Source organism: Chionomys nivalis, chromosome 15, assembly GCF_950005125.1.
Source record: "Chionomys nivalis chromosome 15, mChiNiv1.1, whole genome shotgun sequence".
Lineage (NCBI taxonomy): Eukaryota > Metazoa > Chordata > Mammalia > Rodentia > Cricetidae > Chionomys > Chionomys nivalis.
Genome location: NC_080100.1, coordinates 14,178,877 through 15,332,309, shown reverse-complemented (window position 1 = coordinate 15,332,309; position 1,153,433 = coordinate 14,178,877). Strand labels below are relative to the sequence as shown.

General features: G+C 35.0%; 1 protein-coding gene and 1 pseudogene across 1 annotated transcript; one reads left to right on the top strand and one right to left on the bottom strand.

The window, feature by feature from the left end:
* Positions 1–154,306: 154,306 nt before the first annotated feature.
* Positions 154,307–154,947, bottom strand: LOC130887675 (TIMELESS-interacting protein-like; annotated as a pseudogene).
* Positions 154,948–252,612: 97,665 nt separating this feature from the next.
* On the top strand, positions 252,613–1,023,976 carry Cdh12 (cadherin 12). The gene is made up of 14 exons (XM_057789913.1): positions 252,613–252,845; positions 489,572–489,666; positions 679,287–679,432; positions 782,395–782,807; positions 852,895–853,189; positions 943,030–943,149; positions 953,091–953,258; positions 971,054–971,241; positions 990,170–990,423; positions 1,006,237–1,006,373; positions 1,010,072–1,010,193; positions 1,011,996–1,012,113; positions 1,015,563–1,015,814; positions 1,019,204–1,023,976. Exons 4-14 carry the CDS (start codon positions 782,577–782,579, stop codon positions 1,019,701–1,019,703), a joined length of 2,385 nt encoding a protein of 794 aa, XP_057645896.1. The 5' UTR covers positions 252,613–252,845; positions 489,572–489,666; positions 679,287–679,432; positions 782,395–782,576; the 3' UTR covers positions 1,019,704–1,023,976.
* Positions 1,023,977–1,153,433: the final 129,457 nt, after the last annotated feature.

Genomic DNA, 1,153,433 nt, shown 5'->3' with positions numbered 1-1,153,433 from the left:
AGGAGTAGGTGACACAAATAACTTTTTCATCTGTTTATAACTGTCTTTTATTTGTTTTTTTCATAGTTGAAACTCCAGCAAGATAGCCTCTAATCAGACTCATTTAGTTCCAAAGTAGATATCTTGATCTGAGAATAACTGAAGAAACGGATCTATCTGTTGAGAAATATTTACTAAGGACCTCATACAGTACACTCTTTCTCTTTCCTCTTATTGGAAAGAAAACTTTTGTTGTTTTACAGTAGAGTGGTATTCATGCATTCATTATGGGTTTGAATATATATTTTAGAACTCATAATCATCCTAACCAGAGAAATTTATTCTATGTATATCTAAACTTACTTTTACATATGATAAGATATGGCTGAATAGTACTCAAGTACAGTAATATATTTGAATATATAAGGTACTATATTACATTTTATAGATCTTGGCCTGTAGAAAATGCATAAAATTTATTATAGTGACTTAAGAGTTAATAGTTAATTACTTTATAGTTAATTCTATATACTGAATATTTAAATGACTAAAATATATAAACATATTATATTGAGTTTTACTTAAATGTGTATATGCTATAAATATATTAGTCAATAACTACGTAAATACTGTGCACATTATAGAACTCTAAAGACAAAGATTTTTTCCTAAAGTGATATTGTCTGGCTGCAATCCCAAAACCACAAATTGGCACATAAATGATAAATGAGACACTATATAATATCTGACTTATATTTATTGATAAAATACTGTATTGGCTTGGAGAGCAATGTCTGTGTACCACCTAAGCAGGAAGTGCTCAAGTGTGAAGAAATTTTGGGCTCTGTAGTATGATCCTATCTCAGAAAACCACAGGGAAGGGAAATAGGATAAAACAGCACAGAAATATAAATTAGAAATAAATGATATAATGCTTTATGCAAAAGTATCCTATATATTTCACCAGAAAACTTACATAGCTAATAAACCAAAAAGCAAATGTCCAGGATACAAAATTAACATTCAAAAAGCAGCAGCCTTTCTGTATACTAATGATAAACTTACAAGGAAATGCATGAGGTAGATAATCCCATTTGAAATGAGAGCATATTGTTAAGTACTCTGTTGCTTTCCTAAAAATATGGTCTGATTGATAACCATTTGCAAATGAAAAGTTAATTTTCTTCAAGGAAGTTTCCCTGGGGAAACAAACCACACTCAGCAATAGGCCATGCAGTAATTTGGCAACACAGAAAAAACTCAAGGGCATCTTAGGAGTTTCTTTGTCTAATAATGTTGTTTCAGAGTTTCTATTTTTTTTCCTTCAGCATAAATTTTCTTTGTGTGCACACACAAACACATACACACAATGGCTACAAACTTTGATTTTATGGAATTCCCCTGTTTGTACAGGGGTTCTCAGCTTTTCCTTTGGCATCTGTCTTTCTGCTTGTAGTCTTTTTTTTATTCTGTCTTGTTTGTTTTTACTTTATTTTATTTCATCATTCTTCTTGGACGACTGTTTTCTAAGGAGATACAGAAAAGATGTGGATATGGACGGTAGGGTATGTTTAAAAGAACAGAAAGCATTTGGGTTGGAGAATACTATAGTCAAACTATATCATATGAATAAAATAATAAATTAATTCAAATGGAGAATATTATTTTATAAATATATATGTATATACATATAAAGTTATTCAAGAACTAATAATGAAATAGACAGCATGAATTTGAAAAACAACAAGGGTGGTGTATAGGAGGGTTTGGAGGAAGGAAAGGAAAAGAAGAAATTGGAGAATTGTATTACAATCACAAAAGAAAAAGAAAAAAACGAAGACAAGCATATATATACAAAACATATATATTACATATGCACATAATTTATGTTTTATTTTACTTTTTAAATTTCTTGAAACCCTGTTCCAAGACTAGCAATATTAATACCACCACCACCCTCCTTTTACCATTCATTACTCACAAATATAAATAAATGAGGCTAAGGCTTGATGGGCATGAAAATGGTAATAATTAACCTATTAATCAAAAATCAATTAGGCATGCATTTATTTTTACTTTAAATGTACTATATAACTAATAACACATAAATCACAATAAATAAAACACATAAAACTGTATAACTGCCCTAACTGTCCTGGACCTGTCTCTGTCAACCCGGCTGACCTCTAACTCACAGAGACCTTATCTGCCTGCCTCTGCAACTGAGTGCTAGGATTCAATCCTCGAGCCACCATCATGCAGCTTAATTTAAAGCTTCTACTGTGAAATATTCTTATGTTAATGTTGCCATTTTTGCTGTTTAGTCAGAATCCCTGAGAAGTGCTTTGACAGGTACCATTCACTTACTGTGATTAAATTTCTACAACACAGCTGATATGCATTGGGACAGAAGCCATCAGCAGAGTTTTATCAAATAGAAAACTTTGCTTATAATAAGCGTGCATAAAACTTCCACATACTTTGCATTCCTAATTTTTAATTGCATAATGCTGTTGCTTTTTATATCTGTCATTATTTCATATTTTCTCCTTGTGGGTATTTTTATGAATTAGTTCTCTGAACCAGTTAGAAGCAGTAAGATTATGGAGCACAAAGGAAAAAAAAATAGCTCTGTCAAAGTAATTACTCGTACAGCGGGAAATGCTCAGGAAAAAAAATGGCCTTAGTTTGCAATAAAGGACTGAAATGTGAGACCACATGAAGGACCTAAGTGCCAGTAACTTAACTCAGTCTGCCGAACCATTTGCTATCTGATGACTTTAAGTTGGTGTGACAGCACGGGAAACTGAAATGTTAAGGTTTCTGTTAGTTACACTTCGCAATGGTGCTAAAAAACATAATCACCAAACGATGCTTCAAATGACATATCACAGCTCTAATCCAACCACATGAAAGTGGAAGAAATGAGTCTCCTGTTGGTGCTTATGTTTTATTAATCTCTATGCTTCCCATCCTTTTATGCTTGTACACATATATAGAATTATAAAAAAGTACAGTGGTCTGCGCTGTTTTGGAGGAATTCTTTAGAAACAAGTCCAGAGAAGCAAATTCATTTTATAATATAAATGATGAAGAAAATTCAAGCTTTAGGAAACCTTTGCCTTCTTTTCTAGAAGGTGTAGTTTAAGATTGAGCTTTCACTGCAGAAGGATAAATAAATTTGTATATAAGTACTTTTTAAGAGAATTTTTAATAGATTTATGTAATGGCCAAGTAGTGTGTGTGTATGTGCATGCATGCATGTGTGCCTGTGTCTGTGTGTGTGCATGTTTCTGGACATAACAGGAAGCTCATAAGGAGGTCAGAGGACAACATTCAGGCATCTGTTCTTACTTCCCAACGTGTGGATTCTTGGTTCAAACTCAGGTCATCAAGTTTTATATCATGTACTTTTACCTTCTGAACCCTCTCACTATTCTTAACTGTACTGATCTTTAAATAAATGTTTAAGAATGTATAGAGAAATACATATATACATATACATATTTTCTTGATCATGCTTTAAATATAACCAGATCATAAATATAAGATTGTAAGATAAAATAGTGAATTATCTACATGAATTGTATGTTGCAAGCTATTTATTTATTATTATAGATGAGTAGTATTTTTGTCTCATTTCTATGCAGCTTTCCCCCTTTCCCAACTTTTCCTGTTTCCTCCTCAGCCTCTCTCGTGTCCGTGACTTCTACAATTATTTTTTTTATACTCACAGATATGCAACCTCCTTAATCCATTTGTCATTACATGTTGTCTGTCTCTTAACAGCCATGATTGCTTAGAGCTCCTTGTCTAAGGGAAGGGTCCTTTGAGAATTTCTTCGTCTATGTAGGATGTCAGCTGGTGTTGTTACTGAACAGGTCTCATTTAGGCACTCATAATGTCCAGATTTCATGGATGAACCTCCCTCTCATATATATATGACACCATCATTATGTGACATTCTGATTGTTTGGGCTTTGTATTCATTTTGTCCCTTCATCCGGCATGTCCCCTCAGTCTTAGGTACAGTGTAGACACATGAGCTGGTAAATCCCAGTACATAATTAAATTTCTCTGTAATTTGAACAGTTGTTTATTTCTATAATGTTTTCTGTCTGCTCCAAATAGATTCTTTGGTAGTCAGATTAGATATGTATTTTCCAAGATCAATTAACAAAAGACTTCTGTAGAGATAATTTTGTGATTAGAAAGAATTTTGAAATCAGACAGTTTATAGACTTGAATGGCAATATTAATACCACCACCCTCCTTTTATCCATTCACTATTCTTAATATAAATGAATAAGGCTAAGCTTGATGGGTGTGAAAATGGCAATAAATAACCTATTAATCAAAAATCAATTAGGCATGCACTTCCTCCCCTCCTCCCCCATTCCCACTCCCTCCACTCACCCTCCTCCATCCCTCTCTAATCTTAAAAGAGGACAAGACACCCTGCCCTATGGAAAATCCAGGGCCTTCCCCATTACATCTAGGTTGAGCAAGGTATATATATCCAAAGAGAATAGGTTCCCAAAAAGCCAGTACATGCAGTAGGGACAAATTCCAGTGCTGTTGTTATTTGCCACACAGTCTGCAGCAACTGTCAACCACATTCAGAGGGACTAGTTTGATTCCATGATCATTTATTCCCAGTCCAGTTGGAGTTGGTGAGCTCCCATTAGCTCAGGCAAACTGTCTCAGTGGGTGAACCCCTCATGGTCTTGACCTCCTTGCTCATAATCTCACACCTTCTACTCTTTGACGATCTTGGGAGCTCAGTCCAGTGCTACAATGTGGGTCTCTGCCTCTGTTTCCATCTATTGTTGGACAAAGAATTAAGTTTATAAGTTGGAATTTTGATTTCCATTTAGTCTTAGTAACATTTGTCAGTGATAAAACTGTTAAAATGTAAACTTGATTAAAATACTTTTTTCATAATAGATATTTAATTTCCAGGATGCAGATTTGGGTCTGTAATCCATTAGCTCTCTCTGCAACTTGCCACTGAATTTTCAAAGACAATGTTCTCAAGTCCAGCACTAACTTTGTTACAAATGTGCTATGCTGAGGTAGGAGATTTATGTGAATGCTTTCAATTTTATTACACTAATGTAAATTTTGGCCTGCACATGCAGAAGTTATCATTATGCCTCTAGTCATATATTTTAGATTCCTCTGCCAGTGGTGATGATTGTGACACAGCATCCACTTGACTTGATCATCTCTCAGCATATTGTAAGTAGTATGCTATTTGGCAAACCAATTTATCTTGAAACTTTTTAATGCTATCCTTCATAGAGAGGATGGTATTGGCAAAGTTTCTGCCTGTGTGATATTGTCATAATTATTCTTATACTATGGTAAATGTGTCTATGTAATATTTACGATGGATACTGTTTTAAAAATTAGAAGTTCAAAAAATTAATTCAAAAAATTGTTTACATAGCTAAATTTCCATGCTAATATTTATAATTCATTTTTTCATTTCTGGCTAAAATTAATGAATGATAGATATTGTGGAATAATAGGAGAACAGACAGCATTTGTAAGGAATTACGAAGTAAGATTAATCAATATGATTAAAATAGAAAGGTATAATTAAACCATTAGTGGTTACAGAAGATAACTGTCAGCAAAAGGTTTTATTTTGTTTTACAGTCTATTTCTGAGTGAAAATATTCAGGAAAGGTGTGAGTAGTTGCTAAGCATATGCATTTATGCATATTAATGTAGTATTGGGAACACATGGTATGCCTACTCACATACCACAATTAAATGAATGATGTTACATTAAAATTCAATTACATTTGATGTAGTCAATATATTAAAATGCTATAAATATCTCCTTTAACTACTTTCAAGGTCAATGAAGAATTGTATTGGGATTTTGATGGGGAATGCATTGAATCTATAGATTGCTTTTGATAGGATTGTTCTTGTATATGTAGATGTTCAGAATTGAGATTTCACCTTGATGGATATTTCCTGTGATGAGTATGAAGTGTCCTTCTCCATCTCTTCTGATTGATTTTAGTTTGAAGTCAGTTTTGGTAAGTGTTAGGATAGCTACAACACTTGTTTCTTAGGTCCACTTAATTGGAAAATCTTTTACCAACCATTTACTCGGAGGTAATATCTGTCCTTGAGTTTGAGGTGTTCTTCAGAGTTCCTCTGAAATGATGAAGGTGGGGTTTGGGTAGGGATGAGATAGGAGGGTTTGGAGGCATGGTAGCATGAAATTTGTAGCTTACAGGGTCCAATCAATATGATGGGGGATTCAAACAGCCTACCAGCAGGAAACTTATCTGCTGGCTTGCTAGAGAAGCTGAGGCAGGTGGGGGAGGGTCCCAGGGTTTTTCCCTGGTACAAAGGACTAGAGAGTGTGGTGTTCAGCGGGTAGGTGATCACTCACTTCTTGATCCTCTCTGCAGTGGCAGCCTATGCTTCAGAGTTACTCTGAAGTCACAGGGGGATTAAGCACAGTACTTTAAATATATGGTCTTAGAAAGTTTACTGCATCATGACAGAAGAATGGGAAGTCAGTGAAGTTCACAATTCAGTAGGTGAGGAAGCAAGGAGAATTTCCATCCTTTGCATTTTCTTTATAAGTTTCTATTATTGCATCTACATTTCTAACTGTGAGTTTCTGATTGTCATGGGCATACATTACTTAGAAGAAAGCGTTTGATAGCCCTTCATATGATCTGCCCTGTCTGGCACAATGTTCCCAGAACATTAACTGGATGGTATAAATGTCATAACTCATGACTGAACACTTGTCTTTCACTTGCTTCCATAATCTTGTGCTGTTCTACATCTCTACATACACCTCTATCTTCTGCAAAGAGTATTTTTCTGACTATGGTTAAGAGTAGCTTTTGTTTTTTGGTATAAAAAGAGATATTTAGAAGTAATGTTATACTGTATCAATTTAGCAAAGCCATGATAATATGATCCTTGAATTCTCTCTACCTTGTATCCAAAATATGTGACATCTTTAGTATCGCTATCTTAATTCTGGTAGACAACCAAAGGAAATGATAATCTTGTTTATATAGTTTTCTTTCTAGATCATTGCATCTTCTAAAAGTGTAAAAAATGCAATTTTCATTATGAGATACATCAAGCGTTTTGCTGAGCAAGGTCATTCATAATTTTATGCTTGAAACTAATATGCATTTGAGTGTCACATAGACAAGAGATTGTTAATCTTTATTTTCCACTTGAGGAGATTTAGAATCAGTTAGATGATTGATGATTCGTATTTTGGATTGAGTCAGTGAAGATATTTTTATGGAAGATTGACTGAGGGTAGAAACACAAATATGAATACTTGCAGCACCCAAATTCTAGACATCTGGATGCAACAATGAAAGAGAATAAAACCTTATATAAAAAAATTTCCTGCATCCATGTCTAGAACATAGTAAGATATTTATTTTGTCATAATGTATTTTAGGGTCAGTGAGGAGAATCAAGGAGTAGTTTTTGAAGAGGACAAGCATGATGACCATATTATGTATATTTTTTCATTAAGTATAATATGTAGTAAGCTAAAAATATGAATATTTAATCAGTTTTATTTTATAATGCTCTGCATGTCACTTATTTTACTTCAGTTTTGAAATATAATATTTGTTACCTGAATACCATTTAATGTCTATTCCTCTTGTGAATGAAATGAATTACATTTTGTTAGCAGAGTCCCCTTTTAATTTTCTAATGGCCAACTGCAGCAAATAAACCCTTGTAGGAGTAAAATCTCTACTCTCTTTTCATGAGAAATTAGGTTGACCATAAACTTCATAGACTGTCTGATGAGAAAGTAAGGAAACTGTATTAGAAAAGCTGTATGTAGATTTCCCATCTACAGTGCTCTGTTTTCTAGGTTGTGTAATGAGACTTGTCACTAAGATCAGAAGTTGAGTCTACTGCTCAAGTTATGTGTTTAGATCATTGGGCATCTATTGCCAGGGAAATAGAAAAGCTTTTAAAGTTCTGATTGTAAACATTTTTATTAACAACAAAGGGAAGTGTTCATCTAAATTTTCCTTTTAAAAAAGTAAAGGTAATCATTTCATTAGCCCTGGTCTTTTTGGTCATCAGTCCATTTTAATTTCTTTTAAGTATGAATTGATTCTTTAGTAGTTACTTTCTCTTTTCTTTTATTGAAAATTGATTTTTTCTTCCATAATATACCCTGATTAGAGTTTCACCTCTATTTACTCTTTCTAGTTCCTCACAACTGTCTCTCCCATCTAAATTATCTCCCTTTATTTCTCTCATTGGAAAGCAAACAGGCTTCTAATGATTAACCATATAAGAAAAGTTAACAAGATAAAAACAAAAACTATCACATAAGAATTGGACAAGGCATACAAATATAAGGATAAACAGGAAAAAGTACAAGAAACAGAGACCCACTTTTTAACCTACTCAGACTCCCATAAAAACACTAACCTGGACACTCTAATTCGTTCTCAGAGTTTCAGACTCAGGCAAGTCCTGATCCTTCTACTGCTGTCTCTGCGAGTTCATATGAGATTTGACATGTTGATTTAGATGGATTTGTATTCTTGGTGCTTTCTATCCCATTTGCTTCTTATATTCTTCTGCAGCCCCCTTTTTTTCCCATGAGATTTTCTTAGCCCTGAGTGGAAGGATTTGATAGAGAGAACCCATATAGGACCGAGTTTTTTAAGTTATTTCAATCTCTGCATTATGTTTGTTTGTGGATCTCTGTATTTTTCCTGCCTACTACAGTAGAAATATTCTCAGAAAGTGGCTAAACAACAGCAACCGAAAAAAAAATTTAAAAGAAACAAATCTATGAGCTTAGCAAAATGACATTAGTGTTGGGACCAATTTGAGTCCTGGCCTTCAGCTGCTCTTCCCTGCTAGAGCCTTCTAATTGGAGTTACTAAAAGCTGTGCCTTACTTAGAGGATCAGAGGATGGGATTTTCACCTGTTGGCTGTTGACTTTGCTGGGTATTAAGCCTCTCTATTCTCTTTTCAGTGCTAATCCCAATACTGATGTATATCCTATGCATGGCAGTTATTCTTGTAGTTATGCCCATCTCCTTTCTTTGTTCCAAAATCACAGGACAAGCTGCATTACTTTGTGTTCTCTATTCATTGACATTGCAACCACAGGACCAAAGGCTATGGACCTAATGGAAAATCTGGGTCCAACTTCTCTGATGCTCCTGGTAATAACTTTTTTCATATAGCCTCAGGAATTGTGGTTGATTCATGGATGTATTTCATTTGCAAAGCTGGTTTTCTTTATTTCCTACCATTCTATTCTTCCTATCTCTTATACATTGTCAAACTATTCTTTTCATGGAAATCATGATAAAAGATAGTAATGTATGTGTTTCTAAGTAAGCTGACAGGAATTCCAACAGTTTCAATAAAATTCCAAGAGTCTTGTGTTAATATCTGAGTCCTTAGAAGGAGGACTAGATTTTGAGTCTCATAGAAATATGTACAAACTCTAGGAAGAGAAGTAATTATAATCAAGTATTTGTGGATAATGAAAATAGGATGGATATGCAAAATGAACAAGAATATATATGCTTAAAACTAAATTTGGCAAGTGTAAGAAACGGTTTGCTGGTAGTTCATTATGAGAGTTAATTGCTCTATATTGAAAGGGAAAAGTAAATAAAGAACAGAATGCAGATGAGGGAAAACATGTGATTAATAAGTAATGCTTTAACTGAAGTAATGTGAGTTTTAAAAGTTGAAATTTAGTGGGAAAGAAGGCTTGCTGTTTAAGTGGTGTATGAGGTCCTTCTGTTTATGATTTGCTTTCATTGGTTAATTAATAAAGAAACTGCTTGGCCTGATAGGGCAGAGAAGACAGAACTGAATTCTGGGATAAAGAGAGAGAGAGCCGTCATGGAGACGCCAGGTCAGACATGTTGAATCTTTCCCGGTAAGCCACCACCTCATGGTGACAAACAGATTATTAGAAATGTGTTAAATCAAGATGTCATAGTTAGCCAATAAGAGGCTAGAGATAATGGGCCAGGCAGTGATTTAATTAATACAATTTCTGTGTGATTATTTCGGTAGTTTAGCTAGCCTGGTGGCTGAGAAGAACAAGCAGCCCACTTCTCCTATTGCATTTAAGAACATTTGCTCTTATATAGAGGAGCAGGATTTGATTTCCAGGACGCACACATTGACTCACAAACATCTGTTACCCCAGTTCTTAGAATTTTTGTCCCTTCTCTTGTCTCTGTGAACACCAGTTATGCATCTGGGTCACATAGAAACACTTATATACATCAAATAAAAAGTGATAAATTCTAAAGGGTTGTATCTACCAGTAAGACTATTTTGTTATTGTGTATAAAAGTTTTTCTTTCTGAATTTTATTGAGTCATGACAATTGTTACTTTGACAAGTTATATCTATGAGAGAATATTTAAGTCTGATGTAAAATATATTGGAGATTTAATGTCTATTGGAATAGAAAATTTAAGTGTCAGGGTATTGTTATGGCTTTATCTTGATATTGAAATTACAGTACTACTCACAGAACTGAGATAGTGTGTTGAAGAGTAATTCCGGGAAGACAAGATGTGGGAATTGTGAAAAGGAAGATATTTGAATTTTTATTGTGCTAGGTTAGCAGCAATGGCAGGACACTTAAAAAGAAGTCATCATATAGGCAGGTGAGAAATATGCTCATCTATTGTAGGAAATAAAAGACATGGATGAAGAATGCTGAGTGGGAACCACATAATTCTCCTGTGGTATGGAGTTTATTTGGAGAAGAACCATTTCTAGATACACTCTAGAGTAAAAATATTTTTCTGAAGCTGAGAAACTTTTAGAAATCTAAAGCATCATTTTTCTTTGTTTCCAAATTTTGGAGGGAGTCCAACATATTTTAGTTTATTTAGATCTACATTTTCAGAGTTCATTCATCTTAAGTATGTTTAGTATAATATTTTTGTCCCTTTCTTTCTCTTTTTAAACTCTTTCATTATCCTGACAGTTTATATGATATTGTGGTTGCCCGAGATTAATAAAAGTAGTCACTCTGTGGACTTTTTCATTGATGTGGTACTTACATGGAGAGAAGAATGTTGTCTGATTCTTTATCTTTCATTTTCCAGATCATAGTTGCATAGGGTAATCCATCATTCCCACTGAGCACACATTCCCTTGCTTTCTTTGTGTCAGGTGGTTCCCATGTTAAAATGGGGGAAAGTAGAACAAGGAGACAAAGTTTTTTTTTTTTTTTTGAGGAATAAAGGATTTATTTAATCTTAAAATGTTCAAGTCAATCTACATTACATATGGAAATCAGGGAAGGAACTTACTTAAAACTGGAGCCTGGAGGCAAGAACAGAATCAGAGGCTATGGAGTGACATTGCATACTGTCCCTCCACCTCGACACTTGCTCAGTCTATGTTATAATATAGTTCAGGACCACTATCAAGGGGTAGCATCATCTCAGGGTACCAGGCCATCACACATCAATCATTAATTAAGAAAGTGCCCTACAGACATGCCTTCAGAAATGTTAGTACATTCTCAATGGAGGATCTCCAACCAAGATAACTGTAAGAGACAATGTTTTTATGATGACAAGAACTCTTGAGGAAGAGGCGTCTGCTCTCATGGATTGCATTTTCAGACTTTTTTTTTTTTTTGTAACTTGGGCTATTTCATTAATCTTTAGACAGATCGTGGGTTTCCTTTTGATTATCTTCAGTTTTTCATTTCCACTTCATGACTTGTAAGCCATGACACCTTCATTTTTCCCACATGTCCATTTTATCCAATTAATGTTGATCTTGGATATACTGGTATAAAATAAACATGGTATATTTTTGAACAATAAGTTGTTTTCAAAATGTGTTTTGAAAGGACCCCTAGTAAACATATTTAATAATAATGTTTATAGTTTCTTTCTAACAAATACTATATAGTTTATGTTTAAATGAAGAAATATATCTTGTATGATTATTTGGTTCTGATGGTTATAGATTGTTTTCAACATGGTTTACAATTTATCAGTATTTTTGATATTGTAAATATGAAGCTGATAATGCTGTTTAATATAAATGCATTTGTAAGTTTAGAAGCATATTTATGATCATTTCAGAAAAGGTCAGAAATTCTGTTTTAATCTCAAGCTAAGCAAGTTTTTATTAAATTTAAACCTGAGACAGAGGCAATGAGTTTGAATTTTTATAGTAATTAGCAAGCAAATAACTGAGTTGTCTTATAACTGTTTTATACATTCTTTGCTTTTGTTAATCCTACCTCCAGACTTATATACACCATCTCACTCTCCAGTCTTCCCATTTGTATTTCATGTCAATTTAATGTTTTATCTACTTAGTCTATTCAATTCAATTTTAGAAAAACAAACATTCTGTCAATATGATGGAAAATATATTGATTTGTTATGCTGAAGAACGAAGGGAGTTGAAAATACTAGAATATTTTTTTTAATAATTAAGCCACTCTGACTGTCTGTGACTACAAGAGCAGGAATCTTTGTATGTACAATTAAAACACTGTAATTCTTGATATACAGATCTTGAAAATAAGTTAAAATGATTTATACAGCATCAATCCATCTTGCATAGTGTGTCATTATGCATAGTGGAGCACATCGTTTACACAGGAAAACTCTACTAAAAATGATGTGTGTTTAGTTATGAAGTTTCCTATAGACTATAATTACATAGCTATAGAGTATAAAGTTAGCTATGCTTTACAGCAACCAACGTCCTTCTTTCTTGCCTGCAAACAAATATTTGAGCACCACTATTTGTCACTTCGGTCCCACAGTGCATGGAATATTCACTGAGTTCTCTCTAGATCTCTCTCACTACTTTCTTTTTTCCTCCCCTGGTTGGCTAAGGAAAGTCTGTGAGTTTATGACACAGCAAGCCTGACTCAGAGACAAAGTGGAAGAATCTTCTTCACAGAACTAGAGCTACCCCATGTACAATTTTTTCTAGATTTTTTTCCCCTGAGTTATGTTTTATCACACAGGATTTGTATTCAAGTTCACTGTGAGAGGAAAAGGGTCCACTCTAAGAAGAATTTTCTCTTTTCACAACAAGGACAGGAAACATCTGCACATCTGGTGTCCATGTAGCTACTTTGTCCTTCCATCTTTCAGTTTTTACAGGAATGTGTGGTTAAAAGTGACAATTTAAATTTGGACATTCAAATCCATAGCATTTGAACACAGCTTGGAGAAAAGAGACATGTTTATAAAGATAATGACTCAACACTCCACTCTTTTTATTCCCAGCCGGATGGCTTTCAGCTGAAGATGGACACATTAATTACTTTTCTGTTCCTGTGATAAAATTTTGAATGTCCAAAGTTAACTTCAGAAAGAGAATATATTTTGGCCTATGTGTCTAGAGAGATCAGAGTCCATCATAAGAGAGTGTGATGTGATTGCAATCAGCAGACAGGTAACAGCAAACTGAGAGACAATGTCTTCATTTACAAATACAAAGCAGACAAAGAATACTGAAAAGGCAACAGGACTATAAAACACCTAAAGTTTTTACCTAGTGATTACTTCCTCTTGTAAGTCCACAGATCCTCTCCAAATAGGGTCAACAACCAGTAAACAAGTATTCAAAAACCTCTGCCTACGGTGGGCAATCTCATTCCCACAAAAACATTACAGTACCTAGACTCTATTGACTCAAAATTACATCAAAATACAAAAGACACTAAGTTCAACTTTAAAAGTTCCCATAATTCTCAGTGTCTCGATGTTAGAATTCCAAAGTTCAACATTTCCTCTAATACTACAATCTTCCAATTGTAGGTGCCAGCAAATGTAAAGGTATATGTGGAGCCCCAAAAATATGAGCATATTTCCACATCGACCAAAGATTAGAGAGTTGGAACTTAACTCTAGTTCCTTCAAGGTTATCATGTTTTCTCTTCAAACAGAGGTCCCACCTAGATTTATATCAGAGAGTTCTGCTCTCTCAAGGTTATTGTCAACAGGTGTGGCTAATAGCTAGACACTGTACTTCAATGTGTTCTTAGATTCGGTTTGCCAGTATTTTATTGAGAATTTTTGCGTCGATGTTCATGAGTGAGATAGGCCGACATTGTACTTCAGGAATAAAGAAGTAGATTTGTTCCTACCTCAAACAAAAGTCTAAAGATACAACTAAGTGTCCAGTTCCCTTAAGGAGATAACTTTGGATTCCACCCAGATAGTGGTTTGCCCACAGAATGTTTTGGTCTAGGGTGTGAACGTTGACTTATATTGTTCTAGTAACAGAATGTTTAACTATGGATGTAGCCCACAACCTTCAATTGGTATGTTCATTTCCTTGTATAATGTTAATGTAGATTTTGTCTTAATCCTACCTTTTGGGGTCAAGGTATTTTAAGCAGTTGGAAATTAAACACAGACAAATTTCAGTCTTTTATTCCCATAGAAATTTAGTTTGCTGATGAATTTCTAAATCAACTTGATGAAAGCTAGAGGCTTTTGCTAGCACAGATGATCAGCTGGGGGAAAACATGCTTCCTTCAGACTGTCAATCTTATGTCCTGTAGAGGCCTTTCTCAATTAGTGACTGATGTGGGAGGGCCCAGCCCACTGTGAGTGGTGTCACCCTTAGGTTGATCGACTGGATTCTCTAAGAATGCAAACTGGGTAAGCGATGAGGAACAAGTCACTAAACTACACTCTTCCATGACCTCTGCCTTAGCCCCTGCCTCCAAGTTCCTACCAAGTTTGAACTCATGCCCTGTATTCAATGACCAACTGTTATGCGGAAACATGAGCCAAATGAGCCCTTCCCTGGGAAAGCTGGTTTTTAACCTGGTGTTTCATCATAGCATTCGAACCCCTAAGGAAGAAACCTAAGAATGAGTTTAAGGTCGTCTGTCTGTCAGAAGATATTCTTAGATCGTGAAGCTTATAAAATTTCATTTAGCTTCTAAAAACCCTTTCATGAATTTGAAAGACACATAAAGAAGAACCCAAACTTGTGAGCTTTCTGAAGTAAGTGTAGCAGAGATACAGTGATGTCTTCTTCATTGTGTTCAATAGGAAGAACTATTTTCTTTTTTAATTTAAACTTGCTTTTGCCCTGAACATCTATCTCTAGATGTGTCTAGGCATAGTCTCTGCTCTCTCTGCTCTCTCTCTCTCTCTCTCTCTCTCTCTCTCTCTCTCTCTCTCTCTCTCTCTCTGTGTGTGTGTGTGTGTGTGTGTATTTCTGTGCTGTGTGCCAGGATTTAATATGATAACCTCAGGATGAAGAAAGTTCAATATATGTGGTCGGACATTTTTTTTAACTACTTTTGAGGACCCCCAATCTTTTTTATGTCTGCTTAGCTTCTCTCTCCAAAACAGAAAACAGTCTGAATGTGCAATTGGGAAATAGACTTGATGAAGGAATCTGTATTCATTGCCTTCACTTAGGAGAAGCAAGGAAGATACTAAGCAGTCACTGATAATGAGGGCCATGGAAAGACAGTTTAGTTTTGGGAAATAAATGAGAAAACTTCAGTACAGTGTATTAATTTGGGGCCCTACGAGCAGTAGCACAAACTATTTCATACGAAGTAACAATAGCAATTATTCTCCTATCTGTCTTCAGAGTACTAGATCCCATGGAAAAGCTCTTGTTCTGTTTATTTGACAAGATGTGATAAGCAAATGCTTTCTGAGATAGAAGTGACTTCTAGAACAAAAGCTACTTGAAATTCTTTCTTTCTCTCTGTCTTTCTTCCTTTTCTGACAGACACAATTTATTGGTGAGAAAATTGCCTAGAAAGGACAAATTTGATCTTCATAGCATGTAGACAACTGGCCTGTTTCTCTGCTTGGTTACTTTAAAGATAATCCCAGTGTAAGTGTCCCTGATCCCAGAAATTGAGTTCTAGGATTTGCCTTTAAATTAATCGCCTTAGCCTTCATTCTTGAGGAATCAGGCCACATTCTTCTTGCTGAAATTTTGTTGAATGGTGTCTGTTTTTCAAGGGATGTATTTAAAACTCAAAGTATTGGAATGTTACAAAGAAAAATATGCTTCTTTAAAATTAGAAATCTAAGTAGCAAATATGTTACCTTAAAATTGAAAGCAAAGGCTGAAATAATGACTTTTAAGTAATTCCTTTCTATTTTTAAAATAGTGATGTGCTAGCATCGTATTTTTTAAAATATTAATAACAAAATGTTTGTCATAAAATATTTCCATGTATATTTGCTTGTTACATTGAAATTTTGTTTGGATTAAACCGTTTCCTATATTTTATAATACATATAGTAATATATTTCACATTATGAATTTATATATTTAATTGAGCTTTATTTGTCACAGTATCTCAATGACTTTGAAAATGTTCGTGGGGAAATATTATTTATATATACTAATTAAATCAGTATTTATTCTGTATTTATACAATGCCATTTCATCATATAACTATAATGAAATACAAATATTATTTATAAAGATCATTAATGCATTCTCATTAGAGATCATTTGAAGACTGAAATTTAGTGAATTTAGGGATTTTCTTACATTCTCTAAAGTAATAAAGTGAACTGTAGTGAAACAGAGTGATTTTAATATAATCAGTTATTGAGGGCAAAGATAATATTGAGCTGAAATTTCTTAATTCAAAACCTGTGCTCACTCTTTCACTTGTGATAGAAAACAAAGGGCTGGAGGTAGCATATGAGCAAGCGTGCAACGAAACTTTAATTAAGACTGGATTATTGTCTCAATACTTAGGTTAAATTTAGTGCCATAAAAGTTTGAGGAATGGAGTCTGGACCCTAAAAAATACTGTGAATGCTGTTTGGAGCTTTTACATATAACTCCAGTGTTGGGTGGGAGGGCAGGGCAGGGGATCCTGGCAGAAAATTGGGTTGCCGTACTATCTGAGTTGTCAATCTCTGGCTTTGCCTCAGAGATCTTAGCTCAACAAACAATTGCAGTATGATCTCCAGTATCAGTCTGTGCCTGTGTAGGAACTTAGACACATATATGTCAACACCTCACTCATGTGTTCTAATATGTACAAAAGCAGTCATATATATATACCACCTGTGCACATACATGTGAAAAAATGGAGAAAGAGAAAAGGAAACAAAAGAGAACTGAAATGTCAACAAGAAAAATGTTTGACCTTTGCTCTCTGCATTTAATTTTTTTTTATGTGAAAACAGATTCTTCTCTCATGTAGTGCATCCTGACCACAATTTCTCCTTTCTCCACTTTTTCTAGCACTTCTCCCACCTCTTCTGTCCCCTAGATTTATTCTCCCTCCCCCCATTCCCTTTCAGAAAAGTAAAATAAAATAAAATAAAAAACAGGCTTCCAACCAAACAGGACAAACAAGATACAGTAAGACAAGGCAAAAAGCCCTCAAATCCAGGCGGGACAAGGCAACTTGAAATGAGGAAAATAATCTTAAAAGCAGGCAAAAGCAACAAGTCTGCTTCCATTGTTAGTTGTTCCACTGAACAAAACAAAACAAAACAAACAACGACAAAAAAATAAACAAATAAAACCACCATGCTAACAGCTATAACATATATGCAGAAGACCTGGTGCAGACCCATGTAAGTCTCTTGGTTGCCACTTCAGTCTCTGTCAGCCCTTATGAGATGCCCTCAGTTGATTCAGGGGACATGTTCTCCTAGTGTCCTCCAACTATTCTGCCTCTGGGTTTCCCCTGAAATCCCAGGGGAGGGACCTGAGGGAGACCTCCAAATTAAACATTCTTCTAAATGTCGGGCAGTGGGTCTCTGCACCGGCTTCCATCAGCTGCCTGAGAAAACCTCTTTCTTGACAACAGGAAAAAGCACAAGTCAATGAGTATATACAACATCATTTAGAATGATTTCGATGATTTGTTGTTGTTTTGTTTTTTGGGCTGAGTTTTGTTCTAACCTAGGTCTCTGGGTTATTCCATCTCGGGCTCCTAGACATCAAGGAGTGTAAGGCATGGGCTCCCTCAAGTGGCTGGAGCCAACATTGACCCAATAGACCTTGCAGGGAGAGCAGTTGTTGGTTTACGGTTCTGTGTTTGTGCACAGTAGCTATTTCAGCCAGTTACACATTAACCTATTAGTAACTCTAAGTACGATAAAAAAAAATCTTTCAAATGCAGATTGTGAGTTATTTTCTAAATTTATCTTTTCATTGCTTGATTGTTGGGTAGTTTGTTCACAACCAGCATGTCTTTTGTATACTAGCTACTCACACAGGCAGGAGACAAAGTCTACCTCCCACCAAATTTGTGAACTGAGATTTTTTTAGATACAGTCAGAAAGACATGCACAAAATCCAGAGACAATTATTAATTTTTCTCCAGAGATTGAGGAAATTGCATAGGTGGTTTGAGTAGTAGTCATATATTCCCTTTTCCATATACAAAGGTGGTATATGGAAAGACAGAGTTTGACTATCCAACTCAGGGACATGCATTTTGATTAAAGTTGCCCCTTAACTACGCCCTTCTAATTCTTCTATTTTTGATCCCCCCCCCTTTTTGTTTCCTCCAGCACTGTGGTTTTGTTTGTAAATTCATTATGTCTGCTTGGTGCTCTCTTTGGGGATATGACTATAGATCCATCTTTTGGAGCATGGCTGGCCTCAAACTCACAGAGATCTGCCTGTCTGTGCCTCCCAAGTGCTGGAATTAAAGGCATGTGCCACCATTGTCAGGCTGGTACCCGTATTTCTGTTTCTACTTACAAGAACAATAATATTTGGTTCTTCCCTATGACGGAGGCAGCTGTGGGTTTGGCCCAATTAACAGTACAAACTGTAGCTTACATCTTGTGGAGCATGCTTTAAATGAAAACAGAAGCAGTTGGTTACTTCCAGAACATTTTTACCATTATTGCACCGGTAGGCTTATCTTGTCTCACTCATTTATTATATGACTTATAAATATTTGAAATGAAAACTGAAAAATAAGTTTCCACTAACAGCAACACATTGACTTTCTGATAGCTCAGATTTCATATTATTACTTCAACTAGCAAGAATAAAGTTATGACTTGTGTTATTGCCATACTGATGAACTAGAAACTCATTAATCAACTAGAAGATAAAGCTAGACGCAGTGATTTAATTTACTGGTGGATCAAAAGGTTCAGGGCTACGGTGTAATCATAAGCAGCTGCATACTTCATCCTTTCAACCATAGTTGTCTGATGATAACCTACAAAGGTGCCGGTGGACTGAAAACACAGTGTGTTCTTCTCTTGACAGTATTTTAGCCATAGCACCAACCCCTTTCTGTAATAAAAGCACAGCATATAAAACTCCAAAACATCGTCCTACCTGCTCTGCCTCTTGTTTTCTACCATTATACAGCCCAGTTCATCCCACCTGCACATGTGGGACAAAAGCAAGACAAAATCTGGAAGCCTGTTAGAGAAGAAAAGATCACAATTAAGATTAAGTATGAAATGCAAATATGAAAGTGTTCCAAATATTTTTCCAAGATTTTTGTAAGAAAATATGCATATATTTATATACATAATTATATTAATGTATCTGGGCTTTTAAGAAGTTGTATAAACCATTCTTTAAGCATATTTGCCATAACTTACAAGAATGAATTTTGTGTTTCTGCATAGGGTTAGTATTAGGAGCTGTATAGTTGCTGGAAGACAGAGGATGCTGAGAAAAGTAAACTAACTTTGGTGATTTGTCAAATAAATGGGAAATGGAAGGCTGAAACAAAAAAAAATTAAAAAGAGCTAAATAAGACTGCAATAAAAATATCTGTATCTTTATCATATTTATGTGTGCACTTAAAATTATGCAAATTCATGGAAATATAGCTATATAAAAAGCCTAAAAATGTGCTGGAGTGATGATGAGGTCTGGAAACTAAAGGAGCAGCTTTGCCTACTTCACAGTTTGCACTGGGCCATGTTCAGCATGTGCTTGCTTTGGAAGGCTCCAGGAAGCTTGCAAGAACCAGAAATAATTTTCCACTTAACATTTTCTTCATAACCAACTGTCTTCATAGTGTATTATAAATGATTCAAAGAATCTGTGATCATGTTCTTATGTAAGTAAGAAAAAAAATGTCACAGCCTTTAGTCCTAATTAGAATTATTAAGTTACACAAGGAAACTGTCACACACAAAGCAATCATATATAATTATAAACCTCTGTTTCTATTTAGCCCTTATAGTTGACCAGGCACTTTAATGTGCGTTCACTCCTTTAATCCTCTCAGGGATCATATGTGGCATTAGTGTTTATATGAGATTTTTATTGTGGAAGAAAGCTACACTGGTTTTCTTCATACTACAGCAAACCACCATGATGTCAGCAGATTAATTTAGACTATAAAATTAGTACCTAACAGATTAAAGTGTCCTAGATTCTAGGCATGTCTTGACTTGTTCACACCTACGACTAATAAGGCTAATATTTGAGTATAGCAATGTGGTATTTCTCATCTTAAACTCAAGGCCCTCATTCAAATATGAGCAGACTATAGTTATTAATATTTGGAGAGCGATGGCTCTTCCAGCCTGAAGGATTTCCCTCTACAGTGGCAGTTTTCAACATGGCTGCTTGTTTTTTCATGCCAACAAATAAGGAAAATCTTCATTGATTTTCTGAAAAGTCTTAAGAGATTTCTCAAGCCGGGCGGTGGTGGCGCACGCCTTTAAGCCAACCCTGTCTCGAAAAACCAAAAAAAAAAAAAAAAAAAAAGCCCAGCACTCGGGAGCAGAGGCAGGCGGAACTCTGTGAGTTCGAGGACAGCCTGGTCTACAAGAGCTAGTTCCAGGACAGGAATCAAAAGCTACGGAGAAACCCTGTCTCGAAAAAAAAAAAAAAAAAAAAAAAGAAAAAGAAAAAAAAGAGAGAGATTTCTCTTCCTGAACTCGAGATGATATTTTATAAGCCATTGTGTTCATGGCAAAGGAACCATTTCTAACACAATCTATTGGTGATTTAATTATGTGAACAGTAGGTGTAATTTCACGTCTCCTAGTAATCTGTTGTACAGGATGTTTCACACAAGTTAGTTTTTGTCATTGCTGTTTTGTGTGTCTTTTAATTTTTTTTCATACACTATTGAAAACATTCTTGTTTTGTGATTTCTTGGAATTCTAATGTATCGCATGACAAAGATACGCAAATTTCTGGACCTTATTTGTTTCTTTTGGTTTATGTGTCTTTATGCCAGTAGTATGCTATGCACTTTCTTTTGATATTTCTCTGCTCTAGATAGATTAAACATAGCAAACAGCAAAAATTTTCTTTCATAGAGAGATGGGTAGATTTTTTAAAATAAACTTTTCCAAAAGAGACTTAAAAATATATTTGTTATACCAATCTAAAAATATGGACAATAGACGATATAATTACTAAAATTTTAGAAACCACCTGTAATGTTGGAAAAAAATTTTCCAAAATACATATCTAATGAGAAACTAGTATATGAGATAATTAAGGGACTAAAAACCATTGGGGAAAAATTTTATTAGTACAAAAATATTGGAGTAGATATTTCAAAAGGAATATAAATAAATGCAAACCTATATACAAAAAGTTCACCATAACGTTCAAGAAATGGAAATGAAATTAAAAGCGAATGAGATACTTTCTCTCAGGCGATGTCTATTCGCCCCTAAGGATTGTCTTTTTATTCCTAGAAAGAAAAAGGTGTGGTAGAGATGTGAATAAAACAATAGCCCCTGCTCCTTGGTGTGTAAGCTACAGCCTGATCTTAGAAAGTATTACTGAACTTAAGAACTGTGAAGAGAACTCTCACCTGGTGTGACAGTCTTTTATAGTTTTCTTTCTTTCTTGTTCTTTCTTTTTTCCTTTTTTTTTTTTTTCTGGAGCTTTATTCAAAGAAGATGATGAAGAGGCATTTACACAAGGATCAGAAACCAAAGTCTCCATCAAGTGATAAGTGGGTAGAAAAAATATGGACACTTCATGAACTTGCATAGGATTTATCTACAAAAAAGTCTGTGGCTTATGACAATATTTATATAAGTGGAGAAAGATAATTGTTTTATTGAAACAAGTCAGGTATGGAAAGAAAAGTACCTTGTGATTTGAATCATGAATGATCTTTTAAAATGGTCTTTCTAAAAAATGAAGAACAGTAGGGAAATAGAACAAGAAAATGGAAAGATTGACTAATGCATTCTAAATTGAATTAAAAAAAAAAAAAAAACAAGAGTCTCTGGTGTGCCGGCACAAAGTAGAAAGGTGATATTTAGCAACTATGAAGTACTTCCTCAAAAGAGCTAGAAGAAAGTCTTTTGATCACTTTACCAGAAAAATATCAAATATTTTCTATACACTGTAGACTTGGATTGACACATTGTTATATAGTAGCCTATTAACCTTTACAACTTTACATTTTCATGTGTATAAAAATATTTAAAACATACTTCCTGAGTAAAAAGAATTCTCACTTTATGTGTAACAGTTTCTATTATGTGATAAGTGTAGAACCATACCAAAACAAACAGCTTAGCATGTCAGATAAATTGTCTTAGAATGAAAAATCCACAGGTAATATGTGCAATGGAAGTAAGCGAGAAATTTCAGGCTCACACACACATTGGTCATATTGAAAGGGTATCGTGCCACTTTTTGCATAGGAGATAATTTTCTAATGGGAAAACAATAATCTGCGTGGTTAACAATTTCCCACAATTACAAATAACAATTCTACTTTTTCACGCTAGAGGGGAGGAAGTATGTAGTGGTCCATAATGCTGTTTGAGGAGTTGTAGACACATGCAAAAACACAACAAACAGACGTTGCTAATAGAAAATTTAATAGAATTCAGAAAATTTCTAGTTTTTAATTATTATTTTCAGAGTTTGGGCATATAACCTGAATTTTGTCATATCCTAAAATCAGAACTCTTTGTATTGTAAATTATAGAAAAAAATGACGAATGATTAAATAAAAATTGATTTTTCAGTAAGCCAAATAGGATATTGTTTTTAGATGATCTGGAGCAATAAATGTTTAATAAATCATAGATAATATTAACAACTTCATGAAATATTTTGAGGGTGAGAACTAAAAAAGTCAACAAATATGAATGGAATTTATCCATGCAAAATGTTTATGGTTGAGGTATCCACAATGACAAAATGAGTAAATTGTTTGAACTCATTGATTCTTTATTTTTCTAGAACATTAGATGTGTGACAGGTAAAATTCTGTATATTTTAAAGACGAAGTTCAAGGTGGCTGAGGGGAAGTGCACTCTGGCCACTGAAAGAACAATGCAAAGCCTGAGGGAGTGATGTTTGCTCTTACAATATAAGTGCAAATCAGAAGTCACAAGAACGAAGTGCAAGGAGATTTTTTTTCTCACCAAGGGTGGTAGCACAATTGAAAACCCCAAGACAACAAAGAAAATAGCAATGTGGTTTAATTCTGTGATTCCCATTTTTGACCAGAGGACTTCTTTAATAGTACCATATAAATATTTCAACCCCCCTAAGAATTTAAGAACTTTTGTCATTCTAAGAAGTACATTATAAAGTATAAAAACATTCAGGTCCACAGGTTGAAATCTTGGTCAATACAATGAAAACAAATGATAGAATTCTTTTTCTAAGTCAAAAGCAATGTATGTGATAGAGCATCTGTGGGTCAGTGATGAACTTTGCTGTCCCAGAATCAGTTCATTGTTATACAGTAGCCTATTACCCTTTACAAAATTTAAAATATAGAGCCGAGAACACTGCTACCCTGAGGGTGCTTTTCATTTTACTTTTGAGGTGCCTCTATCGAACAGACCATGTGACCATGCTCCAGTAAATATATGGACAACCTAAAATTAAAGTTTTCCTTATGGTGGGTAAGGTGTAAATGGAAAGACTGGGAGGAGAGCATGATCGGGGTACATGATGTGAGGTCCCCAAATAATGAATAAGGAAAACTGTAAAGGCTTTTCTTTCTCATATCTGAAGAGCTTCCAATACTAGACAATCTATGCTTTTCTGCTTCGCTATCCTCCAGTTTTCTCCCTTCAATTCAATCAGTGCCACTCATTACTGAGGTGGTCAGGTAGGCTTCTTAAGTGTCATGTAAGTCTATGCTTCCCTTCATAATCAAGAGGAAAATCATTACCAATTCTTCCAGAATCTTATGGGTTTTTTTCCCGACTTAACATATATTACCCTAATTCAAACAGTCACCTTATCTCACCTATCCTATTTTTAATATTTCAAAATGAACAATGACTTTAATTCCATCCTTTGCTTTCAATTACACACAACAGTCTCAATAACTTTGTTAAAATCTCTCTAAAATATTACTTAGACTGTTCTGAAAAATTGGATAAGATCTGAGGTCACAGAGGATTATGATAAGGGAAGTGAAAATTGTAGGATATTCCACCATTTAGAACAGACGAAATGGCTGAGGAGTTAGAAAACTTAAAAAAAAATGATAGAAATATAACTCAAAAATGAAGATATTATAAAGCCCTTGAAGTACTGACAAATGTTTGAAAGACTTAGAGAATGATTCAAACATAGAGATATCTGCATGGTTTAGGAGAAATTCATTCATTCATTCACTGTAGTATTCTGTAATATATGTATGTGTACATGTATATGTATATGTACATGTACACATCCATATTTATATTTTGGACTACAACACACACATATATATGTATGCATATGTAATATATTTTCTCAAATTCCACAATTTATATTTTCTATTGCTTCATTTTTTGTGTTCAGAATATTGTTGATTCACATCCGCTCAGTTTGTTTGCATTTAGACTTGTTACCTTTACTTTTGATTTCATATTCCATAATTTGCAACAATTAATAAGGAGTTTTCATGCCAGAAATACCTTTCATAGATTTCAAGAAGCACTCCTTTCTGAAACAGGAATTACACAGCAGGAGATATGGTAATGGGTGGTGCTGATGACATATTTTACATGCACACACACATATTCTGAAACAGCAATTACACAGCAGGAGATATGGTAATGGGTGTTATTGGTGATATGTTTTACACACACACAGACATATATATGTATGACAGTACAGTTTTCAAATATCCATAAAGCAGGGCATCTTTTTTTATTATGAATGTTCCTGCATATACATCCCAAGTGCTGATATCATAATTATATACAATGTTCACAAAGTTGCTAGTGATATTTTTGAGAAATGGTTACTAAATCGAATAAATGATGTTGTTTGATGGTAATGTCATGCAAATTTTGCAATGATGTACAGATAAAATTAAAAGGTATCAAGGAAGATGTACTTGTGAAAGGAAAGGAAAATAAATTTTTACTGTAAAACTCAGAAAATAATTTAAGGCAAATGTTTCCACGATAATGTGTCATTGCATGATTTTTATTTTATTATTGAAATATTTATTAAAGGTGTTTTATAAAAGTTAAATAGAGGTTGCAGAGTGACATGAGTCCTTAGCCACTCACTTGTGTGCCTCACTTGCAGGTATGTCTATCCCAGCTATATATAATCATATAGTCTCAGGAGTTGCTATATTTGTATATAGAGTATGTAAGGTTATCTGAAGGGAAGACTATATATATATATATATATATATACACACACACACACACACATATATATATATATATGAAAAAAGTCATTATCCGTGATTGGCGATAGTTTCAATGGTGTGGCTTATTGGAGCATACTGTTCTAAGTAAACCATTATGTGCAGTATTTCATCAAACATGTATTCACATCACCAGAAGGAAACTCCATTCAACAGTGGCTTTAGGATAAAATACACACAGGTGATTCAAATGTGGGATAGTGAAAGAGGCCAATGGTTAATGAAAGAAGTGGTATAGCCCTATATCTCTGTGTAGCATGTATTAAATATTAGAATTGTTTTTAAATTGAGAGTTTGCTAAGATTGACAGCTTTAATAATTGGGTACAATAATATTGGTGTCTGCATACACGTGAAAATACATGTGTGAGGGAATTTTCTACAGATGTGGTTATTTAATGTAGGAGGTGACTGAGGAACATGAGCTAATTAAAAATTTGAAGAAAGACTTTTGAAAGATGCCAAAATACTGATATGAATGACTTTATTTCATTACAATACTCCAATATGAAGTACTCAGGTCTGATGATTTGATATCCAGGTGGCTTTTGCACTCTATAGGGCATAGAAATTTCATGTTATTTCCAGAAGGAAGTTTCCAGAAATTTTCTCACTGGATAGTTTAGACAGACTCACACAATCTAGAGTCATCTTTGTCACTATGAGAAACAGTTTGAGACAAAACTTAGCTACTTCTACATTGTCAAAACCTGGTGATTCAAAAGCCAATTAGTGAAGTTCTGAAACTCGAAGGGAATGCACATTTCAGGAATCTGCTGAGAGATCCATCTTTGAAGTTCAAGGTTTCCTGAGCAATTGTCCTAGCAGACATACTGACAAAGTAAAACAGTGCCAGCCAATGGTAGATCTTTGCTCAATTATAATGGGCCAGAAATGTGTGAGACCATGTGCCCCAATACTCAGATCCACAGAGGAAAAGAAAAGAAGAGAAAGAGGGAAAGAAGTTTGTTAAGAAGAAAATAATTGAGCCCTATTACCCAGAAAAAGAATGAATAAGTCATACACTCTTAGAAATGATTTTCAGGTCCTATTAAAATTCACTTTTAAGATGGTCAGTGTAAAGTAAACTCTTTGTGTGGAAAAGGCAAGGGGTACAGTGGTGTCCAGCTGTAACACTAGAGGACAAGGGGTGTCGCGTCCGCCTCTGCCATCAAGGAAGACGCAACACCGGAGCTCTTCCTGTTGCAGTTTATTCAGGACCTTTTGACAAAGCGTTCTCTCTCTCTCTCTCTCTCTCTCTCTCTCTCTCTCTCTCTCTCTCTCTCTCTCTCTCTCTCTCTCTCTCTCTCCTCTCTCCTCTCTCCTCTCTCTCGGCAAACCTCTCCCAGCCCTTAAGTAGGCACAGGCCGCCAACCCCGGATTGCCACCTGGGCACTGTCCATAGGTTCACGCATATGCAAGGAGCTGACGATCATTGCGTGATAATAGCATAAGTCAGGCCTTAGCCATAAGGAGTTGATTCTTACAGAGAGCACTCGCTTTCGGGATCGCGGAGGGCCGAAGCCAGCACCATCAGGTGCGGCTCCACGCGGCTCTCTACACATTGCCATCAGGTGCGACTCCACGCGGCTCTCTACAAAGGGGTACAGCGGTGTCCATCTGTAACACTAGAGGACAAGGGGTGCAGTGGTGTCCAGCTGTAACAGTGGAGTACAAGGGGTACAGTGGTGTCCAACTCTAACACTAGAAGACAAGGGATACAGTAGTGTTCAGTTGTAACTCTAGAAGACAGGGTTACAGTGGTGTCCAGCTGTAACACTAGAAGACAAGGATAAAGTGGTGTCCAACTGTAACACTAGAAGACAAGGGGTACAGTAGTGTACAATTGTAACAGTGGAGGACAAGGGGGTGCAGTGGTGTCCAGCTGTAACAGTGGAGGACAAGGGGTGCAGTGATGACCAGCTGTAACAGTGGACGACAAGAGATACGACAGTGCACAGCTCTAACTTTAAACATTATGAGGTTGGGTTTGAGATAGCCCTGTACTACAAAATGACACTTCATTTTCAAAAACAACAAATAAGGTTATCAACATTTAGTTAATAATTTTGAGAAGATTAAGAAGTGAAAAACCTGTAGACAAAAAAATGCTTCCCTCTTTTACGCGATGTAACGTAATAATAACGTAGGTAATTCATCCATTCTCTTGTAAACCTTTTGAAAAATACAGTGAGGAACAGTACTTTTCAAAAAAAAAAGAAAAAAGCAAGTAGCTGATTTTATTCTTAAAATGTTCGCGGCGCAGCTGCCAGCTCGGTAGAGACAGCTGCCAGAGCGGTGCAGATTCCCAGCGGCAAGCGGCAGACATTGCTCTCGTGTTGGGTCCTGGTGAGCTACTGGCGGGCGGGCAGGAGACAGAGACATGGAAAGAAAGAGGGGAGAAGCGGGAACGCGCGTGCTCCAGCAAGAGAGACCAAGAGGGCTATGGAAGGTCAGAGGTAGCAGGAGTGGGCATGGCTTGTCTCTTAAAGAGACAGGAAGCCATAACATTTGATAAGAAATAAACAAGAATAATGTGCTCACTGAATTTCAAATTGAAAATGTAGTTTGTGTCCATAGTTTGATAAAACAAAAATCAGAAATAGTCAAGTTTATTACAAAAATATCAGTTTTCATTATAAGACTAGCCCAGTAAATACATTGATATTCCAGGTTCTTCTCTACCAATAAACAATGCCCTACATATGTATTTTTGTTTGTTTGTTTGTTTGTTTTCTGGGAGTGTTTATAGGGTCCAAAATTACTTCGAAAATTCAAGTGATAACACTTGCTTTTATAAAAGTTTCAACTGAGGTTCAAATAATTATGCAAGAACAAATCAATTAGAATTTTTAAGATGATTTTTTGTGTGACTGAAGGCAGGAACCAGGAACAATAAATGAATAAAGCCAACCCAACATATAATTGGGCAAGTGTATTCTAGGAAGCTTGACATTTATGGGAAGAAAAGGATTATTTTTGTTAAGTAGGACATATTTTTGCTTTGGGCTCCAGTAGTTCCAAGCTACTGTTCAAAGCAAGTTCTTAGGCAGTAGAAAACTTCCCTGCATAACTCACCAAGATCCAGAAGTACTGCCTGTCATCTGTATTTCTTAATCAGTAGATATTCAGTATTTAAACTGCCATACATAATACAGCATGCAAAATAGTTAACGTACCACTACCTAAATTGTCTATTCTGAGCTTAATCATGCTATTTAATTGCCATCTTAATTTGAAAATAATTGTTCACAGCAATTAAGTGAATGCCCCAATTTCATTAACAGACTTTCTAATTAGAACCTACAGCATAAAAGTGCTAATGTTGCTTCATTAGCTTTGATTTACTTTTTCCAATCCTAACTTTAATATGATTCTTTTCTTCAAATCTGATGCTGTGTTTTGGGTTAAATATGCTCTGTTCTTGCATATATCCAGGGATGATTATTTCTGGATTAAAGTGTAGACATACTTTATACTAAAATTTCATTTTAACTTCTCATATTAAACACATTTAAGACTTATAATAAAGGCTTCGTATTGTAGAATCCTTTAAAGCAATTAGTGTGAATTCCATTTGGCTTCAATTATAAGCAAACATGTTTCTCAAAATTGAATGTTTTCCTTCACATATGGTTCAAATTGTTAAACAGAGTATTAAAAAGGAGTTTAATTGCAACTTAAGTCCAGTATAGAAATATTTTAACTGGCTGTTGAATAGAATGGAAGATGACTTATATTAGATTAGATGGTAATCTAAGGCATCACTTTTAAAAGTCTTAATATAGAAACTATTGCTGCTAATGAAAAGCTTAAGCACAGGTTAATATCTTAGTATAATGTATAATTCATGTCCCGAATAAATGAAAAGATACTTTGGGCATGCGGGAAGTTTGCAAACTTGATTAAAATAAAGGCTCTTTGCTTTTATATACGGGACTCTTGGTTTCCTTGTCAGCTTGTCTGGGATTGAGGATTTGGGTGTACCACTACTAGCAGAAGAGGATATCTATTTCCCAGTATCCCTACTGACATCTGCTTATGTCAGTAGCTGTTTCTACTTTGGTCATTCTAACAGGTGTGCACGGTGGAAACTCAATGTGACTTGAACTGGAGATTCCATGCCATATGCCGTTTAAAGTATTTTCATATGCTTTTATTTACATAGGCAATAACTCAGGTATTTGACTTTGTTATAATTTTCTTTTTAGAATTTAGAGTTATTTTATTATTATAGATCTAACTATATTATATATTATAGATAGTAACTTTTATAACATAGATACTTTTGATATTGCTTAACTAAAACCTTAAAATCCTCCTTTTATGTCTCAGGTCTTCGATGTTTTATGTATAAAATAATTTACTCAAGGAGCTATATGCTATATTATAAATGTCTTCATTTGTGTCTTATACTTTATGTTATCTATATATTCTGTGGGTGATAAATTCTTATTGAGATTATTGTTTTAATTGTCTGCCTACTGTTCTAACTCTAAATTTTTAACCAAAAAGTCTATGTTCTATTTAATTGAATTTTTGCTTCAAATATTTTTAACAAATCAATAATGTTGGTATTTTTCTTCTTCTTGTTCTCTTCCATCCATCTGTCTATTCTCTTGTTAAAACCAGTTTCTTGGATTCTGTAGTTGTATTTTATAAAAATCTTATTAATTTTTTTTGTTTAGTTCAGAATAGAAATCTTGTTCTCATTGGGAAACACTAAGAAAAATCTGTCATATCCGTATCATTAGTACAGTCATTCTGATCTTCTAATCTTCTAATGGAATTGTTATCTGAACTTCCAATACAGCATCCTTTTCCATGTTTCCCAAACAAGCCACTTCTAGTATTCTAAATAGTGTGTGACCAGGCTAGTTCACAGCAATAATGTCAGAGGCAGTAGAAATATGTAGCATACGGCAACTGATAATTCAGGTGTTGATCCACCAGACTCTGATGGTGATAATTCCGTCTATCAAGGCTTACAGGACCACTGACTCTGAAAACCAGTTACCTATGTCTGTAATTTCCCTCATTAGTCACTTCATCTCTTCCCTAACAACTTCATTTCTTCCCTAGGAATAGTTTTGGGAATTTTCTCACTGCTTGTGCATTTATCTCATGAAACTACTCCATCTGCTGGGCACACATTCCTGTGGGTGGTCAAGAGGATGACTTTTCATTTAGCTACAGAATTTAGTATACAGAATATATATTAAGACATGTTTCTTAACTAGATCTATTTGCCCCACAAGAGCTGTCAATATTTAGCAGCATGCCTTGTTCTTTTGCTCAGACGAACTGCACACTATTTGCCAATTTTCACCTCAGAACAATTTCAAACTAGAATAAAGGCTTTTGAAAATAGGTCATAACTTTGAAATCCTAAAGCTCTTTACAAATTGCAGGTGCCCAACTAAAGTTACTATGAAAAGCTTGCCAATACTTCACTTGCCACTCTACTAACAATGGGTTTCTATCTCAGATTTGTCATTGCACTTTGTGTCCCTCCCCAACCTGGTCTGGTTATGGTTTGCTCCTACGATCTTGGGGCCTTGTGTTTTCATAACAATGGCTCAGCTCTTTAATCACTTACCCCAAGGAACCTGATTTTGACCAATGAAAAGGTGACCCTTGTAATTTGATTATTGCTTCAAGGCTCAGGAAGGAGAAGAGTTTTTAGATTAGAGAAAGCCAGAAGGAAAAGTTAGGAGGAGCAGAAGTAAGACAGGATTATTAGGGTAGAAACAAAGGATTAAAGAAATTGATGTGGAAAAGTACATAGTGGAGAGTTCATTTTGTTCTCGGATCATTAGTTCCCTCTCCAGACGTAGATTTTTGCTGGAACCTGAGAGGCTGTTTATTGTATCAAGGTCCATGGCTAGTGTGTCAGTCTTTTATGTTATATTTTCTCCATTTTTTTGTGATGAATTGCCTGAAAGAAACAGTTCAAGAAAGGAGATGCTTGTTATCACCACCACTCAAGGACTCATCTATCCTAGAGGAAATGTATGTTAGAGCATAGCATTCTGCCTGTGGTACCCAGGAAGGAAAATAGATAAACTCCTACAATAGCATATACCTTCTTGTTTTACCAAAAGCCCAGATAGATGTCTAGCTGGATGGGACTTCTGCACTTAGTTCATTCTCCCTAGAATATCTTTACAGATATATCCCAAAACATGCTGGAATGTTCTCAAGAAAATTATGCTATAAAGCAATTTAACATGAAAAATCTGTAGTCTCAAAGGATATTTTGGTAAATAAGAGCAGTACATTTATTGTCCTCCATAAGGAAGTAAATGTACCCAGAATCAGATATTATTATGTGGTAGGTCAGATTATTACAAAATCCAAAAAGGTTCAGATTGTAGGCCAAAGTTTTTTGGCTAGATTACTATTTTATTTCCTTTTCAGTAATCTGCAGAGCACCCTCTACACCAGAAACACTAGAACACAGGGGTAACATCTTCATGTAGGCACATGCTGAAATTCTCAGTGTTCAATGGGCTCTGTGGGTGTTATCTACAACAGTGGAGCCCTGTTGTCAGTTTGTAAAAAGCCAACTGTCTTATCAACAAAAGCCTTGGTTGTTTGGGGATTTTAATGTGATACCTCTGGCTAACCATTCAAATGAATGGAACCTAGTCCTGGTACTAGAACCCTCATTTAATAACAATAGATGACCAGCCCAGACTCTGTATCTCCATTATTAGGAGTCCTCATGACCACATTAGGAATAACTTCATTATTTTATGAAGTCACCACCGGAGTAGTTTTCCTGATTTATACTTCCTAACATGCTATATTAGTACAGAAGTAGGTTAAGGGATAAAATCTAGGCTAGGAAATTTGAGGCATAAGTGGAATAAACAGAGGAGGGAAACAAGTCTGAGTTACAGTGTTAATTTTATGATGCTAGTTAAACAAATGTAAAATTAAACTAGCTCTTATGCATTCAATGTAGGCAAGGGAACTATATTCAGCTGCTTCCCACACTAAATAAAATGTTTGTTTTATATTGAGTTATCAAACATTTTAAATATAACTTGTGAGGACTCCAGTTGCCCAATAATAACAATAATTTGCATTTATGTAACTCATTCGGCATTAACATTCGTTTTTTTGCATTTTACGTCCTTTGATTCTTTTAAAAACAAAGGATTTGTTTTACTCATTAAGAATTAATTTTGCATACCAACCACAGTTCCACCTCCTTCCCATCTTCTTGAAAAGCCTAACCCATTCTTTCATGTGTTTTCCCACAGATAATTTTTTTTTTTTTTTTTTTTCAGGGAGCGAGGCTATCAGGAGGAAAGAGCCCAGGGCTCACATAGGCTCTCAGAGACTGCAGTGGCAACCATGGGGCCTGCATGATGCTTTGCCAGGTTCTCTGTATTTATGACATGGTTCTTAACTTGGTGTGTTTGTGGGACTCCTAAAAGTGAGAGTATGGAGTGCTCCTGACTCTGCCTGCTCCTGCTTATGGAACCACGTTGGCTTAATTAAAGTGATGCAAGACATAAATCGACAAATACAATGCATCATGCTAATGTACTAATGATGTAAGTAAAATGATTATCCGAATAGATGTGGAAATGTCCTTGAGAAATTCCAGTATCCCTTCATAATGAAATAATAGAGCAATGAATAACATAAGCAACATACTGCACCATAATAAGGTCTATCCATGACAAACAAATACCATTCTTATTCTAAATTAGGGGAAATAAGATCATTTCCTCTAAAATCTGGAATCTGATATAGGTGAAAACTTTCAATGGTCTAATTTTAAAATAATTCCCAAAATCTAAAGTAGAGCAGTAAGACCAGTAGAATAAACAAACGAGATAAAAATAAAACAGGAATATCAAGTCATCTTTATTTGTATATGAGAGAATCTTTTATTTTTAATTTTTATTGAAAACAGATTTTCTTCATGCAATATATTCTGATTAGAGATGTTTCTCTCCCAATTTCTCCCGTTTTCTTTTAGCAAGTCCCCTAAAGTCTCCCATTCTGATTCATAAGAAATGATAAGATAAAAAAAAAGATCAGAATAAAACAAAACATCAAAAAAAAGCAGCAGAAACACAGACACATACAGAGACACTCAAGTTCCTTCATACCGAGAAATCTTATAAAACCACAAAGCCAGAAGTCATAACATGTGCATAAATATCTATAAGGCAATAAAAAGGCCCTCTCCAAATGTCATTGAGTTAATTTTGACTGAGTTAATTTTGTGTTGATCATCTATTGCTATGCATCAGTCCCACCCTTAAGAGTGATTTGTTTCTCTGGTGAGAATTATTTCACATTTGCAAGTGATTATCAATTAGATACCTTTGGGTTAGGTATGGAGAATGCTTCCACTTATCTCTTCTCTAGGATTCTATTTGGTGCTTAGCTCTACAGGAGTTGTTCATGCTGTCTCAGCCTCTGGGAGGTAATTAGTATGTGCCTTAGGCCTGCTGGGCTTGGAAGGCCTTGTCTCCTTGATGTCCTTCATCCACTAATTCTTTCCTCTATACTTAGTCTCTGCTTACAGTCTCTGATTATAGACTCTTTTCCGAAAAATTAACAGCTAACACCCGTTTATCACTGAATACCTATTTATCATTTTGGGTTGGGGTTAAATCACTCAGTATAATTCTTCATTTTTCTTTTTAGTCCCATCCATTCACCTGCAAATTTTATGAATTTATTGTATCTTTTAAACCTGAATAATATTTTGTTGTATGAATCTACCAAAATTTCTTTTCCATTCATTTGATGACAGATATCTAGGCTATTTCCAATTTCTACCTTCGTGAATAGTGCATCATCGATTATTTATTTTCTTAACATTGGAAGACATGTGGTTCCAATGTAAAATATGAAGAACATAATTTATATTACCTTATTTAAAATTACATATAAAATATGTAATTAGGTAATCTGCATTAATTCATACATTTTCTTGGTTTTAATGTTTTCAGGGTTGTTTTGAGTCAGAGTGCCATGCCACACTCTTAGTGTCATAACTGTATAAGGCAGGCATCTCATGGAAGTTATGGAAACAAGTAAAAGACAGAGGCTTTTCCATGGCCCTTGCTAAGAAGCAACAGATCTGTTTGAATCTGCTTGATGAACTGTACCAGAAGATTTGCAAAAGATTCAGTCTGAAACAGTCCAAGCAGCAGGAGGATGCTTCCACAGACACATGTCCTGTACTTTCAGCATGAACTCCAAATCTCTTGTAAGTACCTTAGTGATTGTGTAGTAGGTTACAAAACAAAACTAGGCTTTGCATTTGGTCCTTTACTCTTTCATATGCTTTTAAATATTTCACATCTTTTTCATACCTTTTCTTAATGAGGCCAGGAATGAATGGCATGGTACACAAAGAAAAACAAGAAAATTAGGTAACCCAGGCACATTCTTATACACATACATTCTTTGCTCTTTTTTTCTCATATCACTGTTTATGATGAGCCCAGGGAAAGGAATGAATATAAGTGATACAAAACAATTTAGGGAAAATATTTAGATTATAAAGAGAACAGCAAAGAAGTTACAAACAATGTGTTCATCTAAGAAATATATTTAAGGGAAAAATTCTGAGAATATGACAGAAGATACAACTGAGATACTGGAGATAAGAAGCATATATAAGAACAGGATATCGCTCGGAGCACTAGAAGAATGGGACTCGAATGCAAAGAAATAAGGCCAGGAAGCTAGAGGCTGAAGGATGCCTTCTGAAGAAATATTCTCCATCAATTTCATCACTGTAGAATCTTTTCCCACATCTACCAAGTGAGAGAAATATTTCAAGGGCACAATGGTGGGTGACTAAATGCTGGTTTTATAAATAATCAGTTCTCTGACTTTCATAGGTATCCTAAAATCTCACGAAATCTCAACTCTTTCATATTAATAAATGATTGCAAATAAAACTTGAGGAGGAGTTTCGCCCCTGTTAAATGATGTAGAGGTGTTCCTGTTACGCAGATGAAGCTTATGGATGTTAAATGAAGGAGAAGAGCTCCTGTCACATAAGTACTCAATAAACATTCGCTATCCCCAATATATGACTTATTTTTTCTGTTATAAATTCTTACTCTTCATATGAGTGATCTATCTAAATCACACCCAAGTCTCTCCCTTTTCTGCTTCATCTACACTCTTAAATAACAAGAATGATTAACAGCCCAAGTCCACTGGCATGATGAATAACCTGTTCAGGTTTTGTCTGCCTAGTCACTTTCCACTAGAAAGTTCCCTGCAGTTCTCAATCCTCACTTATAGAACAGACTACTTAAAACCTCTACAATTTGAAGTCCATTCTAACAGCACTATCAAGGTCACCAACCTGCACCTACACAGGTCATAGGCCTTCATAAATAAACTACACTATTAGTCTTCCAAATGAATAGAGCATTAAACCAACTCCTAACTGTACCCATAGATTAATGAGTATTTCTTCCAACCCTTTCCAGAAAAACTTCTTTTCAGCCTGGTGGTGGTGGCGGACACCTTTTTATCCCAGTACTCAGAAGGCAAAAGCAGACATATCTCTGTGAGTTCGAGGCCAGCCTGCTCTATAAGAGCAAGTTCCAGGACAGGCTCCAAAGCTACAGAGAAACCGTGTCTTGAAAAACCAAAAGAAAAAAAAAAGAAAAGAAAAAGAAAAACTTCTTTTCAGTACAAGGAGATTAGTGCAATGACCCACAAGTGGTCAAAGTTCATAGGATAAGAGACTATGAAAGGCTAAAGCCTAAATGGTCATCTATATTCCAAGCCCTCCTTCCAAGGTTTAGGAGCAATAATTGCAAGAGTGGGGCTATAATAATTGTGACAGTGAGGACCATAAATAACTTCTGGGAAACAATGTTTTCTAAACACAGTAGGGCAGGTGTATGTATGAATTCACAGCAATTGCAATAGCATGCACAGGATCTGTTTAGGTCTTGAAAAAATTAAGCATGAAGAGAAGAGGTACTAAGGAGCCATTGACAGTGTGTTATTCATGATTGAGTGTGGAGATGCAATATAATGAAAATATCTCTTATCTTCTAAGAGACTGCAGCTTTTGATGGACATCACAGCCATATTTAGAAACACCGTTTAACGTCACTAAGTCCTCTCATGAGTGTTATCTCACTCTGTACTCAGCCCATTTAATAAGTTTTTAAGAGTATAAGGTAAGAATAAACCATAATTGAGTTGGATTTCTCATGTCATTAACTTTATAATCTAAGGAATTAATGGCGATGATGTTATGTACATAATTTTGCACATTATACAATGACTGCTGTATTATTTGGTGAAAGCAGCAAATTATAAAGGTTGAAATCAGCCCTCTAGACTTTAGCATGAAGGTCCAATTTACCATTGACTGATATTGTTTGACAAATAATGATGCTTATAATATTGTTTATTGTCTGAATCACTTGAAGTAACTTAGTGCTGATGACTTAATCTCTTGGAAAATGATGTTAAATATTTCTGTGAAGTGTGCCATTCCTTCCCCATGTGATGCTTTCTCTCCTATTCATTGAAAAATTAAAACAAAACCCTTTGTTTGGAACAGATACATGAAGACATTTATAGATTTCTACAGATATACACAGACTTACACTCGTACAACTTACACACACAACTACAAAACAAATTCACAACAGATTCGGGCACAGAAAGAAACACAAAGATGTCAGAATATATGGAGAACAAGAAGTAGAGAATTCCAAACTGAACTTGCTGTTGTCTTACTCCAGGGGAAAATGCTGTTATTGATTTCCTAAACGTGACACTGGTGCATCATAATTGGTTCAGTTTTAGTCACTTAGGTGTATAATCCACACAGATGAAAGAGTGCAAATTTTATCTAAGTGTGTGGACCACTCTCTGGGGAAAGCCACACATTCAAGTACAAACTGTACTTGATAGATGAAAAATAAAGAAGATGAAAAATTAATTGGTTAAGGAAGGGAAATATGTCTAACAGAAGTATGGAAAATAATTAAGTATTATCAAAATATCTTTTACAAAATTTTCAAAAAAAATCGAATGAAATTATCAAAAGAAAAAAATGTATTTTAAAAAATACCTCTGTAACTCCTTCCCATGTCTTAACTCTCCTGAGCAGAGAATTCTGTTTTTATGAGACATTTACTGCCTTCAGGGATTTCTACTATTCACTTAACACATCCACATGTACAGATATTATATGAAAACTTCCATGCAAATTAGATTCTGAATTGCAAGAGACACGATAATATTTAACAGCTTAAAAGAATAACTACATGTTTTTAACTCTCTGCGAGTCCTTTGTGAGTGAGGCTTCTATTTCTGTTCCACTCTCAAGATTAATTAAATGTCATCCTGGGTTTCCTTCATTACAATACTCAACTGAAAAAGATGTGTTTCCAAATTCAGAAAGGCACTAGTCAAATTGAATTTCTTTTATTCACTGAGTAGAAGGTTCTGTTTTCTAGATGACACTTGTTCAAAGGCCTCATTTAGTTTCCTTCTATACAGAAAAACCAGCTACTATTTCCTTTTAAAATGTTGTTTTCTTCACTAGAATTCTAATAGGAAAAGACAGATTAACAAGAAAAGAGAAAGAGGAGCATGATTACTTTGACATTTCTGTAAACATTTATCTGCTTAGAGAATTAGCACAGGCAAAGAAACGACTTAAAACTGAATTATATACAGCTTTTGATAAAGAAAAACACACAGAATTGCTGGAGCTCTGCCTCATCTTCGACTGTGGTTCTCAACATCTATTTCTATCAGTTGCTGTGTCTACCCTCCCTGATGACAATTATATATGATTATAGAAGAATGCTATTAGAAATCATCTCTTTACCTTTTGTTTTTGCCTGTCATGTTTGGTTCTATCCTAGGTCTCTGAGCCATCCAGCCTCTGGGTCCTGGCCCAGGCAGTGTCAAGGCTCCGCTCTCTTTCATGATATGGGTCTCAAGGTGGACGAGCCGTTGGTTGGCCACTCCCATAATTTCAGTACCACATTTACCCCAGAATATCTTGAAGGAGTATTGTAGCTCAAGGTTATATGGTTGGGTTGAGGTCCAGTCCTCCTCTCGAAGGCTCATCCGGTTACAGAGACGGCCAGTTCAGGTTTCGTATCTGCCATTGCTGGGAGTCTTTGCTTCGATCATCCCACACTTTTCTGGTTTTTTCATTACTCTAGGTTTCCAGCTTATCCCAGAGATGCACTTGATTGCAATTGTCTTCCCCAGTACTGTCTTCCTCCATCTTCCCACAGCCTGATTCCTCCTGTTCCCATGCTCCTTTATCCAGACCCCTTCTCTGGTTGACCAGTGTGATATCTATTCTATTTCCCCTTCATAGTGAGATTCATGTGCCCCCTCTTGCTTCTTCTCTGTTGTGTAGTTTCTTTGAGTCTGTAGACTGTAGTGTAGTGACTCTTTACTTTTCAGTTAATATCAACTTATAAATGAGTACATATCCTGTTTGTCTTTTCAGGTCTGAGAGACCGCACCCAGAATGATCTTTTCTAGTTCAATCAATTTGCTGGTACTTTTCATGATGCCGTTGTTTTTAACAGATAGTTGAATGGATGTCCTGTGGTGTGGTAGAGTGTTCTTTAGGTAGCTCAGGGGTGAGATAGTTGGGGTTTGAGATAGAACATTTCCAATTTTATGAAAAACTACCGAAGAGCAGTCAGGCTTCCCTGCCCTGTGGGCAGTCCTATATCTCTATTTTATCAGGTGTTCCAGATTTTTTTGCTAGTTATCTTCTATTGTTTTATATCGAAATTCAAACAATATGTAGTAAATACTGATGAAATTATTTCTTTAATAAAGAGTAAATAAATTTAAAAAACTACCATATTAGTTTTCTTCCTTCCTTCCTTCCTTCCTTCCTTCCTTCCTTCCTTCCTTCCTTCCTTCCTTCCTCCCTCCCTCCCTCCCTCCCTCCCTCCCTCCCCCCTCCCTCCCTCCCTCCCTCCCTCCCGCCTCCCTCCCTCCCTCCCTCCCTCCCTCCCTTTCTCCCTCCCTTCCATCCTTTTTTTCTTCTTCTCCTCTTTTTTTGTTGGTTTTTCAAGACAGGTTTTTTTCTGTGTAACAGCTCTGACTGTCCTAAAACTCACTTTGTGGAAGAAAAAGGCCTCAGATTCATTGAACTCCTGCCTCTTCTTCCCAAGTGCTGGGAGTAAAGACGTATGCCACCACAGCCCAGCCTACCGTATTCATTCTCAAAATTGCTATAAAAGTCTGCACTCCCACCGGAGTGGAGTGTTCTCCTTGCTCCACATCCTTGCCAGCTTGAGCTGTCACTTATTCATTTGACCTTAACCATTCTAAGAGGTGTAAAAAGGAAGCTCAGGGAACTTTTGAATGCATTTCCCTATTTACTAAGGATGTTGAACATTTCCTTATGTGCTTCTTGGCCACTTTACATTCCTCTTTTGAGAATCCTTTGTTGACATTAGTACTATATTTTTTAATTGGATTATATAGTTTTTGATGCCTAATTTCTTGAGTTCTTTTAATATGTTGTAAGACAGCACACTGTTGGATGTGGAGTCAAGGAAGATTTTTTTCTCATGTAGGCTGCTGTTCTGTCCTTCTGCTGGTATTCTTTGCCTTTCAGCATCTTTTAATTTTCATAAGGTCCCAGAAATTAATAACTTATCATACTGCCTGTGTGGTTCTGTTTAGAAAGTTGTCTCATGCGTTCAAGGCTATTTCCTAATTTCTCTTCTATCAGGTTCACTGTATCTCAATTTATTTTGAAGTCTTTGATCCTCCTGGATTTGAGTTATATGGAGGATGACAGATATAAATCTATTTGCAGTCTTCTTTATGCTGATATCCAGTTTTACAAACACCATTTGTTGAAGATACTTTATCTGTTCCATTTGATCTTTCTTTCTTCTTTATCAAAAACCAGGTGTCCAAAGATATGTGGGTTTATATCCAGGTGGTCTTTGATCTGGTTCTATTGATCTACCTGTCTGATTTCATTACTTATAGATTTGTAGTACAGCTTGAAATAATGGATGGTGATACCACCAGAATTTCTTTCATTGTACAGGAGTGTTTGTTATCCTGGCTTTATTGTTTTTCCATGTGAAGATGAGAACTGTGTTGGATTTCGATGGGGATTGTTTTAAATCTGTGAATTCTTTTGATAAAATAGCCATTTTTATTATGTCAATACTATCAATCCAGGAACATGGGAGATCTTTACATCTTCTGATTTCTTTAAAAATTTCTTTCTTCAAAAAAAAAAAAAAAAAAAAAAAAAAAACCTTCAAGTTTTTGCCATACAGTGTTGGGAGCAGTGAGATCCCAGATCCTGAATTTCTTGTAATCCCCTGATCTGAGTGCCTACAGCTCCTCTGAGCACGAGACCTTCAGGAGTTCCTGATGGCAGGAGAGTGGTTTCTGGTGGGTTTGGCTGGGACGTGGCCATCTCTATATAATCTGCCTATGAACACAATAAAGGGGGCATTCTTGGGGAATTCAAGGATGACCCGTGTCGCTGTCTCTCTGTCTGTGTGTGTCTGTGTATTTTAACCTCCAGCCCCCTTGCCCAAAGCTTGGGAACTGGTTGCCAGCGCACAGAGTGCAGACCCGGGGGCGCAGAGCGTGGCAGTACAAGTTCTTCATTCTTCACTTGTTTGGTTAGAGTTACTCCATGATATTTTATTTTATATTATTTATGGCTATTGTGAAGTGTGTTAATTACCTGATCTCTTTTTCCACTAATTTATCCTTTGTATATAGGAGGGACGAACGTTGTTGCTGTTGTTGTTTGTTTTGTTTCTTTTTTGGTTGATTTTGTATCCAGCCATTTCACTGAAGGTGTTGATCAGTGGTAAGATTTTCCCATTTGGATTGCTTATATATACGATCATATCATCTACAAACATGATTCTTTGAATTATTCCTTTCCAATTTGTATCCCCTCGATCTTCTTTTATTGTCTTATTGTTCCAGCTAAAAACTTGAGTACTATCTTGAATAGATATGGGGGGAACTGTCACCCTTGTCTTGTCTCATATATTAATGGAATTTCTTTAAGTTTCTCCCCATTTAATTTAATACTGTCTATTGGCTTGGTGAATACTGATTGACTTTATTATGTTTAGGTATGCCCCTTGTATCCCTGAAATCTCCAAGACTTTTTTTCATGAAGGTGTGTTGGATTTTCTTTCCTAGTTTTCTATTTTCACATTTATTTATATAAAATTTTCTCTCATTACCTCTTTTCACTTCTCTTCCTGTCTCCTACTATCTGTCTTTCACAACCCTCCCCACAGTATTTAATCAAAGATGTTTTCTTTGTAACATTAACATTATTTTAAAATTTTCTTTTAGTGATTGTTTTAACAGATTATATATGTAATAAATTTTATGTATTGTAAACCAACACACCTTTAAAAGGGTTTCTTAATTCTTTCCTGTTTTTAAAAATAACTTATTTTCTTATTCTGTTGCACTTCTATTCTATAATATTAAATCAATCAATAAGAATTTTTTTCTCTTCAGAATATTGTAAAAAGTTTTGCTTTTATTTGCAATTTAAGAATTTTGAAAAACAAAAACAGTAAAAAATAAATTTACAAGACATGTGATTAACCATGTGCTTTTTTATTATCTAGCATTCTTTTTATCATCTGCTTAATTTTGATGATCTCCTTTAAAATAAGCACCATTCTTAGAAAATATTACTTGAAAGTTAGAAATATAATGAGTTAAGAATTTATTAAAAGATTGTTGATCTGGTAGTATTTGCATTGATTTTAAATTTGCTAGTATGAAAAATAGCTTGTGATTAACATTTTCATGATGTGTTTCTTTGGAGCTGCCTAGTTGCAGTTTTAACCTGAAATATGATACCGTTCCACACATCATTTAAAAGAGATTAACTATCCTGGTGTTTGATGAAGTGAACTCAGTTTTAAATTATGCACATTATAATAATGAAAACAAAATAAAATGAGAGCTCTATTTGTCTGAGGCCTGCTATCTGATATGCAAATCAATCATAGCTCATGTCTTTTTTTCCTCCTGCTCAGTTTTTTCATATTCACTTGAGAACATCACATTTAGCTTTTTCATAACCTCTGTTTAAATGCTTAGGGAAATGGCATCAATTCAGAACTCAATTAAGTACAACTGTCACATTTTAGATTTTATTCTTCTGAATGTTTGGTACATCTCATTTAAATTCAAAGAGCAAACCAAGCAGACAAATTTCCCTATGGCTTTAAGGGGTAGAAATAGCCACAACTTCTAAGTCTGATTTCTATTTTATTTTCAACTTTTTTCAACCTTGTGGTGATTTTAGTAAAAGAAACTCCTGTTGACTTATATATTTAAATTTTAGTTATTCAGAAGTAGCACTACTTAGAAGGACTAGAGGCTTGTTTGGGTAGGTGTGCCGTTGTCCTTTCTTGGAAAAAGTATGTCAATGATAGTATGTTTTAAGACTCCAGAAGGCTAAGACAGGTCCAGTGGCTCATTCTTAATGTTGAATATAGAACTCTCAACTTCTTCAGTACCATATCTGTCTACATGCTGCCATGCTTCTTGCCATCGTAATAATGGACTGAACCTCTGAACTTTAAGCAAGCCCCAGTTAAAGTCTTTCTAAGAGTTTCTGTGGTCATGGTGTTCCTCACGGCAATAAAACATTGATTAAGACAGGCCCTAATCTTCTAATATAGCATCTGTGAATCTCTTTCCACAAATCCAGCATTCTTTTGTGCATGTAAGTTTGGGCATCTTTAAGAACCCATATGAAGTGTTTTCTAAGCCAATATAAAGATCTGATCATTGCCTAAATTAAAACAATACCTTATTTTACACTAATAATTTAACAAAGATTAAAAAAGGGTTTATAATATAATTATTTACTTTTTAGGTGTGTTACTTAGAAGATATAAGCATAGGGCTATCATCAGTCTCAAAAGATCAAAATATCTTATATTCATGCATGGAAACATCTTAATAAAACTCTTTCTTCTGTTTGTGTAGTTAATATACACTACTAAACTATAACAGTGTCCAGGCAGAGTACTTCTAAGCAAAGCTTCACCTTTGTATAATTAGAAAATGATTACAACGTCCCAAATTTTGTTATAGTTTATTTAGTTCTTAAGAACTTTGTGATGCAAACAGAAAAGGGATTATTGTTATGTTTATGGAAGTTGCTATTTTATGCCTACATTAACTGGAGTGAGTCATTTTCCTTACCAAATCTTTTCTTCTTTTATGATTGGTTTCTTCCACTATAAAATATTGTGGTAGCTGTACTTCCTGTGTCTCACTGGGCAGCTTGCTGCTACAGCATATTTTATTTCATAGAATTCATTAGGGTTAAACAAATAACACATTTGCAAACATTTTCTAGTCTCAAGAAGCAGGTGAAACAAAATAAAACTAAGAATATGATTTTTTCAGTCTAGAAATAAATTTATAAGATATGCCTAATAAGGTAATATGTTATTACTTAAGATTGGTGAAAACATGTACATCAACATTCATATTAGCATTTTTGAAGAAAATTGGATTGCTGATTTTCTGGAAAGAAATTTGTTAGCTTTGGGTAACAGACTGGCATTTAAGAAAATATATTTCTCACAGCACTCTGGTTTTTAGGTTTATGAAAATATGATTTAATGCAGTCTTCCATTTTCCAAATAGTGTTTCTTTGACTCTTATATGCAGCAGAAAAAAATAGATCTTCTTTTAGTATCTGTTCTGTTAGTCTGTATCATTTTAGAGGTGAATTGATACCATTGATATCAAGAGATCTTAAGGACCAGTGACTGCTAATTTATATTATTTTTAGTTTGGGAAGTATGGTGTTATTGAGTTGTGTTTCTTTCTTTTGGGGTTTGCAGGTGTGTGATTATCTATTGATTGTGTTTTTGTAGGGGTAGCTAACTTTTTTAGGTTGGGGCTTTCCTTCTAGTACTTTCTGTAATGCTAGATTTGTAGGTAGGTATTGTTTAAATATGGGTTTGTCACTGAATATTTTGTTTTGTCTATGGTGATTGAATGTTTTGCAGATATAGTAATCTGGGCTGACATCCATAGTCTCTCAGTATCTGCAGAATGTCTTTACAGGACCCGTCTTTCAGAGTTTTCAATGAGAAGTCAGGTGTATTTCTGATAGGTCTCCCTTTATATGTTACTCGGCTTTTTCTTTCAACATTCTTAATATTCTTTATTTTGTATGTTTTTTTTTTGTTTTGATTATTACATGTTGTGAGGGATTTTTTTTTGGTCCAGTCTATTTGGTGTTGTATAAGCTTCTTGTACTTTCATGGGTTGCCCTTCTTTAGGTTGCAAAATTTTTTTCTATAATATTGTTGAATATATCTTCTGTGCCTTTGAGCTGGACTTCTCTTTCTTCTATCCCTATTAGTCTTAGGTTGGTTTTTTCATGCCGTTTGTCCTAGATTTCTTGGATATTTTGGTTTAAGAATTTGTTGGATTTAACAGCTTCTTTGACTGCTTAATCTATTTCCTGTATCCTTTCTTCCACACCTGAGATTTTCTCTTCCATCTCTTGTTTTCTGTTGGTTATGCTTGCATCTACAGTTTCTAATAATTTACCCAGAGTTTTCATTTCCAGAATTTCCTTGGTTTGTGTTTTCTTTATTACCTCTATTTTTGTTTTCAAGTCCTGAACTATTTTCCTTAAGCTGTTTGATTGTTTTTTTCTTAGCTTTCTTGAAAGGATTTGTTCATTTCTTCCAATTTTTTTTGTTTGTCTTTTTCTTCATTTTGAAGGGATTTTTTCATTTCCTCTTTTGCTGCCTCTATCATCTTTATGAAGTTATTTTTATTATCACTTTCTTCTGCTTCATCTGCTTGGTATGTTCATATATTGCTGATATAGAACTACTAGTTCCTGGTAAATGCCATAATGTTCTTTATGTTGTTGAGTATATTCTTTTTTTAAAATATTTATTTATTTATTATATATACAATATTCTGTCTGTGTGTATGCCTGCAGGCCAGAAGAGGGCACCAGACCCCATTACAGATGGTTGTGAGCCACCATGTGGTTGCTGGGAATTGAACTCAGGACCTTTGGAAGAGCAGACAATGTTCTTAACCTCTGAGCCATCTCTCCAGCTCCTGATTATATTCTTTTTTTTTCTTTATTTTTATTCTTTTTTAAATTAAAATTTCCACCTGCTCCCCGTTTCCCATTTCCCTCCTCTCCTCGCAAATATTGCCCCCTCCCCCCACTCCCCTCCCCCTATCCCCACTCCTCTTCTCCTCCCCCCACTCCATTCCCGCTCCCTCTTGATACTGAAGAGCAGTCCAAATTCTCTGCCCTGCGGGAAGACGAAGGTCTTCTATCTACGTCCAGGAAGGTGAGCGTCTAAACAGGCTAAGCTCCCACAAAGCCAGTTCATGTATTAGGATCGAAACCTAGTGCCATTGTCCTTGGCTTCTCATCAGCCTTCATTGTCCGCCATGCTCAACGAGTCCAGTTTCAACCCATGCTTATTCAGTCCCAGACCAGCTGGCCTTGGTGGGCTCACAATAAATCAGTTCCACTGTCACAGTGGGTGGGTGCATCCCTCGTGGTCCTGATTTCCTTGCTCATGTTCTCCCTCCTTCTGCTCCTCATTTGGACCTTAAGAGCTCAGACCGTTGCTCCAAATTGAGACTCTGTCTCTACCTCGATCCATCGCCAGATGAAGGTTCTAAGGTGATATGCAAGATATTCATCAGTATAGGATAGGGTCATTTCAGGTTCCCTCTCCTTAGTTGCCCAAGGTACCAGCTGGGGACATCTCCCTGGAGACCTGCGAACCCCTCTAGAGTCAAGTTTCTTGCCATCCCTAAGATGGCTCCCTTAGTTAGGATATATACTTCGCTGCTCCCGTATCCTCCCTTCCTATACCCCAACCATCGCAATCCCCCGAGCTCCTCCCATCCTCCCCTTCTCATGTTTCTCATCCCATTTCCCCTTTGCCCCATGCCACCTCACCCGCAAGTTCCCAGTTTTTGCCCTGCAATCTTGTCTACTTCCCCTCTCCAGGCGGATGACTATATGATTTTCTTTGGGTTCACTTTCTTATTTAGCTTCTCTAGGATCACAAATTATATGCTCAATGTCCTTTATTTATGGCTAGAAGCCGATTATGAGTGAGTACATCCCATGTTCCTCTTTTTGGGTCTGGGATACCTCACTCAGGATAGTGTTTTCTATTTCCATCCATTTGCACGCAAAATTCGAGAAGTCATTGCTTTTTACCGCTGAGTAGTACTCTAATATGTATATATTCCACACTTTCTTCATCCATTCCTCCATTGAAGGGCATCTAGGTTGTTTCCAGGTTTTGGCTATTACAAACAATGCTGCTATGAACATAATTGAACAGATACTTTTGTCATTTGATGGGGAATCTCTTGGGTATATTCCCAATAGTGGTATTACTGGATCTTGGGGTAGGTTGATCCCAAATTTCCTGAGAAATCGCCACACTGATTTCCAAAGTGGCTGCACAAGTTTGCATTCCCACCAGCTTATACTGTCGTCTCCTCATGTCTTACTCTAGTGGGTATAGGTGGAGCCTGTGCTTCAGCAGGTCCCTCTTCCTTCAAGTGTTGCAGGTGGGCTGTGTCTCTGTTGGTCTCTGATGCAGTTCTGGTGTTTCCTCTTTAGGCACTGCCAAGAACAAGGCTTTGTTCATCACAGATGCGGTTAAAAAATGTTACAAGTATGGATAGGTTTCTCCAAGAATTCCAGAGCTTAGTGGTTAGGGGTGGGGCACTGGATGTTCGTCCAGAGATTATGGCCTAAATTCACTTTTTTCTTAATTAAGTATATAAACATAACTTTTCCGATGAGCACAATGAAATGGAATAAAATCTTCACATTTTTACTATGGCGTGGTTTTTAAGGTTTTCTTGAATTTGTTGAGGTAAGACATCTTCTGTAGCTTCCCAGTAAGAATCTATAGTCTTTTGTGACATAAAATCAAGTGACCAAATAGCATCATGAGCTATTAAATGATGTACTCCTAACATTTATTTCAAATTTGAATAAAAGTCTCAGAATATTTATCATCCCATTAAAGATTGCTCTGTAGGACAGAGAATTTAATGATTTTTAACTGTATTTCAAGTTCTACAAATGTGAGATTTTGAAGAAACATGACCTCTGTTCTGTTTGCAGTTTGACATTGAACTACTTGGATGATTTACTATAAATTATAACTGCTAATGGTTCTTCTTAAAGAAGTAAATTAAAATTATTTTATAAATAAAGTATAAACCTGTCAACAGCATTTTTAATTTTTTTGGTTGATAAACTTCAATCATCTCTTGAGCTCATTATAGATGTTTTCTTGATTAAACACATGTAGTAAAATGACCTGGTTAGCATAAAGAATAAATTGTGTGCAAATATTGGAATTGACTTATCTGGGAATAATCAAATTACTAAAAAAAATGCAGTTAGCTATTCAACTGAAATAAAGAAATGGGCAATGCCTTTGAAAGGAATCTTTTCCAAATTATGATAAAAAGTAACAAGTGTTGTTTATTTTAATTGACATTGATTATTAAGAAATTTTATTAGTTGTGTGAGTTACTTATTTCTTTATGACAAGAAAATGCTTGGTAAAAGTAACTTAAGAGGTTTAGTGTTAGTTAAGTCATTACCATGCTTGCTATACCAGCAAGACCTCTGTCGGTTCCTCACCATCACATAAAAGTTACAACAGAGAAGCAAACATCTGAGATGCCAATTCATGTGAATATGTGAGCTTCAGCCTCAGTCTGAGATCCATATCTTATTATAACCCCATCATTAACTTGAATCTTCCTTTTGCATTTACTATATAATTTGGTTTTTTGAAATTTGATATATAATTTCTCTTTTTACTATATTTATTTATTCAAAATATCTAATGTGTCATTCTTCCCCAGACAGATTTTCAGATTCCAGAATTCACATTTTAACAAAACTTTCTACTCTATTGTAAAATAAATTGCGCTATGTCCCTAGCGTGTTGTGTTTCTTCTGCTGTCAAGTGAATTGGACAATTTTATATAACATTTCTTTTCTTTTTTTTATAGCAGTGAGAAACTTTTACCTTTTACCCTTATGAAAATGAAACGTGGTTGAGTTACATTTGTCTGACGACCTTTAGCCTTCTCTGCCCATATCCTTCTCTAGGTTTCAGAATTGTCTGTTTCCTTGAATAATCTGCTTACATCTTTGCATTCTTTAGTCATGAGTTACAGTGTCCTAATCATTTATTGTTTAAGTCCTGTCCTCAGATACTGGAAATCTTATATCTTCATTTTTATTCTTTTTCCTCTTTGCTCTCTTTTCCATGAGATTTTTAAGTATTATGTCTTAAAGTTCTAAAATTTTTGGATTTTAGTTTCTTTCATATTTAAAATTCCAGTTTTTTAAAAAAATTTACCTCAGGTTATTCTGATTGAGTTTGATTCCCATCCCTTTATAATCTATTTCAATTTAACTGAATATTTTCCTCACTGTCTCCTGAATCTATTTAATTTTCTTAATGTAGATTTTACATTCTTATTTTAGGGATTTTCTATATTTATCTTTTTTCCCCAGTTCATTTAAGTTAGTTAATATCATGGTTTTCTCAAAGCTCTAAATGCTTGACATTTGAAATTCTCTAAGATTTGAACAATTAATTCCAGCCTCCCTAACTTAAACTTGTTTTATTCATTGTTCTCAAGAAATCTTAAGCAAGAGACTTATTTTCCCTGAAACCGGAGTCATCTCTATCATTCCAACATAGCTGTATATGTACAGGTCTTGGATTTCTGGGTGTGAATATCTGATGTGCTGTTACTCTTTCAACACCAGAGGGTGATCCAAGTCCGGGTTTCTATCAAATTCTATGAACTACGTTGTTCTGAATAAACTGGAGAAGCCCTTCAAGAGCTAAGTCTTTTAATAGAATTTTCTTCTTGGGACAGGAATAGGCCTAGGTGGTATATTTACAATTACCAATCTATGGTAAAAATTGTGGGTTTCTGATCAGTTTGTGATAGGATGTGCCTCAGAATCATGTGTCATACATGTTCCCACAAAGGCTACCTAATTAGGTTTCTTCCTGACTCCATACCCAATCGAGCCTTGACCAGTTCTGGTGTCATGTTGCAATGGGCTGCATATTGTTGAGATGGAGTAAGACAAACGACAGCGCTATTCAGCCGTAAGCAATGCTTATAGGAGTTGAACTAAAATAAACTCAGCTGACACCAGTGCTATCAAGAGATTTCATATGTAGGTAGTCATTGGGATGGAAGCCATGTGATCTCTTCAATGTTAGGTTTCATAACCCCAGAAACAAAATTCCTGTGCAAAATTCTGTGCTTACACTATTTTCTACCTGCAGCCAGTGATTTTCACTCACTCTGTGTTTTCTAATTGTGATTGTGTATCAGTGAAGCCCATCCATTGGCACCTATGCTTGCTTTAAACTTGGTTAATTCTGTCTCCTATACAGAAGGACCTTCAGAGTTTCAAGTGTATACCAAGACCAACACCACTGTTTTTGGTGAGGTTGGAAAAGTTGGACAAGCCCCACACCTTATATTTGAAATGTTTAAGAGTACCATCTTTAAGCACTGACCTAGAAATAAAGATCTGCTCAGCTAAAAGTCGGGTGATATATGATGTGTAGAATTCTACCTCATGGTAGGACAAGTATAGAATCTCCATTGGTGAGCTCTGGAGTACATAGAGGACCTTTGCTTTCTGCCTGGCATAAGGTCTTACAACATAGCAGACCTGTTAATGAGATCTAATATACAGGTGTATGCTATTGTTGGGGATTTCTTCCTGTCAATTTGAGACTAGCTGGAATCTTCACAAAAGAAATTCAGGACAGATGGTGCAAGCCGAGTGTTTACTACCTAGCTTAAACATTTGACAGAAACTCTCACCCCTGACTTTTTCCAGCAGTAAGTCATGAGACCCTGTGTAACAGTGACTTTCATCATTGCGAGATTGGTGTTATTTCAAATCTATGGACTGGATTTATTTCCTCTTCAATCCCAAACAGGAGGCATCTGCCAGTGCTAAGCTGCATGGAGCTCGGAGAAGGAAGTGTGAGTATAAATATAGGTATTATGGACTCTCCCCTCTTTCCTTTAGTTCTTGCAAAGGTAGTTTGATATATCTACTTGTGCTTTATTAGGTTTGCAAATAATGAGACATTCCAGAGCACCTTATTCAATCATTCCTTCTTCCCTACCTACAATAACATGAATTTATTTGAATAACTACTTGCTTTTGTTTGTTTGCTTGCTTCTCTTAACTAAATGAAAGTCAATTTTGGAGATATCTTTAAAATAATTTTTCTTCTTTAAAGAGTATCATTTTTAATTGAGAAAAATATACAAAAAATCTCGTAATATTTTAACAGTTGAATACTGTATTTACATTATTTCCGACTCTTCCTTTTCCTCCTCTATCTTGTCCTCTGTCTCCTCACCCATCTTGGATTCATTACCCCTTCTATACAACTATTGATATTACAATTACACTACTACTACAATTACTACTACACATACATGCAAACTACTGAGTCCAATTAGTGGTACTTTTTTTCTGTGCATTTAGGGCTGAACATTTAGAATTGATGACCTATCAAGGGTAAATATACTCTAATATATATATATATTAGAATAATATTAGATAATAATATTAATAATAGTATTATTAATAGTAGTAATAATAATAGTAATAGTAGTATAATAATAGTAATAATATTAGAGTATATATATATATCACCATCATGAGAAAATTTGTGTAAAACTTTACATAACCACTGAGTGTGCGCTAATGTGATGATTGTGGTGGTGATGTTGACAAACCAGATGCAGCGAAAACCATAGATAACTTCAGACATAAAGTGAATATTGTGATGGTTGGTGTTTAGAATCTCTGTCTCTGTTTCTGTATCTCTCTCTTTTGCATTTGTTTTGTATGTGATATGTATGTGAATACTTTAGGTGTAATACGTACACATGAGTATGTGGATACAGGCAATGATTGTGCACTCAGAGTCCAGAGGATATCTTCTTTTGTCTTTCTCTGTTGTTCTCTGCCATATTACCTGAAGACAAGGTATCTCACTGAACCACAGCTTGCCATTGTTTCAATGGTATCTGGATGAGAGCAAACTGGACATTTCCATCTATAACTACCAATGTTTGTTTTTATATATGAGCTTATCTTTGAACAATTTAACTCAGGTCCTTGTGATTGCACAGCAAGAACTTTCTTCACTGTACTCTTTCCCTAAACAATAGCTAGGTTTTCTGGTAAGAATAATGGATTTAAAGACCAAGCTTTCATTCCAATGACTTAATAAAAAAAAAACATATTAGAAACTATTGAATAATTTATTTATATGATGAAGACTTTCATTTTATTGAGTTCTTAAATAAATCATTAAAATTGATCTTTTCTTCATTTCAGCCATGTGAAAAAATAGACTCAGTTTGATATTCAATCAGTTTCAATTCAAAAATGCTGGGAAAGAAAAAGACTAGGACTGAATTGTCCGATTCTTACTCACTAGGAAAGAAAATTCCTTTCCATACTTTAAACTCATAGATTTTTTTTCACTAAAATGTATCTGTGCTTATTTCAACAGGTAAGTAGATACAAAACAGTCACCCAGACACATATTTGAAAGTCTGATTATGCATGCATTCAACATGCTGTAAGTCTGGGAGTCTGGCCATCACTTCAAGAGGAGATTTGACATGGCCTACTAGCTGAGGGAATAAGGAGCTTTAACACTATGGAATAAACTCCCACCCTTTGCAGGTGCCTGCGGGAGATGCATCTATAATTGATTACTCAAGTTCCAGCTGCTCTTAGAACTGTGTCGGTGGAGTTAGGAATTATTTGCTGAAACTAATAAGTGGGTAACAGTTAAATCAGCACAGTGAGTGGATTTATTTATCTCTTGCATAACATGTTTTACAAGTATTCTGTGTCAAACTGAAGATATATGTTTATCATAGTTCTCTACTGTTACCAGAAAAAGATAGTACAAAGAAAATATGTGTAAACTCTCTTAGAGTGTAATTGATTTTGAAATGGATGTCAAAGCTTCCTCACAGAATCTTAGATACTGCCTGCAAACATAAATAAGACGACTTTGCTAACTTATTTGTTTGCTTTTTTAGGAATAATTATTGCCATGTGTCCTCTTGAATTTCCTATGTAGGATCCTTCCTATTAGAACTTATATTTGTTCGATTTCTCTGATAATAATTCCCCTAAGAATATGTTATAGCCATATTTTATTAAATCTACTGTTTCAATATTGATATTTTAATAAGTTCCTTGGAATATTTTAAAAATTCTGTATATCTTTACTTACTATGATATTGTCCTTTGTTTCTCCACATGGTTTCGACCTGTACCAATGCTGCCAGTGTCACCATTTTAGTAGTAAAGATGTGAGTTTGTACTGTCCACTAAAATAAACGCTATTTGCAAATGACTTCAGAGCACTTTTACTGTGCCTAGTCAGAATAGGGGTGTATTCTAGACTTATCATTTCTAGTAGAAGAAATGTGTTGATGTCTCCATTGGTAAAGTGCTTTAAATGAAAATGCATCTAAAGCTGGATACCAAAGTGTTTACCTGTGATAATGCTAGAGTAATAGAGAGAAAAGAGATACCTGAGTCTTTCCGGCCAGTCATCAATGTAAATCTGAATGCAGAATCAATTTAGGAAGAAACCTAAGGTTGAACATAAGACTCAACATGCATGTGCACATGTATGCATGCAAAAACACACACATACGACTCACATACGTTTATAAACACACAATAAATTAATTAATCAAAAAATAGTGGATTTTATAAGTTAGCTATGTAAGCAAAATGGTTAAATGTATATAATGACTGCATAGAAAATAAGATCACTTAGGTATTTTGAATTAAGTAAAATATATTACCAAAATTAGCATCACCAGCCTCAGTAATGACTGCCTAAATAGGAATTTTGTATTAAATATATTGACTTGAATTGTATTTTTATGAAACTGTGGTGATTTTATAGAAGGTGATCATTCGAATGTGACTCAGTCGGTATGACTTAATGTTTGCCCAGTCCCGTAATTTAGAACCTATGCAAATTTGTTTTATTAACATCACTTTTTTATACAGATTTATTTGTTTCTTGTGTAGAGAGAACATTAAGCCTTGAATTTTCAACAATTCTAAGATGACTATCAACTTTGAGGTTTATGGGAAAAAATTTTTCATATCTTTTTTTCTTAGACAATAATTTCATCATTTCTCCCTTTGCCATAATTCCTCAAATTCTGTCATGAATTTATTTTTGTTCTCCTTTAAATCCATGTTTCCTTTCATTAATAGTTAAATGCATATATGCATACACATGTATATTTTTAAATATAACTGGTTTAGTCTATACTTATACTTTTAGGGCTGACCATTGGATAACGGAGAACAAATGAGTGTGCTTTTCTCTGGAGAAAACTATTTCTTCTGTTTACAGCATTCCTTACTTACATGTAGTTCTGTGATAGACTGAGGTCCTGTGACTGTCAAATCAGAGCTTTCCAATTTGACATGTCTATTACTGCTGTCCTTATTCAGCACATGTTTGAATAAATATGTTGATGAGAAATTGTGTTTGTAAAATCTGTCATTGTAAGGAGATAGAATTTTAGAGAAAACTCTGTGTTTTATATTTTTACACTCTTCCTGATGCTACTTCTGCAATGTCCTCTGAACCTTAGGTATAGGAGTTATTTTGAAGATGTAGCTCTTGAGACTGAAGTCCAAATCTCTGCATCTTGATTGACCTTTGGTTCCTGAGTGGTTTCCACCAACTGCAGAGAGAACATTCCTCTCTTTCTTTTCCAAGTTGGATTAGAAGAACTGAAGTCAACTTCATGTCTTGTTTGGATAGTATTAGAATGTATCGTTCTGAAATAAAAAGATATATATGGAATGATCTTGGGCATAGTGCCAAACCTTATCTGGAAAAGTAAGAAAATATCATTTGGGATATCATAATTTAATATTACCAACAAAGTATTCTTCCAACACTCAACAATACTCTTTTGTCCTGGTGATATTATAGAGGTTGCACGAAGCCATGTTATAACTTCTCTTCAAATGTGTGATTATCTTGCCTCAGCCCTAAAGATGCTGCTAATGGGAGTTGGTATATTTAATCTTGACATTTATAAAAATGTAAAAATGTCTTTTTTTTTTTTTTTTTTTTGGTTTTTCGAGACAGGGTTTCTCTGTGGCTTTGGAGCCTGTCCTGGAACTTGCTCTGTAGACCAGGCTGGTCTCAAACTCACAGAGATCCGCCTCTGCCTTCTGAGTGCTGGGATTAAAGGCGTGCACCACCACTGTCACTTGTGAAAACCTGCCCAGACATAGAAGATACTTTTTTCATTATCCTCATATTCTTCAAACATACTGAAACATTTAAAATTATCTAACTTGTAAGGGTAATATGTCATTATGAGAATACATAAGGCATACAAGTTATATGATCAAACATTTAAAGCATATATTTCTGTTAAATTATACACAATCCTCCCTTTTGTGACATAAACTATACTCAAATATTATAAACAGTGATCAGCAACATATCTGGATTTTTCTAATACATAAGACATTAGAATATGGATGTCTATAATAATTTCACAAAGAAAATACATTTTAATATTTATTTTTGGCTATATTTATCAATATCCTCACTCTTAAGAAGATAATTGCATTTATTTACCTCTCAAAATAAATGTGTTGTCTTTATATTATATGAAAAAAGTTAGCATAAAGTAAATGTTTGATACATGTTACGCATGCTACATTCTTCAGATTTCCAAATAATATTCTAAACTATGAATTGATATGAAACATTTAATAATCAAAATTAAAATCTACATAGTAAGCATTTTAGTAAACGTGTCTTCTTTATTTTATTGTTTCTAGTGAATATAAAATAACTAATATAGTATATTCTTTTTAAATATATTCTATTATATTTAAACAGTGACATCATCATATTTTATAAGTTCTTTTGAGGTATTTCTGTTTTCAATATGAAATAATTTTAATTATTCTCAGTCTAAGACAAGGCATAGAATACCATTTTGTGCGACAAATTTAAAATATGTTATTCTGCAGGTGAAATATTTTTATTAAATGATAAAAGTACATCAAAGTCAGTTTTACTGAGGGTAAGTTTTACTTCTTTATCATTTGAGACTCAAGATTCTTCAATATATAAGATTTCTAGTATAATCTTATTAATGTTCATTATGCATTATTCATGTGTGATATGTTACCATTTTGATATTCACTGCAAAACATGCTTGGTTTGTACTCATATTTTAGAGCTCTAGAGTGCAATGCCTTCTGTTATATTTTTATTTGAATTTGATAAAAATTCCTTTGGGAAGAATGGAGACATGATGAGTAAATATAATACTGTAAAATGTAGTGTTTTTCTAAAAGAGGAAAAGATTGTCAGTTGAAACTTAACGCATCCCTTGAAACATATGGGACCTAATTAATAACACTGAGTCAATATGGCTTCATTAATTGTGATAATTGTGCTTTAGTAACATGGAACACATTAGCAGCAGAAAAAAATCAAGGAATGATGTACGTAAAAACGTTTATAAAATAATCATAACTTTTCTGTCATACTAAGTAATATAAAGCTTATAAACTGCCAAGATATATTTTTTGAGATTTGTGAACTTTCTAATACTAAAACTAACTTCTTTCTCCACTCTTACCCTAAGATTTTTGGTCTTCATTTGTGAATTATTCCTAAGAAAGCAAAAATATTCAGAGACCCACTAATTCGAGTCCATAAAAATACCAAGCCTAAAGCTATATTTATGAAGAGTATCTGGTGCAGGCCAATTTATGCCTTGTGCTTTCTGCTTAAATCTTTGTGTGTATGTGCACCTTGGTTAGTTCATTCATGAGTGCCTTGTTCTCCTGCTGTTTTCCATCCGTTCTCACTCTTACATTCTTCCAGCATCATTTTCTGTGGGATTCCCTGATCTGTAAGAGAAAATATTTGATAAAGACATCTCCTTTAGAGTTGTATGTTCCAATGACTCCATCACTATTTAATATCTGGATGTGGTTCTCTGCATCTGTCCCATCTGCTGCTTTTGGAAGCTTCTCTCCCTTAGACAACAATGAGAAAACTAAGAGAGACTTACATAGATCTTATTTACATGGGAAGTAGAAAGCAGAAAGAGACAAGATCTCCTGAGTAAATTGGGAGCATGGAGACCTTGGGGGAGGGATGAAGGGAGGAGGGCAGGGAAAAGAAGGGGAGCAGAAAAAAAATGTAGAGCTCAATAAAATCAATAAAAATGCTTCCATAGATTAAGCTGTATTACATAAATCAAACCCATTTTAAGGGTCAAGGCCAAGAAAAAAATTTCAACTTCATGAAAACAAAAGATTGGCCATAGTGGAAATGTCACAAAGTTTCATTGTGTTGGCCCAGGGGGGGAAAATAGAAAGCTTCTCTCATGATGACTAGATAAAGTACTGATCATGAGTATAGCAGAATATTATTAGGAGATATTTTATTGATACTTTTTAATTTTAAGGTCAGACTGTTTGGTTTTACCCTAGGTCTCTGTGCTAACTAGCTTTGGTTCTAACTATGAGACAATAGTGTTTTCTTTAAATAAACTTTTACTATAATACATTTCCATATGAACCCTCAAGTGCCCCTCATATTAGTTTTCCCAGTATTATGTTCTTTACCCTTATCAGTGAGTTCTCTCACCTTGCCACCTTCCCTGTTTAATTTTCCTATTCCCAACCCCACTGTTTCTCCATAAATATAATATCTACATATATATTTCATATATATGTTTATGAAATATATATTCATATATATATATACACATGTATTTTGCCCTCTTTTGGAAGTCTTCCTCATGTTACCCCCACCCCCTGTAATCCCATTAATATATATTAATATATAAATATATATATAAATATATATATATATAAAACCTCTAGTTATACAGATTGTTGTATGTCTATTGAAGGCTTAAAAGATAAAAACTACATAAAGGAATATAATATATACCATATTTATTTGGAGGGATTGGTTTATGTCATGTTATGTGTTATGTCCTAGTTCTATCCATTTACCTGTGAGTTATGATTTTAAAAGAGCCAAATATTATTACATTTTTAAATGTACTATATTTTCATTATCCACTCATCCATTGATAGGTATCTAGGGTTTTTACAAATTATGGCTGTGATGGATGCAGCAGCAAAAAACATGAATGAGTAAGTGCTCTGTAGTACACATAGAGTGCTTTGGATATAGGCTCAAGAGTAGTATTGCTGGATCTCTAAATAGATAGATCTATTCCCAGCTTCCTGAGGAACGATCACGCTGGCTTCCATATTGGCTGAAGAACTTTGTACTTGCACTAGACACAGATGAGTGTTCTTCTATACATTCTTGCTAGCATGAATTATCACGTGTTTTATTGATCCCCGTTTCTGCCTGGTGTAAAATGGAAAGTCAAAGAAGTTTTGATTTGTATTTCTGTCATGTATAAAGGCTCTGAAAATTTCTTTAAATGATTCTCAGTATTTTTTGCTTTATTTTTCAAAACTTTCTATTCATTTTTTTACCCTACTTTTAATTCGGTTGTTTTGGTGATATTATTTATATGGTTTAGCAATTAACCCTCTCTTGGTTATTAAATTTATGTTGATCTTTTCCCATTCAATAGGTTGCTACTTTGTTTAATGATGACATGCTTTTTCATAAAAAAAATCTTTTTAGTTTCATAAGGTCACATTTGTTGATTTTTGTGTCTGTACTATCAGTGCACTGTTTAAAAAGCCTTTTCCATGGCAAGTGAATTAAATACTATTTTTATATCTATAAGATCAGAATATCTTGTCTTAATTTTATGGTCCTTGATCAATTTGAGCTGAGTTTTGTGCAAGGTAATAAATATGGACCTATTTGCGTTCTTCTGCAAGCAGCCATCGAGCCATTGAGCAATGAATCTATTTTTAGGCAAATATTATGTTATTTCTATGACCTAGCTCTGCAGTCTATCGAAACTGTGGATAGTGACAACTTTAGTAGTTCTTTTATTATTTGGAATTGTTTTAGCTATCCTATTGGGGTTTTTGTTTGTTTGTTTACATATGAAATCCAAAATTGTCCACTCGGTATCTGTAAAGTCCTGTGCATATATTTTAGCAATAGAGTATAGCTAGACATGCTAGGAGTTAGTAAGACATAGTTACCATTAATTGTCTTGAATTTTATTAAATCTGAAATGAAAGACCCTCTTCCAAAAATATCATTTCTTATGTTTAAATACTAAATGTTGCCCCATCTTCAGTCACTGCAATAAACTAGACTAATATAAACCTTTTTTTATTTTCACTTCCTCATTGAGAAAGAAAAGCAATATAAATTGAGACATATCAAGAAATTTGAGAATATAAATGTGTTTAACAACAATATGAGTTTCCTATAACTAACTATTGGAAAGCTTACTTCTAGCAAATTAGTGCCTTGTATAATTTATTTTGATCTCCTGACCATGTTTAGTATATATTATCAGTATTTAACTAAAAGAGTTGAATACATGAAATTATGAGACAGATTCTTCTTGTAGATCTTCAAGATTTTGGTAACGTTGTTATCACACCTGACTGATCTATTGATTAAACAATAATTCAGTTTACTTATTGCTGTATCACTATGTATCATTTTGAAAAGTTCTCTAAGAAGGGAGCTAACAATGAATTGAATGTATTCTTATGGTTGGATTTCAGAGGTTTTACATCTGCATTTCATGGGCGGATTTTGCTAGAATTAAACAATGTAAGGAATAATATTTTATGGTTAGGACACAGTAAAGGTAAAGAATAATGTTATGTTTTCTGGGCATTTAGCTTCATGATAAGCAAGCACTTTTCCCAGAGAACATGCTTAGTACAGAATTCTTCAGAAGGGAAGAAAAGTGATTTATTTGCTAATAGTCCTATCTTTCAGTACAAGAATTTTCTGGAACAAACACTTAAGTTATATTGTCATAGGAGGTAAAAGTTCTCAGGAGTGAGGCGCAATTCAAAGAATAAAAAGCTATTTCACAGCAGAAAGTGCTCTGAGATTCAACTCACATTAAATCATCCTCAGATACATGTGCGCCATTTATTATTTGGTCCACACAGAGTAAAGTGCTGTCTTCGATGTGCACATTAAGCAGGAAGTTCATATGGTCACTGTTCTTACACTCTGGTATAACATACTGTCAGGTGACAAAGCATTTACAGTGTCATGTCATTTTTAGTGTTAGATAGCACAGGACCAGAAGAAGGAACGTGATAGTGGCTCAGGGGAAATACACAAAACCAGGTAAGTAGGATACTCAGATGCAACTGAGGGGTAAAAATATAATGAATTGGAGTTTTAGTGCATGCAAAGTGACAATTAAAGAATAATTATATAGACAGTCTGTGTACAGAGTTTTAAATAAAGATAGATTGCAGGACAGCATTGTAGCTAGTTCAGTAGTTCTTTACAAAGTAAAAGGGAAAGATCCCCCTACCAAGAACATTAAATAAATATACTTCTAGGCACCAATGATGTATGTTCCTCTAAATACAAGTGTTTAGGTCCTAGCCTACAATGTGATGATTCAGGAGGATGATGTTCAGGAAGTGATTAGGTGGTGAAGCATTGCTCAAATTTTATAGTGCCTTTATAGAAGCAGCCAGAGAACTGCATGTGGAGTAATCAATAGGTGAACCCTCACCAGAGTCTTGCTCTCTCAAATTCGTGACTTATTTAACTATTATTGTTATACATAAATGTGTGTGTGTCCCTGTGTATATGCACATATGTATGCACATGAGACCATCTAATGTTGTTCACATATGTGCATGCAGAAGTGAGGAACTAGTATTGTGTAAGTTATCTGTGGGCTTGCCCTTGAAGAATAGTTCTTTCTTTCTCAACAGCCATTAGTTAGTTGCTCATTGCTCTTCATCTAGGGTTAAGGTGTCGTTAAGTTTTCTCAACTAACACTGTCATGTCAAATGGTACTAGTTTTCTTCTGGTCTTCTTTGGCAGCCATGTTCTTGAAATTTCGTGATGGTAATTTCCCTGTCATTGTATGGAGTACTGTATTTTGTAGCCAATTTTTAGTTCTCCTAACTTACAATCTTTCTGCACATTTGATCTCTGATTCTTATAAAGAACCCACCACTTTTGGGATTTTCTCTGTAGTTAAAAGCTTATACTATCTTAAGTTCTCATTCCCTTATTTTTTAACTAATTTCTCAATTGCTCCATTCTAAGAGTTGAGATCCAATTGCTTTCTCTCTCTCATTGGCACTGGTACTCCTTGCATCTACATTCAGCTACTGTGGCAAGGATAATGGTTTTTTGTAAACATCTTGCGTTCACCACAGCCATTCTAGTTTGCATGAATTTTGAAACAGCTTTGCCGTCTCAAGAACCTCTTGCTTTCTGGCCAGTTAAAATCCCCAGCACAGGAAGAAAAGTTCGTAAACATTTCAGTTTCTTCCGTAAGAAGACAGTAGAGACACATTTCTCATTTTTGAGAGCCCTTTTATAAAACCTCGCCATTGGTTGCCAGATGCCTGCTGTCTCATCTCTTGTGAAGTATCTTTTTTATTTGGCCCTCCACATGGCCAGAGGCCAGCATTCATCTTACTGTTGGAAAACTTTTTAAAAGGAATTTTACTTCTTTTCTTCAAAAACCTTAATGGTTTAGCACCTTGCCCGCAACTCCACTCATTACCCACCTTCCCCACATCACTTCCTATCAAACTTTGAAAATACTTCATTTTTGTTTGCCTGTTTGTTCTTCATCGAATCCAATTTGTGTTTCCCAGTGATTCTTGTGGGTGGAACTTGCCCTGGTTTGTGGTCGATTTGCCATGTCTCAAATTGTTGTTCAAGTAAACCGCTTCCCTTTCTCCACAGCTAACAAATGCCAGCAGCGCCTCACTTCTCCTGGGGGTTTGTGTTTGCCTTCCAACTTCTGTGCTGACATTTAGTTGCCTTGAGCTTACGTAGGTATTGCGAGCTTACGTCACAATCGCTGTGAGTTTATATATGCATCTGTGAGTTGTGCTTGGAAACGGTTGCCTTCATGTGATACACCACCACTCGCTCTTAGACTTTCTGGCCCCCTCTTCCTCAAAGAGTCTGAGGCCCCTAGAGTGTGGATGGATTATGAACACCACATTTAGTGGTGAGTGAGGGTCCACCCGTTTTACTCTCTGCCCTTCAGTCAGCTGTGAGTTCTGAGCGCCGACGACTTTTTACTCTCTACCTCAGCCAGTTGTGAGCTCTCTGGGTTAATTGCCAGCTGCCGCAGAGAGTAGCTTTGCTGATGTATGGGTATGGCAAGGTTTCCTTGTGAGTCTTTTAATCTATTTCCACATAAAATGATAAGAATTGGTGCTCCCTTAAGACCTATGACCTATCTAAACAGATTCTTAGGCACTTTGTAGTAATAGGTACGGTGGGGTCTGTTTCATGGAGTGGTTCATATATATAAGCAGAGGGTAGCTGTTTACCACTATAATATACAGCCCAGGATTTCACCAATGGGCTACTTGAATATTGGCAGACCTGATCCTACTATAATTTGTCAGAGTTAGGATTACATCTCTCCTACAGCAGATTTTATAGTGCCTTTTCAGTACCATGAGTGATAGACTGTAGAGATGAAGATTCCATATTTTGTGACTAGAATATGTCATTTCATCAACAATACAGTCTGGTTCAGAATTTAAGGACACTGAACAAAAGACTTTGAAATGCGTTTTTAAAATAATTCCACTGCAGCACAGACTTGCCACAGTGCCCCTGAACAATGGATATCACCGTCTAAAGGGTGACACATTTGACAAACATACGCAAAAGGACCTTGCATTAAAGCGACAGAGTGTACTGTGAGGTTTCTGGTTTTAAATTGTATCCTTCTCTGCTTCTGTCTTTTTGTAAGACAGAACTTCCTTCTGATCCTTTTCTATAAATCATGCCTAAATCTTATCCCCCTCATAATTTGACATGTTCTTTTCCAGCATAAAACTACTTTTCTGCCATTTATATAAGGCTTTGCAAAATCTAGTACTAAAGATCATCTTCTATGGAAGTATCTCTATACCCGGTGCCTGCCTTGCTTCTTCTGGAAACAGCAACGCTAACTAAACTCCATGCTCTGCCAGAGAGTTAGACTCAGGCTCTCTGTCTTTGTTTCATGCATTCTTCTGTACCAAATTCCTACATTTCTTTCTCTCCACTCACTTTTCCTCCTAGCAGCCTAACACTGGAACAACCATTCTTTGTCATGCAGAGGACTTGTCTAGAACTGATTCTCTGTCTGGGAGACCCACTGGAAGTGTCTGAGCCAAAATTGGCTATTGACACCACAAGTGGAGTCATCACAGTTGCAACAGGTATAATCAAATGAAAGGACCCCAGGCTGCTCCTACCTGTGAGTATATGCAGTTTGTATACATCTGTTATGTCTGTTCTTGTTTCATTTGCTTTGTAAGGTCTGTAAAAATCAATCTAAGAACAGGCCGAGCACCAACATCCATTCCTGAAAGCTGTAAAAATGGATCCTTAAATGTTTTCACTAAATGTGTAAATTCTATTTTTTTTGTAGTTATACTACTAATTTCTGAACCTTGTATCCTGAATTGGCCTCTTAATTTTATCTTTTGTCATTTGTAGTTGATCCATGCTCAGAGGGTATTGCAACAATCAAACTACATGTACCTAAATCCCTTTGATTACCCAGCAATGCCAGAAATTCTCTGAAGTCAAGAACCTTAGTCCTCCTAGCTACTTAATGTCACCAGGAAATTGCCAGATTTACTCAACATCCATTCCTTCATTGATTTTATTTTCAACTCTTGGGGGAGGGGTGGTAGGTAGTTAAGGAAATTATAGCAGGCTTTTTAAAAACCATTGAAAAAGATTCTTTCTCCCTCACATTACGTTATTCTTCAATTTTAAAATATAACAAAATCTATGACTGGCTGCCCCTGAATCTAGCTAGCATCTTCCAGCAGGAAAGAGCTACATGGACAGCTTCTTTCCTTCTCCAACTGTCATTGGAAACAAACTTCTAGAACATTGTCTGTAGCCATGACTTTTGGACATAATCATCTATTTTAGTTAGAATTTCCTAAAATTCAAATAATAGGCAATCCACATCTAATTGTAGTAATTAGTATTTACATTGGAACACACACACACAAACACACACACACCCTGTAGACACTGGAAAATGGCTGCCCATAAAAGATATAAATATTCATTTGCCATTCTTCTACTCAGTCCTCATGATTCTTTAGTCTTACCTGACAAGACCATTCTCAGAACAGAAAAGGACACTTCTCATCTTCTTCCCCAATGCTGTACCACTCTTCTGCTCTGTGGTTACTCTACCTTGTAAGTGGATGCCAGGCTCTGATCCTTACAGGGACCTCCTTAGCATGCCTCTTCTACACAATAAAAACTTCACATTGTTTCGAGTGTGTGTGTGTAGGTATACATGAATTGTGGTATAAGCGTGAATGGCAGACATCAATCTGCAGAAGTCAGTTCTGTTCTTTCACCATTTGGGATCTGGGGACTGAAGTCAGATTTGATAACCAGTTCCTTCACTGTTAGGCCATCTTGTCAAACTTCATGTTACTTCTGTTTTGGTAATTTTTATTATTTTTGTAATCATATTACCTAAAATGTTATTTGGTTTTTTTTTGTGTGTGTTGCTATTCAAATTTGTAGAATTACAAAATCCTTATTCTTAACCCAGGGAAGTGGGATGCTATCACAATATTATGAATAATCAAACTTACTAATATTTACTAATTCTTTACATTAGTAAATTAATATTTACTAATGCTTTAAATGTTTACTAATATTTACATATTTACTAATGCTTTTCTTTTTATTACTTGTTATAGGTAGCTACTTGCAAACTTATTTTTCAACAAATAAGATGAATACATTCTTGGACTTCTGTCAAAAAATTCATAACCATGATTTATCTATTGATTCAATTGAATTTGATATTAATTTTTCCTCTCTGTGAAAAAACAACTCAAGGGCTAAAGAGTGAATCACTGTAGCTAAAGTTCAACAGTATACTGGAAGAATATAGTCATTTAAAGTTATATTTATTCTGGGTACAATATGAGTTCTAATTTGTCATAAAGGCTATTTGGATGTTTTATGCATCTATTAAGATTTTTATAAGAAAAGATGAGATGTTTTTGATGATCATTAATGATGTCTTCAGATGTGTAACAAAGGAGGTAATTTGGGAAAGCCTAACATCAAGTCTGTTTGTTCTGTGAAGAGAATAACCAGATTTTCTTGTATTTTCTTTTAATCTAGTTCTTTCCTTGTTGGCAGAGGGAAATGCTATCTTACCAAGAGCCATCTCTTGTGTTTTAAGTGTTTCAAAGGTCCTCAAGAATTGAGTCACTTCTTTGATACTGTCATTGTACGCCATAGCTCTTAGAAAAACAGCAACAACAACAACAAAAACTAAAACACTGATTATGCTGAGAAACAGCTAAACTTGAGTTCCAATGCATGATTTTGGGAGATGGTGGACAGTCCAATGACTTATTATTAAGAAACTGCTTCAAAATATTAGTAGAAACATTATTCTCTCTAGAGTGGTCCTTGTCTTTCTGTTTGTGACTGACTGTATTTAAAAACTTCCAGTTCTATCGATCCTCTCAAGCGAGATTCATTTCTGTAGTGAGATGTACATATGTGTTGTAATTTCTTCCCTCACTATCCAGATGATGTACATTTATCTTTTATACCTTGCTGTGATTATGTAATTTTTGTAATGATTGTTCTTAGACAATATCTAGTGATAAAATGATTTGTGATTTGATCTATCCTTTTAATTATCCTGCTCCCCATTAATTTTAATACCTAAAATATTCCTCAATAATGCATATACTATTGAATTTTTGTGTAGGAAAGCAGTCATAAGTATTCAAACATTTTTCAAAAGAAAATAAAGCATATCTTTCTTATGTGTATGCACCTTTCTAAATTAAAACCACTATTTTGTTGAGGTTTTAATTTCCCTTTCCTGCTCTTAGTAATCAGTGCCCACTTTTGCTCAAAATAACCAATGAGGACTTTGATCACAAAGAACTGCCAGTGTAATTCAGGATATTACCATAAGATGGTGGTGTTTTAAAGGGCAGAGCGATTAACCCCTCACACTAGTACAGCTTGAAGGGACCACCATTTGTTCTAAAAGTAGCAAACAGTGGTTAAGTTGGTATTTATTAGAATTAGACACCATTTTGGAAAATTTTTAACATATCAGTCCAAAGCCAGTGTCAGCTGTCCCTCTGATCATTGTCTCTGTCTCTTCTGGGTAGCCATCATGAATTGATTTAATTTGGATTTGAAATCTGAACTGAGACCTCCCCAGTCACTCTAACAACCCTTGTCTACCTTCCAAGAGTTCCCTGCCAAATCAAAGTTTGAGTAAACCCAGCCAAATGTCAGTCTTTCCACTAATCCAATCCCTGTTGAAAGAGAGGCTTTCCAATAATGAACAGACTCCCTGTTGAGGTGACAGGAGGCATGTGTCCTTTCTAGAACTTTGATTCACATCAGGGATAATGGAAGGGCTTTGAAAGGATGTACTTCACCGAAAACAGAAACATTCTCTGTGCAGAATGATCTCATGCTTTAAACTCAATTCACTTCCCATCCTTAGAAAACATGCATATTAATGATCCATGTGTAAGTTTATCATATTGAAATTAAATCTATTTAAATGTTACAATAAAATACTAACAATTTTAGACATGTTATAAACATATATAATGTTTTAGGTATTAGGTAAATGTATTGTCTAATGGAATGCATTATCTAAATACCTATGAATTTTGAAATTTCTCTTTCATGTTGTATAGGAGTAAATATTTATAATATGTCTGAAATTATGACTAATTTATTCAACAATTTAAATAAATTTATATAGTCATGTAATTTATACTTTCTCTGGATAATGTAGGTTTTATTTCTAAGCTCCACAGAAAAGACAATATAATAAAGTCAAATAGATTGGGTAGACTAACAGAATCTACTAGAGTATGAAAAATAATTAGTGTATCTCCAAGTCTATGATATCATCTATCGTGTTACTTTAAGAAAACATAAACATACACATTATTAATTTCTCTTAATGTGAATGAATTTTAAGTATAACTTCAGTGCTGAATGTTTCGGTATTATCATCACCCTCATGACTTTTGCCTTGTTTTACAAGTGGAACCAACTTCTTTCTAATCTTTTCATTCTAAAACATCAAATATTTGCAAATAAATTTTAAATAAAATTAGTTTTCCATCACTCCATAAACAGCACAGAAATGCCTTTGAGGAATTACTTTGGCATAATTTCAATGTCTTAAGTTTCAGATATCAGATTAAGAAATTGCAAATCCATCGGCCTGATTTTGCAGTTAAAAATGTCAGAATTTGTTATAATCATACCCACTGTTGAAATATACTGATTTTTTAGGAGGGTACAGAGTTGTCAAAGTTCATTTTGGATTCACTTTATTTCCAAGTTTTACTTATTACCTAAAATATTTCAGAAAATATATCTAAAATTGTTTAAATAACTGTACACTTTTTTCCATAGTGACACACACACACTTATATGTCTAACAATTCATTTTCTCTACCTTTTTTTTTTATCACCTGCCTGAAGATGCAAGTGATTAATTCCAGCACTTAGGAGACAGAGTCAGATGGCCACCTTGGTCTACAAAAGGAGTTTCAGGACAGTCAGAACTATTACCACAGAGAAACTCTCTCTTGAACAGCAAATTATACAAACAAAGAAAGAGTAGCAATTTTTGAAGTGTAGATACACTCTCTGTTAGTAAGTGGATTCTACTATTTTTCTTTTACATTTCTATGTACATGTGGTATGTTTTAATGCATGTTCCCATACATATGGATACACACGTGTGTGCAGGTTCATGTAAATACATGACATGAATGTAGAGGTCTGACCTTGGTATCAGAAATCTTCCTTGATCACTCTCCCTTTTATTCATTGGCATAGTCTTTCAATTTAATCAATTCTGGTGCATAATCAAGATAGCCAACTTGCTCCAGGAGTTGCCTGTTTCTTCCTCCTTTGTCTGCTGGGCTACCATGACCATGTGGTGATTACACAGATTCCGTGGATGTGACTGCTTTTCTGCTTGCATAGTAGCTACTAGCCACTGAACCATCTCTCCACTTCAGCTGGATTCCACTTCAAGCATCTAACTAGTGTTTAAACTTCTACTCACAAAGGACAGTTCAAATTTTAATCTCTCTATACCTCACGAAAATACTCAAAAATATTTGGTTCTTAAGACCTCTTCAACATTTTGTGTCATTAATTTAACTGCCAATTCCGTCTATGAGAACAGTGTAATTATTTTCTAAAGAAAACATATTTTATCACTGTATTATTTTTAATTGATATTACATGCTACAGGCCTATTATTGATTTAAAATAACTCATATTGTTTTATTTTTTGCATATCAGAAATACATAATTGGCTAAAATGAAGTGTCTGAATACCCATGGGCCCTATGGTTTCTCTAGGCAGATATATGCTTCCGGGTCTTTTCGACTTCTACGGACTGATTTGTAGTCAGACCTTGGCCTATGCTCTTTTTACTCTACCTTCAAATTTTTTTTTCATACACTGCTTTCTTTCTCATTCTCTTTCTTGTATATTTCTGGCTCTCTTTAATATCACAGTCTTTCTGAAAATTAATAAATTGGCATGAGATTGGTATGTAATTCAGCCTAGAGAATAATGACATCTTCATGTGTTATCATTTGCCATCTCTATGACTTCAGTATATTGTTAGTACTTTTTAAAAATGAAATATTCTTGTATGTGCAATACAAGCATAAATAAGAATGTTTTTAACAGTTTCTAGAGAAAGACTGTCATTTTGTACTAAAATCAGCATTAAAGTTCATGGAGAGTCAGCTATTATATGGTTGACATTTCTAAACCATGAAAATAAGGACTCTGGCATCCAGAAAAAGTAATACAAGAACAGGTGTGTGTGTGTGTGTGTCTATGTGCAAAAAAATCAAATAAACAGAAAATACAGAAATAAGCAGGAAAAAATTATGGCAGAAGAGAGAATCAAAATCAGTTTGAGGAAATCAGAGATATCATGCCAGATATTTGTGTTATCATTAAGATCTGTATAAAATAGCAATATTTCCAATATTAGTATATAAAACACATTTATAACACAGCTTGTCACACTATGTCACTTTTTGAAAATGAAGCTAAAAGGTACTTTCCCATATTTTTTATGTTACTAATTATTTGGAGATGGAATATTTTGCACTTAAACATCTTTTAAAATTAGGAAAGAAACGGCACAGTAGAAAATGTGAGTCATATGAGCACTCATTTGAAGTGAAATCATAGCTCATGCACTGTGGAGGTAGGACACTGCTGTTTTAGAGGCCTTAGGCAAGAGTGTGTTTCTATTTCAGACCTCATAGATGGCCACAGTGAGGTCACAGTGCAGAAACATTCTAGGACAACTGTGTGATACCTGTAATTTCTAGAATGGTTATTGTAGAATGGGTGGCCTGAGGCTATAGCCGTGGATTTAATCAAACAAGCACGTTCAATTAATTTTGATGTGCTAAAAGACATTTGTCTCCTGAAAACTCATGAATTTTATAATGAGACCTAAAGTAGAACAATTGTAACTATTGCTTGGGAATATTTATTCTGAAAATATTTTTCTTAGCTAACAGAATAATTTTCTTATGATTTGGCATTTGTGTAAAAATCACAAAATTGAAGAAGATCCCTTCATATTAAGGATCTCTCATATAAATAACAATCCTCATAATAACTGAAACACTGATGAGAGATTAATATAGCGCTTGGTAACAATAACTTACACGAAGATTGTTGTAAATTTCCACATCATTACTCAAGACTACAACAGCTATGGATAAAAGTCTCTCTGGTGTTTCTACTCAGATGAGGGTAGTTTTGTTTCCCAAACTTGCCTTTTCTAATTTTAGATGCATTGCAGTATGGGACCTCCAAAATAAAACTTTGAGGACTTTGATTGATGCGATGTTCCAGGTATTTGACTTAATACTGTACTTGATTAAGAAACATTTATATTGGAGTTTTAGAGAAAGAGAAAGAAAGAGACAAGTGTTATGTTCTATCACAAAATTTGAAAGTAAAAATTGAAACAAATAAGAAAATATATGTTTATTCTAAAAGACTGTAAATACTCATACACCATACACATTTTTGTCCTTGGGATTTTTTTTCTCTTCAACTATTTTGTTTTGAAGCCAAATATTTTACGTACCAACATCATTTCCGATTAATACAACTTTAATTATTCTCACTTAATTAAAATTTTTCTATAAAATGAATAGTGTTTGTGATATGTCACTGTCTGCTCTTAAACATGAATTTTACTTAAGACAGTTTCAATGTCTGAACAGCACTCACAATTTTATATACTTTCACTTGCTACATTTACTATCTAAGCTCTAAAGAGAAATGTTTTCTGTATTTTTTTGGTGCATCTACCTAAGTTTGTTACCGTGGAAGGTGGGTAAATACAATCTGAATTTTATTTTCATATTGTTTCAAATACATAGTTCGAGATAGCAGTCCTGACAGATTTCTAAATACATAGTATTTAAATTCACTCAGATTGCAGCTATGGAGTATGTGAGACAGACTGCCAAAATTTTCCTGCACAATCTGCTCTTACTTTTCTTTCCAGATGTCTAACTGCTTCCCACACCGATCCCATATTCCAACAGCACTCGTTCCGGTGACAGTCTTCAAGCTGCTCAGTCTTGCCTGTCTTCTTTCTTTGAGATATCTTTCACTTCTAGAAAAAACTTTTATTATAGGTTGCTTGATTGTATGTCTTACATATTAACATGGTAATTCTCTGGATATAGAAAATATAGATATATACATAACAGTCTAAAATTGTAGATAGCTATTATTGATTACCATGTTGTGTGTATTAGAAAAATCCTAAAATCTGTTCTCTAACATTAGCCTTCAAGACAATTTAACATCATTAGCTAAAAGTAGTTTTGAAAGAATATTCTCACTGTGATAATTATTTTATAGTCTATACATATAAGTGAGAAAGACTGTTACAAATTTGGAGAAGCAGATTTACAGGTGAGATCAGACATAAAAAATTTGAGGACACATGCATAGTGAAGTCACCATTCCCCCAAGTCTCTAAATGGGCCACATCTTCTCACTACAAGTTTCTTCTACTTACCTATAGACTTGATTTTTTTTTCCAGTGTTCTTTCCAGAAACAAATATTTACATTTGACAAAGTTCATATAATGCCATCTTTTCTGAGGAAGAAATTCTAGGTCATTTTTCTTAACAGGTTTAAACCTCACTCTTTCTGTACCTTATTAAACCTCTGTTTTTACAGCCTTTACCTAATAACAACTATCAGTCTTTCCCATGTATAGTTTAGAACCCTTTGCAGAGGCCTGAATAGAAAGCCCAGCAGTTAGGAGTAATAAAAGCTCTTCCAGAAGACTTGGGCTCACCTCTCAGTACCTGCATAGAAGCTCACAACCATCTGTAATCTTTTTATCTAGGGATCTGTGTTTCTTCCTGGCCTAGGTGGGAACTTCATACATGTAATCTACATACATGTATATAAGCAGATACTCATACACATAAAAATTTATCTTAAGATAAATATTTACCAAAATAATAATTTGTTTATTGGAGGCAGAACAAGCAGGTCAAATTGTACTGTTTCCAAATTCTACCAGAATATAGAGATATAAGGAAAGAGTTTAAAGTTTTTGTTTATTTGATTGTTTGTTTCAATGTGCTCTGATACCTGTTTTCCAAACATACAAAATAAACCATTGCCATGATTAGTGAAATATTGTTCTCAAAGTTTGTTGCAAGATGTGACCATCCACTTTAGTCTTGTCGGCATTATTTTGATGAGTAGATTCCATAGAATGAAAGAAATATGAGAAAGCAATAAAAATAATCAAACTATCTCTTCCTGTGTCCAAATTGTCACCCCACAGAAGAATAAGGAAATATTTGAATATGAAGTTAATGGTTGTGAAACACATGTGGAATTTGGCAAAGTTACAGACCACTGCAAAGCATTACCAAGTCAAAAATTGTTTCGAAGGTCAAAGAGAAGAATGACAATTACAGAAGGGAAGAGCACTTGTAGATGCTGGGGAGAGAATATTATCCTTGAAGTCTATAGCAGGTCAACTTTCCCCTTCAACCAGTACATGCAGTGCATATAACAACTATGGATTATCTGGAAATCAGTGTAAAACAAACAAGCACATACGTACAAACAAAAGTATCCTACTTGAGTAGCTCACTGTCAATACACTATACATTTATTTTGTGGAGCGATAATCCCAGCACATTCTCTGAAATAACCTATGCTCATACCAACTTTTCCCAGGGATAATTTTCATTTGAAGAATGGGCAATGCATCAACACGTGGATCTCTTGCATTAGAGGCCAACCTGGTCTACAAAGAGAATTCCAGGACAACCAGAGATGTTATACAGTGAAACCCTGCTTTAAAAAAAAAGGGAAAAAAAAAGAAGAAAAATCAAATGATGAAGTAGACATGTGGCACTAATTAGAGACAAAATTTTGTTCTTTGCATGAATTATAACACAAAAAATGATTGTAAATGGAGATTAAATTAAATTTTGTATCTCTAGGTAATACATGCATAAATATATGTGGCTCATCCTATAGGATGTGTGACTGAAATCCATATTATTCTCTGGTTCAATGGAAAGATTAAATAATAGACTACCTAATGAAAATTAATAAAATTTCATGATTTGTCCAGATTTTACTTTCTGTACATATATGTCTATTTAATTTGTTTAAAAAATTATCAAAGTATATGTAAGTCAATATACCTAATATATTAATGAATCATCCATTAACTTATATATTTCATAGCTAAACTAAGTATAAATATTAAAAACTGCTATTGAAAAATTGTAAAATGCTATATTTTAGGATACTAAATGTCTATGTATTTAGAACTCAAGCTAAGCACATCTATAATTTAAGGCAAAATCACAAAAAGATACTTTTATGTTTATTCAGAAAAGAATTAACTTTCCAGAAACATTAAATATACACCTACATGTGTCTGCATACATATATAATATTAATAATAAATCAATTGTATAAATAATAAGAAAACAATTATTTTAATAATGAGACAGAACCAAGCTTAGAATGGTTGTTTGCCTAAGAAGTAAATAGAAATATTAATATAAATAATTAATGACAAAAACATCCCTTGTATCCTTTCAGAGACTAAATATTGAAATTCAGTAAAATACATACATTTTGTGATTATCAGTTGATAGTAGCAAATATTCAATTATTTTGAGAAGAAAAACATCAATATGTCTTATGTTTTTCAGTCATTTAAAGTGCTCTGTCATAACCAGAAGCATCAAATGTTTATAACTGAAGATAGCGTTACTCAACTTAGTGATCATAAGAGAGAAATCAATTTATGTGTGAGATACTCAGAGGTCATAATAAGATAAAGACATAACATGGTGTACTAATGCATTACCCAAATATAAATCACCATTTTCTGTAAGAGCATGACAGAGATGACCTCTCACACTTGAGAACTTCAAAGGAACTGAGTTGAGCACTTTTAAAAACCACAGAAAGTACCTGTGAGCTTGCTTTTCCTTTAAGAACTTCACAGGAGAAACTAGGATATTGATATATCAGTTGAGGCTGGGATCTCCAATATTTATTCTTTTCTGTATTTTCATAGTTGTGGTTTTCTGTAATGGTATCCATATTCATGTGCTTTAAAGAGAGCATTCTTTTTTGAAGTGGTAACTACATTTATCTATGGGTAAAACCAATGTGACTTAGAATGTATTCTGATTCATGCTGTTCTAAAAGTGATGGTCGTACTTTCTTTTCTTTTCTTTCTTTTTTTTTTTTTTTCGTTTTTGGATTTTTGAGACAGGGTTTCTCCACAGCTTTTTTTGGTTCCTGTTCTTTATTTTCTAATGTCCATCTAGTCATAGAAAGCCGGTTAGGTTTTCAGAACACGACGATTTCTTCCTGTTGAATGAGTCTTGAATCCATTAGACAGATATAGTTTACGACCAACTAGTGAACGTCACATATTAAATGTTTATGTATACCTTGCCTTGCTGTCCGTTGCCATGGCTCTTGGGAGTTGTAGTTAGGTAAGACTGTTTTTCAAAGAGCCTGAGTTCAATTCCGAGCATGGAATTCCCACACACGTGTTGGCTCACAACCATCTGTAATGAGATCCAGTGCTCTCTTGAGGAAGAGACCTAGTCAGTCGTCCTCAGCAGCTTAGACCATGAAACCCAATATGGACAAGTTCAGCAGAAATACCATATACAGACTGCCATCACATGCTTCAGGATTGCCTAAGCATGTATTTCAATTTTTTTCAAGATTGCCTAATGACTTTCTTCCCTTAGCCACTTGCTTAAATAGCCTGCAAAGTCCATGCATGTATGACTGGGGAAACACTGCAGGAGAGAAGTGGGACTGTTGTAAGAGCCAGAATGGAGGATGTCTACACTGAAGGTCTTTCCTGAAATCACTGCATAAATAAAACCAGAACAATGCCAATATCCAAAGATAAGTTAACTTGGGATAGGGGGAAATGTCTTGTGTCCCGTTCGTGCACAAAGAATTACAGGAAACCAATAACTCCTGAAAGAGAGAATTAGCCTCTCAAGAATTTAGCACACTTATTAGTTGTCCAAAACAGAGAAGACAGTCCTGAAAACATATACACACAAACAGCAAAAGCATACATGATAGATTGTGTTTATATATTTGTGCCTGAGTAAATAGGCATATACACATATATGCATGAATGCATACATACATACTAATCAAAAAATAGGCTATTAATCTGAGAAGACAGCATGGAAAGAGTGGAAGCTAGGAATGAGAGGGTAAAAGTCATATAATTTATTTCTTTTTTAAACATTTTATTTATTTATTTATTAAAGATTTCTGCCTCCTCCCCGCCACTGCCTCCCATTTCCCTCCCCCTCCCCCAATCTACTTCCCCTCCCTCAGCAGCCCGAAGAGCAGTCAGGGTTCCCTGCCCTGTGGGAAGTCCAAGGATCTCCCACCTCCTTCCAGGTATAGTAAGGTGAGCATCCAAACAGCCTAGGCTCCCACAAAGCCAGTACGTGCAGTAGGATCAAAACCCAGTGCCATTGTTCTTGACTTCTCAGCAGCCCTCATTGTCCGCTATGTTCAGTGAGTCTGGTTTTGTCCCATGCTTTTTCAGACCCAGTCCAGCTGGCCTTGGTGAGTTCCCGATAGAACATCCCCATGTCTCGGTGTGTGGGTGCACCCCTCGCGGTCCTGAGTTCCTTGCTCGTGCTCTCTCTCCTTCTGCTCCTCATTTGGACCTTGGGATTGCAGCCCGGTGCTCCAATGTGGGTCTCTGTCTCTGTCTCCTTTAATCGCCTGATGAAGGTTAATATCCAGGAGGATAACTATATGTTTTTCTTTGGGTTCACCTTCTTATTTAGCTTCTCTAGGATCACGAATTATAGGCTCAATGTCCTTTATTTATGGCTAGAAACCAATTATGAGTGAGTACATCCCATGTTCCTCTTTTTCGGTCTGGCTACCTCACTCAGGATAGTGTTTTCTATTTCCGTCCATTTGCATGCAAAATTCAAGAAGTCATTGTTTTTTTACTGCTGAGTAGTGCTCTTAATATGCATATATTCCATACTTTCTTCATCCATTCTTCCACTGAAGGGCATCTAGGTTGTTTCCAGGTTCTGGCTATTATAAACAATGCTGCTATGAATATAGTTGAGCATATACTTTTGTTGTATGATAGGGCATCTCTTGGGTATATTCCCAAGAGTGGTATTGCTGGGTCCAGGGGTAGGTTGATCCCGAATTTCAATTAAATATAATAAAGGCAGCTCACAACAAAATCAGCATCCATCTAACACATTTTATCTTCTGCATGTGGTCTTTGAAATGATAGTGATGTTCACAAAAAGTTAATGCATTTAGAATGCTTCATACAGTATGTTGGTATGTTAGAACAGAAACATTCAATTCATGTCTGTGGTCCATTACCCAGTGTATGATGAACTGTAACATTTGTGACCGAATGGACTTAATCACTCCAATCCCTGACTATGATGAGATTAAAAAGCCAGTAAAAACCTAAAACTTCAAGAAATTACTTCCTATCATGTTAGGGGTGAAGATGCATAATCAGTTCATTCAGAAAACACTCCTTCTTCTAGCAGATCTATGGTAACCATGGATAGCTCTGACAGACCACTGAGGAATCTAAAAATGATTTTCTGCTTCTTGTTATAAAAGTACAAGTAACCTAATACTTATGGAAATCTAAGTATGAGTAATTAGTTTGGGGCTTTTATGGTTTGAGTGTAGATATAAGCTGGGTTATTTCAGCATTTCTTTAAGAATGGCATCTCCATGGTAATAAAAATGATGTTAATTCAGCAAACCTAGTAGTGCACCTGTATGAAGAAGTAGAGCAATGAAGCATGTCAACTAACTGGTATTCATTCTCAATAACATCATCCTCTAGAACTCACCCGCAATGTGATGTATTCATATGTTGAAACAAGACAATGCTTCACAAAGTTGTTTCTGCCTACCATCTTCTGATGCATCACCCCAACTTCTGGAGAAGACAAGTTTAGGAACTTTCACTATTGATATTCAGAAGTACTCTTTTTTATTTTCAGTAAATTGAAGAACTGGGCTGCCTATTCCGTGGTGTGTGTGTGTGTGTGTGTGTGTGTGTGTGTGTGTGTGTATGTTTGAGCTCCTTCTATTAGTAGGAAGAAAGAATACTGAGCAATAATTATGTATAAAGATTATAGCAACTGTAGTTACTCACGGATATCATTTTGATAAATAAAATGATTATTTTATTGTGCTTCCTTAAACTCTTTTTTAAAATTATTAATACTTGATCAATAGGTCAGGCCTATTATTTGCTAACTCTTAGATTAAATTAGTCCGTACTTCTACTATGTTTTGCCACATGGTTTGTTACCTCATTTTCTACAAGTCCTCCTTGTTCAGCAGTTGGCTAGCATCTCTCCTGGCTCTGCCCCTCCTCTTCAGAGTTCTCAGTTTGTTTGTTCCACCCAACCTTATCCTGTTTAACACAAATGATGAGTTATGGTTAGAAGTATTTATTAAATACTACTTTTAAGGTCAGATATTTAATTTGTACAATATTTCTTACATTTTACTGTTTACATTTCACTATTTACAAACAAGAGCCTAATAAACCTTTACATAAATATATACAACCTCTCTCTCTCTCAATCTCTCTCTCTCATATATACATGGACAATTCATTTAAAATTCATACCCTGAGAGATAGATTTTCGTGTTCTATTCTTTGCGCCATCTGTACCCAGAACATAGACTATTCCATAAACATTTGTTGAAATTATATCATTCAAGGTACAAGCTTTAAATTCTGAAATAAAAAAATGATAAAATTCACCAAATCTATAGCCCAAAACTCATAATTTATTAAATAAATTTTTTCATGTAATGAGTAGTGATATATTAGATATTAAGTACTATTTTTTCTCAGATAACAGTTTATACATTTTAGGAACTTTTTACATTATGGATATAGCATAAATTATTTTTTGAGTGCCAAGTTACTATTTGACTATTATCTCTACAGTAGAAGGTAAACCACTAAGGTAGCAAGTACCAATAAATAGACTGATTTCTCAGGACTCACTATTCGTGCCTGATACAGAGTGAAGATGGTTGATTTGATTCAGTGAGTTGAATTGATTCAGTGAGTAGATAAATGAAATGCTGAAAAACAGTAGAAAACAGAAAACATGAGTGTGGCCCAGAGGCCCAGGAACATTGACACAGAAATCCATGTTAATTTTCATAGTTCATACTCATGATCAAAATTATATGTGTCAGAAAGCACCTAAACTGAATAGTACATAAAGTTTGAGATTTTCAAACGTTAAATATTTATGTTGACTTTTCATGAAAAGTATGCACCAATCCCCATAAATGAAAAGATTTACAGAAAAAATGTAGAATAAGGGGAATTTGGTAGAGTACTACACATTTGTTTATGACTTTCACAAAAGTATCTTTGATGAAAGTTCAACAGACTTTTAGAATTATTTATTAAGACATACATGATCTTTCCTTCTAGAATTTTTAATTTGTAGAAATATGTACTTCATAGGAAATTAAAAAATCAGAATAAATTTTAACAGTCAATATTAGTGATTATTAGAGCAACTTAGTAATTATCATGTATAATTAATCACAGAAACTCACTACACAGACTATGCTGAACTAGGATTCATCAGGAAGGAAATAATCCTACTTCCTCTCCCTCAAAGAACTAGCATTATTGGGGAGAGCTACGATGGATAGCTAGAAATATTTAACTAAATTTAGTTTATCTTGAGACTATACCTTGAGTGGTAGTATGTTCTTTTTTTTTTGTAATCCGTACATATTTTCTTTTATATGGCTTAGAGGTTACATAGCATGGCCTGCTTACATGGTTTAGAATAAGAGTGAGTATTTTCTTTTTTATGGTCAAAAATCAGTACTATTTTGTTATCAGTAATGGAGAAACTTCAGCCTATCCTTTTTTATCTTCTTTCAGCTTGAAGACTCGGATAAATTGAATACAAGTACAAAGGAATGTACTATGCGCTACCATACAGTTCGCGTGCTTCGGGCAAGTGGCTGGAGGTTGAAACATACAGAGACACACAGACAGAGAGACAGAGACATGAACCTCTAGTTACTGGTAAGAAGCCCTTTCTTCAATAGCATCATGGAGGCTTATATACCCAACAGTCGGGTGGGCCAACAGGTGAAAACCTTTTCCTCTGGTCCTCAAGGCCAAGACAACATGTACTCGTGAAGCAGAGCTGGCAAACAACCTTTAGTAACTCAAATCAAAAGGAAAGTAAAGATCTCTAGCAGGGAGGAGCAGCTGCAGGCCAGGACTCCAAATGGTCCTAACAGGAATGAGTGATATAATGTAGGAATAATCCTCTGAGAGGAATCAAAGCTGACATCTTCAATTACAATTTAACCTGTCTTTTTGTGTATTAATTTGATTTAAAAGAAATTTGATATTCAATAAACCAGACTTTTTTCATGATTTATAGTGGGTAGCCTTAGGTTACCCACATACATTTTATAACATAAAGCTATATATACTTTATTATTCTTTATTGTATCTTTAACTTATATGTAGATGGGTGTTTCTGTGTGGGATTATGTGCAGGAGTGTGCTGATGCTTCTGGAAGACTAGAAAGCAAAAGACTTAGATGCTATGAACTGGAGTTGCAGGCAATTGTGAGAGTCTTTGGCATGGGTGGTAAAATTGAACTCAGGTCCTCTCCAAGAACTGTAAGCAATGGTAGTCACTGAGCCATCCATCCCTACAGCAGATCTTTGTTTCTTGCCCCCACTACTTTAGATTCTGGTTTGGAGGTCCTATATATTACATAGAGGTCAGTGGCAAGGAAACCACCAGACTATACAAAGGTGTTGTCACTGTAGTAAGTTGAGTGCTCTTGCAATTTTCAGGAATCTTACGTCTCTAAACTAAAGGAAAACCTAAGGAATTTTAGAATGAGTTATGATGTTACTTCTTTTCCAGTGAAGTAAAACGATGCTAATTTTCTATAATGTTGCACTTCTGATAAAAAGCAAGCCTATTTACTGCATTTCATTGTTTTGTACTCCGTGAATTTTTTTCTTTCTTTCTTTTTTTTTTTTTTTTAACATTGGTGGAATCTTTACTTTGGTCTGTTACAGGTTTTGTTGTGTTAGTGTGTATTGTGTCTCTCCGAGCAAAGTCTGTCACACAACCTGAATATGTTAAGAAGTTCTAGGAGAGTTTTTCTATAATGGCAGGTTGCGGCTTGTAATGAGGTAAATCAAAACAGGCAAAGCTAGAGATTTTTGGCTCAATGGACAAATCACTTACCGTGTAAACATGAGGACCTGAATTGGGTCCCCAGAATCCACATAAAGTAAGACACGCTTTAGTTCACATCTGTGACCCCAGATCTCTGACAGGATAATCCCTTGAAGCTCATGGGCCAGCTAGCCCGGTGTACACAGCAACTTATTTGAGACAGGGTCTTTTGTTGTTCGTTGAATTTTTTTCTTAATCTTAAAATACAAACCAGTAGCTCATATTATTGGCACCTTTTCTAGTAGATAATTGATGAACTATTATTTTAATTGTATCCTAAGGATGTTGCCTCAACAATTTGATTGAGAATCAGACTAACATAGATTAAAATTGAGACACACCATGAGCATGGGAAACAGAAAGAACTGGTCACATTACATTACATGGAATAAGCCAAACTCGTGCTGTCATGAGCTCAAATGACAAAAAAAAGGAAAAGAAGTAATTTTACTCATTTTTCAAACTTCTCAAGGAAGGACATTCTTGTTCTTCCTTGCTTGAGGTCTCCGATTAGAAATGTATGACAATGTTTCCCAGATTTCAACAGTATGTGTACTGTAGATCTTGGGATCTTCATATTCAAACTACATGTTTCTATCTTTTATAATATAGATCCTTAAGTCTTAATAGCGACATTATGTTTGTTTCTTTTCTCTGAACAACTGTGAACAATATATGTGTACAGGGTTAATTTTATCAATTGATTATTCTCAAGTAAGTGGTTTCTAGTAAAATTAAATACATACAGTGTCTTATGCTCAAATGTTAAAAGAAAAAGTGATAAAAATTTAAGTTTCACATTCAAGGAATAAAAAATCGATTCTGTTAAAGGACTTTAAATATTTAGAGAAAAATAAGTAGTATTTTGACATGGAGAGACATGAAGAATTATATTCTGAGAATTGAAGAGATGAGACAAGGGTAGGGGATCATGTTGCTTTTCATAAGACCTAGGTTGATCTCAGAACCCATACGATCACTCAACCATCTGCAACTCCAGATCCAGGGGATACAGTGCCCTCCCTTTGCCCCTATAGGTACCGGACAAGCAAGTAGTGCATAGAAAAATGTGAAGGGAAAATCCCCCACACCCCTCTTACTTTGTTGCTTTTACATTTATAGAGCAGTCTTAACTCTGTATCCAAATAAGAAAACTATAGCTACAGTATTGATTGAGACAAAGTATTACCGCCTTTACTTGGCATAGTTTTATCTATTATTAGACTAAATAACATGACAAGGACAAGCCTTTTCTCCTGTTGCTTAATGACAGAATAAGCAGGCAATAAGGAGCAAGGAAAAACACAACAGTAATGTGGGCATATCATAAAAGGAAAGTAAATTAACATAGTGAACTTATACAATCACCTCACTGAATAACGAAGACTACTAGAAGCTACAGAATCCAATAAACATAGAAGCAATCTAATACACACTTTTAGGCAGACATTAGTGTCTCTCTAACTCCCACTTCAAACCAATGCAAAAGCTACATGAAAAGAAATGTGAGGGAAAAGTAACCTTCCCTGCCCGTTCTCCCCATTTGCTTCTATTGGAGTTATCCCAATCACTTCTAGCTCAGTGGCATCATTCTTTATTCCATTAACTTTAGTAGGCATTGTACCAATGTTAAGTAATGTAATCATTTTACACTGACTGAGTTGATGAGAAATACCTTCACTCAATTAGTTTCTCAATACTGGAATATTTTGGAACAGAGAAGAGATAGGCAATCTGAAAATCTTAAACTTAAAATTAGATCAAAGTTTCTCTGATTTTATACTTCACAAAGTTTAAAAACTTTGACATGTTATCCTTGAAAAAATGGGGAAAATGTTTTCATTGATTTGCTGAAGGGCAAAAGGATATATGTAGCACATCTTATAAGTGTAATATCTAATAAAATGTGGGTATAATTTTAGAATAATATTTTGACTTGAACCCCACTGCTCCTAAAGAGGTGAGTCATCCAGACCCATAAATACAAACACGGTATGTACTCACTTGTAAGTGAATATTAGACATAAAGCAAAGAATAACCATCCTAAAGTCCACAACGCCAGACAGGCCAGGAAACAAGGAGCACCCTCAGAGAGACATACATGGATCTTCATGGCAAGGGAAAATAGACAAGTTGTCCTGAGTAAATTGGTACTGCTGTGGGTGAGGGAGGGGTGGTGGATGGGGGAGAAGAAAAGGTGAGGGGGTAGGAGAATATGAGGGATAGGTAAGGTTCAGTTGGGGAAAGGACAGAGGTAGAGCAAGGAAAAACAAGACAACTTGTTAGCCCTTATGAGGTTAGCGAGGAACTTTACAAAAGAGAAATTTTCAGGAATCTACAAGGATGAACTCAGCTAAGAATCTAAGCAATACTGTTGATGGTCCCTTAAATGTCCTTCCCGTGTCATCATAGAACCTTCATCCTGTAACTGATGGAAGCAGATGCAGAGATTCATAGCTTAAGCACTGGACCAAGTTCCGGTTGTCCAGAAGTAGGGGGGAGGAGTGAAGATATGAGCAAAGGGTCAAGACTATGATGGGTAAACACACAGAAACAGCTTACCCAAGCTACTGGGAGCTCACTGACTTTTGACTGACAACAGAGAAACCTGCATAGGACTAAACCAGGCCCTCTGAATGTGGATGACAGTTGGTTGGCTTTGACAGTTTGTGGGGCCACTAGCTGAGAAATCAGTATTTATCCCTAGTTCATAAACTGGATTTTTGGATTATATTCCCTATGGATGGATACATTGCTCAGCCCAGATAAAGAAGGCAGGGCTTTTGTCCTGCTTCAAGTGATGTGACAGACTTTGTTGACTCTCCAGGGAAGGTCTCATCCTCTCTGAGGAGCATCTGGGGAGTAGAGTGGATGGAAGTGGTGGGAACAGTGGGAGAAAGATAGCGGAAACTGGAATTGGTTTGTAAAATAAGAAATATTTTTAAACAGTGAAATAAAATAAAATAATATTTAGTTAAGACATATTAATTGTGCAAAATAATGGATTTTATTATAACGTGCACACAAACACTCCATGAATCATACTTATCTAGCCATTGTTTTCACTTATAATTTCTTCCTCTTTAAGAAAATCATTATCTTTTATTTTTTTCATAGTTTTTTTTTAAAAAAAAGTTGGTATTTTATATTTCTTCCTTTTTATAAATTACAATCAATTAACAAAAATGAGTTTGTCCTGTTGCTAACTATGTAGTCCAAAGTCTCCTTTGCATCATCATCCTTCTGCATCCATTTACGGAGTGATAGGACAATAATCTTACATAAAATTGAGAGGGGATTAATAGAGTGCATTATTTTATAATATTTGAGTCTAGTATTTCAATATTTAAAGCATTCAAACAATTATTACATTGGAAGTAATTAAAAGAGATGAAACATTTTTATCCAAATTAGTAAAGCTATGTTTATATTTAGTTTCTCGAATAATAGCAGGATTGTACAATATCAAAAATTAAGTTGAACCCAATGTATTTCACCACAACAAAGAAGCTTAGTAATGTATATTTCCTTTTGCATCAGTATATAACTAAAAACACTTTTAACTATCTTTTCATACTGTGTAGTCTAGAAATGAGTTCATAACTACCATCGCAAACATGCATTATTACATTGTGATGCACATATAGGCTTTAACATAATTCATATGTCTTGCCAAGTTTCTCAGAATAAATCTTTCTCTAAAAAAGTGAACGTATTACTCAAGAAAATCTGTCTACAGTGTTTTGTGATTCCTTATTCATTTAAGTTGACTCTCCTGTGTAGAATAATTAGAATTCAATAACATGTGTAGATATTATGCTAGTAAAAGAATAATTTTACAGCCATTTTCAAAGTTTTGTGTGAATTAGGTAATAATTTGCATTATAGTTGAATGGATTAATGTTTTATATTGACTTCTCAGAAACCATGAATATTTTTATCCTTATAGATGAATTCACAGTTTAGAGTGAAAATTGTGTCAAATATAAAAGCAGCCCAAGAGATATAGGATGTCTCCATATCAAAAAGCCTAACATAATAAAATGAGTGAACAAAAGAGAAAAAATAATAAATGTCAGAAAAATAAAAAACAACGTAAAAAAATAAAACAAAAATTCCATTGTTAATGAAGAAGGGGCAGGTTAATCACTCATGCTAAGTTAGAGACATGTATTCATGAAGTTCCTCACTTTGCCATTTAACTTGAAGGATTAAACCATCAAGTCACAAGAATCTTGCAATTTTTACTTCCGGAAGCCCTAAAAATCTGGTCGGTTATTTGTAAGATATGTGCCTGCATTAAGTAAAAGAGAGTTATTGGGAAAACCCTTATCTCTTTATGAAATAGTTAATGGTAAATATGTACAAAAATTTTGCATTTATGCACGTTCCTGATCATATCTCTTTAAAAAAAATAATGATGATTTGTGTTTAGTAATCATTGGTGCTCAGAAGTCAACCACTTATTGAAAACATTGATACACAAAATCTGTTTTAAAATGAAAAAAATCAATTCACTTCCTAAGAAAATGCTGTAGAGCTTTTCATGTTATAATTGATTTTGATATTATTTCTTTTTTATTAATTTTTATTGAGCTCTACATTTTTCTCTGCTCCCCTCCCTGCCTCTCCCCTCCTTTCAACCCTCCCCTAAGGTCCCCATAATCCCAATTTACTAAGGAGATCTTGTCTTTTTCTACTTCCCTTGTAGATTAGATCTATGTAAGTTTCTCGTGGTGTCCTCCTGGGTACAAAGTGGGGAACCATCAACCAACATTAGCATTAGTGTTGAATTGAGAAAACAATTTAGCTGGAGGAAAATCCCTAATTAGTATGATAATATAGGTATTTGAAAGACACAGACAGCACAACAAAAAATGAGATATATTGGTAATTATTAAGTTGTGGTTCCACAATTTTTAGAGACTATATAAAGGACAGTTTCTTCCTATTAATACCTTTTGCTACCACATGAGTCATGGGTGTCCTTAAGAAAATCAACTTCCCCCATGATATCTGTCTCCATTTCCATCCCTGTGCTCTTGGTAATTGAATACAATTATTTAAATTGTTAACTCAGTATAGAATAGATATTTTCTTTTTAAGGAAAATTATACATGCAATGCATTGTAATATTATAATGGAAAGGTTCTACAAAATGGATCAAGTAGACTAAAATATACAACTGATAAAGAATAAATCCATTGAGTTTCAGATACATGATTAATTAATTTTACGAAAAAGAGATTTTGACTCATTTTGAACTCAAATGGACCAACCAATGGGAATGACTTAACTTTTACTCTTTGGCAATGTGCCAAGCTGTGGTAGTTTTGAAACATTGTATCAGTTTAGTGCTCTGGAGGAAGTGAGGATTAAGCACATACCTTACCTCTGGCATAAGGGTGTAAGGGATTGCTATGCAAATCCATTCACATAGACAGGATGCAGGATGCGAATAAGGTACCATAAAGACTACAAAAAAACAAAAACAAACAAACAAAAAAAAACACCAAGGTTTGCACAATACTCTCTAGGTGGCAATATTATCTTATTTGCAAAACTCAATGAAAGGTTTTCATGTGGAACCCTCTCAAATTTCACCCTACTCATCTCTTTTATTGGCTTTTGTATATATCTTTTATAAACCCGAATTTTATATATCCGTTATAAACCTGACTGTGAGTCTAATAGCTCTCTTGTTGTCAGTTGAGTAATTATAATATATCATTGAAAGTGAACGAGCTTATGGGAACAAGAAAATTTGTACCAAAGCAGTCTGCTTTCAAGGATTTCATGGAAACGCCCTCCAAATTACAGCTAAAGTGAGAAGAGTTTTCTGGGTAATATCTCATTCTCTGCAGTTTGTCTAGTTCATTTGAAAGGGGATAATTTTAGGTTGTAGAACTTAATATCTTACCAAAGATGCTGGGGATTTGTGCACACTCACTGCCATATTGGCTGAGGTATGAAGAAAATCGGAAGTAGATTGGCTGAAGTAGAAGGCTGAAAAAAATCCTAGAGTGAGTAAATTGCATAGCTTTGACTGTAACAACAGATGGTAGAGATTGAAAAATATCAATGGTTGTAGTCATGCTAGAGTGTGTATATTTTGGAAGGCCCCAACACTCATTGAGTATTTTATAGACTTTATGGGAAGTCCAGATAGTTTTCAATTTATCAGTGCCATTGTGAGAATACTTTTAAGTGTTTCATTGTAATTACTAAGTCCTCGGTAGCATTACCACTGAAAGAAAAGTCAGGTTATTGTACTCCACATCCCAACAGAAAGATTTATATGTAATCACTAAGGAGAATGCAAGACTCCATAGATAATGAACTCCATCCTTCAAAATTTTTTGCTAAGCCAAGTATGGTAGTACAAGTCTGTCATCACAGCATTTGTGAGTTTAGGCCTGCATAATGGTAAGTTAGGGTCATCATGGTCTTTATCTCCAAACAAAAAACTAATGAATGTATACAATAACTAATATGGAAACTAGCTTTATTTGGATGAGAACTAAAATAAGACAAAACTGTAGTATTTTCAGTTTATTATGCATATATCAATCCGGTGGTATCTAAGGTTGTTGTGTTAGTTGCCATTCTATTACTGTGTTAAAATATCACTTTTCTTTAAGAATTGGCCATGTCTTAATTTTACTATGATTTCAGAGGGTCAAAGTCCATGAAAACCATGTGAAGGCATGGCTGCAAAAAGAGCTGAGTGCTTTGCTCATGCCTTATCCCAAAAGAAGAAGACGGAGAGAGAACTTACCAGGAATGATACAAGCTTTTTGACACCTCAAAGTTCTCCCTCGGGTATACTCCTCCACTAAAGTCACACATCCTAATCCTTCAAAGACAATTCCACCAACTGCAGATCAAGTATTCAAGCCTATGAGCTTATGTGGAACTTTCTCATCTAAGCAACAGCTTCGTAAGACACACTTTGCACCATGCAATTACTGTACAAGCATCAAAATGTCTGTTCATTAGCAGGCAGGTTTTTTTTTTTTTAAGTGTCTTTAGAAACATACAAGATGTTAGTGTCTTTTTCGAATCTGAATGCTTACAAGGAGCTAGAACTAAACTCTTGTGTAGGGCTCCACACAGGAGAAGCAGATGCCTATTTAGTTGAGACTTTTCAAATAACAAATTTCTTCAAAGAAAATTAGTGAATTTTCAACTGAGCACAAGGAGAACAAAATATATAAATAAAGACTTACAAGTGTGTCTCAAGGGCACTAGATCATATGAAATAATCTTCATGGCAATCCTTAATCAGGTCACTTTGATGTCTAATGCCATGTGATTTTACTGGGGAGACCTGATCGGATGTTTACTTACCTTAAAAAGCATAGTTTGTAATCTGGAGTATCTTGATAACACAAGGATTGGGGAAGATGCTTACAGAGGAGGGTTCTCTCACAGCAGGAAGAAGGGCTCAAAAGCAGCTTTACCAATACAAAAACCAGCTGATGCAGGAAGACAACCGACATAGCTGGAATTCTTGATGCTCCCTACCAAAGTTGCTTCATTGCACTCCTCTTGCCCAACTAGTGTTTATGTCTCATATAACGTCGATCCGGGCCTTGCATATCCATTTATTTCCTGAGTATCCTGCTTCTTGTAAATCTGATGACCTTTCCTGAGATTGGCAAGATTTATTACCTATTGAGTTTTATGAGTCTCCAATCTCTCTCTAGAAGTGAATGATTAAATTTAGAAAAATATATAATTATAAATTAACTCTGTAAGAGATCCTCTAAGACTTGCTGAAATGGCAATAAAATGATTCCTAATGACATAGTTATTTACCTACAGAGAAGAGCACAACTGCACCCACAGCAGAGAAGCTTTTACCTCTAGTAGATGATAATTTACAAAGAGATTTACATGAGGATAATGTGCGAAGAGGGAGACACTTCCGAGTACTCAGCCCTAAATATGGTATCTTTATCAAATTCTTCACCACAAAGGCTTGGAAAATGATGTAGAAGAGAAGTCAGACACATTTTTTTAAACTGAAAATAGATTATTCTCTCGTACAGTACAACTGCTTCTACTCCCTCTACTGCTCCTTTCCCACCTCTGCTGCCCCCAGGATTCACTCTGTGTCCATCAGAAAAGAGCAGCTTTCCAAGGGAAAACAACTAAATATATATTAAAAAAAAATAAAACAAAATAAAATGAAACAAAAGCCCTCAAACTGATCTGGACAAGGCAACCCAAAGGAGGAAAAGAATCCCAAGAGAAATCAAGAGAATTTTTTCCTGTTTCCACAGTTAGGAGGCAGACTTATTTTAAGTGTTACAAGTGATGGACGACTTCAAGGAAACAGTATTTCTCAGACAGGACAGAATTGGTACATATTGATGTGGGATACCCCTCTATATGCTGTGAATATCATTGGTGAATAAAGAAACTGCTTTGAGCCTATAGCAGAGCAGGGCAGAATAGAGGTGGGTGAGAACTAAGCTGAATGCTTGGAGGAAGAAGGTGGAGTGAAGAGAGGCTGTTGTATCACTCCAGAGACAGCTACAGGAGCTTTAGCCAGTAAGTCACAGCCAAGTGGCAATACACAGATGGATAAAAAATGGGTCAAATTAAGATGTAAGATTTAGCCAATAAGAAGCTAGAACTAATGGGCCAAGCAGTAATTTAATTAATACAGTTTCTGTGTAGTTATTTCAGGGCTGAGCAGCCTGGAACAAACAAGCTGCCTCTTCCTACAACAACATATTGCTGGGAACCTTGATCCAGAGGATTCAATGACCTGGGACAAATACATGAAGTTGGCACAACTAAGAAACTGTGGCTACCTGTTGTTCAACAAGGGGTCCTGGATAGCCTTAGCTCTTTTTAATTATTCAATTCAATGGTTTGCTTGAATAATTTTATAATAAGAATTGTTCTTTTAGATTTCTAAAAAGAGTTAAAACAATTACCAGTTTTTTCCCTTGTCTCATTCCCTTTCCATCCCCCCAACTTTCCCAATTGGTAACATTTACAAATTTGAACTAAGGCTCTGATATTAGAATCATAAGTATTGTTCCAAGCCACAAAAGAAGTTTCCAGACTAGGAACACCTACAGGTAGAACAGTATGCCCAGTTGGCAGCATTTGAAGTTACAGGGTGAAAGACAGTTTTGTCTCTAGTGGTTAATATTTACATCCCATAAGATCTTTCTCACAATCAACTGATCAGTTAAAGCTGGATCAATTCATTCTACTTTTTGTGCTACTTCATCTCCTCTGGGAATGCACCAAGTTTTTCCATTTATTCTATAGGCAACATAACTTGGAAACTTACTATCAATACTTGGTAGTACTTATCCCTTCTTCTCATATCCTGCTCCCCTCAACTTCTTACAATATTAGCATAGCTAATAGAAATGAAGGAAGTGTGGATTTTTATAATTTTGCTTTCCTCCTTATTCCTAGACTGTTCTCACTAACTCCTGATATCATCTATTTAATAAGATTTCTCCAAGACTCTTACGATTAAAGTCATTCTTCCAGAACATTTATGCAAATATGTAATATTAAACTTGATGAGTTACTCTGACTCTTAAGGCTAGTTACATGATGTGTTGGAGAGGCAACATCCTCTTCTTAAGAAGGCTGTTTTCACTGCCATACTTGAAACATCAAAGCTTTAGGAACTAAATCAGGTCCACTGCATATTTTTTAACAACATTCCCTCTGACTCAATCAGAGGAGAGTCATCACTGGGAAGTTTTCCTTTTGTAAAAGCTGGCAGAAAGGAGGCAGAGTCAGAGGGAAGCCATGGAGCCACCACAGGAGACAGATGTGCTGAAACTTTGCTGGTAGGCCATGATCTCATGTTGATATACAGATTAATAGAAATGGGTTAAATTAATATGTAAGAATTAGCCAAAAAAGAAGATAGAGCTAATGGGCCAAGCAATGATTTAATTAATACAATTTTTGTGTGCTTATCTAGAGGTGAAGTGACTAGGAACAAACTAGTGGTCTCCATGCATTCATACATTTTGGGAAGTTTTCACTGCACAGGTTTATATATCATTCCTCAATTACACCTCATTTACCTTTGCTTTTCTCCACACTCCCTTCCTCACCCCTATTTTTTCTCCCCTTTCCCACCTCATACTCTCATTTGTGTCTTCTACCAACCCAAGTTCACCTATAAAACCTAACTTATTATACCCTCCCAAGGATATCTATGTCTTCCCCTATTTCCTTCCTCCATACATAGTCCTCCCTGGGTCTATGAATTATAGGTCCATTATCATTCATTTAATGCCTGATATCCACCCATAAACACACAATGCATTTAGTTTTACAGTATGGATTACCTTTCTCAAACTGATTGTTTTCTAGCTCTACTTATTTGCCTACAAATTTAATGATGTCTTTTTTTTAACAGCTAAGTAATAATCCATTGGGTAAATGTACCACATTTTCTTAAACCATTTTTCTGTTGATGGATATCTTGATTGTTTCCAGTTTTTGGCTATGACGAATAAAGCAACAAGCAAAACAGAACTTTAACCATAAACCATCTGACAAAATCCTGAACACCTGGCATCTTAAATCCCCTTTTGTTTTGCTAATATGTTTTCCTTAATTTAAGTAAGTTTTATGTATGATTCTGTTGAAGATCCGGTCTACGTCTTTGGTCACAATAGTGTTTGCAAAGCACTTAATTTGACATAGTGCCATATGAAACCTGGATGCATTAATATGACCATTAACTAGAGTTAGAAGCAAAAACTGAATGAATTCATTTAAAATGTAAAAAGGAATTGATCAAAGTGATAATAAGGACTAGTGAAAACTAAGCTTGCTTAAGGTTTAAAAGAAAGGCATGTTCATTATTCAGTGGTAAATTATGCTATGCTTACTACTTCAAAATAACTTGAAATCCTTAATTTTATAAATCCACAAACTTTTGGTTTTACATATGAGATGTAGGTAATTAAATTTTTTTGTATAACACATTAACTCTTCTAGGGTAATAGGATGATTTATTATTTATTTTGCTTTTAATTTAAATTCCTGGTTTGTTTTACTATATATAAATTGATATGACTGTATCATTTATCACACAAATTGGATGTTAATAATGCATTACAATGCTACTTCAAGAGTTTAAATAATATATTAGAAAATTAATTTTGAATATTAAAAACTAGGAATAAAAATTAGAACTTTGTAGGATAATATTTATTTTCAAACATTCTGCATATTGTTCACAATTTTTAATTGGACTTTTTGGCAGAGCAATTTCTTATTAACAGACTGAATACAATATGCAGTGAAATCATTAGATGCAAATATTCAGAAAGAAAAATGCTTTTAAAACTGTCATAAATTTATCTGGAATATTGTCAATTTACACATTGCAATTTTATTTAAATTGTCATTTTAAATTATTTTTTCTTTCTTAGCAGCAGAAAAAGCCCAGAAACCATTGTCAGCATTACATCCACATTCCAACCCTTGGGAGAAACATGTAAATTATAAAATGTATAGTATCATCTCTGGCATCCTCTCATCAAATTCCAACAGCAAAAACCATATCTGTAGTAATAAAATATTTTCAGATACAGTGATATAGCCATTATCATATATTTACTAAGGGAGAAGAGGTTCCCATGTCTAAGATACACTTTATTAAATGTAAGTTGTAAATACAGGAGCTCTTTTACAAGTCAGAAATATAAACTTTCTGAATTTATAAAGTTTGTTCAGTATTTATAAAGAAATGCAAATTTGCATTCACAACCTAATAAATATTATAATGAGAATAATAATTGGAAAAAGTGGGATGGGATTTCAGAAGAGGTGAGTAGAAGAAACTATAAAACTACATTTTATTAAAAATTAATATTTCCTTCAATAGAGTAGAATAGAATATCATTTAATGATAGCATAACAAAAGTATTTCATCATAGAAATTTTGTATAATTTATTTTTAGGGGTCAGTTGAAAACATTTCAAACGATTGCAATAAAGAAAGATTGTTCATTTATACAAGCAATGTAAGGAAATCAATACCAAAAAGTAGGTATCATGGTACAACACTGTTTTAAAGTAGATCGGTTTCCCATATTCTTGTGGATGACATCACAACCATGCTCATTTCGTAACTGGATATAAATAAACTAATGAGTGCTTAAAGTTGGAAGGGAGACATGTTGGAGGAAGAAGAAACAGGGCAGATATGATCATAGTCATACACATCTATAATATATTCAGGAATTCATAAAATATTAAAAATAATAAAATTAAAATTATTTATTTTAATGTTAAAGATAAAATTATTTCTTCTAAAGTTAAAATTATTTCTTCTAAATTATTAGATTTCCTTATAAAGTTGAATGAGGGATCTGCATTTAAAACAGTCTACTATTTTGCAGATGACCCATGCTTATTCTTAGCACACACATTGTTTTAATGAAAACTGAGTATAACTCCAGCTACAGGGACCATGTACCCTATACAGGAACATAACCACACAGAGACAAGCATGTTTAAACATAATTAAACACTTGGAAACTTATTAAATGTAAGAATCATCAATATAATTCATAATTATGTCAACATTTATATGCATAACTGATTTTCAAAGTAGTTGCACAAGTTTTCATTCCCACCAGAAATGGATGAGTGTTCCTCATACTCCACATCCTCTCTAGCATAAGCTATCATTAGTGTTTTTGATTTCAGTCATTCTGACAGGTAGAAGATGGTATCCCAAAGTTGTTTTGATTTGCATTTCCCTGATAGCTAAGGAAGTTGGACATGTCCTTAAGTATCTTTTGACCATTTGAAATTTTTCTGTTGAGAAATCTCTGTTTAGTTCAATACACCATTTTTAATTGAATTATTAAGAATTTTAACGTCTAGTTTCTTAAATTCTTTATATATTTTAGAGATCAGTCCTTTATCTGATGCGGGGTTGGTGGAGATCTTCTCCCATTCAGTAGGTTGCCTTTTTGTCTTATTGACTGTGTCCTTTGCTTTACAGAAACTTCTCAGTTTCAGGAGGTCCCAGTTATTCATTATTGCTTTTACTCTCTGTTTCATCTGGCAGATATTACAAAGGTTTCCAAACACCAGTTTTCCATGCTTGCTAAACATGTGATTCTTTAGATTTGTCTTTATCGATTCTGAGCGTCTCCTTCCTTGCAGTGATATTCAGAGCTGTTCCCAACTAAACACTGCACAGAAAAAAACACAAGCTCAGGGTCTTTTCCATTCAATGTAGAACTGAAGAAGCAGATCTGGCAATCACGATCAGAGAAGAAATAAAGAGTAAATGATGACCTCTACTGACTTACAAATGTTCACGTGATACCATTTCATTAACTTTAAAACCCCCAGAGAGTCTCAAGAAGATTAAGGGTATAAATCTGAGAATCAAAATTACCTAAGAATTATCATTTTCAGAATAAGTGATGTGGGAAGTTAAGCCTTTTGTGTCTAAAATAAGTAACATGGCATCTAATATGTAACATAAGATCAATATTTATAATGAACAATAACAATAGTTATGGCCTTAGTATATGTTTGAGAGTAACTAAGAAATATTGCTTGCTTGCTTAGAAATGATAACAGAATGTGAAATGGACCTCAGTGTACTGGATGTAAGAAAAAGGAGCACATACGTGTACACCCATGAATACATACATGTCTACACTCAATTTCCTCATTCCCCACAACAAACACAGTCTATGTTGTCTTCCAGTGGCTTCATTATTTTAGCCCTTCTGGTTATAAATAATTGTCTCTGTTTTGTGTGAATCAGTAATAATTGTGTGTGAATAAGGAGGATTTGTTCATACTACAAGGCTGGGACATTGAACTAATTGGATATGTTTAGACCTCGGATGAAAGGGCAATGAAATAAGTGTCAAATTTTCATCTTTTTATAATGTTTTAGCCTTCCATTGTATACAAGCTAAGCCTGTGGCACAATACTCTAATCACAAGCTAGTTATCTTGTTATTCAGTTTCATATTACAAAATCTAGTTTTATTTGGCAAAAAAAAATTCTTATTGCATGAACAATATTTGAAGCATTTCTTAATATCAGCTATTGTATACTGATACTGGTGTCATGGAACCCTCTGTACACTATTTTGATGTAATACAAAGCAATGTCAAAAATAACCCTTGTGAGGGCTTCTCTCATAAATCTGTGGATCTTGCAAAATAAACGTAATTCTAATGCTTACATATTATACCACATTTTAAGGATGATCGATGGTCTGAACTCATATAACTAAGTATATGGGGAATAGAATTTAGTTTCTAGTCAAATGTCATGTGAGTCATTCAAGTAAAAGATAAAACAATGTAGTTTCAATATTCAGAAATACGTTTTTTATCTTAACTTGTACAAGGATTAATCGTTTTATTTTCTGTAGAGGATTCTGAATGACTTTATCAACTTCAAATATGTTTTTTGTTTATTTGCTTTGAATTCATTCCTATATAGAAAACTCAGTATATAGATTTTCTAGAATCTGAAAATCTTAATGTAGATGATTCTAATAGGAGATACTCAGATTTGAAAGTTGGAAAACAATTCACCTGTCATCATTCACCACGTGAGGCTTTGAAAAGCCTCATGGGTGTTTCAGCAGCTGACTAGGCATACAGAAGCCACCTGCTGTCCTTAGACGTATTGTCCATAAGAAATAGTAGGCAGCTGGACTCCACAAGGCTTGATGTGTTTTCCTGTTTAATCAACATGAACAGAGCCATCTTTGCCTCTGGCATCAATCTGGGTCTTTCAATAAGACAGCAAGGTATTTTCAGTCTGTGTCCATCCATCTTGTTTGAAGGATCTAGTATGTTTAGCTTTTCCCATATGAAACCTAGCAGCGTAGAAAGTGCTAAGTGAAAGTTAGCTCATGCATGAGGAGCAGGGTTATATTTGAGAAAAAATCCAAAATTCATACTTATAATTAAGATTCTATATCAATTATTGGAAGGCATTTTAGGCAAAAACTGAAGCTTCTGCTGGATGGGTTATTGCTGTGATCACCAGGGGTTAGTGAAAGGCTTTCCTATCTCCTCTCTCTATGCTAAGGACATGTGATGCCTACTTATTTATTTATCTGTTATCTATTTCAGTATATATGGAAAAACATGAAAGTTTCCAATTTTAATAGGGTACCCCCGATATACATCATGTGCATAAAATTATAACATTTAAATTAAGATCATCACATAACTGCATTACCATTTATTTACATTTGAACATACTGACAATCTTATAGTTTCTCAAATGTAAAAATTCTATTTTTGTTCTTGGTGTTTACATATTGCACGATAAGACATTGACGCTTTCTGATCTTAATTATAATTTAATATACATTAATAGCCATTCCTCCTTAATCCAGCCTTTCCTCTAAAATCTCATATTTTCTTTACTCACATTTTCCAATGGAACTTAAGTTATGATTTGTATATAAGTTTAATGTTAAAAAGACAGAATTAGTTTTTATCAGCCTCATTAATGAATAGAGTTGTCGTAGTCAAATATTTATTTAAAATATGTTAAGCCTATCAAAGCTTACTAAATGAATTTCAAGTACAGTTTATGTTATTTTAAAAGTTATACTAAAAACATAGATATATCACAGAGAAAGACTAAGAAATGGTAATTTAGGTCTTTCATTTTCAAAGTCTGAATTTGACATTGGTCACCAAGTTATTGTACATTAAGTACATATTTGCACACATTTATACCAACTTATGCCTGTGCCATTTGACAGCTCATACCTTATTCCATTAAAAGCAATAAAAAATTTAGAAAATTAAGAATAACATATGCTGATTTTTATTTTTATCATATGTTTTGGCAGCAGCATTCTCTAAAGTAGTAGCTATCTGTGCAATGAGTCATTTTATACATTTTGCTTTAGTTTTGAAAAAAAATTCTTTCCTATCACTAACTTCTATACATGAAACATGAATTTTAAGCAGCTGCATGACTTTGGGTTCAATTACAATAACCAATATCTTCGGTTTGATAAACAATCTTTTAAGTAAAGAGGCACTTATATTCAAGTATTCTGTCATCAGAATCAAGCTGTAAACTTTGGCTGATAAAGCTCTAAAAATAAGGGGAATCTAAACAGAAGCAGTTTTTGTTAAAACATTGCTGGCTATCTTATTTCCCTGATGTTAGATATCACCGCAAGTGCAAATAGGTCACAGAAATTTACATGTTTTCTATTGAAACTATCTCCTCAAGTTCGGGAGACAGGAAACAATGATGACTATATGGACCTTAATGAAGACAGAATCATACAATTAAGATGATTGAGGTGATAAGCATCAATATATTCATATTTTATTACAATAAACAGTATAATAGCATTCTACTATTAATGGATCAATAATTTTCAGAATCTTCTCTGTTTTCTATTTGCAACGACGTAATTTAGTTGTTTATCAGTCACGAACATTGAAAAGAAGAAAAATAAATATGCTGACTTTGGTTGTGGAAACTTTAAAATCATATACACTAAAGAGTAAAATATGTGACATTTCATAAAGTTAGCTGATTCACAACAGTTCACTATATATTAACATATGATAATAAAGCTGATGACATTCAATGTGAATGTTAAGAATAATACATTGATTTGAGTAATATAAAGTAAAAAAATGGAATTAGCAAAGAAATTGTCTATAATGAGCTAAATACTCACCATAGAAGAAGAAAATAATATTGCAGTTGCCATTGTGATGATATTTTATTGTGTTAAACTGCTAGAGATAACCTTGTCCTGCCATACAGCAGTGGGGGTTTAGTATCATTTATGGTACAGCGCACCCTAATTTTCAAATTATATACCTACCAAACAGTCCATAGACAGAAATTTAAAAAAAGAAATCTAAAAGAAGTAAATACACACAGATTTATGGAAATACTATATCAGTAACCAGGAATCCACTTACCCATTACCACAATGAGTAAATATTTGAAGAGTTCCAAGAACATATAAAGAAAACGTATGTTACATCTTCAAATGGAAATTTGGAAGAAAGTGAGTTGGAACATTTTTTTCCTTCTCTGTTTGGAAACATTTAAATAACACTAAAAATATTTATATTTTGAGGGTTTGATAGAATCACTTGTGAACATTTTCAGACTTGTTTTACTTTGGAAAGGAGCTGTTTGACAGCTTTCTGAAATCTTACCATGATAATTGGTTTGTTTACATTTATGCTCTCCTGGCAATTTATATTTTCTGAGAATCTGAAGTCAATTTTTAAGTTTGTTTAAACAGATTTAAGCAAAATATTGTCCTATAATTAGGTTTCTCGTATGGTTCTTTGCCTCTTTATTTGATCAGATTAACTACTGGGTGAGCTACTTAATTGGATCCTTTTAAAGCCTCTGGTGCCGGGTTTGTTCATTTGTTTGGATTTAAGTATCCCATTATTAACACACATTTCTATTTAGAATGAATTTTCCATTTGATTCCCCCAAAATTAATTTGCTCCATTAAAAAAAATTAGCCTGTGGGCATTATTTATCCATGTGTTCTTTGTTTGTGATTCACATGAATGCTGCATAATAGAAATTTTAAATTTTCATATTATACATGAAGTTAAAATAAGAAAGCTACCTCAATTTAAAAATGATATAAGTAATATACACGCAATTTTGCTCTCCCAACAAGAATATCTTGAACATTTTGTTGGAGTGGTGTGTTCATCTCTCTTCCCAACGTCGTCTTAGGACCTTGGAGCACTTGCTCCCTTTTCTCCTTCCTCACACCATTCTACCACTTCATTCATTAACAAATATGCAGAGCTCTCATCCCAAAGGAAATAAGAGATGTTTAAGCCTGTAGCAACGTAAATGCCAATATCTCAGAAATAATTCATTCAGGTTAGCTTTTGTAATGGTGGTATGTTAGTGGTATGTTAGGTTTATATATTCTAAAAGTCATGTAATAATCAGAAGAACATTTAGTCAGATAAGAACTGGACAGTGAAGTGCTACTTATGGGGAAAAATATTGCCCAAGTCATTTTGACTTGAGATTTGCAACATTCTAAACCTGTACCATTGCCAACCACAAATTTCTAATCGGTGATACATTTTGTAGACTCATGACATAGATATACAAGCTCACTAGTTTCTCTCTCTATCTCTGTCTCTCTCCCTCCCTGTCTCTCTCTCTTTCTCTCTTGCCCTTCCACTTCCCCCCCACCATCCTGTGTGTATGTGTGTGTACACGCGCACTCTTCCCTCTCTTTCTCTCTGTCACTATATTGAGCATTGAACCATAGTATCTGAACAGGATGAGCAAATTCTGTCTCCAGCTGCTCAGACTGGTCTTGAGAACACTAATGTCCAGGTGGCCCCAAACATTTAATATTCCAACTTCAAGTTTGTGTCATGAATTCTAATTGTTTTGATGATAAAAAACATAAAGTCAAATATTAGGTGGTGAATATTGAAAGATCAGAGAAGCAGAGTAGCTAGCCACTAGTTTTTAGCTCTACAAAATTAGCAGATTTAATGGGGTAGTCTGTCTCTCCAAGTCTTCAAACTGAATGTAGTCTCAAGTAGCTTCAGCTGTCTTCTCTTGTCTTATATTCCTTCTTCTACCTAGCCATATTACTTCCTATCTTTACCTACATAGTGTTGGGACTAGAAATGAGAGCTACAACCACTTGATTCTGCTTCTCCTTTAGACTGATACAATCTTGTTTAGCTCATGGTGGCCTTGAACTCACAGTGACCCATCTGCCACCATCTCACGAATGCTGAAGTGCTCCTCTTAAAGATGTGTGCCACTAATTCCTGGCCTCTATGGCTAACTGGTGTGGTTAGCTCAGCACTCTGATATTCATGCAAGTATTATTTGTCAAAGCACAAACAAAATATCACCCACAGGCTCCTGAAAAGGTGAGATTCATGGTTTGCTTTGTTCTTTGTGAAGTTCTGAATTAGAAAGTTACAGCCTTTGTATCAGTAGCATTGCTCATTTGACCTTATAATTTTGGTGTTTTTTTCTTCATTACCACATATATCCACATGTTTCTTTTAATGACAAATATTATTTTATTTATATTATCCATTTATTGCAATTAGATATTAGGGTAGTTTTCAATTCAGGTGGTTACTGCAAAACTGTTATGCGTGTTCTTGCACATGTTTTGTAGATATATTTTGTCATCTGTTTTGTGTGCATTCCTAGCTGTAGAGTGCTTGAGTGCTGTGAGTTTTGTGCCAACTATTTTCAAAGGGATTTTGTCATTTTCCTTCCCAAAAGCAATTTGTGATATGTCAATGAAAGAAAAATATTCTCATGAAACTTGGCATTATAATAGTTTTATTGACTTTATTTAAAAATACTATCTACTTTTACAGGTTCAAAGTTAAATGTTAGACATAGCTGTTTTAACTTCATTTTGCTGAAAAAAATAAAATTTCATTTCATGTAATTATTACCCATCTAAAGAAACTTATTTTTAAAGTCCAGTATCTTTATATGGGGTGATATGTTATTGAATTTTTGAAATAGAGGTTAAGTTAAAGCCACCTAAAGAGGAAAAATGTGCAGAGAGTCTGGATACTGTATGTTATTATGTTTTGTTTGAATTGTTTGAATGCTGAGGAAGGAGCAATAGCTGCTAAAAGATATTTGTTTATAAATGCTGCTGAATTAATTCGACGTAATATTTTGAAAATATCTTGACTTCAAAATTGAAGTCAAAAGGTATGTTACTTTAGAGAAGAAAATTTGCTTTTGTTTCCACAGTAAATGAGAGGCCATGGATTCATTCTGAGTTAATAAAAATCAGGTTTGTTTAAGGAAGACCACCTGATAAATCTCCAGTAGGATACTCCAGTCAGTACTTGATCATAATTCTAAATTTTATTTAGGTCCCCAGAAGATTATCAGTGCCCCCAACAAGCAGCAAGTAGCCTGGAAAACTACACCCACATTCCCCCCCAAAAATGGACTATGGATATTTTCCTTTGTTCAGAATGTTGGTTAGAAGTTTTTATGGCTAATGTTCAGGAGAAAAGCTAAGCAAATGATATTAGATTCAGTGTTCTTTTTTTTAAAGAGGGGGATGTGGTGTGGAACAATGGTCTGTATTCTGTCAATTATATTTTAAATAAATGCTGATTGGCCAGTAGCCAGGCAGAAAGTATAGGTAGAACAACCAGACAGGAAATAGAGGCAAGCCAATGAGAATGGAGAATTGTGGGAAGAAGGAAGTCATAGCCTGCAGGCCTGACCCAGCCATAGAAAAAGCAAGATGTGACTGCCTCACTGAATGAGGTACTGAGCCATGTGACTAGCATAGACAAGAGTAATGGGCTAATATACATTATAAGAGTTAATAAGAAGCCTGAATTAATATGCCAATCAGTTTATAACTAATGTAGACCTCTGTGATTTCTTTTGGACTTAACAATTGCAGGGAACAGGCAGGACAGAAAACCTTGGACAACAGACTAATCAAGTTCTTTAGATACTTAGAGATTGTATTCTGCATAGAGATGTAATCTTCAGCCACTTCAAAGAGATTCAGAATATGGCATTTGAATAATTTAGGGTTCTGTTGAAGTGAGGCACAATTGCTCCTGGCAGCACCAATCTATTCCTGAGAGAATGTCGAGCATTGAAGACACTCCACTTGGAGCTTTTTTTTTTTTCTTGAAAAAAAACTGGCCTTTGGGCAAGAAACTGCCCATGCCTCAACCACTGACAAGGTACATGGTATCAGAAAAAGATAAGCAGAACTGTCAAATCATGCCAAGACAGGGTAAGATGGTTTTGAAAAATTTTGTGCCTCTTAAAATGGTCTGTCAGTTACTCTAGGCCTTAGCCAAAGTTGATCGCTTTAAAGTTGCAAATGAGACTTTGGGTGATTGCCCAGGTAGCCAGTTGTCTCTGTCATTTTTTGCACATTTTGGAAGTTGCTTGATTGCACTTCCTGCTTACTCAAGTAATATTATTTCCTTTCCACAATCTTTGAGGCTGTTGAAGACTAGATAGTTGTAGTTACTTTCCTCTTATGACTTGGCCAAGTTATTTATTATACAAGACTTAAACTCATTAGGATAGACTAATTATTAAATATATTTGTTCTTATTGTATATAATTTTTATTAGGCTTAGAACTCTCTTATTTAAACCAAAGGGGGAGGTGCTGTAGGAAATCATACAGCCAATAGCCTTTAAGTTAAGCACTCACTGGAGTGTGGCCTCTTATAGTATTTATGCCGATGTAAAGCAAGTGTCTGGTCTTTTTTTTCTGGCTGCGGGATTCGGTTTCTGTTCTCCCTTCCAGCAGAGGATTCTGATTTGTAAGTCTACCCCTAAATAAATAACCATCTATTATTCTCAATTCTGAGCTAGTGTGGGATTTCCTTTAAGCATCCTTCTTGAGTTTCATTATACTATCCCTCACATGGCTCTTAAATTTAGCTGTCTCTCCCAGTATTTCCTTCCTCTACCGTTCTACCTCTCTTTCCTCCCTATTCCCTGATTGATCTTCTCATTTCAGTCTCATCTCTTTCTTACCCCAAAACTATGTATTTTATTTCCCTGTATTTGGGGGATGTTTGTTGATTCTAGTTTTTTACTCCACGCTTATTTTTTTTTTTGTGGTTCTACAGATTGTACCTGTCTTATCCAATATGTAACAGCTGCAATCACAGATAAGTGAGTACATATCGTATTTTTATTTATGAATATGAATTAGCTCACGTGAATAATTTATCTTTTCTAAATCCTTTTATTTACCTGAAAAATTCATTATTTAAAACTGTTAATGTCTTAGTAACATTTGATTGTGTTTATCCATTCATCTCCTGAGGGAGATATATATATATATATATACTATTTTCAATTTCTATCTATTGCGTATAAAGCAATAATGAACATAGTGGAACAGTGTCTATGTGGCAGGAAAGAGTGTCCTTTTGTTTATGCTGAAGAGTGGTATAGCTGAATCATGAGGTCAGTAAATTGCCAACTTTCTGTGGCATCACCACACCAGCATTCGTAGTGTTTCCTCAAGTGTGCAGTCCTACCAGCAATGCAAGCCTGCTCCACTCACAACACATTCTCACAAGCATGAGCTGACACTTGTTTTCTTGGTCCTTAAAATTCTGGTGGGTGTAAGATAAAATATCAAAGTAGGTTTGATTTCCATTTCCCTAATGGCTAAGGATATTGAATATTTCTTTAAATTTCTTAATTCTCTCTCTGTCATTATTTACAAATTTATAGACAGTAATAATTAAGTCTTATTTCATATTAAAATAAAAACAGATTTTTACTCACTACCTGCTCTAAGTGGTATCTTTAGAGTGTATATATACATATATAATATATACATATATAAAAATGTATATAAATATAGAACGTTATATAGAATAATTATACATATATTATAGAATACATATAATTTCTACCATCCTTTTAAATTTTATGTTTTATTGTTTTCTACACTGATTAATTTCTGATGAGAAATTTCTGATTTTATAAATTATTATTCAATTTTCCTTTGTATTTCTTTTAAAACATAAAATTCATATTCTGCTTTTTATTACTTATTGATTGTGAAGTAGATGTGCAGGAATTTATACATTATTAAATATTAAAAGTCCTTTCATGCATCATTTTGACTATATACCCGAGAATATTTGCTGGATATGTTATTATTTCTGAATAAGCAATGTGACTCTCTTGAACTCCATATGCATGCAGCTTTACTAACCTCACTCCTCAACTTTTTTAAAACAAGTTGGACTCATCTTAGCCCAGATATTACTTAAGCAGGTTTTCTTGTTGTAAAGTTCTTTTGGACATTGACCTCCATGGCCCAGGAGAAGCACTGCCTTAATTATCTATGATCAAACAGATAGAATGTATCTTAAAAGAGTAGCTCACATTTTCCAGAAAAGTAACAGTATAGACCATGTTTTCAAAAAGAACATTTTAGTCCTTTTATTCTTTCAAACTCTAAGGATTATTAAATTTTGTAATTAAGTTTTTTCCAAAGAGATGCATAATTCACCTCAAGTTTATGGATCACCAAATTAGACAAAGAGGATTCTAGTTAACTTGATTGCAATCATTATATCCATCTTATCTTGATTTGTAGTATGAAGTTGGGTTATTACAGGATTTATGCAAGTAGAGTGTTTTACACAATCACAGAAACATAGATCATTGTTGTAACACTCTCCTGCCATGTGTCAATACTTCAACTTGGTTTCCAGTAGTGGAGAAATGCAGGAACAAGTGAGTGAATAAAGGAGAGAAATATTTGAATAATAGTTTTTGTTCCAATAGTTTATCCATATGTTTTATCTGGAAATGGTAAGATAAAGTATTATAATTCTCCCTGAACTCCACTGTCTGGAAGGCAGTTTGTACTAATTGAGATCAAAGAGTCTCTATGACAGTACCAAAAAGCAAAAAACACAAAATCAATGATGTCAGGGGACAAAAAAGAACCTTTACATGCACATGGTACAATGATGATGGCCTATTAGAAAGTTGAATAGTGAGTAAAGTATGACTTTTGATTTTCCGTATTTATCTGGTGAATTGTAAACCTATATTAGTTTGAGATGTGATGTTGTATCAAGAAGTAATACAATTGATATTCAAATTGAAACACTCACAAAAATTTATGTAGTATTTGTTCCATAAAAACATATTTAAATAAAATGAAAAACAACTACAGCTTTAGTGATTTCCATGCTATTGCACTATTTATTTATAGGAGAAAGATCATATTTAACAAATATATGTATAGATGGTGATACTCGTAACATGATTGCATCCCTAATTCACTTTGATTGCATGATATCTTTCTCCCCTGGAAAGAAGATGTGTGCCAGTGGTACTGTTGTATTGTAATGTAAAGTCTTGGAGAAATATCCTGACCCATCTTAGGAATAATTGTCATAAACATCAGTTTGGCACCTTGAGGATTATGTTTTAATTATAATCAGTATTTTTGTTGTTGATGTTTTATTTTAAATATTTTATTCATTTTACATACCCGCCGCAGTTTTCCCTCCCTTACTTCCTTCAGCTCTGGTCTCCTAACACATCCCCATCTACTTCTGAGAAAGCGGAAGGCTTCCCTCCCTTGGGGAGTCAACAAAGCCTGGCCCATTGATCTTCTTTCAAAAGGTATTTTCATTCCATGTGGCATTTCTCCTCTCATTTATAACTATTTTGAAGTACTCTGTATTTGAGCTTTGAAGCTGTTACATGATTTTTATGCATAGGAGAGCTATACTGTTGCTATGCATTTATGATGACTTGGTGGTATCTATGCTATTTAAAGTAAACGAACTTCCAAGTTGAAGTAAATAAAGGAAATCTGGAAAGTATTATAATGGTTAAAAAAGAATCTGGGAAAACAATCTTAGAATGAAACTGTATCTAGAAATATTTGGTTATTTGAACTGTTCTACCAAGTGGAATTAGGCTGACTTAGCCAGTGTTAATGAAAACCTCACAATAGCAGGGAAGAAAAAAAAAGTATGGCATAAAATAGAAATAAAATAATTAATAGTAGAAGGGTTTAAGGCAAATCTTCCTGTATTTATGGGAAAAGCATAATTGGGAGGTAAATATTTGGAAATAAAAGACAGTCATTCTCATTTTCTTAGCTCTTCATCAAGTAGTAAAATCTAGACACAGAGAGAAGTTTATAATAGGTGGATCTCTGGGTTGAATAATGTCTGACTTCCTGGTGTTGGTAGGCTTTCTTAGAATAACTTCCTGATTGTTCTCCTGAGACACCCTGAGGTTTAAAATCATACAACAGCAGAATCTTTCTTGGGAAGCCGTCAAACGTTATTTCTGCTTGCTTCTTTCGCAGAATGCCCAACGGATGTTGCTTATGTTTTGTTACAGTACCAAAACCTGTTTCCTCTGGATTCTCCATGTGCTGCTTTGCTTGTGATAGAGAGATGGGTGAGCCTTCTGCTGTTGTCCTTAGGGAAACATCATGCCAAGCTCCCTGTAATGCCATTGCTGCAAGTTGTGAAAGACAACCGTATTAATAACACATCTGAATAGAGTGACAAAATGCCCTCTCGCCTCAAAAAATATTACCTCAGGGAAGGCAATTTATTTTTACTGAACACTTTGAAGAAAGTCTGTCATTGTGCATTGGCATTGAAGCAACAGTAAGCCCAAGTAAGAAGTAGGGACAGAGGTAACAATCTATGCCCCCTTTAGACACTCTTGGGCCACAGTTTATTGTATGCTGTGCCCATGAGTAGGGTAGTAGGACTTCAAACCTGAACTAAGCCAATCTACAAACATTCCCATAGAAAATTTCAGAGACTTGTTTTCATCTTGTTTCTAAAACTCATCAAGTTGATAATCAAAATCATCATATGGGTAATGTTTGCTGATATTATATGTTTATATACTAGAATAAATGGCAAAGTTTATAAGGAAGGAAGTATACAAACTGGTGAATGGTGAATATAATCAGTTTAGTGAGTACTCTAGTTGAAGTCATAGAGCCTACATCCAGTCAATGATGGAAGCAGATACAAAGATCCACAGCAGAGCATTGGGCTGCGCTCCCAAAGTCCAGTCAAAGAGAGGGAGGAGTGATAATATGAGCAAAAAGGTCAAGATCTGTTGGGAGCAGTGAGACCCCAGATCCTGAATTTCTTGTAATCCCCTGATCTGAGTGCCTACAGCTGCTATGAGCACAAGACCTTCAGGAGTTCCTGATGGCAGGAGAGTGGTTTCTGGTGGGTTTGGCTGGTGCATGTCTATCTCTATAAAATCTGCCCCTGAACACAATAAAGGGGCATTCTTGGGGAATTCAAGGATGACCCGTGTCACTGTCTGTGTGTGTGTGTTTGTGTATTTTAACTTCCAGCTCCCTTGCCTGAAGCTCGCAATTTGGGTGCCAGCACACAGAGCGCAGACAGGGGGCGTGGTGTGAGGCAAAGATCATGATGGAGACACTCACTGAAATAGCTGACCTGAGCTAATGGGAGCTCACTGTCTCTGGACTGACAGGGGGAAACCAGCACAGAACCAAACTAGGCTCTCTGAATGTGGGTGACATGAGTATGGATGGTGCAGTCTGTGGGGTCACTGGCAATGAGGCCATGATTTATCACTACTGCTTGAACTGGCTTTTTGGAGCCCATTCTCGTTGGAGGAATACCCTGGTCAGCCTAGATATAGTGGGGAGGGCCTTGGTCCTGCCTCAAGGCGATGTGCTAGACTTTGTTGACCTCACATGTAAAGCCTTACACTCTCTGAAAAATGGATATGGTTAAGGTGGGGGAAAGGTGGAGGGAGTGGGAACTGGAATTTGAATGTAAAATTTCAATTAAATAATAAAAACAAAAATAAATAAATAGATTTAAAAGATTAATCAAATATTGTCTATGTTTCATTCTGTGTATTTACAGTTGACGAAGCTAAATTTAGAAGTTAAAACTTTGCCAGAAATCATATGTGTAATATGGATCAGTATGGGTTACAAATAAGTCAAACTTAACATAGTAAGTTTATTTTTTAATTGAGTCACATTTTCTATAAATTTGGGGATTATTCCATGAAACCTCTTTTCTATTTAACAGCATTCCATCTTAACATTTTGCCTCTTGAGGTTCTTAGCTCTAGTGAGAGACAGCCTGAATGGACTGCATCATAATCCTGAGATGTAGAATTTGGGGTCCACTTTCTAGTGCCTGGCCTGAAATGCACTGCATAGATTAGGCTGACCTCAAAATCTCAGCTATTCCCCTGCCACTGCCTCAGTTTCTTCGGTGCTACAATTAAAAGCATGTATAAGGCCTGGGTCTAAAACTTTTATTTGTCTGATATTTATTTAATGTACTTTAAATTGCAATTTTGACCAAATTGAAAAATAGAAACTTAAAAATGAGTGTCCACTCTGACAAAGACTCACTTCTTTCTAATTCTCAACATTCAGCTTTTATTAATTCTGACACCATGATGAACTATAATCCATGAGCCCTTTTGTTTTCTTTTGTGACTCAAATCCCTCATATTCTCAGTTTTATCTATCCTAGGCTAATTCTGTAGTTTGTGAACCTTCATAGTTCATTTCAAGAAATCATCAAAATTTCTCACATGTTTTCAACGACCCTTTGCTCTTCAGTCCCCTTAACTATCTTTCAGGTTTATTTTATGTTACCACATCTCCCTCACTGTCTTTACTCTCAGGTTTGATTTTATTCTGTATCTGGGAGAATAAACATGAAAAGACAAGCAGATATGTACATCCATAACACTTCTTCACAATATTGACCTTGTCAATAAAGCTTTGACTTATGTGTCTATTATACTTTCAATTTTTAACACCGTATAAGAACATTTTGTTTATAAATGAGGATAAAATAGAAACTTTAAATAAGTACTAAAGCATTAAATTGTTTACCGAATCTTTTCTTTAGTATGGCTAAGGTAAATTCATATATCAATGTACACTTGAAGCAATTTTTAGCATATCTCAATTGTTTCACTGATCCCTTTTCTCCTCTTTAGAACTTCTATTAATGAAAGAACTAAGTTCCTCAGTCTTTCCAATTAATATTACCACACTGACCGAACTCGTCACAGTTAAGTTTTCATGTCTTCCTATCATGAGAATTCTTCCATCAATGTCATAGAAGGCTCACATATTCAAGCTATAAAATTGCAACGCTTTGTTCTACTTTATCAAGCGCCAGACTATAATTAAATGGGTGACTCAATCCTTTGAAGTTTTAGTTAATTGCTACAGACACTATGCTCACCTGTTTTCCTTGGCTTCTGTCTCATTTTGTGATAGTTTCTGATCATCTCCATGACCATTGTTGAATCCGACAGTGATAGTCTTGGGCATTTCTATTTTAAATCTGGCTAATTCATTAGATTCATTAGATGCTTGCATTCTGGCTAATGGTTCTAAATAAATATTCAAACTATCAGTTGCACATTTTAGCTTATTTTCAAGGTACTTTAAAATTCTTTTAAAGTTTTAATCTGGTGTACAAGAGTGTTATTTCTAGAACGTGTTATTTCAATGGACAATAGCAGGCATCATTTTCCCTTGTCTCTGTGTTTATTAAATCTATTTTAAGCACATGTGCCAACATGATATTCATAAACTATTCCACATCACGTTTACACTCAGACACTCTCAAAGATTTTCCATCCCTAAGTAAAAGCCAAGTCTGATAATGACCTCTCAGGTATTAACTTTTCCCCATTGCCTCTTCTATTTATTACTGTCCAGCCACAGTCTAGCCATGTTAGCCTTACTGCTACCTGCACCCATACACATCAAGAAAGCTTTTGTCTTAGACTTTCTTTCATGCCAAGAATGAGTACGTTTTTTTGTTTAAGCCCCTTAAACCTACTACAAAATTTGCCTTCCTGGTTTTATTTTATTTTTATTTATTTTTTTAAAGGATAACTTTAATCAAGCTTATCCACTCTCAGGAATATGGAGTATATAATTTTTCAGTATTTTATCTTTTTTTTTTCTTTTTTTTTCTTAAAAATTTCCCTAACCCCCACTCCCCTCCTCCTCCCTCTCCAGTCCAAAGAGCAGTCAGGGTTCCCTGCCCTGTGGGAAGTCCAAGGTCCTCCCTCCTCCATCCAGGTCTAGGAAGGTGAGCATCCAAACAGGCTAGGTTCCCACAAAGCCAGTCAGTACATGCAGGAGGATCAAAACCCAGTGCCATTGTCCTTGGCTTCTCAGTCAGCCCTCATTGTCCGCCATGTTCAGCGAGTCTGGTTTTATCCCATGCTTTTTCAGTCCCAGTCCAGCTGGCCTTGGTGAGCTCCCATTAGATCAGCCCCATCGTCTCAGTGGGTGGGTGCACCCCTCGTGATCCTGACTTCCTTGCTCATGTTCTCCCTCCTTCTGCTTCTCATTTGGACCTTGGGAACTCAGTCCAGTGCTCCTATCATACTACAAAAGTATTTGTTCAAATGATCTTCCTTTACCTAGCAAGAAAAAGTCCTTAGATTAAAACTCTATAACTGCACAAAGGAGGACTGGGTGACATTTTATACTTTTGTCATTGCTTTGCATTTGGAGTTCATATTCTTAGACAATAAAACATAACCCATTGTGGAAAATTTGTCAGAGTCTGGTTATGGTTGAAAATAGTCATTCAGCTAATCCCACATGGGAAGGGTTCAAATGTTTATGCTTAGCAATGCAAGAAGATTATGAACCTCTAGTATAAATGATAAAATAAGTCAAAGCTGATAGACGTTTTCATCAGTTTCAGGGATTCATAGATTCCATACCCATATTTAATATCACTGTGGTTTGTAATCTTTAGTAAATAATAATACCTGCATAAATAATTGTCATAGTAATTTCACATATATTTGAGGTCCATTGACTTTATCTGACTTACACTTCACAAAAAATATCCCAGTAGCTAAATTCAACTCACTTTCTTTTTGTGTAAAACAGCTTTATTAGAAAATCTCATTATTTATATTTATGTATTTGTTATAATTGTATACATATTACAGCTGCAGATGATAATTTTGGCAGATAAAATGTTCCATAATTCTTGTTATATTACTTGCATAATTTTTCACAGGATACATTTATTAAGCTCTGTTGGAAATAATAATTTAGATCTTATTCAGCAATCACATTCCCTAAATCCTATGTGATAAATACACTTGGTTTAAAAAATAAATCTTATTTGTATTTCATAAGGATTCATTGATTCATTTTTTTTACATTGCACTAACCATGGAGATTTAGACTTTCTGCAAATACTTTAGGCTACTCTTTAAAATATAGTAATTATGTACCTGAATGCACATAGTACTTTTCAATTGTTTCTGATAACAGAGAGATTAATTAAGTAACCCAATAAATCCAAAGTAATCATAGATTTTTATTCATAACAGGTACATGACAATGAGAGTTTTACAGAGAAGAAAGTATGTTTCTAAGGAAAATATCAATATGATTTAATTTAGTTGCACAAGATAATTTTACTCATATTCCTTTATTTGAACCTAGAAGATTAGATTTTTCAGATATTAAACCAGATTCAAAATCAGAACTTGTCCATGACAGTTCTATACATTAACCAAATATGGAGCACAATTTGATCCAATATGGTAATAAATTTTAACAACCTGCAAAAATAAGGTTGTTTCTATAAATTACTTTCTATGTAAGAATAAAATCTGTATCAAAATAAATTTATAATAAGAATTGTGATCATTGAAAATAAGATGCTTAGATCAAAAAATTAAAAAGACTAGAGATAATCTTATACAGTTCACTGTCACTGAAGGTGCTTCTGTCTTTAGGTCATGTGGCTGACATTATCTGACTTTCTAAGGTCTCCCAGGTACCTTTTCTTTCCACCTAATCTATCAGTTCTGGGTGCGTGGATCAGATTCATTGCATGATTGTTCTACAATAATTGCATTAATGTATGAACACCAATCACACTTCCAATTCTCCTGGACTGATGATAGGTTACTATAGAAATGGTAGACGATGCTCATTTCACAGCTTAGTGGTATGTTTAAATTTGCCAATGTGAAGCTCAGTGCCATGTGCTTCCAGCAAGAAAGATGTGATAATAACATGAAATCAAAGTCTGCCTCCAGGACTGCAGACACACATGCTGGCAGGCAGAAAACTGTGTACATAATAAATAAATAAACCTTAAAAAAGTCTGCCTCCAATAAACAGTGAGGACAAGGGCAGCACGAACTGTTTAAGATATGCCTCAAAACACAAAAGTAAGGCAGGGTTAAATGTTTGTTGTGCAAGCATAGGGACCTAAACTCTTCCACAGCATTGACACACCTCAGCATTGACACACCTCAGCATTGACAGACATCAGCCCAACAATGATTCTGCAACAGCAGCTCCTTGGTTGCAGAAACAGAAGTCTCCCTGGGGATTCTGGGTCAGCTTATCTAGTCTAGATGTATTCTTTCAGGTTCTCTGAGTGCTTCACCCTCGAAAAAAAAAAAAAAAAAAAAAAAAAAGAAAAGAAAAGAAAAAAAAACAATTAAAAAAAGGAGAAGAGTGAAGAATGCTAAAGGAAGACCGGCGTCGTTAACATCAAGTCTCCATACTCAAATGGGCAACACATATACCATCACTCACATGACAACTAACTAGTAAAGTATGCCAGTACTTGATTCAATCCCCTACATTCCTCTTCGCAAAGATGATTATAATCCACACTTAATGTTTATTTCATTGCGCTTTAAAATGGAAAGAAATGCAAAACTTCCTTAAAAGTAGTCCTCTGTTTAAAATATTCCAGATAATCCTTGTTGTTCTTACCTGGTAGTATAACCCTCAAAATAATTAGTTCATTAGATGAAGAACTTCTCCTTTTTGTGCTTTTTTCATTTTTACAGGGCATGTTTCAAGATTAGTTATAAAATTTTGGGAAGTTTCATAAAATTTAAAAACAGTCAAGAAATCATTATTGGACAAAATTGAATTACATTCCTGGAAGTAAAACTATAGTGTTGTTTCACACGGTGGGTGGTTATTCAGAATAAAGGAGTTATATTTCATTTTTGATTTGGAAGGTTGTGCTGGTTTTTCACTTTTGAAATAAGAACATTCCTTTCCCAGAGGTGTATGAAACATCATTCTCACTTGTATTCTTAACGATTAACTTTCCAACTCTGCTGTGGACCGTAAATATGTTTACAGTTATGTCATATGCTTGGCAAATGTTTCCTCACTCTGCAGAGTTTTGTATTTGGAAAAATAATTCTGTACTTATTTTAATAATGTATCCCTTTCCTTTATGATCCCCTGAAATGTACATAATTGTTTCTGCAGAGTTTTGTCATTTCTTATACAGACTAGAATTTATTTAGTTCATTTCTCTACTAATTATCTTGTCATGGACAGTATGCATCAATATTTTCCATAATAAACTGACATCCTTTGATGTATTATTTGTTATATATTTTATTTGACTTCTTTAATTTCCAAGTTAGCAGAATTTTGCATGGTGGGCAATGAGTTACATTAGGAGCATGGGCATAGTTTGGGCACAGAATACTTAGTTATCATCCATAGTCCTGTGAATTCAATGCTTATCTCAAGTATAACTGAGAATTCAAAACAGTAAAAATCAGAAGGTCATGTATACTTTGAGAACCCACACTTATTCTAACAACTTTATACATAACTGTGATTGTACCTTAACAATCACAGATGATTCAAATGAATGAAATTTTAATATGTAATGTACATCACAAGCAATATAAAATATTAGTGATGAGTTCAATTATAGAAGTATTAGTCAAATGCTAAGAGTCTTCATAGTTAGAAAAGTGTAGCATGATGAAAATTTATTTTCTACAATGAAATCCATCAAAAATGTCAAGGATTTGCTTTTTATGTATTTTTATTTTGTGTATTCCAGATTTTAAGTCATAAATTTGAATATATCAGGACAAAATATAACCTTGCAAGATTCTTTACCATAATAAAATTTGAAGAAACATGTTCCTCCTATAATTTTCAAATTAAAAAGAGACAAATCCAATTTGTCTGGTTTTCCTGAAAATCAACCATAACTTACCTAAAACCATTTTCTAAACTGCAATGGTACCCGATGTGTAAATTATTCATAAGTGCTACGTACATAGTGTGAATGTGCTAGAGTTTACTAAAATTTTCCATTAATAAAAACCAAAGACATATCCATCTCTAACCTTGCTTTTATTCATTCATTCATGACCTAAGGTATTACAGGATGGCTATTAGCATTTTCTGACAAAAAAATATCCTTGAATTCCTAATACTCTTTCTTCCTCTTCCTCCCAAGTGCTAGAATTAAGTTTGTATACCATCATAACTAGTTTGTTCAGTCCTGGGCACTAAACTCAAGGCTAAATGCACACTAGGCAAATATGGCAATTTTTAAAAATTTTAAATCTTGTCGAAGTGGGAAAAGGCACTTTCATCCACGTCTGAAGACTTGAGTTTAATTATTGGTAACCAGATGGTGGAAGGAGAATAGCAACTAATTAAGTTGTCCTCTGTCAACACACACTGTGCCATATACATGAAACATGAAAGAACACACACATGCACACACAAAATAGATAGATGATAGATGATTGACAGATATACAGATATAGATATTGATCTATAGATGATAGAGTTGAATACAGATAGATGATAGATACAGATATAGATAGATAGATAGATAGATAGATAGATAGATAGATAGATAGATAGATAGATGATAGAAAGTTCATAGTTTTAATAAAATGTGACCTACATTCCAGTGACTTGTAGGCTCATATTTCTGTATGGTGTGGCAGCCAAGCACAAAAGCCATAAGCCCGATCTGAGATGGTCAAGTAGCTCTGCAGACAAGCTGTCTTTGTGTAACAATAGCAAGGATGTACTGCTCCTTTCTTTCTTTTGTTAGAAATGTAGATCACCTGAGGAGTGGTGTTGGCTTTGTAATTTGGAGGATGTCTTATAGAGATGCTAATTGAGGCCTATGTGACAGCTAGCATACAGATGCGGACTTGACAGAAGGCAATTCACCTGGTTACCTAATAGCCTAATGTATTTTCCCTCTGAATTGATGTGTTGGTATATAAACTGCTTGAACAATAAACGTGGCAAATCTTCAGGAGATCATAAGGAGAGAGAGACCCTGAGATGCCCTTCCATCATGACCGTCTAAGCTGTGTCTGATTATTCCTCGCGACTCCGTACCAGTCCCAGTTAGGGAAGATAACTATCTATGTTGGAGCTACACAGGCTTCAACAGTGACTAATATTTGTACAGAACTTCCTGAATACCCCTTGATCACAATGTTTTCTCTTATTTCATCTCTAACATATATATATATATACAGATTAAATGCTTTTATTTTATGTGTATTAATTTTTGAACATATGAATGTTTGCTCTATGCATGCAGTGATCATGAAGGCCCCCAAAATGAACCAGATATCCTGGAACCAGAGTTACAGATTGCTGTGAAGGGACATGTGGTTTCTAGGAACAGAATGTGGGTCCCCTGCAAGAGATCTAGAAATGTAGAACTTGTTTAATCATCTTAAGATAAAGTTAAACAACTACATAATATTCTTTTAAAAACTAAAATTAAATGTATTCAAAGGTAGGGAAATATTAATCTCAGCATAATTCATTTTTAATCATTCTGATTTATTCATATTTTTCTATAAGATAAAATAATTATTTTGGACAAGATGTTTTTGCTCTGGCAGAAGCTTTAGTTCTATAATCTCATATTTTTTATATCTCTACATCTTTCTCATCAGATGTGAACCCTTGTTACTCTTCCTTATCCTTGATGTATTATGTATATTCATACACCTCCAAACATTCAAGCATTGTAGCCATCATTGTCTCAAACATAGTGATGCTATATTGACAATAGTGTCAGTATAGATGTGATATCTTAAAATGAGTTGATTCCAGTGTGGCACATACCAAATACATCTCCAAAATGATTGATTCCAGTATAATTAGAGTATATTTTGAATATGATACATCAAAAATTAATTAGCTAATTGATTAAGATAAAAATATAAAACTTAAGCAAAAGCAGAGTATGTAAAAATATATGAAGAGCACTCTAGCTTAGATTGGTTTTCCTTATCACACATTAGGAAAATAATAAGGTTACTGGCCTTGAAAAACTAATTCACATTCATCCAAGTTGCAACTTGAAACAGAATGCTAGAAGAATTTAAATATATAAGAGTTGATTATTATACCTTCTTGGCTACTATTTTAAATAAAATATCTCTTGGTGATTGTAACATTTTCCATGTACATTTCTCTTCAGATAAAGAAAACAAAATGTTTACAAGAAAGGCTAATGTAATCATTTCATTAGAAAATATGCATTTCTGTATTTACTCTCATTATACAGGAAAATGTTTATAAAAAATACCAGATCTAACTGAAGGATGGTGGGAGTAGAGTCTTTCATTGATTCAAGACACTCTTTCCCATTGTTTCCTTTGACATATATGCATGATTTGTGATGTCAGTAGAATATATATATATATAATTTACATATGTTATATATTACATGTATATATGTATTTGCTCTCTTTTTCTATAAATACACACAGGCACATTTGTAATCATAATAATCAGAATTAAAAAGACTGTACACTTGGGAGTGGGTTTGGGATGGGGAGGCAGAAAGAATGTATTTGGGAGACACATGAAGGAAGAAAAGAATGAAAAGAGATGCACTTCTATATCATTTAAAACCTTAAAAATAAATTTAAAAATGACTGAAGTCTTGAAAGAGAAAAAAAATTTCACATAGACAGATGTATAGATGAGGTAGAGACAAAAAGGAAACTCCATAACACAGGCTTCTGCTGTTTACCGCAGTACTGTTGCTGTAGTACAGAAGCCTCCCTATGTGTGGTGTGCATACAGCAGGAAGTGATGACGCTCACTTGTGTGCATTCCATTCTTACCCCTTTACTCCTACAGAATAGAAAACCATCTGTGTTCATCTACATGACTCGTTTCTTGCCAGATTTGGGAGAGAAATTATTCTTCATTCATTTTTTTGCCATAATTCTCCGATCTTCTGTGAAAAAGGGGGTAACTATTGTCCTTGTGTTTCTCAATATAATATAATCTTTATGGTGCAATTTACAGATATTTGAGCTGTTCAAATTCAAACGCTCACCTCTTCCTACACATGATCTTCCATTTTTAGTCACCTTGTTGGAATTTTCTCGACTTTTACATTATCCACAAGTCAGGTGTTCCCACAGGTTCCCATCACAGCTGATCATAATTTTTCTTCGGAAAGTATCATACTTGGTTAAACCATACCTATAAATGAGTAAAAGCAGTGGTTAGAAGGGAAAGCAGAACTTAACCTGGTGGACAAAAACAAGAGTTAACATCAATATGCTACAAAACCAAGTCACACGTAAGATGTGTGCAGCTGATATGTCATCCTATTTGTTCTAAAGATGCTTTACTTAGGTGTATTGAAATACTCTAAATAGTTTGCCTCTATATTTCCTTTCAGAATTAACAACAAACACGAAAGTAATTACCTCAGCATTTTACATATGTGTGTGAACATCATGTAATGTGTGCAGTAAACAGTCAGTTTCTTAATTTAGTGTTTACTAAATGTATCTATTCTCTCAGTGAATAGAAAGGCTGGATTCAAGAGAATAACTGAGTACCATGTACAAAGATCACTTTCAAATCTTATTCATCTAATTTTTATCTAAGGATGTCTGATTTCTCCAGAATCTTTTGTATATTATAGGTGTTTGTGTCTTTGCATGTGTATCATTGGTATGGATACAGCTATGCATCTTTCAAATACATCGCATTGAAAACATCCATCAGTGTTTTTTAACATCAGAAATAATCTTTTTAATATCTTTCAGAAAGCATATCCATTGAACAATACTTACAGAAAAAAAACTTTATTTTATTTGTTATGCTATATGACATTCTCTCTATATATATACAGATATATTTGAAATTCATAAGTTGATATGAATTTTCATATGTGATACACAAATTTCTATGTGCAAAAATTAGCACAGAATCCGCCTTGTATTTGAGCAGCCAGGACACAATGTACCTCATGCTGATCCATTTAGTCATTTTGCTTTTCATGTGGCACCTGCATCTTCATCTGTTTTATTCCATTTTTATTTTAGGGAACAAACTCTAACCATAGGCACATTTGCAGTACTAGCTGCCACAATGCTGGAGAATTTGAAAGCTGGAAGGAACCTCAGAGATTAGCTCATTTAACACATTAGGAATTTCTCACTGAGCTTTTGGCAGGCACAAAGTAAAGTAGCTACAAAAGAAAAAAAATATGTAACATGCAAAGATTTGATTCATTCCCAGAAGTATGTTAGAACAGAACTTTTTCTCCTAAAATGTATACTCTGGGCAAGAACATTCAGAAAGCCCCAAGGCACCTCTTTTGTTCCTGAGATTCAAGCTATGGCTCCTAATAGAGTCACATCCATTGCCATTACAGCTATTCCTGAGTCCTCTCACAGTCCTTATGCAAACAATCCACTGAAACTTACTGCTGGGTACTTTCCAATGGGAGCATAAATTTCAAGCTAACTCTGCCTTGCCCCAGAGGTGCTTTCTTCAATAGCAATGGTAGCTACAGCTGTGTTTAAAAGGAAATAGTGAAGCTGGCAACTCAGGTATTCAATTTAGGTAGACATTTACAGAAAAAAAGTAATTGGGGATAATACATTTTAAATGGCTTGATCTCTAGAAAGGATATCAGTCAAGCCATTACAACTATGCCACCATGGTGCTAAGTAGACACTAACACTGAATCATTAGCTCTCAAAAAAGCCAATGGGGTAGATCAGATAAAGCGTTTGCAAGGAAACTGAAAAAGACCAGAGCCATTTTCCCTGTTTCTTAATTCTACACAAGGCCGTTGAAGGAGGTTTATTTATTTGCACAGTGTAAAATGAAATATAGAGCTAACTTCTTTCCAATGGATATGTTTTTTCTCTAATTCAGAATTTTTTCTGAATGATGCTTTCATGTTTTACCTTCAATGCTCTGCTATTTTTCAATATAGTATGATACAGTATTGAGTACTGATGAAGAAGTAAAATAAATAACTATTTCTTTCTTGAAAATCAAGACTAAGACTTTTGACGTAGTAATGGCAGTCATTCCTGTAGCCTTACATCTGTGTCTATTGTTTATTAATTACTTAAACTATGCAGCCCAAGATTTCTAAATTGAGAAAGTCACAGGGTAAGTACTCTCTGTATATGGTGTGCTGATGCAGTAATAGCCATTAGTTCTCAATATTTTCCAACAAATTGACTGGAAATTTTATCAGTTATTCTCTACATTTTTCTATCGATGAATATTAAGATGATTTTATTTATTTTGATGGTGACACAAAGTAATTATACAGATAACGCTTCAGTTTTCACAAGAACCTATTACCAAAATCTCAGTGGACAAAAATAAAGTTCTCATGATTGTGGGAACTCAAACTCTGGGGTCTGAATGCCTGTATGGTCATAGCATGGTCAGGATCTTCTTCCTGTCTGAGAATGAAGCCATTTTAATTTCCTCACCACAAAGAAGAAAGCAAGAAACATTTCTGGGGATTTAAAGTTCTCAGTCAAACTTGCTCCATAAATAACTATGATTATGGAATCATACACACTTCACACAAGCACACACACACACATAAACACAGGAAAAACAAGACACAATTCAGTACTCAACACCTAGAATAAAAAAGTCTTTGCTTATGTGTTTGCCTTTCTATGAATTCACTCTTAATATTTTTTTATTATTATTATGTGTACTTGTTTGTCTTTATGTGTATGTGTGAGTGCACATCCAGGAGTATCGTATAAAAGTAATAGAACAGTTTACATGAATCAATTCTCTCCTCCTCATTTGTGTGTTCTAAGTGTCAAACTCTGACTCTTAGCCTTGGCAGCAAGTGTCTTCTCCCATAAAGTCATCTTGTTGACCCTATTTGAATTAATTATAGAGTCCTTGATCACTTTCTAAAAAAAGTAAATCAAACAAATCTGTTAGCATATACGATATCTTAGTTAGTTGGTATAACTAATCCCAATTTTAATTTCTTCTCTAAGTAGTAAGTTCTAAAACATGTTACATGTATGTTATTTAATTTTGACATATAATTAGAAAAAACATTAAGTAGATGTATTAATGAAAATTATTGTCTCACTTCAGTTTGTTACATTGCTTTTTCTGGTCCTCACAGGTAATGCTTTGTGTTGCTTACAGACCATGTTAACTTACATTCTGATGATCTGTTAGAGGAAGTTTTTGGTCCTGAAGTACAGTGCTTAAATTTATTCAAAGTAATATTTTTAATACTTTACTTTGTGGGTTACAATATGATTCCATCATTTTCCCTCCTGTGTCTTTTTCTCCTTCCAAGTTCTCCCATATAAACTTCTTTTGACTTTTTCAAATTAATTAACCGTTTTTCCAGATAATTAATTCTTGTCACAGGCATATGTTTATACATGTATTTAGATAGATCGATCACAGATAGATGATAGGCAGGTAGGTATGTAGTAGATAGATAGATAGACAGATATTCCTACATACATAAGTACATCTTGTTCAACTTCTGCTTGTATGTATGTTTTCAGAGTTGATTATTTGATATGGGGTAATTAGCTGATGACAGTTTCTCTGGGAGAAACTTCTGCTACTACCTTTAGATCTTTGTGTAGTTCTTTCGACCTCATGGGCTTGCCTTTGTCCACTGGAGCATCTAGTATTTTTGTCTTTGCTCAGCTAATGATTAGACAGTCATGTTGGTAAGGCTTTATGAGTATAATCTCTGAAACTCCTAGGAGACCCAGTTTCACAATATATTTTCTGTTTTCTGTATCCTACAATCTTTCCGTGTTTCCCAGTGTTTTATGAACCCTATAGACTTAGTATTGTGGCCATGCGTTTTGATTTTTTTGTTATTGTCTGTGCTATAAAGAAAATCGCTATTGCCATAAGTCATCATCTGATTGATTGTAAATTGTGTTGATTAATCCTTAGAAATTTCCTACTTTTGTTATTAAGATTTTTTCTTTTTCTTCTCAACATAGCTTTTATAATATTATGCTGTTTAATGTGCTATGCATAGCCACATGTGTGGATAATTTGTTTTACATTGTTATAATTAAATGTCATGATCAGAATTGTTCTTTATCATGGTAAAAAGATTTGAAGTGTTCAGGATGTGGCTGTCATCTTGGACACATGAAGTGGTTTCATTAGTTCTGGAAAATGTTTGTTGGTGAAGTCCTCTAGAGGGTATGGTTGATGAAACACATTGAGATTTTAATTATTGGCGTGGGAAAATGGTCAGTATTCTGTCAATTATATTTTTAAAAAATGCTGATTGGCTAGTAACCAGGCAGGAAGTATAGGCAGGACAACCAGATAGGAAGTAGAGGAGGGTCAATGAGAACAGGAGAATTCTGGAAAGAAGGAAGTACTAGTCTGTAGTCCTGACCCAGCAACAAAAGAAGCAAGACATGATTGCCTCACTGAATAAGATACCTTGCCACATGGTTAGCACAAACAAGAATAATGGTCTAATATAAGATATAAGAGTTAATAAGAAGCCTGAGCTAATGTGCCAATCAGGTTAAAACTAATGTAGACCTCTGTGTGACTTTTGGGGGACTTAATGATTGTGGGAACCTGGCAGGACAGAAATCTCAGACAACAAATTATTGCTTTTAAAATTTTTTCTTAGAGAACATTGTTCCCAATTGAGTACAAAGTAGAGCACTGTCAGAATAGCCATACTCAACGGAACCCTTCCTTATTATCACTTCTATCAATTCATGTGGTAGGACTACAAAAGAAAGCAACATTAGACTTTAAGTAATAAAGTTTGTGAGAAATATGAGATACTATATATTATTTTAGCAAAGAAAAGAATATAAATTTTAGTACATATTTCATTTGTTAATACACAATTAAAGAAAAATAAGGACACCTTATCTGAATATAGATTGTATTGTGTTTGTCCACCCTTTTTGAATTTTGTATCATATCTTCTTACACATTCATATTACTCTTTAACTAAAATAAGCAATAGATAAAGTAAATAATGTTACTAATGTTGGTTTCTGATCAACTTTATTTCATTTCAATTTTACCTCTATATTTAAAAGTAATGAAAGTATATTTGATAGTATTTACATTTTGTAAAGTATATTTGAAAGTATTTACATTTTATAAAGATGTTTACTGAAATACTACAATAAGCCAATAATGTCTAAAATATAAAAATAGTAAAAAGAAATATTCATTATCACTAAAGAAACACTCTAGGAAATAGGAATTCAGTGTAACACCCTGAAAAATACAGAACACAGTAACATGAATAATAACAGAACTAGTTAAGAATAGGTATTTAAAATAGTGCTCAATTAGAAGGGGCTTAGAGGAAATAATAATAGAAACCAAACTGATGTAGCCAAAAGTAGGCCAGGTGTTGATGCTAAAGGCTTTTCAAAGCAGATTAGTGAGAATTCAAATTTTCATTAGGAGATTACTCTACAATTTCAAAAATTTACTGGAGGAAGAAGAGAATAAGGTACACTCCTATTTACTCTGAGAGCATCAGCCTAGTTTGGTGTTGGTTGGTGTGTCTATATGGTAGAATGATCTAGAGGATTTCCACAGTATCCTTGCAGTTTCTTAAAGAGGTAGTCTTTAAGATAGGTCTTAGGAGAAATACGTAGAATAAGAAAAATGAAGCAATCCGTTTTCCCTTGGAAACATGATAGGTAGCCTTGCAGGTATGTGAGATTAAAGTACAAAATCTAAAGACAAGAGAAACAACTGCAGTTTCTTCCCTTTCTTAAAATCAGCGAATTAGGCATAGATGAAATCAATAAATGATTTAATAACAGGCTGCAATTTGTGTATATAGCCAAATCACATGATCTGTATGTGTTGAAAATTACATGAGTGTTGAAGGTTTATTTAGACTGTTATTATATACATGGAAGAAACAGCACACTAAAATGTACTTTTCCAGCAGAATGAACAGCATGTAGATTCTGATAGGGATGGACAACCTTTAAAGACAATATTAAATGATGTTAGTAAAGATATGGAATGGGAGGGTTTATTAGAATAAGACTTGAAACAGTCTTGTTAGAAAGTGTAATTCTTGTGAGTTCAAGGCAATGACACAAGGAAACCAAATACTAGAGGAAAGAATGGATGCATTGAGAAACTCATAATGGAAAGCAGATTTTTTTTTCTAGATAAAGAAATTAACCATTATTGGGGCTCTACTAATTTCTTAGACCATAATAATGATCCAGAGACTTCTACTTGAAAAGTTAGGCGTCAGACCAATCAAGCGTTAGAAGGCTGCAACAAGAGAGGAGCTAAGCATCTTTAACTGACACAGTATCTAGAAATCAGGATTTTTTAAGGACAAAGAAGGCATAGCACTCAGAAATAAATAGATATGGTTATCTTAAATATAAAGTGATTATGAGTGTAAATCTGTATTATATTTAAAATTGTATAAAATATGGTTTTTAGCAGACTGAAACTTTGTTTTCAATATTTTCCTTTTATACTCTTTTTTGCGTTTTGTTTTAACTGCTTTCTTCTTTTAGTCCTTGGTCTATCGAGAGTGTGAAATAGTCTGGGACTGCTATGCCCTCTGCAATTGCATACTTAATAGCTTGACTTTGGTCTCGGGCTACATTGTGAGCTGCCTGTGTTGTCTCTCTGCTGCTCTACTACCCCTACACAAGTTAAAGACACATTTGATAGGTCTCGATATGTATGTCTTTTGTAAAGCTTCATGGTGTGAAAGTCCATTGCTCTTAATAGGTTCACTTCCCAGGGAACATTCTACTTTTTTCTACGTCAAATACATTGACCCCCTAATCTTTTGTGCATGGAGTGCAAAAGATAATATGCCAGCTATAAATATATTCAGACAAACCAGGCTACTTATTTTCAGGAAAAACCTGCTGTTCTCTTTCTACCACCTCTGTTAGGAAGACAAAAATGTGATTTAGGTCACTCTTCATTCACAACTAAATCAGAAAGATTAAAAAGTGTTTCAAAGAAACCTTAGGGGTTTATTTTAAAATCCAATTTAAAAATGCCAAATGGATTTTAGATCTTTTAAAGCATTTGAGCCTATTTACTAAAACCAAAGCAACTGATACAAATTGTTTGAACTTAAATTCACTGAGATTTTTTTTTAATTTTATTAAGTTACATCATAATAGCTATGGCTCAAATCACAAGGATCAGAGATATAACTTTTATTGAATTACAGTGAGTATTCTTATCTATTTTATGCAATAAAATGCTTGGTTTTTTAGGAAAATTTGAAGAGAAAGTAGTTATTGAACATTTTTGGAAAAGTTCAAAATCTCAAATCCTATTGGATTTTTTCATGTTAACAGTCTCTGTCTGGGATATTCAGTATGGTCAATTTTATGCTAACATTAAACAACTGCTTATTTTGTGTTTTGCTACATGGGTATTGCACTGTTACTTTGCAGGCATGAGAAATGGAAACACTCCCTGGACACTCATTCACTATAACATTTATGCTTAAGGCATACTTTCTGCTGGCTGTTTATCTAAGCACAGTACAAGGATCTCCTCCTTACACATATGGGACTCCTCTAATAGGGATCCTAGCTCATTGATCACCCTATCCTAATCTTCATCACAATCATAAATGGCTTATTCTCTCTATTATTTCCAGGAGTTAGTCCTGCATCCTGGCCCAGTGGTCTTCCTAATTAACCTTTTCCTCTCTGTCCTTTCTTGCAATGAACCACCTGAACTTCTTTTTATATCTTGATGTCTGCTTCAAGGGATAACAGAACTTAAATATGAGGTGCTAAAAACAGCCAAATATGAAAAATAATAAACACTATTTAATTCTGGATCACATTTCACACAGAAAATGAGACTATCATTAACTATGCTTGGTGTTGCTTGTACACATATTAATACCTGGTAAAATGTAGTGGACACACTGTTGAAAAGGTTGACTTGTATAATGAAATGAATGTCCACATAGAAATGATACATGTAAATACACCAGATATTTGAAACACAGAGAGGGAAACACCTCTATGTATACAAGGAAGCTGCTTCCTACTAAGTTATTTTGGTGTTGTACTGCTAGAGAATGAGAGCATAAGTCATGAAATTTCTAATTGCTAAGTCTTCAGCCAAAAGGATATATCAGAATCATACAGAGATGCTTCAATTCCCACTGTAAAAGTGTAGCCACGTCTGGAATTTTAGTCGATTAAGCTAAAAATTCATCCTTAAGTACACAGAGACGAGAAGTGAACATTCAGGCCAGTTAAGAATATTATCTTTATAGGCAACCTCTAGACACTGAAATGTGATATGTATCTATCTTGAAGAGCTCGTTGTTTACATTGGATACTCTGAAACCTATGAGCTTTAAGAATGTGCCCAGTTGATACGTGCTTTCTCATTAGGGGTCTATACCTATAGTTGGAAGAAAGAAGCTCCTGAATCATTTTACCCAAAGGGCAAGATCAGCCAATTAGGAGCTTCTCTCACATCATCTTCCTGTTCAACCATTAGGTTGAAATCACAGCATACAGACCCTACTGACATTTGGACATTTGAATATTTGGAAAGTGACTGCAACCTGAAAGACTCATTAGAAATAACTTGCAAGGATAGATTAAAACAGCAACACAGAATTGCCTGTAGTTCTAGACTTTGAGGACAATTTACCAAGAGAACTACTGAAATGTAGGACTGATCTGAGTTTTCTCATCAGGACATGGTGATAAACATGGTTTGGAAGGACCCCGGGAGATGGAACTAATGCACTTGTAGGTTGCTCTTTAGAGGCATGGAAGATGTAATTGCTGATGTTAAATAAAGCAGGTACACCACACTTTGCTCTGAAAACTAATTTTAAAAAATGGGTAAAGTGCCTCAGAGGAGGGAGACAGGATTAACAGGATATTTTATATGGAAACAAAATACTAGAGGGCCTACTCTGTAAGATGTACTATAGACACCTCATGGGGAATGTACTGAGAGGCACAACTGATTGATGCAAGAATTCAATTGTTTCTTTTCCCTTGAGCAGAGCTAAGAGTAGCAGAAGCAATCACAGATTCCTAGACTAGCATACATTAATATCCCAGCAAACAGTGTGCTCCATAGTGCTAGAGGCCAGATGGCAAAGTGTAGCTAGAAGAAGCCCCTGTACTCTAATTAGCAGAGTGTCTGGTGAGGTTGGAGGAGTAATTGAGGATTACTTTCTCTCACAATGGTGAGGGGTAGTAAGAAGACTATGAAGGCTCTATGTACAATGTATGCAACATATGTAAAGGCTACTTAGCACATATAGTATAAAAGGAAGAAGATGGAAATGTATGGGAGAGAAGATCTGTTATTCCTATGAGGATTTATATTATCTGGCTCATTTCCCAGACTGGAGTTAATATTTTATTCTACAAACTCCTCCCTAAAGAGTCCTCTGTGAAATATATCCCTAAAACATCGAGGCAAATACATGCTACTGTCATTGTTCCGGACCTAACTCAATATCTTTTAGCATACAGTTTTCTCATATGTACATGATTTTTAAGTCAAATTTGGTATCTGGAGATCAAAATCATCTTTATGGCATGCTTTTCCTACAAGGTTCTTTCTTCACCTGGCCTTAGCAGAGTTCAGGGTAAATTCATGATCATGCATAGAATATTTAGTCAGAGGAAAACTCTAATAAAGAATAATCAAATTTTTTTTGTCTTTTACAGAAAACAATTGCCATTGTGTAATGTCATTTGTGCTACATTTTAGTATTGTCTAGTAACAAACTTCTGTAACTGTTTCATTTACCTAAATGGATACACAAAGCATTTGCATGTGTACTCACACAGACACACATGCACACACACACACACCTTAAATAAAATTAGAACATCATAGACTTGTTAATAAAAACATTTTGGTACAAAACAAATCCTTTTAATCAGCTGATCAAGGTAGTATGAATGACTCTTAAAACAATATGTTTGTAGATATATTTGTGTAGTGTGATCTGCGGGCCTACTTTTCGTCCTGCCTGGCTCCCACATGGTTAGCTTTATACCCGAAATAACAACACACAGATTGTATTCATTTAAACACTGCTTGGCCCATTTCTATTCATGTGCGCTTACCGGGAAGATTCTAGCCTACATCCATCCTGGGTTGGAGTTTCAATGTGTCTGCTCTGGAGAGGAGAGCATGGCGTCTGTCTCTGAGAGGAGCTGCCTTGCATCTGAGCTCACTTCCTCTTCCTCCCAGCATTCTATTCTGTTTACTCCACCCACCTATGTTTTAACCTATGAGGGCCAAGCAGTTTCTTTATTACTTAACCAATGAAATCAACAGATTGATATGACACTCCCACATCATATTTGCCTTTCAGGGTTTGTGGGTGGGACCCTGCTGTCAAAGATGACTACTTTGTCTTATATGTCCAGTGGAAAACCACTCTGTGCCCAGTTAATAGCCAAACATTTCCCACTATGTAAGACTTTCAGTAAGCACTAGAAGAAATTTTGATTATTGCCTATGTTAGTTAGTTCTCATGGTGCACTTTCATTTATACTAATATGCCTTCAGATTTACCAAGTTTATTATTGATTTGTCAAATAATTTAACTAAATTCAATTGTGACATGTGGCATTACTTCTTAAGTACATTATTAAATATCCAGATACACAATATCTGCCAATTCATTTGATGAAAGGTATCAATTTTAATTCAGCAAAGAAGATTAGATGAAAAACGAATCATAATCTGATGTGTGATTCCCCTCTGTATGCTGTGAATACCATTGGTTAATAAAAAAACTTCTTTTGACCAATGGTTTAACAGAATATAACCAGGTTGGAAAAGATATAAAGAAAGGATAGGTAAAGTAAGTGAGAAGCCACGCAGCTGCCCGCAGGAGACAGAATGGTGGAACTTTAATGGCAAGCCACAGTCACGTGGCGATACACAGATTAATGGAGATGGGTTAATTTAGGATATAAGAACTATGTAGAAATGTGCTTAAGCTATTGGCCAAACATTATTGCAAGTAATATAGTTCACATATGATTATTTCGTGTTTTATCATAGAGCTATATATGTCTGCCATTTGTCATAATAGGCTCCAAAGGCAGGGGAAGTACCTGCTAGTCTTCCAGAAGAAGATTCATTCCTATTACATAAGAGTCATCATGGTATTGTACAACGTAAGTTCCTAGCATACCTGAAAGCATGACATGACAATGGGCTTCAGGAAATAGCAGAAAAGTTTCAGGGGATTCTCTTTGCAGTGAAATGTGTACTGTTTAATTAGATCATGCTTGCTGGAATGTGTACAACACATTCTTCCTTAAGCTTCAAATGGTTTTGCACTTTCAACTTTTAAAGTAATTGGAATGCCTTCCAATCAATTTTGCATGCAAAATGAAAAAGTAGTGTCATTCAGAAAAATAAAAAAGAACTGCAGGTTTTTCTACACTACCCAGGATGATGAATGTATTAGCTTCATGTGAGACGAAGGTCAGCACTCTCAAAGATTATCATCAAAATTCTTCACTATTCAGAAATTAATTTTGTTGAAAATACGTATAAGTTGTTTTATGACACCTGGTTTGTTATACGTTCTCTATTGAATATAGCTGTTTTTGTGCTGTGAGTAATTGTGTCCTTCATGTCTTTTGTGTCCTTTGCTAGCACTCTGGCATCATGACAAGTGCATTATGTAGAATAAAAATAGAGAAAAAATACCTGAGAACTTGGAGATGTTTTTCAGGTTGATCGAGAAGAAGGAGATCCTATTAGAATCACAGTTCTGAAGGAAAAATAATGAGAACTTTGGGTATCAAAATGTGAAATGAAATGTATTTAAGATGATTCCATTAAGTTATGGAATCTGTTTCATGTTGACAAAGTACTCCTGACCACGGGAACGGTCCTGTAGTGTTTTTTTTTTTCTTTTTAAATGACCAATACCATTCTTTTGAAGAAAAATGATCTTCCATATCTGCCCTAGTCAATGTTCTATTGTTGTGAAGAGACACCATGACCACAGAAACTTTTATGAAGAATGGCATTTTATTGGCACCTGTTTACAGAGTTTCCATTCATTGTCAACATGGTAGGAAGCACACTGGCACTCAGGCAGACATGTTGCTAGGAAAGTTGCTGTTGAACAGTCTTTTATACTGTGGAAATACATTTCTCTCATTGGCTAATAAAAAACTTCCTGGCCTGTAGCTGGACAGAAGGATATTAGGAGGGAAAACCAGAGAAGAAGATGCTGGCATTAGGAGGGCGGAATCTGGAGTCACCAGATGGAGAAGGAATGAGTCACACAAAAATGGGTAAAAAACCATGAGGCTTGAGGTAGCACATAGATTGATAGAAATGGGTTAAGTTGTAAGCTAGGTACTAACAAGCCTAAACTATTGACCAGGCATTTATAATTCATACCAAGTCTCCAAACAGTTGTTTGAGAAGCAGCTGCTGGTTATTTAGGAGCAGGCATTTGGAAAACTCTCCCTACAGGAAATAGCTAAGAGTTCTACATCTTGATCTAGAGGCAGCAGAAGCAAGGCAGCCCCTCTTGATTTGGCTTTTGAAACTCAAAGGCCTCCTACTCCCACGGTGACTCACTTCTAGCAACAAGGTCACAGTTACAACAAGGCCATACCTCCTAATTCCTCTCAACTACTGCCACTGTGGCAGTACATGATTCTATGGGGAGCATTTTAATTCATGCACTATATTAACCACACTATTAGAGCGATATCCGTTCCAAATAACATCTTGGTAAGAGTTGGTACTTTGTGTCCGTTTCCCCTTTTCAGTGCCAGGATTTTTTTTTAGCTTTGAGGCAGTGTAGGTATTTTGTGCATGCTGTTTCAGAATATCTGGTAGCAAATGTTCTCACCCAAGTAAATGTGGCAGAATGGGGCCCAACATTTTATAATTCATGAAAGTTTGAGGTTTGAAGAGCTAAAATTATGTTTTGAAACATAATATTCTCTTAATTATTTGGCTGTTGCTCGCACACTTCTGCATAGGAAGAAGAAATATTTCCTCAAATGAAATGGGAATACATTCTGTGGCTTGGTGAAAGTAAATGTGTACCCTTTACACATCATGTCCACACCACTTCCTGTACTACCTGAAGCACATGTGAAGGTACTACATATTCTATGCAAATACAGACTGCCGCTCACTTAGAAACCTTCTGTAGCAAAACAGCTGTCATTCATATAGAACTAAAATCAGGGGTATAGAGATATTACCTTTTTCCAAGTTTAATGACTCTTAGCATAGACAAAACTTCCCACAAGATGTAAGTTAGTCTTGAGTCATTGATGTCTCTGGAAGGCTTATAAGGGACCCAAGTACACAGTCCCTTCCATGGATGTATAAGCTTCTTGCAGATGTTGATTAATGTCTATGTCCTCAATACTGTGTGCAATCATCTAAATCTGTGTCTACTAGATATCAATCTTCTATACACATTATTAAAAAATATGTGCCATTAAATCAAATTACTTTTAAATTCCTTAGAGATAGCTTATTAATTAGAAATTAATGGGGTAGCAATTTTATGTAATTGTATGGAAATAATTTAGCTCATAGATATTATTTGAATGAATAATAATGAAAAATAATACAGTTCTTGAATGCTTATCTTCTACAAGTCTATCATATTCTCTATACAATTACAAAGGTTGTGCTCAATCACAAACTTTTACTGAGGAAAGATTTTGTGAAATATCTGAGGTGAATAGCAGAGAACAGACAGACAATTATGGCTGTAGAACCTAAATGAGAATAGAGTATCAGTGGCTAAATTGGTGAAAGAAACCATTTACAAAGAAGTACACTGGAACTCAATAGGGCATAAAAGATAGAAAAAGCAAGTGTCAGCAAGATATGTCACACTGAAATGAATAATTTCCTTAAATTTGAAGCTTATTAGATATGTTGTCACCTCAAAATGATCCATAATAAAGCTAATGTTTTGAGAGCTCATGGTTTATAAAAATATTAGAAAAACTAGTAAACATGCCCTCATACATTTTCTTTTCTTTCTTTTTTTTTTTTTTGGTTTTTCGAGACAGGGTTTCTCTGTGGTTTTGGAACCTGTCCTGGGACTAGCTCTGTAGACCAGGCTGGTCTCGAACTCACAGAGATCCTCCTGCCTCTGCCTCCCAAGTGCTGGGATTAAAGGCGTGCGCCACCACCACCCAGATTTTTTTTTTGGGGGGGGGACCCTCATATATTTTCACTTGAAAATGTAGGTAGTATTTATATTGTGCCTCTCAGAAACCCTTTCATTTTTGTGGTGAGCTATCTAATGTGTACTTCTTTAACCTATATCAAGGAGATGTCTTATAAGGAAATTCTGCTTAAACTGGAAGACAACCTTATGGCACTGGTCTCACCAGGCTGGATGTCAGAGCATGAGACATCTTTGATGTCATGAAGAATACCAACTGTGAGGTAGGCCTTCAGATGAAGCCATGAATTCAAGTACATTACTAGAAAACAGGTTCAAGTTTTTTTTTTTTTCTAAATATTCTGAACAAAGTGCAGGTGAAATGATTCAGAATGCAGAAGTAACTATCGTCCAACCTTATGATCTGAATTTGACACCCTGAAACCAACAAAGAGGCAAAAGACAACTGCTTCTGACCCTCTCTCTCTCTCTCTCTCTCTCTCTCTCTCTCACACACACACACACACACACACACACAATTGCAATGTAATAATTAAATAATTAACATGGAAGACTTAACAAACTGCTCTAGAAAAGCAAAAAAGAAAACTTGGAAATGTGGGAGATAGCATTTTTCTAAAAGGTATGTGATAACATTATTTTGAGGAAAATATTTGATTAGACCATTTTAAAATAAACTATGGAAAAGCTGAAAGCTGAAGAAATTTTATCTCTTGACACTGTCTTGTGCTATTGGAATGTAATGTAGCCCTGGAAACTGTGTTCAGTGTGACAAAACTTTGCTTCTAGCATAAAAGAAACATTTGAAATTAAAGCAGAGGCCAAAAACAATAATAAATTATAAAATTTCATTATAGATGGTACAAATTTATGGATGTTATATGATATAATTACTTTTATAAATGTAGATTTATTAACTATTGGTACAAAACAAATATATTTTAAGCTTATCTCTAGTTTTTATTACTTTCATTTCATCAGTTTGGGAGAAGACACAGTGATTTGTTTTCTATATTAACATAATGTATAAAGTGTCTTCTGTATTCAAGGTCTGTGTCATCCTACAACTTTAATTATAAGTTAGTTTTACCTAATTAAATCACTTGAAATCTTTTAAAATCATATTTTATGTTACCTATAATTCAGTTACTGATCACAAACACAGCTCTTTTCAATAGTCTGACAAATAAAACTTAACAGAATTCACATAAGGAGGAAATAAGTGTTTGATATAAAAGCCAAACATTAGTCAGACTTTATAAATCCAGTCAAAAATGGGGTGGAAAGAAAATAGAAGGCAGAGTGATTGCGAACACCAGGAGAACAAAGACATAAAATATACTAAGCAAGGCTCATAGGGATTCACAAAAACCGAGAGGACTATCAGGGATCCAGGTACTTGCTGAGCTAGGTCCTCTGCATATGAATGATTGTGTATCTTGGCGTCTTTGTGGTACTCCTAACAGTTGGAGTGTGAATGCCTCTCACTCTTTTGCCTGCTCTTTGGACCCTTTTTCTCCTACTGAGTTGCCTTGTTGTTTTATTTAATTATGATCTGTAGATGCCTGTTTTCTAATGAGAAAGAATGGATTTGAGTGAGAAAGAGTGGATTTGAGAAAGGGTGTGAATATCAGTGGGAGAGGTAATAGAAAGAATTTAACAGGAGTAAGTGGGGGGAAAGCTGTAATCAGAATTCATTGCATGAAAAACAATCTATTTTGAAAAAAATAAAACCTTTGTCTTTCAATAACCACTGATTAGCTCTTCCTTTAGAGATGAGGCCATGTCAAATTTGCCCAATCTACTTTGGCACACCAGCTGGCATCCATTGTAGAAACATGAACTTCTTGTTATTCCTTTTCCTCTGTAAAGATTTATTTTGTTAGATAGGCACATGCTGTGCAGGTGTATGTACTTTTGTTGATGAGGCCAACGGTGTTAAATCCTAGATTGCTGCCTCAGGCTTTGCAGAACAACTAGCTATTACATGGGTGCTGAGATCAGAACAGAAGTCCTCATGATCACTCAACACATGTTCTTAACTGTTGCCTCATCTACTCAGCCCCACATCTATGTATCATAAGTATTTTTAATATGTAGATCACAGGACTCATAGATGTAAAAGTAATAGACATAGAGGGATGGCTATAGTATTATTTTAGGAATTATTTAAATGGAACACATATGAATAAGATTAATAACTACATATTTAGAAAGATGAGATTAAAATTCAGTTTTTGGCTTTTTCATTAATTGTGTAATGATCTTACAAGTCACCTCCAAACGTGCGTTTTCACCGCAACAAATCTAGCATGCTTTTCAAAGTCTGAAACTGCACATAAAAAGTGCTTCATAGCCTAAGATGCCCTTGCCATATGGTAAGTGCAAATGTTTCCAAAGGAGCAAATGTTCTGTCAGGGAGTCTCACTGATGTTTTGATTGGATTGCTCTATTATCTGAACATGTCTGCCAAAGGAAAGCACCTGCACAACAGTGTTCAAACGCTGCCAGGCTGCCACGGCGAAGGGAAGCAGTTGCTTGCCGACAAGGTGCCTGTCATCCTCAGATCTGCCGAGCAGACCTGAATAATCATTGCCTCAAAGTAGATCTGATGCACGTGGACAAACTTATGTCCCTAAGAATCCAAATGAACTCACTCCAGATGCGGAGCAACAAACTGTCAAGGTTTCTGCTGTAAGGCATGTAACCAAAGTGCATATTCTTTCACAGATCCACTTATGACGTCCTAGATTTTCAAACTAAGAAAACATTACTATAATCTGTTCTTAGGAAATTCATTACTTTATATTTTAATAAGCACAAAGCATTTTAGTGAAATTTTAGTATTGTGTATATTTGGTGGTTGTTCTTTAAAACTCCACAATTATATTCTGTCAGAATCATAGAAAATTTTAGATTATGATAAATCTAAAGTAAAAGAGTATCTCCTTAAGTTATTTTAGCCAGATTATTGTACTTTTTAAGCTATCATGAATGAAAAGTAAAAGATGAATGACATGTGTCTGTACAAATTCATGAGATTTTATTGATAAAATTTATACTTGAATTTAATTTTTGATCTGTATTATTGTTTATAGATTGCTTAAAGATTCTGGAAGAAAGAAGATTACATACATTTTATAACTGTTTTGCTATTTAACATATAAATGCTATTACAAAATTCTATTCTAGATTACTGCCTAAAATCTTATTTAGTAACTGACAGGCTGATGGGCTTTGATATGAACTCTGCTTTACTGCTTCCAAACTACACTATTAGATAACATCTTAAACATTTTATTCCTGGTGCTCTATCTATCCTTCATATTAGAAAAATTGTTATACAATACGTTTTAGTTTTTTTCAAACTATAACAACCAAATAACCAGAGAAAAAATTTCTTCTCTCTCTCTCTAATTCAATTATATCATAAAAACTCATTGTGTACTTCAAAAATAAATTAACTCAAGATGTTACCCAAAACCCCATCTGCTATATTGCCTTAAATGCATTCCATGGAACCTGGATAACTTCGAATGATTTTCTATCAGAAGCCAAGGGCTGTTTTTTTAATGTTCGACTTTGTTTTTGAAACAGCGTCATAAACTCTTTGATGGTTTTCTTTTCTTTTTCTCCTCTCTATTCCTTCCTGTATGAATGGGAAATATGCTACAAAATGCTCTTACCTGCTGTCTTTTATGGAAATTACCTTTGGTAGCAGTTTGGAGCTTTTAGAGGAGGGAAGTTTGCATCACATCTTCATTATGCAGATAGCTGTGCAAGAACAAGTGAAATGACCTCAAATTTATTCCCCCATTACAATCTTTCAATTGTATCATTGAAGAAGAATAAACAGATAGATTGTTTGAAATATTTTTAAGTACCTTTTCCAAAATTGTATCAGCAAGTAAAAAGGGAAATATTATTGGAATCATACGTAGAGTTGCTTCAATTGACATAACCCTATGTCTCACAGAACTTTTGTTTCTGGTTTTGAGTACAGCCTAGTTTAAATAACTGCTCAAGGTATTCTATTTGAATTCATACTTGAATACCTCATTGGACAGTAAGCAACATGTTCTTTGTGCTGAGCCAGAATTGCAGTGCATGGCAAGAGATATAGACACAGCACATTAGCATACAGAACAAAGAGGCTGAGTAACAAGAAGGGAACCAAAGAAAGGACAGAAAGGAACTGATAAATTAATTCTGTCTCTCTGTGACTCTGTCTCTGTCTCTTGATCTCTCCCTCTCACTCCCATATTTCTCTTTCTCCATGCTTCATTAATAAACACACAGAATTAAACACACAGATTCTTATAATTTAAATAAAAGCTTTCATAAATTCATTGAGTTTTTCAGAAGTAAATTTCATGGATTTTTCAGTATCTACTACAAATTAAAATAGTGATTGATATACATTGTTTTAATATGCTAAATGAGACCTTAGAAGTTCACTTAGATAAAATTTGAGAGGAAAGAGATTTAAAAAAATCAGATATTTACATTGTATTTTCAAAAATCAAATGAGATAAGATCCAGAATGAAATCTGATAGTTTTCTTGTTCCTTAATGTGAATATTTTCTTAGTAAATTCAGTTAGTTAAAGGGTTATAACATAGCAGACAAGAACAATTTTTCTTGAAAACATTTTTCATTTTGAAACATGTAACATTGAATAATCCAAAGAGACGTTTAGAGAAACAATGAATTATCTTTCATTCTGTGAATTTCTTTACATAAAATAATATTAATGATTATTTGTCTATTTTATAACAAACATAATCACAAATTAAGTGAACTATTGTTAGGACAAAGTAGTTAGTTTGCAGGTTAAGAACACTGACTGTTCTTTTAAAGAACTCAATTTTGATTCCTAGCACCCACATGGTGACCCACAATTGTCTATAATCCCAGTCCCAATGTATCCAATGCCTTCTTCTAGCCTCTGTGTGGGCTGTACTCACATAGTGAACATATATAGTTGCAAGCAATTGTTTTCACAAGTATACTTAAAATGTAGGTTAAAAAAGATATCAGAACCTCTTCAATTTATTTTCCTTCTTTGTTACTCCTTCCATATTTAGGTTGAACTCATCTGTTATCTTTTACAACACTTCATTCACTGCACTTATAATGATAGCATTTTATTATTTGTGAATGTCATATATGAAAATAGAGTGCTTTGGTAAAATCTAAACTCATTTCTGCTCTAAACCCTCCTCCTATCCTCAATACCTCCAAACTTCATTTACTTCTCTTTGTAAAATGCAATGGATCAAGAGAAGCTATGCTCATATAAACTCAACAATATGACCATCCAAACATGAACTAAATAAGGATAATACCAACAATTGTGACAAACTGAATTAGGAAGAGCCCAGGAGCCCTCAATCCTACATAAAGAGCTACAGGGAATGAAGTAAACCTGGGAGTGAGAGTGTGGTTCTCCTCAAGGAACTGAACATCTATTGGCTGTACAGTACCAAGTGGTTGGCTGTGAAAAAGTATCATTGTAGTGACTCAACAAGGAATATATATGTACAAACAAATGCATGTACACACAAAACAATAGTAAATGAGAAATGAATCCGTGAATTTAAGAGCAGGGAAAAGTATATAAGAGAATTTGGAGGAAGGAATGAGAAAGGAGAAATACATTTAAATTATAATCTCAAAAATAAATAAACAAAAGAAATGAACCACATTTAGTGCTGCCTGTATGTCCATGGACATGGGGCCATATACTGAAGTGTAGATAAGGATCTCCATTCCTGAAGAAAATTTACTTTCCTTTTACCAGAATCCATCACTTACCTAAATCTCCATAAATAGGTGGAAATTTTCATGGTACCCTTCCCCATTCATGATGATATTCCATCTGCCTTCATCTTATCCAGGTATTGTGCGTGTTGTCTCAATCATTCTGTATTCATACATGCAGAGATTCACTAATATGTGATGTAAGTTAAGAACATAAGGGCCAGTTAATACGGTGACCATTTGGCATAATAATAGTGTTAGTTTCTCCCCTAGGGCTAACGACCTAGCCGACAGTTAACAATACCGAGTACATGCTCAGTCTTGTAGACTTGGCTTTAATTCCAAATAGGAAGGGATTGGTGACGACAATAACATTCATGATCTGACTGAAACTGAGCAAACCTGTCCAGTCCATCTATGAATTCCCAGCTGAGAAAGACTTTCTGTGGTTTTACTTCTTTAGTAATATGCATAAAACTCTCAAGTTCCATGAATACTTCTAATTAGCAATGAAGCTTCCAGTCTAGGTTGACTTCTCATTCTCTCTGATTCATTTATGTGATGTCTTCAGCAAGGATTAGTCACTGATAATCATTATGACTCTATTCACAAATAGAAAGAGTATATGTGACCATTTACTTAGAAATGTATAATGGCAATGTGCTACATTTAAGTAATAAAATATTATACACCCGTAAAAATGATAAAAAGAAAAGGAATGGAGTGCTTAATAATCTGAGTAAGATAACACAGACCGAAAGACAAACATCAAATGTTCTCTTACATATGAGAATATACTTTAAATTCTTTGTGTGTGTGTGTGTGTGTGTGTGTGTGTGTTAAAATTGAAATTCCAATAAAAGTCAGGGAACTAATGGGGGACTATGGGAAAAGAGAAGAATTACAGGAGAAAAAAATCAGAAAAAAAAATGTTTTCTGAAGAGAGAAAGGGAAGAAATGATAAAATTGTGTGGGTTGTAGTTTGTGAGGGCAGGGTAGGAAATCCCTGACAATGAAGAACTTTTTAAAACAACATGAGAAAACTTGCTCCCTAAAACGTGTGTATCCACACACTAGCAGAGTTCCATTGTTCTGCAGATTTACAGATGTTCTAAATATGAAAAATATTTGTTTATTGCTTGTTAAACAATTCTGTCCATTTTCCTCAGGGAGCATGGGTGTTAGTTACTGTTGCCAGCTGAAGTTCCAGGATTTAGGCAAGCTAATCAAAGGCTTAAAGAAGCATACACACAGAGCCAACAAGGAAGATATTTGAGTGAGAAAAAAAAACAAAAACAAAAACAACAACAAAAAAAAAACAAAAAAAAAAAAAACAGAAGCAGTTGCAGACAGATGCAGTGCTAGAGAATGGGAGGCTCAGGCAGGAAGAATACCAAGTCAGAGGCCTTCCCACTTTCTTTCTTTAAAGTCTGGAAGGAAGAAGCAGCTATACCCTTGGAAGGAACTGAAAATATCATCTTCTTTTTTTTCTGTTTTTATTTTATTTTTATTAAAAATTTCCGCCTCCTCCCCTCCTCCCTTTTCCCTCCCCCTCCCCCCACTCCCGACGCTCCCTCCCCTCACCCTCCCTCTCCAGTCAAAAGAGCAGTCAGGGTTCCCTGCCCTGTGGGCAGTCCAAGGTCCTCCCCCCCTCAATGCTTCTTAATGGATATGTTACCTTTAATGTAGTCTTGAAGAATCTGTCATTCTCTGAACTCTGCTTGTCATATATTTGAACATTAGAATACCATCATGCATATGCACAAGTTAGTAAAAGAACTAGGAAGATTCTCTGATAGGTCACTTCAAGGCCAGACTGGAAAAGTTGAACTTGGTTATTTCTCTTTCTCTCATAAAATACATGACCCCGAACTACTATTAGGTGGAAACATAGCAGTCTGAATTTGTACATACTCATAAGAGATGTAAAAATGCTCAGACACATTATTAAAAATTAAAACCAATGCTTTAACGGATTTTTGAAAAAAATTAGTGAAATCAGTAAGATTAAGCCAAGACTTAGAAAAGACCGATAATAAACCAGTCATATTTTACTGGGACTAGACCCCAATCCCAGAGGGTTGTCCCTAAATACATGAAAATAAAGACAACCCTAACTAAGATCCAATAGAGTGCACACGCGTGTACACACACACACACTCACCCAGACACAAAACTTGCACACAAAATATGGAAGAATGTAAATGTAGAAGAAGTCAAATCATGAGGTGGTCTGAGGACACGCAGAAAAAGATAAAGTAGAATAATAGAAGCTACATAAAAAGAGAGAACTCATGTATGAAATCCTAGTTTTGTAAAATAAATGCATAAAGTATTATATAAAAATTGCACAAAATTCTAAAGTAGAGACAGTGATTTTTTTTAACAAAAAAATGTAATGAGTTAGATACAATTGTGGCCATATTTAAAATCTGAAATTAGATTGAAAGAAAAAGTCTGAATACCATGTTCCCTTCTAAATAAATTTTGTTTTCAAAATCTTTATACTGAAAGGTATTTATATTCAGAAGTTTTTTTCTGAAAAGAGTATAATTCATAAAAGAAGTAAATTTTATTTTTATTTACACCAGTGTCTGATCCTGACGAATATCCAATGAGTGAACTGGATAAAGAGTGAATCTAGTACATTCATGAATAAGGAGAAATTAACATATGAGAAATTACATTTCGGTTCAATCTTCCTTGCCTAGCTCTATTCTACCTTATCACAGGCCAAAGAAACTTCTTTATTCATTAACCAATAAAAGCAACCCATAGACAGAAGGACTTTGCACACCAAGTTTGGTGTTTTTTTGTTGTTTTATTTTTGTTCTGGGATGATATTGTATTTAGTTTTCGAAATTTTGAGCATTTTGATGTTGTATTGCAATTTTCGTTTGTTTATTGAGAAAAAAAGCTTAAAGATATATGGGAAGACAGGAAAAGAGGAACTGGATATACCTGATGATTAAAATATATTTAAATATAAAAAACTGTAAGTAATAAAAACTAATAAAAGAAATTAAAGAAAGTAAATTCAGCTTGGCATGTGATGGCTTATGCCTTTAATCCTAACACTCAGGAGGCAGAGACAGGTGGATCTCCATGAGTTTGAGATGACCCTGATCTAATGTCTCATGAAGACAGAATAAATAAATAAATAAATAAATAAATAAATAAATAAATAAACTATTAATTAGTACAGATTATGTTTGGAAGAACTGTATTTTACTTTGCTTGTTTTCTTGCTGTATACTAAAGTTATACACAAATTTTGACTTTTTAAATTTCTTTATATTTTGTTATGTAAGTTTGCAAGTCAAGTATTCCCCTATGCTTATAAATTATTCATCTCTTTTACTAGAACATTAACTGAGACATAAAAATTATGAAAATTATGTCACAAATGTTTGGAGAAGTAACTAACACTGTAAAGTTGAAAATATAATTCCAATTCTTGAGTTCTGTGGAAAAATTGTAAAATGAATTCTCCTAAGATTATATTTTACGCCTCAGTTTCCCAATTCATAAAGCTACATTGTGTGCATTAAACCAACCTTTTCTATACACATACATTTGCTGAGATTGAAATTTATGAAATACAACTCCCCAAATTTCTCCTTTCTATAATATTCCTAAAGTTGCACTCGTAATGATACTTTGAAATTGAAATCATAGATAAATACACAGTTGACTGACCCCAATTTTCTTTTCCTCCATCAGTCACTCAAATCTTTCACTTTGCTTTTAGAGAGTCAATGTGGAAATTAAATTTCTGCAGGTTTCTTTGTTTTAAAGCAGTTATACTCAAAGTACAGATATGCATCTTACAAGTTCATACAGACTAAGGAACCATTAGGCAGTGTCAAATATAAAGCTGATTTCTTTTCAGGACAGAATAAATGAGACTTTCTAAATCTGGATTTTATTTTATTTTATTGGTGTCTTTTGACTATGATCATTGATTAAATTGGGACTTAGAGACTTTCTTCTCTTCCTGGTCAAGCATCACTGGATTACTTTATATTAAGAGTGAAGACATGTGTATTCTTCCTTTATTTCTAGTTCTCTTAGGATGGGATTTAGAATTTTTTCAGTATATGTTTTCTTAACTTGATTAAACTTCTATGTCAGATTTAAAAAGACAATTGAGTCCAATTCAATGCAAACGGAAATAATATGGGTTTTATGTAAAAAAAAAAAAAGTGCTGGAGACGGTAGAAATATAAGGGTGCCTAAACTGGTCTTTCCCTTTAATCAGACTGGTGAATACCCTGTCATCATAAAACTTTCATCTAGTATCTGATGGAAGCAGATGCAGAGATCCACAGCCAATCACCAGACTTAACTCTGAAAGTCCAGTGGAAGAGGTGGGGGATTCTATGGACAAGGGAGGTCAAGGTCATAAAGAGGAAATTCACAGAGACAGCTGACCCTAGCTCATGAGAGTTCATAGACTCTAGACCAACAGCTATGGAGCATGCAAGGAACTGAACTAGGCCCTGAGTATGTGGATGACAGTTGTGTAGATTGGTCTGTCTGATGGGCCCCTGGCAGTGAGACCAGGATCTATCCCTGGTGTAGGAAGTGCCTTTTTGGAGCCCATTCTCTATTATGGGATGCCTTGTTCAGCCTTGATGCAGTAGGGATGGGCTTGGTCCTGCCTCAACTTGATGTGCCAGGCTATCTTGACTCCCCATGGGAGGCCTTATTCTTTCTGAGGAGTGAATGGGGGTGTGTCGTGGGAAGAATGGAGGTCGGAATGGGAAGAGGCAAGGGAGGGGAACTGTAGTTGGTATGCAAAATGAATGAAATATTTTAAAATATATCTATACTGTAAATAGGATTTTATCCAACAGCTGGATAACACCATACTTACAATTGACTCTGAGAACAACAAAAAATTCAGAATTAATGTTTCAACAATACTTTCCTTATCTCTCTTTTTGGACTACATAGCTTCTATATAAAATTTGTGCATTGCCATTTGTATATGAGTCTATCTATTATGAGTATCTGCTCTTGTTAATTGTATGAATAAGAAGCGTGTACATAAATATCAGGGTTTTGCCACTTATTGTTTTGGGCCTTTATTTACTCTGCTTCCTTAATCTGATTCTTTCTAATTAAATAACTTCCCTGTTAATTAGGTTTTTTTTCTTTTTAAAGTTCCAAACATATACCTGAAGTACAATATTTATTATTTGATATCATAACTTTAATATAAAATAAAATTAGCATTGATATCATCATGAAACAGCACAGCCCTTGTCTTAGTTACTGTTCTATTGCAGTGATAACATACCATAATCAAGACAATTCCTAAAAGGAAACATTTGATTGAGACATGCTTAGAGCTTCAGTGGGTTAGTAGATTACCGTCATGGTTGGGAGTTGGTCTGTTGGCAGGCAGGCTGCCATGGTGCTGGAGCAGTACCTGAGAACTTTGCTTCCTGATCCTCCAGCAGCAGGGAAGAGAACGAGGGTGACTGGGCCAGGCACAGGCTTTGGAAGCTTAAATACCATCCTGAGCTAAAGACCACTCTGACAAGGCCATACTTCTTCATCCTTTCCAAACAGTTCCAGTAACTGGGCAATGAACATTTAAGTAAATGACCCTATGGGTGCCAGTCTCATTCAAACCACCAAACTCCTCAAATTTTTTATTCAACTCATGCTTTAAACACCAGTATGTTACATACTAAACCGTTTCAGAAGCTACTGAGGTACCCTTGGAAGCTGTTGCCCAAAGATTGATCAATGAATATTGAGCTCGAATCAGACAGAAGTAAGAATGACTGCAATAATAGTATATATTGAAGTGATTATACTCTATAAAAATATTTGCTATATTACAAAACAGTAACATGATCTGATTTGAAACTTTCACCCTAAAGAAAAGATAAATGTAACCTAATTCAACCAGTAAGCATGAATACACACATCAAAATATTACATGGTGGCCTTAAACACTTTTATGATGTCTTATATTAACACACAATTTCCGAAGACAAGAGCCAATGGGTGAATAAGAAAAAGAGTTTTATTTTCCCTTAAGAATTATAGTTTAAAATGTGATAAATGGTATTTATCATCATTCTAACTGAAACAAAGTGTCAAGTTAAAAGCAATAATTTTCACAAATTTTTATACTGAATATAGGCTAAGTGGAATGACATTTAAGGCACATTTTTCTTTATATGTGCTTGCTTACGTTTATATAATCTTTTCTTGAAATGTGCATTAGTTCTTTTTGATAGGGGAGGGCAAGCCAATACAAAGAAAAACATACTCTTCAGCATACACTTATTGCCATCCATGTGTCTGGCTTTCCTGTGCATCTAAGACAGAGCAACAGGCAATACTGACATTTTGGGCTTTTAATGGAGAGATATAAATGAAAATTGAATGACAATCAATGAATATTTTTTACAATATTCATTGGTTTAATAGCATATATTATCACAATGTATCTATAAATTCAGAAAAAAATAGTATGAATCTAAGAATTTTGTCTAATGTAAAATTATATTCTGATTTATAATTAAATAAACGTGATCAAAGATCTCACCATTAGAAAAATTTCAGTAAAAAATCAAATACAACTTTGGCACTTTAGAAATATTAAAAGTATGGCTTTTTATGAACAGGATATAAAGGAAGATTCTTCTAATGGAGTAGACTGCAGAATAAATTATCTTCTATATAATGACACAGTACCAGTCAGAACACAGAACACAAAAATATAGACAGTAATGTGGGAGACATCATTGGCTAACACATTTCCTTGACCCAATGAAAGGAAAACAATCGCTATTTATCATCAGAAAAGATCATTTCTTTTTCTAAGATAATATTTTTCTACTAGAAACCACGTAAAGCCCTAGTTTCAAAACCCCACACCAGATATATCTGTATGTATACTTTAATCTTTTCTGTCCTGCTGCAAAGACAAAGATTTAATATCAAATTTAATCAGAGCTGGCAGATCGATTAATTTGAAATAATTTTTTTTCCTTTGGTAAAAAAATCTATCTTTTACTACATAAAAAATCTATAAATAATATTTAAATTTAGTGTCAATTTTTTGACATTCAGAAATCTAGATTTATTCCCAATTTTCTGTGGAAATGACATATTGATTCCTACAGTTGCTGCACAAATTTGTACTCTCACCAGGAATGGAGAAGTGCTCCTTTTGTTCCATATCCTTGCCAGCATGAACTGTCACTTGTGTTATTGATCCTAGCCCTTCTGACAGGTGTTAAGATTGAATCTCAAAAAAGTTTGATTTTAATTTCCCTGGCTACGGATAGTGAATAGTGCTGATTACCTTGTTTCTCAGTATTTGCAATTTCTCTATTGATAATTCTCTATTTGAATCACATTTCAATTTGATTATATGTTTTTGATATCTAATTTTTTGAGTTCTTTATATATTTTGGATATTAACCCTTTATCAGAGGTATATTTGTTAAAAAAAAAAATCTTTACCCAAGGCTTATGCAGTTCCTAAGTCCTATTGACATTGTAGTCTGCCTTACAGGATTTTTTCTGTTTAATGAGATCTAATGTATTAATGATTAATCTTAGCACCCTCTTTACCCGTATTCTGTTCAGAAAGTTGTCTCCTGTGCCAATGTTTTCAAGGAGTTTTTTCCATTTCTCCTTTATCAGGTTCAGTGTATCTGGTTTAATGTTGTTGATTTTTAAAGTGTGATGTATTTGTTTTGCCTATTTTCCTTTCCTATTCAGCTGGTATTGTCACAAGGAATGTCTGCTGGTGTTGGAAGATCAGTAACTAGGATAAGATGTGGGAACAAAATTGAAAGAGAAGCTATTTGTGGTTAATTGGGGATGAGGCCAAAGAGTAAATCGAGACCACAGCAGATTTCCAGGAGCAGATCTGAGAATGAGATTGAATATTGTATCTCAGGAGCAGTAGGAGAGGCGTGGATCTGTCTTCAGCTTACATGTGGCCCTGGGAAAAGCTACCCTTGAGCAAACAAGGTGTGTCTTCTAGAGTTTGGGTGTTCGATAATGGGACAATTTGAGGGATGAAAGTTAGGACAGGATAGCTTTTGGGATTCACAGAAAATGTAGACAAGGGAAGGGAAGGCTGCAGCTGGTGCTCTGCTGTAGCACTAGAGACCAGATTGTGTGTCTAGGGCAAGAGAAAGAAAGAGATGTGAAGAGTTTGGACAACCTAGTTGATTTCCTGGCAGGTTTGGTCTGTGGCAGAATAGGTAATTCAATTCTGATATTTTTGAATAAATATATTCAATAAAATATGGTACAGAGAATGAATAGCCATGGACTGAAAGCATATATTCATAACTCAGATTAGAACCAATTTCAAATGCTTGATTGGTGTGGGAAGTCCATCTGTATGTGTTGCTTTTATTGGTAAATGAATAAAGCTGTTTTGGTCAATGGCTTAGCATAATAGAGCTAGGTGGAAAATTAAACTTACTGCTTGGAGAAAGAAGGCAGAATCAGTGGGACACCATGTAGCCACCAGAGGAAAAAAGATGTGAGCCGACAGCTGGAACCTATGGCCGAGCCTTGTGGTAAAATATAAGATAATAATGGGTTAATTTAAGATATAAGTTAGCCAGAAAAATGCTTACGCTACTGAGCAAACAGTATTGCAATTAAAATACTCTCTGTGTGATTATTTCAAGTCAGAGTGGCTGGGAAACGAACAAACGGCCTCTTCCAACACTTGATCATTTTGAAGATTTGGATGTATTCTTTTATACTCATTTCTCTCTCTCTCTCTCTCTCTCTCTCTCTCTCTCTCTCTCTCTCTCTCTCTCTCTCTCTCTCTCACACACACACACACACACACACACAAACAAACAAGCAACTTCAATTCCTTGGAAATAGGTTAACCTTCTTAGTTATTTGGTACAATGCATAGATATAGTCTTCCATATGAATATAGAAGACATTGAAGATATTCAACTTTACCAAAACCTTAGTAGGGTGGCAGATATTACTAGAAGAACCAAGTCATGAAGTCGCCTGTGTGTATGTGTCAAAAGAGCACAGTAAAGTTGTGAACACTTCCCAAATCTCGACTGCTTATGAATTATAATGAATAAGATTTTTTGTGTTGAAAATGTATATATTTACCAGTATTCATATTTTTGAAGTCATTTCCTAATCGAGAAAAAATGGCATGAATGAAAGTTAATAAGAATCCTAAAGCTCTTAATTTTATAGGCACAAAGCTACGTCTAAGTTAATAGAATGTTTATAAACAGAATAATTGCCAGAGTAAGGAAACAAACTCCTTAATACATCAGAAAGAAGACAGGCAATGATGTGGCATTCCCCTCTGTATGCTGTTGATTAATAAAGAAACTGTCTTAGGCCTGTCAGAACAGTTCCAGCTCACAGGTCTCTAAGCTGCTTATAAAGTTTATACTTTCTTCATCAATAAGAATTTATCTTCCAACTCTGGGGGAAAACCAAGGCCAATATCATGTAATGTTTGGGGAATCTCTCGGACAATCTTGATCATCTCAAAAGAGGGCTGCTTATGCATGTTTTACAAAAATGGCCTAGGATTATAGGAAGCATTATAAGTCTAAATGAAAAAAACTTATTTGAATTATATGTACATTTATATGAAGTTTTTTTGTGTTTTATAAGTATTTTAGGTAGATACTTAATAATCTGGATCCTTATGATTTTTTCAGACACACAATTATTTTATCCTAATTCCTTCTTCCCAATAACATATTGCTACCTCATTAATTTGAGCTCCTCCAAAATTTCCATGTCCAGAAGATTACTGCTACTCTCCTTATTTCTCCCCTACCCACTCAACCTCAGGAACTGTAGAAAACCACAACCTTTAAACTCAGAGTTATAGAGATCAGTTCTAATCGACACACCTGGAAATCTGCTCCAAACATTTAAATAATAATACAGGAAGAAAAACTGTATTTTCTATCTTCAGAAAGATGATTATCATCAATGGCCTTTTTGTGTTCATATTGTTCACCTCATGAAAATAACTGAATATTTGCTGGTGGTAGAAACAAATGACCAATAAAATGCCCACAAAATTTTGGGGAAGTTGATAAATACAAAGGCAGGCCATTAAGTGAAGAAGAAAGAAGAAGTACTATTTTCTTATTAAAAATTACAAAGAATATGACAAAGTCTAGGCAGTATCTACTACAATGATCAAAAAATAATAATTTAGCAGTGGTCAAGTAAATATTTGTTTTGTAATTTGTTGTTTTGATAGCTATTCATTAAATTACACAATAGTAATTTGTCGCACAGTCAATTTTAATTAAAACATCTGTTCACACTCCAAGGTATGCTGTGAATGATTAGCTTGCTCTCATGGCTTTTGTGTGAGGATATTTTTAAATTGAAGAAGCTCATTAGGCATAACAGCATCCTAATTTGTTCACATTAATTAATACCTATCAAAAATTCAAAATGAGCTGAACATGAGCAGTAATACCAAGAGATCAAGTGACTAGGTGTGGACACCTCCTATCACCAGCCCTTTTATCCTTGTATAATTTTCTTAAGAGATTCTGGTGTCTTAAGTTTTTCCAAAAATAAATTGAAACAAGTAATATTTTAATATCCCCAAATGATGTTTAGAGCTCTCACATAGAGACAAGAAATGCACAAAGGTATTTTTATGTCAGATGTTATAATTTCAAATGTTAAAGTTTTCATAGATAAACACTTACTAACGAGAAGAGTAACCATCACTACTCTGAAAATAAAATGATTTTTTCTGTTCTTAAAATTGTAGAGAAGATGTGGAGCCTGGAATGGGGGGTTGGGTTGATACTTTCCATTGTGTGAAGTAAGCCAGAGGATTGTTCTGCACTCAGAATTTTATGACAAAGGTCTATGAGGTTTCCTTATTTGTTGGGCATCTCCTATTCATAGGTAGAAGGTGTGAGTTAAGAAACTTGTTTGTTTGAATCTCTCTTGTTTACTTACCTTTTCAGTTTGAATCCTTGGCACTGCCTTCACTGCGAACATCTTGCTCTGTCCCTTTGTTACGTAGTTTAGGAGCTGAGTCTAAAGCAAAGGTCTTTTGTAATTTTTAACAGTGTCATTAGCTCCAGGACTTAAAATAGCTCTGAAATTATTAAAGCAATGACTATGTTGTAACTCATAACAAAAATGCATATACCTCCTTTATACATTTACCTCATTTATATATTTAACTTATTTATATATTTACCTCATTTAATGAAAGTGCAAAGCTTTATATTATTTTATTTATTTAAGATACTTTCGGTAAGTTTTTACCATTCTCATTTAATAACTGGCTACCTGCTTAAAGATGATCCTGAAATTATACCAAGATTATTTAGGTAGAAAATATACCCACAATTAGGAGATATAAATATTTAAATTTCTAAACTCTTTACACTATTGAAGGAGTAATTTTGATCTGATGAAGTTTTAGTTCTGTCATTAAAACATTAACTTATGTGCAATGTGTAAATTTATAGTTAAAGTTTTAGAAATAAATAAATTTTAACCTAATTTTTATTTAAGGATGCTATCTCCTATCGTTAGGCATATGTGGTTTTATTTTTGAATACACAACTCTACCATAATTATTTATATTCAGAACTGTGAACAATACCTGAAAATTAATCTGGAATTAATATATACATAGCTAGATGATGACTGTATCTTATATAACATCATCAAAAATGAAAATAAACACCTTGGCTTTTTTTAGAACTTGCTTTATGCAGGTGCAATTTCAATGGGAATGGTATATAATGTGTACATCAATCTGGGGTAGAGTCCATCACGCTTGGTCAGATCAGGCCTTATGTGAGTTAGATTTTAGATGTGTGTCAACAATGTTGACTGCTACAACCTATCAGGTTTGGGGAATGAGTGGACTTGGATGATTGGGAAGACAAGAAAAAGCACAGAAAAGATGGAATTTAGTGGTCCATGTCCATGTCAAAGTCACAACAGCAATAGCCCAGAAACTTGATGCATTCATTATATATAGCATGAATAAAGAGGAGGGTTGAATAATCTCAGCAGAAGGTCCAGGAAGTGGAACAATCTCTAGCTTCAGCAATCTGGGGAGACAAAACCCCACACTGTATTTGTAATGGTTTTAGATAAAGGTTGAGTTTTTACCAACATCTATAAATGAACCAAGGAAATATTCTGAAATTTTCCTGAGCCTGACACAAGAGAAACCCTTGGTGTTTTCATGGATCTAAGGTACTGACACTGTTATCATGAGAGTGTTCATGGTATCTACATACAGCAGCAATGTTCAATTCAATCACCTTGTTTTATTTTTAACATTTATTTCATTGTGCTTTGACTATTACAGAAATTCACAAGTGGTCAATGAACAGAAAATCAGGGATTTGGCATCTCTCTAATTGATTCATCTGTAAGAAAACCCATACATACCTACAACTGAAGGTACATCCTAAAAGAGGAGTGGAAAGATTTTAATAGACAGGGCATCAGGATGTCTGACAATACATAATTTATATACAATGGGGTAACATTCATGAAATCTTATTAACACATTCAGCTAAACAAGACACATGCAAATGAAATACCTATTAGCACCCATATATTGTGAATAATCTTACACGTTTCCACTCCTAGATGAAGAGCTACAAGCAACTAATAGACATTGAGAGAGGGAAAATAAATCTTCTGCAGTGGCAAGACCCTTCTTAAGTTATCCAAGCCCATGTGGCCATCACAAAAAAACATATAAAATTAAGAAGGCTGAATAAACTCATCCAACCAAGTTCCAGCATGTCTATCTGTGGTGGCAGGTCCATGGCATCTCTCACTCTGCCCTTCTTTCTCCCAACATACAGTTCTGTCTTCCCTGTCTACCTAAATTCTGCCCTATCAACGGACTCAAAGCAGTTTCTTTATCAACCAAGGAAAGCAACACGAAGACAGAAGGACCTCCTACATAATTCTTAGAATATAAGTGTATCATAAGACAATCCACAATATTATTTTTATATTTAAGGATTTTTAATCTAAAATTAGTTGTAGCTTTAAATTTCTATCAATTCCTGAGTAGTCCTCCACAATTTTTCCCAACTCCTTTGTTTTTTTAAAGCAAGCAACATATTTATGTTTCTTCCTACTTTTAGAATACAGAATGGTTCCATTATCATCAATAAAGTTGTGGTATCCTTAAGAGCTATTTTTTTAAATGAATCAGTATAAAAAAGAAAATAAATGTCATTTCTAATGGCATATACTTTCAATTACAGCACTTAGGATATAGAGGCAAAAGGGGCAGGAGGATGTCAAGGTTACCCATGGCTATATTATGAGTTTGCAGTCAACTGGTGCTACATTAGAACCTGCTAATATATTTATTCTCATCCAAACACATATGCATACAGGTTATTTACATCATTTGAGAGAAATATTCAAAAAGCATAATATATAATTGCATAATATAAAACTATATATTATATACTATATATGTATATTGCACTAAGGAAACTAAGCAAAACCAACATAATTTTTAAGCCTAGTATTTATATTAAATAGAATTCGAAGTAAAATGTAATGTTGAAGTCTACATATCCAACAAATTTAATAATTTTATTAATCAAATTTATTGACTGTATGGTTTTGAAAAATAAAAGGTAAGTCCAATACAGAGTGTACAGATTTTCTACTATAAAGTATTTGGGATACATTGTTATACTTCATCTTTAAAAAGCTGTTGACCCAACTCCAAAAGAACTGTATCAGACTTTAGCTCAATAAGTGAATCTAATGTAAAGAGTTTCTGTGAGTTTGTTCATCTCAGCAGAAATCTATACTAGGCAGCAATGCAGAGCTGGGAAAGCACAGCACATCACTTAATACAATTTAATCTCTTAGACTTGCCTTAAATGGAAGATGAATTACCTTTCTAGAGTAAATTCCTCTTAGGGTTTCAGGTCAATAAAATCCAAAATTCACGTAATGATTTATGTATCTAAACTTCTGAAGTTTTAATAAAAAGATATCAAATATATTAATTCTGAAAACTGAAAATCTCTAAGTATAGACTGCTAGGCACACAGGCATTTAACTTGACTGAATACTTTTTTAACATAATGAATATCAGAAATAAGGTCAATGGCTTCAAAGGAGAGGATTTCAGAGATGCTCTGGGTGTGCAGAGGGCTGCCCTAAATTGTTGACTCACCTGTGATCTTTAAAATATAGAAGCATCCAGTGCACTATGCTTTCTAGCTCTGCTTTATGAAAATCATCAGAACATCTACAGTCAAAATACTTCTATGATTCCAAAACTGTATGCAGTCCCTACAGAACCTGAGATGAAAGAACACCATCTTTTCTTCTAAATTCCTTCTTTTGGGTGACAGTATCTTCCTGAAATAAAGGAAACTTACTTTTAATTGTTGACCTTCAACTTTCTCGGAAGTATTGGCTGTCACAAAATATTAAAATATTAACATAATCAACCACAATGATTATGTGATTTAATGGCACAACCTAATGTTATTTATAAGACATTTACATTCTCTACTTATTAAAACTAATTTTAATTAGATATGCAATTTAAATTTGAACATTGGCACCTAATAGAATTTTATTGAATATTATAAATTATCCTGGACATTTTTTATTATCAATTTTCTTAATAAAATATTAACATACTTGTACTGTGCCTCTTACTATAAATATATACTAATTATCTAGGGTTTTTTTTTTTTGGATTTTTTGAGACAGGGTTTCTCCGTAGCTTTTGGTTCCTGTCCTGGAACTAGCTCTTGTAGACCAGGCTGGCCGCGAACTCACAGAGATCTGCCTGCCTCTGCCTCCCGAGTGCTGGGATTAAAGGCGTGTGCCACCACCATCCGGCTTATCTAGGTTTTTTTATATACCCCATGAGATAAAAATAAAAATATGTTAAACATATTAAGTAAATGATTAATATGGTCAATTTCATTTTAAATAATCTCAGATATCCAATTTTCCATGGTGAACAGTAAATAGCTGAAAAGTAGAACTTACCATGTTCTAGATCGATTTTCTACCTGTGTTCACTGAAATACTGTCTATGCTTGAAGATCAATGCAAAAGTAAAATGGTCTCTTACCCTCCTTGCCTCTATCTCTCTCTATGTCTTTCCTCTTATACTCCCTTCCTTCCTCCTTCTTTTTGCTCCACTCCTTATTTCTCTGCCTCCACTACAGGGAATAGAACTCAAAACCATGAATATTATAAGCAAGTACTATAATAATGACCTTCTTTCCTAGTATTTACATTAATATGGAATACATAAAGCTTAACAGATCAAACATAAGAATCATTGTTTAGAAATAAGTTTTCAGGATAGGCCATCAAAGTATACATTAACTTCAATAAGTTCTGAAATATTTGACTATGACTTCTCTTAAACATTTGCCTCATTTTCTATTGCTTGAATGTTTCAGGACATATCCTGAGATATTCAGATTTAAAAGACCAACAACATCACAGTCTTCTATTCTTCACAATGAACAAATGTATTTGTCATTTGAAATATGGAAACTAAATTATTATTTTCATATAACAAATACACAATAGAGCAAGGGTCTTATATCAGGTGGATACATTTATAATTTTAAAACTTGTAAATTTTATACAAAGATGCAGTTTCATTTTTTTGCATGCTAGATAGGAGATAACCAAAGCCTTCTTTGGAAAGTGGAGAAGTTAGAGAAATGTTAGGAAGATGTTGGATATTAAATATCACTACAAAGGATAGGTTACCGACAAAGGTACCCAAAGTGTTTGGTCTCCTGTCTCTGGAAGATCTTGAAGACTTGATACCAATAGGCTTTGAAGGTTGAGGCAGGAATGGTAAATCTCAAAGCAGAAGCATCAGCCTTTAAAGCAGGAGCAAATTCCCTGACTAGAAAAAAAGTACAGTGTCTTGGATCTGAAGCAGTTGGGAACTTGAGCAAGTTCCCTACTTTCTGCAAATCTCAGCTTTAGATCTGTCTTTGGCAACTCTGAGAAATATTTTCTTTTCCTTTCTTCCACAGTGACCACTGAGTGACAAACCCCAAGCCAGAACCAGGAGCCACCAGAGACCCAGACTTTCATAAACTCTGTGTTGGGCCCTGTTATGTTGAGCCCAGACCCTGAGTGTCTGGGTGTGTGCATGCAAATGATAAATCAAAATTGGATAAATGCCAACCAAACGTGAAGTTGTGATCCCAGTCAAGACTATTAAACTGATCTAGTTCCCTTCTTCCTTTTGGTTTTCGTGTATTTGGGGAGAGCAGGAAGAAAGAAGCAGAAAACTGGGTTTTTCTAATTGCTGCACAGCTCCAATTGAAATTGGGATAAAGCAGCCTGTTTTGCTACGGGCTCATTTTTGGCTTCCAAAGACATCACATGGAGCTACCAGGCTGAAAGTCCCCATCTCTGACCTACACAGTTGTTGCTGTGGGATGATCAATGCAGCCTGCTGCATTCAACAATTCTCATGTGCGTTCTATGCCAACTGGTATTTCTGTGCTTAATATCCTTGTTGCCAAGGAAGTCACAGGGAAATAAGCATCTGGCTGTCACAAAGGTAGCAGTTTAGTTTGTGGGTGGGGATGGTCATTCAGTCCTGGGAGCAGGCTGTTAAATGGCCTCAGGAGCCAAGCTTTTGGCAGTCAAGGCTGTGAAAGATTGTTTGACTTCCTAGCCAGGGCTCTCCAATCCTGACTGCTACTGACATGAGCAGTCTATTGTAGTCACCACCTAGGACTATCAACAGGAGTCTCTTTCACTCCTAATTGGCACAGAAATTGAGCACTTTTTGTCTAATTATAAATAGTTGACAATTTTATTTCTTGCACAAAAAGATTGATGGGAAACCACTGCTAATTCTGTCAAAGAAATCTAAACATTTTGAATAAAAAGCAAAGTACTTATTAAATACTATACTTATTAAGAATACCATATGCTAAACTAAAGCTTACACGCATCTGGCAAGCTTGCTTAACTGCAGTGCAATGTATTTAAGAACAAGTAAACCTATTTAAGAACAAGCAAACTTGTTACATGCATCACCTGGTAATAACTTTTCACAGTCATAAAGGTCTGTATTGTATGTTGGTGTCAGCCCGTTTGCCAATTCACTAGCTGTCTTTTGTGACAGCATATTAGAAGTATTAATAAGAGTATTTGGACTCAATTAATGATAGATTAAACAGACCATTCTGTACTTTTGATGTTGTAGTAATTGAAGTTTTTCCAGCATCAGACTAGAAAAGCTGACATCTGTAACATAATCTTTTGCTGTGATTGACATTGTAGTCTCTACGTTAGTTGAAACAGACAGTGTTCATGAAATTGCTGTGCCCATTGTGAGAGTACCTGTCTTCTAGCAATTGAACCAACACTTAACCCTAAAATCATCATTCTTCCTGTAGAAATAATTTCTTTATCATTTTTACTTTGTTTTTGGTTAAGTTCTAGCCTAGATTCTAAAATCTAGTATGAACTCTCTCAGGGGAGAAAAACTGAAAGTAAGATACGCACAAAGTCATCTGCATCAGCAGCGGCTTTCTTAGCATTGCCAACAATTGTAGTCAGATATGGGGACAGACTTCAACGTCTGATGTATAAATCTTGGTCCCTAATCTGTAGTCCCTATATCCTTCAGGATTTGAGACATCATCTGTTCAAGTTTCAGCATGCTCTATGGTGAAGAATTCACGTCAGACCTCATGAGAGAAGGTGTGCAAGCATCGCAAATTAAATCATCAGTGCTAATGTATTTCAGCACTGATCTTTTTTTATTATTGATTTTATTGAGCTATACCATCTTTCTCTGCTGCCCTCCCTTTCAACCCTCTCACATAGGCCCCATGCTCCCAATTCACTTAGGAGATATTTTCTACTTCCCATGTTGATTAGATCCATATATGTCTCTCTTAGGGTCCTCTTTCTTTGTCTATGTCCTCTGTAGGGCAGTTTTCTTTGTTTAGTGTTCAAACACCACTTATGAGTGAGAACATATGATAATTGTCTTCATGCATCTGGCTTACCTCGCTCAATATGATATTTTCTATCTCCAGCCATTTGTCTTCAAATTTCAAGATGTCATTATTTTTTTCTGCTGTGTAGTGCTCCATTGAGTAAATGTATCACATTTTCCTTATCCATTCTTTTGTTGAGGGGCACTTAAATTGTTTCCAGGCCCTGGTTATGACAAACAATGCTGCTATCAACATAGCTGAGCACATGTCCTTGTGGTATGCTTGAGCATCCTTTGGATATATACCTAAAAGAGGTATTGCTGGTTCTTGAGGCAGGTTGTTTCCTAATTTTCTGAGAAATTGCCATATTGATATTCTAAGGTGTGGTACCAGCTCGCACTCCCACTGACAATGCAGGAGTGATCCCTTCCTTTACCCCACAACCTCTCCAGCATAAGTTGTCATCACTGTTTTTGATCTCAGCCATTCTTACAGGTGTAAGATGGAATCTCAAAATTGTTTTGATTTGCATTTCTCTGATGACTAAGAATGTTGAGTATTTCCTTAGGTGTCTTTCAACCACTTTAGATTCCTCCGTTGAGAGTTCTCTGTTTAGGTCTGTACTCTATTTTTTTTAATAGTCATTATATTTTAAGCAGGAATCCATAGAAGTTTTATGACTTTGACTTATACAAAGTAGAAAAATTTACAAATAACCCCAAACTCTGTAGGATTCTGTTGTGGAAGTCTGGCTACTTGGAACATTTCTGGGTTAATCCAAGTTAGAATGGTTCCTCTGCATCGAACTGTTCCTTTTCTTTTGTATTGGTAGAAGGAACACGTGGAGCATCTGCAGTATCTGTGTTTAATCCACTTGAGTCTTATTGATCCTCACCAGTATTGCTCTCTTCAACTGTCTCTGCCCAGGGTGTACTCATTAACACACCATTCTCTAGGGACTGGCTTTTACTCAGTAGCTTTGCCTGCCTTCTTTCCAAGGCCAGTTGTTAATTCCTCTCAATCCTCTGCTGCTGCTCTCCTGTTAAACACCTACTTGATTCAGAAGCCAACTTCTTGCTGTCAGATGAGCTTGTCAAAAAGGGATCAAATCCAGCTGCAGTTGCATCAAGGTTATTAGTTTCTTCATCATTATTGTTAAAAAAAAATCTTCATGTACAATAGGGAGATCAAGTCGAATTCGTTTTAACAGGTCTGAACCTCCTTTTTATTTCCCAGGTTTTCAACTCTGTCAATAAAATCTTCAAATTGCAGTTTGGGGGATAGCCTATGTGCCCGGTGTTCCATGTGTCTGATTAGCGTTTTCAAGTCTTCAGCCTGAGAAAATGCCTCAATATGATCAGGCTTGTAGGGTATTTTCTTAATTAGTGATTGATGTGAGAGGCCCCAGCCCATTGTGTGGTTCTTTGAGGTTGAGGTGTGTTTCTTATACGCAGAAGACGGATGGATTTTGTTTTCATATCCAATCTGTTAGCCTGTCTCTTTTTATAGGTGAGTTAAGTTCATTTATATTAAGGGATATTATTGACCAGTGATTGCTATCTCCTTTTAATTTAGTTTTCAATGTTTGTGATGTTGATTTTTGTGTTGTTCCCTTCTTTGGATTTGCTGCTGTGAGGTCATCAATTTTCTGTGTACAAGTGAGCAGTCTTACCTCACTTTTCTTCCTAAAATGTGATTGTTTTTCAAAGTGCACTCAAGTTTTTCAGACTATTAGCCCTATCATATCCTTTAGGGTTGCACAGACATAGCTCCATCCTTTCCATACAGTGGCATTTCCTTTGGGTATATCCCTCAGACTAGCCTGACGGGCTTATTATAATTCTCCCTTGGAATCTATAACCTTGACCTGCGGAGGACTCTTTTGTCTGGATATGAGCAGGAGAGCATCCAGGGCTGAGGACACTTCAACCAAACTTTGACTGAATTCATTCAATGTCTCTTGAAGATAGATAGAATTCCTGATCAGCTCTGTAATGCCACTCACCAGCTTGGGGAATCCCATGTGGTTTCTGGTCAACTGGTATAAGCAGCATCTGAAATGCTCTGAATTAATATCCTGTTAAAGAAAATTATTTCTCATCACCCAACTGGCACACAGAGTTTTTCTTTTAGCCTACATAGCCGCTTCATAACTGGGAATAGAAGAAACAGGGCCTTTATACTCCGTAACTCCATTCCATTCTATTAAACTCAAAATAGATACTGGAAGTTGTTTGTGTTTTTGGAGACAACTTTGCAGCATCTACTCTCAATGCTTCAGGGCTTATCATGATCTTCATATACTCACATTTGGTGAGCCATTCGACGGCATCAGAAATAAACTGATTCTTCTATCCAATCATAGTCTTGATATTTTTGGATGAGGATCCCTTGTCTGGGAGTTGGTTCTTAATTTCAGTTAGCTCAGTGTCTTATACTTCAAGATATGGTTCTCCTTGCTGTTATCTGACCACAAGAGCTGTACCAATGTGTTATTTTGTCAAGACTGTGAAAGATGAAGGAGAGTCAAACAAATCAGATTGGGTGATTGAGTCTTTACTAGATAACTGACTCTGTTATTAGCTTACTGATCCTGAGAGACTCCTCTCAGTTTTATGCTGTGAGGTGCGTTTTCTCAAGTTTATCTGACTGAACTGTCCTCTCCTGGGAACTGAGCATGAGGTTAAATGTTAAACTGAAGTTTGTCTATAAATATGTCCTCAGTGATGTGCATCCAGCCAATTTGATTTACTAGGATGTGGGATTCTTCCTCACCTAAAGAAGCAGATAGAGACATCCTGTGTTTCATGGTTTCTTTGTTTAGAAACTGAACTGATCACTGGAAACGTTTTCTTAATGTTTGCCCTTGCTGAGTGGGAAATCTTCACAAGAAATCCCAAGACAAGTTCTCAAAAATGACACAGTTTCCAGGTCTTGTTCTGGTACATTTTTTGTAAAGTATAGAAATCAAGGGCAGGAAAAACCTCTAACACAACAGGTAGCAGTGGAGAAATCTCCAACACCACTGACAGAAGCACACAGAATCAACAATTGAAGAACTGTGTTTATTGAGGGTTAGAAAAACACACACACACATAAATCAGAAACACAGAGAAAGAGACCCTCTGCAAAATTGAGGAAGCAAAAAAGAAAAAAAAATCCCTGTAACTGAAGTCTTAAGTATCAGCTACAAGCATGTGTTTCTGTAAGCTATATGGAAGTATGGAGAAAGTAATGTTTATATTTGAATACATAATTGCTATTTTCAAGTGAAAATATGGCAATTTAGTATAAAGGGGGAAAGGAAAAATTAGTTTGGCTTCTTTGAATCATACTGTTTCTAAAACCGTAGTTTTCACATTTAATAAAATGGTTGATTGTCGACTCTAAGGAAATGTACTGACAGTAAAATGGGTTTTTGGATTATTGAGGAAGAATTCAAGTCAATTATTATTTATTCCACAATAGAAAATAAGTGACAGAGTCGAAATATAGAATTTATCCTGAATTGTATGGTTAGGTGACTAGAAAGACATCAACAATAATTATAATTCCACTGAGTGTTCCATAGTGTCTGAACTAAATTTTTATAAATTGGATGTTCTTCCCTCTTCAATCGTTCATTGAAGCCTTGAAAGCAGAACATAGAAGAAACATAATTAATATACAATGGGAAAAGTAGGAAGATGACTGAGTAGGTAACATGCTTGCTGCACAAACATGAGGACCTGAGAATATAGCCTCAAAAATTACATAAAAATCGCATATGTACAACCTGATCACTTAGAGGTATATACACAAAAATATCATATGACTTGCTAGCCAGTCACTAACTAACTGGTGAGCTTAAGTTTACGTGATAGGCTTGTTTCAAAATATGAATAGAAAGTGAGAGGTGTAAGCACATGATATCTTCCTCCGTCTTATGTAGGCATATACACAAAGTGCATAGATATATATGCGCACAAAATACTTATCAGTTCGTGAGCTATGACACCAGAATGCACATGATCTCTCATTCTGTCTCTCTGTCTGTCTCTTTCTCTCTCTGTCTCCTTCATACATAATGGGAAACAGAGAGACAATAATATTCAGACACAACCAAAGGAAGTTGCCTGGAAAAGAAAAAAAAAAGATGCTGGGAAATGAAATTGGTTTTGCTGCCTTGATCTTGTCTCATTGTGAACCTCTACCTTCCACAACCACTTGCACTGATCCTTCCCTAACCACTCAATATGTGGCATTTGATTATGACTGCCAACTCAAAATAACAGAGCATTCATTCATTTTATTCTATCACAGTTAAGACAGAAAAAAAGACAAAAAGTGAGATTTAAAATTCCTTACAGACAGGATGAAATATATGCGTAAAAAAAACAGTTAACAATGATAAAGACTGCAAACTCTTTCCACCTACATTCTAACTTATAGCATACTCAGTAGAAGCTCATACTGTGCAAATAATCAAACATTATTGGGTTATAAAAGTCTTTTAACAGTATTGTCATTTAGTTTCTAATCTTCATCCCATTTCTGAACCACTTCGTTTCATGAAATTGTATTCTTTCTTAGTAACCCATCTCTCCTTTCTACTAATCTTCATTTGTCCTCATCCTACATTTGTTTTAGAAATCAAGATTAATAAAAATGTACTTGGTGCCCACCATCCCAAAGATCTCCACATTACTCTCAGAAAACTGAGAGAGAGTCATCTTTAAGTGATAGTGTTTAAAAGAAATGCCAAGTTGAAAAAAAAAAAACAGTTTTCATTAGACACTGCTTTAAGCAGTATAGATAAGTTTTGACTTATCAACAAGAATGCAAGAAATCCCCCTTCTTCCAGTAAAGAAAAAGAATAAAAGCTTTTGCGGTAAACAGTTTTTCCTGTATGTCACAAAGATGCATTTTCATGTGTGGTGATTCAACTGAATAACTAAACTTTTAATTTTTCTGAAAGGAAGGAAGGAATAAATAAAGAAAACAATATGCTATGGTTTTAGAAAAGAATGGATGGCTAAATATAAGTTGTAAAGTTGTACTAACTGTCTGAATCAAATCATGAAGGACTTTCTAATGGCAGATTTTTAAAGGAGTTGAAAAGGTAATGAACATAATACATGCTAACTTACTGTGATTATTCAAGGGCTATTTCTCACTTTTAGTTGCTTACTACTGTAGGTTCAAACGTCCAGATAAAAAAAGAAGATAAAATGATCTTAGACAGCTTATATAGCTTTTCTGTAACAGGTAATCTGATCAGCAAGACAGAATCTTAAATTTTCTTAAGGTCGCCATTAAGATTAACAGCTCCCCAAATCAGAAGTAGTATCCTAGAAAACAACACTCACATTCCCAAAATAGATTATGGGTGCTTGGCTTTGTTTAGAGTGTTGATAACAAGTTGTTATGTGTAATGGTCCGGAAAACCGCTAAACAAAGGTAATTAGACTCAGAATTCTTGTTTTGAAAAAAAGGGGAGGGGGAAGTGCTATGGGACAATGGTCTTATAGCCTGTAAAGATTTGTCACTTGTATTGATTTAATAAAATGCTGACTGGCCAGTAGCCAGGCAGGAAGTATAAGTGGGGTAATCAGAACAAGAGAATTCTGGGAAGAGGAAAGGCTCAGTGTGCAGTCATCACTCAGACACAGAGGACACAAGATAAGAATGCCTCACTGATAAAAATTACCAAGTCACATGACTAACCGAGACAAGAATTATGGGCTAATGTATGATGTAAGAATAAGTTAAAAAGAAACCCAAGCTAATAGGTCAACCAATTTATAATTAATGTAGGTCTCTGTGTGTTTCTTTGGAGCTGAATGGATGTGGGACAGGTGGGTCAGAAACCTCTGTCAAGAAAGGATGAAGTTTGTGTACTGTATGTGTGTGCATTAATATTATACTGCTACAGTTTAAGTTCCACTGAAGGTATTATAATGAACTTAAAAATTTACAAACATTACAAATATATAGCAAGTGCACTAAGTATTTAAACAGGGTATAAAACGTGTATATTTTTAAAAAGTAAATAAATTAAACTGTTTAAATGTAGAATTTTAAATCAGTTATAAGACAGCTATAACCAGTCTTCTAAAGGTCTAAAATGAAAATTAGGTTCTTATGTAAAAGAAATAGCATATTTGTACATGCCAGAAAATTACATGCATTGCTCTTTATAGTTTGCTTCTTCATTGACTCTGAAAACTAAAATTTGTTTCATGGAGTATTGCTGCACCTTATTGTGTGTGTGTGTGTGTGTGTGTGTGTGTGTGTGTTTAAAGTTTTGGTGTATACAAGTTCTTTAGAGCAAATCATGCTTCTGAATTTAATAAATATATTATTATTTAAAATATCTATGTGTTTTGTAAGATGATATGCTCACTTACATAGATAGGGTATGCCATTTGAAAATATTTTTAAATTGACATATGAAACATTGATTTAACTTTCTAGAAATGATCTTGATATTTTCTGACTTATTCCTACTTTTTTTCTCAGCTGATTTAGCATTAAGTTATTCCATTACAAAATCAAATTGTGTCCTTGAATATTAATAATAGTTTCAGCAAATACTGTTGAATACACATTATTTAAGAAAATAGCATAAGAAAAGAAGTGCTTCTAATCTCCCAAAACTCATTCTTCTCACCCAAACCACTTCATAAACTTGGCAGATTCTCTGAACATCAATGAGTAAATTGAAAAATAATTCAATAGATTTCTTTCCTATACCAGGAAAAGAAGTGCCTTTTCTAAATTATTTATTATACGAAAATGTTACATTGTTCTTCTTTACTGCATGTTTTTTTGAGTTTTACCTTAAATGGGATTTTCTAAAAGACAAAGCAGTAATACTATCTAGACTAAATGACACAATAGACCATAGGATTAACATAAAAATTAGATGCATTTAAAATTAATTAATAGTATACGTTTATAGAATTTTATTCTATCAACTATCATGTTTTATATTATCTTACAGAATAACTAAGTATTAATAGTAACATTTTATTACTTTTTTGCGTCTACCATATCAAAATATGTATCGTCTTTCCCAGTAAATTCAGAAAACATGTCATTTACATTATTAGTCAAAATCCTAGCTGTGTTTAAATATGCCTAGAATAAAGCAATTTGAATCATTCCCAGGTTAGGAACAACAATACCTTTTGTCTTCTATGACGCATTTCTCTTCTGTTCATGAAGGCTGAAGGGCCAGATTATTTTTGTTAGTCTATAAACAGACAACACAATCACAAATAAAACACCAAAGACATATGTACAATCAATGAAAATATACATATATTTTTGGCTTTTTATTGCTTTATAAGTAATACCATTCAAAATTTCCACCTCCTCCCCTCCTCCCATTTCCCTCCCACTTCCCCACTCCTCCTCCCCCCTCCCCCTCCAGTCCTAAGAGAGGGCAGGGTACCCTGCCCTGTGGGAATTTCAAGGCCCTCCCCCATCCATTCAGGCCTAGGGAGGTATGCATCCAAACAGACAAAGATCACAAAAAGCCAATACACGCAGTAGAATCAAATCCCAGTGTTGTTATCATTGGCTTCATAGTCAGCCCCCATTGTCAGCCACATACAGACAAATTTAACAGACATTAAGAAAATGTGAATAAAAATTTATAACACCATCACATAATTACTTAAATTGTACAAGTTGAAATTTATGAGCAAGAAAATGGTAAATATTGTTGCAAACATTTCAAAGAACACTAAATTATAGAATAGAATTGAGAATAGTATTCACTGTTCCTCAGTAATGCCTGACATGTCTGAGATCTTTTATTTATTCCTACTAAATGAGGTAGATAGTTAGAATGCCTCATTATAAATGACCAGAATCCTCTTCCTTTAAATTGTTAACTGTATATTCATTTAAATTCTGTATCAAGTAAATTATTTATTGTAATCTCTTATAAATACAGTACACATTCAAACCTTTGGGTATTCAAGGCTAACATTGTCTTTTTATAACCAGAGCTTTATTTAAACTTCACACTAAGTACATAAAATAAATGTTATCAGACCAGAGCACAACATGAAAATGCAGTGATACAAATTCTACAGTACGTCCAAAGGACTAACATCCTTTTAAACCAACATAATCAGGCTGAGTCAGTTTATTTATGAACTAATTATAAAGTGCTACTCCAAAGATCTCAGGAAGTTTTTATAAAGTTATATACAATGTTATGGAGCAAGACTCAATTGCTAAATAAAGAAATTAATTACTGTTTGCCAAACATCAACGTTATTTACCTTCATACTAGGAGTAGAAAGAGCAATAATGAGTGATAATTAATGGGGTAAAAAGTTTATGCAATATTTGCATTCAGAGATACCCCCATCAATGTCAATTTCAAACAAAATGAAAAAGACAAAACTGCTTTTTCCTACGTCCTGAGTATGATCATGAAAGTCTAACTGCTTCAGTCACATTGAATGCAAAATCTTTCACTTATGTGTTTCTAAGAAATATATTTTCTTCTCAAAAATGACACGGAAAAAGAGTAGGAGAAGTCATTGTGCATTGCACAGAATTGAAGACATTTGAAACTATGCTTTTATTTGTTAAAATTAAAAAATCGTAATGTAATTTTCTGCAATCTAATTTTTCCTTCAAAATTATCCCATGCACTTCATTTATAGATATAAATATAGATAATAGATATAGATATACATTTACATATGTATATACATGTGTATATGTTTCTTAGTTTACATGTGTGTTAAAATATATAATTACAAATATATAAGTATAACTTCTATTTCAATATACTTTTAATTCTATGTATATGATTTTAGGAAAGGCCATTGGATACTGCATATCTGAGGGACACTCTGGGGATGTATATTTTCTCCCACTCAACAAACTTCAATTGCCTATAGTTCTCACTCCACCAGACAGAGAAGATTAAAGAAAAGAACTGGTAAAAATTCTGACAATTAAGAGAGTCTGTGATGCCCATTCCAACTGATAATACAAAGCATCTCTTGCACCTAAAGCCCAGGAAATATAACAGTAAATAGACCAGAAAGATTATAATAGCCAGAGGAATGAGACATTGTGCTCCTTTGCTCTGAGATTTCATTTCCTAGAAATGTAAGGAGAGCCATATTATGAAATCTCAACATGTTTGCATAAACAAGATGCGAACAAAATGACATTAATAAACATGCAAACATGGAAGGGGAAAATCTCAGAAGAATAAAGTTTTCTGTATTAACTTTTAATTTTAGGATATCCTCGAGGTTAAGTAAAATTTAGTGGTGATATAATTCTTCTTTACACATTTCAAATATCAATATTAAATTTTTAAAATAAATTTAATGTTAATTTCAATAAACAATATTTTATAATTATAATGTTTTAATAATTTTCATATTGTATTTTTGTATATTTTCACACACATATATAAAATGCTAGCTCATATCACCAGGGCTGAAATTCTTCTTTCTAAAATGATAAATTTAAAATATGTCATTTAATATGTGAGTACAAAGATAAAACTAATAATATGTTATAAAGAATACTGATTAAATAATTAATATGCACTCCTTGCAAAACTAATATATTCCTTAAAGTTTCTTTGATATTACAAGATACTTATAGAATGACCTAATATTTCTGCATAGGGTTAATGAAGAGTATTTCAAACGTGAAACCAATAGTCATTCAAATAAGACTTATAAAACCACAAATTTCAGCTATGAATTAAACATATAAAAATTAAAAAATGAACGATAAGCAAGAGTCAAGGTATGAGTACATTTACTAAATTCAAAAAATGTAACCTATGGCTAATAGAATAACCAAGGCAAAATGAAACAAGATTAATGGGTTTTCCACAATAAAACTGGACAAATCTCCTTGGTCTTAATGAGCTGAATTTTACCACTATCCACCAAAACATGGTGTGATTTCTACTGAAACAAGAATCCTACCATGCTTACCTTTCCCCTTCCACATAAGAAAGATGGTTGTATCAACCATGGAGCTACACACAGGTTCTAAGTGGATTAAAAGTACATGCTTAGTTTAGTATTGAGAAACTTGGGATCCACATAGAGCTAATGTATTAGTTTGACCATAGTGACCTGAAACAAGCCATAAATGAATGTGGGATGAGGTGAATGGAAACATTCTCCATTTAGGAAGGAAGAATTCTCTCATCTAAGTCCTCCTTCTTCCCTCACTTCCTTGAGTACTTTGTTTCATATTACTGACCAAGGAATCGTATCAGACAGAATAACTTTGAAAGTAAACATATGCTTTACTTAGACAACATATTAAACTGATTCTTTAAGTATAATTTATGTGTATGCATTTGTTTTTATGTGATTATAAGCCAAATGATTCTGGGTGTCTGAGAACCCAGAAGAGTGTCAAGTCTCATGGTGCTAGAGTTCCAAGCAGTCGTCAGCTACCTGAAATGGGTACTGAAAACTGAACGTTCTCTCCTTCTCAGGGTGAACAGCATGCACCCCTCACTGACATTATCTCTTAGCTCCTCAGACAATTTTTGACGTTATATTCATATTTCAAAAAAAAACACTCACTGATATACCCATAATATTGCCCAAATAACTTGAAGTTCTGCAATCCAGAGAAATCATGAATAAAATCGATCATCTCAGAAACTTTTGTTGGGCTTTACAGAAAGTTTGTATCCATGTTTCATTCACTGCAAATATGTGTTAATTTGCTTTTACAGATACAGCATTGTTATTCTGGACACATTTGTGTACTCTAGGCTTTCATATTTTAAAGCAATAAATACAGATAGGAGCCTGTATGTAAATAGGTATCCGAAGATGACTAAGATTAAATGAGGGCCAAAGAGTAAAACTCTAGTAGAATAATCCTGTTGTTAGAAGATGGGAAAGATTAAATTATGATTATGAAAATTCAGACAAAATACCCTGGCAATAATTACTTAAACTACACCCAACATTGCAACACATTGATCTTAGATCTTTCAACCTTCAGAATGTGAGAAATCGATTCTACTCTTTCTAACATTTAATCTATAGTTCTTTTACAGATACTCTGCACAACTGATACAAACGAGTAACCCGTGTGTACGCGCGCAAGTAGTGTATGTGACAATTAACTCAAATGCAAGCATTTCAGTAACGTTTCATTTGATTTATAATTTTGTGTGGGATCTATGCATATGAATTAATGAATAATATAAAGAAGCAATAGTAATTAATATGTAATTAATATGACTATATGACTATTAAATTCACTTGGCTTCATCACAGTGTCATTATTCTTTTCCTTTCTGCATTACTTGCTGATCTGACAAACAGCCTGATGGTTTGCAGGAATGTGTCTCATCTTTAGGATGCTTGACACCAACATTTTATTAAACAATCTTTCTGTTCATATCTTTCTCCTCTCACTTTACACAGTTCATTTAAAATGAATATTTAACTTCTCAAACTAATGCTTCACATCTTTTAATATCCCTTCATATCACACACCTTAATATTTCCCCATACGCATTTGAAAAAATTCCATGATACTTTTCTCCTATTCCATAGATTAAATATTTTACTTACTCGCTCATGCATTCAGTATCCATAAGCTATTTCATAGTTTCTCATCTCTCATTTATATGGCAGCTTATTTCATTTTCATATATTCAGTAACTTCTAACTCTCTCTAAGCAACTAATTAGAATTGCTTTAAATTCTTTTCTTCTTCTTGATTTAGCCCTACCTACACCATGTAAGTTATGCTGAATGTTCCATTTAGATATTTTTATCTTAATTTGTAAGTCAATTTTCTTTAAACCACTAGCTGTCCTTGCTTATCCATTCATATTTATGAGAAGATATTTAAATTAAAAAGACATGAGAACTTTGTGGAACTGTTCATCAAGTTGATGGATCCAACAAAGTTTTCCATGCTTAGACCAGAGGCCAATTTCTTGGACACTTCCAGCAATAGTCAATTGCTTCTTCAAATTCTGCAAACACATCAAATTCCTTTGTCTGATGAAACATATACGTGGTGAAATTTATGTGAACAACATTTACAGTTGTGTTTACTTAATTCCCACTTTGAATTTTTAACTTATCATCTTATGTTCTTGGAAATCTTCTTTATATGAACACACCAGTAAATATTAGTTAAATATTTGTAAAAAGAAATATTGAAGAAAAAGGTGTATGACCTTTTCCTGTTTGATTTGCTTTTTATAACTATGCAATTGGGATAACTCCACAAAATTGATACTTTTAATGTTTGGAAGACTAAATAAATTTTGTATTCAAAAAAGGGGAAAGGATTAGATGATATAAAAAAGAAACATCAGCCATGTTAAATGCTTTATTGCTAACTTTCTTTATCTTTTGTTATATAGATTCATAGCCTGATTTAGAATTAAAGAGTCCTTTTAGTCAACCTTAGTGTTCTCATATGATAAGCAAAAGTGGTGTGTGAGAATGGTCTGTATTCTGTCAATTATATTTTAAATAAATGCTAATTGGCTAGTAGCCAGGCAGGAAGTATAGGCAGGTCAAGGAGAACAAGAGAATTCTGGGAAGGAAGAAGCCCATTCCTCTGCAGTCTGGCCCAGCCACAGAAGAAGCAAGATGTGACTGCCTGGCTGAAAAAGGTACTGAGCCATAAGGCTAACATATACTAGAATAATGGGCTAATATAAGTTATAAGAGTTAATAAGAAGTCAAAGCTAATGGGCCAATCAGTTTATAGTTAATGTAGACCTCTGTGTGATTTCCTTGGGACTTAACGACTGCAAGAACTGGGCAGCACAGGAATTAGGTAGGACAGAAAACCCCTCGCCAACATGAAATAATAATATTGACCAAAACAGGGCATATGGTAATCAAATGTTGAAAATAAAATATTCTTTGTGGAGGCATTTATTAATTAATTTGTTTATTTATATTCCAAATTTTTGGTAGTCTCTTGAATATAATGTCATATTATGGTTGCAAATTGTTTGACATCATATATAGACCAAAATAAAATACTTATTGTGTCTATTAACTTATGTTACTAAATATAATATAGGGCTAAAAAAAGTCTAGACATTGAATATATACTTATTAAAAATAAAAAGGAAGAAGATAATTTGCATTTTTATTACTTAAAGACTAAAAATCAGGAGTAGATGAATAAAGAATTGTAATTCCATGTTAAATTGATGGTGATGTCGATATAGCATTTGTTCTGAACAATTAAACCCTCAAGCTATAATAGGGAACATAATCCATTTTTAACAATGTGAACAATTGTATTCCCACTCTGAACAACATTTGCATGGTTATTTCTCTTGTTCTGACATTATTTCAACAAAACAAATGATTTAAAGGAAACATATCACAAGAATAGTAAATAAAAATTTCAAAATCATGTCAAATTTTTGGAAAATAATTTTAATGTATAATAAAGCTGACAACTGAGGTATTATGGAGGGATTCAGAGTAAATAATTTAAAATTTAAAAGTATAAAACCATTGATCAAGCATAAGCCTAGGAATATTTTTAGAATAATGAGTAAGTATTAGAAGTAAGAAGTGAGAATCTAGATATTATAATTTATTAGATGTTTGCATGCAGTCATTATGCTAAATGTACCCCAGATACCTATGAATGGTTAAAATTGTAACTCTAAAACAATATGGTAGAGCATTATTTTAGTATGTGTGAGAGATGACCAATGACAGCATCTCTGTTATCCCAATTCATTCATATTTTTCCTTTAACTGCCACAAATTATTATTTCTTACTTGAAAATGTCAATACCTAATTACTGATGGTTTCCAATTATTTTTCCTTAAGACAGCAGGGTGAATATCTGCAGGTACATGAGTGTGGTGTGTTCATATGTGATGTGTGTGTGTATGCGTGTGCCTGTGTGCACATGCATACAAGTATGCCCTTGCACACACTAGTGCATAATCAAGTATCAACTTTTTCACCCAAGGGAAGTGCCTAATTTATATAGGAGTAAATTCATCAAATACCTAATTTAACATTAAATGGATAAGCAAGTGTGGGGTGATATTTGGCAAGACACATAGGACCTGACTGCCAAGAGGCCCTTACTGGCCTAAACCAGACTAAATTGGTTATATGAACATGCTTTATGGTAACATCCTCATCAGTTATTCTAGGTCTGCCAAGGGGCCTCCAAAGACAAGACGATCTAAACTAATCTCCAGATGCCACAAAAGTTGACTGGTGTCAGTGCTGCTGTTTCTCCTCTACCGGAGGGGAGAGAGTATATAAGGCTTTCTCTTTCTGAAATAAACCTAGTTTGCTGCACTCAGCCTGTCTCCCACAATCTATGTCTTTGACCCATGCTACTCTACAGCTCCCTGAAGGGTCAGCTCAGTGAGACAAATGAACAACTAAAGACAAAACAATGTAGTAAAGAAATTTAGTCTTAGAAAGTCACGATATACTTGAAGAAGTATTTTAACAAAAATAAACAATATAGGAAAATGTAGTATCCTAAGCCCAATGAGCTTATTGACGCTGGCAATTCGAGCACCTGAGAGGCACAGTCAGAAACATCGGTGTAAGTCTAACACCAGCTTAGTTTCCTTTCAGGCCTCGAAGTGCTGTTCAGTGAAATCCTGTTTTGAAAACCCCATAAACTAGGCAGCTCACTAACCAACCAAAGAAAGAACAACAAAAATGAATCCCTTTACAAAACTTAATAATGTCATGAAATTAAAGAATTTTCATTACAAATTGGATAGATGCAAAAATAAACATTTAGGAAATTTAATAGCAAAAATATATATCCACTTATTTAAAATACAAAGGTTATAATATAAAACACAAGGATGTTATAATATCAAGTGTTAGAAAAGTTGTGACAAAAAATGTCATCATTGTTTACAGATATCATTGTTGGAGGAAAGTATCAGATTTTTTTGAAAACTGTATTATTGGCTGTGTTGTTAAAGGTGTACAGATTAGCCTGGGTCTCATTGTTGAAAATGACACTCTTGCTTCAATTTGCCAAAGAGTAGAACCAAAGAATAGATAAGGAAAATGTGGTATGTTTACACAATGTACTATTACACAACAGAAAAAAATAACACCATCTTAAATTTTGCAGGAAAATGGATGGAGCTAGAAAACATTATGTTGAGTGAGGTAACCCAGACATAGAAAGACAATTATTACATGTACTCACTCATAGGTGGTTTTAATCATAAAGCAAAGAAAACCAGCCTGCAAACCACAATCCCACAGAACTTAGACAACGAGGACACTAAAGGAGACTTACATAGATCTACATGAACAGTAGAAAAAGACAAGTTCTCTTGAGTAAATTGGGAGTATAGAGACCTTGGGGGAGGTTTGAAATGGGGAGAGGAGAGGCAGGGAGGGGAGCAGGAAAAAAAATGTAGAACTCAATAAAAATCAATTTAAAAATGCCAAAAATGTAAAATATGGTTTAAAATATATTGAGCGATTATTGCTTGCACATAGATGAAAATGTTAACTGTCATGCTTTAGAGGTGGAGCAATAAACAGGGATTATAATATTATAATGTTTGTGTTGTATTTGAAGCATTGCAGTACTGGAAGATAAGCATAGGTGGGGGAATGTTTGTTTTGCAATCACCATAGTAGCCATGAAAATAAATCCAGAAGTATACATGGCACATTAAAATGGGGAGAAACATGGAGTTAAATAATTGCAAAAAGGAAATTTCTACAATTTTTTCAGTGCTATGATTTGAAAGTCTAAACCATTCTCCAAAGAGAATGCACCTATGTGTGAAATAAGTCTGTGAATGAGAAAGCTGCAAGAAGCTCAGCCAGTTCTCAAAGCTCCAAACATCTTTGAAAGCAGCTATGCTCACGAGTGTGTCACCATTGTCACAGAGAAGTACATCTGTAAAGATTTCAGAAAGATGAAAATTTCCAATCTGCTAAAATAAATATGTATTGAGTGTTTTATAGTAAGTAAATCAGTTAGCTGAATATATTAGTGTAAATACATAGCACTCCCAGGCACACATATAAACAAATAAAACCAATGTTGTAATATGTAATAGTTTTTGAGCATTTAAACATATATTCAAAGAACACTACTGGGTTTGTGTTTCAATTTTAGAAAATCTTTCCAAGAAGATTCTTAATGACTTTGAAAATACACAATAGTCTTGTATTAACAATATTTCAAATATATTTAATATTGGTAAACAACATCAAAAAACTATTTTTTAATTGAATCACTTATTTTTTGCTTATTTATATTTCTTACAGTTCTTTTTCAAGATGAAACAAAGGTTTATCAGCTAGAATTCAATAAGTTTTTTGCTGATGCTGATCTATAAACTATAAATCTCTATAACAATATGAGCAATGTATAATCCTTTCAAAGACATAAAGAATTGTCATTGTTTGATAAAATGCATTCATTACAATAGAGTTTGTATTTTATGTGCAATATGATTTGTTATAATTACTCCTCTTTTACACCTATATATTTCAAATCTACCTTTATTCCTCTGTCTCATTTTTAAGGAGTACTTATCACAATTCAATTCTCCAATTACACTGAGAAGCCAAAGGCAGTGGCACTGGGTTTTGATTCTACTGCATGTACTGGCTTTGTGGGAGCCTAGTCTGTTTGGATGCTCACCTTCCTAGACCTCGATGGAGGGGGTAGGACCTTGGACTTCCCACAGGGCAGGGAACCCTGGCTGCTCTTTGGACTGGAAAGCAAAGGGAAGGGGGAGTGGGGGGAGGGGGAGGGAAATGGGAGGAGGGGAGGAGGTAGAAATTTTTAATAAAAAATAAATAAACAAATATAACTACAATTAATAAAAAGTAAAAATAAAAACCAAAGCAAAATAAAATACTAAAATTTATCTTGACTAAAATATTTTATTGATTCAAATTTAGAATCTTTATTGAAAATACCTATATATTATGATTTGTTAACTCAAGCATATTCTATGTGAAAATAACATTATTAACTGGATTGAGACTTTTCCTCAAATGATCTTCATTTCCTCGTAGGCATTAGAAACCACAGTTCTAAATCTAAAAGTTGCAAGCTTTTTGTTTGCTTACTATCAGAAGATTCTAAAAGTATGAAAATAAAAGGGAAGTTCATTTTCTGTAATTACATTCAGGGCATGAGAACTTGATGCATAAAAATGTGGTTGTTACTACCTATTGTATCTTTAGTTACAAAGTTTTGTAATTAATAGTGTTTAATCAACTATTTTAACAAATTAACAGATAGCAAATAATTTTTTTAACTTATTGGAGATCAATTTAACCCCTACAATATTTTCATTGTTATTTTTAAATTCTGTTTTCTATAATATAAAGTTAATAAAAAAATGACTATCGTCTGCTCTTGGGACTCTTTTCCTGCTATTGGGTTGCCTTGTCCAGCCTCGATATGAGAGTTTTTGCCTTGTCTTACTGTATCTTGTTTTGTCCTATTTGGCTGTATTCTCTTGGAGGGCTGCTCTTTTCTGATGGAAAATGAGAGGGAGTGGATCTGTGAGAGAGGGGAAGATCTGGGAGGAGTGGAGGAAGGGAAAATTCTTGTTGGGATGAATTGTATGAGTGAAGAATCTATTTTCAATAAAAATTAAAATAAAAAAAATTTAAAAATAACATTTTTAACCCAGAAGACAAAAAACATAATCAAGGAATTTGCATACCAATATATCCAATGATTCAATAATTGTTGATGTTTATTGTCACTTTGACACTCACTTCATTTATTATGCTGTCCTTTGAGTCTAAACAGCAGTGTATGAACCTGCTGTTACTACCCAATGATATGTATTTTTCCTTACCTAATTTGTATGGCGATACAGATTTTATATTTAGCTTGAAAATTGCTCTTCAAAATAATCATTGTTTTGCATTTATGTAAGTATAGAAACATTTGAAATATCTGTTTAATATGGATACTCAGGTAAATGTTTCAATGGCATTATCAATCATTTCAGGTAGATGTAGATCACAATTCTTTACTTTTTCTTGATCACCTCAGCGACTAAATTTAGATATTCTCCCATGTAAAAATAAAATACAAATGTGACTTCTACACTCACATCAAAGCAACTTTAAGGTAAGAAATTGGGTGCTTTAATTTTTCATTTAAAATATCCTGACACACTGTGAGGAGAATTTGAATTTTCAAGGAACATTTTTATTTATAAACAATACTCACATGGAATGTGAACATGTTCCGTAAAGGATTATTTAGATTAGTCAATTATTATTATTCAGACACAGCTGTTTTGCTACCCCATATCCTCATGTAACCTGAACTAGAAATAACGCTAAGAGGCCCCTCTATATAAAATTATCAGTTTAAAGTAGCAAATATGAGTGGATTAAGAATAAAGGTCTGACTATAATCTTAACTGTGAATTACAAAACAACTAGCTAGTAATCAGGAAGTCAGAAATCTATGAGAGCACAATATGGTTGCTTAGTTTCACTTTTCTGTATGATAAATTCCACAGAAGTATCAATGCAAAAAAGACTCAAACTTGTACTGTTTCAATGAGATAAGAATCTCAACGTGGCTTTCTCCCTTCTCTGCTCAGCATCCCCCCAAATCAGGTGTCAGGTAGAATTGAATTCCTTTCTGAAGCTTCTTCCATTTTTCCAAGCTTATTTTGTTGTTGGTAGAATTCAGTATTGAAATCACGTGAAAGAAGTTCTCTGATGGAACACAGATGTAATATGTAAGTTGCTCTCCTTTTAAGCTTTTCAAGCCATATGATAGCACTTCTTCATGAGGGCCAGGAATAGATCTCTCTAAAGTATCCTATAGGTAAACAAATTAGGAATAGATCGAATCAAAAATATAGATTTTTGTTTTTGTTTTTTTTTTGCTATCATTCTCATTGCATTAAGAATTAAACTGAGTCATAAGAATCCATATTTAGTTATAAAGTCAATAAGCAGAAAAGATAATGTATAAATATATTCATCGAAAGCAAGTAATACATGTACTTAATTAGTGCCATTTTTAAATCCACAGTTGGCCATATGCCTACTGCTGATCCTCTAAGATTTCCAATTAAAAATTGTCTTTGATCTATAAAAGGTATCAACCACACATGATTCCTATATACAGGTATGACACAAATCTTCTAGGTCTCTAAAGACTGAGCAATTAATAGTCAGACTTTTACTGAATAGTTAATTTTTCATTAATATTTATTTTAGAACTTGAGGGTTAAAGAAATTTCTAGAGAATCTCCTGTATTAGGCAGAATTTGCACACTTTTGTTGAAATTAAAAGTCTGAATGTTTCTAAAAAGTAGTAAAAATCTTTTTAAAACTATTTCTTTGTTTGTTAAGAAAATAGAATCATAAGTAATGGTGCAAGTGTTAACTATTAGTTCCATATAAATCTTTTTTCATTCAATATTTTTGTCCTTAGAAGAGTTCTTCATTTATTGTAAAATAGCATCCGAGTCAACATTGTTAGACACAATGTCAGGCTTATGGGTAGCAGGAAGATGTTCACTGTCATCTTCCTACTTGCAAACCTTGACTCCAATACACAAGAATATGGACTGTAGTCCGGTTACCCTTTGCTTTACATCTAATACCCTCTTATGAGTGAGTGCATACTGTGTTTGTCTTTCTGAGTCTGGGTTACTTCACTCAGATGTTTTTGTTTTATAGTTCTATCCATTTGCCTGCAGATTTCATGATGTCATTGGTTTTTGTTGTTGTTGTTGTTGTTGTTTGTTTTGTTTTGTTTTGTTTTTTAAACTAAGCAATGTTCCATTGGGTAAATGTACCAGGTTCTGGCTGTTATGAATAATGTTGCTATCTGCTATGGATATTAACCAGACTACAATCCACAGCTCCAGAGAAGCTAAGAAAGAAGGAAGACCCTAAAAACTACACATAAATTGCTCTGGGAAGGGGAGTTAGATGAGATCTCCTCAGTAAATTGAGGGGTGGGGAGTGTTGAAGGGGAGGAGAAGGGAGATAAGAATTTGAGCAAATGGGATCGTTAAGGGGGCAGGGATGGAGTGGAGAGCAATGAAAGAGATATCTCTATAGACAGAGCCATTATGGGCCTCTGCATGTGGGAGAGAGTGGTGAAACTTTGTCTATCTGAGGGATCTCTGGGAGTAGGACCAGGATCTATAGATGATGAATGAGCTAGTTTGTTGGAGCTCATTCCCTATGGTGGGATGACATGCTCAGCTATAATATTTGGTCCGTTCCCAACTTGATATCCCAGACTTTGTTGATTCCCCATTGGAGTCCTTACCCTTTGGCAGGAGAGGAATCAACAGGAGGTGGACTTGGGGGAGATGGGGAACGAGGGAGGGAGAACTGTGGTTGGAATGTAAATTAAAGTTTGAAAAAAATTGATAAAATTTTAAAAAAGACTGCAGTGTGACAGGACAGTCTATGCTGATTAACCATTCAATAATTGTGTTAATCCCCAAATGATAATACTCTAAACCTCTAGTATTATCTAGTGCCTTCTGTTTCTTCAGTTCTGTAATAGTGGGTTTTATGACCTAAGTAGGATAACAAAGTAATTAAAATAAGAGATGAATCATATGGGATTCCAAATGCTCAAGTTCATCTACATTCTTTTATTACAGTAAGTTAAAAGGGTGATGTTTATGCAATGTCAGGATGATGAATGTATCTTCCTTTCCACAGGTAGTCAGTGCACAGAGAATAAGATACTGAGATATATGCTTGTATATTAATTCCTCAACACATTCAAGAATCATTATGGAAGAAAGGGTGGAATGATTGTAAAAATAGGAGACTGTGGACACCTACAGTAAATTGTCCTTTCTAAGCATGACAAAACAGCTGAATGCATGAACTCTCTGTGGCTGTGGCAAAATGCACATTCTACATAAAACTATATTAGCAAATATCTCAATATGCATAAGGATAGGAACATGAAGTTTTACTGCAGCTGATGAGCTATTGGTAACTTGCAGATGCTGATGAAAAAAAGAGTCAGATTTTGTCAGTGATTCTGCAACAGAGTCTACCCACGGCCAGCTAATGGTCCTACACTATTTCCTATACAGTCAACAATAAGTAGCCCCAGTGAGTTTTTAAAAAATAAGTCCAAAACATGAGCTTAGAACAAAAAAAGTAACAGAGTGTGTGGAGGTGGGTGGTCCTTGGACCTCCCACAGGGCAGAGAAACCTGCTTGCTCTTTGGGCTGAGGAGGGAGGAAGACTTGATTGGGGGAGGGGGAGGGAATGGGAGGTGGTGGCGGGGAAGAGGCAGAAATCTTTAATAATTAAATAAATTAATAAAAAAATGCAAAAAAAAGTAACAGAGGAGGTAGGAAAAGAATTGAGGGGAAGAGAAAAGTGAATGGATTTAATAAAAATGTATAAATCTCTTTGAAAGTCTCAAGTAATAAACATGCAAATATATACTTTAAATTAAAATTCAAAATGCCAGACAAAACACTCATCTAAAGAAAATAGGCTAAGGATAAAATTCTGTGGAAACCATTATTATCTAGCATTCACAAAACACAAAATATGATATCCAGCACCGTGTAAACTGAGTGTGGTGTTGTATGTCTGTAATGCAAGCTCTCTGTACATATAGGCGGGAGGGTCATCAGTTCAAGTCCTCATCTCCTCCTCTGAGAGGTCAAGGCCAATTAGAAACAAAGGAAATATCATCTAAAAAAACTGAAAACAACAAAGGAACAACACACGTTATTAATTATTTTTTTCATTTATTTTGCATACCAATCACAATTTACTTTCCCTCCTTTCCTCTCATTCCTACCTACTGCCTCCCATCTACTTTCCTCCCCATCCATGGGAGGCCTGCCCTGTCTACTTTTAGAAAGGGACTGACCTTCCATGGGCATTGACTAAGCATGGTACATCAATATGAGGCAGGATCAAGGTAATCCGCCTGCATCAAGGACTATGATAAGGGAACAAAACACCAATCCAACAAAATAGACTTAAAACTAAAATTAGTCAGGAACAAAACTCTTTAAGCTTCAATTATTTCCATTTCTAACATACTAAATAACTCATTTAATCATCTAATTAATTTTTGTTGAAGAACAGCAAATATTATATGTATTTTTTTAGATTCAATATTAGACTATTTTGTTGTTTCGATATTTTTCTTTCTCCTTTTGTTGGATATTTTCTTTTCTTTAATGTATTTTTCTTCTAAACACTTCTGCTTCACAGCAGGGTCATATTTCTGTTACACAAGTGTTTTACTATTTAGCTCAATCTGTAGCAGGATAGAATATTTTAACGGTTAGTCTTTAGAAATATGATGATTATTATCCATATTCTTCTAATTTTACATGTATTTCTTACAGGAAAACATACTTTTTCACATTATTCATAGTTTTAAGATATGTTTTCTGTGATAACAACTAAGGTAGCCATCGCTCTGATTGGAGGGAAGCCCAGTTCAGGTACCCTTTCCACTACTGCTTTTAGGGTCTTACCTGTGGTCATCCTTGTAGATTCCTGGGAATTTCCCTAGTACAAAGTTTCTTGCTAGACCCATATTAGCTTTCTCAATCAAGATACCTCTTTTTTTTGCTCCCCCTCTCTGTCCTTCTACCATTATAGAACTTTCATCCAATAACTGATAGAAGCAGATGCAAAGATCCCACAGCTAGGCATTGGGCCGAGCTCCAAGAGTTCAGTCAAAGAGAGGGAAGAGATATAATATGAACAAAAGGATCAAGACCATGATGGCGATGGCCACAGAAACACCTGACCTGAGCAAATGGGAGCTTACTAACTTCGAACTGACAGCAGGGGAGAGCCTGCATAGGACCAAACTATGCCCGGATGTTGGGACCAATTGAGTTGTGGCCTCCAGCTGCTCTTCTTCCCTGCTAGAGATCTTTACTTTCCTTTTGATTTGAGTTAATAAAGGCTGTGTCCAAGTTGTTTACATAATGTTCAACATAATAGGAGGCAGGCAGAATCAGAATCACAAGAAGCAATCAGCAACCGAAGGAATTTATGTTTCAAAAATTTTACAAAATGAACCTGTAGACAGAGAGGATGGCCTGGAGGTTCATGACAAAATCATTGAGGTCAATGGCAAGGATCTGTCAAAGGCCACCCATGAAGAGGCAGTGGAAGCTTTTCGAACCGACAAGGAAAACCATCGTGGTGCAGGTGTTAAGACGGACTCCCATCAGCTGACCGACATATGGCATGGTCCCGGAAGTCCAGCTCATGAATGCCAGCACACAGACGGACATCACGTTTAAGCTTCAACCCCTCACTCCTCCAGTGCCAGACACCTCTCTGTTTCTGCTTTCAGACAGCTGCCGCTCTCTCCACCCAATGGAGCATGGATTTTATGAAGACTCCTCCTTAGATGGGCATCTTCTACAGAAGAGGGCCCGCCTAAGACAGGGAAGAGGCCTCCCAAAGACGGGTAAGAGTTTACTCTTCTGAGATGACCTAAGACAGGAGGGTCTTCTGTTTTATAAAAAATTTGGGGTGGGGGCGATGTTGGGACCAATTGAGTCCTGGCCTTCAGCTGCTCTTCCCTGCTAGAGCCTTCTAATTGAAGTTACTAAAAGCTGTGCCTTACCTAGAGGATCAGAGGATGGGATTTTCACCTGTTGGTCATTGACTGCAGGGTATTTAAGCCTCCATGGTGCTATTAAAGAGGGGCTTTTGTACCAGCGATTAGAGGTCCGTGTGTTGGTATGTCTGTGCGTGTGTTTCCTCAACCTCCAGCCCCTTGCCGGAAGCTTGCGAACTGGATTCTAGTGCATTGAGCGCCGACGGGGGCTGCGGTGCGCGGCACCCCCTGAATGTAGTGACAGTTGTGTAGCTGGAGCAGTGTGTGGGGGCTGCTGGCAGTGGGACCAGGACTTATCCCTATTCCTGGAAATGGCTTTTTGAAGTCTACACTTTTTGGAGGAATACCTTTGTCAGCCTAGATGTAATGTAGATAGATGGCTTTGGTCCTGCTCAAAGTGATTTTCCAGACTTTGTTGACTCCCCATAAGAAGCCTTACTCTCTCTGAGGAGTGGATGGGGGGGTTGGGGTAGAGAAAAAGTGGAGGAAGCTGGAGAAGAAGAGGGAATGGGAACTGAGATTGGTATGGAAAATGAGAAAAAAAAACTGTTAAAAATTTTTAAAAATTGATTTTCTTCATTTCACTGCATTGCTATGGTATATATAATATATATACATGGTAATTAATAATTAATTATATAATTAATAAATAATATATAATAGTTAGATTTAAGCTTGAAGTATATAAAACTATTGTATAAGTAGTACCCTGAATGTGATTTTTAAAAATAAAGTTTCATACAAAATAGGTATTATTTCTGAGTATCAGACTCATTAAATATATTTCAAGAAATATTTAATTTTTCCTTCAAATCCATTTGGAAAGCTATAACCAATAGAGGCAGTCTTTAGACATATTTGGGCACCATCATACAATTTCACCCTTTTCTGAAATGACTCTTTAACCCCTAACTTCTGAAAGCTTTCGACTAATATTTCTGCACAGTTGGCACTGAGATGACAATTTACAACTATAATAGCTGAAACCTGACAAAGTCGAAGCAGCAATAGATGCCCTTTGCATGTCTGGCCCATCATCTCCATCACTGCAGGCAATTAATTTAGGGACATTGTTAATACATTCAATTTTTGATCTTTCTGTGGAGACTGCCAGACAATAATTTTAATTAATGCCAGTCAAGATGGTGATTTTTTTGTGGTGTGAACATTTGTTGAGCTAAAATTCACATGAACTTAAACTTCATGAGTTCCATAAATGTCATATGAATGACAACTTGATTTGACTATTAAATTGACCCTAGTTTCATGGTTGCTACTTAGAAAATTTCCATACTATCAGGTATTATAAAATTAATCTCTTCATCTTTTCAAGATTATTTTTCATATTTTGCCCTTATGCAGTTTAGTGACATTCCTTTGAAGGAATGCTAGCAAATTTGCCTGTTTTTATTTTTCTTTTATTTAAAATATATTTGTTTCTTATATAATATTTTCTTTCCATCATTTCCTCTTTATTTATCCCAGTTCCTTCCCATCAATCCTCCACATCAGACCCATTCTCTTTATGTCTCTCTTTAGCAAAACAAAAAAAAAAAAAACAAAAATAACAGGCTTTTAAGAGATAACAACAAAACATGACAAAATAAAATATAATTAGATGAGGCAGTAATTCCCCATCATAGTTGTGCAGTGTAACCCAAAAGGAAGCAAAGAATTCTAGGAGTAGGCAAATGAGCCGGAGTTAAACTAGTTCTCACAATTCTGAGTTCCATAGGAACACTAAGTTAATATTTATAATGCATACACAGAGGATCTGATACAGATTCGCTTTGGCACTCTTTGCTACTTTAATCTCTGTGAGTTCATATTCATATGTTCTTTAGTTGTTTTAGAGGAATGTGTTCATTTGGCATCCCCTATCCTCATTGGCTTTACTGACTCATTTTCTACTAGATTCTCTGAGCATTGATTGTAGGGAATTGATAGGGACCTCTGATTTACTTTTTATTTTAGTTTAATCAATTCATAACTCTTTAAGATTTTTATTCCTGCTTAAGAATCGTGTAGGATGAGTCTAAGGCCTTGAAATGGTTATGTTTCATTCAATAGACTCTTAAGTAAGACTATGTTTGAACTCATATGAGTTCATATTGCATAGAATTGTAGAAATTAATAATATAGCTGATAATCTCAAAGAGGAAGAAGATTCCATTGTTTGAAGCAATTTATGGTTTATTACTTAGACCACTTAGAAAAATGTAAAATCTGAATTTTTATATTTTTATTATTTGTTAGTTTTGTGCACATTTTATAAAATTATTATAGAATTATTATTATTAATATATTATTAATAATTATAGTATTATTAGTTAGAGAGGTTTTTTTCTAGTTTCAATTTTAACTGTAACAGTGTTTAACAATAATAATGGAAAAGACTGTGAATAAATTATGAAGTGATTGAAAGTTTGCATTTTTAAAACACAAAGAGTTCTTAACGACTTTTAAGCACCTTAGAAATGAAAGTAGGAGAGAAGGTCACTTACACTATAAGCAGATCCCTTAACTGATGAATATGTAAGCAGTATAACAATCTTCCCCTTCATGTCTGTATCTTGACCCTAAACATAAGTTCATTCAGCTCTTACTCGCTTTGAAGAGGGGAAATTCTAATTGTTATTCTGAAAATTTAAAGTTTTTGGAAGTTGTCATCCCTTTCTTCAAACATAATCGTGTCTGAAGAAAGAGAAAATCATGATTTTCTTATGTCTATTGTAAAGTTAAGAAAAAAAAATAAAACTACTGCCAAAAAGTGATGGATGCCCATATTCAGTTGAACAAAATGTGTTAGAATGCACACAGTGATGGAGCCAGGGTTCAAATGATCAACTACACTGAGAGTCATGGGTTGATGGAGGCCGGTTTCCATACTAATTTAATCAAAACCAAAATCTTCTAATGCATCCATCCATTCTACAATGAAGCATGTGAGAGAACCTAGCAAGGTTGTGTTCTCTCTCTGTCTCTCTCTGTCTCGCTTTGTCTCTCTGTCTCTGTCTCTGTCTCTGTCTGTCTCTGTCTCTCTCTCTCTGTGTAAGAACTATAGGAGTTTCAAATGTTGAAAATAAAGATAAATTAATAAAATAAAATATGTTTTAAGAAAAGTTCTTTGAGAATATAGTAAGGACAGGGGGAAAGTGTTTAAAAATACTTCCAACATGTACTGTTCTTTGTAACTTTTAAGTGTCCTCACACATACCAGTCAAGTAAAACCTAATACGAAATGTAGAAATAATGAAAACCTATTTTATCAAAGTTTAATAAATTTGGGATAGAAAAATGGCCACATCTAGCTCCTCTGGCATTCTTGTCTCTCACAAAAAGCAGGGACTTTACAAGGCTGCTAAGAACCTCTTCTTAAATTCAAAACATGCATAGAAACACACTAACGGAGACCTAATCTTGGATTATCTAAAGTTTCCCATTGGCCTACCCCTTATCAACACATGACCAGGCATTTTTGTTATACTGTATTACAACAAAGGGTACGAGAAGACCCAGGTCTTGTTTCAAAAGATAATAGAACAACTAAATGAGAACGAGAGATGAGAGAGTGATCTCTAACAATGGAATCTATAAGCTTTAGCACAAGTTAAACAGTTGACCTTCTGTTTCATGAATATAAATTTAATAGCTAATGCTTCTTTGCCATAGTGCCTTTCACATGACTTAACATTACTCTTGTTCTGTTTCTTTCCTTATTTCTAGCTTTTGTATGAAATAGTATAAGGATCTAGAAAGGCAGCACATGCCCACACACGTGAGAAGAAATAGACTGATAATTTAAAGCAATTCTCATTAATATGTGATAGGCTCCTGTGGAAGTTAAGGAAACACAAAAACCTTTGTGTAATGTAAGCATGAACAAGAATTCTGTAAAAATAATTTTTAATTAGTGTTAGAATAGGAAATACTGCAAAGAAATGCCCATAGCTGACTCAGTAATACAGTATGTATCATTTGGGGAAAAAAATAACCAATGTGATAAAAGCTCATCAGGAGACATATCACAAACTGAAAATTAAGAGGAAAGAATCAATACACTCTAAGAACCGCGACACTATTACAACAATGCATTGCATGTTCAAAGGGAATGTCATATCAAAAATGAAAATATTTTATGTAAATATGGCAAAGAATTCTCTAAGATTATTGCCACAAGCATTTCAAGCTTCTCAGAAAACAAACAAATAAAATCTCTGGAGCTGACTCTAAAGAATGGTTAGTAGTTGTCAAACTGGAAAAACCAAAGACAAAATGCTAAACACCAGTCAGAGGGCAGAAAAAGAACACACTCACGGAGGACTGCAACTGATTTATGCTGAGCTCCTTTTCATGCAGAAACGTTGGTAGTATGATTATAAAATTGTTCAAAGTAAATTCAGCACCACAATGCAAATTTCTCTGTTCACAAAAATTATACCTTATATTGACAGATATAAACACTATTATCTAATAGTTAAAAACTGACTTTCTTTGACAGTAGATGTATCATCATAATGTATTTACACAATTTCTTCTTTGAAAAATGAAATATTACAGGGCATAAGCTTGACTCTACACAAAGAGTTGTAGAGGAGAAATTAAGAAAATTGACATTTTATTAATCATTTAAATTTACTTAAAAGATAATTAGTTCCAGAAGTAATGGTAATAAACAATAATTTGAAAACTTCTATGATGTTTTCATTGTAGAGCACAATACCTACATATGCACATATTGACATATCATTTCAGGTTTTAGATAAATAATTTGAATAATATCAATGCTACAGGAAATGGTAAGTTTGAATTTGATATGCTCTGTTGTACAGCACAGGAGTTAACTTCAAAGCAATGACAACAAATTCTATTGCATTCTATAAGACACTAGAGCTCTCAAAACGAGGATTGTATAAGTGACTGCAGGTTCACAACCGAGAAAGAGGAACATAGAAGGCTTCTGTGACAATCCTCACACACACAAAAATAACAGCCTAACAGAAAGTCATCTTAACAATTATGATAAACACTCATGAGGCAGAGGCAGGTGGATCTCTGTGAGTTCAAGGCCAGCCTGGTACATAGAGAGAATTCCAGGACAGGCTCCAAGCTACACAGAAAAGATTAATAAGTAAATTCTGATAAAGATGTTGAAATGTAGCTCTCCACAATTTCTGGTTTGTGATGGGGAAGAATTCAATTGTTATTGAATGAACTGGACATCTGGAGTTTGACCATGTTCCAGCAACATATATTGGCAACATATATCAATTATAGATAATTTACATACTGAATATCTCATCTTTCATCCTTATTTCTTAACAATTTCTTCTGCTTAAAGCCATTTTTCTTATAGTTTTCTACATATAAGAAGTTGATTACATAATTAAACTGTGCAAATAAAATAATTCACCTCTATCCTAACAAATACTCTTTTACTCTATGTTCAATATTCTCAGTTTTCTCATTTCTCACCTGTTTCTAATTGCATGACAAATCAATAAATGTTTCCTAATTCTAGTAGTGAAATTACTTCTATGTCTATTTTCTAACCTATTCTTACTCATCAATAATTGTCCTCTGAATGCAGCCATCGTGTTGATCAACTGAACATAATGTCCGCTTGTGTCTCTGTTAAATGTTGATGACAACCTTACTGTACTGATTGAAATTCCTTTAGTGACTCTCCTCACACCACCACACCTTGATTCCTCTTATTGATTCTCCTCTTTGATTTCTTTGCCTCGTCAACAGCCTGAGAACATGAGGTATATGATACTGTTTCCAAGCATTTGCTTCCCCTCCTTGAGATGCTCTTTCTTTAATTTCTCATTGGCTCAATTATGCACCTCCCTCAATTCCTGTAAACTTTTCAAATCTTTTTATTCTAGGAGCATGCTCTTCCTCAAAACCTAAATGTATAAACCCTTCCAAAACCCAGGATTCTTTTGCCTTTCTTTTTCCCACAGGACTCATTCTATTATAATAAATTAGGTTTTGTTTTCCAGTGTATGTGAACTCTGTTGGAAGAAAAAAAAAATCTGTTTTGCAGTTATTTATTCATAACACCTAAGAAGGTGTTTGATATGAAACAGAGTATCTCCAGCCAGCATTAAATGATGTGTAACATTTTTTACTCAACCAAAAATAATTCAACACCTCTGGAGTTTCAGTCTCTTACTGATGTGCAGGTAACAGTGAATGAAACTATACACTAAACCAGCATCAGAACATTTGGGGTTTGGGGGTTGTTAACTATGGAGAACTAATTTGTTGTGCTTTTTAAAGACAACAAAACCTGAAATAGTATTTTCTGCTATAACTTTGCAGAAATCACTGATACTGCAATGATTAATTTTTCAAGTCCCATTAATTAAAAAGTTACAGAGTTGTGAACTGAATCCAAAGATCTTGTTTTTTTACTGTGCATTTGAAAAAATAATGCCGAGTGCCACGTAAATATATAGTAGAATAACATTATCTTCTCTTTCACTCACACTGCTGAGATATAATAATACAGTAATCACCAATTGATATTTTTAGTCCTTCTTTGTGAAATAAGGATATTCTGTCTGATGAGAAGAGAGAGATGCTGGAATATTTAACTGGTTTGTAAACTTTAAAATAAGTTATTCTCTTCTTTTTCTCCTTTCAGTTATTGGTAATTAAATAAATTGTGTATGAAGACATCCAAATATTGAGGTTGGAGATTAGTGCAAATCTTATCCCTCAACAGAGGAGCTCCATCTTATAACCAAGAACATTAACAGGAGGCCACAACCTGTTGACATGTAGGGACTCTGGAAAATGCTTAACCCTACATTGGCCACTTACATCTCATTGACTCTCAAGTTTCAAGGTTTTATAAAAAAATTAACTTAAATTTTATGTTTATGTTATGAGTCGTTTGTTTGTATATATGTCTGTCTGTACATTTTATGTGGTCCTGGTATCCTCTTTGAAGGCAAAATTAGGCACTGGCTCCCCCTAGATCTCAAAATAGAATTTATGATTGCTTTATGATTACTGGAAATTGAGCCATGGCTTTTGAAGAAAGATCTGTGCTCTTAATCAGTGAGTCATATTTCAAGGATAGGTTCATGTATCTTTATGGAAAATGCAGCAGAAAGCCCGTGAGTTACAGAGCAGTGAGTGACTGTGTAAGTTTCTGTTCTATTGCTAAGAAGAGCCACAATGTCTAAGGCAACCTATGAATAAATATAATTAATGGGGAGGTGACTTCCTTACACTTTCAGAGGGTTAGCCCATGTCCACTGTGTCAAGGAACATGATGGGAGGAGGAAGGCATGGCAATCGAGCAGTAGCAAAAGACTACTTCATAGTGGTATGCAAACAGGAGGCAGACTACAAGTCAGACTGTGCTTGTCATGGGCTTTTGAAAGCTCAAACCCAATCCTTCAGTAACACACTACCTGAAAAAAAGGCACACCTCCCTGTATCCTAAACTGTTCACTAACTGGAACCAAGTATTCAAATATGCTCATCCAAACAACCAAAATGATTATAGCAAGACAGATTTTCCTGGACAGAACAGGGGCAATTACATATATGAATGTGCATGTGTGTGACAGGATGTACAACATCTGTGCAAACTCAAGCCTGTAAACATGTAATGCTATCTATCTGTCTATCTATCTATCTATCTATCTATCTATCTATCTATCTATCTATCCATCCATCCATCCATCCATCCATCCATCCATCCATCCATCCATCTATCGATATGTTTGGTTTTTCGAGGAAAGGTTTTTCTGTTTAGCCCTATCTACCCGGCAACTTGCTTTGTAGAGCAGTGTAAATTTTCTTCTGTTGTGAATTACCATGTAAATAACTGCAATTTTTGATGGTCTTAGGCAACCCCCCTTGAAAGAAACATTTGACATCAAGGAAGTCGCGACCCATAGGTTGAAAAGCACTGGTGAAGCTACCTACTTCCTAGCAGATGACTCTGCGTTCTTCCACACTATGACAACACTAAGTGAACTTCATTAGTTGTGCAACAGCACATGTGAAATTTGGAGGAAATAGTGATGGAGGAGGTTGGGGCAATATTGAAGGACAGTGAACAAAACATATTATAAGCATGCATGAAAGTCTCAATAAAAAAAGGATTTAAAAGATTGGTGGAAAGAGTGGCAAGGAGAAAAACTAGTAATTGGTTTTTAAAATGCATTTACTATCTTCTAGTTTTTAATTGTTTTTTTTCAGTATTCTTCCGTGAAATTCTTTACTTTTTTTTCATTTTTTTTATTCTTTTTTAATTAAAATTTCCAACTGCTCCCCGTTTCCCATTTCCCTCCCCCTCCTCCCACATATTGCCCCCTCCCCCCACTCCCCTCCCCCTATACCCACTCCTCTTCTCCTCCCCCCAGTCCATTCCCCCTCCCTCTCGATACTGAAGAGCAGTCCAAATTCCCTGCCCTACAGGAAGACCAAGGTCCTCCCACTTCTATCTAGGTCCAGGAAGGTGAGCATCCAAACAGGCTAAGCTCCCACAAAGCCAGTTCATGTATTAGGATCGAAACCTAGTGCCATTGTCCTTGGCTTCTCATCAGCCTTCATTGTCCGCCATGTTCAGAGAGTCCAGTTTCAACCCATGCTTATTCAGTCCCAGTCCAGCTGGCCTTGGAGAGCTCCCAATAGATCAGTTCCACTGTCACAGTGGGTGGGTGCACGCCTCGTGGTCCTGATTTCCTTGCTCATGTTCTCCCTCCTTCTGCTCCTCATTTGGACCTTAAGAGCTCAGACCTTTGCTCCAAATTGGGTCTCTGTCTCTCTCTCGATCCATCGCCAGATGAAAGTTCCCGTGCCATTCTCCTTGGCCTCTCGTCAGCTCTCATTGTCCGCCACATTCAGAGAGTCCGGTTTTATCCCATGTTTTTTCAGTAGCAGTACCCACATTTATTTTTGCTGTTAACAAATAAATTAGAGAAATTCCTTGGCACTTTGTAGGGAAACATGGAGTTGGCCAGGAAGAGCTACCTTGAGAGACAAGCATAGCAGGTTTTTTAAAATTAGATCCATGGCTCCCAGGGCACAGTATTCCTTCCAGTTCTTCTTTTTTTTTTTTTTTAATTTATTTTTTTGTTAAAAGAATTTCCACCTCCTCCCTGCCTCCCATTTCCCTCCCTCTCCTCCCATTCCTCTCCCCCTCCCCCCACTCCTCTCCCCCTCTCCCCACTCCTCTCCCTCTCCTCCCACTCCATAATCTTGAGGGTGTGCTTCTGAGATCTCAAGTGTCAAAATTACTGAATGTTTTCAAAATCTAAGAATTGATTTCCTTTTAGAATATCAATGAAAGACAATTATAATAACATCAATTTATTGCCACAATTTCTCTCTCTCTCTCTCTCTCTCTCTCTCTCTCTCTCTCTCTCTCTCTCTCTCTCTCCTAATTCCCGAATTACTGAAAATACATCTTTTCAATTTTGTCGGAAAACATAAAGAGTGTAGAATCTCAGTCTACTATGAATTATTAAATCAGCAATGTCCTTGGAGTAGAACCGCTTCATTGTTCAGGTTGTTTTTCATATGCATTTCATATTACTGGTCTATCACACATGTTTCCAAAGTGAAGACATGGCTTGTATTTTAAATCTGTTACATTCCATAAAGCTGTGCCGTTTGAATGCAATTTCTGTTTCGTTGTAGATTATACTTTCTTTTCAATGGCTTTTCTATGATGAGGTTCACACACTGAAGTGGTTTTATTTGCTGAGCACTTGCATGAGAAAGCCCATGAAACATTGTTGTTAATTGGATAACTCTGGTGACTCTCCGGCTGAATATGCTCATAGGTGCCTTCCACACATCTTGTTGTCACAGTCATCACACTAATTTCTATTTTTACGATGGATGCCCAATAGGATACCCTTTATTCTTTTCAAAAAAAAGACCCAATAGTTTAAAATAGCTGATATTATATGAACAACCCAATGCAGGTATACAATAATGTTCATGCAATTTATATCTTTATATAATATTTTGAATTTTGAAAAATGATCCAGATTTCCTTCATGGACAAACATTATTCCTCATGTTTAATTGGCAAGTGAGAAGGTGCTATTCATCAGGTATTCTAAAGGTGCTGATTTTATGATTTGTTAGCTTCCTGACCCAGTTTACAGGCATCATTGAAATGTAGCCTCAGGCCACCGAGTCAAAACTTTTTCTTTTGATAACTATTTGTTAACATCTCACTCTACATAGCGGCTTCGATCACACTGTTATGAATGTGCCTTTAGGTCACACTTGCTGTACTTGAAGCTCTGTCAATTAGTCAGCTTGCACTGAAATTGCTTTTAGGAACTAACTGTAGCTGTTTTATTTCAATGCAGTGATAGAACACAATACTCAAAAGCAACTTGAAAAGGGAGAATTTGTTCCATCTATAACTTATGATCCATCCTGATTTATTTCAGACAGCAACCCAAACACAGGAATCAAAGCAAGACCTGAAACAGAACCTATGGAGAAGAATGGCTTATTGAATTTTCACATGTGGCTTGCTTAGTGTGCTTTTTAATATACAGTTAAGGCCCACCTGTTTTGATATGTTAGTATTCTATATGGGACTAACACACCCACATCATCAGTCAAGAAAATGTCCCACAAGACTTGCCAAAATGCAATTGCATGTTGGTGATTTCTCAGTTGAGATATTTTATACGCTAATTAACCCCTTAAAACAACTACATCACTATCAAACATAACTTTTCTATTTTTTATCAATCCCCAGGCCTCAGGTTAGTATCAAAATATAACACATACTATAGCTGTTTTGAGATAATACTGCAATTATATCATTTCCCCTTCCATTTCCTTGTTCCAAACACTCACATTTTTCACTGTTATTGGATTTATTTTCATAATTTTGAAAATTGCACATTCTTTAAAAATTTCAATAGCATTTGACTAATCTGTATTCTCTTTCAAAGCCTAAGTCTTTAAAATTCAATGTCTTTCAACTACGGGACCCTATATAATCAAAACAAGTTAAATACTTTCTTACTCCGTGATGGAAAAACCAAGGCAAAGTTCAAATGAATAGAAAGCAAACCAGTACCCATAAGGTAAATCAAATTATGCAGCTCTTATCCCAATTCTGGCAATTTCTCACAATTTTCTGGATTCTAAAAGGCTTTGGAAGTTCCACTTCTCCACCTCAGCTCCACAGCTCTTGTTCTGCTATTCACAGAGTCATAGATTGTCTCATAGACTCAGGAAGCAGTCATTACATGGCCATGGTATCTTTAATATTCTGGACTCCCATTCACCAATAGCCTTCACTGGGTTCTGTTTTATTTATTTATTTATTTATTTATTTATTTATTTATTTATTCATTTATTTATTTATGGTTTTTCGAGACAGGGTTTCTATGTAGCTTTGTAGCCTGTCCTGGAACTAGTTCTTGTAGACCAGGCTGGTCTCAAACTCACAGAGATCCGCCTGTCTCTGCCTCCCGGGTGCTGGGATTAAAGGCGTGCACCACCACTGCCCGGCTCTGTTCAAGCACATTGGCTATGCCACTTGGTACCAAGTTTTAACTTTTCCCAATGATCACTTTAATCCTGAGGTTTCTAGTCAAGCTAAGGCTCTACCCTTACCAGAGACCTCTCCAGACCTCTCACAGTGGCAATCCTTAAATTCTCTCCATTTGATTTCCATCATCCATTTGTGTTTAGACATTCTATTAAAACAGGTACCACAACATATTACAATGTTTGGCTGTCAGCTTGAGATACACTCCACACCCATTCTTCTGTGTGCTGAAAGGCAGAAAATATATCCTAGAAGATTTCACCTCAATGATCCTGGTCTCTTCTTAATCATCACTTATTCTTTAGCCCCTTCTCTAAAGGAATCATGGAATTAATTCAAAGAACCAGATGAGCGGACTGACAAATCCTCTGAGGTGTGCCCATCTTTCCTGAAATTTCACAAACGAGGTATCCATTGTCAGCACTGCTCTCAACATTATCTTCTAAGCTGCTGCAAGAGCATGCCAAGATCTGAAAACCTAACAGACTTCCCATACCAAAGTTCCAAAACTCTTCACAATCCTCTAATATCAATGTGATTGGGCCTGTTACAGCAATAGCTCAAAATCCTGGAATCAATTTTTCTACTGGTTTACTTTCTGTTGCTGTTATTAAAAACAACATGATAAAAAATGAGGAGGAAATGGTTTATTTCACTTTAAAGAATACTCTCTGTGATGAAGGGCTCAAGGCAGGGACTTCAGATGCAAGAACTAAAGCAGAAACAGAGACACACACTATTCACAGAGAATGTTCTTATGTCTTGCTCAGCCTGTTGTATTTAGGAACACATGACCACGGGGCAAGACCCTTTACAGTCACAATTCTCTGTACCCACCTATGTCAATCATCAGTTAAGAAATACACCCATAAACTTACCCACTGCCCTATTTGATGGAAACATGTGTGAAATGATGTTATGTCTTTTCAGAAGACTATAGCTTGGGCTAAGTAGACTAAACAACTATCTAGCACAGAGAAGCAGCTGTTGCTGACATAACTAGAGGGTTGGATTGTAGAAATTGTTCAGACTTCTTTACTCATTCTAGCAAATTTGTCTTCTAAAGTTGGTAGTTCAATACTCTCCTGGAAGGTGAGGCAACAACTTTATACATTTGCTCTTTCTTTCTATCTTCCTTCTTTTCTTCTCTCTTATTTTATTTTCTTGTTTGTTTTGCTGGTGTTTATTTTTTTGTTGTTGTTTTGTTTTTGAGACAGGGTTTCTCCATAGCTTTGGAGCCTATCCTGGAACTAATTCTTGTAAATCAGGCTGGCCTTGATTCACAGAGATCCACCTGCCTCCCAAGTGCTGGGATTAAAGGCATGCACCACTGTTGCCCAGCAGCTGGTGTTGATTTTTTTAAAAATATTTGTTTATTTACTATTTGATTTTGTTTCTTTTGATTTGGTACAGGGTCTTACTAAGCAAACCAGGCTGACCTCAAATTCACTCCACTCTTCCTATTTGTGCCTTCCAAATTAAGATTACAGGTGTGGGCCGGGCGGTGGTGGCGCATACCTTTAATCCCAGCACTCGGGAGGCAGAGGCAGGTGGATCTCTGTGAGTTTGAGGCCAGCCTGGTCTACAAGAGCTAGTTCTGGGGCAGGCACCAAAGCTACAGAGAAACCCTGTCTCGGGAAAAAAAAAATTACAGGTGTGGGCTCCCATGCCAGACTAAGCTCTGGATTTCTCAAACTGTATTATTTTAACTTCATTCTTCTTCCTGAAACATAAGACAAAAAAAGTGAAACAAGAAATAGGTAACAATTGCATAAACATTTTTTGTTCATAACATAATTGATAAGAATATGTTAAATATCTAACAGTCAAGTTTTGAAAATAGATCTTGTCTTAATAAATGAGAGAGGATTCAAGAAAGACACTTGATAGCAACCTCTGGCCTTCACCTGTATGTGTGCACGCTACAGAGTATCTGATGACACTATGATACCCCGAGACTGTGTTAATAAAGTTAACCTTGTATCGGGGGAGGAATCAGTGACCAACTGACTGGAATTTGTCATAGAGAAGCCAGGAATATGGCTAGAGAAAACACAGAGGAAGGAGTAGGGAGGGACTCTGAGATTTTGTAGTCTCAGACCTGGAAAGGATGGTGAAATGGATAGCTGGTGCCCCTCTGCTGCTCTGTCAGGTTTTTATCCCAATATCTCACTCCTGAATCTTTATGTGTAATAGAACAATTTAGAAAAAACACAGCATGTATGCAAGTCCCACACTAAAACACACACACACATACATACATACACAAAATGAAAGAAAGACAGACAGACAGAGATAGTTGCTCAGAATAAATATAATTTGTTATGTAACAATAGTCTGCTCAAAGGCATATAAGTGTGTGTGTGTGTGTGTATGTGTTACCAAAGAAGCAATGTATATTTCAAGTATTTTCTGTTATAATCATGTAAACCCTAATACACCTTAGTAAAATGAAGTGCACACTAATTACTTGGAGGATTATGATGAAGAGCTCAAGGCATGGTTATTTATAACACAAAACAAAGAGATGTTGGCTGAGAATGTAGCTCAGGGGTACATTGCTTAGCACTTATCAAACAGATAAAAGTACTAACACACTTGTTCAGTATTAAACACTGCAAACTGGAATGTTTATAGATGCAAATATATACATAGATGATTGATAGATGAGACCTAGATAATATATGTGAATTCAATTTTCAGCACTATAATATTATTGTGCAGCTTTTGAATTATGAAAATATGAACTTGTTTTATTTGAAGCTATAAATAAAGACACAACACACACGTAGCTTGAAAATAACTGGTTATTTTCAAATATAGAGGAAGTTGATTATTGTATGTTGCAAAACATTGGACTAAATGTAACACAACTTGTTATTTGGGTAAATCAGTCAAAAACTTTCATCCTTGGTGTTTAATATACTTTAAAATTATATAGATGCACTATTATACAAGTTTGCTAGGGATGGATTATTTGACAGCCTTCTAAACTGTTCTGGCTGAGAACAAGTCTGTATAACAGCAATTTTCCCCTACAAACTGAAATCAATTTCAGAATAGAAGATGAGCAGAGATAAAGAGAAAGCCCTACAACAGCAACCATATTTGGCCAGCCAAACATAATGGGAAATCACGTAAGTACAGCAATTAAGCTAAGTGAGGGGTTTCCGTGTTTAATGACTGGTTTTATTTTTACTGGAAGCTAAGAGGGACTTACTCCTGCAATATATGCTTACAACAACATGTGATAGAGTGATACCTCATTGTTTTAAAGGACAAACATCTACAGAGCATCTGAGATGTTTGTTGGTTACAAGAATGGCAGACAGCTTTGTTTATCATTTAAATTTTAAAAGTAGTAGTTATAAACACATGAGACATATTGGAAATATTTTATATTTAAAGAAACTTTTTTTCTTGGGTAAGAATCCAAAAGAGGTCAGTAGCATTAGTATTTCAGAAATCCTGTGAAAATTATTTCATCAAGGAAGTCATGAAACTACATGGTCTGTGCTGTAGTCAGGATCTGGAACATCACCCTAAAGACTGCTGAGCCAAACTCGATGTGACGGGGCAGTAGCACAATTGGAAAGATAGAGAAATAGTAGAATATGGGTCCTGATGTAGGACCTATACAATGCCTTTATTATATCGAGTCTATGATAGCTATATCAAATTCTAGACACTGTATCACCATAAAGAATATTTTCTACTCCTCATATCCCATCTGTAGTCAGCTTTATTTCATACTTGCTGCCTGCCACAATATTCTTCCTCACCTTGAGATCAGACAAGCCAACAAGTACTCATGGATTGAAATCTATAAAACCCAGAGACAAAATAAATATTTACTTTTGTAAGTTGATTTATAAGTTGATTTCCTTTAAGCAATTTGGTTCAATTGATGGAAAACTGAACACAATAGACTCTTGTTTATAATTTATTAAATTGTTTTCATTATAGAAGTTGTGAATTTCTAGTATCTAATGTTTATGCCTTACTGATATTGTTTAAGTTTTTGAGATTCAGAAATGCAAAGGAAGGAAAATTAGTGCAGTTTATTTGGTTTTTCCTCTAGTGTTATCCCTGGCTTCTTGTTGATACATTTTTCACAGAAATATACACACACCTACAAAGTTTTGACTTCTAATCTAATTTGAGAATCACAAAGGATAATAAGTGACTTAGTCACTACCTATACTTGTTCTATGTGATTACTTTTGAGGTACCTTAAATTTCAATGCATTATATTTTGCTCTAAGAGGTCCTAGATCTGTGTTTTTGATTACCTCTTACTGCCATTCTGAGACCAGACACGTCATTGCATGAGGTTAGGCTAATAGAAGCTACAATACAGAAAGACAGACAAACAGGCAATCTGACAATAGAATATCACAAGAAAACAAAAAATAATAATTCTTATCAAGTTGTTAATCTACAGAGTTTTGTTTGGTGATGGCAAAATCTAAATATAGTAAAACCAGATTAATAATAATAAGGTAGTGAAGATAAAAACCATTACTTGAGTGTTTCTTGAAAAATAACTAGTATAAGAAAATAAAATGGCTTGACATTTGATTGGAAATTGCAAGCATGAATGGAAGTGCTTAGTAACTACACATAGAGACAGACACATGGTATCTTAATACCTAGAAAGTAGTGGCAAGATTGTGGTGACTTGGCAGCCAGGACAGGCAACATGGAATGATCCTGTCTCAAAAGGAACAAGAGCTGGGCATGTCGCTGAGTAACAAAGAGAGGACCAAACAAGGCCCAGAAGGCCGTAAAATTCAATTATTGAAAAAAAATTTAAATAATAAAATATGGAGATATTTCTTTTAGAATATTAGAGCTTAAATAACACAACGGCTTAAGTGTTTTAAACAAGAGGAAAATCATTTAAATGAAACTATAGCACAATGTTCTGTTTTGCTAAATTGTGAGTAAGCAATGTGTGAAAAAAAGTGAAGTTAGATAAGGGACTCATTGGGCAGATGAAATGGCAGTCACTGAAATGAGTATAGTAGCAGTCTAGTCCTTGGGTAAAGAATATGATTAAAACCTGTTTGTATGTGAGGAAGTTATAAAAGTGTTAGGTAAAGAGCAAATATTAATCTTGAGAGCCAGCAAACCAGTTATGAGTACCAACTGATCATCTGAAGGACCAGGGTTCAAATATCAGAATCCCCAAGGAGACTCAAAATCCTCTGTATCTCCAGTCTGCAAGGATTGAAAACCTTCTTCTGGTAGTCATGGATGCTAAGCATTTATAAAATATAAATAAAATAATCTGTCTTAATAAACGAAATTAAAGATTGATTTCTTTTTTCTTTCTTTTATCTTATTTTATTTTTTAAAAAATCATTTTTTTTATTCCATCCTCAGCTCCCTCCTCCCATCACCACCCTCTCCCCATAGCCCATTCCCATCCACTCCTTCAAATGAATAAGGTCTTCTAGGGGAAGACAACAAAATTTGACACATTAAATTGAACCAGGACCACCCCTCCCCCACTGCTACATTAAGGTTTAGCATGGCATCTCACCAGGGGAATGAGCTCCATTTTTAGGTTGAGGTGCTATGAGTCAGAGAGAGAGAGAGAGAGAGAGAGAGAGAGAGAGAGAGAGAGAGAGAGAGAGAGAGAGAGAGTGTGTGTGTGTGTGTGTTGATAGTACTTTTTAAAATCTGAAATATCATAAATAAACCAGTTTCAGAATTGATGTTAAGAAAAACATTTGGGACTGTCATACAAAATTATGAAACATGAGCATTATTTGTCTTTCAGATAAAATCATACTATAGATATTTATGTGTAACTATTATGTGAGCATAGAAGGCATTATAGTTTTGATATTTGATATTGATATTGAAATTTTCTCCATATTTCATGCTGGCATGATCCAGTGCAACAGCATTAGGAGACATGACTTCATGCATGCAATTAAGTATGTTATAGAAGCCATATTTAAAACAAAGAGTTTGATTGTTGATGCTTCTACTTTTCCTCCTTTCAGATGAGTAAGCAGAGTTCTACGCTTCTTGAACACTCAATAACCCTCAGCACACAAGAGAGTCTCAGAGCACTTTGCTGTCAACCACATCAGTCTCTAGACTCCTGGGGACAATCTGAATCTATTATTTATAAATCATACAGTCTTAGAAATTTTACTACCATACCACAAAATAAATAAGTAAGAAGTTGCCAATGAAGCTAGGAGAGGTTATCTGATGTGGGATTACCCTCTGTATACTGTGAATATGTTTTATTACGATTGTTCAATCAATAAAGTTGTTTCAGTCAATGGCTCAGTAGAGCAAAGCCAGGTAGGAAATCAGGAGAGATATAGATATAGAGAGAGTAGGCAGAGTCAAGGAGATGCCACGTAGCTTCTGAAGAAAAAAGCTGGAACCTTAGGAACCTTACCGGTAGGGCACAACATCGTGGAGATACACAGATTGATAGAAATAGGTTAATTCAAGATATAAGAGCTATCTTGAAATACACTAGAGTCATTGGCCGAACAGTGCTGTAATTAATATAGTTGCTGTGTGATTATTCGGATCTGAGACTTTGGGAAACAAATGAGCAGTCTCCGCATACAGTTATCACCTTAGCAGAGAATTTGGAATACGAATGGATGAATATGAATTCCTCTTTTTGAGAAATCTTTGGATAAATACAACTGTAAAACATTAAATAAAGGAAGCAATGTCAACTTAAAATTTCCAAATATTCTCTTCATTAGATACAGTATAAGTTATAAATGTAAGCTATAAAATATGATGTGCATACAATATGACCCAACAATCCTTTCTCATTATATTACATTCTGCTAAATTCTACAGAGTTTCATTTGTCTATTCTCTTTACCCTAGAATAAATTCTGCCCTTGAATTTGTCTTGCAGGAAATGTTCTTGTCAACCAATCTCTATTTTACTAGTTACTATTCTGTTGCCGTGACAAATCAGCATATATGAGGCAACAAGCCAAAGAAAGATTTTTATCTGGGGTTAAGGTTCCAGTGGGATAAGAATCCATCATGGCAAGAAACCCTGTAGCAAGTTTCAGGCTGGTCAGCAAAAGCAGACGATGCATCTTTAAGAGCAGGAGCACAGCAGAAACAGACTACAAGGGGAATGGGGATTTTAATAAAAGGTCTTTCCCTAATGTGACATTTCCTCCAATAAGGTTACAGGACCTAATTGTCCTCTAGCAATGCACCAACTGGTAACCAGGGTTCTTATATTTCAGAACATAAAGAACATACCTAATTCAAAAGAGCACACCCACTAATTAAGAACCTCTTCCCTTCAATCTCCATTTACTTTTGGCTTTGGGGGCAGTTTTATCTTTGCAGTCTCAGTGATCACTTCAAGCAATGCTGGCATTGCCATAAAAGATTTTTTATTTTTTATTTTTTTTTTTTTGTTGAGACAGGGTTACTATTCTTTGCTTTGGCGTCTTTGCTGGAGCTTGTTCTGCAGACCAGGTTGGCCTCAGTCTCACAGAGATCTGCCAACCCCTGCTTCCCAAGTGCTGGGGTTAAAGGTGTGTGCCAGAACTGCCCAGCTAAAATGGAGATTTCTCATATCCTTATTTTTCTTTATTTCTTTTATTTTTGATATTATATCTACATTATTTCTTGCTTTTTCCCCTCCAAATTCTCTTATATACATACAGAAATGTAGCTAAATATGAATATATCCTGTCACTCTTTAAAATTCATAACTGCTATTTTCAATACTTTTACTTTTAATAACTACTGTAATAGGTATTAAATAGTATAATAAGTATGTGCAATTATGCCTTGACATTTCTTCTCTAAAAATTTCATGACCATTAAAAAGTGAATGTATTTACTTATCTTTGATCTATAATACTCTTATTAGTAGCTAGCACATCACAAGTATCTCATAGAAACCTTCACCCTTGTAGCAGTTCATGTTCTTTATGTTTATCTTACCATTTCATAACAGCATTTTATATTCTGAAAATCTATACTATGACATTCTTAAAGTTTTTATATGTGATGTGATTCTATTCATGATTGATTCTTAAACATTACATCTCACAGACAATATGACTAGATTCAAACTATTAAGCTTTAATGGCTTGTTTAATAGCTATAGAAAATCACTTGCTAAATGTTTTTTTCCTTTAAGCAGAATTAAATGTATGCATATTTTTGACTGATGAGATTTTGTCCAACAGAGATAAAGATGAAAGTCATTATAGTCTGAGCAGAAGATGTACACTAATCATGAAGAACGGTGATCTGCAGTAATGAACATTCTAAGGCATATAATAATTTGTACCTTATTGTTCTACTTTCCAGTCCATAAACAAAATTCAACACTATCTACCACTTATGGTCATTTCACAAGCAGATAAAGATATAAAATTAGTAGTTATAAGGTTATCAAACAATATTTTGCTATAAAACATAGGATCCTGAAGTATTATGGTGCTTTGATAATTACTTATTTCCACATTTTTAGAAATACTTCTGGTAAATTTAAACAAAGTATATAATATCCATTATTAAAAAAAGATGAAATTCATCTGCATAATTATATGTTCTATAAAACAGTTTTCATAGAAACAATTTGACACTCCTAAAGTTATAATAAAATTTAATTATAGTAAATTATAAAATATCAATAATCACTGTCATTATAAGTTTCATTTTATTTAAAATTAATAACAACATACACAATAAAAAAGGTTATGCATCTATTACACTGATCTTCCCCCCGTATTAAAAATACATACTTTTCTCAAACAATATATCCTGACTATGGTTTTTCCTCCCTCCACTTCTCCCAGTTCATTCCTATCTTACCTCCTACCTGGATCTACTATCTTTCTGTATCTTATTAGAAAAAAGGCAGACTTCTAAGAGGTAAAATCAAAACATAATAAAATATAATAAGCTAAAAAGAACCCACATCAAAGTTGGACTAGTTAAACCAACAGAAGGAAAAGAGGTCCAAAAGAATTCACTGGTTCACACACGCAGAGTGCCATACAAATACTAAATTGGGAACTATAATATATATATATATATATATATATATATATATATATATATATATATATATATACAGTGGACCTGGTGCAGACCTGGACAGGCTTGCTGCTTGCTTCTTCAGCATCTGTGAGTTCATAATATCTTTCTTCAGCTGATTTGAGTTACATTATTTTCCTTGCTTCCTCTATCTCCTCTGACTCTTAGACTCTCCTGTTTCCCTTCCCATGGGGTTTTCTCAATTCTACAAGTAGTGATTTGATGGAGACATCCCTTTAAGAGCTGTGTTCCATGGTCTTTCTGCATAATATCTGGCTGTGTGTCTCTGTATTTGTTCCCAAATGCTGCAGGAGTTTCCAATGGTAGCTAAATACAGTACTGATAAGTGTATAAAGGATACCATAAGGGGCATTTGGGGCATTGGGGCATTGTATTTTTACATTTTTTGTTTGTTTCAGCAGAGTAGTATTTTGTCTTACCATATCTCTGGGTTCATACTTTATCCAGTAACTAATGGTGACAGATTGCAGACCCATATCCAAACATTAGACCGCGTTTGGGGAATCCTATAGAAGAGGGGGGAGATTGTAGGAACAGGAGGGGTCAAGGACATCACAAGAAAACTCAGAAAATCAACTATTTTGGGTTCATAGGGACTCTCAGAACCTAAAGTGCCAATCACCGTGCCTGCATGGGCCTGACGTAGGTATTCTTCACGTTATGTTGTGTTATAGCTAGTACTTCACATTATGTTACAGTTAGTTGTAAATTCCTTACAGTGGCAACAGCGGCTGTTTCTGACTATTTTACTGGGCTTTTGGGACCCTACTTCTCATACTGGATCACCTTGCCCAGCCTTAATACGAGGGGAGCTGTTTAGCCTTACTGTAACTTGATATGCCAAGTTTTTTGACATTCATTAGAGACCTACCCTTTCCTAAACAGAAAGAGAGGAGGGGAAGAGGTGTGTATAGGGGGGGGGTGTAGGGAAGAGGAGAGACTGGGAGGAGAGAAAGAGGAAATGAAAAAAAAGTACTGACAGGCCGTGCCATGCATAAAAAAGAGAATGCTTCCCAGGGTGAGCAAGAAATATGTTCATACAGGGCAGGTGTGGGGATTTTATGAGGACAAACTTGCCTAAGAATGGCAAGTAAGAAGCAGGGAACAGCCTAGAACAGCAATCACTGGGCTGCGATGAAATATTGCAGCTCTGAATAGTCCTCTATGACGTTTTTCAGATGGATTAGGATTTTGCCTTTTATCCTGCGTTGCTTTTTTTACCTCTTACCAGATATTGATGGCTTTGTGTCATCTCTGTGTTCATTGCCCATCTCTCCCACAGAGATGTAAACACTATCCAAGCAGATACTGTCCAGTACGCTGTGTTCCAGAGCTAGACCTATGTAGATGCTCAAAAAGAAAACATCTAAAAAAGTAGCATTTGGTTTTACCACATATTTTTGGGCTTTTTAGTCCCCAGCTCTTGGTAATCCAAGCAATGACAAGTATGCATTTCATGAAGGTGACTGTCTATAAGCCCAGATTGTTGATTCTGTGAGCTAGCTGTATTCTCCTGGTATCCTCGGCCTCTCTGCTTTCTACAGTCACTCTCCTTCTGTGAAGTTTCCAAGTTTCAGGGGAGGCACCTGATGTGGATCTCCAATTTGAGCTCCATCTGCACCTAATGTCTGGCTGTAGGTCTCAGCCCTGTTGCTATTAACTGCCCGAGGAAGCTTCTCTGATGACAATTGGGTTAGGCACTAAACTCTGAGTATACCATAATACCATTAGGAATCATTTTCTTGCTTTTCTTCTCTGTCCTGGGTCTTTGCACAATCCAGCCTCAGGTTCATGGTCATCCAAGATTGCCAGACGCAGACTCCCTTTCCTGGCTTGGGACTTAAGTGATTTTCCAGATATTCTAACATGCATTACACCTAACAATTCTCCAGATTCAGGATTTCAAGTGCTTCACTTGCATCTTCAATCTCAAACTATTAAGAATCGCAAAAGCAATGTACCTCCGAAATTCATGAGGTAGACTCTTCAGAGTTCCCTTGCACTTATCAGCTGTCTGCTTCTACTCAGGTCACCTTGAGGGCAGTACACCTGAGCAAGCTTTTTTCTCAGAATTCACAGGGGCTAAGAAGACGGTAAGTCATCACGAGACAGGATACTAGGCTACTAGAAAGGGGAACAGTATCCATAAAATATCTGTCATAGAGATCAAATTGTGATTAATTGAAATCATACAGAATGGGAAAATGCCATCTGGTTAACAGCATCCAATTATGGATAAATTGAGAATGAAAATATTGCATAAGTTCCCACGAGTTTGCTTTGCTGAAGCCCCATGGGATCCCTTAGCCTTTGCAGGGAGTGAAAGGGAGATGGGCTATGGAGAGGAGAGGGGAGTTGGCCAGAGGAGGGATGGAAGAGAGAACAGTGGTTGGAATGGAAAGTGAAATTTAAAAAAAAAATCATATTAATAAAATAATGCATAAGGATGAAGATAAAAGCACAAATTATGGAAATTGAGTCTATATATGCCTTCTTAACTAATTTTAAGATACAGAGCAAGAAAAAGAGTAGAATAAGAATTTACAAAATTTTCCAATGCCCATCCTTCCTAGTTTCAAGGCTTTTAGTTTTCTTTGATTTGATTTGATTTTAATCTAAAGTCAAATGGAACTGAGTTCTATCAGAGTGCCACTAAACGCATCGAGACACTAACTTGTACAGACTTCATGACATTTCAATTTAGAAAAATGTATGGTATTTCTAAATAGTCATAACCTGTTCATTTGGGCGTTATTTTTTTGTTTTGTATTTTGAGGGAGTTCATTTTTAGCTTTTTTTCTTTTTTAGATAATGTGTTTCTGATTTCCTGAATCTTCTGTAAGACTAGGAGGACTGCCTGGCTCGTCATTATTTGATTGAAGAATACTACCAATTGTGGGGCAGCTGTTTGGCATCCTGAAGGAAACCTCAAGCCACAGTGAGTTAAATGGTCAGAAAGAGTCCATGTAGCACTATGTTTTCATTTCTCCTTTGTGAAGCAGAGCTCTGGTATGTGGACTACTGATCCGTTTAGAGGTTAAGTGTTCCATGTTTAAATCAATCTCACCTTTCAAATTAATCTAACTTAATACTTCCTCATTAAATTCTTAAATTCCAATTCCACCCTGCATTAGATGTTTTTGTACCACACAATAAGAAATTTGGATTAAATAAAAGTGATAGATTAAGTCATTAAATTTTTAAGTCACCTATAAAGTTATGCTTCAGCATTAGAAAGGAGGATATATTTTAAGAAGCCTTAGTACAACTAAGCTGATTACTAAGACACTAAGTTTAGGATTATTAAAGTACATGGAAGCCTAAATTCATATTTTTTAATCTTGAATTAGGAAATAGCAGAAATTTTTCAACAAAAGTGCACTTCTCTTTCTCTGTGGGCAACAAGAAAAATGTGAGTAAAGTTTAACCAGTTTCATTCTTAAGATTTATGGGAGTTGCCGGGTTGTGGTGGCGTACGCCTTTAGTCCCAGCACTCGGGAGGCAGAGGCAGGTGGATCTCTATGAGTTCGAGGCCAGCCTGGTCTACAAGAGCTAGCTTCAGGACAGGCTCCAAAGCAACAGAGAAACCCTGTCTCAAAAAACAAAAAAATAAATAAATAAATAAAACAAACAAATAAAAAAAATTATGGGAGGACACAGTGGGCCAAGTAGAAAAAGTAAAAAAAGTAAAACCAAACAGACACAAGAGATCACCATCCTCTTAGAGCACAGAGAGAAAAGTGGAAAGGGGGATGTCATACTCATCTCCAGCTTTTCCTTCACTCTTCGTGCTCTTTCTGACACTGTGTCTGGATTGAGAAATGCAGGAATGAATAATAGATGTTTCTTTCTTTTTCTGCATAGATTCAAATATTTCTCATTTGCAACTCATTATTTTATTCTTAATGGTTACAGTATCCATAATAAAATTTAATATACTTGTTTATAAAAGTTAATAATGAAATCCTTTACAAAATTAGAACAACACCATAATTTCTTAAGTGTTGCTATAGACGTATTAATGAAAAGTTGTAAAATTTGTGACTGAGACAAAACAAAATTTTACTAAAAGGACTTATTGCTCACCTTTGTTACATTTTTTTATTGACACAAAGTCTCACTATGTAATCCTAGTTGACAAGGAACTCGCAATGTAGACCAAGCTAGCCTTCATTTTTCAAAGGTCAAATTTCATCTGTCTTCTGAGTGTTGGTATTAAATATGTTTGCCAGCCAATCTAATCTTATAATATTTTTAGGGGACTTTAAGTACTTTGATCACAAAAGAGTAAAGATATACTGAAGATGCAAATATAAATACCAGACATATATAGACAAATATAAACAAATAAAACAGCAGAAACACACACACCATTCTTTGATCATTTATTTTTAAAGTAGACAAATATAGAGAGTGACTAGCAAAGTAGAGTAAAATACTTATTTGATCCAACTCATTAGCAATGACCTACATAGCTTCATCAAGTACAAAGTGGAAAATGTGGTAAAATTAGTAAGCTTCAGAAGTCAGAGTGAGAGAATCAAGATGACATTGCCTTTAATTTGAGTGACAGGAATGTTCTTCATCTGTGGGAAGCTCTAGGATATATCACAGTCCATGGTGCTATATATTTTCCTAAATTATATACTATGCATTTACTAATGCTTATTATCATTAATATTGCCATTATGATCCAGTCTATATTTCAAATATTTAATAGTTTGAAATATAACTAGATTGTCTTATATGAAATAGAACACAACTCTTCTTTTCTAATAATTAATTAAAACTATGCTACCTTTCTTTTGAATGATAAATGGGAAGTGTGTGGTAAAATATATCCTAAGATTTTTTTCCCAAAATATTTACTTTATTTGTCTTTAATTTTCTTTATTCCATTATTATAATTATATAATTGTTTCTTCATTTTTCATTTTTCCACTCACCACCCATTTCATACTTTTCTACAAATTGTTTTTTAGGCCATTTATTTATTGTTTATCTTGTATTTTCTATTTTACAGTTAAGAATTACTTACTATCATATAAATATGGTAGATGTATACTTTAAGAAGCTTTTGCAAAATGACCTTTTTTTTGTCATATTAGATTTTACAGTTTATGGGGTGTTCATCTAGGACAAGAAATCACTCTTTCTTTCTAGAGATCTAGTGTTAAGACTCCTTCTGTAAAAGTAAGTACACATTACTATTCGCACTTGCAGTATAATTTCATTTCAATTTTATTTGATGTTAACACAAGAATTTTCAAGTTTTAACTTAGCAGATTTCCCTATGTTGCCATTGGAAATAAAGATTGATAAAATCAGATATCTGCATGTACACGATTCTTTCTTTAACAAGATCTCTGTGACTCTACCCTGAAAAAGTATTTGAACTGTGAAGACAGGCATGTCTTGGCAAGAAGGGCAATACCACAACACTATTGGACTGCACAAGTGAAGGAGGTCTTTCTTAAACCGAAGAGGATACTAGACAGTTAGTTGCCAAGGCCAGCATCAAAAGCAAAGCATTCTCTAGGATACATAAAGTTCATGAAAGTTAATTAAATTAACATTTTGAAAGAGTTCCAGAGAGATTGTAGGAGGAAACAGTTTTGTAAATAGGAGGGGTGGTTTTTACTTATTATTTTAATGTGATGTCGAATACAACAAAATTGATTTTAAATTCAATGCAAACATTGCAGACAAGAATACAGGTAGATGAGAGTTGGTATCTTAAAGTTCAACACAAGAATAAGCACATGCCGTTTCTTTCTTCCCGTTCCAAACACATTGAATACAGGAAAATATATGAAGAAAGTTATGACTGGCAAAAGAAGACTGTGTAGCAGTAGACAAAGATTTATGTTGATTACTAAATGATGAACAATGGAGGTAATCATAAGGACAGATTAGCTGCTCAAAGCTTAACAGAAAAGGGATGTTACTCTAGATATGTGAACTGTTCATTTTTATTTCTGAAGCATTCCTTTTTCTATCCAGTAATCCAGTGAACACACAGAAGGAGCAAATCCGAGGGAAGAATGGTTAACTTGAGGATTAACACCTCAGACAAATAATAGATTGGCTAGCTGTAACAAAACTTCCCACCCCTTTAAAAGCAACAGGGTAAGTGAACTAAGACAGGAGCAGTATGTGCATAGAGCTTTTGCAGTTTTCTGGACACCAAAGTGTAAACTGTATCCTAACATTGGACCAATAATTTTAGCATGGAGTTCTTGCGCATTTAATTCTATCCTTATACTTTATGCAGGGTAGTTTCCTGTAATCCTGACACACACACTAGAGTCATCTGAGAGGGGGAAACTAAATTGAAAAAAGAATCTCCGTAATACAAGTCCATTGTAAGCATGCTTGCAATAACGACATTTTCTTAATTAGTGGTCAATACTGGAAGGCCCAGCATACAGTAGGTTGTAATATACCTGATCTGATCGTCCTGGGTCCTATAAAAAGCAGGCTGAGAAAGCCATGAGGAGCAATAAGTGCTCTTCCATGGACTCGGTCTCAAGGACCGCCTCCAGGTTCTCTCTTGTTTTCAATTCATGCCTTGTATTCTCTCAAATGTCTGTGATTCAGCATATGCAAACCAAATAAGCTCTTTCATTACCAAATTGCCTTTGGTCATGATGTTATCACAGCAATCGTATCCCGAGCTAAGGCAAAAATCCTAAAACATGCCTGACATACTCATGAAGTTGGAGAAAATTTGCCAAAGTTGCCTGTCTTGGCAGAGCTTCTATTATAGAGGTGTTGTCCTAAAATAATACAAAGTGAAATATCCAAAATACATACAAAAAACTAAGAATGAAGTTAAGAAATATATAATTCAGAAAATAAGAATACTAATGAACATGAATATACAAATCTCAAGAATATTATCTATTTCTTTCATAATAGAATATATACTTAGAAATTGGGAGATACGCAATATGAATGATTCTCAGCAAAGTTTATAAATTACAGAAAATATTCAAGAGCAGCAAAAATAATTTAAAATGAAGAACTATAATAAAAAAAACTAGATGGGAACTCTAACTTGATATGGAACAACAAAAACATACACATAAATAATTCTTATGGTTTCTTTCTTTCCTCTTTCTTTCTTTTTTTTTCTCTTCGAGACAGGGTTTCTACTTAGCCTTTGGTTCCTGCCCTGGAACCAGCTCTTGTAGACCAGGTTGGCCTCGAACTCACAGAGATCCACTTGCCTCTGCATCCCAAGTGCTGGGATTAAAGGTGTGTGCCACCACCGCCTATTCTTATGGTTTCTAAATAGTATAAAAAGCATAAATGTAGAAGAAATAAGAAATTAACAAAATATCATACCTTTTGGTATAAACATATATTTAAAATCATGATGTAGATAAAGCTTGAAGTTTAGACAATACAGAAACCATAAAATATATGCAAGATTTTTCTTTTCTTAGAGATCATGCATCAAATTAAAACCAGTCCCGGTCAGAATAAATTAAATCACTTATCAAAATAATGTAGGAGATATTCATGGAGAATTGGTTATCTCTTGGTCCTGGAGAAACAAGTAAGCTTGATACTTGTTGTCTTTTATGTCCAAATTTCATGTACAGATTAACTGCTATGATGACATTTCTCCATACAGAATCGACCAGGAAACACAAAGCCAATTAGGATACACACTCTGATTGGATGTCACTAATTTTTTCTCATTTTGTTTATAAACCCAAATGAGAAATGTGCCTAGGGGAATATACGCCATGTCTTAATGCAAAGAGTTGCATGATCACATAAAACAGAATATAAATACAGGTTAGGGATGGGAATTGGCAACAAATATTCTATGTGCTTTTATAACAACTCTACAAAAAATACATAAATATTCATTGATAGTTGTGATGAAATGATATAATATTTATAAATGCAAATGTGCATAAGATATATTATGTAAGAGACTGTATTTTATGAAAAGAGATAGGACTCGTGAAAGTATGCTAGATTCTCACCATCTGAAAATGTAAAGTCAATACATTTTGAAAAAAGCTGTCATGTTAAGAGAGAGCTATAAAAATATTACTTAGATGAATCAGATAAATATAGAAGCACTTTAGAAACAAATGGAGAAAATAAGATTTCTTCAAACCTGGCAGTTGGGGGTCAAGAGTAAAGGACCTGATGGTTTGTATCTGATATATTTATTGTTTGAATTTTTACACGTTGATTACATGTACAGAATGAGGTTGGCAAAAGAAAATATTTTTATTTTAAAGAACCAGGTTGAGGATGAATTTCTGACTTAAATGGCAGGGAAGGAATGTGACTGTGTCTTGGGGGAAAGTAGGGTCAAGTGAACACTTATTTTCAGTTGAGAATTACTTTCTAGCTCCCCAAATGGCATATTCATGAGATTGCATCTGCCATGGCTGATTCTACTCATTATGTTTTACTTAGACTGTACAATAAGACACTGGGCATTTTTAGAGATATTCATAAGGGATGAGTTGTGCAATTTTCCTTCTTATTGCTTCTGACATTCTAGTCCTCTCTTCCTCGTGTGGGACAAAAACGAAATGAATACCCTGCTCCCAACCTGCCTGATGCTTGGGCTATTAAAAAAAAAGGAATAAAGCAAAAGCTAGAATTGAATATGTTAGTTTTTATGATGCAAGTATGTTTTAATTATCTTCTATATGTCCAAGATTTTATCTTTTTGAACACAACCTTGTGATAGCATTACAGATTAGAATCTACGTAGAAACCCAGGATACTTGATTTGATGTTGCCTACAAATGTGACACTCTTACACTTTAGGAAAAATTTTAATTTATTACAGATTATTGTATTTTTGTATACTTGAGAAGATTGAGAATGTGAGTTTTGCTCACCTGTGTGGTGTCTTTGATCACACACTGAGCCCCAAGACTGTGTTACTTGTATAAAATCAACCATAGATCAAGAGGCAGAGAGAGTGGTCATTTCACTGAAAGTAATCATAGAAAGTGAGGAGCACTCAAGAAGTCAGAGAGACACACAGGAAGGAAAGGGAGGGACATCTGATTGGAGAAACTTTTGTGTCAGATTGCATAGGAGAAAAGTCTTTTAGGGGTATGAGAGAGGAGGGCAAAAGTAAAGCACTGACTGCTTTACCTGATTCACTAAACTAGCAAATTTTCACTGAAGTTTCTGGCTCCAAAATATTTACTGATAAAACAAAAAGATAAAGACTTAATCAAAACCAGCCTTTGCCTCCCTATGTGGAGACAGCTGAGGCAGTAGTAGATGCGTCAGCAGAGCACATGAAGACCCCTTCCCAGGATGCAGTCTCAGCATCAAGGAGCTGCTGAGGGTGTAGTCAGCAGCTGATGCAGTGGTAGGCTTCCAAGCAGTCACTGTGCCATAGATTAAAAATATCAAAACACAACAACAACAACCATTCACCTTCATTCTTATTGATTCCCCCATTGTACATTATTAGGTAATATCCAACATATTCCAATCTTTATTTAGTTATTAGACACTGTCTCATGTCCAAAATAGTACAACTTGATGTTCATATGAAAACCTAAAATCCCCATGAGTAATAAGAAGGTTCTAATAGTTTGACAACAGCATGACGCAATGTAGCTATGTTTAGAGATCAAGTTTACAGAACGCTATGCAAAAGCGGTGGCTTTAGCATGAGATCTAAGTCAACTAATATTTTGGCAAGGAAAATAAATTTCGTCATGGAAAATGCCAGAAGGTATGCTGACAAACTGTGAAAGTACCGAGAGATGAGTGATTGTGAAGCAAATCCTCAGGTGAAACAAGACCTTCTAATGCATTTCCTTAGATTTATAGCCTCCTATGAGGCAGAAAAACTAAGTCAGGGCAAATTAAACTTATATACCAACAACTGGTCTGTGATTATTTTTTCTTAACATTAGCCTACTTAAATTAAAATACTTACTAGTCAAAAACAATGTGGCCATTAGATTTACTAAGGGTCACATATGTATGCATAGGCCACTGAGATAGCTTATAGGTAGCTGATATGAGAAAGAGTCATTTAGTGTTAAAGTACCAGTAGACTCCTAGATTAAAAGATAAAGGAAGAGAGATGTTAAAATTAAAATTTGAAGTTAGAAAAAAAATAAATGCCAAAAAAATGTATAACAGAAGTTCATATTGAGCTTTGAGTGCTGAAGAAACACTCTTTAAGCTACATTTTATGAGAAATGAGCTTTTGTTTTTTTGATCTTGTAAATTAGAATGTTTATATAATATAGAGATTTTAAATACTAATTATCTTGGTCTCTAAATTGTAAAAACAAAAACAATGTTCACAAATCCCTTGAATGTCTTCTTTTGCTCAGACAATATCATACTTAGCTCTTGCCAAGTAAATTATCCAAAGACTCAAGAGGGATCTAAGCTGGAAATTCTATTTGTCGGTAAGGGAAGGCTCAAAGAAAGGAGCTGGAGGATGACAGGAAGGGTAAAAATGATGGAAAAAAATATTTATGTTTAAAATTTCAAATCATCATTCACATTTAAAAGAAACTTTATTGTACTAGATAAAAAAGAAATTCAGAATATGTTTTGCCTAAGAATCTCTAGCTAAACCATGCAGTGACGATGCCCCCTTTAAATCCCAGCACTTGGGAGGCAGAGGCTGGTGAATCTTAGTGAGACCAAGGCCAGTATGGTCTACCAAGTGAGTTCTAGGATAGCCAGGACAGTAAAACCTGGTCTCAAAAAAAAAAAAATCTCTAGCTAAAGGGGAAATATATAATATAGACATCATATCTGATGATTAAGAATCTGAAAAGTTTTAGAGAATGTGAACACTTATTTTTAATTTTGCTTGTGATATATTTATGCAGGAAGAAAAATCTATAAATTTCCTAATTACAATTGAGGCATATGGATTTTGAAATATCTAAAGATTAATCACTATTTCAAGTTTAATATACCTCAAATATTTCTTTATACTTAAGCAGTTAAATCTAACCTAAAATTAGCTATTTTCTGCTACTGTCTGCTGTTTTTATCTTTTCGCACATAGTGATCAATAAATGTTTAATGCGCTCCCTGTGGCCATTTTCATGTAACATGTTAGTGTGTTTGAGTCACTGTTAACACTCAGAGTAAAAGAAACTAAATCTTGAAGGTCATTAGCTTAAATCCCAGTGCACTGTCTGTTTCTTCAAATTATCCAAACAAATCACAGAGCAACCCAGGTTTAGATGAGTTTCTCACCATGAACTCTGCACTTTATGAAACAGGTGGTTGAAGTAATGGAAAACTAACAGTGGGAAGATCCTCCATCTCGAGGTTAAAATATACTTTTCTTTGCTGTTCTTGGTGCTGATGTTTTAATTGTTTTTCCTTCTAAGCATGGTAGTAGATGTTATTTCTTTGAAGCTAACATGTGCCCCTTTTACCTCCTGTGATTCATTTTATATATTTCATGTATTTAGTTTTGCTGTTTGTTTGTTTTCTTTTAAGATACAGAATCATAAAATATAGAACTCACTATGTAGAGAATGTTGACCAACTCATAGTTTTTTCTTTCTCCTTCTTAAGTGCTAACAAGTGTGCCCCACTATCCTTGGATTCCATGTATCATTCTTTCTGTTTTCTTTATCATAAACACCTGGCCTTGGCTTGGCTTGTTTCTAGCAAGCTTTTCTTCCCTTACATTATCCTCTCTAACTTTTGACCCTGGGCTTTTAATCTCCATTTCTGTATACCTTTCTTTATTCTTTCTCCATGACTGGTTGTGTAGCTGGGTGGCTCCTCCTTCTTCTCTCCTGTAACTGTTGCCTCTCTTTCAAGTTTCTCTTCTCTTTTTACTCTTTGCCTTCCAGTTCTGCCTACCCTTTCTCCTTCTGCCTTGCTATTGGCAGTTCAGATCTTTATTAGACCATCAGATGTTTTACACAGGCAAAGGATCACAGCTTCACAGAGTTAAACAAATGCAACATAAACAAAAACAGCACATATTTACATTGTTAAATGAACATTCCAGAGCATAAACAAATGTAACACAACTTAAAATAATGTTCTACAACACAAAACAAAGAGAAGGATAAGAGTCCAAGAGAAAGCACACACACAAAAAGAGAAGCCCACTTGTCCAAACACTCAGATTGAAATCCCAAAGTAATACAATGATATACATAAATCTCATATTGTATAAATATTGACCATTGATTTTATTAATTTTCAACCCACTCTGTGATAAGCTGGTAGGTTGGAACAATGGGCAGGGTTCTCAAGGTAGGCAGTATTGATATTAAACAGCATGAAATAATGTGATAAAATTATTTTTTCTATGTAGTCATTTGTGTATGAATTATGGTTTCCAGTTTAGTGTTTTTATGCCATTTCTGAGTGTATCATTCTTTAAAAAGGAATTTAGTCCAGCAGAGTATAGCTGTGTGTGACTACAAACCTAACACTTGGGACGATGACACAGGGGAACTTCATATTCCATGTTGACCTGGACCGCATAAAAAAATTTAGTGTAGAAAAGTGAATAATTAATTGATTAGTTAATACGTTGACTAATCATCTCAGTTCATATACTCTGACTCTTGTACAGCTGTGGCATGCCAAAAAAATAAAAAATAAAAAATGAAACCAAAATAAAAAACCTAGTCAGTGACAAAAGGCTGACTGGGAACATCCTATCAGCTGATATGGAATAAACTGTGCTCTCACGCATTAGTGCTTCACTAATATAAACTCCAATCACTAATTGGTTATATTTAGAAATATGGCATTCAAGCGGTATGGTTGAGTGACCTCTTTAGAGTGATTCCTAATCAGATAGCACTGATTTAAGAAGTAGATGAAGTCCCCTTAACTCCATGATCTCACCATTATTCAGAAAAATTGAACGAAAACACTGTGATTACAAAGCTGGCTGCAAAGCAAGAAAAAAGATCCCCCACCAAAACTGCCATGTGGAAAACTTGATCTTGAACTCTGTTACCGCAAAATTTGATGGAAATACTTCCTGTTGTTTGATCTACTTAATCTCTAGCTACTTGTTATGCGATGTTGAACACAATGGCTCACTTGTAAGAACATGCATAGCTCATATGAGGAATACACTACAGGAAATTACCTCTACCCATGGGAAGATGAAAGTTTATGGCAAATATTTCGTGTCCCTAAAGATAATCTTTCTTCCTGCATACAGAAAATAACACCTCAAATATAAACAAATATCAACATTTCCTTATTTCTACAAGGGTACCTTTCAGCACGATCAAATATGATGTAGGAATCTTTGTAACGCTCTGATATTACAGCACTTAGAACATTGAAAAGAGAATCACAGGATTTCAATGGAAGTAGAACTGTCAATACCTTAGAGGCAGGGACAATAGGGACAATTCAAAGTCCACACTTTGCAAAAAAGTCTTGATTTGGATTGCAGATATATTTAGGGCCAAGTCCTTTTTTATTCACCTTTCTTTTTTCTCCTCAGTATGTATAAGAAGAAAGACTGATATTTTCTGCCTACAAGCTCATACAGTCTTTTCTTTCTTATTCTGAAGCCTGATCCTCTATTATACTCAAAGCTTTAAGTTTGATTAACATTTTTACCAGAGATCTAAGATTCAATTTAGTTGATCTCTTTGAGTCTGGATATTTTAAATAATTTTCCCCATGAACCATAGTTCCGAGGTTATAAATGAGAATGTTCCCTGGCGTTCATCAGTTCCTTTTCCGGCTTTCCCTTTCTAAAAGTGGAGCCTAATCTTTACGCTATAACACTGGGAGACATATTATACTGTAATAGGCATTCATGTAGAATTAGAAAATTGTTCTTGTGTTCTCAGATAAAAATGAAATATTTTAGAATAATGCTCATTTCCTGAAAATGAAAGAAAAAAAGAAAGAAAGAAAAAAAATGAAACAAAGAAAAAAAGAAAATGAAAGTAAATCCATTACTAATCAATTGTTTAACTTTACATTGGTTTTCATGCTAGGATGTATAGATGAATAACTCACTATATGTGCCTTCAAAATAGAATGCACATTCCTTCTTATCCTTGTAATCTCCTGGACATATCCATCAGGGGTCTCACTTTATTATATAGACGTATTTCAGAGTCACACCAAAAGAAACTAGCAATCATTCTCCAAGATTTTCAGAGATTTCTTTAAGTAGAATAATTATGCATAGCACATCTTCTTCCCACTAGTTCATGATAATTTAGCCCACATTGGAATTCCTTGTTTATAGAAGGAAGATTAGATACTCTTAATGAAGCTTAAAGCAGTGGCACACAATGTCTCCTGGTATTACAAATGTTTAAACACCCAAGGTCAAGACTATATAATAATGATACCCAGTTCAGGAAAATACACCAATGTGTGATACCTGGGGGCTGAAGGAAAATAATGGTCTAACATCTGCCTTGCATATGAAAATATCTAAGACATGTTTCCTACATAAAGGTCAACATTTGTTTTTTCTGTGAGTCACTGATGTGCGACACTTTACTTGACTCTCTAACAGAATGAGTTCTTTGCTTTTTATATTTCCTTATTCAAAAACTTCCCACCTAGGGACGTAAAAGGAGCTGGATTCAATGTTCTCTTTTTACTAACAAGAATGGAGTCTAAGCAAATCTGCCTTGGGACTTCTAATGGCCTGCCACAATCTTACTGATCACAGTCCAGATTTGAGAGTTTTCATAACCAATCATTTTGTCAAATAACATGTTAGGAAAATAAGAAATTAATTTCCAGTGTATAAATGCCATATTACTCATATATAGTAACATTAGTGCCTTGTTTGTCCAAGATTCATAGTTTAAGTTTAAAAAAAAGTCATTTAAGTTTTCATCAAATCTAACCATAACTCTACCCTTTTCCCTCTTTGACAACATTAATTCAAGTTTTTTTTTAATGCAAGTTTTATACTTATTTGTACTCTTTGTTTAAAAAAATTATTTTTTCATTCAATTCATCGACTTATAACAATACGATTCACTTTTTTTTGGGGGGGGGGACACTTTGGCGTACTGCCAAAAAGATTCCACAGAAAAGAAGTCAGATTAAATTATTTAAACACAATGACACAAAAATTAGAAAAGTATAACAAAGCAACATTTTCTGATTTGACAAGCATACAAAAGCATGCATCCAAATCACAGTTTTCTAAATAACTAACACCAAAGGTCATATTAAAAGAAGTCAGAAAACATATTAGAACTCAATGACTTGTAAACAAACTATGAAATGTATGGGATTCAAATAAAATTAGTAAATGGAAATCAACATATGTAATCTTCAGGTTTTACATGAAAGAAATAATAAAACATATAAGTCATTCCCTGACTTTCTACTTAAGGAACTGAGAAATAAAAGATGAATTTTACTTAAAAACTGTCTGATACAAGTTTTTAACAGGCAAAATAATAAATTCCACTATAGTGAAATAATAAAGTCAGGTGTAAAAACAAGGACATGAACATTCAAAAAAAAGATGAGCATCAAAAGCTATGTTTGGTAAAAAGCATAAAAAATAAAATATTTAGAACAAATGAAATAAATAAGACTAAAAATGATGAAACTCAAATGAGAACCAGGGTCAGAAAATATATCAAATATAGGGAGAAGATACAGCTTTGGGATAAAGAACATTGGCCTATTATGTTAAATCTTGGGTTCAATGTACTCCACATACTCACCAAAAATACCTAATCAATGTGTCCTCTTAAATTCAATACATAATATACTGTAGCTGTGATAAAAATAATCCAGATATGAAAGCTTCATTCAAGGTTTGTACTTCAAGGAATTATTCCATGATCAGAAAGCTCTAAGACTTTAGGCCTCTGTTGAGGAGTAGGACCAAGGTGGATTTAGTTTTGGATAATGGAAATGGTTTTGCTTATGGTGCCTGGGAGGACTGGCATTAAGGGATCAAAGATAAAATATACTCTTCAAAGTCAGGATTGGTTGTTTTTTTATTTATAATAGCAGTTTATAATTCTTGTATTTCCTTATGCTACAAATACTGTTAGGAATTCCTCAGTGGTATATGCTGTATTTAAGTTCCACTAAATTTAATTATTGACCTTTTAACTTACAGTATAGCTATATATTTAAACAATTTATTTTTAGGGCACAACCATAAACTAAAATCTGATCTATGGTATATTATATTTATATGGAAAATTTTCACCAGGTAATGGTGGCACATGCCTCAAATCCAACACTCATATGGCAAAATCAGGCAGATCTTTATGAGTTCCATGCCAGCCTGGTCTACAGAGTTAATTACAGGACAGCTAGAGCTGTTGCACAGAGAAACTCTGTCCTGAAAAAAAAAAAAAAAGAAATTTCTCCAGAAAAAAAAATACTAAATTTTATTCACATTTAGCAAAAACTATGCATAGATAACATAGATAATGACAAATTCCTGAGTATATTTGCTTAGATTACATATAAGTTAAGATGCCGTAGCTGTTTTTGCTTTCCATTCCCTCAGAAAGAAAGAAGAAGTAGCATTTTTGTTTTCACCCTTCTCTTCTATGATAACAAGATATACAGCTGCTGCGCTGTTTCTACATTATATCTCTTGTATGGTCAAAGGAAAAGTGACTCAGCCTGACCCACTCATGGTTAGCAGGTGCACTTACACTAGCAGAAGGCATGGGGAACATTCATCCCGGAAACATTATCCATATTCTGCTGGTGATAATAAGATCAAAATATAGCATTGGTATTTTTGTCTTCTACAGTATCTCCTCTTTGTCACCAGGAAATGTTCTGTGGATAATCATAGACAACAGCTATATACGGCTTAGGGCCAAAATGTAAGTGTGGAGATGCCCGTCCAGAAGATAGCCATCTGTTTATCTCTTCCCTATTCTGTATTTTAGTGGGAAGTAAATTTGATGAAGTTAACATTTGATTTTTTTAAAACTCTTACATCTTATATTAATATTATTTTGTATTTTACCATGCGGCCCATGTTTTGTTACCTCTTGCTTCTTGGATGACTACATGACTTCTCTCTGTTTCTGTGTTTTTTTTTTTTTTTCTGCTCTATCTCTGCTTTGATTTTCCATCTTGCTATATTCTGTCCTACCATAGACCAAAGTAGATTCTTTATTAACCAAAGGTAATAAAGCATATTTACAGCATACAGAGGGGAATCCCACATTGTTTATATTGTATGTATGTAATCATTATTAGGTATACATTGCCATAGGTGGTCTTTTGGGGTTACTACTACCACAATCCTAGCCACAGTAAGTTCATATGTTATAGTGCAGGGGTGTGAGGATTAAAAATGTTAGGTAGGAGGAACAGATATAAGAAACACAGAGACACAGGATAGTATCAGTAGGGCAACTCAGTAGATTCTAAATGCTGAATTCTTCTTCTGACTTCTGAGTTCTGAGTTCCAAGTCCACCCGTGTTTATAATCTATACACTTTTATAGCCCAATACAAAAGGGGAAAGAAGGCAAAGACTGCTTTAACTTGATACAAAAGATAACTAGAACAGTTACTTGCTTCTATGTTTTGAGACATTAATTAATCCATTAATTCAGGGGGAAAAGATTCTGTTGTTTAGATAGTGAATCTACTGTAGAACAAATATCTTGAAGGCAGTCACTTCCTAGATCAAACCTCCTATATCAAAAGAAGGAACAGAAGTATGATTGAATTTTCTGACCTTTGGCCAGAGTAGAGGTGGATCTCCCTCTATGGGCCATTTTAATGTGCAAAGCACCAAGTAATCGCACCCTAGATCAGGGTGTGTAGCCACAGTTGTCAACAACTTTGAGCAAGCTAAAACTCTCTGACCTTCAGACAAGGTGTAATAGGTTCACATTTTTAAACCTCCACAATACACTAACTAATTCCACACTTATGTTAAAAGATAATTACTTTAATTTTCATATAGTTATAGTTATATACTCTTTTTTGGTTTAGTCTCTACCAAAGACCATAGTAATAAATAATTCTTATGACAGTATGTACACAGAAACTATATAAATTACTTAAGCATGCATGAGATTTTAGAGGTTTGTATGAGTTATCCTCTGTATTCAAAAGTATTTGATAAATGGTTCCCAAATAGTGTGGTGGAGGATCTGTGTCATTAAAGCAGGCCTCCACGTATCAAAAGTCCTCTATGTATCAAATGCCATGTGCCACTCCCAGTATGCTCTGTCCATTTCTTGTTGTTAATCTAGACCTTCAGATCAGAGTGTTATGAATATATGTGGATTAATTTCACTGAGATCCCAAGCCAAAATTAACTTTCTTCTTTAAGTTTATTTAGTGATGGTTTATTATCATTGTAAGATAAAAGTAACTAAGACCCAAATAGCAAGTAGGAAATGAGCTATTGCTCTGAGGAAACTGCCATTGGTATTTTGGGGGAAGCATGTGGAAGACTTTATAGATTTGAACTAACAAGTGGATCAACACTGTAAGTGGAGCTTAATGGGACATCACAGTAGAAGCTTGGGAGACGTTAGTGCTGAGAATGATGTAGACCCTGGAGGTTTCAGAGGAGAACAGGAGTGTTTATTGCGATACAAGAAGATGGCTGTTCACTATCCTCATCCTAAAATTTTGCCTGATGCTAAATTAAAATCTAGTGATGCAATTTGTTTGGGAGGGGAGATTTCAAGACAGTCTAATGTTACTCTGATATATGATTATTTTTAATACCTCTTATGAAATTAAAAAAAAAATGAGGCAAAAATAAATACAAAGTGTGTAGGTTGGAAGTAAAAGAGCATCAGAATCTGTAACGTTGTTGCCAAGGCTTGTGCTGAAAAAAAGAATGAAATGAAGAAGAACCAAAACCATTAGAGGAAAAGGGGAAGTGTTACTTCAGGGAAACACACTACCCAGTTAAGCGTCAAACTGGTGAAAGGGAAATCTCTAAGGAACTTTCCCAAATAGAAAGCACCAATAAACAAAAACTGTTGCAAGTGTGTTCAATGGTGTCCTTAAATAGTGTCCATGGTTCATTTGAAGTTGGTAATCAAATATGTCAGTGTCTTCCATATAAGTGGCATGAGGAACACAATAGAAAAGGATTCACAGAGTCTTCCTCCAAAGCTTCAGAGAGATGCTGAGGCCAGGCGTTTGGGAGGAAAGTCTCAAAATGAGAACCATAAGAGAACCTTGTGTAAGGCCGTGAAAGCGAAACAAGAATACCGTTGGAGACCACAAGAGATTTTAGGAGCCAGAACTGTAGCATATCTGTCAAAAGTACCTACTCACCGAGAACCAGCCACAAAGTGGAAATTGACAGGCAGCAATGAGCCCTCTGGAACATTTGGCATCAGACATAGAGCTACAGGTTTAGAATTTCCCTTGCTATGTTTTGGTCTATCTGGTATTTTTCTTCAGTTTTTTAGTATTACTGCACTATATCTCCTATTGCTCCTTCTTGAACAGTTACATATTTTCTTTGTTATCATATGCTAGAAGCATATAATATATATTATGTAATATATAATATATGTTATTACATATTACAACAAAGAGTTAACAATTAATAGTTTGTTTTAAGTCTCATTAGAACTAAACTTTGCAATTTAATAGTGTTGAAACTCTCAAAGTCTGTTGGAACTTTTGAAATATGATAAAATACATTTTTCATTATAAAAATGTCACAAGATGGGAGCCAGGGAGTAGAATTTACTGGTTTGCATTAGAATTCCCCCACATTCTCAGGCATTTGAATGTGTTTCATTTTTGGAAACTATGTGTCACTGGTGTTGGGCATTGGAGGTGTCAAAGCAATGTGTCATTAACTAGTTTTCTCTCTTGTCTTGCTTTTTATCATTACATATGTGAGAACTCAACTCAACATTCACCGCCAGTCATATTTTTCCCCTGACATAATAACAATAGACTTTCTCCTCTGCAACCATGAGCCAAAATCAGTTTTATCATCAATCAGTTGGTTTACTCATGATGTTTATCACAGCAACAGGGAGGTAACTAAGACAAGATTGTTCTTGTAATTTCAGAAGATCTGTAGACTTCACAACTGTTGTCAACAGTTTAGCTGCTGTCATTGGGCTGCAAATAATGTTTTATTACATCTCCTTTCTTATGTTTGTGATTAGATTCGGTTAGTACATTGTCAAATAATGGTCTTTGGGACTTTAGGAAACCTGTTTATCTTCAAAACAAAAAGAAATCTGTTGGAAATTCATTTATTTTACTGAGATTGAGTAATATATATATATATATATATATATATATATATATGTTACTCTTCGCATCAACCTAAAATTAGTTGGATAAAATAATGGAATATAACACAAGAATGAAAAGGAATAGGACTGATATTTTCAGTATAATTGAAATAAAACATCACTTTCTTTATAAATGATACATCATGCAAAATGCATAAGCCATACATGGCATCTCGGGAGCAAATGAAATCAGATAACAAATGTCAGGGAGCTTTCCATGTCAGGAATAGGCTTCTTAACATTATGAGCAAAATAATTTGTATCTTAAAGTTGGATGGCTAGATGTTTTACACCAAGAATCTCCATATTGGATTCTTTTTCTCCTAACAAATGTATTATTCTTATTCCTATTCCTTTCTTTGTGTGATGTCCTCTTCAAATATTTGGCAGCATTTATTGGGATAATTGACACTGAATACACACACAAATGCACACACACATATGTATTATATATATATATATATATATATATATATATATATATATGCGGCAACCCATAGAAACGTGAGTGAGAAGACTATATAGAACAAAAAGCCAGTCTCTTATTGAAATAAAAAAAGTCAACTTTTATGGGGTTCTTAAAAAAAGGTAAAATCTCTTTTATTCTGGAATATAGTGAGAATTTATGGTATTAGTGCTAATTAGAAATTGCTGATAGCCTTTAACAATACTATAAGTAATGTTACTTTACTTTTCTATATTGTAATTCTCATTTGACAATTCCTTACGTGGACTATAAAGCACATAATTTAATTAATCTAAAATCTTGTACATTTTAAGATTAATATTTTAATATTCACTTATTGCCATTCTTATGTGTATGGAGAGAGAAAGATTGTGTCTCTGATTTTTGGAATTGGATTTTAAAAGTTAGCCTTGGGGAAAGTTAAAATGACTATTGTGGGAATTTGGAAAATGTCTTTGGTTTCAGTTTTCAAACACAGCCAAAGCTCTGCTCAATCTTTAATAATAAGTTATATCCTGAAAATAATGTTAATATGTTATCTACAAGTTAAATGACTGATAAAAATCCAAATATTTAAATAGAAAAACATGAATTACTCTGGTGTCATTCTTAAAGAAATTTGGTGTAGATACTTAAGTTCCTTCATTCATTAAGTATAAGCAAACCATTACACTTCGAAATGCTCTTGACAGTATTTGTGGAATTGTTCTGTAGGTTAGCAAATAGTTTACATTATATTTGGTCGTTATATTGCCTAGTACTCTTATAAAATTTACCTGCTGCTTCTCCACAATTTATCACGATCTATGAAATGTGCCTGATGAGTAGAATAAGCAGTTTGAATGATGGGTGACATTCTTCATCATCCTGGAGGCACAGTCAACACCAGTGGTGAAAAATTTAAATGTATTTGTAGCTCCACATTAATCTAAGTTCATGATTCATACACATATTTCTATTTCTTGACTCCTCTGAAGCTGCTCATTTGTTTTGACATAGGAATTTGCTTGATTTAGAAGTTAGAAACATACATCTGCAGTCTTGACAAAAACCTATTCATAATATGTGGGGACTTTGCTGCATATCCCAGAAGAACATCACTGTGGCAGAGTGAAGTGTGTAATTATTTCTGCCTCCTGTTACTTTTGAGCTATATTTCTCTGTCTTCTTATGAACAGCCAGCACATTTGGAAGAATTATGTTTGAGCAATAAATCCCAATTTGTCCTGGACACGACTAATAGGTGTCTTTAAGGTAGTAAGATACCATCACTGCTTCATGTAGCAAGCATGTGGTAAATTCTCAATCTTGAAAGGGAAGGTCAGGTTAAATAACACAATAATTCTTGTATCATCAGGTAATATGTTTCTACAGTTTTCCCACTTAAGTTTGTTTGAATACAAACACACAAACATGTAGCTTTATTTTTTAATTGCTTTATAAATAATACCATTCAAAACCTCCATTTTCCCCTCCTTCCATTTCCCTTCTGATCCCCCCATTCACTCTCTCCCCTCCCCCTCCAGTCCCAAGAGAGGGCATGGTACCGTGCCCTGTGAGTAATTCAAGGCCCTCCCCTCCTCCATCCAGGCTTAGGAAGGTGTGCATTCAAATAGACTAGAATCCCAAAAAGCCAGTACATGCAGTAGAGACAAATCCCAGTGCCATTATCATTGACTTCTCAGTCGGCCCCAATTGTCAGCCAAATTCAGAGTCCAGTTTGATCTCATGCTTGTTCAGTTCCAGTCCAGCTGGCTTTGGTGAGCTCCAATTAGATCAGTCAGGCACACTGTCTCTGTGGGTGGACCAACCCCTCGTGGTCCCGACTTCCTTGTCATATTCTCCCTCCTTCGGCTCTTCAACTGGACCTTGAGCTCAGTCCAGTGCTCCGATTTGGGTCTTCATCTTTATCTCCATGTGTCGCCGGATGAAGGTTCTATGGTGATATTCATCTGTCTGACTATGGGACAAGCCCAGTTCAGGCACCCTCTCCTCTACTGCCCAAGGACCTAGCTGGTGACATCCCTGTGGACACCTGGGAACCCCTCTAGAGCCAAGCCTCTTGCCAACCCTAAAATGGCTCCCTTAATTAAGATATCTTCTTCCGCCGGGCGGTGGTGGCGCACGCCTTTAATCCCAGCACTCGGGAGGCAGAGGCAGGCGGATCTCTGTGAGTTCGAGACCAGCCTGGTCTACAAGAGCTAGTTCCAGGACAGGCTCCAAAACCACAGAGAAACCCTGTCTCGAAAAACCAAAAAAAAAAAAAAAAAAAAAAAAAAAAGATATCTTCTTCCCTGTTCTCATATCTGCCCTTCCTCCATCTCAACCATCCTACTCTCCCAAGCTCTCCCAAATCCTCTCCTTCTCCCTTCTTTCTCCCCCTCTCTGCTTCTTAAGGACATGTTCAACTTCCTTAGTGATCAGGGAAATGCAAATCAAAACAACTTTGAACTTCAGAACAACAGGTGTAAAATCAAAAACACCAATGATAGCCTATGCTAAAGAGGATGTGAAGTAAGGGTAACACTCCTCCATTGCTGGTGGGAATGCAAACATGTGCAACCACTTTGGAAATCAGTGTGGCGATTTCTCAGAATATTGGGAGTCAACCTACCTCAGGATCCAGCAATACCACTTTTTGGTATATACCCAAGAGATGCCCAATCATACTACAAAAGCATTTGTTCAACTATGTTCATAGCAGCATTATGTGTAATAGCAAGAACCTGGAAACAACCTAGATGCCCCTCAGTGGAAGAATGGATAAAGAAAGTGTGGAATATATACACATTAGAGTACTACTCAGCGGTCAAAAACAATGACATCTTGAATTTTGCAAATGGATGGACAGAAAACACTATCCTGAGTGAGATAACCCAGACCCAAAAATATGAATATGGTATGTACTCACTCATTAGTGGACTCTAGCCATTTACACAGGACATTGAGCCTATAGTTCGTGATCCTAGAGAAACTAAGTAATAAGGTAAACTCAAAGAAAAGCATATATAGATCCTCCTGGAAACTGGAAGCAGACAAGATTGCCAGGCAAAATATGGGAGCATGGGACTGGGAGTGGGGTTGGGAGAAGTAAAGCTTTCTTTTATTTTCTAATTTACTAAATAAAACTGATATAATTTATGTTAGAATAAAATAGTTCAAAAACAAATGCCAAGAGTAAACTTAACAGGAAAGTTAAAAAACGAAAGAAAACAAATTAAAGAACATTAAAAAAATGACTTACCAAGCAGACAAACAAACAATAAAATATAACTGAGCAATGTGTTGAAAGATAGAGAAATATAATTACTTAAAAAATCTTTATTGTAAGTAAGGGCAGGTTGTAAAATATTTTTTCTGAAGCTCCATCCATGACTGTGAAGCTTGTCTTGAGGATCCTCCTACTGAGATACAGGCAAAGCTCAGGTTTCTGGAATTTGAAGTTTAGCAAGTATCTTCATTTCATAAGGATTCAAATTCTTTAGTAAGAATTTATCTCCTTCCTGATTGTTTTTTATTGAGTTATTTCAGTAATCCAGCTACATCCTCAGACACTTCTCTGCCAATCATCTTTCATATTGTATGCAAATTCTATGCTTGATACATCATCAGAATTTTTTCTTTTCACTTGATGATGTGAAACATGAAGTCATTTACCTCTAAAATCTTCATTGGAACACAACATTAAAAATCCATTTATTCTTCATTACTTGAAGAATTTCTAGTCATGTCTTATGCTATCAGAATTCTGCCACATGCTTAATTTGAATTATTAATATGGACATAAGTTTTCTGCACCTTCACCATGGTAATAGCTACAAATGCTTTGTCTTTGCATCTATTCGAATGTAGGCAAATGAGGAATTAATGAGAAGATGTAGTTCTAAATTACATGAAATCGACTTTAAACTAAAAGATCTCTTTGGGTTTTCAATAGTTATCACTCTTTATCTTTTCATGACAGAGTTCATTTTTTGAAATTGGACAAATTTGTTTAAGCCCATTTTGTAGAATGAGATGTAATTTTGCAATGCTTGATAGTATTTTCTTCCCCAAGTGCTGCTTTGCCTTAAGAGAGGAAAGCAAATTTTCTTGCACGTTTCACAAATTGTTAAGAAATCTCAGTACATTCAGAGCCATGCCTATCAACCTACAAGACTAGATCCAACTTAGGTTATGAGTGTTAAAATATATCAATAGTTTACAAAGTCACTATTTTTATCATGTTATTTTATTGTGTTATCAGTCTTTCAAAGCAAAGAATGATTAATTTAATACTCCTTAATTCATTTTCTTGTGTCTATTTTCAAAATGGTTTTTGTTGTACTAGTCTGTCTTTAACTATTATATCAACTCTTAAATAACTTTGTTTTAGCCTACTGATATGTCAAAGTTATCTAAATTGGACACTATTATAAGGAGAAGACCAATGATGAGGACACCTACAATGGAACCTTTGCTCAGAATTCCCTCAGAAGGAAACTTTCTTACAGATATTCTAAAGAAAAGATGCTCTGGAAAGCTAGAGAGGTGAGATTCCAATAAGTGCTTGCAAGTTCTAAGGTCCATAGTCTCAGCAACTTTATGCCTCATACTGACTCTGTTCTCTAGAAACCGTATTCCAGCTGAGGTGTATACAACATGAATAACATTTGGTGGTAAACATGATTAACGTGCTGGAACATCCTCTCCCTTCGAGTTGAAAAGAAGCAGCAAATACCTCTGTTTAAATCCCCAACATAAATTAGAAAGACACAAATGAAATTTAGGAATAACTGAGTTTTGAAGGAAGTTTGTATAGAGAATAATTTAAATTCAATGCATTCAACATATGCTTGAACTACTACAATTAAAACTGACTCTCCATTGATAGGAACAAGCAAGGAACACCACATTCTAAGAAAATAGTTTACAGCTGATGAGGAACGTGTGTACATGATACAAAGGGTTTGCATTCATGAGCTTTAAGGTTTGTTGTTCATTATTAAAAAGATTGTGCATGTGTGTATATTCTTATATTGGGGTTTGTGTATGCACATAACAATCAGCGGTGCGTCTTTGGAGGACAGATGAGAGCATCAGATTCCTTGGAGCTTAAGTTATAGACTTAAACTGCATTATGTGGATGTTGACAACTGAAGTTCTTATCTTCTGTAAGATCAGTAAGCATCCTTAACTAGAGAGGTATCTCTGCAGTCCATTATGTGAACAAACAATATGATTGAACCGTGGTGTTACAGATGCAGGACAAAATAGATTTGATGTTTTGTGTAGTTAGAAAATTATGGAAGACCATATGTCCCAAAGCGAAGTTTTAGTTATATTTTAAGTATCAAAAGAAAACAATTTCTATATTTAGTAAAATCAGTATATGTTAATGGGGAGAACATGCAAACAGATAAAGAAGTGGCTATCTGTATACATTAGGATGTAGGCACCAGAGATCAGCAGAAAAGAGAAGAAATCTAAACGATTTTAGGGCAAGTATGACATATTTTAATGACATTGTATTTAATTAACAACAGAGTATTAAAGAGGGTAGAAAACATGGTAGACAAATTGTCCTAGTAGCAGAAAGAATGAATTCTTGTCTTATAACAAAATTGACTTTAATTTAGAAAAAAACTTTTCTTGCAACATATAAATTTGGGCATTCATATAATACATACAAACAGAGATATCAGCATCACAGTTGCAGGTACATGTCCTATGTTCCAAGAAAATGTATCTCGGGCATATGTTTGTTAAAGCATGCATATCCATGAGATAGTAAAGGAATCTCAAAAAGAAATCTGCTAAGAAACTGATGTTTTCTGAAGAAGTTGAGCCTATACTAGGTATACTCTACACCATTTGACCTCAACTGAGTAGAATTCCATGTCTGCAAAGAATATGAAATTCTGTATGTAAGAGTCAAAATTATATTGCTAGATCTTAGTCCCTTCAGTAACAATTTAATTTCCCCCTCTCCATATCATTTTGACTACTGACTGATAATAGAAGGTATGGCAAAGCTTAACAAACTTTTATCTTCCGCTAATACTAAAGCAAAGAATGCTAAGCAAGAATATAAACTGTGACTTGCTTCTTCAAAGAAATTTTCAGCCACCTTCCATTAGGCAGAAGGGGCCAAAGCGAGGGAACCAAAGCTAATGATAAGCCAGGCATCTTCTTTAGAGAAAGCTTTCAGGTTAGGTTAGTCCATTAGGCTGAGAGACAATCTGCAGAATAGAGCAGGTAGGGGCAGGGCAATTTATGAGGAAGAGAAGGGCTTTCCATGTTTCTGAGCTTAAAGCTTATAAAAAAGTTACTAAGCCATGAGAAACTGCAACCTTTTCCAGCCAACAAGGCCCTTCAATAGTAAACAAGCTATAGATCTCCCTGCATTGCCCACCGGCTTAATGCTCCTACTGATTTATCGTAAATGTACTTTTTATTATTCATTTTGTTTTGTGACTATAAACATTTATGTAACTTCTTCTGTTGGGGAGTACACTGCTTAGAGTAACTTCAATCTGGATTCTTCAAGCTTTGGTCATACATAGTTGGCTTATAAATAAACTTTTTATTTTCTTTTTAAGAGCAGCTGTGTTTTCCATCAACATAGGCTTTATTTAAGCCCTGAACATTTCACTTTGTAGAGTCTCATTGGGCAGGAAGATGCTAACAAACTAAATATGCCCAGTGTGTTAGTACATATCAGCAGACCAGATTAAGAACATGTAAGAAAAAACAACGTAGGAAGGCAATTTTTGAGCATATGGAGTCAGAGAATCCTTCACGAAGTGGTGACACACAATATGAGATCTGAGGGGCTCAGACTCTTTCTGAGGAAGGGGGATTGTTACAGTAGTCACAGGTACATAGGACTCCAATCAGCTCTAAAAGCTAATGGGTTACACATATACAAAACAGAAAGCCTATGATATCACCTCAACTCTCAGAGGAAATAAAAGTCCTGCCAAGGCTTTACTCAGAAAATAACAATGGGTAATGTATGTGAAGGCATGCATGTGTGCATGTGTATGTGGCAACTCACCTACATTCTTATCCAGCTTTCACCCTAAGAAAAGACTTTCAAAATCAGCTTTACTTCTGCCCGTGGTTTCCTTTTCACTTATTTTTGACTTTATTTTCCATTCACGTTCTAAACAGCTTCACTAATTTCCATCTTATACTTTTTTTCTCTGTATAATCCTGATATTCTTTGTGTATAATTCAAATCAAGTCATCACAGCACGAGAAGTTTCCCTTTTAATTTACATTGTTTAGTAAACACGCACTGCTCATCCAATTTACCATGCCTAACCATTTCATATAAAGTGAGAATTGTGTCATTCTAAGTGGCAAACGTTTGCTGATGCAAGCAAGCAACAGACTTAAAAATTATCTATAGTGATCCTGCATTACCAAATGGAACTCGCCATCATTGTGTAATGTGAACAGTAAGGCTGAATGTGTAAGATAAGGAAATTAGAAGTGCCTTGAGTGTTTTGGACAGTGTAATTTTTGGTAATCAACTCTGCTACAATTAAAGCCTTAACTAAAAGGAACTTTTTTACTGTACAAGTAATTATATCATTAATAAACTAGATATAGATTCTTGGATTCCATATAACTATTTTGAATTGCTGGTAATTATTACTTTTTATACTAGAAAAAAAAATCAATATTTTCTTTTTGTTCCCTACTGGATTCTGTTCCAAGTAAGGTTGCCCTCTGGTGTTCACCTCGAGTATGTCTTTTACATTGTATAATTGTGTATGGAAATCTCTACCAATTGACTAATTTCACTAATAAGGATTTAAAAACAATTCTCTACATGATACATAAATTTCCCTCATGTTTAAGTTCAAATTGAATCATTATTTCACAAAACATAACTTAGATATTGTAACTGATTCAGATGACAAAATATTATCATTAGTCAGGAATGTTCATTGACCATATTTGACAACCTCAGAGACCGTAATGGAGGTAAAATTTACAAATATTGATATAGTAATTGTAGAAAAAATGTCTTCAATAAATTTACAACTTTTAATTCTCTTTGACACTTGCTGAAACTTAAATACCTAGAATAATAGAGTCATAGGCAAAATTATCAGATTATGAATCATAAACGAATTATGATTTTTCACAAGTAGAATAGTGTAAAATTAAACACATATTTGCATTTAATTTTAACCTTTTTAGATATATTTTGTGGATTTCTTCTTTTTTCTCTCTGTGTATGATTTACCTTTCTATTCTTTTTAAAAATATCATCAAAACCAAAACAACTAATATATGGGAAGTTTTTGATGGGTTTACAGTTTCCGTGGGATAAGAGTGGATACTGTCGTATCAGAGGAATGGCAGCAAAGTTAAACTTTCAAGCTTATTAGCAAGAACAAAAGAGCAAGCTTTCTGACTTCAGGATGCATAACTGTGAGACACTGCCTCAGTTTACCAAGGTGCTTAAAGTCATGTGTCATGAAGCTACCTATTGAGTTCTTTAACAAATAAAATATTTTTTCTTGGGCAACTACTTTATCTTTATCTTTCAAATTCTCCTTGTTCAGTTTAATATTGTTGTCATGAAATATCATGAGAAAAAACAAATTAGGGTGGAAAGATTTTATTTGCCTTACACTTTTACATTGCTGTTCCGCAGTCAAGGAAATCAGAAAGGAACTCAAGCAGGGCAGGAACCTTGAGGCAGGAGTTGATGCAGAGACCATGGAAGGATGTGGTTTACTGGCTTGAACCCTACAGCTAGTTCAGTCTGCTTTCTTATAAAACCTAGGACCATCAGTGCAAGGATGAAATCACCCCCAATGTCTAAGTCCTGCCATATCAATTTTTAATATAGAAAGTGTCCTTCATATAGGCTTATCTACATTCCAACATTCCAAAGACATTTTCTCATTAGAACATCTCTTGGTGCTAGCTACTGTGTCCTGTGATAAAGTGTTTAAATACAATAAACTGACACAGGCAGGATACAAAGGGCACAGAATATTCAGGAATAAATTTATGGATCACTACTCCAGGAAAAGAAAGAAGACCTGCTGAGGTGCTTGCTGAGAGTAAAAGAAATACAGAGTGGGTAGTAAAAGGAGGTAATTATAAATATTAACTAGGTCCATATGACCATTGCAGAAATAAGGATTGTAATTAATATGAGTGTTTCTATCATATTTTGTTAGGAATGTGTTTGCATAGATATTTGTGTTTTCTTTCCTCTATTCCCTAATTATGTTATGTAACATCAATTAAGAGACCATCAGTTACTGTGATATTTAAGTTTTGAAGTGTTAAAATAATACACCTGTATGTGCATTTCCAGCTACTCTAAAATTTTTAATGTATTTGAAGTTGTATTTGGGATTGTTATATCATGCTAGTCATAATTATAACATGGATAAATATATGAGTTATTTGCAGTTCTATATGAGATATATATATTTTGCTATACATAATTTTGACAAATTTATTGTCTTCATTTGGAAATTAAACCTGAAATAATATATGTGACTGTGTATAGTTTTCAAAGATATGGACTAATGATAGTTATTCTAGGTTGCAAATTTGACTACCCCTGAAATATAAAAATCTCAAGCAGCTGTAAACACTGCTGAGAGTTTTTCTTTTACTTACATCCTTTCAAGTGGGAACATCCATTTTAATATGGCCTATATCTTCTAATGACAACCTATATAAAGGAATTTGAAGAAGGGCATTTTCTTAAATAATTTGCTTGCCCTCATTTTCACTGGCAAATTCCTTCCTTCACTAGTACTAGATCCTACTTTTTTGTGATTCTGTAGTATTCCAATGACCAGATACGATATCTAGAATTCTGGACTCACCTATTCCTGAATTCTTGAAATTTCTGTGTTACACAGCTATTGTATGTAGCTAGACTATTGTCTGTAAACCATTCTAATAAAACACAGATACACACACACACACACACATGCGCGTGCGCACACACACACACAGAGAGAGAGAGAGAGAGAGAGAGAGAGAGAGAGAGAGATGATGATGATGATGATGATGATGTTGATGATGATGATGATGTGGGATTTTCCTCTGTTTGCTGTGCATGTTTTATTACCATTGGTTAATAACAAAGCTACTTTGACCTTGCCAGGGCAGAACAGATATAGACTTGTAAACTAAACTGAATATAGGGAGAAAAAAGGCAGAGCCAGGGAGACACCTTGTAGCTGCTGAAGGAGAAAAATGCCAGAGACTTACTGGTATGTCACAGCTTACACACCCCTCCACACACCCATGCACACACTTCTATCAGTTCTGTTCCTATATAGAAACCTGATTAATTCAGTAGTTAGCAATTTGGAAAACATTTTTGTTTGGTTTAATCTGAGCAAAATCTTGAATGAAATTGTGTATATTTTCAAATACACATTTTAGATTCTATAAACTTAATTCTTATATAGAAAACTATATGTTTTCTTCAAAACAATTTTGGCAAGAATAGAAGTTACATTATAAGGATTTAATAAGTCCTCTTGACTAGTTCATGGGCATCAGTCAGGGACATAGAATTGTACTTTAGAAAATGAACTGTAAACTTACAATTTGTGTCATATAAAAGTTCTAGTCACTCTGGAGTTAAGCATGTTGAATACAGTTATTATTCTAAAATTCAGAAAAGATATCCCAGAGCACAAGAAATTCAAGGCCGGGTTAATCTTCACACTAAGTTACAGATGCCCTTTGGACTAGAATAACCCATATCTCAAAAAATGAAATAAAGAATAAGAAAATTTTGCTTTTGTGAATGAATTTTAAACTATTGCAAAGATATCTTTATTTCCAATAACAGACCAATTTTAGCACATTTTCTAACTACCCATAGAGTACAAAACATGTTTTTCATAAAATGGGGCAAACAAATTTAATTAATTGGAAGGCAGTAATTCTGATTTCAATGATAATATTCAAAAAACAAAGCAAAATTAAAAGACTGCTTCTTAATTTCACTAGTTCTGAGAGTCCTGACTTTTATATCTAGTGGCTGATATCACTCACTTAAGCCAACTTTGTTGTACCATTCCTTCTGCAGATTATAGTATATTCCATGCATTTATTTTAGGATACTTTTGATCATGAGATTTTTGCAGTAGCAAAAGGAGCATGTATCTCAAAATTCCCTCACACTCAGAGAACACATGGTCTGTGGGTGGAATGGAATGCTGCCTCTCATTCCAGTTTTTTTTCCCCCCTCAGGAGAAACAGCAAATTTCTACAAGAAATTTGGGTCCTGAAGCTTTTATTCCACCATGATTTCTTTGGCAATGTCCAAAACATCAAACCCAAAATCTACAAAATAATCTTCTAGTCCTGCAATGTCCTTAAAAGAACATACCACTATCATTGTACTGTGTGTGTGTATCTGTGCATTTATATGTATGTGTATGGGCATGACTATACTGCAGAACATTTTTGGATGTATTGATCTCAAAAACAATCTACTAGTAGTGGCATTTCTTTCCTTCTACTCTGTGGTTTCTGGTATCACATAATTTCATCAGTCTTGATAGTAAGCTCCTTTTCCAAATGAGGCATCTTGTCAGTGTCTGATCAAAACTACAGTTTCTTGATGTTTCTGTCATGTTGATGACCTTCTAAATTAAAGGAACATATTAGGTATATGCCCTTCCATTGAGAATCTTGATGACTAAGTAGAATATTACTTCTCTAAGAACTTTAAAATGTCAGGTCCTGTCCAACACTTCTGATCAAAATTTTGCATCTGTCTTAGTTATGGTTTCTATTTCTGTGAAGAGACACCAATACCTCAGCAACTCCTATAAAAGAAAATATTTAATTGAGGTGTCATCTTACAGTTCAGAGGTTAAGTCCATTATAATCATGATGGGAAGAAGTGGCATTTCATTTGTATTTTAATAAATAAAGATTGTCTGAAGATCAAGAAGTAAAACAGTCCCACAGTCCCACTTGTCATTCTTACAGACCAGACAGTGGTAACACACACCTTTAATCCCAGTAGCCAAACTAATTGCCATAGAAACCAGGTAGTGCATGCCTTTAATGCCATTGGTGCAAACTTTTAATCCCAGTCCTAGAGTGGAAAATAAGATGGGAGGAGACAGTTCACAGACTCAGTCTTGTTCTGAGATATCTGGAGGCAGGATCGTTACTTTGGATGTAGGTCGAGGTAATAACCAGTGGCTAATTGCCCTGCTTTTCATATCTTCAGGTTGGTCCCCAATATCTGTCCCTGGGTTTTCAATGGGAGCATGAGAGCATTCAAGCAGACATGGTGCTGGAGAGATAGTTAAGTTTCCAACATCTTGCAGAGAGTGGGAAATGGTCTGAGTCTCACACTGAGTGATACCTGAACAAAAGATACCTCAAAGCCCACCCCTACAGGGGTACACCTTCTCCATTAAGAATACACCTATTTCAACAAAGGCACACCTCCTAATAATGCCACTCTCTTTGGAAGATATTTTATTTCAAACCGTCACAAATACTAAACAAAATATCTATGTGGCCCATATTCAAATTAAAATTTCAGCATATACTATACAGACATTCTAATATTCATGTGTACTGCAGCATTGTTTGTATTAACAAAGCTATAAAGCAGGGTAGGCGTTCACTGACATAATAATGGATAAAGAAAATGTGTTCATTTTACAGAATGACATTTTGTTCAGCCATGTTAATAAATGAAATTATGTGGTTTGCTAGAAAACATATGGATTGGAATTAGACAAATTAAGCACAATACACCAGAATTAGGAAGTCAAATAACACAAGTTTTCTCTGATTTGTAAATATTTTCTGATCTTAGTCCAATCACCATTGTGTCTTGCTTACTGGCTGATTCTCAGGTTTAGCTATATCACCTAATACTATCTCCTGATATATTGGTATTTCCAGAGTGGTTTCTTGAGTTGGCTCTCTCTTTTGACCCTCAAAATTGTATTTACTTGGTCTCAGTTCAGGTTTGTTCCTCATCTTCTGGTTGGACATAACGTTGATATGTGCTTTATACTTCTGGAGCCTGCATCTAATAATTCTTTAGAGATTATAATTTATTTTATATTTTGCACTTCAGAATATAATACTATATAGTAAAAAGTAACTTCTGAAGAAACTGTCAACCTTTATTAATCTAATAGACAACAATTCACCTTCACCAAGCCTCTAAAGCAGACTGAATCACAGAGTTCATCAAAGTCAGTAGACCCAGGGTACCAAAGAAAAAGAAAAGTTAGCAAAAGTGTCCAAATATTAAATTAATGAATATTGTGTTACCTTTTAACAATCATACATAGGATATAGTACAAAAAGAGAGAAAAGTTTAATTAAATTGAACAGTCATTTGAGTGCTTCAGCATCAAACAAGATACAGAACATTAACATTTACAAACAAAAATAAGTTATTCATAACATTTCAACATGAAAATAATAAAAGATAAATCTTATCAGAATCTAAGCCAAGTTCTCCCATATATTTTGCATTGCATGATCAAAATATATCAAAATAAAAGAACAACAAAAACATTAATTTTCAAAATATATGTATAAGGGAAATTCAGCTACACATTTTTATCCTAAAATGCAAATCAAAGTATAATTTATTTGGGATGACAAAATAATAAGTTTAACTTGTCAAAATATAAAGTTGAAATGAGTCAAACAGGTCACTACAGAGAAAGCATACATCCAAATACTAGTTAAAATCAAGGATAGAAAGTTATGGATCAACTCTGTGTTAAAATAATTCTTGACAGAAACAAGGCCCTGGGTTCAATCTCCAGCACTGAAATATATTAATTTCGAACACAGCATTAAATTTTGATTTATGTAAAAATAGTCATAGCAAGGAGTGAAGTGTTAAGAACAGAAATCAATGCCACAACATTCAATCAAAGTTACATAAACATAGTTAAGATATATATATTTTGGTTTTTCGAGGCTGGGTTTCTCTATAGCTTTGGAGCCGGAGCCTGTCCTGGAACTCCCTTTGTAGACGAGGCTGGCCTCGATCTCACAGAAATCTGCCTGCCTCTGCCTCATGAGTGCTGGGATTAAAGGCGTGCGCCACCACCGCCTGGCCATAGTTAAGATATTTAAAATATAACAAACTTTGCTAAGGCTTCTGATTTTATTTATGAAATAATATTTATTAAAAAGAGTAAAAATAGAAAAATATTGTTTATAAATTTCAAAATAGATTTTGGATTGCACTTTTGAGCTTCCATATTCACATTAGTGAGAATTATTAAAGTATTATTTATGATTCATTATGATTGTCATTTTTATCAATCTGTTTGTTCTATGATTCATAGCTATTATTCAACTCTAGTGTTTCTTCTACATTTTTTGGTGATTACAACTTACTTCTCAATACCAAAGTATTTATAGTTGAACACAGACTGTCATAACACATATTATAGTAACAGAAATTAGTTACCCCACAGTTATGAATCCCAAAATCCTAAAATCATGTCAATAAGGGCAGGTGTTTAGTGAGATATTTTTCCAGGATGTATAGGGTCTTTTTCTTCCTTGATACAGGTAAACACAATGGACAAATTCAGTATCTCCATCCTAGGACCTCATTTAACCCAAATAATTTCTTATCAGTCTTATCTCCAAATACAATCTCTTTAAGACTTAAAGTTCTGACATATGAATCTAGGCAGGAGATAAATTTTTACATTAAAATATATTCATCTTGCCACTCCAAAGCCCCAATGTATAGATTTGTCCAAGTATTAATGCTGAACTCTAATGCATTAAGTCACATCTAATCGTGTATATCAGAGGAGACTCAAGTTACAGATTGTTCTTGAAGTGAAGTTAATCCACATTTCTGGAGCTGTGAAAAAGTAGTAATAAATTGTAAGAAAGCCTTGTGAGTTAGCATACATTTCCATCCCAAAGGAAAGAAAAGGAGGAAGGAAAAGAATGACAGTATGTCTCATGGCAACCAGTCTAACAATAGAAAGTTATATGTAAGGTATTAGTAATGACCTTTGAACATGTCTGTTTAATTGATTACATTACAGAAGTTCAAATATGTTCTGCTTAGTGGTCCAATCACAAAAGTTTCTAGGGTGCCACCTGGCAGCAAGAAAGGAATGGTGGTGTACTTGTCGGACTTGGAAATCTCTACTGCCTCTTTGGATTCATTAGTCCCTATCCTTGAACTGTGAAGAATTTTTGATGCCAAATGTTACTGTGAACCTGTACTTTTGTCCAGACTGGTAAACAATTCTACTGATATAATTCCATTTCTAGTCTTGGATTTTGCTACTACATTGTTATTAATTTCATACTTCACAAATCCCTAGTTTCCTTTTCAAATGTGTGTCCAAGAATATTTTGTGTCTTTTTTTCCTAAAAAGAAAAAAGAAAAGAAAAGGAAAAAAATATTTTTCTTCACAATATGAGTAGACTAAGAATTTTTCAGTCTTCTCCTTGATAATTAAGCTTTTTTTAAAAAATATTTATTTATTTATTATGTATACAATATTCTGTCTGTATGCCTGAAGGCCAGAAGAGGGCGCCAGACCTCTTTACAGATGGTTGTGAGCCACCATGTGGTTGCTGGGAATTGAACTCAGGACCTTTGGAAGAGCAGGCAATGCTCTTAACCACTGAGCCATCTCTCCAGCCCGATAATTAAGCTTTTAATTTGTTTATAAACCTTCACAATTGGCTTCACACAGCCAGAAAAACATCTCTAAAATTTTGTTTAAACTGTCTTTAATGAGATAATTGAATTCATGGTTAACATTTTTTTTCTCAAAACACAAAATGACAGTTCAGTTATGTGTTTCCTCAAATTTTTGGCTTTATTTATTTATTTATTTATTTATTTATTTGATTCATTTATTTATTTATGGCAACATGGCTACGGTTCTTGAGAGTGGTGATGAACCCTACTCTGCCAGACAATGCTGTAGGCACTGTGCTCGGGCAGCTCTGTGCTGGGGCAGTCCTGTGCGAAGGCAGCGCTGTGCTGGGCAGTACAGTGGGAGGACAGTACTGTCATGGAGTAGTACTCATATGCTTACCCCTGCATTGGTTTTAAGCTTTTTCTTGCTTCTGCTGACAAAAGTTAAATCTCTGCCTTCTGGTTCTAACAGTGTCCTTGTTGCCTCTGTGAAGAGGAGAATGAGAAAAGGTTTTCAGCCCTTCATGGTCCAGGGTCTCTATTATGCACCAAATTAAATGGTGTGCAAAGCTCTCTATAGCAGTGAGTATGGGTTTCAGGGGCACCTTGGATTTTCATCCTAACTCTGGCTTTAAAATCCTGATCCTCCTGCTTCCAACTCCTAATTGCTTTGTTATAGGCTTGAGCAATTACGCTTGGCTTCTTTGTTGTTCTTTACTCTTGAGACAGATCTTGCTATATATCCCTGGCTAATCTGAAGCTCATGGCTTCCTCTGCCTTGGCTTCTCAAGGGCTCAAATCACAGTTGCATATACCCCATTCCTGGACTGGGATTCTTTTTCTTTTTTTTAACTTTATTTATTTTTATTGAAAATTTCCACCTCCTCCCCTCCTCTGACTTCCCTCCCCTCCCCCTACTCCCCTACTCCCCTCCCTCTCCAGTCCAAGGAGCAGTCAGAGTTCCCTACCCTATGGGAAGTCCAAGGTCCTCCCCGCTCCCTCCCCCCAGGTCCAGGAAGGTGAGCATCCAAACAGATTAGGCTCCCACAAAGCCCGTCCATGTAGTAGAATCGAAACCAGCGCCATTTCCTTGACTTCTCAGTCAGCCTCTACCGTCAGCCACATTCAGAGAGTCCGGTTTGATCACATGCTCCATCAGTTCCAGTACAACTGGCCTTGGTGAACTCCCATTAGATCAGTCCCACCGTCTCAGTGGGTGGACGCACACCTCGCAGTCCTGGACTGGGATTCTTGTCATGTACTAAGTATCTTTTCAGCGTCTCCGAACAAGACTGGTTGTTCCATAAAGAAAGGATGGGAATCTCCTGGTATGTAAAAAAGCCTTCCAGTTAATCTCCCCCTCTTTTGCCTCTGGTCCCAGGGTCTTGTTTTGCTGTGAGTGGTGCTATTATGCTTCTGGCCAATAACCAAGGAGCCTGAAAGGGATTACCCAAAACACTCTGCATATACATGACAGTTGTGTGGCCTGCTTTTCCTGTAGGACTTCTAACAGTGGGAATAGCGGGCTGTCTAGACACTTTTGTTTGATTTGGACCCCGATTTCTCATACCTTTTTTTCTTTCATTAAATTTAGGTTTATACTTAAAAATAACAGAACAAAAATATGAGATATCAATATGGTGTAAAAGGTTAATCCGTATACATCATCCATTTAAACATGTCCAATGAATTAATAGATAATCTGTAAATATTATATTTACATATATTAGCCAGTATGAAATGTAGATGGAAAAGATAATTATAATACAATGGAAATATTAAAGATGTAAAAACTGTAAGAAACATTTGTAAATATATGTTACTGACAGATTTAAATTTTACACTGCAAAATCTAGTGTAATTGTTTGAAAATAATAAAAGATTAATGGATTAACCACTTTTATTCACTTTAATATTTCCAAGAAAATGCAAATCATTTTACTCAGAATGTTATTAAGCTCTTCTGTTTTTCATATATGATCAAGTACCATCATACACTTGCCCATATGATCTCAATTGCATACTTGTTTCAGAAGCTTGTGAATAAAATTAAGAAATGCTAAAGAAAGCTACAACTAATGTTAATAATATGGCTGGGGTGACTCATAGCCACAGTCACATCAACTGCATTTATTTAAGACATGAAATACTTTAAGAAAGCATTTCATTTTTTTGACATTCAGAAGTATTTGCCACAGCAGTATGAATGTGCTTTTATGTCAGAGCTCGAAAATTTGCGTATGAACATATGGATGAACAATGTGAACATATGTTGGATATTAAAAAATATATCAAGAAATCAGAGATATACTATTTTAAAGAGTATATGGAAAATATGAATGATAATACCATTGGTAGATTAACATTTCTGCATATAGAGTGAGTGCATTAGGTGTTAGAATCATCAGAATTGGTTATTAATTTCCAAAGCAATGGCTCTTGTTTCCACCATATATTTTAAAATTATTACAATTATCATACAAGAAATAAATAATAGGAATGCAATGCCCAAAGATTTTCAAGTAGAGGTAAAGTTTAGATTCAGTAATACAAATGTGCAATGTGGGGTAAGAATTAACTACTTTACAAAATATGAAACGCTGAAGCTTTTTTTTTTTGTGAAATTGAAGGTTTGGTCTAAAAGAAAGAAGGTAACTGCCAAGTGTCTGAATAAAGGGCTATTACATAAGCAAAAACAATAAAAACTTTTACCTGCATATCATCTTCTGTCTATATTAATATCAAATAGCTAGCCTATAGGAATTTATTTGATATGCAAAGCCTCATATATAGAATACATAAATAAGAGACTCAACATGGCGTTTGCAATGCACCAGTTTATTTCTTCCGGCTGGAGAGATGCTTCAGTAGGTAAAATGCTTGCTGCGCAGTAATGAAAACTTGAGCTCAGATATATGAAAACAGGGATGGCAGTGTGTAATCTTAACCCATACTGTGAACATGGCATAGAGATAGATCCCAGGAGATTTCATGCCGGCGAGTCCAGCTGAAATGGTAAGCACAAGGAGGTGAGACTCCTCAGACAATAAAGGAGGAAACTGACTGAGGAAGAAAGCTGGCCTCACCCTCTAAGTTCAGCACATGTTGCACTGCCTACTTATTCTACTTCTTTGTATACAACACAAACACACATGCGTGCATGCACACACACACATACACACACATGCGTGCACGCACACACACATACACACACATGTAGTGACAAATGGTTCATTTTTTAAAGATATTTATATTGTGGACCTCATACTGTGAACAGAGGGAAAAAAGTGTATCTTTAAGATAATATTGAATTTCATCCTAAAGTTCTGACATATGGAACAATACCCATTGAATGCTGTACCATACTTCAACAGAACTAAGGACTAATACTACATGCTTACCAATGTTTGAAATAGAATTACAGAATCATAACACAGAGTGAGAGCAGATAAAATAGGGTAAAGAAACTCAGTAAACAGAATGAATTTTATGTGTGCATAAACCTGCCCAAGTCCATATTCAGTAAAATTAAAGAAATTAAAAACAGAACAAAAATGTATATTTAGAGTAATTGTAAGCTTTACGTTAGCATGAAAAAGTTCGAATCATGGACAATAACCTTTATGTTCTTATTTCTTTGTGGTGAGTATTATCATTCGTTCCATAGTAAATATCTTAAGTAAATTCAATCGCAAAAATGTGGGTAAGTGATGATATTTTCAACTATTATATCACCAATGGCTTACAAATCACTTCAATACTGATACAAGGCACAGTAAACTACACACAACAGTAACCTGACATACCATACCAAAATATAATAAACTTATCATTTTAGAGAAATTAGACAGAGTGATATTCTCACAAGTTTTGAAAGTAATAATAGTTGCCCTTCCTTTTTGATTATGCCACTTTTCTTTCTTTTGGTATAAGAATGTAAGACTCAGGATTCTCTGTTGAATCCCCTTCATTAAGTACAAACGTCAATCCTGACATTGATGTGAAGCCCTGAAATTCCAGGCGTGACACCAGCACCAAATGAATGTAAAGGAAACTTCATGCCAGTCAAGGACAATTTTTCCTGTTATTTTATTTTTTTAAATTAATAATAATAAACGTTTGCTATTGTGTCTTGGCCTGATATTCTTTCCCACAAGAATTTTTCCTTTTTAAGGACAAAAACAACAGCAATATTCTGCTTAATCCAATGTAATTCATTTTACTTACCATCATATAGAACTGATGATTATCTCTTGCCATTTTGCAATCCTAGGACTAAGGATTATACAGCTTTCCAAAATAATTATCATTTCACCACCCATAAGTGTTCAAAATCAGTATTAGATTCATGGATTGACAGGGAAGAGAAGTCAGCACAGCATGTGTTTCAACATGTTATCTTTCCCTGTGGAATAGCTTAGGACCAAGTAAGCTTAAATAATTTATCAAGGATTGCTCAGATAATGGTTTATGGATTATATTTTGCTCAAAATAAAAAGTGGGATATCATAATTTGTTATTTTCATAGCTGAGTTTTTAAAATAAAATTACATAAATTGCACTTTCTAATTATTGTATAAGGTACTCCAAACAGAAGAAATAAAAACTCTTATCAAAGGCCACATTTATCGGCTTCTGAACATGATTTCTAAGAAGGAATGGGCATGGTGCACAGAAGCTCACGGGAGAAATGACAATATGAGCGAATTTGCATCTAAAAGAGTGATGCTTCCAAAATGATGGAGTAGGTTTCATGAATAACCGAGAATGGAAAACATCAACTCAGTTTTCATCAATGAATTGTGCTTCCTCCAATATACTTAGGACACCATAAGTGCTAAGACAAAGTAAGACAGAAAAATATTTATTTTCTAGAAGAATCATTCTCTAGACTAAAAAGATGCACACACATACACACACACATGGACACACACACACACACACACACATATATTTAAGTTGTTTAGAGTAGTTATCTATCTGTCTGCCTTTCTGTCTCCCTGTCTGTCTATTCATCTGTCTGTTTAATTTCTATTATATATCAATTTTTTAATTTGACATTGTGTTACCAAAATCTGAGGTAAGGGGCTATGATCAATATTATGTATGTATTAGTTTTAACATAGATCATCCAATTTTAATACACTCATTTAATAAATATAACTTTAGTACCAAATTTGTTTTCCTGCTCTTTGCTCTAGCTGTCTCAGACTTTGTTCAACCATAATCATTTTATTTTACTGACATATGTGTGAGTTATATTTTCTGAAAAAGTTTTTAATATTGTCTTTAGAATTACTGACATGAAATATAAAAAATTAAGAATATATAGATACCTCATTATTTGACTTTTATAAGTCAAAGCCCCAACCAGAGCATATTTTCTCCTAAACAATTTCCCTTCCTTTGTTCTTCTGCTGAGCCTCTAGTCTCTGTAGGACAGAAGAATCAGTATCTCTCTTACACCTGCATAAGCACTATTTTCAGACCTATCATTTGCTGAATGCCTGTCTGACAAAACTATGAGTTTTGGGATATATGCTCCATCATTCAATTTTTCAAATAGTCTGTATATTCATAATCTTTGTCCCATAAACACATACCTACTGTAGTAGAGTCATTAAAATATAACCTGACACCTGAACACAAAGTTACAAGGCCAAACCAGAACTTATTTTGCATGTCCAAATAGAATCTGTCATTTGGCAACATCGTAAAACACCTGGCAGTAGGCAAAGATAGGACATCACCTCTCAACTCAAAGAATGGCTTGGGAAGGCTTTTCCCTCCCTCCCTCCCTCCCTCCCTCCCTCCCTCCCTCCCTCCCTCCCTCCCTTCCTTCCTTCCTTCCTTCCTTCCCTCCTTTCCTTATGTTTATTTGACACCATTTCAGTATGTAGTTTGGGGTGGGTTCACGCCTTGATCCTTCTATCATCACCTTGAATCTAGGTACTTCAAGAGTGAGATATATCCACACTGATATACTGAAATAATTTACTTGCAAATGGGATGTAGTAGCACATCAGAACACCCTATGAAAACAAATATAAATGTCTTCACTGTAAAATACAAGAAAAGAAGCATTTTATTCTTAATCTTTGTTCTTCCAAAAATTTAAAGATCTAAAGTAGTTTGAAAGCATTATAAAAAAAAAAAAAAAAGCAAAATCTTGAGACTAAGATCAGAAGAAAGCTCATTTTGTGACTTCTAGATATTTCAAGCGGCTAAGGTAAAATACTGAATGGCCAAAAAAATAAAGATTACTTACAGGACAATACCATACTTGTTATCTGTATTTTATAAATATCCAAGATGTTAGATCAACTCATTTTTTACCCTCTCTATTAGATCAAGAAAGTAGAAGTTCTATGATTTTTAATTCATCAAATCCTACTGGAACAAAAAACCCAGTTTGCCTACTTGGCACAAAAGACTATCCGGTGAACAAATAAGAGAAAATGTAAACTACAGGAAGTCAAATAATTTTATAAATATATCAAAGAGTGATGCTGGCTGCCTTTTGGAAGAAAACACAGGATATCGAAATGTAGCCAGGAGGAAACACAGGATATCACAAGACATAGTTGGAGGAAAACATTTTCTGTACATAACATTATAAATAAATTTCTTCTACTTTATATTAGTAATTTTAATTGTTTCTGGGACACAGTACATTTAGCAGCTTAATAAAAGAAGGGCTATTTTGTCTAATAGTTGAAGGTCAGTCAAGAATGGTAAAGAAGCCATAAAGGAATCTAAGACATTGTAGAAGTAGAGAGATGAATATTAATACCCAGTTGACTTTCAATTTTTATGCAATGAAATACTCTATCCATATATAACATTCTGTGAATTTTCAGTTGAGGTTCTTAAATATATCCAGTCAAAGAATGTATATATGAGGAAAAAAAATAAAACTCTGTACCCCTTTGCTCACTTACATAGTTCATTTCTGATTGTATCATTTTTCTGTACAATGTATATATACATTGTAGCAGGGTTCTGAGATAAATTACTGTTATGTTACTTATTAAATAAAATACAATTAAATGGTACATATTCATTCTCTGTTTTTTAGTTTATATTTCTCTTTTATTCCATTTTATCAATTGATTGAATTCCATGATATTTTGGTATCTGTGATGATTGTTACAACTTAGTCTGAAATTGAATGGGTTTGAAATTATTTTCAAGGAGATATCACTGAGGGAATACAGAAAGTATGAGGAAATGAAGGAAACAAGTACTTTCTAAGGAATGTGATTTATTGCTGATTTGTAAATTTAAATTGAACGTGATCAGACTTGAGAAAAGTATAACTGCTATTTCACGATCCACGTAGAGATGATTTGTTTTGATATTATTCTACATGCCCAAAATAACTGGTTGACCCATTATGTTCATTTTTTTACTCCCTTTATTTGAAATAGAACTTTTGGTTTTTTAATTCATATATTTCTTCTATGAGACTGAAGAAAATAATGTTTTAGTTCATCTTTCCAAGATAAAAATAAATGTATAGTTTAACACAATTATAGTAACATCTTTGGGATTAATTTAATTAATATTTGAAATGTAGGCAGAGAAACAATGTGAAAAAGACCCATCATCATTGTTTTATTTAATGACTTATTTCAAGGTTGGCATTAAAAATCACATCAAAGCCAGTTTGCAAAGGCAAAATAATGTATAATGTATGAATGCTTAATTTTTTAGGTAAAATGTTGTTTTGAGCAAAAAAGTGAAAGGAAAATATCCAAAAGAAAGGGCTATATTTTGCTACTTGTGTATTGTCACTGTGCAAACATTATTGAAAGTTGGGAAAGTTAACACTCTAGATGAGGCAAAAAGGATAATACACAGGTCACTATACATTGCCTGAGAATTTCCTTTAATTTTTCTACTGTATTTTCTGAAAATTTGAAACTTGTCCTATTTGACATTTGTTGTTCACCAAATCATTCCAAGTTTCAGGCGCTAAAACTAGTAGTCTTTGTAGGTTTTTTTTGTCACTTAAGGTTAATTTTTTCGTGTGTTTTCTCTCTCTTTTAATCTCTCTCTCTCCCCCCCTCTGTGTGTGTGTGTGTTTGTGCATGTGTGTGTATGTGTGTCTATGTGACATGTATGTGTGTCTACCAGGGGGCCAGAAGAGGGAATTGAATCTTCTAGATCTGGAGATCCTGGTGATTGTAAGCTACCTGATGTGGGTGCTTCGAAGTAATCCTCGGTCTTCTGCAAGAAAATCAAGTGTTCTTAGCCTTTGAACTATCTCTCATCTAAATAAAACCTTGATGCTTCAAAATTTTATAAGTCAGACTCTGACTTGGAGTAATTTAAGGAGTTCACATTCAGTAAAATCCTGGGTTGTTGTTTTTTTTTTTTTTTTTTTTTTTTTGGTAGGATTACAGAAGATTATACTCCTAATGTGCCTCCACTTGAAGGAAAACAATTTTTACCTGAAGATATTTATTTATCCCCGATCTATCTGTCTGTCTATATCTACTTATAACTCTCTATATAACTATTAATCTTCTATCTATCTATCTATCTATCTATCTATCTATCTATCTATCTATCTATCTATCTATCTTATACCCATCACCTAACTATATACTTACCAACAGTCCCTTTATTTATCCAGCCACATATTTATGTCTGTATAGATATTCACATGGAGACATTTACTATGGAACCAAGATCAACAAGTCTGTAATGTCTGATGTTCATGGAATTGCTCTTATATGTTATCCAGACCATTGGATCCAATATTTTATGCATTCAAGAGAATCAGAGTAAGTGGCCACCAATGAAAGTACCAGCAGATGGGCGCAGAACTGAAATCACCTGTTACCTAAATCGTTGACATCGCTAAACATTGCACCCATTGTGCTTGTATTTATTGTTACTCTTCTTTACTTATCTCCTTGTGACTTCTACATTTTGTTTTGTTGTTCCAGCGTCATTAACCATTTTAATTTTTTTTTTTTCGGTTTTTTGCAAGACAGAGTTTCTCTGTAGGTTTGGAATCTGCCCTGGAACTGGCTCTTGTAGACCAGGCTGGCCTCAACCTCACAGAGATCCACCTGCCTCTGCCTCCAGAGGGCTGGGATTAAAGGCGTGTGCCACCAACCGCCCTTCTCCATTTTACCTATTTTTATTCTTACATTCTATTTCCCATATTAATTTTTATCTCCCCCGTGTTTCAGATACTAGGATTTCAAACAGGAAAAAAAAATTCTTCTCTCTCTAGTCTATTTTATGAGTGGCACTCAATTATTCTCTGTATCAGTGAAAGGCTTATTCTGAAGAAAATTTCTATATATGACATAGGTACAAGCCTGACTTTTCCCCAATCAGCATGTAAGACATAAATTCTCTAACTATCTCCCTCTGGGAACTATTAAGCTCTGTTAACATTACTCCAGAGTCAGCTTTCTTGCTTGTAATATTGAAGATCCCCTTCTGTTCCCTGAGGAATATTTCAGGCTGGGTGCTCTGTCTCACATGGTTCCATAAGTAGTAGATTTTTTTCAAAAATAATTTTAAAACCCTTCTGCAATGTAGCCTATCTACTTGTTACCGTGCAGACTACAGCTCTTATCCCAAACTGTGTCAATATATGATTTACATGAAGGAAATTAAATAAGTTACAGAAATAACGCCAATCTTAAAATAAAGATACACTGCATTTTACAATTCCTAAAATATGGAATAAGTAAATAATTCATAAAAGCAAAAGTTACTAGTTGGCTGTCTTTCTAAAAGTAAAACTGAGAAAAACTGCAAATAGATAAAAATAATTCATATGTATTCTAACCTCTAACCGTTCATAACAAATACCTAAGCAGTAAATTCTGAGTAGATGAACTTTTGAACAAACTTTATGATGTGGATTTCCCTCTGCTCTGTGAAGCCTCTTTGGCCTGTGGCAGGGCACCCTATAGGTAGGCAGGAAATCTAAACTGATTGTGGGGGAAAAAAAGGGTAGACTCAGGGAGACACCGCGTAGCTGCTGAAGGGGTCAGATGCCGTGGAGCCACATGAGTAACAAGAGGTAACACACCACGAGCCTTGTGGTAAAATATAAAACAGTAGAAGTGTGTTAATTTAAGATGTAAGAGCAGCTAGAAATACGCCTGAGATGTCAGTCAAACAGTATTGTAATTAACACAGTTTCTGTGTGATTGTTTGGGTCTTGACTGCCTGAGAACAAAAAGCGGTCTTTGTTTTCAAACTCAGGCTGCCAATCTGTGAGAGGAGCTGTGCACGTGAAAGGAAGACAGTGCTACTTCATTGATTTTCTTAATTTGTTTCCTCAAAGATATAGCTTGCTTACTGTAGAAATATGATCCAAAATATTAATAATATGTGAAATTTGCCGTTTTCTCTTTCAATTGATTTTCCGCTGAGGAACGAGAACATTTCATATGGAGAAAAGAGACCTTTTTCTTTTTTCCCCAATAATATGAGTTTAGGAAATTGGACATTCATATGCAAAAAGATTAACCTAGCACTATTCAAAAATACAAAGTAGGTTACATACATAAATATAATACTTAAAACAATAAAAACTTTTAGCAAAAATGATAGAAAAATCTTTGTGATCTCTGACTAGGTTAAAAAAAGATAGACAATAGTGGTATATGCCTCTAATCCCAGCACTTGGGAGGCAGAGACAGGCAGAACTCTATGAGTTTGAGGCTCGCCTGGTATGCAGAACAAGTTCCAGGACAGGCCCTAAAGCTAAAGAGAAACTATCTAGAAGCTCCTCCACCTAAAACAAAATTTAGACACAGTTCCAAATATATAAACTATAAAAAATATTAAATGTAACAACCAAAAATATTACAAACAAAAATATTTGTAGTTCAATTTTTTTCAGAAAAGTGAAAGTGTATATATGTGAGAACGAATATTGATTATCATATTGGCAGATCAAGAATCAGCAAAGAGACAAACATCTGAGCAGGTCTGTGAGGATATTTATTTAATTCATTGAGGTAACAGTACCCACCCTAAATATAAACATCAACACTCCACAGACAGAGTATTGCACTGCAAAAAACTGAAAGTCAACTGGGTATCAATATTCATCTCTCTACTTTTTGATTGTCTTAGATTCCTTCATGGCTTCCTTACCATTCTTGACTGTAACTTTCAACTATTAGACAACATAGCCCTTCTTTTTATGCTCAGAAGACACAATACAAAATTACTAATATAAAGTAAAAAAAATTTATAATTATAAGTTCATGATTAATAAAATATAAATGTAATATTAAAATAAGAGGAATAAACTAAAAGGAGCCAAAAATTCAACTAGATATTTTAGCAAAAATGTGATATAAATGGCTAATACATGAAATATATTTAGCAATGATGGGCTTGAAGATTCATGATAGATGCAGAAATGTGGCTGGCTATCATATCCTTTCAATTAATCAAAACATGGATGGAAAGCTGTTATTATCATAAAATGTTTTGGGCAGACAACTAAAGTACCTGGGGATCCATAGATATCATCATGAAGAATGGAGAAACACAATGTTTTTACAAAATGATCTAAACACATAATGTCTATCAACCTGTACCTCTAATTAAGATTATCCTTAAACCTCAAAGAACTAAGTACAGTTTAGATGATCTTAAATATGATGATTTCAGGATATATCTACAAAAATTGTAATTGAATTATATATTACATGTTAAACTAAAAACAAAAATCTGCAGCCTTACTTTAGGAATTTACCCTAGTGAATGCTACTATCTTGCTTGAGGTATGGAGTTTAGCATAACGTGAGATTTCAACATGCTCTTGTGACTTTTTTTTCTTGTTAGGTTGCCATGGCCAACTGCAATATGACAATTTTTGCTTCATCATACTATGTTTAAGTTTTCCTATTTGGTTGCAATCTTGTAGAAGTCTGTTCTTTTCTTATGAAGTACAAAAAGTAGTGAATCTGCAGAGGGGCTGGGAGCATTAGAAGGAACAGAAAGGAGTATAAGGAGAAGAATTATAAACATAATATTGTGTTGACAAAGGTTGCTCGTTCAATCCCTGGTGCTCAGACTCGAAATATCCACACAGAAATGATTTGCAATACTCTTTGACCAAAAGCTTAAGTCTATTTCTAGCTATCTCTTATATCCTAAAATATTAATTTAGCCCATTTCTATTAATTGGTGTATCATCATGTGGCAGTGGCTTACCAGGAAAAGATCTGGCATCTTTTTCTGGCAGGGCTACATGGCTTCTCCCCGATTCTGCCTCATTTCTCCCAGCATTCAGTTTAGTTTTCCCTGCCTATGTCACACTAGGTTTGTTGAATTGCAATAAGCAACAGTTAGAAATTTGGCAATTTGAAAGTTGTCATTGTGTAACATAGTTATTCCCAGTATGCTTTAAGAGTTTTCAATAATTATCTTTTTTATTTATTGCAAATGGAATGAAATTTTCTTGGCCACATATCAGAAACTGTGCTTATCTTTCCATGTTTTTAATAAGTATGCTAACTTTGAATGGTCTATTTATCATCTAGAGCAACAGGGATTCTGTATATCCTCATGTTGAAGTAAAAGTCAAGTATGTTAACTGTCAGACTGAATGGGAAGCGCTACAACAGATTTCCTTGACTCCTCTATATCTTTCTTTGGAGGCATTGTATGAGGAATAACACTTACCTATTGCTTCCTATTTCAAGATTTTATTATTTTCAAATGTAGCCTTGGGAGTTTAGTGTAGAACTTCTCACATAATGCTGACTGTATAGTAATCTCTAAAAATGGAGGTGACCTTTACTTGCCCACTGAATATATATATATATATATATATATATATATATATATATATATTCTTGCAGAAGGTTAGCTATGTGGGTGACTTTGAGACTGAGGCTATTTTAGTTATTTAAGTTTTCCCCTTTGTAGATGTACTTAATTACGGAGGCAAGGAATTACATACATGGTTAAAATAAAAAAATATGCAGTTTTCTTAGGTCCTCATCTCTGTAGAAAATGTATCTCTAACACACCAATATTCATGGAGAAAATAAACTGGAAAAAATATACGGTTTGGAAATCTATCTATCTATCTATCTATCTATCTATCTATCTATCTATCTATCTATCTACTGTCTGACTGCAGTATGCCATTCCTCTTCTTCTCCCAATTCTTCCCCTCCACCAAACCTACCCCTCTGTTTCCACTTTCCAATCCACATCTCCTCAGTTTCTGTTCAGGAATGGGCAGGCCTCCCATGGATATCAATGAAACATGGCATATCAAGTTTTCATTAGACTAAGCACCTTCCATGTATTAAGGCTGAACAAAGGGGATCCAGTATAAGAGTTGGTCCCCTAAAGTAGTAAAAGACTCAGAGACAGCCCGTGCTCACACTGTTAGGAGTCCCACAAGAGGACTGTGCTACACAACTGTAACATATATGCAGAGTGCCCAGGTCAGTCCCATGCAGGTTCCCTGCCCATCCATATCTGTGAACCCCAATGAGCCCAAGTTAGTTGATTCTGTGGATTATCTTGTGGTTTCCTTGACCCCTCTTACCCTCAAATGTCTAAGAATCACTTAGTAATGTTCAACTACCTCAGTCATCAGGGAAATGCAAGTAAAAAAGTGACTGATACAGTATGAATATATATAACATAATAATATATAACAAAAGGAGGGAGATTTTAATTATTAAATGTGAAGGCAATTTAATAGAAAATGAATTTAGAATATTAAATCTATGAATGCTAGTGCATCTATTTTTGGTATGTCTATAGGATACATCAAATAAATATAAAATTGCTAGGGAACATAAAATAAACAATTTATTTTTATGTTAATTTTTCAAGATATTTCTTGTTGCTAGCAAGCAAAATGGTGGTTCAGAGCTACACAGTAAATAATAAATTTTTAGCTGGGCAATGGTGGTGCACGCCTTTAATCCCAGCACTCTGGAGGCAGAGGCAGGCGGATCTCTGTGAGTTCGATACCAGCCTGGTCTACAGAGCTAGTTCCAGGACAGGCTCCAAAGCCACAGAGAAACCCTGTCTCAAAAAACCAATAAATAAATAAATAAGTAAAAGTAAAAATAAAAATAAATTTTTATTTAACAATGATACTACTAGATATCTGTAGCTAAATTCTTATTTGTGTATCAAAGATACATGCATGGGTTTGTACATATGGCTTAGTAGTTAATAGAACATGAGGTAGATGAAAAGTGTGATAGTTTAAATGTAGCTGACCACCATAAGATCATATTTGGGTGTGTCACTTTGTTTGTATAGGTGTGGCCTTTGGGGCGGAAGAATGTCACTGTGGAGGTAGGCTTTGAGGTGTGAAAACACACCTACTATATTAGAGACTACTTTCTGTTGCCTGTTGGTCAAGATGTTGGAATCTCAGCTCAATCTTCAGCACCATGTTTACCTGCACTCCACCATGTAGTACCGTGATAATGGACTGAACTTTCGAAAATATAGGTCACCCCAATTAAAGTTTTTTGTTTACAAGAGTGGCCTTGAACATGGTGTCTGTTCGCAGCAATTGAAACCCTAAGACAGAGAAGTTATGGTTCAGTTGCGAGTTAGAAAGGGTTATGGAACTGATATTACTATTTAAAAGAAAACTAAAACAATACATATGGTGTCTTCACCACTAATTCTAACACCAGGCTTTTCAGTAGTAATCAGTCACATCACTAATTCCTCAGTTATGAAAACCTGAAATGCAGAGCAAAATCAAACTCTCACGCTTTACCGTGTAAAGCTGACCTTTGAAATATGCAATGGTCACAGGCCAACAGCCTACACAGTCAACTATCAACAATACAATGTTAGTCCTCAAGCAAATTTATGAACAGTTGCCGTTATCCAGAATGTAACTAACAAATTAGCATATTTCATAGATTATGTATATGCTATATACAATACTTGCAAGCTGATTCTTATTCTCTGGTATGTAATTTACTAAGGAGAATTGCACAAATGGAGATGGAAAACACAGGGAGAAGATGTAACAGGTATAATACGTGCGCTCACAGCGTAGCAACAGGAGATTGCTCTGATGTAACTGCTGCAATTCATTATGAATTTTCTTCTTAGTTCAGTTAGTATTTTTATTACATCTTCACGTATATTTGTGTGTCTCTTAACTAAAAAGGCTGTTATATACAATGTATATATTTTGGGGTTTGTAGCTATAGCTTTTTAACAGATCTGTGGGTTTTATTGACTCTATGTGATGAAATATACTATTATGTATATGGGCCTTAATCATTGATCACTAACACATTCTTTCTTAGTGTTTCTTCATATCCACTATGAATAAATTTGGAATATTATATTTATTGATAATATTTTGGAAAAACATAGTATTTTACAATAAAATATACATACAATTGATTCAAAATATATATTTGCTTTATGCTACTGGGAAACAAAGCCTTTTTCTTTGGCCACAAGAGAATAGTATATATATGGTTTTACATATTAGCTATTTGCTTCTTTTATGAACCAGTGCATTCAGCATTTGTACAAAGTCAACAATTATTTCTTGAATAATAGCTTAGCTTATTAATAATAAAAGAATAGCTTAGTATGACAATTATGAGTTAATGAGGGAAACATTTGTTTTCTTTGATGATAGTGGGTATCGAACACTCAGTAACACAAATGCTAAGTGCCTGCTCTACTACTGTGGTAGTTTGAATACAACTGACCTCCAAAATCTCATAAAGAATGGCACTATTAGGTTGTGTGTCTTTGCTGGAGTGACTATGACCTTGTCAGAGGAAGTGAGGCTCTGTGGGAGAAGGTTTTGAGGTTCCCTATTCTCAGCATATTGCCCAGTATCCCAAATGACTTGCTGTTGCCTACAAGCTAAGATGCAGCCAACATCATCTCTTTCTAGACACCACCATGCTTCCCGTCGTAATGATAATGTACTAAACCTCTGTAATAGTAAGCGATCCCCCAATTAAATGCTTTCTTTATAAGAGTTTCTATGGTCCTGGTGTTTCTTCACATCAATATAAACCCTACGACAATCACTACCTTGCTCAGAATCCCCAAATATTCAAATCACAGTTTTTCTCATTTTTGTTATTTAGGTGAATATTATCCAGATATACATGTCCAGATATACATGGTGACAATTTACATAGATAATTTTTGTTTGTTTACAAGGAAGTTTTAAACTTTGATCATCACAGGTCCTAAATGAAAGACATACATCTGATTATTATTCACTATTTGGCTAATGGCAAACCCTGCTAATGAGCATGTTTCAATTTTACATCTTGCTGACAGGGTCCTCTTACATTTAAGAATATGGTGTGTTGATGCATTATCATACAAACACCACACACAATGTATAAGCAAGATTTATGAAAACCTAGATTCAAATTATGCATATCAATAATGGATAAATAACTGATAGATTGATAATTGTAATAATTCTGTTGAGTCAAACTAATAGAAGGCATGACTCCCTGAATGGGAATTGAAGGAACTAACAGTTTTCACAATCCTGTGATGAATTTCCTCATTCACTATTTTATCTCTTTCTTGAGAAAATACTAATCTTTATATATAATATGATTTTGATAATGACATTTATTTTATAAGCAGCCTTCTGGAGATTTGTATATCTAAAGGCTTATTCTCTATTGAGCTTTATTTGTCTGTTATATACATATGATAATTGTTCTCCTAAATACTTTGTAATTATTTAACTCTTTACAGGAGTGCACTTTTTACATCTGTTTTATTAATTTTAATTTGTTTTACTCAATAGAGAATAGGTTCTTGTGGTGTAACCAATGATCATCTAGTTTCCATGTGGGAAACTCCATATACCTCACCTTTCCTGTAGTATCCATCACATAAGACTATAGTGTTCTCCAGTCCACAGCTAGGCTGGAGAAGTCTTCATAAATGTGAATAAATTTGCTCCCCAATATTTTTCAGGCAGATGAATATGATCATTCCAATTCCAAATCCAAAGCAGTTGAGATATCAAGATTGTAATGAAGTTTTCTAAATACACACTTAGCAAGATAGCCATGTATATAATTTTATGTTCTACATGCGTGAGTTACAGTAACGTTAGGATTAACTTTTTTTATAGAGACACAGTCAATAGAGCTGTAAATATTAAGGTTTCTTCATGCCTCCTTCACATGATGGACAGGTAGCGAAATTGTTTTGTTTGTAATGCCTCCCCAAGCTATTTTAACTTGTCACAATATACAAAGCTTGGCTACACCAAATGCATTAACTTATTTGTATTACTTCAGTGGAACAAAAGATTTCAGAAAGACACATTAATTTTATTCTTATTCGACAATGACATTGAAAAGACATTAGTATTTTTGCAGTTGCTCATACTTCTTTTCTCACCCTATTCTTGTTTCTTAATGGCACCGGAACTGTGCACTTGACATTCCTACTGACTTTTATTATATTATCTCATAATTACTGAATTCTTGATATTTAAATGACAAAATTACCAATTCTTGTAGAGAACTCAATTGTTTAAGCAAGTCCTTGCCACTGTATGTTGCACTAAGATGTATAATAGTGTATTAAATAGTGAAAATCAGAGAAATATTATCAGGAATGACGTATACATTATGGTTTAGATGATTTTAAAGGTCAGGCTTATATATTCAACACTAGCTTTCCTTGTTACCTCTTATTGCCATTAAGATGTACTATATTTTCAGAAATAATTGTCATTTTTTTAGGAAAATAATGCATATTTAAAAATCATGAACAATTAACAGAACCCATAATGCATTCGGACAAGTTTCTACCTTATACTGTACGGACCGTGGTGAAACAAAACAAACTTTCTAACTATTACGTATCAACAGTGATTGCCTGATGGTCCTGAAACATGTAAAGAAAGCGACAACTTCGGGACTGTATTGCTTTGTTCCACAACATAAAGGAATCAAACTCCCTGGTAGAGTGAGGACAGGAACATAAACCGGTCTCAGATCTGCCACACAGCCTCAGTATCAGGTCCAAGTCAGGTGCTGTCATGTTCTTTTTCCCTGAAGGTCCCACTCTGTCCAGTTCTATTCAGGAGTCTACGGAGGGATATTCAGCCCTTTCTCACTCATTCAAACCATTCTACAGTGAACGCTAACAGGGGAAAAGAGCAAGCAAGATACATTTAAAATGTAGGATTGCATTACTTTTCACAACTCAGAGATGTGTCAGAGGCACGCTGGGTTTTGTTTTGAGGGCGGGGAGATGACAGGAAAGGAATCCTGAGCCCCTATTGGCTCGCGACTAGCCACTGCAGCTGAGTCTCCTCACCACCACCCCTCCCGCCCAGAGAGCATTATTGATCTGAAGGGTAAATGTGGAGGGAGCTACAGAGAGGGTCCAAGCGTTTCTGAGAAAAGAAGCTGCCTCTTCCAGGAACAAAGTGGTGTCTGCTGGCTGCCTGGCCTGAGAACCTTCTGTGAGTTAAAAGGAACAAACATGAGCGTTCGTGGTTTGCAACAGTGATTTAGAAGAGGGAAGAGAGAGAGAGAGACAGAGGGAGAAGTCGCACCTTGGAGCAAGGCTGCTGTTGCTCCCGCTGCTGCCCTTTAGGTGGCTGTTCCTGCAGCTGCATCTGCTCTCAGCCATCAGGTAAGGCTTCTTTTTTTTAAAACAGAGGTTTGATTTTGAGTGTGTGATCGCTTCGGGGAACACACACAGCGACGCGTGCTTGGTTAATAAAGTGATGCCGAGCTAGTCTAAGCTAGAGAGTGGTGTTCACCCACATAGCATTCGAATCCGGAGCTGGAGAGTGGTTTTCCTTTAGGAAAGTTCTGCAAGTTCTAAGCAAGTCTGTAGATGGGAGAAGCTGCTTTCAAGTGGAGGGAGAGGGACGCGTTCACCACCGCTGAACCTCAGCTTGGCTAGGTTTTCAAGTGAAAGTAAGGGGGTTAGCCACGGAGGTTCAACTGGTTATTTTGTAAATGCTTTTAGTGTGGCTTTAAAGCAAAATGCTTTCGTTTCAAAACGGCAATTTCCTTCACTACTTCATTGACAAAAATTTTGAAACATTCCTATTTAAATTACAAGAGTGAAAATATTTAATATTTCAGTAGTGGACCTCTCACTGGATAGGCACCTGCCTTTCCTACCACAAAACTCATATGGGACAATTTCTACGACAGTTAAGGGTTGTATATTATGATCTGGAATTTTTTCAAGGGCAATAATTATTTGATACTAGTAAAAGATACAAGAATTACAAGAATGGGAAGGAGAGCATAGAAACTAAGCATTCTTCCAAGACGATTATTGACATTTTTATAAATATTACTTTAACACCATTGGTTCTTTTTCCCTTCTTGTATTGGGATCGTGGTGGCTTCAGAAACCTCTGTATTGGTGTCTGTCTCTTCCATGTACATTTCTCTGTACTCTCTGCCGAGGCAACTGACATACTTTTGGCTGATTCTGTAACCATTTCATGATTTCCAGTTTCTCATCAGGTATTTTAAAGCTCATTCACACACTTCTCAGCAGGAAAATCACTTTGCATATTTTGGGGGATTTACATGAAGTATATTCAGGCTGTATGTGCACAGTTTAAAATACCCTAGAGATGACATAACAGTGGAAATTCCAAAGAAGCATATGTATGATCTGATGAGGAATTGATGAAATAGTATTTGGACACAAGCCATCCATGAGCACTGAACCTTGATATCACAACATCATTTACTGCTACATCAGGCTATACAATACCTTTTTAACTTTTTGTTGGAATTGTTTGCAGAAAGGAATAGATTTATGCTGTAAATACCCCCCTTACATTCTCATGTAACATGCCTTCAGAATTGAAAGGCAGTTGAGTATTCTTTCCTGAAGCAGTTGATTGACACATTGTTTTGGAGTGCTCCAGTGCAGAACCATACTTAACTATTCCATTTAACTAACTGGCACAACCTGCTTACTCAGCAACAAGACAAGAAGGTTTTCTCCACCTGCTAGGGAAACTCTTGGAGTAAAAAGAGATTCATAATTAACTTGAAATCCCACTTTAGAATATCTATTCCTTCATCCACAATACTTCCTTCAAAATTTAACTTCAACCATTAACATGAAACTAAAGTCCTTACTTGGAGAAACGGAAGCATTTTTTTTTATGGTCTCTGCTGTGTTTTCTTAGTCCCCAGTTGCTATACTCTTAACTTCTACTGCAGTGTGCTGTTTTCAAGCAGTCAGAGGGGTTTGAAGCCAAGTGTTTTCTGACTGGAGCTCACTCCTTACAGTGACCTGTTTAGTGGTGTGATCATTTCACATAATCCCCAGAAAACCAAAGAGCTCCATTAGGAGGTGTGATTGTCATTCCTTCCACATGTGCTATGTTCTTGTTATGGCAAAAATAGTACTTACCTTTTCAGGAAAAGCATCCTGACTATTGGTAGAGTTGACAGACTTACTCCTGAATTTTAGGACACCATGCTTATCTACTTACATTGAGATTGTTTTTTATATTTGGGATTGTGGCAGGAGGAAATTCATAGAACAGTTTTTCATACAAGCAGAAAACAATCAATCTTATGGATTCAGGTCTGTTAGACTATATGTCACTCTTACCCCTTAAAATGCATTGTGAGGAACACCTAATCATGCTTGCTAATAAATTAAACCTGAAGATCTTCTGTTTACACTCTGTTTATTTTAATTTGAAGTATCACGTTCTTTTCACACCTATACAATCTAGATTTCATGCCATTAAATCTAAGGATATATTAGAGAGGTGCAGGGCAATGCTTCTGTTCAGAAGTGGGACATGTTTTCTTGTAAAACTGCTAAATCTAAAATCTTTAGTAATAAAATGACCTGTTAGTGCATCTTGTTACAAGTATCTTTATACTTCCAAAGGGAAATGTGGCTTAATAGGTCTCATGTAAGGTAAGACAGTATCGTGTCTATCTTTGAACAAATCATTGCCTTTAAAATGTGATTATATCACATATTATAAGTATCAGATAAATAGACAGCATTCAGTTAATAATATAGTGTCAATGATAATCCTATTTATAGTAAAACCTAAGCAGAAATAGTTCATCCATTCTTCTTAAAATATTGCCTTTTTAAATAAATGAAATAAATGTTGAAAATAAATTATTCAGTTATACATGAGTTGAAGTTTTATGGATTTTACCTGGGACATTCTTTTTATTAACTGATGATAAGTGATAATCCAGCATTTTATAGGGACATAACTGTTAAAAGCACTTTTGAGCTTTGATTTCAAGGCAAATGTGTTTTTCCTAAATTGCTATGCAAGAGGACTGATATATCACGACCACACTGCTAAGCAGAAATGTGTGTGAATATGTGTAATGCATGCTGTGTTAAGTAACGCCATGATTTCTCAGAGTTAAAATACAATGTACTAATTTGATGAGTACTATGGAATAAGTAAAATTTTATATTAAACTAAGCAAAAGCTGTACTCGATAAAAAAATTAAGTAAAAAAATAAGCTGTATGTGGTACGAATCTCCTCTTGTCATATCCTTTAAACGTGTTCTAATATCTCAATTATTTATTTAATATCATTTTATTATGACATTTAATAATTACATCCTATCATATCAAAACCAGAGAATATGCACATTATTCTATACATTTAGCTTTTTTCAGGTTTATAAACACTAATAATGTATAGTCTTTACAATGTAAGGGATAAATTAAATTGTTATTTTGCAGCAGTTATTTTCTCTGTCATTGAATTTTTGCAACCTTTATCTGTAAATATCTGTATGACTGCTTTATAAATGAATTCATATTGCCTTGAATATATCAACACATTATTACACCTTGCAAAGTCATTCTTATAATATATACTTTTCATGCAAGAATGTGTTAGAACTATATATCGTAAGAGATGAAGCTGAAGCCTGTGCATAGATACTCCTTGGTAAATGAGAGGGTTCATACCCCAGTGTCTAACTGAGATGCTCAAATGACTAAAATATGTATAATTTATTTTTCATTTCCATGTAAGTATCCCATTTTAGAAGAGAGGTTTTGAATTTAGACTCATCAGCAAAGGAGGGTGTTAGTTTTAAGAATATCTTATAACAACTTTAATGTATTATGAAATTAATGTGTCTAATAGTTCATGTTTTTTAAATATTATGATATATGAAAACATGTACTGTGTATAAAAATTAAAATCCTTATTTCTTTACTGCCTGATGACGTCCTGGAGATTGAACTAAGGCTTAAAACAATGTCATAATAATTAGTCTCTGGGCATTTGGGAGCAAACTGTTTAACTTCTTGATTATAAGCTTTTTGTACTAGTTAATGTGGTGTACAATTACATCATTGGCAACACTCATTAATGGAAATGTCCTCTTTAAAATTCAACTGCAGAAGCCTAGGCTACAGCTAACAATAAGACCCACCATATTAAATCATAAAAAATGTGTCAGGATTTATTAAATGCTGGACATTATTATCTCAATAGAGAAGAACCTTCCCTTAGGCTACATATATGCATATATAAATCTGGGCCACTGAGATGGCTTGGTGCCTAAAGACACCTGTCCTCAAATCTGGTGTCCTGAATTCAATCCTCAGGGTCATGTCATGGAGGAAAAGAACAACTCTTAAAAATTGTCCTCTGATGCACAAAATTCCACGTGCACATGCACACACACATCCATATACTAAATACATAAATGCAAAAAATTCATTTTTGTAAGAACTCAATAAATTAACATACTTACTTGCATTATGAAAGAATCGCTAATTGTGAAGAAGGCTTAGGTTTAAAAATGGGAGACTAGTAGTATTGAGTAAGACTTAGGAGACTGTTGCCAATTAAGAGTGCTTACTGCTCTTTCAGAGGGCTGAAGCACAGGTCCCCCACATCCACACTGAGAAATTCACATCCAGCTTCAGTAGTTCAAATGCCCACTTCTAGCATTTATGGACAATTCATTCACTCATGCACAAATCCACCTACACACACACACACACACACAAAAGAAAAATGAAATATACAAAAAGAATCAGAAGATGTCGATAGAGTCCAGAGTGGTGGTGATATTTTTTAATGGATATTTGGAGAAATGAAGAGATGAGGTATCATCTAAGAAATGTCTGTGAATGAAGATTAAAAATAGCAATATACAGATATTAAAAAGTGTAGGCATGGCTGTAGTATTTAAAAATCAAATACTGGATATTATCTGATAGTATAAAATTTACTTAATAATACCTTTATTTTTTGATGGAAATAACTGCAATATTTGGTTAACTCGGTTTTCCACACAAGACATACGTTTTAACAAATTATATAAGAGTATTAAGTGTTAAAAACAAATGGAATGTGCCAATAATATCAAAATGAAAAAATATCTTTACTTAGTTGTAAGTTTTAATTACTTCTGAGATAACTTGTAGTAGTGATATAAGTAGCAATAAAAGTGTAGTCACAGGCACTGTTATTTGCATTATAGTTTATCAGAGATCTTGCCTTAAATGGTGGGCCCATAGATTATAATGCAGCCCAAAATGTTTTGATGCCTAGTGATATAGCTATTATAGGTTTGTAGTTATCATAGGGATGTACTAGTTTGTGTGATTGTTGATGTAAACAATATAAGTATATTTCAGGTAGTATAAAATAATATATTTTGTACATAATATTTGAAATGATTAATATTTGCTACTGGATTATACTTTTAATAAATATTTTGTACAATTGTTGTTTTGCTTTGGAAAATTTACTTTGAAGGCCATGTTGTGGTGTGCTGGCATCAATCTCCTGTAATTTATTTTCATTGCATCTTGATTTCATCGAAAGTGCCAGTCCAATGTTCACTTGACCTACACTATCTAATTTTTGTGATATATTTAACAGCATTTGTACAATGGTGACATTCTTTAAAGGTTCATTTCCCAGAATGCATCGATATCCTTAAACATGTCTATATATCTACAATGAAACATTCTTCTGCAACTTTATGAAACAGTATTTCCATAAAGCCTTGTCATTCCTGCAATGGTGTCATTCCTGCTGGTGGGTTTTAAACTAAGGTTTAACTCAGATCCCTCCCTTCCTTAATTACCGGCTATAGGATATGAAGTAGAGAGAGGAGTATAAGCTTTTGGTATGGCTCTAAGCTATATGTTAGTTAAGAAAAAAGGAGAAGGCTGGGATAAATATTTGAAATCAGCAATCACTTCCAAGGGAGAAATTTATTTTTCATAATCAGATTCCAGCATTTGTGCTAACTGAGAAGATATTCAGTATTAGGTAAATCCTGATAGAATGAATCCCTGTACTGTAGCTGTTATGTGTTCTAGTGTGCATATTAGGTATAGTTAAGCAGTAGAGTGAAATGTTAACAGGGGTGTTATTCGGATATTTCTTCTTTAATACATTCAGTATTCTAAACTGTCATTTAGCAAGTACTGTGCATTCTTATTGTGTGTAATAAAAAGAGGTAGTAAAATAGGGATAAGGCTCACTAACGGTATGTGACCTGTTTCAGCCTACGAGTTATCTACACCAAAGCAGGAACACTGTAGAGCAGGCAGGTGTAATTTTCTGGAACCACAAAGACCTGATACCACAAAACACAGGATGGAATCCTAGAAACACTGGCCTGTTTAAAGTATATAGATACATTTAAGTGCTAAATTATTGAGAATAAAATTCAGAAGCATCAAAATGAAACACCACACAGTTGTGACACTTGAATAATCGTAATCAAAAACACTTTCTTGTTCTCCCTCCTTCTGCTCCTCATTTGGACCTTAAGAGCTCAGTCCGTTGCTCCAATTTGGGTCTCTGTCTCTATCTCGATCCATCGCCAGATGAAGGTTCTAAGGTGATATGCAAGATATTCATCAGTATGGCTATAGGATAGGGTCATTTCAGGTTCCCTCTCCTCAGTTGCCCAAGGTACTAGCTGGGGACATCTCCCTGGACACCTGCGAGCCCCTCTAGAGTCAAGTCTCTTGCCAACCCTAAGATGGCTCCACATGAACTGGCTTTATGGGAGCCTAGCCTGTTTGGATGCTCACCATCCTGGACCTAGATAGAAGTGGGAGGACCTTGGACTTCCTGCAGGGCAGGGAATTTGGACTGCTCTTCAGTATCGAGAGGGAGGGGGAGAGGAGTGGGGGGAGGGGAAGAGGAGTGGGGAGAGGGGGAGGAGTGGGGAGGGGGGAGAGGAGTGGGGTAGGAGGCGATATATGGGAGGAGGGGGAGGGAAATGGGAAACGGGGAGGAGGCAGAATCTTAATTAAAAAAGAATAAAATAAAGAGAAAAAAATAAAATAAAACACTTTCTTATGGTTTTTTATTTTGTTACAATTTTTCCTCTGCAGTCTTCATTCTCTTTGGAAAAGTTTTTTTTTTTCTTCAGACTTCTAGTTACTATTTCCTAAGATATCATGGGACTGAGAGAATTTCTTAGACCATCTATATAGCGACTCAAGAGAGACACAAACCTTTGCAATATACTATTTCTGTGTTGTTTTCCAAACTGTCTTGATTTCCATTTTTATTTACAAATCAGACTAACATCATATAAGGCACAATCCATAGTTCCATTTGACTATTGATAGTCATTTCAAGAACTATTTGTTCAACACCAATTCCTGATTTCTACTTTGTCCTTGTCATAGCTTTATTAGACTACCCTTCTTTGTAATCATGTTCATCTTGGTGAATTACACAAAGTATTCATCAGAATTTCATAGCTCTCACAAAATGCTGGAAACAAACAACTTTAGGAAGTTATTTTGGCTCGTGGTTTTGAGATTGCAGTCTGTGGTCATCTACTCCTGGTGTTTTTGAGTTCCTGGAGGTTAATACATCATGGCATGCAATAAATGGAAGAGCAAACATATCACTCTACAATGCCCAGCAAGCAGAGAGGAAGAGAGCGCAGTGACAATATCACTTTCGAGCACATGTTCCAGTAACATGTCCTCTAATGGCCCTACAAACTGAAGGCTTTCTCCTCTCCCAGTAGTTTTATGGTGCGGAAACCAAGCCTTTGACATGCTGCCTTTGAAAAACATTTATAACTCAAAATATAATGCAGAGCTAGAGCTAGTCCCAATAGCTTGGGACTTTATGATCATGTCTGAGACTTTCCTGGTCTCCACTTATTCAACTATATATTAGCATTGATAGTTTCATAGTAGCCAAGTTTGGAATAGATATACCTTCAAGTCGATTAATTCTTGTGGCCCAAATCGACAGTCATCTTTGTCTTAGTCACATTTATTGTAGATCTAGATTGTACAATTACAAACAAATTGTTCCTTAAGTTAATACTTTTGTAATTCATCCTCCCTCTACCATAACTTGTAGTATAGTGTCCAGGTGTACAACCATCTAGATCATCTTGAAAGAATTACCCTTGCCTGAGAATCCAAGACTAGCCCAACCTCTCTTTTTTGTATTAGCCAAGCTCTTCTTTATAAAAAAGACCTCATTCTCATTGAGCCTAATACTTTATTTTAAGTAAAATTGGTTTGTCGTAATTTCTGTGTGTTATTTTTAAGCATTGCCTGTAAATTATACTGGCTTTCCAAGGAGAATCATTACCTTTATCCATCTCTAATGTATTTTAATTGGAATAGAAGAATATTAATTATTTAACTGGATTATGTCATTACATTATAGATAATCTAATTTAAAATATGTTAAACTAATAATTTTTGTAAATCTATATGTTCAATGCTATCCATAAGCAATGTTACCTTCCTATAATTCTAGACATGAACAGGAAGGCACAACTTCCATTCCTCCATGCCATCACAAGAGTAAATGACCAATGCTCTTCACTGTACTGTGTGACTGATGTATAATGACTAGCAAGTTAGCGATTTTATAAAAAAGATAAAAATAATGTAAAATAATGATAGGTTTGTTGAGATGCAATACCACTGTAGGATAGAAAACTTCTCTACTTTGTTAGGAAATAAAAAGCAAGTTCTGTGAGAGGAGTTCTTCACAATAGCATCTGGTACCGGAAAGACCTCAAAAAGTTTAGTGAATGAGTATTGAATGAATAAATATGAGCACATAAATTTACCTAAACAAATACATATATATATATATATATAAACTTGTGTGAAAAATTCAGATAGCATGCAAAAAACTTTAGAGAAAAGAATGAAGTATGCAATTTTGATAAAGATACTTTTATGAATATAATTTGTCCTACAAATACATTCATAATTTACAACATATGTGTGTATTTGTGTTGGTTACAGAAGCTATCTCCTCATATTAATATTTGAAATAAATACAAGTTGAGTGCTAGACAAAAAGCATTTGAAAATTCAAGACAGAATATGAAATGGTATATGGAGGCTTACAAAGGTTTTCCTAATTGAATGCAAGATTCAGTTTTGTTATCTGAAGAGCACAGAGGAGAATCTGCATTAACACCTGGACTTGAGTCTGCATACAGTCCAGAGCACCTAAAGAAGCAATTAAATGGTTTAATCTTAAAGTCTTCCCGAGTTCACTTCAGTAACTCTCTTTAGAGGGAATTGCTAATTCTTCCTGAATTACTACTGTTTCAAACTGTACTGCCTTAATTTGAGCAGTATTCAGAACTCCATTCTCTCTAATGGAGTTAATTGCATTATGAAAGTCAGCTTCGAGTGGAAACTTAATTCTTCCTGTGAAGTATCTCTTGACACAGTCCTCTCTCTTCAACTTGACACTTTTACCCATTTATGCAGATAATGTAGCAACGAGTCTCCCTGACTCACAACAGCTCCCAAGGAATATTATTCCACAAATCAAAGCATGGTAGCTATCTGCAGCTGCCTTCAATTTTGTACATGCTCAGGCAGTCTGCTCTAATAGACTCTTAAGTCCTTGGAACATTAGCAGATCTCTGAGCTTTTAAACAGGCAGTGACCTATTCATTTAGAGGGCCGCTTCAGTGAAGCTCGAGCTCACTTAGGTTAATGACGGATCATGGAGCTGTTTGATTTGCAGTGAGCTAAGTTGCCCATTATCCCTAACATTCATGTGGGTCATGTCGCCACTTCCAAATAATGTTGAGCTTCCTTTCTTGTTCTTTAGATTTGCAAGTTACTGTAGAAAACCTTACTGCAGAAGTTCTGGAGGCTTTAAACGCAGTCAGCGCAGATGAATGACTGAATTTGCCCACAGTAGGGAACTCAGCTACATCTATTTCTTGTGAGAACAGCAATTGGTTATTCAGATTTCATGCCAGCTTCATCATTATCGGGAAGATAGACGTTTTCTCTTTTTATCCATGCCTGTTGTATTTGGTTCCTTTCAAACTACTTTTTGTTTTCCTTCTTTTTATTGAGAAAAGAATAGGGAATATATGACTGGTTTCTTCAGTATTAAAACTTCGAGAAGAAGTCACAATTGCACACTTATACCACTATTGTTTTGCTATGAATGTATACTTAAACACAAATATACATAGACCCCCCATACAAGAATGGCTTCATAAAAAGTCTATCCATAGTGTGTTAAAATGTTATATTACTCATAAATATATCAGCAAACACCCAAATTGACTCTCTTGACAACATGGTAATTGCTTATTTTACAACTCTAATTTCCCTATAATTCTGTGCCATCTCTTTCGAGGCATACATCAATGTTAAGAAGTTTGAAAATTGAGAGGAATACACTGGAAAAAACACACTCTACATGATTTCCAAAGCCTTTTTTAACATCTTCGCCTTTCAGCATTATCTCGACTGTGTACATGTCTATGCACACATCTAAACAGGCACGTACACACAAAAGAAGATCATCCTCTTTGCTGTAATCTCTAAAGCTAGCTAAGTGTTTTTCATAGAAGAAAATAAATGCTGCTGGTATTAATCCTTCCTAAAAATGAAATACTTTCTCACTACACTGAAAGCTATGAAATATGAATGACAGTGGGAAAAAACTGCATTTATTCTCCCTCTGTGGTTTATAATAGAGATGGCAGCCATGGGGGAGGTGAGGAAGAGTGTGCTCATGTGTGCTTGATGCCAGCCTTAGTGTGGTGCAGAGGAAGAGAGTATTGTGCTGTATTCTGGTTCTGTTAGTGAATTAATTTAAAGATGGTCCATTAGTTCATGTCACTACAGAAAACTGGTAAGTTATAAGTATTTTTACAAATTTCAATTGGAGAGAAACATCTAAATGTTTTGGATTCACAGAAAACTACAATGAAAAATTATTGCATTTTGCTTTCTAATCACAGAGCTGTGATTAATAACCCTAACAAAGAGCCAAGATATTATCATTATTGGTTACTTAACCAATTCTTTTTAAAAAGTGGATACACTCTTTCACTCTCTCTTGCCAAGAAAATTTTCAACCTTTATAAACACAGGAAGATAATTTTAGAATAAAATGTTAGATCTAAAATTATCTTTAAAAAATAGGACCTTCCTCACAAAACGCACTGTCTTTTGCCTGATAAAAATTAGGTAGAAGCATTCAAAACTGAATTGTGGCTTTACCAGTGAATTTAGATTCGTTAATTAAAATATATTTAGAAAATTGTACTGTGTGAATTCAGCATAAGAGAAAGCAATTGGTTTTGGTGACTAATTACAAAAATGACAAACTCAGAGTCTGTAGCTTTGGTTATTGTACAACGTGCCGCATAGTACTGAGAGTTACCATGCATTATTCTTGACTAACAAGAAGTATAATGTCTGTATGTCTCACCTGCCCCAGATCGCCAGTCTTAACACCATCTGGACTTTGGCTATTGATTGTTCTAACTGTAGGATGAGTGGTATTGCAGGATGTTATCATGCGCCATATCTTTCCGTGGCAAACATTTGGAGGAACACAGAGCCCCCTTCATGGGCTGTAAAGTTCCTTTTGTATTCGTGGTCAGAATCATGGAACATTCATTTTCCTTGTGTTGCATGCATTTTGTTGTTATTGTTGTTGTTGTTTAATTGTGTATATGCAGGTATAGATTATCCCTGAATGATAATGACTTGCTTTACAATTTCTCCTCTTTAGGATGGTATGAAGCTATATGCCTTCAGCCAGCTCTTAGTATTTCAACCTCTCTTTTAGCAAGGGTATGTTGCATTTACTCTAGTAATGCTGGCTTCTCAATGGCAAATCATGGATTGCAGATGGAGGCTGTGTGGAGGAGACATACAACTCTACAGTGTCATGTGCTGGGTTCAATGCATTAGGTGTATTGTTTCCATTTATACTTATGGTATTAGCAACTATGAATGGGTTTTCCAGAGTAAATCCCTTGGAAAATACAGGAGCATCTGTGATAAATTTACCAATCTACATTTTAAAATACTTTTGAGATTACTTATTTAACATTATCCATTTCAAGTCACATGTTTACATTTTAGGCGAAGCCATCTGGAGGTGAAGTCTAATCCAAGAAGTGACTAATAAGAGCTTGATTTAGGCTTCCGTACAGTTCCAGTTCCTTAGATGATATTTTTAGGACTTTTCCCTCAAATATAACTTGTTCAGGCGTTTCAGTTCTTGTCATCTGATGTATTTTTGTTGGATATATAATTATTTATAATTTAAGCACATTTTCAGGCTTTATTGTATATGAAATGCAACTTCTTAATATAAAATCGAGTGAATTACATGTGAATGTGTCAAAATATTCATCTGTGTTCATATTCAGCTGCCCTCTCTCTCCCAGGGACAACTGTTCACACGAGCAGCCCATAACTGAACCACCATACAGTCTTTTCCATATTCTTCTCATATTATTGGAGCAGATCCTGTTTTCCTCTGTCTACACCCACGTCCATAGTGATCTCACCCAAGTTCGTAATTTTAGACACCATATGCCAAAAACTCAAAAATATACATACCCTAGCTCAGATTTACCGAAAATAAGTCTGTACCCGTGTGCTTTTCTTGGTATCTAAATCACATTTCTGATAAACATCTCAAATCCACATGTCCAGAATGAATTCATGGACTTCATGCACAAACATTTGCTGTGCTCAGATTTCACTATTCAACAAGACCATCTTTTCATCCGGTTAATCAAGCTGAAATATTCCAATGGAACTCACTTACACCAATATACCCAGAAATCCCCTAACCCCTGTATCCAAAGTATGTGTATACTTCCACTAAGCCCCAGTAGTTTTCTACTCTTGCCTCCAAAAACTATGGATAATTAGCAAAAAACTGAATTATCACTTCTATCCCTTAGTGATCAACTTAAGGAGCAACTTTAGCCACTTAAAATACGCCCCAATAAGGGATTGAGCTGTAGGTCAGTGGTAGAGTACATGCTCCAAGATTTAGGGTCAATATCTGGTACTGTCAAAAGATTACATTTCTTTGAGTAATTTTTGTTGTTGTTGTTTGAGGCAAATGAAGGCTTTCCATTCAGATCAGCAGGTATGTCAGAAGTCTCTAGGATATGTACTTCATTTTATTTCTTTTCTTTTTTATATTTTGTAATTAATATCATCACTTTCCCTCTCCCTTACCTGACTCCAGCCCTTCTCATGGACTTCCCACTTTTTCAAATCCATGTCCTCTATTTATTTAATTATTGTTCAAGATATGTATATGTGTGTGTACTCATGTATGTACATATTCCTAATTATATACAAATACAATAGTTCATAAAGTATACTTGTATGTATTTGGTACCAGGACTGAACACTTGGTACTGAATAACTATTTGGGGGGCTTTACCCAGGGGAAGTCTATTTCTCTTGCTCTCTTCATTCCATATTGACTGTAGCCCTTGATCTCAAGTTCTGTCCCCATAATATTTTCTCCTTCTCTAGTACCACTTCTATCTGTGGCATCACAGTTCAGGAATTTTTTTTTAAGGTAGCCATATTGCTTATATAGCTTCTTATTCAGGGTCATTTTATGTTTACTTAAAAAAGCATACACTTTATAATTATTTGTTCATATTAATATAAATAAAGATTGAGAAATAGCTTTGGAGTTAAGAATGCTTGCTCCTCTTTTAGAATACTGTAGATCAGTTCTGGCACCTACTGCAGGTGTCTTCCATCTGAGTATAATTCCTGCCCCATGAGATCTAGGCTCTTTTCTGGCTACCATGGGCACCCGTGAGCATATGTGCACCACGCACACTCACACACACTCACACACACACACACTCACACATGCACTCACAGACAGAAAAAAATCACAGAGTACTTGTTTAGAAAGTCTAGTAGAATTTTAGAACTTAAAGAGATGAACAATGGCAGTACTAAGTATTTATATATAGTGTGCTCCTTTCACAGCATGTTGGCTTCAATTGGACCTGAGTAATTACAATCTGAGTTATAACATATTTATGCATTTATTTGCCCAGTCATACTAGAAATTAAGCAGTATAATTAAGAGACTCCATTTATTAGAAAAAGACAAGACCCAACATCAACACCAAAATTTGACAGCTTCTTGAAATGCAATAACTAATGGTTTCTAGTTTTCACATACATGTGCACACATATCTGTATATACTTTATCACCCACACCATACATACACATGTGTGAACACCAAAAATCATTCATTAAAAAATAACACCAATGAAAAACATTCCTTTAAATTGTAACTATTTAAAACATGTAAACTATATGTTGAAAGGATAATGTATTGCATTTTTGTAAATGCTACCTTCACAGCTTTGTCAAAATGTATTGCTATTAGTGTTTCATTGTTAATATATTACGCAGTGAATCACCTTTTTAAGGAAACTTCAGTCATAGTATCCAGATTCACTTTACTTCTGTGAGTATAATTTTAGGTTGATATATGCAAATGACGTGAGCTGTGAGGTGGAGCTTGGCAAGTGAGAGGGTAGATGTTGAAGACAGAAGAGTGAAACAGAACTAGCTACTTAACTTGCTGTCTCAAGGGCCAGTGACAAGGAGCAAAGATGGTAAGGCTTTCTAGGAATGCAAGCATGTACAGTCATGTGTGGGAGCAAGGCCAGCTACTCATGCTGAATTTTTCAAGAAGCCATTACTCTACTGAGCAACAGTCTCTGTCTAGGTGTATATATATCATCAGAATATAAAGTGGAGCAGACACTGCACATGGAATATAAGCATGAAACATGTCCGTCTCTCCACTTCTACTATTGTCCATCAAACATCACTTGGCAATGATCTTGGAAAAGAATTTTGCTCCTACACTTTTGGATGAAAACACACATGCATTCATTCATGCAAACACACACAAATACACACAGACACACACACACATACACACTGTGGCTACTTCTCATGACCATTAATTTTCATAAAAGAAAAACAAAAAACAAAACAAACAAACAAAAATATATGTGCAACATGTTCTCAGCTTGATAATATTGACAATCCACAACCAAGAGGTCTGGTTCTTATAGTAGCACTCAAACACATCTTTTCAGTCTGCTTAACTTCTACATATACGATGTAGTCATATTGAGCTTACACCTACCATGATATTTCTATGATTTTACAAATATGTAGTTTCAGCCGGGCGGTGGTGGCGCACGCCTTTAATCCCAGCACTCGGGAGGCAGAGGCAGGCGGATCTCTGTGAGTTTGAGGCCAGCCTGGTCTACAAGAGCTAGTTCCAGGACAGGAACCAAAAAGCTACAGAGAAACCCTGTCTCGAAAATCAAAAAAAAAAAAAAATGTAGTTTCAACTTGCATCAAAGACTTTTTAACATCTAATAGGTTATTATATTTAATTCTGTTTGGTCATATAATCTGGTAAAACCCATCAATATAAAAATCCATCTCTAATAAATAGTAAGATGATTTATTCGGGTGTTTTTTTGAAATAGGTGCTTTTTCAATCCTATCATAATAGCAGAGTTTATGTATTTAAAATATCAAACACATATTGATATATGAGCAGTAGGAATACATTTATCTGGTATATGACAATAGTTTGAACTAGTATTATGCTTTAATTTGATTTTTATTATACAAAATCAGTCACTATTTATAAAATTTGAGGACTTGTGACTATATTTTGCATTTAGACCTTCTTTTAGCAATGTTATTTATGCTTTAACATACACCAAACACTGTTGTAGCACTATACTTGCAATTATGGAAAGAGTCAACATTGTGTCTGGACAGAGTTTTGTTATTATAATAAATTTTAATTATTAAGCCTTATATTACATTAAATTATAGTTGGACTAGAGCTAACAAATTCAAGTAATAACTTTAAGTAAACTGATAGGGCCAATAGCTCTGGATTAGCCTAGTTTTCAGGTTCTCATTGCCTTACTGGAGAGTTACACTGCTTGTGACTTGGGGTTACCTTTTTGGTTACCTCATTAGCTTCATACTTACCCTGAGTTTTCAGAACTCTCTACAATAGCTTTGTAGTGCTTTTATATGGAAGAAAACGGTTTACTATTTCTTTGAATAATGTGCCAAACACAGAATTTTATTATTGAAAGTATTTGCATATCAAAGTAGAATGTCCATTTATATCAAAACCATCCCCTATATATAAATGAATCTGGGGTTATAAGAAGCTTTGTTAATTTTCTCTGTGCCACTTTTATTCTCTTTTTAGAGTAGGTATCTATTTCTAAGCCAATTCTTTTAAAAGGCATTTTATCTTTCTAATACATGAGGATCATGACATGCATCTCTTATACATGCACTGGTGGTCCTGGATACTAACCCATCCACCCTTGCTCGGTAAAAGAGGAAATACAATGGGTAATGTTTTAAGTCAGTTGAACTTTATCACATTACTGAGACAAAAACACCATGACCAAGGAAACTATAAAAATTAAAAGGTCTTACAGTTTCAGAAGATTAGAGTCCACGGCCATTATTGCAGGGTATATCATGGAGACAGGGAGGTTTGCATACATTTTGCTGGAGTAGTACCTGAGAGCTCACATCTGATTCAAAGCACAAGGTAACCAAAGGAATGTTGAGAGAGCTGAAGATAGTGTGAGTCTCCCCAGTGACACCCACACCACCAACAAGGCCATAACTCCTAATTCTCCCAAAAGAGTTCAACCAGCTAGGGACTAAATATTCAAATATATTAGCCAATAAAATGGCCCTCCAGAAAGCCATACTCATTCAAACTTTATACACTGCAGCCTCTGGTTCAGTGTTCTAAGTTAAACTTGATTCGCAGCCAAACAACGTTCATGTAATTAAAGTTCATTTATGACTTCTGAATTTGAGTTTTCATTTCAGTAGTCATGTGGATCAGAAAAAGTGGGAGGAATAATAAGAATATCATTAACAGCAAGTTTCTGAAGCTTTGTCCAGATTCACAGTTGGTTTTGTGCAAGGGAGAATACTGGCTAGTGTTTCTGTCAGCTTAACACAGACTAGAGTCATAAGACCTAATGTAATGTATTTGCTTCATTAATGATCAATGGAGGAGGAACCAGACCTTTGTGGGCAGTGCCAGCCCTTGGCTAGTTGTCCTGGGTTGTATAAGACAGACTTAGTAGCTATTGGGAGAAGGGCAGCAAACAGGTTACACAGTTAAAATGATCCTCCATGCCATCAGAATCAGCTCCTACCTCCAGATTCCAGCTCTGTGAGGCCCTGGCTCAGTTTTTTCAGAGATGTAAAGTGAAACAATAAGACAAATAAACCCCTTTCTCCCAAACTTGCTTTTGGTATTAGTGTTCTATTGCAGCAATAGAAACTGTAACTGTGACAGTGGGAAATAATTATAGTGAAAGAATTTAGGTTAATGGTTTGTTAGTGGAGTAGCTGATACTAAACCAAAATACTTTCAACTCTGGGTTGGTAGAAACAAAACAATGCCATGGAAAACCATGCTGACCCCAGAGAGATATTAAAGTCACAGAAGAATCAGGAACCATCACATTTCCTTGATAACATATCTATTTCTCTTTGTCTAACATCAGTTGAGCAATATGCATGTATTTGTTTTCATGCCAACATGAGGAAGTGGATGATTAGCTATTAAAGAACAATGTACTTTATACTACTTTCTCATCTGTAATTTTTTCAAGTAGAACATAGAAGTTTATTGTAGTTTATAAGTCTATTACTCATTTGGTTTATTTTTCAGTTATTGTGACTGTTTTCCAAATTAAGAAGCCATAGAAACATAAGCATTCTGCACCCAAAGAAGACAAATCTCTATATAATGTGTGCAAAAAAAAATTTCATAAGAAAATAGAAATAATGGTACTGACATAATAGAATTCACATCAAGTATGCTGAAACTTTTCATGTTAATACAAGGCTAGTAAATTATTTCAAGAGAAATCTGCATAGTCTGTTCTCAATATCATATATTGTAAAATAGCAACACAAATTCTTAAGTGTGTTATAGGACCCTAAATGTGTTTTAATTTTTCTAAAATACAATTTAATTCTTTTCCTCTAACATGCCATTTAACCTTATACTTATCTCCTCAAATGCCCTTTGTCTTCTCCTCTTTTTTGTAATCCTGTCTTTTACTCATACACACACACATGCACACACATACATGTTCATACACACACTTGTGAGCACACACATACCTTTCTCCTTCCCTCTCACATCCCCTCACTCTTCCTTCTCCCCTCCACTCTCCTTTATATCCTTCATTTGTCTCTCCCTCCTCTCTACTTTCATCTTCCTTTTGTTCCCCCTTCTCTGTTCTTTGCTTTCTTGATATCAGCAGTTATGCTGTATGATGCCTCACTGAAATCACAGTGCAAAATGTTATTAATCATACTAGTAAATATTTTCTAGAAAATTCTGTCATTATATGTACTCAAATCTATTCTTTATTAGCAAGTTTTTAAGTACTGGCAAGAGATTAGTTAGGTGCTAATATATTTGATTACCTAAATTCCTAATTTGCACCAAATAAATGCAATCTGATTTATTTAAATCTGATTTATTCAAAGTCATGCTGAATTCTCTCCTCATCTGCTAATAAAACAATTAGGGATAGAAAGGGGATATTTTAAGATACACTTGTTTTAAAATCATAGTGAAATAGTATTATTTTTATGAAGTAAGTTTTTTGAATGAATATACCTAATTCCTTCATATCTTGGAAATATTTTTGTTGGTGTTGAGGTCAAATTAATTAAAATTGATTTTTTTAAATTACCCCATCATTCTTATTTGTTTTAATTGTACTTAATCATTACATTATGTTGTGAACTCTTGATGTTTAGTGACTTTGATTTGAAATATTAGCACTTAACAAAAGCTTAGTTCCTATCTCCCCTCTATTTCCCCATAGAAACATTATCAACACTAATCACTCACTTGATCTAAAACGCAAACAAATGCAGCTAACAGGTGAAGAACTTTGCCATTAGATAAAATAATAGTTCAGCCAGATTATATTGTGTTCAGTAGTTGAAGGTCAAAGATTATTAACTAGAACATCTGATAAACACGCTGTCCAGCATCCTCATGGGAAAACAGGAAGTGTAGAGTTAATGGAGGGTCATGTTTTTCAATTCAATGCAAGCTAATGAGGACAACTGTAATTTCCTATAATGGGTAGCTATGCTTTTGGATGTTTTCTGATGCTTTGTTTTACTTTCAGTTATGGCCATGTGTATTTTATCAATAAAGAGAAAAGTGAAGATAGAATTTTGGTACATAATGGGTCTTCATTTCATAAAATTATCATTAAAACGTCACACATTATAATTTCAACAACCTTGCAAAATAAGAATGTTAAATCATTGATAGAAAAATTAACATATACAGCATTTTAAATAATTTTTAACTTAAAAATTGAAGTAGTCTTTCAAAAGTAGCTATGAGGCATTGGAGGGAAGTAAGCGAGAAAAGAAAGTATTGTAAATCTATTTCAATTAAAAACATTTTTTTAAAAAGGAAAACAGCAATAACAACAATAACAACAAAAAAACCTCAGGGATGGGAAGTTGCTTCAGTGGTTAAAAGAAGCTGCTGTTCTTACAGAGGACCCAGATCCATTTTCCAGCATTCACGAGGCACCTTTGAACCATATTTATCTCCAGGTTCAGGGTATCTGACCCCATTTCTGGCTTCCCAAGGCAAAAGGCAAGCAAGCAGCACAGTTACACATGCAGCTATACATATATATATATATATATACATATATATATATATATATATTAAAACTTAATCTGTAAATGAAACACAGCTCTTTATTTAAAAATACCACTATTACAAATCTACTATATCATTTTGATTTTGCAAATCAGAAATAGTCAAATAAAATGTTAAGTTGGTTCCTTTGTAACTGTGTGCATGGTATTTATATAGACCGCATAAAACCTTTTATGTTGGTATAGTGCAACATGGGCTTTAAATCCACAATTAACTGTTTCTTACAATGAAGCCATTTTTAATAATTTAGCTCAATACCTTCCAGGTAAGGAAGGTCTCTGAAGGTCATAAATGTGACAGTGTCTTTCTGTGAAGTGATTGTGATGGGTGATATTTAGCATCACTTTCTTTGAGTTTTTTCTACTCAACACCCTTGCAGTACAGGGCTATTTCAGAAAAGCAGGCAGTGTTCTAAAAATCTTCATGAAGTTATGCCACAAAATATACTTTTTGTTTCATATTTTATCTAAAGCTAAAAACAAACTCTATAACTAGTTTGGATATATTTAAAAAGATGTTTTCTATGATGAGAAATATAAAATAAGCATGCACAAACACACAAACATAAAAAGAAACTTTACATTGATTTCTAGGCATATAGAGGCTACATCTTAGAAAGACTCTCAATAGAAAAATTTGAAAACATGTTTCATTTCTTATTTTGTTTTGCTGACTTGGACCTACTATTTATCTTCACAACTGAAGTGAATGTATTTAAATGCTGCTGAAATCTCTCATCTACCCATATTATCTTATATTTCTCCTAGTGACACATACATTTTGGGAAATGAAGGGGATTTCAAAATAAACAGTTCTGTCATTTTTAATATTCTATTTCTACATGACAAGCAAGTTTAGAATATTGTATTAGATAACAATTAATGCTAAGATTACTCATCTTTACATCCCAATTACTTGGTCATTTATTTTTTTTTTGTTTGTGTTTCCCTTTGGTGTAAGTGGAGACTGCACATCCATTTCCCAGTCACCTTGAACCAAATTAATATACAAAACTATATTAATTAAAACATTTTTTGGTCTATTAGCTCAGGGTTTCATTAACTAACTCTTACATCTTAAACTAACCCATTCCTATTTTGTATTTCACACAAGTCTCGTGGTTTACCAGTAAGGTTATCAGGCCTCTGTCTCCTTCAGCCGCTACATGGCATCTCTCTGTCTTCACCTTTTTTTCCTCCTCTATCTCTGCTTAGAATTCCTGTCTTGCTCTATTCTGTGCTGCCATAGCCCCAAAGGAGCTTCTTTATTAATCAATGGTAATAAAACATATTCACACATATCAAGGTAATCCTTACTTTTTCTTCTTTGCCATGTCTTTCCTTCATTTTTTTTCATATGTTAAACCGTCTCTCTACTAGAAATTGGCAAAACACATCCACTTGAAATTACTTCCTCTTCTCTATGGAGAACTCTGAAGATATTAACATCATTCCCAGGACATTGTATTGTCACTATTCCAAAGTCTTTGGTACATTTCTTATTCTCCCTTCTATTTCTGATCATCAAACATTCACCATCCCCATTAGGTTTTTACCCACTTAACTTACTGCTCACTATAATTTTCATAGCAAATTCTTTTATTTCGCCTTAGAAAAAGTATATATTCTTTTTTCTTTTGGAAGTTCATATTATTGCCCTCTTTTTCTAATAATATTCGGTTTGCTGCTAACATACTCTCAGTTGAGAGTATAACTATTTATAGAAGTTAGTAAAGATGATTCACCATTCAATACATATATCCTAGACTGTGGTATGTTGGGTTGCACCTGAATTGATACACAATATTCAGTAAGCTTCATAAAAATGATTAAAGAAATGGTAACTATATGCATAATTATTAAAGAAAGGCTCATAGAATTTACAATCTGTGTTATCTCTGTTAAATGTTAATTTATACATTTCCCCATATTGTTTGTGCCAGTGACATTTCTGTTTCTAGCTTCTGTGAGAGTTTGAATAGGATGAAGATAAAAAAAAAAAAGTTTATTTTGGCTCACTTTATTGAGAGATTCCATTCCACACTGGAGGAGAAGGTGCTGGAAAGAACAGCTCTGTGAGGCAAGAGCATACCTTGGAGCTCCTTGCATGGGGCCTGGCCAAGAAAGATGCATGGGTAACTTTCAAAGTTCTGCTCCCAGTAGCATTTCTTCTGAATAGAAACCATTTCAAAAAGGTTGCACAATCACCCAATGTGGCGCCACCAGTTGTGGGCCAATTGGTCACAATGTCACATGAGATACTGAGGCTTCTGGTGGCTAATTATGATTGTCAAATTAACTACACCCAGAATCGGTTAAAATCCAAGTTTCTGAGCACACCTATGAGGTTTGTTCTTAATCAGGTTATTTAAGCAGGAAGAACTTCCTTTAAATCTGGGCTACAACTTCTGGTTTCCGCATGCCTAAAAGGACATGGCAAACGGCAGCTTTACATTTTTTGCCTTCCCGATGTCATTCTCACAAGTTTGTCTGTCTTAGTGCTGCAGATGGTATCAAATTCAAATTTATTAAAATTACAACATAGACTGAAAACTAGCAGTTTTCTAAAAGATCTCCAGGTCTCTAGAGCCAGGCATGGACTGCTCAGGTAATGGTGCTGTGGACTGAAGAACGGATGGGTTCTTGGCCTTTCCACTGGGAGACAGATATTGCTGGACTACTCAGACTATATTCTGTAAGATAATCTAATATAACCTCCTTATTATCCATATTCATTCTATCAGTTCTGTTTCTTTAGAAAACACTGACTAAGACAAGGGTAAGTTCAAACTGAAACCTAACAGTGATTTAATAAAGTAGAGCTCACAGAAATTTAAAAAAGCACTATGTAATTATTAGTTTCCAAAACAGTCTCAATCTCTCTCTCAATCTTTCTCTCTTTCTCTCTTTCTCTCTCTCTCTCTCTCTTTCTCTTTCTCTCTCTCTCTCTCCTTTTCCCACTCTCTGTCCATATCATCTCTTTCTATGAGAACAACAAATGCAAATTTTGACCTTATATTTTAAAATCAAATTTAAATATGTTTAAAATAAATTCAGTAATAATACTAGTTTGATGAATCATTTAATCCTGTTCTCTAGGAATAAAAAATATTTAATGTTGGCCATCTACTGTGAGGAAAAAGGATATCCCCTTAAGAGTGTTTCCTTTTCCAAGTGATACACTCTTAGAGAAAAATAATTTTTATTTGTGGTTATCAAGTGAAGCAATTTATTTTATTTTATTATTATTCCTTAGATGCCTGTTTCATAATAAGAGTCAGAAAGGATGTGGAACTGGATGAGAGTGGATGTGGAAAGAAACATGGAGGAGTTGGGGAGGGGGAACCATAATCAGACTATATTATATGAAAAAACATCTATTTTCTGTAAAATAAAAATTATTTTAAAAGAAAACTTAAGACAAACATATTAATAAACAGAAAAAACTCTATGAGTGGGAATAGAATTAAATACAGGGCTTGTAAATGAATTAGAACTTCAAAACCAGAAACTGCCTCATTAAATCTTTGTAAATGAACATTATTTCCATTTACAATAATGAACAGGGGAAACAAGTATAATATGTCTTGAATAGCTAATTCAAGTCCAAATTCTCCAAGAGCAGAATATCTGTGTACTAGACCATAGCTAAGTTTTTACACACACACACACACACACACACACACACACACACACACACACACACATAGGCAAAAACAGTGGTTCCAGAATATTTTGAACAATATAGCTATTAATTATGTTACTTGACTTATAACCCAGGAAAAAACTTAAAATATGGTTTACCTAATCAGCAACTAGAGCTAGCATATTTAGAAGACATAGAATTGTGTTCAGGGATTCACATGATGATATTTATCATGCCTTCTACATGATGCAACATATATCAAATTATTCTTGATTCAATACTTTTGAATTCAGAAGAGGATTAATTTTATCTCAAGTCAGACTGTGACAAATTTTAATAATATTTAAGCTTAAGTATTGAAATATAAGATCATGACATTATTATATAACCTGATGTTGAAGCATGTAATAGCTACTATAAATATAAAACAAACAGATCGATAATCTTTAAGGTTTTTGCTTCATGAACATCAGCCTATAACATAAGTTGCTATATAACAATGGATCTAAAATAGTTATTCTAATATAGATCATATTGATATAGAGCAAGTTGATAAAGGCTGCCAATGTCTACCCAAGACTTAGTCAATTGGTATAAAAATATGATTAAGTTTTTTTAATTCCAGAGAGCCATAAATAACAATAACTTTAGCAGAATCTTAATATTATGAGAAAAGAAATAAAAAGGAAACAAGTAAAAGTCAATAAGGAAATATGAAACTTCAGCTCTTGTCAAATGTCTTTTTACACTTGCCACATCCCATAGGCCAAGCAAAATGCATGCCAAACCCCTGTAAAACTGGAAGGAAAAAAATTTCTATCTATAGACAAGAGTGTGGCTACATTTTCCTGTAAGTAAATAATTAGATAAGACCTATTATGCATTCTACCTAATGAGTTAAGTATCTGTGCAGGCAACTGATAATCTATTCCATACAGTTTTCAGTTATACGGTCACATGTGTTGGCTGTGCAATCACAGGTAACAATATCAATTGCATGAGATAGTATTCATGATATGTCAAGCAAATCAGAGTACACTCCATCTTAAAATGCAATGTTTATATTGCATGCCTTTTCCTAATTTAGAAATATCTTCCTCTAGTAATTTTCCTCATGGTAATATGATTTCTTTTTGTCCTAATATCTTTTTTCTAGAATAGCATTCTCAACAAAAGCAATTTTTTCTTTGATTATCAAAAGATAAGAATCTAGTGCTTCATGGGAATGTATTCTAAACTCTTGCAAATTTGGCTTTTTTTATCATTTTGCTTGCATATTCTCAGTTCCTAGGTTTTTATGGCAATATTTGAAAACAACATTCCTCATCAATATATCAAGGTATTGTTGAAGATGAATGAATTCATAACTGAAACATTTATACAAACCTGATTAGTAACTTCATTGCCAGCAATTTCTATGGTAATAGTCTTCCATCACACTTGTTTCACATTATTCTCACTAAAGAGAACAGCTTAGACACTATATGTTAAAATCTGGGATCTAGCATAATGTCATGGAAGCAGGGATTTCTGTACTCTTAATATTATGTAATGCAAATATTTTTTTCTAGTCAATTTAGTTTGATTGACAAGTGTAAATATTTGTTCTTTCAGTTTATACAAGACAAAAATTCATTTTCTAATATTTTTCTGCCAGTAACCGCTATATTTAGTCATTGAGATTAGTTTTTCAGTTTCTTCTTCTTTTTTTTTTTTCATTTCACATACCAGTCCCAGTCCACACTTCCTCCACTTCCTCCACCTCCCTGCCATACCATCCCTCACTGGCACCTCCACCTCCCTGCCATACCATCCCTCACTGGCACCTGCACCTCCCTGCCATCCTATCCCTCACTGGCACCTCCACCTCCCTGCCATACCATCCCTCACTGGCACCTCCACCTCCCTGCCATACCATCCCTCACTGGCACCTGCACCTCCCTGCCATACCATCCCTCACTGGCACCTCCACCTCCCTTCCATACCATCCCTCACTGGCACCTGCACCTCCCTGCCATACCATCCCTCACTGGCACCTGCACCTCCCTGCCATACCATCCCTCACTGGCACCTCCACCTCCCTGCAATACCATCCCTCACTGGCACCTCAGAAAAGGTACGGCCTCACTCAGGGAGTCTACAAAGTCTGGCATGCCAAGTTGAGGCAGGATCAAGACACTCCTTCCTGTATAAAGACTGAGTAAGGTATCCCAACGTATGGAAGAGGTTCCAGACCCAGTTCATATACCCAGCATAAGTCTTGGTCCTATTGCCCACCCCGAACCCCCTGCAACAGATCAAGCTATATAACTATTATAGCAGATGGGATAATGTGATTGGGCTAGAGTAGATGTTTATAAAAGCTCTAAGAATTGACCTGAAAGCAGGTTTTTTTCCAAAGTAAATTAAAAAAAAATACCCAATGTTTTGTGCTTAAAATGCACTGATTGTAATTTTGATTACAATTCTGTTTCCTTTAATTTCCTGTATATATATTTTACATAACAACCCCAGTTCCACCTCCCTCCCCTTCTCCTGCCCCCATCTTTCCCTATCCTGCCCACCATCCACTCCTCATAGTGTGTAAGGCCTCTCTTGGGAAGTCAACAAAGTCATACACAGTTTAGGCAGAACCAAGCTTCTTCTGTCCTGTATCAAGGCTGAGAAAGATATCCTACCATGAGGAAAGGGTTCCAAAAAACCAGTTCATGCACCCAGGATAAGTCCTGGTCCCACTGCTAGCCTCCCCTGCCACCAAAATAAAACAAACAAAAATAAAATGATAGAGCCACATAACTGTTAACAACATCAAAGGGCCTATTTTGGTCCTATGCAGGTTCCTCAGCCATTAGTCCAGAGTCCATGAGCTCCCACTAGCTCTGCTCACTGTCTCTGATTTTCATGATCTTGGCCATCCTTTGCTCATATGATTCCTTCTCCCTCTCTTAAGTTGAACTAGAGGAACTCACCACAGTGGTTGACTTGGGACCATTGCATCTGCTTCCATCAGTTATGAAATGTAGTTTCTATGAAGACAAATAGGGTAGTCACTAATCTGATTAAATGAAAAGGCCAGGTCAGGCAACCTCTCCACTATTGCAGAACACTAAACACGCTTTTCAGTTCTTAAGGCTAGTAACTACTCTTCCTATTTATGTCAATAAGTATGCATACAACTTCAAATGTGCATGCATAGATTAACATTTAAATAACATAGTGTCAAGAGAGTTCCAAGTGGCATTTCTAAAGAGACAATAATCAAGATTTTAAACAAAATTCAGCATAGTAATTATGACTTGACTTATTCAGTGACAAGTATCTAATCTTAAAGCATATTTCCCCACTAGCAACTTTATCCACTGAAATATGATGTATGTTTTAAAAGTGGTATTCACAGACATTCAGATAATAGATCAGTAATTTTGAAGAATACTAAAAATTTTATTTCTGTACTCTGACCCTTCTTATCTTTAAGAATACAGCTTCATCATATATATCTAAATGATATGTGTGTGTGTCTCTGTGTGTGTGTACATGAATAATCATATACCACTGAATGCATTTACTGTGTTTTGCCGCCCATGTACATTCATTTCGGGGTGAGACTTGTGATTTGGTAACCTATCAACGAACTAATTCCTGAAGAAAATGATGTTTTCTCTTGCAATAGTGGCTGATTCTCTGAAGTTCTTCACCTCGGAATGGGGTCTTGTGACAATTGCCCCATACACATTGTCATGTTTCCTGATGATGTCATTATGCATATTTGTTTTTGCAACTGCAAATTTGAAATTTCATGAGCACAACAAACATCTAATGTCTAAAAGGTACGATCTTACAACAGAAGTCCTGGAAACTTAAAATGTTTCTGCTCCCTTCTCTGCAATGTCCCCTGAACCTGACATATATGAGTTTAATTCTAAATGGGGCAACTGGAGTAAAGGACATCTCAGTCATTTGTTCTCTGAATGTTGACTTCTTGTGGTGCTATGTGGTGGTCTCAATCTATGGCAAAAAAAAAACAAAAAACAAACAAACAAACAAACAAAAAAACCCACCACCACCACCACCAACAACAAAAATGCTTCTTTGATAGGTCTGAGCCTGTGCCTAACTGTTGGTATGTGAACACAGTTAAGATAAGGTAAAAACTGCGTTTGGCTCAAAAGAAAAGGAGTAGCACATTATCTATCCTCTAGGGACAGTGGCCTCTCCAGCCAATGGTGTTTCCTAACTGTACAGTACAGACATAAATTTCTTCTTAATGAGATGGTCTGATGTACAATTTGACAGGTGTTCACTTCTCCCAAGTTCCAAGATTAAAAACACCACTTTAACCACTGGATATTTTACCAATCTGGTCATTTTAGTGGTTTGAAGCTATATGGTGAGATGGGACAATGATTGTGTCTTTACCTTGGCATTTGAGTATCACTTTCCAAAACAATGAGAAGGAGGTATTCAGTTGAAATTCAGCCTGATAGCTCAAAGTCTTTTGTCCAAAATGTATGGTAGTTTTAACAGTTGGTCATAACAGTGGAAGAACAATACCTATATAATTTTTGCAGTTTTATGGAACCCTTGACCAAAAATTTAAAGAAAAACTTTCTTCCTTTACACTTAAATTTCTGTTAGATCCTCTGTGATTACTAAAGAAAGCATTATCACGCTATAGGTCATAACTATATTTAAACTATGTATATACACATAACTCAGTATTTAAAAGTAATCTTATAAAATAATGTTTCTCAATGGCTCTTTCTAACATCCTCAGAGTTACTTATCTTTCCTGCTTTTTATACCTTTGTGTTATTCATGTTCATGAAAGATACTATTGGGAAGCAGTTTTCCTAAGATGATAATTGTTCCTTGGTGCATTGAAGATATTTGCATTTTCTCATTTCCCTCTACTGAGAATCATTAGGAATTTATTCAAATTTATCACAACTGTTTAACTTACCATCCTTTTCATTTGAAGTATGCATTTGAGGTATATATGTTTTCACGTTTTTGTTTATTTGTTTTGTTTTTTTAGACAGGGTTTCTCTGTGTAACAGTCCTGGCTCTCCTGGAACACACTTTGTAGACCAGGTTGGCTTGAACTCACGGAGACCTGCCTGCCTCTCTGCCTCCCTCCTTCATTGAAAGTGAATGCCACCACAACCCTTTAATTACCTTAACTCAGCACCAAATCTAACACACTCTTCACTGACAAACTTCAAGTGCAGGGCCAATTTCAAGTTTGCCTTTATGTGGGATTACTAACACACTTGTCATGTTAGGCAAAGCTACTTATTCACCTTAAATTTTGCCATGAAATAAGACACACTCATTTTTTCTTAGCTTCCTTGATGTTTTTCTTATAAGTTTTAAGCATCATTCATATAATGATAACTTACAATTTATTATATGTCTTGTTTACTCTAGCTAACATTAATGCATGTGTGATATTTATCTGTGAGTTCATATATCACAAATTGTAAATATAGGAAAATTCTGAAGATTGTGTTGGACAAACATTTATCCAGAGAGAATTTCTGATAGTTTACTGGGGTTTACAAGGAAATTTTAAATTCAAACATGTTAAGAAATTTAGTATTACTAGGCATTTTGTCCTATGCAATTTATTCCCTATGAGCATATGAGAAAAGTACTTTCAGTTACACATTTCTAAGGAACATTTTAAAACAATCTGTTCTCAGAAACACTTCTGCATCCCTGTTCGATGCATTCTTGTAGGAAACGCCACGGACGTTTTTCCATTGCTCCTTTCACTATATGACCCTGCAATGACAGCTTTCCATCCACCATCTTCAGTATTGATATATGTATGTCTGATTTCACTCTTTGCTTGTGCTCTACCTGCTTATTGACCCTCAGTAACTTTCTCCAATTTATGAATACATTTTAAAACATTTACTAAAACATTAAGAATCTTTAATTAATTGTCCCAGTTAAGTCAGGGTTCTTAGACTTCTGTTGAGCCAAAATTATCTCAGGGCTTGTACCTGGAGGCCTATAGAACAGAAATAGGCCTGGCTCGAGTACTTCAAGGCCTGTAGGACTGAGAAAAACCTGGCTCGAGTATGAGTAAGGATGAGAGCAAAAATTAGGTAGACACCCCTCCAGACAGAGGGAGGGTTTGGCTCCCTCTCATTGTATGAAGGTATCCCCACATCATGCCACTTAAGTTATATAATCTCTGCCCACAGTAATAAACTGAGTTCCTGCTTGACTCGACTCCCTATCACATCTGATTTTCCTGCATCATGGGGCTGAGGAATGGGCAGACAGCACACTCACCTTTTCCTGGGGAATAAGGAGGCCGAGTAACTGGAGGTTCAAAGAAGTCAGCAGACTTCCATAAAAGTAGAAAAAGATGATAAATAATCAGACCCAACCCCATCTCTTTGACCCCTAAGTGCACATGCTTTCGCATTATGTGACAAAGTACAATATCTGTCTTCAGAAAAGAAATTACTAGCAAAGTGTTAACTCTTTGAAGCAACCAAGGGGTTTTGTCTCTGACTAAAGGCATATAACTAACAATATGAAGGCAATTTTTAAGACCTCACTAATTTATTGCCTGTTCTATAATTGCTTATTTTATAATTGCTTATGGCAGAATGTAACTGTATCTAATTGGTCAAGTTATAGTGACACTTTCCCAAACATTATAATAACTAAATTAAAATTTAAGTTGAGATATAATGTATTTAATAATTATTTTTTCTATTTTTATTGTAAAGTATGTATTTTGTTACTGTTAATTCATAAAACCAAACCCTGTTGAGTTAGTCTCATCTGATATTGTAATAGTCATTGTATTCTAACTCTAGCATCCTTTTCCTTACAATACACATGTGCACGTGCACACACCACTGTGCACACACACACATACACACACACCACCACCACCACCACCAGCATCACCACCACTAGCACCACCACATAAAGACATATATCACATTCTGAGAGACAAGATCTCAAGACAACAACCAGGTTTCTAAGCAAAGATCCACAGCAAAGTGAAACTAAATTTAAGGGTTTTCTATCTGAGGGGTAAAAACTCACATACATGTTTTGAGTGGTATTTATTTTATTATTCTGCAATTTTAATTTCTTTTCTCTGACTTTAATTCTCCATTTCAATTGTTTCCTGCTTCTTTGTTCTCCTAGTTTAAATACACTTTTACAGGAAGATCGAGGCAATAAGAAAAAATAGTTACAATAATTACATCTAATTTCTGATAGCACATTCCTTAGGTAAACAATAAGGACAAAGCCAGTTACCATGGCAATAGAAGGTTTCAAGGTGGTCTGATGTAAGCCTGTGACCAGAGTCACAAGCTGTGAGACATGGGTCTTTCTCAGCCAGACTAGAAAAGTGAAGAGCTAGCATTTTTTTAGGTTGTTTATGTTAATAACCTAACTTATACTTCTGTAACTCTGACTTTTTGCAAATCTGTAAAAATTTTAACTTAAAATAAAATTACAGAAACATTTTCTAGTTTGAACTTACTCTGAGATAAAAATGAGCTAATTGTATGTGAGTAAAAAGAACAAAACACGGTTAAGCATCCTTTTTTAGTGAGGAGGAATTGAGTTAGTTACTAATTCCTTTTTAATTTTTTATTTCTTTTATCGATTTTATTGAGCTATACATTTTTTCTCCACTCCCCTCACTTCCTCTCCCATCTACTCCCAATTTATTCAGGAGATCTTGTCTTTTTCTACTTCCCATATAGATTAAATCTATGTATGTCTCTCTTACGGTTCTATTTGTTGTCTAGTTTCTCTGGGATTGTGATTTGTAGGCTAGTTTTCTTTGCTTTATGTTTAAAAACCACTTATGAGTGAGTACATGTGATAATTGTCTTTCTGTGTCTGGGTTACCTCACTCAAAATGATATTTTCTAGCTCCATCCATTTGCCTGCAAAATTCAAGATGTTATTTTTTTTTTCTGCTGTGTAGTACTCTATTGTGTAAATGTACCACATTTTCCTTATCCATTCTTTGGTTGAGGGGAATATAGGTTGTTTTCAGGTTTTGGCTATGACAAACAATGCTGCTATAAACATAGTTGAGTACATGTCCTTGTGGTATGATTGATCATCCTTTGGATATATACCCAAAAGTGGCATTGCTGGGTCTTGAACCAGGTTGTTTCCGAATTTTCTGAGAAATCACCACACTGCTATTCAAATGGGTTGTACCAGCTTGCACTCCCATCAGCAATGCAGGAGTGTTGCCTTTACCCCACATCTTCTCCATCGTAAGTTTTCATCATTTTTTTTTTATCCTGGCCATTCTTACAGGTGTAAGATGGAATCTCAGAGTTGTTTTGATTTGCATTTTTCTGATGACTAAAGATGTTGAACATTTCCTTAAGTGTCTTTCAGCCATTTTAGATTTCTCTGTTGAGATGTTGAGAGTTCTCTGTTTAGGTCTGTACTCAATTTTTCTTAAATTGGATTATTTGTTCTTTTGATGACCAATTTCTTGAGTTTTTTGTATGTTTTGGAGATTAGCTCTCTGTCTGATGTGGGGTTGGTAAAGATCTTTTTCTATTCTGTAGGCTGCCATTTTGTCTTGTTGACCATGTCCTCTGCTTTACAGAAGCTGTTCAGTTAAAGGAGTACCCAGTTATTAACTGTTTCTCTCAGTGTCTGTACTACTAGGGTTTTATTTAAGTAGCAGTCTCTTGTGACAATGTGTTCAAGTGTACTTCCTACTTTCTCTTCTTTGATGTTCAGTGTGGCTGGCTTTATGTTGAGGTCTTTGATCCATTTGGACTTGAGTTTTGCCCATGGTGGTAGATATGGATCTATTTTCATTTCTCAACATGTTGATATCCAGTTATGCCTGCACCATTTGTTAAATATTCTTTCCTTTTTCCAATAAATAGTTTTTGCTTCAAAAATCAAAAATCAGGTTTTGTAGGTGTGTGGATTAATTTCTGCACCTTCGATTCAGTTTTATTGGTCCTCTTGTTTGATTTTATGCCAATACTAGGCTGTTTTTAATATTGTAGCTCTGAAGTAGAGTTTGAAGTCAAGAATTGTGATGTCTCCAGAAGTTCTCTTATTGTACAAGATTTTTTTTTGTCTATGCTGGCTTTTTTACTTTTAATATGAAGTTGAGTATCATTCTTTGGAGGTCTGTGAAGAATTTTGCTGGGATTTGGATGGGCAATGCATTGGGACAATAGCATTCTAATTATGAAGCATATTCTAGTATATTTTCTATATATCAATGTTATACAGAAATGAGAAATCATCTTCCTGAACACTCGTAGATATCTGTGCATGTAAGATTGAAAGGTAAACATGAGACTATATAAACATCACATGAAATAGCACACAATGCAGGCATTGGGGAGACACAATAGCTGCTTTTGCACATCTGAAATTACAGTCAGGAGCAACAATTTCCAGAATTGGTAGTTCCACAGCCCTTTCCTAGATGGGATTCTTCTCCATCATGGAATCATTACTCTGGTGGGTTAAAATCTGAACACTTATCATACATGCTGCAACTCCTTCAGCCTCTGACATACATACATTGCATCATATGAACAGGATCAGACAATCAATCATGCTGTTTCAATAATGAATGATTCTTAGAAATGAGCAAACAACATGGAACCAATGGCAAAAGAAGTCTCTCATGTTCACAGCCATAAACTGTTTAAAAGAAATGAAGCCATTTGATGAGAAACCTAGAAAAGAAACTTGCAGTGAAATTGTCAAAGGATATATAATAATAAACATAATACATATTGTCTTACATATTGCAAATTGTAAAATTAAAAATTAGAGTATTATTCCCTAAATCAGGTTGTTTTTTGTTTTTTTCTATAAATATAAGTAATTAAACTTTGAGCAGTTATGTTTTGTTTTGACATTTATGTTAACAATTCAATTGAATGAAAAGTAATAACTCAATATATGTTCTTGTACTTTGACAATTTTCATATTTTAGTTTTCAAGGAATAAAGCTACAGATGAAAAATACCTTAGCTAATTATAAGTTAATTATAATTATATCAATTTATATAATTGAATATAAAAATATCTGAATATATTTATAATATAAATAATCTACCTTAGGAATTTTAAGCAGAATTATGAGAATAATACGATTGTTTTTGTGAACAGAATACGCTAGGACAAGACAGAGTAAATTAGATGTTAGATTTCAAGAAGAAATCTTTACTTCTGAGGACTGTTCATCACTGAAGTTGTTATTAAAGCATTCTCATTAGAGAAATAGCTTTAGGTTCCATATCTATGTATGTGATAAAATCACCAAGACATGATTGACTCTTCTGTTTTATTTACTAATCTAACATTAAAAAACACCTCTATCCAAATATAAGTAAATTGACTCATTTTGATTTAATACAAGTATACCTAACTCTAGTTAAAATGTGGGTAGTTTGAATAAAAATAATTCAAGATAATGATGATTTTGCTAGAAGCAGGTTTGCTAAGATTTTTTATTTGTTGTTTTAGATCATATTTAATCAATTTTTAAACATGGGTTGAAAGTGCATGCATTAATTCACCTGTTTTACAAGGTAGCAAGTAACTGTCTCTACTCAATAATAGCTGTATTGGCTTAATCATCCAAGGAAAGTAGACCTTTTCCACTGTGATTCATGTCAAGTCTGACAAATTGATCTCACTTGGACTGCTTGCTAAAATACTCCCATTTGCCTTTTCAGTCTCACTGATTCAGCAAGATCTGCACATCAATACATTTAGCTCTTCTGAGCACTGTAATAAAATAAATTCTCAAGATGAGGCAAAATGCAACTCTGAGTAGTATGGGAAATCTTAGTTTGAAGACTGTCAAGACTGCTTCCTTGGGGCAGTAGATTAACTTTCCTGTGACTCAAATTCATTGTCTGCTAATTGGGAATAATCTTTGTGAAAGAAAAAATAATTTTTCCTTCTAATTTCTTAGTTAGAAATAAATTTTCAAATGATAAGTGGCAAAATAGAGAAACTGAAGTTTATCTTTTGAAGCATGACTCTACAGATAAAGCTGATTTTATTCCACATGAATATCTTTAATTATGTTCTGCCTTAAATCCTGGCCTTCTTTTTCTTCTTTCTAAAAATTGTTTTCATTGAACTATTTATTTTCTCTGCTACCCTCCCTTCCTCACTCTTCCTCTTCTACCCTCTTGTCTTTTTCTATTTCCCATGTATATTAGAAAACCCTTGCCATTTTATGAGCAAAATTGGAATCGTCTTAACTGCTGTAACCACTGACTACATAGAATCTCTCCCCCAGTCTTCAGCATCCATTTATATTTTCTCCTGAAATTATAATCCAGTTCATTTCATTTTTAGCATTGTCTCTTTTCAGTTAGCAGCTCACTCATCTGTTCAGCTAGAGACTCCACCTCCAGAGAATATCACATTCTCTCTTTCCTCACAGAATTAACTTCCTACCCTAACTTCATTATTCTTAATTTGAATCACTTCCTGAAATTCTTATGTTCCTACTACAGTTACATAAAGAGTGGGACTTCATAATCATAACTCAATGCCATTGTTCTTTCTCCAGCTCATATTCTGAGGCTTCTCAGATGATGGAAACTCCAGTATGATAGAAAGGCAGTAGGGAAGGAAGGTTGTATTTCTCTGCACTAATTTTCCACTGCACAAAAGAATATTCTGGGCATAGCCCACTTCTTCTGAAATGAGTTATACTTTGACCCATCCTTACTAGACCAAGAGGTGTAGTTTATCATCACAAGATTTTGGAATATAGGGATCACGTTCCTGACATGGCTTTCTTTTTCTCATTCTTCCGTACAGTTGAGCCCTATTTTCTATGCCAGAAATACTGGAAATGCTCTTAATATTTTTGACAGTCTTGACACTTCTAATGTTTTATTTCTCCATTTTATTTTCTCTCTTCAAGTCATTTATCAGGAGATCATATCCAATTTGTAAATATTTTATATTATTTTTCTTAAGAAATAAAAGCTCTGCTTTGGTCAATACCACTCATGCTCTACGCCCTTGTTACTTGTTGTATATTTCAATTATCTATAATTCTTATCATAATTTTGTTATAAAATTAGACATATAAATTAAGACATTTCATCTCTATGTTTAGACCAAGTGAAGAAAAAATATAAGCCCACCAATGGTTATATTTTTTAAGCACAATAATGCACAGCAAACCAAATAATGGCTGAACATAATCCAGCTGCCAGATTAAAATGATGCCTCTATGATACAACCTCTAGATCAAAGGCTGAGTAACATTTCATAAAAAGGAGATTTGGAAATTTTATAAGAACAAAGAGATCAGAATGGCTACTTTTAGATATCTTCTAGTCATGGTAGGAAAGCTGTACACAAGATAGTATAATGGTTACCTAAATGATCCCTGCACAATAACACAAGTTGATATGCCAAAGGGTATGAGAGAAAATTCACAAGGCCCCATACCTAGAGGATGATTTGCAGACAATTAATTGTTGATGAAAGAAAGAACATAAGTTTTCTAAAGAGGCAGGCCCCTTGATAAGTTATCCTGTCCCAAATAATCAGACACAAACCATGCACATATTAACAACACTTATATGTATGTATATATAAAATTTAATTTGAATAGCAATAATAGAGATTATTAATTTAAAATGAAATTACCAGGAGACATGGGAAGAACATGTAGTACTTATAGAAATACAGTACAAATTTTTAAAGTATATCTAGATGGTTTTAAGCAAAGTGCTTCAATAAACCTTTATTAATGTTCTAAAATTTTTAGCATTTACACTGCATTTGCTTCCTGAAGAATTAAATCTGCTGTGAATCTGTTGTAACACTACTACTGTGACTGTATTTGAAATACAAGGTAATTCGCATTCCAAATATTTAAGAATCAAGAGTTTTAGTCAAATCTGAATTGAAAACCACTTAAAATCCTATACACATCTCTTTTAGTAGAGCATGAAACCTTTTTCTCTCAATATTAGTGTTCGGATGGAAACCACCTCTAAATTTAAAAGAAACTTGGCTCCTGAATCACTGCTTTCCAGCCTCTAACTAATCCAGTTCTCAGTCAGACAAGGTTACACAATCTTGATACACGTCACCTTGATGATAGCAATCATCTCTCAACCACCTGTTCATAACTTTTAATCTCCTCAGCTAAACTCTTGCTCTATTTCGTTCAACTACCTATACACATCTTGCTCCGAGGAGTCATCTTCACCACTGAACTCTCTTGGGAAAAATGTCACATAAACCATCACATCTGATTGTAATTTTTTATCAGCTCACATACTTTGTCCTTAAAGGATTCCTGTAATGCTCACCGAGTCCTCTAGTTGTTCCCATCCCCTTTCCTGAGCTACTTATGCCCCATTTCCAAGCACAATGTTGTATTTTGATGGCAGAACCTAACATGCAAAATTCATAAATTTTTGTGCCATGCTTAGTCACAATCAAATTGTAGTATGGCAGTTCATGTGTGTGCAGCTCGGTATTTACATAGCCACCACCCTCAAATTCAGTCACCTCCTTTAATCTCCTTTAGTATTGCATTGAGTCTTGATGGTCATATGTTTGGAACTGTGTTCTATTAGTTTATACATGTTTGAAGAATATATGCTTATAGTGGTCATGGGCACAACAAAGAGATTGTATCAGTGATGAAGTGTTATTTCCACCTTTCATCTTTCACACGTTCCTGTCTGCTTGCTATACAATTTTATATTAATTTATAATGTCCCCAAATTGAGCATGGATAGTTGTAGATCAGCTATCATAGATAAAAGTGGTCAGCTAGATAGTAGTGGGAATTCATGATAAGCTCCTGAGCAATAGAGTAACCAAGTATTTGTGTACTAGCTATTTCAAAAATCTAGAAGGAATGGTCTTGAGTGATTTCACATTTAAACACTTAAAAATTATAGCGTAGATGGATGAGGAGACAAGAGTTCCCCCACCCACCTGAGACATTGGAATTGAATGAGTGAAGAAAAAAGGGCAGTCACTTTTCTTCTATAGTAGAGTGCCAGCTGGTACACTGTCCATTCTGCACTGGGTGATCTCAGCTTCAATTGGGCATAGGGAGCATTAACTAGACTTGGTGGTTTAAAAACTAAAAATCTAAAAAGAGGACATGAAAAAGAAAGAGAGATGTACTGGAATCAACCCTCGGGGGAAATTAAGCAGGGAGTCAGTGATGAAAATGGTCAAGATACATTGTATCAATGAAAGAAATATTAAAAAATAAATGAAAGTATTATGAAATAGTTATAGGTATTTCAGAAACTAGACATGTCCAGATTGCTTATGCAGTCAATATACATACTTTGTCATAACATGGTGCTGCAATATTATGTACATTTTATGAACTTTCATTTTCAGTCAGTGACATAGTCTGTCCTTTTTTGGTCATAATTTAGGGTTCATTTGAATCCCACCATCAGGAAAAAGTGGGTTGGCATGAATATTTTGCATTGTCCCCTTAAAAATAATTCTTTATTTTGCTGTCATGCTGAATATTTCACTAAGCTATCTCCCTGGTTATTTTACTCTTTTCTTGGCTGTCTTCTTACTAAGTATGGCTATGGTTGCCCTGAAAATTGAAAGGGGAGTTTCCTCTCAGCAAGTTACCCTTCCTCAGTAGTCACTAAACCTTTTCAGGGGGGTGTTCTATAATTTCCTTTTTAAAGTTTATTAACATTTCTTTTCTTGTTGTGCCTTATAGTCTGTGAATTTATGAATGCATTAACACCAGCCTAGTGTGATTGTACAGTTCTCCATCTTGGCAAAACAGCTCTTTGAAAGGGTAAATTTCTCTCAATAATTCACTTTGATAAAACAGAATTACTTTCCTTTAAGTTACATCCAACACACATTATTGCTATGAAAGAAGAGTAATTGTCTCAGAACAAAACTCGCCAATGTTCTGAATGCACACGTGATGAGTATATATCATGAAAACAGTGAGAGCATGCCTTTTCCCCTATATTCAAGAAAGGATATTTTTACCGGTCTTTAAGGGTGGTATCTCATCTTGATAGGGACTCAATTTCCCATCTTCTGTCCCAGTAGCCATGAAGTGTGCATATAGACCACATCTTGATAATCATTCTAACAATTGACCAAGATTAGTGAACCTCCACCTAGCCATGAGAAAATACCATAGCTCGCCACTCAGCTCATAAACAGAGGACTTTTCTACAGTCCCGTGAACCATTGCAGTTTCCCAGTTTGGTGTACACTTTTGGGACTCCGACTAGACTTATCAACTTGCTCTTCATTGCTTTGCTGTTCCTTCTTCCCCTTTACGTATCATCAGGCAAATACTGCTGGGTAGAATTTACTCATGTCTTAATTAGGTTGAGTAGTATTTTGAGGATTTCTTTTGTGTGTGTTTATGTTTGTGTTCACTTAGGAAATATAATATGACTTTGAACAAAGGGATAGAAAATAAAATGATAGGAATATTCATTGAACAGTCGTTGATAATTGGTTTTACATCCTTGACAGATTTTTACATTTTATCTTCAGCTTTAGTCTTTGTACAAAGAGAAGTTTGAGTTTTCTTATTCTCTTGTGGATACTTAAGGATTAGTTCAGTGTATGGACCTGAGGCTTGCTCGATAAATCCTTGTCAAATAAAAGTTATTAAAAGATTGTTAGGGATTTATCATCACTAAAATCTGGAGCTTGTCTCAAAGGTAATAATTGCCCATTGGGCTTCAGCGTGTTCTTTGTCTACTTCAGACTTTAAACAAATATAAATTAATGAATCTGGAAATACAAACATGATTTTTCTCTTCCCAGTTATGTTAAATAAGACAAAATGGTATAGCAGTCTGCGGTTTAGAATATTCAAAATAACCAATTTAGCATCAATTCTCTCAATCTGTGTAAAAGGAGTTTTTAGTAGGTTATCAAAATAGTGGTATTAAGTTTAAAGTAAGAGTATATCTGTGTCCTGTGAAAAAGTAATTAAGATGATAAGAATACTGAGAATATATCCTTAAATTGCTATACTACTTTGGTAACATGATCTTAGTATATTTTAGACAATTTCAGTAAGAGATATTACATTGGTACTTTTATGGAAACATCTTCTGCAACGTATATGAAAAAACAAAATAATATTTTTGAAAGTATTTTTCTTGAAAATGAACAGATCTTATAATAAGTGCTAAGTTGAATCCACCTCAAAGAATAGTATCTACTTTCTGTGGTTTTTAAGTACATCTTTCCTCCTGATTTATCTTTTGAGCAAATTGGTGGAAGGAGGGGGAGGAGTGGGAACTTGAATTGGTATATTTTTTAAAAATCTAATAGATAAAAAATTAAAAAAAAATAATTTTAAAATTTTAATTGGTTAAATTGGCCAAACTCTTAATTTTGTTTTTAATACTAGTTATTTTATACTGATAAATGTGCATATACTAACTTGATTTCAGTTTTATATTGGTGCTAGAGTATATTGTGCATATTTTAAAATACACACACTCATGTATTTGAAAGCTTTTTATCAAAAAATGTTTCACCTAGAAAAGGTGATTTATCCATCCCCTTTACATGTTTACAATAAATTATGCTGTTTGAGTCAATAAAATATAGGTATAGAATAATTCTTTATTCAAAATCAAAAGCTACTTTTTTCTTGACATCACATACCTGACATGGGTTAGAATAAGATAAAATTATGTCAACTTTAAAACAACTACCAACTAAAACACTTTAATGAATAATGCATACCTAAAATTCCCTAAGTATATTAAAAACCTGTGCTTCAACTACAAGGAACTTCAGTCTCAAAAATCAAATGCTATACCTGTAGAGTCTCGGAACTCCTTTGATTACAGCATTTCTCAGCTTTCATGTGGCTCTGAATAATTCATATTGCATTATTCTTTAGGTATTTCTGGTATTCTAATTCTCAGCACAACAACTTTCTAGAACAGAATTAGTAAAAGGTATAGGTTGCCTATGTGCAATGAATTGTTTTTTCTGTGTTTATATCTTAATGAGTTTGTGAAATGTGCAACAGAACAGCTAAATGCAAAGTCTTCTCTTGATTCCGATTCTATGCAGTGTAATCAGAAAAGCTATACTGAAGCAATTCTCTTAGATTTACAGTAAGGACATTAAAATATCACTTGATTCCCTTTTACAATGTTGTTCAGCATTGTAAACCATTTTAAACCTTTACAAAGGACTTAAGTGATATTCCTCAGCATCCCTATTCTTCAAGCATAGTTTAGTCTTTGATACATAGGCAGTTTATACAGCAATGGTTTGGTGTCTGAGGTATTATTTAGGTCTGCTTTAGATGACATCATTGTGTTTACTAGAATGTTTACTATGGGATGGAATGGCATGTGGTCCATGAAGGATGAATGTGATTATTTCTAACAGTATTTATTTTTGCTGTAAACAGATATGAGGAATGTTATGTATTCATGGCACTTGAAGCTACTCTAGAAATCTAACTTCCCTGCCTCTGGAAGTTTTACCTTATATACACGTTGATAGGTACTTCAAGAGAAGTAACTTCACTTGTGGTACTTACATTGATATTTGTTTGACTGCATAGGATGGAACTATAAAAACATATAGACATTAATATGCAAAACTATACAATTAGAAGAGGGATTGGAATTTAGAGAATTATTTAAATTTCCTTGCTATTAGTTCTCCAAAATATCATTCTAATGTTATATGCTATTTTACTCTACATACAAGAATTTTGTATGTGGATGTGTAAGAACTGAAGTTATACTTCTATATAATATTCAGCTTCTATAACTTTAACCTATTTCAGTATTTTGTATACCATGAAAAAACTTAATAAAAACATTGTTATATTTGTAAGATATACCTAGCAAATATTCCAAAATTTCATAATCCAAAGTTAGCAATAATGTACTCAACATTCAATCAGTTAAATATAGAAAATTAATGAAGAAAATAAAAAAAAATTTTGGCTTTGGGGTTGCTATTTCTCAAATCCAATCAAATCAACTTGTTTCTATCATTGTTACTATTTTTGTTACTCAGTTTAGAGTTGTTATTGAGACAGTCTCAATATGTAACTCAGGCTAGTCTTAAACACAGTCCTCTTGCTTCTAATTCTGGAGTTGTAAAATTATAGCTGTACATTATTAGCTCAAAAATATCACTTAAAATAATTTATTGTGACAATTTATTGCTAATTAATATTGATTGTGTAATTTTGATCATGTCTTTCTATGAATAGAATCACTTTTCAAACAATATGGCTGTTTCAATGTCATTGATGCAAATCCACTTATTTTGCAGTACTTCATTATTCAAATTAAACCATTATTATGTTTATTTATATTATGTTTACTTTTCACATATAAGTATTACTATGTGAGATATGGTGCATATGAATGGGTTCTTTGGGTGTGAAAATTACTATTACAGGTTGAATATTGTAGAATGTGGAAAATAATGTCAAGTTGTCTCACAAGTCTTTTTATTGTACATTCTCAGTCAATGTATCACATCCTCTCAGCTTCATATTTTTCCCATGCCTGAAACATTCATCAGCTGATTATAGGTGACCTTTAGCTTTGAAAGTTTTATGTTTCATCTTGGCCTCATTACAGCCCTGATTATTTGATCAGTCATTAACCAGAGTATTCCTACCAATTTGCTTTGAAGCCCTAGTTAGCATCTACAATCATTTATTTGATTTAAGATTTGAAATTTCACAGGGCAGTAGTAACACATACCTTTAATCCCAGCACTTGAGAGGCAGAGGTAAGCAGATCTCTGTGAGTTTGAGCCCAACTTGTCTATGAAGTTAATTCCAGGAAAGACAGGACTATTACATAGAGAAACCTTGTCTCAAAAAATAAATAGATGATAGATAAACAAAAACAACAATAAAAAGGTTTTGAAATTTCTATGATCAATCAATTCAAAATTTAAGAGTAAATTTCCTGAAGAAAATTTACTTCAGTATGTATCATTAAATACTGCTCAAATCCCAGTCCTTTCTAAAAGTTAATAAATATTAATTAGATTCAGATATAATAAAATCCCCCTCCTTACTCCATGCCAGCCCTCAAATCCTCAAATTGATGTGAGCAAGTTTCATTTAGCACTCTTTCTGTAGGCCAGCTCTCTTCCCTTCCATCCCTACCTCCCTTTCTTTCCTCACAGTTTGACTTTTAATACAGTCAATAACAGAGAAACTTTACAAAAACAGCAAAAATATCTTAAATTAGTTAAGTCCAAACTATGGCAATATATACTCTAATTACCAGTTCTGATATGACTCTTCTTTTACTTAATATATACAGGCAATTAAACACATTTAAATTATTTTTATGCAATGATTTTTTTTTCCAGTTCAAAAAAAATGCTGCTCAGGATAAATTAAGCAATCTTTATAAAACATAAAATTATTTGTTATCAGCTGTTTAGTGCCAAATAGTATTGTGGTATTGTACAGGTAGAAACTCTAAGGATGTCCAACTTAGGTTATAGTATGGCATATCTGCACAGTCAGAGGGAGTGCATAGGTTTATTCTCTCATAGAAGGGGACTTTCTGGCAAAAGGAAGTGACTCCCAAATTTATGTAGCATAGTTAAAAAGATACCGCAAGCCAACTGGCCAACATTTCAGAATGTTGTTGAGAGAAAACTGGAGAGAGGTTTCTATTCATGTGAAGCGATGTGGTCAGAATGTAGCTTACCTCACATGGGCTTAGATTCTAGTATATTTTGAACAGAACCGTTTAGAACTGTTACTGAATGGAGAGCAGTGCTATATTTAGCTCACGAAAAGGAGGAATGAGAGCCATCATCAAGAGTGATGTATCAAACTGTTAGCAACAGGAACTTGTAGTAATATGAGCGGCGGGGCTGCGTCCCCAGCACCCGGCCGCCCGCATGGCTAGCTTATGCCCCGAAATAATTACACGGAAACTGTATTCTTTTAAACACTGCCTGGCCCATTAGTTCCGGCCTCTTATTGGCTAGCTCTTACATATTGATTTAACCCATTTCTAATATTCTGTGTAGCACCATGAGCTGGCTTACCAGGGAGGATCTTAACCTGCATCTGTCTGGAGTGGGAGAATCATGGCGACTCCTGACTCGGCTTCTTTCTCCCAGCATCCTGTCTGTTTACTCCACCCACCTAAGGGCTGGCCTATAAATGGGCCTAGGCAGTTTCTTTATTATTTAACCAATGACCTTCCTCCATCAGGAACTAGAGAAAAGTTTTCTCCTGTAGTTTTCCTTAATGTTTACTACATCTAGAAACCCTGTAGTTCAAAGGTAATTTCAATAGTTAAATAAATTTCTTGCTTTTCAAAATTAGATTTCTTTTTCTGAACTAGTACTACATTGTCTAAATCACAAACTTTCAGATTTTGTTCATGGCTTACAATAGTGATATTGTAGAAAACAATTTCCATATATTAAAGTTGATTACTTTATTTTTAGGTATGTGAAATAAAAAATAAATTGAAAAAAGCAACATCTGGAAACTTTGATGAACTGACTTTTATACCCAACACAGTATTTTATATGTAGAAAATAATCAGTAATAGCAATGTGAATCCTTTTTAGCAAAAGTAATTTATGTTTTTGATTGGTCAGTTTGAGGCTAAGACTACTGTAGGCAGGTGGGCTAGAGTAAGAAGCAATGGTGATCTTTGAAATTTAGATATTTCATATTTGGTAACACAGGAATCTATTTTATTTATATATAGGATTTTTGTTGCGATGTCATTTATTGCAGAGTGCCAAATTCTGTTCTGTGTGTGCATTTTTGAATGGAACAGAAAAAAAATGATATTTTTGTTAAAAATTTAAACTACATAAGTGTGTTTCTTCTGTTTTATATCTGTGATGGAATATGTTACTAATAAGCCTTTTTAAATTTAACTTAATATTAATCTTAGAAGCAAAACCAGACATTGATTAAGAAAATTTCATAGGTTTGTGGGTTAAAATCCAGGCCTTCTACTCGATTCCATTGATCTACTTCTCTGTTTTTATGCCAGTACCAAGCTGTTTTCAATACTGAAGCTCTGTAATAGAGTTTGAAGTCAGGGATGGTAATGCCTCCAGAAGTTCCTTTATTGTATAAGATTGTTTTGGCTATCCTGGGTTTTTTGTTTTTCCATGTAAAGTTGATTATTGTCCTCTCAAGGTTTATGAAGAATTTTGATGGGATTTTGATGGGGATTGCCTTGAAACTATAGATTGCTTTTGGGAGAATTGCCATTTTTACTATGTTGATCCTCCCAATCCAAGAGCAAGGGAGATCCTTCCATTTTCTGGTATTCTCTTCAATTTCTTTCTTCAAAGACTTAAAGTTCTTGTCAAATAGATCTTTCACTTCCTTGGTCAGAGTTACCCCAAGATATTTTATGCTATTTGTGGCTATCGTGAAAGGTGATGCTTCTCTGAATTCCCTCTCTGCATCTTTATCCTTAGTGTATACGAGGGCAACTGATTTTTTTGGAGTTGATCTTGTATCCTGCCACATCACTAAAGGAGTTTATCAGCTGTAGGAGTTCTTTGGTAGAGTTTTTGGGGTTGCTTATGTATACTATCACATTATCTGCAAATAACGATAGTTTAACTTCTTCCTTTCCAATTCAAATCCCCTTGATCCCCTTAGGTTGTCTTATTGCTATCGCTAGAACTTCAAGCACTATATTGAAGAGGTATGGAGAGAGTGGACAGCTTTGTCATATTCCTGATTTTAGTGGGATGGCTTTGAGTATCTCTCCATTTAATTTAATGTTAGTTGTCGGCTTGCTGTAAATAGCTTTTATTATATTTAGATATGACCCTTGTATCCCTACTCTCTCCAAGACCTTTATCATAAAGGGGTGTTGAATTTTGTCAAATGCTTTTTCAGCATCTAATGAAATGATCATATGGTTTTTTTCTTTCAGTTTATTTATATGATGGATTACATTGATAGATTTGCGTACGTTGAACCAGCCCTGCATCTTGGGATGAAGCCTACTTGATCATAATGGATAATTTTTCTAATGTGTTCTTGGATTCCGTTTGCCAGTATTTCATTGAGAATTTTTGCGTCGATGTTCATGAGTGAGATAGGCCTGTAATTCTCTTTCTTGGTTGGGTCTTTGTGTAGTTTGGGTATCAGGGTAACTGTAGCTTCATAAAAGGAATTTGGCAATGACTCTTCTGTTTCTATATTGTGAAATACATTAAGGAGTATAGGTATTAGCTCTTCTTGGAAGTTCTGGTAGAATTCTGCATTGAAACCATCTGGTCCTGGGCTTTTTTTGGAAGGGAGATTTTTGATAACAGTTTCTAATTCATCGCGACAAACAGGTCTATTTAGATTGTTCACCTGGTCTTGGTTTAGCTTTGGTATATGGTACTTATCTAAAAAGATGTCCATTTCTTTTGCATTTTCCAGTTTTGTGGCATACAGGCTTTTGTAGTAAGATCTAAAGATTCTCTGAATTTCCTCTGTGTCTGTAGTTATGTCCCCCTTTTCATTTCTGATCTTATTAATTTGTGTGTTCTCTCTCTGCCATTTGAATAGTTTGGATAGGGGTTTGTCGATCTTGTTGATTTTCTCCAAGAACCAACTTTTTGTTTCATTGATTTTTTGGATTGTTTTCTGTGTTTCTATTTTGTTGATTTCAGCCCTCAGTTTGATTATTTCCAGTTTTCTACTCCTCCTGGGTGACTCTGCTTCTTTTTTTTCTAGAGCTTTCAGGTGTGCTGTTAAGTCTCCATTGTGTGCTTTCTCCGTTTTCTTCAAGTGGGCACATAGTGCTATGAACTTTCCTCTTAGCACTGCTTTCATCGTGTCCCATAGGTTTGAGTATGTTGTCTCTTTATTTTCATTAAATTCAAGGAAGACTTTAATTTCTTTATTTCTTCCTTGACCCAGCTGTGGTTCAGCAGTTGACTGTTCAGTTTCCATGAGTTTGTCACCTTTCTGGGGGTAACCTCATTGTTGAATTCTAACTTTAATCTATGGTGATCCGATAAAACACATGTGGTCACTAATTTGTTTTTAATTTAGAAGAAAACACTATAGAAAATCCTAAATTATACAGCCTAGCATGATGTGATAACTGGGCAATATGAAGGACATTAGGATAGAATTTCAATGTCAATATTTAATTAACAGAAAATCTCCAGAAAATGAGGTGAAATTGGCAGAATGAATATGAACTTTAGAAGTTTATTTTGATACCTCTCATACAGGAAGAATTAATCAAATTGATATGTAAGAAAATTAGTTAAGCAATATGTAAAGTTTTGCAGCCCAATAAACCTCCCCACTGATATAATAATCCAAATCAGACCACATCAAACCAAATTAGAACACGCTCAGGTTTAATAGGCACCAATGCTCCTAGGTGATCTTCCAGGCCCCTAGAGAGAACACATGGAAGGAAGACTGGAAAACTATGTGTTATTTCTCTGGGGGCAGTCTAAATACCCCATGGCAGTGGTCTTGAGCATCTCTGGGAAGAGGTCCTTATTTGGCAGGCTTTCTCAGAGGTGGAGTCTGGACTAAGGCAACTCCCAGGAAAGAAGGCTTGGGATGGAACTTCTACCCAAACATTCCAGCCTCTTAGAATATATGGATGCCCCAGACTAGGTTGAAGCCTGAACCCAAACATTCCAGACTCTTTGGATATATGGATGCCAGGACTGAGGTGAGCTTCCACCCAAAGACAATGGAAGAAATAAAGCAGAAGACAGCAACAAAGAAACTATTGAGCTATTGAGCAATTCTACCAAACCCTCTGCAAAGAGCACCAGTGACAATCATAGAATTTCCCTCAATAGTAGCAGGTATGATACATGTCAAAATATTGTATCTCAAAATCAGTCAGAAACACAATTTTTTTCTGTTCTTGGCAGAAGAATTTTGAAAGTAGATTTTGGATTAGTATGCAATGTATGTTTGGGTTGACATACCACAAGCTACTTATATGTAAAATGAATGCATGTTAATGGATTATAAAGTAATAAAAAATATAAAGGCTGGTGAAACAAAAGGTTTTAAAGATAAATGTTGTTTGATATTACAATTTGCTGTAATTTATATATATATAAGAAATTATTATATATGCATATTATATATATATATTAAAAGAAATGTTTTTGATTTGCCAAAAAGCAAGCTAATAAAAAGTAAGAAGTTAAAACGCTTCGGTGAGAAGTCAATAAATATACTACATGTCTGAACAAGGGATGGGTGTTTGAAAGAATCCAATTTAAAATTAATGTAATGTAGTTGGGATTTTCTTTGGACTGCCAAACAGCACCCAAATAAGACACAGAGACTTAGTGTTAATTATGAATGTTCAGCCTTAGCTTAGGCTTGTCCCCCTAGCTCTTTTAACTTAATTTAATCTGTTTCTATTCATCTATATTTTGTTTGCTTGGGGCTTTTTACATTTCTTTCATTCACTGTATCCTTCCTTCCTGATTCCTCTGTGCCTGCCAGCTGGCCCCTGGAATCTGTCTGTCATCTTTTCTTTCTTCATAAGAACCTAAATTCCTTCCCCTGCTTAAGCTCCCTGTCCGGCAGTCCCACCTCTATGTCCTCACTTGCTATTGGCCATTCAGCATTTTATTAGACCAATAAGATGCCTTAGGCTCACAAGGTAAAACAGCATCACATTTTTACATAGTTAAGCAAATATTCTGCAACATAAAATATACAAAAAAATCTTTATATATTTAAACAAATATTTCACAACAATGTATGGTTAAAGTGTTGCTCAATGGTAAAGCAATTGCTTAGAATATGTGAGGTCTCAGTGTTTTACCACTGGTTATACAAAATAAAAGATTACTTAAGGTCGTGTTAATTGAAAGAAGCAAGACATAACAAACATAAGACAGTTAATCCTCAGTATAACTATAAAATTTATGCTGTACAAAGTAAGATATTATTTTTAAGATTAACAATAGATGTGCTGTAGCAACAATAATTCAATATTTCAGAGACCAACAAAAGCATCAGAGAATAATAATAGGAAAAGAGTCAGTGACTGACTTTTTAGGGAGTCTATTTTTGAAAGTTGGCCTAAATATCTCACAAAAAATATCTCTAACATCTTCTCAAATCTAGCAAGACTCAGTTGAGAAAACATTGAATGTTACTGAATATCCTTCACTGAAAATACTGCCCCTAAAATGCACCCTCTGATACTAATGTATTTGCGACAAAAGGCTTTGGAGTCACTATGCTCCTAATTGAATGAATATTATTCAGACCATGAACATTACGAACATTGACTAGAAAGCACAGCAAGAAACTCAATTTTTGTGAGTTATAATGAAGTATATTTTAAACTGCGTTGGAATATGTTTTAGTGTGTCTCAGAAAACGAAATATGCACTTAACATATTGAAAATCTCCTTAATATTTACCCAAAGAAGCTAAAAACTTTGTTAATAAAAGGGGGGCACAATTATTTATAGTAGCATTGGAGACAGTTGTCAAAACCAGGAAACAGCCAGAATACTGATTGTTGAGTGGGTAAAGGAAGTATGGTATATTTAGACAATGAAATATTATTCAGTGCTTAAATTAACTGAACTGGTGCTGGAAAAGTTATCAGTTGTTAAGAGTACTCCTTGCTCTTACATATCCCAGATCTCATATGATGATATAAAGTCACTTTTAATTCCAGTTTCAGGGGATCCCAAACCCTATCCTAACTCATACAGAGGACCAGCATACATGCAGTTCATATATATACAAACAGTCCAAACATTCACACATATATAATAAAATAAAACCAATGAACAAACCTTCCAGTGGAAAAAATAGGTGGCCTTTACAAGTATATTATTTAATAAAGGAAGCCAATGGCGCACGCCTTTAATCCCAGCACTCGGGAGGCAGAGGCAGGCGGATCTCTGTGAGTTCGAGACCAGACTGGTCTACAAGAACTAGTTCCAGGACAGGCTCCAAAACCACAGAGAAACCCTGTCTCGAAAAACCAAAAAAATAAAATAAAATAAAATAAAATAAATAAAGGAAGCCAAGTTATACAGGTACATACTTATGTGGCTTTTATAATATAATGTTCTGAAAGGCAAGACGATGAGGATCTTGTAAAAAAAAGTATAGTTATGGCAATAATAATGGACCACAAGAAAAAAATATGGAGGCTAGAGAAATGTGAAGGCAATGGAAATACATTGTAAGTTACTGTAACCATGCTTTCAAATAATTATCTATTTGCTAACATTCATAGAAAGCACAGCCTTACTACAGAAGGTGTGACAGTGACCTGCTGATGTCGTCCATTGTAATCACTCTACTACTTTAATGTGTGAGTCTTATTGACCTGAGTTGCTCTGCACACATGGAAGCAGAGGTATATAGAAAGTCTGTAGTGGTCATTTTCTAAAACTTGTAAGGCAAAAAGTAAAAGAGTCTCTGGACATAAAGATCAGGATAAATCAAGTGTGAACAGTTTCCAAATAATAATAAGTTGTAAAAAAGAAAATAACTTTCTAACCAAGAAGGAAACTGATTTGGACTACAGAATGTTTGCTATAAGTGTGCCTTTTCTTGTTGTGATATCAGGAACATAAAAATATATGTATGATATATAATCTTTTTCGTTATCCATTACTTGAGTATTCCAGTTGAATTAACTACCCCCTCCATAATAATTAATTGTAAAGCCAAGTTCTATCATTGCTCTTCTCTGTGGCTCTTTCAATAAAATATATTCAAAGATTTTATTATTGAAAACATATTATTGTATTTAAAGTTTTCCCATTTATTTATTATTATTGGTAAAATTATACTATATTTCAAGGAACTAAATTTTGATCTTAGAAACTACCATTTTCATTAGGTAATGTGTTTTGTATTCTGAAAATGGCTCTAGAAATGTAGTTCTTCAAAAATTGGTTTATGTATTTGTGTTTATGTGTATGCATCTCTGTGTATTTTTATGTGTGGGAATGTGTGTATTTGCGTTTTGTCAATATATATGTGTGTATGTGTGGGTGTTAAGTGTGCATCTATATGCTTGTGCATTTGTGTGTGTGCATATTTATATTTCCAGTATAAGTAAGTGCTAAACTTGTTTAAAGCATATACACTAATGAGCTGCCAGGAGTGTTTTATGATAAAAAGATGCAATTATCTGCTAGAGATTAGAATAAGATAGTAATTTGGGTTTGCAATGAGTCAGTTAAAGATGAGTGGTATTTTTAAGAAGCAATTCATGTAAAAGTTTCCTTGCAGTAATATCTCATCATCCAACTGCAAATAAAAGTATAACAACTATTCCTCTCTGACTATTTTATTGTATTATTTTCCAATCCATTAACCCTAACAAGTTAATACAAATGCACATATGCATTTTACCAAGTTATTGGAATATTATGTATTATGAAGTCGGAAATTGAAAATTATTTAGGAAGCACTTTCATTTGTCACCTCTGAGGTAGCCTTCATATTTTAGAAAAAAGTACCAGCCTGTGTAGTTTTTTAATTGTTCCTCTAATATTTATGTTTTTAAGAGACTTTCTAAATATTTACCAGTGGTTGACCACTGTTTACACTCATCATTCATGTGGGACAGAGAAGAAAAACATTCAAGTTATTATCTCAACAAGCTCAGCATATGTAAACAATATGTTTATTTTCATGAGCTATTTGTTAAATGATCTAAAACAAACTTAATACTATTATTTGATATTAATGTTTTTATTTTAATAGCCTTTTTATGTAAAATATATGAAACTATCAGGCTTGGCAATCACGTACAATTTACTTTTAAATATATTTTATATTGGACTAGACTGTGTTTTCTTTTGACGTTCTTTTTATAAGTTTGGGGTTTGAATCAAATTGTATGTTCTTGTTATGAAGAAACAGGTTCTATGACAAAAATGAAATTCAAGGAGCAAATATGTATAAAATGTGTATACATATGTGTGAATTATAAATAGTCCTCAATGAATTCATGTATTTAAATTATTGTGATGCTGTTAATGTGCAAGGCACATGTTACCAGTGGTATTTTTATCTAATTGGCTTGGAGAGCAGATGTTGTAGAGGAAATGAGAAGTTGGGGCAGCCAGATTGGGATCAAACATGAAGAGTGAGAATTTTGTATATAGAGAATTTATTTCAAGAAGACAAGACTGGATAAAGCATTATAATGTAGGCCTGGAGTTCACCTTTGGAGTATTTTGAGAGAGAGAATAAGAATAACACATGTGCTGAGTTAGAACAAGAATAGGGAAGAGTAGGAGGCTGAAAAAAAAGTATTTTCTTTTGTCATAGTTTTGCCTAAGGCTTCCTGTCTATAACAAAACTGCTGAGAAAAAGTTCAGTCTTCAACAGAAAATAACAATGTACAAAACAGAAGTGAAAAATGTGGTCTTTGTTCACCCTCAGAAACAACATTTCAGCCTCTTCTGTTGGAATTCTCATTTTAGGCAGAAAATAGAAAAGATGACTAATATCTAAAAATGAAATATTAAATTATTAAAAATCTTAACCAGACATGTGTTTTAACTTTTGCTAGGTTTAGAATTTGAGGCAAGGATCTTGAAAGCAACAAACAAGTATTCAGTGATTAAAAAATACATTACAGTTAGCAAGTGTGTGAGACAGCATTTCTCTCTCCCTGACCCTGTCCCTAAACCCCATCTGTGCTCATGTGTGTGTGCATAAAATATCTAACTGGATTTCAGAAATTTTGTTCCAGGAAACAATAGACTTGAAATTTAGGTGAAGTAAAGATACTAGAAATCCTTTTATATCTAAAACAGAGTGTCTTTACATGATTGCAAGTTATCTTTAAAACTTTTATTATTTTTTGATCATAATTTCTCAAAATCTGTGGTTACTTTTTGAAACCTACTTTTTTTCTCATCCTGGTTTCTGCTTCTACTTCTAGGAGTAAATTTCAAGTAAAGTATATATAATTTTATAACTTCTCTAATATAAATGTAAACTTTGTGCTGCTTGATCTGTTGGGGGTGCTGGCAATGTCAAGGTTAAGCCTTGAGGGAAAATATGATGATTGATTAAAACATGACAAAAACTGCTTAGGTGTTCAACTTAGAGTAATGAACTTCAGCGTATATGTTGGTAATAGGTTGAGTGATGACTTGACATTTAAGTGCACTTGTTACTCTTACAGAAGTCTACTCCCTGCAACTATATGGCAGTTTGCAACTCTATGTAACTCCAGTTCCAGAGGATTTGATGCTCTCAGTGGCCTTCATGGCCACTTTATGCACTTACGCATCTGCTTCACAGATATACAGGCAAGCTAAACACCCATACATATGTATTAGAAATAAATATTTGCATAAGTATATGATTTATTGTATAAACATACATATGCTTATATACATAAAATCTATAATGTGAATATATTAGATGTAAACAAAAGATATTTTCTATGAATTGAGCTCAAAGTTTATGCAGCTTGAGAACATATAAGTTACATTATGACATATGATACACATGTCACTTAATCCTTCAGTCTTTGACTTGGATTCTTTTCTCTTTCACTTCTTTCCCACCCCTGGCAAGGTTTTACTGTGCTTCTCTCAATGGAAGGTTCAACAGTATGTTCTTGATAGAGACTGTTAAGGTTTTTGTTGTTGTTGTTGGTGGTGGTGGTGGTGGCTTTTGTTGTTTTTGTTTTCTACAAATGTTGAAGTTAGGATTATATTTGGGTTTTAAGTAAATATGGATTTTTGTGGTGACATCATTTAAAACAGTCATTTCCACTATCTTTTCATATCTATCATAGTAAATAACCATATTTTTAAAGAAATTGGCCACAAAAATTATTTAAATGGTAGAAGTCATAAGTCTTTAAAACAGGATTTATTTCTTCTAGTACGTACAAAAAAGAATCGGTTTCCTTGTTCTGCTGGTTTCCAGAGATTGCATTCCTTAGCTTTCTTGGAAAGCATATGGAGTCAGATGGAGAAACAGAACGGAGGGTACTTTCCTCATTCTCAAGCATATCAGTCCAAATTCTGCTATCCTGAGAATAACTCCTCTCTTGCCTCCCTATTACATGACCTCTTTTTATTAGAGGATGCTACACTGAGTCACAAAACATGATAGCTTTTAAACTGAAATCTGTTTATTTTTATGGTTTCATGGATTTGAAAGATGGGGTTTCGTGGACTATTTTCAATTACAAATATATTTTTACTGTTTAACATAAAAATAAAAAATGAATGCATCATTTTAGATGCTGTCTTGTAAGAGCAGTACGATAGACTTGTCACAGCTGTTCCTGTGTGTCTTGCCATGCAATACCCTATATTACCTCTAGATTCTGCCTGGAAAGAAATGACCTTTCGTCCTTGTCCTGAACCATAAAACAAAATAAATCTCTTATTTAAATGTACCCATCGAACAAATAATTTAGTAAGAACATAACATGGCCATTCAGTTCTTTGTATATTTGAAACTAACTGAATAAATAAAATTAAGTAGAGAAGGAGTTCCAGACAGAGGAATATAATGGGAAAAAGGGTGGGGTTCAAGTACAGTGTGTTGTATTCTGGGAGATGTCAATTATTTTGTAGCATTGCTACTTCAAACTGTAGAAGGTTAATGCAAGGCAATTGTGATGTTTATACCTGTAGTAGGGAGGCCACTTGTTCATTTCCCAGCTGCCCAGACTCACAAAATAATCACACAGAAACTGTATTAATGAAATAACTGCTTAGCCCAGTAGCTCTAGCTTCTTATTGGCTAATGCTTACATATTAATTTAACCCCTCTCCATTAATCTGTGTATTGCCATGTAGCAGTAGCTTACTGGCAATGTTTCGGCATGTTTGTCTCTGGTGGCCTCGTGGCTTCTCCCTGAATCTGCCTCCTTTATTCCAGCATTCAGTTTAGATTTTCCTGCCTACCTCTGTTCTACTGTAAAAGGCCAAGCCAGTTTCTTTTTTAACCAATGGTATTCACAGCACACAGAAGGGACTCTCACATCAAATACTTCCTTTATAAATGTGTGACACTAACTATACAATGTAGTTATTAAGTCAATACCTTCAAAATAATGAGAAGTTGTTACTGTGTCTCCTTGTTTGTCAGTAAGACATTTCCTGGATATAGTGTCTGTTAAAGAGAAAGGAATTTATGTCCTCTTTTCAGTTTGTATAATGTTTACATACATGGAGTTTACAAATATAGAAAAAAACAATGACAATTTTGGACATATGATTTCCATGGTTTTTAAACTTCAGAGAGTTTTAAGAGTTTCCAAGTTTATTGCCCTGTTTTTGAAACCAAGATTACATAAGTAGGTCAAAGAAACAAGGAAGACTGTTTTTGATCAAAGCATTTTTCATTAATATCTCAATGACATAGCCATAGTAAAGCATGGGTCAATATACAATAGGATCTTTTCTCTCTCAACAGAGTTCTGAAGAGTCTCCTCAGATGTAAAATCATTATTATCAATTTCTTTATTCGTTTTCAGTTTAAACTGTAACTTGGAAATTATAGTTTTAACCAGTGGATACTGAAGAATACTGATAATTACCAACCAGTTCAAGGTATTCAGCAGAATAAAGCTGTATAAATATTTGGATAACAAAGTGTTAAGAAACACATCTAATAAAAAACAGCTTAAGGAGGTTATTCGTCTCATAAAATATGGGCAGTGTATTTTCCTGTATGTGCCTATACATATATATTGGCTTCTGGCTTTATGTTTTTAGAGGATTCCTAGATGTGTATCTCAAGCTATTTCTTTAGCTCTTTTTTTCTCTTTTTAGTCTTTGTTTTGATCTACTTGGTTTGTTTGTTTCGCTTTTACCTTATTGCTATTTCAACTTCTGTTTTCTAAAGAGAAACAAAAGGTGTAAGATTCTGATGACAGAAAAGGTCTGCAGAATCTTGCTGGAGTTGGGTGAAGGGAACCATTATAGAATATATATATGTGTGTGTGTGTGTGTGTGTGTGTGTGTGTGTGTGTGTATTCAATTAAAGAGAGTAAAATGGTATTATAAACTAAAAAAAAAGTAGTAGAAGAAGAAGATGAGGAGGAGGAGGAAGAAGAAGCAGAAGAGGAAGAAGATGTTTGTAGTAAGAGATGTAAGGTCTTATCACCAAACCGAAAAGTACAACCATACAAAGGGTAATGACTTTCTCCAATAGCACATGTAAAAGTGATTGAAAGTTTGCTTGACAGAAATCAATGGATATCAATTTATAATATAGTACCAGCAGAGCTAACAGGGATGTTACACTTCATGAATGGAAGCAGAATAAGCAGACCGAAGACATACTAACCACCTACTTCAACTGTCTTGGTACAAGAACGGCATGCCCTTAATCCAATTAAAATACCATTAAGAATAATATATCAAGAAGTGAAAATAATGTTGAAAGTCTAAAGATACCTGTAATAAGCAGAGTTTACTAAAAGAAAAGAAAAGAACCTATTGAAAATATGTATGTAAACCTCTGTGTACAATAAAATGAGTGTTTTAGACTGGTTTGTATAATAAGGGCTAGATAATGCAATAATGATTTAATTGCAAAAGAAGCAGTCAGCCAGGAAGCTGTTCAATCTACAGATCTGGAGGCCTTATTTTTCACAATAGAGTTCTGGGAGTTAGGAAAGACTTGGCAGTCTTGTTGGGATTTAGCTCGTGATGGAAGGCTAAAGAAGCTGTAATTGGGAACCCCAGAGGAGAGCAGAGGCAGAAATAGACATGGTTGCTCAGAAAGTTATTTATAGCTGGGCTGGCCATTGGCAGGAGTTGTCTACTCAGACACATCACAGACCACACCAATATGTTTTGGTGATTCTATACAACAGAGCCTTATCAAGCCCAACCATCAAAGTATTAACAATGGGCTTTAGTATATAAACATAGAATAAAGTTTGTATTATGATAATTGAACAACCCTGGGTGATATTAATTGTCCTCCATATGTTACCCAAGAGATCCCTCTGTCAAAATTCCCCAGATTATCCTTTGTCAAATTCATTTTTACATACCTGGCACATCACAAACTGTATTTGCTTAGCACAATAAAATGGTCAATTCTCTTAAAATGCAAACAACTTTATCATATCAGCTATTAATATTTAGCTTTAAATTATGTCTTTGAGAAAAAACAAATAAAATATAGAATAATAAATATTTCATTTAGAATTAAATAGAATTAAAATAGAATAATGCACTTTTCTTTCATTAGAACATAATTTTCCCAAGTGAACATAGTACATAGTAATCTAGATTTTAACCAGAAAATGATCCATTGTGTATTCACCATATTGGACTACCTTTGAGCTGGAGGATGACAAGGGATGTTCTGTAGTGCTAACCGCCAGACATAACATGGTTGTTATACACATAGATGCACAGTTATTGTGGTAACCTCCAAAAGACCTGCACAAAACCAAGCCAATTAAAATTTTCAGCTGGCAATAATTCCTCATCCCTAATCAAGGAACTAGTGACAGCTGATGGTTGCTGGGGAAGTCTCATTTTTGCTGAGGATGGTTGCTCTTATCTGGATAGATGACCCAAATGTTAAAAGCACATTAGATGAGTTAACTCGACAGGGGATATGTAGTTGGGCGGTGGAGTGTTGTGGGATAGGTCGAGATGTGCCCAGTATAGCTGGAGGGAGATAGTGAGGGGTGGATTTAATTGACATATATTTTATACATGTGTGAGTTTTTAAAGAATTAAAACCACACAAATCTCTGGTTAACATATACTCTTAGAGAACTGTTTAGAACTGTGTATATGGAGAACAAATTGTTTATATTTGAAATTAAAGAGATTTTCTCAATTATAGAAACACAAGTAGAAGTTGAGTCTTGATTATGAACGTGTTTTTATGAGAACTAAATAAAAGACCAAGTATGGGTGAAATACATTTCACCAAGTCCTTCTGTGTTCCAAAGCATTCAGTCAGTCCTCGCTGATTACTCAGAGAACACTGTGCTTAACTTCACAACTTTTTGGCAGTTTACATCTTGTGTTTATACTTCAAAGAGTACTTGTTATGATTACTCTCTTTTACAGTTGTGAAAACCAAGATGAGCATCAAGGGTGTATTCCTCCAGGACAAATTTATAATACATTTACATGTGATCCAATGTTCGTTTTCAATGCTATAAGATGAGGAAGAGTCATGTGAAATTGTTATTAGTATAAAACATTACTTTAGGACAATGGCATAGACACATGATTAACTTATATCTAGAAAACTTGTTATTCTTTTTCTTTTCTATAAGCCATTTGGCTATGTAGACACAATTCCACAACTAAAACTCTATCACTATAAGAGTGTCTCTTTCTTCCATAAGTGTATGATGGAGCCTGAAATCTTCTTCTGGTTTAGTTTCACCCAGGAGTTTATGTTTTGTTTATCACAGTTATTATAAATATATTATTATTACTAAAAAGATGTGTTCTTCATATTTTTCACAATATCTGTAAATAATTTCTTGATCAGTATGTCTAGTCTTTCACTCCTGACTGGGCAATATGATGCCTGAAATGCTAACACAAGCAATTAATATATTTATTTTTTATTTATTTTTGCTGAGCTCTACATTTTCCTCTGCTCCCGTGCAACCTCTCCTCTCCCCTTCAACCATCTCCCAAGGTCCCCATGCTCCCAGTTTACTCAGGAGATCTTGTCTTTTTCTACTTCCCATGTATATTAAATCTATGTATGTCTTTCTTAGCGTCCTCATTGCTGTATAAGATCTCTGGGATTGTGATTTGTAGGCTGATTTTCTTTGCTTTATGTTTAAAAACCACTTATGAGTGAGTACATGTGATAATTGTCTTTCTGAGTCTGGGTTACCTCAGAATAATGTTTTCTAGCTGCATCCATTTGCCTACAAAACTCAAGATGTTATTATTTTTTTCTGCTGTGTAGTACTCCATTGTGTAAATGTACCACATTTTCCTTATCCATTCTTTGGTCGAGGGACATTTAGGTTGTTTCCAGATTCTGGCTATGACAAACAATGCTGCTATGAACATAGTTGAGTACATATCCTTGTTCCATGATTGATCATCCCTTGGATATATACCCAAAAGCGATATTACTGGGTCTTGAGGAAGGTTATTTCCTAATATTCTGAGAAAGTGCCACACTTACATCCATTAGAGGATTACGGAATTAACATGTTTCTAAACTCTAAGAAAATAAATAATTAAATAAGTTTCTTTGTCTTTTGCAAACTTCTTACTACCAAAATCTGTCTAATATTGTTAGACATATTTGTGGGGTGAAAGAAGTCATAGACACAGTCCAGATCAATCTTGAATAAGCACACCCACCTTTTCAATATTTTCTCATAATATATTTTCAGATATTTGATATTTGAAAGAGGGATACAATGTTATCTCTGTTAGCTCCAGTATAAAACAAAACAGTGGATTTTAAGGCGAATAATAGCTTTTATCAAAGGACATTTATAAGTCTAAATTCCCAGTAAGGCATTTATTATCTATAGAGTCTTACATAATACTAGGAAACAGAAACTATAGCATTGAGAATGTCCAGGCAGGATGGAAGTCATTTCGTTCATGCTGATCAAGCTTGCTATATGTAGGGGCTGAATTTTTGTAAGTAGAAGTCTTTAGAATCATCTAATTATATGTGGGCAAATACAGTACATTAGGAGAACAAGCAAAGCCCTTAATAGTTATCAGCATTGTTTTAAGACATTAAGAACAGGTAATTAATCTTTAATCTAGTACTGACTATTATCTGTATGTTAACCAGTACCACCCAACCTCCTTGAGCAGATTTTATGGGTGGCTACTCATGTATCTTCTCTTTTAATAAAACATCTCTTAAACGACACCTCCCCAAAACATGTTGTATTTATTCTTTGTGAAGAAATAATCAATGGTTGTGTAACAATGATGTCATCAGATACATTTTAAAAGTATTCTTTTCTCTTTTATTTTAGAACAACAACTGACTTTAATATGCTTTTGTTTGTGTATTGTGGGTGTGTTAAAATTTAGGAACAGCTGTTTTCCCAACCAACATTTTAATTTTCTTTTTCAATAACAAGAAAGTGTAAGAACCTCAATAATTTTAAAATTATTTTTTGCTGTCTGAAGTGTTCCATTTCACAGAAGGGAGATACGCTCCACTCCCAACCTAAAAAGAGAAAGCTAATAGTTTATAGTTTTTGTTTGACTCTTCCAAGTAAGTATAGAACCATTATAGCTGCATTGTTCCTGGGAAAATGAACTCACTACAGGGTTCATTTTTTTTTATTATATTGAAACTGGAAAACTTTGCTATATTTGAAACAGAAATCTTTCAATATTAAAATCTCCTCAATTTGAGAGTTTATCATCCAAAAAAAAAAAAACTAGCCTATTGTAAATCTTAGATATAAAATCACAGTGCCCATGAAGAGTTGTGTCAAGCATGAAATGAATACTTCTGAGACACTTTTATGAGAAATATATTAAATTCAATAAGTTCTTTTGTTCCAGAACCCTGCAGAGTTTAGTGAAATAACTGTAAATTTGTCTCTTTTAACTAAAAAGAAAAAAATGTACTAGCATTTGTATGCTGATAACAAGTTTATTACACATAGCTCCTACATTGTACAGCCCTAGGTGTGACTAACTTGTGTTAAAGCATTGTGTGTTTCTGGGATATATTCGAATACAGCATGTGATATATTTGAAAGGTTTCATTATTACGACTGTAGTTCTAAAGTTGTGACATATTGTCATCCTGAACTTAACTGTGTATTAGTGTTATTCCACCAGTAGAAAACTCTGTACTGTTCTTTTAAATGTAATATCAAATAAGATAAAAATTCCATAACAATAGACAATTTTTCTTTTCTTTTACTGTAAGAGTAAAATCTAGGTTGCAAGGGTGGTTCTAGAATGCTGTAGATGCCAAGATCATGGCTTCTGAAAAACTAGCCATGACTTCTTTCACCAGTAGCCGAATGAAGCTTCTCTGTCTTCCTGTCTGACACAGTGAGGTGAGGGACGGTGCAAATAGGAGTCGATTTATATCTTATTGTGGCTCATGACTTGCTTATTAAGATGGAACTTTTAGACATATCTCACTGTCAAATGTTGTACAAGAGAAATCATGCAACTTTTATAACTTTGTGATATTAAAGTGCTTTAAATATGAGACATCAATGGTTACCTTAGATGCTTCGTTCTCTTCTGTTTGCTATTTCAGAGAATTCGGCTTATTTAAACATACTTCTAGTAATATTGCTATCAGCACTAACATATTGCACTTTACAGTTTAGAAATGGATATCATATGCCTGCACTCCCTCGCGTCATACACTGATAGTTCTTTAAATATAGAAACATTCTATTATAATCATGATTTGTAACTTACTTACCTGAGAAAACCTATTTCCTGTGAGTCATCTGAGTTTAACAAAGCTTTTCCTAACCCAATTTTCCCCTTGGGTTAATAAAGCTGGAGTGTGTCACGGAACTCAGCACAGACCTGAGGGCACTGAACTGAGCTCCTTCCATTAACCTGTGGTTCCTCGCAGCTGTGGCTAACCTTCAATGTAATTTCCTTGGGCTTGTGGCTCATGTATTTATAAGTAAATCAGAACTCTTCTCTGATAGGGTAAGAACAGTACTTCTGATATAACATTTAAAGTATGAATAAGTGACAGATATCCAAAATGTGGAGTTGATCATAGATAGATAGTATAATTAAAGCTAGTCATTATCACATGATGCTGCAATAATAAATAATGTTTAGGTTATATTACAACCATGGTAACTTTTAATTGTATATATAACATTGAAAATGCTATCTAGAGTGATAGCAACTCATCTTAACTTCATCCTCCTCAAAGTTATAATTGTTTGTAGTGTTAGTGAGTGTTGGTGGTAAGAATATGAGAGAAATTGGTAGCTTCTATTCAATTTGTGTTGGGAACACTCTGTAACTGCCCTGTCTCTTCATTGTAAAGACATAAAATGTGCTCATGGGCCTGTAATTGCTGTGTAGCATTCCTCAAATCTCATTAATTTTTCCACATTAATGATACTATCATTTGTAGATAATAGAAAAGCAGACAGCTCCTTTCATTTGAGGAAGGATATTATAAAATAGCTTTGAACATTTGGACCATAAGAGAATAGATATCCTCATAGATAAATAAGAGTATCAAGGACAAAGAAATCTATTTTTAAAAATATGACATTTCCAAAAATATTTTCTCCAAGTCCTTGACTGCTATTGAAGACTTTCTAGGAGCTTATCTCTGTCACCTCGTTGTTCTTTCCTTGAAGGTACATTTTGGTCAAAAAAGCCTGAGAAATTAATAGGGCCAATTATTGTGTACTACAGAGAGTACAGTTCATCACAGGTGATTTCAGTCACTTATTTCCAAAGGAAATCTGCTCATTGCTGCTGAGAATAGCAGCTAACAAAACTTTTCAGTTCTGGATTGGAGCTAAAATTGGAAGAAAATAGGTCAGAACAAGGAAAGAAATAAGAAATGAAGATCTCAGTGCTGGGAGAATATTTTGGGATGATTGGCTTAGTAGCTAAATGTTAGATGTAAGAAACAGAACAAAAAGTAGTAGATGATTCTATGATATAAGCTATACTTACATTGTATACAAAGTACTTCAAAGTTCCAGTTCGGTAATGCAAAAAGTTACATGGATTCTGAGGTATACAAAAGTAATCTTGCTGTGATAATAAAACCAGGTAAGAATAAGCTTCCATCCCTAGCTTTGTGTTTTGGTATGATTTGCAAATGAAATCAATATGCATTTTGTGCCATTTCTGGCTCTGTTTGTGAAGGAACTTGCACACCACACAATATCAGCAGACATAATTTATATGTACTGCTCATCCTGGCTATACATCCAAATATCACAAATCATGCATCAGAATCAGAGGTCTGGCTTGAATCATGAACATTTCACCCAAATATTCATTCTTTTCATCATGTGTCAAATAAAATGAAGTGAGAGGATTTAAAAGCACAAAATAGGGTGGGGAATGTCACTGCTACCCCAAATCAAGTTGTATCAGTTGCAATTATTTTTAAGAAGGGAGTGAATCATTCCTATTATTATTAAAATTGTGAATTATAAAGTATGGAAGCAAGTATTGCTACCCAAAATATTCTAAAAATGCTTTTTATGAAATTTATATGTACATGCTTACCCATAGATCACTTAACTTGAAACCCAAATGTCAGTGTTACCAATAAGCAGTTAAATTACTTAGATTTTTTAAAAGCCAAAAACAATAATTTTCTTTGAGTTATTTTTACTTTATTACAGACAAAATAGACTTTAATTGTGTAAATATAATAATTCATTTTACAGACTTTAACTGTATTATGTAGCAAGAAAGAGAATTAATGTGAAGCAAAGAAATTGTGTAAGCAAAAGATTGCTTTCTGTCTCCAATGACATGGTTAACTTTTGGTTTAAGATTTGATGATCGTCATTTGCCTCTGAAACAGCTTCTCTCTAACTCATAATCTCTGCAGAGAAACTCTTAAGCGTTTGAGTTTCAGGATGTAACATATTGTCCAATTTATGATTTTCTAAAATGAATTAGTGAAGTTTTCTGATTTTATTTAATTAAAAATGAACTTAATTGAGTTGAGATGACATACATAAGATACAGTTACATGTCAGTCATCAAACATAAGAAACTTTTGTGAAATGAATTTGCTAATAAGGAAGATTTTTTCCCATATATTTGAAACATATTTATGGACAAGTTAGAGACAACAATGTCTGGAAATTTTCTTAGTGTTTCCTAAAGTGTTTCCTACAGTATCTTTTGATAAACATAAAATTGGCTTCAAAATAGTAGTGCATTAGATCTCGAAGCAGATGGTAACTAAGTAGTGAAAGCCTCCTTTAATACTGCGGCATGTATTAACTCTAAAGGAAAAAATGGAATAAAACAAGACATAGTAGAGATTAATGGTTAATGAATTATATTTTTTGGAATTTCATTTTTTGTGAAGATAATGTAATCAAACTAGAACAGCTCAGCATAATATCTCAAAATACAAGTTTTCTAGGAAGGCGTAATATTCTTTTTGAAAATTGATTTTTATACCATATATCCTAATTTTGGTTCTTCCACTCTCAGATCCCTCAGGGCTTCCCCACCTCCATATCCAAATGAAGCCACATTCTTCCATGATCTCTGTCATTAGAAAACAAGCAGGTACCTTAAAGCAGCAATAACAACAATAGAATAATATAAATTAAAATGAAACTTGAATAATACAAAAGAAACAGAAAAACAAATGGCCAAAGAAAATGTTCAAAAAGCACATTACTCAGAAAAACACAAAATGGGATACCCAGAATTTCCCTAAAATCACAAATCAGGAACCATTATCTATAAACAAAGCACACAAAGAGTAATAAAAACAGAAAAAAAAAGAAAAGGAAAGGAAAACATTGCCCAGATAAAGCATAATGAGCCAACAACCTCCCTAAACGAAAACAAAAACAAAACAAAATGAACAAACAAGAAAAACACACCTATAAAGATACCACTGAGTTCATTTAGTGTTGGTCATTCACTGCCAATCATAGGCCCTGACCTTAACAGTGACTTGTATACCCAGTGAGAGAACTGAGGAAGCTAATTTTTCATTGGTGAGAAGTTATCTACTTCTCTGTAAGATAGTTTCTCTGTTAAGGGTGTGAGTTTGTGTCCACTTTTACTCTATATGCTTGAACCCTACCAGGCCCATACATGTGCAGGCCCAGTGCATGCTGCCACAGTCTCTTGTGTGTGTGTGTGTGTGTGTGTGTGTGTGTGTGTATCTTGGTCCTGTTGTCCTGGAAGCTCTTAAAATCTTTCCACCTACAATATGAGAGAATGACTTAAGGGTAGAGATTGATTCTTAAAATTGATTAAAATAACCTGTCTTCTTGAATATTAACATTCTGAACACCTTTAGAATATTATGAAGGGCATACCATGAGATATACAAAAGCATAGAATCTCATCTATATAAAACAAACTAAAGTATTGTACAGGATTGTTCATACGTTTCCCTCTGAATGCAGCCAACACATGCTTCATCAAATGTTTCGTAACATTTAAACAAGATTATGTGTGTTTCACATCCTTCTTATATTTTATTTCAATCAGTGTGTGACTGTGTTTAAAAAATTCATTATAATAAAAAGAGCTATTGTTTTGTTTTGTTTGAGACAGGGTTTCTTTGTGTAGCCTTGACTCTCCTAGAACTAACTCCATAGACCAGGCTGGCCTTGAACTCACAGAGATCCCCATACCTCTGTCTTTCAAGTGCAGGGATTAAAGTGTGTGCCACCAACACCTGGCAAAAATAAAAATAAAATAAAATAAAAAGCCTTTTTTTTGTAAAACTTACATTGTTTTATTAGGTAAGCTTTTCTGTTTAACAAATTTTAAGTGTTAATCACACCCTATTTACCAAGTTTAAACATTGCTCCTCTTCTTCACGTCTCTCTCTAACAACTCCCATATAATTCCTTCTCTCATTCCTAGAAACATCCTGTTCCTACATTAAATTTAGAATGCAGTCTCTAAAATTTCTTCCTTATCACATAACTTGGTAAAACATGTTTTTCATTTTTCCAAAAGTAAAAAAAAAAATCTCCTGTATCTCTCTATAAATTTAAAATATAATTAATTCTCCTGTGGACTCATTTTCACCAGAGTGTCATGAGAAAACTGCATTTTGTGCTGGAGCTCTGCTTACACACTTAGTATATTAAGTGATGTGTTCTGGTAGTCACCTTCTTAGTTCATACACTCCACACACAAACACACACACACACACACAATCATCACATATAGGAAGACCGAAGGTTCCTTTGGAGATAAATAGGGAGCCTTTATCTATTCCTGTATCATTAGTAAATATGAATGAAGTAGATGCTGACAGTGATTTGTCAAATTAATTGTTAAATTACTTAAAAGATTCAAATTTAATAATGTGAAAAAAGGAGTACCCAGACCTTATTTTTAATGTTAGTATCTTTATTTTGGTAACGACTATAATGATGGCATGATTATTTACTTTTACTTATTAAGGACACTTATTAATAATCCATATTGTCTCTGTACTTGTTTAGTGTCTATTAATAGAGTCGTCCTTTCTAAAGGAAATAAATTCTCAAGATAATTAAAGATACCTGCATAAGGTAATAAAGTATATACATATTTGGATCTATAAAATCTTCTACTTACTTATCTTAGTTCACCTTTTAACCCTTTGTAGAACATCAATGTAACGCTAACTATGGTACCTTACATAATGTATTAATATCACTAAAGAGAAAAAATTATTTTATCTATGTCAATTCCTATTGTCTATTGTTTTCTGTTTCACAGCCATATTGACTTTAACTTAAAATAACCATATGAGTTATTTAAAATTCTAAATCTCCAAATAATATCAAGATGAATTAATCTCTCAGAGATGTTAATGAAAAAAATTGATTCTATTAAGTGGATGGAATACTTGCCAGCACTAAATTTTTAAAACAAAATGTTCAAGCATTTCATTGTGAACCATTATGTTCCTAAGATAATGTTATGGGTAGTGATTTTGTGTCAGCAATATATTGATTTTAGAAATGACACACTTCTAGTAGGATTATGACATTCTTTAACCTCTAACTTCTATATAACAATGACAATTTTTAAGGCTACAGGGTGCCTCATGTTGTCAAGCCTGCTCATTCTGAGCAAAACCAGGTGTTTTCTTATCATGAGAAACCAAACATGCTCTTTTCAGTTTAATTTACTGTAATAAAATGTCTCTTTGTTTTCTATATGTATATATACATTCTATGCATATTTAATATATATGCTAATATATTCCTTAGCATTTCTATTTACCTACAAATTTTGACGCTAAATTTCCTCTGATTTTATACCATAATTGAAATCCTTGATGTTAGTTTTATCATATTACTCTCTCCCATGACTCTTAGTATTATCTATTATTGTATTTTGAGATAGAAATGTGTAATATATCCTGGCAAATAAAGTTTGCAAAAATATACTGTCTGTGCTTTCTATGTGTCAGTCAGTTAAGGTTTGTGTCACCATGCATGGCATTTTGTTCTCATGGCCTTTTATTTTATTTGGATTAAGTTCACATTATAAGGGAAATATGTGTACTTTGCTTTTTAAAAGTCAAAAGTTACGAAACTCAAGCAGAAATGAGCTTTTTTTCTCTCATTTATTGGGATTGTAACTATCTTAGTTAATTTTAAAATCATTTCAGACTCCCAGATAATTCCAACACCATGCTGACCTAAATTTAGGTTAGTTCTCTCTATCCAAGGAAAATAAAACCAACCAACCAACCAACCAAACAAACAAACAAACAAACACCAAGCTGTAACAGTAAAAGCACACAGAAAAACATCAAGTTTTATGTGTTGGTCCATTACACCCAGTATCATTCCAATGGTATAAACTTACTTGAATATTTCCTTAATGAGATAAGTACAGTATGTTAAGAGGGCTCTTGCCTTCATTTTATGAGTGAATAATAATTCTTATGGTATTCACCAGGCAAACACAACAGGAACTGGCTAAGCAAATCTGTATTTGTTACTCTTGTAAGAAAACAAGATTCCAAAGGATTCCAAAGGTTCTTAAATTGGAAAGTGATTGTAAGAGTACAAAATGTATATATCTAGAGATAAAAGCACACCATTTAAAATGTTTAACAGAATGACCTTTGGAAAGCAGTAGATAGGTTTTCATTAAATCAGTTTGAATTATTTTGAACTTATCAATTTCTGTGTTGAGTTTAGGCTAAGACACTCTTTGAATAATATTCATATTTGGGTTTATGTAGTATATAAGCAGAGAAACTTGCAAAAATCCCCCAAAAGAAATGAATGTTTATTTTGGGTTAGAGAATCCTAGATGTATATGATAAATTATGAATACAGTATTTGACCTTTATATATGAATATTAAAGACCAAATCGAGCATTGGCTATCTTCACAGTATTACTTTCTTTTCTCATTACTATCATAAAATGTCAAAAAAAAAAAAGAAAGCATACAAAGCAAGGATGTGCCTTTACTCGAGTTCAATGAGCATCCTCTATGATCTATATAGATAGATAGGGAGAGCAGGGAGGCAGATGAGCATCTCTCATCTGCAATCAGGAAACACAAAAGATAAACACTGATGCTCAACTCACCCTGAGTCAGAGGGAAGGTGTTACCAAAATTCATGATGAGGCTTTCTTCTTCAGTTAGGCCAATCTGGAATGTTTCCACATGGATACACACAAAGACATTTTTCCATTTGGTTTTTACTTGTAGTGAAGTTGACAGTGAAGATTAACTAAACCCCTCAAATTATCCAAAAAATATTAAATAAGATCTAAATTCATTGTAGTAAATTGAAGAATAATAATACAAAATTAAAGTGAAAATACATATTAAGACATGGTTTATAGTATACATTTTTCTCTCATTCATATAATTAGAAATTCCTTTTAAATGATACTCTGACACTAAAGAAACCAAACATATTTGTTTTATATATTTAATATAATATTCTGTCATTCACATTATCAGTGTTATATGCAATATGCATGTTTCATTGTTGTTATTGTTGGTAGTGTGTGTGTGTGTGCTTAGAAATTAAAAAAAATCCATTAAAGGCAGTTATAACCAATTGATACCTAACATGACTGAATTTGTTCTTAAATTAAAGGAAGCTTAAATATTTACTAAAATAAATCAAGGGTTTTGGTGCAAAAAAGTCCAAAAGAGACTTAATATAATAATGATTTTTGTTGGTATGCCAACCCTACTTTGTGTTTTTTTAACTTATTGTCTTATTTTAAAGGACCTCTACAGCACATATCAGAGTAGTGGGAGGACAGGTCTCATTTGGAACTACTTTTTGATCTATATAGGATTACAGGACTATTGAATGTTTGCAAGTCAGTGCTTGGAGGAATGTGGCTTCCACTTGGACACACTCTTTATTTTTCTCTTATAAATACAGAAAACAGTAGTCAGTGAAATCTACTGGTGCAGCATATTTAACATTATTCTTATTATTCTCAGCATGTCCACATTTCTGACTATATAAGTCAGTGGTTCTCAAGCCCGTGGATCACAAATCATTGTAAAACACCAATATTTTCATTAAAATTTATAATAATAGTAAAATTACAGTTATTAAGTACCAACAAAATTAATTATATGGTTGGGGGCTCACCACAACATGAAGAATTGTATTAATGGTTTTCAGAATCAGGAAGGTGAAAAGAATCTTTGTAATCAATGTAGGCGTAATTTTGTTCTTTGTTTTTTAAACACCACACAGTATTCCAATTAGAAGAACATACGTGAGATTGAAAGTCAGAGTTCTATTCCCAGCTTAGATTTTAGCACATTTTGAATTTACAAGTTGTTTGCATTCTTTGAGTCTGAATTTTCTGATCTTTCATGTGGCATCCTGCTCAGGGGTAACTTTAGTGATTGCTTGTGTTAATTCCTTGAAGGGTTTAAAAATATAATAGGAACACCTATTCTGCAGGCAGGTATTGTAGAACGATTCCCTTAGACATAAGTACTCATTTACATTTTTATAACTGAATAGTTATTTTTATGTACATGAGATCCTCCCAAGATGTATCTTCTGTATTTCTTTCCCCATTGAAATCTTAAATAATTTACCTGGCCTATGAGGTTCTACCTTCCTGAGGATATGAAAGCAGCAAACAGCAGTTTTGTGAAAAGGTGGACTTTTCTTTCATGATATACCTATTTATGACTTTTCCATATCTTGCAAATAACCTTTCATGGTGTGGATATTATTTATTCCAATTAAACGCAAGGAGTCACCAAGCCTGATTTGCATGAAATCCTTTATTTGGTCTGCTGCAGTCCTCTCCCCAGGAGTAATTAGAGACAGACTCCTAGGGAAAACTCATGCATAACCGAACCACGTGAACATGGGGAAATATTGAAAATACAGTAGTTTCTGAACTAACCATGATCAGTCAAGTTCCAAGCCAATCTGAAATAAGAAGGGAGAATGAGGCTAGTCAGAGCTACATGGTTTATAAACAATCCACTTCATTTTGGTAACTTTTACTGCCATATTAATAACAATGATTGAGATTCCCAATGACTTTGTTTGATCACCTACACAAAGCACTACAACAAGCATAAATATATCTTAGATATTTATGGGAAGAGCTCGTCAAAGACCAAGAGGGAATTTCATGAGGTTCTTTCGGGAATATGATTTAATCTCATGTGTAGAGACTATACCTGGGAGTCTTGTTTATTTCACTGGGCATTCTTATACCTAGCATTACATACACTGGTGTGTAAAGTCCTTGGCAAAAGTTTTCTTTCAACCTATGTAAAGAACCCTTTTGAGGGAACCCTGACTGCTCTTAGGGCTGATGAGAGAGGGGGAGTTGATTGGGGGAGGCGGTGGCGGGGAAGAGACAGAAATCTTTAATAAACAAATTAATTAATAAAAAAAAACCCTTTTGAGCATCTTTTTAATGATCCTTTCAAAAATGCATTGATGTATGAGAATTTTCTATTCTGTATTAAGCTCTTGACTTTAAGACTGATTGTCTCACATTGGATTCACTATGAAATGAATAACTTTCTTGTCATTGATAAGGAAATGTAACTGTGAAGCGTGTGCATAAAAGATGCATTGATATAATACAATTAATGTTTCTGTGCTCTGTGTGCTCCCAATTCTAGTGCTGGATGACTGGGATCTCTTGCCCCAGGTATCAGCTACTGTCAGTTTATAGCACTGACTCTGTACATTATCTTGCTATAAATTCAGAGGCAGATAGAAATCTTTCCTAAACAGCAGACAGACTAAAAGTGGCAGAATTAATTAAAATTGATTCACACATGGTGTCACGTAAAGGTCTTCTGGGAACTTTCTTTTCCGCATCCCTCTCCATTTCATGATGTTGTCCTACAAGGCACAGGTGGGAATCACTGTTTTAGAATACTAATTATGAACTTGAATGGGACTGTGCACAGTGTTTGGCACTATAATGCATGAAAGGATTTTAGAACTTACTTCACTTGAGGATTTCATAAGAGACTCGTTCTTTATTTCAACTTCATAAGTTATACTCAGAGGAAGATAAAGCTATTAAATAAAGGTTACCAAGGATTATCAGAAATATTGTAAATGAATTTCATATTTTAATTGTTCAGCTTTATAAGCTTTTAAAAGCATATGAGCATTAGCAATAAAGATAACAGGATCCTAAGTATGTTTCTATATTAATGTTCTAATTTTGCTTTTAATGAAGGTTTTAAATAATAGTATGTATCTGATGATGACAAATAGCTGAAAATAAATAATTCTATATCTTTATATTCCCCTTGTACTTATCCATTTACAAATCCTATCAAAAAGGAAAATCCTGTTGTTTTTAACTTTTACTTATTTATTTTTGTCAATCGCTTGATGGAACCATGAGCCTGTACTTGCAAGGCAAATAGTATACAACCATCAGTTTGGTGCTATTAGCATTAATGAACACAGCAAACATATGGATACTGCTATGCATTTTTTTTCACCAAAGATTTATATTAAATATGGTCCTTTTTAATCTACAGTAGCAAGGAACCATACACATTGAGTGAGTTAAATATTCTGTATTACAGACACAATCCAAACTCTTAAACATTCTTGTATCACAACCGTTACACTCAATAAAAGCATAAGGGCAGTTTTCAGAGCTATTCAAGCATTGTGCTATTAGTTTTTTTCAGTGATCAGCTTTTATGGGTAACTTCAGGGCAAGTCAAAGAGACAGGTATAAAAATCAAACCCAAGAAAAGAAGCCATGGTGCCTGATAGCGAAGAACCCTCAACTTAGAAAATTCACTTTCATATTTCCAGCTCTAATTCAGTGTTACTGTCCGTCAGTTCCTTACATAGACAAAGCAGGTGATTAAATTCACAGAGTTGTGAATGCCAATGAGGCTTAAACAACCGAAGGGACAGTTCAAATCATCACACTGAAAGATATAAATAATAAAAAATTAGAGCCGGGCAGTGGTGGCGCACGCCTTTAATCCCAACACTCAGGAGGCAGAGGCAGGTGGATCTCTGTGAGTTCGAGGCCAGCCTGGTCTACAAGAGCTAGTTCCAGGACAGGAACCAAAAAGCTACGGAGAAACCCTGTCTCGAAAAATCCAAAAAAAAAAAAAAATAGTTTATATTTGTGTGACTTGACATTTTTCATAGTTAGTGATCAACTTAGAAGCTAGAAATTTAATAATTAATATAAAGATTCATTTTATTTTAGTGTATAAGTGTTTTACCTTCACATATATATGTACGACATTGTACTAATTGCAGGAAGAGGATAGGAGAGGCTACTGGCTAACCTGGAATAGGAGTTAAGAATGGTTGTGATATTCCATGATTACTGGGAACTAAATCCTGATCCTTTGCAAAACCAGCAACTACTCTTAACCTCTGAACCATCTCTCGAGTTCCTTCTATTTTTACACATTTCATATTTATTGAGAAAACCTTTATATTCATATACAGATTAAGAATCAATAATATTAGGTTAGGAGCCATAGAAGTTATGTTCTCATTAATTTTATGCTGTCACATGGCCCAAAACATAACCTTCCCTGTAAGTAAATGAGAATTCCTAAAGAAAATAGATGAATTCTTGTAGTAAACACTGGTGGTATCCCTCTTGGCGTGATTTTGTTTTACTCCGATTTGCTACCTAATATGGTTATTTCCATAACGCTGTGAACCTTCTGATATATGTTATCATATCATCATGAACCTTAAGTGAAATGCCTCAGAATTACCTGCCATTTCCTCATATATGCAGTTCTTTATGTAAACACATGTCAATTTAAAATATTTGGAAAATCTTTCATTTATAAATAAAGTAGTTTTCAGAAGAATTATATAGCATCAATACCTTTAAGAAAGTCTTAGAAGAATTTTGCTGGGTAAAAAAAAATAAGAATAAAATAAATGGCCCAGTAAAATTCCTGATGGAATGCAACTGTGATTTTGTTATATTTTGAATTATTATTCAAGTTTATGCAACAATTTAAAAAGAATTAGAATATCTGAAGGATGGAAGGGAGAAATGAAGTGAATATAGTCTAGATATATGGAATTCAAAAATAATTTCCGACAGTAAAAGTAAAAAAATGATCAATTAATTGCAGACTATATAATAAACATAAATAAAGTGCTAAAATGTCTTACTTTATACTTTTGAGGTATACTTGTATATTTTAACAACAAAGTTTTAAAGATTTACTATACACGCATTTTGATGATCAAAGCTTATCATGTTGTCTTAACTTACACGGAAGTTAAGAATCTCCAAAATATTAATTCAGTGTTTCATTTTCTTCAGTGGTGTAGTCAGTGATAAGTTTTTCCTTCTCCAGTAAATAACAACCCCAACTTAGACATGCTCAGTCAACAGACTCTAAGTGCAGTGGCTCACATACAAATTCAAAGGCATGAACGCTGGAGGGTGACTTGCTGAGAAGGATTCCAGTAGATGAAGGTAAAAAATTCAGGATAACAAAAACTAATTCATTATTCATCTATTAAAATGTCAACAGTGAAGATGGTAAACATTCCTTTTCTAGTAGAGGTAATTTTATAACTCATGTACACAGGTTTCATTCATGTTCATACATTGCTCTCGCTTACGTGGTTTTCTTTTTAACCTAAACTTGCAATCTGTTATCTAATGTTTTTAAAGAGTTAAAAGATTAGAAAATGTCCTGCTATGAAACTTAACTACAACATAAATTAGCTTGAGAAGCAGCAATCCTCGAGCATCATCATCATAAAGTTGATGAGTTTGCAACTAACAAACTCTTTGTGATTTGTCGCTTAGAATTGCCATAAAGATGCAAAATCACTGGATGTAATTTAATAAACATGTGATTGTGTAATTAAATTAGAGAGTATAGCAGTGGGGTAAACATCTATAATGAATGTGACTAAGTGATTAAGAGTTAAAGACTAACAGATACTTAGATAATGTCAAAATTATACACTTCAGACATATGTCCCCTGGGTTCAGCTCACTCTCCATGTAATAGCTGATCCTAAGAATAAAACTAAACATGAATATGAGTTATTTAATTACTTAATTACTGAAAACTCCTAACACTTTTATTTGATTCAGACTTATCCCTTCATACTAAACATAACCTATTAGCAGAATTGCTTTATATTCTCATAGAAAGATTAAATGGGATGTTCTAGAATCTTATTATTGATAACAAAGTGATTTGTGACCAGGAGGTGTGTGTGTGTGTGTGTGTGTGTGTGTGTCCTTTTCAGATCACTGTATCTACTCTCAATTCTTCTAAACCTCTGACTCTAACATTAAATTTTGGTAACTCCTGATTTTCTGATATTTTCAATTTTACTAAAACTTTCTTTGTCTTCTCTTTTCCTTGATAATTTTATTTGTCATCTGGATTTTTCTGTTTTCCAAATAATATTCTCAGGATTCTTTGCCCTATGCTGTAATACCATCCAGGTTCATGTCTGACCACGTTCTTTCAGCAGATATCAAATGAAGCACTTCCAATGGCCTTCATCTCAGTTTTCAGAACAGATTAAAATAAATATTCCTCTGGCAAATTTGGTTGTACCCTTTTTCATGATCTGATACACAATGTAATGACATCATTTGTCCAATTTTCTAAAATATCCTAATTGTCTACTTGTGTATTTTTACTAACTTAATTGCCTTCACAATTTGGTCTTCATTTCTTTGGTTTGATGATGGATAACTGACAGGTTATTTTGGTCATAGAGATGAGTAAATTGTTTGCAGTACTTTTTACTTCAAATAGTCAATCTGGAAATTTTAATGTAAGCACTATGAATGTAAAGACTGCATAATAATAGATTTCAAGTTTATAAAATAAAAATAGAAGATGGTGAGCAGCTGTTCCCCTTTTCATTAAGAGGGATAAATGAAGAAAGGAGCATGATAATTTCAATACAAGCAATGCAAGTGAGTTAATAGCACTTTTGAACTCTTCAGTCTTCTGTGAACAATGGAAATTGTTGTGGAAGACTTATAACTAAGTATTAGTTTCTCCCAATTTTCAAATGTAGAACACCAAAAGAGAATTAATTTATGCAATTAAGCTTCTTAACATACAAATCAAAAATATTTATTTTTAAAACAAATGTGAAAAGCTCCTTATAGAAACTGTCCCAAAGCATCTATTTTCTATGTAGAAGGAAATTTAGATTTCTCTCCAACATCTTAAAGGCCCTATAATCTGCATGATTTTGTGCTCTTAGGATCTATGTAAATAATTATTCCCTTGTATACCTCTTGCTTTTGAAAATGTCAAGCTTTTTATACCATATGTTTTAATTCATTTTTGTTGAGGTCAAAGTGAGTCTTAGGCATACATTTATCTTCCTCCTTTTGATTTTTTTTTTTAATCTACAAATGAAAGTCTACAAAGGGTTGCCTTCTATTATTCCTAATTTTTTTTTTTCTACTAGGATCTTTGGCAGACAGGGCTGAGGCAGATCTGGTCGTACCAGTGTCCCCTTGGGGCTGAGTTGGATGGTGAATGTTGAGGACCTAAATCTACCTCCTGGCCACCAGAGAGAAACACACTGAGTTGGGAGTCTTGTCAATGCTGGATATCATTTAATTGTATTAGGAGAAACTTATAAAGTGTTATTATGGGGGTGAGAGTCTTGGGATAGGGTGAGGTGGAGTAAGGAATAAGGCCTAATAATATTCTACCACATTAGCGGTGGCTGGGCCGGGGTGGGTTTAAGTCGGGCTCTGCTGAGTTACTCATATACAGAAATTATGGCCAAAGACAAGTCGCCAAACTCAAGTTAGGCTAGGGAAGTTACACTGGGCCTAACGCCTGGGCCTCATGAGGCCCACCATCTCCCCCTTTTGTTTGTATTAGGATGATGGAAGACATGGCCCCTGTCTTAGGTTGTCTCGCACATGGAGCTCTTACCTGTTATTGAGTATATGTATGAAGAACCCACTGCATGACTTGTCTTAGGTGGTCCCAGCTTGTCTGAGATCTTACCAATCACTGGTCAAGTGAAGGAAGGAGGAGGGGCACTCATAATTAGATAAGCAGTAATAGGAGGGGCCAGACTCCTGAATGGCCAGCCTTTGATAGTGTACCTTGACCTGATATACTTTAATTGCCTCCAATCTTTAGTGAATAAATTGTGTGATCTTATTGAACACACAAGTCCCAATGGTAAGGAAAAGAATAAGGAGAAGAAAGGATCCGAGTAGTGAAAGGAAGTAGGGTAAGAATCCCTGAAGGTCCTTCCACAAGAGATTACTTTGAAGGTCTTGCTGTCTCCTCTCTAGGTCTTCGTGGAGTTTTTTGATCTTAACTTGGACAATCCCCAACTTACTGGCAGAAGAACGGTACTTTTCCTTTAAGAACATGCAGGCAGATCCCTCCTTTTTTTTTTTTTTTTTTTTTTTTTTTTTTTTTTTTTGTTAGTAGATCTAACCTTCTTCTGTTTGGGGGGATCACTTCCACTAGGGAGTTGTAAGTCAAGAATGGTGCTGGAGATGGCATTTACGTCATCAATTAGCTGGAGGGACAGCTTTCTGAAAAGACAGGCCTATCCACATAACCCCTGTGGTCATGCCTGCAGTTATCCCCAGTCTAGTGAGAAAGGATATCATTTGTATGATTTTTAGATCTCTCTCCTAAAGTCAAAGGAGGGCCCAGGGACTGCCTCATCCCCACGAATGATATCCTCATCAGGGTTTAACATGACAGGGGCACAAAGGCCGGTCCAATTACCAGGGAGGATATCATAGGCCATTACTCCCCTCAAACAAGGACATTGTGGATGGAGTGTTAGGTACGGTCATGTTTAGGTCACAGAAAGAGGAAGGGATATAACCCATATCTGTGCCAGAGTTATTAAAGGAGGGTGGAGCCCAGATACAAGAGTTAGAAGCAGGTATGGGGAGAAGCTGAACAGATATGGGAAATGAGACTGAGCAATTTTTAAGACAGCAAAGGTGGTATGAATGAGCAAAGCCAATGGCCAAGGGGGTCCTGATTGAAGGCAAAATCAACAGTTCTCCACAAGGGAGGAAGTTGTCTGATTAAGCGCAGATAAAACCTTATGGAGAAGGGATTCGTCTAAGAGTCAAGGAAAAGATCACCCCAACTCTCAGGTAGGGCAATAGGATGGTAACTAAGCTCTAGATATCGGACCAAGCCAAGCTGTTCTATCCTATATTGGACTGTTCTTCTCTAACCTTATTCTGAACCCAGCCCCCCAACCCTGCTGCCATTGGAGTAACCTACAGGGGGGTAAGTTCCCAATAGATTGTCTACTCTGGGCCTTCATGGCAGGGGGTGGAGAGATATCCCGGGTCACTCATTACATTCTTGCTCTGACCTGCAGAGAGTACCTGATTTCTGACTCCAGTCTGGTAAGTCCCTTTTGTGGAGTTACGGGTGCACACTTGTGCAGTCGTATAGCAGGTTGAGTGGATAGTCTGATAAAAGGTGGAGCAAGGGCATGGCCATGGCTTGCCATCCACTGAGGGTATAATCTTTGGTTTTGTTATACATACACATTTATTGGATGAGGAGACTAGGGATCCAGAGGTATCAATTAGAATCTGGTTATTGGCGAAACCGAATATGTCTTCTACCCCTGGCAATCACAGGGCTTTCCCATCTGATTGGCCTCTTGGTTTCCAAATCCCCCATCACCAGGTTGGGCAACTCTGATCAACTTTAGGACAAGTGGAAGCATCCACATCAATTGTTTCTGCGAGAGAAACAGAAAGACAATCCTCAGGAACCATAGTTACCATCATCCCCTTGTTGGGGTAAGTATTTAAGATCTGGGTTTCAGTGGGACCCTCCTCTAATTTTTTCCAATGGCTAAACCCAGTGCCCTAACCTAACCAGTGCCCTGGTCCTGATATGAGCGGGGGAGGGGATAGCTGCCTGCTGAAGGCCTGTGGCATACTGATCAGTCATACCCGCAAGCATCCCATAAGTGATGGGAATAGTGGGGTTAGCTGTCTGACTGCACTCAGCTTGGACCTGGTACTCTTCTCTAAAGAAGGCATCCCACTTGAGAAACAGAGATCTTGTAATCACAGCCCTGGCCAGGTCTTTCCAGTGCCTGGTGGTACAAGATTGATGGGCTAGCCCCTGGAAGAAGATCTCAGCCCAGGGTGAAATTGGCCCATCTTCAGTCGCAGCCTTTTTTAGATCCTTGACATCCTGAGCTTCCCAAGGGTAGTAGGCATTAGGCCAGATACCACCTAGATTAACATTAACAGGAAATAACCTTGCTTCTCCTCCCTCTGTGGCTCCTGAAGCATCTCCTTTCCTTCCTAAAGCTCCCTCCGTGCTCTGAAGCTGGGGAGCAGAGGCGACTTTCCTATCGGGCTTGTCCCTCCTCCTGCAGTAAAGCAGCAGGGAAGAGGGTGCTCAAAAGGGGTTTGTAGAGAGATCTGGAGGCGAGGGTCTCCATAAGGGTCAAGAACTGCTGCCAAAGAGGTATAGAGAATGAGACCACTCTAACTTCCCCAAACCTGAGTCCTCAAGTGGCAACTCTTCTTTCTGTGTCCTTCTCTGAAGGAACCTTTTGATCTGGTTTGTTCTGATTTGCTGATTTGGATCTGCCCCCCACCCCCACCCCGTACAGGTGAGCAGTATTTTCCCTTTTTAAATACATCGTTAAGGCTGAAACAATGCGAATAGCCCCTAGAGGAGGAATTTCTCCTTTTTCTATCTGGGCTCTATGAGTGTTTCTACCAGATCCCACGTGTTCCAGTCAAACAAACTACCATCCGGCAGCCAGGGGACAAGCTTTGGTCCAGGTCTGTAAAGCTTGTTCCTCAGATATGCTGAGGCCCGTGCTTTGAAGAATTCACAAGGACTCCAAAGCAGAAATTCTTTTTTTTTTTTTTTTTCGAGACAGGGTTTCTCTGTGGCTTTTGGAGCCTGTCCTGGAACTAGCTCTGTAGACCAGGCTGGTCTCGAACTCACAGAGATCCACCTGCCTCTGCCTCCCGAGTGCTGGGATTAAAGGCGTGCACCACCATCGCCCGGCTTCAGAAATTCTTTAGCAAAGGACTGCCGCATATTTTATGAGGGTCGACTCACCGGCAGACCAACTGGCCGGTCAGCATTCTTCCGTTCCAGTCTGCTGGGATCTCTGGCAGACAGGACTGAGGCGGAGCTGATACTGCCAGTGTCCTCTTGGGGCTTAGATGGATAATTAGTGTTGAGGACCTAAACCTCCCTCCTGGCCACCAGAGAGAAACATACTACACTGAGTTGGGAGTCTTTTCCAAGCTGGATCTCATTTAATTGTAATAGGCAGAAATTTATATAGGATTATGATAGGGAGTGGGAGTTTTGCGATAGGGTGAGGTGGAGTTAGGAATAAGGGCCAATAATATTCTTCAATCTTAGCAGTGGTTGGGCAGAGGCAGGATTAGACTGGGCTGTGCTGCAAGTCATAGCCAAAGACAGGCTCAAGTTAGGCTCAGGAAGTTACACTGGGCCTTACTCCCAGGCTTCATGAGGCTCAACATTTTTCTGTCAGCATTGTAGCTGCACATGAATTACTGATATTTTCATTACCATTTGATGCCTCATGCCCCCTGTCATCTCTCTGTCAGCCACTTAGGCTGTGACCTGGTGGGGCTTCTAGTCACTGCAGAGCAATCTGTAGTATTAAATTAGGTCTGTACAATTTTACTTATCAGTAAGACACAGAAGTCAAAGGCTGGGGTGAAAAGCTGTTCTCTCAGAGAGGTTGAGTAGCAGCTAGTTGACTTTGTCTTTTGCACAAAGACACTGCAATAGAGCGTCTTTTCCCTTGTCCCAGAACCAAGAGGAAGGCTAAACTCTGATCCCCGCCCTTTCCTTCCTGTTCTTCTTCTCCATCCAAATCATTGGCTTTTTTATGGCCAGTTCTGATCAGCCAGTAGCTGACTCCGCACACCTGGGTCTGTGTAATCTTTATTGATAGTCTGGAGTTTCACAGTGTGGTCAAAATATATAACATCCTCCCCTGTCTTCTCTCTGACAATAACCCTCCAGAAGTCACATTCATTCGGGTGTTCTGCTTATTGCTCTACTTGTCTGTCTTCTACAAATATCTGTGAGCTTTAAGACACAACACATCTTGCATGGTTTCCTCATCACTGCATTAACAGACCTAATGCAATAGCAGAGGATGTCTTATAAGCGTCAGTCTCATAGAGAACACTAACAGATTCAAAAGAAATAAAGCTAGTAGAAATTGGCCTCATAATTCATGAAAGTCACTGTTTACATGGCTTTCACACTTTCTGGTTTCTATGAGCATTTAATTACTGGAGTCATTCTACTTTTAATTAATAAAATACATGGTACATTAAGAGTTTTATTTTTCTTGTAGTTTTTTATATTAATGAATATTAAAAGAAAATGTGTGTTTGAGTGCAAGCATTCCCTCTAATGGGATTACCGATGGAGAAAATTTTATAAATCTATGCCTGCAACAATATTGATTGTACCTGCTGTGAAGCAAAAACAAAATAAATAGCATCTGTTATAGTAATATAATACATTTAATTTTTAATATCTGTATACAATCAGTAACCTTTTGCTGAATATTTCTGCCCTGAAATTATAATAATTACCTTAAACTGTCCACTGTGAGTTCACTTTGTTTTTCCTCATGATTTGATACACCTCAAGAAATTAAATGGAATTTGGCAACTGTTAAAAATATGATATATAAATATATATATTAACTTATACTTTATTGATCCACAAATAATGCTCAAACGTAGTACAATATTGTTATTGCTGTTCAGAATAAGATATGATTGAAATGCTTGAAAACATTTAATGAGTTATGCCAGCTCACTGGCAATATCTTCAAATTACCTCAAATATATGAGTAAATACAAACACTGATTTATTTATTTATTTATTTATTTATTTATTTATTTATTTACTTTTGGTTTTTCGAGACAGGGTTTCTCTGTGGCTTTGGAGCCTGTCCTGGAACTAGCTCTGTAGACCAGGCTGGTCTCGAACTCACAGATATCCGCCTGCCTCTGCCTCCCGAGTGCTGGGATTAAATGCGTGCGCCACCATCGCCCGGCTCAAACACTGATTTAAAAGCAGATATATATGAATGAATAAAACTTTCTGCACCTTCAAATATATACATGAAACAACGTTCAATATAATAATGATTGTCCAATCTCAGTCTAATGAGACCAACATTTAGGCAGTTACATCACTGGACAATAGGACAGAAATGCAACTGAGTCTAGTCTTTGATCTTGAGTTTTCACATGCAGGATAAGGTCAAAGATTCAGCAGAATGGGCTTTCTTCTTTTCCTCAATTGCCTGAATATTTGGGGGAAGATAAAGTTCAAGATGTATATAGTAGTTATTTAGTATTGCTTTTATTTTATTTACACAGTAACTACAATTTGATTTAACTTAAATTTACTTATTTCAGTAAAATGGAATTAGAGCAATTGACTGTTTTTTTAATATTCTAGCCTTGTTTTTTAGAAATTAGAAGTCAAAATCTATAAGTCTCATATTTAGTAAAGAGAACTTTCAAAACAACTAATATTTCAATTTTGTGATTTGATATTTAATAGGAACAACATTTTTTTTTTTAATCACGGCAAAGCATTCACTAATCGAGACACTAGGATATTGCCTAACATTGAGGTTGTAGGTAGCTTTTCAGATTCATTTTCTGCATGATCTTTAGACATGAGTCTCATTTCCTGAAAATGCCAGTGCTCATGTGCTGTGATTTGTAGACCCCATTGTTTCTGACCCGGTTTTCAATTTGTGCTGGTAAATTAAAACACACCTGGCAGTGCCTCAGTTGTCCGCTCTGATTTCATTCCCCAAACTCTTTGCCTTTGAGTAGAAGAGCTGTTTCTGGAACTTAAATGAACAAGACGTCCTGCTTTCACAAATCAACTTCACTTCTATCCTATCTCTTCATGTGTGTCAATGACAGGACTGTTGGCCCAAGTATGAAAAGATTAAACTGTAAAAAATTGTTAAAAACAAAATTTATGTCAAATATCCTCACCTTACATGAGCCTTCAGGTAAATTACTTTTGTTCATTTCCTCATTCATACTGTAGCATACAGTCAAGGAACAGAATTAGGAAGTGTCATTTGAGTGCATTCTATAACAAGAGAGGCTTCAGATCTTAACAGTATACCTTTCTTCCTTTGAATAATAGACCTATAGTCTTTCCTTGACCGTACTGATTCTTGCTCACGTGGTATTCTGTACTGAGCATGTCAAGGGTTCCAGATTTTCTCATAATCTTTGCTTTTATGTCTAGTTTGTTTTCTTTCCTTACATACCCTTAGGTCTTATAGATGCTTTACTTCTTTATGTGGGTCCTTATTTCGATTCCTTCCAGTGCTAACAATATTTGGCATGCACTTTGCTGCATCCAATCTCCCCACTTATGTATTGAGAAGCCATCATCATCCTTTACACACCATAATATCCACTACTGGAGACTGTGGGTACGACGTTCCGTGTTTCAGTGAAACCACCACAATACTGGAAGTAGCTTTCTGAGCGACACAGAAAACAATACTCAGCATCAGCATATCTGTCCCCTATTTCTATCTTGCTGCTTGCTTTTGTACATGTTTACTCAAAGATATATTCTTACAGGTCATTGTGTTTAAAACTCTCTATTTTTTACTTTTGAATATTTTAACAAGGACTTTTATGAACTCTGCATTTAATGATAACCTTACATTTATGTTGTTGTGAGAACAATACCAGTTTGCTCTTATTTTCTTAAAGGAAAAATGATGTTTCTTAAAGAACCAAAGCATAAGGAGTTGAAATGAATAGTCTTAGTCTGCTCCCATAGTTACCTATCTAGTTAAACTATATATATATATTAAATATATATTTATATATATATAAATATATATATTAAAGAGAAGGCCTAAATAAGTAACAAACATTTGTATTTACTCTTACATTTCAAGAAACTAGGGATTATACTTTATTATTCAACAGACTCATGTATTGGTTGTATTCTAATTGAAAACTTGAGCCAAAATATCCCAAAAATTAACATTATTAAAAAAATGTTTGTTAAGGGAGTGACCATTGAGCGAGTGAGCCAGTAGAAAAAAAAGGCAATCTTACAGAAAGCAATCTACAGATTCAATGCAATGCCCATCAAAATCCCAGCAAAATTCTTCAAAGACCTCGAAAAACAGTACTCAATTTCATTTGGAAAAGCAAAATCCCAGGATAGCCAAAACAATCCTGTGCAATAAAAGGAGGCATCACAATCCCTGACTTCAAACTCTACTACAGAGTACAGCACTGAAAACAGCCTGGTATTAGCATAAGAACAGACAGGAGGACCAATGGAACCAAATAGAAGACCCGGATATCAATCCACACATCTTTGAATGCCTGTTCTTTGATAACGAAGCAAAAAATATCAAATGAGAAAAAGAAAGCATATTTAACAAGTGGTGCTGGCATAACTGGATATAAACATGTAAAAAAATGAAAATAGACCCATATCTATCACCATGCACAAAACTCAAGTCAAAATGGATCAAAGACGTCAACTTAAAGCCAGCCACACTGAACCTTATAGAAGAGAAAGTGGGAAGTATTCTTGAACTCATTGGCACAGGGAACCACATCCTAAATATAACCCCAGCAGCACAGACACTGAGAGAAACAATTAATAAATGGAACTTCCTGAAACTGAAATCTTCTGTAAAGCAAAGGACATGGTCAACAAGACAAAATGGCTGCCTACAGGATGGGAAAAGATCTTCACTAACCCCACATCAGACAGAGGTCTGATCTCCAAAATATACAAAGAACTCAAGAAATTGGACTCCAAAAGATCACATAATCCAATAAAAAAAAATGTTGTACAGACCTAAACAGAGAACTCTTAACAGAGGAATATAAAATTGCTGAAAGACACTAACGGAAATGTTCAACATCCTTAGTCATCAGAGGAATGAAATCAAAACAACTCTGAGATTACATCTTACACCTGAAAGAATGGCCAAGATCAAAAACACTGATGACAACTTATGCTGGAGAGGTTGTGGGGAAAAGGTAACACTTCCTCTTTGCTGGTGAAAATGCAAGCTGGTACAACCCCTTTGGATGTCAGTGTGGCGATTTCTCAGAAAATTAGGAAACAACCTTCCTCAATACCCAGTAATACCACTTTGGGGTATATATCCAAAGGATGCTCAATCGTGCCACAAAGACATGTGCTCAACTATGTTCATAGCAGCTTTGTTTGTCATAGCCAGAACCTGGAAATGACCTAAATGCCCCTTGATCGAAGAATGAATAAGAAAAATGTGGTACATTTACACAATGGAGTACTACACAGCAGAAAAAAAATAGCGACAACTTGAATTTTGTAGGAAAATGGATAGAGCTAGAAAATATTATTTTAAGTGAGGTAACCCAGACACAGAAAGACAATTACCACATGTACTCACTCATAGGTGTTTTTTAAACATAAAGCAAAGAAAACCAGCCTACAAATCACAATCCCAGAGAATTTAGACAACAGTATAGACACTGAGAGAGACATTACATAGCTATAATCTACATGGGAAGTAGAAAGTAGAAAAAGACAAGATCTCCTGGGTAAATTGGAAGTGAGCATGGGGACCTTGGGGGAGGGTTGAAGGGGGAGGGGGGAAACAGGGAGGGGAGCAAAGAAAAATGTAGAGCTAAGTAAATATAAAAAAGAGAATTAAAATAAAAAAAACGGTTTTTAAAGGGAGAAAAATGCCAAATTTAGTAATGGGAACGAATTTGAATATTGGCTTTGAATATTTAATTGTCACCATAATTAGAAATGTTGTGAGTAATTATGAGTAGGACCTCTGTACAATTAAAAAAAAACTTCAATAAATAATGGGACATCCAATTTGTATAGCCTAAAAAGTAAGTTTTAAGTATGTTTAGTATAATTAATTTATTAAGGTACACATTGCCATAGATATATGGAAACACCGAGGATAGAAGAATAGAAATAGACACTGGGGATATTTTGAAATTTCAGTTGTCCTGTCCAATCTGCATCCAAGCTGTTCTCAGTATTTGGCATATCTGACAACTGCCAGCTTTGCTGTGGAAGGGGCTCCTCTCTGTATAGTACACAATGAGTGAATATTTTATCTTCCTTAAGTCATCACTGGTCTGAAAAGGTCATGTAAGTATCTGAAGCTAAAATTTGCTTACATTAAGAATGAGATCTTTCCAGTTGCGTTTTCCTGAAACTTAACAGAGTGCTGATTTGATATGTTACAGGACAAGAGGTAAGAATTTAGTCAACTAGCTGGGCGGTGGTGGTGTACGCCTTTAATCCCAGCACTCTTGAGGCAGAGGCAGGAGGATCTCTGTGAATTTGAGACCAGCCTGGTCTACAAGAGCTAGTTCCAGGACAGGAACAAAAAGCTACGGAGAAATCCTGTCTCGAAAATCCAAAAAAAAAAAAAAAAAAAAAAAAAAAAAAAAAAAAGAATTGCTGTATGTTCTTCAAATTAAATAATGATTGCTAGGTAGATACACATGATTCCCATTTTTGTTAAATTTTGCACTGATTTTCAATGTCTTAAAATACAATTCTTCCCAAAAATTGTTTAAAAGAAACAAAAACAATTACCTGTGATATTTAACTTATGTAAATTGTTTTTAATGCAGGGTTCGGAGGAGTGAATGTGGGATACCACCAGTCTCCAAAGACCAATTAGCCTGAGGAAGCCATGTAGCATGTTGGCATGGGTTTCAATTAAATATCTTTTTCAGGTGGCACTCAGCAAAGATATTAGCTGCATAGACACAGACTGTGTTCCTCTATATACACATGGCAGTGGTACTTTGGAAAAATTAATTGCTGAATGCTGTAATATTTAATTGACAGATGAACCAATTATTATATTTCACACATAGCCCAATTACTAAATTCCACACAGTGTAAATATTTTTGACCTTTTAAATGGCTGAGCCATTATGAGAACATTGCTTAATTGCTGGAATCACAGTTTAAACACTGCATTTTAAATTTAACTGATGTTTCTAGGTGAGAGATTTAAATTTAAAAACATGTCAGATATTCACAAATCGGTCCTTAACACCTGTTCCAGTTTTTAAAGTTCCACTGAGATTTTATTTATGAGTTTATTTGCTTCTCTATTCAACTGAGAACTTGTTATACTGACACATATATCCATCTATTCAAGAACAATAAGTAAATATTTAAGGGCAAATGGAATAAAGACCCTGTCCTAGTGATTTACTGAACATACTAAAAGGCAACATTAAAGTTTAGATACAGAAAGCTTAATAAAAACATTCATAATCCAGAAACTGTCTGATACTTAGAACTAATGTTTACAAGAACACAGACATCCTTTGCTTGCTAATATCCAATTATTCATTGATAACTAGACACCACATGATTATCAAATTTGTTACATACACAGATTAACTTATTCTGGTTCAAATTCTATCAGGTGTGCATTATTTTTATATCTCTTTGCAAGCATATAGAGAATAAAAATACCTTGTCTTCTCCAGAATCAGACAGGTAACGAGTGTGTTGGTACTGATATCACAGTAATGACAGAGCAATCACATGTCATAAAACATGACAGTATTAATACCTATTTTAATTGGTTGTGAGCTTGTATGAAAAAACCAAGGCAAAGATCTTGATTGCAGAGTGGTTATTCCTTAATTCAGGATATGAGTACACCTCAATAGATGTATAGTTGGCCTAGTTAAACGTTTATAGAGGTGTAAGGTGTTTATGGTGACACTATATTTATTCCTCTACATTAACTGCTCCTTGTAAACAAGGGAAATTTCTCAGTAAAAAAGAACCAAAAAGTATTAATCATAAAGTTAGAATTGCCTGTAAGAAATAATAATTAACATCATTCAAATTAATCCATATTTTTAATGATAAGGTAATTTTTCCAGTGTGAATAGAATCATTGATAAGTGTTTAAAGGCACAGTTTATTTTCTATAATAGTGATTGCAACAATAGATGTTCATATTTTTAAGGCAATTAGTGGTTTTATATCCAAAACAATAAAAAAAATGTTTATATTCTTTGACCCACAAACTACTTTATTTATTTCCTTTAAAGAAAACTTTCTTTTTCCATTTTTCATACCAATCTCAATTCCCACTCCGTCCCCTCCTTCCATTCACTCCAGAGAGGGTAAGGCACATTGCTTTGGGGAAGGTACAAGTCCCTCCATACTATATCTAGGCTGAGCAAGGTATCCATCCAAAGAGAATAGGATCCCAAAAAGTTAGTACATGTAGTAGAAATAAATCCTGGTGCCACTGCCAGTGGTCCCTCAGTCTGCCCCAGCCATACAACTTTCAACCTCATTCACAGGGATTAGTTTGGACCTATGCTATTTTCTTCCCTGTCTGTCTGGAGTTGGTGAGCTCTCATCAGCTCAGGTAGGTTGTTTCAGTGGGTGTACCCATCATGGTCTTGACCTCTTTGCTCGTATTCTCACTCCTCCAACTCTTCAGCTGGACTTTGGCAGCTCAGTCCAGTGCTCTGATGCAGGTCTCTGCCTCTGCCTGTTTCTATCAGTTGCTGAATGAGGGTTCTATGGTGATATTTAAGATATACATCATTCTGAATACTGGCAAGGCCAGTTCGGGCACCCTCTTCTCTATTGCTTAAGGTCATAGCTAGGGTTATCCTTGTGGATTCCTGGGGATTTCTCTAGTGCTAGGTTTCTTGTTGCCCAATGATGGTTCCCTTATTCAAAATATCTCTTTCCTGCTCTCATCTCTGTCCTTCCTCCATCTCAATTATTCCGTTCCCTCAAGTTATGTTAATACAATTGATAAATACCTTCAGTAATGTGACAGGAAACAAGATCAACTCAAAAAATTCAGTAGCCCTCCAGTAAACAAATGATAAAGAAGCTGAGAAAGAAATCAGAGAAATATCACCCTTCACAAGTATTTCTAAAGAAGGATTACAGACACATTTCAAATAACAAAGCAAAGCACCAGATGATGGAAACATGACTTCATAAGCTCTTGGATATAGTATACTACATTAAAAATTACTTAGTTGACTCAAGACTATTAAATAAATCCTTAATTAAAGTTATCACTAAATAAGATTTGTACCAAAGATTTTTGACTTTTAAAATATGATTTTTAGGTATTTTTTTCATGAAATAGAGAAAAAATTCACTAAGGCAGATAAAGTCTTTTGAAATGCCTCACTCTTTTCCATAAGTTAATATATATTTAATATATAAAATATGATAGAGTTAATATTTTAAAGTATGTAAATACAGGGAAGTATGCGTAAAATAAGTTAAAATTTCATGTTTAAGCGTCTTGAGGGATTTTTATTACCAAAATTATACTTGGCAAATAGTCTTACAAAGTGAAACATAAAACTGAATTGTCTCCTAACTAAAGTGAGCAGCATTTTTCTTTATGCTTATGAGAGATAATATCTATCATCACTTTCTTGTTACCACTTGTACTCAATTTATCTTACTCATGATGTTTTCCCCATCTGAGAACACGTTCTCATAAATGTTGTTACTTAGTAGTATATAGTAGTCAGTGTTCTCTTGAGAAATAACACCAGGAGTAATTTCAGAAACAGGTGGTTGACATAGTTCTAGCCTGAGTTAAAAAGGAATAAGCAACTGGAAGCTGATGATGGCAGAGATGTTGTATAGTGGCACTGTCTCAAGACCCAGGAAAAGTTGAAATGACAATGTTGCAGCAATCAGACTGTCGGATTGTTTACATCTGGCAGAGTATTGATGGGGGTGGTTCTTGTATTTTATCTGTTGCTTTCATTGGTTAACTAATAAAGAAAACTGCCTTAGCCCATTTGATAGGCCAAACCTTAGGTGGGTGGAGTAAACAGAAGAGAATGCTGGGAGAAAGAAGCCAAGTCAGGAGTCGCCATGATTCTCCCACTCCAGACAGACGCAGGTTAAGATCTTTCCTGGTAAGCCAGCTCATGGTGCTACACAGAATATTAGAAATGGGTTAGATCAATATGTAAGAGCTAGCCAATAAGAGGCTGGAACTAATGGGCCAGGCAGTGTTCAAAAGAATACAGTTTCCGTGTAATTATTTCGGGGCATAAGCTAGCCATGTGGGCGGCCAGGTGCCGGGGACGCAGCCCCGCCGCCGCCCTTATTACAACAGAGTATCAGTCTTTTTATTGCATTGAAGCCTATTTTGTTAAAAGAAATCCACAGTTCTTAGGGATGGTAATTGACCTACTCAGTCTATTGATTTACAGGTATTTGTCTCAAAGATACTTAGTATGGATTACTTAATCTTCACAGAATGTCTTTTTTCAACTGAACAAAGAATCCAAGATAAACCTGGTGATTGTGAGAATTATATGGGAATGCCCTGTATTTATTCTTTCATTACTTTACTTGTATATAAAAGATAGAGGATTAGAGCACTGGGGATCAAGAAAATTAGAGAGTTCAACTATTCTATAGAAAGACATAATAACCCAATTCTTATATATAATGTCAGAAAGATGTTTCCACAGGTTTCCTAAAGATTGGATGCTTCCTGGTCTTCACCTCCTTCCATTATTACAATGGTCTACTTGGAATCCTTTATTTTCTTTCTTAATGTGCTTTTAACATCATTTCCTTGTTTCTCAAGATGTGGAACTCAGCATGTTTAGATTCCCCATGTCCTCAAGACCTTCCTTTCTCTGGAGCTTTCTAGACCTACTGCCTCTTTCTCTGTTCTATATGTTAGTCTTCACAATAATAAATCTCTGCATAGAGGTCTTTAGAGTCAATACACCTATATCCTATCTTAAGGTATATATATATATATATATATATATATATATATATATATATATATATATATAAAACTACACACGGGCTAGATATCTGAGAATCACTGAATACCTGCTGAAAATAGGGCTAAATCACACAGAAAGAATAACATGGTCTTTTAAACGTGGTCTTTGAGACGGGGCACTTAGAACTTGTGTCCCTTTCTTAGAAACCTCACCCTATATGAAGGCTTTTCTTACTCACTGGAGCTATAAGACAATTAAGGCTGAAGGGTACTCTATAGAACATATTAACTACTGCAGTTTCTTTCAAACCTTCCAGATTTTGTATTCTGGTTTTTAAAAAGAGATATTGTTTAACCCAGTAAACAATATGGTAAAATATATTAACATGCTACTTTTTTTGTACGATTCTTGAGAGTAAACGATTCCATGCTTACAAAATTATTCAATCACTAAGTTCTATTAAAATATATCTATAAATATATCTGAATCATTCCAAAACCACCAGAAGGAACTACACTAAAAAATTGACGTTTTTAAGAATTGTTTGCATGCATACACTGTATTTCCATCAAATCTGCACCCTTTCTCTCCCCTCTAGTTTCTCCTCCAAGATAGGTGTCCTTTCATAAATTCGACTTATGGCACTACATTCATTAAATGCTCATATTCTCGATATACTAAGCTTCATCTGGACTTTGATCCTGGACACGATACAACAGTACAGTGCAACGGTACTGCTCTTGGTAATTTACTCAAGTTTGTTTTATTTTGCTGCATTTTATTTGTTAATTTCATTTTTTATATAAAAAAATCCATCGTGTCTTAACAATCCTCCTGATTCTTGAACTGCATACTATATATCCATGTGCAGGCTTGGAGGTTTCATGTAATAGTAATTTTGTAAGCTATTTAGTCTATAGGTAAAAAATAATACAGTATTTCTGAAATAAAAAAAGATGGCATTTCCAATTAGTATGATTGTGTAAACATTTTCTTTCTTATTGATATCTTTTTCTAGAAAAATTAGATGGCATACCTAAAATTGCTTTTACTAGACACTATCAGTTTCTTCATCTACATATAGTGGATACAAGGATAGGAAAAGATTAGAAAAGTCATGCCTGCATTCAGAAATGCACATTCAAGGGAACTGTTTTAAAAAGATACATAACACCTTCCACTTATTATAAAAATCGCTGAAAACTACTGGGAAATAAAAGCAAAAAGATTTACTAAAAATTTGGGAGGATTTTACATTACTGTGGTGTGCTTTTGTCTTTATCTCCTAGAATGATATGGAAAGTTTAGGCTAAACTGTACATTATTCCAAGGAGATTCTTTTAGTAAAAATAAATCTCCCTAAATGATGAAGTTTCTGCATTCAATTTCAAATATCCTGTTTCTTCCCAGAAGTACGGTCTATGCTAGCACTACCTTAAGACTTTTATATTAAAAGCACACAGACTACACTCCCTTATGAGTAGAAACAGTTTTGTAAATCTTTGAAAATACTTCTAGTAGGAAAAGAATAACACAAATATGGTTGAGTGATGTTGCTATGACAACTATGTCTTCTCTATTCCTCAGCATTCTTGCTATTGAACTTTCAGCCTCCTAGGTTCTACTGCCTTTCCCCCACAATCTGTGTGATACACATGTGAAAATGGTGATGAGGGTGTAATAAGGAAAATACTCATAAGCAGTTCTCAAGTATCCTCTCTCAATAAAAGCAAACTGTGGGGTAAAAAATGCTGACTGCAACATATAAACTTTGTTCCTACTCGTATAAAACTGTCCTGAGCATTTAAGGGATATTATTAAGATCCTGTTCACACTTGTTAGAATTTTTATATCTTAAAAAAGAAAACAGCTGCAGAATTAAATACACTAATCTCTCATGAACAGATATTTTGCAAATTATATTAAAATTTTTTCTTCTGTTTGACTCAAAGCACTTAGATATGACAAAACAGCTTTTACTAATTAGTTACAAAGACTTCTCTCTGAATGTATATATACACATATGTATATATATGTATATATACATCCATTTTAAAATCTACTTATCAGTTCAAAATATGTGAATGTAATTATAATGAGGAGAAATAGTGCTTTAAATTTATTATTTGTGCTACTGCCTGTGTGCCACAGCATGTATGTAGAGGTACCAGAATAAATTTTGCAGTCACAATTCTCCTTCCACTATGCATTCTAGAATCAGACTCCTGTTTTCAAGCTTCAAAAACAAGTCATTTTATCTGATAAGCCACCTCTCACTACAGTTCTTACACAGTGATGTTTGGCATGTATTTGCGTGTGTGTGTGTGTGTGTGTGTGTGTGTGTCTAAAGATGACATGAGACAAGCTGAATTGAACATGTGAAAATATGGTTTACTTAATTTTGTTATAGATATATTTTATTTCATGTGCAAGGTGTTTTGCTTGCTCGTATATATGTGGCCCATGTACATGCCTGGTGCATGCTTTAAGTCAGAAGAGAGCATGTATTTTTTTCCCTTGAAACTAGAGTTACAGTTGCTTATGAGTTAACAGATATGTGCTGGATTCGAACCATGGGTCTCTGCTAAAATAGCATGTTCTATGAACCACTGTTCTGTTTTTTTCAATCTATCCTTCTTCTTATACCTGTATAAATCATGAAATTGTTTGCAATGAACCTATCCTGTATTTTTGAAAGGAAGGCTATGTAAGATGGAAACCTCATAATCCTTTTACAGAAAAGAATAGGCAATTATAGTCTTTACTGCAACACTGTTTTCGAAGTTCCTCGGTGTTACTATAGAGATATATTGCATTATATTGCTACTCTATTGCAATGCGCTTTTCAGTACTTACCAGCTATATATTTAATGGGACACCTCCAGTAAAGCAAAGAGTCATTTAGTGTGATATTTTATAATAATTCTGTGTGGTAGCAATACAATGAGAAAAGAAACACCAGAATTTCATGCTTTTCTCATATACAACTCAAGGTATATAACCACATATGGGAAGAAGAACAAATTTAGCGTCCTATTTAGAGTTTTCCCATAGAGAGCAGTTATTTTCATCAGGACCCTCACTTTTGTGTCATACTTAATATGCAAGCATACACAGCTTCCTGTGTGAATATAGATATGCATCTGTTTGCAGGGACATGCACGTGAAATAGCTGAAGACTGCATCTATCTATACTCCTATCTGGCAAGACATCTGCATGGATATTTTTTTTAAACCTCACTTAACTTTTTAAAAATTACCCTGTTTTTTTGCTTGGAGCTGTATTTATATAAGTCATAGGCTTTTGATTATTCCCTGACATTGCATTTAGGATATTCTGTACTATTTATCATATCTATAATTGGAAATATAAAAAACAGTCATTGTGAACTGTAACTGTATATTTTAAGGCAAAATATCTTGTGTATCATTAAAGTCCCTCATCCACAGAGTGTCTTGAAAATAAAGAGAACCATCAGTCTTGCTTTGTGGTGTGACTCTGCCAGAGACTCTGGTGAAACTACCATGATAAAAATATTTCCACAAGCTCTAATTTCAAGCCTTAGGCTTTCTATTGTACAAGAACATGCTGACTACAGACCAGGCGTTATAGTGTTGCTGAAGATGCAAAGTGTGTACCAAATGTCAGTGTTCACCAGGTACTCACCCTGTGGTTGAGAGCAACCACACAGGTAAGTACCACCCACCCAATCAGATAGATTCATATTAAATGTTACAACAATATCACAAAAGTGAGACATCCAGGATGTAGCCAATGGACAAAGGTGACAGAAATGACAGAAAAATCATGTTAAAAATGTCATATTGTTTGCCTAGTGTGAAGTTTGCATGTCGGCAGAAAAGACACTTACATTTTACATGGCCCTTGACATTGTAAAGGAGTGCTGGAGGAAGCTTAGAGGCTCCAGGTTGGGGTCTACACTGGCAGCCACTGAGAGAAATAACATCAAGTTAATGCCACAAAGACAGGGTGTGGCACTCCATGGCCTATTGAACACTACAGGAAACCCACATGCGAACAGATAATTCAATAAAGAGCAAAATGTGTACATCAAAACTTTATCAGAGTATTGAGAAAAGCACAAGGTGGAGTAATCTTTGTCACAAAAGGAAATTCACAAGCATTACACTGCCAACATCATTGTAAATACGTGCTTTTAGTTTTTTAATTTGCAAAGTATATGAGAAATTATGTCACACAGGAAGGAATCTTCCATAATCTACCCCAATCCTGTTTTCCATGAGCTTCATCATTCTCTGAACTCTACACATGGCAAGAAATGACACTGACAAACATGCATGCCTGTTTATTGCATTGTCGTTGCTCCACTAGCCCAAAGTGACAGAAACAGAAATGCTGTCATGTTTCCTTGATGTGTCCTCAAGTAGAATTTTACACAGTCTTCTGAGCCTAACCCTAGTCAACACTATCTGTTTCTATTTTCATTTTTGAATGTGATGATTTAAATGTTACTCAAAGCTTCACATACCTCTGACCACCATACTGAACAATGTAGATGTGTGCTGACTCCTTCAACATACTATCATGTCTATAACATTTAGACAATTAATTTAGATTAGTGTGAAGGACAATCCAGTTAAAGTACCTATTGACCACAGAAATCAGCCTCAAATTAGGTCACCCCTGGTACAATTTCTCTTCAGACAATATGGCTACAAAAATGGGGTTTCAGCCTCATGTTGGCTAATTAGATAGAATAATGTACGATGTTCAGGAAAATACTTATATTTTTATAAAATATAAATTATTATGCAATATATAAAAAATAAAAACATTCTCATAAAAATTATTGAGCTCTGTATAACTTAATAAAAATCAATAAAAAAGAAAATATGAAAAATATATATAAATTAAAGTGTTATAATTTTAATGAAAAGGTACAAATTACAATTAGATAATGCAAAAGGTACAAGCTCGTATATATAGATGGTTTTGCTACAATGTTGCTAAATTTAAAACTTCACAAAACTTTTAGTGTCTAGAATATTATAGGAGCTTGCATATCTCATACTTATCAATCTTACAGTGCCTAAAACTCATGGAAATTAGAGAAGAAAACATCATTCTCTCCCTTTTCAATTCTTCTGGAATTTGGAACTCATATCAGCCAATGTTTTCTAAGATTCTGCCAAATATATTAACAAGTTCCTTCACAATGATAATGTTAAAAGCAAAACCATTTATAAATGTAGACAAGGCCTACCTATGACTGTCAGCAAAATTTAGACCTCAAAAAAGGTTAATTCCCTACTAAACAATGTTGCATAAATTCAAGAAAGAGGCAGGATTCTTCGTACATGTCCCTAGTGGATTTTCTTTAGTGTATTTTTGTTTTGTTTTGCTTTGCTTTTGCTTTTTTTGATCAAATTCCAGTCATATGCAATAATAAACAATAAAGATTTCTCAGCTCAGTGGTGGTTTCAAACACCTTTAATCTCAACACTCAGGAAAGAGGGACAGGAGGATCAAAGTAAGCTAGTGTAGAATGGTAAATTGAATACCACGTGAACCAGAAGTCTGAAATTGTAACCAACTCTTTACTGAAATAGGGTTCTCTACACATGGCCCATTCCTGCCTATGCACTAACCAGGGCTGGCATATCTTTTAAACAAAAGTTTGGAATTTCTTTGTATACTGAAAACAAAATCCAGATACACTCCAAAATTTTATTCCAAACAGAATGAAAAATAGCATTTCGCGTGTTTCTCTCTTCACTGGAAGGGGCTTTCTGAGATAAAAGGACCTCAATATGAGCCCTGAAAATCAGCTTATTTTAAGAATCACTGCTAAATTAGCTGGGCCTTTGGGATAAATTGACTGTTAAATGTCTCCGTGTGGTAATGAGTTCTTTACTGAGGCCAGTATTTAAATGTTTATTACTTACCGTTTTAAGCTTTAATCAACCTTTTTTCTATCTTTTTTCTTACATATTTCCATGTTTATACATAAATATAACTTTATTAAAATTGATCCCATAAATTAAAGAATTTTTATTTGTATAAATGTTTGATTTTTAAATATCTTTGTTCAAAATTATGGGCCAGTATTTTTGGAAAGTATAAAGATCAAAGAGCGTTTTTGCCCTGTGGAGCCAATAGCTTATTCATAGCACACTGTCTGCCATGGTAGCTAATGGGACATCATATGCAGATTAAAATGGTTATGATACTCTAACAAAACCTCTGAAAAGAGAATTTTATCTGTGGTTACAGGTCAGGTGATAAACTAGTTAGGTTCATATGTATGAATGTGTTTATACTGGAAAAGGAAAAAAATTGGGAGAGGAAAATAATAGAGAAGAAAACAAAATGCTGCCAGTACCAGGCAAGTGGTTGATAGAATAGATAGACAATGCCATGTTAAAAACAGACAAACATACCAGGAAATGCTAAATCATCTTCCAGTCAACAATAGCTCTGAGTCTCACAGAAGCACTCATTGTATAACATGAAAATGTTTTCATTCTTGAAATTTGAAAATAAAGTAAAAAATCAAAAACAAAATTGTAAATTTGAGTAGGCATTGCAATTTCACTAAGGGCCAGCAACAACGTAAGTTGTTCTCTACGCTAAATTAATACAGAGAAACACTTAAATAAAGCCTTAACTAGAATCAGGAATGTTGTAGGCCTATGGATACAAGGAGACATTGATAATAACATTGAAATATTATTAATAGCATAAGAACCCTTGAAATATGTTCAATGAAGTTTTAAAAGACAAAAAAATCTATGGGGAATTATGACTTAAATTAGTAATAGAAGGAGGATATGCTAAAGAATAAGCAATATAATGAAATAGCATGTTTTATTACATACTCAGGAACATACACATTCTGTCACCATCATCTATGTGACAGGAATAATATTCCACAATTTGTTGTGCTTATTCTTTGTGTACAATTGACTGAAGACATTTTTGGGTGTGTACATAACATGTTAAATTTTCCAGACACAACTTACTTAAATCTTACCATAACCTTTTGAGGTATGGATGGTAAGTATGTCAATGTTCATCATCTTTAGAAGAACAAAATGTAAAATGAGCTAGTGATTCCAGTCATTTAACACATATGCACCATACATGAAGGTAAGTCCAGTCTGCTCCAAGAGATTTAAAATTGATTTTTGTTTACTACAAATTGACCTAGACATTACTACGTTGCCCAGGCAGTCCTTAAATTTGCAGTGACTCCTCTGATTTAACCTCCTAAATCTGACATTACAGATAAGAGCAGCAGCAGCATGCTTCTGCACTGTGTGCCAACAGTGACAATTTTCCAGGTGTTGATATCTCACGATTATCAGAAAGTTGTAAAGGAGATTGTGTCTTCCTTTCCTGGCTGCCTAGACCCAAATAATCACACTGAAAATATATTAATTACAACACTTCTCGGATAATGGCTTAGGCATATTCTCACCTAGCTCATATATCTTAAATTAACCCATTTCTATTAATCTGTGTATCACCATGAGACTGACTTACTGGTAAGGTTCTTGTGTCTTTTTCCTTCAGGAGACACTGTGCATCTTCTGACTTGGCCTTCTTTCTTCCTACATTCAGTTTATTTTTCCCACCGAGTTCTTTTCTGTCCTGCCATAGACCAAAGAAGCTTCTTTATTAACCAGTGGTAATAAAACATATTCGCAGCATACATAGAGGAATCCCACTGTTCATTATCTAATTGAACCTAGTAGAAATTTTAAGAAAAAAAGTATTTAGAAGCAATTCATGAGAGATTGCAGGGTATCCTTCAAGACACGTGACTACACAACTGCTTGGGTAGTAGGCTAGGTTTCTGTCACCAAACATGGTATATGTCTTGTTGAGCAGGTCTTAAATCCAGTTAGAGATTTTTTGACCACCGTCAATGTATGAGTGCCACTACTACAACCTTGGAATTATGATACTATGCTGGTTAATTTTGTGGTCCCCATGAAGCATATCTGGGTGGGAGTCTTGGTAGGTTACCTTCTTTGGTAACTTGACAGGCACCTTATGAATGCTATTTCTCTGGGAGCAGGTTCTCAGCTCAGATCCAATTTGGAGACCTCTGGGACCTGTGTCTGAACTGCCTGGTGTCTTCATTTAAATCTCACCTCTGGAAGACAAACTAGAGCACCAGCAGTAGCTGATGGAGATGTAGATATAAGTGTTTATCCTGGAGTAACTGAAGAATTAGGAAAGTATAAAAGCTATCATTGTAGGGGAGGAAGCAGTAGAGATGGGAATAGCATGACATAAGAACTCTGAGACATGAAATAGAATTAGTTGGCTCTAATTATTTAGTGAGGTAGATAAATGCAGAAGGATGAGGAAAGAAGGTAAAATCAGCAAGTATTTATGGAAAAGTCATGAGGATTTATATTACTAAGTATGTATCTAAAATACATTTCATATATGTTTAGATAGATAGATAGATAGAAGATAGATAGATAGATAGATAGATAGATAGATAGATAGATAGATAGGAGCAAAAAAATACTTAAAGTCACATGTATCATCAAAACCCACTCCAGGATGGTTGACAGTTCAAGCAAGCTGGAAACATGGAGCACAGTGCACAATACAACCTACAGGGAGCTGTGCATTTTGATGTAGGTGTATGTCCTTTCTGGATTTTTCAATTGCTCTGAGCCCCTTGAAGGAAGTTTTGTCAGCTGTTGCTTCTTCTAAGCTGTTCAAAACATTTTTGCTTCTTCCAGGTTGCTTGGCTGGTCTGAGATTGTATTGGGAATCTCATCTCATCTGAGAATGACTCTGAACAATCTTTACTATATATAATTTTAGAGAGAGAGGAACCCACTGAAGTCAGTTCTTTCCAGGGCTTTTCTGAAGCTGTTTTTTGAGGTGTTTACTACTTGAAATTACAATTTTCTTGCATCATAAAAATTTTCACTTCCCTTTAGAACAAACATTTTACCGTTTCACCCCCTCTTAATAACCTACCTTAAAATAGCCTGTTTTTTTTTAAATCATATCAGCTTTATTCTCTTGTGTATAAATTGCCTTTCCACCAAGATGTCAGATTTTAATCTCAGAAGCAATTGGTACACAAAACCTAGTTTTCATCACTTGCTATTGCCATAAATACTTTATTTGATAGTATTTTGTTTACTCTATTCATCTGTAAGAGCATTAAAATTTATTTTGAAATATAACACTTGCTTTCAACAAATCTAAATATTCTTCATTCTTATTCTCTCTAGAATAGATTTAGAAAAGAAAACCTCAAATATAAATCACAGCTAATAATAAATCCTCTCATTGTATGAGTACTATGAATTATCACTGTTAGTTACTTCATAATTTTACACTGGTTTTGAGTCTCTAATTATTAAAAAGTAAATTTAGCTGTAGCATAAAGCAATGGAGCTAAAGAAATTATGACCATGGAAGGTTATTGCTTCACAAGTAACAGTCCAGGCTTAGACAATCTAAGAAAGCTAGTATGACACACACACACACACACACACACACACACACACACACACATACATTCTTTGACCAGGAAGCAAAACTGTTATATTTTGTCATCTTTTTTTTTTCACTATGGACTAAGCATAGGTTAGTTGTCCAAGCAACTAACCATTAAACGTTTAGTAACGCATAATCATACCTGAGTACAACAGAACTGAATAATATGGACTGTACTTTGTGTAGCCATTCAGCAAAGAAAAGAAAAATAATCAATGCCAAGGAAAGGAGAAAAACCCATAACTGCGGGAGCAGTTCCCTTAGTCTCTGCCATGGGCTCAATGACCCGAACACTCAGTTTTGTTCACAGAAATTTTTATTTTAGATTTCATAAGTGTTTTGCTACAACGGCAATCAATCACTGTGACTTGAGTTTCTGTTAGTCGATGGGGAACTCTTTCTCATCTTTAGTGTTTTGTACTTGATGACTATTTTCCATATGTTAATTCTCAGAACTTCATAGATTTTTATATTACTGTATGAGAATAAGTTTATAAATACCTGCCATATATGCATCTATATAAATATATATACCATATATACATATATAACCTATTGTTTATATATACTTATATTTCCTATTCTACATATATACACATGTCACATATCCTATTATATATATAGTATATTTTTGCTCTCGTATGCTATTGTATATATCTATATGCATATGTATTGTGAGTACATATTGTTTATATGTATGTATACATATATAAACACACAATAGGATATGGGAGCAAAAAATTCAAATACAAATCTGATGAGAGATAAGTTAGATGAACATTCTTAAGACTAGAGATAGATCAATTTTCCCCTGTAATTATGTTATCTGTTGTTCTACCTATGCACCTAACTTATCCGCATATTTGTGCCTTGTTTTTACTATGTGTTATTCGAAAGAAACGCCATACATTAAACCTTTTGTATTTTTCATTTTATTATTTTCTTTGGTGATATTATTTTTCCTCAGATCTCATAGATCTGTTACAACTTAGGGATTTTCAATGCTTGCTTCTGTTTTATCTTTTCCCATTGCTTCTTAGAGCAGAAGGAACACTGACTCCCAATTGCAAATGAGAGTATTCATCCACTCTCTTGTGTCTGTTCATGCATGACTTCAAGCATCTACTTCCTTATATCAAAATCTTGGCTTTTGAACAGTCTGGCCATAGAAGTGACAAACCTCTTTTTCTGATTCCTGATAAATAACCAGGCAGCTAACAACTAGACTTCAATTTTTTTTTTCAGTTTGCTGCATTAGATTAAAATCCTAAAATGACTTGAGAATTGAGTTACCAAGCATGTTCATCAGTAGTTCCTAAATGTTTTCTTTTTTCCACTGTGCATGACATTTATAGAATATCTAGCCCTTTTTTTTAAACCAGATTCCAACAAGCTTACTCAGATAATAATTTGGTAGTAACATATAGCTTTCTATAATTTGGGAAAATTTCCAATACTTGTTATATGTGTGTGTGTATAGTTTTTTTTTTAAGGTAACCCTATGTATCTCATTTTTGTATTTCTACTGCACCCTTTGATTTTCCTTTTACTTGTGCTCATGTTGTAAAAATATTTAATTTTTAAGACGACTTCATATTGTTCCTTATAAAATTCCTGCTTAAATTTCATTACTTATTAAAAGACTTGCTCTTTTAGATTTAATTATATCCAGGAGAATATGCGTTGCCCAAAGACTGTTGGTGTTTAGTCAACTAGAAAAGCATGAATCTTGAGAGTGATATCTAGCTTTATGTATCTAATGTATGCCATAGGACAATACAAAGGTAATGAAGGGATATTTGTTAGTTTGACAAATAAAATATTGTTTAAATTTGGACTTGTATAAGAAATAGGACATGTTTTTATATCCACCATCCCAATATTATGAAAATATACTCCAAAAATAACTTACATGCTAATTTTAACTTACAACATGGTAACTGTGTTAAATATTAAATATATAGTCTAGGTTTTCAAATCTAAATAAAGCATTTCTTTAAATATAAAAGGATGTATTCATGCAATTTTGCTTCTTTGATTATAAAAAGCATAAAGTACTCAGTATGTATTTTGATGAGAGAAATCAATATGTATATTTTTCAATATATGTGTATATATATAAATATTTTCAATATATATGTATACACAATGCACACACACACATACACACACATATAGCTGAAAATGGCCAAAAATTCTGATTTCTCTACTGAATTAATATTTGTTAATGTGGTGTTTTTGCTGTTGATGTTGTGTAATTCTTTAATAATGAATAACATTGATCATAGCCTAACCCTTAAGTGCACTGGTACTTTCCTGAATGATCTTACTGTCTCCAGTGTAGATGATACTGTGAGAAAAATGATAAATAGCACAGTAAATGTTCACATAAGAGCAAAGACATAGTTTAAAGCTAACAGGTTCTTTTTTGTTATTGTCAGCTATTACATTGTACAATTTTCATAAAGGTTTCAAAGAAGAACTTGATTTTCATAAATATTCTCATTAGCATGGTTAAGGGACACTGGTAATTAGCCTGTATGTTTTACATGTAAAATAATCCTGCAGAGTTTTAATTGAAGGGATTTATGCATATTAGTGTGCTTAATACAGAGTCTTCTTGACTCCGTCTCCTAAGTAATTTGGACAGAGTGTGATTAGGTTGAAATAAAGCCAGTTCTCAGTGGAGCAACCACAATGAATGTACAGATGTAGGATAAGCTGTGTTGTTCTGACTAAGAGCATGACCGAAGGACTGTGAAACCCAACACTTAGACACTTGGAAAAGAGACATAATTGTACATGACTCCTTTTATCATATTGTCTGTGTTTCCCTTCTTAGATACCAAAAAATGCAATACTAAGAATGAATTCTCTTCCCTTTTCAGAACAGTAGTGGAATAGAAAGGAAATTCTGAGACAAAGTACTACAAACTAATTTGCTTTTGTTCTGATTTGGGCAAGCTTTGCACAGCATTTGAAATGCCAAAAGTTCTTTACTCAGCAATATAAGTATGAAATTTTTGTGAAATGTGAAAAAATGACTCATCTGATGAATTTGTTAATATTTATATTAGAAACACATTTAAAACAAGTTTCATTGATGAAAAGCAAATTAATAATACATGAAAATAATTAACTACATACTCTCAAATGGGGATATGTATATAGCATTATGCCAATGCAAGTAAGTATTTGAGAAAAAATTAAGTACTTCATTGAAGTTTTAATATAGACAGTAGGACATATATATTATGACTCACGAGTGAAACATTTGTTTACCAAGCTATATTTTGACTATGGATTGTTTTATAATCCTGAAAAATTATCTGTTCAAAAATTATCTTATTACATCTGTCATTTGTTATGCCCTACTTGGTAAAATCTCAGTTATTGACACATAAGAATGTAGACTGTGTTGTACTGTATTAATAACCAAAGGAATAAGTCTAAAATGGAACTAATAGCATTTATGAGTATATTTTACTGTTCAGATACCTATAAATATATAGATGTTATTGAGATGGGTCACATCTGTGCCTCACATTGAGAACCTGCTAAGTCAAGAGATTCTTTGAGAATGAACTTGCCATTCTACAGGCAGTTATTCCAGAAACGGTGTCTTTGCACAAAGCTCACTTAATGGTCTGAAATACCTACTGTAAAGTACATTTAACAGTTACCTGAATCTTCCCCAAAAATAAATGGTATAAATAACATATGCCACCTGAAATTACGCTACAATTATTCAAAGAAAATGCAAATGATTTTAGTATAGTAAAAAGAGTTTTCCATTTCACCTTATTATAGCCTTTTGATTAACTATATCATTATAATAAGGGAAAAATTCTGAACAAATTTCCATGAATTTTAGTCTTATTAGTAAACACATTAAAGTAATGATTAAACACAAAACAATCTGGCAATGTGGGTTTTTCTGCTTTATTGTATTTCTTTATCCCTCCATGCATATTAAAAGGAAAAAAGTAATTATCTTCTCCCTTGGTGGCACACATAGCATTCATACGTTTATCTTTTGAATAATTTATTGAATTAGAGGAATGCTTCCTGGTTTTATACTCAAAATACTGTAATCTTACATTTTTTTTTCTGTTAGTATCAATTGGAAGCAGTTTATATCATCAGTTACATGTATATGAATGTAAAGATGTTTTGTTTTAATACCTGAATCCAGTTAGGATATCATGAAGGATACATGGTCACTAATGAATAGTATTCAGTGAATGTAGACCATTGGTCTCATAGTAACTAACTTGGGCCTTATGACCATCTATAACAGATATTACTATGAGCATTAATCCTTGTTATAGATATCCCCTGGACAGTGATAAGCCAATGATGAAAAACAGAACGGTAAAAGGACAGCTCTCTGCTTAGATCTTTTGTTAAAATTTCTACATTGAAAATGTAGTGAATACCTGCTTCACCAATTGTCAGTAATGGAATAAGGGCTAATAAAGAAGAGATTGTAGGAAATATGTGAACACAGAATTGTCCTACCATGTCCTAACAAAAATGTACCATTAACCTATCATCCTGTAACATTTACAGCATTTTTTAAGATCTATGTAGGCTCTCAGAACGTGCTAGGAAATATCCTAGAATATAAGGGAGGTATCAGGTAAGGACAAATCCTTTGAGGGCAATTTAAAGGCTGTGAGTGAAAAGGTTTGTAAAATGCGCTGTAAGTAAAATTGAATGTGTGCTCTTCATCCCAGGCTCTATCGAGGAAGAAAGAAAAGGCCTGTTATGAGGTGTGATAAACAACACATGTCTAGAGATATCCAGAATGTTTATTTTTTTTATCCCTCTTCCAAGGGAAGTTGAATGTAGTGTTGGTACAAAGTGGTCAAAACCAGCTTTGCAGTAATTCTCCATGATATTAAAATGAAAATTTTCTTTTCAAGACATTGAAAGTCAAAAAATCTTAATCGCTGAGAGGTGGAGGGAGAGCCCATCACATGAAGGCACTCAGTACCATTCTTGATGGCTGAGTTAATCCCCAGAACCCTCATGGTGGAAAGAGAAAAGCAGCTCCTGCAAGTTGTCCTTCGGCCTATGTTCATACCATGAAGTGATTCCACTCCCCCCAACACTAAACAGCTAACTAATAATAAAAAATTAAAAAATTTAAGATGCAAAATAGCAACTTTATTTAAAATTATATGAAAGTAGCGCATATATCTATGTTTCACATTTCGGGGTAAAATAAGACATATATATCTTTCATATTTGAGGGAGATACAAGAAAATTTCAAGAAATAAAAGATTCTAGTAACTGAGTTCTGTCATGATTAATTCAGAGTATTCCCCTATCCCTTTTACATAAACATTATTTATGGATTTGGAACATGAGTCAGTGGGTAAAGTGCTTACTGAACATGCATTAAAGCCTGAGTTCACATTCCAAAAACTCGTGTAAATACAGATATGGTGGGATCCATCTATTACCCCAGTGGTTTTATAATGAGGTAAAAATACAAGACAGAAGAAGCCCTGAGTGCAGTTGGATCTGCTAGCATAACTTTCCATATAGAGTGGTGAGCAAAAATTATATCCTCTTCAAGTAAGCTGTAATGAAATACAATGAGTCCTACTTGAGGTCATCTTCTGACTTATGCATGCACATTGAAGAGCACACGTGCACGCATGCGTGCACACACGCACACACACAGTGAATATATATATTCTACAATTAATACAATAGCTACTGCAGTTTACCTATGATAGTTTCAACAATATTCACAGAAAGGAAATCTTTGTCTTTGTGGCTTCTCCTTAGAAAATAAGCAATTTTATGAATAGTCTTCCAACAATATTGTAATAGGCATTTCATAGGGCCAGGTCAGTATCAAAAACATATTTGAATTGATCTGTAACTAGGGAATTATTAAAGGAACAACAATCCCAGTTCTGGCCGGGCGGTGGTGGAGCACGCTTTAATCCCAGCACTTGGGAGACAGAGGCGGGAACATCTCTGTGAATTTGAGGCCAGCCTGCTCTACAAGAGCTGGTTCCAGGACAGGTTCCAAAGCTACAAAGAAACCCTTTCTCTAAAGAACAAAAACAAAACAAAACAATCTCAGTTCTCTCTAGGCTGTGCTGCAGCTAGCCACTTCAGGTGCATTCTTTGCAGTAGAGTTAAGAAGTGTCAGAGTTCTATCAGCAAATAAGTATGTTGAAACAGAAACTCGGAGGGCAATCTTCAGCATCCAAAACACATGTTTCTTTTTTTTTTTTTTTCTAAATGTTTGAAATAGAACAGAAAACTAAATGTGTTAATTGGGGTAGCATGCAGAAGACACTTCTGTAAGCTCTTATTCAACTCATTATTAGTGCTCCCATGGGAAAAATAGTACTCCAGAAGGTATGCTGTCTAGTTCATATGGTTCTATGAGATCAGCATAATAAAATATTGGGCTAATATGAGTCATCCATCACCCTTCTCTAAACTCATTAAATAATACCTGATTTTCCTTTATTTTTTTTTTCATTTTGAGAACATTCTGCACCAATTGAAACGTTTTTGTCTTATAACGACGTCTGCCTCTCCTTGGCATCTCCACCTGTGAATTGGATTATCCTTTATTGAATCTCATTTATTTGATTCATTAATTGACCATGTTTTTTCACCTCAGCAACCCATGTTCTACTTACCTAATGATCAAAGCTGGACAGTCACTGAGGAAAGGAGTAATTGCATAAAGACCCACAGCTCAAATTTTGAAGGCACTCTTGTGACACTATCATTTTTCTTTCTCCAATTGTTTAACTCTAAAAACTAAAACTGAAAGGAAGATGCTATGTGGCCAGTGACTTGATCAATAAAATTAGGATAGCACCTGTGGGAAATCCTTTCACAAAAAGTACCCATGCTGAAGCCTTACCCTCTCTGGGAGTGGGGGTGGGGAGGAAATTGGGGCAAGTAGTGGGAGCAGGGTTAGGGGAGGGAGTGGGAATTGGGGTTATTGTGTAAAATGAGAAAACATTGTTTTAAAATAAATTTTAAAAAGGAAAAAAAAATCCATGGTATTGTAGTCTAGGAAAGTGTAAATGGCTTCAATACTGGATATTTTTATATTTTACCCTATGTGACCATATTTATTTTTTCTGTATAACAACTTCAAAAGATAAATATTGAGCCATTGAACATCAAGGTTTATGATAAGATCTAGCAAATTTGTTAAAGTCTATGATGTCAGCACTTCTGTGTTGAAGCAAAAAAAAACCACACTTGAAGGCAAGTCTGAATCTTTCTCTTATTGCTTTTAGGTTTATATGCACATGAACAGTGTATACGTGCTAAGAGCCTGCACTGCCCTCTTCCTTGCATCACGGTTTTGAAGGCAATTCAACAAATATTTCCCAAGTCAGATCATTCATGCATTGTAGCTGCACATTACACAGTTTGCTTTCCAACTCTTTGAAAAATATTGCTCACCGAACAGGTAGAACTACATGAATCATGACCCAAGGAACCTGGGAAGAGTTAGCCCTTATTCCTTTTCTCTCGTGGCTTTTTAACCATGCTTTGATTTGCTCAAAATGGAGAAGCTAGATTGGTTAAAAATGGCTAAGACTTCTTATTTCTTCACCACAAAGAGTGTATATGAGTTTTGATCCTCATACTTTGTTCTTTCCCTTCCTTTTTCTTTATTTTCTGTTTCTATCTTTTCCTCTCTCTTCCTATCTGTTTCATTCTCTTCCTCTCTCTCTTTCTTTCTATCTCTCTCTCTCTCACACACACACACATATTTATATATACATATATAAATTTTCTACACACACAGAAAATCCCATCTAGAAACTACATGCAGGACTTGTGACGCCTTTAACAGCATGCTTTATAAGAATCACATACATTAAATTTCTATGATTGACATAAATCGAAAAATCTAGCCAGCTAGCCATGCATGGAAAATGCTTGCTTTATTGATGTATATTAATTTTTGAAATATTTTCAATCTTCAATAATTTCTTTGACCATGTGTATATGGGATTTTATAAATAAATAAGACTGGGTTTTCAAACACATTCCAACAACAAATTATGTGAGTATATGTATTATTTAGTTATATTTGAATAATTGATGGAAATTGAATGTTAGATTTATAGGTTAGGTCATTTATGAACAATTATTGTATAATTATTTCAATTTACTTTTTCATATTGTTTTCAGAAAATCTTCATTTCTAAAGGAAATACACAGCAAATTTGCTAATATTTTTAATTTGAGCATGTACTTAAATTTCCACTATTACTTTCTCTTTATTTGAGTTTGCTATGCTCAGAGCTACTGACTTTATAATGTGTATGACCCACAACTAAGTACAATATTAGAATTTGGATATGAAAATAAATTAATACAATCTGACATTATTTTTCAATACAAATGCAATCATTGTAAGATATAGTACATATTTAAAGAAAACAGGCTATGGAGTAGTGATTTCCAGAGTCAGTTTCAATGGTTGTGCTGTAAATAAAGCAACTGGGTATTTCATAAAGTTATTAAGATTTGTAGGAGCTCATTCAGAGTCCATGGAACATGCAAAGAGCATTTAGATAGCTAGGCAATTGCTGCAACTTTTTCATTACTTTGCCTTTAATTTTATATACAGTAACCTTATTTTTGTTTATTTTTATGGATATTTCTACCCCCCAGAAAATATAGTATCGACCACCTCCAAGTTCCTTTCTCTCTGGGGAAGAACAATGATCATTGTGACATAAAATGGTTCAACTTCCCGGCCCTTTGGATCTACAAAGTGGGAAAGCTATGGAAAGCAATTAGCTGAGAGGCTATTAAATGGATGTTTAATTACTGTGTGTGAAAAAGAGAAGTAAGGAAAGGGCAGCTTTTCCTGACTCTCCTCTTCCCCAAGCCCCTCACCAGCACCCCAGCTGCAGTTAAGGTTAACATTTAATGACAAAGTCTAATGGGTGGTTAATTCTGCAATCTCTCAAGAAAAGGATGACAGTCAATGCCTGGGGCAGTTAAGGCCTACGCAGAAAGATGCCTTTAAGGAAAAAGTGAATCACAAAAGATTGCAAATGACTTCTGCTGGGGGCAGCCTAGAGACAGTTGGAGCTGTTTACTAACAGACAGAGGCCTGAAAGGCAGGGCTTCTCTAAAGAAGGATTTGTGTACCTCTTTTATGTTGAGTTGCAAGCAAATTATTTATTACAAGATAAGTATAAGATATGTTTAGTTAATTACAAAATAAATCTTTTAAATATGTATTCAAATGGTTTACAGCATATGAAATCACCACTACTGGGAAAATCCTTTCTGGAAAAATTGAGAAGATACAACCACCGCACTGTATCATTTTGGAAAGAATAGAGACAGCAAGCTACAGGGTGGGGTTGACAAGAAATAAAACTGATTGATGACTTAAAACACTGTCTTCTTGTTGAACCATTGTGAAATCCATGAATTGTTTGGTACTTCTTCTGAAATGTTCTATGCTTATAAACATATGTGGCGACTTTAAAATCTTTCATAACATGTTTGAGTTACCAACAAGCTGTACATAAACAACTTCGCTGAGGAAAAAATAAACAAAAATCTTATGACAACTGAAAGAGGCTTTCATAGCAGAAAGTGTTCAGCTAGGGGAAGAGGAACTCACTGTACTGATCAGGCCATCTGTAGCTTTGGGTTTTCTTCTGAGTTCCCCACTCTCACACTTGAGCCATGATACTAGGTCAAACTTGCACCTCAACCCAGGATAAGAGAAAGTATATTTTAGATCTTAGTGTCAGTGACCCTGTCTAGAAACACGGATTCAGGTATTTTCAATTTCTATGTCCCCACATGGTAACACATCAAATTAAGTTTTATAATGTTAATGTAACTCTTTACCCAGGAGTTGTGTGTCTGTGTGTTTATGTGCGGCATATGTGAGTGCCTGTATCGGTGCCTGTGCCTGTGTGTCTGTTTGGATATATACATTAAATTAAATTAAATATTTGGAAATAAGTTGGGATTTTGATTGAAACATATTTGCTTTGTCTGTCTTTATTAGTCCAGCTACTTCAAGCTTCTCTAATTAAGATGTTCTTATAATTTGTAGAAACAAAAAATACAATAAAATCGAATTGTTAATTATAGATAAATCTTTCAGTCTGTATTTCTACTTCATGTAGGAAAATCTATACCTCTTTAGGTACTTTGATTTTGGTGTAAAAAAATCCGTGTGACATTGACAAAGGTTACACAGATAGTTCAATATTCTGAAAGTATAGCACACATGTTTTCTTCTTTTTCAAATTGTTATTGCTTGTGTGTATGTGTAACAGTGTTTTTCTGTGTATCTCTAGATGTTCTGGAACTAAATTTTTAGATCATGCTGACGTCAAACTCCTGAATCCACCTCTGTCTGCCTCCTGAGTTGTCGGATTATGTTTTTTTTTCTTTACAGTTCTAAGAACTTTCAATTTGCTATTATTTCAATCATAACTTACATAGACCAAAGCCAGAGAATGCAGTCACACTGTTCCTTATTCAAATGAAGTCTTTCCTTTGACTCAGGATCTGTAAACAGAAATTCCTGAAGCTAGGACATTTTCAAAAGTGTCTTCTGCTCATGATAAATATTATGAAGTGGAGTGTATTGTATTCCTGACATTGTCTTGAATGCTATAACATCTCTATGGTGGTAATAAATTCATAGAATTTTTTAAAAAAACTAATTTTAAGCCCACCCCTCCTTTTCTTAACACTTCCGTTTTTAGTCAAGGCTGTGAATAATTCTCATAGCAATAATTACACAGCAGTTTGTATTATCTCACTTTGAAATTAATCATTTAACATCAGTTCAAAAGTAAATAAGCATTAACTGACAGTTTTGCTATTATTCACACACCCTCCCTCTAATTATTTCAAGAATGGATTTATCCACTCTCCTCTCTTTCTAGCCCAAGTGGAAGCAGCTTTAACAATGGGAGATTCTAATAGCATTCTTGGGTCTTATCCCTCTGGTGTGAAAGCTTACTCTGACGTTTTTGAGATTTATGTAAAGTTGTCTGACAGTCCATCATTTCTGGCACTCTCTTTTTCATCCAGGGAAAGAAGAAACTGTTTCTTATATTTGCTGTTCTAGGGAGCAGTGAGACAATTAACACTCTCCTCTGACTTGGAATGATGAAAAAAACACACTCAGGCTGCCAGATGGTGTTGGTGGTTCTGAGACTGTAGGATAATATAAATGTTCCTTCACTGCAGAAACCACTGTCTATCGATCAATGTTCTAAAAATTCTGCACTGCATGAACTCATGTTGCAGTGGGCTTTCAACCTAAAATCATATGCTATTATTTTTTTGAAAGTGGAAGGAGCAATAGAGCGTACATATATTTCTATGTATTTTTATTTCATTGTTATATTGACACACTTCATTAGGATGTTTTAAATATGTTAAAAGAACAATTCTTTTAAATTCTAAATAATTTTGGGTAAATATCGGTGTGCCTGAGTGTGTGCATATGCATGTGTGTGTTTGTATGAATTTTTGAGTGTTAGTGTGTGTAAAAATACATATTTCTATCTGTGCATGTGCCTTTGGAAGCCAGAGGATGGTCTCAAGTGTCATTTCTCAGATGCCACACACCTTGCTTTATGAGTCAGGATTGCTCACATTTAAGTGAGCAGACCAACCTGAATGACTAGTGAGCTCAGGGAATTCCCTTCCTCTGCCTCCTTAGTGCTGAATTGCACGTTCCACCATGCTTAGCTTCTGACATGGGTCCTGCAGATCAGACACAGGTCCTCATGATTTCAAGGCAAGTTTTACAGACTAAGTTTTCTCCCTATCCTCTAAACAAGTTTTTCCTTCGAACATCCTTTTCATGTAAATTGGGATTAGCTTCTACTTGCCCACGTTTCTCTCCAGTGCTCTAGATGCTAAACACATTTCCACTCATACGATTTTACTGTATTCTCACGTATCTTCTGCGAACTCCTTATTCTCATCTGCTTGTCTGGGCAAAAGTTGAAGAGAGAAGAATAGTCAACTAAAGTCTCATTTAGTTGGTCATTTGCAAAGAGCATGAATTTTAAGTATAAATCCCTCCTACATTCTATCTTTATGAACTTTCCCAGGTTGAAAAATTTGAATTTCAAGGCATGTTTCCTAAATGTATGAGGCTACCAGACACTGAAGCCAGAACGACCTTGTAATTGTAGTAACAGATGATTGTGAGCCATCTGGTGGGAATGCAAACTTGTGCAACCACTTTGGAAATCAGTATGGCCATTTCTCTGAAAATTGGGAATCAACCTACCTCTGGATCCAGCAATACCACTCTTGGGCATATACCCAAAAGATGCTCAGTCAAACTACGAAAGCATTTGTTCATAGCAGCATTATTTGTAATAGTCAGAACCTGGAAACAACCTAGATGCCGCTCAACTGAAGAATGGACAAAGAAAGTGTGGTACATCTACACATTAGAGTACTACTCAGCAGTAAAAACCAATGACATTTTGAATTTTGCACGAAAATGGATGGAATTAGAAAACACTATCCTGAGTGAGGTAACCCAGACGCCCCCACAAAATGAATATGGTATAATTCAGTAGGGAACTTATTATTATCCACATACTACCAATGAGAAAACAGAAATCTAGAAGGGGTGAAGACCTTCTTTATTCTTTCCTACACAATATTTGGACTCTCTATCATACAGTATTACAAAAACAGCATATCCACATAAAAGACGTAAGCTGGATTCTGTACCAATTATTAAAAACCAAAAAAACTGAAAAGAGATCTAATGGTTTAGTTCTAATGTATTAATATTAGAACTAAAACTACAAAAATTCTCAAAATATAACTTAAGTTTACATGTTGATGATTTTTGCTAGTTAAACGTACTGGGGAAATGATACAATATTTGTTTGAAACATTAAAAGAAAATTTAGGTAAAATAGACCTAAAAAAAAAAAGCAATATTTGTACATGAGAAAACACCATCAGTATAATAATAAAACAATAAACAAAAGCATAGAATTAGAAAATATTTGTTGAAATACATAATGGGGATGAATAGAGAGAGCATAGCTTTATTACAATTAAATTGCATTATGCTAAAAAGTCAAATGCCTAATAGAATAAATATGTTTCGCTTAATAGACGATTATTTCCAATACACATATGAAATGTGTGTATTCTCTCTGTAGTTGGTAAGAAAATTTAAATGATACCAGAGCATAATGCTATTTCCCATCCACCTGGATTACTATAATCAGAAAGAAAAGGAATAACAAATGTAAGGAATGACATAAAATGAATGGGAGCTTCATAGATTTCTTCAGGCAATGAAAAATGGCCCTTGTACTTTGGAAAAAAACAGGTTGGTTATTCTTCAAAATGTTAAACATTAGTTATTCTATAGTGCAACACTTCTGCTACTAGACATATACACAAGAGGGATGAAGATATATTCACAGAAAATACAGAATATAAATGCTCAAAAGAACATTATTCATGATAGAGAAAAATTGAAAACAACACTCACTGTCTTCCAAGTGATGAATTAATGGACATAGTGTGTTATATCCATGCAATGTAAACATTATTTACCGCTAAAATGAATGAACCATTAATGTATGTGTCAATACCAATATCTCTTAAAACCTTGACAAATGAAAGAACCGGTCACAAAAGACTATGTTTTTCTGATTCTGAATTCATGAAATGTCCAGAGTAGTTAAAGTTGTCAAAAAAAAAAAAGTAGATTAGTGATTGTCCAGTCCTGAGTACAGGATATATTTTGTTGCTTGGAAGTATAGATTTGAATTGAGGTCACATTTTATTCTAAATCTGGCTTAAGGAAGTGGTTTTATAAATTTAAGTATGCTAAAATTAATAATTATATGTGTTTTTAGATAGGTTTGCAATTGAATTGATTAAGTACTGTGACCAAAATCAACTTGTGGAGGAAATGGTTTATTTGGCTAACATGTTATGATTCACATTCCATTGGATCTCAAACCATGAGGAAATCTAGATTTAACTTCAAATTAGCCATAAGAAAATATGTTTAGAGTATTTTGAAGAAAAATTCCCCCTTGTACTTTACTTTTCAAGTCTATTGAAGAAAGATCACATACTGTCACTATGGAAACTTTGGTATTGATTCAACCGAGGGTTAAGATGTTCTTGCATATAGATTCTGGTTGAGGAATAGAATCTATTGTCGGGCAGCATGAATATTTGTGAGGGAGAGCTATCAAAGACAGACCATGAAGCCTTGAATAGAAATAAATCATGGATGTGGTATGTAAGAGCCCAATTCTTGTTTCTCTAACTCTTTTCTGAATAGCAGATTTAATATACTATATTACTTCAGTGAGTCTTTTGCAGTGATTCCTTTTAGTACAAATTCTGTTGGGTATTTGAGAACACAAGACAATGCTGCTGCCATCTTTTATGTTTTTCTGGTGACTATTTGAACAGTTCTCATTCATACTTCAAAAGTCATTCTAATGCCATTGCTCATAATCAATGTGTTTTTTTTTTCTCAGATTTTATCCGAGGTAGTTGCTTTGCTTTTCATTACTATTTGGGTGCTGCTCATGAATTAACTTTTGCAGTCAAAAGCTGGACTTTGACCCAGAGAATGTTTATCAGAATTCTAGAAATCAATGGAACAGTAGAAGGTAGGAGAATAAATGAAATGTGTGTTGAAAGACACACATTAAGGCCCATACGTTCATTCTTAACCACAGTTTTACTGCTGCATTTTTATTGACATCGACTTTACATTAACAAATAATTGAGTTAAATGACTTTGGAGCAATGGTTTTATACATTCCTCATGTAGATTTCCAGGCAAAGGGAATTCAAGGTTACCGCCTGTAATATTCTTGCTTTATGAGAGCTCGGGCAGACAATCTCTGGGGCTTAGACAAACTGAACAAGGCTGGGTGTCTCTGTATGCTTTTAGGATATGATTCTAAATGAAACCCCTTCCTTCCTGAGGTCTGATCTGGACAAGTTACATTCCGAGTTATTTGTCTGATTTGATCCTTAGCAAGGAAGGTGATACAAAGTGAAGAAAGGAGAGAAAGTGCTGATTTATTTCAGGCACTTAGCTCAATTTCTTTTTACTTGTTTAGGAAATTGCTTTTTCAATACAGGCAAAAATGTGTTGCACTGAAGCAATTCTGTGGGTTTGATGACACTGCAGTGTGTTTTTCCCTTGTATCTGCTGTAAGTGTAAATGAATTGTAAGGATGGGGGATCACCATTAGTTACTTGCTTTCATTGCTGCTCTTTCTTACCTACTAGAATACTTGTGTGTTAACTGGAGTTACCGTTTATACTTATTTAACAATATTGATTGAAATAACCCTGAATCTCCTCCACTGAGAACTGATTTAGCTACAAATCACTGTTCCAGCTCTGAAATCATTAATCAGCCTTAGGCAAGATCCATTATGTGGGATTTGAGCGTAGAAGAAATGTTAACAGCTCCCTGGTAGAAACCCTGCCATCACATTGGCTGTGGCTCCCTGCTGGAGCAGCAAATTACCCTCAAGTAATAATTATAATACATTAGTAGAAGTTTAATTTCCAATAAGTGCTCTCGGTTTAAGAAATGGCAATCTTGCCATGGCTCACAGAACAATAGATCATGTTATCCGCAAGAATAAACCTACATGAAATTAAACGAGAGATAATAAAAAATTCATTACAGTTTGGAAATGGTAGGGAAGAAAAAAGGGGATGTTAGTTCTTCAGTGGCAATTGTATAAAAAAACTTTATGTTTATTGATCATCACTGTGGAAGTTCTTGGGTTGGAAAGTGAACGTAGATTCTGCTTTAATAGTTGCAATACAGTTAAATATCAAGTTGATATCTAGAACTTCATTCTTCTGATTACTATGTGTAAAAACACTTCTAAAACTGAATTAATATTGCAGCATAATCTTAAAAGTATCAAAAATGGAATTTTACACAAGGTTGTTTCTTCTTACTGAAACTACTCTACCAGAGACAGACATGCAAATATATCTTCAGAGTTAAGCCTGAATATTGCTTAGAAAGATAATTGATACCTAGGGGGTTTCGATATTCCAAGTCCGGGAAGGTCAAAAATCTTTCCTTATCATTCAGAATAAACTCTTCATTGTGAACAAGGTTCATCCTTATGGTATTTATCGTGTTTGCTGCATTTAGTGAGATGTGGAAGGCTAGCATATCTATATAAATAAACTGTCTTAACTTTTAAGAGTAATAGTTTTGTTCAAATTGTTAAAAGTTTTATCAAATTTATGATTTCTTCTAAATTAGTAAGTATCAAGCTCAGTACACTTATCAGATACTGAGGATATCCTGAAATTTTGATATCAGATGATTCTCTATGATTAAGCAGTCAGCATTGTAAAGATGTTTTGTTTTAATAGCTGAATCCGGTTCTTATTTGAATATGCCCTGGTCCTCTGTATAAACCATTCTGCATGTACTTGGGCTCAAAACTTATACTTCAAGGTCAGAGAACTATTAATTTCAGGAACTCAAGGTGATTCTATAACTGGTAAAATATTGCAAAACTTTGTAGAATTTGTAGTTTTATTTATGTGGCCATGAATGTATATGCTTAGAAATAATTTCTCTATACTTAACTGCTTAAAAGATGGGGAATCTTGCCACCAGACATAGTAAGCAAAGGGAAACTATTATCTCTGAATTTTTCCACCATCCTATTTTAAAATATGAACAAAGGTTGAATATGCATTTTTTAAATCTTGATAGTTTTAGCTAATAATATTTCAAACTTAACTTAAGAAATTATAGAGTTTATACGGCACCTCAGTTGGTAGAACATTTGTCTACCATAAAGTTGGCTTTGGGTAAAATACTCATTATGAAAATCAGCATGGGAAAGAAATCTTCAACTACATAGCATGTGTGAGACCTGAGGATTCATGAGATCCTGTCTCCAAAAATGTATTTCTCAAAGTTAAAATAATGAAAATATTTCAAAGCTTGCAATATTTAATGATAGTTTGGGAATGAATATTTATAGGCCTGTCTTTAATAAAATTTGAGAATTGGAAATTGTGTATTCATTATGTGAGGCCAAGTATTGAAATCTGCTTTTGACTTAAAGCCTAAAAAACATACATTTTATAGCCATATATGCACTATCACTGAAAAATGATTACATAAATTCACTACAATGAAAGCAATATGAAACATCATGATTTTGTACCCATACTTCATCCAGAATGAAGCAAAAACAATATTAACCAGAGATACAACATATTTGATTTTCCTGCCTTGGCTTGAATGAGAGGAAATTCAATTTAAAAATGACCTTTACAGCTTCAGGCCAATTTTTGAAGTATGATCTCAGTAATAATATTTAACCAACAATTTAGTATTTTATAAGAATATGAATATATGTCTATATTTGTGTTGCATTAGTGGGTAAACAGACACATATTCATTTTGCTTAAGCCGTTATTGCTGATATATTCAAGATTAGTTTAAAATGTTTGTTGCAAGGTAACTTTCCTTTTACATTATAACTTTAAAGATTTTTCTATTTATAAATAATTCAGAGCATGTAATACTAAGAGAATAAATTAAAGTTAGTAGATTTGCAAATTCTTTACAGCCTGTAAGTTTGTGTTTGCATTGTTTCAAAAGTACAGATGTCAGAATTTATAATTTATAACATACTTTTAAGCTCTCAGTAATATAAAGTATCCCTGCTTTCTAAACATCAGGATATTATAATACTTGTATATCAGAGGAGTTGTGGTCACTTTATACTTGTTAAACACATAATGATGTAATTGAAGAAAAACTTTTCAGGACTTCAGATGCAAAGGATGAGTGAAAAGTCATTCCCAGAAATAAATGCAAAAAAGAGAGATCATACATAAAAATGTGGATGAGGAAAGAACAATGCATGCTATGCAACTCCAGAGAGCTTCCAGTGGTCCCCAAAGTGTGTTCTGTAGGAATTACTGAAGAAGCCAACATGGTCTGATTTTCAAGGAAGTTTGCTATATAACCTTGTTCATTTATGGCCACTGAAAGAAGAGAATAAAACAGAGCTAAACAGCTTGATTTCATACTAGAACCTATCATTTTTCAACTTGAGTTGGGAGACTTTTCCAATTGCCCAGAGTTCATTTCTCCTCTTATTTATATTAAGTATAATGCTTCTACTGGCTGATGCTGTTTGCTTTTATGAAAAAGAAGACACAGTGTAGTAATAATAACAATGAACAATAATAACAGAGATACTCTCATCAATAATTACAATAACAACTATAATAAAACAGCAAGGGTTCTTTTGTACTCCGAAGTCTTAGTGATGTTTGTGCATTTCACACAGTACTTTGCACAATAACTATATAAAATATTTGTTATAATGGCTTTGCCTTAGACTGTAGCGAGCTGAGAATGACTAAGTTATGTTTCTAATTCATACAGTGTGAGAATGAGTCAGGCCCTGCATCAGGTCTGTGCAATTCAGGTTCAAAGCTAGAAGTTCAGCAATCTATGTGCCAGCCTCAAACTCTTCTGTGAATGTTTTTTTATTTTTATATGTGTGCAGGGTAGACTTTATTTTTGAGAGTTTTTGTTGGAAAGTCAAGATGTCTCAGTGGGTTAAAGTGTTTGTTGTGCAAGACTGATGATCTGATTTCAATTCTTAGAACACATGTAGAAAGATGGATGTGGTGGTGATGGTGATATATTTAACCCAAGGATACCCATGACAGAGAGGAGGATGAGACAAGAGATTCAACCCGAAACTTGAAAGACAGTGTGCCAGGATTGCACGTGGCAATAGAAACAAACTAACTAAAACCTTGTCACAACAAAGTAGAAAGCATGAATACTTTGAGAAATTTGTCCTCTGACCCCATGCATATTCTACCCTAACACATACGTAAGCACACTCTGTCTCCACACTGTCTCTGTGGGGCCTCCAACTCTGTCTCTCTGGCCTGGTATGTGAGGATTTCCTTTAGATCACCTCCATATATGTGTGCATTTTGGTAAGCCTCTACTATATTAGGTTTCCATGTGACCCCCTCAAATGGTCCTAGTTTTAGGCATCTCTGCACTATCTCCTTTGCCCCCGCCCATTTTCCCTCCTGCATTTGGTCCTCCATCTACAGCTCCCCCATCAATTTTTACTTTTTAATGTGTTTATTATCATTATCTATTCCTTACAGTTCCTTTCAAATGTTTTATGGGTTCCAGATATGTGTTTTGTGGTATTCCTGAAGAGGAGGGCATGTGTCTTTGCATCTATGTGTTTTTATTATACTTACACACACACACACACACACACACACACACACATACTTGAACTCTACATCTTTCTCTGCTCCCCTTTCTTTCTCTCCCCTCCCTCCTTCAACTCTCCCCCAAGATCGTCATGCTCCCAATTTACTCAGGAAATCTTGTCTTTTTCTACTTCCCATATAGATTAGTTCTATGTAAGTCTCTCTTAGTGTCCTCATTGTTGTCTAAGTTCTCTGGGATTGTAGTTTGTAGGCTGATTTTCTTTCCTTTATGTTTAAAAAAACACCAATGAGTGAGTACATGTGATAATTGTTTTTATGTGTCTGGGTTACCTCACTCAAAATTATACTTTGACCCTTATGTCATTCTGATTCATTTGTTATTGGTTTGTGTTATTTATTTTATATTGTTTAGATGACTGTTTGTTTTCTAATGAGAGAAAGAAAGGAGGTAGATTTGGATAGGAGGGTCTTTGAGGAGTTTCCCAGAGGAGTTGAGGGAGAGAAAAACATAATCAGAATATTGTGAATGGAAAAAATTATTTTCAATAAAATAAAAATAGAAAAAATAAAATATACTTTGATAATTGTAGTAATATCTTCATAAGTGTGCTGGCTAATCTTAGGTCAAATTGACACACAAGCTACAGTTTTTGAAAGGAGGAAACTCAACTGAGAAACTAAATGTGGGTGATGCCATCCCTGGGCTAATGATTCTGGGTTCTATAAGAAAGCAAGGTGAGAAAGCCATAGAGAGCAAGCCATTATGCAGCATCTTTCTATGTCCTCTGCATCTGCTCCTGTCTCCAGTTTCCTGCACTGCTTGAGCTTTGGTGATGAGCAGAAATATGAAAGTGTAAGTGAAGTGAATCCTTTCCTCCAAAACTTGCTTGTTTCTTGTTTCCTTGAAGCAATATCTACCCTAACTAAGACAATAAAGAATGTTTTCCACTTGGTTGGGTCAAGATTTCAGAAGAAAATTTCTGCTCATATGTTTTTCTAGTCAGGACATTAAAGGCTAAGAATCTAAGACAAAAAACTTTATATGATAATTAGTGATTTGTAGAGATCATTTCCAAGCAAGGTATTCATATCATTATGTATCAATTATATATATTTATTAATAAGTTAAATAAAGTATATTTTCAATTACACATTTATTTTCAACACAGCTTTCCACATAATCATTGATGAAGTACAATCAATCCATCATTCTATGCCGGGCGGTGGTGGTGATATTAGGAGTTAATACCTTTGGGAAGAACTTGGTTTTAGATGTGGCCATAAGTGAAAAGGCATCATTAAGGTTGATTGCTCTTATGCAGTAAAGACAGAACTTTTGCTCACTATTTTCATATTATAGAATTTAAGTTCACAAACAGAATGGGGGAGCTGGCTCCAATGTCCCTTAACTGGGATCTCGCTCTTACAGTTTTTAGAAATATGAAGAGATTTTGTTAAATGGGCATTCTGTGTATGAAATTCTGGTATAGTTTCCCCAACTGACAGACAAATGGAAATGTCATAAAGGTGGTTTGTTATAATGAAGGGAGAGACTGCAACCAGCTACCTATGGAACTGCCTCAAATAGTAAAGCAATAGGTATTAGGGGGATCAAAGTCATTGACATTTGTAAAAATTTTGCATATGTCAACATGTGCCACTCAGTCTAATTTGTGTTTTTTGTTGGCATCATCTCTCATCTCAGAAGTCACTTTGTGTTTTTGTTTACATTTTTTGTCAATATCCTGAGCTTCTTCAAAGATGGAGAAGAATGGGAGTTTTGATTTCCATATATGCAATAGATTGTATAACTGTCTATACAATTACTGCAGGTTAGATTAACTTTCAATGAGAATATTATTATTAAGCATAGTCAAATATAGTTAAAATGTTCCTGACTAGCATAAACTTTAGTTGATTATTCTTGAAAGAATATGCAAATTTATTTTCCAGTTTTCTCTAAAGGCAGATATTATTTCATAAATACCTTCATATCATTCACTTACATTTAAAAATGCAGAGTGAATGCTTATTGAACTAACTTGTGATCTAAGATGTGGAAGAGACCCCAGTTTGAAGACCCCGTATTTCCTTCTTCCTGTTTTTGTTATGTGGAAGCTATCAGCAATGATATAGAATCCTAGGCTCCCCAAAGGTTTTATGTTAATAAAGGCCCACACTTTGCCAGAATTATCACAGAGTAATACGTCTATAAAAGAGAATCTGAAAAGATGCAGACATGGTGTGCAACATGAGGCAAGGCAGAAAAGTCCTTTCTCTACAGCAAGGGAAGCTTATAGAAAACCAACATATACTTCACGTTAGAAAAGAGGCAGAATTATTTTAAGGTCTTGAAAACGTTGCAAATTTTCATGGGGTTTTAACGCTAGATCTTTCTTTTTAAGATTTATTTTTTCATATTTTATACATTTTAGTGTTTTGCCCACATTCATTTCATTCCTATGGAGGTCAGCACATGGCATCAGAACCTGTGGAACAAAACCTTATGGATGTGACCTGTCTCATTGATGCTGTGAATAGAGCCTGGGTAATCTGTAAGGGGAGAAAGTGTTCTTAACCACTGAGTCATGTCTTTAGCCTCAGGACAGGATTCTTCTAATGATTCTCTGACAGTCGAAATGAATTGTTGACAGCTATTTAATCCTCTGTTAAGTTTTCCCTTGAGAATACTTATCAGCGTTTTCATACTGCATTACTTATTTGACATTATAATAATTACATACCTGAGGTTACAATAATAATGAGATCATCATATTAATGAATGACCCATTTTAAATTAAGTGAGTTTTGGCAGAACAAAAATTATTCTCAATGCTCATAAACATGTAAAAATAGAAATAAATGTATAAGTACAAGTATATGTATATATTTCTCTGTGAGAACTTAGCATATATAAATATGTATTTAAGGTTTTTCTTGAATTTTAGCATTGCATTTAATTTTGGAGATATTCTGAAATTAGACAAATTTCTTTTTAGTGATAAATGAGCAAAAGCTGTGTCATACATGTTATTTACTATAAAATCAATTTTATTAAAATACTTTAATATGAAATCTATGCTAAAATGCATTTATCTGCATTATTTACCACTGTACAGTGGAAATATGAAAAGAGTCAAAGTTAATATTAATCTAGTGATCATCAATATAGGTCGTATATCCCCAAGGGCAGGTCTCTGAAGACTACATCCATTCATAAACCAAGAAGAACAGGTTGGTGTCGATAATTTACATTCTTGAACATTCGAGAAAGATTTTTTGTTTTTGCTAAAAGTTGTTGCTCTACTTAAAATTATAATATGCATTTGGGAACAACATAATTTTGTTTGTTTAAAAATAATTTAGTTTCAGTGTAGACTGTGTGAATCTTTTTTCAAGCAATCTTTCAGCTGGCAGTCTAAATGAAATTGTGATATGCACTCCCTGTACACTTATGATTTTGAATGACTAGACGAAGCACAACATCTGAGTATTGATAATTGACTTCTGGTACAGGAAGTAGATTGAATATAACATATTCAAGAGGGTAAAACCAATGTCCAGAGTTAGAAAAAATAAATTATAACTATCAGAAAGAAAAGGGAGGTCAGACATACTTTTCCATAAGGATCATCAATTATATTTCATACATAAAGATGAATAAAATAATATGATTTTTATGTGTAGGCACATAAAGCCATGGATAGAAACCTCAAAAATTATGGGCGATAATGTAACTTTCTTACTTTTTAATCTTTTCACTTAGATGTTTGGTCATAGCAATGAGAAACTGGCATAAAAGGTATTAGAGAGACATCAATAAGGAGGGAAATTTATTATGATTTTGCTCATACTTAATACAAGTAAATTATGGTAAAATTATATCTTAATGGGGACATGGCAAAAGTTATAACTTTCACATATTTAAGATGGAGGTTGATTCAGTTCTTATCAGTACAATCCCTTTAATATAGAACCGAAGGGGATTTTTGCTTTTATTGCTAAGGATTATCATTGGCAATAATCACAGAAAGCCACTTTTTTATGTCAAACTAAAAAGAAACCAGAGATCAATTACTTATGTTAAATTGTTATTATAGGAAGGTACATCTGTACATGTGTTTATAAAAAATGCTTCAAAATAGCATTGTTTTTTGAGCTTGTGCTCTTACCACTTACAAGTCTGAATCAAAATTTCATTAAATTCAATGCTAGGCTGGGTTAGTAGTAGTCAGTTCTTTACTAGCCTGATCTGTTCTCGGGGAACCTTGCCCAACATTAATAATAAGATAATGATAATAATAAACACAGAAACTAAACCACAAAAACAGACAAAACCTAATGGAACCAGCAAGACCAGTGTGGCTGATATTACAGGAAAGTCACCATAGACAGGAGCTGTGAGGAGATATAGACAGAAGGACAACAAAATGGGAACCAGAAGAGAATATATTGTCCCCAAGGAAATGCCAACATATATGCCAAACATATGAAAATGCTGGGGGAAAATCGGCATTTTGTGTTAGCTACAGGGGCATCTGGTTACTGACCCAGCAGATTTGCTTTGTTCTGCTACTCACAATTACCATTGTCTCAACTTGTTTTTCATGGCTAAAAATATGCAGTTTAATTTTAGCCATTCACCTTAACAGAATAGAAATGTGGATGGCCAAGGTTAACCTGGAGTCTTCTATTTTACTAATTGTTATTGGGGAAAGCTTTTCTTTTGTAGGGAATCTTTATTTTTAAATGATATTGGGGACTAATTTACCTAAGATTTAGTGTGTAGAAATTTCGTGTTTGCATATGTTTATTTAGCGTTTGAATAAACTAATTATAAAGTTCTACTAAATAGCATACAGAATATTCTACTGCATATTTAAACATTTAATTTTAATTGTTCTTAGTAGCACACACACATGCACATATGTACATACACACACAAACACACACACACATATGATCACACTTCAAAGAGAAAAACACTAGAAAACCTGAGAGTAAAGTTGTATGTCTTCATTATTTCATGCACAGTTTCACTGTGATATGCACAAACCCAAATGTTTGAGCATGTATACAATCCATTCAAGTATATATTCATATATAAACTATTTATCAATAAACCATCAAATAAAAAATTAACGAAAATGAATTTACACTTCAAGTTGGCCATTGTATATTCACTATAATAATTAGTATAAAGTACAAATAAAAAATAGTTTAATTTATTAATATTCATATGCCTACTCTAATTTCTTTAGTGAATGAAAGCAACAGAAAAAAATTTAGAAAAGAAAAATTTAAACCTCTTACCATGCAAATAAACATTTACTATATTGTAATAATGTCAGTTTTCATTCTAATCACACTTAGAGAATTGAAATAAGAAGTGGTAGGAAAGAAACACCTGCATTAAGAAAGTACAGATAGAAATTCTAGGGAATTTTTCTAGGAAATGCATCAAAACTTAGAATGATACAAAGCCCACATGGAATTTATATCTATAAAATATTTATAAAAGGTATCATAGTGTTGGAAGGCATGGAAGGCATTGTGGCTGGTTGAGGTTGCAATCTCTTATGGATTGGAAGCATTTTCCAAAACCTCAGCAATATGGAAGCTCCCTCCCTCCCCAGCAAAATTTCCTGCCTCTACCTGCCCTTATCTGAATAGTGCCCCTTGGCCTGGAGGACTGACCTTATCTAAAATCTGTCTCAAAGACAGTTGTCCAATGTATGTTTACCTTGAACAAATTTTAGCTAGAAGCCTTATGCTAGGAGAGCTGCTCTAAGATCCTACTGCCAGAAAGTACACCTTGTGATAGGAGCCATCGATTTAATGCAAATTACATGATCAGCTAAAGGCCCCCTTTCCAAATATACTTAACAATTACACTTAAACTACAGTAATATGCATCACAATACACAATTATGACCATTAATAGTCTGAGGTTCAGAGGAAATCCATCCACTAAGTGGTAAAACATGATCAGACTCTCAGCTGTTTGTTCTTAATGATGTGGGGGTGCTTTGTAACCAAAGGTACTACTCACATAGCCTAAGCTCACTGACTTTGCTTAGAATATAATTTTACTACGTTTTCATTTCAAAATGTACTTGCACAAATTTTTTCTTACACAGAAATGCTAAAAGGCAGAAATGAAAACCGAAGATAAGAAAGAAGCTGGGGTACTTCATTTAGAACTCCCAGAGACAGTTAATTCGGAAAGTACATGTTCTTAATTCCTATGGCATGATCATTCCATCTTTGTTGATGGAATGAAGTGCACAAGTGTCTTGATATGATATGGGAGGAGGGTACAAAGACATATAATTGACTGTTTTACAAATTATGGGAAGGAAACAAAGATGGGTAGAACTAGAGGTACGAAGTCGTATACAAGATCAGTGCCACATTAAGTATGCAGTTTTTGGTTTCTAAAATAGTTGGAAGAGAAAAAATGAAATTTTCTCTCAACTCTAATTAACAGTTTACTTATTTTTCACATCTTCACTATTACAATAGGTACTATTTCTTTTCCACTGGAACAGTTTTGGTGGATCCCTTGACTTGTACTGAGCCTTTAAAACATGTTAATTGGAGATGTATGGCAAACAAGTTGAACAGGATTTAGAATCATTTCACCAAGGACAACTCAGGAGAGCCTTGTAGTAACCGGAATATGCAGCGATTGCAATATGCCAAGGTTGAGAGTAAAAATCTAGAAAGCTTTTAGAACAAAAAATTCCCAGACTGTACTGCTGTTTTTTTTTTTTTTTTTCAGTTTTGTTGTTGTTTTCCTGGGGTAATGGAATTAAAAATCTGTTCACTGATGAGATAGAACTGAAAGCCGACAGACCAAAGACATTTTTAAAGTCAAGTACAGCTGATAAATCAATGAATTATAGGAATCTGCATACAACAGCATGGATAAATGGTTATTTACAGTAACACAAATGACTCAAATAACTGTCATAACTAAATAGCCTACTCCAGTGATAACTCAGAAATGCTGCATCAGTGGAATTTCCTATGTCATATTCACACTGCTGCATGAGAGGAGTCTCCTTTCTCTCATAGAATGTCTACTGCTTAGAACCTTAGAGAGGAAATGCATATGTTTTAACTTTCTTTTTTAATGTTTTTTTCTTTAATTGAAAATGGATTATTTTCTAAAACAATATATTCTGATTATAGTTTCCGCTCACTCTTCTACCAGCTGATCTCTCCCTTCCCTCCTACCCAGAGTCACTCTTTTCTTTCTCTCATTAGAAAAGAACAGATCACTAGGAGATAACAACTAGACCTGAGAAAATAAAATATAGAACTTCAGAAAAAAGCATCGTATCAAATTTGGAATATGCAACACAACAGTGGAAAAGAACTCCCAAAATCAGGCCCAAGAATCAGAGAACCACTCATTGTCATACACGGGAGTCCTACAAAAATACTAAGCTAGAAACTATGAGGTAGATGCAGATGACCTGGCATAGACCTGTGTAGTAAGCCTTGTGCTCACTGCTTTAGTCTCTGAGAGTTCGTGTATGTCTTGATCACTTGATGAAGAAGACCTTGTTCTCCTGGTGTCCTCCATCCCCTCTGGTCCTCACACTCCTTCTGCTACCCTCTTCAGCAGAGTGCTCTGAGCTGTGAAAAGAGAGAGTTGGTGGAGACATCCCTTTAAACTTATCTCTTCATTTAATTGGCTGGCTGTAAGTCTCTGCATCTGTTCCCATCTGCCGCTAAAGGAAGCTGCTCTGAAGATGACTGAATAAGGCACTAATCTATGAGTATAGCAGGCTATTTTTGAGTCATTTTTATTGATAATTTTATTTATTTATTTTTAGAGCAGTAATGTTTAGTTTTACCATAGGTGTTTGGGCTGTCTAGTCTCTGGCTCTTGGTAATCATGCATGATTATGGGTATGGGTTCCATCCCATTGGAGTGGACCTTAAAAAAATCAGACATTGGTTGAATATTCCCACAAGTCCTATGTCACCATTGCAATCTTCCTCTTTTAGCCTCGCAAAAGCCACCAAACTAGGCTTTAAAAAATGTCTTTGTTTTGTTTATTTGTTTTGTTTTTCTGTTTTGTTGAGACAGGGTTTTTCTGTGTAGCCCTTTCTGTCCTAGAACTTGCTCTGTAGACCAGTTTGCCCATGGTCATTACAATGAAGGAAGGCATCATCATGGCAATGATCTCTCTTGAACTTCTTTCTCATTTTCAGTATTTTTATTCAGGAAGAGTAATCCATTTTAATAAAAGGGGGTCATTTCTAGTCTTAATAGTACCATATGCCATCATAAAAATGCTGAAATAATAATAAATGCTATTCAGCTTTATAGAGGAATTAGATGAGGTAATAATGTGTGGAATTTCAGGACGTGAGAACTTTCTTATCATCATTGGTTGGAAGACTTTCTTCAACTGCTGTGGGAATTCCTTGTATCAATGATTAAATGGAAAAACATAAATGGATCACTGTTCAGAGAATTTTTGAGATTTGGTGCTTGACACCTTATGCTTTCTATTACTGTACTTTTGAATAAACATCTATGTACATTTTCATGTTTTATTTCAATTTTACACCAGGTTATTTACTTCTATGTGTAAGCATACATGGAAGCACGCACACACAGTGAAACTTGGAGATCAGAGGACAGCTTCCAAGAGCTATTCCCTCCTTCCATATAAATTCCACAGATCAAGCTCAGCCTGTCCCACCTGGCAGCAGGTGCATGCACCCACTGAGTTATCTTAACAGCCCAGCGTTTTTTTTCTATGTTTAGAATCTCTTTGGCTATATGTGCAGAATAAAAACATGAACCCATGTTATAAATATATTTACGGTTGTTAATATAACAATAAAATCATGCCGTGGTTGGTAATTACAAAAACTTAGAATAACTTGATGATGGTTGTTTTCCCTGACCTTGCAAAGAGCTTAGGGCTGTGTGTATTCTCACTATTGGGAAAGAGAGGATGTAGTTATAAATATATAAACATTGGCAGCAATCGGGGTTGTTTTTCAGTCTCTGCCCAGCAAGCCACTTGCAACATATTAGCAAACACTTCCCAGTGAAAAGATCTGGAAGCCTCTGCCAGAAGCTCATCTTCAGGGACTGGAACAGCTGACAACAAATTTCATCAAAACTTCTGTAAGGCTTACTACTAATTGGCAGCATTCACACGCTCTATTTATATTCTGGCTTTGTGCCACCTTCATCCAAATGAAACATTGTGTAGATCAAGTGATTTCATTTACAGACCCGACCCCTGCAAGATTTCGTACTTGAATGAGAGCTTGGTCAGCATATCTCATTGCTCTTTAGGGTAGACAGGACTCATTGTTAAGGTGTTGATGGCTGCCTTCCCTTTTATTTTTTGTCTCCTTAGTTATATTCTCATTTTTAGAGAAATAATTCCCCAGTCCTATTTATTTGCCTGTTTCTTCATGATGACATTTTTTAGTAAGCTATACTTCTCTTGATTACTGTCTATCATCCCCACCTGTCCCTCATGCTATGGTTTTATTACATAGAAATGCCCATTTCTCTCTACGTGATTATGGCAAAGCATGAATTAGTCCTTTTCTTCTTTAAGTAATTTTTAGAACTAAGAATTTCATATATAGATGTAAGGACTTTAGATCCAATCTATCCACCCATCCCCCTCTTACAATTCTTTCCTATCCCTTGTATCACTTTTGTCTCTAGGTTTCATATGATGCCTAAGCTTTTACATTTTGTCAATCCACTGATTTTATACAATAATGAACATTTTCCAGTTGGGCAAACAAGCATAAAAGAAGAGCAGTTACAACTTTCATTATCATACCGTGAGGAGTCACAGTGTCTGAATCCAGCAATGTCATAAGTTCTATGAGATTTGAGATTGGCATCTCTGTAGATCTTGTAGTAGAACTTGCATTCCTGCTTGCAAGTACAGCCTGATATATTTAAGGTGCAATTAGAGAAATCAAAGAAACCTTGTTTGTACAGACAGCTAACAATGATGCATGATTATTCTTAAGCTACACTACAGAGTCTACCACTTACTAAAAGACCTAATAAAAAAAGCACCCTCAGTCACCAGACCATCTAGGAAATAATCATCTCAATACCAGTGTCTGCTCCTAGTTTAAAAACATCCATTTTCTTTCCCTTAAATTCTTTTAACTTTTGTTTTTCTATTAAAATCATTTCAGATAAATTTTCAGACATACCTACCATATATATATATATAATTATATATATATGATGTTAAAAAACATTTACATTTTATTGTCAAAACTTCAATTATAATTTTGACCTTAATATTTCTGAGATATATTTCATTTTTACATGTCAAATCACCAATTCAAGGTATTTTAATTTTTAGAAATCAGAAATATATTTTTTAGTTTTTTACTTTAAGTTTAAAATTACAGTGGAGAAAGGTCACTCTGTACTTAATGTAAGAAAATTGAACCGATATTGGATCTTAAGTCTTTTCAAGAAAACATAGTGTCAGGACTTTACAACTTTCCCTAAATATAATTCCATTTTTATTCACATCTTTCTAACCTTTATTTATTTATTTATTTATTTATTTATTTATTTATTTATTTGGTTGTTCGAGACAAGGTTTCTCTGTGGTTTTGGAGCCTGTCCTGGAACTAGCTCTTGTAGACCAGGCTGGTCTCGAACTCACAGAGATTCGCTTGCCTCTGCCTCCCGAGTGCTGGGATTAAAAGCGTGCGCCACCACCGCCTGGCTCTAACCTATTTTTAATAATAGAGGTAGAGGATAGGTTCATTTGAGGTTCCCTATCCTCAGGTGCCCAAGGAACTAACTGGGGACATTGCCCTGGGCATCTGGTAGCCACTCCAAGTTCAAGTCTCTTGCCAACCCTTAGGTGGCTCCCTTAACTAAGATATGAGATTCCCTGCTCCCCTATCCAACCTTCCTATATCCCCAATCATCCCCAAGTTCCCCTCATCCTCTCCTTCACACTTTTCTCTCTCCATCTCCCCTTACCCCCATCCCACCCCACCCCCAAGATTCCAATTTTTGCCCGGCAATCTTGTCTCTTTCCCATAGCCAGGAGGATATCTATATGTTTTTCCTTGGGTTTGCCCTCTTGTTTAGCTTCTTTAGGATCACAAATTATAGACTCAGTGGTCCCCTATCCATGGCTAGAAACCAATTATGAGTGAGTACATCCCATGATCTTCTTTTTGGGTCTGGGTTACCTCACTCAGGATAGTATTTTCTATTTCCATCCATTTGCATGCAAAATTCGAGAAGTCATTGTTTTTTTTTTACCGCAGAGTAGTACTCTAATGTGTATATATTCCACACTTTCTTCATCCATTCTTAGGACATCTGAATGTGTTTGAGAGATACTAAAATACCAACCTGAAGGGGAAATGAATGTAACAGTCATCACTGGAGAATCGGACGGAAAGGAACACAGAAGTTTAGTGTCTTATGACAGAAGGATAGAATCCATTGAGGAACAGCCAAATATTATGAATGAGAATATTACAGATTTTTTTTCCTACTAAACCTTCAAATAACTATTGGGATTTATGATTTGTGGTATGTTAAAATATCTAGCAGTAGCACAGAGTTCTTGAAGTGCACAACAATTTTTGAGATGGAAATGTTTATTACTCTGATTTGATTACTACACACTATAACATTACTATAGCATGGTTTGTACAAATCTTGTCTTAATATTTTTAGGATGCAATTACTCATAATGTAATATTTGTTTATATATATTTGTTTTTTGTGTTATTGACAACATTTTATTAATTATTTGAAAAATTTAAAACTTATATTTAGTGTGTTTTAATCAGCGAAACTATGTTTTGATGACTTTGGTTAAATTTAACATAGAGGTAAAATAAGGTTTATTGTAATGAATATACATAATATTAAGCAAATTCAATGTCAAAATCAAAATCAGTAAAAGCATCTTTTACTGATATTTTACTGGGCTTTTCCAGGGATAAAACCCCATTTGAGTACTAAAAGAGCTAGATAAATTGATAGCCTGGCCCAAGTGATGATTTCATTCATCAAGACAAATTTGAACTGTTGAACTCTGTGTGATAGATGTGAGATGATTCCCCTGTACCAGACTTTTCTTAAGAGGAAACTGCAGTGTGATGAAGGGCAATTTATTCCAGCGCAAGCACCTAATTTATGAGGAATGCAGTTCTCACTTTCACTATATCGCAAGATTGTTTTGTCTGTTTGCTTATCTCTGACTCTGACTCCCTCAGCAGATCTTGACAGAGCAGGGAAGGAGTTTTATTAAAGGCCTGGGCAATAAAGATTCAATAGAACTCTTGAGACACAAGGATTTCTTTTTCTGTATGGAAGGCTGTCTTCTTTCGTAGAGACTGTGAACAACTGGGACGATGTTATTTGCAACTTTGCATGTCCTCCAACAAGAGCATAAAACACTGTGAAAGTTTGGTGAGCAAAGCTTTATTTTATCCAGAAGAAGCCTCTTATATTACTTCAGTTTATGTCTTACCATGTTCCCATTTAGTCATATTGTACATCCTATTGAATTTAAATAGACATGTATAATATGTCAACATTCTGTGTGCATGCTTAAGAATACAATGTATCTTTACATAAAAATACCAGTCTAAACTATGAACCCATAAATGTCCTTTGTTTTGTCTCTAAGGTATGACATGTAATTCTGGGACATAAGCGTTAGGGTAATACACCAAAAGTCAAATATTTAATAGTGTCTCCCTTGCTCTAAATTGACCCATGGATAGAACATCAGGAAATAAAGAGCCTTCTTTCAGGATGAGGTGTCAAGTGTACTGAGGGTCTTTCTTGCTATCTCTAGATTGTTTATATATCTATGCATATTTCTTAATTGGAGTTTTTAGTCTATTCTAATAAAGTCAAGTAAAGTAAGTTGAATAATCAGAAGTTTAAATTCAGTATAAAACAACTGGTATGTATAGTTTTGTTCTTATATGAAGGAAAAAAGTGGATTTTTTGTAAGAGCCTTCTATAGGGTAGATTTTGCCGCTATCTCAAATGGTATACAGTTCCATACATGCAAGGCTGGCCTTGAACTAACTATGCAGTTGAGGGTGATCTTCAATTTTTTCCCTCTTGCCTCCATATCTTAAATGTTGGATCAGAAGAATAAAATATATTTAAAAAGTTCAGTTCCTCTTGATTCTTCTCTTGGCTTCTCTATTGGTCCTTGTTTCTTTTCTCTCTCCTTGTTCCCTCTGCCATCTCTCTTCTCTTCCTCCCTGATCTGCCAACCTTTCTGTTCTCTCATAGCCCAACCTATTGTGCTTTCTATGTTCAGTCTGGATTCTTCCAGATGCCTCATAACTACAAAGAACACTTCTCTTCAACCATAGAAAAGCTTAACTCCTAAGTATTACTAAACATTTCCTCTTCTAAATGTTCATATTACTAGCAAGAATTTATATCATAAATAGTATTATATTTATAAATATTAACATAGTGAAATTAAAAACAAATATTAATCCTTTACAAAAAACTGTTTCTACATAAAACTTATACCATTATAATGTTTTCATCAACATTTACAAGTATATAAAGCAAAATTGTATGTTTCCATTTTCAAATGAGGAAAATTAACACATTGAGAGATACTTTATTTTGATTCAGGATTTGTTTTGTATTCATTTATTTGATAATATACCATAAAGGTTACCAAAGATGGAAAACAGGAGAGATTGCCTCCCTTAAATGGGTGCGAATCACAGAATAGGATAGCATGGAAAACCTTTTAAAATCAGCATTCTGACAAGCCAAAGTTTCATCTGTTGAGGGAGCATTTGTGAGGGGTTTGTTTATGATGTCTTTTTAATTCCAGGACTTTTATTCTGTAATTATTGGCTTTACCATTAGGGATATGAGACAGTATCATGAACTAATATGTTACTTTTAGAAAAATGAGATTACTATTCCTCCTGTTTTTATGGCAGCTTGCATTCTTCAAATCTAGGTATTTATTATTTCTCCCCATCCCTGTGAAACAGTCTCTTAAAGTATAAAGCTTGACTAAAGGACATACACTCTTGTTCATTTTGGTGAGGTTAGTTCTTTTGGAAGATACCTTAATTTCTATGTACATGTCAAACTACAGGAGTGAATTGCCTAGGCATAAAGAAAAGCTTGAAATATACTATGACTACACAGCCTACTAAATGTCATCTAGACATACAATGTTGTCTACTCTTACATATCATTTCCTAATATCAAGTCCATATCATTTTCTAACATGGATACCCATTTTACACCACGATAAATACTTTTTCCTTTTTGGAGCCTCCAGTTTTTCATGGTTTCTTAGAATTCAGGACTGACTACTTTGAATCAAACAGAAAGGTTCATATATCTGTCCTGTTACCAACACCTGTATCCAAACACTGCTTTGTATCATTTTCGCAGGTTCAATTTCTTAGCTTGTATATGAGAAGTCGTCTTCCGTGGGGAAAAACCTAACACTCCTAGAATCAAGACAATTTACATTTTCCTCAACTCTTTATTTCCTAGATGGTTTCCTTGGCACATTTGCATTCCCCTATTCAATTATTTATAAAAATGATATCAACAAAATAAGCTAAGATAAAACTTTTTGTCACTTTTAGGTGTCACTGTATCTCCTCCAAGTTCCCATAAAAACTCATTTAAAGGAGATTATATTCATTGACGTACAATTTTCCTATTCTCCTCTTGTTTGTTTATTTTGTTATCATAGCAACTGATCTTCAAGAGAATCGTATTTTCTTATTAAATGTAATGACCAATTAGTTCTCAACATTCATATTTTCTGTCCAAGAAAGAAGTTGACCTTTGTGTTGTTTCAAGTTTTTCAATTGACTTTAGGATCACAACAGTGCCTGACCTCCACCATTGCTCACTCTATGGACTCTGTAATCTATTCTCTTGCATTTCCTTCCATGTACTCCACAGTCTGTTTATCAGTTACTTGTCTGTTGCTGTCATAAAATATTGTGGTCACATCAACTTATATAAGGAGTTCATTTTGCCCTCTGGCTACAGAGTCCATTATAATGACAGGGAAATATGGCAACAAACAGTAGGCATGGCAATTGGAACAGAAAGCTAAGGACTCTTATCTTTGACCTCAGACATATAGCAGAGAGAGCAAACAGGACTGGGATTGAACCATAAACTCAGTGACAAAGTTTCTCCAATAAGTTGTACTTCTAAAGCTCCCCAATGACACCAAACATGCACAGTGTTTCAATGTCTGATGTGATGCAGACTATAATCTGCTAATATGTGTGTCTCAGGTCTTTGTCCTTGTTTTTCTGGTCTCTGCATTTGCTTTCTCTATTTTTTCTTTTGTCTTCCTAGTTTTCAGATCTTAAACACCAATTATCTATGTGATTCTTGGTCTTGACTCCTGAGCCAAAATATGAGTCATAAACTTGTTTTACATAAGAGTGGTTGATTTACATGATGGCTTAGATGACAGAAATACTTTGATAATAATAACACACAGAGATGTTATCTAATATCTAAATATCATCTGTATTTATATATAATTTTTAAAGAAGTACTTTTACAGGTGTGAATTTTTTAAATTTTCACATGCTGATTACTCAGGCTGTTGAATCTGGTTAGGTATAGTCCTCCCTAAAAGTGGAACTTCCTTCACTGGAAAGTGTAGGTGCTGCTACCTAAGAATGCACAGAAAGATGTCTTCTCTTTGGAGTTGAGTAAGAAGAAACACAAAAATAGAATATTGATAGTCATGGGGGACAGTTTAGACAGCATGGTGCTGATGTGGGTATAGACATGGAACAACACTGAATAGGGAACTATGAGTCTGCACAAATGGCTGATCTCTGATAAGTAGAAAACCCAGAAGTAAATTGTGATGTATTTACTCTATTATACAAATATTTCTTATAGATTGCCACTGTTTATGTGAATCTACCTAAAAATAATCCTTGAGGTCTGAGGCAAACATATTCACCTTTCCCTTTAAAACTCTGTGTGTATTTATGCAGTACTGTTTCTTACATCTGAGCACTTTATGTTCCAGTTTGCATATGCGCCTATATAAAATCCTTGTGTATATAGGTGTCTGCCAGCATCTATCTATGTACTGGTCTATGTCGTGCCTCCAATTGGATTGCTTGAAGCATCTCTTGCTCGCCCATGGCTTTGTGCAATCTGTCCAGCATCTGTTACCCTCCTTATCTCATAGTTGCAAACTTGAGTCAATAAGCCAAAAGGTGAAGGCTATTTTTAGAGATTGGACAGAATTGACTCCTCAAGAATTTCTAAAAAGTAACGTAATTCTGCTAACATCTTAGTGCTAGTCTGGTATAATATACTCCCCTTCAGAACTTAAGACAGTAAATATTGATGACTTACATAGTGGAGTTTATGCTTCCTATTATATGGGTGTAAAAACCAGTATCATGCAAAACAAAATATTTTCCCCAAATTTCTGCTTAACTCAGTAGCAAATCAAATGGTATACCCATTTCAAAAATATGAGACAAGCTCAAATAGTGGATTTTACTGATCATTTTTTAGACTGGAAAATTTGAATTTAGTTAAAGAAACTAGCTATGATTTCAAATATTAACCCAAGTAACACCAACTTTCACAAATATTTCTTCTTTTTTTTATAAGCAGATAGTTCTTCTATGATTTAAGTTAGTACATGTTCTTCTTTTCATTTTTAATATAAAATTCAATATAATTGATGAAAAAGTTATGGCATAAGGTTTCTTACTTTATTTTACCAGTTATTATTCCTTTCCATGCTCCAATAATTCTTTCGTTTCTTCCACATTTTGAAACTTTATTTCAAATGAATTTGAGTGTATACATTATAAAATTCTGATTAAACACATTAGGAATACATTTAGAATTATAATTCATTTGTTGGTGATAAATGTCACCATAAAAATATTTCCCTATCAAATTAGTTTAAAAATGTGGACTAGCTAAATCATAATACTGTGAATAATGGAGCAATAAAAATTCATGTACCTGAGGTAATTAACTGGAAGACACAGAAGGCTTCAGTCGCAATGGGAAAATGTGTGTTACAAGAACAACCAATGAGGCCTGTGCTTTGAGGAAACTTCCATTTTTCTTTTCTTTTTCTATTTTTTTGTGTGTGTACAATACTTTTGAGGTTTCATTTATGTATGGCAACAAAAGGAGTAAATAAATCATAAGTGAAACATAGATGCTTGATACATGTGCAGAGATGCACATAGTTAGCTACAAGATGCATTAGCCTCTCTTAGGTATATCCCAGATGTTGTATTGTTGTATACACAGAATTGGAAGATGCTGCTGAATGCTTTAAAGAACCCTCTTCTGCCACTTTACAATACTAAAAACTAAGTAAGCAACTTCATTTTGTTCTGCTATTTTCTACAGTTTGATATTTAAGTTATTTATAAAAACCTTTATGCCCCTAGAGTGACAACCATTGTTTTCATTTTTAGATGAATCTTTGGTGAGCATATATTCAAATACTAGTGGGAATTGTCAGTTTCTTTCATGAACTATTACTTGTGTATTTTAGTATACATTTTTCACATGCATAGCCTATCTTTTACACTATTTTCAATGCTCAAGCTGAAGTTCCCTTTCTTCGCTCCAAATAACAAGAAGATAAATCACCAATCAACTGGCTTCGGGCTTTTATTCTACCTTTATGGAAATGATGAGCAGGCCAGAAGCTCTTAGTTCCTCTTGTGCCTCTTTTTATGTCATTGTTTTCCAGTCCTGATCTTCAGAAGCATGCAGGTGGATACAGCACAGTAGGACCCATCTACTCTTAGAGTTCTTCAGGACACCTTGAGTTTCTGAATGCTTTTCATTGTCATCAGTCAGTGCTAAGGCTCTCAGCCTAGAATACGAAACACCTAGCCTTAAAAAAATGATAATTGTCAGACAACAGAACTCTTCCACAATTTAGTGATCATTGTTAGGACAATTCAGAGTAGATTTTCATGTTCCTGGAGTGGAAGATAAGAGACTGTTCCATCCCTGCTTGGAAACTGGGCCCTGAGTGCAGGCTGGAACCACTGAAGAGTAAGCATCTGCTACTCAAAGGCTCCTGGAGGGTGAATTGGTTTCCCTCCTCGTGCACGGTCTGTCTTCTGATTATCCACGGTCAAGCAGTAATCTATGCTTTATATTCAGTAGCTATTGAGGGACATTTGTACACTCTATGAAGGTGTATTGCTGTGATTGGAGCAATAAAAAGCTAAAGGGTCAATAACTAGATAGAAGGTATAGACCGGATTTCAGGGAGAAAATAAGGCAGAGGCGGGTTCAAGACTCCAGGAAACACTGAGAGGGAACAGGTGGTGCAGAATGGAAGAGCAGTACTGCCATATAATAGAACATAAATTAAAATAAATAAGTTAATTTAAGATATAAAACCTAGTTGGAAACAAGACTAAGCCATAGGCTTGACTTTCATAATTAATGAATATCCTTATCGTTACTTATGAGCTGTCAGCCCAAAGAGAAGTCTGACTATAAGTAGCCTATCTTGTATACTCAGAGGTGGTAGGGAATCTTTAGAACTTAGTTTCAGGGTTTAGACGGTAGGAGGCATCCATTTCAGGTACTCTACTAGGTGGTAGCAAATTTACTGAAGACAGGATATTGTGCTTCTGTAGTGAATTAGCTGCTGAGTTCTTATTGAGCCATAGAGCCAGGTGTACCACTATTCTTTGCAGCCACGTTCTCTTCTACATCTTTTCCTTCCCATCTATAATCCATACTACAATAAAAAGGTGAGATATTACCCTTCCAGAGAAGCAGTTATTGAGTCTGATTTTACAACACTGGAATATAGGTAACACCAGAAAATCCTTCTCAACAAACTCACAGAACCAATGTGGTTAGCTTGAATACATAACCAAAGAAGAACTATGTAGATTATTGACAGCCATTTTTTTGTACCAATCATAGCCTTACCAGTTAGCACCCTATCACAGAAGTGTCATCCTTACAACTGAGATATAAATGATTTATCCAGGTTTATTACATACAAATCTGGTTCAAGCTGTTGTCAACAGCCCAGATTGAGCCTTTTTCTTCAGCATTCAGTATAGTGAACAGCAATCTCTCAGGATTCTTTCAGGACTTCTGTGAATGTTTAAGATGTCTGGTCCTTGAATACTGTGGCTCCGCTTGTCATTGGTCTCATAGTCTGTTTGCCGAAGGAAGATTGGATGCTTGTAAGACTGAATTCTATAGAGATTGAACCAATGGATTTAGTAACTGAAAATTAGGGATAAGAATTGCCATGCCATCTTTGCTTATTTACAGGAAAATTAATAAAAATTTGGATTATATACTAGCTCAAGGGAAGCTAAAAGTTGTTCCTACCATCTAAGTAACAGGTAATGTTGAATTATTCCTCAACCTGGTCAGAACTTGAAGACTAAAGAGAGTTGAGATGTTTTTCTAGGTTAAAATTCACAAGTATTAGTGGTGACTCTTGAGATAAAATCAAGTGACAGATGTAGTTCAATTAAAGGTATCCTGGTAAGTAAAAAGAATATTTGGAAAATAAGGGGAAGAAGTGAAAGAGGATGAGTTCAAAAATATAATACTCAAGAAGAGTTTCTCACTAGGAAGCCGAATATTATAATTGGGAGGCTGGGGGGCACTAGAGTGGAATAAGTGGTTCTACATATTAAAATGATGATATTTCAAGGCATGAGAATGGATATTGTTGGTTGGGCTGGACTTATGCATGTGTGTATGTATTTAGTACATAATAATAATAATAGAGTGAGAAAAAGGAAGACTGTTGAAGACAAAACCAAAGGTGAATGATGTGAAATATAAAGTGAGGAGAAGTGCTTCTTTACGATAGATTTCTCTATATCATGTAGCTACACCTTGACATGGCAGAGACTTTGGGTTTTAGTAAATGGGTATTGCAGAAATCTAACAAAGAACTGGAGGTAGAAGACTTCAGATAAGATCTAATTTGCATTTTAAATAATTATTCTGTCTTAGGTTGAATGGCAAGCTTGAGAGTAATGTGTTGCCCTACAGGTGAGCAGCTGTATAAAGAGTCTTGCATTATCTCAGACAAAGGAGGACAATGGATGCAAAGGGGTTAGCGCTGTGCATGATGTGAATTTCAAAGCACATTAAAGGAGTGTTAACTGGGCTTGCTGAGAGAAATGTTACAACATGTGTGAGAAAAACATAAATTAACCCTGAATTCTAAGCTTCTATATTCTTTGATCTGAGCTACTGCATAAATGACAGTTGAACTGTGACCCTTCAGAAAAGCAAATATGTTTAGAAGGGGATAAGGAAGTTAATTTTGAAATTCATGTTTTTCATCTAAGTGAACTGTTGAAAGGAGAGTTGATGAAAATAATGAAGAGCTCAAGGTTGAAGATACTAATTAAGACCGAGGTTCACAGTGAGTTCAATCCATGGTTTTGGTCAAGGTGACCCAGAATACTTGTGTGCAGAGATGAGCATAGCTGCGTGGGACTCTAATAATAGAATGGTGGCCATTATGACAAAGTGGTGTTATCTGGGAGACAGAAGAGACACCAGGCAATTATCACTACCTGTATAAAGAACACAAATGATGTTCTGTCAATATGACCTCCTGTAACAGTTTTTGATAAAGACCCATTTGCTAGTGTGTGTGTGTGTGTGTGTATGTGTGTGTGTGTTTGAAGCAACAACGTTATAATGTGTTGGTATTTCTTCATAAAATCTAGTAGGTTTGTTTATCGCCCTGTTTTATTCGAGTGCATAGCTACTTGGATCCTTCTCATTGTCTCTTCTAATAAGAATGATCTTTTTTGTCAGTATTCCAGGTAGTTTGGATTTATTTCTGGTTTATTTATTATCTGACTTCCTTGAAATATGTTTTCTTACTTACTACAGCTTATTTACGTATTCCATATAAGCACACATTTTTGGGGGATGCTTTAACATTTCAAGCAAGTGTTTTATTAAATAATTTTTTTCTCATTTGTGTTTGGGAAATCCTGTGCTTGTATTTGATATCAACTATAAAAACAGTATATAAAGTCTAAAAATTAAATCTAATTAAATATTACTTAATTGTGCAATTTAATGCATCTAAGTGCCAAGATTAAAAAGACTATAGGGATCATGTTTCAATGGGGGACTTCAGTTATGTTATCCTATCAGCTCTAAGCACAGGTATATATGGGCAGCACCAAATGAACATAATAGGTTGTACATGCACACGTGTACACACAGATGTTATACATATTTGTGTAATATGCACACACTCACATATATATGTAATAATGACAGTTGTAAGAGCGGTCATAAACTCACAAGAGTGCATGAAAGGATTTGAAGAAGGAAAAGGAGAAGCAAAAATAGTCCAAGTATATCACACATGTATAAAAGATTCAAAAATTTAAAAAAAATATGTATTAAAAATAAAATAGCATGGAAAGAACGAAAAGATAATGATTCAGATGCTGTTCTCATCCTGGTGGGGATGACTATTGTGCTCTGATATTGTATGATAATAATATAATAACGTTACTATCGCTCAGCCACAGTAAAGATCATTTGTGTTATGAAAAATAGCTTGGCTTACTCTCTCTTTACTCTCATTGTAATATCATTATCATTCTGAGTCTTAATTTCTGCTGTATATTACTTCTTGACAATAATTCACACATATATCATTTTTATCTACATGGCAACTATGAATATTAATTTCATCAATTCCATTCAGTATTTGTTCTGGGCTTAGATCTCAAATAACCAGCCTATGTTAATGTATTCCTAATTCCAGAATAGTCTGGTTTTTAGATTTCTACTGCTTCAATTTTAATAGGGTATTGCTTATATGATAGAATTTAGGATTTTGAAATTGCAAAGACTTCCTACTGTACTTCCTTTGCTTTGTAAACAGATTCATTAAATAAAAATAAATATAACTTACTATGCACCTATTTGATGTTGTGTTATGCAGTTGATTTTAAGACATTTACACAATTGTTTATCAACCATACTTTCATTAGCTTCAAAAGGATCTCTTTGCACTTTAAATGTTGTTTTTATTCTTATTTTGTTTTTGTTTTTATAACATAGTATCTCTCGTGTAGCATGAATGATCTTAAACTTCCTATAGAGCTGAAGATGACTTTGAAACCCTGTTCTTCTCACATGTTAGAATTACTGGTATACATTACCACACATACCACACCATCTGTTATTTTATACAGAATAAAAATAATACATGATAGTGATATAATAATATAGGTCTGTGAGGATAGAGAAGAAAGTTTGTAATAATTGATAACAAACTAGGGATAGAGGAGATAGTAATAGTGAAAATACTGGCCTTCTTATGGTTCCAAGAAAAGTAAATACCACAAGGTGTAAATATTTCCACTTCTGCCTAATATCCCTGTGCTATTTTGACATGTAAACTTAACATGCAGCTATGGATAGGTACCTGTCATGTCCTTTCTCAGTAACCACTGACATTGATGTTGTACACGTGTCACTGTGACAAGTAGCATACAGAGTAATGGCTCATTACCTTAGAGCACTTTGTGGCTAGGTTGCCCATGCTGGAAGGTTTTTAACATGCTGCTACTCCCCTGATAAGAGAGCACAGAGCATACTGAGGCGTGCGGCTCATCTTCCAGCTTCTAAATGTCCACAGCAATTAGTATCTCTTCCTAATTATTTACTTGGGAATATATTTATGTGAAGAAAGTGACCAAGTTGATAAGAAATGGGTAAACACTTGTCTCTGAAAAACACCTTATAAGTGTGGTGAATTGTAACACATAGTTTGTCTCTTTTTTTAAAATAACCCTTTGTTAACTGATTCCATGATATCATGAACAATACTTTAAAATAATAGACATATCTGGGTAGGTAGTTTCAAAGAACTGATGTTTATACACACCAAGCTTGAAATATGAGACAAGTCATACCTTGAAGGGTCCCTGTATGTGTCTTTGTAAATAATTTTCTAACTTATCTTTTTATGATAACCACCACATCTGATTGTTGGATTAAGTACTGTCTGTCATTTCTTTGTAATTTAATGTAGACACAGCACTAACAAATATATTACTTTTTAATGTTTTTCTTTATAAAGTTATCTGCATTTTCTATGTATTTTATGATTTAAGTATACACAAATCAAGTTTGACATTTTCCATTAAATAGATTTCTAAACACTTACCCTCACATGTATGATTTATCATAGCCTAAATAAATACACATATCTGTATTTTATAGTTTTTAAAAATGTATGGTCATGCAAGTGAAAATATTGCTACTATATTGTCTTACACATTTCTGCTGCAGAATTCAAGTTATCAAAGAGATTTTGTCTAAATGGTCATATCTGAATCTTCTTTGGTTTTCTCATTGTCAAACAGTGTCATATAAAGTGAATATAGCTCATTTATATCTCAAACATTTCATGAACCATATGGCAATTTTTACACATTGGTAGTATCATATTATTTTCAAATAATATGGTAATTTTTTGCATGTTTAAGAAAGCTGGTATCACATTATGCAGTCCGATATCATCTAAGATACTTGTTTTAGGGTGCATGATATCTTTGAATCTGGTAGTGTGTATAATGTTAAATTGACAAACACTTTGGACACAAGAATTCTCAACTACACAGTTCCATATCATTCATCTTTAATTCTTCAATTTTGTTCATCTAATGATATTATGTAAAGAAATATGAATCATATGGCTCTCAGTCTCACAAGTGTGGTAGCATAATGCATGGTAAAAAAAAAAAAACAGAAACTGGATAAAGAAAATATATACCTGTGTCAAAGTTTTGATAGCCTTAGGCAAGTCATTCAACCTTTCATTAACTCACCCAGCTCAGGAGAGGCAAAGAAAGGGAAAGGCAGAAAGTGACATCCCTATTAATAATAATGCTTCTACTGAGTTTGAGTTGCATGTTCTCAGGCATAGCAAAGCGCCTAGCATATTTCAAGAAACGAGTAAAATCTAGTTTTTGTTGCTATTGATTTAAACTTTGAGACTTCATATGTAAAAACTTAGTCATCATTTTATACATTCACACATAAACAAGCATTACAAATACCCTGTGCATATGTGTAATATCTGCATATATTGATTTCAGAGGCAGAATTTTTATTCTGTAAAAGCAAGCTCATTTCATGGTGGACCCTCAATCCTTAGACTCTGTGTGCTAGGAACACTGGCGCTGTGTTAGCACAACTGGTCTCCTACCACCTGTCTCTGTCTTCTTTATAGATGTTATTAATTTTTCTAATATAGGTTTAACATTGATAATTTTTAGTATGAGGATGTTTTATTTAAATTAACTTTGAAAATATCATATTCGTACAGAATATTTTGATGATATTCAAACCTACTTCTTTCTCATTAAGTCCTCCTTGATTTGTCCTGAATCCTCTACACACTGAGTCACCTCATTTTAATTTTTTAAATTAAATTAAATTTATTTATTCCAATACATAAAGGCAAAAATAATGCATACTTATGAGATACCATTTAATATTATCATTCACGTATACATTCTGTGATATTTTTATCAAGCTAAATATGTTTATTTCCATGAACACTCAGTTTCCCTATAACACTTTTATTATATATGTATTTACTTCATGTGCTTGATGTACCGCCTGCACTCACGGGTGTGGAACTATCCACTGGAGTATGCTGGATCTTCTAGTGTTTACATTATTTAGGAAAATTGATTCTCCCACCCTAGAAAGCATAAATAATCACTAGTTCCTCATATAGGGGTAGGCACTCATTAAACCCTCCCTCTCTAAGATGGAAACGTGAGAGATTAGTTCGTACGCAAGTGTCACACTTGGGAACACAGCTGCATGGCGTCCATGAGTCCAGACAGCCTATCACATGCAGTGATTTGCGCCTGTTGTTACAACTCCTCACTCCTAACTTTCTACTTCACCTTGGTCCCTGACTCTCGTCCAGCGCATGTGTAATGCAGATGTTCTCTTTGTGCCTGAGTACTCTAACAGTTATTCTATGCACTTTGACTAACTGTGCATTTCTGTGCTATACACCCATCATTGCAAAAATGAAAGTACTCTGATAAGATCTAATAGTTATACTACACTAGGAATATGGAGGTGTGAATTTATAGAATAATTTAACTCTATGCCCATTTAGCAGAATAGTATTAGCAGGTTCAAACCAATGATATATAATCTCCCTAAACATGCATTCTTGTCCAGAGTTATGGAACTGGACATACATGTCTTCCTGTGGAGCAAATCTTAAATCCAATATTAGGTGTGTAGTTATCCTACTAGTGTTTGAGCCACTGTTGCTCTAGACATATCTTGCCATGTTGATTGTGACTGTTGCTCACAGGATTTGTAGCTAGGTAAAACTAATAAAGAATTGGCTATTTAGGTTTTATTATATCTGTACTTATATGCTGCATTTGGTACTTTGACACTATGAAAACTAATCAACATGGAGAGATTTTTATATATATGTATATATATCAAGCATTTTGAATATCTTTATTTTTTTTCATGTGGGTGAAAAAATATTACTGCTAGATGTAGTCAACCTTGACACGTGAAATTCAGTAAGACACACTGGGGAGGAACTCTTGGTAAGGGACCAAGGGATCTCTGTTCTTTATTTCAATCTAATGAATAAAATCAGAAAAAATCAAATTCAGTCATGGGCACTGGGTTGAAGTGAACATAGTTTTCTAGACCATCCACCTGTCAGTAAATGGCTAATCAAGAAACACAGAAAGAGTTACTTAATTTAAAGCTGAGGTATCCATTGCTCGGTGGTCTGGAGGGGTCTCTCTAAAAGAGCAGGTGAGGGTAATGTGGTAGTTACAGCCTCAGGGAACCTGGGACTGGGAGAGGGAATGCATGTGAGATAAATATCGATGCCAATTTTATTTCTCCATGAACAGGAACACTCAAGGAGGAAGTGCTTTGATGATAACAAAAAAAAAATAACATGTCATCATTTTTCAAAATTAGTTCTCCTTCACATTAAAGATGAGAGGTAAAATAAGAATCTTAAAGAATTCAGAATCATAATAGAGTTAGTTACTAATAACTCAGAAAAAACAGAATATTCAGAAATTATAAGAAACTTCGAGGGGTGCACCCACACACTAAGGCAATGGGGATGTTCTATCAGGAACTCACCAAGGCCAGCTGGCCAGGGTCTGAATAAGCATGAGACAAAACCGGACTCGCTGAACATAGCGGACAATGAGGACTACTGAGAACTCATGAACAATGTCAATGGGCTTTTGATCCTATTGCACGTAATGGCTTTGTGGGAGCCTAGGTAGTTTGGATGCTCACCTTAATAGACCTGGATGGAGGTGGGTGGTCCTTGGACCTCCCACAGGGCAGGGAAACCTGATTGCTCTTTGGGCTGAGGAGGGAGGAAGACTTGATTGGGGGAGGGGGAGGGAAATGGGAGGTGGTGGCGGGGAAGAGGCAGAAATCTTTACTAATTAAATAAATAAATTAATTAATAAAAAAAGAAACTTTGAAAAATGTTGATATTCAGATAATGTGATTAAACCAAAATCTATTTAAAATACAATACAATGTCAGGAAGATTGCTTTCTTCTGAGGCAGATTATGCTAACAAGTGTTTCCTTAGACTTTCACCTTTCAAACAGCAGAAAATCGATTTCTGTAGTTTAAATAACATAATGACATTACCAGCTTTTTATACAGAGCTAAACTGCCATAGTTCATGCTGGAAAGATTTATAAGCTTTAAATATATATAACAATATGCATTAATATATTAATATTATTCAATTTTTATTCACATGAATTGGCAAAAGATAATACCATTGTTCTCCATATTTAATAGCCAGGTAACCAGAGATGAAGGCAAGATAAGTCACTACCTTAAATTCTGTTGCAAATCAGTAATGTTGGTAAACCCACAGTTCTATTGTCTGTAATTTGGTTCAGAAATTTATATTCGAATAACCCTCTTTATTTACATGAAGAAAAGTTTAATATTTTTCATGAAATGAAGCTATCTCCCACTGATATTTCATTTATTTAAAAACTATGAAGCTATTGATAAGTTTAATTTAATGAGAAAATATTCAAAGTGGTTTATGGGTCACATAAGTAAATAATGTTAATTATTTTTCTCAGATGTCCAACTATTTGTTATAGTAAGTGAAATGTGTGAATAGGTTTTAAAGTACACTCTCTTGAAGAGGAATATAATAAACAATCCTAGGCTGTGAATGTTTTGGTAATTGCCTGAGCATTCTTCTGAAAACAACTGAGAGGAAAATTCTTTTCTTAATCTTATTGTCACATAACGTCATCTAAGTAGAAATAAGAACACTTGGAATATCCTGCATTCTTCTCATTAACTTGTTTTGTGATCTAAGGCCCATGCTTGTGCCTCCTTGTTTTATTTTTTTCCTTTGTTGTATTTTTTTTTATATCTGTCATAACCACTATGTCATCAGTGAGAAGAGCAACTATCCTGTATCTTAAAAAAAAAAAAAATCATCCTCTTTTCCAGACAAAAGGAATTAAGGAAGAATGTAAGATTGGGTCACTCAGTCTCGTCATTGCTCATTTTCAGCACATGGTTATGACTCTGAACTTTTTTTGTTGTTGTTTTTTGTTTTTTTGTTTGTTTGTTTGTTTTTGTTTTTTCGAGACAGGGTTTCTCTGTGGTTTTTGGAGCCTGTCCTGGAACTAGCTCTTGTAGACCAGGCTGAACTCACAGAGATCCGCCTGCCTCTGCCTCCCAAGTGCTGGGATTAAAGGCGTGCGCCACGATGAACTTTCTATATTCCATACTTACCCAAGCCATGTCTAAATGTTAATCTATCACTTAGCTCTTAAGGTACTTACAGGAAGTAATGTCAGGATTTATTTTTTTTTTTTATTCTTTTTTAATTAAAATTTCCACCTGCTCCCCGTTTCCCATTTCCCTCCCCTCCTCCCAAATATTGCCCCCTCCTCCCACTCCCCTCCCCCTATCCCCACTCCTCTTCTCCTGCCCCCACACCATTCCCCCTCCCTCTCGATACTGAAGAGCAGTCCAAATTCCCTGCCCTGCGGGAAGATGAAGGTCTTCTATCTACGTCCAGGAAGGTGAGCGTCTAAACAGGCTAAGCTCCCACAAAGCCAGTTCATGTATTAGGATCGAAACCTAGTGCCATTGTCCTTGGCTTCTCATCAGCCTTCATTGTCCGCCATGCTCAGAGAGTCCAGTTTGGGTTGAAACTGTCAGGATTTATTTATTGCAAGTAGTTGTATTTCAATGTATCCCCTGCTCTGTGAGATGGAACAAGAATGTGCATTTGTTAATTTAGCTTCAGAAGTAAAGATTTTTCTTTGTTTAAAAGGTGCAGCATTTGTGGCGGGAGGAGGAGGAATGTTTTTTGATGGCTCTATTTCATTTTACAACTTTTTGGAAAGATCTTTGAATCTTGAAGCTTAAAACTTTTCATCTTTAAATTCTTCTGGCAAGAATGCAGCCTTATCTTGTTCATTTGCAACATCACTGATAATGTGTCTAGTAGCTGTAAACATGATATTACAAACACTATTGTGTTGATCAAAACCTCGAGTTCTTGAGAATGGATATTAGTGCTCAAGAAAGGTCTCCTGGGAAAGCCTAGATTGATTGAGTGTATTTCTGTTTTCTGCGTGTATGAATCATTTTACTAGTTCATTGAAAGAGAATGCTTTCAATGAAAGAAAATGCCATTTGAAATCAATGATAGTTAGATCACACAGATTTCTAGTGCTCTATTTGAAACTGTACAACATAAATCACCATAGTAAGTAGGCATTAATGTGAAACCATCTGACTTCCCTGTGTGAAGAATCAAAATTATTGCAGTAGAGACTGAGGACTGAGAAAGCAATTGAGGGCTGCCATTAAGAGCTAGATCAATTTCATGAAGTCTTAATATTATTAAATATTTTCATTCTCCTCCAGTATACCTTGCCTTTGTTTTTCTACTGCTTGGAGAGTCAGGTAGCTCTGTGACATTAATTCAGTTTAACCATTAACAGTAAAGTTTCACAGACACATTATAAATTGATTATTTTTTTCATTATTACCTCTGAGAATTGTTAGGCACCAATACCAGAGAGAAGTCATTCACTTGCACAGCAAGAACAAGAAAAGAGACAAAACTAGAAGACAGTATGAAATTGTATTGCATGTAGTCACTGAATTATCCTGTGAATTCAGTGACACTGTGAATTCAGTGACATTAATCAATCAATTAATCAATCAAGGAATTAATAAAGGAAGCTAGGTTTTAGGTATAGAAGCAAGTTAAGTGTGTATTTGATATGAATGATGTAAGAATAATGCAGAAAAATCCCCAGACTGTGTACATATAAGTTTGTTTATGCAGATGCATCTATGACAGAAAATTTGAACATACTTTGTAAAAAACACAAACACTGAAGATACTGTTTTATCATTTAAAGCAATAAATGATACAAAACCCCAGTGGATTTTCTGTAGTTGAAGGATTTTTTCTCTTTGGGACTGGGTGTGCTGTTACCGTTTCCTGTGTCCTTCATGGTATCACCTCTTTGCCTCTTTCTGCTAGACTAATGGACTGGTATTTAAATTATAATATAGGATTGTCACTGAAATATAGCTGTGAGGCTTCTGATTTACATTTAATAAATGAATTTCTTCTGATAAGAATGAAGAAAATTGGAAAAATGGTCTCAATTACAAAAACTGAGTAAATAGTTGCATTATGTCTTCTGATTTAATGAATAGACTGTGTAGTCTTCCCTTTCAAATATTAATGTGGTGACTTTTTACAAGAGGCTTTCATGACAGCATTTCTTTACCATCTGTGAAATCTTTATTTCTTTGTGTTTTTTTGCGGTTTATCCACAATATTCTGATTTTTCTCTCCTAGGAAAGATAAGTTTTCAAATATTTCAGAATCTGCTACTAAGACAAATCATGCTGATACCAGGGTCATACATAGAATGACATTGATTATTGAGGATAACATCAGAAAAAATAGTTTAACAAAGAAAATTAAATGATCCTCCAGGACTTGGTTCCATAAAATCTTGAAAGTAGAAATATTATCGCTATGATTATAAAAGAGCAGAAGCAGAAACCTTGGCAATGGATGAGATTGTGGATTTCTGCTGTGTGTAACTGGCTATAGATCAGTCTGAAAGCTCATCCTAGAAAAGAAAAATTAAATGTTTATTCAGAAATTCATTAAAATGTGTTTTATCATATCAATAATTATTAGCATTGTTGGTCTTTGTACTGAGTTACATAGCAGCTTACAGCACCAGTTCAAGAATAAGCCTTGCTGGCACTGCCTACACCCCCCTCTTTTTGTCTTTGATTGTGGGTTGCTCGTAGGGTCTACTATACGCGTATCACATATTTGTCTGCTTCTACTGTGGTTTCCACATCTAACCTTTCACCACCCTTACCTGAAAATCATCGTTCATGGCAGAACAGGTTAGAATATGACCTTGGATAATGTCTGCAGAACGATTGTAGCAAGAAGATTTTGTTTTCCTTTGTAAGTTCCCTTACTTGTTTCCTTTAACACATAGAAGCTAACCAATGATTTATTTTCATTGATATTATTACTGTTTTACTATCATGCTTGAATTAGTCTGAGCTTTATCCTTCATTTCTTCTTGGGTTCTTCATTTCCAAAGTATAAAATTTTCTACCAGAAACACTTTCCATGAAAAAAGTTACATCAATCACAGTAATGATAACAAAAAATTTGAAGTTGAAAAAATATCACAGACAGATGCTCAATTTCGCACTAAAGCAAACTGCTAACTCCTTTTATTTAATTGCTGAACTTGGTAATAACTGACCAGAGAGGAAAAGATATAGTTTCTTTGATGTGCTCAATGTATTTTGATGATTTAGATAGTTCACCCCTTGCAATTAGCATGATAAACAACTTTTATCTGAAGTGAAGAGAAAGATAAAATAACAGTTTGAGGGTTTCTTTCAAGAGGCGTTGATGAGTCCATGCTCCTTAGTCAATGAAAATCCATCAAGAGGAAGCATAATCAGTATAATTTTTCTTTCTGACCAGACAATTTGTTCACTTATTCCATGGTAGCGAACATGAATACTTCTGCCCAGGGCTGAGACAGCATTCTGTTGCATCTGGTGCTTGACATCATAGATGAGTTAGTTTCTGTTCTTCCTTTTCCTTTCTTAAAGAGATTCATCACGCCTGTGATGAAGGAATTTTAAGGATTACTTTGTAGGTCCTCAGATCCATCATCTATCTACATCTATCTATCAATCCATCATCTATCTATCAATCTTTCTATGTATCTATCATCTGTATATTTATCTTACAGGAAGTTATGGCAGAGTACCTTATGAAAACCACTAACCAACAAAATCCTTTACCCTGTACCAGGCATGAGAAATCCCTATTAGAGTAGTTATGAGATCACTCTTAGTTATTGTTCAAAACAATATATGTTATTGATGTAGCCATCAATTAACTCTTGGAAGCCAACAGTACCCCCCCCCCTATTGCTGGAAACACCACAGACAAGACTTGGATAATTTGATCTGAATCTAAGCTGAAAGCTCCCATACTGTGTTCTAGCTTCTATGGTATCCCAAAATAATACTGAAGCTGCCAAAGGAGGGAAACAATTAATTGTCCTGCCCAGATGTAACACCTATGAACTCCAACAATAACCAACATGGCAAGATATCTGTAAAGGAGCAATAAATTGACACTTACTTGTTAGTGAAAACATCCAATTGGACCTAAGGTCCACTCCACATGAGGAAACCATGCCTAGTAGCAGGAGCCTAGCCAACATCTTGGTACCAGTATAATCATGGCCTTAGAAAAACATTTGTTACCAACATTTTTTAGGCCAGTATAATGAACTGTTAAGTTATAAATCATAATCTTATATCCACAGCTAAGTTTACCAATAGTGTAAACCTCTTACAGTCAAAATGAAATACAATATGATGAGAAAAGTATTTCTGACCTTCTCAAGAATTCACTATTTTGTACTCATATGGGAAAATGTAGGCATAAATATTATACACTAATGGGTTTCCTAATGTGTTTATTCATAAATACAATTATTGTCTGTTGTTATTCCATGAAATCAATGTCTTTAGGGATTACCTCAGTCATCTACTATCTACACTTAATTAATCAAGTCTATAGCCATGACAGATAATTATTTCTTAACATTTCCAACTTAAATAAAACTGCTATCAAATTAGTGAATTGTTTACCCAAACTTTCCCCTGGTATTGTTAGATCACTCATGTAATGCGCCATAAAACATAAAGGTAGGTAATAAAGATAGAAAGCATTTGTTTATTTTGAAAAACCTTAATTGAAACACAATTTGAAGTCACAAATGTCTTTTTTGGAGTTCATATTCTTTGCTTTACTTTTAATTTACTTTTTATAATTTCATATTGCATTTCATCCACAGTCTCCCCACACACACACCCAATGGGTCAGGGTTTCCATTGAAAGTCAACAGCCCGCCACTTTAAGTTGGGGCAGGACCAAGCTCCTCCCCCACGCACCAAGGCTGAGCATGGCATCAATAAGGTAGCTCGTGCAACAAGTACAGGTCCTACTGCCAGGTGTCTCATAGGTAGCCCAAGCCTCAACACTGTTTCCTGATATTGGGGTGGGGCCTATTTCTATCCCTTGGAGGTTCCACAGCTGTTAGGCTAGAGCGCCTGAGTTTCCAGGAGCTTGGTTCAAATGCCTCTGTAGATTTCTTTATCATGATCTTGACCTCATTTGCAGTATATATATATTCCTTCTTCCCTGTCTTTGATTGGATTCCTGGAGCTGGTCTGGTACTTCGTGGCAGATCTCTGCATCTGGTTTCCTCAGTTGCTGGATGAAGATTCTATGACGGTAGCTGGTGTATTCACCAATCTGAAAACAAGGGAAGGTCAGGTAGGAATTCCTCTTCACTATTGTTAGGAGTCTAAGTTGGGATCATCCTTGTGAATTCTTGGAAATTTCCCTTGCACCAGGTTTCTTCCTAACCCCATAGTGGCTCTCTTTAACAGGATCTCTCTTCCATTGCTTTCTCCCTCCATCCCTTTTCCCCATTGATCATCCTGTTCCCTCTTTCTCATCTCGCTTTTTATGCTCTCTCCCATTTCCCATTTACCCAGGAGATCAATCTAATTTTGCTTCTCTGGGTGATCATTTTATTCCTCTTAGGGTTTTCCTTGCTACCTAGCTTCTCTGGAGCTATGGATTGTAGTCCGGTTATCCTTCGCTTTACATCTTATATCTACTTATTAGTGAGTGCATGCTGTATTTGTCTTTCAAGTCTGGGTTACCTCACACAAGATTTCTTTTTCTAGTTCCATCCATTTGCCTGCAAATTGCATGTTGCTGTTGTTTTTTACAGCTGAGTAATCCATTGTGTAAATGTGCCACATTTTCTTTATTCATTCTTCAGTTGAGAAGCATCTAGTTTATTTCCAGGTCCTGGCTATTATGAATAATGGTGCTATAAACATTTGATTTATTTTTATTGTCAGACAAATAAGATGGATAAAAAAGTATTATCTTATCCTCATTAAATAAAAGTTTAGAATGATTTAAATTGCAAACTACTGAAGTTCTAAAGGTTTCTGCTAATACATCTTCCAAAACTGTTCATCAGAAATGTCTAGTTGGGATTCAGATACACTATCACAGAACTTTAAGTAAAAAGCCAGGTACTTATGACATCTGCACTACAGTTTACCAAGAAGTCTGTACTGATGTTTAATATAAGACAGAAAGAGACTAGATTTGTTTGGATCAAAAAAGCACACCTTGTTGTGTGGAATTTTCAATTTTGTTAGACAAGAACTCACAAGGCTATGCTCACTCTGACATACTAATGCTATAATTATTGGCAATATTTAATATGTGATGTAGTCAATTTTCACCTGAAAAGCAGCCTAGTATTAAAAGATATGATGATGCCTCCCCAAAACAAGGTTATTCTGAACAGACAGTACAAATGTGGCTGCAAATAAAATTCAAGATGGCCTACATCCTGTCCTCAGCTTCCCTTCAGTCCATTCCTCCTAGCTACTCAACCTCCCTCGCTTCTCCCAATGGTATAAACCTCCTCTGTTTCCTTTTCAGAAATGAGCAAGCCAAACAGGCAAAAAACAAGATACAGGAAGTCAAGGCAAAATCACTTGTATTGGGACTGGACAAGCAACCCAAGAGGAGGAAAAGGAGTCTCAAAAGCAGGCAAAAGAGTCAGAGATACACTTGCTCCTGATGTTAGCAGTTCCACAAGACCATCAAACAAACAACCCTAACATGTACACAGAGGACCTTGCATAGATTCATACAGGCACTATGCTAGTCCCTTCAGTCTCTGAGCCCATGTGATTCCTGATTAGATGAGTCAGTGTGCTGTGTTTTGGGGTCTCCATTCCTCTGACTCCTCCTGCAGTATTTCTCCTCTTCTCTGCGGTTCCCCAGTGTCTGAAGCGAAGGATCTGATTGACACCACCAGTTTAGAGTCTTTCTCTATATAATATCCACCTGGGGCTCTGCATCTGGTCTCTCCTGCTGCTGGAGAAAGTCTCTCTGATGACAACTGAAAAGGTACCTATCCATGAATGTAACAGAATACCTTTAGGAAATCATTTCATTGTATGATTTCTTTGTTCGCCTGTCGTGTTTGCTTCTACCCTAGGTTCTGTGCAATCCAGTCTCATCCAGTCAGTGTAGGACTTGGGGTCCTTCTCTTGAAGGCGTGGCCTTGAAGGCATGGGCCACAAGTTACGAATTTCTTACAGCGTCTTTTTGTATAATCTATGAAAAGCAAGCCCTTCCCCTCAGTCACTGACCCCTGACTAGGATATTGAAGAATGTGAACATTCGTCAATAAATGTGGTGCTGATTAGACAGCAGCAAGCCTATAGCCAAAGTCTCCTGCCAGTTGGTGTCAGCACACATCGCAAAGATGCCCTTGACAGAGAAGATAGTTTTCTAGAATTCAGAGGGTGAGTACAGGATCATGTCTGCACTGGGTGCCATTGCTTAGCAATCGCAATACTGAGGAGGGGGTTCTTGTAATGTTGTCCTGAAAGGAGCCTGTCTTGGCACTTGTATGAAAGGAAAGAAGTTGACAAATGTCCACAGTAGTCCAAAGTTATAACTGTTCTAAAAGGGCACCAGCTGTGAGGAAAGGAAAATTGCTATATGCAATTGTGGAATAATCTTTCAACTGGAAATCACGTTGCAATCATAATTCTAGTAAAAAGTAATATAAAAATTTGATTGCTGAACAAAAATATTGCCATAAAATAAAATACAACTGATAGTTCCACTGTGGTTATTTTCAGAGGTAGAAAAAGCTGACATAAAAATCACCTTATATACTTCTTAGAGAATTGATCTTGGAATTCTGGAAGCTTTAGTTCCTCAGGTTTTACATCCATGAAATGAACCAAATTTATCTGCACCTAGCAATAACTATGATAATTGCTTATGGATATTATTCATTATTATCATTCCTACATTCTGTTTTTAGCAATTTATGGTGAATTTTAGAATTAACTTCAAGTGATTACAAAATTAAAACCTGCCTGCTATACGCTAATTAAGCATTGCATGATATGAGTCAGAACTAACTTTTACAAAGATGGAATAAGCAAAATATGTTGTTTTCTTGCACTAACAGTCCAGTTTCTATCATGAGACAAATGGATATAATTCAATAATCAAATATCGGGTGTCATGGAAATTCTATGTGTCAGTTAGCAATAAGTAATTAAGAGATTCCTAAAAGGAAACTTTCAACTAAGGATACACACCAGAATTATGTAATGAATTAACTCAGGCATTAAGCAAAAATGTTACGACCAGCATATTTAATTTGCTAATGTATTAAACAATTATGGATTAACACTTCACAGATAAGTCTACATAACAAAGCAATGTGAAAGTTTTCTTAAATATGTGATCTGTCATATTTGCGACTGTCTCCTGGCTTATCTTTTCACTTTCCTTTCTTCCTTTCCTTTTTTACCATAGTTGTAACAAACAATTTCATTACTGATAATCTTTGAACTATCTTTTTGTATATATGTGTATATAAGCATATATATGTATATATAAATGTATACACATAGACATGTATATCTAATTTTAAAATCATCAAAGGAGAAAATAGAGAACTGTAAATGGTCTTTCTCTCTCTCTCTCTCTCTCTCTCTATATATATATATATATATATATATATATACACATATATATGTATATATATATGTTGCAAAAAGATGATGACATAAGCATCATCAACATTTCCTACATCATTTCAAATTCAGTCATAGACATATGCTTATTATAGCTTCAGGACTTTGGCTTACACATTTAGACATGGGGATGGTTTCAGTATTAGTTAATTATACTACAACAGTCTACTAGCCATTTTTTCATCACTGTCACAAAATACCTGGAAGATATAATTTTAAAAGAAAAGGATTTATTTTTGCTTAGTTTCAGATTATATTACCTGATGGAGGGACAGCCATGGTGGAGTTAATGGCATCAGGAACAGAAAGAACACTTAGAACCGAACCAGAGGTGCAGATAACCTACCTACCCAGATGCTGCTATTTCATGCCACAAAGGTTACACATCCGTAGAAAACAACAGCACCAGCTAAGCACTAAGTGTCCCAGCATATGAGCTCATGTGGTCACTTTACTCTCAAAGCAAAAACTCAGTCCCTACCAAGTATTCAATGTAATACAGTTCATTTTCTATATTAATAAAATGTTTTTTTCTGATATATTTTTTATTCATTTTCAAACAGGGCACTCTGAAGAATTACATGCACATTTTCTAAAGTTCTTTCTCTCTCTACTTTTGTACCCATAACACAAAATTGTTGAAGAAAGCAGCCAAGCTGTAATGAAGATAGTTTAATTGGTAAAGTTCATAAAATGTGGCATTTTACTACACATATAACTGTGTATACTTCATTTTATTACAAATCATCAGGCATCTCAAGGTCTGGTATCTTTCAAAAATGTTGCCGAGATTATTAAATTCAAACTTCTATCAGTCAGATCAATCCAGTTTAGGGCACTATTCTGCTCAAAAAAATGATAGAGAATTAACTGATATTATATACACATTTAGTTTTCATATTTTTGAATAATATTATATGTTTTTATTTAATATGTAGCTTTAGTGACATTTCACATGCAGCCTTGTACTCTATTATGTCTCTCTGCTTCACTACCCTCTTCTGTTTTCTGTTTGACCTCCTTCGCCCAGAGTTTTCTTTCTGTGTGACATATGTGCATATGTGTACCTATCCTATACCAGTGTATGCATACACACACATACACATACAAACACAAATCTTCCTTCTCTCTTCAGTGTTTTTTTACTTTCTCATCTATGCTTCTTTGTTTACAAGTTTTCATATTTTATAGAATGCACATAGGAGATAATGCATGCGATATTATGTAATTTTTCATGATACATGCCAGATGCATCTATTCTCCTGAAATTGACATCATGTCATTCTTCATAGCTGACTAAAATTCCAGCATATGTACATCGTGTTTTCTCCATTGACTCATGTGCTCATGAACTTCTAGATTGCTTCCACAGCTTGACTATATGACTAGTTAAGCAATAAGCTGACATACACAACTATCCCTGAGATGTGCTCATAAAGAATAAGATTTTATCAAAAGATTTTTGTGGCAAGGCATATCCCACTCAGAAATGAATAAAATTAGTTTCCAAATGTAGTGTTTCCATATATTTATTATCAGGTAACCTTCTAGGGATATTATTTTTTTCTCATTAAGTAGGCAATTTGATTAACTAGCAGTATAGGAATTTAAAATATACTTAAGAACTTCTTGTTACTCATTCTGAATAACTAGAGACATTTATTCTAATTACTATAATGTCCCTTGTTTTTTACTATGTCATTTAAGTATACCATATAGAACTTTATTTGTTTTATTAGTTATATTTTTAACTATAGCTATCAGAAGGACAAATATTCAAGTTTTACAGTCTCTCAATGCTGGACATTACATCTATTATTCAAATAAACTTACATTAGTATCTAAAATTTCAAAAATGTAAAAAATGTTATTTTTCTAATTAATATTCTTAAATTTAAAAGTGACATAGTTGTTCTAGAGTTTTATTTCCATGTAATTATCTCTCAAATGTCGATACAGAAGCTATTTAGCATCTCCCAACACTACAGCCCAGAAATGGTCTAGCACAAGCAGATGAGGAAGTTCCAGTGGTTTTGGTGGTAACTGTGGTTTAAATCCACAATGATAAGTATGCTAAACTTCGCAGAGACACAGCCAAGATTTTAGTGCTAATGATATAGTGAGAGCAAAGACAGAGAAGAACTGAGAACTTTGTCACTGAATTTGATCAGAGTCCTGGTTTCATATTTCTCTAAATGACATTCTGTAATGGATGATTCATGGAGACAGAGATAGAAACTAAACTCACCCACACTCTTGGCTTATGTACATGATCAAGTCTTCCTTACATATCTTGAAACTCCAATCACAACACACTCCTTCAAATTAATTAATGTTTTCTCAATTAATAAACACAAACTTAATTATTTTTTCAAATTGAATGGCTTTGGAACTGTATCTCATGTCTAGCAGATCAGAAAACAATATATTTCCAACTGTTTTCTATATATACTAATTCTGTTCATCATGAGAGCTAAATTAGTCCCATTAGTGAGCACCTTTCTGATCATGTTGTAGTTCCGTCTCCTCAGCTTTATTAATAGCCAACACTTTGCCTGAAAGATCTTTGCCCAGAGGTGCAATTTAATCAGCATTATAATCAAGTGTCTCTGCTGTTTTGAGGGATCTGTTCTCAGAGTCAGAATGTATTCATCTCTCTATCTCATTGCTTTATGACAAGCTCAAAATATAGCCTGGTGTATCATGGGCATTTAACAAACATGTCTTATTTCATTAGCAAACATGAATTTTCATCTCTAATAGGTGCATCTATACCAAATTTTTCATATATTTTATGATTTACAAAATGTAAATGAGTGCATTTTTCTTTGAAAAATGAGATCTTTCTATTTAGCAAGAAGACAATAGAGAAACCAAACTCTTACATGTCTTTTATAGTCATATTGTTTTCTACACACAAATGTATATATTTTGTAATTAAAATATATAATAAACCTAACAAGGATGTCACATCAAAATTTCTTAACTATCCCTTATCCATTTTTGAAATTTTTCTTTAAAATTATGATACCCAGCATCTAAGAGAAGATTGCTATTGAAAATAACCCTCAAATGTTAGTAAAATTGTTATCTCTCCATAGTACTCAGTCAGCATTGCGTTCTTACTCATCTTTACCAATGTAATTTTATTTTGAAATGTATGTATTTTACTGATATCTAATCCCCCCTGTAACAAGTCAAGATATGCATAAATACACATAGACCATTTTGAAAGCAGAATATAAGGATATTTTCGAAATTGAAAATTTATACTAATCTGTTAAATTATATAGTAGAAAGCACAATTTATTTACTGTATGCTTCATGAATAGTGTCTTGGAGATGTCACCTTGTCAGAGCAAATGAGCCTACTCTTACTCTGGTTGTATGAAATAAGAATGGTACTAATATAAGCCTATATACATTAATAATCATTAGAATTGACAAGGAAGGGGTATAAATCAATATTTGCACGTAAGGACATTAAAATCATTATGGAAATTGCTTTATCTGATGGTGTCATTGGAGACTTAACTAAACATCCTTACAGTCAGACTGTCACATTCAGTTTTTCAGAATCAAGAACAGTAAATGTTACAGGCCTTACATTTCTGCGTCCTATTTGTAGAAGTTCATAACCAGATGGAAAATTAGTCCTAGGCATGGACGTTTTAGGTTCATCATTAGAAAAATGAGGTGTCCATCACCTATTGTTATCTCTGAAACTATCTAAATTCAACTCAGAAGCAAATAGTATGGACAAAAAAGACAAGATGCTCTAGTTTTTTTTTGTTGTTGTTGTTTTGTTTTGTTTTGTTTTTTTTTGAGTTTTCTTTTTACTTTATTTTTTAAAAACCTTTTTTAAAATTTTTCATACCAATCCCAGTTTCCTCCTCCTCCCCTCCTCCCTGTCCCCATACCTTCCTTCACCCACTCCCCATGTATTCCTCAGAGAACTAGAGGCCTCCAGTGGGGAGTCAACAAAGTCTGTCACATCACTTGGGACAGGACCAAGACCATCCCCTGCCTCTGTATCTAGGCTGAACAATGTTTCCCACCATAGGAAATGGGATCCAAAAAGCCAGTTTAAATACTAGAGATAAATACTGGTTCCATGGCAAGTGGCCCCAGAAACTACTCAAGTCACATAATTGTCACCCACACCCAGGAGACCTAATTTGGTACTATGTAAGTTCCCCAGCTGTCATTTCAGAGTCAGTGAGCTTTCTTCCCCTCCTCTTCTTCCTTTCCACTTTACTGCCCCATGCTATGCTTCTCTCTGTGTCTCACCTACCCTCTGCTCTGCTCTATTCCTTTTTCTCTCATGGCCCGATCTAACCATGTCCATGTTCATCTTTTACTTCCTCTTTCTTCTCTGGACACTTGCAGGTGCCTTTGACGGTTCTCTCTCTCATATCTATCATAAACCTTCCCCTCAACCATACCATGGAGGAGTCTAGATGACAGACTGTATACTATGCTGCAGCACTACAGGCAGATAGCCTGGCAAACTAATTCTGTCTGGTACATGCAAATGTGCAGAGACATCAAGCATCATTTCTTTCTTTTGACACAGAGACACAAGTCATCCCTGAAACAAGAATGCCCTCTTTATTGTCAGCTTCTATAGGGCTCTGGACATGCCCCAGCTCTTGGGATCTTTCAGCTGCAGTTCCACTAGAAACCACTGCCCTGTCATCAGGGTCTCATGCTCAGAGCAGTTGCAGGCCACCCACAGCAGAGGAAAACAAGTTGTTTACAGGATATTCAGGGTCTGGTGGTCTGCAGTCCCCAACAGTTTAGGTTTTCTTTCATGGATACTTATGAAGCAATAGTTGAGTCATGTGATAACTCTGCTCAATCTTCTGAGGTGTCAATATTTCTCAAGGCGACAGCAATGGATAAGAATCATGGCTTCTCCATAGCCTTGCCCATGCTGTTGTTCACCATGTCAAGTGAAAAACTTTCCATCTCCATGACAAAAAGTGTACATTGTGGAGGCTTTTGTTTGCACTTTCCTATTTACTAAGGTGGTAGTATGAGAATGTGCCTTTTATGTGCTTACTAGTGGTTTATGTATTTCTTTTCAGAAATATCTATGTAGATTCTTTCTCTAATACAGGAGAAACTGGGAATAGTAAACTGGTGTTTTAAAGCGTCTACCGGTCATCTTAGGAAATGTCAAGTTGCACAAAGTAGAATCTAGCTGAAGTGACACCCTGATTCTCTTATCAGGAAGAACATATTTCTGTCTAGCAGACAGGACAGCCCTGGTACTCTCTTGTCTTTATTTCATAGACTTTGAGTCTTCTGTATTTCAGTGTTCAACCAAAAAAAAAAGTCATTTTTCATTACCTCATCAGTATGATTATGTCTAAGGGCAGTCACAATATTCACTGTGAATAAAATTCATATCTCATGTATGCTCATACACTCGTTCTTTCTTTTTTCATCCTGCTCTCTCCTGTTTCCAAGACTGACCTCCCTGGTAATGGTTTAGGTTAACTACTATTAGAATGAAATCTCTCTAATGAAACTACTTTCGTTTTGTCCTACCAATGCAGCTGGGTCCATTTTATAGGAAAACACCCGAAAGTATTTTCTAAATCTACAATCAGGAATTGTTCTTATGCTGCTTCCCTTTGAACAATGGAAAAATAAGACTTTCACTTCTGACTTAGCAAGGTTCTTTTGTTGGTGTCCTGGTAGAAAAGCACAAAAGCACATAAGCCACTGTAAGTTCTCATTATTTGATCCCAAGCCACATTTGCGACTAAAGATTTTCCTCAATTAGAACATTTGATCTATTACCTCTGGGTTTTGCTCCAATTTCTGTGGACTTTTCATTTTCGTTCATTTTATATGTCATTATATATTATCTACAGTATCTCAAGTGTTCACTGGTCTAATGCCCTGAAACTTCATCGTTGGGCATCCTCTCTAGTCCTTTATGTGTGTACACACACAGGCATGTCTACGATGGACATATGCATACATATTTGCTGCCCTCTAATTCTGAGTGGAGATGAGTTTAATAAACTGCCAATTGACATGTTTATCTGAATATCCTTTTAGAATAGACTTACAATTTACAAGTCAGAATATGTTAAAGTTTCAAAGGACCTAGAACATTGATTATTCTAGAAAACTAACCTGTGTGTGACATGCATGTAACACTTGAAATGTCTTTTATTTTCTCTACTTTCCACTATAATTCAATCTGTTTTATGTAAAGTTTTTGCATTCTTGTATTTTCTGTGCCATGTATCTGCATGAATCTCTTATTTGAAGAGATTTTTAACTTCTTAAATGGACTAGATGATTTATAATCCTTTGATTCACAGACAGTCAGAATTTTCACTCTGTCAATAGAATCTGTGCTTGAGTGAAGAGAAAGTGATCAGCCCATTACATATATCCTTTGTTTTCTAAGTTGAGCATTTGTTTCTTCCGGAGGCAGCATTATATCAATGAAAGACACAGAGTCAATTACCTTCAAACAAGATCCTATTTCCAGTCAATAAAGAACATTTTCCCTTTTCGATTGGTAGGCATGAGTTAAATGTTGGCACAACATTCAAATACTCTTCACTCTGTTAATGAGGGTATTACGTTTTTGTAATCCCAAAGGTACTAACACCATGAAAATAGCATATATAATGCATTCAGTGTGTTACAAATGGCAGATGCATTTAGCTAGCAGTACCTGCAATGCATTGACATTTATGTACCACTTCTCATCTCATAAGAAAAATATATTTTGGGAGAAAATACTTTAGTCTAGTTGAGTCTCATTTGACTCATAATATTTCAACACTTATTCTTTTTTTTTCAAATTTTCTGCTTGATTTTGTTTCTTTATTTGGTCAGTTTGGTCTATGCATGCTTAGGTTATTGCATTAGTAAAATACTAAATAAATGGCTTGTTGACCTTGAATCTGAAGAAAGTCATGAAACAAGAGGCAATATTATTTTTAATAATTTTTATTTTCCCCTTTTATTCAGTAAATTTTTAGTCATTTTTAAGTTAGTGAGACTTTGCCTTAATTGCTGAATGATTCTAATATGCGAGACTTCATTTAAGGTATCTAACCTCAATGGAATATAAATTTAGCTTAACATAGAACCTGTCGTCTTGATTGGAATAAGATACATAAATTCTTTGTGAATGCAGCTGGCTGCTGCATAGTGAATCAACATAATCAAAGTAAGGATTCCTATCCTTTCATGAAATTATATAAGGTTTATGACTTCCTGACAGCTAATTATTTTGAAATATATCTGTGAACTATGAATGCTTTAATAATTTGAAATAATGAAAAGTTGTTTTGAATGAACTGTCTCATCTCATCTAATTGCTAATATTAAAGGAAAGTAAGTTCTGTGACTGTTGACTTAATGGACAATATGCATATTTACTTGATTTCCTTCATATAAAACTAAAGTTTTTTAAATATTGATTTTCCAATTTAACTATGGTTATCATGTACATATATATGTATATGTACACCCCTTAGAGAAGTAATGCTATATACAAGAAGGAATGTTCTTTTGGATAGTGTTTCCAATTATCTTCTCTCACAGCTGAAGACTTCATTGGAGTTACGTCAATGTGCTTGTCCCCATATAAATATATGTAAATTTGTACCTTTTTACCTTGTTTTCTGTCCCTCTGCTGTGAATGGTGTAAGAACATACCTTTTTGACACAGACTTTTTGTTTCATCTGATCCCACAAGCATTCAATCTCAAAGAAACACACTGAAGTCTACATTAATTGTAAATTGGTTGATCTAGTAGTTCAGACTTTCTTATTAATTAATTCTTACATCTTAAACTAGCCCACAATTCTTGTCTGTGTTAACCATGTGGCTTGGTACCTTTTATCAGTGAGGCATTCTCATCTTGCTTCTTCTTGGTTTGAGTGATGACTGCATACTGCCCCTTTCCTCTAACCATAATTTTCCTATTCTGATCACCCTGCCTATACTTCCTGCCTGGCTACTGACCAATCAACATATTAAATCAATACAAGTGAAAAATCTTTACAGGGTACAAGACCATTGTCCCAGAGCAATACTAAGTGTGCTGGCTATGTGTACATGGAATGTGATTTTGCATTTAAAGACTCTATGGTGCCTCTGCTTGCTTCCATCAAACAGAGCCCATGGTTGGGGGTATGAATGCAGCTACCAAGAAACTGCACTAAACTCTGTTGCATTGAGAATTCTCTTCTAAGCTGTCTCATGTTTTATGTGAATGTTGTTAGCCCAAATTGGCAGACCAGTAGGGTTTGTATTTAATTCTTTGGCCTGCTTTTGATATCCATTTCCTCCTCCTTGGTTGCTTCATCAAGATTTAATATAGGACATGTGTCTATTCTTAATGTGTCTTGTAATACCATATTCCATTGATATCCTTGGGAGTCCTACTCTCTTCTGAAAGTAAATGCTAAAGTGGATCTTAGAGACAATGGAGTGGCAGTAGAGGACTAGGAGGAGTGGAGGAGAGGGAAACTATGGTTAGCATATAATTTATAAGAAAAGAAAACACTGACATTCCATATCACCTGTATCAGAGACTATAATGAAGACAACAAAAAACTCCATCACATAATTGGAGTAATGGGAACACATAGACTCTGTTGAGGGGGTAACAAAAATTCAGATCCTATGGAAATCAGACAAACAAAGCCTCATAACTCTTATATGACCTTGAGTTGGTTGTATATTCATATCACCCATGACCTGGGCTCTCTGGCCCAATACAAGTGATGTTTGTCTGCTTACATGTCCTTCTTGGTCTTCACTGAGTGAATACTCACTACAATGACTTGGCTATACTGTTGCCAAGTAAGTATCTAAAGGACTTAAAGCAAGACACAAGAGAGATCCTAGCACATCCCTATTCAATGCAACACTATTTTCATTGCCAGATTAAGAATCAGCCTAGGCATCCATCAAATGTAAAACAAGTAAAGAAGATGTGTCATAAATACATAATGAGTTTTTATTCTGGCATAAGGAATGAAATTATGTCATTTCATAGAAGATAGATGCAACTGGAGGAATCATATTAAGTGCAATCAACCAGACTGAGACAGACAGAAATTGCATGTTTGCTTTCATTTGTGGACCATATATATATATATATATATATATATATATATATATATATATATAACTTGTGTGATAAAAGGAACTTAGAACACAAAGAGTATTCACAGGAGACTGAAAGGTAGAGATGATAGATATGGAACAACATGAGGAGGTAAATATATTTGTAAAAGTATGTAATATTCTGGAATGAAATTTTCTTAAACCAAGGTTTATACTCAATAAACATACCTCCATCATAAATAAAGAGATATGTAAATATACTATTTTTCTGCTGAATAAACTATAGAAAGTATAAATCATGAGTCAAACATTATTAAAAGGATCTATTAGAGTAAACTGAGATGGCTTGGAAGATAAAGTAATATGTACCAAGGATGGATGACCTAAGTAAGTTCCTCAGATCCTGCAAGGTGAAAGAATGGAACTGAATCCGTATGTATTCCTGGAACCACACATGCTTTTTATGGCACGCACTCTCTCCACTTCACATACATGTGAAATGAATAAATAAATGTAAATCAAGCATGTTTTTCAAAGCAAAATAAGGTATTAATTTTATGTACTTTAATACATTGTAGTAGTTTCATATTTTTCTGTGTATTACTAATCAAATTCTATGCAACACTTGTCTAGGTAATTCAGAAATTACCTAAAATTTTTGTTCAATTTTGAATATACATTTTCTCTGAACAAAAATATGGTACAGATAAACATTCTAGGGATAAGGTTCTGTAAAACCAAATTGACAACTTATTTCAGAATACCATTTTTAGTGTAAAATGACCTAGTTGGTTAGAAATCAAGCAGTTCATCAGAACTTTTCCCATTTCTGAGCAATCAATCTAATTAGCTCATTTATGATTCTCTGATGCTTCATTAAATAATTATACTCTGTGAAATTATTACGTGGAAAAGATAAACATTTTCCTATCCCTGAGTGGAAATTATCACTGTATTTAAAAGTCTATGCATTAAAATATTTCAGAAATATATGTTGAAATATTCACTAAAAATTAACAAAGGAATCATCCAGTTATCCATTCAATCATTGGTTTTTATTTGCTAACTGATTTAATAAAAATATCACCTTCTATCTACTCTAGAAAAGCACAACAATCTTACAAAAAATGGTAAGGCAAATATGAAATATACTTTGTTTAAAGATAAGTTGTTCTTTTCTTCTTTTTTTAATTGATTTTTATTGAATTCTACATTTTTTTCTTCTACCCTCCCTGCCTCTACCCTCCCATCTTCATCCCTTCCCCAAGGTCCAAATGTTCCAAATTTACTCAGGAGATCTTGTCTTTTTCTACTTCCCATGTAGATTAGATCTATGTATGTCTCTCTTAGAGTCCTCATTGTTGTGTAGGGCCTCTGGGATTGTGATTTAGTTTTCTTTGCTTTAGTTTAAAAACCACTTATGAGTGAGTATATGTGGAATCCCTGTTGTAGCTAGAATTGTTGTAGCTATCACTTGTACATAAACAGTACATTTTATGAAGTTTAATTTAATTAAATTTTATTTTTTGACATTTTTCATACTTTCTAACTTATTTTATTATAAAATAAAAAATACAATATAAGATGGAAGAAATGTAAACAGGAAATACAGTGGGCTAAGTGTAGAAAGAATAAATCAATGTTTGAAAATTTACTGTGCTCTGAATATTTAAGTATTGTGCCAAAATATTACTCAAAGTAAATCCAAGGTGGGCATAAAATCATTAATTTAAGGAAGGCTTAGTACATTCTGCACTATATTTCTGAACATTTAGAGAATAAAGAATAGTCAGTTCTTGTTTTATTTTAAGCAATGTGTTCCTAAAATTAATTTGAAAAGTTAAAAATATAGTAAACACACCATTTTTGTTTTATAAAGAGTAAGTTAATATAAATATATGATTACAATACATTACTGTAAAATTGAACCTAGTCTCACACAAAGACAAATACTCTTCTAATTTTCAGTAACATTGTCCAGATGATCTGTCCCTCTTTTCAAAAGATTGCAGTAAAATCTTTCCCATTTTTACCTAAACAACTGTCTTAAATTAACTAAAAGAATAATCTTAAAAGAATTAAAGTTAAGGAAACGAATACAGTTATTCAATGCAATGTCCTGAACTGGAAGACAAATTAAAAAACAGAATGTTTGAATATAAAATGTGGACCCTATAATTAAATCTGAAAAGCAAAGGACTAAATTGTTCCTTTCAGACAGAAAAGCTCTACAATGGACAGTAAAATAAAGAAGGCTTTGGTCTTCTGGCCTTTGTGTTATGGGTACCTGTTTCTAATCACTATAGATATTTTTAAGCATTAGAAATAAAAACTTTGAACTCAAAAAAATAAGATGAAGGATTATTCCACAACAAGAACATAAATTCTTTTTTTGGAGGGGGGGAGTAAATGTCTCTCAGATCAACTTAATTTATAATATAATATAGTTGTATATTATAAATTTAAATTTATTATAAGTAAGCTACTTCATTTCTGTTTAGTTTTGTGTTGGTGGCTTGTCTATTGGTGAGAATGGGGTATTGAGTCTCCCATTATGTGTGTGTGAAGGTTGATATTTGATTTAAACTGTAGCGTATTTCTTTTAGAAACTTGATTATACTTGTGTTTATTGCATAAATGTGAAGTATTGCAGTGTCACCTTGGTGAATGTTTTCTGTGATGAGCATTTCATGTCCTTCTTTATCTCTTTTGATTGATTTTGTTTCAAAATCATTTTGGTCAGATATTAAAATGGGTACACTAGATTGCTTCTTAGGTCCATTTGCTTGGAATATCCTTTTTCATCCTTTAACCCTGATACATCTATGCTTAGTGTTAGGTATGTTTCTTGGCTGAAGCAAAAGGATGAATCCTGTTTTCAAATCTCTTCTGTTAATCTGTGTCATTTTATTGCTGAATTGAGATCATTAATGTAGAGAGATATCAGTGTTCAGTGTTTGTTTAATCTTTTATTTTGTTGTTGGTGAAGGTGTTTGTGTTTATGGGTGTGTGCTTGTGTGTATGTGTGTGTGTGTGTGCTTGTGTCTCTGTGTGTTTCACCTCTTTTTACTTGTTGCACTTGGGTTATCTATTCCCTGTGTTTTCTTGTTCATAATTAATCTCTTTGAAATGACTGTTGACCTGTAAATGATTCCCTAGGTTTCAAAGTTTTATTAATTTCTGTCTTAACTTCCAAGAAAAAACAGCAAAAATTCCCCTTTACTCAATTTTTATGTCTGTTTATGTGTAATATATTTATTTAGAATCCATATGCTGAAGAATACTATTTCTATAGTCCTTTATTATATACATTTTGACTAATGTGTGAATTTCTACATCTGTTACATTTGCTGCCAAATGTTTTACAAATTAGGTGATTTCAATAATAATGGCCCCCATAGGCTCATATATTAGAAAGCTTAACTGCCTGGGATTGGGACTATGTGGAAAGATTGGAAGAATTATAATGTATTACCATTTTGGAAGAATTCTATCACTTTGATTGACACTTGCTCCCTGGCATGATGATAATATACTAAGACCCCGAAAATATAAGCAAGTCACCATATATATGCTTTCCTCTTTAAGAGTTACCTTGATTATGGTATCTATTTAGAGCAATAGAACAATGACTAAGACATATATAACTTTGGTGTCAGAAATGCATATAAGTTGTTCCATTGAGTACTCTATGCAAGTCCTTTGTAAATTAGGATTAGTTCAGTTTTTAACTTTTTCTCAGGTGGCTTTGCTATGATAATGTTTTATGTAACATCCCTATAGTATCTTCAAAAGTAATATATTACCCCCTTTCAAAAAATTAGTTGCTCTTTTATTAGTTTAGTTTGTAATTTAATAAATGGCTTACTTGTAAAACATTTATGAGAGACTGCACATAGGTAAGGAAGGATAAGAAGAATACAAAGGAATGCACTAGGGAAAGGCTGGAGTCACTTCTAAGGGAAGGCAATAGATCACATTCAAATGGGCAGCATTAATGAGAATTATGGGCACTCTGCTCAAAACGAATATACCCCCCAAAATTTATAGAACACCTCTCATAATTGGAAAAAGACAAATTTTTTTTTTATTTTTTTTTTTATTCTTTTTTACTTAAAATTTCCAACTGCTCCCCGTTTCCCATTTCCCTCCCCCTCCTCCCACATATTGCCCCCTCCCCCTGTTCCCCTCCCCCTATACCCACTCCACTTCTCCTCCCCCTAGTCCACTCCCCCTCCCTCTCGATACTGAAGAGCAGTCCAAATTCCCTGCTCTACATGAAGACCAAGGTCCTCCCACTTCTATCTAGGTCCAGGAAGGTGAGCATCCAAACAGGCTACGCTCCCACAAAGCCAGTTCATGTATTAGGATCGAAACCTAGTGCCATTGTCCTTGGCTTCTCATCAGCCTTCATTGTCCGCCTTGTTCAGAGAGTCCAGTTTCAACCCATGCTTATTCAGTCCCAGTCCAGCTGGCCTTGGAGAGCTCCCAATAGATCAGTTCCACTGTCACAGTGGGGAAAAAGACAAATTTTACAATTATCCCCGGGACAAGCCGCCAATAGAATAAAACACATAGCTTTATCGTCAAGGAAAATGTGTGAGCCAATAGGAAGACGTAGCAGAAATGCAGAGAGGAAAGCAGAGGGGCGCAGAGGAGAAAAGGTGGAAGCACACAGGCTGACAATGAGCAGACCTACATTATGAACCTCAGCGGACTGAAGTCTGCTGAAAATATACAGGCTCCACTCTAAAATGACAATAGCGCATGAACAACATCACACTGTGTCTAGAATAAAATAACTGTAATTTCACAAGCATACTTGCTAGGTAAGTGATCGTGATATAATATTTTTTCTACCTTATTACTATTTGGAGCACATGTAAGAGGTTAAAAATTAAAGAGAAAATTGTAAGGATTTATCTTTTCACAGAGAATTTGTTTAAAAGCACTAATGAGTGCTTTCTGGGAAAAAAATATCTCCAGAAAACAGTATTTTTGCAAATTGTGCTCTGTAATCAGTTTTATATTAAATATTTGCATATTTTGTGTTAAAAAATGATAATCTTTAAAATATTCAGAATCAGTGTGCTTTTAATCAGAGGATACATAAACCTATCATTTCAAACAGCATTGTGTAATTTGTGCTGAATTCAAAATAATGGATGTGTGATGATTTATGTGCTTTTCCTTCTCTTTTGAGGGCTTATCATTCCAAGTTCACTTTAAAAGAAGAAAAAAAAACCTTTATAATGAAATTTCCTATGATGCTACGTGAAAGCTGATGATTCTGTATATTCTTTCTTTTTTTTTCTCTTTTTTTTCTTTTTATTTATTTATTTATTTATTTATTTATTTATTTATTTTTTGGTTTTTGAGACAGGGTTTCTCTGTGGTTTTGGAGCCTGTCCTGGAACTAGCTCTTGTAGACCAGGCTGGTCTCGAACTCACAGAGATCCGCCTGCCTCTGCCTCCCAAGTGCTGGTGTTGTTCCTTTGGAGACAAGGCCACACATGCGCAGAAAATACAGTCTCCAAGTGGACTACAAACCCCAAAATGCCCAGAGCCCTTTAAAAATGGGCGTTCCAACCCGCCCTCTCTCTTTTTTCCTCGCGCTCCCCCCTCCTCCTTCCCTTTCGTCTCTTCACTCCCGTTCCTTGTATGTTACCCTCCCCCATTAAAGTTTACCCACGTGGGACCCCGCGTGTCTCGTCTCTCCTTCCCCAACCCCGCGCGTCTCGTGTCTCCCCCTCCCGAACAACACCCCCGCATTAAAAAATAGTAACAGCTGGGATTAAAGGCGTGCGCCACCACCGCCCGGCCTCTGTATATTCTTTCAGTATCAAACAATCATGTAAATGCTTTTTCAAAATTAAGGATGTTCTCGTTTTTTTCTGAAATAAGCTCATACCTTATTCTTTAAATCATGAAACACTCTAAAACCATCATGAAAAGTTTTGAGAAGATGCCTAGTCTTCAATGTACCTACTATGTAAGCATGAATATCTAAAATCAGATCTTTAGTATCTAAGTAAAAGCAGGGCATGTTGCTACATATCTGCAACCCCAGTGCTGGGTAGGCTGAGATAGGTACATCCAGGGAAAGCACTGGTAAACCAGACTAGCTGAACCTATTTATTCCAGGTTCGGTAAGAGATGTTCTCTCAAAAAATAAGGTGGAAAGTACTGTAGAAGGTACCTTGGTCAACCAGTGACATTAATAGTCACCTAAAAACACATGTGTATATGCTTATAAAAACAAATACGTAGAATATATTCTTAATTTTCAAGAGCACCTAAAGATACTGAAAAGAGATTTTATGATATGAACTTATTTTTCCTTTACTAATGTCTTTTATTATGATATTTATTTGTCTACTTGATGGATGACTTGGTAAATTTGAATTTCTAAAGCCTCTGAAGTGAAGTAGTCTCACAAGTTAGAACCTACAATAGAGTATTACATTTGTAAGGTGATTTTAGAAGTCATTACAAAAGGCAATAGATAATATCAAGATATGAAATAAAATCCAGTGTGATTCATATAAGGAAGTCAAATGTGAATAGATTTGGGAAGAAAAATTGACTGAGATTTAAATCTTAACATGCTCAACTACAAAGATGTCAGGATGCAGAGGAGGAAGAATATAAATCATCACACTAACTCAAGAAGATATTAACAATTCTTAAATGTCCTAGGAGCCAGTTGCAAAAGTATCCTACAAAAGGAGAGAACAACTCTCATGTGACTTGAAAGGGGCCAGGGATTGCCCATCAGATTTTTCAAATTTAGCTGATTGTATCAGCATTAGTAGTTAAAAGGATAATTGTAGATATAGAAGGGTGAAAGGGAATACAATGACAAGAAGATTGAAGGAAAAAAACAGCAGCTTTAAGAGAAACAGCTCAAAAATCTCATAAATCAACAAGAACATTTACCAAGAGTTAAATTATAACCATTTGTGTTCCAGTAGTCAAAACAGCCAAACACTCAAGTGCTAGGAGCTAGTCATGACCAAAATGAAGGCGATTAAAGATTGCAAAAGATTCATAAGACAAAATGAAATAAGATAAAACAAAAGCCCTGAAATCTAAACATACATCTTTAAATTGATTTTTATTGAGCTTTACATTTTTCTCTGCTCCCCTCCCTGCCTCTCCCCTCCACCCTTCAACCCTCCTTCAAGGTCCCCATTCTCTCAGTTTACTCAGGAGATTTTGTCTTTTTCTACTTCCCATGTAGATTAGATCTATGTAAATTTCTCTTAGTGTCCTTATTGTTGTCTAAGTTCTCTGTGATTGTGGTTTGTAGGCTGGCTTTCTTTGTTTTATGTGTAAAAACCACCTATGAGTGAGTACATGTGATAACTATCTTTCTGTGTCTGGGTTAGCTCACTCAAAATAATGTTTTCTAGCTCTAATCATTTTACTGCAAAAATTCTAGATATTGTTATTTCTTTCTGCTGTAATGCACAGAAATGAGGGGTGGTTTACAGAGGAAAATCTGGATGAGAACAGTGAAGGTGACAATTAGCATAACAGGACACAAAATAATTGCTGTTCTCTATTTCCCATTTTTAATTATTTCATTGCATACACCAGTCTATATCTCATCATGTGTTCTATCTATTCCATAGACGGCTAGATATTTTCAAGATTAGCATAGAGCGGAAGATGTGTTAATGAAACTCATCCTCTCCTTTTTGTGCAAAAGCAAAGTGTCAAGGCATACTGACATTTCATTCTCATTTAGGAAGGAAAAAGGCAATCAGTCTGATATTCTGGCCGTGTCCCCGGGCCTTAAGGTTTCTCAGAGGTAGTAGAATAATAATATAAATACTAGTGTTGCATGTATAAGTAATAAAAACTAATGTAAATATTTAACAAATGCTACAAACCTCAAATTTATGAATACAAGTGAGGAACCAGATTTCCTTGCTCGTGTCATTTTATACAATGAAAAAGCAGCATTTTCAGAGTAGACAGAAATAATAGCATTGAACACAAGTAAAATGGATTTCAGAGTAAATAAAAATAATAACCTTGGAAGTTAGTGAACCACTTTTAAGAAATTTCAATATGAGTAATAAAGAAAATATTTTTTGATTTCATGTATTCTAACTTTGCATAAATCTTTATTTTGGTCATGGTTTCCTTTTAGTCTTAACCTGGAAGTAGTGCCGCACTTGCATATCAACATGAAGGAAAGTTCTATGTGAATATCTACAAGTGCTTGACTTTGAATAAGATAGAAGTTCTAGGCTATGCCTCATATCTAGAGATTGAAGCCAGGCAGAGATGGGAGGAATCAGTCAACAGGCTTGTATACTGACGTAAAAATTATACAGTGTGAAGAATTTATAGAAGTCCTGGGTCTTTGTTACATCTCAAATTGTCTAAACCAGAGAGAAGGAGAATGCATGCTGAGATAAATATAATCACTGAGATCGCTGTTTCTTGGTTAAATTGTTTTATTTAAAAATTAGACACCACAGGGAATCAACACCATAATCTTACTAACTGAACCCTGAACCTAAACTATAGCAATGAAAAAAGTAGACATTTGTAAGCCAGGAAGGATCAATTCAAATCACAAAGGAGTTTAATGTTTCTTACAAAGAAATGTGCATTTCATAAATATTTCTTTCTTTTATTTGGGGGGCAGGGTTGGTTTTTCGAGACAAGGTTTCAGTGTAGTTTTAGAGCCTGGCCTGGAACTAGCTCTTGTAGACCAGGCTGGCCTTGAAATCACAGAAATCCATCTTTCTCAGCCTCCCGAGTGCTGGGATTAAAGGTGTATGCCACCACCACCTGGCTTCTTGGCTTCATAAATATTTCTTGCGACAAATAAATAAAAATGAAAAGGAGAAAAATGAAAGAAAACAAGAAATATCTGATGTGTTCTGGCCTGCTTCTGAATGTTCAAAACTATGAAACCTGCAGAGTGAGATTGTAGCTTCTAGCTTTCTAGAAGAACAATAAAATTCAGTATGTTATTTTATCTAATTCTATGATCAAGCATCTTGTAGAAGTTAAGAGCCTGTTTATAATCTGAAGCCAAAGCGTATAATAGGATGATACTCATTGTATTGCAATTACACACAAATTAAATTGTTATAATGTAAAGCATGATACTGGCAATTATTAACTTGTTCTAATTTGCTGAGAGCAAGCCCTCACTTTAGTTTCATTAAGAAAAAACATGAGTAGCTCATGACAACTTTAGAAAAGAAGGTAATATAAACTTAGAAGGTGCAATTACTGCATAATCACCAGATTGTAGGTAAATTTAAGGTGTGAAAAATAATCTTAAATAAAACATTAATAGTTATGGATATGGTTTTGAAGCCTAATTAAATTTTGTTTCTTAAATTACTATTCTTTGTTAGAAATGAATAAAAATATTTATAGATGGGACCACATTTAAGGGGAATAGATAAAATTGATGAATATTAAGAATGATTAGAAAATTTGAGAGATGTCAGTTATTGTAATATTAGAATGATGAATTGATTACCTGGTTTGCTCTAAACGCCAACACTGATAAATACGCCAACAGTCATATCCTCGGCTTATATGAGCACACTGCAGTGTTTGTACGTGTTTATTCACTACATTAGTGAAGCAGTTTGCTAGTTGAGTCTTAGGTTTGTTGTTCCTTTTAGAGAGTGATTGTTGTCAGGTTTTAGGTAATTGGATTTTCTTAGAGTGGAAACATAATGTTAGATTTTTCTCCCATAATGTTATGAAGATAGCAGTATTCTTTAATGAGTTGTATGGATTATTCCTAAAGCTGGAACGAATTCTTGGAATGCTTTCTGAACTTCAGTGTTACTAGGACGCAGTTGTTAACCATCCAATTTCACTAAATTATGTCAGAGCTTGCCCCTGAATTTGGAGGTATAATCGCGTTCTCCCTATTCCATTAACTGCTATAATCTTTGAATTTGTTTACACTTTATCTACTTTCCTTCAGTACTGTCTCCTCACCTCAGCCTACACACGCTGGAACTGCCTCAGGCTTATTATGATGATGTAGGGAGTTATTAAAATATGTTAATTTGCTTGGCTGCGATGACTTTAAATTAAGCCCTTATAACTTTCTGCCTTCCAGGCTGTCCACAGTTCTGTAATACCTGGAATAAGATATCACTCTGTGATCAAGTAGTTACTCAGAAAAAAATTTAAAATATACTGTTATGACTTTCTTTGGCTCATAACTGTGGTCATGTTTACTGTGTAAGCTTCATAATTTAAATGAAACTGGAGACATCTAGCATGCACTGCAGCTTTGTTCCTGATCAGGTGGGTTTCTGCACACTTAGCATACTTCCTTATTATCCTCGTTGGATAGAGCAGAGCTGAAATGGTGAGGTGCTTTTACAAGGGCACAGAGTAATCAGGGTCATGCCCCTGTGTGCTTCCAGGGCTGCCCTGGATTCAAAGTCAATGTCCGCAGTCGCTGTGATATGACTTTTCAAATGTGATAGTAAATATAAAGGGACAACCATCCCCTGCTTTAATATTATCTCTCCCTCTCTCCTCACATTTTGTTAAACAACTAAGTCATATTCTACTGGAATGCAGACAAAAATCTGGTTTGTTCTCATGTCATTATCAATTGTTTTGTACTGAGTGTCCTGTTTTTCCAGTATGAGATCAAAAACACAGTCTCACCTCAAATATAATTTAAGAGAGTATTTATTTTGGAGCCGAATAAGAGTTAACGTATCTGGAAACACTAATTTAGCTTAGCAAGCTTTCATGCTCCAATGTGAAAAGAAAAATATCAAGTTATTATTATTTTAAACTTTAATTGAGAATGTATGCAACATATTTTGATTATGGCTTATTCTCCACTATATCCTTTCAGCTTTTCCCACATCAGCACTCATATAACCCACACTTGAGATGTGAGGGGAGATGTTTGAGGAAGACATCTCACCAATGGTTTCTAGCTAAAGGTTCTTCCATTAACATTTCAGTTAATGTGGCTAGGATTTTCAATTTTCAGTTAACTCAAAAACTGAACTCAGCGGACAAGAGTTACCCTACAGGCTCCCAGGCAATCTGAGGTCTTTCTTGATAATAGACGACTACAGCAGCTGTGGGTATCAAGCTGCATTTTAGCACACATTCAAAAGTGATTGTTACAAATTTAAAGAATTCTGAATATCAAGGGGAAGATTTTAAATCAGTCTTGGGAAGAGATATTTTGTATTAAAGTCAAATGAATATTATAATTTTGTGCTATATATTCATTTCTTTGTTTAAAAAGTAGAACGCTTTCCCGTTCTAAAATCTGTATGTCTTTACTTGAGGGTGGAATAAACTGGATCCATGACGGCTGACAGATCTCTGGATATAAACCAGTTTTCTACATTCTGTGCTCGTGAGATAAATACTAGCAACACTGAGAACTGTTCCTGGATTTGTCTAGAAAGACTTTTATAATCAAAACAATGAAGTTTAATAATTGACCAACTTCTGTTCCTCCACAAAAGTAAAGTAAAATGTTTGTTAAGAATTAAGGTGAGAAGAATACTATGAAATTTAACCATCACAGTATTTAGCTGAAGAGATTGTTTCTCTTTTTTATTAATATGTGAATGGAATTTATGTTACCCTAAGCTTTATAAGATCTAAAATACTAACCATTCCATTTTACAGTTTTAAATGAGGTTTTTGTAAAGATTTGACATCCTTGTTACCAACTGAAAGAAAATTTAAACCTCAGGGGAAATGAATTAAAATGGAAGATAAAGTATGCATGCAAAATTATCTTCTATCTGCCACTTTAGGGAAAAATAAAATGACAATATTTTATATTGTACTTAAGTAATGAGGAGGCACCATTTACTTTGGCATTCTTTAGAAGAATGAACTTCTAAGGAAGTAGAACACTAATTTAGTAATTATTACTGACTATCAAATACTAAAAAGAATTCAAAGCAATAGTATTTCTCCTTACACACCAGTACTACTCAGAAACTTCAATTTGTTTACTTGCTTTAAATTTTCACTATGATGGCATTTATATGATTTTCACATAAAATCAAGTCATGCTAAGTAAATACCCATATTTTGTTCATTGACTATTTTTATTTTAGGGAGATCCAATATTAACTGTTATTCAATATTCCTTTTGAAAATTAATTATTTTTCTGCTTTTTAACACATTCTGTTACCAATTTTATTTATACTATTGAATTTGTGCATAGAAACAGTAAAACAAATTTTGATGTCATGTCAGTATAGGAATGGACAGTCATCACCTATTACCAATATTTGAAGCAGGTATTACTAATGTCCATAGATACAAACCTTTAGCAATAGATAGAGTTTTCTTTATGTTTTGACTATGTTTGTTCAAGGATTTGAAAGAAAGTGGAGTCTCATAAATTCATTAATAAAACAAGCCATACATTAAAGGAAGAACAATATGCAAAAAATTGTATTCTGTTTGCTTGTTTGTTTGTAGCAGGTTTTTCTTTGGACCAAACTCCAGCTCCCAAGTAATGGCACAGAAACTTCTTGTCAACTATTAAAGTTTGGCCTTAGCTTAGGTTTGTTCCTAACTAGCTCTTAAATTTTAAATTAACCCATTTATATCAATCAATATTTTGCCACATGGCTTAGTACATCTCCTCAGTATCATGTGTCCCACTTCTTCCGTGTATTGCCAGCAAATCAAAAACACCTGATTCTTCCCAGAGTTCTTATCTCTGCCTTGAAGTCCGGCCTATCCTCTCCTGCATAGATATTGGTCATCCATCTCTTTAATAACCAATCATAAAGGTGCTTGGCCAGGTGAGGAAGAAAAGAGACACATTTTCACTCAGTGTGGTCAATTATCACACATCATAGGTGTATGATTCTTTAATGTACGCTGTTACTCTGGCATTAACTCTGATAACTGTATATATTAGGGTTATATGTGTAATGCCCAGAGCGATTATAATCTGGATTATGACTCATTTATTTTTGCCTCAATGCCTTAGCAATAAGTCAAATATATTTCTATGTCACAATAAATTTTACTTGTGCCACTAAAATTAAATAGAAAAAAGTCTCTTGCTTATGGTATATATTGTAACTCTGTAGAAATATAAAAATGATAGTATCCATTAAGAATCATTAATTTTTTTTTTATTTATTTTATTTATTATGGAACCCATTACAGATGGTTGTGTGCCACCATGTGGTTGCTGGGAATTGAACTCAGGACCTTTGGAAGAGCAGGCAATGCTCTTAACCTCTGAGCCATCTCTCCAGCCCCAAGAATCATTAATTTTTTAATCATGCTAGATTGTCACAGGAAACTGGGTTTGAGCTGGGAAAGAACTAGTACAAATATGATGAAAGAAGTTAAATATGAAGTCCTGCTTTATATGTGTTTATCCTACTTTCATATAAATTTAGCTATGCAAAATCATTTGCCAATTAGCAATCATCTTCCTATAGCCAGATAAATAACAGACAAGTAGAATGCATTTGTTCAAAGTCTGCCTTTGAAGATGTACAGCCCTTTACTTGATCTCTACAACTGAATAAAAAAATTAATGAAGAAAAACTAAAGAAGAATTACTCTAAAGTATTATATGTAAAGCTACAATAAAGAGAAAGAGCTGATTAATGAAATATATTGTCTGCCCACTTATGTTGGGAAAGGAGCCCCGATGAGGGACAGATGCCAATATTTGGCAGATTTTTGTGAAGCATCGTTGATTTGAACATCTTCTGAGTTAGTATTCCCAGTGTTTAGATTTTCAACTGGTATTTCTGTGTTCCTTATGCATGTTCTTGATAGATGAACATTTAGACTCCTTTTTGTTTGCAAATGGGTCCATAATGGTAGGGTTAAATATAATTCAGGCATGTCACTTTTGAGAAGTTAGCTTGACACACTATAGGTTTGGGTCTAAATTATTTAGTACTTCTATTCAATTAATGTGGCCAGTACTATCCAACACGTTAAGTTGTGCCTAGATTTTCAGTGTCAATCTTAATTTTCTAGAGACCAAAGACAACTGACAATAATTAAAGTTAAGAAAGAGTCTAAAAAGTTTGTCTGTAAATCAGTGTCAAATTTCTGCCACAAAAGAACTGAATAAAAGCCACACAGTAAAATAAATAGCTTTAAGTAATTCATTTAATATGTATATTTAGTGCTGTTCCCCTGAGAGCTGTTACTGAGTTAACACTCTTCTTCATGAATTTTGGAACATTCTGTAGATATCATAAAATACACCCAAATTATAAACAGGATATATAGTTAGTGAAGTTAAAGTGACAGAATTTTAAAATCTACTGTAATGTCCCCAATCCACAATCACATCATTTCTCTGCATATTTTCCATTATAAAACTCAGTTATTTCCTATTATTACATTAATTTTGTTCTTTCCTGTCGGAGCCCATGTGGGTCCAAAACAGATTCCCTAACCCGGCCGGAACAGAGTCGCAAGGAATAAAACTGACACAGCTTACACGGTCATCATGGAAAAAACCAGATCACCCTTTATTCTCCAAACATCTTTTATACCCCCACCAATTGAGCTGGAACACACAAAGGCTGTTACCTGGGCAACCAGGTGCCTGGGCTCAAGTCACATCCACATCTAGCAGTCAGGTAGGCCATGAATTAACATCTCTATAAGGCATCCTCCAAATTACAAAAGAAGCACCGAACTCTAAACTCTTTTTGTTGTTGTTGTTGTTTTTTTTTTTTTTTTTTTTTTTTTTTTTTTTCGAGACAGGGTTTCTCTGTGGTTTTGGAGCCTGTCCTGGAACTAGCTCTTGTAGACCAGGCTGGTCTAGAACTCACAGAGATCCGCCTGCCTCTGCCTCCCGAGTGCTGGGATTAAAGGCCTTTGCCACCACCGCCCGGCGAACCTCTAAACTCTTAAATCATCAGCTTCGGTCAACACCTCTTCTCAGGTAATCTACATTCTAACAAAAGAAAGCTAGGAGCAGCACATTCTGGCTTTTGTTAAGGCAGAGACAGTTTGTTTGCAGAGCTATGTGACCAGCTCAGACCGGGCTAATCACTTTTGTGCCAAATCGAAATATGGGCCCACACTTTCCTGTGTGTTTCATTATGAAAACTGAGAGTTATAATTCATATAAAATAGCTTGTTTCAGTATTACTTTAGATATTGTAGTAGTATACTAAAAAAAACCTGAGAATTTAGGAGTCTATAGACCCACACAAACACTAGACAGTCCCCAGCTTGGTCTCAATCTCTACCTTGATTTCTGTTTTCATTTGTGACTCAGTGAAGTACCATGCATTTGTGTGCCAGCATGTAGGAAGATATCCATGAAGTTTCCAAACTCAACAAGCATGCTTTAAATTTGCATTTATGTTCCAAAGTCAATGAAGACTATAGCTGTGTCATGAGAATTAAATGTCCACACATCAGAAGAATAATATTTTAAACTATTTTGAAAATATATGAGTGGAACAACAAGGTAGCATGTTACATCTCTGGCATAGGACTCGGATATTTGATGACATCCTTACACTTGTTTCTATGTTGTAAAATAGATAAATTTGATTTTTTTCCATTCAAAATTTTACACTTCCTCCCCTCCTCCCATTCCCCTCCTGGTCTCCCACTCACCCTCCTCCCTCCTGCTCCCTCCTTAAGTGAGGGCAGGAAACTCTGCCCTGTGGTAAGTCCAAGGCCCTCCCACCTCCATCCACACCTAGGAAACTTTGCATCCAAACAGACTAGGGTCCCAAAAAGCCAATACATGCATTAGAAACAAGTCCCAATGCCTTTATCAATGGCTTCTCAGTCCGCCCCCATTGTCAGCCACATTCAGAGAGTCCAGTTTGATCACATGCTCATTCAGTCCCAATCCAGCTGGATTTGATGAGCTCCCATTAGAACAGTCACACTGTCTCAGTGGGTGGCCCAATCCCTAGCATTCCAGAATTCCTTGCTTATCTTCTCCCTCCTTCTGCTCTTCAACTGGACGGTAGGCACTCACTCATTAGTGGACTCTAGCCATAAACAAAGGACATTAAGCCTATAGTTCACAAGCCTAGAGAAGCCAAATAACAAGGTGACCCCCCCCCAAAATATATAGATCCTCCTGGAAAATGGAAGCAAATAAGGTTGCTGGGCAAAAGTTGGGAGCATGTGGGTGGGGGTAGGGGTGTGGTTAGGGTTGAGGGAACATGAAAGGGGGAGAGAGAAGGGAGAAAGGAAAGACTGGAGAGAGTTTGGGGGAGTGGGAAGGTGAAAATGGAGGAAGGGCGGATATAGGAACAGGGAAGAAGATATCTACATTAAGGGAGCCATTTTAGGGTTGGCAAGAGACTTGGCTCTAGAGGGGATCCCAGGTGTCCACGGGGATATCCCCAGATAGGCCCTTGGGCAGCAGAGCAGAGGGTGCCTGAACTGGCCTTGCCCCACTATCACACTGATGATTATCTCGAATATCACCATAGAATCTTTATCTGGTGACTGATGGAGATAGAGACAGAGACCCTCATCAGAGCAACGGACTGAGCTCCCAAGGTCCAGCTGAAGAGCAGAAGAATAAATTTGATTTTATCTTATTGCCATAATAAGGATTTTAGGTCAAACACAGATGTCGACACTGAATTGGCATTGATTAATGATAACATAAAAATATGGCTGGGGTCCTATAACACTTTGAATTTTTTAGTTTGTCAGCCAGGCTTTAATATCTTTAACAAAGTTATGACATGTTTATTCTAACTTCAGTTCATATATAATATTTTCAGTTTTGGAAGTAAGAATAGAATGATTTGAGTAATATTTCCTCCAAAGTTTTATGTGTTAAAATCTCAGATGAGAGCTGATAGGTTCTGGGGCAATGAGTAGTTCCTGGAAGCTATGGTTCAATCTGTGAGTTTGTTATTTCATGGTTAACAACTGTAGACCGCCTTGATGGGTTACTCTGTCTAGGGTCTGTAACTCGCCTGGCTGGTCAGTTATTCCAGGGTCACGGAGAGGCACCACCTGAAAGACATAGGCTGATTAAGAGGAATGAGGCTAAGCATATTTGTCGAAGCCTCTGTTTATTAGAGTCATGGTTGCAGCTTATATAGCCCCTGGATGAGGAGCTTGGGGGGCTGGGGCACGGGGTCTTGCCACGTGGTCCATGCCCATCATGTAGGCCAAGAGGTTACGATCGGTCAGGTCACGATTCCTTGGTCAGGAAGTCACAAGTTGACCCACCTAGTTCTCTAGATAGTTTGGAATGTGATGCAGGTTCCGCTAACAGATAGCTCTCTATTAACAGTTAATTTGGGTGTGGGATAGGCTTTGTCAATAAGACTATTCTCAATACAATTGGGAAATGAAGCCCTCTGCAAAAACTCCTCATGGCAGTGATTCCTATAATAATTTGGGGGGACATGGCTCCTGACAAACAACACTTTGGCTGTATTTGAAGGTGGGAGACACTAGGCACTGGTGATCAGGAAGAGAAAAATTTCACAGGGTGCAGTCCTCGGAAAGATATGAACAGTAACTAATTGTAGCCCTTTCTTGTTTTATGCAGTGAAGCTCTTGTTTGTGTATCTTAGTTTCATCTAGTTACTTGACTAACTACTTATGTTAAAAAAGGACTCAGAAATTACTCATCTCCTCTCAGCTGAGAAAGTAGAAATACTTTCATATTCAATTTCTGTATCTTATGAATTCTTTTTATCTAACCGTTATTTTTACCTAAAAAGCCAATTTTCCAATTTTTGGAGTGTTACAAAAAACTAGTTCCATTGCAATATTTTTTCTTTCTTTTCAAATACTTACATATTTCATTGGTCATTTTTACAGACAAGCATATATGCTGTCTTATTTTATAAAAAATTGAATAGACTTCATAATCATGAGATATATTTTATTTGACATCTTGTCAAATTTACCTGAATAGACGGACATTATCACACCTAATTGTTTTGTTTCTTATGCACAGTTGAGTTACACTGATAAAGAGTTAATGTACTATATATTCTGTCTTCTGAACTCGGCATTACCATTATTTTCTCCAGTAATAATTAATTATTTTTCATTTATTTACATATGGCTACATTTAATAAATGTTTGATATTAAGTATGGCTCCATGGTTTGCATCTGTGATCCCAGAACTTGGGAAGCAAAGGCAAGGAATCAGAAATTCAAGATCATTCACAGCAGGAAAACAAGTTTAAGTCTCATCTGGGCTGCAAGAAACCATGCTCCATAAAAGAAAAAATAAGGAAAAAAAATATTTGATTCTCATGTTTGCTTTCTGGAGTTAAAAGCTGACTAAGGCCCAACTCTTCCTCTGAAGACATCATCTAGATGCTGTCCTTAGGAAACACTTGAAACACTGCTAACTTGAAATTGTGCATTCTCTGTACAATTTAGACATTCAGACATTCAGATTGTATTATGGCCCTGTGGACTTCAGTTCCCTTTGGTAAAACCTTTCACCCTTGTCTATCTGGATGACTAACTTAGCTCCAAGTTGAAAGCAAAATTTTGATTGAATTAATCTGATAGCTTTTGTATTCTGGAAATGAATTTTAAAATGGGAAATTCTCATCTGATCAAAAACATAAAATAATGAAATAGCTCCATGTCTCTGAGGTGGGTAAAATATTCATGCTCCCATTCATTGTCATTAGTTTTTATGAAATATAGTTTTTTATATCAGAAATATTTGAATAGAAGCATATATTACTATGATTTAACTTAGACAAGTATATATATATATATACATAACATATGTAACATGCATTTATATTATGTCTCTTGAACAATGCATTACCATTATTATTTATGATATTAGAAATATCATCATCTTCCTAATGAAGGGAAAATGATATATTGAATTAACAGCAATATTGTCAGCCTACATATGGATAATCAAAGACTATTTTCTTCACTGAATGTCTTTTGTTATACAGCGTGGCTCAGTTATAAATATGTGAGCAGTTATTGAAATCACACTGAAGCTCTGAAGAAATGTTCAAAACATGAGAAAATTATATGACTCAAAGATTTCGTCTTTCAAGCAAAACTGCATAGGAATCAAAGATGAATAACATCAGTCTGGTGTTATCTTCATTGCTAACTGCAAAAGAAGTATGTCTTGCGATGTTCTGCAAGACAAAATATAGTGTTAGCCCCTTTTATGTCTCTGCAGCAGCTGAATATCAAGTGGCCTCACCTTCTGTGCTCCTTGTTGAAAACCATTAGTTATGCACAAAATAGCATTCCGCTCTGGCAAGCATGCTATTCACCTTGCTGGCGTAAGACTAAAGGAAGTAATTTTCTGACTCTTAGCAGTTCCAGGAATTTATATAAGGTGTTCCAATCAAAGACTTCACAAGATACTTATATAATATAAACATCCTCAGGTGATCTTGAACACTCGTCTCTTTCTTTTAACTTTGTCATCATTTCTACTAGATTCTTGGTGGAATCGATGGTTTTCATGAGGCCCTCAGAATATTTTAAATGTGCCATGTAATCTCTGATGATGTTTTGGTTTTTAAAACTTTTGTTAACCTTATAATAAATTGAGAGAATGATTTTATAATCAGATCATCAAAATCAGATCATCTCAGTGACTTTGCTAGTATCTTATTAGTATAAATGTAGTATTTTCTACTTAAATTATAAAATGGATGGAGCTCTTTAATGACAATGGCTATAGAGATCAAAAAATGCCTATTTATAGATGAGCAATTATCTGAGTCAAATATCACATGGTTCTTTTTAAGGCAAATGACTATAAAAATAACTCGAGAAAAGAAAATAAGATTTTCTTTTTTTAATTTCATCAGAACTTAAAGAACTTTGAGAACTGCATTGCACATAATGCCATATTCAAAACTATGCAAACTGCTTTGCTTCCAACCTGGAGTTGTGCAAAATAAGTCCTTTATCCTTAATTAGAAACACTTAACAGAAACATAAAATAAAATACTGGTGATGAGGTTCTCTTGTTCTTTGTTGAAATGCTTTTCTGTGGTTGCTGTCAACAGCTGTCTTAACGTTTATACTGTTAACATTTGGGCGAATGCTGAGAAGCCAAACACTGAAATTTATCTTTTTTGCCTATTATATAGAATTTCAAGCAAATTGGAAACAAGCATCAACAAATGCTTCTACTTTATGAGTATTGGTTCCTATGGCATTTACATTTTTACTTTTTGAATGATATAGCCATGATCATCTCTTTCATGCTTGATACTATTGGATATTTTTTGATAGTTTCATGGAGTTAAAATATAATAAAGTTATAGATTTGTACTTTATATTTCCTTTTCTTGTTTTATTTCCATTTTATTGCGAGCCCCATACAATTTAGCCAGTGGTTTTTCTGACCTTCATGTTGTTTTATATGGTAAATTTACTCATCTGCCAGTTTCACTACCAGAAGTAGAATAAGCTATTTGTTTTTATTTGAACAACAAATCAAGAGCTGGCTCCCCAGTATTTCTGACTCTAGGAATTTATAAGGTCCTGGAGGAGTGGTAAGGAATATGGGTGATGGAAAGACATGAGGAAATCCAAGTGAGTAAGCCTGGTGAGTTCCCTTTTCCGGTTGTTCATTAGTGAATCTAGCTTCTGTAACTACTCCATAAATTGTTTGATACTCTATCTAGTAACTTTTCATGATACAGAGGAGAGATTTATGTCATGCCCCTCTCTTCTCTCATTTATAAGGAATCCTGCTGTTCCCAAGCAGACCAGCTAAATCAACAGATCAACATATTCCTTTCCAGTTTTGACACCTTGATCATGTGTGTGTGTGTGTGTGTGTGTGTGTGTATATATATATATATACGTATATATATATATATATATATATATATATATGTGTGTGTGTGTGTGTTTTAAAAGCCCCTAAAGCATGCTGAAGAAACATAACTGTATCTTCATTCCACAGATATTCTTATCCCTATGAACAATAGGTTTTATTGTTTTATTATTCTTGCTCTTCGTGTTTTATATATTTTGTTATAAATCCTTTCTAGTACTGGCAATTTTGTTGTATTATTGTGTCTAATGCATGTGCTCTTTTTCATTTGACCAATAAAAATACATATTATATGTAGGGCTTGATGTTGTGCACAGTTTCAAGTCTTCATTTAAATCTTTGAAACTCTCAATTGTGGGTAAGAGAAGACTATAATAAATATTCTTGCTCGTTGTTTGAAAAATTCTCTTACATATACAATGAAAGATATTATCCAGACAATAATTAAGATTTCTAACTACCCCAATGATCTTTCTGAAACATATTTCTTTCCAAATTTTATATGGTCCACATTAAAAATAAAAAAAAACTCATTGCCCACTAAGTTCTATCAGTATCCATTAGCTGCCCATATACTTATGTGCATGGTACTACATACTAAATGTGGAAAATTATAAAAGACCAAACCTCCAAACAAAGAATGTCACTTCCTCCTCCTGTAGTCACTAGCTACAGATAGATTCTCAGGAGGGAGCCAGGTGCTCCTCTGGCCCCCAACCTGGAAGTTCGAGCTGCCTTGATTTTGTGGAAATAACCCCAAATACTGTGAGTTCATGTGTATATTGGCCCTGTCGTGTCAGAAAGACAGCATTTTACAGTTTCTTCCCTGTCTTCTGGTTCTCACCATCTTTGCAGCTTATTTTATTTTCTGTGTTCCCAAAGCTCTGGTGGGGAAGTTGATAATGAAGTCTTATTTATGACTAGAGAAATGGCTCCACAGGTACAAGCACTTGTTACTTTTAGACATGACCCTGATTCTGTTTCCGGAACGAACATGGCAGCTCACAAACATCTGTATATTATATTTTATGGGACCTCATACCTTCTTCTAACATCTGCAGTCACTAGTGATGCATGTGATACACATACATACATGCAAGAAAAACACTAATACAAGTTAAGTATACCAATAATATTTACGAATGACAAAATCATTCCCATTTAGTACTAAGCACTCACACTCATCAATTCTCAGCACTTTGACCAACGATTTTTTTTAACTTTTTACATGTTTACTTATGTCTGTTCTTTTTCTCTATGTAAATAGAAAGGAATATTTGTCCTTAAATATACTAATTAGAATTCAGCGTGTAAGGAGCTTATTGTCAAATACGTCCTATGGAAAGAATAAATAACAAAAATACTGTGTTCACATTAGGAACCTCAAGTACCTTTTTAAGAAGTTCAACCTTTCTTAAGCAACTATGATCCCACCATGTCAGCTCTTTGTAAAAAAAAAAAAAAAAAAAAAAAAAACTAAGCTTTTAGTATCAGAAGCCAAAACAGCCAGGCTGTTTTATGCTCATACATACAAAAGTTTTCCCATATGTGTGCCATGTCCTCTGTCATGGTAACTGTCCTGTTGCTGTGTAGAGTCATCATGAACAAGGCAACTCCTATAAAAGAAAACATTAACTTCCAGATTGAGAGGGTTAGACCATGACCATAAAAACAGGAAACATACAGAAATTATGTTGGAGCAACATCTGAGTGCTTTACATTCTAATTCACAAGCAGTGTGCAAGGGTGGGAGGGGGGACTTTTGAAAAATCAAAGTGACATACCTCATCCAAAAACGGATCTTCGTAATTCATCCCCAAAAGTTCCACTAACATGTGTCCAAACATTCCAACCTAGAAGTCTCTGGGGGCCATTCTCATTCAACCCACATCATTCCATCCCCTGCTCCCTATGCCTGAGGAAATACAGGTTAAATTGAGACTGAAAATAGGAAGGCTGACCCCAAATCTTGCAAATCCGTGCCTGATGTTAATGTGTGATAATTAGATGGTCCTTGCCTTTCAGGTTTGCTTACTCCCACACACTTCGGTCTGTTGTACTGGTTCCTAAGAAAGTCTGCAGTTCTCCTCGGCAGTTATCCTACAGATCTGGTGTCTCCCATGTCTTGTAGTCTGCAGTGCAATACAGGCTTCAAGTTCACAGCTGATACAATTACCTCTTGGGGTTTCCGTTAAGGAAAATATACAGGGCTTCATTGGCTTTCTTAAAAGGAAGATTCCAAAACCACTTCACTAAACATTTTTGACTATAAAGCCAGAATTAAGTGGCTAAGGCTATCAAATTCTTCAGTTTGCTAGGACTGAAACCTGATGCCTTTTTGAATTACAGATGTATAAACTTTCCTTGTTGTTCCAACCTGAGAATTCCTTCATGCCTTTTCCTTTTGCTGGTTTTAGGATTATCTGGGTCAATACAAGTCTTTCTTGAAATGTCTTCTGTCAATGACATAAACCCAAAAACTCTTCAGTTTAGCTACAGTCTGATTCTCAGAACAAGAGCAAAAAGCAGCACCTCCCCCCCATTTTATTTCAAAATGGCACAAGAACAAGCTCTAGGACATTTGCTGATTTTTTTCCTTCCTGAAACCTCTTGAGCTGGGCTTTCTTAGTTCAAGTTGCTCTCAGCACTACTGTCTTCCATGTTTCTACTAGGATTGTTCATTAAGTCCCACTTGAAGTGTTCAAACACTTTCTGGTTCAAAATAGAAGATTGTTTCATATTTATCCAACAAACAAAATGATCAGGCCTGTCATGGCAATACTCTAATCCTCAGCATCAACTTCTGTCTCAGAAAGCAAAGAGACATCATGGTCAAGGCAGCTCTTTTAAAAGAAAGCATTTAACTGGGGTCTTGGTAGTAGATTACGAGGCTTTGACCATGATCATCATGGCAGAAAGCCAACACACACATTGCTAGAGCAGCAGGTGAGAGTTTCACATTTTGATACAAGGGCAGCAAGCAAATAGAGACAGCAGGACTGCCTTGGGCTTTTGAAGTCTTACAGCCCACCCCTTGTGACTTGCTTCCTTCTAACTGGGCTATACCTCCTACACCTTCCCAAACAGTACACTTGGGACCAATTTTTCTAACATAGTGACTATGAAGATCATTGTTATTCAAACTACCAAACACACCTTTTCTTATTTTTAACAGCTGTCTTTAACTAAATTGTCCCTCAGTCTTGTTGATTTTAAATGGTACTTCATCATGTTTATCTCTATTCATGCTTTAGATTCTGCTTTTCTAACATCGGTTTCTCTCTTTCCTTAATTCAACTACTTAAGGCAGTTACTAATGTCCAATTAGTTTAACCTGCTAATCAATGGGCAAGCTTTTAACCAATTTTAGAGATTCTCCAAACAAATATAAACTTTATTTTTTCTTTCTTTCTTTATTTATTAAAGATTTCTGCCTTCTCCCCGCCACCGCCTCCCATTTCCCTCCCCCTCCCCTGATCAAGTCCCCCTCCCTCGTCATCCCTAAGAGCAATCAGGGTTCCCTGCCCTGTGGGAAGTCCAAGGACCACCCACCTCCATCCCGGTCTAGTAAGGTGAGCATCCAAAGTGCCTAGGCTCCCACAAAGCCAGTACGTGCAGTTCTTATTTTTAGACTTGCATATCTCTCTCTCTTTATTCTCATGATTCTCTCTCTCTCTCTCTCTCTCTCTCTCTCTCTCTCTCTCACACACACACACACACACACACACACTCACACACATTCATCTTCTTTTCTATTCCTACTCTATCATTTCTCTGTCTTTTCCCATCAAGAACAAAAGACAAGATAAATATAGGTATAAATTTAATATTATTAAGAAAGGTGGAACTCTGATTTAAATGGGGCAGATTGTGACTCTCTTATGTGATGTGATTTTTTTCAGCATAACCCTATGTGCTATATTATACAACACATTACCAATATGAGAATTATTTAAGATAAAAAATGAATAAAATATATCCTAGCATGGGAAAACACCTTTTTGCTTTAATTGAATAACAGGTCTCAATTGCATAATTAAGTATACTTAAGGAGTAATAGCTAGATCACAATAATTAGGTCTATATAAATAGATTTTTAAGAGTTCTTGTTTAATTTGCTTTAATTTCTTTGCTATGGTATATGGCTCATGTCACAGCAAAGGCACATAAAATAAACAAGGAAATATCTACATCAATTAAATGGAGCCTGCAGTGATAACTCACTCTAGGCTAGCCAACATCATCACACAGTTAAATATTCTGCAGTAGTAAGCCATGTTTTCTTACAGAAAAATGTGTTTAGATATGGTGTGCTGCATTTATTGAGATGTCTACTGTCTAGTAGCTTTAGACTTTGAAGCAACCTTTATTCACTTATTATCTTTATGTAAACTCAATTCATTGAGTGTATATTATTAAAGTTTTCTCATTACTGAGATAGGTTTTCCTTGTTGGAATGGCTTCAACTTTCTAAGAATAAGGAGCAGCTGTGCAGAGATTTGTCACATCTTTTCTAGTACACCGTAAATTCTGGCTATTCCCTCAAATTTTGGTTTTATCCATTGTCAGTACTTCTTACTGCAGTGGTATGGCTTTCTTGTTTGTTTTTTTGTTTGTTTGTTTGTTTGCTTTGTGCATGTTTGCTACCATGGCTTAACTATAAGGCCAATCCAGGTAAAAGAAGGACTCTAACACTGATTGTTATTTCTACAGCAAGTAGAATAATTGTAACAGTTCATGCACTATTATTGATATAGTCTCTCTTGAAGTCCATTAGTTACATTAGGGTTCACTCAAAGCATTAGACATTCTATGGCAATGGAAACCTGAATAAAAGATATCCAACATTACAGGATTATTCACATTCATACATTATTTTATGCATCTTCTAATTCATGTATTACACTGACCTTTGAAATATCTCAACAATTTTTCCAATCTCATGATACTCCATAGATAGAATCAGATTGCATATTCTCTTCAAATTGGCTTCTTTCTCCTTGCAATGTGCATTTAAGTTTGCTTTATGCCATTCACTGCTTCATAGTTCATGTCTGGTTTATATCTGAGAAATGTTCTTTTTTTCTAAATATAACACACTCTACTCCATTTACTTTCTCCCCTACTGTAGGACATATGGGTCTTTTACATAATTTGAAAACTACGTATAATACTGCTATAAATATCTATGCATCTCTCTGTTTGGTCATGAGGTTTTTTAATATTTTGGTAAAAATGAAGGCAATGATTTCTGAAAAACATGATAGGGAATTTTGAAATTCTTAGCAAAGTGATAAATTGTGTTCTATAGGAGATGTACCTTGTTCATTCCAACCAGTAGTGAATGATAAAGTCCCTGTTATTCCAATTTTTTTCTCAGTCTTAGTTTTGAAAATTAAAATATAATATGAGAGACATTTATACTTTTATTCACCATATATATTTTTGTGACAAATTCCTAATGCAATCTTTGATTTCACATACACTTGAGTTTTTCTTCTTATACTGCTGAGTTTTAAGTGTTCTTTATAGATTGTGAAATGAAGAAAAAACAATCCCCTGGTGAAACTTCAGTAACTTCTCACAGACTCACATTTATATAACATATTATTTAAAATAAAGCCCAGCTATTTGGTGTCATTTGTTAAGACCATCTTTATCAGAAGTCATAGCACATCTACTATGCTCTAGACACTCGTCTGTAACCCATCCTGGAATTACCACTGTCTTCCTCAAAGCCGCGCAAATCATTCTTTAGTTCATAGCACTGTGTAGATGAAAGAGCCACACCCTCAAAATACTGAGGCCACTTGCTCCAAACTACTTTACAGAGGACAACACAAGTAATATGCTATTAAATAATAGTTTATCAAAGCAAAACATCGCTTCTTAAACTGCATGAGTATTTCTCACACCTCAGAGGCACATTTGGATTTGCTAAGCATTCATACTCTGCTTGAAATGTTCGTGATTTTCTTCATGTGACACACTAGGTCAGTATGATTGGGTTTTCACTGTTATTAATGATTTGTAAGTACAGTATTATATTTATTTTATATATCATTAATGTCATTATATGTATTGATATTTCTAAATTCAATTTTCACAGCATCTATTTAAATCAATGGAGATCACTTCTAACTTGTAGTGTAAAATATTCAGCAACTGGTCTCATGAAACAAAAGAAAATAAGTTGAAGCCAGAGCTACCTCCAGATCTTCTTCCCTATCTGTATACCACCTACCTCAAAGGGAGCTGAGGGGCCTCATAGAAATCCATCATTAAATCAGGTATTACAGGAAATAATATGCCTGAGTTAAGTTCTGAGAGACTATAAAGAGCAATATTGGAAAGTCTAGTGAAATAGAAGTAACATTTTATTTCTTTCTTTAAAATTATGTACAATTGTTTCCATCATGTGTCTTAGTAAGAGCTAGGTGTTCTAATGTTTAAGACATAACCATGATTATGGCAACACTTATAAAGTAAAACATTTAATTGAATGGTTTACAGCTCAAATTTTCAGTTTCATTATCATCATAGTGTGAAATTATGGCGTGCAGGCAGGCATGGTGCTGGAGAAGGAGTTGAGAGTATACACCTTGATATGCAGGCAACATGGAGTGAACGGAGACACTGGATGTGACTTGATCATATCTGAGATTCAAAACCTGCCTCCACAGTGACACACTTCCTCCAACAAAGCCACACCTCCTTCCATCATTATTCAATGCATGCTTATGGGGCCAGTTACATTCAAATCAGCACATCATGGAATTGAGAACTAGTTATTGGTGAATATATTTGTGATTCTCAAAAGAAAATCTGATTTTGTAAATTGGGCATAAAATAGTGTTACAGAAAAAGAAATTCTAGAGGCAACATTTAGAAAATATGATCAAAATGAGTTTTGAAGGGACTGCAAAAGATGCCCTCAAGATAGAATAACAATTATTGGAATGTGTGTGTGTAAGTACATGATGTGAAATCAAAAAAAAAAAAAACAGTAAAAGTTAAAACACACACACACACATACACAGGTTAGCCAATAGAGAAACCAGAAGTCAGGTAAGTACTGACCCTGTTTTACTATTCTACCTCTCATTGTTATCCCTGCATAAAATATGTTCAGCTGTAATGCAGGAGCACACATAATTAGCATCATGTCTTGAGTAAGCTAAATTGAGGTAAAGACAGCAATTTGCAGCCTTAATATTTTCTTTCACCTAGGAAGGAAACTAAGTTATTTTTTTCTAATTTCTCATGTGTTTAATTTAAATACTACAGAGCTTATGCAGTTTAGTGTATTTCCAGATAGAAACAAATGTGATGGAGATCTAGATTATACAAACTGGACAGGAAATAGATAGTTGCTACAGTCATAGAGGGCATATCTGAAATCCATACTTTGCCCATGACTCACATGCAGTCACTGCTTTGCTCATGACATGAAGAGAAGTGTCAACAGACAGGTACAAGTAAGCTGCCTCATTTATGTTAGCTAACTTGCATGAATGCAATGCTTTATTAACTCTATTAACTGATATATCTTATATATACTTGAAGTGATTAAAGTTATTATTGCAAGATCAATGAAAACTTGTAAGCGGTGTCACTGGAGATTTTTTGATAACTTATAGTCAACATAGATAATGTGATTTTTCATGAGATAGGTTCAAAGGAAGTTCAAATTTAAGGTCAAATAAATTATGCAAATTTGTGGGCAGAATAATCAAACTAAACTATTTTTAAACCTCACATCTAGGTATTGTCCTGTTAATCCTAGGTTAACAAAGAGTTGAAGGAAAGGCTTGCAGAACAGAGTCTGTGGTGCTCAGAAGACTAGATTTCAATCACTATTTCATCCAGATTTGTCATTCTGTTCTTTCTGGGTATTGTTCATGGAAATTTTGCTTCTTTAAATTCTTTTAATGCTACAGACAAGCTGCCTGTTTAAAGAATAAACCAGATATGGTGCAAATTATACCATTATAAAGAATATAGAAGATAATTTGATGTATTGATAGATTATTACAGAATATCATTTACATATTTTATTCCAAAATGAGCAGAAATGTTTATCATGCTTTTATTTCACCTCAAATTAAGAAATCAATAAAATTAGAGAGGACACCTGCTATTTACTAACATTATCTGATTAGGAAATGGAAGGGTTTAGAAGCCATATATTAACTGATAAAATTCATAGAAGAATCATTTTGTAATACACATAAAACTGAATGACACATAACATGTGACTTTATACACTCATTATGCCAAGTCATCAGCCAGTCACTGAGGATCTACTTTTGTCATTTCTCAGAACAGTATGCTCATATATGCCATTATTCCCATGACGATGCATCTACATAACTGCATAGCAAGTCTATTGTTTTATATAAACAATATTCAGTACAGTGAAGTAGATATTCACCCACATGCTACCACATAACCATCATTTGTCTCACAGCCATGGGCACCAGACATATACTTGTTGCCCAGACACATATGCAGGCAAACACTCATACATCTAACATAAAATAAACCTTTTTAAAAAACCGTATATAGCTATCTAACAAAAAATATATAATTGATATTAATGATATTTTATAGAGTTTAGTACAAAGCTTCTTAAACTAAAAGAATAGTGTTTATTTCCATCTATATGATTGATATTGCACAGTTGCAGGTAAGTCACTTTTCATCATTTTCTAAATAAGATTTACTGCACAGATAGGAACTTATTGATATTTTTGTTCAATCAACATTTTTCTGCAATGAACTGCTTTGAGCATACCACAGAGTTTTCAGAAATATATAGTTTTTAAGTTGGTATTGGTTTTATAGCAGTAATTATGATTGTGTCTACATCATGTGTTTTAGAACAATTGACAAATCGATAGTAGGCAATGCAATAAATTTGTATTTTCCTCACATGATAATCCAGACAATATTTTAATGATATAGTGATTTGGCTCGAAAAATTACTTAAATATAATAATATTTTTTGCATCAATTTAAATGCACAAATTGAGAACTGTCAGAATCTGAGATTGTCATCCAAAGATTCTCATACACTTATTTAAGTCCATGTGCAGAATTTGTTGTGACCTCACTAATCTTGCTTCTCAAGTGTATCCTGAATTAATTAGCAATGGCCGTTTTATCTGTCTACTTTGCCCTACATGTCCATTGGTATATTAATTCTTGTCACACAATTTTAAACAATTTCATGCCTCAAAGTGACACAAGAAAGACTGGCTGCTGTTGAATCTAAAGATAGTTCTAGCTGATTTAAATGCAGCTGCTGTAGTGGCTTTTCTCCACGTTTTCAGGACAGCTCAAATGCATCCTTTACAGGTAAATTGTCCCCCAGCTTGATGGGTATTGAGCCAGCACGGGAGATTGCCTCTTTAAGTCCTTTGAACTACATTGCTGTAAGTGTTTCAGCATAATGACCTAATAAATTCAGGGTTAGGAATCTGTCCTCCCTAACTGTATACCGTCCACCTTAAAGGAAGCTGAAGGATCTCATAGAAACCCATCACTAAATCATGTAGGTAGGTGTGTGGCATGAGTATACTTTATGCAGTTGCATAAGTGTAGATTGATATTCTTTTAACAACATAGTGCCAGAATATATTTTATACTTAGGAAACTTCGGTTTAGAAATAAATAGTTGTCACCTGGAATCATTCTTCTCATAGGAAATATGCATTCCCTACAAAGGAAAGAAGAAGGCTACTTTATGATACACTGCATGGTGCTTATATGCACTTCTCGCACTAAGACAGATACTCTGAAACCTCCTTATGATGCACAGTATATTAATCTTTGAACTGATGTAGCAGTTCTGGACTAGTAGGGAAACAAGCTAATGGAGTTGTAATGGCAAGAGAGTTAAAGAACACACTCTGGAGTAAGTTGTTGCAATGTAACCATACATATACAAATAATTAGCATTGCTTCATTCTCTTCCCTTTTATCATTTATCAGTTGTAAACAACAGGAATCACTGTTTAAGAGCATCATCTAATTCTACATTGCTTAGCATCATTGTAAGATAGGTATCAGGACAAGTCAAAAGAGCCAGGGTAGTAGAACTCTCATGGAACCTCATCTGTAGAAAAGCAGCTTTAGGCTGCTAAGGTAGACTGAGAAAGTATTAAGTAGTCATTTACATGCATGAGCCCTATAATTAGTAATCCAATTACAATAGATCACCCTGAAGACATATACATACAAGATTCTATATGTGAACTCAGCAGGTTGTATTTAGTCATATATATGCATATGTACATAAACATACACACATGCATACAATATACATAATCATATATATACATAAATACACATGTGTTTATACCTGTGTGTATGTATTGTATATGTGTATATGATTATATGATATGTAAGATAGAAATTCATACAATATGTTTTATATAATATATGCAATGTCTGATATACTATGTATATTATATTATACATGTAATATACATGATGACATATATTAGCAAAAACTATATGCATGTACAGATCTATTTGTGGAAAAATGTGTATTACATATAAGATAAAAAGCCTCAAAGGAGTCAGAAGTTTTATCATGTACTTGTCCTTGGGAACTAATATTTCCTAGGAATTCTACGAGCTGCTTCTTAAGCAAAACGGAACTGATCAGATGAGATGAGAAAGAGACAGAATAGAACAAAAACAAAAAGATAATTTAAGTGTTTTATATGCATTTCTACTTCCAAACATGTTAAATGTGTGGACTGAAAAATGTTTATTAGTAGGATAAAAGGGCAGATTATTGAATCTACTTAGAAAAGAAAAAAGGAAAGATATAAATATGATATGATAAAAAGGTAGATGATTGAATCCACTTTTAAAAAGCAACTACCAATTTAAATTTTTTACATTTGATTGTATTTTTGTATATTGTATTCAAATTAAATATATTGATACAAACTAGAGATTAATTTTGTTAGAAAATATTGTACATATATTTCTATTATACAGTAAATTAACAATATAATGCAAATTTTTAGTCCTTGAAAGTTACCAACTGTTTAGGAAAATAAGGAAATGCAGGGTTGTAATTAGTCGCCTATTATAAAATAACTTTTAGTCACTTAGGTATATTTTACAGGTCAAAACAGATATATTTTAGATAGATAGGTCATCTTCAAAAACTCAGAGCTCTACAGAATATGACATTTAAGATGTTTTAATAACATAGCATCTTTTATGACCATTAGACATCTCTGCTCCTGGCAGAACTATTCTACTTAAGAAAAGATAATGGGCATTGAAGAAACTCCACATGGAATTACTTTCTTTTTGAATAATTATAATAATAAAAATATTTGACAGAGTCCGCAGTTTCAAATATCCTTTGGTGCTCTTAGAATATGGAATATGCCCTCAACGGACAAGTGGGGATGCCATCTGATCTACTTTGATCTGTTTTTCAACTCTGTGTTTTCTATGGTGTGAAATAAAAAGAAAAAAAAACATTTAAGGAACAACAGTTGTGGTTCCATTGTAATCTAGATAAGAACATGAAAATAAGCACATTTACCTTTCTCACTGCTCTTTTCCTTAGTTGAAAATTAATCAGTTTTCACTTACCTTTCAAGATAAATTTATAGCAAAGTCATATTTTTATTTGGAAGACAGGGAAAAAGGTCAAGTCCACACATCATATTTATTTATGTTTTCTTTTTTTTTGATGAAAGATAATTAAAATATTTCTTTAGGAGAAAGCAAGCGATTACAACACACACAGCTCAAGGACACACAACACACCTACCCATTGAGACAGCAGAGTAATCAGGACCAGTTATTGCTGGCTACAGCCTTTTTGGAAGGGAAAGGAAGTCAATACAGTTGACAATGAAAACAAAGGTGATGATATCCACACTACTAAGTTTGTCATTTGTAATTCTCTGAAATTTTTGATTGTGGTAATGGACTGGCAGTGGGAACCGATTAGCTCATTCCCTCCGACAGTCATTCCAGGCAAACCGGCCAGGGGCTCTGAACTCCGTACTATAAAGAGCAAGGCATTCTGTACAAAGTAGCCATGCTGTACAAACCAATGTGCCTTTCCCTCCATATTCATATAGTAGTACTTAGACCCAGAAAGCTATTGAAAACTTCAGAAAATGGTGTTTCGGTCTGGAATTTTATTATCTCTGAGAATGTGGTCATAAGAATCATTTTTCACTTATTACCTGATTTGTTTCCTCTTACAGTTCGTGGGCTTGTGTATTGAAAGTGCATACACTTCACTTGTTTATCCCTTCAGTAGATGTGGTTTGTAGGATGCCCAGTATTTCCATGTCAGAAGTCTAAGGAGTCATGGGCAAATTGAGAATGCCAAGTTGGTGGTCTCAACTGACAGTACTCTTAGTGTACTGGCATCCACATAGCTGACACTCATCCCAGAGTGCTGATTCCAGCCTGGGTGCAGCATATCTATGTCCAAGGGACTTAAGTGTCTTAAGGCCCTAGAGCTCACCTCTTTTCTAGAACACTTCACTTCTATCAAGGAAAATAACTTTAGGAGACATGGCATAAGCATTGGAGAGAATGGACAGGCATAGCATCCCTGCACTGCCTCCTACTGTAACCATCAGAAGGTTCCTAAAATGTCACCAAATGGGGTCAAGTGGAACACCAAGATTTGTGACTGGGACAAAGTTTATTTAAAATGTCATATGCTGTGGAGACACAAACAGATAAAAAACAATATGGTAGAGAATTTTAAAAGTGTTCATTGCCCACTGTTGGGACAGACAATATGGAAAGACACTGAAGAGAGAAAATATAGGCTCATGTGGCAGAAATGAGAGATTTGTGTCATACCTTTCTGATATTGGGGATGTTTTGATTTGTCCATGTCACAGGACCTTCGAACAAGACCACCACAAAGCCAGTATCCAATGCCAACACTTTCAGGTTTATTGATTACAAGATAGCTAACTGGGACAGCAATCCAACACACCAACACAGCAAATGGGGGGGAAAGGCCCCAAGTTCTCAGGATAGTGGGTTTTTAAAGGGAAAATCTGCAAGCAGGATAGTACAAGCCGTGGTGTTTTGGGAATGGGTAAAAAGTATACAACTTTTGAATTCATTGGTTTGGGTATAGGGAAATTTCAAAACAATCAAAACAGTGGTTTTAATCAGGTACCTACAAGGACTTTTGAAGCAAACCGATGTTTGAATACACTGTTGATCACTTTGACCAGGGAAAGCACAGTTTCTTGGGAATGTTGATGACTTTGCTGGGCTGCATTCACTCCTCTAGTTAAGTGTGTCTAAAATGGACTTCTTTCTCAAAATGGAGTGTGTTCTGTTCCTTTATTTTTTATGTTTTTGTACCTATGAGAGTCCAATTATGGGTATCGGTCTTGTTTTAAATTACCCAATTTTATCAAGGCTACTAGTTGATATTTGGTTACCATTAGCTGAATAATTTTAAAATTAGTAGGAGGGGACCCATTATGGTGAAGAATAAGGTAGTCAGCCAGGGGGAGCTGTTAAACCATCCCTAGCTTGCCTCTTGTTCTCTTTTGTACTTTGCTAGTCCTTTTCTCACTATGGCCATAGATTCGTTGATTAGCCCTGAATGGTCAACATAGAAACAACATTCTTTATCCAGTGCTGCACATAGCCTCCCCCCATACACACACCATGTAAGGAAGCTTTCTTTAGACATGGCCTGTCAACCAGGGATCACAGTACAGCATAATCTTTTCTGTAACTGCTTCCAGCTGACTTTGGGGCATTGCTGTCAGATGCCTAGAAGACTGAAGTCCTAGTCAAAAGAAAAGAGGGAATTTAGCCAATGGAGTGTCTATCAGAAACAGCTGGTTTGTAGACTCTGTTGAAGAGGCAGGGAACTTTTGCATCAGCAGGACTGGTTCACATCAGCTTTCAACTAGTCCAGGTTTTGCAGTCCTTCAGAGCAGGTTGTAGTCTGCATCTGATTCTTGAATGTATCTGCCAGTCAAGTGAAAATCTGTTAAGACAGATTCAAACTAAGAACAGAAGTTAAAATGTATGTACTTAAAGGAAAATAATAGATTTGCAACTTTTAGGCCAACATTGAAATCCAAATCACAGTAAAAGAAGATAGCAGGTATCTTTAAAACAGCAGGAGTAGACTTGCATCTTTGCGTCCTAGCAAAAACTATAGATTTGGGCTAGAAGCAAGTATATTCTTTTTCTGTTCAAAGAGCCAGGTATGGATTGGACAGAGATGTTTTTGGCCTGATGAGAAACATCCTTAAGTTTATATTTAGATGGTAAATAAAACTAAAATTATGAGCTTGTGACCAAACAGTCAGTAGTTATTTTTCTATGTAAAAACAGAACTATACCCATAGAAGGGGAAAGAAACCTGAATCATTTTTTATAGAACTTGGACTTTAAATCATCTTTTGAGACCCTCAGATCTTGAGATTATATCCTCAGACCTCTATATATAATGAGCTAACAAGCTGGCTATAGCCTTGTGGAAGGATCTGTCGTCCAATGTTGCCAAGCTGACAAAATCATAGGTAGCCTAGGCAGCAATCCTACCAGAGATCCCAGAAGGATAAATAAATTATACCTAAGTACAGACCAAGTAGCTTTGAAATCTATTAAAAATGAAAGAAACCAATCCATGGTTTTATTTATATATCTTTTATAACTTTAGGTCTAGCACTCTCTGTCTTTGTTGTTCTGGTTTAGCCAGGCATTTTAAAATAAACTTATCTTTTTCTTTCCTTCCCTTTATTGTTTCAGTCTACAGCATTTTCTTGCTTTTCAGACAACATAAAAACCTCTGTCAATTTTTTTGTCTTTTTTTTCTCATTTTTCAGAAATTTAAATTTCCATCTAAGTCTTTTTCTGTGATTTCTTCCAACAGAACATTGCATAGATATAACATATAAAACAAAAGCAGAAATATGTACCTTAATAATAAGTTGTACCAAATTTCCTAAAATGATGACAAGTATTTGTAACACATTGGATATAAATGACTAAAACCAATTTTCCCCCCTGTGGAAACAAAACATAATTTCCCCAAACATAATGCATCTCTGACTTTTACATTAAAATAAATGCTTCCCAAAGCATGCAGGTTGGTATAAATTAACATTTTTATTTCAAGCAGAACCGGGACATAGAACAGTTAAAATGGGGAAGTGCTGGGGCAGCAGAGGAAACCCTGAGTGTCACCACAGTGAAGAAGAACTTGGCTTAGGCAAGAAAAGAAGGCGAGCAGCGCTGGTGGGCACAGAGTGTGTCCTTGGCTTGCAATATTCCTGAAAAAAAAATTGTTAACGTCTCTGGCCACGACCTCAGAATCTATGTTTCACATTCCTTCAGTATATTTCAACTGCAAGCTTTCAATTCCCTGCTTTCCAAGTGCAGGTGTGCTGGTCCCTGCCTGCTTCAAACTTGGTGATCTGCAGGGGTGGTGGGTGGAGGCATTGGTTTCTGCAGCAGGCTCCAGCTTGAGTGGATAGCCTCTCTCAGCCACTCCACTCTCACTGCCTTCCTTCTGAAGAGCCATCCATCCCGTCTCTCCCTTTTCCACCCACATTCAAGCTCTACATAACCAGAAATGAAAGATTGTGAGGCACAGGTGCTCAAGCCCAGGAAGTAGATTAAGCTGAAATGGAAGAAATCACCTGTGCCATAGCATCAGTCAATGTGAAACACAAATACAGGTAAACATAAAAATCACAAACGACCAAAGGCACAGGAGGAGAGTTCGACCCAACAAGAACATAGAAAAAGTTTTGGCTAAATTACTTCAAAAACCATCCATCCAGACTCGAGGCTCTCTCCGTGTCCTTCATCAAACGGACCTTGGGAGATTCCTCCACGGGGAAGTGAGACTCAAAGCCGTGATCTCCCTCCACGGGCAGGTGGGACTGGAACTCACTTTCTCCCTCCGCATGATTTAGAATGTCTTTTGGGCCCTCGTGGTCCTGGCCCTCTCAGAGCGTCCATTGATGGTTTCAACAACACGAGTGGGAATCTAAACCACTTTGCCTCTGACCTCAGCTGTTACTGGACCACATCACACACTCTGTTCACTTCAGAAAACAAAAGGGCCAACAAAGATGAATAATGAGACTTATTAATGGGACAGAAACCCTCGGTCCAGAGTCTGAGGGTCTTGGGTATTCAGAATGAGGCCCCAAATGTTATGCCCACATCACTGCACACCCAAACAAGACCACCAACAAACCAGTATCCAATGCAAACAAATTTGGGTTTATTTATTACAAGTTGTCTAACTCGTACAGCAATCCAACACAAAAATGTAGCAAGTAGGGGAGAAAGGTCCCAAGTTCTCGGGGTAATGGCTTTTTAAAAGGGAAAAACTGCAAGTAGGTTACCACAAGTCTTGGTGTTTTGGACTTGGGTAAAGTATAAAATTTTTGAATTCGTTCGACGAGGTGTAGGGGAATTTTAAAAGTGTCGAAACAGTGGTTAATTGGGTACTGACAAGGATTTCTGAAACAAGCAGATGTTGCTTGGGCACCCTAGTGGGCAGGCACAGTTTTGTGGGAAGTTCATGACTTTGCTGGGCTGCATTTACCCTCCCCCACCCCCCTAATTAGGTCCTGTCTAAAATAGAGCATTTTCTCAAAATGGAGTTTGTTCAGTTCCTTCAGTTTTACAGCACAGAACTGTAGTCAGATTGAAGATGAGGAAGTGGTTGGTAAAAGAGATATGTGCTCACTTGTGCCTCAGTTCTCTAGATGAGAGAACCTGGCACCTGGGAATCTCTTAGCTAGAGACTCTGAGCCAAATCTCACTCAAGTCCCAGATAAAAATGGGAAGAGCTGCTGCGGACAGGCATTGTAGCCTGAGTGGCAACTAGATTCTGGCATTTCTTTGTTATTCTTTATGTCGGAAATGGAGACAGAAATATATGCCTTGACAAGAGTTCTAGGGTAGTGTGGACAGCAAAAGGAGAAAGGGTTAGCATAAGAGACATGAGATTTTTTTTAAAGACTGATGTGTCTTTTTCTTATTTATTATTAGTTATTTATTGTACATGATCTCACTCAAAATTGATATAGAAATAAAAAGAATCTAATATCTATATATCTCATGAACTTCTTCTATACAGTTAGGATAGACATTTGGAAGCTTTGAAGCTTCATATTGGATTTCTAACTTTCGTAACTGGATATATTTCTATTCGCTTAACCACCATCGAAAATGAAAAATCCATGATAGAATTTGAACTAAAAAATGACTCAGCCTTGTATCCTATTGATAACTCATGCCCGTTACTACACTTGGTCCTCCCTTTTCCTCTTTTACTCACTCTTTCTTTTCTGTTTCTTACATGCTATGTTGCACTCACACGTAAAATTGTATTTAGGTTTACTTGTGTATTATTGGATTCACATATGAGAGAGAACATGACTTTTTATTTTACTTTCTGACATTCTGTGACCTCACTTTGTATTGTACATTCAAAATACATACTAGAGACAGATGATATTTAATATATGTAATGCATATATTTATATGTATTATATATAATATGTTATGTATACTATATAAAATCATATACCATATAAGTTATATAATTATATATGTCGGTTGCATCATATATATTAAACATAAAGTATATGTTTTATGCATATTAATATATATACCAAAATTTAAATATACATTCCTCTGTTGATTGACATAACAGTTGATTTTATTCTCTACTGTACTGAATAAAGCAGCATTAAAGTGGGTGTAAATATTTCTATAGTTAATTGTGGAGTTCTCTATGTATGTGCCAGGATTGAAACAGCTAGCTTGGTCTTATGGAAGTACTATTTTTAATGTTTGAGATGACTTCAAACTGATTTTCACAGTGACTGCATTAAAATGCACCCCCTCTAAGAGCAAATAAGGAATCCTTTCTCTTGAGATCATCTCCAGCGTTTGTCATCAGACTTTTTGATGATAGCCATTCTGACTGACATGAGAGGGAAACACAAAGAAGTTTTGATTTGTCTCTCCATGATGAATATTGAACAATTCTTAAATTAGTTATTTGACATATGTGTTCCTGTTTTGAAAACAGCTTTTTCAGTTTATTTGCCCAGTTGTTGATTGACAGTTGTATTTTCTTGGTATTTAATTTTGTGTAATTTCTGACTATTAGTCAACGGTTTGTATGATAGCTGGCAATGATTTTCACCCATTTTATAGTCTCTATGTTTGCTCTGATTACTATTTCCAATGCCGAACCTGATTTTCATCTGTGGATACATGAGGACAATTTCTATGTTACTAGTGTTCTATTCAGAAAGATTTTTCCTACACCAATATATCAAAGGGTAGCCTCTGCTTTCTACAATGTTATATTTTTGCTTGTTTTAGTTTAATATCTTTGATTCATTTTGAATTAATTTTGTACAAGGAGGAAAATAGAAAGCAAATTTCATTCTCCCAGAGGAACAATATGGTTTGGCCAGAACCATTTGTTGAATGGGCTATAATTTTTTTCATTACATGCTTTTATCTCTTTTTTCAAAGATTAATTGAGTAGAGCTTTGTCATTTTATTTTGGGGCTTTCTAATATATGTTACTGGTCTCTGTTTACCACTATAGCTCTATAGCAGTGGTTCTCAACCTTTTTAAAGTTGTGATCTTTTAATATATTTCTCCACGTTGTGGTGACACCCCAGTCATAAAATTATTTTGTTGCTAATTCAAAATTGTAAATTTGCTACTGTTACTAATCATAATGTAAAGATCTGTGCTTTCTAGTGGTCTTGGCAATCATCTGTGGAAGAGTCATTCAATTCCTAAAGGGGTCACGATGGTTCTATAGCATAATTTGAGATCAACTATTACTTCTTTTACTTTATGTTTATTATTTTTTTCTTTTATTTTACATACTGGCCACAGTTTCCCATCCCTCTTCTCCTCGTACCCCCTTCCTTTTACTCCCATCTCCTCCTCCCCATCCACTTCTCCTCTATCTCCATTAAGAAAGGGGTAGGCTTCCCATGGTCATTAACAGAGCATGACATGGCACGTCAAGGTGAGGCAGCATCTAGCCCCTCTTCCTGCATCAAGGCAGGTCAACGTAATCCAGAATGGGGAATAGGTTCCCATAAGCCAACTAGGAGACGGGGACAGGTCTGGAATCAGTTACTGTAATACAAACATAAGAGTTTTTAATCCTTAAGTATTAGATAACATGTGGTCTCTTTTGGTTCTCTTTGTTGTCTTTTATTGAATTTTCTAAACTGAAAGTATGTCATGGAAATTTTGATAGGTATTACATCAAGTTTGTTAATTAATATGGGTAGAGAAGCCATTTTCATAATATTAATGCTGCCAATTCAGAAGTATGAAATGTCTTTCTTATTTTCTAGTATATCCTTGATGTTCTATTACAATATCTTGAAGGTTTTATTATAGATATCTTCTGATTCTCTGTTAAGATATATAAACAACAATGAGAACACTAATAGAGACTTACATAGATCTAATCTACATGGGAAGTAGAAAAAGACAAGATCTCCTGAGTAAATTGGGAGCATGGGTACCTTAGGGGAGGAGATGAGAGACAGGGAAGGGGAAAATGTAGAGCTCAATAAAAATCAATAAAAAGATATATATTTTAAAAATTAATTTTCAGCTTATTTTGAATGGAATATTTTCCTTTCTATGGGAGTATATTTTTTTCCACTACAATTTTGCCTATTGCTTAACGTCTTAGTTACAGAAATTAGATAAGAGAGCCGGGCGGTGGTGGCGCACGCCTTTAATCCCAGCACTCGGGAGGCAGAGGCAGGCGGATCTCTGTGAGTTCGAGACCAGCCTGGTCTACAGAGCTAGTTCCAGGACAGGCTCCAAAGCCACAGAGAAACCCTGTCTCGAAAAACCAAAAAAAAAAAAAGAAATTAGATAAGAGAGACATAAAATGGCTACAACTAGGAAAGGAAATAATCAAACACAGTTCTTTGATTATTAATTCTGAGGCACAGTTTTTATCAATGGAGGTTTTGTTGTATTTCAAGAGTTCTCTGCCAGTACCCCAAGCAATTGTGGTTCTTTAAATTGAACAAACATTCCTGGTGACTCTTGCATGAGTGGCAACTGCATACCACAGCAGTTTGTATGGCTGAAAATAATTCCAGTCTGCAAACCTTGCTTTAGAATGATGTTTATCTCGACTGCTATTTCTGAAAAACCGTATTACTGAAAGAAACAGAAAATCTTTGAGTTTATATTTCTGTGGTAAAGTAACTTGGAGAGGAAATATAAATTTAAGTGTTAATTTCATTTGTATTTCTACATCATAGCCCATCATTGAATGAAGAAGGGTCAGGAGCTCAAATAATTTTGGAACATGGTGGCAGGAACTAATGCAAAGGCCATAGAGAAGGGCTTTCTTTTTCTTTCTTCTTCTCCTTCTCCTCCTGCTTCTTCTTCCTCTTCTTCTGCTATTATCACTACTACTCCTTCCCTTTCTTCTTCTTCTGGTGAGTGTATTGACAGTTTACAATTCCAAGAGTAAGTCCATCAATATCACAGTGGGGAGCATAGAAGCACAAATGTAACATGGTGATGGAGCAGTATCTGAGAGTTTAAATGTTACACTCAAGTAGAAGACAGAGATAAAGAGTTAACTTTGAATGGTGTTTGCTTTTGAAACTTGAGAGAGCACACTAGTTACACAAAGACCATACTTTCTAATCCCTATCAGATAGTTCCATCTACTAAGAATCAATCATTTAAATATATTATTCTATTGAGGTCATTATTGTTGGGAACAATTGAGTCCTGGCCTTCAGCTGCTCTTCCCTGTCTAGAGCCTTCTAATTGAAGTTACTAGAAGCTATGCCTAGCCTAGAGGATCAGAGGATGGGATTTTCACCTGTTGGCCATTGACTGCAGGGTATTTAAGCCTCCATGGTGCAATTAAAGAAGGGCTTTTGTACCAGCGATTGGAGGTCCCTGTGTTGGTCTGTCTGTGCGTGTGTTTCCTCAACCTCCAGCCCCTTGCCCTAAGCTCGCGTATTGGGTTCTAGTGCATAGTCGGGGTGCACGGCACATTATCATTCAAAACACCATATCCCAGAAATCCTAACTGTGCTTTTTTATTTATCACCTAAGAATTCTCTCCTCAACAGAATGATATTCTATTGCATGATTATATTATATTTGCTCTCCTACCATTGGGTATTTGGGAATCTTTCCAGTAATGAACAATTAATAATTGTCTTGCTGTAAATTTCTACACCTTTATGTAGATATTTATGGGGGAATATATAAAGCATATTTTTGTGAGTATGTACTTAGACGTACAACTTTTAAGTCATGTGGCATACATGTACAACTTAAATTAATGTAGCCATAAATATTCTATATGTGCCCTATTTTGATGGTATAGCCAAATGGTTTTTGATGAAGTGCTTGTATTAACTGAAATACTTACCAGTCTTATCAATCAGCGGCTCCACATGATCATTAATATTTGATAGTGTCTTCTCAGTTTATCCTTCTCATAGAAACGCAGAGTTGGACTGCAATAATTTTAAGATGTAATTCTGTGCTGTTTTATAGCTCTAAGCTCATTTTCATGAGTTTGTTGCTTATTTATGCATCATCTTTCATAAAGAACATATCACTTCTCTTATTGATTTGTAGGAGTTTGTTATGCATTTCAGGAACTACTGTTTTTGGCTTGTTCCTCGTGGCATGCTAAGTCTAATTTAATATAGTACCCTGGACCACTTGTCAACTGGCAGCTGGGTCCACCGACATCAGTCACTCATCACGAAAATGCACCATAATCTTGTACACAGACAGATCTTATGGCGACATTTACTGAAATTGAGAGTTCTTCGCACATGACTCTAGCTAGTATCAAGGTGACACAAAACTAATCAGAGCAGTATGAACTAAGGAGATCTATACACTCATGCAAGGAGAGCTGCAGCAGCAACATGGACATCATTAAAATAAGCAGTTAAATATGGTGCCTGGTTTCAGTTGACAAATGCTATTTTTAGAATTTTTCTTCACGTGTTGCGTTGCTTCATTTCTTTTCTCCCTCATGTCAAAACGATTACAACTTATGGTAATTCATTTTAAGATTCCTCATCACAGCCCAGGGGGTGATAAACATGGGCTGTCATTATAATTAAGTCAGAGTATGCCTCTTAAGGAAGTTCCACTTAGAGACACCATTACTGAAGGTAACTACAAGCTGATCATTAATTTTAGGGCCACTTCTGGGAACTCTCCTAGTTAGCATAAATCACGAAAATTGGTTTACAGCTGCACTTATATTCTTTAAGGTAACTTAGAAAGCCTTACTGTACAGCTGATCAGCAAAATGAGTCGTTTTTACTTCTTAACATGCTTAATTTCTACTGATTACCATAGAGGAAGATGTCTATTGAGCTTCAGTATGAGAATATATAACTATTGGTATTTTTTTTTTAAAAAAATATATGCTTTTAAAAGTAAGTGGGATTCATGCAATAAAAAATTCCAGAGCTTATGAATGATTATGAAGGATTATTTTGTGAGTTGATAGACATGAATAAAAGTCTATCAACCAAAATAGGGAACAACCAACCAAAGTAAGGGCACACGTAAAGTCCAATTTTGTTAAATAATACAAAGAACTTTATTTGCATCACACACAAGAAAGTGGGGTATGGGTTACTTATAGAAGCAGAAATAACTCGGAGAGCTCTATCGCCAAATTCCACTAAAGCATGGGTAATAACTCACAAAATCTAGAAATCTAGAACATACTACATGACTTGCAGGTAGATCAACAGTTTGGAGAGTATCATTTCCAGGTATTTCAGTTGGTCTAAGCCACTATTCAATTTGTTTGAGAAGATCTCTAAGAGATTGGCAGTATTTATATCTGCATGGGGAACAAAGTTCTAATGATTCTGCCAAGTCTCAGGATCTTTCTGAAGATAATTTGTGTTGTTTACTTGCTGATATATATAACATTTTCTGCAGGATTGAATATTTTACATCTACTTCTGACATTCTTTTGTTTCACCTACCTGTTAACACACTGACTTTTAACAAGCTTTCCTTCAAGATCGAAGTTTTTGTCTTGGAAGAAATTACTACATACCAGGACAGTTTTTTTTTTTTTGCTTATCCACAAATGAGAAAATATTTCCAAGTTCTTAATATTGACTACATATTATAAATTAAATCTATGAATATATAATTTCAATTTCATGATTTATTATTAAAGGAACAGATTCCATGTGTTTCATATTGGTGAGCACACAGAAGTATTAAGATTGAAATGTTGGCAAGAAAAAGAGAATTCTGTCCATCCTACAGTGTTTGACTTATATAGCTTTTTATATACCTTTTCATCTCTCTCATTTATATAATACTTTACAGAGTGATGAACTAGTCAATGTAAAAAGGCTAAGTTTCATGGTCAGTTGTCTAATGCATACAATGATTTCAAAGCTCTGTATAGACATGGATCATTTCATGGAGAGCACCCTCTGAACTCACACAGGTTCTTCTGTAAGGGGCAAATTACTGAACTAAAGACTGTCAATTCTAGACACAAATCTCAGAGGGTGTAAGAGAGCTCATTTTGAGCCTAATATAAATGGCCATGACACAGGACACAGATTTGGATCATCACAAATACCATATTTCCATGGGGTAACAGCTTGTGTGTGTGTATGTGTGTGTGTGTGTGTGTGTTTTAGAACTATCTTTTTCCACTTTACACACCAATCCTTGTTCCTACTTCCTCTCCTCCTCCCATTCCCTCAATCCTCTTCCCCACCCCACCCCCAATCCACTCCTCAGAGGGTAAGGCACATTGCTATGAGGAAGATCTAAGGCCCTCCCTACTATATCTAGGCTGAGCTAGGTATCCATCCAAAGAGAATGGGTTCACAAAAAGTCAGTAGAGGCAGTAGGGATTAATCCTGGTACCACTGCCAGTGGCCCGGCAGACTGCCCCATCATTTAGAGGGTCTAGTTCAGTCCTATGCTTATTCCTTCCCTGTCAGACTTGAGTTGGTGAACTCTTATTAACTCAGGTAAATTGTTTTAGTGGGAGTGCCCATCATGGTTTTGACCTCTTTGCTCATATTCTCATTCTTCCTACTCTTCTACTGAACTTTGGAGCTCAGCCGAGTGCTCCATCGTGGTTCTCCCCTCTGCTTCCAGAGGATACTGGATGAAGGTTCTATGGTGAAATTTAAGAGATTCAGATTAAGGGCAAGGCCAGTTCAGGCATCCTCTCCTCTTTAAAGCAACAGAATGAAGAATGCCATAAATCAAGACACTTCAAATATATTGGTTGATATGTCTTAGAGGCAGGTTACAGCAAAGTGAGGAAGCTTCTGTTATTGGTCTTAGATGCTGTCCGGCAACATTTTTAGGTTTTGGGTTGTTGGGAGCTCGCTATGTGGTTTGCTAAGTTAACATGTTTTTCTACCATTGGCACCTTTGGTTTTGAGGATGTTAGGTCAGACACAAAGTTGGTAAACAAATGGCTAATAAGGTGGGCTAAAAATAGTTCATAATTCATTTTGATTGAGCTTTGTACCTGCAATATTCCAATGTCTTTATCACCACTGAACATATAGTCAGTTACTCAGGCTTACAGAAGTTTTAGATGAAGACATAACTCCTTTCAAGAATCTTACATTAATAGACACGTGGTCAACCAGAGCCGTAGACACAATTTATTATGAAAGGAACATTATTCCTGAGAATAGAAGTGGAGAAAAGAACAGAAAATGTCTAATGAACCCAAAGTCTCAGTACCCTTTATAAGTTCGCTTCTACAGCTTTAACTTTATTCTACATTTGGAAATTTACTGATTTGGTTGTCGAGGTTTTGTTACATAGACTCTGACATACTTTCCTCTGTCCTTTTTGTCCTACCTTAGACTTGACGCCTCTCTCTCCATTCCTTACTCTCCTACAGATATGTTATTTGGTAAAAACAACTTGAATCGAATAGGAATCATGTTTAGTAAATTTGTAGCCTGAGCAAAGCAAAGAAACGTTGCTATGTCATTATTTTCATTTCATAATATTAGTGAGTCACAGGGTGCTAACTTGGAATTCAAGTCATGATCAAAAGTCAGAAACATCTTAGACCTCCTAAATATGACAGGTGAATGTATAAAAAATCAGAAAATCAGGGTCCTAGCTCTCACTTTTATAGAAAAGGCCAGAATCACATATATTTCTGAATTACAGATACTAGATTCTTCTGAGTATTATAAATGAATAGGTCTCAACATTATATTTTTTAATATTTAGAATTGATAATATGACAAACCAAAGTATTGGTGTATGATGACATCATTTGGGTACTACAAGAAGACCATGAATAGCCTCACCAATGAGATAAAGCTGCTAATTCTGAAGTTATATGATCAGATTTTTCCACAAAGGAGGTTTGCACCAAATTTGAATGAGGAGTTTCACCACTGAGCTCATTTGGAACATTGGCATTCCAGGTACCAGTGTCTCATGCCACGTGAGTTGGAAATTGTGAAGCCTTGTCTGTTTTAGATTCAAGATCTCTGCATCATTTCCCTGAACATTGAGCACATCATCTCCCAATTCATGTTCAAGTTAAAAGGCAAAAGCATGAAATGAAGCAGTTCTGGCAAACTGCCAAGGCCCTGCAGCAGCTGCCTGTCCAGGTGGGATTTTATGGGGCTTAGACAGTGGAAATGTCACTCAAGTGCCTGACACCATTGTCTTCTCCTAGCCGGAGGTGGGATCATTGATGGCTCAGTGGACATGATAGCTGCAATTAATGTGATGGGCAGAAATGGCTCTTCCATAGGATTCATTAGTCACTTCTAAAAGTACAAACCTAAATACCAGCAAACAAATGGCTTCCTTTGGAGAGAGAAGTCAAACAGGACCATTCCTTTTTCAAGCTGATCATTCTAAGAACAGTGAGGTCCTATTTTATGCATGGGCTGGGAAATGTTGAAATGCATAGAGTATGAAATATGGTAACTATTCTTTTGATTGTAACTGCTGTGTATATTAATTAATATACACATGCCCTATTAATATTGATATGTAATAAGTCATACAGTAAATTGCATAACAGAATTAGCATGAATATTTTTCACTTTGGGATTTTTCTGTATATAAAAATCTTTTTGTCTTGGTGACTAATGTCATATGATATGTGCTCATGGTTTTCACAGCAACTATTTTATTTAAAGTTGAATATGGGTATAATTGTATTTAAATTTCATCAAAGTAACAGAGTACCAAAAATAAACCTTCATTAGTCAATTAGTTTTAATGTGTATAATAAAATACTGTAGACTTTAGATTTTATGAGGGTCTTTATTTCTTTATTATATTAAAATGAGTATTAAAATATTTCCCTAAGAATTTTGTTAAAGTATAGAACTAGCCAAAGTAAAGACAGCTGCATTCAAATGTTATAGATGTTTTCTTCATTTTTCCTATCCCCTATCTTCAAGAAGTTAAAGGTGCTTTTAGATAGCCAAAACACTTCCTGAGCCGGAAGAAATTGCTATTGTGTATATCGTGCCTCTTGTTCAAGCATTAGAAACTGTATTCATATCTCTAGAAAACCATGTAAAATGCAAGGAATGGGTGCAGATGGGAGGATACTGTGCCATGAAATGATATGAAGAGTGATGAAGCAAAGCATTTGGTATTTATACAGGTCATTCACATGCATTCACATGGGTGCACACACACACATATATATCTAACAGTAATATTAAGGATATCTGGGGATAACATATAATATTTAAGTGATTTAAAATAAAATTTCTCTGTGCTTAAAAAGAGAATGATTTTCTATGTCCACCAACACATGTTTGGTAGCTCATTTCGAATATTGGCTTGCAAACAAGAAATCACTGTAGAACATCTCATTGACATTCAATACGGACATAGTGTTGACAGAATGTTGTAAGTACTGAAGTGGATGTAGGCCAAGAGAGTACATTAAAAACAGTCTGATAGCTGTCCTAACATTTTAGAATAGAAGCAATATGATCAAGTTGTAGAGCTGACATCATAAAATCATTGGAAACCAAGATTAAAGTCTGTTTCAGAGATTCCCTTTTTATAACCTTGCTACTTTGATGAAAGGGTACAAGTTTATATAGAGAGTGCATATGTACTTGTCACCTCTTTGTTCACACGTGATTTTATATCCAGCTCAAGGACAAATGAACAACTTCCTCTGGAATTGAATTTCGGCAGCACATCATTTATTTGGCCACTTATCTGTATCTTGGTTTATAAACACCACATATTTACAACAAGCTTTGACACATGTTTTCATACATCATCTTGACAGCATGATGTCTGTGGATAAGCAGAAGAGTTAGCTTGCTGTGCTCACAGGCAGATTCGTCACCTCACTTTCCAGGAAAACCTTTCCCATCAGTCCTTCTTTCACTCACTCGGGGATTTGGAAAATGTCCATATGTTTTAAAATTTAATAACTTGTTAATGAGTTAAGCTCAAATTCATTATTAAACAATTATTATACACATATCTTCTTGGTGATATGTAGACAAGCCAAATCATCCAGGAAGTGTAGTTCTCATTATAAGTTAATTTATGAACCTTCAAGGAAGAATAATTCCAACTTTCCATGTCCCTCAAAAGCATACTCTTAGATACTATTTATAAAGATATTTGTTTGTATACCCAGAATTTCAGCATGCTTGTTTCATTGAAATTGCTCTTCTCAAAAAATTCTGTGACATTTAAATTGTAATGATTCTACTTATATCTGTGTTCTCTATGCATTGTAGAATGACATTATTAAACTAATTCAATATTATTTAATGTTATATTATTCTGTAGTTGGTTACAATTACTCTACACTGTTTTCAAGTGTCAAACATTTAAAGACCACTCATCAACAATTTAGTATCCAAAGACAATAGATATATGTACACATCAAGCACCAGTATTGTATGCATGATCTTACTAAAGGGTCAAACATTTAAAGACCACTCTTCAACCATTTAGTATCTGAAAGACAACAGATATATGTCCACATCAAGCACCAGCATTTTATGCATGATCTTACTAAAGTATAACTAGGAAAGATATAAAATAAACAATAAAGTAAAATAAAATTGAAACCACTTTTATCCAAGATAATTTGATAGTACAGCATTTTACCAATGATTTCACGTGCATGTGTTACAGGACTTATTTGCTGGGATATGTGAACAAGTATCTATTCATCCCAGTGAGGGCACCAACTACACACTAAAGATATGGATCTAATTTGGGCAAACAATGAGTTCTTATGGTTTTGATCCAAAAATGGGTGAGGAATACTTAGAAACATGACTCTAGCAACTTCATCAACAAAATACAAACAAACATGCAAACCCTATGAAAATCTACACAATCATAGGTACTTCTCATAAAAGCTGAACCTTTTTATGTTCCTTGCCAACTTGAAGACAACGCCAGAGTCTTAACCCTTGCTTAGCAATTGTTTACTTCCTATTGAAACTCAGAGAAAGGTCCAGTGAGTATTGTTTATTGGGAGCTTTGTAATCCTAATGAGACTTTCCACTTGTTCCAGAAAAGAATATTTTTATTCAGAGAAAATAGCTACATAGCAAGATGCCTTCCTTTTTCCCTAGGAGCATCTAATGTATCAGGAGACAATTTTCTTGACACCAAAAATGTTATATCATAACACACACACACACACACTCAAACACACATACAATCTACAATCTTAGTAAAGGGGACTGTGGCAATCCCACCTTAAAAAGATGTGAGGATCTTTGGGTTTGAAGGAAAAAGTACTCAATCATTTTTGTTAATGGATTCTGAAGAACTTACCAGAAAAAAAATTTAAGATGATCTATAAGTATTAGTTTGAACTAACCCCAGAAAGGTCACACAGACTGTCACACTAATTCAAGGGGAAAGAAATAATAGTTTTAGGCTAAAGTAGTGATGGTATGAAATAAAGGAGACAGAGAAAAGCACGAATTCTTTCCACATGGATAAGGATAAAAGATTAGTGCTATTTCTCCCAACATTCAGGTTTCTGGAGTTGTCTGGGGCATGTCACAGACAGTACTTTGAGAAAGTGCAGTGAGCAGGGCCATTGCATCCTCTGTTGTCTGACAGCGGTCTTCCCCACATCTTTCACGTCAAGATCAGCTCACTGAGAAGCACCCAACTCAGTAAGTCAGTGGTTCCTTGACAGGAGACTGATAGAAACATTTGCAACCTCCAAACTACAGTGCTTAATTCGGTCGTTTTCTCAAGACTGAAAAAGTATGATTATCTAATTATATACCATCCACATTTTATAAACAACCTTTCTCTTTATAATTAATTTATAGATTATATACAATTTTATATTTTCTCCTTATATAGCAATAAGAGTAAATTTTAAAAGTTTTTTTGTTCTTTTGTTTTTTTATTTCTGGAAACATCTTCCAACAGGTGGTTCAAGCTAAAAATTTAAGTGCATTGTTTTTACCCAGTTGGTAGCAATAAAGAACATTTCTTCACCAATCTTATTACATTTAAAGTGTTGCTTGATGTACATATATTGAAAGTTTGAACTGTTCTAATGCCCATTTTCTATTAACAGCACAGTAAGAGATTGTCTATGTCTCAAGGTCATAGTAAAAGGTGCTTATTTGGTCTTCAGGCTTTAAGAGGGAAAAGTCCTTAGTGTGTCAGTCTGTTCTGATGGGGTCAAAGCCCAAGAGTTAGGTCGTTAATCTTTCTAATAAATTTTGATTATTCTTTTTAAAACGCAGTGTTATTTCTCCAGGTCGGGCAAGGGGCCATTTACATAAGGAAAATCATAAAAAAGAAAGCTAAAAAGAGGTCTTTGTGCAGTCAAGTGGGTTTAGAGCTGAGCTAAGCATAGAGCATGTAGCTTAAAGTTCACACAATTAACCTGTAATATAAATAAGCAAAAAAGAGTCCAGAGTACCCAAACAAATTATAGTTTTAAGCACTACTTGGGAGGTTTTAGTTCTTCATTGTCAACCATGTATCTATTCATAGTAATTACAATGTAGAAATTGTAATTTAGAGATGGTGAATAAGTTGGTGTGATCGCAAGGATGAAGAACTTAGTGCAGAACTCAATGCCCAGTCATAAAGCAGGTGTGTATACATAAGAGCCTGTGACCAATGCACATGCGGAGTTGGTTAAGAGAAAAGATGTGAGGATATATGGATTATTCTGGCTGTTAGCTTAGCTCTGGTTTCAGTGAAATACCCTGTCTGTACCAGACTTTTTATTTTGGGCCACAAACCAGCTCCCAAATCATGACACAGGTCTTATTAATAGCTTTGAATGCTCTGCCTACCTTAGGCACATTTGGCAAGCTCTTTTAATTTAAATGAACCTGTTTCTCTTTACTTACCTTTCGCCTTGGGGCTTATTGTCTTTCTCACTGTATATTTTACTTTCCCTGCTTCTCTACATCTGTCTGGCTGGTATCTTCTTGCCTACTTGCCCCAGGTGTCTCCTTCCTTCTCTTCTCCTTTTTCTCTCATTCTTCCTTTTTCTCCTCAGTCTAGATTTCTCCTATTTATTCTCTCTGCCAGCCAGCTGATCTGTCTCTTCTCTTGCCTAGCTACTAGCTGTTCAGCTCTTGATTAGACCAATAAAGTTCCTCAGACACACATGGTGAAACAAATTCAACACACCTTTACATAACTAAACAAATAAAATGTAAACAAAAGTAACACATCTTTGCTTAGTTAAAATAATATTCTACAATACCTCTCTTAAAAATTAAAAGGGAGACTAAGAGAACAAGAAGCTTAACACCTTTCTTTCTTTTATTTATTTATTTATTTATTTATTAAAGATTTCTGCCTTCTCCCCGCCACCACCTCCCATTTCCCTCCCCCTCCCCCATCAAGTTCCCCTCCCTCATCATCCCTAAGAGTAATCCGGGTTCCCTGCCCTGTGGGAAGTCCAAGGACCACCCTCCTCCATCCAGGTCTAGTAAGGTGAGCATCCAAACTGCCTAGGCTCCCACAAAGCCAGTACGTGCAGTAGGATCAAAAACCCATTGCCATTGTTCTTGAGTTCTCAGTAGTCCTCATAACACCTTTCTTTACCCCATGTGATAGGAAACACCCTTCAGCCAATGGCCTTTAAGAGGTTGGACCAGTTTGGGCATAACTTGGATACCAAAAATGTGGGTAACGGCCAATTGCTCTCTCTCTCTCACCTGGATGTTGGGTTCTGTTCCTGTTCTCAATTTTTACAAAGGCTTGTGATCTGTAAGTTCTACCTAAATAATGAACACCTTTATTTTACTCAATTCTGAACTAGTGTGGAATTATTTTATTAGTGTTCACCTATGTTTGTGCGAGCCTGGACACACAGTGCACTTATACCACACATAGCTTCCACAAGTCTGTAATGGTATGAAAAGTTAGGAATCTAAAATGGCTGGAAGATAAGTAAAGAAATGCTCAACATCCTTAGTCTTCAGAGAAATGCGAATCAAAAAAAAAAAAAAAAAACCCTCTGAGATTCCATCTTACACCTATAAGAATGGCCAAAATCAAAAGTACTGATGACAACTTATGCTGGAGTGGTTGTGGGATAAAGGGAACAATCCTTCATTGCTGGTACAACCTCTTTGGATGTCCGTGTGGTGATTTCTCAGAAAACTAGGAAACAAACTTCCTCAAAACCCAGTAATACCACTTTTGGGTGTATACCCAAAGGATATTCAATCGTGCCACAAGGTCATGTGGTCAACTATGTTTATAGCAGCATTTTTTGTCATAGCCAGAACCTGGAAACAACCTAAATGCCCCTCTACTGAAGAATAGATAAGGAAAATGTGGTACATTTACACAATGGAGTACTACAGAGCAGAAAAAAAATAATGACATCTTGAATTTTGCAGGCAAATGAATGGAGCTAGAAAACATCATTTATTTATTTTTTTTTTTGAGACAGGATTTCTCCATAGCTTTTTGGTTCCTGCCCTGGAACTAGCTCTTGTAGACCAGGCTGGCCTCGAATTCACAGAGATCCGCCTGTCTCTGCCTCCCCAGTGCTGGGATTAAAGGCGTGCGCCACCACCGCCTGGCTAGAAAACATCATTTTGAGTAAGGTAACCCAGACCTAGAAAGACAATTATCACATATACTCACTCATAATTTTTTTTAAGTATAAAGCAAAGAAAACCATTCTACAAATCACAATCCCAAAGAACCTAGACAACAATGAAGACCCTAACAGAGACATAGATAGATCTAATCTACATGGGAAGTAGAAAAGGACAAGATCTACTGAGTAAATTGGGATTATGGGGGCCTTGGGAAAGGGTTGAAGGGGAGGAGAGAGGCAGGGATGGGCACAGAGAAAAATGTGGAATACAATAAAAATCAATAAAATAAAATAAAAAGAAAGCTAATGTGAAGAAAAAAGTTGTTTAGGAACACATACACAGACACACACACATATAAGCACATAACAATTATTGAAAAAGAACATGAATTTGTATAAGATCCAAAAGGAATATGTGAAAGAATGGAGGAGAGAGAAGGGAAATATAAAATTATAATCTCAAAATATAAAGAAAATTTATTTTAAAACATATTATTTAAGTATGCTATACAATATTTTAGAGAACAAAGAAGTATATAGGCAGAAAATTCAGTGTTATTTATAATTATTCATTTATGGTAATGAATGTATAATACATTAATACACATTTACTTCTCTGTATTTCAATAACTGTTAGACACTGGATTTTAATGCTTGGCACATGGGAAGATCTCAAGGAGACAATGCTAATATTACAAAGAAGACCAACCATAGCACATAGCAGCTACTGGCATGGATGGGCCTCATGCTGTGTTTACTCACTATTTCCCCCCTTTAGAGTTGCCATATTCACATGCTTATACAGTACTCACCATTCAGGCATTAGAGGAGAGGTCTTGGTAACGTTATGGTCTTTGTTGTTGCTGTTACTGTAATCCAAGAGAATACATCATCACAGAATGTTGAGATTACTCCTCCACAGTCAGTATATGGGTCATAAAGAGGTGAACATAGAGTGAGCAGAAACGAAACTCCTGCTTAGAAAACAAAGGCAGTGAATTTTCATACCAGCTCTTCAAAGGCAGTGTTTGTTATTGCACTGAAAAGTGGCTGATGATTTAGTAAGGGAGAGCCCTGCATTCAGAAACATCCAGAGAATAATCATATTATGTTTTATCTTACAAATGTCACAGAGCACTAGACTAAGGCTTACTTAAGTTTCCTAATTTATAATTTTGTAAGCATTTAATTTCCCCATTGCATACTAGAGATAACCTTTTCTATTTATAATGTTTCAAAGATTTTTATCTCAAGAAAAGGATATTTCAGGATTCAGTGCTTCAAATTAACGGTTAATATGTTGAAAGATAAATAAATGTTGCTTTGCTGAAGCATCAAGTGCTGTCGCACTAGTGGTAGAAGAGGAGACATAGGCATACAGTTACATGTTCTTATTTATAGTTACATGGTGCAGTGACACTAAGCATGCGTATTTAACCACAATAATATGGAAGAAGAAGTAAAGTGCCCTAGTTTTATATACTTATAAAATAAATATTCTTAAAGAAATTTAGGAATGTATTAAATAATCATAAATTTTAAAAAATCTTTAATATTTTATGATCACTTTACTGATAATTATCATTTTTATTATATAATACTTTCTTAAAATCCCAAGCTTAGCATTAAATGTAAGGGAAGATATTTTTATCTAAGGGGCAGGAATTAACTGGATTTCTGTTCATTTCCAAGATGTCCTGGAATCTTGTACTGGTCCCTGTGTTTTACTTTCTCTTCATCTTTTATCTCTCCATTTCTTTCTTTTTTTTTTTATTTCACTTTTCTCTGACTACCCCTTATGTCCCTGCAACCAATGTGGTATGTGTTTTCTTCATTAGATTAGGCTAGCCTATAAGTTCTCACATTAGATGACAACCCTTGAAGAGAGTGGGTGACTGTTTCCAGTCTCACTCAAAACTGGCTGTTACTGCAGTTTGTGGATCCAGGAGAGGGTGAAGACAGATTCTGTCTGATGAGAGATTGGGAGCATCAATCTACTTAATGTCGCATAAAACTATTTTAGACTGTACACTTCTTAATTGTTTGAACATATTTGAGCTCAAAGAAAAGACTAAAACATGTTTTCCCTTACATATTTTATGCATTAATTAGTTCTAATAAAACTAGAAGAAGCAAAGACTAAATGTGCTAAAATTAAAACCATAAAAATCTGAATGTATCATATGCTTTACAAATACACACAAGCATACATGCATAAATACATACATACATTACATAGATAGATATCAGATAAATAGATAGATAGATAGATAGATAGATAGATAGATAGATAGATCAAACCATGAATCACTAAATGATGGATATGAATTTGGTAGAAATACTTTCTAAACCAATTGTTTCATTTTTCATATACCTGAGAGGACACTTAAGCAAGCTCAGCTGGCATATTCTATTTCCCATGCAGACTATATCTAACTCTTTGACTAAAATCCTATGCAACCTATTAGCACAGTAGTAATTTAGGTGATTATGACATAAAAACATGTGTAACTAAACATTGTAAATATAGTTAAGCGCAAAAAGAAAGTGAAACACCTTAATATGTACCTTTATGCTGGCCTGGAAGTCACTTCATAAAGAAGCAGGAAATAAATATAATTCCTAGACATTGCTATAGATTACTATAGTTTATAAAAACACTGTACTTAGGTTATATTGAGATTATTATTTTTTGTTTTTATTAAGGAATTTTTGTAACATTTGCATAACAATTCAAATATGTTATATCATTAATATATAATTTATATAGTTAATAAAATTTTGCTATTTTGAAATTTTTGGTTTCATAGTTTGCTATTTTTACAACATTAATAAACATACAAACTTTTCCAGGATACATAGACTCAAGGTGGTCAATATTATTGTCTTCTACTCCAGGGTCCGCTCTGACAAAGTGCTTGTCTCTGCTGAAACAGACCAAATTGAAATATGGTTGAAGGGCTGGCAAAAGCCTTTACTTAAGTCAAATCTTTATTGTCAAACATTTGTCTTCGTGGTTTGCTGACCTGTTTATTTGCCTTATGAATATGTCACTTCTAAGCATATAGTGCAACTTGTACCTTCTTGTTATTAATGAAAAGTTTCTTCTATTAGGCTCTGTGCTTTGAAGCTTATGGTAATAATAGTAATCATTATTTTTGAACAGTTTCATATGTGTTTGTAACACATTCTGGTCACACTCACCACATCCTCCTCTCATCTCAGCAGCCTTTCATCCTCCCATCAAGCTCCCTCCCTCACTTGTGTTTCTGTTTTGTTATTGTTGTTTGTGATGCGCTGAATTTAACCAGGGTCAAACCTTTGACATGAATGACATGAATGTGGAGCTACCTGTTGAAACATGGGTAATTTTGCAGTGGTTACACAACTTACAACTGTATCTTTCCATCTGCCAGAAGCCTACAGCCATCAGTAACCCCTTGCTGACAAGGAGAAGGCCTGGTCCTTCATTTTCATGAGTGAACATCAACAAGCACAGTCTTATTCAGGTCTGTTTAGATAACCATAGATTCTGTTAGTGTTTGAGCACTGGAGCCACGAAAGAAGCACAAGACGATACTTCCTATCTCTTCTCATCTACAGATTTTTACATTTTTTCTGTTTCGAGAAGCTCTTGGAGCTTTTGAAGGGGGCATATTGATATACCATTGAGAGAAGCTTTTTAATAAACTTCTTGATGTTCGCAAATATTCTGTCCCACATGAAAGAATTTATATATAGTTTGTGTCTTCCTATGTACTTTCTTTGTCTCTGGACCGTTCTTCATCTGTTTGGTACTGACAAGTTCTACAAGAATCTCATAAGAAAACTTGTGTTTCTGTTGTTCATCATTGAAATGTCATCATATGACGCATGATATTATGCTAATCTAAGTGAGGAATCTTCTGATAGCTCCTCTAAACTTGAGTCTGAAATGTCTTATTAATTTTATTATCCTCTTCTAAGTGCCTTGATTATCTTTATTTCCCAAAGGTCTTAAACTATGCTTATTACCTTTAGGATTTCCTACTATGCCCAATTTGAATTCATCACCAAACCTGTACTTCAACATGGGCATAGTGATTATGCTTTGATCTATTTTATTTACTGAGTTGTCAATTGGAAATATCTTTAATGAATTATTTCCGTACCTAAAAAACATTAAAACTAATCACATACTTTTAACTTAGAGAAACAGAATTCTTGAGGAATTCAATAATTTATTGCAAATCAGGTAACAGTCCTTTAAGAAATATGTAGAGTACAATTCTGTGGGTGCTGCCCTTTCTTAGAACTATTGTGTTTCCGTGGTTAGGAGCGGTGATTTGTGTAAGTGTCACTAGGCAGAAGTGACAGAGGACAACTAATAAAAGATGAGGACAAACTAAACTGTTTCTTCTAAATTCATCCAGGTAACTAGTGCGGATTGAGGAGCTCTCACGGCACTATAGCTTGCCAAGAAGATACATCCATCAATGAAATGGGTGGAGTACCGAGTGCTTGCTTAGAGTTTCAAACAGCGTCTTGAATTTTCTACATTTCATTGTTTAACAGTTGTGTTAGTGATATTCTTATTCAATATTTGTTTCACCCTTTGTGTTTTCAGTACTGAGAGAAATAATGGAGTTGGATAATCCATAATCTATGCTTATTTTCTAATATTTAAACGTGCTGGTTCCTTGCTAGTGCAGATTACAATAAGTGTTCACACAGCACAAGAACTTTGTACGTGTAATAACTTTCACCTATTCTAACATTGGAGATTATTGGTTCTGGGTTTTAGCTTTCTCATGTTAATGCTGATTCATTCACACTGGAGACTGTAAACTCGAAATCATCAAGAAAGTTCAGAGTCAGCAGGAGTCAGCACACTATAGATCTAACTGTCAGTGTTAGATGGAGACTTATGTATATGCTCCCCAATAGTGAGATTAAATCAAGCCTTAATTCAGCAGAAATCTTGCAGAATTAGAAATTAGCAAGATTCGAGTTCAAATACGTATTTTTGATCTTTAGAAGGCAAGCTTTGAAAAATATGTGGAGTGTCCTAGAAATACCTTCCCTCTAGATACTGATTTCTAATTTGCTGTCATTTTTTTATTTGGAACTACTGTGTAACAATAATGTATATAATATCTATTCTCTATTTAGTAGTGCTATCCACACAAAAGCAAACTGTTGCTCTCAAACTGCACCCAGGACAGGTCTTATAAATAACACCCTCTCAATATATGAGCACAGAGATTCTGCCTTGAGGACATATGAAATGTTCAGTCATGACCACACGCACATATAATCAGCAGATAGACCCAGGACAGGGTCAATAATAGGGGCTGTCTATAATTCTACCAGAATAGAGACACAAGACATTCAGAGTGTATTTGAGTATAAAATAATGCTTTTCCATTATTTTCCTTCTGAATTTCACTATTTCTTTTACTAGGGCAACTTGATGTAGCTTGTCCATCAAATTTCCCAGGAAACTGACCACTGTCTGTGTTTTAACTGAAAGATAGCCTTATGAACATAGTCTCAGGGTACCTTCATAGCTTATAGAGTTCCTTGATTCATAGGCTCTCCTCTGCAGAGTCTCTAAGTGTAGACTTGAGCTTTCAGTGATGGAAAGAGTTGTGCAGGGGATCAGAGGGTGGGAGTCTCTCTGCTTGTCATGCTGGTTTTCATTTAATCTCTTCTGGTTGGCCATCTATGTGTTTACTTATACTAAGCACCTCTCCTTTTGCTTACCTTCAGGATTCTGTGGTATGAGTTGGATTTCATTTTGATATGTATCTATGCATCCTTACCAGATATTTCAGGGGAATCATGTTTTTCTGTCTCATTGCTCTATTTGATGTATATTGGGCAAATTCTGTTTTCTCTACTTGATGAATTATGAATTTCCTGTTTGGTTTTGTTTCATGGTTGTATTTCTTGATTTTGTAAAGAGGAGTACAGATATGCAGGCATATGAAGCAATATGTTTAATAGGAAATATTTCAGACTATCAAAAATACAAAATATTAAAAGAACATTGAATAAGTCTCTTTTATGTTTTCAACATTGATAGAAGCTTACACATATATGTCCACAAAGTACTAATTTATTTATAGATAGATAGATAGATAGATAGATAGATAGATAGATAGATAGATGGGTAGATATAAATAGATATAGGAACACTCATAAATGTTTGAACATTGCAATTTAAAATACTAGATGTTGACCTTATTATGCTCCACTAATTTATCTGGGCCATCGTGGTTATATGTTGTCCCTATAGTGTGAATGTAAGAGATTCAGGACAGACATAAGTATTTTAATAAAAATGTCACTATATAACTGAAGCATATTCTATGGGCTTACATATACAAAAATATGCATTTTAATATATGCATTAATTTTCAGTTGACATAAACATCTCCTTCTCACTAGAATTATATGTTTTGAAGATACATGTTTTATAGGTTCCATTAAAATACTTAATAATTGTTTTTATGGAAGTGGTAGCTATAATGGACATTTAGATCAAAGGAATGCAAAATTAACCTAACTGCTTGTTTCTCATTTATTTTTAGATATGATAGGCTCTTACTAACAAATTTACCGAATATAAAAAGTGAAAGGATAACACAGACAAAAATTGAAGATAAACGCTAAACAGCATCATAAAATATAGACTACCTCTCTTTGCCTTTCTCCATTTAAAAGTCTGACTTCTCCAAACCGTTTTCTTATAGTATATTATAATTGCATATGAAAATTACTTTTGCTACAACTATTTTTCTTCATTACATTATGATCAATAGTTTTTAGAGTATGTGAATTAGGCCATGTGAAACAGCAAGAAAAGACATGTTTTAAGATTTAGGAAAAAAATTTTTCTTCAAATAACACATATAAGGCTATATATGAAATAGATAGATAGATAATTCTGCTAATTAAGTGAATTATCTAATAAAGGATAACATTCCAAAGAAATAGTTTTTTTGCTTAAATTAATAATATCTTTTCCCTCTTTCCTTTCTTTATTTCCTATATTTTATTTTTATTTATTCATTTATTTTTCTTATTTCTTTGAGACAGGCTTTTTCTTGCAGTCTTGGCTGCCCTGAAATTTGCTCTGTGGAACAGGTTGACCTTGAACTCACAAAAATCAGCCTCCTCTGCCACCCAAGTACTTTGAATTTTGTAAAACTTTGAATTTTCTAAACCTTTAAATTTTCTATGAAAATATGTTTTTATTCTCATTTTAGGTGTTAAGTTTTAAGATGGTTTAAGAAATCCAACTAGCAATATCTGAAAAAGTTCAGTCCCAAACAAATATAGCTGTTGTCATCCCTTGAATTTAAATTTTATTTTAATGTCCAAATTTAGGGATCAGCACTTTAGTGAGGTAGGTATTTTCAGTGGACAGAATTCCTACCGAGAAATAGTACTCTCAGGTAAAATATTAGACATCTCTAAACTCTACCCTTCCAAAATACTGGAAGACAATACATTTAATGGATTTTAAGATAGTTTCTTATCTATTCCTTCCAATGAGTCCATACAAAATTATTTTAAGCTGATATCGATGATTGGAATAGGAAAAAGGAAAATTGGGACAAAATGAAAGCATATATGCTCATATAATTATGTTCTGAATGTTCCCTTTTATTTCAATTCCACTTCCTGGAAATAGATAAATTATTTTTAAAATGATACCTATATAATAATTTCATTCCTCTGAGACAGATCCTTCAATAGAAACTTATTGTTCCATGGCGTGAGTTTTACTTGAAACATAACAGTTTCAAGTAAATAAGTTCCATCTTCAACTTAATAATTTTGAGCAGTTTGAAATAGAAACGACAAAATTCTATAGCAAAATTGTCAGTTATTGCAATGGATGGCAAACTCAGAGTCTAACAGCTTCATTTCATTCTGCTCGTGTTCGCGTTCCTTTTTTCTCTTTGAGTTGTCCTGGTGTGCAGTTTCTAGTACTTCCCTCAGGAGACAGGTTTGACAGGAAATAGACTCCAAGTCTGCAGAGGTCCCTTTCATGCTGACCCCTTGTTACAGTTACATCCTAGAGAAGAATGATGCTTTTGCAATAGAGAGCACATTTCTCCAGTTACCGTTAATAAGTTGATACTAAGATAATGTTGCCCAATCTCTCCAATATCTTTCCTGTATTTCAGGAGACAGTGATCGTTAATGTCATTTGCTAACTTCACGAGGCCACTGAATATCTAAAAATTCAATGAAACATTATTTTTAGTGTCTGCTTAGTGTCATGATATATTTAAATAAGATTATTATTTGAATTAGTTGGTTGAAAGGAGACTTTTCTTCTACTGTGAACCTGACTCTTCATATCTTAGATGGACTTGAAAAGAACAGGAAGCTCATGCTTGCAAAAGACAGACTGTTTCTTATGTGACAGTCTTCAACTGGGGTATTGCTTTTCCTTTCCTAGCTGTGGACAGAAAGTGATGCATGAGGCCTTTCTCACAGTTTAGCTCACTGATGTTCAGACGGTGATTCCAGCATGAGAATGCCTGAAATTCAGTCAGAGACTAAGAGCACCACACACATTTGTGAAACATAAACCAAAATTTACCAATAGTGAGCAAATTATAAAAGACCAAGGGATCGTGCTTTATGTAAACGACTTAGGGTAATTGCATAGGGACTGTTCATGTATCTATCAGTTGTCTAATTGTATACATGGTAGCATTTTTATAATTACATACAATGGATGTTCATCACACAAAAGACAATACAAAGCCATATCTTGTCTACCCACCTATTATGATACCTTGATTATTCCCAAATTACATGTTCTCAACTTTCATGTCTTTCTTCATACTCTAGATTTCACATTTGCCATTAAATTTAGTTAGCTACACAGAGACTGTCTGCAGAGTGTAACCTCATAACTGCGAAACAAATTTATGGGGTGATCCCTGATATCCTTGAATAATTCTGTGAGTACTCTTTTCTACTTGAGAACTGTAGTCATTGAAATGTGAAACTTCAATGTAATGAATGACAAAATTAGAATCGAAAGTGTCAGGGACCATCTAGAGGCATTCAGCATCCAAAAGCACAGGGGTATGGTTAACATAATTGCTGCATGCAAGAAGCAGAAGTCAGAATATTAGATCGTTCACTGATGGACAACATTGACTGACTTATAATGTTTCTACAAAGAAAATACATATTCTTGCAAGTTCAGCATTAATTCCCTAAGTAGAGAGTAAGACAAGGGAATATAGCTTCTCTTGAGAGACTAAAGACAAAAGAGATCATAACGATAATCTAGGGCTTGAAAGATGCAGGCTTAAAGTTCCCAGCACACTCTCAATCAGCTTGCCTTTTTACTCTAAGACTCATAAAGGATTACCACCATATTAACCAAATGATTATTTCAAAGGCAGCTGCTTTGTCATATGTGTTTTCTACACATGAGCAAACGAATACTGTCCATAGGAATTGACATAAAGATATTGATGCGACAAACATGTTTTTCTTTATACTAATTCTAACAGACAACCAAAAAAAATTCCACTTAAAGCTCTCAATACCAAAAACACACTGTCAGTGCATCCTCTTAGGATCATATCTAATCTTTCTCTTTTGTTTTGTTTTTAAATATTTTATTTATTATGTACACAGTGTTCTGCTTCCATGTATGCCTGCAGGCCAGAAGAGGGCACCAGATCTCATTGTAGATGGTTGTGAGCTACCATGTGGTTGCTAGGAATTGAACTCAGGACCTCTGGAAGAACAGTCAGTGTTTTTTACCTCTGAGCCATCTCTCTAGCCCCCATATCTAATGTTTAAGGCACTATTTTACAATTTGATTTCCAAAGAAATTTCATCAACTTTTTATATACACTAAATAAAATTGGCCTATTTTCATGTTGGATTACTTCTTAATATTAATACTCTAGGTCAACACTGGATTTTTCAGATTTATATTATTCCTAAAGTGACTTTTTAAAGTGACTTATTTTTTTTGGGGGGGGTAGATGGTACTTGGAACAAGAGTATAAAACAGAGAGTACAAGGAAATACGGAAGAAATAGATGGTGGAAATGCTACAACTAAGTACCATTTTAGAGGCTATATAGAAATCTAATATACTAAAAGCTTCCTAAAATATATATACATATAAGAAAAGAAAGGATGCTAACAAAATCTGTAATGCAATAGAGATGCATGGGGCCTAAGCAGCAGCAGATTTAAGACAAAGTGTGGAAAGGAGACTGAACATTAGCCTTTCAGGTGAAGCACATGATGTCTGACATTTGGGAAATAAGCTGGACATGAAAAGAGCAAGAGGGAAAGAGAAAACTAAGCCATGGTTGGGGACAAGTTGCTTTCCTTAGTAGTGTGCAGGGAATGAGTTTATGATAGACTCTGTCACACTTTAATTGCCTCTGTAACATTCAGAAGATGACAGACAGAAAATATCAACTGGGAAGTAGAGAATGGGGAAATTATAAAGCCATGACAGTACCTATGGAAAGAATATTTAAAATTTTTACATATATACATTGACATTTCCATAAAAGAATTCAGAAGTTGTAATAGTATCACTTAGGTAGTCGTCAAAAGGAAGAAGAAAAATGAATGCAAGAAAGAGGTTTCAGGAAGGGAATTATGAATATAAGTTTTAAGGGCGGAAGGAGTTGTCTTCAGAATTGCAGAAAACCCTTGACGGATGAATCTAGCTGAGAAATAATGGGAGATCTTAAAGTGCACAGCAGCTGGTAAAGTTGATTAGCTATACTCACTACTTTTCCTAGAGTTTTGCAATAAAAAAGGGGTTGGATTAAAGTAAATTCTGCAACTGGGAAATTATTAGTACAATCATTTTGGAAAAATCCTGTACAGGTTTACAGGGTAACTAGGGGAGAGCAGTAATTATAGATTCTGTAGGTAGTGATTTAACAATCTGTATTTCCTTTAGTAAGTTGTTAGTCATGTTGCTAAGATAATTTTAAAGTGAGTACAGAAGGAATCTCATGGGCCATTTCACTAGAAGTTAAGAAGGGAGTAAAAGGTGGTTAGTTATCAATCTTGACAGCTGCTGGAAAGTGTGATATAGGTAAAAGGAATAAAGATATAGGAAGATATTTGTATCTTTTGAGATAAAGGTCAGAGTTAAGAGTTCAGCAATAGAAGTTGGCAAGAAACCCACAAAGTTATCAGGGAATTTCTTTGGAGAGAATGAGAATGTCCAGTAAGCATGCTTAGGGGTTGGATTAATTTGTAAAGTGGTATAAAGTGGAAACATATAAAGTTATCATTTCAGAAATGAAAAGAGGTTAGCAGTGGTTTGTAGGTAAGTGCATAGAGCAGAGTGCTTCTGGGGGATTAAAGTGTATTATCTCATTAAAGTATAAATGATTACTTCAACCATTTTAACATGGCTCTAAGTCTTTCAACTGTGCTTAGAACTGATCCTCTGGCAAGGAATTGGGCAGACACAGATGGAGTAATTCTTAAGAGATGGTACAATAACTTATGAAATATTGGACAACGTAAAATGTGAGTCTCTACTCAGGTCTTGAGGTAGAACTCTGATTTAATAATTTTAGCCAAGAGAAAGTAGATTTCCATTAATAGGACTCAACAAAGTCATGATGCCTCCACCTACCTGCCTTTCAGGTAACTGTAATGGGGCCCTTTAATTCTTGCTAGAATGGAAACATTAATTGTGGCCCAAAGGAGGTTATAAGAGAGGGATCCATCCACATTGGCTTCCAGATTGTTATTGCTTATCTAACTTAGCTACCCCAAAGTGCCAAAAATTGAACAAAAAATTTTGTCTGTGCTGTGGTAGTGAAATTGAGGACAAAATCTATGTAAAATAAGGCACAAATACAAGAAATGAAGCAATTCAACTCATTTGAGAGTAAGAACTTATGAAATGAAAATAGTCTGTGTGAGATGTGCTTACTTGGTACATTGAAGATAGCTCCGGCTTCAGAGCTTCTATTGACGGCATAGAGAAAAATCTGAATTTTGGAAAGAACACAGATGAAATGTAGAAAAATTTGACTTATGATGTGTGCTCAGTAGAAATTACAGTCTCTGAAGTAATAAATAGTTCTAAAAGATAAGCTTGAATACACCAGAGTAATAGTAGAAAGCCTGCACACCTGAGTTATATTAAAAAGAAAAACAGTTCAATTTTGCATGAATAATTGATGATCTGAATTAATTCACCATCAGTGAGAAGATGGACACTGTGTATTCAGGCTGAACTTTAGGTTATTAATATATAGCCTAAGTTTCACCACCACTTAGATAATGGGCTAAAGGATTTATACCTATAATCATTATGTAATAATTATATATAATGCTTATGTAATATTATAACACATACTATTTTTTTTTGTCATAGTCAATCAGCAGAGGACATGAGAGAGACCTAGAATTAAGGGTGATAATAGAAAAAGACACAAGACTCTGGGTTCATTTTAGGAATGAATAACTTTTTTTTTCTTTTGTACTGTTCCTCAAATACTGTTTTTCTAGCTTCTAGAGATAGCATTGCAAGCACAACTTAAACAAACAGTATCTGTTAGCACTCTATCGAGGTCTTACTTTCAGCACTTTCTGGCCTTTGCATCTTTTATTGTCCCGGGGAGCATTCCTTGAAGGCTTTCTCCTGTGCCTGAAGTTTTCTTTGGTCACAGGGTCATACCTGGGTCAGAGCTTGAACTTGAAGAAGCAAGTGATGGTCATTTGTATCCCAACAACTTTCACATGGTCCTCTCTCCCAGACAGCACACTTTTGAACTTTAGTGTATAAGATAATTGATATCAGGGATAATTTCAGGGCTCTTAATGTTCTCATCAATGTTTTAGTCTCCTTGCTGTAGCTGTAACACACTGTAATTAAAAGCAGTTTGGGGTAAAAAAAAAAAAAAAAAAACAGCTGTGTAGAAAACTGAGCAGGAACTCAAGCAAAGGTTTGGAGTGGGAACTGACAGGAACTGCTTCTTGCTTCCTTACAGGTTCATGTTTAGCAAAGTTTCTTATTTACCTAGGACCACCAGCCTAAAGAATAAAGCTTCACACAGTGAACTGGGGACTTCCTACATCAACTAACACTGAACACAGCCCCCATGCACACCCACTAGCCAACCAAATTTGGTCAGTATTCTAATCTAAACTGTCCTTCTTGTGTTACTTTGGATTCTTAAATTGGCAATTAAGCACACTATTACGTCTTGCCAACTTTATACACAAACCTATCAATTAAGCCAGAAGAACTCATCTGCTGTGTATGGTTGTGCCATAATATAAATCCTTGAAAATTCTACAGACTTTGAAAATACCAACACTGATAGACAGAAGAAAAGTTCTAGATTGGTAATGCAGATTAGGAATACTATCAGCAGCTAATATGTACCTCATATAAAGCAAAAGAAAGTTATTGGATTGAATTCTGATTTTTTTTGCCATAGAAAATGCTAAATGATAGAATGGGAGTGTTAGATTTAGTTTTAAGATTATGCCATGTCATAAGATCATACACATGTCAGCCAATTCATGATACTCTATTACTGAGTTTCAGCTTTTATATTTTAGTGTATCACTTAAAATTCTTTAAGATATTTAAATTATAATTTTATGCAGCTTTGTGATTGTATGATTTTGAGAATATAGATTATTATTACTTTATAAATATTCCTGAAACATGGTAAAATTACACTGAGAAATGTCTTTGGATTTTTATAGCCAAAAATGGAACCAACAAACAAAAGGGATTTGGGTTGCATTTCTAAGTAAATCCATCATTGAAGGAAATCAAAGTATAAACCAAAGCAAGAATTTAGAAAGGAAAACGTGGAGGAATGCTGCTTATTGGCTCATGCTTAATCTACCTTCTTATACAACCCAGGATCACCTGCTAAGGGATAGTACCAACCATTTTGGGCAGAGTCAAGACAATTTCCCGCAGAAATCCATCTTATCTGGGCAATCCCTCAAGTGAGATCTCCCACAGACACACTTTTTAAAAGTGTATTTAATTATTTTTCAGCCCAGTCATGGTCTCTCCTCCCTCCTTTTCCTTAGTCTCTCCCCTGCAACACTCTTTTCCATTCCCCAATCAAGTCATCATCTCTTTGCGTTCAGGAAAGTCTTCCATGGATATCAACAAAACATGGTATATAAAGTTTCACTAAGGCTAAAGTTCATAGGACAATAATGGACTTAAATAAATATCAGTGTATGTGTTCCTTATAAATAATAGACAATATTGGTCTTCCAACATTAACTACTTGATAACTACTTGTCAGTGTGTATAGTTATGTGGTGTACTTAGACATCATAGAAATAACTCTACTACTGGAAAAGAAACCCACTGTGGTTGTGTCAACCTCTCTCTTGCTTAGGGTTCAACAATACATGTACCCTTCAAATAAGCTGGATATACCATTTATTTATCCTTGATTATATGCTAAGATTATATAAATTCACTTGGTGTTGAGGATTGAACCATAATTCTTTGCATGCAAGGCAAGCATCTAAATTACCGACATACATCCTCAGACCTAAATGTATTTCTTTATATACCTAAAGTTTTCCTGGACTGTAGACACAACTAGTCATTTGCATATTAGCAAATGGAATCTTTCTCACAGTATAATGACAATGGAGTCATTATGACCGACTATATTGTTCATACAACTGAAGATATTTAGTATAATTCTTTTAAGTTTACTTAGGTAATCAACAGTGATATTGGAAGAGAGTCTACGTTTCAGAGATTATCATTCTAATAGTTAACATTTACTTTTACTCATGAAGATTTCTATCAGTTTACTGTTGTATAGAACATAAGCATCCTTAATTTTTCTGGTGGTTGATTGAAGGTAGACATTACAGATCTAGTCTATACATTTTGTTCAATCCTAACAAAAACTATAGCCTCAAAATATAGTTCTCTTATTTATATTTTAGTCATTGCATTAAAATTAAACTTTAATTTTTGTATACTGAACATTAGATTTACTATAAGATTAAATGGACATGTTTATATGATCTTAGATGAAAGGCTGAGAAATAATAAATGCCTGTGGTTAAAAATGCAAGTAATACATTTCTAAGATAAATATCATTCAATAACAATGTGATAAAATATTAATCTCCATAAGTAATATTTTTTCCTCATTTAATTGATCAATAGGTATCAAACATAGCTAAAATTCAAATCTCAAACAGAGAATATATACGAAAAATCCCATATGAATTTTTCTTCCTCTCAAGTGTAAATTACCATAAACATATTAGGGATAATAGCATAGCATTGCCTCATATGGGGGATGAAATATACCACCATATTTCTCACATCAGCCACCTGCCAATATAAAGTACTATCACTTACAAATAATTTTCTCTCGAAAAAATATAAGTGAAGAAGGAAAGCATGTGAGATTGATTGCTTATTACCAAAAGAATCTGATGAAGTCATCTAAGTAGTAGACAACAAAACAGTATATTGAATAACTACATATTATATAATAAATAATTCAAACCAAGTGATATATACCTCTTTACACCTGTAATAAAGCAAATCATGATTATTTTAACCTAACCTAATTATTTCTCCTTGCCAGATATCTCATTATATTAAATATATATATATATATATATATATATATATATATATATATGTATATTGTTTGGGAGGTGATATATACTGTGAACATGTTTATTGCCATTGGTTGATAAAGAAGCTGTTTTTGGCCAATGGCTTAACAGCCAGGCTCAAAGAGATATATTGAGAGAGTAAGCAGAATCAGGTAGAAGCCATATAGCTGGCTGCAGGAGACAGATGCCTTCGCTGGAATCCATCAAAACTTTGCCTGTAGGCCATGACCTCATGATGATGCACAGATTAATGGAGATGGTTTAGTTTTGGATATAAGAGCTATCTAGAAATACACGTAAGCTCTTGGCCAAACGGTATTTCAAATAATATAGTTTCTGTGTGTTTATTGATGGACAGGGCAGGACAGAAACCTCTGCCAACATGTATATATTAAACCACATTGTCTTTGTAAAATATTAATCTCAGCATTCATGATGCAGTGACCACTTTGTAATTGTGGTTTGCTTTTGTTTGCCATTTTTAACTGCATTCCAAATGTTTTTTTTTTTTTTTTTTTTTTTTTTTTTTTTTCTGATTCTCGAGACAGGGTTTCTTCGTAGCTTTTTGGTTCCTGTCCTGGAGCTAGCTCTTGTTGACCAGGCTGGCCTCGAATGCCCAGAGATCTGCCTGCCTCTGCCTCCCGAGTGCTGGGATTAAAGGCGTGCGCCACCACCGCCCGGCCTTATTCTGCCTTAATACAATTTGAAAGTGTGATAAGGTCTTTGCATTATTCACAGATTTTTTTCATGCACTGTGATATATGCTTTTACATTAAGATTATTTCACAATGCTTACAGTGCACACAGACCATCTTCCCTTCTGTCTTCTCCCAACTTATGAACCCTGTCCATTCTGCATGGTCTCCACATTTTTCTTTTCATTTTTATGTCTATTCTTTTTTCTTGTATGACCTACTGAGTTTAACCAGTGCCAACTGTGTGGCTATGAATTTGGAACTATTCACTGGAGTCTGATAGATTCTGTGATTGGTACATAATTAAATGTAACGTTTCCGACATCCTTGAATCTATCAATAACTGAAAATTCAGCTTTCATAGAGGGTCCTGTGAGTCCCAAACTCTGCAATGGCTAGTGAATGGGACTCATCTTCTGTGGGGCTGATATAGGTACAGTGGTTACTGTGAACTAGAGATTACAAGAGTTATATGGGTACTAGGGAATGGAATTTCACAGCCCTTTTACCTTATCTTTTGGTTCTTATAACCTTTCTGCTCACTGTCAATGTTTTCTGAGTCTCAGAGACAATGGCATAATCATTAGCAGAAATGACTTGTTTAGAACTGAGCCCACAGTGAACTGTTATTCTTTGAATTTTGGGCAGCCATGGGTGTCTGAATTCACCACTATTCTTCTCAGGATTCTTGGATTAATGATTGGAGCAGTTTTGTTTAGTTTTGTTTGCTTTTTGTTTCTTTGTTTTTGTGTGAGTAACAAACTGAGTGACAAGCTTCCATTAACATGTTTATACCTTCTAAGTCTCCCCAAACAGTGACATAAGCTGGGGACACATTTTCAAATAACCAAAGCTACAGAGGATGGTTCTCATTCAAACAACCACAGGCCTGAAACTCACCAGGTAGTCAATGATGTCAGGCCAGAGAACTCCAATTACTAAGCGATTTCTGACTCTCTAATACTGAAATCGCAGGCATGTACTGCCATGTCTGATTTTATACATGGATCTAGGAATTAAATCATATATTTTTGGTTACAAAGCAATTATTTTGCTTACTAAACTCTCCCCAGCTCTGCCCAGCCACATTTATACTGAAAACATTTGTTCTTAGTATTGAATTGAACACAAACCCTCTCTTATTTATTTATTGATGATCTTATATTTTTATTCTTTCATTATGTGACAGCTGGTAGAAAATGTTATTGATTAGTCATTAAGAAAAAAATGTGTTTTGTGAAGTTGATGAATAATATGGTGGCTATATTTTCTTCACTTTTATAACTTTAAAAGATAAAGACAGTTATTTGATTTTATTTGGGAAACTAACTTTAATAAATTAATATATAAAATTAAGATATATTATTAGTCATCATAACAATCACAATAAATAAATTTCATCACTTATCAACAAATTGAGTATGGATTATGGAGAAAAATGTTCATTGTGTTGGTAGTCAATAAAGAATAATTCAACTTCTAAAAACAGGGGAAATCATTTTATTATTATGGTAATTAATGATTTGCATATAAACTGAAAATTTACTATTAGAGCTAGAGGTGTGAATTCATAAAAAATTCACCATCAACAACATTACAGTATATTACATATTTTGATTAATATATGCTAAATATATATATAATTTCTTTTGTGTGTGACCAATGATTAACACAAAAGAAAGGCCCAAACCAAGAGGTGTGTGTTCTCCCACAATTCTTCAAGTCAAAAGTCTGGAAGGTAAACCTGGGGACGTAAATCTGTGTTACAGGGTTTGCCTTCACAATCCTCTGCACCATCAAAACAAACACACACAAAACAAAACCAATAAACAAATGCGCCTTTAATATCTGAAAAGCAGAGTGTGGAGGCTCATGGCTCTAATCTCAGAATGAAGTGAACTAGATTTGCAACCACCATCCTGTGCTTGCTACAACTATAGAGATTTCTTAAATTAATTGATTGAACAGCCTTTTGGAAATCTAAAATCAGTGTCATTCAGTAGAAATCATGGGTTTCCTTATTGTGCTACAATCCCTTCCAAAGAAGTAGGGAAGAATGCATTCCTTGATTCTTCTAGAGCTTGCTGCATGTATTATTCGTGACCACATCATGCGTTCACTAAAGCTAGCACCTTAATTTCTCTCTACTTAACCACTAACCTCTCCTTTATATTAAATAGCAACTGCTTTTCATTTTTAAGTATATGTGTTATTCTATTTTTGGGTTTACAAAGAACTATAACTAAACCAAAATTCTTACTTTAATCTCATCCGCAAAGATTTTTCTCATCAAGTAAGTAAAAATTTACATAACATAAGTATTAGACAAGATTGTCTTTGAGACACTGTTGGGAGCAGTGAGACCCCAGATCCTGAATTTCTTGTAATCCCTTGATCTGAGTGTCAACAGCTGCTTTGAGCACGAGACCTTCAGGAGTTCCTGATGGCAGGAGGGTGGTTTCTGGTGGGTTTGGCTGGGGCGTGGCTACCTCTATATAATCTGCTCCTGAACACAATAAAGGGGACATTTTTGGGGAATTCAAGGATGACCCGTGTCTCTGTCTCTCTGTCTGTGTGTGTCTGTGCATTTTAACCTCCAGTCCTCTTGACCGAAGCGCGTGAACTGGGTGCCAGCTCACAGAGCGCAGGCGCGGCAAGATACTTCTTCCTACTTCAGCTCTTTATAAAGGTCCATTCCTATCAACTATAAAGCACTATTACAATAAGCAAAGTTCTTATATGCCAACCTCACTATAAAATAGGGTGTACTAGTAAAAACAACTTTAAAATAAAACCATTAAAAGCAACCAAGGATGTTTTGAGAAGTGACCTTCTTTACAGAAGAGACAGAAAATACTGTGATTCAACATTAGTATTATGTAATATTAATTTTACTGTTATATTAATGTGGGATATGTCATTACACTAGAAGTTAAATGTTCAATGTGAAAAACAGTATGGTATTACAGGAGGAAATGTATATGAAAGAGTTCACAAAGGCCAAAGATGAAATCATATGAACTACAAACTAAACAATATAGCATTAGATTATAGCACATAATACAAGAGAGATAACTGAGTTCTGGGTGTTGCACACAAATCATTAAATAACTATATGAATTGATGAATGGTAAGTGAAGAATGAAAGAACACAAATAGGGAAATATTTCCTATAAAAATTATAAGCTTTTAGCATAGTATTTCTCCCTCAGTCATGCAGAACTCAACATCTTGAATTTGGATTTGTTTTTTAACTCAGAACAGCATATTTACTTTAACTCAAGATAAAGGAAGAACCTAAGTAACTTCACAGAAAAGAACTGTGTATTTTTTTTTCGTTGTGAGCCCAGTCTTTAAGGCAGAGCCATCTCTGCATTAAAAAAAACTGTGTAATAAACCACAATTAATAATTAATATCAAAAGAAAGTATAAGTTATGTGGACAAGTTTCCTTGTCATGAAAAAATGAAAATGATTCTTCACTTCTAGCTCCTGCCCTTCAACTCCTATTCCCTGTGTAACCATGAGAAACACAAGTGATAGATTTCAGGTGAGCCCCATATTCTGTACTGTGTAACACCAACATTGCATTTCAAAATTTTCATAATCAATCATTAAAAGCAAAGAACATATATATCACTCACTAAAGGAAGCTGAGGATACTCAATGATTAAAGATAATATATCTAAGTATAAAAAATTGAAATTAAGATAAGCATGAAACAATGATTCAATATTTGTTACTAAAGATACATTTGTTGCAATCTATCAGAAGCTGTGACCATTCTACATCTATAACATGTTAATAAAATAGTAAATTCTGATGTTCATGAGATATTACATTGTCTCCTGGGTCCCTATGAACTTTCTGTCTTGTACTGGCAAGTTTTACTAGAAGAGAATGTATAAATGCATAAATATTTGAAGGTAAAGGACATTCACGTTTTGTATGTGCTTCTCTTCTAGCTCAGTTACCCGATTGGTCCATTTTCTGTGGATTGTAATGAAGTTGGAACTCAATAGAAGCCTGGAGTATTAAAAGGATGGTAGCCATTTTAAAGGTATGTGAAAGATTTTTATCAAGAATATGTGCCTTGCAGCAAAAAACAAATGCTTCAAAGAATAAATTTCATATAAAACTTTAAAACATTTATTTTGTCCTAAATTGGAATATTACGGTTTTTGTATATTTATAAAAGGTTATTCTGGATTATAAAATCATGAAGCAAATGCAATCATTTCTCTTTCCAAAGACTTTATTGTATTTCTTTATTGAGCTTTCCTGAGACATTTTAAATTTAAACCTGGTGGGTTTTTTTTTCTCCTAATACAAACCAAAACTAAAGCCAAAGAAACAATGGATGTCCTTTTTCAACCCCCTGCTTTTTGATACTGTTTCTACCCGTTCATAGTTGGGCTCAGTCACATGTTCATGTGTCTCACTTTGATAGCAAATATCGGAAGGAGTTTTTATACAAGGAGACAGGAATTAATGCACTTCCTCATATTTATTATTTTTATTATGGCGCAGCCAGGTTCAATTGCTGCTTTTGCTGACAACTACAAGCTGCTTTTCCTGGTGGATGACAGGGATCTGCACCCTGATTTTTAAACTCTCAATTAACCTTCATGGACAGAGCAATTAAACTGCTTCTGTGAAACTTTCTATCTGGTAATGGTAGACACTATTCTTAGTATGTAGTCAAAACAGCCTTGGTATTCTCTGTTCCTGATCAGTGATCAATTAAGAGTTACCATTATGGTAGAATTTCAGAAAGAAAAGGTTAAAGGGGCTAGGCAGGCAAGTCATTAAACTCATAGGCTTTTAGGGATCTTGCTATGGTATTTGTAAAAATTCTGCATGCATGTCTATGCTTGATAAGTATAAAACTGATGACTTTATTTTTAGTGAATAATTTGTGAGATTAAACATATTCAAATCATGGTGGACTTCAATCTAGTTCTATAATATTATCAAGTAGTTCCTACTGTCAATTGAGTAAGAATTCTGCAGCATTCCACAAAAAATTTCCAAATGAAGTTTTAAATGAACTGGACTGTTCTGTGTTTCTCTGTCCCCTTTAGTTATCTATTTTTCTTTCGATAATCATACAAATATTTAAAATTTTTATTTAGGAAGTAGCTTATCTTGACATTGAAAATTTGACTTATTGAAAAGTGTCAAGATTCCACTCTTAAAAATTCATGAATACTTCTACCTAGATATTTTATATGATGTAAAATGAATTTTAATACTAAACTTTCTAAACTAACTAGTAATATTTATTTGTAGTAATGGAGATCACTCCCAAGGTCTCACAGATCTAGGCAAGTGATTTATAACTGAACAGTATGCACAGACTCAATTAAAAATATGAATGTGTCTTTTTCTGCCCAATTAAAGAAGAGAAATGCAGTCTTCTCAAGGGTCCTGTGTTTCATTCTGTGTTTAAAATGAATTTGTAACAATGACTAAAAACAAGTTGAGCCCAACATGATAAAAGACAAACATACAGATATCAAGATATTCAATGCTCATTACTGAGAATGTATTTCACAAAGTTTAAGATATTCAAAGAGAATATTTTGACAATGTTTTCTTCTTAATATTTTCAAAACATTCACCTATGGAAGCAGTACCGAAAGTAACTTACTTAAAATCAAATAATGAAATAATTTGTAACAATAATAAAGTTATAGGTATATAGATAGTCTTTATTAATATGAATGTTGAATTTATATTATTTTAGTTTCAAATAGCAAATGTTCTGAAGCCCATTGAAGTTCAATTATTTCTTATAATAATTACTGAGGAGCAGGAGGAATGTTAACTTCTGTAATGTCTTACAAAACTCACTAAATAATTCTACCTAGGACTTCTTGGCTATGTACATTGTCATCTTTTAGGCAAACATATTTATAATAGATCATAATAAAAATGGGAAATAGGAAAATTTTACCTAGTAAACTTTAAACCATTTACATATTTATCATATTAAGTGGATATTAAGTATGAAAAAATTTGGCAGATAAATCTGGATGGTGGGGAGCGGGGAAGGAGTTAGGCTTCGATGCTCTATTATGCAGAAGACAATATTTTGTTGTTGCTGTTCTTTTTTTAAATGTAGAAAGAAATGCCTGAATGGAGTTGTAGATATGGAGAAGTGGGGGAAACAGGTTACTAAGATAATTGTTTGGCAGTATGGTTATTACATATAGGTTTCTGACATTTTAAAGATCCATTTGAATTTTGTTTCTGTTCATCACCCACACAAAGGAAATTGCTTGTACTTGTATGGCATTTATGACATTTATTTTTCTGAAGGCATATTTATATTTATGATACTTTAACTAAATAAAATTATTTGAGATTGAAGTGTATTTTTGTATTTTAATGAGGAAAAGAATGTTAGGAGAAAGTAATATTTTCAAAATGAACTCTTGACAGTAAGAGAAATAACCAGATATGGGAACTATCATTAGAGAAAGAAAAAATAAGTCTTCAAAGGATTGGTTTGACTGGCAGGTCCTGATCCTCAAGAAACACCAGCTCTGGACTCTTGATGAGGTGAAACACACAAGCTGATGGAGGCAGAGCAAGCAGCAGGTCTGCTCAGCTGGAGTTGAAAGGACATTTCTGCTTTCAATGCCTACAGAACCCTGCAGACCTGACAACTGGGGCACAGAAAATAATTCACAGAACCTTAATTTTCAATGTAATTTTTAAGAAACAAATAAAGATCAACTGGCAAATTGTTAGTACAGTCTTTTCAGACAGAATTCTTTTGGGGGTTGCAATTAACGGAAGTAAAGAAAATAAATGGACATAAATAAATCTTTTAAAAAAAGAAAGAAAATAAATGGAGAGAAATTTCTAAATTGGGGGGATTGTCAAAGGTTAATAACTTTAGACATGCCTATTAGGATTTTACAATGGTCTTGTCGTCGGGATTTATGATTCATCATCCCCCTAGATTATCTAGTACAGAAAAGAAAACGGAATACAGAAGCAACTGATTATTTCAACCTGACCTCTGTCAGAGTTTTATTCAAAAGAAAGATGCTCCCATTCTTTACCGAGAGTCCACATTCCCAGGACTGCTAGAGCAAGTTCACTATGAGAAACATCAGCAGGGGAACATTCTACAATGATTCTCCCACGGTACACAAATTTTCTTCTCTATTTATTTGTTCAATTTTTAATTTTAAGTATTCTAGGACACAGTGTGACATTAAAATATACAAGACTGACCAACCAAGAGTCATTTGCATGAATTTTATTCCATGGAACATATTTCATTTGCTTCTAAATGTCACTGTCCTACACATGCCTTAAGATACTATCTTTTCAGTAAAGATAAAAGAGAGGAATAAAAATGTAGTTTTTGCTTTTCTGATATCTTTAAAATTGCCCTGCTCATATATTATGCAGCTTTACTATTACATATCAAATCTCTGTCGAAGACATAGTTCTATCATTCTGGTTAGCAAGCATTCCCTCAGTACAGAAGCACTGAGTATAGAGATTCTTTGTTCTAATAAAAAAATACTGCAGGCGAGATGAAGAGAATGCTCGGTTACGGTCTATGGAACAACAATCCATAATTTACTTTGCAGATGTCTGTGTAATTTAAGCAGCAGGCAGAACAACCGCACAGTTGTATCTGCTCTAGGGAAAGGATATCAAGAGACTCATAAATCATGGTGAGGATTAAAAGCAATGAACATTCATCTTCTTAACCCTGTAATGCAATATGGAGAAACCAAGTATCACAACACAGAGAGCAGCACTCTTTGTGCAGGGAGAGAAGGTGTCAGAGCTGTTATGACTCCTCGCAATTAGCATTGACCCCCTGATTTGCAAGTCAGCAGAACATGATTTTAAAGTTGATTAAAGAGAGACCTCCTACATACTAAATTAAATTGAATGAGTAACAAAGAACATTTCTGGTAAACCTACCTAAACCATAGTGAAATGTTAACAATTTGTTAGATAGAAAATGACCTTAAAGCTATCTATTCCTCATAGATCCTTATGTTTAAATAACAGGTTATTTTTAAATAGTGAGATTTCAAAAACAAACTTTAACTCAGGAGTATTCCAAGGATGGTGATTCAGGCAGCTGGTTCTCTCCTATAACATTTAGTAAATAAATGATCTGTTACTAATTGTTTATATTTGAAAAATTATTCTAATCAAATGTCTTTGGATGCATATGAGTAAATCCTACACAGAGGAGAAGTTTCATTTTTTTCTGAGGGTAAAAATCTTAATCAAATTTGAAAAGTTTTTAAATATAATAATCTGTTAATTTTTCCAGTATCCTTTTAAATAAAGTTCATGATACCATTGAACTTCCTAATTATATAAAAATACAAGGATAAGCCAGAGAAATAATGTGATCCTTTTTGATGAGAATTTTGAAACTATTTGTCAGTATATAAGAAAATTTTGTTTCAGATTCCCTAATTTAATACCAAATGGCCATGATTTCTTATGCCAATACTTACCTATTATAGTAAGGTAAATGATCATGATTGACAGACATTTTTATATATTTGATTGGATTTATTTTATGTTTATAATTTACCATGGCTTGCTCTTACTTTCAGAAAGTCATACAGCCCTTTCTTTGGTATCAGAATGTAGAAAATACCATCTATGTTCATTTAGGTGACAACCACACTCTGTATAAGGTATTCAGCCATTAAACTGCCCACGTGGGACCCACATAACCATCCAGTTTGAGGGGAAAAGGATAAACTCTAGTTCATTGTGCATTTTTGATACTGCTCTTCCTTTCTATGGGATGATGATTACACAATCTTTGGTTGATAAAAGCCTAAACTATTCTCTTGCTGGACTTGTATATATTGCATCTTTCTCTGTTTTCTAACAAGAATGTATTTATTAGTCACCATTCTCAAGAATAAGGGAAAGAATAAAACAAGGATGGCTACTAAGGGTAAATAAACAAATTTGTGGTTTATATTTGGACTAAGAATAGGGAAAATGATGACTTATTGGTTGAATCTGTCATTTAACCAAAAGTGTGGGGTCCCAGAATCTTCTGATAAATAATAGACTCCTATTAGACAGGATAAAACACTTTTCTCCATGAACACATTTAAATAATTATTACATGGAAATAACTTGCTTTTTTAAAACATTTTGTAATGTATACATACATTAAAGCATCAGGTTGTATTTCATTAATATCATTCATAAATTTAAGTTAAATTAAGAGTTGAACAATGAAAGTACAGCAGAGATAATCTTTATTTAATATATATTTATTTTCATTATTACTATATTGGTATTATTTCTTTTATGCTTTAAATTTTTACAGATGCATACAGCATATCTTGAACCCAGATACTCATACATTTTCCACAACAACACTGCTAAGTACTTCCATTACATTATCATCATTTTTAAAAATTCTTTTATAATTTGAATGTCTTAATGGTGTTAGTGACATACTAGCATATAATAACCTCTCCTGAAGGATTTCTTCATATTTTCTACCATTTTATAGAAAATATCCAAACTCATAACAATAAACCAGTAATTACAGACAAATGGATTAATTTACTCAAGAGTGTTTTTATTATAGTTTTTATATAAGATGTGACATAGATTATTTTCTGAGTTATGGATAAATTTTTAAAGACAATCATCTCAATACATGCACTGTAGTATATAGACTTAATAGATTACAGTTGGAAATGCCTATGTATCTACAAATAGACATGTGCATGTAATAACAGTTGATGAAAAACAGGACAATTTGAAAGAGAGTGGGAAGGAATATATGGGAGGACTTGGAGAGAGTAAATGGAAGGAATAAACATTATAATTAAAATACAACCTCAGCCCGGTGGTAGTGGCACATGCCTTTAATCACAGCACTCAGGAGGCAAAGGCAGGCAGAACTCTGTGAGTTCGAGGCCAACCTGATCTACAAGAGCTAGTTCCAGGACAGGCTTTAAAAATACACAAGAAAGTTAGCAAAAAATGGTATGTCAGTCAATAAAATACTTTATGGATTAAAGATTGTTGAAAATGCCTTACAAAAATATCTGTCTGTGCTGCCAGGAAAGATTTGTAACTGCAGAAGGAAGGGGAAATAATATTGCAGATTTCAAACTATGAACATATATTTAGATAATAATTTCTCAATAAAGTAACTTTGAAAATAGTTTAAAAGGTATCTGGATTTGCTTTCTATTGTAAGGATAAAACACCATGACGAAAAGCAATTTTGGAAAGGGGGTATTTATTTGGCTTCCATGCCCTGATAGAATCCATAGTGGAGGGAAGCTAACTAAGACAGGAATTTAGGCAGTTCAGTATCTGGAGGTAGGAGCTGAAACAGAGAACATGAAGGAGCCCTGCTTGTCACATTTATCCACAAAATGAACAAAAGTGTTGGCGTACCAGTAGTTGATTGACCCATTCCATATCAAGCATCAATTAAGAATCTTTGCCACAACTTGCCAACAGATTGGCCTAGAGATGGCATTTTCTCAACACAAATGGAAAAATGAGGAAGTTAAGACTTTTAGAATACAAATTCCAAAGGGAAATAGAGTTTTCACTCATCAGTGTGAAACACCTTTGATTTACAGAGGCCATCAAACAGATCAGAGTGCTGACTGAGGTTAGGAGAGATGGAAGAGGGCTATAGGTGATGAGGTCTAATGGACAGTGGTACTTTTCAGAGGAATATAGGGGGGTTGCTTTTTTTTTTAACTAAATATGGAAATGACTAAAAGGACTTCCGTAGTCAAGAACCATTTATCTCCTGTTAATTACAACGAACAGAAAAAGACGTGGACTAGAACACTCCTCTTGAGGAATTGTTGACCTGGCAGGTGAGAAACAAAAACTATCTAGAAACTAGGAGATGTCTAATGAACAAAAGCAAGTAAACAGAGACAGGGTAATCTGATGATGACAATGAGGTGGACTGTGAACTGGAAGCCACGCCCCTCTCTTTTTTTTTTTTTTTACAGGCTGAGGGTGCTTTATCTTTAAACATGTAAGAAAAAAATGTTGACTAGGCACTGAGTCATAGTCCTAACAATTCAAGGATGGAGTCTGGTATATGAATAATATCTAATTGGCTCTAATTCATTCACTTAGCAAACAATATTCTGTATATGTTACACACTATCATCAGCTATTAATTCATTAAACAAATTCTCCTAGGGCCCATGCAAGAAAGGGTGTATTAATGTTGTACTCATTTGCACATAAGGAAGATAAATCTAAGAGACACAGGAACATTATCTCCAAGATCACACAGATCTTGAAAACAGTCTGGGAAACTGCAGAATGGACTTAAGCCCTGGCACAATGCTATGATCTGAGCAGCTTGTCGTATGATTTTGTTAGAAATGAAATGTTAGCAGACAAGGCTCTGGGGCATCCTTCTGGAAAGGCCTGAGGGAGCAGGAAGAAGTGAAATAGGCCGAAGAATGTGGTCAGCGAAGGAGAACAAGCTTAAATGATGAAACCAATCCAGCAAAGATTATTCCATCTGGGTCAAGTGCTGCCGAAGATAGAAAGAGATCGGGCAGAAAAAATCATGGTAGACTACGTTGTTTATATTGATGAGGGCAGTGATGTTGCAATGGTGAGAATGAGTTTGATAAGAAAGCTGTAGGTGGGCTTAACTAATTCGAAGGAATAAGCTTGTAAGGGATTTCTGGAAAGTTGTACTTTTTTCTTCTACAACATCTTAAAGTAAATAGTGATATAACTATTCATAGCCATCCATCTCCAAATGCTAACACAACACATTCTGATGACCAAAGAGATATTACACTAATATGATATTCAGGGAAAACTGAATTTTAGTTTTTCATCATTTTCTCTATGGCATAACCGCAAAGTTTTGGTGATTACAAATTTTTACCACCACAATAAGGAAGAAATCTGCACCAGGAGAAAGAACATGGCCTACTGAATCAACTAAGCAAAGTTCACATGGGCTCACAGGGACTGAAGAAGCAAGCAGGGTACCAAAATGAGTTTGCAGCAAGTCCTCTCAATGTATGTTACAGCTACTACCTTGGTGTTCTTGTAGGACTCCTACCAGTGGGAATGGGTGTATCTTTGACTTTTTTTGTGTGGTTCTTTTTTTCTGTGAATTTATTGAGCTATACATCTTTTTCTGCTCCCCTTCTTCCCTTCCTCTTCCCTTCCCTTCAATCCTCTCCCATGGTGCCCATACTCCCAATTTACTCAGGAGATCTTGTCTTTTTCTACTTCTTATCCTAGGGTCCTTATTGTTGTCTAGGTTTTCTGGGATTGTGGTTTGTAGGCTGGTTTTCTTTGCTTTATGTTTAAAACCTCTTTCCCTTCTGGGTTGGCTTGTCCAGCCTCATTAGGAGAGCTTGTTTTCCTGTTTGGCTGTCATCTCTTAGAGGCCTCTTCTTTTCTGAAGAGGCAACAGAGGTAGAAGGTCTGGGGGAGAAGGAAGATGATGAGGCCATGGAAAGAGATGAGGGAGGGAAACTGAGTCAGCATGCATGAGGGAAGCATCTATTTTCAAGATTAAAAGGAAAGAAATCTGTAATTTTCTGGTAGTAAATCACTAAATTATTCTTAGTGATATAGTATATTCTACAACAGAACTTAGGGAGTTCCATCGGTACAACTGTCAGAGATTTTACTTCAGTCGCTACATAAAAAGCACAGATTTTTGCTGAGTTATCTATATTTCCATGCAACTCAGATGTATTTCAATAGTGTGACTTGAGGCTCATTACTTTACTCTCTTCCTTTATTCATAATGTAAAACATTGTAAGTCTTCAAGTAGCCAGAAATCCTATACGATTATATGATATAGCCTTTTTTGCATTCAGTTTGTATATGTCTATTTGTGTTTTTGCATGAGAATACAATCCAGAAAGAGGCCAGGAGAGTGTATTGGATCTCCTGGAACTGAAGGGATAGGTAGTTTTGAGCCACTTATTGCGAGTCTGAGAAACAAACTCACATTCTCAGCAAGAATAATGTATGATCTGAACAATTTATCAATCTCTTCATCCCCTGTACTTTCAATTTTTAAATATGTAGTAGAGCATTTGGCCTTAGATAGACCAATTTACATTCTTTTTAACAAATCAGAGATTGTTTTCCTTGGGATGTGGATGCAATGAAGTTCCTTCCTCCTCTACTCTACCAGTTCTGAGAATCTGCCAAACACCCACCACTTCAAATCAGCTGTGTATAACTGGATACATTTAGAAGTTTCATAGTCTGATTATAGATATTTTCATAGGTTCCACTATACTTTGAATGGGACTTAAGTTTCTATCTTATTCAGAACTGCCTTATCATTCTACTAATGAAATGTCTAAAACAATGAATTTCCTGACATACGTTTGTATTCCTATATTTCCACAGTTGTCATTATTTTTCACATTCATATCTCATTAAAGTCACCGTTACTATATAGAAGATGCTACTGAAACTGGGACTATATAAGATTCTTGGATATCATTATTTATTCCCTCAAATACACTTAGTGATCTTTCCTAGTAATTAAATTAACATTTTTGAAAATGTTATAATTTTCACACTTTTAACTATTAATGTTCCACACCTGCATGTCAACAAAGAAAACTGATGTTCAGAGGTTTGCTCGTCACTTTTGAAGAACATTCTGTGAAGAGTGCTATTCTCCTTTAAAGTTTTTTGCTATATTGGAGAGACAAGAATACATTTATTCCTTAAGCATGATATTCATTCTGTTTCTTTTCATGTTCTTAGAAATCTATTCCCTTGCCTCAGGGGAGGCCTGCCTTCTAAGCACAACTTGAAGCTGGATAGAAAGCATATGTCCTATGCCAGCCTTGGGCCTGTCAGTAGCAGCAAAAACAGAGGAGAACTGCTTCTTCAGTTGTGCGAAAGGAAACTTTATTCCTGTAACTGCTGTTCATGTAACAGAGTAAGAAGCAGCACTGTGATTTTTTGACACTTAGATTATCACCTTATTTTCTTTCAATGTGATAAATATATTCATAAAGAAAGTGAGCATTGGTTCATGATGTAAAATTTTTAGTCTTATCACAGAATGATAACATGTGTTTGCCGAAAACCATCAGTAAATTTTAGTGAAGTATTCAACCTTACAAATTACTGATCCTTTTTGTTTGCTTGCTTGATTTATCATCTTTATTTCAAACCACTTCCCTCACCTTTGAGGAAATGCAAAACCTTATATTCTACAAAAATTTCTCATGCACCAATTTCCCAAGGTCTGGGAATTTCAGATTCTCACTTTGCTCACATCTATGTTCTCTCCAGCATCACACTGCTTCCTCCTAACCTGCATCATCCCATTGCCAACATGTACGATGTCTTCTATCCTTTATATGCCTTTCATACCGAAATCCTTTTCCAGGTGTCTCCTAATCTATCTTATTTTTCTTTATTTTGTTTATTTGAGGTATATTTATTTCTTCTTTATGTTTTTGTATTAAATTATGAATTTATTTCAAAGCTGATTAGCTTTTTCTAAAACTTCTGCCTACTATGCTCAGTAATTCATTATAAGTCAAATGTCTTTCCTTTCCTTTGTGCTGTCCTCCTTTTCATGTAGTCCTCTTCTACTCAGGACCCTCAGAGTATCCTTACACTTCATACTTCATAATAAAGGAGTGGCTTCATTACATCCCAACCATGGAACCTGTGAACAAATAAAGCTTTTCTAAATGTTCTGTTCATCACGTTGTGCATTTGTTCAGGAACAGATACATGTTAAAAGGAAAAGTACAAGCTGGGTGATGGTGACACATGCCTTTAATCCCAGCACTTGGGAGGCATAGGCAGGCAGAGTTCTGTGAGTTCGAGACCAACCTAGTCTACAAGAGCTAGTTCCAAGACAGGCACCAAAAACTACAGAGAAACCCTGTCTCTAAAATCAAAAAACAAACAAACAAACAAACAAACAACAAAAATGGAAAAGTACATGTTTTTATCTAATGAGTAATATAGAATTCATTGAATCCAAATAATCATTACATTAAATATATAGATCTGTCCCATAATACAGGTTTATATTGTGATCATCAGGGACTTGGTTTCTTAGTCAGTGTTCTATTGCTGTGAAGAGACACCATGTCTCTGAGGTAAAGTCATCTAAAATATGAAGAATAATCAATAAGAAATTGGATGAGATCAAATACTTGGAGAATTAACATTAGTGAGTAAAAACTTGTAGATGAGGTCTAGCAGTGTGACACTTGGTAAACATAAAGACAAAGACAGTATGTCACAATGTCTGAAGCTGATGACAGACATATAGGATACATAAAAAGATATATAAGATGAGCAACTGCCTCTGATTGCTATGATTGCAGAACTCCATGTCATCAATCATAACGAGACTGAATCTTGTATATATATATATATAATCAATGATTCTCTAAGGCCATATTGAGCTAGTAAATGACATGAATATGAAGCAAAAACATAACTTGGTTTTATAGGAAAGTAAAAGAAATGTATCCATACAGAGTGAGGATTTAGAAATAATATATAGCAAGAGCTAATCATTGTGCTCTAACTTAGAAAAAAATATATTTTGACAAAGTTAAGACAGAGCTATCTGGTAGATGAAGATTTTGTTAGCAAATGGAAAGTCATTTACTATCAATGACTTAAAGATGCTGTGTGACTTTTGTTAAAAAAGATGTCTGGTAAGGGAAATTGGATGTCTAGGACACTGACCCTGTTACTTGTTTTGCATGCCTTGTCAGGGGACTTTGGTAGAGGAAAACATTCTCATAGGACTGCTGTCTTTGCTCCTGCCAGGCTTAGTCAGGACTCTGTAGTAAAGACTGCCACTCATCAACTAATTGTGTCCTGCCTCTATATTCTTATTTTTAAAGAAATAAGTTAAGCTTGCATATTAAATTATGTCATCTCAGAATGTGACTAGAGTTAAGGAAGCCAAAGAAGTATTAAACAAAATGAGGTCTTTATGGTTAAACCCAAATCCAATATTCTGTGACCAATGTCAAATGAGAAGTGAAAAACCGATGCAGACACACAGGGGAGATACTGTGATTGCACTGTGAGAAAGCAGTCATCTACAAGTACAGTAGAAAGGTCCGGGACAGATGGTTCCACGTACATTTCAGAAAAATCTATACTATCAATGCCTTTATCTTGGGTTTCTAACCTTTAGAATCATGAAGCAAATGTGTGTGTGTGCGTGTGTGTGTGTGTGTCAACCACAGGACTTTGCTGTGACATACCTAGAAAGTCAATGCACCATCCAGATAGCCGTTTGTAGAACTTAGTAATCATTTACGTGTTTCAATGGAAACCAGCATTTTACAAGAAGAAGAAATCAAGATTACATCATGTGCCTTTGAACATCCCTGCATCTAAATAGCAGTCCTAGGTTCTCATATTATAGCCTACCTAGATTTATATATATTACCCACCTGAATAAAGAATAATAGTAATAGAATCTGGTGATTGAATGGAGTTCATAGAGTGTATTTTCATTTGTAGAAAGAGAAATATTCAAATTATGTTCATCTGCAAATTTTAATGGCCACTGCTTAAGGAAATAACAAAATTATTAAATTAATGAATTTCTTTTTACATTGGATTTTTTTAATCACTCATATTCATCAGTACATTTTGATTGTTGTTCTGTTATTTCACTTGTATGTTCGTATGTGAGTTCATTTCATACAGGATATTTGTTGTATCTTAATTATTATTACTTCAGTAAGGAAACAATGCTTTCTTCACTCTAGACCACAAGGCATATTTTCAATAGGGCACAGTAATTTGTATCACTAGCAAGTATTATAGGACAATGTAAGAGAATGAAAACAAAGTGTAGTATTTCTCTTCATTAGAGCCTGTTTCTACTCTTAATTACTATTGTAATTTTCTCCTGTAACTAATGATCATAAAGTAGCATACTGTAGAAACATGAATATTTTGTGGTTTTAGATATTTCTAGGTATACTTAAAGCTATGATTACATATAACATATTTGTAATTATTGTTTCAGTCATTACAATTTTATTTATCAGATTAAGTGAAAATGTAATTTAAAATCCTGCTTTAAATTTCTCAGGACAAACTCAAAATATTGAAGAATAATCTGATGTATGATTTGGCATATATGAGTATGTTATGAGTATCTAGGATTTAAAAATATCATTTGGCAAAAGTAGATGTGAGGAATCAATATTGTCACAATAGAGGGCATGCATTCACACTTCCCTAGCGACAGAATTTTTTTCAAATGGATCTGGGCCAAATAGAGAAAATGCCCACAGCAGTGAAAACAAGAGGAAAATATATGCAAATAACTATTCGTAGGAATGGTGTACCTGTTGTCTTAAACAGAGAAACAGGTGAGATACAAGTGTTTAGAATCGACTGATTCAAATACTTTAGTAGGTTCTGCACCCCTAATTGCCTGATAACTAGACTCTGTGTCCTTAGAACAGATGAGGAGTGGTCCAGAATGTGATAGCCAATAAGGAAAACAGCTAATGTGTGTGCTCTGGATTGGTTAGTTTACTTAGGAAAGGTGAACATCCATTGAAACCTTTGCCATACTCAGGTATTAGCAAGGTACATGAACAAGTATTCTCCATGGTCATCAAATCATCATGGGTTGAATATGTCAGCATATAGAAAATAATATCCTTAGCTAAAATGACTGCATTAATTTGAATTTACAGATGTTGTAATTTAAATTTTATGGTTTATATGGTTAATGAACATGTGAAATATTATACTCAGATAATATAGCATGTTATTGATATGTTAATGGTATATTCAGTTTACCTCCAAGGGATTTAAAAGCATATAATCTATTTTCCATAAAAGGCTATTTTTAATTTAGATTGTTAAGTTATTTTTAATGAATAATGTAAGATAAATGGAGAAGCAGACAAAGAATATTGTCAGGTTTCATTTGATGACTTACTTAGCTGTCAGTCTCAATAGTTTTGTATGCCAGATCTGTCAAATCATGTTAAACAAGAACACTACAATGGTATGTTTCTGTTTTACAAAGTACTTTCCTCTAGGTTATACCATTCTCAATTCTAGAATACATTACATAAATTTGCTTTTGCCTGTAATACTTTACTCTGATGAAAGTTATATCAAAATAAGTCATTGAAATCAAATGGCATTTATCATAAAGTCATGTCTCATTTGAAATAAATAGAATTCGTCAATTATACGAATGTCTTCAAATTTAAATTTTAACACATGTGTTAGTTAGAAAGAAAATGGCCCCCAAAGGGAATGGCACTATTAGGAAATAAGGCCTAGTTGGAGGAAGTTTGTCCCTGTAGGGCCAGCTTGCAGGTATCTTTTCTCAAGCTTTCCTCAGCATGGCAGTCAGTCAACTTTCTGTTGCCTGCAGGATGTAGCACCAGCACCACATCTGCCTGTCAGCAGACAGGCACTCTTTCATGATGATAATGGACTGAACCCCTGAAACTGTAAGTGATCCACCCTCCAATGAATGTTATCTTTGTCAGAGTTGCTGTGGTCATGGTGTCTTTTCAAAGCAATAATAAATCATAACTAAGGTATAAGTGCTATGGGAACCATGAGTGTTAAATGTTGCAGGCAACAGGAAGTCAACTAACTACCTGTCACACTGACTGAAGTATAGAAAAAGAGACCTCACCGCCTGCCTCCACATTTCCTCCAGCAAGGCCACACCTCCTAATACCACCACTCCCTTTGGGCCATTTCCTTCAAACGACCACAACACATTTTCTCTTAACACAAATAATCAGGATTATTCGCTGTTATTAAGCTCTATTCTCACTTATTCACATGATACATCCCATTGCAGGATGGTCTAGCCATATTCAGGGTGGATCTTCTCTATTTAGATATCCCCATTTGTAAGCACCTGGTCAGTCCTTCATGAATGTATGATTATTAGGGGATTTTAATCTACTGCATTGTCAGCTATTCCTCTGGATCTCGGCACCACCTTACTGCATGTATTCAGTTATTCTAACTCTAAGGAAGACATGGCTTGTTTGCTACTATACTGTTCCTGTAACTCCTTATTTAAGACTTAACACTCTTTAATAGACTGCTTTCATTTCTTATGTACATCACGGAGCATAAATTTCCAGTTCAAGACTCAGTGTTTCCCTCTCTTTACAGTTTTAAATTTTTATATATTGAATGTCAATTCTAATGCCATTATTTCTGAATCTTGTTTTTTTTTTATTTTCTTTCATCTGGTATATCAATCAGAGTGATTGTCAGACTGTACAATAATGTGACTGACATTTCTCCTCAATTTTTCAGTCTATCTTTGTCTTAGTTATTGTTCTTTTGGTATTCAGAGACACAGTGGCAAAGTCATTCCTTATAAAGAAAATATCCCTCCCAGGCCGCAGGACTCAGGAGTGAGGACCTTGACCTGGAGGTCCATTAGAAATGACCCTGTGATGAGGATAATCTGCTCTGAGAACATGTGTGGAAAATCTGACCCCATTCCTCATCTGCCATATGATGGAGTGGGTGAGGGAGAGATGACTCCCCTCTTCCCCCTGCACCTCTCATGGCCTGTGGTGGGTGGAGGAGCTTGCCCTGAGGTCATGAGTGTGGGACAGCTGGCACTGTTGGCCCTGTCCCTTACCAGCTGCAGCACTTGGAAGCACAGGCTCTGAACCTCACTTGGGCAGCAAACAGACACACACACACACATACACACACACGAGAGAGAGAGAGAGATAGGGAGGGAGAGAGAGAGAGAGAGAAGACCTGGCATTGTCTTTTGAAACCTCAGAGTCTACATCTAGTGATTAATTTTCTCCAGTGAGGCCACTCCTTCTAATCATTCTCAAACAGTTAAAGCAGCTAAGAACAAGACATTCAAATACATTAGGATATGAGGGTCACTCTCATTCAAACCACCGCAATCATTATTATATCTAAAAATAAGTGTTTCTACTCTTTGATCAAATGTGTATATGAGTGTGCAATATTGGGCTGCAGATACGGTTCACTGGTAGAGGGCTTACTCAGCATATGCAACACACCAGGTTTCACACCTAGCAGTGAAATATTAATGCATTTTAGTCAGCATGATTTATTCTCAATCAGAACCATGGTTTTTTTTTACAGGCATGAACCTCTCACCAGTAATAGCAGAAGAGACTTTGTAACATCTGATCTATTTGACTTTCAGGGCATACATGTGTAAATTAGAGCTAATAATCACCTTGTGTATGAGTCAGAAATATGTGTCATTATAATCACTGACAGTGCCTATATTTTCTTTTAAGTAATAGCTATGAAATTTTTATCATATTTGTTAGTCAAAATTATTTTTAATTACTAATCCTCATTCTTGTTTCAACTATATAATTTAAAATCTCTTTTCTTTTTGATTTATCTACCTATATTAACAGAACATTTAAAATCTAAATCTGGAATATATTAATTCAGAATATTATTGTGTGATCTTTAAAGGCCATGTATCTTAAGAAGATGGAGTATGAAAATTACCCATAGAATTCTAGGAAGCAGAATTAGAAATGTGTTTCAGAAGAGACCTTAGGGTTGGCACAAAACAGATAGCTACAGCGATAGATGAGAAAAGAAAGTGAACATGGTTGGAGCAATTGCTTGACAATGTTCTGGTGAAGGAGCTCATGGAGAACAGCTGTGCAGAAGCAACAGTGATTGGATGTCACAACCCGAGATGTGCAGAGAAGCTCTGACTGAATATGTAAGCAGTGGTTGGAGTCCTGTTTGAGTGTGCATCATTGATAAGGACAAATGCATCAGACCTATGGGCACTGACAAACCCTTCCTCTATTTTTTTTTTATTACAACTCTATGTCACAATCTTGAGAAAAAAGGATATCATGCCTATTGCTTGAACAGAACTTAGAACAGTTCTTTGCAGTGATTAAATGTTCAATAATGGTTAATAGGATAAGAAAATATTTCTGTGTATATTTAGTTCACTGGTCAGATAAACTGTGTTTATATATTGCAAAAACTGAGGCAGTCCTAATTTTAAATATATTTTTCATTTTCTTCCAAACTTGAAATAATGACTCCACATGGCAAAACTTTGGACTTAGGATAGAGTCAATGAAAAGTAAATCTTTTCATGTGTTTTCTCTACTAAGTTTACAGTCCCTTGTCTAACTATACTAATTATTTTAAAATCTTTAATCCTTCTCATCATTACAGCAGAGGAAATATAAAGAATACTATTTGGTGTTGCATGCCTTCCTGTATACTTTCTGAAAGTCACTGAGTAATTTTTACTGAAAGTTTAGTGAAGTACCAGCTGAACAAATGAAGCATTAACTTGTCAAAGGGTGTCCATCACTGTGAGAACATCCTGGCCATGTGGGAAAATTAACTGCATTAACTTGGACATTTTATAATGGACATATATCAACTCATTATCTTACAAGGTGAATGGGATTGTTCAGGAAAATCCCAGACATATTTCTTACCTGGTAAAAATTTAATGGTTACATATAAGCTGAGTATATGTCAGGGAGAAAAAGAACACAAGGTATGTTCAAGGAAATGTGCGGTAATGTCTAGATAAGGAAAAAATTATCTACTTCTTATATGGGAAAATATTTTGCTTTCCTAAATATTTGCTTTCTATTTTAGCTGAATTTTTCATGTGACAAAATTTGTTAAAGGATGTGCTAATTTCAAAAACTTGAAAATTCATAGTTTTTACAATAGCTGTAGGTAAGGTACAATTAGAATTAAGTGAACATCTTAGCTGTTGAGTGTATTAGTGTGTGTATTCATGTGTGTGATTGTGTGTGTGTTTATAAGTATGGATACAAAACGATATGGGGTGTCTCTCTCTGTTGCTCTCTGTCTTATTTAGGGTTTTAAACCTGTAATTGATAGCAAATGGAGTTTTTTCCTCACCAGCTCTGTCTGTCTAGTTAGTAGATCTTCTTCTGTAAGACTCCTGAGGGCAAAAGTCATTAATATCACAATAAATTTGCTTGTAGTGTTATTTATTTGAATACATCGGCAGAGGGAGCTGACTATGCACTTATCTGTTTGAATAAGCACTCTGTTTCACTTATAGCTAATGTATTCAGCAACTGCTAATTGCTTATTGATTCTTTTAGATCATTTCCTTTTAAATACCAAGTGATTGGAAATTATTTTTCCAGTTGAGCACTTAAAGTATAAACACCAAAAAAATCTATTTTACTTAAGAATTTTCAGAAAGTGAAGAAAGAAAATGTCATTGCATGGAATTGGCCCCATTGTTAGGGATACATTTTATTGGAATAGACTCATGAAATACAATATGGATAAAATCTTATGTGTCCATTAAAGGTGTGTATTTAATTTCAAGTAATGTATTTTTATAGAAATGGTGACTTACATAGCTGATAGGGAAAAGGCTAATTATGTTTGCTATTCTCAAAGAGCAATGTGTTCTCATACCAACAAATTTGTGGATTTAACTTAGGATTTAAAAGTTTGTCACAAGCTTTCATCAAAGCTCAGTATCCTCTGTAAAAAAATGAGACTGGGGGCTGGAGAGATGGCTCAGTGGTTAAGAGCATTGCCTGCTCTTCCAAAGGTCCTGAGTTCAATTCCCAGCAACCACATGGTGGCTCACAACCATCTGTAATGAGGTCTGGTGCCCTCTTCTGGCCTTCGGCATACACACAGATAGACTATTGTATACATAATAAATAATAAATAAATATTTTAAAAAAAAATGAGACTGGAAAACATTTCTTCCAACTTTTGAGTTTTATTTTTTCACTTGACTTGTCATGTTGCCATTGAGTTTTTCTTTTAAGCTTATGAGTGAGCCAATAATATAAATTTTTATTTTATTTATTTATTTTTTGCTTTTGTCTATTCTTCTCTCATATATCCCAACCACAACCTTCCCTTCCTTCACCCCTCTCAGTTTCTCTTTCTAAATTCCCTCTCCCCTAGACTCACTGCCTCTCCTTTTCCCTTCGGGGGGAAAAAAAAAGCAGAATCCAAGGCTATCAACTGAACAAGGCATAATGGGATGCATTAAAACTAAGCAAAATTCTCACTCATATAAAAGCTAAATGAGATAACCCAATTGGGGGAAATGGGTCTCATGAGCAGACAAAATAGTCAAGGATATCTCCATCCCCTCTGTTAGGAGTACCACAAAAACCCAAATCATAACCACAGTCTGTATGAGGAGGAATAGCACAGACCCATACTGACTCTGGGATTGCCTCTTCACTCTGTGAGCTCCTCTGAGCTCCACTTAATTGATTCTGTGAAACAGGTTTTTCTGGTATCTTCAGTCTACATGGTTCCTACAATTTTTGTTTGTACTCTTCTGCGGGGTCTCCGAGCTCTCTCTGCCTAATATTTCGAGGTGCTTCTCTTCATCTGCTCCCATCAGTTGCTGGAGGAAGTCGTTTTGGTGATGAGAGGTCTAGGCACTGATTTCTGGGAATGGCAGAATATTATTAGAAATTAATGGCTATCGTAACAACACAGGCACCAGTCCTTCAACTAACAATCTGTACTGCCTGCAAGATATGCTGGGTCAATGACGGCTCAGAGATTGTGGGAGTGGCCAACCAATGATTAGTTTAACTTGGGAAGCATGTCACAAGAAGTAGCCCATACCTGACAATGCCTGGATGGCTAGCAATCAGAAGATGAATGGCCCATATACCAACTGTAGAACCACAAAACCACTGATAAAAATAAATAAGTAAATAAATAAATTGTTTTTAAAATATATCTTTATTTCTCGTGTATGGCTATTTTGCCTATTACACTGCCTGTGACCCATGTGTGTACACCTGATATGGAGGACAAAAATAGCCATTGTACCCCCAGGAGCTACAATTATAGGTAGTTGTGAGGTGTCATGTGTATGCTTTGACTTGAATAGGATATTCTGAAAGATCAGTTAGTGTTCTTACCACTAAGCTTCCTTTCAGCCCTTATTTTAAGTTTGTTTTTTTGAGACAGGGTTTCTCTGTGCAGTCTTGACAGTTTCTTGGAACTCGCTCTGCAAACCAGACTGGCATTGAACTCAGAGAGATCTGCCTGCCTCTGCTAAATTTCTTAAGAAATAAAGGTAGTGTTGAGTATATAATAAAATAATTAAAATATGTAGATAAAACCGATGTCTCTTTAAGTGCAAGCATAATAACTTTATTATAGCTAATGATAACACTTTTGCTGAAGTACCTCCCTTTTCCTCAGTGTGATCCCGACACCATGCATGTAACAAATGACTCAGTTTTAAAAGTAGGTAAATCAATATTTGATCACTTTTGCTTTTATAAATTTATTTGAGATCAGATATTACATATAATATAATACCTCTAAAGTTCTCAATATGCAGTGCAACTTCTCTTGCTTTGAGAAAACTAAATAAATACTGTCTATAAATTTAGTATGCAAATTAGAAGGTGCATGTCAATACAGCAATAATGTTACATTCTTTAGATAGCATTTTGCACAATTAAAAATGTTAATTACATTTACATTTGCAATATTAACTGCCATTCACAGCAGGAGTTTGGAAGGTGGCATGATTGGAGGAAATTTCACAGGTAGGACTGAATTTACCACTGTATCAGATTTAGATGAAGGGCAAAGAATTTTCATTGATTATTAAATTACTAGCCTATAAGTATTTGAAATGTAATGTAAACTTCATTTATATTTTAATGTAGATTAGATGGCAAATTTAACACATTGTACTTGTATCTTTTAATAAGAACTAAATCATCTTATTTAGACTAATTCTTATATGTATTTAAAGATATTCATTTATACAAGAAAATTATTTTTAAATTATTATATATGCATATAATTTCTAATTCATTTATATAAAATGTAAGAGAGAAATTCTGATTCTTATAAGTAAAAATAATAAAGATTTCCAAGGAGGTAAAATAGATAGTTGATAGTCACACTGTCAAATTTGTGCTGTCAATTCTATTAGGATTGATATGTAAGATAGTTACATGAATAGAGCTTTAACTTAGAAAGCTATTATGCAGGCAAAAGCTTAATTTTCCCCCACAAAATGCACTGGGTAAGTATTTAACATTTAGATTGAAACCAGTTTTATTCATTACTGTTTATATTAATGTAACATTGGTCCAGAGCAAAAATATTCTCTCAGAACTTTTATGAGTGATTAAGATACTGAATATTTTCCAAGGTCTGGTACATTACTACTTATACAACACCTAGTATTTAAAGGTGACTTGAAAAAAGTGACTAAAAATTTACATTTAGAATATCTTGTTTCTTGGTTAACATTGCAGTCCAGATGGGTTTTTCAACTATATTACATGTCTTTAAAGATTAAAATGTAATTTCTCAATTTTAGAATAAATTACTTTATGAAAACTTAGCGAAAAACTATGAAAGCCTGAATCCATTTTACATTCCATAGTATAGTTTTGACTTTTGTTTATGACTGAAAATGTTTTGATCTCATCTGAATTTTAGTTTCTATCCTACTGAATATCTTATACAATACAAACTATGTTTTTGCTAGTAAGTAGTCATCACGCATCTTTTCTAATGCAGATATACTCACATAAATGCCGTTACGTTGTATACCTTTTAGTTAAAATAATGCATAGTGAAACAAAAAAATATGACCAATTTTTTTCTGATTAGTAGATTTTTTTCCTTAAGAGGTGTTAAAAATAAAATGCTGTATTGTATCTTATCTTATTTCAAAATAGTTCTATACTATGCTTTTTTAAATAATATCTTTATAAATTGTTTGCAATTCTTATACCACGTTTTTGTTTATATTCAACCCATGAATCCAGCAATATATTCATATGTGCCTTATTCATGCTCAGTTCCCTATGATCTCAAATATTAGTTTCCTTTGTTTTTTAAACATGTTCAATTTTTGTTACTCAACTTCTTTTGAAGCTGTGTCCAGCCTTATAGTGTGGTCAATGTATTAGAGGTTACATTGTTAAAGAAAATTGACCCTCAGGCTCCCAACAGCTATCAAATGCCAATGGCTGCTCATTTACCAGTAGAGCTTCATGAACCCATCCTACTTCCAAGGTAAAATGTAAGCCTTTTGCATATGGTCACAACTGCTGCAGGTTTTTATGTACAATATATATTAATAGGCTGTAAATGTTGAGAAGAATGTGTCCCAGTCATTTTCCATGGACAATACAGAAAAGGGCATAGATGTCTTATGCAGGGAATTTGTAAAAGGCTTCAAATTTGGCATAAATGTGACTTCAGTGAGAGACTAAGACATCAAAAGCATAGAAACAATATTTTGTACAGGGAATATTTTGTCAATGGCACAGATGTGATAACTATCATGTGGTAGGCATTGCTTGCTAGGTAATTATAGCTGGAGCACAGTAAATAAGGGAGAGAAAATTCAGGAGTGTTTCAATGGCTTACTTGAGTAAATCTCAGTTGGTTTTTAGAGTGCAAGCTTACTAAATTCTTGAATTTTGCAGTGGTACTGTTGAGAGATTATGGTGCATTTGGGAAGCAGGATTGTTTAGCATTCCATAGGCTATTGCTATGCTTGCCGAAACCATGATGCTATTCCTTCTTTATCTCTCTGAATTCTTATATGACTACAGACAATTTTTTGTTTATATGGACTACTCTAAACGTGGGCCACGTCCACCAAGATCAATAGAAGTCAAAGCAAGTGATCTTGTTTATGAACCTCCAAAGTTGTTAGGCTAATAAATATTTTCTTCTTATAACTTAGTAGCTAGAGGGATAAGATTAATAATACCAGTATAAATAATATTATGCTAAATAAAAGAATTCTATGGACAGCTAAGTTTAGACCTAAAAAGTCATAATGTCACTTGATTATTTCATAAGGTAAAGGTCTTTGGAGGTCATTGGCCAAATAGCTTATACCATGTGACTCTCACTGAAAATTATTTTTCTGGTTACTAAAGGAAGAAAATACTGTATACATAAAAGAGCACATACAGTGAGAAGAAGATAATGTAGTGACCAAGACGGGACTGAATTATGAATGTAGATCAGGTTAAAAAACACAATTAAAAACTTGAATCTATCATGAAGAGAAAGTGGTAGGGAGTTGGTAGAATGCGTTTGGAAATACACAAAGAAATGAATTAAATTGGACTATAAAATATGCTGCTGTTTATGCCATTTAAGCGTGAATATGTTTATTAAGACAAAGATGCTTATAAGACCAAGATAGTTATTTGGTAAGAATTCTGGGGTTACAGTTTTAGAATCATTTATATGTAAATTTTTATAAATTTTTTTAAAATTCATTTTCAGTATATAATTCTATATTTATAAGTGACATACATGGAAAATATTCACTTTGGAATACTAAAAATAGTGTTAGTAAAACAGAAGTTTCATTGAAGGCCATAGTACAAAGCTAGACTCTCAAGTTAAGTTTGAACTAAGTTTGAGTTGAGTAGAGCAAGGTGACCCTTAACAAAACCCAAGTAGTTATAATATTCAGAGTTCAACTTGAAAAACAAAAATTGTACCTAATGAAAATTTATTCCATAATACATTTTTTTTTAGATTTTATTAAACCCTCTTTGTGAATCTTCTTTGAATTTGAACATCATGTTCAATCTTTAATCGGTTTAATTTAATATTAAGAACATCTTTTTAAACCAGGTAATCAAGAGTCTACCAAAGTTTAGTATATGATTAAGACCACAAATGATGGAACTTGGAAAACAATATTTTCCCTTTCTTAATCAAGAATTGCATTTATGCATAAAGAATATCCTGCCTCTTGATTCCTACTCTCTGACATGTTTCACTCAGTGAATCCTCATACATATCTTTACTGGCATCTCCCAGTAGGGCTTTGCTAAAATTTAAATTCAATGTGATCTCTTTCCCTTCTACCAATTATAATGAATAAAACTTTCCTACTATTTTAACAAAGATGAGAATATCTTCTTTTTTTAATATATTCTTCACTACAACTTGAAATGAACCAGTTCACAAAGTTTGGGAAAAAAAGAAAAAGGGATGATACTCTGGAAGTTGGTATCTTGAAATATAGAAGAAAACAATTTAGAAAATAGGGATTGGTTCATGTTATACCGTGCTGTTTAAGCAAAATTATGACCCAAACCTGTTAGTCTTATGAGGTCATAGGTCACTAACCTGAAGAAGTAAAGATAAATATTGGGAATCTCACCCAGAAAGGATGACAAAAGAGCCATGGGAACAAGATGACTGGAAATTTTCACCCTAGAGATTCATAAAACATTGAAACAAACAACCTTGCAAGTAGAGTGAAATCTGTGAAGGTAGGAATATTTGGCTAAAATAGAAGGCAGTGCTGCAGAATATGTTTATAATCCTGCTTCTGGTTATTCGCTGTAGAGTGGATCAAATAACAATGGGCGATATCCTGAGTCAATTGAAGGAAACACCATTAGAGTATAGGATTTCATGCACAAGGAATAGATGTCATTATAGAAAATGTGAAGACGTCTTCTGTTTTAGTTGCAACCTAGACAGAGGAATGCATATGATCCTGCCCAGATGAGAAAGATGGAGTGAACGTTGGCGGAATGTCCATCCTTCACTTGATGATTATAGGGAAATGAGAAGATTATAAGGTGATATCTGAGACATTTGAGAAGAGGAATTCTTATTTAGGACTTATGTAGTCTTACTTTTTAAGTTTGCCATGAAGTTTTTTCTCAATAACATTTTTGGTTTGCCCAGTTTAGTTTTGAAACAGTATAGCAAGAGTCTACCTGATATGATGAAGTCCCTAAATGCTCTATTATAGTGTTTATTTACTAATTTCCCTGCAGTGAGGACAAGTTGAGGACTTACTACCTTTAGGAGGGAGAGTGGTGATGTTTTCAGACATATAGTTGAATTCTAGCCACCATAAAGGACCCACTTCAGAGACATGCTAATGTGTTGTAATTATACTTTACTCCAAATTTAGTATCATAGATAAAAATGTGAAATGGCATGCTTGTGGGCAAAGCAGAATTTAAGATTGTCTGGGAGGGTCTGATGCAGAATGAAAAGCGCTCAGAAGTCTCAGAAATATTCCCCACATGACAGCGTAAATGTGAAGCCCAGCTGATATGAGAGACCATGGCTTAGGAACTTGCTGAGGTTCCTCCAAATTCATGTCTCAATGTGGTAACGGTTTTGTGAATATTTTATAGAACCAAAACAGAGGCTATCATTAATCACTCTCTTTTCAAATACACTGGTAGAAATATCAGCAAAGGGAATTCTAGAAAAGCAGGATAAAACAACTCATTGATCAGGTCACAGCATCTCTTAGCCCATTGGTTGTTTGGAAAGTGGGACTGAGCAACTTAGCTCTCTGGACTGGCAACTTCTCAACCTCACTATGTCATCAAAATTCTAATTGTTTAATCCAACTCAGAAATTTCAGTGGATGATTTTGTTCTGTTCAGGAATATTCATTCAGGATAATTATAATATTGAGAGAATAACCTAATCACAATTGTTTATCATAATCATTTGAAAAAAAAAACACAGAGCTGGAAGATGGATTTAGGGTTGGATTTCTAAAGGAACTGAAAGTAGGAGTGTTGGTAGATAAGAACAACATATATTCTATTCATGTACAAAAACCCCAAAGAATAAAAAAATTATTTAAAATAACTAGAAAATAAAGATTGTTCTATGTTGGAGAATATTATTTTCAGCTGTGTGAGTTTTGTTTATGCTCCATTTATTTAACTCTGTAAAACTGTGTTACTGTGCCTGTCTGAAACACCTGATGGGCCAATAAAGAGCAGAACCACCAAAATTAAGGATCAGTGGGGCCAGCAGGCAGAGAGTATAAATAGAAGCAGAGAAAAAAGAGGAAGAACAAGAGAACAAGGAGAGGAAGACATCTGGGGCAGACACCCAGCTACACACCAAGCCACAAAGAAAGAAGTAAATAAAAATATGCAGAAATAAAGATAAAAGCCCAGAGACAAAAGGTAGTTGTAATAATTTAAGAAAAGCTGACAAGTAATTATCCAAGCTAATGCCTGCATTCATAACTAGGATTAAGTCTCCATGTGTGGTTTATTTGGGAGCTGGGTGGTGGGCCACTCAAAAGTCCAAAAGAGCAGAAACAGCACACAACAGTTGTAATAGAAGAAAATAATAAAAAAATGTGAAGTATCTTTGACAAAAGAACACTGTAGTTAAGATGACAATGAATTCTTATACACAATTTATTCTCCTGTTGAGCCAGTTATATTAAAGCAGACTAACATTCAATGCTTAGATATGTAAAGCTTTTAGAAAGTACGAATCCAAATGAATCTTTAGGTTGCATTAGATTCACACACCGTTCTTGCCAGTGCTAGCGGCTTTGAAGACGATGTTCTCGATGCTCATTTATTATTCATCAAGACAAAAGATTCTTCACCAGAAGCCCCTACCTTCCCTTTGATTTTTTTTTTCACCTCTGGCAGAGTTAACCCAGCAGTTTTCATTCTCATGTCTTAAAATTCCTGTTTTGTTTTCATTTTTTTCCTCAAAAGAGAAATGGAGGGAAGAAGGTACAGAGAAATGCTCGTTTATGTCAGATGGTGAATGTAAAAAGTTGGAGAGCTTTGGGAAATTAGCCTAGCTGAAATTTGGGTAGAAATTGAGTGCAATTTCTCTGTGAGATTGAACAGTAATGATGTTGGAACTTCTTGTCAATGAAAGCAGTTGTGCGCATTGAATTCTGCTGCAGAATCAACTTTGGAATACGATTTTCTCATAACGCTAGGGATAAGATATTTTAGAAACAGTGAACAGTAAATATGTAGTAATTAATGATTAATAGTAGGTTGAAAATTCCAGGAATAAGCATTTCCCATTAAACCTCTTCTGTGCTATAGGAAGCTCACTTTCTACATTTTTCTATGATCAGCTGCTAATTCCCCAGTGTCTCAGAATATAATATTTTAAAAATGTTTTTGTATTGGTGTTTTTTTCTTAATTTATTTATTTTTATTCTATATGCATTTATTTTTATTTGATGTTTTTGCCTGTGTGTATGCCTATGTGGGGGTGTCAGGTCTCCTAGAAATGGAGTTACAGACAGTTGTGAGCTGCCATGTGGGTGCTGAGAGTTGAACCCAAGTCTTCTGGAAGGGCATTCACTGATCCTAATCACTGATTCATCTCTCCAGCCTCTTAAAAATATTTTTGAAAATTAATATGATGGCATCATTTCCGCCTGCCTCCTGCCTCCAGCTGGTCGTTTAATCCACTCATGCTCCCATTAAAATCCATGGCTTATTTTTCTTTAATTGATGGTGTGTGTATGTGTATGTGTGTGTATTCCTAAATATATCAATATAAATGTTTGCACAATATAATGAATCTTTTATGAATATATCTTCAGAGCAAACCATTTGAGATTGGATGACAGAAAATAATATGGAGGCAACGTCAGTAGTGAAGTTATCAAGTTCAGTGGTCATTGCGAGAGAACCATAATCTAATATGGCTACATGTTTATACAAGGAGAAAATTTATACATAGGCATGTGTTTAAGAAGATCATTTAAAGTCTAAAGGGAAGTTCATGCTTTGAAATATGTTAGAATGAGCCTGGAGCAAGTACTTTATTCAAATCCCTCACAAGGAACCAAGCTTTCCTGTCTTCATAATGGACTTCTGGCTTCCTGCCTTCTGAGACAGTAACATTTTTTTTGCTATTCGGTTGACAGGTGTGTAGTATATTTTTTATTAGCAAATCAGTGTGGCCAGTGTATTTCTCAGTTGAGAAACATTTACTTGTTATTTTCCTCCATGCAAAGTGCAAATGAACACATTAGAGGAACTGGTTTTCAAAGAATATAATAAGGGAATGCTGTCAGTCAATTAAAACAGAAATGTGCTGGGCCAACAGGACAGAATTTTTATCTCTATTATTTTTAATGTAAATAAAGAAACACTGATCACCTTGAGTAAAAAGATGACTCAACCATTACAAGACCTGGCTGATCTCCAAGAGGACCATCGTTAGAGGACCAGCACCCACATGGAGGTTAACAAACTTTATAACTCTCTTTCCAGGGAACTCAATGCCATCTCCTGACCATCATGGGTGCTAAGACCATATGTGGATCACAGATGTAAATTAATTTAAAACAATCATAAATTTAAAATAAAAATAAATAATCTTAATGAAAAAAATCATTGCCCTAGATTGTTGATATAGTAAAACTTGGAAAAATCCCTATTGAGTTTACATACAGTCCCACATCTGAGATACAGAAACATTTAAACCAAGGAGGCATATATCTGAAATCTTAGAGCTTCAAACAAGGATGCAGCACCTTCCTAAGTTCAGTGTTGTTCTCATCTTCTGCAAAATAATCAAGTCTCAGAGAGAGAGATGATGGAGGAGAGGGAGGGGATAAGGAGGATTGTACAGAAAGAGAAGGAGGAGAAGAATGACAACAATGATGACAATTACTGGGAGGACAAACAGAAGAGAACAAGAACAAGAACATAGGTGAAAGTCTATAATGTCTCAACCCACACAATGAACTATGGCACCAAAAAAAGTTGAAATCAGGAGAAATTGTCTTACCAGAAAATAATACACCAATGGAATATCAAGAACCAAAAGATCCTCATTGAAAATATACATACAAATAAATTATACAGATTGCATACTTTGGACAATTTTTAGGAAGATATATGTTCATAAATATTTAGATATGTGTATGTATGTGTGTGTTCACATACACACAAAAAACAAACTTCTGCTTTTGCATACACACACCCATACAAATACACACACGTACAATCTGCAATATTTTTGATACATTTTTGTAATAATGTTTGATGATAGATCTCCATGTAGTTTGAGTATAAAATTCTTTATTTGAGTTTGTATAATTTTGATATAATGAGTTGCAAGATTCATGACTAATTTTTATTTTAAGATGTGAATATATATCTGTGAAGAATCAATCATGTGAAATACAAGGTAATTTTTACAGGGATGTCCTTTTTATAAGCTGTCATACTCCTTAAAAATTTGAGTCTGGACATAGTCACAGGATACTGTGAAAAGATTAAGAGTTTGAACAAAATATGTGCTATATAGTTAAGCTTACGTAGTCTAGGTGATATAATGATACCCCAGCAGATATAAAAACGTAAGAAAATTCAAAATATTTACTTGGTATCTGTCACTTACTCTTTACCGTCCTGCTCTATGCCCAGGTACAGACTAATTTGAAAGTACAATAAGTAAAAATAAAAGAACCTTAAAATTATTTTGCATACAAATTCTTAAATATATAAGTAAATAAATGAACCCAAACAAAAAGTTATTGAAGAAAAAGTAAATGTACAATAAGAAACTATCCCTTAACTATCTGCACATACCTTTCCAAATTGTTTGTGTGTGTGTGTGTGTCACTGATATCAAATTCAAAATGCTTTCAGAAATACAGTCATACTGGTCACATTACTCCCTAACTTAGTATCTTCAGGATTATTTCATAAGATATTCTTTAAGACTTAGAGTTTTTTTATGTTTGTGTATGCATTTTGTTTTAGAACTTATGATAGACTTCAAGTGTATTTAATTTATTAATCTCTATTTTCTGTTTGTATAATGATTATTCTATCTGTACAGCTTATTATCACTACATCAAAATGAAATAGTCATGAAAATTGATGGATAATAATATTTCTTTAAAAGAGATGCATCACTGATAGCCATAACCAAAAGTTTCTATGAATTTTTATTTTTTATAACCTGAAAATCACTAAATATCATGAAATTTCTTAAACATCTCATCTGTTAGTGTTAATTCATAAGTGCTACTTTAATTAATGTTTATTTTGAAAATAAATAATTTTTGCCAGGCATGGAGATAGGAAGATGCTAAGATGAATTAATTAGGGAAGAAAATGGTCTAACACAAACGATTATTATTCAAAGAGAAAATAAAAATTCATAAAAACTAAAGGCTTATATGAGAAAAACTCAGAAGATGTGCGTGTGACGTCTGGGAATCAAGGAGGTAGAATTTCCAACAAGGCCCTGAAATCAAAGATGAGACCAGTAGATTTACTTCCTTCTAAGATTTCAAGAGAACATAGTCCAAATTACAGATTGATTTTAGATTAATAGCTTTCAAAGTTACATGAAAATACATTTTTTAATCCTGAGCCACACTATTTGGGATTGTTTATCAAAGCAGGCACAGCTGAAATAGGCATGCCGTATCTGTGGTGCTTCTACTGTCAATTATAGCCAGCCTTGTTGTGAAAGAAGAACGAGAATCGTCCATGTGAATTAGACTGCAGTCAGGTGTTTCAGAACAAATATGCCTGTGTTTTCTGATTGCTTTACCTTGGTAAGGGCTGCTGTATCTTCAGGAGATGGATTATCCTTGATATCCTACTCCAACCCCTACTATTAAAAGAGAAGCAAACCCATTATTTCTAGTGCAGTAATCAGGGAGTGTGTACCTTTAAATTCTACTAAGTAATATTATTAATCTTCCTAAAAGCTGATGTTATCCTCTCCATCTAAATTGCTACCAGCCCAAGTTATTTGTGTCCTCAAGGCTCAGCAGAGTCCCTTTACCATTTGAAATTTTCAAACTTTACAGAAGCCATTCTAATTTTTTTTTTAATTTTCAGAGGAGTAGCACACACATATACTTGCATATTTTCTTACATTAAAAGTCATTATAGCATATGCTATTTCAGATATAGATTCCCAAATGCACAATAAGTCTATGTCTTAGATGTCATAGATTGTGGGGATATTTAGTGAGTAAATGTGAAAGCAGCAAAACCAGATGTTCATAAGATCTGAGAAAATCTCAACCTAAATTTTGTCCATTGCTGTGGGAAAGAACTCATCAGAGTTACCTGATATTCGGTCCTCAGGAGATGTGTAAGGCTGGGTTGTTAAACAACCATTCTTAAAGTTTCATAATATAACTATATTTACAACTACTTATTATATAAAGTCATTAATAATGAGTACCCATAATTTATTTGTTTTGGATTATCATATAACATCTGCTATTATCCAGGTTTTCTGGCTATATATTAGTTATTGAATTTCTTTAGATGAAATATGTAGTGGGCTGGTCCAGAAAATTACAAGCAAATATAATCTTTACATGATTCACGTATGTCAGGTTGATAGTTTAGGTTGTCTGTTTTGCCACTCAGTCAATTAATGTGTATTGACCAGAACCCCATGGTGCTGTTCCAAATTTCACAATTTCATTGAAGGCTATTTATTGCTTATTCACTTCAAATTGCCTTTCTTCTCATAGCTCTCATATACTTTGTATTCATACTTTCTCTTTGATTGCAGATTTTATTTTTAAAAATATGACACTGCCAAAATGGTGAAATGTTGACCTCAGTGATTGGATTCTAAATGTGTTTACCCATTCATGACATGAATTTTATACAATGTTATTCATTTCCAGGTTTAAGTTTCTCAAATATTTGATATCAAGTTCATAATTTAATTACATAATTTTTGTAATGGACAATATTGTATGGCTAAAACATAGTTGTTCTCTTTGCCTACAGTTAATTCTCTAACTTTTGTTAGTTATTTGAATAATTGCTGAGTATAAACTTGTAGACCTTGACTCTTAGAAGTTCTGATTCTATACTTTCCCTTTGCTCACAATTTTTAGGCAATTATGCTTATGACCTGATTTTGAATATTTTTGTATGTTTTTTACTAAAATAATAGACATTAGAATTGTGGCTTTGCTAATGTTAGGCAAGTCGATGGTACTACCTGCCTTCATTTTACTCTTGATTTAAGATCTCATTAAATCTTCCCAATCAATTTTGAAGTGATCATCTAACTTAAGTGTGCATTGAGCATGTGATCTTCATACCTCAGCTTCTATAGTACTTGGATCACATGTATGAACTAACCACCACACCCAACATTGAAATATTCTTGTATACAAAGGTTATCATTCCCAAATTTATCTTATATCTTCAACCATCCAGATGCTACACTTCCATTCTTATCAGTAAATGCCAGTAAAGTTTCTTCTCATCACTTGAAATGGTGTCAGGTTTTAAAAAGCCCACATCAACTTTCATGGCTCTTAATTGGTTTTCTTCTAATCTTCTACTCTACAGGTAATGCCTGACTGAAAACACATATATGCTTTTAAAGCATGTATCAGGTTGTGTAGCATTTTAAAACTGTCTCCAATTTCACTTCTAATCTTCAAAGGACTGAATACGCTCACTTTTATTTATACTTCAGCTTTCAACTGTATTTCTTTGATTCACACTACTATTTTTATTAATTTTTTGAATGTTATTATTCCTTTACTAGTACTAATATGTGAAGATGTCTGTTAACTCAAATTTACCATCTAAAACCCTAACTCCTTGTGTGATTTTATTGTGGAAGATGAGCACTTGCGAGGTGATTTGGTTTAGATTAGACAATGAGCACACTCTCACGCCGATTGCACAATTAGAACGTCAAAGACTGTGCTGCATAACCTAACAGCCAGGAAGAGTGTCTGCAATGGCTATGAAGTCTGTTGGTCACTTTGTGTTGATATCACAACATCCAGAACTTGAGAGGTGTCAAGGCATTCTCTCATAGTATTTGATTTTAAGTAGCCTATGGCACAAGTGAAGGTCCTCTCACAAAGTGTGTTTTCTCTCTTTTGTAGAAATCTCTACAAAAGTAGTATTGACTAACTATGAAGGACAGTTCTAAAGGGAATGTATTTGTACAACAAAAGAGCTGGAGTGCTATTTTGGTATGATTCATGAAACCGTATCTGTTTAGTATAGAAATCATTTTCTTACATGAAAATTGAACTAGAAAGCTAATTAAAATGATTGATTTCTATTATGTGAAATGAAAGAAAATCCAAATCTCTTTTCCTTTGCTTCATGGACTATGGGTTTCAGTAAGTGAATAATGGAATTTGGGGAATCAATTGCTGTTAAAGTACATTTACTTACACTGAATAGTTATTTAACCTTTCTAAAAAGTATGTCTGGATCCATGTTCCTACTGCAGCTGGGGTTGATATCCATATTACTACCAAAGGCCATTATGTCTTGGGTGTGTGCTGCAACCTGAGGTCATGTTGATGTCACTGATCCATGTTGCTCTGAGAGCTAGGATGGTGTCTATGGTCTGTGCAGTGACAGAGTTTATTTTTTGTCTGTGCTCAGTATTAGCACTGGAGACAACCCTAAGGTCTGTGGCATATGCTGACCCTGGAGACTGTGTGGATCTTTGTGGTCCCTGCTATCTTCAGAAATCATATATAAGTCCATGATCTATACTCACACTATCTTTAAGGGGCAAGTAAAGTACTTTTATCATAGTGTTGATGATTGCAGACTCACAGTTGAGAAATAGGTGCATAGAAGGCTTCTGTGAAAACCCCTACCTTGACCACACCCCATTCTCAGCCTAAACAGAAAGTCATACAAGATAACACTTAAAAATATAATAAGGATGCTGAAATACAGCTCTCCAAAATTGATGACTTCTGGTGGGGGTGGGGGTGAGAATGGACTGTGTTTGCATTAAAGGTCTAGATACCAAAAGTGTGACCATGCTACAGTGAATAGATAGGAAACATAAATTGGCCTTTGTTCTTTTCTTCTTTCTGGTGGGGGGGAATTCAATGGGATAGGGAAGGCCTGTGAGAAGTGAGTGTGCTCTGGGCTCATGATGTGAAATTCCCAAATAATCAATAAAAATATTATGAAATAAAAAGCACTGGTACATATATTTAATTTTGTGCTGTACTGTCTTTATTATATAGTCATATGAAAATAAATATTTTCTAACATTGTAACTATAGAGTATCCATTGATTTTAAAAGATCACTAATAATAACTTCAAATATATATTCAGTGTTCAAATTTTTGATTACCCAGGAATAAAATAAAATATTTTATTATTTTTGAATTTCCATAGTATAACAATACATCATATCCATTCCCCAATCCTCCTCTATGTTTTTCCAATGCATCTCCACAATTTCAAATTCATGTCATTTTATTTTATATAACTCACTGAATCAAGTTCTTGTTCCCTATATTTACATGGGTGTGCTGCCATCCCCTGGGGCATCAGAATCCATTAGTAATAATTTACCACCCTAAGGTGACTCTTGCTCCAACAGGAACCAATAACAGTCAATAGCTTCTTAATCATAGGTGTTGCCTCATCTCTGGGGCTCCGCTCACTTCATGTCCTAAAATTTAAGTGGCTTGATAGTTTGCAGGTTTTGTGAAGGTAACTAATAGTGTGAGTTAGTTGTGTGTAAGAGTTGTATCCAAAATATATAATTCCAAAGCATCCTCGTCATTCTCTGGTTCATATTCTTTTTTTTTTTTTTTTTTTTTTTTTTTTTTGGTTTTTCGAGACAGGGTTTCTCTGTGGTTTTGGAGCCTGTCCTGGAACTAGCTTTTGTAGACCAGGCTGGTCTCGAACTCACAGAGATCCGCCTGCCTCTGCCTCCCAAGTGCTGGGATTAAAGGCGTGCGCCACCACCGCCCGGCCTCTTCATATTCTTATTCTAATGCTTCTGTGGTACTTCCTGAGTCCAAAGTTTTTGTTTTTTTTTTTTAGAAAAAAGCGTCAATGAAGTACAGATCACTAGAGCTAAGACAATAGGTTAATAACAATGCAGTGACTTTGGATGATTCTAATACCCAGTTCTCTCCAACAGGTAGACCATTAAAAATAATTTCTAATACGTTTTCTGCCTCAACTTATCGACAAAGCAGTGAGCCAGATCAAGTCAAATTGAAAAAAGTACAGCAACAGGTTTATTGAGCAAAGAAAGTCTTGGACAGGTTCAGTGGTTTCAGAGAATGAGGCCAGAGAAGTCATATGTTCAAGGAAAGTTTTATAGATTGTAGGCAAGGGATTTAGACCTGGCTGAATAGCTGGGTTTGTGTGCAAGTATGATCAAAAGATGCATGCTTAGGGAGGGAGACACCTGAGGGTGGCTGCCATCTTCAGGAAAGGAAGCTGCAGCAGCCCCAAGAATGTTGGGATAAGCTTTTTGGTGCTTTTCCTTTGTATAGAGATTTTTTGAGTGGGTAAGATTTGGGGAGAGGATGAGAGATACAGGACTGGCTACATGGACTGTGTGTGGGTGAGCCAGAAGCTACAATCAAACAATTTTTGTACAGGTTTATAAGGAAACAGAAACATGTCAAGAAACTCAGATTTACAAAACAGTGACATGAATAGGTCCCTCGGTTTAATGACTCACTTAAAAGGTGACATATTAGACAACCATAGGTTACTTCCTTAACCCCTATCAGGGATGAGATCCATCATTAGCTGTCCAATGAAGAGTAATTATTATACAGACATAAACAACAAAAATTTGCTGAGAAAATTGTACTACACACATGTAGTAATAATCAGTGAAAATCTGGCTATCAACTTATGATTATTGAAGGGGTTAGATTGGGGATAGCTAGAAGGAGCTGTTGGAGGAATGAAAAACAATAAAAATTATAAATTCATGATTTTTTACATGAGGAAAAATTTCTGAGCTATTTATGAAAACTAACAAAGAGTTAAGCCTTTGATGTTAAGGTAGGAAAAGCATAAAAACTGATGGTCATTTATATAAACACATCTAAACTCTGTTATACCAGTCATTATGGTTTTTCAATAAATAATTTGAATTGTTTTCTCAGGTACATACTGATAATTTACAACATAAATCCTGAATTTTTTGAAGCTTTGTGTTTATTCCCATTATTAAAGAGTAGAAGGAAATGTGCCATTTCTGGACTAGAATATTTTTTTCCATAATAATTTCACTGTGAAACTATATCTTATTTCAGAGAAAGAGAAGGATGGAAATTATAGCTCTTTCAATATTGGGAGCACATGGAAAGTAATTTTAAGTGGAGTTCCTGCCTGGTAGGTGATGAGAACAAGAGAAAGATATGGCTTGGCATGGATAAGCCCCTAAGCCTATGATAGCATTCGTTATCACAGCAGGACCCAGATGATCTTAACTGATGTGAGAATAACCAAGGTGCATCCCTGATAAAACCATGAGGATAATAAGAAAAACAACAGAGGGTAAATTATGTCAGGAGAATGCATGCTCTGTGGTCTCTACAGATAAACAATCTCTTTTTATCCCTACGATATGTCACTATTATCAGCTCTTTTGTACAAAAATATTTACTGTGTGATGATAAACAAGCTTTTATGAAGTCTCAGATATTTCCCCTGAACCACAATGTTCATCTATAGGGGATTTAATTTATTCATCATTACTACTATATCTATTTGTTGTACTTTTAGGAGAGGATTTAATCGATTTATTTTAATTAAGTAGGCAAACATTAATAAACTCTATATTTAGTATGTTTCTTATTTGAATATCATAATTTTTAAACTTAGAAATGACATATGCATTCACTTAATGGTTTGTCCTTATAATTAATGCATATCTACCATCTTTTGCGGATTACTTTAAGCATTAATGTTGTTGTGGACAAGGTAATTAATATCCGTGCACAAATGAATATGTATAAAAAACATAATGCATTAAAAAATAACACATAGATTAGAAACAGAAGAATATAATAAAGAATTACTGATTGTGACTGAAAAAAAGAATGAACAATGAATCTTTGCAAATAAGATTGGGATTTAAGACGCTAAATAGAAAAGGAAACTGTTAAGTTAATTTATGCAGAAAGCAATACAGTTTGAAAAAAAATGGTTCATGGATTCTAAAGGAGGTTGTGCCTTGTTATGTATAACATTAATAAGCTGAGTAGAAGAAAAATTTTGAAATTCCCAACTGCTAACCATGGTTTCAGTTCACTAGACTAAGAATAATCAGACATTTTCAGCCAGAATAAAGTAGAACTGTGTTTGAAATTCCCCGAAAGCCAGAGAAAATCATTCAGCAATTGATTTCTTAAAAATTTTTAAAAAGACATTTAACCCACTGAGAAATACAACACAAGGACATAGGCAAGAAAAGGAGTTTAACATTTAAGCTCAGACGTGGAATAGAAATTATGGCAAACATAGTAAAAGAAAAGAACAGATGTAGATGGAAAACGTACTAAATAAATTAATTTAAGAATTAACAGTGGTGATGTATAAGCTCTATGACTTTGTCATGGTTGGCAGTATAATGGTATTTCCTTTGTCAAGTTGGAGAGAATTTTTAATAGACGTTAGAATGAAGGTGAGTCGGTATTTCATTTGGGGCAACGGTGGTTCTGAGCTATTAAGTGGTCATCTGTGTGGATATTATAAATATAAATTAGGTGTTGATATGTGGCAAGGCCATGCTAAATTCTATAAAGACATCAATTCTGGAGGTGACATTTCTGGGTAGAGCTATAAATAACCATGTAGCACATGTTTTTAATATTGTTTTTCCCTGATTTCAATGCATCACGAAAAACCTTAAAATTTTGAAATAAGATAGAACAGGAGGTACCAAAATGGACTGTTAAATTTCTTCTGCTGTTAAAGAGACAGTTATTAATAATGCTTAGCCTACTTTGTTTTCAAGATTATTTATTGAATAATTTTATTATTTTATAATATTGCAGTTTTATACAGGTTTTAAGAACACATGGAATATTGCTAATAAAAATGATAAGCAAGATAATGTCAATAACACAAAATTGAAAACTTTTTCCGTCACAAATTGAAAGGAATTTTGGAGTGGAACGGCTTTACATGAAACCCTGCTACCCTCTCTTCTCTATTGGGGCACTGTCAATAATTTACTTCCTGTAGAAACAATGTGTTCTTTTACATGTTTCCTCCTGTACATTAAAAGAAATACCCCCCAAAATTCGAGAACACGTAATAACATAGTCTTGGTGTTTCACTAGTCTAATGGTTTCTTCACTGACACGTCAATGAAACAGCAAGCAGAGCAGAGTTCAGCACCAGTCACTTTTGGGTTTTCGGGGTCTTATTTGAATTTAAAAATATCATAGCATTTCCCTTTTTCATTTTCTTTTTCATTTTATATACCAATCTCTGTTCCCTCTCTCTTGCCTTCTCCCAATCCCAGTTTGGCCCATCCCACCCCTATCTATTACTCAGAAGAATAAGGCATCCCTTAAGAAGTCAAGAACATTTCGTATCAAGATGAGGCAGGACCAAGTCTTTTTCTACCACATATCAAGGCTGAGCAAGGTATCACTGATGCATATTTAATATTAAAGATGAAAGTAATTTTTATAATAGGAACTCTATGATTTTAAATTGAGAACATGTAGACAACGAAAGAAAGAAAATGTCATCTAGAGAAAGACAGGTTGTCAGTTAAAATTGTGATGTGATGCTACTCCAGGTATTTGAACACACACACACACACACACACACACACACCACCTTCAAGGGCAGGTCCTATGCCTAGCAATAGATGGCAAACACAAAATGAACTTAATAGTATTTTTAAAGGTCATTTTTGTCCCATAATGCTTTGTTCATACATGCTTTATATTACTGGTATTTTTGCTTATATATTGTGTTTTCTGCTTTTGAATTTAATGGGGTTTGTGTGCATGTGTGAAATATGGTGTGTCTGTCTGTCTCTCTCTCTGACTTGTCTGCATGTGTATGTGTTTCTCCTACTCTTTATTCTGCTTTTTCTTATTCTTAATTTGCTCTTATAAATGTGATTTTTTTTTTTTCAAAAAGAGGAGTAAAAGAAGGCACAGGTATGAAGTTAAGTGGAGCAGATCTGAGAGGAAATGAGAGAGGTGAGAGTATAATCAGTATATGTTGTTTGGAAAAAATATTTGCAATTTTTAATTAAGATTTCATTTACACTTGTATGAAAGAATAGCTCATTTTATTTAAGAATTGTTGCAGAAAATTTTTACTGTGATAGTGCTACTGATTTTTTATCACACTCTATGTTGTATTTTTGTGCAAAACCCTGCAATAATGAGTAAATCAATCTTATTGTGTCTAAATAAAAGCTGACAATATTTTGAAATACATATGTATTTGATTGGAATTCTATGATCTCTCTCATACAAATTTTTCTTCTTAAATATTTCATTTTACTTTTATGTCTTATTTTTCATGCATGAGGACATGAGGTAAATGAAGATTCCTCTGTTTGTGCTAAAATAGTTGATGTACTTTCAATTTGTGCTTCATGAAAAATATGATAAAACATTTACATGTACAAATTATTCCTAATGTTTGGTAGAAAAAAATTCTTACAGAATGTTTGCTGATACTATAAAAAATATATTTTTTCTTTGTTTGTTTTGTTTTGTTTTTTGAGACAGTGTTTCTCTGTAGCTTTGGCACCAATCCTGAAACTAACTCTTGTAGACCAGGCTGGCCTTGTACTCACAGAGATCCTTCTGTCTCTACCTACTGAGTATTGGGACTAAATTTATGTGCCACCACTGCCTGGCAGAAATATCTTAGAATAAGACTGAATTATATGTTGTTGGCACCAACAAACACCCTCTTTTTTCTAATAAAATAATTAAAATATTAATTCAGAAGGCATTTTTAATTTTTTCCATAAGGCTGTTTTATTTAATCATATCTCGAACCATAGAATCAAAATAAAAGATAAAATTAATTTTATTGTTCAGGGAGTTTAGGCAAACCATAAGTATAGACCTTGTTTTATCAGTGAATTATTTAAATGACACAGTATATTAGTTAATGGCATTTTGATCTGTGTTTCAATTGAACTCCATCTGTATTGAATATATTTAAAAAATTTCTTAGTTTGGCATAACTGTGCTTTGTACAAATTTTATACACTTATTGCTATTTTTTAAACTCAAAGATATAGTAAGACACACAAAGTATATTTTTTGATTTATTATTCTACTTTTTTTAGAAATGACCAGAAATTGAATGATGAATATGGCCTGTACCATTCAATCAAACCCCTAGTCTTGAACTTTTAATGAAAAGTCAATTCTTTTCTTTATTTTTATCCCCACTGATTGAGTATATTTGATTTTTCTTTCATGAAAGGATATTAGTCATATATCAGGCTTCTCATACATTCACTGGCAGCTTTGAACTGATCAATAAAGTTGTCATGGCTTCTTTTTATGATTGCGAAGGTCTCCCTATTGGTGCTTCCTCTTAGAAAAAAAGGACAGGATTGTAGAAAAACCTTGCAAGGTATATTATTTAAAAATGCTGCTTGGCCTATTAGCTCTAACTTCTTATTGGCTATTTCTTACATTTTAATTTAACCCATCTCCATTAATCTGTCTATCACCACGTGGCAGTGGTTTACCGGTAAAGTTTTGGCATGTCTGATTCTGGCCACGGCTCCATGGCATCTCACTGACTCTGTCCTTCTTTCTCCCAGCATTCAGCCTAGTTTCCCTGCACACCTAAGTTATGCCTTGCTATAGGTTCAAAGCAGTTTCTTTATTCATTAACCAATAAAAGCAACACAGAGACAAGGGACCTCCCACATTACATTTTGGGGAGAAAAAAAGTTTAATGTATATTAAGTTTAATAAGATATTCAAATGGACTTAGGGAATTCATTCGAGTAAAGAATAACATTGTCTCCTCTACTTATGTTAAACAATATAAGAAAATTAGCAGTGCTGTACATAGGATATAAAGAAGAATGAATCTTAACAAATATGTACTTGCTATGCCCCAGACAGTGTCTATTCTTGAATCATCTGTCTAACCCAAAATGTGAATAGATAGCACATTACTTCTATCACTAGTGTATTGTTCATTGAGCTCATTATGGATCATCATATATAAAAGCAAGCCTTTTTGTGACCAGACAAATGTGTGTGTCTTCTAATATGGAGGTGTGCTGAAGATGTTACAATCATCTGATACAACCTGCCTGAGCCTCTCCTCCCTCCACTCCCCCACAGCACAACCACCCCTCTCTTTAAGATCTACTGCTCACTTCAGAAGAGTAGGCCTCCTGCTGAACACAGCTTAACAAGATGAAATAAGACTATTCATATTCCCCCATATCAAAGCTGGATGAGACATTTTAGGAGGAGGAATAGGGTACCAAGGGAAGCCAAAGGAGTCAGAGATATCCTCACTCCCACAAAAACTCCAAGCTAAGTCACAGCATATATGTGGAGGACCTATAACAAACCCAGTTTTATATGATAAAATCAAACAAACAAACAGAACAACAACAATAAAAAATACAGCATTTACGTTTAAAATTCTTTATGTATGTCACTGAGTTCTGAAACTGAAAGAAATTGGGACTTTAGGGGATTTTAGGCTATCCACATTTTATCCAAGCCATATACTTTTTTTTCATCTAAAAGATTAAAAGCTGTTCTTAAACCAGATAAATGTGCTCAGAAGCTTTACTGGAAAAATAACTGTAAAAAAAAGTAAGACAGCCGTGGCAACTTTGATTATTGCATTTTTTTTTCAGGATAAAGGTAGGCTACTAGGAAGTCTGTTTTCATAAGATAAAAGCCATTAAGAAGAGTAAAGTTTTTATGGAGGTGATAATTAGTATCCTTAAAATTATTCACTCTGCTCTACTATTAGAAATAGCAACAAAAATTATACCTGATATTTTTCTCTATGATAATTAGTTCTCTCCTATTTCTTAGATAAAGATAAAGAGAAATAAATTATATAGTAGTGAATTCTAAGTGCTCATATTTTTGTAGACACTTGTACATACATATTTACAGAAATACTTTTCATAGAAGATTGTGTAATGTTTATATTGTAACCACACAAAAAGTGAATATATTGTTTCTGCATTTTCCCCTTTGATGTGTGATTTTAAATAGATCTATTAGTTGAAAATCCTACTACTGTTCTTTATTTTGGTTTTATATAACTGTTATTTGTTTGACAACTAATAAAAATTAATTAATTAGTTTGACAACTAATAAAAATTAATTAGTTTGACAACTAATAAAAATTCTCAACATTGCTTACTCATAATCATTTAAACATTTTATTTTCCCTTCATGTATGTCCAATTCCCCATTTGCATTTAAAACACACATAAAATCAGATAAATTTACATGTCCATATGCATCTCTAATTTTCATATACATACACTTTTATATGTATATACAGTTATAAACTGTATGTTGAAAGTACTTTTTCTTTTTCACACTACCAAAATCTACATAGAAAAAATTTCTTATTTATAAATAATACCAGTTCATAGACCCCTGCTTATAAGCAATGTTTCCTGAACTTATTTTCATCAGGAGGCAGGTTTTTTACCCATTAACGTGGATAGATGCAAAACACTTAAAGAGAAAAACTATAAATGTTTTACTCAAAGTATTTGTAAAATAAACTGACAATTTCTGAACATACTTTAAATCAAATAAAATAGTGGAATTCAAATCTCTGAATTTCTAAACCAATTTATGGAAAGGCAAAGGATTAAGGAAGCTCCCAAGATGCCTAAAAGTCCCGACATTGACAATATGCCACATAATTGACAGCTATTGGTTGAGAGTCCTTAACTCTCAGCCTGAATGTAATTGGTCTGCTCCTTTTAAATTTCTTGAGAGATTTATTTTAACAAGTCACTTTGGGCTCATTTTGTGTATGACATTTATGCCTTGGAGTTAAGACACAAGTTATTAATTAGAGGGACAGTTCTGAACTTTTAGAAGAGGTTTCCAGATGATGTGGATGATGACATTTAGGTGCCCCTGTCACTAGTCTGAACAGTATACCTAAGAGTAGGTGAGATAACACAAGAACTGGGAATGTCATATCTGTAGCTATTCATTATAAAACCTAGGTTCTTTTACAAAATGTAATTTTAGAGCATGAGCACTGCTTAAGCAAGGCAAAGAAATCTGATAAATAGTACTAGTTTTGTAAGAGTGAACACGAGAAACATAGACCAATACAATGCTAGGGCCATCACTACATCTAGAGAAAAAGGTCGTGACTGACTGTCTCATCTACATAGCATTAATACACAATTGTGTGTGTATGCACACATGCACATGTGCACACTTGGAGTGTGTGTGAGTGTGTGTACCTTTTATATCATAACTTAAAACTGATGAAACTTATTTTTACTTGTATTACATCCAACTTGGAACTAGTAATGTCTTCCAACCTCTGAATGCAAAAGATTCCTTTCAGCTTCTTATATAATACGCTAACCTGAAAATATGCCCTCTTCAGATTTTGACCTTTGACTGGATCATTCTCACAACCAATTTTTGAAAGAACTTCATGAGCTGCTCAAGCATGAGTATATCAATATTAACAGAATGGAAAATAGGGAGGTTACAGATAGCAACTAGTGTTACAATTCATTATTAACATGGGTCACCCAACCAAAATCAGATTCAATCCTTGTAACATAAAAATTTGTTCAAATATTCCAGAATATAAAAGAAAGAGATAGTAATAAAAGAAAGGTTGAAAAGTGTACAGCGTGTAAACAAGGGAAGTTGACAATGCTCAGTGGTATAGATTGACATCAGTCTTGGCTTTCAGCTACTCGGTTGTGTCCACTCTCTCATGATAATATCAGATGATATAATATCAAAATGAAAAGCATACTAAAGAAAAAAGTGAATAGTTGTTCACATAAATATTGAGATAATCACTTCATAACATACTAAACAAAATGACTATTCATTCAAGTTTAAGATTTTCATATGTGTTAATCTAAGAATTTGAAGTCTTTGATTCTTGTGAAGAGCTGTTAATAAATATGAGCCCTATGTACAATATCTCATTAACTTTCAAATTTATGATTTGACTGAAAATTCAGATATAATTTTTATACTAATTCCATACTCAAAAAGAGTATACAGTAAAAGGTTGGTATTATGTAATTGTTGAAAGCAATGAACTATTCTTAATTTATGATGATTGTTTCTTTACTGTTACTGACTGTGTTTCAAGGAGTGGCTGAGATCCCTGTTGGCCAGGTCTCTTGCTCTACTCTCTCCGGCTGCTCTCTTGGTTAGCTCTCTTGGTTCACTCTGTAGTCACAGCCTGTGCGTCAGAGTTCCTCTATTGGTCCCCTCTGTGTAGTTGCACTCTCGGTTTCAGAGTTCCTCTGATGTGTAGTGGAATATGAGAGCTTGGGGGTGGAGTGGGACTTGTATCATGCAGGGTTCTCTCAATGGGGTGTGAGTGTTAGAGCATCCTACCTGCAGGAAGCTTGCCTGCAGGCTGATTAGAAAAACTGAGGCAGGTGGGGGATGGGTCTGGGATTTTTGCCCCAGTATTGAGGGCCTAGAGACTGGGCTGCTCCACTGGGTGGGTGGCCACTCATCTCTTGGTCCTCTCTGGGTAGTTGGAGCCTGTGTTTCAGCGTTTCTCTGAGGTTGCAGGGCAGAGGAGGGCTTAGAGGCAGAGTCCGGAGCAAATCATTCTTTCCCTCATAAAAAGTTCTACTCTTAGCTGAAAACATTACAGAGGCATCAAGGAGAATTAACACAACCAAAGGGAAGAGCAGAAGGTATATGTGAGAAGAAAATAAATATAGCAGTGTTCTCAAATGTTATTTGATTACAAAAATTTTTGAGCAGGCTTTCCTCTTCTCCAATTGCTGTCAGCATCTACCAGTCAAATATCAACCCCCACCTGTCTGTATCTCTCCCTCTTTCTCTCAATATTAAAAAAAAAATGGAATAAAAAACAATAAGACAAAAATTAAAAACAAACTCACAAGAGCATGGAGGCTGTTTAAGCTCCTCCTTGCAGTAGATGTAAAATAACACAGGAAGACAACATTCAGAGATGCAGTCTCTGCAGCTCTCAGTCCTAAATGCAATGCCGTTATTACAGACTACCCCCAGACAAAAAAAAAAAAAAAAAAAAAAAAAAAACCCACAAAAAGCAGGGGAAGAGGATACAAATTCCCAGGCCTAACCAAGGGTATTTTTGCTGCAGATACGTGTTAACAAAGAAAAAAGATTTTTTTTTTTAATGCAGTGTCACTAGGTGTACCAACCATGCTCCAGGGCACAGAGCCCAAGCATACTTGACCAGAAACATTGAATTTGATAAAAATGATTTCTTCAGTACTGTGAAGAATTGCCAGTTTCACTTTTACTGGTGAGGCTTTTGCCACATCTCATTGTTCTTTCCCTGCCTTGACTCAGAGTCATTCAAGAAAACTACCAAATGTAGAATCTCTTTCCAAAAATGAAGGATTGAACTTATTATCCAGATGTTTTTTATTTTGTCCATAGATCAGGGATTCTTCAAGGCCATCTGAGATGGGCAAAAGTCATCAGGATACATTGGTTACTTTAAGCATGGTGGCACACACCTCTAATCTCTTCAACTAGGAGCCAGAGGCAGGAGAATCAATTCAGGGACTGCTTTAACTATGTAGCTATTCAAACCTACTTTAACTTATATGCAAAACTATCTGAAACAAGAGAAAGATGTGTTTGTACTTGTGTATATTTATAAAGCTTCTTAAGTATTGTTAAATGTGTTTAATAGAAAATAATGGTGCCTGTATAATTAGTAAAAACATTGCTTTTACTTTATTTGACTTATTTTGATTTTATACTATAATATTATTTATTATTTTAAGTTTTGAATGAAAATTATAGAGGGATATACATTGTATTGTTATACTGATAGTTTACAGAAGTAAAGACAGCTGGGATACTCTTTTCTTTGTTTGTTTCTTTCTTTCTATCATCTATTTATTTATTTATTTATTTATTTATTTATTTATTTATTTATTTGAGAAAAGATTTTTCTATGTAGCCCTGGCTGTCCTACAACTCAGTCTGTAGCCTAGGCTGGTCTTGAACTCACAGAGATCTGACTTCCTCTACCTCCAGAGTGCTGGGATTAAAGGAGTGTGAAACACTGCCTGGATGAGGTATTCTTTTAAGTAAAATGTAAAGGGAAAAATGTCCCATATATTTAATATTCTCAAGAACATTGCAAACATAGATGTCTATTTCAATTTAAAATGTTTTTATTTGTTACATAAATAGGGCATACCTCAAACTGCCTGTTGAATAATTAAATTCCATTCTCTATTTACGAGAAATAATATCAAAAATACAATATGAGGAAACCTCTGAGGAACGTTGAACCTGCAGGAGCTTGACAGGAGGAACTTTCCAACCGTAATAAGGACATCATTTCTAATTTTAGAATCTTGGCAAACAAAAACAAACTAAAACCATTAGTGGTTATTCAGCTGTTTAGTGCTGCATGATCCACAATGCACATTAGTGATCATTCATTTCTGTATAATTACCATTTGTTCCAGGTAAAATTTCCAATTGCTGGGTAACAGTTTGTTGCCAAATACCCGATGAGGGCAAAATATTGCAGGAACAATAAGACAGATATATATTGGTAGCTAATTATCAACAGCTTAAACAATTAGTGAGGAGAAAAGAATTAAGAAGAAAATTCTAAAATGACAGATAAAAATACCAAATAATTAAAATATTTTTTCTGAATTTTGTATCTTAATTCTACAAAGCTTTCAAATAAAATTCCCTACTCTTTGATACTGCTCGTTCATTATTTGCTCTTCTGTATTGGAGCAAGATATCCATTTTTTCCCTTCTTTACATAACAAAAAGAGATATATCGTTGATCACTAAACATTTTTTTCTTTTAATCTTTTACCTTTCCTTATGTTTCAAGGGACCCTCTGAGGTTCAAGTTTTCCTCTTCATTTCTGGAAGGCATTACTAATTTAAGTGCTTCAAATAGCTGGGGTTTCTAGAGCATGCAAAGTGCACACCACACTCCAGTGGGTGATTACTCCTAACAAACATATTAGCAGAAAGCCACCCCCTCACTATAATTACGAGCACTGAAGGTAGTCCCTCAAGGAGCGAACAGCCTTAAAAATGTATAACAAAGGAAATGGAAAACTAGTCTTGCTCAAAAAGTGGGCAAACAATGTAACTACTTTTTTTGCTGCATTAATTCAGTATTAGATAATTTCACTGTCCTTCAATCATTGATAGAAAACATTAATTGCTTGTTATTTTCATGTCTTGTGCAAAGATGCTTACTTTTGAAGATGTTGATTTATTGGAGAGAACCAAGCAATTCCGTGTCACAGATTTTTGAAACTTGATACTTTTCAAATATGGCATGCCTTTTCCCCCATAACTCACAAGATTACTAAAGTGAAATGGGGGTCTGGTGTGGAGTGCTAAAAATGAAGTTCCTGTATTTAAAATAATTCATAGTTTCTAGGTAATGACTTGTTACATTGATACACTAAATTCATGTTGAGTATATGGAAAATTTAATGAGGCAGAAAACAGTTTGAAATATGGATATGCCGTAAGAAATATGAAAGAATGGTGGTGTTAGGAAGTTGGAAATGATAAAAAATTAGCATTGTAGAAAGTTGAATAAAATTAATGCTAGATAAAATACTGTTTTACAAAGAAAAGTCTTCATGAGTTTGATTCTGAAGCAGGTTTTCAAGAAGAAGGTTGGGTATTGATTAACATGACAGTACTTAGAGATTAATCAGCAGTTTCAGGAATTATAATAAAGATGTTTCACATAGGATTTGAGAGAATTTAGTTCACGAGTTTCAATCAAGGTGTTATGTGAAAGAAAATGATGTAAGATCTGTGTAGTATAAATTGTAGTCTTGAAGAACATATGATTTTGATTCAAAGTAATTAGACTTTCCACATATTCATGAAGGAAGCTATTCTCTCAGCTTGAAAGGGAATGCCATGAGCTGTTATGTACAGATGCTAGAAGGAAAAATGAACTTCCTCAAACTAAATACCAAACTGCCTATTCAGCCAGTTCCCTGCTTGCTAAAATTCAATCTGGCTACTTTTCTCCTCATCTATACCATTATTTTTTAATGTTTCTACAGAGGACCAGGATACAATACTCAATCTCTTCAAATTAAGCCTCCTCTCTCTGTCTCTCTTCACTCTCTTCATGATATTTTATTTACCTTTATCAAATAAGTTTTCTATAAACAATTCTGATATGGCTTAATTTTCAGTCCTCTAATGGCATCTCTTTCTTCACATGTTGGATTGGTACAAAAGGAATTGTGGTTCAGGCTGTGAATTTGAAATCATAGTAACTAGATTAAAGCATATGTATTAATCAAATAGGAACAACTACAAGGGAAATGACTAATGCAATGGGGATTGTGAAAGTTATGGGCAGATGACAGGGAGGACAAAGTAAGCAAGGATGAAATGAATAAAAGGACAGGGTGATAGATGGGAATAAGATGCTGGAGAAGGCAAAATATTGATGTGAGGGTAAAGAAGGGGGAGGAAATATTTTTCTTTTTTTTTCTTTTTATTTTTTATTTATTTTTTTGTTGAAAAAATTTCTGCCTCCTCCCCGCCTCCCATTTCCCTCCCCTCCCCCCACTCCTTTACTCCTCCCCCCACTCCTCTCCCCCTCCCCCCACTCCTCTTCCTCTCTCCCCACTCCTCTCCCTCTCCCCCACTCCATTCCCCCTCCCTCTCTTGTATGGAAAGTGAATATGATCTTATTGAGGCAGCACATATATAAAACAATCCACATGAGTTGACTCTGCTGGCTTTACTCCAATATTCCATTTCATATGTTTCTAACATTCATTTGTTAGAAGAGGTGAGTGGCTATGATATGTCTCACTGAAACAAGAAACAAGACCTAGCTCAATGATAAGGGTAATTCCCAAACACAATTAAAGCCATACAATTGAACTTAATTTCCTTTCTACTACCATCTATGTGCATACACTAGATGCATTAAATACGTCCTGGTATTTATCCACCAGGTAAATAACTGTGGTTTACTAAGGTTTAGCAACTAAAACATTCAGAGACTTTATAAGTTTATTCTTGACTTAATGTAGTTGAGACAATTTGCCCTTATGCGATGTCTCATACTAATCTAGTTTCAAAAAGAAATGATTATAAATTGACTGCAGTCATAATTCAATATTGTATTTATTGATTTGTAGGTATGAAACTAATTTTGCTATTTAAGCATAAGAAAAATGGTGAAAAGGACTTATTTTGGAATCGAGCTAAAGCTTTTTCACCAAAAACCTATTCTTGCTCAATTAGTTGACTTCAAGAGATAATAATGACATATTAATTAATCATGCTGGGAAGGGTTAATTTGTGTATTGGTTATAGGGAGTTGTGAGCATTTTTAGAATAGTTTACATATATCTTCAGTATATTGGTATTTCATTACTAAAGGATTAAGTGATAGTTAGGTCATACACTAGACTGAGAAAGAAAATAGCTTGTGTTGTGCACATGCTCTCAAATGATTTTTGACAGAGTATAATGTGTTTGAATAGGATTAACTTTAAAATATCTCTCTTGGTTAATTTTCACTTTCACACTGAATATTTTATAACTGACAATTTTTATAACACTGCTACTAGCAGCTAATCGTACACAGGACACACATAGAGCCACAGGAAATCTTGAATGTATGTCTCTAATTGCAAAGAGTGTTTCCTTAAACATGTGCTTCCTTCATAAGTATTCTCTGCTCACTCATTCCTACAAGTATCCTGCCATACGATGCATCACATTAAAGGTTAGTCATTACTTTGATGCATGAGATTCATTTTGGTGTTTGGAAAGTCATAGCTGCCTTAGCTGTTTTAATCAAATGCATAATAAAACAAACATGTAAGAATGTTTATCCATGCATTAATGTCCTTGTTTGATGATGTTCCCCTATTTTACCTTATGAACTAACAAGAAATAAAACAGCAGAATGATTCTGGCCATGAGAAATTAAATCAAAAAGAGTAGAGCCATATTATGTGTTTTCTATTACTATAGTGAACACTGGAGTGTGTTACATGTAAAATTATATAGGTTTTATGTTATACTAGAAAATAACATGAAAGAGAATCAGGAATGTTATATTGAAGAATTCTAAAGCATATCTATCATCTCTGCAAGCAGAGTTCTGTTTATAGATGCAGATAATCTTAGTAATCTTGGAATTTATCAAGAAACCCCTAAAAGAAAACCAAAAAAAGCAATCAAACAAGTGAAAGAAATAATTCAAGACTTGAAAATTGAAATAAACACAAAAAGAAAACACAAACCGAGGGAATTCTGGAAATGGAAAATATAGAAAAACAACCAGGAATCAAAAGTGCAAGCATAAACAGCAGAATGCAAGAGATGGAAGAGTATCACGCAATTACCCTGATACCCAAACCACAGAAAGGCATCACTAAGAAAGAGAATTAAGATCAATCTCACTTATGAACATTGAAATAAAAATACTCAATAAAATACTGACAAACACAATCCAAGAACACATCAGAAAAATCATTCACCATGACCAACTAGGCTTCATCCCCGAGAGGAGGGATGGTTCAACATATGAAAATCTGTCAATGCAATTCACTATATAAACAAACTGGACAAAAAAAATCAACACATGATCATCCCATTAGATGCTGAATAAGCCTTTGACAGAATAAAACATCCCTTCATGAAAAGGTATTGGAGAGAACAGAGATACAAGGAACATACATAAGCATAATAAAGGCAATATACAGCAAGACAAAAGCCAACATCAAACTAAATGGAGAGAAACTCATAGCAATCCCACTGAAATTAGGAACAAGACAAGATTGTTTACTCCATATTATTTCAAAATTGTACTTCAGATTCTAGTTAGAGCATTAAGAAAACAAGAAGAAGTCAAGGGGACACAAATCTGAAAAGAAGTCAGTCTCTCACTATTTGCTGATGATATGATAGTTTACATAAGTGATCCTGACAATTCTACAAAGAAACTTCTATAAATCATTTTTTAAAACTTCAGTAATGTAGCAGGATACAAGATTAACTCAAAACTGAGACCTTCTGAAACTGAGAAGCTTCTGTAAAATAAAGGACATGATCAACAAGACAAAACAGCAACCTACAAAATGGGAAAAGATCTTCATCAACCCCACGTTGGACAGAGGGTTGATCTCCAAAATATACAAATAACTCAATAAGTTGGTCATCAAAGGAACAAATAATCCAATTAAAAAATGGGGTGTACAACTAAACAGAGAACTCTCAACAGATGGCTCTAAAATGGTTGAAAGACAATCAAAAAATGCTCAATATCTACAGCCATCAGAAAAATACAAAAAAAAAAAATTCTCTGAGACTCCGTCTTATAACTTTAAGAATGGCCAAGATCAAAAACACTGATAACAGCTTATGCTGGAAAGGATGTGGGGTAAAGGGAAAACTCCTGCATTGCTGATGTGAGTGCAAGCTGATACAGCCCCTTTGGAAATCAGTAAGGCACTTTCTCAGAGAGTTAGAGAACACCCTACCTTAAGACACAGCAAGACCATTTTTGGATATATAACCAAAGGATGCTCTATCATACCATGATGACATGTGTTCAGCTATGTTCATAGCAGCATTATTTGTCATAACTAGAACCTGGAAACAACATAAATGCCCCTTGACCAAAGAATGAATAAAGAAGATTAGTAACATTTACACAATGGAGGGGGGAAAATGACATCTTAAAATTTGCAGAAATGGATAAATCTAGAAAATATATTGACTGAGGTAATACAGACCCAGAAAGACAAACATAATATGTTCTCACTCATAAGTGGCTTTTAGACATAAATACAGAAAAACCAGTCTACAATTCACAATCCTAGAGAAACTAGACAACAGAGAGGACTCTAAGAGAGACATACATGGATCTAATCTACATGGGAAGTAGAAAAAGACAAGATCTCCTCAGTAAATTAGAAGCATGGGGATTATGGGAGAGGGCAGAAAGTGTAGGGGGAGGAAGGGACGTGAGCAGAGTAAAATATGGTTCAATAAAAACAATACAAAAATTCAAAAAAGAGAAAAGGTTAAAAAAAAGAAATGCAAATGCTACCAATTTGACTCCTTCTTAATGATGTATAGGAAATACATTCAATAGCTCGCTGTGGTTCTGCCTCTTTGCACTCTTTTCTCCCTTATTGGGAAGCTTAAGTCTGACCTAGTCTTTGGATCTCCCTTCCATCCACTGGGTTTCTTCCTCTCTGTCCAAGTGTCAGCTTCATCCTAAAATTTCTATGGGAATATTGAAGGGTTCCTTTCCACAATACTGTCAGCATTGTTAGAAAAAGGAATTAATGTTGGATTTCCTATGGATTCCTTCTCTACTGCTGTCATTTCTCTTTTAACCTTATTAATATCATTTTATTCTTAATTATGTTGGCATCTTCTACATGATCAAGCACTGGTTCCTTTTACAGGATTTATAGATAAAAAATTTGGGAGAGAGAGAAAAATGTAGAGCTCAAGAAAAATGTAAAAATGATGTTGAAGAAAAAATAATAAATTTGAGAATATTCTACTGGAAAAGATTGGAGGGAATAGAGTCAGAACCTAATATTGCTTCCTAGGCTCCAGTGAAACACATGGAAATCGTTCTGCACCAGCCTCCCAAATGTAAGGGTTGCCATGGTGATCTGAAGTGCAATGTCACTGAGGGTATTACTTCAGAGTGATATCGGTAGTTTCTGATTGCTAAAAATGGTCTGTAGAAAACATTCCAAGTTGCTGATGATGCAAAAGTAGCTCTCTGGTCAAGAAGGAGTTAGTTCAGGAATTTGTACATATCAGAGTTCAACTATTTAGCAAGCAAAATGACTTCTGAAGTAACAGGCTTATTTAAAAAATTATTGTGTCTTGGCTTTTCCTATATAACACAACATTTTAAAATAGCTCTTATGCAAATTCTGCTCATTGTAGAAGTTAATTTTTTTCAACTTAAAATTCAATGTATGCTTTTCTATCACACTAAGAACACAATTGTATTTAGGTAATGAGTAAGTCATTGAAAACCTGCATTCAGCAAAGGAAGGGTGGAAAAGAGAAGGTAGGCATTAGGACGGGAAGGAAATGAAGGCTCCTTGCACTGGCAGTGTAGTTAATTCTTGTTAGACCATCTGTTAGTGGCTGGATTTGTTCTCTGGCAGGAATTATATTTTTCATTGTCCTCTATGGCCTTTGGATTCTTCTTTCTGGAAGGCTTATTTTGTTCCATTATGGGCTTTGTCCACATGTGAGGTTGGCAATGAAACAGATGTCCTTACTGGGACTGAAAGCATTAAAATGATACTTTAATGGGTGGAGGTTTATTGTATCGAGGACTTGCAGTCTAAGCTTGAAATAATTTTTGTTTGAGTTTGGATTTTGTATACGACTTAAGAGGGAAAAACAAAAGCAAACAATAAGATATCTCTCATATATATGATTTTCCTATTGTCCTTTGGAAGGCATATTTACCTATTACCTGAAATTATAAGGAATTTGTGATATTTTCCTAAATTCTAAGAAAATAAATTATAGGTATATAGATTGGTAGTTGAATAGCTGGTTAGCTGGATGATAGAAGGACAATCAAATAGATGATAAAAATCAGTACACAAAATTATGGCTACAAATGTAATATATAATAAAATAAGTAGACACACAAATATTCACAGGCACACAATTATACCAGCTAAAATAGTTGTTAATCTCTAATTCTTTAAAACTGTGCTGAAATTCTGTCACAGATGCTTTAGTACTGCTGTTTTCTTCTGCTGTAAGCATCCAAAGCGAGGCAGAAGACTCCCTACATGTATGAAGTTATCTTCAGCTTAGTAGACTCCAAAATGGTGGACTTTCATCCTCATGCAGCAGCTAGAACATCTACCATTCTTTAATCAAGAGAAAGTTCTTGTATCTTATAATAAAACAAAGTAGACCATACTTAATTGAGGAGTGTATTCTAAAAAAGATTTTAAAACTTGGATCATAAAGACAGAAAGCATCATTTATATATACCAACTACTGATGTCTTTGATGTCAAAGGACTCCCTATATGCAACCATTTCAAATGCAAATTGCAAAGTAGAAGAAAACAAGACAATCTCTAGCACTATAACATTCCATTTCTTTTGCTTGGAAGGTCATGAACCTCCAATAGGTCTGTGAAAGACATCGTTATAGGCACTCTTACCATCATAAGAGAACAATAATAGGGTCTAAAGACTCATGGGTAAGAGGCTCCATTCACATCTCCATCCTTCCTGTTCTTGACATTTTCAATTTGAAATACTGTTAAAAGGGTGAGTTGCCGGGCCCCTGTGTCTGCGCTCTGTGCGCTGGCACCCAGTTCGCGAGCTTCAGGAAAGGGGGCTGAAAGTTAAAATACACAGACACACACAGACAGACAGCGACACGGGTCATCCTTGAATTCCCCAAGAATGCCCTCTTTATTGTGTTCAGGGGCAGATTATATAGAAGTAGCCACGCCCCAGCCAAACCCACCAGAAACCACTCTCCTGCCATCAGGAACTCCTGAAGGTCTCCTGCTCAGAGCAGCTGTAGGCACTCAGATCAGGGAATTACAAGAAATTCAGGATCTGGGGTCTCACTGCTCCCATCAGTGAGTTATTGTGAAGAAGCATATTTGATTATATATTTTATCCACATTAATTTCCACTGTTTGCCTGAGAACTTATTCAAGCTAATTCAGTGGAAAGACCGCAGACCTCTTGGTATTGAGCTGCCTGGGAGCGAGTACATCCAGCTGCTTCACTGTGAGGAACAACAGCTTGCATTTCTACCCCAAAATGTTCCACATTATTGGTGTGCTCTAAGTGAATGAGTGCGATCTGCGTTTGGAGAAGGCTTTTCTTAATTTAATTACTGCTCTTGGTTATATTTAGACTCCTATTCTGTTTTATAAAACTCTACTCATTAGTAGGGGTAATTAATATACTATATATTTTATTGTCTTAAATATTCTGATCCCAGAGTTACAGAAATAAGGTTCTAGCAGGCTTGCTTTCCTACTATAGCTCTCTCCAGGGCAAGTGGAAGTTTCTTTTGTTTGTTTTTTCTTTTGTCTTTGCATTATTTTTTTTCTGTGTGTAAACAAGCCCAATTTCTTACTCTTGTGAGGCCATTCTGGATTTGGGTTCACTATATAATCATTTTTACTTCCTGCTTTAAGGACTCAATTTGTATTTCAATTCAATTTCTAAAATATTGTAGATTAAGATTTTAAGATTTTTGAAATGTTATTTTAATGAAATGAGATTTAACTCATAATAATATCAAAACACAATTTACAACTTCGACAGCACACGATCTGCTCTATAAAGGAACACAGATAATTTTTTTTTTTTTTTTACTAAGCTTTGCTAAAATGTAGGGTCAAATTATCCAGTTTGCCATGTGAGTCCTTGCCATCTGTTGTTGGACAGCATCCATTAAGCCAACGGCATTTATTATTAAACTTTCATCAAGAGAGTTAAACTTAAAATCTGCATCAATTAAGATTAATTTTAAACATAAGCAACAAAGACCCTCAGTGAAAGAGGATAGCAGTTTTCACTTAAAAATCGATGAGTACGGGCACTAGGCATACGGATTGACTTGACTCTATAAGTCCTAAGGGATTTGAATCATTTATTTTGTTATTTCAGTACTGAAGGCTCAATTTCTAAGGTTGACATTGTGTCCAATCCCCAGTCATTAGGAAAAGATGAAGGGTCATGGGCACCTTGCTGTCATTTTTTCTTTTTTTTTTTTTTTTTCACTTTTATGCTGGTGATTTTTTTAAATGTAAGCTACTAATATTTTAACATTTTTTCATAGAATGTCTAAAAATTCTGGAACAAAATTTTACTTCATTTCATTAACCATAGATCACAATTTGATTCCCACACAGTCACAGGGAAGAAAGAGGATAACCTCTTCTCTCTGGTTCACAAAGGCCCAGCTGAGGAAGAAAGGAGAATATAGAGTGCTGAATCTATACACCATTCTATAATATAAAAAACTTTGTACCCCTAAAAGATGAGAAGAAAACATGAATATTTTAAAATTACTTTGATCTATAGTGAATGCAAGGGAGTGAATAAAGAAGCAGTATATAAGGCCAAGTTAAAAAAGAAAGAAACAAAACAAAATAAAAAACAAATAAACAAAAACAATTATAGATATGCGGTGTATTGAAATCATGGCAACTAGAATTTTGATTCAATTAGATTTCCATTGTCTTAATTACCCTACAAAGGTTTCCTCACTAATCCTCCTTTTCTTTTTGGACACTAGAAATCCTAGAGTAGCAATAATCTAAAAGGAATATTTTATGGTACTGTTATAATTGTCTTGATTCCAGTTACAGATATGCTTGATTGGAGATATTTAGAAGGATAAAAAACACAATAAAAAACACAATAAAAGCCCAGCACAACAAATTCATAAAATTTGCAAATCAACCATCCTCAGCATATAAGAGAGTGTATGTCATCATTAACTCTAACCTCTTGATATTAACCCAAAAACAAAAGATGAGAAAAAAAATTGAGTAAGGCCAAGACAGTAAGTGATGCTTGGTATTAATGATAGGAACTGTGTTAGTTGGGGATTACTTGACAGAGACACAAATCCTCACTGTCCTTCATAAATCTTTGTGATGGTCACAGTTTATCCACCATTTCCTAATTTCATAATGTTTAATCGGGATGCTGCAGGTTCACATCCGAACATCTTGATACTTATGTGGCATCCCTTACATCTCTACCTTTTTGGCATTATTGGTCTTTTCACATCTTTTGCTTATTTTAAAATTTTCTCTTCCTGCCTCTCTAAGGGCTTGCATAGAATTTGACTAAGTTAAGTAATCTATGCTGATTTCCTCTTGTAAAGAGTCCTAGCATTGCTGAATTCTGCTAACGATTCTTGAGACTGAAGCATGCATATTTCCTAGGATAAGGATGGAGATATACCATATTCATGGCCACCATACTTTTCACCTCAAGAACAAAGTATCTGTGCAGTGAAAGACTGAAGTCATTTGGCTAGATGTGGCTGACGTGATGTAGACACATTGAGCATCTTTTTATCAGTGAGTTGTGAAAAGATCTGTGTAAAACAGTTATGAGGTATTAAAAAATATTCTGAAACTAATTGCTCCCTAGAATATAGGAAGTTTATTGCATTCTTAGTTGTATTCAAAACAAATTCCAGACACCTTTATTTAACAAAGTTCTTAGAGGAACATAGCATTCTACCTTCAACATTGGTCATTTAAAGAAGTTAGTAAACAAGATCTATTTATTTAGTGCCATACAAGTGACATTTTCTGTCTACAAAATAAATTGTGGAGGTTTAAAATATCAGTAATATTAATTTAATTTAGCCCCTGCTAAACAAACAAACAAACAAAAAAAACAAAACTTGATTTTCTTCAGTGAACCATTGAGAATGGCTAAGGTTTCTTGGTTACCTAAACTTGAAAAATCAGCAATCATACAAAGTCAGCATACAGAGAGTAAAAAAATAACTGTGCTTAGAGTTTGGATAAGCTCCAATGCTGAAATGAGCTATAGAGTAAATGTACCAAGATCACCTGAGTGGAAATTTTGATTGGTATTGTTTATAAAGTAATAAAAAGATATAAAAAATTTAAAAAATTATCTAATAGGTTTAGTAGACACAGCTGTTTAAGATCACACTGTCAGTGATTCTGTTTTATTTTTTTCATTTTGTTTTGTTTTGTTTTGAGACCTGGAACTTGCTCTGTAGATCAGGCTGGCCTCAAACTCACAGAATACCACCTACCTTTGCCTCCGGAGTACTAGGATTTAAAAGTGTACACCACAATCATATGGTAGATTCTTTTCTAATTTTTAGGTGTTTATTTCTATAATTAATTGGTTTTTTGAGTATTTTGTACAATGTATTTTGGTCATATTCACCTCCATAACACAACATCCCTGAGATCCTCTTGCCTCTCAGTCCCAACATTATGACTTCTTCTTTGTTTGTTTGTTTTAATTTAAGTATGATTGTACTGCCTGTATGATCTTGTATGTATGCGCTTACACTGGTACTTGATTGTTCTAGCAGGCCCAACACTTAATGAAAACTGATTCTTCCTCCCCCAGCACGTATCATTTGCTGATAGCGCCTCATATGTGGATAGGACTTTGTGCTCCTATCCCTCTCTGTTCTGTGATATAGTCTGGCTTGATCTTGGGCGGGTCTTACACATGTGATCACTACTTCTTTTAGTTCATATATGCACCTGTTCCTCTTCCTCAGTGAGATCTCAGTCTTTCTGTTACCAAAATCTTCTCATGTGTGTGTGTGGGGGGGCTTGCATAGGGGTGTGTGTTTGTCAGTCTGTGCATATGTCTCACTCACTTCCTAAGCTTTTCTGAAGTTGTCAGTAGGATGTTATGGGGTAATTTATGTTTGCTATTATGTAGGAGGCTGAATACTTTATTTTCTTATTGTTATTACAAACTATACAAAGAAAGATTATACTCTACTTTTCTCTTTAAAAAGTTTACTTTAAAAATATATTTATATTTATTCATATCGCTGAATATTTTGGAAGGTGTTTTATGAATCAGTATGTATTAATTAACTATATTAATTTGTGTTAATTTGAATGAATTAACATTAAACTTAAGCAATAATGCATAAGAATGGAGAAATTAAAATCCCTTCCCCTAGCAGTGAGATCAAACCCAGAATTGAATTCTCTACTATTCTCTCTCTTTCTTTGTGTTCTGTCATTTTCTGCCTGGATTCTTTGGGTCATATGAGTCTGCGTTGCTGTCTGCCTGATGTTAAATATATTCTCTGTCCTTCTGTCTCTCTGTGTGTGACCCAAACAAAGGGCTTTGATCTCTCTTTAATTGAACAGCACATAGAGTATCTCGGGGAGAAAAAAAAAAAACGAAGGACACTTTACAGAAATTTACAACAGCACTTAAAAGAAATCAAGTCAATGACTCCAGCTGAACCAGATAACAGACAAAAATGCTATTAGCAATATCCTTATGTAGCTCTGAAAATTTACATTGGCTATTAATTTTTATAAAATGGCTTTCACCCTATTTTCTAATTTCAACATATATTAGTAGAACATGCATGTGCACGTGCATTATTCATGTGTCAGAATATTCTCTTAATAGCTATGCACTAGCTTAGGTTTAAAAGTTGATTATATAGGCAATCTAAGGCAAATGAGGTTGGCTGTTATGTTGTAATCTCAAAGGAAGGTTAAAGAAACTTGCTAAGTACACAGTAGGTTATCAGTTTTAAGTTTATGTGACCTCAAGCTGTATTACTAATTTTGGCTCTGATATCAAGTAAAATCCAAGTCTCTGAATGTAAGATATATTTTCATAAAATCATATAGCCACATCACTCTAGGGCATAAAATGAAAGTAATAGAGCAGAGATAGTCTTACATTATTAAAGTGAGTTCAAAAGAAGTGTGATGATTTTGAAGTTTAATTATTACTGCTCCAATATAAATTACATAGAACTGATGAATATACGTTTTGATGAATTTTTATTTTTTAATATTGTGTGCATGAGCGTTTTGTCTAGGTGTCTGTAAGTACAGCATGTGTGTGCATGATTCCTGCATAGGCCTGAAGCAGGTACATCCTCCTTGGAACTGGAGTTCCAACTGCTTGTGACCTGCTTTATGGGCACTCACATTGTACTTGGATCCTGTGTAAAAGCCACAGTTGCTCTTAGCTCAACAGCTGTCTCTCCAGCCTCAGTATTTTAACAGTACGTACTTAAAATCAGCTGATACTCTGACTGTATTTGTTTAATGAATGAGTGAATGATAATGAATTAACTATTAAAAATTCTTAGTAGCTTTATAGTCCCTAATTCTTATCTGCATTTGTGTTAATCACTTCTAACATCTTAAAACACTGTTACCAGACTCTTCATTGATTCTTCTCAGTTGCACCCCTAATGATAATTCATTTCAGAAATCTTGAGAACATTTGGCATATAGCTTGTGTCAGAGAGGAAAGGACGGAGTTCTGTGCTTGCTTTCAGTTGTAGCATTGAAAATCATTGTTTATTCCTACCTTTATTGTATAAATATAATGCTCCATATTTGGCAATGTCCAACAAGTAACATCTCCCCAAGAAACAACGGCTAATGCCACACTATGTCATCAGTAAATAGAAAGCCTTTTCTTCTTTGTGTGTGGTGCATGTATGATTTTATGGGGGTGAGTGCATATTTGCATGTGACTGCTCACAGTCGTGTGTATGTGCACAGAGGCCAGGAGTCCAGGTGTGTGTCTCACTCAGTTGCGCTCTATCTTACATTTGAGACAGAGTCTGAAAGCTAGAACATCCATCTTTAGCTAGGCTTCTTGACCTATGAGCTCCAATCTCCCTGTTCCATCTCCATAGAACTAAGGTTATAGATTTATGTTGCTGTAAAACATTTAGCTTTTACATGACATTCTGAGAATCTGAACATAGGTGATCATGTTTACACACCTGGTAATTTATTGACTCACCAAATTCCCAGCCAAAAGATCGTATTTTCACCTTTTTATCATTTGAACAACATTATTAAAATAAAGGTCTTAACTCTACTACTTCTGTGTTCAATTGGGATGTGGGCATGCTTACAGAATTTTCTAATTCTGCATCATATAAATGTTTCTCATGCAAATAAGTTTTGAGATTTTTGTTCTTAGTAATGCAGTTCTGTCTCCCCCTGTTAAAATCTCAACTTCCAAAATAACTGCCATCTTTAACCTAAGTGACATCAATAAAAGAAAAAGAATAACATATAGAAATTGAAAGAATACATGGAAGTACAGATTATCTTTTAAAGCACAGACTTTCCATTAAAGAATGTATTCATTACTCCATATAGATATAAATTTTGCTTACATGTTTTATAATTTCTACAAAAGAAGATACAAGATTTCCATGCATTTGAACTCAATTTTATTGCAACACTAGATCTTCTTTTGTAAATGAAAGTATTAATAAATAGACTTTTACACAGTAAATTGCACCTTTGTTATTGTAATTCAAAAATCGAAAAAACACTAAGGATTTAAAATATATCAAATTAATCTTGAGCCTTCTACCATGGCACCCATTTCCTTTCAGAAAAAAGCATCCTATACACATATCATGGAAAAAAGGCTTATCTGTCTCTAGGTACATACACCAAAAGTTTACATGGCTTCTAATACAAAGGATGCTAGACTACCTGTGAAATCACACTAAGATATGTATTTGCATGACTCTGTATATCCATGTGGTATGTGAGTTCTAATTATGTTACTTACCTAATTTTCAAAACATTATTTCATGGAAAATGAAATTTTTTAATTGAATGAAATAAATTTACAACCTCACTTAAATTTTAGTCTCTTTCAAATAAGACAGTTATACTTTTATTTTTGTATTTCAGGTGTGGTCACATATATTGAATAAATAAAATTATTTATTTATATAAGTAGAGTTTAGGACCAATCATTCTTCAAGTTAAATCTGGGCTCTTTATTATCTAGGAGTCTCGCCAGACAAAGATTTCCAAGCATTACAATTGGGGGTGTATGATTTGTATACATATGAAACTTCCTAACAAATAGCCTATTGTTAGATAGCTTAGATTTTTCCCATTAGAAAATTTTTTCTCTTTCTCAAAAAGTAAAATGAAATGAGGAAAGCCTGGTATAGTTAAGGTCACATTAATTTATAATAAATTAGCTTTTAATGTGCTAAATATTAAGTCCACCCCAAAAGCTCATCACTCTTCATTTTACACTCCAGGTAAATGAGTCTGGGAGACAGATAGCTAACCAGGAAGCCGTCAGTCTTCAATGCCCAGATGTAGCATAAAGAAAACGGACATTAGCTGAAGCGCACAGTAATCTCAGAGGATCTTTACAGGTATTGGCTCAGCCATAAATTGACAAAGAACCTTGTTTGCCCTCAGCTGTCAAGAACCATAAGAAAAGATGTTAAAAGGTTTTGAAAAGCTAATGGATGGTCATTTCTTTAAGCTCGACCAGTGGCATACTGTTGATATTATTTAGCTCTCCTGGAAGCACTACAGAAATAAGCACTAAACTTTTGGAATAGGTATTCATAGAGATAAATCTTCCATTCACAACTTTAAATATAATTAAGTTATAATTAAGAGTTATCAGAAGAGTTATATTTAATTTAACATTTAGGAGTAAAATGTATCTAACAGTGAGTAGTGATAGTACTCCTGAAATTAATGTCATTCTTATTATATAACTATTAAAAAATTAATGATATGTTATAAATTGGCTGTTTTATAGACTCTATTTGGGTTTTATGAAACTGAGACGCATCAAATCAGTATCTAAAAAGTACCCCACAGTAAGAAATTTAGATATTAAAACTTTTCCCCTTTCCTTAGAATTAGTAATTTATATACACAACCCTATCAGGTCACAGTGAGACTACTTTTATTAATCTCTATGATATGATGTAATTTTGCTTGTACACTTGTTTTATTTTAAAGTAAAATTTCACTTCAACTGCAACCATTTTATTTATCTTAAGATATTCCTATTACTTAAAACACCTTATAATACATTTAAATAGTATAATATTTTCCTCTTTAATTGATACTTGCTCTACATTCTCACCTGGTGGCTCACCCCTAGAGGGTGAAGGAAAACTAATTTTCCATCTTTCAGGAGCCATTAATTACACGTAACTTATCATCTAGTAATAAAGCCTTGAGAGACTAACTCCATCCACACTAGCATGTCAACTGATGTTATTATTGGTCAGGTACTCTTTAGACTACCTTTATTATTGATATTTTGTTGGTAAATCTTACCCATCTTATACAGAAAACACTACATCCTAGCAGATGTCATGATTATCCAATTTTTACAATCTTTCCTACTAATCTTCCACTAAGTTCTTCCGGCTTTAGGTGTCGGGTTTGCATTGTAGGCATATCAATTATGTTTGTCACTTTGTTTTTCTTTGCATTTCCAACAGATGTAGATTACTGTAATGATATACATATGCTTTGAAAAGAAGCTTATTTCATGAAGGGTAAGAGCTATGCTTATCTGTGGGTATAAAGATAAGTATTTAGAATGCATTTAGAAACTATAATAGATTAGGAAAGTGGAAAAAGTAGGAGGTTCTTTCTAAAGTCCATGTCCTGATCAACATTAGATAGTTGACTACATTTACAGTCAGGGATTAATTCCCTTCTCTTGAGCATGTTTTAAGTGCAACTGGATGGCTGTTGGGTTCTCCCAAGATAAAATTGTCACTGTTTTATCCTTGATATAGGGGACATGAGAAAATGGAAATACTTTCAGTTCGCATGAATCAGTAAAATGAAAATCTTAAAATGATCATCTTTCCAAAATCAATTAATAAATTCAATGCAACCCATAATCAAAAGTCCCATAGTATTCTTCAGATCAGATAAAATCAAACCCAACAAAATACACATGAAGCAGACCAAATAGTCAAAACATTATTACACAAAAAAATAATGTTGGATGGGTAATCATACCAGGTATTAATCTGTATTATATGGTTATAGGAACACAAATCACATGGCACTGGCACAAAAATAGATATGAAGACCAATGTTAAAAAATCAAACTCTCAAATATCAGTACGTATAACTATAGTCACCTAGTTTTTGACAAAGTTACCAATAAATACACAATAGAAAACATATACCCTATTGAATAAATGGTATTTGGAAAGCTGGATGTCTGAATGTAGAAGAAAGAGGTTAATTCCGGGTGGTCGTGCACACCTTCAATACCAGCACTCAGGAGGCAGGTGGATCTCTGCGAGTTCTAGGCCAGCCTGGTCTACAAGAGCTAGTTTCAGGACAGGCTCCAAAGCTACAGAGTCAACCCTATCTCACCAAAAACAAGAAGAAGAAGAAGAAGAAGAAGAAGAAGAAGAAGAAGAAGAAGAAGAAGAAGAGGAGGAGGAGGAGGAGGAGGAGGAGGAGGAGGAGGAGGAGGAGGAGGAGGAGGAAGAGGAGAAGGAAGAGAAGGAGAAGGAGGAGGAGGAAGAGGAGAAGGAAGAGAAGGAGAAGAAGAAGAAAGAAGTTAAGCTCACTGATTTATATTTATTTAAATATTGTAAATGAAATTCAACATCAAACATTGTTATTGATAAAATTGGACAATGAGGGAAGATACTAAAGTTTTAATATATTGTAACATTTGATTTAGGCTATGCCATTTTGTGAAAGTTATTGCAAGGCTAGAAATTAATTGATATTAAGGGAAATTTATTAAAGAATGTCTTTGGATTTATGGATGAACGTGAGATTAGTTTTTAATGTGCAGTGCAAGTGCTAGCTAGTCTAGGAATTTCACTGCTTCAGGCTAAGAATTAGTGTTTCTTCAAGGAAACCAGTCAGTATACAAACTATTAATAGCACTGAAATTGCTAGTACCCTTTTGATTTTCCATTATTATTATTATTATTATTGTTATTATTATTGCCATTATTAATTATTTGGAAATGTTGTGTGTTAGTGTAAGCACATGCATGCCATTAAAAGAGGACAGATTGTGGGACTTGGTTACTTTCACCATGGGTTCTGGAATTCAGTTGCACAGGCTTAAGCAAGAGGCACATTCCCCTGCTGAGCCCCGTTGTAAAACTCAGGGTTCTTTTTAAGTAATCTCAGCATTGTTTAGAAAGGGGATAGGAGATTGCCTAGAAATTAGCCATTTGTTCTCTGTTTTCTCATTACTTGGTCTAAGCTTGAAAATATAGCATTGTCACTATGCAATGCGGTCAGTGACCAGTTTTGCCACTGTTTGGTGTTCCTTGTGTGTGCATAGGGATTTTCTAATGATAGCTATAATTCATGTGCCATTTTCTACTTCTTTTTCCATCCTAGAAGATTAATTGCTAGATCTCCTCAATCAGTGAGACTACCAAATGCATCACTGAAAGCCTTTTAAAGTTGGACATTTAGACTTTGAAATACTCTATTATAGAAATAAAGCTTCAGATACAGTATATACTGCCTTAGCAGAAGATTGCTTTTATTATATTATTACAGATTTGCTTTATACTGAAGAAAACCAGATAATCTATAAAAATAAATTCGCAGGAAATAAAATTTTTCAATATCTTGAAGTCATCTTCTATGGGTCCAATGTATTTGTGCACTTTTATCTAGAATTCTTTGTCTTTTGTATGATTAGGTGTTCAAAAGAGTAATTACAAGAACTCCAAGTTGTTGTGCATATTATCCTAGATGTTAACTTAGCCAGCTAAACTAAAACAAAATATAGAAGAGTTTTAATCACCAAGATGATTTAGAAGAATCAGACTGGAGAACATAGTGGAGCTGGCTAGTGTGGTTAAAGAATGTTTCATTCCTAATTGGTGCTAGTTAATATTAAGCTTCCATATTTTCCCAGGATACTGCATGAAATGGCTCTATTTCCCCTGATATTTATTATACTTATTATTCGAAGGTGCATTGTTAGAACACCCCACTTTGGAAATTGATATTTAATGGAAAATTCTATCTGAACAGTTTAGTAGCTATCCTGCCTATGAAAAAAGGAATGAAAAAGAAGAAATCTAATTTATACTTAGATTTAATTAGCAATAACCTATTTGTAGATGATCTAAGTATTTAAATGTTCATGTTGTTCTGAACCTCATTTGTGTATTAGGGGTAATTAAATAACCTTCATTACAATGCTGCTATTAATAGCACAGGAACTTTCTTGTTCCTATATTTCTTCTCACTTAAAAACTCTTTATATTAATTTATAAAAGTTTGATACTATATTCACCCAGGGTCACATAAGTCACAACCACTGGAAGTTAATTAACAGTTCATTAACAGTGAATTTTACATATTCTCTTTACAAATAAAGGCAAGTTTGTGTTTAAAGATGTTCAGGGGTGTATATAGATACCAACTGTCACATTTCTTAATAAACTGGAAATGCATTAAGGTTATAAGTCAACATCATCAGTAAAATTATGAGGATGCAAAGCAAATGAATGCTCAAAATTGCTAGTTGATGTGAGAAACATGCATCTAGGAACTGCACAAAGGAACCAAGAGACATAGCCAGGTACATTTCTTTAATACCAGCACTCAAGAGGCAGAAGCAGGGGTATCTCAGAGTTCAAGGCCACCCTGGGCTATTGAGAAAGTTTCAGGACAGGTCCAAAGATTCAGAAAGAAACCTTGTCTCAAAAAACAAAGAAGGATGCAAACAAAAGAAATCATGAGACATCAATTATGATACATCCCTGGGGGTTATAGTAACTTCTACGTGTTTGGGTTGCTTCAGTATGAAAGTAAAGATGCATTTTAAAAACAATTTGTTGAAATTACACATTATTTGTATTATCATATTATATATTGCATATGTTTTATTCTTTCTCTTCTGAACTTAATGTTTCCTTTGACCCAACACAATCTTTATTGAAAATTGAAGCTTCATTGTTTTTTAATGTGAGTGTCATTATGAAGTCATGGATAGTGTAGAACTCACTACATAGACCAGGCTGGCCTCTATCTCCAAAAGATCCCCCTACCTCTGTCCACTGAATCTGAGACTGAAGTGTGCACCAACATACATGGACCCCTTAAATTTTATCATGCTAAAAACTGTTAGTGGAAAATCTGAATGAAGAAGAACTATGTAGTTGTGATCACAGGTGTCCACAATAAAAGCTACTTGAAAAAGGTAACATCTTACACTAAGAACTAAACCCACGAAACTTCATATCCCCAAACAAGAACTTATGGAGAACACAATAATCTGAATGAACAAGCTTTATCTATTGATATTTGGAACACCCTTCACTCTGAGTAACACAATGAAATATGACTTTATTGCCTGAATAATAAAAATTCTGACTATAGAAATTATGCACTAAAGAAATAAAATCTGGAAGAAAACAAATTGAATTGTGCATCATAATATAAAATTTCATATTGGAAGAGGTCACTTAGTAGCAAAAGGAAGGGCTGAAAATAGAATAAAATTAAAGGTAACATTTGCAGGTGTCATCAAATCCTGCTTTTGGGATTTTTATAATTTATTGACATTTTTAAAATATGGAAAGTAAAGACTGTTCAATCATAAGTATAACTTTAATATTAGATTTTTTGAGATGGTCTTTCTCAGTGGCCTTGTCTAAATTTGAATTTTTTAACTTGAGTGTCATGAGTTTTCATTGACTTCAGGACAGTATTTTAATATATGCATATAATATCTTCAAAGGCTCTAAGGGCACTAAACAAGTAGAATGCACTTACTCCATTTACAATTTGATGACCAAATTTCAGAATGACAATTTTCTTTTATGAAAACGGAATCGATTGTATGTAATCAATTGTATGTTTTATTTCCTTGTATCAGATCCATTGGTTTTTGTCTTTTAAAAGAACACTGTCATAATTTGTCTTCTTTATTACCATAGAGACAACAAGCAATCCAGTTTATTATCTATTATTTCTTATACAATACCTTCTTGAGTCTCATTTACATGCCTATGAATATACTTAGTGTCCTTAAAGCCAATTACCTAATGTCCTCTAAATTGCAAGGCAGTAAGCCAGAATTTTCTAAGTTATAAGAATATTCATTTTGACAGTTGATAACATTTGAGGTTTCTGTATTAATTATTCTGTTTACATAAAATGAGCTTTATATAATTCTCCATTCTTATTATACACATTGAAAATTTACAGAGATTGCTAAGACAGTATAAGAAAACTAATTCAATTTAATATATATATCATTGTTCATGTATCACAAAATAGAATCATTAGACTTAAACAAACTGGCTGATTTCAAGAGTACAAATGTTTCTATATAGAGATAACATTGGAAAGTAATGGTTTCACTGTGATAATAAAGTTTAATATTTATTTGGGTTCACTCATGTTCTGTCATTACTATTATTATTATCTAATACAATTTTTTCAAGCTATGAGGTCAATAAACAAGAGATTAATATTTTAAATGAAAGCCAATTCAATATTTGGACACTAGAAAAAAAATTAACATTGGCCCCACATTTTTCAGCTATTTACTCCTGAGATACATAATAAAGGAGGATTTGAGAATAAATACTTTAAAACAAACAGATAAATTTCCATAAGATAATGGTTTAGACAGAACTAATATGATATGTACTTAAAAAATCTCCCATGGGTGTTATGGGTGTTTTTGTTTGCTGTTCTTAATTGATTATTTTATTGTTGACTATGAAACACTTTTTTTCTTTCTTTCTTTCTTTCTTTCTTTCTTTCTTTCTTTCTTTCTTTCTTTATTTTTTTTTTTTTGGAAACAGAGTATCTCTTTATAGTCTTGGCTATCCTGGAACTCACTCTTTGATCAGACTGGCCTCGAACTCAGAGATCAATCTGCCTCTGCCTCTTAAGTGCTGGGATTAAAGGCATGTGCCACCTGACAACTAAGTAGTTTTAATGCTACCATTTCCTAAAAACTCAAAGGTCTCTTTATGCCTTAAAAGACTCCATGAGTTTTCCCATTTCGTCGCTTTATCTAGCTGTAAGCCTAAGCTCTATTCTACTCTTTCATTACTGCAAATGCCACAGTTAAAACTGGTATTGATACAGTTTATATAAATTCTGCCCTTCAGAATTTATTTAAAAATATTAAGCATATTCCACCACTAGATAATCAACTAATCTTTGAAAAGTGTGATTCCTCCAATTCACAGATAAGAAAATAGATCAGAATTAGAAGATAAAACTCAGAAGTTTAAGGGTCAGTCTTATAAGTTTAGTATCTAAAAATAAAATTGTTAACAGCCTGTCATTCATGTCAGAGACATACATCTTGTCTGACATATGATGCAAACGTGGGTTATGACGCAGGAGACCACAGCTCCTACCTGTCATATTAGCACTCAGGCAATTTAGCAGACCACTGAGACTTAGACCTAGACAAAGGAAAGCAATGGGAAAGTTCATAGTGTGGCTGAGCATAGATTTTGGAGTTCCTTGGAAGTGATCACATTATTACTCTTCATCAACATCAAAATAATCACTTCAACACCTGAGGCATGGAAATTTAAGACAATTTGTTTTTCTGTCTACAAACAACTGTGTTTATTTTCTAGCGACTGACAATATGTGTTTCCCACATTTCGCTACATGGAGTAATTGAACCTCAGCTCCATCCACAGATAATGTGAATCTTCTTGTTCTTATAACCTGCTGAATTAATCTTTGCAGGTTGTACTTTAACATTTCATCATGGGTATTAATTTCCCTATGCCTACATTCAGTTTCTTCCTATAATTTTCTTTCTTTCTTTCTTTCTTTCTTTCTTTCTTTCTTTTTTTTTTTTTTTTTTTTTTTTTTTTTTTTTTTGGTTTTTCGAGACAGGGTTTCTCTGTAGCTTTGGTGCCTGTCCCGGAACTAGCTTTGTAGACCAGGCTGGCCTCAAACTCCCAGAGATCCGCCTGCCTCTGCCTCCCGAGTGCTGGGATTAAAGGCGTGCGCCACCACCGTCCGGCCCTATAATTTTCTAACACAATACAATATTTATCTATATCTTCTAATACCTATCTATTTTGTTTTGATTTAATCTTCATACTAAAAAAATTATGATAAAAATAGTAGAGAAATGTAAAGAGTGATTGCTTATAAAGATAAGGCAGGGAAGTCCTTCAAAAATCCTGCTTCATAGAAAAGTCTGTTGAATATTCTAAGCCTTTAGGCTGAAGATGAATGCACCAAAGTTGCAGAGGAACTTTGGATGACTGTCCAGGCAGTTAGCTGTCATTTCTCACATTTTTTGGAAGTTGCTTGCTTATTTAGAATAATATTTCCTTCTCGGGTCTTGGACAGAGTTGAAGGCTAGATAGTTATAGTTTTTCTTGTTTACCAGACTCAGAAAAGAAACTCACTAAAAAGGTGTAAAGTGTAAAAAGTTGAGGAACATTAAAAGATAATTTGATAATACAAATTAGAATAGAAAATGAATTAGGTAGAACATTTTGAACTCATCAAGATAGGACAGATATGGAGTATTTTCTCTGAATTTGTCAAATACAAATAGACTAGATGTTGTTGATGTATTTATTGCCTATATATATTGTATTTATTATATATATATTGTTATTATAATTATTATATATAGTTTTTCTTATATTAGTAATAGCCTTCCTATTAATTTTAGACAAAAAGGGGGAAACATAATAGTATATTATTTGTGTTTTAATAAATAAAATTTGCTTGAAGATCAGAGTTCAAACCAGCCACATTAGTCAGCCATACAGGCCAGGCAGTGGTGGCACACACCTTTAATTCCAGAAGCCACACTAGTTACTCATACAGGCTGGGCGGTGGTGTTGCAGACCTTTAATCCCAGCACTAGAGAGGAATATAATATGGGAGGAAACAGGTCTCAATCTCAGTCTGAGGATTCATGGAGTCAGGATTGCCTATTTCAGGTTGAGGTAGTGGTTGGCCACTTTGCTTTTTCTGATCTTCAGCTTGAATCCCTCCCCCCCCAAAAAAAAATCATATAATTTTTATTGACTTTACAAGAAACTTCATACTTCAAGAAATGTAATCAGTTAAAACACATACACATATAAATTCTTATATTTTGGAATTTAGAAAAACAATTGTAAGGACAATTATTTCAACTTAAAGAAGAATTATATTTGCTGAGTTGGGAATAACTGACATGTACTTGTTCCAAACTATAAAGATAATTTCAATGTATTTTGTTTCAAATGTTACCTGAAAGTTTAGAAGTGATTCATGATTTATATGAAAACATGTAGTTCAATATCAATTGAACAAAACAACCCAATTATTATTATAAATGTATTTATAAAATGATCTTTTCTTTAGAAATTTTGTCAGGGGTCATTTTAGGTAACTAGAGTCTTCACTCATAATTATTTATTTTTTTTTTCTTCTTGAAACAAAAGTTTATATTTCTTCCAGCTTTATACGTTTTATGATCTGACTTATCAAAGCTACTTTTCATTTACCTATATGTCTGCTGTTGCTGAGTTATGACAGTGCCTCCTCTGCTAATGGTAGCATTCTCAACTATTTATCATTAAGCAAACGAAAAAACACTACATAAATATCTGCAAGGAAATAGTTTTTGGTCAAACTGTGGTAATATATAAGATTTATATTTATCAGGAAAACTATGAATTTTAAGAATGAGGCAAACGTCCTTCAGCTTATTCCCTTGCAATACATTAACACATTTTTCTTGAATTTCAACGGCACCTGAAATAACTGACTCGGTATTCACACAGTACATTTATTTTCTCATGTTCCAAAAGCTGCTTTATGGAATTATGTTTATTAGCAAGACTTAAGGATAATAAAGTATAAAACTGAAGCAGACTCTATATTAGCGGTGAAGCAAGCATTATTTGCCAAAAAGAACTTTCACAGCCTTACATTTTTCTTTACTAATAAGTGAAATATTATTTGTATTATTCCATCTTTACAGGATTTTCAGAAAATTTAAGTGAGCTATTCAAGCAACATTGTATGGATTTCTGATGCTCCACGTCACCTTCAGTACTCCCAGACACAGCCACTCAAATGTAGTGTTAATGAGTTTACAGTTAGGCTTCAGAATGATTGCATCAGTTTTCTTTATAAGCTGGGAAAACACAACCCAAGTGTGTTATAACAGCTGAGGAATTAAATACTTTCCTAGTAAGTATTATTCAAAACTAAAGACACGTTGGAGATTTTTATTGACAGTGAGTTAGGTGGGAGAGACGATTGAAATGGACATTCTTGCGTCAGGAAATGGGCAGTGCGAGGTCTCTGCTTTGCATTGGGAGATACTTCTTTTTCTAGTTCCTTGAGAGTAGAGCTCATGACAACTTGTCTATACTACCCCAATTTTCCTCAGGCAGATACAAATGGGGAGGCACTAGACTCTCACTGTGCTGGAAGCCATCCTATTCCAGCAGGAAAGCTCATTTTAGAATGAAGCTGGCACTCTTCGTGACAGTGTGCAAGATAAACTGTGTGAATGTGACCTTGTTAAGCTAATGAATTGGCAAACTTTTTATAAACTCTATACTTATCCAGCAATATTCTCTTTTGGTTTTGAACCACTACATACCATATACATGTGATCTTTTCTAGACAAAAAAAGTTCCCTTACTGTGCATGTGAAATTGTAGGTGAGAATGACAGGAGGGAACAATGACAATGACTCTGTGTCCTCATCAATATTGAATTAAATTACTACATGACCCAAAACAGAGAATTGCACATTGTCTCTGGAAACACACTGGACACTTAAATCCCCTGTAGGAAAACGGGAAGGTCTTTTTTTGTACTTGTTTGTTTCCTTTAGAAGATACTACACTTTCTCTGTTGTGAAGACACAGGTTTTTCTAATTTAGACAAATTAAACTTGAGTTTCTGCCTACATGATTCCTAAACCATCTTTGCTAATGTACTATTTATTTGTTAACATGGTGGCCGCCTTGATGTAAGCTGCTATCATTGCCTCTGGATCAAGTGAGTTATTTAAGTTTCTATTTTAAATAATCCTAAATCCTCATTCTACCTTAAAACTAAACCCAAATACTGCATAAGAATATGAGCGTTGCACTGAGTTTCTTAAGTTCTAAATGTTTTCCAAATATGTAGAGAGGAAGTACAGCATACGGGTACTTTCCTAAACTATTGTTTATAGGATGGATTCTTTCACATACTATTTTTCCCATTTTCTTTGCTCTATAAAAAACTACCTATGAAGTTCTAAAGTTATTTTTTTATTTCTCTTGTATTATCTGCTTGCTACACAATATTGTACATATCTTCTCATTAGAATTGTTCCTAAGGGCAGTTAATGCACATAATCTATGGAACAGATTTTTCATTAAAAAATAGCACTTACAGTAATTAACTAAAAATTGAGAAAAACCCCGGTCAAAGCATTGGTTAAACTAATTATATATGATAATCATTATTTTAAAATAAAGAAAAATAAATGGAAAAAAGGCATAATTTGATAAGGAAACCCAGGACTAAGTTAATTTTTGTATTTGAAAACATCATAAATTGTATTAATCTATTAATAAAAGAAAAATATGTTCTTTTAGTTCTGGAAATAATGATTAATTTCCATTATATGATACTTAATTATATTATTTATAAAAATGTAATATTCATTGATATAATTGAGAATGGTTTTACAATGTATATCATATACATATATAACTATATATGTCAATTTTTTGGAGATATTTCTACTTGAAATCAGAACCAATTCCAAGTCATTTCTCAGTTCAATAGTTCATAAATATTTCAATTCAGAGCTTAAATTGCCAAATGATCTAATTATTTAATTCTCCAGCAACTGAAATAAATCTTTATAGAGAAACATTTTAGCATGCAAGGACTTTTCTACATTTTTCTTGGTATATTCTAACTAAATTATCTCCATGAATTTACTTATCATTGAGGACATTACTTCCTATTGTTATTTGTACATGTCTACCTACAGATCATTACTGTATCATCCACAGAGAACTCCAACATTCTCATACATTTTCCTGAATATTTATTACGACAAGGGTCACCAGGTGTATCCCCAAGAGTGCTAGTTAGCTCTATCACCCCCCCAGGCTTTTCTAGCTAATGTTTTCAGAATATTTTCTTACTCTTGACAGTAGGAAGGGAAAATATTTTAACTCATCCTCAACCTGTAGAAATGACTTTTCAGTTTTTGATTACAGTCTATTATAACTAATTTTCTCAAAAATCCCATGTTTTCCTGTTTAATGTAGCCCTAAATTATGTAGGTCTAAAATATGTCAGAATATATTCTGTGGTAGACAATTTACTTTTTATTCACAACACTAGTTTCAGTTTCCAATACTTCAAAAGGAAGAAAGAAGAATTAAAATGATAAAAGTATTAATATTGAATATTATTATTCATATAATATTCAAATAGTTATTCAATAATTTCATGGAAAAATTTTCAGAAATTTTATAAAATACTAACATTTATTTGTTTTATGGAAAGTATAATGGTCTCTAGAGTCTACGACCTCTTCAGCCTTGAGTAGTTTAGTTTTACAGCATTAGACATGAGCGGATTCTTGAAGGATTCTCTCAAGCAATTAGTCCCCTTAAAGTTTACAAAGCCAAGTTATTATCCCTAAGCAGGTATTAATTCAACCGACAGTAAATAACTCAATAAGTTTCATTTGTATCTAGAAATAATAATTGTAGAAGGAAAAAATTGTGAACCTGAGAGTGGAGGGGTGAGATGACGGGATAGGAGGTGTGGAAGAGGGTAATAACAGCACACTCATGCAAGACATTCTCAAAACTATTAACAATTTAAAAATTCGTTAGCCGGACGGTGGTGGCACACGCCTTTAATCCCAGCACTCGGGAGGCAGAGACAGGCGGATCTCTGTGAGTTCAAGACCAGCGTGGTCTAGAAGAGCTAGTTCCAAGAAAGGAACCAAAAAGCTACGGAAAAACCCTGTCTCGAAAATAAAAAAAAAAAAAAAAAAAAAAAAAAAAAAAAAAAAAAAAAAAAAAAAAAAAAAGATAATGTCATTTCATCACCTCTTAACATTGCCATTCAATTTTGATAAAACATTTTTCCAATAAAAAATCAGAAAGATTTATATAATTTATAACCTGTGAACTATAGTTATTCTTTTACGTTTTATTATATTTATATTATGCTTGACAGATCTTCAATCCATTGACACCTTTAAATATACTAATTAGCAAAAAGTAGGTCGTTTGCATACATGTTTTGTCTGAAGGTGATGACTTCTTTTGGGTTCCCTAAAAAAAAATTGAGATAAAAGATCAACTTGTAGGAAAACCGGTTGTAACACTTATTTGCCAGTCTCAGAACTGTTCCCATGCAGAGGGATCAGTGTATATATCACCTGTCTGGTAGTCTTTCTTGGTATATTTTTTTTTATGTTTGTAGCCAAGATTTAAAGGAAGTCTCTTTCAATCAAAGCTGATCTCTATTAAAGGAATCCACAGCCTTTCATTTCCCCTGGAAACAAATGCACAACCTCTTTCCCAACACAATACATTTTCTGAATTCCATTTTATTTATTTATTTTAATTTTTATTAAATAGATTCTTTTTTTAAAGTCTTTATTTATTTATTATGTATATAGTATTCTGCCAGCATGTATCCTTACAGGCCAGAAGAGGGCACAAAAATCTCACTGCAGATGGTTTTGAGCCACCATGTGGTTGCTGGGAATTGAATTCAGGACCTTTGGAAGATCAGGCAAAGCTCTTAACCACTGAACCATCTCTTCAGCCCTGAATTCCATTTTAAATTTAAGTCATTCCTAAAGTGTCTAGGCTGGTTTAATTCAGCATCACTTTTATAATTCCATGTCTCTTAATAGCTGTCATTCACTCATCATCATTCAAAAACCTCAAAGTTAGCACAGCACCATTCAGGATTGAGTCTCCCTCTGTATTTCCCATCCTTTCATGGCTTTTTTTCTTTTTTTTTAATTAATTAATTAATTAATTTAGTTATTTATTAAAGATTTCTGCCTTCACCCCGCCACCACCTCCATTTCCCTCCCCCTCCCCCATCAAGTCCCCCTCCCTCATCATCCCTAAGAGTTATCCGGGTTCCCTGCCCTGTGGGAAGTCCAAGGGCCACCCACCTCCATCCAGGTCTAGTAAGGTGAGCATCCAAACTGCCTAGGCTCCCACAAAGCCAGTATCTGCAGTAGGATCAAAAACCCATTGCCATTGTTCTTGAGTTCTCAGTACTTTATGTTACTTTACCCTCTCTTTAAAGACTTTGATATTATTTTTAAGAGACTTATTTTTTTTCTATAATTCTCTATACCCATTTTCTTTTCTTTCTTAAACCTATGCACAATTTAAAACACATTGTAAACCTTTATAGAGTTTTGTTGTTTTGGCTTGTTTGTTTTCCATATGGACCTGTCTTCACTGCATGTCTCTAGCCTTTTCTGAGTCTGTGAGTCAAAGCGTAAACTGATAAGGGCTTTGTGCTAGTGACTGAATCTGTCCAACTTGGATCCATGAAAGCCAACCTTTATGCCCTTTGAGCCTGGCCAAGAACTGTGTTCTACTGGGAGCTGCATCAAACTGCCCTAGCTCTAGCATACTGGTGCCATTAGTTAGCTTGCTTTTTCTCCTTAACCTGCCAGCTACCTGAGTGCTTGGTATATGGAAGAGCTTCTTAAAAGAGCTATATACTTTGTTGTCTCTCTCTCTCTGTTTTAGCTTTCACAGGTTCTATATGGAAATCTGGGACCCACGTTGGAATGCCAAAAAAAATAGGCTTTATTTTGGGCAATGAACCAGCTCCCAAATCATGCCACAGACTTATTATTATTTTTCAATGCTTGGTCTACCTTATGCTAGTCCCACTAGCTCTTATAAATTATTCTGTTCCTCTTCATCTATGTTTTGCCACTGAGCTTTTTACTTTTCTTTCATTCCATATGAACAATTTCACGTCTGCCTGGCTGACGACTACCTGACTTACTGGTTCCAGACATATCCCTCTATTTTTCCCTTTTTCTTCCTCTTCACGAGTCTAGATTCCTTCTCCAATTTATTCTCTCTACCCACAGTCCTGCCTATCCCTCTAGTGCCTAGCTATTGACCATTCAATTTCTTATTAGACCAATTAGATGCTTTAGGCAAGCAAGGTGAAACAGTAACACATCTTTATGCAATTAAACAAAAGCAGCATAAACAAAAGCAACACACCTTTACATAATTAAACAAATGAGGATGAATAAATGTAACATACATTACATATTTAAAGAAATATGCCACAAAAATGAGTTATTTTGTCGTGTAGACTGCTAGGTGATGATGGATTTCAAAGCTTGAAGATTTATATAAACATTCAGCATCCTGAATGTCCATAATACGGAATTACAATGCACTGACAATTGAATTTATCTTGATACTAATTAGGAACTTACTAGAAAAAAAAAAACATCAAATTAACTACAGCCTGGAGCAAAATGATAGTGTTTCAGAAGTCAGCAAAACAAACTAACTTACATATTTAAACCCAGGGGACTTAAGACAAATGTTAAAACTAGGAAACTATTAAGGATTGGGTAGATTTGACATCATAAATATCTGAATATGTGTATAAATATACATGTGAGGGTGTAGAAAGATGGATCAGTGGGTACAGGCACCAATTTTTCTACCAGATCCCTAGTTCCAAACACCCATGACAGATAGCTCACAACAACCACTAACTCTGGCTTCAAGGGATGTGCTGCCCTCATAGGTACTCTATAAGCATTTGTTCTTATGCACACATACCCTCATCCCACATACACAAAAATATAAATCATAAAAGAAAATCTATACTCTAAATTACACTCTATATTTTTACTAAGGAGCAAAGCACATTTTGAAGTTGATAAAATAGAAGAAAAAGGTTTTCAAATTGTAGAAGGGAGATGTGGTGGTATTTGCCAGTATTTTGTAGTATTCACAAAGCTAAAGCAAACATGCTGCTGTTGCTAATTTGAAAACACACTTTACTCAAAAACATTAATCTGTAAAACAAATGAAAGAAAGAGGAAGGAAGGAAGAAAAGAAAGAAGGAAGGAGAGAAGGGAGAAAAGAAAGAAGACAAAAATGAGGGAAACAAGTAATCAGAGACAGAGAGTCAGATCCACAGAGAGATAGACAGACTGAGGAAATCAACCAAGGAAAGAGACTATTTTCTGTGAAAGTCTCTGAACAGTTCAACTAGCACATTGCAAAGGAAGAACACGCTACTTACTACATAAATATAAATTTCAGAGCCCTAGTGTATTGCAAATGTCACAACGCTACTTCTAAAATACGAGTAAATGTCTCTCCTTTATAACAAACTATATTAAACAATGTCATATTTATTATTAACTATTCTAACCGTGTTCCTCATGTTTTAACAGAATAACTGATGAAAGCAGCTTAAAGAACTAATGGATTATTTTAATTCACAATTTAAAGATCCAGTTCATTGGAGCAAAAGGCATAGTTGCAGGACGTGATACAACTAACTCTACCTGGCATTGATTCTGTCAGAGGATTCTTAACACACCCTCAGAAAAAGAAACCAAGACACACCAATCAATCATATGTTTTCTAAAAATTATGTATACGAATATAGAAGAGGATGTAGAATCTCCTAGACAGTAGCATTTATCTGTCTTCACACAGATGTCACTGTTCCCCAGCTCCTCTGTTGAAAGTAGGCCACAGGCAGAACTTCCTTAAAGGGAAGAAGTCCTTGGAAGGATAAGATCAAATTTTAAGATATAAAACCAAAATAAAACATAAATAAACATTCAAAGAGACATATTTATTTCAATTTTTCTATATAAGTTATGATAATATGTCTTTATTTTTTGCTTGTAAGTTAATTATAACAAGATAATTGAAAAGATATGATTCTAATGTATTTTCTCCTTCTCCCTTTAATGACATTTTCATTGAATATTCCATGCATTATGATTATATTCATCCCTCCCCAATTATAATTTGGTATCCTGTGAATATCTTACTATGAACATCTTTTTCTTATCTTAATATGTAGCCAATAGGTAGCTACACGGTTAGAGAAAATGACACCCTTACCTTCAGCAACCATTTTCTGTCATTAGCCCCCCTGTCCACCCAGGATGGGATGGCTATGATTGTCCTTATTCATAAAAGTATCAGTAAACTAAACTAAGAGGAATTCACAGAACTATGAAAACTTTAGGAGAATAAATGAAACTTGAAAATTATATAGAGTATTTTAACTCAATCCCAGCAAGATAAAGCATTATCCTCTGTGAGAAAACTTTCTGAAAATTATTAACTACTAGGAATCTACTGGGTTTTTGTGCACCAATTAATTTGGACTTGAATTTCTGCTGCATTTATTTGAGAAAAGAACTTTAGTCTATAGAGATTTAATTAATCTGGCAGTCAATATTTCTACTTTATCCATAGAACTTCATTCAATTTTGTTCATGTTGTGACAATTATTAGTATCTATTTATCATCTGCTTATTTATATGTGCAATTTATCTCCTAAAGGAGTTTAAACTCTTTGAAAAATGACACGGTGTCTGATTTATCTTGCATAAGTCAGGAGCTGAACATCAAGATGTTACTTAATAATATCATTGACTAAATATCTCTCACTGTCAAAATTGTTTTCCAAACATCACAATCTAAATGGACCATGTAACTCCTGAGACAAAATGATTTCATCAAGCCAGGGAGTTTCACTGTCTGTACCAGTGGCAGACAGTATTTCTTAAGCACTTTAGACCTTTATTCAACTTCTCCACATTATCATAAATATTAAAATAAACACTCCACTCTTAGAAATTACTATTTTTTAAATAAATTTGGCCACCTCTTTTTGTGGGATTCCTCTCTGTATGCTGTACCAATTAACCAATGTTTCATTATCATTGGTTAATAAGGAATCTGTTTTGTCCTATAGCAGGGCAAAATACAGCTAGGCTGGAAGAGAGTAGACAGAGTAGGCAGAGTCAGGAGATGCCATGTAGAAGCTGAAGAAGATGGTCAGTGGGACTTAAGCTGATAAGCTACAGCCTCGTGGCGATACACAAAATAATAGAAATGAGTTAATTCAAGATGTAACAGCTAGCTAAAAGTATGCCAGAGTCATTGGCCAAGCAGTGTTGTAATTAATACAGTTTCATGTGATTATTGGGGTCTAGCATAGGGAAAACAATTAAACAGTCTCTGCTTACAGATGGTGCCCATATGTTTGGGGCTAACCCGCGTGGCCAGCTACACGTTTATGGTCTGGGTGCTTATATGCCCACTTGGCGTTAAGAGAAAAGTCCCGCCAGGGCAAGCAGTTAGTGGCTGCTACGTGTGCACAGACAAGAAAACAGAGCAGATTCCCACAGACAAACACGGAGACATTTCCAGACTGCAAAGCACACTGCATGGCAGATTTAGCTTTTACTCAAACAAAAAACTTTCATGTGTTGCTCGGTGCTTCCCAGGGTCAAGGTATGAGCACTGTTCCTACCCAGCAGTACCTGAACTGTCGTCTCCTTGAATCCATTTACTCTCTCTCTCTAAATATATCTCTTCTAGCCTGGCTATATATTCTGGCCTGCTATATAAAAGATATTCACAGCATACTGAGGGGAATCTCACATCAACCTTTGTTATCAAAGTGAAATTATACCATATGGTAATACAAAGTGGTGTTCTTGATCTTTTTATTCTGAAAAGAATATTTCTTACTTTCATTTGGGTGAGCTCTGTGAGAACATATTGTGTTTTCCACCAATATTCTGTACTCTAGTGTGAAATGCTGTTTGCTATGAGTAAAGTTAGTAAAGTTAGCAAACATTATTGCTGTTGTTTCCTTTCTTTGAGAAGCATTTTGATGATGTGAGTGGTAACAAATTTTTATATTCTTATACCCAGTTATTGATTTTCTTCAAATTTCAGCATTGCTTTAATTCAGTGCATACATGAACAAATTGATACATCCCAACACATCTGTTCCCATACCAAAGTCATGCAATATTTTTTATATTTGTGTGATATGTGCCTAAGGCAACACCAATGGATGATTCTTTTTGTTAAAAGAACTCTAAAATAATCCACAATTTACTCAAAGGGAGTGAACTTTGGAGTCTGAAATGTCACAAATTTTAAAGAGTTTGATTTGCAATTTTTGCACCATGTGGTTGTCTTTTCATAAATCCTCAACATTTCCTATCTCGTTTTTCATCTGTTTCCCATTCTCTCCATTGATACAATAAGAGGTCAAGTATGATAGCTTTCATTTGCGACTGCAACGTGAGAAGGCTCATCATGAATCTTTCAAGCACTTAATTATTACTGAACTGATACGTAACACAAGACTATGGTCATATTTCTTTGTATTGTATAGGATTTACCACATAATCATTTTTATTAACATTTACACTTCCTTAATCACATCAGTCGTGATGATGGTAACTCCCAGGCAGTTCATGACCACTTACCTTTGCTCCTTTCTTTTATTATCCTTATTCATATCTGTGGTATAAAGAAGAATCACCAAAATACAAAAATAATAATTAAAACAAAATTATTGTGTAACCTTTCTTTGATATAATACAATAAAATTTTCACCAAAAGACAAATGTTCTACATATCGTTTATTGATATGTTTTACTCAAGGATGGTAATGGAAAAGCCTATATTTCTACTCAGTACCTTTGGGTAACAATATATTGCCTTTGTTTCTAAAATATGTAGGTTTTATTTTCTTTTTATGAATCAGACAAGTCTTATTTTGCCGAAGCATTAATCAAGCAGCAAGTAAGTATGTGTTTTGGTCTAGAAAGTTAAACCATGCCTCCTGCCATCACCTCCCTCAGTTTCCCAGAGTGGTTGGAGAGAAAATCCCAAACAGTTTGTTAAATCTGTGTTTCCATATGCGAAGCGAGTTTCAATCAACAGAGAGAAGCTGTGAGGATGTTTGATTTGAGAAGTAGAAACGACTCTCTCTTGCTCTTTATCAGGCATCTTATAAGCATGTGTCCATCCGTCCATCCTTCTCTTCACACACAAACAGACTAGTTGGCACATAGGTTTGCATTGTTTAAGTTCCCTGTTCCTAACTTTTGATTAAAACCAAAAGGCAGTCTTCAGAATGGAAAAAGGTCTTCACAAACCCCCACACCGGCCAGAGAGCTGATTTCCAAATATACAAAGAACTCAAACTGGTCAGCAAAAGAAAAAATAATGCAATAAAAAATGGGGTACAAGCCAAGTGGCGGCGGCATATGCCTTTAATCCCAGCACTAAGGATGAAGAGAGGAAGATCTCTATGACTTCGAGGCCAGCCTAGTCTACAACAATTCATTCCCAGATAGTCCCGGAGCTACAGAGAAACCTTTTCTGGAAAAATCAAAAAAAAAAAAAAAAGGGGTATAGACCTAAAATAAGAACTCGTAACAGAGGAATATAAAATGTCTGAATGACACTTAAAGAAATGCTCAACATCCTCAGCCATCAGAAAAATGCAAACCAAAACAACTCTGAGATTCCATTTTACACCTGTAAGAACGGCCAAGATCAAAAACATTGATGACAACTTAAGCTGGAAAGGATGTATGGCAAAGGAAACACTCCTGCATTGCTGGTGGGAGTACAAACTGATACAGCTGCTTTGAATATTAGTACGGCAATTTCTAAGAAAATTAGGAAACAACCTACCTCAAGAACTAGCAATATCACTTTTGGGTATATACCCAAAGGATGCTCACTCATACCATAAGGACATGTATTCATCTATGTTCATAGCAGCATTATTTGTCATAACCAGAACCTGGAAAAACCCAAAATGACCCTTGACCAAAGAATGGATAAGAAAAAGTGTGGTACATTTACAGAATGGAGTACTACACAGTGGAAATAATGACTATGTAACTGTCATTTACACTTGCTAGAAAAGAGAAAGTCAATTTTCTCCAAAGAAATAACACTGGTAATAACAACCATTCCAGGGAAGATCTCATGTTCAGGAGTAGTTGACTAACAAATGATGGACTTCACAGTGGTGTGTGTGTGTGTTTGTGTGTGCGTGCGCTTTTATTTGGTTACAGTTTGTATTTATTTATTTTTTGAAGTGTTTTTCCTAGGTTTGAGGCATTTTGTTGTAATATGTTTTGGGGTTGCTTTTAGGAAAAGAACTTAAAATTGGATTCGTAGGAACAGCAAATAAAATGTTTGCTATATTATTTTTAATATATCTTCTTCCTTCTTTCTAAACAATCCTACTTAATAGCACTCAGACTGTAAGTTAAAAATAAACAGGAGATTTTCATGAGAACAGCTTCATTCAAGCATTTTAGAAGGACATGTCTTAATATCTGGGTACACAGATAGATTAGAAGAAAAGTGGGAAAAGCAGCACACACAAAAACACACAAACAAGTATTGATGCCATGTAGAAATCCAATTTCTAAATAAAGAGGAGTTAAATACCAGCAACAATGTTCCTGGCTTTTTATAACATCAGAATTTTGTTTACAAGAAAGCACTCATTTATAAACAGAAAATTCTATTGTGACATGACTTGCTTTATAGCTTTACCTTTCATCTGTGATATATTAATAAGAAACTAATATCAGATACAATGATATGTTTCTGCTCATTCTGTAGCTAAGAGGCTAATCCAACAAACTTCATCTGTTTATGATAAACATGACTTTTAACTGATGAATTATGTATATCCATTGAGAATGAAATACATTTCCCTCTACTAAGATTAAAGCTACAGTGCCTTCTCTCAAACTAACATACAAAGTGAACACCAAGTTTATATATTGGCTCCATGGTCCCCCAACCTACATTAACTACAGGACATGCTTGTCTAGATTAGGTTTGATTAATTTATTTTTCTCACTTTTTAATTTTTGTTCTATACCTCCGAAAAACATTTTCACCTATTTGAAATACTGAATTCATATTTGGTACAAGAATATTATTTGATATAATTTCTATAAGTTAACTCATGTAGTCTTTGTCAATATGTCAGTTTCAAAATAGTTGTAAACCGTCCATGTGTATGAAAATATAGGTAAAAGTAAACACCCAAAATAATTGACAGTAGCTGTAGGAATGAATATTTTGTCATTGCACATATAGACAGTTTTGTAATTCTGCAGTGTATTTTTCTGTTTCTATATGCTTACTACAGGGTTGCCAAAAATAACTATATTACCAGTTTGTCTTTTTCTAATGAAGTACCTTCCATATTAACCATTACCCTCCTTACACTTAGACACTGGTTTACACGAAAATATTGCTCAGTCTATCACATGTTCAAAAATTAGTTATCAACTATAAAATAAATAAAATTCTAATTTAATTATTTCTTATGTTCTATTTTATAGATTTTTCCTGTTTTTTCAAAGTCTTAATCAACACTCTTAGCAACCTTACTTTTAATTATCTATGTGCAACGTTCTTCTCACAGTGAACATATAAAAATTCATGGAAACAAAAAAGTCTTGATTTTAGAAATTGTAATATTCATCAAACTCGTAGTAACGTTGATATGATCCTGACTTTTCATACGCCAGCAACAATTAGCAATATGACCATTTCAATATACCATGAAGATTTGACAAACTAAGTTTAAAGCATGCATCAGGGGTAGTATACATGTTTAATTGTAACATTGAATTAATTTCCAATGTAGAAAAAAACAGTAAGTAATAAGCTATAAGAATAATAACACAAAGTGAGAAATGAACATTGACTTTATCTCAAAAACATTTATTAAGAAGAGGCTGTGCATTTGAAAGGAAAATGGGGAGTGTTATATTGGAAGATTTAGTCAGGGAAAGAAATAGAAAGGGACAATGTAATTAAATTACTATAATCTCAAAAAAGTATATAAAGAATATATTACAATAAAAATGGCAAAACTAAAAAATACAAAAACTATAACTACTTTTTTTCAATCTAAATTATATAGATGGAGCATTTTCTGGGTGGCACACTATCCTTTGGTGATTATATTTAACAACCATGGTATATTTTGGAATGCTAAATTCATGGATTTTTAAGGTTCTCATTCAGTTCAAAGTAGATCATATAATTTAATTAATATATAGTTGATTTTTACACCTTTAATACGTTAAAATGCCATACTATACAGACACATAAGTTATATATCAATCTAAGATGATACTCTTAAATTTTCACTATTAAAGACTCAGAAAGAAGTCAGTATCTGTATCAGCCATGGGTAGAAAAGCCAAATAGTAAACCAGCTTGCTTTTTCTGGCTTGCTACCCAATAAGGGGAGAGAGAATTGGATTTTATGCTCAACCCCCTGTAGAAGTCGGTGGTTAAAATTTACAGTACTGATTTCTATTACCCTTTTTATTTAAATTTTATCAGTAATCTTTATAGTTTTCATAAACTCAGCAAGACAAAAGCTAATCCTGTCAGCTCCCATTTTTCACTTCCAGAAAACAACCTCTGCATTATAGGAATGATTTCTCCCCTTTATGCTCTTGAAGTATTATTATATTTTGCAACTCATATCCTTACTATGTCTCTCAATACTAGAAAACACGCAAAAAGAAAACAGGTTCAGTAACATGAAAGGCCAAAGGATAAATTACTTAAAAGAAAGTTTGGAGAAACAAAGGCTAAAAGGCAGGAATAAATCCAATTTTATTGTCCACACATACCAGGGAAAAATAAGTTAGTTTTCTAAAACTTAAAGGGGAAGCTAGATAATAAAGTTGGAAAAAGTATCTATTGGATTCCTTACAGAAAAGTATCCTAAAATTATTTTCTATATCCCAAAAAAGATATTTATACATCAAGAATTTCATGAATTTCAAATATGAAAAATGTCCTATTGACTGTTCAATCAAAAATTGTGACATCTGAAATTAAATAAATTATGACAATGACACATAGAGTTTTTCAAAGTATTTCCTGCTGCATTTTCCAAAGAGAAATGGTCTGTGAACAATTTTCACTTCAGTGAGAGCCACTGAAGGGCAGGCGACAGCGGGGAGAGAAACTGTGTTTAAAACTGTTTGTTTGCGCTATGGTAATCTATAGCTTAGAAATCTCTGAGTAGAGATTATGCTTTAAAATAATATACAGACTACACGAGGCCCTGATTCAATCCCCAATTAAACTAAACTATAATAATGATAGACTTACAAGCATTAAATAACTAGAGATTGAAATATGCTTGTTATTTGAGAATGGCATCATTACTAAATTATCATTTGTATGTGAAAATACTAAAATGAATATATGAGGTTAATATCTTAAAAGTTCATTGTTCCAGTATTATAGGACTTACCCAGCATGTGGTAAAGCTGTAGATTTAAAGTCCAATACAATATACAACATCAAAAGCAAAATGAAACAAAGGAAGCAAAAAAAATATAACTATAATATTATCTTTCATAGTGAATACTGCAATTACATTTTTTTTCTGAGTGAAAATTAGTAAGTGTAGATAAATCTTTGAAGAAGTGCAACTTAGAAAATATGATATCATATTAAATAATCATTAATTTATTTCAAAATTGAAAATAACATAATTGTGAATCTCTATAGCTATTGTCTGAACTCACCATTTGCTCGTGTAATAATCAGTAAACCTGAGGCAGTATTAGGAGCTATCAATTTTATATTATATTTTATTATTAATATGGTGTGTGTGTGTTATTTCATGAAAAGGCAAATCAAGAGTCCTTGAGGGGACAACTTGACTATGGCATTATGTTCCACTGATTTGTCCCTATTTTGTCCTGTTCACAGCTTGACTTAGTCCAGATCGGTTATTCATTTTTCTCTTCTGTTGTCTATTTAAATGTAACCAAATTACTTTCTCCTCCACAATGTTAGCCTTATTAATCTCTTCTTTTTTCTTCCATATATTATTGTTGAGGTAGAAGCTTCAGCCCAAGTCCCCTCCTTCATCTAGTAACAAACCCTGCTTTATCTCAGAAAAGTCAGCCCAATGATGAGCCCTCCCCCAGAGACGCTTCAAGAATACACCCACAGGGTAGTTACACTGTACCCCACCCCCAGAAATCAGAGGTATGGGCTTCATGTCTTTTTTTTTTTCCATTTACTTTCTTTAAGGGGGCTGGAAACTCACCGGGGTGCATTTTATCCATTAATCCTGGGCATTTTCCTATCTGGTTTGATTTGGTCTGATTTAGATTGTTGCATGGGTGGAGAGGCTTATAGGGGTAGAGAAACGTTTCGGTTATCACCAAAACCATCTTGGGAAGGTCCACATAACTTTGGATTGTGCTGGGGTACCTGTGAACTCCACAGCAGGCAAGGGAACATTCCCTATCAGTGAGCTAAAAATGAAAAATCAGGTCTGTATGACTTTAGTCCATACTGGGTCAAAAACCTCTGGAGTATGATCAAGTGCTTTATTTTTCTTACACACTTAAAAATACAGTAAAATTTGAAAATATTTTACATGTGACAATTATCACAAGAAATCTTTAGGTATTGCTGCATTGGAACTCACTTGCAAATTACATCTCATGAAGCACCTGTGTACCATTAGAATGGCTGTTCATTGACAGAGGAACCCTGTTCAAGAAAGGGCTTAGGGAAGAAGTATTTGTAATGAGAAAAAGGATGGGTTCTATTGACTATGAATGCAAAGAATATGGGATACCTTTCAGAAGAATGGGTTTTATTGACTGAGAGACAGAGCTTAGGAAAAAGTCCTAAACGATACCCTGGATTCTTGGGGATTCAGGTGAAGGCTGACTCTTGATTAGCTAAAGATCACCAGGTTGTTAGACAGCATCCAACCAGCTTTCCAGGTGAAAGGGCATCGTTGCCTTCCCTTGATAAAAACAAAAGTTCTGTGTCGCACAATTCTGATTTCTCTAGGGCTTTCTGTAAGCTGTGTGCTCTCCAAGATTGTATCCTATTGTGTGTATGTTTTCAGGGCTGACCACTTGTTATTGGTAACTTATCGGTGTGTTAGTCCCTCGGAAAAAGTATTTTTCCCAGTCTCAGCCTCCTAAGTTGCCTGTAGAAGGATAAATCACCCACAGCAGGAAAAAAATAATGACATATAGAAATGTGCAGGCAAATGGATGGATCTAGAAAACATCATATTGAGTGAGGTAACCCAGACACAGAAAGACAATGATCATATGTACTCATTCATAAGTGGTTTTTAAACATAAAGCAAAGGAAAAGTCAGCCTACAAATTACAAATTACAATCCCAGAGAACCTAGACAACAGAAAGGATCCTAAGATATATATATATATATATATATATATATATATATATATATGGATTTAATCTACATGGGAAGTATAAAAAGACAAAATCTCCTGAGTAAATTGTGATCATAGGGAACATAGAAGAGGACAGAAGGGGAGGAAGAGAGGGGAGCAGAGAAAAATTTATAGCACAATAAAACAATGGCATACAATTGTCACAATAAAATAAAAGAATGACATCCTTAAATAAGGCTAAAAAATGAAGGATAAAACACCATAACATTGGAATGGGAAAGCTTATGAGAATTCCCTTACTTTCACCTGCAAATAATCTACCAATGGAAACTTTTTAAAACAGTCTTTCTGTTGTTGATGCTTTTACTTACAAATCCCAGTTTCCTTTCCCTATTCTCTTCCCATTCCTCTGCCTTTCCCCGTTCCCATGCATCCATTCCTCAGAGATGGTGAGGCCTCACATAGGGATTCAACAAAGTCTGACAAATCTCTTGAGTCAGGACTAAGGCCCCTCTTACAACTGCTTAATTTACATGCAGAAAAGGAACTATAGGCCTTAATTTTCAGAATGTCTCTGATGTCAACTTTGCACATACTTTTACATAGTTTTTCAGTTTTTAAATATTTAAGAGAGCTACTAACTCTCTATTTTCTTTTTTAAAAAGAGATTGTTCTTTGATGAAACAAGAAATTAAAGACCTTAAAAGCTGATGAAAAATGGCACAATCTGGGAAGCCATAAATACTTTGAAACTGAGTAGAAATAAATATTGAGTACCTGATTATGAGAGATTAGAAGCAATGTGTTATAAAAGTGTGTGTGTGTGTGTGTGTGTGTGCATGTTTGTTGTGATCAGAGGACAAAGAATAACACAAAATCACACCACATAACAGATCTTACATGAAAGATTGTTTTTGGAGGGGAGGGATACACAAAAGACTCCCTCTGAGGGGCGATGGAAAGGTGCACACCTTGATGGCATAGGCTTTATGAAGGGCATGGCACATGCCCGTAGGGAAAATACATGACCATTGGCCACAGTGAAAATGTTTCTCATTGATGGCTGATGATGATGTGGTGTTGGTGCTGGATCACTGAAGGTAGGGTGGGGGAATGAGGGAGTACCTACCTGGCTCTTGAATGTGAGTGGTTCCTGGTTTACAAACATTCTTCCCTCTTTTGAATTACAAAAAGGTAAGGAAACGGGAAGGGGTAGACTTGTGAGGCAAGATAGGAGGCACCATGCTCTTTAGATTGATTCCCAGTGCCCGGTGTCTTTAACATATTCTTGGCACTACTGATCCTCATCATCAGGACATAGAGCCATGGGGAGCTGGGGGGCCTTTAGCATAGACATGATTTCAGCTGAGTTGATTATCGATCTTCCTTTTGTGGTTAGTCATCCCTGCTCTCTTTCCAGGTATCAGGGTGGAACAGGAGGAGGTAAAAGGCATATTGGGAATCTGTGAAGACGCCTAGAGATTGTCCTTGTACTAATTGAAAGGCAAGAGTGAGACCTACTAATTCAGTCTATTGATTAGTGATGTGGACAAGGAGGGTCTGTGCCTCAAGCACCTCAGTACAACATTGTAATCTAGTTCCCTTTTCATGCCCGCTCATGTAAAGAGGAGAGGCCTTCTGTGTACCTGGTATAGACTGGCCTGAGGCAGTGTACTCTCTAACATGTGATATGAGTGTGTCAGGAATTTCTCTAATGTTTCAAGACAAAAATGAGATGGTGTATGGTCTGGTTTGTTTGGGAAAGAAGATTTGACTTGTTACTCGGTGGGAATGGTTGGAAAGTAAGTATGGCATTTCTACTAGTGGATCTGGAAAGAGAGAAGCCAGGATAGAAATAGAGTTTGTATGCCTTTATATGCTAAGAGGTGGGAGAGGTTGTGGGAATTGACAGGTTGCCTGATAGTTTTTTTTTTTTTTTTTTTTCTTATTCCCAAATCAGGAACTCTGTGTTGCTAAAGGGAAAGTTCAGGGTGCCCATGAAGGGTGGTAAGGTCTAATTTCTTTGACAGGTATGCCACAAATGCAATGAAAATTTCCATTTGGAAGCCTAGGACTTTGAGGACATGGCCTTCTTTCTCTGTTACAAAGGCAGGTTAGATCTCAGAGGTATAGTGCTGGGAACTGAAAGAGTACCTGTTGTAGTTTCTGAACAAACTTGGTAATGGGTGTGAGAAAAGGTTCTTGTGTAAGGCAAAGGGATACCTCCTATAGAGAGCTGACAAATAGAGAAAAGGAAGGGGATCCAGGAGCATAAGAAGCCAGGAATAATAAAAATTTCCTTTTTTGGTAGAGGGACATAGGAGGCACTGGATTAGTAGAATTCTATCCAAGCTAATGGCTTTGTGACCTGGTGCAGTGAGTAATCCTGCATCACAAGAGAGGACCTGAGGGCTATGAGGGCTAGATGGTGAGACTCTATAGCCCCAGTTTGGACAAGAAATGTAGAAGAGCAGAGGTGTCCCTTTGGCTAATTTGTAGGGGTGCACTGCAAAGGGGAAGGTTGTCTACATATTGTGTAAGTTTAGGTTTGGGGAGAAACAAAGAGAATAAATCAGAGGTCAGTACCTGTTCAAATAGGTATGGGCTGTCCTAGAACCGCTGGTTAGCACAGCCTAGGTAAGTTAGGTACAGAGGTGGGTGTCAGGGTCTGTCCAGGAGAGAGCAAAAATGTCTTGTGACTGAGTGTAAAGGGGGATAGAGAAGATAGTCTTCATGTCTATGACTGAGAAATGGGAGATCCCTGAGCGGATAGTGAACCATGAACAGTATTTTTCTATGATATTCTTAACATAATTTAGTTATCTGCAAAAAAAATATATATCATTGAATAGAAGTTTTAAATAAAGAATAAAATCCAACTCACCAAGGCCAGCTGGCCGGGGTCTGAAAAAGCATGGGACAAAACCGGTCTCGCTGAACATAACGGACAATGAGGACTACTGAGAACTGAAGAACAATGGCAATGGGTTCTTGATCCTATTGCACGTAATGGCTTTGTGGGAGCCCAGGTAGTTTGGATGCTCACCTTAATAGACCTGGATGGAGGTGGGTGGTCCTTGGACCTCCCACAGGGCAGGGAAACCTGCTTGCTCTTTGGGCTGAGGAGGGAGGAAGACTTGATTGGGGGAGCGGGGGGAATGGGAGGTGGTGGCGGGGAAGAGGCAGAAATCTTTAATAATTAAATTTATTAATTAATTAATAAAAAATCCAATGATGTGGGATTTTTCTCTGTAGACTGTGAATACGTTTTATTACCAATGGTTAATAAAGAAATTTATTTCGCCAATAACCAGGCATAATAGAGTCAGGTGGGAAATTGAAACAGCTACAGGAGACAGACAGATGCTAGCAACAGCCAGAGAAACAAGATGTGAGGTAACACCACAGCCACATGATAATACAATGATTAATAGAAATGGGTTAATATAAGATGTAAGAGCTAGTCAGCAATAAACCTGAGCAAATAGGCCAAACAGTTTGTAATTAATGTGAAACCTCAAAGTAGATATTCGGGAACTGGCAGGCAGAAGGGAAACATCCAGTTAAAATTCAACTAAGAAATAAAGTGCTATTTACTTCAATGAACTTAGGTGCTTCATGACCTTGATTCAACAGATAAGATAAATTTACACAATTCTAAAAAGAATCTTAAAATACACAATTTTAGGAAACTGACAGTACCTCCTTGCCTGCACTAAGGTGGAAGATAGGTATCATTTGGCTTCAAATCTCCCATGCTTCTAAGAAGCCATACTTTTTTTTTTTTTTTTTTTTTTTTTTTTTTTTTTTTTTTTTTTTTTTTTTTTTTTTTTAGCAAGAAGTGTGGCATCTGTGTCAGCACAGTTCAAAGAGACTACTCTGATCTTTAGTCTACCATGGCTTTGGGAGTTCTCCTGCCTACAATCTTGCTGCTAGGCTAGACCTCCATGTGTAGCTGACCTTCTCAACAATAACAGCTTCTGATTTGGCCTTCCACAATGAGCATCTCAGGACAGGAGCTTTTGTTCTTGCTGGAAGATAAAACATGGTAATAGAGAGACAAGAGGCCCCACAGGCACAATGCTTAACCCCTTAGCTTCTTTTGAAATTGCTTGACAGCAAAGTCCAATTTTATGCTCTCAACCTCAGGAAAACTGATTAAATTTATTTTAATCCACATGGGGTAGTAAAATTTTGATTCCACTAAGACTTCACTGTATTGGAAGTTTCAAGGTTTAATGATTAGAAAATGCAATGCTAGAATCACAATAAATAGCATAGTAATCGGAATGATATTGATGGTACAAACAATTGTGCTAATTGTCATTATGTGTCGTAAAAAACTGTGGGTGTACCTGAGTGTGTAAAATATTTTAGCTCTAATCCTTTGATTTCAAAAGAATCTAGGGAAGTTTTAAGCCCATTTTAAACATAAATTAATTCCCTTTGAAACTGGCTTCTGTTTTACTCAAACCAGGGAAGCTCTTGGCTCCTTCCTAGATAGCTGAAGGTGATCTGAATCATACATACTCATCTTTGTAGTGAGACACATATCAAGTAGTAGTTAAGACAGGAAACTCCCCAGTTATAGAGACTTTGACTTTCTCTCTCTAACCTTTTCCAGCTGGTTACACTGTATATGAACAAATACTTTTAAAAGCTCATGGAGGGTGAACATATTCTGAACAAGTCTCTACTATTACGGACTCTGTAGAGATTTCATGTTCACCTGTCAAGAGATGCACCAGTTCCGAAGGTTAAATCTCTCAAGCAAGATATTTTTGATAAATGTGAAAATTGTGTTTTAAATCTATTATACAATGTAGAAATTGTATATGTATATTTTTGTGTCTAATATGCATATTACATTTCTTATATTCATTAATGTGATTTTTTTAATATGTGCATAACCAATTTCACATAATTATTGGAACAATTAAAGAAGCAGAATGAAAAGAAATATGAGAAAAATATTAATCATAAAAATATCTACAAGATTATGTCATAAGACTAGCTGGAAATGCTAAGCATCATAAAGTTTAGATTCCATGATCTAAATCAAGAAATAATTTTAGAATGCTGTGTTTTTAATGTGTAGAGACTTCAGACAAAATTCATTGATCACTCAAGGCAGTCAATTTCAGGAGCATGTCATGGCTACTGACAGTCACTTTTTGAAATAATTACTAGTCTGATCAACCTTGAAATTGCTATAGTTAAATGAAGTATGTCTGCAGTCAATAAACCTTGGCAAAGTTATTTTTAACATTCATTTAAAAAAATAAACCCATGGAAATGTGTACCTATGCTAGGTAATCAGGTGACTTTAATCATTTTAACAGGCATCATACCCCCAAAATCTGGCCATTTAGATGGCAGTATCATTCTAATGTCAATAAACAAAAAATATTTAATACCTTTACATTTATTAATGTTAAATAATGCATTCAAAACATTAGTAACTTACATTAATATAACAGTATAATTTATAGAACTTGTGAGTAATAAAATTCTGGCAGCTCAGTTTAAAAACTGTGATCCAGAACATTTCTCCAGATTAGAATAAAGCATAATATTTAACAAGGCATGCATTTCAAAAGAAAGAGTACTTTATATATTGAATTTCTAAAAGATTAACTAGATAATTAGAGTAGAAGGAAAGAACCAGCATAATACGGTTTCCTTTGAAAAGTTTTAAAAGTACCAGGCTGTAATTGACTACAAGCTCAGCAGGAGCCATCAGTACGCACAGATGTTAAAGAAAAAAATCTAAAGTGATTGTAGCTTCAGCAATAGGAGAGAAACAGTCAGGATTGGAGTTATGTACTTTTTAACATCAGCACATCATATCAAGGCTTGATCACGCCAGAAAGTTAAAGACATCCTGTTTTCATTTAAAACGTGTCAATTTGAAAATCAAACTTAATTCACTGGAAATTTTTATGCAAGCCAATTCAAACAATAGTTCTGTGGGGAAAAAAAGCTTAGTCAGATTATTTAACATCTTATCTATGTGAATCAGACTAACTTCTAAACTGAATGTTGAAATTATGTGATCCATACATACACCACCATAAAAACACACATTTTATTTTCTGTAGGAAAGAGCATGTCACTAACATTTTACTATGAGTTGATTGTCTTTAGAAATATCTATAAATCATTGCATTAGTATTATGCTCTATTGCAGAATCATTATCACCTGGGAAAATATGTTTTTTTATGTAGAATTCATTGGAAAAGAGGTGAAGCTATTTATCTGTGTTCACTTGTATTATGAAGTTATTCTATGACTACCTGTAGAGATACTTGATTGTGCTAGCTGTTCAACTTTGGTTTCTGTTCCTTTAAGAATATTCCAAAGAATGGTGTATCTGGATCATGTGGTACATATATTTCTAGATTTTTTGTAACCTCCACGCTGATTTCCACAATAATTCTACCGCTGTTCACACCCACCACTTGCATGAAAGAATTTGTCATCATTTTTAAAAAATATTATTAGCAATTCTGACTTGGGTGGATAAACTCAAAAAGTAGTTTTACTTTACAATTCTGGGTCTTGAGGAAGGTTGTTTCCTAATTTTCTGAGAAATATTTATAGAGTCCACTTAAAATAGCTATATGCACATATGTAAGAAGAGTTTATAAGGGTTATACTCTGGTGAGGAGAGAAGTGCTCTCCCAGATGTCATACTATCAAAACAAAACAAAATTCAAAAAACTGCAGCACCAGATATGGGTTTCTTTTCATATGAATTGTCAGCAGGATATTATAGATCACCACAGTCTTTACAGAATACTGTCATTTATTTGGGTAACATTCAGAACTTTAGGCTAAGACCCTAATTACTGAACATACCACAAATGTGAGTCATAGTAAATATTTACATAAATCTGGTACCAACCAGAAAGCTTCACCCATAGTGGCTAGCAATCTTTCAGTGACCACTACTAAAGAAAATAATGAAGAGTTTTACACAATTGTAAAGTATTTGAGCTACAGTAACAATTAACTTTCAACAAGAGCTGACTGGTACAATAGTAGCAAGAATATTATGTAAGTAACTACACTACTTTTTAATTGAATTTCAGATCTTTTCTATAGCCTAGTACAGTGCTAAGGTGTTAGGGGAGACTACTCATTTGTTTCCAACTGCTCAAACCTGAAAAAATACATAGAAACTATATTATTTAAAACTATATTATTTAAGCCAATAGCTTAAGCATATTGCTATCTAGGTCTTATTTCCTAAATTAATTCATTTCTATTATTTTATATTTACCATGAGGCTTGTGGTTTACCAGTTAAGTTCCCAGGTGTCTGTCTCCTTTGTCTGGCTGCTACATGGTGTCTCCCTGACATCGACTACTCTCCCTCTCCATGTCTGTTTGGATTCCCTGCCTGGCTTTACTCTGTTAAGCCATTGACTGAAAACAGCTTTATTCATTAACCAAATAAAAGCAACACATATACAGAAGAACTTTCCACACCATTTCCCCTTTTCTCTTTAAATAAAAAAGAAGGTTTTAACTTTAACACAATAAAATTAGATATATAAAAGCAGGTATCAAGCAAGAATTAAAGTTACAATATTTATATTTACTTTATCTTTTATTATAACTAAGGAAAATGATAATTATAATTATCTATTTTCCAACTCCATCAAAGACTCTAGAAGGATATAATATTATGTAAATAAACAGGAAGTGCATTGTAAGAAACTTTTAAAACTTTAGAGTTGACAGACACATCTCTCTGCAAATACAGTCACCTAACGTTCTTCTGTAACATTGGGGTATCCATATTTAGGCTACAGGCCCATCGGATCCAGCAGATTTTTTAAATAAGCATTAAATTTGAAGGTCTGCTTTGCCTTGTAATGGCAAAGTCCATCAGTCTCTTTCTCCTGCGTCCTGCAGGGTTTCTGGAATACTCTTTAATGAAGCAGGAACCCCAAAGCACCATCTCACCTTTAGGCAAGTTTAGCAGTCATTTTTCTGTGGGTCCTGTATGTCTAGTTCATACAGCATAACATTTAGCGATCCAGGCAAGAGCAGTTTCGTGTCTACTAGCTACACAGTTATTGACAATGGGTGTCTGCTGAGGGAAGGGGAGTTTATTTTTTGTTTTCTTGATTGTTTTTTTCAGGGGTGTCATCCCTGGGAGGCTTCTCATGTCCCTGAAGATGATTCCACAGTTATATTTGTACACACAACACTCAATTTACTCTGTAGTTTTTAAAACAGAGCACATAAAGTTGGGATTAAAAAGTATTCAGTGGGGTAAGAAAATTAGGGAGAAGGAGGAGGAGGACTGGGTATATAGTAACCAATTTGTATAAGTATATACATAAACATGTATGAAATATCAAATAATAAAAAAATGACCTTACTAAATACTTGTTGATGACAAGGAAATAAGTAATTTCAAATTAAACAAAATACAGTAAAAGACAGATTTTTATCTCTGAAATTTACTGGATTTTGAAAATATACTATTTTCAAGGTATATCACTTAGTATACTCCTTCCTGTGGCGAAATGATCGAGGTTCAAATTCAGAAAGTCTGAATGAGAGACTGTTTTCTTTTTCTTTTTTTGAATGTGCTAAAGAATTTAAACAAACACATAAATTTAGCTTTAACAATATTCTACAATAAAACCTCTCTAGGAAATCTCTAATTTAATGCCTCCCATCTATGTTTCTAAAAATAAGTAATTCAACACTGAGACTATTAATCACAGTTGTCCACTTGATTGTGTCTAGAATCACCTGTGGAGTGGCTATTTTGGTTATGTTAAAGGAGATGAGAAGATCTTGCCAAATAAGAATAACATTTCATGCATTTGGATGCTTGAGAAAGTGACCTAAGCACACACCATCAACATGTTCTCCTTGACCATGTATGTTATAGGAACAGATGCTTCTATATCTTCTTCTTGTGACTTTTATGACATAATGAAGTATATGCTAGAAGTATTAGCCAAAGTAACTAATTTCTCCAGTGAGTTGATTTGATTATGACGTCCTGTTTGCTGGACATGATAGGACTCCGGTACCCATGAACTCAAAAGTCTATCCCAAAATCAAGTCATCCCAATTACAACAGGGCTCAAAAGTCCCACCTCTAACATGTGCTATTGATAATTGATAGCTCTAAGTAGACTCAGTGGGTTTTTTAAAAAAAGAGCACGTGAAATTTGCAGAAGAAAGAGAGAGAGTTGGCAAGAAGGGAAAAAAGGTGTAAATACACTCAAAACGCATATGCATTTCTTAAACAAAACAATTGAAATTTTTTAATCATGTTAATATTTTTAATTTGTAAGTTATTTATACTAAGGTTTTAATAAAATAGCAAAAGAAAATGTAATGCTAGAAAGATAACACAGTGGTTATGAGCATTGTTGCTCTTGCAGAAGACTGGGGTTCATTTTCTAGTACCACATGGTGACACACAACCATGACTAACTTCAGTCCTAGGTCACCCTGAAGCCTCATTTGTCATCCATGGCACCAGCACACACATATACACATAGAATAAGGAAAACTTAAAAATGAAAATATGAATGTATGTATACTGTCCCAGTCCCTTGTTCTTTATTTTAAATTCAAAATAAATTCTTAAGAAAATTGTGATACTGGCCTTTGCTTTCTTCTATTAATAAAGAAACTCATGAATTATTATCATCATGATCAGATAAATTCAATTTTAACATTCCAAGATGAACTAAATCAGGAGTGGTTTACCTATGTTGATTTACAACCTCTTTCATTCTCTTAGTAATCCATGTCTCTTTTAGGGTTATATTCTGTCTCAGTGTCTTTCTTCCCAAACATTAGTTTCTTCAGCCTCCTTTTGTACAAATTATCTCAACTATTTTCCTTTAAAAAACAAATGGCACAAATAGTTGTAAGCAAAATAGAATCCATATGAGTCCCATTTGCTGCATCAACCTTCCAGCACCGTAAAGAGATAAATGGAACCATATTTGTAGTGACTAATATGGTCACTGAGAGAGAGAATTTCCATATTGTTCAAAGGACTAACATGAGGACTAGCAATTAGTCTCTCTTAGGGTCATTATTTGTCCCCCTTTACTCATTTAGTCCTACTGTCTATAAGGTAAAGCTGCAGGAAAGATGTGCATGAACATTCTTTTTCCTGGTGCGATAAATAAATTTCACCACAAATAACTTATTATCTAAAATTTAAGTATTATCTCAAATGCAAGTATTATGACGAAAGCAACGTGGGCACAGTGTGAATGCATGATCTGTTCTAGAATCACGTGGTGGTTCTGAAAGAGTCACTAGGCTTTGGTCATCATAGAAATTTATCATCCTCTTCTACGCTATCATGTTTCTGGCAATCTTCAGTTCCGTACAATTGTAGAATTGTGGGAACTGCTTTTTGTTGGTATTAACCGAGGATGCCCTCAACTCCCCAAACCCTGCTCGTTTCCTCCACATGGGAGTACTCAGACTGAGCTGCAGGGAAGGTATTGCTTCCTCGGAGCCAGGGAGAGAATTCTTTCCCTTGTCAGCTGAGTCTGAAGGTTTATGAAATCCATTCATCTTTGTCATGTTTTATTGACTAGAATCAAGCATAGGAACTCAGGGCAAAAGGGGATTGTGAGAAAGGTTGACTCCAGGACTTGGCCTCCTAGGATTTGCTACCACACAGACTTCTCTAGCCTTTTGAAACCATGTGCATGCTAGTATTTTCAGTTGAGCATCTACAGTAAGGTTTGTGAGCTTTCTCACTTTCTGTATGCAGACTGATATCTGCTCACACAGAATAGGTTTCGTTTCATTTTGCTATGCTGAAAACCCATTTCCTGTTTAACAGTTTTCTAGTGTTATTTCTATTGATAACATTTTACCACATCATAGCATTTCTTTAACAGGGCTAGTTTTATGCCTTTCTAAATTTTATGTTTATTGGACCTCAGATATATTAAGCATTTAGTTTTATTTTAAAAACTAAACCCTTGCCTCTTTATTATTATCGCCATTCTGGCCTGATTTATTTGCCTTTGTAAATTTGTTCTTAACTTAGTTTTGTTTGTTTGATAACACTCAATATATCTTTTGAAAATTGAACTAAGGATGCTTTTCTCAAGATATTATAGCTTTTAGTCTTATTTCCTTGAGTAATTCACACACAAGAATTTCTAAAACCAAACACTTATTTTTTAAAAAGTAATTATTTTATGATACAAACAGGTCTCCAGTTAGTTCCCTGGAGTCGTCAGATTGTTACTTCAACAAGTACATTAAAACAATGGTTTAATATGTTAGATTTTTTTCATGTGTAAATGCTCAACCTTCATTTTAGCCCATGAATACAGACTGAAGTTTCATTAACTATTAAGGTGGCTATAAGCCTATCTGGAACTATGTATTGACAACATGTGTACACGAGATACATTTAGTAAACGTACATCACGAAATTAAATAGCTTAATTTCAGCTCATGTATATAATTTTGATACATCTAGCAGAAGCGTGTGTGTGTGTACGCATGTGCGTGCATGTGTGAGAATCTGTGTGTTTTACAAATTTATGTTCTGTAGCCCAGGTTGGCCTCAAAATTGTAATACCCATGCCTTTTGAATTTATAGACTCCTAACATATGTCATCACTATATTCCATATACAACATAAACATATTTGTGGAACCTATTTAATTCAAATGACTAGAAAGAGCTGGGAGACATGAATTACAGGATATCCTGTACTCATGCTGAGAAAACATCTACTTCTCACTCTGAGTCTGTCATACCTTTTGGGGGATTAGTAGAGGTGCAAAGTGCATAACAAGACCTTGCTCTAAATAGTGTGATAAGAAAGTTAATAGGGTTGTAGAATTTCAAAAATAGTGGATTAATTAATAAGAATAAAGAAAAAATATTTGCATTCTTGCCTCACCCTGACTTCTCTTCCCTCAAGTAGTGTAATTTTTCTTACATCAATGATGGTTCATACTATACAAGAATCAGTTTAGTTTTGATTTTTAAAACGAATTGCCATTTTTAAGTAGCAAATACAATTTTTCCTTAGACACAGTCATAAATACATATACAGACACACATTTTTTTCCCTGTCAGTGGCCCACTGAGTAAACTTACATTTTATTACAAAATAAACTATTGACGGTTCACAAAATGACTGTTTTAATGAAAGACACCTATTTACTTGCCTTTTTGTAATAAGCTATTGATATTTCTTTGTGTTTTTGAAAACTACAATTTTCCTAGATCTGCAGACATCACATGCTGACCTTTCGTTCCCTGTGAGTCCCCTGCTTGCAGGACAAAGCCACCTGCCCTTGCATGACACCAATTAGACATTTCTATTGCATTAAATGTCTCATGTCAACTGGAAAATGTATTTTCTCTGGTCTTTGGTGCCCTTTAAAATGATGCCTTTCCTTCAAAAAATGAGAAAGAAACACGATGAAAGGAAGTAGCCATGTTATAGCTTCTAGCTTTGGTAATTAGAGTGGGATTACAGGTTTTCTTGGGCATGTCGATTTGCTCAAATTCATTGGCTGATTTGCATCCCTGGAAGCTATTTTCACGAGTAGGCTTCCCGACAAGGTATACTTAACAAGAACAGGCAACATGCAAAACATATCACATTGTCTCTGCACCCTCTGAAGTATTAAACCTTGTCATTTTCACATCATCATTATCATCAACGGAAGCGGAAGGAAATGACTTGTACACAGTGCATATTCTGTCAGATTCAAGGACTGATTTGACAGGATTTTAAACATTCATGAATTTTTTTTTTCAAACCTGAAAAGGGAAGATATTTTCCTTATGTCTCTTTCTTCTTGTATAATCCTGTCTCCAGGAGAATGTGAACATTCATTTGATGGGGTGTGTTGATAGATGCCTGGAATGTTAGCATAATGGTTCTTTGCAGTTTCACAAGATGTAAAGCCAGCTGGGAAATGAGAAACCTACAAAAAATAGATAAATTGTGGATTAAGAGCAAGTCTTAGTTTTTGCTTTGCTTCTAAATGCTAACTTTAGAAAGGATAAACGAGGAAAATGAACTTAACAGCTTTGAAGTGTGGAATAATACGGTATTTCACAATGATTAATCCCCTGCAATTAGATACATCCACCTACAATCCCCTTAACATCCTAGCCAGGATGCATTTCCAACTTGTTCATCCAGTGCATTGATACTGATGAGCCCTGCAGTTTGTGATTACATTGTCTGTTGGTTCATTTGTACAAGTGAACTGGAAGAAAATCCCACCTTCCAAAATGCAGACCACTGGTCATGTAAATTTATACCTTTAGTATCCTCTGGTTAGTTAATTTTATGACTTACCCTGAAATACAAATTATTACACAAATTCAAATTTTGAGCCCTTTAATGATACATTATATATGCTTTTCAAAACCTTGCTGTGTGAGGTTGACACACTGGCTCATTATTCATATTGCATAGCACTGTCAGATTAGATATCTCCCCCAAATTAAAGAATTTCAATATACTTGCAAGATTTCTGCCTTTTCATTTTAAATTGTCCCTTTACTTACTATTAATACAATCAATGCGTGTTTCAATACAGTCAAATGAAGCTCAGTTTGCTATAGTTTATAATTTAAAATCATCTGTATATGATTAAAAGAACATGTACTGTAATTGTCAAACTAAAACTAATTTTAGTTTCTGGATAGGTACAAATTTCCCATCCAACAACATAGCAGGGTGGTTGCTGATCAGCCTTTGGGGCCAACACACATGCCCTGCTTTACACTGACCTTGAATTATTAACAAAAATTATAAATCCTAGTCAATTTTATATGGATGGCATTTTACAGGAACAAGGAATGTGCACTCAGCCTCCTACTTAGATAACAGCCTCTGCCAATGCTTTATTAGGTTAGCCAGCTTGGTTTTATGCTGTTTAAAGCAAGCTGGCCTCTAATTTTCCTGTGAATGATTACATTCAATTACAATTTAGAATGCTGGAAACCTTATTTTCACATTTGTATGGGGAAACCTGCTGAGCTGCATTAATAAAGCAAATATCAGACCGAAAAGGAGCCTTGCATTGTCTGTGATTTCGTGTAATTTTTTCATTTAGCTTTGAAGCTGCATTGAATTGGAAATAGTAATAGATATCAATAGATATCTTGCTTTTCAGAGTTAATTGGCCTGAAATAGCACATAAATATATGAATTGTTCTATTTATTTCTATCAGAGATACAAAGTTTTATTCAGAGCTCTCCAACTTGGATTGTAGCTAGAGATAAAATCAGTAGAGATAAACTACTGAAGTGATGTCTCGGTAATGTTTCACTAACTGATTTTCAAATATATATATTAAAAAGCAGATTTCAAAGCTGTGGTTGCTATATAGTCTCACCACAAAATTTTGACAATAGGAACCAAGGATACTTCATTGCATAAATACATAAGAAACAGGCACCTGTTTCTGCTGTGTGGAAATTGGTCATAATTTACATATAAAAGTCTGGCATCAGTTTAAGATAGACATCACTATTAAAATAATATTAAACAAACTAATAAAATTGTACAAAAATTCTGGTTTTGAATAACTTTGAGCTAGCTTTAGATCATTAGTTCTTACATACAGTATGATTTTTTTCAGTAATATTATTGGAGGCATAATTCTCAGTGATATCATCTGCAAATCATTATGGATGCATTAGATTGAAAAAATAAATATATTGTTTCATGCTTGTGAAATACTTGCCAAAGGAGAAATATCTAATCGCACCATTTACAAAACTTACAGTAGCAACTCATTTTATATTCTTCATGGCTCCGTGAGGTAAGGGAGCTGCTACTCAACTTACAGATGTATCAATGAAATCCTAAAATAACAAGAAAATAACTCAAACTTAAGCCTAGATTGGATGACTAATGGTCACAGCCATCCTGCCATCTCCAGGCCTCCCACACTCAAAAACATGCTCTGATTAAGGCCTGGTGCATTTATAAATGACAGGTTCAGGTCACAATGTCAAAAGGTTGGACATTCTTATCAATATAGACATTGTAGTATCACATGGTCTCACTGCTTCTTTTTCCTATAAAAATCATTTAAGAACATACTTCAAAGACATCATTACACTAAATCTTTCATAATCCATATGAGCTATTTATAACAGATGAGCTATATATAATGAAGTAAGATATAATAATTCTTTAGTAGTTTATTAACTGGAAAATCAGCGTAAATAAGGAAAACTTCACCATCACACCCTACACTGACATTTTTCCACCTCCTGATGCTGTATAAGAGTAGGAATGAAGCTACATAAGAGAGTTTATGCAATTTTAATTGTACGATCCTGAATTATATGATAAAAGGCAGTCAATTTACTTAGTTTTCTGTATTTTAACAGGTGAAATGTGTGACTCACCCTTATGACTACTGATGGATTGCACTGGAAATTTCTCTGACTTAGGTTGGCTGCTCCCCTGTGCGGGTTAAGCTTTTAGATGTAGTACACATCTTGGGAATGATAAATCATCATGCCGTTGCTGATCAATTACAAATGTGACCATGCTGCAAAAATCCATTGTCTATTACCTGAAACTGATTACTCTTATTACCTGACAGGGCACTGCACAATTTTAAATGAAAACTGAGCACCAAATATACAGATTGTTGGCGCTCTTGTGATTGATAAGGATTTAATTATAAATCATATTTTAATTCAGTTACTCTGTTCAATCAAGTGTAACTTAAGAAATTTAATGTATAAGATATTAATTCTGGCTATAATTGAGTCCATAGATTTACAGGAGATCATTGCCCCAGAATGCAGTGAGCAACATCCAAACAGTTACCTCTCAAACCTGACCCATGAGTGAGCATAATAAATAAATCCTGTATCAACAGCATGAACCACCCAGCTCTGCAATTTCTTCACCTCTTATTAAAATAAGCAGAGACAAACTTAAATAAACATTTTCAAATTCTTTAGAAAGACATTTTCATGGTTCAGATGCATGTTGACTTAATAACTTGTTTCAAAGGATATATCTCTCAGTAGAGTCATCGTTTTATCATTAATTTCTATTTATTGGGTTCCCCTGAAGTTTGACATGGGAGTGAGAGGAGAAAAGCATACCAAGTAAAATATTTCTGCATTTTTAGTATATGCATTTTTTCTGAACTCATAAGTAATATTAAAGCAAATCAAATTACTATTTTAAGAATAAACAACTAAACACTTTGTAAATCTCAGTATCTGCTTAAGTTTTTGTTGTTGTTGCTTTTGTTGTTTTCTTTTCTTTTTCAGCTTCCTAAATATTTGCCTTTGACTGAATGTCCCTCCACGAGGGGCATCTTAAACCGGTACCTGTTGAGAATTCTTTGAAGGCAATCTGTTGTGATTTTCTTTTGGCAAACCTAAGTGGCTTTTGTACTTCCCTTTGTCTACTCTGGTTTTTAAGTGTTCCCTGAATCTGACTGATATTCAAACCATACAGGAAGCTTCAGAGAATAGTAAGTGTGTGGTTACAGCCACGAGACTCAACTCATGAAAACAATATTCTGAAGTCATCCTGTTTTTGCTATTTATGAAATGCATATCAAATTTGTTTATGGTGTAAAAGTCAAAGACTAGTTATTCAGTCTGGACTAGAAACCCAAATTCTGATTTAAAGTCTTGCTCCAGTTAGACTTAATTTTGTCCTAATCATAATATTGAGAAAATTTTACTCTATCCATAGCCAGTGCTTAATTTAAATAGACTGTTGCTTGATGTTCTGTAGCAAGACACATGTGGGAAGTCTGCAGGCAGCTACTATCAAATAAATAAATAAGAACAAAAACGTTTAGTTGATGGCCTATGCACCATGAAACATTGTTGAAAGTAAAATTGCACAGAATGCAATATTGCATTAAACATATTATTTTCCCAAGAAACAGCAATTTATAAATCAGCCATCAATTATACAGCACTTTTAGTTAAAATTAACATTTTGATAAAAGTAGACATATTTTAATGTTAAACATTGTCAAAAAAAGCTCACTCACAAGTTCAGGCATTTTATTATTCTGTGGAATATAAATGTTTATTAATCTTGCCCAGCTCTATTATAATGGTGTAAGAGGGTGGCATATTAGTCTAAGTAAATACCTTCTGCCCAATCTAGTCAGTACTCAAATGAGTATATATATATATATACAAAATATGTATATATATGTGTGTGTGTGTACATATATACATAAATGTGTGTATACACACTTATACACATATAAAAATACATATATTTGAATATATATGATATATATTACTTTGAACTCTATTAACCAACTCCAAAACTGCAATATCCTGACAATTACAGTTAAAAAGGATAGTATATAGCTCATTTGTGGTACTTAAAAGTCTCTATGTAAAAATTTATAAATTGTAAGATATTAAGAGAATAGACTAGTTTTAAAAAAGAAAACTACAGGAAAAGTATTTTGATTGCATAAGGTCATCCTCGTAGAACCTTTGTTCTGAAATATTTTTATCTTCTTTCTTTAATGGAGATATACCAGAGAATTGATTGCTCCTGGTGACTTTTCTTTTGATTACTAGTGTTGTTGAAAGAGTCAGAGGCAAGAAGTCCTTGATGACCAGATGGAGAAGAAGAGAAATGCCTGAGAGGAACATTCTTAGAAAGCAGCTCCCTAATCACAGTTCTCAGCGTTTCTAGATTTTCCAAAAATAATGCTGCCAGCTGATGATCAATGTTTATGTATCTGAGTCTTTGCAGGAGGGTAGTATCTTCCATATATAGATGGAAATTTCTTATTTTCATATTTGTATTTAATTCTATTTTCCTCATAATTCCAGTTATTGCAGAGATTAGCAGAAGATCTTTGTGAGGTCAACTATATGCCATAAAAAACTAAGATTTATTTTTAAAAATAAACTCAGGTTTTATTTATTTTATGTGTGTGAGTGTTTCAAGCTCCTATTTGTATGTGTATCTATCACATGTGTGCCTGGTGACCACAGAGGCCACAGTGAGGCATTGGAACCCTTGAAATTGGAGTTACAGACAGTTGTGAGCCACTGTATGTGGTTGCTGGGCACTGATTATAGATGTTACAAATGAAACAGGAGAAATGACTGGACAGTTAAACAGTACATGTATGTACTCAACTGCCCAGCCATCTCTCCTGACTCATTTTTATTATGATGATTGTTTATTATTATTACTAGTAATTATTACTATTTTTGAAGACATATCTCCATGTCTACTACATATGTAAAATCATGAAAAATGTGGATTGGCATATGCAATGTTGATAATTGAGATGCATGAAACACCTAAAGAATGTGCTTGCACAGCTTCACATGTTTATATACAAGCTTATATGTGTAAGCATACAAGACACGATGGTATGTTGTGTGTCTAAAGACAGGCTTCAAAGTCAGCACTGCAAGTTTTCTAGAAGTCTAGCTTTAGCAAACATCATCTCAAGCACACAAGTGATACCTCAAGAGTAGGCAGGGCAGTGGTTTCAGACCAGACATATCTAATCCTTGTAGCTTAGATTATACCTATGCAGTACAGTAAAAATTGTGAGCTTTCTCTGGTGAGTGAACTCATAACACTTTTAAGTTCATGCAACATTCAGTTGCAAATGTGACAAATGATGATCATATAGGGGAAAAGAAGCCTCCAACCCCATGTTTCACAGGGAGGCAATGAGCGTTGATTCCTGGTTGACAGTTTGCTAGCAACAATGCCCAGATATTCGGCATGGTAGGCCAGCAATGATAGTGTGGTAATCTTTCCCAGTTGCACAAAGACAGTAAGATAATTATATCAGAAGCAACTTTAAAAAGGTAAATTGGCTAAGTGCTATGTGATGTCTCTATAGATTTGCAGATACCAACAAGAAAACTGTTGGTAGTAACAAGAAATCACTTGTTTCCAGCGCTTAGTGAAAGGAAAACACACGAGGACTGCTCTCTGAAGTGATTTGATCTGACACTCCACTTGGCATCAACAAGTTTCTCTACTGATTGTTTGCACAATGAAGTCCTTCTCAGTTCTTTAATTTCCTCAAAACAACTGAATTGATTCTTCCTATTAAGTGGCCTGGACTTTGTAAATTAGGATGGAAGAATGAAGAACCTGCAAGGGCAGCTTTGTAAAAAGCAACCTTGCCTTAGTTGCCAGCATGATTATGGGACTTATTATTCCAACAGTGAAGTTCTAGCCCCCACACACTGATTCAAAGTGAGTTTGCTGGATATCCACATAACAGAGTTACTTTACAAATTTTCAAGTAATCTCCCACTTTGCAGATAAACCCTAAATATGAGTAGATGTTACTTTCCATTGGACAAATGATCACATTAGCAATTTATTATAAGGTTTCACATTAGGATCCTTAATGACATGAATGTTGAATATTACCCACACAATTCTTATGATTTCTGTTTGTGCTACCATGAAAAAAATACAGTAACTGAAATAACAAGAAATATGTATTAGGATGATTGTAGGTTCAATAAAACCACAGTTGTATGGCATTGTATCACTTTGTCTTCCTCACTATTCATCATCATAGTATTTCTTCAAAAGGGCATGCATATGAGAATAAATAACCATATATTAATATATCTCTGTATTCTGAAATTATGTGGTACAAATATTATTTGAAATATAATATTCATATTTTTTAACATTCAACAGAGGATCTCTGTAATATTGCAGTTCTCTAAAACCCTTTCAAGTAGTTTTGCCTCCCAGGCAGCATAGCAGTACGGATCCTGGAATCTGGTCAAAATGGCCTTTTAGTGGCTGGAGAGATGGCTCAGAGGTTAAGAGCATTGCCTGCTCTTCCAAAGGTCCTGAGTTCAATTCCCAGCAACCACATGGTGGCTCACAACCATCTGTAATGGGGTCTGGTGCCCTCTTCTGGCCTGAAAACATAAACACAGACAGAATATTGTGTACATAATAAATAAATAAATATTTTAAAAAATGGCCTTTTAAATTTACTTTACTAGAGGAGAGGCCACAGCCCCAGGTTCTATCTTTTCACCTATACCAATGCCCTCTCTAAGCCTCACTCTTCCTAAATTGTCATACCTTAGCTTTATGACTAAGATAATCAGGATATAATCGGACTTTGAACTGAGCTACAATGTCTAGATAAGTTCATCTTGTGAAACTCGTGCAAATATCATGTTTCTTCACTTCTATTGCCTCTAAGTTCAATTTACCTCTCATTATCTTTAATTGTTTATGCTAATGAGTAGAGAGTTCTATATAAACAACTGTTATCAGAAGATAATAGTAAGCTATCTGCATTCATTTTCTTTTGTTTGTTTGCTTGATTGCTTTCTAGTGGAATAAAGGCATAGATGACCCCACTCTGTTTTTGTATTTAAACAGCCACAAATATTTTCATTCACACTGCTGGAAATCTCAAATTTTGAAATGGCTAGCCCTTGTCTTCACTGACATTCTTATTGGCTTGTGGGTGACCATCTTCTTTCCTTGTCCTCTTGCAGGTTTCTTTGTATGGACGTCTTGATGTTTGTTCTTACTGTCATATTAACAATGTGGGATTCATCTCTTATCCTAAAGCCCTCATTAAAACTTTTCTACTCCTTTGGAGTCTTATCTGCAAACACATTTATGTTTTATGGCCCTAGGTTTGGCATTTTAGCTTATCAATTTAAGAAAATTATAATTGACTGCATATACAACATTTTATTTCAATTGCTGATTTTTCTTTAATTTGCATAGGTGTTCCTTATTTCTAGATAGAGAAAATATATATTGTAATTTTACTTTTGATGCAACAACAATCATAGTGATCATCTTTAAATGCATATACATAATGTGAACAATAATCCTGATTTGGGCAAATATTAGTTTCCAAAGAATATTTGGACTGGAGGTATAATATTGAACAGTCAAACTAGACAGAAATTAATCCAGAAACCTCACACTGTGTCTTGAAGTACACCCTTTTATGTTTTCATCTGTCATATATTATCTTACTTTCCATTTTTCTCTTCATTTGGCTATAAGACATTGATTTAAAATATGACACTTTCTCAATCTGTGATGAATAGTCTTAAAATATATAGTCTTTGTTTAAAAAGTAAAATTTAAAAAGCCCCCGTGAACTAACCAGGAAAAGCATTTCAAGAGTTTCAAACATTTTAATTTTCAAAAGAACCTCAGGGAAACAACCCCACTCCATCCCCACATGATAACAGACAAGTCTTGGTAGAGTTTGTGCAGTTACAGTAGGCAATGGGTATATGCCTCGGATGTGAAAACCATCTGTAATGGAGTCACCCAGACTATAGTCAGAATGCATTCAAAATTGTATCAGGGTGGCAGGTAGAGAAGGAAGACCATGAGGAGGAGGAGAAGGAAATGAGAAAATACCTCATAAGCATGTGAAACAGCATTCTACTTGCATGTTGGTGTCTGAACCTGTATCACCACACCAGAGTACAAGACGGAAAGAGTGAATGAATGTTCGCAAGAATTTTCAGTTCTCAAAGCATAAATTCTATAGAAAACCTGCTTTATAAGCACTTGTGAAATGTTGGAACGACCGGGAAAGTTAAATTTTTTATTTGATGTGAAGTAGAAAGTACATTTTATGTAAACATTTTGTACAATATATTTTCTCATATGTTTTTCTTCCCGCAACTCCTGTCAGACCCTCTCCACTTTCCTACCCAGTCAATGTACTCTCTCTCTCCCAAAACTCAAGATAAACACAAAATTAACAAGACTATAATATCATAATAAAAAGAAACTAAAAGCCACAGTACCTTGCAATAAACACACACACACACACACACACACACAAAACAAACAAACTTAAAAAAAAAAACAGTATATTTTGTGTTGCCAAAGTGTTCCTGGGCATAGGGCTTGCTCTGAAAAGTGATCAAAACAGTCAAATATTTATTTTCTGCCACCATCTAACTTGCCAAGAGAGTGAAAGAAGTTTTTTTTTTTGTTTTTTTGTTTTTTTTTTTTTAACAGTTTGCAGTATTTGCAAGAATGGGGTACCATGAATGAAAAATCCCAGGAAATAATGCCATGACATACCCTGTAAAAATATGTGTATCTAAAGGTAGAGAGGAAACAGGTAAATAATGCACACCAGTATAAAGTAATGAGAGAGCATATTATTGGACCAGTACGAAATTGATGTACGAAGGATATGAATGTTTCATGTTTAATTATCACTTCCTAGAACTATCACACCTTAATGCATTTTTTTTCAATTTTGACTTAGCAGTGCTTTGACATTGCTTTGCGAATAAAATGTTAAGATGAAAATGTATGCATGTTTGTATGCATGAAAGTGTCATATAGTTGCAATACTTTGTCTAATGAACAAATTAGTTTTAAAAAGTATGGTATATAGACTCTACTCATTTTTCTATGTAGATTGTACTCAGTTTTACTGAATGTAGCAACTTTTATATTGATTAAATTTGTTCTTTGATAAGTTTATACAAGTAAATATTGAATTTTGATTATTACCGCTTCTCATCTTTTCTCTCCTCTCTTCCAACTTTATATCCTTCCCTATCTACAAGTGTCTTCCCTCATTCATGTCTTTCATTTTTGTGGGCATGGTTTTAGTTCTATCCATTATGATCCTCAAATAAAGGTGATAACACAATATTGTAAAATGACAGGATGAAACAGTGATATACTCTCTGGTTAGTCATGAGGCCCTTCTAAAGGTAACCCCCGTCTGAACTCACACCTTTTATATACTGATCTATCAGTTTTATCATATTAAACGTTTTTCATTTTATATTTTGTGATCATTATAGGAATCTATAGATCTAAGATATCTACACAACTATATTTTCTAACAATTATAAAAATGTATGTGAAAGTCATAAACTTGAGGAATAATCATGAGACATAAAGTATATATCTAAAGGATGTAGGATTAGAGATGGTAGTAAAATCATTCTGATAAGAAATTGGGAATAACTGGAGAAGAAAGGGAAGTAACTAGAGTGTGGAAAAGATCCTATAGGAGGGGAGTGGGGAAGAAAAGGAGTGAGAACATAGTACAATGACCCGTGTGAACTATCTCATAATTAAACGTATTATTTTGCTTTCTAACCTAGAATAAATAATCCAAAAGCAAGTAACAACAGCAGAAAATAGTTAATGGTCTTGTCAGAATAGAAATATTCTTGAGAAACACAAGGTTAAATCATAGAGAAAAAAATTAATTAGAGTAAGAGAGAGTCATTAAAAGATTCTACAGTGGGTAATATACTTGAGATATTCTACAAACAGACAGGTTGATGTAATTGTAACCCTGGAAGTAAAACTAGATACATGGGGTACTGGCATGAAGCTGATAAGCTAAAACAAGAAATATAAACTCGATTACAAGCAAATGAGAAGATATTCAGGAACATTTTTAAAGACAATTAATAGTTCTATTGACATAATTGCCATAAAGTTTATATGTTTAATGATTTTAGTACAATCGATTTTAGGTCATGTTACTACATTAAGAAAAAGTCTCATAGCTTTTAGTCATTTCTGCCCAATTGCCACTCATTCACTAGCCCTGGGTAACATCTAAATTAAAGTCACTAACCTATTTTATGTTTCCCAGACTTTATCTCTTCTGACTATTTTATATAAATGCAGTCTTGAAATATCATTATTTGAAAAGACAACACAGCTCTTTATTTGGGAAAAATAAAAGAACAGGGGCTCCCAGTTAAAATCAAAGCCCGTTGTCCTCTTACATGCTACAGTGGTTTTAAGGCTGAGTGGGCAGTTTGAGAAGGAGATTAGAAAGCTTAATTTTGGCTCTAGATTGGTCATTACTAGGACTGAAAAAAAGAATAGTGAACAGTGAGAAAAATGAGTGTCAGGCATTTGATAAACATTTATAAATGCCCTTGTTATCAAGGGTCTTGTCCTTAGATAGTTTTAGTCCTGGTTTGCTAATTTTCTTGGTTTCAGTGAATTGTCACCATTTAATCAAAATTAAAGACCTTTCCAAATGCTTTGGCTCAATTTCTGTCTTTGTTTATATAAATAGTTGGAGAAGGGAGCAAAATTGTTATCTATGTGGTTTTTTCTCAGTGGACAAGAGTTCACATCAAGAAGAGTTCCTGAGAATATCTTTGGTATCTGAATATTTGGAGAATGGGGATACTGAGATGGTTCCTCCCTCAATGTATTCCTTGTGCCCTAAAATGTATCTAACTCTCTACCACTCTCCCCTCAAGAGTTAAGCCTCCAACATAATGTAAAAGCTGAACGTCAAGTCAGACTGACTATTTGTGACTGACATGGGTACACAAAGGAACTTAGGGTTTTTAGGGTTTTCATGCTTCATTTTTAGACCTTTAGAGACAATCAAGTGAACCAAGATAGGAAAAAAGTTATAATGTCCCAACATTATCTGAATATGGATCTATTGTATTGTTATATGCAATTTAATTTCTCTACAAGGAGAATTCTTTCAGTCATATTTAAATCCCACTTTAACAATCTCTTTATTTATCATTATACTTGTATTACTTCTACTTAGCATCATTACCGATATTGTTTATAAATTAGGCTGTACACATTTTTATTCCTTTTCTTTTCACTTTTTGTGTAGTTTCTTTGATTATTTTCTTTCTTGATGATAGAATACTATCAAATCTTGCAAGTCCACTTTGATGCATTCCTCATATCTGAATCACTCAGTTGGTAGAGTTTTCTTTTTCTCAGTCTGTGTATTATAAACAGTGACTTCTATAGTCTGATACTTTACAACTGAAAGTTTAATGCAAAAATCTTAACTTCATTATACCATTTAACTTCCCCTATTGATTAGCTGCTTAAGCTATTTCCCTTATGTATGTTTAAAAATTCATGAGTCGGTATTGCTATTTTTGTTTCAACTATCAACAAAACTTTAGAATATTAGCCAGAATGTGAGGTACTATACTTCTATTTAATACATATTTCTGTTGTTCAATCTTTTGTCCTAATGATTAGAGATTGGTCCCATCATTTCCTTAAGAAGACTTTATTTTTAATTACTATGTAATTTTTAGCCACTTAAACATATCTTGGCATTTCTGTAATTTTGTGAGTTTGGTTTTGGCAGCATTGTTTTCTGCCAGCACCTGAGAAATTAATGCAGCAACTTTTTGGCTCATATGGTTTCTGACAAGATCTGCTGTCATGAGTGCTGGCTTCCTCACTTACAAGGGGTATAATTACTCTCTTGCCACTACTGAGATCATTTTTATTTGTCTTTGGAGTTTTCCAGATTGACTATGATTTATTTAAGTGTGGATTTATGTGTGTTTATCCTACTTGGAGTTCACCCAGCTTATAAGTCAATAGGTTTTGATCCTTTGTCATCTTAGGAAGCTGTTTAGCTCTTGCTTTTCCCAGTGTTTTGTCCTTTATTTCTGAGACCGATGATGTGAATTTTAGACCTTTAGCTAAATCCCACAGGACTTTTTGGCTTTGTTTATTATTTTGCAATCTCTTTCCTCATTGCTTTCTTAATTGTATAATTGCTATTCTGAGTTGCCGCTCAGTGACTTTATTAGACTGTCTATTCTCTGTTGGTTTGTTTTACATCTTTTATTTCTTTGCAAAGATCTATAGCTTTGTTCAATATTTTTCATGTGTTTCAAGGATATTTGTAATTGCTTCCTGAAGCAATATATAATGGTTTCTTTAAAACATAGTTTTTCCAGATAATTTTGTCAAATTTTTACCTTGATTTGAGACCTATTGATTTTTTTTTCTTTTTCATTCAAGGAAAATTGTCCCAGTCTTGAGAGTTATGGGTACTTTATCTGATTTTCCTCAATCATTTAATAGTGCAAGGTAGAAGGTTGACCTCATTGATAAGGTGAAGAAGGAGGGAGAATCTGTATTATTTCAAAATAAAGATAAGAGCTCCTGTTTGCTGGTTGATCTTTACTGATTCTATCTTGTTTAATTTTAATGCCAGGCAAGAACCAGAGTCCTTCCTTTCTTTTTTTTTTTTTTTTTTTTTTATTTTTCTATTTAAATTTATTTTTTTTACTTATTTATTTATTTTTATTCTTTTTTAATTAAAATTTCCACCTGCTCCCCATTTCCCATTTCCCTCCCCTCCTCCCAAATATTGCCCTCCCCCAACTTCCCTCCCCCTATCCCCACTCCTCTTCTCCTCCCCCCACTCCATTCCCCCTCCCTCTCGATACTGAAGAGCAGTCCAAATTCCCTGCCCTGCGGGAAGACCAAGGTCCTTCTATCTACGTCCAGAAAGGTGAGCGTCCAAACAGGCTAAGCTCCCACAAAGCCAGTTCATGTATTAGGATCGAAACCTAGTGCCATTGTCCTTGGCTTCTCATCAGTCTTCATTGACCGCCATGCTCAGAGAGTCCGGAATCAACCCATGCTTATTCAGTCCCAGACCAGCTGGCCTTGGTGGGCTCCCAATAAATCAGTTCCACTGTCACAGTGGGTGGGTGCATCCCTCGTGGTCCTGATTTTTTGCTCATGTTCTCCCTCCTTCTGCTCCTCATTTGGACCTTAAGAGCTCAGACCGTTGCTCCAAATTGAGACTCTGTCTCTACCTCGATCCATCGCCAGATGAAGGTTCTAAGGTGATATGCAAGATATTCATCAGTATAGGATAGGGTCATTTCAGGTTCCCTCTCCTTAGTTGCCCAAGGTACCAGCTGGGGACATATTCCTGGACACCTGCGAACCCCTTGAGGAGTCCTTCCTTTCTAACAGGCCTCCTCTGCTATCATCCAAGAAGGGCAGAATGTTAGTGGCGGTGAAGATCATCTTTTCACCATCAGTGTCCACTGGCAAAATGAACGCAGTGGATTGGTGTCTCCTTACCCTCTGCCCCAGGTTGGGTAGATGCAAGGACTACCATGCTATACTTTGATACATTTTGAAGTCTAGGTTTCTATTCAACCAGTCTGAGCACTGGCATGAATACTCAAGGTTTTCTTTTCTTTTTATTGTGTTTGGTAATGTTTTCTCAAAGTATGAGAGATTCTTCCTATAACCTTTCCATTTTGCTTGGAACATTTTGGGGATCTTTGGATGAAGAATCCAAACTTTTGTGGGGTATAAATTTTCGATACCCACTGCCAATCTGAGGAAACTAACTTCTTCAATATTATGTCTAAAATGTATAATACAAAATAAATCCCAAAGAAGACACTGTTATATTGTGCTTGGTTTCTGGAGTTCTGACCATTTTGTTATTTACTTCCATTATTACAGTATTTGAAAGCTATTTTATATCCTATGCCTAGGTTTTTATTCACTTTGAGGAAGGAATAGGGAAATATAGATCTACCTTTCTTTAGTTGATAAAACCTTATAGAACTTTAAAGGTTTGCTGTGTTGTTTGTTTGTGTTTTTTTATGGAATGTTTTTTTTTCTTTTATTTCATACCTACCACAGTTTCCCCTCCTTCCTCTTCCCCCATTTTCTTTGCCCACCTTCCTTCTACCCCTCCCCCATCCACTCCATCTCCATGCAGAAAGGTTTGGTTTTTAATAGGTGTTTTGGAACATAAGCTTTCCACCTTGACAGAAAGCAAGAGACACTCTAAGTCAAAGGGACACAGTCCAATAGGATATTTAATGCAGGATGATAAGGGAGGCAGAACCATGGGATATTCTAATGAGAGGTGAGACATCCTGTTTTCCAGGGAAGCTTGTGTGAGCACCAAAAATAACAGTGTAAGGGCTCTGGGTGTCCCTGAACCTGGCCAGATTCACTGAGTGTCTCCTAACTTTTCCAGCACATATGTCATAAGGATTTCTGACCACCACAGATATATTTATATGCCTAAAATAGGGTTCAGACCAGAAAAACTACCTGGAAGAAGCAGAGAGCTATCAAACTACCTGAAAGAGGATCCGAGTTTCCTTAGAAGTTGGGAAGGGTTTTCAGTTCTCTGTGTTGTGAGAGCTTTTCAGCACTCACGAGCTGTCATCCACATTGGGGTGGTTTTCAGTGTTGTAGCTGTGCTTTCAGTATTTTCTGCTCCTCTAGTTAACTTCTTATACATATTCCTTTAAATAACAAATGAAACTCACTGGTTCTTCAAGTTAGTGGTGTCCTTACTGTGGTGGGCCATTGGTTCCCTATATGGACTGAGTAGGCATTTGTTCTTGTCTCTTCAGCTACAATGTCACACAACAGAACACATTAGTCATTGTATACACAACCCAAAGCAAAAAGGGGAGGTTAATTATCTCTTCTCTCTGAGAAACACTTACTAAAAACAACAACGAAAGATGAAAATATAGTGATATTTTATTTGGGGCACTTAGTATTTCACAGATCCTCAAGTCTTGAGGTAGGTTAAAGATCAGTGTCCTATTATACAAATCAAAACTCACTCAGGTGTTACTCACTTGTCATAAACTGAGTCTGGTAGTCAGGAAGAAAGAGTATGGCCACTGCGATTTCAGATGCATCTAATGAACTTAACGGTGTGGGCTTGCAAATATCCATGGGAGGAAAACTAGATACCAATCCTACGGTGAATTACACATATTACAGAATAGTCCATTTGCTCATTACAAATGCATTTACATAAAATTGAGCTGTAAAATTACCAATGTGGAGTATGTTGCTTTTTTGCCCTTCAGATTGAGTGGAGGACTAATCACTAGTGTTTCCTCACTGAACCAACCTGCCTTCTATAAAGTAGCAGTGCTTAAGTAAAATCTCAGGATTTTCCAGAAGGAAAGACCTGTTAAGGATGTGTATGTATAGCTGCATAGGTTCCATTATTGGTGCTTGAGAGAAGTTTTACATTTTCCTGTCTTTTGTTCTGCTTCAAGACTTAGTTTATTGTAAACATGTTTGCAGGATATTTGGTCATTTAGTGAAGACTGGTTAAATGAGCTTAATTGTCCATTTGTATGTCAAAGTTGTGTCTAAGGAATGACTAGTTTTAATGTTAGAGTAAAATTGAAGTTGATAAAAATACTAAAGGCAAAAAAAAAAGAAAAATGAAAATATAGAAATAGAAAGTAATCCAATTTTTTTCATAGGATTATTGGTTCTTTAAATTATATGTAAATAAAAGTGATTGTGGGTGCTCCTGAAGCTCATTATTATTGACAGATTAAGATATAACATTGCCTGCATTCCCAGGCCCCTTTCTCCAATCCTTATAAAACGAACCCCAAATGGGTTTCTACCTTTAAGAAAGCTGTTAGCCTGACAATCCTGGCTATTGATATCAGATGTTAGAAAATTCCATTCTACTGTTCTTTAATATATAAGAACAGACAAAGATGTAAAAAAATTTTGTGGGAAACTGAGGTCTAATGTGATTATTTGTCATGTTGTTGGAAGCCCAGCATGGAGAAAATATTAGACCTTGAGTTCAGCGTCAATCTCTGTGTTGTAATTAGGGTTATTCAGAATATAAATATCTCTTCTCTATAAGGTACCCAAAAGATCTTTATTCAACAAAATTACATGTGTTCAGGACCCATATGCTTAATACATAGCAGGTACCACACATTACAATCATTTCAGCATTTTCATAAGTTGAGAATCAGCAAATACAGTGATTAGCTTTGTCTTGATCTTAGGATGTTGGTAATGTTTGGGAACAATGTATATGCAGTTGCCGTTTTTCAAGGAATGACAATACGTTGTCAGATTCATCAACTAGAAGCAATTATTAATGTGAAATCATTCTGATGAGATCTACTCAGGCTTGTTTTAGTAGAGACTTAGCATAATGGTAGAAAAACACCACTGTTGGATGTAACAGAAATCAAATACTACCTGCTACCTATGAGCTGTGCAACCTGCCATTCAAAAGCCACCACGTCAGAACTTAAAAATCAGTCATATGGTTTGTTCAGGAATTCCCACCTCCTAATACAGAAATGTGGAAAGCATTCAGATTAAATACATGATTGCTTAACAGAATCTACTTTGTTCATCTTTTATCACCAAATGATTTACTTTTATTCATAATATTATCCTTTTACCAATATCTATTACTGTATAAATCTTTTTGTAATCTTGCTTATACATATTTTAAGGGATTCCTAGGAATATCAACCTAAACAATGCAGTATGTCTATGGAACAATCTTTGTCTTTTTTTTCTAGCATATTATTTTTGATAGTGAAGGTTTGGGAAAAATAAATCATATTTGGGTACAGATACCTACTCTAAATATTGTAAAATTAATAAAAAATAGGAATATGGTCTTTCAACCTGAGCAGAGGTTCCTTTACTGGAAAGACTTTTTAATTATTTTAACGAATTCTTAAAATATGAAGAAATATATGTATAAAAAATAAAAATTAATAAATGTGCAATAGAGCATTTTCAGCTATAAAATATGCAGAATATCACATTGTATCTACATAATTAACTAGAAAATTGCCTCAGTTGCCAAGGAAAATATTTTTTTCACTGCTGAATGGGAAGGAACATCTGAGATTTCAGATGGTGTGTGAGGGTGACTTTGTCCTAATTCATGAAAATCAGGACAGAGCATTTCAGAATGATTGAGTTATAAAGAGCCCAGGGAGCATTCTTGAAGATGAAACATGGCGTGATTAGAACGCATGTTATTTAGCTATTGTCATTGACACCATAAGTATCACCATGTGCTCTGCAAGCTGCACTGTGCCCTCAAGGTGGCCATATGGATAACAAGATCGTTGTTTTCTTCCTCTATTACATAGATGCTATGGGAGAGATTTACTTGAAATATGAGAAAATATCAAATTGCCATGAGGGAAAAATGTCAAACTGTAGTGTTATTAAATCAGAGGCAAAAGACTGAAGCCCATGTATCATGATTAATTATATTTAGGCTTAGTTATTGTTTTAGCCTATTTTCTGTTCAGTCTCTGTACTTGTTTTTGTACTAATGGGAGGACTTAGGACCCAGAGACTTTGAGGCAGATTTCGCTTAGCTACTCCTTAAATGGAATCAGTTCATTAAGAAGAATTACTTTTGGGAAATGGAGTCTGAGAGGAACTATCTATCAAGATATTCATTTTCTGAGAAAATTCCCAAATGACCTGCTCTAAACCTAAAGGGTTGGACAACTTGAGTGACACAGGGATGTTAACTGAACATTCCCTTTGTAGCTGAAAACCTGTTGTTTGTTTTGTTTTGTTTTTTTTAAATATAGGTCCTGTTGTATTAGCACAGCTGACTTTTGGATTTGCATGTGAAGTCTGACATGTCAGTTAATACTATATTTCTTATGTTGCATTTACACCATTATTGAGATATTTCTACCATATTATATAATTGACTGTCTTTCTTTAGTTTTACCAATTTCTCACTTAAAAAAATGTTTTTTATGGTTTGAAATGTTTGCACAAAAGATACCTCTTTACAATTAATAATGTCATATAAAAGATATCCATATCTTTAGATGTGAACCAAAGATAACCAGGCCATAATCCTCAGCTCCAGAGAGGTTAGGTGACAAGGAGGACCCTCAAAGGGAAGCATGGATTGCCTTATGAAGAGGAAATGGATGAGATGTCCTTGGTAAACTTGGGACTCATCAAGGTTTTTCAAACCTTTGGTTGAGACAAGAGTAAAAGTTAAGATCTCTAGGGAAAAAATCCACGGTTTTAAATAAATTGCAATAATAATTTAGATAAATGCATTTTACCCTCATAATAGAAACTTATACAATTCGTTCCAAAATTCAGAGTAGAGGTTCACATCAATTTCTTAAAAGCCAATGCAAAAAGGGTGTTTTTAAAGCCTTGTCACTAGTTAAACAAACTGTTAGAAAAAGCATGGCCCTTCTTTTGGGGGCATTTAGAATAATTATGAGAAGGAATCTCCTGCTAAGCTTATGATATAAATACAAGTCATTTATTTGCTATTTATCTTTTTAATGTTTGTATGTCAGGAAGGGCAGGAGGCCCATGAGACACCTTTAAGAAATTAAACCTCTCCTTTCAAATCCCAGGGAAATTTAGAACCAACTATAGGAAAATCCTTAGGAGAATGAGGTAGGAGAGAAGCAGGACTGAGAAGACGCTCCCTCTCATGTTAGCACTTTAGTTAAACAAAGTCTCAAGACAGGCTCAAATGTCCTTGAGACCATTTCATAAAGCAATCCCTTATGGAAACTTTTGGTGACACCTGTGAGTGAGGTGTCACACTTCAAAATTTCAGGAATATACACACATTTTTTTTTATTCCCCCTGAACCTTTTAGGATAGAGAGGCACGGTTATTTTATTTTATTTTTGTTCATCTCTCCTCTCACTGTCTTCCCTCCCTGGCCTTTTCCCTCCCTATTCTTCTCCTTTGAAAATAAAAAGAATAACAACTCCATCATGGGTCCAAATGCGCAAAAGCACTTCACTAGGAACTGTGCCTTCCACCGTGAACAATAAGATGATTAAAGATACAAATCCTAGATGGAGGCCTTTGCCTCCTCTGGGGCTGATTGAAAGGACATTATAAACTCTGTTTTGTTGCCAAGAAGAATTCTGACATAGGAGTGAATATTTAGTAGGCTGGCATGATGGCAACAAAAGAAAGCACTTGTGTTAGAAGAAAGCACCAGAACAAAAGGAAAAACCCATCAAAGAGCGTGCATGCAGAGAGAATTGCTTCAGTTCAAGTAACAGTTACAGGGCAAATGAGTTAGCATTCAAAATGGTTAGCTGATAGTTCTTGTGTACTTCATGTAAGAGCAGGGGGAAGAGCCTTTGCAATTTAATCACAGCACAAAAACTCATTACCATGACAACTGGCAGGGCTGTGTGTATAAATAAACACACACAAAAAGGACACACACAGATACACCCACCAAAGAACAAGTACACACACACACACACACACACACACACACACACAATCAAGAAACAAAACACTAATCCCGGAGATAAACAAGACAAAATTAAGGCAGTCACCGCAAAGCTACAAAGGATGTAAGAGAAAGAAAATTCATCATTAACTATTGGACTTCATGAGTGAGCACTTGGATATGGTAGAAGTAGAACCTGCTGGACAGGGTTGCTCCCAGACACATGCATCTCAATTGAAGAGAGAATTAGCCTGGCCAGCTGTTTTCAGTTGTCACACAACTCCTCAAGGTCACAGCCTCCCCAGTGCAGTCACGTCCAGAGGCTGAACAAATTCAAGGAGCTCCAAGGGCTATTTGTGAACTGTGTTTAAGCTCCAGTGCTATACTGATGCTTCAGTCAGGCAATATAGAATTTTAAATTTACCATCTTCCTAATCTTTCTTTTCTATGACATATGACATTATTGTGATTCAACTTGACCAACATACCTAAAGCCCTGGGTTCACTTTTCAACAACAATCCCCCCCCACACACACACACACATTTACACAAACACACTCACACAAAGACTTAAAGAGAATTTCAGGGTATGCTTTTGGAAACCTTACTGAGGGTTGCGAGCCTTAACTGTGGAAACAGATCAGAAGTTGTAAATGCAATTTAAAATACTATATCCGAGGATGCAATTAACACAGAGGAGAGAGATTTTCAGACAAAGAGGCTAACATCAACAAAGTCTAATGAATAAAGTAGACGTAGGTGGGAATTTATAACTGGAAACTTTTAAAATAAGAAACTGAAAATATCTCTGTGGTTTCTCCTGCTGTTGATATGATTAGAGACAAGCACCCAGATTCCAATTAAAGAGAGAAAACTAGTGATGTTTTCACAACAGAAACAATATGTTTGCTCGCCTCTGTTTGACTCTTTACTATTTAAAAGAAAATGTTGGTGTTTAGGGTCTTCTTGTGTTTTTGACAACACAAAAGAGACATTCCAAATTAAAGTCAAGATCTCATTCTTTTAGTAGCTCTCTGAGAGGCAACTTCCCTTATATCAAGTTATTTTCTTATTGCACAATTCAAGCATAACTGACATAAGTGTCCCATGTGTCTGTTTATGATATCTCTGCTCCTTGATGGGAAAGCGATTATGTTTTAAGACACTTTCTACACACACATTTGTCAGACATAGCTGTTGCTTATGTCCTCATTTCAGTAATAATTGATGCCCAAGGGTAACTTGTACATTCAAATGAGAATGGTTAGTAATTATTCACAGCCTATCATTCATAAACACTGGAAAAGATACAAGGAGTTTTAGTATTTCACCTTCCTATCTCGATTATGTGGGTTTGAATGTCGAATGTCATCAACTGATTTCTCTGCTTCTAATTTAGCCCTTTTATGCCATTTTGATTTCACATTTCATTAGTTAAGAGTACTGAATGTATGCCAAGTAAATAATATATACACTCATGACATTGAAATTGATCATAACAGAGACTTATTCTCACAATCACTAAATAAAATGTTGATACACACACACACACACACACATCTCCTAAAAATCAGCACATGAAAAGTTGTTTTAAAGTTCTTAAGATCTTAATTTAGTTATCTTGTGGGTTTCTAGATTTGAGATCTAGCAGTCTCTTCTTAACCATTACCTCAATTACTTTTGCCACATTAAGAACTAACTCCATGTCAAAGCACACTGTAGTCTTCCAAATCTCATAGTTCACCATGGGCATTGCTGAGTGTACTGTATCATAGACATAAAAACTGGTATAGGATCTGAAGAAGTGGACTGGTGATTAAGAGTATTGCTTCTCTTGCGGAAGGCCTGATTACAGTTTGGGTAGCTCAACACCACTTGTAACTGTAGTGCCATGGGAAATGATAACTCTGGCATGTGACATATCCCCCAATATAAAGAAATGAATCTGAAGTAAGAAAATAATATTTTTAACTCATCATTTCAGAGACTTGATGTCATTGTGTTTTTTTCACTTTGACACTAATAAAACACTTGTGGTAGATGGAAAAGGAGTAAGTATGATGTATTTGGAAGGATAGCTCTTATCACAAAACTAGCAGGTGAACAGTGATTTAGAGGGGAGCAAATACTCTTAAAATGACTAACTCTAGCAACCCAGAAAAACAATAAACAACAACAACAAAACCTTCCCAAAGGAGCTGCAGAAATGACAGGAACATCTTCTTTGAGTTCTGCCTCATAAAAATTTCTCTTGTTTACTTATCCCTTCCAATTGAATCATTCCATCTTGGAAAGAGAGCTGTTGAGTCTTAGAAAATAAGCAAGTCTTAGGTTCAAAAAGTAAGCATCACAAGTTTCAGGAAGTTCCTGAAACGTAGAAGATTCTCATATCCCCTAGGTTATAGAATCAGTAACAACTGGATTTTATAAGGAGACACTCTAACCCACTACTCTACTTATAAATACCACAGGAATGTGGCTTTTGTGAAAGCCACACCACACAACATCTCCCTTTTGGTGATGCAGAAGCCTTTGAGTTACCCACAAATAATTCTTGACCCATACTTTTGCAAATCACCTCAATAACTCAGATTTTCAAGCAGCCTGGCTTGTACTAAAATACCTAGTTTTTCTGTTTTTGATATTATATATGGCGTGAATAGACATTTGTACCTATCTCCCCAGGTGCAGCCTCAGAATATCATCACACAGTACATTTTATTTGTTGGCTCTTGTTTTTATGGAATATATTTGGTGAGATCAATGTTTTCTCTTATCCTTGCTATCTCTGAGAGTGACATTGTTTATGGACATGACATTATTAACAATCCAGGGTACATAGTGTGCCCCTGAAATATTTATTGAATAAATAGATAAATCATGGATTTTATCTTGTTTGAAAAGCTTTTTCAGACAAGATCAATATATTATATATAACTATAACCACAATTTACTGTATCTATCTACTATTTGACAATAAATAAAGATAAAATTTAAATACTATGTAATATATGGTTTGATAAATATATATTGCTTACTTAGTTTTTGACATGAAATGATAGATTAAAACTCAGTTTTAAGTCTATTAAATAAATTTGCATATGCATTTTTCTATTTTATGAGCAATAGTAACCCTAGTAAGCATCTGACTCCCCCACAAAATATTAATTTGTATTGACTCATAAAATATTAATAAATTAAATAATTTCAAGCCTTAATTATAAAACATATGAGGTTCTTTTACCTTTAAGATAAATTTATAAAGTAAATTAGGCTGCTTTTGTTCATTTATCCATCAAAGCAATACTCCATGTATTCAAAAGATGAAGACTTTTGTAGGTAAAATTACCGATGTTTTTGGAAAGAGTCAGACAAAGTAAACTCATATAAGGTTCTCCAAGGTTACATTCCCACATTTTGGAATCATTTCATAACACTGAAATTCTAGGATGATATATACTGTCTTGAAATTTGATAGCTTTTACAAAATCTTTAAATTTTATAATTTGAAAATTATCACTCAAGCTTTTCAATCAAAAACAGGAATAAGTTAGGTGAGGATATCAGTTCTTTGCAAGCGAAAATACGATAAGAAGTACTCAGAGTATTTATAATTTTGACCTTTGGAATATGAATATTTAAAGGAAAATACAATTTGGAACCATAGCCTGAAGACATATCCACTTTCCATGCCCAATATTAAATGGTCATTTTCAAAACCACAAGAAAACAGATGTAATTTTTTTATAGTGAGACATAACAAGTGCATATTTATTGTGGGTTCTTAGTAAACATTGTTGTCATTTCTGAAGCTTTACATAGCCAAAGCACAGACCACAGACCCAATGGCACCCACACTTTTACTTCGTGGTTTTTGGCTGTCCACATCTTCAGTGAAAATAGATGTGCTTGTCAGATAATACTACTTGTGTGTGGAGTAACTTTAATTTTATCCAAATGTCATTTCCAAAAATTTAGTCACTTACTGGAGTTATAATTTAAGAATGAATGAATTTAATGTACCCAAGTTTAAATGAATACATACCCACAGTGTGAACTGTGGTATTAACTTCTCAATCCATTACCATGCTTAGTATGTATGCACTCCAGTGAAAATCTAGTGTAAGTGAAAGCCAATTTTCTTGGGGTTTAATTTCTGGAAAATGTGCAACTCTGCAAAAGAGTGGAGAAAAGCAATAAAGCGAACATCCAGAATATTAGCATCTCTCTCCACTTCCCCAAGAACGTTTCGTGTTAATGAAAGAATGAATGGAGGGGATAAAAACCCTCCCTTCTCCCAAACACTAACAGAAGTTACTTTCCCTGGCCCTCCAGACAGTGTCAGGTGTAGTCTCCTTCTCATGACATGCATCTCATGTTGGACCAGTCATTGGCTGGCTACTCTTGCGTGTTCTGAGCCACCTTTACCTTAGCAGGTCCTGCAAGCAGGGCAGATTGTTACTCAAAGAATTTATTTGTTTATTTATTTTGATTTGGGTTGGTGTAGGAAACCCTCCACTGGAAGCCTTGCCTGGATGCAGAAAATATCCAGTTCAGGCTCTGTATCCCTTATTACCAGAATTTTCATTGGAGTCACCCTCGACGATTCCTGGGAGTTTCCACTGCACTAGGTTTCTACCTAACCCTCGAAATGCCCCCCTCCCAATTGCAGTTCTCTCTCTCTGTATTTAGGAGCCAAGTATTTCAGGGGTCAAGGACACCACAGGAAAATGGCCCATAGAATCTACTAAGCAACCCTCGTGGTCCTGATTTTTTGCTCATGTTCTCCCTCCTTCTGCTCCTCATTTGGACCTTAAGAGCTCAGACCGTTGCTCCAAATTGAGACTCTGTCTCTACCTCGATCCATCGCCAGATGAAGGTTCTAAGGTGATATGCAAGATATTCATCAGTATAGGATAGGGTCATTTCAGGTTCCCTCTCCTTAGTTGCCCAAGGTACCAGCTGGGGACATATTCCTGGACACCTGCGAACCCCTCAAGAGTCAAGTCTCTTGCCAACCCTAAGATGGCTCCCTTAGATAGGATATATACTTCGCTGCCACGAGGGATGCACCCACCCACTGTGACAGTGGAACTGATTTATTGGGAGCCCACCAAGGCCAGCTGGTCTGGGACTGAATAAGCATGGGTTGATTCCGGACTCTCTGAGCATGGCGGTCAATGAAGACTGATGAGAAGCCAAGGACAATGGCACTAGGTTTCGATCCTAATACATGAACTGGCTTTGTGGGAGCTTAGCCTGTTTGGACGCTCACCTTTCTGGAAGTAGATAGAAGGACCTTGGTCTTCCCGCAGGGCAGGGAATTTGGACTGCTCTTCAGTAACGAGAGGGAGGGGGAATGGAGCGGGGGGGAGGAGAAGAGGAGTGGGGATAGGGGGAGGGAAGTGGGGGGAGGGCAATATTTGGGAGGAGGGGAGGGAAATGGGAAATGGGGAGCAGGTGGAAATTTTAATTAAAAAAGAATAAAAATAAATAAATAAGAAAAAAAAAAAGAATCCACTAAGCAAGGCTCACTAGAGCTCACAGAAACTAAACTAAAAATCAGGGATGCTACATGGGTCCGAGCGAGTTCCTCAGCACGTGTTACAGTTCTGAAGCTTAGTGTTCTTGTAGGATTCCTAACAGTGGGGGTGGGAGCTGTGCCTTTGTCTGCTTTGGGGACCTTTTTCCTCCTACTGGTTTGCCTCATCTAGCGTTAATATAAACGGCTGGTCTTATTGCAACATTATGTACCATGCTTCGTTGATATCGCTGGGATGCCTGCCATTTTCAGAAGAGAAATGGAAGAGTGGATCTGGGGGATAAGGGAAATAGAGGGCAGGAAAGAGAGTAGGGAGAGGAAATGGCGGTTAGGAAGTAATATGTGACAGAAGAATTTTATAAAGTAAAAAGAAAGAAAAGTAAAGTTAGTCTGTGGAGCTGGAGAGACAGCTGGGTGGTTAAACATACTTGTTGATTTATTGAACCAGGACTCAGTTCCCAGCATCCACATAACTATTCACAACTACGTGAACTCCCAATTCTAGTGACTCCAACACTTCAACACCCTCTTATGGCATCCGTGAGCAAAACAAACAAACAAACATATAAAAAACATGCATTAGTGGATATTCAAGAAAATTCCTAAACACTTAAATAAATCTTAATATTTAATTAGTTATAAAATGTTGATAATATAATGGCAGTAGCATATATTTACTGATTTATCTGCTAACAGTTGAGAAAAAAATCTGTCCTCCAACTGAGAAAAAGTAGTGTTTTTTTCTTGACAGGTAAGACATACCATGAAAATTTAAACAAAAAAGAAACATTAAAATTTTACATAGAATTCCCCCTTGGCCCAGAGAAAACTAAGGTTAAATATAGTTTGTGCTGTATTCAAGGTGGTAAAAAGTTTCAGGCATTACAAAAATCTAAATATAATCAGATTAATTTAGATATAGTGACTGTCACATAATGCTACATCTTGTATAACTATTTTAATCATACTCTAATTTCTTTGCAACAAATTTTATGTTTCTCAAATGTTTACAACATATTATGAGCATTTTAAAATTTCTGATTCATCTTCACTTAAACAACAACAACAACAACAAAAATACAAAACCCTCAAAGAATAATTAAGTAGCTATATGTGAAACATTCCATCCCTCTTCTACTAATCCATGTCTATATTTTGCTGTAATAGTTTAAAACTAGACTGGATTCTTCATTTTACAGTAAACATTCTTGGTATATTTTTTCCTCATATTTGCTCTCTTTTTATTCATCACAATAATTGTCCCTAAATAATAGATACTGTTCAGTCACTCATCGTCTGTAGGACTTTTTTTTTTTTAAATTTCAGTCTAAATGAGATATTTCTTGAATAGTGCACTTAAAATTTCTTGTGTTTATCTCAACATGTGTAAGGTACAAATTCCACCACATCATCAAAATGTTTATTGGTTAATTCTTCGATGAATTCTAATGAATTGTTAATAACATAAACATGACCTATATTAACAAGGAACATGGAGATATAACTTTGTTAATTTTCCAAAATTGTTCATTGATCTAAGGAGAAACATGAATGAAAAATAAAAAAGAAATATTCAAATACTATAAAATAATGAAAAATAAAAATTATACAAAAGAAATTTACTGCTATTTCCAATAGCTATGCTATAAATTAAAAAGCAATACTGAAATTACTAGTGAATATTAGTAATAAAATATTGCTAAACAAATCAGTCCAATTTTTTAGTTAATTTCATCCCTAAATTCTCAAATACACAGAAAATTTATTGTAAGTTGCAATTCATATTTATTAGTGACAATGCTTTCCCTAAATATTATTTTTCTTCTACAATGCTTTTCCATTCTGTACCTTCCTGCTACACTCAATAATTTTGGCACTTAAGGTGCATTAAAGCATCAATCACCATAATTAAAATTAACTAGTGGCCTGATTGAGAGCAAGGAATACTTAAATGAAGCATTTTTTTTTAGAAAAAGAAAGCAGTTTCATCTTAATGAATGAACATAAATTGTTCTATTTGCAGATGAAAATAATTTCATAATTCACCACACATGTATTAAATGGTCTGAATATATAAAAATAATTTTGATTTCAAAATTTATCCTCATCTTCATTCCAATTCCAGGAATCTCCTATAATTTTTGGAAAAATAATTTAATCCCATTTAATATATTTTGGCTGAAAATATTATTTGTGCCCCATCAAATCCTGAAATTTAAATTTTGTGTAGAAGTCTATTTTGCAATATATATTGTTGATTTTCTTCTCTTAATTCTGAAAGTGTGGAAGGAAGGTATTTTGAGCATTAAAATGTGATTTTTCTAAATTAAGGTGTTATTATTTATACGTGTCATCTGTTGAAAACATCACACAACTTAAAGAATGATTTGGAAACTAAATGTTCAGGTGTTATTTTTGAATAGACATATATCATACATATGATTACAGTTTCTATTTAAAATAATGCTGTCAATCTATGAGACTTCATACAGCTACTTTTTTTCTATGTGATTAGGGTTTTGTGCTGCTAATCATAGGAATAAAAGTTCATTTCATTGTGTTAAATATTTAATTTTCTATTCAACAAAGCAACTAAAGTTTATTGCTTAGAAAGTGTTACAGGAATCTTTTATAAGCTCTTAAACTGGGGTGAAATTTCCTATTTGAGAATATTATCTGTTTAATTTCCCATATTAATAAAAATTATATTGTATGATAAAGTGTCTGTGTGTTTGAAATGTAGTTATCAAGCTTATTATATAAAACCAATACTCAATGAATTATTTGCTTAGAAATATTTCATGTTTGGTAATTTCAGTACTGTATTTTATTTTGTAGTTCATTTATTGTAAATGCTATTTATTGTTCTTTCCATTTTATACCATCATTTTTAATATTTTCACTAGTTGACAATTTTGTACCCCATAGATTGATATTCATGCCCACTTTCACAGATTTTCCCAGATTCTCTTCTATTTACATGTCCACTTTCTTTATGTCCATTTCTTTTCCTTTTTTATTTATACATTCCAAGACCAATTTGTGCTGAACAGATATTCTTGAATATATGATCTGGCCTCTGGAAAATGGTAGACTAAGCAGGGGCTAATCCTACAGAAAACTCCATTTTCCCTCTCTTAGTAGCTATCATTTTCCAAACTCCCTCTTCATGCTGAGATTTGGTATCACTTTGGCCTACCCAGGTTTTCTGTATTTTAACATTACAACCACTGTAAGTAGACCTGCCTAGCTTCCCCGTGGCGACCTGAAGACATGTGGCAGGAGATTGTTCTGTGTTCATGTACATAGAAGTAGAACTAAGGCAGTGGTTCTCAATCTTCCTAATGCTGTGACCCTCTAATACAATTCCTCATATTGTATTGAACCACAATTATAAAATTATTTTATTGCTACATTCTAACTGTAATTTTGCTACTATTATGAATCATAATGTAAATATCTAATGTGCAGGATATCTGATATGCGACCTCTAAAGGTATGTATATATTATGTGTGTATGTATAAGTATGTATATGTGTATATTGCATTGTGTCCATGTGGGTATGTGTGTGCCCCGTCTGTATATTGTTATCTGTATATATCTATTCAGTGCTTCTTTTTGAGAAAGACCACATTTCTCATTTAAAGCTTTCCTGAGATACCGATAGTTCATTGTAAGGTTGGAGCCTTGTGAACTTTACCACGTCCACATTATCACGTCCATTCAAACCATCTTCATTCCCCTCATGTTTGTGCAGTCATGTTAGTTAGGCCTTATGAGTATAAATCCTGAAATTGCTAGAAAACACCATCTCATTGCAAGCTTCCTGATGCTCTGGCCCTTACAATTGCTCTATTTCTTATGTTTAGATATAACAGTGTTTTGTATAATTTTGTTATAAAGTTTTAGGATTGGGATCCAAATCTCTGCATTTTGATTGTTTGGGGTTTTTTGAAGTGGACTCTATGTGTTACAAAGAGAAGTTTATTGGTGAGTGATGAAGAACCAGACTTATCTGTGATTATAATGACAAATGTTTATAGATTCTTGTCATGGGTTATATTGGTTTAGTAAATTCGAGGTTGTAGATTCTCCTTCAATAGCCATGACTTCACCAGTATTCTAGCTATCTTCCCAGTATCAGGCATGTATCTTCTATTATTGTGTGGCTCTAAAGTCAATAGAGAGCTCTTGATCCCTTCCAAGTTAAAGCAGCACTGTGTCTTTAGGGTGATAGTGTCATATTAGTGATTGATGTGATTGTAAACGCCATAGCTGGGTAGAACTGTTTGTGGCCTCCCTCCTTGGAAAGTTTGCATGTTGTGGTCTGGTACCATGAAAGTTAATCCTCAGGGAGCAGGCATTCAGGTTTATTCCAGCTCAGGGGTCTCTAGGATCTATTTCTGAAGTACATGGTGTCTTCAACAATAGAACTCACCTTCTAACATTTGGGATTACCAAAGGCCAGCAAGAGGCTGTTTATTTTTGGAGTCTCTTGGAAAGCCCTATAACTCAAAAGCCATTGTCTAGTTTGGAGTTTTGTTGGGTGGCTTTCAACGCATGGAGGGAACATTACCAACTCAGACAAGAAAAGTTGAATAAAACTATGTATGTCCACTTATATACAGAATTATGTGTACTATAGCTATCTTTTTGATAAAGAAACAACCATGTGACTTTTTGTGGCTTCTTCAGCCTTTTTTTCTTTTTTTGGTATTATATCCAACTCCCCCTCCTGTTCCTATCTCCCTTTGCCATGCTAAAGGAGCCCCCCCCCCTTTCCCTGCATCCCATTCTAGTTAACTCATCTTATTGTGACCCTGTACTCTTTTGCATTTTCCTCCAACCCACCCTTCCTAAAGAGCACCCTGATCAGGTGACTTTTATCCTGTTATTCTCTTCTCTATTCCTCCCCCACCTCCCTTTTTGTGGCAATGATCCAATTGTTTACAGCAAAGAATCACATCATCAATTCTGTCTAAGTTACGATTTCTATTGCTGTGATAAAACACCATGACCAAAAACAACTTGGCAAGGAAAGAGATTATTTGGCTTATAATTCCACAACACAGACCAACATCAAAGAAAGTCGAGATAGAAACCTGGAAGCAGGAGCTTGTGCTGAGGCCACAGGAGAGTCCTGCCTACTGACTTGTCCCTCAGGCTTGCTCACCCTGTGTTCTTGGGGACCAAAAGCCCGAGTATAACACGGCCCACAGTGAAAGGGTCCTCCTGCATCCATCTTCCACCAGGAAATGGACCACAGGCTCGCTCTTAGGCTTCCAGCTGTTGCTAATTTACACAGAACTAGACAGCATAAGGTCTCTCACAGAAGTGACTGCTTCTGTACTAATTTTCTACATTTGTTCCATTTGTCTTTGTGGTGAAAAATTGCAGACAGAATTTCTTAAGGGAGGAAGAGGTTATTTTAGCACATATTTGAGGTTGCAGTCATTATGTCGGGGAAATTATAGCAGCCTGACTCTGAGGCAGTTCATCACAGTGTATTAATAGTCTAGAAGCAGAGGAAGCAGTTGAATGGTTTTAGTATGTTTCATATCAGATATGATACCTGGCTATTATGTTTTATAATTTACTCATCCTTTCATTAAATTTTTAATATTAAATCTAACAAATTAACTATAACAGTTAGTATTTAATATTAAAAATAACAGAATTCTATTTAATAGTTCTTAGTGATATCATTAATTTCATATTACTTATATATCACATATATAAGAATATTTTTTCCATTAATTTGGAAGTTTACTGTGTGATTTTCTGATAATAATTTATTTCAGTCTTCAGTTGTGTGGAAATTACATCATTCTAACCCTTGTTCTAATTTTTTTTTAGTGAGTGTGTATAATTTTTTATTTTTTCATCTATTGGTAACCCCAGAGTTTATTTATTACACTATATCTATTCTGCTTTAGTAATTACAGTTTATATATTCTACTTCAGTAATAAGTAATATTGAAAATTCTGAATGTAGTATTAACAGAATGTGATTACAGATTGCAACATTTGATAAATAAAATCATCTTTTTAACCTTTATACCTTTAATTTCAATCATGAATTACTTCTCAGATTCTCAACTTTCTATGAAATTTAATCTGGGCTGTCAAGTATATAGAATTAGAAACCACTGTGAACATGATCTTTTCTGCATGTCTGTGGAGGAGTAACTAGGTGCGGTTAATTGCCATGGCAAGACCTACCCTTAATGTGGGTGGCGCCGTTCTGAGAACGGGAGTTCTGGTCTGAATAAAAAGGAAGGGAAATGAGCATCTATATTCATTTCCCTCTGCTTCCTTCTCCTCAATTCCTGCTGCTTGCACTTGTTCATTATAAACTGGATACTTCCAATTGAGACAAAGTAATTATGTTCTTCATTGTATTGCCCGTCACAACAAAATGACAACTCTTGCAACTACTTGTAGTGGTCTGAGTGAGAAATCTCCACATAGACTTGGTTCTCAGTTGGAAGCAGTGTTTGGAGATATTTAAAAGGTTCAGCCTGGTAGAGGAAGTATGTCATATGAGTCAGGCTCTGAGAAACTATAGCTTCACTTTATTTACAGGTTAACTGTCTGGCAATGAATCAGGGACTTAATTCTCTTGTCTCATCTATGTGATGGGTTGAGGGGACAATATTGTGTTCACGATATAAGCAATTTTTATTGCAAATTTTTTTGACCATTAATGTGCTCCTTGGGGATTCTATCCAAATTAAAACATGTTTGAAAATGTTGATTCTTTTTGTTCAGTGAATCACAAAAGATTTTAAAACATAGGATTAGAAGGCAAAGCATCCTCATGTACAAATTGTTATTTCAATAATGTCTTAGTCACAAACCAAATCAAAATACCCACAAAAATAGTTTGATTACTAGTGGTAACAAAAATTTCTTTTCTTTTTGTTTGCTTTGCTTTGTTTTTTGAGACAAGGTTTCTCTGTCTTGCCTTGGAGCTAGTCCTGGAATTTGTTCTGTAGACCATGTTGGCCTCAAACTTCAAACTCTCAGAACCTTTATCTGTCTCTGTGCCACCAATACCTAACTGCAAAAATTCTTACTGTCAAATATTTATTCAATTTACAATTACTAAAATACTGGAGTAATACTTCCTTGAGAGGAAAGTAGAGAGAGACTGAAACAGAGAGAGAGAGAGAGAGAGAGAGAGAGAGAGAGAGAGAGAGAGAGAGAGAGAGAGAGACTTGTGTTTCTGCATTGGGAGAGTTCCCCAGTATTCATCATTCCTGACATTCTGGCTCACATTTGACTTATATTTCACAAAACATGGATATTGCTTTTGTTTCTCACCTTGACCACTTAGCTTTATTGCAGACGATGAAACCTGACTCTGCTATTCTCTAACCTTGTGTGTTAGAGTTTCATTTCATGCTTTTAGTTTTAGATACTTGAAGTGCTCTAAGGTAAAGAATGGCCCCTCTACCTCAGGTGCCAGCAAAGATGGATTGCTTATCTAAGATGATATATAGTTTTCAAGCCAATTGAGTGTCTGATTAATTGAAGGGGAAAATTATTTTCAAAATGGCTAGATTGCCATTTTTTTTTCTTTTTTGCTTTGCAGTACTTGTTCCTTGCAATATAATTTGTGAGAAGTATATTTTTGGTGCAATTTATAATAGCTTTTGCTTTGCCCAAATTACTATAACAAGAATATCTGATTTAACAGAAAATAAAAAGGTGTTGTATGGAAAGTACAGTAAGAAATTTCTAGAGAAAGATGAAATAAGCAATATGAATACATTATGTTCCGTGTGGTATATTTTGCTTATAAATTATATTAGATACTTAAAGAAAGACAATTGTAGATTCAAAGGATTAAAGTTGTGGCTTGATGACTGGATCCACCCAGTATGTAGCTTTTTGAGAGTCTAGCTTCATGGAGGAGGTACTAATGGGAGCCCTGCTTATTGCTACAATTCTATGGAGTTTCAAGGTCCCTGCCATCACCAAGAAGCATGCTGTCAGCTATTCATAAACACCATTTAAGTGTTTGGTGGTGGGGAGGCCTCTTTAAAAAGCTGCAAAGATTTGCAGCTAAAGATGAATTAGGAAGCCTCTCTTAAATGAGACACGCTTGCCTCTAGAAGACAGAGCCCACTCGAGAAATGCTGCTACCAAGAAATCAAGCTTAACTCTCCTCTTTTGTTTCTAGAATTATTTCCTGAGCTCTCTCAGTTTTTATGTGTATGTAGTTGTTCACGTTGGCACCATTTATTGACAGAGGTTCTGTCCTGCCTGGTCCTGGTGCCATTCAGTCTCAAAAAAAAAAAAAAAAAAAAAGACAGAGATCGACATTAATTATAAACTGATTGGCTTATTATCTCAGGCTTCTTATTAACTAACTCTTACATCTTAACCCATATTTTTGTCTGTCTTTGGCATTTGGCTTAGTGCCTTTTACCAGTGAGGCATTCTCATTTGTTTCCTCTGCAGCTGGGTGGCAACACCAGGTTAAGACTTTCTTCTTCCCAGCATTCTCCTATTCTGGTTGACCTGCCTATACTTCCTGCCTGGTTTCTGGCCAATCCATGTTTTATTAAATCAATATAACAGACAATTTTTAAATTATCTATAATATCAGTTTCACCTGCAATTTTGAAACATATAAACTAAATATTTTTTTCAATATCTTTTATTAAAAATTTCCACCTCTTCCTCTCCTCCCATGTCCCTCCCCCTCCCCATCCACTTCCCCCTCCCTCTCCAGTCCAAAGAGCAGTCAGGACTTCCTGCCCTGTGGGAAGTCCAAGGTCCTCCCCCCTCCATCCAGGTCTAGGAAGGTGAGTCCAAACAGACTAGGCTCCCAAAAAGCCAGTAAATGCAGTAGACAAATCTTTACAGGGTAAAAGACCATTGTCCCACAACATATCTGTGTTGTAATAAGAGCGGCGGAGCTGCGTCCCCGGCACCCGGCCGCCCGCATGGCTAGCTTATGCCCCGAAATAATTACATGGAAACTGTATTCTTTTAATCACTGTCTGGCCCATTAGTTTTAGCCTTTTATTGGCTAGCTCTTATATATTGATCTAACCCATTTTTACTATCTTCATATCTTTCAAAGACTGCAGAATATGGCATTTAATGTTTTAATAACTTAGGGCTTTTCATGATAATGAGACACGTCTGCTCCTGGCAGCACCAATCTACTTCAAGAGGAAGATGGGCACCAAAGAGGCTCCTTAAGGAGTTTGATAGCCATTTGGGCAAGAAACTGCTCTTGCCTGGACTGTTACATAAACTGGACACAGAGAACCCGCAGAAAGAGGACTGCTAAACTTGCCTAAAGGTGAGATGGCTTTTCGGGGTTCCTGACTCCTAAAAGAGTCTGCGAGACATTCTACAGGACACAACAAAAAGTAACTAAACTGTCTTTGAAATTTCCTGCTTGATAAAAATGTCTGCTGGATACTATGGGCCTAAAGGCTAAAGATGGATGCCCCAACAGTACAAAAGAACTTTGGGTGATTGTCCAGGCAGTGAGATGTCTCTGTCATTTCTAGTTTTGGATCTCTTGTTTGCTTAGGTAATATTATATCCTTCTGGAGTCTTTGATGGAGTTAAAGAATGGTTAGTTATAATTTTCCTTAGTTATGATAAAATAGATATAAATATTATAACTGTAATTCTTGCTTAATAACTGTTTTGCTATATGTAATCTTACTATGTTAAAGTAAAAGCCTTTCTTTTTTGTTTAAACAGAAAAAGGGGAAATGATGGAGGTGGGACATTTTTCTATCTGTTGTTTCATTGGTTAAGTAATAAAGAAACTGCCTTGGCCCATTTGATTGGCCAACCCTTAGGTGGGTGGAATAGACAGAAGAGAATGCTGGGAGAAAGAAGCCGAGTAAAGGAGTTGCCATGATTCTTCCACTCCAGACAGACACAGGTTAAGATCTTTCCTGGTAAGCCAGCTCATGGTACTACACAAAATATTAAAAATGGGTTAGATCAATATATAAGAGCTAGCCAATAAAAGGCTAAAACTAATGGGCCAGACAGTTTCTTTATTACTTAACCAATAAAACAACAGATAAAAAAATGTCCCACCTCCATCATATCTGGGCATCTGTAATAGTTTTAAAATGTTACTAATCCTTTAAAATCTTTATTTAAGTTTAATTTTGAACCATAGTTGACAGGGTTTTTTTTTCCCACCCAGTCCTTCAGTTGTTCAATATCATAGGAATCACATAGAGATCTACATTAATTATAAACAGATTAGCCTAGTATCTCAGGCTTCTTATTAACTTTTATAATTTATATTAGCCCTTAATTCTTGTCTGTGTTAGCCACAATGCTTGGTACCTTTATTGGAGAGGCAGTCACATCTTGGCTTCCTCTGCATCTGGTTTCCTCTCTATCTGGGTGATGAATGCAAACTAAAACTTCCCTCTTCCCAGAATTCTCATTGCCCCACCTCTACTTCCTGCCTGCTTGGCCTGCCTATAGTTCCTGCCTGGCTACTGGCCAATCAGCATTTTATTAAAAATAATACAAGTGACAGGATAAAAGACCATTGTCCCACAGTACCATAACTTTCATTTTAATATCCTGTAACACTCATTTTAATACTCTTTTTATTCTTATGCATAATTGTGAGTGTGCATGCATGTGTGTGAGTATGTAGTATACTGTACTCTCTATATATGCTGTTTTTATGAATGTGCACAACAGTTTTCAGGTGCTGGTATATGTATATGTGTGTAGGTCAGAGATCTGTGTTGTATGTGTCTTCCTCTGCCTTTGCCTTAGTTTTATGAAACAGTGTATTATCTCATTGGAATTCGTGCTGACTGATTGGCTAGGCTGGAATACACATACGCTCTGGGAATCCACCTGTGTGTGAGTCATGCAACACTCTAATTAAAGACTTATACCTCTTCTCCTAGTTTTTATGTGGAGGTAGGCATCTGAAAATCAATTTCTGCTTGCAATGTAAGGACTTTCTCAACCAATCCATCACCATAGGTTTCCCTGTCCATTTTATTTTTGTTTTGTTCTTTTATTCTTTTCTAAATTACACTTGTTTTTTTATCTTACCTACTATTCTTCTCTCTTCATTCCTGTTTACTTGTACTTTTCTCATTAGTTATTTTTAGCCACTTTCTAATACGCATGTCTGTACTGAACTATCTTCCTGTCTGTCAAGGTTGGTGTGAGGACTTGTTTAAAACCAGCTGAATATGCGAAAGTTTTGGATTGTAACTTTCATGGTCATAATATACAATGTTGTGACGTTCTTAGTTCAATCAGAACATTGCTTCTAAGCCAATATTGTAATTCACCTTTATGGTTTATAATCACATAATTCTACTTCTACCACTAATTTTGTGAGCTGTCCTGTGGTTGTTGGAAATTGAACCTGGGTCCTCTGAAAGAGTAGTCAGTTCTCTTAACTCCTGAGTCATCTCTCCAACACTAATTTTAAGCTAAATTAACAAATACATTAAGTAATTTACTAAGGCATTGTGTTTCTGAGTATTTTCTTAAATATAATCAAATAGTTGGCAATATTTAACTGTTCAAAAATATTAATAATCAACTTCAAGTACCCATGAAGAAAGGCTGTGATGTATATGAAGAAATGAAGATTTGGGACTATATTATCTCAGAAAATAAGCCAGGGCAAGAAGAACGAATTTTTGCACTTTTCTCACTTAATTCAAAAGATTGTCTTTATCTATAATTTACTGCAACTGGTTGACATTTTTATGCATAGTTCTTATGCCTAAGATGGTTACTTTTATTCAAAACTGTATTTATTTGATATAAATGTATTATTCATAAATAATATACAAATTCATTGTCTGTGACTTCATACATTAAATATAGCCTTAAAGCCAACTGTAAGCCAGGTGGTGTGGTATACCTTTAATTCCAGCACTTGGGAGGGAAAGGTAGGCATCTCTGTGAGTTTGAGGCCAGCCTGGCCTACATTGTGAATTCCAGGACAGTCAGGGCTGTACAGAGAAATTCTGTTTCTAAAAACCAAACCAACCAACTAAACAAACAAAAAACAAACAGAAAAATAATATATATATATATATGCATGTAATAAAATTTTTTATAAAGTGCCATGAATTTGCGAGTGAGGAAAGATATATGAAAATATTTGGAAAGAGAAATGTAATTATATTATATTCACAGAAAAAATGAACTCAGATATTTGGAAAATAAATATTATAAAAATTCTTTGTATTTATGTATTTATTTATTTACTAATTAAAAAAAAACCAATGTTTTCTCCTTTTACATACCAATCCCAGTTCTCACTTCCTTCCTTCCCTCCTCCTGCTCCCTTCACCTTTCCTTCCCATCCCCTACTGCCCATCCCACCTACTATAAGGCTTCCCATGGGGAGTCTTCAAAGTCTAGCACATAGCATTGAAGCAGGATCAAAGTCTTCCCCTCTGTATTTAGGCTGAGCAAGGTATCCCTCCAAAGAGAATGTGCTAAAAAAAAAAATGCCAGTTCAAGCAGTAGGGATAAATCCTGGTACCACTGCCTGTGATAATATTCTTAATAAAATATATATTTAACTATGTAAATTGTTAACTAACACACATTTATCTCCCAAATCATAATTCTTTTTAACATATTATGTTTGGAATGAGGGTGTACCTGAGTCTCTACTTCTCTTTCAGAAGATTCAAGTATTTTGGGTCTTGTCATTTGTGTAGTTTATTACTTTACTTCATTCAATTCAATTCAAAGTTTGTTGTATATCAATATTCGCTATGATCATCCATTCTGACTTTAGTTGGTCTATTTAGAGTGTTCCATTTCTTTAGTGAGAATTGTTCTGTTCTCATTATTTGATATTTGTTCATCTTTATTAATATTTAGCCTTTGGGCTTATCTATAAGTAGAATTTTCATATTTTAAGAGTGTAGCCTTCAGTTTTTCACATGGACAGCCATTAGAACGCAATTTGGTTTTCTGAGTTTACTACCAAGGCTTGATGTGTTTACTTTCAAGCACACTGGATTAGCCTGGTGTGTTGTTTGTTATCTATACTTGATGTGGAAGGATTCCAATCCACAATGCAATAGGTATCAGTTGAAAGCAACTTCTGAGCATAGAGACTGGGAAACTGCCTTCCCAGCAATGCCAGATTTGTGCCTGAACAGCTAGGACAGGGGACTACTTGTGCCTCTCACAGTTAAGTTTGACAAAGTTTCTCCAATTTGCCGTCTAAGTACTTGTGGACACCTGAGACAGTGCCCGCTGAAGCTCACTGTCTATTACCTGTGTCCTTGATGTGGAATTTGTTAGTAGTTACAGCAACATTGCGTAGGATCTTTGGGGCTTCTGGAAAGTACTGATGGCTGAAAACTGGTTTAAAAGTTTATTGTATTGTTCAATTTGGATTCAAGAAGCCACCTTGCTACTTTAGTGTGAGGAAAAATGCAAGGAGTGAGAGAATAATCTTGAGAAAGACCACAAATTCTAACAACTGACTGCTTGCATGGAAATCTACCTGTGTAATCTAGAAGTTCAACCTGGGCAAGTGACTCGATCTTTACAGACATTTTATCATCTCTTAGTTAAAGTGGCCATGGTACTTGCAATCTACTCTAAAGGGCTTTTGTAAAACTTCAATGAAATAAAAGTTTAATCAATTATTGAGAGGCAGTGTTCAGCACGCTTCCATATTAGATAAACAATTGCTATAATTTGATGATGCATATTTCTTTTACGAGCACTAAACCTACTTGGCAACTAAGTGTTTATACTGATTTAGCAGTAGCAAATTATTCTTTCAATGGATAAATCTACCATTAAGGACATGGTTTGTTGTAAATTGGCCTGCTATTGTTCATTTTAACATCAATATTTATTTTAAGCAATTCGCATAGTTCATAACGCATTGCTAATATTAGTATAAGACATGTTGAGTTAGCAAAGGATCTATGCCTATCTCCGTTGCAACTGATTTATTTTTATTCCCAACATATTAACTTGTATTTATAATAAGATTTAAAATATGTGTTGAGAGTGCTTTTAACAGCAAGTTTGGAACATTCTCTTTTGAGCCGTTTTTTGCAAAGACATTGTTTATAGCTTATGGAGCCATTCAAAAGCCTGTCAGAACATGCAATGGAGACTTTTTTTTTAACATTTTCAATTTCAGAGCATTTTGACTTCAGTCAACATATGTTTATATGGCCTTTGTCAGCTAGATTATTGAATTATATATAACACTTCTATCTACATTAAAATGCTGAGTTAAATGAATATATTTATTTCAAAACCCTTATTCACTTGTAAGGATTATCAGCATTCTAAAGGTTTGAATAATATATACCATTTCATATTTCATCACAGCATATGTTAATTTTAAGCTTGAATTCATTTTCTCTAAAGGACAGTTTCTCTATCACTGAGATTCTCTCTCACTGGGAAAAAGCCAAGATGACAAAACCATGTTTTACAGAAATAAGGATATTTCTAATAATCAAAATTATTTTCTTTTATGTCTTTGGTAAAGTTCTGTTAATGGTTAGATCAGTAGAACCCGATATTAGTATATATTCTCATATGTATTTTTACCTGTAAGTTTTAAGGAAGCTACACAACTAAGAAGCATCATGGAGCCTTTAAAATTGTTTAAATACATGGATGATTTTGGATGAAATTACTAATTATTCAAATGAAGGGATAAAAATAAGAAGCTTAAGCAGCTTATACTACAAATTATTTTTCAGAGCCTGAAATTAAAAGGTCTGCATTGGATATAAACTTCTAAGACAGAAACCTGCATTGAACTATCATAGTTAAGGACTAGCAATAAATGTGTTTCTTCTCATGGTTGAAAAAAACAAAACAAAAAAAAGCTGCTTTTCTGATAATGTGAATTTTCCTTAAGAAAGAGGCAAGCTGGAGGCAGAATATAAAGAAATATAAGCAAACAGTCAGAGAGGGAAGAGGGTACTGGTAACAAACACATTAAGCTTAAAATGCTATAACAAAAGACAATTCTTCATCCAGTTTTTTTCAAATGAAAATGTTAATTAAAAATAAATTACTTCAGTGCACTCTCAGGTTGTTGATTTGGAAATGAAGATCTTCACTAAGGATGGGCTCCACTGTGAGCTCTTGTTTCTAGCTTCCTCCTGGGCTAAAAATGATTTTCATAGAGTATTCCATGGAATTTTCTAAACATACAGAAATTGTTGTGCATTAGAATTATGTTTCTATAAAACTTGTAACATAAATTAAGCAGATAATAATGATCCCTTGGTGTGAGAATTTCTGAAAACAGCAAGCCTAAGCTTATAGTTCTGTTTAATGCAGGTATTTTCAAACATTATATCTACATTAAATTGAATACACAGATTTAAAGTCTAAAACAAAACCATGACCAGATTTAAGACAGGGTTTTATGTTCAACAAATTCTATAAGTTAATTGTAGGTATTATTGTAAACTGAAGAAAACTAAGTGAATAAATCCTTATTGAATTAGATTAAATAAGCGATAATAAAGTTATAAAATTTATTTTTTCATAATTTGTGCTGTTACCTTACTCACTTTAAGATAAATTTGCCTTTGCTGCTCTAATGGAAATGTTACATATCTATTTTCCAAATTGTTTATTAAAAATATATAACATAATTTGTACATGCTTTGAGCATTACAGTGACTAAATAATCACAATTTATCATTGTTTAACTACTGCTACAACTAGTGTTAGCTAAAATGTCTTGATTGAGAAATATATATTTGTATGAAAATATTGTTATGTAATAGAGTACTGTGTGATAAAAAGACACAAAATGAAAGCAGTGTGTTAACATGCATAAAACAGTCTCTGCATTTACACAGTCTTAGAAAATGTAAACTATTTTATTTTCCTGTTTGGAGTTCTAAAAATTCACAGAATCTTCTTTGAATTCAAGAATTCTTTTGATTTCAAGGAACCTGGGGTAGTTCTTTTTGAGGAAACTTTAGGGTGATGTGCTACCACTTCCATTCTATACTTTGTTAAGTGTGAAGCATCTGTGACTCTACATATTTCTGTTTTTTTTTCCTTAGACGCTAATTTCAAGTAGAAGAAAGATATATGAATAAGAATCGTGGGAAGGCAAGTAAGCTTAGCAGTCCTACCATCAGGCTCATCAAATGAGGCAAAGCAGCACAACCTGCTGATGCCAAAGGGCACAACCCACAAGGGAAAGACTATATGTAACACTGCTATATTTGGCCAGTAATGGTGGGGATAAAGTACAAAATTCATTCCAAAAGAGTAGTTCCATGCACATTTATTCATGGATACTAAAGACTCAGGTAGCTCTACCTCTAACTGCAGAACTTTTTACTATCAATAGATTCAGGGCAGAGAGCAATATTGCCTTCCATCATGTACTTACTGGCGACCCACATTGTAAATCTGGTCTTCATTCCTTAGGTAAATACCATTTAATGAACAGAAATATGAAGAAATACATTTTCTCTAAAAAAAGTACTGTACATATAATGTCATTTTTAATAATGTATTTGGATATGTGTATGGTCTTAGGTTAAAAATTGAATTCCATTTATAATGATCTTTTCATTTTTAGTAACCAGATGGGAAAAATATGAATAAGATTCAATGAGTGTATTTATGCAATGGTTTCTTTCCAGAGAATATCAAGCTCATCTGTAAGAGGATATGAAGAAAGAGTGAGATTTAGACATTTCTCTAGTATATCAAATTTCAGATTCCAGCCATTTTCACAGATGGCTTTAATTTAGAAAACACCTTTTTAAAAATTACATTTCAGACACAGAATAAAGAACATGCTTTAAAATATATGAATATGTATGTAATTATACAAAGATAAGTAGAACCAATCAAAATTTTATAACTTGAAGTACTCTTCCTCAAAACTCCCATGTTGCAATGATGGGATCAAGTTGAATTTTTCCCTTGCAAAGCAAATCACCGACTTCGTGTTAAATTTATGTGGAACAAGCTTCTGTGTTTTAAAACTATTTTCATGGAATATTTCAGTGCCTTTTATTTTTTGACTTAACACAAAACTATAAATTATTCATATCAGAGAAAGATGTATAATTGTGCTCATAATATTCTGTAGACAGAACATCATTTCAGGTGAAGGGTAGGGAGTTTTCGTCCTAGGAGCTAATTGGATGCTTTGCTCTCAAGTCCAAGCCTTCAGCTATAGCAACTTATGCTGGTCTTCAGAGCTAGATTTATATACTGAAGATGGCATAAATTGTTACATGAAGACTAATGGGAAAAGATTGATATGGAATATAAATCAATAACGATAGTTACTTGTAAGGATAGATGAATAAATTTATTCTATATATTTATATACATGTGCATATATACAAATATATAAATATCTCAATTGCATTTGTGTAAGTGAATGTGTATATGAAGTAGACTGACATAAAGAATGAACAAAGATTTTTCTAAAATGTCTTTGTTTTGTGTGTGCACAAAATATATCGATATAGGGGTATTCAGGCTTTTGTACCTTCATATAAAACTCATATATCATTGTTGGCTCTTTGAGCTCCATCACACATCATTTTGCACCATTTCTTAAAAACTTTTTTTGATCTATCAGTGGATATGGATATATCAGTGGATATGGAGCTCTTAGTTTGACTAAGATTGCCTGCCAATGAGCACCAGGTACGCCCCTGCTTTTTTTTCACCCCAAGCACGGGATTTTCAAATGAACACTTCTGGGCAATGGGGATGTAACTCAATACTCATGCTTGTACTGCAAGTCCTTTATGTATTGCGTCATCTCTCTGCTCTTCCTTGAAATGTTAATTCTCAGTAATAATCAGCTTCTTTTGGCAAGACTTTAGTGGAGATGAAGTAATGTGATTCTCCTGGTCCATCCTTCCGGCCCTCTGATATCCCTTGCATATTTTCTGTTGCCCATGTGTGTATACGTTGATAGTTTGCAACAGCAATGGCAGTTTGTTCTATTTCCACAGGTCATCATATAAATTACTCAACTGGGTTCATAGAAACATGGGTTTTATGTATAACAATCGGGAAGCTCCAACATACAGAAAATGAATAAACAATAATAGCTCATATTCTGTCTATTCACATGTAAAAGGCTGTAAGTAAGCATGCTTCTGTAGGCCAGTTAAATTTTCTGAATTTCTTTGTTCTGAACATCCTCCATGTGTTCATAATTGGTGGGCATGGTAACTCCCAGACTAGAGACAAAACCCTCTTTCGATGCCTCTATGTAGAGAACAAGAGAAGAGAAACCTATAAAAACATTCCCTGTCATTACCTGTCATATTCACTGGCAAGAGCTATAAATATTGACAACTCAGAAACCATATTAATTAAATCACTGATTGGCCCATTAGCTCTAGATTCGTATTGGCTACCTTTTAGATCTTAATTTAACACATTTCTATTAATCTGTGTATCACCATATAGCTGTGGCATACTGGCAAATTTTGGTGTTTGTCTCTGACCAAGGCTCCATGGCTTTTTTCCCACGCTACCTTCCTTCTCCCTGGATTCAGTTTAGTTTTCCCTGCCTAGCTCTACTCTGCCCTGTGACACAGGCCGAGCCAGCTTTTTTATTCATTAACAAATAAAGGCAACACATAGACAGAAGGACCTCCAGTGGGATAGATCTAATAACCAGTGCATCATTTATTTTTCCATTTTTTAGCTGGTCATGTTGCAGTCCAGAAGACAGAGGCTAATTCAATGGCATTCCGTATAGAGAAAGAGATACAGAAGAACTGAAACTTATAGCAAGTAAATCAAAACAATGGAATTGCTCAAGTTATTTCTATAAGAGTAATGAATTTTCCCTTTTACAGCTCTTCCAATTTATTCCTTCTCTTCTCTAATAACACACAAACAATAATCCTGTATAAGTAGTCATGAGGTGCAGCATAAAACAAAGAAGGTTGTCAGTAGAATAGATGAGAATAGGTTTAAATTGATCAGAAGCTGTAACTACAAATGTCTCCAATCTTGAGACGTTGCCTAGAAGCATGTAATTAGAGAAGGTATGTTAACTATGCAGCTTGGAAATAAAGGGTATCACAATGAAAAGGATGCATACATCATGAGCAATCCATGAGATGATTCACAGAAATCTAAACTGTACCTAAAAAAGAAAGAGTTCAGCCTCTTTCAGATAATAAAATCCTTCCTTTCTTTCCTGTCTCCCACCATATATATATATTGCATTGAAACTATTCAGTTGGTAAAATAAGCTTTACTTTTATCTAGGATGTATCAAAGTGCTTTCCTGTATCCCTTAGGATACCTGTTCATCCAAGAAAATATATAAAATACTCTCTGATGTACATGTTATGTGATTCTCTGACCCAAATATTCATTAATTTCTAAAGTAATACCAACGTGTACCTTAGCTCTCAAAGAGAACTTTAGTTAAATTTTACATGTTACCTACCTAAAAGAAAATGGGTGCTTGTAACACTGACATAGATGAAAATTATCAGGCTTGTCCATAAGAAAGCACATTTAATTGTGTAGTAAAATATTCGACACCACTGCTGCTGCCAGAATTCCTATTTGTGGTTGAGCTCACAGAATATTTTCAGAACTGATCTTCCTCAAGCAATAACCCCATGGAAGTGATGCCAGTCATTATGTGGTCCCAAACACCATTATCTTTTGTGACTTTCTGAAAGAAGACCCTAAGAAGTATACAATTTATATTCTGCTTTGTTTCCACAGAGCAAATATCATGATAGTCAAAAGTAAAAACAAGAATAAAAAAGCTGATTTTATTAAAAGTGACTCTTTGGGTTTTATATCTAATAATATCATAAAATAAAAAAAATCTTAGAGCTATTTTGACTCTTTTTTTTCCTCAGTCGTTTTAAAGACTAAATTGAATTATATTTTAGAGGGGAAAAACAAGTTTATTAATTCCTTACATAAATTACTTATGCTTAGCCACCAGGAATTTTCATAGATAAACAGCAATTATAATAATTTTAAAATGATGTGCCATGAACCATAATAAGCCTCACAGTGAATCTGGAAACTAGTAAGTCCAGTTTTATATGATAACTCTCTTGTTTGAGTTATTCAACAATATCCCTAATGCCCACAGATGCTATAGTTTGAGAGCTGATTTTAGTCACTGCATTTAACTCCCATGAAGCATAGGTAACTAACTAAGCTATGGTTTTGTAAGTTCCCTGTGTTGGAGTATCATTAGTCTTGAGCAATTCCAGGGCATCTCAACAGTCTCAGTGCATTCTGTCAATGCCCATGGTCTCCTTCCTTATTCTTAGCAGGCTGAATGTCCACCAAGTACCGCATAGGGCTTGTCAGCTTCGCAAGGTGAAATAGAGTACTTACATGCTGAAGGTAAAACAAAATGAAACTGCCATTTTGAGATTAATGCTTAATTAAAAGTCAACAAAGCATAACATTATGACTTTTAGGTGTCACTCAGTAAATATAGTGTGAGATGCCATAATATATTAACGTTTGATAGTTCATTGACATGCCTGTAAATTAAAGTCAATCACCATTGTCTGTGCTGTTGAATGCCCTTGTTTTTATGCCTGTCAGATCTTAATTATATCCAAATGCCCATGTTTAGATCATTTTTCATTTTTTCAACATATTTATATTATTTTACATGTGTTTGTGTATAGTTACATTTTAACTTTATGCCTTAGAATTCCTTGTAGATAGAAAATATGATTTTCCTGTGGAGGTTATTATAAAAAAATAAAATGATGCTACAATTTAGTTCCTAATTCGTATTTTCTTCCAATTAGTATGGTTAAACATATATTTTGTTTCTGGGAAAGAATAACTGCATCTTCTTTTCTAAGACAAATGACACTTTCATTGAGCACATTTCAGTTAAATTACTAAATATTGCCAAAAGAATTCATCCTACATGAAAAAGGATGGTAAATATCTTCACCAAGAATTCATTGTTTGCAAGTGGAAAAGCTGAAATAATAGATGAAACTTAGTCTTAATAAAAAATATGGTTTATAACAGAGTTTACCATCATTGAGTATTCACAAATTAAGGCAATGTAACTTGGTTGGTAAAGTGAGTAAGATTTCATTACAAGTGAGTCTAGTTCCAATGATTCTGATTTTTTGCCTATTTGTCAAGAAAATTTTTGCAAATAATGTTTTAGAATGTCTTCTTAAAGTAATCACAATTTTTCCTGTTTCCAATTTCTTCTCTAATATTTCTTTTAAGAATTCTAACCTTCTGCTGATTGATGTAAAGCACAATGGATAGTCTACTTATATCACGTACATAGCACTTTGTCACTGACTGATTCCTTTACCACTCCTATTTTGTGGCCTGAACTCATTTCTGATTTAATTGGTGATCCTTGAAGTTTGGTGATGATTTTCTTGGGTAGCTAAGAAAACCTCGGTCTAGCAGTTCATATTCGGACAAAAGTTATTGTGGAATGATCATGCTCAGTTTGCAGACTGAGGGTCATTTACAGCAGCCTGACCTTGACAAATGTCTATAAGTCAAAGAATGTCTTGCCATAAACGATTTGGGGTGACAACCTATAACGAATTGCACACAGAGATTGGATTCTTAGCAAGGTTTTGCTGGCATACACATCTTGCTCACATAAGCAATACCACAAAAGTAACAGGGAATCAAATTCTTCCTGATATCAAGAAAGCACCGACTCATAATGAAATAACGTAACTAAAACTTGAATTCATCATATTTTTACTAGATAATTCAAATAAAAATCTTCCAATATGTTCAGGAATAGGCAGTCATTGGAACTTCTCATAGTATAAATTACTGTTTTCTGATTGTTTCTGTTCTCATTATTGCTTGACATTTTTACACTGTTTTGTTTGTATAATACAACATTATAGACCAAGACTTTAAAAGTTGGGCAAAAAACAACACCAGACCTTGTCTTTTAACCATAAGTTGGATCCAAACATACTCAGGCACCAGTGAATATATTGAACATAGGAAAAATAGATAGTTGACATCCCTGCTCTCTGTACTCTGTCCAAAATTCTCTTCACTTTGCAGCTTGGGTAGGACTTTATTCATCTCAGATTTACACCTATCTCTCATTATATCTGGTGTCTTTTCTATGTCAGTGCCAGTGACCTCCTCTCAGAAAATACTTTACAATTCATCAAGTAAAAACAGCATTTAAAGAAACAATTTTTTAAATGCATCCATAAACATATATACATTATACATAATATTTAAAAACATTATCATTTGAGTAGTAAGGAAGTCACAGGCATTGCGATGGAAAGAAACAGGAAATTTCAATTGTACATTTTAAAGACAAAGACTTGCGAGGTTTCCACGGAAGTTCACAGACCTGCAAACATGAGCATGAACTTGAAATGAGGACACATTTTTTTTTTCCCATTTATATCTTCATGGAGACCCAGTTTTATCCTGAGCTCAGAGTGAATAATTGAGAATGGAATCTTTGACTATCGCTTCAATTAAGATGATAAAATGGAATTATTATCAGGCTCTTCATAGGTTCAAAACTGCTGGCCCATGCTGAGAATGCTCAGAAGACAGCTGGCACAATCATTCTGACCTTATCCTTTAAGATGGCCTCTGACAAATATTTCCACACTTTATTTCATGAAAGTTAAGTCAAATTGAGTTACTTCTTTTATTTGTTTATGCTTTTATCTTTTATATCCACATTACTCTATTCAAAGAATAGTGTTGCTTTCACTACATCTAAAACGACTTTTTAAACACACAAATATTTTGCTAAAGATAACAATTAAACAATGGAGGGAGAGAACTTATAAAACAAAATGAGGCCATAGATTATTTAAATATTTTATTATTTTTTATTTTACAAATGGTAAAATATGAATGAAATCAAATTCCATAAATATTTTCTAAAAGTTCATGCACATGTATATTATTTATTTATGCAAAAATGCCCAATGTTATGTAGATGGTGACATAGATTAATAATTACATTCTGGAACTGCTGTGTGATCTAAATGTATAGAATAAGTTCATGCATTTTGATTCAGCACGACCATTTAAATCATCAATCCCAATTAAAAAAACATATTAATAATCTTGTATGTAATAAGATTCAAAGTAGCATATGTGTTGATATTTTGCTTGTAATCTAGCAAAGTTTGCCTGAAGATCAGAGTTTGGAGCTAGCCACATTAGTTAGCCATAGAGGCCAGGCAGTGGTGGCACACACCTTTAATCTCAGTCTTGGAAGAAAGAGGCTACCATATCTCTGTGCATTCAAGGCCACCCTGGGCGACACAAAACTGAACACCACTAAAGAAGAGAGCCAAGTCGTGTTGGCTGACACCTTTAATCACAACACTAGGGAGGTGGAGATGATAAATGATATGGCTGGGTAGAGAGGGGAATAAAAGGCAGGAGGAGACAGGATCTCAGAATTCAGTCTGAGATTTCATAAAGCAGCCATTCAGTCTGAAGATTTGTTTAGACAGGATACCCCATTCAGCCTGAGGATTTCATAGAGGTAAGAGCTAGTGGCTGGCTGCTCTGTTTCTCTGCTATTTCAACTTTCACCCCCTAATATCTGACTCTGGGTTTTTATTATTAAGACCAATTAGAATTTGCACTACAGTCATAGTTTCCTAAAAGAAATGCCAGGAAACAACCGTTTATTTGTAACAGTTGAGAAGCGGGATTACTAAAAAGAGAATGACATCTTTTAAGAATTAGTTTCACATTCTGTGGGAGAACACCGTATACACTTCCTGAGAGAGTTGGGAGCCTGGGTTTATAATGTCATTATCACACAGCCATATACTAGTTACTTATATGTAAAGTTAATAATTCCGTAAATTTTAAGATGTCATTATTTTTTTTTCTGCCGTGTAGTACACCATTGTTTTAATGTACCATATTTTACTTATCCATTCTTTGGTCAAGGGGCATTTAGGTTGTTTCCAGGTTCTGGCTACGACAAACAAGGCTACTATGAACATAGTTGAGCATATCTCTTTGTGGCACAATTGAGCAATCTTTGGATATATACCCAAAAGTGGTATTACTGGGTCTTGATAAAGGTTGTTCCCTAATTTTCTGAAAAATTGCCACAGTGACATCCAAAGGGGCTGAGACAGCTTGCACTTCCACTAGTAATTCAGGAGTGTTCCCTTTACCTCACAACCTCTCCAGCATAAGTTTTAATCTGTGTTTTTGATCTTGGACATTCTTACAAGTGTAAAATGGAATCTCAGAGTTGTTTTGATATGCATTTCTCTGATGACTAAAGATGTTGAGCATTTCCTTAAGTTTCTTTCAGTCATTTGAGATTCTTTGGTTTGGAGTTATCTGTTTAGGTCTGTACTTCATTTTTTTGGGAGGGTGATTATTTATTCTTTTGGTGACTAATTTGTTGAGTTTTTTGAATATTTTGGACATCATAATTCTGTCTGATGTGGGATTGGCAAAGATTTTTCCCATTCTGTAGGCTGTTGTTTTGTCTTGTTCACCAAGTCTTTTGCTTAACAGAAGTTTTTCAGTTCCAGGAGATCCCATTTATTAATTGTTGCTCTCATTATCTGTGCTACTGGTGTTATATTTAGGAAATTCTCTCCTGTGCCAATGCATTCAAGTGTACTTTCTCTTCTATGAGGTTCTTGTGGCTGACTTTAGGTTGAGGTCTTTAATCTGTTTGGACTTGAGTTTTGTGCATAGTGAGAGATTGGGGTCTATTTTCATTCTTTTATATGTTGACATCCAGTTATGCCAGCACCATTTGTTAAATATGCTTTCTTTATTTCATTTGATATTATTTGCTTCTTTGTCAAAAATCAGGTGTTTGAAGATGTGTGGGTTAATATCCAGGTCATCAATTTGGTTCCACTGGTTCTCTGTCTGTTTTCATGCCGATACCAGGGTGTTTTCAGTACTGTAGCTCTGTAGTAGATTTTGAAGTCAGGGATTGTAATCCAGAAGTTTTTTTTTTTTTTTAATTGTTTTTTATTTTAATTTTTTTTACGGGATTGTTTTGGCTATTCTGTTTTTTTTTTCTTTTTCTGATGAGTCTATGTCCTCCACTGTATCTTCAGTGCTTGACATTCTCTCTTCTATCTCTTGTATTCTGCTCTTTATGCTTGCATTTGTGGTTTCTGATCGTTTTCTCATGATTGTTTCTATAATTCCATCGGCTTCTGTTTTCTTTCTTGTCTCTATTACACTTTTCAAGTCTTGATTAATTTCTTTCATAAGTTTGATCCCTTTTTCTTGGTTTTCTTTAAGGGATTTGTTGATGTCTTCTAATTTTTTGTTTGTCTTTTCCTCCATGTCATCGAGGGATTTATCATTTCCTCTTTAAGAGCCTCAAACATTCTTCTGAAGCTATTTTTTTTAGGTCATTTTCTTCTGCTTCATCTATATTTGGTTGTTCATGTCTTGCTTTTGTAGGATCACTAGTTTTATTGGTGTCATGTTGCTCTTTGTGGTACTGCATGTGTTCTTACCTTGTATACTCAACTTTTCCTCTAATTAGTGTAGTTGGGGCTGTGACTCCGGTGATTAATCTTCCAGGTGCCAGTGGATCCAGGCCTCAGATGATTGCTCCTTGTGGTGCAGTCAATGCCATGGTTCCAGTTACCCCATTGGTCACTCAGTGCTCCTGGTGTTTACTCTGGTCGTGTGGAGTTCACTGTCTCAGGCCTGCTCTGGCCTAGGTTGCCATCTCAGAACTGTTTCTGTAAATGTCTTCAGTCTGGATCTGGAGGTCCCTGGGTTGTGGTTGGTACTGCAAACGTCTTTGGCTTTGATCTACTCCCTCGTAGGTCCCAGACTCAGGTGTGCCTGACCCACAGAGGACCTAGCTCAGGCCTACTCCCTTAGAGGTCCCAGACTCATGCCAAGACCTGAAGAGTTTTCTGGTTCTTGCCTACTTGCTAGGAGGTCCCAGACTCATGCCCAGACCCACAGAAGACCTAGCTCAGGCCTAGTTCCTTGGAGCTCCCAGACTCACGTTTGGACCTGCAGGGGTCCTGGCACAGGTCTACTTCCTCAAAGGTCTCAGAATAACAACCAGACCAACAGAAGTCTCTGGCTCTGAAAAACTTACTCAATGGTTGCTTACTCATACCTGGTCCTGTGGAATTCACTGTCTAAAGTCTGCTGTGGCCCAGGTCTCTAGCTCAGTTCTGCTCTTGTAGAGTTCACTGCTTCAGGAGGTCTGTTCTGGCCTAGGTTGCTGGCTCAGTCCTGCTCCTGTGGAGTTTGCTGCCTCAAGCCTTATAAGCACTTCTTAATGGACTCATTAGGTTGTATTATACTTGCACATAGATTATGTATACATATATATGTATATATATATATATATATATATAGGCATGTGATAATAATAGAACAAGAAAGCACACATTTTGTAGGGATGTTGAACATGATGAAATTAAGGAGTAAGAGGCAGTAGTGAAGTAGTTCCTGTACTCATGTATGAATTTCTCAAAAGATTTAAAAATAAAACTTAAAAAGCACTTCTGACATTTTTAACAACATTTAAAATTGTTTTAAAAAGTTATTGTTGTGACAGTTTGTATTTCTAAATAGAGCCTTCATATATTTATGTTTTTGTATATTAAAGTTCTGGAATATTGGGCTTGCATTTTGAGAGTAAGCCACCTGCCATGAAGGCTATTTATTTTATGATCACATATGGTCTTCATACTTCATCTCCTTTTTTCTCTTCTGGAATTATTCTTTCAACACCTTTCTGGGCCATGAAGATTTAACAACAACCAAGAAACTTGAAAATTAGTGTCAGCCAAATGGTTATTAATATTGTGGAGACAATATATTTCTCCAGTTTGATTTTTATTTCCACAATTTCAAGTAATGGCTACGTTAATGTGTTTAAAAACTACTAAATACAAGTTTGCTTCAGGCTATGACCTCATTTTTCAAGATAAGACCATATCTTACACACTGAGTTATATAATTCTAAAGAGCAATATTTGTTAGGAAAATGAAGGAAAAAACTACTGTGTAATCTAAAATGGCTGTAATTTTGGCAATGAAAAGAAACAGGAAGCACACTTACATTTAACAAGAGAACAATTGGCAGTGACCAAAAGGACAGTCAAATGGGAAAGAAAGTAGGATAACAGAAAACAAATTGTCGAATAAAAAAATATGTGAGTTAATTAAAAATACTAATTTTCAAATTTCATATATGAGTCCCCTATTTGCATCCTCTTCCTCCCCCAAATATTCTTAGCCATCTAAATCCTTCTCAAATCAATGGCCTCTTCAACTTTAATTATTATTCTTTTATAAAAACACTAACACAAAGATATATAATTGTATAAATATATAAGTACAACTCAGAGTCCATTTAGCTTTGCTCATATTCATGCATTTTTATCTTTTTAATTTTTTAAATTTTTCATTGAAAATAAATTTTTCTCTCATACAATATATCTCAACACAGTTTTCCCTCCCTCCACTCTTCCACCCTCTCCCTCACATTCCTATTTCTCTTCCAGATCCACTTACCTCTGCTATTTCTTCTTCAGAAAAAAACAAAAGTAGTCAAACAGGACCAAACAAGATACAATAAACCAAGACAAAAGTCCACGTATTGAGGATGGACAAAACAACACAATAGGAAGAAGAGAGTCCCAAGAGCAGGCAAAAGAGTCAGAGATTAACCTATTCCCATCTTTAGAAGTCCCACAAAGTCACCAAGCTAAAGGCCATAAGACATATACGGAGGTCCATGCAGGCCCAAGCTTGCATTTCAGTCTTTGTGAGCCCATGTGAGCACTGCATAATTATTCTCCAGACATGCTCTCCTTCATCCACTGTGACTTTTACAATCTTCCTCCCTGCTTCCTCGGAGTTTCCTGTACTATAATTGGGTGGACCCCCAGTTCATCCTGTCTGCATAATATCTGGCTGTCTGTAGCAGCACTCTTTCTCATCTGCTTCTGGGAAAACCTTTCTAATGACAACTGGCCAAGGCACCAATTTTTGAGTATATAGCTGAATATGATTAAAAATCATTTCATTATTTTTAGTTGCCAGTCATGTTTGGTATCTGGGCTCTGCAGTCTCAGGTTTCTGTACACCTAGTCAGTGGTAAGACATGAGATTCCTCTCATGGCATGGGTTTCAAGTTAATTCAACATTTGTTGGCCATTCCCACCAGTTCTGTGCCATCATTGCCCAGCTCATCTTGCAGCAGGAAGTTTATCAGTTGGGATTTTTACAGCTGGGTTGGTGTCCAAATATCCTTTCCTATAGCCTACAGAGTACTTTATTGAAGCAAAGAGACTGAAATGTAAGGGTGAAGACTCTTTGCAGGCAATAGTTCGGCCTCTCTACATTCAATAAACTGTGTTTATATTGGTATTGGCAAAGCAACTATGATGTCAGTTTTCAAATAGTGACTTTTGCCATGTTTTTACTTTTAGCATACTTGTTTTTAAATCAAATTCTATAAATGAATTATATTCTAAAACATTGTAAAGGAGTTATGTTTCATATTTCTAAGGAATTAAAATATATATTTACATTTTATAAGTTTTGAAACAGTACAACAAGCTATTTCAAAGTTGTATTGAAGTAATAAGTCTTTCTTCTGGGATGTAAGCTCAGTGATTTTGTTCATATTATATTCACCTAATGAAAATGGACTCTGTGCTACTGCTCTGTCTACGTCAGGAGTAAGGTAGTTAACTACTTTGGAATTAACTTCTATGGCCATAACTGGGATCTCTTTTAGAACTTATCCCTCATTAATAAAGTTTTTTTCTATTAGCAGCAAATTATGTACTTTTTATAGCATCCTGTTTTGTAGTAAATATGATATACGTATTCTAGACTTTAGGCAACCGTAGATGTCATGTCAAAAATCATCAGTCTTAAATAAATAATCAGCACTGAACTAAAAGCTATAGTATTCTACTAAACAGAAAAAAATAAATAAACTGTCAGTCCCAGTTGTGAAGTATAATCTGTTTTCCTTTTCTTACAATAGAATAGATGGTATTGGAGGCATCATTTTTGAGCTTTAATGGACACAAACACAAACTTTTGCAAGGTATATTTCTACTTACATATTTTAAATAAAATAACTTACCTTTTTTTTCCCTGTAGTTTGAAGAACAGCGCTGTTCAACTCTGGGGTATTTTACTACTATTCTCTGTGTGGTTTGTTTTTTATTATTATTAATTTACCAGAATTTTGAAATGAGAATCCTTGATTTGGCCAACTTCAAAGTTTACCTCAGTGCAACATGAATTAATTAAAATTGAACAGTTTGTTCTCAAAGGCAAATATCTTTAAAAATACATGAGTTCCATGGGTGAAAAAGAGCAGAGTACTTTGAATGTCTTCAATTTCCTGCACATCAAGGCAGATGAAGAAAAAGCATAAAAATACAGCATGTGTCCTGTGTGTATTCATGAAATGGCCCTGAGAGTGCTGATATTCTTAATTGTGGCCTGGGAAGATGATACAGTTTCAGTAGGTTCTGTAGTTTAAAGCAGCATTAGAAATACATATGTGTTCTGTGCAATTTGCACATCACTAGATTGATAACCAATACCATTCTCAATACTTGTTTGAAATGGTCAGGGCAACAGAAATGTTTTATTTTTCATGAAAATTCTTTCAATTTTAGCAGTGACACTGCAGAAATGGGGTCTAGAAATACACTGTGGTATGGGATAAGAATTTTAGAACATGCACAGTTCTCTTCTGCTTTTTCATTCTTTAAAGCATGTTTAATTATACTTTTGACATTCGTGGTGAAAGCTGGTCTTAACACTCATTTTCTGGACATAAACATAAGTATTTAAGTGATATTATGACAACATCACCATTTAGACAAAAAAAAAAAAAAACCAGTTGAATATTTTCCCCCCATGGCCTATGACCTCTCATCTAAGGTCTCTTAACGAAGTCTGCAGCAGAACCAGGCAGAAGTTTCTTCCTATGAAGTAGAGCTCAAATGTGTATACTAGCAAGTTGTTTGAGAACAATGAGTTTGAATTTCAACCATTGTGGACACATCTCAAGCAATCATTGCCCCATCAAAGAAACAAAACTCTGCTCTGTGTAGCTTCATGGTTGGCTCCTTGTTTCTGATAGATCTTAATTAAACATGATTGTAAAGACAGTCCTCAGCAGTCCCAAATAAATTAGCACTCAATCAGTCTCTTGTGCTTTCATCTTGTCTCCTTTACTTACCTTTCAAATTGTTTCAACAGTTTCTTACACAATTCGAGATGTATTTTTTTAATGCTCATTGCCTTAAATCAACTGAAATTGATGGCCACTGCTGGTATGTTCAAACTTTTTATATAACACATTGCCATCTACAAATTTTGAGCTGAAAACTGACACAAATCACAAAATATTTTCAAAAATATACCTAATAATAATTTATGTACACTCATGAGGTTTTGTGTTAGCAACATTCAAAGCTCTTCTTTTGAATTCTGTTTCACTTAGATTTGAATTATATCATGATAAATAATGTCTATTTTAATTTATTCTCCTCTATTATTTTTGACAGTTCTTTTTTCCTTTTGTAAATTCAAAATAAAGTTAATTTTCCAATGGTTCAGTTACTTAACTAGTTGCTTCTTTTCAACCAATATGAGTTTTGAGTATGATTTTCATAAGCCTACCTAATCGAAGAATAAAAGGGACACATTTTTATCACATTATATACATTTTACTAATAAATACTTGAGGAAGATTATCTTAGAATACTGCATTCAGAGCCGAGTGCAGAAATTATTTGACAAATCCAATTAACAAAGCTATTTAATATACATACTGTGTTTCAGTAGGGGTGGGGAAGAAGAAAAGGAAACTGAGATTTAACTCTAATAATTCAAACAAAACGTGGAAGACTGATGAAGAGAAAGACTGGCAGTATTGAATATTTCCTCTCATTTGAAGCAGGGTACTTTCCAAGCTCTCAGCTGTCCCACTCTTCTAATCGAAATCCAACTGATACCGGAGTCAGATCCTGAGATCCATTGACAAAACCCTAGTGTTGAATTACAATCACAGTACTAAAGTCTAAGTTTAAGAGGTTAGAATCTGGACACAGATTTTATTTGGGTGTGGCAATGTTAAATTAAATGGTAATAAACTCAGACGACGAGATGTATTAATCTCGAGTCTTGTTCAGGGAGAGTCTGAGTAAATAAAAATGTTACAATGAGGACAACATTTAAGAGGCAAGGTGAATATGCTGTTTTAAAATAGTAAAATGCACACATATATGTACTAGACAGTTCATTTGGAATGCGAATAATATGAGAGGGAGAAAAAAAGAAAAAGTTAACAAGGAGTTGGAGCTGGAAAAGAAAAATAAAAAACAGTAGTCAGGCTTCTTTAGAAACATTCTGATATACGGTCATTTTAAATAATTTAATATAAGAAGAAACTGAGTTCATTTTAGTATGGTGATAATAAAAATATTTTAAGATATTTTTTTCTAAATTTCTAGCAATTATATTTCTTATGAATATAATTTTAAATGTCCATAACATATAAATGATTTTTTTGTAAAAATATCTATGGCTCATTTTTTTTAAAAAAAAAAGCTTCCATTTACTTCTTTGAAAGTATTTTTATGTCATTTTTTATTTTTGGATAATTATAAAATATAAATAAAAGGTATCCTATGGGATAGTAAAAAGAATCCCTAAATGCCTATAGTCAATATTGTTATCCATAAGCATTTAACTATGACTTAGATTACCCAGTGGACTCTTGAAAGAATTCTCTGTGCTTGTTTGTTTGTTTTCAGCTCTCAATGTTGGAATTATTTCCTCTATCACAGGCCTGGTGAAGAGTACAGGTTAGCCATCTCTCATTTCTATAATACCATGTTTTACTTTTCTACCTTTATTTATTTAGTTCTCTCTCTCTCTCTCTCTCTCTCTCTCTCTCTCTCTCTCTCTCTCTGTGCGTTTTATTGTGTGCAAATATGTGTACATGTATGCTACACATGTATACTTGGAAGCCAGAGGAAGATAAAGTGTATTTTCCTGTATTGCTAGGTGTCTCACTGACCCAGAAGGTTGATATTTTCGCTAGACTGGCTAACTAGGAAGTTCTTAGAACCCAACCATCACCACCCCTAAGTACTGGGGTTAGAAAATACAAGATAATGCTCAGCTTTTAAGTGGCTAAGGGGATCAGAGCTGAAGTCCTCTTGCCTGCACACAAGTGCTGTTACTGAGCCATGTCCCTTGACAAGTTTACATAAATTCTAAACACTTGCGCAAAACAAGAATTCAAAACCAAGAAACAAAAGTTGTCATTCTGCCCTCTTACTATCTGTTAGGTCATAGCTCATCAGCATCTCACGTTCATTGCTGCATTTCATGGTGCAGCATGCTGTTTACTTTAGAATGATAACTATGCTGGCAGTTCAGTGCTGCCAACACAACATAGGCTTCCTGTACTGCTCAACTTCATCAACAGTATTAAGTTACAGACCCTCCAACCATGAGGGCTAGAATAACTAGATAACGCATTTCATTTGAGATGATGCATTTATTTTCCCTAAAATGTTGTCAGTATTGTAATCATGATTTGCATTTCTTCTGGAGCAAATCTGTAAGGTGATTCTCAGAGACCTTCTTTCATGTAAATGAATTTCACCATTGTTCAGTAATCTTTCACCAATTGGCTCTGAACCTCAGTGTTACTTATTAATATATATCTCATGTTAATGTTTTAATGATAATTTTACTCTCTGTTCAAAAATTGATTTAAATCTCTTTTATGCAAATTCTAATTTGCAGTATTAATGTCTTTTGCTGGGGCTGAGGGATATCAACATTTCCAAGAGAGTTTCAGCTATACCCAAGATTTCCTCTCTTTCTTTCTTTACTATATATAACATCTCTACATAATCATTGGACTAACAAAAAACTAATGGTTTATAATTTTTAAATTAATGTACATCTTTCTTTGACTAGAATACGTTTTATTCATCTATAATACTTATTGCTATAAATTCTTAGATGACATTAAAGAATTCCCCAAATAATATTATTTAAAAGATAGCTAATGAAAAACATGTTTTCCCTCCCTGCTTTTTGAATTTAAGACAGAATCATTTGGAGAAGAAATATTTTCAGTATCTTCTAAAACAGTTGATGTTAATTGATACCTAAGGCTACTAAGGCTTTGGATTATTCAAAAGACCTCCTCTGTCTCAAATGAGTAAGATGGCCATTAGTGTGGGAATAGATGAAAATGCAATATAGTAAAGTTCTTATTATTGTAATTTATCAATGTTAGGGGAGTGAGTGGAAAATGTAAGCATCCCTCCAGGCAAATAGAGGACTTTTAAGGTAATTTTGATATTTTTGAATCTGTAGAAGTGCTTCTATAAATTTATTAGGTAAAGCAGACTTAATCATGGACCTATAGTGGAAACGAGTCTCAGCCATCTGTTCTTCCTCTTGCTTTTTCTGAGATACATTTGTAGTAAGGTTCTCTACAGTTTAATCCTAGAAATCCTGATTACATCAAAGATTATTAAAATAGAACATAATGGACAATGAGGACTACTGAGAACTGAAGAACAATGGCAATGGGTTCTTGATCCTATTGCATGTAATGGCTTTGTGGGAGCCCAGGTAGTTTGGATGCTCACCTTAATAGACCTGGATGGAGGTGGGTGGTCGTTGGACCTCCCACAGGGCAGAGAAACCTGCTTGCTCTTTGGGCTGAGGAGGAAGGAAGACTTGATTGGGGGAGGGGGAGGGAATGGGAGGTGGTGGCGGGGAAGAGGCAGAAATCTTTAATAATTAAATTAATTAATTAATAAAAAAAATCAGCAAGAAAAAAAAATAAAATAGCACATAGAGTATCGAAACTTATGTTTTATTCAGTTGAGTTCTTATAACTACCAAATCTGAAAAGAGGTGGGTTGTTTCACTAAAATTATTGCTACTTTTAAAAGAAATACTTGCTGTGGGATAATGCTGTTGTACTATGTAGAAACTTTTTACTCATATTGATTTCATAAAACTCTGATTGGCCAGTAGCCATGCAGGAAGTATAGGTGGAGTACCCAGACTAAGTGTAAACATAGACTGTGCTTTTGTTTCCTAGTCATTCAGGCCCAAATAATCACACAGAAACTGTATTAATTATAAAACCATTTGACCTATTAGCTCAGAATTTTTATTAACTTACTTTTACATCTTAAATTAACCCATTTCTCTTCATCTATGTATTTTTTTAATTTTATGATATAGTGCTTCATGTAGTCCATAATGGCCTTGAACTGTATCAGAAGATGACATTAAATTTATTTTCTTTCTACAACTACCTACAGAGTTCTGGTATTAAAGAACTAAAATATAATTGCCAGTTTGTTCAGTGCCAAATGATCAAAACCAGGAATTCTTGATGAGCTACAAAATTCATTGTTGTTTGTTACTGACAAAATTTGTCTATACTATGTATGCATCTCCTCTTAGAAATACTATGAAATACTTTTTTTCCTTTAGAATTTCACAGGACAAACTGTTTCTGTCTGTTACAATTATTGTGTTACTGATGAATATTTATATCTCAAAACTGTAACTTTAAATTTCATTACTTCCTGGGTTAAGGTTTCTATATACAATATCAGAAAATTAAGTCAAGTTTTCAAAGTTTTATTCATTTCTGTAATGTTATAAGCACATGTATGTGTTTGCTTAAATTTTTTTTACTAATTCTTTGAGAATTTCATACAATGTACTTTGATCATAACCATCCCTAATGTCCCCAGATCAAATGACATCTCTATCTCTCCCTACTTAGTGTCCTCTTTTTGATTTATTTAAATAACCTCTAAACTCTAATTTGTGCTACCAATATACTCCTGGGTGTGGAGTCACCCTCTGGGGCACGAGGTCTTGTACAGTTGGCCACACATGCTATGAGTTAATGATTTCCGAAGTTCTGTGATACCCAGGTGACATGAATCCAATCTATTCCCCCTCAAACTATGACTCTTACAATATTTCTACCCTTTCTTTTCTTATTTTCCCTGAGACAAAGGGAATGATATAGATACCACCTTTGGGTCTGAGCATTCCACTGACACATATCCACTGAACTTTGACCAGTTGTGAGTTTTTACTAATGACTGTTCACTGTACAAAGATCTGAGAAGGTCTGAGAACTGGATTAATGGATAAGTAAGGAAATGATGGCAGGGGAAATGGTTTCTTGTGTGTTTGGCTGGGACGTGGCTATCCCTATATAAGCTGCCCCTGAACACAATAAAGGGGGGCATTCTTGGAGCATTATGGCATCAAGGATGACCTGTGTCTCTGTCTCTAAGTCTTTTTCTGTTTCAATCCCCAGTCCCTTGCCCAGTTCACGAACTGTATGGTGGCGCATAGAGCGCAGACCGGCGACGTGCACCACAATGGATGATAAATGTATAGATCCTAAACATCACACATTATATAAACTTTATTTTTATATGAGTTTTTTTTCCCTCATTTCTGTCTTTATTATTTGATATCCACATCCTAAGGTAGTATTGAAAACTAAGGTATAAAAGACAAATGAATTTGAAAGACTGTAAGATTTCTACTTTTAAAAACAGAGAAATTGGAATTGCTAACTTTTGCTTCCTTCATCATCAATTTTCTATCTTAACATTAAACTTTTATAAGTGGGAGGAGGAAAAATGGTGGTGGAAAGGAGTATGATCATAGTAACTAATATGAAGTGCCATAATTAAACTAATTAGTATGAATAATTGATGTGCGCTAATAAAAAGTTTATGTAAGTGCTTTCGTTTTATTAAACTACTTCAAATTATTCACACGTGTTTACAAACAAGTGATACTTTGGGGACAATGCTTTTGTCACTAAGGGTACATGCTCGACTGCTCTCAATGTGACTGGTACAGGTGAGTGTCAAACAACCGAATGCAGACTAAACTTTGATCAAGTACAAGGCACGTTTCAGTGCTGTCTAGGAATTTATAGGCCTTATCTTGTTTCCCTTGTCCAACCTTATATCATTCACCATCAAAAATATAGCCCCGACACTGATAAAATGTTGCTGTTTCTCTTGTTCAAAAAATACTGTACCTTAGGAGACTCTCTATAAAATACTATTCTGACTATGAAGAAATGACATTTGGTGTTTGATCACTCACATTAATATTGTTTTATTTTTATGTCAAACAGTAAAAAAGCAGTAACACTGACTTACTGATGACAGTTTTATTAGTAAACTGCAGGCATGGGATGATGCTACTAGTTTACTGGACATAGGAACAAGCTAAGAAGAAAGGCTTTGCTAAAAACACTCAGGGAATCATGAATGAGTAAGGTTTCCTTTTAGTCATATGTTCCCAAATCTCATACCACCCAACCACACACAGAACTAGCTGTGTATTCATTATAGAACATTTAATGTTAGGATACATTTACTAGGAGTGGATGGGTGAATAAAAGAATACCTTCATCACAATTCTCTTTTTTTATTTTAACTTATTTATTTATTAAAAATTTCCACCTACTCCCATCTTCCTGTTTTCCTCCCACTCCCCCACCCTCTCCAGTCCTAAGAGAAGTCAGGGTGCCCTGCCCTGTGGGAAGTCCAAGGTCCTCCCCACCTCCATTCAGGTCTAGGAACGTGTGCATCCAAACAGACTAGGCTCCCAAAAAGCCAGTACATGCATTAGAATCAAAACTCAGCGCGCCGGGCGGTGGTGGCGCACGCCTTTAATCTCAGAATTTGGGAGGCAGAGGCAGGCGGATCTCTGTGAGTTCGAGACCAGCCTGCTCTACAAGAGCTAGTTCCAGGACAGGCTCCAAAACCACAAAGAAACCCTGTCTCGAAAAAAACAAAAACAAACAACAAACAAACAAAAAAACTCAGCACCATTATAATTGGCTTCTCAGTCATCCCTCTTTGTCAGCCACATTCAGAGAGTCTGCTTTGATCACATGCTGGTTCAGTCCCATTCCAGCCGGCCTTGGTGAGCTCCCATTAGATCAGTCCCACCGTCTCAGCTGTGGACGCACCCCCCTCGTGGTCCTGACTTCCTTGCTCATGTTCTTCCTCCTTCTGCTCTTCCTCTGGGCCTTGGGAGCTCAGTCCAGTACTTCAACGTGGGTTTCTGTTTCTATCTCCATCCATTGCCAGATGAAGGTTCTTTGGTGATATGCAAGATATTCATCAGTGTGGCTATGGGATAAGACCAGTTCAGGCACCCTCTCCTCTGCTGCCCAAGGACCTAGCTGAAGACATCTCCTTGGACACCCGGGAACCCCTCTGATGTTGTTTATTTTTTTTAGTTTTGTTTAGTTACTGACACACTAAATTTTTATGATTCTATAACAAGCAACACATATAAAGGACATCCCACACCAATCAGTAATTAACATATGAGAAAAATATTTTTACAATACTTACATTTATGTGTATGCTCGCTCTTTTCTAGGAAGCATGCATGTTTTTCATACAGTGTTGAAGTTCACCACTTATTTCAGCCTCTTTAGCAGAAATGAATCTCTATGTAGGTATATAACTCACTCGTGATCATTGACATAACCACTTTAATTCCATGAGCTGAAGCAAGTTTGGTTTTGGTTTCCTTTTAGGTTACAATATTTGAAATTTTCTGTTTTATTTAATGTTCAGTGTCACATGGTGTATTTTCATAATTTCATCAATGGATGACTATTTGTTTCTAAATAATACTTTCCAACATAAAAATTAGATTTCATATGCATCTTTTGTTACCAACTAAATACTTATTTTAACCACGGCATTTTCTTACATTTTATCTTACTGGAACTGTATATTTTTTTATTTAATCTCATAACTAATATTAAATATAATATCTACTACTGAGCAGTTTGGTGAACACTCATTAAATTCAAAAGAAATAATCGTTAAAATAATTAAGAAAACCCTGGCTATACTTCATAAATTCTCTATAATCTTTGCTTAAAGTATCACACCACCAGAGGGTGAATAAATTTGAACTAATAAATGGTGTTCCATACCAGATTTTTAGTGTAACATACTAACTATAATCACTAATATAAAATGTTAATTTCTTACCACACTGTTAATTTTCAGATATTAAATTTTCATATTAAAAGCTATATGTTAAAATAAAATCTGAAAAGAGAACAAAAATTAAATTTATTCATTGTGGTAATGTAAGTTGTTCATCCATATACAACTTAGAGGTATATCCACAGCGCCATTAAATTATAATTATATATTTAATAGTTCATCCACCTTGACATTATAAAAGTGTGATGTTATTGGAAGTAAAAAAAAAAACTATCATAATCTGTCACTTTTAGTAATTTTTCCACCTGTTGTTTTCCTGTCTTCATCTTTTAGAAATCTAAACACAGATAATAAATAAACATCCCGCCCACTTCTTACAGCAGAGCAAGGGAAAAAAGAAAAGTGAATGTGCCATCCTTTTGTGCAGCATCTGTCCAGGAATCTCCCTTTTTTTTTTTTTTAATGCATTGTGTCATCTTTCGTGTTCAAGGGTCTTTGGCAGCTAAACACAATTGGTTGCTATGAAACTATTTTCTCATGAGCATGGTCTACAATATTGAGAATATTGAGAAAATATAAAGCTAACACTTTCAAATACAATATGACAGCCAGATGGATGAGAAAAATAAACTTCTTTTGCTAGGTTCTCTAAGTTTTGTTATTGTTTTTGACTTTGTAATGGACACTATTTTTACAAATGATCAATAATAAATCTCTTTCTCTCCCTATGTGTGTGAGTGAGTGTGTGTGCATTTTAATATTATTAGCAAGTAATTATTAACAAATTGAGGTTCTTATCTAAAAAATACTCAGACTGTTTTCAAACACACATTTTGTTTTCAATTTCTAACTCAATACCTCCTGCCAATATTTAAATTATTAGATCTTGATCTACATAGCACTTATGTAAGTGAAGAGTTGAAATGTAAATTTTTTAAAGGAACAGAAATTAAGTGTTCTCAAATTATATGGTACAAAACATGACTGAAAAACATATGATAAGTTTGGGTTAAAAACCTCAAATTATTAAGGGGTGTAAGCATGTGTATACAAAGCTACACAAGCTCATATGATTCTGTGTATCTAAACATCAAAAAAGACTGTATTACTTCTCCAAATAAATGAATAATGAACATTGGAACTGAGATGTTTATATATTCCATGATTTGAATTTAAGAACTTTTTCAAACTTCTTTGTTTACTTTTTTGCCGATGCATTAAAAATAAATCATGACTTATTTTAATATATATATTATACCTTTGGTGATACAGCAGTGTCAATAGAAAGAATGAACAGAAATATTCATCTCCACTAAAGGGAATGATAGGAGAGGGTGCCATGTTAAAGTGATTAGGAGAATCGTGAGTAAATAACAACAAAAGAAAGGCCAATATATTGTCCAGAATACACTAAAAGAAAAGCAAAATCTCAGAGGAGATTTTGTAGGAATGGAATGGTGTCAAGGGTGTGAATGTTTACAAAATGCCAGGGATTTAATTTTTAAATTCATTGGAATAAACATAAAAAGTCTACTCAACTTAGGAGTTGTTGTCCTTGTAGAAACAGACAAGTTAAAAACAAAACTTCCAAAGTGTTGCAAAATTAGTTCTATTAATGTAAATTTTTTGTAGAGAAGCAAGTGATTTCTTTGGTATTTTATCTTTATTTATGCCTTCTTCATTATGGAGCATATAGTTTTAATTAGGAGAAAGAATATTTTCCCCCAAGAATATAATAAATTTGGCATTTAGAGGTGGTGACCAGAATTCATCTCTCATATCTAATAAAGGATTTGTGCATTCCTAGGGCACATGCAAACTAATTAGAATCATGCTTATGTTTTCATTAGTGAGTATAGAATAAAATTTCTCCAACTCATGATAAAAATACACATAATGAGGATCAGAAGTCAGTAAAGTAAATGATTCATAGTTTTTTTTAATAAGGATAAATTGGTTCATTCATTATATGTTCTGAAACTAAAAGTAAAATATTCACAGAAGGGAAACTTACCCATTATTATTTGTTAAAATTCTAGGAATCTTCATATTCTCCTTAAATAATATTAAATATTTAACTCTCTATTCCTCAATAGTTTTAAGTTTGAGTGAAGGCACATGAACAAATCATCCAGCTGTTTGTGGTCAATGCTCTTTTTGTTATTTTTTATTTGTATCTATTTTATGCATTTTGCTACTTATTAAGACTGCATTAATTATTGTAGAAAGTAACAAGTACAGTCATTAAACAGTTTTGCTTACATTGTTAACATAGAAGAAATTAATTAGTCAATGAAAGAATGTTATATTTTTATAGGTATTTTTATTTACACAAATTTTTATCCAGCTAATTCTGAAAATGCAGAGGAAGTTACAGATAAATTTATACTGATTCAACAGTGTTAGTATTATTTCATTATACCTTTATGAAAATCCTAAAAAGAAATGACATTCTGTCCCAACAGAACAAATTTTACAAGTTGGGTTTGAAAGTTAAAACCATTCACCCAAAGTTTTCAATTATTAAATAATGAAGCTAAAACTGAAAATATTCCAGCAATACTAAATGTACACTCCTTGCAAAGAATAAATGTTTCAAAATTGTAATAATCTTGTATTCCATTCTTATGTAATAAGTACAGGGAGAATCACTTTACTTACGAAGAATTAAAAAGAGCAGCATGGTACTGGACGCACATTATTCCACTGTCAACAGCAGTAGTGTCTTCACGGCGTATGTTGCTTAATGGTACCATAAAATAGCTACTTCGGTGCTAAGGTGGACATGAAAGAATCAGGAAACTAGATAGGTAGGGATGCAACCTTCCCCCAGGTTTTCTTTCTGTATCTTTGAAGTTTCCAAAGTTTTGAACACATTAAAGGAATAGTACTACAAATAATTGTATAAAAGCTGTGCCGCCCTGAGATGCCCCATATTCCCACTCAGGGAATGTTCTCAAAGGATCTAAATTATAGTGGCCAAAGCTTTCCACATAGCTTCTCTCCAAAGTTTTACTGTAAAGATGGTAAATTAATCAGCTTTAAAAAGCACCAAAGATGGCCCTGAAAGCCAAACAAAAGAATTCCTTCCAAAACAGTTCCTCAAGATGAAAAACTTCAATCATTGCTAGCATTTTATAATTCAGAATATTTTTGTTGGGTGCATGTTCAGCCACTGAAAAGTTTCCATTTAATTCCTTAACCTCTGTGTCACTTATGTCCAGATGATTCTTGCCCCATACCTCTTTTCACATGTCCATTGCTTTTGCTACTACAAAGAATTTTAAACTTAGATAGAGCTGATTGCAAATCAGAGCAGGTCCATATTTCTGGAAAACTCTATTTATCTCTTTCCTAATTAATTGAGGATAAAGCAATTGGTTGTCATCTCCTCATTACCCTAATTTTCTTGATTTGTATTAAAGTGGTATATTAATTTCATTTCTATTGTTGCTTTAAAATGTACTCATCAAAATCAACCTAGAGAAAAGGGTTTTCTTGCCTTGTATAGTAATTCCAAGTTACATCTATCATTTTTAGGGATGCTGGGGCAGGAGCTCAAGCCGCTAGTCATAGCACATTGACACAGAGAATAATCACATCCTCCCGCGATTGCTGTTTATCCTCTGAAACCTTTCCTCACTTGCACAGTTTTAGCCCATGAAGTGGTGCCTCCCACAAATGGTCTGGCTCTCTCTACATCAAAACAAATCAAGAGAAAACTCCACAGCCGTGACAGCGGGCCAGGTCTAGATAATTTCTCAATGGAGATTCTCTTCAAAGTTAATTCTATGTTATGTCAAGTTGATATTTTTTTTTTTTTTTTTTTTTTTTGGTTTTTCGAGACAGGGTTTCTCTGTGGTTTTGGAGCCTGTCCTGGAACTAGCTCTTGTAGACCAGGCTGGTCTCGAACTCACAGAGATCCACCTGCCTCTGCCTCCCAAGTGTCAAGTTGATATTTAAAGCTAACCAGCATACCTAGATATGTTAAACAGCATAATTTAGCACACTAAAAGCTGAAATTGAATGATAATATGCATGGAGTTGTAAGAAAACTGTCTAAGATTATTATGTAATCATCTGGAGGTATGCAGACATACTTGTGTTCAATATGGCTTATGTTGAGTCCATGTGTTTAAATGGATGGCAGAGTACATTCAAAGGCAGTAAAGACCATGGCCCTCTTTTGCACTGTGTTCGTTCTTATAATTAGCACACATTGATTTAATGTATGTTTTTCCTGGAATTTGCAATAAAAATAATGTGTTCCCTGTGTATTGGGGAGAGTTGCATGTCTTACAGTGGATAATGTATATGCTGTGTCACAAATTTCTGCATGTGTACTCCAATACACTAACTACCTCATTATTAAAATAGAAATGGCCAGGCGAGCTTGACAGGTTTCTTTTATTATGCATCTCAAGAATAAGCTCCTTCCTGCAGTCATTCTTTTAACTTGGAGATTCTAGAGAACTATGTTCCTGCTTTTCTGCTTCCTGTCAGCAGAGAATCTCAAATAGATTGTGTAGACCATCAAGGTACTTTCCATAGGTGCCCACTACATTGTTAAGGGAGATGCAGAATCCTTTTGTCTTCACTTGTTTTATTTCTTCTGTTCCTGTTGTAAAGACCTTTATGTTTTAAGGTAATTCATTAAACTGGATTAATTCTACTAGGGAAAATACTTACTCATGATAAACAATAACCCGTGGGGGGCCTAGAGAGTGAAAGGAAACAAGGCAGAAGGAGATCATCTTATTTAGTGTCATCTTCTCTCTAAGCTTTGAGTCCATACTCATCAGTACTAACACATATGACTATATATGATGAAAACAAGACAAGAGATGATCGGTCAAGCATCTACAGGGGAATCATGTGTCCTTTTCCCCAGACTGTGGCTTGTTAGTATTTGAGGTGCAGTGTTTTCATTCCATACGATGTTCCATGCCTCACTCTGGATCTGATATTTAGCTTTTGCTTCTGATACTGTTGTTGACCTCCTTTGTGCATTTAATGTTACATGATGACTGATGGTCTTTCTTTGGGGAATTTTGCAGAGACTGTTTAAATCTTTAATAAAGTGAACATCCAGAGGCATCAGATGGGTCTATCATAGGGAAAAAGGTATTATGGGAATACACACACACACAAACACACACACACCACACCACCCCGTACACACACACCAACATGTGCAAGATGCTAATTTTATAGTCATATATATGATGAGGCACAGTAATCAAATTCTTATGGAAATATCAGGGATGTCGTGCACAGTTCAGCATTTGTAGGTAAGGGCTCCAGGAAGGGCAGGCAAACAGCAGGTCTAATCAAGCTGTTTTTCAGACAGGATTTCCTTATCCTTAGGGAAAGTTTATGTGAAGCTCTTAAAGACTTTCAGCTGACTCACTCAATCCCACTCAAATTATCTGGGATAATCTACTTAAAGACTACTAATTACAGGCTTTAATCTCATCTACAAAACACTTGGACAGCAACGTCTAAATTAATGTTTGATTACCTTTGCAGGAGACTACAGCTGAGCCAAGTTCCTTTATAAGCCAAGCCACATTATGCCTCGTATTTGTTTTATATAAACAAGCGACAAGCATACTTTTGTACTTCAGTATGCCACTCTCTAACAAACACACATGCTTTGTTTGTTTGTTCTTACTTGTTCACAGTCTTTCTCAACTAGTTAAGCATATTAAAATGTCATGAATGAATGTGAAAAAAATGCTTTTTTGGCATTAAGCATCATGAGATTTTGAAAATGATTTTTAATGACACACTTTAATTTGATTAAAAATATAGGTGCAGGTAACATTATGCGTATATACTTTGAAACTTCCATTTAACATCCATATAAATTCAGATGAAACAACAGATCATGAATTTACTTTGTGCCACCTTAAGCATATTCCTTCAATTCAACATTGTGTATGTCAATATTCTAAAGGAATATTTCTAATATACTATAATATAGAAACCAAGAACATATCAATTTGTATCCTTCCTGTGACTTGCCTGCTTCCCTAAGTGATTTTTCGTTGGTTTGTTTGTGTTTTATATAGGCCCCTTTGCTTGTTACTGCAATTCATACATCCAACTATAACATGACAAATTGAGACTATTTTTTCCCCTAGGTAATTCCTAAGAGTACAAATAAGAGGAAAAAGAAAAGGTTATCCATTTATCTGCAAAAAATGTTCAATCAATAAACTTTTCTTTTAAAAAGAGATTTATATTGTCTAGAAACTAAATACAAAAATATTAAACAGCTTGTGGCACAGCTGTAATCATTTTCTCTGATTCTTAATGCTGCTGAAGTTGTATAAAATAATTTTTGCATTGTCTTAGATTATTTATTCATAGAGATACAGGCCTCAAAACTGGGCACATGAAGTACTGGTTCCCCACTCACTTACCTTGGAACAACAACAAAACTTTCCTTTTCTGTTATAAAACATAAAAATATTAAGTAAGTCTGTTTTTGTTTGTGAATGGTCTTTGGTTTTATTACTATATCCAACCTTTTAAGAAAATGTCTGAGATTAAACTAATTATTTTCCAGAAACCTCTAAGACAGGGTAAGCAATTGCATTGTTAAGAAAAAAATAGTACATAATGAATAACCTAGGTATATTCTGGAAATTTTTAAAATAAATTTACTACTGTTATTCCAGCTAACAATAATAGCAACAAAGTTCTAGGGCAAGGGAGATAGCTCAGTATATAAAGTGCTTACCTTGAAATCACCAAGAACTGAGACAGGTTAATACCCCAAAGCAACATAAAAGTGCTGGGCATGCGGTGACAAGTTTGTATCCATAGTACTATGGAGGCAGAGAAGGAGGATCCCAAGGGCATGCTGGCCTGATAGTGTAGCCAAATGGGTAAGCTTTTGGCCAAATAAAGACTAGGCATAAAAGAGGATGTCCTCCAGCCTGCACATACTCATGCATGCATTTCCAGGCACTCTTGATCACACAAGAAGTTGCACACTCATGTATACAAGTACATATTAAGAGTTTAACAAACAGAAAAGGTAAAAAATTAAACAATGATTTTTTTTAAAAGTCATGTTTTCAAAGAGTTTGTACTTCACATGTTTTAAACAAATTAGTATATGTTTGTATAAAGATTATAGAAACCTTATTATAAAATTTTTATGATGAATTTAAAAATTTTCTAAATGAATTATGTCATTCTATAATGTATAATTATAAATCAAGACTTGTTAAAATTTCCCCTCCAAAATACCACAGCTTATCGAGGCTACGGGTACATGGTGTACATCGTGACTGGCACAGACCTTGGTTGACAAACGAGCTCATGACTTTCTGCCTATTTTTGTATGACTCACAAAAAAGGGTGTTACATTTTAAATGGTTGAAATTTAAGTGATTATATAAAAATATGAATAACATTCTGAACTTTATCTTTTTTCTTTAGTTAAAAGATTGTGTACTAATTTCATGGTAAAAAAGTATTCCCAAAGTATATTTCTGATGTACATAGGACAATTGTGTATCAGAAGCCAGAATGAATATACTGCTTTGGATGTTATTATCCAAATAACCTCATACAAGATGAATTGAAGTGAGGTTATCTCATGTCATAACCATATTTTGTCTCAATATCTTCCCCTTTAAATGGACATTATTATACGATATTGCACATTTTATATATTATCATACTCTAAAGAATAATACATATAAAATATATTTCCCCCCAAAATAACAATATGCAATAAATGTCTAGGGAAACAGGGATTTCTGGAGCTTATCTTTAAAGATGCAATATTTGGTATCATTGTTTTTGCACCCTGGCTGGTCCTATGGATGATTCCACATAGTTTGCTGTGGTTGTCTCACACCTCATTTGTCCTCTCGCTCATATTTAATGAAAGCCTGCTAGCAAACCTTGCTCATAGGATTACCATACCATACAGTACCAAAGAGCATTGCCTACCACAACCTCTTCTCAGACTAGTGACTACCATATGTCATGATGTGCATAGTTTTTACTGCAAACACATGGTTCTTAGTATGTGATGTGTATTAACTTGTCAGTGAATATTAGTTGTAATGTAAAAGATGATCATGCTACAATTCACAGACCAGAGAGGCTAACTAACAAAGAGGATTTAAGAGGGGACCCAAAGATCTTCCTGGGAAATAGATTTCAGGATGACCTAGGGGCAGATGAGATTGGGAACAAGAGGGATCAGTGTGGGGAGGGAGAAAATACTTGGAGAAATAACTGGAATTTGGGAGTGTTTGGGGGAGAGGTAGAAACCTAATGCAGTAGAAACTCCATAGAATCTATGAAAGTACTCTATCAAAGACTCCTAGTAATAAGGGATACAGAGTCTGAACTTCTGTATCTCCTGTAACTAGTCAAGGACTCAAATTACACCAACCCAACCACAAAACCTTTGGACTAACAGTTTGCCCTGCCTACAAAGTGCTCTGAGACAGCAGCCTAGCATAATCCTTTTCAAAGAGATCAGAGAAACTTCATCTACCAAGTGATGGAGCCGATGCAGAGTCCCACAGTCAAACATTAGGCAGAACTTGGGGATTCCTGGGGAGCTAAGGGGAGTGAGGACAAAAGGAACTACAAGGGTCAGTGATATCACAAGAACAGGACCCATAAAATCAACTTACCAGGAGTCATGGTGCTCTTAGAGATTAGGGAGCCTTGTGTGGGTCTGACTTGGGAACTCTGCATATATGTTATGACTGAGTAGATTGGCGCTGTCATGGAATTCAACAGTACGAATAGGGGCTGTCTCTAACTCATTTGCCTGCTTGTGGGACAGTTTTCCTCCTACCAAACCGCCTTGCCCAGCCTTGATGTGACAGTGTATGTGCCTGCTTTTAGTTGATCTTGTTATGGCATGTTTGTTTGGTGTCTCTGGGAAGCTTCTGTTCCTTTAAGTGGAGGGGGATGAATCGGAGGAAAAGGGGAGTTGGGATAGGAAGAGGTTTCAATGAGGGGAATAAAAAGGAAACTGGAGTCAGGAAGTAATGTAGCAGAGAAAAATAAAAACAAAACAAATAAAGAGGAAAAATAATACAAATCAAAATGAGAAAGGTCAAGAGGGAATGAGTGATAGGAGTGGATGCATCTGATGCTGGAGAGCATTTTAGGGTATGTGCATCATTTTCTGGGGATTTCCAGAGAAAACATTGGAATACTTAGATCTAGTGGCCTTCTGATACTACAGTTTCACTCTCCTCCGTGTAGAGTTTAAATTTGTTAATGTTAATAAAATGCTTGAAGTCAAGGTTCTAAAATATCTAGTTTTCCCCTAAAGTTGTATTACCAACTAGAAGAGATAGAACAAGATGATGACCACCTTTTATATTTATCATCATAACACGGGGAATTATAAGAGTATTCTACTCATGTCAGGTCACATTCCTTTGAGCCTTCTTCCCAAAAATATAATTCAGCAGTGAGGCCACTGACCTTTCTTGTCTTTTGTTTGTAGTGGGAAATGGTTCATACATTGAAACATAGGGAGTGGTTTACATAGACTGAAGAACTTCTACTGATAATGCTGCCTCAACAAAAACAACAAAACAATTAAAAGACAATGGGTTTTAATTATCTCCATACCTGAGGACTGAGTTTGTTCTTCAGTACCAAGATTTAAAATCTGAAATGGAACTACTCTGTAATGTACTTTGATGAAAGCACAAGAAATAAGGTTCAACAAATCTGGCTATTTCAGCATTTTTGTCCTCTAATTTTATATTTTTCTATATTTATCAATAAATGGTAAAGGTTGTAAAAAACAGTCAATAAATGAATTTGTTATTGAGTTAGGACAGAATTTTCAAAAATAACTGAAGTATCTCTAAATATTTTCCTGACATTTGCAATGTTTTCATAACACTGGCTTTAGAAGCACTGATAAAATAAAACATCAGTTTATGCTGGAAATATTGAAGATGTGCTAAGTCCTTGAGTACAAATTATTCAAAGTCAATTATTTATATAAAATAAATTAATGTTGCTACCTTATTATTATGAAACTGCTCCTTTCAAAAAAATTCTTAAATTGTGTGTGTGTGTGTGTGTGTAAAATGAATTTTAAAAATGCACCTCTTAGGATTTGTTATTAGTTGCTATTGGATCTGCCACCTATTTCATTTGTTTTCTGCCCTGTTAAAGTTTCAATAGCAAGTACGGGCGATGAGTATACGAGGGTTGAGAAATCAGTCTCTATAAAGTGAGGTGATTATGCTTTAGTGCCATCTTGTGAGTGGGCCGCCCCCAATCGCTTTCATCCTGGGGCTGATTCAGGCTTCCTTCTGTTACCTAGAATTCCTACCACACTGTGGAATTTAAGGAATTGCTTAAATTTAAGGATTTACCCCTGAGACACCTGAAGTTAGCAGACTTTTCCCCTTAACTAGTCTTTCTGTCTAGTTCCCTGTCTCTCTAGATATCGAGGCACTGATGACCTTGAATGTGGTCTCCAGAGCTCCTAAACGAAGGTGGCCACATAAGGAACAGTCAGACCTCAATCTAGAAAGGCTTGACTTTCTTTTCTCCTGCACCTAATATGAAATCAACCAATGTTTTCCTTAAGAGGGAAAATATCTTTCTATCAAAAGCAACTATGGAGAGAAATCATAAAGACTATAAAATAGTAATAACAGTTACTTTAAATATTGTTTTAAAATATTTTATGTTTACATTGCTGTTAAATCATCGACTAAAAAGGGTTTCATAATTATTTGAACTTTGTTTTAATTAAATCTATTAATAGCAGAGGGCAGAAACTTAGTTGTATTTGAATCAAACATCTTGCATCACACTCAAATTGTTCCCACCCTATGTCATTAACGTAATATATTACATCCTTTAATTATAAATGAAGATACAAATTGTGAATTATTTTTTCAGGGAATGATTATTAATAATACATGATTCATATATTTTCATAGATATAGGACTGCGTTTAAAAGTTCTAAAATATAAAGTCACAATTGTATAGAATGAAAATGATCATTTTTAAGAGAACAACTGCAAGTTGTGAACAGAGATATCAATTAATTTGTAAAGTTGGCTTGACATTATGGAATATGGCATACACTAAAAGGCTTTTTTAAAGGCATCTGTAAATAGGTAGTGTTTTCTCCATTTGAAATCATAAGCCTATTTCTTGGTATTTAGAGAAAAATAAAAATTACATAATAAAAATGAGTATTCTTATTTTGTGACCCCTTTAAGAAAACTGTCCTAAATGAAGGTGGTTCTAATGTCATGAATTATGAAACTTTTCATAGTCTTGACTGGAAAAGAAGCATCAGGAAATCAAAATCTCCAACATATTTTGTGTTACTCTTAAATATAATGATAGAAAGATAGAATCAGAAAGGGAGAATCATTTATATGAAGCCAGTACTTTATTCCACAAGCATGGTATCATGTGGTCAGTAAATATTTACTTTTTGTTTTGTAGTCAGTACATATACATAACTCTCTGAATATTCAGATTGTTATAGGATCTTTAAACACAAGAAAATATGTCCTGTAAGCCCTAAGATTTAAGATCCAAGAGATTTAAAATTAAATTATGACAAGTAGTGATCTTCTTTCACCATTTAAATTACAGAAAATAGTTTGATTTGTATACCAAAAATTGGTTTGTTTATACAAAAATTACATTTACTCCAACAAGTGAATATATGTGATTGAAGTTTTTCAGGAAATGAATACCTTATCAATTATTAGGCTTTAAAAGAACAACATATTTTCAAATGTTTCTTGACCATTGTCAGTAGGAAGTCTTGAGACATGGGAGTTGTGGAATTTTCCTTTCCAGCTAACTTGTTAAGAAGCCTGCAGTAAAATGGTATAGACACTACATTTTAATTGTGGAAGCATGAAAGTAGCTCAACCGTAGAAGTCTGAGTAGGCTCTACTGAACTAACTTCTAAAGTACAACCAAAGGTATTACTCACCTGAAAAAAAACAAAACAATATGACAATAACTTTTCAGGTATTGAGTGGGAGGATGACAAGAAGCTAGCAAGGGATAGAAAGAAGAAAGGGAAGAAATAAGGAAGGGAGTGATGAGCAATGCAAAAGAGAGAGAAGGGGAAAGGAGGGAGGAGGAAAGAAGAAAAGTGGGGAAAGAATTTAGGGAGGGAGGAAAGGAAGAAAGAGAAGAGAGAGCAAAGGAGGAAAAAACTTTGCAACTTTAAAAATGAAATGCATTGTATCTGTTCCTACTAAAAGCAGCTGAGTAGATAAGTAAGAACAGAGGGATGAAATAAGTTATTCTAAGAGATGTGAAAGTTTTAAATGTTGCTATGGGATCAGAGTAGTCCATTAAATTTTGTTCACTATGTTTTGGAGTTTTGAAAGACTTGAATACTATAAAAATAATTAACAGTTCATTTTCTTAACCACATGAATTTTTATTAAAATCAGAATTGTATACATAATATAATATATCTGTGTGTATATATATATTACACACATACATATTATACACATACACATATACACACACATATATAATATGTGTATATATGAAAATGTTCTTTCGCAAGAATCACAACTGGATCTGACCTGAATTTCCTTCTCTATGAGTACTAGATTTTTTTCGTACCAGATGGTGTCACATAAGCTTTCATGAGGAAAGACTATATTCTTACCAGGTATGGTACTCACGTACTACAACAGTGACAAGCAGGACACAATAGCCTTAAGGGTGCAGTTGTGTCTTGCATACCTTGGTGGCAACCAATAGCTCTCTAGTTTGTCTTAAGCTCTGCTCAACCACAGGGAAATCATACCTAGTACTGAAAACCCAGCCAGCTACCAGAGACTAATTAGGTCGTTGATTGTGAAGGAGATCTGAAACTGCCACTTCATTAAACCACCATAAGTCATAGCTTATTTTACACATTTATTCTTATGCCCACAGAAAAGCATAGCTCTCACCTCTGACCAGAGAGATTTCATTTTAGTATAGTTAGAGACCATTACGGTAAACTATAAAATGCAGAGAACAAGTGTCTGCATAGTGCCCAGTGCCAGCAGATGCATCACCAGCACAACTCCTGCACCTCAGACACACGGTGGGGTGGAAAGACAGTAAGACTAAGAGGGGCAAACAGTACGTGTGCTGTGAGACTGTGTATTCTAAAAATGTCAGGGTCATACACCCATGAAGTGTCAGCATCATGGCTGTGTGTAAATAAGACAAGAATTGTACCTGCACCAATAGGCGTGTTACCAAGTGTGGGGGGAAATCTTGTGAATCCCCAACTTTAGACAAAACTACAGGGAACTGAAAAATGCTGAGATTGGGAGAGATTGTCTTCTCTAGAAAAGGGCACATCAATCTGTTGTCCAATACCAAATGATCGACCCAGAAAACATATACACTTATACATACAGTAACATATTGATTAAGCAGGTTGTATTTTATATTATTAATATAGATTAACAATTCAAGAAAAAAGGCATGAACTTGAGAGGAAGAGTGTACGTGAAAGGAGTTGTAATGAAAAAATTGATGTAATTATATTTTTATTTCAGAAACTAAAAATTATATATAAGCCCTGAATCAGAGATAAATTTTCAGAAATTATGGATAGGTTTAAGTACGGTAGCTTTGGAAATGAAATGTTCATTTATGATTACAACTCCGAAGTAAATAACCATGTATGAATAACAAAATTAATTGTGTCGTGTATTATCCAAAAAGTCTGGGATTAAAAAATTCCTGAGTGAGGTAATCCAGACCAGAAAGACAAACACAGTATATACTGTGTTTAAGTGGGTATTAGATGTAAAGCAGAGGATAACCAGGCTAGAATCCACAGTCCCAGAGAAGCTAGGTAACAAGGAGGAACATAAGAGGAATGCATGGATCAGCCAGAAAAGGGGAATTAGATGTGATCTCCTGGGTAAACTGGGGGCAGGGGTAGTAGAGGGGAAGGGATGGTTCGAGGGAAACATGAAAGACATACAAATAGAATAATGAAAGAGATACCTTGAGAGAGGGGGGCACTTTGGGTTTATGAAGAAACCTGGTGCCAAGGGAATTCCCAGGAATCTGCAAGGATGACTCCAGCTAATAAGACTCCTAGCAATAGAGGAGAATGTGTCTGAACTGGTCTTCTCCTGGTGACTGTAATTGTTGTCATAGGACTTTCATCCTCTTACTGATGGAAACAGATGCAGAAATGCACAGTCAAGCAATGGGCCAAGATCCAGGAGTCTAGTTGAAGAGAGAGAGAAGGGATTATATTGGCATAGGGGGTTAAGATCATGACAGGGAAATCCACAGAGATAGCTGACTGGAGCTAGTGGGAGCTCAAGGACCCTAGACCACCAGCTAGGGAGCCTGCATAGGACCATCCTAGGCCCTCTGTATGGGGGTGACAGTTGTGTAGCTTGATCTCTTTGTGGGGCCCCTAGAAATGGGACCAGGACCTGTCCCTGGTGTATGAGCTGACATTTTGGAACCTGTTCCCTATGGTGGGAGGACTCGCTCAGCCATAATGCAGTGGGGAGGAGTTTGGTCCTGTCTCTATTTGATATGACACGCTTTCTTGACTCCCATGGGAGGCCTTACCATTTCTGAATGAATGAGGAGAAGGAGAAGATAGGGGAAGGGAGTTGAAGGGAGGAGGTGGGAGGGAATTGAAAGAGAGGAGGGAGGGGAAACTGTGATTGGTACATAAAATAAAATTTACAAATTTAACAAAATGTTTACTTCTGCTCCAAACCTCAATACAATCCATCCCTGCAACAAGTAAAGTCTAGGTGGTATAGAGAAGAAAGTGAAAAGATCGTGTCTATAATAGTGATGAGGACTTCTTCAAAGGCCAAGTACTGCACATTAACTTGTGTTTTCCCGTGGGATTAAAAGCTCATTTTCCATTTTCCTGATTTTCCCATTATATGTTGGTGAAAATGGATTGCACATAATAAATTGATACCACCATGCTGGAGGCACAGGCACCGAGACTTGGCACAACTGGCAAAGAGAAACTGAAAGTGAAAAAAAAAAAACAGTATTTAAAAACAAAAACAAACACAAAGTCAGCACACTTTCATTTAAAATATAAATGGTATTGCCTCATTTACAAAGATATCATGAATCTACATTCCTCCACACAGACAAATGTAGGCACGTTACTATACATACCCCTTCGTTAAAATTTTGTCAAACAATTTTTGTGACATGTTTTTATTATGTACCCCTAGCTGGTCTGAAACTCTACTTGTAGTTCAGTCTGACCTTGAACTCAGAGAGATCTGCCTGCCTCTGCATTGGGATTAAGGGTGTGGACCACCGCTCTAGGCTTTTAGTTAAAATATTAAATTGTTCCATGATTTTTCTACCCAGACTCTTACATTTTTTTATCATTCGTAGTGAAAGTGGTTAATCCACTAATTTTAAGCTTCATGGCAATGATTAAAGTAAATCAGAGTATTTTCTCTGGTTTTACAATATAAGTAATATACAATATTATCTGTTATTGTATTCAAATAATACATAATATTTAGAACTCAAGCTTAGTTTCATTTAGGGTTATTTATATTTCATTTATTTGTGTGTGTGTCTGTGTGTGTGTGTGATGCCCGTGAGTATAGGCATTCATTTGCCTGGTGCACATGCAGAATTCAGAGGACAACAGTCATCTGTTAGTTTGTTTCTTACACCTTGGATTCTGGGATCAAACTCGGGCCAGGCTTTTTCAGTGAGAATATTTGTCCACTGAACTACTTCACTAGTATGTTTTTTCTGATAGTTTTACAGCCAGTTTCTAGTTAGTCACCATGGTTCATTCATTCCCTCATTAGGGCGGTGAATCTCTTGAATCATTCAGTATTGGTGCTCCTTGTGATTGAGCTAACCTCTTATTTCATCATACATTTTCAACTGAAGAAACATAGACAAATCTGATTTAAAGAACTAGCCTAAGGATGCAGAATTTCTGGGTGCTATTCTGTTGTGTTGCCTTAGTGTTAAAAAGTAACGTTGAAAGTCCCTATTGTCTCCAGCACTTCTCTGTCATTACTACAGATATGATGCTCAATAGAATAGAAAGTGTTACTTCAGACTCCCCACCCTCTAGGATTAGGTTCAACCTCATATAATCGTGGAGAGTTAAATTATTTTAATAAGGAAAGCAGAGCCAATAAAGCAGATAGAAGACATTTATTCCCTTTGATGTGGCAGCAAATTATTGACTTCTGCGAAGACTGAGAAGGAACAATTTGGCAGGAGAAGAAACTGGGCACTCCAGTCATTGCAAATGAATGGAGGATGAAACACGGCATGTGGAGGTTAATAGAGTCATCAAAAGGTCTCAATAAAGCATTCTATTTTATAATCAAGTAAATAAGAATAAGGTGGATCTTCTGATAGCTACTTTGTAGCTAGCTCAAGTTTATGATGCTGTGTAGGGTATTTTCATCTTCCAGCCTGTCAAACTCAGTTAGGGGCCTAGGAAACACAATTGTTTTTCTATAACACATTTCACTGGCTGTAGACGAGGTGCTGAAGCTGTGCTAGAATGGTACTCCAGTAGCCGGTGTAGAGCAGCGAGGAACAAATGCACAAAGACAGATATGCATCCAGAAGGAATTAAGCCTTTTACTTCCTTTATATTTTGAGCACCGATGGCATTTATTTCTCTATATAAATTTTTACTAAACTATTATCTGGATAGGTGCTAGGACATTAATTTTAAAGTTGTCTTAAACTGTAATTGAATAGAGAATTTTCTGTGCAATTTGAGAAACCATCAGGAATACAAAATAGGTGATTTACCCCTATTCCATAGGTATTCTTTAGAAACAAGAAAGATAATTGTAAGGCCTTGAGAGGTGGGTCAGTGGTTAGAAGAAAACTTGCTGTTTTTCCTTAGGACCAAACTTTGGTCTCAGCTTACACTAGACAGCTCACAAATACGTGTAACTACAGCTCCAGGAGTCTGACACCCTCTTCGTGCCTCCTTAGGTAACAGCACTTACATATGTATATACACAAGCACACACACACACACACACACACACACACACACACTTTAATGCCAAATAGAAATGAAATCAGAAAAAAGAAAATCAGTAAATATATGGAAATTTCAGATTATTATGGACATGATAGGATATTAATATATTAATTATTGTGACAGTATTCTTTATTTACTTGGCAGGTTACATGTTTAAGTAAGATGTATATACTAACATTTTAAGTTACATATGTCTTAAAAGCATACTTCATCTTTGTATCCACCACCATAAGCAATGTATTGATCATTTTTATCATCCAGAGAGGTTTCTACATGCTTTCCTGTCACTCTCTCCTAACTCCATCAGGTCGATCACCAACTAATTGTCTTTCATTATGGATTATTTTACATAGCTTTGAATGTTAGATAAATCCAGAATATCGTCCTTGAGTTTATTTATGATTTTTGTCACTGACTTAATCAGGTGACAATTTAGTTTTCAAGAATGCAACCGGTTCCCCCTTTAGGCTCTCTGTTGAGCAGTACTCCAGTCCAGGGAGGTATTAAAGCTCTCCTAGTCTGCTCTCGAGGGATATGTGGACAATCTTCAGTTTGTGGCCTTTATGAATATTTGAACACTAGTATGTAAAAGACTGTGCAGAGACACATGTTCTCTTTTGTTTGGGATAATGATTTCAGGAGAGGGCTAGCTACATCCTATATAGACATTATGTTTAACTCCTTAAGAACTTATCAAACTATAGTTTCACCTTAATTTTGCAATTTCATTCTTTTCAACAATATGCGCCTGTGTTTCACATCTTTGACAGACTTGGTAATGTCAGTTGTTTTCTATTCATTGTGGTTAAGGACGCTAATAGACATATGATTATAGAACTGACTTTTTAAAATAATAATATGAAGTTTATTTTTTTAGGAATCAGACTAACTAAAGAATGATGTATTAAACTGTAGGAATGTAAACTCAGCAACACATCTGGTCCTGCTTATCACATATGTAGATCTGTATCTTTCCACACTTAAGTCTATGTTTTAAAAGTGTTTTTATATTCTCAAAAAAAGACTCATTCTATCTGAACAATAAAAAGTTAACCTTCTCTTTTGATACTCGATACTATACATGAATATGTTTTAATATACAGCTATTTAGTGATTTTTAAAATTTTATTAACCAGGAAGAAATATGTGTCATTTGTACTTTCTAGTAAAAATTTTGATCATCACCATTCTCACTAGACTAGAATGAATCTAAAATTATATATTGCTAGCAAATTTTTAATATCATGTATTTTATTTTTAGAATTAATGCATGTATATACAATATAAAATATAATTCTGAGCTAACAAAGAAATTTTTACTCCCAAATAAAATATCCCCTAAAAGCCCCCTTCCTTTTAATTATTCATACTTTTTTATTATTTTAGTATGAATGCAAAAAGATGGCTTAATACACTCATATTGTTCTTAATATGTGTTTACTTTTAATTCTTAATTAATTTAAACAAAAATGACTTCAATTTTATTTTTACTATTCCAAAACTTTGGAAAACATACAATTAACCATTAATTTAGCCAGACAAAATCAAATATTTTTATTGAAGAAAAATGTTATAATTATTTAAAAATTATCACAGAACACTCATAACTTTGATTTTTTCACTTACATGATTCTATGAAACAGAGAATCAGCAACTCATGGCTGATTCATAAATTACTTTAGACTATGAACAAAATACTCTTGTTATAATGTTATTTATAGAAAGAAACAATTAAACTGTGAGGAGCACTGAGAGGTGAGAGAGGAGAAAACGTGATTTTACATATAACCTTTGCTTCTTGACTGCCAGGTTATTTCTGCAGGAGGTAGAAAGGATATCACAAACTATTAGTTGGATAATGTATTTTGGCACTGGCTGTAATCTTAAAGTTAATACATTTTAATTTACTTACATTTTCCTGTGAAATTATTAACTGTAAGTTTTTTAAGTGTCTGAAGGTTATAAAGCCAGTTAGTGGAAGAATTCTCACCCTAGTCTCAAACTTCTGATAGCATGTTCAATTTTGATCCCCTTCTAAATTTAATAATTTCTCACTTTCTTCGGTGTATATAAGAAAAGCTAGTCTCAATAATTTGAAAAATATCCCTTAAATGTTAGTAAATATAGTTACATAGCCTCCATTGTTTGGACTGAGGCAGAAATTACTGTAACTTGTGAGAGTTGATTACTAAACAGAATATATTTTTGTGAAAGTATTAGCTTGTTGCTGATGCTACATGATCAGTGGCTACTACAATATTTGCTTAGTTTTTTTAATCTTTAAAATAACACCAATGCTATGAAATTTATTTTTCCTGATTATTAAATCCACACAAAACTTGCAATGAAGTATTATTTTAATATAAAGTCATTTGGAATCTTAAAATTAATACAAGAATTTAAAACTCACATTAAGAAAATTATCACAGCATTTTCCAAGCATATGTAAAAGTAGCCAATATCTGGCAAAGTGAGCGATCTAAGCAAATATCCCAGGACATATCAACTGTAACTCACCCACTGGCTCTGGATAATTTTCCTTCCATTAAAAGATGGTCATCATTTATATTATTTGGGACGAACCTAAATAAGTTTGCACTTTTTAATAATAATTTTGAATATTTCAAATAGGTATTTAAATGTATACTCTCATTTGGTGCCCATTTTTTTACACCATGATTCACATGATTGTATTAACTAGGAAGCAGAAAACAACAACGCTTTCCTGAAAAGAAGATGTAGTGACTGATTTCGTGTGTCAACTTGATCCAAGCAGTAGTCATCAGAGAGGAAGGAGTCTAAATTGAGGAAATGCCTCATGAGCTCCAGCTGTAGGGAATTATCTCAATTAGTTATCAGCAGGGGAGGGCCCAGGCAGTGTAGGGTGGTACCATCTCTGGGCTGGTGATTCTGAGTTCCTAGGAAAGCAGGTTGAACAAGCCATGCAGAGCAAGCCAGTAAGCAGCATTCCTCTATCGCCTCTGCATCAACTTTTGCATCCAGGATGCTGTCCTTTTTGAGTGCTGTCCAGACTTCCCTCAGGGATGAATGGCAGTTGTGAAGTTTTGACCAAATAAACGCTTTCTTCCCCAACTTGCTTTTCGGTCATTGTGTTTGAGAGCAACAGTTGAAACCCTAACTGAGAAAAGAGACCATTGTGTTTCTCCCCAAAGAGCAAAGTCAAAAGGACAAGTACTTGCCCTTTTTATTTCTCATTTTTTTTGTCAAGGAAATATGATAAAAAATACTTAAGGTAACCTATTTCCTAAGATTCCTGTAAGAATACAATGAAATAATAAGTAAGAAACTTACTGGCAAAGTGTAAAAGCTGAATTAATTTGAGTGATCGTCATTTCTTTATAGACAGATTTTTTTTTATCACACATATTTAAAAAACTGTGGTCACAATATTTCTCTGAAATCTTTGAATATGTCTAGTAATTTTAAAGAAAGATGAAATGGTTGTATTTAAGTCTTGTTTAGGAGTTTGTAGACAAAGCTTGGATAGTATAAATCATACTAAATTTGGTGTAGTTAATGCATATTTCAATAAAAATTTTGAAACAACCAGTTTTCTATCATAAATGACCACTACATTTTAGGATGTTAGTGAAACAACTAAATGATAAAGCTTTTTAATTTTAACTGATTTTATTTATTATACTTACGTCATTTCCATTTTCTTTCTCCTTCCATCTTCTCCAACGTCCTTTGTACTCCTTCTCAAATCATGGTCCTTTATTCTCTGGTTATTTTTGTTACATACAGATAAGATCACACATATGCTGTGAGATAATCCCTTTGTATGCTGTGAATATGTTTTATTAATTTGATTAATAAAAAATCTGATTTGACCAATAATAGTCAGGCAGAATAAAGTCGGGTACAAAAATCCAAGCAGAAATATAGGAAGAAGAAGGGTGGAGTCAGAGAGATGCCAGCAGCATTCAGGGAAAGCAAGATGGGAGGTAACAAGCCACAAACTTCATGGTAAAATACAGACTAATAGAAATGGGTTAATTTATTTGGTAGGGAAATGAGTTAATTTAGTTGTAAGAACTACTTAATAATAAACCTGAGTTAATAAGTCAAACAGTTTATAATTCATGTTAAGCCTCTGAGTGATTTGTTTAAAAGGACCTTGGGACTGGGTGAGACAGAAAAATTTTCTGTACACACACACACACACAGACACACACACACAGACACACACACACACACACTCCCACATATACTACTGTCCATTTTGTGTGGAATTTATGTATTTGTTTTCAGGGCTGACCATTTGGTATTGGGCAACCAATTAACCAATTAGAAGGTTTACTCTGGCGAAAATAAATTCTCTCTCTCTCTCTCTCTCTCTCTCTCTCTCTCTCTCTCTTTCTCTCTCTCTCTTTCTCTCTCTCTCTCTCTTTCTCTCTCTCTTTCTCTCTCTCATTGGTAGTTAATTGCCTATAGTTCTTTATCTAGAAGCAGTGCTTGTGTGATTTCCCTCCCCAGTTATCTAAATTGGCAGGTCTATTGATGTTGTCATACTCTAATTGAGGGTATGGCTTCCCTTCATATTTTGAAGACATGATTTTAAAAAAGAAGACTTCCTAATTCTCTGGCTCTTACTATCTTTTTGTGCTCTCCTCGAAGATGTTACTTGAACATTGGGTGTTTATTTGACCAAGATACACTATATGTTACAAAAAATTTAATATCATAGATGTAGTTTAGTTTTAGGCTCATTAATATTTGAATTTTATATTCTAATAATATATTAATGCAAAACTAGCTGAACAGTGGAGGCACACACCTTAATCCCAGCACTTGGCAGGCAAATATAGGTGGATTTCTGTGAGTCTGAGGCCAGCCTGGTCTATAAAGCGAGTTTCAGGACACCTAGAGCTGTTACACACAGAAATTCTCTGGAAAGACACAAAACAAAAACAGACAGCAATAACAAAACAAAACAAAGATAAACTATGGCTATGAAATATTTATTCAATTATAAATCTATAACAAAAATGTCAAAGTAATTTTCCTATCCCATGGGAAGAACATCTTTTGCTTCCTTTTTTCAACTTTCTGTCTTTCACATCATGCATTTAGATCCCATTCATATCCTGTCCCTTCATGTTTGCCCTCTGCCTTTGTAGCCCCCCCCCCAAATAAAATTTAAGAAAAAAGAAAAGAAATAAAAGGAAAAAAATCTCATTGAAGCTACAGTGTGACATAAGGAGTCATGCAGCAAACCCATTTGTCCATATATCTTTACTTGTAAGTGTTCATTGTAAAGAGTCAATTGTCTTGTTCAAGCCTCTCGTTTCTGTCACTCTATCGGTGCTGAGCATTTGCTGGGCATCTTCTTTGTTATCCTGCTCTTGCCCGGTGTAGTGGAGAACCTGCTGCTTTGGGTCTGCTGTTCCCATAATCCTGTTTGTGGGTCTGGGTAATTGCAGTGTTGATCAATTGGCCAGCTCATTCTCATCCTCACCACCAGGGTGAGCTCTCCTGCATTGCCTTGATGAGTTCACCCATTGCAGCAATGCGGAAGTTGAGGGCTGGGGCCAGTTCTCCTGCTTTAATACCCTTAGAGTCAGATATCTCACATCTACACTGTCAGGGCTAGTTCAATTGCATTGCCCAGGCTGGCACAGGGGCTACTCTCCCAAGTCCTCCAACAGATTTACTTTTGTTTTCAAAACTAGAAATTTCATAAATATCATTGAAGTTTTACAGTTGTAGTTAACTATACTGCCTGGTTAGCATTAATCAATTTATTTATATTCTTTGAGCTTTACTTAATAGCTGAAAGAGAACCAGCAAGATGGCTCATTGGTAAAGGTGTTTCAGAGCAAGAATAACTACCTGAGTTAAATCCCCAGAGCCCAAATGGTTCAGTGAAGTAACTGACTTCTAAAGGTTGTCCTCTGAAAATGAAGAAAGCATGCTGAGTAAGCCAGGGGAAGCAAGCCAGTAAGCAGCAACTACTTCATGACCTTTGCATCAGCTCCTGCTTCTAGGACCCAGCTCTGCTTAAGTTCCTGTTCTGACCTCCTTCCATATGGACAGCAATATTAAAGTATAAGCCAAATAAACCTTTTCCTCCCAACATGCTTTTGGGTCATGGGATTTGATCACAGCAATAGAATCCCTAATTAAGACATCGAGTACCATCATCACATCACTCATGTCTTTTCATGTTCTTCTCACAAAATTCTGTTGTTCTTTTCATAGTCCCATAAACCCGTTTAGAGTCTGGCATAGAGTAATGTATACTGAAGAAACATTGTAGAAATGGGTCTTACTGGGGAACGAGGTCTTGGTATGAGGGAGGACCATGAGTGTTACCTTAGTTGATCAACATGTCCTCTGGCACAAAGGGAGTTCCTGCTGCATCCCCCTTCCTTTCAAACAGTAATTGCTGGTGGACAGGATTCAGGAAAGTAAGTACAGTGTTAAGGCTTTAAAAAGTTTCCAAAAAGAGGCCACTCTTTAAGCGGAGGTGAGCTGAATGGTACTCTAATCGATACAGGTGCAGAGTGCTTTAACTGCATGAACACCTACACATCAGAGACATAAAATGTTAGCGAGCACCACTTGTAAATGCCCTGTTACAGCCTAGTTGGAGAGCTCTGTGAAGAAATTAGCAGGTGTAGTTCCTGTTTGCTATTTACGAGCGGGTGCATTAATTTCGATTTAAGGAGCCTCGCTTCTGCGGGAGCCCTCCACTGCCTGTCTATAATTGGATAATGTGCTTCCTGCCCAAGAGTAGCAAGAGTTGTTTCCTTCTGAAGTGAATCGATCAAGTTTTTTTTCACCTTCAGCTCTCACCCTCCACCAGCTGAGGGAGCACCAGACCTCTTCATGGGATGCTGGAGCAGCCTCTCCTTCTGGGACCTCTCCCTAGGAATATGTGCCTTCTCCCAATGAGAGGCCGGCCCTATGCGCAGCAAGTCAGGTCCACCCTTCAGCTTTCCCTTCACCTAGAAGTTTCATCACCGAGTTAGTCTATTAATGAGACAAATCCAAACAGGAAGTTGATTTGGTGTGGCCAAGGCAAACAAATCCCCTATTGTGTGTGTTTGATACATTTGTAGTATGAATTTGGGAGTTGTCTCAAGTACACGTGAGCACTGCAATGCAAGAAGAGCACACCTCCCTCGCAAACACACACGCCCGGCACACCAAGGGGATGCCAGATGTCCCAGTTGAGACCCAACATGGAGAAGACACGCTGAATATGTCACACGCTAGTACTGTGAGAGGACAGTCGTCAGTTTCCTCCCTGGCAATGAGAATTTTCTCACCCTCAAGACATGCAAATGGCTTTTTTCATCTGTTCTTGGTATGTTATTTGCATAATTTTCTCATGCAAAAGTGAGAGCTGTCAAAAATTAACCATTTGGGGCTTCAACATTCAGTTCCTTGACCTTTTCCAGAGCATTAGATCCCTCCGGGGGCCTCGTAACTTTGGATGTGAAAGAGTCGAGGATACTGAGAAGTGGGGGAGAGAGGGAATGATGGATGAGGACCAGCAGGGAGGTAAAGACACCTGGCTACATTTAAACAGCCTCTTGGTATTTATTTTTTTTCTTGGATACAAAGACCATTGTTTCTTTCTTCCCAGCAACATTTACAGATAAGAGAAAAGATGTCTCTGTTAGGTGTCATAGACTCTTTCCTTGCTACTCTGGGTAACATAAGCCTTTTTTGTAAATGAGACGTCAATATAAAAATGCTACTTGAAGAAGTACAGAGCAGCCCTCTGCGTATGCTTGTGTCTGTACAAAACTGCCGGATAATGCTTATTTAGTATGAATACCACCTTTCTACAAGTCAGAGAGTTGCCCTCTGGAGGGCTGTAATAAACCTTTAAAGTCATTTTAGTTAGACAAAGGTTGATATATGTGGCAGGCTAGGGGCAAAGGCAAATCCAGCTATCTCTTTTATCGCATTGCTTTAAACATGTTTCAGCTTTAGACTGGGCTTACAAATCAGCCCGATCAGTCTAGTAATTGTCTCACTGCGCCTTATAGCTAACATGAATGCGTCTTGCAAAATCGGCTGGAGAAAGCAGATTTGCTGAAGTTCTGCAATGGCTAACACTGTGGCTAATCACCCTATAAATTATAGCCGTAGTTGGAGTTTATCCATCAGACTGGGAAAGACCAGTTTCCCCAGTGGCCTTGGTTCCTTTTCTGATTCCCAGGAGACCCACAAGCCCTCTGCATGCTTTGCCTGCACGCAGGGAGCGTTGCCTGTTAATCAGGTCAATGAATACCTCCTGGCTCCAGAGACCTGACAGGCGTCCATCACAGCAGTTAGGGAGCCTGCAAACAGTGCGAGCTCACGGAGAAACTCCCGCTAGAAAACATCGCTCAGTCCTCATTTACTCACTGGGAATCTCCAAGGATTTCAGCTGATCTTTTTCTCCCTTCAGACAGCGAGGAGCTTGGCATAAACAGAGGCAAAGGAGCAGGGCACGCTGCCACTCTGTGGGTGTTGATTGAAAACTTCGATCTGCCCACCGTTTCACGGTTGATCTGAAGGATTTCTCACTTGATCACGGAGAGTATTTCAATTAAGGTAAGTGCTGCTGTGCCTGGCTGACTGTATCTCGCGGAATCCCTGCACGGAAAGTTCTTACTGTCTGCGCTGACATTCTGCACTGCAGTAAGTGGCTGGCTATGGCAGGGCAAGGCTTAGTTTTACAAGCAAGGGTCCTGGATCGGAGCCTGTATTTGGGGATAATGGTATGATGGAGGCGGTCTTATAAAATCTGATATTTCTTCTTTTCATCAATAGAAATTAAAAGATTATGTGCAAAGGTGGACGACTTTCTTTGCTTCTTTAATAATCTGTTTAGAGACCTGCAGGGTGTCAAGGTAACTTGGTTTTGCTTGACGTTGTTACTTGATATAAGAGAAAAAATTGTACTCGGAAACCTTTCTGGCGGTAAAGAAATTTGCAAACAATTTCTGAGATCCTGTGGCAGGTCTCTACCTCCACAATATCCCTGCACTTCTGTTAGGTTTAAGGATGCAGGACTGAATCTCTGAGAGTTTAAAAGTGTGCACTTAAGAACTTAAATTTAAATGTTTACAGCATTTGATCAACTTTTTCAGAGAAATTAAGCTAAAGGATTGATTATTCTATAGGTGCAAGGTATAGTTCTTATACAAGATAGAAGGGGTTCTCTTATTAGATAAGCTTTGAAAAAAAACCACTGTTTTCTGAAATGTTTGTTGTAGGGAAGGGAATTTAAGGTTATATACCGAAATCTCAACTTTTAGCTATGTTGTTTCTGAGGTTATTTCTGTTATCCACCTACAGTGAATTGAGGTTAGGTTAACAGACATACATAGTTTAGGACAAAAATACACTTAGCTTCAGTAAATAATTCATCTTACTTCTGTGTGCGTTCTTCTTCTCTCTTTGTGGATGGTCCCTAGAAAGGCAGTGGTAAAACTTTTTCCAATGTTAAATTGAATGATGCGAACTTTATTATTTCCTCTTTAGTTTGCACATATAAATATAGCCTGAAGTATTAGTACCATACTATGGTCTGTAAGATCAAGATAAACAAAAATATTTTGTTCATTAAATTTACAGAGGATATATTGATTACCACTCTTAAGAGGGGAGAATAGTGACTGTGTACCTTGCTATTTTGTGGGTCAATCACTATAAATCTATTATTAAATAATTAGATGCACTATTTAAAGTAAAATTGCATGCTGTCACAATACTTTCTGTACAGAATTTCAATAACTAATCTGAAATATTAAAGTGCAAACAAAATATGTAGCTGCCTTGTGTGTATCATTTGTCATGGTATCCCAAATGTGGTTTTAAAGTGATTAGTCATATTTCCTAAATGTTGATTCCACTTTCCTTCCATAGGTGTCATGAGATGGGAAATCTTATAAAGATATTAGAGCACTGTATTAATTCCCCATCCTTCTGCAGTTCCCATGGGTGCTATTCAGGCCAGTGCTGTTGCTATTGCTTCCTACACAGGGATACAATATTTGCAGAAGAACTGTAGGCTCGTGTTCTGGCTGGTTGTCTGTGTTCTCAGTCAATGCCTGAAGATAATTTGCTGTTTCTATAGCTCCAAGATGTCTATCTCTTTGTTGGGATAGGGTGGCTTCTCTAGGATTTAAAGATAACTGTGGAAAATTGTGTTCACTGTAGTCACTACCCAGGGTAGACTTAATCACCTCTATACTTCTAAGCAAAGTAGGTGAAGAGGTAAATAACCAAAACATTTTTATATTAAATCATTTTTCATTGCTGGCATCAGTTCTGTAGTATAGACTATCCCATATACTAAGTTCAAGCTGATGGCAACATCAGGCACAATGAACTTTTATAGGACATTCTGATCAATGAAGTGTATGGCAATCAATAAATAAGCACAGTGTGTACTAATGTATTTATATAAACACAAAACAAAGGACTATTACACTTGTTGTTGCCATATTCTTAAATTTCATTATAGAAACATATGAGGGAATGGAGAAATTAGGAGTTCAGGTCTTCAAGATGACTCAGCAGGTAAAAGTGTTTGCCACCAAGGCTGGGAATATGAGTTTAATTCCCATGGCCCAAATGGTGTAACAGGAGAAAAGATTCCTGCAATTTGTCTTCTCAGATCCATCTGTGCACTGTAGCACACATATGTATATGCACATCGATACATGGATGTGCAAGCATATGCACACACATACACACAAACTAAGTAAATGTAAAATAATAAGAAAATTTAGCTTTTATTTTAGGTAGAATGCATGTTTTACTTTTCTCCAACTTATATAATTGTCACGTGTATACATCTTGGAGCTCTGTGGAATGTCCATTTTGATTTACTTGATTATAATATATTCCTTGTTCAATATCAGAAAACATTTTATGGGACACATTTACACAGAATAAAGCAGTCCCTAAAAGTAAAGAACTGTAAAGACTTCATAAAATTTAGACTGGGACTAAATCTCAGTCTAGAGCATTTGCCTAGCATGTGTGAGTTCCTAATACCAAATCCCAAAACACTCTCTCTACACCCTCACATCCTTGCAAACACATGCACACATGTACACACATACATGCTTAATCCTTTAAATCCAAAGCCACTTTTAGCAATCTGAGATTAAAAAGAAGTTAAGGGTAATTCATAGTCATCCCAAAGACAAGTATAATATTAGACAATATAGAAAAATTACTATTTGAAAATGAATATGAGATATGAACTCAAATAAGGATAACAATTAATAGATATAAATGCAATAAAGTTTGTTTCTTATGAACTTATGTAAACAATCTCATATGAAGAAAAAATGTATGTCTATAATTTAGCAATACCTAAATTTCTATACAAAAATAGATACAATATTATTTGATGAAAGTGGAGTGATGCCATAAAATTAATATTAAGCTGGAAAACTTAATACGATTAACTGCCAAACCCACAGTTGTCATAAAGCTACAAGTGTAAGTTAGATTGTGTGTCTGTGATGTGCCGTAATAACTTTTTTCCAATTATCTGCTAATAATTTTTGTTCCAATTATCTGCTAAAATCTAAAAACTAGAGCGTAGAGCCTAGGAACTCAGATAAGCAGACGAGAACACTTACTCATCTTTCAAAAACAAAGTGAAGCAAAACAAAATAAAATAGATTTGCTTTCCAACATTGAAGACAAATGGCTCAAAATTCTGCAATTCAAGTTTCAGTGGATTCAGTTCCCACCTTTGGTGTGGAAAGTCCTTTTGTATATGTGTTGCTTTTATTGGTTAATGAATAAAACTGCTTTCAGCCAATGGCTTAGTGGAGTAAAGTCAGGTTGGAAATCCAAACAAGGATGGAGAGAGAGAGAGAGGGAGAGAGAGGGAGAGAGAGGGAGAGAGAGGGAGAGAGAGAGAAAGCAGAACCATGTTGCCGCCACAGAGACAGACACCTCCACTGGAACCCACCGAAACTTTACCAGTAGGCATGACCTTATGGTGATGCAGAGATGAAATGAGATGGATTAGTTTAGGATATAAAAGCTAGCTAGAAATATGCTTAAGCTATTGGCCAAACAGTATTGCAAATAATATAGTTTCTGTGTGATTATTTCAGGTCTAAGTGGCAAGGAACAAATAAACAGCCTCTGCCAACACAACTTTGGCCTCCATAGGTACCTACATGAATATGATATGCATACCTATACTTAGGAAATAATCAAAACAGATCAAATTTAAAAATCTCATAAATCAAAGTACACTATATATTTATATATTGCACAACAAAGTCCAACAACAATTAGAAAGAAAATCAAGAATGTGTCTATATATTACACACACACACACACACACAAGCACACACACATAGACACACACACAGGTAATCTAAAAGCAGAATTTTAATCATAGTTTTATTGACTGATAATTTTTTCCCTGTTCTACATTTATGTAAACTGACAGAAAATTAATATATTAAAGCCTATAACTTATTTCTAAAGTATGAGTATGATAAGCATAGACTTGTCTTGCAAAAATGCAGGTGATGGTATGATGGAGGTGGGTCATCTTTCTATCTGTTGTTTCATTGGTTAAGTAATAAAGAAACTGCCTTGGCCCATTTATAGGCCAGCCCTTAGGTGGGTGGAGTAAACAGACAGAATGCTGGGAGAAAGAAGCTGAGTAGGAGTCGCCATGATTCTCCCACTCCAGACAGACGCAGGTTAAGATCCTCCCTGGTAAGCCAGCTCGTGGTACTACACAGAATATTAGAAATGGGTTAGATCAATATGTAAGAGCTAGCTTTGACATGGTCATAATTATAGTATGCAGGAGATAATGGTTCTAAAGCACTCCTAATCTGTCAAGTGTTATGAAAATGAAAATATTGTGAAAAGGAAGCATTGCTAGTCATTCATCTTCCACTTGACTTAGCTAGGAGATATTATTGCTTAATCCTTCTGGCAGGAATAAACAGCAAGGACATAATCTCTGAGATCTGGTTCTTTACATCGCGTTCACAGCAGAACCTTTGCATTTTAAGAAAATGCAATTTCTTTCATTGGATTTCCACTGGTGAGGGAATGTGTCCTAAAGGAGTGTAATCTAGGAGTCAATTTAGAGAAAGCTTCCTACTTTGGGCAGAGGACTAAAGTAGCAATTGAATCCTTTGTTTTGATTCTTTTTGAAGAACACTGAAAGAAGTGAAACTTGTAAAATATAAAGTGCTGGTCTGACTGCTTTTATTCAACAACTGACTGAATTTAAGGGTAGGAAAAACTTTAACAGCCAAGCTAGAGCTATGTCAAAATGCATACATAGATATTCATTTCTGTATGGTCAAGCATGAACTTAGAATATCCTCAAGAGCCTGTAAGGTTGAGTCCTTGTTTAGACATGAGATATTCACATTGGATGGTTTTCCTGGGTATCTATATAATGAACATAGTTTGACTATCTTGGGTAAAATGTCCTTCATTTTAAAGTAAAATATACTACCTACAAGTACATTTATTTTTTATATAGGATATAAATATTCTAACTGTAAATTCTGATCAAGATATTCTTTGTTGGGGTCTATCTACTTACCTATCTATACAAAGATGTTAAATCATAGAGAAATATTTTCAGCAATGAAATTCATTGTTTTTATATTCCAAATCACATATCCTCATTATTGCCTATGTTGAAACTTATAATGAATTATAGCAGCAGGTTCTTGGGTCTTGTTCCCTCATTCTTAACTTAGTAGATTGAGGAAGAAAACTGAAAAAGCAAAGCTTAGAGACATGATAAAATCAGTGTACATAGAAATGGCCTAGTAGCTGGATTCTAATTATTCCCAGGTGATGTTGATATAGACGTGCAGAGTTGTGCTTTTCTCAACAAGCAATTTCAAATTACCAAGGGGGTGTGAAATTTCTCTGGGTGTTCTTTTTAGAATTTCTGTGTCATGTTTTCCAATAATGTATTTCTTTGTATCAAAATTTTATTATACTATTGTATTTGTGTGTGTGTATGTGTGTGCACGCACATGCATTTCCATATGTTTATGTGAGTTTTCGCATGTATCAGGGAAGTTATTGCGGTCACAAAAAAGCAGGAATAAGATCATTCTTTCCTTCTACCATATAAACCTCATAGAACAAACGAGGGTCTTCAGGTTTTTAAGTTTGGCAGTAAGAACCTTTATGAGCTAAGCTGTCTTTGCCTATTTAGCATCTTATAGTTCTAACATGCACCCGCTGCAGAAGGGTGCTTCTGGTAGATAAGGCATATGGCTCTCATATTAGACCATTTTCTTTCTAAAAGTAGTAAAAAAGATGCAATTTCTTTCCTAGCGGCTGTCATATGATTTGTCTAGTCTTCCTAGGCCAGGTTGATCAGGTATAGCCAGTATCTCTACTTATCTCTGAGCACTGATAAGAAGCTGTGAAGAAAGAAAACCTGGTGAAGTGTCATAATGTTTCTAGGTAGTTCTGGATTGCTGTCGTTGCTGATTTTCACCGACATGACATTTGTGAGCTGACCTCTTCACCCAAGTTTTTCTTATCATTTCATCTAAATTGTGACAGACACTCTGTCCTGCTTCTTAAATTCTCACATTTACTAAGTACTGCCTGTTGTTCTCCCATGTTATAACCATGACCTCTGAGAACATACTCTGTCCACTGATGCAGAGACAATGCCTAGAATAGACTCTATCATGTATTAAGGACACCAGGAATTTACAAGGATAAACCTAGGTAGTATTCTTAGCAATAGTGGAGAGGTTGCCTGAACTGGCCTTCCCCTGTAATCAGACTGGTGGCTACGCTGATTGTTATTATAAACTCTTCATTCAAAGAACCACAAGCAAGCACTTGGCTGAGCTCTGGGAGTCCAGTTGTAGAGAGGGGGGAGGGATTATATACAGCAAGGGGGGTAAAGATCATGATTGGGAAACATGCAGAGACGGTTGACCCAAACATGTGAGAACTCACTGACATTGACTGACAGCTGGGGAGCCTACATGGGACATAATTAGACACTCTGAATGTGGGTGACAGTTGTGTAGTGTGGTCTTTTTGTGGGGCTCCTGATATAAGATTTATCCCTGGTGCATGAACTGGCTTTTTAAAGCCCATTCCCTATGGTGGGATACCATACTCAACCCTGACACAAGAAGGAGTGGCTTGGGTCTGCCAGGCTTTGTTGACTCCCCATTGGAGGCCTTGCCCTCTCCAAGAAAAGGATGGGAAGGGGAGGAGGTGGGGAGGAAGGGGAGGAGGTGGGGAGGAAGGGGAGGAGGTGGGGAGGAAGGGAAGGAGAGTGAAACTGTCATTGGTGTGTAAAATGAATAAGACAACAGAAAGACCCAACAGTTTTGTAAAGGAAGGAATGAGGACTATCAGAAGCAGGGATAAGGTAGGGTGGGAAATGGCAGGATCAATGCATCTTTCTATTTCACTTCTTAGTCTTCCTATCTTTTTTCCCTCTCAACTGGGAGTAAGCAACACAGACTATACTCTACCCAGTGTGTCAGGTTATAAATACAGCTAGCTGATTTTCTGTTTGTACTACTCATGCCTGAATATCTAATAAACATCTGGACCTTTTTTGTCCTGCTTTCTAAATCCCCCCTCATGGAGATTTTTATTCTCACTTTTCCATATCTCATGTCACCATCATTGGCCACTCTCCATATGGTCACTTGTTACAATCTTGTTCTCCACAAAAGAATGTCCAACATTGTTAGGGAAATTGAAGGCTGTAAATACAAATATAAATATATAAACATTTTTTCTTATCTTAGAGCTTCCTGTATGGGTTGCCCTCCCTTTGTGAAGGTAACCAAACTGTTCATGAAATCCTCTATGTGCAAGGTCTGATGGCTGCGCTCTCCTTTCTTAACTATTGGAGTATGCTTTATCCATGTTCTACGTGAATCAGAAAAGTCATTCCACTGTTTATTAATAAGATATTGGTCATTTGTTGGAGATGTTGGACACTTCTTGTTCATGTCTACATTCCCAGGGACATATAGATAAATACTTGGTAAAAATATTAACTGAATTCCTTCTCAAAAATGAAGTCATTATTTTCATAAGATAGTATCTGTTTCTACTTTGACAATTTAATTGTTTCTATTTAAGAAAAATATGTTTGGCCCCCATATTATTTCTATACCATGTCAGCAAATTTAGACATTGATAATAATTAAATGAATTCAAAACTTTCATTATGTTTATAACCACTGAAATATGTTTGTTAAATTTGAAACAGTATATCTACTTTAAAGGCTGTGTAGAGATATCTTGCATTTAAGTGAACAATAGAAATTATTCATACATATTGAATAAAAGTCAATTCCAATTGGTTCCTATCTGTGAAATAATAGGATAGCGTTTCTCATCCATTTGTAATCAATGAACATGAATATTTTAAGTCACAAGTCCACTTTCTTCAAATGATCCACTTTGTGGTTTCTTATTTCATAACTCTACAATATTTATTATCATAGAATTAAATTGGTTCTTATTCTTAGCATTTATGATCTAAAGAAAAATGTAATTGATGTGACAATCTATAGAAACTAGCTATGCTTGTGAATTAGTAACTCCAAGCACAGCTTGAATTGTTACATGATGACCTTCCATGCTTAGGGAATTATTGCCCTGTTATACTTAATATTGCCATAATTAAAGCTCATTTTATTTGTTGTCTTTTACATGGCATTAGGTAAAATGTTCTAAAAATCAATATATAGCAAACAGCAGCATTAATTCTGGAACGAATTTCTCTCATGGATATTTAGAAGCGATCTTTCCTAGAACCATAATCCTCACAAGGAAATTGCAATCCTTGCAGAAACACAGTCTGGGTCACCTGGGTCTAGGTCTCGAGATTTTTCTAAAAGCCTTCACAAAGCACAAATGACATTTTAAATAGCTTGTCAGGAGGAGATGTGATTTTTAACGCAGGCCCACAAAATATAATGGCTTTGTGTATGTGTGTGTGTTTTATCAGTGCCCCTAAAGGCAAGCATCCGAAAAGCAGAGAGGAGCATAATGCAAAGATAAATGAATGTTGTGACTACTGTCTAAGGAGGAACATTTTATAAACATAACAGTGTAATAGCTCATAATAGAAAAAAGAGCAAACAAGTTGGACATCTTAGTTTTTGTATTTCTGGTCTCCTAGGAAGTACCATTAGACATTAGGAATTTTTCCTTCCTGGATGCTGAGCCATTTTGTTTTTAAAAAACTTTTCCCACAAGAGAGTTGTGTAAAATACACTTTGATTTGGAGACATAGAAATGGAGTCTTGTCCAAATTTAAGCACAAAGTGCTTCTTTATGCAGTGATAAATGTGTCACACTAATTTCAATAAAATAGTTCAATACACTTCAAGCTAATAGCTTATGTTATAATACATCTTAGACAGTTTCAAGATATAAAGCCATGACAACTGCCTTCTCTGTGTGTATCATGATGGTTTCTGTGACCATTCATGTGTCCTAACATTAATGACTCAATAGACACAGCTCCTCTCTCTTGCTGTTGCATTCCATTGCTTTTATAGTGGCACCTGATTTAGGAAATATAATGATTTGATATGAAAAAAATGCAGAAATAAAATGCAGAATGATTAAGATATTTTGCTAACTATATTGGTTCATTCCATCTTCAATGTGTTATACCTTGGAAAGATTTATACCATTGTTATCAGTACTTTGGATTCTGGTTAATGTACTTCTCAAGATCATATAAAGCTTAATATTATTTATTCAATGCCCTGAGATGGATTGGAGGAATGGAATTCAATAGTCATTAGCAGAGCAGTAAGTAAGAGTCACTGGACCTTTCATATGAAAATCTACTTACCCAGGCAACCCAGGCAATTTTATCAGGTCTCTATATACACTATAATCTCAATAATTTAATCTCTTCCCCCCTACTCTTTCACACACACACACACACACACACACACACACACACACACACACACAAAATAAAGATCGCTGATCTTCCCCCCTACGCTTTCTCAGTTCCCCAGTAGCAGGAATTTCAAGCACACATGTAATGCTCAACTAGAATCTGGATCCACATCGCACACAACTCTGTCACTGCCTGTTGAACACAGTGCGGTCTGAATATCCTGAGAATCTGTTCACTCCATCTCTTCTGACTTCAGTAAAGTGTAAAAATTAGTGCCTCCTTAGTAATTGCTGTCTCTGCTTCCAAGAATTTAAACATGGAAATGTGTATTAGTCTATTTTGTAGTGCCAATCCCACAATACCAAGATGAAAAGAAGTTTATCTGGGCTTCAATTTCTAGACTTGCATTTCCAGATGCCCCGGTATGAGAGGTCAGTTCTGGTTTCTGTGTCAACAACCTCCCAGAGTTTTGAGGTTGCAGAGAGCACACGTGTATGTGGTACCTCTGTTTGCTCTATATCTTCTAGTGAAGTTGCCAGAATTCAAGCAGCTTATACCCCCAAAATTTGTCTACTTCTATTAGTATTTGGATGTAGTTTGTATAATTTAATGCCTTACCAGTGGGATTCCATTTTCATAAAGGGACTCTTGGAGGGTACAAGTCTATATCTAGATATTAGAAAAAGTTTGTAATCATTGAAACTGCCAGATTTGATGTTGCTCTTGTTGGAATATACTACATGTTTTTGTATTTCAGGAAGAAATACCAGAATTGGAAATATAATTCAGCAATAAGGCACTTACTTCTCACATGCAGGCTCCAGTTCAAATCAACAAAAAGAACCTCCATAGTTAAAGACATCTTCTTGTATACTGTCCTTATAATAGTAAAAACAAAAGTCTGCAAATAAATAAATCATTCACTGCATAGAGAAATCAGAGACGGTGAGATGAGATATGGATAGAAAATAGAAATTTCCAAAAGTGCTGGATTTACTCATCTAAGTCTCATGAGGTCATAACAGTCACACAAATGAAAGGAGTTTAAAATCCAGGTTACTAGGCATATTTTACAAAACAGAAACAAATTGGTAGTCATTTAACTTTCTAGATATTAGTCATTACTCCTTCATAAAAATATAGAAAATGGCAAAAGGTCTCATTCTTGAGTTGTGAGGTATGATGAGCACCATCTGTCTCTGTTCTTCATGTTTGTAAAGATTGCTTGGTTTATACAGATATTAACTTTGAAGCAGAGTTTTCAAATGTATTAGTGCATTGGAATAAATAATAACACAATGGAAAGAATGAAAACATTTTTAACCTTATGAATATTTACTATGTGAGTAGAGAAAGAGAAAAGGTTAAGGAAAATGTTTTTAATGAGCCTTAACAATGACGGTAATGATGTGATATGCGTATGAATGTGTGTGTGTATTCTTGTGCTCATGTGTGTGAATGAGTGTGAATATGCATGTCTGCATAATGCACATACAATACAGGAAGTATATGTAATGACTTCTTTTAAATTTTTCTCTCTGAACTTTTTTATAATTGTAAATAATTTATCTTGATATTAAAACTGAAGTTGAGATTGATTTTACTGTGAGGGAGATAATATTCTCTTTATTCATTTTTTTTAGTAAATGAGTTTTTCCCCACTAATTTGCAAGAGCCCCACAAGAAATCTTTCATATTTTACAGCTGACTGGAAACATATTTATATGAAAAGAAATGAAGAAGTATGTAAGAATTTCAGCCAAATTTATTCAAATTATAAATCAGGAAGAATCCTTACTTGTTGAGATACTTTATAAATTTTAAAAGTGGTGATTTTGTATGTGTGTGTGCATGTGTGTGTGTGTGCATGTGTGAATGTGCACCCATGTGTGAGTGCCTCTGTATGTGTGTGTGTGTGTGTGGTGATCACCTTTGAAAGTTGAGACAGAAGTAAAATTACTGACCCAAACTTTTTACTGTGCAGCAGTATTTTAGGAAATAGATGATAATAACATAGCTCTAGATGACAAAGTGCTATAACATTCTTTTGCCAATACATGACCTTCATAAAATCAATAAACACCAAGATAAAGTAAAGCACAGCAAGAGCAGAAGTCATGCTACTGAAAGTCCTCCATGCCAAGTGTCTTCCTGCAAACCTGACATGTTTCCTCGCCTCCTTCATCCTCAGGCCAAAACTATGAATAAAAAAATAAGCAACATGAAAAACTGAGTAGCATTCTATGAATATCTACCCCTGATCTTGTTCCCAGAGCGGTCTAGATATTGGGAAGTTGGAACTGCACAAAAAATTATTTGAGAAATAAGCAATGTTCATCACATTAAATATTTCAAAGGAGTAAGATACAGGGCGATGTCAGTTTGCCAAACTCATAGTGATTTGAACTGAGCTAGAGGGGACTGAAGTGGCAATAGAGAGGGGGATGGGAGACTGCAGTGAGACTGGGGTGCCTTGGAAATTGTTCTACGCCCAGGTTGCAGGTTTGGATACGTTTCTCAATTTCCTCTGCAGATCGGAGATTTTTTAATTCAAAGAACTAAGAGGTTTTTGAACACTGTGAAATTTCCTCTATCTACCTGAGACAAATTCAGTGTATTAATGTTGTCAGTGTGTGCCTGGTATAACCAATTCCACTGGGAATATATTATACTAGGTACAAGTAAAGAACATTTGATTTGTCTCTCAGACATAAAAGAAAATCTATACACATACACACATACATATCCACATCCACACAAGACCACATACCAGATGCACATTAAAGTATACACACTCACAGTGACACACACAGAGACCTCCCATATAAACTCATACACATGTGCATGCACACACACAGTCACCACTAAGGTTCCTTCCATGTTATACTATGTGTTGTCTTGTCTTTTTGTTGTTGTTGTTGATGTTAGTAATACTCTAATTGAATTCTCCTGGACTTCTGGTTTTAGAACCTGTGATTAAGAAGATGCTTACAGAGATTCCTGTTATAATTTATCATTTCTAATGCATAATGCTGGACTCTCTCTCTCTCTCTCTCTCTCTGTCTCTCTCTCTCTCTCTCTCTCTCTCTCTCTATATATATATATATATATATATATATATATATATATATATGTCATATTGCCAGAAGAAAAATTGAACACTTTATCTTCAGATTGTTGCTCCCTCACAATAAGTTATGTCTGAGAAGAAGGCAAAGAAGGAGCAGTAGAAACTAAATATGTTATGTTTTTTTCACAAGACGATGAAATGTAAATCATTTCATGTAACAAATTTTGTGTTTACTAAATCAGTTAAAGGGTTTCTTGCTTGTGTGCATTTAAAATTTATTAAGCGTATTACTAAGTTCTCATAATTTTAAAGAATCAAATAAAAAAACTATAAAAAATATGGAGTGTATACTAGATACACTTTCTCTAAGAAAAATAATAATTGTTTATCCTTGGCTTGCATATGGAGAACTATAAAAAAACATTCAATGACTATGGCTCAGTGACAAAAAAACATGTTTTTCTTTCATTTTAATGCACTGAAATTTCAATTTGACTCCACTGTTTGACTCTTTTTTCTTTAAGCTGTTTTCTTTCCATTTTAAATGACCTATCCTCTTGTTTTTGTATACCACAGATAATATTATCCAACTCACAGAATATTGCATAATGCCAGTGCCCAATAAATGTAATTATCACAGTGTCAGATTCATAGAAATCATGCAATGACTGTGAATTTTATTTTTATTACAGGAACTGCATAACACTAACCCTCATGGTTCCGTGGCCTTCTTTTCATAATCTTTCAACATCTCTCAATTCCAGTCATCTTGGTCTTCATCCCTGACCCTAGTTTCAACCTTACCCCCAAGGTTTTCTAATAATTTCTCAGCTAAGATAAACCTCTGTTTACCAGAAGGATTGAACCAACTTTTATTACAGACCTTTGGCACTTCAAATGCCTGGTACTGGGATAATAAAATTGTATCCTATCTCCATCAAATGATACTTTTATGATGACAGAGGACTTCTGGCTAGATTGCTATATTACAAACATTCAATGAGTCCCCTGGCTGTGGGTGAAGACTCCCCAGGTGCTCACTCTTTATTTTGGAAAAATATTTTTGTTTTTCCTCCTCTGAACTCCAGTCATCTGCAAGGTGAAACTCCTGCTGAGTATACTCTTGAGAAATCGCAACCCCTTTGGGCAGACTGTTCCTTCCTCTTTTTTTGTCTGGTCAGTTTTTACAAAGAGATTGAACTCAACCTTACCCGGAACATACAGAACAAGTTAAAGGACTGCTGAGTTGATTTCTAAGTAAAATTCATAAAGAATGATAAGAAATGGGATAGAGAAAATGCAATCAAGACCTGGAAACACATCACCTCTAGGTCAGGTACCCAAGTGTTTTCAAAATTTTTGTTTATATCTGACTAGGGGTTCAGGTTGCCTTTGGCAGCAAGATTGCATTAAATAGGGTCTTATAGCATAGATAACAAACTCATGTCTACCATGTGGTCAAAGCACAACCTAGAATCAATTTTATGCAATTATCAAGGAACATTCCCTTAAATTCCTTAACTCTTGTAAGCACTGACTATGAAAACACCTACCCAATCCATTAAAAAACTATTCTTCACTTCCATTCACTAAACTCTTGCTGATAGAAAAACTAAGATCCTATATAAATTTAATTTGTATTAGCTATTCTTGATGATATTTATATACCCTATTCTGAGTTCATTAAACTGCTCTTATTTAAAACCTTACTTTCACTGTCTTGTCTTCTATGATGTCCCTCTTCTGTTCAGATAACTTCATGTAATTTGCTCTGATAAAATTCCTACTGGCGAAATTGCACTAAGTCCGATCTTTGGAAGTATTTATTTATTTGATTCGATTTGTATGACTGTTTTGCCTTCATAGATTCATGTGCACCATGTGTGTGCCTGCTACACATTGAGGCTAGAAAAGGTTATCTAATCCCCTGGAAATGGAATTATAGGTCACCACATTGCTACCAAAAGCCAAACTTACGTCCTATAGAAAAGCATCAATTGCTCTTAACCGCCAAGCCATTTCTCCACAAATGTCAATCCTACAAAGAATGTGCCAGTCAGATGTGGCTAGCTCTACAAATCTCCTCACATGTGATATTAAAAACATCAAAACTCAGAAGAGTAAGGAAGTTAGGACCGCGAGGGGTTGGTTCACCCACAGAGACAGCATGCCTGAGCTAATGGGAGCTCACCAACTCCAGCTGGACAGGAACTGAATGAGCAAGGGATCAAACTGAACCCTCTGATTGTGGTTGACAGTTGGGGCAGACTGTGGGGCTAATGATAAAGGCACTGGGATTTGTCTCTACTGCATGTACTGGCTTTTTTGAGATCCTATTCTCTTTTGATTCATACCTTCCTAAGCCTGGATGTAGGGGGGAGGGCCTTGGACTTCCCACAGGGCAGTGTACCTTGCCCTCTCTTAGGACTGGAAGGGGTTGGGGGATGGGTGAGTGGGGGAGCAGGTGGGAAGTGGGAGAAGAGGAGGAAGTGGAAATTTTGATTGGTACTATTTATAAAGTAATAAAAATATCAAAAATAAATAAAAGTCTGAATCACATAAAAAAACAAAAACAAAACAAAAAAATCAAAACATCATGAAATGACCATTTTTCATCTAAGTCGCGCACATTCAAGAAACAGGCTGCCTGAATGGGAAAAATCTAAGACCTCTGCATGTGGAAGACAGTTGTGTAGCTTGCTCTGCTTCAGGGGCTCTGGGTAGTGGGATCAGGATCTATTTCTGGAGCATGAATTGGCCTTCTAGAGCACATTCCGTATGATGGGGTGGCTTTCTCAGCCTTAATGCAGCCAAGAGGGGCTTGATCTTGCCTCATCTGATGCATCAGGCTTTGTAGACTCCCCATGGAAGGCCTTAAGCTTTCGGAGGAATGGGTAGGGGTGGACAGGGAGGAAGCAGCAGGGGAGCAGGAGTATGCATGGGAGGGGGAATTGTGGCTAGTATGTAAAATAAATTAAAAAAAAAAGAAGTGAAGTAACACTTAATTTTGGTGAGGTAAACTAGGTTGTCTATACTATAATGTAACTACAATCAGTCTCTTGAATTTGTTACATTCTAATTCCCTCAAACATCGGAAAGGTTTTTAATTTGTCATGAAATTCTGACTTAACAATAAAAAAAAAGACCTTTTGAAAAAATAAAAAAAGAAACAGGCTGACATTCAGGGCAAGTTAGAAACCTTCCACAAAGGTTGACTCTAAGCTTATATGCAACCCTCTAAATTAGCAAAGTTGTCAAAAAAAGAAAAGAATTTTTTCTGTTATTTAATATCTATAAGGTTTACAATTTCAAAGACAACTTTCCAGAAATCTAGTTTAAGCAAGTTACATAATTAAATGTCTTTCTATTTTTTATATTTTAATTTATTGTCTGTGAGTATGCATCTGTGTGTGTTTCTATAATGCATACTTTTGAGTACTTACACATGTTCTAAAACATGCATGTGGAACTCAGAGGAAAATTTGAAAGAATTGGTTCTCTCATTCCAGTATTTGCATCCCACAACTCAAACCCAGATTTTCAGGCTCAGCAACAGGTAACTTCACTGCCTAAACCATTATACCCACTTGATATTTATTATTTTTGTTAAATTAGGAATGTACTTCTCCCTAGGAAACATTTCCAGAATATGTGAAGTTATAGTAAGTTTGTAGACATTGGGTTTTACATTATTATAGGTGGCCAGAAACATTAATTTCTGCAAAATAGACAAAAGACATGTGTAGGTTGTGACTTTATTAGAGGAACAAGTGCATATTTGTTAAATTTAAAAATTTCCCCAGCATCTGTGTTTAAATGCTGTCTTCTTAAACCAGCTGAATCTCTACCAGTACTGCAATTCTGTTTTCTCCTTGATACTTTTTATTTCATGCTTTTTTATCCCTTTATCAATTCTGAAAAATAGTTCAGGGAAGTTCTGGATCCTTTCATGGAAAAGTTGATTAATCAAAATGGCTTCAAGCCAGTTCCTGTGAGAAATGAACAGAAAATTCACCTCTCACAGTTCCATTTTGGACTCTGAGTTATCAGTGTCTGTCAGCATCAGATTTGCTCAGGTGACACTTCTGGATGTAGGGCTGGAGAAGATGTGAAGAATAGACAAAAAGGTGAAACATGTAAGCAAGTTAAGTAAAATGTTAAGATTGGGCTCTCTGAAAGCAAGAGAAAGGAGGCTGCTCAATTAGAGTTGATTTTATGCATGTATTTTTACTATAATATAAACTTTGTTAAAGAGAATAAAGTATATTCTTTTGAGATGTAGGGTTCATCTGCAAACTGCAGCATACAAATGCATTGACATTCACTGACTTGAAATGGCTGCACATCATCTAAGTTATACCCATACAAGTCTAATAGAAAGATGATCTTATACACACAGTGAAAACTGCTTCTGTTCCAGGAAGCACTGTGAGTGCTTTTGCTGTTGCTTTTATTTCAATCCTTACTAATTGGTCCATTTGAATTAAGTTTGGACCAATGGTCATCACCCAGGACAGATGATGATGACTCAATATGAGAATTAATTACAAAAGTAATCATGTTGGCTACCTAATTATTCAAGTCTTAATTGTGACTCCACTGGCCCAATTAGCCCAGAACACAAGGCTAATGTTAGGGATGGGTGGGTACTCAGCATCTGTGCCTAAGTGAGAGGCATCTGCTGCCAAGAAGGGCAGGGATGGTAGAGCCTGCACACCAGCTGTGAGCAATCAGCCCTAGAGAGGCACACAGGGCCAGCCTGAGGGGTTACAGGAGGATGCTGGCTTGCTGGGGAGACATAAGAACAAAAGAACACAAGCCACTGTGTGTAGTAATACCATTACTCAAAGAAGAAAACAACAATATACTGCTGTTCCTTACCTTTTTTCAAGTTGATAATACTACCAAAAGAAGCAAGCTAGCTAGAAATTAAACAAAATAAAATCAATAGGCTTACATAAATTTCTTCATTACATAATACTACTAACATTTACTTGACCTATATGGTGCCTAACAAAATAAATATGTTCGAACAAGTAGAAAATCAACTTTTTATATTTAATATAATGATAATTCTATGTGTTTTTACTATTGGTTTTGACCTTAGTTGTATATACAATACAATTTTCAGCATTTAATTTGTTTACATTTAATTATTGACTTTTATCTTTACTATGTAGAATGATTCTACTAATAATGTGATTTACTTCCAATGTTTTTATTAATATTTATTAATAATGTATGTGCATATATTTGCTGAAATAAGTTAATTATTAGTGAAAGGAAACAGTGGTAGGAACTAACCAGTCTGAATTGTGATGTAACTATGCAAAATTTGTTCTAGATATAGATCAACTTTCCTGTTAGTTAGAGGCAGTGTCATATTCTCAAGTTTTAAAAAATTAGTTCACATATTCAAATTACAAATGAAAGTGCTTAGTTATTGAAAATGAAAAATGTCAATGATAAAAAATATCCATATATCTCTTACATCTTACTGTAATAGGGCTGATTTAAAATTATCACAATGGTTTTGGATGTAATGACATTTTAACAAAAATAAATAATTTCAGGAGCTTTTCCAACATTACATCATGGTTCAACCTCATAGCTGAATCGCAGTAAGAAACCATGTAAGTTCTCTGCTCCAAAGAAAATTGCATTTCATAACTATGGTTTCTGTTTAACAGGGATAGCTGCACATAAGGAGAGTTATTCCAAATCAACATTGCTTCCTAACGCAGCACAGAACAGCACCCTGCCTACTTTGCAAAATCCATGCTTCCCTTGTTGCCTGTAAGGAAAATATATAAATAAGTGCTTGCCAATCTTCCTTCTAAGGGAGTTTTAATTGAGGATAATGAAACATCCCTAGCTCTGCAATGAGACTATGAAAGCCACAGAGCCCTTTAAAATGCTAATAGGCAGGAGGTTTTTATGAAAGTTTTGTGAGATTGTACATCACCGTAATGTTGTAGGTAGATGTCAGCTTGTCAGCTATAGCTGCCGTGATCAGACCTGTTTCCCATTTTCCTTTCCAATGCCTTGTTGAATGAAGTACACAGGGTATCTCCATACCGCCCCTAAGAGTTGCCGAGGAATACCAATTAGCATTAAAAGTGTTAATTACACATTCCTTGTTGTCTTGCCTTCATTCTTCATTTCGTTGTATTTTCCCTGCACAATACTCTTATTTTAAATCACAGTGACAATGCAAACAGCACATCTAAAGTGTGACTAAGCGTCCTACCAGTTCTAGAGGGCTGCCTCGGCGGTAAGACATGAACCCAGATGCGATAACGCATGGCACTACTTTAGCAAAGTGGAGTAAGAAATCACTTTGACAGGGCTTAGATCAAGTCTGGGTTACTAAATGTACTTTTTCTCATCCACCGACTTCAAGGTCAACGATCTTTATTTTATGTGGCGTATATCTTATGTGACAGCAGAGGAAGAAATGTGGACAGTGCAGGTTAATGCATTTGGGGTCATAATGGACTTGAAAGTGAAGAGAATCAGCCCTCTTGAGATATTCAGTGAACATTCCGAAGTTTAAAAGGAATGTTGATTTAATGGCTAAAGTTGTGGAGAATGCCAAGTGCTATGAGAGGCGAGAAAGGACACCTTTCGTTTTCCTATTAAACAGAGAGGATGTCTCTATCTTCTTTGGATGAGTTTATGGCATTAAAACATAGCTTGGAACTACTTTTTAAAGTTTTTGTTTTCAGTGTGTGTGTGTGTGTGTGTGTGTGTGTGAGAGAGAGAGAGAGAGAGAGAGAGAGAGAGAGAGAGAGAGAGAGAGAGAGAGAAATCATGTGTGTGAGTGCAGGTACACACGTGCCATAATCAGCATTTGGAGATCAGAGTAGACATACAGGTATTGGATCTTGCCTTCTGTCTTGGGACAGAGACTCTTGATGTTCACTGATACGTACTGATAACTTCCCTGAAGCCACTAGGGATACTACCTCCCATTTCCACTTAGAAGTTCTATTATTATAGATGGCTGAATCTATGTCATGTTTTACACTGGTTCTGAGAATCTGAACTCAGGTCCTCATGCTTGTTTGGCAAACATTTACCCAGAGACACCTCCCTGGCCTTCTTTGTTTATTGTTGATTGAAGTTCTTTCCACTTCAGGGATGAAAAGGCAGACATTTCCATGTCTCAGATAAAAGTGTTAATCTCCGAGATTTGGGATGACAGGTGTCTTTCTTCAGCCTCAGCACTTGCTAGCAGCTTTAGAATCATGAGCCAACATCCCAGAAACTGGTCTTTTGCTACTAGAGCATGCTACAGGTGCTGTGGGAATGTTTGCCTAAGAGAAACCTGTAGCGAATAAGTAATACTAATTAGTGACACCAGTGATGTATATGAACAGAAGTGTCAAAGAGATGCACTAGTTAATTAGTCAGCAGATCTAGTTAGAAGACATAGTTACTGAGACTGACAGTATGCCTTTAGAATTAAGATGTGTTTGCATTTCCCCTCCTTCATTATAATATTTCTAAATAGGACTTCTATTTTATTTAATGGGTTTAAACTTCAAATACATTGAATTAGTTTGGGACATTAGGTTTATCCTCTAAAATTAGAATTAATAGCATTTTTTAGACAAATTTACGCAGATATTTTTCATTAATAAACCTTGAATTATTAAATACCTTTCAAATTATACTTTCATATCCATCTCTTACCAAATTGCAATTATAGATATTCAAATTTCCATCAACTGCATGATTAAAAATGTGTCTTATATGGGTATATAAAGAACAAGCTATAAGTCACATGTATGGAAATTCTGTGATGTTTTTCCATAAATTATTTTAAAAAGTTTTCAAAAGTTTATTTACAATCAAACAAAAAGTTTAAATGTATACTTGGAAATAAACTTTAGAACTCCTAGGTAGCATCAAGTCACCAGGGTGAAGTCAAAAGATAACAATATTAAATTTCATTTGAAGAGTTTAATAAATGACAATTGTACTACCTTTAAAATTTTTACAGAGCTGTGTATTGTAGACTGTCTTCGAAAGAAACTGCTTTGTTTGTCTTAGATTTTATGCTGTGATTGTTAGAAGTTAGTATAAAATTAGAATTTGTAATAATGGAAGGTATGTGGCCATAAATCCTACCCCAAGAAACTTAAGGAAACTTAAATTCCCTGATATGAGATTCAGTGAATTCCTGTTAGGTTATTTAGAATCACAGAAATGACTCAGGTGTCTCAATGATTTCTCCTGGAATCATACAAGATTCAAATTTGATTTCGATTTTGAATTTGCTATAAAGTCCTTCAACATTACTGCAGAACAAGCAGCAGTATTTTCGATTAATGGTATTAGATTATCCAAATAACAGCTTGCAAGTAAAACAGCTTTGTGTAAAACCAAAGCAAAAATATTAAAATTTACAGACAGATCCCTATGGATACAAAATGCTACTAGCTGTTACTTCTCTATAAAAATAATAGTAAAGAAAGAGACCATGGATTTTATGTAGTGAGAAAAGGGTATTACTTTATGGGAGCAGTTGAAAGAAGGAGGAGAAATGAAGCAAATATAGAAAACATGACATTTGGAAACACTTGGAGTTCATTTTTGAAGATAATCAGAAGGGGTCTTATGTGTAAAGAATAGGTAGAGGAGGAAGTATTCATGTAATATCTCAAGAACTGGTATCACAACAATAACAAACTTAAATTCCCATTAGAGAGTAGAAGTTTTGCTAATTAGAGTAAATTTTAAGAAAAACTTCAGGGTAATCTTACTTTCAGTGTAGAGAAGTGGAAATGAGGAGTGTGTGGTGTGTGTAAAGACAGCACCATCTTCCCACCGTGTCCTTACACAGCTGAGAGCTTCACTGGTCACCTAACAGCTCCCTTCCCTCCCTTGACTTCACTCTTGCTCTTCTGAAGACAGCGACAGTACCAAAGACCCCAATGTGAAGAAGATTCATGTTCAAATGTGTATATTTCCTGTCTTTCTATTCCATGCTCTCTTTGTTTCAGATCTCAGTTCATTATTGTGCAAATTCATAGAACAAAAGCAGTCACTCTCTGTTTGCTTTCGGCAACAAGATGAACAGCTAAGATTGGAAACTGGTACCCAAGGAAAAGGACTTGCTGAAGTTATTGAGGAGGAAGTGAAGAAGGAGCCCTAGGCAAGGCATGCATACTATAATGATGTCAAGTAGCCTTGAAAGTCAGCTTTGTTAAACGTGTTATTGTAAATGTTATTAATGATAGCCAAATGACATGTATTTGACAGGGAAAGACTAGTTTTAGTTTTTAAAACAGGGTCAACTTTGTGAGTCCATTTCATTACTTTCTTCTTATTTACAAACCCATCCAGAGCAAAAGTTATTTTATTAGCTCCTACTCAGATATGATGCACTAATTATTTAAATATATTATTTTTCTTTCCACGCAGACAATATTTGTCATGGTTGCTGACTTAGTAAGGAAAATTGAGACATCACATTTCTTGACTCATGTCACTATCTTAGTAGGTGGAAGACTAGGTACAAGTATGTGTCATTTTAGCTTTGAATATGTTTTGATTTGTCCAACATTAGGCTCTTTGCAGACTAGCCAAGCTTCAGATATAAACTCAGAACATAAAAAAATAAGTCAATAATTTCCCATGCTTCTCTAGTATTTATCACAAAGATTATATTATCCATAGCTCTCAGCTTCTTTATTTGGATGTATAGGGTATAGATCAGATTTCATAATTTTTTTATCATTATATGTTGCAGGCGGGGCACTATATAGGCAAAACAATCAACTATCAAATAGAATGATTGCAGTTTTGGTGATGCTAGTTTATATCTTTAAAAAATCCAATTAAAAATTGTAGTATTTTCAATAGTATAGAGAAGGTTCATAATGTGATTCTTACTTAAAAAATTTATCAGCCATACAAGCTTACACACCCACCACCCCAACCCCCTCTCAAAATGCATACCATTAAGAATTAGGTGAATTTTTGTGTTTTGGGCAGATTGGTGAGATACTTCTCCATGTATCAATTCAGTTTCATAAGTAGGAAATGTAGCCATTAAACTCAAAGCTTCTGTTCAATGTACTGAGAACTGTGAACCCCTATTTCCGACCTAAGAAGACAAAGGTGTCAGGTTAGGCATTCACATAAAAGATCTATTTATTTCCTGTGTCATCTATGAAGTCATTTGTGTGTGAAGCAGAAAGTTTGTGGAAGTCAAATTAAAGAGAACTACCAAGCGGTCTAGCAAATAAAGTATGTGTTTAATGTTTTACTATTTCTGAACTGGATTCATCTGTTAGAACCTACTTCTCACATAGCAGTCTGAGATCACCTATAAGTGTTGAATTTGACACCGGTTTCCTTGTGACAATTTCTTCTTATGTCGACTAATACCTGTGGCCTGTATTTGCTTAGTGAAGTAATGCTTCTCATTTTTTTTTTAAGATTTAAGATAAGGTCTGTAAAATTTCCACTAAATATCTCCCTAAGACTCTTATGGGTAGGGATTTATATACTGGGTTAATAGAAAGTTATATTGTTACATAAATTTGTTTTTTTATGTTTCTAATGCCCTTATATGACTAGATAATACTCTTTAGTTTTATCTAGTGGAAACATTAAAAGCAACCAAATTAAACATTTTGAAGATATCTTGACCACAGAAAGTAAGTACATAAACCATCCATTTTGGATTTAATTAAACTTCTAACTAAATAACAAACTTTAAGTGTTTTTACAAGTTGTTTTAGAAAAGTAACAATTTGAATTAACATTTGCATTGCAATAATTAACTTCTGAAATGTTGAATTAGCCTTCCAACTTTAAGATAATGAGAAATGGATCATGGTTTTTATTTATTTTCAATTATGTTAAGACAAAAAAATCTAAAAAAGTTTTAGTGGTTTCTATTTATAGCATAAATCTTTTTTTAAAATTGTATAAAAGCAATTAAACTGCCTCCACAAAAATTTCTTGTAGTGTGTCATTAACCTCTATTCGAAAACAAAGCGAATAATTACAATAAAATTAATTGTTTCTCCATATTCATTTTCTTTAGGGAAGTGAAACCATGGATATATAAGTGTAGAAAGGTTAATACTTCTGATTTGAAAAAAAATGCATGAATGTGAGATGCTATTTCATTAGAGGTTCTTATTGCTTTCATTTTCTATTGTCTGTGACCTGCCAATAAAAGTTCTAAACAGTTATGACACATTTTTATTTATTTATTTTTCTCTTTATTTTATTATTTTTTAATTAAAATTCCGCCTCCTCCCCGTTTCCCATTTCCCTCTCCCTTCTCCCACACATCGTCCCCTCCCCCCACTCCCCTCCCCCTCTCCCCACTCTTCTTCCCCTCTCCCCACTCCATTCCCCCTCCCTCTCAATGCTGTAGACCAGTCCAAATTCCCTGCCCTGCGGGAAGTCCAAGGTCCTCCCACTTTTATCAAGGTCCAGGAAGGTGAGCATCCAAACCGGCTAGGCTCCCATAAAGCCAGTTTATGTATTAGCATCGAAACCTAGTGCTATTGTCCTTGGCTTCTCATCAGCCTTCATTGTCTGCCATGTTCAGAGAGTCCGGTTTCAACCCATGCTTATTCAGTCGCAGTCCAGCTGGCCTTGGTGGGCTCCCAATAGATCAGTTCCACTGTCACAGTGGGTGGGTGCACCTCTCGTGGTCCTGACTTCCTTGCTCATGTTCTCCCTCCTTCTGCTCCTCATTTGGACCTTAAGAGCTCAGTCCGTTGCTCCAATTTGGGTCTCTGTCTCTATCTCGATCCTTCACCACATGAAGGTTCTAAGGTGATATACAAGATATTCATCAATATGGCTATAGGATAGGGTTATTTCAGGTTCCCTCTCCTCAGTTGCCCAAGGTACTAGCTGGGGACATTTTAACCCTACAGAAACAAGTTTAGTCAAACCCTGAGTTTCAAATTTAGAGGTCTGAATGTGAACTTCGTTTCATTTGAATTGTTAGCTGCTGAAGTCATGTCAGCAGTGGTTAGACAATTAATGCTATTTACAAATGTCAGAATTTCTGATATACTTAATATTAAAATACAAATCTGCTGTATGAAATGCACTTCAAAGATTCGTCACTCATATTAGTTTAATAATACTGATTGCCCAGTAGCCAGGCAGGAAGGATAGGTGAAGCAATCAGACTAGGGGAGTTGTGGGAGGAGGAGAGTCTCAGTCTGCCCACCTCACCCAGATGAAAAGGAAGCAGGATGAGAATGCTTCCCTGATAATAGGTACCAAACCACGTGGCTAACACAGACAGGAATTATGGATTAACTTAAGTTTTAAGAGCTAGCTCTTAAAGATGAGCCTGTGTCAATAGACCAACCAGTTTATAATTATTTTAAACCTCTGTGTGTTTCACTGGGACTAAACAGCTGTGGAACCAGACAGGACAGAAAATTCTGTCCACACAAATCAAGTTTGAAAAAAAAAGATATTTTTGCATTAATATTGGATGGATTCATTATTCTCAAATTTGGACTAATACTATATTGGATACAACAGAATCCAAATACAATGTTAATTATGTGTCTCATTCAAGTTTTCAAATTAAAGCAATGGAAAATACCTATATTTTGCAGTAAGTGTGTGTGTGTGTGTATGTGTGTGTGTGTGTGTGTTTTATTACTGTAAATTGCTGCAACCTTTCATAATAACTTCTGGGTAATACAGATTAAGTGTTCTATGTTTATTCAGCAATTTCAACATCTAATAACTACAAAATCATACAATGGCAAAGGATTATGATGTGGAAAGTATAAAGAGCTACCCATTTTATAGCAGATAAATATCTTTAAAGTTATTTTTATAACATATAAATATCTTTAAAGTTAAAAATATGAAGATAATGAAAAATAATTTCCTTGTAAGTATTAGCATCCTTCCAACAAGTGTCGATCACTTGAGGATAATTATTAACCTTTGTAAAAACAATATAGCCACATTGTTCATAACAGATTATTCATAATAACTAAAGAAAGGCTTTTGTGATCATGGCAGTAATTAAATTGGTGATGTCCCAGGATACCGTCAGCATTTCAGTTGAGGCCACACTGGGTAGTGCCATCTGTAGCAGCTTATCCTGACTTTTTATTTGGCTCTAAGCTGAAATATAGATAAAAATAAAACCTGAAATTCCAAAGAGATTATCATTCTGCAGATATAAAAGTGCGATCAATTCATATTACAAGAATGAAAGGAACCCTTGCTATTTAGAGTAGGGCAAAGATTTTTGTTTCCCTGAAGAGAACAATGATAGCATGGTAGTACAGAATGTCACCAGTGGCAAGTAAGATGGAGTCACATCACTTCACTTGGTCTGAATGTGAAATGTTCACTAAATGCTCAGGTATTTTGACATTTGGTAGCACTGCTTCAATAATTTATAAAACCATTGAAGTGCTAGGAACAGCTTTCAGAAATATGCCATTAGAGTTAAGCCTCTAAGGGTTATAGGCTATCTTGTCTTTGGTCCAAGATTCCTTCTTCCTGATCTACCAAGATGTGGAAAAGTTAAACAAAAATATTATACTGTTAAAGAATAAGCTGTGTTAGTCACCACAACATTGCCAAACTTGTTGAGTTGAAATTACAAGTGGAAGTAAAGGCTTATTCCTTCAAGTGAGCCACATATTGTTCACAGCCATGATAAAAGTGACCCAAACCCTCATTTTCAGATGTGGTGGCATTTACTATTTTAATCTATCCTTCTATCTCCTTTATCCTTTTTCTAGTTATTAAAGGTCAAACTCAGGGATGGATGTAGGCTAAGCGAGTGGTCTACTATGAGTTATATTCCTAACCTTAATTCACTTTATTTTATTACTGGGGTAAAGACTCTGCCGAGTTGTTTAAGCTAGCTTTTAATTAATTATATACTCATCATAGATAGGTACTCATTGGATACTGGGAAAGGTAAGAAGGAAAACTAACTAAGGATTTTAAATTGAAGAAAAGAAAAATCATGTCGCCCACCCACAATGCTTATTGATGTTTTGGTGAGTGGGCATCTCTTCACTCTGTGTTAGGCTTACAGAGTAAGCTCACTTATGACTGTACCCTCAGAATCTGAGATCCAGCACTTTAGTATTTAATGCTAAATGATGAAACCAAAGCTCCCTTTAATTGTTTTCAAATCAAATTTCATATACCTTAAAATAGTACACCTAAATTGTGGTCTGTCATTGGCACTTTCCCTTTTTATTGTTCTACTTGTCCTCAAGACAAATGGTATTGACTAATTCCTGTGGTTCACTTAATAAGTTAGGTAAAGCTCCATTTGTATTCATTATGGTGAGGACTAGTCATCCCATTTCTTACCTGGAGCTCTGTCAGAGTCAATTTCTCAGATCATGATTTACATCTGATGTCTCACTAAATTCTAGACAAATAATTTTGATAGAAAATAAGATATAATTAATTGCCTTTTAGACAAGTTATTAAATATGCCATAAGATCTTCAACTAAAAAAGTTTTCCATATCAATATTGTGCAACATGTATCCATATCATCATACATATTGCTTATAGTTCTCTGGTTTTTTTACTTGCTATTTACTATTAAACTATATGAAAGTCAAAACAAACATTTTAAAAGTATTTACAAATCACAATGCAATTTCCCAAATGTTAAAGGAAATTCCAAATGCAAATAAAGATAGAAGCATGTGTTTAGAATATTGTAATGAGGACAGCATGATATTTAGTTACATTCTAATTTCATTTTCTTTAAATGTGCAGAGAAAATAATATGCCATAATTTGCTATTGTTGCCTTTTGTCTAAAGAATGTGGTTGATATCAGTTCTCAATCTAACTTTTCTTAGTATTATGTGAAGTTAAAATAACAATATATTTTGAAATTATTTTGTGAGTTATAACTTATAATATTACTAAGATTTTAATGTATGTGTCCAAATGCTAGCCCTGCTAAGAAATCAATGGATAGTGATACTTATAATGCTTATGGGTAACGTGGCATATACTATCAATTTTACATTGAGTGGCATGCTACATGTTAACTTTTATAACCTCAACAATTTTGTTTAGTTGAGAGTTACCAAAATCTTTTGACTGGAATTCTTTGCTACGCAATATGTATTGTACTGAAGTAAATTATTTGACCATGGGAAATACTGCAAAATTATGCATCATGCAAATGTTAGCTGTATCTTTATTATCTTAGTAGAGTAGAAGGAACAATATAACTACACAAATAGCTAGAGCACATAACAAACTTCACACTGTAATAAAAGCAGTGCAAATTACATCTTACCATCTCCTAGAAGGAAAACGTTAACCAGTGTTGTTAAATAGAGAGGAGGAATGCTTCAAAATGTTTGTTACAACTCATGTAGAACGCTACTCATAGACGTTCCTAGACCACTTGAAGTTGGTCAGATATGTATATTCGTAGTGTATGAGTACTTACACACACTCAATATAAATTGTTACACTGAAAACTAAATAAACTTGGATGTAAAAGTGTAAAGAAAATGGAGTCTATATTTGGCAAGGCACATTCGTTGCTGTTTTGTGTGTGGTTTGGCTTACTACACATGGTGACTTGATTTCTAAACGGTCATATACATCCACATTAATATTGAGTCTGATGTGTGTATTTGCACTTGAAAATTAATTGTGGGACACCTTCAGAATTATAGAACAAGGTAAACAAATGTTATTTAGAAGTGCCACAGAATCCACAGAACTAAAAATCCAGTTAATTAAGCCATGGAAACATGTATATTAAATAAAATATATTATTTAACATATTATATATTTTATGTATATTTCAAAATAACTACAATTAAATACGTTTGATTTTACTTTATAGATACTAAAAATTGAAAGAGAAAAATAAAATATACTCAATAAAACATTGGGATAATAGCAAACTCTACACAGTTGGCTATTCAATAAATACTGCTGAAATACTTCCTATTCAGTGGATGCTAATCATACTCAGAAAATAACATTTATTTATTAAGTATTGGACTCTGAAATTCAGAGCTTTAGTCCATGATGAAGGGAGTAGGTCTAGATTAATTTAGCTACCTGTGGAAATTTTATTTTCTGTGGTATTAATTTTAGGAATATCCACAAACTTAAGTTTTTATCCCTTGAAAAGTTAAAAGGATTTAAAGAGAGCTTTCAATGGGAAACAAGGGAAGCTAAGCATTCCCTTGACTTGTGAATGGCCATGGAACTATGGGGGAGGGTGGAACTGCTTCAGTCAATCACAAAGGAGAAATGAAGGCAGAGATACCATGCTGAAGATTTCACAGGCAATGATGGAATGAGTTTATCTGCATTAGAAATTAAATCACTGATGGCTTGGAGAGATAGTATTTGATCTTTGAGGTGATCAAAGTCCGGTTCCCAGATATCATGTTGTATAGCTCATAAAACCATTTGAAACTCTTGTTCTAAGGGATCCAACAAAACTTCTGGTCTCTTTTTATTAATTGACTAAATTTCATAGTTCTTTGGTCTTTCAGTTTGAGAACCAAAAATTTTCTTTGTTATTTAAATCACTATGATGAGGTTTTCTTTTATTGGCCAAATTATCACAGTTGATGTATGTCTATTTCATTTGAACATGCTAACAGCTCATTCAGTATTTTTTAATCTTATTTTATGTTTATTTTAAAAATTAAGACATCTAAGCACAAGATTCAACTGAAATCACCATACAAGGACCCGTTAGTTACGGAAGGCTGATTATTCAAAATGAAACTGCCTTTATTTAGACTAACACATTCTTACACTACTTTTCTTTGTATTTCAAACCATCTTGAATGTTTTCCCCCCATGGAGAAGTTTCCTGAACTAACCTCTCATGATTGTCTTCAAGGAGATAAATAATAGATCACCAATCATGTATACTTTCTTGAACAAAGCAATGAATAGAATATAAATGTAAATATAGAAGTCAATACAAAAGAGTTGTTCCCATGAATTGAGTGACATTATTGTGTTATGGCTCCAAAATTTGCTATCAATATTGTTTGGGTGAATCATTAAAATTTCAGTGTACTGGTCTGTTTTATAAATTACTAAAGAGTAAAAAAATAGTACCTACTTAGATTATTTTGAAAGTGAAACACCTATTAAATAATCCGGCAGCAAGTGTGCATCATTAAACATGTAACTGATCTTCACTGACTATTGCCCTTTGTTTAGCTCATTCACAATAACAAACATATTACACGGGATATATTTTTAAATCAATATGTATTCACTCACATTATTACAGGAAGTAATTTTCCTCGTAATCATAGGGCAGTCAGTCAGATACAACATCACAGCAGTATCTTATATTATCAATGGTTAATAACCATATCGTATATTTATTCTAAGTAGCTCGAGACACTTAATGGAGATTACCCAATTACTGATTACAGATCTCTGAGTGGTAGGTCAGAATTATCAGATCAGTGCAAGTGATAATGATACCAATATAAAAAAACAGTGAGTGCTTGCAAAATTCTGATGCCCTTTTGAAACAAGGGGCCAGGAATAGTAACATTATGAGTTGCTCAGCATTTTAGTAACAACATTTGTAAGCTTGAAACTTCAGAACTCTCCCACAGCTCCACTTCCCATTGAGACAGACACTTAATATGAGAAACAGATTCAATTGTGTGATTTAATTCCTGGAAATGGATAAGCCGAGAAAAGCCAGAACAACTGAAAGATCTTGTGATGTTTTTATTCTAAATACTAATGATTTCAATAAAATGTTTTGAGGAAAATTAGGCATGGCTATACTTGGCCTTTATCCAGAAATATTTTATTTTTATAAAATTCATTTTTCTGACCCTTTTATGTATGTAATTCTTCAGCAAATTTCTCACTTTCAGAAGTATAAGGTTTGGACAAATAACAGGAAACAAAGACTATAAAGGCAAATAAAACTTAGTGGGCTATTCCAATTACTTTCACTTTACAAATGGTAGAGTTAGTTCACAAAGAAGTGGAATTCTCATAGACACTTGGAAGTAGTACAATAGGTTAATAGAAAAGATGTTTTATTTTGTTTTATAGTCTTATGAGTTTCTTACTTTGTTGAAAAAACTATTTTCTGCCATGTAACAGGATTACAGTTTCCCTTCCCTCTCTTCTTTTGGGTTGCTCCCCACCTCCACTCCCATACAGTCCCACCCCCTTTTGACTCTTGTTAGACAACAAGCAAGTTGTCTTCTAAGGTAAATTCTGAAAAAAATATAGTATAAAGCAAAAATTAACACGTCAGAATAGGTCAAAACAAGCAGTAACATTCCTGAGTGTGAGAACGGGTAGCTTTCTAACAAACGATCTTTTACCTAGGATGAAAAAAGTATTTTTGCTATTGCTGGACTTGAACGAAAAACATAACTACTTGTTAAATATGTGATATCGAACAACTAAATTTATTTTCTTATAATTTCAATACCTTTCAACAAGGATATCTCAGTAGGGTAAGAGATGAAATAGAATAAAAATGAGATGTTATTTATAAAAGAATTAACATTATGTTGATCAAGGAAGTGAATCCCCAAACAATGTCACATATATATATATATATATATATATATATATATATATATTTAATTCTCTTCCTTCATACTGTATAAGACAGCCACAGAATCAGTCCTGAGAAGTAATGTCTACAGTGGGTGTAATTAGATTTGTAACAGAGACATAGATTTTTTCTTTCTTTCAACTGTGACTTTTCTCAGAATGAGGTGACTATAAGGCTTTTCAAGGTCATGGATTTAAACAACTCTGCATTCTTTCCTGCAGTCAGAGGTCTAACTGGGCCACTTAACAGTTTGACTGAAAAGGTTCTATGCAAATCAAATGCATGCTGTCATCATTATGAATAAGACTGTTCATTTTTAGACTCTTAGGAGGTTTTCAGAGTATAAGGAAGAACTTTGGCTCTGTAAGTGGGTTAGTATGATTGATTCTTTACTATTTAAGAGAGCAGAACAAGAATGTGTTCAGACTGTGAAGTGTAAATTATGCATCGTGTGTTTGTGTGTGGGGGGGTGTGTGTGCAAAAGCAAGTAGAGTGTAAAACAGGTCAAATGCAAAGCGAAATTTATTTATAAAATGCATATAAGTATCTGTCTATCTGTCTGTCTGTCTATCTATCTATCTATCTATCTATCTATCTATCTATCTATCTACTTATCTATCCATCCTTTTATCTGCATTCATAATCACAGAAAGAGAAAACAGGAGGAAAGTAGAAGTAGAAAAGTGACACAGAGAGAGAGAGAGAGAAAGAGAGAGAGAGGAAGAGAGAGAGAGAGAGAGAGAGAGAGAGAGAGAGAGAGAGAGAGAAAGAGAGAGAGAGGGAGGGAGGGAGACAGACAGGCAGAGACAGAGAACAAGAAAGAGAAAGGAGGGATTGGATAAATCAAGATCAGAAAACTAGAAACAGAGAAGACAAATGAATCCCAAAAAGTGTCACTGTGTTCTGGCCAGACAGAGAAGCATGTTCTCTTCTGTAGTGCAGTGCAGTTGTCACTAGGAGATCACAAAAGAAGATGTGTATCTCAAGACGAGGGATCATGTTTCTTTGCTGTTCATTTGTGTATTGTAAGTCCCATGCACGTGTTATTATTTACCCTGGTTATTCTTTGAAGAAATATATTTGAGTCTTTATTTTTATATTCCAAATGTATCAGAGAGTAAACTATATATCTCAAATCAGTACTGGAATAACGCTCAACAGAAATATTTGTTCACATGTAAAAGCTGTGAGGACAAACAGTAAGGAAAGAAATAGAAAAGCGAAAGTCACATAAACAAATGACAAACATAGATTATTAGTCCTTCATTTTAGTATAATGTGAAGGAAACTAAGGAGTGATACCTGTTATTACTTCATAAATGTGTTATCCTCTTGCTTTGTCAGACTCTAATGCATGCTGAGTGTTGTTTTAAAAATAAGTGTCCCCTTCAGGTAGTGTAACACATAAAACTCGGTAAGTGACTCTAATGACGGGAAGCTGAGCAATTTCTATATAAACATACACGTCATATAAACATGGTGTGACAAGTCATTCTAGCTAGAACACAAGTGATGTTGGAATGTATTCCACAATAATTTGAGAAAGACAGAGAAGAGGTATAGAAAGAGACTGTATTTCATATCCACTTACACATGTGCCATTCACATGCCTAAGAAGGGAAACGATGACCCTACCAATACCCTGAATACTTGAAACTGTATTCATTCTAATGATGAGAAAAGAGGTGAAGAAAATCAAGGTATTTGTGAAAGAAAGTATTAAGCTATTCTTTGAACTAATAATCTTCATATGTCAACAGAAAAATATTATAGTGAAAGATATACTTTTGATCTTACTCTAATTTCATTAATACCTAAAGGTAAGACGACTCATGTAAAATTCACAAATGAAAACAATGACGCCGATTGCTCTAGTTTATATCTTGAACCTTTCTCAAATGTTCATGCAAACAGTGGGTTCATGCTGTGATTTTGGATATGTTGAAAATTTTTGTAGGTAGGAAATTCTTAGGGAGGACTGTAGAAACATGACTGTTTATTGATCATTCCACCTAATGGAATAGCATATGCCTACCATTGCCATTTGTACCCCCTGGAGGGTCCAGAGTTCTGAAACAACTCATCTTAGACTGGGACATCAGCATTGTGAGGGAAGTTTATATCTCTTCTCCACATGTGAATTATATCATCTATTTTATATTGATGTAACAGTTATTAGTGTAAAAATATAAAGTTATATGTAATGTTCATAATAATATCATCAGTTTATGTTAATACATATAACATTTATATGCTAAAGTAAAATTAAAGTTTTAAATTATGTCTTTCCAAAGCCCATGCTTTCTCTTTGTATGGTTTATTCCAGGTCTAGAGAACAGAAATGGGGCATGCCAGAACTGTTGGGTCCAAAGAGCTATATATTTGAAGAACTTGTCATGATAAACAAAAATCAAAGCTTTTAAAGTTATAACTCTCCAGAGTAGGAACAAAGCAAGGACGCCAGCACCATTACCTTTGTCAAAATCTGTTCATGGCATTAAACTTTTCAATCTGTTTTGGCTTGGCAGTGTAAGGTCATTCTGATTCCCAGGAGTATCTTTTGTTCAGCAAGTCACTGGCTGTGTGAGTGATGTGCTGGATTGGCATTTATATATTTATATATTCTGCTGCTTAGCATCATTCATGTGACCGGGACACCTCAGAATACAAACCTCAGAACTTTCACGCATTGTCTCTAAAACACATCTTTTCCTATTTGAACTCCTGATCAAAATGTGGTTAATATAAAAAAGTTGAGATATCAGTTTTCTCATATAAAACACATGTTCTTGGTTTTTTTTTTTGTTTTTTTTTTTTTTTTTTTTTTGAGTGCAAAAAGCTTATTTGGGAGGCAACTCCAGGAAGTAGAACAGGGAAGTCTGACCAGGAGGGAAGGGAGCCACACAGGCTGTGAATGAACAGGAATCCCCATGCCCATTTGAGGTGCATTCTATTGGGGTCCTCTGCCTGAGGCAATCCTTAGCGTTGTCCTCATGAAATGCCATGCCAGGTTTGAGTATGCATCCACTCACTTTTAATGGGTTAAGGACCATCCCCAGGGAAGCTGTCAACTCCCTGGGACATCTCAGCTTGTCTCTGTGCAAGCCAAACGTGAATGTCCTGAATGCAGTGACAAGTTAAAAGGCCTGAGAACAGAGGGGCCCAGTGAGGATCCTAAGAGCATCATTATCTTATTCTTCTGTTGCTGTGAAGAGACACCATGCTCACAGCAACTCTTATAGAGGAAAGCATTTAATTGGGGCTCCATTACAGTTTCAGGTTTAGTCTGTTATCATCATGGAAGGAAGTACAGTGTTAGACATGGTACTGAAGAGGTAACTGAGAGTTCTACATTTGGATCTGCAGGTAGCAGGAAGAGAAAGACTAGGCCTGGCATGGCCTTTTGAAACCTCAAAACACGTTTTATATGTGATATAGGAATAGGATGGAGGTGCAGACCTGAAATACTACCATCAAGTAACAGTGATCGAATGATGCTGAGTACACAGTCAGGCTGGGCAACATAGAAACCTGTGTCAGAAAAACAAACAAAAATGATATATGAGGAGAAAGGCTGAATATCTTGGTTCCATTTCTTATATTTGGGTAAAAAGGTGTATTCTTATTAACATTTCATATTGGAACATAAAAAGTGAATTATAACAAGTAAAGATTTTTCTGATAGTAAAGTGGATATTTGCATAGGTTTACTTATTAAAACAATACTTAGAAATAATTAAAAATAATTTGTCCAAATATTTTACTCAAAATAGTTTATGTTCTCTATCATGGAACAAACATTTCAGAAGATATTTTTCAAAACTAAACTTTTTTTTGCAATGGATTCTAAATAAAGTCCAATAGCACACAATTTTATTAACTAAACCAGCTCTTCTTTATAATTATTGTAAAATAATATTTCGCTCCATGCATTTTATCTATCGAAATACTTGAAAACTTATGAACATATCATATCATATGATCAAATAGTACATATAAGCAAAACTTATAAACAAAAGCTCATGAGCAATATTATATCATATAAAGGATTACAAAATAATGTATCAATATAAAAATGATCATTTTAAAATTTATTCTGATTTTCTAACTGACTAATGTATCAAAATCCTTGAAATAGTGAATACTAGTAGGCTTTTAAAATATCAACAATTGGATTCATTTACATGTGCCAGGAAATATCTGACCTCAGGCGCCTCTAAAATCATTTTTATTCTTTGCATTTATCCTTTAAATTAATTAAATCTCTTCCTCAAAAACTTTATACCGTGTAGAAGGCATTGTGGCTGCTCTCACTGTAAAACACATTGATGTGGAATTCTACAGATGCACCACCTAAGCCTGGTTAAAAATTGATCTTGTTGAGAAGTCAGTCCACACAACCTGCAAAATTTTAGAAAGAACCGGGTCTTGCTCTTCAGTCTGTCATTTGCTTCATTTGCACGACAGGTTATGGCCCCTAATACCTTTAATTTTTAATTCCTGAAGTCAAGAACAGCCTAAGAAATTTCTTAATCACCAATGGATCTTGTTGGACAAGCTGCTCTCTCCATGAGTTTTCAGCAACTAAGACAAAATTACTTCTTTTAGGGTGCTGTTTCCCACTAGGGAACTGCCATCTTTGCCAAGCACCACTGTGGAATGGGCTACAATCTTTGCTAAGCATCACCAGGTCTGAAATATGTATCGAGATGCGACATGAAGGAAACTTGTTTCCTCATTAAGAATAAGCTGGCTCGACTGAAAGCTGAGGTACTAGGTGGGGGTATGAGTTTAAACTTATACTGAAATGACAGAGATGGCCATATTATTCCTCGTCGTGTTCTGAATCTCTTCCCTTCTTATACCTGGTACTGAAGCTCCAACATCTTTTCTGAACCTCTGGAATTTACCCACAGCTGCAGGGCTTGGGCTGAGATCTTACGGCAGGGCACTGAGGAATGCAGATGGTCATGGCCTGCAGTCATTCACTGTAGCTCCCTTCGTTTTCACCACCAGTCCACAGAGCTCCTGTGGACCACGCTGCTCTCTTCCAGACGGTACAACTGTTTCCCAATCTCGATGGGGGTAACAGGAAACCCTCCTGTCCAGCCCCTTGTTTAAATTCATCAAACAACAAACTGGATTCAGGTTGCTTTTTTTTCACTCTTGTCTGCTAATTTTTCTGAGGGCCTTTGCTCCATCCTCCCTTCCTCTGTTTGCTTTCCCATTAGCAATGAGAAAGTAACCTCCTTAGATGACCGCAGTTTGTGCTCTATAAAGGATGTTGGGATGCTGAGATGGCAGTAGTGCAGGTAGAGGAAGGTGACTTTGGTCGTGCCTGAAGTCTCAGCAGTGACCGGAACACAGCAAACAAGCATGCAACCCACAGAGGACATGCATGCAACCCAGAGAGGACAGTTTACGGCACATTTGCTCCTCACCACAGCTAGAGATAAGTTGTCTGGCCTCAGAAAGGCAACAGTCTCTAATTGTCTACTAGGAATTGTTAAATAGAAAATTTCTTACTGTATAGCAGCATCCACTCAATGTATTTTACTTGAGATATATCAGTGAACCGAAAAGGTAAAGCCTCTGTCGCTATGAAACATGGGATCTACCAGTATAAGATAGGAAGCTGCTATTAGACATGAAAAAAGAGGTAACTATTAAACAACTCAATAAACATATAGACCACAAATGTTTGGAATGTCTAAGAAGAACGGAGAGTGGCAGTTTTATAGTGAGGGAACCACCCATGAAAAAAATGAAAGTCAGCGTATTCCCACGTGACATGGATGCATTTTCCCTGTGTGTGTCTACGAGAAAAACAATAGGCATCCACCTACAGAATGGGTTCCATGAAATAACAAGAGTGGCTTCGAGAATCCATTTAGGGACTTACACAGTGGAGTCTTGGAGGTCATTGCCTGGTTACTCGTTCATTTCTTAAAGGCAAATGCTGTTTGCTTCCAAAGTGCTGAAGGGCGTAATCCGTGATTGCACCAATACTTCAGTGAGTACTGAAGGAGAGTTTTCTGGGGTGAAAGCGAGAAGTGAAGGGAAGAGCCACAATTACGAGACGAAATAAATGAGAATGTGCCCATAGCATATCTGTGACAAACTTAAAACAACAACAACAAAAAGCCAAAATCTTCTGAGAGAAAAGTATATATTTTGAAAGAGTCTACCTTGCTCGCAATATTTTGCTATAACATCTAGTATAATTCGATAATGTATGTCATTTACACAGACAGTAGTTTTCTTGAATACTAGAATATTAATTATGTTGTAGAATTGTGAATTCCATTATAATTTTTAGTTGGATAGAAAACATGGAACAAAAGTGTTTTTTAAACTTTTGCTCAATACATGTTTACAAAGATGTTCAAAGGGCAATAGGTTCAGTTCAAATAGATATGCTAAAATATTACCTGTAATTAGAGCTACCAAATTTTACTTTGAATTAAAAAATAGTTCAGAATTGCCTTCTTGCAATTAATATATTTTTACTTGTGCTTACTTTATTACTAAAAAATTACAAGAATTTTTATCATTTTATAATATAAGTTTATTTTATATTCATAGCTTGTAAATTTTAAAGGTCAGACTAAAATATAGATGAGTTTATGTTTTTGAGAGGTGACCTAAATATTTTAGCTCCTGTATATTTGTTGGCAAGTGATCTATATATCCATTTGAATTCATTATTCAGTGACCTTGATAGGACATATCATATTTATTTGGTGAATTACAGCTCAACAGTTTTGAATACTCAAAAAAAAAAAAAAAAACACCTGTGTGTGGTCTTTCCATTTCTTCGCATGTGCTTGGATCTGAGGATCTGTGAGAAAGTACCATCACTGCATGATACTCTTGCTCTGTCAGAACACCTACGAAATTATTCTTCTCAGCCAAGACATAATGAGTTCCCCTTTATGGCCAGGTTCAATCTTCCATCCGTTATAACACGGAAAGGACAGAGAGAAATTGCTCCGGATGCAAATGATCTGGACTCTTGTGACCCAGGTGAACCAGCCCTTACAAAGTGCCTGTCAGGGAGATGTAAATTTCTCACAAGCAGCTAGATCGTTCCACTCAAAGAAAACTATTGATTTCCTTGCAGCATCTCCAATGCAGAGGTGAAAGACTTACAAGTCTGTTGATGTAGCTGCTCTCTGGATTTTTCCATTGTCAAACCCTGTCTCTTTAACCTGTTAATACTGAAGTTCATATGCTAAAAAGACTCACTGCCCAAACATACCATTTTTCTTCCAATTATAAACAATGAGAGAAAGAAAACAGATATATTCTACAGTCACTATGGTACAATCCCAACACCCTGGCACCCCGTTACACTGTAATCAATACACATTAGCATGGACTGCATTATGCATATGGAAGAATGTATGCCATCTCAGTGAAAAATGGTTCCACAATTAAAGTGTCAAAAGGTTAAGGAGACCATTTGGTACTACAGGTAGTTATAATTTTACTTTAAAACTTCTCTGTTCTCCCATGTGTATTTTCCTTTGCCTATTACTGATTTCAAATTTAAAATTATTAGCAAATCCCAGCAAACTACTTTATAGCCTACATAAAATGCTGTACATTGAGATCATCATTGTTCAGATAAATTAGATACCCCCATGGTTTAATGTGGTTTCCCAATGATCAAAAAGCAGCAAATCCTCTGTGTTCTTTGTGATTCCTAAAGCGCATGTAGGTGTAAACTCACAAAATAAGATAAAGACAATGACTCTCAATCATTTTCTTGAAGGTTTTTCTTTAGAATATGAGCAGGGCTGAACAGGCACAGCCTGTTGCATAGTAACAATGATGTTGACTTGTCTTTAAAAAGACTGTTCTTTCTCTTTGGCATTTCTTTCTCCATTCAGTTTTTATTTGCTGTCTGCATACCCTTTTCATTAGCGTTCCATTTGTACTGTGCTTATATCCCAGCAATCTCCAAGGACGCTCTGGAGCGATTATGAGAAAGAGGCGATTAGTTATTCTACTGCAACTGAAAATGGTTGCTTTTGAGCAATGTAGGACAGTGATTGTGCTCACATACAAGTTTTAGGTCAGGCCAGAGATTCTCGTCTTCCATAATCCTCAGCAAACATGTATGTGAAAGCAGGAGCAGGATGCATAGCGTCATCTCTCTTACTTTGTCAGTAAGTAAAGATTACGGCTTGCGTTGCTCATCCTCAGAGAACCCCTAGAGCTACAGATGTACACTGACTTACCCATTGAAATCAAGCATTAAGGGAGTGGAGTAATGGGACCTGCATTTATTCCTGCTGGGAATGTAGGCTTGTTAGGAGGAAAACTCTAGAATGCCCATACAGCAGAAAGAACTGCGGTAGAGCCTCTGTTTGTAAAGGAATGCTGTCATTCTAGTCCATAAAACAAATACAAGGGGCACAGGTCTTTAAATCATTTCAAAACGAGGATTGGCTTTGCTTCTGCCTATTGTTAAGAATGTGAATGCTGTTTGCCTTTCTGTATCTACTTCTTTCCTTCTGTAAAATATTAACATTCTTTTAAGATATTTGAGGGTCATCAAAGTGTCTTAAGTCTCTTATTCTGTCCCATAACATGATGCCTACATAGAATGTAGCATTACAAAGAAATTTCAGCATTTTCTAAAATATAGAATGTGACACTTTATTATGACTTATCTAAGACCATGGTTAGAAGATAACATGATCAAATGATATTATGTCTTTTTTCCTTGCAAAACTTTACTAATCAGTGTGAACCATCTGTAAAACAAATTTTCCTCAAACAAAGACTTGGACATATATCTGTTTGCAGACTTAGATTATTTTGACAATTTTATGCATGAATTAACTGGCATATATTTCAACCATATCTATATAGAAATGTATGTGTGAATATCACCTGTAGAGTCGGTTTAGTAGGTGCATGGTTTAGAGCTCAGAACCTGGAACTGAATAACATTTCAGGAATTTTATCCCTGGAGAAGACTAATAGCCATCTCTCAGCAGTCTTTAAATGCTATCACCTATTCATGCAGAGGTGAGGCCTTTTGAAATTTCACTCTCGTGCCCGATCCGTGATAGGATCTCAACTGGTAAAATTAGGGTGCAGATCTTGTATAGGCAGCAAATTGTTGAGATTTCATTCTTGTATAGGCAACAAATTGTCAAGATTTCATTCTATGATCTTCCCTGAGCCTTTCTATGTAGATTTGTGTTATAGAGGCATCAGTTGGGGTTGGGCATCGCATAGCTGTTCTTTTCATTTCAATCAGTTGTTGATTTTTGTAATGACTGTCCATGTCCGTCCACATCAAAAGAAGTTTATTTGTTGAGGGGTGAGGTAGATACCCTTATTTTAGGTTTTATGGTAAGTATTTTGAATGCAGTTAGGCAAACAAACGATGTGAGTTGGAAAAGTGGCATCGAATTTTAACTAAAATTTCCCAGTATCTTTTTATTTTACTGTTTCATTTATGCCGTTGAGAACTTTCAGTTATAGACTGAACACTCCACAAGTCAACAGTGTAAGTTTGTCCTTCAGTATTTCATTCTGCTGTTTATCGCCTCCCCTTTATAATATTGAGCTTCAGACAACACAGTGGGTTTTACTTTGTAGGCTGTGATGATGGATATTTTTAGTTGAACTTAAACTGTTCATTATTTTGTCATATGAAGCCTTTATAAAAGAAAAAGAGTTAGCTCTAGCTACAAGCTGAAGAGCTGCGGGAGAGATTCAAAGTATCATGGGAATTCAACGCATACAAAGTTCATATTTCTTAAACTATTGATCTTATGCAGTCCAGAATGGCCTTGAATGTACTGTATTAGTGAGGGTATTTTAAAGAAATAGAACTGACAGAAGGAATTAATAAGGGAGACAGAATCCCAAATGAATGCTTTATAGTTGCCAATTTTCAGCATATGTTGGGATGCAGAAGAAGTAGGTTTTACACACCAGGGATGGAACGGGTTGGAAACAGGGTCAATAAACTTGCCAGCGAGAGTGAAGGCCAGCAGGCAAAAAGCCAAACTTCTTTCTTTCACGTCCTTTTAAGTGGGATGCAGTCAGAAAGTATGGACCAAATTTAAAATATATGTTCCGAACACAAATGATCCAGACTTAGGGTTTATCTTCCATCTCAAATATTTCATCTGAGAAAAATTCATGATCAGTATTCTCCTAACTACTTACATTTTAGACTTCATAGAAGGTTCTTCAATACTGTCAGGGAGAAACCATGTGGTATAACCCAAGGGCAGCCACTGATGGCTACAAATACACGACCCTTGTCCAGTGAACACAAAAAAACCATTGCTGTTAGCAAAAGAAGAATGTTTGTAAGCACAGATTTTTCATAATCATTTCCCCTGATGATTATGCACTTGGTTAATTCGTTGTCCAAAAGAAATGGTAGAATACTACCTTCATAGTAAGAAGCAAAATTTGTGTTAAAATAATCCATTGAAAAGAAATGGAGCAAAACATACAGTACTGGATGATTATGAGAGTTCATTGTAGGGCCCTGTCACTATTTACTTAAAACATTATTGTTATTGCTATTGACAAAAGATTTTATTTACCTCTTATTATTCTGGTTTTGTTTAATAAAGGCCTACATATTGATGCAATATAAAATGTCTTGCTACACATCTCGATGCTAGGCATCGAGAAATAATCACCATCATCAAGTTACTTCACTTACCTTACCTGTTCCTTTCTGTAAGGCAAAAAATTTTAAATGTTCTACAAGCAAACTCTAAACACACACTACATTATCCTCAACTATAGTGATATTATTATTCCTTAATCTAAAGAGATTATTCACTCTTCACAAAATAAATGCCTAATTGCTTTAACAAATACCTTCTCATTCACCTTAGTAGACACCATGCTCTATGAGGTTTTTCTCTGTTACAGTTACTCTGCAGATTGCATAATAAAATGATAGTTGTCATTTAAGTTTTTGTCTCTCTGTTTTGGACTATCAAGTTAATATATTATCTTCTGGGTTGTCATAAATAAACTGAGTCCCCTTAGACTTAAATTTTAATTATATCCGATTTTATATGAACTATTTATTCTTCATTCACCCATCCATTAATGGAACCATGGGTTTTCTATATTGACTGCTCTTAGGTTGCAATATTTCATTCATTTACACTGCTTAAAAATTTTCCTCTTTCAAATCATTCCAATGAGTAATTGAAACTGAAGTATCCATTAAGATATATTTAGCATTTACTCTTTTAGGCATTGGAGGCACTGAGTTCTGACTTAAATATTTTTTTACTGCCTGATGCTTAAACTATCTATATCTGTTATAGGCTAGTCATGGAAACAACTAAATTGTTTGTCAGTGGCTAGATAAGCAATATAATACAAATATTCAATGAAATATCAATATGTCTACAAAAGTAAAGCTTTCCTTTTAGGGCACTGTCCATTAACAATGAGATATTCTATAACTGAGATAAGTCAGGTATTGTAAGAAAATGCAATGTAACTGTTCTCTCTAAACCTTCTTGGATCAGAACTATCCGTGTTTAAAGCTCAGCTAATTAAATCTGAACATATGTGGACCAGAGTATTCTATTTTCCAAAGCTTTTCATGTGAATAGAAGAATCAATAAAGTCTAGTTGTTAAGGAAGTTGATGCTGATGTCCTCCAGATCCACTTTTGTAAACGGGAAATATTCCATTTTCCTTCAAAAACCCCTGAACCATAGCTTTGTTGATGCATAATTTCCTACTTTGCAATTGCTCCTGGGTGGAAATTTACTTAAGGATAATTTTCTCTTGATTAGATAAATGAGGACCTCCATGCCTAACGTGTTCTTAATTTGGGAAGTACTGATTTCACTACTTAGAGGCCAAAGTAATGACAGTGAGAAAACAATTTACGGGTACCCAAAGCTTTTAGAGAGGATTTTGGCTTGTCACAAAACAGACAGAGAACTTTTCCCTTCATGAAATGGTTTGTCAAATTTGAATTGTACTTGGTGTTTTAAAATTTCACCTTACCACGAGCTTTTGCTATTCTCACTTTCGTAGCTTTCATTGTCCTGAAAGCATTATATATTGCCTTCTAATTTTTCTACTTATAAAAATTTTTTATGTAAGCTCCAGGATTTGCCTTTGGTATTGCTTTAATAGTCTTTAATATTTTACAAATGTTACAGAGACAATAAAATATCTATGATTAAAGATTGGCTGTCAAGTTCATATATTTGACACCTGTACCCACTACTAAATTGACTGCAAATTCATTACTATATTTTTTAATAAATGTATTTTCATGTGACCAAATTAATGTGCATAAATTCAGAGGCAGACATAAATTTAAAATAGATTAATCACTGTAAGGAATTAACAAACCATAAGCTATCAATACATATTAAGGGTGTATATAAGATATTAAAATCTAATTTCCTTACTAAAAGAAAGTCACATAAATTTTGAAGTAAAGAAAAGGCCCTATGCATACTGCACAAAAACTGTCTTGATTGGAACAGTCATAAATGATAAAATTCTATCTTATGCTATCACTTTTCACATGTTCTTAGGACAGGAAATATTTAGAATAAATCTCTTTCCTGCTTTATCCCCCTAGGGAGGATACTATATTGCTTTTGCGCATCCAAAGAACAATAGTAAAAATATACCATATTAAATTACATAGGTTCAGTTCTGCCTGCCCTACTGTTATACCTTACATAAATTGCTCTACTATGAACTATAAAATACTGATAAAGTGCTTTGTCACTAGAGATCTAAAAACAAACTCATTCATGTCTCAATTTCTGTAAGACACTTTTTTTTTCTGATAACTAATAACAAATAATCTTTGGGTAGTGGTGGTGCAAGCCTTTAATCCCAGCACTTGGGAGTCAAATAGGTGGATTTTTGTGTAGCCAGGTCTACAGAGGAAGTTCCAGGACAGGCTCCAAAGCTACAGAGAAACCCTTCCTCAAAAACCCAAAACCCAAACAAAACAAAAATGAATACACTACCTAATACTATATATATTGCTCTAGATTATATATTTGGATCATGTTTTCTATTTATATTGTACGCTTTGAGTCCCGAGTGCAAAATCAAATGGGTTAAAAAACTCTAAGGATTCTATTACGCATTTTACAGAAAAGGCTTGCATTTATCTCCAAAAGAGACTAAAACACACAAAATACCAGACACACGTGTGTGAGGTCACTTACAGACAAAGTGCATTATGCTGATACAGACTTGAATGGAATATTTATTGAATAAATCACCCTGTGTATTAGATTTGGTTAATATGTGCTAAGAGTTTTCTGCTTAGATACTATATTCTATGAGCTTGCATGTCAAGTGTGTCTGTAGTTCCCATTATTTCTCTTACAGGATGCCGTTCTAGAGGTTAATGAGAGAGGAGAAAAAATATGTTTAAGTCGGAAGCCCCCAAACTTATTTTGTTTTGACAGAGTAGTTTTGTAACATTATAAATTTTCTCTAAATTCTTTCTAAGCACTGTTTGAAATCAAGTCCACTCTCACAGAGTTCTGCACATAAAACAAATGCAGCCAAACAACGTGGTGAGCTCATGCCCCAGCCTTGGAAAGGAAATCCCCAAGTAAGGCAATTGTCATAAGGCTTATTGTGCTGGTGACTTAGTCTGCTATTGGAAATCAGTTATTTTAATAGCATGAATTGTATTTTCTCAGGAAACAAGTGCACAGTTTATCCCAAGATGGTTGACATCCTCTTTGAAAATGTGAACCCTAAGTGTAATAATTATTGACTGTAAAGAAGATGGGAATTGGAATAAGGTACAGAGACCCAGAAAGTTGACACATATGTGGCCAGATGATGACTGAATAGGAGAACAGTCAGTACCCACCAAGTCTTTCAGGAAAACGGAATAGAGTTCCCTATATCATACTGAATAAAAGTCTGAGACATCTTGATTATAGGCTTTTGACTTCTACACACACAGAAAATAAATTCCTGGCACTTTAAGGTGACAAATCTGAGATGATTTGCCATAGTAGTTATGAAAATGAAGTCACTTACCTCTGCTATGTGGCACTGATCAAGTTACCTCTCAAAATCTTCACTTACATTTAAAAAAGAAACAATGAAGTAATATATAAATTAATATCTATGGTAATGTCAGTGACAGAATGTGGACGGTCCACGCACCATGTCTGCAACACTGGACTATAAGGATTAAGTGAGGAAAAATAATTAAATCACTCAAACTGATGCCCAAATATAGGAGGTTATTTGAAAAGAAGGCTTTTAACTACAGATGGCTGAAATGACGGGTACATGAGCCTCAAAGGTAGAGACAGCTTGCACAGAGAAGTCCAAGCAAACAGCAGGCCAGCAGTTAGAGAGCCAGGAATTAAGAGTGTTCTGTATATGTCGGTGGTAGTATAATTGGCACACTATTAGAGAAATCCAAAGCAGAGGCACAGCATGACTTGTGCATGTCAAGAAATCAAAGCTAGGAGATAAAAAAAAGGACAGATAACAGACATCTTGGAAAGGTACCATGGGTAGCCTGATCACTACCTGATGGACACCATGTATGGTAGTTTCAAAACATTTTCTCTTCATTGTGATACCAGAGCGAATCAGGGTGATTACAATGGTACTTGTTCTTTGATGTGTCTATTTGTGTGCATGTGTGTAAGTGTGGGCATACACACATCCACATAATAAAGTTGCTTGCATATTTGTATTTTTATATATGTTGATGAGTGTATGGGTTCTGTGTGTGCATACTTGGAGGCCAAAAGATAAACTTGAGAGTTAGTCTAAGTAACGACGTTTCCATTATTTGACACAGGCTTTTTTATTAACCTGAGTTTCACCAATTAGACTGAAGTTGATGGTCAGCAAGTTGAGTTTTACACTTCCTACTCCATAGAGCCAGGATGACAATTATCTGTCAGCATTCCGTACTTCTCTCTTTGCTGCTTGTGCTTGTTCTTTTATATGAGTCTGTTCAAGAAAAATTATGGCTTCCTTAATGTGTAAGAAGATCTTTGCCAATTGTGATTACTAATCTTGCTTGGTTGGATGCAGATTTAACAAAAACACAACCTGAAGCTAAGGGCATTGCTGTAAGGAATTTTCTTCATCAAAACTAAAGTAGGAAGGCCATTCTAATCACGGGTGTCAGCTGGTAGCAGCCCACTATAAGGGCGCTGCAGAAGACAATGTTGCATTTCCTCTGCCTGTCTTAACTCTTGGTGGAATGCTGATCTATTCTATTGTATTTCTTCAGAATTCCTACACTGATTGTCAAAGCAACTTCTTTCATCTTCCAGTGTAGTCTGAAGACTAGTGGGTCTCCATGGCTCCAATGCTAAATTGTGCTACTGGGACATCCAGCTTTGTGGACTGAGAAACTACAGAATTCTTTGTCTCTATTGTATGAGACAGCCAGTGTTGGTTGACATGGTGTTTGTTATGTAAATCCTTCAAATAAAGCCCCCTTTAACATATGTGTGTTTTCCCTCTTTCAATTCTTAGAGAACATGATTAATGCATTCATAGAGATACCAGCACACTCCCTGCCTGTTTTCTTGGCAACACAAAAGTGATATCTGCCAAATACACCTGATTGAGTGTATACCTGCAATATAAGTTGGGGATCAGGTCATGGGAAAACAACAACGCTAAAATAACCAAAAGGGAATGGAATTTCTGTTTTAAACAGCAAAAGAAATCTATGTCTCAAAAAAAGAAATATGTATTTTTTTTCCTAAAATTCACTTAGTTCTCCATTAAAATGGTGCTGAAAATTGAATAAGCTAGGGTTTTTTTTTTTTTTGAGCAATATAAGGGAGAGAATGGAAATATCAAGCAATAAAGAGTACAGAATTTTCCTTGATTATTAAAATGGATAAAGGTCAGACAAGTTAAGAATAAGTGTACACATTTAAGTTTGCATGAGAATAGATTGATTTAAAAACCCAAAGAGGAGCGGTTTTATTCACTTATAACACCTAGTTGCACTTATAAGCCACTCTCCTGGAATTTCCTGAAGGTTATAGCTAAGCTGCCATGTTTCATACAGTCTTGAAAATAGACAATTCACAGCTTTCTAGGATACTATTATTTTTACATCATACAAAAGCAAGTTGCCAAAACCACTGAAGATAAAAACGACACATCAACACTCATTTGAAGAGAAAGCTACCTGTCTTCTTTATGTGAATTTTCAATGGTTTGTGACTTCATTTTAAGCAATGTTAGAACTGATGTTTTTATTTGGGGTACACTTCTCCTATTACTTTTTAATAAGAACTATTTCCTCTGAAAAATGAACAAAATATCCTTAATGACTTTTCTTTCACTAAACATAAATATACAGTACATGTGTCCTCCATTTTGTATCAGGAAGTCTGATATTATGAGAAAATAATTAGCACAATTAAATGTATATCATCATATAGTTGAAAAGACAGATTTTATTAAATAAATCTATCTTAAACTATATTTAATATTTAAATAATCTGTGTTATATGACTATAAGAGTTTCATTCAACCTTTATTAAACTGTGTGGAAATTTGAAACTGTCACCATGATTGAAATAAAGATAAAACAAAAAGGTTTATGCCTGACATATTTCAATGTCTCCCTTAGCAGACAAAGAATTTCTAAGACATATTATAGAAACTTTGCTTGAAGTATTTAGTACACCATGACAATTCAGTTGTATTTCATTTTTATGTTTTTGGCTTTTTGAATTGTTCAATTGGGGTAGATGTAAAGTATACTTCTTGATTATTTGCAAAGTTTCCAAAAGTTATACAGTTTCCACACACCTCATTAACCCTTATTGATTAGAATTTTCTTGTTAAAATATTGCTTGTTTTATAGGCTATAACAACTAAGTGTTTGCAACTGCTAATCTTATATTTGAGCAATGTGGATACTGTAGAACTCAGGCACATTGTCATATTAAAAATATTTAAGTGGTATGAATGGGTTTGTATATTAGAAACATTCAAGCAATCACTATGTTTCTTTTATACTCCACTTGGTAAGAATGTACTTGAATTAAATCTCTAGGCTGTGTTATGATTCAGAAATCTGAACATTCTCATCTCAAATACAATAACCTCTTATATCTACTCATTCTTGAGCATACCAATCCACCCCTTCATCAATGTGTTTTTTATATTAACAGATATTTGTTTCTTATGGTGTAATTGCATTGAAAATATATATTTCTCTTTAGATAAGGGCTTACAGCAAGTTCATAACACTTCAGAAATAAAGTACTTCACTTTAGAGACTCATGTTAATTTTGACATTGTGTTTTGTTATCCCATTCATATCGCTTCTTTTTGATTCCTTCTCCTATTTAAATGGACTGAAGTGGCTCTAGAGTATATTTGCTCTTAGGACAGACTAGTAATACTGACACAAAACAGTACATGGATAAGAGCTTCAAAGTTTGTATCAACATACAATTCATAATTTACTTAATATAATTATATAGTATAACATGATTACTATGGAAGAATAAAGATATTCAAATTTGAGACTGTCTTTGGATAAAGGTAAATAAAACCAGAGTAATGTCACACTGTACTCTGAACCCTCTTTCTCAAGAAAGACAGTTCAACTTATCAGCATTTCAGTATCACCCTGTCAAACCACAAAGCATGGCTCTACTCCAGTCCAAATCACTTAGTATTTTTCTTTCCGAAATCTAAACAAAGTTTTCCATAACTGAAATTACAGGTAAATTCTGTAGAATACTATAGTCTAATTGTGTGTGTGTGTACGTGTGTGTATTTGTGTGTGTTCTGTGATCAAACACTTATTAACTATTGAAATTATACAACACACATATATTCATGAACCTGAATCACACAATAAAATCCATTGATAACGGACATAAAAATAATTGGTTGAATTAGTTTTTAAGTTACTAAATAAAAAATATTGTTGTTAATTTTTATATTCCACATTATTAAAGGAAATAAAAAGTGATGGAGAAGAAAACAAAAAGTGGGTGAGTGAAAAATGTTATAGAAATAGTGATTAAAACTAGAAAAATACAAGGCAGTTTATTGAATTTAATATTTTAATATCAAAAGGAAGAATGAATTTTGAGAGTTTTTTGTTGTTAATATTGCTATTTTGTCAGAAGGCAACAGATTCAGAGCTGAAGAGAGGAAGGGAGGTTTGAGCTTGCTAGAAAGTTCAAGAGAGAGAGTTCGAGAACTGGAGCGCAGAAGCTAGAGAAGAAAGAAAGCAATTACCTTCAGACCTAGACGTACACTGGATCATCCATCCCAATCAATTACACTGAAGAACAAATTCTGTTTAAGGTATAATACAAAAGAAATGGAAGGTGGAAGGCAGAAGAAGTTATGACATCTGATTTATTGTTTAAAACTGTCATTGCAGAAGGAAGAAAATTTGCAGGGAACATAGAAATAAAATCTATTAATGTACTAATTCAGGTGAGAGAATAGTGATTTGTCTGATATCAGAATGAGCAATGAGATGAGTAGACTTATGATCTTCTGAATGAAGTCAATAGATTTAGCTGATGCAGTCATTACTGAATGAGCAATAATGGGGAAAAAAATCAATACATTTTAAGGACAATTGAAAGAAAGCTCTGAATTATCCAAAGCTTTTAAGAACAAGTCAAAAGCAAAAAATAAAACAATATCAGGAAAGTTGCATAATTGAAGGTTAAATAATAAAATGTATGCCCTTTATATTATAAAAACAAGTGAGCATCATGGGAAAAATAGATTGGGAATGTTATTAAGATATTTTTTTTCCACAGAACTCTGTAATTAGTTTCCCTAAGAATCTAGATCAGTGGTTCTAAACCTTCCTGCAATCCTTTAATACAGTTTCTTACATGGTGATGATACCCAACCATAAAATTATATTTGTTTTGACTTCATAACTGTAATTTTGTTACTGTTATGAATTTTAATGTAAGTATGCTATATGCAGGATGTCTGATAAGTACTGATTATGGAGGGGTTGTGACCCACAGACTGAGAACCAGTGATCTAGATAGAATGTTATATTACATATGCAAAGGGTTAATTAAACACCTTTAAAAATATTCAATAGTTTAATCATATTGTTTTGAAAACTCTTAAAAAATTACCTTTTACCAAAAATTAGTCATTCATTGATTTATATACACACATGTGTACTCAAGTTCAGTGAATTCTAACCGGAGAATATCATGTGTGTCACTCTTCACAAAGTAAGTTAGGAAGGAAGGCTTTACCTTGTCTCTGTGGAAAGGACAGAAATCATGGGAGAAACTGCAGTGAGAGCAGCTTGATCTGTCGTAGCAGGAATATGACATAAGCAGGCATGTGTATCTAATATCAAGCGAGGAGCTCAGTTTTTCCTATACATTCAGGTCTGTACTTCAGCCCATGACACCATGCTGAGTGAGGGTCTTTTTCCTTCAGTTATATATTTCTGGAGCGAACTGCCTAGGCATGCCCAGAAAACATTTCTACGGAGATTCTAAATTCTGTTAAGTTGACAGTGAAGACTCACCTTTATACTATGGAAGCACTAGATAATTTGGTGATATTAAGAAAGTAAAGAATAGGATCGAAACCTAGTGCCATTGTCCTTGGCTTCTCATCAGCCTTCATTGTCCGCCATGTTCAGAGAGTCCAGTTTCAACCCATGCTTATTCAGTCCCAGTCCAGCTGGCCTTGAAGAGCTCCCAATAGATCAGTTCCACTGTCACAGTGGGTGGGTGCACGCCTCGTGGTCCTGATTTCCTTGCTCATGTTCTCCCTCCTTCTGCTCCTCATTTGGACCTTAAGAGCTCAGACCATTGCTCCAATTTGGGTCTCTGTCTCTCTCTCGATCTATCGCCAGTTGAAAGTTCCTGTGCCATTCTCCTTGGCCTCTCGTCAGCTCTCATTGTCCGCCACATTCCGAGAGTCCGGTTTTATCCCATGGCACTAGGTTTCGATCCTAATACATGAACTGGCTTTGTGGGAGCTTAGCCTGTTTTGATGCTCACCTTCCTGGGCCTGGATGGAAGTGGGAGGACCTTGGTCTTCCTGTAGGGCAGGGAATTTGGACTGCTCTTCAGTATCGAGAGGGAGGGGGAATGGACTGGGGGGAGGAGAAGAGGAGTGGGGATGGAGGAGGGGAGTGGGGGGAGGGGGCAATGTGTGGGAGGATGGGAGGGAAATGGGAAACGGGGAGCAGTTGGAAATTTTAATTAAAAAAGAATAAAAAAAAAAGAAAAAAAAAGAAAGTAAAGAATAAAATTTAGGAAGAAATTTATAATATCAAATCTTGGTTATATATGGCAAATTTATGGTCCTGCTATCAGGAAATCATAATTTAAAATAATTTAAAAAAAGAACATCTATATTTACAACGATTCTCATAGCTGTTGTCTCAGAGTCTGTGCTAGAAGATGTCTCTGACTTCAACAGATGTAGTTTTTGTTACATTATTAGCAGGGAAAGTACAGTTTACAAATTACCATTGTTTCTTTATCACAAATTGCTGAATTTGGAAGAAACTTTTATATAATTGTTACTAGACAAATCTATTTAAATTTTAACCTGAGAAAGATGTTTTTCCATAGCGATAGAAGATACAGCCCATTTCCATCAAAATTTTCTCTTTTACCTTTATTGAAAAATCTTAATTATTGTCAGATCTTACAGTATGGATCATGATGCTAAAAACAGTCAGTGTTTCTATTTCTTCTTCTTTATTTTATACACACATAAAATTATAACTAATGCTATTACAATTAAGAGTAGACAAACTAAAATAATTGAGGCTGACAGTAACATGAATCAATTATCTCTTTACTAGCATTAGCTGGTTAAGATTTCCATCAGTCTACTTATTTCCTGGAAATATATTGGATTAAAACCCATGGATATTATTTTTTAAATTCAGTAAATTTAGATGACAGAAATTAATTCTGCTCATTAACTATCAGGAAGATGACTTTTAAAGGAGAAAATTATGTTTCTAAGGGAAATAAATTATTATTTTCTATAATTCATATTTATTAGAGTAGTAGAAGGTCACCATCCCACTCATGCATGGATGAAAGTGTCTATAAATCTAGTAAGAATGTGCGGAAGTCAGAGTAAAACTTGACGAATGCGCAGTAAAGCAGTAGGAACTCTGAGAAGCTACAGTGCTTAGACTGGCCCTCCTCTAGTGAAAGTCTTCCTTTGCTTCCTGCAAATATCTACATAAGGTTATTGTTTTTTCTCTTATGTGCTGAAATGTCTACCTATAGAATTCCTATCCCAGGGACATTCTGTGCAACACAGACATTTTACTCTTACTCTATCAATTAATATTGGGTGAACTCATCAATGTCTCTAAGATAGTAGCAAGGTTTTATGTTGGCGAGATTTTTATTTAGTCAATTTTCAATAACCTGGAGACCTCTAAAAGAAGATAATCCTAATTGAGAAAATGCTGCATATTATTGGGCTGCAGGCAAACAATCTATATCATTTTCTGAGTGGAGGGCTCAGGACATAGTGCATGGGAAAGCCAAAATACTGGTGGTCTTGAGTTCTATATGAAAGCAGGCTGAGGAAGTCAGAGAGAATAAACCAGTATATAATATTGCTTCATAGCCTCTGCATCTAATCTCTCTAGGTTTCTACCCATTCTATGTTCATGCCTTGGCTTCCTTCAGTGAAGTGTGATTCTGGTTATATGCGTCAAATAAACCCTTTCTTCAGGTGCTTTAAATCATGGTTTGTTTTTTTTTTATTATTATTATTATCACAGCAGTAGTATACTTAACTAATATTTCTTTATGTATCGATAAGCCATAAAAAAATTTACATTAAAAATTAGTTTTAAAAAGCCAGTCATTTTAAATAACTCTGTACTAATAAATGCATTTATCAAATGCCCTGCTTTAAGGATCTGGGATCTATGCAAAAGAGGAGCTAGAAAGATTGTAAGAGTCAGGTGACAGATGAGTCCTAGGGACCAGGGTCTTCCAGAGCTTCTTTATTAGAGGTGGGACTTTGTGCCCACTTCCATTTCGCAGAGCTAGGATTGAGTCTGATTTAAAAAAAAAAAAAAAACCCTATGTGCCCACCAGCTTTCCTAAGGATATATTTCCTTCAGGAATAACTTGCTATGCTTTGTCAAGTTCTGAGTACTTTTGTTCTGTACACATTAGAGCCTGGCAACTTTCTCTTAATTGATGAAGGTCTGTTTAAATTAAGCATCAAATGCAGTTCCTTCTTAAACATTTTCCTGCCTCTCTCACCAGACTTAAACTTTCTATTTACATATTTGGTACTCCATTGACCCTGCATGGATTTTACAACTATTATAATTGATCTGTTTGTATCTCTTTGTTCACTTTTCTCAAAGGCAATAACAGTAATAGACAAACCATGACATCTAAATAAATCATTTTGTCCTCAGTGTCCAGCACATTGACTATTGAGGATATTCCTCAAGAATCTCTCTAGCTATGGGATAAATATCCAACATTGATCTCAGCTCTTGTAGAGATTACAGGTTAGTAAGGAATCAAGATTCTGTAAAATGAGGGAGATGTGTGTTATAAAGAAAATTCACAAGTTGTTCTTTTATTGTGCTTGGGTCGTATAATCTTGTTTTACCTAGAACAATTAGGGGGGTGGGGGGGCGGAGAATTAAAGGTGAGTTACAGATAGCTCAGAGATTAATCTGGGCAAGCAGCGGAACATGGCATCTCTCTCTGAGGCGAGACTGTCATAGTTTATATATAAATAGGTTTCAAGTGGATGATCTGAACAAGAATTGCATGACTTTGCACATAGGGGTTTTCCCCTTGAAATTCATGTTGTTAAGCTTCAAGGAGATCTGTCAAATCAGGATCCTTTGATTAAGGCATTAGGTGGGCGGTTTCTTAATTCCCTGGCATGGTAATAATTTAGCTCAATATACTCAAGATCTGATTAAGTTTATATTAAAATGATGCTGATGATTATAATGATTATGAAATGGGAAAAGAGAATTCTAGATTCTAAATTTCTTGGCCTTATATATACACCTAAATCCAAATACTCAGAAATATACAGATGCACCAGGATAAAGTTTTGAAAAATATATGCTATATTGTCCAATTATATACATGTATAAATAATTATATATGTGATAGATAAAAATAAACTATTATTTTGATACACTTATTGCAGGGCTTTATTTATAATTATTTTCTATTTGAGTTGTCAAGCTGGCATACCCGTGACAATACTTGAGAAGTCAAAATGTTTAAAGATGGGTAAAAAGCAACTGGAAATGTATATTGGATTTAAGCCATGGTTCTATGAGTATGTCTGACTTTAGTTTGACATCGAAATGAAAGATGTCTTTACTGGAGGAACTGTCACGTTTATGTATGCCTTGGGGATGAGAATAAGGGAAGGCAGCATGGGGCTAGAATTATAATGAGCTAATATTCGTGTAATTTTATCAGGATTATTTAAGCCTTCATGTCTATGCTGATGCATACACAGGATTTCTCTGTGTCTGGCCATCTCTGTTAGCAATGCAAAGAGGTGAAAGTTCCAGGGATTTGTTTGGCAACAAGTTTCTGAGGGGCCTTTTGGTGCAGCTGCCTTCCATTTGTTTCATCAAGAGACGAAGCAAAGCTGAAGTAGTTCTTCATGATGAACTGGCAGCAGTGTGCCAAGATAGTTTTATTGCTTAGCAACTTGGCAGCAGGAAATGTTAGAATATTACAGTCTCTCATATCTATGAACTGAAACAGGCTTTCAACGGATGGCCTTCCAGCTTGCACGTGATTAAGATGCAGCCACATGGCACTTGCTTATACTCTGAGATGACAGGCAGAAGAAAGAAAAGCTGGACCCTTTTAATTATATCAACGATAATGTGTCAGGAAACCTTTGCTGACTTGAACCAAATACTAACACGAAGAATTAAGCCTTCTCCATTTAGATGTTGATAAACTTTGGAATATGTCTTTATCAAGGCAATTTTCTTTGCATTTTGGAAGAACTCCATCTATTGAGAAACTGTATGCCAAATAAAATATCAAGATAAACAAATCACACAAGGGGTTCTGACAGTTTACCACACACTTCCAGAATTTGCAGGATTGCTGTGGGATGCGTTCTTTTCGTGCAAACTGTAGAATGAAGGCAAGTGACACAGAGATGACACCAGCTAAATGGCAACATAATGCAGACAGTCATTGCAGATGCTTTGATACTGGATACTGCCAGCACACATGCGTCTGTGAACCTCCTAGCAATTACACTCTCATTCTTCTTAGCCGAGGATGCTGATTTCACCAAGGGAGCAGGAGCTCTATGCTTTAAAAGCTCACATACAAAGTAACATATTTTAAGTAGGAAGTGGAGTTTAAATTTTTTAATGTCTAATTTAAAGAGAATAACTCATTTGATAAGTATAGTGGATAACAATGATTAAATTAATAATCCAAGGGCATTAACCTTTTTACAGATTTTATTGTTGGCTTCTAAAAATGAAAATATATAGAGAGGAAATTTTTAGTTGAGCTTACCTCTACCAAAACTACAAAAAAATTGAAGTATTCTAATTACTACCTGGCTGTTTTGTCATTAAAAGTTCGGTTTATAATTTATACTGAAGCCTAATATTATTCTTTATTTGCAAGAACCTTCATTCAAACCAGTGTACCCATGCATGTGGAATCATCTTATTTATTGAATAAAATGATAAAATATGTTGAAAATTTGACACTGTATAAGATCTATGGTGTGAAATATAGATAACAAATTTATTGTGAAACAAATAGTTAGTCTGTAAAAAATTATTTTAAAACATACGACAGCCAGGCAGTGGTTAATCCCAGCACTCAGGAGGCAGAGGCAGGAAGATCTCTGTGAGTTCGAGGTCAGTCTGGTCTACAGGAACTAGTTCCAGGACAGGCTCCAGAGCTCCAGAGAAACCCTGTCTGAAAATACAAACAAAACAAACAATCAAACAAAACTTATATTACATAAAACCTATTTGATTTTATTTATAATAAAACATATTTAGCATGTTAAATTTTAACTTCAGTTAAAAACATTCAATTAAAAGACAAGTATGATTGAAACCTTTAATCCAACATTAAAGGAAAAAATATTTTCATAAAAAATTTATTTTCATTTTCTACCACTGAAATTTTTACCCAGCCATGTTATGAATGGTTTTGGAGGAGAAAAGGCATCTTTCATTTTCAATCAGTTCGAAAGAATTATTTAAGTATATCTACCGATTTTTCAGAATTGGTCTTCAATTACTATTTATAATCACCCTATATCTTGCATAATTAAAAATAAGCAGAATTTTATACAGCTTTTTATGCATTTTTAAAGATTTAACCTCTCAGTTATGTGACAAGGGCTTTTATAAGTGAAAAACATTGTACCCAAATCTTTACTATTTCTGGGCCAAGCTAGAGCACTAAATTATGCTTGAAATGTGTATAAAAGCGATACAAGGTCAGGGGTTCCATCTTGAGCTTTAGAAAACAGAGACCATTACAAACAAAAGAAAGTTACCATGAGGAGAACGTTAAAGGCAACTGTACAAACTGTGAAATATCTCTGGCTCTACAGTGGAAATTGCAATGCTTCCATTTCCCTGTACTTAATAATGTCAATAGGTAAAATTAGTATTTATTTTGTCTTACAATCTAAATATATGGTGATAAATTGCACCTATGTGACCATGTATATTCAATTTTGATGAGAATAAATTAATGTTATATCAAAATGATCAATCAATAGGATGTATAGCTTTATAGTCAGAAAGCCATTTCTCCTGCATCTCTTTATTGAGAACTCACTGTGCATCCATGGAACCCAGTTTAAGCAATGATCAGGCTGATTTATTTATAGTACCCTTGTGCCTCTTTGGGGCAGTGGGATCTCAATAAATTACCAAGATAACATAATGGCACAAGAATAGACTACCTTAAAAATAGGTGCTTCCAATTACAATTGAAGGGGAAGAGTTAGGTGGAGGTTTAAATTATGGCAATTGCTCCCAGAAAATTGATGGGCTGGATTGAGAGAAGCACACATCCATGAACGCATGGGGTTATTTTCTACAATTATAATCAGAAATGTTAAATGGGACTTTATAATAGAGGTGAGCAGTCACTGAATCTAGTCGTCACTAATCACTGCAAAGTACACAGTGGTATATTTAGTAAATGTCCTAAAGCATCATCCAGGAAGAGAAATGTCAGTCCCAAGAGACTCAAAGAACTCACATAACGATTCACATTTATTCCAATACGTGACATACCACAAGAAGGCTAAAACCCTGGGAAAGTTTGTCTCAATCTACTTTGCTTGCAGTCACACACTTTGATCTATGTAGCATTTATTATTATTAGATATGCCCCATTTATTATATGATATGAAAATTTTAAACTTCCAAATGAACTGTGTTTCTGTTTCTTTAGCAAGTGTTACGTCTGTGAAATATATGTCTCTGAGATGTGGAAAATCTGCTTTACCATCATGATGTGTGGCCAGAAATGAGCCTAATTTAAAATGAAATCTAATAAATGCTTACATTTTAAAGTTATACATTTGCTTTTTAATTGTTTGCTTTGTAGAATTAGCTCATCTTAGAAGATTTTTCTACTAATTATAATTTTCTTTTTCTTTCATTTAATATTAGAATTATAATTTTCCCTTAGTTAAGATTTTAGGCAATAAATGATAATTTCAAAGTTCCAAAGTTATTCTTTCATTTTAAAAATAGATTTTCAATAATGCTATAAGGAATGATTTTTCTCCTTAATTTCATTTTTTTTGTTACTTAGGTAAACAAGACTCCACAATATCTTTTTAAAGCATTTTTCTTAGCTATTTGTTTATTGTATGTGACTCTGTTTGTAGGTATATACATACATGTAGAGATCAGAAGACAACCTGTGGTCATTGGTTCCTCCTTCCACCAATTGGGACTGAGGTATTAAACCCAAGCTATGAGACTTGGTGGCGGGTGTCTTTACCCTCTGAGTCCTCTTTGGAATCCCAAAGCAACAACATAATAGTAGAAATGAAGAAAATGTGGCATTGTCAGCCACCATCCTTTCAATGAATATAATGTAGATTATAACATACATAAAATTGAGGCTGAACATAAGAATAAGAAGAAATAACAACTCAAATTCCTAATTATATTTTCAGTCTCAAATATGCTCATAATAATCCTTTTAGTAGATATGATCTTCAATTAACAGCATGATTTCCCAATCATCTACTCAGAGCCATCATACAATGATCTATTTCATTTGAGGACGCAATGAAATCAACTGGTCTTTCCCATTCTCTCTGCCGCAAGCGTCAGAACACACCTGGGAGCAGTGCTTTCCTCACAGCTCTGATAAGTATGACACATCTCTCTACCTGAACATCAGTTGTTCTATCCAAGTGTGTCCTCATACACTTTTCATTCTGCATGGGTGTACATGCTAATCCTCTACTCCATATATGTCCCTTGAATATGTCATATATCTTTACCTGATCTACATTTCCTGTTTGTCACCATTTGTATTACTGACTAGACAACAGAACTCATGAACTATTCATACCGTAACTTACTGTTTGGATAATTCACGTATTTTAAAAATTAAGGAAAATAAGCTGGGGAATACTGTGCATTCATTTGTTTATTGTATTTAGCGAATGAAAAATATAGAAAGTTTTATATCAATGCATTTAGTGTGTGTGTGTGTGTGTGTGTGTGCACGTGCACACGCCATCTTATGTGCTTAGAGGTCAGACTACAGCTTTCAGGCTTGGTTCTCTCTTCCCATTCTGAGTTCCGGTCACAGGAAAGTGGATGGAGATTGTGGTTTCAAGTTTGGCAGTCAGTGCTTTTGACCACTGAGATATTCCCCCGGCCCCCAAATCAGCATTTTATAAAATCTTATATGTGAGACAGAAAATTTCATTTTTTTTTTGTAGACTCTAAAATTGACTTGTATTCCCTTAGAAAAGTACATCTTGCAAAGTTTGTGTTTAAATGTTACTGAAAAGACATTTTAAAATGGCTACTGGTCTGTATCCTATTACTTAAAACCCAAGTTAACATCATTGTAGCCAGCCAGGCGGTGGTTAATCCCAGTACTCTCAAGGCAGAGGCAGGTGGGACTTTGTGAGTTTGAGGCCAGCCTGGTCTACAAGAGCTAGTTCCAGAACAGACTCCAAAGCTACAGAGAAACCCTGTCTCAAAAACAACAACAACAACAAGCAAATGAAAAAAGGAAACATTATTGTAGCATTATTTTCTTTATATTTACTTGGTTTTATGTTTTTTCATATTCTGCTCCTTTAATGTGACTGCTCTCAGTTATCAATCTCACAGTATCTTCATACTGTCTTAGAGTTACTCTCACATCCTTTGTAAAAATAAAACCTCCTCTAAAAACACAACTTTCTTTTATGGAGCAATTAGTTTGCTCTTACTCTAGTTCACTCTCTGTGTCATTTGGTTTCCTCAGTTGAGCAATTTATGCCTTCCTTTTAAGGTCTACTGTACATTACAAACAGCAGGTTCTCTAAGCTCCATCACCACCCTGAGCCTAATGAGCAAATGGCTGAAAGTTCAGCAGCCCAATGGAGGCAGTGCTTCGGGTTCCACTCTGACAGCCAGCTCACTGTGGCTATAATTAATAATGAAATGTTACATCTCCCGAGTTTTATGTGGAGACAGGAAAAGTGACAAGGGTTATGGAGAGAAATAAATTTACATTGTAGCTTTATAAAGCATCCCTAGCTTTAGGAGTTCACTACATTTGAAATTACTATAAGATGACAGAGTTACAAGGAGGTAGTTACCGGGATATTTAAAGCCCAGGCTGAAGCATCAGGAGATGGAAGGAAGCAAAGCCTTTCCCTTCCTGCTGCTTACTTTCTTCTATCCAGCTGCTTATTAAAAGATCAAAGATGCATTTGGCCTTTTCTCTGGAGTTAATCCATTTCAGTCAATGTCACATGTATTCACTTTGCAACTCTCACAAATTTTCCTATCACCTTCTTTCCCTAATAAAGACAATAAATGCTACAACTCCCTAGCCTTCGTCTAGAAACACTTTACTAGTACAAGGAAGTACTATGGGATGCTATGCTCAGTACTCGACCCACTGGGCTCTGCACTGTGAAGTTATCATTGACTTAACAATATTTACAAAAAGCCAACAGGACCCAATCCAAATGAATTTCTCCTAGTTTCAACTGTTTTGTTTTTGTTTTTTAATTTGTTTTGTTTTCTTCCAAAATACTGCAAATAAACACTCCTTTTTTTTCTGGCTAATTGAAGTTCTGAGCCAAATCATTAATCTTTACTCTTAAAGAATCTCCTGTTGGTACAAGTTCAAGAGGGTCATACAAGGTAGATGAAATGACCGGATGTAAATAAACACTTGTATAAAAGATTCCAGAAGAACAGGGCCTTAGAATAGCTCTATTATAATTTCCCAACATTTTCATTTATTGTTACTCTTCTTTCCTTTGTAAATTAGGGAATTGATAAATTACTTCATAAGATATTTTTTCTACTAGCATACCATCTCACTTGCATGTGAAAGGCTTACCTACAGTGTGCATGTAATTCAAAGAGCCGGCTCTCTACAACTTCTACCCTGTCTTCTTCACCTTCTGCCATGTCTTTATAGCTGTTATTGACAATGTACCCTAGGAACATTAATAAAATAAACCTTTTATCCCCTAAATTGCTTTTGCCAAGGCACAATATCGTAAAAATAGGAAAATAATTAAGCACTTTCCCTCATTTCCCTCATTTTTAAACAGGATGCACATTTATGTCTATATTATGTATGAAGTTATCTCTAAACTCAGATAACGCAAGAATTTTAAGGGATTTATTTAATCTGAGGAAACTTCTTTTTCCAATGATGTATGACTGATAAGTAAATCAATAATACAGGAATTGACCTCATCCTAAAAAGGAACAGCTACATTATTCACCTAATTATAAAAATCAAGGTAGAGTCCATAAATACTCGATTGGTGTCTTTAAAAATGTCACCAAATCCATCCATTTGGATTAAACTATAAATAAGAACACATATGGACTCCCAATGCCTTTGGGCTTCATTTTTTCTTAGCTAGTTTCTAAAATGTCAGAAGTGTTATTTTCCTGCAGATTTCTAAATTTGACTTTGGATATAACTTGCGCTAGAAGTTGAAGTGGATGTGAGATTTCACTAATGATTGCTGTCAAATGTCTGATTGAAACATTCTCAAAGACAAACTTTTCCAGTTAAATGACCAAATGTAACCGATGTCATTCTACTAAAAACTGAACATTCATTCTAGCGACAGGATACTGGTCAAAACAAACTTTCTGAAAGCAATAAATAACAAATATCCTTTAATCAATTTCTCATGCATGTAAAATTAAAGATGATTCTGCAAAATGCCTTTCACCTATTGTCAAACTAAAAATTTCACTTTCATGTATTTGAGGTAATCATCAGTGTTTTCAAAATAATTAGGCATGCTAGACTATATTGGTTTCCAAATGACAAGATGGTTTCTAGACTGAAATGAAGAATAACCAAATTTTAAAATGACCAATCAAAACCAAAGACTCGGGAATAAAATGTACAACATAGTGATTCAAGTGGAGCTTCTTCTGAACTTGGCTCAATTTGTAGTTGTTAGGAATAATGGTCCTCAAATAAATTGCTATCTTAGGTAAAAACTGTATACATTACAAAATTTTGTCACTTCATCTGTCTTTCATGATCTTTATTTTAATATTTGATAAAATAAAAACCCAGAGTAGCTTCCTCTCCATTTTTTGTGCGTCTGAGGACAAGCGACAATGTCAACTTAATGATTTTCTTTTTTGACCTGATAGTAGCCTAGTATATAATTAGAATTTGAATAAATATCTCCTGAGTAGCCTGCGTTTTGTTGTTAACATATTAATCTTTTTGCCTTGCCCAAATTTCCAAAGGCCACAATATTTTAAAAAGAATTAGTATGCCAACTACTTAAAGTGTTGGGTACCTAATAAAACTGTTTCAGGTGTTCAGTGCAAAAGGAAAGTGTCAGAAACACAAAATGAAATTTACTCACCCTCATATCCTAATTCTGAGGGATGTATTAGTGGATAGTGTCTGTTCCTCATTCTTTCTTTTCCCTTTTTTCCATTTCATAATGTTTTATCTTCTCTCTCCAGAGTCACCCAATCCTATTTACTTCTCTGGTTTAGGCACAGATCTGTGTTTTCACGAAGTTTGTGTCACACTGATCAAGAATATAGGTGTACATACATGTTTGTGTTTATTTTTTATTTCCTCTACAATCATTTACCCTATAACTATTTGTATCTCTAAACATAGTGTCATCTGTCTGTCTATCATCTATTGATCCAGTGAAATGTGAGATACAAAGAAAAGGAAAAGTAAATTTAAAAAGTTTTCTGAAGGCAAGATACCCTAAAACAAATTTAGAAGACAACATGGGGATAAACCCTTTAGATTTTTAAGCAAAGTTTCTACTATCCTTTCCCTTGCTTTACATTTCTGCATTATTGCCCCGTGTTAGTCATTTTCCTATTTATAGTGAGATATTTATGGTGCAGGAGCTTGAGACAGCTGTTGACAAACTACACAGTCAAGAAGTAGAGATAATCTCAGCTTCAGGAGGTCCCATTTATTTTTTGTTGCTCTCAGTATCTGTGCTACTGGTGTTATATTTAGGAAGTGATCTCCTGTGCCCATGCATTAAATACTACTTCTCATTTTCTCTTCTATCACGTTCAATGGGGTCGGATTTATATTGAGGTTTTTAATCCATTCGGACTTGAGTTTTTTGCATGGGGATAGATATGGATCTATTTTCATTCTTCTACATGCTGACATCCAGTTATGCCAGCACCTTTTATTGAAGATACTTTCTTTTTTTCCCATTGCATAATTTTAGCTTATTTGTCAAAAAATCGGGTGTTCATAGGTGCTCAGGTTAATATAAGGGTCTTCAATTTGATTCCATTGTTCAAATTCTCTGTTTTTATGCCAGTACCAAGCTGTTTCCATTATTGCATATATGTAATAGAGCTTGATGTCAGGGTGGTGATGCCTCAGGAAGTTCCTTGATTTTACAGGATAGTTTGGGCTATCCTGATTGTTATTTCCATATGGAGTTGATTATTGTTCTTTCTAGGTCTGTAAAGAACCACTTTGGAAATCAGTATGGCAGTTTCTCAGAAAACAGGGAATCAACCTACCTCAGGATCCAGAAATACCACTCTTTGGCATATACCCAAAAGATGCTCAATCATAGTACAAAGGCATTTGTTTAACTATGTTCAGAGCAGCATTATTTGTAATAGCCAGAACTTAGAAACAACCTAGATGCCCCTCAACCAAAGAACGGATAAAGAAAATGTGGCACATTTGCACAATAGAGTACTACTCAGAAGTAAAAAACAGTGACATGTTGATTTCGCATGCAAATGGATGGAATTATAAAACACTATCCTGAGTGAGGTAATCCAGACCCCAAAATATGAATATTGTATGTGCTCACTAGTAAGTGTATACTAGCTATAAACAATGGATATTAAGGCTATAGTTCATAATCCTAGAGAAGCTAAGTAATAAGGTGAACCCTAAGAAAAACATATATAGGTCCACGTGGAAAGTGGAAACAGAAAAGATTGCCTGACAAAATTGGAAGTATGGGGGTGGGGGGAAAAGGGAGCATGGAAGGAGAATAGGACAGGAGAAGGAGAGGGCTGAGAGAACTTAAGAGAATGGAATAATCGAGAAAGAGGAAGGACAGAGATGAGAGCAAGGAAAGAGATATCCTGATTGAGAGAGAGCCTTTATAAGGTTAGCAAGAAACCTGGCTCTTGGGAAATTCCCAGGAATTCACAAGGATGATCCCATCTAAGACCCTAAGCAATAGAGGAGAGGGGGCCCAATCTTGACTTGCCCTTTAGTCAGACTGATGAATATCTTAAACATCACCATAGAATCTTCACCCAGCAACCTGGAGCCAAAGAATAGTAAGACTGGAGCCATTTATCTACAAAGGAGACTGCAATTTCCTGTTAGTCTCTACTGCAGTTTAAAGATCTCTAAGGTTACTGTTTGGAGGCTATGGGACATCGACTGATCATTGGATACAGCCTTGAATTGAATGGGAAGATCGCAGTTCCTCCCTTGTCTCTGTTTCACTCCCTGGTTATGATGGCAGGAGTTCCCCACCACGTATTGCTGGAGAAGTTTCTATGGCCATTCTTCCTAATAGTAAAAGGAAAATGACAATGCACATGCCTGGGCTAGCACCTCCAAAATTGAGAGACAAAACAAAGCATTATTTCCAGTGGTATATGTTAAAGAAGAACAAATATATAAAGCATGTAGTTCTCAAACTCTGTGGCCACATTTAGACAGTAATGTGGGAAATATACTTTGAAACTAATCTTTAAAATCAGAAATAGTGTCCAGTAATTTTTGATTGAGGTTTCTGCTAACTGTAGTCAAAAAGATGAAGTAGAGTGTCTTCAGAAATTACTCGTGAAAAGTAGTATCTCAATTCCCTGCACCTAAAGCCTCATTTTTTAAAGATTTTCTGTGATTATTTCATAAAATTAATATGTGATCTCTCTATTCCAGTATCTATACAGAGAACTTTATAGTTATACACATATATAGGACAATGGATATAGGAAAGTAAAGCAAATTTCATTATGGGTTGAATGGATACAATGGAATAGTGTATAAAATTGACAAATTGAATGAATATTTTTAAAAGTGAAAACATAATCTCAGTCATATTAATAATTTACACAATGAGATACCCAGTGATAAGCATGAGTTTCACTACTACACTGTTCAAATGAAGGATAATAAAAAGAAATCACATTTAAGTTTCTACTTATGTATCTGTAGAAACAAGAAGATTCAGCTTATTGATAATGACAAAATCTAAGATAACTTTAGCTGTGCATTAAAAAAGACAGAGAAAATAGATGGGTAGGAAGTAATGAAAACATTCTACCTTTTGTTGTGAATATAAATGGGACATGCACATCAAAATTGATAAAAAGTCTATATTTAATTACAAATTCTATAAAGTATACTTAATAAATTGGATTTATGAGTATACTACATGAATTTAAAATTTTAACATCAAATTTATTGCTGCTGTAGTAATTTATCTTATATTTACAACCGAATTTACTCAACCTCAGAGGCATCTGCTAGAATTTGAAGTTAGGCGTGAAGTTAGTTTTAATTTTTTTTTGTATCATTCTTCTTTTATACTCAGATTTTTAACATGCCATGTCTTACTTCTGACTGAAGAGGAATGTGAAGCATGAGGGGATAGTAGACGTGGAATAGGAAAAAATGCACTATGTAAAGAGTCTCATTATATTATACAATTTACATGCTTCAAACAGTAAATATACTCTTGATTATTGAAATAAAACCATTTATTCATTTAGTCATTGAAACTTCCACACATGGATACAAATTATGTTGATCATATATTTCCCTACTGCCTCCCTCCAATTCATTTCACCACAAAGCAATCTGTCTCCTTTCTAAATTCTTCATGTTTTTTAAAAAATACTAAAACAGTCCATCAAATCCAGTTAGTGCTGAGCATGTGCTATGTCAAGAAGATGGTGTTTTATAGCTCTCTTCCCCATCCTGTGGCTTTTACGTCCCTCATGTGCTCTCTTTCATGTCATGGGTGAGAGGAGGTTAAAGCAGATGACTGAGCATCACAGTAACTCCCCATATCAGGATCTCAGCAGGAACACTAATTGCTTGATGACCTAATGATATTGTTGATGATTCATGAGAATCTGTTTTCTTACCTCATGGTGTTCTCACCAGTGTTCTAATGAGTTCAACTGTATAAACATTTGAATTGCCTGGCTATAGTAAATCTTCAAGAAATGATAGCGTAAATGTAGCACATCCCTGAAGACAGATGCGTAAGAGAAATCCTACATTAGCTCAGAATTGAGTATAATAGAAGGTTATTTATTTAGGGGTAGACTCACAGATTGCAGTCCTCTGCTCCAACAGGGAATAACAACTGAATCCCACAGCTGGAAGAGAGACCATATGCGTGCTTTATATTGGCATTTATAGTAAAAGAGACCACACCCAAGAGTCGGGTAACTCAAAGGCTACTGGATGTAGGAATTCCACCAGCACTTTCCCCTTTTGTTTAAATAAGAAAGTTCTATGTCTAATATAAAATAACATACAATAAGAGCAAATATCAGGTATAACATTTAGAATTACAACAGCATAGACAATATCAAGCAAAAAACATATGATAAATGTTTCAATTATTATCCTATCCTAAAGAGCTTAAGTCTTGTATTATAAATAACTTGTTGAAGTCATTGGAGAAAAATATCTACAATTATTTAGTCTTCACCCCTAACAAAGACCTGAGAAGTGAAATACTACTTAATTAAGTAGGAAGAGCAATCAAACAACTTCCAAAATGTGCAACAAATGACATTGACAACTGGTTACCTGGAAAATCACCCAAAGTCTCATTTGCAATGTTGGAGCAACCAACTTTGGCTAAGGCCAAGAGTAACTAACAGACTATTTTTAGAGGCAAGAAATTTTTCAAAACCATCTTACCCTGACTTGGCAAGATTTGACAGTCTTTTTTTTTTTTCTTGTATCCTGCTTGTCCTGACCAGACATCCTACATTTTGTCAGTGGTCGATTCATGAGAATTTCCTTGCCCAAAGACCAGCTAGCCAATAAGAAAACAAGCTCCAAGTGGAGTATCTTTGGTGCTCAGCATTCTCTCTGGAATACATTGGTGCTGCCAGAAGCAATCCTGTCTCATGTCAACAGAACCCGAAGTTATTTAAACGCCATATTCTACAGGTCTTTGAAGTGTTTGAAGATTACCTATCTATGCAGAATACAATCTCTATGTGTCTAAGAAACCTGATTAGTCTAACTATAAGTATGACAAACATGGATGAATATTGACATATGAATCTTAATACCTATATAACTTAAAGACTAAGACTTCATTTTAGAATATTAAATAATGTTTAAACAACTGTGAACAAATTAGGACAATGATCTCAAAATGTAAGCAATATATAAATATCTTGATCAGAGATAGAAATGTATATTGAAATATAATAAAAAACTTTAAAATTGTATCAATATACAAAATGTTTTAAGCAGACGTTGAAGAATGTATGCATACAATATGACAAAATAACTTTGCCTAGGTATACAAATATCATAGACAAAAATAGGAACATATTCAATATAATTTAAGTTTGTATCAATATGCAAGCATCTATACCAATGTAAAAATCCTGTAAATAATAGCTCATAAGTATTCACACCATTACTCACTATTATTATTAGTGTGAGTAAACTCACACTAATCTACTATCCCATTCAATTTCCTCTTTTTTAAAAGAGATCTCGAGCTTACATAATTTTCTCCCCAACCCCCAATGCTATAACAATTATAATCAACCCCTAAATGATGTCCCTAACACTGATGACAAACTTTATTGAGAGAGTGGATGTCATCTTCTAGAATTACGTCCAGCTGTAATGGGATCTTGTGAAAATAAAATAATGGTTAAATACCAAGATTACTGTCTGGTATAATTTCAAATAGTCTCTGAGTATTTGGTAGGGTTTCTCCGAGGTTTCTATTTGGAGTTCTGGCCAGAATGTGATAAAAAAAAGTAAATTATTTTACCTAGCCAAGTTGGAGCCAAAACAAGTCTTATAGTTGAGTTATCAGCATCATGACATCATATCAACAAGGTGGAGTTGTTGTTTTGGGGCCCAATCTTCTTCCTGGAAACTTGAATGATTACTGCAAGAAAATTTTATTCATTGTGAAAAACTTAAACATTATTTATACAGACATATATTCAATGAAATGTACTATAGAGTCAAAAAGAGGTATGAAGAAAAGTAAAATATTTTCTAAATTCTTTCTTCTCTCTGTCCTATACCAGATGGCTCCTGACATGAGATGAAAACCATGAAATTTTCTTTTAACTTGCTTGTATTTAGAGAAGGACAGGGTGGTTGTCCAACTCCAAAGCCAGCTTTGATTTTTAAGTGAATTCTATTTAGTATTCAGAGATTCTTACCCTCAGATGACATGTCCTCACATGTGATAATTCTCTTTGCTTGGTTATCCATCTGGATAATTATCTTTTCCTCTTTAGGCATCTAGATGGCCAGCATCCCTTGACTTTTTGAAGATGAGTATTTTCATGAAAAGACAAGAAAAGAACCCTTCCCCAACCCTTATGAGGTTTCCTTACCAACCTTATTATTTGTCAACTTTGAGGATGAGCCATCATTTCTCTTTCTCAAGAAATTTCTCTTTTTCAAAATGAATCTTTATTAATTTTGATGGTATCCATAACTTTCCTTCTCCTGTTGATACAAGAGGAAAACCCCTTCCCCAGCGTAGCACATCTCCTGGCTTCTATTGTGAGGTCAACACATCCTTCAAGTACAGTGGCTGATTTAATTCAGAAGGCTCTGGATATTTTTAATTTTTCTTGTGAGATATGTCCTCCACAGTGACTGGGAATGACTGGACCATTTTTGACTTGAGGGCCCGAGAGAGGCCCTCAAAGGAGTTTTCTGGTGGTACCAGGTTGCCTTGTCTCTCTTTTGTTGATCTGCATTCTTTAGTTCAATGTTGGCCTTTGGCACAACTTCTACATATAACTGAATGCTGAGTCCTTCTACTCTTGCCATTCTCAGAGGAGATATTATTCCTAAGAATTTCTTGTCTACAATCCATTCTCAGATATCCTATTCTAACACAATTAAAACATTTGGTATTTAGATGTCTCCTTATTACTTTGGAAATTGCTTCTCCTACCCAAGATTCAGTATTATAGTCAAATGTCTCAGTATGCAGGGCTTAAGACCTCTCATTCCTTTTTCTCTCCAGTTATTTTTCCAGACTCTCTTAAGTTGGTTTCATTAGCTCCTCATTAAAGCCAGAATTCTATCAAACATTTTAATATGTAATTCCTGATATGCCATTTATTTACTTGAGGACAAATTCTTTCTGGAATTCTTATGCTGAATTCTGGTTCAATTGGTAAAATAGGGTATTTTGACTTCTAAACACAAACTCATCTAGTCTGTTTCACTTTCATAATTTCAGAACATTACACCTTGTGGCTCACCCTTCAAAATATTTTTCAATACTACCTCTCAAGATATTATGTACTTCTCATGGCCAGTGTCCTTCCATAGCTCTGTAATTTCTTTAGCCAACAATTTGCAATTATTATTAATTAGAATAATCACATCTTACTCTTCTCATTTTAAAGGATATTGCCTTCTAGTAATGATATAAATATCACACATCTAGTATATTTTATCTTTTTGACTGTTTGCTTTGAAGAATATAGAAATCAAAACAATCAAAAACAATGATGCTATTGTTTCCCGAGAATCATGAAAACTAGCCATTGTGCTAGGGATGGTGGCAGAGAAAGATTAAAAGGTGTGCCTGGTGTCCTATGTTAACTTTCAAAGACCTACAGTTTTATCTAAGTCTCTACTTTTGTTAATTTTACATCCTACAGTTCACATCCAAGCAGCCTTTGAAATAAAATCACTGAGCTAATTTTGCCCAGAGCTTGCTCAAACTTCCACATCTGCTGTGATTTTTCTCGTTGCCTAGAATGGTAATAATTTTAGTCAGAGGCATTAAAATTAAGAGCAGGTAATTGTGTAGTTTCCTGGCATTTGCAGTGCCCACTTTTTTTTGTTTTTACTTCATGCTATTGGTGATTTTATGAAGTGAGGCATGCTGATATCATTCTACTTACCTAGGTATGACAACACAAAAATGTCACATGATTAAGATCACATAGTAACAAAACTGAATCTATCTCTCATGTCAGAAGGGAGTCCTTTTTTTTTTTTTTTCTGACTTACATCTTGTTTCGTCATTCATCTCATTCATCCTGAATACAACTTTACTCATGCCTGGTTTGTTATGTCTGATTAGCAACATGGTTCATTTTAGAAGAAGAATTTTTAATTTCAACTTTTCATCACTGAGTGAAATTTACTATAGTCATTTATCTAGACATATTCTTCCATAAAACATCTATTTATTTGTATTATGTATGTATCAGTGTTTGGTCTATATGCTTGTATGCGCAACACATATGTGTCTGGTCTTTAGAAGGCCAGAAGGCAGCTTAAGTTCCCATGGAGCTAGAATGGCTTTTTCAACAGGTGGGTGCTGTTAAACCAACTCCAGCCTTCTACAAGTGCGTCAAGTCCTCTTAACTACTGTGCCATCTCTCATACCCCATGTTTCAACCTCTATAAGACTGCTTGGTGACAGCAATTTTTTAGTAAATAGTTTACAGTTATTTAAATATGGTTTATATTCTTCAAAACTCTGGTTGAAATTTAATCCTCATGGGAAAGTTCTAAAAATGTGAAAACCTGACAGTGTTGATAAGTGTGGCCTTTGGTAGTGGGTTGGGATATGGAAAAGGTCACCCAGATGTGTTCCTAACTCTTGAATACTTGTGATGGTATAAAAAGCAGAAGAGAAATGAGTCAGACACACTGGAGCACTCAAGGAGTTGCTTAGCATTTGATTTCTTATGGAGCCTTGAGACTCTGCAAGCAAAAAGGTTATCACCAGATACAGGCTGGTAAGTTTGGTTCCAGAATTATAATCCCAAACAAGCCTCTTTACTTTTAAAGCTACTTAACTTTGAAAATCTGTTAAAGTTATAGTAATCAGATTAATACACATGACCAAATGTAAAGGTTTCTATCTTGCTCTAACAGTTTAAAAATGTTATCTTAGGGGGGAGATGTAAACAATGCCATCAGACCACTTAGTCCCAAGAATTTCTCAATATGAAATACAAATGCCTTCAGGAAATTGTGAGGACTGTTTTTATCATTGAGACAGAATAAATGGGGTAAATTGTTCAAAATGACAGTATCTTTCTGGTAAAGTATAGGTCAAAGGTCTACTTTTAAAATAAAATACATAACCCATCAAAAATAAAATCCTTTGATTTTTTTCTTATTTACCATAAGATTTAATTCATATTTGCATTATGTATAAATATATGTTTATACACATTTATATTAAAAATATACAAATACATATGCATTAGGACATATATACAAAAATATGGTGTTTTAAATAATTGGTGATATTTAATTTTATGTGATGTGAAAAATAGGTTTGTCTTAAGTATATAAAACAATATCTATATCAAATGGATGTTTCATTAATTATTATCTATCAATTTAAGAAGAAAGGAGTTGAACTATTATCTAATATTACATGTTGTTTAGATGAAAATGATAAAAGGTCTCTGCACTATGTAGAGCTTTGTCAATATGCAATTTTAGGACATTATCTTATTGAGTTTCATTATGCATCCTCAGCATCTATTATTCCTATTAATGCCAAGATCAACCTCCACCTTGCCCTTTTCCTCTTCTAATTGACAGTGGGCAAATCATTTCTGGTCCAGAGCAGGAGCTCATCTTTCCATCTAACCTTGAACATTAATCCAACAGAAGAGTGAATCCCATTAGCATCAGACTCATGGTTAATAAATACAAAGGTCCTATGAAGAACAATAATGCACTTTGTCTCCCACATCAATTTCTGGCACTTCAGAAACTAAGTGCAATGAACATTAGGTCACAGCCTATATCTTTCATAAAATGTGCCACTTAGAGTAGCCTATTAAGCCTCCAAACTGGTAGTGTCAGGTCATTATATTAAACGTCTTTCACATAATAGATTAGTATTACATATTTACCTCTATGAATAAACAAGTGTTTAAGTCCATAATGGTATCACATCAGTGATATCTTTTCACTGTTATTCCCAGAGGTGAACGAACCTTTTACCATCCAGAAAATTATGACATACGCTAAAAAATACACATGAAACGTCAGATGCACTTTTGCCACCTCTGATCTTCTTTTGCATGATTAAATGTTTTGAAGCTACAAGGAAAAATTGAAAATTCAAAGTATCGTGCAAAAATAAATATGCATAGATACATATATATGTATATAGCACATACATATAAACTTCAAGACACTGAAGAAAATAAAATTAGAATTGATTATCTACAGCCCTAAAGACTTTAAAATCATGTGTGGGGTTCTTGGGTTCAGACTATTTTTCTCTTGCGTATAATTTTCTACTTAATTATTTCTTTTCATACACACTTCTCTTTTATTTCAACATATTTTTTTCTTCTTATAGTTGCCTCTATGAAAATGCCTGTTTAAAAGAGCATAGACCGTGATGGGACACCCAGTGAAACACTTTACCTGAAATAATGGGAGCCCACCAACCCCAGCGGGACAGGGAATGAAACAGCACAGGACCCAATTAGTCCCTCTGAATGTGGGGAACAGTTGAATGACTGGGGAAGACTGCAGGCCACTGGCAGTAGCACCAAGATTTGTCCCTACTACTTGTACTGGCTTTTTTGGAACCTATTTTCTTTGGGTGGATACCTTGCTTATCCTAGATAAAGCAGATAGGGTTTTGAACCTTCCTCAAAACAATGTGCCTTAACCTCTCTGAGGAGTGGTTGGGGGTTGGTGTTGTAGAGTTAGGTGGAGGGAATGAGAGGATGAGAGGGAATGGTAACTGGGATTTATACATAAAATGAAAAATGATAGCTTGTTCTCTTTTTAAAATAAAATAAATAAAATATTAGAAAGAAAGACCATAGTATAGTAAACAAAATTAAAATTGAATTGCATAGAATTTTGTGAATCTTTTATATCTGCTTTAACACATTTTAAGCCTCTTTTTTTAGAAAGAGATAATTTATTTTTTAATATATGATGCTGAGTGTGACAGTTATCCTTTTGTTGTCAACTTACTACAATCAACAGTCACTTGAGGGAACAGTCTTATCTGAATAATTTTCTTGTCAGATTGGCCTACAGACTTGCCTGTCTGACTTTGTCTATACTGTCAATTGATTCTGAAGGTCTGTCCATATTGAGTGGCAACATTCCCTACACAGGATATCCTAAACTACATGAAAAAAGAGACAGCTGTCTGAAAGGATATGCGATCAGAGAGAATGGGGACTGATTTCTTTCTGCTCTTGATTGGACTACCCACTTGACCTTGGTCTCAGTAGGTTTTATATCTCAGAATTTTAAAGCAAATAATCCAATTTTCTCCATTATATTGCTCTTTTGGCCAGGATATTTTATCACAACATCTGATAGGAAACTAGATCAGTGAGTTCCATGAGGATTTTTCCATGAAAACACAAGAAAAATTAGTTCACCATCTCTCTTGCATGCTCTCTTCTATTTTTCCCTTGTTGGATGCACTTTCTTTATCCTGAAAGATTTTATAACCTACAAATGAATCAATGAGGAAGAAACATTAGGTAGAATACCTAACGGCCTTACATGACACCGCTAAAAAGATGGGCAAATCTTAGTATCCTGACAATTTGATTTGAGGGTTTCAGATTCTGTAGGCATGCTTTCTCGCTGCTGTCCCTTCTGCAACTTGCTACGATGAAGCTGAAGAAATAAGAGACAGTGCAGTAATGTCCACTGACCGAATATCAGACTACTTTGACAAGAGGATGCATTTTGGAAGTGAAACAAAAAATACACATAATTTCTGCCCTTTTCTTTTATTTTATCCCAAAGCAAATATGCTATAGCTAGTAGGTTTTATTGATTGTCTCATAATATCTGAGAACAGAAGTGGGGTATGGAGCAGAACACAGTAGCCTATCGAGGCCAAAAGTCCACTTAAACAGCTGATGGTTAAAGTTGAATACTTTATAATCAAGTGTACTTATGACCTGGATGCCTGGATACATTTTCTTAAGTGCTTCACTTAGTTCTTAGGAGCAGCCTGGAGTTTTTATACAAGGCAATATGTTATTCTTTTCTAATATTAATTTCTATATTTTCTTAAGTTTCCTACTGATATTTTTCACATAAATATCATGAAACATGGAAGAAATTGAGAATTGGAAATCAATTTATATGAAAAAAGAATAAAGAAGAAAACAAACCCATGTTTGATTTCTTTTTCTTTTCTTTTCTTTTCTTTCTTTTTTTTTTTTTTTTTTGTTTTTTTTTTTTTTGTTTTTTTTTTTTTGGATTTTCGAGACAGGGTTTCTCTGTAGCTTTGGAGCCTGTCCTGGAACTAGCTCTTGTAGACCTGGCTGGCCTCGAACTCTCAGATCCGCCTGCCTCTGCCTCCCGAGTGCTGGGATTAAAGGCGTGCGCCACCACTGTCCGGCTCATGTTTGATTTCTTATTCAAAGTCATCTAAATACGTTAGGTTATTTCATGTTTAATGAACTTATTTCTGAAATATTTACACTAGCACGCCTGTTTTTAAATATTTTTCTGCTTTCTTAAGACCCAAAAACTTAAACCATGTTCAAGCCATTTTAAGCACAAACCTTGAGTCTTACATCTCTTTTTTCTAAGTGGTTGACTTTTTATACAGCAAGAACCATTTATATATGTATTGTAGGGATACTGCCATCCTGTTAATCTCTATGGTTACTATATACCTTCTATCACAGACCAAGTGATTTTACAATAACAGAAATTTTTTTTTATAAGAAACTAGAGCTAATGGTCCCAGCAGTGATTTAATTAATACAGTTTCTCTGTGATTGTTTCAGGTCTAAGCTAGCCTGGTGGCCAGGATGAACAAGCAGCTCACTCTCCCCAACAGCCATTCATGACCCCATACCCATTACTGAGGAACTACAGACAGCTGATGGTTTCTACAGGAGAGGGTTCAGTTTACTTTAAGGGTGTGGTTCGGGGTAGCTCAATTCTTCTTCAGTGGATAGCCATACCCAAAAGTATATGGCCAGTCACAATTACTTTTCAGGACTTTTTCTAAGGACACAAAAAAATAAGCTTCAGTGTGTAGATGAGGTGTGGGTGGATTTGGAAGAATGTTAAAAATCTCCAGATTATCTTTATAAACTATTATTAAAAGGAATATTATTGATGATTCCATAAACACTGTTCTAATATATATGCTAAAATTTTCAAAATTATATACATTAAATAATATGGGAGATATTATTCATGTTAAAATCTGCAAAAGTCCATAGAAATAAACTTTTCATAAGGGTAAAGTTTTCATAAGAATATGCCAACATAGTACTTTACTTGCTTTATTTTTTCTTACTTTTGCCTGTGAATTTGAGTGTCCAATACTATTCATAACATTCATAACTTAAAATCTAATTTTATTCATATGTAAAGTAAGCCTATCCCTATGATGTAGCTTTGCTTTTTGATCTTGTGTTTTTACATGTGATTGTGCATTGAAAGTTAATTTAAATTCTATTGAATATGTATATGTACATTTTTTTTTATCCTGCATGGTATTCCTTTCCATTCTCAGTTCTGCTGTGAAGGCAGAAATTAACCTTGTGTTGACACTGTCCAACACTGAGAAGATTCCTCTAAAGAAATAGATTTTTAACCTTTGAGAATTTGGATCTAAAAGGAAATATTATCCCTGGGACTCAACACTACCATAAACAGAATGTGATGATTCACTCTCCTCAAAGATGAAGAAAATAAAGTGGCTGAAGTTTCCCCCTTGATTTCCTAGGGGTATAAATATAATCAATAAAAGGCGGTAAGGCATGTTTGTTACAGTTGCTTTGCTCTCAGAACAGCAACCTTTATCCTTGTGGAATGGAGTTTCCTAGTTCTGATGCAAATTGTCTCCTCTTAAATGGAATTTTGATTAGCTTCCTATTATTTTGAGAATAATACCAATGCTTAACAATGAAGATCTGTAATCTACAAGCAACCCTGGGACATTGATATAGATTTGGAGATATAGCCATGTTAAAATTAGATACATAACACATTTCCATTTTTTCCTTTGCATAATGACTTTAGTTTGTGTGAGTGAATATAAAAGATAATCAAGTCATAGATACCTCAAGGAGATTGCCAGTGCATTTGTCTGTAAAGACATAAAGTACTTTGACAAGAAATTCTAATTTATATGTTGAAATCTCAACTCTTTTCCTCTCAATGTATCTGAAGAAATGGATGATGTAGCAGTGTCCAATTTTTTGTACTATTCTTTAGATTTATTGGGTACATTAAAACCAAAAAGAATTTCTGCACTCACAACATTTTGATGAAAAGAGATTTGAATTGAGCAGGGCTTATTGTTTGCTTTCCCTGTGACCCTAAATTTGCCTCTAATTTATATACTCATTATTTTCTCACTGAAAACTAATGGTATTAGGGACTCCGAGGATAAATCTTATTTTACCATTTCAGTGATTTTTTTTTAAATTACCATTGCTAGTGTTTGTTCAATCTCATAAAATGAATAAAGGTAACCTTTAAAATCATTCCATAATGGTAATGGTCAAATTATGTAATCTATATGAAGCACTTTAATATCAAATACTAAATAAAGAAAAGCATAGTGTTAGCATTCACACTAATACTTTCACTGCTGCACTCATTAGTGAACACATATGTCAACATCTATACTGGAATCACATCAAATTATACGTCTTGCCTCACTTATATTCATATTCCTGTGTTGCAGATCACTAAAACACTGACTAACAAGTATAGGTTTAAAATAAATAACAGTTACATTTTATTAATGCAGAACTGAACTATATCCATATTCTTAAATCAAGATCTAGTAGCTCTTAGGAGATTTTAGAGAAGGCGGTCCTTATATTCTGACTCATATCCAACATTTTACTTTTATGCTTTTGTATTATTCATTGACCATTTAATGCATTTTCTTAAGTTATCTCAAATTTAGAATTAGAGGTAATTCCCAAGTCTTATCTCTGTTTTAATGGCAATGTGAAAATAACTTAGTCCATATAAGAAATTCAATATATATATTACATCATCGTGGCACTTAACACTGGTATGGAAATTAGTGTGAACTTTATCTACTGAAATAAAGAGTGGAAGATAAAGGCTCCACGGCTTGAGCGAATTTGCAAGTTGAAGCAAGGTTGGCAGTATTCCTGTGATCAGTTCTTTGGCTTTTTACTTTTTATTTTATCATAACATAATCCTTCCTTCATTTCTTGACCACAAACGAACAGAAAAGAAAGGAAATCAGTGCAATCATAGCTCCCGGAGAATAGTAATGAGAGAAACACTCATTGGAATAAAAATAAATAGACAAAACAAAGATGGTGCAGACATAGGAGCCTTGCTGAAGGAAGGGCTGTGAGGCAGTGGGCTAATTCTCTCGTGAGGCTGCTACTGGTGACCACAAATGTGGTAGCTAAAAAGTACCCCCTACATTATCTATAGCTCTGTTGAACAGAAGCCAACCTTCACATGATTGATTCTTTCCTAAAATATCACTGAATTAAAGTTGAACACTGATGCTAGTCACATTTATCATTTGTGTTGGAAACTGTTTCTTAAGCACATTGATTATTGACCGTGTTAAGTCACTATTGCCTTGACAAATACTCTTTCATCTTCATGCAAGCGTGTAGAACTTTGATGTCTTGAGTCTTTCTACGAAATCTTGCTATCTTATTCCATTAGGGGTGAAGAAATCTTTTCTTAAAAAAAGTTCTTGAAGTCTGGTGTGCTATTATTTATCCCACACAAATAAATCAAGTTTATATTCCTGTGTTGTGATTAACTAATAGTAATTTTAAATAGTAAAATTATTTATTCTTCAATAATATGAATTTTGTAAATAAATTGCTGGGGTAGTCTGTGTATCCTAACTACAACACAAGGTCACATTTGTAAAAATCCAGGGTTCTAATCCTGACATAACTTACATCGTGTTTTCAAATGGTCAATGAAGGGAAATCACATTTAACTATATTATAGCAGTTTATACACACAGACATATGTATATGTATATATGTACGTATATATAAACTGAACTTCTTTTGAAGATTCAAAGACACAACAACATAGCCATGGAAAAAGATGCAATGAAGCATCTATTGGCAATGAGTTGTAATGATTTCCTCACTAAAATCTTATACTTCACGTTCTTATTTTAATGTCACATCCATTTTGAAGCTAAGTAGAAATGATGTTATTGTGACTATTTGAATATTTAAAAACATTAAGAATAATTGTAAATTCTGAAATAAAATTAAGCTATGCAAGCAAAACTTTTGTGTGTGTAAATATAACCATTACAGAAGCAGACAATGTGATCATGTGATTAAAATGCAGAGCACTCCAATGTCTGTTATAAAAAGTAGTCCTGGGAGATAACTGAAAATTATGTTGTCAATATTATCAAGGGCATTAAAATGTGAAGTGTTTGAATACTATCAAATAGCATCTATGTAAATAAAGGAGTGCTTTTTCTGAATGGCTAAAAGACAATGTAGATTATCTTGGGATTTACTGACTGAAACCAAGATGTAAACTTTAAGCCTCTTTGTTCCTGGATTGTTAGCCTCAAGATTGTTCTCCTGAGATTTGCAGTTGCTGCAGCAAATAAGTAATGTTTCAAAAGCTTCACCTCTGCTTTCAAATGCTGTGTTGTCAGGAAAACATTTCATTCCTTGTTTTCAAGTAAAAGCCATTTTCACACTTTTAGCTGATTTATCCTTTGCAGAGAGATGTGGTATGTAATTTATCACATCTTAACATTTCCTTTTGTGTATCTGTGCAAAAGGAAGCAACTATTTAGTATGTGTAGCTTCTGAAAAGAATGTTTATGTAGAAGCTTAGTTCATGCTTAGAAACTATAATTTGACCATTCCCCCAAACAGAGTAACAACTAAAAAGAAAGCCATCATTCTCCCTTCCTTAAAAAATTATTTTTATATATTTTTAATTTATATATATAAATACATATATATATAAAGTATAGAACAACTTTCAAGATAACAGCTATTCTGTGATGCTATTTATTCTCACTGTAATAATAAAATTACTTAAAATTACTTTAAAAGAAGCCATTCATAGTCCTTTATTTAGATTATAAGTCCTTTAGTCTATTTTGTTTAGCAGGTGTGTTTAACAATTTGAGCAATTACTGGAGCATTGAAGGCATAATCAATGTCAAGAGAACATACAGCCTGATTGAAAATTTAACCAAAAGTATTGCACCATCAGAAAGTATGCCAATGTGGAAGTGCCATGCAGAGAGGGGTTTTACTGACATAGTCCTTATCACACCACTACTGAAAAAAATAGAGAATTCTATGTAGGTAATTGGAATGGGTAAAATGGTAATTATAAATATTGAGATGCCAACACTGGCTTACAAAAGGTGAATATTTTTACAGGGGTTTCTGTTCCACCGAGACCCACAGTCACTCAGTCCCAAATAAACACACAGAGGTCTGCAATAATTATAAACTGGTTGGCCTAGTAGTTCAGGCTTCTGATTAACTCTTAAAACTTATATTAGCCCATAAATTTGTCTCCTTTCGCCATGTGGCTTGGTACCTTTTTCAAAGAGGCAGTCATAGCCGGGCGGTGGTGGTGCACGCCTTTAATCCCAGCACTTGGGAGGCAGAGGCAGGTGGATCTCTGTGAGTTCGAGACCAGCCTGGTCTACCAGAGCTAGTTCCAGGACAGGCTCCAAAACCACAGAGAAACCCTGTCTCGAAAAAACCAAAAAAAAAAAAAAAAAAAAAAAAAAAAAAGAGGCAGTCACATCTTGCTTGCTCTGTATCTGGCTTCCTCTATGTCTGGGAAGAGGACTCAGTCTGCAGTCATCACCCAGACTTACTTTTATTCTTCCCAGAATTCTCCTGTTCTCATTGCCCTGCCTGTACTTCATGTCTAGTCATGCCGCCTATACTTCCTGCCTGGCTACTGGCCTCATTGCAGGGTAAAATCATTGTCCCGCAGTAGATATTACCATTGTCCATGGAACAAATGCCTGTGTCATTTCCAAAGTTGAGACCACACAAATTCTCTAACATCAGTAAGTGGAAAAAATAGTCATCTTCTATTAAATCCCCAATCCCTAGCCTGCTCTCAGACTTGTTCTGCTATAGTGATAAAAAAAAAAAAAAAAAAAAAAAAAAAAAAAAAAAAAAAAAACCACCAAATGCAGACTTTTAAAGTCTGCTCTCAAAAGTCGTCTATTCTTTCTGATGGGAAAGACCAGGGAGGGTGTTTTCGTTTCACTTGTGTTGCTATGATAGGATTCCCTGCTGCAAAGCAATTTAGGGGAGAAAATGGTTATTTTGGCTCACAATCCAAGGATGCAATCCATTATAGCAAGAAAGTCAAGACGGTAGGTACTTAAAATAAATAGAAAGTAACATCTACAGCCAAAAACAGAGAGAGAGCAAAATATGCATCCTTGTTACTCTGCTTATTTTCTCCATCACACACAACCTGGTAACCACACCCAATGACTGGTGCTGCCACAGCAAACTGGTCTTTTCCATATTAATTAACACAACCAAGAAAACACTCAATAGATAACCCACCGATGTGCCCACCGGTCACCCTGATCTCGACAATGTATTAGCTGAGATCTTTCTCACAGAACCCTAGATTTCTTTTTTATCAATTTGACAGTTCTAACAGAAGTCACCGCAAAGGAAGCCAGGCATATAAGGACTACCAATCAGTAGGCAGTATCTCCATGCCAAACCTTACACAGCAAACAGAGTCTGCAACAGGAGTCTGAGGATCCACTGATCAGAGCAAACACAACTTGAAACGCTCTGGCATTTATTTCGGATTAGTGTGTTAACCAGCTTTCCCATTATATGAAAAAAAAATACCTGAAAGAATCAACTTACTAGAGGACATGCTTAGGGTTTGTCATGGTCAGAGACAAGACATACTGGTGAACACTATTTTCTTCATAACCTACTTCTTCCATTGAATCTCCTCTTCTTACAATTTCTGCCCATTCGAGTAACCCATAGTAGATCACTTAATGCAGTAATTCATTCATGATGCTGGGCCTCTTGTAACATAGTGATTGCCCATAACCTTTGTCTCTTTATCTTTTATCTTTCTATACAGTATTTTCTGATTATGTTTTTCCATTCCCCTATTCCACCAAGTTCCTCCCAAGCTCTTCTCCAAAACAAAATCTACCATTTCCAACTATTGTTAGAAATTAAACAGGCATCTGAAGCATATCAATTTATTGCAATAAAATAAATAATAAGCAAAGTAATCAGGCTAGTACAAAAGAATCAAAGTCAAAGGAAAACACAAGAAGCACATGTAGACATAAAACAAATGTGCTCACAAAGGAATCCAATAAAAACCCCAAACTGGAAGTCGTAATACAAGCTAAAAATTGCTCTAATTAACATTATTAGACAAAGAACAGTATTTCATGATGATAATATCTCAATGCATGACCTTAGGTGAAAATTGAGTTGTAACTGAGATACAATCTGTAATACTTACCTACACTCTTGAGTAATATTCAAGAGAAATAACAGCTCAAGACTCAAGCTGGTATAGTGTTTAACTCTCATGTGTGAGGACTTTGTATTTTTCTTGTCAGTATAAGATACTTATGTATAAGTGTGTATTTTTGTATATGATATGTGTATATAATCATGTATATATACAATTGTATATATGTGTGTATAATTATGTATATGCATAAGTAAATAAAATTTCTAGGACTCGGAGCTTCTAGGCTTGACAGCTATCTTTTTTATGTGTTCAATGACTGTGTATATTTGTAACTTATTTGTCTTTAGAAGAGAACATAATAGGAAAAAACTAAAACTTTATTTAATAAATCTATAGAGTTCTGTGCTTATATGTTTTCAGCATCTTTTATCTTGCTTGAAAACACTCTTCTTGTAAAGCTGTAGTCCAATTTAAGGCTAAGTTAAATAGTAAAACATATTTGATGTAATTACAATATTAAATGTTTGAAACATTGCCTATTATATAAAATGTTAGCATTAATGTACTCTGGATAACGATATAAATATGAGTTTCTTATGTCCATATTACCCTTATTAGATCACCTTAAACTGTAAATAGGCATGTATGAGTTAATAGAAGGGACACAGAAAACAGGATGACTTAATATATTAACACATGGTACTCACATATTTGTTTACATATTCTTAGTTTTAGTGAAACTTTCCTGAAAGGCAGTATGTAGCATTGCCTATAATAAATATTAAATAGGAAGAGATTGCTGGAAGCTAATACTGCAAGCAGGACAGCAATGCAGCAAGTTAGCTAACATTTGTTCTTTTCCAACAGAATCATCTTCCGTCTGATACAAGGCCCATGGAGAAACATAGAAGTATAGAAGATTATTAAAATAAGAATAATCCCTAGGAGATTTCTGAAAATTATTATAAATCAAACATTAAAATCAAAGAGAATGACAAATTATTCTATTTTGGTATCTATTTGAATAACTGCTTCTTTGATCATAATTTAATCTTACATTAAAATAACCACTGCTATGCTTTAGTGATAGCTCAGTCTACCATGGGCTAAGCTAATCTCCTTGAATATATATTCTTATAACAGAAGGAACTGGAACTTTATAATTAAGTTTCTCAATTAATAGAAATAAAGGCTTAGACAGATTTAGCAATGGAAAATAGTAAAGGATTTGCTTGTATTTTGGAAGTCACAGTGTAGGTAGTTAAACCAAGTTTTCACTGTATAGTTTGACCTATCAATTATGCTTGCATTACTATTGCTAAAAAAAACCTGGATTGTTTTAATAAGCATTATGATTAACCTCTGCTGATTTGGAGCTCTATATCAGGATACAAGAATGAAAATTATCAATGTACTTAAGGATTCATCAAGAAGGACTAGCAACAATTATAAAATCAGTGCATCTTACCCAATGACTATGTTGAGTGGAGATTAAATGAACCTCTTCATATCTGAAGTTTAAGTTGGTTAATACTGTAATTGGTAACTCACATGATCATAAAATCAAAATAAAACTGACTTAGTAGTTAGGAATGGGTAATATGAGTAGATAAACCTGCTAAACATAATAAGGCACTTGTGTACACGTAAATTATTGCATGAAAAAGAACAAAACAAAAAAATATTGGTATTTTATTCATTTGTAGTAGCAAACTGGACCCTTATCCTAAGGAAAAATTCTGTCAGGCTTATTGAAATTTGAATGTCTTTTAGGAAAATTCGGTCGTGAAAATTTTTGTTTTGTTTAGTTTTCTAATGAAAGAGATTTAAAATTACTTTTATTTTCAGAATACCAAAAAAGAAAAGCCTTTCTGATACCTTTGAATGACTGTGTTTGCTTTAACCTGAAATGTTCCCCAAGTCTTTGAAGATTTTGTAGCCTTTACAGTCTTTACAGTCCTGCTCAGAGGTCTTTGGTTTGAATACAAACTGATTGGTCAGGAGGGATCTGGCTTCATCAGTGGCCTCATACACGGATATGCTCCTAAATTGGGGTATTGGGAGACAATAGGGACTTGAAGAAGCTGCTGTATTAATAAAAGTAGATCCTTTTCTGGAATGGCTTTCCAGATCATTCGATCACCCAGTTCTCTCTCTCTCTCTCTCTCTCTCTCTCTCTCTCTCTCTCTCTCTCTCTCTCTCTCTCTCTCTCTCCCCCAAATGCTTCTGGTACCAAAATTTCTACACTGTCTCAGGCCCAAAGCAGTGGAAGTGGTTAAACATGGATTGGAACTCCTAATATCATGAGACGATAACCTTTTTCCAAATTTAAGTTGTTTATCATGAATGAGAACTACTTTATCAGTGACTGAAGTTTTATATCATCTCGCAATATGATAACATTTTTTATATAAATCTTAAAGGACACTGGGTAAAGAAAAATATTTGAAGTACAAGGAGAAAATTATTTTATATTTACATTTAATTTTAAATTTAAGATTAATTTAAAAATAAAAATGTGGACTACAGATAACTCAAACACTTCAGTGTCTGCAGGCACATAAATGACCATTTATGAGCAGTCTCACCATGATAGTTGGAGGATGTGTAAGTGGGTATAGGCTTAGACTCTCAAGTATATTTGATATTTATAGACTGTGAATTTCAATTGTAGAAGCAAAGCTTCCAAGGAGAGGCCAGCTTTCAGCCAGCAAATGTCCAGCATGTGTTACCGACAGTGCACTAGTACAACGTGTATTAGTAGAAATGACTTTTGGCTGAGTTCAATTACTATGCAAAGCATTGGAAAATATGAAGCATCTCTTGACCAGAATCAAGGACAGATGGTGAACAAGCACATTATAGGAAAGTGCAAACTGTGCAGAGAATACTCAAGTGGGCAGAATGTGATTATGTAAATGAAGATTTCACTTGTAAACAGGAGTGCCAAATACATCAGAAGCTTATCTTGAATTATTCAGTAAGGTGTTGAGGATGTTCATATATTCTTCATCAGTGCCTAAAGCATTAATCCAAAGAAAAATTGAGGATTGGCTGAAGTATTATACATCTCCTGTCTAAACATTTTATATTTTATTTAGTCTAGAGTAAAGGGTGATACCCAGTCACATATATACACACATATGCATTCTTAAATGTATATATATATATATATATATATAATACATAAATATATATGTATATAAATGATATTATTTTGTCATATAGTTGCAATAATCATATGATTTAATTTCACATGTGCATATACACTGAGTTAATGACATTGATATTACTTCTAGACAGACATTGGAAAAGTAGAAGAAATAGTACTATCCATTAATTCAAAAAAGTAAAAGAAGTATGGTTGTTTAGGGAATATTCATTTTATTTATAATCATGTATATGTGTAGGCATCTGAATGAAGCTTTATATGAGCTCAGAAGCCTGCTGATGCCAGCAGTGTGAGATCACATGGAGTTGGAGTTACTGAAAATTGTGTGTTGCTCTTTGAGGGTGCTGAGAATCAAATTTCTGTCCTCTGAAAGATCAATATTTGTATCTTCTTAACTCCTGAACCATATCTTGAATCCCAGAAAATATTAACTAAAATCTAGATAGATTTTAGTGAGATGATTCAGTGGGTAAAGGGGCTTGTTAATCAAGCCTAGTGAGTTGAGTAAAATCACGAGGACCTATGATAAAGTAGAAAGAGAGATGGGACTACAGAATATTTTTTTACCCCTGCTTATACATCATGCATGTATTAATGTGCAAACACATTAATAATAATAAAGTATAAAAATGATATTATATACTTCATTTATTTTGACGAATTAAAATTAATTTCAAGGTTGTTAATAAAATATTAGTAATGAGACAATTTTATTGTAATATCTAAAATTTACAGTGCAATTTCCAATAGATTTCAGGGTGTATTATATGCACAAGTAACAAATAAATCTGAGAACAGTGACCTTTTTTTTTTTTTTTTTTTTTAAAAAACCTCAAAATTATTTCTGCCACTGAACACTCCTTACCTAAATGCATCCATGAGAATTTCCTCTGGTTTTCACTTCCTTTCTGCATGTTGGAGAATGAAGTGAAGCTGTTTCAAGAATTCAACAACCTTGTTTTGTCGTTGTTCTTTATTTTTGTTTGTTTGCTTTTTGTTTTTAAATACAGGGCTTTTCCGTGCAGCTTTGGAACCTGTCCTGGAGCTTGCTCTGTAGTCCAGGCTGCCCTAGAATTCAAAGAGATCCCCGAGCCTCTCCCTCTCAAATAGTGGCATTAAAGGCATGTGCCAATACAGCCCAGCTCCAGCAACTTTTTAAACTAATCTAATATGAGGACTTTTGGAATGTTGATGAATACATGGTGCGATCATTGGATCCGTGTGATAAATGTATACATATTCACACTTCAATCATTTCTAATTTCTAAGGACTTGCTTTCCTAATCATTTGGACATATGTACAGAAGTAGAAATAGACCAGCAGATTTGATTCTCTCTGTGTGCCTGTATTTAGGAGTTATACAGTGCTTTCTGCGTATTTAACCTCATGCTCTGTCCTGTCAAGTAATCATCAGTCCACACACTCTCTGTGAGAGCAAGTATTTAAGCTTCTGAAAATGGGTGTAAACCTGCATCAGCTGTACTAAGGCATCTGGGTTATTGAAATTTTACATAATGTGAATGATATCTTTTGATCTCTTCTATGAATAAAACAGTTATTTTCATATAACTACACATGATTAAAATGAAACAGGAATTGAGTATATATCTGTTTCCTCTTGATTTATGTGAAGAGTTATGAGGTAAGTAAGGTTTTAAGCCCACAAGTATGGCTGCTAGTTTATGTGCTGGAGGAGAAGACATGAGACTCACAGGTCAGCACCAATCCACTTCCCAGGGTGACAGAAGGAGCCCATGTACCAGCATTGTCTTGGGCTTGTTCTTTGAACTTTGAACACCACAGTCGATGCAAACATGATGAAGTGGCATTTGCACACACAGTAAGTTACCTCACAGAAGGGGACCTCTGAGCTTAGAAAATCTGAATCACTGTTACTAGTCCTAAGCCTGCTTGGCCTTTGCTCTGGAGGGAGACTTTATGGTTATTGCTCAGAACTTAAAGATACCCACTTAAACCCTAGGCCACAGCCTTTCTTTGTCTTCTGCAATGAGGCAAATTATAGTCAACACCTGGTTTGTGGGACGAGAAAAAGCCAGACAGAACATACAAGGAGTATTGTCTTCCCTCTATCTCCAACACCGTAGAGAATAATGTGAATTAATGCTATCAAATAGGCTATATTTTAACCAAACATTATAATAATTTTTTTAGAACAATGACTTGACTCAGTACATTTTATTAATATAAAATGTGTAAATTATACTGGAACATTACTTTTTCAAATTAAAGCATTACTGTATGAAATAGATGATCTACTTAAATGTGAGATTTAGTGAATTATAACTACATACAAGCTTTTGTATTCATTTCATAGTTGTTCAAACAATAATAATATGTGTTTCTAAGCCCCTTCAAATTCATTACAAGCCACAAGGTGACCTTTGGAATATTTTATTACAGAAAAATCTTCTGTAGCCCATCATCATTTACTTCTCCTCGCATTTCCTTTCCTCTCTTCTTTCCCTCTTTCTCTTTCATTTGGTTTTTCAATACCATGTTTCTCTGTGTATCCCTTGCTATCCTGGAACTAACTCTGTAGATCAAACTAGACTCAAGGTCATCAGTCTCTGTGGGTTTCCCTATCATGACCTTGACCTCCGTGGCTGATGCAATCTCTCCTCCCTCACCTCAAAAGGAATCCCCGAGCATGGCCCACTGCTTGGCTGTGAATCTCTGCATCCGTTCAGTTATTAAATGAATGCTCTCTGCTGATAATTTGGGGAGTCATCAATCAGATTACAGGAGAAGGCCAGTTTGGGCACCCTCTCCATTGTTGCTAGGAGTCTTATCAGGGGTCATCCTTGTGGATTCTTGGGAGTTTCCATGGCACTAGATTTCTTCTTAACCCCCAAATTCCACACTCACACACCCTGCATCAAGATATATCTTTCAGTACTCTACTGTCCGTCTGGCCCCTAATCCAACCAACCTGATTCTTTGCCCCAGTTTACCCAGGAGCTCTCCTCTATTTCCCCTTCCCATGGAGATCCAAACATCTGTCTCTGCGCCCTTCTTGCTTCCTAGTTCCTCTATGGCTCTGAATTGTACCCTGGTTATCCATCCTTTACTTTAGAGCAAATATCCACTTGTGAGTGAAGACAATTTGCATTTGTGGTATCTTCATAGCAATTAGATCAGGGTGAGTGTAGTTGTTGAACTGTGGGCTAAACTTGCATGATTATTGTGCTTCTTAGTATTTACCTCTGGACATTGTAACTCCCATCACTGCCAATAGTATAACTGCAAAAACATAGTTCTTTTTAGTTGGTGTCGTATCTTAGACTCGGTTACTCATCTTGTCTTTCCATGATTCCGCAAAATAAAATAGTCAAATGTGTATGTTCTTATGATCCATTCTTTTTACTTTTCCTTTAATGACTCTCATAAAACCTGATTGGGATAAGACATTAATCTTAACTTGTTGAAATAATTTTTTTCAAGGTATTACCTGTGGCATGTTATTTATGTTTTTGACATTTTCATTTTAAGATCTTTCCATGTTGCCATATGGGACTCTAGTTCATTATTGGAGAGTTTAGAATTCTAACCTTATTTTGTGTTTCCACTGCTTTTATCATGCACACTCACATCCCTGTTTTCCTTTGCTACAAGCCCAGTACTAGGATAGGAATCTGCATTAGCCATTCCTATGAACTCAGTGGTGGAACAAGCCTCAGCGCAGATGTGATTTAAGGAAATCTGGCAAATCTGATGCTTCTGTTTGTTCCTTTCCTCTCCCCTTTCCTGTCTTACATTTATAAACCAGTATGTTATTTATCATGTGTCAATACTTTTAGTATAGTTTTAGCCTATGGCATGGCACAACAGTTAAAACCCTCTTGAGAAAAGCTTGAAGAACTGAATTCAGTCCCTGGAACTCATAAAAGGATTAAAGGCAGAACTGAATCTATGTTCACATAATTGTCATCTGACCTGCCACAACTTTTACAAAGTTAATTTGACTTTCTACTTTATTATTTCATGTGACAGAGGCATTTTACATTGAAAATGGAGAAATATATGACAATTTGCAGGTAATTTCATAAACTTCTCAAGTGAAAAAGTATCTTAGTGCGTAGAATCTTAGTGTCACAGACCATTGTATGACTAATTTTGCCAACTTGAGACATAGATTTTTACTTGTAGAAAACTAGAGACTCAGGAAAATGGGTTCTTCTGCGACTCTAAACAAATATAGATGTTCAGAAGAAAGAAAAGCCAGGTTTAAAACAACAAAAGCCTCCTTAATTTTACCTCATCTCCTATTGACTAAGTATGGAACAGTCCCTGCTGTATTTATAACATGTGAACCTCGGCTTTGCATTTCTATTAACTTGTGTACAGGGTTCCTTCTTTTAACCAGCAGAACGTGGAACACGGGGATGAGATGAGAAAGGGACATGTGAGCACAATAAAATATTATCACCTGCTGGACCAAAGTATTCCTGCAAAGTCTCAAAAGAATTTTATTTTTACTTTTTGGATGAGCATGACAAGCTCTTAACCATTTTTTTTTATTTAGTTTGTTTTTGTCTTTAAGCTGGAGGCAGTGGAGGCATGCAGTTTGGGGAATACAAAAAACAGCTCCATGCTTGCTTTCAGTAGATTCTGGTTATAAAGAACATTGTCCAAAAGCTTTAACTTTCCCTACTGATGTACTTTATAAAGTAGGGAACATTCACACACATGTCCTCATATTATTTTATTTCATTACATATATCGATTAAGGAGATGTATTTGGAAATGTTTCCTGTCTGCTTGAAAAATAAAGCCAAAATTGTATTTCACTCATGCAATCAAATACATTCCAAATGTAAATGACCTTGCTAGAGAATATAATAACAAATGGGCATAAGACATAGAAACATTCAAGAAAACAATGATAAATTTGCTATTGAAAACAGTTCCTGAATGGCATATTGCATCTGTTAAAAATATGTATGTATGTATAACAACCTGGATATACCATTCACAATAAAGCCAACCAACACTGTATTACCCAAATGGAGGAAGAAAGTGTTCATATGTGTATATGGATATGCAAAAGTATATGTGTGTGTGTTGTCGGGGTTTTCTGTCCTACCTGGTTCCCACAGTCGTTAAGTCCCAAAGAAATCACACAGAGGTCTATATTAGTTATAAACTTATTGGCCCCTTAGCTCAGGCTTCTTATTAACTCTTATAACTTATATTAACCCATTATTCTCGTCTATGTTAGCCACATGGCCTGGTACCTTTTTCAGCAAGGCAGTCACATCTTGCTTCTTCTGTGGTGGGGTCATGGACTGCAGAGGAATGATCTTCCTCTTTCCCAGAAGTCTCCTGTTCTCTTTGACCCACCTCAACTTCCTGTCTTGTTGTCCCACCTGTACTTCCTGACTGGCCACTGGCCCATCAGCGTTTACTTAAAATATAGTTGACAGAATACAGACCATTCTCCCACACCATATATATGTGTGTATATAGGTATAAAATCTGTGTAAACATATGTACATATATGTGGGTGGGTGAATGTGTTTGTGGGTAGATAAATAGATGGAAGATAGATGATAAATAATGAAAAGATGGATGATGGATAGGCACATAGATACACAACTTATTTGCCTACCACAGCATATTGACATCAACCATTCCTGCTGATTATGGCATTATATGGAGTGAAGTTCTTTATAGATATAACCAAAATAGTATTAAGATTGGTCTATTCCAACCAAAGTGGGTATTTTCTTAAACAAAAATCAGAACAAAATAGAATCAACAGGAGATCTTGCTGCTTCTTAGAGAGATCTGGAGCAATGGAATGTGGAGGCCTTGAGAAGTTGGGGAAAGTCATGGAACTGACTCTGTAATTGCTCACACAACCCTGGCTGCATCTTAATTTCAGCTTCTAGTCACCAGACATATGAGACAATGCATTTCTATTGTTTTAGCTAATGAGTTTCTCAATCTTTCTTGCCAAAGAGCTAACAAATTAGTATATACCCCACTGGTAATTGGAAATTACAAAAATAGCCAATTACATGAAGATATTAAACACCTTAGGTGGGATTGGGGGTACAAGCCTGTGATGCCAGCCATTGCTGTGAAGAAGTTGGATGATTTCTATGAGCTCAAGGCTGGCCTGATTTACACAGAGAATTACAGGCAAGGAGGCCTTACACAGTAAGATCCTGTCTTGAAACAAAGATACAAAAGGCACCTAACCAACACTTACATTGAAGCTCATTGCTTTCATATTTTTTCATTTAGGTAAGTATCAAAAATAAATAACCATCTTGTGTCATACACAGTACAGCATAGTTGTGATATTATTTACTTGAGGAGTTTTATAATTGATTGCTTCACTGCTCAATATTTTATGCCTTAGATTTTCTATCAAAATTTCTCCTAACTTTCCATTATGCATTCAGTGAAAGTTCAGCCTCATTAGGGACAGCTTCTCACTTGGTTTAGCTTCAATGAGTGCTCCTCTTACAAATACACTATTGATTTTACTTCTGAATCATACTGATGCAACATGAAATGTCTTAGCAAATTTATGTCTTTTGTCAAAAACCTGAATTAAAATGTAGCTATGGTTTCCTTTAATTATGCAGTATCATTGTTTTATACACGTTTATGCCATTGATGTTACCTCTAAAACCTCCACTATAAGGTAAAGTTCTATGAGGTAAATAGGAAATAGAAGTTTCTGTGTATAGTTGAGATGTTGACACATCATACAAAGACTGCTGTCTTTTACAAAATAAAATCTTTAATAAGAACAATTTTGAAAGCACAGAATCATGTGGATTTCACGAGAAGACATATTAATCTGGAAAGCAGTCTAGCACTTGGATTTTATTAGCTGTTTAGTAAAGCAATAAATGATTAAATGCACAAGAAGTGGTAAAAATCCTCCTGGCAATACAGAGGGAATACAATGCAATTTATGAAATTAAAGAGAGGCTTAGCATCTGTCCAAGTCAATATTCATTTACTTCCTCACAGCAGCAAAGAGAGGGTGGTTTATTTATCATCCCAGTAGCTGTGTTGAGGAGCAGATGCACAGGTGTGAAATTCATTTCTCCCCTCGCTGTTTTGGGTTTTCCACTCTAAGAATGAAAGCTACATGCATCATCCTTTAGAGTTTAAAAATAACAAATATTTCACCTGCTTGCAGAACATCACAAGTCCTTAGGGAGAGAGAAAGAGGGAGAAAGAAAAAAAAAACAGTAACAAACAAATAAATAAAATAATGAATAAATAAGAGTGATTGTTGGATCTATTTCCAGGAGACAGGACGCTTCAAGTTCTGAGCTCAGAAGCTATCATAGGTGTATGACTTTCTGTTTTTTTATCCTATAACCCATTTGCTGTCATTTTGTATGGAAGAATGAGCAGACATAGATATTCATTTGTCAAGAGAGCAAAGATACTGTGTAACTCACAGTGGGATCATTTCCTCAGAGTCACTGATGATGTAGGAGCCTCCCAATGTCTGTTCCTCACTCGGAAATGTGACTGACTTCATTGTTTCCCGCTGTGTACCAAAGGGCATGAGCAAAGGACATTATGTGTCATCTCCTGAGAAACTTGTTTCCATAGCATAAAATTAAAATCTGTGTGTGTGTGTATGCATGTGTGTGTGTGTGTGTGTGTAAAGGAGGGAAAGTGAGAAGAGATAGAGAGAACATGTCAAACTGACTTCTATTCTGATGAAGCCACACCGACAGTAACAACTTTTATCTATTAATCAGGGAAGAACCTATAAGTATTTTACAACATAAGAATCATTTATAATATTTCTTACCCTGTAGAAAATATCAAAGGGAAATACCATACAGATTGTTTTAAGCAAACACTGTAATATAATAATGTATTATTTTATTATCATATTAGGCATAAAATGGTAATAATTCTCAGTGGCGAGCAACAGAGAAGTCAGTGACAAGATGCCAGGAAAACTTTGGAGAGGCTAATATAATCACTTTGGGGATTTTCATTTGAAGCTGAATTTGGCATATCAAGTGTTCACCCTAGAGAAAATTTGAATTGGAAGAAAAAGGGTCTTGTGAGTCTTGTTTGATCTCCAAAGTGTCTGGAATCATGAAAAAGGGAATACTCGGTGATTACTCAGGGATGTCTCCTCCTTAGAGTTTTCCTTCCTTTTCTGCCACTGTCTAAGACTTACAAATTATCATCTGATGTCTACATCTAGTTCTAAATATATTTCTCACCATCTTTCCAGTAAATCACATAGGGTTGCTATTCAGGTGATGTGTTTCAAGAACTGGTTAAGAAATATAGTATTTATTTTAAAGAGGCAAAAAATATTTCTACATTTCTAGAAATCCCAAAAATAGTTTTGTCTCTCAAATTTGTTAGCAGAAATATTCTGCCATTTATTAAGGTAAGCTTGTAGCTTTTGGGGAGCTACCTATAGCCCTAAACGACTTTAATTGGTGTTTGCTGAAAGTTCCATGTTATGACTAGACTTTTCTAATAGTCTTGATCGTGTTACTATAGCTGTACTTTAAGCTTACATGCCTATGGTTCCTAGCAACTCTCTCAATGCCTACTGTCAAGCTTCTTATTAGAAAGGATTATATGTTCCAGCTTAACCATTGTTCTAATATTTCCTGATGTAAAATTAAAGTTCAATTTAAAACCCTAAACTATTTTAGACATATATTTCCTCATCCCATCAGTATTCCATATGAAGATTCTGTACCTTTGAAACAATGAACTAGTCAATATATAGTCTACAAAATGTTTGTATGCATTACAAAACATCTGTATTATATGACTCAAATTCTTTACTTCCTGTTCTTTCCACATCTCCCAGAATATAGATGGTTTCTTTGTTTTTCTGTTTGGTTGGTTGGCTTAGATGAAGAATTCTCACTCATTTATCAGTAAGTTCCTAAAATGTAAGTAATATATCATCTACAAATTCACAGTCAACATTTGAGAAATTATTCTCTGGATGAACTTTCTTTAAAATAATTTTTACTTGAATATTAACATTAATTTTTATTAAACTTACAGTAGATGACTTTTGATACTATATTGTTATATTTATTTGAGGATGAGGAAATAGTACAATGATAACATGACTCAAATTTATTCCTATAATTTATTTATTTATCTTTTCTTTTCGGAGAAGTGGTAATGTCCTCTATGTAGAAATTCACATTTCCCTCAGTGTTGTTTCTTCCTTGAGAAAAAAAAAAGAAAAAACAAATGTGGTAGCCATTTTCATTTCAGTCGAACCTCAGGCATTATTTTGCACCCTGAACAACTGCAATGAAAGCTAGGAGCAGTGGATTTCACGAACTGCTGTCTCAATACCTTCAATGCATACAAACATCTTACTTTTGCTTATAGGAGGCAACAGATGCTGGTTTACTGTCTGTGTCAGTCAGTGTCCACTGATGTGACAGATACCTGAATAAAATGAGAAGAAAAATTCACTTAGACCCACAGTTTTTGCTTGTTTTTCTTTTTTAAAAGCAGGGGTTAAATCTTTCTATATTTTTGGCTAGAAGCACTCTATGGAGGCTAAAATGCAGAGTAATTCTTTCCTCTAGAAAAAAAAAACAGGTAATATTACACCTATTTCTTAGAATACAGTTGAAAGGAAGTTTTTCTCTCATATAAGAATAAAAATTCTGGGGGGAGGAGAAGAGGAGTGGGGATGGGGGAGGGGAGTGGGGGGAGGGGGCAATGTGTGGGAGGAGGGGTGGGAAATGGGAAACGGGGAGCAGTTGGAAATTTTAATTAAAAAAGAATAAAAAAAAATGATAAAAAAAAATTTACAGTAATGTCATATTCAGTTTTGAAAAATGCATGCCTATGCTATTTGAATCCTTATACAAATATAGAGCAATAACTTCAAAAAAAAAAAAAAAAAAAAAAAAGAATAAAAATTCGAACTGGAACTACAAACTGTGTTTTGTTTCTAATAACTTTTTAAAACTCATTTTTGTTCAGGAGATTCTTCTGATATGCAGCCACCTGTTAGGGGCCACACCTTTCTAAGGATGGTGCTGCCTGAAAGAAGCACCAAGTCCTGGAGTGAATAAGAAGCTCCACAAAGTTGCCCTGTCAGTTGTGTCCATGCCTCCTCTCCTCCTCATCTTTCTTGGTGCCAGTGATCGTTTTTCTAAATAGTAGATGTATATGCTTCCAAAGATGCCAAATTTGAGTTTAGCAGGGAAGGGAAGTCTCAAATGAATGGCGTCATTAAACAATACAGACAAGACCACCATGAAATCTCCCTTGAAGCAAGATAGAGAACAGAACATAACACTGCCTACAAACACATAGAATGGCACCAATCAAAAACAGGCCAAGAAATATTCAACTACTCATTCGAAAGCTCTCTCTCTCTCTCTCTCTCTCTCTCTCTCTCTCTCTCTCTCTGTCTCTCTCTCTCCCTCTCTCTCTTCTCTGTTTTAGCTCCACTTCAACATAGGAAGCTGTAGGCATCTCAGACCATGTGATTTGCCTGTTAGTTTGCACATTCTAGCTACCCAGTCTGATACAAACTATAACTCTGTTATTAGATGTCTTTAAGAACAGCCCTGGGTTTTATCTATAGCATGATTTATTTACCCATTCCTTCTGCTTTTGAAAGACAGAAAATTGCCTCTGAAGAATAAAGTTGGACACAACAAGTTCCAGGACATCCAAGGCTACAGAGAGAAACCCTGTCTCAAAAATCCAATAGAGAGATAGTAGATAGATGATACATGAATGGATGGATGGATTGGATGGATGGATGGATGGATGGATGGATGGATGGATGGAGAGATAGATGGATGGGTAGATGGATGGATGGATGGATGGATGAATGGATGGATGGATGGATGGATGGATGGATGGATGGATGGATAGGTCAGGTGGGTAGTTAGGTAGGTAGTTATATAGTTAGGTCGGTAGGTAGGTAGGTAGAATTAATAAAGTTGGTGTTTCCATCCTAGAAAAGTGAACAAGTAGAAGAGATATGATAAAGTCATTGCACAAAAATAACTAAATTTTAATTAAAGGAATTGTAATTCACTCACAGGTTTAAATGTTCCAGTCCCTTACAGCATGCAAAACAGAGAATATTCCTTCATAGAGCTCATGATATAGAGTGGGGTGTGTGCCCAAGCAAGCCTCTTCCTTGTACCCTTTTTTATTCTAGCCTGTAGCAATTTTCTCTGGGTACAGGCCAGGGAACTCCAACAGGTTTGCTTTATCACTCTTCTAGACAATTTAACCTTATCAAACTAAAATAAAAATTAGCTACACCCCGTATCGACTGCTGTTTTTAAAACAGAAGAGCTAAGGTTTTTCTACCACAACTATCTCACAAAGTTTCCTTCCAGTTAAGTTGAATCAAGTCCCACAAAGTTCTGTGTATTCTTAGCCATTTAACTTAACCCAAGTGCAACTTTAATGGGAGACTGTAGAGAAAAGTTTCCATAAACACACAAGTTAAAATCTTCAAACAATATTTTCGATCAGTTACACTCTTGAATTACTGGGTTTTCCTAGATTCCTTAAGAGTTTATTGTTTATATCAGAATGAAAAAAGATCCAAATGACATAATTTATAAAGTTAAATCACATTTTATATTATATTTAAGGCAAAATATCATGAAAGGAAAGCTATTTTATGTTCGATATCAAAATAATTTCAAAATTATAACAGTTTTCTTGCCAGGTATAGACAAGGAGGGAATTACAGCTTCATTTCTGCTAACGTTAATAAATTTCACTTCCAGTTACTATTGCAAATTAACAAGGCATTTAACAAAAGAAGAGGTAAAGAAAATTATTCCTTATTTGTAATTAAAGTTCCTGAAAAAATAATTTTATAGAATTCTTATTTAACATAGACTACAAACTACTCATATTTGTATTATTCATCACTGAATAATTGTTTAATAATGGGCAGTATTCAAGTGCTACAAATAATCTAGAATTGTGCTTAAAATTGATCTTAATAAATTCCACCCTATGGGGAGAAACCTTTTCCAGTGTAATTTATAGGCAGTGGGTCCTTTATTAAGGGAGTGCACTGCTGATTTCTCCTCGGGCTCTGGAGATACAGTTAGAGAAAGTGTTTTTGTCAGTATGTGCCTCATACACTGCTCCACTGTTCTGATATATGATGTCTGCTTTTCCACTCTTGCCTCTGCTAAAAGGATGTTTGCTTCCCCAGACCCACACCAGGTTGTGGAAATCTTTGTAAAGTCACTCTGGCTCTACCCGAGATTAAGAATAATAGACAAGCATACATTTTTAAACAGTTCGTGTGAGATATGGCACATGGGAGAAAGCATATCTGTTGCAATGCCCTTCATAAGAATTACATCTCCTTTATGATTCTATAGATGCGTGAATACAGAGAATAGGCCTGCTATTACGTTTAGCACAATACCTTTGGGCATGGAGAAAGTATACTCGTGTTAATTGCTTGATAACTTTCCTCATATGTTATACAACCATAAGTTGTTTCTAATTCCTCTAAAAGCAGAACAAAACAAAATAAAAATAAAATGCCCACCCCCTAAAACAAAAAACCAGACTTGTTCCAATTCGCTTGCATTCAGTGCTGTGATCTACTGTTTTAAAAGCCCGTGTGTGACCAGAGACTCGGATCGGCTGAAAAGGCCATCATGGACTAAAAACATTTGTTGATTTGCTTACTGAAGTTGTGAAAACTTAAAATTATTTCAGATGGAGATTACGGTCATAAAACAATGAGATTAGCACAGAATGTACTCGAATACCTGTTCTAAAAGAGTGAAATTTATTTTATTTATTTTTTTTTATTGAAAAAAAAAATTTCCGCCTCCTCCCCGCCTCCCATTTCCCTCCCCCTCCTCCCGCCCCTCTCCCCCTCCCCCCACTCCTCTTCTCCTCCCTCTCCAGTCCCAGGAGCAGTCAGGGTTCCCTGCCCTGTGGAAAGTCCAAGGTCCTCCCCCCTCCATCCAGGTCTAGGAAGGTGAACATTCAAACTGTCTAGGCTCCCACAAAACCAGAACATGAAGTAGGATCAAAACCCCGTGCCATTGCCCTTGGCCTCTCCTCAGCTCTCATTGTCCGCCATGTTCAGAGAGTCCGGACACTGGAGCACTGGACTGAGCTCCCAAGGTCCTAATGAGGAGCAGAAGGAGGGAGAACATGAGCAAGGAAGGCAGGACCACGAGGGGTGCACCCACCCACTGAGACAGTGGGACCGATCTATTGGGAGCTCACCAAGGCCAGCTGGACTGTGACTGAAAAAGAGTGAAATTTAAAACAGCTGCATATACCTGTTAAAAAGCTCTGTACATAGATGAAATATGTGTACTGTATTTCTACAGTGCAAATACCACTTGACAGTTCCTTATCAAGAAATTGTGGCACGATTTCTTTTAAGACATAGCACAAATGTGTCTTCCTCCAAAGCATGTTTGTCTATTAATTATTTAATTACCCTGTTTATTATTTTTAAGGATTCCAAGTCTGGAGGTCATCCATAGGTTCCTCAGCTATCAGGGAGATCAGGCAGCCTGTGAACCCAAATCTCTGACCCCAGAACTGCATTCACATTTCAGATTAGCTATAAAGAAGCCAGGCACAGCTGGAAGTGACCTTACCTTCTCTGTGCCACACTTACTCCCAGGATTAGCGCTCCTCTGCAGCCTTGCTGGGCTGATTAGCTGAGCTGTTAGGAGCCCTTTGAGAATTGGCAGCCATTTTCCAATCATGGGAATGCACCACTACTGTCAAAGAGTGATTCTTTTCCTGCTGCTTCCTAGAATTAAGCATTCTCCTCACATCCCAAGGGTGAAAGGTGAGAATACAAGATCTCCTTCCTTTAAAGTGTATATATTAACCTGGTGGCTGAAAAGTTTCTGTTTCACAGAAGAGCAAAGAGGACCCATGGAAATGTAAGGTGTGCGATGCTAAATAAAACACCTGCTCAGTTTTGTGGAAATAATTTGTTTAGGCTTTTAAGCGAATATTCTGTTTTGCTGGGAGTTTAACCTCTTCCTTATTGAAACAGTTTTCTTATTAATTGACAACTGAGTAACAGAGTATAATACTAATGGGTGTGAATCCCAGGTTTCTACTGCCAAAATAAATCCTGCTTATGTTTGTCTAAATCGTAGATCCTGGGCACAGTTCAAACTTCTGTACTATATCATTTATTCTATGAAATGGGTGTGCTATCAGCACATCAAAAAAACTATTTACAGACACAGAATGAGAAGCACTGTGTAGAAAACAGTCTGTTTTCAAAGCTCGAAATAATCTTTCATTAGGTAATTTATCCAAACTTAGTAAACACTTACCAGACCAGTATTACTATATCTGGACGACTAGACCTACAATCTCTCCAACTCAATTTCCATGTATCCAAAAGACAATGAAGAATAGGCTTATTTATATTCTAGTCAAAAGGATAAGAAGTCTGATTTTATCCCCATAGTTCCTGTGACCATCTTTTAATTTATAGAAAGCTGGGAGAGAAAAGACAGATACAGAACAGTTTATATTCAAGTCTAGGTTGACAAAATGGGGTTTGAATATTGACAGAAACTTTGAAGGAGAAGAAAACCAGGGAATTTGCAGTATACAATATCCACACCCACGTGAGGTCAGAAGGGCTTGTTAAATCTTTAGATTTAATGCCTTTTGTAGAAATAGAGTATATGGGCAGGAATAATCTGAATGTTGCTTGGTATTAATAGCATTAAAACTAAAGTGTTTGAATTCAGAGTCATGGATGTTTATATTGGCTGTTAATTCATAATTGTCAACTATAATGTGATATGAGGTAAGAGTTTTGCATCCTAAAAGAAACTTAGAGTCAAATAGTAGATTCATTACAAGATTAACATTACATATAGGCCTCTCAGCCCATGCATTATCACTAGTAATGATCTAGAAATTTAAATCAACTATTGAGTATTGTGACAAATATAAAAATCTACTTTTATTGTTTGAGAATTCCATCATGCACATGATGTATTTTGATCAAATCCATCCTTCATTCTGTTCTTTAATTCCTCCCCTAATCACTCCTACACTTACCCCACTAGACTTCATGTGTTCTCTCTCTCTCCCTCTACACTAAGTCCACTTGCAAAGTCTCTATGAACATGGGTGTAAGAGCAATTAACTAGAACATGAGTTGCCTCTCAGTGGCTGCCTTTCTGAAGAAAACAGATTCTCCTTCCCAATGTACCCATCAAAATTAAAATTCCATCATATAGAGGTGAGATTTGATTGCATTCTACTATAAGATGAGAAGGCAAGGTAATCTGATGGTTATAGCTAGAGAAAATCATAATGAAAGAAAGAGAAAGGGACAGATGCAGAAAATTTGGGAAGAACAAAGCAAATTATGATGACATGCGTATCTAGTAGGGGCTTAAAGAAACAAGAGAGAGTTTGGCTTTAGTTACTTTGTGCTCCACACTGGTCTTTTTTGGGCTCTAGTTTATTTTAATCTTATAACAATATTTATCATTCCTTTCTCTACTTACCGGGAAAAACATGCAAACTTGGTGGTTTATAAAATGGTTTCACCTTAGTAAATTTAATTTGAAAACCTTTTAGAGAAATTTCTTTTGGTCTTTGCAAGCAAATGAAATCAAGAAGCAAATGTTCTCTAAGATTTTGATCTGGATACAATCATAGATACGATGTAGTTTAGGCTAAACATTTGACGTTGGTTGTCAAGAATAAAAGCATATAAAAGTCACAGTTTCTTATTAACTTTTTTTTTAAAGAACAAATCAACAGAAAATAACATCTGTCACAAATATTTGCTGTGTACCTAATTTTTATTTTCTGGTAATCAAGCTTAGCAAAATAGCAAAAGTAAACAATATACAATATATGTATGTCTGTGCTTGTGTGTATGTGTGTTTATGTATAAATGCTTATATGTATATATATGTGAGTAATATAAATACATATATATATAGATCACATTATGTTACCATGTAATAAGCTTAGAGATTTGTAATGTCATTAGATATCTTTTGTATCAAACAATTAAAACTATGTAAGCTAAAACAGGTTTCGTTCACATTTCAATAACTACTTCCTAAATTTCAAAGAGCCTAGATACCCCAATGGTTGCCAGATTGAATTTGATAATACAAGTATTAGGTGGTATTGTATAAACATCTTGTCCATAATTGAAAGAGGTAACAAAATAATAATTTTTAATTTATCAGACCAAAGAGTCACAATCATAAAAGAAAAAAAAACTACAGAAAATCTTGAAGCCTGCTTCAATTTCTGCTTAAAGGAGTGAGTGCCCATATAGACAATACTCAGAGAAAATCTCTTGTACACTCCGCACCTCATGTCTTATCTCATTCATTGTAATGTGTTCCCACATCAAGTGTTTAGGGCATGACTGAATAATAATAATTTTGACAGTGTGAAATAATCCATAATTGATACGTTTGAGGCTGAATTAAAGTTGACTGACTGAGAAATCCCCTCTCTTCCTCTACACATGCACACACACATATTACATAATATATGAATATGGTATGATATATGCATATATTATGTATATTTTACATTATAGAATATGATATAAAATACTCTGACAATGCCAAATACTTTGTTACAAAACACAGGACTACTGTTGGTATTTTACTTCTTTTTTTTTTTAAAGATTTATTTATTTATTTATTTATTATGTATACAGTATTCTTAGTATTCTGCATGTATGCCTGAAGGCCAGAAGAGGACACCAAATTATATTACAGATGGTTGTGAGCCACCATGTGGTTGCTGGGAATTGAACTCAGGACCTTTGGAAGAACAAGCAGTGCTCTTAACAACTGAGCCATCTCTCCAGCCTGGTATTTTATTTCTTGTTATAATGTGTTGCGTGTGTTTTCACACTGATATAATTTGGTCTGCTTTTATAAATCTTCTGTTCATTTGTTTCCTGGTTCTGCCTTAACCAAGGCAAAGGATAGTATCTTCCTTTACTCAAGGCTGATCTATTGTAGTTAGGCAGAGATTATTATACTAAAATGCATATTATATTTCTTTTTCCTTATTTTGATATTGTAATAGGTTTTTTTTTTTTTGGGTGTGTGTGTGTGTGTGTGTGTGTCCAGAAAGTATAGAGCTTCCAATTTCATTTAACTTTTCTATTCAGGGAGCCCCTGGAATGTGCCTGCATGCCGCTTCTCCTCTACCTTTATACTGAGGACAGAGAAGCCACAATCGCTGCCCTAAGGTTTTGGTGATATACCACAGGTCCTCATTCCTGAGGAGTGGACATTTTACTCACTGAATGTCCCCTATATGCTGAAATGCTTATTATCATTTCACAAATGCATAACATAATTTTTATTCAATGGAATATCATTTATTTTTCCTCTGAGATGCAAATTGTACATAAAATAAATTCCTACAAGGCAGTTTTTCTGTACAAAGTATAGAGAACCCTTTGCTCTTTTTAAAATAGAAACGGTAGAAATCTTGTAAAGGGTGTCCTGTCATTCACTTCTATTGCAATGCGATCTTTCTTTTCTATTTGATCATCCTCAAGCCCAATGGTGTGATCTTTTCAATTCTTTAACTTCAGGAGGATTATTTAAAATTCTTTCTTTTTTTTTTTCTTGTCTAAAGTGTTTGTTCCCAGTCTTGGTTTATTTAGTTCTGACCAGAACACATTTGTGAACAGTTGGAGACCCCTTTCATTTGTATTACTCAGGGTGGGAGAGGATGGGCCATTGCCTGCTGAATACTAGAATGAAAAGTTGGGATGCATAAAATGCACAGGATAGAAGTAAGGAAACAATGATAGCCATGCAGGGTAAACTACAAATGCTACTCTAACTCAATAATTCACTCTTGCAGCCGGGTGGTGGTGGCGCACGCCTTTAATCCCAGCACTCGGGAGGCAGAGGCAGGTGGATCTCTGTGAGTTCGAGACCAGCCTGGTCTACAAGAGCTAGCTAGCTCCAGGACAGGAACCAAAAAGCAACGGAGAAACCGTGTCTCAAAAAAATCTAAAAAAAAAAAAATAATAACAATAATTCACTCTTACATTATTGCTCTATCCTCTATGAGTAACTATTGCATATAAATGTGTTACTTTTGTTGATAATACACACTTGGCTTCATTGTAATTGATAATTTTATGTATGAATTAAATGTAAGGTAATTAATCTAAACTAACTGGTTGAAGTGGGTCAGCCACTCCTCAATTAATGACGTTTTTAAAATAAGATGTAGTGATAGTTTCTATGAAAGTCACCATGGAGTTTCACAAACTTGATGGATGTTTGTTGGTCTATTTTCTAGGTCTCTTTAGATGGAATGTAATAAAGAAGAAAGCCCCAGAGCATCAATGTGTGAATTACTGTCTCTCTACTAAAAAGGAAAACCCAGTGGTCACAACCACAGACACTTCAACCCTGGATCCTACGACTCCCCATTAAGTACTGGAGTATTTATTACTCTACCGTGGGAGAAAGTCTTTGCCAATGCTTACAAGGAACTCTTTATGCCTGCTGCTCTGGATCCTGTTTGATGGAGGTCTCCTAACACCACTTCAGCCACAACCAAGACAGACTTTAGCCACACAACCAAAAGAAAATGTTATCCACCTGCCGGGGAGACAACCCCATTACCAACGGGTTAAACGTGGCTGGGTATGGAATCAATTTTTTGTGCTGGAAGAATACATGGGCTCCGAACCTCAATATGTGGGAAAGGTAATGCTGGGTTTCGTTTGGCAACAACTTGATAGGAAGGGGAGTATGAATTGTGTATTGTGTATGGATGCTTTGCAGGGACGAGAAAATGGTTCCTTTTCCTGAGTCTAGCCCGAGTAAGCCTTGCAATATCCCTTTCTCCCTCTATTTTCCAATTCCACCATGAGTTTGTTAAGATAGTTTATATTCGGTTCCCAATTTTGATGACAAGAATTTGAAAGGCTTATATTACATAGAAAGAATAGGAATAGTGCATTAGTGTTGATTGACAGTCTGGAAATAGTCATCCATTTGCAGACTCAAGGACAAGTGGTCATGCATAAATACTATAGGTTGAAAGTATTAGTCCTTCCTAATGGTGTTATGTTCTTACTCTTTTCCCTTTAAACTGTAACATTACATAGAGTTCATTTATAATACATTTGTTTTATCATGGTCTGGTTTCAGCAACAGTTCTCTAAAATTTATTTATTTATTCTATGTGTACACATGTCTGAGCACAAATACAAAAGAATATGTGTATGAGGTCAAAGGACAATTTGATTGAATCTACTGTCTTTGTCCACCAGGTAGGGTCCAAGGATTAAACTCAGGTCACCATGCTTGACAGCTTATCAGTCAAGTTATCTCTCTCTCTCTCTCTCTCTCTCTCTCTCTCTCTCTCTCTCTCTCTCTCTCTCTCTCTCTCTCTCTCCCCTTGCTCTCTCTCTTTCTGACTTGCACATTACACTTATTCTTACCACATTTTTTTAAGTCCTGTTAAAATTAGAATTTAAAAGAAAAAAAATCCCAAACAGGCAAACAGTAAATCTCAGAAGCGTCATAACTGTATAGAAGATAAGTGTGGAGAAGAAAATAATAAATAACAAACAAGCAAGCAAACAAACACAGCAAAATAAATAAAATGTAGAAAGTCTTTTGAGCTGTTGACGTAAGAGTTCTGCCACGTGGCAGCATTCCTTATGTTCCTGAAAGCACTGACAAGAAGAGGCTGAAAACTGAAAATGGAACATTAAGCTAGACTTCTGAGAAAAGTGAGGAAACCCAGCAAAACTCATGTGCCCTCAAATTGGTTTATGGGTCTTATGCGTGGGGACAGGAATTAATCTCCATATCTGTTTAGCATGTCTTATAGTGAGGGCCCCTTCTATTCTACTGATGTTCTCTCCTTTCTGAAGGGTAGTTGGTATTCCTTTATTCAAATGATTGACCAGAAAAACAGGAATATTGGGTCTTCACCCATGCCAGATCCATTCTTCTGACTACCATGTTTACCAGACCGTGGTTGCTCCTCTAATATCTGGCTGGCACAGTATACTACACTTAATTGTATCATTTTATTTTCAGTCCAGTTAAAATCTTTGAAGTTGTAATCATTTAGGAGTTTGGAGAACCTATGCAAGATACTTTTACCTAAAATTTCTAGGAACTGCATGAATATTTTTGCTTATTTTTGTTTGTTAAAATTTACATATTTAAGAATATATAGAATGTATGTTTTTCTAAAAACCAAAAAAAAAAACCATTTTTTTTTTTCAAGACAGGGTTTCTCTGTGGTTTTGAAGCCTGTCCTGGAATTAGCTCTTGTAGACCAGGCTGGTCTCGAACTCACGGAGATCTGCCTGCCTCTGCCTCCCGAGTGCTGGGATTAAAGGCGTTTGCCACCCCTGCCCGGCGACTTCTTTATTTTTTAAAAGAAACTGTTATTAAAATATTACATTCAGGTTAATAGACCTGGATGGAGGTGGGTGGTCCTTGGACCTCCCACAGGGCAGAGAAACCTGCTGGCTCTTTGGGCTGAGGAGGAAGGAAGACTTGATTGGGGGAGGGGGAGGGAACGGGAGGTGGTGGCGGGGAAGAGGCAGAAATCTTTAATAATTAAATTAATTAATTAATAAAAAAAATCAGCAAGAAAAAAAAAAAAAATATTACATTAATCTCCAACTCTCCATATTGCCCTCACTTCTCACATTTTTGGTCTTTTGCTCTTTGCTTATTACTACCACACACATACACACACACATGCACACACACACCCCAACACATGTATAAATTCATAGTTTACTGCAACCTGCTGATTGAATGGCATGAACTTAAAGTAAAACTACAAATGAAAATTGCAACAATTGCAAAAAAATAACTTGGAATAAGTACAGAAATCATGGTATATAATCAATATTTTTCTAAGCATTCTGAAGACCCATGAACTGTGTGGAACATAGAACTCACACAATATAGACAGAAAGACATTGAAGTCCGAAAAGTTCAATTCAGAACAGGATACCCTCAGTGCTTACAGTAGTGCACTAACAATAAGAAAACTCTCAGACAATTTTGAGGATGTAACTCTAGAAGGCAGAAGTCTCTGAGTGTAGTACACAAAGCAGACATTTATATGATCCCTCATTCCTATCATAAAAGCCTAAATGTTAATATAAATACTTTAGGTTATGATTATTTCATGTAGCTCTTTTACATTTCTCTTATTTATTTATTTATTTATTTATTTATTTATTTATTTATTAGAAATACAAGGTAATGAAAGAAGAGTATGCATTTCAAAATCTGCTCCACAACGTCAATTATTTTAGCTCTGCTTACGCTTTCTGACATCACCTGATATTTCATATCAAAAGACTAAAGAGACTACCTTATTCTTTTTTTTTTTTTGACTGAGACAGATACATGCATATTAGGTACCAGAATTGAAGGTGATAAAAGTATAAATTTGTAGAAAATTTTGAAATGATTTTGTGTGTGTAAGTGTGTGCGTTTTCCTTGGTAGAGTATCATTTCCTCGCCCAATGTATACAAATAAATTGGATCTAGGAATTTAGTTTCGAAACTCTTGCTTGAGATTTTAGAATTTCATCTTCAGAATTTAAATGACAGTATAGAATTCATTTAGTTGACTGGAGGATTAGTTACTTGTGAATTGGATTAAAAAGGAGTATGTCTAATATTTAAATTTTTCTGTGTAAATATCACCATTTTCTATAGATATATGAATTCTCATTGTAATAGGTGCTAAGAATACACGGCTATCATACCAAAATGTGTTTCTAAATTAGTGAAACATCAGTTGCCAAGATTTCTTTTCCACAAGAAAACTAATTAAAATTTGATTTACTCTATGTTGATGCTTCTGGATTTGGGAATAGAATTATGACAGCACAGAGATTGATTCATGACATTGTATGCATATGTGTACACAGACATAAATATATTTATATTCCTTTTATTTCTAGAAAAGACTTTGAGTCTGGTTTTAGAAAGGTTAATTAGCTTAAACAATAAAAGATTCACTAACAAGGAAAGTGGAACATTGAAGAATACTGAGCACAGTGGTCTGCTGACTACTGCCAACAAGTCTCAGATTCGAAATTCTGTTTCTTTTTTGAAATAATATAAGAGGAAAGCATAATTATCAGATTATTTCTATTGCAAACTTTTTTGGAGAGATATTGAGTTTAATAAAGCTTTAAACCAAGATGGCCTCACACAATCTAGTAAAGTGAGATGCTGGCACAGCTCATACGCCATAAACATTGGTACTGACAACTTTATACTTAATGTTGGAAGATACTGAGGTTGGCACCTGTTCTTGGGGAATCAAACTATGGCATTGCTTATGGTTAAGTAGTTTATTTCTATTCAAATAAGGTGGAGTAACACTCTATAAAAATGGCAGTCCTTTCCACAAAAATAACCTTTTCATTTAGTAATACACCCAGGATAAATATAAGCTTATATAATATCTGTAATGGAATATAGATATCAGTTTCATCTGCAAAATATATTTTATGAATTTATCAGTTAAAGCACAAACAAAAAGAAAGGAAAATAATAAGAACAAAAGCTTAGAATATATGCAGATTGAAACAAAATTACTTGGATTTGCACAGGGAGAAGTCACTGTGTGCCTATAAAACTGTTCTGACATAGTCTTGGCATATGCTCCAAGAAAATACTGCCAACTTAATCTTATGGAAAACTTTGACTTGTCATTTTAACAATTGGGATAGACTGCAGCTGACAGTATTTATTTAATTTGTATTTTCCAAAAGAATTAGACAAAACTGAATCACTTGTAGACACTGCTTTCAGATGCACTGCTTTCCCCACAATATTTTTGATGCAGAATGCATTACAACTTGAGACAGCATTAAATATTGTGGGCTAAATGCAATTATAATAGGTAAAATTTATTAAATGCTTCCTTTGGGCACTGTTTTAACTGCTTTACATAGATAAACTTGCATAACCTTCAAAATAGAATTATGAAGGGTGTTATTAGTATCTGTATTCTGAACATAATAAAACCAAGACACTAAAAATTAGGTAGCTTCATGAATAGCTAGAATATTCTAAAACTTATATTTTAATTCAATTAAGCATGTTTCATTGTACTAAAGAATATTTTTCTCAAGTGACATAATTTCAATAATTTTCTGTCTATAGTACAATTCACACATTCCTAGTGATTGTGTTGATACAGTTGATACAGCAAAGGATGAGATTATATGCAGGATGTTGAGGAATTCAAGAAAGGATTCACAGATATGAAAGAACCTGAGATAAGTCTTGAAAGATATTTTTTTCTTGAAAATGTATAATGCAATGGTATTTATAAGCCTTGAGTTTTCAAAGACCACTTTGATCTTAGGGAGCCATATTTTAGTACACCCAGAAATGTGAATCCATTTTTTAAAATATGGAATCATAGAAATATAAAAACTTTCAATTTTGATACACAATTTAGCAGTAGTGTTCTCAGAAGGATCATTCTTAGAGGATTAGTGTAGATAAAAGACTTAACAAAGTCATACAAGTACCTAATATGACACAGATATTCTACACACAAGCAAGAGCAGCCACACTGGCCTTTTCTCCAGAAAACTGTAAAATGCTCGGGCAAAATGGACATTTTCCAATAACTGACAACAAATGCTAATGAGAATATAGAGAAAAGTGAGTCCTACTTCACTGTTGGCAGGATTGCAAATGGGTAAATCTAATGTCGGTATCAGTGAGAAAAATTCCCCAAAAGCTGAAATAGAACTATCATATTAAGCATTTGTAATACTCCTTGGTATATTACCTGAAGACCCCAAACCCTATCCAGAGACAGTTGTCCAGCCATGTTGTCACTTTATTCATAATAGCTAGGAAATGGAAACAACCTTACACTTATTAACAGATAGTGAAAATGTGGCATGTATTCACGTGGAGTTATAGGATTCAGATGTAAAAAAAAATGAACTTTTATATAGATAAACTTGGACAATGTTATACAGGATGAGTTAACCCAGACCCAGACATAATAACAAACAAGGCATGTTCTTTCTTAATTGTCCTGCATAGGTCTAAATATTTTGATGGATGTGTATATAACCTTGAGGAATCACATAACATAGGCAAGTAAAAATGAAGTATGTGGAGTTGGGGTGAGGCAGAATCACCTCTAAATAGGAAGATTTGTAGGCCACATGTACTAATTAAGAAATGGAAAACGACAACAGGATTCAGGATATTAAAAGCAGAGAATGGATAACACACACAAAAAAAGAGAAAGACAAATTAAATATCTCGAAAAAGCAAAAAAAAGCTTCTCATTTATTAGTAAAGTTATATTTCATATATAATAATATGTGTGTACACATATAATCATATACTAAAAAATTATGAAACATTGAGTCTAGCACTATTTCCAGGAACCATGTTTCATAATTTTATAAGTATATGTTTACATGTGTATATACATATAATCAGTTCTCATAGTATTAGAAGATGATATGCAAGCTGTCTTAAGAAGATATCAAAGCCGGGCAGTGGTGGCGCACGCCTTTAATCCCAGCACTCGGGAGGCAGAGGCAGGTGGATCTCTGTGAGTTCGAGACCAGCCTGGTCTACAAGAGCTAGTTCCAGGACAGGCTCCAAAACCACAGAGAAACCCTGTCTCGAAAAACCAAAAAAAAAAAAAAAAAAAAAAGAAAAGAAAAGAAGATATCAAATCTGTGGACAACAGAAATGATCACAATGTATTTCCAGTGTTGCGATCAAGAAATATTTACCTTGAGTAAGCCAACATTTGTTGTATTGTTCTTAAGACACCATAGGAGGAAAATCATGTTCGATACTTTGAATCTAGCCAACTAAAGACTTATAACTCGGAATGTCATTGACTTTAAAGAATAACATACTACTTCCACTTTCCCAGAGCAGTATAATTTCTAACTGAATTCTATGACCCACATTCTATGCTCATATCCTTATATCTAAAGATAAATTCTGCTTTCACTTCTCTTAGTGAAGTTTCTCTTTGCAGCGGGTGGCTACTATATAGGAATTTGCAGCTGAGAAAATGTAGAGCACAACTGACTGCGTCTTGTCCAACCCCAACGGATGCATCTACAATGCAATCATTAAGCCCCAGGCACAGGAAGCACAACTAAATAGCTAAAACTAAAGATAAAAAGATGGTAAAGGCAGAGTCTTCAGAAGTCTGCTTTGAGATCGCATCTTTTTATACATACAAGGCAGGTTTTCTATGTGAAATCTCTCAACAGTGCTGTCTAAATAAAACATGTAAAATAACTATAGGCATGTCAACGTGGATAGAAAAATCTCATGAAGTCCCACCCATAAATAAAGGAACTCCCTGACTGCTGAGAGTAGTATTAGTATTCAGCAAATGTTACGTCACCCATAAATTATCCAATCCCAGGCTGTCAGTCTTAAAACACACATATGACCAGTAGCAATTTTCTGTAGTTGAACAGTTGTGGGTTTCTGTGTATATTTGCATCTACTGAGCACAAAAGCTTCTCTGATAAGAGATGAGAGATGAGCTAATCTACAGGTATAAAGATATAAACTTAACTTACAGTCCAGAAACACACTTTGTGCAGATGTGTTTCCTGGATGAGTGTAGCTTATCTCTTTTTAGGGTGAATGCAGGCCAACACAGAAAACTACAAAAGACTGTCCTGGGCTCTGACCCAACTGATACAATTTCATGGCAGCTCTTGTATCTATTGTTAGGACACATCATAGAAAAGAGAGTGGAAAGAATGTAAGAACAGAATATCTAGAAATCTGTATGGTAAGGTTTTTCTAGGAATAGCTGCTAAATAAAACTGGAATGATGACAATATTGATGGATCAGTTACTGTGGAAGGGGGGAAATTTCACATAGTCTTACCACTAGTAAAAGAACCAATCAATGCTGGAAACTAATAAAGACTGGAAAAAGTAGAATTAGCATCTCTCAAAAATGAGCCCTCTTATAAATTGTTCCATGGAAAATAAACATCTCTGAAACAACATACACATAGAAAACAACAACAACAAAAGTTTTAAACACACACACAGATACATACATACACATATATCATGTACATCTGTAGCAATAATAATAAAAGAGGCTATCAACTTGCAGTGGGGTTCATAGGAGGGAATTAAGAGGGAATACCTGGGATAGAATAGAAGGAAAAAAGGATGGAGAAAAATGATATAATTGCATTATAATTAAAGCATATTTTAAAAAGAAAACAATTATATACTCAGAACTGAGAGCGAATGCTAGTATATTTATATTATAATTTACTAAAATTAATATTTAATAATTCATTGTAAAATATCAGTAGTATATGTATTTGCAAGTTATATTTGTTAAAAACTTTTCGTTATTTTTATTTTAAAAAATTAACTCAGATGGAAGTTAGGGTAACAATAGTATTAGATTCCCTTCTAGGACTTATAGCATATACAGTCAGAGATGTTTTCGTGAGTTATATATATGTCATGCCTCAAGTTATACATTAACTTCTATCAGGTAGATAAATGTCTAAAGCATAACCTGTTTTCACAATAGAGTAAATATTCATAAATGAAATGGGGTTTTGTTTCAAAATCTTCAGGGATAGTGAATATGCAATTTACCCGTAAGAACCAATCAGAGTCCACTCAGTTCTTTAAGCCACTGAATTTAAGTATCATCACATCTGCTGTATTCATATGCCCTCAGTCAAGAATGACATAAAAAATTAAAGAAAAAATGACAAAAATTGAACTTACCTTAAAACTGTTAGTTTGGACCCTAACATATCATTGTCATCTAAGTATCAAAAAAAAGCAAAATTGATTTTAATCTGTGGATTCTGGGATTTCCCACTCATCATTGGCAGCATGGCATTGCTTCACATTGCAGAGTCGTCAAAGTTCATGAAGTCAGGAGTTTTTAGTAGGGGCTTATTGCATCATGTTTGATCAGGATAAAGGAAACACAGGTCCAAACCAGACAATTTGGTATGACCCAAGTTCCACCCCATACAAACATGCCTCCACCATCTAGGCTCTATAACCTACCCAAAGTGTACCAAATGTAGACTAAGACTTCAAATGATTGTTACATGGGAGACATTTTTTGTTTGTTTGTTTTTAATTAATTTATTTATTTATTAAAGATTTCTGCCTCCTCCCCGCCACCGCCTCCCATTTCCCTCCCCCTCCCCTGATCAAGTCCCCCTCCCTTGTCAGCCCAAAGAGCAATCAGGGTTCCCTGCCCTGTGGGAAGTCCAAGGACCACCCACCTCCATCCAGGTCTAGTAAGGTGAGCATCCAAACTGCCTAGGCTCCCACAAAGCCAGTACGTGCAGTAGGATCAAAAACCCATTGCCATTGTTCTTGAGTTCTCAGCAGTCCTCATTGTCCATTATGTTCAGCGAGTCCGGTTTTATCCCATGCTTTTTCAGATCCAGTCCAGCTGGCCTTGGTGAGTTCATGGGAGACATTTTAAATTCAAACGAAAAACAAAACAAAAGAAAGCAAACAAAAAGAAATGGGAGCTCGTTGATTTCCCGTTAAGTAGGAAAAATAACAGCTAAAAGAGAAATATGTTCTTCCAACATCCATGAAAACTGTCAGTCAAGAATGCATATATCAGTATCATTGTAGCAGAGATATCTCAACACACCCCAAGGCATTAGATCACTAAAGATTTCAATGAAGTAGAATTCTTTTGACTTTCTGCCAGATTTGTTTCACATCTTATTCACAGATTAAAAAATTAAAGTCTAGAATACATGCTATATTTTATTCTCTATATCTAATCAGCAAACTTTATCTATGTAATAAGCTACCATTGTGTTCAATAAATGAACATGATCAGAATTCCTATTAACTTTATTATCATAAAGAACTTGGGATTTAAAACACTTCTAAGACAGAATAATAGGTTATTCTGTTTGCCCTGCAAACAAGAAGCAAACTGCTAACTTAGTTATTTTCCCACAGTACTAAAAAAATGCATTTTCTATATAAATACCTTATGCCAGGTACCAGGGGATATGCTAATTGTTCTAGCAATGAAATCACATCTGGTACAGTTGCTACAATTGGAGTCACCACCTGGTTAAGTTTATGATAATCCATTGTCATTATCTAAAACCCATCTGTCTTCTCCACAGGCCAAACAGGAAATTTGAATGGGAGTCTAAGGATCTCTAGCCCCATGGCTTTTGAGTCCTCGTTGATAGCATTAATCATTGTAAACCCCGTAGGAACTCAGCATTATTTTTGGTTTAGTGTTTCCTGGGAAGAAGCCATACTGATGGTTTTTACTTGACCCTTCTCACCTTATTAGCATTTATTCTACGGAAGAGGGAAGTCATTTGGAGATTCTACCAGCCACTGACTCTGTTTCAATTATAAATTCTTATACTAGAGAAGCAATTAGAATAGGAAAGGGTGGGGAGAATAGGCACAGCCATGGAACAGACTGGAGTTACACTACATTTATCAATTAAACACCATGGGTCCTGTGCTCCTTAGAGAACAAAGTAGCAATTTGGTTCTTTTATAATTAGTGTCTTTCATATCTATGGTCTGTTGCCGAAATGTCTGATTATTATTTTTTCAAATATAAGAGTAAAGAACTGCAGATCACTATCCAGAGATTTGAGAAAGACTAATAGTGTGTGTGTATATATATATGTGTGTGTGTGTGTGTGTGTGTGTGTGTGTGTGTGTGTGTGTGTGTGTGTGTAATGTTCTTTCTCAAATGTTCCCAGCCATCATCTCACTTGAGGGACTCTGAGACTTACGGGGCCCAAAGTCCAGAAATTAAATGAGGTTGGTGGCTCTCCATGATAAGCATTTCCTTCACTTTATGTACACATTTCTTGGCTATGCTGGTCAAATAAAGCATTAATAGCATTCTACTTTTGTGATGGTAGATTTGAATATGACCATCTGTCTTATTCCTAGGAGAAGGGTGCACACCTAGGTGATGCTTAAAGTCTGTATTGTTCTTTTTATATGTAACCCTATAGTGACAATGTAAATCTTCTTTGGACTTTGAGAGTGTTATTCTGTCTTTCAAAGATTCAATGAATGATATACCACATTCAACTTACCAAATCCAGTGGCAATTTAAATTTATAGTAGTCAGAAAATTGATAGCTTGGGTGTTGGATTTCCTCCTCCAAATCAGTTTTCCATAATGATGGTGAAAGCCGTTTCCTCTTTCTATCCATAGGTAGGTGAAGGGGAATTATAGGAACTTTTCTGAAAGTATACTTTCCTTAAAACTTTGAATATCTTTTCTTCAATATATCAAGGCAGGTGATTATTTCGTACTCATTTGAATTGGGCAACATTTAGTTCCATGTTTTGTTCAATCAAAGAAGCCAAAGGCCAGAATTCTTTCTAATTTTACAGGCTGCAGCATTAAAAGTAGAATCTCTGTTTAGTGTCCTAGTGCTAGTAGATTCATTTCCATTGACATTATTTTTTTTATTTCATCATTAATCTATACTTAGACTATCTTAGTTTTCCCACATATATTTTCCAGAATTTAATCTATATAAATTAAGGAAAAATAAAATGCTTCTTTTGGTGTGTAGTATACCTTCTCATTAATAGCACATTGCTCTTCAACTTTAGGCAACCACTGGGTCCATCTCTACTAATAGAATTAGGAGCAAAGAAGCAGGAGGTGGAAACTCAGCAGCCCTGCAAAGAAACTGCTTCAGGGAAGGCTATTACAGTTTCTTTAGGCAATGCAGGTTAATTTCTTCATGAGCAGTGCTGAAGGCAGTTCTACTGGGAACAAAAAAGCCTCATCAGACTTTAGGAACTCAATGTTCCAAGTTTTACTGGATCTCTCCATTCATCCCTCAAGAAAACATTATGCATTTCATTTTTAACAAGGCAAAGTTCTTCTTTAGAGGAACAAACTGCCATGTTGAAAACTCAAAGTGCATTTTAGTTTTTCCATTAAGGATGAGAGTAGAGATGTGGTGGATCGTTTCCTCTGGTTTTTGTTTTTCCAAAATCTTCTTTCTATATATACAGGGGAAAAGGAGTACCTTTTTCAAATGAAAATAAAAGTTGTAGGTCATAGATGTTTGTTGAGCTGGATACTGATTTACTCGGGGCAGGGTAAGACAGTTATAAGTCCAGATAAAACATTGAAAAACATAGGCTTCTGGCACCTTCTGTTCTTATGTGGGAACAATCACAATCAACTTGTTTCACTCCATGTTCCAACAGATTAGATATGACTCAGCCACATGAAGAAAGATAATTTTCTTCACTGAAAGTACATACATTTCAGTCGTAGGGTCATTAAAGCACAAAAGACACAGAAACATGTAAAGTAGCATAAGAGTACACATAGACAATTTTAGCAACCCAAATCAACACAAATATCATAAGAGTGATTAAACCATGTGAAATGACAATGTGGTTTGTTGATCTGTTACAAAAAAATGAAGATTTGCTACTCAGACATTTTAAAAGATGTTTGGAAAATGAGGTCTCCATTTTGGGATTCCTACTTTTATACCTAAAAGAATTTATAAACTAAGAGAAATGAAGGCAGCAAAACAATTTTATTTAAAAACTGTCAGGAGATAATCAAATATGAAGTCAGGGTGGAGCTTAAAATGTTGTTTTTATAACCTTATCTTCCCTGCTATAAATTTCTGTAAGAGTTACAGCAATATGTTGTTATGCTACTTTTGTTCATATTATGCACAACCTTTCTACTACAATGGCAAGATTTAATAGTCCTGATAGAATCTTTGACTCACAGAACCTAAGTTATTTACTTTGTGATCTTTAAGAGAAAATGTTTGCTTGAATAAATAAAAGCACATATAACTGAGAAGTTGAGTCCTTTATCTGTGGACATCAAATCTTCCTCCCACACCCTGTTCTGACTCTAAGGACTCAGGATTCACAGAAGCGTGGAATTGGTTATCATAACATTGTTGAGAAAAAAAGACAGATGAGATGGAGGAATTGGACCATCTTTGTTGTGTTGAATAATCACACTGTTTTCAGACAATTATCTTCTGTTCAGTTGGGTTGATATAGAAAGAAAATCTTTGCTATCTTGCAGATTGTTAAATCTTCCAGCTGGAGATGAATGCAGAGTTCACCTGAGGATCAATTATGAACCTATTCTATCGCTCTCATTTCTCTTTACCTTGTGCACAGTCTAATAACTGGCTTAATATGAAAATTTGAGCTTTACAGGAGATATTTGGGTTCTATAAAGTGCACTTTTCCTTATCTGCATCAATATAATCATTTATGAGGGACTGTTATATTCTGCAGAAAGAGACAGAGATCCAGATTTGCGTTTATTGGTTTTATTTACTTTTCTTTGTTAATTTTGGGGGCATTAAATATCACCTAAGCAAGTATTTCATTCATGGGCCTCTGACTTCATCTTCTCACATACTTGGAACTACAGTTCTATTGTGGACATTTAGTTTCCTTAGTTTACAGGCTATTTAAACAAAGCTATGTTCATAGCCCATTTCCCTTATTAAATTGTATCCAAATAATTGGAGCATTTTAATTTTTTATTTATTGGAGCAATTTATATATATAAAAATTCATAAAGATCATAATGAGAGAAAAATATTTCTTATCAATGCAGATTGAGCTTGCTTAGTCATATTTGCTTATGCATTAGAAAAGTCAATTTAATTCCCCATATTTTCATGTAAACAAAAATAAAATACCAAATATAAAAAACTGTGGAAATGTAATATATAATTATTATTATTTCTGATGGGGACAAAATATATCACTTATTTGAAATAATTTATCTTTCTTTGGTTGATTCAAATGCTTTGCTTTATGATATTTGCTTATCTTATATTCAATTTATCAATGTAAAAGTTAGTTTTACAATTATATATATAGAAATATATATTGAAATAAAATTATTTTGCATAGAAGACATAATTATTGCAGTATTTCAAATTTAGTAGTTACAAGTGTTACTTATAGTTCTGTTTTTATTCATAAACATACTAATTTGTCAGGCTTTTTAAAATTTTACTCCTACTAATCAAAATATATACAGATTTACAAAATGTTTCCTAAAGTACCAAAATTCAGTTGTCATATGGGACAGTGAGTATATTTAAGGTCTAAGTATTTTGTACTTTTATTACTTTTGAAATATAATCCTAGTCATAATTCATAGATCCTCTTTCCTTTTTTGAATTTTATTTATTAATGAATTATATCAGTGAATAGATACAACTAAGTGAAAACTTTATGTTCAAATAATTACGAGCAGTTATGAAGTTAATAATTAGGTAATTGAGTAGAGAAATAATCCACTTTAATTAGGAAAGATAATTACTTACATTCATAATTATGTATACTCTTAATACATTCATCTTCCTGTGGGAACATTAGAAGAACAAATAAGATTTAGATCATGAGAAGAGAAGAAGCTATGAGAATTTAGGGTAAGAATAAAATATAAATTTACATAAAGAGATAAGCTTTAATACTCTCAATACTGAAATCACAGCTTCCAGGAGGCTCTTATTCAGTTTTATGCTTCAATGGTAGAGTTCTACAAAATCAGGTCCCTCTTTCTTGCTGTCCGGAGATCATTAGAAAACAAGTTCCAGTGTGCCAATGGAGTCGAACGTGTGGTCTTATCCCATGTGTGTTGAACCTGTCATGAATAAGTATTCTTAGCAGTTGTCTCTGCAGCATGTGACATACTGAATGCTACTGACTTTTTATCATTCATTGTCTACTCAGGGATGAAAAATCATTTTTGCTGCTTCTCCATAGCTGGGATTATATTTTATGATACTAAGGTGGGCCATTTGACTAATGGATTATCTGTGAAATAAGAGTGAATTGCTTAGTAACATCCCCTTTTACTTTGAAAGAATTAAGGTCAGATGATGCTTCATGGGGCCAAAATAATGAATACATCCAAAATCTGCTTGGAACTCAAAAGTTATGGCCCCAGTATTAAAATTCCTTAAACTTATATAAATATTGACAAACATTCTACCCAGTGCCAGCCTGTGACCGTCAGTATACATTCATCATGAAATACGACTACTTTTCTCTTTCCATAATATTGAATTTGATACCAGGTTTCCTGATCATTAATGTGAAGGTCTCTAATGTGGTCTGTCTTGGTTATCCACTATCCATTTGCACCAAGGAGAAACATAACAGAATTTTGGTGTATTTGATCTTGGTAACAGCCTCTATAGAACTGACAGATTTTTTTTCCCTTTCATTTGTATGTTTTCACAGGAATTACAACATATAATCTAAGAGCAATTTAATTTTCCTATATAAACTAAACTTGGAAAGATGTTAACAAAATCCCCTGTCAAGAAATTTTCCCACCAGTAGAAAGATTCCTTGGCATAATTAATTATGTTATTCTATTAGGTATTTCCACAACTTAGAAAACGTCTGTTCCCCTGATGCTGGAGAGGATGTGGAGTAAGCAGAACACTCCTCCACTGCTGGTGGGTGTGCAAACTTGTATAATAGCCACTTTGGAAATCAGTATGACGGTTTCTCAGAAAACTGGGGTCCATCTACCTCAAGACCCAGAAATACCACTCCTAGTCATATATCCAAAGGATGCACAATCATACCACAAATACATTTGCTCAACTATGTTCATAGCTGAATAGAGGGCAAGTGAGATGAGGGAGGGGCGTGGAGGAAGGAAAGAGAGGAAACTGGGCTATGTACTCTACTAAGCAAATTTATTTAAAAATGATTTATCATTTAACTACATGATCAACTCTAGAACATAAACTTCAGGGAGTATTATTCACTATATTTACTAGGTAGTCTATATTGTAGTTTAAAGAACGATATACAGCAAAAATTAAAAATTTACTTTGGGATGTGAAAGAAAAGTAAGATTAAAATAAGATGTAATCTATCAGTGTCTTCTCACAAGGAGAAGAATATTCTTCCTTCTTTCAGCATTACTTCTTTTGTGGGCTTGGGGTCACTAACTTTTCGCACCTGAATTAGCATGTCTATTAATGTCATCTGTGTCAGTCCATTTTTAAGTATCCATACTGTTGAGTAGAAATTTCACTGAAAATTCCTTGTTCTACATGGGTATGGTCTGTAGGGAAAAAAAGGAAAAGGAAAATGACTTAATTATATTATAATCACCAAAAATTAACAAAAATAGTAAATAGTAAACAGTAAAGAAGATAAGCTTGCTTTTTCTTTAATAGTGTTTTATCAAGTTCTTGCTTAAACTGATTATCCCAGCTCCCAACACTCTTAGAAACTACCTCACTTATTAAAGAATTATAAAGTGTGACTTCCAGTGAAAACAGAGGCTAATTCTTGTTGACTGTGAAACAATGATGTTACTGTTAAACATATAAGTATGTTAACCTAGGAAATCTACTTTGGTGAAAACTTAGAAGTGATCTGAACAGTACATATATTTGGATATTTGTTATGAAGAGAAGGACAGAACAAACAAGAGATAAGCTCTGAATTTAATAAAAGCATCACATCCATTACTGATGCTCTGGCATGTCTGTGTGAAAAATATGAAGACACTGTTCTATTAATCTCTCAGTTACTTTGAGGAGCGTTTTCATCCTTATTTTATTAAAAGGAAAAGACTTTGGAAGAATATGGACATTCTTTAATTTGCCACAAGTCCCTCATGAGATCAGAGCATTGAGGCCCAAGGCTAAGATTCTCTGATTAAACAGCTCGGATAGAAAGTACGGGGAAACAGAGATGTACATGTAGAGACAGGCAGTTATCAGACAGTGCCAATATGCTTTGTGACATATCAAGTAAAGTTCAATAAGATTCCAATTGACAGGGTTGAGGGTAAAAGCTCTGGACAGGCATGTAGCTCTCGTATATTATTCAACCTCATGATGCTTGCTTCAAAGAGTTATAAAGAAGAATGCCAAATGAATTTAACTTAAAATATATGGTAATTGAGTCCATGAAGAACAAGATAACAATTAGTTAATTAGATAAACAATATTTGACAAAGTTTCTATTTCACTGCAATGAAGAGCTTCAAATGGTAAGACATAGGACACATTACTCCAAATATTTTTAAGAAAATCAGAAAAGTAGATTGGGACTGTAGACAAAATATTTTTTCATTTATCTGGATTGATATTTTAATAATATATATATATATCAATTTCCTAAAATAAAAGAAATAAAATTTAATATGCTAACACACATTGCAATAACAAGTTTCCCTTCAAAAAATCTCTTTTTAAAATTCCATAATTATGTATCATTCTTATTGTAGTATCATAGAGGGTAAAATATACAATAGTTCATTTCTGAAATATCTGACTTCTTTCAAGTCCTTCTTTTTGAGCCTAATATTCTTATTCTTTGTTAGTTGGTTTACCTATCTTCTTGATGAAAATTTTAAAAGTCAATACCTTTGTTCTTGCAAAGTTTGAGACAATTTTAATCCTTTCTTATTTACCTGAAAATTTTCATATTCTTGGAAATAAAGTTACACAGAAAGCAATAAATGCACATATATCATTTGCTGACCAGATTTCTGAATAACTTACTGATCATTAACAGAAAAAAACATACCTTGCAAGTCAAAAGTATATGAATAAAATTTGTTATTTTCTTGCTTCACCAGAAAGCAAAGTAAAACAGATAAGCATATATAATGCCTTGGGTTATGTATAAAAAATGTCAAAATTGAGCTCTGTTTCTGTGATTCCACATAACTAGATAAGCAGCTTTAAAAAAAAAATAGAAGAAAAATTAGAAAAGCGGGTGGGTTCTCACAGGTATTTCATTTCCTTTTCTCCCATCTCTCCTCCTCCTTCTGCCCCCACATTCCCTCCACCGTAATCCCCCATCCACTCCTCAGAGAGAATAAGGCTACCCATGGGGAGTCAGCAATGTTGGCACACCGATTTGAGGCAGGACCAAAGCCCTATCCCCCTGAACAAGGTACGCCCCCCCCCCCACACACACACACAAAGAGAATGGGCTCCAAAAAGTCGGTTCGAGTACTAAGGATAAATCTTGGTCCCAGTTCCGGTGGCCCCACACACTGTCCTAGCCACACAACTGTTGCCCACATTCAGAGGTTCTAGTTTGATATAATGCAGACTAAGAAAGCATTAGCAAACACCTTGATAAAAAGGTAGGTGAACATGACTTTAGGCAGTTCGTAGTACTTACCAGGGGAAAATTAATCAGTTGCTTGAAAAGAAGGAGATAGGGGTAGAAAAGAATGAGTTTGAATATGGAACTAAGAAACGGCAGAAAGGAGGAAGGAGGGAGGGAACAGGAAGAAAGAAGGCAACAGAATAATTACTATTTCTTTATTGTGAAAAATGTGAGGAAAGTATAACACACATATACTCATATGAGAAAGCAAAAAGAATATATTAAAGGTAAGGAAAATAAAAATTAATAGATATATTTTTGATTTTAGTATGTGCATTGTTGGTTCAAGGCCAAAGTCTTTTCCATGAATGACATCTTTTTTCTCACAGAATTAGCTAATTGGCAGTTGTCTATATGAGGTTATGAAGGAAACAATTTCAAAGTATGAATTTTTAAAATACACTATCTTAGTAACAGCAACTTTATTATAACAGCACCTCAGTAACATTATTCTAGTTCTACCTATAAAGGAAATGTATAATGTTTACCATAATTGCTTAGGATATTTATATATATTTTTAGAAGTAAAATAGGGAGGAGGGCAAAAGAGCAAAGCACCTCTTTTCCCAGAGTTCTTTAGGACAGAATGGGAGTAATATTGGAGTTTGCATTTGTGCTAAATTAAATGAATCAAGTTTTGGAATTTCCAATATAACACCCTGAAATATTACTTCACAGGTCAACAAGGTCATCAATTTACAAAACTGTGTCATTCAAGTTACTTTTAAGACTATAATAATAGGGGCAATATCTCATGATTCCATAATTGAGCTCGTGAGAGAATCTTACCTTCCAAGTTTCTTATCTTTTCAGACCCTTTCTATGTACTTCCAAAGATGGAGAACAAAATGTAATTTCTCAATTGTTTGGAATGTGCCACAGGAGAAAGTTTGAAATTGTCAAAGAATTGGAAGACTAAATTGATTCCAGGAGTCTGAGCTTAGCAGAGTGATAACTGATATAAGCTGACTGATTTATAAGCAGAATACAACTGAAGAGAGTTTAGAAGTGTTTAGTTGTTGAAATAAGTTTAACTAGTTCTTTCTAGAAATTGCAATAAAATTAGGCTAGGCAATAGGTTTCTGCCTTTGATGGTTAAACAGCAGACAACCTCTCAGTGAACATTCTCAGTTGTTAAGGCATTTGCATAGAGTCAATGCAATATAATGGGAGCTCATAATATATTGATCCAATTTCAAATATACTTGAAATTACATAAGAAAAATACAGACTATTGAAAGTTATTGTTTTAAGTTTAGTCAGTGACACATGTACTAGAGAAATGAATAGATTATTTCAGTACATTGATGTGGGAGTCCCCTCTGAGTGCTGTGATTACCATAAATGAATAAAGAAACTTCTTTGGACCTATAGCAGGGAAGAATTTAGCTAGGCAGGGAAAACTAAGCTGAATGCTGTGAGAAAGAAGGGCGGAGTCAGAGAGAAGACATGGAGACACTGAAGACAGATGCTGGGAACTTTAGCAAGTAAGCCACAGTCACAGGGAAATTTATAAATGAATAGAAATAGGTTAAATTAATATAAGAGTTAGCCAAAAAAGCTAGAACTAATGGGCCAAGCAGTGTTTTAATTAATACAGTTTCTGTGTGATCATTTTGGTTCTGGGCAGCTGGGAAGCACAAACAGCTTACCCCAACAATACATCAGGGTCTGCAACTTTGGGAATGTTAAGTAGGGAGAGAGGCATTGGATGAGCCAATGTCAGCAATAGTGGTTGTGACTTTGAAGAAAGGTACCCAGGATTAAATCAATGTATGCATGTGGATATACTACTACAAAGGATGCTGGTTTTCAAAGAACAGTTGAAAAGGCGGTATAAAGCCTTGATAAAAAAGCTAGGAGCTTGAAAAAAATCTGAAAAAATACATGCAAAGGAATTGCCCAGGCAAAGAAAGCAATGAAGTTTTTCAAAAACTGCCACTGCAATGAGTTGCTTTGACTTTTTTTTTTTTTTTGGAAATTAGGTTTTATATATATATATATATATATATATATATATATATATATATATATATACTCACACATGCACATACATATTTTGTGCATTTAGGTGTCAATACAAAAAGTGGTCAGATTCTTAGGGGTTCCTCTTTTATGTACACAGGCATGTAAGAGACAAGTAATGTGGAGAAAGCTAAGACTATGCCACCACTTAAGTATGTATAAATCACATCTACACATTGATAGACTTCTTTGATAAGAACATAATAATGCACTGTATAAGCACTGAGAGCATGAAGATATTGGCATAGCCACTAGGAATTCTAAAATGATAGAATATTATACTGGTTACTTTACTGTCAGCTTGACTAGAGTCATCTGGCAAGAAAGAACCTGATGGATGCAGAAAACCTGGGGGGGGGGTGGCGGTGTTCTTGATTAATGACTGATGTGAGATGAACCATCTACTGTGAGTTGTGCTGGTTCATCTGGGTAGTACAAAGCAACAAACTGAGGCTTGGAGAGCAACCCAATAAGCAGTGTTCCTCCTAGGTCTCTGCTCCAATTCTTGCCCCTCGGTTCCTACCTTTAGTTCTTGCCTTAACTTCTTTCATGCTGTAATTTGAACTGTGAGATGAAATAAATCGTGACTCAGTCAAGAATATAACGTGGCACCAGAGTATGGGCTACTGCTATACTTACATGATCATGTTTATTTTTGTAGTATTAAAGAACTATCTGGATTTTGGGTTAGAAAAGTCCTTCAGTATTCAGAGCTTTATTGAACTAATATGTAGGAAGCTGGAAAGTAATGTTGAGAGAGTTGTCCCATTGAAAGACAGTCCTACTGGTGTTTGGTACCATGAAAGGTCAGCAGAGACCCTTGGTGAAGGTACAGACTCAAGTACAGACTCAAGTATATGGGAGATATCAGAACACAGGAAACCAACAAGGACAGTGCCAGGCTTTAACCTAAGCCTAAGAAACAAACTTTTTGGGCAGAGACAGAGAAGTGTGAATGACTTCTTCCTTTGCAAACAAAAGTTTATGAGTGAGACAGGATCTTAGACTTTAAACAATGAGCAGTTCTTACTGTTGGAACTTGATTTTGCTTTGAATTGATAGTAACTGTGCCCTGGTTCTTGCCTCTTAGAATAGGAAGTGATTTAAGTTTAGGTTTTTGTTTGTTTTGTTATTGATTTTTTTAAAATTTTGCAGGAGCCTCTAATTGAGATAATAACAGTTTTAAATAGATGATGGATATTTTATGGATAATGTACTTTTAGAATATTAAATATGTTTAATAGCACTGTGAGGTTTAAAATTAGTCTTTAATTATGTATGATATTCACATAATACCTCAGTGGAAAACCAAGAAAGGAAATGACATAATTTAGTAGTGGTGATGTTTTTGTACGTCAAGGAGAAAAAGTGTTGATTGCACTGATTAATTTTTTTGTCAACTTGACAAAAGCTAGAATAATTTGGGAAGACTGAACCTGAATTGAGAAAATGCCTCCATAACACTGTCATTATTCCCAGATGTTTGAGCACAGGTTCTTGATTAATAATTGGTACGGGATGTCCCAAACTACTGTGGATGTTGCCACCCTGAGGTAATTGGGACACCTCTGTATAAAATAGCATTCTCAGCAAGTGATGGGAGCAAGCAAAAAAGCAGTGTTCGTCCATAGATCTGCTTTAGTTACTGTCTATAGAACCCTTCCTTGAGTTCCTGATTTGACTCCTAGACAAGACTCAATGACTTCTTACGATCAGCTGTAAACTGTAAGCTAAAATAAACCTTCAGCTCCAAAGTTGCTTTTGCCCAGGTGTTTATCATAGTCAGCAAAAGCAAACTAGAACAGAGTCATTGGATTTTAGAAGAGGAATCTATGAAGATGTTTACACAGCTTTTGGAAATTGAAAGAAGATAATCCAATGGAGGCATATGTAACAAGAATCCCAGAGAGTCTGAGAATGGTTAAAAATAATTTATTTAGATGTATAATAGGGAAGAACACTTACTGATACAGGACCCGTTAGTCATGCCACACTTGTTCTGCCCAAGGGGAAGAAGCACCAACTGCTTGCTACCTGCTCTGCTCCTACCATCCAAATAAGCAGAAGAACAAGAGAGAGAGAGAGAGAGAGAGAGAGAGAGAGAGAGAGAGAGAGAGAGAGAGAGAGAGAGAGAGAGAGAGAGACCCCCTCTATTTTTCCTTATAAGAGGTCACATCTGCAGGCTGAAGTCACACCATAAGTCTGGTACCCCAAATCTATTGGTGGAATGAATTCCTACAACAGATATAAGGTCAAACTTAAGATGCTTCATAATTAAATATGTTGAATGGAGAAGGGAGAGAACTCAGAAAAGTCTCTTGAAGTGTTTGGTGCATAGTAAGACTATAATAAAGCATTTAATTAAAAAATATTTTTTGCCTGTCATCTTATAAGAGGTTTTGAGGCCACTATTAGTGTGGCGATAGCAATGCCAGAATATGTAGGTATTAACACAAGTTTGGGATCTTTAATTCATGACTTTAGTGAGGCAAAATAAGAATTTGTTGATAATAATTAGATCCATTTTTATAATGATAATTATATGCAAATTAATTTGGAGGTTATTGAAGCATAATTATATAAAATAAACTATAAACTGTATACTTTATAGTGCAAATCTTATAAGTAACAAAATATACAATAGCTTCTGTTTGGAATATTAACAGAACTGTCTTTCTCCATGATACACAGATGTTCACTGCTATACTATCTGTAGCATGAAGTTCTTCATTGGTCTACCATTGTTTTTGCATGATCCCTATAATTATTTGGAAACATTCTGTCTTCTATGTATCACTAAAAGTATCACCAATTTGTCTTAGAAACATAGTAATGTTTTATACTTGAAAACTTTCAAATTTTTTGTGTTAATTGAAATCTTGGCTAGAATGAACTTGCTCACTCTGTGTTCTTTTCCATGCTTCTTTTCTGTCTTTGCTCTACACTTCTGTTGTCCTCTTTCTCTCTCTTTCTCTCCTTCTTTTTTTCCATTTGCTGATAATTTTTTATTTTGTTTCATGTTTGATCTCATTCTCTTTCTGTTGTCCTCTTTCTCTCTCTCTCTCCTTCTCTTTTTACACTTGCTGATAATTTTTTAATTTGTTTTATGTTTGATCTCATTCTCTTTCCCATGGGTTCTGTTCTTCTGTGACATAAATAGATCATTACTTTACCAAGTTATCAGCCACTGGTTTGGATTCCCCTTCCCTTCTTGTGAACACTCAGTAGATTTAATAATAAAAGAAAATAATAGGACATGAATGTTAGTGCTGAAAACTGATCAAGGTGATGAGATTTTTAGATATGTTGGATTATGGAATTACAAACAGTTAACAAGTGTTTGGAATAGGGGTTAGATTTGGAGTTAGAGATTTGATAGTGAACATCTCACAGGAGGAGGTTAAAACTTGAATATAATGCAAGTATCCACATGGGATATGGGCTGTTTGAAAATTAACCTGACTGTTTGGCACAGAAGTTTACTTATTAATGGACGGATTAATAGTTTGAAAAATTTGTGTGTAAGTGGGGAAAATGTTCCTATTTAAAATGGGCGTATATTAACACTTAACATATGGGTAAAATTTGAAAAGAATAAAAATAATCAAAGGAGAATGTGAGGTGAAATTTTATCAGCCTCAAACAAAATAGGATATCCAGAGCAAAGGAAAATAAAAGAATGTGTAACGTGCATTTAATGGACATTTATAGTTTGTTTATATTTAAAAATGATAGATTGAGCATCTTGTAATTTAAAACTGTACAACATAAATGGAGATCCACCAGGAAAATATTGAAGAAATACTGAAAGAATAAGAGCCAGAGAATAGTTTGTCAGAGTGTGAGATAACCTCATTCAATGGAGTATAGACTCTGATTATCAGGAGATTAAGGCTCCTTACATATTGGATTCCATTATACAAAAGCATCTGGGACTGTACCTGACGGAAGGGCATTTTCATGATTGAGTTTTAAAGCTGTGGGTGAGATGCCAATGAACATGTAAAAGTCAGCAATGAACAGCTGTCCCTGAGGAGACCCTCAATCATGAGCTAGTCGTCCCTCACCAAGCATGTGCTTCTCCATAACCTAATCAACCAATCAGAGCAGCTTCCTGATCAAACACTAGACATGTGATCAGATGTTGTCAAGAATACATTTCCAAAAAGGAGAACTTCTTTATATCTACATAAAATAGATATTAAAAAAATGAGGCTGATTCATAAGGAAGAATTGTGTTTGAATATAGAATGTCAAAGGACAAGCCAGATCAGAAATTTGATGAAGTAATGTCTCATGCCATGGGGGTAAATGTTGTGTCTGTGCCCTGGGTATAAGTTTGTCATGCTCATTTTATGTACATTATAGATTTTGATATTCTAAAGAGAACTTACATCCAGTTAAGATAACAGGATGTGAAAACACAGAAAGGCAAGAGATTAATTTTTACTGTCTTTCCCAAAGCATAAGGCTGTTTAGTATCAGTCATTATGATGACTGAGAATGGACAGGGATTTTCATCTTGAGATTATAGGCTTCTCATTGTATTAGATTTGCTAGATTGCACAAAAGTGATTACCATCACTTTTGTCTTGAGGCTGTAAATAAATATTTCAGTTAAATGCCTATATAGCTTTAAACCTTATCAAGCAATTCAAATGTTAATTTCATTTTTTTTTTTTTCGAGACAGGGTTTCTTTGTGGTTTTGGAGCCTGTCCTGGAACTAGCTCTTGTAGACCAGGCTGGTCTCGAACTCACAGAGATCTGCCTGCCTCTGCCTCCCAAGTGCTGGGATTAAAGGCTTGCGCCACCACCGCCCGGCCGTTAATTTCATATTTTAAGCAGGATTTGTTTGTGCTGGATGGTGGTGGAATGTACCTTTATTCCCAGCACCCAGAAGGCAGTGGCAGGTAGATCTCTGAGTCTGAGGCCAACCAGGTCTACATAGTAAGTTCCAGGATGGCCAAGACTACACAAAAAAATCCTGTTTTAAAAATAACAATGAAACATAACAAACGAACAAAAAATTCAGTTTCCTTATGCAGCCTTAAAATGATGACTTTTGATTTGTCCTACTGAATCTTGATTTGTCCTGTTTGACTGTTATCTCTTGGAGGCCTACTCTTTTTCTGAAGATGAAATCAAGGGCGGGGTGGAACTCGGGGAGGGGAAAAGTAGAGGAGGAGTGGAGGGAGGGAAAACTGTTTGGGATATATTGAGTAGAGAAAAACCTACTTTCATTAAAATAAATAAATAAATAAATAAATAAAAGATTCTTTTTGTAGATTTGATTATGAATTCGGCGACATCACGAGAACAAGTAATTGGGACATTAGTTCCTGAAGACTGCCCATAATTTCTATTTTATAAGCCCTCTTTTGATATTTGCATTCTCCCCTCCATTTTTTATTGTTTTTTATTGAAATCTACACTTTTCTCTGCTCCCCTCCCTCCCTCTTCCCTCCCCTTCAACCCTCGTCCAAGGTTCACGTGCTCCAAATTTACTCAGGAGATCTTGTCTTTTTCTATTTCCCATGTAGATTAGATCTATGTATGTTTCTCTTAGGGTCCTCATTGTTGTCTTTGTTCTCTGAGATTGATTTGCAGGTTGGTTTTCTTTGCTTTGTGTTTAAAAATCACTTATGAGTGAGTACATGTGATAATTTTCTGGGTCTGGGTTACTACACTCAAAATGATGTTTTTTTAGCTCCATCCATTTTCCTGCAAAATTCGAGTTGTCGTTATCTTTTTTTCTGCTGTGTAGTCCTCCATTGTGTAAATGTATCACATTTTTCTTATCCATTCTTCAGTAGAGGGGCATTTAGGTTGTTTCCAGGTCCTGGCTATGACAAACAATGTTGCTCTGAACATAGTTGAGCACATGTCCTTGTGACACGATTGAGCATCCTTTGGATATATATCCACAAGTAGTATTACTGGGTCTTGAGGAAAGTTGTTTACTAATTTTCTGAAAACTTGCCACACTGGCATCCAAAGGGGCTGTACCAGTTTGCATTCCCACCAGCAATGCAGAAGTGTTTTCTTTTCCCCACAACCTCTCCAGCATAAGTTGCCATCAGTGTTTTACAAATCAAAACAGCTCTGAGATTCCATCTTTCATCTGTAAGAATGGCCAAGATATTTGCATCTGAAACAATACTTTCTAAGGCTGACAAGTAGGCTGTTATATTTGTTCCCTATGGCTGATTGAGGGAATGAGTGAATTGTGACCTTAGAATCTTAAGAGTTCAGGTCAGAAGCCTGGTATGAGACCAAATGTTTTAAACTTGGGTGCAATGAACCTGGGGTACACAGGAGGAAACTGTTTTCCTGGATTTGCAGCCTTTTAGCAGTACTTGTGTGACTTGTGTTAGAGCAGCTGTGAGTTAAACTTATTCATTATGAGCAAGGGTTTCTAGGATCTATCACTCTGGTGTTACAACAGACTCCAGTAGTCTCAGGTTATGTTTTAACATTTAAAATAAAATTGTTATATTCTCTCTCTCTCTCTCTTTCTCTCTCTCTCTCTCTCACACACACACACACACACACACACAGAGAGAGAGAGAGAGAGAGAGAGAAAGAGAGAGAGAGAGAGAGAATTTCTCAGCTTGTGTGGAAGATGGCCTCTGGTTCCTAGTGCTGGAGTTGCAAGAAGTTGTTGAGCACATACCTGAGTGTTGGACAGAATCTACAGTACTCTGGAAGGTCAAAAAGACAAGTAATAGATTACCTGTTGCTCCAGCCCCTCTTCAATTATTTTTTTAGGAAACCTATAATTGTATTGTGCACACTTTCATAACGAAGGATAATATTACCTCCAAATTTCTTTGTTTTTCTTTTGAATGTGTTTCTTTCTTTTATTTTTTTTTTAAGTTGGAACCAACTTGCTCTCTCATACAATACATCCCAACCAGTTTTCCCTCTCTGTACACCTCCTAGCTTCCTCCCATCTCCCTCTTGCTCAGATACATTTCCTATCCCTAAAAGAGCAGGCCCCCAATAGGCAACAAGCAAACACCACAAAGCAAGTCACAGTAATTTGAGAGGGACATCAATGAGTACTATATTTACATTTTTTCTAACCTTTTTCCTCTTCCCCAACTCCTCATCTCTTGCCTCCCACTCTATTTATTCTTCTTTAAATGTTATGTCACACACGCATACACAAACACAGAACATACACAACACAACACCTACTATTCCTTATTGTCATCAAATCTGCAACATCACTTTTAGTATGTTAAGTAAAACAATATTGAAAAGTTCCAAAGATTCAGGCTTGGGCATTTTAGGGATTCTACTTACTAAGTAGGCATTCATTATTTTACCTCATTTCCTAGCTATTGCTGTTCAAACTGTATATCAAAGTATTTTCCTAATATGCTTTTTGTTAATACATGACTTATTTATACCAATGTTTTTATTTTACTCTCGCTCTCAATTTTCTTAATTTTCAGTTTTTATTTAATTATGCAAAATCTGTAGGTGATGATTAAAATAAGTATTTTACTCCTCATTTGGCCCTTGGGATTTCAGTCCGGTGCTCCAATGTGGGTCTCTGTCTCTGTCTCCTTTCATCGCCTGATGAAGGTTAATATCCAGGAGGATAACTATATGTTTTTCTTTGGGTTCACCTTCTTATTTAGCTTCTCTAGGATCACGAATTATAGGCTCAATGTCCTTTATTTATGGCTAGAAACCCATTATGAGTGAGTACATCCCATGTTCCTCTTTTTGGGTCTGGGATACCTCACTCAGGATAGTGTTTTCTATTTCCATCCATTTGCATGCAAAATTCAAGAAGTCATTCTTTTGAACTGCTGAGTAGTACTCTAATAGGTATATATTCCATACTTTCTTCATCCATTCTTTCATTGAAGGGCATCTAGGTTGTTTCCAGGTTCTGGCTATTACAAACAATGCTGCTATGAACATAGTTGAGCATATACTTTTGTTGTATGATAGGGTATCTCTTGGGTATATTCCCAAAAGTGGTAAAAATGAGGAGCAGAAGGAGAGAGAGCACAAGCAAGGAACTCAGGACTGTGAGGGGTGCACCCACACACTGAGACAATGGGGATGCTCTATCGGGAACTCACCAAGGCCAGCTGGACTGGGTCTGAAAAAGCATGGGATAAAACCGGACTCATTGAACATAGCGGAAAATGAGGGCTGCTGAGAAGTCAAGAACAATGGCACTGGGTTTTGATCCTACTGCACGTACTGGCTTTGTGGGAGCCTAGGCTGTTTGGATGCTCACCTTACTAGACCTGGAAGGAGGTGGGAGATCCTTGGACTTCCCACAAGGCAGGGAACCCTGACTGCTCTTTGGGCTGCTGAGGGAGGGAGAGTTGATTGGGGGAGGGGATGGAAATGGGAGGCAATGGCAGGGGGGAGGCATAAATCTTTAATAAATAAATAAATAATAAGTATTTTAATTTTAATTTAATCTATTACTTTTTAAATCAATTTTTATTCTCTTGGCAATCAAATTAGCAGTACATTAGGTGAGGAGAAACACAAATAGCTCTATTAAATCAAGGCAATGAGTTATTGAAAGGCGTCATTTCTGGTTTTTGTTTTCAAAAGTCTATTATTAAACATATTTTCATGTGAATTCTTGATTTAAAATATTTAGTAATGCTTTAAAACATGAATCACAGCTTGATTAAATTTCTCTCTCACTAAAGATTAGCAATATTTTCTATTTACAGAGGACAAAGACACATGTCTGACATACAGAAAACACATTATAGTGACATAGCTCTAAATTCTTCTCTACACTAATTATTTCAGAGTAATGCTTGTAAAAAAAGAATAAAAAAATGAAAATTATAATTTTTATTTACACAGACTGACAACAAAACCATGCCATGGATGAATAATCCGATATGTAATGATTTCAAAATGCTTAAAATACCTGGAAGTAAGGGTGTGCACCACTACCACATGGTTTCTGTGGCAAGCTGGTGTGGCCACTGGGATTAAACGTGTGTGTCATCACTGCCTGGTTTGGAAGACTGGCTGGTGGGGCTGATTTACTATTCTGAACTTCAGGCAAGTGTTATTTATTAAACTACAAATTTATGCAAGTACAAGAAATTACTTTTTGTCTATAATCTCTTCTAGTAGCTAGAGAAATTAGGCTGTGGAGGGATGGGGAAAGATTGGTCAATAGAAAATGACTCATACACGGAAGAAAGATGTTCTGGAATGCAGGTGTGCAGTGGGTGTCTATAGATAAAGGAAATGAGATATACATTTTAAAACAAAATAACAAAATATTTCGAATATTACACTATAAATTATCAAGATTTGAAAAGATGTTTAAAGTGATTCAAGTATTATGTAATATACACATTCGTCAAAAGTTTGTTAGCACATAGTGTCGGTAATGAATAATATGATAAAGGCTCAAAATAAGATGAAATTAGGCAAACTAGTTCAGAGATGAGGTGTCACTCAGGGAGTGAAGTTTGCACTGCCTGTTTTGACACTAGTAATAACAATTGAGGACTGTGTTACTTGTATCTGATTGTCTCCAAACAATTTCCCTTCATTCTACTTTCTTGAGATTTAATGTCCATCTTTGCTTGTTATTTTTGCCTATAGATTAAAGTCCTGTTCATCAAAATTTTATTATTGGTATTTATGAGCTAAGATTTCATATTTTATATTTTATTTTTGCTTTCTAGAATAGCTATTATGGTTGAATTAGCTCTATCTCTCCTGGAAAAAATTAAGCTATTATTCATAATATAGCTTTCTCTTCAACCGACACATGGATACCAAATTTCATATAATTGTGTCTTTTGAAACATCTATGTTTGCTTTTCCATGAATAACTCTGTCCTGCAACATGATAGCTAAAACATTTGTGTTCTTTTCAATCCTTGCAAATTGAAATAACACAAAACCCTGGGCTAGGTAATTGCTGAGAAAGAATTTAAACATGTGTCTAAATAATTGTGGAGAAAGTGGATCTTGGACAATACATCTGATTTCCAGCCTTTTGTCATTTGTTCCTGTAATGCTGAGGGAATATAATATGGACAATTTCTATAGTCTGTCATTATGGCTACATTAAACTAGTGTGTTTGGCATAAAGCACATTTCAACACTTCCTGAAAGTATCCTCATTTAAAAGTAGAGTCCACTGTCATTTTAAAAACTGTAAAAATAATTATCAGTAAAACTGAACAAACTGGAGATGGAGGTTATTCATATACATTGGTGGCTGTGATATGATTGTTCTAACAACGGAAGACATGAGGGTAAAATGTAACTGCTTTCCAGACTGACACTCCACTCTCCTCTGACAGGCATTCTGAAGGGCTGCTCTGTTGTGCCCCTCACTGGAACGACTCTCTCTCTCTGCTTATTGTTGTCCCCTTTGATGCAAGTAATTGATAATCAAGGAACAGGAGTTGCTCAAAATTGAATCTGTGGCAGCTGATATATTACAAAGATGAGAGACACTTTCTCTGGTTATACTCTTGTTTCATTTCTTTTTTCTGGACAGATTTCTTCTTAGATTCTTATTAATAGGTTCTACGATGATATTATTTTAGATTCGAGCATAATATACTATATAATATATTATATATACATATATTGCACAGATATACAAATGTTATATGTTATGTGCTTATATTTCCTTTTTAAAACAACTAATAATTTCCTACTATCGTTTTTATTCTAATTTAATCTTAATTAAATTAAATTAAATTTCTTTTTAATTTAAATTACTGAAAAAAATACAACATTTACTCTTCTTTTTCTTCTCCAGCCTTCCCTACAGCCCTAAATTAAAACCATGCTCTACCTCATCCACTCTCACAATGACAACTACTTTTCTTTTTGTTATTCCATTGGTTCACATAATTTCTTTTATTTTAAAGCCTCTCTATGAAATATTTAATGCACCTTTAAATGATAAAATGCAAATGACTTGAAAGTTTGATTATTCTCTGCTGGCCTTTTCCTCCTCTGAATCCGAGCAATGAGGACCTTTCTACATCATGAGAGACAGGTGAGGCAGGAACTTCTACACAACTCCGAGGCTCTTCTCAGGGAAGGCTCACCACTGACAAGTAGCAGATGTGACTAGAAACAATGTAATAAGGACATTACTTTATCTATTGTGTTTTTTCTGTCCTGAGCAAGTGACCTGGAACTCATACACTTCTGAGTTCAAGCAACTCAGGCTCCTGTCTTAATAAAGTATCTTTAACTCTTTTCACCTAAAACACACAATACAGTACTAATTCAGTATGACCTAATCTTTTATTATGTCAAAAATATTTCATAATTCATTTTCAGCCTAGATTACCCATCTATCTCTTAAAATATTTATTGTTCAGGGTTAATTGATAATTTGTTTCTTTCAATCACTCTACATTATAGCTATTTATGCACACCAAAAAAATACAAGCCAAAAAACTATGTCTCAAACATTTGAATGCATGTTAAAATTTACCAAAATGTTTATTATTTATTCAACATAAATTGTACTTGCTAATCATAAGAAAAATTGAGATTGGCGCAATGTGAGCAACAAACTAGTGTACTGGAGGAAACATAGTCATTGGCATCATTTTGAAAATTAACTAGTAAGTGACAGAAGTAACTACACAAAGAAGGGAAGTGTTTACAAATGTCATGGAGCAAGACAAAGCTAGATTTGGAGGAACAAGATGACCTACGTAATTAATTAGTAAGCATGAGTGAGAAATACTAAAGGCTACTTGAAGGACTTGGTAGTTATATTAAATCAAAGTTATATAAAATAGTCGAAAATTACAGAGTATAAGAAAAAGATCTTTAAGTTTTAACCATCATTTAAGAGTATAAAACAAATCCAATGATTTGTCGTGTAACTTTCAATCAGGATAGTCACTGGACACTGTTGTATTGTACGTTTATAATTAATAGCCACGCGTCCCTTTCTATCTCTTGCTTTAATGACAAAGTTAAAGTAGCCCACCTGCACTTAAGACTAACCTATCTAATATAGTCTGTACAATTTAGCGTTTGCCACTCACACAAGTCCATTAACTCACACTATTGAATTTGAGGGCAGCTTAATTTTTTATTCTCTACTGTGCTGCTATTTTTACTTGCATTCTTTCTTTGACATAGTAAGACTTCTTCACTTGATAAAATGTGATCTTGGGAAGGATCCCTAAGGAGTCCTTGGTCACAGTTCTCTGGACCATTAGCTCAGAAATGTTACACGGTGGCCTCTGATGCAAACTGGTTCTGACACCTACATCAGCACTTCTGAGAAGGTTATTTTTAAAATGACCATTCTTAGGTAAAATGTTTCCATTTCCTTTCATTTTCTCTGAGCCCAAAGCCTCCAATTGCAGATGGTTTGAAATATTGTTGCTTAACTTTACAATGGCTTAAAGGCAGGAGGCATTCAATAGAAAAATACTCTTCAAATATTGAGCTCCACTTTTCGTCTGGGCTACCCATGGGTAACAGGGTGCTCTGTATGCAGTCTGGGCAGTGCATAGATGCACCAGCCATCAGATCAAGACAGGAAATACCCTGACACTGTATTATGTTGTGTTATCAGATTATGTTGCTCATATACTACAGGAATCAAATGCAGCTTCTATTTTCTTTCTTTTGATTTCTACCTTGCATTTCTCTTTCCTTCCATTCTACTCTCTCTCTCTTTCTGTCTCTTTTCTTTTTCTCAAAAGTGGTGATATTGGAGTTGAATTGAGTTTTGCACACAGTAAAAAGATGTTTTAAAATAGGTGTATATCATCAGTCCTCAAAATATATTTCAACCAATAATATTCTCAGCTTGCATGAGTTCATCAACAACCAAACACATTAGAAGGAAAGGAATATGAAAGTCTCTTTAAAGAGTAGGGATTTACATCAGCTTTCTGAAAAGGACTTTGTTACACCTTTGTTTTCAAAACTGTGACTAAGAAGACACTGTGTGCTGCTGATATATACCTTTTCACCCTTAGAAACAGACCCCCTGCTGTGGTGTTCACCCAGGTCATGTTTTTTTTTTTTTGGGAGGGGGGGCAAACTCTTTGACTAGTTTATTTTGTGTTCTTCCTGTGATAGTTCTCAACACCTTTCTTCTTCCTTTTTGGAATAATGTAATATCCCAGATTTGGTATAATATAGTAGTACTTAGAATGAAATAACAATAGTACTTACTAATTAGAGAATTTTAAATTGTTTAAAGACTTCATAGAAGATTTTTTCAGGGTCCTTGTGTTGTTTGTAAAAATGGATCATCACAATTTTTATGTTGGAGCCTTAATCTTATTGCAATTATTTGAAGATAAATAATGTAGGTCATAAATACTGTTAAATATGATTTTTATACTTGGGACTCAATTCAGTAGCAATGATGACTTTTAACAGGGTAGGAGGAGAAAATAAAAATTTATCTTCCCCTTTTATATGCAAACACCAAAAAACAGTCCTTGTATAGTTTAAAGATTAACAGAGCCATTTGCAATTTGCCAGCTTGAAAAAAAGCTGGCTCACAACCTTACCTGAGTTTTCTACAATGACAGTGATAATAGAGAAGGAATTCAAGAATGTTATTAACACATATTCTGTTGCCTCAACATGGATCTGCATTGTAAAGATTTAATTTCTCCACATATTGTGCAGCATTTGTTTTAGATTTGATGAAGACAAGCATTCTGCCATTCTTACTGGGTTAAGGTCATATCTCAAAGTAGTTTAAATTTGCACTACCCAAGGACTGTGGTTACTGACAATTTTCAAAATGATTTTGACTTTCGTGTTTCCTTTCTTTCTTTCTTTCTTTCTTTTTTGGCAAACTCTCTATTTAGCTTATTTGTCTATTTGTTGATTGGCAATTTTAGTCATTTGGTAACTTAATTTCTGTAATTTCTGTAACCCTTTACAAATTCTGTGTATTAGATCACTGTCTGAAGAGTAGCTAGTACAATTTATGAACCATTCTGTACAATGTTTCCTCTGCTTTTTTTTTCATTTTGAAATGCAGTTGTGTAAATCTACATGGTAAAAGTATTTTGCCCATAAATTGATACCTATTAAAATACAAATGATTAGATTCTCTAAAATAGAAGAAATATAACATGTCCATTTAAACGATAATGATGCAATTTAAGCTACTGAACCAAATTAAAGGTCTACCTATTCAGTATTCTCCTCTACTGAGGAAAATTCTACCAAACTTTTTCAAGCATTTAACTTTTTTTTGAAAAGGAAGTTCCTTTTTTTCTCCATTTTTTTTTATTCTTGGATATTTAAAAGCATAATAGAGAACCACACCTAAAGATGGTTCAGTTTTAAAGACACTTGTATTTAATCTTTCTACCCGAGTACAGGCTGTATGACCCTCATGGTAGAAGGAGAGCACAAATACCAACAATTTTTCCTTGTACTTCATTGTGTAATTAACGGTGAACACACACACAAACACACACACACAACACACGTGAGTACATACGTACACTTGCAAACTCCCAATAAAACAGAATTTGAGATTGTTGTGATCTACCATGTGGATGCTGCAAACTTAACCAAGCTCCTCTATGAATATAAGAGGTAATTTTAACTACAGAGCCATATTTCCCTCCCTATAATAATAATGAAAACAAACAACAAACAAAAATAAAAGCTTTAAGTGTGGGTATGAAGAGTTGTCACACTAATTAAAAATCTGTAATGCTCTTCCAGAGGACCTGAGTCAAATTCCCCGAATATAGTTTAGGAGGTCCACCTGTAAGTTAAGTTCCATGAGACCCATGCTTCCAGCCTTCATGAGCATCTGAATTTACTTGTACATATCAACACACAGACACATTTATAGCATGCGAGCATACATGGAGGCAGAACGTTGTATACATAGGAAGAAAGAAAGAAAAAAAGAAAGAAAGGAAGGAAGAAAGAAAGGACAGAAGGAAGGAAAGAAGGAAGGAAGGAAGGAAGAAAGAAAGAAAGAAAGAAAGAAAGAAAGAAAGAAAGAAAGAAAGAAAGAAAGGATCCATGCTAGAAAACAAATGTGTCTAGCAGCTTGACCCACATGCATTTCAAAGGTTTAAAGCCATCTACAAGCAGAATATAGGGTTGTGGGATTTAAGATTTCAAAACATTAAATGACAAAATGAGTTATTTCACTTAGTCAGAAGCAAAAACACTCTTCTTAGATAATTACATATCTCCCATTATTCTTCCCAAAGAATAATAGACCATATACTTGAAACAGATATTTTAAATATTAAATCTACATAAGCCTTCAAAAAAGCATTGTATAAGAATTCAGCTTAATTGGTTGAAGGTTAATATTTCATGCCTAGTCTAGTTTAACCTTGTGTAGCATAGCATATCCAAGATACAAAGAAAATCCTTGTCCCACTGTTCTCCCAGGAAGTTCTTACAATGTTGCTTGTCATCACTAACTTCAGCTTTATTCCAGTCTGCAATATGATTTTGTTATTTCCTTGAAAACTGACATGAGAACTTAAAAATACGAGAATATGTAGACCCTTAAGGGCATATGTGTAAAGAAAAGGACATTTCACCACTTTTCAGAGGGGGAAATCAAGTAATTTTTCAGAGAAAACATTTCTTCAAAGGCTTTAAACACATGAATAAATATGGATCTAGTCTCAACAACTTGAAGTAAAGAAATCTCAATGATAGATGAATAAATGTGTTTAGATGTATAGAAGGGTACATGTACATTCGCCATATATAATAATATTGTGGTGATTTTAGAAAGCATGAGATGTTGAGAATTAAATATGTATTATTACAAGGAATATAAATGTTGCTATTGGCAAGAATTAAAAATAATTAATTCATAGTAAGTAAGAACAAAACATCTACATTTTCCCCAAGAATGGGAAAACTAAAGAGTGGAAGTAATAATCCATTAGTGGTTGGCACATTTTACTCAGAAAACTATCAAGGAAAATTAAAGGGGCAAGAGATTAGCTAAGGTATAATGGAGATCTGTGAAGCAAAGAGCATTCGTGATTTGGGTGAAGCTGGGCACTCACCCAGAATAAAAGCCTTGCTAAGTCAACCCTGGTTAAATGTGAGAAACATGCAGTATAGTTTGTTAAATGAATGGAAGGTTAATGGCTAGGGATATCTACCCTAGCCTTCTCATGGTCAAAAGAAAAAAGAAGAAACAGAGATTTATATTCATACAAAAAGTGACATGGAAAAAATGGGAAGGAAGAGAAACTGTTATAAAACATTAAATCTCATTGCCTTAAGACAGAGCCCTATTTAATTTTATGATACTTCTGGAAATATTAGTCTAAACTGATCTCATCAAACAATATAATGAAACTGTATTCAACAATTGTGGGAATTTTTCAATACTGAATTAAATTAACTCCATATTTATTTTCATTTATTAACTCTAACTAATATTTTAGTAAGATGATGTGAGAAAAAGACTACATTAGTATGCTCATTTTTACTGTACAACTGTTGAGTTAGTGTTGTAACAAATCTTTGAGGGGAGGAATTGATATGTAATGTTCTTCCCATGATAGTGTTTGCTATTCTGTTGGTTACAATCAAGAGGTGTAATGACATATGCTGAAGATGAGGTATGAAGGATGTTGATAAAGGGCAAAATAATCTCCTTCCTTCTAAGGGTTTGCTTGATGACTTGAAGATGTGTACCCAGCCCCCCAAGTCATTCTTCAGTGATTCTCAATCCAACCATAGTAAGGTAAACAAGCAAATCCAGAGAGTGTTATTAATTATGCAAACAGTTTTCACCAGAACAGATTTTGCAGTTGAAACAGTACCAAAGTGTTTTTCAGTTGAAACAGTTGCAAAATGCCTTCATATCTTAATATAAATTTAGTGGAGGCATATAGCTGAGTTTACTAAAATATTCATTTTACTTTTAATTGACACAGAGAATTTGGACTGCTCTTCAGTATCGAGAGGGAGGGGGAGAGGAGTAGTGATAGGGGGAGGGGAGTGCGGGGAGGGGGCAATATTTGGGAGGAGGGGAGGGAAATGGGAAACGGGGAGCAGGTGGAAATATTAATTAAAAAAGAATAAAAATATAGGAATTTGAGAAAAAAAATTTATGCAATTCTGATGAAAACATTTTTAAAGGCACAAACACAATACATAATGGCTAAATACGCTAGAATACATTCCCATTCATGTACTGCCATTTATATATCTACAGTGATAATTCATGGCATTGCTGCACAAGTAGAATGCTTCTTTTGTATGTTTCTGAAGACAGAAAGCAAACAGACAAAATGGGTACAGGTTTTGAGACATCTTCTGGAACAGAAGGGATAGAGGCTGGCTAAGAAGAATATTGAGTAAATGAATGAGGATTGAAATGATGAAACTGAATTCAGTAACCTGAATGTGAGACAAGAGAAATACAGACAGATAGAGAGTAACTGCAGAATGGAGTATAATACTTGAAGAGAAAATGAGAAAAGATTTTAATTGAGGTAGTGACGCATTTTTACAGAACCCATTGAAAGGTAGTTTCCTGAATCTACCGTGTGTACATCAAAGGTTATGAGCAATCTGGAAACCTTCCCAGCAAATTAAGCCAAACTGAGCACACAGGTGAGTTTATTAAGCTTTCCAATCACTGAAACAGTGAGTAGGATTTCTCTTTCTTTATGGAGCACTGTGAATTGAACACGAGTCTTGTACCGAAAAGACAACAATTTCACCACTAGCTGAGACTTAGTGCTGGCACTGAAAAATTGAAAAAGATCCAGTAAATTACAGAAAAGGAAATTAGCTCTGAAGGAATATTGGCAATATTACAAATTAACTCTAAATCATCTTTTGAATAATCCCAGTGATCAAGACCTTTTCTGCATTGTGGAAATACATTCGGGACAAAAACCAGGACATATATCTTGTTATCATGAAACTAGTATTCAATTTACAATATAATATGTATTTTAAATGTCGGGTAAAACATGCAAGATGGTTTGTGAAAAGTGCCTAGAATTATTTAGCAATCGAGTAAGCCATGGTTACAAAGATGCAGAATAGAAGAGGTGCTTTTAGCCATATGGATATCTGGGGAGCAGAGAAAGTAAGGAATTGACTAATTCATATTCCCCGAGACAGCAGGTCAGGGTGCATGCAGTGAATGAGAGGTCATGTAAGAACAAATGAGGTTTAAGAAACAAGGGGATCAGGGATTAGTAGAGTTCAGAACATAAGGAAACTTAAAGGCCACCGCAAGAGTTTCACTTTCATTGAGTTACCTTGGAACCATTCTTGTTCCTATCAATGAGCACCAGCTTTCCAATGTGCCATACAGTGTTCATTTTGTAACTATACGCAGTGAGCGCTGGCTTTATGACAAGTTTTGACAGTTACTACAAAAAGGCTGCACGATAAGAGAATTGTCTTTTGACAAGTGTCTTATGTAAATGCACGGCCATATGTTTTCAAAATGGAAATGAGCAGAGGGAGGAAAGAATGGGTGGCTTGCATCAGAAGGAGAATAAAGCAGACTAGGGATGCAAGAAAGAGGTTTGAGTTCAGTGTCTCATTCATGGAGAAGAAGATGACAGGTCCACTAAATCTGGGGTAGACTTCTAGTCTCTGCCACCTTCATATCATATCTTACTTGAGTCCCTCCCATTTGTAAAACAAACTCACCACTTTGATATGTTAAAACAAAGAGAAGAGACAAACCTTGTAATTCTAAGCATAAAACTTTTGACATGGAATGGCAAATTGAATTTTTTATTAAAAATGTCTCAATACTGTAATTACTTTTTTCACTTAGAGTAAATATTATTTGGCAAGCTGAATATTCACTCATTCTTTGATTAATAAAATAAATACAATTTGTTGACTACTAGGCATTTGAAAGCATCTTAGAGAAATAATCTTTTAAAAGTATTTCTCTTATTTTCTGAGATTATAAGATAATTGAATCATTTCTCCCTTCTCTTCCCTCCCTCCAAACTCTTCCATATTCTCATTCATACTCTCTTTTGAATTCATGGCCTCTTTTTGACATTGACTGTTGTTGCATACATACATACAGCTATATACATATATATTCCTAAATACACGAATATAACCTGCTTCATCTGTATGGCATTAACTTGTATCGTTTTGGAGAAGCTGAGTGATATCTAGAAACTTGCTCATCTCTGCTTAGTTTTGTGCACATGCTTAGTTTGTAACTGATTGAAGCTCTTAGTGTCTAGGTTAACAGACCATAGGTATAATATCTAGTTCAGTTTTACTAAATATGATAGTTGCTATTTATGATAGTTTGAGTTTGCATCTCATCTTTAGATACCTGTCGGTTGATTTTATTTTCCAATTTAGTTATTGAATTCTTTGGATTTTGGATGTTTAACCTTTTAAGTTATTTATCTCTTGTAGTGTAATGATATCCTAATTAGTCTGATGAAATAAAAACCTAGAGTCAGATATTAGGGGCTGCAAACTGACAGGTCAGAGAATCAGAGCAGCCAGCTAGTAGTTCTTATCTCTCTGAATGCTCACACCAAATAGGCACGATCTTGTCTCTGAATCCTCAGAATGAATGCCTTTTCTACAAAACCTCAGACTGAATCCTGAACTCCTGTTTCCTCCCACCTTATATTCATCTTTCCACCCACCCACCCAGATCATTTTGTGTCTCCACCACCCTAGTGCTGGGATTATAGCTGTGATCTTACCACCACTTGGCTCTATTTTTTTTAGGTTTAATTAATCTCATGTAGGCCAGGATGGCCTTGAGCCCACAGAGATCCCTCTCTCTATCTCTATCTCCAGAGCTCAAGGATTAAAGGGTGCTGTCACTGCCTGGCTTTTCTGGCTAACTAGATTGGCTAGCTCAACACTCTGATCTTCAGGCAAGCTTGATTTGTTAAAGCATAAACAAAATATAACTACATTCTGTTTTAATTTTATAGCAGATGTGTAACTACTGGAAATTTCACTCTCTTTCTTTAGACTATATTTTTATTTCATAAGTATGCCTTTCTCTATATAGAAGTTTTATCATGTCAAATAATATAATTTAATGATTCTTTCTTGCCTGCTCTACGGGAATATTATCATAAAGTCACATGCTATTGAAATTCTCCAATATTTTCTACTAATACCTTTAGAATTTCAAATCGTACTTTCGGCTTTTTAATCTAGTTTTTTTTTTTTAAAAAAATCAGGTTATAATGTAATTACATTTTAGCTATTTTGCCCTTCAGCGCTTCAAACTTGCCTGTATACCTTTTCCTTGATCGATTTACTATTTATTTATTTGTTTGTTTATTTATTTATTATTACAAGACACGAGAAAATATCTGCCTCCTGTCTTCTGCATGTGACTTTCTGGTACCAAGGCCCTGAACTAGAGTGGGCTTGTATTCCTGTGCTACAATGCCATGACCAAGAGCAATATTGGGAGGAAAGGGTGGTTTTTGCCTCCACGTTGTAGTACATCATTGAGGAAAACAGGACAGGGACTCCAAATGGGCAATAACCTGGAGGCTCCAATTTGTGCTGCCCATATACTTACTGGAGTACAGTCAGGTTTCCAGTGCCCAGCCCCTTAAAGAGAAGGAGTTCTCCCCATTCACCTACTTGCTAGAAGCCATCAACTGTGAAGAGTGAAAGTGTGGGGAAATTGGTTTTATTTCTGTGGCCTTAATTAAAAGTTATAAAATGTGAGAAATTTTAGAGTGAAAACTTATTTACAAAGTAGTTATGCAAATTATTAAATTCATGCTAATTTTTAAATTACATTTTATCAAAAATAATTTTAACTGCCAAGCAGAAGATTCAGTTAAAAATAGAGTAATTGTGAAGAAAATTGTCTTGATCATTTTTTTATTTTGATTCCATATGCAAAGAATAAACTACAAATAAAAATTCTCTGTTCATTTTATGACTCGTGAACGCTCTATTTGAAACTGGGTGGACATTCGGTTGAATATAAACACACTTTCACAGCAGAACGATAGTGTAAACGAATTTTAGAACAATGTGTTTATGTGTCTGGTGGGTAAAACATTTGTGCTTTTTTACAAGTTTCATTCATGGCCAGGCTGTAGCAATTCTGAATTCTTTACAAAACAATTCCAGCCTCCTATTAATTGCTATACAGCTTTCATACAGTAAAATCCTATGAAATAATTCTAATTGGAACAGGAATGAGCAGCAATTACTTTACTTTATATCCTCTGGAAAATCTCCCATGCATAGATTTGTTCAGCACAAGTGGAAAGAGTTAGCCGAGCTCCTTGTTTCTGTATCCAGAATGAGCAGACCTGTTGTGTAGATGTCTCTCGTTTACCTGCCTTCTCTGGGACTTTCACTTGTCCGTTGCATGGTTCTATCTCAAAATATCATCTTCCTCTAGGCAGATTTGACCCCTGTTTCTGATTTTCATGGGATATTTATATACTAGACAGAGATGTTGAGCAAGGCCATAAAGTATGAGAATAAAAGGAAAGAATATAACGTAAAGAAAAGGCAGACAGCCTGCCTTTAAACATGGCTGGTCCGCAGTGATCGAACTGATTGCTCTCAAGGCAATGGGATAAAAGACAGAGCGCATAAATGACTAGCAATTCATATAACTAAAACATACTCAAGATTATTGTATATATGGTTTATAATGTTTATTTGGCTTGGGCTTCACTGCTGCTACAGTCAATCTTACATTATACTGAATGAGTGCGCTTTACCCAGGCATCATGGTGATGCATGCTAATAACCTTAGCTGTAGGTAGGCTTTGACTGGGGGCTCTCCAAATTTAGTCATATGCAAGGTGTGTGTGTGTGTGTGTGTGTGTGTGTGTACAAAGTCACAGAACACTGAACCAAATGCAAGTTGTTTTGTTCCAAATTCTGGCCATTGAAATAGTACTTTACATTTTACCTGTATAATAACCCCACTTTTAAAACTAACACAAACTCCCCTTAGCTTTCTTCACAGTGGAAAATGTTGAATCATAGACCTTTGCACAATATTACCTGCAAAGTCCCATAGCCGGGTAGCTCCTGTAGACTAGACAGGCAGTATTGACGAGCTATCTTTAAATGCTGCCATTCACTAATGTTGAGATCCATCACAGGCATCAAGTAAGACATTTAATGGCTGTAGTCCTTTCAGAATCACATTCTGGAAATATATGTTCTATGATTTCTTTTCAACTCAGATCAAGCCATATTTCTTGTAAAAACAGTTTAGTGTTAGCTGATGGAGCAGTCAACATTAAAGGGGGTTTTAATGGGTTGGTACTCAGTTCTAAAATAATATCAGGCTTCATACCCTCTTAGACTCATTTTGAATTAGGTGGTGTTATATACAGTAAGTAATACAAGAGAAAGCATGTCTGTATTTGACATAAGGAAACTTGTTTTGAAAATTACAAAAAGTATGAAGCAAAAATAAAGATATTGGATAGTAATCGTCTCTATTTTTATCTATATGTTTACCTTGTATAGTTCTGAGGACTTGATTTAAACTGAAATAAATTACAGCTTAAATTTGTAAGCAAAAAAATGCTAATTTTTCCTCAATCATTTCCTGCGCATTGGAAATGGAAATGGCAGATGGATGGTGTCAGAGAAGTGAAGGTCCTATTAACGGGTAAATACACTTTCTTACAAAATTGGACATTTAGTGTCTGTCTTATGATGTTTTACCATTGTAATGATTTCTGTGTGCGAGAGGGTCCTTGGCTGCATGTGGGACCAAGCCATAGAGGGTGAGAGACATATATGCCACACAGTCAGAGCTGAAGTGGAGAGTTTTATTGCGATAAAGGGAAAGGGAAGGAAAATAGAGATAGAGAAAGAGAAAAAGTGAGAGACCTACTTGTCTCTTCAGAGAGTGGAAATGTGTGGAGCTTGTTCTTTAAAGAGACCTTTATTGCTAGATAGAGACCACAGTGTTTTTCTTTGGGTTCACTTCTTTTTTTTTTTATTAAAATTTCCAACTGCTCCCCGTTTCCCATTCCCCTCCCCCTCCTCCCACACATTGCCCCCTCCCCCCACTCCCCTCCCCCATCCCCACTCCTCTTCTCCTCCCCCCAGTCCATTCCCCCTCCCTCTCGATACTGAAGAGCAGTCCAAATTCCCTGCCCTACAGGAAGACCAAGGTCCTCCCACTTCCATCCAGGCCCAGGAAGGTGAGCATGCAAACAGGCTAAGCTCCCACAAAGCCAGCTCATGTATTAGGATCGAAACCTAGTGCCATTGTCCTTGGCTTCTCATCAGCCTTCATTGTCCGCCATGTTCAGAGAGTCCAGTTTCAACCCATGCTTATTCAGTCCCAGTCCAGCTGGCCTTGGAGAGCTCCCAATAGATCAGTTCCACTGTCACAGTGGGTGGGTGCACGCCTCATGGTCCTGATTTCCTTGCTCAGAAGGAGAGAGAACATGAACAAGGAAGTCAGGACCATGAGGGGTGCACCCAACCACTGAGACAGTGGGGCCGATCTATTGGGAGCTCACCAAGGCCAGCTGGACTGCTACTGAAAAAACATGGGATAAAACCGGACTCTCTGAATGTGGCGGACAATGAGAGCTGACGAGAGGCCAAGGAGAATGGCACAGGAACTTTCATCTGGCGATAGATCGAGAGAGAGACAGAGACCCAATTTGGAGCAACGGTCTGAGCTCTTAAGGTCCAAATGAGGAGCAGAAGGAGGGATAACATGAGCAAGGAAATTGGGTTCACCTTCTTAATTAGCTTCTCTAGGACCACGCATAATAGGCTCAACGTCCCTATTCATGGCTAGAAACCAAATATGAGTGAGTACATCCCATGCTCCTCTTTTTGGGTCTGACTCACCTCACTCAGGATAGTGTTGGCAATGAAAGGAGACAGAGACAAAGACCCACATTGGAGTACCGGACTGAAATCTCAAGGTCCAAATCATGAGCAGGAGACAGAGCACGAGCAAGGAACTTAGGTCCGCGAGGGGTGCACCCACACACTGAGACAATGGGGATGCTCTATCAGGATCTCACCAAGGCCAGCTGGCCTGGGTCTGAAAAAGCATGGGATAAAACCGGACTTGCTGAACATAATGGGAACATAATGGACAATGAGGACTACTGAGAACTCAAGAACAATGGCAATGGGTTTTTGATCCTACTACACGTACTGGCTTTGTGGGAACCTAGGCAGTTTGGATGCTCACCTTACTAGACCTGGATGGAGGTGGGTGGTCCTTGGACTTCCCACAGGGCAGGGAACCCGGATTACTCTTAGGGATGATGAGGGAGGGGGACTTGATGGGGGAGGTGAAGGGAAATGGGAGGTGGTGGCGGGGAGAAGGCAGAAATCTTTAATAAATAAATAAACAATAATAAAAAAAGGGACCACATAGTGATGTAGCCTCCATAGTGCTGCCTTAGTACATCCTGCCAGGGGACAGGGACTAGCATAATGCCTCAATCACAACATTCCCGTCTTTTTCTTATTGTAAACAGGTGTGGAAATTAAAGGGTATAGCAGGTGGGACAAGGATGGGTCGCCACATTCTAAAGACTGCTTCCTGCTGATCTGTGACATTGACTCTCTTTGAGGGACCTGAGAAAACTGGGGTGCTGGCCACATTGGCCATGTCGTAGAAGACCTGGTTGTGTCACCTTACTCTACAGGATGTGTGGAACCGTCTGGTCCCTCTTGACCTTAACATGATGCAGAGGACAAGGATAAGTTTAGAAAAATAATTTTCTTTAGGTCCTGGTAATTTGGGGCGGGATGGGGGCGGGCTATCAAGACATGAGAAAGGTGGTGGGGGCTTTGGCTGTTGAGTGACAGTTCTTATCTGGAGTGTGTCTGTTCTGTTCAAAGTGAATCCAGGTCCAAGTCCTGGAACTTAGAATTCTTTGAGTTTGTAAAAACATAAATTTTAGATACGCTAACAGCCCTAATTAGACACAAATGAAATGTGCTGAATTAAAGAGACTTTCTTCCTCATCTGTTCCTAATTGTGTTAGAAGAAAAACCCACTTGACACCAAAAGAAAAATGTTGTTGGGGATTTCTGATCTATTAAAAGGTAAATAGTTTCTGAAGGAAACTATGGTTTTCTAACTCAAGCAGCACGAAGGAAGAGACTGACAAAATGAAATGCTAGCGTTGCATCTATCTCATTAATTTCCCAAATAAGTAAAACTTTAACCAGACAAGTTTAAGAAAGTAGGTTAACCTATTTTAATTTTCAGAGAAACAATTGTCTTTTCAATTTTACTGGGTAATTTGATGATTTACTTATGAATGAAACAAGAATGCCCAGTTATACTTCAAGAATGAAATTGCTTGCACGATCTAACTATATCGTCACATCAACTTGGTATATGGTAAGAGAAAACGGACATCAGGGCGAAAGAATTTCATGTGTGATTTATGACAGACAGGAGTCAGGTATCATAGGGGGTTGAAGGAAATTTGTGGCTAAGATACATATAGATACAAATCTGTGGACACTCACAACGTGTGTATCAATGCCTTTCCTGTTAATCGTGCTGCAGAGCTAAGTGCAGTTGGTTTCGATTGTGTTTATTTATGTGCATGCCTGTGTGCCTCTGTGTATGTCTGATGCTCATTACAATTAAATATGTGATTTCATAGGAGAGAAAATTAATTTTCTTATAATTTTCTTAAAATATTAGAAAAATTATTAGATTTTTTTAATAAAATAGGAAAACAAAAGCCAGTATATGGCACAAATACCAGTATTTTTGTCTTTTTCTTTACATTATAACTTCTGCTTGCAAGACTGAGTGTTTCCAACATGACCAATCTTTTTTTTTAATTGAATTAGATTCTTCTCTCATACAGTCTATCCCAAATATAATTTCCCCTCCCTCCACTCCTCTCACTTCCACCACCTCCCCACCCTCATAGATCTTCTCCCTTTCCTTTTGCCTTCAGAAAGGAGCAGACCTTCAGGAGAGGACAACCAAATGCGACATGATAAAATAAGATGAGGAAAAAGGTCTCTTATTGAGGATGAGCAAGGCAACCCAATAGAAGGAAAAAAGTCCCAGAAACAGGCAAAAGAGTCACAGATATACTCGCACCCTCTGTTAGGAGTGCCACAAAAACACCAAGCTAATGACCCAAACGTTTGCCGAGAACCTTGTATAGAGCTGTGCACGCCCCTCACTTGCTGTTTCAGTTTCAGTGAATCCACCTGAGTCCTGTTTAGTTAATTCGATAGGTCATGATCTCCCGGCATTCTCCAAACCCCACTCCCACAATCTTTCCTCTCCTTCTTCCACAGGGTTCCCTGAGCTATGGCTAGTATTTTTAACATATTTTTTATTGATTATTTGTAAAAATTATGTAATGAATGAATCCCAATCACATTCATTTCCCAGTTCTTCCAGGTCCACCTTCCATCCTCATAACCTCCCCCAAAGAAAAGAAGAATAAGAAAAAGAAAGAAAGAAAATACCAAGTCCGATTTGTGTTGCCTATATACTCACCAGAGCAAGGTCAAATTTCCTTAAAGAAAACTTAGCCCTTCCTCACTCAACCGCTGCCAGAAGTTATCAACTGTGAAGAGCTTAACTCTTCGGTGGCTTCCTGTCTAGACAGTCTCTTTTTTTATTTTTATCTTATTTGGGGCAGGGAGGTTGTCACCAAAGCTTTCTATGTCTCCCATTCTCAACTGTGGGTCTGGTGAGTATGCAGCCTGCTCTACCACTGCAAATGAAGCTTCCTTGCCCATTTTCGTGAGAGAGAGCATGGATCATGGACTTCCACTTGGTTTCTGGCTACAGCACCGGCCATGGATATTAACAGGATTTTAGGTGGCAGTACCATCCACTCTTTTGATCCCAGAACTTAGGAGACAGAGGCAAACAGAACTCTGTGAGATCATGACCAGCCTGGTCTACAAAATTTCCAGAACAGCCTGGGTTGTTACAGAGAGAATCTCTGTCCCGAAAATCAACAAAGCAAAACAAAACAAACAAAAATACCTAGTCTTTTTTAATGTTTACTTCTTTTTAGGAAGTTTTGGTTTTTATTAAAATATCCATCCACATCCCACAAATTACTTGCTACAAGAACGTCTAAATATTCTACTCCACATTTGGAAACAAGCCTGTGAAGTTTATCCTTACTGTAGAATTTTAAGTATCTCCAAGTCCTCAGGTACACTGCTTATGTACAACTGTCCATTGCCAGGAGAATTTGCAGATCAATTTAGCTTAAGCATTTGTAGTATAGGCAGAAACAGCTACTAAAAGATAGTGATAACTTGATGTTTTCTTGTCCATATATCAAACTGAATATACGAGTACCGAGAGGAGAGTCCTCTCTGTGTATCGAAGCGACACACTTGTAGTGAAGTTCATGGTATCTCTCACTATTTATCACATGCTTTCCCTTGGAGAAATGTCATTTTTAAGTCTTGTCTATTACTGTTAACTTCAAAAGTGTTAATGTATAGCAGACTATTTATCGGTAAGATAAATTACACTACAGCTTTAATTTTTCAGGTTTACAGCTCTCACTTGTGACATACAAAATGAAGAGATTTAAAATCCATTTCAGGCCTGTAACTATAATTTCATAAAATTTTATTCCCAACAATATATAATGTGTGATAAAAAACGCGAAGTGCTGAGAATACTAACCATTTTCTTCCTGCTTATCTTTCTAAGCTTTGGACTTTTTTAGTAGGGAGACAAAGTTTAAGTTTGTTGTTTCAAAACATACAAAATGGACTATAATAAAATTAACATTAATAAATTAAGATATGCAATACATGTATTTATATATAATTAACATTAATAAATTAAAACATGATATATATATTTGTGTGTGTGTGTATATATATATATATATATATATATATATATATATATATCCTCTTGGTTTTGTTCTCTGGCTCTCAACCCATATGTATAATGTATGTGACAAGGACTGGCATATCCTAAGCTATAGACTAATCCTCTTTGTTGATAAAGTATAAATGATTGTTAAAGATTCAAAGAAGGTAATATTACTAAAGTGTTTTATTTTCATGAGACCTTCAAAATCTTAGTATAGTTATTAGTAAACAAAACATCTCATTTTATTTGACTTACATTTTGTTTTCCATGCAAAACAAAGTTGGTTAGTACAGCCTTTATCTACTAATTTTTTCCAAGTTTTATTCTTCTTGTATTGTTAGTGAGGCTTGAAATTGATGCAGACGTTTTTCATCTAAGCATTGATCTATTCAAATTCTTTGAAGCTTTTTCGGTGGCATTGACATTTTTCATAAACATGTTGCAATGGATTGATTGATTGGACTATTTTGAAATTAGTGTAATAGAATCTGTTAAAATAAATCTATTTTAACAGATTCTATCATACTAGCAAAATTCTTTTGCTTTATTTTCCACTGTTTTACCTTTTATGGTGACAGAGTACTTTGATTTAACCAGTACCGTGAAGCTACTTTTGTGAGCAAACTTCTCCAAATTATAACAGTACATTTCACTTAAGAGTAATGGAAGGAACCCTGAATAGAGGGTTGTATAACCCAGTTTCTATTCTGGCTTCTGTAATTAAATAGAGATATGATATTGGGAAAATCACTTAGCCATTCTGATTCTTAATTTCCTCATTTGAGAAATCAACTAATTGAAACAATGCTCTCTAAGGTGCAATCCTGTTCTCATGGCCTGATTTTATGTCACTGTAGATATGATATATGAGGTCATTCTTTACTTTTATAATCTATGTATCCTTTTCAAAGTTTTATTGATTATGTATTGACATTTGTATGTACCTACATGAATCATGTGCACATGTCATAGAGGCCAGAGAGGGCACTGGGTCACAGTGCCCAGGAAGTTGAGTAATATATTTTGTGAGCTTCTGTGTGGGTCCTACGATACAGACTTTGGTCCCCTGCAAAAGCAGCAACTTCTCTTAACTGCTGAGCCATCTCTTCAGCCACTATATTTTCTACTGACCAATTCTAATTACACTTGCTGCTGTTTCACAACACTTGATAAGCCACATGAAAGCCGTCTCTCGTCACCACACTTGAGGCAGAGCTGACAGGACTATTCAGATGTTTGGGAAGTCAAATAATAATGTAGACAGATCAGTTTCACGGTCATCACAGAAATAATTTCTTTATAATAAGAATAGTTGGAACTTCAAACAGATATCATTAACTCAGTTTTGTATGAGAAATCTTAGATGTTTGAGTTGATTTTTTAAATACCTTTATACAAAGTTGTATTGTCTCCATATGAATAGGCCAATAAATCTCAAGCTTCCTTAGAAGCTGGTATGCGGACTGAGCAAGAATATGTCACTATTCCGACAATGCTTCAGAAAATAAAACGTGCAGCACTTTTGTTATACCCACAAGCATAGACGGGTCATTGAAGAAAAATTCCTCGACTTATTATACAGCGATAAATGGAGCCTGCTTTAAAGGGAAGCACATCCTTATTTGTATTTTTTATGTGAACCACATCAAAAGTTATTATCCAGAAAAAATGAAGCTCAGTGAAAAATGCTCCCCTTAACAAAGAATGGGGAACAATTAGTTTGGACCATAGCTAAGAGTGGAATAATAAGAGGTCGAACCCAAAGGTTTCAAAGTGTTCATTGAAAAGTTTATGTGTGCCTTTGACTAATGAAGGAAGAGGGACAGAACAAACCTACAGAATGACATCAACCCCAATTTGGCTACATCAAACTGAGTTCAATATAATGAAGAGGCTGGTAAACGTTCATTTTTAGAATGTCATTTGTTTTAAAGAGAGGATGGCTTACCTGGAGAATATTATTAGGCAACACAATAAAATTCATGGACCTGTGCATTTGATTAAACTTTAACAATCATTCCTTGAACAGGACAAGCAGACTCAGTTGCCAAAGTGATCCGAATGAGGAAACAAATGTCTTTTGTATTTGCAAGACATTTTATAAGAGAGAAGTGTTGCACTTCTTAATATTGAGCTCTTTGGATACTAGATTGATAGCTTTGAAATCCTTCCTTTAAATGTTATGATTATAATGAAAGAAACAGAGATTTTTAAATCAAAATTCTCTGTTTTGCTTACTTCAGTGTAAAAGAAGATTCGCCAACATGTTGATATTTGGAAGCATTTAGACAATTTTGTCCCCAAAATTCTTAGCTTGAATATTATCAGCATTTCATACATTCTATCCATTCTTCAGTCGAGGGGCATTTAGGTTGTTCCCAGGTTCTGGCTATGACAAACAAAGCTGCTATGAACATAGTTGAGCACTTGTCCTTGTGGCACGATTGAGCATCCTTTGGATATATACCCAAAAGTAGTATTACTGGGTCTTGAGGAAGGTTGTTTCCCAATTATCTGAGAAATTGCCACACTGACATCCAAAGGGGCTATACCACTTTACACTCCCACCAGCAATTGCAGAAGTATTCCCTTTACCCCACAACCTCTCCAGCATAAGCTGTCATCAGTGTTTTTGATCTTGGCCATTCTTACTGGTGTAAGATGGAATCTCAAAATTCTTTTGATTTGAATTTCTCTGATGACTAAGGATGTTGAACATTTCCTTAAGTGTTTTTCAGTCATTTTAGATTCCTCTGTTGAGGGTACTCCATTTTCTATTGGATTGTTTGTTATTTTGATGACCAGTTCCTTGAGTTCTTTTTATATCTTAGAGATCAGACCTCTGTCTGATGAAGAATGGATGAGGAAACTGTGGTACATTTACACCATGGAGTACTACATAGCAGAAAAAAATAACAACATCTTGAATTTTACAGCAACATGGATGGACCTAGAAATCATCCTTTTGAGTGAGGTAAACCAGACCCAGAAAAACAATTAATACATGTCCTCACTCATAGGTGGTTTTTAAACATAAAACAAAGAAAATCAGCCCAGAGAAGAATCCAAATCACAATCCCAGAGAACTTAGACAACAATGAAGACACTAAGAGAGACTTACATAGATCTAATCTACATGGGAAGTAGAACAAGACAAGATCTCCTGAGTAAATTGGGAGCATGGGAAACTTGGGGGAGGGTTGACGAGGAGGTGAGAAGAAGGAAGGGGAGCAGAGAAAAACGTAGAGCTCAATAAAAATGAATATGCCACAATAAGAAAAGAAAAAATACATTTTAGTTTTGGGGGAAAATATACCATTGTGGATTTGGGGTAACATTGCAAGGTTCCATTTCATTTTATTTGTTTTAGAGGCTGTGTAATTGTGTCGGTTACATCCCTGAAAGGACAGTGTAGCCAAAGCTTTCTCTTTTCACTGCTAACCTCAAATACTTCTGCTTTGTGTCTCAAACTCAATGGATCCCACATCTAACATTGTCAAAAGTGGAAAGTGAGGCAGGGATCAACTTAATAGTAAAGAAATACTTCTTTAAGTAGGCAATGCAACTTCCATTTGTAAAACTGAGACACTTGTTTTACAAGTGTGGCAAAAGGCTCAAAGCACAGTAGTTAGAAAAATGACTGTTTCAGAGATTTTGAAGATGGTCTGTTTACCTATAGACAACAGACAAGTTAGAAATCAGGAGAACTGATGAAGAAACTGTGATGGTTTGAAAGAAAACGCTTCAGAAGCAGTGACATTATAAGGAGTATGGCCTTGTTAAAGTATGCATGGCTTTGGTGGAGTAACTCTGTTACTGTGAAGGCAGGTTTTGAGATCTCTGCTCAAGCTTCATTCAGTGTGACACGTAGTCTACTTTCTGATGCTTGCATGTCCAGATGTAGCAGCTCCTTCTCTGGCATCATATCTTCCTGCAGGCTACCATGCAAACAGCCATGATGGTAACATAATAAACCTCTGAAACCATAAGCCACCACCTCAGTTAAACATTTTTCTTTATAAGGATTCCTGTGGTCATGGTGTCTCATTACAGCGATAGAAGCCCTAATTAAGACAGAAAATTAATTTTATAATAAATTGAAAAAATTTATTCATAAACAAATTTTTTAATTTATATTTCATATTTAAAATAGCCCCTCAATCTAAACACATGAATTAGTTTTATGTTGAGGTAATATTAGATAAGATTTATGTATATACTCATAGATGATGGTAAGTTATTTCTAACTTATAAGTTCTCACACATTTAAACAATTTATTTGTTTTATTTTATGTGTATTGATATTTTGCTGGCATGGACACATATCTGCACCATGTGCATATCTGTTGTCCTGGATCCCCCAAAACTGTAGTTAAAGAGAGTTGTGGCCTCATGCAGATACTGGGACTTGAATGGGGGTCCTTTAGAGGGAAAAGCCAGGGTTCCCAACTTCTCAGCCATTTCTCCAGCCCCAATTCATTTCCCCAAACAGCATTCATTTAGTAACTCAATTCAGTCTAGGTAGACATGTCAGGCTTCCCTGAGGACCATTATTCCAAATAATCATTCTTCCTGATGAGTATCTTTAGGGTCTTAGAGAAAAAAACAAACCATTTCCAAGTACGTTCAGTAATTTGTTTCTTTGACAGTTTTAAGTGCAGGTCTCTTTAGCTGCCAGTGGTGAGCCGGATCTGCCTTCCAATCCTACTAGTCCCAGTACCTCTGCATCTACAGCTCATATGTGATCTGTTCATCTTTCCAGATACAACATATTTCTCTAGAGTTCTTATTTTATACCTGGCAGGAAAGAAGATTTCACAGGCTTACTCGAGATCCAAATAATAATCTCTTTACTTCAAAGGCAAGTATAGTATTTAAGCATAATGGACTTATATGCCAACACTTAGGATGAGATCTTGGGGAACATTTTAGAATCCTCCCTTCTTCCCCATATGTTGTGGTCCATCCATACCTAAACAAAAAAAATCTAGATTTGGATTCAGTTTTTTAATTGTTTTTTTTTAATTTATTTATTTTTATTGAAAAAAAATTTCTGCCTTCTCCCAGCCTCCCATTTTTTTTGTTCTGCAAAATCATGAGATTTGGATTCTCATGATTCTAAATGGGAATGATTTAGTTTTACATCCTAAAATTACAGAGTGAATTATCATAAGTAACTAGTAAGTCTTATAACTTATTTTAATCAGCAATGACAGACAGAGTAAAACATCATGGAAGAGCAGTAGGAGCTAAATATATGTTTTAAAAGTATTAAAAATTATATGCCTGTAGATTTAATAATATCAAGTATCAGCTATAGAAACATAAATTACAAATAAGCACAAATCTTTGGATTCTCTGAACTCATTGGATAACATTTGATGTGGGAGTGATTTCTTTCTAATCTGTTGCTTTCATTGGTTAATTAATAAAGAAACTGCCTAGGCCCATTTGATAGGCCAGCCCTTAGGTGGGTGGAGTAAACAGACAGAATGCTGGGAGAAAGAAGCCGAGTCAGGCAGTCGCCATGATTCTCCCACTCCAGACAGATGCAGGTTAAGATCTTTTCTGGTAAGCCAGCTCGTGGTGCTACACAGAATTATTAAAAATGGGCTAAATTAATACGTAAAAATTAGCCAAAAAGAAGCTAGATATAATGGGCCAGGCAGTGTTTAAAAAAATACAGTTTCCGTGTAATTATTTCAGGACATAAGCTAGTCGTGTGGGTAGCTCGGCGCCAGAACGCAGCCTGCTGCTCCTATCACTACAAACATTAACACCAGAGAAATTATCTTTCAAACGCAATGAAATGTTGAGATGTATTAATTGTCTGGACTTCAATGAACAACAAATTAAGCAATTATATTCATAACCCTGCTTGTGAAGTTAATAATCATCATCTCATATGCTTAAAATATATTTTTTTGCATTCAGGTATTCCATAGTATACATTTTCTCAGAAGCAACTATACTATCAGTGGAAGATTTACTTTCCGATTGCTTCTCCCTTTTTTTTCCATATTAAAGTAAAAATGGAGATATGCGCTTTTGAAGGTTTCTGGTAAGCCTAGTGGGAAATAAGGAAACAGTAAGAATAATACCTTCTTTAATATGTTTATAATGAAAGTGTTAGAAAAGCCCTTCAGCTGACCTGAGTTTAGAGACAATACTCAACTTAGTACACTTCTTACACACAGTAGTTGCTGGTTGCTGGAACTACTGTTCACAAACACATTACAGTATTAAAGCAAGATTACTCATTTTCTGCTACTAAAAGAAATGAATGTGTAATGTAAAAATTATGATGCAAATTAGATAATATTTATGATACCAATAGAGGAAGTAATCAGTAATGAATTCTTAAGAACTAATTTTTCAGAAAGCCTTTATTCTGAAAAATGAGAGCAAGCTACTGACGTTCTTATGTTTACGTGTCTGAATTGATATTGTACTTTCAAATTCAATTTTAAGTAGTTACTATAGAATGCTGAAGGAAATAAAAAGATCTCAGAGAAGTGAATTTCTGCTTTAACATACGAAAGTAATCCCCACAGTATAAGAAGCACAGAAAATGGGTCACCTTCACATCACCCTTGGAAGTAAGCAGGTGCTAGATATTTGCAATTTCCTCTTTAGAACACGGTTTCATATCATGTATCTATACTTGCTCTTTTATTTGTTCTGCAAAAATGTGATTATGCTAGCAGGAAAGCATAAATACTATTTTTAATCATTTGTCCCTTGCACATATAGCATGTATGCTTACATCAACAAAGATCTCCATACACACGTGTCTCCTTGAGTAACTGAATTATCGTGAGAAATCTTCATCAGTACATTTCTAATTGACTTACTTGTTTCATAATGTGTCTAAGGAGCATTTATCTTTCAGAACAGATACTTTAAGCAATGATAACCATAGAAGAAATCATTTATTTAAATAGCTATTATTGATAATATAATAATAAATGTAAGCATAATACACTTTTCCTAGATGCAAATTAATTATTCCTAACTTACCATCAAAACCCATGGTACAAATGTGTACTGTGTAAAGACAGCTTCTACATTAGAGGATAACATCACATTGTATTTTAAATAGGAGACGTACAGGATCTGCTTTTAATTACATAAAACAACATTCTCTTCTTTTATTATTATAATAATAATAAGAGAAAAAAAGAAAAGAAACAACAATCTTAAAATTTTAGTGGTGATTTTCTTTTTAAAGAGAGTGTTTCGAATGACTGACTTTTGTTCTAGTATGTCTGTAATTCACAACAGAATCCCTGGCTTCTTGTAAACAAGTAATTCATATTCTCGAGTCTGTGTTTAATAGCACAATTACAATAGACAGCCCAAAGTGCTTTTGAATGAAACTATTTATACTGTTCCTTCACAGTAATACAAGTCTAGATGGGACGCTACAATTGTGGTAAATTCTTTCTAAATAAGCTGATGTCAAGCGTACAAATCACAATCATGGCTAATTTGTCTGTTGCCAGGTTTCTGACCAAGGATTCTGGCCTGTTGAGGCTTAATTTTTCTTTCTTTTTAAGTTATTTTTCTGTCTCAAACCTAACAAGTCTAAAATGTTTAAGAAACACAAGGCATTATGTCACGTAATTAAATACGAGCTGATTTGGCTTAAGTGCTCATCAGAAACACAGGGATTAGGTGTTCTGATTGGAGTCCTTGTTCTGCTTCCTGCTGCTTGTGGGTCCTGAGCCAAGTCAGCAGTTTGGGCCCTAATTCTCACATCTACCAAACTAGGATGATAGGAGTGACAGTGCCACTAATAGGGTTACTGTGAGTATAAAAGTACTTTAAAACTTAGCAAGCCAACATAAAATTGACAAGCTAAAGGTAAGATCTTGACAGGGATTTCTATAAATGACTTTGAACCCAATTAAGAGTTCTAACAATTAATATAAATTAGCATACACAAATACAAATATTGTTAAATTTGGCATATTTAGGGGTCAAAAAATAGTTATAAAGCCCAATTAATGACAATTTCCTATATCTTCCAAAAATATAAAAATGAAATCTACTAAGAATTATTAGTTTAGAGTAATATCAAATAAATGAGGGATTAAGGATTTTAATCTCCAAATATTTACTATGCATGACCATGGATTTTAGATCATTTATTGCATTACACAATAAAACAAAGAAAGCAAGCATAATTTAGATTTGCTAAATAATAAGCACATTTTAGAAATACTTTTCAATTTTCTAAATATATTAAAACATTACTAAGCACCTGACTTATGTACTTCTATATGCAATATTTAATCAGCTGAAAATACAAGTTGTTAGATGTGGCACAATCATGCTGATTCTGTTTTCCAATTAAAAACAAAATCCCAACCTCAAATGTTAACAGAAATATATAAATTTGAAACAAATGACTTAAAAATGTGTTAAATGAGGGAGAACCTGTGTGGAGAGATGGCTCAATGGTAATAATGGATCTTACAGTGTTCAGGAGTTTGGTCTCCAGAAGTGGCAAGGCAACTTCAAACATACTTTAACTCTAGGTCCAGGGAATCTGATTAACTTTTGTGTCTGAACTCTTCAGGTGCCAGATGTTCACATGGTACAAGTGTGTATGTGTGTGTGTGTGTGCGCGCGCACTCAGGCACACAGAGATGAAAATAAACTAAATCAATCTTTAAAAAATAAACCGGATAAGTGTCTTGAATTGTAAAATAGTATAAACAGAATACATCTTTGAACTAGCTTCATTTCTACTAAAATGTTTTTGTTTGTTTTGTAAAACAGGGTATTGGGAGCACACACTGATTTCAAACATACAAGGTAAAATGGCTAGGCTTCAACTCTTGATCTTCTTTCTTCTACTTTCTAAACAATAAGATACCAAAAGAGTGCCACTGTTTGCTGTTTGGTATTCTTGCAGTCCTAATATGTATTAGCAACTTTATGGATAGTAGAATATTGAAATACTATATCTAAAAGTCTACAATATCAGTTAATGAAATGAACTTTGTTGTGTTCACCTCTTCTCTTTAAACTCATTTCATATCATTATGATGACAATGAAATAACTTGAAAATCACAAAATGTAAACTCAGTAAGATTCAAAGGATGAAGTGGGTGGTAGAAATGGGTGCTGTCCTTTCCAGCCTGGGGACCTTGATTCTGGGAAAGAATCTATACCTTCAGCAAGGTGGTAAATGTCCTCCCTGCTGATCGGGAAGTACACCTACTGGAAAGTGCTGAGAAATGTGAATATAAAAATGGGAAAAGCGGGAGATGAAGAGGCAACTCAGATGTTACCAGCAACAGCTGCTCTTATAGAGGATCCAAGATAAGTTTCCAGCACTCACATGGTGATGCACAATTATTAGTAAATCCTGTTCCAGGGTATCCAAGATCCTTTTCTGGTTCCTGAGAGCACTTTATAAGAACATGATACACATCCTTATATGCAGAAAAATATTCATAAACATAGCATAAGTGAATCATTCAAACAAGGAAAGTCTGCTGATCCCAGAGAACCCAGTAACTTTCATAATAATCAGACAAATTTCCTTAAGGCCAGAATTTTTGAGCATGTTGAAGTATTGTAAGGAAGGAACCAATTTAATTGTTTTTGAGATTTACTTGAGTGTTATGTATGTTACTTATTTTTATTTTTAGAACATTATGTGTTCTTACATAATTAACTTCTTCAGTTCTCTTGTGCTCTTTTTCTCTCTCCTGTCTGTCCTCAATCCTTCCTTGCCTCTTCTAACCCTTTCTCCCTCCTTTCCCACCTCTTTCTCTTTCCTTCCCCATCCCTTTCTTTCTTCTTGTTTTTTTATTTTTTCTTTTTATCTGATTCCTAATGATATTTTATTGTTTCTCTCAATAATATGACAGCATCTTTCCCATTTCTCTAAGTCATCACTTTTCATCTTCAGATACCTTGGCGCTTCAGAAACCTTGGTAATATCCAACCACTGTTCTTTTCTAAGCTGTGTATAACTTGATCTACCATTGGCATATCGAATATTAAAAAGCATGAACATATTCTCATAACCAAATAACCTGTTCTGGGTTGTATTGGGATGGAGAGAGAGTCTTATTCTTTCTTAGACATAAATGTTCATGTTTCCCTGTACATTGGATTTGCTTCTCCAGAAAAAAGCATAGAGGCTGTGATGCAGACCAATTTTGGATCTATTCTTCAGTGAAGTGCAATTGCATCTAACTTCCTTCCAATATTATTTATGCTGTTTGTTGCAAGGAATTTTGTGCAAGCAAAATTTTAACTTCCTTTTAATTGGTAAGTCAACTCAGGGAGTAATGATTGCAGTGCTCTGTGAAGGATGTCTAGGCCTTCATGAAGAATGAACCAAAACCCCGCTCCCGGTTTCACATAGCTCACAAAACTGCACACATCTTTCTCTGTGCTGTACACACCTTCTGGATGTATTTTACTTCCCAGTAAACTTAAGAAGAAATTCATTTAATTAATTAAATTATCTTTCAAAAGCATTTGGGATAAAACTTAGTTTGCATAGTGTTTGTTCTTTTTATATGAAATAGTGAGTTCACTCGATAGCACAGCAGAATAGGTAAATAAGAAAGGGGAAGGGAGAAAGAAGCACAGAAAGAAAATATGTAGGCAAGCAGACAGGCTTCATCCTACCATTGAAAAAGTTAATCGAGGTAACTTACTGATGGAGGTGGTTTTTGTATTTTATCTGTTGCTTTCATTGGTTAACTAATAAAGAAAACTGCCTTAGCCCATTTGATAGGCCAAACCTTAGGTGGGTGGAGTAAACAAAAAAAATGCTGGGAGAAAGAAGCTGAGTCAGGAGTCGCCATGATTCTCCCACTCCAGACAGATGCAGGTTAAGATCTTTCCTGGTAAGCCAGCTCGTGGTACTACACAAAATATTAGAAATGGGTTAGATCAATATGTAAAAACTAGCCAATAAGAGGCTAAAACTAATGGGCCAGGCAGTGATTAAAAAAATACAGTTTCCGTGTAATTATTTCGGGGCATAAGCTAGCCATGCGGGCGGCCAGGTGCTGGGGACGCAGCCCCGCTGTTCATATTACAACAACTTACAACAAGGAGACATTTATACCCACTGAGCAGCACTTGTAACAATACGTCAATACATCGAAGCAAAGATCAGTGTTTCCTACCTAAGGCTTATGAGATGTCTCAGTGGGTAAAAGGACTTACTGCACAAACATGATGACTGAAGTCAATCCCAAGGACTCATTTGAAAATGCGAGTATAGAACCCATCCCACAAGGTTATCCTGTCATGTTCAAACATACACATGACACACAGGCACACACACTCAAATGATAAATAAAATTAAACATAAACAACCCTGTCATCTTGAGTGGGACCATGGAAAGTAAAGGAAGATGGTCAAAAGTCTCAGTTCTGAACAAAGACATAGACGCTCACTTTGTACATCCCTGCCTCTCCACCTGAAAATGCTCTAGACAACAGAATCTCACACTGTTCTTCATCTCCATCAAATGATGCGCTGGACCACAACATCATCTTCCTTTACTCTTAGTAGAAAAGCATTTTTAATATTTTGCAAGGAATTGATCAACAGATAGGAAATGACATGGACCTACTTCCTTGAGGTATTACTCATTTGATCTATACAGCAGTTACGATATCTCAATACTCCCAAATCATCTTCAAATTATGAGTTTTGATCCTACTGCATGTACTGGCTTTGTGGGAGCCTAGCCTGTTTGGATGCTCACCTTCCTAGACCTGGATGGAGGAGGGAGGACCTTGGACTGCCCACAGGGCAGGGAACCCTGACTGCTCTTTGGACTGGAAAGGGAGGGGGAGGGAAGTAGGGTGTTGGGAGTGGGGGGAGGGGGAGGAAAAAGGGAGGTGGGGAGGAGGCAGAAATTTTTTTTTTTTCTTTCAAGACAGGGTTTCTCTGTAGCTTTTTGGTTCCTGTCCTGGAACTAGCTCTTGTAGACCAGGCTGGCCTCGAACTCACAGAGATCCGCCTGCCTCTGCCTCCCGAGTGCTGGGATTAAAGGCGTGCTCCACCACCGCCTGGCCAGAAATTTTTAATTAAAAAAATGACAGTGATAATATAATGATAATAAGGAATAAGACAATTCAAATTCTTTATTTATAATTTATAATGAATAGTAATTGCACTACCAAATGTATAAGCAAAGAATCTAGTTTTGATGCATACTATTGGAGAATTAGGTTTACAAATGATTTAGTTTAAAATATTTTATTACCTTGTTTGACTTGATAGCATATGAATAACCTAAAACTAAAATAAATCTTATGTAGCTATCACACACTTATTAAAGAATAAGTGTCAGCAATATGACTCAGTGTCTCAAGGTACTTCCATCAAACCAAGTTTGAGGACTTGTGTTTGAACCCCAGTCCCTACTTGGTTGAAGCGGAGTAATTCCCCAAATTTATATTCTACCTTCCAAATGTGCACCTTGTGGACAACCCAAATAAAAATAAATGTAATTTTAAACATTTAAAATGACTAGTTTAGAGACTACCAACATGATTAAACATCAATTAGTAGTAATATATTTAAAATTATACTTAAGCAAAATAGTAAGTTTTATAATTTTACTCATAAATATGTATAAGTCCAGAATAAATCGTTTTTATTTTATCTAACATATTTATGTATTACTTCCTTTGATTTTTAAATAATACAAAAATTTACCCAATCAAAAGCAAAGATTTTATTACTGAGTATTTGATTTAAAAAATTGTATATTATTAACTGTCTAATCACCCAAACTTCACCTTAGTAAAGATGTTTTTATAACTTTATGAATGTAAAACTGAAATTATATTAATTCTCTTCTAAACTTTCACTTTTAAACTATTTCATCAATCCAGTGACCTCTTAAACTTTTGTAGAAGTTTAGAGCAATATATAAATATACCCTCAGCTGACAAAGTAAAATGACAATGAAATCACGCATTCCATATTCGAGGAGAAGCAAATAATGAAGAGAACACTGGATAGAAGTGTGTGTGTGTGTGTGTGTGTGTGTGTGTGCTTTCATCAGCACAGTGCATAATACATCTTTCAACATCAATTTTTGGTGCTCCAGAGCAATGTAACTTGTCTTCATCTTCTTTAATCTTCATTAGTATGTCCTGTGGGAGAAAGCAGGCTTTTGAAACAGATCTCTATTTTCTTGTATATAAGGTGAAACATTTCCAGATGAAAAATAGCTCTGGTTTTGTTCTCTAGGCATGGGAACTTTTAGTTCACCCTGGGCTGTTAAAGGAATTCCAAACATTGTGAAGCATCGTGCTGTTAGTTCAGACCACTAAAAGCAATTTAGCAAAATATGAGTCCTCTCAGCTGAGTAGAGTGCATGGAATGGCAAATATTTGGGGGTATACAAGGCTGTTGAACACAAATATTTGTGTTAAAGATTTACCTGGGTAGGGTTATGGAATATCACCAGTCAGGTCTTCATGTGTCTGTCAACTATATTTTAAACACATTCTAGTTGCTTTTTTGATAGATAAAATATTGATCATCATGATGTTTTTGAAACAGAATGACTCAACTCCATTGAAAGACACATTTAATATTCTCCAAACTTACCAAGAAAAATATAGAAAATCTTTTGTATCTAATTTAAAGAATTCCAACCCAGGATATGAATAATTATTCTTCTGCTTATTTAAAATATTTTATCTGTGGGGGTCAGGCATATGAATAAGGCTAATAATATACTGCTTTAAATCTCAACTGAGTTGAGTGAGGACAGAAAGGGAGATAAAGGAAAGAGATAACTTGAAAGAGAGAACCATTTTGGAGTTAATGAGAAATCAGGCACTAGGGAAATTCCCAGGAATCCACCAAGATGACCCCAGCTAAAACCCTAAGCAATAATAGAGAGGGTACCTAAAATACCCTTTCCGTCTTATCAGATTGATGACTATCTTAATTGTTATTATAGAACCTTTATCCAGTAACTGTTGGAAGCAGATGTGGAGATCCACAGCTAATCACAGGGCCAAACTCCTGAAGTCAGTCATAAGGATGGAGGAGTATATAAATGTACCAATAAGATATATCATGTTTGGTTGATATCCCTGGGAGGCATACCCTTTTTGAAGGGAAACAGAAGAGTGGATCTAGGGTTTGAGAAGAGAGTGAGAAGAGAGAAGGACGAGGAAACTGTGGTTTGGGTAAAATATGAGTTCAAGACCAGACGAGTCTACAAGAGCTAGTTCCAGGACAGGCTGCAAAGCTGCAGAGAAATGCTGTATTGAAAAACCAGGAAAAATTGAGAGAATAATAAGAAAAGTCCCCATAGTCTATCAAAGTCTTAACATTATTTAAACCTCAAAAGTTCAAGTCTACTTTGAGACTCAAGGTGATTTCTTGACTGTAACTTTCTGTAAACTCAAAATAAAAAATTAGGGGCTGGAGAGATGGCTCGGTGGTTAAGAGCACTGACTGCTCTTCCAGAAGACCCGGGTTCAATTCCCAGCACCCACATGGCAGCTCGCAACTGTCTGAAGATCCAGTTCCAGGGGATCAGACACTTTCATACCAATGCACATAAAATAAAGTTAAATAAACCATAAAAATATTAAAAAAAATAAAATAAAAAATTAGATTACACATTCTTCAGGATACAAAGTAACATTATTTAACTATCATTCCAAGAGGGAGAAATGGGAGTTTAGGGGTAAAATATCAAACCAAACCAAAACCAAAAACCAGCAGGACAAACTCCAAATTCTGTATCTTTATGTCTGATGTTAAAGTGCTCTTCAACTTACAATTTATTTTATGAATTTCGATACATATATATGTATATAAATATATATGATTCATTGTTAAAATGTTTTATTACTGAGGTGATTTGAATAAGAATTAACATGACAGGTTTATTTATTTCAATGTTTAATCTTCAGGAAATGGCACTATTTGTAAGGATTCGAAGTATTATGAAGGGTGATCTTGTTAGAGGAACTGTCACTGGGGATGTTGGACTTTAAAGTTTTGTTGGGCTTTGAGGCTTGACTTTCAGCTTTGTTGATGGCTCTGGTATCTCCCCTATCTTCGGAACTCTAACATAATCCAGGCTTCACCTTCTTATCTTCTCAGAATATTCTTTCTAGGTCTCCATGCTGGAGCACCCCTGACATACACCTAGCTTCGGAGGCTTTCCTTAGCCATGAAGGGGATTCCACACTTTTTTCTCATGCCCTTGACTCTATGGCTAGAAGGTTATGTTCAAAAGTACTAAATTCTGCTGATTCCTAGGGATGGATGCTGGCCCCTCCTTTCAGTTAAATTTGTACCAGTTTCCTGTGTTTATGGGTTCCTTCACCGCTCACACTTGTCCTATTCCCTTTGTGACAGCTAGAAGCTTAACTGGGTGGGGCCGTGACCTGGGGTTGCCTTAATTTCACTTAGTGTCAGTCTTCTTGAGCACAGGACATGGCTCCAACAAAACCCTTTCTATCAGTCCTTTTCCCCCACACTGTACATTTTGTGGGTTTTTTTTTTGTTTGTTTGTTTGTTTGTTTTTTTGCCTATCTTGCTCTTTTGCACTACAGATCTGCATAAGAGTGAATACTGATACAGTTCCTACTAAAAGGTCACGCATTCTATGTCTAATCCTCTCAAATACTAACACTTTCTGATGACTAAGCATTCAATTATTTGAGCCCGGAGGCAGGGGTTATTTTTGTTCAAAACACCACAAAAATAAGTCATTTTAACATTAAGTCAAATAAATATGAAAATTCACACAGTAAGCAAATGTATATAATTTAGGGAACGTGGATGAAATATAGCCTTCACCATAAGGATTCAAGATGAAAAGAATGTACAAGCACAGGCAAAGGAACTGAACAAAGAGGGAAAATGTTTTGGAAATTAAGACAGAAATTGCTGAAATGGATCTGGAAACCAGAAGGGATTTAATGATCAAGATTCACTTCAAAAAGTTAATTATGGTTTTAAACATTTTAAAGAAGAAAGTATATTAAAACCAAGGTCCAGTTGAATGGCAGAAGGAGGAAGAAGACAACAAGGAAGTCAGGACCTTGAGGGGTTGGTCCACCAACTGAGGCAGTTTGCCTGTTCTAATTGGAGCTCACCAAATACAGTTGGACTGGGACTGAATGATCATGTAATCAAACCGAACTCTGATTGTGGCTGACAATGGGGGCTGACTGAGAAGCCATTGATAAAGGCACTGGGACTTGTTTTTACGGCATGTTCTGGCTTTTTGGGACCCTAGTCTATATGGATGCACAACTCCCTAGGCCTGGATGTAGGGAGGAGGACCTTGGACTTCCCACAGGGCAGGGTTCCCTGCTCTCTCTCAAGCAGGAAGGGAGAGGAAAGAGGGGGTGTGGGAGAGCTGGAGGGGATTGGGAGGAGGGAAGTAAGTGTAAATATTTGAATGGAAAAAAAATAATAATAATAAAATCAATTTAGGTAAAATTCCTTGAAAATGATTTGCTTCAATTTTCTGTTGTTCACTCTTCTCAAGTTCTGTTTGCTTCCTAAGAACAGTACTCATTTTTCTCCATCTCCCTCCAGTAAGTGTGCCTACTTCTAGAACTTTGGGAACATATACCAAAAGATGTTTTGGTCTGGGGAGAAGCCCCAGTATGTTAAGCACTGTCTGTGCAATCTTGAGAGCCTGTGTCTTAAAAAACAAGAACCCACTTCCACACTCAGAGAGATAGTGTGTACTTATAAATGCAACACTCAAGGAAGCAGGTAGACTGAGACGGGAACGTGCCTGCAGATCTGGGATTGCTGGCCTGAGCTATACAGCTGTAAACAAGGGACTCTTTGATTCAAATGGCCTAACATCTGAAGCTGTCCTCTCATCTCTAGCTAAGTACTCTGTCGTGCAGAAGCTCATACACAAGCACACCAGAATCATGTACACAACATAAAAAAGAAACATTGTTTTTCAGAACATTGTTGCATTTAGCAACAAACTGATAGTTTGATGACAGCCCCATAACAAGTTTATCTGGTACATTCATATATAAATCAAAATATTTGCTCCTGAAACAATAATGATACAAATTTTCTTTCATTTTTATAGGAACAACTACATTGCCAAAATCAGTTATTTCTCCTCCCAGCTACCTCCATGTTCTCTGTATGCTCGTTAAACAAGCCCTGGCAAATGGCAAATGAAAATAAAAATCAGTGCTCGGCATATTTATACACAGGCTTTTCCCATTTGATGTGCACTTTTCAACTCACAGAAAATATGAACTAACTGCCTTTTAATGCAGCAGTTCCACACTACGTACGGAGAGTGGCTGGTAAACATTTAACTTTAGATTAGCTTTCTCAAACTTTTAAGCACTGAAATTCAAGATTTGTTTCCACACTGAAGCTAGGCCTCAGCATCTTTTTTAAGCCTCTCTTGGCATCTCATTTTCACGCACCATCTGAGATGACTTGGAACACATCAGAAAATAACGCCATCGCCTTCACAGAAAAACCTATCTGGACAGTGACTATTTCGACATCCATCACTTATGGTACTCTTTCTGGGGGGGTGGATTTTATTTTAAGTGTCAAATGCTAAAGGATGATCCTGTTGGAGTTGGCGGCTTCAGTCAGCAAATGTTGTAGCACCCACTCAGATAAACCTTATTTTTAATACTTGGGATAAGACACAGACATAGTGGTTATTTTTATATAATTAATAACTTTTGTTTGCAGTTTCAGACAACTAAATAAAGTGATATAGTATTATATTTTTAACAACACTATTCAAAGAGGAGGAATAACATTCTTAGTTCTTATGGAAATGAGGCATAAAATTAACTACATGACATAAACTGAGCCTCAACTCCATCATCAGAAAACTGGAGAAAACAATTTTATCTATTGACACCAATTGCTGGAAACATTGAAGTTACAACATTTCTTAAGATTCTTTAAAAAATGTCACATTTTCTATCCTCACAGTTACATTTTATTTTAAGGAAATAAACACAAGAAAACACACAAATGAATAAGCCCTCTGCCAGGTTTCATGTAAGTAAATCTGTTCCTACCTGACCAAAAGTCAGAGCGATTAGGGCTATTCTTGCTCCTTCAAGGTTAGGACAATAGGTTTGACCCATGGAATGGCTGTCTACAGGATATTTGGCCTAAGGTATGGTTGCTGTATGTCCTGCCTAAACAAAATAATACATAACTAAGGATACAGATACTTGATCTTTCGGTTATTGAAGAGGTAATTACTTTGTTCCTTGTTTGCATCATGGTAAAAGTCTTGCCTTCTTCCCCCCTTTTGGACTTGGGTATATAAAGCATATAGAAAATAAACACAGGCAAATTCAGTATTCACGGCGTTGACCTCCCTAATCTAATTCTGTGTCTCTGGCTATTTCTTTTGTATATTTTTTGTCTGACTGACTTTCCTAATCCATATGACCCTACCTTGGAATGTATGAACCTGTGGAGGTTGGAACCCAACAGATGTCGCCCCAACAACATCCCTCATACACACTTTCAACTTATAATTTATGAGAAAATTGACACTGTCCTTTAACTAAGTCTATTTCAATATATGAATATAATGCAGGCTCTAAAAGTATGATTTTGAAAACCTCAAATGTTATGAAAAAATATTATGGCTTTGGTAATTGGAAAATGGCTACTATTTTTTTAATCTAATACAGGCGCAGAGAAATAGTTATATGATTACATTTGCAGACAGGATTGATTTGTTTTTACAATCTTTGTTTTCTACATAATGAAAATATAGTTAGACAGGCATAGTGATATATTCTGACATAATCTCAGCACTTGGGTGTCGCGGCCCCCCTTGTCCAGCAAGGATGACGCGACCACCGGAGCTCTTCTCACTGCAGTTTATTCCAGGACTTTATTCACAGCTTCCTTCTCTTTCTCTCCTTCTCTCTCTCCCTCTCCCCTTCTCTCTCTCCTTGGGCAAACCTCTCCCAGCCCTTAAGTAGGCCTGGGTGCCAACCCCAGATTGCCAGGTGGGCATTGCCCATAGGTCCACGCATATGCAAGCAGCTGACAATCATTGCGTGATAATAGCATAAGTCAGGCTTTAGCCATAGGAGTTGATTATCACAGAGAGCACTCGCTTTCGGGATTGTGGAGGGCGGGAGCCAGCACCATCAGGTGCGACTCCACGCAGCTCTCTACATTGCCATCAGGTGTGGCTTCACGCAGCTCGCTACATTTGGGAGGTGGATACTGGTTGGTCTATGTGACTTTGAGACTAGCCTGGTCTGCAAAGGGAGTTCTAAGTCAGCTAGTACAAAAGAGTGAGACAATAGTCTTCATAAAATTAATCAATATGTTTTAAAAAGTTGTAATCAGTTTTAAAAGACAAGATCTATCTTGTACAACTTTACATTAAAATTGTGTTATGTTTTCAATGAGATTTTTGAAATATCCAACACCAATTGTCATTAACTTTTATATATGTAGGTTAGTTAAATACTGGGTAATTTGATACTAGGGAAACCACTATAACTGGTTCTGGTCACCCAAATGCCACAGTCAATGAGGACTAAAACAGTATTGATAGCTTTTGCCTAAGCAACCTGTGTGTGCCTGTAATCTCTTTCTTCTACACTTTGCTGTGCAGAACCTGGAGAGATTGCTCAGGATATCACATCATTCAGGGCTCTTGCAAAAGCCTGGCTTCAATCTCTAGAACCCACTTAATGATCACATCTCTGTCTATAACTTCAGTTGCAGTAGACTTGTATCGTCTTCTGGCATCCCTGGAAACCATAAGCATATGTGATACACACACACACATACACACACACACACACACACATATATGAAGACAAAACCTTCATATAACTAAAATAATAATAAATATTTTTATAAAACTTCATCGTATGATTCACCACTAAAACGAGTTGAGAATTTATCAATTTATTTTAGCTAACAGTTTTAGCATTTGTTAATGTATATCTTCTGACTTTTCAATATCAGTAAGACTAGATTATTGAAATAGAAGGTTAACAATAGACGTTAAAGGAGGGAATAGCAGTAACTGGATTTAATTTGGATTTTTGATAGGATGACAGCACATCTGTCTTTTTATTCTTAAGTCAGCTTGAAAAGAAAACAGCTTTAGCTTTAATCAAATGATATGGATTTTTTTAGGTAACTTTACTTGAACCACACTGTGAAAACTCAATTAAGATTTTCACTCAGTTCCCAAAATATCTGCACGTATTCTTTAAGCCATTGCAAACTGGTTATTGCTCATAAAACCATCCCTATTGCATTGAGCCTTTGCCTATCTTATACCTTAACATAAATTTGAAAGTGAAAGTAATACCCACTGCACTGAATATCTTTAATAGTGTGGTTGACAATTGTGATTTGAAATTCATAAGTTTAAAGAACATTTCTCTACAGCTTGATTTTACGCTTCAAATTCCCCATGCTTTACAGCAGTATAAAATATAGGATGAAAAAACCCTTCATCCCATCATTCCCAGAAATTTCCCTTATGCTGAAATAAAACACATAAAAACTTTTAAAGAATAATCCAAATCATAGAATCTGACTTTTTCTTATTTCTTTAAGTATTTCTCTCAATCATTCATAAATTCATATTACATTCAAAACCAAATATATTTGAGAGGAAATTTAGATATGAATACAAATTTATAACATGAGTGAATTCATCTTAATTATATTATGAATGGTATTATTATACTGAAGCTGATCTGAAATGCTCAATTTGACATTTAAAGATATAATCAGATATTATAATTTTAATTACATTTTTCAGTGATATGTTTTACTGCCAATTCACAGAAATCAATGATTCAAAGAATGAACATATAATTGAAAATATTTTCAAAGCTCTCTTTCATGTTGAAACATTAGTAAAGCAAAAGTCCTCATAACAAAATATTTTATAGAAGAATAGTGCATGTATATAGATTTTAAGGTCAAGACAAAATAATTACAGGGACTATCAAAGTATAACATGCTTTCCTTTAAGTAATGTGTTGATTAAAATATACTCTCAAAACTAATCTTGTATAATTAAACCAAATATCTATTCTCAAAAGACTGTTTACAGTATTTTGAGTAATGTTTGAATAAAAACAACATAATTTATAAGAACATACATTTTGGAGGCTCAAAAAGATGCTCAGAGGTTAAGAATGCAGGCTGCTCTTGCAGAGGGCTCTAGTTTGATTTTCATCACCCACAATGGCAGCTCGCACACATCTTTGACACAAGTTTCATGTGACCAAATGCCCTCTGCTAGGCATCTGAAAGTAGTGTACTCAAATGTATGTACCTACACACGACATATAAATAAAAATTAAAATTATTAAATATTATATTTAAATTTTTAATACATTTTATTTATATTGTGTATAATACTATCAACAAATTTATATGTAACATAATATTTTATTTACACAATATTTGATCTATTAATTTGTTCTGAGATGGCTTATAGATTTCCCAGGCTATATTCATCTTCCAATTACTCTTGAATTCCAGATTGAACCATAATGACTCAATGTGTCATTATGACAAATATATTCTTGTTTGAGTCTCTCTTTGATTAGCCTGAATGTGTAAATAATTCTATGATATAATATATTAACATGAATATGTGTTGAATATTAAAATAAGCTAAGTGGATCACAGTATTTCTAGAATATAAATAATGTATTGGTTTTTACACATATAAAGATAGAAAGGTAGAAGTAAATAATCTGTTTTTTTGAAAGAATATTTATTGGTTTTTTCCAACCAACTACCTAGTCTTGGAAAACTGACTTGAACACTCTGAAAATGAGATATTCTTCATAGCACTGAAAGAATTCACCCTTCCCTTCAGGACACATTCCAATAATTTCTTTTTACCTCCCATTTAGCTGGACTCAGTCTTTGGATTCTATCTTCCTGTCTTTTGGGAGTTTCTGACTTGTAATTTTTCAATTAATATTTCTTTAAATAGTGATCATCTGAAATGAAACAATACCTATACTTAAGATGTGTTTTATTCCACTTTATGAATGTTATTCTTGAAAACATGTTTAATTACAAAGAAAATTGTCAAAACAGCTATTTTTCTTCCTGTTAGTGTACTAAGGACTGTTAAATTTCTGATATTTGTGAAGTATCCAAAAATAAGATTGATTATGCAATATTTTTAAAACATTGAAATGTAAAAATGTCAGTAAATATACATTTACACATGTAGCTAGTGCATTAAAATAAAACTTTTGGGCATTTAAATTTTATTTCATTCTTTTCAAAACATTTCTGGGCATATGGAAATTAATGGGTGTTGGTATGTGAAAGCCATGTTTTGTGTGGAGGTCAGAAGACAACTTTGAGTGTTAATCTTACTTTCCATATTATTCATAACAGTGAGTCTTCTTTGCTGTCTTATATAGAATTACAATTTACCTCTACACTCTGAGTTTCTCCTGTTTCTGTCTTCCATCTTGCAGTAGCAATGCTAAGATTACAGACAATGCTATATACTGTATACGGCATTACTTGAGTTCTAGAGGTTGAACTTTTTTAATTTCTATAATCAAGAAGTTGTAGTAATAATATGAAAGCCTATAAAGAAGTTTTTTAACTTCTCTGATTAAATAAATTGCACTGCATATAATTATCTCAGTGTCTCTATCTATGTCTCTTTCTCAGCTGCATTCTGACTTGGACAAAGGAGAGGGCACTGTTAAATACACGCTCTCTGGAGATGGTGCTGGGACCGTTTTTACAATTGATGAAACTACAGGAGACATTCATGCAATAAGAAGTCTGGACAGAGAAGAAAAACCTTTCTACACACTTCGTGCTCAGGCAGTGGACATAGAAACAAGAAAACCCTTGGAGCCTGAATCCGAGTTCATCATTAAAGTGCAGGATATTAACGATAATGAGCCAAAGTTTTTGGATGGACCTTATGTCGCTAGTGTTCCAGAAATGTCCCCTGTGGGTGAGTAGACAAATAAAATTTCTATCAGTTGCTCTGAGTCCTATTCAATAATTTTTCTGTATACTGATGAAGACATCCTATTTGCAGGAAGTAATTATTGTTCACAAGTTAAAATTTATTTTGCTCTAGGAACTTTCATTATTTCCTCACCACTAAGAATACATATAAATGGAATATGCACCATTCTGAACTATTTGTTAGTTAATTGATTTACTTGAACTCATAATATCTTCTTATATTTAAATGTATAATTCATTCAGGCATGAACTTGGTCGTCATTGACACTATTCAGTGATAGAGTTAACTATCAAATACCTCTGAAAACCATACAGTAATTCTTAAATCACAGTACAGTGCTAAGGTATGCATTGCATTGTAACTAGAAATGAACCTAAAAAGGAGATATATTGTTTTCTTTGTATATTTCCTAGAATAAAATGCGTAAAATCAATTCTTGTTTAAATATATCTCCCCTGTCTTCAAATCATAAATCTACTATCATGATGTTATTGTTAGAAAGTAATTATTGAAGTACAGTGATATCATTATTATTAAGAACATTTATTAAACCTGGGTATGAACAATGAATATCTGTAATTCCAGCACTTGGACATGGAATCCAGGAGAATCATAAGTTCAAGGCCAGCATTGGATACATTTTGAGCTTAAGTTTATCCAGCTCTAATAGAGACATTGGCTCAAAATAATTAATAAAAAGCAGAACAGAAATTTGTTATAACATTTTAGCAATCAGCATAAATTTGCAAAGTCCTATTTTGCATACAATAAAATTTGGTAAATGAAATATTCTAACTTAATGGAAATTAATTTAGTGTGTGTGTAAATGTTCCTATGTGTACATGTATTTGAATACGTGTGTATACATGTGGAGGACATAGGTAAACATGGAGTATAGTCTTCAGTCACTCTCTCCCATATTTTTGAGACAATTATCTATAGGCAACCAGATCAGCTGCCCTGTTGTCAGTCTTCCCACTGTTTCTCCACATCACCTGGATTATGGGATTGTATTGGCACAACTTGGTTTTTATGTGTGTTCAGGGGATCTGAACTCAGTGTCTCATGTTTGCTTGGCAATAACAAGCATTTTATTTGAGACATTTAATTCCTCTTAAAGGAAATTTTAAATTATGTCTTGAATATTGCAACTCTTTAGCCCAGACACAGTTAAAGTTCAATGTAATCCCTAGTCTCTATCATTTTTTTGAAGGTATAGTTAATGTTTTCTAACAGATTAGAACCTGAACCATAAGTGTGATACTTAGTTGTATTCCTTAAATCTTATGTGTCTTAGAGGATCTTTGCTTTTTCTACAATGTCCTAACTATGTAATGAACATTATGCACACAATCCAAAGGTAGCACCTTAGTAGCTAAGGAAGCATCACATGGATTTACTATAAAAGAGCTTTACATTCTGTATGTGACTTATCAAACATTCCGGAATGCATTTTCTTTGTCACTTGAGAAACCAGCTGAAATAGTTCATGTAAATTTCTAGTTTTACTGTGCATAGTGCAGACTGCATGTCTTGGGAGTTTTCTGATACAGAGATGCCTTTCTAATGCAATGTTATGATTGCAAGTGATTTAGAAGAGGACGCAAACAAGTCTTATTAGAAAGTAATCTCAGAAAAAGTTTTGATATTCTAGATAGAGAGGAAATAATAGTACAATGTTTTAAGTGGTAATGCTGTTTAGCATACTTTGTGTAAATTGGAAATAGCATGAATTTAGAAGAATCATTAACTATATGTTTAAGTCAAAACAATATCCAAACGACCACACACACACACACACATACCTATATTATTAGAAGAATTTTGTATCGTAAGATTAATAGTTAATTCTTTCATTACATTAATGGAAAAATGAAGAAAATGGTAAGAAAGTGAAGTAGAGATTTCAAGGAAATTGATATTTTAATCATAATACAATGCACTTAACATTCCAAAATTCAAATTTATCCTAATGACTCTATGAGCTGTTTGACAAGAAGTTTGCTCTGATAAAATCTTCTGTTATATCCAGTCTGCCAGGGATGCATGCTCAAAGACAAAGTGTTTCTACTTTGACCCAAGGAAATTGCCTCTTGATCCAGCTCCTTGGAGACAAATTTGTACTTTATGAATGTGCTCTTAATTCTTTAAGACCATGAACAGCACAGTGAATTACAATAATGTGCCTTCTTTAATATCTGATGATTATGCATCTGGGGATCAAGTGGTTTCATTTACTTTTTTCTGGACTGTAGAAAGTTTGCATTTTAAATGTGCATCCAAGCCTGTACCCTCTTCTCCCTCACCTTAGTCATATGGAATAGTCTATTGGAATTTCAATGACTGGGTCTCTATGACTGATTTTAGGACTTTTCAATTATGAAACAAGATTTATGGACTGTGTTTTATCATTACTTAAACAATTGTTAGGTACTAGATGATTATGCTGGAGATGAGTGTCTCTCTTCTTATTAAGCTGTCTTAAAACCCTCCCTGTCATAATTTTTACGCATAAGGAGTCAGAGATGGGTTTACAACAAAGTTAATCACAGCTGCTCATTCTGCTTTTGTTCTGGTTAGCCACTATTAAATCCTTTTGAGAAATTTAAATTCAGTATACAACATTACAGAACCTTCCTAAAAATTTTTAAAGCAAATTATGATATTGTCTCATTTTCATTATGCTATATTTAGGTACAATGCATAATTTTATGATAGGGCTTCTTGCTTAAAATTTATCAAAGTAGTAGGTGTTTTTCTTTTTGTTCAAGTTAACAAGTAAGACTAACATAAATTTAAAGAAATCAGATAAATAAAATTAAACTACTGCAAATAAATACAGTCTCCTTTCCCCCTTTGATAATTATTCATTTTACATGATTTTTTAAGAACCATTAAATGAAATTTTGTTATGTTTTGATCTTTTGATAACTTACTTATTCATTAATAATTTCACAAATATTTTTTATAATATTTTTTCTATACCAACTTCTTCCATATCCTCTCTTCATCCCTACCTATTCCACTTCAAGTTCTATCACTTAAAAGGGCTCTACAAGCATAGAGTCCAATGAGTGCTGAACAATTATTCCTGAACAAAAAGCCTGACCTTCAGTGTGGTTGATGTAAGCATTGTCACTCAAAGAACACTGATTTTCCCTTTCCCAGCTACAATCTTTAGCAAATTGCTTCTTGAACAGGGCTGGAGTTTTGTTCCTACTTATTCTCTAAAATCCTCTGACATTTATTTATTTATTTATTTGGTCTCAAACTTGTGCCGTTTGTCTGTGTCTCTTTAAGTTCATATGTGTGTCGTTCTCATTGTGTCTGGAAGAGTTGTTTCTCTAAAATCACTTACACCTCTGGCTTTTACTGTCCTTACTCTCATTATTCCACATAGATCCCTAAACCTTGAGAGAAAGGATGTGATAAAGGCATCTAATTTAGGACTGAACACTTCAGGGAACTTACTTTCACTTACAGTCCAGTTCTGGGTCTCTGTGGTAATTATTCACTGCAAGAAGAATATGATTGTTGAACAATGCATTCATCTATAAGTATATCTTGACTCTTATAAAAGTGCTATAAAAAGAAACAATAAAATAGTTATAGTATAGATAGACTATCATTGAATAATAATAATAACAATTATCAAGTGGGAACTACATTTACAATACCCAGTCCATTTGCATTTGGCAAATTCAGAGAAAATACTCCATCATCTAACTCATCTTAGTGACTCCAAATTTGTGTTCTTTATTTACTTTCTATCCCAACTACTATTACCAATCCAAAATTATCTTTTTATGCCTCAAATCATTTTCTTAGGTAATTTAGGTTATTTTTGATCCTCAACCTTATAAACTTTACATCTCTTAAGTAACTTTTTTCTGAATTTAGTAACAATAAAACTATACCTATAGCAATCTCATTTACAACTCTATCAGAGAACTGAAAATTTTATAATATTACCTGAGTAAATAGAAAGTGGAGCATGAAACTTCCAAAACTAAAGAAATGACAAAGACACCAGGCTTCTTAGACAGTCACCTATGGTTCCTCTGCAACACTGGGGCACCTATCTTCAGCCAACAAACCTAGAATATCTGACAGACTTTTCTGTAAATCATAATTTTTGAATAACTGCCTTACCTTGTCTCAGCAAAGTTTGGCAGTCTTTTTCCTTTGTGTACTGCTTGTCTAGCTGTTAGAGAATATTGCTGACAGTCAAGGAAAGGGAAGTTTCTTGGAAAAATGGCTAACTTTTCCACAATGAAAGCAAAATTCATATGCAGGTTTTTTTCCCTTATCATTTCGAAAAAGGAGATTGGTGGTACCAGGAACAGACATGCCTTACTGTCATTATTCCACATGGATCCCTAAGCCTTGAGAGGAAGGATGTGATAAAGGACTGTAAGTGAAAGTAAACTATCCTGAAGTGTTCAGTCCTAAATTGGATGCCTTTATCCAACTACTAGCTTAAAGCAGCAAAACATCTTTAAATAATTGAGCAAATGCAACAATCTTTACATAGTTAAACAAATGTAACACATCTTGCATACTTAAATAATATTCCACCATTGACTTTATTTTATTTTTAAAAACAATCTTCTTTTTTTTATTTTACATGCCAATCCCAGTTCCCCTCCCTCTCCTTCTCCTGTTCCCCCTACCTCCCTCCCCACATCTTCTCCTCAGAGAGCATAAGGCTTCCCATGTGAAGTCAACAAAATCTAATACATCACTTGAGGCAGGATCAAGGTCCACCCCTCTGTATCTAGGCTAAACAAGACATCCCTCCGTAGAGACTGGGCTCCAAAATGTCAGTTTATACACTAGGGATGATGAATCCTGGCCACACCGTAGCCCAACAAACTACCCACAACACACAATTGTCACCCACAATCAGAGGGACCTAGTTTGGTCCTATACTCCCCAGCAGTAGGCCTGCAGTCACTAGTTCAGGTTGGCAGTTTCTATGGGTTTCCCCCCTCATGGTCTTGACTCCTTTGCTCATATTATCACTCCTCCCTCTCTCTTAACTGTTCTAAGGGAGCCAAGGCCTGTGGTTAGCTGTGGATCTCTGCCTCTGCTTCCATCAGTTACTAGATGAAGGTTCTATGAAGACAAATAAGGTGGCCATCAATCTGATTACAGGGCAAGGCCAGTTCAGGCACCTTCTCCACTCTCAGGATAGGACAAATTCATGGGACAATTGACTTTTATCTATGCTGAATTAGCAAACTATTGTCAGAAGCTTAAAGCAGCAATACTACTTTTATTTGTTTTGTTTTTGCCTTTTTTCCCTATTAAGATATTCTTGTGTAATCAAAATATAATTTTTAAAGTCTGTAATTTGCATTCTAAATTTTAGGCTCCATTTTATCAGAACTTTATCAAGTTTCTCAATAATTTTACACTAGTGTTCCAACTCACAATGCATCTAAAATTTTAAACACATGTTAACATGTATTTTAAGTTCTACTACTTTTGTTCAGTTAAGAAAGTCTTTTTTGAATCACATTATGCTAATCATATGCTAATCACAAAAACTTGTGTACTTTTTCCTAGGTATATTTTAGAATATTTTGGATTTATGTGGTTTCAACAAGTATGAAATAAGGATGTTTGTGATTGCCTGAAATTAATGATAAACACTTTTTCTTGTTTTTTTCTTCATATTTTTCTCTCTCACGTGTATGTGAGTATGTATATGTCTGAGTGTGTGTGTGTGTGTGTGTGTGTGTGTGTGTGTTCAAGTGCTAGTTGTATTACAAGTTTACCAAAGGATCTATCTAGAGGTCAGAGGAAATCCTCAGGTGTCAGTCATTTCCTTCTTCCTTGTTTGAGATAGGACCCGTTCTTCTTGTCTTACTACTTTATAGAGTTGAAAATCTAATCCATGAACTGCAAGTTCTCCTGTCTCTGTCTCCCATCTCTATATAGAATCAATAGGTTTATAGAAGGGCTATAGTGCTTAATTCTTATACAGATTCTGGAATTTGAAACCTGATCATTATGTTAGTGTGGCAAGCAGTTCTATGTGATGAGCCATCTTTCCTGCCCAAGAGAAACAGCTACTGTCACCTTTATATTGTTATTCTATCAAATGTAATATGGTTTGATCTGTTTCCTTACAGGTGAAGTTGTTTCAGTACTTGGGAAAAGTTGTGCAATAAGCACCTAATATTATGTGATAGTTGTCCAAATGCTATAATAATGTATAACATATATGCCTTAACCTACATAAATATAAATATCTGAGTACCTAAGCAGGGTATTTCTTACTCATGACGTCTTAATAAGCTGCCAAGGTCTAGGCTAAAGGTGTGCTGAGACCAAAAGCTCCACTTGGTGAGAGGACTTATGGTAACAATAGTCTCTATTTCCTGCTGCATCCATCTAAGGCTTCTCATCATTCATGCACCACTCTAGCTGTTATAATCAGGCCCACCTTCACTCAGGAAATGGGGTATTCCAGATCAGAGGCACAATGAAACTGTGGCTACTGGAGATCTGAGCAGTCAGTCCATGCACTGTGACCTACCCTATGCAGCCATGTATTTAGTCTGTTCTAAGATGCTCAAATCTCCATCCTTGTAAAGCAGGAGTCCCACATCAAGAAACTGAATTCTCTTTGGAGACAGGTATCCAAGATTTAGTTCTGGGGATATGTGACACTAATAAGTCTACCTTCTTAACCCAGGAACACGCAAGATAAAATGGTGAGAAAGACAGGAAATAACTTTCTTGATATATCTACTGAAAAATGGGTCACGGCACAACATAGAGGACTGAGTCATTACAAGTCAATCATTCTGGCCAGCTGACTAGACTTGAGAGTTGGGGAATAAACATAATTTCACACTCCCTATTTTAGGCTCTTGCTTCCTCTGTCTGCATTCCTCTTTCTCTTATATAGTATAACCTGTTTTAGCGGCATGCTGGTATTTTAATTGTTCATAGTTGGATGCCCTTCCTCCTTTGAAGAGACCCTCTACCGTTCTCCAGATCTGGACGTCTATAAAAATTACTCAGCTTGGTTGTGCTCTGATTTCCTCACTTGAAACTAAGAAATAATAATAATACTTTATTCTTAAGGTTATTAAAAATATGCAAGAGAAACATATATAGCACTTAGACTATTCCTGTGTAATGTACTTTAAGTGGAGAAGGGTCCTAGTAAAATTTTGTTACTCATTCTGAGACTACTAAAGAAGGCGTTGATTACGGAGGTCCTGGCTATTTATCGTTTTCCCCTTTCTCAGACAGCCAGTTCCCCCCTACAACCAAGAAACCTCAGTATTTTCTTTCACCCTTTCTGTAAACTAAACCAAGTTTATTTAAAAACAAAATCGACCTTTTCTTGCAATTTACATTTCCTTTGGTGTAGAGGACTCTGTTACCTTAATGTGTGCAGACAAGCTGTTGATTGGTAAGAAACATCAATTATCAGATTACACTTGCACTTCCCAATCTGTTGAGTGGCCTTAACACATTTGATGAAATTGAGCTGAGCCTGACGGTCCCTCCTGTGTCAGCTGTGAAGTGTTCTCAACATACTGCCTGGCAGGGCTATTTCCAAGGCCATAGGATGTTATGACTATGTGTCCAAGGAACGTTTTATTTCTGCATTTTTATTAGTGGCACAATTGCAAAGGTAAGGCTATTGACAGTCTTTGTGTAGCCTTGAGAGAAATGTACGGATTGTTTTAGGAGCAGCACAGTGTGTCCCTAAACATAAAGCATGCTTCAGCGATGGTAGTACTCAGAGTCACTGAGCAGCAATAAATGTTAAAAATTAACAAGAAGTTTCTTTTTTCCTAACTGCAAAATGACTCTAAACATTAAATATATTTTAACAGGCCTCGCTTCTTAGCCACAGAGTGGTACAAAACATTAAACGTGTTTTCAAAGCATTACTCTTTCCCCAGCCTCCGAGTGGTTGTAAACATTAAATATGTTTTAGAAAAAGTGCTTTGCCAGCTACTGGCAGGATAGCTATGAACATCATTTTTCTTTAAAGTTGCCTTCCAGCTGCGGGGCTGTTTTCTCTTATTTGCTATATTCTATTTATATTTTGTACACAAAAGCAGACAGGAGGCTACCTAGGCCCAATTGTCTATTGCTTTATAGTAAGCAATCATGAGAGAGCAGTGGCACCTACATAACGCAGTGATGGCCGCAGGAGATGACTGAGGTTCGATTGCTTTGACTAGATAATCCACATAGAAGCCAGGTCTAGTTTCTAAATTCATTTATGTTTGCTTCTCATTGTAAAATGTGTCCAAGAATAATCATAGGCATGCACTAATACTAATACTAATGGCACTACAGTCAACAAACAGAAACTGATGGATTGCTCTAATCAGTCAAGGTGAAAATACCCCAGAGAGCAAACAGCAAAATATTCAGCGATTAACTGTATGATATCATTAACACTAAGAACTTGAAATCCTTTTCTGGAAATTATTTGGGATAAAGTTATGGAAAAGATAATAAAGACCATATAAAGACTTGTCCTTATTAATCCTGAGAATCCCTTCATTTCAACTAAATTCTCACCAAAAAAGCATGTGATATAAGATCATTCAGAAACAATCAACACTTCACAAAAATCATAGAAACTTAAATTAAGCCAAATAAGTAGCCACTTAGTCATTGATTTTTTAATAAGATCTTTTTATTTTCCCACCAATATGTTCACCCCACAGATTCAAATCAAAACTCTAATAGACGTAGTATCATTGCTTGAATACCAAGGCAGAAAAAATATTATAAAATAAATTACTCCAAAGTGTCAGTCTGATCATCAAACCCAGTGAGTAATATATAACTTTACACCATATTTGACTGAAACAAGATGCAAGCATTTATTCATTATTGATGACTGTCTTCCTTCTATGCTTGCAAAATCAACAATAGAGACAATCTGACACAAAAAAAAAAACTGAAATACTTATTATCTAGTTCTATATAAGAAGTCACCAAGTACTTAGTTATGTGACTGAGCATCGGAATACTTAAGATATAACCCTACCATGCTGTAAAATAATATTTCTGATGAAAAACAAAGTTGAAGAAGAAAAAGAGAGGATGAAAGAGTAGGAAAGAAAGAAAGTAAAATAAGAATTAAAGCAGATTTTATATTAATTTGTAATAGGAAAGTAAACTTAACCCTTTACTCCTTGATGGAAATGTTGACTGAGTTTTTCTTATAACAGCTCAGCTGTTACTTGTAAGAATCACATCTTTTAATTTTTATTTTGTTTCCTACTATCTGGCAAAAGTCATTCTTTAAACTTGTATAAATTTTGTGAATGTGTGTGTATTAACATAATTTTGTGTGCAGTTGCACATGTGTTTGAGTGTGGGAGTTGTGGTACATGCATTCATTATGCGTGTGGAAGCCAGTTGATGGCCATTGTGTAGTTTCTTAGGTACCATTCAAATTTTGGTTTTGTATCCTTTAAGTCAGTGTCTCTCTTGAACCTGTTGTACACCATGTAGGCTAAGTTGTGTAACTACTGAGCCCTAACAGTCTGTCTTGCTACACTTGGCCCCCTCACCACTGGGATTACATGCTGTACAAGGCTTTTTTTTGGGGGGGGGGTTCTAGGTGTGAAACTCTGGTAGTCATGCTGTAAAGGCAGGTACTTTCCCAATTGAGCTATCTTTCCAGCCACTTTAATTTTTAGATCCAAACTAAATGATTACTATTATTAAGGTAGAAATGCAAAGTTTTAAGATTGTGTTGCATTTCCCTCCCAATATCTTTTATTGACATTCTTAAGTTTTGTTCCTCATTGATATGTAAATAAGGTGAAGAATATGGAAATATTAAAATAAAACCTCACAAATGAATACTTTCCGTCTTGTGTCATAGAAAATATTTTCAAAATATAAGATTGTGGTGTAGTACTAAAAAAGTCACTATGAGCATTTCTAATGAGAAGAAATTTGAAAAGCAATCACAGGCTACAATTTTATAAATAAGTAAGAAATCCATAACACTGTTGGCATATTTAAAAAATGCATTCAAAGGAAAAAAACATGTCATCTAAACTGTGAGCTATGTTAATATTGCATCTAGGAAAAACAGTGAAATAGGATAATTTCATAAAATGCTTTAATAGTTTAAGGTGCCAAAATATGATTCATACTTACAGAATTTAAGCAAAATAAGAAAAAAGAAGATAATTGGTGAGAGACTGAATGTTCAAAACATTTCATTCTCCTCTCCCTATCTATCTCCATTCCCACCTCTCCCCAACGCCCCCTTGCCATGCATCCTGTCAGATCCATGTACTGTTTTAGTCCACTAAGTCAGCAGTGCTACAGAATGCATACAGGTGTGGGGCCATCGTATGGAGAAGTGGCAATCTACCCCAAGAGCATCCCTGAGAAAAACTTTGACTCCTCCCTCCCCAGAGAATATCAACTGACAAGGGCTTCTCATGTAGTTACAGGATTTGATAAACTATCATTCCCCATTTCCTGATGAAAGTTTTCCTGTTGCAAAGACACACTGTTGAAGGCAACTCAAAATGAACTCTGGGTATAATATCTCTGTTTAAAGTTGATGAAGGATGGAGGATCTGTGACAGTTCCTCAACCCAGTTGCCACTAAAATATTATCATATGAACTGCAAGATTACCATTTTAAAGTCCTCTAAATGTGATTGAATAAATGTCATTTCTTACTTTGTTCCTTCAGTAACCTTTACCTTCCTGAGGTTTTACATTTGTAATGATATCTTTCTTTTTCCTGGTGGATTTGTTTAGTATATGTTTATTTATTTACCCGGAGACACCAACTCACTCTATAGTCCTGCCCTGCCTTGAACTTCTCATCATGCTGCCTCTGCTACCTAAGTACTAGGTAAATTGGTGTGTGCCACCATGCCTGGAGTGTTAGGGTAATATTTCTGTTTTTCTTTCTTTCTTTTTTTTGGGGGGGGGTTGGCTTATTTTATTTATTAGATTTTAAAAAACAACAATCCAAGTTTCCACTTCCTTCCCTCCTCCTATTCCCTCCACACACCCTTCTACCCCACCCCCATCCAATCCTGAGAAAGGATAAAGCACATCGCTTTATGGAAGGTTCAAGGCTCTCCCAACTATATTCAGTTTGAGCAAGGTATCCATCCAAAGAGAACACGATCCCCAAAAGCCAGTACATGCAGTAGGGATAAATCCTGGTGCCACCGCCAGTGGCCCTTCAGTCTTCCCCAGCAATTCAACTGTCAACCACCTTCAGAGGGACTAGTTTGGCCCTATATTTGTTCCTTCCCAGTCCAGCTGAAGTTGGTGAGCTCCTATTAACTCAGGTAAACTGTTTCAATAGGTATACCCACTGTGGTCTTGACCTCTTTGTTCATATTCTCTTTCCTTCCAGTCTTCAACTGGACTTTGGGAGCTCAGTCCAGTCCTCCAATGTGGGTCTATGCCTCTGTTTCCATCAGTTACTGGGTGAAGGTTCTATGGTGATATTTAAGATATTCATGAGTCTGACTACAGGGCAAGTCAAGATCTGGCCCCCTTTCCTTTATTGCTTAGGGTCTTAGCTGCGGTCATCCTTGTGGATTCCTGGGAATTTCTCTAGAGCCAGGTTTCACTAACTCCATAATGACTTCCTCAATCAAAATATCTCTTTCTTTGCTCTCATCTCTGTCCTTCCTCCATCTTGACTATCTCATTTTAAATTTGTATTCCTAGACTTATAATTTTTCCTAATAAATCACAAATAAAACCATTATAGAAACCTTTCTCTAAGAATACATTTCTAATTATAGATGATCACTTAATTAAATTATCAAAGTAACAAATCCTGGAACAGAAATGACATTAATAACCACAAACTCTAGAGAATTATTGGAAAAACCTGCATTTGCTGCACTGCAAAGGAAATGCTTTACATTTTGAAACTGAAAAACAATCTCAATGGATGTTTGTTTAGTCTTTCTTTGTAATTTGCCTGAAACAATAGAATAAAGAAATTATGCAATAACTTCGGAAAAAGAAGAAAGTTATTTGGAAATTTATATATATGAGTATTATATTTGCATCATTTTACTTCTTTCTTCCATTTCTTTTTATGCCCCACAAAGTCTTCTGCTTAATAAAGAACACAAGTCATTCATCCCTGAGTAAGAAACTCAATGAGATAAGCCCTATGATCCAGAATACCTCATTTAGATCACTTCAGCATAATGACACTTAGCACAAGAGGTAGCATTTACAAATGAAATATTGAGAGGTAGAGATAAAAATAATAAAGCTACTAATTAGTTTTGAGTTTGTTTAAGAAATGAGAAGCATGTTAACACCTCTAAAAGTCTGAATGAGGTCAAATCATGGCTTTTCAACAAGAAGTACCTTCTATCTGAGCCAGGTGAACTCGTAAGCACAGATGAAAGTAGACTTGCCATTGGCCCCTCAGTCTGCCCCAGCTGTCAACCACATTCAGAGGGACTAGTTTGATCCCATGCTCCTTTATTCCCAGACCAGTTGGAGATGGTTAGCTCCCATTAGCTCAGTCATTTGTCTCTATGGCCTTTTGGGATCCTACTCTCTTTGTATGTATACCTTGCTGGATGTAGTGGGGAGAGCTTTGGACTTTCCACAGGGCAGGGTTCTTTGCTCTCTCTTAAGATTGGAGGGGAATTGGGGGGAGAGTGTATGGAGGGAGTGGGAGGGAAGTGGAAGAAGGGGAGGAAGAGAAAATTTGGATTGGTATTTTTTAAAGTAATAAAATAAAATAATAATAAATAGAAAGGGGATTTGAAGAATATGAGTCCAGCACTAAAACATCACAGGGGAGTGATATTAAGTAGCTACATGGTAGAGGTTGCAATTAGGCATCAGACAGAAAATTAGTTGTTATTTACTTTAGTAAAAACACTGCACAGTGTAAAGAACAAAGATTTAAGATCTTACATACCATATAATGAAAACAGGCACAATCTAAAAGTCTTAAGAACTTTTTATTAGAAGCTATTATCTATATTTTCTGAAATCTACTATTAAAAGTTTTAGCAAGTATTAAAAGAAAACAGTAATATTTTTATCAAAAATTATTATCAAAATCAAACATCTAATCAATAAACAAGGGAAAATCACGGAACAATAAGTGGCACCTCAATAGATGTATCTCAGCAGATGTTAGTAGAAACATGTTTCACACTGAATATCGTCCGCCCAGCAGATATGATACAAAAGAAATATCAATAATGGGTATTCTAAAAATGAGAAATGTAAGGTATGATGTGGGATGTCCTTCTGCATATGTATTGCTTTTATTGGTTACTGAATAGAGGTGTTCTGGCCAATGGTATAGCAGGGTATAGTAGCCAGGTTGGAAATCAAAACAGAAAGAGAGAGAGAGAGGAGACAGAGAGAGAATAGGCAGAGTCAGAGAGGCACCATGTAGCTGACAAAGGAGAGAGACATTGAAAACTTATCTGTAAGCCACAGACTTGTGGTGATACACAGATGAATAGACATGGGTTAATTTAAGATGTAAGAGCTAGCTAGAAATACACCTGGGTCATCGAACAAGCAGTGTTGTATATAATATAGTTTCTGTGTAATTATTTGGGATTGGGTGGCCAAGACACTAAAGTGCCATCTCTATTTAAAAAGGTACACAAAGACAACTGGTTGTGAAGGCTTTGTATCAGATTTCAGGTTTCAGGGAGAATACCAGACAAATTCAAGAGGTAAATAATATAAGGTATTAACTGATACAATGTAACACTAATTAAAACATCCAAACATTTGTACAAACAAAATTTCAGAATGAGTCAAAAAATAAAAAAAAAATATTGAAGAATTAATTACCAAGGTTTTCCAATCTTGGGACCTCACTTACTCTGGAATGTCAGTGGGGAAACCTTTATAGGACCAAACTAGGCCCACTGAATTTGCGGGACAGTTGTGACGCTTGGTTTGTGGGACCACTGCCAGTAAAATCAGGATTTATTCCCGACTCCTTGTACTGGCTTTGTAGAGTCCATTCTTTTTGGAGGGACACCTTGCTCAGCCTAGATATAGAGAGGGGAGGGTCTTGGTTCTGCCTCAAAGTGATGTGCCAGGCTTTGCTGACTCCTCATGGGAAGTCTTACCTTCCCTAAGGAGTAGATCAGGGTGGGATGGGTGGAAGGTGGGGAGGAGGGGAGGAAGAGGGAACTGGTATTGGTATGTAAAATGAGAAAAGACTGTTTTAAAATAAATAGATAGACAAAAGATGAATGAATAAATAATAAGATAAAAAAGTGTGAAACAAATAATTCAGATGTCCTATCCATGTTTTCTTTATTTTTTTCCCATGGTGTACAAGTCCATGCCTGAATTTATTCTCCTTACCAGAATGCAGATCATGTTACAAGAAATGGAGCCTAATAACTTCAACTCAACTTGAAGAACTCTAAAAGTATTATATGAAATAAATTTCTTTTCTTTTTCTTTCTTTTTTTGTTTTTTTTTTTGTTTTTTTTTTTTTTTGTTTTGTTTTTTGGAGACAGGGTTTCTCTGTGGTTTTGGTTCCTGTCCTGGAACTAGCTCTTGTAGACCAGGCTGGTCTCGAACTCACAGAGATCTGCCTGCCTCTGCCTCTCAAGTGCTGGGATTAAAGGCGTGCGCCACCACCGCCCGGCCATGAAATAAATTTCTAACAAATAAGACTTCACCGTTAAATGTGGGAGCAAAACGATGACTTGTTTTTTTTTTTTTTTCAGAAAATGTTCTTTAATATGTAATGTGTGCTCAAATTTAAGAAGTAGAAATATCCAGATTTGATAAAACCTGCCTAGTTATCTGCTATGAATGCCTTTAAGTAATATTAAAAACAGTAGATTAACAATTAAAAGATAGAAAGAAAATAAATACCAGGCACAAGAAAGGTAAAATTATGTGATATTATTAAACTCCCATTTAAAATATGGTGAATTGCCTATTTCACTATTTAAAAAAATCATCATTTATGTTGATAATTAATTATAATATTCAAATTCAGAGAATGTTAAAATGGAAAAGAATTTCAAAATTTCAATAGTAAAATTGTCACAGAAAACCTAAATTCTAAGGTAACTGAAAGTAATACATTTAATAAACTTTTTGAGTAATTTTTACCGTGAAACACTTTTATACACGTTTAATTATTTAATATTACAAATGATCATAGCATCCTTTAATCTTATTTACATGGGACACTTATAAAGGACTACATATTCCAGAACAAGAAATCATTCTTACATTTTTAAAGGTTAAATTTTTCAGGAAATAGCTGTAAATTTACTGTAAATGTGTTTAAATAATTGCTGATATGTGGAAAAATTCATTAAGTAGAATGAATATGGAGAAAGTATTCTACTGAGGTTGGAGTTTTTACAAAGTGAGTAGTGTTTGATCAAAATAATGTTCACTTCATAATCTTAGCATATAAATTATGTAGCCATGTAACTTATCATTTGGAATTACCTATTTTAAAAAATGGGATACATAAGTACCATATGTATGTAAAGAAAATTGTGGGTGAAAATTAGATAGGACTGAAGATTTGATCACAGACTCTTTGCCAAGTACATGGGAAGGTGTGGTTTAGTTTCACACAGTTCGCTCATTTGCATATACAAACAACATGCATACAAATATCACACTGCAGAAAATAATATAATGCCTATATTTAGTTTGCTATCTTCTTATCCTCCAGCAAATTCTTCTACATGAGTTTCACAAGGAAAATAATATAAAAACATTACTCAACAGCATGAATTGTGTTCTGCATCTTCTGGGACCAGTTCTTTTCCCATACAAATCAAAATATGTCACTCATACAATTTTCCTGTCTTTCTTAAAATCCTGCTATCCTCTTGTTGATATTACACTTAATGGTGGATAATCTCTTTGCTAAAAATATCATCAAATAGTACCCAGAGAAGGAAAGCTACTGAGACAAACCAACCCTCGATTCAATTAACTAATCTCTCCCTCTTCCTGACACACATCAGTTGTTTCTCCACTTGTAAAATCCCTCTTGTTTTATAAAATAAAAGAGCAGACAGATGCTCTGGTAGTTAAAAGCCTCCTGAAGAATTTAAAAAATGAAGTTTCACTTCTGGACATTAACTTGACATTTTTAAAAATGATATTTTAGTTTATGTAAAAAGTTATACTGACTTGGTACCTCAGAAATTCAGTACCTTTCTTTCCAATGTGGGATGCAGGATTGGTTAGGGATTTGTGCTTTTGGTTTTCCTGCTTACAGGGGACCAATTACTTTCAGATTATCATAGAATTGCATCATTTTCCAGTGCCTTTCCTCCCTATAAGCTGTCCCATTTATCTGCTTTTTGGGTTTCAGAAAACACTAAACTATAAGTCATAAATATACATGTAAAGGAATACCATGGTAAAATGGACTCATATTCATATATTATTTATATTTATATATGTATAAAGCCTTGACACAATATTATGTGGCAAGGAACTTCCAATAATGCCATTGAGTTTGTTTTTTCTTCGCCTATTGCTAAATGCTCTTATATTTTAATAAGAGCTCACCAGTAATTCAGATATATAAGGAATTCATATACACAAACAAGTAGCACAACGAAGCAATATATGAGAAGCAACTGCTTCCACACAAAATAAGCAAACGCTTTCATGAATATCATAAAGAAAAATGATTTTTTTATTAACTAGGATATGTAGGTAAGGTTATCTTGATGCTAATCAGTGGGCCAGAATGAAAAATGCCATAAAGAAAGTAGTTGTAAATTCTAGGAAACAACCATTTGTACACTTGACGATATTACCAAGACAGCATGATGAAATGATCTTATACTGAAATAGTACAGTGATAAAATTTAGTTTATATCTTATAATATTTTCTGCTGTTTATGACTTCAAAAATGTACATAATTAAAATTTTTGTGTTATTGATTCATTAGCCATTCTGGTCCATTTGCTTATATTTTTCATAAAATCTGGACAATATACTATTGTGTTCATGTTTCTGTAATGTATTTGGTGACTAAGTTTACTCATAAGCTTAGCATATAGATACATATATAGTATATATTAGTTATTACTCTCATTAATATGACACAGTACTTGACTAAAGAGTTGAGGACAAAAAGTCTTTAGCTACAGTCAGGAGATAATTGTTGGTGCTCAGTTTTTTCCTTTCTTTTCAGTCCTGGATCTCACACCCAGGGATGGTGCTTCTCACATGACAGTAGTTCTTTCTTCCTCAGTCTCTAGAAACATCCTCCAAAGTAAACCCAGAGTTGTTTATTTTCCACAAAACTAAATTCAGTTAAACTGACAATTGAAAACAAAGCATCACAATATGTATGTATGCATGCATATATGTATGTATATGTACATTTCTATCTATATGCATGAATCTCTCTACAAGTATTTCTCTGCTTATCTACTAGATACTTTATCTACAGACTACAAACTATAAAAGAATTAATAGAAAAGTCTGAACCGTCTGAATTTTAAATGCCTTTTAACAGTGTTATTTGGGTAGTAATGTACTTTAGTATCAGAACATTTGTCTAACTTACTTAGCAGGTGTGGTGCTGCAAATTCAATCCAAAGCATTTTAAATTTTCAAAGACCTATTATACTAGAGAATAGTAGCAATGAACTAAAGCAATTTTTCTCCTAATCAACTATTAGCTATATATTAATAAAAGCTTTTCAGCACAACCTTTGTATTTGGTACTTTATTTTTCATGGTGACAAAATATTAGACAAAAAGTGATGTAAGGAAGTGAGGGTTTGCTTTGCTCACTTCGCAAATGTAATACAGTCTCTCATAGTGGAGCTCACATTGTGGCAGAAGCAGGAGCTAGAGTTATTATTATTCAGGTGGTCAGGAAGTAGAGACTATACAAAAAATAAAGCTGGATTATAATAATTTACTTCATGCTCTCAATGATCTGCTTCCTTCTAGAAGCGTTCACCTCCTAAAGTTTCCACAACTTTCCCAAACAGTACCACCATCTAGTTATTAAATATTTAAACATATGTGCCTAAATGACGTACCTTACATGTAAATCACAGTGTTCTTCTAGTAAACTCCATTAACTCCTGGCTATCTCATGATGTAAAATATAATAATTATGCTTGTAAAATTCTTTTTCATATTTAGTATCAGCACTAAATAGAAAGCCGTATATCTTCTGATATTTAAGACAATTTCTTATTGGGATTACTGCAAATCAAAAACAAACAAAAAATCAACAATGACAAACAAACAAAAATGATAGAACATGTATTGATACAAAGATAACATTCCTATTTCAAAACAGAGAATTGGGAGGGGTATAGTAAGTTAATAGCACACTGAAGCATATACAAATTCATTAGGGCATATACCAAAATCTAAGTTCCATGTTTGGTATCTGGGGGCTCTTGATAGACTCACTGTGGATCTAAATGCCTTAGGTAGCCATACCTATCAACACAGATTTTCATGCATCTGACCCTTCTTTATTTTTGCAACTGTCCTTCAGGGATGGTTATGGCATCTCCAACATTCTGAGGTCCATTTGCTCAGGTTTGTTACCACAATGATATCATTTACAAAACCACACTTTTGTATTAGCTGTATTAGATATTGTTCTACTTGGTGCAGCCTACTACATACCAAAGGAATTGGAAAAGCAAAGATTTATCTGAGTTTACAGTATATAGAGGGTACTCTCCATCATGGTGGAGATTTGTTATCTTAAGCAATAGGCTGACTAGTCAGAAAGCCCCAGTAACCAGGAGTAGAGTATGAATAAAAAGAAGACCTGGGTTTTAAAGCCCTTAGGTCTATTCTCAGTGAACTATTTCTCCAGGAAGGTAACATGTATTAAAATACATTAGCTCATGGGTTGTACTTCATAGTCAAACAACAACAATCTTTACTCATTCATATCAAATAAAATTGTGAAAGGAAGTATTGTATCTTCTTCTCTATTTCCTCCCCCTTGTTCCCAGTGCTAGCATCAGCCATATTTGACAATATTGCCATTAACCAGATCAGGCATATTTAACAATCTTGGCATCAGTCATATTTGACAACACATTATAAAGTTTTTAACCTACTTTACTTTCTAGGATCACATATGCTCTGAAATATTTTCCCTACTCAATTCTAATGCAACATATAAATAAATGTATGCAATGGGGTACTGTCTGTCACAGAATAAATCAATAAGTACAGTGCAGAGACAGAAGAATGAAGAAAGGCATACTGCTTGTACATGTAAGGAAAATATAGGTAATAACATGGAGAGAAACTGTTCTCTTAACTCTTAAACCAATGGGCATTTCTTGAGGATACTATGCCTGAAATATATTACCATTTCTTTTTTTGTTTTCAATATAATATTGATATAGGCTAACATGGACTTTATGCATTTATTTTTTCTTGTATGTATGTACAAACACATTTGAGTTTGTGTGGTATGTGTGTATAGAGTTCACATGCACATGTGAGGGTTTCTCATACAGAAGGCAGTGGACATTGAGTGCCCCGCTCTATCTCTGAATTATGCCATTCATATTTGGTTTCTCACTAAATCTGGAACTCGGCAAGAAACCAGTAAATGTTATCAATCCTCCTGTCTCAAATTCACACAGGACGGGATTTAAAGGCATGCATAATCTTGCTTGGCTTTTCTATGTATGCTATGAAATTAGAGCTCAGATCCCTCAAGCTTGTATTTATAAGGTCCTTTAAATTCTGAGACATTTCAATAGCGCACTCCTGAACTTGCTTTTCTTGTACATTTCAGCTTCTTATTATTTGTATCTTACCTGTTATATTTCAAATATTGGTTTTATTAATTTAGGGCATATTACTTTCATGTGAAGAAGGCATGATTTAATACATTTTATTGCTTTCCTGTATCATTAGGTTGGTTTATTGATACTCTAAGTTTTAGTCAATGGTTACATATTATGTATCATTCTCTCTCATATATATTATATTGTATATACATGTATATATATATATATATATATATATATATATATTGGAGCAGGAGGGGTGTGAGGGTGTGAGGGTGTGAGGGTGGGGGTATTTACTTTGGTGTTACACCATAAATATTTTGAAAATTTAATTGACAGCTCAGAAAGAATGTTTCCATATGGTTCTCTTTAGAATTCTTGTTTCATAAGCAAGTCATTATTCCAAACACTGTCACATAACTGACAGCAAATTTTATGCAGAACAGAAAACAATAGACAATAAATTATGTTTGAAGTTTTTAAAAATAACAGCCTGAATTGTGAATTGTACATTTAGTAACAATAACTTTCAATGGCTAAAGATACACAAACTTTTTCAAATGAAGCAAAATGGAGAGAGTGTGACCCACAAACCGATCTCTAAGCAAAAACCAATCAAAGGTATCTAACAGAGCAGAAGGTGATAGAATTAAAAGAAATCCTTCTAAAAAATCTAAAAAAATTATATTCAAGCTATAATTATTTTGAACTTAAGAACGTATTTGTACCATAAAAGCAAAAATTAGAACCCTGTCATCTAAGGAGCTCCATAATAAAAAAGACAATGGCATAGTTACAGGTGGTTATGAACCACAATATTGTGTTATGAGACACATACTCACTTATGTACAAGAACAGTAAGAACTCTCGGCTGATGAGCCATCTCTCCAGCACCCTGCATTCCCAGTTTCTGACAAAAAAAAAATTGTAGCACAATTAATAAAAACCCAGAAACAGAAATTTTGGTTCAACCTTAAGATCAGAAAAGCAAAAGAGCCAGCAACTGGCTTTTATTCAATATGAGACTGTGAGTGAGAGCTGCCTCCCCACATTTTCTAATCCTCTATAGTTCTGGGATTAAAGATGTGCACCACTACTGTTCAGTTTCTATGGCAAACGAGTGGAGGCTACTGGGATTAAAGGTGTGTGTCACCACTGCTTAGTCTGGAAGCAGCTGTTTTATCCTCTGAACTTCAGGCAAGCTTTGTTTACTATAATACAAATGAAACAGTACTACAGAAAATCTGCTTTAATCTAATTGCTCTTTTCTATAAGTATGTTATTTAATTTTATGTGTTTCATGATTTTTTTATTTCTCACAGTTTTAATTGTTATTGTATTCTCTTCGCATATATTGGGATATTTATCATTAAGGGTTTCCTCTGTTTCTGGAAACTTTAGGTTATGTCTCCTACAAAATTGGTTTAAGAGACTAGATTTCAAACCTATTTTTTTCTATTCTATACTCTACTTTCTGTATTTGTTAATGTGATCTATATGGTGAGTTCTAAGTAAGCTGAGACTGAATACTGAGTCCCTTAGATAGAGGAAACAACTATCATTCAATTGCTGTACAGTTCAGTGAAGGGGCAAAAAGTACAAAGATGAAGTTATCACCAGGACGCAACACCAAAGAAAAGATGATATTCCAGGTGATTGCTTATATATCAGCTAGTATAAGGAATTTCTTAAAATTCAAATTTTTAGTTCACTAAAATTTTAAGATCATATTGTTTTCCTCCACAACCATATTGAAGAGAATTATAACAAAATTTTATTACCTTGAAAAATAAAGTTAACATGGGCTTTAAAATCATGTTAATTATGGTTGTTTTTTACTTTAAAAGAACTTGATATTAATACTATGCAAATGTAACCATGATAGCTAGTTTTATTTGCCAACATATTCTACCTGTGAAGAGAAGTTCAATAAAAGACTGTCTATATTAGATCAGCCTTTGAAAACATCTACAGAGCATTGTCCCAAATTAATTGGTGTAGGAAGATCTAGCAGCACATTCCATAAGTGGGTATTTGTAGTGGCATTTCACTTGCACTTTAATAAATTAAGATGACCTGACTATCAGAGCATAAAACAGCCTAACTGGTCAGCCAGGCAATGGTAACACACACCTTCAATCTTAGTAGCCACACTAGTTACCAGAGAAACCAGACAGTGCATACCTTTAACACTGGAGGTGCACACCTTTAATTCCAGCCTTAGAGAGGTTTATAAAACGGGAAGAGACAGCTCTCAAACAGTCTCATTCTGAGATTCCTGTAGGCAGGATGCCATTTTGGACTGAGGTAGAAGAGTAAGTGTCTGATTTACTTTTCTGATCTTTAGATTGAACCCCAATTTCCTTCTCTGTGTTTTTAATAATCATGTTTCAAGTATTTTATCAGTGTAAGAGGTGAAAATATAGCTAGGCATGCATAAGATTCCCTATACTCTTGACTGAAGATATAATTTTACTGGCTACTTCAAGTACCTACCACTCACACATGCCTAAAACACTAGACAAAATCCTCGAATTGGGATAAACCATTTCTTTGGTACTTATTCTGATGTCAATTTGACTCAAGCAAAGAGTCATTTTGGAAGAGGCATCCTCAGTAAAATACATACCTGTGGGAAGTCTGTAGAAGGTTTTCTTGAAAATAGTTAGTGTAGAATGGCCCAATTCACCAATGCTCACACTGGTGATCTTGCAAGGTATATCATAGAAGGCTAAGCAAGTCATGTAGAGCAAGCCAGTAGCAGCATACCACCAGAATAATAACACCTGTATTACCATACTAGCTAACAAACTGACAAGTATAACTGATTGAGTTGTGAAATTTGCAGACCCTCTGTGTCTGTCTACCACATTGACAATTAGTACACATTTACCACTTTTCATTCTTGACAATGAAATACTTGCACAAGTAATCTACTTTAGAAAAAAATAAGCCTAGTGCAGATCTGTCCATTAAAATCTAAGAAAGTTTAATCTTCTGATCTGGATTCCAGATGAAAATTTCTTTCTCCTACCCCTATATTACTTGCCATTTGGTACTTCTCTTTTGCTGTGAAATCAAAGAACATCAGCCAGCCTACTAAATATATAGTCAGTTCTAAACAAATTACTTCTTGAAGTTCTTAGATTACAGTGACATCTAACTACTCAAATGCTGATTGGGGTTTGATACAGATTTCAAACAGATTGGGATGGAGTTTTTTAATGGGAGTGACCAGTCACATTTTCCAAGTTCAATTTTAAATACTACTTGACAAAATAATCATAATTTGAAACATCTGGACTTAAAAAATGGAATTTAAGGATGTATTTCTCATAAAATTATATGTGGTTTTATGGACTTGAGAGTACATGCCATTTAAAAGTCTTATTATTTTTATTTCTTGCTTTTCATAAAAGTTGGATAGTTGTATAAACCATTATCAAGTTGTAAAAGTTGTTAAACAAGATGCATTTCCATTTGATACCATGGTAGTATATTTTCCTCAGAGAGATTTTTGCCATTTTAAAACTCGCCTTTGGCTGGAGAATGCTGTCTACAAAATTTTACCTATGAATAGTTGTAAAAAGATTTTGAAAATGAATGCTGCTTCCAGTACCTAAAATAACCTGAAGCTAGCTTGGAGGCAGCAGCGAATTTTATAATGGCTGTACTAAAGTTCATTTCAGAGACTCTGTGCCTTTTGAAGTGAGGGAGACTTACAGAACTTGGTGAGATTTGACTGTATTGTGCTCATAGTAAGACTCAAGCACAACATATATTTCAAATAATTCACAGATAAATTTCTAACTTTCTGGCAGTTTTTTCGAAATGTAGGTAAATTGAGGATAAGACAGTGAGGGGAGAGGAGAACATTTGGGATGAAAAGAAGAAAGAAATTATCCAAATGCCATACACACTTATGAAAATGTCTGGGATACTTCCTTTTGGATTGCCTTGCAAAATGTTTATACATTAAAAGAAATGATATATAACAATTTCATAAGTCACTGTCAGCAAAAATTTAGACTTCACTGATTACTGATCATACCTTCAAGTTTTGTAATGAAATTTAGAAAATATTTTCTCTTGTTTGTCCATTCATACAATCATTCATTGTGAGCAACTTACGCCAAGTTACAACAAAACAGTCTGCAGTAATTCTTTCTTTCCATCATATGTGTGGAAAATGTGTCATGTAGGTTATTAGGATTTGATACAAGTCTCTCTGCTCATCTCAGCTGGTACTTGTAATGAATTTTATCTTGAAAAAGTTCTAAACATTTTAATTTATTTGGGATTAACTCCACAATGTTCTTGTGTTGGAAGCAATTTGGACATATTCGTGCTTTTGTATCAAATGAGCACAAATAATAGTGATTTTATTTTTGATAATAAATGAAAAACATTAACACTGTTTTAAACAGAAGCATGTTTTCAGTCTCCTAAAATGACTGTAAAAGTCCAAAGGAAGATTTGCCTGTTTTCTAATCTCACGGTTGCTTTCAATGAATTACATAACCTTTATCAGTGTTTTTGTTTATCATGAATACAAAATTAAAGACTTTGTTTTAATAACTATGTTAAAAATATTTTAACTTCAAAAATGGTGATTATTGTAAATACTTGAGAAGATTTAAACATTCAGAACATCTAAGCTCAATGAGCAAGCAATTTTTCCTGTTCTATGTATATAATATTTTCAAAGATTTTTTTTATATAACACAGTAGAGGTATTGGCTACAATTTTCTTTTATCAGTGCACATATAATTTATTCATCTATAACCTGACTTACTAAACTTCATTTTCCATGTCTATTAAGAAATGTTACTTCTTGCTTTCATTATGTAAACAGAGTTTCTGTGTAAGCATTTTGCAGATTCTTTGAGCTCATTTGAGAATAAAAATAAATCTAAATGCATCTGGAGTTATAGCAGAACATTTCTACATTTTCAATTTAGGCAGAAAATCCCAATAGCAATTTTCAAATAATTCCTAATCAGTGAACTATTTCCTTCAAGTGTGTTATAAGAAAATAAAAGGGGAGAATAGTTGAAAAGCAGTCTTGTCTCTGTGATCTGCCCAAAGAACTTCTGAGAAGAATCAGAAGATATGCAGAATAAGAGGTATAAATGAAAATGTCCTTCTCTTACACAAATTATAGTTATGGACAAAATGGACCAGTATTTTCTTTCTCGTGTGCTGGATGAGTTTGTAGTCAAAAGTTTATAAAAGGTCAAAGTTGTAGAGATCAGTCAGAATCTTAGGAGTGCTAAAATTTTTTTTGCTAAATCAGATAGTTCTAAATCAACAGCTGTCTAAGTATGAGTCAACATGTTTAAATACAAAAATAATCTCAATCTGTAATTTTAACACAAGCCCTTTTTCAAGCATTCCTCTGATGGTGCATTTGAAAGGATGGATTTTCTCCTTTTATCGTGTTGATACATGTGAGAAACAGTGGTGGATATTTGGGAAAGCAGTTGGTTCTGTATGCAGGATTTCTCTAAACTGATTCTTTCTAGATCCTGCTGGGCTTATGATTACTCTCTTCACTGGTAAAACAAAAGGATTTTAACAACCAGAATAATTATTGCCTATCTTTGTCTAAGTCCATGATCAACTAAGTTGTGAAATGAAATCACTGTGTGGTACACTAAAATTAAGGATGCACTATGAAAAGTATTGAGATTAAGAATCTGTTCTCGATCAACTAAAATTTGAAATGAAATTAGTGTCCTGAACACTAAAATTATGGATGTATCATGACAAGTATTGAGATGAAGAATCTGACTGTAATTTATGAAGCTGATATTTTTCTTGAGAATCAAAATGGTTCCCATAGACTGTGCTAAAACACAGAAATCTACTACCCCCAAGGACCCTTTATACCCAAGAGGGTGTGTTGGTTTGAAAGAAAATAGTCCACAAAAGGAATGGCAATATTAGGAGGTGAGGCCTTGTTTGGGGTATTTGTGATCCTGTTGGAGGAAGTGTGTCACTGTATAGGAGGGGTTTGTTTGTGATCAAAATACCTCCCAGTGTCTAAGACCTCTTCCTGTTGCCAGTGCCAGACGTAGATCTCTGAGCTTTTGCTCAGAACCATGTCTGCCTTCAAGCTGTCATGTTCTGTCATGACAATAATGGAATGAAGTTGGTACCAGTGGTTGAGATGTTACTCTGATATGTCTGATCATCCTTTTCTTTTGCTGAAATATGGACTTTGGGACTGTGGATTGGAAAAGCATTTGAAAGCACTAAGTGCTGCTTAATGGGCCACATGAGCAGGAGCATGGATGATAGTTTGACAGAGTATGATTTGATGAACTATAGTGTTCTGTCTCAAGAGGTTTCCGGAGAGAAGACTATTAATGTGTGGCCTAAGATCATTCTTGTGATATTTTGATGAAGAAAGCAACTGCCTTTTCTCCTTGCCTGGAGTCTTCCTGAGGCTAAAGTGAAGGTTTTGGATTAATTCTGTTGGCAGAGGAAATCTCAAAACAGCCTAGTCTAGACTGTTATGTGGTTATTATTAAACTATTAAATAGATTTATAATAAAAGGAACAAGATGAGCAGGGTAAATTACAGAATGTAAAAATTGAGGAAAAAAGCAGCACCAGGAAGTAGAATGTAGCTAAGTCTTGTGCCCAGGGAGAAAAATACACTAAGAAATGGAACAAAGGGCATGGTGACCTCAGGGAAAGACCCCACCCAGCTAAGTTTCCAACTTGTGAAAATGACTTTAAGAAAATGTAGAGTGGGTATGGTGGTATATACTTTTAATCCCTGTACTCCAGAAGCAGAAACTGGTGAATCACTGAGTTGGAGGTCAGCCTTGTCTACAGAACAAGTTCAAGACAAGCCACACTTAGGCAGTGAAGAAAGCCATTGAAAACAGAAAGTTGGTGAAGATGTAATTTAATGAGGGGACCATGTCCCAGAACCAGAAACGAACAAGACTTGGCAGCTTTGTCCACATGGTTCGAGAGCTAAGCATAGAAGAAAGAGGCTGTGGAATTGTTCTCTATGACTAAAGGAAGTTGCTGAGACCAGGCATGTATCAGTAGTGTCCCTGAATAGAGGCCTAGAAGGCCATTGCATGAAGTTATGGAGGTGAATCTTGGGTTGCTATATTCTTCGAGATGTTAGAGATGCCAGAATTGTGCAATACCTGCTAAGGAAAGCTAGTAATTGGTAGAGTAACCATACCCCCCCCCACAAAGAAGTATATTGCGGTCTACAAAACTGTAAGATGTAGGGTATCTGAAGGGTGTTTTGTCATCTGATATGGAGATGCAGAGTTGGGAGTTTGCCCAGGGCTTTTGTCTAACTTTCATGTGGTATTTTCTCACTATTCTCCCTTTCTTATATTTTTTAAAGGTAATATATATCCTATGCCATTATATGTTGGAAGTATGCGACCTGCTTTCTTATTTTGAATTTGCAGTCCATTATTGTTAAGAGATTTCATGAATCTCAGAAGAGACTTTAAACTTTAGACTTCTTAATAAATTTGGGATTGTTATAGACTATAGGGATGTTGAAATTGGATTGAATGTATTCTTGCATTATAATATATATCCACAAGCCTTTGAGACCAGAGAGCAGATTGTAATTTGAAAGAAAATAAGCCCCAAAAGGAGAGGCACTGTTAGTATGTGTACCCTTACTGAAGTGAGTGTGATTTTCTTGGAGGAAGTGTGTCACTGTGTAAGAGAAAAGTGAGGTCTCATATCTGCTCAAGTTACCTCCCAATGTCTCAGACCACTTCCTGTTGCCTATAAAAGATGTAGAACTCTCAACTACCTCTCCTGTATCATGCCTGTGTGCATGCTGCCATGTCCCAATATGATGATAATGGACTTAACTTCTGAACTGTAAGCCACCTAATTAAATATTTTCCTTTATAGAAGTTGCTGTGGTAATGGTGTCTCTTCACAGCAAGAGAAATCCTAATTAAGATAGTTGACACAGAGTCACAATGCATGATGTCCTCTTGTATACATTTCTGTTTCTCTCACTAATATTAAGACTTAGAGAGTCTCTCAAACTATTCACATACAAGCCCAATGTCCTCCTTTCTTAATGCATCATTTTATGTGCTTGCTAAATTTGAAGATTATGTATGTATGCTATTGGTTATTCAATATTCTCCATCAATTTTAGTCACAAAACATTTCTTTTTAAGTATCTAGTAATATATTATTTATATTTTTGATGAATAGGTGGTTGTAGAGCTTATTTTCTTTATTGTTGGTTTCTGTGATAGCCTAATGCTGAGCCACAACCCTTCACAAACAAACATACACACACAATATACTCAATGAACATATATATTAACAATTTAACTTTCTGTTTTACTTTATGCAAAATTATTAAAATATTGTTAATATGCATTAAATGGCTTAGGCAATGCCATATCCTGATATAGGACAAAAAAAAATCACCTTTCTTGAGTCATGGGGGAAAAAACTCAAGTAGGAGTAAAATGTGAATGAGTTAATAGAGAAACAATATTCCCAGAATGAATTCAGCTCAGAAAATAAAAGCCAAAATTTTTTATAAAGCACAGATTATTTTGAAAAGTACAAGGATGAATGCCAGTGAGTGATACTAGGAATTAATAATCAAAAAACTGGTCAGTGAGAGAAGAAGTGGGAGAGTTTTGAAAAGTGTGTTGATGTGTCACAGGACCATCTTCTTATTTTTGGCATTATAAACTACTTCGAATTTTCTGGAATTTATAGTTTTATTTTTCTCTCTGGCATCTTACTCAAAATAATCAGGATTCCTTTAATAGGGTTTATCCTACTTCAGAGCAGGCTTGTGTTCTGTAATTTCTCTGCTTATGTGCGTACAACACATACACTAGGAAGTTTCTCCTAATGACACAGATTTGGTTTTCTATTATGTGTGCATCTTACTCTGTTGCTCACCAGGTAAATATGTCAAAATCCACCCTACTTGTAAATAAATTAAAGTTAACTAACACAACACATTATTTATTTATATTCACCTGTTTATTGTTCTACCAAAGTGAAATAGACACAGAGAGAAAGAGACAGAGAGACAGAAAGATGAGGAGAGAAATTGAGATAGAAAGAGAGAGAGGGTGAGCAAGAGCACAGGCAAGCTGATCCTCTACACAATGGACTAGAAGGTAGAACAGTAAGTCATACCTTTGTAGCTAGAATAGAGACAGTGTCTGCTGCTCCTTGATCTCTTATTGATGTATAACATTCTGATTTAGAATCATCGGCTCAACATCCTGGCATCGCTTTCTTACTGATGTCCCCTGCACCCTTAAAGAAGACAGAAAACTCCTGAAGTAGAGCAAAATGCTGAATGTTGAAATGGAATGCTCCTAATAGACAGTAAATGGGCCTAGAGAGATGTGTCAATGGCTCCTAATAAAGAGGTCTCTAACTGAAAGGACCTTAAATGTATAGGCATCACCATTGATCTTGACAGAGGCTTATTCTAGATAATAAATATCATGATTGGGAATGGAGGCTTATTCTAGATAATAAATATGATTGGGAATGGAACTTTCTATCCATGGATTCTAGCAAGTAAAGCTTTTTTTTTTTTTTCATTAAAAACAATATAGAAGATTTAGGGTACAGTTGGTCTCCTTTCCTGAGATCTCAGTTGGGGTAACTGCTAACAAATAATTCAGACAGTATTTAAGATAAGGTTTGTACCTTTACTCATTTATTTTTTTCCTGGGAAGTCCATATAATCAAGCTATAATTGTTATTTCCTGCTGATTCTGCAGTTTCTACCATAGTTCTGGGTTAAAATTATCATTACATGGACCTTTGCAACAGTCCCACAAATATGGTCTTTCTTTTCCCTTTAGTGATAAAAAAAGTGTCCAAGTTGGAAAACCCATTTCTTTGCGTTCTAAAAACCAAATAAAATACTTTTCTGCACAAAGCACTCGCCCTATGAGAAAGTAAAATCCTCCTTTCACCTCATATGTGACTTTAAGAGCTGACCCTCAGGACACCAATTATTCTGCCAATTTCCCTCTGTTGTACCCTCACACCATTCCTCCCACCCGAGAAATCCCAGGGCTGTCTAATGTATTTGCTCAGGTCTGAAATTTCTTCTGATGAAGCGATCATTTCCACTCAGTTACCATGACTGCTTAAAAATTCTACTAAAGTGGATCCTCTTTACTATGATTTCCCTGACAGTAATGGAGGGAAATTTTTACTTTTTCCTCTCACTTGTCCCCCTGTGAAATGCTTCTGATGGTATTTTTTACAACCTGTAGATATCATTGGTTTGAATGACTTCATCTTCTGTGATTAAGAGGATTAATGCTTATAAACTCTTCTTTTGTGATTATTTTAATATTTACCTCTACTACATATCAAATGATTAATACAAGCTGTATACTGAATATGCATATATTAAAAATACTTTAAAATTAAAAAAATAAAAAGGTAAGAATTGAAGTGCCTAGATATTGGTTATTTAAAAATATGAGGGGAGGGCAAGAAAGAAATGCTGCATTCTAATATAACAGAAATTCATTAGTTTAACCACTCAGCCATCTTCACTGCTCTATCTATGCAGGGTTGGGAAACTTTGTGTTGTGAAAATTTGGCAGTGTCTGCATGAACCAAGATTAAACTAAATAAGAACTTTTAATAACACAAATTAGATTTTCATAGAAATGTGCATAGAATAACACTTTAACAATTAGATTGTGATCTCATGACTGAGAAAACACTGCATCTTACAGTCTCTTTGTGCTGTAACAAAGTCATGCGAACATAATGGATTAGAAGGAAGAGAAGGAAACAGATATATAAATAGGAAGCAGTGAGGAGGAAAAGAATGTGGAGGAGAGAGAGGAGGACGGGGTGAAGTGGAGAAATAAAAGAACCTCTTATTCCTTTTATGGTAATGCTAGACACAGTTCCTCCAACACAGAGACACATGTGTGCACTCATTTTGTGTCTTGTGAGAGTGTAAGGTCAAGAATGCATTATTTTTTTGTATTTGAAGAAAGTTTAATTTTTATCATTTTTTTCTGTTTATATGTTGGGGATAATTCTGCATGATAAAACATTATTTGCCATTATAAATCCAAGCATTTCCCATTTTCTCTTCTATAAGGTTTAGTGTAGCTGGCTTTATGTTGAGGTCATTGATCCATCTGGACTTGAGTTTTGTGCATGGTGATAGATAAGGGTCTATTTTCATTCTTCTAAATGTGGATATCCAGTTATGCCCGCACAATTTGTTAAATACCCTTTTTTTTCATTCGATATTTTTTTGCTTCTTTGTCAAAAATGAGGTGTTCGAAGGTGTGTGGATTAATATCCATGTCTTCGATTCAGTTCCATTTTTCCACCTGTCTGTTTTTATGCCAATACTAGGCAGGCACAGCCCCTTTGGATGTCAGTGGCGTAATTTCTGAGAAAATTAGAAAACAACCTTCCTCAAGACCCAGCAATACCATTTTTGGGTATATATCCAAAGGATATGCCCACAAATCACAATCCTAGAGAAACTGGATAGCAATGAGGACCCTAAGAGAGACATACAAAGATCCAATCTACAAGGGATGTAGAAATAGACAAGATCTCCTGAGGAAATTGGGAGCATACTCTGGGTGTCAATTAGGGTGTGTGTATCCCATTAGTTACTTGTGTTAGGGTAATAGTACATATTTCTATTTGGCATAGTTGGAAGTTATGTAAATTTTGTTTATGTTACAAAAAATTCCTTTTTCCGCTATCATCAATGTGGAATTCTGGGGATTCTTTTATTAATCACCATTGTTATTCTAATAATTGAACCATGCTATCATGTAGAAGCTTTACTTTACCATTAAAGTGACCTTAGGGGTGTGGCTGAGTGTCAGAGCACTTGGCTGGGAAGATTGAAACTGATATAGAGACACAGGAATAGGAGACAGAGCCTAATTTGAAACTTATGAAATTCACCAGTCAAAATGAATACAGTGCTCAGGACTCTGTGTCAGTGCATTATGGAGTCATAAGTCTGAACTTAGGGTAGTTGAAGAGATATAATATTTTCCAAAGAAAAACACCCAGTGATAAAATTTGCTGTTTTCAAGCAACCCTTTTATCAGACAAATCTCATGGCTGTGCCTAGAATCCATATATAGTAAAAAGATTTAGTAACTTCTTCATGCTTTCTGTGAGTTTTTATCTTCTCCCTGATTACAAAAGTTTCACATCGCTGCACACTGCCACATCTGAGTTCAGGGAAAGAATGGGAAATGAATTTTTTTCCGCTTTGCTGCCTGTCCTTTTTCTCTTTTCAACCCTGGGCATATGTAAACCTCTTCCTAAATATCTGATTACTGGTCTGTAACTATCTCCTCCTCTTACGCCGGGGTTTAAACCATTCAGTTAATATATTTACGGCAAGTTGTTTTTCACTTGAAATCTTCCACCGATCTACCTGTGTAGATCTGCCTGTGTCATTAATACACATCTTGAGTCAAAAGAGATTCCACCTGCGTGAGCACATTATATATTGTGGGACATAAAGCTCATTTTCCGTCAAATGATGTTTTAAATGTGCTCTTTTGATATTTCTAACACATACACATAAACGTCCTTAATCCTTTGAAAGTGGGACAAATTTGACTTATTGAAGTCTACTTTTGAAGTACAAAATTGTCACTAACCCCATCTTGCTCCTTGTTCCAACAGTGTCTTTTGAGGACCTGTTAGGTGATCACTTTGTTGTGTGTAAATCTCTTTAAGTCAGCAGCATAGATAATTTTGATGTTTACAAAAATAAAATAAATATTTTAAGTAGTAAAATAAGTTATAATAAAGAAGGAACACCATCAGTTACAAATTGATACAAAATATGTTTTTATTTTTGTACCTTTTGGTAAATAGGCTTAGTTATTAAGAACTAAATATCAAACTCTCAGATTATCATCTGGGAATTCTCTGCTTATTATAATGAAATGAGTTGTTGACAATGGATGATAATCTAATAATGATGACTATTCACTGTTTTCTGCTCATGCTGAGACTGAAGATTGTCCAGGACACTTCTCAGATACTTAATAAAATCATAAATAAATAAGATTTTATGGATCTTGGCCGGGCGGTGGTGGCGCACACCTTTAATCCCAGCACTCGGGAGGCAGAGGCCGGCGAATTTCTGTGAGTTCTAGGCCAGCCTGGTCTACAAGAGCTAGTGCCAGGACAGGCTCCAAAGCTACAGAGAAACTCTGTCTCGAAAAACTAAAAAAAAAATAAATAAATAAATAAATAAAAATTAAAAAAAAGATTTTATGGATCTTTTGCAAAATATAACTACTCTGAAACCAAATGGGAGGTTGTAAAACAAATAATTGATAAGGACCGAGACACTCAAAGACAATGAGAAGTTGCAAAACCACATTGTTAGTCTTAGTCTTACAAAGAGAGCTATATATTATCATATAAAACATCACTTATTATAAATTATTATTTCATCAAAATTTTCCTTTACATTCCTTTCAACAATCTCATGTGAATATAAGTGCCAACAGTAAAATGTTGTCTTCCATGTGGGAAACAATTTTATTTTATTTTCAGTAAGGATTAATGATAGCTAAGTCTCACTGTTTGTAGCTGAATTGTCAGATTAGAAGAGAAACTGATGAATACTAACCCTAGAGTTCCCAGACTCCTCTCCTAGGTTTCAGTTTGCCTCTGCACAAGTTCCTATTGGCAATATAGTTTTCTGTATTCAACTTAACTTCAGGTAAAAAAAAAAAAAATCACCATCATTATGAGAGCAATCGAAATGATATTTTTTTCATTTTCCTGTAGTACACAAACATTATTTTATAAAGCTGAAAGACGGGGACAGATAACGAACGTGAATGAAGACACTTAAAATGAAAGGTTTATAAATTTCAAGGTTCTCGAGTCTTCTTCAGTCACAAAATACAAGGTGCACCTTGGGCTTGCTAACCATTTGTTTGTCTGAGGCACGGTTCTGATTTTAAGGAACTCCAGGACACTTTCTAATCAAAAGCATCCTGATCGGTTAAATGAAATTTTTAATCATTAGGTTAAACAGGAAACAAAACCTTTCTTTTAAACCTCCCTAGGTCTGTCCCTAAGGTACTGAAAAACCTTTAAGAAGAAAAATCTACCCTTAATTAGTCAAATGATTTGGTAGACAAAAGTGCAGTTTGTTTCACAATTGATGCATTATTGTATTTTGAAAATTAGATTTGAATTTGAAAAGCCCCTTAAAACAGCATGAGGTAATAAGCCTGTTCATGGATCTGAGAGGTAAGTCTTTTTGGTTTTTTTCACAATTTACTACTCTAATGGTTCATCAGTCAGCAACCGATTTATTACGTTTTGTCGAAACAAGTGGCATTTTGCTTCTTTAAAGAATAACACTGTTCAAACACAGTGACTAGTAGGTATTTATTTTGTTCATTGATCCACGAGATCCTGCGACCTTAACTCCCACCCTAAGGGAGATGAACTGCCAGTGATGTTAAGTTTATTCTCAAATTACTTATTTAAAAGACTATTCTAGGTAGTTTCTAATTAGACACCCCCAGATGGTATGAATCAAGCAGCTGTAATCCCAGCTGGGAACAAGTGTGAAGGAAATGTTCATTTTCTTCTTTTTTTCTTTAGCTGCTTTTTTTTTCCTCTATCACATCTTTTAATATTCTCACAATTTCACAGGCTTTTGAATACTGTAAATCGTTGCATCAGATGCTCTAGAATACTAATAAGATACACTGTTACAGCTCTGAAGATGCAGCATCTGAGGCCATCAGGACCACTTGAAGTTCCAACCAGCAGATTTTACATGCACAAATTGTTGCATATATTGAAACTAACGCAAAGAATACTTCTTTTAAAAGATTTAGATTGTTCCATGAAAACCCACTGTCTTGGTTCTTTTTCCCATTGCTCCATTTCTGTGATAAAATATTCTGAGGAAAGTGATTTCAGAAAGAGAGAGTTCCTTTCCTTCACAGTTCAAGGTCTCGTCATTCATGTCAGGGGGGTTGAGGTGGTAGGAGTTGTAGGCAGCTGAGTAACTTACAGTCAAAAGCAAACAACAATGAATATAGAAGACTGTTCAGTTTCCTTTCTTCATTTTTACAACCATTCATATAAGAGGAAAAGGATGTAACATACCTTGTGTGCTTCAATCTTTCTACAAATGACCAATATTAAAAAGAGTTGGCACAAAATCAAAAAATGAAAAATTCTTGATAAACAAGTTCCACCAAGGAGAGCTTCAACATAATTCTTGAATGTAGAATTACTGTTAAAAAAAGAGTAAAATGTGAAAACAACATAAATTGAGATCTTTTTTTTTCTTGGCAAACAAGCAGGTACTTTTGATATAAAAACCATCAGACACATATACTCCACATATTACCACAGGATTAACAAATACATTATTCCTCATGAAAGCTAACATATGGGGGATGCAAAAAAAATCATTCAGGCATCAAATATTTCATGGCTATTGCAACATCCTTTTTTGATACTTGCTAATCAATCCTTGATATTGACTCCTCTTGGTCATGACACCAAAGCTAATTGGCCAAATTACAACACATGTATTTGTTTTATCACTTTCTGGCTAGTAAAACCATTCAGATTCCATTAACTAACACCAAATTATCAGTGTAGTCACTTTTATCCTTAAGAAGCATTTGGTATTCAAAATAAGTGAGAGAGGGTAGAAATTTGGGAACCCCTTTAGTTAACTGGATATTAAAATAAATAAGAGCAGTCTTGTTAGTCTCATTTGCTCAGGTGTACAAATCCAGATCGAATGTCACAGTGACTTGAAGTGCTTGGGTTTCTTATTTTTCATATATATATATGATCTATCTGAAAATTAGTGAAAAGTAGTGATCATTTGTTTCTTTCAGTATCAAAACTAATATGTGTTAATACATATTCTATTTCTGGAAGCATGATTTCCCAGAGTAACCCCAGGGGAAGTCTAGTGGGGGAAAAGAGAAAATGAACAAACAAGGAATCGATTTAGAACAATATAACACGTTTCCACAAGTTACAATTATTTTGTTGTCCTTGCTATTTTACAGCCTGAATCTACTTTAGTTTCATGATTATAATTTAAGCCACTCAATCCATCTGTTTCCTGTGAACGGATTTTTAAAAATGTACATATCACTCCATTTTAGCAAAATTTTGAATGCATTTTTGGATTCACATCTTTCTTTATTCCATAAAATATTCATATTGGCATGATTATCTTTTCTCCTTTCTTTCCTGAAAATCTATGAGAAGCAATTGTTTGAGGCCATTTCTCATAGCCTGTGCGGTTAACCGAGAGGATGAACTGAGAGTCTGAGAAGACTAGAGAAGAAAGGATAATCTCTGCCTCTGATGTTATTGCTCACCCCAAAATGTAAAACAAATGTGAATTTTTCTATTTTAGGGTTAATGGCAAACCTAAGTAAAATAAAATTGAAAAGGGCAAAATATCTGCTCACATAAATAACTTTACCAGCAAATAAATGAAGCATATGACCTACATAATGTCCAAAAAAAAAAAACTATTAACAAAATTAGAAAATGCATAAACACCCAATTTAGAAAGAAGGCATATATCCAATAAATTCCTACCATGATTTATAGAATTCCAAACCATTGCACATCATATCTTCTGTTCTTCAGCAACTCAAACATGTGTTCTGTCATTAAAAGACAAAACATAACAAAACAAAAAACAAGAACAAAAATAACAACACAGATTTTCTCAATTTCTTATAGTTTCTTCATTGCCTTGCTGTCACAAAAACTGAATTTTGTTTCATCATCATCAACTTCACCACAAGTTACTTCCATGTAAAGCACACCACCCTGTGATGAGCCCTGGGATTAGAGCTTAAAGTGCTTCTTGTCTCCCCTGCACATGGAAGCTCATCTAGTCCTTCACACTGACATATGAAGCCCATGCGTATCCTTGCTACTACTATGCCTGCTGAGATTCATGGTGATTTTGGTATTCCCCCAAACAGATAGATAGCTAAGAGTATGGTTCATCGTCATTACTATTGCCAGTTACTTTCAAGAAACTTTATCCTTGCCATAACCATTTCAGCTATCCAGAATAAGTTAATGTTCATTAACACACATTAGGGTGTAATAAAAATTTCTCCACTTTAGTCCTCCCTACCAAAGGCTGTCTGTAATTTTCAAGAATCTTTAGGTTTTGTATATAATCATTTTTGTTTCACAGATTTAAAATTTTAAAAAATATAATCATTTCAGAATTAATCAGTTGTTTGTACTCTCATGTCTCTCTCCATTCCACAATTCTACTATCACAGCATAAAGGACCTTGAGGGAAAATGTACCCATGCTGAATTTTCTGTAAGAGGTGGCTTCTGCTGATGGGATTTCTCACCAGATATTACCATTGTCCAACAAATCAGCTATTGGCCTAGAAAATGTTCCAGATCTTAAAATGGTTTCCTCAAACCACCAGCTTCCACTCTACTACCTCATTTGTTATTTGTTGTCTAATTAAATTTCTATATAGAAAACCGAATAAAAAACATCCCACCATCATTACTTTATTTTACCTACATCTTGATAATCTCATTTTTTTCTGGGATATGGGATGGATATTCCATTTACTATGACATTTATTTTCAGTGTTTAAGGTTTATTAATAATCCAAGTATATACTCACTCCTTAGTCCATGGAAAAAGTATATCCAGTTGTGATCTAATTCACTAAATTCCACTTGGTTTGTATAATTAATATTACTCAATAGTTTATTTAAACTATTTCTCAAGCCAATAAGTGTTTACATTTTAATTACCAGTATGATTAGTTGTTGGAATGGAAATGCCTGAAGAAGATCTATTGTTAAGGAGGTAGGAGGAGAGAATGCCAGAAGATAGCAGACAGAAAGGAAGTTAGGAATTTATAATGATGGGAGAGTGGGGGGTTGTAGTAAGATGATGGGTTATGGTGTATGAGAAGATGGAAGAAAGGGGGATGTCTGAAACTGGATGATGATACTCATTGGTTCTCACCCACAAATGAAAGTCCTTTCAAGAACTTTGATCTATGTCTAATAGATGATCATCTTTGTGTAATCCTCATCTGTAGAATTTAAGTCATGTAATTATTTAAGTCAATAATTCAGCTGATGAATTGCTCACAAAGGTGAAAGTAGGCCAGTCTGATTCCCAGGGCAAGCCAGCACTATCTCAATGTCATAGAATAGTACATAAAATTCAATTGCAACTCAGCTGTGGTCTGAAAGCATCAGTATAGCTTTCTGAGCAAAAATATGCACAACACATCAAAGTGTCCGACATACATTTTTTTTTCAAAAAAGAAAGGTTACAGATCAATCTGAACTTTCAAGCAAGATGAAAGATTCTAACATCTAAAGAAAGATGACAAGATGCGTATTTTCACGACAAAATATAATTTAAAACCTCTTTAGATCTTCCCCCTCAAGATGCCAGAAATCATTCCTTCTACTTTTTAACCAAAATCATATTATTGGAGTCATAATTAACTTCCAAGGAAATTAAATAAAAAGTCAGTGGGGTATAAACAACTATGCTTTCAAGTTTCTTGAAGTCATATCTTGGCCTGGCTTTGCCTGAAGAGGGGCTACTGTGTGTGAGTAAATGGTCACAGTTATTATTTGAACATTAAGAATACTAGTGGTCGGAAAATATTATGATTATCTTCAAATATCTTAGGTAATATGAAAATATAGAAAAGTATGAATGCAAAAGAACAAAATCAGGTATAATGAATACACATGCAGAAATAAATTTTACAATTGAATTTTGTGCTTAATTATATGGCTGTTGTATATATTCATATGTAACATCTGTTTATCTTGACCACATATGTTGTGCTATATTACAGAAAAGTATTTTAGGTTTTTTTTTTTTTTTTTTTTTTCTGAGACAGGGTTTCTCCGTAGCTGTTTTGGTTCCAGTCCTGGAACCAGCTCTTGTAAACCAGGCTGGCCTCGAACTCACAGAGATCCGCCTTCCTCTGCCTCCCGAGTGCTGTAATTAAAGGCGTGTGCCACCACTGCCCAGCAATTTTAGGTTTTAATAGCAAAAAAAGTACTTGTAGCCTCAAAATAGATTACTATGTTATTATTAACTATAGTCAGAGGCTTTCCAAATTTATTATTATTTTGCTAATGACTTAAGGGTCTATCTAACTAAATATCTCTGAAACATAACTTTGGAAGACTTGAAGAATAATTTCCTTTAGAACTAACTTTGATTTTATTCAGAGTTTTTACGTACCTTCTTGTTTTTCAAAAGGAGAGAAGCTGTAAAATGAACTGAGCTCCTGAGGAAATCTCCACACGTATTAAACATTGTGGAGACAGAAATAACAACATGCAAAATCTGACCCCCAAATCTATGCTGCTCCAGGAATATGAAAAGCTGTTTGTTCCATTTTTGTTGTTTTTTTAATTTTTTTCTTGTATTTTTGGTTTGTTTCAGCTTTACTATATAGAGCAGATTAAATGCTAATTCTTGAACAAATTGTATCATTCTCTTAATGACCAATCACATTGTTGCATATTTTTCATAAATATTGATATAATATTTATTAATATTAATATTGATCATAATATTGATCTAACAGACTGTGTGAATCAAAATATAAGAAATAGCAATAACATGTGAATATGAATCTATAAATTACACCCCTATTTCTGGTATCAATCGAAAATTTTTAGACTATGCATCCTTTTTGAAGACCAAATGCAAAGTGGATGTATTAGAACAATTGTTTTGAAAGTATTTGATGTAATGTTTCAACTTATCATTATTTATAAGCTACATAAGAGAAAGTTATGAAATCCTACCATATCCAGTAGTGAAATGCTTGTTTTCATGTTCTTTTCTAAAATAACTCCACCAAATAGTGTAAGGATTCACATTCAGAGGTCAAACCAAACACAACATTTCTTAACAATTTTTGTTTGTTTTCTTGTCAGCATGAGTGCTTGAGACGAAACCCAGCACCCAGTGTATGCAAGTGTTTGGTGAATAAAGCATTTGCTTTACCTACCAGCTTAAAGTGTTGAGATTTACAAGAGTTCAGTCAGGACTGAAGAGAAAAAAGAAAAAAAAGAAAACCTCTTAGCCATTGAACATATCTGCCTTGCCCTTGTCCCTTCTAACTGCCAACCTATCTCCCAGAGTTCATGGAATGCATGTTCAAGAAGACTGTAATCATAACTTTCAAAGTTAGAGTCAGCAGCATCAGTGGAGTTATTACAGCTCAAACACTGGCTGCCTTAAACTGAAATAGCAAGCTGTGCAGAGAGGAAAGAGGCAGCACACTCATCTTTTCTGACAGCACTCACCTTCCTGCTCAAAAACACAGCGATTGTATGGTTTATATCTACAGGGGCCAATGATTAGTCAAATTTCCTTTATTTTTGCTAAAAATAAGTAATGATTCATTTTTCCTTGTTCTGACCCTAAAAAGAAGAGAAAGAAAAACAGCAACAGGAAAAAAAAAACAAAAAACAATCCAATCCATGACTTAGCACAAGCTCCCAGAGAAAACAGAATTTTAATTTTGAAATTCATACTAGCATCTCTTTGGCTTACATGATCTCTTGAAAATCCACTGCAAGATCATGGGAAACAATGATGTCCAAACTATCAAGTGTTAACAAACAAAGAATTGTTATTAATATAATATTCTTTATGGAGTAGCGATAAAGAAACTGGATACAACCTGGATTCTAAGGGGAACAAGGAATAAAGTGAACTTCAACAGTTTTCAAAATTATTAAAGGATTTCACACCAAGAACAAGCTTGAATGAAACAACTTGGGTTGTACTTCTCAGTCTCAAAAGTGAAGTGCATGTATGCCCTGTGCTCAAGGAGGCCAGAAGAAGATGTAGGTCCTCTGAAACTGGAGTGATAAGTGGTTGTAAGAAGTCATGCGAGTTCTGAGACCCAAACCCAGCCCTCTGCAAGAAGAGTAAACACTCTTAGCCATCTTGCCAGACGCTCCCCAAATTTTGAAAAAAATAATAGTAACAATAATAATAACTCTAAGTCATTATTGGTGAATTTCCATTATTTTTATTTAAATATGTGTTTGCACTGACCTTTTAGTATTAATTGTGTGACAGGATTCCTGGGGAGTCATATACTGCTCATATAACCTTAGCAATGGAGGGACTTTGTGATTCTGTGTGGCCCGCCAAGACTCGACCAGCGATGAAATGAAGACCACCGACACAGGATCCTTCTCTATCGCGCTTTATTGAAGTGCACTCGGTTACAGTTGACTGGTGGAAGTAGGGGGCCCCGAATGGCAGAAAGCGGCTGAATATATACAGGGAGAATGGGCGTGTTCAGAACGAAAGAGACGTGGCCGCATGGGATTGGAAGCAGCTGTTGCTGGGCAGATCAGGAGCAAGATCAGGCGGTAAAGACGTTGGTCTAACACGCCAAAACACACTTGTTCGTCAGGCTCTCGGCGCCATCTTGTAATGGCGGCGATAGTTCGCCACATCTCCCCCTTTTTTGTTTGATTAGAGAAAGAGACCTCCAGTCATGGCTGAAATTAGAGGGTTCCCCCCTGGGCAAAAATGATAATCTCTGTTTTTCCAGGGACGGGAAAATTAGTCAGAGGAAACCCGTCTGCACGGAACCATGATTTCCAGGGTGGCTCACCCTGTGCACTCTGTGGTGCAAGCCACCCGGGTAAGGCAAGCCGTTCTTCCGAGTGCAATGGGCAACAGGACCCGTCGGGTGCAAAGACATGGCTTAAGTCTCTTTAAACATAGTGAGCCAAGCTTGGGGGGATGTGCCAGACTCAAGTGCAGCGAGTGCTCGGACAATTGCCATCTTCTCCCTTTTGCGTGCTCTTATCATCTTTATAATCAAGAACAGCGCCACCATCAACCCTGCACACATCAGCACACCAATCACACCAACCCCAGCCCACTCTTTAATATAAGAGAAGGTAGTAACCAGCCAGTCCGTAAACTCTCCAAGTGTAATCACTTCTGCTTTGGTAGCATTTAAACTTAAAATTTTCAAGCTTAAATTGGATTGTAATTGCTCAAACTCCAAGCTCCAATTACCTTTCAAGTAATTGGATAATCGTTTTGATTCATTAAATGATGCAAGATAAGGGGTAACACATAAATATTCTTTGCGTAAAACACAACTCATAGCCATAACATCAAACATCTTATATAAATTTTCTTCCACTAAATCTATCCTCTTATTAAGTAATAAAATTCCTGAAGCCAAATGCTTATTTATAGCTTCTTGTTGTATCAGGGCTTCTGAGGTTTTCTGCACTACTTCATTAATGGTATTTGCTACATGTACCTGGTTGGCCATAGCTACCCCAGCTGTAACAGCCGCAGCTGCGGAAACAGCAATAGCTGCTACGATAGCTGCTGTGATACCGAAATCTCGTTTTTGCCGAATCAGGGACAAAACAGAAAATTCTTTTGGGTCTGCCTTCACTGGTACCCACACAAAGGTAGGCACCTTCGCTAGCAGGCCGGTTGTGTGCCGAAAGGACCAGCATTGAGATAATACACAAGAAGTCTTTGAGCAGTTAAGCTGCTTGTCGGTAGAGTGATTGCTTAAAATCCATAAAAACGGGGCATCCACACAAACTGGATTTTTTGATTTGGAAATATTAGCAACCCCTTCACTCTCTTGGATCAACAACTTGGACCCATTTAACACTCCTGAACTATTTGTTAATATCCACTTGGAAGTGTTAAATAAAATAAAAGGTGACAGATCCACAAAACCTCCATAATTATTGGAATAAATCCAAGGTGAGGTAAGCAGACCCCTTTTTAATCCTTGTTTCGTTGACTTTGGTAGCTCTTTCCAAAGCCACCAGCCCGGAGAAGCTGGTTTGGGCTTGTCAAAGCGAGGGACACAATTTAAAAATGCAGGTGGCCATTGAAAATTTACCCTACGCTCACAGCGAGGTAAGGATAGGCTGTAATTATGGGTATTGTCTTTTGTCCCGTTGGAATTACCTGTCTGAACAACAAATGGAAGGGCAGCGGTAACATTTAACGTATAGGTGGTAACATTAAAAACAGTCTGGTTGCTTATATCACCTGAGCCACTTGACTTGCCCCCATTCACCTGCTTAAGAGTCTGAAATATGGCATCAAGCATCCACGATTCGTGAATGCCATTTAAAGGATCTAAATAACTAGCAAACATCTTAAAGTCTAACATCAAACAAGAGGGAAGGGAGGCGCTACTATTACTAGTCAGGCAAAGGGTTCCCTGTAAATCGTAGCTGGTTGCATTATAAGCTTCTTCCCTATAATCTACTTGTTGGCAGGACAAATCAAAAAGGCAATCTTTTATATACAAATGGGGCAAGATTCTAGAAACATTAGTAACCGGCATGGGAATGGGCCAGGTGCGGGTAACTGCCCAAAAATAATTGTCTTGGCTATTAACAGTCATCAGAAGGGGAGCAAGGGCGAGTATAATGTTCAGGGTCAGACGGTGCTTCCTCGAGAGTTGGCTCGTCATCCTGGGGCTGTCCGGCGTCTTCCTTGTCTTCCACTGTTCTGGTTAACCTCGAAGGCACCCACACCGGATCGGGCCGCTCCTGAGGAAAAACACAAACAGCTCCCCTGGATCTCTGTATTACAGGATCCGGTCCATGCCATTTGTTATCTAACACGTCTTTCCATTTTACATATTCTGTGGATGTTATAATGTGGCCAGCATGTCTATCTGCCGGTGAATGGCCATGATTATCCAAGATTAAAAAATTCAAGGTAAAGAGGGCTAGTGATAAACGATCCTTGGGAGAGGCAGAGCCCTCAATACCCCCCTTTTGCTTTTGTAGCATCTCTTTGAGGGTTCGATTTGCACGTTCAACAATCCCTTGCCCTTGAGGGTTGTAGGGCAGCCCAGTGAGATGAGCTACTTGCATTTGAGCGCAAAAGGATCTGAAGCCCTGGGCCACATAGGCAGGACCATTATCTGTTTTTAAGGTCATAGGCTTTCCCCAAGCTGCCCAGGCCTCTAGACAGTGGGTTTTTACATTTCTCACTTTCTCACCCGTTAAGGCGGAAGCATGAATGACACCTGAATAGGTGTCCACAGAAACATGCACCCATTTCTGTTTGCCAAACTCAGGAACGTGGGTTACGTCCATTTGCCACAAGGTTAGGGGTTTCAATCCCCGAGGGTTAACCCCGGTGTGAGGCGGGTGATGAAACATTACACATGTCTGGCAGGATTTGACTATGTCTCTGGCTTGGTTCCTAGTGATATTAAAGCGGAGGCGTAACGTCTCGGCAGGTACATGAAAATTGTGATGGAAGGATTGGGCTTGGAGTACTGGGTCATATAATAGCAGTCCAAGCTGTTCTCTTGTAAGAGCATCCACCGTGGCATTAGCACCAGCGAGTGGTCCAGGCAAGCCTGAATGTGCCCTTATGTGACCAATATAGAACGGCGTGTCTCTTTTATAAATACACTGTTGTACTTGATAAAGGACTGCCGCAATCATACTTTGTTCTTTAATATGTGATGTAGCCTCCAAGTGTCGAACTGCATTAACAACATAGGAGGAATCTGATAACAAATTAAATGAGCATGAATGAAAAGCCTTGAAAACTTCCAAAACGACCAAACATTCAGTCACCTGGGGGGCTCCAGGGCGAAATTGTAACTGCACTGGCTCGCTCCCCATAACTTGATAAACTCCTAATCCTGTTTTTGATCCATCTGTAAAAATATGCAGTGCACCTGAAATCGGTGTTTGAGAGGTAATAATAGGAAAATATATAATATTATGGCACAAAAATTGTAACAATTTGTCTTGGGGATAATGATTATCTATCAAATTTGAATAAGCTGTAACAAGAATGGCCCAACTATCTATTGTACCAGCAAGGACCTCTACCTGCTCTTTTGTATAGGGTATGATCAATTTATCTGGCGCATACCCAAAGGTAGAAATTGAAAACTTCAGCCCCAATAAGGCCAGAGAGGCAACAGCTTCAGGGTAATAAGTTAAAGTTTTTTGGCCTTGAGAATGGCTATGTATCCACCATACCGGAGCATCTTGCCAAAACACCCCCGTGGGGCTACCAGAAGTGTGAAGTATACAAAACGTTAATGGGCGCAAAGGATCAATGCGCATCACTTGTACTTTCTGAATTGCGGCCTCAACCAATTTGAGGGCTTCGCGTCCTTCTGCCGTTAAACTCCTTGGTGAATTAAGATCAGGATTACCTTCCAAAATCCTAAATAATGGTTTTAATTCTTCCCTCGTCATAGGGAGATATCCGCGCAACCAATTAATATCTCCTAAAAGCTTTTGAAAATCATTAAGGGTCTTTAGGTGTTGTGTGCCTATCTTAATTTTTTGTGGCCTGATTGTCTGTAATTCAATCTTAGATCCTAAAAATTCCACCGTTTCAGTCTTTTGCACCTTTTCTGGAGCTATATAAAGTCCTTTCTCTCCCAGGGCTGCCTCCAAGGCAATTAAGGCCTGATCTAACTTAACCTTCTCTGGGCTCGCCAGTAAGATATCATCCATGTAATGAATTATTCTTACATCAGGAAAACTCCTCCTAACAGGGGTAAGGGCCGCATCCACAAAGAGCTGGCACATAGTAGGACTATTTGCCATGCCCTGAGGCAGGACCCGCCATTGGTATCGTTTGTCGGGTTCCTCATGATTTAATGAAGGAATAGTAAAGGCAAAGCGCTCTTTATCAGCTGGATGCAAGGGGATGGAGAAGAAACAATCAACAATATCGATGGCATATACGTGCCATCCTTTAGGTAAAGCTGAAAGCACAGGAAGGCCTCTTTGAATCGGGCCCATTAAGGACATTTGTGCATTAATGGCTCTCAAATCATGCAATAAGCGCCATTTTCCTGATTTCTTCTTTATAACAAATATGGGAGCATTCCATGGCGACGTGGACGGCTCTATATGTCCTAGTTGTAATTGTTCTCTCATTAACTGCCATGCCGCATGGAGTTTTTCCTGAGAGAGGGGCCACTGGGGTATCCATACGGGCTTATCAGTCTTCCATGGAATTTTTATATAATCTTCAGTGGCCCCTAAGAAAAACCCAAACCCTTTCTATCATGTTTTCCCTCTGGGATAACAGGCTCAGGCCTACCTTGTAAATTACAGCCTAAACCTGCTCCGGGCATATATCCCTGCTTACTCATAAGTTCTTGGCTAGTACTTGAGTAACTTCCCTCATTGGTTAGCATAAGTTTTAGTTGCTTTTGTACATCTCTTCCCCACAAATTTAATGGCAGATCTAGTACGAAAGGTTGAAAAAATCCTTCTTGGCCATCCACATTCCATTTTAAGCTCTTCGCACTCATGTCAGGTGTGTTCTGATATCCTAGCCCTTGGAGTGTTTGTGAAGCCTTTTGCAACGGCCAGCTCTTAGGCCAAAACTGACGGCTCATAACGCTCCTATCTGCCCCTGTATCTATCAGCCCTGTAAAGGACTTCCCTTCTATTTTTAATGTACACATCGGCCGATCGTTCAACTCCAAGGAAAGGCAGGCCATATCTACTCCGGAAGACCCGAACCCTCTGTCTCCTCTCTCCGCGGTATGGGCCGGAAAGCGCTCATGCATGGATGGCACGACTATCATCTGAGCTATTCGATCTCCCGGAGCTATAGAGACAATTCCAAAAGGAGAGTGACACATGATCTTAATGGTCCCTTGATAATCTGGGTCAATAACTCCTGGGAGTACCAGCAGCCCTCTCATTGTACTAGAGGATCTACCGATAACAATTCCCACTGAATCTTTTGGAAGCGGTCCCTTCATGTCAGTGGGGATCGCTTGTACTCCCATACTTTGAGTTAAAACCAACCCGGAGGTGGCACGGAGGTCCATCCCTGCGGAGCCTGATGTGGCTCGTCGTGCGATTTGGGAGGATCCATGTTCCCCTCCTGTATTGCCCCATAGATTTTGGGGCCCTGGGGTCGAGGGCCCCTCTGCATGTTTTTTGACCTGGGAACATATGGGTTGTTTATGGGTTGACCATTAATATCTTTTGTTGACCTGCATTCATTGGCCCAGTGTTTCCCTTTCTTACACCTAGGACAGGTGCCCGGTTGTCTGCCCGCTGGTGGGCCATTGCTTGAGCTCCCTTTGTTTGGACAATCACGTTTCAAATGTCCCTGCCTACCACAGGCAAAACAGCCATTCTGGCGGCTCTTTTGTTTTGTGGCGGCTATCATGGCACGGGCTAGCCCTTCGTTTGTCAATGGGCCTCCAATCTCACGACAGGCCTTTAGCCAGGCATCTAGCCCTTTTCCCTTCCAGGGAGTAATGGCCCTTTGGCAATCTTTTGTACATTGTTCATACACTAACTGCTGCACCAGCGGCATGGCTTCCTGGGCGTCACCAAAAATTTTTCCCGCTGCTTCCACCATTCTAGCTACAAAATCTGAGAATGGCTCATTTGGACCTTGTATTATCTTAGTCAGATTTCCTGACACTTCTCCTCTTTTTGGGATCATTTTCCATGCCCTTTTATAAATATCATGGATTTGTTGATAAACCTGAACTGGATAAGCTGTCTGGTTCACGGCCCATTGGCCTTGACCCAGAAGCATGTCAGCATTCCATGGCGCTGTATTTTGTGCTTGAGCGTTGACTCTAGCCTGCGCATGGGCTGCCTCTGTCACCACAGATCTATAATCTAGGTATTGCCCGGTTGTCAAGCAAGCTCGCGCTATCTCCCACCAATCATTGGGTGTTAATGCTGAATTCAATATCCTGTCCAATAAGGTTATGGTATACTGTGCGTTGGGTCCCCAAGTCCGGGAGGCCTCGACTAAGTCTTTCAGCTGTTTATATGGAATTGGTTCATGATACCTCCGCTGGTCCTGATCCTCAAAAACAGGAAACGCCATAGACGGGATTGGGGTAAGTTCAGCTAGATATCGAAGAGTATTTCGAGAGAGTCTATGAGCTCCCCCTGCCGTACCACGCTTGTTCCGACCTGGGTATGGTGGTGGAGCATAGCTAGGCTGTGGTTCATATCGGCCCTCCTCATATCTAGCTGCCTCTTCCTCCAGCTCCTCCTCCTCCCACTCAGTTAGTTCCTCATCTCCCTCTAGTCCTTCATCCTCATGTAAGTTCATGGTGGCAAATTCATCTAAAAATTCATCGAGGGGTGGGTAGAGGGGTGCACTTGGCACAGGTCTCTCACCCTCCTCCCCTTTTGCTCCCTGATCGGGATTTCCTTTTTTCTCTATCCCATGATCGGGGTCCCTTTTTTTCTTACTGGGTTTCTCCTTCTCTCCCAGTTTGGATCCATTTCCTTTGCTATCCTCATCTCCCTTCATTGAGCTTAACTCTGAGAGGCTATCCTGATGCTCTGTCAACGCGCGTCGCCCTCTTTTCACATGCTCCATATGCTTGCCTTCTTTTAAACAAGCACGAATTAATTTCCAGAGCGGGATCGTACCTGCTCTAAGTTGATGTCTTTCCTCTGCCTTGTCGAGGTCCTTCCCCAGTTTCTCCCAACAAGGGATATTTAAGTCCCCTGACACTACGAACCACGGCGCCTGTTGGTCAATGTCTTTTAATATGGTTCTAATAGTGCCATCAGAGACCTTCAATCCCCGTTCTTTCAATAAAGCTTGTATTGGGCTGACAAAGTCAGGCGCCCAACCCTTGCTGCTGTCCGAGCCCATCACCTTCCTTCTTTACAAGAGTCTTACGATGGGACTGAAATACCGAGTTGTCTACCCCGGATTTTACTTTCAGTTTGACACGCAGCAGAGGCACTCCTCTCCGGGACGATCACACCGCAAGCACAGGCAGCAGAAAAAAATTACCAACCCAAAGACTACCGCAGCGATGCCAAACCACACAGGCTCAACCCCCCCCACCAGCAAGCTCGACATACCTGAGGATACTTTACCGACGTCGACCACTTCGCGTGTAGAGTTCTGAATCCTCTTCGGCCCCCTACGGTGTCCGCCGAAGTTCCCGGGTTTCGGCACCAGCTGTGGCCCGCCAAGACTCGACCAGCGATGAAATGAAGACCACCGACACAGGATCCTTCTCTATCGCGCTTTATTGAAGTGCACTCGGTTACAGTTGACTGGTGGAAGTAGGGGGCCCCGAATGGCAGAAAGCGGCTGAATATATACAGGGAGAATGGGCGTGTTCAGAACGAAAGAGACGTGGCCGCATGGGATTGGAAGCAGCTGTTGCTGGGCAGATCAGGAGCAAGATCAGGCGGTAAAGACGTTGGTCTAACACGCCAAAACACACTTGTTCGTCAGGCTCTCGGCGCCATCTTGTAATGGCGGCGATAGTTCGCCACAATTCTGTACATCTTAGTGTACTTGCTGAGTAGAGTTTTATCTTCCTGAGGCTAAGGGGACTTCCTTTAGCACTTCTTTTGTTTATTATCTGATCAAGGTAATCATTGAGTATCCTTCAGACAAGAAGTTGATAAAGTAATTACAGAAGTTATACGTACGTTACATAGAAAATTTGCCCTGTTCCCTTCATGTAAGATTTTAAACATAACCCCACACTGATGAACTGACTCCTGAAGAGATATGTGATGTTAAAATTAGCACCTATCAATGGAGACAAAATCCAGCTATTTCACCAGGGCAAGTGCTTGTAGAGGCATTCATGCGCTTGCCTTTGATTTCCCTGAGTCCTCGGGGGTCAATGTTGTTTATTTTTAAAGCAGTAGAAAGCACAGTGAGAGTTTTAGTTCATAATGCACAGAGGAAAATCCATACTGGCAGATTTCCCCCATCATGTGTAAAAGAGAAAACTGAGCTGGCATCAGTTGAGCCATGGGGAAACAGCGAGGACTGACTTGCTTTCATCTGGTGATTGGAGTGGCCCCAGTCAACTTGATTGCTTCCCACTGAGGCTGCCTGAGCTAATTCAAAGAGGGCTTTCGTGGATGGGATAGTCATGGTCACTAGCACTGGATTCCAGCTACACGCACTTTAGATCATAACGAATGGACTCGGTCAGTACCAAATAAAGGTTGACAAAGAAGAAAATTGCTTTAAGGGAACATTAAATTTAAAAAAGTGAAATTTCCTTTCCCTGTAGAAACACAGTAAATACATAAGCTTCAGGACCATTGGGCAAGAATCAATGCTATCCTGCATGAACTATTTTAACACATCACTATAACAGGTATATGTATAATGCTGTGTGTGTTTGTGTGTGTGTCTCTCTGTGTGTGTGTCTGTCTGTACACACTTTTATTTCTTTATAACTGTAAGTATTACATAATTTGAATGTAGTTGCTGCTTGAAGCCATATGTTTCTCTTCTTCCAAACTGCAGGGCTTCTCTTGGTTGCCTTCATGTGATCATTTTCTTTATTCCTTGCATTTCACAAATAAAATCCTCTCAGGCAATAAATTGATCAGACCCCAAAGAGACATGATTCTACTGCTTTAGAAGAAAGGGCTCTCCTTTGTGGAGTAATCTTCAAAATGTGAGCAGTAGATGCAGAACTGGGAAGAATCAGAAGCTTGCAAGGATCATCTGCAGAGGTGGTTTTCTTTTGTGGAAGCAAATCTGACTATCTTAACTGTCCTTACTCCTTCCTGTGTCACCACTGTGCCTGTTTTTATGCCATCACATTTTAAATAGTTTTGGATTGTTGGAAGTACAAAAGCAAAGAAGATGGCTGGCATGAAATGGTAGCAAGTTCAATAAACGATGACTACAGCACCATAATAAGGCACCAGCTTTCTCTGAACAGGTTTTGAGCCTCATCACACAAACATGTCATTTTGATTCAGGAATTTCTGATCAACTTCATGTTCCTTAAGGTCTGATGGGAAGTTCTCAGTTTTGTAAAAGAAACCTGATATCCTCTGAAAAAGATAGAATATCTGATTTCAGACAGAAGTCACTCTTTCTAGTGTTTCCTTTGTATTGTAATAAATGACAGCTTTACATTTACACCAGTACATGATATTCCATCCATGCGCTCCACTGATATCTTCTGCTTTATTCATTGATGCTCCCTCAGGAGCAAGAAACAATGCTGAGACATTGATGTCTCAACATATATTTTCAGTGATGGAGAAAAATGACGAATGATCTAATGCATTTTTGAAAGTTGTTTTGTTTTTAAGCTCAGTGTGCTGTTGAACAATGTATCAGGGCAGTACTACAAGGGTAGTAAGAAACTTTGAAAATAAACTATCACAAACAATACGTTCTCATCTACTTCTTAAACTTAATATGAGAATATTTGTTCTAATAGTACCACTGGAAGTGTCACCACTAAAGAAGATAGAGAAATGTTTATTTTCTTGGATATTTGAAGGGAAGTAATTCAGAAGCAAACTTTAATAATAAGAATGTTTATTTTGGCTCGATTCTCATGTGACACATTTATAATCAACTTTATGCAGCAAATACTATATTAATTAGATTTTAATGTCTATAAATGATTCCTCACAGATAATGTTGACTTTTGAATTAATTAATTATGTGTTTATTACTGTGTTTTCCAGTGAGCCATTGAACAAATTGTTCTTGTAAGGGGTGTCCTGACATCTAGTGGTCAGAATCAGCATTGTACTAAGAAAGTGTGTATGTGACACATTTTCACAGTTGTTAGATAATGTGGCATAAATAATAAAAGACGCATTTCAATAAAGAGGCTAAGTAAGCTGGTAATGTAGATTAGTTGCAGACTGCTTATGGAAACTGAAAGAGAAAAGTAAGCTGTCATTTGTTTCATTTCATTATGTGTTGGGTAGAAACACAAATCCTATCAAGTATATGGCAAGGAGTTACTGCTGAGTACATTTCCTTAAGCAAGTTGTACACAGCTAAAATGGAAATGTGTTCAAAATTTTACTGATTTGATAATGGAGTTGATTATTAAACTATTATAACAGGTATAATGGAGAAATCAAAGAACACTAATTTACTATCCCCCTAAAATAAGTATTAAAAAGAATAATTATGAAGCCTGATACGTGACTAAGTGGTTAAGAGTCCATTCTGTCCTGTGAGAGGACAGAAGTTTGGCTCACAGCAGGCATGTGTAGTGTTCAATCACCTCTCTGAATCCAGCACGATCAAATGTCTCTTGCCTCCATGGATATCAGAACTCATATGCACAAATACACACACATCATCAAAATAAATCTTTACAACAGAAAATGAATCTGAAAATATAGTAGTTCCAAAAATGAATTGACTGCATTCAACATTCATAGTCAATTATATGTCAAGGGGTGATAAATATTTATATATCCCTTAGGTTTTTTTTTATTGAACACCCTATGACATCAGAGAATCCTTTAAGGCCCCAACATCATTGAAAGTACATCTTGTAAACTATACTTCCTCTTTAAAAATCTATTTTTTCCTTATAAAATATTATTAGTTTCATATCATGTGAAAATAAAAATTGTAGACAAAATAACATTCTCATTTTTCTTTTACTGAAAGCAATTTTAAATCAAAAGTACAAAAGTAGCCATAAATAATAATTTCTTGAAGATCTGAGACAATAACAAAACCATCTCATGAAAAAATAATCTAAGACAGATTAATTAATCTTAAGTAGTCATTTTTGCATCATGACGTCAAGCTGCAGTAACTTGCACAAGGAACTGTGTCCGAACCATTTTTATGGTTCATTGTTTATTGCCCCTCTTTCATGGTAAAATGGAAACTACTTTTCTACTTTCCTAATGTGAAGATCGTTGCTTTGAATAATGATAATGAAATTGCTGCCTATGATCTATGACTGTCTGCAGCAGAATGAATAATAAAAATTAAAATTATATAGAAATATTTGTCCAAGCTTTCTCTTTCTCATTAAATACCTAAATTTGAAATATGATTGCTTTTTCTCCCAGGAAGCATTCTCCAGACACAAACAATGTAGAACATTAATTCTTTTCTTTCTTTCTTTTCTATTTTTTTTTTTTTGGTTCAGTTGAAAAAGTGGGTTGGAATGATAATAGCATTATAAGGTTTTGCTTATGATTTTCTTCTTTATATTTGTTTCAGTTAAAATATCTCAATTATTAGAGCCATAGCAAGAGCTGTAGTAAAACCATATGTCATGAACTACAAAATTACTACAAATCATAATTATTAATGGCTGGTTTGCTTGTTTTCCTATTGTGGGGCAGTTACAGACAGTGTGTGTGTGTGTGAGAGAGAGAGAGAGAGAGAGACAGAGAGACAGAGAGAGAATGTGTGTGTGTGTGAGTGTGTGTGTGTGTATGAGAGAGAGAAACAGAGAGAGACAGAGAGGGAGAGAAAGAGAGAGAGACAGAGAGAGACAGAGAAAGAGGGAGAGAATGTGTGTGTGTATGTGTGTGCATTTCCTATGAAATACTCAGAATTTTGACATTTTCTATTAGATTCAAATTCTTGCCTAAACTGCAGTAATATTTAACTTCTTCTTCCACACTGATTTTAAGTGTTGGATGAACAAGAAAAGTTGATCTTTTCCCTGAGTTTATTGTTGCATTTCATATAAACTAGCTCAATACATATCTATTGAATTTTTCTGGGACTCAAACTCTGTTCTCTGTAAAAAGCAGCAAGGAATTTTAACTGCTAAGTCAACTTCTACCCCCTGAAACACTTTTTAAAAAGTAAACATTATATAGTAATATTGTCTTAAAACAAGTTAATTTAAAATTGGTATGCTGAAAAATTATATGAAAATCTTTTAGATTTTTCCCCATAACTAAATATTTTTTTTTAAAAAAAGTATGAAGATTTGTATTGTTATAACCATAGTTTATGCATCACTCCATCCTCATCGTAGAAGTTTCTTTTTGTAACAGATAGTGATTAATGTACATCAAAGTGATGAGAATCAGAGGCTGCCAAATACTTAGCCCTATTGTGTAGGCATCTATATAATATCCTTTACTCCCAAGGATCAGAGGTCATAGCAGGAAATTAGATGGAAATATTTTAAGATTCAGAGATGATAAATGAATATAAGCAAATGGAGATTTCTGGACACAACAACACAGTTTCACATGCGAGCTCACAGTGGTTGTGGCAGAATGCACATGACCTGCAAATGCAAGTCAGACAAAATTCCAGCTTGGGAAGGGCGATGAATATGATGCCCCACCCTATCTGATGAGCTATTTGTCAAATGATATCTGTTTTTAGAGGAAGAACATCATTTTTAAGGTAGTTGACCATGATAGGTCACACGAATTATGAAGAAGACCATATTAAGTAATAAATGAGCATTTAATCCCAGAACTTGGGAGGCAGAGGTCAGCAATCTCTATGAGTTTGACAGACTGGTCTATAGAATGAGTTCCAGGACAGGCTCCAAAATAAACAGAGAAATTGTATTTTGAAACATCAAAAAAATGGATGATGTTTTTAAAAAATAAAAATAAAATGATATGATATTAGGTGAGTGGATGTCAGACACATTGGGTGTTGAATATAGTGAAAACAAATTGTACACAATTCTCAAAAGAATTAATAAAAACCAACAATACATAAAAGTAATGTTGTTTATAGTATTCATTCATTTCCATTTTTCTATGTTACATATCTTCTCAGTGTCTTTTACCTTTAATTACACATTTCTAGACTGCTCATGATTAGGGGGTGCTGAAATCTGATTATCTGACACACGAATAATGTGTTCCAAGTTTCCTTTATTATTAATCACCTCCAGATTATAAAGGAAGCTCAGACTTTGTAAACAATTTCAAGACTCTTCACTATCTGCACAGAAAAAGGAAACTGTTAAACACCAATTTTTCTTAGACAATATAGGATAAAATATAAATTATTTAGATTTTTAATTATAGACAAGTTAGAGATGGTAATAGATTAGTTTTTCATGCCTAAATTATTTCACAAAATGATATTTCCTTTAAAGAAATAGATAATAACTTTTAAAAAGATTTAATAATTTTATCATTAATATTGGATACAAATTTGGACCCTGATGTGGTAGCATTATTTGAAATAGTTTTACTTAACTTTTCATTTAATGAGTTCTGAAGTTATCGCTAAGTTAAGTTAATGTGCTTACTTTTCATAAAAAGAAAATAATGAAAGAAATTATGCAATTAAACAAGAAAATAGACATGGTTTTCACACTTTGGGTTGAGGTATAATTATTGAAGATTTTAAGAATAAAGGTGAGCATTATCCATATTTGGGTGGGTTATCATCCTTCTTATTTAATTTCTTGAATTTAAACATATTCAGAGACTTTGATACATACAAATATAAAGTTGTTTTACTTAATAAAGAATGTTTGTCCAGAGAAAGGTTCTGTGCTATGGTTCTCTCCATCAGTTTACACAAACTAAGTTGGCTATGATGTCAGAAGTCAAGCTGTCTTTTGCCACATGTTTGATTGGAAATGTTGCCACATGCTGTGTTGTCGGTCTTTTCTTTTCTTCACTTGTCTTGCGGAAACTGAACCAGAGCACCCATGATTGGTCTCAACTGATCACATTCCAAATTCACCTGGCAGCCTTAAGGTCTGCCAGTATCTACCTCCTCACTGGCTGCAGATTGTGGTGTTGTGTTCCTGTCACGGGATGGACATCTTCCACAATTGTTGATAAAATTCAAGTTGACAATTATTTTGTTAAAGATGCACATTACAAGAGATTATCTAGTAATCTAAAAACGGCAGTGCTTTGTCTTCACTTACCAGTAGAGCTGTTAATAATCTGCATATAACAGTTGGGTTTTAGAACAATCTGGACAAAGTAGGGTGGAATAGTAATGTTTTTGCTCAGTCTTGGTACTTTAGTTGAAACATCAGGAAAACATTAGTTTCCTTAAATCCTGTTGTATAAGGGCTTATTGAAGTGACCTGGTTGAATATATAGCTAATGGCTCATATTTAGAGTTATGTAAGTCTCTTGGGGAAGCAATGGTGTTGTTTACCAATTTTCTACTCCATTTCCTTTCTCTGCCTCATTTTGTTTTCACTCAGAAAATCGTATAATCTGTCCTCAGGTTCTGGATCATATTCATCCTACCTACTGTTTATTGGAATGAGAAGCATGTTAGAACTGCGTATCTCAATCCACTTCAGTTCTTAATTTTATCTTGAAATATATGAGCACACAGTCTCTGCCTGCTTTATTTTCTTCTACTTTATGATTGAAAACTGTACAAAAAATGCTGTACTGATTTGTCTTTATAAGTCTCGGTGTTACCTTAGGCAGTAGATTTTATTAACTTTGATTGGGATATTTAAAATGGCTTATGTCCCACAATATAGCCACCATGCTCTGGAGAACACAAACAAACACAAAAATAATGATTTTTGAACTTTAGTCAATTTTAAACTAAATACACATGAGTATTAACAATTGATGATATTTATAGAATTTTATATTTTTCTTCCAAAGAGTACAATTGCTCAAATGACCAAATACATAACACATTTTCCTTCAAGATACACAAGTGAGTGCAAATGAACATATTCAGTATAAACTTAATAAGCTATAAAGGTGAAAATCTGGTACATTTCTATTTGGTATTTTAAAGTAATATTTTATTAATTTTTGTAAGTAAATGCTCAGTACTGCTATCTGAATGATTTCAACCATACTTAGTCCATTCTACATCATCTAACATGAGTTTTGAGAACTAGATTCCTCACAAATAAGTTAAAATTGTTTTTTATGAATATCACAGTGGCATTTCTTTCAGCTATACTCTCCGTTTTAAAACCCAGCCAATCTTGACCCAAAATTAACTATCAGTGGTGATGATAGTTCTAGTAAATACATTTTTTAAATTAATGATTTTTCAACTGGGCAGTCGTGGTACACACTCGGGAGAAAGAGGCAGGTGGATTTCCGGGAGTCTGAGGCCAGCCTGGTCTGCAAAGCAAGAGCCAGGACAGCTAGAGCTATTACAAGAGGAATCTTGTCTTGAGAAAAAAAAAGAACAAAACAACAACAACAACAAAAACAAATGATTTTCAATTTTCCTAGCCTTAGAATAGGCCTACTTTTCATTGGCTATGTGGAAGCTTCAAAATTCTTCCACATAACATAATTTAGAGTCTAATTTTGATTAAACTCAAGACTTGTCTAAGAACTACTTAAGCTAAAATAAATAATCCCATTGTCATCAGTGAAAGAAACAAAAATGCTCATCACTAAGTCTTTGTTTCAGAAAGTAATTATTTTTTGGAAAGACTAAAACATTCTAAATTTATATATTATAATTGTTTTGAAATAACTAATTTCTTTCAAACAGTGCAAGGACTATTACCAAACACTCTGATAGAACATGGATAAAAACCTCAATTAAGGTCCACAAAGAGGAGTTTGCTTCCAGAAACAAAGTTACTAACTGGTCTTGGCTGGGGTCTCCAGCACTCTGATCTCAGAGACTGGAATTACTGAACCCCATGGTAGGAAAAGCGCTGTGGAGCGGTGGAGGTAGCGGGGAGGATGAGGGTCTTTGGATCAATCTTCCACATAAGCAGGGTTTAAACTTTGATTTGGGTAAACCTTTAGAGAGGTTTAAGTTGTTAAGCCTTTTGGTGTGACAGTTTTCTTCCCCTTGCGCCATATCTTAGTGTACTGCTGGTTTTGTGGGTCAACTTGAGTCATTAGAGGAAGGAGTCTCAGTTGAGGAAAAGCCTCCATGAGATTATTCAGCTGTAAGGCATTTTGTCAATTAGTGATGAACGGGGGAGGGCCCAGTCCATGGTGGGCGGTATCTTGCATGGGTCAGTGATCCTGAGTTCTATGAGCAAGCTGAGTAAGCCAGGGGAAGCAAGCTGGTAAGCTGCACTCCCCCATGCCCTCCCAGTTTGAACTCCTGTCCTGACACCCTTCAGTGCTGCACAGCAATGCTGAAGTACAAGCCAAATAAGCCCTTTCCCCCAAACATGCTTTTCGGTAAAGGCATTTGGTCACAGCACTAGAAACCATAACTAAGACACTTAGCATAACCTTCTTGTTCTTTTGATTTAAAAATAAAGGAAGGGAAGAAGGAAGAAAGGAAGGAAGGAAGGAGGGAGGGAGGGAGGGAGGGAGATAGGGAGGGAGGGAAGGAAGAAAGGAAACAGAAAAGTGTGCTTTCCCTTTCTTAGTTAGCGTTCCTATTGCTGAGACAACATGATCACTGAAGCTCTTACAAAGGAAAACATTTAACTGGTGCTGGTTTTTAGATTCAGAGATTTAGGCCATTATTGTCATGGCAGAAATCATTGCAGGATGTAGGCAGACATGTTTCTGGAGTGATGTAGGCAGGTGTGCTCCTGGAGAAGAAGCTGAGGGTTTTGCATCTTGATCTGTAGGCAGCAGTAGGAAAAACTGGGTGCCATATTGGGCTTGTGTAAATATATAAGACCTCAAAGTCTGCCTCCAACATGGCCTACTTTCTCCAACTAGACCACACCTACTCCAACAAGTCTTTACCTCCTAATAATTCCACTAAATGGGCCAAACACTCAGACACATGAGTCTATGAGGGGGAGTACATTTATTCAAACCAACACACTTGTGAAAATCTCCTTCTAATGCTGGAGCTATATAAAGGAAAATTATATCTCTTTTTCTAGCAATGTGGCTGAGAGCGAACATGCAGAGCAGAAGCTGCAAGGAGGTACCTTTTTCTTGTCTGAATCAAGAGGCTTGGGCATAAAAAGGAACGTAGGTGTAAACGCAGGTGACCAGCTGAAATCATTTTAACCTCTAGATCCAAAGTGTTTTACTGCACCATTCCTGGCCTTGCTGTTGCGTGACTCTCTAAGGGACGCTTCTCTATTAAGACAGTGTAGGCTGCTTTTATAGCCATTGTTAAGTGGGAGATTGCTCAACAGTAAATCTAAAATGCTCCACTCCAAACACATATACATTTTCTAGGTGGCAACTTATTTAGATAAGTGCCTGCCTGGGCATTAAATGTGAAATAACTGTTGACCACTCTTGTAGATAATAAAATAATCAAGGAACAGACTTTTTTTTAAAAAAATGGAACAATCTAGCTTTGTGTCAAATTACAGTTATTTTCTCTCCGTGACCAGAAGAAATTCCCATCTGATTCCCACTGTACCCCACAAGATTTGAAATTCCATACTGCCAAGTTAAGTATGGAAACGGTTAAGTATTTGTTTCTAGCATCTGCTCTAGGGTGTATGAGTGGAAAATTAAGAAAATGGTGGGACACTGGCAAGCTGCTTATTTTTCAAGTTAAATTGTCTTTGATTGTAAGAACTCCTTTTCATAAAATCAGTAATTTTTTTGTTCTACTCTAAGGAGACAAAGCTGTATCTTTGCTGTTGTCATTTTTTTTAATTCTGCAGTGTTAAATGTGTTCCTCAGTCTCAATTAAGTGTCGTGTTAGAGGAAATGATCTGACTCACCGTAACTACGTCACATCCTCTACCTCCCACTCCACTTTTCCCACAAGCTTTATGTCAGTCTTTGTAGTGTCATGAAATCTCAGAGTAAAATAAACTCACCACATTTGGAAATAAATATTATTTATCATTTGTGTATGTGTGCGTGTTTTATCTCAGAGGGCATCCGATTGCTTGGAGGAAGAATTACAAGTGGTCGCGACTTGTCAGAGTTGGGTGCTGGGAAGTAAACTCTGGTTCTCTGTCACTGCAATAGCTTCACTTAAGTGCTGAGTCAGCTCTAAGGTGGTAAACAGCAGTTTCTGCAATTTGTTTGGCTTTGTTAAATCTCCGTATAATTGAACAGAGTGTGGTTATCACTATCTGAAACCAATTCTCTTGGGGCTAACCACATATTGGGGTCTTTTATCATTGTTTTGATGACAATTATGAAACTCATTTTGTATCACTAGCAGGAGTTATGGAAACATGCTACTGCCCTTAAACGCCCTCTACCTGATCCTGATGGGTTGTGAGTCAAGGTTTTCTAGAGAAACTGAACCAATAGCATGAATAAATAATAGAAGGAAGTTTATTAGTTTGTCTTGCCAGTGCGATCTGTGTAGTGCAATAATGATTGTTTTCGTATTGAAAAAAAGAAAATCCAGATAGATGCTCAGTCCAGGTATTTGGATGCTTCCACAATCCCAGGCTGGCACAGGAAACTTAGGTGGATCTGGAATCCCTAGTCCTGTGCTCATGTTGGAAGGATAAATAATCTGGGTCCTGATGTAAATGAAGCATGACCGAAGCAATAACAACAGCAATAGTCACTGTGGCAGTAGCAGCAACAAAGTAGATGAACCCATCAGTAAGAAATGAAGATAAATAGGCAATAAATGAAAGTTTCTCCTTTTGATTTCTGGGTTTTAGAAGACACTCTTTACAGTTAGGATAACTGTATGGTTTCAATTTGTCTAATAAATAGAATTTGTCATAGACAATTATAGAAGTTGATATAATCTACAGAATCTCTCACAGGTGAATCCAGAAGATTATTTCTCAGGTATTGTAAATATTATCACACAGAGGAGGGATATTAACTACCAAAGATGATAACAAGCTATGACTCATTGTACTTCTAGTTAGAAAACTTCAAAAAATAGGGAAGTATATAATAATCTTTTAGTTGTATGTTTTGAAGTCACAGTTACCTCTCTGCCTCTCAGCTTTAATTAGGCGGTGTAAGAATTTTTACTTAGCCAACATGTTTCAGAAGACATGGGTCACTAACCTATTAAATGATATTGATACAGTAGTGTGGGTATTGATATTCTGTCCAGAATTTCATCAATGGACAGGTCACAGTGCCTTCACCCCATACCCAGAGGCAGGAAGAACACCCCTACAATGAAGGCATAGGACATCATTAGACTCAATGTTCACAGATTCAGTCAGAAGAATTTTCTTTATCATTTTATTTGATCAGCTGTAAGAAGAGGACAGAGGGTAACACGCATTAGTAAGGGAGGAAAAGAAATGTCTCAAACAGTAAGTTTGTGAGTACTATTGAGTCAGAGAAATCTTGAAAAAAGAACATAAAGAAAATAACCCCTTGATATCTTCATATGACCCCAGAACTAACTTAAGAAACACCTCCTACCTAATTACATTAAAGAAATAAATAACCATCCAACATCAAAATCTACTCCTAGTGCAATTATAAACAAAAATATTCTTCTTATGCCAATGATTTGGGGACAGAAGAGTTAAAAATGGGATCACTTTATGGAATATTAATATGCTTGAGCATCCATAACGTTTGTTCCATGGCACTTTCTGTATGACTACCCTAGGATGTCTTTAGCAATGTTTCTTGCTGATCAACAGGACCTTCAGAGACAAGGAACCTACATAGGTTTGCAATGTATAATTTACATGTGGGTTTTTGTTTCTATGGTCTCCTGATTGTCATTGTGAAATAGTACACTCTGAAACGCATGCGTGCATCACCAACTTTTGCCTCAGAATGAAAACGAATGTAGATGTGAAGAATGAGATCAAACTATGATGAGTGGATAGGAGATGATGGTTCTGGGCATTCTAGTATTAGGGGAGAACATAGTAAATAAATAAACTTTATTTTCTAGGGCAGGCATATGGTGGGATTTGCTACTGACACTTGTAAAGGAGATCCCAAGCAACTTCTAATAACAGGTCAGCCTATAATAACTATTTCTACCAACATCTTGCCCCAGCAATCTTGCATAGGTCTAGAGTTTGGGGGGCAGGAAGCAAGCAAATGAATCATCTTAGATTATCACCTGTGATGACTGTGGCAGCAACTAAGGGATACATGAAAAAATCCCATTTTAGTTTCCACATGAAACTGGTATAGCAATTGTATGCTTTCCTGAATCAATTTCCATCATGCTTACGGTACATGATACAGATTTCCACAGTACCCACCTGCACTCCCTCCCCTTGCCAACATGGAAGAAAGTTATATTTTAAATGCTTGCTTTGCAGTTTCACACATAGTTACCACTCAAATCCTACTCAGTGCTTTTAAGATTAGTGAGAAATTTAACCCCCTGTTCTCTTTCCTTTCCTATCTGGGTCACGGGCTGTGTGCTTACACACTCTACTAAAACACTCACAAGTGAAAGTTGACAGGAGGTTTTAAAGTGAATTCGTCCATATTTGCTTTTTTAACCCCTCATCCCTCTTAGCAGTTTTTACCTAGCAGCTAATCTGCAGCCACGATTTCCACTGTTTTCGAGAATTTTCTGGTTTTCTGTGATCATCCAGCCCAGAAAATAAGTCTCCCTAGATGTCGCTTGTACATCTATAAAGACAAAAACTGTCTTTTGTAATGACTAGTTCATCACATCCACTACTGATACTCACAGGAGCTCTATCAAGAGAACTCATTTTTGAGAATGAGGAGTGGGGCCACCAGAATAAGGCAGAGGATGAGAAGGATCTATTTACGTATCAAAGGGCTGTCCTGGTTAAGGAAGGGCAGAGCATGATTAGCCTTTAGACACATCTGTCAGGCAACCCTAAATTCGGATCCAGTTGCCCAGTCACATATATTAAAAATGCAACCTCAAATAGAAAGCAACCTTTGGGGAGGGGGACATGAAAGACAAAAGTTGTAATGACTGTGAAAAGGGTTATGTTCAGTAAGTCACGTAAGAAAGCAGTGTCAGAAAGTGACTCACCCGAGTTTATTATTCAGCTCCTCTTCCCACCTTTCCTTCCCCTACAGAGCAATATGGAAAGACGAATTTCAAAGTTGTCCCGGTCACACCTTAGAGTTCCTCTTTGTTATACTGCAGTTCATAGGGTGTTGTCATACTCCAAAGTATGTGTCAAAACCTCACTGTGAGCTACCGAAAGCACTGCAGGATTCATTCTTTCTAAACACAGGAATAAATGTCTACCAAATGAATAGATGTATCAAGTACCCCCCATAATGACTGCCTGAGTTATGAAAAGGAGGGACTTGTCTGCTTTATTTATTGTATCTGGAAAATATTGAAAGTAAAAATTAATTTTAAATAATAATTTCTATCTCTCAAATATAAGTCTTTTTAATGTTTTTAATTATTTGGTAATTGAACTTGCAAGTTGCTTTGTAATTGAATTCTAAGATAGCATTACTTATGTATATGTGTAAACTCATAGACTACCTTAAGATTTTACCTCCACCTGTAGCCTCTCTACTTTACTCCTTTTTTATAACCACAAGAGTTGAGCATCTACTATTTATTGGGGACTGTTATAAATAAAATGAACTAAATGACAGCCAGCCATTCATCATCATCATCATCTCTCTCTCTCTCTTCACTGTTAATGTGATGGTACCAGTTGTCTTGAGCTCCTATAGCTGTGACTTCTTGGCATGATGGATTGTAACCTCAAACCGTTCACTAAAAGAAACACAATTCTTGCCTTAAATGTTTTTGTGACTGTATGTTGTCACAGAAACAAAAAGGACGTCTTAGCACTGATTGAGAAATGGGTATTGTTGGGTCACATTTGAAATATATACATATACAACATATACATATACATACTCCCTTTTCATTTTTGTAACTCATTTATGTATTAAGATATACTTATTATCATGTATTGAATATAGAGAACAAGGGCCTTCATTATGGCTTTACCATACATACACATATGTCTTCAGTATTGCTAATTGTTTTGAAAATTTTCAGAGCATAATTTTCAATACTAAATAAGAATCATTTTGACATCCCATGAAGACATACATTCTATCTTAATCAATACGGAGTAGATCTTAAGAATTTTCAAGTTAATTTTTTCTACACATTAATATATATATATGTCATTATTTGAATAATAAAGAACTGAGACACAGAATTTGCTTTAATATTTTTGTCAAGTATCCAAGAAAGAGCAGATATTTTTGATTGGTTTTATGATAGATAATCATGTAGTTAAAAACATCATAATAATATTTTAGTAAACTATAACTTCAGTACATTCATCAGTTAACATCTTTGTCTTTTTCTTCATATTCCAAACATTTATTGAGTTCTGCCTATATGGAAATATTATGCTATATTCTGTTTGTTACAAACAAAAATATTATTATTAAGGAATGCTACTGTGTAAGCATTCCCAAAACGTTTATAATGTATTTGTTTTATTCTTGTGCCTCCCAATGTGTTCTCTCACTACTGGTGACCAGTTGCTTCACTACAAATAAATCTCTTTCCCATAATCATGCTTTTTGGTTTTGTGCTGAATCTCAGTATTTCGCTGGGGCCTGCCCTTCTGTGTGAGCATGGGTTGGAATAATTCAATAAGGACTGGTGGGTTTACCAATGAAGATATACTGGAAGGTACAACCCTCCTGCATCATAGAATGGGGCAGGTGACAGTAGTTCATTACTATTAGTACTTCGTAAGCACCTTCCCCATCCATAAACAATAACGGTGGAAGACCAACTTGTATAGGCCCAGTGTCAGCGTACACAGCTACAGGGAGCTCACAATTATCAAAGCCATGCTGTACTTACTGGCTGGCATTTCACAGCCCTTCTCATATCTTTTAGATGTTACAGTATTTCAGGTTCCTCTTCAGCAATGATTCCTAAGCTTTAAGGTAGGCAAAGAAAGCTAGGCTGAATGCTGGGAAAAAGAAGGGCGGAGCCAGAGAAAAGCTATGTAGCCTCCAGAGACAGACGTGCTGAAACTTTGCTGGTAGGCCACGACCTCGTGGTGATGTACAGATTAATAGAGATATGTTAAATTAATATGTAAGAGTTAGCTAATAAGAAGCTAGAGCTAATACCAAAAGAAATGAATGAGCTAGCAGTGTCAAGAGGTTCTATAACCTGAGTGGGCGTGTAATAAATGTTTTATTTTAAAGAAGTAGAAAGTGCTGTAAAAGTACAGGAGAGAAACTGAATTCTAGTAAAAAAAAATGAAAAATCAATTCACAGTGGTAAGGATAGCTAAATTTGGATTTCAAGCATGGGTATACTTACAGCCAATATAAAAAGGAGAAAGAGAACAGCCTCATAGTAGGATAAAAATTGCAAGACAACATAGATTTGTAACAACACTACTGGGGAACATAGCTTGAGATTCCCTGAATGATCTGGAAAACTCTGATGAATAAGCTGCAAAAAAATTTTCATCCACTGGGAATCTGTCTTTTCTATGATAAATGCTTCCTTATTTCTCAGGTAGTATTTCTGAGTGAGTCCACAAAAACAAGTTCAAGTCAACATTTTCCAATCTTTTTTCAACTCCTTTACCTGTACAACTTCAATTGGTGCTTCAAGTTTTTCTAAAGAACTAAAATAACATAAAATAAAAATTAAGCTATCTCACCTCATTTTTTCAGAATTGCATTTCTTCAGTGAATTTTAATAATATGAATTCCTTATCTAATTTATTCATGAGCTAAGCCAACCTTTTGATTTATTCTGATGACTTAAGTAGTTGATGAATATTCAAAATAGAACTATTACTACATAAGGTCATGCCTGTCATTAACAAGAAACATGTCAATTTTATGATGACTTTGATAAAAAAAAATACCACAGCTATTATAATATTAAATGGCAAGATAGATACTAAGTCCTTTACATGTTTAGTGATGTTTTCTTTACTGTAATACTGGTATAATAGCACTAACAATTTTAATTATTCAATAATTTTTGTTTTGGGTCCATAATTATTATGAAACCTTGTAATTCATTGGCAAAGATGGAAGATGGGTTTCATTTAATTTATTTTCATTTTACTTTTATTTTAAATGTCATTGTTAAGTTTTTGCAACCTTATTTTATCTCACACATTGTATAGATAATACTTAAAATTATAACATGGGGAGTATTGATATGCAAACTTCTGGGTTTTGGCCTATAATCTCAGATCCTTAGGAGGGATGCTGAGGAGTGTATGGAAACCTAATGAAGTTTCCTAAACTACATTCATATTTGAAGGTGATCTCAATGAAATCAAAAATTAACCTGTGTGATAAGACCTACATGGAGATTCCTGTCACAAATGAAGTTTCTGTTTTGGTAATTGATCATATCTAATCAACTTGTTGACTGAAGGGCCTTGTGAGATAAGTCAGACAACCTAGGGTATTGCCAAAGCATTTGGACATTTGGATTCTCTCAGCAAACTGATGATAGAACTATTGCTGAAGATAGCACCAAGTAAACTCACAGAAATGGAGAAGTTAAGCTAGCTCTTACCTCCTGCCATCTTCCCCCTACTGACTAATATGGTCACGGTGCTGGAAGGAAATATGAATGATACCAAATAAGATACACAGACCCCAACTGAGCTAAAATCTCTTCCAGCTACAACGGTGACCTGCATAGAAGATGTGTCAGTGCAATAGAGACACAAAACTTGAGAGAGAACCAAACAATCCGTGATTGAAATGACAGCATCTCCATGAGGAATCCATCTGTGACACTATTGAAATGATCACAAACCTGAGGCTAAATAGGCCAGGGGCATAGGGGTAAATCAAATACAACTGTTTTGTTGAAGAAACCTTGCGACAAAATGAATCCTAAAGACATTCTGCTATGAAAATAGGTCAAGAACTTGCTCAGACATCGTCAGAGAATTGTCCTCCAGCATTAGATGAGAATAAATACAATGATATATAGCTGGACATTGTACCAAGTGTGAGAGACCTTGGAACACTCACCCTAAGTATAATTGTCCTCAATTCTGTCTCCTCAGCCTTTAGGGAACTCCACTGAATAGGAGGTGGTTTGATTGGAAGGTCTACCTGCTATTGATAATCACTCATAAATGATAAATTAGCTTTCTCTGGAGGAGCCTCACTGTGTTAATAAAGCACTCTTTCTTTATCTTTATTTTATGTGCATTAGTGTTTTGCCTGCATTTGTGAGTGTCAGATCTTAGTATTAGACCATTAGACCATTGTAACCTGCCATGCAGGTGCTGGGAATTGAACCTGGTTCCTCTAGATGATTGCTCTTAACCATTGGGCCCTCTCTCCAGCCCCTATGAATCAAATCCAAGAACACATTAAAAATATCCACCATGATCAAGTGTGCTTCATCCCAGAGATGCAGGAATGGTTCAACATATGAAAATCTATCATTGTAATACACCATATAAATAAACTGAAAAATATATGTGATAATCTCATTAGATACTGAAAAAGCATTTGACAAAATCTAACACCCGTTCATGACAAAGGTTTTGGAGAGATCAGGGATACAAACAACATATCTAAAAATATATACAAAAATACAAAATATATGAAAGTAATATACAGCAAGCTGACAACCAGCATCAAATCAAATGGAGAATAACTCAAATTGATTTTACTAAAAGCAGGAATAAGACAAGGCTGTCCACTCTTACCATATCTATTCAATATAGTTCTTCAAGTTCTAGCTAGAGCAATAAGACAACAAAAGGAGATCAAGGGGATACAAATTGGAAAGGAAGAAGTCCTGCTTTCCCAATTTGCATATGATAGTACGCTGCGGGCACCGTGCCCCTGTGTCTGCGCTCTGTGCGCTGGTATCCAGTTACCAAGCTTCGGGCAAGGGGGCTGAAGGTTAAAATACACTGACACACACAGACAGAGAGACAGCGACACGGTCATCCTTGAATTCCCCAAGAATGCCTCCTTTATTGCGTTCAGGGGCAGATTATATAGAGATAGCCACGCCCCAGCCAAACCCACCAGAAACCACTCTCCTGCCATCAGGAACTCCTGAAGGTCTCGTGCTCAGAGCAGCTGTAGGCACTCAGATCTGGGGATTACAAGAAATTCAGGATCTGGGGTCTCACTGCTCCCAACAATAGTATACATAAATGACTCCCCAAAACTCTATCAGGCAACTCCTACAGCTGATAAATACATTCAGTAATGTGGCAGGATACAAAAACAACTCAAAAAATCAATAGCCTTCTTATACATAAATGATAAAAAAAGATGAGAAAGAAATCAGAGAAACATTGCCCTTGAAAATAGCCACAAATAACATAAAATATCTTGGCGTAGCACTAAACAAAGAAGTAAAAGACCTCTTCAACAAAAACTTTAAGTCTTGAAGAAAGAAATTGAAGAAGATACCAGAAAACACATAACTCTCCCATGTTCTTGGTTAGGTAGGATCAACATAATAAAAAGGACAATACTACCTAAAACAATCTATAGATTCAATGCACTCCCAATCAAAATCCCAACATAATTCTTCACAGACTTTGAAAGAACAATATTCAATTTTAAGTGAAAAAATAAAAGATCCATGAGAGCCAAAACATCCACGTACAATAAAGGAGCTTCCAGAGGCATCAGCGTTCCTGGCTTCAAGTTCTATTAAAGAGCTAATGTAATGAAAACCTGGTATTGGCATAAAAATAGACAGATTGACCAATGGAATCTAAACTAAGACCTAGATATTAGGCCACACACCTGATTTTTGACAAAGAAGCTAACATTATACAATGATAAGAAAAGCATCTTTGAAAGTAAAATAAAAGACATTAAGCATATAATGTGTGATCCTATAGAAGCTAAATAAGAAAGTGAACCCAAAGAAAATCATATAGTCATCCGCATGGAGAGGGGGAAGTAGACAAGATTCCAGGGCAAAAACTGGGAACTTGCGGGTGAGGTGGCATGGGGCAAAGGGGAAATGGGATGAGAAATATGAGAAGGGGAGGATGGGAGGAGCTCGGAGGATTGGGATGGTTGGGATATAGGAAGGATGGATACGGGAGCAGCGAAGTATATCTCCTATCTAAGGGAGCCATCTTAGGGTTGGCAAGAGACTTGACTCTTGAGGGGTTCGCAGGTGTCCAGGAATATGTCCCCAGCTGGTACCTTGGGCAACTAAGGAGAGGGAACCTGAAATGACCCTATCCTATACTGATGAATATCTTGCATATCACCTTAGAACCTTCATCTGGCGATGGATCGAGGTAGAGACAGAGTCTCAATTTGGAGCAACGGTCTGAGCTCTTAAGGTCCAAATGAGGAGCAGAAGGAGGGAGATCATGAGCAAAAAATCAGGACCACGAGGGATGCACCCACCCACTGTGACAGTGGAACTGATTTATTGGGAGCCCACCAAGGCCAGCTGGTCTGGGACTGAATAAGCATGGGTTGATTCCGGACTCTCTGAGCATGGCGGTCAATGAAGACTGATGAGAAGCCAAGGACAATGGCACTAGGTTTCGATCCTAATACATGAACTGGCTTTGTGGGAGCTTAGCCTGTTTGGACGCTCACCTTTCTGGACCTAGATAGAAGGACCTTGGTCTTCCCGCAGGGCAGGGAATTTGGACTGCTCTTCAGTATCGAGAGGGAGGGGGAATGGAGTGGGGGGAGGAGAAGAGGAGTGGGGATAGGGGGAGGGAAGTGGGGGGAGGGCAATATTTGGGAGGAGGGGAGGGAAATGGGAAATGGGGAGCAGGTGGAAATTTTAATTAAAAAAGAATAAAAATAAATAAATAAGTAAAAAAAAAAGTAGAAAAAAGAAAAAAAAAAGAAAAACCTCTTTGATAAATGGTGCTGGTACAGAATGTCTTTTTTTTTTTTTTTTTTTTTTTTTTTTTTTTTTTTTTTTTTTTGGTTTTTCGAGACAGGGTTTCTCTGTAGCTTTGGAGCCTGTCCTGGAACTAGCTCTTGTAGACCAGGCTGGCCTCGAACTCCCAGATTTCTGCCTGTCTCTGCCTCTCGAGTGCTGGGATTAAAGGCCTGCGCCACCACCACCCAGCTAAGAGATGGCTCAGAGGAATAGAGCACTGGCTGCTCTTCCAGAGGTCCTGAGTTCAATTTCCAGCAACCACATGGTGGCTCACAACCATCTGTAATAAGATCTGGTGTCCTCTTCTGAACTGCAGGATACATGAAGGAAGAAACCTATATACATAATAAACAGAATGTCAACATGTAGAAGAGTGAAAATAGATGCATATCTGTCCCCATGTACAAAACTCACGTCCAAATGGATGGAAGACCCCAATGTGAATTGGTCCACATTGAACCTGGTAGGAGAGAAAATGGGAACTAGACTTCAAGGCATGGACACAGGAGACCACTTCCTAAATATAATACCAGTAGCAAAGACAGCGAGAGCAACAATAAATAAATGGAACCACCTGAAACTGAAAAGTCTCTGTAAAGCAAAGGATGCAGTCAATAAGACAAAAAGGCACCCTTCTGAATGGAAAAAGATTTTCATCAATCCCACATCAGGCTTAGGACTCATCTCCAAAGTATATAAAGAACACAAGAAATTAGGCATAAAAATATCAAATAATTCAATTTAAAAATGGGGTACAGATCTTAACATAGAATTCTCAACAGAAGAATCTCAAATGGCTGAAAGACAATTAAAGAAATGTTCAACATCCTCAACATCCTTAACCATCAGGGAAATGCAAACCGGAATGACTTTGAGATAACATCTTACATCTGCCAGAATGGCTAAGATTCAAAACACCAATGATAGATTATGCTGGAGAAGATGGAGAGTAAAGGGAAAACTCCTCCATTGCTGATGGGTTTGGAGACTTATACAACCACTCAGGAAATTAGTATAGTAGTTTCTCAGAAAATTGGGAATCAACTTATCTCAGTACCTAGCAATATCATTCTTGGGCATATACCCAAAGGATGTTCAATCATACTACAAAGATATCTATTCAGCTATGTTCAGAGCAGCCTAATTTGTAATAGATAGAACTTGGAAGCAACCTAGACACCCCTCAAACAAGACTGAATAAAGAAAATATGGTACATTCACACAATGGAGTACTACTCGGCGGTAAAAGAACAATGACATCTTGAAATTTACATGCAAATGGATGAAACTAGAAAAAATATGTATAGATCCCCTGGAAGGGTGAAATAGACAATATTTCCTGAGAATTTGGGGAGCATGAGGATTGGGGGAGAACGGAGGGCTGGAGGGGAGGAAGAGGAGAGAAGAGGAAGGTAGAGCAGAACTTGAGTGAATGGGATACACAGGATGGGGGAAGGACAGAGATGGAAAGTAAGGAAAAAGATAGCCCCATTGTGGGGCTAGCAAGAAAACTGGCCATGGAGAAATTCCCAGGAATCCACAAGAATGACCCCCAGGTAAGACCCTAAGCAATAGTGGATATGGTGCCCAGACTGGACTTATATGACTATTTTATGTCACCATAGAACACTGGGTTGAGTTCCCAAAGTCCAGTTGAAAAATGGGAGGAGTGAGACCCACTGACACATTGTACCTGAGCTAATGGGAGCACACTACCTCCATCCAAACATGAAAGGGGCCATCATAGGGCCAACCTAGGCCCTCTGAATATGGATGACCATCGTAGGGCTGTGGCAGACTTCTGGATCCCTGGTAGTAGGACCATCCTTTATCCCTACTGCTTGTGCTGGCTATTGTGAACCATTTCTCTGGTCCTTCATCAAAGCAATGTGCTTTACACTCTCTGAGGAATGGATGGGGGGTGGGATTTGTGTTTTCATGTGTGTGTGTGTGTGTGTTTATTTCTTTTGCTTTTTTCTCAGTATTTGTTTTTTTGGTTCATTTTTGGCTTTGTCCTATTCAGGTTTTGTTTAGATGATCATAATTATGTTTTGTTATAATTTCAATAATCAAAAAGGAAAAATTTTGTCTGATTTAGGGTGAGTTCAAGGTAAGCCTAAATATCTTATAACCTGTCTTAGAAGAAGGAAAAGGAGCCAGGGATATCCCTTAGCATTAGATCTCACCTGAATGAGTGCAAGACTTGGGGTTACGTGCTATTGGAATTTTCTATCCATATCATGAATGGATAGCAAGTTTTTTTTTTAAAGTTTCTTTAAGGAGATTTATGGTAACCTAATTATATATCTATCTACCAGCATTAACTTGGGATAGTTCAAAATGTTGAGGCACTAGGTACATTATGCTATGCTCAAATTATGCTCTTACTCAAATCCAAAGATCATGATGCTATTATGCTTTCCTTCTGTGTAACAGCCATCTTGTGTTTCATTGTACCCAATATCATCTTGTGTCATAAAGTTATCATTCAGAGATTGTTTCAAAAGAAAATTCTAAACGATAATAATACCATGAGTTAAGAGTATATGACTATATTTAGATGTTGTACAGCTACATCTAGCATATAATTTGACTCCATAAATTTGAATTCCTGATATGATGATGAACATTTATGAAAATTTCTCTTAACCATACTTAGGAGAAAAAAAGTGCCCATGAGCATAGTCTCTTAAAATAAAAATAACATTTTTCTTATATTTTCAATTCCCTTGTAGAACAATATTTTATTTGAATTTGTTTGCTGTCATGTTGTACTACATTATTCAATATACATACTAATGAAGTTGTACTAAATTTTTTCAGCTTTTCTCATAACCAGTTTTATTGCAGTGGTCTTGTATTTCCCACATCTCATGAGACCAAAAAATAATAATTCTAGTTATTTACTTTTTGAATTGTCCTCTAGCAGTATACAATTTAAACTTTGTAATGGAACTTTCGACAAATTACATTAAATGATATAGGAGTAACGCATGATGTATTGGTGGCATCAGTTTTTGAAGTACTGAAACAAGCCATATCAAAAATTAAATATTTATCAGATTAGAGTTCATTTTCTTTCACGCATTTTCAGTTATTTGCTAATCTTAGATATCACATACAGATGCACATACACATTTTGAAATTTGACTCACTAATGAACTGGTTAGTGTTAAAATACATGTTTATTATATGGAAAGTTTAAGGTTAAATCCTCATCAGCAAACTTAATAAGAAAACTGTGTCAACAGAACATTACTTTTCATATACAAATTGCATTGCAATTTGTCTTGAATTGATGATTGGGTTTTGCAGAATCTGTATCAACTTCTGTCATTAAAACGTGTTATGACAACTAAAATTTCACAAGGAGAAGAGAGAGGAGTTAATTTTCAGAATGTGCTATGAATTCTTATGATATTCAGGTATGAAGTAAGTATATTGGAAAGAATGTGCTACCAGATTTAGAGATGGAAATCATTTTAGCTATTTTGTGAATGTGCAATATATGAAGATAATAGCCTACTTTTAAAAATGTGTTTTTCTTAAAACGACCAGGAAGGTCAAGCAAGATCATTTAGTGTGTAAGTGCAATTGCTGCATAAGGATGAGACCCAAAATTCAAATTCCCAGAACCCGCATAAGAACCTGCGTGTGACCGCACATGACTGCTCTGGTAGGGTTGCAAGTGGAGACATGAGGGTCACCTGGGCTTGCTGCCCATCCAGCTCTTATCTCAGGAAAATGAGGTGCATTTAGTACTCAAAATATTTCGAATGACATGCTCACAAAGCAATCTCATCCAGACAACTCTTCCATCGGGATCCTCTTTTCAGGTGACTCCAGTCTGTATCAAATAGTCAAAGCTATCTAGAAAAATGTATTCATCATTCTAACCATTATACTAAAGAATGTGTTCATATACATCAACATTTCTGCTTGGAAAGCAGACATGTTAGACAGTTAGAAATCCTGTCTTTCTTTCCTAAGGGTTCCAACTGATTTTAAGAATTCCAAGGCATGGAGGAAATGGTGTTTATCCTGGCCCATGCTTATCCTGTGGCTGGTATTAAAAGATGTTCATGCAACACGATAAACAAGTAAAATTTGCAAGGTCTTATACAACACTGGAGTAGGCCCTTATCCTATGTTTGTTATATGTATGGACAAAGTTGCAAGCTGTACTATCATACAGTTTCATGTAAGATTTTTTTCTTACTTTTTTTACACTCGCAAATTAATGCTTGTACCTAGTCACACGGCTTTGATAAACTACTTCCCCAATGGAGGGAATGAACCCTGTGCACTAACCAGCAGGAGATGAGGTGCAGTGGATAAGCTGGAAATGAGGAACAATGGACTAGATGAAGTTTGACCCATTTTTTTTTAATGCCAGCAGCGCATTTGCACCTTGAGTAAGGCAATGAGGCATGGCAGTTTTCTTATTGACTATGCATAATGCCTGTGAAAAAGTCCTGCAGACGTTTTGATCAGCAGAAGGATGACCTTTATGATGAACTTATTCAGATGATGCTAAGCATTAAGAAATATATGCATACAGAGAGCCAGGATTGCCTTCTTTGCTTCTGTTTTTATCTTCCCATATGAACCATAATGCCTTCCCAGAGTTCATTTGTGGTTTCTATATAAACAATTATTCAAATAAAATCACCAAAGAATTTATGGTAGAAAGAGCAGATGGAAGGACAAATTCAGGCTCTCTCAGAACACCTTTTGGAACTGTAAATATCAAGTAAATTTATTGACTTTTTTTCAGGATACTAGGAAAGTGAAGAATATTCACAAAAATTCAAAAAATATTTATAAATTATAAACATGTGACATAAAATTGCTACAATGACAATTTAAAAGCAATTATAGAAATGGAAACAGAATTAATTAACGTGGTGTTGGAGGCAGGTCCAGAATCTTTGAAAGCAACCAAATGGAGTCAAATAGCATTCTCTAACTTTGGTGAGTAAGTTTTTTTTACAAGTTTGTCAGTAGAAACAGAGCTTTCTCCCTTTCTTTCTTTGTTTCGTTGTGTCTTGGTTCTAGTTTGTGCTTGTGTACATTATGTGTTGAGATATATTTTATACTGATTATAAAACAGTTACACATAAATTATGTATAGCTCAAGACATACTACTTTCTATTATCTCTATAAGCTGTCATAATAAAAGCTTTCACCACAAGCATTTAATATTTTACAGCTGATAATAAAAATAAAATAATAATAATAGTAATAATAATAACTTTGATTTACTCTTCTATGTTATGTTTTTAACTCCTTGAAGAAGCATAGAAAGATCGCTCAGTGCTTGCTGTGAAAGCATGAGGACCTCAGTCAGGTGCCCAGCACTCAGGGGAAAAGCTGAATGCTTTGTCCCATGCTTGTCACTCCATGACTGTAGACAGGACAATTCAAAGGGGTTTCTGATTAACCAGACTAGTAGAAATGATGAGAGCCACGATCAATAAGAGAGCTAGTCTGCATAAGGTACAGAACAATACAGAAGAGTACCTAAAGTTAAACTCTGGTTTCCCAGGTACGTGCATCAGAAATCTCATACACACACAGATACTTGCACATTCTCAAGCGCACGCACACACAACACACACACACAAACACACACACATGCACATGCATTCATACACTTTTATTCCATGGTGATAGTTAAGAAAAACATAGAAAATATCCTTGCTTAATTTGCCTAAGGAAGTATTTATTCTATTTCTATATTTCCCTCAGTAGTCCACTAGTGGTTCTCAATCTTCATAACACTGCCACCCTTTAATATAGTTCTTCAAGTTGTGGTGAACCCCAAGCATAAATTCATTGTCATTTCTCCTTCATGACTGTATTTTTGCCACTGTTATAAATCGTAATATAAATATCTGATGAGCAGGATATCTGCTATGTAACCCCGGTGAAAGAATTGTTTGACCCCCAAAGGAGTCATGATCCATTTGTTGAGAACCAATGCTTTAAAGTCTAGTGCACTACAAAAACCATTAGTGAAAAAGGTGATACAATGGATACTTAATGTCATGCTTGCTTATTTATATTCAAGTTAATGATTATAGCTACATAGTACACTATTGAAAACAGTTTCAACAGCAGAGATTAGAGTGATTCCAAATGTATTCATATCCAACAATATAATAGTAAAATGCCTAATTATGAGAATTTGAATATCTCCAAAATTCCTAGTTTATGATATTATAATGAAAATTCAGTGGCTTTGAAGGGTACAAGTGATGACCAATTTTTATCCTGCTTTTTTAGCAAAATTCCCAGACCTTATTTTCTACTTTGATAACTGTTTCCATTTAATAGTCGGTGCAAAGCAACCTTCATAAAAATCCGTCAATGCTTGAAACATCGCAATGAACCCAAGAGGCAATGATGAAAATTGCTGTAGGTCATTCGGAGTGCAGTGAAAATGAGATGACCACTGGCAGATACTGAGATTCAAAAAGATAGAAACGGGAAAGTGATGTGCAGAATGTTATCTTGGGTGACATTTAGACACAATAGAAATGGAGGGGAAATGGCAGTCAACATGATTCTTTCACGTAAAGTGAGGACTGTGCTTTGTGTAGTTGTAATGGTGATGTGTTGAAAGAAAGCTGACTTGTTGGTTCCCGTATCCTTAGCCCCAAAATAATCACACAGAAACTAAATTACTTACATTGGTGCTTGGCCCATTAGCTCTAGCTTCTTATATGATAACTCTTACATCTTAATTTGACCCATTTGCATTAAACCATACTTAACCATGGAGGTCGTGGCCTACCAGCAAAATCTTAGCACATCTGTCTCCAGTGGCAGCTCTATGGTTTCTCTCTGACTCTGCCTCCTTTCTCTTAGCATTCCATTTAGTTTTCCATACCTAGATCTGTTCCCCTATAGAGCTGCTATAGGCCCATAGCAGTTCCTTTATTGACCAGTGATATTCACAGCATACAGAGTGGAATCCCACATCAGTGGTGTATGGTTTAGGCATAAACCATTGGCCCATAAATCCTTCATTTCGATACAGTACCAGGTGATGTGTATGGTCACTAAGCATGGACTCTTGGTAAAGAAAGTTTTGTAGAATGTGGGTAGGGTAAAACAAATAGGATAACCAATTTGCTTTTTCTAAATAAAAGTCAGCATCATGGCCTATAAAGATCAGACAACAGATAGCCCTAATCTCTGACAACTCTTCCCATTCGATTCCAAAGGGTTGCATATGTAAGAGAATTCATACAGACACAAATGTCTGATGATATAAGTAGCATACATTTGTGCAAATGAAACATTTTCCTATGTTTTATAAACCACTGAGATATTATGTACTATTTAAAACCACAGTGGAAAAACTTATACTAATAGGTCAAGCTTATTATTTTTATAATCCTATTAACTACTTATTCAAGTTAAGAAAGCATGCAATTGAGAAACCTGAGTAAAATACGAAAAATGAGACCTTTCTCACTGATACATGATACCACCATGGCTACAATATTCTCTAAAATTTAGAGAATGAGGGAAGATATTCCATTTCAGAAAATATAATAGGAACCATCCAGAATGTTCACTGCCACAGTAGATAATCATGTGACTCATCTCCAAAAAGTATCTGTTTTTAACTCCAGTAGCTGTGCATCTATCACTGATCTTTGATTATTGAACAAAATTAAGCATCACCCCTCCATCATTTTAACTTTCACAGCTTTCATTCCACAAAGAGAAGATTTTAGCTGTGGTATTGCCTTAGTTATTATTGGAAATGGTAAGAATTTCAACCTGATTTCTATACGAACAGCAAGATTTTATCTACACTGAACTGAAAGTGGAATGTATCACATCAGCCAAACATGACTTTCTTAGGGGACTTGGGACATTTCCAAAAAAATTCAGACTTGCATGCAGCAGTTAAAACTAGATGTGACTCTTTAGTATTTTCACTAAAATGTCTTGTTTACACCTTTCCTTTCTGGTCTTCCTCTTTCCTTCTTTCTTAAACTTTGTATTTCATCCAGCTATTTACCAGGACCTTTTTTCCCCAAATAATTAATAAGATGAAGTTGGCAGGAAAGGTTAAGTAAAAATAGAAGCTCTCACCATGGAGTATTGATTTGCTAGGAGAAAGCTCTTGTTGTTTCCCTTCGAGAGTAATTCAGCTACTTTGAACTTAGCCACATTTCATGACTTTATCAAAATATTGACCTTTGGTGTTTAGTTCGCTGACAAGCATTTAAAAGTATTTATTGTGAAAAGAAACAATAGAAAGGGAGACAACTTGAATTAATTGTAATTATGTTTACTACATTTACCACACCAACAAACTGCAACATTGCTTCTCATTGTGTCAGTATTGATGGAGGGAAGCTTTGTTTTAGGATAGAGGGAGGAACACGCTTTGGTTTTGAATGCAAGAATTCTATTTCTTCTTATTACAGTAGAATAGATGAACTAATATAGTTCATTTAACACCTTCTATTGATACACAAAATAGAGTTAAAAATGTAAGATTAAGTACCCACTGGTAATTATGAGACTATCAAATTTGGAATGTTAATATTTATTTGTAATGTTTTCCCAAAATAAGTGTAAAATTTCAGTGTTTGTAAGTTAACGTAGAGGGGGACAAAGGGTAATGGTATATTATCAAATATTCAATATATCTTTTATAGACACCAAATTTCCTAATTCTGCTTTATCTAAAATGTTGTAATGATCCTAAAAATAATAAGAACATATATGTCATGAAGATATATGAACTGCAATTACAATATATGCAAATTCATCTCAGTATAGAACAGGTGAATGTTTCTTTTAAGATGTCTAGGTAAATTGATATATCTTAATATCTGAACTTATTTATCATCCATCATAATTGTGATCACCTACAAAACATTCTATCAAAACATCATGGTGTTTGTATACATTTTATATAAAAGGAAAATTACAGAAGGTATACCAACCATAAAAAAGAATTATTATTGTAAATTTGTTTGATTATTTCTAAATTTCTTAAATTTTCATCTTTATTATTTCTCAGAAGTAGTAGTTACATTTTCTGCCAGAACATATATTTGCTTCCGTTAATATTTTAATATATCTTAATTGCAATGGCTACTACTGCCTATTTACAATAGTCAGGAAATAGAAACAATTTAAATGTTCTTTAATAAATGAAAGGATGAGAAAATTGTAGTATATCTACACAAAAAAATACTATTAGCTGTAAAGAAAAATGAAATTTACTGATAAATTGATTGATCTAGAACTTATTATATTGAGTGATATAACACAGACCACAAAGGCAAATGGTGCATGTTCTCTCTCATCTATCATTTTTCATATTAGTCTAGTTTAATAAAACTAGTTTTTATTGTTTTTCTCATTTACAAATACATGGAAAGTATCATCTTGTATTTTACACACATCATTGCTTCAGAAAATGCATAATGAGCTATTCTACCTCTAAAAATATGTCTTAATGAATGTAACACATTTCCTAATTGTGCAAATATGATAAAATATGAAAATAGTAATTATCTTTTTCTTGTCCATTGAGATTATAGCTCTGTAGGAGTTATAATAGTAAAGATGCATAAAAATACCAGTAAAGTTGTTTTTCACATAAAATAACTGACAGTAAACTTCAGGTTTTATTTTTTATTTCCCCTTCATTATTGTATCAAATATCAAATAATTAACTTTCCCCATTCATAACATCAATGAAAGTATAGAGTATAAAACAGTCACTGAAGAATTCCTCCAAAAAGTTATGATGATGTATTATGGAAATGTGGGAGTGAGGAATCCATGAATGTATATGAAAGAGATCTTAATCACTAAAGGACAGGCAACATGTGAGCACGGAAAAGGAAATATTTGTTGGGGGAAGCAGATGTGGCTCAAAAGTAAAGAACACATCCTGTTCTTCCAGTGGAACATCTATTTCTTTCCCAACGCCCACTTCTTGCAGTCATAACTTCAACTTGCCAAGCTCTGACATCTTATGACCTTGAAGGCACCTATGATTATGGCATGCACACTGAGAGGGAGGGAGAAGGGGGGGAAGGAAGAAGGGAGAGGGAGGGAGGGGAGAGGGGGGAGGGGAGAGGGGAGAGGAGAGAGAAGGGGAGAGGGAAGAGGAGAGAGAAAGAAAAAAAGGAGAGAGAAAAAGAAAATTAGAGAGAGGTTCAGAGAGACAAAGATAGATTTTAAGAAAGAAAATTACTATGTGTTAAACAAATGCACTTCTAGAACTGTGTTTGGTTTCTGAATAGAAAAGAGTGCATAGAAGTAGGATAGTCGTTGGAAAACTTGATGCATTTAATATCAGTTAAATTTGCTTCCAACATTTCCTGTGTGACAGAAATGATCTTTACATTTATCTTCTGTTAGACAAATATAGTTGTAAGGGGAAGTGTCCTAGACTACAACTGATGTGTTACCTATTTCTGTAGGCAATAAATGTCAGATGTTGTCAGGGTGGGGGAACTTGCATGCTAAGAATAAACAGCTTTGGCCTATGATGCGAATACAAAGTGTTCTTAGTAAAGGAAGTCATTATCCATCATTTATATTGAAACCCAAGAGCACTGCTGTTGCTTTTATAAATGCACACACTTCAATACACAGCAGAAAAAGTAGCGAAAACAAAGAAAGCAAAACTAAATTTTAAGGGGTTTGGAATTTAAAAAGTCTGGAGAGTGCATCTTTCTGGGTTTGCTAAGCAGTAAATGTCTTAATAGTGTGGGGAACTTTCTTGCCGGGGTCAGACAAATGAATGTGTACATTGGAAAAAAGGCTTCTTTCAGTAAAATATTTTATTTTCCAAACAACTAACAGGGTTGAGCTTCAGAGAATTTTATTTGTCATGTTTTTATGAGACCAAGTTTCACAAATGCAATGCTGTCTTTTCTCCAACTACAGGTCTGCTATAAACAGTAGTGATCTGTGAGGAAATATGTCCAGTGAACTGAGGCCTCACAATCTCATTGCAATGCACCTTTGCAGTGAGACAGGAACCACAGCTCCCGTTCTTCTCAAGGAGCTCTTTTAATTAGCTACACTTCTTAAAGGAAAGAAAATAAATAAAGTTGTAAAGCAGTTTTTCTTTCAGAAATAAAAACAAATATATATGTGTGTATATATATACATATACATATATATACCTACAGACACACACATATATATTATATAATATAATATATATATATATAATATATATATAATATATATTAGCCTAATGTTATTTGCTAAAAAATATGGGCAGGGATCATTTCCCTTTTTTTTTATTGAAGCCTTTCTAGGTAATACAGCATGTAATTGTTATGGATAATGAGAAATACTTATATCCTATCTTTTTAATGAACAACATCCATGTTATTTTTATCTTAAATATATAATCATGTATGTTTTTCTTTATTTCAAGTACTTTGTATTTATTTAAAATGGATTGAATCTCAATTATGAATAAAATTGCTTATGCAATAATACATATTGTGACTTTATTTATAATGATACAACTGTTATATGATCTACTAGATCATTTGTAAAGACTGGTATTTAAAGATCATTTAATTTGTGGAATAGTACTGATTGTGTTTTGAATGTGAAATATGTCTTATAAGTTCATGTGTTTGAAAACTTGGTCCTCAGATTGTGGTACTGTATAGGAATTTTGTGTGCCTTCAATGAAAGAAAGCCTTGCTGGAGAAAGGGGGTGGCACTGGGACAGCTCTCAAAGGTGTGTAGCTTTGAGCCCAGTCCTTCCACTCCAGTTCTTTAGTATGGATGCAATATGACCAGGAAGACTTTTTCCAGCACACTTCCCACACATACCTGCAGATCCTCTCTGCTATCGTGGAACAATCTCCTTTAACTGGACCTAAAATACACTATTTCTTTTTCTTTTTTAAAAAGAAATGAAAATTTCATCCCTCTGTATACATGTTAGTTTAATCATATCTGCTCCTAATTTTCTTCCTCCTTTTCTTCTTAGCTGTTCTTTCTATGTATCTCTCTTCTTGATCCAATTATTTGAATTAACCAGCTGAAAAAGCTGCAATACCTACACTGCAGTATAATTAGATATGTGTGCATGTGAGTGTGCATGAGTGAGTGTGTGTGTGTGTGTATGTGTGTTTGTGCTGGCAATGGAACATAGCTCCTCATGATTGCATAGTAAGAATTTTCTGGAGTCATGTACCTAGGCCTTTATCAAGCACTCTAAATATTGGTTATTCAAAAACATTTTATTATTCTTTTTCTCCTTTTATGCCACAAATATTTGTTTTATTTTTTCCACTTGTATTTTTTTTTTTTACAAGACAGGTTTCTCTGTATCTTTGGAGCCTGTCCTGGAACTAACTCTTATAGAACAGGCTGGCCTAAAACTCACAGAAACATGCCTGCCTCTGCCTCCCTAGTGCTGGGATTAAAGGCGTGTGGGACCACCGCCCAGCTCAACTTTGTTCTTATACTCACATACACAACGAACACCTATGAAGTTAAAAATCGTGTGCCAAACTCTACAATTATTTCTAGTTTTTTCCTGAAGAAAACAACACATTATTAATTTCTTACCGCCACTAATACATTCAAAGTAAATTAAGTAGAAAATGAGAGATGAGATTGAGGTACTCTTAACACATAGAGCTGAATTTCTGAAAGAGGAGGTATTAAAACCTGTCTGTAAAGTGGATGTAAAGTGGATACATACTGCATTCCATGGCAGCATGTATCAAGAAGAGATCAAAAACAGCACTCTGTGTATAAGAGACCTTTCTTTTACTGAGGCAATAGAGAACAGTTGGGTAGTGTGGGAGATACATGTGGAAACGTAGAGACATTCAGAGGCAAGATAATCATTTAAGAAAGTGATGATGATGATAACCTGGATATTAATCGTACAAAGAACTAATAACAAGAACTCTAAATAAAAGCTATTGACATATGCAAAACTCAAAGATTTTACATACATACGTACATGTGTGTATGCATGTACGTATGTATGTAAATTTTTTGAAACAGTTTCTCTGAATAACTTTGGTGCCTGTCCTGAAACTATCTCTTTTTGACTATACTCGCCTTAAACTTAAAGAGATCCACCTGCCTCTACCTCCCAAATTCTGGGATTAAAGGCCTGCACCAGCACCACCTGGCTATTTCTCTTAAGATAGTAAACAGTGCTGGGTGTGGTACCACATGTGTTTAATCCCAGGTCTGGGGGGCCGACCAGACTGATCTTTATGAGTTCTAGGCCAGTCTGGTTCTAAGACAGAGTTAGTTCCAGGACAACCAGAAACCCTTGTCTCAACAAAACAGAGAATAAACAGTGTCATAATATACCAAAAAGTGATGTTTGAATGAATAATTAAAAACCTGAGGAGTCCATATAAGTTCAAAAATTAGTAAACAAAATTAGTGTTATTGCTAAACAAAATTTACTCTCTGGGTCACAGTGAGTAAATACTAATATATCTATGATAAATGATTAGAAACAAGAAATAAAAACCATCTAGAAAACATGGAAAAAAAGAAAGTGATGATGAAAATTGAGGTTGAACTTCCTTCAAGAAGGCTTTACCTTCTCTAACAAGGCCACATCTACTCAAAAAGGGCCACACATCATAATAATCTTCCCCTTTGAGCTTTTGGAGGCCAATTACTTTCAAATTACCACAGAGAAAATAGGGAGGAAAGGATATAAATAAATTCTCAAAAATAAATGAATAAAGAGACAAATGTGGCTGAAGCTTATGGGAGGCTTAACAATATATTTTCAATGAGAAAGACAGTGTACATAAATGATAATAATTTTAAATATTGAATAAAAAATTTAAAATATAATCCAAGTTTATTTTAAGGAAGTTAACTCAAATTGTTACAGTGAAGAAACATGAATATAAGAATATTGATCTAGGTCTGTCAATGGCACCCCGGGATGTACATGAAGAGGACTATTAACTAAGTCAAATAAGAGAGAAAAAAAAATTTAGGACACATAATTTTTTTTTAACTTTTTCAAATGATTTTTAAAATGTTAGTGATATTATTTACATCCTGACTGCCGTTTCCCTTGCTTCCTCCCCTCCCAATCCCTCCTCACCTTCTCCCATGGATATCAACAAAGCATGGCATATCAAATTGTAGTAAGATTAGGCACCCCTCCTTATATTAAAGCTAGACAAGGCAGCTCAGTATGAAGATCAGAGTCCAAAAGGGTAACAAGTGAGTAAGAGACTACCCCTGTTACCAGGGTTAGGAGTCCCACAAGAAAACCAAACCATACAACTGTAACTTATGCAGAGGGCCTGGGTCAGTTCTGTGTAGCTACTTTTTTGTCCATTCATTCTCTGTAAGTCCTTATAATTCTGTGAATTTTCTTGTGATGTCCTTGACCCCTCTAGTTTCCAAAATCCCTTCTCCCCCCTCTCCTGCAGGACTCCTAGAACTCTACCTAATATTTGGCAGTGGATCTGTACATGTGTTTCCATCAGTTACTGAGTGAAGTCTCTCTGGTGGCAATGCTCTAGGCACTAATATGCGAGTATAGCAGAATATCATTAGGCACCATTACACTGATTTTTGTTTTATTTTGTGTTCCAGTTATATTTGGTTCTTTTCTAGGTCTCTGCATATCCAACTTCTGAGTCCTGACATTCCAGTCAGTGTGAGGTTTGGGCTGATACTTGCAGCTTAGTCCTCCTGCTGTGCTAGTCATTGTTTGGCCATTACCATAATTTCTGTGCCACCTTTACCCTAGTTCACCTTGTAGGCAGGACGAATTTTATGTCAAAGGTTATATGGCTGGGTTCGAGTTCCAATCCCTCGAAATCTTTCCTGGTTACAGAAGATGGCCAGTTCAAGCTACCGTCTGCTATTGCTAAGAGTCTTAAATATGGTCACCCTTGTAGATTCCTGGGATTTTCCATTGCATTGTTTCTCCCTCAACCCACAATGCACCCCATTTTCAGTCATCTCTTTCAGTACTTTCCATTCCACTTACTCCACCTGATCCCTCCTGTTCCTATCCTTAGCCACTTCTAATATACTCAAGAAATCTATTATTCCTTCCCAGGGAGATGCAAGCATTCCCGCTTAAGACCTCCTTGGTACTTAGCTTCTTTGGATTTGGGACACATGAACGTTTTAATGCAGGGAGGAGAAAAGAACTCTTTGAGGAAGAGAAATCACCAGAGAAGCAAGTGAGAGCCAGAATAAATGATGTTGAGAAAGTCATTAACAGAGACAATTTAAAGAGATTTTTATCAAGAAATTAAATACCATCAAGCAAACAGGAATATATGGAACACCATTCTTTCTTTGGAGAAGAATTCAGTATAGCAGAATCAGTACTGAGGAAACTGAAGGAACATGTGTATAGACTAACAATCATCCAAGGGTAATGCTGGGCTCCAAGAAGACTAACACCCCAATTAAGGAAAGCTCTGATGGAGTCACTCTGTGAAGTATACTTAGTGAACATCTAATTCTTCCAGGGTTGATGTAGACAGTGAAAAGAGAATTGGAGTTCAGTCTTAATCCAAGAAGCAAACAGCAAGAAGTAGGTGTAATCCTGCCTAATTCCTTTTATTGTTATTATTATCTTAGCGAAACTCACTTGTCTATTTTCCAGTGAGACTCCCATACAACCACCTCCTTTAAATTAAGTGACAAAGCTCTGTGGGTGAAAAGGATTACCCAGAAGATTTTTGGAGAAATTGAATGCATTTTAAGTGGAAAAAACAAGGATTTCAGGCTGCAAATAATCTTGCTACTCACACTGTAAAACAGCTGTTCATGTTACCTTAGAGGTTTTGAGTAGTGATAGCTGAAAACTCCCATGTCCAAAAGACTCATCTTCAGTAATATGGAGGTTACTGTGGAAAAACCGAGTCGTCGTTCTTTTTAATATGCACTGGTGCCTCTTCCTTTCATTATAGCTGAAGAAATGGTAGAGGTTTTTTTTATGAAATTGTATTTTACATCATTTATTTTTCTCAGGGATTTTCACATGAGCTAATTCATAAATGACTTTCTTGAAGGTTTTGACTACTTATATTTCCTTTATAAAACTGATGTGACCAAGAATAGGTTTCAATGACTTATCAAAATTTTGTGAATTGTAAGAAACAGGAATCTTCACTCTAACTTAGAGTCCAAAATAGCACATGACACAGAATTTATGTCCTCAAATCATCACAGTGTTTGGAGGTTGAGATTTGTTCAAATTTAATCAAGAATATTCATTTCCTTTCTGTGGCTTCTTGTGTGGCTTTCTCCTGCCATGTGTCCTTCAAATTATTGAAAGAACATTAGGCACCTTAATCATTTGCACATAGTAGTCATAGACAAGAAGCCTTTCCTAGCAGGACACTGCAAGACTCTTCCTGTTAGACCATCGTGAAATGTAATACTTACGCAACACTTAAACAATCAATGCTATCCAGGAAAAGGAGGGCAGGAGCTGTGTTTACACTTGATCTTATTGACGTCTTCAGATTAGATTTGAGAAGCATAATGTACATAGTGTTATATGAATTCACACATGAGTAGTTTACAATATATGCTAAGGTTCACAACAGGGTTATAAATTATCTGTGAAAACTATATTTTTATCTTATCGAAGTTTAGAAATGTAAATTTGTGAAAATTTCATTATTATTTAGTAATATTTGATAGATGCTAAATCTACTTAGTTGATTCCAGGATTCAGATTTTTCATATACATATAAATATATACTATTATATAATATATGTAATTTATAAACATATTAAACATAATAATTTTGCTACATATAACTGAACAGGGTGATAGATAAATGACTGATAAATGGGTACTCCATCTAATACTTGTCGTGACTAAGCAGTCTAATCAAGTAAAAGCAATCATGTTACATATCTTTATAGTTATTAAATGAGATCTAAATTGTCATATATTTCAGTCCATAGCAATTTCTCTGAATGTGTTTGAATTAGCTGAAATTTCAGTGTTCTTTTAAGAACATGTTGCGACACAGGAAATAAATGCAATAGCTATTAGATTCTGAGAGCCACTGAGTAAATGCATTACAATCTCACACGTTTTATCATAATTTCTGTTGAATTTCTTAACAGTATCTGTGAAGACACTTTCAAATGGTATTAGGCAGGAAAGATGCAGCATTGTGCCCTGCCATAAATTGAAGTTCAGAGCACTCTTGCAGGAAGCATTTTCATTTGCATTGATATTCATGGAATAGAATTTTTGGCATACAGATACGAGATGAAGTGCTCATAAAAATAGATGCTCTTATCCATCAATGTAATACTTGATCAAGAGGTGTAAATATGTATAGTCTAAAATGTTTAGTTCATATGTAGCAAGAGATTTTATGACCTCAAATTGCTTCTGTCTCCTTGGACCAAATAAAGAATCATGAGTCAATGCCACACGATTAAATGTACTGAGGTTACTCTGGAGCAAGGAAAAGCTTTGTCGGATGAGGCGCCAAGAAAAGAAAAATGGACAGCTCTGATCCTAGAATTGTAGTTGGAGAGACTTACCCAACACTCTGTGGAACACTAATGGGCGATGTCTTTTCCAGTCTATGTTAATAGTTCTGGTTATCTCAAATGGACTTAATCAACATACAAATTCTACAGTATCTTTAAGAACATGTGTTTTCTTGTGGGAAGAGAAGCAGAAACCCACAACTAAGTATTAGGAAGAGCTCATGGAATTCTGTGGAAGAATGGACAGAAGGATTTTAAGATAGAGAGGGATTGAGGATACCACAAAAAGAACTCAAAGAATCTGCCATTTTAGCCTTATAGGGCTCAAAGAACAGCACTGGCACCCAGGGAGCCTGCACAGAACTGACCAAGGCCTTCTGTATATATGTTACAGTTGTGAAGCTTGGTCGTCTCGTGAGGCTACTAACAGTGGGAACATGGACTGTCTCTGACTTTTTCTGGCTTCTGTAATCCTAATTCTCATACTGGCTTGCATGGCTAGCCTTAAAACAAGAAGAAGTGCATAATGTTACTGAAATTTGAAATACCCTATTTTGTTGCTATCCATGGGAAGATTGCCCTTTTCTGAAAGGAAATGGAGTGGATGGTAGGTCAGAGGGGAGGTGGGGGGAGGGATGTGGAGGAGAGGAGGAAGAGGAATTTGAAGTTGAGTTGATAATAATAATAATAATTTAAAAAGGAACATGGTCTTTTCTAGAAATTAAGACTCAGGGAAAATTCTGAAATGGGGAATAGAAAGATTTCAAGATCCAGAAGATCAGAAAGAATGCTATGAGACTGTGCTATATGGTGATTATGAGAAACTACACCCATAAAATAACAAGAACATGGTTCCCTAAGCAAGACCTGAAAGACTCAAAAACCAGTTGACATTTGAGTGTAGAGAGGGAAATTTTAAATGCTAGATCAAGAGCTTAGACAACTAACAATCATAGAGGAGGGTAAATGTCTTTCCCAGGGATGAGCCCCCTGTATGGTGATTCAAGGAGTCCTGCCTGGAAGCAGACATATTCATCAAATACTATTGGCTGTATGTTCATTTACATGCATATGTATAAGCATTTTATATGAATAAAAGAGAGGATCTGATGGGGGAGTGATAAAAAGAAGAGAGGAATAATAAAGTGATAAAATTACATTTTAATTGAAATAAGAAGAAGAAGTACAGCTCAACGGTCTAGTAAAAACATCTTGTTCTTCTTAGTAGCTAAGTCTATGCACAATTCTAGGAAAATGAGAAAAGATTCAAATAGTTTGATTTGGCTATAATCATTTCCTATGGCCAAAAACTTGCAATTAATTGGGTCCGGAGACCTAGAGACCCTCTCCTGCTTTTGGACAGTGTCACTATTTGCGATCATTTTTGCTTTCTTGATTTCTTTAATATTGGTTTCTAATTAAAGGCTTCCTAATGGTAAGAGGCCATTACTGATTTGTAAATGAAGTTATATATCACTTAGCAGCCTCTAAACCTTTTAGCTCCTCTATTGATATTTTAATCATGAATTTCAAGCATCCACAATAAGCATATGAGCTCATGTAAATGGTAACCAACGTTTTTCTTGGTATGTAAATCAATAAAAATGTTGCTATGCCTTTCAGTTCAATGATCTATGTACTGGAAACAAACAGCTTTTAAAATGTATTTGGTATATGTATCAAATCCAACAGCAACTCTATTGTTGTCTACATTTTAAAGCTTGTTCACTTGTTATAGTTTATATGCACACATTCATTAAACATAAAACATAGAACATAATTTATAGACAAAATTGCAAATATTCATGAAATACAAAAAGAGTTCTCATATATGGTACATTTAATCATAAAATCAAGTTAAATATAATTATTTATTCATCTCAAATGTTTTTCATTTCTATATTGTAAAAATTTAATAAAACTTTCTTCTAGTTTTTGACATCTAAAGCTTGTTATTTTATCATGGTTACCTCACTCTGCAATAGTGCACCAAAATTGCTTGTCCCTGTGCAAGTGAAACTCAGTAAGCATTGACCAAGATTCATCCTCTCTCACTACATCCCCAGACCTCTTGTAAACACCCTTAAATCTTTAGTTTCTGTGTGGCTGATTATTTTTGATCACATACATTTGTGTGATCATTTGGTGTTTTTCTCTCTTCGGGTGGCTTATTCCACTTAAGACAAAGAACTCAAAGTCTTTTGTGTTACTTCAAACACCAGGATTCCGGTATTTTTCATAGTTTTGTTGTATCACACCGTGTTTATGTACTTTATTATTTTATTTATTCATTGGCTAATGGTTACTTAGCATCTTTCCAATTTTTAGCTCATGGTAGTAGGGCTTTCTTGCCTCCACAGTGTGGATGTCTCTTCAACATTTTCTTTGCTTTTACATGGTTACCAACTCATAGTAGACTTACGAGATCACAGTATCCCATTATATTTGCACTATAAAAATTAAATTTTGTATAATTATCACATGTATTCACTCGTAAGTGGTTTTTAAACATAAAACAAAGAAAACCAGCATACAAATCACAATCCCAGAGAAATTAGACAACAATGAGGACACTAAGAGAGACTTACATAGATCTAATCTACATGGGAAGTAGAAAAAGACAATATTCTCTGAGTAAATTCGGAGCATGGGGACCTCGGGGGGAGGGTTGAATGGGGGAGGAGAGAGGCAGGGAGGGAAGCAGAGAAAAATGTAGAGCTCAATAAAAACCAATAAAATAAATAAATTTTGGATTGTTGCCATGAAATAATATTAGCATTATTGCCAGTAGCTTCAAGGGTTCTTCTTTTGTTTTTGCTACCTTTGTTCAGTATTTAAGATAATACAATTCGTGTTTGGTTGAGGGTTAACCACCGTCACTTGGACTTGTAACTGCTCAATATTTTGATTATATTGCTTTAGTAATTGTTGGGGACCAAATGTACTCAAAACATTCATAGAGCAGTCAAGTGTGACTTTTATCTATATCTAGGAAAATAACATTATGTTACTTTGCAGGTGCCTATGTGCTCCAGGTCAAGGCCACAGATGCGGATGACCCCACCTATGGAAACAGTGCCAGAGTTGTTTACAGCATTCTTCAGGGCCAACCTTACTTCTCTATTGATCCCAAGACAGGTAATATTTTAATTTGTCACAACATTATCACCACTCTCTCAAAAAAATTCAACTTTAATTAAATTTTGGAATCAAATATTGCCTATTTCATTGTAGTCATATAAAATCAGTGAGCCATCATTTGAAAAAAGAGATACCAACTTATATGACTGCTGGAGGTATATTTTCTTTTACTGAGTAAATACTTAAATATTTCCCGAGCTTTGTGTAAATATAACTGTTTGCATATCTATGTAAGAGGTCCAAACTTGTTAACTAGGAGTTATTTACCTTTTTTAAAAAAAATCTCATGTCTAATGTTTTATTCATCAGTCTAAACTCATATTTTCATTTATTATTTCATGTCAGATTTCTAGGTTGTGTTCAATTTTATTGTTTAACCATGACTCAGAAGCATCTGTTCTTTCCTTTGTTACCGGCAGAAGTAGTACAGAGGCTTGGTTTTGAGAAATACGCCACGTATGCTTGCAATGAGGGAAACTGAGCACTTGGGAACCTAATTAACCAAAAACTGGTTCTTTTAGAAATGTTCTTTATATGCAGACCCATTTTTTTTAATGTTTTCTGTTTGTTTGGTGGGTTGGTTCTATTTTGTTCTGTTTTGAACAAGTTCACATATGAATTTCAAATTTCAAAACTAGCTTTAAAATACATAGCATAATAAGTGCTTGGATATATACATATGGTCAGTTTTATGTTTTCTTTCTTTATTCAATTCTTCTCTCTTTTCAATTTGCGTCAAGAGAGATCAGTTCTGAGGCCTGTATTTAGTAAGTCAGTATTCACAATTGAGCCAGGGCTCCAGGATTGAATGATATGAAGTTTCCTGTTCAGACTATCTGGTTGTAAATGCTGAGTTTCATTAAGGAGACAGTTACTCTCACCAGTGAACAAACAAGACATCACATATCACAATTAAATAGGAACTTCTGAATAGCACTTATTAAAATAATTATTAATTATAGGTTAAAATAGATTTCAATATAAATATGGTAGCTTAGTATAATATAAAATTGTAAACAAAATAGAAGGAATACATTTAAATTAAAATAAAATGTTTTAAATTAGAAAAAAAGAAACAGAAAAAAAATAAAATGTTTTAGCTTTTTTGAGATTATAGTTACATTTCCCTATTCCCTTTCTCTCTCTTCAAATCTTCCCATATACTTTTCTTCATTTTTTTCAAATTCATTGCTTCCTTTTTTACTAGTTATTATTTTATGCATATGAAAATACACAAATTAATATGCATTCCTAAATATAATCAACTAGTCCATATATTGTTATATTGTTACTTGAATTTATGTTATGTGACTGATCATTTGACATTGGGCAACCAAGATGTACTGTTTTTTGGGGGAAAGATGCCTTTCTTCTACTTTTCCTTGATTTTTCCTGAAAGTTGAGAACTCTTGGGCTTTTTCTTATCCATTTTGGCATTTGCATTGGCATCATCCTTGTTCAAATGGAAAATTTAAATTTATATCTTCAAGTGAATTCATTGTATTTTACATTACTTGCTTAAAAATTTTATACACATCATATAATGTTCTTTTATCAATTCTAAATTAGAGAAATCTCAAAGAAGAAAAGTCTCAAAATAAAGTTTTGAAGAAATATTTTTAAGATACTGTATTTTATTTGGCATGTAGGGTGTGTGTGTGTTTATGCATACTCATACTACAGTAGCATATGTGTCAAAATCAGTGAAAAGTTTGTGGGAATAAGTTGATTCTCTTCTTCCAAACTCTAATGATCAGGGATTAAACTGAAGCCATCAGACTTGACAGCCAGCAGTTTTCTCCTTTAAGTCTTCTCACTTGTCCACTTTAAGAAATGTGTTAAGAAGGGGTCTTTAACTGAAGAAGGTCTAGAAATGGTGACTCTCTTTCAGTTGGACATAGTGTCAGAAATTAAAGGCAAGAATACCCAATTTAAAAGACTATGGGCTGTGGAAATAATGATTACAATTTATTTACCTAAGAACTTGGAGAGAAAATTAGGGAAGACATACATGAATATTGTTTGACCAGTTACTGAAGTTTTACTAGGGAAAAATCACACATATTTGCAGAAAAAAAAATCAAAAGCTGGAGAAATAAATGATTCATGAAGTTCTATTGTAAATGTAAAGTTGACAAAGTTTCTCAGAAATAGAACAACAGGTAGAATATACAGCCTGGCTATGAAATAAACTTCTGTGAACCTTCCCTGTCTTCTCATGGAGGCCCTATTTGCTCCTTCTTCTTATAGATTTTCCATAATAAAAACCATGACTACAAATAAAAGCACTGATCTTATCAGTTGCTTAACCCCCTTTAGTCCCTAAGGAACACCCTGCAGAGACACAAAGACAAGCAGAAAGTAAACTTGGTGTGTGTAGTAGCTCGTGGAGCAAGAGAGCTCACAAACTCAGAGTTGTGATGATGAATTCTACAGGGTGGGTGACTTAAACAAACTCAAACATATTTCCCAGAAAGACTGAAATCTAATAAGGAAAAAAAATCATTGTAGCTGAGACGGATGGAAGCATTATCTGAATAAAAATATAGGAAAAATAAATTTTAGCATAATAAATAAGCTAAAATGATTGCTATAAAATAAAACCACATATAAAATTATGTGAGTAAATCTAAAACTCTACATATTTTGTATGTAAGGTAGATAAATCCTAATGCATATGAAAAGTATTATTTTGCAGTAGAAAATGTATGTGCTTCATAACTCCATAATTTTGTATTTATAATTTGATATGAACCTTGCTATTTTGAGGTAAAGGTAAATCTCTTCTAAGCATCAGCTGCATAATAAATTTCAGAGGCATTGATTTTCATTGGAGACAGAAGTCTTGCTGTAACAATGCCTCAGACCACTAGACAGGAAAAGAATGGCTGATGAGGCACTTCATTAAGAGAATGAAAACAAGTCCTTCATGCACAAAAACCATTAAGAAGACTTTTGTCAAATTTATCACCTTGTGGTAGATAAAAAAAATCAAAAATCAAGTATAATTGCAATTTCTCAGACACAGTCTCCATTTGTTTCAGCTATCTAGCTCCTTTTCTGATTCAGTTTACTGTTATTAAATAAAATACATGGACACCAAAACTATCTAATATTTTTTATGTGAATGTAGTGATCATTTAAAACAATTATTAAAGGGAGAGCCTCATAAAAACTTTTGGTGCTTATACATTTAGAAAATGATAAATATACTCATTACTTATTCAGGTGAAATGAGAATATGTAAATGATTTCTGTATTAATATTACTGTTTGATGTACATTGCTAACTCTACTTTCACAGTGGGTAATAGCAAACTTCCTGTGTATGTATGTATATGTAGGCATTAAGGGAAAATGAGGCAGCTTGTGAAGAGAACCAAGAAAAAATTCACTTCTCATAAAAGTTCTCTTATTTTCAAATTATTTGCTTTAACTAAGAAGTAATTTACTTTGTATATAATCATTTCTTTATCTTAAACAATTATTCAGTAGAATTTTAAAATGAGAAGCTATGTGAATTTTTAAAATCATAAAATTATATATCATATTTTATGGTTATGTGATAGTAAATGTTATATTTATCAGTTGGTTCAGTTTAATTTCTGTTTCTGTGACAAAATCCCTGACCGAAACAACCTTGAGAGCATTTAGTACATTACTGTGAGAAGCCAAGATAGGCACTGGAAGGATTACATCTACATTACAACCACATTCACAAAGAGAGAATAAATGCATAGATCCTTGCTTACTTTTTGTCACCTGATGCTCAGGTAACTTTCTTTGCTTTTATAAAATTAAAGTCATGCCATATGGAATGGAGCTACCCACACTGAGCCATGTCAGTTAATAATCAAGCCAAAGCATTAGAGGCATGCCCATGGCAGCTTATGGAAACAATTCCTGATCTAGAGTCTCTTCTTGGGTGATATTGTAAGAGGACAATAAAACATGGCATCACACATGTATCATCTCAAAATATAGAAAGAAGAACTATAGTCTGGAAAAAAACGCACACCAATAGTAGTACATTTAATCTACGATGTTGACATCAGGACATTGTGTCTCCATGCCCATGAAAGCAATCTTCCATTTGGAGAAATCAATGTTATTATGAATAGTTGACTTTGGTAACTTAATGTTTCTATAAAATTTTTTAACTGTTTTTTTTTTCTGTAAATCAGTCTAATTTAGATGACTATAGATTAGTGCATTGTGTCATGTGGATATATTTTTTAAATAAACAGGTTGCACTTGAGAAGGGTTTATGATATTTCATTTCAGGATCATTTATTTAATTTAAAATCCTCCTTTCATAGTATGACAAAAAATATATATAATATAAAATTTGTGATTTTTGCCATGTCATGTGCAATTTATCATTAAAAGCCTTTATGTCATTCCATAAAAACAACATAACTGTCTCCAGAATTTTGATCAAATATTTAAGATATGGTTAATATTTTTAGAAAGAACACATATCTCTTATAATTTTTCTCTTCTGCTCATTTATTGACTTCTTCATAAACAGTAAAAATATAACTATAGAATCTATTTGATTTCTTCCTCTATTACTTTTGATACTTTAAATTATACAACCCTACCCACCTGAGAATTCATATGGAGAAACCTGATAAAGATTGCCCAGTTGTGGAGAAATTCTCAAGAAACTTGCACTTGAATGCATCCCTGTACATTTCGCAGCAAAAGTGCCAAGACTGTATCCAAAAATAAAACTTACTTTCATACGTTATCTCATCTTTATTTTTTATAACTTCATTAAATCTGAATTTTTGCAGTTCTGTGTATGTATAAAACAGACTTGATTACTTTCACACTCTAAGCTCTGCTATCTCCCTTACACATCATATGCCATATTTGTGTCTTTATTTTCTTTGGTGAATCAGTCAACCAGAAGCATTTCTGGTGCCATGGTTTGAAACAAGCTATTGAAACCTAGTGAACTCTATAGAAGCCAAAAACCTGAAGACTAGACTGCTGTTCCAAAGTATCTCCCAATAGCCAATAGATCAGCCATGTGGATTATGGCAGAACCGAATCCCACAAGTATATCCCAAATTCAACTGGTAACAATTGACTGGCAACAGGCTGAGTCTTATGTAGGCCCAGTGTAGGCAAGAGTGGTTGCTGGGACTCTATGATTGCAAAAGCTGTTTCATACCCTGGAGATAGTATTTCACAGCCCTTCTCCTAGTCTTGTGGTTCTTAAATTCTTTCTCTTCTGTCCTCTGTGGTATGGCCTTGAGTTCAGAGATCATGTAACAGTTTTGTTTATAGATAAGTACTCAAGTTCTGCTTGTTCTCACAATATTAAGGATCTCTGAATTACCACATTCACGATCCTTCCTTGTAAGAAGAGCTTCTCATGCACGAAATTAGTGTTTGTCTTCAAGTATAAACATTGATATTTATAGGTAGCTTTAAGCTTAAAAAGGGTTAATTCCTATAAGGTCAGATACTAAAATTTCAACAAAGGTCACATCATATGTACTGAGGCAATCCTTCAAATATTATGAGTCCTTATGATGCTTTATCACTTGAAATTTGTCTTGGTGCAAGTTCAGAATACAGTCTTACAGAATTCAAATGTTTAAGTTAATATTGGTAAAAAATAATTTCTTCCCTTAAAGACAAAGCTGGAAGTTTACCGAAACAAAGTAGTCATTCTTTTATACATTTATCTGAATGAATAAACTGATATGACTGTGTACATGCAAGTAGAAGAGAATCAATGGAAGTAAATGTATATTAAGAAGCAAAAATTTGTCAAGGAAAATACTCATCCAATAAGAGAAACACAGATATTGTGTTCTTTTTGTTCTGCAACATGTGCAATAACAATATGTGACCATAGAGTACAAAGCAGAGTATGATTTTATAGTTTCTGTGTGGTTATTTGGGTCTGCGCAGATGGAAAAAGAAAGTGCAGTTTCAGATTCCAAATGATGCCCAATGTGAGGCCCAAACCTACTACCCTAAGATTAAAAGTCTCATGCTCTACTGACTAAGTTAGTAATTCATATTACTAGAGTGATATTATTGAGTTTGTTATTAATATAGGCCTCTGTGTGTTTATTTGGGACTGAATGGCTACAGGACCAGGAAGGACAGAAACTTTTCTGTCTGCATTATTTTCTTTAATTCCTCAACTTCAGATTTCAAGAGATCTCAAGAGTTCAGAACAGTGTCAGTTTTAGAAATGAGGTGTGCAGGGCCTGCAGGAAAAGAATGTTCAGACCGTTCTCTCTGCTCAGGCTTGGGGAGCTGTGTTTGATATCTATACCCTACATGGAATGCCAAGTGCAGTGGTGTATGCTTGTAATCCCAAAGCTAGATGGTAGTTCCTCAGGGTTGCTGAGCTTTCAGGAATCTCTAGATCTTTGGGAGAGAACCTGTCTCAATAATCTATGAAAGATAACTCCTGAGAAAGACACACAAGTTTGTACTCTGTCTACCTCATACACAGAAATGATGTTTCTCTAAATTACTACAGAAATGACTATACACACCAATGCATACAAACAAAAATGCACTGAATAAATTGATGAATTTGCTAAAGGAATGATGAGATACACGCATCAACAGAATGGTCATGGAGGGGTTAGTCTTGAAAGGAAAATATTGAGTGAGTGATACAGTTCAGTAATTATGGACCTTTGCTGTTACGCCTTACAACTTGTATATAATTCCTAAATAACAAAGGGTTAAAGAAGAGAACTAATGCCACAGATCTGTTCTCTGATTTTCAACACAAACTTGGTCTTACACACACATGTGTGTATGTTGGGAGCAGTGAGACCCCAAATCCTGAATTTCTTGTAATTCCCTGATCTGAGTGCCTACAGCTGCTCTGAGCACGAGACCTTCAGGAGTTCCTGATGGCAGAAGAGTGGTTTCTGGTGGGTTTGGCTGGGGCATGGCTATCTCTATATAATCTGCCCCTGAACACAATAAAGGGGGCATTCTTGGGGAATTGAAGGATGACCCGTGTCGCTGTCTCTCTGTCTGTGTGTGTCTGTGTATTTTAACCTCCAGCCCCCTTGCCCGAAGCTCGCGAACTGGGTAATAGTGCACCGAGGGCAGACACGGGGGCGCGGTGCGAGGCATGTATATATACACATACTTTCATACACATGCACACACACACATAAAATACATGAAGAAAATAAAGGAAAACTGTTTCTGTGTAAGGTGTGCATGTATCCAGAAAGTGATAGATAGATTTGTCATATAGAAAAATGTAATTGCTTTTCCTAGTGAGGAAAAAGCTATCAATGACTAAACTGAGTCATAGGAAGAAAGAATTTTGGTCTCATTTTCATTTGTACCTATGCATGCATAAGAATTTATAGTTATTCCTTGACAACTAAATGAGAAAATACTAGCAAAACTTAGTGGCTGAAAGTGCATCCTATCAGGCCTACCCTAAGAAACTGAATTGGATCTCTGGAGTCCACATGATAGAAGGAGAGGACCAGAACAGATTCTTGCAGGTATACTTTAACATTTACTCACATACACATGCTGTGGCACATGCATTCTCACTAAATTATTAGATATTTAATAAAATTATAAGTAAGAGTCTCATCACAATTTGAGTTTGACACTACTAGGTGATGTGCTATATGGAAAATAGAGTAAATGACATGTGCTTGATTGAATTATTGTTATTATTTTAGCAACTGTGTATTGTGTGACATGAACACACGTGTTTGTATGGGGGCATGGGGAGCACAGCGGGCCACATGATATGGCTTCTCGGATTACTCTCTGCACTGTATATGGAGGCAGGGTCTGTAGGTTGGTAGATAGAAGAGTTCACTGAGCCAGGAGATCTGTTGAGCCTGTGTTCTGAAGATCTCCTCTCTCTCTCTCTCTCTCTCTCTCTCTCTCTCTCTCTCTCTCTCTCTCTCTCTCTCTCTCTCTCTCTCTCCCCCTCCCTCCCTCCCTCCCTCCCTCCCTCTCTCTCTCTCTCTCTCTCTCTCTCTGCCCTGTATAAGTGCCAGGATTACAAGTTGTCTACCATACTCACTCAACAGTTATATAAATACCTGGACGCCCAATCCTATGACTAGTACATATCAAGCACTTTTCACAGAGCCACCTGCACAGCACCTACTTATTATTTTTATACATATTTATTTATAATACACTATCTGATTGTAGCTATACCCCAAAACTGAAAACTTTTTTATTAAATATATTAACAACAAAAAGGACATCATAAATATATTAATCTACAGTGAACCCAAAGTATAGCATTATTAATAGAAAGAAACAAGTCACTGATGATGAACCCTGGAGCATTATTTCATATCTCTTGTTTTCCGTCCTTCTCTCTCCATCTCTCCCTCCCTCTTCTCTGTATTCCATTTCATTTAGTATTTTCTCTGCTCTGAAGTTTTCAACCTTGGAATGAATAAGGTAGAGAAATGAGTCATGTAAGGTAAAAGCTATATGCACATTGGAAATAAAGGATTTTTTGTATAGTGAGTTGAGTAGAAATTGTACATGATCAGTGATATGAAGAGACAGCAAATGACAAGTGTCAAAACCAGGCATTTATTGAAAATGTGAACATTGTCCATCAGGTAGATGCCGCATAGTGTAAGGTATGTAAGGCAACACTGAGATGTGAAGTTTAAAAGTCGTAGTTTTAGAAACATTGAAAATAGAGCATCAGAAGCCCATGCTGAAAAGAAGACAGATTGGATCAAATGGTGTCAGTACCAATTCATGAATAAAGCATTAGGACCAAAAATGATGGATGTCTTTTCTGTAACTATTTCCTGCCAAGTGACAGACGAATTCTCAAATTGCAGTTCAATATGCATTAGCAAAAATATAGCAGTGGGTATGTAGATGGTAGCAAGCACAGATATATGGATGCATGCTGGGATACTGATTTGAATGGTATATGCTGTATTGATGCCTGATATTTTATTATTCATGCATGCATTTTTATTTAAGATATAACCTACTACTATCAAAGTCGTGTGTACTTAAAGTAAAGATTCTTCAATATCTACCTGTTACAACTCTTGGCTATTAGAATTTGATATAAAATATATAATTCAAATTTTAAATTATTCTGAAAGTCTTACTTTTTTACCATGAATAAACAGAAATATAAAGTATTTCCTTCACCAGGATACAAAAATAAAAATGACCGCTGTATATAAATATTCATATGTGATACAAGATTCAAAACTGTAAAAATTTCTTTCACCCAATTATTAATCTATTCAATCACATACTAAATGAGTTTTAAACATAAGACACTATCCTGGACACTGAATTACCTTGATGGAAGGAGTCTCAAATAACACACAATAATAATGATATCTGATAACAGCTAAGGGAGTGGGAGAAAATGAAAATTTTCAGTTAAAATAATTAGAGAAATTACTGAAAGATAAAACAGACACATTACGTAAATAAGACATTTTATGTGTTTTAAATTAAGTGGACTTTTATGGTAAACAATAAAGAATTTAGATTAATAGTAGTCTTTAGAATTATACACTCGATCAAGTTTAATTACCTGAATTATTCCATGTGTAAATTTAATCTAAAAGTTTTAACAATTTTTTTTTATCCCAGAGTTGACCAGAATACATAAATGTGGTGTAACTTAATTTACTGGGGAGAGATGTCCTAGACTTTGAGATACACTGTCATTTTCTTGTTTTCCTTGTGACTACATTTTAAGATGTGACTGTGAAAAATCAAAAATAAATAAATAAACAGCCACATTCCAGTTGTAAGGGTACTTAGGTTATTCTAATTTTTGATAGAGTTTTTATTTAATGTTTCATTGATAATAAATATAGACATAACTACTTTCTTTTATTTCAGTCTGAGTCAGGGGAAACATTCTGTTTGTGATATTGATTCTGTTATCACTTTCCCCCAAAGGTGTTATTAGGACAGCGTTGCCAAACATGGACAGAGAAGTCAAAGAGCAGTACCAGGTCCTCATTCAAGCGAAGGACATGGGAGGACAACTTGGTGGCCTCGCTGGAACAACAATTGTCAATATTACCCTTACTGATGTCAATGACAACCCACCTCGTTTCCCAAAAAGTATGTCAGCTACGTGTTCACCATATTTGCAAATGTTTCTAAAAGAAATTACTTACCATGTCATATTTTTCTCTTTCATGATATATCATAATTTTGGTTTCCCCTCCCTTTATTCCTACTGCTCCTCCCCATCTCTCCTCCCATCCGAATCCACTCTATCTGTCTCTCGTTAGAAAAAAAAAACAAAACAGGCTTCTAAACGATAATAATATAATATAAAATAATAAAATATACTATGGAATATCTGTTTTTAATAATTTCTTTTATTTCTTAAAAAAGAAAACAAACTATCTTTTTTTTTATTTTACATAGCAATCCCAGTTTCCATTCCCTCTCATCCTTCCATTTAATCCCCATAACCCCCAATGCTACCCCATCCGCTTCTCAGAGAGGGTAAAGCACATTGTTTTGGGGGAAGGTCCAAGGTTCTCCCTACTATATCAAGGCTAAGCAAGGTATCCATCCAAAGAGAATGGGTTCCTAAAATGCCAGTCCATGCAGTATGGATAAATCCTGGTGCTGCTGCCAGTGGCCCCACAGTCTGCCCAGTCATACAACCGTCACTCACATTCAGGGGGTCTAGATTGGTCCTATGCTGGTTCCTTCCCTATCCAGCTGGAGTTGATGAGCTCCCATTAACTCAGGTAAACTGTTTAAGAGGTGAGTGACCATGTTATATCTTAATGCCACAAAAAGTAAAAACATCTCTAAATACTATTGATATTTAGGAAACAGGTTATTATTGAATATATATATATATATATATATATATATATATATATGTCTTTAAGTTTTAGAGGAAATCATGCTTTGTGTTATGACAATATGAAAGAGTTAGTCTAATTATCCTTGATCAACATTCGGGAGCCAGACATCACGGTAAAACCTGAAAGATCAGAGAAGCAAAAAAGCCACCAGTTCTTCCTCATAAAGGGCTGAGATCCTTTCTGCCCTGCCTTACTACTTTCTGTCCTATCTGTCCTCAGTCAGGCAAAACATCTGTGGTTAATTATGGTCAACTAGTGCCCAGCTCTACTCTCTGACTCCAAGCAAGTTTCATTTGTCAGAACACAATCAAAATATCACACAACAAATAGGCAGGTCCGTAATGGTGTAATCATACTTTTGCTATTAAAGTGGAGTGAAATTACATTCTAGCAACTTGCTAGTGTACTTACCATGATAGCTTGCTAGCTAAAAAATTAAATGCATAAAATATGAGGCAAGACTTAACTATAAACATATGCTACCATGCTTTTTATAATAAACAGTTGTCATGTATGGATTTTGTGACTTATTTTTAGCAAGTGCATGTGGTGAACCATTTGAGATGTTTAGGATCTGTCAATTTTTTCTGAACATTGCTTTTATTCTGATCAATATGTACCTCATTGTAGATTTGCGATAGGTGAGAATTGCTTTACTTTCTGGGAAAATGGAATGGTTCTCACCTATTACTTCTCTATAACTGTCTCCTTTAGAGATATAATGCTTCTCACACTTGTTTCATCCAGGTTTCTTTGGAGTGTTACATTTAACACCAGTTGGTACTTACTCATTTTCTGATGTATTTGCGAGGATTATTTCTGTGCTCCACAGAATTAGAATACTAAGGCTGGGTGGTTTTATTCATGATTTTAGAGGAATCATGATTTAATCATTTGTAGTTCCTTTCCTAATCATTTTTAAATAAATAGAAATACAGAATATTTTTCTCTTCATACAAGTGTGATTTGTTCCTGGGATTACCTAAGAAAATTTGCACTGTTGACGCTATTTCTCTATTTAAATGTTTTATTGTTTTTCTGAATTTTATATCATCATCTTAACTTCTTTTAAAAATTGCGGTATATTTTCTTTGTGTAAAGGTTTCAATTCATGATCGATAAAAGTCTGATAGACAAATATTGTGGGAGGCAATTAGAAACCATAACACTTCAATGCAGATTAATTGATTAATTAGCTATACTTAGACTCCATTATATGTACATATTTCAATTGCCTTGCCATCTATGATAATGAGGTACAATTCTTGTTACTCAAATATTTTTTATTTAAATAATTCATTAAAATTCTAATTTTATATTATGGAATATGTAGAACAAATGGTTGTTATATTATATAGTATGATTAGTGAGACAAAAATGCTTTAAAGCATTTTTTAATCTCACTCTGTTACTACAAGGAACAAAAAAGAAAAAAGAAACATATAAAGAATTTGGTTTTGTAGCTGATAGTCTTATTTTCTAGTATGTTTCCTGTCAATGCAAGCTTTTAATTATCCTTCCTTCTTTCCTTCCTTTTTTCATTTCTTCCTTTCTTTGCTCCCCTTTTCCTTTTCCCTCTCTCATGTTACTCATTCCTTCTTTCCTTCCTTCCTTCTTTCCTTCCTTCCTTCTTTCCTTCCTTCTTTCCTTCCTTCCTTCCTTCCTTCCTTCCTTTTTGCTTCATTTTTCTCCTTTATTCTTACCTTTGACAAGCTTTAATAACTTGAACAAGTCAATTTATAAATTTGCTTATAGATAAAAATTACTATTATTGACATGGCTACTATTTTTGATTTTGTGCATATAACATGCTCAATGTTCTTATCCACATGTGTGGAAAGGAGGATTTGCAGTCAGGCCTTCATTTCCACTGTCTGTGGAAAGACACAATCCTAGTCTGTGATTCTAAAGTTTGAAGAAATATTCAGACAGAGAGGCAGGGGCTGAGTGACATGACAGTGTGGAATGTCTCTGGGTCCTATATGCCAGGTGATGCAGGATGGCAGTCCGAGTCCTGAGCTGAAGGAGAACAATCATGCTCAGCTCACACTTAGTGAAATCAGAATGTGAGGGAGGCAGTAGGCTTTGTGGATATCTACCCAAATTTGTTTTATTGATCTAACAGGTACCACATAAGATTAACTACGAAGATACCTAAAGGATAAATATCTGAAATTTTATATATGTATAAGCTATTTTAAGAACTTTTTGCTTTCTACAACACTTAAAGAGAAACATTTTCTGTACTTAAGAATACTGCATTATTTTAAAATGTAATTTTGATATTCTGTTTTCACTGAAAAGAAATTACATAAGTGTCTGTCGTTTCTGTTTATGGTTGAGACTTTACAAATTTTCCCGACTCCATGTTCGCATGTCCATTGTTACCAATATTGTTTTGGTTTTAATTTTAAAGCTACCACTGGGGATGGGCTTCCAATGATTCTTTCACATTTGCATTGTTTCCAGGATGTTTTTCCTGTGTTTTTCTGCGATGGTCTCCTGTTATTAAAGCTTGCCATGTGTAAGAATAAAGGAGAAAAGCAAGAAGGAAAAAGCCTTCTTTTTTGAGAGGTGGTAGATGCCATTTTCTGTGGGTCTAAAGATATGATTTCAAAATGTAGTAAAGAATTATGCTGGTCCAGCAGAGTGGTGGTAGATTTTTCCTAAGAATAGTGACCTGGAAATATCAGGAAAATGTCTAGATATCTCGCAATAGAAGTAATATCTCTTCTATTGACTGGGGCTTAAGACAATTGGATCACTATTGCCACTAACATGTGATTCCCTTACTGAACATGATGCATGTCTGTCCATGCTGATCACAATTATGGTTCATAGGTGCTGCAGCTGGATAAGACAGCTTAATTGCTCCCCCCACCTTGGCCACTTACATAGTATTTCCTGGAACCATGGAAACTAGAGCACAAGAAAAAGTCTTTCACATCAGAACAAGTCTGAGTCACCCAATTAAGTGTGTGTGTGTGCGTGTGTATGTGTGTGTGTGTGTGTGTGTGTGTCTGAGTCTCTGTGTGTGTATGTCTGTGTGGGTCTATACCTTAAAGGAAGTTAAGCTAACCACTTGTCCGGAAAATGCTACTCACAGGGACCATAGATTAACATAAGGGTCAACACCAGACAGTATAAGCCTTCTTTGAGGGGTTGGTCAGGGTAGTGAAAGTTAATTCCAAAACAGTAGTATTGTTTTTTTATTGTTCATTTTTATTATTTAATTATTCTTCTTAACATTACATCTTAACCACAGTTTCTTCCCCCTCCACTCCACCCAGTCTCTCCTCACCTTTTCTTTTCCTTAGTTTCATTTCTCCTTGAATCAGGAAAGAGAGGGTCTCCCAGAGATATTGCTGGACATGACATAACAAATTACAATAAGACTAGACACAAACCATCCACTCAATGCTAAATGAGGCAACCCAGCCTGAGGAAAAGTGTGCCAAGAGCAGATAAAAGAGTCAGAAACTTCCCCTCTTCCTACTACTGTTAGGAGTCCCACAAGAACAGCAAAATAACAAACATAACATATGCACAGGACCTATCTCAGATCCAAACAGGTCCCTTGTTAGTACAGTCTCCGTGAGCCCCTATGTTCCTTGGTTAAAAAATTCTGTCGACCACATTCTGGGTGTGGTGTCTTAGACCCCTCTGACTCCCTCAATCCTTCCTCCCCATCTTCTGCAGGTTTCCATGTAGTGTTTGGTGGTGGGTCTCTGTATCTGTTTCCATAGGTTGCAGGATGAAGCCTCTCTGATGACAACTGGGCTAGGCACTAATCTATGAGTACAACAGAATATTATTAGGAATAATTTAATTGACTTTTTGCCAGTCGCATTTGATTCTATCCTGGAAATCTTGGTTGTCCAGCCTCTCGTTCCTGGCCCTCTAAAGAGTGTAGGGCAATGAAAACCTCTCTTGGCACTGGCCTCAAGTTGTACCAATAATTGTTTGGCCATTCCCACAAGTTCTATGTGTCCATTACCACAACACTTCTTATAGGCAAGACAAATTGCAGGTTGAAGTTTTTATGGCTGGGTTGATGTCTAAGTTGCAATGCTGGAAGCCTTCATCTTCTATAACAGCAACAAAAATAATAATTAGCGTAGAACTGGGTTGCGTCTTAGGATTTGAGGTCTCTATTGCTGAAGACATCACACAATTAGGATATGAAACTCAGGTAGCATGATCTGGATCTGACTGGAAAACATCTTGCTGCACTCTAGCTTGCATTTTATATATACATGTACAGTTTAGATTTATGTATGTGTAAACAGACACTGCTCATTCATTTTCCAACTGCCCAGACTCAAATAATCACACATAAGGTATACATACTAATTGCAACACTGTTTGGCCAATAATGTATGTGTATTCCTAGCTAATTCTTAAATCTTAAACTAACCAGTTTCTATTATTTTATATTTTACCGTGAGGTTCATGGGGTGTTACCTCATGATTCTTGGGAAAATATATGTTGTCTGCCTCCATCGGAAGCTACATGGCATCTGTCTAACTATGCCTACTCTCTCCCTATATTTTTCTTTTGATTTCCTGCCTGGCTTTACTCTTCTAAGCCATTGGCTGAAACAGCATTTTTAATCAATCAATAAAAGCAACACATATATATAAAAACATACATATACATATGTATGCATGTATCTGTATAAGCATATACACATATAGACATCTTGCTTTGATGCTGAAAAGATAGGAATTAAAATATACATTTCCTCACTTAACAGACAGACAAAAATACACTATGGCAAGGAGGTAGGTGAATTTATAATTCTTAATTTATTTCTAAAAGTAAGACTATCATTGATGCTATCGTTTTTACCAATAAGAAATGCAAGTACATCTTCATTGGATTAGTAGGGAAATATTTGTATAGACTGAGCATTTGAGTGGAAATTATCTAGCATATCACAGAAGAATTTGAGAAGAGAATGTATTCCAAGGATGAGGAGGAATATTATTAAAATCTTCAATGCAAGCCAAGCATAGCATATTTAAGGGCCAGTTTGTTCTATAATTGAACATATGGGTACAGAAAACAATTGTTTGTAGAATGCTGCAGTGCTAAAATAGGGATGTACATTTCTGTATTGATGTGTGCAATTTCAATGGACTGTTGACATATATATCAATATGTTAGAATAATGTCTTTGAGGATGTGGTATATTTTCATGCTGAAGATGATGTCATAAGGTCGCTGTGAAATTGCATGGTTTATATAAGTAAGCATTGAGACAAAAGAACTGCAAAAAGAATAAAAAAAAAGAGAAAAGAATGCTGGTGCACAGTGAAAGACATTGTTATCTTGAAACCTACATAACAGATTATCCTAGTAGAAATTATCATGTTTTTTCTGCTTACAAAATGTGTTGGGAAAGACATGAATAAGAGATAATAAAAATATCAAATCTGCAATATGTAAGAGAGTCTAAGAAGCATTTCTAAGCAGCACATAGAAACTGTAAATGAGGTTCGAGGTGCAGATAAAATTAATCTGATTAATGACAAGACACTCTGCTTAATTTTTGTCCAAAGGATAATCAAAGAATAATGAAGTGATAAGAAAAGTAATAAATAGAAATACCTCTAAATTTTAATAAGTAATTTTTGACAATAGTGTTAGTATTTAATCATACAAACAAAATCATTGTAACATTGACATGTATTTAATGTGGTTTATAATTATTTCCTTTTACCTTATAATTGATCAAAGTGATAAAGTAGACAAGGAAGTTTTATTACAAATTTTATTTAGCTAAAATTAACAAAAAACCTGTGATTTCTGTTTCATACAATATAAAGGGAATGAGATTTTAATCTGTTCTCTCAAGCTGTTACTGTAGGATGAGGATAATTAGAAAATTAATAAGAAATCATGCAAATTGCAGTAAAAGTTATTATAGAGATATGCACATGATACAAATGCACAAGGGCATTTACAAGCACTTGGAGCAAATCTTAGTGGGTTGTGAAATGAAAATATCAATATCATTTACTGAGAGCTATTCTAAGACATATTAGTAGGGAACAAACAGATTCCTAAATTGTGAGGCCAATTAAAAATATAAGGTAATAGCAAAAGAAGTCCATATGTAGAATTACTAGCAACCTAGCAGTGTAAAAAGAAAAAACGAAAGAAAGAAAAGAAAGACAAAACACTTCTTTTTTTTTCTTTTTTTTTTAAATATTTTTTTTATTCTTTTTTACTTAAAATTTCCAACTTCTCCCCGTTTCCCATTTCCCTCCCCCTCCTCCCACATATTGCCCCCTCCCCCCGCTCCCCTCCCCTTATCCCCACTCCATTTCTCCTCCCCCTAGTCCACTCCCCCTCCCTCTCGATACTGAAGAGCAGTCCAAATTCCCTGCTCTACATGAAGACCAAGGTCCTCCCACTTCTATCTAGGTCCAGGAAGGTGAGCATCCAAACAGGCTACGCTCCCACAAAGCCAGTTCATGTATTAGGATCGAAACCTAGTGCCATTGTCCTTGGCTTCTCATCAGCCTTCATTGTCCGCCTTGTTCAGAGAGTCCAGTTTCAACCCATGCTTATTCAGTCCCAGTCCAGCTGGCCTTGGAGAGCTCCCAATAGATCAGTTCCACTGTCACAGTGGGTGGGTGCACCCCTCGTGGTCCTGATTTCCTTGCTCATGTTCTCCCTCCTTCTGCTCCTCATTTGGACCTTAAGAGCTCAGACGGTTGATCCAAATTGGGTCTCTGTCTCTCTCTCGATCCATCGCCAGATGAAAGTTCCTGTGCCATTCTCCTTGGCCTCTCGTCAGCTCTCATTGTCCACCACATTAAGAGAGTCTGGTTTTATCCCATGTTTTTTTCAGTAGCAGTCCAGCTGGCCTTGGTGAGCTCCCAATAGATCGGCCCCCCTGTCTCAGTGGTTGGGTGCACCCCTCATGGTCCTGACTTCCTTGTTCGTGTTCTCTCTCCTTCTGCTCCTCATTATAACCTTGGGAGCTCAGTCCGGTGCTTCAGTGTGGGTCTCTGTCTCTATCTCCATCCATCGCTAGATGAAGGTTCTATGGCGATATGCAAGATATTCATCAGTATGATTATAGGATAGGTTCATTTCAGGTTCCCTATCCTCAGGTGCCCCAATGAACTAACTGGGGACATTGCCCTGGGCTTCTGGTAGCCATTCCAGGTTCAAGTCTCTTGCCAACCCTTAGGTGGCTCCCTTAACTAAGGTAAAACACTTCTAAGTAATTATCAAATTAAAGGTGGGGATAGTCTCTATTGTATGAATATCAGAAGAAAGCCCTTTAAGACATGAACTAAAAACCTAGGAAGACTTAGGTAATGTTTCAAGAAATGCAGGCAAAAAGCAGAAAGTTAAAACTGAGCATCAGATTTAAAAGTCAGTAAGTAGTGGCTATCAAGTAATTACTTTGGGGTAAAATGTATCTTAAATATGATAAGGGTTGATATAATGAAATTTTCAATCTTTTCCTGATTATCTCCATAATGTCACACAAAGGAAAATTATGAGAGACTGGATTTTTGAAGAAAAGAAATATACTCAAGAAAATTTAAGATTCTTATATTTCTTAGCAGATTATTACATTAGGTGTTCACTTTATTAATATTTTCAAAGAAAACTACAGTTATTTTAACATATGCTTGCTATAATATTGTTCCATATTCCTGAAACTGCCAGCATGCCCTGCTTTATTAGGTGGGAAAGATTACATAGATAAAACAAATAAATGAAATGTTTACATATTTAATGGAGACTTTAGGGGAATATTAAATGTATTCTCTATAATTGATGAACAATGGAACGTTATTGATGTGTTTGATATACTGTGAGCTCTTTCCAAGGTCTCCATCATACTTAGTACTCTGTAACAGGAATAGAGGTTATAAATTACGTATATTAAATATACATAGTTTGTAGAACCAGAAGCATTATGTTGGCACTTATTAAATGATGGAATTGGACTATTTCCACAGATCTATGAAATTGGCTTGTTTGACATTTCCAATTTCAGAAAGCATTATAGGCAGAAGACTCTTCTATGATAATATACATATGTTTCCAATGCTTCTTCTAATCACCACAGATGTAGTATTAAATATAATGTTATTTACCTATAATGCAGCAATACAATATATGAAGGAAAAAATAACTAGAGCAAGAAGAATTACAATCAATTTTCCTCCTTTTCATCTTACAGAAAATTGAATCAATTCACAGTTAGATCTATGGTTTCTTCTAATATCACTTTGAGTTTTCTAATGCTTTTACAAAAGGTAGTTAGTTACCTTGAACTTTGTGTTCAAAGTTTGAAAATAATCTCTATACAAGTAACTTATCAAAACACTTACACTGGTATTTGCATACTACAGTGGCATTGAGGTTATGAATTTTAAGTCATTCATGTTTTATGAGAGTTTATGCCTCGGTCCAGTATTGATGGATTTACAGAAAGGGGGATCAAGTGATGTGGGTGGAGTGAATGCAGAATCATTTAGTAGATCAAAAAAAAAAAAAATACCACCTCACTGCCCCCTTTCATCAGAGTTGGGACCTGGATTTTCTAATTTTATAGACTGGTAGTTGGTTCAACCCAATCATCAATGTCAATTGTGCTCGTCTCTTAAATCTATGTTTAAACATATCACATACTGAACTGTAAAAGGCTATGGTTGGAATCTGTTCACAACAGAAACAAACCTATACTTAAAATTATTGCCTAGACTTAGTGCCCCTGCCTCCTCTAATATAGTTGTTAAACATTTACTAGGACTTAAATAACAGTAAATTATTATAGTAGTGTCAATATCATGGTATTAATGTGAGGATAAAATTAACTAACTATAATAAAATGCTTAAAAATTACAGAAAATGGAAAGGACTACATGATTGATTGCTACAAGTATATTCACTACTTCGTGTTGAAACCCAAATTGTCTAAAGGTTTCATATATTTCTTTCCAAATTATCTCTGTGGTTGAATAAAAATTAACGTGGTGCTTATGAGTACAACAGAAAGGATTCATTCTATATTCTCAGTTATGTGTGACAAAAGTATGTCACCTGAAGAAGAGGAAAACAGTAAGCAAAATAAAGTTTGAAGCCCACTACAGTAGCACAGACATAAGGTTTGCACTGTGTATTCCCAGTAGCAATGCCTAGGATACTCTCTAGGAAGCAGTATGTTGATTTTAGGAAGTTAAGGGACATTTTGCTCTGGAGGAAGGACTCCAGGTAATGTAATTGTAATAGTATTGTAGTATTCACTGAAATAGTCAACTATCAGGAAAGGGATTGGGCAACAGGGGCTTTAAAGAATTTCAGAGTTAAGTCACAATGTGTGTAGGCCAAGATACTATGATTCTCAGGGAAGATATTTAAAATATTAGTTTTCCAATCTATCTATCTATCTATCTATCTATCTATCTATCTATCTATCTATCTATCTATCTATCTAAAATATTAGTCTTAAATACTATAACTATTATATATCTGATATATATATATACAGATATTTTATAATAGTTTTAAATATAAATCTCAGAAAATGCATATAAGGTGGATCCAAAATATAAAAAACATTGAGTAAGAAGATAAAAGAGTAAGGAAATAGACTAAATAAAAAGAGTCTAAGTACAGTCTGAGGTTTCTGGTCTTGACTGTCAGGTAGTTTATGGTTAATTTAATGAATCATGCTCATAAGAATAACTCAGAACAATTACACTGAAGTATTTTTACTTATTTCTGTGCTGCTCTCTTTTTCTAATCATCCCAAAAAAAGATATGAGAAATGATTTGGGTAGTTCAATGCTGATACTAGAATTAGATGAATATTTCATGGCCAGGTGAAATTTCAGAAATTTTAGTAAAAACACATTCTTTTAAAAAATATTTGAAGTCATCAGTCAAAACCTTGTATTTAATGGTTATTAAAACATCATTTTATACAGTGAGGTATGATAGGAAAATTTTGCCCAGAGGAACTTTTGGGAAGAGGGAAGCAGCATTGTCATCTCATAAAGAAGTGGAAAATTGCCTCGCTAGGTTTGGTGGAGAGCCTTCTGCTTGCCCCGAGCTAATAATAATGCCCAATTTTCTTTTCATGACAGTGATTGGAGATTTCATGGCAATGTTTGCCTTGTGTTTAGAAAAGTTAAATGTCCTGGGAAAGGAAGAAGAGGGGAAGGAATACAATTTATTAGAAAAACTAATTACACTAGAACAGGGAAGTAAAGAATGTGTTTGCAAAAGGGAAATAAAGCCAGAGTCATTGCTAAGATCTGCCAGAGAAATCTCCTGAAACAAGACATGGATGTAAGTGGACCAGTGAAGGATCTGGATGCTGAGGGTACCGTGCCATCAGTACACAGGCAATGTTTCTGTGTTGAAGACTGTGGGAGGAACGTCTGTCAGGAACCATCATGCCAACAGGAACAATGGATGGGAAAGGATTAAAGCTGTGCAATCCATCCTGTGGCTTAACTGTCCCACGTGAGTGTGTGGAAATAACCCAGGCAAAAGGATGGTAACCAAAAACTTGACAGAGGAAGGATTGCCACGTCTTGTGCATTTAATTTCCCACCTGCTGCAGGCCCTGGTTGTCTTACAGACAGGGGAGGTGCGGTTCTAATTCTAAAACAGTTGGTGCACTAATTAATAAAATGTAAAAGGCATTACTAATTAATAAAGGTAAACTGAGTATTAGAGATGCTTATGATTAAAGTGGCACCAGTTATGTCATACTTGATATTTTATTTCAGCATTGGCTTTATCCGAGGAGAAACAAAGCATAGAATCCCTAAAAAAAAAAAAAAAAATATTGAAGGAGTGATCGGACCCTAAAGAAAGATATGACACACTACGTGCCTGTTGAACTTTTGATCACTAATGTGACAGCATTAGAAGGGTGGGGAAGCTGAAACTTCTCTTAGTTGTTTGCATTTGTCCAATAGAATCAACCATTTGATTAAGCAGTACAATTAATAAGGCAAACAGTGTTAAAAGAAGATAAAGATAGAAGTCATAGAGAAATGACCATTAGTTCACATTAAAAAGCTGCATATTTTAAGCATTATTGATGATGTGTTTAAAATGTAATGGTCCCAGAATATGTGGTAACAGGCTACTCCTTGGAGTTTGCTCTGCCAATCAATTCTTGCATTCTGTAAAGTCATAATTAACTAAAGGTGGCTTTGGTCAAATTGCATTAAAATATGTAAGTTAGTGGATAATATGTATTGAAACGATAAGCCCCATCTTTTAGTTGGGAATCAAGGAACATGAAGAGGGCTGTGGAGACTTCAATATGTGGAAAGGCCTTCTGATGGCAGGATTGACAGGTCACAGAGGGTGTGAGGAGAAAACAGTGAGGCAGGAAATTACGAACTTATCAAACTGTCGTCTGGTTCATTTTGGAATGTGCCCCACTAGCTGATCGTACAAGCTCAATGCCTCAAGGACCCAGCTCGTGTTTTCCGTCTACATATCATAAACATTGAATTGAAGTTTCAACTCTCCTTAGAGTATACATGTCACTCTAGTGCCGTGGAATGAAACTGCTTCCTTACGTTTGCAGCTAGGCCATGAATGCCATCAGTGCAACAATAAAGAAATCTGATAATTCTCCATAAATATATTAGTTTGTTTTCTGTTAGTTAAAAACTGACTTTCATAATTCCCATCATAATTTATTAGGTCTTCATAGATGGTTTCCTGAAGCTTTTAGTCTTTTGGCATAAAGATAGAAGAAAAACCGAAAAAGCAACTTTTTGTTTGTCTACATTTTCTGTTTGTATAAAATTAGGTAGTAAGCCACAGAGACAATGGAGGATTATCACTGGATCAATGTCTAAATTCAATCACTTAATCACAGGTTTAGTAGTTAAGTAGTTCCTAAATTTCATTCTCAAATGTAATATTTTACTATGTTTTTGGTAACTCAAAACTATCAATATTCTAATCATTCTGAAAGGAATTATTTTAAGTTTTCCAGTATTGCCAATATTCTAATACTTACAATTGATTTGAATTTACTTTAATTTAGTTACATTTTTATGTTTCTAGAGACTAAATAGGAATCCTTTCCTTTCTAGAGAAAAACTTTGCTTAGTCCCAGACACTACCTCTTAGCATTTGCTTTGATTTATATTGTTTTGGATTGCTTCAAACTCCTGGGTACAAGGATGGCTCACTTCTAAATACAGTTGAACTCTGAATTCCTATTTTTTTATAAATATGCTGTGTTTCAAAAGAATATGTACTGGATTATTCAATTTTTATTTTCATTTTGCCAAATGTTATTATGGTATTTTATAGTTCATCTGTGCAGTTTCTTTTTAGAGGCTTTATAAATCATATAATTCATCAAGGTATAATATAATTTTGTTAATTATGCATGCATACACACACAAATATATATGTATATATAGCTTTCTTCACTTATTCTTCTTAGTGTTCTTGGAAGAAAATAATGAAAGAAAGTATATTTTAGAGCTTTGTTTTTGGGTGGCAATAGATTCTGACTTCTCTTTCCCTCTCCCTACAAAATAAGTTGTAATGCTCCAAATATAATCAAGCCATAATTTTTCGTATGGCAAAGTCACTAAAAGAATGTGAATTAACCTATAGCAGCAGCTATATTTGCTGTACTGGAAATAACACAAAACATTGTCTGTAAGAAATTACAGAATCGATCACTGAAATTCCACATAATCTCCTGCATACAATTTTCTCTGTTTCTCGGGAAATGGTGATTTTGTTAGGCATAATGTGTATATTTGATAAAAATGAGAGCATATATTTGACTGACTTGGAGAACAATTCCTTGTCCCTGATTTCATTTCTTAATCTGTGTTGTACAGGTAGCACCATTCCGATGCTTTATATGCATCAAAATGAGGCAACTAGAAATGATGGCAATGTAATTTCACTGTACGTCGTGCTGATTTAGCTTTGGCACGGTTGTGCATTACTTCAGAGTTTTAAATGAATCTGAATGACCTCAGCTGTATTGCTGTCTAGATTCTAGCAATGATAAAATGCCAAGTCATTGGAAAACAAATAAATGGAGGAAACCTAAATAACCTTACATGACAAGCACATATTTCACTGATTTCCCCCACGTTCAGTAGATTTTATCACAACATATGTTATATTTTGTTCTTTTATAATATGCTAGTCATGATGAACACATATGTCTGCCATGTCAATAAAAGTGTATGCCTGAAATGCAAGGATCAGAAAAAAACACTGTCCTGTGCCCTTGTATTTTATAGGCACTCTAAAAGTTCAGGGCAAGAACATAGAATTCACGAACCACTGCTTTCCTTTGATTATATCTTAATTCTGAAGTATGTCTACTGAGTTCTTAGTATCAAGTCAATCATTGGTGAAAAATGAGAAGAAACCAATTTATCACAAGTTTTCCAGTGCCATTAGAGAATAATCGACTTTTGGACATACGTGTTGACAGTCTTGAGAAAGAACTGCTCTCACAACATAGCTTATATTGATAAAGTGCTACAAAGAATAGCTGTCTTCACATTTTCTGTTATTGGCCTCATAAAATGCTCTTCTATAAAACAGGAAATTCATATCTCAGTAGATTGCCTTGAAAAGGAGGCCATTTCATATCTAGTCTGAGTTTCCTGATGGCCTTTAGATTACCTTTCAGAATTTAAGATGCCCCCACGCAAACGCACTAGAAAATCTTAATTCTGACAATACAACTTCACTAACTATAATCCCCTAGAGATGACATCAGACTATGTTATTTCTCCTTGATAATTACTTTAACAATGATTTTAAGTTTTGCCATCAAACGCTATGCTATGAACTTAATCTATAATTTGAAATTGTTCTCCGTAAACGGATGCTAAAGTGTAAGCAGAAATATCCCACGGCCTTTGAGTCATGGCCTTATAATTTTAAAGTCTCATCTGTACATTGTCCCTCCCTCCAGCAGCTGCACCCCCACTGTGTCCTCATTGTTACGCACTGTCTCCAATGAAATCTACAGATTCCTGTTGCTCTCACATTGATTGCCAGCCATTTCCTTGGTACATTTAGCAATAATTTTTCTATGCCTGAACAGAGGAGGATTTATAGTGGGTTGTTCAGCACAGACCTCCATCTTTTTGCCTTGTCAGGAAATCCTCAAGAACATTCCCAGTACTACTGATGGGCCATGTGATTGTTCTACGTCTGCTCATCCACCAGTTCAAGGGATGTGATGTAACTTTAGATTTTTATGTCAATTATAACTACTCAGGCAGACACATGATATAAATACTGCTTCCAATGTTTCAATTTGATATTAAAAATGAAAGAAAGAAAAATGAACCAAACTCTGTGCTTGACCCTTTGCTTTGTGTTTTGTCTATGAAAAATTAACTTAGTGTGCCTTAAATAGCTATGACTTGTAACATCTTGTCACATCAATGAAAAATTCAAGTAATTTGTAGTTGTTATTATCTCAGGCTTTTCCCAGTAAGACTTTGGTGAAAGCTAAAATTTAAGAAAGAGTTGGGATTTTTATTTGGTCTTATTTTTAAATTTTGTTTTGCTTTGGGGGGGAAGGTTGCAAGAGTAGACTGCATAAGCCATGGGACAGGAGATGAGTGGGATCAGGATGCATGATGTGAAATCCACAGAGAATCAACAAAAAGTAAAAAAGAAAGAAGGAAAGGAAGAACAAGAGGGATAATGAGAAAGACAGAGAGAAACAGAGAGAGAAAGGAGGAAAGAAAGAAAGAAAGAAAGAAAGAAAGAAAGAAAGAAAGGAAGGAAGGAAGGAAGGAAGGAAGGAAGGAAGGAAGGAAGGAAGGAAGGAAGGAAAGAAAGAAAGAAAGAAAGAAAGAAAGAAAGAAAGAAAGAAAGAAAGAAAGAAAGAAAGAAAGAAAGAAATCCCAGGGCAAATAACTAAATGACTAAGCAAGGTCCCTATTTAACATATCAAAATGGACTCTGGTCAGCCCTCCCAGCATCACCCAGTACCTATGGCTTGTCTAAGCACCTATTCCCTATGCTAAACATCTCCAGCCCAGGGATTGAGCTTCTATTCTCTTCCCCCAGTTTCTGATTTTATAATTATTCAGTCATTTTGACTACACACTCTTTCGGCCTCTTTTCCTCTTGGTCCATGTTTCCTTTCTTGGTAAGCTTGCCAATCCCTCTGTCTCTTCTTTTCTCTCCCCTCTCACCTTTTCTCCTCTCATGGTTCAGGTAAGTCTCGACTCTTCAGATGTCTTCAGCTACTCTTTTCTTCCTACTTACAACAAACCATTTCTTTTCCTTAACCATATCTAGTAGTGGTCATGTTCTCATGTTCTCATTTTCATCAAACAAAGTAGGAGACCAAAGCTGGGTAGACCTCTGTTACACACTTTTTTTTTCTACAAAAATCTTACTGTGCTTGAAAGTCTGCTTTTGTCCTGATCTGCAAAGACACAATGGGAAACATGGCCGTCTGCCAAGTGGCTGCTTTTGCTGTTGTTTTGGTTTTCCATTTTGTTTTATTTTCTTGTTTTCCTACTTGCCTTAATTTCAAACTCTTTTATAAGCTTTTGCAATTTGAAAAATAGATAATAATGTATGAAGCAGAAATTTATTTTAGAGTAGGTAGATGTTTAAGCATTTGAAGTCAAATATATATTCTATTGCAGAAATGTTCACTGGATACAAACATAACTTAAAAAGGCAGAACAGACATCTTGTCTGAGAAAATGACCAACTTCTTTAAGTTCACAAATACTTGTACACATTTACATATAATGAGTAAAAAAGAAAATAACTGAAATTCAACAGTGTTCTTTTATATGTCCTAATACATGATTTTCAAAAGAAATGTCATTGTACAAGAAACATGCTGATTATCTTCCTATCTTAACTTTAACTGATGCAACTAGAAATTGAAAATACAATCCATAACAGTGATACTTCCATAGTGGAAAAGAGCTGTTCAAAGCCCATTAATGATATTTGAACTTGGAATGTCAGTAACAAACGAAGACTTTTTCTTTTGTGTTTTATTTTGTCCTTCCATTTTTGTCCTTTCCTTATTGTTACAACAGAACATAGACTAAAACACTAATCTGGGCTTTGACACAATGCAAAAACTGTGAGTAAGATAATTGTGTGCTGTATTAGTTACATACTTTTATTTGAAATCCCAGAATATTTAATATGTCAAAATTTATATTTATAATACTATTTTTCAGTCTTACACTTCATTATAAGTCTTATAATAGTTTCTGTTTCAATATCAATTTCTCAGTAATAGTATTGCTCCACCTGGTGGTAGAAATTACCATTTTTTAATTTTCCATTTTTTAATACTAAAAGTAATTGAAGTATCAAATTTAAATCTTGATTAAAATAATATATTGAAGTGTTTTCTAATGTTCCAAATTAATTCATGTTAAAATGAATTGAAATTAAACTATAGCATTTTATATTTAGCTTTGCCTTGAAATGAAATTTGGGACAATATATAGCTCATAAAAGAATAATTTTGCTTGACATAAAATTATTGAATATATTATTCTTTAAAAATAACAATAAAACAATAAAATACCTAAATATAGATATTAATAACTATCCAACTTATGTATTTATCTATGTTGTGTTTATCTAGGGTTTCTCTGTGTTTTGCATCCTACCTTATTTTATTGGTATTGATTAATCTTATTGATATTGATTGGGAATGCTTCTAAGATCATGTTTAATGATTAATCCACTTAGATACAATTGGCATTTGAATATTTTCTCAAAGTAGTTGTGATTTATCATGCTCCATTACTGACTGTGCTCAGTTAAAATGTTACATCAGGACCTTCTGAAATAAATAGTGAAGCAATTACATATAATTATAGTCTTTAGCTATCAATTATCCTTGAATTTGTATTATAAAGCTATCAGTGATTTACTATTGATATCTATATTTTCAAACAGAGCAATATGATTATACACTTTACGGATTCCTATGCCTGTGCAAATTATGTGTCTCTTTTTAGGCATCTTCCACCTGAAAGTCCCTGAGTCTTCTCCTATTGGTTCAGCGATTGGACGGATAAGGGCAGTAGACCCTGATTTTGGAAAAAACGCGGAAATTGAATACAACATTGTTCCAGGAGATGGGGGAAATTTGTTTGACATTGTCACAGATGAAGATACACAAGAAGGAATCATCAAATTGAAAAAGGTATATAGACGAATTTTCAGAATGTTGACAAACTAAATAAAAACAAAAGCAGGGAAACTGATAGCTACTTTTCTACAACTAGAAATACTTATGAAACATAAGCTCAAACAATGTATGTCTATGTTTCCAGATGTATATCTTCAGTAGAGACTGAGACCTCTTAGTTTGATCAAGTAACATTTTAAATATTAAGATCAATTTTTAAATCAGGTATAGAGAAAATTGCTTACACTAACAGAGTTGAAATGATCAAATTGTAACTACTTAAAGAAGCACATATGTAATTTGCCTTATGCATAATTGATAATGTTACCTTAAAAGACTACCAGCTTGTATAGATAAGATTTAGGAAAGAAAAGCCATTGACTACTATTAATTTGCTACTCTAGTCAAAGCTTGAAGGAAAAGAATTGACATAATCATGGAAAGCTAAGATCTGGATTATGAGGTTTTTTTGGGGGGAAAATGAGCTGTGTCTGATTGGACAAGCAGTGATTTGTGTAGTATTTTATCAGGAATTTGACTTTATTCTGCCCATTTTTCTAAAGTTCTAAATGAAGATGAATGTAACAAATGATTTAGTGGAGGTAGCAAGAAAGTGATGAGGGGATCTTTAAATAATTATGTAAAAAGTAAAATGTTTTAAAGAACGATAAACAGAACAGGAGTTGGGAAAGGAAGTACCAGGGAGGCAGAGACAGAATGGCTAACAGAGATGCCATATAACAGAATACTTAGGGAAAGGGTGCTGACAGAGTGTGAGGTTCAGTTTTGCCAACTTGGCAGAATATAGAATCACACGGGAACACATTCTTAATTAGATGTTTCATAGATTAGGTTAATTTCTGGATCTGCCTGCATGCTTCCATACTCCCCATCATGATAATGAACCGAATCTCTGAAACTGGAATCAAGCTACCCCAATTAGACGATTTCTTTCTAAGTGTTGCCATGCCATGTGTCTCTCCACAGCCATAAAACCCCTAACTAAGACAAAAGGGGGTTATACAGAGAGCAGATAAAGCTAGGAACTGTGGAACAAAGTCCCGCTTCTAAGAAGTACCCATAGAAAAGCACTGTCTTTGGGTTTCTATTATGGTAATGAAACACCATGACCAAAAGCAAGTTGGGGAGGAAAGAATTCAATTAGTTTTTACTTCCACAACACTGTTCATCATTAAAGAAAATCAGGACAGGAACTCAAACAGACAGAAGTTAATACAGAAGCCATGGAGGGTAATAATAAGCTGGCTGGCTTATTTATGATGGCTTGCTCAGCCTGCTATATTACAGAAGTTAGAACCACCAGCTGAGGGATGGCACCACTCAGCAAAGTGCTGGCCTCCGTTCCCATCAATCACTAATTAAGGAAGTGGCCTATAGCTGGATACTATGGAGACATTTTCTCAGTTGAGGTTTCTTTATTTCTGTTAACTATCTTTGGTCAAAATGACATAAAACTAGTTAATAAAGACACTAAAAAGCTCCTGACTGTGGCTGTGAAGGTAAAGTCTCAACTGGTGGAGGCATCAAAACACGAGCTGTCAGGACATAGATGATTCATCAAGCTGGGTTGCAGTGGACCAAGCCTCTGGTTAAGATAGTGCTGTGTGAGCTGCAAGTGTAAGAGTAGAGGGATGGGACTGCCTAAGCTCTGTAGTCTATAAAATTATATTATAAGCTACAGTTGATGGACATTTAGCTGTAAGATTTGATGTTTTCTCCTCTGGATATTTATTTCACTTCCATTTTGAAAGATGTAGTTCATTTTGAGCTATCATAAGTTTGAAGTGTGTGTGTGTTTTATTTTATAGCATCTTGTACTAAAGAGATTTTAGAATTTTATGAACAATTTGTATTGAAAGTAAAATTATTTACATCCAATATATTCTGACCAGGGCTTACCCCTTCCCCTCCACAGTATCCGAGATTCTCATAACCTCTCACACTTTTGTCTCAACACCTTTTCCCTTAAGAAAACAGATAAGGAAATAAAAATGACAAACAAAAGAGGACAACAAAATAAACAAACTAACACACAAAAATGAAAAAGAAAGAAACAAAGCAAGAGCACAAGAAAGGCATAACATACAGGAAAACACCCATGCACGCACACACACACATAGAGAAACATACACCTCACATACATACATACATACACACACAAATACATACATGCCAAATGCATATACACACAGTAAGAAACATACACCTCAACACACATAAATACACTAACACACACAGAAGCATGAATCCCCCACTGCAAATTCATAAAAATACAGAATTGAAAACAATATTATAGAAGTAAAAGACCACTAAGAAAAGTTAGAAAACATACAAACACAGGAATATGAGACAAAGCAACTCCAAATATAAAATACTATTAAACTCATTTTCTGTTGGCTGCCTATTGCTGAGCACAGAGCCCTTAGTGTGGATTATATAGCTAGTGACATTCCACTGCAGAATCTAAGTTTCCCTTGAAAGTCATTGTTAACTGGAAATAGGTTTTGGATAAGATGGGACATTATATCTACTTCACCATCCCAGCACTGGGTCCCTGTCTGGTTTGGATTCGTGAAGGCCTTGTGTATGCTGTCACAGTCTCTGTGAATTCATATGTGTGCCTGTCCTGTTCTTTCTGGAAGACACAATTTCCTTGATATCCCCCACACTGCTAGCTCTTAATATCTTTTTCCTCTGCTTCCACATAGTGCCCTGAACCCTGACCAGAGGGGTTTGTTGAATACATCCATTTAAGACCAAGTATTGTAAGATCTCTCACTCTCTGCACATTGTCTGGCTCTGGGTCTCTATTCCAAGCTACTTCAGGAAATAGGTTCTCAAATGATGGACGAATGAGATACTGATCAAAGGGGCATAGCACAACATTGCTAGGAGTCATTTTATAATATGTTCCTTTCAGACCACAGGATATCTAGTCTCAGATTCTCAGACAAGGTATCAGTGTGAGTGTATGGATTTCATCTTATGGAGTGTTTCCTAAATCTAATCAGTAGGTATTGATCACTCCCATGATAGCTGTGCTATTATTGCACCAATGTATCATGTAAACAGATTGACATTGTAGAGTGAACATTTATAGCAGGATTAGAGTTTCGTTTTCTCTTTTGGTAGTATGTAGAGTATTTTCCAGGACCATGAGTACTTATAAGTATGGGTGAAAGCTCTGGTTAGGTACCAGCTCCACTCCTCCATATATAGGAGATATATTGGTGTTGTCTGTAGCCTTATACTCAGTTCAGATAAAGCACCCAATACTTTGACAATCAACTGAGTTGTTTGGGGGTTTCCCTGGTACCCATTTCATCGACAAATCAATTTGATGCAATCAACTCTCAGGACTTGGGGAAGAGATTTCTTGTTGGAGCTTTGTCTTCCTCATTGTATGATGATATCATTTATATTTAGTTCATATAAGTATGTATTTTAAGATGCTACTGCTGTCATGGTGTTTTTGATGTGTTGGAATTTATATGACCATTGGATGTTTAAATTTGTGCTGTGTTTTACCTATGAGTTAAGAGGTAGAGGTTATGACCTAAAGTATTGTCTTTGAAGACCTGACACAGAAATAAATTGTCATGTTCATTTAATGTTTTCACCATGACAAAGTTTAGAATCACTTGGTAATCTCGATGAGGATTTGTCTAGATTATGTTAGTTTATTCAGGATTTTCATGATTAACTTATTGAGTCAAACTGAGGAGGCTGTCCAGCTCTTGGTGGCACTATTTCGTAAGTAAAGATTCTAGGTAGTATAAAAGTGAAAATCTGAGTTGAGGACTGATTTATGTGTGTTAATTCACTGTTCTCTAATCTTAACTGTAAATGTATTTGTCCATTTGCTTAAAATTCATCCTTTCTTGATTTGACAACAAAAAAATAAACCTAAGGCTATGAAGTCAAATTATTCCTTCCTTTCTTAAATAGTTTTCTTTCACTCTATTTTACTACAGCAATAGAAACAAACTATGATAGGAAAATGAAAAGGGGGAGTTGGGATATGATTAAAAAAATTACTGAATCATGTGCTTTGCTAAAATCCTCGATTGGGATAAGGATCATGTAAATGTAAAAATACTTTTTAAATACATTTAAGGTGTAGTTTTTTCCATAATCTGACCAATAATAATAAGAATTCTGAATTTGAAACAGTAGATTTTGACACTGAAAAGGTAGCTTATTGGTTTCAGTGCCTGCCGTTCAAATAAAAGAATTTGAATTTTGTTCTCCATTACCATTGTAAAATCTAGGATGACCCCATGCATCTGGGTGAAAGACAGGTGGATCATTCTAGCTTCTGACAAGCTATCTAACTAATGAATGAGATTTAAATTCATGAGTGAACAAAACACCGCTAAATTCTTCAAAAATATTAATAATATTATTTTAAAAATTTGATAGATAACAACAAAAGAAAACATCAATATTTACCTCTAAAACATGAACATATGCATATAGTCATGTATTTAACACACACCAAAAATTTACCAACCCACAAAGAAAAGAAAATACCTAATTTAATCTAGTGTACAAGATATATTTTGTTAAATTCAAAAAGAATCATATATCATGAGTTATATATCATGTACTCCCCTTATTTTTAGTGTGTATTATACAACCTGTACAATCAAATGTATATTGTACACATTTACTAATTGTCATTACTTTAAACAGACTTTGCATTCAGTTCTATTTGTCTATCAATTATTCCCACGTTGCTCAGAAATTCTGATTTATGAAAAAGCAAAAATATGCCAAAGAAAATCATCTTTAGAAGATTCAGCCTTCCTAAAGACTATTTATCAGATAAAATTAATATAAATCCACATACATTGTGCTCAGTGGAGAAACTCATGTAACTCAGAAATGCAGAATTGAAAAGTGTTTAGGGGGCTCGAGAGATGGCTCAGAGTTCAAGAGCAGCACTGATTGTTCTTCCAGAGGCCATCTATAGTGAGATCTGGTGCCCTCTTCTGGCAAACATGGAGGGAGAATGTTGTATACATAATAAATGAATCATTTTTTACAAAAGTGTTTAGGTCAGGCAGGTGACCCAGGCCTGTAGTATATGGACCAGGGGAAACTGATGTGGGAGGAATATTTTATTCCAGAAGGTCTGTGCTGTAATGCTCTGTGTTGACTGGGTGTTGACACTCAGTTCAGCATCAATATGGTGACCTCAAAGGAGCAGAAGATCGTCTGATGACTTAAAGAGGAGATCTGGCTCCATTCATTTAAAGAGACCTTAGAAAGGTGGGTCAGAATCCTACCATATTCAGGGTGGAGGAACAGCTCAGTGAGGAATGTACTTGCTTAGTTCTTAAGAGCACTGCCTGGCTCTTCCAAAGGCCCTGAGTTCAATTCCCAGCAACCACATGGTGTCTCACAACCATCTGTAATAAAATCTTGAGAAAAAGACCTGGTCAATCAGCCTAGTCAACATAAACCCTGAAACCCAATATGGACAAGTTCAATAGAGCCATCATATATGGACTGTCCATGCATACTTCAGCATTGCCAGGGCGTAAATTTCAGTTTTCATTTTCCTGAGTTTGGATACCCAAACTCTTGCAAAATCCTGGAATTTAGCAATGAGGCTGGAGTTCCTGAAAAGTACAGGTAATTCAGCATAGTTAAATTGAAAACCTTTAGGTTTTGTGAAATACTCCCTCTCGTGTTTTCAGGGCTAACTACTATGGTTTTGCTCTTCTGTGGGGTATACTCTCCCACTATAAACATTTCTCAGATTCCCATAGTTCTTTGTCTTGGGAAGAAGCCCTCTGGACTTTTTCCAAACCACCCATCCAAAAATGTGCTTTAGCATATCTATGGTCACCATGCTAACCTGTGTTTAATCCCTCATATTGATGAGATTTTATTATTGTAGCTTGTGACAATACTAGGAGACACAAACTCACATCAAACATCAAACTCCCTTTCCTTTGGTTTTCGCATACTCTTGTCCCCATCTTCCAACAGTATTACAAACTGTATAGTAGGTATACCCATTAGGACTGGGCTCCACAATTCTGCATTTCAATTGTTTGTGGTTTTCTATATTTTCTCTGTCCGTCAGAAAGATGACTTTCCTTAGTGAGACATGAGAATTAATCTCTTCTGTGGGTATAAAGTATTATGGGTTTAGGGATTACGATGGATTTGTAAAGAAGCAGTTGTAGCCTTCCTCCAAAATCCATGACTTAACTAGTCAAGGGTAGCTGGCTAGCTGTCTGTTACCAGGCATAACTTCCCTCTTGATCAGTGGGCCTTAAGTTAAATTAGCAAGCTATTGGTTACATGCAAGTTATATGTGCCATTACTGCACCGTTTAGGGTTATTGTGCTTTGTAGGTTATTATGATTCATAGGCATCATATCTGTGAATGACCATTGGTTGCTTCTCTTCTAGAGTATTTGTTTGGTTTTCATCCATTTTATTGTATGTTTCTTGTTTCTTCTTGTAATAGAACATTATTCATTGTATTGATATTAAAATCAATATTTACATCTAATTCATTACCATAAATTTTACTACATCGAAGTAAATTCAGTAGACATTTGTGGAGCAGCTACTGAATACTAGACTTACTCAAGACTTGGAAGAAAAAGTTGAAATAGAAACATTTTTGTACAACCTCCAGCAGTTTTGAGAAGTGGCTGACTTGATAGTGGTAGACTAAGGCTGGAAGTATATACACTGCTATTAAGTGTCAATAAGCACATAGAGGCAAGAGTCTTTTAGAGAATTGATCAAGAAAGACTTCCAGCTGAAGGAAGCAAGCTTAACACGGTGATGCTCGGATAATGTACGTTCCCAGAAAACCTGAGCAGTAATCTTTCCAAAATCTCTGATGAAGAATACTGACAAAGAGAAAGAGTCATGTCATGGCAGTGAGGAGAGGATGCTGGGAGAACCCAAGAGGAGGAGGAAAACCTATAAGCAGGGTACGACTCTGACACTGATCATGATAAATCATTTTCATAGGCCCAAAGCCCAGTCACTTAGGTTACATTAATGAAAATTGTGACTGAGGAGAAAGGATAGAAATAGCCTAGTGATGGTACCACAGACAGAATCCACTGAAGTGGTGTAGGCTTGGAATAGGGTGCTTACAGACATGAGATGTATGAACTGATGATGATCCTGCTGTATTTTTGAAGAGAAAAGTGTGCTTTTATAGGTACTCAGCCTCCCTGGAAAATTTTATCATTCATTTGAGTAACTCTAAAGAGTATACCTAATATAAAAAATGCATCAGATGTTCCAAGAAAGCTTAAAATTCTGTATCATTGCTCATTGATTATGTTGTACTGTATGGAAAGGGATTTTCTATACCTGAACACTTATAGATGCATTTCTTGATTAAAATATTTGCTAAAGGTTCTTAAATATACAGAAAATATACAGGTGAAAAAATTATAAAATTTCCAAAATTAACTTGATCAACATCCACTCTTTTATTTATTTATTTATCTATTTATTTATTTATTTATTTATTTTTGACGTTGCATTAAGACTTGGCACATCTCCTCATACAAACAGAGAACCTAGCTGGGACCCATGCAAGCTCCCTGATTGTTGCTTCAGTCTCTGTGAACTCCTATGAGCTCTGATTATTTGATTCTGCCTGTGTTCTATGTTCTTGTGGTATTGTTGACTCCTTTGGATCTTAAAATCCTTCATCCCCATCTTCAGTGGGAATCTACAAGCTCCACCTAATGTTTACTATTGATCCCTGCATCTGGTCTCATTAACTGCTGAATAAAGCCTCTCTGTTGGGTTAGGCTAGTCTCTGGTCTATGAGTATAGCAGAATATCATTAGGAATAATTTAATTGACTCTTTTTTAGTTTTTATTTTTTTGTTTTGATCAGTAGTGTTTGGTTTTATCCTTCGACTCTGGGCTGTCCTGCCTCTAGTTCCAGTTAGACCAGTCATGAGTTGACCACTCCCACAGCATTTGAGTGACCATGATGCCAACACATCTTGTATGCATGACAAATTGTAGGTCAACAATTTTGCAACTGTGTTGATGTCCCAGTCCCACCACTGGAAGCCTTACTTGGTTATAGAAGATGGCCAGTTCAGGTGCCATATCCCCCATTATTAGGGGTCTCTTCTAGGGTAATCCCTGTAGTTTTCAGGGTGTTTTTCATTGTACTAGGTTTCCATATCTCTCCCTAACTCCCCTATATCCAATAACCTCCTTTAATACTCTCTTTACTTCCTTCTAACCCCTGCCCTGATTTCATTCTTTTCCTGTTCCCACCCACTCCCCATTTACCTGCATAATCTCTTTCCCTTTCCCTGGCAGATTCATGTTTTCTCCCTTGAGCTGATCTTGTTTCTCAGACTTTTAAGGTCTGTGGACTATATTATGATTATCCTTTACACTTAACACTTAACATCCACTTATAAGTGAGTATATACCACGCTTGTGTTTCTGGGTCTGGGTTGCTTCCCTCAGGTATGATTTTTTTAATAGTTCTGAAAATTTCATGATGCCCCTTTTCAATGTCCCTCAACCAAAGTATAGATACATGGAGTATCAATTAGCCATTTAAAAACAGAAACAGAAACAAACAACAAAAACCCGGCAACAACAACAAATCATACTAATTTTTAAAGGACATTGTCTATCTTCGTTGGAAAATGTATATTTCTAATTTTCAAACATCTAATCAACGTATTAGTAGGAGGCCACTTTGACATTATTATTAGAAGTCCCTTGATGAAAATAAAGATGAAAACAAAAGTCCATACAAACTTCAGGTTATGTTATGTCCTAAAATTGGTTAGAATGTTTCCCCCTTTGCAGTCTCAACATGGAAACCCAATGTAAGGGTTTCAGTGAAAAACGAAATTCATCAGTCACAGTTTTACATACACCAAATCCATTTAGAAGGTCAAAACCCTATTTGAGAAATGAATATGTTGTGCCTTTAAAAGAACTACTTTAGATTTCAATTAAAAGATTCGGAGATGCAACTAAGGAATAAAGTGTGAGGTTCTTTGTTTTTTACAATTATTTTCTTCTTTAGCGTCTGCTTTAAGCTTTAGAACGTTCTGTGCTGTGAAGTGAACATTTCCATTGTGTTTTATCTTTTATCTCGCCCTTGCTTCCTATTTACTGCTTTCATTTCCTTCTTGTCCTCGGAGGAGCAGGGATGTAGGTAGATGAATTCAGTGCTCAGGTTTATATGAGCTGAGGAGAATGGAGGAAGACATCCTTATTTATTTTAGTTTTAAACTGAACTTTTATTCATTTTATGAAGATTCAGACAGAATGTAATTTCTCTGTCACTTTAAATTCAGAGTAACACCATGACACTTTAAAAACTTCTTCAAGACACAAAATATTGAAAAAATAAGGACACTGACTCATTTCATATCATAGTGTACTGAGCTAAGAATAAAATATCAAAATCATCTTAAACATTGTTGAGAACTCTAGCTAGAGGAACGCTAGCAAAGCAAGAATAAAAATGTCATCAGATTTGTTCTTATGTAAAAAGTGAGAGGTGGGTAACACTAAGTAAGAAAATATGTTAGTTTAAAAGCTGCATGAATTATATTTTTAAAATTAATAATTAATAAGTGAGAATAAGTTGTGTATTTCTTTAATATCTATACAAATAAAAACTCAATTTAGTTAAAAACTTTTCAAAACAGAAACTACAAACTTATTCAAGGAAATATTTTTTGGTGTTTTATCTCTTGTCTGTGTAATTATAATAGTATAAGGAACATTTATATTACAGAAAGTCTGATTTAGTAACATACTCAATTTCAATAAAATACCTTTTATCAACCAACAAGTGATAATATAACTTTATTAAGTAAGGAATCAAGATGTTATTCTTCATTATAATTTAAGCAACTCTACAAATTCAAAAAATCTTAAAGTTATGCTAGCTGGCTTAAGTTGTATTAAACATTTATATAAACTATAGAAGACATTAAATTCAAAGCAGAATGATTTCCAGCATAGGTTATTAAATTCATTATTTACTCTTTATGCAAACAATGGGCAGGGGTTAATGAGTTCTGTTGGAAACTTTCTATAATGTATTTGCTGACTAAACAGTAACTTTCCGAATTAGTCTTCTTTTTAGGAATATTGAAGACTTTAGATTCTTTGTCAGGTAATTCGGTATTTTAGCACCACCATGTGGTTGGTTTGGAGAAAAACTCTGGAACATAACAAAATTTGTACATACATCTGCTATTTCTCTAATCACTTTTGTATCTACTTTGCTATGTCTTATTCTAAAGAAAAAATGTTGTAATCTTTGTGTCTATGAACATTAGGTTTCTCTTTTAAAAAGTATCTGGGATTTCCTTTAAAAACACTTTAACTGGCACTGGAGGAATGGCTATGTGTTAACAGTGCCCTCTGCTCTGCCAAGGGGCCTAGCAACCCCATGGCAGTTCACAGTTGTCAGTAACTCTAATACCAGGTGATCCAACCCAGTATTCTAACCTCCACAGGCACAGCATGGATGTGGCCATCAGCGCATGCTATATATATATATATATATATATATATATATATATATATATATATATATATATGTGTGTGTGTGTGTGTGTGTGTGTGTGTGTGTGTGTGTGTGTGTGTGTGTGTGTGTCAATCACTATGAATGTATGTATCGCACATCCATATCATATAAACCTTAATTCAATTTTCTAGACACCTAAACATTCTCAACTCTAAATTATTAAAAATTTGCAATACTCAACTGCCGCGCATCGCGCCCCCGTGTCTGCGCTCTGTGCGCTGGCACCCAGTTCCCGAGCTTCGGGCAAGGGGCTGAAGATTAAAATACACAAACACACACAGACAGAGAGACAGCGACACGGGTCATTTTTGAATTCCCCAAGAATGCCTCCTTTATAGTGTTCAGGGGCAGATTATATAGAGATAGCCACGCCCCAGCCAAACCCAACAGAAACCACTCTCCTGCCATCAGGAACTCCCGAAGGTCTCGTGCTCAGAGCAGCTGTAGGCACTCAGATCAGGGGATTACAAGAAATTCAGGATCTGGGGTTTCACTGCTCCCAACACTCAACGTAGATTTCTGTGTTATCTCTTATATTTAAAACTCTTAAAGTTTGACTTACTATTCAAATGATATAACAATATATTCCGTATCTGCTCTCTACAGAAATTTTTATGTTTGGAGTTAGAGATATGACATTATTGCAGGCAGATAAAGGATATTTTATTTAAGCACGAGGACTTGGTTCAGATTCATATGCATCTTGGAAATGAGACTACAATCCTAGTACTGTGGAGGCTGTTACAGGACGATCCCTCGTGTTCAAACGCCAGTCGAGTCTAAGAAAATTGATGAGTTCTTGTTTTAGGGACAGAACTTACCTCAAAACGTAAGATGAAAAGCAATAATGGAAGACATGTCCTATGAACCACATATAAAGTTAAAAGTCCTTCATAATAATGTATAAATCATGCACACATATCTCCACACGGATATACACGCATATATGAAGCCTCACATAAAATGTAGGTATAAATGCAAAAGATATTCTCCTCCTCCTATTTTCTCTTTCACACTTCCTAAACTATGAATCTTGCAAACCTGCTTTCCAGTCACTGGACCTGCTTTTGCCAGCTTTTTTTTTTTTTTTTTCCGAATCACGGTTAGAACTCCACTATCCAGCCTATATTTTGACCTAAGTCTACTTTGTTCCTCATTTCTATCTTTGCATTGGCTTCTCTTCCTGCAGTCCCACTTACTTTTCTATCTTTTGCTCCGAAAGTGAGTGTATGAAGCTCCATCTGATGTCCTCTGTGAGTCCTTCTCTGGCATTCAACCCCAGCAATGTACAGAAGAGGCTGCATGGTCTCTGATGTCATGTGGGGCATATTCAGCAGACACAGATAAGTAAGATTACAGAACACCAGACTGATTGCAGTTCTACACTTCATTCTTTCTACAAAGAAAGCCCTGCAGGATGAAGGTCTTTGTTAATCTTTTCCCTACCTCTTTCTTTATTACCAAAATGCAAACATTTGATTATAATATCCTATGATGCATATGGTACATGCTTTCAAATATTTGTTTTCATTACATTTTATGTCCCCAAAAGTAGTTCACCACATTTGTAGTTTTGCTGCATAAGCAAAAAATATCACTCCAGTACATAGAAGGTTTTAAATTATCACTGGCTAAAGGAATACTTTAGGTTGGCTTACTGTTCTCATTTTTGGTATATTGATTTTTTTATTTTTAATCACAAGAAACACAAAGTTATCTATATTTTGTAAATATTAAAAATAAAGTTAATTACACAAATGGAAAACATGTGGTTCAAAGAAGAAAGATAACTCTTTCAGACAGATGCAGCTTGCTAGAAATCATAAGTTTAAAAAGCATAGATGTTTTATCATGTGAAAAAGTCTGTGTTAAGAAATTATTTATACTATATTTAATGATACATGTGTGTGTTTTTAACTCAATAATACAGTATTTTTGCATAGATATTTTGTTATTTTTAGGAAAATATTTGCTGACTCTGTACACAGAAGTACTAGAGGTTCTTACAGTTCTGTATTTGATTTGGTTTGCATTGTATAAACTACTTGATGGATTTTAATATTATTGTCATTAATTGCAGTCATTGGAATAGTGCCACTTAATTTTAAGTTAATTTATTAAAACTGCCAATATGTGGCAGTATTGTAATAAATGTGGAATCTAGTAAAAATATTTGCATAGAAAAAAGTGAATGAATATCTAATGAATAGTTTTGTTTTAAGATTTTTGGAACAAGCCGCAAGGAAACTGTATTTCTTAAATTACATAATTTATTTTGAAAATATTTTGCTTGAAAATTTGGCTTTTATTGTACATATATACATATGGAGGAATTATACTTCAAATGTTCAAGTTTCAGTCTATTTCTCCCTTACAGGTACATTCTTACCTGATACAGAGACATCTTTGAATTATTGAGTGCTTGATCACATTTTATTGAAATATTGATTTGAACACTTGCACTCTGATTATGAAATATGCCCAGTCTCTTATGCCTATGTTCTGGAAAAAAAATGAGATTACTGAGCTTAAAACTATGTCTCTGAAACTGTGATTCTTTCCAAAACCAATGTCTTTCTGATTGTTTTATCTTTGTTTTCCAGGCAGAATAGTAAGCTTACTTAACAAGATTATGTTACCAATATTTGTCCTGCCTTAGTCTGTTAAAAACTCTTTTTCAAATTCTTTGTCCACAAGTGATCTGTTCCTTTTCAGATAATGACACCTTCTGATCATGAGTTCCTTGAAAACGTACCATTCCAATGACTATTAAGACTTGTTCAACTCTGCAGGGCAGAATCTTCTTAGTGCAGGATGTATTTTTGTGAGAGTGATTGATTGATTGCCTTATTGTGTTGATGAATAATGATGCATGTTCATCACAAAATATGGAGCAAAAGGACAAGAGGATATAAAGATGGGCAAATGATAATTGCTGTTGGTCAGAATATTAGTGACCATGTCCTTTATTCAGTACTACTCAACAGGAATAATGAATTGCTGCCAGGATACGAACCTTAGGGACCATTTCCATGCATACAATTACCAGCAGACTTTATTTGCCTGTGGTTTAGTTGCTGATATTGATTTTTGCGCTAGATTTTGGTCTGTAACAATCCTTAATTTCTATAGTTTCTCTCACTGACTATATGAATACCCGTATCCTCATAAGTAACCTCTGAGAAGGTAGCCACAGGCTGTTTTCTTCACTTGCTTTGAAAACATCAACGAATTAGGTTGGAGCATCAATCATATTTCAAATGATTAGGTACCTTTCTTATAACTGTATACTTCGTTTTTCTTTAACACTTAATAGCTTGTTGGTTGATATGCTATTAAATTCAAAGGCCATTCCCACACTCAGTTTTGGGTCACACAAAACAGATACTAGCCATCCTTGGGGACAGAGTAATAATGATGATGACGATGATTGTGCATTCATTCTGTGTGCTCGTGATACTTAGTTTTAAATTCATCAAAAAACAATAATAAAATCCATCAAATTCTACATAATATTATGTAGAAGCAGGAACTCTAGAATCACGTGGAGAATACCTCACCTAAAAGTTAACACTTTTTACAATCATTGAAGTTGAGAAAAAAATTATCTGATTGTAATACTCTCCATAGTATTGACATAACAAAAATGTAAAAGGAGAAAGTCGCTATATAATATAACTTTTATCATTCTTATTTATTTATTTATTGTTATTTTGAGACAGGTTTTCTCTGTGTTGCCCTGGCTGTCCTGCAACTCAATTTGTATCCCAAACTGGCCTGAAGGTACAGATCTATGTGCCTCTGCCTCCGGAGAGCTTGGATTAAAGGTGTGCCTCACTACCTGGCCTAATTCTTCTTTTTTATTTAGGGAGATATTAAAACTAGATATTCCATTTCAGTAAAATTGTCAGCGCTTATCGCATAGCTCCTTCCAATGTGATTTTCCCCCTGAAAATCTGACTCTAAGTGACATATTTCTAGCTAAGGGGAATGGACATTGTCACATTGGGAAAGTGATTTTCCCAATCACTTTCTTAACCATCTAGAAACATTCTTGGGCTCTGATGGGCTGTGAGTAGTGTCAGAAGGTTTGCATTTACTTTGTATTTATTGTGCAAAAATGAAATACACTCAGCTTCACAAAATTCAATTTCATTATGAATAGTTCATTTTCTAAAATTCTAAATGAGCCTTGATTATTTTGTACTTCTTTTAAATGCTGGCGCTTTATGGGGATCATTAGCCAATTAAGTTCATTACCCCTAAATTAAGATGGTAATAAGAAGAATGAGTGGTTACATGCAATCAAAGCGCTGACTGTTGATTCTCTGCTCTTACGGAGATGCAGCGTTTTGTGAGGAGAGGTTGCTTAAGAGTCAGAGCCATGAGGGAGGAACCGTGGCTGGGATATAACTGTGGTGTTTCTCTTAAAATTTTTCTCTCCAGATCTCAGTATGTAAATTTTCAGTTGCATAACAGACCTATACATATAAATAAGTTATTAACTATCTCTCTGTCTGTCTGTCTGTCTGTCTCTCTGTCTTAACCTTAACTAAAGTTTTGCCTACTGTTTTAAATCAGGAATTCTGAAAAGGAATAGTCTAGCCTGTCTTCAAAATAATGACTATTAGAAAAGAAAAAGGGATTCAGAAGTTCACTGTCCTCTCTTTGCTTGAAATTGACATATGAGTAGGGAGCCAATTTCATCCACACTGGTGAAGTTTGTAAGCAGTAAAAAATAAATGAATTTCAGGCTTATCTAGAATGAATTTTCATATTTGTACAAGTATAGGCATTTCAATTTGTAGGAGAAAGCAGGGAGAGAAGTGAAGAGAATGTGGTACTCGTATTGGCATCCTTGTTGTAGGGAGAGACTACTTGTTTCCCTACTGCCTGGCAGCTTAGACCTGAAAATAATCTCACAGAAACTCTATTCATTAAATCACTGCTTGGCCCATTAATTTAACTAATTTCTATTAATCTGTATATCACCATGAGTTTGTGCTCTACCTGCAAAGTTTCAGCATGTCTGACTCTAGTAGTGACTCTATTGTGTCTCTCTCTGCCTTCCTTCTCTCAGCATTCATTTCAGTTTGCCCAGCCTACTTAAGTTTTGCCCTATCAACAGGCCAAGGCAGTTTCTTTACTCATTAACCAATAAAAGCAACACACAGACCTCCCAAATCATTTCTTCTTTTCTGTTTAAACATAAAGGATGGCTTTAACTTTAACATAGTAAATATACATATAACAAAATAGTAATCAAGCAAGAATTACAGTTACAATATTTATATATCTACTTTATCTTTTATCATAACTGAGGAAAATTATAACTATAAATTTATTAATTACATCAAGGACTCCAGAGGATATGCTATTATCTAAGTAATCAAGAAGTACAGTGTAAGCAACTTCCAAAACTCTAGAAATGACAGAGACATCTCACTGCCTGGACAATCACCCAAAGTTCTTTTGTACCATTGGGGTATACATCTTCAGTCTACAAGCCCAAAGTGTCCATCAGACTTTTCCATGAAGTAGGAAACTTCAAAGACTGTTCAGTCACTTTCTTCTGTATCCTGAAGAATGTCTTGCAGACTATTCATGAAGCAAAAACCCTGAAGGATCATCTCACCTTTAGGCAAGTTCAGCAGTTATTTTTCTGTGGGTCCTACATATCCAGTCAAGCATTCCAAGCAAGAGCAGTTTCTTGACCAAATGGCTAACCAACACCATAAGGATCTTCTTTGATACCCATCTTCCTCTTGAAGTATTTGGTGCTGCCAGGAGCATATGTTTCTCACTGTCATTAAAAGTCTTATGTTCTTAAATATTTTAAATGCCATATTCTGAAGGTCTCTAAAAGACTTGAAGAATGCCTAACTGAAACATATTTTTATACATCTAGAAAATCTAACTAACATAACTACAAGCTTAACTGTTATAGATGATTATTAACCTATATTTCTTAATTATACATGCATAAACACAATACCTTTATCAAGAGCAGACGTGTACATATAACAAGATTGACCTAAAATGTGTATCAATAAACCAAGATCCATACCAATGCAAAGTATCCATCTTTATAGCATATCTCCCTTTAAATGTAAAGAAACATTTATACACAATATTTTGGAATATGGGCATAGTTACTTCTCACCAAACTACTTGCTGCTGTTTGTTGGCCAAAGTATTTTCTTTGTGGTGGTTTTTTCAGCAACTTTTCATGGGGTCTTGTTCCATCAAACCATATTGGTCTGGAAGCAATCCACAGGTTCTCATCTTCTGTGGAAACAAGAAAAGAACCTCTTTTCCAAAGCAACATATCTTTAGACCCATATTTGGAAGATTGATACATTTATAATATACATGATTAGCAGTCCATACAATGTACATAGCTCATTCACAGTCAAAAAATTCAAAGGTAACACAATAATATACATAATCCAGACTCTTTGTATATAGTCCATCTTTAGGTGGCTTGTTTTTTTTTTACTCCTTTTAATCTGACTGTATATACTGTCTCATTAAAGATTTTAACTTTTTTTTAAAAAAGCATTAACTTTATTTTATGACTCTCTATACTCTTTTTCTTCTCTTTTCCAAGTCTACATACATTTATCCAACACTCTGACTAATCTGGATTTGTCTTTATTGCATATCTGTAATTCTTTACTCTCCAGGAGCACTTTTTAAAATGCTAATCACTTCTTAAAACATAAGCTGTGCCATTACTATGGTATATAAGGTACTTCCTTCTTGCCTGCAACACAATGCTTACTCTGAGAGCAGAAATGGAGCAAGCATGAGTGATGGAAATATTGCCTGCTTTCTGGAAAAACACACAACTTAGCTAAATAAAAATAAGTGTTTGTGAGATTGACATTAACAAATGTTATTTTTTGTTATTTTCAACGTTATATTGCTTAATGTATCCAGAATTTTGAGCATTTACAAAACTAATTTTTAATTCAAATTAACATATACTCCCTCCCATCTTATATATAATTCTCTTTCAGGACTTTCAAATGGCACATGGTGAAAATCTTACTTCTTTAAATGTGTTAATTATACACTATGGCTTTTTTCTAGAATATGTTAAAATAAAAGAAACATAATGTACCGCCAGCATATACCCCATTAAAAGGAAAGTGTGAAAATCCCATTTTATAAAGTAAATTACAATATTAAGAATTCAAACTGTTTCTCTAACCCCTTTGTTCTTCACGAAGACCCTTCAAAAATGTGTTTCTCTCTTGTCTTGTGCTAACATTTCCAAGATGAACATTCTCATGTTTGTAGCAGTTTCTTCTTTCTTCAACATGAGCAATATTTGTTACTTTCTCCAGGCAACTATCTTTCTTTGGGGCTTGTATAGACTATGTTATATGACCCATGCAGCCCATGCAGCACAAAGCTGAGTGTGATAAGACCTATGCCTGTCATCACAGCACTAGGGAAACTGAGACTGCTTGATTGTTAATTCAGAACCAGCCTAAGTGACATAATGAGATTCCTTATCTACAGCCACTCCTCCCAAAATGTGTCTAAAGTGCCACCGTGTTCCTAGACATCAATGATTTTAGTCATATAGAGATGAAAGAACTAATATTTGCGAGTGGGACCCATCTAAACTCTATCCGTGCATATGCGCAACTGACTTCTTTGGTTACTTTCAAGGTCATCTATAATTTAACAATATGCTTGAGGTCATGATTCTTGGTGATGTGTTCTGACAATGCAGTACAGTACACATTGTTCTTACATATAATCCTGGGATATAAGCAACTTTAATTACCATTGTACTTACTTTAAATTTTTATAGTTTCTTCCTAATAAAATGTGTGCATTTAAGACTTTTAACAGAAAATGGTATCAGTGGAAAACTAAAAGGAAAGCAAATGTCTAGCATCTTCATGCACCTGGAATCTAAATAATCAGACAATCCAATTTCATTGTTGCTCTGTTTTTCCAAATTCACCTATCTTTACTTTCCTCCAGTAGATGTCAGTATTGGATAAAAACAAACTAGCATTTCCCTTAATATTTGCACATTGCTTAGGAGAAACATGAGTTGCCCTGTCTACTTTGATGTGCACATGTAGACATTTTCAATTCTGTGTATTTACATAATTAACATTATAGGTTACTTCTACATTCTATTGATCTTTAGTGTTCTTAAATATTTACCTTGTGTTTCCTTTGCCCTGTGTTTCTCAAGAAGGGAAGCTGAAAATGTAATTAATTGTCAGCAGCTGACAGATTGCTTAGAAACAGTATTCACCAATTCTGCCCAGATCTATGTAAACGTGAATCCTCGTTTTGTCCTTCTTACAGCCTTTGGATTTCGAAACGAAGAAGGCATATACGTTCAAAGTAGAGGCCTCCAACCTTCACCTCGACCACCGCTTTCACTCTGCTGGCCCATTTAAAGACACTGCTACAGTCAAAATTAGTGTGCTGGATGTGGATGAGCCTCCGGTGTTCAGCAAGCCACTTTACACCATGGAAGTTTATGAAGACACTCCTGTGGGGACCATCATCGGGGCTGTCACAGCCCAAGACCTAGATGTGGGCAGTAGTGCTGTTAGGTAAGAAGAACAGTTTTTAATGGGCATTAGACAAGCAAAACTTAACTATGTCAGCAGGAGAAAATGAACACATTACCTTACTAAAGGTAAGGCCAAGAAATAGCAGAGCATGTGCAACAAAATTTAATGAATGCTTATTAGTATAAGGATGGAAGTATTGCTATAAAATTCAACAGAAACAACCAGTAAAAATTCTTACAATACTGTTTACAGTGGTGTCATGCTGGACATATCACTCAAACGTCATTTATAAAAGGGACTGAGCAACACAACTTTAAACGATTCTCGAGATTAGTGATGGGAGAATTTAAAGACATGATTATTTTAGAAAAGGCAACACAAATCTCCCACCCTTAACATTATAATCCGCATCACCAACTTTCTTATCTTCTCACAAATCAAATCAATATAGTTATTCCAAATAAACATTCCCAAAATTCTTAAATTATTCCATTATTAACACGAGTCTCACATCTAATGTCTCCTATAAATAGCAGCTAAACAAGACATAGGAGAGATTCTTGGCTAGAACCATTTTCTGCAAGTTCTTATCTAGCAGTGAGACTTTGAAAATACATAAGTTATGAGATTTGAAAGTATGTGTCATGTTAAGTTTGGACCACCTATTCCTATTCTATATATAAAACATGGAAGGAAGTAGCAATGTTACCTTCATAATTCCAAATCCTAACTGGAGAAAGTCCACACATCTTGCAACTCTATAAGGAATGCCTTTTTTTAATATCTGGGCTTGGATATTGGAACAATATACTCTATCATTTCTTTTTATACCAGATTTTTTGGGCCACAAACCCCCAAATAATGACAAAGAGACTTAATGTTAATTATGAAAACTCGGTATTAACTCAGATTTTTTTCGAATTAGCTCTTATGACTTTATATAACCCATTTCTATACATCTGCATATTGCCATGTGACTCACAGGTTTTATCTCTCCATTTACATGTCCTTCTTCCTCTGTATTTGGATGTTAATCATGGCTTTCTCCTTCCACGCAATTTCTCTGTCCCAAGAAGTCCTGCCCACCCTCTGTCTTCCTAGTTGTTGGCCATTCAGCTCTTTATTAAACCCACCACAAAGATACATCTTCACATAGTGCCTAGGAATATTCTGCAAAACATATTTTATTCAAGTGGGAACTCTAAAGAAGTACAACTGACTAATGTAAGGGGAGACAAATAATTCCTGGAAACTCAGTATTTCAGTGGAATGCTTTCCAGGTTCTTCATTGGAAACTCGCTATTTTTATACTTATTATTATTACCAAACCTTTAAAAACTATACACAGACATACAGTGATTGGTGAGAGATTTACAAAACTGCTATATATTGGTGTGCTGTCATTTGTCAGTCATGTTGCTGAAGCCATTCTCATTCTTGCTGATTTTTATTGGCAATAAGAAACAACTGATGAAGAGATTTTTATTACTTTTGTGGAACATAAATGGTTATTATAACAGGCTTTCTTTCGAACCACCAACTAGCTCCCAATCATGACATGGAGAGTTATTACTTTTTTAATGTTTGGCTTACCCTAGCTCTTATTTCTTGCTAGCTCTTATAATTTGAATTATCCTGTTTCTCTTTATTTACATTTCTTTTACCTTTCTTTCTTTTTGCATGTCTCACTCCACTTCCTCCAGCTTTGGGCTGTCTGGTAGCTTCCTGCCTTCTCGTCCTGAGCATGTCCCTCTCTTTTTCTCTCCTTCTCTCATCCTTCTTCTCTCCTCTGCCTGCAAGGTTCCCCTATTCCTCTCCTGTCTAACTATTTGCTGTTCATCGTTTTAATAGACCAATCATGTACCTTAGGTGGGCAAGGGGAAACAGCAACTATCTTTACATCATTCAACAAATGTAGTATAAACAAAAGTAATACACTTTTATAAATTGAAACAAATGCAGCATAAATAAATTTAACAAACTTCTACACAGAATGAGTAATAGTTCACAGCATAAACTAACGTAACACACCTTTGCCTAGTTAAAGTAATATTCTACAACATGTTTCAGAAATGTTAAATGTTTATAACAAATGTGAAAATGTATATCTAACTCTCCACAGTCTAACTGTTGGTAGAAACAATGGACAGTTCAGCAAAAGAACATTTATGTTCATCATGGCCCTGGATATCTAGACTATACACAGAGTTGTTTAATAAAAGTTGCTCAGGTATTGTGTTAAGAACAGTGACAATACATAATGATACGCACAAAGTAACAAGAATATATTTTCAACTAATAATTCAGAACTAATAAATGTAGGAAGTCTGCAAGTGAACTATATTATTAGGTAATAGGACAGACTTCCAAATCAGAAAACACAGAAACATGGCTACATGAGGGAAACAATAAAGTCATATTTTATAAAAAAATATCTTTCAGCCACTGTTTCTTTAGGTTTTGTCACAGACGCTACCATCGAATAGTCTGACTGTAAGTTAATTAAAGTAATATCCTCACTTTAGTTCTCATGAAAAGCACTTACATCCCCAAAAGAACAGACACAGATGGAGCTAATTGATCCCTGTGAGGAGCTGTCAAAAGACGGACATATTACTGAATTACATGAAACCTTAGTTCCTTGGAGTAAACAAGAAACTTGAATCATGACAGTTGAGAAAACATGGGCCCTGAGTCATCTTTTTGTTGTAAAAATATGCTTGCTCATTTATTAATAATAGGAAAAAATATGTTCTTAAATCTATAAAATGGAAAATTACATCATATTATTCAATTTTCTGTTTATGTGTTTTATTTTCCCATCTTTTGCAGCATTTGATAATAATTTTCCTCTTTGGGTCTTTTTATAAGTGTTACCATCCCCATAATCACCCTTATCATACTGGTCACATCAAAAACTAAAAATGGAATTCCATTATCAAGAACTTGTCTACCGCCACAGAAAGGTTTACTTTGGTTTAATAGTCATTGTGTAGGACACAGGTGGACCTTATTCCATCTTCACCAACAGTACAGCTGTGCTCATTTCTTCCTACCTTCACTTGGCTAGCCTTTGTCGTTTGGTATGTTGTATTGCTGATATTCCAGCACTGTGACTAAGTACCCAAACATATCTTATTTGAGGGAGAATGGGGATTTTCAGATCAGGTTGACTGGGTTTAGTCAGTTGCCACTTTTTCCTTACTTTGGCAACTTCTGATGATGACTTTCTAGTGAGACAAAGCTGCTCAACCCATGGCATCTGATTTCAGAAAAAGAACTGGAAAGGGCTTTTGAAAAGGAAAGCCAATCAGTGTCATACACCTATGGTCTGTATTATTTAGCACTTCCCTAAATCCTAGTATTCCATTCATCTATGAATTCACAAAGGTATAATTCAAATGATGAATCTTTAATTTTTGTGATACGTTCATCTCTCACTATCCCATCAGCTAGCAAATAAGCATTGACTATATAGGCCTTCCAATAACAATTTTAAATACAAAATATACTACAGTCTGGTTTCCCACCTGGCATCTATTTTTTGAGGTTCTGCTTGTTATTCTGACAGTTTTAGTAAAAGATATCTCATGAGTCACATAGACATTGGATATCTGTTAATTTTGAGCATAGTATCTAATAAACTTGACATTTTATCACAAGTGCCGAAATCTAAGCACTGCAAAACGACAGAATTCTGGAACAGAATTACCACCTCCCTAAAACTGCTTATATAATGAATAATTTACTTATCCAAGGGAAAGACAAACATTAGAAAATTATTCAAAGTTTTCCACATGCTTGTGTGAGATTTTTTGAGAATAAAAAGGGGAAGAGCTGATATATTATAATTTTTGCACCTTTTAAGGACTGAGCATGTGACTTATTATGGTGTTTTTTCTATCAGTATATAACACCAAAAGAGGAATTGTGTCTATACATTTCTTCTGATGCAATCCATACATTTCAAATACAGTCTAACACATCATAAGGAGTGAAGACATTTCCTTAAATAAATGTCATTATTTGTGTTAATTTATCTAGCTAGTAAAATAACTCTTTTGTTTTGTATTTTAGACTTACAGATTGTTTTAAGTCTTCGAATGTTTTTTTTTCTGCATGTATGCTTGCCATGTGTGTGCCTGCCACCTGTGAGGGCCAGAAGAAATTAAGAATAGCTGTGAGCTACCATGTAGCTGTTCAGAACTGACCCATTGTCCTCTACACAGTGACAAATGCACTTAACCAATAAACCTTCTCTCCAGCTATGAGAGTTATCGCAAAGATAGAAAAGCATATAGGAAACTATAAAGATTTCTATATTTCAACTCTTGTATTTAAGTAAATAAGCTTTATCTTTATTAATTAGCTTAGGAATTACTCCCAGAAAAACCACAGTTATAATTTACATGGATAGTTTTTATATAAACAACTATTTGTTTATATATATTTATGTTTATATACATATCTAGAAGAATATATATATATATTCCTTCTTTCTTCTTTATATTCCTTCCTTCCTTTCTTTCAAGAGGCTCTTTCCACATATTACTGGATTTCCCGGAAGTCATATAGATTAGGCTGGCACTGAATTCACAGAGATCTTCCTGCCTCTGCCTCCCTTGTGCTGCTGTCAGAAATAAAGGCAATCACCACTGTGACACAGCTCTCATACATATTTAATTTTTTAGTTATTTTTGAGATTATAACACAGCTATACCACTTGTCTATCCTTTTTCCTTGCTCCAAACCCTCCCATATACTCCTTCAAATCCATTGCCCCATGTTTTCAATTGTTTCTACATGCATACATGTATATACATACATATTCTGAAATACATGAATACAACCTGTTCAGTTCATATAATGTCATTCATACGTATATTCTCAGGACTGACTATTTGGTGTTGAATAACTAATTGGGCTCTTCCCTAGAGAAGACTGTTTCTACTGCTCTCAGCATTACTTGGTTTCCTTTAATCCTGTGTGTATTGGTGAAGCCTCATGGATATTTTGATGGATCTAAGATACATATATTAATTTTTTCATTATAAATACCAAATGAAAGAAATAATATATAAGCCTCAAAGGTATTGTATATTTTAATAACATTTTAATTCATCTTGTGACTGTTTGTTTTCATTCTAATATCTATTGAAATAATCATTATTTTAAGGAAACAGGCAAAAGTTATTCTATCTTCTAATTAATAATCATAGTATATGAAAAATTTCTTACACTATAATCCAGGAAAGTAGATTCTATGAGGATGAATTTTTAATGTCTACACTAAGAAAAATATATTTTGGTGTCTATGACAGAAACTATTATTCCTGGATTGTTTCATTAATTATAAATAAAGCTAACCACTCTCATTTAACAAAAGCCTAAACTGAATCCACTGAAACATACATTATGTATTCTTAAATCTTTTAAAAATATGCAGTAAATAAACTCACAGACACTATCCAAAAATGTTAATGATGAGACAGAAATACTATGGGTAATTGATGTTCATGGTGAGATCAGGAAGGTAGAAGTTAGTAGGAAGTACCTCAATGGCACTCAAGGAAAAGTAAACCATTATGACAAGTCGTAATATAGAAACTGCAGCAGTGGCTGAATTTGCTAATCTCTGGGGTAGTAGTTTGTTCTGTTTGACTTGCTGCTGCTATGCTATTGTTAGTATTTAAGACCCCCAAGAGAATTATTGTTCTGAGTCGATTTTTGCATGAAGTCTACTTGCAAATGTATTGAAGGCATTTAGTTTCCATTAGCTGTGTTTATGGACACTAGAGAACAGAGAGATTCCTTTGCTAAAATAAATACCTGAAAAACATATTAAAAACATTTTTTCTAAGAAAATGAGGTTTGACAAGAGAAAATGTTGCTAGGTTTATGTAACATAAAGCCCACAGTATGAAAATATTCATGTGTTTGATGTAGATTCTAGGCTGCTGGAGTGTAAGTTTGCTCTGTTTTGTTATTACTCAAGTATGGTTAATTCCATATCAGATATGAGGAATTGGGAGGTTGATTGGTCTTCAGATATTCAGTGTTAATTCTGAGTTGGAGAAACAGGGATGATTCCAATTCAGAGGCAAAGCAAAAACTTACGTGAACAAAACAAATTAGTTGAATCTTCTTGGGATTTGTGGGCAAACTGTACCATCACAGTTTTAGCTTGAAGCGTGAGTTTTATGTGGGTTGGCCAGCATCTTGTGCATTCCCCTGAATAGCCCTTCATACAGAGTGTGTTACAAAGGCTGCCTCAATTTTGCTGATAGTATGGGCAGATGGTGTTCCAGGAATGCACCAGTTTGAGTCTGAACACAAATGTGCATCCCAGACTAGGCCTTATATCAGTTAAATGTCTAAGGATTTAATTATACTGGTGATAAATGCCATCAATATAAAATGACTTCAAAATGTCTAAAAATTTATTGGTTATGATGGAGCAAATTGCCCAGATTTCGTCAAACATTCCCTGACCTCAGTTTAAAGAGGGAACTAGACATTTTCTTTTATGTTATTAAATGATGGCTTCAGTAAGGATAGGGATATTTTTGAACAAAAATATCCAGATTCCATGGAAGGAGACATGACTCATGTATTTCTTAATAAATTATTATTTTTCTGTTGCTGTGATAAAACACGATGAGCAAAATCAACTTAGGGGAAAAAAAAACAAGTTTACTTTGGCTTATGGATCCAGAGGATTGAGTATTCCATCATGGTAGAAAGACATGGCAGCGGGAGCAGAAAGCTGAGAGCCCACATCCTCAGCAGTAAACATTACATAGGAAGATAAAAAAAAAAAAAAAAAAAAACTAGAAATAAAATGAAGCCATAAACCATAAAATCCTGTCTCTGGTGATATAACTTCTCCATCGAGGCTCCATCTCAAAAACTCAACTGGGGACAAAGTATTCAAATGCTTAAATCTATAAAGAATATTTTTCTTCAAACAACCACAGAGTACTTATATGAGTGAAAGATTTAGTTATTATATATATCTTTTATAATTTCATAATTTTTAACAATTTATTAAATAAATCAATAAAGACAGTAAAATTATACAATGGTGATTTTCTGTAGTACAAGGTATGTGGAGTCTATTGAATACTTGAAAGCACTTAAATTCTTTATACACATTTATATAATGATCTAACCTTGGCAGAAACCTAACTAATTCTGAAAAATGTCATGTTTAACTGTGAAAATATACCATTCGTCAAGTTCAAGTAAAAATCAAAATATATATTCTTGTTTTTAAATGTGACTTTTAACTTCTTAAAAGATTTAGACAAGCTGGGCAATAGTGGCGCACACTTTTGATCCCAGTAATCAAGAGGCAGAAGTAGGTGGATCTCTGTGAATTTGGGGCCAGTCTGTCTACTAGAGCTAGTTCCAGGACAGGCTGCAAAGCTACAGAGAAACCCAGGCTGAAAAAAAACAAACAAAAAAAAAGAGAAGAAGAAGAAGAAGAAGAAGAAGAAGAAGAAGAAGAAGAAGAAGAAGAAGAAGAAGAAGAAGAAGAAGAAGAAGAAGAAGAAGAAGAAGAAGAAGAAGAAGAAAGGAGAAGAGAAAAGAAAGGATTTAGGACAAGCTAATTGTCTATAGGAAAATTCAGTGACCTCAAGAACTCATGATGCAGACCTATATATACACTTTGATGATTCTGATGAAGATTAAAACAAGAAATCCAAACTTTTCACTTTTAAATAATTTTATATTATCCTATTGGTGTATTTAATGATGGTGTCTAGAGGATTTTTTGAAGTTATCCTGCTATGATCCATGTCAATCCATTCTCATCACCAGATAAAAGCTGGCTCAGGTGTTTATGGTTCAAGTCGTTAATCTGAATTGATTGTATTTACGTTTTACCTTCTGAAAGGTAGGTTACTAACTGTACCTTGCAGTACTGAGGAAATACATATTTAACCTATCTTTCTCTTTACTTATTAGTTATTAAATTACTTTTGTACAATGCTTATTACTAAGGTTATTTAAAATTTAGTTGGAATCAGAATGCACCATGAGCTTTCATGTCTCAGGCATATTTAAATTTTGAGTAACTAATATTCAGAGTTCTGAACCTAAAAGAGCAGAGGTCAATGGCATGAGGTGACTCTTAGGTATGAATAAAACTTTCCAGAAGTTTACGTGAAAGGTAAGTTTTAGGGAGGTGACCCTTTAGATTAAAGTTAGACTGTAGCATCCAAAGCAAGGCATGAAAGGGGTCCATTCTGAAAGTTCTAGTCCCTGATAATTTCATCAATACTCTAGAAGTATATAATTCTGCAAATATCATGATATGTTAGGATATTTGCCTTGTCACTATTCTGCAGACCTTTTGTCTCTTTTAACTGGGCAAATATTACAGTAAAAAGCAGACACTGTTGAAAAATGTTTCTTTAGTCAGGTAGACAATTCATTGAGGTCTGTAAAAGGAAACAGAGTAGAACCTAGAAGTAAGCCTCCAGCTTTAAACTTGGTCAGCTGTGGTACGATGCTGAGGATATTTAGCTGAGCCAAAAGCCAAGGTCAGCCATATAGCAGCATGCAATAATCACTCTTCCCAGGCATCATCTAGAGGAAAAAGTGTCAGATCTCACAAAGTGATACTCATCAAAGATAAGATGCAGTAAACAGTAAAGAGGCCAAAAAGAAATCACTGTGATTGACAGAGCCTGCATCCTTGTACTCATAGTTTAAACACCAAAGTTTAAAGCTGAAAAGATGTGGGAAGGTTGCTTGTAGTTCCACTTCTTTAAAGTCAGGTTGATGTTTTCCACAGTTCAATGCCCAAAATAAGCATAAATGTGTGAAAAGGAGATTATTTTTGGCATTGACAAATAGATGATATAACATAAATAAAAAGAAATAAATTTTAAAAAGTTCTAAAATGCATAAAAGAAAGATGGAAGAAGTGAAAAGTATGCTTACAAGTTAATCAGAATAATTTATTAGCACAACTTATTTATGTCATTTCATTTTTATAACATTCTGTAATGCTTTTCACAACTCAGCTAAAGCTGTAGTTATTTCCAACATTAAAATGGAGACAAGGAAAATAGACATTGGAAGGAATGACACTGTCAGTAATCATACCATATATGAACAAAATTAGTGGATTTTTTGTTATTTATTTCATAAAAACATTCCACACTGCATATAGCTGGTGCACGAAACTAAAAGATAAAGTTTGTATACTGAGATAAATAGCTATCTTATTCTTCTTAATGTATGTATACCTATACTTAAGAAAAATTAGAGAACTATAAATACATTATTTAATTTTATTTCTATATTTGGTAATGTGAATTGAGTCTAGGGCTTTGTACACTCTAATTAAGTGTTATTCTACCTTGCTAAATTCCCATGAGATACAATCCTTGTACACAGCTATTACACATTAGGTAATTAAGAAAATTTAGGTCATTAGAATAAATGACCTAAAAAAATGATGGAGATGTCATTTAATAAATAGCAAAGGTGTAACTCTTTGGGAACTCTACAGATAAACAAACACAAATAGTAATAACAATTTTTAATAAAAAGCATTTATTTACTCTTTCTGGAAAATTTTCCGTGAGAATATAACATATGAAGAGCTTATTACAGAAATGCAATTAAAACTTTTTAATTCCTTTTTTGTTTTATTTTTGAGATTATAATATAATTACCAATTCCTACCTTTCATTTCCTCCCTCCCACATACCTTTCCTTGCTCTCTTTTAAATTCCTGGCTTCTTTCTTTTTCATGAGTTGTTGCAACATGCTTTTTTATATATATATACATATATATAAACATATACTAACTATATACTATATAGTTATAATTATATATAATAACATATACTGATTAATATGTACAAAGTTTTCAGGGCTGAATATTTGTTATTGAATACAAAGTGCTGTGCTCTTTCTTCTGAAAGATTATTTCTTCCACTCTGAGCATTCCTTAAGTGTCTATAATTTTTTTGTATGACTGAGGCCTCCTGAACACTCTTTCACCTGCTTTGTCATATCTATTGTTGTTTTCCATGTGGAGCTCATGTAGGGGGAAAGACATTATAGGTGTAACTTCCAGCAACATCACAGCAAACTTCCTTATTGTCTGGCTCTTGTAATCATTCTGTTACTTCTTTCACATTGTTCACCGAACCTTACATTTTGGAACTGGTTTGTGAATATATCTATTGTGACCGGGCTCCACAACCCTATATTTCAATTGGTTGTTACCTTCTGTAATGTTCTTTGTCTGTTTCAAAGAGAAATTTTCTTGATTCAGTATGAGGCCTATACTTACCTCTGAGTATAATATTTAGAGTATAGTTAATGGTTGTGATGGCTTAGTATAGTGATGCTGGAATGTTCTCACACAAAGTTAATGACTTTACTATCCCCAGGTAATTGTTTAGGTTTCTGGAACCTGCCGTGGGACAAAGGTCTTTTTATCCTGTCACTTGTATTATTTTTAATAAAATGCTTGTTGGCCAGTAGCCAGGCAGGAAGTGTAGCTGGGCTGACCAGGCAGGAAGTCGAGGCAGGGCGATGAGAACAGGAGAATTCTGAAAAGAGGAAAGGTCAGTCAGCCATTGTCACCCAGTCATAGAGTAAGCAAGATGAGAATCCCTCACTGACAAATGTACCAAGCCATGTGGCTAACGCAGACAAGAATAATGGCTTAATGTAAGATGCTTAATTAATAAGAAGCCTGAGCTACTAGGCCAACCAGTTTATGATAAGGTGGACCTCTGTGTGTTCCTTTGGGACTGAACGGCTGTGGGACCTGGTGGGACAGAAACCTTGGACAACAGGTACTAGTATGATTTTCTTCTTGTTGAGCAGGAGTTAAATCCACTGAGAGAGTTGTTGGTTGCTGCAAAAGTATAGGTTCCACTCCTTTACCCTTAGTGTTATTATGTCACAATTAAAAGTCCTTGAGGCTACTAACAGAATATGGGGTTAAACCTCAGATCTACGTACACAACACATTCATGGATATCTATCATGGACCATGACTTAACAGCCTACCATAGACTTGTCTATGGGAAGGACACATAACTTTTTCCTAGACAACAATCACATGCAGGTTCACAATACCACACTGGGGATTTCACAGTAGCAATATTCCTTATTGCCTCCTACTACAAATAGCAGAAGCTAAATCTCTGCTTTTGGGGACTAAATTATCTGTTTCTTATTTGCCCATCCATTGCCTCCTATATGTTGTAGTTCTCCACAGCTGGCTTTTCCAGTTCATGGCAACAATTCTTGACTCACAAGATAAACTAGGAAGACAGGAATCTCCTTTAGCCCCTACCTAAGACAGGCTGAGAGGAACTACCCAGGGTAAAATAACCCATAAAAATAGACAGCTAAATAGTTGGTCCCCAAATACCTTCCTTAGCTTTAATAGACATAAATTATAAGAGCAAATGATTACAATAAAGCTTAGTTCTACTTGTGAGATGTATTAATATAATATATAAAAATATATGTGAATAATTGCAAAATATGTCATAATGCATAGACGAATTGAAGTAAAAATTTTATAACTTTCTGGATCTAAATTAGTATGAATTCAAATCAGATGTATGCACATGGTAAAATTCAAAGTAGCTATTAAAAGATAATGTAGATTAAAAAGAAAAAATCATATTAAACAAATTCATATAGCATTTGAAAATATTCAATGTAAACAAAAGCAATGGATCAAAGATTAAAAAAGGAAATGAGGACATCAGAGGCAGGGTCGTCAGCAAAGTATTTGGCATGCAATCTCAAAGACCTGAGAATAATCTCAATAGTTCAGGTTAACAAAAATAATAATTAAAAAAACAAAGTCTGGTGCCAAGCAATTATTAACCCTGGCAGCGTAGGAAGAAATAGCTGTTCACTGCTCAGACAATCAAACTTAATTGGCAACTTTTAGGTTAATGAGACAGCCTGTCTCAAAATATTTAGAAAGTTCCTGTGGAAGAACAGTATCCATGTTTCACACACAAACACACACTCACATAAACACACACACACACGCACACACATGCTTGCATACAGACACAGGCACACACACATGCTTGCACAAGATGTCCTTCTGCATAGACATGAACATGTCCACTATAATTACAATATTGAAACAAACCCATTGTCTTTGCTTTTGAAACAATATATTTAAGCATTTTAAGCTTAAAAGCCATGGCTTCTTTAAAATGTTCTCATATGTGAGTTCTAAATATCAGTATATATGCATATATTTTAGTTCTGAAGGAAATATGAAAATATTAACTTGGGAAACATGGCCTTTATTGCAATATTTGTACAACTTTATTGCAATTTAAAAGTATTTTAAGAGAAAAAATATTGGTCCTCATACATACATCACATGGAATAAGGACTACCTAGTAACTAATAATTTTTAAACATGGTAAAAATAATGTCTTAAATATTCTTCAGGTAAAGCACCATTTTATTCTTTCATATTGTCCTGATTCTATATGATTTTTTTAAAAGTCCTGATAATGAAGCAGATCTGATTATTGATAAAAATCTCCTTAAATATTGCAGCTTAGAAGAGCTCATATTGTTAGTATTCATTACTTTTCCAGGCTTTGGTAGAAGAGCATGAACAATGTGATTTCTAGACTGAAAGGTGTATTTGGACTTAATATTCCTGTTAGATATGAAGAGAGCAGCACCATCATTATGGGGAATTGGGACGACAGGTGGGTGTGGAAGCTGGAGCAATAAGCTTATAGCTTGCATCTTCAAACCATAGGCTGGAAGCAGAGAGAAAGTAAACTTGGAATAACATGTGGATTTGGAAAGCTAAAAGTCCAACCAGAGTGATAAACTTGCTCCATCAAGAGAATATCTCGAAAACCAACCCAAACATTTCTACCAATATAAGACCAAATATTCAATTCCCCCAAAATTTGGGGAACATCTCATCAAACTACAAAACTGCTTAATATATAAGATGAATAATTTGTATTTGATGTGAAAACTTTAACAGTAAGTGTATGATAATAAAAATCAAATTTGGCAAAGTATGAGAATATTGTAGAAGCTGAAAATTTATTCCTGATATTAGCCATTTCCAAAAGAAACAGTTTTTCATCTTATGCACCTATAGAATACAAGTCTTTATTCTATTTACCCGAGACACACATGAATATAGACTTAATTCTTCATTCTTTCCCCTCCTGCCCTCACACTAGGGAATTTGTACTGCACTTCAGTATCGAGAGGGAGGGGGAATGGAGTGGGGGGAGGAGAAGAGAAGTGGGGATAGGGAAAGGGGAGTGGGGGGAGGGGGCAATATTTGGGAGGAGGGGGAGGGAAATGGGAAACGGGGACAGGTGGAAATTTTAATTAAAAAAGAATAAAAATAAAAAAAATACTAACTGCCTAGTGAGTGTTTGAATCTTGACTCCTTTAGCAGCCCACTCTATCTTATGTTAACCACTTCTTAAAGTTTCATGAATCAAATCCAGTTTTGCCGCCTAGGTTACTCTGTCGTTAGGAATATTCTGCAAGGCAAAACAAGCTTACTTAACAATGCTGTCTTGTTTGAATGCTCCAGCACATGGCTTTCAAAGCAATTGATGTTTAATCGGTGCTTTAGTACTCCCCTTAATAATGTGTCATTTACCACATATAGACTCAGCACCTTATTATAATATGAAAATACATCCAGGAATGGAATCACTTCTGGTATTGTGCCCCTCTATCTTCTTTCTATGATAATAACTAAGAGCACAGCTTTTCTATAGCTCCTTCCTAGGGTTTCTAAGGCTAATGCAGCTGAAATTGGCTCTTTCTCTCTTGTCTGTGATTGCTAGTCTTTCCCTGAACCATTTCTATACAGCCTTCTAGTACCTTCCAATCATCAGATGCAGGGAGATTTTTTTTCAACCATTAGATTTTATACGAGGCATTTTTTCTTGGCACTGTTGCAAGGCCTTTTTTGATCATCTATCAGATGGTGAGATCATCTAGAGATAAATGTCTCTTCACACCATCAGGGGTGAGCATTATACTTCATTTTATGCAGTTACCTCTTGCATGGTGTTTAGTGTGTAGTTAGACACTTGTCCATTATGTGGAGAACACAGTCCGCATCAATGGTGCCTCCTAAAATATTAATGAGGCTAACAAGCTGCAACTTTCTTTTTGAGTTAGGCATATGTTTAGTTGAATAGAGGCGCCAAAAAGAAGAATAATGTGATAAAACATTTCTTGTTTAGAAAAGGGCTTGCAATCAAAAGAAGAAAAATAAAAAATTCAAAGTTCCTTAACTTTTAAATGTGCCATAAATGCTCTTGTGTTGGGAACAGTGTTCCTATAGAAAAAGTTATTCCACTGAAATTGTGAGACTTCAGTGCTTTCTAACATCACAGATCTATTGTATCTATGTTATTCAGAGATATCTGAGATATTAAAGTTAGATCAACAGCATGGGTCATACCTTGCAATAACAATAACAACTTATTGCTTGATCAGTTAGTAAAAGATATTGGCATGTCAGGCTCATACAGCTCTTTTGTAAAGGCCAACTGATTTGATCTGTCAGTACAATGGCTGGAATCACATGAGTTTCATATAACATTTCCCAAAAATAATAACCTGTTATACAGTGCACAAATTCATCACTAAAATTTCATGATTAAAATAATTGCTCATTTGTGGCATGGAAATGTTCACTTGGTCAAGTGTAAAACTATCATTTGCACTGACCTCTCTGTTTAATAACTTCTATGGGTTTCATACGACATGAAATACCTAGGCAGTATGCAGCACATTATACCTCCATTTTAGCAGACTAGCTTTCCAATACAGCATTTTGTCTCAAGTTGTACATAGAAATTAGTGATGGATATGTGGCAAATACTGTTAAATTGGCCCATAAAGACAAGTAATTTTTTTTCAGATTCTGGGCTTTGCTTTCTTTATATGCTATATATATATAGAATAATAATGCTCAATTTGAACAATTATGAAGATGAGTTAATGATTACAGTCATGAAAAACAGTGTTAGCTTTTAACCTTTTACAATGCTTGGTCTTTCTCTCTGTGTAGCTCAATGCCAAAGCATTTTTCTAGCATGTTCAAGGCTCTAGAATCTTAACCCAATACTCTAAAAAAATTGTTTTGATATTATGAACAAAAATATCTCTATCATCCCACATGTATCTCATTATCTGAATGTTAAGAAAATCTAATTTCTGTTTTATTATTCATATTCTTGAATTTTTTACCTAGGTATTACAGAGAAAACAGCGTTATCTGTCCAAGAATGTTCAAAAACTTAAAAGTTACGAAGTCATAACTGGTTAAGGAGAAATAATTTTCTTGAGTCTTCAAACTTTGTGTTTATTTTCATATGCTTCCTGTACTGTTAGTTTTTTCCCTCTCAAGGAAACACAAAGACTGTATCTGTTCAGCCTAGAGTTCTAAGTTTTCAGACATCTCTCTCCAACCCTCACCTTTCCCACTGCTATCACTGAGGAATTCCTTTACTCCTTGTGAGAGTTTTAATATTCAGCAGGTTAAGGAAAACCATGGTCAGCTTTCAAAATTTAGTCTCTGCTGAGCTTTCAAAGTGTCAAGGCCCTAAAATAATACGAACAGCAAGAGTACTAAATCTTTCATTATTTCCAGTTTTCCCTTGAGCATACCGACTTTACAATAAAGAAGCTGCCACTTACAGTCTTCTTTATTGCATGGTGGGTAATAGCTACAGGGTGAAAAATAAGTAACTGTGTCAAGTTAGCCCCACTGCCGTTATGATTCATGTGTAATCCTTGCACATTTGCATCTACTCTTTTAACGTGCAGGTACTTCATAGATTGGAAGAGTGATGGGGACAGCTACTTTACAATAGATGGAACGGAAGGAACCATCGCCACGAATGAATTACTGGACAGAGAGAGCACGGCGCAATATAATTTCTCCATAATTGCAAGTAAAGTTAGTAAGTATGGCGTGGGCAGAATCAACGTTAAACTGAAATTCTGTGGATTTAACAGTCTTAAATGAGTCCCTGCTGAGGTCTTTTTTTATTTTAGGACTGACAGCTGAGTAGTCTCCCGGGGAAACTCGGAAACCTGTTCCCTATGCCTCATAGCATAAGTCCAGAGCAATTGTGACAGCTGCCAGAGAGCCGTTTGCAAGACTGCAGGAATACCTAGAGTGATTTTCATTGTGTAACCTCACCCTTTTCTATTCAACACTTTCCAGAATTTGCAGAAGTATCAACTTCTCTTCTACAGATATTCCTTGTATCTATGTTATTCAGAGTTGTATAAGTTTGAAAAGAAAAAAATAAGCATATAAAATCACTTATTGTGAAATATTTTCTGAATTTTGAGGAAAGAATTTAGAAAACTATCCTTTTCTCTTCCCCTTCTAATTCACGAGAACATATATTAAGATAAGGGTGGATTATATTAAAGCTTTAAGTGGACTTTTTGAGACCCTTCCTTAGAATATACAGATCGTTTGAAATTCCTTTTGCATGCTTGTGGCACAGGAGACAATTTTCCCGACTTAGAGTGAAAGCAGAACTTATTTGTTTGATAATGCACTCAAAGATGTTTCTCATATATCTCAATTACAAAGGGAGAATATTTAATATTTAGCTATTGGCAAGAGTGTCTTTATGAGAAACACCTGGTCTCCTTCCTTCTGCTCTGGTCTTTTGAGAGATTTGAGAAGTCCCTTCGGAATATCTTTTTTTCCCTCCTTATATTACTTTGAGCACCTGGCAGAAATTTATAATACTTTAGATATTAACTTCATATTTCAAATAAAAATAAGTACTACAAACATTTATTCTGTTCCAGAGTGTTGCTCAGTTTCAAATCAGTCTGGATGTAACTAAGGAAGAGCTGTGTTTATATTTTTAAATGTTTTAACATATGTGTAGGAGTGTGTGTATGTTTGTGTGTACATGTGCGTGGCAGAGTAAGTTTACATGTGTTCAAAATTTTCAGGAAGCCAGAGGTATGTCTTGAGTTCTTTGTCTATGTGTGTATTCAGGTCACTTCTGCATGCCTGGTATAAAAGAAAGCCAGAAGATGGGTTCAGCACTCAAAATAGGGTTATAGATTATTGAAAGCTTCCAGGAAATTAAGCTCAGGTCCTCTGGCGGAGTTGTCAGTGCTTGTCATCACAGTGAATTCTCTTCAGCACAGATTTAAATTCCTGTTTGGTCTCATATATAACTCAACAGTAACGTTGGACCTCATCTATAGATTTTAGAGTTTATCTTATAAACTCTACAAGGAGCATTAATATTCTACATAAAGAGAAATATTGATTAAGCTAATGTATTCGCTTCTTGCTGTTGATGGTACCATTTAACATTAAGAAGACTAGCATGAAAATTGTAACTTTATATGAATTCTAAATTATCTTTTAGTTATAAAATATTATTTATGTATTATTTTTAAAGATGTTTTGATTCCATAATTTGTTCCAGGATAAATTCACAATTTATATTTTTTGAAATACTCCCAATACTATGTAAACTCTATGTGGTTTTACTATCTAGTATTTTCATCAAAATCTTCATGATATACTAGATATAAAGAAATTTTGTCATAGTTGTCCCAAATATGATTATGATGACTCAGTAAATAGGTCACTTTATTTTCAACAAAATAAAATAAATTATATCTTTAAATGAAGGAAATCTGTTTTGGTCTATAAATTACATACTCTGACAAATTATTTCATATTTATTTTATAACACTAGTCGTTAAAGAGATGTATTACTTCTGTAGCTGGCACTTAAGAATTAAAAATGAGGTTTGTATAGTATTATAATACCATAAAATAAATTAAACATACATGATAGAATAAAATATGCTAGAATTAAGTCAGTGAGTCTATTACTCACTTCAACCCTGTAAAATTGTTGTTATTGGTTTCCTTTTTCCTTGATTGACCATCCGTTTTCTGATATCTACAATGATGTTTTGTGATATTTAATTTCGGAAAATCTAGATATCCTACAGTGCACAGAATAATTAAACACAACAAAGATTTGTCTTAGTTAAAATATGAAAAATAAAAAAGTCCTTTGGAGAAAGACTATTAACAACAAGATAATGTTAATATTTTTAACAATTTACTTATGGAAATGGGTGGTAATTTAAATTTCAAGCAACCAAACAATAGCAATTTACCAATTTGTGATAAATTTGTGGTGGATTAAAATTGGTCCAGTATATAGTAATATTTTCTTTATGTTTTAATAAATAAAGCTTGCCTAAAGATGGGAAGAGCAAAGCTAAGCCACTAGAGGTCAGGCAGTGGTGGCACACAACTCACCAATCTTCAGAGTTTTATATAAAAAAGAAACTTAAAATAGTGACTATATTTCATATACTGTGAACTCACCTGTGCAATGTGTTTTGGATCATCGATACACACTAAACATTACAATGAAGGGGCCACTGTTTTATAATTATTATTGATTTCTAGTTTCCTTAGAAAATAAACTCAGTTTTACCTATTTACTAAATTTTATAAGTACATTTACACTAATTAAGCAACATTTTCTAAAGTAGCTTTTAAAATATTATGTATTTTGTGCTTTTATCCTTTAATAAATAATTTTCAGTCTTATTCTTCAACACATGATATGAAACCAAGTATTATGAACACTGGCAGGGGATAAAATATGTAATTCACATTAGGCAGTGACTCCTTGCTCCAAAGACATTGGTGGGGAGGTCATAAAGGAATAAATGAGTTTTAATCAAAAATTTACTTTTTCTTAGTTTCAGAAATAATTTGAGGATAATTTCTGTCTTTCTATAATCAACCCCTTAATTCTATTTTACTTAAATCTATACTCCAATAGAGGATGAGTTTGAGATATTTATGTATATAACATAAATATTCCAGATATTAAAACTTCTGACTATATGTATGCAACACAGAAATTTGTGTTTTGTTTAATAAACTAAGTATCAATATTGGATAAGGTAAGATCAGTGAATTAACCTTAAAAAGATAAATAAATCACACTAGGCAAAAAGTCCCACACTATTGCTAACATATCAGTACACTTCCTGCTACCGGGTCTTTCTCCACTACACAGTTACTCCTTTCTGTACCGTGTGTTTCTCCACTACCACTATACAGTTACTCCTACCTGTGAGTGTGTCTTCCTCCAGAACACAGTTACTCCTACCTGTGAGTGTGTCTTCCTCCAGAACACAGTTACTCCTACCTGTGAGTGTGTCTTCCTCCAGAACACAGTTACTCCTACCTGTGAGTGTGTCTTCCTCCAGAACACAGTTACTCCTACCTGTGAGTGTGTCTTCCTCCAGAACACAGTTACTCCTACCTGTGAGTGTGTCTTCCTCCAGAACACAGTTACTCCTACTTGTGAGTGTGTCTTCCTCCAGAACACAGTTACTCCTACTTGTGAGTGTGTCTTCCTCCAATACACAGTTATTCCTACCTGTGACTGTGTCTTCTTCCTTCTCCATTAGTTTTTCCTCAATAACTCTCATTTATTTTTGCAGTTGATACCTTACAATTTCCTACAATTGAAGATTATTTTCCATTTTATATCAAAAATAATTGAGAACAAATATGGCTTTCAGAGAAGCAGTATCCATGTTTACAAATATTATCTTTTTATGTATTCAACAGGTAACCCATTATTGACCAGCAAAGTCAACATACTGATTAATGTCCTAGATGTCAATGAATTTCCGCCAGAAATATCTGTGCCATATGAGACAGCTGTATGTGAAAATGCCAAACCAGGGCAGGTATGTTCTCAATACTCTTTTTTTTTTTGTTCTCAATACTCTTGACCTGTATGTTTATGCTTTAAGTTTTAAGTCCAGACAAAAATACACATGAGTTAGTTATTTTCCTGCATTTTATATCTTTATTAAATTTAAATATGAATGATGCTAGACTCATATGAATTATTGGTAGATGGATGTATGTGAAGCTAATAAAAGAACAATGTAGCAGCCTCAATTTTTTATGGATACAGAATATAGCAAAGATATCTAATATAACCACCTCGATTCAGAGTCTGAAATAGTAAATGATGAAGTACTATTTCTCTATTAATAAATAATGTCCATTTGGTTATTTGAAATATTAGAATACATAAACTAAAATTTTGTATATTAGTTTGTTTTTAATTTTCGAATGTCCCACTACATTAAGGTTATTTTACATCCAATAAAAATTTCAAATAAATAAAACATCTTGTAATTCTTTTAATTAATGCCTTTGGGAATTATCCTCTAAAAAATTAAATGTGAGTTTGTTATACCTTAAAGATTTGAACTTTGAGAAAAGTAAAATTTATATGAATTAAACTTCCTTTCCTTTCATGTGGGGAAAGTAATGAAAACTAAGCTTGTGTGCCCAGAAGCTCTGTTTTAACAAATACCTTTTTTTCTTTTTATTAGAAAACTCTTTTAAAAAGAGATGAGCCTGAAATCTTCTTTGAGAGTTCAGAATATGTGGGTTTGGGGCACGTTGAACTTGGACCCATCTATTATGTCCCTTATCTATGAACTATATATAAGGATAGATTATCTATCCTCTATCATTGTCTAATAAGTATATATATATATATGTGTGTGTGTGTGTGTGTGTATGTATATGCTTTGTGGTTGTATCTAATTATCTACATATCTATAGATTAGAATCTACCATGAAACTTTCTACTATCTATCCTTTTATTTTTCTATCTATCATTTACCATTGTGTGGAACATCCAAACTCTTACTGTAGAAAATTGTTTAATTTATATTCTTGATTGTATTCCATATTCTCTGTCCTGTCTCTAATATACTTCCTAATATTTTCTGTAGTATATGGCTTTTAGATATCCTATTTTGTATTCCTTCTCATTTGTGAATCAACTAATTGCATTTTTCCAGGATAAACTGAAGTTACTTTTAATTTAAATGTTAAGGGATCAGTGCTGGATTATTTAGATTTAACAATGACATACAACTTGGGAGACACTTTGAAACAGAGATGTGAATGTTTCCTTGTCCAAGTAACATAGAAATACATATTATTTAATCCTAAGCAATGGAGGATGGGTAGAGTAACATAGCAACACAAACAGGCATGTATTCTTTAATTTGTCTCCTTTTTAGTTTTTTTTTTTATAAATCAGCAGTCACAATGTACTTGTTCTTCAATTTTGCTCTTACAGGAACACTGATATAATCAGATGCACTGTTTCTAGGAGGATTTCTTATTTAGTCTGAAATGCATATATATCACTTAATTAATTTAACATGCAAGAAAGGCTCTTTTTTCTTTGTTCGTTAGGAAAATTTTCAATGCTTTTTCACTACACAGATATTAATTTAGAATTAGGATGTGTCCTCTGACTGTAGCTGCTATTATTATCTGCAAACCCTTAGGGGATGTTTACAAAAGGTATGTGTAAGTAAGTTGACCACTGATATGATTCGAAAAGGGGCATTTCTCTCTATGTACGTTCTTTATTAGATAAAGTTATTAGACTGTTTTGTAGACTTCCCTGTGAAATTGATGAGTGACTTAAAGTTTAATCTCAACTTTGTCTCAGATAATTCAGACAGTAAGTGCTGCAGACCGAGATCTTTCACCTGCTGGGCAGCAATTCTCCTTTAGATTACCACCAGAGGCTGCCATCAAACCAAATTTTACAGTTCATGACTTCAGAAGTAAGTATAACCACTTACAGACTCGCCTCTAATGGAATTTTGTCAAATGGCACACGGGGATGATTCAACTGCTTTTCCTAGAAACAGTTTTACAACGCATAGATAAGACAGCTTGCTTTCTTTAAAAAGGGCTTTTAATGATTTAAACAAATAAAACATTTTTCTGAGAAATTGATTGCTTCCTTATTTGGAATAAAGTCATAAAATGATATGCAAATATCTTATCCATGCAAATTAATTCTTTTATTTGAGCAACAAATAGTACAGAGGTTAGGAATCAGACAGTTCAATTAGAATGAACAGGATTTCATTCTCACTGCTTGATTTCCCATGGGCCACAACAGGGAGTATTTTCCTGATTAATGTAGAACTCAGAGCTTCTCTATTGAGATCATGTGCAAAACCTTTAATACAATACTTCAAAAGAGTCTATTACGATAATTTTAGATTCAGCTTCTGAAATCATATCTTCCACTATACTTCCACAATTATATACTACTATCAACACTTCTCTGTCTTATATTACTGTATCTGATTATATTACAGCCAGCACAAAAACATTTGTTGTATTAGATGATGGGTACTCTTCATTTCATGGTGGGAATGTTTCTCAACCATCTAAATCTAAAAACAGAAAACATTCAACGGCAGAAAATGTATTATAACTTATCTAGTGTAAAGCTCATTCTAGACTTCCTTATGTGTTAGCAGAACATTCACACTGGCTCCCACTGGACAAAATTATCTAACAAATTTTGAAAGGCTTTAAAATGCATTAGGTATTTGCTACAAGTACAAACAGAGTCCTTGTTTTGAGATGCTTTCTTACTATCATAAAGTTAAAAAGTGTAAGCCAAGTCATTTCTATGCCAGAATCAATTGTATTAAGTTTTAAGTTTTACTTCTGTGACTTTGTGCATTAATCTACTCCAAGTACCTACAGAACATGTAACTATCAGATATCTGATATCATATTTGGTGAGAAAACTGAAGTTCTAATGGATTTTGTTTTTCAAACAAGTAAAATGATATGATATCATGATGTTGGGGACAACTGGCCAAATGAAAGAATGTCTGGAGAAAACCATATGTTGGGGGTGAATAGAGAGAAGACAGTCTGAATATCCGTATTTCTCACTAATGAACTTGAATGGTTTGGCTCTATCTTATGGTGTGATGTGATAAATAGCTGTGAATAAAAAAAATACACCAAATGTATGATTTTAAAACTGGCATACTCATTCTTTTATCATGAAGCTAATAACACTTTACAATGTATAAGATGTCGGTATTTAGAGAACAATACATTAAAAATACTGATGTCTAAAGAAATGGGGCCTGTGATCATTTGAACGAGACCGCTTCCATTGGCTCTCATGCTGGATTCTCTATATAAGAATGAATGCATTTAGCCGGGCGGTGGTGGCGCACGCCTTTAATCCCAGCACTTGGGAGGCAGAGGCAGGCGGATCTCTGTGAGATCGAGACCAGCCTGGTCTACAAGAGCGAGTTCCAAGACAGGCTCCAAAACCACAGAGAAACCCTGTCTCGAAAAAACAAAAACAAAAACAAACAAACAAAAAAAAAAACAACAAGAATGAATGCATTTGATTTCATATGTTTAGATATTTTCTTTGTACTAGTCAAAGTGAAATATAATTTTTTGGTTTCATTAAAGATACAATGAACTAAAGATTATTAATGTCTCAAAAGATATTATTAATATTGTACTTTTGAATATTCAACTTTTAGTATTTAGAATGATAATATTCATAGAAATTTCCTTCCACTGAATTTGGTTTTTTTTTTACAATTAAATCAGATTTATTTTTATTATTATTTTTTTCTTTTTTATTATTATTTTTATTCTTTTTTAATTAAAATTTCCACCTGCTCCCCGTTTCCCATTTCCCTCCCCTCCTCCCAAATATTGCCCCCTCCCCCCAGTCCCCTCCCCCTATCCCCACTCCTCTTCTCCTCCCCCCACACCATTCCCCCTCCCTCTCGATACTGAAGAGCAGTCCAAATTCTCTGCCCTGCGGGAAGACGAAGGTCTTCTATCTATGTCCAGGAAGGTGAGCGTCTAAACAGGCTAAGCACCCACAAAGCCAGTTCATGTATTAGGATCGAAACCTAGTGCCATTGTCCTTGGCTTCTCATCAGCCTTCATTGTCCGCCATGCTCAGAGAGTCCAGTTTCAATCCATGCTTATTCAGTCCCAGACCAGCTGGCCTTGGTGGGCTCACAATAAATCAGTTCCACTGTCACAGTGGGTGGGTGCATCCCTCATGGTCCTGGTTTCCTTGCTCATGTTCTCCCTCCTGCTCCTCATTTGGACCTTAAGAGCTCAGACCGTTGCTCCAAATTGAGACTCTGTCTCTACCTCGATCCATCGCCAGATGAAGGTTCTAAGGTGATATGCAAGATATTCATCAGTATAGGATAGGGTCATTTCAGGTTCCCTCTCCTTAGTTGCCCAAGGTACCAGCTGGGGACATCTCCCTGGACACCTGCTAACCCCTCTAGAGTCAAGTTTCTTGCCAACCCTAAGATGGCTCTCTTAGTTAGGATATATACTTCGCTGCTCCCGTATCCTCCCTTCCTATATCCCAACCATCCCAATCCCCCGAGCTCCTCCCATCCTCCCCTTCTCATGTTTCTCATCCCATTTCCCCTTTGCCCCATGCCACCTCACCCGCAAGTTCCCAGTTTTTGCCCTGCAATCTTGTCTACTTCCCCTCTCCAGGCGGATGACTATATGATTTTCTTTGGGTTCACTTTCTTATTTAGCTTCTCTAGGATCACAAATTATATGCTCAATGTCCTTTATTTATGGCTAGAAACCGATTATGAGTGAGTACATCCCATGTTCCTCTTTTTGGGTCTGGGATACCTCACTCAATATACCCAAGAGATGCCCCATCAAATGACAAAAGTATCTGTTCAACTATGTTCATAGCAGCATTGTTTGTAATAGCCAAAACCTGGAAACAACCTAGATGCCCTTCAATGGAGGAATGGATGAAGAAAGTGTGGAATATATACATATTAGAGTACTACTCAGCGGTAAAAAACAATGACTTCTCGAATTTTGCGTGCAAATGGATAGAAATAGAAAACACTTCCACTGAATTTGATTTTGATATCAGGAAAAAAAAAAACCTGAGGGAACCTAACTTCTTATATATCCTTATTGTTATAAGGCTCTTCTTTCTCAATGGAACATTTAATGCATACACCATCAAGACGAATGTTTCTTCTTTCTCAGGGGATTGTTTTAATTATATATGATTACATTTGGACAGTTTCAATAATAATCTAATCAATAATTTAAATAAGAATGTATTTTACTGATTTAAGAAGACTTTCCTCCTACTTAGCAGATACCAATTTAAAACGTGAGATCAAACTCACAGTAACTATGTTATCATAAATATTATGTTTTGCAGACAACACAGCTGGAATTGAAACCCGGAGAAATGGCTACAGCCGCAGGCAGCAAGAGCTGTATTTCCTCCCGGTTGTAATAGAAGACAGCAGTTACCCAGTCCAGAGCAGCACGAGCACAATGACGATTCGTGTTTGCAGATGTGATTCTGATGGAAGCATCCTGTCCTGTAATGTCGAAGCAATTTTCCTACCTGTAGGCCTGAGCACTGGAGCTCTGATTGCAATACTACTATGCATTGTTATACTCTTAGGTTAGTTTCCATAATCATATTTTCTTTATCTCTATCTCTGTATTATATGCCACATCAAATTACCATGTCTATTTAATTACGTTACTGAGCTTGTTAGAATATTAGTAACTATTAGAAGCAATTTTTATTAAATATGTTTTCCATTTGGTATTTTCCATATAACATCATCAATGTCTTTAAGTCATGAAGAATGTTAATGTTGAAAATTTTACTTCTTTTCTACCACGAAAATCTCTGTGATAACTATCAATTTAAAAACATTTCTCAGATCTATGTGGGTAAACTGGGTTTGAAATTTCTTAACCTTTTAAAGTATATGGCATACATAAGAAACTTGCTAATTGCTCCCAATAATCTTGAGCTTAGAGTATAGTTACAATAGGATTACATAAATTTTCATGCTTTCTAATACAATCCTTAATTATTTGGAATTGTACTTCCAATGAGTTCCATTAAGTGACCTTTTAATATAAAAATAAAATAAAACCATTTCTCTATTAACTTTGTAAACTATTGTCACTGCTAATAAAAGCAATGCACTAGTTTAAAAATATCCCAGATGAGTAATATTTTGTAATTTCCATCTAACAAAGAAAAGAAGAAAGCAAAGGGTCTAAGAAAGAAGCAGAGATTAAAGTGACCTTAAATATGTTTACATTTTGCTTACACTGCCATCTTAAAATATCTTTAATAATTATTTTATGCTCACTCTTTAAAACCAAAGGAAATGGATGTAAGCCCAGACATTGAGCTTACATAAGCATAGTTATCATTTAAAAATTCTTTAAAAAATGAGACAATAGCTTTTTCTCTAGAATAGAAATAATAGTAAGCAGAGAGTAACACTTTATAGAGAATACTCCCAGAATCGACACTTACAGTCACATAGTAACTTCTAGATCAATTTGAACAGTGTAAGTATTAATTCTGTGTGGAGAACTTGGTTATATGAACAGAGCATTCAATTATGTCTTCATAATACAAGACAATATTTGTCTAGCATATGTTTTTACTAGTGTTACAAACTTCAAGCTGTATATTCAAATAGAATTCTCACATCAGAAATGATCCATGTTTAATTAGTATTTGATATCAACTCAAATGTACCCATTATCCTTTGTGATCACGAAGCTAATTGAATCTGGAAGTACTTGTTTATCTTCATAACAAGGCTCAAATTATTGTAGGTATTCTCCTTTGGCTCATGTTCCCTCATGAAGTAAACAAGGACATTGTTACCTCATCAGTATTAATGGTGCTTTCTGTGTAATTGTCTCCCATAATTCCTCCAGAATATCCATAGTTCACTTGTACTATTCTAGGTACTATTAACCCCTACTTCATAAAAAATAATCACTTGATTCATTGTCTTATATAAGACTCTGTTTTAAAATACATCTATTCCTGAATATTCAGCCACATACTGTTTATTGCAGTTTTCATGTCCTTTCAAGGAATGAGGATAAACTATAGACATCTGCATGCCTGGTGTTTCTTGTAGATAGCTTTCCTCCAAATCAAATAGAGCCTGACTCTCTATCTTTGCACTGTTAAATGTTTTGACACGTAGTAATGCTCTTTAAGATTTTCAATATAGCTGGGCCGTGGTAGTGGCGCACGCCTTTAATCCCAGCACTCGGGAGGCACAGGCAGGCGGATCTCTGGGAGTTCGAGGCCAGCCTGGTCTACAAGAGCTAGTTCCAGGACAGGCACCAAAGCTACAGAGAAACCCTGTCTTGAAAATCCAAAAAAAAAAAAAAAAAAAAAAAAAAAGATTTTCAATATATTGCCCAATTCCTGGGATATCAGCATCAGAGACTTTGCATTGGATATTCTATATGCCAAGGAAAAACTGTACAGTTCTAAATACTATTCATGGATTCTTTAAGAAGCAACATCTAAGGCTCCTCTTTCCTTCCAATATGCTCAACTTTAAATATGGTGAGAGATGGAATAAACACACCATCTCTTACCGTTGAATATTTTCTAGGCTCTTATTTACTCTCTGCTATGAAAAAAGAAACATACTTTGCCTTTATACTATTGTTACTCTTTTGGAAGAATGTGAGACTGTTGTCCAAAAGTTGAACAATTATTTCATCTTGTCGTTATGTGCCTGCTTATGTTTTGAATAATAAATACTATTAACTTAATGGTGATTATTCGGTAACTAGGAATAGAAAGATACAATAACAATTGCAATGAAAAAGTACACAAAATTATTTTATTTTTATTTTATTTTTTATTTTTTTATAAAAAACAATCTTTCCTCATTAAACATACCAATTCAAAATCCCACTCCCTCAATTTCTCCCAATACCTCCACATACCCCACCCCCCACCCCTATCCACTCTTCAGAGAGGATAAGGCACATTGCACTGGGGAAGGTCCAAGGCCCTCCGTACTATATCTAGGCTGAGCTATGTATCCCTCCCCCAAAAAATAAGTTCTCCAAAAGTCAATACATGCAGTAGGAATAAATTATCGTGCCCCTCCAGTGGCTCCTCAGTCTGCCCCAGACAGAAACTGTCAAACACATTCAGAGGGACTAGTTTGGTCCTATGCTTGTTCCTTCTCAGTCCGGCTGGAGTTGGTGAGCTCCCAATAGCTAAGGTACACATCATGTTGTTGACCTCTTTGCTCATATTCTCATTCCTCTCACTCTTCAACTGGACGTTGGAAGCTCAGTAATGTTCTCCAGTGCGTGTCTCTGCCTCTGTTTCCATCAGTTGCTGGATTAAGGTTCTATGGTGATATTTAAGATATTCATCACTCTGAATATAGGGCAAAGCCAGTTTGGGCACCATTTCCTTTATTGCTTAGGGTCTTAGCTGGAACCATACTAGTGGATTTTTGGAAATTTCTCTAAAGCCAGGTTTCTTTCTAACAACATAATGGCTCCCTCAATCAAGATATCTTTTTTTCTTGCTCTCATCTCCGTCCTTCTTCCATCTTGACTATCCCATTCCCTCAAGTTCTTCTCACCCTTCTCCTTCTCTCCTTCTCTTCCCCATCCACCGTCCCTCACCCCCCACATTCGTATATTCCTAATTTTGTCAAGTAATCTTGTCTATTTCAACTTTCCAGATGGATCTATTTATGTTTCTCTTAGGGTCCACTTGTTACCTAGCTTCTCTATGATCATAAACTATAGGTGCAATATTCTTTGTTTATGGCTAGTATCCACTTATGAGTGAGTACATATCCATTTATTATTGCCATATTATTTTCTCTGAGCCCCAAATACCTTATTGATCATATTATTATAACTATGAACATATTATGAGGACATTAAAGAAATTTAGCTATTCTTGATCTACTTTAGCATTTACTGAGATTAAGTAATACATGTGCTTCCATTCACCAAACTGATTTTTGTTTGTTCTAGCTATAGTTGTGCTGTATGTAGCATTGAGAAGGCAAAGGAAGAAAGACACCTTGATGACATCTAAGGAAGACATAAGAGACAATGTCATCCATTATGATGATGAAGGAGGTGGGGAGGAAGACACCCAGGCTTTTGACATTGGGGCGCTGAGAAATCCCAAGGTGATTGAAGAGAATAAAATTCGCAGGGATATAAAACCAGACTCCCTCTGCTTACCTCGTCATAGACCACATGCGGAAGACAACACAGACATAAGGGATTTTATTCACCAAAGGCTACAGGAAAACGATGCGGATCCAGCTGCCCCACCATATGATTCCCTGGCCACTTATGCATATGAAGGAAATGGGTCAGTGGCAGAATCACTCAGCTCCATAGAGTCTCTCACCACAGAAGCAGACCAGGACTACGACTATCTCACAGACTGGGGGCCCCGCTTTAAAGTTTTGGCAGACATGTTTGGAGAAGAGGAGAGTCACAGTCCTGATAATGTGACCTAGGGAAGAAGAAGAGGCTGGTTGATACACATCTAGAGAAGAAAATTTTATCAAAAATATTAAGAAAAAATGTTAACACACACATACACACACTTCCAGAATCTACAGGACAAGATTCCTTTGACCATCCAGTTTTTAGCAATTTGTCCTATTTACCGTCTTGTCATTTTGGGTTATTCTGATGACACAAGATAAATCCTATAATGCGTCCTTGCTTTGTTTTGTTTTGTTATTTCAGGAACACTCTGAGCAGAGCTCAGGTCTATTAAATACAATTCACTGGCATGACAACTTAGAATGAAGATAGCTATGTGGCATCACGGTGGAAGAGTGTGAGATTTTTCTTAGTTCCACTAAAGTGCCTATTGAAACTCTTATCATTGAACATGGTGTACACAACATTCCGCTGTGATGGCTTTGCAGGAGTCCGAGATGAAGAGGAACAAACCAGGCGTGTCTCTGTCAAGGAGCAATAGCGACACGCTGACTCTCATTCCTTTCAAGAACAAAGAAGAATACTTCCCAAACCCCATCTTTTTAGAAGGCAAATGTTTCCTTTTCAAAATTGTAAACTGAAAATTATTTTTTTTCCTATTCTTTCAAAAACTGGAATAAATGAGACATGAAATTCCATATGTAAGTCATAAATTCTAAGAGCAATGCTTAAATCATAACATTATTTCATGTAAAAGATGTTAATTAAGTTGTTAACTTTTCCACAAACTAAAATTATATACAGGAAATTAAAAGGATCCCTCTTTGTAAAAAGATGCCTCAGGGCTCAGATTCCAACTTCAAATAAACATTGGTTTGCTTAATTCTAAACTGGTATGTGGAAACTGGTTTTAAAATGTCAACAAATCCTTTAATTTTCCAGTCAAAGATAAAGTTTCAGATGTGTTTCTCCTGAAATTTCTGAAAGGAAAATATACTGCTCATTTAAACATGAGAAAAGTCTCCATTCAGATTCCTAGCATTTTCGTCAGTGGTACTTTGATGAATGATTCCAACAAAATGTGTATCAAATAGTGTGATTTATAACAAGTATGAACTTTTAATCGGTACTACTGAACAAATAAGAGTCAGGGACTTCTAAAATCAAACCAATGACTAAATCCCAAAGGGAGCAAATCTTCAATGCCAGGCAGCTGATTTACTTGCTCTAGTGACATTGATTTGAACATTGTCAACTCAGTTTTTATATTGGCTCAGAGTCACCTCTTGTCAGTTTCTCATCTACAAAAATCCTAATGTAAATTACTCCTTATAATTTTTCTGATAGAACTTCTACAGTTTATGCAAATTCTGAGAAATGGTAGGATTTATGACTACATTAATAAACATGGCTCAAATCAATTGCACACGGGTTATCCATTATTCAAAATTTCACATCATACAGCAAATGAAAACCGAACATAAAGTAACAACTATTCTTAACAATGTATTTGTGATAACTGACCACTTCTACCTATGATATACATAGAGAATAATTAAGGTTCCTTAAATATGCATACATAAGATATGGCTAATATCTAGGCTTGTTATAAAATATCTGTGAATATCATTATCATTTGTGAGGCTATGAAAATAAAATTGCACACTGTGGAGTCTTAGAAATGTAAAGGATGGATAAATAAATTTTAGCCAGTTCTCAAATACATATTTTCAAATTGTTTAAGGTATAGGGTTATGCCCATTGTTTCTGTGCTTTCCTTCTTTTTCAGGCTCATCTTACCCCTTTTGTGATGGGATTTAACATTCTGAGTCAACAAACCATTCCATTGTTGTTTCCGTTTTCATGTAACAAAAAAACAAATAATTTCAGGATTTCACATCTGAGAAAAATAACTGTTTTATAGGACTTATAATTGCATTACATACTAGAGAAGAAAACACCTAATATGACTTATTTCTTATTTCACTATGTATGAAGATTGTCTCCCGAAGGAGGTTAATAGGCAAGACGACATCCTATTAAGACAGGATTCTTATTAAAGATTGTCATTGCTTTCAGTATTTTCACAGGAAATATAACTGCGTTTTCAAAAAGTTGCTAAGTAGAAGCCATGAAGACAAGAAGATCTGAGAGACAGATTGTTTTAAACTACAAAACTAAGAAGATATGAAAATATGCAATGTGGAGCATTTGATTTTCATCACACATACCACTCCAAATATCTTTGTCATTTCCTACATTAAGATGATCATAATAACTTATCACAGACAAAGTGTCTTTAAACAACAAAGTTTCCTCGTGTCTCAGAGATGGAGTTTCCTCTCAACATCTTCTCCTAGTCTTGGAGAAAACCTCTTTTCCTTCCTTTTTTGTTTTTATCTTTTTCTACTTTGGTATGGTCTCTGATTGTTTCTGTTTCTCTTTTCATAAGGGCAGCCTTCTTATTAGAGCAGCGTCTACCCACAAGACCATTTTTTACCTGGTTTATTTTATTAAAGGCCTTATCACCAAATACTATCCCAGTCAAAGGAATTTGGGTTGGAACTTGAGCATGTGGATTTGTCCAATCCCAATCTGAAGACTGTAACAATATATACTTTTTAATTAGCATTTGATTGACAATGACCAATAAAAGTAATATGAAAATAAGCTTAGATATAATGATCAAAATAATATATGATGTGTAAAAGAGATCCTTTGGTGCTTACAGTTAGAGGGGTAATTATATCTTTTAGGCTAGTGAAAGGACTAAGCCTAATATTTCAATACCTGTTACACTTGGGATGTTTTTATTCATGCAAATGGGTATTGTCTTTCATTCAAGCATTAAGCAATATAAAAATGCTGAAAATTTATATGAATGATTTTAGCTGTAAACAACTAAACCACATTTTGTTATTGGCTTGCATGTCTATCTTTATAGATCTATATATGCACATATATATGACTTGTCTGTTACCTTCAATGCTTTTCAAAGATGTGTACAATCAATATACAAAAGTGAAGCAGTGTTATTGATGTATACTAAAAACAAATTTGCGTGCTTTGAACCATAGTCACTCTTTTGACTCAAAATGTCCTCTCGATCAAATTCCTTGGCCTCCAGTGTTTTATTCTCTTTAGGGAAACTTATTTGTCATATGCAGTACCATGTACAATTAATCGAAATTTTCTTGTCCTTAAGTTATAGTGATGACCGTATGAAGCATAGCAAATATTTTACCTACAGACTAAGATAATTTAAAGACTCATGGATATTTGAAGTTGTTGTACATAAAAAAAATATTTAAATCAAGTAGGGATTTGATTGATCATTCATTAAAACTCACTAGTTCTACTTCAGAAAACTATACAACTATTTTTATTGATTTATCTGAAAATTATTCTGTGAAGTAAAAATATAGAAGCATCATAACATAATGAAAACCCAGATATTGAGGGATGGATGTTCTCCTTCCTTAAAAATTGTGCAAAATCATCAGTACTGTTAGGAAATATGAGGGTGTTATGCAATACAGTGCAATACCATAAGAGAGCAGGCAATCCACCACAAGAATTGCAAATATATTGGAATGATAAAAAATCATAGCAACAACAAGAAAAACAATAAATAAAAACTTAAATGGATATATATGAAAGCATTGTATTTTAGTGGCTCCCTGATTAAGTGTATTTCTTAGAATAAACGTGGTTTAAATTAGTACTATGTTACTAACAAAAAAAATTGATTATGAAAGGATTGGTTTGCATAAGATCCTTTGCTCAAAAAATTTTCGCCTTTACATTTAAAAAGTAGTATGTTTGTTAGTTATCCAAAACTTATTTCAAACCATTGCTTTCTCATTATGTTAAAAATTACTGTGGGGAGAGGAGAAATTGCTCAGTTTTAAGAGAACTTGCAGCTCTAAAGAAGGACCAGTGTTTAGTTGCTAGCACCATCATCAGGATGGCACACAGCTGTCATTAACTCCCTTACCCAGGGATTTTGATACTCACTTCTGGACTTAAAATGTACCTGAATACACACATGTGGATGCCTGTCAATGAAAACACACATGTACACATGATTAAATGTAAAACACATTTGTTTGAGAAAGTTATTTTGTCTCATATTCTATCATCAACTCATTAAGTGATACAGAGTGATACCTGTATCCATCATTCATCAAAGTAGCCACAGTATTTTTTATGAGGATAGTCATCATTTTCCTACTCTCAGTGTTAAAGACTTCCCTTATAAGCCTCTATGTTGTCATTTTAATGACTAAGTCTTTTCTACCCCTTTTATTATGGAGCTTTGGAACTTGTGATACTGTGATATTTCCCTTTGTTCACTTTGGTGCAATCTTAAGTTTAACTTTGTTGTAATTTTAATAATTGGTTATTGTATATTCATTGTTTAATAGTAAATTGTATTATCTTTTAAATTTTACTTCCAGCATCTTTTATCCTATTTTGTGGTGGTCATCTCATTTATGTCTTCTAGTTATAACCATCTTTTCCACAAGGATTTTCTGTTTAATTACAGAGGTATTTGTTTTTTCTTTTTTCTATTTTATAATTAATAACATGTGAGTTACATCTTGAGCTTCCTATCACTTTGATTATAGCTGCATATAGCAATTACATGTTCATTTTTCTCACCGAGTCAGATGCAAAGTCGCAGTGTAGGGAAGGAAATCATATTGTCTTAGAAATACCTTCAGATTTACTCCCCTCAGTCACTTTCCTCATTCCAATTTTCTCCCTCCTTAAAATGTCTAGATTCTGACATATTTTAGTGGCATCTGACAAAGTATGCTTTTGGATGAGAAGCTTCACTCTTGCTCCAACATGATAATCCACCATGGAGTTCTGCCTATACTCCTATCACTGAGCCGTTAGCCTTCAACTCATATACCCCAAGCACTCACTGCTATGTGGACTACATGACACCTGGTTTAAAGAAGACATAAAAATATCAATACAACACATCCATGTATGTTTATTATAAAAACAATGTAAACAAAGATTTACAAAAAACATATTCCCTTATCATTTAAATAGTTATCATTTTAATCTTTCTCAGACATACACATATGAACAAAATCAGAAAAAAAGCTGAGAATTTAGTTGTTATATTCACTGTAACAAACAGCTAAAGGGGACAAGTTTTTCCTGTTGTTTATGTATACATAATACATATGCATATGACTACGTTGGGTGATATTTCCAATTAGTTTTGTGAAATGTCACCGAATTCCTTCACTGAATTTCTCATAAGTTCTAATGATACAGATTTTTTCAAGCAATCAGTCTAACTGGCAAGTTTATTAAAAGTGTTTTGAATTTACCTAGGCAGTTAAGTTTATTTACACTTGTAAAGTTTAATGTAAATTGAAGAAATATGATGCAAGAAAATACAAACAATTTGAATAAGAATGAGAAATAATAATAAGGGATTAAAACCCATTAATTGTGAAAATCTGAATAAATCTAATTTCAATATCCATGATGAAACTCTTCCTGTTTTTATCTTCCAAATTTCAGGCTAATTTATATTATATTGTGCTTACAAATGTCGTTAACAGTGGCCTCTGGCAGTTCTAGGTCATATTATAGTTAAACATTAAACTATTAGAAAAAATAAGCCACACACTATTGCTTCTTTAATTGATATTTTATACAATATTCAAAGTATGATGTACATAGTAAAAGAAAAATTAATTGAAAAGATGTATCTGTGAATTACTGACAGCCCATATATTAGAAACAATACCATAAATCATCTTTTCAAGCATCAGTATCAACAACCTAAGCCTAATACAGCAAAGAATCTTTAACCCATTTATTTTTATTTTCCATTTTCAACTTCTTTTAGGTCCAGCTTTTTTAGAGGTTTTACCCCTCCTTAAAACTGCAGTTTCTAAATGCACTTTTCATATCTTGTATTTTCTCAATTGGTCATCATTAAAGAAAGTATGAGTCATGACTGAAAACTTGAATATATTTTTAACAAAATGATCTAATACAGTAACTATTCTTCACTGAATGCTTCCTCCATTGCTTAAAGTGGTACTTTTAATATTGAAGGATACAATGCCTAAATTATTCTAAATGTGAAATAGTTACAGAATGTTGATAAGACAAATGTTGTCATATCTATTTTCCATATGAATAAATACATCTTGGTCTTATTAGGAACTACAGACAATAAGACATAATTAGCAGTGGCAGAGCTGAGATTTTAGCAGAGTTCTAAAGTGCAAACTGCAGAATCCCACCTCATTCAGTTATAAGTGCCATAGAAACTGAAGTCCATTTCTTTTGAAGTTCACTAGTAACTCCATAACTGAAACTTCAGTGATCTTTACTTTCATCTTTCTGCAATTGATAAAGAGGACAGAATATGATCATCTCTCATCTTCCAACTCCTCCTTCTTCTTCCCAGTTCACTTAATTTTTTTCCTTCTCTTAGACTCTGTACCTGCATAGCTCCAGTACAAATCCCACATTAGAGTTGTCACTATGCTTTCATTTCTTTATCAATAACATTTATTCCTCTCCATTGTAATAAATTCCTCATGCCAATCAATGCTATTAAGAAAATTATTTTCTTTTTATTGAAAATATTTTTCTCATAAAATATATCCTGATAAAGGTTTCCCTTTCGTCTACTCCTCCTAGTTCCTTCCTACCTCCCATCCCATTCACATTCACTTCATTTCAGTCTCTCATTAGAAAACAAAGAAGCTTTTATTGCATGATAATAAAACAAGAAAAATAAGATAAAACAAAGTCTAAGACATGAGAACTGGATAAGACAAACAAATGTAAGGAAAAGAGTCCAAGATAGGAGACAAGAATCAGAGATTCTTTAGTTTGCAAATTCAAGAATCCAACAGAAACACTAAACCATTTTGTATAATCAGACAACCTGGTGCAGACCCATGCAATGCTAGCATGTTGCCTTGGCCTCTGTGAGTTCATGTGAGTCTTGATAATGTAGATTTAGAGGACATTTTTTTCTTGGTATACTCTTTTACCCCTGATTTTTTTATATCTTATATCCCATTTCTATATATTGTCTCCCACAGGATTTCCTGAATCCTGAGGAAATAAATTTTGTGCAGATTTCACATTTAATTCTGTGTATTCCAAGGACTTTTACTCTCAGCATAATTTCTGTCTGGGGGTCTGTATATTTGTTCCTGTCCGATGCAGGAGGAAGTTTCTCTGGTGACTGGTAAGCCAGGCAGTGATCTATTAGTATAGTAGAATATCATTAGGAGTCATTTTATTATTACATTATTTTTTAAATTTATTTATTTATTTATTAAAGATTTCTGCCTCCTCCCTGCCACCGCCTCCCATTTCCCTCCCCCTCCCCCAATCAAGTCCCCCTCCCTCGTCAGCCCTAAGAGCAATCAGGGTTCCCTGACCTGTGGGAAGTCCAAGGACCACCCACCTCCATCCAGTCTAGTAAGGTGAGCATCCAAACTGCCTAGGCTCCCACAAAGCCAGTATGTGCAGTAGGATCAAAACCCATTGCCATTGTTCTTGAGTTCTCTGTAGCCCTCGTTGTCTGTTATGTTCAGCGAGTCCGGTTTTATCCCATGCTCTTTCAGACCCAGGCCAGCTGGCCTTGGTGAGTTCTCAATTTTAACAGTAGTGTTTAGTTTTACCCAAGTCTCAGGCCCACATAGTCTCTGGTTCATGGTTACCCAATCAGTTCTGGGCCCTAAGTCAAATCAGACATTGGTTAGTTATTCCTAAAAGTTTGGTGCCATCATTGTCCTAGCATATTTTGTAGGGAGAACAATACTGCAGATCAAAGGTTTTCTGTCTCAGAGAGTGTTTATATTATTTATATTGGTCTTTGGAGAGCACCATCCTGTATCAAGACACTAAAATGTAGAGGTGAGGGCATTATGTAGGCCCCAGATTGACCTCTCAGTATTCAATGAGTTGTGTAGGTATTCTCTTCAGTAATGGGGCCTGCCAGTCAGTTTACAGAGAGCCATATGCAGTCTTGGCAATAGCCTGCCTTGTCTGGATGTTCCCATGGGACCCTTTTGTCCAAAAACTCAATTAAATGCAGTCCATATCTGGTAACAAGAGCTTCATTTGTTGACAAAATATCTTCTTGTTCAAGGCCCCACATCCATCCATAACTATCAATTTCTTTATCCTTTCATAGAAAGCCCTGCTTGTCTCCATTCAATTCCTTATTCTCTACCTAACCTCTGTGATTATAAGAATTGTAGCTTGGTTATTAATAATTTAAAAAGTCATGTCCACATAAGAATGAATACATGTCATTTGTTTTTCTAAATCTCAGAAACCTCACAAAGAATGATTTTTGTCTTCCATTTACTTGCAAAATTTTATTTCTCAATGGCTAGTTTTTAAATTCATATGCATACTTATTTTTATGTAACCACATTACACCATAAGAATTATGTGGAAATACATCCATATGAGATGCATTTCTTGATTTCAAACTCATTACATTTAATTCTATCTGATCTGTTTCTCAATCTAGAATTTCCATTTTGTTTGTGCTCTGAACAGCTTCCTCCTGTCCACTACACTGCCTTCCTACTTCCCCTTCCCTCCCTTCCTCCTGTTCCTCCAGTTTCCTCTTTCCTCTTTCTTCACTTCTTTCCTCCCCTCTCCCTCCCCATCATCAACAAGCTTCTCTTTTCATCTTTCCTCTTCACATATTCTCCATAAAACTACTATACCTCCTCTAAGAAATTCAGAATCATTATTTTGAGTATTGGTTTTAACTGTCTTACTGCTATGTTGTCTATTCCTTAAATAATTAATCAAAAATTGCTAATACGATATAGAAAATACCTTTATGCAGACTCAAACCTCCCAAATTACATATTATTTTATGACACATATTCATAATTATTGAGTTATCACAGCACAAATACATTTCAACTAAAATTTATGACTATTTTGATTTTCTAATTTTTGTCTAATGAGTTTTATTCTTCCAAAATCCCATCCACAATAGGTACATGTTCAGATCATTCAGATTTCCTCAGCATTCTCAAAGATCTCATCATCTCTTTACCCTTTGGTTTTTACGCTCCTGACAGTTTTGCAATAACAGATAGATCTTTTGTTGCATGGTCTTCACATTGAGTTTTTTGTGGATATTTCCTGATGAAATTTTTTTACAATACCTGCTTTGGAAAGAAAATCAGAGATAAGTTGCCATACACACCAAATCAAACCAGAGGTACCTTAGCCAAAAGACTTGTCACCCTGACATCTGGCAGAAACACGTTGACAAATTCATCACTTTAAATTAAATACTTCCCCCAAGCTCACTGCAGTATTTGAAAGAAAATTGGTCTATACTGTCTGTATGTATGAAGTACAGAGTGATGTTTCTTGTCTTAATGAAAAATAATCTACAAAATACATTTGAATTATCCATAAGAGAGGTATCTAGTCTGATTATTTATTCATATGACTGTGGACTCATACATTTGGATTATAATAAGATTTTACTGTGTGTGCCTATATGTGCATCTGTACACATGTCTGTGTGTTTCTATGTATACCTTTGTGCAAAGACAGAGACTAGAAGTCATCTCTATGTATCTTGCTCAACTATGCCCAACCTCATGCTTTGAGATTAGTAGTTAATTTGACTTCATCAGCTTCCATAGACAGACTGGCAGTGGTCAGTTCATATCAATATTACATTTCTAACAATAGAATATTGCTAGCTCAAAAAGACCCCTGCACTTTCATACATTGCAGTGCCTCCCCTGAATTGGAATACATGAATTTATTTACTATCTTCATATTTTCTTTTCTATAATATCATTAGTTACAATGATAGAGTATGACGCCTTTACAGTCTGGTTCTTTCACTGAGCAATCTAAATTTCAGACTCATACATGATTTCATGAGTGTGATAATCCACTGAATTTAATGGAATTGCATTTCCTTGTATGGATTTTCCATAGTTTAGCCCTCAAATGAAAGGTGTCTTGCTTGTGTGAAGATCTTTTTGATTATAAGCAATAGAACATCTATCATTGTTCATGCACAGGCCTTTGTGTCAATATGATTTTAAATCATGAAGGCGAATACTGAGAAGCCTGATGGCACAAAGAAGTCACTGCTGAAAAATCTTAAAGAGCAAATGTGCAATGTTTTGCTTTCCCACAACTGAGGGTTCTTGTCTTGACAATATTCGCATAGCCAGGTTGCTTTGATATGAGCTGTTCTCATAGGAATGGAACAGTATATTGTTCATGTTAGATATTTTATTTCTAATTACAAATAAATCTAAGAACATTTTCATATGATTACATACCCTGCTGCTTTTATGTTTGCCTTTTTGAGATATTTGTTCATTGTTCCTGTCTATATGTTTTAAACATAATTCTTTAAATTCTCTTTAGTTTTAAAAGTTGTGTGTTTGGGTTAAATTCCTTGATTAGATACATGTTTTGAATATACTTTTTACCAGTTTATAGATTTTTAGTTGCTCAAAGTATCATTAATAAAGCACATGCTTTTTATTTTCATACTTCTTGATTCTCTAGCTAAAATCCATTATCAATAAATATGATTTATTTTTATAAGTAAGCCTCTGCATGTGTGTAAGTCCACTAGCTTGCCAGGGTGCAGACATCAGAAGATGGTGTCAGATCACCAGTACTTACAGGTTCATGTCTTTTGTGAGCTTCCTGATATGCGTGCTGGAAACCATACTTGGGTTCTCCACACAAATACCAAATGCTCTCCATAGCTGATTCAGCTCTACAGCTCACATATTTTATTTTATTTTTTGGCTTATGATGATATTCCATTAAATTGTATCAGATATGAGAATGTGGTAATTGGTTGGGGATCATGATCATTACCATCCACTTGTTAAAGCACAGTTTTTACTAATAAATTATTGACAATTTACTCTTGAATCTTTTACTGGAGGATTAGTTGGTTGTATTCACAAGAATTTCTTTTTGCCCACACCGTTCATTGATCACTATATTATTCCTATGCTCTTCAATATTTCACAAGCTATTCAAGGTTTTTCCTTTGTTTAAAAATGTTGTCACCAATTTGTGATGTTGAGAAAGTAATTTTTTTTACATTTCCCTCTAAATTGCATTGGATTCATAAATCTAGTAAGAGAAAATTAATATTTCAACAATATTGAATCACTGAGCTCCTATACTGGCAGACCAATGTGATAGTCATTTTTAATAATTTAGCAATATTCTTTATATGAATATATGTCATAATTTAATAATTTTAGTTTTAGTTTGTTGGCATCATAAATGTTTCATTTTATTCTAATTGTTATAGTGAAATATAGGAAAATAATTGGTTTTACTTTTAAATGATGTTGCATCTTGCCATTTATTGTTTTTTACTATTTTAAAGAAGATATGTAAGATATTTAAGCGCTATAACAATATTACTTTCATATTCAACTACAAACATTTCCTTTTTTGTGATGTCTATATCATTTTTTCCCTTTATCTAGAAAAAAGTTTAATAATGTTGTTAGCAATATGGAAAGCACTGTGAGATAATCTTTTCATAAAATATATTAACAACCTAGCTAGTTCAATATTAGAACATGTAATTTTAAAAAGAAATAGTTTAGTGTTACATTTTTTATTCTGGAAATTGATTTTATAATAGCACATTAGTTCATATTTAAAGCTTTATTATACATACAGTGATTTAAGCAGAACATGTTACTTTTATTGATGAAAGCTTATTGACTGCAGATTTCAGTATCTGTGTGTCCTGTGTGGATTTTTTTAGTTTATGAGAAAAAGGGGTCGACATTTGTAATTCATCCAAAGTTTGATAGAATTTCTCATATTATCCACTCCTTATCTTTGTTTGTTATTATTGATTTTTTATTGAGCTCTACATTTTGCTCTGCTCCCCTCCCTGCCTCTCCTCTCCCCTTCAACCCTCTCCCTAAGTCCTCATGCTCCCGATTTACTCAGGAGATCTTGGAAGTTGCCTGACACTCCTTATCTTCTGACTTTCCTTAGATCCTTACCATTGTGTTCCTCTGGCATTTAATTTCTTGACTGCTTCTGTATGTCATCTGTTTTCCCTAACTGGCTGGTGTCGTGTGAATTTTCTCAATTTTATTTTATTTATTCTGTAAATTTATGCTTATCTTTTTTTATTAAATGTTCTTTATTTTGCTCAAACACACATAAATTTGTGATAGCCAGCAAATATTTCTCTCTAATTTCTATGAGTTTGAGTGGCTCTGTCTTATGAACTTTATACTTAAAAGACTATTTTTATTTTCTTGATGTATAATTTTCCTCTTTTATTCACCTGTGTGTCATTTAAGATCTGGTATTATCTCAGGCTGTCTTTATCTTTTAAATTTTCATTTCTCCTCTAATAAGTAAGACTATTCAGTGAGTACCCCATACTGCTAGTCCAAACTTTCATTGCACCTTCCATTCACGGGCATAATCTTTGTTCCGGACTTCATCTCTCTCAGTTAAAAGAAGTCACTTCAGACTTTTGCTAAAGTTAACAGTTTTTGAACTTTGTTTCCTAATGGCAGCTATTACCACCAGTCTTACAAATGCATTCACCAATATAAAATAAATTAATATAAAAATTCCATGGGAGAAGTACAGTAGTTATGCATAGTAGCAAAAAGAAGGAAACTAAGACAAAGAACTCAGTAATGTTCTACTGCCGGTAAAATAGCAGAACCAAACTTTGAACCGGCTGTTTGCCACTAGGGCTCATGCTTTTCATCCACAATGTTATATTGCTTTCTTTTTTTAAAATTTATTTATTTTTTATTGAAAATTTCCACCTCCTTCCCTCCTCCCACTTCCCTCCTCTTCCCCTTCCCCCTCCCCCTCTCCCTCCCTCTCCAGTCCAAGGAGCAGTCAGGGTTCCCTACCCTATAGGAAGTCCAAGGTCCTCCCTGTTTCTCCCAGGAAGGTGAGCATCCAAACAGACTAGGCTCCCACAAAGGCCGTCCATGCAGTAGAATCAAAACCCAGCGCCATTGTCCTTGGCTTCTCTTGACAGGTGTCCAAGGAGATATCCCTAGCTTATCTTCTTCATTCGGTTATCTCTTTCACTTACTCATTTTTAGTAAATTTACCTATGCTTTAGTTAATGGTTTTAGAAATATTCTTTTTTTCTCTTTTTCTTTTTTGATTTTTTTTGTATAAAATTCAGGTACATTGCAGGCTTTTTATTAGGTACAACATCCAGTTACACAGAAGACTTATCTTATTTTGTATAAGTATTAGTGATAGATACTTTCCAAAATTGAATTCAATGCATGTTTAAAAATGTAAAACGACAAAATTTGTCTATAATTTAGTCCAAAACACACTACAAGTTCTGAAAACTTTCTTTAATTGCATGTCTTCTTAAGAGCTTTTGTCTACTTTATTAGACTTTGAGGAAATTTCCAGATTCTCCTCTATTGATAATTCATAATTATTTTAATTCCATTGTTAACTGAAAACATCAATTGTTTTATTTATGTTGTTAACATGCATTTAAAACTCCAAATACAGTTTCTCCTGGTGACTCTCCATGCCTTGTTGAAAAGACAGTTCTTAGTACTGATTTTGGATGGAGGAGTTCATAAATATCAGTTAAATTGACCCGTGGTCACTATGTTTTCACTGATTCTTTGCCTATCTACTATTATTTACAGCCAAAATCAGTAACTGAGTACAGGAGTTTTTCATTTTTGACTTTTTTTTTCAATTTGACCTTATAAAATACATTTAAAAATGAAGTCTCGATAGGTTATTACTTCTTTCATGCCCGATAAATGCATTCTTTTCTTTGTGGAAATCTGCAGTGAAATTGTCTTCATAGGAAATCAATAGTCACCTTATTGTTCTCTGACTATTGTTAATATTTTGTATATTTATGCCAATAATTTTACCTCTCATGTCTTTAAACTCTTCCTGAGTGCACAATTAAAATCCAAAATACAAATCCTAGTTCAAGATGTATAAAATGCAAAATTCTCCAAATATTTTTTGATTTTATGTGTATATGTATTCTGCCTTTCTCTGTGTCTCTGTTATTTGTCTCTCTTTCTGTCTCTGTCTCTGTCTTCCTCTCTCTGTCTCTGTCACTATCTCTCTCTCTTTCTCTGTGTCTATTTTGTGTGTTAATCAAGAGGTCAATGTTGAGAACGTTGCTCAAATATTCTCCATAATATTCTTTGTTACATTGTCTCCCATTTCAACAGCTGGGCCAGATAATATCCCTAGCAGCTTCAGGTTTTCTGCTCTTTATAACTCTGCAGTGATAGGATTATGGGTTCTTTGCACTGTGCCGACTTTTGCCTTCAGTGTCAATAATGCAGCACATGCTCTCATGTTCCCATGGCTGTACCTTATCAAATGACGTATATCTTTCCACTGCTTCAACATATGAAATTTTTTGACACCTAAATGATATCATGATGTTGGTCAAAATCAAAATACAAACACAGCAAACGCACCATGTAAAGGGAATCATGTGTTATGTATAAAGTATAAATGCCTTCTGCATTTGGGCTTGGCTTCCATCTTCCAGATATCTAAATTTACATATTTAAACTTTCCAAAATTTGAATGATTCTAAAATTGAAACTTATTTAGCCTCAAAATAATTTTAAAAACTTCATTCTGTTTATGTTAGCTTTTCCCTGCTATGTTTTAGATTCAATAATAGAGGTCCCTGCGTGCTGAGAGTGTGTGGGAGAACCATGCGATTCTATTCTTAAACATCAGTGTCTAGGTCGTTTCCAGGTTCTGGCTACCTGAGTGAGGTAAGCCAGACCCAAAAAGAGGAACATGGGATGTACTCACTCATAATTGGTTTCTAGCCATAAATAAAGGACATTGAGCCTATAATTCGTGATCCTAGAGAAGCTAAATAAGAAGGTGAACCCAAAGAAAAACATATAGTTATCCTCCTGGATATTAACCTTCATCAGGCGATGAAAGGAGACAAAGACAGAGACCCACATTGGAGCACCGGACTGAAATCCCAAGGTCCAAATGAGGAGCAGAAGGAGAGAGAGCACGGTCAAGGAACTCAGGACGGCGAGGGGGGCACCCACACACTGAGACAATGGGGATGTTCTATCGGGAACTCTCCAAGGCCAGCTGGCCTGGGTCTGAAAAAAGCATGGGATAAAACCGGACTCACTGAACATAGCAGACAACGAGGGCTACTTAGAACTCAAGAACAATGGCAATGGGTTTTGATCCTACTGCACATACTGGCTTTGTGGGAGGCTAGGCTGTTTGGATGCTCACCTTACTAGACCTGGATGGAGGTGGGAGGTACAGACTTTACACAGGGCAGGGAGGAGTTGATTGGGGGAAGGGGAGGGAAATGGGCGGCGGTGGTGGGGAGGAGGCAGAAATTTTTAATAAATAAATTTAATAAATGAATAAATAAAAAAATCAGTGTCAATAAGCCTCTCATGGCTGACACAGGCAAGTATAATAAGGTGATACATCTACATTTATTGCCATGTTTCTATTTTCTCAATGTTTTGCAAAACTTGTGATTTTGGTGCTTTTAAGTTTTCATTTAATGATAATGTATACTTTAATATATATAAAATCTATTCAATTCGACACTCCATTTTTAATTGGGTTAATTGGAGTTTTAATGTCTAGCTTCTTGAGTTCTTTATATATTTTGGAGATCAGACCTTTGTCTGATACGGGATTGGCGAAGATCTTCTCCCATTCAATAGGCTGCCTTTTTGTCTTAATGACAGTGTCCTTTGCATTACAGAAGCCTCTCAGTTTCAGGAGGTCCCATTTATTCATTGTTGCTCTTATTGTCTGTGCCACTGGAGTTATATGTAGGAATTGGTCTCCTGTGCCCATGTGTTGCAGATTACTTCCCACTTTCTCTTCTATCAGGTTCAATGTGGTCATATTTATATTGAGGTCTTTAATCCATTGGGACTTGAGTTTTGTGCATGGTGATAGATATAAAATAGGAATAATCAAACTTGGGCATCTTAAAAAACAATGATAATAATAACTATTTAAGAATCCAAAATGTAAACTAAGATTACTAAACTTTCAATAAATAAAGGAAAGTTGAATAAGTCCTTTTGTAACTGTTACATTACTTTATTTATTTATTTAGGTTTTTCAGGACAATGTTTCTCTGTGGCTTTGGGGCTTGTTCTGGAACTAGCTCTTGTAGACCAGGCTTGTCTCAAACTCACAGAGATCCGCCTGTTTCTGCCTCCTGAATGCTGGTATTGAAGATGTGTATCACCACCACCTGGCTCAATTTTTTTAATGAAATTTCACAAAATTTATATTTTTTTTTAAATTACAAAATATACTTCCTTGAAAAATTGCTAATTAGGAAAGTAACGCAGAAGTTGTCACTTTTTAAAAAGGTATAAAGTTGAAGACACAAGCAGTGGGTAGAACGCAACCTCAAACCTTACTAATTATGGCTTATAATGAGATTTTTATAAACTTCTAAATTTGGAGGGGTAGCTGTAATGAGGATATATTATTTGCGAAAATAATCTCTTTTCAATAAAAGGAAAAAAGTGCCTTAAAACACTGAAAAGGTCACATGTAAAACAAAGTGAGCGTAATATACCAGGTCTTCAGTTTATGAATGGTCCCCCAGCAGACACAGAAGCAGAAAGGAATCTGAGATAATTACCCAAAGATTAAGATCCAGTGATGTGTAGGTAGGTCATGTCCAGAATGCAATCTGCAATTATTTTGAAGACTATTACTACTATGCTGCCTACCCAAGAAATATGACCAATTTAAAGTTTAGGAAGAATTCTTGATAAATACTTGCATAGTTCATTGTGTAAAATAAGCTATAAGTAGGTGTAAAACCAAATAGTGCAAACATCGGCATATAATTTTAACATATGGGAGAAAATCTTAATGAATATTTAGCATTACGTTAATTAACGTGAACTCCTGTCCCATATTATTCCACATAAAACTTTGCCAAATTAATGCTTCTCATTTCAGTATAATATCAAAGAAAACTTTTCTCTATCTCATTAAATTATCTAGCTGCAGTCACACCTTTCTTAAGTAAAATTTCTTAGAGCAAAATTAAAATCAGTAAACATAACTGCAACAACGTCTCCAAACATTACGCTTTCCAAAGAAGCATGCTGCATGAAGACAAAGAGACCCATCTGCCAGCACATCTGTACAGTTTTGTTTGAAAGAAATCTAGCATCTGAAGTAAGTCATGCTGTCCAATGAATTTCACTCTCAGAGAAAATGATCATACCAACAAACAGATATTTATTGCAACCCATATTGTGTATTGTGCTACAACTTCAGGGAAAAAAAATGTTAACAAAGGATTTTCATCAGTGTCTTAGCTGTCAGATTTAAACTTTTTCCTCTCAGATGAGAAAATTGAGACACTCTGAGGTATAATTTCCAGTTCCCTTGGACTCCAAGGTAATAATTTTCAGATGTCTGACACAAATCTTTGTTGGACTTTCTTCTGTGATTAAGTTGTCTCTGGAACATTTCTCTGTCTCCTGTTGACATACCTAAGGTAGATAATCTCTGACTTATCTCTAGCCTGTTTCATTTTTCATTCTGTAGAGAAGTTGTTTAAAAATTATCTACTAGATTAATTTCCAATCCCTGCCACAAAGCTCTTCCACTTCTGAATCTCGACAGAAAATCAGGATTCAACTTTATAAAGTAACTAGAAAATCCCTTTGTTCTCTGTCATTTCATCATTCTTCTTTTGTATCTTGTCCTAGAGAAGGCATTGAGACAATTTCTAAACGTGTCAATGCTATTTTAAATGGATAATGATTGCAAACCAGGGTTAAGGGAGGAAATTTAATTAACACAATTTTGGATAGTCTCTTTTTAAAAATAGTTTCCTCCTAAAAACCAATATGTAGTTTGAAGTTTCTGACTATACCTATAATCTGTTTACATTTTCATAAAAGCACTCATTAATATTCAAATACTTTTAAGAAATATCATGGTGTATGCCTTTGGTATTGCTCTACTAACTACATTTGGAAAATATACACTAACTATGGCTATGTACACAAATCAAATAAAGCACATAGAAGTTAAATATATTATTGATAAGTAGCAACACATTCATATCCCACGGATAATAAATATATAGTTGGGTTTTTTTACTACAAAGCAAAAAATGAAGAATCAACCTTTTTTTATCAAACACAGGACATCGTGATTGCTAATTAAAGTCAATACCATACTGTTCCAGGATTTATTTAAGAAAAAATTGATTATTTTCACAGTAGTTGTATAAAATCAAGAGCTAGAAAGATGACACTTTGAACAAGACTGTTTGGAAAATATTCTAAAATTATTTGGATTTAATAAAATTTACAGTGTAATGTTTTAAAAGTTGATTACTTCTGTCATTAATTCTATAAAACACATTGATCCACTGGACATAAGTTTATAATATACTCAATTTAGATGGGATGAGAAATACATAAAAATGCCCTTAAAATTAATTTCACACATATGTACAAGTTATTTCACATATATGTAGTTTTCCGGTCAAACTTAAGAACCTCTGATGAGAAAATCCCATTGTTCTTCAAGGGTGATGTGCAAATGAACAGCTTCTTCCTAGTTGGAATAAACCCTTCTATAATCCAAGCCAATAACTGTATAAGCTTGATACACCACTATCATTACCCACATATTACGTACTTGTAACGTCTAGTGTCAGTTCTTCTATTTGTTTGATTTTGCATTATTTGGAATTCACAACTAGCTTCTTTTCACTCTTCTTCCTCTCAGAATACGGGACATGAAGCCTCTCATGAGCATGTTATTTGTTTAGAAAATGGGAAACCACTCTTAGATGAATAAACAATAAAGTGTCCCATTCTACTATTTTCTTCATAATGAGGTCACAGTTAAATAAGCTTGAAGACTTTTGACAACTAGTAAATATTGGTAATATTTACACAACAGAACTACTCAAGGATGCTTAGCGAGAGAACTTGATGAGCATAAAACACAGCATCCTGATTCTATACCCTCATCCACATATGTTGTGTATCCATTGCTACCATCTTCTCCCTACTTTTGTATCCAAGAACTTTCTTGAGAATCTCTTCTGTATTGATTATGTTATTGTCAGAAATACTTTATTGTAATAAATGTCAGCTTGATTTTCCAAAATGGTGATAGAATTTGCTGGCCAGCTTAATGATGAGTAATAAAGTTTCAAGTATGTAGCTATAGACACAAGCATTTTAGGTGCTTTCATGGAAATAAATATATTTCCTTGGATATGATAAGTGATAAAATTATCTCTCATGTACTATATAAACTAACTTTAAACTAGAAGTTCAGGCAAGTACTGCAATGACACAGTCATTTTCACATTTCTATAGACATTATCTTGAAGGTAGTCATCATCTTGACCTAGTTATGGGATGCAATTAGTTACTTAGAAGCTGGACAGTGCAATCTATGAAGAAGCTTGAACGTCAGGATGTGTTCTATTACTTTTCTGCTTTTGATTTTATTCTCCTAACAAATATGCCTAGTTGGTCCTCTATAAAACATGTGGGATATTACCAAATTCAAGAATTTTATAGCTGGGGACATCAAGACTCTTTTAGCACATAGAGTTTGGTGACTGGAGCTCACTGATCTGCTTGAGAGGTTACCAGAACTGCCACAAATGGTCCAGGCCATGCTGGAAATGACCCACATTTTTAAAATGCTGTAAGGTACATTATTTTAAAGAATCTTTCCCACTAGGGCATGATACAAAGATCTATGCTTAGATTGATCTAGTAGCAAGTAAGACATGATGAATATGGGATACATTCAGTGATAATTACCATCTGTATAGAAATATAGAGGCAGTATATATTCACAATTATTTTCCCATTTAAAGTCAGCAGTTTCTGAATTGAATTTTTTTCTCATTTATTCTTGTTCCTTTGTTGTATGCTCATAAATATCTTAGTGTAATATATAACAAAGGGTCAGGGAAAGTCCAGAGGGCCTTGCACCACTCAGCAGAAGCAAAGATAAATAATAGTCTTTCAAAACTGTCAATAGCAGGCTTTCTCTGGCTTTGGATTAAACTATATCATCCTAAACAATATCTTTCCTAGATGTTCCTCACCTTGAAATCCTCCATTTTGATTAGAGTACAGTTTCACTCTGTCCTTTATCATTCCTGTGAAACCACTGTCCAACCAGAGGCACAATGCAGAAAATTATGAATAACTTGCTACTGAATGTTAAGAAGGTTATATGCTAATATTAAAACAATTAGGAGTTACGGGTATCAATTCTGTGGTCTCAGATTGGGCCCTGGAAGCCCTTAATAAAGGAAGGGCCATCAACTCATCAACAACACACCAAATAAAATAACAAATAATAAGAGAGAGAGAGAGAAATTTAGTCAATGTGGTGACCAAACATTAGGAAAAGTTGGAAAGAGGTGCAGTGATACACAACTCAAGTTCATTTCCACTGTCGTAACATATAGGAAAAGAGGAGATATTAAATAGTTTAGGACAAACTATGGTACCATCTGTCAGGGTCTTAGCTCCAGTCTATCTCATAAGGTGTTCTGATAAGGTGATATATATATATATATTGGCTGACACTAGAAAGCAAGCCTTTTATTTCTTCAACCTGAGGTTTTTTTGGTACAACCCTAACTCCAGGGCAAAAGGTATTTTCTCAATAGTCTGAGAGCCAAAATGAGGGACACAAGCACTATCTTAGAATATCTTCATTTGTGCCAATATGGTTATGTTAGGATCATTTAAAAAAAAGCATTTTAAAGTTGTACCAGAAAAAGCTATGTGTGAGAATGTAAATATATAAGAAATATAATATAATTACAACCTCACCTAAATTCCATAATGACACTTCAACCTTCAACAACTCACTCATTCTAAAGGGCTTTTAGTTACCTGGATTTCCAGTGTGGATACATTCTACTTTAAATGCTTTTATCTATTCCTGTATCTGGACCGTGCTCTGCATACACCTTTTCGGCTTCCCTCATTCTACAGAACCCATGGATCATTTGATTTAGCCATGCTGCTCAGTTCATCTCAGACACTAAGAACTCCTCATGCAACTCCCACACACGTTTTTCACCTTTATCAGCATTCGGTCTGCTCCCAATTCTGTTGGAACACTTTGAACTTTGCCAAGGCCTTACCTCACTTTTAAAAATTATGTAACCTGCATAGATCCATATTTAGTTACTCTTTCAGGTGTGATATGAGAAAAGAGTCGATACTGCGACGAGATGTATATACATTGGAATAAAAGGAGCAATATTTGTGGACAATTAACTACCAAGGGAATTGGTGCTGCTTGAAAAATTATAATATAATAGAAATGTAGGTTTACTATATTATTATTCAATACATTCTGACATTTTATTTCTGGTTTGGAAGACCATGATCAGGATAAAATTCAATAAGTGTGCTTATTTTCAAAATAATTTGAAGATCATAAGATAATATATGAATGCAAGTGGGATAACAGAAGAGAAATATCTAAGTAGTTTCCACACTCAGACTCATAATTTCATTTTAATGCACTATCCTTAAAGATTTTCCACAAATCAGTGATTATAAATAAAAGATCCACATGCTGGTCAGTCTCTATTATTGTGAGCAATCCTAGTGTGGGCTATAGAGGAGAAACATAATGGCTCATGTTCTGTGGAAAGAGGTATATGCAAAGAGGTGACAGCACTGAGTAGTGGGCTGATGTGTGTGACCTGCTTGTCACCCGGGGATAGGGCATGAGGTGCTGCCAAGGGCCCTGCCTCAGCCGTGGTGTGTGCTGATGTCCATGATACCTGTTACCCCTGAAGGCAGAGAAGATAGGACTGCACAGAGTTGACCCCACCCCTCATTAGCTGCAACGCTAAGGAAAATTGACTTTTTACCTCACAGAACACAGACCAAGACAGAGCAAGTCCTGAATCTTTCCTGGACAACAGGAAAAAGCTAACCCTGCTGGCCGGTATGAGGGCCACATGACCATGTCATTATGAGAGTCAAGCATTGGTTCTGTTCCCCTTGTCTGCCATGTGGTGGCCTGGGTTAGCAAAAAATGCCCACCTCCCTTGCCCTTCACCAGTTTCAGCAGGTAGAAGAACTGACCCCAGCCTTCACCAGATGCAGCGCTAGGAATACCATAGACTCTGTACCTCGCTTTGGCAACACAGTGAAGCTGACCCTTTTGATATGGGCAAGGGTGAGCTGATCCCAAAAATGTGTGCATTGGATCTGCCACATGATGGCATAAGCAAGGGGGGAGAGTCTCTCCTTCCTTGCCCCTCACTAACTATGCCAGTGGGAATGCTCTCCCCAAGCTCCTGAGACACCAGCTGCAACACTCAGTAAAGCAGGCATCCTGCCTGCAGCACAGTAGAGCTGACCTTGTAGATGAGGGAGACGATGTGAGCCTGCCACTAGAATGAGAGCATAGGAGAGCTGACCCCGCCCCTCACCTTCCATGTGGTGGCATGAGTGACATGAAGATGCCCTGCCCCCACTGCCTGTGGCAGGTGGGAGATTTGGTCCTGCCTCTCACCCAGTGCAGCTTTGCAGATAGTGGCCCCTGCACCTTGCCTGATCAAGGGAGTAGAGCTCTCCCTGGTGGTTTATGCGTATGTGGGCAGGCCCCTAGGACATGAAAGCAGGAGAATGGTGCCTACCCCTGGCTGCTTACTGCATAGCATGATGTAGCCTGGGCAGTGCTGGAGAGCTCATCCTCATGTTGAGGACGAGAAAGCTAGTAGCCTGAATAACCTAGCAACCACCCATGCCCAGAACTGAGCCATTAGTTGACCCATGCCAACATCCAACAGTATACAATTTGTTGGAGCACATGAAAAGGGCTGTCCTGTAATCCTAAATTTACAGGTTCTCCTTGACACAGGAGAACAGCAGGATATCTAAAAGGAGTCCCGGTGAGGCTCCAGTTTCGACAGCGACTCATTGTGTCACAGTACAACATTATAGTTTCCACGAGATGTTTCTCTTTTCTAGTTTCTTTCCTTTTTTTTTCTTTTTATTTATTTTTCCATTCAAAAATTTACACTTCCTCTCCTCCTCCCATTCCCCTCCTGGTCCCCCACTCAACCTCTTTCCTCCCTCCTTAAGAGAGGGCATGGAAGCCGGGCGTTGGTGGCGCACGCCTTTAATCCCAGCACTCGGGAGGCAGAGGCAGGCGGATCTCTGTGAGTTCGAGACCAGCCTGGTCTACAAGAGCTAGTTCCAGGACAGGCTCCAAAACCACAGAGAAACCCTGTCTCAAAAAAAAGGGGGGGGGCATGGAATGCTGCCCTGTGGGAAGTCCAAGCTCCCACGCCCACCCCTTGCATCCAGGCCTAGGAAGCTGTGCATCCATATAGACTAGGGTCCCAAAAAGCCAGAACATGACGTAAAAACAAGTCCCAGAGCCATTTATCAATGGCTTCTCAGTCAGCCCCCATTTTCAGCCACATTCAGAGAGTCCGGCTTGATCGCATGCTCATTCAGTCCTGGTCCAGCTGGATTTGGTGAGCTCTCATTAGCTCAGGCACACTGCCTCAGTTGGTGGACCAACCAGTTCCTCACGGCCCTGTCTTCCTTGTTCATCTTCTCCCTCCTTCTGCTCTTCAACTGGACCTTGGGGGCTAAGTCCGTTGCTCTGATGAGGGACTTTGTCTCTATCTTCATCCATCACTGGACAAAGACTCAGTGTGATAGTGGGGCAAGGCCAGTTCAGGTACCCTCTACTCTGCTGTCCAAGGACCTAGCAGGGGACATCCCAGTGGACACCTGGGATCCCCTCAAGAGACTTTCCTTTTCTTTTAAATTTTATTTTGTTTTACCGTGAGGGCGGCGATGGGGGTTGCAAGAGCAGAGAGCAGGTGCAAAGGATCAGGGAGATGAGTCAATTTGAGATGCATGATGGGAAATCCACAAAGAATCAATACAAAGTTAAATTAGCAAAATAACTGTGAAATAAAGAATTTATGCTAACATCCCCCCATTTTCTCAGATAGTTCATCAATAGTTTCACTCTTTGGAGAGGTTATGAAGCCTTTGAGATCTGGAGGCTTCCCCAAGGTTGTGTCACCAGGATCAAACACTGAAGATCTGCAGCTTTGCCCCATGTCTAACGTGTATTTTCCATATTGTGTCTATGGCTAAAGGTGTGTTATCTCAGCTCTCCACTCTGGCTGCCCGCTGTCCTGCCTCTCCAGCCATTTTGAAATACTTGTCGGGAACAGTACACCCAAATAAACTCCTCCTTAGGTGAATTAACTTGATAAGACAAGGGAAAAGTAAGCTACAGGGGAAGAACTTCATTGTCACATCACAACCTTTCTGCAGTACAGATTATGTGTCCTTTCTGTAGGTGAATCTATGGAAAGAGTGCTGTGACTGCCTTAAGGAAATATTCAATTAAGAGGAAAAGACCCCGAATCAAATAGGTGGTTGTTTCTGTTGACCATCGAGAATATTTCAATAAATGAAGATACACAAAATGGTACTTCTATTAATGATTATTTTATGGTTAAATACTTAGCTACCGATATAAAGAAGCTGATATGAACATCATTCTAAAATGACCTGTTGTGTTCATTTACATTTATCCTGCGTTGAACTTGTTGGGTATATTAAACTTTTGAAGAAACTACCTGACAAGTTTCAAAAAGTAGGGTAAAATATTTCACTCCTGTAAATCTCAAAACAATACTTGACTGAGAATCCTGTTATGCAGTACAGTGTTCAGTGTTACTGTTTTGTTTTGATTTGATTCTGAACTTCAACTCCAATACTCCTGCACATATTGAATGTGGTCCTTTATTTAATTTACTTAGTTTCCAGTTGTCTGTCCTTCAGGATCGTGTGCACACTTTGAGGTTCTTTCTTCAGTGGCTAAGTCTGTTTTTGAGCCGCATCAGTGAAGTTTTAAATTATTCAGAGACTTAAATAATTCACTGTGAATTTCATTTATTTGGTTTTCACTTCCCTATTGAATTTTTTTATATTATACTATCCATGAAATCCCCAGTATATAAAATTGATACATTAGATTCATCTTAAAAAATAGATTTATATTTCTCAGGAAATTGTGAGTTTCTTCTGCAGATTAATTTGCCTTTGACTTTATTGTTTCTGGCCATATACCCATTTAAGCCCTGTTGTGTTATTGAGAACTGTCTAAATGTTGAGATCTCACACATTTTGGGTAAAAACTGTGAACAATACTAAGCTAATAAATAAAAAAGAACTAAGACTCTTGTTAATATTTTTAATTATTTTACTATTAAGACATAAACTTTGACTAACACCATACCAGTAACAATGAAGAATGATGCTTTGTGCACAGAACTCCATGGAGAAATGCTAACAGAGATAAGAAAAGACAGTTATGTGAAACTCAATTTCATATTTCTAGATCATTTAATTTACTTAAAAGTATGAATAATTAATTTTTCTTTCAAACTTTTTACCTGAAGTTTTAGGATGTTCCTATAGGTGTAAAGATTATTATTAATCATTTTAAATGATTCATTTTCTTCAAACAACAAGAGACAATTTTGCTTTAACTTCACATCTGTTCCTTTCAAATTTATCAGTAAACAATTCTAAATAAGATTGTGTATTCAAAAAATTTCACTATACATAAATATGACATTATGTAAGTAGGGATATTAAATGAAATTCTATTTGTTGTATAGAGGACTGCAGGACTGACACATGGGGAAAGAGTGTACATTCAAGAAGTGAGGCATATGCTGGACGGTGGTGGCACACGCCTTTAATCCCAGCACTCGGGAGGCAGAGGCAGGCAGATCTCTGTGAGTTTGAGGCCAGCCTGGTCTACAAGAGCTAGTTCCAGGACAGGAACCAAAAGCTACGGAGAAACCCTGTCTCGAAAATCAAAAAAAAAAAAAAAAAAAAAAAAAAAGAAGAAGAAGAAGAAGAAGTGAGGCATAGAACTGAGGTAGAATTTTTGTCAACCTCATCTCCAAAATGAGTTGTAGAACCTCCTGACTGTGTGGGGAGAATCATTCTCTGAACAAATAATCAGAAAAGCAAGTATCCTCTGAATGAAAGTGTTGGACTTTGAAAAAAATTCAGTATTGAAATGAAGCACTGAAACCTACATATTGGGGAAGAAAGTCCCAGTTAATGGGGGGGGGGGTTTGACATTGGTGGAGAATTGATTAACTTTCAGACAATGAAATGTTTTTGCAAATAAATGAAGTGGGTAGAAAGGAACAAAAAGAACATGGGTGTATATCATACTGATTTTAATTGTAGGAAAATACTAACACAATGTACCTTCTGGAAAATAGAAAATGAAGATTATAGAAAACACAACATTATATATAAAATTTAATTATGAGCATTATGGAAGTATTAAAGATAATACTAGGGGAAATGAGATTAATCAAAGGCTCTGCTTCATATAATTATGTCTCGTTTTAAAATTTTGATTGCTATTATTTGTATTTCTTTGTGATTAAAATGAAACAGTAAAACAAGGAGTTGTAATTGAATAAAGAAGGAGTAGTTTTTGAAGAATGCCACAATCAATGCATTCTGAGAAATTTTTCCTTTTTTAATTATTCTTGTACTGTATATTTTGATGATATCCTTTCCATTCCCTCATTACCGTCAATTTCTACCCTTTCATATTCAAGTAATTTCTCTCTCAAACATCAGCCAAAAAATGAAAATAAAAACCAACCTGGTTTCCTCTGTCCTAAATAGGACATCCTTAACAATTCCTCCCTTCAAGGTTCTGCAGTTTTGAAGTATGCTTTTTTTCAAAATGATGTGTCAGTGCTTTTTTTTTTCAATTTTACATTATTTGTATTATCTCTCTAAATATATATGTATATATTCCTCTCTCTTTTACTGTGTAGGTCCTTTGCATATGTAGTATGGCTTTCAATTCGTTCACTGTCTTAGGGAATTCCTGAGTGTGTGAATGAGGGGGCTTTTGCATCTCTGACTGTCCTTCCTGCCTTGGCGTGGGCTCTTTTCTGTCTGTTTTGTCCTTTCCATAATGTTTTATTTTTTTTTGTCTTTTTATATCATTCTATAATTTAGTAGCCTGTTTTCTAATAAAAGACGGAAAGAGGGTAAATCCTGATGGGAGAGGATGAAGAACTGGGAGGAACAGAAGAAAATAGAGAAAAAAATCATAATTGGGATATACTTTAAGACAGTAAAAATCTGTTTTCAGTAAAAATAAAACAAAGAAGCTGTCTCTATCTTTCACCACAGACGTATGAGGATTATATAACTGTGGAGTTTGTGAATGCCAGATTTTGGTGTTACATTGTTTTTAAACTCCAAAATTTTACTTTTATTATCTCATGATTAAATTTATTCTATGGAAGATATTACAGTGTTTAGTCAACACTTTTGATGATGAAATTATAATTCTGCCAATAGTAGAAAGACAAGACTCTTTTTCTTTGATATGATCAGTATAAAAATTAATATTTACTCTTTAAGTTTCCTGGCCTCGATTACATTACGGTGTATGATTAGGTGCAGAGATATTCAAATGGTTAACCCTTTTTCAAAATATTGTAACTTACTTGCGCTTCCTTGACAATTATCCTAGGTCAGGCTAATTGAACAAATAAGAAGACCAATTCAGGCTTTACTACACATCACCATGTCCATAATTAAAAAAAAAAAAAAACCTCATTCTAATAAATAGCGGCATTACATTTCATTGTTAGAGGAACAAGATTTCAAGAGCTGATAGCCTGACCATTCTTGTGTCTTCCCATTAAAAGTGAAGACAACATTAGAATAATGTCTCTGCAATGCACTGCAGGGCCTTTCTGATTTTTGCTGAAGTCAGACTAAGTGAAAACCATAATCATTGCTCACTCCCCATGTTCTGTCATCATTTTCCTAGCTTGAATAAACAGACATTACTGCACAGCTCCTATGTATAAGTCACACAATCTCATTGATCTCAGAGATTTTTAAATTAGAGTTATTATACTTTTAACATTTAAAATGTGTTAAATTTTCAACAATTTGATGTTTAGGTATAAGAACACTGTGAAATGATTTTAAAGGTCTTTATTATAGAATAACATTAATTGATTTGATGAACCTTCAAAACCATTTGTTATAAATTTTAATAGATATCATAAAATTGCCATTTCTAGTCTAAGTTCTATGAAATAGCTCAACAATACTTCCTGTTCCTATTTAACTATAGACTGAAACAAATACTCTTTAAATTGGTGGCTTTACTTGAGTCATCAATCCAGTTTTAATTTTTTTTTAATTATGTGAATGAGGAGCCTTTTAAATGACAAGTATGTTATTTGTCATCTTTCCATGATGTTTTCAGCAATATTATAAATGTGACATAGTCAAAATAGGAAGTATTTCTGTGATATTTAAATAATATTCATAATATTTATGACGCTTAGTTAATAACTACTGGGAAATTACAGGCCTAGAGTGGCACTGATAGGTTTTATCTGCTGAGGAGTGTGTACACCTTTTATTTGCTGATTTATTCCTTTTGTAGCATAGCTTCTTCTGTTCCATTATTTTGGAAGGTTGTTCTGTAGAAATTAAATTACTTATGTGTTCTCACTTTTTTTCCTTTTGCCAGTCGGTAATAAATGCAAGAACAACAGAAGACATCAACACCAATATAGTCATTATATTCCCTTGTTTTTATATGTGGGAAATTCAAAATATCCAAGGTGCTATAAGATACTTCCCTACTCCTCCAAATGATGCTTTCGGTACAGTACTCTTTTCTCATGTTCAGATCATCTACCTATGATTGATTCTTTGAGCTTAGGGATACTATAGTGACTTTTGTTAGGCATAGGTTATACTATTGCTTGAGTACTCCACAGCAAATCCCTTTTGCAATTTTGTCATCTCTTTACAAGTTCAACATTCACACATATATCAAGCTAGACCATATTATCTCTTTTTCTGTATGGACTTTCGTGTACTGAAAGTATTGTATTAATTAAAAGATTATATGTTCTTTTATTTAACTGAAGTTGAAATTTCAAAATAAAATACTTATTTTTTTTCTAAGTTACTTGATGTTGGGACCAATTGGAATCCTGGCCTTCAGCTGTTCTTCCCTGCTAGAGCCTTCTAAATTGAAGTTACTAAAAGCTGTGCCTTGCCTAGAAGATCAGAAAATGGGATTTTCACCTGTTGGCCATTGACTGCTGGGTATTTAAGCCTCCATAGTACTATTAAAGAAGGGCTTTTGTAGCAGTTATTGGAGGTCAGTGTGTCTGTCTGTCTGTCTCTGTGTGTTTCTCAACCTCCAGCCCCTTGCCCGAAGCTTGTGAATTGGATTCTAGCGCACAGAGCGCAAACGGGGGGTGCAGTGCGCTGCACTTGTCATGAATAAAGGTCTGCAGTCCTAAGGGATATAATTACATACATGGTTTAAATAGAATCTCAGCATCCAACAATCCAGTTTGCAATACAAATAAGACATCTATACATGGAGGAAAGTTTTTCAGGAAAAGAAAAAGAAAAAAGAAACATTGAGAAAAAAATCATTGAAACAGAATTGGCCATCTAACAAAGCAAATATGTGAATGGATCCTTGAGGGGAAATATGGAAAAAAGACAGAAAGGAAATGCACATCAAAACCAACAATAGGAGATTAAAAATGAAATCACCAGACAAGCATAAGAACAAGGCAGAAATTCTACCAGCCCAGAGGCAGTTGCAACATAGATAATCACCACTGTGTTATCTGGGATTTCATGCCTTATTTTTTATTGATCACGCATGCATTTATTTCCTTAGTCATTCAAATATGTATGAAATATTTATTAGTTGATATTAGTTTTCATGTTGCATCCCCATATGTGAGAAAATAGGGAAAAACATGTTCACTGCCCCACACATTGATTAGTGAAGCAAAAGTAAGATCATTGATGCGGAAACACTTGAAGGAGGAAGGTTATACAGTCCCCAGGAAACAAGAGAAGGAAGGTAGTGACAAAGGGGTTTAACTGAGAAGTGATTCCAGATATACCATAGAGTGGTGGTGAGCTGATAGAAGGGAAGAACATAAAAAAGGGTTCTTCAAAAAATAGACTCTCACATTGAGCTAATAAAGTTCAAGTCCTTTGCTTACCTTTTTTTACCTTTAAAACTGTGTCCAGTGGTGACCTTGGCATTTACTCACTAGACTTTTCCGACAACTTAGTCTGTCTCCCACTTTTGTCTTTAAGAAGTATTCTCCACAGTCTGAGTTTCCTTTTACTTCTGACATTTGTCTGTGTGAACTCACTTTGAGGACACAGGGAGCATGCAATAGCAAAAGGATGTGGCTCGGCACTGGCAGCACCTGCCACAGAATTCCAGATAAAGTGGCAATCCAAGGTAATGCCTGTACTCTGTAATCTGAGATCCGTCCTATCTACTGCAGCACTTGCAACATGTGCTTATTGCAATTGGACTGCTGCGAAACAGAAAAGATTAAAGCCTGCGTTCCTTGCGGCTCTTCAGTTGCTCATCAAGTGTTCAATGTCTATGTACACCTAACCTAGATCAGTGATTTAAACATGAAATAAAAATAAAATTAATTTTATAAACTAATAGTCATATAAAATGGAATATTATGTTTTCAACAGGCAAGTTAAATTGTCTCCATGCAAAGACAGATTATTACAGTTAATCACAATATATCAAATCACAATGAACAAATGATCTTGGGGTATCTATCCTCATGAGATGTATGTAGAACACATATCCTGTACCTAAATCTCAGAGATCATTGCAGAAGAGGGGTGGGAAGATGATAAAAGACAGAAGAACAGAGATTTTGTTGTAAAATTTCCTTTTCTAGAAATGTCAGAGGAGTTATACCTATGAAATCATCAAAACAACTGTGATCTGAATAAGGAAAACAGGACACCAATAGACATCCTACCATGGAAGAATAAAATCATGGGGCCCTCACCCTAACTGAAACTATAGGCAACAAAGAAACACTGCTAGGGGGAGAAATAGTGCAGGAAATAGCCCCTAAAATCACAACCCAATATAACCCATTGTTTGAAGGTTTTTAAAATTGTATTTGAGCTGTTTTGTGTTTTTACAAAGAATGTGCAACTTCAGAAACTACGTACTATGTTAGAAAAAGCTCTTCAGACTCTTGGGGAATCATATTCTATTTAGAACTCATTAGCTTAAAAACCATTTATTTCTACTTAGTTTGCAGATTAGCTTAGATATTGTCCTCAGAATGAGACCCTATTGTGTCTCCACTTGCTTTGTATGCAAAAAATAAGGATCCATACCACATATATAACAATTAGATAACTAGTTTCAATATGTGAACTTCAGTTTTGAAAACTCAAATTTATTGTCTTAGGCAGGAATACACTGAGTCTATCCCTGAAGTTTGGAATTACCAAGGAGGATTTTTTTCCTATGGTCTCCACAGAAAAATAATGAAGTGGGATTCATCCCCTCTGGACTCTGTAACTGTTACTATTGCTTGTCGTTTCCTAACTGTGATGCCCGGGGTCACCTTTCATATTAGTGAGAAAAAATATGCTAACTCATGTTAATCCTTTAGGTAAATTATAAAACCAGTAGATCTTCATGGAATTACAAAGGATTCTGAAATGCACTCACCTCATTTAAGAGCACACATTTAGATGGTAATATTTATTTTACGTACAATGATTTTAAAGGACTTCCTACAATTATTAATAAAAATGTGTTTGGATTTATTTTAATTACTTTTTAATTTTAGAGATAGTCCTTAAGGGTAATTTATTGTAATTGGATACAAGAGAGACATTAAATCAGCTACATATAATTCAGTCTTTGCTACCCCTAATCAAGCAGCTATTACTTTAATGGGTGCCTGTATTCATCAGCAATTACACAGCATATTAACAATATTTTAACAGTCATTGTGAAATAGAGAGATAATTCAGATTAAAACATTAGGCATTATAAATAAGTATTTTTAATGAAGATGAATGTAAAGTTACAACCTTATCATCACTGCACTAATAAAAAAATTGATTGTTAAACTAGTAATGTTTAGAAACATAAATGTTTTTATACCTAATAGTACTATCAAAATAATCATTTTGTATAAAATGTGTTTTGTATTCTTATAAAGAATTGTATTATTATCACTGTGTTTTGTTCTGATGCTAAAAGCTTTTGAGAATGTGTCCCTTTTATAGCCTAGGGTAGACCTAAACTTAATATGTAACCCAGGCTGTTCTTGAATTTTCATCTTCTTCCTTCATCCTCTAGTGCTTGAATAATCGGTATGGAACACCACATTCAGCAATGATATTGTGCTTAAGAAGTGTAATCATATTTTAATAGTAGAGTCTAGGGAGACAGGTAACACAAGGTTGACCTAAATGGGGCTATCTTTCCTGCCCCTCAGCAGTAGTATAAGTCAGACACATCTTCTGCCCCTTGGCAGTTTTTGTACCGTGGGGTCCAACTCACAGTTTATCCAATCTCCTGTTGTTTCCTGTGCTATATATAACTAAATAAAGGACTGCTTTGAGTATCTTGTGTATGACAGTATTTGGCTCACAAGGCTATGGTTAGCGATGCGTGCACAGTGAGCATTCCTCTCGAATATGTATTATTTCACTCTGAAATTGATGTTTATATAACTTATTAGCGAAGGATCTTTATAGATTTTGAAATTTCAAAATATAATTTAAAAATTTCCATTTATTTTGCTTCTTTTTAAACTGGTGCTTCTGCACTCTACAAATAGTACACAATAATAGTACAGCAAAGTTCCCAACCAGAAATCAAAATCATTAACTATTTCATATCCACTGTAAAGGAAAGGACATGGAGTACTCTCGATTTCATGTTATTATTGACTTATATTATTAAATACATTACAAATTGCAGTTTTTGTTTCAGACAAGAAAAAAAAATCCCATCTTCACTTTAATTCTAGTTTTCCAATCGCAGTTAATGACATGAGATGAGAGGAACATGTCTGCACATGCAAGTTCCAGGACTGAAAGAATCTCACAGAAGAGTGGTTAATTTTCCTGTGACCAGAGTAGATCACCCATGTGGTCTACACAGTTGCTATCATGATCTCTGCTATCCATGAGAATATCTCTAGTTTCACATCTCTAGTTTCACGAAGACCCTTTTGATGATAATCACTGGGTCACACAGAGGATGGCAGATTATAGCAAATCAGTCATAAGTTATTGCCCCCAGGAGAAAACAGTCAGTCCTACCAAAGAGAAAAATGAAATACATCTGTGAAAAAAAAAAAAAAAAAAAAAAAAAAAGGAAATGGTTGCTTTCTCATCAGGAGTTCAGATGTGGTGGCTACACTGAAACTCATTTCTACTGTTGATAAACTCCACAGGAACAGGTTCATAGGATGTGCAGACTCTGGTCCAGAAAGATAATGGTGATAATAAGGGCAATTGGAGAAAACTGTGGGGTCATTGACAGTGAGACCAGTATTTACCATAGTGCTTGTTCTGGCTTTCTGGAACCCATTTTCTCTGGAGGGATACCTGCCCAGCCTAGATATATTGGGGAGGGCTTTGGTCCCGCCTCAAAGCAATATGCTAGAACTTGTTGACTCTCCATGGGAAGCCTTACCCTCTCCTAGGAGTGGATAGTGGGTGGGAGAGGTGGGGGACAAGGTGGAGGGAGCAGGATGAGGGAGGGAGTGGGAAATGGAATTGGCATGTAAAGCAAGGAAAGACAGCTTTTTTAATAAAATAAAATAAATATAAGTAAAATAAATAACACCTATGGTGGAAGCAACTAGAATCTTGAAATTTATGTTTACTTTAAATTATATTTAGTTTTTCCTGTAATGTATAACTTGCAATAGAAAACTGACAGTATTTTATATATTTCAGAATAAATTTTTCATCCAGAATTCTTCATTTCTTCTTTTATATTTGAATGATTAATTTTGCAAGTGTGTAGCTACTCTTCAAATTGACAATTGACATTTTTGTGAGAAGTGTATCTTTTATTATAGTCTGACAGAATTCCTGGGGCAAATGCTGGCTAGAACTTAGAATATGACTTCTTCTCATATTTTATGCCCTAAGAACAATACAGAGCTCCGTTACTGCAACAAGGAAGTAGATTGCAGCTCTGTGGCCAATTTCATCCTCTTTAGCTTTTCTGCCTTTTCTGAATTCCAAGGGCAAATGTTTGGGGCTTACTTGGTTATTTACTTGATATTCTAAACTCTTAATATAAGTCAGCAAAGACCTAAAGGTTATTATTTATTTGAATATATTATTTTGTTTTTAAGGAATTGATTTTGTTAGGAAATTTCAAACATATCTTCTTAAGAAGCAAATTTGAGATGGACTTTTGGAAAAGGATATGCCATAGTCTGGATATGTTGTTATGTAAGGTAACCTGTGTGACAACTTGATAGGACTCATCTACGAGAGCACAGTGTGATGACTTCTTCATATAATTTATGAGACAAGACTTGTTGGTTTCAAGAGAACCCTTTTCTTATACTTTGTAAACTACTCATGAGGTTTCTTTCCAAAAAAGAATATGAATTTCCCTTGATTTCAGAACACTTGAATTTGTGTTTTTATTGCTACTATTGGTATTGATTTCTGCCTAGAAAATAGGAATGCCTAGCGTAGACCAGGGTCAAAGGTTCAGGATAAAGAAGAAGCAATGCTGATTGACTTTTCAAGGAGGGTCATAGAATGTCTTTTCGTCTCTGACAAGGCTTTGTCAAAAGAGCAAAAGAAGGATTCCAACCAAAATTGATTAAGGAAAACATTAGGTTTATTGAGATTTCTTAGAAATGCATGAACAATGAGTCACTTACAGAAGCATACATTACTTAAAGACAACTTCACTGAGAAGTGTATAGCAGATTGGATGGATTCCTGAGAACTGTTTCCCTAGATTTCCCTAGACTTGCAAGCAACTCGTTGTAAGTTTGAGATTTCTAAGTGTGGAACATTTTGCTGAACATCTGAGTATTTAGAATCTTCCTCCTCCCTCCAGGTTAAAATTCGGAGAAAATTACAACAGAGTATACAGTGAAATTTTTCAAAAAGCAAAAATAATTGAGAAAAGGACATTGACATCTTTTGACACAAACATTGAGTGTTACTAATAACTCTGCATCCTGCGTTTATAGGGCAGAAAAAAATTCATTATAAAATTGGACTCTAATTTGCTCTGTATGTATAATTAAAACTGGGTAAAATCATTCAGAATTCAAAGTTCATTAGAATTATGTAACCTATTTCATTAATCTGATTATGAATATGAACTTAATTTTAGCAATGTTTGCCTGTTTCGAAGTCCTTGCTCTTCTATAACATTCAGAAATATAACAAGACACAGTCAGTGTGGCTGAAAGTGCTGTTTTCAGTAATGCAATTAAGCTTAAAACCCTAGAATAGCATTTTCTAATTTCTAAGATATTTTTAATTTATATTTTTTTCAGCATCCACTTCATTGTTAGATAATTTACCTCATGACTACTTCCTAACCTATCATTTACCAAGGTGAATTTCTTTTCAAACAAGTGTGATAAATATCCCAATAATACACTTTCTTTCCTTGGTAATGTATAGAGATTTAACTTATAACCTCTTGTACTTAACTTATAAACTCTTGTTCTAATTCACAGTTTTGTTTTCTGAAACAAACTTCACATCGCACAGAAAATCTGTGATCTTCTAGTACGGACAGTGTTTTACCTAGAATGGCTTCTTTAATCACTTTCGGAGTTCAATCCTTTTTGTAGCTTCAGTGATTGGAAGGCCTGAACAATCCAAAGGTCCATTGAGAAACCTAGTGTGGATGATTACCTATGGAAAGTCCCTTCAATGCCTTCATTATTTTCTTCCTCCAGTCTCTCTAAAATGCACCTTTCAAGTCCTTAGGGTCGGTACTATAAAAAAATCTGCATAATTCTCAAAACTGCATTTTGTTTCTAATGATAATTCTCAGATACTCATTATTTTAATATCATAGAAGGCCAACAATTAAGCAGGGTTGAACATAAAATATATTTGTAATACAAATTCATTTTTAAAAATATTTTCAAACTGAGGCTATATGTACACACTTTGGAAAAATACCAATAAGAGTGTTTGTGAGTGGCTAAAGAATACATATTATATGTAAAAAAATAATGAAAAATAAATAAGCTTAATATTTATCAAAGCTGACATGATAAATCATTGAATTTTGAGGTTAAATGTCCTGATTAGTTGATATCACATAGTATCTAAAAGAAATTCAGATAATACGCCACTTATTATTGTAACAAGCTAGTTACTTCTCTAATTTTGACTATTACAACTTTAGATGTACATAAGGGAAAGGTCCTTAGATTAGGCTAATATTCAAAAAACCTAAAGAAATACTCATGCTTTCAGATGAGTAAATGTTTGTAAGATAAGTAAATATAGTTTTCATAAAAGTAATTTATATCACTGAAATATAGTGTATGTAATCATACTTATATATATATATATAAATGATATGCATATTAGATTTATAGCTTCGTGTTTAGAGCCTAAAACTATAACATATTGTGGAAAGCTTAAATTTATCATTAAGTACAATACATAACTTTAAAAGATTTATTAAAACTAAACATCATTTTAGAAACTTCTCAGAATAAGCATGATTCACATGTTATTAGGGTCATTTCACTGAGAGAGATTTTATAATTCTTGCTTACAATACTATTATAAATAACATCTTTGTGTTGAAATCTACTTTATTAGGTTATCTGTGACTTTGGGTTAAAAATCCTAATATGATAGGTTTTAAATTAAGGTTCAAAAACATAATGTTTTGTTAAGTGGACAGGTAAATTTTGGAGGGTCTAAGATAAAAATCTTCAGGCTACAGGCTTCATAACTGCAGAAAGAAATTTGTTAGGTCCGTGTAAAATGAATGAACATGGATCTATAAAATGCGGTGCAGACAGTCGCCAAGCAGAGAAAGGGCTTTGGAGATGATTGCCCTAGGAGCTCTGAAGCACACAGGCTGAAGGGCAATTTTAATTCAAAGAATGTAGCTTTCCTGATTTTAAGAAGATAACTTACCAGAACTACTAAGAAGTAACTACATGGTCCAGAAGCTAATTGATATTTTTCAAATATATTTTCTGACTGGGTTAGCAATGAAGGTTGAGGTGGAACTAATTTCCTCCTCTTAGAGCTTTACAAATGTGTGTTTGTGTATATTAGATATTAAATATAAAAGTATAAGATAGCAGGCTAAATAATGAACTAATCCACACATTAGCGAACTACCTGTGACAAATATGTAGCTGTCTTTATAGATAACAAACTAATGATTATATCTGAGCCTTAATAAATTCAATGCCAATGAAGGAAAGAATTTGAATACTAAACATTTTAAGGGGCACATAGGCAGGAGTTATTGCTATGTTTCTGTTTTCCTCATAGTGGATCCTCTAATTATTTTATGAATAGCTGCAAATTCAGAGAGGATCTCGCATGCCACAAGGAATCTTAATTATATAGCTTAGTTCTTACATTTGATAGGAAAAATGCTAAGTAAAATGTATCCTTCCTTCATTTACTTTTTGTCCTGATAACATATACAAGTACACAAAGATTAATCATCCAACAGTTCTCATTGAGCCTGAAGTGGAGACTTCAAAACTGAATGATGTAAACAAGGTCTCCAAACTTCCTTCTAACCCTTATAATTTTAGTTTGCTCTGCAACACAAGACATGTCCACCTTTTAAATTCATGAGAGTTTTTATGATTATAGGCCTAAAGAATGCAGAATTAGATAAATTGCATTTTACTTATTCATTGTTCTTGATAATGAACTTTAAGCTTCAGAACATTGGCTAGAAAAAATTATTAAACTTCTCTATCATACTCCCAACTAATGGGGTCTTGACCTCTGACCACAGTATCACAAATCCTATTTTATTCCCCATTCTGAACATTCCATTCAAAAAGCACCTACACAAATTGCAAAACAGAAATGCATGCTTGGTGCTTTTGAGATTGTGGATGAAATGCTGCTAAAAGTCTTGAATAGTTTCATCATCTGTAACTTTGGATGAGGAGAACATTTCTTGTTGCATGTTGATGCATGGAACCGATTACTAACCTTTTTACTAATATGAAATGACTTATTTTGTGGATATATACTTCAAAGATTTCTCTTCTTCATAAAATTCTCAATATTAAATACATTACACTGTGTAGAAACTCATTAATTGTGATCTAACACCCTTGAAAATTTAAAATATTTGAAATAAAAATATGAATAAAAAACATAAGATTTAGGGATTGTAATTGCTACACCTAGCAAAATTAAACAATCAGATGCAAAATATATGCATTAACATAGAATTGCTTAAAATCTTTTAAAACAAACAAATTTATAATAAATTGTATATTTAATGTACATACAAATGGACTCATTGTACACATGATATTTTGCAAAATTCCAGCAAAAATATGACAATATTTGTCTGCAGCATTGTACACTGTATAGCAATGGTAGCTTTCTCTCATGGTTATACGATTAGATCCTTGGGCGTTACAACTGGGTATTACTATCAAACATAACAATAAACTGAAATTCAAATTTTGAGTGTGCTTTCATACCACCATAAATTTATAAAACTCTACGTCAAATGTTTATATGTCAGAGGTTTAATAGTGTTGATAAAGAAAAGGTGAAATTAACAGAAAAATAAAAGAACATGTCCTTTAATGAGGTAAGTATTTTATATTTTGAATATTTAAGTAATTTAATTCCAAACTACCACAGCTATGGCCAAGATTTTTTTTTCTGTACTGTTGGTTTTATCTAAATCTCAATTATTTGAATTTACCAATAAAGACTTGGGAGCCAGATACTGGTGTGAAAACCTGCAGGCTCAGAGAAGCAGAAAAGCACATCTGATTTTTCTCTACTGTGGACTTCCCCAAAAGAGCCTTTATTCTAAGCTGTTTCAAACAAAATTCCATTTCTGTATCCATCCTCATGATTCCCTCTTATAATCTTAGGTTGATTCCTGTCAGCTGCTTGCTTGCTCTGCCTCTTGACCTAGGGTTGACTTTACTTAATCCTGTTTACACTATCCCAGGAGAAAGCTCTTAACTAAAGTGTGTGTTAAAGCTGAGTTCACGCCACAGCGAAAAAGAGATTTCTCTAATAAATTTCACAATCTCAGGTTTCACAGTGTGATCAATACCCTGCAACATTTCCTTCTTTTTGTCTAATTAAAATGGAAAGGTTTTACCTGTACTCCACAAAAATTGGAAAACTTAAAGGAAATGGAGAAGTTTATGGATAAATATCACTTACCAAAATTAAATCGAGATGAGATAAACAAATTAAACAGGCCTATAACTGCTGAAGAAATAGAAACAGTCATCGAAAGTCTCCCAACCAAAAACAGCCCAGCACCAGGTGATTTCAGCTCAGAATTCTACAGGATTTTCAAAGAACTAATACCAATACTCCTCAAATTGTTTCACACAATAGAAACAGAAGGAACACTGCCAAACTCTTTTTATGAGACTACAATTACTCTGATACCCCAAACACAGAAAGACATTACTCAAAAACACTTTTAGTAAAGTAGCAGGATACAAGATTAACTCAAAAAATCAGTAGCCCTCTTCTACACAGATGATAAATGGGTTGAGAAAGAAATTAGAGAAACATCACCCTTCACAATAGCTACAAAAGCGTAAAATATCTCAGAGTAACTCTAACCAAACAAGTGCAAGACTTTCATGAGAACTTTAAATCTTTGAAGAAAGAGATTGAAGAAGACACCAGAAAGTGGAAAGATCTCCCATGCGCTTGAAAGGTAGAATTAACATAGTAAAAATGGCAATCTTAACAAAAGCAGTCTACAGATTCAATGCAATGCCCATCAAAACCCCAGCAAAATTCTTCACAGACCTTGAAAGAATGGTACTCAACTTCATATGGAAAAGCAAAAACCTCAGGATAGCCAAAAATAATCCATTATAATAAAAGAACTTCTGGAGACATCACAATCCCTGACTTCAAACTCTACTACAGAGCTACAGTACTGAAAACAGCCTGGTACTGGCATTAAAAACAGACAGGAAGACCAATGGAACTAAATTGAAGACCCATATATTAATTCAAACACCTACAGACACCTGAGTTTTGACAAAGAAGCAAAAAATATTAAATGGAAAAAAAAGCGTATTTAACAAATCGTGCTGGCCTAACTGGATATAAAAATGTAGAAGAATAAAAATAGATCCATATCTATCACCATCCACAAAATTCAAGTCCAAATGGGTCAGAGACCTCAAAATAAAGTCAGTCACAGTGAACCTCATAGAAGAGAAACTGGGAAGTACACTTGAACACATTGGCACAGGAAACCACTTTCTAAATATAACCTATAGCACAGACACTGAAAGACACAATTAACAAATGGAACCTCCTGAAACTGAAAATTTTTTATAAAACAAAGGACATGGTCAATAAGACATAATGACTGCCAACAGAATGGGAAAAGATCTTCACCAACCCCACATCAGACAGGTGTGATCTCCAAAATATACAAAGAACTCAAAAAATTTGTCATCAAAAAAACAAATAACCCAATAAAGAAATGGAGTACAGACCTACACAGAGAACTCTCAACAGAGGAATCTATAATGGCTGCAAGACACTTAAGGAAATTCTCAACATCTTTAGTCATCAGAGAAATGCAAATCAAAACAACTCTGAGATTCCGTCTTACACCTGTAAGAATGGCCAAGATCAAAAACACTGATGACAACTTATGCTGGAGAGGCTGTGGGGTAAAGGGAACACTTCTGCATTGCTGGTGGGAATGCAAACTGGTACAGCCTGTATGGATATCTGTATGGCAATTTAAAAAAAAAATAGGAAACATCCTTCCTCAAGACCCAGCAATACCACTTTGTGTATATATACAAAGGATGCAGGGAAACACATTAAGAGACTTACCTTCCCATCCTTTAAAACTGACCCATTACTTGAATCTGAAACCAGGAACTTGAAAGTATTCCTGTACAAAAGAGAGAGAGAAGAAAGAAAGAAAGAAAGAAAGAAAGAAAGAAAGAAAGAAAGAAAGAAAGAAAGGAAAGAAAATATTCCTGTGTTGCATAAAACCCAAGAAGAAGTTCCTTCATCAAGAAAGAAAGTGGCAGAGAAATAAGAGGCTTATATAAGTGACCAGGTTGCTGGACTGGACAGAATATGGAAAGACACAATGATAGCACATCCTATCGGTTTTTAGCTTTCTCTGAAATTTCTCTTAGAATTGGCCATTTTCATAAAGAAGATCTATGAAGATAATGCAAACATCCAAACATGTCAGTTTATCAAATATTACTTTCCTTCAAGACTTGTGATGACATCTGACTTAAAAAACTGTATCTGGAATTCACTAAATGCACTTGAGTGAAGAGAAGGAATATTTCATAAATCTCAATTTCTCACCTAGTAAATTGAATAATAATAATAGTGATTTTTCCAAGGTTTTTACTTAAAATTGTTAATATATGTATTCAGTAGTCTTCTAAATATAAAATGACAGTGCTAGGCACTATTTGAAATTGAGCAAACCATCTTCATATTTTCAACTGTTTTAACTTGAAACCAATGTGAATATTGTTGATGATAAAAATGTCTTGGAAACTATAATAAAATAGCAATGCTAGTGTCGCTTTAGCTGGGGGAGTTAATATATGCTGTATTGATGTAGTTCTGAAAGCATTTACAGCAACAGAATTTTGTGCCATCTTTTGGCAAATCAGAAATTCAGATGATTTAAACTTGGCAAGGGCTTAGACTCCCTTAGTGCCTGGAATGAGAAAGAGAGCCATAATATGAAGTTATATTCTTCAAGATGAAGTGGATCACTATCAATAGCCATGAGGACAAAAAAAAGTCACAGGGATATTAGTTGCCAACCTACAAGAGCACAATTTGATGGTTAACAGGCATTAACTTGGACTTAAATTTCCCCTATAACTTTTAGTTTGGGTGACCCTAAACAGAAATGTGCTGTTGCTGCCCACCCAGACTTCTGAATAATGGGAAGTGTTATGTTAGTTTACTTTTATGCCTGTAAATTTGTGATAATTGACTGTATAGCAATAGAAAACTAATACAATTTTGCATAATAAAATCTAGTTTCTCTCCCACTTAGTTGGATATAAGCAAAGCTTATTGCCTTTCTTTTCCCATCACAGCAGTTTACTGTTTGCAATGGTTACATGCTGAGAGTAATGTTTATTATAAATAATTACAAACATTTATATAACTCTTTTAGCAGCTCATACCATTTGAATGAGAAATATTCACAAATTTTCAATATTGTATTGCACAGATTAAGATGTTCTTAAAAGCACAGTAATTTACTACTTGAAATGCTTCTTGAACATAGAATACCTCTTTTTTACTTGATGATAAAATCCCCAAATTCCAGAAAAATAAAGAGGATTTTAAGACAAAAATATAGAATTCTCCCTACCTCTGATCTTTTCCTGCTGACACTTTATTCTTATTTGTAGATTATTCTAGGGGAAATCACAAAGGTGTATAGACATATACAGTTTAGATTGGTAATAAATGGTAACATCAATCTATTTCAGAGAAGACGTTGGACATTGACGAAACTCCATATAGAGTTTACTTTTTTGTGGCAAATGTTAGTCACTGGGCGAGAAACAGTCTTTGCCTCTATTGCTAACAGTATGTCATTCAAATAGAACAAGCAGAACACAAAAGAAAGTGACTGTTGAACTTTCTCTAAGACAAGGTAACCCTGCAGAATATCCTGCTTCACAGAAATATCTGTCAAATATTCTAGTCCTGAAAGCCAAAGATGGATGAGCCAATGCTAAAAAGGACCCCTGAGTGACTGTTCAGAGAGTCAGCTGTTTCTGTCATTTCTCACAGATTTGGGAAGTTGCTTGTTTGCACTTGCTGTTAATTCACATAATATTTTGTTATAGGTTCTCTGATTGGAGCTGAGGACTAAACAGTTATATGTTTATTTGTTAACAAATTCATAAAAGGAACTCCCAAAAGAAATGTAAAGTGTCTAATACATAAAGTGTAAAGTGAAAGATAAGTTGTATGTGTATAAGTGTACATAAAAAGAAAGTTTTGAGTTGGTAATACAAATTAGGATAGAAGGTGAATTAAGTACAACCCTTTAGATTCAACCAGAAAGAATATATAATGGAGTACTTTCTCTGAATTTTTCAAATGCAAATGAACTGGAAATTGTTAATGTAATTCTTTTCTTTTCTTTTATTGATTTTTATTGAGCTCTACATTTTTCTCTGCTCCCCTTCCTGCCTCTCCCCGCCCCCTTCAGCCCTCCCCCAAGGTCCCCATGCTCCAAATTTACTCAAGAAATCTTGTCTTTTTCTACTTTCCATGAAGATTAGATCTATGTAAGTCTCTCTTAGTGTCCTCATTGTTGTCTAAATTCTCTGGAATTGTGATTTGTAGGCTGGTTTTCTTTGCTTTATGTTTAAGAATCACCTCTGAGGGAGTACATGTGATAATTGTCTATCTGTGTCTGGGTTACCTCACTCAAAATAATGTTTTCTAGCTCCATCCATTTCCCTGCAAAATTCAAAATGTTATTTTTTCCTGCTGTGTAGTTCTCCATTGTGTAAATATACCACATTTTCCTTATTCATTCTTTGGTCGAGGGGCATTTAGGTTGTTTCCAGGTTCTTGCTATGACAAACCATGCTGCTATGAACATAGTTGAGCACATGTCCTTGTGGCACAATTGAGAATCCTTTGGATATATACCCAAAAGTGATATTGCTGGGTCCTGAGGAAGGTTGCTTCCTAATTTTCTGAGAAATCGCCACACTGACATCCAAAGGGACTATACCAGCTTGTATTCCCACCAGCAATGTATAAGTGTTACCTTTTCCCCACAAGCTCTCCAGCATAAGTTGTCATTAGTATTTTTGATCTTGACCATTCTTCCAGGTGTAAGATGGAGTCTCAGAGTTGTTTTGATTTGCATTTCTCTGATGACTAAAGATGTTGAGCATTTTCTTACATGTCTTTCAGTCATTTTAGATTCATCTGTTGAGAGTTCTCTGTTTAGGTCTGTACTCCATTTTTTTTTTTTTTGAATTGTGTGTTCTTTTGATTACCAATTTCTTGTGTTCTTTGTATGTTTTGGAGATCAGACCTCTGTCTGATGTGAGGTCAGTAAAGATCTCTACTAAATGGTATATAGGTAACTTTACAAAATGTTTCTATATAGTTGTTTATAGAAAATATATATTAAAATATATAACAGTTTAATTTAGTTAATATTTATGTGAATTACTATATGCATAACCAGTATTCAATGTGCCAGTTAAAAACAAAGTAGTTCTGTAAAAATATTTATGTTGGCCATTATATGACTATTACTGGAGTCAATATAACCATTTTTTCTGCTTTTAATGTTATTTTTGTGAATGGAGAAGGATACCTACCTATTTAAAAGGAGTTGGAAAAAAACTCTTTTATTTGTTTGCTTGTTGTTTGTTTTGACAAAGAGAAGAAATATTGAGAAAATAGTAATTCAAAATAAAATACCAACAGAGTCGTCTCTATGTGCTATAGTATATGTGATACTATTAACACAATATTTTTCAAGACATTTTAGCATACATTCAAAATAAAACGTAGTTTGGTTGATATCTAAATTTGAAAAGATATCTTTAAATCACAAACAATTAAGAGGTTTAGATTTTTTGAGTGTTTACTGTCGGACTATATAATTGCTCTTTTTAAAATAATTAGTGTGGCCAGGCGATGGTGGCACACGCCTTTAGTCCCAGCACTCGGGAGGCAGAGGCAGGCAGATCTCTGTGAGTTCGAGACCAGCCTGGTCTACAGAGCTAGTTCCAGAACAGGCTCCAAAGCCACAGAGAAACCCTGTGTCGAAAAACCAAAAAAAAAAAAAAAAAAAAAAAAAAGTAATTAGTGTGAGGGCTAAAATTGTCGGCAGTTTTATTTTAAAAAGAACATTCCTCATAATGTCATGAGTGATTGTTCAACAGCTTTTACTTGAGAAAATCGATAATTGATTGTCACTTGTAATCAGTACATACAACAACAAATTGCTAAAGCTTAATTTTATGGATGCAGATAGCACTGGGTAGCTGCATTTGTTTTTTTGGTTTTTTTTTATTTTTTTTGTTTTTTGCAAAACAATATCTGTATCAAACCTGAAAAAAATTATCTAAATTCAATATTTATGCCTCTATATTTACATTTTCACAATAATCAGAATGATTTATTTTAATGTTATCGAAAATTTACAACTTAGGACAAGGAAATCTATCACCTTTGTTAATAAAAATGCCAGTTGAAATGTCAGGAGTAAAATAAGCTTGAAGTCTTAGCCTCTCCTGTGAACCACAGAAGCACATATTTCTATTATTGTTGTTGCTCTCAGAAGCTCCGATTCTTTTAAAACTACATTCCCATGAAAATTTTGACTTTTTCTACCATTGCTAATGTTAATTGATTAAACTGTAATGATTTAAGAGCAATTGAAAATGCCAAGACAAATTTTGGAAACTTTAATGTTATTAATATAAAATTATATGTGAAAATTATCTAGTAGATTAAGTTCTTTTATTGAAGAATGATTCAGCAATGCAGAGTAAAGAGAAATAAATGGAAGTTTGGCATATTTCTTTTGCAATTACAAGAAAAATACATTTCTCCTTTTTCTTTTTTCCTAATAACCCCTCTCATACTTGTCTTCTTTTCTCTATTTCAAACTCATGTTCTAATTTTCAATGTTATATAATTCTCATATGTATATGGATACATATATAATGTGCTCTTTCTGAAAGAAGGATAGACAGGAGATGGAGAGAAAGGGAAAGAGGAGGGAGAGGAAACTGTAGTACTTAGGTAAAATACATTTTTAAAACGATCAGGTATATAAAGTATCATCATGTTCTATTTTCCTGGGTAAATTGAGAGATCTTAAGTAAAGAAAAAGATGTTAAAATATCATTGACTGTCAGAAATGTACAAGAACTATCCGTCTATTACATATTAAGGAGATGAATCTAGTGTATACAAAATGTTTAATGTTAAGAGAACTGCTAGATTTATAAAGTATGGCTAACCAGAAAGTAGAGAATGAATTTGTAGTCATATATAATGACAGAGTATTAGAAAAAGAAGTTTGGAAAATAAAATTATATTTTTGTGTTTACAATTATTATCAGTTTGAAGTCGTAATATCTTCCTGTTAAGGACAATCAAGTTTATTTTATAAGGTTGTTTCAGACATTTTGAGTTTGGTGCTTTGCTTTAATATTCCATTTAAACAATTAATAAAGTTCCATGTGTAGTTGATTTGGCCACTCATCCTTTTGGTAATATTTAGATTTATCAGAGATGCTTTAGAAACAATTAGTTTAAATGTGGTACAAATTACAACACTTCTGTAAAACAGCCCAATAAACCTACCAGGTGTTGACTATGCCATAATCAACAATACGGTGAACATATAGTAAGTGAAAACATCTTTTGCAATCACATAATAAGCGGTAGGGTAAGACTATTGTCCTCCTCTGTACTGTGTGGCTAATGGAAAGCACCATTCCCTGCTGCTGTCAGCCTTTTGAGACTGTATCATATCATATCATATAGTACTTTGACAGGAAATGATCAAATCTCTAATTGTAGCTTACAATTGTATAGAATTAACAAAACAGCCCCCATTAGTAGTATGTGTATTGTAATGGAAGCCGAAACTTATAATGGTATTATTAACATTCACAGATCATGAAACTGAAGTTAATAATACTAATTTTATGAGAATGAAAAAGTCACACAAAGATTGTAGAGTATGCCTGAAATACTTCTAACAAAAAATGAAGTGGAGCTCAAAATGGAATCTATTAAATACTATGAGACTTGAACTGTGAGAAGGTAATTCTAAATCCCAAATTCTATTATTCTGTGCTTTTACATAATTACTTAGGTATTTTTTTTTACTGGGAAAAACAAACAAAGAATAAGTTAACACAGAAACATGCATAAAAATATAGTGATGACCAACACTGAAAAAGTGTTATTCTTGAACAAAAGTGGTCCTGACTTATTCATGAAAAGAATTTTAAAACATTTTGGCAAGTTCATCTCATTTTCCAAAGCAAATCGTATGATCTGGGGGTGATTTCTGAATTCTCATTGCTATTAAGATTTCAAAGTATGCTGGGAAATTTTAGCAGAAGTTTTTGCTTAAGACTGAATTATAACCTGGAGATAACACTAAGAATTCTGAAGGAAGCCTTAGATCTTCACCAGGAGAATATGCTATTTTCAGCTTAATTACAAAAGAATAATGTACAATGTAATATTTCCATTGTTATCTACTTTAGTAGCTTTTTAAAAAAATTCAATGTGTAATTAACTTCAGAGGCATACTGATTTCATTGAGCCTGCTGGTCTAAATTTTGTGTATTAGGCCAAGATTCTTATAAAAAGGTTTACTGAACTTAATAGTCAACAACATAGTGAATAGTAACAACAACAATAATAATAAAATAATAAAGGTGTTAATTACCAGAAATGAATTACATATCAATTTTCTCAGTAGAGATTGTGATAAATACACATATATGTAAACAGTAACAAAAGAAAATAAATGGAACAGAGACAAAATATTATTGAATAAAAATTATTCAAACATAGAAATGTCTTCTATGAAAGTCTATAGATTTTATATTTGGATGCCAAAACCAGTCTATCTGTTTTTGACAGCAAATGCACCAAGAGAATTTTCTCAGTTTCAAATTTCAGCAGTCATGTCTGGTATAGTAAGACTGAGAATTCATAGCTCATTCATAAAGTTAATATGTCAGAGGCTGAGGAATCAAATACAGGTACACTGGGGGATCATAAAGAGGGAAATGTTGCAATTCTGGCTTAAGTAAAGGAAGACGTCAGAAGATGGAAAAACAACATCACTGCCCAGAGAGAAGCAAGACAGTATTGGATTCAGATGGTGTCTCTGGAAAGCCATAAATAACTGAAATTACTTTCCGTTATAAGTGGTGTTGGTTTGCTCGAGGGTAGGGTAATCTTTGTGATAGTTTTCTTCAAATCAGCTTGCCAAGGGAGAGAGAAATACACCAAAAAATTCTAACTTGTTTTCTTTTCCTGACCAACACTTTCTATTTATGAACCTTACTTTCACTGTGATGAAAGCTTCTGTTAAACTAATTTTTCATGTATCACAAACATTCTCTTGTATATTAATAGAATTAAAAATATTAAGCATATTTTTGAAAAATTAAACATACATATAGCATACAAATGTCTGAGATAATGAATGTTTAAGAGGTAATTTTTTTAATATAAGACTTGATACATCCATGACAAGCATTCTGCTGAACTACAGCACCAGCTCTTAATCCTGGCATGTTAATTAAAGAAATCAATGATGATATAATATAACATTTTAATAGCATCTTTAAAATGTATATACTATCATTTTATATGCAATTTATTTTAGCCTTGAATTCCAATCTGACCCCATATAATTTAATTAGAAGTGATAGTATATGTTCCTGTAAAATGGAATGCAGGACTTAAAAATGGAACCTCAAAACTTGTTAATATGGCTAAAAAGATCAGAAAAAAGTCTTAGAAAATACTTAGAAAAATCGATTAAATATATATGTAATAATAATGAAATATCATGTATTTCTACATGACTGTCTGATAGGATGGAAATACAATAAAACAAATTCATACAAGAGGTGTCACTGATGCAGATCCACTTACGCTTTTAGGGATGTGCAATCCACTGTAAAGGTATATGAAACACACAATAACATTGAGAAATAGCATACATATATCAGACTTCAACAAAAGAAATAATGAATCTATCCCATACAATTTCAATGAGAAAATGATAGCTGAATAAATTGACAAACTTAACAGTGTGCTCTAATAAACATATGTCATTTTATCATATCAGTTTATATCTCCATAATATATAACCCAATAATAATATTATTATATCTATTTATATCTCAATATTAATATAATAAAAGGTTAAGTAATAAGATAATTTGATTGTTGGGAGCAGTGAGACCCCAGATCCTGAATTTCTGGTAATACCCTGATCTGAGTGCCTATATCTGCTCTGAGCACGAGATCTTCAGGAGTTCCTGATAGCAGGAGAGTGATTTCTGGTGGGTTTGGCTGGGGCATGGCTATCTCTATATAATCTGCCCCTGAACACAATAAAGGGGGCGTTCTTGGGGAATTCAAGGATGACCCGTGTCGCTGTCTGTGTGCGTCTGTGTATTTTAACCTCCAGCCCCCTTGCCCGAAGCTCACGAAAATATGTGAAAATACTCCACATCTAATTGTTAAATAAGTATATTAAAGTGAAAAACAGTTTCATTATTAGATTTGCTAATCAAACCACACTGTGATGGAATGGGCACTCTCCTGAATGTCTGAAGAAAGTATATGATACTTTAAAAGAATAGAGTAACAATAGCCCTTGTACCAAGAGTGAAAAAGTACCATGACACAGCCTCTGCTAAGCCATTTCCTCAAGTTCCCATATGGACCATTACTACACTGAAAACTAGTTTACCGTTGTATGTGCACTTCAGTCTTGAAATGGGTATTTACTTATGCATTATTCATAATGTCAACAAAGGAGCAAAACAAAATAAACAACATCTTTCAATGTGTGAGTGGATACAGTCTGTGTAAAAATAACTCACAGTGGTGCTTAGCAATGAAATTAAACTAATCACTATATTTTTTAGCTGCAATAATGAATTTCCAAATAATTATGATAAATTAAGGAAACCAAAAGAGTACATAACATTTGATTATATTTGCAAAGTGTTGGAGAACTAAAATATATTTGTGGGTTAAAAAATGTAGATGGGGTTTGCTTGACACAGGATTAGTAGCTAGGTATAATACAATAACATACATAGCCAAATTTTGGAAATGGTAGAAATCTTCATCATTGTTGACAAAGGTGTGGAAATTCACCAACCACAGTATGAGGATAGAATCATTGCTAGATGTGAAAATAGCTTACCTAGCATGCAGGAGAACTTGCCTTTTCCCAGCACTATAACAAAAAAAAATGTAAAATGTAAATATGTATAATATATATTAATATATGTATATTATATATACAATTTCTTAAAGTTTTTTCTAATTATATTATACGTAAGTAAACTGGTTTGCTAAAAACAAAAAGTATATTTAATCAATGTTTTCAATGTTTCATTTGTATATTGATTCTTATTTAGATGTAGTAATGATTTTCCAAAGTAATCAGTCTATAGATTAAAAATATTGTGAAGAAATAATCAGATACCCATTATGAATTAAAAAATAAAACATTGATAACTATGTTCAATATCATTGCTAAGATTTTTTTTTTTCTTTTTTGGTTTTTCAAGACAGAGTTTCTCTGTAGTTTTGGAAGCAGTCCTGGAACTAGCTCTTGTAGCCCAGGCTGGCCTCGAACTCACAGAGATTAGCCTACCTCTGCCTTCCGAGTGCTGGGATTAAAGGCATACAACACTACCGCCCGGCTTCATTTCTCAGATTTTAATATTTTAGCTTAATTATGTTTGTCCCTCGGTAGATGTAGCTGACAATCAAGTCCATTTCTGTGGGTTGCAATATTTTGGCATCAGTAACATTTAGTTTTAAAGCTTTCTTAGGTTATGTAATGAACATCAGATGGTCAAGAGATTTCTTAAATGTAAGATTAAGAGATTAAAATGTGGACAGAACAATAGAAACACTTGAATTGCCAAGTTTTCTTGCAATTTCCATGCTTTTGAAAGAGCATACGACTTCTAATTCCAATAGGATTATCCTTAAATAGGCCATAGGAAGAAAAAGGAAATTTAATGAGAATTGTAAACATTTTTCTGACTCTGGTGCTTAACCATCACTATCAACTTGACTTGATTTAGAATCACCAAGAAGACAAAGGGGTTTACTTTTGGGTAAGAATCTGAGAATGTTTTTACAGTGGGTAAACTGTGAGGAAAGTTGCATCCTGGATGTAGTTAGCACCATGCATGGATTAGAGTACTGGTGGACTCAAATGTGGAAAGGAAAATTAAGGAAACAGCAGGAGTGATGTTACTGTTTCTTGGTCTTCATGATGTGAACTCCTCTGGTCTATGAAGACTTGCTAAATAGATAGACTGAATATGCAAATACCAGGAGGTAAATTCTTAACAATTTCCTTTTGTATTTCATTATCATAAAGTAAGGCCCTGTACATTTGAACATGGATAAGGGGAAGTTACTGTATATAGGAAATGATACATGTATCTTTCATATAACCAGTTTTACCAGTCATTGAGGGTTGATGTATGTCCAGCTGTATCATGTGTTCTCACAGTCCTACGAAAGGCATCCCTTAGGACAGGTTCAAGTGCAGATTGACAAAAGGGCAGAATCCTCTCTACCATTGTTAGTGCATTATATTGTCTGGACCATAATTTGCTTGGAAGATTGGATATTGGCATATAGCGAGGGATTGATATTTAGATTGGTGAACAAGGGGTTAAAAATAAATGTAATTGGGAGAATGGCACACAGGTAACTGATTCTGATTACTCTGAAGGAAATTTGATATGTTACAAAATAAGGCTAGCAATGGTATTTCTGGAAATATGGACATTCAGTTTTTTTCTGTAATCTGACAGTCAAGCATTCCAAATTAAAAGATCAAACCACAGAATTTCAGACATCAACGAGAAAAAGACAAACGATCACTACTGTGTGAGAGGAAAGTACATTTGTGCTGAAAGATGTGAACTATTTATGGGACTAGATAGAGATGCTTTCAAGGCTCTGAAAACTGGTTGTTCTCATGAGCTCCAACTGTGTGAGTGTCAGACCAGTGCTTGAGCATACAAGCAGCAACAGAAGTATCAGCTGCTCAGCCAACCAAACTTGAAAAAGATTCTAAGGCAAATGATGTATCAGCAAATGCAAACCCAAAGCAAGATCTCCTCTCTCACTTTCTCTGTCTCTCAGTTCCTCTTTCTTCTTCTTCTTCTTCTTCTTCTTCTTCTTCTTCTTCTTCTTCTTCTTCTTCTTCTTCTTCTTATTCTTATTCTTATTCTTATTCTTATTCTTATTCTAATTCTTCTAATTCTTCTGCTTCTTCCTCTCTCTCTGTCTCTGTCTCTGTCTCTGTCTCTGTCTCTGTCTCTCTCTCTCTCTCTCTCTCTCTCTCTCTCTCTCTAGTAAAATTTACAAGCCAGAGCCTTCAGCAATTCAAAGAGCCCTTCCTCAAGGAAATTGCAGGCATCACAGTAACAACAGCCAACTTGGGGATGTTTTAAATAACTACATTTCTATTTTCCTTTCTTTCCACAATGTTCTCAAAATCCAAAAGCCTGTAAGCCACAGCATGGCAGCCTTAAAGGAGAAAAATAAAATTGAAGCTTATTGAAACATGAATTACTAGGAAACACTCACTGTTAGATATGCCTGGTGATTGCACAGTCCTATTTGCAAAATTAATCTCCAGAATATATTACTGGAAGTTTTCCCAGATTGAATATATTTTTTCTGAGCACATTTTTAAGGAAAATTAAATGCAAAAATTTAACATTGGTGCTACCTGAAGAGGGAAATAGTTATTGAAGACAGACAAGAAAAGGCTAAGGAAAATGTACAAAAAGAGAATCTGGTGAGGAAGATTGCTACAAAAGACTTCAAAATGTGCTGATATTCTTTGAAATATGAAAAACTACAATTGCCCTTATGCTATGGACATGCCCATGCATATGTAAACACAGGTATCAAAAGGACCATAAAACCATTACATCTGTCTAGGTTTCATTAGCATGCAAGCAGAGAGTAAAAGGTAAGCAGCACTTGCAAACTAGTGTTTAGTGTTAACATTTTATGCCAATATATGCAGAAGTTGAATATAGTAGTTTCAGAAATACAAAATTAAGTTCTACTTGTTTGAGAACTAATGAGGTAAACAATGACTTGCATGGTTTTGTTAGGTTAAGAGAACTTAAACTGTAATGAATAGTATCAGAAAGCCAAAGAGAAAGCAATCAAACAAACAAGAAACATAAACGAGAGCAAATTTTAAGATGATGGAGACATTTATTTCATGGGTACCCATGCTATATTACTCAAAGAAAAATTATGAGGTATGCCAAAGAAAAGGGAAGTATATCAAATATTATGGTGGCAGATACAGAAACTGCTTAAATAAGTTCTGGTTTGAACTAGCTACTAAAAAATTTTTAGAGTCTTGTCTGACAGATGGGGAACCTACATGAGACTGAGCTAGGCCCTAAGATGTAGGTGACACTTTTGTGACTTGATATGTTAGGCCAGACCCTGGCAATGGGACCAGGACTTATCCCATGTGCATAGACTGGCTTTGTGGATCCCATTCCCTGTGGTGGGATACTTTGCTGAGTCTTGATTCAGGGGGTGATGTGTTATTCCCCTCTCTGTGCTGTGAATACCATTGGTTACTAAAGCTGTTTGGAACCTGTGATAGGGCAGAGTAGAGGTTGGTGGGGAAAACTAAACTGAATGCTGGGAGAAAGAAGGCAGAGTCATACAGCCACATGGCAACACAAATTATAGAAATGGGTTAAAATAAGTTATAAAAGCTAGCCAATAAGACGCCAGAACTAATAGGCCAAGCAGTGATTTAATTAATACAGTTTCTGTGTGGTAATTTCAGGGCTGAGCATCCAGGAACAAACAAATGGCCTCCTAGTACAAGGAGGGAGGGAGTTGGTCCCTCCTTAAGTTGGTATTCCAGACTTCATTGACTCCCCAAGGGAGGTCTTAGTCCTCTGAGGAGTATATGTGATATAAAGAGTAAGTGGTGGTGGGGGAGGCAGGAGAAGGGTGGAAGGTGGAACTGGGTTTGGTATGTAAAATAAAAAAAAAAGTAAACATCAGTGGATTAATCCATATGGTAATTATGCTATTATAATGTATTTAAAGGAAGACATCACTGGAGGTATGTCTTCCAGGTAAATTCTAGTCCCCTTTCTCTCAACCATGATGTGCTGATCCTTCAGCAGATTTCCTCTCTGAGGGCTTCTCTTTGCTGTCAGGGCATCTCTGCTGTGCAACAAGCCAGAAAACAAAGCCCAAATGCCCATTGACTGCAGACTGCAAACCCTCAAGCCAATATAATTTTTTCCCTCTTTGAAATCTTTGTTTCAGGGATATCTGCCATTTCACTTTTCATTTGGTTAGTTTTGGTCACAAAGGAAATCTGTTCAAGGAGTAGAAATTTGCTGCAGGCATACTTGGATGACCCTTGGGTTCACAAGCTTCGGAAATAGATGGGGAGTTTGGAAAGATTTGGAGAAAGAGACTTAGAGAAGGCTGAGACTATTGTATTGGAGAATACGGGTACTTCTGATATAAACTTGAATGATCAAAGGGCTGATAGAAAATTAAACTGTGTAGACTCTGTGCATGAGGATGCAGATAGTAAGAACTAGAGCTTTTTTATCTTGTTTGACAGATTACTTGTTTACATTTTATATCCTCTAGATCTTTTTGTAGGGCTGAATATTGCCATGATAGATCATTTTATTAAGTGTAAGAAATTTCAACTAAAAAGCACAGCATCAAGGCCATGGCATGAGTATTTCCAGATGTCTTAGCTAGGTTTACAGTGAATATTATGAGTCCAAACAGATTGAATGGCTTTAAAAAACTTGCTGTTGAGTTAAAAAAAAAAAAAAAGACACACCTGTAAAGTTGGAGACAAGAAAGGCGTGTTACCGTCCTTTGGGAGCTATGGTTCAGTGATTAGGACTGGCTGCTTTTACAGTAGAACCGCAGTGGATTCCAGCACCTACATGGTGTCATACAGCCATCTGTCACTCCAGCTTCATCCACTTAATGACCTACTTTGGTCTCCACAAAAAACACTTCATGCTGTGTACAGACAAACATGCAGACAACACACACACACACACACAGTAAGTAGATTTTTGCTTCATTTGAAATAGCTAAATACTTTGAGAGGAATAATAAGAAAGATGCCTTGGGTGCATACTGGATACTGGCTGGGCCTTATCAGTCAAAGGCTCATGGATTTAAAGATAGAAACTCAATAGAAACACTTTGCTTTAAGATAATGCCAAGGTTTATAATAACTAGAAAACACAGAAACAAAAACAAAGTCACAGCTTGTTTACTTTCTAAATATATTATTAAGTTCAGAACAAAATTATAGCATCATGATATAGCTGTTTCCATGATCTTATGGAACACACAACAGGTTATGCTTTCTGCATTTCTTTATGGTATATCCATGAGTGTATGTGTTTGTGTGTATGTGGGGGGTTGAATGGGTACACATGATTATTTGACATTCATATTCATATATGGTATAATGATTACCATAATCCAAAATTTAGCATACCCGTCACCACCAAACCTGAATATTTACTCCCTAAAACACATAAAAATTTTAACTGAAATTTTCTCCCCTTTAACAAACATTATTATACTTTCCCCATCTAGAAACCTCTTATCTATTCTCTACCTTGAAATGGATTCTTTTACATTTCTCATAAGTGAAACCACAGCATTTACTTTGTGATTGGCTGGTTTTAAACACAAATCTTCTGTAATAATCTTGCTGTTAACCCCTTAGCCATCTTCCCAGGCCCTTTTCCAACTATTGTTATTTATTTTATTCTGAACCAGGGTTGCCTTAGAGTTCCAGTTCTTGTCTTAGAATTTTGAACTTGGGCTGTAGCCCAGGGAGGTCTTGAATATATGATCTGGCTTCCTGGGATATTCTGAATAGTTAGAGTTTCTGGCCTCGACCATTTGAACTATTTAAGGAAAAACTGTATGATACATCACAAAGACTCAAAAAGTTGCATATCGCAAAAAAGGTATAAGCCTTATTTTTCACATGCACTGCAAATATCTGTTTCTTTTCTATAATAGCTATATTATTAGGTATGATGTAACAGTTCCCTATGACTGATTTCCTGTGCTCTGTTGAGAGTGCTGTTGATGTCTTTGTCTGCATCTTCTCTGGAGAACTCATTTGCTTATTGTGAATAAGAAAAACATAACTTATCCTACTGATTCAGGAGAGTCCGTTACAAATTCTGGATAGGAACTCTTACTAGGTATATGAATTGATAATATTTATTACTGTCCTAGAGATTAATAAGCTATTCTTCATCTGATTGCCAGGCAGAAAACTTCCACTCAGAATTTGAAAGAGAAACAGATGTTTTCATTAATTTTTTGAAATTGCTTCTGTTTCCACTTCTGATCTGGTGCATGCATTGCTATAATTTAAAGATTAAATGAAGAAGACCCACAAAACCACTTGGTTTGAGTTCATCCCATCTATAATTGGAACATTTCCAACAATCTTACAAGGATAATCTATCGAGGATTGAGGTACAGTTGTTGAAAACCAGGAAGGCAAACCATCATGTTGAAAATTTCAGAAATGATGTACTCTGTGGGTTAACAGTAAGAATACTAACACTGGTCATTATCAATAGCAATATAGCAATTATTAACTGCATGGTCTGCCATTCTATTTAATGACAGTGTTAAATCTGTCTAGCTAGTACATAGGGATGAAAGTACTTGAATTCTTCCAAGGAATGTAATAAATCACTAACTTGAATGAATTTCACATAGCCTAACCTTATGCTCTTGTATCTACTATGAACACATTATCATTTTATAATAAGCATACTTCAAGAGACAATGTGGTTAATGTACCTGAATGTATTCCTAGACAAAAGAGTTTTTACTTTGTGTAGAATTTTCTAGATCTGTAATTTAAAACATAACTCATTAAAAACCTTGTCATCACTAAAAGCAAAGTTTATGCTTCTCTGTTATTTTTTTGTCCTAATGACCTGTCTATTGGAAAAAGTGGGGCATTAAAATCATACTATTAATGGATTAATGCTAATATATATCTTTAAATCTACCTAAAGTAGCACAATTTTAACTAAAACTGGGTGCATCAGAGTTTTGGCTTATATGTTTAGGGTAATGATTTTGGTTATGAACTAAACATCCAATAATTTCTTCATTAGATGATATATCTCAGAACTAACCCAGTTACAAAAATTTGGCAAAGAATTAGGTTTTTTACATCTGAGTATATTGATATGACCAGTTTGCTTTCTGTTTTCTCTCCCTCTCAGTCTGTGTGTGTGTGTGTGCAGTGTAATGTGTGTTTGTGTGAGTGTGTGTATGTGTGTGTGTGCTCTACACAATTATATGTATTTCTAGTAGCTGTTTTAAGATTTCTGTGATTTAGAATTACTTACAGGTTTTGGGTTTTTGACAAATATTACAACCATGTCCACTTTGATTGTGATAGATGGGTCATTAGATTCTGGCAGATGATTATATCATATCTGGTACTACAGCAGAAGATATGAGCAACATCACTTACTGTGCATTCCTAAATCCACAAGTATTTTAGATACACACCCTTCTTTATTCATAGCTTTCAGAAAATCATATCAAAACATCATACCAAAGGATTGTATGTGATCAGTACTATGTATGCCAATCAACACTAAGCTGTAATGACATCCTATTCTCTTAAATAAAACAAAGTTTTATAGCCACTTACCTGCTTACTAAGTTCACCTGGCTATCTAGTATACCCATTAAACACTATCCTCATTAACTTAAGATTGTCTTGATTCCTCAATACTCATAACAGCCTATGGTACTATAATACTGTAATTCAAACACTTTATAGATAAAAGAAAGATGATTAGGAGTACAAGAGAAGACTGATACTCATATTGAGAACATAATATCAAACAAACTATAGCATTCTTTACTAACTCAGTGATTTTCATTTGTCCCTTAAATGTTAACTGTATAAGCTCCACAGGCAACTATGAAGTCTGTTAAATTGGTTAAGCATCAAAATACAACATTTCAATGAATTTTTTCTCTCTTTATCCTGAATAACCCCAAACCTTCGTCTTTTGTTTCACTGTTTCCATCCTTAGTATCTTTACCACCATTGCTCAAATTTATTCTCAATATAACAGCCATACTAGTTCTTATGCTTTTCTTTCTGATTATAGTTGGGTTTTGCCTGAATATGTCTTTTTTTGCCCTCTCCTTCTTCCCTTTTCAAATGTGTTATTTTCTAATTACTGTGACAAAATTCTTATCTAAAGCAATGTAAGAAAAGAATAGTTTATTTTGGTTGATATTTCTTATGTTCAGTCCATCATGGTAGAAGGGCATGGAGGCAGAATGATGCCTCTGGTTACATTGGATTCACAATCATAAAGAACAGAGAGAAGTGTGCTGATGAATATTTAACTCACTTTTTTTCACCTATCTCATAGAATAGCACTGTCCCCTCAATCTTAACTCAAATAACTTAATCTAGAAACTCTGACGTAGAAATGCAATTAGTCTCCTCTGTGGTTGCACATGTTGTCAAGTTGGCAATATTAATAACTGCAGAACAAAACTATGTATTTTTTCCTATTCTGTATTGGAACTATCTAGAATATTTTCTATTTAGCTTACAGAATTTCACAGTGAAGGGGTTGACTTGAATCTCAGAATAGATCTTTGACTACTGAATTATGCTGGGACCACATGAATCCTTTCAAAATCTCTATGAGGACTAAACGCTTTGCTTTATGAGAAGTACATGAGAGTTAGAGATAATAGGCAGAATGTTATAGTTCAAAGTAATGTGCTCATCAATTTTACAGATGATGAAATTGTGATGGCTAATTTAATGACTTTTAATATTACCTCCTTGACTGTCTTTATCTTTAGGAGCTTTGCCAGGAATGTCTGTGATGGCTTTTGTGGGGAAGTTTTAGTGACAAAGGAATACCTGTCCTGATACTGTGCAGTATGGTGACATGAGCATAGGTCCAACATGAAAGAAGAAGTTAGAAGGCTAGAAAGAAATGAAGAAAGAGAATGCAGACCACTTTCTCTACATTCTCGTATACTCTGTGAGAAACAAACTTTGTGATTCTGCCACAACTGTTAAGAACCACCCCTGTTACCAAAAACTTCTTATCATGGATTACACAGTAAAACTGTGGTCCACAATAAGCAAGGCATTCTTAGCATTGCTTCTCTTTAAGCATTGATGATAGCAGTAAGAAAAGCAATGCAAAAATGTATTTGTAATCGTGATGTAGATAAGTGGGACAAACCATGCGTGGACTGTTTAGTTCAGAGAATAAGATATTCAAACATACAATATGTATGCATCATATTTATGAATAAAAATTTTAATTTCTAATATCCAGTATAGGATGTGACATGATTTTTTCAAATTGTGCACAGGAAGATTTTATGTAGTTGTATACTTTGTTTTGGGAAATATAAACTCTTAATAAATGAAGTAAATAAAAATAATTTTGGCATTTTAGAAAGCATAATTTTTGAAAATATGAAAAATCTTGAGTCTTTTCTCATGATATTTGACATAAAATTCCCATTATCATAACTTATCTTAAGAAATCCTCTTTAAAGTGATACAGTACATATGTTAGACAATGGGAAAAAATTTACATATTTATCCATTAAATATATTAACGACAGAGTGTCTCAACATTAAAAAGCTAAGATTACTAACCATATGCATTTAATTCCAGGCATAATTGGGGCATGGAGAAAATCTGAATGCAATACTAATGATGTTGATGATAGAATTTGCTGATTAATGACAGTATGCCAAGTACCTAAGCTTAACATGTTTTAAATGACAAGATTCTGTCTCTGTGTCTTCTTTTTCCTTCCATTCTCCATTTATCGTTCTCACAGACACAGTGAAGACAGTCTTTTACAGAGAAAACGATATAAAAGGCCTTTCGAAAGCCACAGAGCTAGGTGCTTAACTGAGACACTAACTTGGACCTTTCAGCTCTTGACATCTTTAGCAATTCTGCCCTATGATTCTTGTGAAAGACTGAAATGTAGAAAAAAAAATGACTCAAGTTATGTTTCAGAATCATCAACAAATGTATGTCTCTTTGGTTGAAGAAATCATTTGTCATTAAAGCAAAAACTTGTGCTTTCACTTTTGGGAACACCTACTAGGAAAGCTATTTAAGTGTGACTTAAAGAGCACAGATTTTTCATTTCACTGGAAATGAAGGCTGTAAAGCGAGACAATGAGATATGTTTTAAAAAACAACAGCAAAATTTAGTTGTAACATATCCTTTATCATATCATTTGCTTTGATTTTTTTTTACAATATTTATTCTTGTCTCTCAATAAGAAGAAAATTGCATTTTCCCATCTACTGGTTCAGTGGAGAAGCACGATCTGGTCATTAGACAACCTTCTATCAGATGCTCTAGATGCGTTTTTGAAGAAAGTGCTTTATGAGTCACCTAAATATACAGCTAGAGATTTTCTTTATGGAAGGTTTAAAGGAGTACTTTGTTTAAGTGTAAGGATTTTCTCTTTACCACAAAAGGTTGGTGTAACTAAACATAAATATTTATAGGGACCACAGTTGAATTATAAATTATTTTAATCTTTTCAGCTATTTAAGTATTCCTCAATTTTTAAGTTTGTAGTATAAAATGAATTTATTTGTCTTATAATGTTGATATCACTCTAATGCAAAGGTGCTAACAGATTTTAAGAGTTTTGAATCCAATGGAGGACCTTTCCAAAAATTTGTCCAGAACCCTACCTATCTTCTTCAGATCTTAATCTTTATATAGAATCACTGAGTTTTCCATGTATGAAATGGTAGCCCTAGTACATGGTAGACATGGAACTGGCACTGCCACACCAGTCCAGATGGTCCAAGCAGTCACCTTACAGTTGACATTCTAAAGGGATAGAAATGAGCTCCAGAGATAAATGGGAAATGTGCATAGAAAGCTTCAGTGGAATCAATATACAGCAGGGAACTGCTGAGCAATACACACACACAACACACCCACACACAAGAGAGAGAGAGAGAAAGAGAGAGAGAGAGAAAGACTGTAACTCACTTAATTTACACAATTCAAATAAGATATCAGAGCTTTTTAAATTCAGCCTCACCTTCATGTCATCACTTATAAACTTAGTGAGTATGAAATTTTGATTACAACAGATGACAGATAGCTAGGTAGTGGGAATAAATGGATAGGTAGTAGATAGATGATAGAGAAAGATAATAGATACATAAATACATACATGTATACATATTTAGCTACTACATAATGTTTATTGCTTGGATTTTTTAATGTTAAAGAACATTTATTTTAACAACAAGATGAATTCTATGCTAAGCATTCTATATCTTATGACTTAATAAATATTTCATGCGCCAAACTATTTAAATAATAGCAAGAAGTACTTTTCCAAACTGGTATTATATTATCAGCTTTAGTAAAAATTATTTTACTTTTTGCTTCATTTTTCATAAATCTTAATTTTAAATTTATATGCATTCCCTGAGTATCTACATTTGGTAAAACCATTTTGTTATTTTTCATTACCCATATTATAAAATTTAGACTTCCAAGGTGAAAGAAATTGGAGGGGACCCTTGTCTATTACAGTTCCACAGACTCTATATTTGCGCAAGTACTTGATTTCTTACCATAATTAAGATTGTGAATATAATCAATCTTACAAGCAAACAGTATTTATATTTGTGCACACATTAATAGAGAGGGACATAGAATCTCTCCACTATTAATAAATGTAGGCAATGACTGTTTCTACACCCAAGGGGCACAATATTCAGTATTATTTTCGGAACAAACCTAAGTGTTTTAAATGAATTGCAGCCTTCTGCAGTGATACTGGCATCACACATTGGGAGAGTAGAGTTTTAAATGATCTGCCTTTAGAATGCTAATCACAGACAGTCTGACAGCAGCAGCAGAAGCTTAAGACCTTGATTTTACAATCCTTCCTGTTCCTGGGGATATGCTAATTACTTGTGATGTGATCTTTCTGAAACTATAGCCTGGTGGAGTTAACTTCTGATGACCAGTTTCTCTAATTTTAGACCCTGCAGAAAATCAAATGTTCCCCAGGCTCTCATTCCCAACTTCCTGCTAATTGTCCTTACTAGAGATGCATGGCTGGAATCACACTTGACTCTTCCTTCCCAACACATAAATCAGGAAATTTGGGACTCTAGAATTGTTTTCTCTGTAACTTTGAGTGCTCAAAAAATGGATAAGAAAGATTAATCATGTGAAAAGGTGAAGTGTGCTCTCAGAAAATGTGATGTCTTCTTAACTGGGTTACTTAGTTCAGAAGCTATTCACCTTGCAACACAAAGTGTGTGTGTGTGTCCACTTCAAATAGATATTTGTGGATACTTCAGAAAAAAGGAGAGGCCTTTTCTGCATCTTTATTAAACCTGCTCTGTACATTAAATATTCTCTGAGGTAAAATGGTTTAGAATCTCCCTCAAACATTTTAGGGATCCATTGAATGACAGTGTAATGGTAGTTTACACTTCAGGTTTCTTAGTTAATTAAACTTAAATGTTTATTTTCACCATAAGTACGTGAGTTATGTGATGAGAAATCTTGAGTGTTCTACACTGTTATGTCTGTTTTACATGATAATAAATAAGAATGCTTAAATTATAATGTATGATTTCATAGAAGGAATTATGATAATAACTATCCAACATCATATAGCCCTAAAAGCTTAATGGGAAATAAGAGTATAAATATTTGTAAATAATTCACCCGAATTCTTTAATTCACATGCTAATTTCTCTGGTGTTTTTTCTTTCATTTACTCATCTTTCATACATTACATACCAACTGTAGTTTCCCTTCATCCACTCCTCCTATCCCCTCCCACCTTCCCTCTCCCCCAGACCCATTACTCCTTCATTAATCATCGGAAAAGTGAAGGCCTCTCCCAGGGATATTAACTGAGCACACATAACAGGATGCAGTAAGTCTAGGCACAAACCCTTATATCAAGGCTGCACAGATAACCCAGTAGGAGAAAACAGGTAACAGGAGCAGGCAAAACCAGGAAAAAGACACCCCTACTCCGACTGTTAGGCGTCCCACAAAAACTTCAAGCTAAACAACCCTAACATATTTTCAGGGTACCTAGTGCAGACCCATGCAGGCTCTGTGACTGCCTCTTCCAGTCTCTATGAGCCCCTATGATTTCTGCTAGGTTGGTTTTGTTGGCCATGTTCTTCTATGCCTTCGACCCCTCTGGTTCCCACAATCTTTCCTCACCCTCATCCACTGGATTCCCCAGATCTGCCTAATTTTTGGCTGTGGACCTCTATATATGTTCTCATCAGCTATCCAAGGAAACCTCTCTATGATAGTTGGAGTATAAATAATTTCATTGACTCTTTAATTTTTTTTGCCACACCTATTTGGTTCCACCGGTCTCTGAGCTATCCTGCTCCTAGCTTCTTGCTATCCAGACAATAGAGGACATGGGCCCTCCCTCACGGACTGTGTCGCAATAACTGTGTCATTGGTTGGCTACTTCCCCAAGTTCTGAGTTACCATTATCCCAGTGCATCTTATAAACAGAGCACATTGTAGATTGAAGGTTTTGCAGCTGAGTTGGTGTCCCAGTTCTGCCACAGGATGCCTTGTTTGGTTATAGATGAGAGTCAGATTAGTTTCCATACACTATGACCAGGATCTTTGTTTAATGCTAATTATGAATTGCATAAAACTGCTACCCGTAGCACTGTGCTGGTATTAGTAATGATGACACTGTTGATGGTGCTGGCAATGCTGTTAGTGGTCACGGTGGTGGCTGTGGTCTTTGTATGTGTGTTGGTGTTCTTTGTACCTTGAAATTGTGTAATTATAAACTTATCAGAATATTCATTCATGTTGATGTAAATGTGTGAGTTAAAATCTACACCAGGAAACAAAATTCTTTCACTGGATTTATAGGTAAATTTAATGATTACAACCACAAATTTCACTTAATAAGTCACCAAATATCCAGTAAATAGTATCAAACTGAAAAATGTTAATATTGGTCTATTAAAATTGCTATTTAAAGAAAATGCAGAAAACCATATCTTTTATATTGTTAGAATGATGTCTTAGGCTTCTATTGTTGTGATCAAATGCCATGACCAAGAACAACTTGGGGAGGAGAAAATTTATTTCTTCTTAAAACTCTGAGGTTACATTATTTCAGTCTGTGAAGTCATTGCATGAATCAAGGCAGAAACTAAGCAGAAGCCATAGAGGAACACTGCTCACTGACTTTCTATCACTTGCTCAATTTGCTTTTCCATACAAAACAGGGCCACTTGCTCAAGGTTGGAACCACTCCCAGTTGTGGATCCTTGAATGTCAATCACTAATCAAGAAAATGCCTCTCAGACTTGCTCGCAGGCCTATCTTACGGGAGTGCTTGTTTTGAGAATCCAACTACCCAAATGACTCTAGCTCATGCCAAGTTCCTATAAAACTAACCAAAACAATAGATAAAGCACCAGATTTTTAAAAGACTCTCGATTAAAATATTTTATGTGACTCCCAATTGAGGAAGTGGGTGATTGAAATGAAAAAGTGTCCTCTGACTACAGCAGGGTAGATCCATCCACCTATGAACTCACAGTGGTTATAAACATGAAAGCCCTATACAAACTTAAGTCAAACCAAATCTTAGAGTTCTGTTCAGAAAGATTTTCCTATACTGGAAAGTTTGAGCATGTTATCATCTTCAAGATATGGGGTGTTATTTTAAGACTTCATCCATTTGAACATGATGTTTGTGCATGACTAGAGATAAGGATTTAGTTAAATTTTGTTACATGGATCTATCCTGGTTGACTAGCACCATTTGATGGAGTTGCTATCTTTTCAATAATATGTACTTTTTGCATATGTATCAAGCGGTTGAAGGAGTAAGGCCTTATATGTAAGTCAATTCTATTCCATTGATCATTGTGTCTGCTAATAAGCCAACTCCATGGTTTTTGTTTGTTTTTAATTTTTGTAGTAAAACTTGAAATTTTGAACTATGATACCTCCAACAGATTTTTATTGTTAAAGATTACTTTAACTAACCTGGGTCTTTTGTAGTTTCAGAAATATAAGATTATTATTGTTATTTTAATATTGTTATTATTATTTTCTCATGTCTATTAAGAATTATGTAGAATTTTTCTGGTACTTACCTTAATTCTATAGATTGCTTCCAGTAACATGGTCATTTTCAACAACCTCATGTGGGTGAGAATTATTTCTGTCTTCTAGTACCATGTTCAGTTTCTTCAAGTTTCTTAGAAGTTTCACTGCATAATTATTTCATCTCCTTCATTAGAATTATTCCAAGACAAGTCTACATTCAACAGTTGCAGTGGGGATGGTATTTCCATCATCATCTTCTATATTAATTTCAACACTGTGGTCAATATATGCAAATATATTTGCAAGAATGTCAACTTCAATGGCACAGCAAAATTTCAATACAGAAAGGCTATCATCATTGAAAAGTCTTTTTATAAGTTTTTCGTGTGTGTGTGTGTGTGTGTGTGTGTGTGTTTATCTTGCAATAGTTAGGCCTTGCCCACATCAGCTAGTGTGATCACAGTGCTGAGGAACTCAAGATTCTGGTGTTGTTTAGACAACCGTGGGAATAGCTCAGCTCAGGTTAGGGTTGCCACCAAAACATCGTTACTACCATATCTTTATTGATGATGACCCCATTTTTAAGACGGACATAGATGATGGGTGTTTTCTTGGAAGCACACCTTTAATCCCAGAAATTAAGAGGATGAAACATATAAATCTTTGTGATTAATATGATGCCATTCTGGTCTACAGAGAAAGTTCCAGGACAGCTAGGACTACATGAAAAGACCATGTCTCAGAAAACAAAGCAAAACGTTGCAAGCAAACATAGAAACAAAATAAAAAAAAAAGATGTGCACATATAGTTAGCTAAGGGAGTCAGAAATGACTCTTATTACCACTTATAGCTTACCTCATGGCCAAAATAATGCATAATGCACTTTGTCAAAAATTAGTGATTCATGACCACCCTATATTTTTGTTTCCATTTGGAAGACAACAAATATTTTCTCTGGAATATTCCTAAAAAATGTTTTGTATTTTGAGACTACCCAGTACATTGACTGTATCTATTTGTTAGCATGGACATAGGCAAAGTCATCCCGAAACTGAATGGCCACTTCCTGCATAACTTTTGTGCCTGTCTACATAATGTCCAAAAGTCAGGTTCTTTGGAAATACCCACTGAATATTTTGACATGAAGAATTCTATGAAATGTATGTCACAGGACCTCCTGAGAAGAATCCTGAGCATGCACAGAGGCACCTATTTCAACTTCTTAATTAATAGTGATGCACATTGCTCTTATAGGCCATTTTGTCAAGCACTCTGGCTACTATGACAATAAGTTCGGCTCTTAGTAACACAGGGTTGAATTCCATTGCCAATTTATACTCTAAAAAGTAAGATCTTTTGCATTTCCAGCCCTAAATCATCAAGAGGAATTTCAGTTTGAGCTTGCACTTCAAATCATTCACCACTGTACAGAGAATATTTAATCCACAGCATGTCTTTTCCCATTCTGAAAAAGAAGGTTTTAGAGAGCCCTACTTTGTCATGTTCCATCAGTCAGGTTCAGTGTATCAAAAGAATGTAAAGAAACGAATGACTTCTTTGCAGATAATACATCTTAAATATGCACTTGTGTTCATATAGGCACCACATCTTACAAAGCAAACTTTTCATTTGTGAACTTACTTTGACTCAAGAAAGTGATATTTTTATTTGCTAACAAAAGTATTCTTATATTCATATATTATACAATTATAGATTCACACTACTTATGTTTATGTTTTATTAGTTTGCTATGTGCCATTCATATCAGAAAAACATTTATAAAAATAAAAGTACTCTAGAAAGTGTTGACAGACATGGATATCTCTTCTGGTACTAATGTTTTTTGAATGATATTCTACATTTTGAATTAAGAATTGCACTTAATTATTTACATTAATTTACATTTATTTAATACTGTAAAGGTTTTCTCAGTTTAACTTTTGTGGAGGGGCATACATATGCGCCTATTCCACGTTGTCTGAAGGTCAGAGAGTTTGAGGTTGCTTAAAGTTGTTGGACAACAACTGTGGCTACACAACCTGACCTAGGGTGTGGTTACTTGGTATTTTGAATATTAAGTCAATCCATAGAGAAAGATTCCCTCCACCATGACTAAATGTCAGAGAATTTAAGTATACTTCTGCTCCATCTTTTGAAATAGGAGGTTTGACCTAGGAAGTGGTTCCCTTCAAGATATTTGGTCTAGGGTGGGTTCGTTGCCTATACAACAGAATGCTTGTCTCAAGAAACAATGACTTGATGACTTGATATCTCAAGTATTGGAGTAAATAACTGTTCTGCTTATACTTTGCATCATGTTAAAGAAAATTAAAGAAGAACAAACTTAGAACTCAAACTTCAAAAGAAGAATGTACCATCCATTATTTGCTGAGTTGCCCTCCAGTTACTATTCTGTCTCTGTGAGTCTTTCTAATCTCTGTTCCTCCTAAATTTTTCTAATCCCCACACCCCTACCCTGGAACCTACGAATCTTCTCTGTCTAGGATTCACAGCAGGAGTCACCCCAAAAAGGTAATTTTAAATTCTTAATTAATGTTAAAAGGACATTAAGGAAGGCAAAGAAAAATGAATATTAACACTAAATGTTTTAATATTAGGTAGCATTCAATTCATGTCAATTTATAATTGATTTTTTTAAAAATTATACTGTTACAGTTTAATTTTGCATACTGATATATCAATATAAAGATGAAGTTACTCCTTACTAGGGTTGATAACAGAATTTTTTCTCACATTAGACACCTTTCCTTTAACTAACTAGTGTCACTAAAAAAAGAACAAGCTAAGAAAAAGTTATTTTCAGAAGAAGAAAGGACTAAATGGAAAACAGACATCACTTCAGATTCTGTGGATATAGGGTGGTATACAAAGACTGTAGACAAAAGTTTTATTTCCTTATTTTAAAAAGTTAAAAAGCCAACTAATTTAAACACATATTCCTTTCACTTTCTAGATGTTAGACTAATGTTCACATTTTAAAACTGAGAAACGTGTGCTTCATCCCCTGTTTTAACCTTAGGGGCAACTATTACTCACCTGCGGATCAATGCCAGTGCCAGCCCAAATAAATGATGTGGAGCGTCTGAATCATTTCCCATGACACTGGATATACAATGCTGCATTTGGGCTAGAAGCTCATAAATCTTTGAGTTGAGTACAGTGTGATTCTGAAGCGCGCTCTGTCCCGATAGCACTAAAGATGAGATGTGAGGCTCTGCTGCCGCGGCAGTGCGGTTTATCTGTGGTAGATACTATTGTAAATGACTGCTTCATGGTGATCTGATCAATAATTCACGTTTTCTACCCTGGCCCGAAATATCAACGGGGGAAGGAATTCCTAAAGTAATATATTTGATGTGTGGATAAAAAAGACTTGGCATTTCAGAGTAGTTGCCTCCTCCAAATTGAAGTGTTCTATTTGCAAACTCCCACATTCATTAATGTTTTAAAGATGTGTACTGTCTTTAGATGGTATGCTCGTTCATTATTTATTTCCACCAAGGTAGGGATAATTAGCCTTCCATTCTCTAGGTTGTGATTGAGCAATATTTCATGGTATGCTATACAGTGTGTTTTGGTTTTGGCATTCTCTCCATTTTCACTTGAGAAGTATGTTGAAGTTGAGGGAAAACTTTGTGCAAGAGAACACCTTTATTTGTGCTTACTAGTGTTCATTAATGTGCTTTTGATTAGCATTTCTATTAATGCTCATCAGAAAAGTTGTGAGAGAGGCTCATGAAGTTTCACTCCTAAGTAATTGCACTTGCAATTGGTGGCCACTTGGGCATAAACAGTCAGTTTTCCCCTGAGAGTGAAAGACCCTGCAGACCCCCTCCTCAGAACCCTCAGCTAGCAGGCTCCCCGGGAGAATGTCCTGTTTGCTTGAAAGATTCTCAGGTTCAGCAGCTAGCCTGCTCTCATGAGAGGAAAACAGGAATCTATAAGATAGGACATCTACAAAGCAGGATGACTGCAAAGTAGGATATCTATAAGATAAGAGCAGGATGTCTGCTGCCAGACATCCATGCTGGGAGAGAAAAACCATTCATGCCCCCCGCCTCATTCCCATAACCACGCTTCTGCTTCTGTAAAACTTGCTTTTGCTACCCTCTTTCCTATAAAAAGACCTCCTCCCAGTCTGCTGGCGCGCAAGTCCTCCGGAAGATTTGCCGCCCGCAGGTACCTGTGTCTATCTAATAAACCTCTTGCAGTTTGCATCCGACCCGTGGTCTCGGCCTGGTTTTTGGGTCCGGGGGTCTCCACCTGAGGGAAGGTCCCTACCGGGCGTCTTTCAAGAGGTTTCCAAAGCTCTGGTAGGTTATCCTGTCATCATGATCATACAGACAGCACTAAGTAGATTCAGGGGATTCTAATGATGATGATGATAAAATAGTAATGACAATGCATAAAATAGAAAGGGAAAGTAGTGGTTGTGCTGGTGTGTATTAATTGCTTATTGGTAGTTAAGATAAAGTACCATGACCAAAAGTAACATATAGAGGAAAGTTCTTGTGTTAGTTTATATTTTCAGAGGTACAAAAATCGATTGTAGCAAGTGACAGAAACAGGAATTTTCGAAATTATATCTAATCCACAGACAGAAAACAGAGAGCAAAGTTGAAGGCTGTAAGCACCAAACGCTGCCCACCAGTGACACACTTCTTACAGCACATGATCATATTCTAAATAGCCCATTACTTCCCAAGGAGTGAAACAATACAGAAATCAGGTTCCACACTTGAGCTTCTTAAGGATATGTCTTACATTACCTGTTGCAAAGTCATGTGGAAGGATCTAGAAGGGAGAAAACAAATGAGGAATAGATTTGGTCAGAACACGATGTTTACTTGTATGATTTGAACAAACAATAAAAAACCTAAAATTGGAAATAAATAATCCTGCAAAATAATATGCTTTATTAACATCCCGTATTGCAGACCATGACATTTACTTTGTGCTGAACATTATATAATTATATGGTTGATAACTGGTTGTTTATCGTTAAAGTAACATGCATTTTTTTACCTTGTCTTTAGTAAATTAATGGCAAATTTTAACATTCAATTCAATTAAGTTAAACAGTCAATTAAGCGCATGAATTACTTTTTGGTAGTTAAGGTAAAGTACCATGGCCAAGGTAACCTATAAAGGAGAGATCTTGTGTTAGTTTATATTTTCAGAGGTGCAAAATTCCATTGCAGCAAGGGACAGGAACAGGAACTTTCAAAATTATTTCTCATCCTCAGACAGGAAACAGGGAAAGAAACTAAAAGAGAACAGAGACGAAACTAAGCAAGAGAATTCACTTTTATAGCATTCTTCAAAAATATTATACAATCCGATAGTTCTTAGCTAGCATAGTAGGTACCTTGCTCTCATCAGGTTTAGTCAGTATATATTGAAGTTTGTTTGCCAAAACTAAATACTATATTATTAACTTCCTGAACCAAATTATTAAAATCTTATTGCCTAAAATCTCTCTAGACTCATTTAAAATAGAAACTTCAGAAATAATTAAGGGGTAGTCGTTAACATCCAGACAAACCTGGCCCTACACTTGAGGACCTGACAGAGGCCCTGCATCACACCAGTTTGCAGGCAGGCAGTATCCTATCTCTTTAAAAAGCAAACTCTCTTTTCTCCCTCTTCCCCTCTCTCTCCTGCACCCCCCTCTCTCCCCCTTTATGTGGCTGCTCCTGTCCCACAGAGGCTGGTCTCTTCCTTCCCCTTAGCCCTTCTCTCAATAAACTCCTCACTTAAGCTCAGTCTGCAAGGCCAATTGTCTATCCCTCACCCCCACAGTGTGGGCTTTCACTAACCCCCAGGATCCCTCTGGTGCAAACATCATTACAATAGCAGTATGATTACCACGTAAAGGTCCCTTCCTACCACCATTCCTGAAATTCTGAGGGCCATCCTTGAGACCCACAGGTGGAGGGAGAGAAAATACTTCCCTAATTTGTTCTCTGACCTCTGCAAAGACATAATGGAACACAGGTGCAGGAACACACACACACCAAACACTACAGAGAATGAGGAGGAAGGGGGGCATATAAAGCAAGTATTTGTAGAATTTTCATAGTAAAGTTTAAGTTTTAATAGTCATGTTTTCAAACAGTTTAAATCTATGTACTTAGATTAATCATTGAAAGAAACTTGTATCTATAGATGTTTTGAAATAGGAAAAAAACTTACGCTTAAAATATAGTTGTATTTGGGTAAAATATAGCTAAAATTTCTCATTTTATACCAAAGACTTCATTTATTCAGTCGAATAAACCTTGCTTATAGGATTATATTCTATATTAAAGAAAACAATGAATTGTGTTTTAATAGATTATAACACCTTAACTTACATTATTGTGTTTTGGACAAAATTGCATTATTTGTCCTATTTAAAATAGCCTATTATCTCATGTTACAAGATAAAGTTAAAAATAACCTTACTGTCAACAGTTTAACTGAGTGATTTGTTCACTGCTGGATACCCTTAATAGAAAACTACTATATGTTAAAGAATGCCTCCATTGAATATTGGATTTAATAGAGAAGAGCGGTGAGTCGATTAATATTTATAACACACTGCAGAACCAGTTCTTGTTGCGCTCAATGTCAAACTCTCCCTGAAGGATAATTTTGAACAGTCACTCTGAAGTAAGTAGCTCTGACTAACAAGGTGCATTTTCTTCTCCTTAAAAAAAAAAAAAGAAAGAAAAGAAGGAAGAAAATGCTAGAATCTACAAAGCTCAAGTAGAATCTTACTTGTGTTGCTTGTAAGTTATGATGCTCATTGACTCAATTTGTTTAGTTTAACTACGGTTAGATATATGGAGAAAACTCACCGTGAGTGAAAAGAATATAACAATGCAAAACAACTTTTTTGCTGAAATTATGTATTATATATCTCTAATATTTTTTTCTTCTCTAATACAATCCCTGGTATTGTAAAATATTCTGAAAAGGACAGTGAACTAAGATGGACAAATCATTCAAAGTTGAAAATGCTCAAGCTTACATCTCCATCAGGTACTATTAGTATTTTGTTGAGTGGAGCCAATGAAAGGTCTCTCAGGTGTTAGGTCACACATCTCTACCTTTTCCTAGTAGCTAGCAAATAATGGCAGCTGACAAGTTCCCTTCTTTGTTTCAAGGTGGTGGCTTGGGCACATGTTCGATGTTCCTTCAGTCCTGTGCTGTTTTTCTCCTTAAAATGTTAGGCCTTAGTTTGCTTTATCCTAAATCCCCTGTCAGTATTACAAATCTTTCTTACACACATTCAATTTGCTCTCATAATACATATAGCTTTCACAATGACTAAAGCCAGATTGGCAAGTTTTAAGACAAATATCATGTTTAGGTATTATTATATTGATCAAGTTCAAAGTGGACTTTCATTTTAGTCTATAGTTTAGAACAAAGGGTGCAATTATTTTTCTCACTATGAAACTGTAGTCATTTTTTGTCAGGCCCGTTGGCTCCCCAATAATGATATGGATGCTTATTTTTTGGTTGTTTTATATTTCATTATTTTTTAATTTTTTATTCAATTTACACACTAACCACAGCTCCTCCTCCTTCCTCACACTCCCTCCATCTCACCCAATCCATACCATATACCCACTTTTCAGAAAGGGTAAGGCCTCCCATGGGGATTCAATAAAGCTTGGCACATTCAGTTGCACAGGCCCTTTGCCTTGCACTGAAGCTGAGCAAGGCATTCCACTACTGCGAACAGGTTCCAAAAAGTCAGCTCATGCACCAGGAACTGATCCTTGTACCACTGCTAGGGGACCCACAAAAAGACCATGCCACACAACTGTCACCCACATTCAGAGGGCCTAATTTGGTCCCATGCAGGCTCCTGAACTATCAGCCCAGAGTCTATGAGCACTAGCAAGCTCAGGTCACCTCTCTCTCTGAGTTTCCCTTTGATGCCCTTGACCCCCTCTGCTCATATAATCCTTCCTCCCTCTTCCACTATGCTTCTGGATCTAGGATTGGTGATTGGCTGCTTCTGCTTCCATCAGTTACTGGATGAAGGTTCTGTGATGACATTTAGGGCAGTCACCAATCTGATAACAGGGGAGGGGGAGAACCTGGAAACAACCTATATGATCCTTAATCAAGGAATGGATAAAAAAAAAGTGGTACATTTACACAATGGAGTATTACTCAGCTACAAAAACCAATTGTTGTGCTTTCCTTTCCCTTTAAGGGACATGCCACGCCCACTCTGACCTGCCCACACCATCTGACCTCTGACCTGCCTGCGCCATCTTGGCTCTCCTTCTTCTGTTTTCTTCAGCGTGGCTCGCTCTCTCTCTGGCTTTTTCCTCTCTCTCTCTCTCTCTCTCTCTCTCTCTCTCTCTCTCTCTCTCTCTCTCTCTCTCTCTCCTCCTCTCCCCCCTTTCTCCCCTTTTAATAAATGCTTTTATGGCTACTTTCTGTGTCCGTGGGTCTGCTCACAACCACCGCGCATTGGGAATTCTGCCGCATGGCTTCCCTCTGCCGCCGCTCGGACCCTGGAGCCGGCACCAGGCACCGCTGGGGGCCCGCCAGAGCTTGCTCCGTGAGCCCCCCGGGGACTCCCCCACATTATTTTAGGAATAAGACCAATGACATCTGAGTAATACTCCACTGTGTAAATGTACATTTTCTTTCTCCAGTCTTCCATACATACACAAAGGTGTATCCCAAAACATAGAAAGGCATGCTCTGGAAGCAGATGCTCGGAATTCTAACTCATAACAGTTCTAGATGTTCAGTCTTGAATAAGTCACATAACCTGTATGTCTCATTTGTAAAATAAAATACAACTAGAACTAATGATAATAATAATGTCAATACAATTAGGATAATAATAGCATGTGGATTTCCAGGGACCTAATTTTATTTCTTTTGCAAGAATTCTTATATTATTGTCTGACTATGAATAAGGAATATATAGTGTTTATTCCTTCGTTGGTTCTAGTGTAAATGTCCCTAGACTTTGGAATGGTGTTGAGAGGTGTGTGAATGTGTTTTCTCATGTACAGATTTTGCCTTATTCAGAATTTGCATATGGACCAATCAGATTAGGCAAACTTTGATTTTATAAAATAATGCTTCAGGATGGAGCTACAGCCAAACAGATGAACAGAGACAGTGGGAAAGCAAACACCGCTGGATAGTTAGAGATGCTTGATAAATATTTGCATAGAAGATGAATATTAACAAGTAGGTTAATATTCTGCATGGTCTTCTGACTTTTCCTTTTATTTTTGTTTTCTTCCAGTTAAGGCGTGTAAATATTAATTTAGTAAAAGCCTTTGCTCTTATTCTGACAATCCACATGAATAGTAGCATCAACCCTACCAAATAGCTTATTTTATGCCTAAAAAATAATGCATATAGTGAGATTTAGAAAATATTTTTACATCTGTAAAATATCATACAGATGTAGTCATGCTATTATTTGACACATGTTTCTTTTTCTGTTAAAAACAAGCTTGAGTGTGAATTCTGCTAGTTTCACAATTTGGATAACTTCCTAAAATTTCTAAACTTTTGATAACTCAGAGAGAAATTATAATAGTTTACAAACCATTAAAAGATGAATATGGTTAACACTATATGCATAGTTCTTTATAAGAACAGAAAACATTTCAAGATGTCATTTTTTTTAACAATGAGTAGTATTCCATTGAGTAAATGTATCACATTTTCTTTATTGATTCGGCATATGAATAATGCTTCTATGAACACAGTTGAGCAAATGTCCTTGTAGCATGAATGTGTGTCCTTTGGGTATATGCCTAAAAGTGGTATTATTGGGTCTTGAGGTTGATTGATTCCAAATTTTCTGAGAACTTGCCATACTGTTTGCCAAAGTGGCTGTACATGTTTGCATTCCCACCAGCAATGGAGGAGTTTTCCCTTTATTCTGCATCCTTTCCAGTGTAAGCTGTCATCTGGGTTTTTGATCTTAACCATTCTGACACTTGTCAGATGGTATCTCAAAGCAATTTTCAGACAAATGAACAGAAGTGGATAAAAGCATTCTGTAAGGTAAACCAGACCTAAAAAGACAAATGTGGTAGGTATTCACTCAAGTAAAAATTAGGCATAAAAAGCGATGACCAACCTACAGTCTACAACACCAGAGAAGCGAGGTAACAAAGAGGACCCGAAGAGAGGCATACATGTATATGCCTAGGAAGAGGAAATAGACATGATCTCCTGAAAACTTCATCCAATAACTTGTGGAAACAGATGCAGAAATGCAGATGTTCATCAAGGAGCCGTTGTTGACAAAAGTTCTTCAAAGAATGAACAAATATCAAATGTACGTGTCACTATGCACACTTATAACAATGTCATATTGGCTAATAATAATAGCCTTTCTGATTCTATTGCACTATAGCTATCTAGTACTAATTGGAGTCGTAAGGAAAATGCAAGGAATTTGCTTCCCTTTCATGTTTAGTCTATGTATACGCTGCTCTAAACATAGACAATGAAGCTAGTGAATGATAACGGCACAGATTCTTACACTTTAGCTCACTTTTGTAATTCTGACACTGTTTAAATCCCGGGATTAATGTCTGCATTTCACAAACTGCCTCCTTATCAACTGTCAATTACAAATTGAGTTTGTCATTTGTACATCTGATTACTGGCAAAGAAAAAAAAAGAGGCTTCCATGACCACCTCCTATCATTATGAGAGTGACCCACAAAAATTCATAAAATATTAGTTGCTTATTCACCTTTCCATCCTGAAGAATGAAGAGAAGGATCATTTGAATGACAGCTCACTGTGCTTCTTGGACCTCTTCAGTTACTATAGCCTCAAGGCACCTTTATTTATTTATCTTCCTAGAAGTACTGAGCATATCCTTCTCGATTTTAATGGGGGTCTCATTATGTACGTATTATAATTTACATTAATGACCAGTAGTGATTAATTCAATTTCTAGTCCTTCTTCGTTGCACAGGTCCAAGGTAAGGTTAGCATTTCTAGCTCAGTTCCCCTTTTGGTGGGGAGCAGAGAAGATGAGAAATGTCCATTTCTAATATCTAACAAATGTATTCCAATTGATTTGTACTCAAGAAGCCTATGATGACACGAATTCATTTGTTGTCATAAGAATTGTAATTCAGGAGAAACTGTTTCAGATAGTGTGGAATCTGTGTTCAGAATCTGACACAGATGGAGGAAGTTTACATGATTAAACCATAATGACAATATAAGAAAATGGTGAAGAATTTTGAGAATAAGATAAGAAACTAAAAATAATTAAGTAAATTATTATTATATCTAATTATAATGCAAATATATTTATTTCACATATATGTGTATAAATATACATATATTAAAACAGGTCAATAAAGCAGGAGCCTGATAACCTTTTTCACCATAGACATTGAGTCAACGCATACAGTATGATTTGTAGTCTTTTGATGTTGCTGATATCTAGGAAGAAAGTAGCCTGAGCCTTTGTTCCAGAAAATCTTTGAGATCTGGATTTGTCTTGGAAAAAAAAAAAAAAAAGCAACTAATATCCATTTCACAAGGCTCCATCAGTATCATTTCATTGTGTATATTATTTTTCTACATATAATAAACATCAATTCAATTCACACCTCAGGGTCTACTAGATGGGGATTATCATGTTCATATGTGTAAGCTAAAAAAAACTGATGAATTATGAAATAGTTTATGTGAAAAATGATGATACGACAGTTTAAAAATAGAAAATAGCGTTTTTCTTCCATTATTCTTGAGATTAAACTCCAAAAAACAAACAAAACATTGTTAAAAACATAATCTTATAATCTGAAAAAAAATTAAAATTTCAATGACTTTCCAAATCAAAATGGAGTTCTTATAATTTAGACAAGGAGTTTTGACTATGTGGTCCTTAATAGGCAGTAGTAATACCTGTAGCAACAACTAATGAAAAAGACGTCAGGAGTGTGAAAGAGAGCAAAGAGGCACATATGTGAGTGAGGAAAGTGAAGGGGAAATTATCTAACTACATTATATAATTATATGCAATTTATAATCTCTAAAATTTACTGAAATCATTTAAATACTGTCAAATGATCAGGAATAATTCATCTATTGATGGGTTCTTAATTGATTAGGTAATAAGAAGGCAAGCCTCATTTGGAAAGGTAAGTATGCCTTTAATAGATGTACTTTGTTCCTGGATTGCTCAGCTTTGTCCCTCCAGCATCAAGCATCATGAGTCAAGTAATTCCATCTTTCATTCACTTCCTTCTCACCAATTGGGCGGTAACAACACAAACAATCAGTTACAAGATGGAACATTAGAAGCAAATCAAAACAACTCTGAGATTCCATCTTACACCTGTAAGAATGGTCAAGATCAAAAACACTGATGACAACTTATGCTGGAGAGGTTGTGGGAAAAAAGGGTACACTCTTTGCATTGCTGGTGGGAATGCAAGCTGGTGCAGCCCCTTTGGATATCAGTATGGTGATTTCTCAGAAAATTAGGAAACAACCTTCTTAAAGACCCAGCAATACCACTTTTGGTATATTCTCTATGAGTTTCAAGGTCACCCTGGGCTACACCGATTGATCCAGTCTCAAAAAGAAACAGAGCTCACACCTTCAAACCCAGTTCTTGAGAGCCTTTAATACCATCAGTAGGGGACAGAGAGAGGAAAATATGGCAGGAGGAGACAGAAACTCATGATGTTCAGTCTGAAGATTTGAAGACATAGGACCACAATTTTGTTTGAGGATTCAATATAGAGGTAAGAAGTCTCTAGAGCTACTGGCTCCTCTGATCTTTCAGCATTTACCCCAATATCTGACTCCCGTGTTTTTATTTGATAAGAATAATTAGGATTGTATTATATGTTGTAATATATACTTCTCAAATTGAAATAGATTTTTGTTCCTAATTAAAGTATTTTTAGTAAGTGACCAGTCTCTATGGTTATAAGTACTTTTATTTAGGTTTATAGAGAAAGAACAGGAGATAGTCCAAAATAAAGTAGGATCTGGTTTGTGCTGGTTGAAATACCATGGACTGTTAAAAAAGTAGAAGAGAAAATTCCCCCTCAAATACATAGGCAAAATGATAATCCATAAGAGGGTTGACATCTTTTTACATTGGCAGATGCCTACTTAGGGAATGAAAAGAAAAAGGAAGCTATCTCCAAGCAAAGAAACAGGTCTCTGAGTTTACAGAGTTCCTGAGAAATGCATGTGATTTGGGTTTCTCTTTCTTCATGGCCTCCTTCCCTGGTTAAGCTCAGACACATTTGAGAATACTGGTAGCTATGCAACTTATGGTAACTGGTAGCAATGGTAGCTTATAGACCTGTGTTGCGACCTAACAGTATGGACACCTCTTGTCAAAACCATGGACATTTATAGGATCACTAAAAAATTCTTTGTCCTTGAATGATAATGGTATAACAGGCCTGGCAGAAATATAGACATAAAGAGATTTTTCTAACTCAGTATAACTATTGGTCTTGAAACAATGCACATCAGACAAACAAATATTTAACCAGGCATTTTCAGAGATGAAAAGACATAACAGAGGAGAAGTTTGTCTCCTGGAAAGAAATTTCACCAAGTTCTATCAACTTGTTAGACCCTGTTGGGACCATTTAAAGTCCCGGCCTTCAGCTGCTCTTCCCTGTCTAGAGCCTTCTAATTGAAGTTACTAAAAGCGGTGCCTTGCCTGGAGGATCAGAGGATGGGATTTTAACCTGTTGGCCATTGACTTCTGGGTATTTAAGCCTCCATGGTGCTATTAAAGAAGGGCTTTTGTACCAGCAATTGGAGGTCCGTGTGTTGGTCTGTGTCTGCGTGTGTATCCTCAACCTCCAGCCCCTTGCCCGAAGCTTGCTGAACAGGATTCTAGAACATAGAGCACAGACAGGGGGCGCGGTGCGAGGCAAGACCCACCTTACATGATGTCGTCAATGATGGCCCTTTGGAGAGATGGGTCACACTTGGATAGGAATGCTTTGATGTGTAAATCATTGGTCTTTTATTTAAACTTTTTCTTATTTCAGGAATGACAAAGGAAGACTTGTGGAGTTTGTGGATCTCTATTTCTTAGGCATGTGGCCTTTCCCCTATTAATCTCTCTTTTTTTAAATTGGTTTAGTGAGAACAGATAGCTGAGACTGTCTTGATGCATATGTTGTGACTCTCAAATTTAGTGCTAACAACAGTTCTTTCAGAATGAGTACTGGATGGTCAAAGGGCTCGCCTTAGAGCAAATAATGTGTGTCATGCCAAGGATCTCAAAATAAATCTTATGCTGGCATATTGTCATTGTGTTTTTCAGTGTCCAAGTCTTTTTTCCTCTCTTATCTAGCAATACCTATGGCCAATATAATTCTGCTGAAATCCATTGTTCTCATATAGAGAATGGCCTAAAATTAATACTCATTAAGAAACTTCGACTTAAAACTTGTAGACGAGAAATATCCCATTATATTTTTGTGAGTTTTCCTTTAAAAAATCTACATAGCTGTGCTTTATTCTGAAATGACTGATTTAAAAAGTAAGTATGAATATATAAAAGAACATTCTTTCTGCTCTCTCCTTTCACACGCTCTCCCACTTGCTTTTCTCAGCAGCTCTCGTGGAGAACAAGGAATCCAACATAAAAAAAGGCACCCTAAGCTAAAGAGCATAGAAATCATCTTGCTGTAGTCTCTGAAATATTTCAAAACCTTTGCTCATATCCCTTTTCTTTTTCTTTAGCTATTCACTTCCTCGCTTTTTCATTTTTTAGTTTTTCTTTGATTTATATTTAAAAGCCTGGCTGAAGATGAACACATTTGAAACCTAAACATTTTCAGAGTAAACTGTGTTAGCAAAAGTGACTGAGGTTTTTTGACATCTGACTTATCCATTTGCTCATCTTCTGTCCGTTTGCTAAAAGGACCATAAAATCTTTTGGTAATGGCTTTGAAATACCACTCAATGGCTTCCCCATATGTATTCACAGATGAACATTTTGTGGAAATTTACTGTGTGGAGACAAATGAAAATTATCCCATTAGCTTCTTAGCTATTAATAATAAGGCATTTCAATAATTCTGACCTATTTTACATATGCAAAACTAAATCTATATTTAGAAAATGTTTTCTGAAGCAGCTTTGGTAACAAAGAGAAGATGGCCATTAAGGGACAAAAAAAGAGCCAAACACCCCAAAGTTCATATTAGGGAAATTGACAAATGGTTTTGATTTAAAAACACAGAGGCAATGTGGATGGTTAAACAGTCTACACAAAATCACTCAACAATGCAGTCCTTTTCTAAAGAGAATATGCTGTTAGATAACTGAATGTATAGCCAAGAGGGCCGCAGTGCTTTATCCTTAATGCAATCCTTCATCCTTTAGCTGTTTCTTATTGAATAAGAGTCAACCTTTAATTCTAATGACTTTGGCTAATTTAGAAACTGATATGAAAAGGGGGAAAGAACTGAAGAAGAATTCAGAATTAGGTAAGTCTAGAAGTTAAAGCCTTTCAGAAATTCTAGATCAAGCAAGCATATATGACAAATGAATAACAAAGAAGGTTTTGTCCGGGAGGGAGCATGAAGTGAAGAAGACACATAGCCATTAAACCCATCTGCTGAAAACAAACCATGGAATTTCTCATGGGCCAATCATTGTTTCACCCCAAAATTTGAAGAGTCCCATCTGGAATGCCATGTCACCAGGGTGGCTAGGATCATTTTTCAGGAATTTTATTATCATTAATATAGAAGCAAAGAATGAAATTTGAAAGAAGTAATGAACCAGTCTCCCTCCATTTTAGATTTGAACAGCATCCCCTCTGTTTTTTTAAAGTTTGGGCTATGACTCATCTGTAACCTTAACTACAAATCATTTTGTATTGCCTGTTCCAGGAAAGGGTAATCATGTTTTGTTTTGAAAAATTAATATGTACTTACAATCCTACTTTTGTTTCTAAGGGTTATTATAACCACCTGTTATTATGCATACCTTGTTGCTGCTTTCTTGAACCCTGCCTTTAAAGAGGAGACAGCCCATTTACAAAATGAAATAACATGCTTAATTGCTTGATTAAGTAATTTGACAATGATGATTTGAGTCACTGGTCTTTTTATTAGCATTTTTGGAACTAACAGAAGCTTGAGGATAATTTTATTAGATTTAAAAGTGAAAATCCAAGACAGGTAAACTGCAAATCCTGGTAGCTTCCCAGAGAAAAGATATAAACACTAGGGAATTAAAAGAGTCATGCCATTTAAATTAATCAGTCATATACATCAGTCACATGGCGGACAAGCATCAGGATGGCAAGGAGGAGGGCTTCATAACATATGCAACATCCAAGAATACCAGATAAAATCCACTTCAGCCCCGAACGAAATCAGAAGGGGTGGAAAACAAAAAGAAATTATGATTTTCTGAATAATTCAGAATAGGAATCGGTCTTCTACCAACGACATGACTGCGGCTCCCTAAATGACTGCTCTGAGCAAATGATTTGGGGGAAGGAAAAGTAAATTATCCCATTTAAGATATAATTATTCACTCCATCTCCCAAGATGCCTTCCGATGAGTCAGTCTTCCTCATTTGTGGTCCCTTGACCAGGCGATTAACAAGTTCAAATGAATTAAGTTTTATGCTTAAATGTTTTGGATTTTCATGTCTTCACTGAGGCCAGATAAATTCCATTTCCTTGAACAGAAGTCTCTCCTAAACCCCTACAGGACTGACTGCTGGGACAATTGTCTCAAACAACTGTATCAGTTTGTAAGGTCACATGACTTGTTAATCTAGTAATAGCTCTTTTTGCGGAACAGTGTTTCTAGTTAATACCAATTAGAGAAAAGAAAAAACACGGTAAGAAAAAAATTAAAATTCTTGGAAAGTTTATTTCAGTAAAGAGTTTGCAACCTGAAAAGATGCTGCCTCCAACACATAGCAAGAGTGCCAGCTAAAATCAAAGGGAAGAAGGGATTCAGGTATAAAGAAAGTGTCCAGAACTTCTTCGTGTAAGCAAGGGCATGGAACCCAGCAATTGATTCTGCTCCTTGCGTGGAAAGAAAGGTCTATTGGGAATCAAACTGCCAAGCTGTCTCCAGGAGGAGGACAGAGAGAAGAGTAAAATGGCATTTTATGTCATCAGAATGGAACTCTGAGTTGAAAGATACTGTTTGGATAGACCAGGTACTAGGTACCCTTGTCTAGTATTTATCTTTGGGGGAAGTTTTAAGGTAGTCCCTGATAATAGAAACCCAGTTTAGGATATCTACTTTTCTGGTAGAAATTTACCTTGAAAGCTTTAATCTCAGCATTTGGGAGGCAGAGGCAGGAGGAACTCTGAGTCCAAGGCCATCCTGGTCTACAACGTGAATTCCAATATAACCAGGGCTATACAGAGAAACCCTGTCTCAGCAAAATAACAAAACAACAATAAAGCAAAAACAAAACAAAACAAACAAACAAACAAACAAAAAAAACCAAAATCATCTGTTGTTTCCAGTAAACAGAGACCTACATCCAGCTTCTGTTTGCTTAGTCAGATTCCTTCTGTTTAGGGTCCAGTTTTTTGAGGAATGCTGCTTTGAACCTCATAACTTGCATCTGAAATCATAGTGCAGTGGTGGAATGAAGGCAGTACTGCTGCAAAGCCCTAGTTCTTACACAAATACCACACACAAACACACACACACACAATTCCACACACATAAACAAAAGAGTAAACTATCTGTTCTCTGCTGTACAAAGGAGTGATGTACCCTGTCCATGTTGACTGGCTTATATTTAACTTTTAATGTATTTCTATTTTATTTGTTAATAAAATAATAAAATAATAATTTGTGGTCAGATGAGATTTTTCCAAGAAAATCTTGGCAGCAAGTTTGGAATAATCTTGAGCCTCAAACAAAGCTTGTGCCTCTCCCAGGAACATGAACTCTACTTAGAAAATGATAGCCAGATTCCACTTGAATTAAAGTACAGTTGGCCAACTTCCTGATGATTCAGTTTTTTTAGAAAACTAGTATCTTTAAATGACTACTACATACATACTATACAAGCAAAATATTTTTCATTTTGTTTGCTACAGATAATTTTTATTATTGTTGATTAAGAGGGTCTTGAAAGTCCCTGTTTAGTTGAGTACCCCATCATCCTGCACCTGCTTCCCCAATGCTGGTGTTAGAAGATAATTAAATTTTCTACACACTTTTGAGTATTCATATTTTGTATTTCACACAATGTCAAATGTAGAATCAAATCTCTACAGGTAAAGAGATAGATACACATATTTATACTTAAATGACAGAAAAATACTAATGACTGAGTGGTTTAAGTTTATATAAGTTAATATTAGAATAAAGTATTTGTAACTAACTGCTAGTCTAACCTTCCTTTCTCCAGAGTCAAGTTCTTTTTTTTTTGTTTTGTTTTGTTTTTCGAGACAGGGTTTCTCTGTGGCTTTGGAGCCTGTCCTGGAACTAGCTCTTGTAGACCAGGCTGGTCTCGAACTCACAGAGATCCGCCTGCCTCTGCCTCCCAAGTGCTGGGATTAAAGGCGTGCGCCACCACCGCCCGGCCAGAGTCAAGTTCTATATAAGTGATTATCATCATATTCTGCATTCAAGAGAAAACTTAAAAAAGCACCCTGCCTCATATCATTATCATAAGACAATATATTTTGTGTAGTCAGGAGGTAAGAATGTGAACACATTAAAGGGAGATGTGAACTTAGTACACAGATTTGATTCAGAATGAGCTTTCTAGATCCTGAGCTAACAAGCATAGATGTTAGTGGGAAATGAAATTTATAAACTATTCAGTGACTTTCATGTTCATAATAATAAATAACTGATAAACGCCTAATATATAATTGTATTAGATCATAGTTTATTATGGTGAATAAGGATAGCCATGGAAATTAGATAAATATTTTACTTCAACTTATCTTCAGTACATAAATTACATGTAGTTATATATAAATACACTTTTATAGTACACATTATATATACACAATGCACATTAGCTATTATTGAAACACAAATATGTAAATTACTAATTATATATAATATATATGTTCCTTTTTTCCATGAATATGATACTGAATATGCTTAAAGTTTGTAAGATAGAATGTGTCACTTTTAGTTAAAGTCTGAATAGGAGAGAGTGCACATGATATCAACCCCCCAAACAGGAAGGAATTATTCTAAGTTTAAGAACATGTTCTCCCTATGTTAATACTTTACAATTTTTAAGTAAGATACATATTAAATTCTGTGGTACTACCCATGAAAATCTGAATCCTAGAAGTAGAGCTTTATAGGTTCTCAGGAACTCTTGATTTGTTCTAAGTAGCATGCTTGTATTGCCGCACAGACATGTCTCTGAGAATTAAAGCTGGGGATGGATTTTGTTTTCTCTAGTCTCCAAAGCACTGCAGAGTAATTGGAATCCTAAGATTGTGCTCCACAGTGCTCAGAGCACTGTGTTCCTGTGTTCCTATGACTTTTCATGAGCAAGTCAATTGTACAGTGGCAACCCACAGGGCTCGAGCTTCTGATGAGTGGCAAGTGTGGGAAGCTTCAGTCATTAAAAGCACCAGGGAGAATCTATTCCTAGAAACACATGCTGATGTTCGCAGGCAGTGGTGAATAGTCAATAAGAACTGAGCAGAAATTATCTTTTTCACAAGACACATACACTTCAGTGTTCCAGGAGGGTATATTTCAGCTTTTCTAGTCTCTAAACCTTAAATCATACCAACATTAAACATCTAGTTTATTGATCTGTTTTCTGATTTCATTGTTTTACTGGACATATTTGTGATCATACTCTCAGTTTCATCAGTTGCTCCTGGAAGCAAATTGCCCAGTGATGTTTAAGTTATGTCTATTTCAGATATATCCCAGACAAATTCTCCTCACTGGACTACATGGATGCTTTTAAAGGATCCCAGGCTACTTTGAAAATATAAGCCAGTTTGAGACTGTTGATACATATGTACTATCCTTAATTTATAGATGTGAAACTGAAGGCCACAAAGAGGGTAAGTCATGAGGGACTCAGGTTGCTAAACGCACCCAACTTCAAACCTACCTATTTTAACATTGTGGGACAAAACTTTCACTTATCACTTATATTATAAGGAATAGTGTAAATGTTAAAGCCCACGTAAACACAAAATTGCAGTTTTCAATTTTAAGTTCTACATAGATTTATTTGAATTAACAAAATACTGTCTTAAAAATATTGTTTCCAATGAATACTGTTTGCCATCTAAATATGAATTTAGACATTCTAATAGGATAATATGACCTGATTTTCTCTTCTACGTAAAAACCTATATTAAATAGGCATTCCATCATAGTGACTTATAATTCACATGCATTTCTGTCACATTTAGGAGTATGAATATGTAGATGAGAATAAAGGCCATGATGGAGAACACTGATAGCAAATGTGAACTAAGAGATCAAACTTACTTTAAATAAATTGAATTTCTGTAGCTAAGAAAATACCTTATAAAATATTGAAAGAGAATCTCCACTATTTGATTATCCTTGTAAACTACTTCTTAATAAGCAGAGTGACCACTGTGGATGAATAAAATACTTTTTAATAAAGAGACTAATGCATGAAGAATTTATGTTTTTCTTGTTATGAATATAATATAAAAACAGTAAGGCTAAAAACATAGCTTATGTACTAGTGAACTATGGGAAAAGAAGAAATAAATACAAATGTAAACATACATAATGAATAGTGTTGTTTTTAAAGTTTCTATTTCTTCTTCAAAAACAAATGTGTTATGAAATAATACAATATAATCCTGCATACATTACCGCTGACTGTGTGGAAGCCTCCAGCAGTACAGGGCTTTGATAGGAATCCATGGTGCCAGAGAAGATAGACTTTTCTATCTGAGGGGGGTTAGGGAAAAAAGTCACTAAAAAACTCTCTTAATAGTTTTGTTCTTTATTTTTTCTCTTTCATTATTCTCTCTATTTTTTCATATTGTTTTACAGCTTTTAGCCCCACCAGAATCTTTCAGCAGTACAAGAGTCAAAACTGTTTCATTAATTTCTCAAGTGAATGATTACATGTAAAAACATGTTTTTCATTTCCTCACATGATTATATATTTTTTGTATTACAGTTGAAAAACAAATTTTTTCAAGAACCCACATACATTCATACCCAAGCAACTTGTTTTCGCTTAACCACGAGGGGAAGCAAGGTGTTCTTGTCAGGTCTTTACTGGCAAAATGCATTTTGCAGTCACCAAGAAAAAGCCAATTACTTCATTACTTCTCTTGAAAGGTAATCTTATAAGGAATCACAAGCTTAAATTTATATATGAAAAAGAATCAGTTATCCCTAATTTAAAACTTTAGGGTGCATAGCCATTCATTAATTTTTTTATGTCAGGAAATTGAGGGCAGAAATGGGTATATGCAATTTATCATCACCTTTAATCATCAACCAAACCTAGCAGGGAGAGTATGTCAGCCGGTAATAATTGGGCTGCTTCGTTATTGTTCTCTGACCTCAAAGAGTTCCACATTCAACTCTGTGCCTTTCTAAAACTTTAGATTGCCTTCTTGATTTTTCACTTCCAAGTTATTTAACAAAAGATCTCCTCTGACTTTGTTGTTTTCAAAGCTTTGCTTCTGCTATGATGCACTCTGAGACCTGTAAGCAAACCTCCCAACATTAAGGTTAAAATAATTTAAACCAGTTGGGCTGCTGGGACTCAATTGGTAATCATTAACTTGAGCTAAAATCCATGAAACTCCTTGGGTGAAACTGACAGACCCTGTGGAACATATCCTTATATTTACTTTTATTCTGTATAAACTATCATTATTATAATCAAATTAGACAGTACAGCTTATGGTAGGGTCATTCCTTTGACAAACCACAGTTTAAAAATGCCCCTTAGAATGGGATGTTTCCAAGAGATAAACACATTATTTTACAGGCAGTGGGATTCTCCACTCACAATATGCTAAATACCAGAGAAAGAGGACTACAGCAAACATGTAAAGGCACAGCAGAAACAAAAGACATTCCAGGGTCTATAGTCCCATGGCCTTGCCTAAACGAGATTGACACTTCAGAAGATTCCCTTCTGGTGGACTCACACCTGGAACTTCTGTTACAACTCGCTGCTCCTCTGGCATGGTAAACAGCAGTGTATCTGGGGGAAATTTGTAGCTTCTGTCTTCCTTCTTAGGACGCATTTGTTGGAAGCAGGCATCGGATGTTAGCTGCACAAGGCAGTGAGGAGATTTTCTTATAAAAGTATGCTCACTGGGGGAAGAGAAACGATTTGCATCGATGCACAAATAGGCCATATTATTAAAGATGATTATACTAATCACATCACCAAAACTTAATGTTATCTGAATCATTAAGAGAAGAGGACTGAGAAAGGTCTAAAACAGCCCCTTCCTTCATTGCTATCTCTAACTCTGTCGGTTGAAATGCCAGTTTCACTGCAACAAGGTCATTTTTAATGAATAGAAGTTAATTAGGCCCAAATGTATTTCTTTTGGTGCAAATGGCCTTATCACAATTGAATAGTTTCAGACTGTTAAGAAAAAAAAGAGATAGAAGTGTAACTCACTAGCATTGTCAATCTAGTAACTTTTATGAGAGAAATCCCATTGGGAGGAAAGAAAAATGAATGACCCAGAAATTACATAAAGTGAGAGGGAGAAGAAACTTTCAAAGTGAGCATAATGACCTACAAGCTATACATGGGACATTTAATACTAATTATGAGAGGAAATTAAATGTGGATGCTAAATAAAGATGGAAAGACTTATCAAAGTTCTGATAATATACATGCTTATATAATGTTGAACAGAAATGTTCTAATACCCTCAGTGATTTACAGAAAAGTTCAGATACACTTTAACTGAGTTTCTTTATCACTTGTTTATTGCTAAACCATGGTGAAAATACAGTGGTCTTTGTTTCTTTTTTTTTTTAGATTATTTTTTTTTATTCTTTTTTAATTAAAATTTCCAACTGCTCCCCGTTTCCCATTTCCCTCCCCCTCCTCCCACACATTGCCCCCTCCCCCCACTCCCCTCCCCCATCCCCACTCCTCTTCTCTCCCCCCAGTCCATTCCCCCTCCCTCTCGATACTGAAGAGCAGTCCAAATTCCCTGCCCTACAGGAAGACCAAGGTCCTCCCACTTCCATCCAGGCCCAGGAAGGTGAGCATCCAAACAGGCTAAGCTCCCACAAAGCCAGTTCATGTATTAGGATTGAAACCTAGTGCCATTGCCCTTGGCTTTGTTTCTTTATAAAGAATTTAGTGCTATAAGGTTAAATGATCTTCAGTTATATTGCCTGTCATAGGGTATGGTGACTTATTACCAGGGATTGAGAAGCTGAACAGAGGGGATAAATATAGTTTTGGTATAGTGATAGATATGAAGATGTGAATTAGGTTTTTAGTATAAGTAGAGTGACATTTATTTTTATGATAAAGTTGTCAATTATCAACAGTTTAGTTTTGTACATGCTGAAGGTATAATTGTATTTGAAAGCTATGAAAATACACAGAAATGCAACTAAATATTTAAAGGACAAGAGGCATTAGCAGGGAGAACATTATAAAGTTCACCTAAAACATCAGAAACAGGACAATTGTACACTGGCTTCCCATTCTAATAAGTCCATGGATTTCTTAAAAAAAATTTAAAAAGAACAAATAAGAGTAGAATTGAAAAATATGTTATCTATAGAAAATATGTAAGTAAATTTATAATTATAAATAAATCTATTAAATGTGATAAAGAAGCAAAATTTTCAAATATCCAAAATTTAGAACTCCAGTGGTAGGTATTGCTGCTTAATGGAACTATGAGCGTGTTGACTCAATAGGTTTTGTTCCTAAATTGATTCTCTTGGATATATGGTAGAAGCTATGTAGACTTCTATTTCTCTTTCATTCACCAAGGATATTATTTTTCTTTGCTTTTAATTTTTATTTATTTATTTTTAAAACAATAATTGTCCTGAGTATTGGTAGTTTAGGGAAAATATTCCTAAACTCATGGCTCTCCAATTCTGTCTCTCTCCCTCCTTGACCATTCCATTCTCTCATGGTCTAGGACTTCCATCTGTGGAATATAATGCTGAAGTTCAGACTCTCTGAGGGACTCCTGGCAGTTTCTGTGTCTCATGCATGAGCTAGCTTGTTGGAGACCATTCCCTGTGGTGAGATGTCATGCTCAGCCTTAATGCAGAAGGAGAGAGCTTGGCCCTGTCACAGCTCAATATACCAACTTTGCTGACTCTGCAAAGGAGCCCTTGGCTATTGGGAAGAGTGGATGGGGACCGGGTTGGTGGGGAGACAAATGAGGGAGGAGCAGGGGAGGAAGGGGGAAATGGGGCTGGAATACAAGATGAAATTTAAAAAATAAAAAATAAATAAAGAAAAATAAAAATGTCCATCATTTCTATAAATTTTAAGTATGTGCTGTTATCATTTCTGATAATAATAAATGAACACAGGTAGAGAAGAAAATGTTACCAAGACAGTGAAATAATATTGAAGTTCTATGTTAAATGTTAATTTGCTGTGTCATCTGGTTTATGATTTTTGCCTTTCTTATCAGGGAAAAGTAGGAAATTTTAAATTTGTTTATACTACTTTAACCACTTCCCAGACATTTTCATTACATTTGTCTCTCTTGAGATTTTTCAGTTGAGCAAACAAAATCTATTAACTTGGCACTATATTGGGCATATCTTTGGTTGAGGTTATAAGGGCCGTATGTATTGTGTGAACTACTAAGATTAGAAATGTATTAAATGGAATTTAACAATAGTGTAATCTTGCTCATAGAACAAGTACATCAGTTATTCCTACTGTGAATGTAATTCATATACACAAAAATTCACTTTTATATATACCTTAAACAAAGTTACAGTAAAGTTTACAGTCACCTGATTAAATTCAGATTTTTTAAAAAAATTTAATGTGTACTAATATATTAGAATTTTATGTATATTTTATTGAGTTAATTGGAAATAAGTTATAGCATTTCATATGAATAAGAAACAGTGACTTCCTGATTTGTTCTAGTTGTACAAACAGCTCTGGCTCTTTCAGGAGGTTGAGCTCTTAATTCTGGTCTGTGATCAGCATGTTACAAATTGCTTAATGTAGAAGGAGTGGCATGGCTAGCTTTACACCCCAAATAACAACACACAAACTGTATTCTTTTAAACACTGCTTTGGCCCATTAGCTCTAGCCTCTTATTGGCTAATTCTCACATCTTGATTAACCCATTTCTAATAATCTGTGTAGCACCATGAGGTGGTGGCTTACCAGGAAGGATCTTAATCTGCATCCATCTTGGATAGGAGAGCATCTGCCTCATTGCCTTCTCCCCAGCATTCTGTTCTGTCTACTCCGCCTACCTAATTTTCTGTCCTATCAAAGGGCCAAGGCAGTTTCTTTATTAACCAATGAAAGTAGCACATAGACAGATGACCCTCCTCCATCATTTATCCTCTATATCCTAAGTCTATGGATATTTATCAAACACTTGATGAACTGTTTAGAGGCCTTCTGATCTGATTCTGTCTTTATTTTGTATCTGTAATAATTTTCTGACCCGAGGGATTTTTTTAATATGCTAAGCAGGCATGACTAGGACCAAAGCCAAAGCTTTGGTTGTTTGCTCCAGCATCTTCAGTTTTCCAACATGGTAGATGTAAATTCACAGCCACTCATGAGATTCAGGCTCATGACCCAAACTCTAGGTACACCTCCATCTAGCAGCTTGGAATATGCTGCCCAAAACCCCACTCAAGTGCTCCATAGCAAGAGCTCCTGAAAAGGCTTTCAGTACCACCAGCCGGAACCAAAAAGCCATCTCTTAAAAGATCCATGCATATGCTTGCTGCCAGCAAAAGGAGCTTATCTGAAAAAAAATGCAGCTACTAAGAAGCCGTTTCTGACTCTGTTTTTATGTTTCTAGAATCACTTTTTTTTAAGCTTTCACAGTCTTTATGTGGATGTACATGCCCCACGCTGGCACAATTTGTAACTGGACATTTCAGCTTCTTTATTAGCCAATGGTAACAAAGCATATTCATGGCATACAGAGGGGCATTTCCCATCAAGAATCCTTTGCAAATTTGTAGGAAAATAAGCCCATTAAATGAGAAAGCAATACCTAATCACACAGTCTTTGTCTTTAGAATGATCTTTCCTGTATGTGGTTTAAATCTCCATTTGGGAAACATGAACTAATCTGATAAGGAATGTGTAGGATTTCTCTTCTTCTAGTCTCCTTTTTAATTCATTTCTAATTATTATTTAGAAGATGTTTATGAAATAATGCATTTGTATCAGGCATTATTGGAAGATACTGAAATCAAGAATAGGAAAATTACTGAGAGATAATTATGCTAACTGCAGATTGAAAAAGTACAGAGACATGTAAAAATATAAAGTATGGAATATTAGTTGATAAAATGGCTCATGGAGAGTAGCAGACAGCTGATTGGGGACCAGTTCACGGCATATAGAATGTATGTATATAGATGTACATTGTATGATTTAGAAAAGTATAATTTTTTATTAAGTCAAAGTAGAAATGTATTAAAACATTTAGTACTGTGGCACTAATACAGTTAATTGCATACTAAGAACACTATGTAAATAAGAAAATATTAAAAATGTGGTAACAGTTGAACACTGGATGATATAGAAAATTCCTCTGTGTGTACACGTTCAGTGCTTATTTCACTAGCAATGTAATGAAATATTTAGATTTTGAATTTAACTTAACACATAAAACAAAATACTGACAGCAGAAACAGCTTCCTGGAAAGATATATGGGAATAAAGTACAGCAATGCTTTCTCTGCAAATGTAATTTTAAAAGAAATAGAAAGTTCTGTTTTTGTTTTGAAGGGAAGAACATTAGAACAAATTAGTCAGTGCACAAAGTTTGCTGCAGAGCAAATGCCAGAAAAATATTTCTAAGTAAAGCAGCCTTAGGTATTTGGTGAGTTTTCCAATATTGGAGTACATGAAGATCTACTCTCTCCATGAAACAGTAGAAAAAATAACATACACACAGAGAGAAACACACACACAGTATAGATAGAAAATGACTTATTCAGGAAAAACTGTGTTTTGTGGAGAAATAATATACTTATAACCATTGATGAAATACCTATATGACATGACTAGTTAATAAAAAAGATCTTTAGAACATATATTATATAAGAGCCTATTAATTTTCCTCTTTTTTGAGAGACAATCACTGCATTTTTGACATACACACACATGCACACATGCATACATATATGTATGCATGTGTGCGTGTGTATGATACCTTAAATATTATTCTATAAATCAACACTATATTCTTGTTTATCAATGAATTTATTCTGTGTTACCATAAAAGTTTTGAACATTAGGCTATTGTTCACCAAAGGTTACAATAATATATCTGTTTCTAAATTTTGAAAGTTAGTAATTCTAACTCAGTTTGAAAAAAATGAGAGATAAAAATCACACAGCCAAATATGATAATATGGCACCTCAGTTTCTCCCTATTTTTATTCCAACAGTCCAAATTTTATACTAGAGAAGTAACAATATATTTGAAATCATTTAAAAGCAAGCATGTGAAAACTATCAATTTATTTATACATGCTTGGAAATATTTTCTTTCCTTGTTTCCAGAATCTGAAATTTCATGTGTATAAAGCAAGTAGTCACCCACTATGCTGTATTCTACCGCAGACACCACTGTCTTCTATCTGTTTTCCTTTCCCTCCTTCCTTTTATCATTTGAATCTTGAGATTCCACTTGATTCAGAGGGCAGAATTCTCAAAAGGCATCATGTGAATACCCAAGGGAAAACATTTTTGATGTCATCTCTGGTGAGCAGTTTTGCCTTTTGAATCCCCAGAAAACCTTAATTTAAGTACATTCTTAGTTGACTATTTTCATTGCTCAACATAGACTCTGCCCACCAAAACTTTCCTTTGTTTATGTCAGAGAACGCTGATGTGTTGTTGGGACTAGAAATCTACCTCAGCAGATAAGGGTATGTGCAATTCTTCCAGAGGACCCTGGTTTGATTCTCAGCACTGACATAGTGTCTCATAATTGTCTGTAATTTCAAATAAAAGCACCTAAAAACCCCCTCTTGTTTTTCACAGTCGTCAAATAGACATGACACTAGAAGATATTAATGAAGGTATATATATATATATATATATATATATATATATATATATGAATGAAAAAATTAAATATTGGCATTGGTATGACTAGCAGTTTCATTCATATCATGCTATGTGTGCATGGTCAACATCCTCCATAAAATATGCTTAGAGAAAACACTAAGGGAAACTTCATAAGATGTAGACAATAATAATTGTCTTTTTTTTTTTTGAGTAAACTTCTATAACGTAGAGAAGCACAGACCCTAGGAAAAGTAAGATCTGATCATGGAAAAACGGGATTCATGACAAAGCAAACTCCTCCCCCACAAGTCTAGGATGCTTTGGGATGTTTCTTCCACCATTGCCTGAGAACGAATGAAATGGAAGCCACAAATCATTGTCTTCTCACCGTCACTTTTACTTTTCACTTAAACCCATATATATATTTTAACACTAATATATATGTCCTTTGTATAAGACTGACCCCCAGAGACGTGAGTCTATTTGAATTTTTGCAATGTTTAGTCATCAGGGAATGGCACTACTTAGGAAGGATTAACTGTCATGGTATTGCTGAAAGAAAAATGTTACCGGGCATTGACTTTGAGAATTTAAAAGTTGAAGCCAGGCCCAGTAACTCTCTCTTTTTCCTGCCTTTGGGATTCAGATGTAAAACTCAAGCTACTTCTCTAGCACACTGTCTACTTGCATGCCCACGTGCTACCTGCTATTACGAAAAAGGAATAAACCTCAGGAAGTGTATGCAAATCACAATTACATGCTTTCTGTTAAAAGAGTTGCTGTTGCTGTGCTCATGGTGTCTCTTCACAGCAATGGAAGAGTAACTAATGGGCACGCACGCACACACACAACTTTATAAAGTTATGCCATTCGGATGACATCACTTCCTCAAAGAGCTGTAGCCTACCTAACCAAACAAAACAAAATGAAACAGACAAAACAAACAAACAAATAAAAATAAACTCATAGCCGGTATGAAAATCTTCCTTTTCAAGTTGTTGGTCAGGACAAACCAAGAGACTTTCAAAACAATATAGGTTAGCCTTTGGTGGTCTCCCATAAGTTGAAGGTAAATCCCTTCAAATAAATTGCTAAAAGATACTACTTAATTTGGACACAGGACTCAAAGATTTGATTTGGATCTGACTTGAAAGTCATCTCGCTAAAGACTACATGTCATTATACTGGAAGGTATTATTCAAGCTGCCAAGGGAGGACAGCAATCAATATGCCTATTTAGTTCTGGTACTTAAGAGCCATAATGACCAGCATTGTTAGTTCCCCCTTTACATGAAATAGTGGCACTTACATCTTAGGAATAGCCAACAGCTATCATTAGGTGCCCAGCTCAGACTGATGTATCTCCAACACAATTCTTGCACATATACCTCAGGGGGCATCATGGAAGAGGGGATAGAAAGAGTGTTAAAAGCCATAGAAACAGATGGTTAAGTGAGATTGTGGCTTCTAGCTTTAACACAGAGGCTTCACCCATCAAATTTCAACAACATAGCTGTTTAACCAAGACTTGAACCTTTTCAACAATATTAGAAACCCCAATGTAGATGTATAAATCTCACAGTGTCCCACTCTAGATGGAAAGATACAAACAATTTAACAACTTCTGTGAGAAGAAGAATTAGTCTTCCCCAGGAATGAGTCTTCTGGTTGGGTCCCTGATACTGAGTGATGATCCTGGAAACATGCATGGAAGCAATAGTGAAAGAATTGAGCAGGGGTGTTTATCTGTTTATTTATATGTACATGTTGCAACAACAGCTACAGAAAAAGTGCTTGAGAATTTGGGGGAGTGGATATGTTGGGTGTTAGAGGGAGAAGAAGGAAGAGGTAAGAAATGCAATTATACTTTAATTAAAAACAATATGAGCTAAATTTGGCAGGTATAGGAAAAAAGGTAATGCTTTTCACAATGATGGAGATGCATTTATTAATACTCAAATGTGATCTTGAAGATCATTTATGAAATTCATTAACATCAAGTTAAATATTGTAAAACCATCATAAAATTCAAAGGTTTATTAAAGTATCTTCTCTTATTATAAAAATTGATCATAGAAAACAATAATCTAATCATATCCTCTTAATAATATAAATATTGGGAATCATTTGAAGGAAGCATAATTTGATGGTATTTGAATGTTTCCTTTCTTTAGGACTTTTCCATGAAAATTGCCCTATACTCCTAGTATATTAAATTATCTTTCAGAGAAAAGATAAAATATTCCTGGATATCTTCCCAGGTTCTGTTAAATAACTTTATTCCTCCTTATAATTTAAATGTCTCTCCCTCACATGGTGCCATTTGTGTTATTGATGAATCTATTTATTCTCAGTTGTAGGCTTCCTTTTCTTTGTAAATTCTTAACATGATCCAGCTTGTAATTAGCCTCATGCCAGGACCATTCACTGTTACGTGAACCAAGTTTTATGTGTCATGTTATACATACACAGAAACTCTGTCATGGGGAGATTATTTTACGGAGGGGCTGAGGCCTCAACTGAGTCTTGAATAGAAGCCTAAGTAGTGTATAGGAGTTAGTCTGTCTTTAGAATTTAAGATCAAACTATGTTTCTCTACATTTTAAAATTTACTTTCAGGAAACTATTTGCTTAGTGTTAAGACACATAGTTTCTTACAAATTTACCTCATAATTTGTAATTTTTATTGTTAGCTTTCCAACTCGGTAAATGGATGCCTTTTGAGGCGTCTACTTAACATATCAAAGTGAACCCGGTCACCAGGGTCCCTGCATTCCTCAGCCCCTATCTGTTGCAGACCCCTCTTAGGCCAGGGGCTGGGCTGTTATGCCCTATATAACCCAACAATTTTGCTTGCCATCTCGCTTTGCATTCATGGACTTCCTGGTTGCTGCACCTGCTTCCCCTCTCTCCCCTTCTCTTCCTGGTCTCTGCCCAGGCCACAGCTCAGCCTGGACATGTCCATTCTGAACTCTCCCAGATGGCCCGTGTCTGCCTGCAGCTATGCTGTCCCTATTATATATAATAAACCTCCACCTGTACCATTCCTTAGCTCACTCATGCTCCCTTTCTTTCCTTTTTTTTCTTTCATTCACTTATAAAATCTTACACACAAATATGAGCCATCATTTCTAAAGTGAGGAAGTTGACATACTTATTATTTCCTTTTAGTAAGGAAAGATGTCAATCTGTATGAATGACATAGTCTGTTATAATAATCTCAGATTTAGTGACTGAATAACTTTCAGTGCGTACATTAACAAAATGAAATTTGGCAAATCGTTCTTTTCTGCAGCGAAACAAAAGCATGACATTTTGAATATTGAAAGAACATGTATGCTTAGCCTGGAGAGATGAGTGAGCACATGAGAACACTCACTTCTTCTGTAGAGGACATGAATTCAGTTGCACGATCCACAACGGAGCCCAGGGTACTTGAAACACTTTTCTGGCCTCCATAGCTACCTGTTCTCATATGCACACACCTACATGAAGGCACACATACAAACATACAACTAGCAATAAAATAAACCATAGAAACATTTCTTACCTTTTCAGTATGCAGACTACCATCATTTTACCAAATTGTCATTGTCAATAGATATGAGGGAAGACATCGTCTGCTTACTCTTCTGAAAATTTATTGCATATGTGCAGAAAGATTGCTATATGTATTTTGCCATTTATCTTCTGCAAAAGTCTATTAAAAATTTAAAGAACAATATTGATTTTAAAGTGATCAAGGGTAGGAATGAGGAATGGTTTATCAACTGGTTTGCTGTAATTAGACGATAATAGTATGTTCTGTAGGGCAGTAGTATGAATGTCATGAACAGCTGTGTACCATTAAGTCTAAAGTTAGTTACAAGAGATGGTCTGGAATGTGCTCAGCATAAAAAGTATAGCAACTCATGATGCCAAATAAGTTAAACACCTCGAGTTGTTTTTTTTATTACTAGGGTTCAAACTACTAGGATTTGTAGCCCAGAATATTTAGAAATAGTGTTTCAATAAAATTTAAAATAATTTATAGTATGTTTGCTTGAAAAGTCTAACTCTACATAACTCATTTACTATATTGCCTAACACATAATGTATTTTTCAACATTTCGTTAGTTATTTTCTGTTTTTAATATTGCAAAAGAAATTGTTATACTGGAGAAATGACTCTGCAGGTGAAAGAATGTTCTGCTTCTGTAGAGTACCTGAGACGAATTACCAGGACCCATATTGGAAGCAATAAATTCACAAAAACAGAAGTGATAATATCAAGGACTTGTAAGGTGAATAAGAAAAAAAATGCTGTGACACAACATTGTGAGTCAAAGAGCCTCCAAAGATGCTTTTGAAATCACTTTGTGCTGACCATTTACTTCTAGTCATGGGACCTACCCTTAAGAGTAGTTTATTTTCCCAGTGAGACTCCCATGGAGAAAGCTAATGGCTATTCATTTGTGGGTTGGTTCTGTTGTGCTTAGAAAATCTTGTTTCCTTCTTTCCCTCCATCTCCTCTGGCTCTTATGCTTATCCTGTCTCTTCTCTATAGAGGTCCCTGAGCCCTGAAGGGACAGGTTTGATGGAGACATCACATTTAGAGCTCTTAATTTCTGCATATTATACATATTTGTTTCCATCTACTATAGAAGGAAGCTTCTCTGATGATGGCTGAGCAAGACTGGGAATCTATGAGTAGGGCAGACTGTTGTTAGGAGTCTTTTATTGCTATATTCCTTTAACATAATAATATTATTTGGTTTTCCCCTAGATTCCTGGTCTCTTAGTCTTAGGTACATGGTTACCCAAGCTGTATTTAATCTGAATTCCTTTTTATGAAGAGGTCCCTAAATAAACTCGGATCATGGCTGTTGACTCCTACAAACTTTGTACTACTACAGCACCAGCATATCTTCAGGCAGGTCACCACTGGAAATTGAAGATTTTGCAGCTAGGCTGGTCTTTACCTTTCTTCCTTGGTAGCATTCAGATTACCTTCCAATATTATGAACACTGGCCCATAGCAAAATGAAAGTTCTAAGAAGGCCCCAACTCAATTTCTCTGTGCTCAATAAGTTGTATAGGTGTTGTCTTCACCATTAAGTCCTTGTCATCAGGCTGTGGAGAGCATCCTATAGCTTTTGTTGTTGCTCCAGTTGTTTGGAGATTCCCATAGAAATCGTTTGTATAACAACCTCAAGTATTGGAAGAATCATTTGGTAATAAGAGATACTGACTGACTAATTTCTTCATTAGTAAATTGATTACAATTTTGTGAGGTATATGTTTGTGTGTAAATATTTTGAATAGGGATATTTATAGGTCCACACACATGTCCATATAAGTAAAGGACAGAGAAAATTTTCAGAAATTTCTCTTTTCTTTATCATGCTTCTTTTTATTGGCCCATTATAGGATCAGTCAATGAAGTTATGGCTCACTTACCTTTAATCCATTCGTGTACAGTAAACCCTAGGAATCATCTCCTCTGTACTCTCTACCAACATATTAGACCACTGTGATTATATTTTATATTTCCTGAAAATATTCATCCACGTTTTCATTCTTTTTCTTTACTTTGCTCAATGAATTATCTCTCCAGCCCCTTCCCCTTTGACTGTGCTGAAATCCAGGTTTTGCAAAAACATATATGTATATATGTATTGCTGCCCAAATAACCGATACAGATAACAGAAGGAACAAAGCAATTGAAATTCAGCAAACTGCTTTTAATCACAAATTCATAACCTCATTAATAAAATAAATGATAAGATACCAGCACCATAAAAAGGCAAATCATAGCTACAAATAAATCATGTGGTCTAATATCTATTGAAATTGCAATTCTGTGCATAATTACTAGTTTAGAAAAAGAACTTCACCAGCTGAATAAACCACAGTGACATCCAAACAAATTCAAGCTTGATGAAGCATAATCACTTGGTTCATAAGGGACAAAATAAGTGTCTGCAATTTGATTCTCCTAAGAAATAAACTTTATTATAGTGATTACATCTGTGGGCTACAATATCAAACAGAATGATACTAGATAATTATTTCTAGAATTTCTGTGGCAAAGGTCCACTGCATACTGGCAAACTTGATATTTTGTCAGTTTGATAAACTGATATGCCATAATGATCCTGAAAATTCTTCTGATGAATTGAAACAGGATTGATATTTAATATATTACAAAAGACAGGATAAACTATGTATTCTTATTTTCAAAGACAATTTTAATACCACTATTAGAGAGAAGAGACAAAGCAAAAGTGGCTTACTATTTTCATAATTAGAATGCAATTACAAATTATAAGGCAATTATTGAGTACCTCCAAAACTATCTAAGTAAGAAGGAATAAAATACTCATTCCTAACATAAGTAGAAAGAGATATGTCCAAAGAGAAAATAAGCTATTCTACGTAATCAACTAACATGAATTTGGAATGAGAGATTGAGGAGGGTCTCATATAATATGCCAGACTATTTAATTTTTATGTTTATGGCTAGAATCCACTAATGAGTGAGTACATATCATATTCATATTGTTGGGTCTGGGTTATCTCACTCAGGATAGTGTTTTCTATTTCCATCCATTTGTATGCAAAATTCACGATGTCATTATTTTTTACCCCTGAGTAGTACTGTAATGTGTATATATTCTACACTTTCTTTATCCATTCTTCCATTGAGTAGGTTGACTCCCAATTTTCTGAGAAATGGCCACACTGATTTCCAAAGTGGTTGTACAAGTTTGCATTCCCACCAGCAATGGGTGAGTGTTCCTTTTACTCCACATCCTCTCCAGCATAGGCTATCATTGGTGTTTTTGATTTTGGCCATTCTGACAGGTGTCAGATGGTATCTCAAAGTTGTTTTGATTTGCCTTTTCCTGATCGCTAAGGAAGTTGAACATGACCTTAAGTATCTTTTGGTCATTTGAACTTCTTTTGAGGAGAATTCTCTGTTCAGTTCAGTACTCCAATTTTTAATTGGGTTATTTAGAATTTTAATGTCTAGTTTCTTGAGTTCCTTATATATTTTGGAGATAAGATCTTGTTTGATGTGGGGTTGGTGAAGATCTTCTCCCATTCAGTAGGTTGCCCTTTTTTTTTAAATGACAGTGTCCTTTGCTTTAGGGAAGCTTCTCAGTTTCAGGAGGTCCCATTTATTCATCGTTGCTCTTATTGTCTGTGCTACTGGGGTTATACATAGGAAGTGGTCTCCTGTGCCCATGTGTTGTAGAGTACTTCCCACTTCCTCTTCTATCAGGTCCAGTGGGTTCAAGTTAATATTGAGGTCTTTAATCCATTTGGACTTGAGTTTTTTGCATAGTGATAGATATGGATCTATTTTCATTCTTCTACAGGTTTACATCCAGTTATGCCAGCACCATTTGTTAAAGATGCTTTCTTTCTTCCATTGCATAATTTTAGCTCCTTTGTCAAAACTCAGGTGTTCATAGGTTTGTGGATTAGAATCTGGGTCTTCAATTTGATTCCATTGGTCAACATCTCTGTTTTTATGCCAATACCAAGCTGTTTTCATTACTGTATCTCTGTAATAGTGTTTGAAGTCAGGGATGGTAATGCCTCTGGAAGTTCCTTTATTGTATAGGATTGTTTTGGCTATCCTGGATTTTTTGTTTTTCCATATAAAGTTGATTATTGTTCTCTCAATTCTGTGAAGAATTTTGTTGGGATTTTGATGGGGATTGTGTTGAATTTATAGATTGCCTTTGGTAGAATTGCTGCTTTTACTATGTTGATCCTATCAATCTAAGAACATGGGAGATCCTTCCATTTTCTGGTATCCTCTTCAATTTCTTTCTTCAAAGTCTTAAAGTTATTATTAAATAGTTCTTTCACTTCCTTGCTTAGTGTTACCCCACGATACTTTATGCTATTTGTGGCTATTGTGAAAGGTGATATTTCTCTGACTTCCTTCTCTGCTTCTTTATTCTTTGTGTATAGGAGGGCTACTGATTTTTTTCAGTTGGTCTTGTATCCTTCCACATCACTGAAGTTATCTATCAGCTGTAGGAGTTCTTTGATAGAGTTTTTGGGGTCACTTATGTACACTATCATATCATCAGCAAATAATGAAAGTTTGATTTCTTCCTTTCCGATTTGAATCCCCTTGATCTTCTTATGTTGTCTTATTGCTATTGCTAGAACTTTAAGCACTATATTGAAGAGGTATGGAGAGAGTGGACATCCGTGTCGTGTTCCTGATTTTAGTGGGATGGCTTTGAGTTTCTCTCCATTTAATTTGATATTGGCTGTTGGCTTGCTGTATATTGTTTTTATTATATTTAGGTATGATCCTTGTATCCCTAATCTCTCCAAGACCTTTATCATAAAGAAGTGTCAAATTTTGTCAAATGCTTTTTCAGCATCTAATGAAATTATCATATGTTTTTTTCTTTCAGTTTATTTATATGATAGATTACATTGATAGATTTTCTTATGTTGAACCAGCCCTGTATCTCTAGGATGAAGCCTACTTGATCATAATGGATAATATTTTGGATGTGTTCTTGGATTTGGTTTGCCATTATTTTATTGATAATTTTTGCATCAATGTTCATGAGTGAGATTGGTCTGTAATTCTCTTTCTTGGTTGAGTCTTTGTTTGGTTTTGGTGTCAGGGTAACTGTAGCTTCATAAAAAGAGTTTGACAATGACTTCTGTTTCTATTATGTGAAACACATTAAGGAATATAGGGATTAGACACTGAGCCTATAGTTTGCAATCCTAGAGAAGCTAAATAATAAGGTGAACCCAAAGAAAAAAACATATATAGATCCTTCTGGAAATTGGAAGCAGACAAGATCACCAGTCGAAAGCTAGGAGCATGGAGGGGTGAGGGGAAGGGGAGAGGGGGAGAGAGAAGGGAAAAGGGAATGATTGGGGGGGATCTTGGGGGAGTGGGATGGTTGAGTTGGAGGAAGGGCAGATATGGGAGCAGGGAAGAAGATATCTTAATTAAGGGAGCCATTTTAGGGTTGGCAAGAGATCTGGCTCTAGAGGAGTTCCCAGGTGTCAAGGGGATGTCCCCAACTAGGTCCTTGGGCAGTAGCGGAGATGGTGCCTGAACTGGCCTTCTCCCATAGACACACTGATGAATATCTTGAATATCACCATAGAACCTTCATCCAGCAATGGATGGAGATAGAGACAGAGACCCACATCGGAGCACTGGACTGAGCTCCCAAAGTCCAGTTGAAGAACAGAAGGAGGAAGAAGATGAACAAGGAAGTCAGGACTGTGAGGGGTTGGTCCAACCACTGAGATAGTGTGTCTGATCTACTGGGAGTTCATCAAAGCCAGCTGGACTGGGACTGAAGGAGCATGGGATCAAACCATCTGAATGTGGCTGACAATAGGGACTGACTGAGAAGCCAATGATAATGGCACTGGGATTTGTCTCTAATGCATGTACTGTCTTTTTGGGATCCAATCTGTTCGGATGCACACCTTCCTAGGCCTGGATAAAGGGGGGAGGGCCTTGGACTTTCCACAGGGCAGTATTTCCTGCCCTCTCTTAGGATTGGAGGGAGAGAGGGGAGGGTGAGTCGGGAGGAGCAGGAGAGGGGAGTGGAAATTTTGAATGGTATTATTTATAAAGCAATAAAAATAGAAAATAATTTCTAAAATGCATGTGCCTGATTACCTGCATCTAGCCTTCTTCTCGCCCAGGCTCACTGTCTTTCTGTCCTCAGAGCTCAGCCCCCATTGCAGACCCATCACAGACAATTGTCTCTTTTTATTCCCAAGACCAGGTTTCTTATTCACAACAGCAAATAAAATCCTTAGACTTAGAGCAAATCCTTGCCCTTCTCTGTTTAGTTTGTGAAATCTTTCTTTCTCTCTCACTTTCTTTTTCATTTCAGCCCTGTTAATGTCTCACGAATTCCTGCTTACAAGAACATTATTGCAGAAATATGCCCTGGCCTAGAGTATAAATTCTAGGTTACTTAAACTGACATAAAAGGCCATAATCTTGCCTTTGGCTAAAAATCCAATTACATTTCCCTTTACTCATAACCTTATAATTTATATTTTATTAATGAAAAATGTTTTTAATTCTCTGCAAAAAATGCTGTTTCATGAGTCTCCCTAGATGGGGAAATATTATCTTTCTTTCTCTCCTATTCCCTTATTTGACAGGCACAGCATGGCTGAAATGAAATTTCTACAGTTGAAAAAATGCTTTATATTATATCATTTTAACTATGAGCTATACATAGCTATTGAGTACTGGGAGTGTGAGGATATATCTTTGTGAATAGAATTTTAAATTTTCAGTCTGTTGCTTATGTATATAAAATTACATATACATGAATTAAATACTTGCATTGTCTGGTGTGGTCCTTACTAGCCAGTGCATTTCAAACCATTCCATAAATATTAAAATTATTTTAATTCCCTTTTGATAGAGTCTGAACTTCAAAACAGTGTAGTAGGGAGCTGCGGGCCTCTTCCCACAGCCCGGCTCATGGTTGCCTGGCTAGCTTATGCCCCAAAATAAAGACACACAAACTCTATTCTTTTAAACACTGCTTGGCCCATTTCTGTTCATGTATGTAGCACCCCAAGGAGCGCTTACCAGGAAGATTCTGGCCTACGTCCATCCTGGGTCAGAGCTTCATCGCGTCTGCTCTGGAGAGGAGAGCATGGCGTCTGTCTCTCAGAGGAGCTGCCCTGCATCTGAGCTCACTTCCTCTTCCTCCCAGCATTCTATTCTGTTTACTCCACCTATCTAAATTCTGCCCTATCAGATAGGCCAAGGCAGTTTCTTTATTAGCCAATTACCTTCCTCCATCAAAACAGTAGGTAATCCTGTTTTTTGTCATTTTGTGTTTCCTTTTTAAATTTCAAATTGATTTCTTTATTTTACATCCCAACTGCAGCTGTCCATCCCCTTCTCTTTCATGTTCCTCCCTGCCACCTTTCTTATACCCACCACCCAATCCTCTCCTCCATTTCTATTTAGAAAAGGTTGGCCCCCAGTGTAAGAGGATCACTCCTCCATTGATGGTAGGAGTAGAAACTTGCACATCCACTTTGAAAATTAGTGTGGCGGTTTCTCAGAAACTTGGAAATCAATCTACCTCAAAATCCAAATATACCACTCTTGGCATATAACCATAAGATGCACACTCATACTACAAGGACATTTGCTCGACTGTGTTCATAGTAGCATTACACACAATAGCCAGAACCTGAAAACAACCAAAATTCTCTTCAATTGATGAATAGATATAGAAAATATGGTACTTTTATACATTGGAGTACTACTCACTGGTAAAAAACCAGCATTTTGAAATTCCATGCAAATGAATAGAACTAGAAAAAAACAACCTGAGTGAGGTAACCCAAACCCAGAAGACAATCACGTATGTACTCACTCGTAAGTGGATATTAGACATAAAGCAAGGGATAGCCACAACTCCGGGGAAGCTAGGTAACATGGAGAACTCCAAGAGAGACATAGATGGATGCTCCTGGGAAGGTGGAAATAGACAAGATCTCTAGAGAAAATGGGGAGTCGGGAGAGGGGGAATAAAGGAGGGCTGAATGGGAGGGAGAGGGGAGAAAAGGATCGGGGTATGGGGAACAGGACTGTCAAGATGGAGGAAAGACAGAGTGAGAGCAAGGAAAGAGATTTCTTGATTGAGGGTGCTAGCAAGAAACATGGCACTTGGGAAATTCCCAGGAATCCACCAGCATAACCCCAACCAAGACCCTAAGCAACAGTGGAGAGGGTGCCTGAACTGGCCTTCACCTGTAATCAGATTGATATCTGCATTGTTTGTCAGACAATCTTCATCCAGCAAGTGATGGAAGCAGATGCAGAGATGGAAGCTAGCACTGGACTGAGCTCCCAGAGTCCAGTCAAAGAAAGGGAGGAGCAATAATATGAGCAAAGGGGTCAAGAACATGATGGGTACACCAACAGAAACAGCTGACCTGAGCCAGTGGGAGCTCACTGACTCTGGGTTCACAGCAGGGTAACCTGCATAGACCACATTAGGGTCTCTCAATGTGGGTGACAGTTGTATAACACGGGTATTCTGTGGGGCCACTGGAAGTGGGAACAAGATTTGTCCCTAGTCCATAAACTGCTTTTTGGGGGGCCAATTCTCTATGTAGGGATATATGGAGGAGAGCCTTTATCCTGCCTCAAAGTGATATGCCAGGCTTTGTTGACTCCCCCATGGGAAGCCTTGTCCTCTCTGAGGAGTAGATGGGGAATAGGGTTGGAAGAGGGGAAAGAGAGGCAACTGAGATTGTTATGTAAAATAAGAAAAGATTGTTTATGAAAAGAAAGCAAATAGCCGGGCGATGGTGGCGCACGCCTTTAATCCCAGCACTCGGGAGGCAGAGGCAGGCGGATCTCTGTGAGTTCGAGACCAGCCTGGCCTACAGAGCTAGTTCCAGGACAGGCTCCAAAGCCACAGAGAAACCCTGTCTCAAAAAAAAAAAAAAGAAAGAAAGCAAATAGAGCCATTTATATCACCTCGCACATATTTCTCTTGATATGTCTAATCACACTCTTAACATTTTTTTGAACCCTCTGCAATTTCGTCATTCCTTTTATTTTATTTTTAATATCTTTTTCTCTTCTTTGTTTATCTTTCCTTCTGTGCATGTACACGACATGTATACATTTGTATATTTGAATGTCAGAGGTCTATACTATTTATTCAATCACTCTACCATATCGAGACAAGAATCCTATTGAACTTGGAGCTTATGAGTTTGCTAGAATAGGGCTCCCTGGAACTCTTCTGTCTTTTGCCTCCCAAGCAATGGGACCTTATTATCATAATATTACCCTGAATTGGATGCTGGATAGCTGTACTCAGGTAGTCATAATTGTACAGTCAGTACTTTATGGATTGAACCATCTCCAAAAGACTCATTTCCTTATAGCTTGTATGATCCTTTACTGGTTTGGCTGCTTGGGACCTGAACTAATCGGCAATGATGCTCTTCTTCAGCTTAGACTGGACAGACATTCTCCACAAAAGCAAAGATGTCAAGAACCTATGCACCGTCAGTCATTACGGTTGTTGGTTTCTGACTCAGAAATGCAACGGATGCAGATGAAACTAGCCTTTCACTTTAGATCTCTAGGTAAGATGGTTTCTCTGAATAATACTCCGCATTTTTAAACACACAAATAATATTCTTAACATAGCAGACCTTTGGCCTCTTTCATGAAAATGGACTGGAATTTTTATCAGCAGAACTTGACACTATGACAGATTCATGCTGCACAGTAGCCAGTTGTGCTGATACAGTGAGTGTTGTGTTTCTGAAAGTGTGTGATGAAACTTTCGGTTTTTAATTTTTTTTTTTAACAAAGCATATTGTGAAGAATGTAAATAGTTGAGAAGGAGAAAGATCTTGCTTCTTTTCACTGAAAATTACCATAACACCTATGAAGAATACCTCTCTTCCCTGTTAACTTCCGTGTAAGTGCTGTCCTCTTTTCTCATTTTCTACTTTTTAAACTAAAGCTATCCTAGCTAGCCATTGCAACTCCATTGCTACCAGCAGCGGTTAGGCCCCAAGAGCCATAGCCTGAAGACATTCTGTTTCCTCAGGCACTGACTCTTTCAAAACTACTAAGTGAATTTACCTAATCTCTGTCCCACTAAAGAAGATTGAAAGGCTGAGGTAGAATCCTGCTTCCCAGAGAGGCTGAATAGCAAGCCATTCACCTAGCCCACCTGCTCCTGTTGTCCTTGAACTTCTTCACGCCCTATAAACTTTTCTCCACCTGGATCCTCCCTACAACTTCCTGTCAGCTAGGTGCTGACTCAGCCTCCAGAGCATAGGTGAATTTTATTTAATCAAACACATCTTTGCATTGTTAAGCAAATGTTCCAGAGCATAAACAAAACAGCAAGCATTAAAATAATATTCTACAACATGTAAACTATGTCCATGTTGATGCCCTCAGTATGAGGAAAGAATGAGGTCAGGACTTTAGTACAGAGTAAAGCTACTGCAATGAATGCTTCCTTACAGCAAGACACTAACAATGTAAATTTGAATAATCTTAAAAAGTTACTTAAAGAATGAAACATAAAATATTTAAACAATAATTTAATTTTGAGGTAAAATCTTATTTTAAATACATCAATAAAACATTTCAAATGGAATGATAGAATTTTTTTTTCTGTGAAGCTCTTGGTGTCCAAGGAACTTGACATTGATGCAGGGAGGAGTGAAGACTTATTTATCTAAAGTCTCTGAAGTCTGTCTCCAGATAATAAGATAAAAAAGTCTGGTGAAAAATCAAATGACTTAATTTGGTATATGCCTACATATTTATGATGACAACATATACAAAAAAATAAGTATTCATTATATCAAAGATTTTAAGCAACAAAAAATAAGAATAAAAATAAGAGAAAAGTAACAAAAGGTCTCACCCACCTCTGCTGTGTTATTATGATTTGGGAAAACAACTTTCCCAGTTATGCCTTCATAAATTTGTTTTTTTCAAGAATAAAGAGCTGCTTTCTGTTCTCCAAACCTTTCACATTACTGTTATGCTACGATACTTTATTTCAATTCTTAACCCTGGTGATATGGTAAAGCTGAAATTGCTATATTTATTGCATATTTTCTTGGATTGAGTAATTCCAACTTCGCATCTGCTACTAATTGTGATCTCAAAATCATCAAATTCTCCCATCAATTTCTTCTTATTTAGGAGTATTAGTAGATAACAGTCTTAAGCAAGAAAACACAGGACTGTTGTTTCTGTTACTGCACACTTAAAAACAAAACAAAACAAAATAGAACAAAAATGTCTGTCACACAGGTTACAAAACCTGGGGAATACTTTTAGTGCATACAGAACCCCCCCCCCAAAAAAAAAGTACTTTTGCTGTTTCAGTATTATGAAGACAAAAGGTACCTGGCACTAACAGGTGTTAGAATCCAGCTGTCTTCAAGAATTTCTTCAGAACTACAGATTACTTTCAACACCCGTTGGGATCTCAGTCAGGGATATGCAGAAGTGAAATTTCCCCTGTCTACAGGATTGAGTGGTATCTAAAACTTTCATTGCTAACTACGCATGTTTCCGAAGATTTCATCTTAATGAGATGGATTGTACTATGTCGCTAAAAGAATGAAAGTCTAAGGAGTAATTTCAGTGTCCGTTTAATTGCTCTTTCAATTCTCATGTATTTCCAGGCAATTAAATTTAATTTTATAAGTTCTGGGTCCTTGATCACTTCTATGTAATGCGAAAGTTTGTAAATGAAATTTGAAGTTGTGTCTTAGTTTTAAAGAAAATTTAAAGGAACAGTTTCTACTTCTAATAGCCAAAGAAAAAGAAATGCGATTTTTCAAGGGAGAATTCTGACCTAAATCACTTAAAGTGAAGCCAGTGTTATTTCTTTTTGTTTTGCCCCGTTCAAGGGAAAAAGATAAAAATGGGTGAAATACATAGTATTTATTTCACTTTTTCTTTCACTTTATCAAAATAGCTTAGATGTCTAAGAGTCATCATATCTTTGCACATTTTTAACATAAGATTGTATTGGTACAGGGTATTTTGGTATTTTAGGTAGAGTAACTTTGAAAATCATTATTAGTTGGTGGCAATAAGTAGTACTTGTGTCTTTACTGATGCCTAAAGAACTTTTAATTGTCAAATTAGGAATTTAGAACTTGAAATTTCTTTCATCAAGTTAGCAAATACGAAGTCAGACACAAAATTTCTATGGAAAAGAAACTGGGGGAAAAAAGCAAATCAGCAAAAAACCTGGAAACTACATATGGCCATCAAATGATTAGTAACGAATAAGCCATAGATAATACCTTCATCTTCTTTGTATATTATATTCATATGCATATTAATATTTAAAACTTATTCCTCAATGAGGACAAGGTGTAGAGTAGACAATATTCTATTATTATACAGTAAATATTTGACCATATGCTTCTGTAATGAAAATGAAATCCATGACAATGTATGTGGCTCAAAAAGACAAAAGAAACTCCAAAGAATAGACCTCACAACCTCTGCTTGACTCCTGGCCACTCCTGTTTTTATTAAATTCAGTAAAGGTGCAGGGTGTACATGCAAAGCCAAAATCAACATGATTTTATTCACCTTAAATATACAATCTGATAAAGAGATTAAAGGTTTAATAAAACAATTGCTTTCATAAGATTATGCAAAAGAAAAAATAACTCAAAATAAAATAAATTAGGAATTTCAAGTTATAGTAAATCAAAAATCACAAAATACCACTGAATTAAAGACAATTATAAACAACAAATATTTTGTGCTTATGACTGAAAGAATATTATATATTTTCAGTTCAATTAAAGAGACCTACAGATTAAATGTGACTTGCCCTAAAATTCCAATATTATTTTTCTTTTCAAAATAAGAAAGACATCATCAAAACCACATGAATCAATGGGTCCTCATAGATTTCATGAAGTTCTCTTTTTTATATCAAAATTATTGTGACAAAAATGGTTTTATGCTGAATTGAGGCTAGAAACACAGCCAGTGGTTGAGAAGCAAGTGCTCAGTTGTAGCCCCTATGTGTAGGGTTGCTTGATTTTAACAAGAATGCTGAATGAGGAAATCATGCTTTTTAAGTAGTTATCCAAGATTGACCTGCAAGGAAAGGACAAAAAGGGACAGGCTCTGATGTCACAATATGTCATACAAAAAATTATTTAAAATGAGCCAAAAGCTTACACATCAACATTATAATCATGGAAATCACAGTTTAAAATTAAAAAAAAAAGTGCAAGCATAGTTTATAGAGTGAGGAGGCTAGTGAATCAGTTCAGTTTCAAGGAATTCCTGAAACTATTAACTGTTTATTCCTGAGTTTAAGCAGCTCTCCTCTCAGGTAGAGAAAAGTTTATCTTCAGAGAATCTTCTATGCATCATTCCTTCTAGCTGCAAAATAGTCTGCTGATCTGTCGAGCTTTGAAGAATATTGTCCAGGTCTAGACTATGGCACGCAGAATGTGATCTCTTTAATATCACAACATAGAATTTAAAGTGTTTTCATTCAGTTTTTTTATTTATCAGAAAAAAATAAGAGGTAAATGCAATATAAGTGCATATTTAAGGAGATTTTCCATGTGTTTGCATATAAGATTTGCATTTCTATCCAGGCAGTCATTGCATGGATACATTTAAGTGTGTATTAGTAGAGAAATGCTATTGATAGTTTTATCATTCTGCCATGCCATGTGTCTAAGTAACCAGGGAGCTGTTAAATGTTCAAAGAGTAGAGGGCTGATTTAGGATAGGAAGTGAAACATTTTATGACTTGCTAATTTGACCATCAATAAAGAATCCTTCTGTGTAGAGTACATCCCCTCACTACAACCAAAACATAACCCATGTTTCATATCTGATTAGAAGTAAGTGGTTCAAAATTTCTATGTTCATTTTCCTTACCAGACCAACATCAATATTGTATTGAAAACAATAAATAGAAACACTTATCATTCTATAAAATAACGGAAGGTATGCTATCAACAAAATTAGAACATAGTAGTTGTATTAGGTAATAGCCAAAAAGAATTTAAAATGGTGTTTTGGGTTTAAAGAGGGTCATAGTCAGTAACCCTGCGTTGTCCATACTCCAACTCTTGATTCTCTTAGGAGGATATCACTCCCTCACTGGGCTGATCTTTTCTGACAGACAGGAGAAGGAAGTGTGCATCCTCTTTGGGGAAAAGGTATAAATACACATCTCACTCAAGATGTTATAGGTGATTTTCTTCCTGTTTTGGTTCCTGCTGATTCATCGTAGTTACTGATGATAGATTTTTCTTCCTTTTTTCCCCCTCTCTTATACAATACATACCAATCACAGTTTCCCATGCCTCCATTCTCTTTGTTCCCCCCCACATACCCCTTCTACCCCAGATACACTCTTCGGGCATTTCCCTTCAGAAAAGAGCAGGGCTCTCAGGGATAGCAAATGAACATGGCATGACAATATATGATAAAACTAAGCACAAACACTCATGGGACCATGTAACCCAAAAGAAAGAGAGGGATTTTAATACATCAGTGTCCACCTTATTTGCAAACATAATGGCCAGAAAATCATAGTAAATATGATTTGTTTTTTATTTAGACATAACTACAATTAATACTTCAGCTCTTCCTTTTGAGGTGGCTATTCTTCAACAGAGTCAAAATCTTTGTCTACAGTGTTTAGTTTTTAACTATCCTCTTGATACAGCCTCCACTCTTAGGAAGGCAATTGCAATTGAATAAATTGTCTAGATCAAGTTTGCCAGTGAACATGTCTTTAAAGGGTTGTCTTGATTTTTAATTAGTGTAGGAAGAGGCAACCAGGTTTTGGTGCTGCTGTTTCATGGTGTGTAGGCCCTGGAGTCTGTAAGTGCAGAGAAAACTATGAAGATGAATTGAACAAACAAGCAGACAGCATGGATCATTCACTTTTGTATGCTCTTGACTGTGAATAATGATGACAGCAGTTACTTGAATTCCTGACTTGACTTCCCCAATAATGATGGTGAGTCAGAATTATGAGGTAAAAAACAGCATTTCATACATTTGTCTTGGCCAGCAACAGAAATAAGATAGAAGTGAGACATCTTTTCCTTTGGTCATGAGCCACTCTGACTAAACTGATAAGTGTATCTTTTATTTTTGTTGACCTTGACAGCTATTAAAATCCCATCAAATACGTTGTATGCAGCACAAGCCTCACAGGAGAGAATTATCAGTATCTGTAAAGAATTATTTCATTTCTCTCTAGTTTCCCATATATTATAATTTAAACACTCTTTGACACGACCTTTACCTGATAGCAGAAGGTGGTTTAAGTAGCAGGACCTTACTGATTTATGCTTTTTGAAACTTATTTTTCTTTTATAACTTTTGCCTACCATCATGCCCTCTTATGATATTTTTCAGGTCTGACCTCCATTGTAAGAAGAATATAAATGACTGGTTTTGAATACTCAGTTGGCAAATATTAAACCTGACAAAAATGGATTGTAGAAAAATTAGTTTTCAGCAAAATAAAAATGAAATCATTTCACCAGGTCATTGCTTTCATTTTTTTTACAGCATAACAAGGTATGAAGAAAATAAAGAGAACTATATTAAACAGATCTAAGTATTTTGTTGAGTTTGTAAAAATATGAATTCAATATATGTAAACGGTACATTTGTTCACAATTTAAGAATATATAATGGAAAATGTATTATCAGGCAGTAGAGCTCCAATTGGTCAGTATTGGCATATATTGACTCTTTAACCCTATTTTGTCATAGCTCAATATTCTTATTATAGATTGTACTTAGCAAGAAAATATGTTAATTGTGTGTTTGGACATTCCTTTAATCTTCTTAGGAAGTAGAGACAGGAAGCTCAGCAGTTCAAAGTCAACCTCGGTTATATAAATTGTTAAAGGGTAGCCTGGGGTGCTAGAGACTCTATGATGTTGGATTCTCCTCTGTATGCTGTGAATATGATTGGCTAATTAATAAAGAAAACTGGTTTGGCCAGATTAGGTAGAACAGAGCTAGGTGGGGAAAACTAAACTGAATGCTGGGAAAAAGAAGGTGGAGTCTGAGATAAGCCATGTAGCCCCGTTGGAGCTAGACAGAACTTTACCTGGTAAGCCACAGCCAAGTGGTGATACACAGATTACTAGAAATGGGTTAAATTAAAATGTAAGAGCTAGCCAATAAGAAGCTAGAGTTAATAGGCCAAACAGTGATTTAAATAATAAAGTTTCTATGTCATTATTTGAGGGCTGAAAGGCCAGGAACCAACAAGCAGTTTCCCACCAACAACTCTACACACACACACACAAAAGAAAAAAAAAATACATATGCACACAAAACAAATAAAACAACAAAAATAGTAAAAGGAAGAAGAGAAACCAAAAGGTATTCCAAAAATATTTGTTACTATCAAATTATTTGGATCTTTAGAACTGTGGAAATATTTACAAGAATTTTTCTCAATTTTGGGTGTTATTTATAAAGATTCTCCAAATTCCTTATGCTAAGGAAATAAAATTCCATAAAATTTGAAGTTTGAAATATTATTATTTGCCTAGAGGAACTGATGTTTAGTGATCAAATGGAAAAGATTCAAGGAATAAACATGCATTAAGAAAAGAAAAAAAAAAACAAACAAAAAGTAAGAGCTGAGTCTGCCAACAGGGCAGAGAATGGATGGAGGTCAGAATTTCTGAGCCATTTGTATTACATCATGCACTATGAAACAATGAATGGAGTATTAGTCAGGCTGGATTTGATTCAGGTCGTTCCTGACAACTTGAGTGTGTGTGCTGCCAAGAGTGAATCCACATTGTGTATAAAATAATATTAATCATGCTGTTTTTTTGTTAGAAAAAGCTGTGAGTGTTAATCTATAAACTAAGTTTTGGAAAAAAAATATGGCTTTAGTCTAGAAGCTCTATATCTAAGCTAGGAAATGGTACTAATACTTTTAGACAGTATATGTTACCTCAAGTTATTCTGTAAAAAGTAGTTGTCGGGATTAACAGCCTGAATATTGGTGTCTAGTATTGAATGGATAAATTATTTTAAATTTGACATGTTAAGGGATAGAATATATGAATTTGGTAAGAACAATTTATTACTTTTTATTTTGTAGTTCTTCTGAAAATCCAATTTATTGTTACTGAAAGGTCAATATCATTCAAAGCATGTAGCATTATAAAATAATATTTCAATTAGTATTAATGTAGAATATTATTATACTTTAGAAATCCTTTTGTTTGCTAGTGCTATTTTTCTTCTTAATTTTTTATTATCTATCATTGTTAATATTATAATAACACATGTGTCTATGTGTGTGGGTAACAACATTGTGGAGTCTGTTTTCTCATTATACTTTTATTTATGTGCTCAGGATAAAACTCAGTTCCCCCAAGTTTTCAATAAGAGCCTTTATCTGCTGAGCAATCTCTTTGATCCTTGATATTTTTCCTTAATTCTGATTTAATTTTAAGATAAAGTGATGGATTTTTCTTTTTTTTCTTTAGATTAAATGCCATTCTTCATTCCTGCCAATGTGGGACTTAGAAATCCAGCTGATGTATATTTGTCTTACGTTTACCTAGATCCTAGACATAGTCCATGGCTAATCTATATGTGGATTAGCAAAGTATCTTCCAGAGTCTTTGCAATATAATAAAGAGCTTTATAACAAGTAAAACAACCACCAGTAGCACTAAATGGATAGAGTTGTTTTTTGGGGACATTGAAGCTGTGATCACACAGAACGTGATGCACTTTATCTAATTCACTTTCCTGCAGAGTTGGGAAGGTTTTATTACTTGGATAAATGTCAAGAGCATACAGTGGTTGGAGTTGCAATGACTAGGAACATGCCCTTGGGAAAAATGTGTTATGCATCTAATTAATGCAAAATAATGATATTAAAAGAGTTTCTATATTTTAATTAATACAATTTCTATATTTAAAATATTGCAAAAGTAAAAATCATGAAAAGTAGTCTATACTTTTATTCACCTACCACTCTCTTTGTTGAGCAATGAAATATAAACTCCACAAAGCGTGACACTGAGTTTCAAATGGTAAATGATTGTGAAAGGCAGCTATTCTACCCCAGTTCAGCATCTGTAGAGCATACAGACAGCCTACAAAATGGAAGGAAAATTTTGTGACTTATACCTCAGACATAGGCTAATATTTACAAGTTACAACGAATCACAGAAACTTTATAGTTGAGGATATAAAACTATGAATCTACAAGAAGTCTGATGAATTGAGTAAGCAGTCTACCAAGAAATACAAATGAGCAATAAATCCTTAAAAACATGCACTTTTATTTCATTTTATGTGCATGACTGTTTCACTTGCATGTATGTTTGTGTATCATGCATGTGCTTGGGGCATTCTTAGACCAGAAATGAACATCATTTCCCCTGGAAACAGAAGTGCATACAGTTATAAGCTGCCATGTGAGTGCTATATATTGGGCCATTTTCTTCTGTAAGAGCAGCAAATGTTTCCAACTGATAATCTATCTGTCCAGACATCAATAGTTGTTTTAAAGGAAGGTATTTATCTTCCCTGGATGTCATGGAGATGCAGGTAATGCAATAAAACTACTTTGAGATACAACCTTACCCAAGGAAGATAGCTTTCGTCAAAATCTGACAATAAATGTTTGAAGAAATGGAAAGAAGGGTGATTTATTTACTTCTGGTATGAGTAAAAATTAATACAAACAGTATTTAAATCAGTATGGAAATTACCAAAAAATGAACATCTAAGTATATTATTTATGGACCATCAATGCTCATAATTGGGCATATACTAAGAGAACTGTGTATGCACCTTGAGAGATATTTGCACCCCTGTTTGTTTCTGCTGTATTCATGTTTGCAAACAAATGGAGCCATATTAATTGTCCATTAACAAATGAATTGCCAATGCAAATATGGTACAAAGATAAAATTAATTATAATCCAGATGTAAGGAAAATAAAAGTTACAATATTTTGCAAGAAAATGGATGGACTTAGGAAACAATTCACTTTCTCCCTCATAGGAAGATCCTATTATAAACTATATACATACATATAAATTAAGAAATATACTTATTAGTATAATATAATATTTTGAAAGTAGACTAAGAAAAAATTAATTTTAAAAGATAAAAATACTAATGATAACTCATGGGAAATAATTCAAATGAAAATCAATGAAGTTATTTCATAGACTATTAAGCATCTTAAGTTTATCCTCTTCCCTGTCCAGTCTTTTTATGTGAGCTTCAAGTCATTTCCTAAATCATACTCACACTATGCTCAAATATTAAACCTAATTTTAAAAGAGGATTACCTATGGAAGTATATGGACAGCTTCAGTACATTGTTTGGTGTCCTCAGAGATGACCTCAATTTCAACGTCCTAACAACTACTGATATAGTCTTATTTTTACGTAGATGCCTGATAGCTTAGTTTTGTTCCAATTCACCTTGGATCTTTGATTATGTTCCAAAGTCTGATATTAACATTTTAGTTTGGTAAGTAAACCATCATTATTATACTCACTTTTCATGTTTCCTTGTCTCAGTCAAAATATTTTATTTTAAGTTGAAAGCAATATAGCACATTTAATTATGGAACACATTAAAAGGGAACATTACCTTGTCAGCTTCAATATTATGGGGAATTTCCAGAAGACATGGGACTTTTTCTCTGTTACAGTCATGTGTCCTTTAGTACACGGTTCCACTCAAAAGCACATTGTGAGATTAAGAGGTTATTTTTTTTAAATAACATAATTTTCTGTGTATCTCAGCCATATTATTACAATCTGCATCCTGTCTTTGGTTTAATTTTGAAAATAATTGCCTCTTATTAAAATCATCAACATTACATCATTGCTGGTCATGCAGAAAATTGGTTTGCTGCAGGAAACAAAACCATCAAATATAATCTCTTCTTATAGTATAAGAGATAATTGTGTTAATCACAAGTAAAATCATTGAAGTAAAATACTTTTTGGCTAAACTGAGCTGTGTCTGTTCTTTAGAGATGATATATAATAGAATATTAATGATGCTATATAATGCTGTGCAACTAGCCCTCATGATATGAATTGCATATTGAATATTAAGAGAGGCAGGGTCAGCTCCTTGGGGAACTAGTTACTTTATTAGTACACCACAGATCCCAGTTCAGTTCTCTTTAGTGCTTGCTCCTTTTTGACTTAATATAATTTCATACGTATTAAACTTTGCTTTATAAATTGGACTGGGTGCTTCCTCTTGTTAATGTTTCAATGACTTGGTTTACTTAGAACCTGGGAATAGGAATGAACAGCGAGAGGATACTACAATTGCTTCTAAATATGATTCTTTAGTTTATCTTTATACTCCCAGAGTTGACAAAATGTACTTTTAGCAGCAATGATTGTATTTAGTTTATAAATACAAGAAAATAATTAGCTGAAGTAATTCAGTCAGTAAATGCTTGCCCCGCAAATATGAAGGACTAAGTTCAATTCCTACAACCTACATTAAATAAAATGCTATAACTGGTCCTTGCAATTCCAACCATGAAGGACAAAGCCAGGTAGATTTCTGAGTCTTAAAGGTCAATCAACCTATGACGTATGCTCCAAGCTAGGGGGAAATCCTGCTTCAAAAACAAGGGTGGTATCTGAAAAAGGACATCTTTGTCTGGCTTCTTCCAACACATTCACTGTTATATATGTCATTATAGAACAGAAACATGAATTCCATATATCCCTGAACAACAAACACACACACACACACACACACTCACACACACACACACACTCACACACACACATACACACACACACAGGAAAATGTAAAAGTAATTGAAATTTGTTGTCAGACTGTATTATCACATATTATTTTGAAATATAAGACAAGCAAGAGCTTTAATTTGTGGCATATTGTAAAGAAAGTTTACTAGGAGTAAAATAGTGTGTACTTGGGGAGAAAAATGCCACTGGTAGTCAATGCCTTAAGGTAGGATCTGTTAACCATAGATCATTTAAAATAAAATTCACATTTTGCATATATTCAAGGTACACATGAAATAAATAATCTACTGTAGCACAAATAATAGTAACCCACAGACAGATACTAAGCTTCAACCTGAAGATCAAAAGAGCAAAGCAGCTAGCTACTAGTTTTTTCCTCTACCTCAGACTGAAATGGAATTCCTGCCTCCACGAATCCTCAGAATGAGACTTGGCTGAGACATGTCTTTCCCATCTTATATTCTTCTCTTGTGCTGGGATTAAAGGCATGCATCACCACCAGCTGATTTTTATGGCTAACTAGTGTGGCTACTGGAATTAAAGGTGTGTGCCACCACTGCCTGGTCTGTCTAGTTGACCAGTGTGGCTGTTTTACTCTCTGATATTCAGGTAAGCTTTATTTATTTATACAAGTGAAATATCACTACAATCACTACAATATGTGGATGTTTAAGAACATAATGACTTTCATTTAAATGGAAAGTATTTCTGCAGATTGACCAGTTTTCCATATTCTGTTTGGTGTTTTGTTTTATTTTGTCTTTTTCCTGTTGTTCACTATATACCTTTTTTGTTAAGACCATACAACAGGAACAGACAGACATCAGACATACATGACATCAATAAAGAGATCATAAATTACAGATAGATGCAAGACAGAGGGACAGTAGTGGAGAATTCCAATAAGGGCTCAATATTAGTCTAAACTACTTAAGAGGAAAATTTTTACATTCTTTAATGTTGTATCTGCAAAATTATGTAAAACTTGCAGCAAAAGGCCACTTTACTATGAATAATTTTACTATGAACATTCTCAAACATATATCTAGTCACTATTGATATGTGTTCTGATTATGCAGCAAGAAATAAAATGGTTAGCCCAAAAGATATGAGTGTGCTTGAATTTTTTAGGAAGTGTCAAATGGTTTCCGATGTAATTATATCACCTTGTGATATGTCTACAAACAGGAAAATTTCCTTTTGTTCTGAAAGTAAAACTGAATGTTAGCCTTTTCTTTGAACCTTATCTGATACTAAAAGTATTTGACCACGCCCCATGGAATGTTCCTCTATTACCCCTACTTCGGTCTTTCTCTCTATGAGTTTCTTTATGTTGTCATTCATTGTGATTTAAGTTTTGTCTTTTGGTTACTATGTGAGAACTACCTAATCCTCAACTGCATGGTCCCCAATTCAAACAAGCATCAAAAGTACTCCAAACTAGGAGGCCACTTCCATCCTCAGTCATTCACTCTCTAATGTGTGTGTTTTAAGTAGTTTTACAGTCGCTGTGGGAGGCCATAAGAGACGGATTTGGAAGAAAGAGAATGGAGGATGTGTCAGATCGATTGTTCACAAGCTGTGGGTTGCTGGCAACCCCTTTGATACTCACAATTTTCATTAAGATTCAAATTTCATGAAGATTTCAGTAGTAAATTTGCAGTTATTAAGTAGCAATGAAATAATTTTATGACTTTAGTTTACTACAGCGTGAGGAACTGTACAAAATTATCATAGCATTAGGAATGTTAAGTACCACTATATCAGATCCAACCATGCTGCTACTTACATGTACAAATACTAAGTAAAATATTCAATGCAGAAAAGCATTCAATGCAAAGCATATTGAAGTATAGCATATGTAAATTTCACAAATGTCAAATACATAGTATAAAACTAAAATTTTGATTTCAAACAGACTCATAAATTAATGATATATCACAAACTTTTCATGGTGACACCACTCTGTATTGTTTTTCATTGCTGTTTGTTCTCTTCTCTAATTGTAATTTAAGCACAGCTGATTCACATTTTATAATCCCCTTTAAAGTGCTACAATTTAATATATAAATTAATTAGAAGTGTGTGAAGGGGGATACAGTATCAGGAATTTCCAGAACAAAGCAATGATGCTCAAAACAATCCCCACATGTCCAAATTTAAAGTCTACTGAAACCAAAATGAAAACTCCATTACTAATGAGTGTATTTCCAAACTGCTTCACAATTAGAATTTTTATATTCTGATAAGGTGAATCTTCCCCATAGACCATGTCATGCTGTACTCAATCAGGTACCTACTAGCAGTAGATTAGTATCTGCCAGTTGCTCCTCTTTGGGCTGTGGGTGACATCCATCCTATTTACAGTTTCTCTGCACGAAGTATGAACACTTCACCTATCCAGTCCTGCCTGACTCAGTCCTTTCATTTTTTGATTTGTTTTGATTTATTTTGTTCAAAAAGCTGGCAGGTTTTGTTGGACTTGTGTTTTGTTACTGTAACTCTGAAAGTCCAGCAAAGCCAATCTATATGAGTATATTATCACATTGGCACGCTTCCACATTTTTGTATGGTTTGCTAAATAGCCATGGATCTGTACGCATGGTCCATGATCAGGTATACCTAGAAAGTGGACTGAAGTCTTTTTATAATGGTCTCACAGTCATCTTTGTTGCTGGTCATGACACCAAGCATTCTGTGCCTTGCTATGTAGTAGAAGGACAAGCCCTGTGTCATGCCTTGGGTAGGTGACTGAAGGACACTGAGATCTCCAGACGCACGCTGTGCAGCAGATGGTAGGGAGTGTTGTAGTGTTTTCTTTCCTTCAGAGCTTTTTAAACTCCAGTTATTCCTCCTTTCATATATGGCTGTGTTATGGAGGTGTGGGAAAGGTGGCATATTTAAGAATCTTATATTTATCTCAGTGTTTTGGGCAAGAAGATGATTCAGCAGCTGATGATTTTGAGACAGTGCTACTTCCAATTTCCGTGACTCTTCTGGTCTCTAGAGGTCCAGGCACACAGATGGTCCAAATTTAAACTTCCAGGCAACACTCTTAACCAAAAATAAAAGAAACAAGTCACTTAAAAATATATCCCAATGTTTTCCTGGGTGTCTATGCTAAGATTGTAGTGTTTTATGTTTCTCTGCAATTTTTTTCTACCATTTCATCTGGTCACACTCTTTCAAACATATTTTTTCAAAACTCTTAACACATTACCTATACATTTTTCATTTTTCTCTTCCTTAAACTAGATTGAAGAGTTAAGGGGACAGAAGGGTGCACTGTTTCCTTTCAAGTACACCTGGTTCTAATGATGAAAGCTGGTAAAATTGGACAAGTATTATTTGTTTCGAGAAGAAAAAAAAAGATCACATAAAAAATTAAATGGGACAATGAAGAAGTATTTCTGTCAGAAGACCTGAAGCAAGCCATGACTATAAATTTAACCAACCAGATGGAAAATAAAATAAAAGGCAATTGGGAATAAAGATTTAAAATTGTTTTTAAAGTGCAATAGTTGAAGAACAATGGAAACATGGGCCTAGTCTTACAGCATTGTGTCCAGTTCAAAATAAAAGGAAAATGAAGCTTGGACACCCAAAGATATTGAAGCAGCCATGCACTGAATCTTGTAAAGCAGCAGGGCACACCCTGGCTAAAGTGTCACCCAACAGCTATCAGAATATTTACTCCAATTTACTCAAATCAATATGGTTTGGTGCTGCACTAAATGCATTCTTTCTAGTTCAAAACTGTATTTATAAAAAATTGCCATGCTCCCCATAATACATAGACCCTTGTATAACTATTGATATGGATTCTATTAATTGTTATTGACAAAATACTGCCAGACATTTCCTGAGCTTTCTTTACAAGCACTTACTCAAGGAGGGAAAAAACTACTTAAAACACAGGCAATGAAAAACTGGACAGGGAAGTAGCTTCCTACTTTCAACATCTTTGAGTGTTCTCTGAGATTCCTGCATCAGGACTTTTGATTGGCATGTAGTAACCAAGACAAATAATTTATGTTCTGAAAGGAACTATTGTTTCTTTAGGTTTAAGGATTATTTGACATGTTTTGAAGGATATAGTATGGTCCAGGAAGTGAATCAAAAATCTGGAAAAAAATTACTGTGTGCCTGACATTGCTTTGGATCTGAATTGTGTTTTTTCTTCCAGCTAAAATGTAGAAAACAGAAATGTTTATGAAAGATGGAACTATGTATGGAAATCATATGCATTACAGATATTTAAAAATAAAGTTTGTCTAATATTAACACACTTTTATTTCCAAGTTTAAAGTTTTGAATATAAAGTGAATTAGCCAAACTTTGCTTTTTTAGGGGAGTCATATGAGAAATAATAGCATATTAGCATAAAAAACTTTATCTCTACATATAAAAAAACCATATATCTATACAGTGCATTTTTTTTCATTTTTTTTATTCTTTTTTAATTAAAATTTCCAACTGCTCCCCGTTTCCCATTTCCCTCCCCCTCCTCCCACATATTGCCCCTTCCCCCCGCTCCCCTCCCCCTATACCCACTCCTCTTCTCCTCCCCCCAGTCCATTCCCCCTCCCTCTCGATACTGAAGAGCAGTCCAAATTCCCTGCCCTACAGGAAGACCAAGGTCCTCCCACTTTTATCTAGGTCCAGGAAGGTGAGCATCCAAACAGGCTAAGCTCCCACAAAGCCAGTTCATGTATTAGGATCGAAACCTAGTGCCATTGTCCTTGGCTTCTCATCAGCCTTCATTGTCCGCCATGTTCAGAGAGTCCAGTTTCAACCCATGCTTATTCAGTCCCAGTCCAGCTGGCCTTGGAGAGCTCCCAATAGATCAGTTCCACTGTCACAGTGGGTGGGTGCACGCCTCGTGGTCCTGATTTCCTTGCTCATGTTCTCCCTCCTTCTGCTCCTCATTTGGACCTTAAGAGCTCAGACCGTTGCTCCAAATTGGGTCTCTGTCTCTCTCTAGATCCATCGCCAGATGAAAGTTCCCGTGCCATTCTCCTTGGCCTCTCTTCAGCTCTCATTGTCTGCCACATTCAGAGAGTCCGGTTTTATCCCATGTTTTTTCAGTACTAAAGTACAGCCCCTGGAAAATATCCTTAGGGAACCTCTACAGGGTTTCACCGTCCTGGAATCCATTTAATGTTCAAGAATGACGATCTCCCATGAATATGAACTTCCTCTTATTTATAAGGTCAGTTTTATGGTCAATATCAGATGACTTCATAGTGACTAATTTTCATCATGTTTTAAAGCAGGTAGAAGTGATGAATCACCTTTTCTACTTTGGCTAAGGTATTATTCTCACACAGCATTTTACTGTATTCAATTGAAGTAAAATTTATTCAAAATCACATAGACCTTTGTTCCATCCAATTTATTAAACTATCCTTAAGAATTAACCTTTTTGTACCCAAAACAATCTTTTTACTTTGCTTTTGATGTTAATAAGTTGTCTTTAAATTATGAAGGACACAGTAAGATTACACATATCAGAAATGGAAAAAAATGTGTGTAACATGTTTCAAAACTTTCCTTGCAGAATTTAAATTAAATATCAAGAGAATGTAGAGATCCTGTCTTGTTTGCAGTCCCCACAATGAATAAGGAGATATTTAGTTTAGGTATCCATCTTCCTCAAGGAACCACAACAGATATATGCTTCACATAGTGTCAAGAAGCTGCTGTCTAAAACCTTTATAATAAAAGGAATATTATATATTTTGTTAGTGTATCATTATAGAAGGCAAAAATGAGATAAAAATAAAATCACGATTCCTATTTCAAAAATAGATGGCTAAAATATTTCATAGATGCATCTTAATAACCCTGTTTAAAATACTTTTATTATTTTGTGTGCTCATTATATAATAATTCCTTGTCTTCCTTTTTTTTTTCAATTCTGTAAATAGGCTGTCTTCCTAAAACCTTGCATGAGCTGATCCCCCCACACCATTCTCCAATAGCTAATGAGCTGTAACACTAGGAAGCTCATCTAGCCAATGACCCCAGTGTAAGGTCAGCAGTCTCGCCTCTCTTTTTTTCTCTTGAACCGGTTGTATTTTTCATCTTAGATAAGAGAATGTGCAGAAACAGATGGTCTATTTGAGATTCTATACCAGCAAATGGTGAGATAAAAAGTCAGAAAGACCAATTTAGCTCACAGACTAAAATACGACTTCCAATTTGGGTTTATAAAAGAGAATTTTCACATAAAGCTCTTTTAGACCTTAGGTGATGGAATAATTTTGAATATTTTTATCTTGTTTCTTCTAAGGGTCTGTAAGAAATAGTGTTAGGCAAGGAACTTAGAGATTGCTTCAGATTCTGTGTTGTGATATGTACTGCTTTCAGAGCCAAGACAAGTTACTGTTCCAAGAGCAACTACACTGAGTTTTCCTTCCTTTCTTCATGCATCTTTGCTGTTACTTTCTGTCATAGAATCTACTAAAAGCATCTTTTCTACACATGCTGGGTTGGTTCTTTTGACTGAGTGGAAGTAATTTGTACTGCATCATCCTCTGTGTAATATTTGACCCTCACCCAATATTGTTATTTTGTTTTATTTATTTCCTATAATTCATTTATTTATTTAGATATGATTTTTTCAGGTTTTTCTTTCAAATTTATAATGAACTTAAATGTAAATCCACCTTGTTTTATCTGTTCTATATTAAATGTAAGCCTATTCGTTATTTTTTCTTTTACTGTGACCAAATACTTACCAAGAAACAAGTATGAAAGGAAGGTGTAATAGTCGCTTTTAATTATCAGTTTGACATAATCAGCTGAGATGAGACTATCAGTGGATTTTCTTGATTGAACTGGCTTTTGCGCTTGTCTGTGAGGAATGCACTAGATTACATTAACTAAATTAGGAATGCCCTCTCATTTGGGTTTGAACAAAATAAGTGTAGAGGAACAGAAGGAGAGAGCAATGAAAGAGATATCTCGATAAAGGGAGCCATTTTATTGGGTAAGGAAGAAATCTGGTGCTAGGGAAATTCCCATGAATCCACAAGGATGACCCCAGCTAAGACTCTTAGCAATAATGAAGAGAGATATGGAATTCCTTTCTGTATGCTGTAAATATCATTGATAAATAGAGGAACTGCTTTAGGTCTATAGCAAAGCTTTAAGGGCAGAGAGCTAGGCGGAGAAAACTAAGCTGAACGTGGAAGGGAGAAGTCGAAATCAGAGAGAAGCCATGTAGCCCTGCTGGAACCAGATAGAACTTTAGCCGGTAAGCCACAGTCACGTGGCGATACACAGATTACTACAAATGGGTTAAATTAATTTGTAAGAGTTAGCCAATAAGAAGCTAGAGCTAATGGGCCAAGCAGTGATTTAAATAATACAGTTTCTGTGTGGCTGGAAGGAACAAGCAACCTCCTCCTCCAGGAGAGGTTGCCTGAAGAGGCCCTCCACTATAATACGATTAGTGACTACCCTCCCTAATTGTCATCATAGAACCTACTTCCAATAATTGATGGAAGCAAATGCAGTGATCCACAGCCAAGCACCAAGATAAGATCCTGGAGTTCAATTGAAGAGAGAGAGGAGGGAACCTATGAGCAAGAGGGGTCTCTCTTAGGGTCCTCAAATCCAATCTACATGGGAAGCAAAAAAGGCAAGATCTCCTGAGTGAATTGGAGCATTGGGACCATGGGAGAGTGTTCATGGGAGAGAGTTAATGGGGAGGGGAGAGGAAGAAAGAGGAACAGAGAAAAATATATCACTCAATCAAATAATTGTAAAAAAAAAAAAAAAAAAAAAAAGAGCAGTCAAGATCATGATAGTGAAAACAACAGAAACAGCTCACCCGAGCTAGTAGGAGCTCAGGGACTCTGGACTGACAGCTGAAACCTGCATGGGACCAAATAAGGCCCTCTGAATGTGGGTGGGAGTTACGTGACTTGATCTGTTGGTAGGCACCTGGCAGTGGGTCAAGGACTTATCAGGCATTCATAAACTGACTTTTTGTAGCACATTCCCTATTGTGGAATACTTTGCTTAGCCTTGATACAGCAGGGAGTGGCTTAGTCCTACGTCAAGTTGGTATGCCAGAATTTGTTGACTCCCCAAGGGATGTCATATCCCCTCTGAAGAGTGGATGGAAGGGCAGGAAAGGGGAGAGGTTGAGAGTGGGAGAGAGGAGAAAGGGGAAACTGGGTTTGGTATGTGAAATGTCAAAAAAATTAAATAAAAAAGAATTATTCAACATTCTTTGTCATCAGGAAAATGCAAATCAAAACAACTCTGAAATACCATCTTTCACTCTTCAGAATGAATAAAATCAAAAACACTGATGACAGCCTGTGCTAGAGAGGATGTAGAGTAAGGGGAACACTCCTCTGTTGCTGGTGGGAGTGTAAACTTGTACAGCCACTTTGGAAATCAGTATGGCAATTTCTGAGCAAACTGCAAATCAGTCTATTTCAAGACATAGCAATATTACTCTTGGGTATATGCCCAAAGGATGTTCAATCACACCACAAGGGCATTTGCTCAACTATGTTCATAGCAGCTTTATTCAAAATAGCGAGAACGTGGAAACAACCAGATGCCCTTCAACTGAAGAATGGTTGAAAAAAATGTGATATATTTACACAACGGAGTATAACTTAGCTGCAAAAACAAACAAACAAAAACAAAAATCAAAACCCAATAATATCCTGCAATTTGCAGGCAAGTAAATAGAACTTAAAAAAAATATCATTCTGAGTGAGGCAACCCACACCCAGAAAGACAAACATGGTATGTACTCATTCATAAGTGAATATTAGGAGTAAAGTATAGAAAAAACATAATAAGACTCTTTAAATCTTCTAGACAATACCTTTCATTTGCCAAGGGCATTCTAAAACACTGAATAAATAAGCCTGAATCACTGCTGCCTTACACCTACTTCTTCTTACTGCAATTGGCTATAGATAATTCTTTTTGCTTTAATAAAATGTAGGGAAAAAAGTACTGATTTTCCTCATATAATGCAATGAAAAGCCATTTGAAATCTTCAACCATAATAATGTGTGTACATTTTAAATGGCATAGAGTTTTGAAAATTCATATCTTGACATCTTTAATGTCTTGATTCTGATTATTAAAAAAAATAATTCTTGCTATTTTTAGTGCTTCTTTGTCCAAATGAGAAAATATTTCAATGTGAATTGAACAATAACAGTAGGTTTTAATTATATCCTATCAGCATCCATAATTTTGCTTCATTGGAATTGGTGAAAATTAAAATTAATTTTTCTGAAACCATCACCATGTGACAAGTCCTCGGTAGAGAGGAGAGTCTTTTCAGACATCTTAATTCAGCTCTATGGCTATTTGATTTTCTTTGTACTTGTTTTTCTTGCAGTTTTATGGTGATTTTTCTTATTATCTAATATCTTTATAGCTAAAACTCTCCCTGTATTCTTCATTCTCTCTTTTTGCTATCTTTATGGGGGTCCTTGAAAATATCCTATACTATTATACTTTATTGACTTTAAGAACTAGAATTAAAAATATCAATATTGAATGGCTATCTGCAAACTAATTGCCCTGTACTGATAAGTTACCATATGAATTTTCTCACATAAGAGATGAGACTACTTATCTATTCCATGAATTTTAATTTTAACCAAATTCCGTGTCTGGTTTTGATTGATAGAATGTGGAAAGCAACAGCTATACCACGTGAAAGCCACTCTGGTATTTAATGATTGAAAACTATATGAGGAGAAACACAAAAAAATGGATGAATCACACACAAACAATCTTCCAACTGGATGAAATTATATAAAAGATCCAAAGTGATATGACCAAATTTCAAAACTACTATAGACTTCCACAACATTTTGAAAACAGTGAGTTTTTATAATGTTTTGGATTACTAGGAAGAAATAAACAAGACAAACTGCTTAGAAACTGCGGTTAAGATTTGCTATGACGAGGCTCAGACATGAGTTGGCAAGGAAGTGTGTCTACTTTGTCATGGCTCAGACATTCATCAGTCTATGCTTTGACAGAAGTATTTGTCAAAGGAAACATTATTTAACACCTGGGGTAAACACTTCAAATCGGATAACAATTTCTGTCACTCATCCTATCCACCATATCAGTTAAAATAGATGCCAGTTGCTTTTTGTCACATGATAATATGATATTTGATAATTCAACAAGGTACAAATAGTTAACTGGATAAGACAGAGGTAGGAACTTTGCTGGAACTCAATATAGATGCTGCACTATAGAGATATAATTTATGAAAATATTTCAAAGTCAAGGATGAATAATAGGCTAAAATGAACCAGAAATATAGACATGTGTCTATTTGAGAACATAAAAGTAACCAAAGGTTAAGGGTGCATGACTTGTTTTTCACTGAAATCATATACAATAATTTTGTTAGAGCTCTCTCATTGTCTTAGGAGTTATTAAGGAACATCAAATTAAAGTTATAAAAATTTATAGGAGTGTGTGACTTGTCCAAAATTTACAAAATATTTTATTTTAATGAAGTCAACTCTACACTTCTTCAAGTTTTATAGATGAAGAAGCCAGAGGTTTAAAGGACCTTTGAACACATCTGCTCCCAAAAGTAATTATCCTGAACTGATCACATTGACAATTCCTTTCTTTTTTCTTTTCTTTTTTTAATAGTGTACTGTTCTCTTTCCTTAATTCAGGATTTACGATTGCTGGTATAATGTTCTAACTATAAGAATTAATGGATTGTTTTGTTTAGATTTAAAAGAGCATTATTATGTAGCCCAGATTGGCCTTAAACCTTCATAATTTCAGAGCATGATCCTAAAGATATTTCAGTTTCAAACTTTGAGCATCCATAATTTTTGAGTGGTTTAAAGGATGTTTACAATCCACTTGTCTGTATTTTTTTATAATAGACTTAGGGACCCCAAACAAAGTTTCATCTATGCCTGCACAACATACATACAAAACCTACTACTATATGCCCATTTATCAGATGTCCCCAGAGAACAGAAAGAAAAAGTAAAAAGAGAATCATTGGAAGGGTGTTCTACTGCATATATAAAATCATAATTGCAATACTGAAAGAAGTATATGTAGAACTTTAACACTAATATGAAAAAAAGCAGTAAACCATATCCAATGTCAGTGTTATCCTAAGTATGATGTCAGTTTAACTGCTGTTAGCTAGACAATGCTGGTGCACCAGGGAGGCAAAGACAGAAAAAGCCCTGTAAGTTCGAGAACAGCCTTGTCTACACAGTAAGTTCCAGGACAGCCAGGACTGTTTAACAGAGAAAACATGTCTCAAACAAAACAAAACAAAAAAGTAAAATAAATCAATTTGGCTCATACAAAAGTCAGATGGATTATTGTAGCAATGTATGAAATAGAAATAGAATAATTCATATATTCAAAAAGCAATTAGAAGATAACTGTTACTGATGACATTTCTACATTGAAAGATGGTTTTACTTACTCATGATTGATGTACAGCAATTGATTTGGCTTGTGTGATCTTATACATCATAGTTCATGCTGAAAAATCAAGAACAATTTACTTTCTTTTTCCTTTTAGGCACAGCAGGCTGATTTAATGTTTACATGGCCACCTGGCAATTTAAATTATCTGGCATGACATTATGTTTGGTGGACTTTATACTGTTGGCCCGAGATTCTCATGCTAAGCAGCTGATCTACAACACTGCTGTTTAACCAGGAGGTATACATGAGGGAAATCATGGGCTGCTAGGAGCTTGATTATTGATTTTGTAGCACAATAACTTCATGAGATTAGACTAAAACAATATGAGAATTTCCTAAGCAGTATATTAAAAGTTTTTTGGGACCAAATATGTTAAGATATTTAATAGAATATTGATAGAAAATAGTATTCTTTGGACTACTTAAAAAACAAGCTAAATTAAAAAATATGCTTTAAATATGCTTTGTAGAACCACATATTATACCTAGTATTGCTCTAGCTCTTTATTAAGTGAATAAAATGAATCAAAGTGAATTTTAGTTATGGATATGGACTATCTTAGACATTAATGTAGCTCTAGACCTTAGGAACATTTATTCTCATTTCATTTATTTGTGTTCATTTTTTATAAGTAAAACACTAATATAATTAAATTCAAGCACTGTTTCCCAAACTGGAATAATAACAGCAAGTATTTAAAAGAATACCTTCAACAAAATTGTAAGTAGAGAGGAAAGAATATATCTTTGGAAAATATGAATTCTGAGAATGGAGAGATTGTTCACATCTTGTCGGAGACAAGAATTTGTTTCCCAGAAGCCATGCACAAAGGGTTCCAACAGCCTATGCCTCTATCTCTGAGGAATCTGATACCCATCTTTTGTAGATGGACACCACTACTCACTTTGCATATGTTGAATCAGATTTATTATTGCTGCAATGAAAGACCATGATCAAAACAACTTGTGTATGGGGGGAGGACACACACAGGTATTTGGCATATGCTTCCACATCATTGGTCATCATAAAAGGAAGTCAGAAAAGGAACTCAAACAGGTTAGAGACCAAGAGATAGGAGCTGATGCAGAAGTACTTACTGGATTACTTTTGCTTATTGGTTTCTTCTCCATGGATTGTATACCCTGTTTTATATAGAACCTATGGATCACCGGCCTGGAGATTGAAACATTCAAGGTAGAGTGCCCCCCACCCCCATCAATTACTAATTAAGAAAATGACCTACATGATTGCCTACAGTCTTCTGTATGTCAACAACATAAGGAAGACTGCACATCACAAACATATAGCCATCAAAAGCTAAAAGAAAAAACAAACAAAATGAAACAAAAAACAAAACAATCAATCAAACATTATTAAATAAAATCATCAAAAATCTGTGTTTCCAATAAAATAAGGGGCAAGAAACGTTATCCATACTTTTTTGTTCAGTATAGTGCTTCAAATCTCAGCTAAAGCGATAAGAACACACACACACACAAAAAAAAATTAAGTAGACTAATAATGCAACATTTGTTTTTAAAGTGACATTTGCAATATTGGCAAATTTCCACCACAGTTGTAAAAAAATAGTTTTGCAATTTTGCAAATAATATATTTGATAAAGTATGAATAATCTTAATTTTCATTTAGTATATGTAATATACTAAATTTACTTACTTCAATAACAAAGTGATTGGACCAGTAGACAAAGTATGGGCCATCAGAGATAATCATGTGATATATTTATTTCTGTTATTGATAAAAATGAACATTGGAGGACTGATTAAGATTATAGACTTTATTTTGGAGAAATACTTCTTAATTATTCAGGTAGATCCAATGTTAAAATAGAGTCTTTAAATAGAGAATATGTTTCCAGCCCTGTTCTCAGAAAAGGATATGCTAACAAAAGCAACTCAGTGGCTTTAGAAGAAATAAGCAACATGTGTGCCCAGAAGTAGAATCTAGAAGCTTCAGACGTAGGAAGTCAGTCACCTCTAGTGTATCCCAGAGACATTCAGTCCTGTGCAGCTGCTTATTTTAAGCAGATAGCCTAATTACTGAATCCTATCTGAAAGAGTTATGTTATAAATTCATTCTATCTTAAACAACTAATTTTGTAAATCACATTGAACAGTTACAGAATGTTCTATCACCACTAGAGAGACAGATCATAGGAGTGCATTGAATCTGTTGCAAGGATAATTCTGCCTATAATATGACTCATTACTCAATTGAGCAGTCCTCAGCTAAAGTGTTGACACTCAATATTTGAATTCCCTTCAGAAAATGTCTTTCCTTTCATGTACATAAGACATCCATAGCATAGTCAATGGATAATTATTTTTACATTATGACAATTTTATTTCAAGATCACCTTAACCTTGAAGAGGAGAGTATATTAGCATTCAGAATGGTTATTCAGGAAGAAGTAACTGAAGCAAGGACCAAGAAAGAGTTCTGATTAGCAGATTAGTCAGTTTACTTTTTTAACTAGCTCAAGGCCACCTGCACTATCACGGCACTAAAGGCAATGTCAACAGGCTTGTTCACAGATAAATCTATCGAGAATATCTTCTAAATTTATTTCCCTCTTTAGAAATGATACTAACTTGTGTTATGTTTGGAGAAATCTAACAAAGCACCAAGGTTATGGTCAGAAGGTCATTCTAATCCAGATTTCTTGTCCACCATGAACATTGTTCCCTAAATATTCCTTTCTAAGCTACACTTGACTCTTTTGTATTTCAGATAGATAGGCATTTATTACATTTTTATCTTTACAATGAATTATCTTTATTACTACTTCACTCATATTTCAATTACTCTTTTATCTGTGAGTTAATAAATTGAACCTCTGAGAGACTGTTTCCTTCTAGTAAGAAGTGTATTTTGCATATTATTTTCTGTGGTGCTTGGATTCATGCTTTGTTATGACTGATTTTCTTGCTAACAAAGTTAGCAACAACATCAAATATTCATTAACTAGTGACTCTCTGTCAGACCCCGTTATACAGGCAATCAATCAAGTAAAGAAAAGTCCTTTAACCATGTCACTCAAATTCCAATGGAAGAAAATATAATGCATGTTGTGGCCAACAACAGCACAAAGGAATAAATTCAATTTTAAATTGACATAAGAATGAATGAAACAGAAACAGGAGACAGAAAATAAAAATATGGAAACAGAAGCTCCAAATTTGAGTATCAAAAGATTGGATTTTAAAAGATGCTTAAGAAAGGTACCGGGAATTAGTGAAAAGTAGAATGGAGGAAATATGTCAAAATAAAAGAGAAAAATGCAGAAATATGTTTGAATTTCAAGGCTTATTGATAAAGATGACAAAATGACACACACTAGTTCCAATCAGTGACAAAACTTACTTTGAAGAATATAAATTTACATATTCAAAACACAGTATAGATCAAAATGAGCACATAGCAGGGTCTCAAAAATTGAGTCACTTTGCCAATGGATGTGTGACGTTACCGTGAGTATAACAGATATATCAGATTACTCTCCTTAAGAAAATAAAGGCTTATTTTCTGTTAATAATTTTAGAGATGTTAGTCCATTGCTGCTTGCCCTGTACTTAAGCCTATGGCCATGCAGCCAAGCATCACTGTGGGATCGTCTTCATTGACAAATTTTACCTTGTGTCAAGTCATTGAAGTGATATGAAGATATGAGAAAAATCGTTATTTATACTAAATTTAAATCTCCAGTGATCTCAAAAATCCCACAGAACACACTTGAAGGTTTCAACCATTTTTTCACTCTAAGAAGATAAATTCTAAGATATTAACACTTGACATTTTGTGAAACTTTTCCATATGGAAACAGCACAACTGAATCTTTCTTTATTCACTTCCTCTAGCAACACCCATTCGCATCCCTGTCTGCCTCAGACTTCCATGCTCCGTGTGGTCACATTTTTCTTTCACTCTTTCTTTTTTCTTTTTTAGATTAACATATGGCAGAAATGAGATACTTATTCTCTGTAACTGGTTTGTTTCTCTTTACACAATGGTTTCCCATTTCCCTCGTTTTCCCTTCATAAAGCATAATTGCATCCTTCTATATGGCTGATGAACACATATGCCACTTTTTTTTTTATCCAAGAGCCTTTTCTTGCCATGTAGAAAGTCTTCATAGCCAAAAACAATTAATAATGATAGTGTAGGCATGATTAAAAGGTGTCTTAACAGTAAACTTTTCAATCTACGGATATGTACTTTTATATTTGTGTCCTATTCCTATCAGATGACTGTATCTCATTGAATATATCTAATATATTTAATCTTGACAATAACTTTAATAGTGCATATTTATATTTAAGCTTTGGAAATGAATTTTTAAGAAACATATCTCTCAGAGACTTATAGAGTGGAAAGTTGAAAATAAATGCTATT

Excerpts from the sequence above, each read along its gene's own strand:
- Cdh12 (XM_057789913.1), top strand. The coding sequence starts at position 782,577 with ATGCTTACAAGGAACTCTTTATGCCTGCTGCTCTGGATCCTGTTTGAT. Across the intron at positions 853,190-943,029 it reads TCCAGAAATGTCCCCTGTGG|GTGCCTATGTGCTCCAGGTC; the intron begins GTGAGTAGACAA and ends GTTACTTTGCAG. Across the intron at positions 943,150-953,090 it reads CTCTATTGATCCCAAGACAG|GTGTTATTAGGACAGCGTTG; the intron begins GTAATATTTTAA and ends TTTCCCCCAAAG.